The sequence below is a fragment of the Cotesia typhae genome, unplaced genomic scaffold (assembly GCF_013202065.1).
Source record: "Cotesia typhae breed Kobodo isofemale line unplaced genomic scaffold, CoteBio_Ctyphae contig_5, whole genome shotgun sequence".
NCBI lineage: Eukaryota > Metazoa > Arthropoda > Insecta > Hymenoptera > Braconidae > Cotesia > Cotesia typhae.
In genome coordinates, this window is record NW_027423757.1 from 9,432,501 (window position 1) to 10,270,861 (window position 838,361).

Here is an 838,361-nt window from a genome sequence, read left to right on the forward strand (position 1 = left end):
GTAAAGGAAGAGAGCGTGAAAGAGAGACAGCGGGATAAAGCTCGATTTTTTAAGGTGCGGGCTTAGCGGGACAGCGAGAGCGTGAGTGAGATGCTTGAGGATCTTTAAGAGGCAGCGGGGAGTCGTGGAGCGACTTGAGCCGAGTTGAACCGAGAAAGATATTGCCAAGTGCAAGTGAGAAAGATATAGCATACATACCACCGAGGAGGAGAGACCACGGCGACTGGAGAGTGCCGTAAGGTACGTATTTACGTACACACGCGTATAACCAGAGAGCTGAGAGCTGAGAGCCGGGAGGAACACGCTTAGCTACCAACACGGCCTCAACGTAAATTACATACGCGCCGCTGGTAGATACCCAGTGCCTCGCAAAGTAACTACTACTTTTTGCTACTCTACTAGCTAGCCAGTCAGCCAACTCAACACATACAATAATACAATAATACAATAATACTCATTGCTTTCCTGGAGTAAGAAAACTCCCGAGGATAAAGGAAACAGCTTGCTGAAGTAAACTTCCCGTTGGTTGGTGTTACTCCCGCCGTTTTGGCTTTCGTTTTCGATAAGACTCCACTCAAGGTGCAGCTTTAAATAGTATTCGTATTTCATTAACTTTATTTATAGATATTAGTAGTACAGATATAATAGACAATAATGGCGCTCAATCAGGACGTTGATCAGTTGTCAAAGTCAAATCTGGTGGTGAGGATTGACCAGAACTCCGAGTCGGATCTGCAGGCGCTTTTCGACAGTGTTTTAAAGCCAAACTCAACGAGACCTCTGCAGGTGCCTCTGCGTATGCGAAACCTGCCAAATTCATTCTTCAACCCACCTCAGACCGGCAGCAAGAGCCCCTCGATATCGCACTCAAGAGAAAATTCTGCTGACTCTGCGTTTGGTACGATAGTTACGACAAATGTCGCCGGGAGCGGCCCCGGTGGTAATAATTTGGGCTCGGGTAGCGAGGCCACAGGTGGAGCCGATTCCGCGGGTTCAGGACCCGCAGGTGCAGCACCCGGATTGACGGTGGCTCATCCACGAGCTCACAGCAGTCCGGCCTCGCTCCAGCAAACCTACGCTTCTGCACAGCAGGCCACTCAACATACGCCTCAGCCCCACGCACCCAGGCATCATCATCAGAAACAGCGCAGTTATGACGTCATCAGCACTGTTGACGACATGGGGCCGTTGCCTCACGGATGGGAGCAAGCACGCACGCCTGAGGGACAAATTTACTTCCTCAAGTAAGTAGTCGGTCTTTACGTATGGTTACTTTTTTTATTATTATTTTATTTTGTATGCTATATGTTTATTATTATTATCATAATCTTCATCATTATTTTTATTTATTAATCAATTAATTACAGCAATAACAATGATTTCTTTAAAGCTAAAAAATTTTGACAGGATTATGAAGAAAAGAAGTAAAAATATATATATATATATATATATATATATATATATATATATATATATATTTTTTTTTTCATTGATGTATTATATTGGATGGTGTGCAGTATCAGGTGCGACGCAGCATCATTCAAAGACACCATCTTATACTCGAGAGTCTAAGTCGTGTAGGCACCACCAACCGGACTGGTTGATCCCTACCACTTGTTCAAATACTACTCTCCTCTTGGCTGTCTCTTACATTACATTAGCTCACACGAGTAGTATAGAGGAATATAACAGGTATACATATCACGTTCACACACATGGATGTGTCTAGTGATGTGTATACATATACATACACAACAGGATTTATACTCGAAGACGAGACACAAGGGGAATTCTCCTGAATATCCTCCTCGGCTCAGCAGAGTCCCCCACGACTACTCGTCAGTGCTTCTCCCCGGCGATTCACCTGCGGCGCCACGCCGGTATTCCCACGTGTCACCTGTCGTGGGAAACTCCGTTGAGTTGGTTCCGAAGACTACCACGACGACGACATCGTCCAACCACCTTCGCTTTAATCCACCCACTTGATTCCTCTCTGCTTCTTCTTTTATTATTTTTTATTACTTACTTATACCTTTATAGATATTACTTCTTCTCTCTTTTTTTTTTTTAAATTTTTTTTTTTATCTTTATACTATATACGACCCCCGTCGACCGAGATTCTATACACATACACTCTGTATAGCAACTTGACACCCACGTGAATTTCCGGTGTACTAAATAAGTGTTTACACTTTTAACACACTTGATTTCTTTCGACAAATCACTTATTAAATTACACTATCATATTCATTATACTCGATACATATTTAATTATATCTACGTTTTTTTTTTTTTTTTTTTTTTTATTATTATTTATTAATTGCTATTTACTATAACTCTAAATATAATAAACAAATATATGTTTTATATTATATTACAGACTATACAACTAAACGCGTATGAATAAAATTGAAAGTTTACAAAAGATATATAATTGATCAGTAGTTGAAAGCTTTGAGAAATAAAAAAAATTTTTTATCCATAAAAACAGATAATTGTTTGTTTCGGAGAATTTCCTATTTAAGAGGTCGGTCTTCTGCATTGATCTTCGAATATATTATAGAAACGAAATATATAAAAAAATAATAATAAGCAAAGTAAAAAAGCGCCTAAAATGTAGTATAGGGATTACCAGGTTGTTTTTTTTCTTCTTCTGTCGGGTTTATAACTCCACTTGGTGGTTCTTTCGGTCTCTCGGGTGCTTCTTTGAATTCACCCGGCCCTGTGTTCACCTGTACTGTGCATCAAGGTTTCTATACCTGGGACGGTTAACCGTGAGAGCTAAAGAACGGCTGAAAGATTTTTATTTTGTTCCCTCAAGAAGAACTAAACTCTCATTTTCCCTCTTCATCTCTCCCGCGGTGTATCCTCAATTCTCAGTTCTTGGCTCCTCACTTTACTGCTTCTACATTATTCCTCTCTACTCTCTACTGTTGTAGCTTATAACTTGTAGTTTTATGCCTTGGTACTTTACTTATGCTTCTCATCATCAACTAAAACGCTCTCTCCCACGATTTTTCTTCGAGAAACCATCTATGTTCTTCTTCATAGTGGTGTTGGTGGCTCTTCCACGAAAATTTTAGCCGTTGCGCTCGACTTCTGAATCATCACATATATTTTCAAATCTTAAATCTCACCGCTACTGCTACTTACTCGCAAATCGTAATATTATCGCTTACACTTGTAAATAAATATTTATATTATATATTTATTTGTTTTTTTATCCGACGTCCTGTCGGTAAAATAACAAATAAATTTATTATATATATATATATATATATATATATATATATATATATATATATATATATATATATATATATATATATATATATATATATTAATCGTAAATGATAATGATATCCTTGATTTAAATTCATTGAATGATGAATGAATTTGATACATACTACGCTATGGAATTTGAAAACATCTCAAAGCTAAACAAATGATGAGTCTGTTTCATTGATCGCCAACCACAAGGTCAAGACAAGAATATTTTTACTTCACATCCGTGTGCTCTAAAAAATAAGAAATTTATTATTAATTATTGCACGTAATTTCCCGATGATTTATTTTATTTATCATAAGACTCACTTCTCTTTTCTATTTAAAAAAAATAAATAACAATTATTATTTTAATAATCTACATAAAATATTTGATATGAAGAAAAAAAAAAAAATATTTATGTCAAGTAATTTTTTCAAAAAAATATGCAGAGAATTTTCGAATTAATCACTCGTCGTTAAATTTTAATTGGTGCGTTATTGAAATTTATTTTTGTCGCTTTTTAAATTTTAATAAATAGTAATGCTAAATATTAAATTTAGCATTATTATTACTACTCCGTTTTATGTATTTATTTATTTTAATTCTTTGTCATCATTCTCTCGGTCTCTTGCATTTATTCGGTAAGCTTTTTATACAGTAACAGTACCGGAAGTGTATCAACACGAATGGTATATAGGAAGGAAGTAGCGTGCCTGTCGGGTTCACCGAGCCGATGCATTACTCCCGTGGTTCGTCACCGTAAAAATATATTTTATACGTAAATGAAATAAGTATTATTTTTTTTTTTATCGCGAACTTGCAGAAAACTATTAATATTTAAATTTGTTTAATTTATAATTTACAATTTATAATTAATTAAATATTTTATGTAAACTTTTAACTCAAAGGACGGTGACTATAAAATTATAAATATAGATGTAAATAAAATTCACAGTAAATTTTAGTACAAGAGATAATAAATGAATAGATGTTTTAAATCTATAAAGTATAAGAGATAAACTATACAGCTATTAGTAAAGGTATTCACGTATGTATTAAGTAATGAATATTCATTAGTTAACTTGAATATATTCTGGTTGTTCAGTTATTTACCGTATAACTGTTAAATTGCGGTTTTAGTAACACTTAAAAAATTTAACGCACTTAAGTATTATCGATAGATTTATTTGAATTAAAAAAATTACATATGTACTTATTTATTTTGTATTATTATTTATATTATTTATATTATTTTAGAATGTGTCAGGGTCTCGGTGTATTGTTCTTCTATCTCTAAGATTATCTCCGGTATCCTACTGCAATAATTACAATAGTGCACCACGGAAATGTCGTTAGCGTCTAATACAAGATTGAATCCCTGATTTATAATTTTGAAGGTCGTTAATTACTGTAATTGTTGTGAAAGTCTCAAGATAAAATGACTGAAAAAACATATTCATGATATCCGGAGTGCGTCCAGTTGATGACAAACATGTTTTGAAAAACCAATAATGTTTATGTCTTCAAAGAATCATTAAAAAATAATAACTTATCATTAATTTTTGACAATGGTCATTTAGAATTGTTTTTTTATAAAATTTAAGATTGATTTATATAACTGATAACGACTGATAGTAGCTTTTTAAATCAAGTAGTCATTTATATATAAATGAATGCCTATGTGGATAAATGTTATATTTTATGTTTGGATGTATAAGTTGTCATAACCACCTGTTGAAGGAATATCGTTATCTCACCTTGTCGATAACTTCCATGTTAATTATATGTGAAAATATATAAAAGATAAGACTGTATATATGTTTATACATCTTACAATATTTATTTATATATGAATATTCTTTTGTTGTATGTTTTTCAAGGTTTACCATAAAAGAATTATTACAAATATGAATGAAAAATTATATATATCACATAAAAATAGTGTTTGGAGTAGAAATACCTGAATAATAATCAAAAAGTTCTAATTCACCATTTTTGTAAATATTTAATAGAAGAGAATTATTTATTTATTTATTTTTTTTTTTTTTTTTTTTTATAAAATTTTGATAAATATTAAAGTTTAATTTTAAATATTATCGTGTTAAATTTTAGATAATTTTGCTGTAATAATTTCTCAGTTATAAATTGAAGAGTAATTTTGTAAATGTTCAGGAGAAACTTTTTTAAAAAATAAACTTTTACGATTTTTTTTAGATCTTGAAGATTTTATAACTGGTTTAGATGCATCAGAAAAATTTACAACCACCTAAAACTTTCTAAAATAAACCAGTAACTTCAAAGTCATTTGAAAAGTTTAGAAAAATTGTAAACTTCCCTTGAACTATTCAGGTATATTTCAAAATAACTTCGAATTTTTTTAAAACTTCAAACACTTCAAAAGTTAGAAAATTTTTTTAAATAATTTTGGTATTAAAAACACGAAAAATAAATTTATTTAATTTATTCATGAATAATTTTTAATTCTAAAAAATTTTATTTATATAATTAAAAAATAATCTCAAAACATTAATTGATCAAAATGAAATGATCTGATTTTTTTGAGTGCAGAAGAAAATTTTCACAGCTAAAAGTTAAAAAAAAAAAATAGTTTTTTGTGTAAAAAAAGTGTAATAGAATGTAGACATAAAAAAGGAGGAAGAGATAAAAAAAATGACGAAGAAGGTGAAGGCATATCGGCCGGAAGAGAGAGGCTAAAGTCTGTGCTCGAGGATGGTGATAGACCCAGCCACCACGTTCTCGACGCCTCAAGATCTGAAGTCAGCGGGTGCCCCGTGTGTCTATTTACGAGTTGTCCGGCGCCGCGATGTCCGGAGTAAAAATACATCAGTAGTTCTCTCTTTCTCATTCGTGTATAACTACAACGTGTTACCCAGTATGCTCTATGTTATAGGCCAAGACATCGGGATCCGAATCAGAGCAACAGAGAAACAAATATAACTACTATACTTATACTCTTTATATTTATTCTCTCTCGCTCGATCTGCTAGATCATCAACGGCGGTGTAAGAGTTCCTTCTTCGTCTTCGTCTGCAATATAAAGCAATGGCGGCTGCTGCTGCTGGTGCTTCTGTATTTACTTGACTTGGCTACTTGGATCTGTCGTAGCTTGGCCGACTGCCAAACCTACAAGACGACGGGCATAAGTCCGCGTGTACCCGGACGCCGTTTGCATCTCGACCAAGAAAACTACAACACCATCGCGGTTCCTGACTGAGTGGAAACCCGTTGCTGCTGACGACACCAGTCTCGACCTTTCTGTAATTCTCCCCATCAATTTACTTACTTTTTTTTACTCAACTAATTATAATTTTAACTCATTTAAAATTTTCCGTATTTATCAAAACTCTTTTAATTGTCATTTGCTCTATTTTTTTACAGATTTTTGTTTGACTTATCAACGCCCAGGTGTCTAAATTAATGACACACTGAATCGACATGAAGAAATCATTTAAATAATATTAATAATTAATACCACCGCTGCTGCTGATGATGATAATGATGAAGATGATGATGATGATTATTATTATTATTATTATTATTATTATTATTTGAAATTGAACTTGTGCGTGTATTAAGCAAATCAAAGCTAGAGTTAGAGAGCTAGCATAGTATCGTGTGAGACACTTGAAAAATCGTGACGTGACATCACCCGTCGGCGCCGCATTTCTGACACAAGGCCTGGCTTGTAAGCGACGTCATATCACGAGGAGTCGAGAGCACAGCTTGAAAAACAATTGCTCATGCCTAATGCCGTTGTGCTAATAGTCTGGCTTGAGTAACGGCGCCAAAACTAATATCGTTATACTAGAGATTATCATCATCTGCCTCTAGTGTAATGATAATGTTGTTATAATGAGCTTTCTAAATGCCTAACTCACAGTAATATTCATAGTATAAGCAAAACCACACATATAGCACAAAATAACATAACATAACACAATATAATGTATTATGTGATAATGATAAGATGCCAATGATATGCCGACAATCCCGGAAAATATACTACTACCAGTATGATATCATTGTCATACTTTGACGTATACATTATCTTGTTCATTAACCATCAAAGAGAAAGAGTTACGGCTATTTGACGTCCTCACAGTTTAGACCTATTAGATTATTCAATCCAGACATTCCTACTTATGTTGCTTGTGCCAGTACTTGTACACACAAGTTATACTTATACATACACATTTTATACTAATATAATGTAGCTAAATACTCTTTATATCATTAATTATCCAGTCAATGTATTTTTTAACAAGTATATATATACATGCATATGGATATTTAAAAATGTGTGTAGATATAATGACAAGTATCAGTGTTATTTGTACGCGGAAAATAAAAGTCAGAGTTTCTAAAATAGAAATTAAGAAAGATATAAACGGTTATCCTCTGGCCGGTCTAATAATATCTTGGGGACTCATATGATGGTATGGCGCACACGTAACAGATCATCATCATCATCATCATCATCATCATCATCATCATCATCATCATCATCATCATCATCATCATCATCAACAGATCTACGTCTACATAGCCACCTGTTTTTCGCGATGAATAACTGTATTGAGATCATTGTCATTATACAGAGATCATCAGTTTTATTTATAAAAATAGAGCACGTGTGGAGGCTTGTTATCGGTTTTGATGATGCTGTCGGATTTTAGTCTCCACACCCTTACCTTCAGCATTAGTTGGTTGATTCTTTTACTTGAGACATTGAATACATCGACCAAACAACCTACATATATATATATATATATATATATATATATATATATATATATATATATATATATATATATACATAAATATATATGTATATTGGTACAGATTAATGTATACATAGATATAGACGTAACAGCAAAGAGAGTTGATTTTACCCGCACCGGATGGGTTGGCGTCTTCTTCCTCACACATCTCCTACCTTACTTTAGCATCATCCGCCGTTTTGAATGGAACTATTTCCGGCGTTGCTATACTATATCAGGCAAATGTGCGTTTCTACATACGAATACGCATACGCACATATCTATCATGTATATATTTATACATGATCCACGTTTCATGCTACTGTTTGTTTAATTGCAATACAAGGACAAAGAATTTATTGTAATTCTATAAAAAAATATTTTAATAAATTACGTCTGTAAGTTTTTAAGATATTATTTTTAAGTACCAGTAATATAGTTTTACTTTGAATATATTTTTGCTTTAGCAACAAAATTGTACTTAAATAAACTATTTTATAGGTACTATCAATTTTAACGACCCATAAAAAAATGTTTCAACAACTTTGTTTAGTAATAGTTTCTTCTATTTTTTAAATTCAATTAAATTTATTTAAATGTTGTGAGTATTAATATTAATATTCACATTAATAATGGTGATGATGATGATGATAATAAATGTATACATATTTATAGCTGTTTATTATTTTAAATTTTAGTAATTGCTAAAAATAAATTGTTTTGACCATATTTTTTATTACTTATTTTACAGTCACTTGACCCGAACGACAACATGGGAAGATCCACGTAAAACAGCAGCTGCTGTGAGTGTTGCGGCTGTTGCTGCGGCTGTGGAAAGTGGAAAAGCATCTTCAGCAGCGGCTAATTCTCTCGGACCCTTACCAGAAGGTTGGGAGCAAGCACGTACTCCAGAAGGAGAGATTTACTTTATTAATCATCAAAGTCGTACTACTTCATGGTTTGATCCTAGAATTCGTAAGTTTTTTTTTTTTAAATCAGCATTTGTCGTTGAAGATTATACTGACTGATGTAAACTTGACTTTTATAGCATCACATTTACAACGAGCTCCGACTACGAATGCAATGCTTCCACAAAACTGGCTCCAACAGCCTGGAGCTACTGGAATCCAGAATAATCAAAATATTCAGGTATGCCAACAAAAATTACGTCTTCAGTCACTGCAAATGGAACGCGAACGTCTGAAACAAAGACAAGCTGAAATTATGCGTCAGGTATATTATATTAACTATATTTATTTATTAATTTATATTATTAAAAAATTAATTTTTTTTTTTTGTTAAATATATTTTGACTTTTTTATTTTTCAATAAAATTTGTAAAATAAAAAAATTTAATGAATTAAATTCAAAAGAATAACTAAAATTAAATTAGCTTTTAAATTTTTTTTTTCATCATCAAAGATTTTGTTTTTAAACTTGTGATGAGAAAAAAAAATTAAATTGGCGCCTAACGAAGCAGACGAGGGTATAGCTTGTTATTAATAATGTTATTATTGGTTGATATTTATAGCAAGAACTTAATTTGCTGAGACAAAGTACTCCTGACGCAGCAATGGATCCATTTTTGTCGGGTATAAATGAGCAGCATGCAAGACAGGAAAGCGCTGACTCCGGTCTAGGTCTTGGTTCAGCATACTCTTTACCACATACACCTGAAGATTTTCTTTCTAATATCGATGACAACATGGACGCTACAAGTGGTAAGTATTTAATGATAAATAATTCATGTATAATATTTAATTATTAATAAATAGAATTTATAGTTTATAATAGTGTAATATATTTTATTAACAAAAAAAAAAAAATATGTTATTTACAGAAGGTGGAGCACCAATGGAAACACCCGATTTGTCGACTTTAAGTGATAACATCGACTCAACGGATGATCTAGTACCTTCGCTTCAGGTATATCTTATTGACATTATCTCAATTGATTTATTAAATGTATTTAATCATTATCATACGCATGATAAAAAATATATATTTCATTATAGAGATTACGAGAGTTATTCTTATTGATACATGTTTATTTAAATTATAAATTATTTTTATTAATTATCGAGCGCAGAGATTAGTAATAAATTATTCTAAATATGTCTAATGAGTCATTAAATAAATCTTTAATAATAAGTGTTTATAAGACACTTATCACTAAAGAATTTAATTGTTTTTTTTTTTTTTTTTTTTTTTTTTTAATAATTGAAATGTCATGTTTTTAAATATTTCAAGTATTTTGTCGCAAACTTTGGACTGGAGTATTTAGTGTTATTTTATATCAATTTATTTTTATTGATTAAAATTAAGTGTGAAGTTATATTTTGAAGGATATAATAATAATAATTTTAATCTTTAATTTAGCTTGGCGAAGAATTTACGAGTGATATCCTGGACGACGTGCAGTCACTGATAAATCCGAGCAGTACGAAACCCGAGAATGTTCTTACGTGGCTGTAGTACGTCGCTTAAGTATAACATTAATATTAATAATAACAATCACAAGGATAATATTAAATAAAAAAAAAATAATAATATTAATGTACAATGAAGACGGTCTACAATAATTCGATCACACGACGACAATGCACGATCGAGTTAAGTGTTGCGATATTCAATGCTTTCGTACTAAACAAATATGAAGAAATGCGATCGGTATAAAATACTCTACCAATAATTATAAATAAAAAAAAAAAAAAAAGTATCTATTTTATCACCGTACTGTCATTGTAAAAAAAAAAAAAAAAAACCGTGCCTTAATTATAAACATTCGTACAAATACGCCTTATTAAATATTAAAAGATTTTTCATTTAAAAAATTGTATATTTAAAGAAAAAAACTTACGTATTCTTGTTAATTATATATTTTTAAGAACGCAATCAATTTTACGAGTGACATGTATATATGTATATATTATATAAAAATATTTATACATATATACATAAAACGCGTTCGAATTTTTCGCGTAGATTACAATAATGGTGAAGAGATTACTAATTATAAGGAGGTGAGAGAGTGGGAAAAGGAGACTGTTTTTATTTCTTTTTTTGACAATAATTATTACTTATTAATATTTATATAATAAATATGATCGAATTGATAAGCTACTGAATGAAGAAGTATGAATAAAAAAAAAAAAAAAAAAAAGATACTGATAATAGAGTCGGAGAAAAAAATGGTCATAACAATCAATATTATGTCATTATTTAATGATGCGTATTAATAAGTATTTCTCTATCATGTATTCTTTTTTTTCTGGTATCATGACGTATCAGATTCACCTGGTTTGAGATTAATTAAACTACAAGTCGTGGTAGACTGATTAAGTGCAATTAATTAACTAAAGGTATAATATGCGTAAACATATATGTAGCGCCTATATGTCAATATAAATCCGACGTAGTTTAATTGAAAGATTAAAAATAAAAAAAAAAAAAAAAACCGGTGATCTAAACTTACGTGTTGAAAAAAATACTGAAGTTTTAGATGAGTTAATAAAACTCAAATAATGTAAAATATATATAAAAAATTGTATTATTCGATACTGATAAAGATATAAAGATATATATTTGCATCGATTTGGATATGCAAAGTTAAATGCAGCAGTAAATAACAATGGCTCGCAAAGCGAAGTGCCTCAGAGTCCCTGCAGTCAATGAACTCAGCTATATGAGTCGTCATTTTTGAAAGTAATAACCGTCCATACGAAACATTTATTGTGAAACACGTTTATTATTATTATTTTATACAGATATTTATAAAAATAGTAAACGTGTTTGTATAATATAAATTTAAAAAATAAAAGAGAAAATTTTTTTTTTAGATATTCATTAATTTAAGTAATTATTATATAATTGATTAATTAATTTATAGAATTAAGTTGAAAGATAATTATCAATTGAATCAGAGTAAATAATTTAAAAAAAATATATTTACATCTATATTTTTTTTATATACAAAATCTATATCTGTTAATAAATGAAAAAGTTATTGCATTGTGTCCCGTTAGATAATTAAAAATTTTTTTTTCGATACATTATTAAGAAAATTAATATTTACTATTTTTTAGATTAATTTTTGCATTAAAAGCATGAGGTATTTGTAGAATATTCAAAATAATTGTTAAGTTAACAAAAACAAAAAATCGATTAAAATATTAAGTTTCTTTTATTAATTACTAACTTTGTTTAAATGTTAGCCGACGATTTACATTATTGTAACGTATGAATAAGTATATTATATTTAATGTTTATTCTGTTGTAATCTAAGATTAATAACAATGGTTCTAAGTATTGATGTCGATAATAATGTTCGATTGATTAATTAGTGTGAGCAATTAAATATTTAAATATTAATTAATGTTAATGTGTTAACAAATTAGTGTATAGTTTAAATATTTAAAAAAAAAAAAAAAACAGGCAGCTCAGATGATTAAATAATGAACGATTTTGTTATATATGTATATACATATAATACATATTTTTTGAAATAAAATGTTTTGTAATTATATTTGTTTAATACAAAATATAATAACAGTTGAAGAGATTATTAAAGAGATTATTGAATGTTGAAAAGTTGAATCGTTCATTATTTTCATCGAAAAATATTAAATTAAAATAATTGATTGATTTATGTTAAGTTTATATATCTGGTAATTGATAATTGATAATTTGTAAATGTATATCTGTTGCAATAAGCTCTCGTGGCTTTTTTCTGGGAATGTATTTTATAAAAAAAAGTTCGCTGAGACGCTGACTATTATATCTATGGTCTCGAAAGTACACATGTAAATTTCATGTAATATAATAATAATTATAATTAATTAATTAGCTATTATTTTAATGAAATTTACTGTGTAATTATTGAGAATGTGCCTTGTATACAGTAGATAAATAATTGTGTATTTTGTATTGATGTATTTACTCACGAGATTATAAAGAAAAAAAAAATATACATATGAAATAATATTAAAGAAATATATAGTTGGAAATAAACTTACCAGATGAATTCAACCGATTATAATAATCCTCGAAATTACAAGAAAATGAGAATAAAAAAGAAGAGTACTATAGTTTAAATAAATTGTAATTTCTAGCACTGTTATCTCATATATATATATATATATATAAATTAATTACATATTTAGTTTATTACACTATTACATTGTCTTGCTTTTAGTGTAAATTATGAGTTCATTTAATTATATTTTACGATTCAACGTAAATTATTACATGAAAAGTTATTAATTAAAATTGTTTAATACGAGTTTTTTTTTTTTTTTTATAAATCTGATCCGTAAAGAGAAGAAATAATTGAGATAATTCATTTTTGATACTGTACACGAAATAAACTTTATATATGTCGATAAAGAGATTAATAATCAACAAACACGTTTATTATATTAATTAATAAATTAAGTAATTAGATGTTTGATATACCAGTATTTGAATATGCTCATTGGCGAATAATTGTCACTTACATTTTTATATCGATAACAACGTGCCTTAGCAATAATAATAATAATTATAATAATAATAATAATAATAATAATAACAAATATACATATTGTTTACTTACAAAAATTTTATCATGTTTCATTTCATCAATCCTAGTCTTTATTATTGTATAAGTTTTTATTTTATGAAAATTATTTTAGCAGAAATTCAATAATTTTAAGAATTTTGGTGACACATAAATTATTGCAAAATAAAAATATGAAAAAAAAAATTGACTTAAAAATTTAAATAACTAAAAAATGTAACTTTTTAAAAATAATTTTTTTGAACAAATTTATTTGTTAAAAAAAAAATTAATGTCATTTTATTTTTGAGCTCATTCTCTTATTGTGATTTATTAGTATTTATAAATCTTGTAATTGTAATAAATATTAATCACAATGAAACAAGTGGTCAGATTTACGCAATTAAAGAGTACTGATAGGAGGACAGCTCTAAATTACGATTTTCGGTGTGTCGTAATAGCATAAGTTTGTCGGCGCCGCTCAGCTTAAAATAATTCTTAAAGGCGCCAGTGTTAATTATTTTTTACTTTTACTTTTTTTAATCTTAAAAATTTTTGTTAATAATTTATTTAAGGCAATACACTTAAAAATAATATTTTAAGCTTAAAAGAGATTTTCATATTTTTATCTCTGCATAAAAAATATTGTAAAAAATCCTATTATCTCTGTTGCAATTGTAAAGAAAAAGCTATTTATTTTTTTTAAGAAAATATAGATTTATATAAAAATTTCTGACAAAAAAAGAAAATAAATTATACAATCTATTTGGTAGAAGAGCATTTTCTATGCAATTTTGTTTTATTTCAGAGAAATTCATAAGCTGGGGCCGCGTTTTGAGGAAAATAGCCTCTAACGCATGTTAGCATCATGAAGGTCATGAAAATGATGAAAATGCCATAGGGTAACACACCTGGTGTGTTTTTAATTACTACCTGCATTACCTGCAATTAACACTAGATGGTAACTCACATTTTTGTCGGTATATATACCACTCAAGCAATCTGGAGGGTAAAAGTACCGTTTTTGGCCACCTTAGCACCGTTTTTGAAAAGTTAACATTTGAATTAATTTATAAAAAATTTACTTGGCGTAAAAATGAATAAATAAATAAATAAATAAATAAAACATTTACATTTAAACAAATCGAGTTTGTAATAGTTTATTAATATAAATCCATTTCTATCGTTAATTTGAACAATAAATGGCCACAAACGGTACTTCTACCCTAATTTTTGGTTCGATATTAAAATTTAAAAATTTTTAACTGTAAAAAAAAATAAACATTGGAAAAATACAATTTTGAAAAAATTTAATGATTTGAAGAAAATTTTAATGCCAATTTTTCTATCCGAGATAAAATTTTATCCGATGCTCATCTAGATATACTGAATTATACAAAATTACCTTCCTAATTATACAAAATTAGGGGTTTTTTATGAGCATAAGTATAGTTATCGCAGAAGCTATTAGAATTAAAAAAAAAAAAAATATTTGACAAAATGGCTTAAAAATATTTTCTGAAAACGAGTTTCAAATTTGAAATGAAATTTGCTTTAATATATTTTAACTTCCCAATTTTTTAATATTTTCAAATATTTTAGCGGGAAGTTACTAAAAAAAAGAAAAATGTTAAATAAATTAAAAATACATTAAAGTATATTGTATTTTATATTTAAAATAAATAGATAAAATATTTGGGGTGAAAAATAATTTTTTTTTCAGTTTTATTTTTTATGTTCATATATGAAGAAATTTTTATATGTGGAAATGTATACAAGCGGGGAAGAATCAAACTGGCTTCGCTTTCTCGTTTCGGTTGAAGAAACCCCGCGACAGTATTTCGCCCTGTCGCAAAAGTCCGTTTTTTTATACACATGTGTGCGTAATGAATAAAGAAAAGCGAGATGTCTTTGCTTCTGCACTACTACCCTCTTTTATCGCTTTCTCTTCTCGATTTCTCCCTTATTTTATTTTTTTAGCTGTTTTCCTCTTTTTTTATGTTGTTATTTATCTCTTTTTTTACCAATATTGGAATAGATGTACTCTACTTTGTTCATGCCCATTGTATTGCGTCTACTTGACCGGACAATTTTAATCTCTCCGCGAAAAATCTCAAGATTCAGATAATTTGAAATTATGATAATTCGAGCGTTGAATTTTTTTGAATATTTATCTTTATAAAAATTTTCTCTGCATAGAATTTAAATTTAATTTAAAATTGAAAAATTTTCATTTTTTTATGATAAAAATTTCTATTTTAATCTCAATTTTCTCAAAAACACAAACAGAAATATTAAATTCATTTTATTTTAAAAATATTAATCTCATATTTTTTTGCTTCCTAAGTATGTCATCCTATTTACTTAAATGCAAAAAATTTCCTGTAATCCCCGGATTTCCTTGAAATTTTTTTAAAAAAAAAAAAAGGTAAAATTTTTTCTCTAATACCTTAAAACTGTTTGAACTTTCAGTTTGCTTAAGGATTTGCATGACGTGTACCATCTTCTACGAGGTGTAATAAAATTAAAATCTTTTACCTCTCTGACAACTGTTAATACTGGCCGCTATGAAAAACAGTCTAAACCTAAAATAAAAAAAGAGCTTAACCCTTTTAAGAAAATTTTTATGTGCAGAGAAATTTCTAATCCCGAGCCCCTATATACCAGTCTAAAATATTTTCTCACATTTTTTTTGGGTTTTTCCCGAGTCTGGATTTTTTTTTTTTTTTTTTTCATTTTCTCCATAATTACTTAATGAGTTTCATGTATCGTTAAAAGCCGAATGAATACTTCATAACTCATGTGCAGCTTAAACTCTTTGTATTTAAGAGTAAGTCACGTCAACTCGACTTATTTTATCCTAAATGTCGATTATGTCACCAAAGAATCTCTGGGCGTGGGTAGGATCGTTTTTTTTTTTTTAAACTCAAGGATTCTACTTATTTTCTCATTACAATCTTGATATAGAATTTTGATATTGAAGCCTAAGACCTAAAAGTGTGGATGATAATTACAAAGTGACAGTAGAGTCTTCAATTTCAACTCCAAAACATTTCCGTATGTCCAAAGATTTGAATATTTTGTAAGTACGTGACAAAGTTTTCAACGTCATAAACTATCAGTTAAGCTGTAAATACTCCAATCTTTTATGAATTCATACTTAAAAAGATTTATATTCAAAAAGCTAAAAATACGTCGTAAAGATTTTTTTCTCTAATGTTCTGTCATCAACCAATTGTGTTTCTAAAAGGATAACAATGTCTAACGATAGACCATGCAACTAAACTTTTATTTTTACATGCTCTTAATATTTTAACTGTCTAACCTTCTATTTGTTTTTAAGGGATTGTAAATTCAGTTTTCCCGGGCTAACGTTTAAAAAGGAGTCTATGCGGGCATCCTTGACGTTTATTTTTATGCATTATACTTCATTTTTTATGACCCTTATAAATTTTGGTAGATTTATAATCTACTCTAGAAATTTGCTTATTCACCATGAAAAACTATTTGTACCAACTTACGAAAACAAATTTTTTAATTTATGAAACTAAAGTCAAAATTGTATTTTGCAAATGTTAACTTATTTGTAGTGTATTACCATAAACTAATTTATTTTTAATTTTGTAATTTAAAAATTAAAAAAATACAAAATTGAATAATTATTAAACAAAAATTTTTATCTAAAAAATAATTCTACTAAACTATAAATATTATTAAATAACGATTTTAGATGTTATTATTAAAAATAAAAAAAATGTGTAATAAAATTTTTCATTCAAATAAATTTTGTAAAAAATTTATTACACTAAAGATTTATTTACAAAAAGTTAGCAAACTAATAAATTTATAAGAGGACTAAATTTATCACTTTTAAAGTGAATTTATATCTGTGTAGGCAATTTAGTCCTGAAGTATTGAAACCATAAAATTATGATAATAATTTATATACTCTAATAAAAAATATTAATGTAGAAAATAGTGTAGCTATTTTATTGTGTGTGCAAAATAGCGTAGCCGTATTTTAAGGTAGTTCCAGCATGAAATCACTTTTCGACAGATTTGGCGGAAATTTTTTTCTCGGGTTTATAATAGCTTTATTTATGAATTCCTAAAATTTAATAATTTTTGACCGTTTAGATCGCGAGATATTTAAAGACAAAGTTCGTGATTTTGAGGGTCATGTCCCATTTAAAGCATGTAAAATGTCCGGTCTCTCCAACTATTTTTTATTATATTAAAAAATTCTCTCGACAGAATTGGAAAAAAAACTAGGAGAGTGTTGAGAAATGATTTTAGAATAAGTTAAAAAAATAAAAATAGCACCTCACCGTTTTATTATCGAGATATAATAATTAAAAAATTAATTTTCGATCCATTTCCAACCTGCTCACTCAACAGATTATAGTGATCTGGCAACGCTGTGCGCAACGCTCTCTGAAATAGTGTAGAATAAAAAGCGGGAAATTCAAATCTTTCACGATTTTAGTAAAATTCAGCTGCGTAACTAACATATTAAAATCACCATTTAAATTAGTTGTAAATAAAAAAACGATTAAATAAATAAGTAAATAAATAAATATGATACTTTTTATATCTTTAAAACTTATATATTTTATAAAAAAATTAACACAAAGTTAGAACATAAAACTTTAATGACGATATAAATATTTAAATATATTTAAATAAAAATGTAACATAAGTTACATAACTTTAAAATAAACTTTGGGTCGTATATAAATAAATAACTTATTTCACTCAATTTTTGGTTTTAAAAAATTAATAAGTGTATTAATTATTCTCTTATTTTTGGTTACTGTAGGTTTTCCATTTTCTAATTTACTTGACATTAAATCAATAATGCCATTTTCTCCAAGATGATTGAACGTAGTTGTAAGTAACTCATACGTCATTTTTGCAATTGCCATTTTCTTAAGAATACCAGGTGTTAAAACAGTTTTTAAGGGCTTTAATTGCAGCAGCATGATTTTCGACTTTTCCTCTTCCCGTGTATGAGTCAATAATGATGTCCATGACTTAGTATTTTCGTAAATTTTTTCAATATTTAAGACAGACAATACTAGTTGTTTCAAAATTTTTACATCATAAAGAGCTTCATGAAAGTTTTCGGTTGATTCAATTTTCAAAAAGTCCTTAGCTAAAGTGCCAAGTTTAAATTGACCTGGACCTTTCCTAGTAGCGAGTCTTTTTTTAAATAACGACAATGAGTCACTAAACCCTGCAATTTTTTTAAATTCTAAAATCATATTACACTGTATAACAGCTCGTATAAAAAATGACGAATCAAACGATGAATTATGTGCAACTAACACACAAGGTTTTGGTGATAAATCTAAAAATTTTAAAAATGATGACAATGCATCTTTCAGGGGAACTGTTTCAACTTTCTTATCACGCAAGTATAATTGTCCAGAAATATTTCGTAATCCAGTATGAAGTGATGCTTCTGAAGAGATTTCTTTGGTTGGATTAATATAAATACTGAACTCGTGTTCTTCATACATTGCTGCAATCTGCAGAATCTCGTTAGATTTGCCAAAACCTGATGTTTCCAAGTCAAAGTAAACTATATCACAGTTGTCTAAAGTTATTAGGAAATTATCTTGACAAATTGATGCTATGTTAGCGTCAACAACTTCATTAATATTATTGTCATTAGTGAAACCGCAGTTTGATTCATATTGCAAACCTTCTGTCTTCTCGTTTTTCTTACGTAGTTTTTCTCTGTTTTCTGCCAGAAGATTCCGGCGTACTTTAGCTGAGAGCAATTTAGCTTTTTTAGCTCTATCCCGTCGTTTCTTGTCGTACCTGGAGGCATATAATTCTGTATTTTTCCTGGTGACAAAGTTAAAATTTTATAAACCTCCAGTAAATGACTCTCACCATCATTTTTGCTACACACAGCACTTGCATAGCGGTAATCACTTGACTCGCTCATCGAATAACACTGACTTTTTGGAGCTTTGTGAGCCATTATATTGTTAACGCTCTCATTAGCTTGACTTGAAGCAGCGAAAGCGATTTTGTGAGCATTATTAGCATATTTGCCAAAGAGATTATACAAATGAGTGTATAGCTCAGGATCTTTCAGGACAACCTTTTGGCTAGATGTATCGTTAAACGCTCCACGTTTACACCAATCTCCACAGTTTTCGTGATGGTTAAAAAAGTGATCAGGAATACTTTTCAAAATACTTGCTAATTTAGAGCTCCGAGTTTTATTTTGAGAAATAGCATAATTAAAACACTTTTTCAAATGAGGAATAGTGTTTTTTCTTGCTAGTTCTTTGTACTTTGGCTTAAGTTTATAAAGGTCGCTTTGAAATGATTTTTGCAAGTGGTTTTTGTCACTTAATTTAAATATTTTATTAATTGTCCCACGACGCACAGATGCGATGGTTGAACTATCTTCGTCACCAACGACAACTCGCACGCTCAATCCTGTGCTTTTTAAAATCTTACTGCCATTTACTAAAGCGGCTCCAACATTAGGTTCCATAGCTTTTGCACTACCATGGAAATTTTCACGGCAGTCGTGATCGGTCTTAGGATGGCCATTGCTGCATAGCTTACATTTACGATTACGAGTTCCATAATCCAAAATTTTGCCGCTAAGAAACCCTATGATACATCCATAGCCATTCAAGCTATCATAGCTTCGCCCATTGCCACGCTTACTCCAGCCCATGTCGTAAGAAACTACGATGTTAATTATTTCACCAATACTGGAATCAAAAATTTTTGAATGCGCTGCTTCATCTAAATTTTCGGATACCAAATTTTGTTCTGGAGGGTTATTTAATCTAAGATTATTAAAATGAGGATAAATCTCTTCAACAATTTCTTGAGGTCTGGAAATATTAAATTATGTTAATTAGGATGGATTCAAAATAACAAGAATTTATTCATTGTTGTAGTATTATTTATATTTATTAAATTGATGAAAAAAATTAGATTCAATCATCAGAATTACATTACAATACATTATGTTCTTTCCTTCTCAACGCAGACAAATCCATTCAGATAAAAAATTATAAAATTCATTACAATATTTACAATTCAAAAAATTTTAAATAAAAATTACAAAATTCATTAAAACATTTACAATTCAATAAATTTTAAGTAAAAATTATAAAATTCATTAAAAAATTTACAATTCAAAAAATTTACAATAAAAAATTATAATAATTATTAAAACAATTATAATTCAAAAAATTTTAAGTAAAAATTATAAAACATTCATTAAAACATTTAAAATTCAAAAAATTTTAAATTAAAAATTGATAATTAATATTTCTGATCTACACTTTCGGAAATTTATCAAATACAGTATTGACATCAAGTAATAATATTTAAAAAATCTATAAACAATGTCGTTGACAAAAAAATGTCATTTTGATTTTATGTACAATTAGTTATATCTAAGACTGATGAACAATAATTCAATAAAAATATTAAAGATAATTTCAGCTCAGGAAATTAATGAATTGCAATGAATTCTACATGATTATTAATTAGAATTGATAAGTAAAGTTATTCTTACAATTCTTCGCACAATTTATCAATATTTTCTATTATTAAGTGTCGTTCTTCTTGAGCTGCTTTTTTGCAGCTTTCCTCAGCAGCTTTTTCGATGGCTGGACCCACTTCTCTCTCATATCGCTTGAATAAAGTGTCAGAGATTTGCGGTACATTAAGACATGCTAAAATTTTATTCAAAGCTGTGTGACCAACACCTGCATGTACCGCACCTAAAATTAAAATTTTTGATTAGTTTTTATAAATATTTGGAAATCTTTTTTTTATTAGTAACATATATTGTACTTATTTATTGACACTAACTTACCAAGTACAATTTTTGAATTCACATCAAAAACCTTGGAATTTTTATTTCCGTCATGCACTTTTCCTGTCATAACTTGAGTGACACAAAAACAATTTTCACATTTTATCCATAATTGTGAATGTAGACCACGAAGTTGTTCTTTTTCAATATTTTCTAAACTCAACACTTGTCGACATTTAAAACACTTTAAATTTTTACCAAGCTCTGAGTATTCCACAATGCGCCTACCTTCTAGGTTATTATTTTTAGTTGACTCTTTTTTCTTTTCTTTGGCCTTTTTCATATCAGAATTAAAAGACAATTTTTTAGATAAATTTTTGTTTTTTACAAATTGACCTTGGTGCCGTAATTGCTTGGGCATCTTTTTAATTAAGTAATAGGTACTATTATTTTAAAGCGCGATACTATTTGTACATACTGAGACCATAAACAAAAATACATAAACACTCAGAGCAACGTTGCCAGATCACTGAAACTAACCATATATAATTGTATGTGTGAATGTCTGTGTGCCGAGGCTTCTAAATTTTTATCTATAGTAAATTGTCTGATTATACTATACCACGCTGGAACTACGTTAATAACTAATTTGTCATTTTTAATTGCTAATATTTCAAAAATTAGCACTAAAAGGACTATTAAAAATAATTTATTCGTATAGAGGTCATTTAAAAGTACGGATTTAAAAAAAATTGAAGAATATTGTAAAAAAAGTGATTTTCTCCCTTCCCCTTCGGGCGGAAAGCGTCAATTTTCTTCCCACTGCACTAAACGAAAATGCCGCTTTCCGCTTTCGTCGAGGAGAAAAATAGTATACAGCTATTGGAAAGTAAAAAAGAAAACCTCAGATTACACGTGATCTGAGGCTTTTCTTATTTTCCTTCCCAAGGGGTGTAATATACTATTACGTTTTTTTTTTTTCAAACGTTTATTTTGATAAACATTTATTACATAAGTATACAATAGTCTTAGAAAACAGGTGCTAAGATACATGACCTATGACAATATCATGTCTTAACCTACCTGGCTTTTAAAGACTTTCATAAAACTTGCTTATTTTGGTCTTGGACCTGCTAAGTTCTAAGAAGATACATTCAGGTTATCATAACAACGATTACGATAGCAACGGTTAAATATTAAGGACGTTTGTAGACAAGAAAAAGACACCAATAGGTTATGGGTATTGGTTTCTTTCTCACGCACTATAGCTGCCTCTCTTTATAGATTATCGCTCACTTACTTCCACTCATGTAAAATACCGAAAGTCACTAACTTCAAATATTTTTTCTAAAAAATGAACACCGCTTGTTTATGTTTTTTTTTTTTTTTTTTAATAAAAAATAATTGATATATATTCAATTAATGATTCTCAGTTTTTTAAAATAATCCTGAGAAAAATACGATTGATATTTAATATAACGTTCACTTGAACATCGGTCAGCTTATGGGGTTTGTATGTAAAATATACAAATTTTGAATGCTAATATTTCAAAATTTAGTGCCGCAAGGACTATTTAAAAAAATTTTAAACTATTTAAAAAAATGAGTTTTGTTATTGCAACAAAAGCACTTTGTAACAGCACAACAAAGTTATTTTGTGACAGCAAAAAAATGATTTGTTACTGTAACTATACTTATTTGTTACCACAAAATATTTTTCAGCTATCCCATATTTTTTTATTTTAACAAAATCGTTTTTATAATATTTTAAATTTTCAACACAATAATAATTCTCAAAAATTACAAATTAAAATTTTCTTTGCTTTTTCTGGTATTGGCATAATATTTAAAAACAAAATTTCCCCTATAGCTAGTATAAGGTAAGAAGAAAAAGGTGAAAATAAGTAGCAAGGTCACTCGAAAAGAGTCTAGTCTCGAGATCTTGGGGTTGAAAAGTACCTAGTAAAAGTCGTCGACCCATTTTGCCTCTTGCCTTATTTTTGGGTTAGTTCTAATCCCCAAGGCCGCAGTCAATGGAGGTATTTTTTTGATGAATATATAAGTCCCAATTAGGTACGGAAAAAAATGTCTATGTTATTTGAATATAAATTTAAAGTTAACAAATTGCAATTTGTATATTGACTTTACTTTGTAGAGAAAGTCACTACTGAATTTTAAAAAAAATTATTTGTTTGAAAAGAAGCTGTAAAAATTATGACGCTGTAAAAATTTGACTTTTATCGGGTAGCATTGTTGTCGTCTCAATACCCGGTAACAGAGCAGAGAATTTTGTTATTGGGCATAACTGCAAGACGCTATAACGGTGTACACGAAAAAAGTAACAACAAAAGTTAGTGAGACAGTTATCGTTGGGCTCCTAAAAATATTAGAAAACCAAAAAACATTTATTACTCAAGGAAATTTGTTTTTACTGAAGGTTGTCCAGTTTTTCTGCCTGCATTTTGGTCAAACACTCCAATAATTTATGAATGCAATGCCTTGGGAAAAACCAGTCATATAATCGGGCTTATCTCGTCATAACTGGATCACAGCTTATTAGTTAATTTTGTGAAGAAGGAAGCATTTGAATTCTTTTTTATCAGGATGTATGTTAAAATTAAAAATACAGTCGACGCTCCCTGTGTTTGATGATTTTACACAGCTCTTATGGACACGGACGAGTCAAGTAAAGAGAATGGTCCTGTACGGGCGAATAAAATACAGGGAGCGTTTAGTAATTACTCATTTAGTAATTACATTGTACTTTTCTTCCTGGCATTTTTTTTTCCATTTTTTCTTGCAAGCGACTGTTAAACTATTTCATTTGTTTTTTGATAAAAGAATAGTGGAACTTTTTTTTCATAAGACAAGACAGAAATTTAAACTTCCGGAGCAGATATGTAAAAAAAAAAAAACATTTTATTTACAATGAACCTTACATCCATTTCAGATACAATTTCAATTTTTTAAAAATGACTTTTGTACACTTTTATCATTTGTATCATTTGTAAGAGATAATAAAATTTTTATGAAACCTTAAAAAATTAAATTTTAAAAATTTTTTATTAATCTCTCTATAATTTCGCCATGAGCACTAAAAAACGATATTAATTATCACAAAAAAATAATATATGTACATTATACATGAATACTTGCTTAATTCCTGTCAATCAAAAAGTTATTGATTAAAAATACCATACGATAATTTATATTATTGACGTCTTCAAAAAAACACTAATTACATTATTGATTACTAAATGAGTAATCATAAAAAATCATCAAACTTATTAAAAAAATATACGCTTATAATATTTTTTTTCTATTTCTCTCAACTTTACCTTCTGCTTCTAAAACATATTTCCTTCTTTGATCTCATAAAAATGTTTTTTTCCTCAAAATACGAGATTCTTTTTTCGTTTGGTTTTTCCGAAAGGGGTTGGCCACAGCTGTTTAAACGACTCCCCAGCTCTACTTATGCCTATTTTTTCTATAACTTCCATGAGTGATGCTCTCATCAGCTTTTGCTCAGGTACACAAATCAATAATACATATATATATATATATATATATATATATATATATATATATATATATATATATATATACATAAATTCTCACCATCATCCAGGATCTCAACTGATACATTTAACTCATTTTTAACAAAAAAAAAAGAAAATTTTTTTTTCGACCGTATGTTATGTCAGTAGTCCCCTTTACACCTAAGAATGTCACACGCGTGAATTGATCAATAGATACCAATGAAAAAAGATGTATATCTGTATTTTATTTATAAATGGATGGAAAACCAGCATGAAGGGGTTGAATTTGCGTTTGGTTCATTTTCCTTCGAATAAAATGGAGCATGCCCGGTGATTTCTAACAAATGTATCCACGTTCTTTCCGTACATCTGTATATATCTATAATATAACTATTATATATATATAAGCTCAGAAAAAATGATGAAAGGGGCTCAAAATGAGTTACCAGAAAAATGAAACCGCCACGTGCTAACCCGTCCACCCTCACCGTCGTGATCGTCATCGCAAATAAGAGCGGCTAGACAAGAAAAAATATAAAAACCAAAAATAATAAAATCAACCCTTTTTTTTGTCCGTACGTTACATTTCATTTTTATTCTTATTTTGTAAATCCAAGCTTATGTGTGAAATTTCAAATGAAATAAGTTAAACATCCACATCTTTCACACAATACTAAATCTCGTGTCCATTCTCACCCTTAATTAAATTTATTGACCATTTTGAGGAAGGTAAAAAAAATGATTCAAAATTTTAGTGTGTACTTTTACTAAAAAAGGAAAAAATTATGACGACAAATCACAAATCGTGGGCCCGCTGAGAGCAGGACCAAAGTCGTTACATATCCGTGTCTCGAATGTGAAAAAGATTCTATTAAACACGGGGTCTCCATCATCAGAGTGGAGAGCAGAGAATTTCTATAGAAAAAAAACGGAAAGACGAGGGATAAAAAAACGTATGGTCCGAGTAGTTATGGTGTAGCATACCAGCTATTTTTTTTTTTGATAAATAAAAGAAACCTAGCACGCGCAGGCTGCATCAAAATCCTCGCTCGCAAATGGTATCCCGTTCTTTAGGATATGGGATAGAGTATTGAGATTTACCTATACGCTCGCAGGACACAAGGACAAACATCTGACAGCTGACCCAAGCTCGTGCGGGGTTGACCGATACTTATGGTTCATCTGCTAACACTACCCTTGTATTTTTTTATATTTGGACTCGGTGTCCCTTGGCTGAACTATTTACTAATTCTCGTTTTTTTAGACTCTTTCCAATAACATATTTTGCAGTTTACTATTAGCTTCAAGTATATTTTTTGTTCTCTTAATTTTGTGTTATCATTTCATCACACATGCTACAATTTTTTTATTAATTTAAATATGCTTATTTTTAATTAATTAAGAATAATAATTTTCGGATTTTTTGGCAATTAAAAAAAAAAGCAGTCACTTTAAAATGACTAAATTTTTTTCCAGTACAATTTTATCAGATTAATTTAAAATACTAAATGTTGTAAATTTGTTTACGTAAATGTTTTGAAGAAATTTTTATGCGTCATCTAAAAATTTACCGCATGAAAAAAATTAACCTTAACTTACAGTTTACTAATTAGAAAACCATCTGACCAAAAATAAACGATTATTCAACTGAACCGTAAAAAATCATCTACTTTAAATTATTGACATAGATGATTCTCCAAAATTTTTTTAGTTATAAAACTGTCTATTTATATTTACATTAATAAAAAAAATTAATTGATTAATCGTTTAAAAAAAAAAAAAAAAAAAACTAACAAGTGTAAAAAGCAACTGTTGTACTCAAATTTTTTTATCGAAACACCAGTGTATCATGTGCAAGGTGAAAATTTTTTTCCAAGTTTTTTTTCAGCGTAGAATTTTTTATTTGGGTTGAAGTATATCGGAGGACGGAATCTCAGCATCCCCGTAGTTTCTCCCTTCGCTATTATGTTGAATAGTATCTTCGTCCTGCTCTTACGGACTTTGAATTTTCTACATCTTCCTTTCTCTGGTTTTTACTTGGCCATAAACGATAAAAAGGAGCCTGAAACCGGAGGGTCGTTTAATGTCAGTAGCTTGTGTGATGGTGCAGCGCGTGGCGCAACTCAGCGCTTATAATAAACACGGAGGTCGTTAGACGGCTGTCAGACGTACACAAACCACCTCTTTTTAATTTAAAGTCTCTATATTGAGGAAGTCTTTAGATAATTATTCTTTCCGCACGCGACAAAGTGTTTTCCATCAGAAAAGGAAAAATAACACTCGCTTTACTTCATTTTCTTCAAATAATAATATTAAAAAAATAAAAAGTAAAAAATTTTACATTTTTGAGAATTCATTAAATATAAAATATTATTTTACACACATAATAATACATGATATTTTTTTAGATGTATTTATTTTTTTCCACGAAAAAAAAAAATAAAGAAATACGATTCATTTAATGACTCATGACAATTTTATCCCATAAAATGAAATCCTTTTTCTATCTATAGTTTTGTTTTGTTTCCTATACATATATGTACATTATACAGACTCTTCTGCAGTATTAAGGTTTAAGGTACATACGCATATTTGGCAGCTGTGGCTTATTCTTAACATAAGATTAAAGAACCGTGTCTCATTTTCCATGAGATCGCGCCCAGCGATTCTTTGCTCTCTATTTTACAGCTTGACATCGCGCTCGTGCCTTTATTTTCATCCACCTACACATAAACGCTCTCTTTCTCTCTCTCTTTTTTAATATATATAGAAGTATACATGAATTAAATACTAAAATACTGCGTATGATAATTATCAAAAGAAAAAATTCGATTTTAAATGACAACTTTTATTCGTTTTGATTGGCGTAGAAAATTGAAAAAACAAAAAATAATTTCTAATAAATACAATGGGCTTCTGTCTGAATAAGTATCGAGCGTTAAAACATTTGGAGAATAACTATTTGAAGCTATAATTTTCACCTTTTCAAATTTGGAGCCTCCCTTTGTTAAATACGAAACTAATTTTTCATCTGTTCGTTTTCTTGATAGGTATAAAAACGTTTTGGAAAATAAATACAACCTGGTAAACATATCATAGAAAATGTTGGAGATCTATTCTTCACTTAAAAAATGATTTATCAATTTATAACGAAAGTAAATATAAATTTGAAAAGATTATAATTAAATTTTTTAATTGATGAAGATTTTTATAGCAATCAGAAGATCTTGCTCGATTCAAGAAGAAGAAATTCTCCAAAATGATGTTTTCGGTTTAAGATTATATTTTTTTTTAATCAAGTTAATTATTTTTATCAGTATAATAAAAAAATTTATAAAAAAAATGAATGACTTTATTTTAATAAATATTAAAAATAAATAAAACAATTATTTATTACTCCACAAAAAGTGACTCAAATTAATCTAAATAAATAAATTTTATCAATATATCTAAAAAATAATTTTTTCAGAAATATAAAAAAATTATATAGATCCATGTGATCAGAATTTTATTTCTCAGATGAAATTGAAAAAATAATTGGGAGCATTTGTCCATGACACGAAATTTATAAAAATCTCACACGGCTCCCAGCCTTAGTGTACTCGGAGTATTTTATATTGTCAACTTGTGATGTATATAATAAAATAAAATATAATATAACGAAATGAAATGAAATAGAATATTTGAAAGAAAAATCAAATATATATATATATATATATATATATATATATATATATATATATATATATATATAAATGTGTATTAGGTGTTGGGAACTAAAACGATTGATTTTGATTGGTCACTACTGGGTTACTTGGTTACCAAAACAGTTCCTCTCCCGTCAACCCGATAAAGAAGAGAGGCCTGTAAAATAAGACGAGGGGTCAGGCTCATATCGAGAGGGGTCACCCTTCGAACAAAGCCCAGAACGCGGCCTTTGCACCCCGGGGTTAATATGCGGGCAACTAAACAGTGCCGATGGACAATACAAGATTTATAGTTGACCATTGCACGTACGCGAATGTGCGACACTGGACATTGTCCAACAGCCATCGCGTATCACCAGCGGTACCACGATCACCCCTGGCTAGGGATTCCTAAAACTCTACCAACAACCAATAACGCTCAGCTTAGGAGCTTGCTTCTAACTACTGACTGTTCTGATGCTGATTATTGCTACACGACATCTCCTCCGGCTTTTTCATCACCAGACATTTTATTTTATTTCAAAAGATATATGTTATATATATATATATACTTTTTTTTGTGTCGGTCGAAAGTTCCTGGCATGGATCTGATGGACCCCCAGCATTCTTCTCCGCTCAAAATTATTACCACCGCTTTACTGTGCTTGTTAGGACTTTAACGACCGGATTTTTCTCATTACAAATCAACAGAAGGAACTTTATTTTGTTTGTTTCCTCCTTCATATATGTATTTATGATGGACCAATAATAAAATAAAATAAAATAAAATACATTGGTAAAAACTCTTTGTACTGTAAGTACATAAACCTTTTTCAATACTCGCTCACGCAGAATTCAATATCATTGAGCGATATTTATTATAAATCCAGTATATCTAGGGAAATTGGAGTAATGATAGTAAATACTAAAGGGCGATGCTACTGGCTATTTATTGGGACAATTGGATGTCGTTTGTTATTCTCAAATTATTAGAATTATTTTTTTATTTTTAATTGAATTTTTTTTTTTAATAATTTTAATAATATGCAATATTATTTTTTTTTGTCGAATTAAATTTTTTTGAAAAGTATTTTGAGAATAATTTAAGTCTTAATGTGTAATAATTTAGCTTAATTACAATTATAATCAACACGTGGTGTAAATTCTTTACTATAACTGAGTACAGAATATTTTTTACACTTACTTACCTAGAAAAGCTTAACAAAATTTCTTCTTCTAAACCTTTTATGTTAATTGCCTTCAGAATTGACATTAAAAATTTTAATATGCAAGAAAAGTAAGTACCATAAGTTATGACTCAGACAGCTTATCAGAGAATCTTTGAATTGAGATTGGGGTATAATGAGGCAATAATGAATATAAAAGAGTAAAAGGAAAAGTTGGAACCTCAGGTACAAATTGCTCGAATAAAAATTTGTAAATTTAACTACAGGGCCAAGGATTTTTGTCATTATCGGCACAAATAATGTCATTATGATGCCAAGTACTCTAGTCATTTGCTAAATTCGTATTAGTCAAGTGTTTGTCTATATCAATATACACGTGTTTGTGTATATACGACATGAATTTTTGAAATATATTTTACTTATAGAGTATGATTAAGTTCTGAATAAATATTTTCTAGATTACAGAAAAAACCCCCTTTCTATGCAGGTATATTATGTATTCCAAAATGTATAATTGAAACAAATCATTAAGCTTAAGTATGCTTGTTCCTATTACAGATTTTCATCTAATTATTGTGTATACTAATATTTTTATTGTTTTTCATCATAATACGTTTGAAAATTCGTCTAATAATTAAATTACTATCATTAATTTTTATTGATTTATATTTTGATGATAATAATTGCTATAATTAACACTTACCATATTTACAATCACGATAAATAAATTTTTTATTTTTATAAGGATGAAAAAAGTTTAATTTATAAAAAAAATAATTTTTTCTTCAGTATTATACTTTTAGAACATAATTACGTCAATCAATGAGTGTTTTTTTACAAATTTAGTTTTAGAAAGCTATAAATATAATTGAACTTTGATAAAAAATTAATAAAACCTTCCTAATTAATCAACTATTTTTTTTATTTTTCAATAAATTGAAAATATTTTCAAGTATTTATATTTATATCCAATATTTTCAAAAAAATTAAGTTTTTAAATGATCTATTTCTCCACTAACACTTCTAATGCCAACAACAAACGGATAAAAATATATATTCCGAAATTCGAGATAAAAGACCAAATTTTTCCAACTGTGGTTAATCGTAGCCACTGGACCGCCATAAAGGCAGCTGTATAACTACCAAAACATCTTGGGTATCTATATATATGTAAAAAAAAAAGTTCTTTAAAAAATATATAACTCTCTTGTAAAAAACGGAAGTTATTAATTATGATTGCAATAAAGTGATGATTATTTTATTATCTTATTATAAAATAAAAGTAATTGAGTTTTATTGAATCTTAATTTTGAAAAATGAGGGAAAAAAATCAACTCGATACTTAATCTTTTTCTTTAGACTTAAATAATTTTAAAAGGGCTGATTTTTTTGTTCAAAAAAATTTTAATATTGTAAAAGATAGCCATCGAGATGCAGGCACTCGATGATGAATGAAAGAAGTGGAGCGTGAGATAGGATTGGTTTTGTCAAGAGTAATGTAAAGAAGACACAAAATCGGATTTTCTCTAAACACAGCCTCCACAATATCTAATATTTTATTATATTAGAGCCAAGTCCAGCGTGGCGATTATTTTCATTTCAGTTTTTTTATTCTGTTTTTATTTTTTTTGTATCGGCTTTCCTTCATCGAGGGGCACGCGGATTATTCATTTAAAACCAGAGGCGGAGCGACAGAGAACGCTTGCGCGTGCACCCCATGTCCCCGTGATAGATCTTAGAGGCAAGGGAGAACCCTCTGGCACGCGTTAATTCCGGCCACTTTTCAAACCTTACTCTCTCTCTCTCTCTCTCTCTCTCTCTGGACCCCTTGGCCCTTGGGATTTTTTTTATTCATTCCTCCCCCTTTATAATGCATTTTTTTCTCATTTTATTTTTTTTATTCATACTTCCCTATTTATACTTTTTTTGTACATGTTCTTCGTTTATAAAAAAAGTCCACCTTGGACTGGACCTACCAGTAGCCGATATCCGATACTGGATATGATGTGACGAGCCAGCACGCGTCGTCGCGAGACTTCCGTCTGTTCGGTTTTAAATTTTTTACTCTATAATAGATTTATTAAAAAATTAACAATGTTACTTCTTCATTTTTTACTTCAGAAAATAAATTTCATTCTAATTATTAGACAGTTCATGATATTTACAAATCATATAGAGTTTTTATACTGAAAAATAAAAATTTTGATATTAATTTATTTTGGCAATATTTTAAAATAGAAATTATTATTTTTTTTTTTATAGAATTTTAATAAAAGTATCGATTGATTAAAAAATATTTAATTATTTCTAAAGGAATTTTAATTTATAAAAAGTTGTTTTATTTAACTAAAAATAAGAAAATTTCTTTAAATAATTCTTTAATCAAATAAATTTTTTATTAAGGAATCCAATCCAATAAAGTTGATATTTTTATCTTCTCATTATTATTAAAAATAATTATTTAATTTACTATTAACGTATGTCACCTAATAAATAGGATTTAAGAATTTTTTTTTCTTTCTATTAAATATTTTTAAATTAAAAATCATTTCACTATAATATTTTTCGAAAAATTTCAGAAAATATAGAATAAAAAATTCATATTACTTCATAGTTAATATCAAATTATTTTTTGATATTATTTATACTAAAATTCTCCCTACAGATCCAAAAATTTTAGCAAATCACTAAGCTTTATATTAAAATTCAAATAGACCAACGGAAACGACAATAGAAGAGCCCATTAAGAATGCGTTTAATGCACTAGCGTCTAAACACAATGACCATCAGGAATGAATAAAAAAAAACGGGGAAAAAAATATACGTATGAGGAAATAAATTTCAAACTATATAATAGTCGAAAAAAAAAACCGACGCATCACACACCGGGCCGTGTTTTTTGAATACGACAGTCCCAAACCTACAAGTCAATTTCTGAGTCCTCTTCAGGTCGTCCAGTGTCTACTCTAAAAAATATATATAGAATAAATTGTTGATCGATCTACCACAATATGGATGCTTATATGTACCTTCACGCCATTTCAATAGCCGAATTCCGGAAGTGCGTGGACCTTTTCAGATCTTTATAAAAAACTCAAGATTTCTATTCGTACACACAAACACATACACACACACACACACACACACACACACACACACACACACACACACACACACTGTGATTTGCACTTTTATTTTATTTTATTCATTCAGCCGATCAATGAAAAAATACATATGTGTCATGTACACAAATATCAACTATAAAAAAGTTAAATTTTATTTTAATGGATTGTTTTGATCTTTTATTTATAATGGAGATGATACTGTCAAAATGATTCCTCAAAAAAACGAGGGACACTTTTTTATAACCCTTCTTTGTGAATTAGCGTAACATCAGATTACACAAATCCGGGTTTAAACATCTAGCTAGATAGTGGGGTCATGAAAAGTTAAACCGTATTTGGTTTATATACTTTTAAAAAGCCTGTTACACGCCCGAAGCACAAAGGCTGCATATACCACACACTCAACCTGTTGAAACTATCAAGGGGAGTTTTTTCACGCGTTTTTTCTTCTAATAGCTCTATCGGTTCACATATAGCCTATAATAACTCTGGTATCTGAATACTTATACAGTAAGTTTTTTATGTTCTGTTATTCCTCTTGAAACACCTAGCCTGAAAAAACAGGAACCTGTTGAAAATAGGGGAGTTTTTTTTACCACATATCTATTCCGCGTCATGTACATCAAGGGTAAAGGCGAGGGCACTTTTTTATTAAATTTTTTGTAGCATAGCAATAACATAAGGTCCAAATAACAAATAGCGGAACAAGTGCATCTACCTGTTGAAAAATTTTTTATGGAAAAAGACAATTTGATAAAATTTTTCAAAAAAATTTTCTCTTTTACTTGAATTTTTTTATCCAGAACATCTTTGTTTAGTTCCCAGGGTTTTTTATTTACTCAACGGCTTAAACTGTTTTTTTTTGTGGGTTAAAATGTGACAAACTTTTATGCTTAAGGAAATAAAAATCTTGTTTCTGCATCTGGTAATTTTAGTCCGCCTTTTTTTTTTTTTTTGGTTTAAATTTGAGGATTTTTATAATAAAAGTAGGAAGATAAAGGAAAATAGAAAACGGGCAGGGAAATGGGAAGGTTGAGGTATGGAAAGGATTAAGCTAAATAGCCGTGGTATTTTCAAGTAGTTTGACAAAACTGAATAGGAGAAACAACTAAAAAAATATACGAGCCCAATAGAAAGTGAATGAACTGGTTTAGACTGTTACTTATTTAATGGAATAAAAATACGGGTTAAAAAAATTTTTCCAAAAAATTTATGCGGGTAAAGAGTTGAGGTTGGAGACGAATTTCGGCTTATCCAGGTATGAATCCTAAACTAATCTCCATGTGTTTTTCTTCTTATTTCTCCGTCAAATGCTTTTTATTTTATAAATATGAATTAATGATAACTTTTTTGAATAAATGAATAATCACTAATTTGTGCTTTAAAAACTGCGTCGAATATTTTGTTAGAAATGAAAATCGAACGACGCATTCAAAAGTTACAGTTACTCAATAAATATATTTTAAGCTCTAAGAGCTCAAATTGTGAAACCGGTGCTTTGAGCTTGAAAAGTTCACATGTAAACCGAAAAATACATTTCAAGGGGCTTCAAATTCGAACTTAGTGAGAAGTTCTAGAGTTTGCCTGTGCAGTCAACCGATTTCTAGATTTTTTATCCAGTTGTCATTACGAAAAATTAATTCCCCAAAAGATACGTCAAAATTTTTATTCCATCAAAAATTTTTTTTTTAAAAACAATTTTGAGTACCAGTAATTAAAAAATAGAATACCATTCATCCGTTAAAGATAAATGAATTAAATTTTCAGGATTTAATGGCAAATTTTATTTTTATAAATAAAAAAAAAATCCCTATAAAGTGAATTTCATTTTAGGGGGAGTAAATTAATTAAAAGTCATGAAAAAATAATTTCTCAACATAGATAAATATTTTAACATCGTTTCAACACTGAAAATGAATTAAAATATAGCACGTGTTAATTTAACACCGAGATTAGAATTTAATAGCAAAAATTCGAACTTTACCTGGGTTTTTTTTTTTATAGTGTACGTGTCCAGACAAAGCTATCGTGACGAATTTGTTTTAGTATTTAGTGTCGACATCTGTATTTCTACCAAGAGTTTTAAATACCTTTCTTTTATTCCGAAAAGTTTGGAAAAAACAACTTTAAGTATTGCTTGTCATTAGCGCTCACTTGTGATCTGAGTGTTCAAATTATTATCTTGCAAATTTCTCATTAACTATAATTAAATATAATTTTCATAATATTTCTTTAAGCCTGATTGAGATAAATATACAATGAAGCTTCAATAATGACGTCTAGATGAATATATGACGAGCTCGTAACTTTCAATATTTTAGGATTTACTTTCTTAGCAAGTGAACACTTATTTAAATACATTTAAAAAAAAAAAAAAAAAAAAAAAAGATAAAAGTGAATGCTAAAACTGCAAATTACAAAAATTTTAGAAGGAATAATAGTAATCTTGATCAAATAGAAGCCTGACTAAGCTCTAAGTTATTATATACAATAGTTTTGTATTAGCAAAACTGAAAAATTTATGGCTGGAAATATAAATACATTTTTGAGATTTTATCATAAAAATCTTTGAAATTACGAGAAAAAATAAAAAAAAGTCTATGGGAGGGTGACTTCAATCCACTTCCACCCTCACTCGTCAGTATTACCGTTTCCCATACGGTCCAAGTTCCACCCCTTGCCAAATCACAAATCTGCCGTCTGCGTTTCATCCCAACGAAATAGGAATGGCCGCGGTGTACGGCCATATTATGTATATATATACAGCTATAAAAGCCTGCATCAGCCCTAATGTCAAATAATAAATGAATGTATTTTTTTTTCTCGGTCGCTGCGAAACCCCGATGGTTTGATCGATCGATCGTTTCGTTTCATAAAAAATACGAATAATATTTATTTTTCTATCCATTTTAAAAGCATAAATATTATTGAATAATTTGGATACAGAAAATTAATATTGTCTTTAATGATACTTGCATACTTTTTTTTTAGACTGTTTCAATCAGATCTATGCAATACCTTACACTGATTAAAAAATTATTGAATTAAGTTCAACTCTATTTTTAGCCGTAAAAAGGTAAAAAATGAACATTTTCAAATTTTTTTTTTGATTTTGCTTGTTTTTACGGCGCATTTATGATTAAAAATGTCTCTTAAGAAAAAAATTAAGATTTCGATAGCTTTGTTAACTTCAAAAATTGGAAAAAAATTTTGGCTCATGTTTTTGGATAAAATATCTATTTTATATTTTTTCAAAATATTTTTTTTTGAAAAGTACATAAAAAAATGAACAATTAAAAAAAAACTAAGTTAAATATTATAATTTTCTAAAAAATTGATAAATTTTTAGTAAAAAGAGTGGTGAGCGAGTCTCGGAAATGTACTATGCGCATGCGCCAGAATTTTGTTTTGTATTGGGGGGCTCAGAGGCAGCACGTTGATTGGTCGAAGAAGTGGCCGGTAGGGGTAGTTCGGCTTCAGGCCCATGCTTTCCGAGATGCTATTTAAAGCGGAATGTTTGGCGGAACTTCACTATTCTTCATTCGGCAACCCTCGAATGAACATCGAGCTGAAACTTGACCATCAAAGTTTCAATCAGTCGTTCGTTTGGGTGTTTATTATTGTCTTTACTATTCAAATGCGCGCTTGTGCAAGTAATAGTGTTTTTTATTTGAATCTGTTATATTGATAACAGACAGTATTTTTGAGTTTTTTGTTATACGAACAATATCTGGTGAAAGTTTTTTAAAAGTTCATTTTCCGATTGGTCCTTTCGGATTTTCAAGGAGTATCAAAAGGTAAATTTTTGATTTTTATTTTATCTACATAATTTATTTTTAACATTATTTATTATGTTTTTTTTTTTTTTTTTTTTTTTTTTTACGATTTTATGAAGTATATAATTTGTAACTTATAATTTAAATTATAAAACAAAAAGATCATGAAAAATACTATCAAGTACTTTTTGTTTTTTATGAATAAATTTTTTGTTATCGTTATCGGTATGTTTTTTTTAACGCGTGTCAGTTTATAGTGTGCAGTCGGTGATGTAAAAAGATTAGATTTAAAATAAAAAGTTGAAATAATACCTAAATACTAATCTTATTAGACATTCATATCAATAAATTTACGATCAAAGTACGTTCTAAACAATTTACATAAAAGTAATTGATGCATTCAACAATAAATTTCTTGGAATTTTTTCTTTACAAAAAAATGTTTGCTGTTTGTTTTCAAGATTTTTTCATGAAAAAAATTAGCGAAAATTAGTAATGAAAATAATTATCATTTTTCATCTTCACAAATATTTTTAATCATAGAAAAACGCTAAAATTAGAATGAAATAAAATTTGAATGGTACTAAAATTGATCGACATAAAAATATATTTTATAGCAAGAAAATTATTCTGAAAAAAATTCAATGAGAAAATTCCGCATGTGAGAAGTAAAAATGACTAAAAATAACGAAAACTGATAGTAAAAAAAATAATCATGATTCGTTTTCACAAAATTTTTCTATAAAAAGAAAAAATTCGCAAAATTTACAATAAAAAAAAAAATTTGTTTAATTTTGTCGTAAAAATATAAAGCCAAAATTTTAATCAACGGAATTTTCACGTTTCATTTTCACAAAATTTTTTCTATAATAAAAACAAGCAAAAATTAAAATTTGCATGTGTGATTTTTACAAAAATTTTTGTACCATAAAAAAACTAGCGATAATTAGAGTTAAATATTTTTTTTATAAAATTTTCTTATTAGAAAATTAAACTATCAAAAATTTCAAGTTTTTTATATTAAATTTTTTTATAAATTCTATAAAAAACTTACTGGATGAGATCGGTTAATCAAGAGGGGTAGTTTGTCTAGATAGTAATTATTATTATCCAGTAGAATTGACGACTCGAAGGGAGCCAAAAAAAAATAAATAAGATAAATCGTCAGCTCTATTTTATTTTATTTTTTTCTATTATTCCAATTCTTTGTTTTATTTTATTTCGAAGCAACGGAAAAAAATTGAAAAGCGTAGCCTGTTAACTAAAAAAGATTATATGAAATTTATAATTCTCTTATTTATTTTAGGATTATATATTTAATGTTTTTAATGCGATCAGTAATACCGATAAAGTGGTTGTCCGTTTGATATCTTTTTATTTTAACTTGCCGTATATGCCGAATACTACTACCAAAGCACGTACTGCAATTGTTTTGATTTTTTTTTTACTCGGTGACTAAAAATTCTCTGAATTTATGTTCATTTATTTTTTTACCACTTATATTTTATTATTTTTTTTTAATCCATTATTTAAATAAAATTCATTAATATTTTTTTTTTTTAAAAAGAAAAATTCTGTCATTAATTTTGGTATGAATATTATTTATTTTAATCAAAAAATTTAGCTGTGAATTTTTTTAAGTAAATTCTTAAGTTTTAAATTTTTTCAAAAATTTTTATTCAAATTTTATATTAAAAAAAAATTTATTTCAATTCATTTGGTGTTTGAAAAACGCTTTATAGAATTATAGAATATGAATTTATAACTCTTACTCAAATAAATGATAAGTTTTTGAAAAATAAAATTTTTCAAATTGCTAATAACAAAATAAATTCAACAGGCAAATGATCTAAACGAAGAAACGCACCACGATGTATAACAACAAAAAAAATGAACCTGATCAGGACTCATCTCTAGAAAATTATAGTGAGAGATATATGTACCGGGAACTGATGTTTCCACTATCAATGAACATGGACCTGCCCATAGACTCGCCCATTAACCTGTCGCCGAGTACTTCATACTGCTACGCATCACCTAGTATAGTAAGTAATTTTTCAAATTGATAAATTTTTGTCTTTTTATTTTATTTATACTCTTTTTTTTTTGTTTCCCTCGTTGCGTATATGGTAAAAAATCCTTCCGCCATCTTTCATTATTTTCCCTTTTTTTATCTGACTTCCCCGTCTAAATTCGTCCACGCATTCGACTCTCATTCCCCTTTGTTCATACTCCTCCCTTAAAATTCAACCCTCGGTTGGATTTTCTTCCCCTTTACGCGATTGCTCACACAAAATGTCCGATGCAACTACTTGTTCCTAAATTTTTTTTTTTTGTATTTCTAATAATAATATCAATATCAATAATTTTTACTAATTGAATTATTAAAAATTACAGACTCCAGAAAGAGACGAGAATCACAATAGACTTACCAGTTACTCTAATCGATGTAGGAGTCCGCCCATGACTCCAACTGAAATTTCGTCCTGGCATCTTTTTTTGGGTTCAACGGAACCGATAAGGAGAAGTTCAGAATCATCCTGTTATGATAGTGACAATTCAAACCCAAGATCACTATCAAGCGCCGAAGACCTCTATTTATCATTCCATAGTTCTGTTGAACAACCCGGACCATCAGGGATGATAAGCCAACCCAGACCATCAGGGATAATGATGCAATACGGATCACCAGCGATAGAAATGCTATCCGAACTATCAGGGATGACTAGTCAACCCGGACCATCAGGGATGAGAAGTCAACCCGGACCATCAGGGATGAGTAGCCAACCCGGATCATCAGAGGTGATGTCAAAAATTGCGCTGCGAAAAGAGAGGAGTCAAAAGAGGAGAGCTAAGAAAGAAATGAATGAAATGGAACGTATACTGCAGAATATGCCGTCTACTAGCTCATCACAACCGTCTTACCAGCGTAGAGAGTTAAGTCAGTCACCAGTTCCCTCAACATCTTCAATGGGCAATTTTCATCAAGGGCAATCAACTCAGATCCGTATTTGTCATGACGGTTCAATCTTGACAAGTCCTAATAACGTCCGTACGCCAACTCCCACTAATAATAATCTTCTTTATATGAAAAAACGTACTTCCCGAAAGGCCGTCAAGTATAATAACAATAAATTGACACAGGAAGTGTACGAAACGAAGCCTGGGTACAAGGTTCCACGTTACTCACAAGGAAAATTTTCAACGTATAATTGCAAGTATTGTAGTAAAAAATTTTTGACAAAACATGAATTATGGATTCACTGTAGACAACATTTGCCACCGCATAAACGTTATGAGTGTTCGGAGCCTTATTGTGCCTTTGTTACTAATCTCAATCATCATCTCACTTATCACAAGTCATTGCACCTAGGACATAAGCCATGGACTTGCAGATTATGCCCTTACATCGCCAACAACAAAGCAATGATAAAGAGTCACGAAAAAATGCATGTTGATTTTTATTTCTACACCTGCCATGATTGTGTTTATGGAAACAAATACCTTCACATTTTGAAAGTTCATCTGCAAAAGACAGGACATAAACCTGGACGAGTTTTTGATATAGATGGAAATGAAATTAATCAAGTAATTGATGTTTACGGAAGGAGACGAGGCCCGAGAGTAAAGAGAGTTAAAGCAGTTAGAACAGTTAGAGCAGTTAAAACAACTAAAACAGTCAAAAGAGTTAAAACAGTTAAAACAGTTAAAACAGTTAAAACAGCTAAAGCAGTTAAAGCAGTTAAAACAGGTAAAACAGGTAAACCCTCTAGGCGAGTAAACCGAAAACAGACGCAAACTGTTAACGAACCTTCAACTTCATCTCAGGGTCTTAGTGATAATTTGCGTCAGGAAAATCTTGTTGAAGCTCAAAATCTTGGACAAATGGCTACTCAGTCGGGAAGCATGTCACCACTCGTAGAACAGTACCATGCAAACTCTATGTATTTGCAAAGTATCTTGTCATCTATGCCAAGCACTTCAGGCACGCAGATGGGACCGAGCACCTCATCAGCCAATAGACCTTTGGACCTCAATTTGTTAATTGCGATGCAAATTTTTTCTGCTACAAATGCTACAGTTCCAAGTTCTATGGGACCTTCTCTACAAGAAGTTGAAGAACCTCAAGCCTTGAATTTGTCGATGAGGGACTCTAACAACCAGCCCTCAATCAGCGGTCAACCCTCCGGAGCTGGCAAACGCAAGGGTAAGACTATCATCAAGTACGTTAAGGATCCAGACCAGTAGGAGACCACATCACATTACCCGTGAAAATCATCCACAGCACTAGCTGTAAATAAGATTCCCGAATTGAAAAAATTAAGTTGAATGAACTACTGTACTAAAACAATTAATTTCAGCGGATCTAAATGAATCTAAGGCTGATAATTTAAATATTTTCTAATCACCAAAGCTACCCCTTACCACCGTGATAAAATAAACTTGTTTGTTTATTTTACTGCTAATTAAGTGGTAAAATAAATAAACAATTTTGTTTTTCTAGTCTAAAAAATTTAATTGTATTTTCTATTTCAGTGCAATCTAATGTAGTCATTTGAATTATTGCCAATATGTAATATTATTTGATTATTTAAATTATTTATTTCAATTTAATCTACAAATTTACAATTATCATTATTGGCATAAACGGAAAGGGGTACCTAAAGTAGCTGTTAATTTTGATGAGACCAGAGTATCTCTGCTTTTAAAAGATTTATTCTCCGTATTCTGATCTCATTTAAATTTTACAATTTACAGTAATGTAAAATTAGATTCTTGTCAAAAGTATTTTTTATAAAAGTTTACAGTACTTGTCATAATCAACTCATAAAAATATCTGATATTATTATATTATATTAATTAATATTTTTTTGCCGGTGAAGTTAGGCGAGTAGCCTAGAGAGCCCTCAAATTAACTGACCGGCCAGACGTGGGTTCGCGAAGCTCAAGTCAGCGATACGACTTGAGTAATTAAATTTGACTCAAAAAATTACAAAAAGACAGATTAAAAGAATAAATTACTAAAAAAAACAAATAAAAATTAAACGGATGACAAAAAAAAATATTAAAAAGAAAACAAATTGAACAAAAAAATTAATTTTTTAATAAAAAATTTTTGATCTATGTATGTTGATAAGTTGTACATATATAAATAGTTTCTTACGATATATTTAATTTTCTATTTTTACTTAATGGCTGTGTTTAGGTTTACTAAGTTCTAAGCAAGACTGACTTGCATTGTTTTATTATAGATTTTTTAATAAAATAATATAGCAACTTTAAGTTGTTGCTACAAAATATGCTAAGATCCACCAAGAACTTAGTAAACTTGAACGCAGTCAATGATTCTATATACTTTAGGATAATAATAAAAAAAAAAAATAAAAAACACAAAAAAATAAAATAAAAAAAAAAAAAAAAAAAAAAAAAGAAAAAAAAAAAAAAAAAAAACAAAAAAAAAAAACAAAAAAACGAAAAAAAAAAAAAAACGAAAAAAAAACAAAAAAATGTACTTATTATTGACTTTTATGTAACCCTACCTCCCAATGCATGAACTTAGTCATTTATAATTTAAAAAAATATCAATATTTATTTATAATTAGTTTTAATAAAATTATAATGAAAAAATTTCCAAGTTACAAAGAAAATTTGTGGCATGGAAAAGATTCCCTGACTAGTAAAAGTAGCAGCGAGTCTCAAACAATTCACTGGATTCCAGAACTTTTTGGGCCAGTTTTTGAAACTGAAAAAATTTCTTTGTGTCAAGTAAGTATTAATAATAATTAATTCATAATATCTTATTTAGTATTTAATAAATAACTGTCTTTAGTCTTATCGTGCTCATCAAGAAAAAATAAGAACACAATTGATATCAACATTTGTCCCAGACGAAATAATTTACAAAACAGATCTCGTAAAAAAAAGTCTAGAGGAATTTTTAGCTGTCATTCTATTTATGGAAATCTCTAGTAAATTTTAAATTATAATTAACTATGATTAATTACAATTTAATTAGTTAAGAATTTCTGAATTTAATTAGACTTAAATGACATCTGGGATAAATTTTCGTCGACTGAAAATAGCGCGAGCTACGGATTGAATTTTTTACTCAACAAATATTTGAGATCAATTATTGAAAATATTTATAATTATGAAGGAGACGTGATTATATTGGAAGCTGATGAAATTTTGGCGGTATGGAAAGTACCGACATTTCAGTTAACCACGGAAATTGTGGAAGCAGCGATAAAATGTGGATTAAAATGCCAGAAATGTGTGAAAAATATTTCAACTATTTTACAAGTTAAAAGTAAGTGAATTTTTTTATTTTTCAATGATTTTCATAAAATTGGCAAGTTATTGGTTTCTTTTGAGAATTTTGAGTGCTTTGGATTTGAAATTAGCAGAAAGTTGCAGGAATTATTTTTTTTTTGTTCAAGTAAAAATTACTATTTCAACTGGAGACATTGCATTTTCAATAATTGGCAATGATAATTTTAAAAAATGGATACTAGTAGGTCAACCGATCATTGAAGCTGAGTCTGCAGCGAATAATTGTAATCCTGGTGAAGTTATTCTGACTAAAAGCACTTGGCAATATGTTCAACCGAGTGATTATGAATATCTTCTCGTAGATTCAGATAATGTTAAAGTAAAATGTTTTTCTTTTTAATAATTTTTCATTTTTAATCCAGTTTTATAAATTTTATCACTTTATTTTATTATTTAAAGATTATAAAGGAGATTGGCCTTTCAAGAATAGAGAAAATAATTCCAAATAAAAGTAAAGATGAAAAAATTTTAATTACACATATGACAGTTAGCAAAGAACCAACATCCAATCCTTGTAAATTAACTTTTTGTACTCTAATATTCTTCATAAACATTTTTAATTAAAAAGAAAAAATTTTTAACAGATAGATCTTCCATAAACGATGCTGTAACTCTAAAAATAGGCGATAAATTATTAACATTTTTGATACCACTACTCACTTCTGAAATTGAAAATCACCGAGCTCTAGAATTGCTGACTCAGATACGGAAAGTGTCAATTTTATCTATAAATATTACTCCTGTAAAAAGTAAAACTCAAGAAATAGTCAATTTAAGCGACAAATGCTTTTATAATCTCTACAAGTATTTATTGGAAATTATCTAATTATTTCTCGATAAAAGCGATTTTTTTTTATTTTAAATGCATAGAAATGATGAAAAATTTTTTTAATTAAATAAAAAAATTATCACAAATTTCAAATTCCAAAAAATTTTGATCAAAGGTAATTTAAAATTTGAAAAAAATTTTTTTTTCATAATTTCTATGTATTTAAAGTAAAAATATCTTGTTTCCCGAAAAAAAATTTTTTGTTACACCCTTATGGCATCTGCAACGCGATATTTATATAGTTTGACAGAAAAATATCTTGGAATTATCAAAACAGTCAAGGTCTATCCAAAAAGAATATTTTTTTCGGTGTACTTTGGTTTCTCACCAGAAAAACATTTTCTTCATGAAAATAGTTTGATTTGCGCAAAAAAGTATCGGATGATCTTGAGCAACATTGAAGATATAGTGAAATTATCTATGGGAATTTCTACAGGAATGGTATTTTGTGGAGTGATTGGTCACACAATAAGACAATCTTTTACCTGTACAGGTTTATCGTGCGAAAAATCTAAAAAAATCGCTACTGTCGCTAACCAATATGTCTGTTATTGATTTTCTTTTTTTTAAATCACGATTGTACAATAAAAATTTTAATTTAATTTTAAACTATTGCAGGTTAATTGTGATTTTGACACAGCACTGTATAGTAATTTACCAAGAAAAAGTTTTCGTTTACGCAGCGTCAAAGGAATCACTGGTTTTGGAAAATTTAATATTTACGAGTTTCATCAATTGTTGGTTGTTTTGAATTAATTATGATATTTTTTAATACAAAAAATTTAATTTAATTAAAGGGACGAAAAAGAGAGTTTGGTCAGCAGAAAAATTGATAAAATTTATCCAATTATCGGATGTTTTGATCAATTAGAAAAATTAACTGATATCCTGGATGATATTTATGTTCCCAGTCGAAATTACTGCGGAGTTCTTATTGAAGTAAATAACTTTTTTATTTTCAAGTTTTGTAGTTGATTAATTGTAAGACAATTGAAGACATTTTTTCAATTTTTATCATAACATTCGCTTTTCTTTTTTTTTTTAAAGGGTTCTGACAGTGTTGGAAAATCTAGACTGCTTGACGAGTGCGTTCTGATAGCAAAATCCCGTCAAATATCAACTTGTACTGTTTCGTTGAATTTTTTAAACATCACAAGAGCTTACAATACTATTTTCTATGTTTTACTAGAAGTAAATATAATTTTACTCTTTATAAATTAATTTTTCATTAATCTAAAATTTTTAGATATTCCAAATCCACGATTGTTACTCCGTTGAGGAGAGAAAGAAGGGCCTAATAAAAAAAATTGGAAACATTATCCCGTCAAGTAAATTCTGCTACCTCAATGTCCTTTTTAATGTTGATTTCACCCATTCGTCAACTTTTCTATCAGAAAATGAAGAGCAGCATGTTTCTAAAACCCTTATCCTTTTTGATAAACTATTAGGATCAGTAAGTGTTGTAATATTTATTTATTTTATATTTAAAATCTATTACTTTTCAGGTCCAAATACCCACGGGTATTTTTATTGATGACATCCATTTTATGGATTTGGAATCTTGGGCTTTCATAACTCGGCTTATGAATTTTAACAATTTCTTTTTGGCAATGACCATTAACAGTTCTAAATCAATGTCTTTAAACCATTACAATGATTCTAGACTTTTTAAGTTTACTCTCAATGGATTTAATTCTAAAGAAATGGGTATTTTAATTTGTCAGCTTCTCAATGTTCATGCAATTTCTGAAAAAATTGACAAGTAAATAATGTAAACTTTATCAAAAAATTATAAATCTTCATTAACTTTAATATTATTAATTTTAAAATGACTAATTATTTTATTTTTTATTTATAAACATGTAATATAAATAATCAATGTAAAAAAAAAAATTTTAGAATTTTAAACAATGCAAATTGGATGAATGCAGGTTGGTGCGAGGCTTTCATATCTCTACTACTCGAAAGAAAGTGGTTTGAATTTTATTTTCGTGGTGGAAAAGTAAATTTCCAAGACCTGATTTCACCTCCACTTGTTTCTGTCATTAAAGTGCCATACGGTGTCTTCCCCGAAGAGATAAATCCTCATCTTCCGCAAGATCAATTTCATGTTTTAGATATTAAGTCTACATCTGTAAACAGCCAGTTTATCAGAGATGACACTTATCTCGACATTGAAACTTTATACAAAAAATTCTTCCACAAACTCACATCTTATGAACAAAGTGTATTAAGATCAGCAGCTGTGCTCGGGGATATTTTTACGAGAGAAACACTCGAGAATGTAACACCAAATTTAATGGACTTTCACACAGCTAGAAGTAAAAATTTTATAACTCGCAATAAAACGATATTTAAATGTTGCTATGAATTATTACTGTAATAACGGCTTACGGTTTTAATATTTATTTCTTACCATATACCTTACTTTATTATTATTTTTTTTTTTTTTTTTTTAGCTATAACGCGATTAATGGATCTCAGAATACTCGAATGCGCGTCCATTCAGCGTTTCAATTACAGTCTCTCGCCTTATGTGAAAAGAAACACCTTTTCTGATATGCATCATCTTCTTCATTGCTCTTGTTACCAAACCAGTAATTAATTTTCAGTTAAAAATAATATTTTATTTTTGTTTTATAAGCTTGAGAACTATTTCAATACAGATGTAGCTGTCAGAGATGAGCAGTTACCCAGTTACGCTGGTTGCAAATTATTTGAGTTCAAGGTAAAGGCCTTTCGTCGGTTTGTTTATGAGCAAATATTGCCTAGTCAGAAGAGAGAATTACATTCAAGAGCTGCCGAGATTTATGAACGGCAAGCTAGAACTTGTATTTCATGTGGTGGTGGATCTTTTTTAAATGCTTTGGGTGTTGTACAAGGGGTTAGATTATTTTTTTATTCAAATAATTATCTAAAATATCTTTTTTATTAACATTAAAACTTTTTAAGTTTAGAGTATATTTTTCAAAGCTTAAACACCTCAATTTTGTGTTGATTTATTTTAAAAATTTTTTGATTGAATATCTTAGTTTAATTTTTTCAATAAATAATTAAATTTATTAAACATTTTTAAAGATTGGAACTGATGCAAGAGCATTAAGACCATCTATAGTTAGAAGATCTTTGTCTAGAGATGCCATTTATTTTAGTAAATTTAAATTTCGAAGACGTAGTTCATCGACTGAAAGTCCTAATCAAGAAGGAATTCATCACCAGAAAATTTCAATTTTGCCAACTCACTCTAAAGATCAAGGTAAATTCATTTTATTTAAATATTTGATTTTATAAATTAAAAATAATAAAATCTTATTCGAAATTTTTTAGATGAATCTCAGTATTCTTCAGATGAACTATCAACACCTTTTGACAAAAAAAATTTAACTAAATCTGAGTTACTTTTGTTGAAGAAAAGTGATCCTTCAAGACGATCACAATTGAAGAAATTTAACCTGATTGATTTTAGAAATTGCGATTGTGAAAATGTGTTGAATGGAGTTTTTCAAGAACTCTTATGGCATCTTCAGCACACTGGTTGATTTACATTATATTATATTTAAAATTATGAAATAGTTTTATTTAATTTACACAATATTTAATTACAGATTGGTCAAATAAACTCGTGGAGTACATGATGGAGTACAGCGCGGGGCTGATTTTTATATGTAGATACTATGAAGCATTTAACATTCTAATAATCACCAAGGAGATAAATGATAAATTACCTTTCGAAAAGAGATGGAAAAATAAATATATTATATGGGGCTTGATGGGTAAGTTGATTTGAGAATTTCAATTGTAGATGTAAGCTATCAGGTAATTAATCATAATTTTTAAACTTAAATTTGATAGGCGATGCTTCAGTAGCATTAGGAAATATTTCAAAAGCAAAAAAGTATTTCAAAGAGGCAATAAGACTTCAAACTAATGATCAACATTATGATATGCTTTGTGTGAGGCCCAAAGTTATATGCCGGGTTTGGCATCGAAAAATTAATAGAAAATTGATAAACAGATTTTATAAAAACAGATTTTCCGAAAATGAAATGTCAAGACGGCTGGTTATTGCTTATCATCTTATGAAACTATCTAAAGTTTTGTTGGTAACAGAATAAGAAATATTTTTAGAAATTTTTTATTGAAGAAATTTCAATTAAACAATTAAAAAAAAAATCATATGTAAAAAACTTAAAAAACTACAAGTGGAATTTTTTGAAATATTTTTTTAATTATAATGATTATTAATATTTATAATTGCATTTAAGATGCAAGGAGAAAGTAATCGCGCGGAATTGATAGCAATTGACGCATTTAATATCGGATTTTCAAGCTCAGAAGGCTTTACTCAAAAATGCGAGCTTTATATAAAAGCTTGTGAAATTTTTCGAGCTTGCAGTCAGCTAAAAACAGCCCGAAAACTCGACAAACAAATTTTGATGGTCATAATGAAGAAATTTTGGTGGGCGTATGTTGATGAAATTGTTTGTGTACTTCGAGTTTTTAAATCAATGTTCGAAGTAAAGTATGTGACTGTAAATCAATTATATAAATTAACTTTAATACTATAATAATTATTTTTTTATATTTTAATTTAATTTCAACAGATTACTTCTGGGAGAGTATAAAAATGCACTAGAAATTGGGTCTAAATTATTAAAAATATCAAAATCATTACACGTAACTGCCGTACAATTAGATATTTTACCTTTATTGATCAATTTGACAGTATGTATATGACAGTATTATTATGAGTTTTACTTGTATACCAATTTGGGCTTTTACAAGGCTGATTGTCTCAGCGTCTTCACATATAGTTTTTTTCTCTCTATTATCATTGTATGTTACTCGCTTTTTTTTTTTTTTTTTTTTTTTTTTTTATATTCAACACAATCTTTCAACCCTCATCCACTTTTTATTATCAACATATTCCAATTATATTCTCTACTTTTTTTTTATTATCAACATTTTTTTGCACTCTCTTTCAATATTATCAATATATTATTCTTGCACATATCTTTCATTACTCTCGATGCGGCTGTGGACTGACTTATGCTTTCTGTACTGCATTTACCCTATGCCAGTACTGTTCGGTTACCGGAGCGACCCCCGACGGTTGGTGTTGGAACTATTTTAACAGCCGTCGGGGCTCGAACCCTCGCCTCACGGCATGATGTGCGACCGAACTAACGGGATAATGACTTAGTCCGCTCGGCCATCATGCCGCTTCAGTATGTATAAATTAATTCCCAAAAATAATATATAAAATTAATATTTTACTTATTTTTTAGATTCGTACGAAGCAAATATATGAGACTGCAGATTTAATGCAAGAATTATACCACCTGTCAAACCAAGATATTGACAAATCCAGCATCACTTGGTACTATGCGTTGTCATTAGACCTAACTTTAGATGCTGGAATGGTTTTGGAATCCTTTGAACGGTGTGCCGAGTATGCAAAAGAAATGATCGGTGAAATTAATTCAAATATTACTCAACTTTAAAATAATTAAACAAATATAATATCATAAATAATAATAGTAATTTAATTGCGGTAGCCAATAAAAATAGATCCTGTGTTCTGCGTGACCCGGAAAGCCTCAAGAGGCTATTAACTTGTCTCTGGATATGGCAACTTCGATCGTAAGTAAACAAATAAATAGAAAAGATACAAAATAATAATAAATTAAAATAATTATCCCAGAGGAACGACCGTGACGGCTACATTTGCGCAGTGCTGTGCGTCGTATGCAGTGAACATAAAACCTGACAATTATGCGCAGTTATTAAATCTTCTAAAGGTTATATGACAAATAATTACTCATTGCATCACTTAATTAATTCAAGATAAAATTAAATTTTCTTCTACTCTGATTATTTCGTTTATTTTTTAGACTTTCGAAGTTTACTTTCTTGAGCTTCGACGCTGCATCAACATTAAACGCTCCGACGAGCTTTCGGAACTTCTTCAAAACACAAAATTGATCTTAAAAAATCTCGAGCAACATTTAAGTAATGTCGGGTTCATAAAACCACGGTTTTACATGTTGAAGGCATACTTTAAATTGGCTCACGGGAACAAACATTCAGCCAAGAGTCTGCTAAAAAAGGCAAAAAAGCATGCAAGTTCTCAGGGTAATGAAATGTTGCTAGCTTGGATTTTACTCAATGAAAAGGTCCGTAATGCATGCTGATTTTATTGTATTAGAGATTCGTTAATATTTATCTTTTAATTATAACAGAGAATAAGATTAAATTATTTATTTATTAGATGTGGAAGAAGCTGCAGTGTAATAATACATCCAGCTATTGGATGGAGAACGTGAGACATGTTGACAGTTTTAATTGGCGAGATATACACGACTTTGACGTGAAAGCATGGTCTTCTATTCTATTCTTTATCTCACCTCCTGACTCCTGTTTATAATTATCAAAAGGTATTTTTAATTATTTGTTATATAATCATTTTGGATTTTTTGAATAATTATATACAAAAATTTATTTATATTTAATTTAGACTTTAAATTACAATTGAAAAATTAAAAAATTTATAAAATTATAATTATTTTATTTTTTAATATATTTATTGCAGCTTACAATACTTTAATAATGATAATAATTTTCTTGAATATAATTAATAAACTCATTACATTTAATATTAATATAATTTTATACAAAATTAATCACTTAAAAGTCACTCAAAATTTTTTAAACTTTTTTTTTTTTAAATGTATCATAGCTACTATCAAAAAAATTTTAATTATATTTTATAATTTAATTATCTATGATTATTAATAATTATTGCAATATCTCAGTCATAATTTTTTCCGGCATATATTTTAAAAACATATTAGCTTGTTTAAAGTAACATTTAGCTGGCAATAATGAACTGTTTAGGCAAAATAAAACTTCTGTTGGGAAAAACCCACTTCAAGTAAGTCGCATGAAGGATTAAAGTTAATTCTTGTTTAACCATGCACCGACAAGTGAAAATAGGATGCGGGCTTTTAGGATAAAAAAAGATATTGTTGTCAGTTAGTTTCTAGTATGAATTATTTTTAAACCTTGGACTAAACATTCTTATTTAAAATTGTTTGTGTATTGTAGTGGCAAAAATTTCTTCGGATAAGGTATACAAATATTTAGGGCTTAGAAATTTGAAGTCAAGAAAGAAAAGTGATTGGCAATTGATACGATTTATGACCGAGTAATGGTTTCGCAAGAGATATTTTAACAATTCATAAATTTGTTAACGTCATCAGGTCTCTGTACAATAATGATCCCTGTTGTAAATATAGATAGTGAAAATAGATACTTAAAAAAAAAAAAAAAAAAAAAAAATAAATAAATTCTTACTCTTAATACCTATTACCATAAATAACTATACCTTAAATTGGTTACTTTTCAGAAAAAGGCAACACTTTTGAAGCACTATTTGAATATTAAAATTCCGTACTCTAACTGAACCTTGCTGAGGTACAAACGGCCTCTGCCCCTCCATAAACTTAGGTAGAATTTAAACCGAACAGTCAATAAATCTAATTACTTTTTTTTCCTTCTTTTTCAAACTACTTGCAAGTGAAGCGTGCCATAAAAATTTAAAATTCAATTATTCATAAGATGATAAAAATTTTTTTTATATTCTAAGAACTCGGTCTTACAATCGTTGATGTCACTGTCCAGCCCTTTTTTATTTCGTCAACTTGAATTCCGATGATCTCGGCGTATAAATTTACCTAAACTTTTTAGCTGGATATAATATATATTCATCCATACATTTTTTTTTGACATTGACAGATTCTTTTTTATTTCTTTCTACCGAAAAAATAATCTGCCATAACAATAGAATTTTGAATAATAGAGTGAAGAAACTGGGAAACCCTTTTATATACCCTTTTTTTCACCTGGAGGAAAACTAAATTCTTCTGAATAGAACATCTGCATAAAAAATCTGTGAAGAAGGATTTTTTTCATTGATACATAAAACTAGTTTTTACGCTTCATTGGATTGATAGAACTACTTTTTATAATTTTATTTCGAATATTTTTATGTAACCGTTACCATATATAAAGTTTTTAAAAAATAATATTTGAATTACTTTTAATTTCCCGCTAAAAAAATTAAAAATTTTTGAAAATCAGTTATTGCTTTTGCCGCGTTTTTTGAAAATCGAGTTTTTATCAGATCTCAACGTTTTGGGATCCTAGGAAGCTTCCCTGACTATTGTAAATGTAAACCTATGATTATTATGAAATGTAAACTACATAGAAAAAAAAAAGACCGAAGTTATTTTCAATCTTCCTTAAAATTTTCTTGATTTAAAAAAATTTACGCTTGAATCAAGACTTTCTTTCTTTCTGTGTATGACTATGTAAGTAAACCTCTCATAACTTTAGAACGTCTTGACCGATTTCTTCGCGGTTTTCGCCATTCGAAAGGGCTTGATTGAACTTAGATTTTGAATACAGTATAGATCGACTCAGACTGGTAGATTTTAAGAAATCTAAAAAAAACTGTGAAATAGTATATTACACTACAAGGGTATTACAAAAAGTATATTAAAAAGTATATTACACTACTCGGCTTCGCCTCGGGCATCATGGCGCGCAGTGCAGGAATTTCAAACTTTCTGCGCGTGTAGCCTATACTATTTTTCTTGCTACCTGGTCGAAAGTACGGAAAAATGACAAGTGTGTACTAAAGATATTGATACCTGCCCAGACATTTGCGGCACGAGCGAAGCGAGTGCTGCTGGTCGGGGGCAGGCATCAAATACATCTATAAATAAAGGTATAGATTTATAAATTATAAATCAATACAATTTATACAAATTTTTATAAATACATACTTTATTGGCTAAATGAGTGTAGTCCAGTGCATTATTTATGAATGCCATAACCTCGTCCCACGTCAAGACAGCAGATTTCTTAGGCTTATGACCTTTGGCGTTATTTTTAACTAGACCTTTTAATTTATAAAACTTACTGATATCAATATTATCTCTGGCATTCAGCGTCGATTTTAACATAGAATGAATACTCCACAAAGTAGATGGACACAATTTTGTGGGTAGATGGACACACTTTTGAAATAAACAATTAAATTATTTTCCTCAAAATCAGATAAAGCACTTTTATTTTTTTGTTTCCATTTTTTGTAAGTATTATAGACTAGCGTATATTTATCAGCAGATTTCTTGGGTAAAGTGTCAGTTTGCACTGACACTTGTGCTTCCGCATCAAAGCCTCTGGTGACTTCTTCTTCATCGGTTGACTCGTCAGATAATTGGTGATGCATTTTTTTATTTTTATTATAAAATTTTAATCACAATAATTTTCTGAATAGAATTTACCAATAAACATTAGCATTAACTTATTGTAAACAAACTTTGAGGTTATACGAGTGCGAGTAAAAGTAGAGGTTGTGGATACGTGAATCGGGTCTTTGTGGTAGTATTGTAGAGGGAATTTCTCATGTATTGAGTGGCAGTGCACGCGATTAAGTTTTTACTCCCGCTCAACTAGATGGCGCGCGTACTTCTTGACCGAGGAATAAAAATGAATATTTCTGCCGCGATATCACAGCAGAAGCTACGTACTTTCGACCGAGGTAGTAAGAAAAATAATATATTACACTACGAGTGCAGAAAGTTTAGATTCCTGCACTGCGCATCATGATGCCCGAGGCGAAGCTATATTAAATGTAATATATAAATGTTAACGAAGCTACTTTTTAATTGTGATACCATTTATTATAATATTGCAAAGTACAATGACAAATAATCAGTCAATAATGAAAAGTTCTATGGAAACTTAATCAAATGAATATTTTCATCAGTAATAGCAACAATGTGATTTTTTTGACCAATGGTCCAAACAGCCAAATGAAATATCGGCCTAGGGGCAACCCGAATCTTCCTAGACCACTCGATTTTATCCATAGCGAAGGTCATCTCCTCCATATCAAGGATAGACTCAATGGAAATTATATTAATGGAACCATCCTCGAAGCCAAGAATTATTAATTTAGCATGCATCAGCATTGTTGTGACGGGACCGAAGCGTTCGGGCACATAAGAATCCCATAAATAATCTTCTGTTTCGTTATAATTTGTTGCAAATCCATAAAAATCTGTTAATTCTGATCAAATTAGTTGAAAATCGATGTTAAAGTATGAATTTTTCGTGTTAATCTTGAAACTTACCGCTCGTTACATAGAAGTAATCTTGACTCAGAAAAGTATATTTGCTCAATTGTGTTAAACAAACAGGATTCAGTTCTATAGGATCTATTTGGGCTACTAATTGAAACCCAGTTAATCTTCCGTTGTTAATCAACACTCTGTAATTCTTCACTCTAACTTCATGGTCTCTGAATATTAGTACTGAAACCTAAAATCGAAAACGAAGCTATAATTTCAAAAGCATTTAAGTATTATTCATAATAAATTCATTAAAAATAACGATGTTAATTACAATATTTTTATGAAAAGTATGTTTGAGTACTACATCATCCGCTGAGAGTTCTAAATTTTCTGTCGCGCCCCGTATTATATTATCACCATCTCTTTCAAATGATGTTAAAATTCCGCTTAATTCGCCTATGCAGAAATCTCGGCATCCGTTATAGCTGTTGGTCATAGTAAATCAATTAAGTTTATATGAAAATTAATTTAGCAGATATTTGATAATTTTAAGAATTTTTGTAACAAATAAATTATGGCAAAAAAAAAAAATTAGAAAAATAAAATTGACATCTAGAAATTTAAAAAAATAAAAAATGCAATTTTTTTAAAATAATTTTTCGGTACAAATTTATTTGTTAAAAAAAAACTAAAAAATAAGCAAGTGACTGCTAATTTTAATGTCATAAGTTTATTCATGCATTGATAAAAAAATTAACTTGACTCAAGAGCCAAACTCTTGAACCAAGAATCTCATTTTGAAGAAAATTCAAGAGTTTGGCTCTTTGCACCAGCTTTTTAGAGCCGAAAGCCCTATTTACTTAATTACACAATAACGACATTTATAAGAAATAAGATAGATAAGGATTACTGGATGCTTTCAGCGAAGCAATCTCTATTAATAAGCTCAATATTATTCCTAAGATCCCAAAACCTCAAGCCGGATTGATTGTCTACAGATACAACCAGTAGGCTGCCATCTAGAGATGAAATAAAGAGTCCGTTATCATTAGTTAATTAAAAATCAGTTAATAATTATTAACAAATATCTATAATATAATTACGTAACTGCAATACCAAAATTCTCCCTGAGTTAAATACTGCTCTTCGTTTTCTATTAAGAACAATAGGTTCAAGTTGTTATTAGTCCAAGTGTAAATTCCTATCATATCCTCTTCGTATCCAATCAGTATGTAATCCTCTGTAGAATGTCAACGACAAAGTGAGAATCTTTCATCTTTGAAAATAACATAGTTTTTGAAATCTAAAGATATTTTATCATCAGGGGAGGGTGGCTTAAAGCGGGTAAGCTAGCGAAGAAGGCCTAGAAGTTTTAGTTTTTCTTCGACTTACTAACGAATATTATTCTATCCGACATAGTAGTGATCGAACTTCAATATTAGATAGGAATATTGTCTTAATTTGGGCCTAAGAATTTTTTATCAATAAAAAATAAAAACTAAAAAATAAAAAAAAAATATAAACAATAAAAACACTACAAATAGATGAATCTAATGATAATACTAATTTAAATAATGAAATTGTGTATTTAGCTAACATAAAAAAAAGATTTTTAGGCATTGCAATCATTCAAATAATGATCTGATTTTTATTGCATTAATTTAAAGCAAGCATTAATTTAAGAATTTTTCTATTGAAACTAATAATAACTTTTTAATGAAAAATGCATTTCCCCTTTTTTTCTTGTATTTATATATTACTTGATAATATTGTATGACAAAATAAATATAGAATTGGATCAAAGCAGCGCAAGTAGGTACACAGAAAAAAAAAATTACTTGAATCAAGTAAATACTTTTGAAGAACTTCATTTTCTTGATTTGAGAAGAAAAAATTTTCATCCAAGAAATTTTTCTTGGTTTAAATAAATTTTACTTGATTCAAAAAATTTTTTTTTTTTATTTAAGACATTGAAAATCTTCAAAATTATTCTTTTGGTTCAAGAATTTTCGTCTTGATTCAAGTTAAATTTTTTTTTCAGTGTACCCACTTTGCCTCAGTGCATGTTTTTTTTTGCTAAATAATTGTAAAATTAAAAATACAAAAGGTACCGTCCGAACTTTAGAGTTAAATGGTACCAAAATAATTTGATTTCATCAATATTATCATAAGTGTAATTATCATAGTGTTCGAATCATCTGATGACACATTCCATTTGTAATTTTAACAAATTTAGCAATTTCTTCATTTTATATTTTGTTATTTTCTATCAAAAATTAGGAAACACCCAATCAGAACTTTCAAATACTCAGAGAAGTGTTCCCATGATCACTACAAATGGATACTTTGACATTCGCAGTCAATGTCACAACAAAACAGCACCCACCCGCTTTAGGCTACCTTCCCCTAAATAGAATGATTTCAACTCACCAAAAGTAGAAGCCATTTTAATTAACCCGAAATCTGGAGGTGTAGTAATAGTAAATGATCTATACCGACTCTCCAGAACATTTTGCCATTTTTTATAATATATATAAACCTTTCGCCACAGCAGCAGATTGTGATTATCATTTTGAAGGCTTATCAGGTCGTAGGGACAAGCCTTCGCCATCACATCGTCCAGCCACTCGGGTGAAATAGTTGTCCTAACAAAATCTCCCCATCCCGGGTGTTTTCTCAAGACATATTCTACCATTCTATAGAAATGTCGAGAAAATGCCCGTAATTCTATCAACTTTTGAATGGTTAGATTTTTCAAAATAATTATCCATAAGTGGTCCGGAATAGTCATCTCCCTTAACAGAAATTATTATTTGTTAGAATTTACTTTAATAAATAGAAAAGTATTAAGTAATAATTGCATTCTTTATTATGGATTGTTAACTAGATTAAAGCAAGATAAATCACCTTGAAAAGTATAGTTGATTTAGACAATTATAAATAGACTTAAGCGCTAAGTATTGATATTTTGCTTTTTTTTTGAAAGGGATTACATTGTATTAGTAGGAAATAATTATTACACTAAAGGTGACAGACTTTAGAAATTTTTTTTATTAAAATTAATTTGTTATAAAAATAAAAATAAAATGGCAGTTTTTAGATCATTTAAGTATTATAATTGATTATTTGATCATTTAAATAGTCAAAAAAATTAGTAATAATTTTTTTTTATTTTTTATTATATTTTTAATATTTAAAACTTTAGAAAATTTTACGTTAAAAAATTTCCTGCTAATAGAACTGCTATTAGCTGTTAGAACAATTGAATAATTGATTTTAATTTAATTTGCAATGATAGGCATTATTATTCAAGATTAAGAGCTGATTAATTTTTAGGATCGATCAATAAATTTGTGTAAAAGATATTGCCAAAAATATGTTTTGGGAATAACGCACGCACCACATACTCGGAATGCTAAGCTATAACTTTTTATGAAAATTAAATTAGCCGACATCTAAAAATTAAATTTTTTTTTTATCAATACCTGAATTATTACAAAAAAAAAAAAAAAAAAAAAAAAAATAAGAAAAAAATTTTATCTGTAAAAAAATTGAAAAACTATAAGTGTAATTAAAAAAAAAATATTTTTAGCTCTAACAAATGAAAAAAAGCCAATAAATTAAAAATGTTAGCTAACTTTAGTATGATTAATTTTTTTATAAATTTACAGATATTTATTTTAATTCAACAAAAATTGCTTACCCAATTGGAACTCGAATGGAACCTTAAGCACGTGCAACGAAAAGTTACCAACTAGTCACTTTGAATTCTAATTAGCAACTTCTACTATTAATTATGAATACTTATATGTCGGTTGTTATTGGATTTAAAAATGCCATTTGATGTCTACCAGTGCCATCTAAGATTACTTCTTTGATGATTTCAATAAATTAGTAGAGGGAAATACTTATGATAGTGTTACTTATAATTAATAAATAAATTAATTCCGCCAAACTACCTTAAGAAGATTCAACCATTATTAATGTTAAAAGTATCAATATTTTATAATTATTACTTAAAATTATTTTCAGGGCCAGGATATATTTAATTATTCTAAGATAATGATTAATTAAAAAGAAAATTTATAGATAAATTTATTAGAGACATCAAAAATTACAATAAGTACTTAACTAAATTATTGCAATGTCTAGCGACATTTTTATTTTGTATAGCAACCATGCTCGCAAACACGGTCGCTCAAAAACATCCGCCCTCGTCGCATCTGCGCCTAGTAACTCGTAACTTACATTCTGAGCTATTAAATAATTAAAAATCTCATATTAATCGGCACAAATAACTGAACACTCAGCAAAATACAATAAAATCTATGTTACATCGTTACTATTGTATTTTATTTTTTATTTCATATATCATACCTCATGTGATATCATATCTTTGCCGTATGCTCGGTTATATAAATATTCTATAAGTACTTTCATTTTATAGCTTTACGATACGACACCTGATTATTTAAATGTCCGTACGTATTTTATTGTATTTTTATTTTATTAATTTACCTACTATAAAATTAGCTGAGTACGTCAAGAAGGCTTTTCTTTTATCAAATCGAGACAGATCTTGAGCCAATTTTTTTTATATACAAATAAGTGCGTGTGTTAATAAAAACACTTTTGATTTAATGAGTCCCGATTTAATTGATGGATTTGACAACAATAAAAAAATAATTTTTTTATCTTTGAACAGCGATTTGTGTTTGTATCAATTTAAGTATAATACCAGTCACAGAATACATTAATAAGCGTCAGATTATTTACTTTCGAAAGTTTATACTATATTTATGGCATTGTTGTATAATATTATCCGTAGCATTTTTTATTTTTATTTTTATTTTTATACATAAATTTATGATTAAAAGAAGATGAAGATTACGGATTTAAAATCAAATATTAATCTAAAGAATAATAACTGTTATTATCTATGTATATAAAACCACATTGACGTACTCAGCTGGTAGTATTTGACACAGCGCCTTGATAAATTGTCCGCAGATGTCTATAATATCGCGTGAATCTACACGTGAGCAAATTGATTAAGAAAAGAATTAAGAATATTGTTACATATTCTAATCGTAGTTATAAATAAACAATTTTAACGTTTATATGTTTTTTATAAATAATATAAATTGCTGGTGGGTTTTTCTTCATTGCTTTTCAATTATCAATTATTATAACAATGTCACGTGTGCATTTAGTTTTTTTTTTTTATATAAATTAATTTTTATTTTAAATCATTATTATTAATTATTTCAATTTTCGATGTCATTGTCGATGCGGCTACTGCGGATTCCGGTCTTGCCCGTCCAGGGGTAGATATCCGGACAAGGTTGGCACGTTTTCATGTACCTCACGCCACTCTTGTGCCAGAGGTTACATACTTTTGGATTATTACATTTTTTAGGTCGTCCCTATTTTTTGTAATTGATAAAAAAAAAAAAAAATTAATAAGACTTCTTAAAAATTTATATTAAAAATGATGAAATAAAATAAATCCAATGTTTACCTGATAGTTACATCCAAATGGTTCAAAAGTATCTAATAAAGCAAGAGGCGTCGGATTTCTGACCCATTCAATAGCTTGGGTATTTGTTATTACCCAGACATCATCCATGGCAACGATTGTATCTAAGAAGGAGATAAATCCTTCTTTGTGGTGTGGTTGAGTAAACCATGCAGCGTGGTAGAATAGACCAAATGGTGCTCTGTAATAATTCGAACAAATATTAGCAATTATTAAAAAAGAAAAAAATTTTTATTATAAAAATATAATAGTTATAATAATTTTAATATTTATTTTTTATAATACTTTATAGATATTTTCTGACCTAAGTCATTAAATTTTCAGTTTATTGACTATCCAGTCTAATACAGCGATTTTTTTTTCTCTGATTTTTTGTAATATTGTTAGTCCGTATTTTCCTCCAGGCATAAACAATTTATTCTCAATTCATATTTAAATTTGTCATTAAAGATAAATTTGACTGAAAAAATAATACAGGCTAATAATATTACGAAAAATTAGAGAAAAAAAAATTGTTGTTAGCCAATAAACTGAAAATTTAATGACTTACGTCAGAAAATATCTATAAAGTGATAATAATAATAATAATTTTATACCAAAAAAAAAAAAAATTTTTTTTAATAACCTGTTAGTAGTATAATGACGTTCAAAGTTTTTGATAAGCATTTTGTAAACTCCATCAGCAGTTGGCGGATTAGAGCAAGCATCTCCCATAGAGCAGCGACCACCGTTAAGATCTTGCCACATGACCATAGGCACTTCCCACAATCCGGGATAAGACCTCGTCGGACATGGAGGAATCATACAGTCGTGGAATAATTTGTAATCAAGAGTATAAGGCCAGCTCGGGGGTCTGTTTTCGTAGATCGGCATCGAGGAGTCGTATGTAAAGTTGGTCTCCCACAGCATTCTGAACATATTGTTGCCTCCGACCTATCAAAAACCGTAAATGAATAAATAAATAAACATGTAAACACATTATCGTTAAAGTCAAATTGAGAAGTGAGTGCAATAAATAACCATAAACCAGGTTACTTGGAAAGAAAAAAAAAACTCACCGAGAGGAATGGAGCGCGCATTCCTTTGACATCTTCCAACTTGACTCCACCATAAGCAGCGAGAATTTCTCGTTGACCAGCAACTTCTCTGGCCCACTTCCTAGCTGAGAACTGCTCGCCAAAACTGTGCCTAGATTTTGTAATCGTATTATCATTATTACGTCTGTATTTTAATCAATTAATCAACTTATTTTAATGATTTTAAAGTTGAAAAAAAAAAAAAAAATTTTTTTTTTCTACTTAAAATTGTATTAGGAGCACGAGGCTGATCGATTCATTATCATTGTAATTTTTAGTATTTAAATTTAATATTAAAAAGCATTAATCTTATTATAATTATTTTTATCATCATATATCAACCAATAAATAGTGTTTTGTAAGATTGTAATTAGTGTTTGTTCAAAGCTTTTACCATTAGCATTAGACACTAAGGTAAAATTATGAGAGACGATTGTGGACTTGGCTCGTTTGCATGAGTAAATGACATGAGTAAATCATATGTGTAAGATTTAAAATGATAATAAATGATGATGATGATTATTATTACGCGATACTTACGACACCGTGTGAGAGGCAATCTCATGCCCAGAAGCATAAAGATTTTGTACTTGGCTGTAGTCAGTCCATTCGTGCGAAACGTAAAATGTCGCGGAGATGGGACAGCCGTTTGGGTTTTTTCGTCCCTTCTCGAAGAGATCCGCATACAGGCCCTTGTTCAGATCATTCACTGAGTCGTCAAAGGTCAGCAGTACTATCTGCGGTATTTCCTCAGGCAAGTAGTCCCCTGCAGTGTTAGGAGGTCGGGATCACGGGGGGATAATCAGATTCACCAGGATGTGCATTGATTTTTTTCAGGCCATGATATTGTTTGGGTTAATTCAGAGAAGAGGAAAGAACAGAAAAGAAATTTTTAGTTAGTACATGTACCAGATTAGTTTGTTTTTAACATTGTTATTATATTAAAAGAAATAGAAGTAAAAATTTAATTTATTTTTAAAGGCCAACTTTTTTCCAGAAAAGTTTTGGCAATATTTTGGATTATTTCTTCTGATCAGTTTGTCCCAAAGCAATTGTAATTAATATTTATTTGATATGTAATGCGATAATTTTATTTTAATTTTTATTAAGAATCTCCGAGCCTCGAACTTCGCTTACGCGACTTACGAGACTGTGTGAGAAGCAAGCTCGTGTCCGTCGGCATAAAGGTTTTGAACTTGGCTATAGTCAGTCCATTCATGCGACACGTAGAAAGTTGCTGATATTGGACACCCATTTGGATTTTTCCGGCCCCGTTCAAACAAATCCTCGTAGAGCTGTTTGTTAAGATCGTTAACGGCGTCGTCGAAAGTCAGAAGAACAATCTGCGGTGTCTGTTCAACATCTATTCCACCTGAATTTTTCAATTTGATATTTCAATATCTAATGGATTTTTTCCGAAAATTTTTACCCCAGGTATTATTAATATTATTATAATTAAATCTAATCACTCGAAAGTATGTGGATTAAATTTTTAAATTAATCTATACTCGCTGTACTAGTTGGTTTTTATTTTATACTTTATATAAACCACGCGATAAGTATATACTTATTTATTAATCGCTCTGTACTTTCGAGGAGCACCGTACAGTATTTACCTGGAGAATTATTATTACATACTGTGGATACTACTACTACATATGTATTTTATTTACTATTTACTGAATTATATATTATATATTGACTAGAGGTGCAATAATAAAAACGTCTCGAGTCTCGATAGATTTTATTGTTGATTAGACGGTTTAAGCCGAGGGCAATACCGTTTTCATGGTCGTTAAATGCTACATTAATCTCATGATGAATTACACAACTGATAACGCGGAAAACTAAACTCTTCAGGACAATACGAATAAACTATTCATTAGATAAACGCTGAGATAAATATAAATAATTTATAAATTAATTTAATCCGTAAATAAATAAAAGGTAAATGACAGTTAAATTATAATTTAATCCGTCGAAAGTTTGGTTTTTTCACTGGTCAATCTATGTTTTTCCCCTGCCGTGATTTTATATATAAATAACCGCGAAGCGTGACTATTTTCATCTGTATTCTGTGTCTCTAGATAAGAGAAATTGTTAAAAATGATAACACTAAACTTCAATTTTATATTTCATTCATTATTACCTAATATATTTGATATTAGAAAATAACCTACTGAATTAATGACTCTAAATCACGGATAGCTTACAGGAAATTTAACTTAAATTCACCCACAGTGAAGTTATGTTAATAATACATTACATTATAATTATATTGATCTCGACAAAATTAAAAAAAAAAAAAAAAAAACTCACATTAAATGTAATTTAAAAGTAAATTTTTTATCTTTTTTCGAAATTTAAATAATAAAATTTTTTGATATTCAGCCGGGCACAATGTCTGAGTTTAGTCTAGAGACATAATGTGATTGTCTTTACGCATGAGAACATTCACAGAGTAGATGCGTGCGACGAATAAAACGTTAATTGGGCTCTACTGTATTCCGCTATTCTATGAAAGTATATATTTATTTATATTTATATTTATATGTGTAGAGATATATATGCGGATCTATTTCACTTTCGAATGTCCCGCGCAATGCGTAGCGTATGTAATATTAGAATCGGTGAAAGTAACTGAACTCGGTAAGCAGTATATTGCAATGCAGACAATTGACATGCCTGTTCTTCATCAGCATTGACATCCACGTTCTCAATATAATGTAATGTAATGGTTTTCGGACGTACCATATTCAATTGTACATTGGCTAACGATGAAAGTCTTTGTTATTAGTCATCATCGCACATTGTGCTAAAATATGCTAACTATTAATATATCTACTCATATGCTTAAGTACAATAACAATAATAATAATAATAATAATAATAATAATAATAATAATAATAATAATAATAATAATAATAATAATAATAATAATAATAATAATAATAATAATAATAATAATAATAATAATAATAATAATAATAATAATGACAACAGCTTCAATACAAAATAAAAAAAAAAAATACAAAACAATTATTACAAGCTTGACTTATTAGCAAATTGGCGAATGTGTAACAAGCACTGTGTCTAGTTGTTTTACAAATCTATACCGTTACACAGTCTTTTAAACACAGTTAAAATAAAAAATGTTTGAGTAAAGAGACACCAACTCATCTTATCTTAAATAAATGACCAACCACATTTATAAATAGTCCATGTGGTCATGTCCATTATGATGTACCGGTTTCGCAACGCTCGATTCGTTATTGCTACAGACTCTTTTGAATAGTCAACAGATCGATAAAAATATTATTTTGTAATTCTAAAATAAATAAATAAATGAATTATAATAATAATGACGTTTAATTTGATGTAATTACTTGTATACTTAAATCAAAAAGTGACGTTGATGATTGAGAATAAATAAATATAATAATAAAAGTATGTGGGTTACCTGGAATATCAGGTCCACCGCAGTTACAATCCGGAAGCAAACAAACATCTTTGCGGCATTTGGCTGCTGGTTTGTCTACCTGAGGCGTAGGATAAATTGGTGCTGGTCTTGATGGTGGATGTCTGTAGATGTCAACAAACTCCTGGGCCTTTGAGACTATTTCCGTAGATGGTTTTAGTGTTGGGCGTAGTCGTCTAGAATAAAAACGGGGTTTTATTTAATAAAAAATAAAATAAAAAATAAATTCCAGCTTGTTAAAAGTTTAAATAAACTTAAATTCAATAATTAAATTGGTTTTTTATATTTATAACGACTCTTTAGGTCCAAATTTTAATTTAAATACCGCGCAACATTTAAATTGACGTTTATGTAATCGTGTAATATTATTACAACCATATAATCCTGATTCGAGGCTAATGGATTACAAATAATTACAGTATTTATTATTGTAAACACTTAAAAGATAGTAAATAGTTGTAATTATATAATCAGTATGTCAAATACGTTTGAAGATCAATTAACTTAAGATAATTAATGGGATAAACGCTCGATTTAACTGTCGTCGAGTGATGTGTGCATTTATTTCTCAATAGGTCACCATTTGATGAGCTAAATATTTTAGAAATGGTGATAATAATAATTATTATTGTAGTTATTACCACTTTAATTGTTATTTTTTATTACATGAGTTATTATAACTTACGGTGGTGCAGTTCCTCGGTTAACGTTTTGTCTGCTTCGGCTGTTAAATAAAATGAATTTATTAATGCAACTTCCGGATTGAAAACGAAAGTTAATAATACAACATATATATATATATATATATATATATATATATATATATATATATATATATATCACACATGGATTTATATTTATGTGTACCTGTTCACTGCAGATAGAATATGAAGTATTAGGGTGAAAGTGAATAAAGGAGAGCAATTAAATTTTATTTTTTAAGTCACTGAATTTGGAATGAATAAACGTAAGTGAAGATTGAATGCATTAAATATAATGAATTAAAATTAGGTCTCGGCCAAACAAGGGTTTGTATTTACGTGGCCTTAAATTAACGCAATGATGGTAATTTATTGACATTAATTCGCCGTTATATTGATACTTGCATTGTATTGTGAGGTATGTTGTGAGGTAAAGATACAATATACGAGATATGAATGTAAAATGTTAAATATAATTGTTATTTGTTGAATTCTACACACCTTGGAACAGTTACTGTCGTGTAAGGACGGGCAGTTGTCGTCGGCGGGGCTTGAGTCGTCGTCGTTAATGGAACGTAAGCATCAATGGCATTTGGTGTCGTCACGTGAACCACTTGAGGACTGATGCTGTTTGGCCTACACATTTATAAAATTTTAAATTATAAATAATAAATAATAAATTACAAGTTAACTTTTGTATGCCTATCCTTTATTTGACTACTTTTAATTAAATGCAAGATTCACCGAGTTCAACGACTGGGAATTTTTTAATATGGGTAGCATCAACAGTAAAATGAAAGTTTAAATAATTAATTACCCGAATTATTTACGGGCTTTGTTTTGGTGAGTATTATTCTTACCTGTAAGACTGCTGATCGTTGATATGGAATTTATTCTTGTGACCCTGAAAATTATTTTTGAGAATAAATATAAATAAAATGAGAAAACTGGAATTTTATATTAAGAAACAGTCAATTTATCGAGTCTTTAATAACTAACTTGTTTCAAATAATTTTAATTTATAGAAGTAAAATGTTCTCAGTAATTACCTGGTTATCATAGATGTCGTAATCCGCGGCAGTGACTTCTGAATTGAAATTATACTTATTAACATCGTTCGCGGGTACTTTCTTTGACTTTTGCGTGTAAGCCTTTGAGTTTGGTGTGACCTCGGCGATACGAACGGTTTGCTGTTGTGGAGGATGAGATTGGATTGGTACTGATTGGTTGAGAGCGTACTGGGGATAATCTGTAAGAGATAAATAATTAAAAAAATGGAAGATTTTATAATAATCGATAATTAAATATCTGATTTTTTTTTTTTTTTTATAATAAAAGTAATAAAATGAATGCAAATAAATATAATTTGAAAACTCACCATCGTCCTTATAAATAGAAACGTCATCGTCGTAGAGATAGTAAGGATAACTATCATGATCGTAGTAGGCCTTTGAAATAGTAGGAGCTGGAACGGCAGGTGTCGACGGTGTGGTTTTTACGACACGTGGATTCTCCGAAGGAATAGTTCTGTGGTAATTTTTAATGATCAAACATTTAAATTATCTTAAGCATTTAATAATTACTAATAAGTATGAAATGTCATAAAACTAGTTACAGCAGTATATTGCATACATAAATAAAAATAATTACCTGTAAGGACTGTCTGTCTGAATGCGCGCGAAGCTTTCCTTCTCTCTCTCCTGGAATAAAATAAACTGAGTGTTAGACTAAAAAATGAAGCTTGCTAATTACTATAGAGAATAATAATGACCACAAAGGAAGTCCTTGATGGTCGTTAGAGAAAAAGAGTAGGTATTAGCTTGTATGGAAAGAATGAAAGAATGGTCGAGTAAAGACGTGCTACATGTACATCAACTAGTATAATACAGTACAGAGTAAGAGTTAAGACTAAGAATGCCCATCATTTATTAACTATTTTATTATTAGGTACTAGGTACTTGATTTATATTTTTTTAATTTTTTTTTATTTATACTTTCAGAGACGTAAATGGATAAACCGTCACGCACGTAACGGGCCCACGCGATTTCACGGGTCGTCCGTTTTGTTTAGTCAAACGCTACTTTACGTCGCCTCTTGACTTAACGACCAGCACTGAGGTACATTAATCCTACATACATCGGCTCCTTCATTATTTTTATTTAATTTTTAGAGTTATTTTGCATAATTCTTTTACAAAATACTGTAGGAAATATCAGAGAGGCATTTATTATGTTAAATATTTCGTTGCCGTAAGGAAACACGAGACATCTGCCAGACGAATTAATTATTGATGGTCGGTGACACAATCGATTACGTCTGCAATTGATCACAGTTTAATTTTGTCATTGTTTTATTTATGTATTTAGTTTTTTTTTTTTTTTTTTTTTTTTTTTAAATAAGTTGTTTTATGTTAATAATACTTTGTTTTATTAATATTATTATTAATCATTTTTCTACTGTTATTAATATTAATATTATTTATTAATAAGTTTGCCAAGAAGATCTTGATGTCTTGTAATTGATGGATTGTTTAGAATTGAAGGTTTCAGAACCCGATAGAAGAAGTCAGAGCCAATTGAAGGAACGTGTTGGACTTGACTTACGAGTGTCGTGATGATCCTACGCTGTCCTGAGTATTGCTGCCGTAGTGCAGTAGCACTTGTAGTGGAAGAATCAGTAGTAGTACTCATAGTGGTAGTCGTAGTAGAAGAAGAAGAAGAAAAGGAAGAAGCTTCTGTAGATACGCTCAGATCTTTTTTGTCATGACGAGTTCTCGGTTGATTTACCACCGATAGTTTAACCGGTGTCAGGTTTAAAGATGTCGCTGATATTTCATTCTTCTCAATCTCCGCTGTCGGGACATGTCGGAATGGTGTTGGCGTTGTCGAGAGTTCCACTTTAGCGGGATACAAAGAAGTAGCCTTAACAATTTTAGTAGAAGCTTTAACTTCTGCTACTCCTGTTAACATGGTCTTAGACACAGAAGTAGTGGTAGAGGTGATAGAAGAATTGCCCGTCAAGGTCTGGGGCAGTCTGATGTCATGTTTCTTTGAGTCGAAAGACTTGTACTGGTGTTGAAGACCTGAAGCCGGGGATATTTCATTTCCTTCAACGTCCTCTTGATCCCGTTGCTGCTGGAGCTTGCTCATTATGTAGGCTCTCTTGAGCGGGCTTAGTGTCGTGGGCGTATCGTCTAACCGGTCGGATTTGCCGGGTCCGGTAGCGGCTAGGACCTTTTGAGGCAAGTGAAGGATCTTTTGATTTTTGCGCTGATCCGCTGATGTTGATGGTAATGACGGTGTCGTTGGTGATGATGAAGGCGTTTGGGTAGAAGGAGTAGTTGACCGGCTAAGTGGAACTTTCACGTCACTTTTGAACGAATCCTTGGTATCCTGGTCCCGGTCACTGACCGGCCGCTTGCGGACGACTTTCATGGTAACGTAATTAGAACCGTGATATCTCTCCCTTCCTCGGTTCGCTATTCGTGATTTAACTCTGGGTCTCAAGGATGACGTGCCAATGATGTAATTGCTATTACTTTTGCCAATAGATTCATCGTAAAAGTCATAGGTCGGGCGTTTTCGAGGCGCCGGTGGGCTCACTGAGATTTCGTTTTGCTCTAGATCATCAAACCTGCTCGACTGGGACTGAGAATTAGAATTAGAGGTTGAGTGAGTTACTACTGTCGAGTCGACGTCTGGAAGAGCATCGATAGTACTTGGAGGACTGACAGTTTGATCAGGAACAACATTTACCTGGAAAGGTTGATCACTTAGCACGGGTGGCGTTCTAATGGATTGAAGTGTCGTTACAGCCGGTTGATCATCATCGTAATTGTCTTTATCTTTGTCTGTATCTTCTCGAGGAGGCAGCTTGAAAGGTGAAGGCGAGCTGACGATAATGTAATTACGTCTGGTTGCCTCATAAATCGCGTAATCTTTTCTATCGCGTGATTGACCGACGTTTGACCTCGTCGGGAAATTAGCAGTCGAAGACGAAGATGAAGACATTGATGTTGTTGTTGTTGTTGTTGTTGTTGTTGTGAGAGTTGTGATAGACGAGTTGCGATCTTTAGTTGTTGTTTGACTCGCGGTTGTCTCGTGTCCCACACTATCATTGTCCTCGTCGGACGACTGTGGTGGTGTTGGTGGAGATGTGATGGAAGCGGGGTGAGACGGGTGCGTTGGACTTACGGAAATAATGTTCCTCCTGAGGCCGTCCCGGTCTCGTTGGACTTGACCGATCGTTGATGGCTGGCCGCGGTAAACGCGCTGTTGACGGTCGCTTTCGATCTCCGATGCTGGCTCGTACTCCTCATCGGGGTACGTTCGGTGCTGATGTTGCTGCTGGGGACGGTGGTGAGATTGACGCTCTGTTGCTTGCGACAGAGACGGGGATGGAGAGGTTAGCTGAACCTGCTGACGGTGGACTGGTTGACGCTGCTGATGCTGCCGTTGCTGAGATTCTGCCTTTGCGGCTCTGGAACAAATTCAATTGTTTAAATATTAGTCATTTTTCTTGACTTAAAAAATACTAGAAAATTTTTAATTTTTAATAATATAATTTCAAATTTAGATTACAATTAATTTTAAAGATTTAAAAAAAAAAAAAATCTTGAAATAAGAAAACTAAAAAATGAATTTGAAATAAATGTTTACTATTACATCATGCATAATTTTTCCCCCAAATAATAATATACGGTAAATGATATTAAGAGAAGTGAGCACACCTGGTTTCGCGTCAAAGGTGTGCGTGCAATTATAACCACAAGCTTCGCCTTAAAATCTTTGATGAGTGGATACGAGGAGGAAAACAGCGATAGCATAACAGTGTATTAGGGATTAGTAATAGAGGGCCAATGATCATAATTACGGTTAAATAATGTGATATATCCACGAGCTATTGAGGTAAAGAGTGCAATAATTGAATGTAAAAAGCATCGCTCAGCAAATAGCTACAGGGGAGTAAGGGCAAGAGGCCTAAGAGGTATAAGGAAGAAAATTAGCGAGATCAAAAGGCTCTTTGGATAGTTAGCCTGGATTCCCAGGAGTGCTCGCAACTATAATCAGAGATCCCTGCTCTATTCCTTGGTATCTGGTATATAAATAATACTCATGACTCGGCACAATGTTTCCGGCAACACACCAACACTAAACTTCGCTAGATTACCACGATTAACTTTTAAGAAACTTTTTCTTCTTAATAATGCAACTGGACCTAATTTTCAGGCGCCTCGGTGATCTACTAATACTAATGTGAATTACTAAGCACTAAGCTATATACCGGTAGTAAACTCGGTTGAATTAAATTTTCCGACAGTTTCACTTACTCTGGAATAACAACTCATCGTTTTATGTACACCGTAATTATATTATTGTCGGTCTTTATGTATTTTTCTCTATTCATTCAAAAATAATATAATGCACTATGTGAAATTGTTGAATATACACTTTTGTCTGCTATTTATAATGACTACTGAGACTTTATTGCTCAACTTTTTGTATCACTATTATTATCTTTATCATTGTAATTATTATTGTTGTTATCATTATTATTATTTTTTTTTTTACATAATGAGACAAAAATTGCTTAATGCGATTTCGAATTTTAATCTGTCAATCGTCTCCTTGAAATATTTATCTAAAAATCAATCAATCGTTTTTTTTTTTTTTTTTTTTTAAGAAATTTTACAAGTTTAAAAATTATTAATTTTTTTTTTTTTAATTTAATTTAATTTTTTTTCAAATTCTAATCCGATACTAATGAAGAAATAATTTAATTATTTAAAGCCAATAAACTCATGGTATTTTCTCAGAGTGAGCAAAACTCGTGAAAAAGTTATATAGTTTTAATATTACCCATTTTATGAATATATAAAAATCTAAAGAAAATAGTTCAGAATTAATTATTATAAATTAATGGTCATAAATAAAAAAAATTAAAAAAACAGCTTACCGTTCCAATAAAGGATCTTCATCTTCGACATCCTGATTAGCAGCAGAACTGCTTTGGCAGCCAACATTACGTGGCCAGTCGCATGTCTGGAGCTCGTGACTAAAAAATACAACCCATTAAGTATTAATAACACAAAAAGCTCAAAAAAAAATTATAACCCGTAATTAAGTATCATAAACTTTTTAATTAAATCAATATCAAATTAAAAATTAATTACTATCTTTTTTACTGGCAAAGTGTTTCTTTAAGTTAACCGGATGCTTACATAGTATATATCTCAATAGCCTGATTGAGACGTATGATTTATTGCTATCGTTTATTAACTATCAAAATAAGATAAAACAACTATCAATTAATTAAATAGCATTATTATAATTGGTACTGTTAGGTAAAAAATAAAGTAGACCAAAGGTTGCGCAGCATAAACCATTAAACAAAATCAAAAAAGTAAATAACAGTCTGATAAAAATCTCGTTAATAAGAAAAGTATATATACTAGTAAATCTTGTTGATAGGCAAGTATCACCTGGGCCTGTTAATGTATATCGTATATGTTTTATATTATTGTCGATAATACATAACATAAAAGAACTTAACCCAACCGGGAGGTGAAACAATTTAGATTTATATCTTAGCGCGTGCCTTCGAGCACCAATCGATCACAAATCGACCTTGCTTTCTTTGACTTTCGGATTCCTTTTCGCTGTTTGTTCCTATCAATCCCTCGGTACAGCACAGTATAGTTCAAAGTTATTATATTATATAAATTAAAGCAAGCACAATGCATAAATATTTATCAGTCTATATTTATCCACTTACCAGATGATATGTCGCAATGATTGCGTGGGATCTAGATCACCGATCACCAATCTCGGCTCGATATTATTAAATATTATTATTGTTACATAAAATATAATTGTAATGTGGATAGTTAACAATGATAATTTATTTTTTCTGTTGCTCAGCATGAAAATATTGGATCAAATCTAGTAGAGGCAACTCCTTTCTATATTTCCAATTTAGTAAATCGGAAAATATTTACAACTGACAAATAATAAATGACTTTACGACAATCGGAATTTAATGACATTTTATTTTAGTCATTACCGCTTTATGTATAAGTCCATTCCGGGGAAAACATGATTTAAAAAGTTTATTATTAAATGAAATAAAATAGCTAATAATCAATACCCCTGGGCTAATTTCATGGTGTAATAATCCAGAAAATGCTAAAAGAATTAAATTGCGATATCGCGTATTTGGCTTTACAAGACTGTCGTTTGATTATCCTTAATTGAATCACGTTATCTAGAGATTTGTAACATTCGGTTACAAATCTCGTGGATTTTAGCGTATGTCACATTATAAATAAATAAACTGTTTGTTTGTTTATTTATTTATTTATTTATATTACGTGTGTTGTTATGACTTGCACGGGGTAAAATGAAATATTTAGAAGGTGTATTATCGAACTTATCCTTTGAATAAATGCACATATTACACATATGTATACACATATGCTTGGCATTTTTTACAAATAACGACAGACTATAACATTACTCTGAACACGCGTCGTGACTCGACTCAACGGTGACCTGGGTGTGGCGAAACAGCCATCATTTTTTATTCCAGGGGTAGGATACGGCCACGGGTAAATATCCTTTTACTATTCAAAGCGCGTGAGACTTTTGGACTGGTAAACTTATTCAGCCAACCGGATAACAAATTTATAAATATTGGAGTTTATTTATTTATTTTTTTTTTGACGTTAATCTTTTTAATTTTTATTTTTTTAAACATTATAGTTTTGATATATTGAAAATTTGAAGCTTTTGGACGAATTTCTGTTGTCAATAAAAAATCATAAATTTTTGTCGATTAAGAAATTGAAAAATTTTTAAAAAATTAAATAAGCTGAAAAAAGTTATTAATTTTAAAGAAAGTTTCTAAAATTTTTAAATTTTTATCAAAATTAATTTAATTATTAAAAAAAAAATTAATGAATTATTAAGTATCCAATATTAAAATTCTAATAATTAAAATGTTAAAGGTTTTAAAATTTAAAACGACATAATCTTAATTAAAATTCGACTCTAGATTAAATTAAGAGATAAATCATTACTTTCGAATCTTGAAATAAAATTGAAAAGTATTCTGATAAGTTATTTTGACAAAATTATATTATATAATAATTTTGCTAATCATTAAATAAATTTTATAATAATATTTACTTCAACTAAATAAATAAAATTTATCACAAAATCTCAATATCCGACGAAACTGCTTGAATTAAAAGGTAAGAATGAATAAAACCTTAGATCTGGATATTTATCTTAACCATTATTGCTAATTAACATCAATAGAATTTAGTTTTTAGTTTGAAAATAATTAAAAGAACTAATTGTTCCGACTAAAACAATAGCGTAGATAAATATGTAAAGCAAAAAGAGGGAATTCGCACGTCAGTAGTTCTAGTTTTTACAACTTTTTTCCTCGCGTTTGTCCATATAATATTATGTTGAAGGATCAAGTCCCACGGCTTGTTAGCTGACGACAGTCTTAACAATAGTTGGATTTGCAATGAGAAACTGATTCTCAATACGGAGTAGTTTACTTGCTGTATGCGGTAAATATGGTGTATGTGGTAGTTTATATGAGAGTCGAGCCGTCAAATATAAAACTTCATACTTTTATTTATACCAGAGTGTACTGTACAGAGTCTATGATTACCGAAAGTCTAATGTTCAGGCTTCTCACTTTCATTTGATTCTCTTCATATTAAATTAAATACAAAGTAATATATTGTATGAAAGTATAGATATACATATATATATATATATATATATATATAAATGTACTGTACGATGTCCCAAGACTTGAGGCTCTAGAGTATGAACCCTGCTTTTACATAAATGTTTCCGTACCCATTTTTTGTAATAATAACTTAAACTCTCTTACTGTAAGTGTAGCTCTTACAGATAAATAATTACTGGGATTTTCGGGTTTGGCTCTCGGCTTTATTTTTTTTAAAATAAAATAAAAACGATTAAGTGAAAGGATAAATTTGTCCGGTGACTGGTTTTATTTTTATTTTTTTAAGGTTTTTTAAATATTTTTTATTGAGATTAAGCAATACTGTACCTGTACATAAGCCCGCCGGTACATGACTCTAAAAGTGCACCGCCAAAAACACACACGTAATACTGAGTGCAGTCCCGCGGATGGGGATAGTACCCAAACTCCTCGGGACACTCGAATTCAAGTGCTGCGTCGTTTCGACTCGCCCGAGGACTTCTTGGAGTATTTCTCTGGCATCCTGTAACAAAGTAATGATGATAAAATTAATGATGGTTATGTAAGTGTAATTTTAAAGAGTGTAACTATAAGCACCGATTTATAAAAATATAACATTGTTTTAAATTGTAGTAAATACTTTTTAAAAGTCATATAATTTAATTGTAATCATTATAGTAGTTAAGCAATAAATATTTAATAACGTTGTTGTTGTTATTAATGTCATTATTCATTATAATTGTTTATGAATCGTTAATTAATTTATTCTTACAACTGGTAATAAATTTATTTTTATTATTAAAATACTTGGAAGTTATAGAATTGTAAAACTATATTTTAACCTAGATATTTAGTTGTGATTTTAATTATTATTTTTGAAAGGAAATTCTTAAGAGTTTAACTCTTAAGATTTTTTTTTTTCTATTTTTGATTAATTTATTTTTTATTTATTAAATAAAGACATTGAAAATTGATTTAATAAAAGGTTAAACAATTATTTTAATTAAGAGATATGAGATTTGAACTTGAACATGGCGCGACTAGATAAATTATTATTAAAATGATTAATTAAATATTTCACTGAATAAATAGAATTTTTAATTTGTTAATGATTGAATTATTTATAATTTGAAAAGTTTTTCAAATCAAAAATATATTTCTCATTTAGAAACGTCATTTTTCACAATCGACTGTCAATAAAACAGCCTTTTAATCACGGTAGATAAAAATCGATCTTAGTTTAAAATGTCAGAATAAATTATTTTAAAAAATGCAGTAAATAAAATAACTGCATTGAAATAACTCATAATTATTATTGTAGACATAACTTGTACTAGCACTCGGAGGGAAAGAAATTCACTGTAAAAGATAATTCTTTATGATTAATGACAATATTTCAACTTTTTTTTGCATAATATATTTAGCTGACAGTAAAAATACTAATAATACAAAAATTCGAAATTAAAGTCACGTATTAATTCCGTGTTGAAATAACTTTACTTCTCGTAACTTTAATTGATAATAATAAAAGCCGCCTAATGATAATAATAATGATTAAAAATCGATTATACTGAGCATTAAAACGCAATTATAAAAGTATTTTTTACAAAGCAAATCTCGATAAATTTAGCGAAATTATGGTCGCTCATCCGTGTCGACTTCTGTCTGACCTAACCAGTTCTATTCTCCTATACTCCTCACTAATTTAACACACACATGCACACATTTATTTCTTCTAGTCTTTCCAGTATAAATATATAGATATAAACATAAATATAGATCAAATAAGACTGTAACTATAATATGTAACTTGTAAATCCCGTGGGCATTCGCGTTGGTTGGAAGAGCAGCAAAAATCCACAGGTTATTTCCGTGCAATTCAACTTACGGGGCGTCAACTGTGATTATATTGTATTGCACATATCGACGCCGGTTAACCGTCTTGCTTTCCGATAATTCAGCAAACTGTTTATTCCTGTTATACATTCTTATATGTACGTCAACCATTATTATTAATTTTACAGCTCAGCAACAGCGAACAAATAACATTTCCGCGTGTATTTATTATTAAAGCCATCCGTCATTCGTCATCAACTTCGCCATATCACCGTTAACAGTAATATAACCAAAAGCAGTCCCAGTATTGACCACCATGAATATTTATCATATATAAGCTCACAAGATTAATTGACAGCTGGCTATTTAATATCAATAACGAATAAATAAATGTCAGGTGAAATTAATAAATTGTGTAACTTTAAAAATTGATTTGTTTGTTTTTACAAGAATTATTTTTTCAATTTAATAATAAAAATTTCTGCTTGAAATTTATTAATTTTTTTTTTAGTTATTAATCGAATAAAAAGTAAATTTAATGTAATTATGTGCGTGTGGCTTTAGACACCTGTTTCATGACTGTGAAAAAGCCTTCCGAGAGAAAGAGAAAAATAAAATAAGCACACGAAGGAAAACAGGCTTTAGATAAAGTCTAGAAGAAATCGAACGGGATTTATCGTGTTGCGTCACAACTAGTGCTTGTAGTTGTAGTTACATTACATTAGTAAGTACTTCTTACTGGTATAGTACTCATAGTTGTACTTGTTCGGCTACTGAAATAATATTCACGGTTGTTTAGTAAATCCTCAAGTATTATATTAAATGTCTACAATGTTAGCATTAAATTTATTATCAAGTGCGATAAATGACTGAGTAACGAATTTAAATACAATGAAGATTAATGAATTACAACAATAAAAAATTTAATCACTGGTATTTATCACTTAAACAACTGTTATTCGAAATAAAGTCAAAATATGGTTATTTTATTTTGTTATCGGATTATTTAATTTGTATTATAGAACTATCTGCCTACTTCTCAATTGCGTAATCTATAATCTATAATATTCAATAATTTTATTTAATATTCAATAAATTTAGTTTTGAATCCGTCAACACTGAAGTAAATAGTATAAGTTTATAAGGTAACTTTATATCTTTTTTTGTTGAATATTGAATAAATTGATATGCTCGGGTATGAATATCATTAACTACGTAGTTGGTGGTATTGATAAAAAACTACATAGGAATATTTATTATTTTTTCAATAAGGTGAATGTTTTTATTTAAATTTGTCCACCAGTTCCTTTCGATTCCTGCATATATATCCTGCAAGGATTTAATGCACGGAAAGTGTATTTATAAGATCTTGTTACGTAAGATATGCAGTGAAAAGTAACTGGATTTTTGGTCGACCTTGTTTCAAGTACTTGTACATTTAAAACATGAGTATGGATGTAGAACATGGAGAAAAATATAGGAAGGAATATCAACAACAACGGCTACCTGAATTCTTACCAATAACAAAATAATCTTTTAGTTTGTTGCTGCAATATTTTTTCGATCCTCTAAACTACTTTTCTAAATTATATTAATAGTTCGTGTTTAATGTTGAAATATTTGGAGTGAAATCAACAAATTTTTATAATTTGAATAATTTATGCAAGTAGTGTGTAACAAAAATTTTAACGATTTGAATTTAAATGAGCATGCTTAATCATTTTTTTGATACATTAAAAAATTCTTTAGAAAATAAAATTAAAAACAATTAAATTACAATTTTTCAAACAAAATTTTACTTTCGACAATATTTTAATGTTTATTTTTGAATTGTAGGTGATTATTTGATAGTTTTATTTCCATTATAATGTTAAACACTTAATAAATTATAGAAAAAAATTTACAATATTGCAAGCAAAGAAATTTCTAAATGTTTACGTACAATAAATAACATTAATGAATATTTAAACCAACATTCTCTATTAGTTAAGAAGAAATTTAAATTTGAAATAAAAAAGGAAAAAAAAATTAAACAATTTTCTCGTCATCAGCAAAATGTGCAAATGTAATGCTTTAGAAAAGGAAGATTATGCTGCAGATTAAAGCGGGTTAGTGGGACGTGTTTATAATAACTTATAAGTTGTAAGTTATAATGGTCTTTATGTCAATTTAATTTAACATAAAATTTTTCCTACTCTCTATTAATGAATTACTCGAGTGGCGCTATTAAGAAACACTTTTAAAACAATAGAAATAATGTATTTTTTCATAACACTTGACGTTTCATCACTCATCACTTTAACTGTATACTTAATACGAAAATTTGGTTTAGTGAAATAATTTAAAATAATTCTTCGACCCGAGGTTTATTAAATTGTTTTGTAACTATAAAACGTTAACAATAATTTTATAATCTCCCGAGATAAAAATTAAATAAAATATCTAAGTGTATATAAAAAATATAATTGCGGTAATTTCAAATCAAATAAAATTCCAAGTTTCCGATATAGACAATCACTTTTTTTTTTATTGTCACTTTCTTTTTAATACTTTTAGAAAATTATCGGGTAACTATTTATTACATTTATTACCAGATATTAGATAATGATAATTATAAAAATAACCTCCGGTTAATATTAAATAAATAAATAATAAAAAAAAAATTTAGATCAAAGTAACAATTCATTTTTATTTAATAAATATATTAAATCCTTACGTCAATCTCAAAGATTCATTTTATTAACTTCCCTTCATTAATAACCAGTTAATGAGCGAGTAATCATTGTAGATTTTTTTCCTAAAAGATAAACGATTATTGTTAATCTCCTACTACATAAATATAGTTATTTAATGATGTCTCGCTAAATACATTTAACGAGGAAATATAAATATGCTGTTAGAGATTAGAGAACGCTGACAATTAACTTGGCAGTTTTTAGACTAAAAAACGGTTAATGACTGCATAAAAATAATGCCAATTTAAATAAAGTATAAACTAAGTATATTTATATTATACATAGTAATTAATAAGTACGATTCATTGTAATATAATGAATTTGAATGTCTTATAAAAATAAATTACCTGTTTACTAACTGTTCACTGGCAGTTATTTAATTATATTTATTATCTAAATACTAGAGTGAAAATTCAGCTACTTGTTACTACATTATCACTCGGATTACTCTTTATGGTAGACAGGATGTTTCACCTGATACTTTATATAATGTATAAGTAAATGATTTCGATTGTCTCGAGCTACAAGTGATAACTTGATTCATCTTGAGCTAGTGGTTAGAAACTTTAGTGTTAAAAGAAATTCAATTTATTAGATAACATAATAATTTTATTCCGCCAATTTTAATATGCAAATTATAGCTTTTTTTTTATTGAAATAAGTATATTTTATTATTATGAACACTAATAAAAATTTATTTTCGTAATTTAGTAATCATTAAAAAAAATTTTTTTTTTTTTTTTCATTTCTCTTATTATTAATTTTGAATTTAACTAAAGTTTAAATTTATATTTTGCATTTTTTAAAAATTGTTAAAATTAATTTAATTTTATTTTTTTCTAATATTTGAAAAATAATAATGTAAAAAAAATTAAATTGAATTAAAACAAGAAATATATTCTGTTGATTAAGTTAACATGTCTTAATTTTTTCATAATATTCTACACACGTAATACGTTTCTTAATCTCCTTATCTTCAAGTCCAGCGTAATGCTTATCAATATAAAAATAAATAACTAAAAAACGAAACCACGTATACAATTAACCATCTACTAATCAATTAATCTTATGAATAAATATCCATTGATACATCTCAGGTGAAATCGTGTAGCTGGCATACCGATGAACTTGAGTTGAGGATAAATGACATTGACTTACTGTGTGTACATACTAATGCATTACATCGAACATATAGTAGTATACTAGTCGTAGGCCTAGTAAAGAGGATGAGTATCTATCACGAGCCACGATGCGAGTGAATGAAATTCTGGTTTATATATGTACTTAGTTTATAGTGATCTAAAGAAAATCGATCGATATCAAACGTCCTCGAGAACGGCCTCGTAATGCCTTTCTCTCATCAACATCACATTTATTTTATTTTATTCATTATACATAAAAAACTAATGTAAGTAAAATAAATAAATAGTCAACCGCCTGCATAAAAAATTAATTAGTAGTTGGATTTTTTACAGCGACAATAATTCAAGTGTTGATTGAATTATTTAAATACAATGACTTATTTTTCAATTTACTTTGTAAAAAGTTTATAATAATAGCCACGTGGAGGACCCGGTACTACACAGTATTTATCGAAGGAGTATATTTATATATATATATATATATATATATATATATATATATATATATATATATATATATATATATATATATATATATATATTTATATCAAGTCTGTGTTTAACAGAATAGAATAAGTGAAAGTCATTTCATGCGAATGAGAGTAAAATGAACAAGTAAAGGCGTAATGCAATGCTCTACTACTAAAAGGTATAGTACTACTGCAGACTGATCAAGGCAAGGGAGAGACAAGACAAGACATTTGGCTTTAAAAAAGAAAGGCAATACGGAAGCGAAGGAGAGAGAAGGAGAAAGAATCGTAATAGTAAGGTTGGGTGTATCAAGTAAAGAGTAATATAGAGGCAAGAGGATAAAATAAGTTTGAGTGAATGAGTGAAAGTGAGTTGGAATATTCAGCGAGGGAACTTTGAAACTGGAGCATTGCTTGCATAATGCTGGACAGTTTCAGCTACAACGGCTTAAGGCGTTCCTTGTGTATAAATATATAACATGCATGTGCATATGAATAACGTAGAATTTGCAGCATGAATTATATATTTTTTTATGTTCTTTAACGCCCGACGCCCGGAAAAATTGATTAATTTCTTGATTGATATCTAGAAAACTGACGGGCCCCCAATTTAATTGGGAGTGATTTAACGATAAATTACGAAATTGCTGTGAAAATTAATGCATTAGCATGATCTTGGGTTCGAGAGTAAAGGCGTGTGTCTGTGTGTGTTCCGATTGATTGGACACTTTATTTGTATTTTCACTTTCGAAATTATTTATGCGTATCAACGAGTGTAGACTACTGCATTTCTTAGTTAGATTGTCACAAAAAAGATAAGAGTTTGTTTAACAGCTTGCTTTGCTTTTGGAGTTAAGAATTTTTTTTATTAATTTTTATTTGTGAAGCAGCTTTCTTCGTGACTGGATGGAATGTGTTACACATAAGAAGTCGAATAAAAAACAGAGATTATGCAATAATGGAAAAGAATTTAATATTTAATATTTAACATGGGAAGACCAAAATGAAATTTATGAGTATAAAAACATAACGTGTATTTATAATAATAAAATAATGGATATAAATTATAACGTAAGATTTCATTACTGCAAAGTACGTATACGTAATGAAGATTGTTATCTCGAAATTATCGATGGAAAAAATGAAAAGCACGAGGATATGTGTTTTTTCATTTCTCTAATTAATTATAAATTAAAGACACAATGTACTACTTGAGAAGATAAGAAATTAATGATTATATTTTTTTTTATATTGTAATTTATCATTTTATATTCATTTTTTAATTGAAGTATTGACGAAGTTCTTGGTCTCGAATTTTTGAGACCAAAATTCTCCCCTATTTAACATTAACATCTAATATTAATGTACTTTATATCATCATAAATAAAAAAAATTGAAGTCAAAATAAAAATTAATGAAACTACATGTTTAAATATGTCATTGTTAACCGTTAGTTATTTCAAATGTAGCTTATATTATTTGTTATTTTTTTAATTAATAATTTTTCAATGATTTACTAGGTGAACTACATTGAAAAAAAAATTCTTTGATTTAATAAAAAAAATATTATTTTATAAATTTCACTCATTAAACACCTACAACTTTTGGATATAGAGAAAAAATTCTTTACTCACGAATTATAGTCTTAGACAAATTAAATTTTTTCCAAAATAAGTCTCAAATATGTTTCAGAACCAGTTGAAATTAATTAATTTTTTTTTTTTTTTTTCAAGTCAAGAATATAAAGTTCTTAAAGGAAAATGAAATTGTTATTAATTGAAGAAACAGAGAATTTGATACTTTTGATCAAAGTTGTAGAAAACGAGTTTCAAGACAAAAATTCTTGAAGAAAAAATATTTCTCTTCAATCAGTAGATTTTTTATCACATGTACCAGTCCAACCGGGCGATAAAATAACAATGTTACGTGTAATAGTAATGAAAATGAAACATAACAATAACAATAACAAAAGTTAGACCAAGAATCATGATAGCAATAAAATGAAAAAAGATCATAAAAAAAGAGAATACGGTAAAAAGCCAACGATACTTAAAGTTTCGTGTACCTCCTCATTATGAGTAGTCATTGGCTAGTTCTCCACCTCGGAATACATATACTCGACCATAAATCTTAGCATGATTCTCACGTTGATCTTGTACGAGGAAGAGAAGGGCTATAATCATTACATACACGGCGTAGGATCGATTATCCGTCGAAACAAGACAAGTTATCATGCATCTTATTGATGCATGAATAAATTTATGAGCTATAACGCTATATATATATATATATATATATATATATATATATATATATATATATATATATATATATATATATATATTTTATTTTACCCTTTAACAAGTTCTCTTAATTTTGTGTTCGACATTTTTTAACGATCTAGCTAGGCATTTATTGACTTGTTTGAAGGTAACATAAATTTACCTAGTATTTCAACGACTGAAATGTTTTGGTAACTTTTTAAACCACTTTTAACCCAAAATAATTATTATTTATGTAACTTTTTTCGTCATAAAAAAAATTACGATATCGTTTATAATGAGTACTATTTATTTAACTTTCATTACATAGAATTTGGAATCTTTCAAATGATGTTGAGAACATATGTAATATACTTTCAACAAATTTTGTAATTTTTTTGTTATAAATCCAGTATAGAGTACAAAAACATATGAGAAAGTTGTTGAATTTTTCATGGTCAAAAATAATAAGGTCGTGATTTTATAGGCCTGTAAAGATTTTAGTTTTTATACACACACTAAATTTCTCTTGTAATATTTGATAAATTCGAATATAAATCATTTATATAATCGATTCAATTAAATTTAAAAAATGTTTACGATCAAATAAAAATGTTTAGTCAATTTTTATGTTCATTATTAATCATTCATTCACTTAATCAATTTATCGTAACATGTAATAAATTAATAAACTTCTTTCGACACGCAGAAAGTTTGAGTTCGATTTACGTGAAGGGTAAATAATTATAGCTATTCTATTGAAAATTTTCAAACAACCTTAAATAAAATGAACAAATTTTATTTTAATATAATTATAAATAATATTTTATGAATATAAAATGGTGGAAACTAAAATCCTAAAAATACAATGAACCATAATTCACAAACCTAAGAAAGTAAATCATACTGCGAAGAAAAAAATTTCCCCGTATACAAATATTAAAAGAGACAAGGACATCACCTGAATAACTATTTATAACGGAAATCCTGACTTTTTCTTCCAACCTCGTGTTTTACGACATCTTTGTATGGTGATGAATACCAAGATGATAATAAAAGGAAAAAGATTATGATAATGATAATCATAATGATGATGATGATGATTGTAGGATAAATCTAATGCTCAACTAGTTTCCACTCTTCCTTTACAAACCCCGTATTCGCATTCGCAATATTTTATCACAATCCTGGTCTCGAGGTCAGCTAAAAGAAATCGGACATACCCTAGCGTGACGACGATTCAAATCAGCTTTCTCAACTACCCGTAAACTCGTATCCTAAATCATCGTCCAGATACCAACATTTGACTTAGTCGCCTCTTCTATTAGCATTATCCTTTTTGATATCTTATTCACTCGTCTGACGTTTTCCACCATAAATATTCAGTTTTAACTGATGCCGAAACGCAAGAGCAACAACCGTTAATATTTACAAAAGACATTTAATTGTTATTGACTCTTTCAAGATTTTTTTTTTTTGTTATTATTTATTATCCTGATTCTGAAACCAGCTGACACCTGACAAGTTTTTTTATTTCATCTAAAAAATAAACTAGTACTCAAAAGATATTTTTAACAAGCTGAATTTATAATTTTTTTTTTTAGTTTCCACATGTGGAATTTTTTCTGTAATAATTTATTTGTTAAAAAAAAGTTCCCAACAATTTTTAGCAGTTTAATAACTTCGGTTTTCTTTAATCTCTCTATTTATTAATTTCTTTGTAATTATTTACCGACAAATACTCTGCCACAGCGCCTCTTTCTAAGAAATAGTTGACATTATTTTATTTATACTATTTAATGGACCGTACATGTTGTAATTGAAACAATAAACACAACCAAGGCATTAAATTAACCACGACAACCTCAAAGCACTAATGTGTTTATTATTATATTTATATAAAATAATGATAATAATAATAATTCCATCATTTGGTCTGACTGCAGAGATATCATTTCCACTCGGCACGCCTATCCACGAACCCTTTCTCAATCGCACGTATTCTCAATGTATCGAGTTTAGAACATATGATCTATAAATGTAAATATAATTACACTTTTTTCCTTAGAGAAATGTCTTGAGTTCTTTGAAAGTCAATAAACCATTAAGATACAATTAAAAGACAATAAATTTAATGTCTGGATAAATTAAAGCCGATACTCGGCGCTAGTACTAATAATCCTACAGTGTTTAATATGTGAAAAAATTAGTTTATTTATTCAATGCTTGTATTATTTATTTATTAAAACTTATATGCTTGAATTTATTAAACATATCAAATATATAGAGACAAAGTAAGACAGCAGAGAACTACCGGGCGACCTCTCTCTGGCATTAGCTTCGAGATCTCACGATCTCAGATGCCTTTAGTCACGATTCTATCAGAAATATCAAAAGCGTCACGCAAGTAATCTTAGGAGTTTCGAAAAAGTATCAACAGCAAACAATTACTGGTTTATGATGGATAAATATTATATCAGGTAATATTTATACTTTGATGGTCGTGTTAAAATAATGTTAGGAGAGTTAACTATCATAAATTAATTGTTAGTCGCGAAACTATACAAGATTTAAAGTAAAAAATTTATGTTTTCACTAAAAAAATTTAAAAGTTATTAAAATAAACTAACAATTAATTTTTATAGTAATAAATGATATTTATGACAAGTGAAAATAATAACAATTAAATATTATTGTTAATAAGGACAAAACGGGAGAAATTTGTCAAAATGTAAGACGACAGGATCATCACCGTGAAATAGAGTTATTACTTTTCATCCTCTCTCAGTACAGAGTTAAGTCACTCGACAAGTTGTCAAGAATGTACAAGTTTAAATTCGCGTGACCAACCTGTCTTTTGTTTCAATTACACGAGCATGTATTATTAAAGACACTATTGCATCAGAGCTCTGATGAGATACAAAACAAGAAATAATAATATATTAATAAAAGCCAAGAAACAGGCAGTTAGACCCAAAGTGTTGATTTGTTAAAAAGCAGGTCAACCAATTTACCCGGATTCGGTTTAAGCGTCAGTGGAGCGATCGAGTAATTGATATGCTATAAAATTAATTAAAAATATTTAACAGCGATCGGCAATCAGTGAACGTTAATGATAATAGACTGAGACTAGACTCAAATCCGTTGTATCAGAAGTTTGTGTAATAGTTGCCCATAAATCTCCCATTAAATAAAAGTATACATTATACATTATATATTTATTATATTGTTGTTATTATAAATATTATTATTATTGTGAGTTCGTATGTCATGGATTTTAAATGGTGGGAATAAAAAGAGACCGTGATACGCGTTGGCGAACGCTTCAGAAGCAAGAAAAAGCCAAAGAATTTTTTTCACTTTTCGCGCTCTTAGACTGGGGTGTGCCGCAATCCCGAGGTTATATCTAACCTTTTTATAAATTTTATAAAACAATACAACTGTTAGTATGTATGTATGTATATAGTTTATATGCATATAAAAGTGAACTCTTGTCTTATTTACGTCAACGCGCCCCTACACTTGTGGGAGGAGTTGCGAATGTTATAACTATAAGTTACAACTATCGCCCGTGATCGCAACTACCATTACGGTTTCTACATACTAGCGTTAAATCGTTAATTTTCTGAGCCTATGAATGACTATTATTGTGTACGCAGATAAATATGCCTTACTTTTGCCTTTGTTTTTCTAGTAGGAGGTCTGAGTTCCAACCTCACGTCGTCAAATTAAATAGATGTTTATTTATTGTAGTTCAATAAATAAACTCATATCATAACAACTGTTGAAATATTTCTTTACATTAAATTATCATTATTTAAAAAGAAAAAATTCCCTCACGTCAATTCAGTGCACACCTTTGCGTTTGAGGTGTGCTTGGCGCGAACACTACCTTGTCTCTGGATTTAAAGAAAAATATTTGATTCAAATTTTTTCAATTTAATTAATTAATAAATTTTATTTTATGAAATTAAATGTAAATTTTTTAAAATTCACATCGTAGCTCAGTTAAAACTTGGTGACAGTGTAAATTATTTTAGAACTTTTATAGAACGATAAATTTTCGTTGAAAAATATATTATTTAATAGTTTTTTAACTATGGGCAGCATTGGAACCTCCTTAGCGGTCTAGGATTCAGCTCAACATTACCTTGTTGAGAGTTTTAACGAGGCCTGACGGTGATACCATACCGTAAACAATAAATGTATGCAAAGAGGCCAGCTTCTCGGTCTATGAGCATCCATGTGTACACGAGGCGTGAAGTTACATCAAGTTGTTTAGTTTTTCTCCATGTTTGTTAGCTCTGTCCATTGTTAGACTAATATCGTTTTCGTTATACTTTATTTTGTAATTTGTTGTTATTGCTAAAATAATTTAGTCAAAGTTTTATTTATTTACCATAGTCCATAATTTCGTTTTATTGTGAAATAATAATATTCATAATTATTAGTAAGTAAGTATAAGCATTAAAATATAATAATGGCTTAACTCAACGCCTAAGCTTTCGAATAGTGTGAAGGCCTGAAGGTCGCAGGAAATATAGTTCAAGTAATATTACGAAAAGTTCATAAAAAATAATCGCTCGTCTAAAGTAAATTATTAAATTATCTAATCATTAAATCACTTATTATTTTTAAAATGCCGATTAATTATCTGTATAAAAGTGTAATTTGTAATTTATATAAATAACTGAGCTATGTTTAAAACTTATTAATTAAAAATTAAATGGGAAATATTTTTATTTAATGTTCGCTAATTAACTATAAATTGGAAGAGCATTTTTATTATTATGTAATAATAACAATAATGAGTTAGATTTATATTAATAATAATAATGATAATGATAAGTAACAAGATGAATAATAACGCGGATAAAAATAGCAATATAAAAGCAATAGTAGATTTATTTTAAATGGAGATACAACGAGGTTCATTAGTTAATTAAAATCGCAACGGGAGGGCTCAATATTAATGCAACGGCTAACCCGTGTATCGAAATAAACATATAATATCTCTTTATCTGTTAGGTACATGTACCTCCCGGGTGTGGTTATGTGCAGACCTCGATCATTTTACTTCAATCACGTACCGCTCGTTATATATATTATAAACACAACTTAAAATAATATATAAATGCTAAAGATTCCAGGGTTTGATTATTTAACTTGACTTTTTACCTCTTAAGGCATAACTGTTATTGTCAAAACTAAATCTATCACTATAAATATAAATAGTTTGATTGTGTAATTTCTATTCTGAGATATTTTATTTTTACCTTAATATTCTTCGGTATTTTTATTTATTTCTTTACACTACAGTGATTTTAAATTCGCTGTTATTGGTACTATTGTTATTTTTACATTTTTTTAATATAGTCGTTTAGAAGTTTCGAAAATGTTAATTTTATTTTTTAAAATAATTTATTATTCGTATCTAACCATTTTTAAATGATTGGAATGTTTAGTATTCGAAGAAAATATACTAGAAATTTTGAGTAAAATTTTACGTTGTTATTTAAAAGTAATTTTTATTCTCATTGATAAAAAATATATAAAAGATTCTCCATAAAAAAGCTATTGATATTCAAATAAAAAAAATTTTTTTAATAAAAACGTGGGAAAGTATTTGATTTATATAATTTTTTTTTTTTAATTACTTCAATAAATTCAAAGAGATATTTGGGTATAAATAAATGGAAATTTTGTTTTCTATTGAACATAATTTTTTGAGTCTGAGCGGTAAAAATTTTATTCATTAAAACATTAATCTCAGGTTGATGAACAACTAATTATTAGTAACAAAAAAAAATTTAGGTAAAACTTTTAGAAACAAACAACTAATTACTTCTATGAACTTTATAATCAAATATTAATTTTCTAATTAACTAATTCTTGATACATATCAGCAAAAAAAAAATGTTAATAAATCAAGAAATAAAATTTAGCAATACAATTGAATCATGAGAAAGTTATAAGTTATAATTATCAAAATAGATTGAAAATCATAACATAATACTTTTATATTAATCATCATGAGTATTATCAAATCACATTTGACGACTTTTGTTTTGTTACAATCCTTTGTTCATTTATTTCTTCACACTAGATTAATTCCCACAAATCCAACTAACCATAATAAATCGTTATGATTATTATTTCATTCTTATTCTCATTCCCATTCTTCCTATCGCTGTCTCGCTCGGAAACTACTATGATCGATTGACCCGTAAATACCCACTCAAACTTTTATTCCTATCTCAGACCGGCTAATGCATCTAACTCTATCTTGTGATATTATTACCCGTTGAATTGCGCAAATCGACCGGATCCAGATATCAATTCCGTTATGTGTCACATTCTCATCTCGTATTTGTCATTTCGAACAAATATTTTCAATCATAGTTCATAGTTTCCTGATCATAACAATCTCATACTTAATGTTCGCAGAAAAACCTGGTTGAAAAATATACAAGTTTCGAAAGATTTATATCTTGTCTCGGATCTTAAGTTAAGACAAGGAAGCGTCGAGATCTTAAAACCAAAAACCGACTTTTCAATTAAATTTCTCAAGATTTAAAGCTAATAAATATGTAAAATGTTAATTAGTTCGTGATTCTAATACGCATTTCATGATTAATTGGAAGAAATAATTTAAGATTGATCCAACATATCATCAACCTCAAGGGCGAGTATAATTTAAAAAGGCGAGGACACCCGGATATTTGGGTGGCCGCCCTTCAGAGAACCTTGGTCAGTTATCAAAGGGAACTACTTTTAAATCTGTAAGTTGTAATATGTTGTTTATTATACTTATTTAAATATTTACGTGAAACTCGATCAGGCAAGAACTATCCTTCACTTATATGTACATTACATTATGTGTACTGTGTACACGATTCCCGATCGTACACGAGACATAATATATAACACGTAAGTGCGTTGCACTCAAGTACATATATTGGGTGTATTTTACTTTCAATTCTGCGGTGTTTCCTCCACCCAATGCAGATTGTATATACCTTCAAGAAAATTATATTACTAGAGGCCGAGGTCTATACTACATATAGAAAGTCCAATGTCTGCTTGTTTTACTACTCCGGAAAACATACGAGCAGAATAACATGTGGATTTTATGTCCCTTCACTAACGATTATTAAATTTTTCGGATAACCGGAACCGGTCTAATTAATTTTCTAATATTTCTATTAAAATTTATTTTAAATAAAGATTAGCACTTGTTTTTTTTTTTTTTTAATTTGCTACACATGCATTCTTTTATCAACTAATTTTTTTTTAACACAAATTATTATGAAAAAAAATGCTCCTAAAATTTTAACAATGATTTATTTGTTAAAAAAAAAAAAAGTTAGTATCATTTGTTTGAAATATTTCCTTCAGCTCATCTAATTAGTCGGTTATAATTTAACGACTGCCAATAAATAAAAATAAATGCATGTCATTATTTGCAATATATATAGTTCGAAAATATTCATAAAAATAAAAGAGAAAAATGTGAACGTTTAGAAGAAAAATAAGTTATTTACTGTGTTGCTTTTCGGACGTTTATGCAGATGCATAAATAAAGTTTACGATCATTCTCACGGGTACCGGCGACCGGTGGATGCATGGATATTCTTTTCTCGAATAAAAGTTAAGATTAAAAGTAGTTTTTTTTTTTTTGCTTTATTTACTAAAAGCCGGAGCGTAATATGCTTCCTTTGGAAAAGGAAAGGGAAATGCAAAGAAGAGGTAGATGGTATATGGAGTGCATATAATATACAATCCTGATCGAGATTATAATTCACTTTCGATTCCGCCGGGATTTTCACCAAAACTACGTACCCGTAAGAGTTCGGTCGCGCTCTAGAAAGTACGCCGGCCGTGCGTTAATGTATTATAAGTGTACTCGTGACCAATAGACGTATTCACTCATTTAGATATTGCTATAATGTGAGAGCATTTAAATTGTTCATTTAAATCATATCCATACTTAGATCTTTATTAGCAAACTCCAAATTATTTTTCATTTTTTTCTTATTAAACAAAATTGAAAAAAACCTTTTTTTTTTTTATATATTTCAGAGCTACAAAAATTAATTAAATAAAAATAAAAATTGTAGGTAAAATATTGAAAATATAAAAAAAATCATAAAAGATTTTTTTTGTAGAAAATTTAATTTTCTACAAGAAAGATCTCCATCAATTTTCTCATATCTCTTATCCTTTAACCGTAATTTCAATATTATCATTCGAGTAGTGCGTATCGAGAACGCATTTATGTAAACCGGCACTTAGAGATTTTTTTCTAAGAAAATTTCACTTCAATTAAAAAAAGAGTTTACCTTTAAACTAAACAACCTAAAGTAAGATTTTATAAAGTTTACTTCATTTAAATTTATTCATCACAATCTAAAGCATCAAACTCCACAAGGTATAAATAAAAATAAAAATAAAACAATGATGAGGTAGATGACCTGGAGCCATCGAAACGATTAGCTTTACAGTGAATTCCGACCTTGACTACCAATAAAAAATAATTTGTCTTTATGCCGCGACAAAAATTTATAATGAAAGAAAATCCCATGCTCTTTTTCGATTCTCTTTTACAAGAAAAAAAAATTTATTATTCGAAAATAAAAGCTGAAAGACAACTTGGCGACGATAATGTCCTGCAAGTTCTCAGCGAACGCGTGAAATCTTAAAGGATATCACCGAACACGGCGTTCGCGCCTACGAACACCCGTTTTAATGCCCAGTATCTCCCATCAGCATGCAGCGTATAAAGTATTCTTATACATTACTGTCCAAAGTCTATATATACACGTAGTATCTGTATCTCAAAGTGGCCATTAAAATTTGCTCTGTCGGACAGAAATTTATATTTATAAATAATAAAATCCTTATAACTGATCTTTCGTCTTAGTCTCCGTAATGTAATAAAATAATAACAAAGCTAGTTTACAGCAAATGTAATGTAATAGGCTGAGAGTTTATATACATAATCCACAATAACGAATAGCTTACAATATTGCATTATAAATCGATCAGTTTCTCTCAAATTGCTGTTATTATGTCACGAGCACTTCATTGTTGTCGATAACCCTGAGAATAGAAAATTTTATTAATGAAAAATCTCAGCGCATTGTTTTTTATTATAAAACTTTAAAAATATGCGTCACAATCATAACGCAAGATGCATAACAATTAATAAGAACTATCAAGCTATTTCAATATAATTAATCCATAACTTGCAACAGAATTGCAATTGATTACATAAAAAAAAATTCTAATAAAATTAAAATATATCATGCGAAATAATAAAATGTGCTTTGTGTTGTATTACGGATCGTTTACATTGTAAATGTTTATACAATGTACGATGTAGTATGTAAAGAATAAATAATAAAATAAATTTACCGGAATGTCTATTAGATAAGTATTATTTTATATATATATACATAAACACACACATATAGATACAAAAAAAATATATATATATATATATATATATATATATATATATATATATATATATATATATATCAGCTGGTTAAAACGTGACGCTTGGAAAATTGACGTAATTCACCTTTCCCGACGGTTGTATTTTCGCTGCCATGGTGTATGCGTGTATAAGTATAATATAATATAATATATATATATATATAGTGTAAGTGACGTATGATACTCTATAAGGTTCGAGAAATCTCGAATTGCCGTGGGAGTGTGGCTCTGATCGATCCCACGGCAGAATTGATCAAGGTTTTTCACGCGAGATTCAATCAACAGTTTAGTTCAATTTTTTTTTATTAACTTTAGTTTATTTATATTCCACGACAATAATAAACGTATAATGTTAGTATTTAATCACGCCCTTTTTATCCGGGTAATTGTCCATTCAACGCGAGTAACTTTCCGGCGGATTTCCAATCGATTTGTTGCGAGAATGAAAGCTCAATATAAATCTAAATATATATAATGAAAAAGAGTGTAAGGATTGTCAGAAGGTCGTTTAGGTTGGATACTTTCATTATTATGTTATATATTTTTCACCGAGCATGTATCAAGTTTGTGGAGATCATGGTCCTTGGACTCCCGGATTTGAACGAGGGAAGGTCCGGGTTCACTTTATTGAGTAGAGAGGAATAAAAATGTTTGCGACCTCCTCGAGGACGCGCGTTTTATTTTCAGATAAAAACAAAGACCACGGGATATAATAAAGGTTAATGTTACTTTCAAGTTAGCTCGAATAAAAGAGCGAAAGTTTTGGCTTAAGTAATGCCCCGAAATATGCCATAATAACAATAATAATCACCATTAAAAACAACATGAGGGACACTATACTTTTTTTTTATGGCGATAGCAAAACGATATTTATTCTACTGGTTTTACAATTATTATTATTATTCGTGAGTTGTTTATAACAGTGACTTTTGGTATAACAAAAAATAGTAGCCGTGTTAAGGCTAGAAACCTATAGCCCATCAGAAGACTCTCTGTAGAAAAGGAATTTGGGTTTCTAAATCGTGTAAAAGTGTACACTTTATTTTATTTATCACTTTTTAAAGACATTAAATTTGGGATTAAATTGTTTTTGGCTGGCGCCAGCTTGAGTTTTAGGGACGAAACGGAAAATAATTTCCATAGGTTGAATACGATATACTCTTATTTTATTTTTGTAGCTTTTAAACCGGTAGAACCGGCGATTAGTAGTGTCGATATTCGGGTGGCAAAAAGTCTCGTCATTGACTGATAGAAAGTATTTTTTTTTGTTAGAGAAAGTATTTTTTACTTTTTTATCATTTATAAAAAAACGCTATTGGATTAAGCAAGTGTTTGGATCCCGGCTACGCGTTTACGCTTTAAATTCAAACGGTCGATCGTAAGTAATAAATCCGCCGACATGGTAGGCCTTTAATACGCAATTTTAAAAGTATATAATAATTATATTACGAGAACAATACAATAATAATAGAATTTTATTATTATATTGCTATTACTGCCATATACGCGGATTGTAAAACACCGATTATCAGGTTGTTAATAGAGTCTATTACTTTTTACTCAAGCTACTGAAAACTAATATAATTAGACATTAAGAAGCAATATAGCTAGAAAACTGCGAATGAATATGAATTTTTGATCGTTAATTAACAATAGCGACCTTTGAGGGTTTAAATCATAACCATGATGATAAAGAAAGTTTACAATTTAATGTCAATATTTTTTATTCTCTCAATAAATATTATTCCTCAGACTTCATACACATCCACATGGCTCAAATTTCTCTAATCTGATGCAATAGGCCACACTTAGCTCAGCAGTACATTATAAAATACCTCACCGTCTTCAACTACACACATAAATAAATATAGTTGTTCATAACATCATAATATACTTCTGTATCTGTTGGGATAGTATCCCATAATCTCGATTCAGTATTTCCTCCTGTCCGACCTCTTGGCATCAAAGAAAATATAATAATATCGTAAATGCTCGTTTAAAAATTTTTTAAATTTTATTTTGCAAGTCGACAGCATTATTGCGAGGCTCTGATCAACCGACACTAATTACCAATTGCTTGTCTGAGTAGATATATAAATATAGAAGTAAGTAAGCAAGTAAGTTGGTTTGCTACGGAAAATTGCAGACTAATAAGATGGGATGAGTGTAATTTTTTACAACGATTGAACTTTCCTCGCAGCATTCGATGGATTTCATCATATCATACCAGACAATTTTTCATTTACTATTTATTATTTACTATATTTACGTCAAAAGTATGTGTTTATAAATCTAAATAATTATTTAAGATTAAATATTACACTTTCGAATATTGTCGAAGGTAATGTCAACCGGACTATCCACTAAATTAACTAGAACGTGACTCATTAAAAGTCAATAGCTTTTTTCATAATAATAAATTTTAATTAAATAGTCTTGTTAAGTTAAAAGTTATAATGTAAATAAAATAAAGTTAATAAAATTAAATCTTAGATACGATTGTTGATATGCTAAAATATTTATCTAAATATTAAGCAATTTTTTTGGTTGCCCAAGATCGTCATTATCCTTTATAATCCACTATCCATTGTGTTGGTATAATTGTTGTTAGATAACAATATTATTTCGCTATGTTTTGAATATGTGCAATGTGTAATAAATTATAAATTTATTTATTTATTTAAATTGATAATTGATAAATTATGACTTATGACTGATAGTGAATAATTTTGAATCAATATAACAATAAATGGTAGACAAGATTTTGATACACGTCGATATTAATTATGCCGGGAATTCCAAGACGTGGGGAGTTAATTTATAGAAAAGGTTTTCGCCCGGAGCTATTGACTTATTATATGAAAGACACGTGCTTGTGATGGTTTAAAAAGTTTATTCAAGTGGAGATAATAATAAGATTCTTATTTTAAAAATTTAATCTCAATGAAAGCCTTTTGAGATGTTTTTTCAAGGCTCTGACATAATTGACTGTGGGTTTATTAAATAAATATACGATTTAAAGTTTAAAGTTAAAAGTTAGAGCTAAAGTTCAATTTCATATTATCATATTAATTGTCGATTTGCATTTTATTGATAAATTATACTTGGATGCTTATATTTTTTGGTTACAATAATATCGGATGAGTTTGAAAAGTCATTAGTGTGACTAATGGATCATTTGTGAGACCGGTCTTTTTTTATGAAATTATTATGACATATGACTAACATTGATTAAAGTGTGATTAATCAATTCTTACTTCACTTAAAAAAATTTTTTTTCATTTTCTAGCTGTTTATTATAATAAAAAATTTATTTTTTGCGAGATAACCGTGTCTACTTTTTATTATTCAATTACTTATCCGTAGAATTTACACCGGTGTAATAATACTACTTGAACATCAAACTCTGATAATAAAATAGGAGGTTCAAGTTCTCTGGGCTTGCCACCCACGCCCGTTGACGTGTTTCACTCCTCCACAGACCACCAAGTCCGTGTTACAAGATATGGTGCTGTGGATGAATTCCGCGAGCTTTTTTCCTTTCCATAAACACCCGATCACCCGAGATTTATTGTTAATACAGGGATGCTAATTTTTTCACTCAGCCTATAAATTATTTATCTTATTTATTAATAATTTATTATTAACCCATTGATTAAAATTTTTTATAACTTGTTTTTACGTAACTCTTTTGTCCGACATAATTCATTCTTTTTTATTATTCGACAGGATATTTGCATCTTTTATAATTAATAAAAGAAATAACTTAAATTTTTGTGTCTTCTTAAATTAATATAAAAAATTAATTTGGTTAAAGATTTTTTCTGTTAATAATTATTTTAAATGTTTGAATCAAAATAAAAATTTTTTAATTAAAAAAAAATTTTTTTTTAAACACTATAGAATAAATTCTTCATTAGAAATAAAATTTGAAAAAATAAAACTTTAAAGAGGAAAATTGTTGGAGAACTAAACGATGTCAGGGTGTAGAATGCATTGCAAATGATTGATTGCATCTTATAAGCAAACAATGCAATAACACCTCACCTCACCTAGGCAAACCAGTTCTTAAACATTCTCAGTCCTATCCTCCTTTTATATTTATTTATATATTATAGCAATACGTATGTTATATGTTATAGTATACTCCTTGGTGCATACTTAATCTCCGCCCCTCGATATCTGTACACAATACTCGCTGATACACAATATATTCTTATATGCTATACGTACATTTATATATACATATATAAGAACTCCTTTCTGAACGACTCAACTGCTCGTATATTTCATAGGCCACGATTGCGCGAGTACAGCCGGAACGCTTATAACTATCACCAAGGGGAATCTCGTATTGGCTGTGCAGACTCAACCATTAGACTCAACTTTACTTGTCGAGGCTGGATGTACAAGCCCGGGTATGCTAGTGAGGTGTAGTAAAACAAGACCAGATGGAGAACCGAGCAGAGACTCAGACCTGAGACAAAGACCAAGACCAAGATGAAGAATAAAAGAAATAACTACATTGCACCAAGAATTCCACATAGCACATAGACATCACGATATGTTCCTCGCGTTCATTCTTTTTTAAATTCAGATGTACAACAACAACAACAACAACAGCTACAGCTACAAAACAACAGAAGAACAGGCGAACGATCTATACCATAAATAATAAAAAAAATTAAAAGCACGCGTACCTTGACTTTAGGATTTACGGACTACCCAATAAGCGGCACGATAATGTGAATAGAAGGTAGAAGGGAAAAGGAGCGATAAAAGCTCCTCTTCGAGGTCACCCTAAGACTTCTGTTGTCCGAAAGAAAGTCACGAAAAAAATGTATTACTGCCTTGTATAGTTATATCCATTTTTTTTTTTTTTTTTTTTTTTTTTTTAGAGCAATAAATCACTGAGCTTGGCACGTGCCTCAAAATAATTATCTGACAACTTGGTTGTTTATCTTCTGTTCTTAAAAATTAAGAGAGCTATTCTGTCTGATAAATGATAATAGGCATAAATATTGTAAAAAAAAAAAAAGACTTTTAAAGTAACTTTCAGTATCGAGGTCATATAGTGTAATTGTGTTTTATAATTATAAAATAACGATAATAATAGATCGGTGTAAAAGGGTTATTTCTCAAAAGGCAAGAGTAATGATGATAATAATGATAATGATAATGTTGAAGAACAAGAGTGAATGAACAATAACAATAATAATAGTAATATTATAATGTTACTCTGCAAGAGTTATGTTAAGACATTAAACATTAAACTCATTGGGATAATGACAAGGTGTAACAGAATTGTCCTTTGTCCATCTCGGAAAAAATGTCAATTGTTTTAATTTTATATTTTTTTCACTTTCTCATTTCTGTTTTAATGCTTTAATTTATAAATACTGCAATGCACTGAGTTGACGGAAAATTTTTTCAGGGGGGGGGGTATAATTATGCAATCATACAATTGCGGATGCGGAGTTTAAAATTTTGAATTTGGAGGAAATTGTGAAAAATTTATTTAAAAGGTAAACAATGATATCGAGAGTTAAATCTATGTTTTACGTTTGAGTAAGTACTCGGAATATAAATATAATTCAATTATTATTTGTTTAGTAATAATAGTTTGTATAGGTATGTAGTATACCTGCTTAACAGTAAGTAAACGCGAAGCTATTACATTTTATTGAGAATAACGTTGGATGTTCTTACGCGATATTATAAATAGTATGTATTACAGGTACATATGTTATATTATTTTATATTATACATTATCTAGAAATAAATAAATTATTCTTCCGGTAAAATAATATCCGAGTAAAAAGAGTAATTATGCGTAGTACAATAGTTTATCGTGACAAGACGTCGTATAAAATGAAATAATCACAAAATTAAGAGAAAAAAGTCGACTACTCTATATTTTATTTATTAATTTATAAATATCTATGTGAGTATAGAAAAAGTAATAACTAATGTTAATAATTAATAAATCGCTCCATTTGTTCTTGTTTTTTTTTTTTTTTTTTTTAAGTTTAACGGAAGTGTTACACTTTTGAGAACGAATTTCGTAAGGGTGTCGCTTTTTAATTCCCCCGGTAGCTAATATAGGCTCGAATAAAGCCTCGTGATTGCAAAAGTTTAGTTTAAGAGAAGTAATAAGAACAATCGAGCGAAACAGAAGCCGAGCGCTGAATACAAAACACTTTTGGATAGCGAATATAAAATTTTCTCTCTCTATTCTATTATGCTTACTAATTTCTACGGGTAATTTCTACACGAGTAAGCGAATTATCCCACGTTTGAGCGGTTCAATGACGTATTTAAGATACATGTTGTAATGTGAATCTAATGATATTTTAAAGTAGTTTAATGGTTATTTGTTTGGTATATTGTAAATAGAAGTATTAAGCTGTTGCTTTTTTTTTATTTGAAAATTTTAAACTATTGGGACTTTGATTTTAAAAGATTAATTAAAAAAAAAAATTTTAATAATATTTTTAAGCAAAAATAAAAAGCAATAATTTAAAGCATAATCATTTATGGTAATGACCATTTATAGACTAAAATATCACGACGCAATAACCTCGCTTGGTAATGAGAATGAGTATCTTCTTAGAATTACAATCAATTAATTGTGTAAAATCTCTTTTTTACTGACCTTTCGAATGAGCTCAATGCAAATATATTTCTGATATAATTGTCTTACACAATCAATTAGCTAAATTGAGTCATTGAACACTAATTAATTATTTCATTTACAACAATAAAAACAATCTCATGATTTTCTCACGTATTTTTTGTATCGACGAACTGGCAATTCTCCAACCTCCCGAGGTTCTAGTTTATTAAATTTCAAAAATACTTGCACCAATAACAAACAAAAAATGATCATAGGATCTAAGCAACCCTGAGGGTAGGCCCGAGGCAACCCTGCAGGATTAATGATTAGGTAGTTCAAATTTAAGAGCTGATACCGGTTATCCAACGCTCGCGATTACGTAAAGTGACATTTTCTTAGCATTCTCCAGGCGTTTGGTCCCTTTACTCCTTTTTACTGCATACGTGCATAAGATATAACTTGAGATAGATAGACTATTTATTACTTCGCTAATAAATAAAATTTTCATTAAAATTGAAATGACATTTTGCATTTAAAGTAAAGTCGCGTAAAATGCAGTCGACGAAACGGGTTATGATTATAAATTATGTGTCTACTGAAACTTGGTGTTAATAAATTAGCGTTAGAAATTTTTCTAAGGCAATCAGTCAGTCAGCAATAAAATGAATAAATAAATAAATACATAAACACATGTTAAAACTCAATAGTTTGTTGTGTTGATGGAAAAGTAAATATATGTGTCAAGGATCATGTATAATGTTTTCACCACTCACCCACTCTGGATACAGCCGCCAATATCAGAAGAAGACTGCTCACCAGTAACATCTTGACTTTTATTATCTTCTAATTTTCAATCCACAATCTAATTTATTTATTCTCTGTCAATCAACAAGTAAAAAATAAATTATTATTATTGTTATCAAAAATTCTTAATAAGTTTTCTAAAAATCGCGACATTCGTCATAAAAAATTTCACGTGAAATTCAGGTGAAATTAAAAATCAGCTTCGCGAGAGATTTAATCCGCGGGAACAAATAAAAAGTTAAATTTATACAAATAATATTTCACTGAACACTGAACACGCGATAATAGTCCGATTGTTCATGAGATAATTTTATTATTATACTTATTACAAAAAAATCTTGTAACAATAATAAATGAATGAAGATATATTGTAATAAGTATTGGATATGTGTTTATATAAATGTAGGTTGACGTGTCGACGAGATAATGCAGTCCCGTCTGACTGCTAAAAAGGTGTTGCTACTGCTTTTAGTTTAGAGCTGAGGTAAGTCGGTGCGCCGTTTAGAGCAACGAGACAGCGCCATTGACGGTCGCAAAACATATGCTTCAGTCACGAGTAGAGAAAGGTGACTGAGTGTGTATCTCTTGTATACCTTACTCGATACCTCCTATATCCCAATCCTGACTGTCTTAACTCGCGGTTTACTCTGTATTCAGTCTCTGCCGTGGTATTAGTACGCTATAAGGTATAAGTCACCTTTCTATCTATCGTTATATGTATAACCGACTAAGAAGGGAGTGTTGAGAGTAATGTAAGGGGATATCAACGCACTGAGTACAATTGCCACCACCATAACTATCTTCAGCTCCTTCCTCAGACAGTAAAACCCCACCTGGATTTTATTAGAGCCTCTACCTCTATCACCATCTCCACCTCCGCCTGATCTTAAATCCGTTTTATTTTCAACACCTTTCTCCTTTTATTTTCATTTTTCAATTTCGGTGTAATATAATTATAATTATAGTTATGAGTAGCAACTATAAGAATTATAGAATTTCATGGCCAACCCGTTTCATTTTTTCGGCAGTCACTCACTCTATTTAATTATACAATGAAATGAATTTATAAATAATAATCAAAAGTGTATCAAAAGCTATTTGATTTTAATCTTATTATTGTATAACCAAACCGTCGTTGGATTGACAAATTGGTATTGCATTAAAAAGGCACAACCTTCTCAGCAAATTATTATTATGTATTAAAGTTATTTATTTCATTTTCATTGTTGTTTTTTTTTTTTTTTTTTTTTATTATTACTATTACAACTATCAGATTGAGATTAATTGCTCGACAGACACAGCAGCATTGTTTGCTGCTCGAAAAATGAAATATTAAACGCCCCGAGGACTCTCAGTACTCTTTTGATAAATCTCGATACAGATAAATTTTAAAAACCGACATTGATTTACTTATAGATTTATAAATTACAACAGTTCACGTAACATTACAGCGAGAGTAATTTTGTTTATTGACAGTGGTGTTGATTTGAAAGATTGAAAGTACGAATCCTGATCGACAAGCCTTAATATGTCTATCAGAGGTAAAGAAAAAAAATAAATAAAAATATTTAATTCCCAGCATTTAAAGAAACAACTTACGACCACGTGGATAGAAGATAAAGTAATTAATAATATCGGGGGCACGGATTAGTTATAGGAATCTCGCGAAACCGAAAGCGAGAAGAAGAGTTTTCCGTTACGCCTCGGTACTACACTTGCACAAATAATTTATCGCTATAACACTTACGACTTTAATATTTTATAAAATCCACTTTATCGGATAGCGGAGTGGGTTTCTGTGTACAGTCGGACTGGGTAAGTAAAGCAAGGCACGCGAGTTACTGGTATCCCTTGCATAATTCTTCCCGGCGTGCGTTAGAAATCGAGAGATGGCTCAAATATCTGAATAATTAATATATCGAAAGCTTGGGTAGACTTATTTGAATAATTTGATACATTCCAAATAATATATTTACGTCATCGATGTATATAATATAAATATATAAATTTATAAACACACCCATTACACATAATAGTGTATACTATAGACTGATCATGATTACTGGACAGTATTTTAGACTGGACTTAATTAAAACTAAATCTTTAATTTATAAATCAATCACATGCCTTTTATTTGGAATTTACCAGAGTCCAGAGTAAGAGGAAATTAACAACAAAAAGTAAAAGATACTAAAGAGACGGAGAGATAAGTCGAGACGAAAAAAAAAGAGACGGAAATAGAGAGATTAATGCACGCAGAATATATTCTCTGTTAGCGTCCGGGTAATTTATTATGCCCCGGTTCACGCGCAAAGCGGTGTATTAAAAGCCCTCTAATCGGTTTAAATTGTTGAATAGCTCTTGAGACGTTATTTCTGATACGCATTTAATGTTCATTGATAGTTGGTAAGTACTCAGTGAACTTTTAAATCATTGCGCTTTTACTTTTGCTGGATAAAGGAGTACGAGTACCTTCAACGCGAGACAGCCTGAGAGCATTGTCTCGGTTAAGCCTAGCACTAACAGTCAGGCATTTTCAACCCCTTTATCAACGACTGAGCTAAGTAACCGCACAAGCAGTTGTCTAAATTCTCATATATGAATTAGCGTTAATTTATAGTATCCAGTGTGTATATATTTATAACCGGATGTCCATTGAACAGATCTACACTCAATTACATATATTTTTCAGAGCAGATTGCTGTCAGGAGTATGCTAGTGTAAAATAGAATCCTGTGAGACTACGTAGTCCTCAGCAAAACTCCCACAGCGACCAACACACAATACATAATGTCGTATGTAAAATATACGTGTCTTGTCGTGGTATAATAACTGGCCACTGCACACATTACCTAAGATATAGTAACCTTTCTTTTTACCTTGATGATTGCTCTCAGGTAAATCTAACCATCGAAACGGTGAGTGGATTCTCAGGCAGGAGCTCCAGAGAGGAAATGATAATAAGTGGTAGCTTTAGATTATTTCTTGTTATTACTTCATTTTTAGAGTTCCCGTAGCTGTTTTTCAATCTTATCTATTCATGTTCCAAGTGAGTGACTTGATCACTAGCCAGATCATCTAAGAAATAGAATAAAAAGAACAATAAATTATAGATAAATATAAATAAACACTTTTAAAAACCGGTAGATTGATTGATTATATTGTGTCAAACGGGGTTACGATACTTACGATATTATTTCACGTTGTTTCTTAATTATATTTCAATTCAACTCTCTTTAATAATTTTATTGTTGTATTGCTTTGATTTTAGATTTTTATTAGAATTTTTTGACGCGTGACGGCTGCTGCTTACCATTCCGGCGGGTTTTATTCAGTTAAACTAAACGTTAATTACTGCTTTCAAATCACTCCGTGAATCCTTATTGTTAATTATAATATTGCTACAACTTGCTTTGATAATCATTCAATTGAAATTTATTGAATGACGAAAATAAAAAGGGAAAATAATTATTATCAAATACCATAATGATTTTAATTGCTTTGGTATAAATTATAAACAATGATCCGAATGATGAGTACTACTCAACAACGGGTGTAATCTGAAACGCGGTCAGAAGCTCTGAGCAACTGTATTGCCGCGACGGAATAAGCTCGAGTTTCAGCGCCTCTGGCGGCTAAGAGGTGAACTAAATTTTTAATTTTTTTGGCGCCAAAAACTCAAATTTAATAATTTTAAAAGTTTTTGTAACAAATAAATTGTAGCAAAAAAAATTAAAAAAAAAAAAAATTGACAAGTAGAAATTAAAAAAAAATAAAAGTGCAATTTTTTGAAACAAATTTGTTTGTTAAAAAAATATTAAAAAATGGTGAAGTGACTGCTAACTTTGATGTCATAAAAAATTTTTGTTTTCTTCTTTTAGCCACTTTTAGCATATTTCGAATTATTCACAATAAAAAATTTGTAATTATTGTTTACCAAATTTGCCAGGTAATGTCATTACATTTAGCCTGGTTGATGGTTAATTGCCCGAGTCCCACGACTATTTTCTACTTAAATGGAATAATTGTCAACGCTCACGCATATTTGTCATGGAAATGCAATTATTTTGCTACATTTTGGATCGGCAATCGTAATTGTAGTAATTATTATTCCAATGACCCTGAATAATAACAATTCAATAATACTAACAACAATTACGACTACGACGTAAGCAACTATAACAACGACAATAAAATAAGAATAAAACAAGGAGACTTATCTAGAAAAGTCTCGACGGCTGAGAAATCATGGGAGCGGTGTTTAGATAAAGTTAGTACTATACGGGGTTTTCGCAAGGGAGCTAGCTCGTGTCCTCCCGCTCTTACTTACCGCCCCAGCGTGGGACGAAACGGACCCAGAGTCGGCCCGTTCACCATACAACGCCCGTTACGTGATTTTTCGTATAAAGTTTATTGTATTTGCCTTTTTTTCACACGCCAAATCTATCGGCAATAAAACATACTAAACACTGCCAGGAATTAATATCAATTGGCCTTCGCAGTGCGCGCAATCAGTGATTGCTTGGAGATTATATATGGGTAATGAGTAGGAGAAAAAAAATCGTTTAAAAAGTCGCTCTGTGGACAGTAAGCATACATTAACTTGTGAAATATTATTATGTGACTTTAGTCACACCACAGGTGATTGTTCTTGTATTATTTTTTTCCCGTAGATCGGAAAGGGAATTGCGGATGTAAAATATGCGTAGGATAATCTAGTGGATCTGGAGAAAATTGTAATATCAAAACTAGTTTTGTAGATGAAAAGGATATGTAGGAACTTACCAGACAGCTGCGATTAAATAATGACTAGGATATTACAGGATAATTATCTAGGACATCATAATTGTTGGATGAGGTGCAAAACACGACACACTCCTCGTATCTGTTAAATAATATATTGTTTTATTATTATTAATAATAATGGCTATGAAACGATTTTTATTTATGTACACAACTTAATAAGATGGCCCTGATGAAATATCACACGGGATATATTTCACCGTAAATTATTATATTTATATTTATATTAATATATATATTTATATTTAGCGATGAAAAAATTTATAACAAAGTCGCGGAATGATTTAAATGATTTTTGATCGTTATCAATCTCTGGGTAACAAATTCTCAAAAAAAAAATTTTATTCGTATTAAAAAGTGCATTGTCTTTGTCAAAAACTCATCACTCACCGTCATAATTACAATTATCAGTTCACTCGCGATACTGAGTCTACTATAGACAATTCTATTATGGCTTTACCGACAAATATCCTTCATTGGAAAATTGTTATATCATTTTACTGTTCTCCATTTATTTGATTGTTCGTTCATTCAGTTACTAACTAGTTCAATTTGTCGGTACTTTTTACGTAAATTGCTAACCGGGTCTTTGAACAACACAGGATCCAGTCTCATGTTGGAGCGCAGCAAAGGCATGTAACCGAAAACGGCTACAAAAGTATTCATACAGGTCTGACGCTGTGTAAAGTGATCTGGGTCATTCCACGAGGATCTGGAAAAAAATTTTTAAATAAATAAATCAAGCCAAGGCCACAAATATTAAGATTATTAAAATCATAAATGACTTAAGTGGTCTGTAATATAGATAAATTAAAAGGAAACATGCTCAATGAACAATCTTGATGCTTACCTAATTCCAGCTGCCGTAGTGTCTTTATAAAGTTTACGCTGAGTCACTTTAATAGGCGGCCGTCGTGTCACATGGCTCACCAAAAAATTCATAAGTATGTCTTCGCAATTTTGTGACTGCTCGACTGTTTTGTGCAACGTTGAGCTCAGCGATTCAGTGTACAGCGTATTGTAATAACGATGATAAAAAGCTGCCCCTGTTAATACTATGCTGTAGTCGTTTGTCCATTTACTGGTGTAACCCCACGATCTCTGTAATTGCATACAACTTGTTATTAAATAATTATATAACTATTGCATTATATATCATTTACAAAAAAAAAAAAAAAAAAAAAAAATAAGTATAAAAAAAATGAATTAGTATTGAGTGTTATTAAAAACTTTCTAAAGATATGAATAACCTTGGAATCATCCCAGTAGTGAGATCTTGCTGGATATCCGACAATTCGATCAGGAAATGACTGCCAGACGACAAATGCAAAGTCAATTTCGTCGGTATTGAGAGTTACGTCTTCGTCTAGTGATAATATGGCACTAGTCTCGATCTGAGGATAGGGATAGAAGCGTTGAGAAATACTGCTCGCAACTATCACTGTGATTGTTACTTTGATGCCTTGCCAACGCGGCCTTCTCGGTACAGGAATGTCGGAATTCCACATTAAAATAATCTATAAGAGTAAACATAAAAAATAATTATGATATTGATTTTCATAATTATTGAAACTGAATAAATATAAATAATAACATGCAATATGTATAATAGCTTATCGATTATCAAAGGTCGAGTTCATAATGAAAAGTTATCTTATATGTACGCATATATATTCCCACAAGCAGCATATATACCTTATCTAAATATTTGCTCTTGGCAACACTTCGAAGTAAGCGATAAAGAACAGCCGTAGATCCTAACTGAGAATAAATAATGGCAGTGAATGCATTGCCCGGATCATTGTTCGAAAACGGAAGCTCCTGCTGACTGTCAGCGAATTGAGGCAGGATGGCCAATGCACCAGGATATGTGTTCCAAATGAGTTTTTCGCGTGATCCTTCCCACGGCAATCGCTCACGAATATTCTTTAAATATTAATAATATGAATAATAAAAATTTATTAACAGTTGATTTTAAAAATCTAATTAATAGTAACTTACTTCAAATACTGTGAAAATTATTTTTTCAATTGAAGAAAAATATCGCTCCCACAAAAATTGTGTTTGCTGTCTTAATTTTAGAATTTGTGTGTTTGAAACAGAACGCAATATATCAGGAATCTAAAAATAAAATTATTATATTAGTCACGGAATATATACAAATGGTTAGAAATTGGTGAAAAAAAAAAAAAAGTATGTACGTGTATATATATCTATGTATATACAAAGAGAAAATACTATACGAACTTGAAATAACAATCTCTCGTCTGTAAATATAACCGCTTGATTCCAGTCGATACGATCATGAAATGCTAAGGCCCACCCATTGCTCAGAATAACTGGAATGCATCCGGCTTTTAGAGCTTCCAGAAACCTAAAGCTGCCAAGCCTACGTCCTCTCGGTACTAAACAAAACGTTGAGTTCAATAGTAGGACTTCATAGTCATACCTGAAATAGCAAAAAAAAAATAAAATCAATAAAATGTATATTAAAAATAAAATATTAATTCATAATAATAAAAAAAAAATCATGATAATAAACTTACGTATCATATTCTTGATTATCCTGTTGACAATGTTCATCTTGAAGTTCTCTCCAAGATTTACCGTGCCTGCAGGTCGTCACAAACACCAGATCCTTCCCATTGTGAAGATGATAGAGAGCATTTCTCGTTTCCGAGCCGATACCGTGTACGTATCTTTTACCCTTGAATGCCGCGAGGTACTTTTTATTACTTGGAAAATTATTCTCTGCCGCTTGGCCAGGTTCACCACCACGTTCTGGGTGTTGTTTTCCAAACAGCGGAATAGACACATCAAAGTTCGGCCTGAGCATACTGATGGACATACTGGCCTTGGCCAGCATCGCGTATCCAATGTTGAACGCCAGGGCATCTTCTATGTAATCTGGCCAGGTACCCGAGTATAAATTAAATATCAGATGGTTCCGTCCTTCGTTCCAGTAAGGCAGACGCATTAGCTTTGATGGTAAATTGTGAACAAACTCCGTAGAAAGCGGATCGCGATCCAGCGTGTCCAGCGCCAGCACAAGTATACAAGCACGCGTTGGATCACTCGTGTAGTAGCGAGATTCAGTGATAACATTTAATATTTTTTGGTAGAGAGGACTGATAGTGTCTTCGATAGGATATACATAGACAAAAAATCCTTGCTTGCACTTTGTGTAATCGAAACATGTCTCCATGCGACATTGTCTCGCAGGATGGACTACTGATAATTTACTGTTTGAAATTTTGAGATCTTTATCATAAAATTCTTCGTTAATAGATAAATACGACGGCAATTTATCCCAGTAATCGTGCGTTATTTCGTTACGTCTTTTACTTTTTAATCTGTAACCTCCGAAGTAGCAGTAGCCAAGAAACGCGCAAGTGACAAATAGTAATAAGTACCGTTTTTTGGCTTGCATATTTATTTTTTATATTAGTTTAAATATTTAACTTGTGTTATTTTACACTCACGATTACATTAAGCTAATAGTATTGTCTCTTGTTTATTATTACTATAATTAGTTATATTATTATCAATAATAATATAATTATTTGAAATCACTGTGCTATATTGAAAATGCATTGCAATATTTATAATAAAAAATAATTGCAAATATTGTTAATCTCAGTAGACATGGCGATTGAATTATGCTAGTTGAAAATTGACTCCATTGCGAGATATTGCTGTAACAGAAAAAGTAATAAAATAATTATAAAGTGAATCATTTCAAACAGACTACTGATTGTTTCTTCTCGGTCATATGACAACGGACCAATTTAAATAAATCACAGACACGAGAGTTACTTTATTACATCTTATTTAAACTATCATAACAGTACTTAGTTTTTATTTCATTAAATTGAATAATTTTTTATAAAAAGAGATATCTCTTTTAAGTAATAATTTATCTTCTTTAGCTTTAAGCTGGAGTAAATTATTCATGAAATTTTCTAAAATATTATTAAAAAATTAATATTGAAACTTTGGAGTATGAAAGTGAATTTAAAAATTCAATAAAATGCAAATATAAATATAAATTTAAAAAAAAAAAAAAAAAAAAAGGGTTACCTTTGATAAATCGAAGCAGAATATTCAGTAGTCGTCGAAGTACTTGACTCTTCGACACTATAAAATACGACACGTAGCATCCGCTTTTTATAATAATAATACGTATATGCACACTCTGCAATTACGTATTTAAAACTTCTATATATCTTTGAATAATTCTTCATAGCCAATTGCAATCACAAATTCAAGTCTCATCACTATTTTTAATTTTACTCACAAATTTACCATCACCATTATTATTACCATTGCTGATAGCCTACTTGTAGAGATACATTTTTTTTATTAAACGTCATTGCCATTGCTAATAAAATTATTCCCTCTATTAAACATATATTTTTTATCTATTTACTTAGCATGTATTTGTATAGAGATTATCATAATTACATTAAATAAATCCATGGTACGTCCGAGATAAAAGCGACATATCATTTTAAAATAGCTGATTAATTCCGACATTTAAAATCCAAAGGTAGTGCTGAGCATGATGGTTTTAGGTTAGTCCTCACAAACATGGACTTTGAACGTCTTGCCGGCAATTTACATACGCACAGAAACATTTTTAACAATAAATAGCTCATATCCACTCGATAATCATCAACAATCTGCTCTTAACCTTAAAAACAAAATAACAACACATTGTTTAACAAACAGTACTCAGCTTTTTTAAAATACACTGTGCAAGCTGCCATGACATTTTGATGTACGGATAGAAAATAGCTTTATACCCTCTTGACTCTTGATTCCTCTCGTCGCTCAGTTTCGACCTCCAGCTCTCTCACTCTTCGCTGTTTTTGCCAATGCGCGTATTACATTTTACTCTCCTTGTCACTTTATGTCACATATCCGCAACTGGTTATCACACACTCTCCAGCCTCGCTCGATCGATGGTACTTGCTCTCTCTCAGCAAAAACTACTTTACCGAGCTTCTGTATTTAATATTTCATTTAAAATTCGTTATCGTTATGGAGATCTGGAATAAAAGTAAGTCTAGATTATCTGATCGCATGATTTACTCAAACCTCCTGATAAATTATTTACACATATGCATCGATTTAAAGAGAATATTGCAGTACTTACTTTATTGTTTACAATGTACGAGCCACGATTCAGACGCCCGCCGTTGGCTTCTGTGAGGAATAAAAATTTTCAAAGAAATTTTGAAGACACTCCCAAAGAAGATGAAAGTGTTTGCAATACCATCTCTGAAACTTACAAAGAATTTGCAGCTATTTCAACTGTACATGGGCTCAAATATACTGTTCACGTCAAGTCAACTTGGGGAAAGTATGTATTTATTTTTTTTACGAAAATTCAAATGTCTCTGCTGTACTAATTTAAATATTTGGTAATTATTTACAAGTGGGGTCCACCATTTTAATTTTTATTTTTTTGAATAAAATTTATATTTGATTTTATTGATATATTTTTTTTTAATTCATAAAAAAATGAACAATTAAAAAAAAAAAAAAGTTGATTATCACAATTTTAACAAATTTTATAAATTTTTTAGAAAATTGTGATATTCAACTTTTTTTTTTATGTTCTTTAAAAAAAAATACATATCAAAAACATTAAATAAAAATAAAATATTTTTTTTGTTGACTAGGATTTTTTGGACACTAGTAATTATTCTGTCAGTGATATCAGCTACCCAATTAGCTCAAAAATTTTACATAAGACACAAAGCAGCAAATATGAGAACACTCGTTATAAGTAATCAATACCCGTCTTGGTATTTTTCATTTCCTGCTATCACTTATTGCCACTCAACCATCGCTTCTTTGCATCGCATTGAAGAGGCTTTAACTACTGGAACTATGTAACTTGCAACAAATTATTTAAAATTAGTTAAGAAGTGATAATGATAAGAGCCAGGAAATTCGTGGTATTTAAAAGTTCCAAATATATATCTAAATATATGAATTTTACCACGTAGATACCACGAATTTCCTGACTTTAATGATCACTGATAATGACTAATAAATTTCAGACGCTGGCCTAAGGATTACACGCTTCAAGATTTAATAAAAAACCTTGTTTTTCTTCGGGAAGCCTTGATACCAACGAACAGATATCCTAATCAAACACAAAGGCTTCAGCGATTTTTAAACGCGAATAATTTTTCGCTTCTTGAATTATTCAAAATAGTAAGCTTACCGTGTGAAGATTTTATTGTCTTATGTAGATTTGAAATGGAAATAACACCTTGTGAAGAGTTGCTGACATCAACTTTAACACCTTACGGTCTTTGTTGTTCATACAACTACGCTCGGTATAATGGGGAAGAAAGGTACTCGTACAATCTCTTAATCTTTACTACTCAGATGCTTATACAGTACTCCTTGACCTAGTCTGCAAAAAATTTTAGCCACTCTTTGCACTGATGATGGAATCAATTATAAATATACTTTTGTCCGCACAAAGTTAAGATTTATGGTAATTTATTAGTCTTAATTATTCATCATATTCATCTTACGCAACAAAACAATTTAAAACTTTACTACTGACTAATTTTATCATTAAATACAATGATTAATTATTACATTTGTTACCACACAGATACAAAAATTTGCCAGAATTTAGGAGTCCTGATTTTGGCATGGATTTTACTTTATCCGTACTAGTAAAATCTTATCCTAAAGAAGACCGATTAAGCTTTTCTATGTTCGGGCAAGGTACTAAAATAATTATCCATGAACGGAATACGTATCCTGGTCCATCAGCCCAAGAGTTCGTTGCAGGATTTCGGCAGGAAGTAATAGGAGCTTTTAAAGGGACTCAACTCATTGTCAGCCAAGAAATCCGAGACCTTCCGGTTGAAGAAAGAGACTGTTGTATGTCAAAACCGGATTCTCTGTACCGCGCAGATAATTGTTACGTAAAGTGTCGTGAAAAAATAATTCGCAATTACTGTGACTGCGTACCGTTCTACGCGTCTATTATTTATTCCAATGACACGATCTGCAATTTGACTCATGTTCCCTGTTTAGTAGAGCACAAATCAAAGTATGAAGATTTGAACTTTCGAGATAAACAATGTGGATGCAAACCTGATTGTGAAGGTACTACATTCAAGGTCTCAACATCGTCATTAGACTTCATTGCTGCTGAGCATAATCCCGCGGATTTTTAGTAAGTGTTAATTTCAATAATTACAGTATTAATTAAAATAAAAATATTTAATAAGCTTTTTATGAATAATAAATTATTTATAATATATTAATAAATTATAAATAATTATTATTACTAGCCAAACATCTTTGGAGTATAAAAATCCCACTGCTATTCATATTGGGTACGCAAGCTTGACCTTTATGCTACAAAGTCGAGAATTAGTACTATCATGGATTAACTTAGTATGTAAGTAAATTTTTTTAATAAATTTTAATTATCATTTATGAAGATTATAATTAATTAAATTTTAAATAGCTTCTCTCGGCGATGTCTTCAGCTTATTTCTTGGGTGCAGTTTCGTTTCGATATTCGAATTTTTCTATTACCTTGGTTACTTAATGTGGAAACTAACACGCAAAAAGAAACCTAAAGCTCAAGTTCATCCATTATCACCTTGATTCAATTGAAATATTTACCAATAAGTTTACTTACAGTTAAAAAAATTTTATTATAAATAATTCGAATTCTTACATAATTTTCTATTACTCCTCAATTAAGTCTGTTTAATCTTACGGGTCTTTTTAACAGGTGCTTTTTCTTTAAATTCAACTATTTCAGTGATATCTTCTTCTCCATCCCACACCTTGAGTCCAGACTCGGCATCTATTTCTTCGCTTGCAATGGAAAGCACCGGCACGGTGTCTTTCTTATTATTTTTATTCTTTTTTTTTGTGTTTTTAACTTTACTGTCCTTAAACACTACCTTATCTGTGATATCAACTTCGCCGTCCCACACTTTCAGACCAGGAGATTTTTTCTTTTTGTTTTGCTTTCTTGTGTCAGCTTTTATCACTAATTTATGACCATGTAAAATAGGTGCCGGTCTTTCTTTTGTTAAGTACTCAGCAGCTACTTTAGCGTCTTCGAGTTTTATAATTGCTTGTCTAAATAAATTATACAAATAATTAGTTAGTAAAAAATGTAAATAAATAAATAAATAAATAATTAAAAAATAAACTTACTTGGTATTTTTAATTGGACCTTTGATAAATGTAATTGTCTTAACTCCTTCGAAAGCTGTTTGAACCTCGTGTAATTTTGTTACCGGGTTGATATTACACACGAATAAACTATAATTAATAATAAAAATTATTAATATGCCGATTGATGAATTTAATTTAGTTGTTTAAAAAAATACTTACATTCTTGTTAATTTTTTAGCAGGCTTTTTGGGTATAGGAATGACAACTTTTTTATCCGGTTTAATTTTTATATCTTTAGTAGACTTGACTTTCGGAGGATAGGCGACTATTCGTTTACCATTTATTAATTTATCTTTAATAGCTTTTAAATTCGTCATTTTCTCCTCAATACTTGAAAAAATGACATGACAATGCCTTCCTGACTTTCTAGGTAACTTAACTTTAAAGTCACCTACAAATAACTCTTGTACTTGGTCTACATTTTTTATGGTGTGTGGTAAGCGAACATACAAGACTTTTTCTTGTTCTTCAGTTAATTTTTCACTGGTTTCAGACTTCATCATGCTAAAAAAATTATTTTATAAAGTTTAATTAAATATAACCTAAATAAAATTGACCAGAAAATTATGACAGAAGTTATTTGATTTGATAATATGCTTAAAATTATAAATCAACATTTTTAGCAACAAAACTTTTGATATATGAACAAATTATAATTAATGTTGACTTCTATAAATTATTATTATATTTTTACTCACAAGCTAGTTCAATTCAGTAGACCACGTGTTGACAAACATAAATTTTCAATTGAAGGTTGGGTTCAACAAAATATACTGTATTAGAAATTCTTGATATCAAGGTGGCGCGCGCATACCTTAACTATAATTTAAATTTTTAAAATACTGGAAAAAATTATTTAATCTAAAAATAATTAATAATTTTCATAGTTTATGGACGGTAAACAATAAATATAATTTTATGTGAAAACGAATCAAGAGATTTTATTGAGTATAATTCTCACAGTACACATGACGATTAATAAAAGTTTCGTATTAATGTAGAAATATATAACTAAAATATAGTCATACATGCCAATATGAAATAATAGTAATTATATAATTAATATGTATTCTATTTTATAACAAAATTAAACTAATTGCGATAAAAGATAATTGCGTGCAACAAATTGATAAAATAATATGTGTAGTACATTACTTATCGTTTATAATAATATTTAAAGAAAATAATTAAATTTGCCAATGATTGAAAATTTATAACTTTTTGAAAACACATTTCAATTTTACGAATACACAAAAATTAATTAATTCTATCATTTTAATTCAATTTTATTAATTTAATAATAAAATTGTGAAAATCTACAATTATTTAATTTATTAAAATTCCATCGACTAACTAGTTGGCGGTGGAGGTGGTGGTGGCTGAGCCAAAAGAGTTGGTAATGAATTAAGATCGATGCCAGGAGGCGCGGGGTTTTGTTGCGGCTGCGGTGGTGGAGGGACGGGTGCAGCCGGAGGCCAACTGCCCATGGGAGGCTGTTGCCAACCTGGATAGCCAGGAGGAGGAGCAGTGCCTGGAGGTGGTGGTCTCATGGCTGCTTGCTGAGCCTGTTGCCAAGGTGGGATTCCCATACCCGGTGGCGGCATTTGCGTTGGAGGCATTTGTCCCGGTGGAGGAGGCTGATTGTTTCCAGCCATCCATGGCATCAGCGGTGGAATATTTGTCTGAGTTGGCGCAGATCCCGGTGGTGGAGGCGGTGGCTGCATAACACCTGGCGGCGGAGGCATGCTGACTGGCTGTTGTTGCCATTGCATATTCATTCCATTCATTCCGTTAGGATCGCCTTGAGGAGTCCAAGGTGGTGGAGCCATACCAGGCGGTGGCATCATCGGTGGTGGTCCACCTTGCATCATTTGCGGTGGTGGATGCGCTGGTGACGCCATCAGAGCTCTTGGTGTTTGTTGACGATCGAATAATCCCGGATAATTGGGATTCGCGGTCGCATTAGTCCGTGGTGTTGATTTAGACCGGTCTGGTGGTGGACCTTCACCTAATTCAGCCATAAGCGACATATATTCTTCATCGATCTTGGCTTTGTCTCCAGCTAGACCCATTCCGGTCATTCCTGCGGCTGCTGGTCCACCTTGACCTGGACGCTTCGATCGACAATCACGTGCAATATGACCAGCACCACCACAACTTGAACACACGATGTTGTTTGTAACATTTGGTTTATCAGGACACTGAAATAATTTTTAAAAAATGTTAATACCGATGTATTATATTTTTTTATTAATATTTAATAGTAGGGTGAATAATTACCAGCCATGATTTATGATCGGAAGCTCCGCAATTCGTACAGCGCGGACCATCGTTCTCACGCAAAGTTCCATTTAATAATGCTAATTCACGTAATTGATTGCGTCTCAAATCATTTTGTCCTTCGGGTACTTCAACACCCTGTCTAATTATCTCATGGATCTGTAATAAAAATTTTTTATTAAATTAAATCAATTCAAATTAAATGGTTAAATATTTAATCCATCAAAGTATACTCACTCGTTCAACTGCTTTCTTAACAGCTTCCAAATTATTGGCAGTAATGTATGCATGCAAAGGTTCATCTTCACCTGGCAGAGGTTGTCCATCTTTTCTGCCAACTTTGCCTTCTTTTACAGATCCTTTACCTCGGATAATAATTTTAGCACCGGTTTCTTTTTCCATAGCTGAAAAATTAACTCATTTGAAAAATCGTTCTCAAAATCCTTAAAGTCTCTAAAAAATATTAAACAAAAATGAAGTATTTACATTTCAAAGTGTTTCCACGCGGTCCAATAAGTAGTCCTACAAAATTAATATCCGGATGCTCTTCTTGTGGTATCATAACTTTATCATGAACACGAATTATTGGAGGCCTAAAATTAATAAGTAATTAATATTGCCGTGAATATTAACAAAAAAAAATTTTTATAAAATAAAAACAACAATTGATTTTGTTGAATGAAGTACTTACTTGTAATCTGGCGGAGGCTTAAAGTCAGGATTTATTTTTAATATCTTCTGAATAAGATTATGTCGTTCTTCTTCCAATTTACGTCTTGTACGATACTCTCTGGTATTCAACCGTTTACCGTCACTACTGTAAATAGGCTCAGGTGAGGGTGATCTGAAAAAAAAATATATAACTGTCATGCAACAATGTCGATACTAAGATGGTACTATTATACAAGCGACCTGATTCTATTGATTTAGCCTGAATCAATGATATGCTAATCGCAGATCGAATTGAAAAAATAAGAAAGGCTCGTTAAAAAAAAAAAGTTTTTAAATTATAGTAATTAAAAAAATTATACAAAGCAAAATGATGTACAGTTGTAACTTCGATACTCGGATAAACGCTGACTATGTCGGAAAGTGATTAATTATTAATTAAAAAATAGTATTGTCATGGTAATTATTATTCATCTATAACTATTATTGATATTAGTTTGAGTTAAAAAAAATTTCCAACATTGCCCGTGTTTTAACGTTAAGTATAAGGAGTCACACTTGCTGTGAATATAATAGTGTGATTGAACATTTATTTTTTTTTTCTATATTTAATTGTAGATAAACCACTGGAAGACTGCACGATTGTACACGGCGGATTTGGGTATGATGTCAGCTGCTAAGATAAATCCTGTGATTATTAGAAAAATACCTAATATGTTTCATTATTATTATTATCATCATTATTAATTAGTTTGATTGTAAATTTTAATTTAAATAAATACTAACGATGATTAAAATAGAGCAACAGGTCCTGCTACAATAATCACAATAAATATTACAGTAATGTCCTATTGGAATAAATCAATTGATTAAAAAAAATTAACAAAGGATAGAATTAATGAAATAATTAAGATGTACCTGAAAGTAATAATCAATTGAATGTAAAATTTTTAACTTAATTTTTTTTTCCTGTAATTAGCTCGTTAAATATTTTAAATTAGTTATTAGTGTATAAAAACCTAGCGGTATTTACTCATAAAATTTTTTTACAAAAAAAGAAAAATTAGTAATCGAAACTGACTTTTGATTTTAAATGGGCAGTAGAGTTACAGAGGAAAATTAAATAATAAATATCAATCCGTTTGAGAAAGTAAAAGATAATTGATAAAGTGTAAATTGATGTAATAAACGCGATTATAAATGATAATAACAATAGTCCCCAGTAATCGATGCCTAACAGCTTGTAGGCAGTGTAGTTTAAACACTTAAAAAAAAACAAAAAAAAAAAAAAAAGGAATTAATAAAAAATATAAATTGATTTGGGCAAACCAATATTATCATAATTCATCATTTGCTTGTGTTTGTGAAGAATAAATCTGAGCCTTGGCATTTTAATAGATTGAATTGAGTCATCGATATATCAATTGTTTTTAATATCCTTAATTTTAGCCATCGCCTTTAAAGTCATTATTTAGTAGCGTTTATTTGTAGTCTGCTGAGTGGCGCTAGGTTGTATAGATAGATTATGGTCACTTTGTTGTATGTATTGTTTTCATTCAAACCTTTCCTCAGGATTAAGTGGAATCCCCAGATCTCCGGTCCTTAGTTTCCTGCTGATTTCCTCAATCTGCAGCTGAACTGTAAACCAATGGGTTAGAGGGGGCAGAAACCCCAATAGTTAGACAATGTTGATATACTAAATATACTTTATACATTTTATAAACCTAAATATTGGTTTCCATTATTATCTGAAGCATGTGAGGTATCTCAGTTAATTTATTACCAATAAGTAAACATTACGAATTTTTTTTCTGCCAAATGAAATAAATTTGCATTAATAAATATTAATTTTTTTTTTTAATACTATAAAAGTACCACACATACCGTCAGGTTATCATTTAATGTATATTGAATTGTAAAATTCAATATACATGGAAACATTCTTACCTCAATAATATTTTCATTATAGTAATAATCATTTCAAAGCACAAGTATAACTATTATAAACATTAAATCGAAAATTATGCATTAAAAAAATATATAAAATTAATTAAAAGCTTAATAATAAATACTTGTAAGTATAAAGTTATATTAGAGTAATTACAGTAAAAAAAAAAAAAAATTAAAAAAAAGATAACTGATAATAATCATAATTAAAATTAAAAGGGAAAAAAAAAATTAAATAATGGACTAAGTAATTAAATTAATGAGCCAACTTACAGAGATAAGCTTGTTCCTGTTCAGCAGTCAAGTTTGTGGGTAGGACAGTAGGCATCCCAGGAATAAATGTTTTATCATGTTCACTACCACCCCATCTCGTCTTCCTCCTTTTACGACGCTCCTCTTTTGATTCTTTCTCCGATTTAACATCATCTGAAAATATAATTTTAATTTAAGCTCCAATATTTTATCACAGTAATTTTTACAATTGTAATTAAATATTATTAATAATTAAATACCTTCAGATTCTCTTTTTTTGGAGCATAATGAACTGTTCAATGCTGTTCCATTAGCAATAGCAGCAGAAACAGCCGCAGCAGCAGCGGCCGCGGCAGCCGCAGCTGCATTTGCACTCGAGGCATTTTGAGCATTTTGTAAGTAACTTGGATTCAATAAAGATGTGTAATTACGTGACTGATTCATTATCAGTCTCTTGATTATTTTAGTGAATACTTATTTTATGCTAAAAATTTAATATTACTATTACTTTTAGATAATTACTTGGACTAACGCGGAAAAGAGGATATAATTTTACACACACAACTGGACACTGCGACTTGCCTTGTAGACAAAAATGGCGAACTACGGCCTGCTATGAGAACGGACACGATAATTGCGCCTTTTAAGTCGTACTTTGTGTGGTGGAAATTACAATTAGCTCCATCTATACCATACTAATCGACATCATATTAAATAACTACTGTATTTATTATAATTAAACCAAAAAATAAATTTTCATAAAGGATTTAATTAATTTTTAACAACAATAATGTTATTTTAATTTTAAGAAGAAATTGAAATAAATTAAAAATGATTGATTTAGTAATTTCAAATGGAAATGTTTTTGTTTGGAGCGCTGAAGGTATTTTTATTTTATTTTTATGCTTATGAAACTTTAATTGTTTATTGATAATCAAGAATTTATTTTATTTCAGATTGGCTGACATTGAGAAGAGAACACCGTATAATTGGAGCAACAATTGGATGCCCACACACTCTTCCTCGGCAAGAAATAATGCAAGGATTACCTCTGATGATACTACCAGAAGAAGTAACTATATTGCTGGAAAATAAAATTGCTCGGCTTGTTGAATATCCTAGCTTGAGGCAAGAGCCCGATGATGATATGAGGAAAGTTTTTGAAAACTTCAGGAAGAAAATATTTAAAGAGCAAGAGGCTGCTCTGAAAGATGGAAAAAAGAAACAAGTTTGTACAATTTTTTATTTCACTTTGATTATTAGTACTCGAGAATAATTAGATATAAATTATTCAAAATTAACTTCATATCTCCAACTATTAAAATACAATTATTTGAAATGACACTGAAGTCGACAGATATTAAAAATTATTTTAGAATTTTATAGCAGTTAAATTATTATAAAAAAAAATTTAATTAAAAGGTTTCACATGTGAAAATTAATAAAAATTACAAGTAAATAATTTTTTTTAGATACTCGAGAAAATTGATTCTATTATTGAAGGTAAAAAGCGCAAAAGTTTAGGATTGAATACTTCTAAAAAAAGTATGAAGAAGACTTTGGATGATGCCACAGCTGAGGCGGTAAAAAGAGTTGAGATAGATCGAGATGCTCTTTTGGCTGAACAACTTAGCAAATATCCAAAACTTGATCCAGATGATTCTCTGGTTCAAATACACACCAGTAAGATGAATTAATATTTTTAAATATTGCAATTACAATATAAATAATGAAGAATTAAAATCATTGCAGTTTATCCTTGGAATATTGATGTAAGAGAAGTTGAATGGAATTATCCTCAAACTGCCCAAGAAAAGTTACGATGTGAGGTGTTCAAAGATTTCTGGAAAAAAGGATGTTATTTAACTCTTGGAGAAAAATTTGGTGGTGATTATCTCGTTTATCCAGGTAACATGACATCATCACTCCTAGCTACATAATTCCAATTTTAGTAACCCGCTTTGATAATTGAGTATCAATTTAAATTTCAGGCGATCCTGTAATGTTTCATTCACAATTTATAGTTTCATGCATGGACATAGACGAGGAAATTCCAATTCTTAATCTAACTGGTCAATGCAGAGTTGCTTGTCATGTGAGAAAAACTCAAGTATACGCTTATTTTTCTGACGACAATAAAGTTGCTTATCAGTCATTCCAATATGATAATTCAAATATGATTTGATTATTAATTTATAAGGCTTACTGTAATTATGTATAATAAATAAAATATTTACATCCTTTATAATCAACAAAATTTATTCCAAATTATTTACCAACTACATTTATATTTAAATTGCATCAACCAATTTAAAACGGTCGTGCTGTTTTTCTGGTATAATATTGAAATGTTTTTTGTAGATAACTTCGCCTTTTCTATCAGAGTAGTGTCTTTGTACCCAAGTGTGGTTCCAGTTAAGATCACACTTTTCACATGTGACAACTACCTTTCCTGGTACGATTGCAAAGAGAGTTCCATTCTTACCAAATCCAACCTGTAGAAAGTAAAAAATAATTATTAATAAAGAATCAATAATTATTTAAAACTCATGAATAAAGAAATTAAATTACATTGAGACCAGGATGCCATCGGGGTATTAATTGAGTAGCTAAAAGAGTTCCTCCAGTAACAACTTCACCATCCTGACATTTCCAACCCCTATGATATGGTCTTGTTTTATTACCACCTCGATTTTGTGTCGTTGAACGTGTATTTCTCGTTTTATTTCTGACAACGACTGTAAAATAATAAAAAATTTCATCAATTATCATCCAACTTTTATATAAAAATTAAGTTAGCCGACATCTAAAAATTTTTAGAATTTTTTTTTATTGAAAAATTATTTTTAAAAAAATAAAACAAAAAATTTCACATGTAGAAATTTTAAAAAATTAAAAATGCAATTTTTAAAACTTTTTTTGAAAAAAATTTGTTTGATAAAAATAATTAAAAAATCCGGAGGCACTAATCAAGTGACTGCTACTTATAGCATAATTTTTATTGAATGTCTAAGTTAAATAATTTGTTTATAACTTTACCATGATTATGTGTGACTATAGCTGGAGTTAATAAATTTTGTTTGATATTTCGGAGAGTAGAAAAGACAGCTTGTGATATCATTGACATTGTTTTTAATTTTTTACTCCAAAAACTTATAAACAAACTGGTAATTATTTATTAAATCAAAACTTTAGAGCACTAACCTTTTTTATAGTCGATAAAATAATTTCTTTTATTTAAATCAACTGATGATAATACCAATAAAGTCGTCTTTATGAAAAAGGTATATTAAGTGGACAATTAAAAATATACTATAGATATGTTTTTGTATAGTACGTGACGACGTACAGATGATTAAATAGCGCGCAATGGGAAGGCAGCCTAAATATTTACATCTTCAAGTACTTCTGGTGGGTTAATTATTATTTGTCACAATGATAGACGGAAACATATCAATGGAGGAAGATACGGAGTTACGAGACCTAGTGGTACAGACCCTAGAAAATAATGGAGTTCTCGCTAAAGTCCGGGTAAGTTTTTATTTATTATTTATTGTCTTGGATTTAAGGTTAATTGTTGATCTGGCGGCGTAATAAAATAATGACATGAGGCAAAAATAATTGTCCTTTAATTAACATACCTGCTGAACACGTTTTTAAATATATTTATTTATTTTATTTAGGCTGAACTTCGAGCTAGTGTCTTCTTAGCACTTGAAGAGCAAGAATCCGTAGTTGTAAGTTTGCTATTTTTATATTACGTTTTAATATTATCGACCAGGCTCAGTAGGTCAGTTGCTTTGATCATTACTGATGGATTTTATTTATTTTTTTATTTTATTTAGAATCCCGAACCACTTTTAAACAAAACAGTAAAACAGTACCTGGCTAATTCTGAAGGAAAATTATTATTTTCATTAGTTAGAGAATTTTTAGAATACTTTGGTTTGGATTACACAATATCTGTATACGATCCAGAAACTTATATTGGAAAGGAGTACAATTATATGGGCAGAAATAAATTGTGTGAAAAATTGGGTATTAATTCAACAGAACCATTGCTTGGAGAATTACTTAAGAACAGCATTAATGGTGCCTTTAATAATTCAAAGGTAATTTTTATTTTTTAATAAATTAATAATTAATAATTATTATTAATATTAACTCTAATGATAATTTATATTAAATTTTAGAATGAATCAATAAATGATAGCAATTTAAAATCATGTGAAACAAGCAATATACAAAATGCAACATTTGATGTATCAATTCCACAAGTAGTCCATAAAGAATCAACCTCATTATCTAATGACAATGATTCATCGGAAAAAGCAGAAAGTATTTCAGATTTTAATCAAGAAATTCCAATAAATGTGACAATAACAGATAAAAAAACGTCCGGTAAAATATTAACTAATGCACTAATTGATACCTCAAGTTGTGAAGTACATAATAAATCACTCAGGGAAAATACAAGTTCAGAAAATGATTGCGAAACTGATAACAATAAGTTAGATGATAATGAAACAGGTAATAATAATTTATCAACATCATCACACAATAATTTATCGCCGACACAGAATAATCAAAATGCACCAACAACAAACTGCCCATCATATGGAAAAAAAAATGACAATGAGTCAAAAAAATTAATGAATAAAAGTGAGCATTTAATCAAGTTTGATGAATCGAACATTGTGGAGTCGGAATTAGATTCAAATGAGGATGAATCAAAGTCGAAAGTTACGGCAGCTGTTACAACAGCTGTTAGTAGTGTCGAGTTACAAAATACAAATAATGCTCAAAATCTCCGTAAAGTTGATGTGGATAATAATTCATTTAGTAAGACTGTTTATTTTGAAGAAATAATTGTTGATGGTAAATTCGAAAAAGTTGGAGCAACTAAGAAAAATGAATCATTACTCGGAAATTTGCCACCCCTCGTCCCGAAGACAAATTCTATTTTTAGCGATTTACCTCCTTTGAATGGCAAAAAAACTAATATTAATGATTTGAAAGAACTGATGGACATTGGACTGAGTACGCAAATTTAATAATTCGTTTGATAATTTAGCGGTTTAGATAAAAAACTAAATAATTATTTTTTCTAGCAGGAGATGTGGATAATTATGAAGAAGATTTCGTTTCTTCAGCGTCAGGCAGTACCAACGAACAGAGTCCAGCTAAAAACCCAGATAAAAATATCGAGAGTCCTGTGAAACAACTACCACAGACAGTTATTGACGACAAGAGTCAAAGTGCTCGGAGCGAAGAAATCAGCGAAGATATCGACGAAATAGAAGAGGTATTAAGCACTAATATTTCTTGTGTGAGTGATTCTGTTGTTATTTAAAATAATTTATTTTCTTCGGAAAAAATACGTCGCCGGTCGACAAATAGCAAAAACCCGGATACTAAACACCTTTTTATACGAGTTTAAGCGTCATTGTTTTATTGCAGCTCGATGATACCTCCGGAGATAATAAGAGTATCGCTAATTTCGCGATGGGTAATGCGTTGGACTGTACTGAAAAAGCGTAGTATGTATTTTATTGTTATTTAGAATTACGATAAGAGTTTTTTGTAAACTGAAACAAGTCTGTGGGCGTTATTTAGATCTTATTAATTACAATGATGGTCTAAGGTCCACAGAGTTGTAATTAATTACGAAAAATAAAGACACTTGAGCGGTTCAATGTCCTTAACTGAAGGCATGGACACTGCCAGAGACGTGGCTCAATATTTAATTGGTAAGTTGCGCTGCAAAAAAACGTAGAAGGAATAAGTCTGAATGTTATTATTATTATTATTATTATTATTATTATTATTATTATTATTATTATTATTATTATTATTATATTATACAAATCTTTATTCCCTATCACACTCTGTCAAATATCGAATTTTATCCATAATTTTTTTGTACAGAGATGAATATTCTAAACACAATATTTTTCTACATTTTGTAGTACAAAGATAATTTATTATCAACAATATAAATATATAGAAATGCCTGTTTGGCTGAATAAACTCAACTAGAAAATTTATTGATATAAAATAAAAATAATAACTTTGATGACAGATCATATATTGATATTTTAAATTGTTTATCTGTTTGGATGAATTTCCTCCTGCGTTATTCTGCAATTGCGCTTAGTATTACTATTACTATTACTACTATTATAATTATAATTGTAATTGTAATTAATATTATTATTATTTTTATTATTATTATTATTATTACTACTGCTACTAATAAAATTGATATAATTATTAATCTCATTATTATTTGAATAATAATTATATTACGTTTGTCAGAGAGATTATTTATGGACTGTAAAAGTAATAACGTTTGTTGACGTTAATAAGTTTTAGTTAAAAAAAAAGAAATAATTGTTCCACTTTGCCCACTGTAATTTTTGTTTGTTAATCGTGAAAATATTTCTGCATATATTGACTGTTGTGTATTACCTCATTTGACTGAAGCTAACTGCTAAAGTATCTTAAAAGATACTGATAAATCATCCGTCTTAAGTAATGTGGATTGCCTGAAAAATAAAAAATCTATCAAGTTATTTTTTCTTGACGATAATTAAATATGGTGCTAAGTGTTTTTAAAATTATCTATCAGAGTTTAGTAAATTTAAGTACTTGTATATTTTTTCTTGCCGATTGCAAGAACTTTAAATATTAAATATTGAATAATACTGATAAATACGAGTAATGAGTAATGACAAAAGTTAATAAAAAATAGAGTTAAATTATTGTTTTAAAACTGTAGAGACAAGTGTATACTATTGTGATTTTTGGGCAATCCTTTACAGTGAGAATTATTAAAGCAATTTCGATTTAATGATACGATAAATCATTTCATCTTGATGTATTTAATTAGAACAAAAAAAAAAAAAAGAAACTTGAGTACAATTTAAAATTTAAAATTGACTCAATACATTTTTAATGCTATATAGACAAAAAAAATATATATATTGCGTATTTAATTATAAGAGACATCGATCGATTTTTTCAAATGTTCATTTTTCTGCTGTAACTATAGTATATATTTAATTAATTTATAAAAAAAAAAAAAAACTGATGAGGTATCTCAAAAATAATTACAAAAATACATTTATAAGGCTGCATTTTAAAAAACGAAAAAAAAAAAAAATAACTGAGCTTGACCAACATTAGCCCTTCGTAAATTTGAGAAAATATAAAACAAAATAATTACAAATAAAAATAAACAGGTGTGTTCCTGACCAATCAACGTGGTTACATTTTGTTGTCTGAATATGTACGTAAATATTCAATCATACATTTTATCAAACACTATTATCAGTTTATTAATTAATTAATTAATTAATTAATTAAATAAATAATTTAAATTCAGGACTGCATTGTACATTCCCACGTATGTTATAATTTATGTAGTAACTACATTCCATTAATATTTCTGATTACAATTAATGTTAAAGCGATCAATTATTTATAATCTTTTATGGAGATACAACATACTTATTATGGGAAACTAGATTTGACAATTTAAATTATTTATTTCTATTTTTAAATTAATAATTAATTATGTAAGAATAGTATGTAAGAAAAATTGTAATTTTGTTTTCTTCATAGTTGAGCATTAGCTCTATTAATTTATATATTATTGTTGACTTTTTTTTCCGGTGAAATATTTTTATTTATATTAATCATTTAGCAATAAGAATTATTAAAATTAAGTAAAGTAATTGATAATGTTATATATTTTGACAGAAATATATATAACAGACGAAGATAATAATTTTGTAACCACGTTGAATATATTGGTAGCTATATTGTGCCTTTTAGCGTGTATTAATAATAATTGATAATTTAAATCATACTTAAAAATAATAATAAATCAATGCAAATAATATTGTGGAATTGTATGACTGTCATATTATTGTGGCTACTTATATAAATTTGTTATATATATTTTAACAAAAATCCACATTTTTATAGACACTATTTATTTTGAGAAGAAAAAAAAATTAATGATTGATCCGTTTAATTGAAACTTAACTATTTAAATAATTTTTATGTACTTTATAATATTTATTATGCATGCTTTACTTAATTTGTTGTAATTGTTTATTATAATTATTATAATTTTTTGTTTTCTATTTTTACTGCATTTATCTGCATGCTTTAAAAACTCTGAAAATTATAATTATAGATTAGGAATATAATTAAAGAGCTTCCGATTTATTATTAAATCTGGAGATACTTTATAATACCTTGAAGCATTGTATATATTATTATACATAGATCTAAACATAAATAGTTGATAATTTCACCAATTTATATAAATATTATAATGGAATTGATTTTTAATTGTAATAAATATTGGTATGTAAACTTTTATCGGACAAAAGTAATCAAAAATCAAATTAAAACTGATTGAAAACATTTATTTTTATTAAAATAGTTTTTAACACAATTTATTTTCATTTTATACAATCTTAAATAATCAAAAGTATTTTATAAAAAAAAAAAAAAAAAAAAAAAAAAAAAAATTAAGTTTTATTGAAAATTTTTAAATAATTTAAATTTATTTTGATTATTTTATAAACGATTTTTGTAGCCGCCCAAGTTGAAATGAAAACTCTTAAATGATAAATCTGCTCCACACTAGATCGAAAATTTGTGTGAAATAGACTTAAAGTAATGTTGTTCCTATGTAATTTGTAAAAAAAAATTAATTAAAACTTAAAAAATGATAGTAATTGTATTCAGTCAAATACAAATAAAATTATGTATTTACAAATAATTGTGGTAATTATTTTCAATTAGTAATATTTATAAATACAAGACAACTATTTAACATTTTTATAATTATTATCATCATTATTCATGTAACTGAAGTAAAAAAAAATTATTTAGTATCATAGCTTCAACAGTTATAATTTTTTTTTTAATAATTCAATCGAACTAAAAAATTACATCATCTTATAATACCAAACATAATTTTAATGCATATTTATGTTATAATACATAAATACATTTATTTATTTATTTACAATCTATTGCGCTCTCTCTGCAATCGATTACTGTAGGCTTTAGATACGACATTGAATGCATCCATGTAACGATCCATGCACATTGCAACACATTTCTGAAATAGAAATAATTCTTTTTTAATTAATATCTAGAATTTTAGAATTTTTAATTTACAATATTTTTAATTAAAGAAAAAAAATTTTAATGAATAAATAAATGTCTTAAATATAAATTTATGAGACATAAACAAAACTTTTAATTATAAACTTAAAATTCTAATAATAAAGCTTCTCAAATTCTAAGATGATCATTTTTTTTTTTTTACCTGTTCTGAACTATCCAAGGAACTTCCCGGCTTAATGATACATTTCTTGAAACATTTTTCTGTTATTTTCTGTAAATTATAATAATTATTAAATTTAAATAATTTAAATGCTTTTAATTATGCAATATATTACCGTGAGTAACTCTTGGGCATTTGCAACAGCTATTTCTTGTTTAACCTGTTGCATAAGTTCATCTTTATCAATATTAGATAATGATCCTGTCTGTAAAGACTCCATTGTTTAAAAATATTTTTTAATAATTATTACTTTAATTAATTTAATTTAATTATTTATAAATGTACAAAGTACACGTTTGATCACACCGGTGGACCACGAGACTTCAGCCGACTGAAGTTGTGCACTATACTTGTTATAGATTATTTCTAACCTTAATATCTCGATTGTTACAATCGAACATCGAAATTATAAATTCGAATAATCAGAGTTCAGTTTATCAAAAGCTGCTGATTAATGAAGAGAAGAATAATTAACAATTAAACGGGTTACTATTTTATTTATTTGATGAATCTTAATCATGAATGTACATGATAATTTTTTAAATACTATCTCTGATAAATTATTGACTACCTTATCAAATAACTGTGTAAAAACAAATAAGCTAATTGGTAAGTTAATTTTTATTATTAATTTCTAGCATGATTAATTTAAATAGTGACAAAAAAATGGACATTTAGAAATTTAAAAAAACCACAAATGCAATTTTTTAAAAATAATTTTTTTGGAACATATTTATTTGTTAAAAAATATTAAAAAATTGTTAAGTGACAGTTAACTTTAATGTCACAAAAAAATATACTTGAAAAATTTGCACTTGTAATTTCTTTTAATTTCTGGATGAAGAATTTTTTTGAATAAAATTTTTTCATAAAAAAAATTAACAGATGTATTTTAATTTCAGTAACATAATCTATATCATTAAATGAATAAGCAAAATTTTGTGGCCAGTGTTTTTTTAAATATTTATTATATATTTATATTAAAAAAAAAAAATTTTGCAAGGTTGCTAGTAATTTTTATAATAGCTAGTGTGACTTATAATTTATTTATTTTTTTTTCTTTTATGCAAACAGCTAAAAGGAATGAAACAAAGTCGCCAATTTTAATAGACTTACTAACTGAATTTACCAGAGAAGAATTGAATGTTGAGCAAGAATCAGCAGAGCCTAAAAAATGTACATGTCCTTATCATGCTGATTATGACAAGCCGCAAAATTTGAATCTACCTGCTGTTGTCAGTCCAAATTTTAAATGGGAAAAGCAATTAAAGTTTCTTCGGGTGATAACATGGCTCAAATCATGCATTAAAAGGGAGTCTAATGTATCAGCTGAGGACGTACAGAGCCTAGTGAAACAATTCTCCACAACCTGTGAGTCCAATTTAGAGAAAAAAAATGAACCGATTATTTTAAAGATCAAGAAGCGAAGTCTAGAAAAAGAAGAAGAAGAAGATGATGATTGTCAAGAACTGAAGGACATAACAAACACTACGAAGATGAGCAATCATAAAAAATCTAAGAAGAAGCGAGTGAAGAGGATTAAAAAATCAGTTTTACCAGAAGAAGATTTAGAGGCAAGTCAATGTAGTCCTTTAGTGAGTTTCGGTGAAGATTCCCTTCCGAAATCATTTATGCTTAGTCCGATAAATAGCCTCGCTGATAGTGGAATTGACATTGAGACCTTTATTAGTAGTTACCTACTGTGTCATTTCCCAAATGAAGAAGCGAATTCTGACAATTCGCACCAACAAACAGATTACATTAGTTTTTTTAAGCAATCTGATGGTGAAAAGATATTAGAAAGTCCAAAGCAGGATTATACAATTTCATCAGATCAATTGATGCTGATTCATGAACAATGTCAGCTGGATGATTTTGCTCTGACTGTCGTTCGTGATTTTCTCGATGAATTTAATTCAGAAAAAGTCTTTGAAAATATTTTTAAAAATAAAGCGCTTATTGTAGAATCCTTTCAAACAATTGGAGATTTCGTAAATCATTTAGAAAGAAGGGAAAAAAATAATATCACCATCGTTCATTTTTTCATTAAAATAATTATGTCGACTATCAAAAAAGCCTTTGATGCTTCAGTAAATAATAATCTTACGGTAAAAAATTATTTGTTAGTTAATGTCATAAATTTTTAATCTTTATTTTACTTATCTTTATTATATTTTAGAACTTCAAGGCTCAACTTTATGTGTCAATGGTCTTAGAGCTTAACAAATCTTTGAAAACGATCAAAGAAACACTAGATTTTCTGATTACGCAATTATTTGACTCGTTAGAAGACGTTTCTCAATGTGTTGATATTCGTTTAAAAAGATCAATAGAGAGACATGAGTATATTATTCTCTATGGGTTAGAGATTACGATAAAAAAATTCTGTGAAATGATAAGCTGCGAAATAGTGAAGACCAAACTTCAAGATTCACCAGCAAAAATAACAGCTTTCTGGCGAAGACATCTGATTGCTCACTTTGATCCTACATTCAACGAACAGCGAGCTATTCCTGAAGATGACTTGAAAGAATTTTTAATTATAAGCTTAAATAAATTATTAGGAACTTATAAATTAATGAATCCTTTGAAAGCAGAGTGGGTTCTTAAATTAATTTGTTTATTGTCGTAATAATTATAGATTAAATTTTAACCTTTTTTATCGGTAGCTTTGGTTACTTGTTAATTATAAGATTTTTAAAATTATTGATTATATTTTAACAATTTAGTAATTTTAAAGTCAATTTTAGAAGTTTTAATAAATATTAATCATTGTCAAACTTAACAAAATAAATAAAAGCACTGAATTAATTATTGGTATTGGCGATGCATTCGATATTTCTTCGCATAAAGCTGTCGCGTTTTCAGGAAGTATGTTCTTTAATTCATCAGAGAACTTGTCAATTGGACAATATTGATCACAGTTTTTTAATTTAAAAGGAACTGTTTCGTTGTATGAATAAAATATCATCTGTAATGAGATAAAAACGCAATTGACGCGTTAATTAATCATATCATATAAATAATTTGTATTTAGTAATTAAGTTTCTTACTTTTAGAGAGTATTTGTTTGTCAAAGTATCACTATAGGTCTCAAAAATGAGTGCTGTCGTTGAACTTAAATAATGAGGCGACCACAAATTTATGCTTTTCAATAATCCGATAATGTTACGGTCTTCAGCACTGTACATTATAATTTTAAGTTTACTGGTGCCGTTGCTCTTTTGATGTGCCAACGAGTCGCTGATTATTTTTTTGAGCAATGTCCCACCGTTTAATTTCTTCTGACGCTCAGTATTTGCTAAGTGGTCATAGGACAAGAAAGTTAGCTCTGAAATGTCAGTGGATAAATCTGAAGCCCATGCAGGGAGAGACATATTGGAATCAACCTAGATAAGATGAGTATTCATTTAATTTATTAACAAATTAATTAAATAAATTAAATTAATTTAAAGGGAATAGCCAAAAAAAATTTTTTTTTTGTATTAAATTATTAAAAAAATTTTTTTTTTGTATTAAATTAAAGTTTATATATTAAAAAATATGTATCTAGAGTTTTATATGAAAATCACCCATTTTTTCGATCCTCACAGTGGCTATCCCTCTTAATTTACACTTACAATAGTTTGAAGAACAGAAGAAAGTAATGCGACGTCTGAAGGTGTTTTTATTTCTGATCCATATGATTTTGTTGCAGAAGAATATAACAATTCATGATTAGGAGACCTTAAATCAATCTGAGCTTTTTTTTCATCTTCAGAAAACGTCGGACATAGACTTCCTAATAATAAAGTGTCGCGTTCTGCTGGTATGTAGTCTAGAACAAATTAGAGTTTACTTATTATTATTTCAGCACTGTATTAGAGGTAAAAATTTGAAATAAATTAACAATATTTATAATATTATTAATAAATTAATTTAATTTTAATTAGTACCTGTTGGAACTGGTTGCCAATTTAAGCCGCTTTGCCAAACTTGAGCTTCAGCAGGAGGCCAAAGACCTGCGTTCACCAGAAGCCCAGAAATCATAGACAGAGGGTACTCGGTCGTTCGCGTTCTCATTAAATCTGGGTGAAAAATTTCTCCGAGAAAAGAATTGTAATTTTTTCTTAAGTATACTCCTAGATTATACATATCCATTTTCGCTGACTGTACAATCAATCAAATTTAAAATTAAAAAAAAAAAAAAAAAAGGTAATTATGAAAGTAACTCAGTGATACTTACATTTACCATGTCATCAGTAGACTCCAAAAAATATTTATAGTCCAATTTTTCAGGATATGTATAAGTATTGTCTTCATTGATTTTTATTGGCGCGTACAATTTATGTGAAAATACCTGTCGGTTTCAAACAATAGTAATAATTATAAAAAAAAAACTGTGAGTAAATATATTCTTGTAGATAATTAAAAATAATAGATACCACGTGCACTAATTTCAATTGTTGATCTGACAGTACAGACCCGGAGAGACATAGAACAAGAGTTCCAAACAGCAGCATCATGACACCAAAAATTTATCAAGTATCTGAACACTTTTTAAAGATTTTTATCAGTTGTAGTAATTATTGCTACAGAATAAGAATTATTACAATTATTATTGTTAATTAAATCTTAAATTTCATTCACAGAAATTTAAAATCAACTTCAGATACGAACCTTCAGCAGTGAGACATGGAAAATTCTTCAGACGACTCAATATGAAAAAAAATGCCACCAGACTCGTGATCGTTTCTCTCCCACTTGAACTGATTCAACTACACAAAAGAATAAAATAATGATTACATTATAGCCAGTATAAATCCACACCGCTCAGGCATGATCTTAGAAAACATTAAAATTCTTATCTTCTTGCATGTAGAAATAGTAATTTATCTTTATTGTAAATCATGAAGGTACTTTCAGGCATATATTTAATAAACAAATACTAACAAGGCTTAAGTAGATGTATTATTGATAAATTAGTTTACTTAACTAATTTTATCTGTGTGTAATAAAATTATTTTTTTATTTTTAGTATTTCGTGCGAAAGCGTCCGTAACAGTAGAGGTAAATTCTTTAATTACGTCAGATAAATTTTTTTTATCCTTGCTAAAATTATAAATTATAATATTTTATAAATTATTAATAGTACTTAGACATTAAAAATTCAAATATTTTCTACTTATTTACTACAACAACATGATGTTTTATTTTCTAACAATTATATTAATCAACTTAATAGATAAATTGATAGTAATCAATAAATAGATAAATTGTAATAACTAGTTTGAGTTAAACTGCAATACATGAATTATTTAAAAGTTGCTGTGTAGTTTTAAGTAAGTATTACAACGGTAAAGTTGAAAAATTAACATTTGTTTAAATTAAAAATATAACATACAAAAATTCAATCTCATAAACATTTTTGGGAATTGATTTTTTATTTTTTTAATATGATATATTTTAATGAAGAATATTCAATATTTTTAATTTTGCTGATTAAATAAAAATAAAAATGAAAAAAATTTTAAATGAATAAATAATGAATTTTGTTGAAATTTTGAAAATTCCATTAATGAATTTTTAAAACAAATAAATATTAAAAGTCAGCAATACAATTTACTAATAACTTTCTAATTTTGATAGTGTCATCAATACCAAACGTCATATGATGGTTCAAAAGATTAATTACTTGAAGATGATGATGAAATAATTTAGTAATAGGTTTATCCAAATTCAAGTTTAAACATTATTAACGTAAATCAGATAAGATTATAAAAATCAAGGAATTAACATCTTAACTTTTAAGTAAGTATTCCTTTTATTACAAGTAAAATCATTTGGGTTTGACAGTTAAGTTTGATAGATTAAATAATTTTGGTGAGGGTTCTTTCAATTGCCCTGATTAAAAAAAAGTATTAAGACAAAGAAAAAAGTATTGAAAAGAATTGGTTTTCTAGACAATCCAATTCTTTTTAATACTTTTTTCTTTGTCTCAATACTTTTTTTTATTCAGAGTGATTTCCACGAGACAATTTCTCAATCAATTAAAGTGTGAAAAAAACTGTTATTCATCACTTAAAATTTATTTTTCTTCTAATTAACAAGCGTTTTACGTAATTTCTTAGAATATAATAAAATAATAAATTATTAATTAATTAATTGGTTACTTGCGTCGATAAACTTTGTCGTGAACGAACAGTAAGAGATTGCAGACCAGTTTAAGTTTGTGTTCAATCGAAAATTTTCTTTCAAACTGTGGTAAAAAAAGTATTTTTTAGAGCGTGGAATTTACGTATGCTGTCGATTATTAAGTAATGTATGACTTGTTCACTTGAATTGACATCCAATCACATTCAATTGAATTCAATAAAATTCAATCGGTTTTATCGCGAAATATTTTCTTCTTCGCGGGTAATTTTTCGCGTGTGATTTATTAAAAATTACAATTACAGCGATATAATTTCGGTTAATTTTAAATTTAAATAAATACTACAATAAAATAAATTTATATTTTATTAATAACAAGTTATGGTCGTTTAATTGTCAATTGCCTTCATCTAAGAAGTACATACTTGCGATCGCGTGCAGTGCGTACGTCAATTAATTTAAAAGTTGCCTTCGCATAATTACACTCACACTGAGATCGATGTATTCGTGATAACTAACAATAAATAATTAATAATTAATAATATAAAGTCAATACTATAATATATAGTCAATACTTGATGTGTTTATTAGTGATGATAAATTGCAGAATTGATAGTCAATTTTAAATGACAAATAATTGCTTTTGTATTTTTTCTGCCAGGTGAATAATATTTTTAAGATGTAAATTAATTAGATGATAATTTTAAAATATTAATTAATTTTTATTTACAGGTATTAAAACTAAAGAAATAATTTATGTACAACAATGATGTTTAAATTGTGTTTACTAGTCATTATTAATTTAATAATAAAAATTGAATCTGTTGAGTATGATCTAGAATTTTTGGGTGTAGTAAGTTTTAACTTTATATTTTATATTTTAAAAATTTACGGATAAATTATTTTTAATCAAATATTTTGCAATAATAGGTATTTTTCTTCCCGAGTATATAATAAAAAAAAAATAATAATAATAATCAAATATAATCTTGCTTTTAATAATAAATTTTTACTCACAGAATTATAACTTTATTCATTGCATTTTTTTTTTTTTTTTTTTTTTTTTTTTTTTTCACGAGGTATTCCGACATGGAGACCGCGCACCTGATAATGGAAGAGAGCAATACCCGAATGATCCGTACAAAGATTATGACTTTTTCCCGGAAGGCCACGGAGGATTAACTAAAGTAAGTATTTGGATAAATTATTGCTCAATTTGATAATTCCTAAAAAGTTTAACCTTGACTGCTGTTTTTTAATAATTTATTTATTTTAGCGCGGTAAAAAGAGAGAATTTGATCTAGGTGTTTATCTTCGCAACCGTTACAACGACTTTTTGGGAGAAACTTATGTTCCAAAAAAAATAATGGCTCGAAGTACGGAGTACGACAGAGCTAAAATGTCTTTACAATTGGTAATGAGTGCTATATATCCTCCAAAAGGTGACCAAGTTTGGAATGAAAATCTCATCTGGCAACCAATTGCTTTTACTTATCAACCCGGTGATATTGATATTCTTATGATTCCTGAAGAATGTCCAAAGTAAGAATTCACTATGAATTGTAATTATATTTATTTAAATTAATAAAATTATTTTTAGATTTTTAGAAGAGTTAAATCGAGTAAAAGAATTACCAGAAGTAAAAAAACAAGTAGACAAAATGCGTCCGTTTATGCAAAAACTTACATTACTTTCTGGTAAAATTATAAATACAACAACTGACTTTTATGATATGTATCACAATTTAATGGCAGAGTATGTTATGGAACTAAAATTACCTTCCTGGACAGAAGGAATTTTTCCTAAAGTGGCACTATGGGACGGAATTACATTAGATTATAAAATAACTCATTACAATGAAAAACTTAGAAGATTAAACGGCGGTAAATATTTTTTGCTAAATTCATCTTGTTTCAGAATTATTATCACTACCTTTAATGTAATTATTTATTACAGGAATGTTCGTTAGACATTTCACAGATATTATGACAAATATAATTAACAATGAAACCAACAATGCGCCGAAGATTAATTTACTAAGCGGACATGAAACGAACGTCGCGTCTCTATTGAATACTCTTGATGTATTCGAACCTCACGTGCCTGCATATAGCAGCGGTGTAATTATTGAATTACTTCGCAATCAGACTGATTATTTTGTCGGAATACGACATTACTTAGGAATCCCACCAAAGTCTGTAGAGAAACAAATTCCAGGATGCGCTGTTCCTTGTCCGTTCAATGACTTTATGAGGATAATGAAAAATCTTATACCTTCGGACGAAGATATGATATGTACCAAAGGCGTATCTCCATATCGAGCGGTCATAAATAAAGCTGATGTTGAATAATTTTTATTTAATTCTTCTCATTTCAGAAATAGTTCAAATTTTAGTTAGTATTTAATTAATATATTAATTTTCAATTTTAATACATTGAGAAAAAAAATACTTTTATTAAAATTATTTGTTGAATTTTATAGCAATTAAATTATTGAAAAAAAAAATTTAATTAAAAAGTTTCACATGTGAAAATTAATGAAAATTACAAGTGAAAATTTTTTAGAGCATTTTTTTATTGTAATTAATTTGTTAAAAAAATTTTTAAAATTGACAGGTGACCGCTAATTTCAGTATTATTTAAGAACTTGTTAAATTGATTGAAATAATTTTTACTTAATTTAAATGAAGCTTTTCTTTTACTTATCTATTATTTAAAGATAAATATTAAAGCTCTTCTCTTCAGAAATTAATAATTAAAAATAACAGAATATTTAATCATCATCGAATTTTTTGAACCAAGAAATTATTAATTGAATAAAAGTATTTTTTTTTTTTTCAGTGTAGATGAGTATTATATAATTATACTTAATATAAATTAATTGATTCAAATAATTGTATTTTAATAGTTAAAAGTACGAACCTGATTTTGAATAATTTATATCTAATTATTTTTATCTTAGATATTTATAATTATTAGTACTTAATTATAAGTTTCAATGTAATTTTATATAATTATACTTAATATAAGTTAATTGTATTTTAATAGCTAGAAGAGTATCAAAACTGAATCTGTTGAAAAACTTACATTAGAAGTGTACTGGAAATTTTATATTAGAATATATGTAATTAAATTTAATATCACCACAAATAAATAACTAAATATATAATTCTGATTTATTACGCACGCACTTAATAGTAAAAAAATTACTGCTCTACTTAGTATGTAGTTATCTAATAATTAGTTTTTTATCTACCTGCAAATCAGTTGTTATCTGTATCTTTTATAAGTAGTATCAGAAGTTAATCATTGATAATTAATAAGTTTACTGTCGTAGTATATAAATTATTATTTAAAATATTGGTAAAATGTTAATCAAAGCAAGCGTCTTCATACTTATCAATATTTTTTATTTTTGTGATGCGGAAATAAAGTTAATTCAAGCTACGATTCGACATTCTAATCGTAATCCGATTGATGGATCTGTTGCATTTTTATTTTATCCAAAAGATCCGTATAAAGATCGCGATTGGTATCCAGATGGACCTATGGAATTAACAAATGTAAATATTAATCTATTAATTAGATTTGTAATTTAAATTTTGTAAAAAAAAAAAATCAGAAGAAATTTTTTTGAAATTAGAATTATTGAAAAAAATAAAGTAACTTTTGCTTTTAATAATTAAAATTAATTATCCCTTACAGAAAGGTAAACTACGTGCGTATAATCTAGGAAAATTTTTAAGAGAAAGATATAAAGATTTATTGGGGCCAATATATAAACCCAATTCTGTATATTTCAAATCAATTGCAATGACTCGAGCGATAAATACTGCGCACCTCGTAGCGGCAGGTCTTTTTCCGCCTTCATCTTCTCAAATTTGGAACCCAGACTTACCCTGGATCCCTGTTCCCGTACACTCGGTACCTACGCAAGAAGATATTATGAATTTTCCGATGACGTTTTGCGAAAATTACTCCATCGACAGGAAGCAAGCTGCTCAAGAAGTAGATCGACTGCTCGAAGTCCTCAGCGACGTCAAAGATTTCTTTGACTATTTGTCTTTGAATACTGGCGTTAATCACACAAGACCAATACAAGGCTGGATTCTTTATCACCAATTAGCCGCCTATGTAAGAAAAATGTTTGTATCAATTTATTAAAATGAAAGATTGATGTTTTATACCGGTAATTAATTTATCTTCAGGAGAGTCTTGGTCTTGAACTAGAGCCGTGGACGGATAAAATATTTCCAGATGGAAAGCTTGTGGATATAAGCGCAATCGAATATATTCTTCAAACTTACACTGATAGGATGAAAAGACTGATGGGAGGAATTTGGATAAAAACGTTTTTAGACCACGTTGATGATTTGCTCAGCGGAAGAAATGTTGAGCGGAAAGGATTCTTCTATGCGAGCAATGAAATTCAAGTCGCAGCGATTTTAAGCACTCTTAAAGTCTACAAGCCCCATATCCCGGGGTATGCAAGCACATTACTGTTTGAATTGCATGAATCTAATAATGAATATTACGTCAAGGTTTATTTTATTTTTTTTTCTGATTGATTTTTGGCTTAATATAATACGAAGAAGTATCTAATGTAAATTATTAATCGTAGGTGGTGTATATAAACGAAGACAACCTTACAGAATTTATGGTACCAGGTTGTGAGAGCTCAGTTTGCTCATTGGAGACATTCAAGAGAGTTTTGAAAAACGTTACAATGCAAAATTTTGATTTAGATTGTGGCCGTAAAGGGAATTTTACTATAATTGATTTATAATTGTAAAATATCTTCCTGCGATAAAAAATGTCTATGCTAAATAATTAAAAAATTATATTATTACCATTGCATAAATACTTCTATTTTTAAATATATTTATTTTACCGTGATCATTATAGCAATTAACTTACTTTATCACTAAAACATTTAATTTATTTTCGCACTCCCTATCTATATAATGTACTATAACTCAGTGTGATAAAAAAAAAACGCAAATAGGTTTTAATTATTTTACTGCAATTAATTAAGATTTTGATAATTAACCAAACAGTATCTTATCATTATGATCTTGATCTTGAATGTAGTTAATATTTTTTTTTTGAAAAAATATAAAATTCTTCAATCTTTTACTTGAATTTTTTTTTACTTTAATAAACAGTATACAGAAAGAAAGAAATTCTTGAGTCAAGCGTAAATTCTCTTAAATGAAAAAAATTTTAAGGAAGATTTTAAATTTCTTGAACGAAGTTAAATTTTTTTAAGCCAAGAAAATTTCCCTCTTGCTCCAAAATAACTTCGGTCTTCTTTACAATTTTCTTGGTTCAAGAAATTTTTTTTTCTGTGTAGTTTCGGAGCCTATTCAACGCAAACAAACAAATAAACAATCAAATCTTTCCTCTTTATAATATTAGTATAAATATAGATAATTTAAAAACTAAAAATTTTATTAAAATAATTTTCTATGAAAAATATTGAATCTATTTACTTGAATAAAATATTTTATCTTATTTTACTCTGAGCTGTTCTATTTAGTAAGTAAACTCTTGACCTATTGATAATTTTTTTCTTCTAGATTCGTAATTATTTAGGTATTTTCTCAATCCATTTAAATTTTGTCATTTAATCACGCTTATGAATGATTTAACTCTATCTGATCGAGAAATAAGTGTAAAAAAGGCGAGCTGCTTTATCACGATCCGACTATTGATAAATAAAACTTTAAATTTCTTATTATGATACATAAATTTAAGTGTTGTGTTTGTATACTCAAGAAATCTCTTTATAAAACAAAAAAATATTCGTCAGCATGAGAAAGATATCTGTATCTAAGTCCAGAAAGTATTATTGATTAGATGATAGTTAAAATTGATAAGCGCACCCTGATCAGTGTCATCTCCTGGACTAATAATCTCAGTTTTTTCAGTTGCTCGTGACATTCTACTCTCGAACGTCAAGAAGGTCAGTTGAATTAAATCTAAAAAAAAACTCAATTCGTTTTTTTCTTTTAATTAAATTAAATATCTTCTTTGCTAGAAATTAAATTGTTTCTTTTTAGATAGTACGTTTGCTGGTCAACGTATAATTATATCAGCTCGCTCTAAGCCAAGGACGTGTGTAATCTGCCATTAGTCATTTTAATAATCAAGTGAATAATAAATACTTGTTTGTCTATCGAATTGTTTCTTGAGTTGTAAAGTAATTTGGAACATTTAACCAGTTTTTAGAAAACTTTTGCTACTGGGTAACGATAAATTGTAATTTATCATAATTTTAACGTCAGTTGAAGGAAAAAACTACTGCTATTGGACGATAACCCAGAAGGTATTATATTTTTAAAATATAATTCAATATAATAATAAACAATTTATACCAACTTTGATTAATTGTTTTTCAACGATCGAATTTTTTTCAGTTTATCAAAAATGGGCTTTAAATTATTAGAATTTTTATTTATTATTTATTTTATCACCCATGCCGTATCAATGGAGTATGAATTAAAATTTGTCGCTGTGGTAAGTAAATTGTTCATTTTTGAAACAACTATTTGTAATTAAAATTATTACAAAAATTTTTAATTCAAATTATTCATAAAAAATTATATTTTTTTAAATTAAAAAAAAAAAGCTTTTCCGACACGGAGATCGAACACCAGAAAACAATGAAATTTATCCGACGGACCCTTATCTACACGATGATTTCCACCAACTTGGTCGAGGACAATTGACAATTGCAAGTATTAGATCTGATAAATTTAAAAATTAAAAGTTATTACAAGTATTAATATTAAAAACAAAAAATTATTATAAACAGACCGGCAAGCAGCGCGAGTATAAACTTGGCCAGGTTTTGCGTGACCTTTACAACGACTTCCTGGGTGATATTTACTACACAAAAGATATATTCGCTCGAAGTACGAGCATTGATAGAACCCGCATGTCCTTGCAACTTGTGCTTTCTGCATTATATCCTCCAAAAGGTTCTCAAGTATGGAATGAATCTTTGGGTTGGCAACCGATTCTTACATCTTATGTTGAAGAAAAAGATGACACTCTTCTCAAACCTGAATTGTGTCCCTTGTAAGTATATTCTAAAAAATAAATAAATAAGATCAAAAAATTACAACTTATAATTTTTATAACTGATAATATGACACTTAAAATTCTGAAGGTATGTAGCAGAATATGAAAAACTCCAAAAATCACCAGAACTAAAAAAGGAAGTCGCTAAATTCCGACCACTTATGCAAAATCTCACTCTTGAAACTGGAAAAGAAATATCAACGACCAATGATCTATTTTTGCTGTATAACGGATTTATGGCTCTGGCAGCGATGAATCGATCACTCCCTAAATGGTCTGAAGAAATTTTTCCCCATGGATTACTCGTAGATGGAGCTAATCTTGAATACAAATCGCTGTTTTATAATGACAATCTCAAAAGATTAAGAAGCGGTGAGTTTTCTTCAAATAAGAAGAAATAATTACGACATTAAAGTTAGAGCAGTCACTTGGATATTTTTTAATTTTATTTAAAAAAAAAAATTGCATTTAAAAATTTTCTACATTTCTAAATATTAATTTTTTTTCTTATTTTTATTTTGCAAAAATTTATTTTTTACAAAAGCTTTTAAAATTATTAAAAATCTGCCGAGTTAATTTTCATGAAATAATTTTTATTCCACTTATTTGTCTGATTTAATTAATTGCTATTTAAAATTGCCTGTAGGCATGGTTCTTCGAAATATCACAAACACAATGAAGGGCATAGTTGATGGAAAATTAAAGACCCATCAGAAAATGACAATTTTCAGTGGTCATGATGCAAATGTAGCTTCTCTTCTTGCGATCTTTAGTGATTACAATGCCCATGTTCCTCGATTTTCAAGCAGTGTTAATGTTGAGCTACTGCATAAAAATAATAATTACTTTGTCAGGGTATGTTATGTTATAATTAAATAATTCACCTTTACTCACTCTTTATTTTTTTTTATATCTGTAATTATTTTAGGTACGTCATTATCTTGGGATTCCGTCATCGGTGGTCGATTTGAAAGTACCAGGGTGCGACATTGTTTGTCCATTCAATAGATTCATAAAGTTAATGAGAAAATTCCTACCTTTAGACGAAGAAGCTAAGTGCGACAAAAAAAGTCTTTCAAATGATTCTGAGATTGTTATAAACTACTAAAAAAAAAGATTAAAAATATACATTATAATTAATTCTTAATTTTCAAAATATACGAACCAAAACAGATAAAAGGGAATAGTTTCAATGACTCAGCAGCTCCTCTCTTAATACTGTATAAGAACTCAATTGCGCATACTTACGTTTAGTTTTAATCTTTCGCTTGAAGATAAGAGTGTTCATAACAGAATTTCTTTTTACTGAGACTCTGAATTTAATTTATTATATAATATAAAAATTAGTTTTGTATTTTACACTGGTATTTTGAAAGTTATAAATTTATAAATCTTCAATTAATAAAAAATAATTAAGTTATTGCTATGAATTGCATAAAAATTATGAAAATTAATCTGTTTGCTTTTTTATTTTTTAATCTTAATTCATACATAAATTCGGCCATTCCAGAATCATCATTAGAGTATAAACATGTTACCGTCGTAAGTAAATATTAATTTTTACAGCGATTTAAATTATAATTAATAACAATAACTTTTTTTTTTAAGGTTTTTCGCCATGGTGACAGAACACCCGATAATGCCGAAATGTATCCAAATGATCCATATAAAAATTATGATTTCTCTCAAGGCGGTTACGGACAATTAACCAGTGTAAGTTTTTAACATCTCATATATAATTTTTAGAAATTTTTTAACACATAAATTATGGCAAAAAAAAATTTATTTAAAAATTTCCATAATTAGAAGTTTTTAAATATTACAAATTAAATTTCTTAAAAATAATTTTCTAGGTCTTGTTTATTTTTCAATAAAAATCAAAAAATTTTGAAGTATTTGCTAATCAGTCTCCTAATTGATGTCACTAAATGCAATAAAATTTTATTGAAGAAGAATTAAACATTAAAAATAATCTGACAATTTTTAATTTCACAAAATTTCTGTAGGAAGGAAAGCGACGAGTTTATAAACTAGGCCAACGTTTACGCACTCTCTACTACAACTTCCTTGGAGATTATGATCCAAAACATTTAATAGCTCGTAGTACTGATTATGACAGAACGAAAACGTCTTTGCAATTAATCCTAGCTGGGTTGTACCCTCCAAGCGAAGTACAGACGTGGAATGAAAATTTAAAGTGGCAGCCAATTCCTACGTCTTATGTCAAGAGGGCCGATGATTCTCTTCTAGTGCCGATTCTATGTCCCAGGTAGAATTAATTCATTAGAATGGTTCATATAGAAGTAAACAGTTAAATTGATGATAATATCATTTGCAGATACATTGCAGAGTTGAATAGAGTAAAAGAGCTTCCTGAAATAAAAGAAGAAATAGAAAAATTTCGGCCACTTATGCAGAATCTCACTGTAATTACCGGGAAAAATGTATCAACTCCTTTTGATTTATTGCTTCTTTATAATGTTTTGATGGCTGAATCATCAGTGGTATTACTGCTTGACAAATGGGCAACTGACATTTTTCCCCATGGATTATTGCTCGATGGAACTGTTTTGGATTATAAAATTAAAAATTCTAATGACGATCTCAAAAGGTTGAGAGGCGGTAAGTAATGTAACATGTTTGCTTAAATATTAATGTAATAATTGCGACAAAATTATGAGAAAGAATGATTTATTTTAAATAGGTATGCTTCTAAGAAACATCACTGACACAATGAAGAGTATAATTAATGGAACTGGAAATATCGAACAAAAAATAACAATCTTCAGCGGGCATGATACCAATGTTGCGTCACTTCTCTTCATTTTTGGCGCGTACGATCCTCACATGCCCGAGTATTCAAGCAGTGTAATGGTTGAATTTGTAAAATACGACTTTGATTATTATGTTAGAGTAAGCTTCACATGTTTTCTTCTAAATTTAAAGAAGAAAAGACAAAAGAGTGAATTACGATTATTAATAACCTTTTGGAATTTTTATTATAGGTACGTTATTATTTGGGAATCCCGCAAGTAATGAAGGATATTAAAATTCCAGGATGTGATGTTTTTTGTCCATTCAATGATTTTATGGTTTTAATGAAAAATTTAATAGCCACTGACGTTGAATTAATGTGTAGCGAAGAAAGTTGATGAGTTTGTAATAAAAATTGTCTTGAATAGATAAATTAAAATAAATTTAAAACTTATTTGTTCAATTATTCAATTCTTCTCCCAACTTTTCAGCTTTGTTGCTATTTCTTCTTCAAAATTAGTCGGAATATAAATACAATAAACATTTGTTGTTATTTCTTCTTAAAATAATACATAAAATATTCAGAAATTTTTTTGCATTAATGAAAACATTTTTATGTCGTACTTTTTTAATCGTTTGAAATTATAATTTTCCATTATACAATTAAAGTTAGTGTTTTTACAGTAATAAATTCATTTCATACCTACTAGCGAGTTAATGTACTCGAATCAAGTCATGGACTCGTATAATTTTACTCATTGTGATTCAAATAGATTTTTAATGAATAATGAAGACTCGTTTGTTTTCTCACTGGTTATGAATTTTAATGAACGACTAGCTCTATTTGTGGATTAACAAAGTTTAAAATTATTGAGGTTACTGAAATACTATTTTATAATGTTTTTGCTATTCGTAAAAACTTATATTGATCATCAAAATGAAGTTTAAGTTGGTTGTTTGGATACTAGTTGTTAATTTTATAACATGTGCCATATCTACAGATGAATTGCAATTCGTGACTGTTGTAAGTTTAGTTATCAATTTATATACATGATTTAATTTTTTATCAATTTATAAACTAGTTGTACGTATTAATTTTTTTATTAATTATTTTTTTCAAAGTTTTAATAACAGAAATAAAGAAGAATACATTTTTTTCTCAGGTTTTTCGTCATGGAGATCGAACACCAGTCGAAGATGAAACTTATCCAAATGACCCGTATTTACATGATGATTATCATCCATTAGGAAATGCACAATTGACTGTTGTAAGTATATTGTTAAATTTTATTTTGTATCTACAATAATTAATAATTAATTAATTAACCATTTAATTCCTAATTAGAAAGGTAAACAGCGAGCGTATCAATTAGGACAAACATTACGCACTCTCTATAACGATTTCCTGGGCGATATTTACATTCCAAAAAATCTGGTAGCTCTGAGTACAGGTACCACTAGGACACGCATGTCATTGCAGCTTGTTACAGCTGCACTTTATCCTCCAAAAGGCCCACAAATTTGGAATGAATCTTTGAATTGGCAACCAATTCTTACATCTCATATTCCAGAAGATGAAGATGTTTTTTTGAAATCTGTTATTTGTTCCGAGTAAGCGAAAATAAAATTAAGATCAATTCAAGTATTGGTTTTTAGTAAGTACTTTACTGTAAATTATATTTTAAATAGATACCTAGAAGAATTTAAAAAAGTAAAAGAGTTGCCTGATGTTAAAATTGAAATAGAGAAATTTCTTCCTCTTATGCAAAATATTTCGGCAGCAACTGGGAAAGAAATAACAACATTTTATGAATTGTTTATTTTATCCAATGGATTAACAGCTTTGGCTGGATTAGGACGTCCACTTCCCAAGTGGTCTGAAGGAATTTTTCCTGACGGTCCGCTCCTTGATGCCGTAAATTTTGAGTATAAAATAATAGTTTACAATGATAAACTCAAAAAATTGAGAAGTGGTAAGTTTTTTCAACTTTATTTGAGACTTGAGTATTAAATAATTATTTGTTAATTTACTTACGGCTTTAGGTCGACTTCTTCGAAATATAACTGATACAATGAAAGATATAGTTGATGGAAAACCGAATTATCATCCAAAAATGAATCTTTTCAGTGGCCACGATCAAACTGTTGTCGCGCTTCTTGCTGTTCTTAGTGACTATGTTCCACATGTTCCTAAATTTTCAAGCAGTGTTATGGTTGAACTGTTGCGTAGAAATGATAGTTATTTTGTTACGGTAAATCGCTTTTAATTAAATAAAGTTAAATTTTCATAAATATATGAATCTAATAAATATTTATGTATCTAGGCGCATTATTATCTTGGAATCCCGCCGACTGTAGTTGATCTAAAAATACCTGGGTGTGATGTTTTGTGTCCGTTTGATGAATTCATGGCGTTAATGAAAAATTTCATAGCTTCTGATGAAGAAATGAATTGTAAAATAGAAGTATAGTGACTAATAATTATACAAAAATTCATGATATTGAAATTTTGAGACATTTGATAATTTTTAGAAGTTTTTAAATAAATTAATTATGAAAAGAAAAATTTATCTGTAAAAATCCATATTTAGAAACTCTGAAAAATTAAAAATGCAATTTTTAAAAGAATTTTTTATCTTTCAAGAAAAATTAAAAAGTTGTCAGTTGTCTTATAATTTTACAGAGTCAAAAGAATTCATAAAAATTGAATATTAATTTTAATTTATTTTTATACTTATTCGTTAAATAAATCCTTTGATGACGTAAATAAAATATAATATCTAATGACTGATATTTTGAAATAAAATAACTATTAATTTCTTGGCATAAATTTATTTAAAATTTAATATAGTTGTATTATAAATTATAATTTTCAAATCTTTTGGATGTCTAGGCAATCTGTTATAATCTTGAAAATTTTAATTTCTAAAAATTATTTGAATTATATATTGGGAAAAAAAAAAAAAAAAAAAAAAATTCCGAAAATAAAATTTCTAAAAAAAAATCACATCGTTAGTAATTTTTTTTTTTTAGCAAATAGAAGCACATAATTAAGATTTCATTATTGCTTTATAATTGTTAAGTCATTAGTTGTTGGCATTAACTCATTAACTTAAAAATCGTTTACTCGCAGTTCACGTATCTAATTAAAGTAAGTTGCTATAGTCTTTTGAAAATAAATTATGAAATATAAACGCAAAAGTTTATAAATATAAAATATTAATTTACTCAGTTGCTTACGTTGACATTTTCTTCAAAGTCAATCTACGCTGCGCCTAAAAAAAGATATTAGTAAATTTTCATTAACACGTGTATTACATAATTCTCTTTTTTTACGTATTCGTGTTTAGTTACACAATCAAAGAAAGTTAGTCGCTTAAAAAAATAAAAATACAAAAATAGAACCCAGTAGTTTGACATTTCAAGCAAAGATGTCCGAAATTAAGTGGTCAGTTTTAATGTTTATTTCGATCTTCTTAAATATTTCTGACGCGAAGTTGATTCTGATTCAAGCAACAATGCGTCATGGAGATCGATATCCTTCGGAGAGGGATTATGCCGTCATTTCCTATCCAAATGATCCATATATCAATAATACCTGGGCGCCTGCTGGACCAATGAAACTGACAGATGTGAGTGTATTCATTTTGTAACTGTTTAAATTTTTATTAAAGTATAAATAGGTAAACAAATTAAATAAATGTAAGAAGAAATGATAAAAATGTTTTAATTTTCAGAAAGGGAAGCAAAATTCTTTGATGATGGGTCATTTTTTACAAGAAAAATATAAAGAATTAATTGAACCGGTTTATAACAAAGATTCAATTTATTTTCGCGCTCTTTTTGAAAAAAGAACGATTAATACTGCTCGTTTAGTTGCGGTAGGTATGTTTCCAAATTCTCACGGTAATATTCATTGGAACTCTAGTTTAGAAAATATTACAATTTCGATTGACTCGGAAAAAAAAGATAAAGATTACTTGTACCATGCAAAATATATGTGTGAAAATTATTTAATCGATAGAAAAAATTCAGATATTCAAGTACAAAAAATGTTTAGTTTTTTTTCTGATGTAAAAAAATTTTATAATTATTTATCGGAGCATACTGGAATTACTCACTCAAACGCTTATCAAAGTTATCTTCTTTACGGCCAATTTGTTTCTGAGGTAAGAAGAATTATAGTATAATTCATATTCTTCATATGATAAAAAAATAACTGCATTTTTACTTTTCTAGTCTAATCTTGGCCTTGAATTAGAGGAGTGGACAAAATCAATTTTTCCAAATGGGAAACTTTTGGAGTTGAGCGCTGTTGAGTATTTATTACAAACGTGGACACCACGTATGAAACGACTTTTAGGTGGAATTTGGATAAGAAATTTTTTGAACCGCGTTCAAGATTTTCTGAGCGGCAAAAATATCCAGAGAAAAGGGTACTTTTATTTTTACAGCGAACATCACGTGGCAGCGATATTAAACGCTTTAGATATTTATGAGCCACACGTTCCGAGTTATTTAAGTTTAGTAATTTTTGAGTTGCATGAAGTCGATAATAAATTTTATGTCAAGGTATGAAAAATAACGAAATAAAAAAAAAAAAAAAATTTTTTTTGTTTCTTGAAATGATTAATTTTAAATAATTTTAGGTGGTTCATAAAAATGAAGATATAATTAAAGAAGTTGTTATCAAAGGTTGTGAAACTTTACTTTGTCCGCTTGATACATTTAAAATAATCTTGAAGGATGTTATTCTTGAAGACTTTCAAGAAGATTGTGGAAGATATGGATATTTTTCTAATCTGTAGTACATTACAGAAATAATAAATCTGTTATTATACAATTAATTCATTTTATGATAACGAGCAATATATGATAACTTTGCTGTTTTTTCTTCATTATGAAATTCTAATTCATAGTTAACTTTAAAATTAAAAGGCATTTTTTGTATAATATTGTAAATGCTTAAATAAATATTTTTGGTCCATAAAAAATAGTCTAAGTTTACTTTATTGATTTAAAATAAATTTTTAAGACTAGATAAAATAAAGGCTTACTGGTTTTTTTTCCAATTCTTTAGTATTTTTAAGTAAATCTTTAAATGTAATTTATTAGCTAGTAATTGCTTTACTTTATTATTTACTAGTTGGGAAATTTTTTTCTAATGGTCAATTTATATTTATAGAAAAAAAAAAAAAAATAGTTAAAAATTGGATTATATAGAAATAATCTGAACGTATGGCAAAGTCTATTTACTTTACGATTTTTTAAACAACAAAATAATTAAAATTGTGAATCACTTCATAAAAAGTACATAAAAATATGACAGAAGACTAATTCCACTGCAATAATATTCATCATACTGTTTTTAAATATCAATTTTTTTAATGTATGATCTTCTTGATTTCTTCTTTCTTACTTAATTATTTATAAGTAAGAGTTTAATTTTTTTATCATTCTAATACTTAAAAAAAAATTTTTCTTCATTTGTTATAAAAATATAAATTCGTTAAAAAATAAAGTACTTAAAAATAATTGCTCATGTTTGAAAATAGAATTGATCTCTGATAAGAGCAATTCGACGTGGTGAAGTATACCTGGATATACAATTTGGAGCAATAAAGTTTCAATTATTTTTAAAAAAATAAAACCACCCTAGGGGAAAAGTCTGATAGGAATGACAAATACACGTATAAGATCCGATAAAATCTATAAGTTTCTATAGATTTATTTGTCACTATTTTCATTTATTCTAAGAGAATTTAAGATTATATTTTTTTTCAACAGGGCATATATATAATGGCACGGTTGAACAAAAAAAACATTCAGAATTTAGCGTTTTGCTGAATTGGATCAATTTTTTTATTAAATTATTAACCTTTTTTGTTGAAATAAAAAAATTAATCACTGCTATAATGGAGACTGCTTCAAAAATTGCAATATTAATTGTTAGTTTATTCATGTTGAACACTTGTAATGCTGAAATTAAAATGATTCAAGCGATAATAAGACATGGAGATCGGTACCCTGAATCAAAAAAGACTTTACTCGCGATTTATCCAAATGATCCGTATTTTAATGATACTTGGGAACCGTACGGAAAAATGGGGCTGGCAAAAGTAAGTATAGTAACTTATTTTTATGACTTTTTATACTTCACTTTTGTACTTACTGTACTGCTTGTAATTTTATATCAAGTTTTTAATTAATAATTTTGTTTTTCTAGAAAGGTAAAACAAATGCATTCAAAATGGGCATGTTTTTAAGAAACAGATACGATGAATTATTGGGATCAATTTATGATGAAAAAGAAGTATATTTCCGATCTACTGATACTAGTAGGACAATTACTACTGGCCGGTGGGTCGCAGCTGGCCTTTACTCAGATCCTAGACCACAAAATTTGAATTCAACACTATTTCCGATTTATATTCCTATCAACGTGGTACCTTATGAAGAAGATACTCTTAATAACGCATTCATGTTGTGCGAAAATTACTTCATCGATAAACAAATATCCGAAAAAATTGTAAAAAAGCAAAAAGATTTCAAAAACTTAGGAACGCTTCTTAAATATTTATCAGTTCACACTGGTATTGAACATTCGAGCTGTTCTCAAAGTTTTGGTCTTTATCATAATTTCGTTGCTCAGGTATTGAATTTATATCAATAATATTTCAATCAAATGAATAATGAAATAATTTATTGATGTATTTTTCTGTTAGACTAATCTAGGTCTTAAGACAGAACCGTGGGTGGACTTGGTCTTTCCATTTGGACAACTTTGGAATATGAGCGTTATTGAATACAAGCTTCAAAGTTACACAGATAGAATGAAGCGGCTTACTGGTGGAATTTGGATTAGGAAATTTTTAGAACATGTCAATAATTTTGTTGAGGAAACAGACGATCATAAGGCATACTTTTATATCAATTATGAATTCCATACCGTTGCGATTCTTAATACTCTTGGAGTTTATGAGCCTCATATTCCAAGCTATCTTAGCACCGTGATATTCGAATTACATGAAATTAATAATGAACTTTTTGTTAAGGTTTGTTAAATTTTATCGGGATACTAAATTACAATTTATTTTAATAGCAATTAAAGTAAAATGAATAATTATTGGTTCATATTCTTCCAGGTAATTCACAAGAATGGAGATGTGCTAACAGAACTTGTGATCCCAGGATGCCAAAAATCACTTTGCTCGCTTAAAACATTTGAAAATGTTTTAAAAAATGTAACTCTTGATAATTTTGAAGAAGATTGCGGCAAATGAGCTTTTTTTGACTTCTTAATATCAATTTTCGCAAAATTTGCAGTATGATTCCAAGCTCAATAAAATGAAAAAAAAAAATTCAATCTTAAATAAATAATGCTAAATTGATTTATTTATTTTTTATTTATTCAATTTATCTACTTTGTTCAAACTGACAAACCTGAAAAAAATTTAACACAATTTATAAAAAATGTTATTTAAAATCTAACGCTGATAAATCTAAACCATGGCATTTAAATCAAAAAATTTTTCAATTATTGTTAAACAATAATCACAATAAATAATTCCAACTGTGTAAATAATTTATAATTTTTAAATAATTTATAATCCGCAAGCCTATTGAAATTCCAGAGTTTATCGTGATTTGGACTGAATGTCAAATGTTCTCTATATTAAAGAACCGACACAATCCTTGATACCTACTCTAAGCTTCTTTCAATAATTTTTATTTTTCACTTTAATTCACATCGAGCTGTGACTAATCTCTACAATTATTTGCTACATTTTATTACTCATAGTCTTTTCCCAAGACTAAATGTAGCAATTATCACCTCCCTCTTTAAATCGTACTTTAAATAGTCATAGATATTTTATTCCTTCATTACGAATAACGTAACATGGATTATTTACTGATATATTTTGATAATAATTTAATAATAATAAATTTTCTTAGTAAGTAAAGCTATAAATAAGTAACTAAAAAATTTGTACTATAAAAATGATATGGACGGATGTCGAAATACATTGACTTGATGATTTTTTAAAAAACAGTCATTAAAAAGTAATAAAAAAATCAAAATCTCTACACTAGATTAATTAATAAATAAGTTATAATTTAAAAAGTATATTTAGATATCAGGCAGATAAATAATACCATTACTCTATTAAAAAATTTTTAAGTACCACTGGCAAGACTAAAATTAGACTATGGAATGATATTTCTTCTATCATTACCGTAATTTATGGCTATTTGTACGGCGTACATATTTATCAATGCCGCTAATAGTAATAATTTAATTTATATAAATTTAAAAAAGTATTTAAAAGGCACTCGACGTGTAAAAATTTGCCAAAAGTATTAATAATATAATTTTAAAAAAATTTTTTGAACACATGCTGTCATTGCATCAAGTTACCTTTCTCAAATAATCCCAACAATAAACTTTACTTCAACGGTGAGGGAATAGGAGAGTATCTATCATAAGACGGAGCAGGAAGCGCCAACGAAGGCGGCAAACTTGTAGTACTTGTAACCGTGCTGTCCAATTTCCTGGCCTCATGCTCCAACAAAACAGCATCCAAAGACGGATCTTGAGAGACAGTTTTCAAAGAATCACCCAGTGCTTGACGTAAGTGCTGCATTTCTCTGCCAGCTCGCGTGCTACGCAGTACATAAAGCTGTCGACGTTTTATTTCCTGGCTCAACTGTTCTCTCAACAGTTGAATTTGATTTTCCAGCCGTAGAACCTGCTGCCGATGACTCTGCTCACGAGCTTCCAGCAATTTCTCAGCTTGAAGTTGAGCAGCTCTTAGTCTTTCAATTTCCGCCGTCCGATCGCGACTTGAATCTCTCGCCGAGTGTGAATGACTGTTAAGTGTCTTGCATCTGACGAGTTCAGCCTCTTTCTCAGCCAAGAGAGTCTCTAGTCTGCGAATTTTCAAGCGTAGATCGCGGTTCTCCTGCTCGAGAAGATCAACACTGACATTGGAGCCCATCAACTCAACATGCGCTTTCTCTGGACGTTCGTAGCTCTTGCTACGTCCTCCACTAGCTCTAGCAGAAGCCAGTTGTCTCTCTAGATTGCGCTTGTCGATCTCTAGAAGCCGTACTTTGTCGTTCAATGCATCTAGCTTGCCTCGCATTTCACTGCGGTCTCGTTGAACTGCATGCAATTGTCTCACCACCTCGTCGTCCTTATTCGAAGGACTCTCCTGTGGCCAGGTTGCCAGTCTGAGCTGCGACTCGAGACCAGATCGCTGAACTTCATTGTTCGCCAGGTCATTTTGTAACCGCGAGTTCTGGTCCATCAGAGTTTGATTCGCGTGTTTCAGCTCCATAACCGACTGCTGAGCCACGTCCAGCCTTTCTGAGACAACTCGTCGCTCATTATCAGCATTAGCCAGTTGTTTTTGAAGCTGCTTGACGCGGTCGTTGGTACTCTGCATCTGCGCGTTATTTTCCATTATCGTTCGTCGCATTGAATTTATTTCACTCTTCAGCTCACTCTCAGTAACAGCTGCTCGCTCCAAACAGAGATTCAACTGCTCAATAGTGGACTTCAATGACGCGCAACGCTCTTCCAGACCACTTGACGTTTTAACTTGAGCATCAAACCGGTCTTGCAGTTTTTGGAGATTTCCATCTTTCTCCTGTAAAACCATTTGCAGCCGCTGTAAATCTCCTTCCAGTGACATTCGTTGCAATTCTAATTTAGTCGCTCGAGCTTCAGATCTTCCTAAATCCTCTTGCAAGCTACGCTTTTCATTATCACATCTACCAAAGGCTTGTCTCATTTTCTCCAATTTCTCCTCATACTGACCCTTTTCTTCAGACTCGCTGCTAACAGTCAGCTCTAAAGCGGTCACTTTCTCACGCAAGTATTCATTTTCTTGAGTCTTTTGGTGTAACGCCTCGTGTAAACTCTGGTAAGACGTTTGTTTTTGCGACAATTGTGCTTCCAATGAAGCTTTTTGATCCTGAATATTCCTCAAAGTAATACTGATATTGTTTATTTTAGAGTCAGATTTAGTCTGACACTCTAGAGCTTCAGCCAATTGTTTTTTAACATTACTCAACTCGGTTTTGCAATCATCTCTTTCACGTTCGATTTGAGCAACCTGCTGCATGAGCGAGCGTACGCCTTTCCTTACGGCTTCAGGATCAACATCCAGAATCACGTCACGACCAACATCATGCTCCTGATGAGAAGCTCGCGCTGGACTCCATCTCCTCGAAGGACTCATCAGCTTGAACGGCATATTGACAGAACCATCCAATTGAATACCAGCAATGCGTCGTAGAGTCGACCCAACACTGCTCAATTTCTGCTCGACATCCTTTTTAGCAGCCTCCAATTGAGCCAGCTGACTGTCCAGAGCTCTAACTCGCCCTTCGGAGCCGCCAAAGCGAGCTTTGAGCTCTTGAAGCTGCTGAGATGCATCAGCCAGACACACCTCCAAATTATGTTTCTGATCTTCTAACTTTCTTTCTCTGCAACGACTGTCTTCAAGTCTTACCAGAAGCTCTTGTTCTCTTGCTCGCCATCTCTCGTCTTCTTCATCAGCTCGTAATCTCAATTTAGCCATGTCTTGTCTCGTTACCTCTAGACTGTTGTCCAGATCAATAACTTGTTTCTTAAGCTGGTGTAGCTGCAGTTGAAGACGTTCTCTCTCCTCAATTTCATTAGCCAAGCGACCTTGTAATTCCCGTTCTTCATTCTGCGCTTGAGAATTAGCAGACTGACTCTTTTGTAATTCACCTTCCGTGAACCGAAGCTGCTGTTGGATTTGTATTATCTCATGCTCCATATCTCTTATTTGTCCTTGAAGCCGTGATTTTTCAGCTTCCAGAGCTGTTCGCGCGTCTTCCATCGCCGCTATCTTTTGATAAGCTTCCTCCAGCGCTCGAGACTGCTCTCTCTTTTCGCCTTCGATGCGTTTTACATGCTCCCTTAACTCTTTATTAGTATTATTATACTTATCCATAGCGAAATTCGAATCAGCCAACTGTCTTCGCACATCCACTAGTTCTTTCCTCAAAGACTCGATGGTATTTTCCGTATCTTTGAGCTTTCTGGTAGTCTCATGCAACTGATTCTGCAGGCTATCAACCTTGTCCTCCGCAACTTGTAGCTGAACTCTTAGTTCTTCGCACTCTTTTTGAGCTGACTCACGTTCTTTCCACATATCTTCGATCTTTAATTCAAGTTTCATTTTTTCCTCGTCGTCTTGCAATTTAGTTTCCTCTAATTTCGTCTTCATTCTACTCAATTCATCCCGGAGTTGATTAATATTAGTACGGTCTTGCTCTGCACGTGCATTTGCTTCTCTTCTCAACCGATCTAAAGTACCCTTTTCACCCTCCAACTCACGGAATATATTCTCGAGTTTTTCCATCAGCGCTTGCTGGTCGTGGTGAGCAATCAGCAGTGCCTGTTGCTTGTCATTTTCAGCTCTTAGTAAAGCTTCCTCATGCTGCTGACATAAATTGTCAATATGCTGCTGTAGTTCATCAATTCTGCTCTGCATTTGATTAAGCTCATCTTCTTTCTGACCTTCCAGTGTATTCACCGTCTGCTGCAATCGCTTTTCAAGAGACACGCGTATTTGTTCTTTTTCTTCATTTAATTTTTTACTAGTATCTTCATTCTGCTTTTTCATATTAGCAATTATTTGCTGGAATTCAGCCTCTTGATTACCTCGCTGTTGAGTAAGATTTTGTTTAATATCTTGCGCTCGCTTCTCACTGTTCTCTAAATCTTTAGTCAACCTCGTAATTTGTCCCTTCAAAGCTTCTTGCTTCACCAGCAGTTCCTGTTGTTCTTTTTCCAGCTGTACCTTCTTCAAATGCGTGGCTTCAAGATTTGTTTGTGTGTCAAACAAAACACCTTCCAAAGTTTCCTTTTCACTCCGCATCGATGCCAGCAATTCTTGCATCCTCTGAAACTCTTTTTCATTAGTCTCCAAAATAACTTGCTTCTCCTCATTATCTTTAACAAGTTCTTCCAAATTTCTATTTATCCTTGCATTCATTTCATTCGACTGCTCCAGTCGCTGCTTTGTCCTCATTAACTCTTCGTTCAAAGACTCCTTCTTACGCGCCAATATTGACAACTGGTTACTTAAATCGCTTCGTTCACGCATTACTTGCCCCAACTCGATCTCCACCTTCTCTTTTTCGATTTCCAAAAATTTAATCTTCTCATTTAGCGTTACCTTATCAGCTTCAGAGTCCAAGCGCGCTTGTTCAGCTTGCAACAATTCTTTTCTCAAAGAGCTCAAGTCACCCGACTGATCACAACATTGACTCGCTAATTTATTTTTTTCTTCCTCCATCCTCTTCAATTCTTCTCCAAGTCGTTGTTTATCTTTCTCATGATTATTACAAATAGCCTCTGATTTTATCAATTCGTCCTGAACATCTGATTTTTCTAACAACATTCTTTCCAATTCCAGCTCCAAATCCCCTTTACTTTTTTCAATTTGAGTTATCAAATTATCAGACTCAAGCTTTTGTTGTTCCAACATATCTTTTGCCAGATATATTTTGCTCAACTCTTCTCTTACCGTCAACAATTCTTCGCGCATTCGACTGCATCGTTCTTCTTCAGATCTGAAGCTCATTTCCCTCACATCAAATTCTTTGTTAATTCTATCCAACTCGCCCTGTAAATACATCTTATCATCCTCCAAGCTGTCGCAAACTTTTTGCAATTTACTATTTACTTTTTGTAATTTTTCGTAATCACTATTAAGATCCTCAATAGTATGATTCATTTCTACTTTACTCTTTTCCAAAGAAATCTTTTCTGTTCTCACAGAATCCAAACTTTTTTGCAGCATGTCACGTTCTTGTAACAATTGCGTGCTCTGTGCTCGGGTAGTATCAAGCTGAATAATTAACTCAGTCGTGCGTTCTTCCAGTAATTGAACATTTTCTTCCGCGGAGTCACATTGCTTTCTCGTCAGTGCTAATTGCTCAGCATTTGTCTGTAATTTAACTTGAAGCTCATGAATAGTTAACTGATATTTATGTAACGCCGCTTGTACAGCACTTATCGTACTTTCAGCAAACGCAGGAATGGTATTGCTTCTTGTACCGCGTTTGGGCGATCGTTGAGGCATGACAACACCACTTGGAGACAAATGAACATGCGGAGGAGGCTGAATATTTTCTATTTCCCGTGTTTCGGCGTCTTGAATAACAGCATGAGCAATATCACGCATAGCGGCTTCCAATATCTCAACATCCTCTTGTATTTTAGCAGCTTGTCCAATGCCAGCTTCAGCCTTACCACATCTTTCCTCGATGCTATGAATTTCTCTGATCAATTGATTGATACGTTCATCCTTCATTCTAATTTCATTTTGCGCAACTTCCCACTGTTGTCTGATGTTCTCCACTTCTGACTTCAAGTCCAAGGCTTCCTGAGCGTGGAACTGCTGAGTAACCGAAGATTGGAGAGAACTGGATTGAATTTGTAACGCAAGTTTAACACCACTGCAAGCCGATGTCATTTCATTTGTCGCAGTTGACAATTTATTCTGAAATTTAGTCAAGTCTCTTTCAGTAGACGATTTCATGTCGGAAAAAATACGTTTGAGAGCGACAACATCGCGCCACAAATTCAGCAAACGATGGTGCTCAGACGTATAGTATTCATTAAAAGCCAGCTCTTCTTCCTTCCACTCGTCTTCTTTGAGAGTCATTTCTTCCCTCAGAACATCCCAGTCAGTGCTCAATTTCTGCAAATCATTAGTCAACGTTTCATTAGTTCTGTGAGATTCTTCTAGTTGATTTTTTAAAGACGTATTTATCTCCATAAGCTTATCCGAGCGCCTTTTCTCCTCATTGAGCTTGCGTATTGCTGTTTCCAGATCACTTATCTGCTCGTCGCGCAACTCTCTCAGCGTCTGATGGGCAGCTTCTAACGCGGAAGTACTGGGTGAAACAGCGACTCGTGACACTTCTGCAGGCAGTGACTCGACCATCTGATTCTCCAATTCTGAACATCTCTGCTTGTATTGGAGCACTTTTGCCTGTAAACGAGAAACCAGTGCAGCCTGATGCTGCTGTGCTTGCCTATAGGTATTCAATCGACGTTTATAACTTGCAGCTTCCTCCTCCAAGCGATGACGTAGCTCAAAGTTCTGTCGAATAAGCGTGTCGGGGTGTAATTCTTCATCGCTACCACGGTCTCCGCCAGTTTCCAATCCTCCAGGCTCTGCTCTTGCTCCATTTGACCCTGGCTGCAAAAATAAAGAAATAACTAATTGGAAAACAATTATACATAGAAAATATTAAATATCTGACAATTTTTGAGTTTGTAAAAAAATTTTCATGCTAAAAAATAAATAATTATATCAATCAAAAATTTTTTTAAATTATTGACACAAATTTTTAAAAATTTATATTTTAAAATTTTGAAATTTTTTAAATTCTTAATATTGTAATAATAATCATAATTATTAGGCTTAAAAATATTTTATTAACTTTACCGAGAAATCTAAACGTCGTCGAAACATTCTGTTAAATAATTACAATCACATCACATGATTAATAATTAAATTATTTTATTTATTATAATTTAATATAATATATAAAATCATTTTTTTTTTTTGACACAAGTGTCATTATTATTTAACAACAACCCAGCTGTCAAATATTCATACTGCAGGTTATATTTTTGTTTGTTTACGTTTTTAATTTAGTTCATGATTCTATCGCGCCAGTGGTCGAGCGCTACGCTCGCTTATTATTATTATTATTATTATTATTTTGAAAACATTTCCGCGGGCTCTACATATAAAAAATATTATTGAATTCAATAACACTGAAGTTGACAGATATTAAAAATTGTTTTGGAATTTTATAGCAATTAAATTATTAAAAAAAAAGTTTCACATGTGAAAATTAATAAAAATTACAAGTGAAAATTTTTAGAAGCATTTTTTTATTGCAATTAATTTGTTAAAAAATTTTTTTAAATTGACAGCTAACCGCTAACTTTAGTATTATTGAATTCATACAATGGTAATACTTTTAAAATCTTATAAATGAATTATATTCTTACAAAATAATTACCTCGATTGCTTTTGCAGTGCCTCTGAGAAACGGTGGCCGCCTTCTTTCAATCTGTCCTCTAATTGTTGAATGAGGAGGCCCTTTCGATAAAGTCTGCAATCAATATAAAACAATAAATTTTTTTAACCCAGAAGAAAATAATATTCCTAATTTATTTAAATAATTTTAATTATTAAGAAGAAAAACAATTATTAAAAATTACAGTGTGTAAGTACAAAAAAATACTCATAGTTTTTTAGTTTTAAAAAATAATATCATGAAAAAAAATAAAAAGTTTAGCAGTACTACAAAAATGCATAAAAAAAATTATGTATGAGTAAAATATGAGTTGGAACTTAAAAATCTTTCTTCATTGCTCATGTCGTGGAGTAACAGAGGAAAAAGGATAGAAATACAAGGTAACACCTGGCACAGTATGGCACCAATCGATGTATGATGGAACTAGCTGGTGGATACCTGCTAGCAAACCAAGAACGTGCGTGCTATTTATTTTTATTGTTTTTTATTTACGATTTTTTCCAGATTTATTCGACACTTTATATCTTCCAGAAATAAAAATACTTGATGTTCAATGTAAAGAAAAGAAGAAAAACAAAAAGAAAAAAAAATGTAACTATTAAAAAAATTTACAAAAGTATATAAATATGTAGCTGGATGATGATAATGTTGATGTGATACTTCGATGGTTTCAGTATTACAGAATATCACGAGTTGTAACCATTACTTCAGGAAGTTGGTTCATGCAAAGTGCTAATAAATCCCCGGGAATTCACCACCTGGATTAATAATCATTAGAAGCAGATAAACTGCTAACTATAACTGGCGTTTATCACCTATGTGATCTATTTCACAGCTCTATTTTAATTATCAGCTAGGTTCTAAAGTTCAGATCCTTGTCTGGGTAAATATTTACATGTTTTGTTCTTCTTCTCCAATCGAACAATTTAGTGACTGAAAAATAAATCAGATATTTATTATTAAATTAGTGTTTACAAACTTTCTGTCCAGCGATTATCTTTTAAGTTATTAAAATATTATCTATTAATAATAAATATACTCATACTTACGCACACACAAAAGCTTCCATTGATATATAATAGTCTCGAGTGCCGAACGAATAAATGAACTTTGTAACAGACAATAACTCATGATATTTATTGCGTGACCGACAAATTGTACACACGCCTGATTGGAAAACAACTCTCGTCACGATTTTATTTGGAATTTGAGCTGTCAACTCGATGACACCCCTTACTCATTAATCCAATCGCTTGTTTCTAATAATAGAGATAAAAAGTAATCTTTCTATCAATGATCCGCAATAAACTATTTTTATTTAAAAATTTTTAACAATATTAATTCTCTTTACAGTAAAAAAAAATTAATCATCATCTTCATAATGATAAGTGCTGGATTTTTCCAATTCTTTTACTACTTTCTCAGTAATTAATTCAAGATAAACATAATCTACTGATTGATGTCTATTAATTAATAACAGTAACAATTCTATTAATTATTCCATTATCATTTTAATAATAACGTACAAGTATAATTATAATTGTCTGAAAATATCTATATTAATATTAATGCATTATATTTTATTATAGATTATTAATAATATATGTCTGGAGAACGGGAGATTATTATCGTGCAAGAATGTTACCTCTGAATTTCTCGTGCGCGCATCGTCGCATAATCACCGAGAATCAACAATAACTTCTGATATCAACCTTGACCATGAAACGCCATTACATCGGCAATTGGGTTAACAAACTGCATACTTGTTCCAGACATTCTAAACTTGGATTTATAAAGTTCAATCACATCTACTACACGTATGATTGACATCCAGAGTTCTTGAGAACCGTGAACATAATTTTATACTTCTGTATAAACTTCAACTTCAATTTTACTATCAGCTAGTGCCATACAGAGGTCGTGAAAAGTGTCGACCTAGGATCACAGATCAAAGTTTAAGGAATCTACAATTAAAAAATGAAAAAAAAAAATTATTTTTATGCATTGACGTTCTCATTCCTCAACAATTTCATCAGATCCATGTATCAGAGTATCACGGAAACTATATAATACTGTGGTCAATGTTCAAACGTCGCGACATTACGTCGTTATCACTGTGCATACTTGACAGTAATATCCGTATCAAGGCCTTTTATTACACTTTGCATATATATCATGTACTTAGAATATGCATGTCGTAGTGTTCTTAAGAGTGCCAAAAATATTTTTTTATCAAATAGATACTAATTATCTGCCCAAACTTCTTTTACATTGGTGATGATCTTCAAAAAGAGGCCAGCGATTAATTTTCACCCAATTATATATTTTAAAATAAGATACTTCCTGCTAAAAGAATTTTATTATCTGCTTTTAAAAAATATTTCAATGATAATTATTTATTATTGAACGATTTAATAACTAGATTAGATGAATAGATCCCTGGATTTTATTTATCGCATTCAATTAATTTTTAATCAGAGTAATTATGTCACGAAAATAAGAAATTTTTATTGTAAAAAGTAAATAATGTATTTTTATTCATGCGTTAGTGCGTCGGAGGTATTTTACTTGTATTTAGGAAAACCTGTACTGATCAATACTCAGACCATATGTCGCATTTATGTATGCTTTCACACTTTTATGCATTATTAATATATACCACCCGTGTCACAGCACAAAAACACGTGCTTGAGGTGTCTAAATGAGTGAGGGTAGAATAATAGAGCAAATATGAACCTTCAATTGTCTTTTAACTAAAAGAATTGATTTTTTAGTTTTATTTTATATTCTTCCTTGTATTTTGTCATTATTAATTTGATTTTAATTACATGTAGAAATGTTAAACTTTTAACAATTATAGTAGGAAGAATTTTTAATGTTGACAATTTTAATTTCAAAATAATTAACTGAAATTATCAGTGTTATTTTAAAAATAATGAATTCTATTTAACATTATCGCAATTTTACAGAAAATTTAAAAAATATAACTTATGGTAAACATGATCAAAAGTTAGTTTTTAATTTTATCTGAACGAGATAAGGTTTCGAACTGCGCGTGTCTGATCGTGGGGTTGAATGGGGACTGGGCACGTGAATCTACTCTTATTCATTACATCAACTATGCATCATCAATTCATATATACAGAAGTGACCAGCGGTCATTTGAAGAAAACAAAATTCACTCCCTTTTAATTTAATGTCCACTGGATATGTATTTCAGAATAATATATAAATAAAAAAAAATACGAGGAAGAATTTTATTGATAAATCATAAAATCTTGTATTTTTGTTCTCAATTAATTGCAAGTATATCCGTAACTTGTCTTGAGTAATCTGCGTACTAAATAATTTTGATGATAGATGATAGAGTATTCTAGTCTAGTATCTAGACAATTATTAAGTAGCACGCACTCGCTATTTTACTCAAGTTTCGTTGATGAAATCTACCGATTCTTTCCTAACTGTAAGTTGAGAAGTCTAATGTTACATGATCCATTATACCAGATTATCAAAATCTATTTATATGCTATGTACTTATTCAAATTTGTATCAACAATTAATAATTGAATTCTTACCCGTGGCATTTTGATTGCAGACTTGAAGAACTTGTTTACAAACGAGCGGAGAGATTTAGCAAAATGATCTCGAAGACGGACAGAGTTGAGGCGGCCAAACGATTCTCAGGGCTCGGTCTGGCCCTACGAGAAGGTGAGAACTTACTTCCGGTGCGTTCACGACGAACGACAGGTCTTTACTGACTGATTCCAGACTGTCGGGTGGAACTACCACCACTTTAACCACCAGCAGTGATCGCGTGTCTGGCATACTCGCCGGCTCTTCTGAAACCGCGTGGGGCGCCCTAGCACGGGGGTGGCTTTCTAGCTTCCTGATGATAGACATCAAGTTTCTATCTCTATCACACCAGAGAAGCTTATCAAATCTTACCATGCTTGGAAATGCTGATCCAGTTTCTTCGTTGATAGAATTTTCATTCTGCCAAATTGTATTGGAATTCTTAAAAAAAAAAAAAAAAAAAAAAAAGAAAACAACATGAATACAATATGTCGATTTGCCATTCTAATACGTTGTATTCCACATTTAGAAAATTTTACAGCAAACAAAAAAAACAGTTCATTTTTTAAATTTATTAAATAGAATTTAACGGATGAAAATATTTATTTTAAAATAGCTATTAAAGGATTTGACCTTTAAATTTTTAATATGACTTTCGAGTTTTTTTTTTTTTTTTTTTTCAAGAAAAGTCAATATGTCAAATTTTGTGGGATACAACTCATTAGAATGGTAGTATCAATAAAAGTAAGTATTATACCATCCTATAAATTTATGTCAATAATAAGTACGTATTATTGATTTAGTTTTATTTTTTTAATAGTTATAAAAGTTTACCCGTGTTGTAGGCCTAATGAGTTTTGGGTTTCAGGCGCCAGTGCACTTGTAGTAAATCAGTTGCGGATTGATGGCTGTTGTCACGACATTGAGGTCAACGGTACCGGCATCACCAGAATTCTTTTCTTCACCATCGTAATCCCAAATAGAAGCTTTACTCTGCTTCATTTTATTTTATCTTATTTATTTATTTACTTATTTATATTACATCATGATTTATAAGCATTAAACTCGCCAAGGAGTAAGACACGCGTGCGTTCTACGAAGAATTTTAGGTACTCAAGAAAAACGCGAAACCGACGATACTCCAGTGACTTCCTCTGTCACGATACAATGTTGTAAATACACAAAAAGTTAGACTGTATAACTTAAAAATATTTATTCATGATTTTTCTATCTCATTCAGATTGTGCGCTGGAAGATAGTCTACTGCTTGCTCGAGGATGGCATTTTAACTGAGCACGCAAATAATATTTTACAGGGCCAATGTCTTCGTGATCCGTGACAGGTACGTTGACATATCGCAAATAAAAAATAAAATTATTAAATAATTACACTTAATTTAAGTATATAAACCATAAAAACTAAATATAAAAATAATTATTTTTAATTTATCTAAAGCCTTGACCTTGCGGAGTGACACTACTTTAAATTATCAAATAAAGTATTTTATGTTTACCCAATTCCTGTTTATGCTCTTTATTATCACATTAAAATTTGAAAGTTTGTTTTTTCATAATTAATTATCAGTTTTTATTGCAGATTTGATGTTTATAAAAATATGATGAGCTAAGCGTAGCAACAGGGTGAATAATCTAGGAAATATAAATACAGAAAGGAACCATTGGTATGTAAAACCGGATGGATTATTTCTCATTATAAATTGCTGGTACCAGGCCCTACGTGGCACACGCTACTGCCAGTAAGAAAGCGACTGTAAGACCAATTCACTTTCAAACTTGTCTTATCTGGATTATTTTTTCACTTTTTTACCTAAATATCGCTGTTTTACAGGTACGGTTAATTACTAGTCTTATCTGAAAAATAACTGCACTCTGAAAGTCATCTGCATTTTCTCATCTTGTAGCTTTTGGATGATGCAATTCTGCTTGCGTGACGAAACAGGATGAATGACCTCTGTTCTTCACTCACTTAAAATGAGCTTAAGAAAAGAATAAGAATAGCCCACAATAATGGAAAGAGAGTACAAAGAAAATCAAATTCAGAATAACCGTAGAGGAGCCAAGCTATTGATTTATTTAGCTCGGTTGTCAAGGGATTCATGGTAATAAAACTTTTTTTTAAATAAAAAGTTAGTAGTTGTTGTCAGTGATATGACATGTTATACTATTTTTTTTTACAACTACAATTTTTTCATGTTTTTTATCTCATAGTTGTTAGTTTTAATTTTCTTAGAAAACTTATTAGCACAAAAAAGTGGAGAAGTTTTTTTTAATTTAAGTTTTAAAAGAATTTATTTAATCTTGTTCATAAAAATTATTTACAGAGCTCTGGCTGATTATCAATGTTTTTACTACTAATAATTAAAAATGAGATTATATCATCTCTTGATTTAGCATTAAAATTGCAAGTGTGAAGTAATGAATTAAATTATAAAACTAAAAAAAGATAAAAAATTAATGTTTAATATTTAATAAAAAAAAAGCCGTGACAATGATAACAGAAAAATCGCGGGCATCGCTAGATGACGACCCCGGCTTGTCAAAGTCCGTAAACTCGGGTCATTTATTTGCAAGTTTCTTATGAATTTATCGGTAATTACTGCGTAATGAAATTAAATTTCACACCTCTGTAATTATTTGTTTATTTTTTCTCCATATTTACGATAAAAAATGGAGTATCTCGAAGAATAATCTTGAAGAAAATAAAAAAAGATAATACATGAGATTTGGAGTATTTAATCTTATAAACAGCACTTTGATTTATATCAGAAAAAAAAATTATTTTTACTAATCGTAGAACCTGTTATTCATTAAATTTATTTATTTTTATTCACCTTAAATCAAATGTCATTTATTGAATTAAAATTCAATACGTAATGCTCTACATAATAACAATGACAATATTAATATCTTAAATACGTATACGAAAATATGACATTTAAATTCTAGAATACTATTAAAAAATAATGTCGCAGATTATTTATCTGTATATATATATTTTTTTTTTATAAATCAAGTCATTCACACTTTACTAATCTCTTACGCTCTCATTAATTCTTCATATATTTATATTCTTATTTAGATATTTAAAATTATTTCTTTAAAAATTAATTTGTACGTATTTAATATAATTTACATAAATAATAACATTAATATAATATAATAATAATAATATATGTACATGTATATATAATTGACACGTTAAAATATATTAATAATAGTTGTATTAAATAGCCCCTGCGTATTCTGTATGTACTTGTATGCTCAAAGTATACTCGCGATAATCCTACACTTGTATTTAATAATATTTGTCGAGAGTATATAGACTACGAGATAATGACGTAAATTTTCCACCCGAGCTTACATATTATAATATCATCAACAGCATACATAATAAATATAAATATATGTATTTATATATTTATAGACCAAATCGTATTATTATTGGCGAACAAAAATACAAGCTACAATCGGTGATAATATTTTTTTTTTTTTTTTTTTTTTTTTTATGTTTCAATCACTCATACATTCTTTATTTAACATTTTTATAAAAATATTAATGATCATCAATTTTAATTCATTTACACAATGAGATCTTTAAATTGAAGTTATGTAAAAGTTTTTTTGTCCTAAAAAAATATTGAAGATAACTTTAATTAAATAATTAAACAGTATAAATACATCAGTTTATTTTTTAATGTTCGAGAAAATTCACTGTACAACAGCAAGAGGTGGATTATGTTGATGAGGCTGCGCCCTGAGCGCTCCTGCAATGTGTATGAACGGTAATTGAAGATGATAATAAGCGCAGTAAGGCAAAGGGTCCCAGTAAACAAAAAGAGCTTCCCTTTTGTTGAGAACGCTGCCGAAGAAATTGGTTGCCTTATCGGCAGCCTGCTTTAGGGCACTTGGAAAAGCCTTTTCTTTGCTCTGACAGGGTTCACCGACCAGCAGTGGACCCGAGCTTTGCCGTGAAAAGTGCCTGCAGGGTCGCCAAACTAGTCGCGGATGGACACTCGTCAAGCAGACATAAGGTAAGCCCACACCAACGCGACATCCTATTGGAAAGATCTCATTATTTTCAGAAGCGACCAGTCTGAAACTCAGGTGACCGCTGATGGGCATCAAGCTGAACGAGCACGCGAAGAAAAGTTCCAGCCACTGCTGAATATCATTCCTCGTCTCTGGTATCAAGCCTTTAGCTTCATCAACTCGGCAAATAACGTTGGCGATCACCTTTGAATTTTTTACTGTCGTGCAAGTGATATAATGAGGACCTCCCGGGTCACGGATTACTACCCAAGGCTTCTTGTCACTGATATCGTGACGAATATGTTGAAACTCTTGAGCACTTGGCGGTAAGGCGAGCTTGATGTGATCCCGAAGACCAGCTGGACCCGCTGCCAGCATCATGTGTCTGTCGGATCTCAGCGCTCCAGTTTCGTAGAGCAGTAAAGCATCGTCGACGGATTTCAGGACAAAATAAACTGGAGTTGTTAACCCCGCAGACTGACAACGCTTTAATAATTCCAAAGGGTCATCCAGAGCTGTTACTTCACTGGCACAAGGCACAAAACACTCACAACCCAGTGTCTCTAAATGAATTTTAGCTAACGCGTCATAGTAAGCTGGGCTCGTTGAACTCACTGGTATGTAATAGGTAGCTTTTTCTTTCTCGACGATATTTTTCAATGCTTTTATGTACTCCATTGCGTTGTTCAAGCTGGGTCGCGGGACTGTGTAAAACTTTGAGCAAGCTATAGAGAAGCGCGCCAGACTAAATAAACCTTCTATTTCACAGACAATTACTCTCGCACCTGCTTTGTGAAAATTTCTGGCGAGATGTACAGCTTGGACGGTACTTCCACCGCTTATTAACACGCATCGTTTGTGACGAGCCAGTTCAGATGCCGGTGTATAGAGAATGGAGATGAAATATTTAAGGAATGTCAGAGGCAACTGGAGAATTACGAAAAATATGCAGACCCAAAAAGACGCCCAAACTGTTGGAGCTCGCATCATGAATAATGTTGTGTTTATCATTCCACTAACAAAATGAACAATGAAATTAAAGTACCACATTATTAAACGTATCAAAATACCCCGTTTAGGTATGTTAACTTTTGGCTGCTGTTTGGTATCAATTGGTGGTGATGGTACTGATGGTGGTTGATTTTGATGCTTACATTTATTCCGACGCAACATTATCGTGGGTGCTGCAACTGCACTACTAGCAGACTTTTCAGACCAGGTAGAAGATTGAGACGAGTTTGACATGTTTGAAATAGAACGTTTAAAGTTTGTCATCATGTTCATTTGCGTCGGCGAGCTTGAGAGAGGAGAGCTTGGCAATATTGGTGACACGCTATTGCTGCGTGATCCAGACGGACTTCTAGATCCATAAAAGTGTAAAGAATTGTCACTCGCACAAGTCGGCATCTTGAATTATTTTTTTTTAAATGTACAACTATTAAACAAATCAGGTTCACTTTTTATCCGAAAATGTTCACTAAAATGAAGACTATAAATTCATAATCCGGTTTTTGTTTTTAAAAGTCGAGTTTTGGAAAATTTGTTTAATTTACAGACTGGTTCACATAGTCTCACAGCATTATTATTTAAGAGAAGTTATTATTTTATTTTTAAATTTAATAACATCCCAGCAAATGAATTTGCAAGTATGCAAACGCGTATTAAACTGAGACCGGTTCGTCAAAATCACGGTTTCTTATGAGGTCTGTATCCCAAGCGCACTATGAACCGAAGTGCTTATCTAATCGTTGTACACCACTTTAGACACTGCGCGTGGAGAAAAAAAAATAAATGGCGAAATCATCCATTACAAGAGGATTAATCCTTCCATAATTTTGCATGCCAAGTTTATCACATGCTCTGAAATTATCACAAAAAATCCTTACTGATTTTGTTAATTATCAACATTTTAAGTTAAGTTTGTGTCAGTGAAGAATATTTTGGATAAACTTCAAGTTTTATATAATTATCATATTTTTTTCTAGAGTATTGTCAATTGAATTAAAATTTTAAATTTAATTGTAAACAAAAAAAATTATTGTCATAAAAAATATCTTCATTTAAAAAGTGAGAATTAGAAAATTATATTTTACAAAACTATTGTATTTTTCTCACTATAAGTTTAATGGCAACTCACGGAAAAGTTTTATCCAACGACGATTTTAAACGTTTGTCATAAAACTGATAAACATTGCATTTTATACTCCACTTTTCCAAGATCCTTTGACCTCTAAGAGATTATATACATACTTACATATGTTAATCTATACGGTTTAATTTTTTAAAATCCAGATATAATCAATTAATCATGTCGACTTTTTTTCGACTCTTGGAATGTCAATATTTATCAACACGGGTCTATTGTGATTTATCAAACGTCATGTCAGTGACAAAAAACCTGAGTGAATTTTTTTTTAGCTATTTTATTAATTTTTATACACTTCAAATCTTCAGACCTCGGCCGCGTGAAAGTTCAAGTTGGCATGACTGAATAAAGTTGATAGTAAATTTTCTATATTACCGATAAAATATTGGCAAAATTGATTTCGAGAAAGTTCATTGTATAGAATTTGAAAAGAACCGTTGACATTTACTACCCCCGGGTGTTTCTGTGATAGTTTAGATATTTAGTAGCTGGTTTTACATACTTAATAACATCAATTTAGTTTACATTTTTTATTTAATTCTACTTTCTGAAAAAATCCTATAATAATTGATTAATTAGTGCAACAATTCACGAAATTATTTCGGCAATTACAGATTGCTGTATAATATAGGTGATCATCACTGTTGTTAAAGGTTAGCGACTAAAATAATCAACAAAATGCCTCCAAAACGTCGAGTAAAAACTAAAGAAGTTGAGCCTTTGGTGTAAGTTTTTTTTTTTAGTCATTTATTTATATTTACATTTTATTATTATGAGTCAGCGGTCAGCTGTCAATTTTAAAAATTTTTTTAACAAATTAATTACAATAAAAAAATGTTTCTAAAAATTTTCACTTGTAATTTTTATTAATTTTCACATGAGAAACTTTTTAATTAAATTTTTTTTTTATTAATTTAATTGCTATAAAATTCCAAAAAAATTTTTAATCTCTGTCAACTTCAGTGTTATTAAGTTATAAGTTATATTTTAAATTATAAATTTAATATTTGGATATTAATTTTTTTTTTTTTTTTTAGACATCCAGCTCTTGAACAAGAAAAAGCAGCATCCTCAGAGATCACTCTAGAGCAAGCTAAGAATCGAATTAAAGAATTAGAAGAGCAACTCCGGGTTATGTCATTGCAGAATAATCAGAGTAACGACAGTGTCCTGATAAATCAAACGCTTGATCCGTCAAAAGGTCGTTCAAAGAGTGTAGTAGATTCTCCTCGAGCCAAAAAAACCCGTAGAGGCTCTTCTAGTGTTCTGAAGAAAGACCAAAATGCAGGATGTTCATGCAGTGGTGACTGCGGATCCAAGAGATGCGGCTGTGTTAAAAAAGATAAATCTTGTAGCGAGTTTTGTAGATGCACTGATTTGTGTAAAAACCAGGTATATATTTCTTGTAAATTTCTGCTACTTTTTAGTAGATTTCATTAATTTTGTTTATTAATTTTGATGTGTCTGTTGAAGGTTGACCGAGCAAGTGAAAATGATGAAGATGAAGACGATGAAGATAAAGAGAACGTACAAACCCGTAAAAAAGAGACTAAAAAGAAAACTGAGAAAAATCCAGCACCGAAGGAACGTGTTACTCGTCATCGTCAGGTGAAAATGTTGATAAATGAGGATTCAAGTTCAGACGGGACTCCCATGCGACCTTCTAAACCAAAGTCGCTTTTTAATACTCCTGAATCGGAGAACCCTTCTTCTTACAGTGAAACATCGCCTGAAGAAGTAAAATGATTCATTTTATCAAACATAATTATTTTACAAAGACAATATTTTTTTTTTTTTTTTTTTTTTTTTTATTTATTTATAGAAAAGAACTATGAACCCGATGAAGCCAAGGCACCAACTACAGCGCAGTCCTCCAAATAAAAGTATGGATACTCTCAATATTTCAGAGCGACTTGATCTCACCGTTAAATATCGTTCGCCGTCATCGAATGTGTCCAGCACTAATACGATTGTCAATGAAACGAACACATCTTTACAAGTCAATTCATGTAAGCTTGAAGTGTCGTCACCAGCTAGTAATCCCATGAAGCCTAGACATAAATTAGCCCGCAGTCCAATTGCTGGTCCATCGTCGGATCGTGACACTCGGTCAAAATCTAAATCGCCAAACTTGAAGAAAAATACTTCTTCCGGTTATGACGATGATGACGTATTTTTATCTGTTTCAATGGCAGATTCATCGAAGCCTATTACGTCTCCGACTCTACCACCGGGTAAACAATAGAAGAGTTTTTTTTTATTTTATACGTGATATTCTTTGTTAATAGATGAACTGAAATGTTTTCATTACATCATTTTTAGACATTTTCAAAGAAGCAGTTGATTGGGATCAACACAAATCTAACCTGGTCGAATGTCGTAAATGTCACCGTAAGTTTTTTGCTCACCGTGTTGATACTCATGAAAGAAGTTGTAAAAAAATTTAAGAATTAGCTGGCTGGCCAGTTATGCATTTTTAGTTTTATACGTAGATTATTTGATATATTTATTGGCTTAAAGGTAAATGTCCGATGGTATAGTGATAAACTTTTCTATTTACGTCCTCACAAAATTTAAAAAAAAAATATTTTATATTAGATTAAAATAATTGATTATATTCTTACTAATTTATCGGAAAATTGAACGATACAATGTTTCGAAATTATTTATTGTACTTTTATTTTTATAATTTATTCAAAGTAATGTTGATGTTAAATTTATTATTGATCTTGGCTAAGTAGTGTTCCTGTCGTGCTAAACTAGTTTATCTTTTACTCGATCATTATAAAATTATAAATATTGTAATAAATTTTTCAGTACTTTCTACTCCAGATTTTCCTTTTAGAATAAACATAATTGTCAGAATAGCTGCTAACAGATGTTTTTTTTTATTAGTATAATACATTATAATGCCATGACTAAAACTATAATAAATAAGCTTGGAATTTTTTTAAAGAAAAAAAAATAATAAGAATTATAATCTTTTTTATAAAGAAAATTTAACCCAATGACTATTTTTATATTGCTTAGCTGATAATTTTATAAATTACTCATAGCTTATATTATAGTGAATACATTTAAGTAAATTAAAATAGAAATAACCGTTTATTGAGGTATATTAATGCAATGTTAATTAAATGTATTCATATGACTAATCAAGTTGTATTAAATTAAAGTTTTAATTAAGGATTATAATTATGTATCCATTTTTTTTTTGCATTCAAAATTATAAAATAATACAAAAAAATTTACAAGTAGTTGGAATTAATAACAGTAAATTAAAATAAAATTAATTAAAAAAAAATTTCTTGAAAAAAATAAAAATTTGACTACCTGTAAATTTTTTTGAATTTTTATGATTATATTTCTTGTGCTGAAAATCATTTATTCTATCAGAAATAAAATTAACTATAATCAGTCCAAATATTATTGTATTATGATAATGAAATATATATGGTGAAACAATGGTAGAAAATTGTTTACAAAAGTGATAGCGATAAATTTACTAATGACTGTGAAGAAATTTCTTCTCTCTTGCTATATTATTTACAATCACATCAAGAATAACAAAGCTATTTTTTTTTTTTTAAATATTTACTTTATTTTTCTCAAGTAATCTGACATTATTTAATCATTACTGTAACAAAGTAGCAGTTGACATGTTATTATAATTTTTTATTTGTTATATCTTAATAATATATTATTCACACATACATAAATTTATATCTAAAATTAAAAAACAAAACCATTCATTGAATAATTGTCATAAATATAATTCAGCCGATTGACTTATTACATTTTCACGTCGTTTAGACATTTATTTTTCGAATCATTCAAAACTACGGATAAATATAAAAAATAAAATAAAAAAAAAATCACGATAAAATTATAATAGAAACAAACAAATACTATAAATTTTATTTTACTCTTATCGAATAAATAACTTTTGTCTTCAATATAAACTTTTACTTCGTTTGTATTAAATAGATAAAAAAAAATGCAATGATTATTATAATGCATACAAATAAATGATATTGTCACAATTATTATATACAATTTAATTTAAATATATATTTTAAAATATTGTTACATTTAATACTGTCAAAAAATTATTAAAACCATATAATAATTCAATCACTGTTTAAAATTACTAAATAAAATAATAATTAACAACAAATAATATTTGTAAAGGCACTAGCTCATATTGTTGACTAGAGAATTGATACTAGTGCCTCTAAAAATTTAATATTTTTTATTACAATAATTAAAATCAATCATATTATAGTATACAAATAACTTAAAGCCATTCTACTTTTTAATTATCATTCAATTCAAACATTTTCATTTTCACAATCCAACATTTTATTGAATTTTATTTCTCTCTTTTTTTTTAATATAATTAATGATGTCTAATTTTTTATTTATATAGATATTTATTTTTATTATTATTATTATTATTTTAATGCCAATGCAATGGATCTACGTACTTTGTTCTTTTTCTTTTTTTTTTTATACTATAAACTTTTGTTTAACTATTCACTGCAATTTTCTACATTAAATTTTCTGCGATTATTAACTAACTATATAATAACAATAGATAATAATATTGATTCCGTACAATTTTTATACACCATTGATTATTCAGCCTTGTTGTTATGATTTGGCTTTTACAACGGATTTTCACCGTGTTCTAATACTTGGGTCTAATTTTTCATCTTTAGAATTTGCTTTTATTTTATTTTATTATTTATTATATATAATTAATAAATATATTTTCCAATCTTCTAAAAGGTCTCAGCATTATTATAATTATCATTTGTTACAAAATGCAAAATACATTTTCTTTTATTATTTTTTATATAATCATCAATTCCACTGAATTATCTATCAAGTAAGATAAATTAAAATATGCAAGCTGCCTTTCAGAAGATTGAATCAGTGAATAAATACTTTATTGTTATTATTATTATTATTATTTTTTTTTTAATGTCTTCCATGTCCATAGGTCTTGATCATTAGGTATTACATCAATAGATTCTAAAGAATCACACAATTTAAGATCTATACACACGTAATTATTGTTATACTAAGCTAAGCCGTTGTATAATTTATAACACTCCATTTGAACTCTTTACTTGTTCAAGCACATCTTATGTATTGTCTACAATAGCACAAATTTTATTCATAAATTAAAAAGCGGATATCAGTTGTTGCAAAATAAAAAAAAAATACAATTAAAATTTTTGATCACTAAAAAAAAAAAATAATAAATCTATTGCGTTTGTTAATTAATAAAAACTATTTCAATAAATCAAATTATAAAATAACAAACGAAAAAAAAAAAAATTAAATTGCGACAAGTAAAAAAATCACAGTTTGTAAGTAATGCATCAGCCCTTAAATTCTAAACATTCATGATTGTTTGTGATACATAATGATACATCAATGAGTAATATAATAATGAATAATAAAAAATAAACATCAATATTCCCAGCTAAAAAATGATTGTACAGTAGGTACTCGACTGAAAATTCTATTTTGTCAACTATATTCCCAGAATTTATCTCAAAAATCAATTAATAATTCATCAATAAAAATTCTAATACCACAAAATACTTGTTCAATTAATTTAAGCATACTTTACGAAATGTGCCAACAGTTTTTACACTGTATAATAAATACATACTCACAAGATTAATATGTTCCTATAGAAGTAATGTGAGGACATTTGGTGGTTTATCGGACAATTGTGATTCTAGTTTCAGTAATCAAGCAATAGTATTACCAACAGATTAAGTATTACTGTCAGTAGAACTTTGAGATCTCAGCTGTGAATGACATCCCTGACACACCCTGACAGGCTTCAGGATTCCCAGTCTTGATATTTTAGACTCAAACCTGCTGCACCTAAAAATAAAAAATAAATATAAATAAATAAAACAACAATCTAACTACTAACTACTAATTTATTTAAATTAAAATAAACAACCCTTACTTAGAACAAAAAACTTGTCCGCAATTACGACAGTGGTGTCGTCTTTCGTAGAGATTAAATCTAACTCCACAACCAACACAGGAATCAGCGCCTTCATCTTTAAGCCAGTGATCAGCTACAGTGCGTCCAGGTTGCTCACAAACGCTCCAAGAGAATACTCGACCGCGAGTGTCACCGACGTATACAGTTTTGTGGTCTTTCGACACTGCCAAAGCTGTTATCGAAGCAGGCTCTGCGTTATCTTTGCGATCATAAGCAGTGTGCATAGTCAATTTACTTCTAAAAACAAGCTGCCTCTGCCATTTGAATCCATCCCTCAGAACATTCTGCGGGTTAATTCTCCGAGGTTTGGTGTCTGCTTCACTGACCATGACAAAACTGTCAGTCAAGCTGGTATCGCTTTTGCTGGTCCTCAGAGCACTGTCAGAATCAGTACTGAGAGTGTGAGTCGACTCGTTAGCTTGTATTCCTTCGCTGTCAGCTCTGCCGCCTCCCTCACTTTTCCTAAACATCGGATTACCCCGGCTTTTTCGTCTCAAGATCACAGTTGGAGATTGTGCATTTTTCGGGCATACTTTGTTATTAGAACTATTGCTCGACTCATTATCAGAACACTCTTCCTTTTCTTCATGAAGACGAGAAGCTTCCTTAAGAGTTTCAGCTTCAGACAAACTGCTCTCGGAGCCGCTTTTCATCATCAGACTGGACTCCTCAGCAGATATACTCATCTGCTTGACCAACTCATGAACTCTCTTCTTGGTGCTTTCAGTTCTTTCTTCCTCAGTGCTGGGTTGTTTCTTAACCGCTTTTTTCTCAGCAAGTTCCTCAGGCTTATCTTCTTCAGCAGGCACCTGGACGTAGTCCATGGACCACATTCGTGCAACACCATCAGTGGATCCAGTCATAATGACATTTTGCGAGTCCCATTCGTGCGTTTGACTGAAAGCGACACACAAAATCTGTTGCATTCTATCAGCACGTCCCACGCACGTGTTAACACTCGCCAATTCCTCGCCATTGATACTCCAGACGTGGAGCCAAGTTGCCGCACACGTTGCAATGTCACCCGTGAGATCATTTATCGCGACAGCCGCCACTGGACCTGCATGACCTCTTAATTGTCTCACAAAAAGACACCGTGAGAGATCCCAAATGATAGCCGTTCCATCACGCGACCCAGAGACAATTACATTGTAAGCGGGACTTGATGACAGACACGTAACAGCTTCTGTATGACCGTAAAGACACTGCTTGATTGATAATTGACGCTTCGAGTATTCCCAGACTGTAACTACAGAGCTTGTCCCAGCGGTGACTATTAACTTGGAAGACGGACAAACACAAGCGACTATTTCTCCGTTGCTTTGCATCATCGCTTCACAAACGAATATCGCTTTTTCGCTGTCATAATTACCTATTCTGAGCGAATGATCAGCAAAGCCCCATGCTACGTATTTGTTAAACGAGGGAGGAATTAGTGTCTTATTTTGTTCAACAGCTGATACTGTTTTATCAATGTGTAAAATCTGGCCTACTGGACCTTTGAGCTCCTTAATAGGCTGTAATGAAGGCTTTAGATTGTCTAGGTTGTGGAAAAACAGTCTATCCGTTGCGGTGATACTTAAACCGGGTGTTATGGGCCCCGGATCGATAACACTCGTTCTAACACTCATCTTTTTACAAGGATGAGGTTTTTTGAACAACTGTTTAGGTATTTGTCCAAAATTATTGATAAACCCAATGGTTGCGTTCTTCTTCAAAGGATCGTCTATGGTGTAAATATCAACGTTGCCTTCGTAGAACAAGTGGTGGAACACGTTGACCGCTTCAACAGCTGCTGGCCCGTTTTGCTTGTAGCCGAATATAAGATCTATCCAGTGATGAAGATTCTGCGAAACGTAGTCACTCTCCAGTGCCAGTCTGTGAACTCTAATGAACTCTCGAGGGTCTTGTTTCGCCCACGGCGGGAGAACGATATCACCCAACTGGACTCCGCTTTGCTTTGAACCCAAGTCAAAGTGATTTGAGTTGATGAGAAATTCGGGAAGATAGAAGAATTCTGGAATAAGTTCTTTTACATCAGCCATGTTGTGTTTTGAAGCAGACGACCACGCTTCTTTGATGCTGTTGAACATTCGGTCGGCGAGATCGAAGTGTCCTCCTTGAAGTCGCAAGAAATGCTGAGTAAAAGGCTCCATTCGAACTAAATAAGAGCAAACAATCATTGCTGATGAGTAGTGAGTTCCGTAGTGATAAGGTGGAGTTTCACCGTGAGGATCATCCCATTCTTTGTATCTCTTCTTAAACTGCAGCAATCTTTCGGGACTCTGAGCTCCCATAGGCTTGCTGAAGTCTCTGAAAGATGCTGGGTCGTTAAAATCAATCTCTTCGCTGTCGTAGTCTGCTAAAATCCAGGGGAAAATTGGGTACTGCATCAAGTCGTTGTAACTTCGACCAGCCAAAGTATTTAAATGCATCAAATATTGAAAGTTTGATATTTCTCCTCTCACCCACCGCTGAGTAACCGAGGTCTCGCCAATAAGATTCGAGAGTAATCCAGTAGCTTGCTCGACATTAGCCGTTCTCTTTTGCCCCGCCACTGACTGATGAGCACTGTCGGCGATCGCCGTCGCGAATGTCATGAATCTTTGGTATACTTTGTTCCTAACTTTCCTCGGGAAAGCTAGTAAATAATTCCTACCATCACCACTGAATACTTCAAGTGCGATGGGCTGCAATAAATACCTCCTTTTGTGAACTTCTCTGATGTCTTCATAATTAAATTTCGAGCACTGTCTCATAGCTCGGGATCTTCTTGGTGACCCGGGTGAGGGAAGAATCGGCTCATAAGCGTCTGGTAGACTCTCAATATCTCTGATCTCGCGAGACTTTAGCAGGGTAAATCCGTCTATAACATAAAAATGTTCTTTGCCAAACAACAAAAGCCCTTCTGTGGTATCCAAACCCTGAATTCTAGCGCATCTGAACATGTGACTAATTTTTTCATGCTCCTCCAATAATCTCAGAAGAGTTTGATTGTCAGGAACAGCTTGATTATTTTCTTCTTCTTGCTCGTTGTCTTCAGGAGCTTCATCAGGTTCGCTTGCGTGACGTTCCAGCGTGCAAGGAACCATCGGCGGTTCACTTTCAGTAGAGCCTTCATGCATGGCCAACGGAGTGTCGTCTATTACTGGATCGCGTTCACGTTCAAACATACCTGATGAATTATTGAGTTGTTTCAAATAATATTCCTTGCTGTCCATACTCGAGGCTACCTTATATTTGAGCTGTTTATTATCAGGATGATCCAACTCTGGACGATAAGGATAGTGAATATAAAACAGTTCATTTTTCATCATCTTCTTACGCATTCTACAAGGGCCCTCTGTCATGTCCAGCATCCACTTGTCCAAAACAGTGGGCGTTGGTGGACCCCAGAGGCCGCGCTCTCGCGTCAACTCAGTCTCAGTCTGGAGCCATTCTTGGTAAACATATCGCTGGGTATGCTGGTACGTTTGTTGATGCTGGAGTTTCCGAGTAGCTGCCAATTCTCTCACTAATCCCACGTGCTGCTCCGTCCACTGAGCAACAGCACTGTGATGGAGTCTCAGTCTCGGTCTCACAGACTCTTCTTTTCTGACTTTGGTACGACTTGCTAGTCTCGTCAACCCTCCAGTTACTTTTTGTATCTTTGATTGAATTTGATTGTGTAATTCCCAAGGTACTCTGTAAGAAGCTTTACGTTCCAAGACGACATAATTGAGCCAAAGTCTTGTGGCTTGTTCATGAACAAGGTCACGGACACTCGATAAATCTGGCGCACGTTCATTATTTACCGGAGCTGGTAGAGAAATTTTGAAAACTTCTTCGATTGCTGGTTTTTTACATACATACAGTTCTTCCCAGACTCTTGTTGCCGCTACTGCCATAAGATTATGACCTTGGTGAGACGTTAGACGATCGTCACTAGACTCAACTTGGGGATTAACGTGCCACGTTGTTTTCATGTTTGTATCGAGCATTATTTTAATGTCAGCGGTAAGCTGGAGAAGACAGTAGGTAAGACAACTTATGAATTCCAATTCATGATTTCCAGCGCCAAAGACCAGCAGCCTGTGAGTTGTTAATTTATGTAAAGCTTCTAGTACAGCCATTTGGTCAGTAATTGAATCTGTTGGGCGTGACAATAAGAATAAAATTGTTCGATTTAAACAGTGATGAAGACCTTCCATACTGACAGCTCCGGGTCTTCTTTTAGCTTGTCCAATAAGTTTAACAATAAAATCAAATACTTCATGAGGATCTTTGGTAAGTGCTCCTTGCCAAAGTTTGTCAACTATTCGCGCTGTAACATAGCAAACATTATTAGTTATATTATTAACCGAGCCGCCGGGAACGACGGGTAAAGCTGCTTGCTCGCCGATCAATACATCTGCTGCTAGAAGATGTTCCATTAAAATCGACAATATTTCTGTTTGGTAACGTGTCTGCTGGCCGGTCGATGCGTACTCTGGCCAAGCTTCCAAGACGAGATCGATCGCCGGAGGAGATTTAGCAGTTACTGGAAGAGACAATGAATCTACTACGATAACTCTCAAAAAATCCATGACAAATTTCCTTGCAGGATGATTTGTTAATCCGATATCTTTGGAAGGTGATCTAACAAGTACTGGTTCTTGTTCATCAGCTGGAGTGCTTGCTCCGCTGCTGTCTTGACTTCCACTCAAAGGTTTTGGGAACAATGTACCCGCTAAAGCACCCAATACCTCGCCTGACATAAAGACTTGCATAAAATCCGTGAAGTTGTGATACAAAAAGAAGAGAAATTGTATTATTGTCACCGGATACTCAGTAAGCCACTCGGGTAAGTTGTCAGGATTACTAAAGTGCATGTTAAGCATTGTGCGGACCATAGCTAAAAGTACAACTACAGCGTCTGGACACAAATTTATTTTTCCATTAAAAGTTGACAGTGAGTGATTTGCCGGGACTCCAAACATGAAATTCCAAATATTATCAAGCTCTAATTTAGAATCAGCTGGCAGTAATTTAATTGGCTGGACTAACATGAGCCCGATGAAAAGAAAATATAATTCAGGAACAAGATCGACGTGTTGCGGTAATAGCCAGCCGAGATGCTGGAATCCTGGTACATTTAATCCAGCTGGTTTAATTTCACCAGTCGAAGTTTGTTGTTGACAACCTAAGGCCATTGCCATTTTATTGTGATCAGTGTGTCTCAGCCAGCCACCATTACTCGTTCCCTCTTTAAACTTTTGAAGTATCGATTGGACTGAACAAACAGCCACGAGTATCCGTAATCCCCACACAATAGTTGTACTATGAAGACCGGATTGTAAGAACAATAGTACCCAGTCCAACCCGAGAACTTTAGACAATTCATCGCACATTGTCGCATTAACTTTAGATCCATTAAACAATAACGAGTGCAATAACTGGAGACATCTGTTGCGTAATAAAATACTTTCACCTTCACCTTCTTTCGGACCTTCGTTTTCACGTGGGACTAGATGCTTTTCAGATACCAGGGGTAGAGTAGCGACAATGAATTGTCCAAACCACAGAAGATCTGCTTGACGTGGTTGCGCGAGTAAAATACTCAGCAACGCTAAAAGAACTTGTCTCGTTGAATTTTGCTTTACTTCACTTAAAATATGCAATAATTTATGAACTAATTGCAAATCTCGCATCAGCCTCAGGTTGGTGCGTTTTTCATTAGACTCAGCAACTAATTCATACAAATGTTCCAGTAGAGATCGAAGTAGCTCACCTGGAGCTTCGTGCCATACTTGCAAGTCACACAACAAATCTTGGAACGCAGTGACATTGGGTATGGCACTGGTTTCCCTTCCACTATCAACTGTTCCTACAAGACTGAAAGTTAAATGAAGAATATGACTGTTTAGCAGCGGACACTTTCTTCGTAATAACATGGCCAGAGTTTGGTAGCCTCGGCGACGATCCATCTCCTGTTGTGCAGCTTGGTTTGACCTTACAACACACACGAGAGCTTTTACAGCTGCGTAGAGTGACTCGACGTCCTGAGCCATGGCAATGAGACCTAAAAGCACAGAGCACCCTCCCACATTGTCAATTGTCGTTGCAACCGGCCGAGGGTTGAAAACTCTTACACCAAGATAACCAACTACAACACCTCCAAGAGCACGAGCTGGTCCACTGAGATGACCAGCGGAATTGTGCAGAACGCGAATTGGAGTCGCGTTTTCGTGAGAAGACATACCGAGCTGCTTGGCAATTGACTTGGTGTCGGCTCTGCTGTAGACTTTCCGTATTTTTGCTAACGTTAGTTGTGACATCGCTTTGGCGTTTAATCCAAATACAACTTTTTCTTCGGATAGCAAAGAAGACAGAGGCTCAGGTCCGATAAATTGTGGCGCTTGCATACTTCCCATATAGTGAGGACCTAATTTAAAGAGTGTAAGGATGTTCTGTGAGTTGAAAACTTCTTCTACTAAATGACAAGGTCCTTGCTTCCAAGTAAGCTTGGAGTAACGCCTCCAACATGGAGGTGTACCGATGTATCCGTAAACAGGCGACGCGACCGTCAAATTAGTAGCTCCTCCTCCGGGAGTTTGAGTAATATAATGAAGTTTTTGGCTCTGGATATGTTGACCGTCCAAGTAAAGAGAAAAACTTGAATTTTTCAGCACTGCACGGTTCAACACAATAGCAATGTGATGCCATTGTCCTTCGTGAAGCAGATCAGGACACCAAACTCGTGCTCCACTTTCTCCAACACCTTCTGGCTCCCACTCACCTATACTTTGGGGCATCTGAGTTTCTTGAGTGGAAACTATAATTGCCTTGTCTCTGGCGCTTAAAACAGCGGTAAAGCAAATTATATCTCGAGTACCTGAGGGTGGACTCCGTACTAAAGTTAAAAGTCTCACGCAGTGAGGATCTGTTCGAGGATCACTGAATTTATCAACGCAGATCCACGTGCTGTATGTAAGTCCAGTTTGTGGGGGAAACAGACGGTCTCCGGAACCTATTCCACCCAGCACACTGTTGTCAGCAGAGACTACTGTTGGTGGAGTTGTACTCTGTGGTGCAATGCTGGGTAAATAGAGACTCGCGAAACCTTCTGCGCTCATGTCAAACTCAACAAACGGTGGGAGAGTACACGAACCATGAGCTCTAAAGTCCTTAGGTGTTGTCATTGACACGAGAGTCTTGATACGTGTCAGCGGAACTGGCCCCCCGCGAGGTTTATTTGCTTCTATGTCGTCCAGCGAAATGCAACAAAGTGGATCGCCGAGTCGTAAAAACTCTCGTAAATCCTTGGGCTCTAATGACTGAGCTGCAAGACGCTCTATAATGTACTGCAGAAGTTGATGGAGCGGATGAGTCTCATCTTGTAACGCAACTCTACCAATTGTTAATAGTTCTCCAGCCATTCCAGAGTCACACATGACTTGCTGATTACGCTCCGAGCGTACAAGACTCTTGATTACTTCTGCTATGTAAATCTGAAGAGCCAGAGCGTATTCTGGTTTCGTTCGCTCAGTTATTGAAGGCAATAGGTGAAGCATCCCTACAACAATACCTGGATGAACTATAATTGGTTCCGGTGCAGGGGGATTTAAATTCAGTGAATTAACATTTGAGCGTTTTTCGCTCACGGGTGAGTCTACTGATCTCTGGTTTTCCAAGCTGGATTGCTTATGACACGGTGATCTTGTACCAATTACGGCCATGTTTGGTTTCTCAAAGACATCAAGTGCAACGTCATAAAGTAATCTTAGCAACAAACATGCATAAGATAAACTTTTAGGTATTTCACTGGGAAATGAGGGCTCTAAAACATTTCCGTTGAATAAACCTTGCCAGGTATTGTGGTAATTTGATGGCACTGGGTGATTACACTCCGTAAGTGTAGTTTGAGATGAAAAACAGCCGAGTAGTCGTAAAGTATCACATAAACTTGATTGACATATTTCAAGATGGAAAAATTTGGCATTTGCCGGTTCAAATCTCATAGCAGTACATATCGTTTGAAATACAAGATGTAGAAGATTAAGAAGCTGTGATTCGTTTTGAGGACTTCTCTGTGGAACGTTATCGTTACAAGGTTCTGAAGATTTATGAGGCAGTGGTCCAAGTTGTCCTTCCAGAGAGACGAGTACTGACATGACATAAACAAAGCCTCCAACTTTACGGAAAACAGTTCTTGTACGATGAGATTCTCGTAAACATGTCAGAAGTGCCAGGAGTATGTGAGACTTGAGAACCAAAGCGCTTGCGGGTGCTGAGTGCATTATGCCAAGTAATGTTGCCATATCATCATCTCCACCAGCACTGACAATAAGTTCTCTTACGATACCCAGCGCTTGAAATCGACAGTCCACATAGGGAACAAGATTATGAGCACACCGGGCTCCCGTACACTCTCTGAAGACATTTGCATTCTGCACATTACCTGCCAATAAAGTTGTGAGAGCTTCCATCACTAGTTGGCCAAGACGCTTCTGATCAGGGCACATTTTATACTCCAAGCCTTGATCAGTTGCTGACTGCTTATCCTTCAACAAGGTCGCATAACGATGTAAACAAGTAACAAAAACTTCTAACATTCCTACTTCTCGGTATACATCCTTGAATATTACATTGTGTCGGAGTATGTTCAACAGTGTTTCCATTGCCAGTATACTACAACTGACAGAGTGATTTGACTTGAGTAGAATCGAGAGGGATATGAGTTCTTTGCAAGGCACAAAGTTAAGCTGAAATACTATAAACTCTAATAGTTGAAAAAACTTTTTTTGTATTTCAAGATTTTTCAAATGTATTTTTTCAGCAAACTGTGATAAGGTATTCTGTCCTTCTAGTATAAAATAATTAGCGTTATCGCTGTGATAAACGCTGGATATGGCGTCAAGTATAGTGCAGCACAAAAGTGATGAATTTGACTTAACAAATACGGACTGAAGTACTTGGAATGCTTGAATATTTCTAACACTACCGCCTTGATTGCTGGGTTGGGGCAGAGAAAACCCGAGCATCTGGAATAACGAGCCCATACTTGCTTGACTCGGTTTTAATTCAGTATGTCCACACATTGTCAGCGAAGCTAACATCAGCACTAAATTTCTAATAGCGTCTTGGGCTTCAGCATTCCCCTCCTGTTCTAATCGTGAAGGTGCGTGTTTCAGCAGAAATTCCGATAAGAAAATATATCCTTGACAAACACGAAAGTCATCCAAAAGCATTTGTGATACTTCGCTAGAGTCTTTTAAAAAACAAAATACCGTTACAAACATTTCAACAACTTCAAGCGGCGCTAGCTCAGGTACACGTTGCATATTGTCGATGCAAAGCGCTATACATCCTTTATTATGAATATAAGATACTACATTTTGAGTGAGTCCATGTCGAGATAGCGTCATCAATACTTCAGCAGCACTCTTACGCCACATGACATTGTACTGTGGGCACCAGCTGGTTATCGCTGAGAACAATAATGTCAAATCATCTTTTCTTGCAAGCTCTTCTGCTGGATACGGATGACTGCAAAGTCTTACAAGCAATTGCACGAATATTTTTTGTAGTAATATTCTTCGCTCTCGAGGTGTAAATTCACTATTAACATCAGTTATATCCGCTTCTGCGTCATTCATTTCTGGTAAATCAAAAAACAAGTACAAACACTTGACAAGTGTCGATGGCACTGAAGCTGTTGTCATTGCTTGTATCAGCAATGCGTCACCAGCTGCTAATAAATTTAACGTTGACAATAACATCCAACCATTACTAGACTCTTCACTATTTTCAATCTCTAATAATTTAACTATCGCACAGCTGGCTGTCTCTGTGCTCTGATTACTCGCTCGTCTTCTTATCTCAGATACCATCAGCTTGGACACTTGTTGTGTAAAAGCCAGGATATCTCGAAATTTTTCACTCATGTCTCCAGCAGGACTAGATCCGAATACCTATAAAATAATCGATAAATAAGTAACTCCATTATGTATACTCGTACCCTTATCATATTAATTAAATAACTTGAAAATATAATTTACAAACACAATAGCGACATTATCATTATTATTATACCTTGCAAAATAGTGGTAACATATTATAAAGCTTATCATCCTTCTCGGCCTCTGACAGTGGATGTGGTGGATGTATATACTCGGAAAATAACTTCTTTAGGTGCATGAGACCTAGTTCCGTATGTTGAGGATTGCTAGCTCCCCCACAATCATCAACACTTCCAGTACCACTGAAACCCATTCCTCCAACTGCACTGGCCCCTCGCAATTTTCGCATTATGTTCATTGTTTAAAATATTATTCTGTAAAAAAATTTGTCAATATTTAACTAAACAATCACCACATACATTATCATTATTATCGTATCTTTGAATTAATCGAATTAATATTATAATACATTATGACTAATAATAAATTGCTACTTGAGTGTTTACGATAACTTGAGTAATATTAATTTAATATCTACTGAAAGCATATGATAATTAGAATCAAATAAGGAATTTTTTTTTTTTTTTTTTTTTTTTTTTTTTTTTGTGGCCTATGATTTACGATGCACAAATGTCACACATCACAGCTGTCGTTGCATAATATATATACACTAGATAAATGATTCATAAAATCAAAACCGCATTTATCATCTGGATTGTTATATAAAATATTAATTAGTCAATTGTTTATAGATGAGCAATAATCACATCTACGCAAATTAAACATGACAATGATAATTATGAACAATATAATAATGGAGTAAAAATAACAATAATAAGTGACGAAAGAAAAAGAAATCGAGTTGACAACGACTTTATAATAATAGTATCTGATCAGCAAAATTAATCAATGAAACAATCAAAAATAGTGCCCTCTCCTTCATGAATTCTAGAATAAAATATGTAACACTTTCTCAAATACGACATGTCTTTTATGAATGAATGATAATAGTAAAAATAGATATAAAATGCGTACCTTACTTTTCCGTAATACTCCTAAATAATTAATTGTCACAAAAAAAAATGTATCATTGAACGACGCACGTAAATAATCGCGCGCCGTTCTGCGTTCATTATATTATTCACGAAGAATAATCTTCAGCGGCTCAATATTTACTTTTCTCTATGCACAGCACTCTCTTTTGCTCTCCCGACGACCAATCTAAATCAAAGCGACATCAACGATCGAGCAAGTGTCATTCAGAGTCAGAAACGTCACAGGTAACCGCCCACGAGCAAGTCGTAATTTAATAAATCTTTGTACCTATTTTTTCGCCTCGCACCTCTCTCTTCATGCTCCTGTTTAATAAATTAAACTTGTTTTTATTATTTATTTAAATATATACACATACATATACATATATGTTTATGCATATGTATTATCAATTGATCAAGATTACAATAATGCAATTAATTTAAATTACGCACTCCAATTGTCGAATTTTATTATCCCGGGTATTTTAATTTTTCAAATCACTACATTTTAATGATTTTTTAAAAATATCACACTAGTAGGATATAATTTTTATTGGTCGTAGCCATTTAACTTTGACAAGTATATTTTTGTGGTGCCCGATAAATACATGGACCGAATGCGATACGTCGATATGATGATCACGTGGTACAACGACAAGCTGAGTAACACAAATTACAACAAAACCATTAGATTGTCATACTCTACAGTACTTTAGACTTTTCTAATGAATAACAATAATAATTTTTTCATAATAATGTGCGCTCCAATCGGTCATTTGTTGTAACTATTACACAAATTTATTGGTTAAGTTGCTGATAAAATAATTTTCTAGTTATCAACATGAAAAAGTTTTAAATTTTCACTATAATAATTTTTTTATTGGATTTTTTTTTATTATTTAATTTAATTTAATTTTTTTTTTAATAATTTAACTGCTATAAATATGTAAAAAAATTTTTATATCTGTCAACTTCAGTGTCATCGCAGCGCTCTTGTAGTAAACGGTCAGAATAGCAACTAGGTTTGTTTTGACAATTAAAAATAACCTCTACAGTTTTTGTATCTTTCAAGTTATTTTACTGCGCTATCACATTTCCCGCCAACTACCGATTGTTGTGTAGCATTAAGTGGTTATAAACGACAAGTTAGTTGTATCAATTTATATTTAAGTTTAATAATCAAAACTTACTTTAAAAAATTAAAACAATTACCCAAAGTTACTAAATTACTATCATCATGAATGATTTTGACGCACCTCAAGTATTTTTTTCGGATAATTTTGCGTCTGAGGAGCAACGCGATGACCAACTAAAGCTCCAAACGTACAAAAAAAAGTTCAAAGAGTTTATAAGGCAATTTCATGAAGGAAATTTTAATTATAAATATCGTGACACACTTAAACGTAATTACAACTTGGGACGGTATTGGGTTGAAATAAATCTCGAAGATTTGGGAGCATTCGACGAGCCGTTGGCAGAAAAATTGTACAAACAGCCTACTGAGTATTTGCCAGTGTTTGAGGAAGCAGCCAGAGATGTTGCCGACGAGTTGACTGCACCGAGACCGTTGGGCGAGGAAAAAGTTGAGGATATTCAGATATTGCTGTCATCTGATGGTAACCCGACCTCGCTAAGAGGCATGAAGGTAAATTATTAATTTATATTTAAAAATTTAATGATAATTAATATTTTTTTTTTTTTTATAGCCTGATATTGTCTCCAAGTTGATCAAAATCCCCGGAATTATTGTATCTGCTTCAGGAATCAGGTCCAAAGCGACTAAAATTTCGATCCAATGCAGATCCTGTAGAACTATACAGAGTAACATTCCAATAAAACCTGGCTTAGAAGGCTACGCGTTACCAAGAAAGTGTACGACGTATGTATTTTAATTATTTATTTAAAAACTTTTTTTTTCTGCATAATAATCAATTTTATTTTAATTTATAAAGAGAACAAGCTGGAAGACCGAAATGTCAGCTGGATCCTTTCTTTGTGATGCCCGATATGTGTCGTTGCGTCGATTTCCAAGTATTGAAGCTTCAGGAATTACCTGACAACATTCCTCAGGGAGAAATGCCGAGGCATTTGCAGCTCTACTGTGACCGCTACCTGTGTGATCGAGTCGTACCGGGTAACAGAGTTCTTATCCTAGGAATTTATTCCATCAAAAAGGTATCAGGAGCCGGAGGTAGACGAGGAGGACGAGAAAAAACATTAGTCGGTGTACGGGCTCCTTACATCCGTGTGATCGGTATCTCTGTTGATGGCGAAAACACCGGACGTGGTACCCAACCAATTATCACCAACGAGGAGGAAGATATGTTCAAACGTCTAGCAGCTGATCCATTGATTTATGAAAAAATAGCAAAAAGTATAGCGCCTAGTATTTTTGGTGCTTTTGATATTAAAAAAGCTATTGCATGCTTGCTGTTTGGAGGCTCGAGGAAACGTATGCCTGATGGGTTATGCAGAAGAGGTGACATCAACGTTTTGATGTTGGGAGATCCAGGTACCGCTAAATCACAGTTACTAAAATTCGTAGAGACAGTAGCGCCGATTGGAATTTATACTTCGGGCAAAGGAAGTTCTGCTGCTGGTTTAACGGCTTCTGTGACTCGTGATCCGACTTCAAGGAATTTCGTTATGGAAGGAGGTGCCATGGTACTGGCTGATGGTGGTGTTGTTTGTATTGACGAGTTTGATAAGATGAAAGAAGACGACAGAGTCGCTATTCATGAAGCCATGGAACAGCAAACTATCTCAATAGCCAAAGCTGGAATCACCACGACTTTAAATACTCGTTGCTCTGTACTAGCAGCAGCCAACTCAATCTTTGGACGTTGGGATGATATTAAAGGTGACGATAATATTGATTTTATGCCTACGATTCTTTCACGTTTTGACATGATTTTCATTGTCAAGGATGAGCATGAACAGTCACGAGATATCACTCTCGCTAAACACGTAATGAATATTCACGCGAACGCTGGTCAAGTGACTGATCAATCTACGGAAGGCGAACTACCACTGGCTGTGTTGAAAAAATACATTCAATACTGCAGATCACGCTGCGGCCCGAGATTGAGCAAAGAGGCCGGTGAAAAATTGCAAAATCGTTACGTTATGATGCGTGCTGGTACTCACGAGCATGAAAAAGACACCGAGAAACGTCTATCGATTCCAATAACTGTCAGACAGTTGGAAGCTATTATAAGAATATCGGAATCTTTGGCTAAAATGCGTTTGCTCCCATTCGCCACAGAAGTTCATGTCAATGAGGCTCTTCGACTTTTCCAAGTGTCAACACTCGACGCAGCGGTATCTGGATCTCTTGCCGGCGCTGAAGGTTTCACCTCAGAAGAAGATCACGAGATGCTTGCTCAAATCGAGAAACAGCTGAAACGTCGGTTTGCTGTTGGCTCCCAAGTCTCTGAACAGAATATTGTCAACGATTTTACGAGGCAAAAATTCCCAGAGCGTGCTATTTTCAAAGTTATTCACACAATGATTCGTCGTGGTGAATTACAGCACCGTATGCAGCGCAAAATGTTATACAGACTCATGTAAATTATTAATAATGTCAATTTAATGAATTAATCATAAACGCTTAGTTATTAAACGGTCGTAAATATTTTTTCTTTATTTTTATAACAGCTAGAAAATGCGAATAATAAAATTAATTTAAGAAGTGGATGTTTTTTATAAAAATAATTTGAATAAATTTTTTTTTACTTAGCAGCTGCAACTTTTTTTTCCTGAAAGTTTTAATTATAATATTAATATAGTTATATTTTTAATTAAAAAGTATAAATAACAGCTTACCTCTCTGAGTAAATATTTGAAAGGATATTGTGGATGATTTTCAACTCTGAAAAATAATATTTATATTAATATTTAATTGAAAGTGAATGCTATTCAAATCAGTTAGTGAATCAATTACCCTTTGAAGAATAAAAATGTAAAGATCCGTCCCTCAGGCTCTTGATTTAATGCTTCCATCTCTTTAATTTCATCGTTTGTTAACTCAAAGTCAAGAATATCAATGTTAGCTTTTATTCTATCATAATCTGTACTCTTAGGAATAACTATTACACCCATCTGCACTGAGTATCGCAACAAAACTTGTCCCGTCGATTTATTATGATTGTTTGCAATTTTTTGAACTGTTGGGTGTCGCAATAAATCTGGAAATTGGTCGGGACTGTAGTTGTATTTCGATTGAAAATATTCTTTAGATCCAGGAGATCCCAACGGACTGTAAGCAGTCACCGCAATGTTAAGTTTTTTGCAAAATTCTCGCAGTGCTTTTTGTTGAAAATACGCATGTAATTCCACCTGATAAATTTCACCGGTTTTTAATTATTCATTTAATAAATTATTAAATTTACTTAAAATTTTTTTGTTACCTGAACATTACTTGGTTTTATTTCAGAATTATTGTACACGTCAAGTATTTGATCCTCGTTAAAATTACTCATTCCAATAGATCTTATTCTACCAGCTTTGACTTGTTTCTCCATTTCCTGAAATTTGTCAATTGGTACGTATAAAAAAAAATTATTTACATGAAAATTGATTTTAAAACTTATAAAAAAATTTTAAACCTTCCAAACAGAGACAGGATCAGTATCCAAGTCCAATTCATAACTTCCATCTTCATTAATTACAGGTGCAAGGCCAGTTTTATCACAGACAAAAGCAAAAGGCATATGAATTAAAAACATATCTATGTAATCCAGTCCAAGATTTTGTAATGACATTTTGACATACTTTTCAACATCTGATGGTCGGTTTCCAAAGTGAGGTAACTAAAATAAAAATTTATATTAATTTAATTAAAATTTTAATAATTAACTAGAAATCTTGCAGTTTTTTAAGGTTTTTACATATGAATTTTTTTTTAATTATTTAATTGAAATTATTATCTTAATATTATGATGCTAACTGAAGTTAGCAGACGTCTAAAAAATTTTGATTTTTTTTATTAATTAAATTACAACTAAAAAGATATTTCTAAAAAATTCCACTTATAGTTTTTCAAGTTTTTTACAGGTGAAATTTTTTTTTAAATTATTTAATTGAAATTTTTTCAATAAAAAATTTAAAAAAATTTTGAAATGTCGGCTAACTTTATTTTCATTAAATATTATAGATTACCTTAGAAGTAACAAATACATCTTCTCTTTTTCCACCTTCAGCAAACCACTTTTTTAAACCATTACCAACAATTTCTTCGTTCCTATAATTGAATGCGGTATCAAAGTGTCGATATCCAAAATGCAGAGCAGTAATGACAGCATAAGCAACTTCTTCTGGTTTGGTCTAAATGTAGAACATAATATAAATTTATTATTGATTTTTTATAAATTTAATAATTAATGACTTTATTTATTCTTTAAAATAATTGTAGTTTGCAATTACCTGCCAAGTTCCAAGGCCAACCATTGGCATATCATAACCCGATGACAATTTAATAGATTTCATTGTAAATATCCCGCGAGTTATTTCCAATAGTTGAAACTTGTAATTTTTCCCGGTCGCAATAGCACCGAGGCTACAATTGCACAAGCATTATTTATAGAATAAAATTTTCAACGCCAAGTATAAATCAAATTTATTTATAAAGCACACACTAATGCCAATATTTTTCGAGTAATTATCATTTAATTGAAGACATGTAAGTATTAATAATTTAATCAACGATTGTAAAAGTCGCTGAGCATGATAATTAAATTAAAAATCTATTAATTCAAGGAATGGAACAGGTATTGCATTGCAACAGAGTGCAATAACTATTTTCGGAGCACCAAAGCGCATGCACACTACTTCTTTGAATTAAGAATGTTCAAACTGATCGATGCAAACTCTAATAGCAAAAAAATTTATTATGTTTTAGTTTTTTTATAAGAGCAAACCAAATATTGGATATCGAATTTACCAAGGATATGCGGCTTAAAATACAAGAAAAAAAATTCAAGGGTTTGTAAGAAAAATTTATCAGGCAAAATAAAAAATAAAAAATGTAAATAAACATACGAAATAGTTGAATGTTTGGAGTTAATTCGTAAAACATATGAAATAATAGAAAACATTTTATAAAATTAATTAAATATAAAAACGTTTAAAAATTAAATGTAATTAAAAGAAGTTGTCAATGCTGAGGAAGATCAGTGACTGATTTGCGACTAGACTATTTAAATCATGAGATCACAAAACTGATAGGTATTTAATTTTTTTTATTGTTTATTCTTTTTACATCAACTTCAGTCTGTTAGATGAAGCATTGTTAGCGATACAAATTACTTTACAGCTTATTTTTAGAAGACTAAATAGTTTGTTAATAAAACTTTATATAACTGAATTATAAATGTACTTTAGAATAAATATTTCATCGTTTAATTATTATTAATTAATTTAAATAAATGTTATAATAATAAATTTAAAAAAAATAATAATTGTTAAATTATTGGATTAAATAGACGAAGAAATAAGTACATTGAGAAGAATTAATTATACAGTTTTTTACAGTTAAAAATGGACAGTATATTACAATAACTTATTTAGTACCAAAACTAATTACATCCACGAATAGTAGGTAAATGATCAAAGTCTTGATGTTGCTGGACAGACGAACTTTTTGGACGGCTTTCCTGATGAAGTCCTCCACCTTTGGAAGTTAGTTGCGGCAGCACCATTTGATTGTAATTGGAATTCTGTAAAACAATTTTATTTTATATTTTTTATAAAATTAATTATAAAATTTTTGTTCCAGTAAACTTACTCGTGATCGATCTCGGTACTTTCGATTCTTTTCATATTCTTCAACTTCGCCATTAGGCAATATATAGTGGAAGTTTTCAAAGTATACATGTTGTAATAATTGATCACAAGTCCACCTGTGATCTGGGTCTTTTTCCAGGCATTTTTTTAAAAAATCAATCTGTAAAATGATTGTAATTATTTTTTACACTATTTTAATTTATAAATTTATTACAAAATATATATTTAGTTCTTTTTTTTTTTTTTTTTTTTTTTTTTTTAAATATAATTTGTATTTAATCTTATAAAGAAAATATATTTTATACTTAATATTTAAGTCTAAAATTGTTACTTCTTTTAACTTAAGTTAACTATTGTGAGTTATATATGATGTAAAAATTTTTGAAAATATTAAAAACATAAAATTCATCTTACTTGTACAGGTGTACTAGCAGTCATGGGGAGAACAGCCTCTAAAGGCATTACTGACTGAGGCGTGGGCAGAGTAACACCAGCGAAGAATTCATTTTGTTGAAAAATGATCATGTGGCGAGGTAAAAGATCACCCAGGGTTCTTCTGATTAAATACAGTTGATCAACGTCGGATTTACCTGGCCAAAGTGCTTCTCCTCGAATTAACTCGGCAAACACGCACCCAATCGCCCAAACATCTACGGGAGTTCCATACTGAGTATCGCCGACCTGATTTCAAGAAGAAAAATCATTTAAATTCTGAAGAATAAATTGAAATCTTCAAAAATTAATTTTGCTTTACTTACCAAAAGCTCTGGCGCTCGATACCATCTGGTCGCAACGTACTCGGTGTAATTTTCTCCAGGACTTAGCATTCTCGCGAAACCAAAATCGCAGAGTTTAACAACGCCGTCGCCTGTGATGAGAATATTTTCCGGCTTTACGTCTCTGTGAACACAGCCGAGTCTGTGACAGTATGCAACACCCTGAAGAATTTGCCAGGTGAGTTGTCTTGTCATCTGCTCTGGGCATCCTCGAGGATACTTTTCCATCTCATTGAGCAGTGTGTGCTCGCAGTACTCAAATACTAAGTGAAGTTTTCTTTTTCTTCTGAAGACTTCTAATAAATTTACCAAGTTTGGATGCTTGAGGTTCTGCAATACAGTTAAATTTAATTTTTATTGTATTATTAATTAAAATAAAATATTATTGTTCCAGAAATAAACTGAAAAAAAAATTAACGAATCAAGAAAAAAATTCTTAAACCAAGAAAATAATTTTGAAGAGTTTCATTGTTTTGATTCAAGACCAAAAATTCTTGAATCGAGTAAAATTAATTTAAACCAAGAAAAATTTCTTAGTTTAAGAATTTTTTTACTCAAATCAAGAAGATGAAATTCTTCAAAATTATTTACTTGATTCTTAATTTTTTTTTTCTGTGTATAAAATATAACACCACACAGAAAAAACAAACTTCTTGCGCCCAGAAAATTTTAAGGAAGACAAAAATTATTTTGGAGCAAGAAGAAATTTTCTTGGCTGAAGAAACTTTGACTTCATTCAAGAAATTTTTAATCTCCCTTAATATTTTCTGAAGTCAAAAAAATTTACACTCCTGCCTAGAATTTTTTTTTTTTTTCAGTGCAGAGTTATTACAAAGGAATATAATTTCACAAAACATGAAAAAAATTGATAAGAATCTAAGTGGTGAATATTCAAAGGCGAGTATGTATAAAAAGCATCGTTAACATCAGGTGTACGGTATTATTAATGATTCACGCGGAATATTTATATTCATGAAGAGAGAAAACCTTGAAGAAAATTCACGTAAACTTGCATATCAAGTTAGAAAAGGTCACAAGTTAGAAATATTAAATAAGTTTACTGGTAAACTAACGGGGAATTATTTGTACATACATGATATATTGTACTACAAGAGAAAGAACCGATTACAGATAAGACGGTATGAAGAATATTTACACGGCAAGATATTGACCGGGGACGATATTGACCACCGTCCGCCTTCACCATAGCAAGTAGGAACACTATATTAGTGTACCATGTGTGTTCACCCTCCAATGTAATCACACAGAGGTACACAATAATAGTCGCAGTAAAAAAGAGGATTGATTTGCTGCATGCGAGGCTTCTGGTCTCTTTTAATACAGCAACGTCGCTTGCAAAAGAAATTCACCGTAGCTCTTACTCTGTATAGTATGTCTGGCAGCGATAAGGTCTTTAACTTCCGGCGCAGAGCTTCCGGAGCACGAAACTGCTGAGCAGAGATCTTAAAGACGCTTTCACGATAGCAAGCTTTTTGAAGATTCTTTTAATATATTCATACAAACACGTAAGTACCCTGTGAAGATATACCTGTACTATCTATGAATAAGTATAGAAAATTTTTATTTTATTACAGATAAAATATTGATGCCCTGAAAAGATAAAATAAAGATAAGCAGTATGTTAAAAAAAAAAAAAAAAAAAAAAAAAAAAAAGAAGAAATACCTTAAGCAGCCGTATTTCTCTGAGTGCAATTTTTCTTATAAGGGGGTCGTCTTCAGTCTGTTGAAACTTCTTAACAGCTACCAGTCTTCCTGTTTGTCTGTCTCTGCACTGGAACACCACTCCATAGCTACCTTCACCAAGTCTTCCCAGTCTCTCATATCTCTCCATTGTTTTACTCGGTGCCCGAGACCTGGTCACACAAAACATTATGGCCACTCAAGTATAATTCAGCAATAATAATAATAATAATAATCAACAGTTAAATTTATGGTATGGAATGATGACCCATGGATCCACAAACTAGTGCAGCATCCGAAGAATAAATTTAAAATAACTTATATTAATAACTACTTGGACTACCGACTTTTTGTTAAGCCTTCCTAGGCAGGGAAGAGCGAACTGCTGCGTAAATAGCATTCCGTTCCGCTGGAGACTGCAGTTAAGACTGTCCTTTTCACCATTGACCAGAGGTCAAACTCCTGAGAGAGCCAAGGGAAGCCTGCTGGACAAGGGTTCGCGCCCGCGCATTATTTCCACCGGGTTCTGACCGTACCGAGTGTGTAACACGCAAAGTCTCGATTTCAAAAATTCATAGATAATTAATATAACACTAGATGTTGGATGTTATGAAGGGTAAAATTTAAATTGCGTGCACAGACTATCACAATCGTAAACCGTAAATTTTTTTTTTTTTATGTATGACTACTTTTAGTACAATATTTTTCCATTTATCTGATGATTTTTTATGTGTTTTAGCCGACTTTGGTGACTTTGCGAGAAGCGGATAAATTATTCAAACCTGAAGCAAGCAGGAAGGCATCCTGCCATTTACAAAGTGTTGAATTCTTATCTTTATACACTCAAGTGGTTAATTTAAAACAATGACGTGAAGATGATCGTATAATGACAGTGATATGTCACTTACAAAAGTTCCATCATAAAATTCATTACGACGTGTTATCACCTAAACATAATGGCACCTGCACTCAGCGACTTGTCATGTAGTACTAATTTACCTGGGTATATTAAATATGTACCTACGTCCATATAATATAATATAGAATAGAAATATGTTGCTTGATTATTGACAATCGATATAAACTACCATGCATTAACGCGACCATCAAGGTTGATATCATATCATACAACCTTTTTATTAATTTTATCGAAAATCAACTCATATATTGACATCAGTTAAATATGTGCTTGTTATTTCTTCAATTATTACGTCTGAAGAAATAATAAATGAAGGATTCAAGGCTAAACCAATTAGGATTAATATCCTATATAGAAATATTGTTATCTTAATAACTTATTCGATCTATAATTACGAGTATGATGTGTGTAGCAAACACAGAATAGCGTGTTACAGGTTTAAAACGTCATAGATCATCGATTTGCTTCCCTAGAGGTCACGAAAGAAGATTATTTTAATATTTCTTGGATCTGCAAGTTGTTAAAGTTATCCCAAGAAAGTTTTATGGAGTATAAGTAAATTTAAATAGAGTTTCAGACCGCCAAAATGGACGATGTATGTCGCAAATATTGGGTCAATATTTCTTCATAGGTATATTTACTTCTTTAGCCTATTATTAATTTCTTTTAGGTTGACGGATGTCAATGATTATGACTGTACGCCCACGTATCATTGCTAAAAGAAAATGTGCTGATATATTTTTGTTGTATACATTGTTTACATTGACATAGATAATATAATATATAAAGTTTATACATTCACAGCAGAGATCCACGCTCAGATACTTAACACGTGTTTTATCAAAGAAACGTGGCGAAATAATCGGATTACCGGATGACACAATAGCGGTATCGATTAAATAAAGTCTACTTGTGATGATAGATAGCAAAAAAGCATCAAAATAAAATATTGATGGGTTAATTACTGGATTATTGTAAGAAAATAAACAAACCTTCGAGGCAACAACGGCAAAGTGTTGCCAAAGAGCCAGAGCTTTCTGTCTTGGAGCCATTTGTCCATACGAAGGCTTCACTGAAATCCGTAATAAATGTTCCTTGTAACTTTAGTAAATTGCATAGCGCTTAATTTTATTCCTACAATTATTACCAGTACTAATTTCAGCAAACAATTCACAATGAACATTATTAACAGAGACCTGTTCTTACTACTGAAATCTGCGGTGTAGTTATTGACATAGGCCGGAGCGTAACACCGAAGAGCCTTCATTGCTATATACTTTCAAAACAACTGCGTCACGTGAGATCGATAGTTAGTAAAGAGAACCAAGTCTTGATATAATAGCAATATATATTGTAATGTTTTTATTATTATTAAAGCAGCACGACTTTAACTTAACTAAAAAATTCTACGTCAAACTTATCAAAGCTGATCATAAATTCAATTTAGGTTGATGAATATTTATATTTTTTTTATCCCCACAAAGGAAACTATTTTTTTAATCATAGATGAAGGGCTTTACTTGAATAGTAAACAAGTTTATCGATCTTTACAATAAAGTCAACAATTTTCATTTTAATTCAAGATTAATTATTATACACAAGTTATTTATTTGCTTATTAATTTTACATTGACGCTTTACTTGGACGGATAAATGGTCCCGTTTTTTTTTTTTTTTTTTTTTTTTTTTTTTCGGATGACCTTATAAACAAAACGTCGCTTAGTTTTATTAATTAATTTCATACATTACATACATATATTTTATTTTCTTACAATAACACAATTTATATTAAATATCCTAGATTTGTAAAGTTATTCCTCTGGCAGTTTTCAAATTTCACACGCTTTTGGTCGCTCTTTGTGCGTTGCGCGGAGTCTTGATATCACTTTCATCGTTATCACCCCTCACTGTAAACGTGACAAAGTATCTTTTTGTGCGATCTAATTTTTCAGCTGGCAAGGCTATAATTTGCTTCTCTTCACCTCTTGTTACTTCGACCTGGAAATATTAAACTTTTAGTAAAAATAATTCTTTAAACAAATAAATGATTTTACAATAATATAAATTAAAATTAATTAAGGAGAAAGATTATGAAAAATGATTAATTGTTTAATGATCTGCGGTGCTTGAAACAAGCCAGAATGATGAGGAAAAGTTTTGTCGATTTTGGTTAAAAAAAAATATATATTTCTAATTTTTAACAATCTCTACCGTCATTTGACCCTTTCCCCGACTCTCTATTCTTGGAAAAAGAGACCCCTCGTCTCGTTCTTGGCTTCCTCCGCCCACTGTAATTATAATCTACTATCAAACTACGCAGATCAATTCTAACTACTCTAATGACCTAATTCCCAATTTAAAAAAAATCATTTCTATTTTTAAAAAATTTATCCTTACGGTAAGTGAATACAGGCACTGATGTGTAAGCGCTTGTTGCATGATGACAGCGATGGGTTTTCTTTGTGCATTGTTTTGGGTCAGTACACTTGTCTGATGACGGTGGTCTTCTTTGTAAACGTCGCAATTGTTCATAAAGAAAAGTTTCAAAGTCTCTAAAAAATTATTTATTTATTAAAATAATAACTCTTTAATTTTTATTGCCATAAATATTAAAATACACACTTGAATGTATAAGCTTGATCATATTTAGCGACTCCCAAAGCTGGGCCAGACATTCCTGCTTTGTGAAACATTTCAACCTAAAATAAGAAAATAAATTTTTTAAAGTCTAGAAAAAACATATTTATTATTTAGATAATAAATATTACTTGTCGTTTTACTAAAACTTGTTCATTAGCTCTCCCATGGCGTATTTGCAGCCTCTTGAGCTCCATTAATTGAAAAAATATTTTTCTTTCCAAATGATACCTCCGTAAGCTTATTTGTACATCGCGGGTAATAGTGTCAATATTCAGTGCTTGTTGCTTCTCAGTATTGGGACAGCATTTAAGAGTTCTCTTTGGTATCTTAGAAACCCTTGGACTTGGCTCGATTCCACTATCTCTGCCTCCGCTGTCTCGACGCTGTTTAGTTTGTGTACGAAGACCTCGCGGACTGCCGATGCTTTTCCTTTCAACCTAAAAAAAATATCATTAAATATAATAATTATTATTTAAATGTCTAAAACAACTTACTCGAGGTAATTTATCTTTCTTAGACTCTCTTAAAATTTTTTTTAATCGCCTTGGAGATTCTTCTTCACTCGTGCTCGGTATAACTCTGAGAACTCCCAAACTATCTTCGTCTTCTGCATCAGAATCTTCTTCTGGTTCAACGTCACCGACAACATTGCGAATTTCTCTGGCGACTTCTTCATCCTCCTCATCCCACTCTGGACTCTCAATTACCGCAACAATGGCACTTCGATCGGGTGAACGTTCTTCTGAACTTTCGAAAAGACTTTTTTTTGATAAAGACTTTGAGTTAGCTCTTCTGCTCTTCCCAGTAGACGGTCGTGAATGTGATAATTTTCTTGATGACTTTGCTGAACTCGACGAACTATCAATGTGACGTAAATTATCAGAAGTCGATCCTTCTGCTTCTTGTTTGTCAACAGACTTTGGTGCTGACGGTGAGCTTTCTTGAGCCACTGTCTCTTGTGCCGATTTTACTTTTTCAGAGTGCTCGAGTTCTGCTTTTTCATCTAATTTTTCCTTTTTATCTTCAACTAGAGTTTTTTCTTTGTCATTAGCTTCAACTTCTTTTACAATATTTATCTCTTCTTCTTTTTTATCTTCCACCTCAGTATCTTTTTTAATATCTTCTGTTTCTTTTTTCCCTCCATCAACCAAATTTCTACTTTCGTCTTCACTCTTCTTATCATCCGCTTTTTCTGTTTGAATCAAAGATTCTTTATCAGATTCACTAGCCTGAGATCCCGATTCAATCGATCTTTTACTTCTAACCGACACCTCATCTCTGCTAGAACTGCGATCTTCCTCCGTCGCAGACTCATCTCTAGTCTTCTCTTTAATTTCTTCTTCACTTTTCTGCAGATTTTGACTTTTGGTCTCAGTTTGAACATCCTCAACTTTCTCGACTTCCACTGCAATTGAGTCTTTAGTCGTAGCAGACTCCCCACCATCTTTCTCCTCATGTTGACTCTGTAATTTTGAAAGTTCCGATTGGGAATCTTGTGAAGCAGCCTTCACTTCACTTTTGTTATCTTTCCTACCTTTTGACGCAGACTTTTTCCTATGTTTACCATCAGCCTCGTCTTTTTCGCCAGTAGACTTTTTGTCAGACATCTGACGGCGTATTTCATCAACATCTTTCTTAAGGTCAGCCGCTTTGGCCATTAAAGCGTTCTGCATTTCATCAGCTTTCTCTAAAATATCATCAATTTTATTTTTCGAAAATTCATCATCTATTTTAAAGTCTTCATATTTAGATTCACTACCGTGTGTCCGATGAGCAGATCTAGGAGTATCTTGATCCTTGTGAACCAAAGCTGTTACAGTAACCCTCTCGACATCTTCTTGGCTTGTACTGTCAGTTGTGTCCTTCCGAAGACGTTTTTCCGATTTGCTTTTTCCTTCTTTTCTTTCAATAGAACCTTCACTGACAGACTCACGACTCTTGCAATTTTTTTCTGTAGCTCCGTTTTCTTCTTTATTACTCGAAGAAATTGTTTTTGTTTTTCTTCTTGAACTTTTACGTTTAGTCTCTGTCATTTTAGTTTCTCTCGACGTTTCCCTGGGAGTTTTTGAACTTCTACCCGAATATTGAACCTTTTCAGATTTTTTTTCGAGCGACCGTCGAACTACAACAACTTCTAAGCTATCATCACTTAGACTGCGTTCATCATCTTGACTTCCATGGCATTTACTCTTTTTCTCTATTTCACACTCAACAACATCATCGGAAGTATAACCGTCAGATTCACTCGACGACTCTCCATATTCATGTTTAGAGTGCTTTTTACTGCAACTCTTCTTATGGTCTCTCTTTTCAGGCTCACTCTCGTCATAACGAGCCGACTCACTGCGAGCCCTACGCCGATGATCGCGACGTGAAGATTTCGATAATCTAATTTCTTCTTCACTGAAACTTCTGCTGCCTCGTCGGTCTTCGTGTTTTCTAGGAGTATTTCTTCTTCGAGTACGTTTTTCCACCCAATGTTCTTCTATATAAACATCGGGCTCTCGATGATGTCTTCCAGAGTCACTTTCGCTTCCAGAACTTGATCCCCGACGTTTAACTTTCAACTTGGCAGCAAAAACTATAAACAACATTGATATAATTATAATAATTTACAATTAAAACTTTTGAAACTGTTTATAGTACAAAGTTATAACGATTATTAATTAAACATAAAGTGCAAGTAATTAATAATTAAAGTGATTTTGTTAATGTGCAAGTTACTTTAGAATTGCAGTCTCTAGAGTACAAAACTTCTAATTTCCTTATTTTGGATCCCATCTCACTTGTGATTGGTTTATTGTTCTCTAATAAATTTACATATATACTAATTACATTTAAATTGAATAGGCTGAGTCTATTAAATGACTTAGTTATATAGTATTAAAAATTAAGTACTTTTCTTTTCATCATTTTTTGTTGTCCCGGATTACAATTTCAAAGTAACTTTTATAAAACAATACAATCATTAAATAATCATAAAATATTTCAACTACGCTCAATAATATTGATAATTAAATTCACCTCTATTAGGAGCTGTTCTGTGAGTTTGTAAATGTTGTGCAGTTGTCCCACCGTGCATTTGAATAAGCTTCGCACAGTCTCGATGACCTCGATACAAAGCAGCATCCAGCGGAGTCATTGAACCACTTTTACTGGTCCGAAAAACAGAATTTATCCTTGCTCCATGATCAAGAAGTACTTTGCAAGCATCCAAGTACCCATGAAGCGCAGCAACATGCAACGGAGTCCTGCCATCGTGTGTCGCTACGTCAAGAGTCGCGGGTTTCTTCCTTGCCAGCCATTCAATAAGCTCTATTCTTCCGGACAACACAGCTTCATGAGCTACTCCAGTTCCACGAACAGTTCTTGCATGGAGCGAGCCCCCATGTAGCGCAAGTATCTTCAGAGTCTCAAGTTGCCCTTTGGCAGCAGCACACAAAGCAGGTCTGTGTATTTATTTAAAAATTAAAAATTATTATTTATTTATAGCTTCCTAAAACTCACGTTCTTCCTTTTCGATCCTGCCGGTTTGGATCAGCTCCAAGCCTAAGAAGAAGCGCAGTAGCATCTGCATGACCCAGAGTAGCTGCATAATGAAGCGCCGAGCATCCATTATCATCGACATGATCCGGCTGAGCGCCACAAAAATTAACTAACGCTTCGACACACCTCGCGTGACCTCTAGAAGCTGCGCAATGCAACGCAGTCAAGCCATCCTTGTCCGTGGCTCCCGCAGCCGCTGATCCTCCTGTTCTGAAATTATCAATAATGATTCGATTATAATTATGATTATTCGTTAATTATTGAGTATATAGTACACACGCGATCACGGTAACGTTGTTTTTTATAAAATAATTAAATATTTACCTCGCTAGAGCCAATACTGCTTCTACACTTCCAGCACTAGCTGCCCACAAAATTGGTTGTCGACCGTCTTCGTCTTTTGCGTTTACATTTGCACCAAACTCAAGAAGAGTCTGCAGTACTTTCAATCCGACCTTTTTAGGAACAGATAGTTCTGCTGTGACCGCTGCACCGCAACATTGAGCAGCGTAATGCAAAGGTGATCCGCCTCTTAAATCTGGCGTAGAAGGTCTGGCTCCAGCAGCAAGCACCAATCTTACACATTCTGCTTCTCCACAAACTGCAAAAAAATATTTCATAAGAATACAAGTGCAATGTTGATGTTGATGGATGATTTATCATCCTTTGATGTCATAATTCTAGCTCTTAAATAAAAACCAAGGACACTGGGTCGAAGTAAAAATTTAACGTAGACGCGTGGCTGTTCTTGCGTGATCCGTCGTCACAAACACGACGTGTCTCGTTATTAGTGACCTACTGACCTTAACTGACCAAACAGTGTTACTCGATTACTTCGAGGAGATTAAACCTCCCTGATAACTCCTTCTCTCCCCAGATCGTTATTTACTGTTAAGAATTCATGACATAATACTCGATTATTTTTTTATCGTTGAAACAATTATAAATTTTATGTTTCACGCGAGACTAAACAAATAATTTCTAAATAATTATTGACTCTGTTTTCTTGTGTATAAATTTTTTTTTTTTGCAGAAAAACATCAATATAGATGATTGGAGAAGCGGTCGATAGAAATCTAAATATGTTAACAGGAAAAGGTAACATACCAGTGGCCCAGTGAAGTACACTGTGTCCTTCCAAGTCTTTCGCGTTGACATCTGCTCCATTAGCCAGCAAAACTGCTACTAATTGCGTGTCTCCAGCAATAACTGCGAGATGAAGTGGAGTATGTCCTTCAGCGTCGACAGCGTTAACGAGTTCCGGTGCAGCAGAAGCTACTGCACCTCCTGTTGCCGCGTCCATGCAGTAGTGGAGTGCGTTCCTCAGGGTACGATCACGATATCCTATTGTTTCTTCTTGTTCCTTTAATAATCTTAACACGCGTGATCTGTCACCTTGCTGGCAGGCGTGCATTAATGGAGTTGCTCCAATTTGAAGTACTCTAAAAGTCATTTTTATTTTATAAAAATTTTTTTTATCATTTTATGTACATTTTTTAAAATTTCATTATTTTTTTTTTTTAATTTCAGATAAATAAAAAATTAATTATTGTATATAACTTATTCATAAGTATTTAGATGATCATAATTTTTCATTTTATTTTTTTAAACAATATTTAGCAGTTTAAAATAAATTATTGTAAGTATTAATTATTGATAAATTTATATTAATAATGAAAGATTAATAAATTATTTAAAAGCATATATACTTTTTTATCAAAAAATATTTTATTTTCTTCTAGGGGTTGATGAAATCACGGCATCTACACACTGTTGGATAGAAATGAAAAATTATAATCTATAAATTTATGAATTATTTCTTAGTTTTTATACTGAGAAAAAAATTTATGTTTTTGACAATAATGCACTTTTTATCTGAAAAATTAATCGAATTGATTTAAATAATATTTATATAATTTAAGTGAAGCTATTAGTTTGTTATGAAAATGAATTTTGCAGACATCTGACAATTTTTATGATTTTTCATAATAAAAAAATTCTTAGAAAAATTTCACTTGTAGAAGATTTGAAAAACTTAAAGTGCAATTTTTAAAAAATATTTTCTTTTAGTTTTAATTTAATTAAAGAAAAAAATCAAAAAATTTTTAATTTTCTGCCGATTTCAGTATTATAGTTTGTTGCTTATAATAAAAACAAAATTTAATATCCAATTCTCACAAAATTAAATAATATAAAATTCTTAAATCAAAAATTTTTTGTCTGAACATAATTTTTATTTCTTCTTAGTATTTCATAAAAAAAAATCAACAATGAAGTAAATTACCTGTAAGGCCGTTTCTTAGTCCGTTCCTGGCTCTTATCAACACAAGGTACCCGTTTATTCCATTGTACACCAAAAACAGCGGACTTATTTTTTGCATTTCCATTTGGCAGTGGCGTAAGAGGAGGCAATGATAGATCTCCAGCTTTAGCGGTCCTGTCAGCTCTGCAAGCTTGGACCTTCTTCTCCTGATGCTTAAACGCTATCGGTGGAGTCTTAGTATCCATACCAGCCTGACAACCGGCCACCGGCTTCCTGATCTCAGCGTCCAGCAGCACTGCCAGGACGGCATGACGCTCCGTCGCTGTCGGCCGCCTTCATCGCACAACTCCCGGCAGCTGACTATTCCGTGACCTAAGAAAAGACTCTGGAATTATCGTACCGCTCAAGCGTCACTTCCGACCTAATTTCTGGAAATCTGGAGCACGAATACAACACTCAAATCATAGCAGACAATCTCAGGGGGGGTCTTTACTACCCTTCCTTCTATGATATCTCAAATCAGTGGTGCCGAATCCAGAGCTCCGGTTACTGACCACGTGCTCTCAATTGACCTGGTCACTCAGGTTGTCATGGATACCTGACAGCACAACAATCCCACTCGATAAAGAAATTCTTTATAGTTGATTACTCGACAAGGTCGCCACGTGATGAATTGTCATTAATTAACGCGATAATATGTAACCTGATACTATTAAAGCTTATAATCTATCACCCTAATTCCACCGGTGACCCTAAAAATTAATTTTAAGTCTAAATAACAACTTGAAGATCCAATCAAGTGATAAAAATTAAAAAAAAAAACCTTAATGGTTTTTTTAAAGTTTACTTCAAAAAGTTTTCTTCCCTTTCTTCAATCGACCTAAATTAAAAAACTGAAACTATTTAATGAAACTACAGCTATAGCTTCATTTAAAAATCCTGTGATATAATTTATAATTAATGAAGAATATAGACATTTCCATTCACTCTTCGTTAAACTTTCAAACATAAAACAACTCTGCGTTATAGAGCCCCTGTCTGTCAGACATCACGCTACATCATACTGCGCGCATTTTAGTCCGCCTGTACATATACTTCTTCTCATATTTTATACTTGGCAAAGTTCTAATCTTTTCTTCTTAATTTTTATAAAAAACAGGAGCAGTTTCTTGCATTAAAGTCTCCAAAATAAGTAATTCATGTTTACAAATGAATAGAAAATAAGGACGAGAGAACATGGCTCAGCAATACTAGTAAACATTCGTGACTTAGAGTAACGCACATGATAAGCATTGAGGACATTATATTTCACTGGATCAGGTTTTATGCATACAGGTTACTTTGTAGTACATATTATTGTGTATATAGTTCAAATGTATGTACACAAAGAGCTGTCCAACGAACCCACGTGCACATGTTGTTGGAACTTTACACCAGCGGTGACTGAAAATCGTTATTTCCATTAATTCAACCCTACCCGCCTTACCTTTTACGGACATATTACTGAATCCGATGAACCGAGCATCATATTGATGAATTTATGGATATTCACACTGCGTATATTTATTCATGACTGTTTTCATAATAACTATTATTATTATTATTATTATTATAATAGAAACATAAATTCAAATATTGTTTTTTATACTTACAGAAGTGACAAGTAAAGCTTTAATGTTGATCTACAACACACTGGACACATGTTACTCAACTATATCAATAACAGCATTGTTTTCTTCTTTCGTAAAATAACATTTCACGTAAGTATTGGAGGGCTAAATAGTTTCTTTACATTATTTATAAAAATTACTTTTTTATATAAATTATATTAATGGATAAATATTTGTTTAAGTCAACCGACCACGAGGAAATTACAGTCGCGAAGAAATTGAAGAGCTTCTGACGCCGGTTGGACATACACTACTGTGCTTTTATACAGTTCTCCAAGCAGCGCAGTTAATGCTAAGGTTGCTATTGGAAACCAACCCCCTGGTGACGTATTTACTCGTAATCCTTATATATTTATATATTTACCAAAGTCGTCGAGGAAATGACACTTCCTATCGTGCCAAGCGTCACTTCATTAATTCAAATTGTCTGCAGTAATATTCTTCTTTAAGAAATATAAATATTTCTATTTTCAAATACATATAAATAAATATCGCACGCTATAAAACAATAATATAATACTTGTTAAGTAAATTGGATAAAATTAGAAATTAAATTACATCTTTAATTAGAATTTAAATTATGCGAGAGAATAATTTATGCTTTAAGTGAATTAATTTATCTTTTTAGTGATAATTTAAAATTTTTGTTGCTATTTTAAGGTTAAGTACTTAATTTACAGTCAAATTCTCATGTATTCGGGGGTATAGCTCAGTGGTAGAGCATTCGACTGCAGATCGAGAGGTCCCCGGTTCAAACCCGGGTGCCCCCTTGTTTTTTTTTTATTTTTATTTTTGCTACAATTTATGTAAAAAATTATATTGACTTTTTTTTCTACTAAAATTGATTATTATTAATATTTAAATATTATATTTAAACTGATTTAAAAATCAAAAAAAGGTATTTAAAAAAATAAAAATAATTAACTTGTTACAAAAATTAAAAAAATTATCAAATATCTGCTAAATTAATTTTCATTAAAATTTAAACTATGGGATAATTTATAAAATTATTAAAAAATAATTAATGTAAAAGGAAACAATAATACTAAACAAAGGCAAAATATTTTCTACATTTTACTACAATTGTTTAAATAATAATAATAAAAATAAATAAACAATTTCACTGAATTCTAACCGATAAATAAATACTTGTAATAAATAAAAAATCAACTATCAATAATAAAAGCAGATCCTCTATTGAGTAGTGAATGAAAGAGATGATTAAATTGTCAATTACAGACTTGTAATAATTTAGAGATGTAATTTGATATAAACATCTGTCAAAATCATACGGTTTGCCACGAGCTAAAAGATGACGAAGGCTCAGCGTAAAATATAGGCGCAATGAATGACGGGACATGGCGACCTACAAGTTGACTTGTTTTTAATATACTGTATACTAATATAAATAAGAATAAATAAAAACGAGTGGGCCCAAAATATTATTATTTTTCGGAATTAAATAATAGTTAACAATTATTATTGCAGTAAGATTGTAAAATAAATTTATTAAAATAGAACGTCAACATGAATTATAATCATTCGGGAGCTCGAAGAGGTAAATTTACAGTTTTTTTTTTTAATAATAAAATATTATAAGTGCAAATAAATTATTTTTTTATTTGTAATTTAAATATTAATTAGTGAAATTTAATTCTTTAATTTTTATTGTTTAGTAGAATTAATTATAACCTAAAATTTCAAAAAAAAAAATAAAAAGAGAGGTTAAGTTTACTCCAAAGTAATAATACTCTAAAAAAAAATTATAATTAGTCATAATAAGACTCTTGTTGTGCACTATTAGTGAAACTCATGGTGATTAATTTTTCAGGCAAGCCTAAAAGGATATTAGATCCTTCGGCAGGATTTCCAGCACCAACATCTCCGCCAAATTCGTATATGTATCAGCAGGTAAAAATTTTAACATGACGTAACGTAGAAATATAATTAAAAAATACATCAAGTTGTTCATTAAAATAATTTCAGGTTCCTATGAACAATGGAATCCAGCCAGATTACGGTTTTAATATACCAGAACAGCCTTCACCAGCGTATGGATTTAACCAACAGGGCATGGCTCCTCCAATGCAACCAGCGATGAATACTGGGTCTCCGATGCCTCCATACCCTCCAGAGACACCTCAAAGTTCTTTTCCATCTCCACAGTTCGCAACTAATATTCTTGCTGAACCAATGGTAGCTAATATGGCTATGCAATACGGAGATGCTCTTGTTGGTTCTGGAAAACAGCATTTGCAAAAATACGTACCCGTCAGTGCATTGAAATACTACTTTGCTGTAGACACAGATTACGTTTTTTTAAAATTAGCACTTCTTTTTTTCCCATTTACGCATAAGGTAATTATCAAGTCGATAATATTTTTTATAGAGTGATAATTGAAGATTTATTGATTGATTATTAATTTTTAATTTTTATTTTGTAGGATTGGTCAGTAAAGTACGAGCAAGATGTACCTTTACAGCCACGTTATGAAAAGAATGCCCCAGACATGTATATTCCAACGATGGCATTTTTAACTTACGTTGTAATAGCAGGATTGTCACTGGGCACTCAAGAACGTTTCACACCTGAACAGCTAGGAATAATTGCAAGCACAGCACTCGCTTGGGGTATTATCGAATTGGTTGTTCATACAATAACGCTTTATGTGATGAATTTAGACACGAGCTTAAGGACTCTCGATATGGTAGCTTATGGTGGTTACAAATACGTTGGAATTAATCTTGCAATATTGCTGTCATTAATTTTCGGGCGAGTTGGTTACTATGGTGTTTTAATATACTTCAGTATATCACTTGCTTTTTTCCTAATAAGATCATTAAAATTGCGCGTTATTCCTGAAGGACACTCTTCTTACTCTGCTACTGGTAATAAGAGACGATTGTACTTTATTTTATTTTTTGCCATGCTCCAGCCTTTCCTCATGTGGTGGCTCTCTTATCATCTTATTTCATAAGTTAATTAATTATTTAATTAATATTTTGTAATTGTGATCTTAAGTGAATCAATGAGCAAGAAAAGCAGACACCTAAATTAAATATGTAAAGCAATTTAATTATTGGCTAATTTTTGTATAAAAATACATCAGAATATATTATTCATCGCTACGCTATTTTCTATCAAATTCGACTATGATTTTTGTTTATTCAATACCTAGTAATATTTTTTTTTAAGTTAATTTTAATGACACTGAACTTAAAACTTACAATTGAAAATTTTTAGAAGCATTTTTTTATTATAATTGATTTGTTAAAAAAATTTTTTAAATTGATAAAATTTTCTTGCTATAATTTGTTTGTTAAAAAAATTCTAAAAATTATCAGATGTCTTTCAATTTCAGTATCATTTAATTGTACTTAACAAATATAATATAAAAAAATTTTAAGAATCAGAATTAAATTGTAAATTTAATTATTTTTTAATTTTTGAAATCTTAAAAATTATATAAAATACATGATTGCTCCAAATTATTTAGAGTAAGCTTGATAAATATTTTTGACACTGATTAATAATTATAAACATAAGATAAATTAATAATTTATAAAAAAATTAATTGATTAACGTAAACATTTTCATTAAAATTATTTTTTTTATTTATTATTTTAGCAAAATAAATTTAAGTGTTGATACAAATTTAAAATTTGCCGCAAAAATAATAATCTGAAAATAGATGGCGTTAGTAATACCAAAAAGATGGTGAAAACATACGCCCGCTCACTAAAGTCCTCTAGCTTTAGCTTGCACTGGCTGACCGGGTCTTAGCAGTTTTATTTCACAGATTACAGATCAGTTCGCCGTGGAGTGCGGCAGTGTGTAGGTTCGGTGTGTGTAATTGGTGGCAGGCCGTACGGCCAAATAATGGCGGAACGGACAAAAGTGACGGCTCCAGCGAGCCGGCCAGTGCCAATGAAGCTCTTTGCTACCTGGGAAGTTGATCGCACACCACCGAATTGCATACCCAGGTAATAACCCACAAGCATTATTGTCATAATTGTAAAGATTCGCGTCGTCTTGTGTCATCATCCGGTGTGAACGACATCGCGCTCAATCAACTATCAGAGAGAAGCATGACGGACGCCAAAATATGTATGCGTTGCTAGTAGGAAATACATTATACGTATGACCGATCATTTATTCTCCAGCAAATATTATTATTTTAATTTATCTTTTTTTTTTAGCCTCCGTGTCTGCGAGCTATTGATTGTGTGATGATTCCCTCTTACTCATAGATGCTCCGCTGTGTAGAGATAACTCCAAAATTATGAGTTAAATAAATCCGAGATAGCTCCAATAAATTGTATATAATAGAAAATGTATTTTATTGGAAGCAAAGGTAGTAGGCATAACGAGGCAGGATAATGCGTAGCTGTCTCAGGAGCACAAACGGATGCGAGCTGTCAATTCTCTCAGCTTGACAGATCTCCCTCATTTAATACGCAAATCGTGTCTCTCTCACACGTGCTTATTCTCAATGACAATTGATCAATCATCGAGTCACGTTGGATTCATTGAGACCTAAATTCTATCAAGATTTAATTTATTATTCAATTAAATCAAACTAACTTTACTCACTACTATGTGAGATCCTATCGATGGTTTAGTTTGACACGCCAACTTTCTCACCTATTTTGTAATTATATTTATTTATTTGTTTGTTTGTTTGTTTATATTTCCATTGTGTTATTATCATCATCATCAACAAAATTATTATTTTGTTTCCGTTAAAATGATCTTGCTATTTTTTTGCTGTTTTATCGAGTTTAATGACCATTCAAAAATGCTCATAAACTTTCATCACGCGCATTCTCGGCTGCTGTTGACACGCCAGCATTTTGATCCCGATGGGAAAATTCATTTACATTTAATGTCCATCCCACATACACTCTCCGGTTCTGGATGATTCATTTAAATGATTAATTGTCATGTAATTATAATTATGTGTCACTGTCATTCAAATTCCAAGCTCATTTACTTGGTTAAATTTTATAAATTAATATTAAGATTTATTCGATTTAATTAAACGAATTAAAAACTATGATTTATTCAAGAGTTGCTGTAAAAAAAGCTAAAACAATTGGCCCGTTGTTTTGGTAAGAATGATGACGATGCGTAGAAAAAAGTTTCTTTTAACTCTTGATCAAAATCGGAAGCTCTTAATGAAGAGCATATTGAAATATACGCCAGTGCAGACAGATAAGGTTTCCATGTATACGATACGTGTAATATAATTCGATCCTGTAGCACTTGACGTGTGTGTTATTATGTTGTGAGTGTGTTTTAAAACATGGCAGCATCACAATCTAATAAATCGATTAAAAATAATTTTTTTTTTTTTTTTTTTTTTTTTTTATCACAGCTAAACATATAATATTCACGCTGCTTGTAAAATGACTCATATTCATATCATGGTATGCTTTTGCTTTAGCTGCTGCTCTACTGCTGCTGCTATGCTGATACATACTAAAACCTCGGCTCTTGTAAATAAATTTTAATGACACGCTAATTTATTTAAAGCGTTCTGTCAAGTAAAAAGTATTCCACGAAAATTATAAATATAAATTATTATTTTGTGGTTTACATGAATCGTTTCAAATCCTAAATAAATTTCTAAGAATAATACACAAATATGTTTGGCTCTTTCGTAAGCCAACAATGCAAAGCAATTAGATAATATACGGGCAATATACTTTTTAGCACGTGATTTGCTGTGGGTGAAGGTATCTTTGCAAGAAAAACAGCAATAAAGTGTCTGTATACCCAAAAATAGACGTAATAGCTAGAAAATTTATGTATTACCGTATTTTATCATTCAAAAGTCTTGTCTTTTTCTTATCTTTAGAGTAAAAAAACCTTCTACTAATCTCAGAAATAAAACGAGTACAGTACAATCACTGACGGTATAAGGAAAAAATAATTCAGCGATATTTTCTTACATTGTTATTGTTATTGAATTTTATTTGTTGCGTTGAATAGAAGTTGAAGAAGAATTATCGATTGAGAAACACCCTATGATCATAAAAATGTGACCGTGCTTATGATAATGATAGTTATTTGAATAAATTTATGAAGCAAATCAATCAATCGATGATGCAAAAAGAAATCTTATAAAACGAAAAAGATAAAAGAAACAGATGGCTCTGAACAGAGGACTTTTCTCCCCTAAAAATCCATCAAATTAACTGGCAATTGGATCTATCCTAGTTTCATTCGAGTTGACATATCCCATGTGAGGTTTTTGATTTTTTTTTTTACTCTGAAATCTTATCTTAACTTATCAGGACACATAAACAATCTGATGGAGATATATCCCTTGTGTGTAATATTATTTTTATTTTAGACTCGTGGGTAAACAATCAAGGCCTCAAGGAAACCCTAAAATTTTAATGTGCATCGAAAATAGAAGATCATTCTGTGTATTTTTGCAGAAAAAGAAAAATAAGGAAAAGACTTAAGAGAGAAGAAGCAGAAGAAAAAAAAACAAGAAGAACTAAGCTCTGGCTGAATAAATAAGTAAGCAGAAAGAAAAATAAGCAATGAAACAAATTAATTTATTTTTAAATCAATTATTAACTAAGTCGATTTATAATTGCACGCCTGAAGAGACAAACCATTTAGGATTTGGCGTACGCTTGTTGCATTTGTCTGACGTAATACTGGGAGCTGGTGCAATGCGGGATTTGAGGGCCAAAAGAATAAACGTGCTTTCATATTCAATTTATAATATAATACAGAGTATTAATAATATTTGCCTTTAATTGTATTATACAGTAACGACGATGATGAGGAGCGAGAAAGAGGATCAAAGCACGTTAGAGCAGCCAATCAAATACAAATGTCATAAACATTTGACCCTAATGTAGATTATCCAGGCTTTGTGGTATCTATTATGTATACATATAATATATACGTTAATTAATCAAAGGGATCATCGGTATGAACACAAGGTACTAGTTTAATCTATAACCAGCAAACCACGACCTTGAAAATATATTATTTTTTTGGACTTATGCTCGATTGACGCTGGACTACGTTCTCTCATATCAATCGATACTTCATTAACTCGTCTTGTTCTTCAGTGGTTCAATTAAAATTCACCGTTTTTATATTCTTTTTTTAGATCTTCTTTGTTGGAAAAAAAAATTATTTCTGCTGCTGCTGCTGCTATTGCTAGTGCTGCTACTGGTCCCGCTGGAAAAATGGTAAAAAAGTGATGAAAAATCTAGTATAAAAGTGGAAGAGTTGAGAAAAAAGAGGACATCGGTGTAAAAGGTATAAAAAAAAAAAAAAAAAAAAAAAAAAAAATGCAAAATAAAATAAAAAGAACGACCTCGACAAAGAGCCGTGAGAGGGAATGAAAGACATTGCAAAGCGTGAATACAAAGAAGATTTCTCGAAACTGATCGACCTTCCTTCCAACAACAACTGTACAGTACAACTGTATGTACAACTCTCTTTACTTGTATTTTTCAACACTAGTAAACCTGAAAAATTGCATAAAAGTCAAGCCAACCACGGGCTAGTGTTTCTCATCTCTTTGTATACACACAATTAGTCTACTAATATAATAAGTTGAACAAATAATCGTGAAATGTAAGGTAAATAAAATAATGAAAACGAAATGGATAAAGTGGTTGGAACAACAGACGTATTTTTACCAAAAGCTCTATTATTACAAAAATTGTGGAAAAATGTTATTAAATTTTCGTAATTTAGTTTTTTTTATTTCTCGACTCTTATTACAATTTATTTTTTAGTTCTGTCTCCAGCACGTTTTACTAGATGTTCCTAAGCTATATAGCTGCATGCTCTTGGAATGCTGAAGAGCAACCCAATGTCAGTTTCTTCGATCTCAACACAAGAAAAGACGACAAGGAAAAGAATATGGAGATGGAAATGGTAGAGGTGAAAGAAGTGAAGGCAAACTCATGCACTCAAGACTGAAGCAACTAATGTAGAGAAAGAAGAGTAAAAAAATTCTAAGAGGAAAGAGAGTGAGGATAAAAAGCTTACGAGTGGTTGTATACGTATGCACATACATACCCGGAATCGAGGCCAACATTCAACCCCCGTGAATTTATTTACCAGTTCATATTTTTAGTGAGAAAAATAAAGATAAATTATATGAGATGTTATTGGAATTTATGCATATGAAATAAATTATCAACACAGCCGTCATTACGTCAAGAGATTTAACTCCAAGATGAATTTTTAAAAGTATACATATATTATTCTTTTTGCTTTATACTATTTACTTTAGCAACCACTTGACTTTTCATCACGTGGCTCTTTTATTATTTACCCCTATAGCAATTTTTCTTAACTTGTTTTAATTTTCTTCTTCATTTCAGCTAGTTCCAGACTGCGTATAATACCGTCGCACTGGTTGGGCATATTTAGGGCTTATTGTACCACGAATTTTCACCTAAAATCCTAATATAAATTGCCACCCGTATATTGTATCCTAACGGCCATTAGCCTTAATGGCGTATACTTTTTTATATTTTTTACAAGGTTTGCTTCTCTAGTTTATTATAATTTATTACCTCTAATGACCTATTATACATTCTTTAATATTCTAGTCTACTCAGTTAATTAACGGTAAAACAATAACAGACTAAGAAGAGCAATATTTTCTTATATTCTATTACTTCATAAAGAAAAGCCACGTACTGGTCGTGTCGTGCCAAAAGATTAAACGTCGAGACACATTTTAGTTTCGCAAAATGTTTATCTGGCTAACTATTACTTCACGTGTGACTGTCTATCACGTTTTGTATGCCAAAAATTCTTCAAACACATCCATTAATTATCACACATATCACGTATCCTTGACACACTCCATTTCATTTAATACTTCCTCAATATATTATCATTATATATACATGTGCCCTCTATCACACAACATTTATATATCATATATATATCATTCGCTACAATTTTACAATAATCATTATACACGGTCTTAAATATTAATATTAAAATGAACATTGGCTGACCAAGAATAACTGATAGATATTAAAATCGATTCTACGGCATATTATTACTCTAAAATCAAACAATAAAAAATAATTTAAGTATTTCGAGGTAACGGGTCCAGTGAATAATTTACTTAAAAATAAATAATAAAGCAGTACGTACGTCATTGCGAGAAAACGAATGAGGGTTTTGAATAAAAGAAACATACACCTGTTCGTTCGAGCTAGCCCAACTACTCCTAACTCCTACATTTTATACGTTAGAAAGAGAGTAGTATTAAAGACTGTGTCTATATGTCTTTCTTTTATTCAGTCTCTCGGCTGGTAGTTGTGCTAGTATCAACACCACTGATTCTTATAATAGTAGTAGTAGTAGTAGTAGTAGTAGTAGTAGTAGTAGTAGTAGTAGTAGTAGTAGTAGTAGTAGTAGTAGTAGTAGTAGTAGTAATAGTAGTAGTAGTAGTAGTAGTAGTAGTAGTAGTAGTAGTAGTAGTAGTAGTAGTAGATGGAAAAAGTAATAGTAGGAGTAGTAATATGTAGTAGTGAATCGATATTCCATTTTCAGACACAAACCCAAACGTCATAAGCGTCACAAGTCAACGGTAAATATGAAACCTCGCATCCTTCCATCTATAGTTGCATTTGTATCTGATGTTAATCAAACTAGTGGTTTTGTAGGGTATCTATACATACCAATCTATTATAGTTACTCTGTATCACTCACGTTTTCATTATTACGTATTACTTTATGTACTTGTATCTTTACACACATGTGTATATTACAACAATATCGATATAGTTGGTGGGTGGTTAAAAGCAGTGGGCTTTTACCAGGAAATCATGACCACTTGATTCATCAAACGTCTCATTATCTTCACTCTACCTTTATCGCAATATATTTGTCGTATGTGTATGATACTCTTCAGGTGATTTATTATCTTTTAATTTAATTAAATATAAATATATATGTCGGTGATATGTTGCTATAAAAAATTTTTTATTTTATTTTAGATTCTAATTTTATGTAATTTTAGAAGATCAAGAATCAATTGTTCGAGTAAATGAGAGCTGAGTATTCTGCGCAAATCAAATAAAAAAGCGGAGATTCACTTAACTACTGGAACTATATTAATTCTTAGCTCGGATTTTCGTGTATTTCATTCACCGTCTACAAGTGATTTATACGGTTCTCATGTTAAGAAATCAAATTAAGAGTATATATACATATAAATGTATATTATATATAGAAGAGTCAAGTGTGGATGAAGGACTGCAAGTACATGATAAAAAAAAATTATATGATATGTATCAAGCTTAGTTGTGCTATTATATTTGTAAAGTTTTACGCCCACACAGGATAAAATTCTCAGAGAAATAACCATCGGAAATATCCGGTGACGAATGAAGTGAGATAGCACAAGATTATGTTCTAGAGATACGAGCAGGTAGCAGGTGCGTGCGAATATGTTGGTAAATGTGTAAACTCCAACGCAAACCACTGGATCGATTTGATGTCTCCGCGGCTAGAACCAACTAGCAACAGCAATAGTAACATTGTTAAATTGCACAAGTACAAGCAGACATCCAGCAAAATATCTTATATGCAGTATATTACTAGCGCATTAAGTTTCTGCGGGTTAAAAATAGCCTAGTACAGAGTTTACCAGCGATGATGGTGATAAACGTGTGAAAATGCTCATGAACAATTCACGGCAAACAATAGCAACACTTGCCACAGTCATTGCTTAAAGATAAAGCTTATGAATTAAATCTATCGTATATTTAAGTTCCTTATTGTTCTATTCACTGGACAATAAACTTGCCATTCAAGTTATCTCAACACTTAAACTCAATGGGATAAGCTGGCTGTAAAACAAATTCGATTAATTTTTATCCAACATAAAGTTTAAACGATAAAGTAGCTAGTGCTTTTAAAAAGTAAAATTACGGTAGTGTAATTAATTGTATAAGCAATCTTCTATATAACTATCCACATAATGTACAATACACCTGTTATAAATCCAAGTGTATGGGGTTTTTTCATTGGCTATCACGACAACGGGAGCCTCATCGGCGTAGCCGACCCCCTGGAGCCACACGCACACCTTCATTGTCAATTACCTCTGTTTTACCCTTACATATATACATACACGATCAATATAGTTAGCTGTTCATCTATATTCCATGCATCACTTTGCTCACCATTGTAGCAACAGCATGGCAAATTGTTTAATGACTATTCGTTTTGTTGCTAATACCAACAATCGATTGTGTAACAATTTTGCCTGATTTCCTTGGACAAAAATATACTGTACTGTACTTTTGCTCCCGTTATTCTGCTTTAAACTCTATTTGGGTATGCAAAAATTATTGCGAGAATGGGAATTTAAAATAAAAAATAAAGAAGGCGATTCAAGACGTAGACCCTCTCGGGCTTGGGTTTAATCACGACTCGTTCATCGCGTGCCGACTAAGCTAAAGTTCACTGTTTTCGTCTCGCCTTTATTACTATGTATGTTTATATATATATATATATATATATATATATATATATATATATATATATATATATATATATATATATATATATATATATATATATATATGTGTGTATAAATGGATATAAGTATGTGAACACCAACAAACCGTAGTCTATAGATATTGATGTCGTTTATCTGAGTGTAGTAGCTTTACCACCTGTAGTTACTAGCAGTGGTTATATTTAGAAACCACCCCCTCTGTAGAAATAAAAGTTGTCATGGATAAAAACTGCCAGTTGGAGACTCATATCCATTATATAAGTTCAATTCCCTCTTAATGTATTACTGATTAATTTTTCAGGGTAATGATCTTCCTTAAATCCATATTTTATGGGAAAAAAAAAAAAAAAAAAAATTATGCATTTGCAGTCGTTAATTAAAATTAATTAAAAATAGTTATTGCTTTAAATTAATTGATTGCAAATATTGAAAAGTAAACTTTTAAATGTTTTATTTTTTTTTTTACTTTAAACTTCCAATATTGGATCCGCTCTTTTGAATTTCAAAACTTTTACTTCTGAATTAAAATCAGCGACCTATATTTTCATGAGTATTAATTGTCAATATTAAAATTTTATTGGCAAATATAAATTTAGTTTTCAATAAAAAGTTTAAAATCTCGATTATAATATTAATAATAATATTGGTTATTTTTTTTTTCTGTTTTTATTTTAGATTGTGCACATTGACCCTTACTCGGCTTGTGATTCTCCGGCCTTTGGGCGCAGATCTGGCTTCCATCAGCATCGCAGTTAAGATGCAAAGCTCCAAAAGGACATTACGTTCTAACGAAATGGTTATTCCATCGGGCGGAATTCTCGATACTGAACTGGAACTGCAGTTTGCCCTTCAATATCCGCACTTTCTCAAACGCGAAGGCAATAAATTGCTGATACTCCTGCAGAGAAGAAAAAGATACAAGAACCGTACAATGCTGGGGTACAAAACATTAGCAGAGGGTGTAATAAATATGGCTCAAGTCCTGCAGAAGCAAATGGATCTTGAGTTAGAGCTAGTGTCAGATAAAGCTGAAAAATATGGCGGGCATTCAGTGGTATTGGCTAAAGTAAATGTTATTGCATTGAGCTCACAGCCGGTTGATCAGGACAAAAGACTGCTCAACGATCCAAACGAGCGACTTGGTCCAGAATACAGCGACGAGGAAGAAGAATTCAGCTCTGAAGGCGAAGCCGAGGGCAGTGACAGTGAGCCTACTTTAGAAGTCCACAGGCGGAAAAATAGAAATAAAATTCCTCCGAATGCTCGAGTATATTCATTCAAATTTATTTAAGTAGTTTATTATTTTATTAAATTTTTAAACTTTTATTTATACTTAAATAATGATTTTATAGCAAAGAAACTTGAAGCAAAAGTTTATTGCTCTACTCAAGCGGTTCCGAGTTTCAGAAGAGCTGGAACACGACCAGGAAGAGATTGGACAAAAGTTATCGGGTAAGTGGAACACAACGGCGTGTTCAAGAACAATACTTGTTGAGTAAAATGGTTAAATTAATTTTATAAGTGTTGATTCCAGGCGGTGACATGGAAATTGAAGAACTCTTTGATGAGTTAGAGGACTTGTCGGATAGCGGGCCTGAGTTGGATACGATGTCTGTTAGCAGTACTCCAAAGCCATCACTGAGGCCGTTCTTCAGCTCTAGTCGTTCACTTTTAGCACCACCTCACCCCGGTGAGTTATTTTCCTTTCTCCGATAACACATATTACTTTCCATTCGTATATCGTATCTGTAGAATTTGAGGCACGTTGAGCGCCGAGCTTTCGAATCTTGTTACATTTTATTATTTATTTTGTATCCTCATTTTTATTTACACATACGTGAACCTCACAATCTTATCATGAAAGATAAAACGAAGCATGATTTTGTTATTCTTTATCATTTTCTTAAAGCAAATCTATAAGAAAAATATTTAAAAGCTTTGTGACAATACATTTTATTCAGTATTTGGTTTTTTTTTTTGTCAATAATGTAAATCGTATCATCTTTCCCTTCGCATATAACAATAATAATAATAATAATAATAATAATAATAATAATAATAATAATAATAATAATAATAATAGTAATAATGTTCATTCATGAATTTAACAGTATAAAAAAGGTTTTATTTTATTAAATAAGCTTTAAAAGGCCAAAGGAAAATATTAAATAAAAAGATGACTAAATTATCGTTCAATTAAATCGAATACTGCAAGTATAATTTATTATATATTTTAATAAATAAAAATAAATATCCCTAAATCGATATAACTATGAAAATTCATTAAACTAAATGAAAGTCTTGGTGGGCTGGCTTTGCACTGTTGCATGGTACAATTCAATAGTAGTTACCAGAGAGGAGAGTGCCACTAATACCACAACAGCAACAACAGCGGCAGCAAATGTATGCCAGTCATCATCAGGCTCAACTGTCAAAGAGAAAACACGTGTGGGACATACAACCCCAGGTACGTAAATATATAAAGCATCACGTTCTTTATTATTCATTTGCTTTTCTCATTTCTTCTACGTTCTTTCACACACCCTCATTCACCATCATCGAGTAGTTTCATTGATTATTTAATCTTAATTAAAACACCATCTAGCATTGAAAGCATGAACGGTTTTTAAACCGAGCATGCAATCGCGTTTTTAATTTATATATAATTTAATTTTTTTTTTTTTTTTTTTAGTTATTCTGTAGCTGGCAATCATTTTTAGTTGTTAATTATTTATGTCAATAACTTAGTGCATATTTTATAATTTAAAACAAAATAAGACTGAGTTTATTTAAAAGAAAATGAATTTTATAGATTGGAGGCGCAACTCCAGCGCTTGAAGTTCTTTTGCATTTGACGTCGTGTCCTCATAAATAATACACTAGGCAAAGATTTGATTTAATTCGTAACTAAAACAAAGTTTATAATGTATGTTTGTATTTTTTTTTTTATACATTATTTAATACTTTATTATTTAATTATTTTATATTTTTAAATTTTCATTCTTATCCTTTTCATTTTCTTTTTGATTCACACTTAATTATGTACTTTATGTATTTACTAAGCAGTAGTTTAAATAAATTACTATTTATTAGCTGAAAACAATTATAATTGTATTTTATTTTTATTAAACACATTTGAGTAATTAACAATAAACTGCATGTAATATTTCCTTATTTAACTATGTATGAAATTGTATATTTTTTTTTTTTTTTTTATTATTTGTAATTTATTCATTAAATCTCCCTTATTTAAATTGGGATTTTAAGTAATGTATGTACGTGTGCGCGTACATATATATGTATTTAAATATTTGTTTTATTTTTTATTATTTTAAAATTACTATTGAATATTATCCAACTTGAACTGAAGTCTCTATTTTTCTACTCACATATATACGTACGTATTCTCTTCATTCTATAAAATCTTTTATGTCTCTGTTAAATCTGTATGCCCACGTTTATAGTAATCCACTGTGTAAGTAATTCCTCGCTGCTTCACTTTGAATATCAATCAAATGTTTTTTATTGTTATTAAAGTTAAAAAAAAAAAAAAAAAAAAATTATATTTATAAATCAAATAACTATTTCAATCAAAGTTAAATAAAACTGACCAAGGCAGTAAAAAACATTAAAAATAATATATAATAATAAAAAAAATTAACATTATAAAATTTATATCCTAAGTGATAAATTATCTTGGCACGTAAAACTATAAATCATATTTTTTTTCTCAACAGTGTCTTCTTACTACTCACAAAGTAACTTATTATATTATTATGTACCTTACTTATTTCACAATGTCGATTTATTTTCCGTCAATCTGATATAATACTACATAACGGCTAGCTAGAATGTATATCTACAGTCCGATAGTATGCCAACACCACCGAGTATTATTATTACGTAGAAAAAAGAGTAACGTCAATAAATTGCAGAAAGAGGCGGCGACAGACAAAGCGACGATAGCTCAAGAAGAGCTGACAGCGATTCGCATCCTGAAAATTGGACCGATCATGAGGCTAATGATGCGCCAAGTACTGTAGCCGGATCGCCTCCTAAATCTGAGCACCCGCAGCATCACCAGCACTCGAACAAAAATGAAAATTCTGATCGCCGAAGCAGGCTCTTTGCCAGAGACCGAGGTACGCCTGGAAGCAATAAATCTAAAAAGCAAAGCCTAAGCGTTGATCTTAAGCCGTCAGTAGAGCTGAATAATTCCGAGGTACGTTCAATTTTTTTTTCCCTTTGTTTCGTATACGATCTACTACTAATCCCCTAAAAATTACTAATCCCCTTTTATTCAATCTCTGACACTCTAGCCGAGAAAAGCCCTTGTTGAGCAATTGAGCCGCGTACTGCCCGATGACTCATTACCGGAAGCAGTATCTTTAGTTTCTCTAGCAGATCCTGGCGGTGCTGTTCTAGCTGCTCGGCTTCAAGAACGCAATCTACGAGTTCTTACAACTGCCTCGCCAGCGGATATCCGCGCAACCTTCACCTGTCTAATCGCGAGGATACAAAAATTGTAAGAATTGTTTTTTTACCTGGTGTTAATTGCGTTATTATTTTTAAATACATCCGCTAGTTGTATTATGATTATTTTACATGATAATTGTTTTAATCACAACTTAATTACTCATAAATAGATAATTGAACGATGAATAATTTGGTAAATATTTTTTTGAACGAAATTTCTATTTGATTTTATGGATATATATATTTTTTTTTTTTTTTTTTTTTTTTTTAAAATAGATAAAAAAATGAACAATTAAAAAAAAAGTTAATTATCACAATTTTAACAAATTTTCAAAAAAAAGTTATAAATTTTTTAGAAAGTTGTGATATTTAATTTTTTTTCCTTTTAATTGATCGTTTTTTTATTTACTTTTCAAAAAAAAATATATATATCCATATATATATATCCATAAAGGTAAAATAGAAATTTTATCCAAAAACATGGAGCCAAAATTTTTTTTCAACATTTTGAAAAAATGTTAATTTTTCACCCAAATATGGCCAAAAATAAATTTGACCCCACTTGTAAATAATTACCATAATTTTTTTTTTAATTATTTACAGTTGCAATAGTTCAGCAAAACCACCTGCGCCAATAAAAGTAGTGATAGCTGGTGGAGATAGTTTCGTAAACGCCGTATTGAGGCATTACGTAGATTTGCTGAGCTTCAGACCTCCAGACTGGCAAAGTTATCTGCGTTTTTTGATAGTACCATTGGGTTCAAATTCTTTGGCCAAGTACCTTGGGTCTATCGACAGTAAGTACTCGATGCTGTTTGGAGAAGAATGGCGAGAGTTGCTGGAGCGTGAAGCCAGCGGAGCGAGTGAAGGCGCAGCTCGTGTGTCTGAATACTTAGCAACAACTGGGCCTACTCTTTTACTACCAATCGCCGAGGCCATGGTCACATACAGGTACGTCAGATATTTATCCGCAGTCTCGTATGACTTGCTAGTATTTTAGAGTTGGAGAAAATAAATATATATTTATTTAAATAACTAAATGTCCTTATTGAATATTCATACCTTGCTGTCAACAGAGAGACAGACGACAGCAGTCAAATATTCATTCCATTTGTAAACGACGTGCGCGTCGGGTGTCCTGACAGCAGCACTTCCGCTTCAGTTGACCTTGAAGAAGGTGCAGCAGTGTCCTCGGGGTCGCCGCCATCGTTACCGCCGCCCAGTCTGGCGATACCACCACCCGGTAAATTAACTCCTCCGAGCAGTCCAAATGTCAGTCAGCCACGTGACGGTTGGGAACCAGTTGAACTTCAACTTGACTACTGGAGCAAGCCAGCATTGGGTGATAAAGGCAAGAGTACACTGCGTCAAGCTTTCAGGGCGTTACATGTCCAGAGATTATCAACAATGGGAGAGAATCCTGGACCGTATCTTTCTATGAATTACACAACTAAGGAGAAAAAACAAAAAAGTATTTAGATAATTATATTTTATTTAATTCTTATGCTGTTTAAAGTATTCTATTTTGCGTAACACGAGTACTTTTGCAGTAATGAGACTGGGTAAGAAAAAAGAGAAAGAGAAAGAAAACGAGCCCAAGAGCCAGGCAGTGGATGGCGTGACTCGACTCATTTGCTCCGCTAAAACTCACAACATTCCATGGAGAGGTGAGTTTATACTCCCAATTGATTGTTCACGATTAAACAAATGATATAATGATCGAAATATTGATTTTTATACTGGATATATTTATCTGCTCACATTATCATTTTTTATTATTACTTCATTTTCAGTTACTATTGACGGAACAGAGTGGTACGGCGTTAAATTCTTCCAACTCTCGGCGCAGTGGCAAACACATATTAAGACGTTCCCGGTAGCGATGCTTATATACAACCCACTCCAACAAACCGCAAGTCTCACCTGAATTTCAAAGTCTCCCTATTAAATGCTTGAATTATTCTATAATTTATTTAGGATTGAAATTAGTTAGGATCGATTTAGCTGTTCGTCACGCTGATTAATTTAAGCCCGTGGTATTTTAATGATGAGTTTGTGACGTTTTTTTTTTCTTCTTTCCAATATCGAGTTATATTAACACGTAATGTGGACTTTGAAGCTCTTAACTATTACTCGATAACGAGTTTTCCTAAGACTTCTTTTATGTTTATAATTCTCTTTATTTTGTTTTTCGTTTTCTTTGTTGTTGTTTTTTTTTTTTTTTTTTTTTCATCGTTATAAATTATAAGTTAGCTAAAAACTGTTTTTATAATACAATTATTGATTTTATTCAAATGTTTTCTTCCCAATATACTTTTAAAGTATTATTTTTGATTAAAAAAGTTTTGTTTTATATCTTAAGTATATATATTATAAATTCACAATTTTTGCGATATAAATTAGAATTTAAAAAAAAAATATCATTCCTTCATAAAATTGAGTATCTAAAAAAGTAAATAATTTTACAATAGGTACATCTAATTTTTAAAGCGAATAATATTTAATAAAATAAAATTATTTCGCTAAAAATTCTTTCGAGCAACGTAGTAGTGGGTTGCAATGACTGCCTAATGCCAAATTAATGAACAAAAATTAATAACGATCAACATACCTAGCCCATCTTTTATATACTATCAATCGACTGTTGAGAAAATTTTTATAAAAGACAGCAGATTTTTATTTTAACCCGGCTTGCAACAGCCTCAACTTTTTCTTTCATTGTTACTAGTCTTCATTTTATTATACACCAAGAAAAGTTTTAATTAATTCTTTGCTTAAGGTTCAGTTGGGCTTAATAATTTTAAATTATAAAAGTCATAGAACAAAATTTAATTAAAATATAAAATAGTTAAATATATAAATAAAAAAAAAATATATATATATATATATATATATATATATATATATATATATATATATATAAAAATACATATATTACTAAAATAATTGTGGAATTGATGTGAATAGATACAAAAAGGGCCATGATGTACTTGAGTGACTGCCTCATCATTAAACAGAGCTTGCTGGGATAACTTTCAGCAACAAAACCTGCCATTTGACTTGTATGAATAAATACTTCATCGCCCTAATAATAACATATTCATATATCTATATATTAATTATAATATATAAGTATAAAAATATGTATTAGATAAATGTGACGACGATCGTTGCTGAAATTATCGCACAAAAATTTTTAATTTGTATATTGAATATTTTTTTTTTTTTTTTTTTTTTTTTTAATATATATATATTAAATGTATATTATATTTAAAAAAAAAATTAAATCCTTATTTTATAGATTTTGCAATATCAATAATTTATTGTTAAAAAACGTTCCGTTGAAAAAAAAAATTTTTTTCAAAGCTAAATTTATTTTTCTATATTGAAGTGTTGAATATCAGCTATAAATTATTTTGATGAGAATTAATTCCATTTAATTAAAAAAAAATTGCAATAATTAATTCATTTACATTTATTGATATTGATGATAAACAAAACAAAATTAATTGCTAGTTATATTATATACATATATCTAATCGCGTGCTCGACCCACTGTTAATGGTTAAGCGAACCATTTACCGAACGGATATTTCAGCAGTTACAATAATAATTGTAAGATTAAATTTACTCATTATTCTAGTCATAAATCAATAACCATGATTTCTTTTTCTTTACAGATTCAATAACAAGTTTATTTAAATGTTAAACTAGAATGTTTTTTTTTTTTTTCTCTTTCATTTACATGAAAGTTTGCAGAGTCTTGATGAGGTCGTTAGCACGTGAAGTCAAAAGACAAAGAATAATTAGAGGGAAAATAATAAAATGATTTTTGTTTATAATAAAGCGAGTTTTATAGGGCTATATAGAGGCAGGCCCAAGCTCAAAAGCCTACAATAATTAAAGACATAATGGTAATAATATATATTTAAATGGAATTTTTAAGTTAATTTATTAATTAATATTTATTATTAATTAATAAACAAGTAAATATATGTATATCTACGATTAAAAAAAAAAAAAGGATAATTGTTTATAGGACTAGACGTCTTTACTGTGTTTATAAAAGAATGTCACCTGTACATCTACAGATAATTATATTATCAAAAATATTAGAGAGTTTAATTAAAAAAAGGCTGTTAATATTTCGATTGATAAAAAATTATGTAAAATTCATTTTTATTATTTTTATCAATTTTTAACTGAGTTAAAGCTCAAAGTTATGATAAAATGAAAAGCATATCTCGTGTTTATGTGAAACTCTATGTGCATAATTGATGATACTGTCGCAATGTAATGAAAGAAATTAATGTGTGTTTATTATTATTATAATTATAAAAAAAAAAAAAGAAATTTTAAAATATAAATTTAACGAGCTAAATAATTATAATGGAAAAATCATTAAATAGGTAAATAGTTAATGACGATGGATTAAGTAATTATTGAAAAGTGTGAGTGGTCCCTTATCAATTGTCATCGATAGTGGGACAGAATATCTGAAAGTGCCTACTTAAAAAACATTTTGCAATGTTACCAGCAACTAAAAGATCTTTATGTGTGAAGACTACTGCGAAAAAGAAGAAAATTAAGAACTTGAGTGTGTGTAAGTGTATGAACGGAAAAAAAAAATGTATGAGAATCGAGAATGCTAATTGAAGGAAAATGAGTAGCGTTTGGTAGTAAATTTATCTAACAATTAATTATTAAAATAATAATAATTTTGTGCGAAGCCTGATTTAATTCAACTCCCCATTATTTGTATAATAAAATATGAAATACCTGTATGTGATACATAATTTTAAATTGTAATTTTCAAACTGCGGATATTATTAATTAGAATAGTTATTTCTTGTGCCCTGGGCTCGTAGGTAATATAATTATTATTATTATTACTATAAATAATATTTTTTTAGTCCGGTTAAATTTTTAGTATAAGTTACTATTTTTTTTTTTTTTTTTTTTTTTTTAATTAATTTGTAGAAAATTATAATGTTTTAACATGTGATATTAATTAAATTAAAAATCATTTCTGATGATTTTGTTTGCTCTTTGGTTAAAGCTTTAATTACGAAAACAACTTTTTAAAAACTGATAAACTTTTCATTAATTATTGAATCAATTATAAACTAAGCTGAGGAATTTATTAAAATATCATTATGCTCAGGACACAAGTTGATGCAATTTAAAACAGAAATAATTAAAATATGTATTTAAAATAAAAGTTAAAGAAACCCAAAAGGAAATGAGCATCGGAAATGCTATGTTTTAGTGATTAAATATTAATGGTAAGAGGTACAGTAACCGAGGCGTAATGATAAATATAATTATAATAAAACAAAAAGCATATGTTGTTGATGTTTGTAAGCTTCTTGAAATAAAAATGTAACGCATTTTTTTGTACTACATTTGTTACCTCTATTTCTTCACACTTAATTATTCATTATTTTTTTTTAGTAAACATTTTTAATTGAACACATTTCATTAAAGTTATTGATTAATGTTAAACAATGACACAAATAAGAATATTTGAATTAATTTATCATTTTTATTACATTACAATACTGAAAAAAATTTCAAATAATTTAATTATATTAAAGTAACAATATTTGGTTTTATTATATATGTTTAAATAATTTTTAGTATCTATAAAAATCAATTGTATTCGCTCTTTGGTTTACTTAAAGCCAATAAAAATTAATGACAAGCAATTGATAGATTTTTTAAATTAAATAAACATTTTTCACTCTGATTTTTATAATTATTATTTCATATTTAAACTATGATTATAATATCTATTACTAATAATCTTGATTTTTGCGTTGTCGAGTCATTTTATTTTATAATTTAGTTATATTTTTTTCTGAATATTAGTAGGATTTTTTTTTAATTTTTTTTTAAATACACATTTTTTATTGATATTTTTCACATCGTATACTCTTAAACTAAATTGAAAATTACAATAGCAAGATTATATAAATAATTTTCTCCAATTATTTGAAAACACAATTGTATAACAAAAAATTTTTTTTCACTGGTATTGCAATATTTTCCAATTTAAAACAGATATCTTATATATTTTCATTCATTTACGAGTTATATATATATATATATATATATATATATATATATATATATATATATATATATATATATATATATATATATATATATATATATATATATTTCTTAATATAATTCTTTTGAAAACAATAGTCATAAAAACAAATAAAACAAAACAAATTTCTTAAATTAAAAATACATAGTGCAGTTATATAATATAAAAATGTAATTTTTAATAATCAGCAATAAAATTGAATAATAAAACAAAAAATAATATATATTTGCTAAAAATAAAATTTGGTCTACATACTTAAATACAATCACTGTAAATAAAAAATTTAGTACGGACAATTTATAATTACATTCATACTTTTTTTTCTAAAAGTATTTTCTGTGACAATAAATCAATTTGTTCCGATATCACAGTAAATCTGTGATAATAAAATAAATTTATCAATATAAAAACATTTATTTTAAAAACAAATAAAACAAAGTTTATTTTTTTTTTTTTTTTAATAACAAATGCATAAATAAATATTTAAATAAAATTGCAGCGGTTTTACTACTTTAAAAATTGCACAAGCTTGACGAATCTCGTTACACCAAATAGAATAATTTATATACATAAATAGATTAAATATTAAATAGTGAGAGACAAAAGTACATAAAATTCATTTCTTGTTATCAAGAAATGACGATTATTCGTATTACAATAATTAAATATCTTTTTTTTTTTTTTTTTTTTTTTTTGTTATTGAATGTTATTTGGTTTTAGTTATAGTATTTTTACCGTAGTTGAAGCAAAATTACAGATTTCAATGATAGTAGCTACTCACTACTGATACGTCGAGATCTATTTCCCACGATGATAACGAGCAGTAGTATGACGCATCATATTAACATTGTTTCATACATACGGATGAAGAGCTAACGCACGACCACGGAGGCCTCTTTGTCCTCCTACACCTCCTTTCGGAATGACGTAACCACCCGCATGCCTAGCTGTGCCTTCTTCCTCTAAATTACCATTGCTCTCAATTAAATCTCTCAACGGCCAGCAAGCTAAATGCCGTGACTTGCCATGTCTTGCGAGAACATAATACCCTTGCCTGTAATTGGAAAAATATTTTATTAACGCTGACTAATAGCCTATTCTCTGTGATGTGATGTGATTTTTACCGAGATGATATCAAGCCGACCAGAAGAGCCCAGTGAGCTTTATGTCCTCTCTTCAAACACGGCGCATGATTAAAATCCGAATCGTACGGAATTAGCACCATGGCACCATGAGCTAATGCATGAGTCAACGTATCCGGGCAAGTCTGTAAATCCACAAGTACATCTGGTCGGTGATCTGGTAAATATTCAGCAGCCAACGTTCCCATAAAATCAACACTGTAAACCTCACCGTGTTGGGTAAAACCACGCACACGTGCTTCCGCCAGTAGCTGGGTTACAGATACAGGTTTAGTGTACTCTTGAGATGCCATTGACAGAGCCACCAACCCACATCTGTATAAACACATACATTTATGTATTAATTATTTTACATTCATTAACTCTCTTATTATTATTATCATTTCCATGATTGTTTAACTACTTTTTTTATTACTACACTAAAAAAAAATGAACTTGAATCAAGTGTAATTTCTTAATTTAAAAATTTTTAAACTCAAACCAAGAAGATGAAATTCTTCAAAATTATTTACTTGATTCAAGTAAATTTTTATTTCTGTGTATATATTCATTTACATGTAAGGCCCTTAAGGAGCTAAGGCTTCAGAGTCTAAAATTTTGATAAATAAATAAATAAATAAATAACTTCAAACAAGCTAATTATTTACACATGTAAACGAACTAATTAATTACTTACTGAGGTCCATCCTGCAGAATCGGTTCGACTTGTGAAAAATAGGTGACTTCAGCATCCTTCAGTGCGTGTCTTGCAATCAATTTTTCAATCTCCGCATCAGATGATGTTAGAGTAATTTTAGCCCAAGGCGGTAAATTTTCTGATTCATTAGTTTCTGTTTTTTTCTTACAAGCTGGAGCTTGAGTCGGAGGAGCGGGCATCGTCGTATTGTACATTAATCGATGATTCTATTATTAAGTTCCCTTTAAATTTAACGTTGTAATTTTAAGTGTACTGTATTTTTAACTTTTTGGAAACTGTTAATAATACACTAATATTATATTTCTTTCCTTAATTACTCCGGAGCATTTTTATCTGTAATTCGACTACTATTGCACTTTGCTTACATAAAACAATAATTAAACCGCTGGTTCACCAGTGACATCGCTCCATTAATCTGTAAATTGATAAACACTTTTATTTAAAAGAGTGATAATTACAAGCTTATTTTTAAAGAAATAATAATTATAAGTATCATCAATAAAATTATTACTCTGATAAATCGTTCATTTTGCTCGCGATTCAGGAATTTATAGAAAATTAATCCTTGACATTTTATTACTTTACTTATATTGTTGAATGTTTTGACGTTTGATTACGCTTTAAATTATTAAATTATTATTTAATAACATTATATTATGACTCACGGAGTATCAAAGATTATATAATTTCTCGAACTAGTAATGACGGATCATTGACGTAAAAAAATTAGCAATGATTAATTAAATTCTTGTGAACAAGCCCAAATGACATTTTTTTTTTTTTCACAATTATTCAACTATTTATTTTTAAGTATATTATTGCAATTTATATTGTTAAACAATAATAATTAAATCATAAATAAAAACATTTACAATTTTTTTTTTTTTTTTATTTTATATATCAAAAAGTGAATTCACATTAATTACAAGAACGATACACTAATTAATTGACACTGACATTACTTACGATTGCAATTATAGGCTTTTTTTTACAAGTGTATGTACACTTGTTTAATTTTATTTTATTTTTAAGGGCGCGGTTTATTGAATTTTACTTGTATAAAATAAAATTAAATTTTAAAAACTAAATTTAAATTATTTGAAAAATAAATCCTGTTTGTAATTTAAATTTTTATTTTACTGCAACTGAAAAATAAAAAATATTTATTATTTAATTATTAAGTACAAGTGTCAAATGAACCGTAATCGAGAGAGAACTGCCATTTAATTTTTTTATCAGATGATTTAAAAAATAAAAACTAAACAAAAATTACCTTACATATTCAAAAATTGAATGATATTTTTATAGTTTTTAAATTTATTGACAATTAATGTAATATCAATTAAAAAGATAACACTAGTATTGAAGTTTTAGTATCACACAATAGAATAATAATAATTCAAGTTTGACGTCCTGGACATATGACTTGAAGAATCACTGAAGAAATTTCTTTATCCTGACATCTAGTGGCCAACTTTTTAGTTACTTACTCAGTCAGTAATTTTACGAAACACAAGAAGTTTTTGAATTCATTGAATGAAAATCGCTGAAATAAAAACGTAAAAATAATGAAAAAAATTTTACAATAAGTACAATATTATTTATAAAAAAATTCAATAACAATTTTTTATATTTCAGATAATTGCAACCTTGCTTGATTATGATCAATAACAAAAGAGAAGATATATTGGAAAATAACATATTTTTTTGTTACTTAAAAATAGACATAATTTTTGTTTACATAGATTTGTTAATTAAATAATTAATTGAACCTGTAATTACTGCAAGGTATATATTACTATTTCTGTCAAGATCAATAACATGGTCACTGCGCTGATCATCGATAACCATCCGCCGTTTGAAGACTTTATATCAATGGCAAATTTTTTTGCATGCTGTCTGTACAAATATTGCATACCTGATTAAAGATCGAAGATCAACAACGATGGTACACCACTTTTCATCACATTAAATTGCAATTTCAATAATAATAATGAATGAAAAAAGTCCGACAAAAACATAATGACATACATGAATGCCGATTATAATAAGTTATGTATACTTGAACGCCAGTTAGTCTATAATTTTTGATTTTTTTCACATGCGGAATTAAAAAGTTCTTGAAATTACCTTCAATATGTCAATCATTATTATGATTTCCTTCAATCAAATAAAACTATGAATAAGTTCTTAGTTCTCAGTTGTCTATTCAGTTCTATTGAGATTAGATGACCATGTAAAATATTTATCAACATCAAAATTTATTTGATAATAACTTAAATTAAAATTTTTTCATGTCAATTGTAAGATTTTTGTGAATCACTGATAATAGTATGTGATTTATTTTGAACATAAGCTACCAAGTGAAGTAGTTTTCATTCAAAATGATTTTAGGAAATGAATTGAATCGAAAGTAATGAATATTCAATTCTTGCCCTTTAACTTTACACATAACATGAGCAGAGTAAGTGAATAAAAAAATAAACACAGTGGAATACTCGGTAAAATTATTTACCAAACAGTGATGATGGATAACTCAACGAGTTTAGACACCAGAGACGAAAATCTTGCTTTTTGGGAAATAATTGTTCTAGTGATAAATCTAATCATCACATTAATCGGTAATTGTTTTATTTTCTTCGCTCTTTACTTGCGCCGTTATCATAGACGTCAACGAAAATTAACTCGCATGTATTTCTTTATGATGCATCTCAGTATCGCGGATTTTATCACCGGAATTTTCAACATCTTACCTCAACTCAGTTGGGATATTACATTCAGGTAATTGGTTTTGATAAATAAATTATTTCCAGAGACAATATAATACCGATAGATTTCAGGGGGGACCGGCAATGTGTAAAATTGTTAAATTTTTACAACCATTCGGAAATTACTTGAGTTCTTATGTACTCACCGCAACAGCTATTGATCGATATCAGGCGATCTGTAATCCCTTCAGTTATTGCCGTACATCCTCATTAAAGTCAAAAGTAATGGTTTACAGCGCCTGGGTTTTAGCGTTCATTCTATGCATTCCTCAGGTAAATATTCAATTGAATCGATGCTTAAATAAATGAAGAGCCGGTTTTTTTGTTCGGTTTTACTGCGAAAACTTTTGTGTTAAAGATTTTTATGTTAAATATTTAACATTTTTTTGTATTAGTTTAACACTTTTTTTTATTAATTTAACACAGTAAATGTTAAATTTATACATAAAAGTGTTAATTTATAAATTATCTTGATCACTATTAATTATAAGTATTTTATTATTTTAGCTGTTTGTTTTTTCTTACCAAGAAATTTCAATAGGCGTCTGGGACTGCTGGGCATCTTTTAGTCTGTCGTATGGAGAACGAGCCTATGTTACTTGGTAATTTTTATTTTTTTTCTACAAATAAACAATTAAAAGTTATTATAATTTTTTTTTTTTAATTTTCAGGTACAGTATTTCTGTTTTTCTGTTGCCTTTTATAGTTCTTCTTTATACATACGCAAAAATTTGTTTGGATATAAGAAAAAATACAGAAATTTCTCACCGCTTTGATCATGTAAATGATATGAAAAGAATGAACTTGAACCACAAAAATCGTCAGCCGCTGATATCACGTGCTAAAATAAAAACTATTAAGCAAATGATTACAGTTGTAAGTCTTTATATTATTACAAGCAGTCCGTTCATCGGGTGCCAACTATGGGCAACTTGGGATCCACAAGCTGCTAATTCGCCGTTTATCAATGGTTTGTATCATAAATCGTAATAAATCATTTATATTTTCAAATTATTAATATTAATATTTATTTTCTGTGAACAGGACCAATTTTCACGATTCTTACTTTAATGAGTAGCCTTACCAGCTGCGTAAACCCTTGGATTTATTTGTGGTTTAATCGTGAACTTCGAATTATTTTATTAAGCTATCTGAAGAAAATAATTTGCAATCAAAACATGATAAGCTACGGTAAAGATAATTTTTATTGAATGAATAAAATTTGTGATTAATACTTATAATAAGAAAAGAAAATAATAATTATTATTATTACTATTGTTATGATGTAGATAACGATCTGTCTTATAATTCGAATGGCAGTTCAACAAAGTCATCGATAATAGTAACAATGTTTCGGTGTGCTGGATCAATATATCATCGGCAAACGTCTCAAGAACGCTCAACAGATTTCATACTCATTCGAAGAGAGTCTTAAATTAAAAATAGTTTTAAATAATACTATTAAAAAAAAAAAAAAAAAAAAAAAAAAATAGAATTAAGCATTTAATATAGTTTAAAAATTTTATATTTTTTTAACTCTAAACTATCATCTATTACTTAAATAGATACTATAACAAGTTATTGGGACGATAATAGTTCAATGCACTTTCACTTTATTCTGTGAATAAAACTGTTTCGCTTCATTAATATTTCTATTCAGACAAAATAGAAGAATACTCTTATTGTCCTCAATGTTTGTATTCCAACTTTTATTCCGATCTCGATGACGAGTCCCACCACCACACATACTTATGCTAATGCGTTGCTCATCAGGGATGCTTTATACCACTCAACAGTCTTACTATATTTTTAATAATTTAATACCACAATAATTACTGTTTTTAATACCTCAATTTTTACATATATCAGCACAATGTCGACTGAAATGTATGGAGCTTTAATTGATATGAAAACAGATGTCTATAAAGAAGAATTAATAAGATTAGAGCGGTCGAAAAAGGGATCAAAAAGGGCACATACATAGGTGGTCCCGATACTGTATTTTGATCAACTACAAACAATCGATGAAACCGACGGATTATGACGGTTAATATATGAGAACCTCTGAACCTCTGGCATGAACACCTGAATACTTAACAAACGGATAAAATTAACATTAATAACGAGTGTCCGCCTCCGATCCACATTTTATCTGAAGACAAACTACGTTCCTCATAGTCACACGTGACATCTTCGATGAGACGTTTCGGGTCGTTTCCAAAATTTTAACTTACTCGAGTGAATTTTTCCATCTGTGTAAAGTTAGCTCATTCTTGTCTTCCACCTAATAGTCAATTGATAGATAAATAAAATAATTAATTAGTTAACTATTTACTTAACTATGGAAGAAAATGATAAAAATAATAGTCAATCTGGTTACAAGGTAATTTTGATAAAAAATTTTATTTATTTTTTCGCGACAATATTTTTTTTTTTAAATAATTTATGATTGATTTACAGTCAGAAAACGATAGTAACGACGACGAATTTCCGCGAAGATCTCCAGTGCTATTGGACTTGGATAAAATGGTGAAGAAATCCCATCAAATAATCGACGAACAGGAGTCTACTGCCAGCAATCTTGAACACCAAGGCTTGCGAATCAAAGAGGAACCGCTGTTCAATTCCTCCGTTAAAGAAGCTGCATTTATCCGTCGGCAATCCCTGAGAAGACGTTGGCAAGACGACTCAATTAGTGAACGATCCAGTACTTCGGGGGACGGTGTTCTTGTTATAAGAGTTCCTGAACCTGAAACTGCTGGGTCTCATTCGCATCTAGAAATTTTGCATCAGACCAAAATAAAATCTGTACAACGCGAATCTGCTCAATCTGAGAAAGGTAGTAATAATTTCACAGGTAAAATTATTTGTTGAGTAGTTTGATTATTTTTTATTTTACTTTTTAATCTAATTTATAACGATTTAACTATAGCGGGCTACTTATTTTACGGTTCTTTAGTTCTTTATCCGAGTGATAGTGTTGGTTCTTTTTCTCCTTTCGTGCTCTTACTTCGCGCTTCAGACGATGCTTTTCTTTATTGCTAACCAATGATGATACGTAAGCTTGATAAATATTTGGATTACCAGGTTTTGCGGTGACTAATGTCATTGTTTTGTTCATTTCTTTAAAGTTGTCATTTTTCTTCGGCCCTTTGTCACTAAAATTGCTACTTCCAAAGTTCCGTTTGCCCACAAGGAATCCAAAAAAATCAATAATTATTTTCCACCAACTTTTATTATTATTATTATTTTCATGAACTTCTTTCAATTTTTCATCATTACTCATTAAATCTTCTTCCGATGTTTTGTCTTCAATTTGATCTTTAGCTTTTTCTTCTATTTCTTCTTCATTATTTTCCAGCTCAGTTATTTCAAATTTACCATCATTTTTATTTTCTACTTCAACGACTGAATTTTCTTCAGGTAGTACTGCTATTAATTCCTTACTTACTTCGGATTTAATAGTCTCAATCGAAGTGTTGTCTTTTAAAATTTCTATCTTCAGTGACGGTGATTCATTTAAAATTTCAGAATTATCTTGATATCGATCCTTATCCAAATTTACATAATTACTTAGCTCTCCCATTGGAATAATTTTATGAGAACTTACAGAAACTGACGATTGATTACTTTCATTTTGGTCATCGTAAGACACCAAAGTAATTTCAGTTGAAGGTTGCTCAATGTCCAAATTATTGAATCGTTTTTTCTTCTTAGCGTTGCAGTCCATTGATTTTTTATTATCAGAAAGAGTTGGAAAAATTTTCAACATCGTCATGCGTTTCCTAGTATGAGGTAATGGTCGACGAAAATAATGAGCATCATTTAATTGAGTTCCTTTACGGCTTCGGTGAATCTTCGTCGCGTCCATTTTAAATCCAATAAATAAAAAAATTTTTTTAGACCATGACTCACAACTTTTCTTCAATAAAATAAAATAAACCAAAAAATTAATTTAAATTGTCAATATAAAAATTAAATTACTCAATTAAAAAGCAAATCTATGCGTCAACTGTTTTTTTTTTAATTTCTTTTTTTTATTTTAATTAAATAACAACTTCATGTTTCACTACTTTAAGACTACAAATTAATGAACGAATGAATAATTAATAAGTAACAATTAAAAATTAATATTGAATGCTCTAATAAAATTTATAATTAATTTTTCAGATTATAAAAAATCAGCATGTGATCGAGAGCGTACGAGAATGCGCGACATGAATCGTGCATTTGAACTGCTGAGATCAAAATTACCAATTTGTAAGCCGCCTGGTAAAAAATTGTCTAAGATTGAATCGCTGAGACATGCGATTACTTATATAAGACACTTGCAAAGTCTGTTGGAGCCACAGTATCCTTATGCTCCGTGTAATACCGATGTGGCTAATTACTATGCAAACCCGTCGCCGACGAGCTCGTACGATGTTCAGCATCCACCTAGATGGGAATCCTTGGCTTACTATCGTTACGACTATCATGGGCCTTTTGTACCGCCGCCACCACCTGCCTTGCCTCCACCTCGAAGGCTCGCATCCGAATCAGACGAACAGTATCGCTACAACCAACACTTGTAATTAATTCTAAACCATACACTGAAAAAAAAAAAAAAAAAAAATTCTTGAAGAAAATATTAAGGAAGATTGAAAATTTCTTGAATCAAGTCAAGTTTTTTTGAGTCAAGAAAATTTCTTCTTGCTCCAAAATAATTTTTGTCTTCCTTTAAATTTTTTTGGCGCAAGAAATTTGTTTTTTGTGTGTAAATTTTACCCAGTGCAATTGTATTATCCAGCTATCTATATCTATAATAATTCTGTTGACATATTAATACTGTTATAAATACCAAATTATGTATAAAAAAATAATATAACTTTTTTATTAGTATTTTTGATTTTTCATAACAATTATGTATTAAATAATTAATTTAATAAGTATATTATATGACAATATTGTATTTGGTCTGTTGTATTGATGCATTTGACGGAGTAATCGACGGATAAATATGTAGCGGAAGGTCCCAAACCATCGTTTCGACGTCGAGACTAGAAGGAGCTTGCCAGTCGATCGTGTTAGCCATCGGCATTTCTATAACTTTTGTTGTCGTTACAAATTCAAAGTGCAAACGCCACTTTAGAGTCATTAAATGCGTAAAAAAATCTGGCGTGACATGCAGAGGAATCGGCAATACTAGTTGTGAGTATTTTAATCCGAGACAAACTTCGTGGTGTTTGTTGTAACTCATCCGCGAAGGGTTCCCCTTTCCACGCTTGTACTCGTCAGCGATATGCTCCTCGGATTGGAGCGCTACTGAGACCTGGACGCATGATACTGTTGCGTTTGAAAAATCAAATGTTCCGACGATGTCTTCACCTAGTTTGTAGGAATTTTTAAATAAACAAAAACGAACTACTTTTCCTCGTCCATTAGTTATGTTGTAGAAATTGGGACTGCGACGAGCTGTCAGATTCTGGAGAGTCTGCAGTGATATTTCTAGTGGGTTCTCACGTTCCTGAGTGTCCATAAAAGGATTATTGGGACTCAGATCGACGCTATCGTTACATATCGCCACCTCTGGTAACTCTGGAAATGTAATTTAAGTAAAAAAGGTGACTCAAATTTGTCCTTGATTTAAAATAAATGTACAAATATTTACCGCTTAGAGATAAGACTCTGAAAGGAATTCGGAGCAATTTTATTGATGAGTTGACTCGTTGGGCTCCTACAGTTATTTTGTAAGAATATTTAATAGCTTGACCACGATAAGAAGGTGGAGCGTCACAAGGAATTGTTTCTCTATAAATATCTAAAAAAAATCATGAATATTAGTACAAGCTTTAATTTAATTAAACGTGTTTAATTACATAATCTTGAAATTGGTAGACTGACAATTTTTTAATTTTTCTTAAATAATAAACTAGGTTTAGAAAATTATTTATAAAAAATTGCACTTATAATTTTTTAAAGTTTCTAAAAATAGAATTTTTAAAATAAATTTTTCTTGCTATAATTTATTGGAAAAAATTTATAAAAAATGTCAAATGTCTTTGAACTTCAGTTTCATTTTAATGACAACTCCTTACATGTCTTGCTTTCTCCTGGAGATAATCTTAAATCACAAAATAAAATCTTAGGTTTTGTATTCACCACAGCGTGACCGTTGTCCTTTTGCCATGGTGCAAATGCCGTTTCAGCATTTATTGCTGATGTACGGCTTGAATTTATTTTGTCAGTAATAACTATTTTGTCATTAGCTGAGCACTGACAGTGCAATTGAGCGCTTGCCCAAGCTAATCCTTCAAAGACATCACTGAAACGTTAATTTAAATAAATTATTATAAAACTAAGTATAAAAAAAATAAAATAATTAAATAACATACTTGTAACTTTGAGACTTCTGATGAATTGGATTCAGTGGGTTACTAAATGTAACATAACATTCAATAACCTCACCAGAAAAATACACTGGCCCTTTTAATAACTTTCCAATAACTTCAATCATTATTAATTATTTATTTATTAAATTAATATTATAAATTATTTAATTAGTATCATTATTTACTATTTTTGATAAATTATTTATAATACTTATTGTTGATAAATTAAACAGGTGTAACTTGCTTTACATTTTGATAAACATTAGCATTCACATGAGCAGTTGTAGACGTCAATGTCAATTGAAGAATCAGCTGACAGCTCCGTCTTTCGGAAATAGTTAGAATTATCGAAGTTGAATTTTGTATGAAAATTAATTTAGTAGATTTTTAATAATTTAAAAAATGTTTGTAAAAAAAAAATTATGGCAAAAAAAATTGACAGCTAGAAATTTCAAAAAATTAAAAATAAATTTTATAAGATGACATTTAAAGTAATTAAAGATTTATTTATTTTAATAAAAATATAAAATATATTTACAATTTTTTTATACAATACAAATGGATTTATATATGTATATATAAGTAAATATAATTAAAATACACAAATATATATGATTATTAATTACTTAAAAATAAAAATTATAGCTCAAATAATTTTTTGATTACAAATCTGTTATAAAGCATCTTAAATTAAATTAAAATAAAATTTTAATCACACATAATTATTATTAAAAAATCACACTTTAAAATAAAATAAAATTTTTAAGTTTAAATAAAAATTGCACGTTAAAATAAAATTTATAAATTTGGTTGATTATTGCGATGAGAATAAATCTTGTGAATTATTCTTTGGTTCTACGATTATTTGTGAATCTTCGTACCTTAAATTAATATCCGAATCATTGGTACTATCATCGTCATTATTATTATTATTATTATTATTATTATTATTATTATTATTATTATTATTATTATTATTAGTCAAGTCTGCAATCTTTTTATCATTTGAAAGAATAAGCAGTGAGTTTTCCCGCTCTATATTCTCCGTTATTATATCAAACATTCTGTCATTAGATACACGACTTTTTGTCTTCACTGGAATTTCTTCCTTTGGTTCCAAGAGCAAATTATCTATCTTCTGTCTCTTCTTTGGATGCGCAAATTCCACTTCGTTATTTTCTTCATTATCACTTACGTCAGTAGACTTGTCATAAACAGAATTAGGTAATTTTTTAATTTCATCTTGTAAACTTCTTATCAAATTTTTTTTAGTTTTTAAAATAAATAAAAATTTTCTGTAAAGCGCATCTTCCATCTTATTTTTAATAGAAGTCATCGTCGTCATTGCCGACTCCATATCACTAATTGTCCGTTTTAAAGTTTCATTTTCTTCTCTATACTTTATTTCATTCTCCTCCACACTCGATTTGCAAACTAAAATACCATGAACAAGATTTGAAAATAATATTACATCTGATAGCGGTTCACATTTTATGGATCCTCTTTTCCAAATTTTTCTTTTCCATGTTAATGTATTATTTTGTAATGAAAATTGCATCTCGTTATCCTTGCCAGCAAGTTCTCTTCTCATTTCTTGTAAATAGTCTTCTGGTGTTTTTTCATAAATCTCTGCAGGTTCAGCCAATTTTACTTTTGTAATCTGTAATTTAATATTATCATTACAATGTATTGAAACATTAAATAAAAAATAACAATTAATTAAATTTAGTAAGTTACTAACTAATGAAAATTAATTCAGTGAAAATAATTTTTGTAACAAATAAATGATGGCAAAAAAAAATATGAAAATTAAGTTAGCCGACATCTGATAATTGTAAGGATTTTTTTTTTTTTGAAAGAATTATTATAAAAAAATTAAAAAAAATTTTTTCACTTGTAAAAAACTTGAAAAACTATAATTGCAATTTTTTAGTTCTAATATAATAAATTAAAAATAATCAAAAAATTAAAAATTTCGGCTAATTATATTATTATAAAAAAAAAAATTGACATATGAGAATTTTAAATAATTAAAAATGCAATTTTTTAAAAATAATTTTTTGAAGCAAATTTGTTTGTTAAATAAAATTAAAAAATTTTCAGGTAACTGTTAACTTTAATGTCATTATGAACGATATAGTAAGTTTTTTTTTTAAATAGAAAAATCAGTATACGATTAGACAGCCAGGTAGTAAAAGGTCGACAACGTTTAGCAGAGACATCATCAGGTAGTACTTTAACATACAATAGGACAATCTAATAGTATTTTTATTGACAGTAAATATTTTGCTCCTACCTATTGTACGATTGTGCCGTTAAAAATATAAGTAGGCATAACATGCTAATATAATTTTCAAGGACAAATTTTTAAAGCTCCAAATAGGAATTGAATATTTAAATAAAATTACTTACCTGTCCTTCAAGTGGCAAATCATCACTTCTTATGATATTTAATTTGACATATTCTTCGCACCAGTGAATAGTTAAAATTATTGATTTCTTATCAACGGAATTTATCACCCGACAAATCGTTACATCATTGGAATTAACATCCATTTTCTAGTTCTAAAAAAAAAAAAATAAATAAAATTAATTAAACTTGTTCCAGATTACTGCAAGTGACAGATTAAGATACCTGTCAGTGTATTGAGAAGAAAACGACTTAAAAAATCACGATTTGAGTAAGACTAGATCAACTGTCAGGCAAGCTTAAACTTGGATTAGCTTGTCTGACTCGTTTCTGAAATATAAACCCGGTAAGAGCCAAGTAAGCTGAAGCCACGCGTCCAACTGACATACCCTTCTCCGAAATCATTAAATCCCTACTCTCTCAATAGAAATCAGCTGATTTTAGATAACATGACCGAGCACATATGGTAATGCTTCGGAGTAGTTTTTATTATTTTACAAATGAAATTTTTTTTTTTTTTAATTTTTTTGTAATCATTTTTTTAATGACAAACATTAGAAATTTTTTTAGAATTTACAACAATTAAAATAGTATGAAAAAAATTTAATAAAAAAATTTCACATGTTAAAATTAAAGAAAATTATCAGTGAACATTTTTAGAATCTCTTTTATAGTTGTAATTAATTTGTTATAAGAATTAATTTTAAAAATTGACAGCTGTCAGCTAACTTCAGTATCATCTTAAGATCACTGTCAATAATCAATGATACATATAAAAATAAAAACGTAAGTATTATTTTAATAGCTTTCATTTCATATATAGAACTGTCATGTCCCACTAAGGTTGTCATGGTAACCACTTGAGAGCTAACACAACATAACACGTGGTAGCGTTATGTTATTCTAAATGAGTAAATAGTACGACTTACACAATATAATGACAAGCTTTATCCAAAGTATCCACATACGAGATGGAGAATATACTAAAATTATTTATACCATGGTATGTATTAAATTATTTAATTTTCATTTCACAAGAAAATTCATTAATTTAAACACCTTTTTATAGATCAAGGAACAAAGATATACAGATAGTATTCATGTGCTGACGGATCTCCTGACTTCTCACCCTGACGTATGATTTTTCTTAATAATTTTTTACAGTATATTTATATGAAAATTAAGTTAGCCGACATTTAAAAATTTTTGTAATTTTTTTTATTGAAAAAATCATTATAAAAAAAAACAAGAAAAAAATTTTCATTTGTAAAAAACTTTAAGTGCCAATTTAAAAAAAAATTTTTTTTGTTCTAATTTAATAAATTAAAAAAAAAAAAAAATTAAAAAAATTAGAAATGTCGGCTAACTTTATCTATCAGTAATTAGATACTTATCTGCTGAATTTATTTTCAGTCAAGACCGTGTTTATCATTATTGGCTCATTGTTATTTTTACACCCAAGATTTTATCAATGCTGCTGAGTGTTACGAAAAACTAGTGCACTTGTGTCCAGAAGAAAAACTCTACAAGCTTTATTATGCGCAATCACTGCATCAAGCTTGTCTGTTTCAAGAAGCATGGAATGTTTGTTTGACAATTGCTAATCATTCAAATTTAGACAATGACGTGAAAAAATTGCAAGCAGCTATCAAGTATGGGCAGGAAGATATCATCGCTGTGAAAAATTTAATTGACCAGTGTCCGCCCGATGACATTGACACGGAAATAAATTTAGGATGTCTTTTGTATAAAGAGGAGCAATATGAAAAAGCATTAAAAAAATTTCTGAGCGCTTTACAGATTGCAGGATTTAAACCGCACTTGTCTTACAATGTAGCTTTGTGTTTTTATAAATTGAAAGAGTATTCATCATCTTTAAAACACATTGGTAATTGCAATGAGAATTACTCAAAATTTCACCTAAATAAATATTGATATTCTTCATCTTAATTTGATAATTTTCCGAATGAATATTTTTTACAGCTGACATTATTGAACAAGGAATCAGAGAACATCCAGAACTAAGTGTCGGAGTAACAACAGAAGGAATTGAAGTTAGAAGTGTTGGAAATACGTTAACTTTACACGAAACTGCTTTGACAGAAGCTTTCAATTTAAAAGCTGCAATAGAATATCAATTAAAAAACTGTAAAAAAAAAATTTTTATAATTTGAAATAACTAAATAAATATCTCGGGGTAAAAATAAAAAATTTTTTTTAGATGATGCAGCAAAAGATGCTCTTACGGACATGCCACCTCGTTCTGAAGAAGAATTGGATGCTGTGACATTGCACAACCAAGCTTTAATCAACATGGACACTAAACCGAATGAAGGTTTTGAAAAACTTCAATTTTTGCTTCAGCAGAATCCATTCCCACCTGAAACGTTTGCTAACTTACTTTTATTATACTGCAAATTTCAATACTACGATCTCGCGGCCGACGTGTTGGCTGAAAATGTTCACTTGACTTACAAGTATTTAACTCCAGTAAGTATTTAAAAGTAAATTAATTTATTTAATAATTAAATATAAATAATAAAGTTTTGTATCATTAATTTTAATATTAAAATTATTATTAATATTATAAGTTAAACAATTCTTAAATTAGTCGGAAGGTTTAGATCTAGAGTGTTTACATTTTTTAGAATGTTTTTCTCGATAATCATCACTCGAATCGCTAGAACTCTCACTGTGTTTTCTTTTTTTCTGTTTCGAGTGTTTCTTCTTTTTCTTCTTATGTCTCTTTTCCGCTTCATGAGAGCTATCATCAGAACTACTGCTAACAGACCGTTTTTTCTTCGACTTCTTTTTTTTAACTTTTTTAGACTTTGATTTTTTCTCACTTTTCAAAGCTTTTTCTTCAGGTACTTCTTGTTGGACAGGCTGTGGTGGTTCAATTGGTTCATTTTCAATCTCTGGGAGTAAATCGTACTTTTTACCATCAATTGGCGTAAAACAATCATGCTCAAAATGACCTTTTAATTTACATCTTCGACAAATAGAATTTAAGACCGCCTGAAGTTCGATGGGCTTTCGTTGCTTGGGCATTGGTTTTTTTCTTTGCTCTTCTCGGTCAAGTTCTACGCCGTTCGGATCTAAATCTTTACCATTACCTTGGTTTACAAATTTCATAGACAATCCTATTTTTCCATCTTCTCCGATCGATATAATTTTGCACCAGACTGATTCTCCACGTTTCAATATTTCACTTACATCATCAACCCATGTTGAACTCACCTAATTAATAAAAAAAAAATTAATTAATTAATAACTAAAAAAATCTTTCAATACAAAAATTTAAATAATTTTACCATAAAAATTAATTTAGCAGATGTTTGATAATTTTAAGAATTTTTTTAACAAACAAATTACAGCAAAAAAAATTGACATGCAAAAATTTAAAAAAATAAAAAATGTAATTTTTAAAAATAATTTTTTGGAAAAAATCTATTTGTTAAAAAAAATTAAAAAATGGTTTTTTTAAATGCTAACTTTATTGATGAGATTAAATTAAATTAACTCTAAAAAATTATTTTTAAAAAATTGCATTTTTTGAATTTTTTAAAATTTTTACATGTCAATTTTAAAAATTTTTTTTTTGCCATAATTTATTCTTTAAAAAAAGTTCTAAAAATTATTAAATATCTGCTAAATTAATTTTCATACTTTATTGTCATAATTTTACCTATATATTAAAATTAACTATTTAAAAAATCAATACCTGAGATTTATGTATGAGACCTTGTTGTTTACATCCAGGAATTTCGACAAAGGCTCCATAATTTTGTACTGCCGCAACTTTTCCTTGAAAAATCACATTTATTTCACAACGCGTCATTTTTAGTACCAATTAATTTCTTGTTTCAATTAATAATCATACTTTGCAATGTTTATTACAATTAAAACAATAATCGATCAACACATTATTTATTTGAGGTTAGAGGGAAAAAAACAAACATCAATATTTATATATCAGGGCCGTACTGAGGAAATTTTCGTTTCTAAAATAAAAAATTAAATTACAAAAGGTTATTTTTTATTTATTTTTTTTTTCATTTAAAATTTATTTTTTTGCAGTATCTTTATGATTTTTTGGATGCATTGATAACTCAACAAACCGCTCCCGAAGAAGCTTACAGAAAGCTAGATGATCTTGCTAATAAACATTGCGAGACTTTGCGCAAGTTAGCGAAGCAAGTCCAGGAAGCGCGACTGAACCACGATGAGAATGCTGTTAAAAAAACAGTAAATGATTACGACGAAACACTAGAACGATACATTCCTGTGTTAATGGCCCAAGCGAAAATTTATTGGGAGCTGGAAAATTATGTCCAAGTTGAGAAGATATTTCGCATGAGCGCTGATTTTTGTAATGACCACGATGTCTGGCGGCTCAATGTAGCTCATACTCTTTTTATGCAAGAAAATAAATTCAAAGAAGCTACCGGCTTTTATGAACCAATTGTTAAGAAGAAATATGATAATGTAAGTTTATAAAATATTAATAAGACTGAAATTGACAGATCTGTCGACATTAGAAATGTTTATGAAAATGAAGTTAGCCGACATTTAAAAATTTTTAGAAATTTTTTATTAAAAAAATTTTAATTAAATAATTAAAAAAAAAATTTCACATGTAAATAACTTAAAAAACTACAAGTGCAATTTTTTCGAAATATTTTTTTAGTTGTAATTTAATTAATAAAAAAAATCAAAAATTTTTAGACGTCTGCTAACTTCAGTGTCATAAATTTTTCTATAAATTTATATTATCAAAAAAAAAATTTAATTAAAAAATTTCACCTGTAAAAATTCATAAAAAATTATAAGTGAAAATTTTTAAATGCGTTTTTTTTGTTGTAATTAATTTGTTAATAAAATTTTTAAAATTGACAGCTGACATTTAACTTCAGGATCATAAATATTATTTCTTCAATTAATATTTACAGTTTTTTCTAATACCACTTTTTTATTTCAGATTTTGAATGTAAGTGCAATAGTTTTAGCAAATCTATGTGTGAGTTACATAATGACAACCCAAAATGCCGAAGCTGAAGAGTTGATGAAGAAAATAGAAAAAGAAGAAGAAACAGTAGCCTTTGAAGAGCAAGATAAAAAATTATTTCATTTATGTATAGTTAATATGGTAATAGGCACTCTTTATTGTGCTAAAGGTAACTACGAGTTCGGAATTTCGAGAGTAATGAAAAGTTTAGAGCCTTATAATAAAAAACTGGGTACTGATACGTGGTTTTATGCTAAAAGATGTTTCTTATCTCTTCTTGAACAATTAGCTAATCAGCTTGTTGTCCTCAAGGATTCAACGATTCAGGAATGTATTCAGTTTTTAGAACAATGCGAAGCTTATGGTAGAGATGTTTCCACGATAATTGAGCAGCCTTATGATATTAACGAAGTACCGTTGATTCCTGAAGCTAAACATACTGTTACTTATGAAGCTCGATTTTTGAAAGCATTGTTTCTAAAAATACAAATGTCTTGAGTATTATTTTAATATAATTTATTATTACAGTTTTTAATGATAAAATAAATTAAATTAAATTATTATAAGCGACTTATTTTTATTGACATAATTACAAAAGTGGTAGTTTTTGTATGTATAATCTGAACCAAAACCATGATGTTATCATTGACAACAAGTACCAAGTAACAATATAACTAAAGTGTTCATTCCTCAAAAACACACGCGTCTGCCCAGCAATTGGACCACCAGGTGCGCCATCACGTGCTACCAAGTCAAGATAAATTGGATCAGCACCGGTAACCTCTGCCATGACCCTGAGATCTCTATGGAACCATAAATTGCTCTCAGGTTTATTCTTGGGCATAAATGGTGGTCGCTCTTCATGCAACCTCAGCAATCCTGTTATCTCGAAAGTGCCTGGAATATGTGCTAATTTTTCAACTGGATACTTTTCTATCCTCGTCGGAATCCAGCCCCGATTGATCAAAATTGTCAGGTCACGATCTTCCAATTTAAATGGAGTTATCACCCAGAATCCAGTACGTCCGCCACTGCCAATTATACCACCCCCGCCTCCTTTTTCCGATGTACCAGCACCGTCAACAATCAAACTTTTTGGACCTACTGTGAATTCTTTCTCATACAAGAATTTTCCCTTTACTTTGATGGGACAGTATTCCATCTCCAATAGCTCTGACAAATCTTCTGGCAGAGGTTTTGGTTCAGAGTGCGTTCTTCTGTGGAGATCTTCCAGCAAATTTAGTTTCCATTTGCGCCTCTCCACTTGCCAGGTACCGAGAATAAAAGTCACGATTGGTACACCCAGCAAAATCCATTTTATTGGACCTGTTTCATTTTTTTGTTGCTTCTCATACTCGGCTACTTCGGCTTGAGAGTCAAAAAGCTTCGATTTTGGATGAGCTTTCTTGAATCTTAAATTAGGCTTTGGTAATTTCTGCTCACTTAAACATCTTAGGCTTATTAAATTAGTTCTGAGTCTAATTACCCGGGATGTAAGTGATAATAAACTCATTTTTATCAACACTGTTTATCATAACCTCAATGACAGATTTAAATTTATTAATAAATAAATTAATTCATTAAATAGTTAATACTTTTAATTTTTTATACTCACTGATAATTTTATAAATTTATTATAATAGTTTAACTTTTTATTAAACTGTTATTTTTTTTATGATGAAAGAAAATACTTAATTTAAAAAGAAACTAATAATTTTTAAAAGCAGTCAGCTGTGATACAGCCCTGAATTATCATCATTTGTATGACACTGAAGTTGACATATTAAAAATTTTTTTAGAATTTTATAGCAATTAAATTATTATAAAAAATTTTCACATGTGAAAATTAATGAAAATTTCAAGTGAAAATTTTCAAAAGCATTTTTTTTATTGTAATTAATTTATTCAAAACATTTTTAAAATTAACAGCTGACGGCTAACTTCAGTGTTGTTCATTTGGAGTATTTGGAGGGAGAAAAAGACCCCAGTGAAGTGAAATCTGAAATGTGAAAATAAAAACAATGAAAATGGTTGTCGATATGGAGCTCGAAGATGCGAAAAAAAATGTTTTAGAACTTATGAAGGAAAAAGATTCAATTGAAAGTAAGCTACAGGAATTGAGGATTATTTTAGAAAATGTAAGTTCACTAAATTATTTTTATAAATTAAACACTATTATTTAATTACATACTTTTTGATTACGGGATGACTTGTTATTTTTTTTAAGCTAAAAAATAACTAAATTTTAATCATTTTTAGAATCATGTGGGGATGAATGAACCTTTGGTAGATTCCGAAGATTATCCTCGAGCTGATATCGACGTTTATCAAGTGCGACAAGCCCGAAGCCGGATTATATGTAAGATAACCTGTACAACACATTCTTTATTCTCGCATTTAATTTTTTAATTGTTAAAATTTGATGAATTATTTTACTTTTTAGGTCTTCAGAATGACCACAAAACTTTGATGAAAAAAATTGAAGCTGGATTACTCAAAGTACACTCACTAGCAGGCAAAAGTGGCGAAGAGCCAGCTACTAGCCGAGTAACAGTATCAGAAAATATCCCAGAAGATGAAGTTCTAGGGGAACCATTCCTTCGAGTTAATCTGGTGTCTTCTGGCTCTCCTGCTGAATCAGCAGTAAGTTTGTTCACTTATTCTAGATTCTTATTGAGTTTTTTTTTAATTCTCACTTGCTAACTCAAATATAATATTCCAGGGCATCCAATTAAACGATCTTGTCATAGAATTTGGATCAATAAATGTTCAGAACTTCAGAACTTTGAAAGACATCGGAGATCTTGTGGAACAAAGTCGTTATAAGGAGATTATAATGAAGGTTAAGCGCGTGGACATGAAAGTAGCCATTCTGACACTGACACCTCGACCCTGGGCTGGTAAAGGCTTGCTGGGATGTAATGTCATACCTGTAGAATCAGTTGAAAGATAAAGATACTACTTTATATTTTCTACATTTTTTTTCCGTATAAATCTTATTGATTATTTATTATTATAGCGTTAATAAATTAATCGTTCTTCTAATTTTCATTTTTTAATATCCCTATCGATCTAATCCTTTGATCAGGGTCCTTGATTTGTAAAACAATACTTATCCTCCTAAGATTTAATCCTGATGAAAAACAGTATAAATAGTCCAGCTTCTAACAAACTTATCAGTACAAAACAAAATGATTTCACGAGTGTTCTTCGTAAGTTTTTAAATTTAATTTATAACAAATCAAATTTTTAGTATAATTAATTAATGAATTAATTTGAATAGTTACTAGGAGTTCTTCTGCTTGGAGCCGATTGTCAAGAAGATTTTAAAGATCCTAGAACTATTAAACCATGGACATTGGTTTATACTGTACAGCCTTACTATCAATCTGAAGCTCTAGTCAATCTTTGGAAATCTGAGAAAAATGTTAAAATACCTGGTGAATTTTTTACATGGTCTTCAATGAGTAATCAAGTTCTAGATAAACCTAGTGTCAATGATACTATCTTGATCACTAGTAATCAAATAAATTCTAATCAACATCAGCACGAGTCAATGCCTTCTCAGCATCCTGAAAAAAAAGTTATGTCTGAAATTACTTACTGGCCTCCAAGGTATTTATTAACTTTTCATATGATACTGAAATTAGCAGACACTTGACAATTTTTTGATTTTTCTTGACAAATAAACTAGATCTAGAAAATTATTAAAAATACTATTTAAAAATTTTTCAGATTTTTTTTTCATTAAAAAAATGATTACAAAAAAATAAAAAAAATTTTCATTTGTAAAAAAATTAAAAAACTGTAAGTGTAATTTTTAAAAAAATGTTTTTTTTTTTTCTAATTTTTCTTGCTGTAATTATTAAAAAAATGGACTCGTAGAAATTTTAATAAATTTAAAATGCAATTTTTAAAAAATTATTTTTTAGGACACATTTTTTTGTTAAAGAAAATTAAAAAATTGTCAAGTGAAAGCTAATTTTAATGTCATAATTATTTTATTTAAAATAAATAATCTGAATTTTTTCAGAAAATCTAATGATAAACGTCCTCCAATTGTCATCCCTCGTTATTTTGACTCCGTTTGAAAATATCTCACGAACATCGTTAAGGAGTCACTAGGGCGGACTAGCGGTTGTACATTGAACGCACATGACTTTAAAATTTCTCATGAAAGTTCTTAAAAAATATCAATATAAATTGTAGTGAATAAAAGAATGTAGTTTTATTTGTAAACTTTTGCAAATAAAAATAAATCTAATATCCAAGTTAAATTATTATTTTTATTTTCAAACAAACATTCCTTAGTATTTAAAGGTTAACCATATACCAAATACATATAAATATTGTTGAGCATAACAATCACCACAAAAAGTTTTATTTCACAAGACAGTTGTTTATATAAAATTATTTTATGACAACTATTATAAAATATTTAATTCAAGATGTCAACAATAATAAGGACACTGAAAAAAGCAATTAAACCGGTAACTTGTTTATATTTTATTATTTTATATTCGAAATGTCAAATTGATTGAATTATGTATTTTATTTTTTTTTACTCTATTAAAAAAAAAAATTGATGAAATTAAATTTAGCTGTCACTTCACAATTGTTTTAATTTTCTTTAACAAATAAATTACAGCAAAAAAAAAAAAATTATTAAAAAAATAGACTTGTAGAAATTTTAACAAATAAAAAATGCAATTTTTTAAAAATAATTTTTTAGAACAAATTTTTTTGTTAAAGAAAATTAAAAAATTGTCAAGTGACAGTTAACTTTAATGTCATAAATAATTAAAATAAAAAATTTTCAGGTTCACTTGTCAAGATTAAATTTCTTCACATCAGCTGTTAGATTAGAAGAGTCTAAAGGACTAAAAAATAATCCAGAAATTCAAAAACCAAAGGCGTTTAGTGAAGAAGAGGAGTTATTGATAGTTAAAACTATAAACAATTGTTCAGAAACAGATTTCGAGAAGTATGACATAAAAAAAGCCCGGTTAAAAAAGCTTTTGGATTACAAAGAGAGGAATAGAAATTTTGAGAGCTTCAGTGATGTTCTTGTCACTCAAGATGTGCCTTCGTTGATAAAACTTTGCAAGTCTATATTGGGTGGAGGAAAACCAAAAATTACTACCAAGTTAACTAAACCTGTAAAAGCTATAACTGTGCCCGTAGTTGATAGAGATACTCGCGAGGTAAATTTGAAATTTATATTTAATTTTATTTCAAGTCAGTAATTAATTTACGTTCAATTTATTAGAGCATAAAATCTGTAGTCGGCTTACATATTTGGGGCAGTACGATAAGCTGGGCGCTGCTCCAAAAGAATAATTTGACTCAGTGGGAACAGAGGAACATTGAAAATCTATCAAAAACAAATTTAGTTTCTTTAATTAATACGGTCAGTAGTATAACCGAGCGAATACCTGATGCAGATGCTTACGTTATGGAAGCTGATCCTTATACATCAATGAGTAAATTAAAAGGAACTGCTTATGCATTTTATGTACAACGACAGCAAGTAATAGCTACTGTTATCAGCATCTTGGGTATGCGTCGACGATTAAGTAATAATTATAACAGCAGCAGTACTGAGGACCAAAAGATTAATAATTTTTTCATGATGGCACCGCGGTCTCCAGCCAAACGATTTAATTTAACTGTTGGCAATGAAATAATGCCCCCAGAATCTATAATTAAAAATGTTTTAGAAGGCAACTTACATCACAAAATACCCGATTTTCCGAAAATTACAGTTGACGCTGACTTGATTTCCAACTACAAGTCATCTCACGGCGTAAATCGTGATCAGCTTCATTCAACCTTGCTAACGGCTCTGGCTTTTGTTGATGTTGTTCATCAAGATGATCTTGTGGCTAAATAACAGACAGGAGAATCTAGTATTTGTTAAAAAGGAAGATTTATAAAACTGTAAATAATATTTTTAAATACATAAATAATTACAAGGTAATTAAATCACTACCAATAATCCAGGTCCATTTATTTATTTATTTATTTATTTTTTATATATTAACTTTGATTACACTATCTATTTATTTTATTGTTAGATATTTATTATTGTTATTAAACTTCTCAAATAAGTCTCTTGCTTCAGATAAATTCCAGTGCGCAGTACAGATGCATAAGGTATATTTAGTACATATATGTTATGATCAATAAATATATATGAATTGACAGTGATAAGAGTTTGTAGAAGCTTGAGCATAAAGACTTATTCGAATAGTCAGATATCTATTAGCTTCGATAATTGGCAATTATATCTTTTATCTTTTTTTATTTTATTATTATTTCTTATTATTATTAATATTATTATTTTTTTTTTACTTCATAAATAGTTGAGTAAAATAACGATCAACTTAAGGACTAGAACAACTTATAATCTATGAAGTAACAATACTTCCGACGCGAATGCTGTTTATTATTTAATCTTATAGACTTTTCAGACATTTTGATCATTTTTAATAAACAAAATTAGCAACCCGTGATATAATTGTTTGGTAATTTATTATTATTATTACTATTATTTTGTTGGACTGTTAAATATTGAGTGATATGATTATTTAATATTTTATTATCCGACACGGCCAGGCCAGCTGCACTCGTGCGTTAGTCATTATATCACGACTTGCTAGATCAGCATTCGAAGTCGGCAATGATATTTTTATTATCTTTTTTTTTTTTTTTTTTTTTTTTTGTTCAAGTTGACATTAATTTTATAATTTATAATGGAAAAAAATTTATACCTCGCCGTCAGATAAATTTCTTAATAGATTTGCTCTCTCATCTCACAATAGAAGTAAATTTAATAAATTTTTTCTTCTTCATATACACTAACTTTGATCTTCTACTTATTGATTTAGATAGTACATTAATATAACTAATTATTCAATAATAATTGTAATAATTATCTGTCAATAAAGCGCTAGTTGTGTGCGTAAACATTTAAATAAATATAAAATTTAATGACGTGTGTGCTAAGCAACGTAACGTCTTAAATAATGTACACTTGACGTAATATACACGTACTCAATTTAATGGACGAAGACATACAGTAAACATCAACCCTTTTTATTGAAATAAAGGGTTTAATTATATAATTTATAAATTTTTATTTATTTTCTAATTTATCGATTATTATCTTTTACTTTTTTTTCTTTCAAGGAGATTCATACACAATATAAATTAAATAAATCCACGTAGTTATTTATTTTTATGTTAAGCCATTACGACCTTCTCAAGCAAGCTCATTTATCGATAAAAGAAACATAAATAATAATCTTTACAAGACAATCATAGAGAAGATATTATTCAATATTGCTTTTGCCGTAAATTCCTTAACTTGTTTTTTCATTTTTTATCATAAACGCGATACACCCAACCTTCTTTGCAATTGTTTTGTGTCACAAACGCTATGAAGAACATAAAAATCTTTCTATATATAATATGAAAAATCTTTTGTTCGACATATTCATTATATCTATAATAGTAATGGTAATAATAATAATGACAATAATAAATTGACTAATATAATATAAATAATAAAACATTTAACGTGACTTTTATACTAATGTGCCTCGAAGGAAGCTCTTATGTTATTATTTTCCATCTTTGGAAAATATTTATTATAATGACACACATACATGACTTAATAACTTACGTAATTTTAATATTTCTTTTATCTCTTCTTATTAACTCACTTACATATATTTATAATTTTTCAATATAATGTAATATTAACCCAGACAATTATTTTATATATCATTGCATATATATATATATATATATAAAACATTTTTATAAATTCTTTCACAATCATTAAAAACAAATGAGATTATTTGAAATATTTAAATTATAAAGAAAAAAAAACAATAATAAAAAGAGGAACACTTTTTCACACTGATAATTCAAAAAGTATTACTTTCATAAATCACTTATCATAAATACTGTTAACATACATTTAAAATGACAATGACAATTGTAATAATAAATACCAACAATTTATATTAAATATATAACACAATAATAAAGATATATTTATCTTAATAAATTTAAATAAAATTTATCGCTTTTTTTTTGTTCTTCTAGAAGCTATTGTACGTAAAGACAATATTCAATATAATTTTAATATATAATATACATATATAAATTATAATAATACAATGTATGTATGTGCTTCTCGCAATTATTTTTTAACTTTATTTAACTACAAGAACAATGCCCAAGTGATGTCAAGGTAAAGTAGGTACTGATATTATATATATATATATATAGGATTTTATATTCCAAGTGTTTAATTGCACACAAAAATTGTTTTCCCTTTTATGATAGCTTTTTTATTTTCAGTTATGAGTGGATGAGATCGAATTTACGATTCGATAACATACAATCATCACTTGACAATTTTCAAATCAATTTTTTTTACGTCCTAGTCACGGAAGAACATTGACTCAAAAAATAAAAAAAAAAAAAAACTACGATTAAGGGCAGTAATAACAGGTTAACATTGACATATAAACACACACTCTAGATGTTTGATTGCCTAAATATACTTTTTTTTTCTTCAGATTATTGAGGTATCAAATTTAATTATTACCCTTATCATTTTTTTTTCTGATGGTGAATTTCAAATAGTTGGTATAAAAATAATACAGTAGTTTAATACTCTAGAAACATGACATTTATCTACAATAATTACGTACAAATATCATCTTTGATTATATAATAGACTTCACTGGGCTAGGGTAACATAAAAATCTACTGTACGTGTGATTAAAAGCTCGATTGTTTTTGTAAAATTACTAAATATGTAATTTATTCATTTTTTTTTTTTTTTTTTTTTTTTTTTCAATTAAAGAGCGAATTGATACGTGATTTAATTAATACGCTCTACAATTATCATCAAATCTTCCAAAGATTATTAGTTATCAGAGAATTGAGTTTAATTTATAAATATATATATGAGACACGCGAGGTATATATATATCAGATAGTAATTGCCATAAAAAATCCAGTATGGGTAATTTAATGAAATCAATATAATAAGAATCGACGAGATTCGCTCTTGTAAATATATTAAGTGTGTCAATAATATTATCCTGCTGTGTACGTTAGTGGTTGGGAAAACGACTCTTTACTACTGCACCTGGATTTACATTTATTTATATGTTTATTGACAATAATGATATATGTACGCGAAATTTATTACTTTAAATGTTGATTATTCGCAAGTGAGTATTTGTTTTGTAGCAACGTATGATCTACCGACAGTTACGATATTTTAAAAATTTTTTTTAATCTAACAAGCATTAATTTAAAAAAATAAAAGATATTTATACAAATCAATAATTTCCGTTAGCTAGAAACATTAGTAGTTCTATTGGTTTTTCTTTGTTATTATTCCTCACATAATTACTAACTCATATCACTGGGAAGTTTCTTGTATTATTCTCACTGGAACATTTACTGGGAACAATGAATGAATGTACGCGAAACATCGAATTAATTAATCTATTAATGAATATGCCTCTCATTAAAAGTATTAATTTTTTATATAATATATAGATACAAGTGAGAAAGACTTTAACTTGATAAATTAATAAATTGGTTATTTTTTTTTAATTATTTTTTGGTCTCGATTCAAAAATAAGAGAGTGGAAAAACAATCGGCACATTCTCAAATATCTCTCCATCTTAGTACGGTAATTGATTATTTTTATTATAATTATTATTATTATAATTATTGTTAATATTATTTTATTATTATTATTACTATTATTTTATTATTAGTTTATTTACCGTACGGAAGATTTTAATTAAGTCATAATAAAATTGTTTTTTAATACTTTCCAATCCATTACAGTCTCACGTGATATATTCATAACTTCATTTCGATAATAAACTCTCCGTAATTATGCTTCCATAATACGAAAGTGATTGTACTTGAAAATTGTTTCATTTTTTTTAGATTTAAATAGGTATAAATTTTGTTTAGCTACAGATATAATACTCACATGATAAACTTATATCATATATGTATATATATATATATATATATATATATATATATATATATATATATATATATATATATATATTTATAATTAATATTTATACTTTGTTTTCACTTGAGGGCAATTGCACGAGTGACATCCATCAAGGATGAAAAAAAATATATGTATGTATAGGTATATATATATATATATATATATATATATATATATATATATATATATATATATATATATATATATATATATATATATATATATATATATATATATATATATATATATATATATATATATATATATGTGTGTGTTTGTATACTTGTATATATACTCAAAATACCATGAATGCAATTGTTTTTAAGCAGGTGTTGAAGAATTAAGTGCTTATATCGAGCGTCAGTATATCGTGAAAATTACCATAAAACGACGCGATGCCCTTAGGTTGCTGCCTGCTTGGACATTCATCGGATGTCGGAGATGTCAGTTTTACTGCCAAATATCTTTATTAATTGATCTTCATAGTCGTCAATATTGCGCTTCATCAATTCCATACAAGGACCAAGCAACCGTTCAAAAGCCTCGACATCCAAAACTTTAAAGTAAAATTACAAGACAAGTTAGTCGAGGGTTCAAATTAAGTATGGTATATTCACTTAGGCTGAGTAGAAAGTTTAATCGATAAAGTTGATGCTCAGAAACAGATACTAGGAGGGACATTATATTGTGTTGTACACTTACAGGCAAGCTTGACATTTCCAACTGCGTACGCAGAGGCAGCGCGTGGCTTGTGTGTGACTAGAGCCAGTTCACCTAGATAACCACCAGCGGGTACACGATTGATCTAAAAACAAAGATAATGATATACAAAGTTTAGTTATCTCAATAACAATATTAACAACTTGTCGGCGCATCAATAAATAGGATGCATCTAAATGTCAACTTACCTCTACTTCACGACCGTTTTCACCGATAATCGTGATCCTAACAACCCCATCCTCGACAAAGTACATCCCATCGGCCATATCGCCTTGACGGATAATCTGTTCGCCGTCGGAAAAATGCTTCGGAGCTAATGCGTCAGCGAGATTCATTCGTTCATAAGTCTATAATAAACGAAATTCATATCATGTATATATGAATATAAATATAAATATATATTTATATATGTATATGTTAGTTGAATGAGAATAAAAAATCAATGACCATGGCATCGATTTGTTACTGCAATACAAACCTCGAGCGACTTTAGCATCGGGACTTTGTTGATCAAATTCTCGTACATTTTACGTTTCTTGTATGCAGACTTTAACAATATACGTCGGAATGTTTGCCGATCCATGGCCCACAGTGTGCCTTTCGTGATGGCTTTAATAGTTGCTGCACGTGGCATGTTGTAAAGAAGCGCCAATTCTCCGAATGCTCCGCCGTTATCGTACGTGTGGATCAACATATCCTTGCCTGATGGATCTTTAACGTATACCTCAAACTTGCCTCTTTAAATAAAACAGATAAAACGTATAAATAAATAAAGTTAAAAGAACAACAACAAAAAATCCATTTAAATTCAAATCGCATTTAGTTTGCTAAAATGTCATTGGTCGTTTTAGTTCAAGGCCTACCTCTCAATGACGTAAAAATTATCACCATCATCGCCCTGACGTATGATATAATCTCCCGGTTCGACGTTCTTTTCAAACATCGCATCCAGTACATCTGCCATTTGTTCCTGAAAACATTTCAATACAAACCAGATTATATTTTATCGGCGTTTGACACTAACGAAATATCGGAAATATTGAACGAAATTTTTTTGAGTACTGTATACTACTTCTATTATTATGCCTGCATACATATATGTATATTAATATTGGGTTTATACCTTATCGAGAGCACGGAATAGAAGAATATTTTTAACGCTCTCGCTCAACCTCTGCCGCTGTTCGTCGCTTTTTGGATACACCATCTATTTAAAATAGTAGAAAAAAATATAATAAAATTGAGTCATTAATATTTTATCAGTTTTATCAAAAGTTTCTTATCAGATTTTTTTTTTTTTAATAAAATTAATTAATTTAAAAAGCGAAGTAGGGAGCATGAAATAAAATAATGAGAAAAAATAAAAAACTTTAGAGTTTGAGAAACTACAAGGCATCTAGATAATTGTTACTTCGCGCATGTCATGTGCTTCTTTACATCGACCCTGCGGCTACATCACCTGTATCTATTTTTTATGAAACACAAATAAAAATTTTAAAAAACAATAATAATAACAATCAAAGAAAATTCTTTTAGAACCTTAGACTTATTCATTAACTCGATAGCTTGATAAAAAGTTCTGTTAACGCGGAAAATACAAGTGGTCGTTATTATTGCGAATTAATTGAAGAGGTCATTACGGTAATTAGAAATAAGATTGTTGACAATAGATGACGATGATGAAAATAATAATAATAGTAATAAATATTATTATTATTATTATTATTATATATTATTATTATTACTATTGATATAATAGCAATAATATTGGATGAGCTAATTAAAAGTAAAATGAATATTTTAGCTGAATGAAAAGGCTAGGCTTACTCTACGTGTAAATTATATTGGACAACCTGTCAACATCATATCGCTTGAATTGTCCCGTACACATTATATATATACCGGGGTTATCGAGCATGTGCCCTGACGTCATAAAGGCTTTTTTATCGCACGCATGATCGAACAAGGCAAACCTTTTGTAATTCTCAAAGAGAATCAGGTGCAAATGACGAGAAACTCTCTTGGAGAGCGCGCTCGGATGATATAGCAAATAAAGTGAAAACTAAAATTTTGTTCGTATCTTGTAGAGGAATAAAATATCTAAAAATAACAAAAATTCTCGTAATAATATTCAATGAATATAAATAATCAATAAGTTAATTAATATGAGCTGATAAAATAAAATTAATTGTAATTAAGAATTATTTAAATATATAATAATGAATTTCACCTTGGCACCCTCATCTTCTTCATCTTCTTCTGGATCATAAGTCTCGGCAAAAACGCTTTTTCTCCTGATAGCGAATCTACCAACGGGTGGCTCTGAAAATTTAATTCACACAAGAAAATTAAAGTTATTTATACCAACAAGTTAAGTTTTGCGTGGGTTTATCAAACTATTGAAATCTGTCATCAAATTCAATCTAAATATCTCAATCGCAGTTTAATCGATAACAATTCACGTTATATACTCATTGTATTTAACCCAATGGATAATAAAATGATTAACGTAGCGCAATAACAAGACGGTAAATTTTGATGACATTTCCTGATAATGTAATACCAAGTATTTCTCTGTTATATATTATTTAAATTTATAAATAAACAAATATATCTTGGTAGTCGGGTTTCAATGAAAGATTGAAATGAAGTTTACAGATCACATTGATAATCATAGTTCTAGCATATGTATATTCATTTACATAAATTACGGAATAGTATTTGCACAGATGTTAACTTAAGACAGTTACAATTTTCCCTTGTAAATTCTATTTATATCAAAGTACAAATGTACTCTGTACACCGCCTTGAGGAATGTCCAATTGTTGAATGCCATCAAAAGTGGAGCCAATTAGAGCGAGTACTCTCTCAAATAACTACACCTGTTTGTTAATATCTCAAGCAGAGAATTCCAAATGATAAATAAACAGTGCAAAAGAATGAAAAAAATTTTTAAATAATAATAATAAAAAAAAAACAAAACTCACCTTCCTCGACAGATTCGTCGGGTGTTGATGAACACGTAGCATTAGATTGAATCAACATTGTTTGTCGATTATCACGTAAACGAGTAAAAAATTCAACAGCATAATCAATTATGTCGCCAGGTTGCTCGAGGAGATAACTGATCGTAAACTCAAGTAGTATATTCCTGAGGTCTTCGGGCACCGTGATCTTGCCAGCGTTTCTTTGGCAACTCATCGTCGCGCCCGGAGAAAATCGAAGCCGACCGCCGAGAGTAAACTCGTGCGCCGAGGACGTGAGGCCGTACACCACCACTTTCTTCTCTTGTGATGATTATTATTATTATTGTTATTATTATTATATAGGCCTCTATAAGCTTATTAATACAATATGTATAGTAGGTATTGATATATCTGTATATCTCCTATATATGTGTATATTTATACAGACTTTTTTTCACCCAAGCCGTTTATTCATCCGCAGTCTCTTTAAGCGGATCAATCTCGTCCAGTAATCACCAATAAATCTTGAATCTTTTCACTTTTGTAACGTAACTCCAAACTGTTTATAAAAAAAAACAACACAAAAATTTTTCAATGATCAAAAAGTCAAACAGAGGATGAACTGTACGTCCTCTTGAATTAAGCTGCCCTCTTACCTTATAAATCCTCAGGATAAATAACCCGTTCTTATTTCAAACTACAGTCTAATATTTTCTAATAATAAATATTATTTTTTAACTAATCATTTAATTGTTTACTGGTAATTTTATAACTTATGAATCTTTGGATTGAGTTACTGTAATTTTTTTACGCTTCAATAAAACTGTGAAACACCCACAACCGTGCGACCCACGGCCCGACTTGACGTCCGCCTGGCTGCTTGCCTACCTCGAAAAATGGCGACGACACTGTGTGATCGACTTGACGAAAGTCGACCTTTTTTTTTGGGATAATTGATTTATTATTAATGCGTACTTGCGTGTTTCGTCATAACCTCAGCTGTTTAAATTTAAAAACTAATAATTTTAACCAAAAAATAAAACAAAATAATAATAATTATTACCGCGCTGAAATAATTAACTTTGAATTGAATTAACTTATTTATAAGTATATTTAGATCAAGATGGCGATATATATGTCAATGTAATTTAAATATTCGCGGTTAAAGGTGATTTCCGGTTTCAATGTAATGTAGAGTACATAAATAAACTATAGTAAGTGGTTGTCATAGATACCGATTGCGTATGGTGTGATTTGTGTGAATTATAAAAATCAATGAGCACGTGTATGTTATAATAATAAAACAGTAATTAATTAATTATGGATAAACCACAATTTGATGAGCTTCTTGGTGGATCAGTATCTCTGCCACGAGATGTTGAAATAAATAAATTAGCAGCTGCTCGTGCAAATGAAATAGCTGCTATGACGTATGCTATAGGTATATAGGTTACATTTATTTATTTATTTATCAAAATTTTTAGACCCTGAAGCCTTAGCTCCCTAAGGGCCTTATGAAATTTAATTTAACTGTCACATGACAATTTTTTAATTTTATTTAACAAAAAAATTTGTTTTAAAAAATTGCATTTCTAATTTATTAAAATTTCTACCAGTCCATTTTTTTATAATTTTTTTTTTTGCTATAATTTATTCATTAAAGAAAATTAAAAAAATTGTGGAGTGACAGCTAATTTAAATGTCATAAGGGCCTTACATATAACTTATTTTAATATTATTTTAGAAAATCCTCAGCAGACGAAGCTGATTTTTCAACGATTGCCGATACATATGCGAAGGAGGGTAATGTCTCACAATGCTAAGCGTATGCCTAGAAGACTCAGAGAAGCGCATAAGACACAAATGGAGAAGTCTGGGAAACCTGGAGTACCCAAAAGGCCTTCTAGGAAGTATCGACGACGACCTCATAATTTGTTGTCCGAGTACAAGAGGAGACAGAGGAAGAATTTGTGGCTGGAGACACATATTTGGCATGCCAAGAGGTTTCACATGACGGAAAAATGGGGATTTAAAATAGCGCATTTCTCTAATGATAAAGCCAGTCGCTCGTGTTATCGGACGGTAAAAGGACACTGTACTATTCAAGATATTTCTTATTATAATTGTCTTGAGTTAAAGGGACCGGTGGATGTATTAGTGACGGCCTTGAAGGTTCATTGTAAATATGAAAAGTCTTTTGGAGCTAATGCTTATAAGAAAGGAGATAGAGAAGGATCTCTGACTTTTTATAGGGCTAATGGATGCCCTGTGGGAGTAATTAATTTCATGTGGCGACTAGATTGTTTGGGTGACAAAACAATGTGGATGTGGGTTCACCCTTCTTTGATTAAAGATGTCCTGGATGAGCTGGTTTCAAGCTTTAATTTGACAGAAGTATCTTCTACAGCAGAATCAACTTTATCGGCTAAATTATTTGTAAATGCAACTGGTTGTAGTTTAGAATTTCTGACGCTTAATAGATTTCGATTGAGGGGACCAATGGCACCAACTGTGATAACTGATGCATTGCGTTGTCCATTAAAATTAAATCAAGTATCGAGTAGTTTAGAAAATATGGAAGTAGATATTGCCCAGCCGTGGCACAAATTGTGGTATCAAGAATTGAGTCATCAAAAATCATTTGACAAGCAGAAAGATTGCTTTGATAAGTTAAAAAAATTAAATTCACCAAATCAATTTCCGCGACATGGTATTCTAGGGCTGACAGTGTTGGATCCAAGATTCTTTTTTCCTCCCAAAAGAACCAAAGTAGAATTCAAATCATCCACTCAAAGTTATGATGTTATTAATGTTGATCCTTCTTCAGCAGCCAGTCCACTGTGGGAGTCATCGGTCCGAGGGGATGTTAAAAATAACTTTAAGTCGACTGAACAGATTAATAAACTTAAAAGTGGTAATTTAGTTCCGGGAGTTGAAAATGATCAAGGATTTAATCAAGATATAATTACCAAAGTTCCTGTTATTTTAGTACAACATCCTGGTACGGAAGCTAATAATAAAAGTATTGGTAAGTCTTGTTTAATTAATTTTTTTTATTACAATTTTTAATATTGCTTAATAAATTTTAATATTCAAAATTTTTTCAGGATTTAATTCGGGTATTGATATTATTCTACCTGCCGGATGGGCGCTTCCATTTTGGCTGAGCTTTATTTACAGATGTGCTCGACCTATTGGACTCCGCGAACACCGATCAGCTATTTTCGAAAGCATGATGCTCAATCATCCCGACATACATCATCCTGACACCCCTGAATATAATCGAGAAGCTGAAGAAACGCGGATAAAATTGAAAAATAAATATTTTCGCTACCCACCAAACAGGAGAGTTAATTTTACCAAGCTTTCAATATCAAGTCCATTTAACTGCGAATGGAGAATGCTGATAAAAGAGTGGACTGATACAGACACTGTCCAAGTATTACGTGATCCTAAAATAATAGATGCATTATCTCAGGCATTTAACAGTTTCATCAGAAAAAAACATAAACCTCTATCTTTAAATCTTCATGATTCTACAGTTCTTGATAAATCATACCTAGTAACTGTGAAAGTAACTGTTGAAACCAAGGGAAAACCCAATAATTTTGCCATCATTTGTCTGCCTACCGAAGAAGATTTAAAAAAATTTAACGAGGATAGAAAATGGGGTGGGCCTATTGAGAAAAAAAGAATTGATAAGTTTGAAGCGAAAAGAAAAGCATTGAGGATAAAACATAAAATGTTATTGAAAAGCGAAAGAAGAAAACGAATTCTAGCCAGAAAAACAGGACAACCTCCTGTTCTAAAGGCCTTTTTAGAAGCCAAAAAAATAGAGCAGAAAAAAATCATGGATGAACTTTATTTACAACAATGTACTGCTGTTAGGAAATCATGTGATAGAGAAGTAATTGGTTACGTAGCTCAAGGAGGATTTTCCTTTTCCGAATGCAGCTGCTTTGGGTGGGGATATGTTGTAGCTCTGCCTTTATTAGAATTATTAAAAATGAAAAATAATATGGTTCTTGTTAGAAATATACAAACAAGACAATATCGATGTGCTAGATTAGATATTGTTAATTTGTATTCGTAAATAGATATATCCATGTTTTCAATTTTTTAATAAAGTTTAATATTTTATATATTATACACTGCTAGTGTTTTATGATATCACTCTTATACATAGATAGTAAATTAAAAAATCATTACTTGATAGATTAGTAGTAGATAACAATCAGAACGTAAAAGTAGATTTTATAAAATTTTATTGGACCCACGGAACAATTGAATAGCCAATCGTATATAAAATTACAATCACGTGATTTAGTAATATTCTACAACTACCAACTACAGCTAGAAGAAATTGAATTAGTTACTAGTTGAATAAATTTGTAGTGTGTCCGTCGTTCTCCCACTATAAAAACTTCGTATTTACGAATTTGACATCACAGTGCTCTTCCACGCTTTTTCCATTTTTTTGGAGCTAAAAGTCCAGTTTGCAACTAACCAAAAAATAATTAACTAAAATGACAACTCCAGTAGTAATAGCAGCCACTACTAAACACACAGCAACGGTAATATTTGTTTAATCTTTATATTTAATTATTATTCACATTGTTCTACATTTCATAACCAATTAAATTAAAAACTCTATCTGCATTAACATTACACGTAAACTTTTTTTTTTTTTTTTTTTTTTTAAATGCAATGTATCTTATATAATTTATATCAAATACCATTTATCATTTGCTTTCACTTTATTAATTACTCACTTTCAGATTATATTTATTGTAAATATTTACTAAGTTCGATGTTAATTTACGAACAGATAAAATGATTGATCTAGCGACTAATCTGTCAGTGGTACATAGTAGATCTATTTTGAGCTTATAATAATAAACGCACAATGGCCTTTTTTTATATAGATATACAAGATTTTATACATAGTCACTAATATGAAAATTAATTTATATTTCATTTTTATTTTAGCTGATATTTTTCCATGGCCTTGGCGATACAGGGTAAGTCCATCTCTATTATCAATAAACAATAATATTTATTATTATGAAAATGAAGTTAGCTGACACTTAAAAATTTTTAGAAATTTTTTATTGAAAAAATTTAAATTGTGCAATTAAAAAAATAATTTCACTTATAAAAAATATGACATTTAATTTAGCTGTCATTTGATAATTTTTTTAATTTTCTTTAAGAAAAAAATTTATCGTAAAAAATTATTTTTAAAAAAAATGTATTTTTAATTTACTAAAATTCCTACAGGTCCATTTTTTAATATTTTTTTTTACCACAATTTATTTATTAAAGAAAATTAAAAAAATTGTGAAGTGACAGCTCAATTTAATGTCATTAAAAAACTACAAGTGCAATTTTTTAAAAATATCTTTTTAGTTGTAATTTTATTAATAAAAAATATTTTTAAGAATTCCTACTTCTAATTTTTTAATTTATTTTCTGCGTGTAGAATTTTTTTACATAATTATATAATTGTTGTAAAAGCAAAAAAAAAACATTGTAATTTGTTTTTTAATTTCAGTATTATTTAATGAACTATATTAAATTTCAGACATGGATGGGCTACTTCAATGGGCGCTATCAAAGCACCCCACATGAAAGTTATATGTCCTACTGCGTAAGTTTAACATAAATACTTAAAAAAAAATTTTATTATCAAATATGTAATGAAAGTATGTCTCCACAGTCCTACAATGCCAGTTACACTCAACGCAGGCTTTAAAATGCCTTCTTGGTAAGTCATTAAATATTCATTTGTCACCTACGTCAATGAATTGATTGACACAACTTCAATAGACACAAGACACTATATTATTCATTTTTACTGACGCGGAAAATATTTTCAGGTTTGATTTACGAACTTTAGATGCGACCGGTCCAGAAGATGAGGAAGGTATTCGCAAAGCTTCAGAAATGGTCCACGGTATGATTGCTGAAGAAGTAGCTGCTGGAATTCCATCAAAACGAATTGTTCTCGGTGGATTTAGTCAAGGAGGAGCTTTGGCTCTTTACAGTGCTCTAACTTTTCCTGAACCTCTAGCTGGTGTTATTGCACTGTCTGCTTGGCTTCCTCTTCATCAAAAATTTCCCGCAGTAAGTTATTTTAGCTGATTAATTTCTTGTTTATTTACTAGCAACCTTGTAGTCACTATAGGACTGCCGTGACTTGTGAACTAGAAATAAATAAAATTTTGCTTAAGCAAATAATGACTTTTGTTAAATTGCACTGCATTTTTTTAACTATTGACGTTTTTAAATATATAAGCTCATCCCGATGTTACACTCATCAAGAGCTTTCATTTGAATACTCACTTGTAATTTCGATATATTTTTCATATATACATATATATATATATATAAATATATGAAAAATTGATGTAGGTACTCAAATGAAAAGTCTTGATGAGTGTAATGTCGGGGTGAGCTTATATCTTTAAAAATGTCAATAGTTCACAAGATATTTGATAAAGTGCAATGTACTTTCTTAGTTAACTATTGATATTTTTAAATTTATATTTATTTTTTATTTTTCTAGAATGCTGTAGGTAATAAAAATATACCAGTATTACAATGTCATGGTGATTGTGATCCTATTGTTCCTTACAAATGGGGACAGATGACAGCGTCGCTTCTTAAACAATTTATGTCACAAGTAAAGTTTAAAACATACAGTGGAATGATGCATTCATCCTGTGATCAGGTATGTTAAATTAATTATTAATCAAATACAAAAATTCATTTGAATTTATTAATATTATTTTATTTGTTTTCAGGAAATGCAAGACATGAAATCTTTCATTGAAAAACTTGTAAAACCGTAATAAATATTGATTTCAGCAGTCTTTAAATTGATATTACAATAATTCATAAGTCAAGATTATTATTATTATTACTTTACTTTAATAACTATTTGAATAGCGTCAAAATATCGGCAATAGCGAGTAAAACACTCGAAAAATCATCTGAAATAAAAAAAAAAAAAAAAAAATCAAAACAAAAAACATTCCTTTAGGCCAGTGTACAATCAATTCCACAAAATACTAAAAATTTATCTATTTTGTCCTTGTGTGCAAAAGAGGCTTATTTAAATAATTAAATTATGTATGATCAAGTTGATTATTAAAAATATTGAGATTAATTCTTAATCGTAGTAATTATGCATAGACTTGGACGTATTTGTTATTACTATGATTACGATAACTTAACGCTTTGATTATCAATAATTTATTAGTAATTGCTCCAATAATTGACCCTTGTAATCAATTTATTTATTATCTTCCAAAAATTGTAATATAAAAATTGAACTGATGAATATTTGCTTTTTTTTTTCGACTAGTTTACTGAAGCTTAATTAAAATTTTAAACTTCCTAATCTTTAAGTTTTTATTTCAATTATCAAACTTACGTTTATTATACGCTTTTAAAAACTGAATATAAAATAGATTATTCTACTATGTTAGTTTCAGTAATTATGATAAATTTTTAGTGTAATTATTAATATTTATATTTTATTTTTCAGCTAGATTGTATTTATAGATATGTAAGCAGTGTTTCCCTTATTAAAATAGAAAATGTGTACAATAATGATAATAATAAAAATGGTCAACTAATTTGATTAAATTTTTAGAGGGTCTCTAAAAAATTGTTTAAGAAATTTTGATTTTAAAAATTAGTCCTTAATAATTATACATACTAATATGTGAAAATTAATTTAGAAGATATTTAATAAATTTTAGAAATTTTTTTAAAAAATAAATTATGGCAAAAAAGATAAAAAAAAATTGTCATGTAGAAATTAAAAAAAATTAAAAATGCAATTTTTAAAAATTAATTTAATTGTTAAATGAAATCAAAAATTTATTAAATGACAGCTAACTTTAATGAAAATTAACTTAGCAGATAGTTGATAATTTTAAGAATTTTTGTAACAAATAAATTATGGCAAAAAAAACTTGACATTTAAAAATTTTTTAAAACTACAAATGCAACTTTTTAAAAATAATTTTTTTGGAGCAAATTTATTTGTTAAAAAAAAATTAAAAAATTGTCAAGTGACAGCTAACTTTAATGTCATTACTAATATTTTTTATGAACACTTGCATAGTTAAAATAATTTACCCCATCATGGCTATTATGATTACTGCCGCCTATCAGTGTAAAATATTACTGCAGTAAAAATATTACAAAAAAATTCCATGAGATGTCTCTTCATTAAATTAAAAAATTTAAATGACTATTAATTATAAAATAATTAATTATAAATAATTTAATTGAGTCAATATTTAGTATTTACAATTATGTCAATTAGAAATTTGATACATTAGGCTTAATTTTTTTACCGAGTGAGTTTTTATAGTTGATAATGTTGGTATACATGATGGATGCGATAGACTCGCTTGGAGCGGAGCACCCATCTTTTTTGTACATAGCTTACATACCAGTTAGCTGATTGCCAGCCATCGTTGCACTTGGGTTTATTCATAAAAAAAATAACACCGCTCACACGGTGTGTTTGTTTATCGTGTCAGTTATTTATTAAAAAATAAATAAATACAAAATGAATGCCGAGGAAGAGATAACAAGTATTCAAAAGAAGCTTGTTAAAATGGCAAATGGTGACGGGACGGTGAGTGAGTGAGTAAATTAAGAAGTTAGGCTGAATAAGTATAATCTGAATATATCCGACACGTTGTTATATTTTACTCCATATACAGCGATTGTTTGTTACGATTATACATATATTTAAATTAGCGAATTTATTTTTATCTTTTTGTATTTTTTTTTCTACTCACAAAATTGTGTTCGCTGTATATTTATTTGTTATTTATTATTACAGGGCCAAGAACAAGCGTTAGAGTTGCTAAAAATTCTCCAAAAACTTCCCGTTGACTTGGAGCTTCTTACCAAAACAAGAATTGGAATGAGCGTTAATTCATTACGAAAATCCAGCCAAGATGATGAAGTAATATCACTGTCAAAAACACTTATTAAAAACTGGAAGAAATTTTTATCTGGTAAATTTTTTATTTAAATTAATTATCTTTAATAATTTTTAATTAATTATTTTTATTAACTCTCTGTTATATTTATTATTAAAAGGTCCTAATAAAGATGGCAAAGACTCGGGTTCATCGAGTAACTCGAAGAAAAAAGAAGAACGTTCAGACAAAAACAGAGATGACAATGATTCAAAAAAAGACAAAGACAGTACAGACGGAAATGATATAAAAAGCAAAGACGATAGATCATCCAGCAAGGATTCTCATAAAAAACAATCATCATTTCCTTCGACCACTACGACAGACGCTGTGCGGCTTAAATGCCGTGAGCTTCTAGCTTCAGCTCTTCATGTTGATAATCTGTCTATAGAAGCTTGTGGATCTCCCCAGGAACTCGCCGAAGAATTGGAAGAAGCTATTTTTCTTGAATTCAAAAATACCGACAACAGATACAAAAATAGAGTAAGTATTTAATAAATAAAAAAAAAAAAAAAAAAAATGATTTTTAAATTAAATAATTATTTATAATTTATCTATTTTAGGTACGTAGTCGTGTGGCTAATTTACGCGATGTAAAAATCCAACGCTAAAAACTAATTTCCTAGTTGGTGTAATTACCCCAGCACGTCTTGCCAGTATGACTGCCGAAGAGATGGCAAGTGACGAAATAAAAAAATTGAGAGATAAATTCACAAAGGAATCAATTAATGATTCCCAACTTGCAACAGTACAAGGTACTCAAACAGATCTACTCAAATGCGGTAAATGTAAACAGCGTAATTGTACTTACAACCAAATTCAAACTCGATCAGCTGATGAGCCTATGACCACATTTGTTATGTGTAATAATTGTGGTAACCGATGGAAATTTTGTTAAAAAAAAAAATCTTTAAAATTTGTAATTATTTATCTATTATTATTTGCGCTATATTTTTTTTTTTTTTTTTCCAATTATCATTACTAAATTACACATGAAAATGAATCAGAGAAACTGATTACTTATCAATAATTAGTGTGTACAGTTTTTTTAATATTCTTTGCAAATAATTTAGAGGATTCATTATTCATTTTGAAGTTAATATTCATAAAAATAAAAACTGTGATAATCCATCGAGCAAGCTAAAAAATTAATGACAATCCACAGGGGTAAAATTATCTTTAAACCGTATACTGTAGAGAGATGAATTGATTTCTCTGATTCTAATATTATCATTATGATTTAAATTAAATAAAATCGTCTTCGACAAGATACACAAGATTAGCAGTTAAATAATAGTTAATAAAAAAATTTGCTCAGGCTATTTTTGAATTATTTTTCTGCTTATAAGTAAGGAAGCATTTATTTCTTTGAATGACAATCTGTTTAGTTGACTAAAATGAAAAAAATTTTTTTATTAAGAAAATCAAAGATGTATTGATTTTCATGGAGTTATTTTATATGTAGTTATAATTAGCTTCTCTAAAATAGTTGTTTAAATTCACATCAAGTACAATACGTTCAATTGAATAGACTTATTCAACTGTATAATTTTTTTTTTTGTTTTTCATTCATTTTCGTGAATAAATTAGTGTGTAAAATATAAAAAATTTTATATAAATTTACAATCCTCACTATTGTATTTTTAATTTAATATGTATTTACAAACTTATCTATTTACCTGATTTAAGAGACATCAATTATTCGCAATAAATAAAAACAAAAAATTGTGATAATTCAAAATTTAATAATTTTTTTGTGGATCTGGAGCACTGCGACATATAATCGATATTCTTCTAGTTTTGTTAATTTTCTTATCATTAAAAATTGACTCTTCTGGTCCTAATACTTCATGGTTGTATTTATGTCTGGCTACACCACTGCAAAAAATCATCAACATTAAATTGCTTAAATAACATCAATTGAACATTCATAAAATTACCTCATTATATAAAGTGATCTTCGAGGTAGGAAAAAATCGTGGCGACATTCTTTTTCATTGCCAACTTGAGTCAATCTCATCACGCAGTCACTCAACAAACTTATTCCAGCAATAATATCTCCACAAAACTAAAAATAAAAAAATGAATTGTAAGTACTTAATTACAAAATAAGTTATAAAATAAAAAATTAAAGTAATTAGTGATTGTACCCGAACACTGTCAACATGAGGTTTTATTTTTCCCTCAGCTGCAAGGTCCAAAACATGAACTAGACCCAGCTCGGGCATACCCGGTGGAAAAGCCATTGCTTTGACACGTTCAATTATTTTAGAATTTTCTTCATTCCACTTGGCCCTTTCAGTCTCACGGTAACCATGGATCGCCTGTAATTAAAATGAAACTAAAGTTAGCCGAGATTTATAATTTTTTTTATTGAAAAAATTACTATAAAAAAATTCACATTTAGAAAATTTTAAAAATTATCTATGCAATTTTTTTTAAGTATTTTTGACTTATAATTTAATTTTTGGAGAAAAATTAAAAATCATTCAACATCGGCTAATTTTATTAATAATACTAAAGTTAGCCGACGTTTTTAATTTTTTGATTTTTTTTTCACTTATTAAATTATAACAAAAAAATATTTTTAAAAAATTGCATGTGAAATTTTTAAAATTTTCTACATGTGAAATTTTTTCTTTTAATTTTTTTTAAAAATAATTTTTCAATAAAATAAATTATTAAAGTTTTTAATTGTCGGCTAACTTAATTTTGATTTTTATTATCATGTAATTAAATTATAAAGCAACCATTCAGCCGAAATTACCATCAACAATTATACTAACATCATCCCAGTGAGAAAATTCATATCGCAGACGTTTCATGTATGGTTCTACTTCCCGAAACAACGAATCCTCCTCTTCTGGGCTAATAAAATTTTGAAATATTCTCATAGTAGCCAGAAGTTCTGTTCTCCAATTGTCATCATCTTTAATATTATTTAAATTACCTATCGTTGATGTAGTCCTCGCCGATTTTGAGGCATTCATCATTCTACATATTGACTGTTTCCTCAAAAGAATCCTGGCTGCCATGCTGTCATTAAAAAATAAAATAACAATAATTATTATAACAATTAAAAAATATAAATTTTTAATAAAAAAGTAAATACGTTTTAATTGTTTGAGGTTGAGGACACGAATCATGCAACAACACGGTCTGCAAGCGTGTAAGTTGGGCTTATATCCTTTTCGTATAAGCGAAACTTACCGAAAACTTATTTATCCTAAAAGACAAAAACCGACTCGCCATCTACAGAAAAATTTTTTTTCCTATGAGTAATGATTCGAAAAGACAAATCTCGATTGGACACTATCCGAAAAGTATGTTGACATTTTGCAGAAATATATCTCGCAAGAAAATCAACTAACCGAAAAGACATTATCCGCATCGTCATCAATAGAAAATTATTAAATCCTCTTCGTTATGATCCGAAAAATAAAATCTCGATTGGACACTATCCGAAAAATTACTACCTCAGAGAACAGTAGATAATATAGAAACTTTTCTTTGCTACTCAGCAAAATAATCAGTAGGTACAGAAGAAATTAGTGAAAAAAAATTCTTGTGATTTTTTGAATTGTATGTCCTCACAGGAAAAAAAAATTTTGTTGCATAATGTTATAGTCATAGTTTTTTCCTTGCTCTATATCCTAGTTTTTCTAGTATATTTTCAGTTCTTTGGCGAGTATAATAAAAAACACAATTTCAATTTGTATAAAGTGTATTAATTTAATTGAAAAATTAAAAAAAATTTAAACTTTATAATACATGTTAATTATTTCAAATAATCGGCATCAAAAAATTATTTACATCATCTGTACTTGTCCATACATTCTCATTTTTAAATGTTCTAGAAATATGGTTGCAACATTGTAAGAAGTTACTTATGTTTAGCGTACCATTATCATATAAATCCCACAAGTACTCAACCATTTCATATCTTAAAGTAATTTTTTTATTCTTGGCACTTCGAATTTCCAAGTTTACTTCTAATGATGTTTTTTCAATTTTTGCCAATTCTTGGAGAGCTGCAATACGTTCTAAAAGTATAAAATGATAATTTATTTTACTTTGATCTTTGATTTAAAGGTGTATTTTCTAGAAACCTATCAATAAAATTATTACCTGTAAATTCCCAGATTGGTGGATGAGATCCTAATTTTAATCTAAGTATTCTATGGTAGGATTCAATGTAGTTATTTGTTCTATTTTTATTTCGGTAACAGCTAAATCTTTCCGGCTTGACAATTTTGAGCCAGTAACTTCTAAAATAGTCAATTAATCCTTTTAGTGGCTGAATTATTTCTTTGTGCTGATTAACGAGCAATAAGAAAGCTTTTTCAATGTCATCGGCTGGCAAGAAGGCAAGACCTAAAAGTTTTCTAATGAAAACTCTAATATCTTCTCTTTCTTCAATTAAACTATCCAATTTTTCTGTTATCGTTCTTCTAATTATCGCCTGTAATAAATCCATTTTTAATTTTTTAATTAATTTCTAGTTTGTTTGGTAATGCAAAAATCTAATCATTAAAGTAATAAAATAAAACTTCAACTTTCACTTTTTAAATTATTTCATAAAATCATCTATTATTATATGTCTAATATGCACACATAGATTTATTGTAATATATGCTTAATGAAGAAAATAAATCATTTACTCTATATAAAAAATTTTACGTAAAAAAAATTTACTTTATGCAAATTACATGAATCATTCCGTATCTAAGCGATCTATGGGTTGAAATGACTTCTTTTAATGTCAACGAAATTTGATGAGCAATTTTCTATGATTATAAAACGAAATTTTACCTAAGAAAAAAAATAAAAAAAAAAAAAATTTTCCAAGATATACAAAATTTCAAGTTTCACTATTTTTCTAATTTCTCGAGTTCAATATTTAAATAGTTAAGTACGAATTTTTCGCTCAATTCCTTTACATAAAATACCTTGGACTAATCTTTAAAGTTGTAAGCCTTTTAGAACTATTTCTTTTTTAAAAAATATGAATTTCTGCTTTAAAAATTAATTTTTTTGTTATCGTAATTTTCAGCATTAACGAATTGAATCTACGACACAGAAACGTTAAATAAAAAACTATGTTTATTTGTTTATTTATTTTTAGAGATATTTTTTGAACCAAACTTACTAAGGCATTATATATCGTGTTCTTAACACGTAGAATATTTGAAATTAAAGAATATCGATGTGCAGAAATTTGCAGGTTTTAATCCTGGTTTTAAGATCATGTCTAAATAATGAAATAATTATATTTATATTTTACATTTTCATGTTGCGGTTGCATTTTTTTAAAGCTCAAAATTACAATACTATCTTCTTTCTTTTACACCATTTATAAATTGAGAAATAAAATTTATTGGTTAAAAAAAATTTTAATTTTTGAAAGTAAATAAATCCAGTTCTAAAAATTTCACAATCTTTTAAGATTAGTCAAAGGTACTTCTGTTATTTTTAATTGCATTTGAATTCTTTTCAGTTGATATTTTTGAATTGAGAATGCACAAGTATAAACAAAAATTGAAATTATTGTAAACATTATACTTGTATAAAGTGGAAGTTGCAGCCTTGTGGTTGAGCATGAACATAAGATGATCGGACGGCTCCCATGATTCCTAATTCGAAATCTGATATTACTTTATTAATATTGAGATGTGGAGCTAATTCTGTCTTGAAGTAGTTAAAAATGTCCGTATAACTTTTTTTAGTTTTACTTGTCATCAGTGCCCATGCGATTGGAAGTGTCTGAAAAAACATATTAGTATAACGTATGTTTTTACTACTTTTATGTAATATTAATAATTTTTTAAATATAGCATGATATTATAATAATATTTCATACATTGTTAAAAAAATCTTACGTTTCTTTCTACGACAGCCATAATTGTCAGTAATTGATAGATTTCTTTTGGAGCTCGGGGACAAACTTCATACGTCGCATCAACCAATAGATGAGTGGTACGAATCGTTCGTAGAAAATCTTTATCAGCAAAAACAACTGCTGACGACTTATCACTGCTATTTATATAGTGAACTTGTAATTTGCTTTTATTACGACTTAAATAATTTTTCCATCGATCCATTTGTAAGAATGAAACATATTCGTTTAGCGACTTAGGTTGGGGAGGTCGAACTTGTCGCCGCCAATTGTTGATGGTTGAAATCATGCTTGAGAATGGAACTAATGCTGCTCCGTCGGGAAATCTACGCAGAAGCCACATAAAACATTTTTTTTTTTATTTATTAAATAATTTTTTTACAAGATTGAATTGCATAATAAACTCGAGCAGTCTTAATTACGAAATGTTAAGAGAAAAGATAACAAAATCTGTTTTATTTTTTTTTCTGATCAGTGTGGCACCTGCTGCGATGATTACAGAGTCCATTGTTTGCGAAACTGAAGAAAGAATAATTAGACTACATTTTTTTTTTACTAATCTTACAATCATTTTATACCAATTAATGTACTCTAAACGTAAAAAAAAAAATTTTATCGTTTCTGTAAAAAAAATGGTTAAGAGTGCATTTTTAAAAGGAATCACCAACTTTTACCGATAAAATCAAAATTATTGCAGCTTACGTATCCGGAAAAAAGTAAACTGTGAAATTCACTGGGATTCCGGTTAATTTTTATATAGCTTCAAACAGTACATCGGATATCGGGGTGACAAAAATATAAATATTACAGAACTTCATTCAAAATTCTTCATTATTATACTTTAACATTTTCGACATTCACAATATTGCGAATATTACTGTTTGAAATAGTATTTTCTTCCATTTAAAGAATGAATTGTAGCGTTTTAATGATAAATATTATAAAGTGAATAGTAAAATCACAATTTTACCATTTGAAATGGTAATTTTTAGCAGTTGATCATTACATATTATAAATCTACTTTTATTTGGACTGTTATGCAATAGTGTGTTAAGTACATCGGATTTCTATAGTACTTAACACATTAATGCATAACAGTGACCATTTATTACAGTTTACTTTTTTCCGTGTACAAAAATTGTTAAAAAAATGATAAAAATCTGTAGATATGTAATGAGAATTTTTTGTAGTTTTCTCCTATCACAATTTATAAGCATCATAAACCATATATGGAAGCAACAAAGTTTATAAAATCAAAAATGGAGTGTTAATTATTATAGTTTTTTAAATTAACATGAGTAGGAAAATGAAAATAGTTCTCAAAATAACAAAGAAAATTATTCAATTGCTAATTACTCTCTACTATTTAGCAATGTGAGATCGTGCAAAATTATAGATTTACATGAGAAAATTTGCTGATTTCAGAAAATGTTTATGCTAATATATTTGTATGAAATTTTTGAAGTGTTTAAAGTTAAATTTTCCAAACCATTTGATTTATGCTAATTTGAATAATTACCTTACGAATTTGCGCTTTTTTAAGATTTATTTAATTTTAATAGAAAACAAAAAGTATTGTCAGATGTCTCCTTACTTAATCACTATCAAACTTACTTTATTTTATAGTTTTAACACATAACATTATAAAACGTACCTTAAACATAAATTAGTGTATATAATGGAAGGCTTCGTCGAAGTTGTCATTATTTGTTGTTTAAACTCGTTCTTGAATTGACGAATTAAAAAATAAACATCGGGTTTGTCATGATTGTGTTTTTTGGTCACGCTAAAATTCTTTTTTAGATTGTTCTCATCAATTTCATATTTTAACCGCGCAGGACACTTTTTAGAATTATGTTGATCACATAACATAAATCTACAATAAGAAAAAAAAATTTTTTTTCAATATACTTATTCTTTATAAATTTTAAAAGTAATTGAGAGTATCGTCCATATGTCATACAAACTTATAAATTAATTACTTTGAGAGATGAAAAGAAGCAAAACTATTCTTTAAACTACCGTAATGTTTTATCGGTAAGAGAAAAATGACTCGATCGTCTTGAAATATTTATACTACTTATAAAAAGGATTATAAAAATCTTTGATTTTCAATTCTTTTGAATATTTAAAATTTTTGTCCTATTTTCTAATCCGGAATATTATTAAAAATAAAAAAATAGTCTTTTAAAATTATACGGGGATGTGTTAATTTAAAAAAAAATCAAATCTATCATCAATAACTTGAACGACATGGACATTGTATTAATCTATTGTAACTGCGGTAGTCGCACCTTTATTTTTAACACATCACAATATTAAAATATAGATCGACGATTAATTGTTTAATGAGCGTATATGATTCTTCATTAAAAATTGAAATTTTTAAAATATTTTTTTGAAAGATTCATACTAAAAGAAAATAATAAAAACTTTTTTTAAGCAGTGATAATAGACATTACACAACTTTTTTTATTTGCTTAATCTAGGTAACACAGAAATTAAAAAATATAAATACGTTTTTATCAATGATACGCAGTAAAAAATTTTCTGTCATTCTTACACAAATAAGGTGTAATGATATTTATGAATAGTGATTATACATTTTTTTGTAGTTGATAAGTAAATGCTAATGTCTATTACACTAATGATACAAAAAAAATTATATACAAAGTTTTTTATATATACAATAAGACAAAACTTTTTACAAATTAAAAAAATTATTTTCTATTTAATATTTTTAAATTAATCAGTACAATAACAAACCTTTTTCTCGATAGTGCATTATTTTTATTGTAAAAGTATCCATCATAGGGCATTTTTTCGATGTTCCTTTGTTTTTTTTCCATTGTGATGTAAGATCCCTCAACAACTCTCGCTAACTTTTTTTTTTGCTTCTTTAATTAAACTTCTCCTTTTTTTATCTCAAATACAAAAAATGAACACAAATTCAACTCTTCAGTCAAATAATAAAAAACACAACACCTTGTACTATTACATTTTTTCACCGTCACTCTGCAAGATTATAAGCTACTGTTTTGTGTAGCAACAGAATGTGTCTACACATGAGGCCGTATGTATATCAAATCTGTAATTTTTATTTACCAGTTTCATGGGAAATAAATATACCTGTCACAAGTTTTATCACTTTAATAACATCAAGGAAAAGGGTAAGCGTGGTATATATACAAAAGTATAGGCGTTGTTTATTGAACGTCGTCGTAGTACATGCACTGATAGTAAAAGAACTGAAACGATATGACGACTCTTTCAGTAGCAACTTCTTTGTTTGAAAAATATATATATAAATTGTGACTAGTTCTAATATCAGCCAAGATCATGTACCTATAGGTATGAGTATTTTTTATCAAGTTGGTGAGACGAAGATGACCACAAAGAGATTAAAATCAATAGAAAAGTGCCGAATGCTGATTCTTTAAATCCTAAAAAGATAACGTCTCACAGAATGTAAAAAGATTTTGCACTTTTCACTTTTACTCTTTCGTTCAAAAGCCGCTATTCCGATAATTGTAATATGATACAGTCAAGTCGCGTTATGAGCCCTCCTTGTATCCCTCTCTTATTAACCCTTTAGAGTCAGAGGATCTTGAAACGTCTTCGCGCGAGAGTAGTGGGGAGAGCGCAAATCCATAGTAAGACCCAAGAGTGGGGTTTCAAGGCCAGACTCTAAAGGGTTAATGCGAGTCTGGTTAAAAAACAAAGAAAACAAGCCGGACTCATAACGCGATTTGACTGTAAATATTTAGGTTTTAGCTTCACGATACATCAATAATTACAAAAATCAATCGATTGAAAAAATCATAAAAAATATTTAAAAGAAAATTTTTATGGTGATTTTTTTCTTACATAAAAAATTGTATCTTTCACAATCAATTGTGAATATTTCATAATAGAATGATTGCAATACTTAAAAATTTTTTTTTCATTTAATTGCATGTCCGTAGAGTCATGTGGGGCAAATGTGCGCAGCGGGTAAGAGTGCGCAATCCCATGTATTTGGGACTCAAATGAATGGGTTTGCGTATTCTTACCCACTGCGCACTCTTGCCCCACATGACCCTATATGTGTTTTATTTGAATATTTTCTATAACAAAATAATTCTGCTTCAAAGACATGGAAAGATATATTAATTAATATATTAATTTACATTGATATAAAAAAATAATATGAACACAAATAAGCTATCAAAATAAAGGAATGTTATTTTTTTAACTTCTGTAAGTATTAAATGGTAGATATCGAAAAACCTCTTATTTCATTTCATCGATGTTTGACTGTGTGTACAGTTTCGTTGAGCAGGCCGTAAAAATGGCGTTCGTTTGAGTCGATGTTACTCAGGTTTACGCATGAAATGAATCATTAAAAGATTTAAAAAAAATTGGATAGTACTTCACGAAACAATGTCTATACAATTTTAATGACAAACGAGACTATTATTTATTTTTTTTTTAAATAAAATTGTTTAGTTGTAACATATTTTTACATTTATAATAGTTGTACATATTTTCCATTACTTTTGAAATTATTTTTTAATCTGCTACGATAAAGGGATAAAAGAATAGGAATAAGTAAATCTTTCAATTTCTTACGTTCAACTAACAGTGGAGCCCTTGATTAAAAACAAAAGCAATATTTATGTTGTTTACAATCAATTATATCTAAACTTTTTTTAAATTATTAAAATTTTAAATATAGAATCATGATTAAGAAATGTCTTACTTTAATTTCTTCATTGTCTTTTTTACAATATTCAGTGCGTCTCTTATTCCGGCAGGAACACATAAAATTAAATAACACTGAATTTAACAGACATCTAGCAATTTTTTAGATTGTTATAACATTTTAATTTTTAATAAAAAAATTTCACTTGTAGAAATTAAAAAAAATTATAAGTGTGAACTTTTTAAAATATTCTTTTTATAATAATTGATTTGTTATAAAAATTCAAATAATTGTCAGATGCCTGCTAATTTCACTTTCATACAATTAATACTGGCAGTGAAAATTAATTAAAATGTCCAGTATAAAATTCGGGTATGTCGCTGACTCGAGTATCTCAACAAAAGACAAGCGCGCTGAAGAATAAAAAAGAATGGTGGGGGTTGGTTGTTGCTCGAACTCAACAAGTGATCAACATCAAGTGCTGAACCACAGTATGCCGCAGTTTTTCGTTGAGTTTAGACAGTTATTGAGGTTCGTCAATTTACTTAAAAAAGTTAAGGGTGATTAGTGTATTGAAAGTCATGGCTCTCAATATTCGTTCTATGATTCACTGGGATCATTACTTAAATGACGGTTACGTTTATTCGTGTAATAAAACATGGAAAGGAACTAAGTACGGAATTATTATAATTAAAAAAAGTTTACGAAACTGAAATCAATAGCTACCGAACCAATTTTTCTTTCTTTTATAAAAAAATTTAATTAGGTTGGGGAAGAGGAGAGAGAATTTTTAAACAAATTGTTTTTACATAGATATTTTTTTTATTATTATTTTTGGTACTTTTATATACTTATTACAGAATGGTAGAAAAGTTCTAGTGCCTTTTAATTTCAGTACCGTAATGATATAAATACATCGATAACAAATTACATTAATTGTTTATTTTATTTATTCGATTTTTATATTAATTATTAATTAACAATGATTATAGGTATCTCATATGCAAATATAGAGACAGTAAAAAGTGTCCGGCAACATGCAAACTCAAGGGAGAACGCTTCACCGCACGAAGACCCCATAAATATCATGACAGAGAGCCGCTCGAGAAGTTAGAAGCCGAAATCGCGTTCCGCAGATCGCTTTATCAAGCAGTGGTTACGACTCGACAACCTTTCAAAGTTCTGTATGAATCTTTGATCATATTGTAAGTAATCAATTGTTTTCAACGATTTGTATTAGATGATATTTATAATAATTAATTATAAATAATTAATTAATTATTATTAATAATAATTAATTCTTTATCAATAGATATATCATAGCAACCTATAACTATTTCTTTTGATGTTATGGAAAAAGTTTAAATCAATGACAATTAAAAATTTTTGAAGTGTTTAACATTTACACTTTTGAAATTTATAAATAGAATAATTTATAAATATTAAATGTGTCTTGATAAAGACAATAGATTGAAAATAATTGAAAAGAGGTCGCTAAATACGCTAGTTACATACAGATAATTCTTTCTCACTTGCACTTACACTGTCCTTAAGAGATTTTTAAAACTAGGATGATAACTTTTCGAACTCGTGTAGATCATATCGTGTTACAGATGCCATAACTACGTTGATTCCCGAAAAAAATTTTTTATGCGCCCTTATGGCTTTTCACCGGGACCTTTTGTCGGTATACGCCCTTATGGCATCTGGAACGCGATATCAGAAAACTTCCCAAACTACCTTCAATTGACAATGTTTAGATTGTTAATTTACTAATTTATTTATTTTTGATGAAATATTGATTTTGTTGCCTAGTTAATTGAATTAATTTGATTTTATAATTGTCATTTATTTAACAAAACAATAAACTCAACTCAAATTTTTATTTATTTAATTAAAAGATTGATTTAATTGAAAGTTTATCATTTTTTAAATTTAATTTATTTTATCAGTATGTTATTAACAGGTTGACGAATTCGAACGGTATCTGATAAATGTTGCAGATCTATAGTAAAAATTTAAATTTTTACATAAATATTAAATGCTAACAAAATTACGAAGTTATTTAACCTTACGGTGATGAGTAAATTAATATTCAAATTAAGATAGTTAATATTTTATAACACATATATCATTATCATAATTGAATTCATTAACAACAATCCATACATAATAATTTAAAAAAGAATTTTGCAATAACTTTTGAACTTGGAAATATTAACCCTCTGAGCCTAATAGGCGTTTCCCCCACTCTTGGTGAAACGCTCCCCACTCCAGTGCCACGCGGCTCACTTAGTCCAAGTTCGGCGTTAAAGGGTTAATATGAATGCTATGTCGCCTCAAAATTATGAACAAAATGTGTTCATTAATGTAGCAATTCAAATTTTTTTCGCAATAATTCCAGTGTAGAAAACAACTTTTTGAAAAAACCGTACAATTACCTAATATTTGTAAATTTTAAAAAAATTTCCGAATTAAAAATAAAAATTCTGAAAGAAGAATTTTCAAATACATTATAATTAAATTTACTAAACAAAAAAAAAAACTACTGATAATGTTTAATCGAAAATTAAAATATCATTTTAATTAAATTTTTACTGTTAGAAAATTTAATATAATTTAAAAAAATAAATTTTTAATCGAGAAAATTATTTTCAAGAATTTTTTGGACTGAGTACATAATTTTTTAATCTGTCTAGTTTAGTTTAGAATCAGTTTCATTTTCTCAATTAAAAAATTTGTCAACTTGATTTTAGTCAAATTTTTCAAAATTGTTTCTTTGCTTTAAAATTTCTTCTCTAAAATCACATTAAATTTTTTATCTATGTATAGGTTGAAGTATTCTACGATTTCCATTAAATCTAGTATGTACTTGTAAATTCTTTAGAATTTCTGGTTAGAATAATGATTAAAATAAATTTTTACTACCAACCATTTATGAAATGTTTCAATTGTTTCATATAAAAATAAGGCATCCAGAAATTGAAGATGATGTCCCATTTATAAAAATACAACGGACTATGATGCGTTGGCGAGGAACAGCTACACTACCTGAGATAACAACGTTCACAAGTGTGCGAGAAAACTTACACACCGATGAGTGGGAGTTCTTGAAAAGCTACTCGATAAGCCCAAACGATCCTCGAATGTTTGAGGTAACAGCCATCGGAGAAAGAGGGCTGCTATTTTATGACTCTAATTTTATACGCGAGTTGACGATAGACGGATTGTATGTAAGTACAACAACAAAAATCGTACCGGATATCAATGAAGCAAAATATTTGACCATCGTCATGGCAGCTATGAACGGATATGTAAGTAATTATAAAATCATATAAATTATAAAAATCTAACAGTTTTTCATTTTCTTTTTAATTAAAATACTTTTCTTTGTGCAGGCATTCCCAATAATCTGGATTATTTCGACTGAGTACTCAGCTCAAATTGTGAAGAAGATCGTTCTTGAAATCAAGAATATCCTGAATGATGCTGACGTAACTATCAACGCTATATTTGCTGATAGCTACTACGAACTACAAGACCAAATAAGCGATAATTTTCAGGAAATACAAAAAAAAGTAACATCATTCGATAGCTACTGCAAAGTAAGTATAAAGAAAACCAAATTTGTTATTTTATTCTTTTCAGTGACTAGCTACTATATTTATTAAGTTATCCTAAATTAATTTACACATTTTTAAGGTTTTACGTGCAATTGCTTATCAGTTTTTAAATGATGAAAAATCAGAGACTAATGAAGTTATTAAAAAGATAATGACATTATCATTATTACCGCATGAGAAAATTGTATCTGAATTTGAAAAAATTCGAGAAAATGTATCTGAAAATATTGCAAACGATTTAAGAGAATTTTTCACGCATTATGAAGAAAAATGGATTGGACATCTAAAACCTAATAACTTCAGTGTATTCCAAGAAATTGACGCCATCAATGATGTTGCTGAAATCTATCTAAGAGTCTTGTTGAATAAATTAGGTAGTCAACGTCCAAATTTCTGGAAGTTTATAGGTACATTTAATAAATGTGTAATTATTCAAATTTTTAACTTTTTCTCAGTGAGGTGTATGTGTTATTTAAAAAATTTTCTTTTTAGGATTCATAAGTGAAAATCTTTCAAAATCATTCAAGGATTGTCGGAAAATTCAGGGATCTCCAAATATCAGGTTGAATTATACTTCACGTATTAATCACTCAATTAATAACAGGAGTAGCAGTGTAACATCAGGAATTAAAAAATTGTGGCAACTACTACTGGAGGATAGAATTGATGCCTCTGAATTTTTGGTTCGTGCCCAGGTTGTATTGAAAGAGTTTTATAATGATATGTTTTTCGATCAATGTATTTTACCTAAAGAATTGACGATTGTGAGTATCGACATTGATGCAGAACGTGAATATTAATTTTAGTAGAAATGATCTATTAATATTGTTTCTAATATCAGAATAGTTTTAGTCCAGTTGATAATGATTTTTTTAGTCGATCTACTACTTTCACCTCCTCGTCCCTGGCTATTCGAAAATAATGATTACGACCCTGAAAATGATGATGACGATGATGATGGGATTGAAAGACCTGTTTTGTACAGAAGTACTTCAGTTCTTGAAGAGATGAAGCGGATCATAAATGAACTTCAACCACCGGATGAAGATGATGAAGATATTGACGGTATGAATTTACTTATTAATAAATTTTTTTATTATTTGCCAGTTCATAATTATTTATTTAATTAATTATTATAGTATATAACGAGTACAACGTCCGGTGCACAAGATGTAAAATTGCGTTGGTAACAGCTGTCAATTTACCCTGCAAACATGTCGAAATGTGTAATAACTGTGCGTCCAGACGCATCAACAATTGCTGTTCAGTGTGCCAAGAGTCCATTACAAGAACTGAGCGAATCTTTCTGCCTACTGACCCAGAAGGTAATTTTTATTAAAATATTTGTTTTTAATTTTTATGTCTCACGTCGTAAATTGAAATGTAACTATCAAAGTCGTCACAAATTTTTTTTTGTTATAGGTGATGGATACAGCTTGAGATGTGAAATTTGTTATTCTAATGTTGCTAATATCATGTGGACAACTTGTAACCATGGACTCTCGTGTAAAAGGTGTGCCGTTCAAGTTGCGACACAAGATGGACTTGGATTAACAACCACGTCTAAAATTCGATGCCCTCACTGCAATTTAGAAGTTGAAGGAATGGTAGAATTTAAATTAATGAAGCATACTGAAAATAATTAATACATTACTGTTGTGGCCATTACTCTTTTCGTTTTTTGTTAAGCATGAATAAATAAATTACTAACAACTTTTTATGATTAATTCTGGTACAAACAATCATTATAAGAATTCCCGAAAAAGTTTACCATCTTCGGATGGTGACAAACTTTGTTTTTTTATTTATTTTATTTATTTAATCATTATTATTATAAATTTAATTGTGTATAAAAGACAATAGAGAAGATGAGTTGTTCGAAATTTACAGTATACGAGCAGCTAGTATTTTAATAATCGTTTTTTAATGCGAGCGAAAATTTCGGTAAGATCCCCGGAAGAAGTTGACAAAAAATTAAAAAATTATATAATAATATCTATTTTTTATTTGACAAAATTAGTCATTAATAATAACACTAAAATTTTTAATATTTCTTAAAAAATTTTTATTTCGATAAAAAAAAAAAGGATAAACATTTTTCGTCTTGTTGATTACATATGAGGACAAGAAATTTCTCAAACAGCAAAAATGTATTTTGTGTGATATTTAAAATAAAGTATTATAAATTCTTAATTAAGTTTATTATTCTGATATATCTTGTTTATTTTTATTAAGCAGAAGTACTATTAATGAATTGCTGAGATAAAAATTATACGGACGTTCTTATAACGTGTACGTTACAAAAGTACAAAAATTTTGTCTATTACCATTTGAAATTTACATTATCGACTGGATAAACTTGTTGCTCGATAACATAGTTTTTTTTTTATCATGTGAGAATATTTTCGGATAGTGTCCAATCGAGATTTTAGTTTTCGGATCATAACGAAGAGGATTTAATAATTTTCTATTGATGATGATGCGGATAATGTCTTTTCGGTTAGTTGATTTTCTTGCGAAATATATTTCTGCAAAAAGTCAATATGCTTTTCGGATAGTGTCCAATCGAAATTTGACTTTTCGAATCATTACACATAGGAAAAAAAATTTTTCTGTAGATGGCGAGTCGGTTTTTGTCTTTTAGGATAAATAAGTTTTCGGTAAGTTTCGCTTATACGAAAAGGATATAAGCCGTAAGTTGTTGGTTGTTTTCTATAACGTATGAAAACAATATATATAAATTTTCTCTAGGGATATTTAATAAAATACTATTGGCAAATGATTTGACGACTAACTAGCTCCCTGGCAAAAATTATTTTTATCCCGCGAGTGCGCTATTGCTCGTATCACACCACTGCTGACGGCGATTATCACATTCGTTTTACTTACACTTTATTATATCTATACTGTATCATATAAATTTCATTTCCCCTCGTTCCTTGTTACCTCTTTGTAGAGTGGCACGGCCACTGCCACTACCTCCTTTTTTTTCTTCATCATTTAGTGGGGTTATGTCGCTCCAAAACAAGCTCGCGAGTTTTAACGTCAACTCCATATACGATCAAACCAAGTCTTGATAAAATTGGCCACGAAGGCAGATTTTTCTATAAAAGTAATCTATGATTTAGTAACAGACTGCAAGTACCATGTAAGTGAAAAAATATATTTTATTACATCTTGACTCTTCACAGATTCGAGATTTATATCAATTAATCTAATCATAACGGAGATTCATAAAAAATAAAAATAAGTACCTACTTAATATTCATTAATATTTTATAAGTGTTCTACACCTCAGCCAATAGATCATAATCATGACCTTGCACTTTGCTCCCAGATTATTACATACCATACTCGGATTTTGATGTATCATCAATTGTCTCTATTTAAGTACTGATTAGAGGTATACATTATTTATAATATTTAATTTTGCTTCTGTAATTGTAGGTTGAGACGAGTGTTTTTTGTCTCCCACTGGATGAAACGGTAAAAACGTCGGACAGCTGAAAAAAAAAAAAAATTACCCAACAATGTGGATATTAACTAGTCACCAGTTGTATTTAATGGTTCACTTGACCCAAGAATCCAATGATTGTAGGGTTGACAGATGACTTTACTTAAGGTTCCTGGCTTGGAGATATATTTATTCATTTGAAAATGGGCCAGTCCAGTAGCTTACATTCTGGACCAAAATCAAGACGGTCAAGTTTGAAACAAATTACTTTGACTGGATTTGGACGACGGAGATTTCAGAATTCCAAAAATTTGTCCCATACATTTTCCGTACTTGATGATACACTTAAGGTATATTTTTAATTATTTATTAACATTACAAAATATTAAATTTAGAGTCACATAAGTAATGACACTGAAGTTGACAGGCATTAAAAAATTTTTTTGGAATTTTATAGCAATTAAATTATTATAAAAAATTTTCACATGTGAAAATTAATAAAAATTACAAGTGAAAATTTTTAGAAACATTTTTTTATTGTAATTAATTTATTAAAAAAATTTTTAAAATTGACAGCTGACGGCTAACTTAAGAATTATTTTAAGTAACATATTTTTTTTTAAAAGTGATTTGCAGAAAAATTAAAAAAAAAATTTTAATAACTTCCTTGAAAAAAAAAAAAAGATTATTAAAAAAATTAGGTCTGACAATTGCGTACAATTTATAATATCAAGAATATTTAAAAAAAATTCTTAAATATGAACATTAAATTTTATTGCAGTGAAAGTTGTAGACATAAATTTTTTTTAAAATAAATGTCAATAAAATGATATTTAAAAGTTGCTTACTCAGAAATTCATCGATGTTTATGTATATCTTTTTCTAATAATTTGTATAGATAAAAAATAAACAAGCAATTGTTGGGCATCTATTATGTTAGTGTAAAATTTTTATTGTTACTTGGAATGCAGTAAAAAATTTATTTACAATTTACAATTCTATTTTTTTCTTTAAAATGATAACAATTGTTAGATGTCAGCGTTTTTCATGATTGTGTTATTTATTTTTAGCCACAATTATTAAATTTAAATACCGCAACTGAAGAAGAATTGATGACATTACCTGGTATTAATCGTCACTTAGCAGCTAACATTGTTAATTACCGACGAGTAATTGGGAGATTCAATAGAGTAGAAGATCTTGCCTTAGTTTCGGGGATTGGTGCTGATAAATTAGAAAGTATTAAAATGGAAGTATACGTACTAACTGGCAATGACAGTGGTACCTCATCGCGAGCATCGACAAGTTTAAATTCTGTCGGAAATAATACTAATCAAGTAGACGTTAATTTAGCTAGTGTGTTTGACCTTCAAGTTGTACCTGGAGTTGATCAGGTAAGATTTATTAATTTAAAAATAAAATCCATCAGAATTGTAAATAAATAATCATTTTTTTTTATTGATAATTTAAATTATAAATAGTGTGATATTTAAAAATAGACGTGAATTAATCATCTGTAAATTTAGTCATCATTCAATGATTCGCTTTTTATTTCTTTCAATATCAGACCCTGTCCCTTGAATCAGCGGCGTACTGTATATCTTCCCAATGATGCTGTCAATCTTCCAATATCGCCTATAAATGATTTTATTTGCGACAGTTTGACTTATAAGTGTGTGGTAAATAGTTACTGCTAAATTACCCGCTTTTTATACACTACTGAGTACACTAAAAAATAATTCAATAAGAGCTATCACAAAAAAAAAAATCGTTACGCTTTCTTCACTATCCTGCATTCACAATTTTTATTTTAAATTTCATTGAAAATTAAACAATAACTGAAATGACTAATCATTGAAATATTTAATTAATAATTTATTTATTATTCCCAGGAATTAGCATCGAGAATTGTGGAGAAAAGATTAAAATATGGGTGCTTTAATTCTCTGGACGAGCTCGCAAAAATGCGAGGAATGGGAAAACAGAAGTTAGCGATGTTACGACCGTACCTTAAATTAAGCAGTATTTCAAATGGATCAGTTGTCCATACCTGTAGTAATGGAAGTCCTTCGTCTTCCTGGAACATTCCTCAAGCTTCCAGTACACCTCGAGTTAATTATGCAGGACGCAAAGTAGCTCGTGCTAATCGTGAGCGCGTTACGCCCTTAAGAATGTAACTAATTTTTTTTTTATTAAAATAATTTATAGTTAAATTAATTTTATTAATATATTTAAATTTTACTAATTTATTTTATTAATTTTATTAATTTAATTAATAAAAAATTTTTCCAACAGGCCTCGAATAGATGATAGTGAAAAAAATGTAGATTTAAGTCCTGGGATTACAGAGGAAGAAATTTGGGAATTATTAAGTATCGCTAGTCCAAGACCTTGCATCGAGTACAATTTCAATGAGTCTTTGGATCGGACGTCAATTAGAGTGGCATCTTGGAATTTGAATGGTTTCAACAGTGACAAAGCTAGCAATCCAGGAGTAATGGAAGTTATTTGTAGAACCATCTTAGAAAATCGGTTAGTCTCTATACATAGATTTACTTTTTATTATCCTCGATTAAACGTAATCATAAGAGGCAGTACTGATGTGTTTATTGAACTGTTAACAGACTTTCGTTGTTGGCACTTCAAGAGGTCAAGAGTTTAGAAGCCCTAGATAAATTAACACGAGAATTAAATACTCCCATACTAAAACGTGTTAAGGACTGGCGTGGTAATCATCGGCAATGGCGTTCCGTACATCTTGGCGCTGGTCTTGCTGTTTTATGGGACGCTTGTCCAGATATGTGTATCAGTCTTCGCGAACAACCTCCAGCAACTACTGTTTTTCTTCCAGTACTTGCTTCAATTATATTTCACGTAAATATAAAATAGATTTTTTAATAAAATTAATTTAGACATCACATTGAAGTAAAATTTTTTTTTTTTTTTTCAGGTAAATAAATTCGATATTACTTTAATAAATGTCCAGATGCACGATCCAGAAGACAATAATATTATCGAACGATTTGTAGATGCCAAAAACTCGATATTTCTCGGTGATTTTTCACTTTCTGGTGACACATCGAATATTTACAACGACGTACTCTCCGAAACTAATACAGCTTTCGACACTGAAAAATATATTTTCAAAGATAAAATTGTTTGGGGTCGAGGATCTAAAAAATTATTTAATACTGGGTTGTATCGAGTTGTAAGACAGGGGCTTACACATTTGGGTATACCACAGTGCTGGCGTTGGGGTGGTCCCGCTTCAACTCACTGTCCAATTTGGTGTGAAATTTACACAGAACCTGGTGACCCTTGATATTGTAAATATTTAAATTATGAAGATATGTTTTTACAGTTTTTTGAAGTTTAAGTGTGACGTTTTATGTTAAACTCATCCAATTTAATTGGACTATTTCAATTTTTTTTTTTTTTTTTTAATTCTATTAGATATGACGAATTAATTATAACTTATAAAGTTAATTAATATATTATACACAATCAATTTAATAAGTCTACTTAAATATTTTGCTGGCGAGATTTCACAATTCCAAAGGCCTCTGCGTGATATTATTAGGTGTGACATTACGATTATTATTATTATTATTCAATATTTAACAAAAAAAAGGTTTCAAATCAGTTCGTATCAGTGTCCTTTTTTAAAAGGGACACAGACTGAATATTAAATTCAATTAAATATTATTATCGTGAAAATGCGATGCTGGTATATCGCACACTAAAATGTACTATATACTGTAAAATATACAAAAGAGTTATTTTCTTACTGTGCTTTTTGTCAAGCCAATTTCCCAAAATAAAATATCCACATTTTAATTTATAAATCCACTATCCTTAAAAATAATTGAATTAATGAATTCAATAAATAAGTCGACACGTATTTATATATATTTTTAAATTTTGGGTGTATAATTTTTTGTGTAAATTTTTTTACAGTCATATACATTATTTACAATTATTCTATACATTTTTTTAGAAAAATATATAATTAGCAATCCCTGTAAATTGTCAATCTAAAGACTTTACACAAAAAAATAATTTTCAAAATAATTACTATCCTTAAAAAATAACTAAAGAAACCTAATACTTTGACTGCTAAAGTATCCAGTCAAACTTTAAAAATATAAATTGATTGTTCTTATTAATTATTAATGTTATTCATCTTTGAATAATTTTAAAATATAACAATATAAAAAAAAAAAAAATATAATAATAATCAATAATTATAATTAATACGCTCATTCATTCGTTACATGTGTCGGTGTTTCACTCTGCAAGCCCTCGATAGTTCCAGGTAGTATAATATCCGCTTGGTCAGTCTCTTTGTGAAGCGCTATTATAATTTTATCTTCGCTGGAAGATTGACTATCTGATGAGCCTTCTTGCGTGGATGTAGCAGCTTCCTGAAATATTCAAACAAACAGCTCTCATATTAAAAAACAAAATAAACTAAAAAAAATAAAATAAAATAAAATAAATTAAAACTTTAAACTTACGGTGCTCCGTATTTTAGTATGCGTTTTTATGTGCTTCGTTAAATGGTCTGAACGCATAAACTTCTTTGTACACTCAGGACACTGGAACCTTTTTTCACCTGTATGAGTTCTTCTGTGCCTCTGCAATTCATCTGATCGGGTGAATTTTTTGCCACAGAATACCCAACTACAAACAAAAGGTCGTTCTCCAGTATGCCATCGGAGATGAGCTCTCAAGTGACTCGTCTTCCCATAAACTTTATTGCAACCCGCAATATGACAAATATGTTGACGCTTATGCGTTATATCACGTGTCCTGTCACCGTCACTACAGTTAGGACAATTACAGGCAACACGTCGTCGATGCTGCTTAGGCTCACCTTCCCCTGTAGTATTTATTGTCGTGGTATTTTGTTGCTGCTGCTGCGGTTGTGGAGCTGGAGTAGCTGGAGCTATTGTACCATTGGCTTGTATTGTTTGAAGTATTTGCCATTTTGTAGGATCACTGGAGTCCAGATGAACTGTTTGTCCAGTAACAATTGGAGTACCTCCAGCACCGGTTGGCAGTGTTTGGACAGTAGCAGGCTGTAAAGCACTTGCTGGGATCACTTGGACATTGCTCAGCCCGGGGATATTTTGTAAAGGTATCGATTGAAGAAATCCATTGGGCGTACTAACACCACCAGCAGGTTGAATTTGCATTATTCCTCCATTTCCAACGTTTATGCTTCGCATCATTCCTCCCTGGGGAGACGCTAAATTCGTTAACGCAGAAGCTGATATGAGAGTAAGTTGCTGGCCTTGCGCGCCTGTTATTGTAATTGGTTGGATTGTCTGCTGTCCAGCTTGTGCAGTAGGTATATGAATAACTTGACCAGCAGCCAATTGACTTGCATCTAAGCTCGTTAATTTTAATTCATTTTCAATGCCGTCAGCAGGTCTTGTCAAAGTAGACAGTTCTATTTTTTGGCCGTCTTTTGTTGTTATCACATTGGAATTCGGTCTTCCAAGTTGGCCAATACCTACGACTTGAACATTGCCAGGAGTCGACACGGACGTTGACCAACTGGTGCTAGACGTTGGTGTTGAAGCAGCAGCCTGTTGATTCTGAACTTGCTGCTGTTGTTGTTGGGCTTGTTGTTGAGCTTGTTGTTGTTGCGCTTGCTGCTGGGCTTGTTGTTGTTGTTGCTGTTGCTGCATCACTTGCTGAACGACTTGTTGAACTTGTTGGTGCTGTGCTTGTTGCTGAGCTTGAGCTTGAGCTTGGGCTGCTGCTACTTGTTGTTGTTGCTGTTGTTGGACAACTTGTTGTTGGGTTTGATGTTGGGCAGTGACTTGCTGTACGACTTGTTGCTGAGCTTGCTGCTGGGCTACTTGTTGAGCAACTTGCGCGGCAACCTGCTGACCTTGGAGATTTTGAAGCTGGGACAAATTTGCTATTTGAACTTGTTGAATTTGACCATTGGGCGTTATTATTTGTGCCATCTGTGGAATCTGTTAAAATATAATTATTTTTATTAATTATCAATAATATTAATATAAATAAATTAATTAGTATTGTTTTAAAAAATTACCTGCGTTATTTGAGGCATCATTTGTGGACCCATATTAAAAACATTAGACAGAGCTTGAATTGGAAAATGTACCGTCTGATAAATCGTTTGTCCATTATTCGTGGTAACAGGTATTTGGACAGGCACAGTTTGCTGGACATGCTGAAGTGGAAATTGAAGCGGCCTCACTTGAACACTTTGTCCTGAAACATCCACGGTTGCCTTGGAATCTGCGCATTTATTATTGCATAGAAGGCGGTGGTTAGTGAATAAAAGCGTGAGCATTGAAAGTTGAAAGTGTGGTTAATTGTTTGGAAAGATTTATAGTGGTATATACATCAGAGGTATTACTCATGACATTGAATAAAAGTTTATGTAAGGCAAATAAGGCAAGTATTGAGTGAGAAATGAACCATTAATATTTAAAATCAACCGGAGTGAAGGAAGCTAAGCTACAAAAAATATTAACAAACCTGTAGGTAGTTGTACTGTTTGACCTCCGATATTTTGGATAATGGAAGTTGGAAAAACATTAGGTGCTCGGATTAAGCTGACAGGCTGGGGAGTAATTATTGTTTGACCATTTGCCAATTGAACTTGAGAAGACGCTAATTGGACCTGTTGCCCACTAGCTGTTGTGAATTGCATTGTCGGTGACGACTGATGGTGAGTAGCCATCGAGGTCATTGGTGAAGATGGAATAAAAAGCGCATCCTGGCCATCAATATTAACTGTTTGCATTTGTGGTATTACACTGTAACTCAATTGCTGTTGCTGCGGCTGTTGTTGACCTTGTGCTTGAACTTGTTGACCATGTTGCTGCTGTTGTTGCTGCTGCTGTAGAGCTGCCTGATTACTTATCAACTGAGCACCCTCAAAATTAATAAAAATTTAATAAACAATTCTAAAATTATTATTCATATAACCACACTGATGATAAAAAAAAACTTACTTGTAAAAATTGCTGGGGTAATGTTTGTACTGAAATAGTTTGAGGTCTCTGTTGATCATGTTGCTGCTGCGACATGGGTACAAAATTTTGCAGCTGTTGGAGAGTAATAACTTGCGGTTGTCCATGTTGTTGAACTTGCTGTTGCTGTTGCTGCTGTTGTTGTTGCTGTTGTTGTTGTACTTCTTGTTGATGCTGCTGTTGTAATTGTTGGAGAACACTGGCATTGAGAAACCGTAACTGAGGTTGAGGCTGCTCCAATTGCTCCTGACCTTCTTGAGGCTGAGATTGAGACTGCAAAGGATCTTGTTCCTCTTCAGTTGTCTCCTGTGTAATTAAAATAAAATTTTAATAATAACCAAGAAATCTGTTAAAATTCACTGGGAATAAATTACATAAACTATTTTTAAAAAAATTTTATCATCTTGCTCACCACTACTATAGTTCTCCCTTCCATCCTATCTAACCCACTCCTTTACCTCCTTATCTTAAGTCTAAGTCTCTCTCACTTTGGACTTTCTCAGTCAACACCCTATTGCATGTTCATGTAGCATCATGTTATCACACACATACATTTATCCATATACACACGATCAAGCATCCATAGCCACTTTAACATTGTGTATCCGTTGGCGTCAGTAGGTTTTAATTAAAAATTACAATAATATCCAACAACAGTCACAAAACGTTAAATAATAAAAAAAAAATTTTATAAACAAACAATTGTTAACTCCAAATAAGACGCACAAGCACACGAGGAAGTTGACGATACCCCGGTGGTTTATCACGGATGCACGTGCGAGGAGTTCAGCCAAGGAGTCGCGGGACAAAGAAGGCCCTCCTCGAGGACCCGATCAAGGAACGCCTCTCTACGCCCCTGTCACAAATCGTGCCCACCCGTTTGGTTCTTTGAAAGCGCACACCAGCAGTCTCGCTCTCGGTATTTCTCTACTTTCAGCATCAGCGCATTCTCCACTCTCTACTGCTCTCTACACTAGTCTTACTCGACACAATTTCGCATCATATATATTCAAATATATATATATATATATATTTGATCTTTATCGTAGCTGGCTTCCACGACCACTCTCCGACATTCAGCCCAACACACCAAAGTGTAAGGTAGTAGTGTAGTCTGCCGCGCTTCTCGGCGAGGTCGCGATACAGCACAATACAAGTACGAGCAGAGAAAATCCAAGTAAAGGTATGGTATGGTATATAATATTACAGTAGAGAGCTGTTGGGTTTACGTCTAAGTTGTATTGAAAATACAATTCAACGACGCGCACACACCCTCTTTGCGCCACACCCGCCCACTCGACGACGGCCTGACAACGCGGCCCCCGTGCCGCCCGACATGTATATATACTCCGCGGAAAGCCTCCACGGCCTCAGCCTCCACCCACTTTCCACTCTGGACTCCACCTAACACGCGAATCGACACGTGCGCTTCCTTCTGGTACTCAACAAAATATCATACACCTTTTGTCAAACATCATTCTCACATGTACTTTAATTTCCAGCATCATACCACGTTGCCGCCAAACATTTTTATATAAATTTAATAAAACTAAAATTATTTTAACGAAAAAAAAAAAAAATAATTACCTTTTTAGTTGTCAGCACCATGGTAATTTATATTTATAAATTAAAAACACGAATGGAGCAAATAATATTTGGATATTTATTTTCAAACGTTGCGTTATTTTCTTCTACACGGAATTCGTGAAGCTCTCCACATTCCAAAGACCTGTAAGTATACATACACTGCAACACTTGTACAGATAAAGACATAAATACACACATATATAAATTTATAAACTTACACTCACGAAACACATGTACCACAGAGAGGATGTGGCGTTGTAGGTTAACTATACGTACTGTATATACATGTATACAGTTAAAATAATCACAAAGAGGCGTGCTCGCGCCCGCGCGGTACACTTTAGAGACCTCGAGGATAGGAACTGTCCGACGAGGTCGGCCAAGATGTAAGTGGATCGATAGCACAAGCCCACGTAGAATGTACAGGATAAACTCTCACTCCACTCCCAAAGACAAGCTGGTTGTGCTGTTGTCGCTCTGTCTCTGCTCTCTGCTCTCTAGTTCTGCTAGCTGTGACTGCGCCGCTGTCTGCTAATTCTGTTTCTTTTTCACCGGCCAGCCGGCCATTTTCCTTCTCACTTGCTTGCGCTCCGACTCAACAATTAGTAGGGGAGGAAGGAACAAAAAACACTGAGAGAGACAACCAACTGCTGCTCCGTGTCCTTGTTGCCAAGTTTCCGTATTGTGAGCGTGCGCTCCGGCTCAACACTACTGTATTAAATGTCTGTTTGTATAGTTTCGTCCTGTCCCTTATTTTCTGTCTCCACTTATTGTATGTATCCAATCATAATAATAATAATATACCTACCCTAGGTACTTGGTACTGTACCCAGCACAACCTAAGAAAAACTTTGGGGTTATATTACAGTATTATATGCTGGGTATCTATTGGAGATCCAGATAGTTAAAAATAAAATTACCCGCAAAAGAACGGAGACAAACAGTACGTACATAAACTGTACTTTGGTGCTGAAAAATGCAACTATAGAGATGCAAGACAGAGACAACAATGACATGCCTGATTTCTTGATTTCTTTCCCGCTCAATGGTAAGTACCATGCGAAATATATGTGATAAGAAAAGTCAGTATCTGCTGGTTGCTTGTTAGGTGAAGTTTGAGTGTGTTTGTAACTTAATAATGAAAATTAATTTAGCATGACATTAAAAGTTAGCTCTCATTATTATAATTTTTTTTTAATAAATAAATTTGCTCCGAAAAATTGCATTTTTTAATTTTCTAAATGTCAATTTTTTGTTCTCATTTTTTTTTTGCCATAATTTATTTGTTAAAAAAATTTTTTAAATTAATGATTATCTGCTAAATTGATTCTCATTAATTTAAATGTCATTAAAGTTAGCCAACGTTCTAAATTTATTGATTTTTGTTTTAATAATTTAATTAAAACAAAAAAATATTTTTAAAAAATTGCACTTGCAGTTTTTGAAGATTTTTCCACGTGCAAATTTTTTTTTTATTTTTTTGTAATAATTTTTTCAAAAAAAAAAAATTCTGAAAATTTTTAGATGTCGACTAACTCTATTTTCATTAATTTCGCAGATATTTAATAATTTTTCTAATAAATAAATTACTGCATTAAAAAAATGGATATTTAGAAATTTTAATAAATTAGAAATGCAATTTTTTAAAAATAATTTTTTTATTTAACAAATTATTTTGTTAAATAAAATTAAAAAATGGTCAAATGACAGCTAACTTCAATATCATGACATAATATGAATGTTACAATAAATTGCAGGTTTGCTGGCAGCAAAAGAGAAAGACTGGTGGGGCGTTGCGCATATGATGTTATATTTCTGGTAGCTGTCACAGAAAATATATTCCATCCTTGTCAGGTTCATATCAACTGGAATGCCTTCATTGGTTGACTAAAATAATGCCAGCCCCGGGTTGGGATTCACAGGGGCGTACGCAGGGGCTGCTGGCCGCCCACCCCGACTTCCAGGGGGACGTTAACAATCGTGTTATCCTTCCTTGGTTCCTTGGTCCTGGTCATGGTGAAGCATCAACGATTCTTTAAAAGGGTACTCGTAAGGGTAGAGTGGTGAAGACGCGTTTGCGCTCGAGTTCTGTTTTGTTCTCATCCTCGGTTTGTTTGTACGTAGTATGGTACGTGGGATCGAATCGAATATGCACACTCCACTTTTGTTTGTATATATATGTATAATATAAAGCCTGGCTGGCTTTACTGGGCTCAAGGCTTTGCTGGGGGATACGCAACGCTAACTCTTCCTGCCCTCGACGAAATACAATCTCGTAGTTTTTTATACCAGCTTGTGCTGATGTACCTAAAACAGGCTGGCAGATCCCATACATACACCGGTTACCCGGAAAAACATTTGCTGATGGGGGGGAGGAGTCGCTTGTGGACTGCCGCCCCTTGATAAGCTGAATGTGGCCTATATTCAATGAAACAGCTGCTGTTTCTGACCCTAGGCTGGAAGAACATGCTTGCCTAACTATAACGCAGTTGTACATGAATTTTAAAAATTCACAGTAGTTTTATACGACATAACACAGTTCTACCAAAAAATAATATTCACTGAGTAAAAAATTGATGCTCTATTGGAAGTAATATTTTGTAATTTTTTTTTTTTTTACTGTCACAGGTCTTGGAGCAATTTTCGATGGATTTGTAAATATGAATACGCGAAAACAAACAATCGGAGAGGTTTTTTCAGATTGCATTTACAAAGCAAATATTCTCAGCCAGACGTATACCTAGATGAACCTTTTAGTAATCCATTGGCGTAGAGAAAAAAATTTTTTACATTTCAAAAATTGAATAATACTCGGGGAAATATTTTACAAAAGAGAGATAAGATAAATGTAACATATATTGTTATAGAAATAGATTAATAATTAGTTAACAAACAAGGATAAATCGCTTGCATTATTCGTATAGTTAAAATTCAGTTTCCATTTTAAATTGAAAATTTTTATTAAAGTCAACAGTAATTAAATTGAGTAAATTATTGTTTAATGTTGATATAGTTAGAGATAAATGTTATCGAATAAATGTAACGTGACATTGACAGTGAGATGAAATAAATTATATGTACATATTTTTTTTTCGTATATATATATATATATATATATATATATATATATATATATATATATATATGTATAATAATAACAATAGTCTAATATATCCTTTGATTTTTAACACTTGACTTTAATCCCGATATCATTATTGTAGTATTACAATTAAAAGACTAGAGATATCAATTTGTTTTTTTTTATATTATTGTGATTTTTTTTTTATTATATCTTAATTATAGTTTATTATCCTCTTCGCGCGTTATTAAATTATCAATTTATAAAAGCGCAAGACGGCACCATAATCAGTACATTATTGATAATAATAACAATTAAAATTATTATTATCATCGTTATTGATATTATTATTATTATTAATATATTTTTTAAAATTCAGTTTAAGCTTTTGGAAACGAATTCCTTATTAGTAGTGAATAAGAAAAGAGTGTTTTCTGATAGTATTTTATAGCAATGGTTTTTTATATCCAGTTAGCCAGTAGCTGGTAACTTATACGATGCAAATTATTATTAATTTATAATAATTGTTTACTGTTTAAGAATACTACTGCACTTTCTTACTACTTTTTGCGTTGTTTTATGATTATTATTATTTTTATTGTTACTGTTAGTGTAATTATTATTATTTTAACTGTTTATGATGACTCAATCATCGGAATATCTGGGCATTAAATTAATGTCTACAATAAATATTAAATAGAGTGTGATAGTCGATAAATTTTTCTCGATGAAGTGAAAAGAATGCATAACAATTGAAGTGTAAAACGTTGCAAACTTTTCGCAAACACTTCATAGACCTCCTCCTGATCTCTCAACACTTATTTTCTTCTTTAATACGTCTTTCTCGTGTTGCGCTTCTTCCATTTCTGCCATTCGCGCAAATCGTGAGTAGGCAACGTGTCCAGATTTAATAGCTGACATCATCTAGATGGAGATAAAAAAATAAACAATAATTAATAAAAGTTAAATCATTCAATTTAAAGATTTGTACCAACAGAGTAGTATTTAGTACTGTGTATTAAAAACTGTGAAAATAATTAATTAATATAGGGCGCTAGTTTGGAGAGTATAAGAAATAAATAAACAATAATGCCATGCCGTGTTAAAAAAAAAAAAAAAAAAAAAAAAAAAAAAAAAAAACGCTTAGGTGACTAACGATGGATTTAAAAACGAGTATTCAAGTATATAGTTTAATTTAAAGTAGTCGGATATATACGTAAATAAATAAATACAGCAAAAGCACATGCACACTCGAGTTGTCTAGTGTGCTACTGATATGTATAGGAGTAGTTAATGATAACAATAATTAAATAATTAAAATAACAGAACGTATAATAAAAAAAAATTATGCAATAGCTTTAAAGAATAATAAAGTGTGTATGGAATGTGTGAATACGACAGATTAATTGAAATAAATAAATCTCAACAACGCGATTAAGAGACTCCGACAGACCTGAAGATATTCGTCCAGCTCGACTTGACCGTTCATATTAGTGTCGATTTCGCGAAGTATTTCGTGGAGCTCTTCGCCGGGAACGTCCTTGTCGCCAAATAGCTACAAGGACAGAAAGAATACCAGTCCGGTTAAAATAGTAAAACATTAAATCACCTGTAAGTAATCTTGCAGCTCCATTTGCCCATTATAACTGAGATCTATTTCACTGAGTAACAAATGCATCTCGTTTTGATGTAGAGCTATTCCAAGAGCCTGAATTTTCAATTTTTTTTTTTATCCAATTAGTTATTAATTTTTTTAATGATTAATTTAAATTTTACTCAAATGAAAAAGATAATATTATAGATATTAATTAATTATTACACCCAAATTATATCAAACCTTAAGTCCTCGACGGATGTCATTAATTGATACGTATCCTTTGCGATCTTTGTCGATAATCTGGAATCGTTTGATGTACAACTGAATTTCATCCTTGGTGAGGTTGATTGGAATTTTGTCACGCGACGCCCGATTCACCATTTGTCCCATTTCGTTGGCTAAAAATTCACTAGCCTGTTGCTGTTGCTTTTTCTTTTCATCCGGTGTCCATTTCAATTCTTCAGCCATAATATCAATAATACCAGGGAGAGCTTCCTGTGCAGCTTGTACATTGAGGAAAGCTAGCCGTAATCGTCGGGCAATCATATCAATTGCGGTTCTTGCATACTCGCGACAACCGTATCGAATCTGAAAAAAATAAAAATTTTATTAAAATCATTAAAATTTAATTTAAGCAATATATATTTGATAATGATTTAATTATTACCTCAGCGTCAATGTAAGGGAACTCTGGATGAATTTTTTTACCAATAATAGGCCAACGCTTTCCGGTAAGTGATGCCATTTTAGCGACTGGGAAAGCTCTGTCACCGTAACTTTTAGCCAAGTGTTGTGCTACTTCACACTCTAATCCAAAGTCCTGTACCAATCGGATGTACATAGTAGGACTCCATCCGTGAGCACCCTCCAAAAGCATTCCATCAGTTTGACATTCAGCAGTTGGCTCCAATTTACAAGCTAATAAATAATTGATAAAATTATATATTTAAATATGTTATTTTTTTTTTTTTTCCTTAAAAATATAATCATAAAAATAGTTCTAACCATCGATAGCTGCATCAACAGCTTCTTGTGCCATTGCCCGGTAAGTTGTCCACTTTCCTCCGGCAATAGTAATAAGATTTGTCGGGCTTACGTGGACAATGTGATTACGAGCGAGAGATTGAGTATTTGGTTTATTTGGGTCAGATACCAATGGTCTGATGCCACTCCATGCTGACAATACATCACCACGACGGACTTCCACGTCAGGATTAAGGTAGTTCTTAACTTCTTGCAAGATAAACATAATCTCATCTTCCGTTGGCTTCGGGTTGTGAGTTACCTTGCAAGGCAAGTCCGTGGTACCAGCAATGGTTTGCTTCTGCCAAGGCAGGAAGAAGATGACACGGCCATCACTTGTAGCTGGATCCAAAAGACCCATTTGATCGGGACTGAAGAAAATATTAAATTACAATAGTATAATTCTTACCAGGATTAAAATATTTTTTTTTAAATATAAAAGACTATTGTAATGAATTAATTTTAATATTGTTCACCTGTAGTATCCAGGGAGTACAATGTGAACACCAGAGGATGGACAGCAAATTTCTGATACTGTTTGGTCATCCATTTTTCTTATAGAATCAGTGAATGGTCCAGTAGCGTTAATAATAGCCTTAGCTTTAACATCCCACTCTTCACCGGTCATTTCGTCTCTAACACGAGCACCAACGAGCACGCGTTTTCCATCTTTGTCTAATCCCTTCAGTAAATTTAAAACCTTCACGTGATTTACTACCGTTGCACCTAAACGTGAAGCTGTCAAGGCCACTGCGAGATTCATCCTAGCATCGTCTTGTTGACCTGGTATTGTGTTAGAGAAAAAAATATAAATTTTACAGCTATAAAAAGAACAAAGGATTTATGACAGCTAAGTGAAATTTGACATACCGTCGTAATAAACTATAGCTCCAGTAAGTTTGTCTCCTTTTAACATTGGGAATAATTCGAGTGCGTTTGATTTACTTAAATAGTATGAAGATTTAACAGTTTTACTGCCAGCTACAAGATCGTACATCTTAATACCAAACCAATAGTAAGGGATTTGCCACCACCTGTAATTTATTTTTAAATTCCATTTATCAAAAGAATACTCATAAATTTTATAGATGCTGACCATATAATCAATGGTTTGTTATTTTGCATCGCAATACATACGTACGTGTAAACAGGTAACATAATAGGTAATGGGTGTGCCAAGTGTGGAGCACTATGAAGCATTTGAGCTCGCTCATGAAGAGCTTCTTTAACCATTTTATACTGCTCAACATCCGCCTGCATGATAGCTTTTTGTAAATATCGTACACCACCGTGGATCAATTTTGTGCTTCTTGATGATGTGCCCGATGCAAAATCATCACCCTCTATCAAAGCAGTCTTTAAACCTCTTGTGCAAGCGTCCAAAGCACATCCTGATCCAGTAGCACCACCACCGATAATTAGGACATCGTATTCGTTTTGAGTTTTCAGCGTCTTTACTTGATCTTCACGTGTAGGCAGCTGTCGTTTTATTGGTTTGTGTACCGCTTTCTCTGCTAATACCTAAAAAAAAAAAAAAAAAATTATAAATAATTTATCAAGAAAATACAAATAACTTTTTATGATGATTTAATTTATTTAATCTATTGAGGTCAAAGACAACCCATATGAATTTTTATCAAAAAATTAAATATTTCTAAATTTGACATATCTTTTTTCTACACATTTTAGGTAGTTATAAGAGTGTGTAATATTTGACCTATAAATAAAAACTTCAAGTTCTAAGGTTCAATGTCATAACATTTTTTGTTTGTCACTTAAATATTTGATATAAAATGAAAAAAATATCAGTGTTTGTTTTTTTCCAAAAAAAAAAAAAAAAATTCATTTAACACTGTAATGTTACTTTTATTCCATGTAATAAAATTAAAAATAATGGATATGTAGTAAATGATACAGCGAATAATTGTCATATTAGATGTCACGATACTCACAGGGGAATCCGATGTCAGATAATAAGAAGAAAGGACTCCAGCTCCAACTGTACTAGCACCTGCAGCCAATAACCTTAGGGAGGCCATATTTATTCCTTTAAATTAATTATTTAAGCCTAAAACAATAAAATTTTTTTTAATTAAAAAAAAAAAAAAAAACGCATTAAACATTCAGGCTTGTTAATACACAAGAGGTTTATGTAGTAAATGTTTGTGAATAACTGAGTTGAGGGAATTTAAAAGCATTTGAAGTAAAACGTAGTATCCCTGTTTAAAATTTCCAATAGGATCTCATCAAAAACGACAAAAGCCACTTAGAAACCCATAAATTTTATTGGTTTCTAAGTGGCTTTTGTCGCTTTTGATGGGATCTTATTGGAGTTTTTCAACAGGAATGCTAATCAATATAACAAACAGTGCAATGTACGATTCCAATAAATGGTGTAAGCATGTTGATTTTAAACGATCTCTTTTTAAACATTGGCCAACTGTTTCAATGTAAGGGTCATAAATCAAGTTTATATCTTTAAAGTAAAGTCCTTATCCAAATATCGGTGTAATTACCGCAGCCTTGAAAGCTTCCGTGTGGAATTTATTGATAAAATAAAAATGTAAAGTAATTAGATAATTACGTATACCTTAAGCGATAACAGTGACTCAATATCCTCAGGGTAAAAAAATCTATTGATAATTATATGTTTATCAGATAGTAAAATAATTTTTGGCTTGGACATTTTAATTAAATGAATAAAAATTGTCACGTGAAAAATTTGACCGGTAAAAACCGGCATAAGAACGCATGACTATTGTTCATACTTAAACTGCGTCGTTTTAGTTGGTGAATATATGCACATTAGACCTTGATATAGAACAGTAAGCTAACACGTGTTGTGTGCTAAAATTACGTAAGAGTGTATATGTAGAATGTAAAATAACGTAAGTATCAGCAAAGGACGGAGACGGACACTCCCTCTTCACCCCGAAGACGATACACTTGTCATGCCAAAAATTCTCAATTTATCTTTCATGTCTCCCGGGGATTTAAATCTGAACACATACATGTTAATGTTATTGTTGCGCTCTGAAATAGTTACACAATTATTAGCATTATAATTCAATTAATAAATAAATAAAATTTAATGTAGTTGACAGGTGTAGATAATCGTTAAAAAATCGAACAATCAAGTAACATAGATAAAAAATGCATTGGCTAACAATTATCGATTGCAATTGTATTTATTACAATGGTTGATAAAAATAAAAAAAAAAAAAATATATCTATTTGCAAGCTTGGCATGAAAAATACCTGAGAAAAAATATTATAGATGATTACAATGTTAGCAATAATAAAAGTATGGCGCAAGGGTTTTGAGTTAAAAATGGGACTCAGCCTCGTGCCAAATTATCCCAAATGTCACGAACACGCAAGCAAACTAGACTTTATGACTAGTAGGTATGACATTCATCTTCAACAGTTCATCTATCTATCAGTTAAATATTTTTCCAACGTACTGATTGTATAAAAAATTGACCAATGACTTGTAACTCGTAACTCGTGATTATTTTATAATTTTTTATAGGTAATTTTATAATACAATCACCGCATGACGAAGTGTGTGATGAAATACAGCATTACGGAGAACGACATTAAACAAGGCTGAAAATATATAATTATAATAATTGGTTTTTAGATGCACTTAAAATTTTAAATTAAAATTTTTTTAAATTATTTATCCACGTTTTTACTTAAAATGATTAATAGAAGAAAGCACTAATTTATCACTTAAAACATTTATAATTGACATTGGATGATTAAACTTGGCACATCTTACTTTACACTAGGTCGATGATGTTTGTTAGTATAGACCCCCTAGACAGACGTAGTCACTGTTGGCATTTAAGAGTTGTTAATTTGTTTAATGAAATAATAATTGATAATTACACAATAAATGCTATTTGCAAGTGACAAGTTATTACGGATGAGTTGTGTACTAATTTAAACAAAAATAATAAAATGTTAATTTACAAAATAGCGCGTAAAATTTTACCCCTATTATGTCTAATCCTCCCCTGTTGGCTACAGCTCCTCACGAAGCGGCAGTTAACTGTGGATGATATTCGATCACGTTCGATGTGCACATATGCAAGGAAGCCTTTGAAGGTGACAGCGATGGCGCTGCCTGCGAAACCTTATCGACTGATCAACGGTAAAGCGGCTAGAATTCTTCTATTTGAATACTTGGTTACTTTAATATTAATTTCAAATTTTATTTTATTTGCTTTTTATTGAATTTATCTTATTAAACTAATTTATTTCATATATTTATTTGTAATAATAATAATAATCATTATGATAATTATAATTTTAGGGAACCTGAAAAAGGAGGGGTAATATATAATAATATATAAAAATGATATATATTTATCAATGTCTGAAATAATTTAAATCTGTAATAATAATAATAAAATAAAATAAAATAATAATAATATTAATAATAATTATTTAGTAGATATTTCTTAAAATTTTAATATTGGAACTTATTGTAACGCTATTACATATCGATCACGATATCTAATATGATCCAAATCTGGCAAACTTCAATAATGAGGGTCAGTGATATTCTCCCATATGTTTTGTTTTTTTTTTTTTTTTTTTTTTTTAAATATTATTTTCCATTTTTTTAGTGGATTTATTCTTCACTTTTTTAAAGTTGATGTACTTAGTTGTTCCTTTATTTTGTCCTCTTAATGAGAATTTGTGGCTCGGTTACTCACGTGTTTATACAAATGCGAGTGTCGGTTTAAGCGACGTAAGTATAAACTTTTCTGTTAAAAAAAAAAAAAAATTAATATGATAATAAATCAATTACAATAAAAAAGTGCTTCTAAAAATTTTCACTTGTAATTTTTATTAATTTTTACATGTGGAACTTTTTAATTAATTTAATTGCTATTAAATTCTAAAAAAATTTTTAATATCTGTCAACTTCAGTATAATATTAAATTACAAAATAATTAAATATAAAAATTAATTAGGAGTTATTTATTACCTGTCTTCGGGTGTTCGAGCTAAATATTCACGTTCTATCAGACCCTCAATACGTTTTTTAATTATCATGGGGGATGGTAAAAATCGCACTCGTAACTGTTGCGTCACTTCTGTTACAAGAATATTGTGCTAGAAAAAAAAAAAAAAAAAAAAAGTAAATACAATAATTTAATTATGACAAATTGTAAGAAGATCTTTCTTTGTAAGTTGCTTAAGTACGTACTGCCATTCGTTTACGTGCTTTCATTATTCGAACAATAGCAGCTTCAATTTCATGTTTACGATCTTCATCGACTTTATTTCGTGTTTCCTTTCTTTCAGGCTCGGATTCACCTTTAGCCGCTACTGTTTGAATTTTAACTCTAAAAAATAAATTATAAATTGTAATCCCTAATAATTTAAAATATTAAAATTAAAAAATAAAAAATAAAAAATTGTTCTAAAAATAAGTACCTGTGTAATTTACTTGTGAAACTATCATTAACAGTGAATAAATGTGAAGGCTCGATCTCTTTGGATCGCGGTTGTTTGAGCAAAACCCTTTGTGCTGCTTTTCCCATAGCCAGTGATTGCAAAGCTCTGACTAAATCTCTCTCAGGAATGTCTGTCTCATTTTGAATTTCCTTTAAAAATAATTACCAAATTAAAAATCGATATTTTTATAATTTTAATAATTTTATTCAACGAGTATTTAAATAATAACTGATTTACCTCGTATGTTAATCGATCTCTATTGTTAAATAACATAAGAACACACATTTGGAAGGTGGAAACTTGAATAATATGTTTTCTGGGATTTCCGGTACAACTATTACGTTGACTGACGATACTTCCACTGGTCGAACTGCCGTTTCCATTACTTATTGAGCTTGTAGATGATGGGGCTTCTAACCCATTTTCTTCCTTTTTCAATCCATGAAAGACGGCATTGAGATCAGCAGAGCCAAGTTGCGGCTGCAGAGTCAATTGTCGACCGCTGTGTTTGGCAAGATAGAAACGACGGAACGTATCAAATGCATCTCGAGCTGCTGGAGGCATACTGCACTTGGGTGTTGCTGATTGTGTTGGCCAGAAACCAGTCGTGAGTACACGAACACTCAAATCAACACCTCGGAGACTTGCCTAAAAATAATAATTAAATTATATAATTTATGTCTTATAAATTTATTTTTTTTACATCATATTAAATTAACTTACTGCAGTTGATGCACTTTCTTTGAATTCGTCCATTATCGTATTGCTGACCGTTATATCCTTAAACATACCCTCGAGCTTTGTCGTAAATTGACAACCGCATTCAGTCTAAAAAAAAAATTTTTTTTGTGTTACGCGTATCACTTGAAAATAAATAGATATTACTTTTAACAAATAGATGGTAACGGGATTAAGGAAGATGGGGTATGATTTCAATGTTAGGTCGGCCGTGTGAACGATACTGGTTCTCTTCATTTCGGATCCGAGATCTTTTAAAACGATACAATTTTCCATTTATATCATGTGTGCTACCTAACTGGATAAACTAAGATCATGATAGCAATCTAATGTAATTAATAAAATTAATAACTAAAAATATATAATTTCTCATTTAATACCTTCAATTTTGATATCACGTTCTTTTCACTGTCGTCAGATACTGATTTATTTAACAATAAACGTTTTGCCAAGTGCTGCTTGTAGTACCGTTCAAAAACATCTTTCTCTTGCAAAAATCTAAATAATACCATTGTTTTATCCAAAATACCTTCGATTTCTTGTTCAGACATCTAAAAAAAAAAAAAAAAAAAAAAATAATGATTAATAATAATCTTTAGCAAAGTCTATACCTATTAAGATTGTAAAAATCAACTTACTCCTTTGACACCTTTTTTCAATTTATCATCAATAAATAACGACAGATACTCAGGACTCTTGGGATTCAAATTAAGAAAGTGTTCAAAGTCTGACACCATCATTTGTTTGAAAAGTTTGTCGTTGTTAAAAGAATGATGAAGGAAATGATCAAAACGTTCTTTTAGGTCCAACAAATTTTGGACAAAATTGACCGCATTCGTTGAGGATTCATGTTCTTCGGCAACCATAGACCGACCTTGTTCACGAAGAAAATGTGATACACATTCACAGACCGTACGAAGACCATCCGATACCCGGGAAAATAATTTGTACATGCATCCCAGATCATCTGTTTTCTGGTTTTTGAGCATGTGAACCACTCCACTATTCTCCATCTAAAATTCATTGAGATCAATTAAAATTACTGTTATAAAGTCAACAGTTTTAGGGTCTGTAAATAAAACTTTGTTAAAACTATATATACCTCTACAATAGTCTTCATATGAACTTTTATGAGCTCCTCTTCTACAACTTCAACTATCCGTGACTCTGTCGATTCATCCAAGTAATGTTTCGCTCGTTCAGACTCTTCGGCAATTCTTGCCTCTACTTTTTTTATGTACACCGAAGCGCTATTTTCAGCCAAAAATTTTTGTGATTCCATCTATGGAAAATAAAATATATTACAATATTTCGTATAAACGAGCATCAAATTTTATTTATAAATAATTAAATAAAAAAATGAAATTACTCTATAAAACTCAGCGCTCTGTTGTAGGAAAGGCCTCTCGAAGTCTTCTTCATACACCAAACGATTATTAATACCTAAACGCATCAACATTTGACATGCATTCTTTATAGCCATACGATCGACAACTTCGCCCCTTCGTTCACGAGAAACCATTCCTAGAAGGGTCTCTCTTAAGTGATCTCTAACACATCCATATCGGACAACCTAGAAAATAAATTTTATTAGCTTCACTCTCTTCTAAAACATCAATAAATTTTCATACTTGATCACGAAATATGATAAGACCAAGATTATAAACGTTGTCAACATCATTTTGTTGAACATAAACTCGGTCCATGTACATCAAGATGTCTCGGATCATTGTCATGGACGTGGTGTGGTCGTTCCACGCCTGATTTAGCGTCTGCAGAAAATTATTGTGAAGTGAATGGAGAACGTCCTCGCGGACTTTATTCTCCAGGTGCTGTGTTACGACCTCTTTCAGTCCTGTGTAGAGGCGCTCTCCATACTTGTGAAGTACCATTGTGTACGCATTTCGGTAGAGCTCTTCAAAACTCAGTCCCGAGTTGTTTTTCTTCTGAATTTCTTGTATCGCATTTTTTAATAATGCCCAAATGTTTTCCACGTACTTCTCATCCACTGAGGTCTGAAATTACAAAATTACAAGATTATCATTAATTATTTACTCTTGATTTTTTAACATAGTGATAAACTAGATAAAATTTTGATAAAGTGATTTATTAATGCTTCTCACAAGTTCGGGAATAACAATAATCTTGGAACGCAGAGCTTGAGCTTGTGTTGTTGTAACTAGACTAACGTTAGTCATATTATTGTTTTTATTGGACCCACTGGGTATATTAAAATTCATCATTTCAATTTATATACAATTTATTAACTTTCAATGTTGTCAATCAGTATAACCACACATATCTACGTAAATAATCTGACAATAACCACCATTGATACTTGACATTATGATCTAACAGTTTATTTACAGAAAGAGTTCATCAAGGATCTCCGCTAATCTACCGACTTTTATTTTAGTTTTTTATTTATTTATTTTTTTTTTTTGTTTTATGTACAAACTGTCATATATTTTGTACTAAAAATTTAGAGTAATACATCGCGAAATTAAGTTTATGAATCGCCGAGAAAAAGTTGACTAACTTGAAAATTTTTTCTTGCAACGATAGCAACTTGTTTATATAATTAGTAAACAATGTTTTCAATTAAATACAAAAAATAAATGTGAATTTTTGTTTAATGTGCATTATTTATCAAATTGATTTAATTTAATGAGTTTATTTTTGTAATAAAGCGAAAAATCATTAGAACAAAAATATCGATTGTAATTAAAAGAAAAAAATAATGATTATAGGACAATGTACTTTATAATCATGATAAAAATAAATGAAGGCTATATAAAATTGTGAAATTTATGACATTAGTTGTACATAGGTTGATGATCTATTAAAGATGCTTAAAAAAAACTGTCGACATGATCTTCATAAATTTAATGCTATAAGCATGGTTATAGTGGTAATAATGATAATAATAACAAAAACAATACTTACCGGAAAAGCACGTATACGCATTTTGCCTTCTTTTTTAGGCAGAGCACCTCCTTTCATCATCTCGAAAGACTTATTATTAAATATAATATCTCAACAAAACAAAAATAAATAAAAAAAGTAATAACTTATATCCGAGTTACTAGCCAGCAATGTCAGCCTGAAAAAAAAAAAAATATTGACATCACTACAATGACATTACATTACACTGAGGAGGACTAAAATTATAAAAATAAAGTATCAATTTAAATATAATAATTAGATTGTTGGGTAAACTGATGCAAGTGCAATGTTTAAAACAAGGCAAGAAAATAAGAAAAAAAATAGAGAATCGCGAATAAAGAGAACAAGAAAGTAGACAGCACAGCCAGAAATAAAGAGAAAGGGGATAAAAGAAAAAGAGCGAGAGAGGGCTTTAAAAAGACTTCTTACCTATATGAAATCTTGAGGTAGATATTATAACGTTTTCTAATCTTTCATTAACAACACATTTATTGGAACAAAAAGGAGACATTAACAAATAATTGTATATGCCCAGTGGGCAGGTTGTAGGGTGGTGTAAGAGTTTCAAACACTTTGCTATAGGTATATCTGTGTATGTATACACTCAAAGTACATATAGGGCGTTCAAGCGCGTCAGAAACTTGAACGAATTGTCGCGGCCATCTTTGTATAAAATTGTGTGACATCCACAGCGCTGCCGACGTTAGTGTCCCATACTACGTCGCGATTTAATCGAGAGTGTTGGTAAGATCGTCGTTTTTGTTGATCAGTGAATTTACCACTGTACCAATGACAAATTGTTTAGGAAAAGAAGAAAAATACAAGCTTTCTCTTCGATCAACAAGTAAAAACAAATTTTTTTTTAATTGCTCGTATTTTTTGTAATTAAAAAAAAAAAAAATACATCAAAAACATCAAAAAAAGATAAAATAGAAATTTTAGCCAAAAATATGATAGCCAACATTTTTTCCAACTTTTGAAGACAAAAAAGCTATCTAAATCTTTATAAAAATTAATGGAGCACATATTTAATAATTTTAAAAATTTTATAACAAATAAATTATGGCAAAAAAAAGGTAAGAACAAAAATTGATATTTAGAAATAAAAAAAATTAAAAAATGTTAATTTTTCACCAAGATATGGCCAAAAATAGGCTAGACCCCACTAGTAAATAATTACCCAAATTTTATTACTCACTAGTGAAGACACAAGTTTGTATAATTTGACGATTTGAAGCTAAAGTCCTATTCAGTAATTAATTTACGTTTTTATAAAATAAATTTAGAGAAATAGATGCTAAGATTTTTTTGTCCGCCTCGAACAGTTCAATCTTTTTTTTTCTCGCCACAAGCTTCACTCGCAGACTTAGGTATGACATTAAAGTCAGCAGTTGCTTGAAAATGTTTTAATTTTATTTAACAAATAAATTTAATCAGAAAAATTATTATTGAAAAGTTTTATTTATATTTTCTTTTAATTTATACATGTCAATTTTGTCTTCTCATTTTTTTTCACCATAATTTATTTGTTACAAAAGTTGTTAAAATTATTATAAATATCTGTTAAATTAATTTTAATGACTTAGATATGTATGTTTTTGATCTTATTCATATTTTGAAAGTTTGACAAAGAAGAGTGAAAATTTTTTCTTGGTTTTTTTTTTCAAAGACTCCGAATCTATCAAGTTTTAACTTTTAAATCATCTTAGAAAATATGTTAGTGTAATCGCTTTATCTAACAGTATTTCAATTTATATGAAAACCTTTTTTAGGGTTTATAGACTATTTAAGGATCCGTATACTCCAAAGGATGAACCAGAGAAAAAAAAATAAATTGGGTATACTTGGGACGCTATTATCAATAAAATTATGTTGACCATCAAGTGATAAATATAAAAAAAGGTAAGCTAAGCTGTGGTAGGTGTTCGAAAATATAGAAAAAAAAAATAAAGATTGAATTATGAGTAGCGGTAAGTAAAGGAGAGCTATTCAAGACGATTTTCATCGCAGAGATCTGGACCTTGGCCTATTTCCTTTTTTTTTCCATTAGAGCTTTCGAGGACACCACTCATCCTTATATGATGTTTCTGTGAATTACGATTGGACATGCTAAATCGAATTATCGCGGATTAAGCAAATTATATGTAAGTTAGCGCACTGGGTACTGTTACTCTCTATATTATATTTTATCAAGTTATTTTCTAGCGTACAAGGAATGTGAAACAAATGGCAACATGCCATTCAAATTTTAAAAACTAATCCTTGAAAGTTAATTGTGTTGGTTTATTTCGTTCATATCAAAATTTATTTTTACTTTCATATCCAGAGAAAGAGAAATATATTCAAGGTACTTTTAATGAACTTGGCAATAATTTTAAACCTTCAAATTCTTTTTATCTAGATAAAAAAATATTTGTAAAATTAATTTTCAAAAATTAAATTAAATCAACTTAATTTTTATTAAGTATCAAAAGCCTTAAGGTTTCTTGATAGTAACTGTGATTTTAATTACAGAAAGTATTGTTTATTCAGCTGTACAATTTAATAGAACATCATCTTTGGTGTGGTTATGGCGATAAACTGAATAGAGAGTACGTGGTTAAATTGCTTTTGCCAAAATGCTTCATCGGGTCTCAAGAGATACATCGCTTGGATGGTTTTGTTCCTACTTCTGTGAATTGCCAACACTTGGGTACTATATATTCTATCAACGGAAATTCCACCAAAATTTCCGGAACCTATGTAATCAATCATCCTTTTGAATAGTTTCAATTTATTTGATATTTACCATACATCATATCAGCATCAGCTAAATCCAAGTTAATCTGTTAAAAAAAAAAAACCGAACAAATTTATTATTCCAGATAAAATTGTTTGTGGTCAGAACGAGGATGAACATACATCAGAATTATTAATGCCTGACGTGATGCGTCATATCGGGAATACCGTAACACATTGTGGATGACACTGGATGGTACACGATAATTATTAAAATTGTCGTTTGAAATTTTCAATTATCGCTCAACGGGCATCGATTTTGTTGTGAAATTTCGCTTTGTTATGTCGCCTGGTTTTGTATCACTCAGTGGTCTCTGTAATAGCTAAAAAATTTACAATATCGACGAGTTGAAACAACATTGCTTCCACATTATCCGGCTTATGATTATTTTCAGCAAAAAAAAAAATAGATTAAAGGTCAACTAAAAATAAATAAAAATAGGATTAAAGTTGATTTTTTTTACATAGAAAAAGCCAGTCATGAAGCTTGATAAATAATTTATTAAACTGAGATACCGATTATTGAATTTGTAAAAGCTTTTACTAACAAACTAGATCCTGACCAAAATAATTAATTTAAAAATTAACAAAGCTTTACAAACATTAAAAGAGTTTATTCTATTTATTTAAAGTGACCAACGATGACGTCAAAATGCTGAAAAAGCCCCTCAAGCATTGGATGTTGTTTTGGAGAGAAAATACTGAGATAAATGCAAGACTCGGAAGAAAACTTACAGGCCTGAGGGAAATCATCCAAAAGAAGAATCCAAAGCTACATTTTAAACAGTTGTAAGCGGCATTTACTTTTATTTAATCTTGACTTCACTAAAATTAAATTGCAAGGTACATATTTCTTTTCTTTCTTTTATACTCAATTATTGATATTATTATTTTTTCAGTAATGTTAAACAACGTGCTTCAAGCAATTGACACCGTGTAATAGCTTATTATTTAGTAAATCAAGTTTGTAGGAACTTGGTTAAGCCTCAACGTATTAATCGGTTGACTTCTTCACTTGATGTGCATTCTGATTACTTTCATTTCCCTCTTACAATGACACGATGACCTGGTGAACTCTCGCCCTCTTCTCACCGAGTTTTCCACTTTAATACACATCACATAACTTTTCTTTTACCGAGTTGAAATTTTCAGTGGATTATTTTCAGAGGTAAGGATACTTGAATTTTTATTTTTTGTTATACTATCTAAAATAAAATTTTAAAACAGCTTCTTCAACGAAGAATACTTTTATATTTTACAATATGACTTTTTCATTATAATTATTGATAACTTTAATGATAATGATAAATTTTATTTTAGTTCTGGAAAATCTTGCGGTCATGAAAAATTTCTAAGACTACTTTAACTTGAGTGAATAGATAAAGGAGTGAACGACGTTAATATCCATGTAACATGAAACGTCTGGATTACTTCAATTGGTCAAGGATAGAAAGAAAAGAGTTAGAGCTTATAATCTTTCTTTTTTATTGTATAAAAATGAAGTGATATCATGAAAATGTGATATCATACGTCTTATATAGAAAGAAGCAACTACTCCCATAGAGCTGGGATAAATGTGACTCAGGTATCCTGTTACTATGTTTAGGCTTCAATGTTCATATATTGAATCATTTCATTCATGCACTTTCATTCATATCATGTATATAATATTCTTCAGAAATTCCAAGACAATCGTCTCTTTGCTTTTTACGTCCAAAGATCGATAACAATAAACTAGGAAATGAAAAATTCCGACTTGACAAACTTTTAAAGAAGAAACGACGCTTCTGAAACAAACAGGTCAGTCTTTAATTCCATTACATTATATTTATCTATTTATAAACTTCCATAATCATAATTAAACGTAGAAAAAACAATCTTTCGCCTGTACAAAGTTTCAGCTAACACTCAGACTCTTTTATTACTTCCTGAAAGCTTAAAGTAAGCTAAATTAACCGATCCAAATATAACTGTATCTTTTTTTTTTTTATCAGTAATGTAACCTCTTACAGATAGTTATTTTCTACGAATTGAGCTTCAATCTCAAAGTCTATTAATATTGGGTATTTAAATTATTTGTCTGTATCTTGCCTATCTTCTTATTTCTTTTCCTTATAAATTTAGTATTATTATTGTTGGTATTATTATTATGATTATGATTTTTACTATATTGATACTTAATTTAACAGACTTTTACTTTCCACGTGGAGAAACAAACTCGTACTCAGCAAAAAGGAATCGTGTATTAAGTGGGAGAAATGAGACGCGCCGGTCTGATATGAGCGTCGCGACGCCGTATACAGGGAGGCGTTGACGCTTTCAGTTGGCACGCGACGACGCGACGCACGCTATCCATCATCAGCTCACACCGGTTAGTTTGTTTTATTATACGAATATTTGACAGTCTGAAGACAAACATAATTATTAATTGATGGCTGCTGTTTTCGTGGTTTTATTTTATTTTTGACAAATGTGATTGCTTTTAAAAGTTTTTACTTCAATACTCCAGTCATCTAAAAAATTGGTAAGTTATTTAAAAAATTTTTTATAAAATTTAAATAATGTTATTTTTTTTTTAATTATTATAAAAATTAATTTAAATGAATAATGTGAAGATAATTGAAGAATTTAAGTATCGCATTATCGGATTATTCGACGCGGAAATTAGCTCACTAAAACATTGAGAACTTTCTGAAATCGAAGGGTGATGTATGTGTCGAGGGATGAGGGTTTGGCGGACTTAACGCGCATCATCTCTACTCCGATTGCTAGATTGCCTATACCACTGCTGATTAACTGGCACGCCTTGATCATACTAGAATTCCGATTACTTCATTTTATCCCATTCCGATTTCAAACTATAGGGATATACGCCAATGACTACCAGCTAACAATTAACCGTGATAATTATTTAATTGCTTTATTAAATTAGCTCCTATTCACTGGTATCGTCAATTTTTTACAGTGAGTGATTCAAAAAATTTTTTTATTATTATTTCACACTTGAATAAAGTTTCAATAAAAATTTCAATTTTTTTTATCGGCTTATAAACAAAAAAAAAAAAATTTACTCGACCACAAAATCTTATGGGAATATAAATACTTTATTTATTTAAATTATACCGTCAGTTTAAAAATACTTCAACTTGATAATCATATCTTTTTTTTTTTTTTGCTCATCTTAAACTGGTCTGTCATTTTTTTATGCATGAAAAAATGAGAAAATTGAGGTAGAAAATAGTATTCCCAATGATAGTTTCAGTTTCAGTTCTCTTTGTTTCTTTCTTGCTTTATTTTTCGAGTTTTTATAAATTTAATTTATGACGTGAATAATTAACAAACGGACAGAGGTTAAAAATACAGAGAAAAAAAATTATAGATAGAATGTATGTTAATAATGAAAAAGCGATGAGATAGAGAGCAACGTATTAAATAAAGAATAAAGATATATTCATTTTGCAAATGAAAAAAAAAAAAAAAAAAAAAAAAAAATATATATGAGTTTATTTCAGACAGAGAACGTTAGCATATAAATGAAATCAATTTGTCAATTGAGTTACCAGACACACAAACCGGATTAACGATAGTTATTTCTAGTTTATTATTCTGTACTCAGACTCTAAAAAAAATTCATTCTACGCTCGTTAGCATAGTATGAGCCATTAGTATTAGTATTAGTAAATAACTGCGATAATAATTACATCTGTTGTACATTAACATTTAGAAATCAATGTATCGTAATGTAACACATAGCTTGTGTCAATATTACAAACTTATATTGCGATTACGAGCAGCACATTTAATGATCAAGAATAGTATCCTGCAGTGTCAGATTATTTGCTTCGGTTATACTCGGTCTTATCAGCTATTTTCGCAGTCGGTGTACGAGCATATAAAACAATATAACGTTAAGCAACGCAATTCGTAATTTATTGTACATCACAGTCTTGCCCCTTTCGAGCTATAAAAGATAATTAAAACGCGTTTATTAACTCGTTAATCATTAATAAAATTTCAAAAGCATTAAATCAAATCTAAAATGATATCTCTTTATTCAATAATATCAATTCATGATTTATGATTATTAATAAACTAAACTGTTACCCAATAATATTGAATTATTAATACGAATTTAGTTATAGCTCTATTATTAATCTGCCAAGCATAACAATGTCGTGTACCAGCTATATAGGCAGTAGTATATGTAGTAGTTAATTAATGTACGTATACGTTGGGATAAACTAAATGAATGTGGATTGATTAGTTTAAATAGTGTATCGTGGATGAAAGCCACACTCGCAGTTGACATCACGCACGGAATCGCAATTGGTGATTGCCTGACATATATGATGATCATACGATGAATTTTCGTGGCTTCTCTCTACTCTGTTACTCTGGTTATCTTCTTTATACTGCTCATCTGCGTTCCCACGATAGTTCCGACTGACTCAACGCATTTCACATCAAGTCACGTCCACCCAAGTTAATTTAATGGTATATAGGAAATCAATTTAGTTGTGGAAAAAATAAACTGCGAGAAAAATTTACCCTAGAAATATTTAATTTATTGAATTTGTTGAAAATATTTTAGGAAAAGTTGCTTAAAAATAAGTTAATAATAATAAGAATTTTATTTAATAATAAATTGATCGATTAATTGCTTTAGATATTAAATTTTTTTAATCGGATAAAATAGTTAAGTTATGGAAATATTTTTGAAAAAATTACAAATTGAATATAACCGATGTAATCTGGAAAAAATTAAAATTTAATTAATACAAAAAGGTTTAAAGTAATAGGGTTACTTTTAAAAAATTTAATTAATTTTTTTAAGCCCATAATTGATAAAAATTAATTATTAAATTTTTCAGAAAATTGATAGCATTTATTATTAATTGTGATATAATAATATAGTATACATAAATGTTATACTTTTAATCAAGAAATTGGTGAAAGTGGGCGAATGGTTAGTTACTTAATCGTTTATTTATTATTATAAGTAATTTGGTATTAATTTTGAGTTGATGTTCTTTGTAATTATCGTTGGGCATCCCACGATATCAAGCTAATGTCCTCGAATAAACCCTAGTACTATTTTTGTCTCGTGATATACTGTATTTAGTTCGGTTATTAGTCTACAAAAAGTTATACTATAGAAACTATGAAAGAAAAGGTATATCATTTCTACATAGGTATATATATTTGTCTCTGAAAGTGATATTAAATATAAGTGTCTGAAATCGTAGTTGCGGTTATAACCTTTCGCGACTATAACGCGTGAAATTGTGCATGCATGTGCAATTATGGCATAATATTATTGTTTGTTTAACATATCAAGTGCTTGTGTCAATAAATAAGATAAATTTGAGCGGATAAAGTCTAAAATGTTTGAAAATAGTTCAAATATGGTTTAAATTTGAAATTATAATTTATCTCATCTATTTCAGGTTTGTTTCAAACATTATGAGATCGAAGTTTATTCGCGCGGAAACTCTTGATTCAACTCTTTGGAAATAGAAATTTTCTCGCTATTCGAGAGTTGAGTGGTAATATAATACTCGGATAATATTGCGCTAAATGTTTTTCAATTAAAATTCAATTTATTCCTGTAGAGAAAAAAAATAATAATAATATTGTGAAAAATTTCATTTTCAGCAGAATAACAACTAGAGTTCTTTTAAGTAATTTATCTTTAGAATTGGAGTTTAAAAAAAAAAAAAAATTCATGTAAATGAAAAATGAAAGGCAAAAAAGTTCTGTTACATTAAAAATTCATTTTTAATACTTGCTCATACTAGCTCACCTTGAACTTTTACTATCTCTATATTTTTTATTGCGTAACTTTCGCAATGATAGGTTCAGCCTTTTCAATCGATTAAATTTTGTCATGAATTTATACTCTTAATAAAAAACTTCAATTACATTTTAAATGAAACCTAATAAGTGGTGGGAGAAAGAAAATAAATAATTCAATACAGAGGCTGGATTTTTATTAATAGACCATCAATCTTCAAACAAACAAAGTTCCGATTGTTTTTAAACAAAAAATTTAAATAATCTTCAAAAATATTAAAACAAACAATTAAAAATTTTTCTTTTATTTCATGAGTTTGGATAAGAAAATTTATTCACAAGATTTTTTTTTTTCATGTTCGTAATAATATTTCAATAAATATTTACACACATAAATTATTTGTCTAGCTAAAATAATACTTTCAGAAAGTGTGTGTGAAAAATAATTGAATTTTTTAGAACTTAATTTTTTTTATCACAAAAACTCGAAGTATCGCTTTAATATATTTCGTAATTATAACCATGCAAAAAATTTATTTAGTAAAACAATACCTTGATTTTTTCTTCAAAAATTTAATTAATATTATTTACATCATTATTATTATTATTTTAATAAAATACTCACAGTATACCTGTGGGCGTCATAGAGTTTTTTTAAAGCAACACTTACACAGTAAATATCAAATCATATTTGGAATAATGTTTTTGTCACCGTAATTCAAACTTTAATCTGTGTAATTGAAATGACAAATACACTCAAAAGGGTGTGAAAACTCAATCAGATTACGTATTACGTCAACAATCTTAAACGCGCTCTTTGGGGTTGCTCTACATTAAGTTTTTATCCTTAAAAGTGGTACTATAAAACAACAATTTTAAAACTAAACTTAAAGTCTTTAGCAGTGCCAAAAAAGTGTCACAAGAACAATTTTCCATCGTCATACTTTAATAAAACTCTTAAAATCACAGCTATAGATATTAAATAATATATTTTCCAACCTCTTGCATTAGCAAGTTAAGGCAAACCTTTTTTTTCGTTACGTGATTGATCACTCAACTCTTAAAACTTTTCTTCTTCTACATAAAATACGTACGATCTTTATTCATACAAATGTGTGTTTTTTTTTTTTTTTTTTTTTTTTTTAAACATGTGTATGAAAACACATAAAGAAAATATTTTCATTATTCAAGACGAAAATATCATTACATACACTTGTTCCAAGGTCAACCTTAGCGGCAATAAAATCGGTAAAGTTCGAGGAAGTTTTTGTCAACAAATTTAAACGGCATTATGTGTAAGCAAACGATCTAGAAGTATATTATATCTTCCGGGTGAGATACTGCTGAGCGTAACTCATCAACATGTTGAATAATGCTTTAAACATCGCTTTAACTGTGGGTCTGCGGGTAAAACATCAACATTAAGAAACGTGTATAGCATTATGCCTTTATATCATTCGGTGTTTATTTGTAATGTCTATGAGATAATTGCCAATTCGTTAGTTAAAGCTCTAGACGCAGTTCCAATCTTTATTTTCTAATTCTTTTCTCAAGTAGCCTTTTCAAGTTTTTTTTCTAAATTCTAGTTAACTCTGGTGAAATTTTTCTATTCCAGCTATCATCTTCATCCGGAAAAAGTAATTTACGAAATAAAATAAACTCAAGACCAACTAAATGTGAAATAACGAAAAAAGGGTTAATTTTTTTCATTTCCTGCGTTTTTGTTCGGTTGCGCGATTTATCATTGACCTGCTCGAGCTTCCGAAAGCCCGTCGGCCAACTTTTTATTAGCTATATGTCAATTCTGAAGCTCCTAACAGTTGACCAAGTATAGTTAGTCGGTTTTCAGGCCTCAACGGATTCGATTAAACTTTACTCAACCCCCAAGGGTGTTATCTGCACGTATGTGTCCATATTCTTCGTCGTTTATAACAGATAATTTTAAATTAATTGAATTACACGTTATTTTATTCTCACCCCTTTTATTTTTTTTCTTCTTTTTACGACACAGTATATGGTTAGAGGTCATGTTGATGTAATAACTGGCAGCCGTTCCTGATAGCTAATTAATGAGATCTTTTCTAAATAATACATATTATTTTATATTTGTCTTAGAAAATATTTATATTAAACATAATTAAGTAATAAAAGCGACAAGGACTTTTGTGAGGATAATCCGTTCGACTAAAGCTTGACCAGATTACTTGTCTATCCGAAATTTATCCTCGACAGACAAGAAATATATATCTCAATGCACTTTATCTTGTCTTGCGCATATGTCGTTTTTTATTTTTTATCGGACACTATTTGTTGCCACTTTTCTTTTCTCCATTACTTCTTTTTCTTCCGCTTTTATTTATTTTATCGGTATGGGTCCTTTCACCACTTTTCACTGCATTGCAGCCAAGTAATAATAAAAAATAAAATAAAGTTAAGTTAAATAAAAAAAATATAAAAAAATAAAACAGAAGATTGAGAATATAAAGGTGTGAAATACTTTATTTCCGATCAAATCCCACGAGATTTCTGATACAGCTGTCAGCGAATTATCTCCCCATACATATATATATGTACTTTATGTATCTATAGATCCTAAATTTTGTTCTCTTGACTGCCGATAGGAATTCTTAAATTTTTGACTTTGCGCTTCAATAAATTCTCATCGTATTATATTATTCCGCTCGAATTGAAAAAATTTATAATACCGAATTATATTTTTATTTTTAGGATTATTTCGTTCGATTGATTCAAAATTAAAAAATAATTTAATGAATGATAAAATACATCAATCATTCATAATTTGCGTGGGTCCATTCTACTGAGCATCGGCAATCAGTAGAAATTAATAAATTCATTGCACATTCAGCATCATAATCTTCTCAGTCGATTCGACGAATTTAGTCGGATTTAGCTTTAGAGAGACGTTTAAATGATACTATTTAATCTACGTTTGAGCTCTAGTCATAGTCGATTTTATTTTTGAATATTGCGAGAGGGAAAAAAATTTTTTTTTTTTATTCATTAGCTCAACGAAGCAAATAAACAAATGGAATAATTCCTTTAAATAACCTTGTAGTTTCTATTTTTAGTTAAACTATTTTTTTTTTTTGTTTAGTTTAGTTTTAATATTTTTTTTTTTTTTTTCAACCTCGTTCTCTAAAATTGTGGAAGTTGAAATGAGAATAAGGAACAGACAGTGTACCGACAAATGTAAAAGGACTAATAGAATCAGTTTTTATTCTGTTGACAAAGATCTGCGGTATTTGTTCAGACACACAAGCTGTTAGTTATTATCATCTGTGTTATGCTCCTGTGAAAATTATCATCACCGTGTTTTTTCCACAAACCCATTAATATTTACACTAATCTTATGCTCCAATAAATTTCAATATTATAATTCATAAATTTTTAAGTTATGTTTTTGAAATAAGATTTAATTTTTTAAATTACAAAAATTAAAATTTAAAGCTATTTTATTTAAATACAAAAAAATTTTTTCTATCAATCATGATAAGTAAAAAATCATAAATTTGAAAAGGTTTTATTGTATTAAACTTTATATAATATATTTGACTTTACTCGTGAAAAAGTGAAGCTTTTGATATAGTGATCCCATTTGCATTTCCTGGAATATATATCCGGTATGTCCTAGGGGAAGAGATGAAATGAAAGATTTGAATTCAAATAATAATGTTAGAATTTAATACATATTAAAATAAGTGAAATTTTTCATCAGTTTATTTAGTTTACTTATACCTATACAGACAAATATAACGTTTCATTTTATACTGACTTGTTTCAATCCTCTATTGTTGAAGTAAACAATTTTATATTTGTTTCAAATGTAGAGTATGACTAGTAAGATTTCAGGAGAAACAAACGAAAAATAAATATTTTCTATCGCAAGTAAATAGCTAATATATTCCTTGCATTTATGATAAAAACTGCATATGCATAAACCAACTAAAAAATGTATCCTCTCATCCAATATGCGCCATTTGATATCATACGTATTTTATAAAATCTCGATTTCTCAGTATCATTGCTAAAGAAAAGCGGTAAATTTTTTCCCATATTTTATGATGATAAAGAGATTTATTTACTCTATTAGCTGTATTAGTGCATTACGGAAAATCTTTGTGAAACATTAATTTTGAGCGCCTTTGATGTTTTATGGAGGATGTAAAGTCGGTTATAACATTAATGAAAATATTATTTATTCAACTTTTGTACTATTTCAATTCTGTTAGACATTATATTATGTGTTTCCTATAAAATCTAGTACGCGCAATCCATAGTAGTTCTAAAGTGAAACCAAATAATACAAATGTTTACAAAAGATCGAGAAAGACAAGAAAAGCGCGTAGGTGAAAATTGTAAAGGAACCGCGTAATTTAACACGAGCATTTAAACGAAGTCGACAATTAATTTAACTTTAATATCATTCAAGGATGGCGCCTTACTGACCAAGGACATTTTTACCCTTCGTCATCGAAGTTGATTATATCGCGTAGGCGTAATAAAAGCCACTTCTTATTCTGTTTTTGGTAGCATATCAATTTAATGCCTGACATAAAACAAATTTTGTTTATCTTCATCTCACTATTCATCGATGTTATAATACAGTTCAACAATCGCTTATGGAATGACAATAGACGAGCAAGTTCATTCGTATGCGGGTTCATTATAACTATTTTATACACTAGAATATTTTTGTGATAAGATAGCAATCATATTCATCCGGGTGGTTCAAACAACTTTTTAAAAGTTTTCTAATTAAACTCTTGCTAAATCGTTTCGTTTATCTGATTTTCCATTGTTTTTAAAATATAACAATTATATGACACCGGTCATGATTTGTGGGGTAATTAAAGAACTGAATTACAGTATAACAAGTTAGTTTATATTGTCTGATTCTTATTCATAGTAGGTGGGCGTATATATATATATATATATATATATATATATATATATATATATATATATATATATATATATATATATATATATATATATATATATAAATTTATTCGCTATTTGTTTCAGCCCACAACTCGCCGGGTTTCCCCATTATCATCAACCCTTCGAATTTTGTCTCTTTGACTTTTTCCCTTCTCCAAAAATCTCTCTGATGCTTTTTTTACTGTGTATTAAAGTCACATAATGTAATACAATTTATATAATGAACCCTTGAATTCTGAACACGATCGAAGATTATATTTCAAAAGGGAAGTTGAATTAGAAGTTTTGGCCCTGTAGAGAGTTAATAATGTTTGTTTTTAGAGTCTAATTAACTGCGGCAAAACAATCTTAATTTAAGTAAAGTCATTATAAATGGTATTTCGCAAATGATCGGTTAAGAAAGCTCAATCAAGCCTAATTTTGCTGTAAAAAATTCTTACCAGGAAGTTTTATGGGCTTACGAATTTGGGGCTTTACATTTTTTATCTCAGTAGCGGAATTATGAAACTTTTTTATAATTTTAGAATTATTTAAGGACTGACATAAAAAAATTTTTCAACGATTGATGAATTTATTAGTTTGAAATTAGTTTTTGAAGTTATTAAATTCAAATAATTACTTATTAACATTGCATAAAAATTTTTAATTGAATGAAATTAATAAAAGTTGCAAGCAATGCATTTTCATATTAAATTTAATTATTAATTAGGTAAAGAGTACTTCAATTAAATTTTAATTTTTTCAATAATGCATTAATTAATTTTTTTTTAACTATCCATTTTTTTAAATGTAAAAATTAATTTATCGATTTCAGTTTATTAAAAAATGCTTCAATTACATTATTTAAATTATTTATTTTTCAAACAAATAATAATATCAAAAATTTAATTAATGAATTTTTCAAACAATCAATAATTAGAATAAATCAAACAATTAATTTAAAAAATGAATATTTAAAGAGTTATCCTTATTAATTTAAATTTAAATAAAAAATGAAAAATTTAATATTTTAAAGATATCGATTAAAACTAACAAACAAAAATAAATTATTATAACATCTACAAAAGCGCAACTTAAACACTTATTCTCTAAAGATAACTTCTGAAAAATTTAGTAGAGTTATATTATATAATTTAAAGTTTTAAAGATGTATAAATTCTCAAAGTTTCATCATCTATAATGAAATAAAACTTTTTCACAAAAAAAAAAAAAAAAAAAAAAAAAAAAAAAAAAAAAAAAAACTAAAATCCGTTTTGTTCTCTAAAAATATTAAAATCAAAATTATAATAAATGTATATTAAAGAGTTTTATCAGTTTAACGCAAATTTCATAAATAAATTGTCATTGCTTAAGAATCAGTTTTCATGCACAGTTGCTTGAAGAAGGTAAATTACCCAGTAATCCTCCGTGAATTTTCCACTTGGGATAGTTATACATGTGTGTATAAACGCTTAGTGTAATTTGCAGTAGTGAAACTCCACAAATTAATTTAGTACGTTTACGTGCTGAAACGACCAGGCAATGTATATTAAAGTAATACAAAAAAATTCGAGACCCTTGTGCTTATATATTAAACTTAATTACGTAAATTACATCGCAATTCAACCACAATCAGACAATATATTAATAACAATGAAATTTAATTGGAATTTATAGAAAAAAAACCGCAGCTCAGACGGTCTCTGAAGAGTAAGTCGGAATGATAATTCAATGTTTTTTATGTTCGCTTCTCTATTATTCTTTATAAATTAAATAAAATATAATAAAACACAATAGTAATCATGAAAAGTCTATTCGCAAGTGAATGAAGCGTCTCTGACGTACAAGGTTGATATAATTGGCCATTTTATTATGAAATAGTTCATTATAATACTTATAAAATAAAGATTTTTCAAAATGACATAAGTGTCTTTCAAACGCCCATTGAATTTATAACAAAGTCAATGTTTCTGGATCTATTTACGATTATTATTGTTATTATCATCTTATTATATTTACGGTTCGATAATACTGTGGATTTTCTTCTCTACGTGAGTATCATTTAATGAATAAACCTCATGTCGGTCGCAAAAGTTAACGAACACCCGCTACTTAGACTTCTTGGTAACCCAAACGTTAAACTTTGACGAAGGTATTTCCGCAAAAGCCGTTCAATCTTCAACTTTCAGCCCGCGAGTAACTTTGAAATTCCTCTTACGTGAAAATTTATCAAAACTTTCAGTTGTAAATAATTAAAGTTACCTTCGGCAAAATTCGGCTTTCAATAGCTATTTATATTTCAATATAATCCATCCCAGCGGCCGTCGAATGCAGCACAGCTTATATTATTCCTCTCTCGATAATATCTCTGCTGTACTGGTAATTTACAATAATGGCCTTGACACATTTAAACTTCTATGAACAACTAGCTAATTTCATTTTATTTGATGGGTCGCCCCTTTTAGAGAAAATAACGGATTCTCCAAAAATATTAAACACATATTTACTAATAATATGATCCATCAATTTCCGTCCTGACACAGACAATGTAAAGTGAGTTGAGCTTCAAGCTCAAGGACCAACATTGAATTATGAATTATGAATCATGATATATTGCATAGAACGTAAACGGTATATGTTATAAGCTAAATAGAATTATAATTTTTGTCAGGAGTCTCAATACTCCCTATTGAGCTATTATTTATAGATTCTCCAGTAGCCTTCACCTTTACAGCCAGAATATAAACAATAATTATTAAAATAAAAAAAATTACCAATCACCTTGATATTTTTCCGTACCTGCGACACATTAATTAACCAGGATATTAGAAATTCTCGTGTTACATCTGATTACACGACTCGACGAGTAACCGGGGAACGCTAGAAAAAATCGATCATACGACTATTGTTTTCCAACTAGCTAATTATCTTTTTATTATTTTTATTATATTTGATAAAAGGATCACGTTTGTATCTATTATACGTGGAGAGAAAATTTAATATCGTAAGGTCGCATTGATAGAGAATAATTCAGTCTCGAGTGTGATTTTTTTTCTATTTTATGGACAACAATATCTAATATATTAAAAAAAAAAAAAAAAAAAAAAAAAAAAAAAAAAAAACGTAATAAATAAAAGGAAAGGGTAGAAAAAAAAATATATAAATAAAAAAAAAGCATTTTACTATTATAGAGCTTCCTTATCTCGTTTTATCTCTTAGTCACTTTCTGCTGTCTCTACAGTTGCTTAGCTTATAGTTGTTCTACCTTAGGCAGTTTGCTAATTGGACAAACCTTGAAAGTCAAAGGACCGTGTATACATTTCCTGAAATACTACGTACACCTTTGCTTAGAAAAGCCCAGTCCTTTTGAAGATATATCAATGCGGGATTTTTAATTATTCATTATTTGTTTTTTTTATTTATTTATTCATTTATGATGAACAGAAACACAAGATGAAAGGCGTAAAAAAATTAAATTAACAAATGCACATGGGAGTGTTGATAAAGGTTATCATAATTAAGTTTGCCGTACAGAGTTGAATGTAGGGTAATTAAAAAATAACAAGTATATTGTTATAGAAAGATGTTTTTATTAACTGGTATATAAATTATATCGTTTTGTATAATAGATACTTCTTCGTAGAGAAGAAAATACACAAGGACTTAATAGTATCATGTTGCTCTTGGGCACTCAAATGACATGCCATAGTTTGTTCCATTTCTATCTGTTTCTATATAGGACAAAAAATGGGTCATCAAATTATTAGTTCTGATGGTAATATCGATTTTTTATTACGATAAGGCCACGATTTAAACCCGAGATTATTATTTCGGCTCGTTAATATCTAACCTTTTTTTTCTCGAGTCTTTTTACTCTTGTATTGGACTAAAAGCTTATTGCTTTTGATCATTTGTTTTTTGTACTACTCATAATCCCACGTCGATCTTTTAAATTATTTTGGAATATTTTTTCAACAATTCTGGGTAATACTTTACCGTTTTTTTTATCGATAATCAATCACTTTATTGACAATCTGATATTGTTAATAATGAAAACGTGAGATGCTAAACTGACATCGGACTATTTTATTAATAAAAGTAATTGGATCAGGTTATTTATCTGGAGGCGTTTTAGAGAGAAAAGAAGTTAAAAATAGTATGAATACATAGCTGGTACTTGAGTAAAAGTAATAATAATCGTTACATAAATATATACATCCTTTTTAAACTTTCAGTAAATCATAACTTCGATCTCACTTTTGATAAATCTTCAATAAAATAATAACTTTTCTCTATTTTTTTTTTTCTATATTTTAAAAAAGCTTGATGCATAAGATAAATCCCTTATCAATCAATCAAACATTTCTTCACGGAAAATATTTTTGTCTACGTAGTTTATGATAATTTATACCTTATATTATAATATGATACATAATGTTATTTTCAATTTCATAAAATTATTCGAAACATCTATCAAACTATCACGGATAAACTGCTTTGTTTCTATAATTTATCAGATTATTCAACAAGTTTTATTGCATGTCAACATAATCTACTATAAAATGAGTGCAGTTGAAATACACCCACATATTTTTGAATTTAACATAATTTAAAGATTACATTTAAATACTGATGTCAACAATCCCTGATGTTCAATAAATTTAGTCTTTTAAATCGAAAAAGAACAAGTTAAAAAAATTTTTTTATACATATTCTGAATTAATATTGTTATAATAATATATTGAGCAATCTAAATTTCTATTTATTAAGTTCCTAAAATTTTTATTTAAAAAAAAAATTTATTTGAATCAAAAAAATTATTTTGGAGCAAGAAATTAAAATTTTTTCTTTATAAATATTTCCTCGAGAAAATTTATTCTAGAGCCAAGAATTTTTTTTTACGTACAATTTTAATAAAATTTTAAAACGCCACTTCATAAAAAGCATTGAATTATTTCTAGCAAAAATATTACATTATAAATATGTTTCATTCACACCTAACTCAACAGAATGTAAATAGTCCCCTTTTAATTCAAAACTTTTCATTCATTATTCATTCACACTTAAAACCAACTTCATTGTATAAAAATAATTATATAGTATAATAATATTTCAATTAAAACAGGATATTAACTATTCATTAACGAAATAATAATACCTCATTTTCATACTGATTGCCTTTTTTTTCTCCAGGCAATTAATTGCCTGAATCGGTACAAAAAGACTGTGGGAAGAAATAAAAATGAAATTGAATCTTCCAAATGTAAATAACTTTCAATTGAATAAAAATAGACGGATATAAATATTTAAATAGTCTGAGCAAATAAAGAAAGAATCAAAGGTGACAACTTATGCTCAGCCATTGATTTTATTAATATCCACTAGTGATATAGTGGGAATTTTATTAGTGAGATGTAGATTCTTTAAAAGTTTTTCAGCTATTTAGGTCGTACTCATATACATGAGAACATGTGTACACATTATTACCTTTGGGGCGGAACAACATACATGAGTAGACACAACTATATGACCGGAGTTTCGTGTTATTGCGCATCGGCTGGAAAAATAGTTAAATATGCGAAAAGGGAGCCTCTGCACTCGCATTTAGAGTGAGGCTTACTATATAAACTCGAAATTGTGTAAGGTCAGTGATGCGAATAAAAGCGAGATTAAAATTTCATTACTACGATGTAGCGCCGATGAGAATGTACAAGCCGCAAGCTGAGGTTCCTTTCAAACTTAAATTAATATATATGTATATACTACTAACTAGTTGTAATGTATAATATATTTGGTATACGCTCGACGGATATAACTACTTGAAAAGTAACGTCAAGATTTAATAAATTTTCGCTCATTGCGGAGACGATCAAACTAAGAATTAATAAACGTGAACTCATTACTTCAACGTGAGTTTGCTTTACGAATTCCCGTAAACACTTGAATTAATTTTAATATCCAAGATCAAAGATCCTTTAGTCTTAAGTCCAAACAATTTTTAAATTACACTTTTCTTTTAGTCAAAAAAAAAAAAAAATCTGAAATGAATTATGAAGCAAAAAATCTATCGTTAGCCCGTTGCGCCGAATTTTTTGCTGCTGCTTATCAGCCAATCAGCGATAACGAGCCGACAAGAAAACAACCATCAAGTTCAAAGGATCTCGAGTGAAATAAAAAAAAAAATGAATAGAAAAGTCGTATCAGAGATTTTTTTACTGGTATGAAAGGAGAAAAGAGAACTTCGAACGACATCCTTGATGACATGTATGACTTGTCAGCAGCATAAGCAAATTATCTGGAGAGAGTATTTCGATAGAATGTATGAAATGGCGCGAACTGACTTTTCTACCTTTCAATCACAGTTACTGTTTATTTTTTACTTTTTGAATTTGTTGGCAGAAAAATTGAGATAAAAATTTTTTTATTAGGCTAAACGAAAAATACATTAAAAAAAAAAATTAACTTGAATTAAGATAAAAATTCTTGAACCAAGAAAATAATTTTGAAGAGTTTGATGATCTTAAATCAAGTCGAAAAATTTTTAAATCAAGTAAAATTTATTTAGGGCAAGAAAAATTATTAGTTTAAGAATTTTTCTACTCAAATTAAGACGATAAAATTCTTCAAAATTTTTTTTCTGTATAGAATTATCATCGATTTATTGTAAATAATATCTGCTATCCTTGTACACGAAAAAAAGAAAAATAGAAAAATTTCGAATTGTAATTTTTTTAGTTTTGAATGCGATGGAACATTTATTACCATTTATAATGTAATTTTCCGTGTATAGCCTGACATCCTGTTTTCATTTTAATCGGTACGCTTAACAATTCTGTGATGAGAAGAAATACTATATTATAGCCAATTGATTCTATATATATCTATATATCTCATCCTATTATAATAATGTGTGAGATAAAAAAAAAGTATATTCTTCCTAGGATGGGAATTGCTATTTTATTTTCCTTTGGGTAAAACCTTTGTACGGTTCAAAGTAAAGTTTAAATGAATTCCGGGTTTCGATTGTTGATAAAGAAATCTTTTGTTTTATTTATATATCCGGAATATATTTATATGCATTATACTTTCATAGAGAAGCTGAGAAAGAGGAGAATTAACTTTAATATATATAGATAGAAGTTATAGAGAGATAAAGTTAAGCACGATCGTAAAAAATGGGTTTGAAAACGTAAAAGTCGTAAATGGTTGACTTGGTAAATGATATAGAAGGAGATAACGCATGACGTGAAAATGATGACGCAGTGATGTGTTGTCCTGTAATACATTACCCCCTGTGTTATATTATTTTTGATGCAAATTTACTTCATGTCCAGTCTATGCACAGAACATTAGAGATCAAGGTCGTAATGGATGTACGTCTGCAACAATCGGGATCAAGTTTAAAGGTCATACGGTAAATAAAAATAGCTTCTTTATTGCTTTATCATCCGGAAGGAAATCATTTTTAACGTACGTGCCCTAAAAAGCGCAGTCCAAGTTTTCAATTTATTTCCTCTTTTATTGTTTTATTTTCTCGATTATTTATTTGTCAGAAGCCGCGAAATTTAAGTTTAACAACCTCATTTTACCTCCAGGCGTTTGACTTCCCCTCTCTATTGGGTTCGATGACGGCTTTACGACTGTTGAAATACCCGACAGGAATTCCGAAGAAAGTAACGTTGCCAAACTTTAATATAACGCCCCAGAATATTGAAGTTAAATATTTATCTTTTCTATGTCATGTCCGGTGATCAGTTACATGTCAGAATGTCCGCGTAACAATTGATACGTTGACAAAAAATTTATGATTTAGTGACACATTTATTTTTAAAGTGTCACAAACAATTTTATAAATATTTTTTTTAGATATTTCAGCTGTAAAGAAGTTAAAAAACATTTCAAATTTAAGTTTTTTTTCCATTAAATTTATACCAAGACTTTTATACGGATAATTTATTTATAATTGCTAATTTTACACAGCAAATTCCCTTGGTTATAATTTTTTATTAAAAAAAAAAAAAAAAAAAAAAAAAAAAAAAAAAAAAAAGACTTGTCAGCAATTACGCTTTCGTAAAAATGGCAAGCAGGAATTATAAAACTGTAACGATGCTAAGAATAGCGAATTTATAATCAGGCTGTTTATTATAAAAATTTACAAGTTTGTTCGGGCAAACTTGCAAACTCAGAGTTAAATTTCTTCTGAAAATATCTTCCTACTACATATGCATAACTATATCTTCTACATTATACAGAAGTACTCATAAGTATAAGTATTGTCGAAGTGAACCACTAAGTTTCCGTGTACTAGATGACCTGACAACTAGTTTTAGTTGGAGAGTCTTGGACAAGAGCTTTTACAATGTACTCAGCTTTTACAATGAAGAAATCAGATCCATGAAAATAATTTATATAAAAAATTAAAAAAATATTTTTTTAACGAGGTAAATAAAACAATTATAAAAATTTTAAATATTTTTGATTTTGATATTTTTCACGGAGAAAAAAAATGTTTAAAATAATTAAAAAAAAAATAATAATAACTAATTTGTTTAATAGAAAATTTGATTAAAAAATTGTTGAGCCTCAAGAGTCATAAACTGTATTTTTTTGTGATCAAGTCAAGTGACATAAAGTGAGCAATAATCAGTTGTAGTATTTGTTTGAGTTTTGTCAGGTTGAAAGCCCAAGCAATTTATCTTGATGAGGGTTTATTCAAAGGTAGTTTTGTCATCGCTAAGAGGTGTTCTCTGTGAATACACAAAAAATACCGTTATAGCGATAAAAGAAGCCGTTACAAGGTAGATTTTCTTTATTTTCTCAAGTACTTCCTCGAATCCTAAAGAGCCTCGTGAAAAAAAAAAAAAAAAAAAAGTGACAGTAACATCATTTAATTCGGGATAAAATAAAAGCTCTGGTGAATAAGAACAGTAGAATAGTAGAGGGTATAAACATCGCAGAAAATGAAGTTCGGGCTGGTGCGGGCCATTAGACATTTGCATATCGATTTTAGTGATTTACATATTGCCGTGAGGTTCTGCGATTAAGGTTCATTGTGGTACAAAGACAACTAGAAGAGTAGAATCAAGTTGAATAACGTAGATAAGATGAGGTCGTCAGCCCTAGTCGACGTCAATGCCATCATATACGGGAGTAAAGTAGTCTCTTGTTTCATTTGTTCCTATCAAACTGGTATAGCAAGCAGTTTCCCTGCTAATGTACATTTCTCTTTCCGCCTATCTTTCTGCTTTTATTCTCCGTCTGCTATTCCAGCTTCCTTTCTTTACTCCTTGCTTTTCTATTTCTTCCTTCGTCACGTATTATCCTTTTTCTCATCCCTTAATTCACCCTCATCTCGCCATAATCACGAAACAACATTAACTGTACACTCTATTCTCAGTAGTGTGATTGCTAACGTTTTAGTTGGCTTCCTTATCTCAGCAAACCCTCTAATGTCTGTACGAACCAGCTCTCTTACCGCTGATTCGCTATAGCTGTGTTTTTTAAAGATAACCAGAAGAATGTTCCGTTTCATGATTTTAATTTGGAATTTTTTATCCATTATTTAAATTAAAAGTTTCAATTTTATTGTTTCACCTTGAAGATATCGCTAAATTATTTCAATTGCTGCTTTTTAAGTAGTTATTTCGACACTGATAAAAAATTAAAAATCTTTAATCAAGGACGTCTTTTTAAGAGTTAAAATATCTTTTATCAAGATCGAGTAAAATTAGATTAAATTAAATTTTCTTAAGCTAAGATCAATTTCTAACTCTAAAAAAAAAAAAAAAATACTCCAAAAATTTTATTGTCACGAGCAAATATTATGCTTGATAATCATCGAGGGCTCGATCGAACTAGGTCTATAGGTCAAAATTTATTCTATTTAATAATGTTAATTTTTTTATAAGTAGCAAAAATAACTATTTCAAGATTTTAATCAAGTTTTAGTTAAATTCCATTCGGGATTTAATTATTAAATCACTTAGTTGAATTGATAACATTTTTGTTCCAACCTTTTGATGAAACTTTAATTTTAACATTGCAAGTTAGTTATTAAAAGCTTTCATCTAGTATAAATTAAAATTTAAAATAACTTAAGTCCGTAATTCAAATTTCATTGAAGTAAATTACATTTTTTATAGTCTTCTATGAAGACAGAATCCAAGCATCGCATGTTTTAGGGGAACTTTGAAGAAATTTAAACATTGAATTATTAAAAAGCACGAACCCTAAATTTCAATACACTAATTATAATTATTATTTATTTAATTTATACAAACGTCAAAATTTATCTTTTTTTTTTTTTTATTTATTTATTATATGTAGAATATTCAGTTATTTTATGTGGGTAAATTAATGCATCGATCTTGTGCCGGGTTAAAATGAGTCTTTTAGCAAAAATAATTTATTCACTTATAGAGACAAGTAGAAGCAATAAAAGTATTATGTTTTGGTCGGTATTAACAGAGCATAAAAAAGCTAAAAGTAATCTAATGATAAAAATTTAAAAGGTACATACGAAATTGATAAAGATTGATGTCTGCAGAGGAGTCGTAAAAACAGAATGAAGGATACACAAAGATTGGCAATGAAAAGGAGTTTGGCACAAACGAAAAAAGTACGATACGGAGGCACGTGGAGACGCGGTGACGCCCCATTGTAAATAAGGATTGAGGAACGGAGAGATAGAGATACTAACTTTAGTAATAAGCAAGAGAAAAGCTCTGAGCGTCGTGGCGCCGACCTTGAGCGGTTGCATTCGCGACCAAGGTCACGGTCGTTGTTCATGGGACCGTGTGTCGTGAGCAGAGGATGCTACCGATCGATTTTAGCTGCAATTGAACCGAACTAAACTCAGTCACCCACACACTTACTCAAGTTCTTCCGCATTCACTCTTGAATAAAACTGCACCGGCGTTGCATTATATTAAGTGGATTTTATTTTTACTACAACGCTAAATTTACTACTTACTATAAATTTGTGCGTGAGCTGTGTACTCTTGTAAAAGTTAATGTTATAAATTAATCATTGAAATTAAAATAACTCACTCATATATTATTTATTTATTAAACGCTTATGGGAATTTTATAAAAAAAATTTTTTAATGGAAATATTATTAATATTTTAAATCAATCATTGAAATTTAAATAATTTTTTCGATAAAAAAATTTAAAATAGTAGTAATTTTATAAAATATAAAATATTAGTGAAAGAATTTAAAATTTTAATAAAAAAGATAATTTAAGATATTTTGTCGGAGGATCAAGAATCATGGAACCGACAATATTTGCTATAGCAAAAATTACTATACACAAAAAAAAAAAAAGGTATATTTGAATTATGAAAATTTTTCGAGTTATTTTGGAGCAAGAAAAAATTTTCTTGGCTCAATATAATTTTATTTCAGCCAAGCGAATTTTCGTTTTTATAAATATTCTCTTGTTAAAAAATTTTTTTTTCTCCGTAGCATGATTTATCCATAAAAAATTTTTCCATGGTGATTTAAAAACATCTAATGAGTATGGCGATAAAGTGGCAACAGTAAAAACATCAGATCGATTTTTGAATAAAAAACTGCAATTAAAAATGACACAAGATTCCAAGAAAAGCAATTATTAATATGATGCTCTCTTCACAAATATCATATTTGTTATTTCACGTGATAAGTGTTTCCGAGTTTATGATTTATTGTTTAAGGAATAAATAATAAAGCAAATATAAAATTGATGTCATCCTTTAGCCGCGTGCCAAAACTCGAGTCAGAAGAATATTTTAATTCGGTTATTGCAAGCAGCAATATCCCATCAACTGTCTACTGTGGAAGCTGAGAGAGAAATTTACCAGGCACTTGGCACTCTGCCCATTCGACCCCTTTCTCCGGGGCTCGGATTTAGCATTCTCCAACGCGTGTATTTATAAGTACATGGAATATATACAACAACTATGTATGCGTGATTTTCCGAGTATTGCACCTCTACTTGGGATTCAGCAGAATGTATAACATTGCTATGTAGACATTAACTGCAGGCTGGCAAGCGCATATTCATGCAAACGCATACATATAACACCCAACAGCTAACACAGTTGAATAAAACTATAGCATTCATAGTGAGGGTCACGGTCACCCTCTCCTCACCAGAAGTTCGGTTTACCGACCGGCGTTTGCTATTCCAACCCTTTACTACTCTTTCTTTTTCGCAACTCTGAGCAGGAGCTCAGAATATAAGCGCACGTGTGTTGAATTAAACGCCACGGTTCCAAGTATAAAACTAAATTAAGAGTTTATAACATTGTTCCCTTTCCTGAAATCGCTTCGCGATCCACGACAGCCACCTTATACTGCTGGATAATATAAATCAAGGTGAAGAATTATTCCTTGCCGTCTGGGAAACTTTCTGTATGCTCTGCGGTACTCTATAACTACTTTTTAGCGACTCTGTGATTGCCTTGTTAAGCCGTTACCTTCCCGGGGGAGTTTTGGTGTGATTGAACCCCACACCGACAGAAACACCGACTCTACTACTACTACTACTACTACTACTACTACTACAATTACAATTACTATTACTGTCACTGTTGCCAAATGCTAGAGAGGAAAGAAATGCGTCTACATTAGAGTTAGTGGAGTTAGAGCTCTAGTCCATTTATATATTATATCTAATTCAAACGGAGAAGTAAAGAGAGCTCTTAGATTCTCAGGCAGGTCACGTACTCTTACTTTATTCTCACTTTCAGCTTGGTGTAGTCTTCTTGTTTTACCCAACCACGGCGTAAGTACATACACTGGGGATCAAATTAAAAATATATGTACCGTTAGTATGTATACCGGATGTTGACACCAGATGCGTGATGTGATTTCTCATTGAGGAAGCATGCATCAACAGCAAGTCCTGGCTATATTACCAGTGCCAGGTGACGTCGCTTCTCATTTAATTTCTTACCGCCTGCAAGCTTTATTTTTAAAGTGTTTTTATTAAACTTTTTATTTTTAAGTTTGAAATTTTTTTGGGTCGTAAGAGTAATAATAACCTGTTTGGAAATTTATTTATAATATTTTTTACACAAATTTTATTTCATACGGTCAATATTGAAATCAAATATACTTTTATGTATACAATATATATAATTTTTTTTTAAAATAGTATGGATGAATTTATCAAATGTTACCGAGAGAAAGTAGATTTTGTTCAATTTGATACCGGTAAAAATAAACAAAATGTGTAAATAAAAATAAATTCATTTGTTAACTAAAAGTTGAGAGAATGATAAATATTTTATTTAAATAAAAAACGGGTCTGTGAAAAATCCAATTAAATTGATAAATAATAAAAATAAAATTTTATATTTGAATAATTTTTTCTTCAGCTAAAAAATTTTCAAAATTACTCAACTTTCGGAATTGTAAATATTTGAATAAATCAATCAAAGCAAAAAAGTCACACAAAGTTCTCAAGATATTGGAAGTCAAAAGTTTTTAATAATAATAAAATATCAGCAATATAAAATCTTAGATAAATTTAAATCTCAAAATTTCATTTTCGCTTTAAAGCTACTTTAAGTAATTTATCTTTTTGAATTATGTTCACGATATTGTAGTACGGCAACAATATTTCAAAATGTTAACATAAATAACTTTGTTAAAAAAGAGGAAAAGCCTTTAAGCAGCGCCTTAATTGAATGTAATCTTGAAACGTAAACAATACGGCGTTGTATTGGTTGAATAAAGAGTAACTTTTAATTTGCATCCCGGAAAAACAAATTTCCAATTTGTTAGCAAATGTTATTTATATGATAAGGATAAATTAATCGTGGATGCATGAGTTGGATGGTAATTTGAATATTCATGTCCCTCAGGTGATGGAAACGTTGTACATATATATATATATATATATATATATATATATATATATATATATATATATATATATATATATATATATATATATATATATATAGCTCGGTAGCTTGGCATCAACCCATCTATTGCACATTCGCTTGTACTCGGCAACAAGTACCACTACAACACCGTGTTATACGTTGTATACATAAATGTATATCAATATATATAAGCTCCTCGAACTTTCAATTCCCAAACCTGCAAGCATTTTTATTTTTAAATATTTTTCCAACCCACTCAGCGCACTGCGCTGGAAATACACCCAGGACATAAAAAATTCATGCTTGCCGTCTACGTCACTGTTATTTTAAAAGTTACACGGCAATAAAAATTATAATTTAATCAATAATTTAATTATTACTCCTTTGGTTAATTTATTATTCATCGTCTGCTGGGAAAACTACATTCATTACTATTGCATCGACGGTTAATGCATATCCACCGAGTAGTCACGAATAACGCGTTTTACTTCAGCGTCAGAAAATCCTAGATTCCACAATCTACAATGAGGATTACCGAGTTTAAGCCAGTAGGTTGCTCCTAAAGCAACAAATAAAACTAAAAAAAAAATATTTTACTTGTTTTAAGTTTTTTTTTTTTAAATGCATCAATACAAGCTTGCAAGTTCTTCTCTGGCTCATAAATATTTCTTCATGTCACTTATCCTCTTACTCTCAAGCGAAATTATCGCATGAATTTTTAAAAACCATTACTGTGTACCGTTCATTCAAAGACACCTGAAAACCTTCCACTGTAATTAATGGATAATACAATAATCCCTTTTACTGCGTCATTATTGAATTAACTCTCTTATAAAGCTTTTTACTTATTAACCCTCGTCCACTTTCATTTAGTTCATTTACTAAAACCATAGAAAGATAACTTAAAAAAAAAAATTCTCACAATAAAAATTACTAAAATAATTATTGAAAAATTTATTTAAAAAATATTTTTTTATTTTTTATTTTACTGTTGTTTATAAATTTATTTAATTAACAATAAATTTTACAGCTTTAAATACCTTTGACGCAAAACTTATAATTATCTAAGAACTTTCTCTCTTATTGGGTGTTTTTATCGAGTTCTAGGAATGTAGGATAATTTACAGGTAAACTAACAGAGGTTGAACACAATAAAAGTAAATTTAATGTCCGTCCGAAGTAAATCCGTCGGAATAAAATTTAACGGGTGGTAAAGTATTTTGAAAGTGCTTTTTACTGCGGAGAATAAAAAAAAAAAAAAATAGAAAATCCGAGAAAAGCACTTAAAAAATACTCACTAAATATATTGACCGTGAAAATAAAATGAAAAATCCTGAAAGAGTAATTACCTTTATTTTCTTTTGGTTATTTGTTTCAGGTCGGTGTAAAATGGAGTCCAGTGAGTGGATCTCCTCTTGTACGACGTAGTATAACCAGAGCAAACAACGTGATACCAGATCGTCGAGCACAAGTATCAGTAATAGCAATAATAGCTGCAACCAGGTGGTGTACTAGAAGACGTTGCCAGTTGACACACATCGAAGCTCGTTAGTGGCTGAGTGACGATGCCTTGGCTACTTCCGGACGAAACTTGACCATCCTCTGTCGACAGATAATAAACACACACACACACACACACACACACACACACACACACACACACACACACACACACACACCCACACCGCTCACGATCATATACACATATAGATATATATATATATATTTGGTGGATAGTGAGGATAAAAGAGTGTCCCTGCAATCTCTCCAGATTGTAGACCATGTCTGGGCTGACGTCAGGCTCGATCTCGAGCACGGTCGCAGGCCAAATAACAAGCACCCTTTTGCCAACAGTTACCAAGATTGACGCAAGGGACGACTTAAGCTCTCTATCTGTTGTGATTGCCTTCTCGATAGTTTTTGTCCTCGCTGCGGTGACCATCACCAGCAACACCATGATCCTAGCAGCCTTCTACAGATACAAGAGACTCAGGACCGCCTCGAACTGCCTTCTGGCTTCTCTCGCGGTCAGTGACTTCGGGGTGAGTATCTTCCCTTAGTTTCTCCCTCGGGAAATCGATCTTCCCTAACGGTACGACGAGATACAACCCCCGGGAATAAGTAATTTATTATTAAAGACCGAGATAAATTTAACGGTGTGTTTTTAGGAATGCAGAAGGAGAATTGCATATCTTACAGCGAAGCTATTTTGCCGTAAAATTTTTTTTATTATTCAACCTAGGCGTTAAATTTTTATTTATACAAAAAATATGGTAAAATGTGTTTCTCCTACTATTTCACATATTTTTTATTTTTTAATAGAATACGAAGGAAGAAAATAGCAATTTTTACTTTTTTTTGCAAAGCGAAAATCCCTGAAAAAAAATTTATTATATCTACACAAGAATTTATTTAAACTAACAATTTAATATATTAATAATTTGACAAAAAAATATTAATATTTATTTCTACCATTATAAGCAAACAAAAAACTTAATAAATTAGATTATAAATAGTAATAAGTGTCCCATCGTACTTAAAACTAGAAAAATTACAGTTCAAAATAACATTTTTCTAAATTCAAACTTTGAGTGTTAATTTTCAGAGCTTTCAATGTAAATATTACATTCTATAATGTAATTCTTTTAAAATCTGTAATAATTATAATCTGAAACTATAACTTTTCGAGTTTTCTTTTTTCCGTGTAAGCCAATAAGAAATCAAGGTCCATTTTTTACGATTGGTATTAAGAATTTCGATAAAATTACCTTGATTATAGTCATCAATTTTACATTATACCCCTATAATCAATGTTAGAGTGCAGAAGTTGTTGTACCAATGATTAATACGGATTTATTAGGGTAGGATCATTTTGACTTTTACAAATTCATAATAGTTAACATCTGAAATAGTAGAATTTACACGAAATATATAATGTTAAAAATCTCTCCGTATAAGGGATTTAAATTTTCTCGATAAATTTATTTCTAATGATTATTAGTTACCCATTTAATGTTTTCGCATCCCCTACAAAGTTTCGAGGCCAAAAAGTTGGTTCATTAATTATTTTTATGTTGACATGGTAATTTATGATTTTATAGTTACATATAAATTTTTTTATGTAGCATATAAATTCTTGCTAAAATATATTTCCCATTTTTTCATGAAAAAAATACATTTTACATAAAAAAAAATGACCATATAAACATATAAGAATTTTTCTCCAAGAAAAAATGGTAAAAATTTCCATTTTTTTGCCCATGAATAAGCGTATGGAGCGTATAATTTTCGATTTTCAAGCCAACATTATTTAATATAATATAATTGAATACATTCAACAGGTTGGGGTCTTCATTCCCTTCGGTGTATACATGGAACTATTAGAACCACCCGAAACAGGAGTTTCGAGTATTTGTATTCTTCCGTACTGCATCGTAATCGCTCTGTGCAGTGTCAGTGTACTTGTCACCGTGGCAATAGCTGTCGATCGGCTGACATCACTTGCTCAACCACTTCGTTACAAAAATATCATCACTCACAGCAGCGTTGAGAAGTACATCGCCGTGTTCTGGATTTATGCTATCGCAGTAGGACTTTCGCCGCTTATATATGCACACATTACGGGATTTCCGCCAACCAATGGGTAGGTATATAATGTACTCTGCAAACTGCTGAGCTGAAAGAAAAAATTGAGATTTTAAAATAGTTAAATTTTATGTAGGTTCAATGTTTTCTGTGATGTATGTATGGCTCGACAATTTGAATAGATTAACGATGAATAACCTTCATTGAAGCTATTATCTATACGGGACTATTAAGTGCACGAGTCTAGAATGTCCGGCTGTGCATGAATCTACACTATTTTGTGCTCCGTATTGGGAATAATCTCAAAGAAATTTATTGATCCAAAGTTTATAGACGTTATCGAATTATTAATCGTAATTAATGTCGGCTATAGATCTACTTTTTTGAATTATCTTCTTGAATCGTGTCTTTAATGTATAAGAAAGAAAACCGGAAAGCGCCCACTCGGAATATTTATTTTATTTTTATTTATGGTAATTATTTACAAGTGCGGTCAAATCCATTTTGGGCCATAACTAAGTAAAAAATTATCATTTTCAAATTTTTTTTGATTCTGTTTGTTTTTACGGCGGGTTTATGATAAAAAATGTCGTGAAAATAAAAAATAAAGATTTCGATAGCTTTTTTTGCCTTCAAAAGTTGGAAAAAATTTTGGCTCTCATGTTTTTGGATAAAATTTCTATTTTATCTTTTTGATATATATTTTTTTTTTTTTTTTAAATACATTAAAAAAAACGAACAATTTAGAAAAAAAAAATTTAACATCACAATTTTCTAAAAAATTTGTTAAAATTTGAAATTTCTTCTTAGATTTTTTTTTTCTTAAAATAAAAACAATCAAGTTTTAAAAAAAATTTTTTATGTAGATATATACCTACAGAAATGATTATATCATTTGTGCATAAAATCTGGTTAATATAATTTTTTATAATGAGGTATTGCTTAGTATCAGTCGCATTTCATCCAGAGAAAAAAAAAATAAATACGATTTACATGCTAATAATAAGTGTAAAAATAGAATACTGTCTACACTGGAGATAAAAATATTTAACAACTATCGGCTACATACGATCCAGTTTATAAGTTTTTTTTTCATCATTATTTCTTCAGCAAAGTGTAGAGATTTAAGATTGTCTGGTAGAAATGTTAAAATTATGTAGTTATAAAAATAATTTTTTTTAATCTCGAGTTTATTGAGGAATAATAATAGTAACAAAATATCTGGGTTAGAATCAACACTTTTAGAATAGTTATAAAAGTATTTTTGATTTATATTCCATACTTATGAACACTATGTCATATAAATTTATGAAATTTTTAGGTAATTTTCAACAGGCGGTATTTCAACGGCGATAGTTGTAGAAGAATGCAGATAAAGGTTTTAAACCTCGAGATTTTAGTTTAAAGGCTTGATATGTAAAAAATTTTATAGTCGACCGTTACTGAGTAGTCATAAAAAAAAAAAAAACGGTGGAAGAAAATTCTTATAAATTGGTAAATTATTTTAAAAAGATCCCCGGAATTGAATATTATTTTTTGAAAAAGTTCTCTATTAAAAATAAATTACTTTAAGACAAGTGGAAATGAAGCAATTTTTTATTTTGATTATTGGGAAAGTGTCAAGTTATCAAGAATAATTATTGTCGGAAATTAGATATTAAAATTTAGTATAAAATCTTGTATTTTATCATGAAATTATAACACTCGATAATTTATGCAAGCTAAAAAATTGATTTTATAAACAAGAATTATATAATGTCATTGAAAAAAAAAATTTTAATGGATGAAAAGTGCAAATGAAAGTAAAAAATGGATCTAAGAGTGATTAATTGTGACAACATAGCTTGACCGAAAATTTAACCGCCATAAATTGTCAAGTCATTCAACCGTTTTAACTTTAATAGAAGATTCGGTGGCCGTGGTCGTGGTCTAACTCTACGATACTTTACGCTTAGTATAGCCCTGGTTTACGCTCTCAAGGCAATCCGTTCATTAATCGTTCCTCTCAGACAAAGCCACGCCTCTTCATCAATCTCTCAAAGTTATGTGAGTCGAACCGACAATATTTTATTATTCTTCTTCTGTAAAATATAAGAAAATTTTATATTTTCTTTATAGACTTTGTCTACTTACCTTCGTTATCTATTTCTACTGTCCCTCTGATATTGGAATTTCGAAAATTCATTACAGCGGAAAGATTGTTTCATCCTGCACATCCAGTATCCTCGGACAATGAAAGAAACGTCGCAAATTTTTTATACTTTCAATTGTCCCTTTGTGACGACTGAAAATAATAAAAACCCGAGCGAAATATAACTGGAATTATTTTTGTGCAAGAAACCGACCGGTGTCAAAAAAAAAAAAATAGACAAAATTTTTTTATAAAGCATCAACGAAAAAAAAAAAAAAAAATAATATTCGTTATTCGTTTACACATTTTTTTTCTGGTGGCTCTTTTTTGTATATATACTCAAGTCCAATTACATTTTGCGTTCTATTTTTATGCCACGTCGTACTAATGATGATAATATTCGATTCACTCTACATAAATATGATCTCGTTACTTCTATTCGGCTCTCTTTAGCTTTTTTCTTCTTTAGCATCTCCGCCTCCAACTCTTTCTCTCTCTTATTTTTATTTGTAATTTTTCTTTATTAAACGAAGCATATAAAAAAGTATAACTAAACCATTTCAATTGATCAATAGAAACAAAAATATAATAATAATAATAATAATAATAATAATAATAATAATAATAATAATAATAATAATAATAATGTCGTCCTGATTGTTGGCGTCCTAGGAGGGATGAAACAGTCTTTTGTATCCTCACTTGCCAAAGTTCCAGCTTGCTCATCAAAAGCTGAGTTCTTGGCAGTTAGGATGCAGAAGGCTGTTTTACTTGGTTCTCTCCGTCTCTTAAGGGAAATGACTTTGGCCTGCTGTGATCACTAACCGCCTTGTTGTGCGGAGTGGTCCAGCAGTAACGGATGGAGCTCAGGCTGGGCCCTCGGAGAATCGGACTCCGGGGATAACCCCCCTGAGCATTTAATAACAAAATAATAATAATAATAAAAACTATATTGTACACAGAATGAAAAATTTTTTGACTGGAGAACAAAATTCTTGGCTCAAGAAAATTTTCGTGTGCCTGAAGGAAGACTGAAGTTAAAATTTTCTTTGAAATTCTATTCTTGGTGAAAGTCATTTTTTTTTTAATTCAAATTATCATAAATACTTGATACAATAAATTTTTATATTTGATTAAGAATTTTAGATACTTAAGGGAAGCAGCGTTACCTACTTCTCAGAAAAAAACATTATTTGATCTTCCCATTTGACATGTTAATCAATAAAAATATTAATGAAAATTTACTATCGAGATATTTAATTTTTTGGAGCAAGAGAGCAATTTTCTCAAGGCAAGAAAATTTACTTCTACCTGTTGCTTTGGCATTTAAATCAAATAAATAAATAAAGAAATAAATTTTTTATAGCAAAAGGCTGAATTTTCTCAAAACAAGAAAATTTTCTTGACTTAAAAAAATTTTCTTGGATCAAGATATGTATTTCTATTAATTTAAAGCAAGAGAGTTAATTTTTTTGGAATAAGTGAAATTTCTTGTGTCAAAAAAAATATTTTTTTCTCTCAAAAAAAAATAATTAGAAAGAAACATATTTTTTTGACTCGAGTGAAGCTTTTTTTCTGTGTATGATAGCTCTGTAGGTTGTTGAATTTTAATGAAAATTAATAAAAAAAAAACTAAACTTTATTCTCCTTTTGTTACAGTGGAAGCTGTCGTTTCGGAGCGGCAATCCAGCCACCGGTTCGTGTATTTCTAGTGGTTGCAGTTTGGGCTCCAAGTGCTTTCGTTTTGCTCGGCTGTTATATATATGTTTACCTCGTTGCACGTGCACACGCTCGAGCAATCTACACTGTCGAGCTGTCATTCAGACATCAAACGCAGACACTGGCTCTACCGCGTTATGGCCAAACTTTAGCGGTAACTGTTGGAGCTTTTCTCGTCCTCTGGCTGCCTTTTCAGGTAATAACACTATCCGTTACCGAATCTGTTATCATTGTGTTTTATTAAAGCTTTCAATTATTTTTATTCTGGTAAAAAAATTCAAGCTTCTTTCTTTTTATTTTTCTTTAATAAAACTAAAATACAATACTGAAACTGAAGCTGCGGCTGAATTGAATTCAATGGAAAATTAATTGTCAGTGACAGAGAAATGTCTGATCGCACGACGGGTGATCTACTTGCTTAGTATCCAGCAAGAAGTAACACTATGTACAAGTAACAAGTTATGGTGAATACATTAGCATGTTTATCACGTAGTCCCGACATGCCAGTACGTAAATTCGATCTATTCCTGCTATAGGAATATATTCTAAAACTAAAACTTTGCCACTGGATGTATGTAGTATATAGTAACTCTGAGAGAGAGATAATGCTGGTTGATTTCTATACTCAGGGCAACGCTAGGGAAATATATGTATGCACTTATACATAGCGAAGAGTATGAACAGAATTACAAAGCTACAAGCCAACAGTAACCAACTTTTCTAACGTTGACATCATCTCAAGGGAAAGTTTCTATAGATTTTTCATCGCTTGGCTATAAAAAGAAAATGGCTGAAATTTTTTTCAACTTTGAGTTATCTCAACTTGGCCATCAAACTTTAGAGTATTAAATTAATTATTTGTCACTGAATTTTTCCTTTTTCTCAGAAAGAAATTTTTCTTCCCACTGCTACTGCACTGATAAAAAAAAATTTTTTTTATTTTGTTTAAGAAATTTTTTTATTAAATTAATTTTTTCATAAAAAATTCTTGAGCTAAAAATTTATTTTTGGTCTAAAAAAATTTTCTTGTTTCAAGAATTTATTCTCTTGACTCAAAAAAATGATTTTCTTCAAAATAAAATTCTTGATTAAAGAATTTGGCTCTTGAGTCAAGTGAATTTTTTTATCAGTGTGCCTGAAGATATTGAAAAATATATAGACAGATAAATTGATATAAAAAAATTAAAAATAAAAAGCGAATTCGACGATTACCAGTGATTTAAATTCTCAGCTGAGTTGACCTGGTTTCAGTACTTGAGCAAAGTTAAATTCTTTAGTTGAAAGAATGAAAGGCATATTGAGGCCAGCTGGTGCATTATTTCTCTCGCTTCAGACTGTCCCTTCTTCTTTATATTGTTTACTTATCCATAGATGGATCACGAGCTTTATCCGACATTTATTCACAGCTCTGTAATGCAATAATCTCTGTCAAAGGACATTATGACTTTGATGTAATTAATATAATTAGCTCTTATAAGTTATTAACGAAATAAAAAAACAATAAAAAAAAGTTAGTAAAAAATAAAATAATAAAATGAATGATATTTTTCCAGGCGTGCATGCTGCTTGACGTATTCTGTGGTACTAGTATCCTGTCAGAGTGGACAATTGTTTGGCTGGGTCTACCAATTCTCGCTCACAGCGGCGTAAATCCCTGGATCTATGCGTTTCATCATGGCGAAATGCGCGTAGCAGCTGGTAAAATAGCGGAGGATGTTGTAACGTTCTTTGGCATCCATCCAAGCCGTTACGGGTGCTCCCCGGTAGCTCGTGGTGGCTCAAATCTGGAGCTCGGCGCGGTAAACAAGAATCACGAGGATCGTCGACCGCCTGTTGAAGATTGCTTTGCCGCAAAACATCAGAATAATTTTTACCCCGTAAGAGAGCGACGATCTGAGACGACCAGTAATAACATTGAGATTTCTCCGGAGGGCAATGAATCCGGAAAGCGATTCTCCCAGTATGAGTCGGTAGTCGATGTAATCGAGGAGGATGTTCACGATCTGGCTAAAATGCTCGGAGCTGAATATGCCGTCAATAGATGCCACTTGATAGATACAAATCACAATGTAGACAAAATAAAAAACCTTAAATATCTGCTGGATCCAACCTTCAACAAAATACGTCACTTACGTAAATTGAATCACAAAAGTATGGCCTGCTGTGGTAAACACGATGGAGAAAATCAGGGTAAGAATTTAAATCAATTTAGATTCATTTCGTATCAGAATTTAAAAAGTGATATAAATAGTCGACGAACGCTCAAACTGAACGCTTTGTCGGATCCAACGTTAAATGTAGACACTCCGTACAGTGGGAGTGTCGATTTGGGTGAAGGACTTCACAAAGACACATTACTACGCTTTAATCAACGAAGAGACTCCGGTCTGGCTTCTATGTCTGATCCTAACATCAAAGCGATTCATCTTGTCAAGGCGCACAGTCATAGAGTTGTGGTTCCCGAGTGCCATCGGTTCTCTGTACAGAGCCTAGATCACCCACGGTGTTTTATTCAATCCCGTAAGCCTGATAGAAAAACCTCCCGGGACTTAAATCCGGTCAAGACAAGGAGTGAGATTGCTGCCAGATGGAGACAGGCAGCATCTAAACAGCTTACTGTCACCGCTAATAAACTCTCGAGCTTTTTTCACCCGGAGCACCATCGGCTGAGTAATTTTAGCGAACACCAGCTCACGATCGCATCACGCTCGTCCTTACATTTGCAGCCACCCCAAAGATACTTCGACAGTCTAAGACATTCCGAGTCTGTCGACTGCGGTATCGAAGGATCCAAACTTTTAGAGCCTAAGAGACTTAACGGCACTTTGACTGTTCCTATAATTCATTCGGAGCCGCCCAGTCCGCAAGTTGACTTCCCACCTTTGGCAGCGCTGAGGGAAGAAGAGTCGCTGGATGACCTGGAGACGATCAGATCTCCTCAGACGAGGCGTAACAGCTCCAAGAGCCCGGTAAGACACTCAGATCCCTTTCCTTATGTTTTGCTGAACATCGAAGACTTTGACAAGGAAATAAGCCTCGAGGCTTCCAGTCACAATGTCAAGTCGATTGATCCAGATGAATTGATTGCTGCTTTATCGAAAGCTCCTGCAGAGACTCGGCTGTCTGGCAGCAATCTTTTTCCAGAGCACGACTCAACGAGGTTTAGCTCGCGAAGACCCTCCGATTTGAGGTGGTCAGAGGCCTCCAGAAGTCAAGAGATACTTTCGAATATTAATGAACACCAAAAGTCACCGTCCTCCTACTCGGTAAATAATTGTCAGACTTGCAACAGCGGGAGCGATCTTAATGATGTAACTTGTTTTGATTCATTTATGTGTCCTGACGCACTTAGTTCCTCGTTACGTGAGTCCTTTTTTGAAGCACCGTCAAATCCAGACTCAGACGTTTTCACCTCGCTAGAAGACACCGAGATTAAGGAGTCGGTGCCGAATCCACGCAGGTGGATTCTTCCACCTGTTCATTCTTCCGTCACTTCCGTTAATAATAAAACTATAAATAATAATCATAATAATAATAATAATAATAATAATAATAATAATAATAATAATAATTGTCGGGACAATGGTATTAGCAAGCGGCCGGAAAATGAGTCGCGTCAAAGCAAGTCGTCGGATTCAGTAATGTTGAGGTGCCGGCACGCCTTTCTGTGGCTGCAAATGACGGGTCACAGAGGTAAAATTAGTCTCAATTCCAGCAAAGATGTGATAATTAATGGCTCGAAGAAAAAAATAAGATTAGCCCCGTTGGCTCCTTCTACACCTATTGACATTTGTTCACCCTCTGTAGAGATTAAGGGCTCATCTGGTATTGGAGTTAGAGTGTAAACCTGCCGAGAAAAAACAATTATTTAATCTTTGATGTCTTTTTCAATTGTACAAAGAAGTAATATTAATATTGTCGAGTACTTATTGTTGAGAAGAAAATACAATTATCAACGTGTAAAATCAAAAAATATTTGTTCGGTGATAAGAAATTGTTGTGTCGATATGTAGTTTAAATAAAAATTGTCCTAATATAATATTAGAGGCTACTTGTCTTAAGAAATGTATATTAATTTATGAATAATTTTTTAACAATGTTGGAATGGGTTAAAATCGTGTCAGCCAATTATGACCGATTACTGTGATAGAAGTTGAATGAAATGATTGTTGTACCTGTATAAAAAATATAAATAAATTATATATGTTAATATGTATATTTATTGTAAAATAATTAATTATTAATTGATAATTTTTTCATAAATTATTAATTTATTGTGCCAATTTGAGCAAATTAAATTACCAAAGCTTTAATTGCGACAGTTAAACATTATATTTGTAATTAAAAGTTTCAAAATAAAGAAGAAAGAAATAATTAAGGACCAAAATAAATAAAATCGAATAGTCGTAGCTTAAAAGTAAATTTAAAATAAAAGAGTTACACTTAAAACTCTATAATGTTTTTTTTTTTACTCACTGATTAAAATTATATTGCAAACAATAAGCTTGTATATGGCGAAGAAATTAAAATGTAACACGGATGTATCTTCAATAATTATACGCTGTTTGTAAAATAGACTTTTAGTATTATGTATGACAATTATTGATTATGAAGATAAATTTCAAAACTATGTTTGTCAATGGCCAATTAAAAAAAACGTAACAGAGCTACTTTTTATACGCATAAATAAAGCGCATGTATGTACTTTCTCATTAAACAGTTACCTGTTAAAACTCACGTACCTCTATAGAATTTTCAGTGTTTCTGATACTAAAAATTCTATACCAACTGCGTCCGATACTCACAATAAAGTTAATAGGAAGGATAACGAAACAATACCAAAGAGACCCCTAATTAAATTACAGATACATTCATATCCATATATATTTTTATGAAAAAGCTTATATTTCCTCTGTGGAAAATATTCATCAACTTCTCTGATGTATAAAACTTCAATTTATTATTACGTAAAATTAAAAGTCAATAAAGAGAAATATAAAAACAACGTTTGTTTTATTATTAATTAATTACCACCATTTTTAGTGATAAAATTGTTTTATCATTTCTTCATTGCAATACTTGATTTTTTTTATTATTTATTTTATACATTTTTAACATTAAAATTAATTGGAAACTAAGAAAAAAATTTTTTAGTAAATTAATAATATTAATTTTACTTTTATTTTAAAAATGCAAAAGAAGAAATGACCTTTTATTCCTAAAAGGTTCATCCGATTGTTTCAAGGATGACTTGTGCTTCCATCTATCGATAAAATTTTAGTTAAAAAAATTTTTTCTCTTACCAACAAGAGCGACAGTAAAAATTCCTACATTATCAATCTGTAGTACAGTGACCTAGTTTCGCATAATATGATGAAATTTTTTTCCACGTTACTTACAGCTTACTGGTTACTGCAGTAAATCTTGACTCAGATGCACATGCTAAGTCAACAGCCGTTAGTATTGTGCAATTCATTTCAGCCCATGATTTATGCTGATAAGTTAAATAATTGGTGTGTAATTAAATTCCAGTGAAATAACAATCAGTATTGCAAGGTTCCATATTTTAGTTGAATAATAGTTAAAAAAATGGAGCCCGTAACAGTAGGAATTGAAACGTTAGAGGTTAATGGAGACAATACACAAGAGGATGTTGTTACCCCTTGGACTGTTGAAAGTACTAGTGAGACAGGAATAGATTATGATAAATTAATAAGTGAGTATAATTTTCAACAATTTAAAATTTACATTATAACTGATGAATTAATTTAATTATGTTACTTTAGAGCGGTTTGGCAGTTCGAAAGTAGACCAGGAGCTGCTGGACCGATTTGAAAAAATAACCGGCAAACCCAGTCACCACTTTTTGCGTCGTGGTATATTTTTTTCACACCGTGATATGCATACAGTATTGAATTTATACGAGCAGGGCAAGCCGTTTTACTTGTACACAGGACGAGGCCCTAGTTCAGATGCAATGCACGTTGGACACATGATCCCATTTGTTTTTTGTAAATGGCTCCAAGAGGTGTTTGACGTTCCGCTGGTAATACAACTAACTGACGATGAAAAATCCATCTGGAAAAATTTAAAGGTAGAAGACGCGATAAAACTAGCGTATGAAAACGCCAAGGACATAATAGCCTTTGGCTTTGACGTCAAAAACACATTCATATTTTCCAATCTAGAGCACATCGGTACTAACCCAGCGTTTTATCAAAATATGATAAGAATACAAAAATCTGTGACATTCAATCAAATCAAAGGGATATTTGGATTTGGTGACAGTGATCCAGTTGCTAAAATAGCCTTTCCACCAACTCAAGCAGCTCCAGCAATCTCCAGCACGTTTCCTTTTATTTTTAAAAATGATAAGGTGCCTTGCTTAATTCCTTGTGGCATTGATCAGGATCCGTACTTCAGGATGACAAGAGATGTTGCTCCTAAAATGGGCTTTCCCAAGCCAGCATTGATGCACTCTTCATTTTTCCCAGCATTGCAAGGATCCCAGACGAAGATGTCTGCCAGTAATGTAAATTCGGCAATATTTTTGACGGATACTCCGAAGCAAATTAAGAGTAAAATAAACAAACACGCATTTTCTGGAGGACAAGCAACTGTTGAAGAGCACAGGAAACTCGGTGGAAATTGTGATATTGACATTTCTTACCAGTGGCTAAGATTTTTCCTTGAGGATGATGATAAACTGAATGAACTCAAAACGGTAAGCTATTTTACACTGAAAAAAAAAAAAATTCTTTATTGCAAGGAAAGAACAAAATTATACTGGATATCATCCCAGATTATACTGAGTGATATCTGTGGTGAAAAAAAAAATTTCAGGTCGTAGATAAAAAAAAATCCAGATTATACTCATTATAATATGGATTATACTCATTACAGTCTAGATTATACTCGTTATAATCTGGATTATACTAGCTACTATATGAAATTTTTTTTTACTCAGTATAATCTAGGATGATATCCAGTGTCATCTTGTTCTTTCCGTGTGGAATGTAAATTTTCTTGGTTCAAAAAAATATTCAAGAAGATTGAAAATTTCTTGGATGAAGTCGAAGTTTATTGAGCCAAGAAAATTTCTTCATGCTCCAAAATATTTTTTCTCTTTAAAATTTTTTTTTGGGCAAGAAATTTATTTTTTCTGTTCTTATTAATGGAAATTAATTTTTTTAATCCTGAAAATTTTTTTATAGAATTACACCAGCGGAGCTTTACTGACTGGAGAATTGAAACAAGAATTGATCAAGATACTCCAAGAGGTTATCAGCTCACATCAAGAAAGGAGAAAAAATATCACTGATGATTTAGTGAAAGAGTTTATGAAGCCGAGAGATCTTGGTTTCTCTTCGAAAAAATGCGTTTAATTAATTGTGATTAAATTTAATTTTATTTAGCGGGAAGCTTTTTTTTTCGCACGAACTGATTAATATTCTTTTTCATACTTAATATTTATAAAATTAATATTTATTTAAAAGGCATTTTGATAGTCAAAATTTTTTTCAGTTGCAATAGAACAATTATAATACAGTGTATAAAATTCTATTTTTCTTGATAAATTTTTTGTACTGTAAATATCACGCATTAAATGCAATGCTTTGTACATGAAAAAAAAAAAAAAAAAACCAATATAGTTCCAGATAAATAAACACGCTTTACAACTTAATTAAAAGAATGTTTAATTTACTTATATTAGGATAGTCTTCACATAGCTTCAGAAAAGTCGATTCGAAAAAAATACTAATAAAACTTGTTTATTTTTAAATTATTTGCCGCTTCATCCTGAGATAAACCGAAAAAGCTCACCACGTGGTAAGCCTTAAAAATCTTTTGTCACAAGAGAATTTTTCGTTTACAGTCATGCGTGAGTATTTATTTGTTTTTCCGTCATAGCGCAGCTTTTCAGCTCGGCCTCATTCATGTAACTTGAACATAAATCGTCACTTTGGTGACATGTATTGCAAAGCTGACTCGATGAATGATCGACTTCGGTAATGACTAAAACTAAAAAAAATTGTTACGTATTAAGTTAATTTTCCTCATTATTATTATTAGGAAGTTTACATTAAGTTTGTCTATTTAAAATTAATCAATTTTTAGAATTACTGAAATTTAAACTTTTTTTTTTTTTTTTTTTTTTTTTTTTTTTTTTCGTTCATACAATTTAATGATCTCATGTTCATAATCTATCATGTTTATAATTAACTTTTAATTTTTTATGAGCATCACTCATCGATAAAAATATATTTTTATTACAAGTTAAAATAGAATACAAACTTTATTTAAAAACAAACGCTGGATGAGTAAAAATAATCAGCTGGATTTGAAGACACGTAATATTCTTCGACCTTTGGATCTATAACAAAAATTATGAGATGAAATTATGACGAAATAAAGTATTAAAAAATTTAAATAATAATAACAACTTACTTAATAAAAAATATTATAATTTTTTATAATGTTAGTGCTTTAAATTTCATCAGCGAACCACCTCGATCATCAGGAGACTTAGGATCTTTCGTTTCTCTGACATTAAATTTCAAAAACATAACAATATATCCTCTCAATTCATGAGAATTAAAACGTGCTGCTAAATCGTAAATAGTCTGGGCGTTTTCAACTGTTAAAAAATCTTCACTTAGACTTTTTTCGCACATACGTTTGAGTGCTTTCAGCTCATACTTATCAGCTTCTCCAAATAAAGGTACAATGTGATCATCTAGATCTGTGACTTTATCTAAATAAATAAATTCTAATAATTTTTCAAATACTTTAGGATCCATATCAAAAGCAATTGAACTATATTTTTTTTCAGTTTGATTATAAACCAGCAGCACGTTCAATAATTTCGAACAGCGAATGTTGAGAACATCTTGATGGACTCGAATTGTTTTTCCCTTTACTTGTACTACAATATCACCATCAACTTCTTTGGTTTTGTATAATTCGTTAAAATTATCTGGAAGATCAGCTTTTGGGTAAAGCTCAATTATTTCATCAGCAGGCAATGGAGTAATGTCATCAAGAAAAAGTGTGAGCTGAAGACGGATGGTCAAAGTGTCGTTTACCAAAAATTGCTCTTTCTCACTAGAATTCCTCTTTAAAAAATGTATTATTTCATGAATATGGTGACCGTTTAAATACTCAGGACGTCGGCCAACAAATATCTCGTTTTTTTTATTATCAACAACATAAATTGAATAATATCCTCTGGTAGCAACTTTTTTTGACACAGAATTGAACTGTACAGCTACCCAAGTCTCACTGTACAAAGAATGATCAAATGATAATCTTAGAAACCACTTATCATTATCAATTTCAGCTCCTGAAGAAAACGTAAGGAACTCTGTCGTGGATCTTCTGCGCCTGGGATCAATAAATAAATATGAGCTTACATTAAAAACTTTATACTCATGCCAACTGGTATGTATCTTCCCGTCTTTTCTTCTTTGAAGAGACATTTTTCAAATACTATTCAAGAAAAACTTGTTGCTAATTCACGAATTAAACTTCTCTTCCTTTAACCATTTATTTCCGTTAATTAATCAACTTAGATCTAGTTTTCTTTGGGCTGAAATTATTCACTATTTAATAATGAAATTTTTTTAATATTATTTACTGTCAAAATACGGTTTTTTGTGATAAGCAGAAGCTTACTCTTAGAAAGTCTCGATAACTTCTGCTTAGTTCTGTCGGAACTATTTTCTCGTTTATATTCCGGCGTAAATTCTCCCTCGTTTTTGTGTCACACCCAACAGCGCAACTCTTAGCGGTTTCTTCTTACCTATCTGTAAATATCCCATGCCATAAACTGCTACATACTCCAACATCTAAAGGTTTAAAACCCTGTTTAAAAATATTGATTGAAAAGAATTAAAAATTATGAAATTCGAATTCTTTTCAATAATTTCAATTCTTCCGTTTGTATATATAGATATACAATTTGCATAGAGTGACCGCTTCTCAATTCTTTTCAATTAGAATTTTTAACCAGGGTAAGTAACTGTTTATTATCTTCAAATGATACCCCGAAAATCAATTATCATCTTCAATCGAAGATTCTGATGAAAAAGTTGATTTAATAATTTATTTCATAAGACTGATAATTAGAGACATCTGAAAATTTTTATAAATTTTATAATCAAATCAATTTATTACAGAAGAAATATTTTTTCAAATTCGTTCTTTTAAATGTTTTAAAAAATGATGCTGAAATTTAATAGATGTCTAACAATTTTTTAGACTGTTAAGGTATAAGGGGTAGTACTATTGTTACCACAAGAGTCAAATCCCAAAGCCTAACCTTATTTGATTAACGTAGTAGATTTCCCTATACTAAATCACGTTGAAGAAAGAGAAAAGAGAGACAAAGATAAATTTTGAATGTTTTTTATTAATAAATATTCTCATATGCTCGGAAACCATACTGATTGTTATAAAATATGTTCTCGATGTTATATTCTCTCGTTGTCTTAATTTTTATTAGAATCTGAACGTCCAGTTTTGTGAAATAAAATAAAGTCTGTGATTTTCCATAAGGATCAATGGTAAAAGCAAAAATATGTAAATATTAATATCTTTTTTTCAGGACTCACCAGGCTTCCAAAAATTTTACTGCTTAGTTATGATATTATAAAGTACCAATTTGCCAAATTTCATTAAATTCTGACCGTCAATTCTAAAACCGGTAGTACTACCTTAAAATAATTTTATTATGAAGAAAAAAATTTTACATGTAGAACTTTTTAAAAATTACAAATGCGAATTCTAAAAAATATTTTTTATAATAATTTAATTGTTCTAAAAATTCTAATAATTGTCAAAATTCCAAAATACGATTAATTTCCAGTTCATTTAAGTTGTAAATATCAGTCATAAACAGGTGGTTGCTGTGGACGTACTATGAGCTTCTAATAATTTGTAATTCGCAATAACTTGCAACAACTTTCTAATCGAAAGATTTCGCTGCAAAATTGACAATATGCTGCCATTTATCGGAATTATTCATAATTTTTTACGATAATTTTCTCGTTAATTCATTTTCGGTTCAAATATGTTTTATAAAGAAGAAACGCGAGACTTGAAAATTTTATGAAAGAAAAAATATTTTTTTTTCTTTTTCATGACTCATGATGCAAAGCATCAGAGTGCTTTAATATGATCAAAAACTTTATTATTATAGCCTTGTTGATTCATGGAATCAAGATATTTTGCATTCTATTCTCAAAATTATTTAATCAAGATTAAATAATATTGATAATTTAATTAATTAGATTAAGATTAAATAATTTTTGATAATTTAAATAATTAAAATTAATTAATTCCATACTTTGTAAAAATTTATTTAGTGCAATAGAAACTAAAAAAAACATCAAAATCAGTCAAATAATTTTCCTGTCCTTCATGTATGAAACTCCGGAAACACTGTAATATGCGAAAAAATGCATTAATTTAGTTAAATTTTTATTTTTTTAATTCTTTGAAAGAATTTTAGGACACCGAATGTGAATGGCTACATAATTCAGTCTCGTTTATTTACAATTAATAAAAAAAAAAAAAAAAAAAAACCAGAAGGCTGTATATCTATAAATATTGTGTACATATATTGTGCGCATTTTCGTGCTATTTTAGCTGTTTTTTATATTTTTTTTTTTTTTACATTCTTCATTTTATTAATAATTCATAATTAAATAAGCATTATGGATTTTCCAAACTTATTTTTTTACAATTAAAGAATTGTGCTCGAGTTAAAAACACATCAACTATTTTTAGTAAAAAAAAAATTTAATGGTAAGAAATAAGAAATTTAAGAGAAAGGCAAAAAAAATTATAAAAAATATACTGATTATAATTATTAATTTTAATAAATTTACGCAGACACACAATTTCCAAAAATCAGAGTGACATCACTAACTTTTCGATTTTTTGAAAATCTGTCATTTTTATGGCAGGAAGTTGAAAATAAAATATTACTGAGAATATAATGTTTTTATTGCCTCGAGTTTAGGAGATACTTAAAGTAGTAAAACTGTAAAATGGAAAATTTTAGAAAATTTTAACCATTATGAAGGTAACAGTGACAATAAACTTAATCCTGAGAGGTTGAAAATGCATGCGGGCATATTGTTGACAACTTTGCAGCTCGTCAAAATCCCTGTCTTAGTATATTTATTGCAGGCTTAGGTAAAATTTTGCATTGTTGAAGAATGTAGATAATAGATGTTTTCGAATAGACGAGGCCTAAGAATTATCAGTATAGAGGCGGCTAACATAATATTTGACCCATCGAAAAAATACCCACGCTAAGTACACGTGAAAAAAAAAAACCCACAAGCAAAAATATTCGTAAGTTTAAAAATATTTCTATATTCTATAGATTATAATTTTGTCAAAAATTATTTGTACAAATAAACAGTTATTGTAATTAATTATTTTATATTTTATGATTACGATGCATTGAGTTTGGGTCAATTATTACGAAGCTCTATGAGACTAGCTTCAATATTGAGTTTTCTTCGAATTTTTAAAACTTAAACCAAATTAAAAAGTTATATTTTATTATGGACAGATACACAGAAAAAAAATTTACTTGAATCAAGTAAATAATTTAAAATAATTTCCTCTCCCTTAATTTTTAAAAGTTTACTGGATTTTTTTTTAGTTTGTAAAATCGATAAAGTCTTGGATTTTACGGAGATGGAAAGTCATGAGTCATGGAGATTATGTTTTGTAGTTATTATTTGAAGATTATTTTTTTCAAGAGAATTTATGTACAGAAAAACAAATTCACGTCTTGAAACCTAAATTATTTTATTAAGTAAGACATTAATATATAATAAATATCAATAATAATATATATTAATAATTAATATTAAAAATAATAAATAAGATAAATCTTGTCACACTTGTTATAAAGCGTGAATGTTTATATTTTTCTGCATCTCAAAGTGTCTATTTAATTTTATACTATTTATATATTATTCTTGTTATTTATGAATTATATTATTAAAAAATTTATTAATATAATCTCTTAATTCAATTATTTAACATTTTTTTTTTTCTTTAATTTATGTTTGTATATATTAAAATTCTTGTAAATTACTTGTATGTATATTGTAAAAATTGCCATCTGGTATTAACTTTGGCATAAATAAAGTATTCTATCTATCTATTACTTAATTATTAGTATTTTTTCTTTAATTAATTACACAATTTATTTTTTTTTTTAAATTAATAAGCGTTATGAAGCGTGGACTTTTGAATTTTCCAAAATTTTTAAAATTTTAATTTTTTAAATTGAATCATAATTTAAAAATAATATTTATCATGAATTAAAAAATTTTATATCTTCTTTAAAAATAACTTAAATAAACAATAAGTTAAATTATTTTTTAGTAATTATTGGGAAGAAAATTCAACGATGTTTCAACCAATTTAATATTATGCTCAAAATTTTTTTTAACAATTAACTATTTTTTTAAGTTTATTAAAAATAGAATAATTTGAAAAAAAATCTTGATTTAAAAAATGATAAAAAATTTACATTTTTAAAAATTTCTTTTACTCATGAAATACAAAAAAATGAACTAGAATTATAGAAGCTTGTATGAACAAATTGTATTTACGATTTTTGATTTATCCAAAATTTTTGTCAACATAAAAAACTTGTGAAACTAATTGAAAAATATATTTTTAAGTATATTAGTGAATTTTATATTATAAATAAAATAAGTTGAAGAAAAAAAATATTCGAAAATTCATTAGAATGTTTTTAAAAGCAATTTGAAGAAAGTTAGGAAAAATAATATTCATAATCCATAGTCAAGGAGAGATTAACAAACATTTTACCTAATTACGGGGTAATATTCCGATGCGAAGAAAGATTTTCAAAGATTTTTTTTTTCTGCCTATTGTAATATGTTCGCTAATGTTTTTTTGAGAGATAAATTTCAAAGTTAGACTAATGGTTATGACAAAAATCATTAAAAAATAATTACAGTACGTAGATGCGCGTCTCAAGATACAAAATAATTAGTCATAGATTTTTGGTCTCTTTCTAGAAAATACATTACTTTTCATTCTCTATCGACTAACCTTTTACAAGGTCAGTAGGGATGGAAAGAGATGTCCTACGTAGCAAGTAAAAGTTTGCTGACTATAGCTATTGCTGACATTGAGCGAAGCTACTCTCATTCATGAATTTCAGGCGCAAGCGCTCATTTATTTGCATCTATTTCTATCTACGCCTGCCATTCTGATAGTAAATTATATAGGGTGGCGTCTTTTACGATTTTGTTATTAAAAAAATGCTATCCTTGTTTATTTCTTGAGATCATATTTTTTCATATCAATTTTCCGTTCAAGATAAAAAATTTTCAATTAAATAACAATTAAATTGTTTCAATATTTTTAAAAATAAAATTTTTATTTTTTAAACAATTTTTTTAATGTATTATTTAATTAATCAATGTGGAAGTTCATTTTTAACATAATCAGCTACTTTAAGTAAAATGAAATAAATAAAATAAGCGGTAGTACGCTTGGGTTTAAACTCCGAAATGTCGGTATGTTGTAAAAGGAAAAAAATATCGTTAGGGGGTAGAATTTCGTAGGTGGGAGGAACGTCAGTACGAGTTTTGAAGGGCGCGCGTTTGTCGTCACAGTAAGGGCTTTGGGTAGGTGAAAACCCGGGCTTCTGATTGGTCAAACAAAAAGGAGTGTGACAGTTGACCGAAAAGAGGGGTAGTAAAGACATAAAAACACCGAGTCAGAGCACGATCACACGAGTTCAAGCCTCAAACTCAGCCAGGGTAGATTGTAAGGTGAATCGTGTTTATTGTGCGTTGGACTCCTCAAGTTTAGCGTACCTCAATTTTCTCAGCATTTTTTCTGCAATAGTTTTTTTCAGTTTTTAAACAGTAGTATTTTCATTTTTTTAAACAGTAGTATTTTCATTTTTTTAAACAGTAGTATTTTCATTTTTTTAAACAGTAGTATTTTCATTTTTTAAACAGTAGTATTTTCATTTTTTAAACAATTGAGTCTTCCATCTGACTAAAGCAATAGTGCTACATCGATAAATTCATTTCGTTCATTTATTTTGAACATCAGAGCTTTTATCTGCCGGGGAGAGACTGTTCATCATAAGATCGCAGCTCATCAAGCAGAAAATGTAAGTAATTTTTTTCTTTTTTTAATTTAAATATTTATTTGAAAAATTTGATCGAATTTAAATATATCTATGTAAAGAAAAAAAAAAATTGAAATTGAGTTGATTAAGTTGAAAATTTTTTTACGCTTGTTTCTTCATTAACCATTGCATGTGAATTTTCCTCAAATGTACATTTTAAAGCAGAAAATTCAAGTTATTTATTTTTTTTTTTTTTTTTTCACTTATATATTTATTTAAAAAGTTTGATCGAATTTAAATATATCTATGTAAAGAAAAAAAAAATCGAAATTGAGTTAATCAAGTTGAAAATTTTTTTACGCTTGTTTCTTCATTAATCATTTCATGTAAATTTTCCTCAAATGTACATTTTAAAGCAGAAAATTCAAGTTATTTTTTTTTTCATTTAAATATTTATTTGAAAAATTTGATCAAATTTAAATATATCTATGTAAAGAAAAAAAAAATCGAAATTAAGTTAATCAAGTTGAAAATTTTTTTACGCTTGTTTCTTCATTAACCATTGCATGTAAATTTTCCTCAAATGTACATTTTAACTTTCTTATTGTATAGTAATGTTACACTGTAACTACTAGCCCAACCGGTCTTAGAGCGTGGTAGAGAATTCTTAGAAATATGATGCAGGCTTATGGCTTTTCAAAAGTATTTACTGTTCCCAAATCTTTAGTTTATCTATACTTCTTTAAAATATATTGTTGCATTCTGACCTGAGGCAACAAATTTCTTCTTGAGGCTACAAAATAGAATATATTATTTTTCTTTTACTGTTTTATGAATTATTATTCTAGAAGATTTATTATACATCGGCTCCATTTCTCAATTTTTAACAGTGTTTTTAGAAATGCTTTGCATATCATTAGTAACAAGTAAAAGAAATTTTTTGGTTCAAAAATTTTTTTTTAATTTTTAGAGCAAAAAAAAAAAATCAGCATTTATTTATTTATTTATTTTACAATTAAAAAAATTATAGCGAAGATGGAAATTAGCATTTGGTCCTCTATAAGAATTTTTAATTAAAAAAATAACGTCAGTAAAAAATACTTCTTTAATTATTATTAATTAATTTTTGAAAACTACTTTTTTAACTATAAAAAAATAATTATACTTCTGTAATTATTTTTTGGTAATTCTTCAAAAAGTTCTTTATTTTTAGTCATGAAATTAACATGATAAAAATTATTTTTTTAGATAAACAGATTTTTTCCTTAAATAAAACTAAAACCGTTATAAATTTATTACGATAAGTTTAATTAACAATTTTCTGTTATTATTTAATTATGTTGAGCGATAATAGTTTCATACATTGCTTAAATAATAAATTAATATTTTATTTATCTTAAATGCTGCGAAAAGTTGAAAACTCATAAAAAAAGAAAAAGAAAATTTTCCAATTTGTTATGGCCAAAAATGACGCGGTCCCGACATCTGAACAATGACCACTTTTCCTTTTGTAACGAAAACAAGCATCAAGCGCGGCAACGCTTGTATTTTCTGAGCGTCCCAAAACCCAAGCCAAGCCATCTTATACAATGCAACATAAAAAAAAATTTCATCAGAAGAAATAAATACATTTTCTTCAATATAATTGCTTTACAATACAACTTTAGAGTAATAACAATTGGAAGTCAATTAAAATTAATAAAGAACTCTCAAGTTATTGGAAATTTATAATTATTGACCGATTTGGCACATTTTCAAACTTTACCGAGATTTTCGTTCATAGAACGAATATATTAAATTTCTAAGTTTCAAATTTTCGAATTTTTATGATTTTTTGAAAATTATGTTCAATTGAAAAATTGACTCTAGAATGTTTTTTTCTTTTTAAATTATTACATTTCTTATGAACTATAAGAAAAAGAAATTAGTGATTGCTCAAAATAATTTTATTAGAGTTGGTTTTATTCCTAGAAATAGGATTCGTTATTGTTTATAATTAAGTCGCACGCTATTCACATTTCTAGTGTCATTAAATATGAATATTTAAAGCCAAAACGACATTACTCTAGATTAATAATCTTTTTTATTTTTTTACTTCAGAATGCTAGGAGGGTTGAAATCGTGGGTATGGTCACGTGCCAATTTTTTTGAGTCTCTCCCCACTTTATCAGCTGCTAATTTTTAAAATTTTCAAATTTTTTTGTTTTTTTCTGTATTCTTATAATGTTAATTAATAACTCATAAAAAATGCATGGTAAAAATATTGATCGCCTTTTTTTTACGGCACTTCAAAAAATAACCTGAAATTCATACTTCTAGACCCCCTTAACGAGATGAGCGCTATATTTTTTTTAAAGCGATACTATAGACTGATAGAAAAATTAACGTGATGTAAAAGACAAAAATCTTGAGCCCAGAAAATTATTTTAAATAATTTCTTTGACTTGATTCAAGCAGCAAAGTTTTTGATCTATGTAAAATTTATTTAAACCAAGAATAATTGTTTTGGTTCAAAAACTTTACTACTTGATTTAAATTCTCAAATTGATCAGAATAATCTTAGTTCAGGATTTTTTTTTTTTTTTTTGTAATCAAATTTATTTTTTAATTAGTAAAGCTTTCAATGTGATTCATTCAATATAAATATAAAAAATTACGATATTTTAAATTTGGAATAATCTATTGATAATTGAATATTCTTATGTTGTAGAAAATTGGGTTTTGACGTTTTTAGTAGAAACTCTTTTTTTGATTGGCTACAAAAACCGTGATCATGAGCCAACGAAATAACTCCAGATTCTTGGGGAACTTGTTTGGAAGGTCTCCACCGACAGATGATCTTGATTTCCAATTTCCGTCGGGGTCTAGAAGTCCTCAAGTTTCTCAATCGGTATGGGATAACTTATAGCATTATATTAACTTGATTTAAATTAATTAAATAAAATATCATAAAGTTTGTTAAATCTTGATATTTAATTTCACAGAGTGCGAGCAATTCATCACCCAACAGTTGTTTATTAAGTGATTCGTCGTCGAGTTTGAGTTCAGCACAAACAGAATCGACCAACAAAAATCCATCGTTTCATAATAATGGAATTTCTCGACGGAATCAATATTTGAATTCATTGGTAGATGGTGTGATTGAAGGGCTCGATCGTGTCAATCTTGGTGACGATGTAACATCATCTGAATTTGAATTCAGTAATACTTTTTCAACATCGCAACACCAAGTAACTTGAACTTTTATAGTCAATATTTTTCGGTAATTGTAACGATAATCGCAATTTAACACTTTTTTTTGTTTGTATTTTTAGAATTCATATGAAACAGAGAATGCGTGTTCATTACCGACGACTCCTTCGCCAAGTTTGTCTTCCAATCCATCAGAGTTTGTTCAACCCTTGCCTCCAACTACATCTCCACTTGTATTTTGTAGAGTACATTCAAATAATCTCATGAATTATTGTTATACGTGCTCAAAAATTATGTGTGACTTATGTAATATGAGAAGGCATAAGTATCACTTGACAATGGAATTAGACAAAGCATGTGAACTTGCTAAATCTCAAGCCGATCGATCTTTAAAGTTGATCAAAGAACATATTACAGTGATGGAAACAAACGAACAAGCGCTTTCGGTAAGAAATTTTTTTTAATGAAGAAAAAAAATTTTTTTCTTTTCATGATTTCATTGTTTTACGCTGTAATATTAATCTTGAATTTTTAACATTATTTTTAGAATTTCTACAAGGATATTAATTACGCAGTAGACAGAGTTAAAATAAGATATTTTTCAAATCTTGGATATGTATTTTATGACTCGCCGGAACACCGTAGAGAAGTTTACTCGAAAGTTGAACAAATTACAACTGAACAGCAAAAAAATATAATAAATCAATACCGTGCATTGAATAATATTATCTATCAGTTACAGGAGATGGCTGAAAGAATAAATAATGCTGAGAATTCTCTGAATCTCAATGGAAATCCAGCAAGTCTTATGAATGCCACTCAAAGAGTTTCTGATGAGGTAAAATCATTTTGGAAATACTATTTCTCTTCAGGTCAACATATATATATATATATATATATATATATATATATATATATATATATATATATATATATATATATATATATATATATATATATATATATATATATATATATATATATATATATATATATATATATATATATATATATTCGTAACCCTTTTCAATATGGCTGAAAAATATTTTTATCTTTTTCTACTCTATTAAAAACATTTCTCAGACAATTTTCAAAATTTTTTAATCAACTAAAAAAATGTTACGTCTAAAAAAAAACAGCTTTTTTATTTTTCAATATCCATAATCTTTTTAACAATCGAATTATCAAAATATTTTTTCTTATTTTCGTTATTTATAATACTTTATAATAAATATAGTTATAATACTTTTTTTTAAAAAAAAATCGATAAAAATTTTTGAATTTTATTTTTAACTAGAGTTTTATTTATAGCGATTGATTTACAACTAACTTGTATTTTTTTTAATCTCTAACAGATATCAAAAATTAATATCCAAGGTTTAATCTATCCACTACTAGAAGATCATTGGGCATCATATACTGGAATGGTCAATGACGTTCTTGAATCAATTCAGCACTGTGGTCCAATTATAACGGGTCCTCTGGAATTGATGGATGAAGCAAGGGTTCTGAGAGGTCGTGATGAATTTTTTGCAATTCAGCCCGATCAACTGCAATATAGACAGTACTACCAGGAGCAACGGCAACTGGAACTGCAACGAGAACAGCAACGACAACGCTACTATGAGCTGCACCTACAACAACGAAACTGCTACGGGGGGCAGCAGCAGCAGCAGCAGCAGCAGCAGCAGCAGCAGCAGCAGCAGCAGCAGCAGCAGCAGCAGCAGCGGCAGCAGCAGCTACAACTACAATCCTACTACGGGCAGCAGCAGCAGCAGCAACAACTACAACCCTACTACGGGCAGCAGCAGCAGCAGCTACAACTACAATCCTACTACGGGCAGCAGCAGCAGCAGCTACAACTACAACCCTACTACGGGCAGCAGCAACAACTAATACTACCGCAAAGATACCATAATCATGGACTTCTGTTGCGACAACGAATTCCTTATCAATTTAGGTTGCAATATTATGAAGGGTCTCTGGAACCTATAGGAATTGCTGCGGCTAGGAGGCGTCCTTTGGCAGTTGTAAGATCTATGAGACGTGTACAACTGCATGTGCCAGTCTTAACTATTGGTGATAACAATTCAGAGCATTTCTGTCGTCCTTGGGGCGTTGCTTGTGATAAAGAAGGAAATATTCTTGTTGCTGACAGATCAAATAATTTAATTAAAATTTACGATAAAAATGGCTTCTTTATAAGGTCTTTTGGAAGCCATGGAAGTGGTCCAGGGCAATTTGACAGGCCTGCAGGTATTGTTGTTGATAGATACAACCGTGTCATTATAGCAGATAAGGACAATCATCGTATTCAAGTAAGTAACAAATTTAATTACATTAAAGTTAGCTGTCACTTGACAATTTTTTAATTTTTAATTTTAATTTTTTCCAAAAAATTATTTTTAAAAAATTGCATTTGTAGTTTTTTTAAATTTCTAAATGTCAATTTTTTTATAAATTTTTTTTGGAAAAAATTTATTTGTTAAAAAAAATTCTTAAAATTATCAACTATCTGCTAAGTTAATTTTCATAAAAATTTATTATTGATGAATAAATTGCACATTAAAAACGGATTACAAGTTGTGCAATTTTGGATTTTCTAAACGTTTTTACCTTCTCTAATGGATGTAATTTTAATAGTTTTTAATTTTTCTTTTTTTTAGATTGTATCAAAATATGGTGACTATATATTGGAATTCGGTGGAAGAGGAACGGAAAATGGCCAATTTCAATATCCATGGGATGTAGCAGTTAATGAGCGTTGTGAAATAGTTGTAACCGATACACGGAACCAACGTATTCAATTATTTAATGCAAAAGGCGAGTTTATGGGTAAATTCGGTTTTCAAAACAATCGGCCCATGTGGAAGCTACTGGAGTTACCAAGAAGCGTTTGCTTTACTCCTAATGGCGAAATTCTTGTATCCGATTTTAATAATCACCACATACTTGTTATTGATGATCAACTCCGCGAAGCTAAAGTTCTTGGTCCCGAAAAAAGAAGGCATCCATTTTTAAGAATCCAAGGTATGAAAGTTGATAATGGTGGAAACGTAATTGTTTCTGATTCGCGTAATAATAGAATTCAGGTGTTAGATCCAAGAGGTAGACTTAGATTCCTTTTTGGAAAGCTGGGAAAAGGTCTAGGTCAGATGGATCGCCCTTGTGGTATTGCGATATCTCCTGAAGGCAAAATTATAATTGCTGATTCACGTAACAACCGAGTCTTAGTATTCTAAAAGGCAATAAAATAAATTTTAAGTCTCAAAGAGGAAGTAAAAAAAAAAAGCTCAAAAAGTAGAAGTAGAAAAATAATTGAAAAACACTTTTCTTATTGATTTTACTTCATTAGCTAATTTTTGATTAAGAAAAAAAAATTGACTTTAATAATAACACTGAGCATATTTTGTGATTAATCAAGCACATAAGCGTGAAACGCAAAAAAAATGCTCATTATTTTTAAATATTTTTGACAATATATTACCCCGAGGGAAGTAAAGTAAGAAATGTCTCAGATCACATGTAATCTGAGGCTTTCTTATTTACTTCCCGAGGAGTGTATACTATTTTCATTTTGAATTTTTTTCTTTTTGTTACATAACATATGTAACCATTAACGTGTGCTTGATTAAATTTTATATTAACATTCCAAAAAATTTAAATTAAGCGATAAGCAATTTTTTTAAAAAAGAATTTTTATGGGAATAAAAATATAAGTACGAGCTCAAAGTAAATCATGGCTAAGAAACAATAAAAAGATGGAAGATTTAAGTAAATCAAACAAATAATTTGGGAACAAAAAAAAAAATATTTGACATAACCGAAAGTATCGAGAAATTTTTGTGTTTCAGTTATTTCCACTGTGAAATAAATTTGATGTATGACTATTCATCAGTGCGCGTAAATTGAATTAGTTTTTTTTTTTTTAATTAATCGATTGCTCGTATTTATAAAGTAAGACTGATTCAAGACTGAATTGAAATGATGATAACGTCATATTTTAGTTGCAATTATTGCATACTAGCAATGACTGAAAAATGCAAAAGCATAATTTTTAATTATTATTTTTAATTAGCGTTTTTTTCTTTTAGGTTTAATTTTCATTTTTATTAATAACCGATTAATATTATTAATAATCGACCTTTAAATTTTAAGTGATTTTCTTAAATTTCAAAATAACTGATTCGATAAAACCCAAAAAAAGTAAAAAAAAAAAAAAAAATTTAAGACATATCAATGTACCCGGTAATGTCGCAATTATTATTTTTAAGTTGGTATAGGGTAATTAAAAAATAGTATAGGGTAATTAAAAAAAAAATAATGATTTTCAATTGATTTACTTTTTCGAGACTAATTCTTCCGTGTTTGTTTTTTTAAAGATTATTTATCGGTATTTTCATTTTTTACAATTATCAACAAGTCCAATAACAATAGAAAAAGTTTTCTAGAACTAGAAATAAAACAATAGTATATTACAGCCCGTGGAAAGTAAAAAAGAAAACCTCAGATCACATGTTTGTCGACCTCGGCTTCGCTTCGGCCAACAATTACATGTGATCTGAGACATTTCTTACTTTACTTTCCAAGGGGTGTATACTATTTTTCTCCTCGACGGAGGCAGAAAGCGGCATTTTCGTTTAGCGCAGCGAGAAGAAAATTGAGGCTTTCCGCCCGGAGGGGAGAAAAGGTTTTTAAATAAAATAGTGATAGCATTTGTGAGTATATTAGATTACAAATTTTTATAAAAATTAAAATGGTTCAACTGGTTATAAATTAAAATAAAATAGTGATAGCATTTGTGAGTATATTAGATTACAAATTTTTATAAAAATTAAAATGGTTCAACTGGTTATAAATTAAAATAAAATAGTGATAACATTTATAAATTCATTAGATTACAAATTTTTCTAAAAAATAAAATGGTTCAACTGGTTATAAAGTGCAATCAAATAAGTGTTTATCGTAAAAATAGTATACAGCCCTTAGGAAGTAAAAAAGAAAACCTCAGATCACATGTAATTGTTGACCTTGGCTTCGCCTCGGCCAACAATTACATGTGTTCTGAGGTTTTTCTTATTTTCCTTCCCAAGGGGTGTAATATACTATTTTTATTGATATGACTTATTATTTGACAGATTAATTCAATAATTTAATTTTTAAGCAAGATTAAGAAACAGTGATGTTTTAGAGTTTCTTATACAGTATAACAATTTCGTAAGAAGTAAAAAAATACAGTCCGACGATTTAAATATGACTACAAATAGTCAATTTTTAATGTGAATAAACATTAAATTGATAATCTAACCAGTAATAGTAATGCAATAGTATTTTTTAAGTCTCAAGATATCAATTTTGACTATATGTAATAAGATTATGAGGACAAATTTTATATTAATATTGTGAATTTTTATAAGCCAGTCTTTAAAAATTGAAATTTTTCAGTAATTGATTTTTTTTACTTTACATAATAGTTTATTTAAGTTTTTTTTTAATTTTTTCGTAGATAATTAAAGCTTAAAATAATGCAATAAGAAACATATCTGTTAGATATAGATTTAAGAACTTAATATTTTTCTTGATGAGTTACTTTTTTTGAACATTTTTTTTTTGTTGAATTTTTTTGAACATTAATTCTGTTTGTTTAAGATTTCAAATTTACTGCAATGTTTCATTTTATTCGCGACGTTAAATAATATTTTATGATTTTTTTTTTCAAAATGTATACTTGAATATATAATATTCAGATAATGTTGACAGTTTACTGTAAAAATAATATTAAAATTTATAAAAAAATACTTTAAAAGAAGTTAATTGTGAAATTTATATAAATTGAGTAGTTTTTAATATAAAAAATTATTATAGCCTGGAATTATGAGTAATAACTCTGAAGGGCAAAATAAGATTTTTAAAAAATGTATATTATACTAGTGTTTTTTTGTTCAATATTAAATGTAGTTGCATGACAGATAATGTCAATTTGTTAGAAAAAAATTGACGATAAAAAGTCAATCATAAATTTATATGATGCGTTAAAAATTGTAAATTGTAATGTTGATTGCTAAGCATATATTGTTGGAATTGAAAAAGAAAATTTTCATTGATCTTCGCGAGAATTTTAAAAATTTTTATCTGATATTAGCTTCTGTAAAAGTATAAATGTATTGAAACTAAATTTTATGTGTCAGCTACGTAAAAACGAATTAATGAAAAGTAACTTTTTAATGAATTATAAAATAATTATCTTATAAACCAAAGTTTAATATCTTTAGATATAAGTTTACAAGCATTGAGCTATATATTTTATACTGTCAAGTTTAATAATTTAGAATTAGTTTTTATGGATGATTATGTGTTGAATATTGATTGTGATGTTAAATTGTTTATGTTAACATAAATTGAGGTAATTACCTCAAAAAAATTGTTTAACTGATTGTGAATGTAGGGATCATCTTGTGCGTTGTAAAAGTATAGAAAAACATCTGTATCGACTTTGTAATCATCATTAGTAATCATTCTTCTTAAATAAAGTAAAAAAAAATTTAATTTACTGTATTTATTTATTTAATTTTTATCCTTCATTTTAGAAATAAGATTTAAAACAACCTACAACATCCCCATAAAATATATTGGACCTATCATTTAATAGTTCATGGCTTTAAATCTTGTTTTCAGCTTTCCAGTAATTAAAATTGAAAATTTAAGAAAGTTTGAAAAAAGTTGAGTTTACATGAAATCTTAAAATTTCGAGTTTGTGAAACACACAAAGCTATTTGTGTCAAAAAATTTAATCTGTTTTAGGATAAATGAAAATTTAACTTGTATGTGTAATAACACTGAAGTTGACAGATATTAAAAATTTTTTTTGAATTTTATAGCAATTAAATTATTAAAAAAAAAGTTTAATTAAAAAGTTTCACATGTGAAAATTAATAAAAATTACAAGTGAAAATTTTTAGAAGCATTTTTTATTGCAATTAATTTGTTAAAAAATTTTTTTAATTTACAGCTGAAGGCTAACTTGAGTATTAGAAAATTTAATGGAAAAAAATAAGAAATTTAAGAGAATAGAAAGAAAAAATTATAATTAATTGCTATTGTTTAAAATAGTCTTATGAAAAATGTATAATTGCTATAAAATTCTAAAAGAATTTTTAATATCTGTCAACTTCAGGGTCATTAAATTATATTACTAAAAATAGTATGACATTAAAGTTAGCTTTCACCTGACCAATTTTTTATTTTATTTAACAATTTAATTTATTATAAGAAAATATATTTAAAAAAAATTGCATTTTTTATTTTTTTGAATTTCAAGATGTCAATTTTTTTTTTTCTATAATTTATTTGTAAACAAAAATTCTAAAAATGATCAAATATCTGTTAAATTAATTCTCATAAAAATAGTTGATGTGTTTGTAACTCACCACGCATAATTCATAATTTTATCAAAAAAAACTTACAAGTTTTTTATAAAATAATATAAAATGTTTAAATCTCGAGTTTTTCTTCTTTATCAAGCATGTTTAAACAAGGAGTTTCTATCTTACCGAGATTATTCTCTGCCCACTACAATTTAAGTACAGATGTCGTTAGTATTGAACAAACACGGCAGAAGATGTGAGTACAGTTGGTACTGTACTGAATCAAGCAGTAATTTTTCCATTGGAATAAAGAAGTTTTAAGCCTGTGTGTGCCTTATTTTCTATGTTCGTTTAAGCGCTCGAATGTGAGCAGTAAAGAAATCTTAAAACTACCATTGGCCGAAAGTGACGACATTTGTTGAAGTTATTTATAGACCGGCGCAAGCGCAGTTTAATTTCTTTTAGTGTGCGTGTCCGCCATTCATACAAGTCGATTTTCCTGTTTCTTTCTTTGTGTGTGTGTGTACAAGCAGAGGAGCTAAACCGAAGCAGCTAGTATAACCCAGCTAGAAAGAGAAAACATAAAGAGACATGGTGACGGTGATATTCGCGTGGCTTGGTAATAAAAACATGAGACTTGTGGATTAATTAATACTATTTATTGTAATTATTCATCAGTTTTACAAAAAATATATTATTATTGTAGTATATAGGATACATTTAATTGTACGTAAATTATAAAAGTAAGATGATAACCGGTGATGTTAGTTCGACGTAAGTTTTTGTAATTTTTCTGGCAAATTCATGGCTAACACATTAATTTATCTTTGGGCTTAAAAAATTCAGCCGCATGCTAATTTATTTTAAAATTCGCTTCATCGCTTTCGTTGTGATTTATTAGTTGTTTTTTTTTTTTTTTTTTTTTTTTTTTTTTTTTTTTTTATCTCGTGATTAGTGCGTGTACTAATTCTTATTGATATTATTTAATCATCATCATCTTTCTTTTTATTTTTTTGAAACGCAGATGAGTGGGTATGACATAATAAACAATTAATAGCAAATTAATACCGGTTGATATAAGTCATTCACCTATCTCAAGGTTCCCATGATACATTTTTGCTTCGATTCTACTGTAAATTTCCAAACTAAATTTATCGTTTTAAGAATAGGTCATGTGAAAATGCCTCCTAATATCTTACGCTTTGGGTATATACATATACTTATATGTATATATACACAACATATACATTAAATGTATATGGATTTATCGCAAGTTATTATTTATGTGATTAAAAAACGAAAATTATGCCTCGATTTATGATAAACAGATAACAGTATCGAGTATTTGAAATAATTGCATAATAATTAATTAAAAATAGTCTTAGTCGATACGTGAAAGCGCGTACAAGTGAGTGTGTGATATTGTTGTTAATGAAAATCAATTTAATTTGTTACAGGTATTTAATGGACTTTGTCATTAAGAGTAAAATGCTTAACAAATAATACGTTGTAAGAGGCTATAATTCTAAGGAGAGAGAAAAAAGGAGACAAAATATAAAAGCAAACTTAATTGAAGCGCCAGAGAGATAATTAAAGAGATAAATTGATAAGGAAATAAGTAGAGCGCAATAAAATAAAGCATGGGGGCATTTTTGGACACACCAAACACTGAGAAGTACAACGAACATGGTTCGGGTAATGATTTGCAATACGGAGTTGCAAGTATGCAAGGATGGCGTATGGAGATGGAAGACGCACATTGTGCGATTACAGGCTTGGAGGGTGGCCTGTCTGATTGGAGTTACTTTGCGGTATTTGACGGGCATGCTGGGGCGCTAGTTTCCGCGCACAGCGCGGAACATTTGCTGGACTCGATTGTTGAGACGGAGGAATTTAAATCCGAGGATGTGATAAAGGGTATACATTCAGGTTTCCTGCGACTTGACCACAAAATGCGTGATCTGCTGGAGATGAGTAAAGACAAGTCTGGGTCAACAGCTGTTTGTGCATTCATATCACCAAAACACATTTATATCGCTAATTGCGGTGACTCCAGAGCGGTACTGTGCAGCGCAGGAAGTCCTGTTTTTTCGACACGAGACCACAAACCCGTGTTGCCGGCCGAAAAAGAACGCATTCAAGCAGCAGGTGGCAGCGTTATGGTAGAACGTGTTAATGGATCATTGGCTGTATCACGTGCTCTCGGTGATTATGAGTACAAAAACGTCGAAGGACGTGGACCATGTGAGCAATTAGTCTCACCAGAACCAGAGATTTTCGTCCGAGATCGGGACATGGAGCACGACGAGTTTTTAGTACTCGCCTGTGACGGCATTTGGGATGTTATGACCAATCAAGATCTTTGTGATTTTATTTACTCCAGACTATTGCTCACTGACGACTTAGAGGCTGTTACTAACCAAGTTATTGATACTTGTCTTCACAAGGTAATTTTATTATTTATTTATTCAAAGTAACTTGCCTTTAATCTAATAACATACCACTAAAATTTAATAATCGATAATGTTTGATGTTTTCAACCACAGGGTAGCCGAGACAATATGAGCATAGTATTGGTAACATTTCCTGCGGCTCCCAAGCCGAGTATCGAAGCACAAAAGAAGGAAGCAGAATTAGAAATGACCATCGAAAGGAGAATTAAAGGTTCACTGAATTTTTCATACTCACACTCAATATTTTCTCTATGCTGTTGCTTTAATCCGCGTAGACGTGCTCGTGTTCGCGTACGAAAAAATAATAAATGACAATTGTACGTCGCCCAGTGCAATCAACACGAAAAAAATAGATCTGTAGAAATTACAGAAGCTAACATATAAATACGTACTTTTTACATGAATATTTAGGTTTATAATTATAAATTATAAATCAATTTTTTTAAACTCAACAGATCTGTTTTTTTCCGTAAAGTGTAAATACATACAAAGTTATATAGATACATTCATAGAGGGAAAAGTCGCGCGACGTGTATGAATGAAAATGATTTTCGGGGACAATGAAATAGTTGTCAAAAAAATCTAAATTGAAAAAGCGAAAACGTATTTATTGAAGCCAATTATTATATTGTGAAGGCTCTATTTCAATCACATATTTATAGTGACTAAAAAATACAATATGATTTCAAATCTCTAGTTGTTAAAACACCTTGCGCGATGTGAGGCGTGCCATATGTATGTGTAAATATTGACACTATTAGTAGCGGAAAAAAAAAATTCTGATTGGGACCAGTTTTTTGTCAATCAAAATATCTCATTAGTCACTACAGTGATTCACTGAGATTTTTATTAAGTGATTAATTAATAACTATATCTAATAGCTCATAACGAAAGATTTAATGCCCTCCTGACAAGTGATAAGTTTTAATACTTAAATCAAACACCAATGAAATACGATCGTCTCTAATATCGATTATATATGTTCTAAGAGTCTTTAGGAATCGTTTTATTTTTTTTTTTTCCCTCGTTGCTGTGATCTAAGTAATTAGATAACCGCGTTACTGCCTTTCAAAATAAAACACCAACAATTATATATCGATATACAAATACCCTATTAATTACATAAGAGATTTAACTTGTAAGATATATTCCCTGACACATTTGTCAAATGCATAAGCAATTAACTCAACACATTTAACAGTATGACTAATTATTTACTAGAAAATATTTAGTTAATTGATAACGAGGCTCAAAATCATCTCTTTTCAATGTACTTAAAATTTTTTTTATTCTCTTAATAATACAGTTTATTTATTCTGAGGAGAATTATTAAAAAAATATTAGTTTGAAAGCAATAACTGCTATTTATATTTCCATTAGAAATTTTTAAAGGATTGAAATAATGATACTAATCAAAACTAGTCAATTCAGTGTGATTTTATAATTAAAAAAAAAAATCTATAATAAGTATACAAAAATAGTAGTACAAGTGTTTAAAAATAAATAATGTGCCAAAGACGAAGATGAAAAATAAAAAATTGTTTTAAAGTAATTTTATGAATTAAAAATAAAATAAATATCGCGTAATATTAGCAAACAAAGAGTTGTTTTATACAACATTTTATTGATTTAATAATAAAAAAAAAAAAATTTATATAAAGAAAACACGCACGTTGATAAATTAAATTGAACACTTTATTATTATATAAGTTAGAATACAAATAAATAAAAAAACAAAGTTAATAGAATTTTATTATTACAAGTATTATATTTTAGTCTATGACTAGATCATAGTCCATAAAGTAGTTTGTAGCGTTAATCAGTCATTATATTGTTTAGAGAAAATATATTTATTATTGACGTGAACAAACAAAAATATAAATATAAATACATTAAATACTATATTAAAGATATAAGATATCAATACAAAATATACATTAATATTATTTTTAAAATCCACCCTTGGAGTTGTCACGATACTTCGTAACAGCTTTTATTAAATATAAATTATTAGCAAAGTAAATGTAAAAAAAAAATAATTATAAATATTATACATATTATGTATTTTGTGTTGGAAATTAGTTTAGAAGGGGCCACAGGTAGGTGCAAACTTATTTACAACACATTAGTTTTTTTCTTTTTTTTTTTTTTTTTTTTTTTTTTTTGTTTGATCAGTTATAAATTCCAGTGTATATTTATCTTAGTTAAATTTAAACGGCAATGCATTTCTTATGGAGAGTCATTGCTATTGCCGTAATCAGAACAAACCAATTTTATACAAAAGCGAATTCTAAACCATAAATCAATATATATATATATATATATATATATATATATATATATATATATATATATATATATATATATATATATATATATATATATATATATATATTTATATAAAATTAATTTAAAAGCGAATAGTAAATGCAATTCCAGAGGTGGATTAAATCTAAATATTTAAACCCAAATACAAATTTTAAAAATAATAAATCACCCCACTATAATTTATATCCATAAGAAATGTACCTTAACTCAGATATATTATATATCACTGTAGTTGCATGTTATTTAAAATTTTAATCGTAGTATTCGTTTACTTAAGATTAATATGCAACAAAAAAAGAAAAATGAAAAAAAAAAAAAAAAAAAAAAAGCGTGAATTTGATATCTTTATTTTTATACTTTAATAATTTATTTACTTAATTAATTAATTATCTTATGGATACACTTGCACTTTTATAAATTTATTTATTCACACATAATTAACTCCCCTTTTATTTACTTAAATTTATAAATTTATTTAGCTGCGTTTAGAGCAATAGATTTAAACTTTAAGAAATTCTCAATGACCTTGAAAAAATATTTGTTATAATTTTGGCTCTTTTTTTTTTTTTTTTTTTTCAACAGAAATCGTTGCACAACAAGAGGGCAAAGACGGCTTCGATTATCTGGAACTACTACGGATTCTTGTTGATCAAGAACTACCGAATTTACCCCCTGGAGGCGGTCTTTCAGCAAAGTGAGTTAATTTTTATACTAACACAAACACACAGGAGCAAATCAATTGTTTTCGAGTCAACGAAAGTATTGGTACTGATCTTGATCCTCTTGAGCATCTACCAAATAATCTTTTCTTCTTGATATTACGTAAATAGTACTAAAAATTAAATTAAATACAATGATACGGCTTATAGAGTACCGAGGAAGTCTATATAATATCAATTTGGCTTAATTCCAAATTATTCCGCAATCACGTAATTGGGATAGCCAAGTCATATAGCCTTGTTTTCACGCTTCAAGTAAAAAGCCTCGAGATTCTTGTAAACTTGTCTTTTTTTAACACGCTCATGCTTATATAGCTAAACTTGATCTTATCGCCATATAGATACTTCAAATAACGTGATTCATTTGCGTCAAATACCTCTAATTACTCACCGTCATTAGATGTGTAATTTATCATTTGTTTATTTTTATTTTTATTTATTTATTTATTTTTTTTTATTTTATTTTTTTTTTTTTTTTTCAACAGGCAACCACTTATTGAACAAGTGTTTCGGGAAGTGTGCCCTGGCAGAGCGAAGAGCGTAAGTCTTAAATATGAATATCCTTCAATTTAATTTAAATAAAAATATTAAATCTGTCATAACATCCTCATGAAATTACGAACGATGTAATAGATTATGTAAAATTGTTATCATTTTAATAATTCCTACCTTCACTAATTAGTGCTAATTTTTATTACAACTGAGTATTGGAAAATGCAACAAGACCGTTGCTGATTAAATTTTTCAATTAATTTGCTTTTGTTTTTTTTTTTTTATACTTCTTCATTTTTATTGAAACTTTTTTTTTTTTTTTTTGAGAGCCTTGATTTGTAGACATCGTGTAATGCTTTTATAAAATTGATTTTAAATATCATTATTAAATAATCAAAAAATTTATCATTTTATCCTGTAATAATTAGTAACGTTGAATTAAATTTTACAATCCAACAAAAAATTTGCTTACTTACAACTAAACGGATAAAAATAATAATAATTATTTTTTTTTTTAATAACAACTATATGATTTATTTTAAAAAAATATCTATATAATGCTACTACTGCTTCATTTTTTATCCAATGTGTTCTGAGCTTATACTTAATGTGGTGCGTTGTACTTTTAATTTTTATAATTTAATGTTAACATCGCTGTCTACGTAATACAATGATTGTTGCTTTCGTTAAAAAAAATACTTAAAAATAATTAAATCCGCGTTATTTATTAGTTATTATTACTATTATTATTACGTTCAATAATTGGTTGGATTAAAAAAAAATTCGTGCATACAAATAATAAATAATGAATTTATATCGCTATTGAACAGGGAATATTTAACGAAAATTTATAAGTACATCAAAACGATAGATGAAATAAAAAATAAATCATTGTGCAGAGTTTTAACTCTGTGATTTTGTTATTTCTATATTTTTTACTTCTTGTATTTGAATATTTGATAATTATTATTATTATAAACATAATTTAAAGATACGTAACTATTGATTAAACACCAAGTAGAATTTATCAAGTGCGTATGCTCGTACATATCGAAAAATCATTGTAAAAAAAAAACTAAACTTTGTATCAAAAAATTAAAAAAAAAAAAAGTTAACGATGTAGAGGATATTTAATTGTACGATTAATTTGTAGAAAAAGAAAAAAAATTGTTGGATAATTGTAGATTTTTATTTAAGTAAATCAATATGTAAATTTATCTCTATCTTTCTCTGTTCGTTGACTAAAAAAACTATGTAATAATAACATTTATATATAGAAATTATATATTTTTGTAGTATTAGTGGACATGCACATAAAAAAGTATGCTCGTGCATTTATATTGGCTCTTCTCCCTCTTATTAACTGCAAATAATTATAATAATAAAAATAATAATAATAATAAATGCATGCAAATTATCACGGCAAAAATTGGGGAGTAATAAAGCAGCCATACAAACTAATCTTAACGTAAATAATTTGTATATATATACAAAAGCATTGTCCAAGTTTGTTTGAACGTAAAAATATCTTTCAAGACATACAATAATTTAAATTACTATAATTATTTAATTATAGAGAAAGAGACAGAGAGAATGGAATTAAAATATGATGGAATATGCCTGTAGAATTGTAGCACTGACGAGGGCCTTAATTTTTAATTAATAACTGGATTAATATCCTCTCCAATTCCATCCATTATTCAATTAATCAATCATTAATAATTAACATGTAAAAATAATCTTTAACATTGGCATAATAATTATAATAATATATATCTTTTTAATAACAATAATTATTAAAAGTAGATATCAATTTTCTGGTGTTGTGTATATCTTGTTATTAAAAATAAAAAAAAATTATATATGATGTTTAGAAAATAACCAGATTAATAAGAGGTCCATGTAGTTTGAGCTGAATAACAAAATGCCAACTAATATAAGTATGTGGAGGAGTTGATAATTATAATTTACTGTTTTTTTTTTTTTTTTTTTTTTTTTTTTTTTTTTTTTTTTTTTTGTTATTAATGTTCAAATATACTGTACAACTGAATAATTATTTGACTAAAGTTATTTTTTACTCGGATATCCTATTTTAAACAACGATTTATGAAGAAATAAATTTATCGCCGCATTATTTGCAATACGGGTATATATTTAACGGGAATTGCTAAATATATTAATGTTACTTTTTGGATCTGATTCATCTGCCAATTAAATATGCAAATCAAGTGTTTGTATAAGTTTCATATTAACCTTGAGCCTCTTTTATTAATATATAATAAATATTTTTACTGTCATTTTTATAAATAAATCTACAGTCTTTGATATTCAAATTTCAACGCTTAAGCTGATAAATCTTGTATTTTATACACTATAATCTCCGATAACTAAGTGTTAAATAGTGCTTATTGACATTTGATTTATAAAAATGACATTTGTTTGATAAAATTTTTTATTTTCTATTTTATAATCTGTCTAATTTTATCTTGAGCACTTATTTTTAATGCTTTTGTATTTCCCAAATCTTAATCCTAATCATTTCCTATTCCCAGATTGTCAAAACGCAGAGTATCAATCCGTTGGAAGTTTACAAAGCGAGTCCTTGATTTTACAAACTTGTCAGAGAACAAATTTACTGTTTTATCATCGATAATCTAAAAATACAAGAAGAAACAATTTTTCTTTTTTCAATCAGGCTTTAAATAATTTTTTTGATAACTCTTGTACCTGAAATTACATGCGTTTTGTCTATCTTACTTATAATAATTGTTTTTTCATAAAAAAAAAAATTTTTTTTTTTTAATTAAAAAATAAAATTTTAATAATTGTAAAGAAAAAATTAAAAAAATAATACTGAAGTTTTAAAAAATTTTTTTAACAAATTAATTACAACAAAAAAATACTTCTAAAAATATTCACTTGTAATTTTTATTAATTTTCACATGTGAAACTTTTTAATAATTTTTTTTTTTAAATAATTTAATTGCCAAAAAATTTTTAATATCTTTCAACTTCAGTGTTATTTAAAAAAAAACCAGAAAAACACTCAGCAGTAACTAAAAAAAAATTTTTTTTCAAAGTGCCAAAGTGACATTGGTATTGAGCGTAAATCTAAAAAAAAAAAAAAAAGATTAATTATTAAATTAGTATAAATATATTAAAGAGATGGAAATTAACATTGCCGAGAGATAAAATTGCTAATCTAATAACTTGTAATGATAATTAAATTAAATAGTGTGAGATGATATTAGATCGTTGAAAGTACATATATAATCACTGCTAAGTGTGAATCTTGTTTTAATAATCCATAAAAAATACCATGCATGTTTTATTTGAATTAATAAATCCTTTGACTGTAAAGAAATTAGCACAAAAATCTTGCTGAAGGCAGGAAGATAATTGAATAATTATTTATCTAATTGAACCCGCTTCAGTGCTCCAAATAAACCGTCATGTTAATAAAATAGCGCATCGTGTTATATGATTACAGACGTCAGAATCCAGTTAGTCGTATGAGTTTTTATACATAAAACTGCAGTAAATGTCTGACTGCAAACTAACAGGTTAATATGTGGACAAATTACTATAAAGTTACAAGAATACAACACACACCGACGTCTACGCAATGGAGCATTTGACATAATACAAACAAATTTAAATAAATGAATGATAATATTAAATCTTAATTTTAATTAATAATCAATACTAATAATAGTAATAACGATGATATGATAATGATTAATGATGGATGATTGTACAAAATAGTTATAAGTCATGGGTACTTTTCGTCTTATGCTAAAAAAAATTACAATATTCAGTGTGCGATATGTATACTTATAAAACGAATTTCAACGCTCCTCTGACCATAACTTTTTTTTTTGTACAAAACATTTTCATTGTATTCTGCGGTTTAATTTATATAATTACACTCTGACAGATACACAAACATATAAAAATATTTAAGATTTAAAAAAAAGTATGTTAAGGTCAATAAGTAAAGTTAAATAAAATATTAATTCTCGATGTAACTTTAAATAGATACGACCCATTTGAGTAGATAACAAAATATATATTGTATTTCATAGTTAACGGCTGTTTGTTTTCTAGGATCAAAGCCTATCCTATTTTTATTAAATTTAAAACTATTGTATAATTAAATCTTTTAACAAATCATATTATCAGTTATTTATTTTTTTATCATACTATTATTATACCGTAATAATAATAAAAAAAAAAAAAAAAAAAAAAAAAAAACTATACTCTAATAATAATTAATAATTAATAATTATGATGATGATTTATGAATATTAATTAAACTTTGATAATTAGGGTAAGTAATTTTGACTCGATGGATTTTTTTCCTTATTATTACTGTACGTAGTTATTATAATGACCCGCTGCACAAATGATGAATGATGTATTTAAATGTTGCCAAGTAATTTCACAAACCTATAATAAAGTTAATTGTAATTAAATGTTATTGATGGATTAAATTATTCTAATAATATACTATTATATTTTAAGGTAACTTTGATAGATTATTAACAAAGTGAATTTTTTATTAATAAGACATTTTATTTTTAAATTTATTATTAAAAATTATTTTTAATACGTTTAAATTAAAACAAGAGATCTACAGATGATTCTACAGGAACACAGCGAGAATCAATACCATTATAATCACCGCTAATATGATTGCGACAATTCATTTAAATTGTACTTAGTTAAAATTTTTTTTGTGCTGATTATATGGGCTGTACTGTAATTTTTTTAATTTTTTCATTTATAAAATTGTTATATATATATATATATATATATATATATATATATATATATATATATATATATATATATATTGATTAAAACTTACAATTAAACCTTAATAGATTATTATTTTATTATTATTCAATCAACTATTTAATTTAACTATTATTATTTATTTATATCGAAAGACAATTATGCTTTGTTACTCGAGTATGTACTTATATTTCTATAGAATCGAATATATCACATATTTTTTATTTATTATTATTTAAATAATCGTCATAAATATTACAACGATTTCAAATTCTACCAACAATAACTTTTAAGTTATATTCAATTTATTTATAATTTTTTTTTTTGTCAACATCTATTGTGCTTAACGAATTTATCAATATGTTTCGTTGATGAAAGTCAAATTTAGTTGCTTAAAAAAATATAACTCCAAACGTTGGTTAATCCGAAATATTTAAAAATAAAAAAAGAAATTAAATAAATCTATCCAAGAAAATATTTAATTTTTTTTCAATAATTATATTTTATTTAGTTTATTCTATCTATTGGTAGTCCATCCTCGCCAAATAGATGCGATACTAGCAGCTGCACTTGTCACCAAGCCCCCAGCAACGCTCTGATTAACATGTATACTTGATGACTGTTGGCTTGCCATCGTACCTGGATGAGGAACTTGCATTTCTGGACATGCAACATTTGGAACCTATTGCAATAAATAACATCTATTTAATATTATATTAATCTTTTATTTAAAAGTTGATGTGACGTTTTTATTGGTGTCTCTTTTCGTTGCTATGGTGACCACTTTGGAAACTGTTACTAAGGTTGCGATTACCATAGCAACAGTTAAATATTAATAAGTGTAATTTTTAAAAATAATAATTAATTGAATAAATTTAAAATTAAAAAAAAAATACAGATGTTATTTAGGTGTTTAATTTAACATTAAAAAACTTACAGCCTCCCACTCCCAATTAAAAGCATCCTCCTCTTCTTCTGAGCCAGAGTCGTCACTGTTTTCCAGATCAGAAGTCAATTGATTGTGTAATTTTTCCACTATACTTGGATCTACTTCCATTGGGCCAATCCTAATAAATTTATATGCGCAATTAATATTTCATCGTACAAGAAGACATATACAGTGCTTAATACTAAATGATATTACTTTAATACTTGATTACCCAAGCCAAAAAACTATTTTAAGCTTACCTGCCAAGATCACTTATTTCAGTATTGAGCAAGTGCATAAGATTCTGCAGAGTATGCATAGGATGTAATACCGTGACATTTGTATTCTGAGTGAAACACAGATGTAGAATATTGCTATTTAATCTAGCAACTTTTCGAGCAAATTTTTGGTCTGACATTTCATTACCGCAAAATTCTCTGTTTCAAATAAATCAATCAATAAGTAAATAAATAAATCATTATTCATTTGCGTCACGTCGTAAGCGTAACGCTTTTCGACTAATAATTATTTATAAGCGAGCATACCCATATGTAAGTTTGTATGGTAATCGGACATTTATGTAGTAAGCAAGTACGTTGACTAGCTGCGTAGCATACGTAAGAGCGGCGCTAATATTATACGCAGGATTGTTCATTGTATTTTCTTTATTAGCTCCTGGTGTTCCATCTTTGCTCGCTGCAACTGAAATAATATTTCAATTCATTCATTGCAATCATCAGAAATTTTATTTCTTCTTTCAGTTTTTTTTTTTTTTTTTTTTTTTTTTTTTTTTTTTTTTTATTTATTAGGCTGCTGTAAAATATTAAAATGTAAATTTACCCCAAAGTGAGTAAGCACTATAGTCACCAGAACCTGGGAGAGTTGGAGCGACAATACGATGGTGCATCTCCAAACTATTTTCAGAGTCGCTAATCCACCGTCCTCTTACATACGAAGTACCTGATGCATCAGCTAATGCGCATGTTACAACATCAGCATTGGGATTCTCCTCGTCGCTATTACAAAAACTGATAAAATATATCAAAATCTTAGTAATATAATAAAATAAAATTAAATAATTGCTCAATAATATTGTTTACCTCCGCTCGGGTTCAACCTGACACAGTGGAAAAATATATTGAACCAATTGTCTAGCTGCTGTTCTTATAACTTTCTTCAATCTTTTCCGCTTCCTATCAACATTTCCCCTCTGTTTATCCTGCTTAGTCTTCAGGTCGTCGATAAATTCATGGACTCTTTCAACTCGATGCTCGTGTCTCGGTAATCTCTGGACTATTTGAGAGTTTGCGTCTTTCAAAATGTTTAACCGTTCATTTCCTGTTTTTTTATTTTTTATTTTCAACAATGAAAACAATAAATTAATTATTTATTTAATAATTGTAAAACCAGCTAAAACAAATGCTAAAAATAATACAATAATTTTTTTTTACCTTTGTTTATACTTTGCTTTGTTTCATGTATCAGACTCTGCAGTAATCTCACTCGTTCCTTGCATGTATTAATATCACATGCCTGTAAAAAAATAATAACTAAGTAAAATGTCAGCTATCAAACTCATAAAAAGATAAATAATAAAATAATAAATAACCAGTTTATCTTTCTGACGATGCTTTTCAAATATTTTGGTCCACTTGTCCTCTAACAGAGCTCTAGCAGCTTTCAGCCGTAACAACCGTACCTGTTTATCCGCAAACCTGAGAAAAAAAAAATAAAACAGTGACAGTTGCTGTAAAATTTTTTAGCAAGGATGATAATTAATAATAAAATGATACGTACCGTTCAGAGTAAACAGAAGTTGAATGTACAAAGTCACCATTTTGAACACACTGCCTACAGTAAAATATTCGTCTACTGTAATGGCACAATGGACACTTTAATAAATTAACACTTAGACGGCTAGATACGTCTTCTAATTCAGATGATAATTGGAAATCAGCTGGGGCCGTATAAGAACCGTCAGAGCTGCTTGTCGCCATAACCAAGTACCCAGGACAATGATCATCAGTCTGTTGTCACTCATCAGCTGATATATTTCAATAAAGTTGTTCTACTCTGGTGGTGCTGTTGTTATTATTGCTGATACTGCTACTGCTTTTATTTTACTTTGCTCTGTAATGTTTACATATATATATAACCTATAGATATATAATATTATTATGATCCATACAAGTTTTACCGTCTGGCCAGCTGCAGCGCTGCAGTCCCGTCCAGTTTAACAACAGTGTAGTATATATTATACATATATATATATAGTCTTGTAGACTCCATGACCATAACAGTTCGCTCAGTTACTCCGTAAGTTACGGGTCGTAAAATTCAGTGCTTATAAGAAATTATTTTCTTTTATCTATTTTGTGACTGACATGACAATAATTCGCACAAAAAATATTTAGTTATTTTATTTATTTACCAATAGTGCTCCTCAAGATTTTTTTTATTCAGTAAATAGTTTTTATTTATTGGAACTTGAGTTTTTATTATTATACACAAACCAGCCACCGGCATTTGGTTTAACCTAAAAATTTTCGTACTTTGATTGTTACGAATAGTAAGATAAAGAGTTTATTTTTTATATTTGTTAAAAAAAATATAACAATGACGTCGATTATTAAACTCCACGCAATTTCTGGTGCTATGGATGAATCTCCTCCGTGTTATTTGCTAGAAATTGATGAAGTTAAAATTCTGCTAGACTGTGGCTGGAATGAACACTTTGATGAATCTTTTATGAGAGAATTGAAAAGGTAAGTTTTTTATTTAATATTATAATGATTAAAATTGCCGACTCTTATAACACTGAAATTGACAGTTATTAAAAATTTTTTTGGAATTTTGTAGCAATTAAATTATTTAAAAAAAATTTAACTAAAAAGTTTCACGTGTGAAAATTAATAAAAATTACAAGCGAAAATTTTTAAAAGCATTTTTTTACTGTAATTAATTTATTATAAAAATCTTTAAAATTGACAGCTGACCAGTAACTTCAGTTTTATAGACTTTTAGCAATTTTTAATGAATATTAAGTTAGCCGACTTTTAAAAATTAAAATAATTTTTTTTTATTGAAAAAATTACTACAAAAAAAGTTGTCATTTGTTAAAAAATAAAAAAACTGTAAGTGCAATTTTTTAAAAACTTTTTTTTTGTTCTAATTTAATTATTGAAAAAAAAAAAAAAAAAAAAAAAAAAAAAAAAAAATAAAAAAATTGAAAACGTCGGCTAACTTTAGTATCATAATTTTTAAACTAATAAATTAAAAATTGGAAAATTTTTTTTTAAACACTGCAAAATTTTTAACAATTGCTAAAAATTTATTAATTTCAGTATTTCCTTTTGCAAATAATATGTTTTGTATAAATTTATCTAGGTACGTTCATCAAATTGATGCCGTATTGCTGTCTTATCCTGATCCACTTCATCTCGGAGCTTTGCCATATTTAGTTGGAAAATGTGGTCTCAATTGTCCAATTTACGCCACCATTCCTGTTTACAAAATGGGTCAAATGTTCATGTACGACATGTATCAGGTAAAAATCAAATTTTTTTTTAATATAAACACTAATTTTTTATATTTAATATTTTTAACATGATACTGTATCATCTAAGCTCGCTATTACGTAACTTTGTGGGCAATAATTGCCACTAAAAATATTAAAATTATAAAAAATCAGACGAATCTGTCAGTGCAAAATTGAATTGGGGAAATTAAAAAAAAATTTTCCCGAAAACAAAAATTTTTTTTAATTTTTAACGTCATAAAATGTTCATCAGCTTAACGGCATCTTAAATTTAAAAATTGATAAGTTTGTCAGATATTTATTGCATTTACTTTATTCGAAAAAGAATAAAAAGATTACGACTTAGGTCAAATAATCCCAACCTCTGCTCCTTTGTACCCCTAACCCATAATACTTTCTTTATCTTTTTGTTGAGAATTGTTCTCTGCAAAAATTTTACCTAAGGACAGATGATAACGAAAGGCAAGTTAAGTCAAAATAACAATAGCAGGATATTCATTGAATAGAAATTTAATCACGTTGAAAAATTAACAAAATTATTTTTTTCGTGAAAAATTTTTTGTTAAATTTTTTTTTAAATTTTTCAACTCATTTTTTTTTTAATTTAATTTTATTTTATTACAAAATAATAAAGTGTTAATAATTATGCGAATTGCAATTAACATTTGTTGATATTTAATTTATTTAAATTCTTCCAAAAATTTCCACAAATAATTTTTTTTTTTTTTTATTTTCACATATGGAATTTTTTTAATAATAATTTCATTGTTATCAAATTAAAAAAAAAAAAATTTTAATGTCTGTCAACTTCAGTGTCATATTTTTAACTCGATAAAAACTTCGTAATAATTAAATAAATTACAAATAAATAATGACTTAAAATATTTTCAGTCTCGGAATTACATGGAAGATTTTGATCTTTTCACATTGGACGACGTGGATGCAGCATTTGACAAAATAGTCCAACTTAAATACAACCAAAGTGTGTCAATGAAAGGGAAAGGCTACGGTGTATCACTAACACCTCTCCCAGCAGGACATATGATCGGTGGTACGATCTGGAAGATCTGCAAAGTTGGCGAAGAAGATATTGTATATGCTGTAGATTTCAACCACAAAAAAGAGCGACATTTAAACGGTTGCGAGCTCGAGAAATTAAAGAGACCATCGTTATTCATAACAGACGCGTTTAACGCTAGTTATCAGCAAGCAAGACGCAGATTACGTGATGAAAAACTAATGACGAATATTCTGCAAACGCTTCGAGGAGGCGGTAATGTGTTGATTGGTGTCGATACAGCAGGAAGAGTATTGGAATTAGCTCACATGTTAGATCAGCTGTGGCGAAACAAGGAATCAGGACTTTTGGCTTATTCATTAGCGCTGTTTACAAATGTCAGTTACAATGTTGTCGAGTTTGCTAAATCCCAAATTGAGTGGATGAGTGAAAAATTGATGAAAAGTTTTGAAGGGGCTCGTAACAATCCATTTGTATTCAAACATCTTCAGCTCTGTCACGCTATGCATGAATGTCAAGCAGTGCCAAGTCCAAAAGTTGTTTTAGCAAGTACGCCAGATCTAGAGTGTGGATTTTCACGGGAACTGTTTCTTGAGTGGTGTACTCGTCCTGAAAATAGCATTATAATCACCAGTAGAACGTCACCAGGTACTTTAGCCAGAGACTTGATAGAGAATGGTGGAAATCGTAGTATTACATTAGAAATTAAGAACCGTGTTAAACTAGTGGGTTATGAACTCGAGGAATATCAGAAGAGAGAACGCGCCAGACAGGAGTTGCTGAAGCAGGAAAAAATGGAGACGGCTGACATCAGCTCTGAGTCTGAAGACGAAATAGAAGTCGGTGGTGCGCGAGGAAAACATGATTTATTGGTCAAGCAAGAGACTAAACCTGGTTTCTTCAAACAAAGCAAAAAACAGTACCCGATGTTTCCTTTGGTGGAAGAAAAAATTAAGTGTGATGAATATGGAGAAATTATCAGGCCGGAGGATTACAAGATAGCTGAAATTACTCCAGATGCTGAGGACAACAAGGAAAATATTGACGTAAAACCGGAGAAAATTGTTGTACACTCTGAACCCGCGACGGAAGGCCCAACTAAATGCACCCGGATAACGAGGACGATAAATGTCAACGCTTCCATTTCGTACATTGATTTCGAAGGACGGTCTGATGGAGAGTCTCTGCAGAAAATTCTCGCACAACTGAGGCCGAGGAGGGTAGTGCTGGTCCGAGGGTCCAAAAAAGACTGTGAAGTTCTTGCTCAGCAAGCGCGATCCGTTGGCGCGCGCGTATTCATTCCTGGTCCTGGAGAAACTCTGGATGTAACTACAGAGACTCATATTTATCAAGTCAGGTTGACAGATGCGCTTGTCAGTGGACTCAAGTTTTCAAAAGGTCGTGGAGATGCTGAAGTTGCTTGGGTTGACGCTATGATCACTGCTCGAGAACAAGTTTGTCCTGATGCTACAAAAGCTATTACTGATGGCGCCGAAGATGAAGATGATCCAATGGAAGAGAAAATTCTTACTCTGGAGCCTTTGAATATAAAAGAGGTAATTTATTAAAAAAATTAATTTTTTTTTTTATTGTAATAATTATTAGTTATGATAATAATTTTTAAATTTATCATTTAATAATTAAAAACAATTTTAAGTAATGAGTTATTAATTACAGAAAAATTAACAATATTAATTTTAATTCCAGGTACCAGGCCACAATACTCATTTTATTAATGAGCTTAAGCTTTCTGATTTCAAACAAGTACTAACAAAAGCCAACATTCCATCGGAGCTTAGTGGTGGTGTTCTTTGGTGTTGCAATAACACTATAGCTGTAAGACGAGTAAGTTGAAATTTTAAATTTTATTATGAATTTATTGCAGTAATTATTATTATAAATTATATTTACAAGTCTTTAAGTATTATTATTTCTATCAAAAAAAAATTATAAATTTCTTTATTTAGCTATTAGTATTTGACAAAATCAAATAATTAGCCAAATTTGCCATAAATAAATTAATATAATTAGCTGAAAAAAAATTCTTGAAAATAGAGATAAAATTAATTATTAAAATAAATTATTTTTTTTAATTACAGAATGAAGCAGGAGGAAAAGTAATTATCGAGGGATGCCTGTCTGAAGACTACTACAAAGTCCGTGAACTATTATACGAGCAATATGCAATAGTATAAATGATAATACTATAATAAACTTTGTACATATTTTATATTTTTAAAATGAAAAAATAAAAACTAAATTTTAATAATAATTATTCAAGCATTGGTTTTATTTATTTATTAAGTACAGCTTTTAAAAAAAAAAATTTAATACTGTCCCATCCCCTGCTACATTTAATTAACAATTATAAATAAAACTTTAATTAAAAATGGCTTCATTTTTTAAAACATTAGTTGTATTTAATAGAAATAGTTCATGTAAGTATGTTAATCATAACTAAAAGCTTGAAGTAACGAAGCGACATTGCGAAGGTCAGACCGTTGGTGTATTTAGCCGGCAGCACGTGTTGTCGAAGGGGGATTTCTCGACAACGCATTCACCTAACTACACGTCAAAAATTTAAATGCTTGCGCTGTACGTGCGTGTTCTTCTCTCTCGTGCCGTCCGTCGATCTTCTCCCACACCAATTCCACAAAAATCAGGTGGTTACACGCGCGCTCAGCTGTGCGCAGTCTCTATTACATATCTATATATAAATCTCATATACATATAACGAAATATATTTTTTTTTTTTCATCATATTTGCTTTTCAAAAATCACACGCATACATGTAAAGTAAATTTCAAAGTCATTATCAATGTCTCTGAGATTATTTTATACCAGCGAGCTCATGAATAAATCATCATCTAAATTTCAATGAATTTTTTATTTATAAATAAATTTTTATCATGAGATGTTTCCAAAATTTACTAAAATAACAATTTGGGGGTACTACTTTCTCGCGTAGTAATATGCTTAGTGCCTGAGTAACAATAATCGATGATTAAATGAATTTTAGGTTGATTAAAGCTTTTGAATTATTGAGGTTTTGCAGAGTTATAATTAAAAATCAAGGTAAGAAGATTGATGATGATTTTTCTTGAGAATAAAATGACTAAAATAAATAAAAAGACGTTGAAAAAAAATTTTTCCAGCGTAGGAATCGTTGGTAAATGGGGGTGTGGTGGTACAGGAAGATGATTTTGATTGGTTGAAACCGGCATTTCACATATACGTTAACACGAAATTTAACTTTCTGCGAGTGCGTGAAAGAGAACACCAACACACTGTTACACGTGAATTTCATGGTGGTCCAGCGACGTAATCAGTTCAAGTAACCCATTGACTTAATCTGTTAAAAAAAAATTTTATCTTGATAAAATTTTCTCGAACAAATAATACTAAAATAAAATCCTCATTACCATTCTCTGTGAAAAATTATACCATGAATTATTTTCTAGGCAACAATTGAGTCTGCATCTAAAAATAAACTGTCATAATTGTAAAGTAAAATCCGGTAAAGTATAAGATACGAGGTTGGATATACCGGTCTAGTAGATGGGAAACCTGGAGGGAGGTTTTCGCGCATACACCAATTTAGTGGTATTAGTATCGTGTATGTTTAATGCAGCAGCAGCAGCAGTATTAACAGTAGTAGTGAGAGGGGAGAGAACCGACAAAATTTATTCGCCGCCGATTCGACAAGAACCGACGCGTCGACGTACTGAGAGTAAAGTATTAACCGAGAGAGACCGTCAAACAGTTTAATCTCTAGGAAGACGAGGAGAGACTGAAAGAGATCCAGTGAGAATTTCTCAGTCGTACAGACGGGCAATACATAACCAGCAGGCCAGTGAGGCAGACAGACGAGAAACGAGTGTGCGTGAACGAGGAGCGGCACACCGGGGATATTTTAGTAGTAACAGTGTATTCATATTCGATTGGTGGTTTATTTATTTAATAATTATAAATTTATCATTGTAAAGTCATTAGAACGTTTTTAATAATCGCTCAAAATGGCCGGTGAAAAACGTAATCAGGATCAAGAACAAGATACCCAGCGCAAAGAGACAATTGTGATCGTTGACATCGAGGGAACGACCACCAGTATAAGCTTCGTGAAGGTAACAAAGAATAGCATGGCCGTGTACGCAGGCTGTACTGCCTCCCCGGCATCATCGCCTCTGCACACATTTTATCGGCTTTTTTTCAACCATTATTCCACTGATAATACACATTGCTTATTAATTTATTGTTTTTTACAGGGTAATACACGCTTTTCCAATTATATTTTCATATTAACAATGATATATTAATATTATCTGTGAAAATATTTTGTCCTTATTCACTTGGCCATGTCCTTTTCTGAACAGGGAGGTACGCCGGCACGAAACCAGTTCGGCTTTGTACGATCCTTGCGGCGAAATTTTACGGGATTTTATTTCCCAGGCTATTATAATTTTTTTATTCATTTTCAATACTGTAATTATAATTATTACCGATTTTAACTGGATTAATCAATTATATGCACCATTTTTAAAGCTATTGTTGAAGAAATTTTATCAATTATTAGTGACTAAAATCTTATGAATTGTTTATTGACAACGTCAGCTCTCTTGAGCTTATTGATTAGTTGATGTTAGTTTAATTGAGGAATTGTATTTATAATTAACGATAAACTTAAATAAATGTGACAATATCGCGTTTCAAGGTATATAGATTAACGTATACGTGTCCAAAGGTCTCTAACGGTTCTTAATTTTGCCGGCTGTACGATATTTTATTTAACTATTTGTTATCTCGAAATCTTTCAACTTAATTACAATGAGAATGCTTACTGTGTAATCGGATTATCTATTGACTTGAATTGAAATTCAATATTTTAATTATTAAGTTATTTTTGTACATAAGTAGTTATATCTATGTATTTTGTCTGCAGGAAACTCTATTCCCGTACGTTCGTGAGAATCTCAAGGATTATGTGGAAAAAAAATGGAACGATGCAGAATTTAAGGACGACATTGCTAAGCTAAAAGAACAGGTATAACATTTTTTTTTAAATATTTTATTTTTTGAGAAAGCCAAAAAATAAATAATTGTTTTTTTTTTTTTTTTTAATTTAAGATATTTAAACACCTGGTTATAATTGCTCTAGAAATAATATTTGATTGTAATAATTCACAATAAAAATTTTCGCTCGAGAACCTTGAAAAGTCGTTTTTGAGGGGAGGCCAGATGTTGGTATCGTTTTTTGACCTGAGTCTCAACTGTTTCTATTGTCCATAAATTCTAGTCCGTGGTATATACTCTAGCCACTGCTAAATTCTATATTCTTCTTTATTCACTGAATAATAAAAGAGATGAGACAGAAGCTTCTTTCGAGACTTATCGATTTATTATTATTATTATTTTATCATAGAAATACAAACATTAATTTTTCTTATGAAACTCATAACGCAAATAAGAGAATTTTTTTTTTTTATGTATGCCAAAAGAAAAACTAAGTGTTTACTACTTGAACTTTGTGAACTTTTGTGTCAAGGTCAGACTTAGTCCGTTAAATGTCTTATCAATTTAATTTTTTTTTAAATAGATTTTATAATATGTACTTTATATTTATAAATGCAATTGAGTCTTGATAATTAATTTATTTTACGTAAAATAATTCTTGAATTTTTTTTTTTTAGGCTGAGAAAGATGCTGCTGACAAAGTTGAGGGTTTGGTATCTATCACTGGTGAAACACCAGAAGAGACCAAAGAGTCATTGATGAAAAATGTCTTGTGGCAAATGGATAATGACCGTAAGAGTGGTGCTCTTAAACAACTTCAAGGTCACATGTGGCGAGACGCTTACAAATCTGGCGCTGTTAAAGGCCAGTAAGTAATCATAATTATAAATAAAACAATTATAATTGTTAATCACTTATATTAATGATTTTATTTATTTTTTTACAGCGTTTATGAAGATGTGCCAAAAGCACTTGAAGATTGGACAAAAAATGGTCGCAAAGTTTACGTTTACTCCAGCGGAAGCGTTGAAGCACAAAAATTGTTATTTGGACACTCAGAGCATGGTGATCTGCTCAAGTACTTCAGCGATTACTTCGACACTGAAGTAGGACCTAAGCAAGAAGCTGCTAGCTACAAAAATATACTAACTAAAATTAAATGTGACGATGCATCAAAGGTACTGTTTCTAACTGATATACCTAAAGAAGCTAAAGCTGCAGTTGAAGCTGGAATGGCGTCAGTGGTAGTTACACGTGAAGGCAACGCCGCTCTTACTGCAGAGGAAAAAACAACTTACTCAACTGTAAAATCATTCTTGGATTTGGCCTTCCAGAGTTCTGCTAAGAGACAAAAAGTAGATAGCTCTGAGGCTGCTGAGGAACCAAAAAAATCAGAGGAACCTCCTGTTAAGGCTGCCGAACCAGCTGAAGCAGCAGTTGAGGATGTTGAGATGAAGGATGTCAGTGAGAAGGAAGTTGAGAAGAAGGTTGAAGCTAAAAGTGTTGCTGCTGAAGAAGAAAAGAGCAAACCTGTTGAGAAAGTAACTCCTGTTAAACCTACCGAAACTCATAAAGAAGCTATGGAGTGTGAAACAACGACAGATGCAGCAGTTGAACCTGAAAAATCGTCGACAGAAGCTGAAAAGGTTACTGAAGATGAAGCTGCTTGCCCGAAAAAGGTTGAAGAAAAGGTTACGAAGGAAGCTAATGACAAACCTTCGAAGGAAGCTGACGAGAAAACTACGAAGGAAGCTGAACAAAAAACCACGAAGGAAGCTGATCAGAAAATCACGAAGGATGCTGAAGAAACAGTTGCTAAAGTGTCAACCAGTGAAACTGACAAACCAGAAACAGAGGCTATTAAATCAGATACCCCGGTTGAAGAAAAAACTAAAACTGAACAATCAAAATCCGAACCAACGACTAACCTCACAGAGAACAAGACTGAACAAGCTGAAAAAGTCGTCGATGCACCTATTGCTGAGACTAAAATGGAGACTGACGTTGATAACAAACCTGAGACTGCAGTAAAAGAAGATAAACCTACAACAGAGCCACCTAAAGCTGAAGAATCTCCCAAAGTTGAAGAGAAACCCGAGGAAGTCAAAGAACCAGCTCCTGTCAGTAAGACTGAGACTAAGGAAGCTGAAGAAAAACCTGCTGTCGAAGAAGCTAAACAAAATGGCGACACTAAATCTGAAAAGGTCGAGTCGATAACAACCAACGGCACTACGACAGAGGTAAAGACAAACGGGAACTCTACAGAAACAACTGTCGCACCCGAGACGAAGGAACCTGAGAAAGCCGTTGTTGATAACGCTAAACCTGAGGCCGTCGAACCCGAACCAGTCAAGTCCGAGTCTGTGAAAGAAGAAGAAAAAACTAAAGAGGAAGTTGTAGAGAAGAAATTAAATGGCAGTACACCAACCACTGAAAAAACTGAGACGACGGAGACGGCACACAGGAATGGCGTCAACGAAGAGGCTAAACAAAATGGTAGTGACGAGAGTCCAGCAGACAAGGAGTCCATCAAAGTCAAGAAAGTCGTCGACACCATCGCAGCTGACGGAGCTGGTGAACCTGAAGTTGTTCCACCAGTACCAGTAGTTGCTGCGACGTCTTAATAATCTCGCCTCCTGCGCTACTTTTATGGTAAAATATAATATTTAAAAAAAAAAGAAAAAGAAAAAAAAATAATCATACATAACTCCGTGTCCCTGACTCAATATTTAATATTACGAAAACAAAATTATAAGTTTAATAATTTTAAAATCCCAAACCAACGACATTAGCACTTGAAGTTAATATTTTACGTGCTCGAGTGCCAGGTGAATAAATTTTTCACAAATTTTTTTTTTTTTAAATTATAATGACCGACTATAAGAATTAAATATAAATACTTTTTCTATTTTTGTTTGTTTATGAGATAAACTTGTAACTATTGTATTTACTAATCAGCGAATAATTTCAATTATTGATTAATTGTCGTAGGTAAAAAGAAACGCATTTTTAGTATGTTGTGTTTTTCTAATTGACGAAAAAATTATATCAGTATTTAATTTGATCGAGCTTTTTGCAATAGGCGACAAATTCTTTCCTGTTGAAAAAACTCTGTGCCAAATAATTTTTATATCTAATTTTTTAATTCACATTTAATAGAAAGAAAAAAAAAAAAAAAGAAAAAGAAATTTCATTTCTTCCGTGATTGTTGAGCAGCTCTTTCTTGTCTTATTTAATTAATTGACTATTGAATAGACTCGCGACGATTATTTTTACCTTCAAGACTGATAATCCGTGAGCACATCAGGAATTGTTAGCCTATCGAGATTACGATTGAGATGCCATTTTTTGTTGTGTGTGTGTTTGTAAACATAAACAGTGTACTTAATAATTTAATATTACGGGCTTTATATGATGATAATTATTATTTTGATTATTATGATTATATTAATACTAATGATAATAATAAAAATAATAACGCAAATGACGATAATAGTGCTTGCTTGATACTCAGTGGTTGAACTTGGTTGCTTTAATTATTTTCATCCATGCTATACGCATTTTAGTAGACAAAATTGACTGTGATCATATGATAAAAGGGATTTAATTAATGAAATTTTTAATTGCTGCAACACAAGCTTTCCACCATCATTTATCTTTTTTATTTTATTTTATTGATTAGTATATCAATGGCTTCTATTATCATCTTTCAGTTGATATTTAAAAAATTTTGATTCATTGTACACATGCCGTAAGTCAATTATCGTTTCCATAAATAATTATTAAGTACATAACAATTATTATTATAATTATTTTATTTTAAATGTCATGGTAAATTAAGATTATTTTAAGTGGTATGTATTTTTTTATAGGTAAGAATTGGTCGCTTGTCGAGCAAAGGTGTTTTTTTATCATTAAACATTAGAACTATCAATTGCATATTTATATTGGTATTAAAAGAGCGTAACTATCAATTAATAACAATAATAATAATAATAAAATTATTATTATTATTATATTTTGTACCGATAGTTTTCTTAAAAAGATCAAACATCTTATCTTAGGTCTTAAAGTTGCATAAATCGATGTCAAAAACTCATGAGACTTTGTAAAACGCACTAATTAAAACATTCCTCGTATTTGTGCTATTTAAGTATAATGATAGTTTTAAAAAATTTTAAATTTTTTATGTAAATTTACAGGCCGCTAAATTTGCGATTGACTTATTCGCCTCCCATTTCAAATCATCTCATTCATCCCCATACAAGATTTGCGTCGATAATCATGAATTGTGTGGCTCCTAAATTTACATAAAAATTTTTATAAATTTAATTTCTTTATACTTGAAGCATTTTTTAAAATAAATAAAAATATTACGAATGAATAAATCAAATGCTCAACCATTTAGCCCGTCTCCTATCTTTGATGTATACCATTATTTAATAATAAAATATTATTAATTAAAATAACTATTCATATTAGTGCGATAAGTTTTTAAAACAAATAAATATACATTAATAAATAATTAAAACGATAAGTTACTTTAATTTTATATTTATTGCACGACCTATTTTTAAATTAAAAAAAAAAAAAAAAAAAATTTATAAGCATCGAAGTAATAAGTGTAAGAGTTGAATTAAATTTAAATTTTAATAAACAAACTAAAACAATTGACTAGTCAAACTAATATGAAACTTATCAGGCAATTATTTTTTAATTATTATCAACAGTTAATGAGTCTCATGAAAAATAATTGAACTCTGCCGTCAGCACATTTTAATACGTCGTGCAATTTTTTTAAAATATATAATATAAATCTTTTTTACGCTCAAATACAGTTGACACAATTTTTAATATTTATTTTTTTTTTATTGTGCCAAATAAAAGACTTTGATTATATTAATTAATTAATTAAATAAATAAATAGATTGTCTGATATTATTTAAATGCTTATACATATTAACATATGGGTTGTGAACAATTAAAATTGTTTTATCAAAAAAATTTGGTTAACGTAATCAATTAAAACTTGGCCTCATTCTCACCGCAAGTAAATATTGATTAAATAAGAATGAATATAAATTAATAAAACTGAAATATAAAAATAATATAAAATAATTAATTTGATCTAGTAGTTGAGTATATGGATTTGAAAAGACGATAAGTAATAGCATTAGATTATAAGAATCCTCGAAAAATAATGAGGAATTACAAAAATAATTTAGCTGATTAACAAGTACGATTAAACAATGGTAGATATAACTAATAATAATAATAATATTCGATAAATTTAATAATTATATCGGATAAGTTTTATTATAAGAATGAATAATATAAAAAGAAAAAAAAAAAGAAAAGCAAAAAAAAAAAAATATAAAAAATACATTTTTCTTATAAACTTTGAGTGTTTGAATGTCGAAATAGAAGTACGTCTCCATTGTACACTTTATATTTTTGAAAAACTACGTGAATAATTGTCTTTTTTAATTATATTAAATAATAAATACTTTGTATACATTTTCCAATAAGTCAGACTGCTAAAATAATAATGTTTTATTTAATAGTATGTGGATTATAAATATATGAAAATAATGAGTGAATAATGTGAACAATACGTAAAATATATAATATTATATTTTGAGCCGCAATAAAGAGTATACTGGAGATGTAACTAACAGTAATTATAATAATATATTATATTCCATGAATATTTGTTTATAATAAGAATATTATATAATGTTATCTGTACTTAATCCTTATAAAATACGCTTCTCTCTTTTCAGAATAGCAGATATCAAGATGACTCATTTTTTATCTTTTTTTTTTTTTTAATAATAATTTTTTAGTATAATCATCAAGTCTATAATGATTTTCTGTACTTGACATTTTTGTACGTAAAATGTATTATTTTCGAAAATTAATACTTGTAATTGTTTTTATATCTTACCCTCTTAATCTGTCAAATTTTCAAATTTCTTCACCGACTCCATCTCATCTTCATTAAAGCAAAATAATTGGGACTTTTTAAAAAATTATTTTTTCTATATATTCATTAATCATAATTAATGAATCATTATTATTATTATTATTATAAATGAAAATTAAGTTAACCGACATCTAAACTTTTTCAGAATTTTTTTTAATAATAAAATTATTACAAAAAAATTTCACATGTAAAAAATTTGAATAAAAATTAATGTAGCACATATTTAATAATTTAAAAAATTTTAGCTCACTTGAATATCATAAATTTGAAAAACTATTTGTGTAATTTTTAAAAAATTTTTTTTTTTTGCTAATTCAATTAGTAAAAAAAAAAATAAAAATTTTTCGCTGTCGGTTAATTTTAGTTTCATTTATCATAAATATATGTTTAATTTACTGATAACTCAAAATTTGAATTTTGAGCTGTCGTACATCCATACTTCCAAATTTTTTTTTTGCAATCCAAAAAAATTGCTATACTCTCTGTCTAAAAAATAAAGTCCGGTTTATATAACCTTTAATGCGCTTGCGCGAGATCGCAATTTTTCAATGCCGCCTTAAACCCGGCGACTACTTCTATTTTTCATCAGAACGCATAAATCCCGCCAAATATTAGCGTCTTGTCACATTTTGTTTACGTTTTTATTTGTATTGTTTTAACAAGTCTTAATTATTTACATTATTCAAAGTGACGTTAATATTAAAGTAATAATTATTTTTAAACATTTTATAAATAAAATATCTCGTAAATTTCTTTTAAACACACCTCGCAATACTTCACGTGTATACCTAACCGTTTAAAAATAAAATTGTCTTTTTATTTAATTTATTGAAGCTACAAAATGGTAAATAATTTTTTTTTAACAAAATAAATCATAAATTCTAATTTTTTAATTTTTTCCAACATTCTATATATCTTTTAGAGTCAACGAAGTTCACCTCCAAGAAGCGTACGACATGCGGACGCACCAACTTCCCCAGCACCTGAGATGGATGAGCCTTTTGAAGATGAAGGGCTCTTGGGAGACGAGCCCTCTCAAGAGGACATCGTCAACGAGGAAGAAGGCGACGGCGAAGAACTGTTTGGTGACGATATGGAGGCTGATTATCGACCTATGCCCGCACTAGATCGTTACGATCGGGCTTTGATGGATGACGATGAGTACTCTGAGCTGTCACAGGGTGAACGAGTGGCTGCTGAGGCGGCGATGCGCAAACGAGATCGTGCAGCTGGTATCTACCGGGATGACAGAGATCTTTTGTACGGTTAGTATATTTTTATTATTATCTAAAAATTTTAATTTATAAATAATTTGAACAATAAATGAAGATATTAAATTATAAGAATTGCAACGTTTCGCTGATTTATTTCAGCTTCATCAGGCAAATTAAAAATCAAAAAAATTATTTTTAGTGATACAAAAATTAAGTTTTATAAATATTTTAAATATGGACGAGAACTTAAATATTAATTTTAATTTAATTTAATTTATTATTTGTCATTAATAATTCTAGAGGACAGTGACGAAGACGATGTACAAACTCAAAAGCGTAGACGCGCAGAGAAAGCTGCCACCGGAGAGCTGGATGATGCCGAGATGATAGAGTCAATCGAGAATCTAGAAGACACAAGAGGTCACTCAGTGAAAGAGTGGGTAATGATGCTGGGTCCAAAAACTGAAATAGCAAATCGTTTTAAAAACTTTTTACGAACATACGCAGACGGCAAAGGACATTGCTTGTACAAGGAGCGTATTCGACATATGTGTGAAAGCAATCAATCGAGTTTCGTCGTCGAATTTCCAGTACTTGCCAGTAAAGAACACGCTCTTGCTTATTTCCTTCCAGAAGCGCCGTTCCAAATGCTCGAGATATTTGACGGAGTAGCCAAAGATTTGGTTTTGACTATTTTCCCGAGTTATGAGCGAGTAACTGGAGAAATCCACGTGAGAATTTCCGAGCTACCGCTTATCGAAGAGCTCCGTACCTTCAGAAAGCTCCATCTCAATCAACTGGTACGAACCCTTGGAGTCGTCACAGCTACAACAGGCGTCTTACCTCAATTATCTGTCGTCAAGTATGATTGTACTAAATGTGGTTACGTACTTGGACCTTTTGTACAGTCTCAGAACGCCGAAGTAAAGCCTGGATCTTGTCCCGAGTGTCAGAGTGTCGGTCCATTTATAATTAATATGGAACAAACTATTTACCGTAATTATCAGAAAATAACAATACAAGAGTCTCCAGGTAGAATTCCAGCTGGTCGTATTCCACGTAGCAAAGATTGTATTTTACTGTCCGACTTGTGCGACCGTTGTAAGCCTGGTGATGAAATTGATCTCACTGGAATCTACACTAACAGCTACGATGGGTCATTAAATACCGAACAAGGATTCCCAGTTTTCTCGACGGTACTTCTAGCCAATCATGTTGTTATTAAAGATTCTAAAGACATCGTTGATTCGTTGACAGAAGAAGAAGTTAATGATATTTTAAAATTAAGTAAAGATCACCGTATCGCTGATCGTATTGTCGCAAGTATAGCTCCTTCAATTTACGGACATGAATTTATTAAACGTGCTTTAGCACTTTCGATATTTGGTGGTGAATCCAAGAACCCAGGTAATAAACACAGAATTCGTGGTGATATTAATGTTCTTCTTTGTGGTGATCCAGGTACAGCAAAGTCTCAATTTTTGAAGTACACGGAAAAAATAGCACCTCGTGCAGTTTTTACGACAGGACAAGGAGCATCAGCTGTCGGTTTAACTGCCTATGTATCAAAGTCTGTAGCTACAAGGGAATGGACGCTTGAAGCCGGTGCCTTGGTACTTGCTGATCATGGTGTTTGTCTTATTGATGAGTTCGACAAAATGAACGATCAAGACAGGACCTCAATCCACGAAGCAATGGAACAACAAAGTATTTCTATTTCCAAAGCAGGTATCGTAACGTCTCTCCATGCCAGGTGTTCAGTAATCGCAGCTTCCAATCCTATTGGCGGAAGGTACGACGCCAGTATGACTTTCTCAGAGAATGTTGATCTGTCAGAGCCTATTCTTTCACGTTTTGATATTCTCTGCATCGTAAAAGACGAAGTAGATCCTATGCAAGATCGACATCTAGCTAAATTCGTCGTTAATTCTCACATTAAAAATCATCCTACCAACGTCGATAGAGTTTTACCACCAGAGCTAGTTGATGACACTGCTGGTAATGACATTACGATACCTCAAGACTTGTTAAAAAAATATATCGTTTATGCGCGTCAAAATATTCATCCAAAACTTACAAACGTTGATCAAGACAAAGTCGCTAAATTGTACAGCCAGTTAAGGCAAGAAAGTTTGGCCACTGGAAGTCTTCCCATCACCGTGAGACACATCGAAAGTATCATAAGAATGTCGGAAGCCAGCGCTAAAATGCATCTACGTGATCACGTACGTGAAGACGATATAAATCTTGCCATTAGAATGGCACTCGACAGTTTCGTTGATACACAAAAGTATTCGGTTATGAAGAGCATGCGTCACACATTCCAAAAGTACTTGATGTACAAAAAGGATCACAGCGAATTACTGTATTATATTTTGCGACAAATTACATTGGATACTTTGGCATTCCACAAAGCGCTTCATGGCTCACGTGTCATGACTATTGAGGTTTCTGAAAAAGATCTGTTGGATAAAGCTAAACAAATCGATATACATAATTTAGTGCCTTTTTACGAGAGCGATGTTTTTAAGAAGAATAATTTTGTTTATGATTCCAAGAGGAAAGTTATTGTTCAAACCTTGCCTGAAATTGTTGATGAATAATAATTAGTGTTAATTAAGTATATAAGAGAAATTTCTTTTTTAATTATATTTTGTACTATTTATATTGAAAAATTTTACAACTGTAAAAATACAAACATTAAGTTTCTCTTTTTTAATTAAATATCAATAAAATTCATTTGATTTTATTTTAAAGTCTATATTCATTTCGTTTTACTCACATGATGCTATTATTTAACACATTCATAAACTGTATATAAAAATAATTAAAGACTGTTTTAAAATAAAAAATTGAAGTCATTCATATTTACAGTACGATAAAGTTATATTGAAAATACTCAATATCGATATTAATACGTTTAAAAAAAAAAAAAAAAAGAAATTGAGCGTAATTTATTTCTTTTTTCGTCGTTTCTTTTTGCTGTTTGAGTCGTTGCTACTGGAACTGCTACTGCTGCTGCTACTGCTACTAGAACTATTGCTGCTACTGGAACTACTGCTGGAGCTGGAACTGCTGCTGGAGTCACTGGACGAAGACTCCGAGGAACTACTTTCACTGTCGCTACTGCTTGAGTCTGAGCTGCTTGAGCTACTTGACTTTTCTTTCTTCTTCTTTGTAGCCTCTACAATTTTCTCGTTCTTTTTACTTTCTTCCGACTTGGAGCTTAAAGTTTTATTTTCTCTGCAAAAAAAAATTAGTTATAAATGCAAATTATTTTAAGAACAAAGATAAGTAAAAATACATACTGTTCAAGTTCTTTTTGTTTCAGAGCTTTTTTTAATTGTACTGTCCTCGAAGACCGATGGAGATATTTTCGTTTTCCTTTGCATTCATAACTCCAGTGACCCATTTCTAGACATTTTTGACATCTCATACCTTGTGGGTAAGGATTCCTAAAAGAATTTAATTTATTACACTTATTTCGTGACATATATTTGACAAAATTTACTGAATATTTAATTAAAAAAAAGAAACAATTCATTTTTGTTTTAAATTTTAAATTTAAAAAATTTTTAGAATCTTTTTTTTTTTTTGAAAAAATTATTTAAAAAAAAAATTAATTGAAAAAATTTCACATGTAGAAAGTTTTAAAAATTATACGCGCAATTTTGTAAAAATATTTTTTTTGTTTTAATTTAATTAAAAAAAAAAATATCTAAAATTAATTAAGCAGATATTTAATAATTTTTCGAATGTTTTTAACAGATAAATAATGAAAAAAAAAAAAAAAAAAGAGAAAAAAAATTGACTATTAGAAATTAAAAAACATAAAAAATGCAATTTTTAAAAAATAATTTTTTGTCAAAAATTTTTCTGTCAAATAAAATTTAAAAAATATCAAGTGACTGCTAACTTTAATATCATGAATTTTTTTTACAATATTAAAGTAATAAAATTATTATAAAAAAAATTTAATTCAAAAATTCAACATTTGAAAATAAAAAAAAAATTATTAGTAAAATTTTTTAAAAGTATTTTTATTATTGTAATTTATTTATTATAAAAATTCAAACAATTAACAGCTGTCAGCTAACTTCAATGTTATTAAAAATTTAACAATGAAAATAATGGAAAATTTAATATTTATTGGAGTGTAAATAAATATATATATATATATATATATAAAAAAAAAATAACACACACAACACATGAGACGCTAACCTTGACGACTTAACCTCCAAAAATAACATAAAACGTTTCCAGCAAAATATAATTTAAAAAAAATTTATCAAGTAAATAATTGAATATATGTACTTACGGTTTTTTAATCAACTTCAACCCATTGGCACTCATTTCAGACCGCGGTTATTTATAGTCAACAGATTAAAAAGTTTTGAAAAGTTACAATGCAAATTTATTGCGGCGGTACCGCATGCAATTACAATAAAACGTAACGTTTGTATTCAACTGATGGCGTTGCTGTTGAAAAAAATAAAATAGAGTTATTTTTAAATTTAAATATACTGATATACGGAATACTGGATATTACGTATAATAATAATAGTAACTGAATTTAATAACTGATATTGCAGTATGATTATGATCAAGAATGGAATTAAATCCCGAGTGCCAAGACATAGAAGTTAATAATAACCAGGTTACTGATAATGACAACACAGTAGATTGCTTGTTAGATAAATTTACTGAAAAGTATGTTCAAGTAGAATTAATGAAAGGACTAGTTAATAGAGGTGAAGAAAATCTTCGAAAAAGAAAAGAAGACTTAAAGGATAAGTTGAAGAAACTGGTAATTTTTTTATGAAAATTAAATAAGCCGACATCTTAAAATTTTTAGATTTTTTTTTTATTGAAAAATTATTATAAAAATTAATTTAGCATATTTTTAATAATTTTAAGAATTTTTTTAATAAATAAATTTGCTCCAAAAAATTATTTTTAAAAAATTGCATTTGTAGTTTTTTAAAATTTCTACATGTCAATTTTTTTTTCCATAATTTATTTTTTACAAAAATTCTTAAAATTGTCAACTATCTGCTGAGTTAATTTTCACACTTTAATGTCATAAAATTATTGCAATAAAATAAAAAAAAAAAATTTTATTTGTAAAAACTTGAAAAACTACAATTAAAATTTTTTTTAAATATTAATTAGATTTAATTTAATAATTAAAAACGTCGGCTAAGTTTAGTATTACATTTTTTTTTTATATTACATAATTGTTGCTAATAGTTGTTTAATTTTTTTCAACAGGATGATCTTCACAGCCGTATTTTCCAAACGGAAAATGACTTCTGTGAATCAATATGGAAATTCAAAGCTGAACATGACTTTGCATCAGTAATCAATCAAATTTTGGATGACGAAACAACAAATTCTGAAGAAAATGATTTAATTCGACTTCAAAAAATTTCTAGTGCCAAACATGATGTAAAAGAGTTGATCAGTAGTATTGATGATGTAATTATAAATATTGACAAAGCGTTGATAAATATAAACCAAGAATTGGCGGCTAAAGTTAAAAAAGAATTAAAAAAACAATTTGATGATGACACTAAATATTCTGTCCCGGAAATTAAGAGAGAAAATTTGATAGCAATAAAAAAAGAACCACATCTTAAAGCGCCTGTAAAGTTGGAAACACCTGAATGTCCAACCAATAGATTATCAAAAAATTTTTCAGTCAAGAAAAAGTCTTCCATCTGTAAAAAATTTGAAATGTCTTGTTGATTGATTAATTAACTTATATTAAAAAATAAGACAATAATTACACAGTACATTTTGTATATTTAGAAATATTTTATACAGTAATATTCATCTTTTTTCATCATCTTTGTTTCCAATATACATTGAAGGACATTAACATTACAATTTATTAAAATTATACATATAATATCATGCCAATCAGGCTACTTAACAGGATCATAAATTTAGATAAATCAACTAGTTTCCCTCGACGTTCAAACAATTGTCATATTTTTTTTTTTTTTTTAATTTTTTAATATTTTTTTGGTGAACGAAAAAAAACTACCAAAATGGCACAGTCGATTGTGAAAAATTAACCATAATATATAATTTAATTATCTATTTCATTACATTATAATTTATAATTAACATTATTACTAAAAAATGATAAATGACAAAGACAAAAAAATTATTACATATCAGATAAATATAAATGACAATGAAAGACTTAAATGTGATCGACAAACATTAACAGTTATTGAGATAAAATAAAATGAAATGTTTAAAAAATATAATAGTTGAATAAAAAATAAAATTGTCTAAATTAACAATAGATACGACGCTAGTTTACTTATAAATGTTATGACAGTATAAATGATAGTTGTGCGTGTAGTTATTTTATTTAATATATCTTAGATTTACATCAAACGTGATTAAAAGATGCTGCACCAAAGCCTCGCGGCTCATTTTTGACTAAACTGTAACATTTGCATAAAAATAAATCATCCACAATTTTTAATAATTTATCAATTTAATCAAAATCTTTTCCTTTTGATCAACAGCTTAACTTATTCTTTCCTTCTTACATTCATTTAGAAATCACATAAAAGTACGTATATTATATACATTACAAAAATGTTTATTTTAGATTCATTTATTTAATTATTTATTTATTGTTTTGCTGTACGAAGGTAAAGAAAAGTTTCAAGAAATTGAGGAAAGATTATTAAGACTTAGATATACAATTTGTCATGTAATTCTTTAAACTTTTACTTCATCTCTCTCAATAGTTAATTTTATTAATTTAATCGTGTAACTTCAGAAGTTAAGGCTTGTTTAATATTAACAATTTTTTTAAATATTTTTTTATTTTACGTTTTTATCAGGGTGTCAACGATTCATTAAAATGCAGGTACATATAGAAAAAGTGGCTTGCGTTTAATTATGTTATGTATAACAAAATATTTCGTCTTGAAGCTAATATATATATATATTATTATTATTATTAATATATTTTATTTATTAACTCATATTCCCGCATTGTGACGAGAGTGTGAGAGACAAGAGAGACGCGACGAGCCCGAGAAAATAAAATACGCAACCCGATACAATAATACACACAGACAAGTGGAGGGTAACAGAGTGTCCCAACAAAAAAAGATAATAATGAAAGAACAAAGACAACAAAATGATATAAAATTTCATTGTCGGAAGAAGAGTAAGAAGCATAAGAAGTTAAGGGACATAGCGATCAAACGCCCTGGTTGCTCGTCGAACTGCGTCTAAAACAGATTTTTTCTCCTATTTCATTATGTTTTTTTTTTTTTTAATATTTTTTTTTGACGACATTATTACAGTTAAACTTTTAATATTTTCGCGACAGATTTACTGAACAAGTTTATCCATGAGTTATCTCAATAAATAACTTGTTTTTATAACCGAGAATTTATTTTTAAATAAATCCACTGTCGAAAAAATAACGATTATTATTCTGAAGCTTATACAGTGACGTCTTAAATTACTTTACTGAAAGACAATGATGGATCAAGTATTTAAACCCCACGTTTAAAAACTACATCGTAATATTACATAATAATAAAAATGATAAATATATTGATTTACGATAATGATAATAATAATTAATAATTAATAATGATGATACAGTCTCTGAGAGATTAGATCTTTAGTAAATGTAATCAATTAACTTTTAAATAGACAGAGACAATGATTGGTGAGGTTTTTAAACTAGACTGCGTCATACGCAGGACGGTGCTGATGGCTCGATGAATCAATTAATTAATTAATATAAATATATTTAAGTATATTTATATTAATATGTTAATAAGTTATTATATTAACTTGATAATTATAAATTTAACATTTCTTCAGATCACAATAAATAACATGACAACTTGGCACCACAGGAGAGAGAAGTATTTTAATTATCAGCCACTTTTTATAGACTTGTTATAGATGGAGGACTGTTGATTCAGGTAAATGCTCATTATTGGTAATTTCAATAATACAATTTTAAAATAACAGTCTAAGACTATTGGTGGTTAATTTGAGAGGCTTCGAGGAAGCTAGTTACAAATCCATGCTTGATAGACCAGCTACAGCTACAGCGGTTTTGTTGCGTCTGCCTTGATGTTTTCTCGCGAAAACTAGCCATACGTGATGACAAATCCTGGCACACCTGCTGATAATGCAATTGCTACATGTTCGTGTCTCGCGTTCCTCGAAGTCATCGATTTATTACATTGACCTGTACGGCCCTTGCATCTTCAAAAACTGGATAACAAAGGACGGACCACCAGCAACTATTTCTGCGGGAATTTTCGACAACGGGCAATTTTCAATAGACATAATACTGAGGTTTGTACAGAGCGCCAACTCAAACGGCAAGTTGTGAAGATTAGCATTGTCATTTACGTAAAGCGAGTCAAGATTTTCCAGAGTTCCTATTTCTTCTGGTAAATAATTAAGATTATTTTCACCAACACTCAGATAAGTCAAATTAAGAAGGTGTCCAATGGCACGTGGTAACGATGTCACTTGATTTGATTGGAGTATCAGCTTCTGAAGATCACGTAGAAATCCTATTTCATTGGGCAAACACTCTATTTTATTTTCCTCGAGATCCAACACTCTTAGTTTACGCAAATTACCGATACTCGCTGGTATGCGCTTCAACAGGTTGTTGGACAGAGTTAGAATCTCAAGATTCTGTAGGCACTGAATGTCATCTGGAATTTTAGTCAGCTGATTTGTACCAAGATTAAGCTCAACCATATTTACCCAAGTGCCAATGTCCAATGGCAAAGACGTCAATTGATTTTCCTTCATATTGAGCTTGGTGAGATTTTTAGCACGTGAAAATATCCCATAGGGAATTTTATCTATCTGATTGTGCTCCATGTTTAATGAATCGACGTTTGTGAACTGGGACGGACCACCCGAGGGATATGCTGAAAAACAATTACGTGATAAGGTTATTGTAATTAGTTCAGACAAACTTGAAAGCAGCCCGTCTGGCAAATGAGACACTTGATTTCCCTCAACGCTGAACTCGTCCATCAGCCGGCAATTCGCAAGCGACTTGGGTATACTCGAGAGACGGTTATATCTCAATCCCAATCTCGTAACAGCTACTAAATTTCCAATAGTCTCTGGAATATCCAGCAGCTCATTGTGCTGCAGATCCAGAGTCGACAACTGAACGCAGTTTCCTATTTCTTCTGGCAAGTGCTCCAAGTGATTGTGAGACACGTCGAAGGTTATCAAATTAACGAGCTTACCAATTCCCGCAGGCAATGATTTTATTTTATTCTCACGCAAACTGAGCATCGTCAGGTTAGTCAAATTTCTTATGTTATCACTGACGTAACGCACCCGGTTGAAGCGTAAAAAGAGCGTGGTGAGTGACGTCAACTTGTAAACAACCTCAGGAATTTCACTTAATTTATTATGCCGCAAATCGAGTACCTTAAGTGATTTAAGATTCTCAAGAGTATCTGGCAGGCTGGTGAGAGAATTTTCATTCAAGGCTAGAATCCTCAGACTCGTCAGGCATCCTATTTCTGGCGGTAGTGTCACGAGCTTGTTACCGTAGAGATAAAACTCTTGCAAATGCGACAGATCTCTGACGGAGCTCGGCAAGTTGGTGATGCTTGACTTGCTGAGGTCCAGCCTTGTGAGACACTCATCGCGACACCGGATAAACTCCTTGGCAACATCAAGGTCTGCTTGGATGGGCTTACATTTTTTGGCCGTAGGTTTCGGCTTGTTTGACTCGGGGTGTTTAACAGTTACTGTCTTCTTGGTATCACCCCCGCTGGCTATTGACGCGGTTGACAGTTTCTTCTCCTTGTGGTGCTCTTTGGGTAGATCCTCAACGGCTTCAGGCATGTCGTTGCCGGCAGAGCAAGTCGTTAGACCACAGCCCTCTAGATATTCAGGTATGTCTTGCTCTTTCATGTAAAAATTACCAAGACTGTCCTGAGGCTCGGCCCTGTCCGATTTAGCCTCGGACAGGCACACTGACGAAATGTTACCCACACCCGTTCGATATTTATTCGACTTTTTCATAATCCAAAAGCTACACTGTCGACAACTTCCTTTCTCGTCTCCAGTATTGTATTGTTATTATTCTCTGTTGTTGTAAATAAATATTTTTATTATCTTTTTGTTTATTTATTAATTTAAAAATAACAATAATAGTAATAGTTAGTAATAATAATTATTATTATAAATGTTTTGTTCCTACCACTGATTTTGCTAGCTCACAACACACACTAGTCACCTGTTCACAATTGTCAAGGCTATTTCAAGGCATCGCGTATCTTTTTTTTTTAAAAATTACACCGTATGAGTATTGACATTATTGGTGATTTTAACACTCGCGGCGCAAACGCGATCCGAACATCATTTGTGTGGCGTTTTCGTTCTGCGCTACTTCGTATTATACTCTTCTACTTCTTCTTCGACTATTTCTTTCTCTCTCGGACGTTCAGACCAAACGCTTACTGCTAGTTTAATAAATTTTTTCTTCTCTCTCACGAATTATTCGTTTGCTCTCATGTGTCGTGTATCGTCAGTTCGTGGAAACTGTTACGAGAGACCGAGTGAGACAGAGCGAGCGGGTGACTGAGACCCACTGAGTTCGAGACAGATTCCCAAGGCAAAGCAAATGCCAAATCATCGCGGGATACGATGATAGATGACGCATCAGCTGGAGTTATTATTAAACGCCATCTACCGGAGACTTTACTTACTTTTTGTTGACATTTCTTCTTTACTGACAATTCACGGAGTGTCTTACCGGTAGAGAATATCGAGGATTTTTAAATGCGCATATTGTCAACGGAAAATATTGAGAAACATAAACAAATAAAGTTTTTTTTTTTCAAGAAAGATCTGTTTAAAAATTATTTAATTTTATTTTTTATTAACAATGAGTAAAGAAAAAATTAATGACATTGAGATTGTGAAGAATGTTGTTAAAAACACTGAATTTCAAGCGATTAAAACACGGCTATCGTATATTAATCGTTTATTTCCGAACCTTTGTCCAAATGGAGAGTGTGTTTTATTTTGTTACGTCGTAAGTTATTCAATTTTTGTTTTTTAATTGTTAACTAATTTTTTTTATGATTTTAGAAATCACATGACTTAAAAGAAGTTATTAAAAATGAAAATAAGGACAACGATTCGTTAGGTAATTCTATTTATTTATTTTTTAAGTTATATGTCATTAAATAAAGATGAAAATTAAATTAGCCGACGTTTTTAATTTTCTTTTAATTATTAAATTAGAAACTAAAAAATATTTTTAAAAAATTTCATGCATTGTTTTTCAAGTTTTTTTAAATTGAATTTTTTTTTTTTAATTGTATGTTTAGCTTTAGATGTAACAGGATCTCCTTTATCGCATTCATTCGGTGACGACAGCTTCAATGTAACAATAACACTACCAAAAAAAAATTGGTATAAAGATGAGGAAAAACATATACCTATGGACAGACGTACTGCAGCGTAAATATATATATATTTTTTTTATATAATTCTAAAAAAAACAAGAGTACCCTCAAATTTTTTTTCTTACAGAGAATTAATAAATATTGCTCAAGAAAAATTGGACGCTGAAACATGGACACTGCCTGTGTTTTCTTTATGCGATCCATCCGATCCGAGAGAAAATTATTACGAAAGAGTAATATTGATAGGTACTGCATTCGATAGTCAGTATTTCATACCCATCAGAGTTTGTTTGCCTGCTATGACTTCGTTGGAACACATTCGATATGGTTTCTCTCAGCTGTTGAGACAGCACTTGGACGAGTCGTGGTCTTCTCTTAAAGTTGACGTCAAGATTACGAGTACTTATGAATTATGTGGGACTAGTTTTGAAATGATTGATAAAAAAGATCAGTCAATTGATGAATTTAAAGGCTACTTAAAAGTTGAGGCTACTTGGGATGATTTGACATTTTTACCACCGCCTACTGCTCTATCTAATAAATTAGTATGATTTTTTTTATATTTCCTGAAAATTTTTTTATTTATTTTTTTATTAATGTATTTATTTATTTTTTCAGTTTGCCGAAATAATTAGTGGCTCAAAAGCGAGTCCGTTGTGCGATTTATGGGATCAAATAGTCTTGCTTGATAAATATTTGACAATGATTCAAACATATCATGAAAAGCATTTGAGTTCGAGATACAGTGTCAAGCCCTTAATTTTCCCAAAAGATTTTAATAATCCTTACTCTCAGGTATCCAAATTAATAAATTTTTAGTAGTATTTTTTAATATATTTTTTATACATTATTATTATTTCTTACTTTAAAATAGGGCGATGATGTTATGAAACAATTGAAAAGACTATTGAGTGGAGATGATCCATTTGATAATGATCAAGTTACTGAGACCATACCGATGTCCAAAGAGAATGAAGGGACAACTAAATTGATTGATTTTATTAAAGAATTGCCGAAAAGAGAAAATCTTGATTTTACTGATAAATTCTGGCAAATTATCAGAGCTGCAGATAACTATGTTCTTATAACCGATTGTATTTATGCAATTTTTGAAGCTATGGGTGAAAAAAATTTCAAACCTCAGGTACATATTTATTTTAATTAATTTATTCATTAGTTATTTATTAATTATCACTTATTGAAAATTTGATGTGACGTTTTCATTGTGTCTTTTCATCTGATTCTTATTATAAATAAATTTATTATATATAAATATTATATCTCAAGACTTTAATTTTAGTTAAACAGTATAGATGAAACAAGATTTGCTATGATGGTCTCAGAACTATACGGTGAAAATAAAAAATTTTCTATACACGCTGGCACTCTATCCTTGGAACTGGTGATAGACATGGGAATAGAAAAACTCAGTCGAGATTATTTATATTTGATATCCAATATGAGTCTTTTGGAGATGTCTGAGCTGCAGAAACTTATAACTAATGTGTCAAATGAAGAATTCAAACTCGACAATTATCGGTATGCTTGTAATTTTTTTTTTACTAAAAAAGAATATCTAGATAAAATTTTTTTCATCAATCATTTTTCACAGAAATAAATTGAAAGCCTTGGCACAAATTCACATAAGTTTGGAATTCCTGCAACTGATCCAAAGTCAAATTGACTGTCGCTGTGAAGTTACTCACTCTATTTTCGAGACAATCTTCAACACCTACAGTAGTCCAAATTCACCACTCAAGTACTCGGATTTGGAAAAGCCTAAAATTTATACCATCAGTATGCCTGCTCCGTTGCAAATTATTTCAGAAATAACCAATAAGTATGCTTAATTTAATAATTAAGTTATTATTATTTTAGTTAAATTGTAAATTATAAATCATTTTATTTTAATTGATTAGAGAGCCTTTTTCATGGATGAGTACACTTACTACGGAAAAAAAAGACGAAAAATGGACAACCGTAAATTGCTACAGTCGCATTCCAATATTTCCACCAAATATTTATGTACCAGGTGATACTTGCATTATTTAAAATTAAATATTTAATTAAAATTTAAAAAAAAAATTAAATATTTGAGAATAATTACTATAGTCTCCCTTGTTTTATTAATAAATAAATTTATCTTATCTTCTAGGAGAACTTGAAAAAGGTCAAATGGAATTAGGGGATACTTATTATGTGACATACGCCAAAATTCATTACATGAAATCTTGTTAAAATATTAAATGATTTAAATGACCCTAAGGTCAATACTCAAGTATTAATATTGAATTATATACCTCATTTTTTCTAAAACAATTTTGTATTTTTATAGCTCGTTAAATAATACCACACTTTTATTTGACTTATAAATTATTTGTTAATAATTCATTTTAGTAATTTTTGATGAAAAGTGTTTAATGACCGAATTTACCAAATGAATGTGTTATTTAAACTGAAATATTTACGATATTAAACATTATATCATTGATAATGAGAACATTTTATGAAACACTCAGAATACATTATAAATCACTAACTCATTTTAAATAAACCTTGAGTCAATTCTTTTTGCTCACCTGATTAAATTCAGTGACAATTGAATTATGTATTCTACTTTTTTAACTTTGCTTTCATTCTTTTAACACCAGACTTGTTTTTATTTTGAATATTATTGATACTACCAATTCAAAGAACTGTCTGAAGAAAAAACGATATGGATTATAAAATACAACTGTGTTTGTTAATATGGACCGGGTCTGGTAAGAAATTATCCAAATATTTACTAGAATATAAATTAATAGTTAATGACAATGCCTAGTTATCGCTGATCAAGTTTGCTATGAAGAATTAGGATGCTTTGATAATAATTATCCATGGTTTACATTCTTTCGTCCATATCCTTTTCCCATGTCAAAGGAAGATGTCAACACAACGTTTTTCTTTTCCAATCGGTAAACATTTAAAATAAAATACCTATTATTTTCATTAATTAAAATTTATTATTTTTTTAATTTATTTATTGCAGGAATGTTAATAAGAGTCTTGTCCAAACATGGCCATCAATAAAAATTCCTTCAGAATTTGATTTCAAAAAACCGACATATTTTATCACTCATGGATATTTTAGTGATACTAACACTGCGTGGTTTAAAAATTTGACAGAAGCTTTATTATTTACGGTAAATTTAATCATAAAAATTATTTTAGATAGAAAGTATAATTAATTTTATTTTCAGGCTGACAGCAATGTTTTTGCTGTAGACTGGACTAAAGGATCTTCAGGATTTTATTTTACAGCTGCTGCTAATACTCGCACGGTATCGGCTGAAATAATAAGGTTTGTTTTAAAATTATTATTGCAATAATAATTATACATTTTCATAATATTTGATACTGGAATTAATTATAATAAAGTTAGCAGACATCTAAAAATTTTTATAATTTTTTTTATTAAAAATATTAGTAAAAAAAAATTTTTTTTTTAATTTCATTTGTAAAAAATTTTAAAAACGTTAAGTGCAATTTGAAAAAATCTATTTTTTAATTTTAATTTAATAAATGAAGCAAAATCAAAAAATTAAAAACGTCAGCTAACTTTAGTAATATCTGAAATGAAGGTAAAAGACCCAATTAATTTCTATAAAATTAAATTATTATGAAAAAATTTCAATAAAAAAATTTAAAGTCTAGAGATTATAAAAAATTAAAAGCGCAATTATAAAAAAAAAATTTTTTTTACAATTTATTTATGGTAAAAATCCAAAAAATTGACAAATGTCTGCTGTTGTCAATTTAATCATAATATTAACTAACATAATGAATAAATTTTTCAGAGTAATTCGTCACTTAGAAAAAAACAGAGCGTTGAATGTACAAAACCTTCATCTTCTTGGTCACAGTTTGGGCTCCCACATAATGAGTTACGTTGGAAAAAATTTCACTGATCCAAAAATCTACCGAATAACAGCACTAGATCCAGCTCAACCAGGATTCCAAGGAAGAAATCCAATGATACGACTCAATAAGACAGATGCCAATTTTATTGATGTCATCCACACTGACGGCAGACCATTTTTACCTTTTCTTGGTTTGGGAATGACGGTAGGTGTAGGCGATGTTGATTTATTCGTCAACGGTGGCAAATGGCAACCTAACTGTTTACTAGACGGCGAAACCTTTTACAAATCCTTCTTCGAGATTCCTAAAATTACGGTAGCTATTTTATACAATTTGGCAACTTGTAGCCACAGTCGCGCTCCTAGGTACATGGCTGCGGCTATCAAAGAGCCTTGTCATATGTGGGCGTATCGTTACAATGCACAAACTGCCAGCTTACGGTGGACTGATTTTGTGATTGACGACTCTTGTGATGCTGAATCTTGCTCTAAGATGGGTATGGACACTCCTCAACTGCCGGCTCGCGGAAATTTTGCTTTTGAAACGAGCGGAACTTATCCTTTTTGTAGTAAGTTATTTTTAAATATAATTTTATTTCAAATTAAAAATTAAAGTAAATATCATTAAAATAATTTTAATAATTTTTTTTTATAGAATTTGATCCAGAAGCTGATCAACAGATGAAGCGCATTTTGATTTAAAAAATGAATAATAGAAATAAAATAATATTTTGGAGAAAATAAAATTATTATCAAATAATGTGTAAATTTTGAAAATATATTCTGATATAATTTTTAGAATTTTTTTGATAAATAAATAATAGCAAGACAAATTTGTTTGGAATATTTTTGGCTTAAAGGTTGAGTAATAAAGATAACATTATTTACGAGACAATACAATTATATTCAAATAACATGTGAATGATAAAAGCATATTTGAATACATACATTTCAATATATAAATATATTAACTAGATTTATGGAGTGTTTTGTACTTCTCAGTCATTGACAAAAATTACACTCGATTATACTTGATCTATAAATCATTTCTTCTATTACCGAGTTGTGATGTTTTTATTACTTTCCAAGTGACGTATTAATTTTTTAATTAAATAATTAAAACATTTAATATAAAATAGGCGACTTGCACAATATACATACATACATACATACATATGCATATATATTATTTTATTTTAAAGTTCTAAAATCATTAAATATTGAGAAAAAAAATAAAAGTTAAAAGCAAGTTAAAATTCATCTAGATACAATAAAATTTCAGTTAATAAAATCTACAAATACTTATACATATATATAAGATGAGCTAAAAATAGAGTTATTATTTTTAAATAAAATAAAAAAACAAGTCGGTGGAATAAAATTATAAAATAAAATAAGTACCAACGTAGTCGAAAGATAAATAACTTAATAGTAAATATCTATCAAATTTTTTATCATTCACTATATTCTAAGCAAACAAATGTGTCTTAATTAATACTGGGTTGTTTCAGTGTCATCCATACTAGATATACTTGCCTGTTCTAATACTTCTAATAGTTTTTGCATCTCTATTGAATCTGAGGTGTTATCCAGAGTTCTCTCTAAAGCTCTGACGTATGACATACAGGTACGACCTTCGTGATCAAGATTTTGGGGGTTTGCCTTGTGCTAGAATTCAATCACAAATATTTGATCAAGCCAGATGTTAATTATTACTACTACAGACAATATAACATAAATTATCATAAAACTTGGTAAATATTTACCCATATTAATAATTGAGCCATGGCCAAGTTTCCCGTAGCACAAACTAGATGTAAAGGTGTTCTCAAATCTTCGTTGCTAACAGAAATATTTATGTCTTCATACGTGCATTTTGCCAAGCACAAAGTGAAAGCTCGCATGTCACCTCTGAAAAAAAAAAATAATTTAAAATTTAATAAAAAAAAAAAAAAAAAATTACCTGCACACAGAATCGATGAGCAATTTTCCAATAGAAATATTGGGGTTTGCAGGTGGTAAGAAAGCTTTGTCCTCATACTTCCAACGAATCCATTGTTCTTTAGCCTCGTGAGGTGAATTTGAATGAGGCTTCACTTTACCATTAAGGCAATACTCCCAAACTCCATTAGCAATGTCATTGCCAAGTGCCAGCATAACACTCAACTGACCAGCAGACCAGTCATCTAAATCTAATGAACGGATTTTGGATATATGTGAGCCTAAATTTCTGTGAACTCCTGAACATTCGATACAAACTAGAATTCCAAGATTGAGACTTGCCCAGTGAGGATTGGGAGCACTGCAATCAGCGCATGCATCATTACCAGAGACTTTGTTTTTAATACAGTGCATTTTAACGGCTTCAGTTTCATTTTTTTTATCCGCGTCGCTGTTCTGCAAGCTTGACAAGATCTGTTGTTCGATGGCGGCAATCCAGCTGTCACGATCATCAGCATTGCTTGCTTCAAAATTCCAAGTTTTGTTTTCTAATGATATTATCGCAAACTCAAAGCTGTCGTCTTGAGTGGAGGTTGACTTGGAACCTTTTGGTGTTTTCCCAGGTACTTTTACTGTGACATACTGCAAGAGAATAACTTTGCCATTGATATCATTCATGTAGTCATGAAGACTTGGATGGTACGTCAACCTTCCATCTTCCAACAGAGTCACGTATTTCTTCTTGCGTTCCTTCAACGACTTGCTACTTCGTTTAAAGAGATACCCTTGCTTGACTGGAATTTCTCTACCAACTCCCATCTCTTCCATGTTGTACTTTTCCTTCTTAGACGGCGTAAAGATGTTTGATTTTCTACGGAACTTTCTGATGGTCGTCGGCGTTAAAATAGATGTCCGAAATTCCGAGTGCGGAGCTTGGATATACTGAAAACTAGTGTCGTTAGTAATAACTGGATCACATTGGCTCATATTATCTTGGGTGGGTCGTATAAATTCTTCAGCTTTATCTGTCGTAATACTAAGTTTTGAGGGACTACTCGTATCTGAATCTTTAGTAGATGATGATAGTGCAGATTTACTAATCACAGATATTGAGTATCTTGGTTCTTGTTGTTGTACATTTTCACTAGAACTTTGACTACCATTACATCGTTGTGACAGTTGCAGTTTATTAGACATTTTTAGGATTATCTTCTGACATACATCTTGAAATACTCGTTCTACGTTTAATCCGTAAATGGCACAGGTTTCATAATAAGGACAACGTAATTCACATGCTAATTTACGTGGTCTTACATCCTTAATAACACGAGGATTTGTATCGTTGATTGAATCTGTTAATTATAATGAGAATAATAATTATTTATTTACTAGCAAAACTAAAAAAATTTTTTTTTTAATTGCACGTGTAGTTTTTCAAATTTTTTACAAATGAAATTTTTTGTAATAATTTTTTTAATAAAAAAAAAACTATAAAAATTTTTAGATGTCGGCTAACTTAATTTGCATCTGAAGTTTAGCATTCAATAATTTTTTTTATTTTTCTTGATAAATAAATTTACTCAAAAAAAATATATTTAAAAAAATTCCATTTATTATTATTTAGAGCTTCTTAAAATGGAATTTTTTAAATAAGTTTTTTTTGAACAAATTTATACATCAAAAAATGCTAAAATTTATCATCTCTCAATTTTAATATCATAACTAAAAATAACAAGTAAATAAATAAAATTACCTTGTACTCCAACTAGAATTTTTGGTACATTTGTCATATTACGAAATGAACACATTTTATTATAATAATTACAAAGAATTGAAAAACTTTCTTCACTCTCTAAACTAAATACCAATAAAACTGCGTCAATCCACGATGAAAACTGCAATTATAAAAATAGAAATTATTAAAATCAATAATATGGAGTATACATTTAAATAATTAAAAAAAAAAAATTTACTTGTGATTCAGGGACACCACCTTCATCTCTAATCAATAATAAATAACTTTGATCATTTACAAAAATTTCCTTTTTAAATCTACCACCTTCCGGAGATTCTTCATGCATAAATGATCCTGTCAAATACCGATGTACCAGTGCTGATTTACCCGAATCACAGGAACCAATAATTCCCAAATGCAACTCTGGTACATCTCTGGCCAGTGTCCACTCATGACTATTGACAAATGAATCTAAAAAAAAAATAAATTGAAACAAATAAAAATGAATTTACATTAAATAAATAGATCAAGTGAGTTGTCACTTGACCTTTCAAACAGATGGTTGATAAAATATTAGCAATAAATACCTTCAATAGCTACAACATGTTCTCTTATTTGCTTAGCGATTTGTGTGTCAGAAATAAGATCAATTAAATCGTAAATAGCATAAATAGATGGATGAACACTTTCAAAACGTTGAATTTCTTGGCGTATTGTAAACGAATGATCATGCCCACTTTGGCCACTTGTCATTTTTTTTCTTTACTCTTTTTTTTTTTTTTTTTAAATATTGTTATTATTTTAATTTTAAATAAACATACACTTCACCTCAATAATTAAAATAAATACTGTACAGTTAAAATATTATTTTGCGTTGCATCACGAAGTTATTCGCTTGTCTATAACTATCGATGTATTTTTTAAATTATTTATGCATCTTTTCTATTTACGGTAATATATCAAGTGAATAAATTAAATAATACGTGAGTAAAATGTCAAATTCGCATATTTATAAACATCATCGAATCCAAGTAGGCGAACAGGTTAGTCGATGCAATTATTTCATTGGGTATCTAATAAACTCACCAGCTTATAAGTTATCTGAGGGATAATAAAATTATCTATCGATGGTATTCCTATTAAGTAATTTACATAACACTGAAGTTAGCCATCAGCTGTTGATTTTAAAAATTTTTTTAATAAATCAATTACAATAAAAAAATGCTTCTAAAAATTTTCATTTGTTATTTTTATTAATTTTCACACGTGAAACTATTTAATTAAATTTTTTTTTTTAATCATTTAATTACTATAAAATTTTTAAATAATTTTCAATATCTGCCAACTTCAGTGTCATAACTTTATCTAGAAAAAAAAGATAAAAAAGATTGCAGCGAGCCAATCAAACGAAGCAATAAATTTTTCAACTGATTTTGTGCGACATCTACCGGCAGTTACACTGTGAAAGTTTGTAAAATTTAAAATTACTTTCAATCGATAAGCTGACAAAAATAACCTAAGTACACATTATTTATCTGTCTCGTATATTTATTTAATATTGACCTTATTGATTAATAATAATAACACATATATGTTTATTATAGGTTCAATAATAGAAATAAATGTTAAAGAATTTATCACGAGCTGCCGGTTGGAGTTTCAACACTTGTACTACTTTCAGTAGATTTATTGCTACTGATTCTTCTAAAAATAATAATAAGATGGTTAAATTTTTAACGCAAACAGAGGCAATAAATGTTGATAAAGATTTATTTGATAAGTATAAATTTAGCGTCGATCAATTGATGGAACTGGCAGGTCAAAGTTGTGCAATCGCTGTTGCCAAAACTTATCCAATGGTTAACAGGACAAAGGCTCGTGTTTTAGTATGCTGTGGACCTGGTAATAACGGTGGAGATGGATTGGTGTGTGCTAGACATCTAAAGCTATTTGGATATCATCCTGAGGTCTATTATCCCAAGAAAACTACCAATAAATTGTATGAAAATCTATTGCATCAATGCCGAGAGAATGATATTCTTGTTATAGATGATGTTAAAGGTATTAAAGACACCCAGGAGTACAGTGTGATTGTCGATGGGTTGTTTGGGTTTAGCTTCAAGCCCCCAGTCAGGTTTGAGTTTGTTCCTATTGTTGATTTATTGAAGACTACTGCTACACCAATTTTTAGCATTGACATTCCATCTGGCTGGGATGTTGAAAGTGGCCCTCCAGAAGAGGGAATAAAACCAGATACTTTGATTTCACTTACTGCTCCGAAAATTTGTGCTAAATTTTTTAAGGGAAAGTTTCATTATCTGGGGGGTAGATTTGTACCCAAAAAACTTGAAGAAGAATATAATTTACAGCTACCGGAGTATCCTGGTACAGAACTTGTTGTTTTACTGTGACCGATGAAAAATTAAAAAAATTAAAAAACATTAAATAAATAATAATTTGACAGTAACACAGCTTTACTCCATATTACTCAACTCTTTAAGAATAAAATTATTGAGTAAAGTTTTTTTTAATTTATTTAAGATAAACATATTATTAAATAAAAAAAAAAACTTGAATGCGCTTTTTAAAAGCGCGTTAACACTTGAGAATTTTTCAATTTTATTTAACAAAAAAATACTATTTTTAAAAATTTTTATTTTTTTTTAATTTCTACATCTCAATTTTCTTTTCTAATTTTTTTGCTGTAATTTACTTGTTATAAAATTCTTAAAATTAAGCATTCTTCAAGAATTGGATCGGGTACCTCAGCTGATAATAATTAATATTTCTCTTTATTAATAAATAATAATGTTAATAATAATTTTTAAGGGAAAGGAAAAAAAATTTTTATGGTTTTTATAAAAATAATAAAGACAAATTATCAGAAATCATTCATCTTTATTTGACAGAATGACACTTGTATATACCAAAGTATTAATCCAACGGAAGTAAATTACATATATAATAATAATTTTATATATATATATATATATATATATATATATATATATATATATATATATATATATATATATATATATCTTTATTTATTTATTTATAATAATATAAACAATAATAATAATAGTAATAATGATAAAAAATGAAAATAAAACATTAAGAAAAAAAAATGCATTGACATTAATTATAAGTGCAATGTACAACGTCTTATATAAAATGATTAAAATTAAAAACTAGACTAAAATCGATTCACGGCGTGAATTTTTAAAAAAATCATATAGACGTGGAATGGAAAATATACAGGATACAATAAACCAATAAAAATATTAATGGACACTTTTGAGTGGTCCATTTTATTATTTTATTTATTTTAATCTCATTGTTTTTTTTTGTTAGTTTTTAATAGATGTTTTGGCCGCATAAAATTTATGGAAAAATACGTTGAACGACAAGAAATCGTTCGATGCTAAATAAAAATCAAACTACTTGCACTTTTTAGTTTTTTGCAGCATCTAAATTCTTACTCTCTTTTTTTTATCAATGCAAATAACGATTTAAGCGCACTTGACTATTTTTTATTAAATTAATATTTATAATTATTATTGTTTTTCGACTTTATACACTTATTAAGTGTAATATAATTTTAAAGCATAAATAAAATAAAAAAATGAATACAAGTGCGCTTACATCAATATACACACGCGCTTATCTGTTAACTTTTCTCTCTCTTTCTTTTACACACTCTCGCTCACTCTCATATATAATATTCTGTAATATCCGCGGGATCAATATATATATAATAAGATACATGTATTGTTGTATTTAAATCCCGCATTTATACACTCACACAACAGTATTACACAGAATCATCATCGGACTCGAAAAAGAGCGCATACTCCCTGCAGAAAAAAGGCACGAACTGGCGGAATAGTCGGCCTAACTGTATAATATTTCATTTAATTATTTATTGGATGGAACATTGTCACAATACAATATAATTATTATTCCTCAATTATTTATTTATTTTAAATCAAATCTCCTAATCGTCTTTAATCTCAAATTGCTCTGTTAACAATCTAATCGCGAATCACAAACAATTACATTCGCTTTATTCAAAGGACTCGGATGTTAGCAACATAGTGTGAACAGCACCCACCAATTCCGTTGTTCGCTAATTAAAATCATTAAAATAATAAAAATATAAAATAAAATTAAAAAAAAAATATTTAATAAAATAACATTATTTTTTTAAAAAATCTTAATAAAAAAAGAGAGACTATTGTTCTCTTGACTCAATCCATAAAATAATAATTAAAAAAAATTTATCTTTAACCATTAAAATAATTTTATAAAATTGCACGTACTAATATTTAATTTTCTTATTCACTGGGACTGCCAACACTAGCTTTTTTTAAATATTTTACCTCACAATTAATCTCATTTTAGTACGACACATACGAATACGCAGTGCGTTTACATTTCGCCAGCTTAAAATTTATTAAACACATTGATTTTTAAAATCAAAATAATATAATCATATTAATAGTAATTATAATAATAAATTCACACTATTTTTATCCATTCATTCATTCATGTATATAATATATACCAATTTATAATTTCAATTACATTTTTATATGACCATTTAATGTCTACAATGTATACGTAAATGTTGTTGGTTTATTTTTCCATTTTTATTTAATTACCTAAGACACTAGTTTTTATCTAATATGAAACAGCGGTATATTATTGTCTGTCGTATTTTGAGTATTTAATTATTTATTTATTTTTTTTTTTTTATGTTTTTCATTACCTTTTTCTTTAAATATATTATAATAAAAAAAAAAAATGTTTTTCCAATAACTTTAATTCCGTAAATTCTTAGTAATTAATCATGGAAAGCTCAATGGCATAACCACCAGTATTTAAACAGCGTATATTATTTTAATGTATGACAGCAGTTTTTACGATTTTTTAAAAATTTATCATTTGGTATTCATAATTTATATTTGATCTTGCTATAGAATAATTATAATAATATTAATATTAATAATAGTAATAGTAATAATAATAATATATCGGAATAACTGCCCTCAACATTTAAATAAATTCGCTTTGTTATTATTTTGGCAACTAGGCAAGCTCGGTCGTTCACGGAAGGCATCGTATGGTGCTTTTTTTTTTTTTATTTATTTTATTTAAATCGTTGCTTTAACAATCATAAAAATTAATATTTATCATTTTTAATTCATCCTTTCAAAAACATTTATCATATTTTATGTATTAATTATTATTATCGCATTGCTAATAAAATTACTTATAAACTTTTATTATTAATTTATCATCAGTATTTTGACGACTCTGAAAGTATTAAAGTCACTTTATTGTATCCCGCAGCTCGATTAATGCTTTATTGTCATTTATTTGTTAAATTCGTAATTGCCTTTATTTAGTAATTTATTGCATTGAGTATTTTTATAAATTTAACTACTAAAAAATCAATATATAAATGATTGGTATAAAAATGCATCTGGAACGTTAAGAAATAGTTAAAATAAAAAATAAAAAATGCGTTTTTTTCGAGCGCTGAATAATTATTTAACATATCACTACAGTAAAATTGCTGAAACACTTGTTATGTGTATTTAATAATTTTAATTTTCCTTTGGCAACCGGACGATCCGAGTTTACTTTAAATATATAATTATCATACATTTAGATTTTATATATTTATATATGTATATAATATTATAATTATATAAAAATATATTTCTTAATTATTAACACTATAATAAATGAGTATTACAAGCATAAAAATGCTTTAAATGTTTTTTTTTCTTTTTTTACCATTTTTTTTTCTCAATAGTTTTACACGAACATGAACACGATGCCTGTCGCGGATAACCGAAGCTTCTACAATGAAGAAGTACAATTGTATTTTTTATCAGCGTAATTACTATTAATAAATCTTAATAATTATAATTTATTCTATTTATTGTTTTATTTTTTTTTTTTAAACTTTTTATTCTTTTTTTTTTTTTTTTTTTTTTTTTTTTTTTTTTAAGTAAAATTCACCAAATTGGTAATTTTACGTATATTAATTATCATTATTCATAACAATATCACTTATCACTTGCGGTACGTTGTGTAAATAAAAAAAGAGACGAATAAACTGTTATAAAATACATCTCCAAATATTATTATCAGTAATTATTATTATTTTTATTTATTTATTTATTATTACTATTATTTAATTAATACTAAACTATTTATTATTAATTATTATCATCATTCGTAGAGCTTTTATGCTGGACAAATATTTAGTTTTTTTTTTTAAACTATTACTTTTCATCAATACGTCCAATTAATAATGTAACCATATAAAGTGTCATATTTAATATAAATATTGTAATGGTACAGTATTGGAAGCATTTTATTATAATATATATATATATAATTATCTTTTTTTCGATCTTTTAATTATTAATTACAATAAGGTTTACTGTCAGATCGGTTAAATGAATAATAAAAAATCTATTAATTTACAATTGATGATTACTGTATTTTTAAAAAAATTAATGAAGCATGATACAAACGGAATGTTGTGTAAATAAAATAAAAAACACAATAGTTTAAATAATTAATAAAATGTGGATGTTATTTAAAAAGTTAATAAAAACTTTGTAAGTACTTTACTGAATTATTATCGTTATCATTCACCGATCTACAGTCCACCTTTGATCAACGTTTAAGGTAAATTATAGTAATTTTTTTTTTTTTTTTTAGTCCGTTCATGCCGTCCTATTAATATAAATAAATAATTATTTTTATTTAAAGTACGCGTGGATACTTTGTAAAAAGCACGATATCGCGTACACGTGCTTAAAATAAATATCCGGTAAATAATGAATTTATGGACCAACACTACAATCGTAACCGTTAGTTTATTTAATTTAATTAGTAAAAAAAGGCCTTTAATAAGTAGGAATGTGTGCTGAATAACAAGTTGCAATAGTTTATTTACGAGAAAAACGTACTTAGTTAAAATCACGTTAAATTAGCAAAAAATATTATTGCATTGAACAAGTACTCAAGCTCCATAATAATTATTTATTTTTAATAGTTAATAGCCAAAAACTACTGGACAACTGAGTCTTATTATATATTTATTTTCACTTCTTTCATTCAAATCTCCTCTTAAATGCTATACTAATATATATTTATGTTTATATATAATATATATTTTTATATATATAGATTTTTTTTAATAATAATATATATCTATTTATACTTTTAATTTCGTTTCTTTGTTTCCTTCAACACTTGTCTACATTCCAGACTCTCTTTAGTTTTCAAATAAGAGACAATTACTCTCAATGCCAAGCGTCTTTATCAAAACGATAAGCTTGCGCATTTAAATCTATTTATTATTTTTTTTTTTTTTTAATTTTAATTTGAGATTGACAATTATTAACTTTGTCACTATTATTGTAGTATTTAATGTCACCCGTTAATCATCACCGAATAATATCGCGCACTTAATCAGTGAACGTAGCTAACAATTTTGTACATTAATTAGTTCCTTATTATTGTCTTGGTATATATAATATTTTTTTTTATTCATTTATTTTCAATAAAAATAATAAAATATTATTATGTATATTATATTATATTATTTATATATATATATATATATATATATATATATATATATATATATATATATATATATATATATATATATATATATATATATATATATATATATAATAGATTATTGCATTATGCTTTTTGGTACCGTTACTTTAGTTTTTTTTTTTTCCCTTGGTTATTTGCATCATCAAAGATTTATATTATTAATTAAAGTTTATTATATCATCAACCATTTAATATTCGTTAAATAAATGTTGATCTGGTATGCGGGCAAAGAAGATGCCTGAGGCCTTGGTATTATCATTTATAATTTAAAACTTACCCGTTATAAATTTAAATAACTATTAAGACCGTTTAAATAATATTATCGAGTGATGAGAAGTTTATAAAATCACCCGGTTAGTATTAGCATGTATAAAGTGAGTTGCCGTGATCGTTGTGTGTGATGTTTCGTAATATCCTGTTTTTCCATTTCTTGTTTATGTCCCGAAGGTGTATACCTGGACCAAATCGGAAGTAATAAACCCGTTTCTCTCTAAACGTATTGTACCCTCTGACGTGTATGTATAGTTTAGTGTGTGTTGAGTGTGACCAAGAGTAGTAATTACAGCAAAGAGACCTAAATGTTAAGTCACGAGTGAAAGAAAGTTCTTAGTACGTACTTGTTTGAATGTGTACTGTGAAAATTTAAACTTTGAACAAGCTGTAGGAGGATGATTATGATGACGATGATGATGATGATGATAGCCCTCGTTCTATTCTCTGTACGGTTTGCAGTAAGAGGACCGGTGATTCATGTGCTGACTGTAAGATCCAGAGTGTGAGAAGCGCTTTAGGCACTTGGTGCACTGAAATGGTTTTTCGCCGGTATGAAGACGTTTGTGTTCCGTCAAGTGATGCTTATGTTTGAAAGCCCGCGGACACTCTTCGCATTTGTACGGCCTTTGCCCTGTTTAATTCATACATTTGTTTATTAAAAAAAAAATAAATACACCCTTTAAATCAATAGCTAAATTTCAACAAAATTTAAAACAACAAGACTTACCGGAATGTTCATACTTGTGTCTAGCAAGTGAGCTGTGCTTGGAGAAGGTCTTATCGCATTGATCGCACACGTACACGCCCTCTTGTTCGGTCTCTGTCGAAGGAGGAGCATCTGGCACAGGCCTATCATTCTCACGCTCAGACTTAACATAGACCCTTGATTGACTCTAAAAATTAATAAATAACAAAATATTAATTATAATTTCCTTACTATCTTTTTAATAAAATAAATTATCGGAGTAAATGCTGACCTTTATTACATTGTCACCGCCGGAGGATACTTCTTTTTTAATTTCAACCGGATCAGGGGTTTCTTCATCAATAACTAAGGGTAATTCATCAAGATCATCAACTTCCGAATGAGGCACAGTCATTTGTATGATTTTATTATTATCTTTTGGCTCGTGTGGTGATGAAACGTTATTTCTATTGCTAATAATATCATTGTCTTTAACAGAGGGGGTTATTGTGAGACTTTCTTTCTTGGATAGATCTAAAGGCTGCTCTAGAGGCAGCTGGTGATTTCCAATATTCGCCAAAGGAACGAGAGCAGGCATTCTCAATTCCCGACGATCTCTAGCACGAGAATTTTGGAACCAAACTTGGACGACACGTTTAGGAAAATTAATATAATTAGCAATCATATCAATTTCTTCTTTCTTGGGACGTGGATTAATGGCGTAGTAACCCTTGAGGACGGCCAGTTGTTCGTCGTCGATAAGCGATCGCGCTCTAACTCTTCTTCCGGGTTCCGCTTGGGTTTTATTCGACTCATCCTCATCGTCAGAGTCAGCCTCTATGGAACTTTCAGGTGCAAAACCTTCTTCGGCTTTTCGTTTGGATCCACGCCGAGCTTTTGTACTAGATTGACTTGCATCTTCCAGCTTGGCTGCTAAACCTTCGCTCTGTGAGTCACACTGGTCACCAGTTTGCCAGTCTTGATAGTGAGTTGTTTCACCCGACATTTCGCTATCCTGATCGTGATAGTCTTCATCACACTCACGCTTTATCGTTTCCGGCGAGGTCGCAAGTTTTCTGACATTTGCTTCAAGCAACTGTTTTGTCACGGAAGTATTAACCGTCTCTAGAATACGACGCACTGCGTCTAAGCCCTGAGGATTAGTTGAAACCGGTGAGTACTTTCCTTCAATTCCTTCAGTTTCTTCAGAATCCGCGGTCGACGGACTCAGAGTCTCGCGATGCGCTTCATAATGTTCAGACGCAACCTCGTCTAATCTTTTAGTCTGTAATTGATTGAGAATTTTACCGAGCGACGATTGAAGAAATAAACTGCTGAAATTAACTATCGGAGGTAGCAGAGTTGGCATATCATAAATGCCCGTACTCTCTCGCTGCAGCTCATGGTAATCTGACGGCGAGAGCTTGGGAAGAATTGGTAAAAAAGTATTGTTATTAGCAGCATGAATATCGATTTCACGAGCACCACGGGACTGCAATGACTGTCCTCCCTGTTGTATTTGAGGTTTTTTAGTAGCCCGTTCTATACTGCTTATTGTGCTTTGTCGTGACTTTTTTAGGTTTACTATCAGGCACTTCTTTGACGTCATATGACTCGAGTAAGAACCCGAGTGCGAAAAACGTTTACCGCAGTTGTTGCATTGAAATGGCTTTTCTCCACTATGAATTCGTAGATGTTCCTACAAACATAACATAAACATAAATATAAATATAAATGTAAAAAAAAAAAAAAAAAAAAAAAAAATCTTAGCATAAATATAAAAATAAATTCCAATCAATACAGACATCAAATTTAACAATTCCACTAAAATAAAAATAAAACTCACTTTTAGATGATGCTTAAATTTAAATGCCTTTTCACAGTGTGGGCATTTAAATTTGCGCAATACTGCGCTCTCATCGTGGCTGATCATGTGCCTTTGTAGACGGTAAACGTTAGCAAAAGTCTTGCTGCAAACTTTGCAGGACTAAAATGGTTTTAAAAAAAAATAAATAAGTAAATTTTATTTAAAAAAAAAATTAATTTCAATTATTTAGCAGTAAAAACTTACAACTTGAGAAAATTGAACACTGAGATCGTGCTTATCAATGACGAATGCGGTTTTATGGGCGTCCTCGAGGTGGAGTTGGAGAACGTGAAGGTTCCGGCAGAGAATACCACACTGCGGGCACCTCTCTTCTTGCTTAGCCGATCTACTCTCACCACCTCCGCCCTCAGTACTCGCCCCACCGTTGCTGACTTCAGCTAATTCCACACTGGACTCGTCTCCGCTGCACCCTATTAAACAGAAATAAATAATTTATTATTTATAATTCGCCATTAATCAAATTTATATAAAATATATAAAATGTACATGAATAAAAATTTTGATAGGTGACATGAATAAGAAACAAAAAGGCCTCTAGCTAATCTCCAGATTATTCTATATATTTAGTCCCCACCGTAACGAAAATTGGCGACCCCGATTTTGTCACCCGTTCCCATCGTGGTCCTGGACCTTAACGTATGTGTGTGTATGTGCAAGCGGTGTCGGTGACTGCTCTTAAACTACAAAATCACCAGCAGTCCGAGGGGTGACTCTTGATATTTTCAGAGAGCATGTCACTCTAACCCCCTCTTTTCCCCTATCTAATTTTGTGTCCCTACACACCTTTTATAGGTTTAATATACCTTGCCGCTATTGCTTTAGCTGCAGCACAGAATCTCGTGGCATTGTTAGTCGTATGGCACGCGCCAGGTCGACGCGCCCTGGGTGACTCTTTTCGAAAGTGGCACATGGCACGGGGGAGATCTCACGTCGACCTCTGCGTGCCCCTATCCTACGCCAACCCGGTGGATGCCAGACCCACCGTACTTTATATCCACTCGGATAACTTTCGGGGGCCGAGGGGGACCAACTATATTGTCAACCGTGGGGGATTTAAATGATGCTGGAGCCGAGTGATTAACGGACAGGAAAATCGCTATAGGGGTGTGCGATCAATTCCAGAGACATTTGTCCAGGCTCAATCGAACAAGTCGACTCGATCGTATCCGATCATTCTTTTTTTTTTTTTTTTTGTTAATACATTCATAATGTTTAATGCTCATGGATTTTGATGCTTGTAATAATAATTTATGGTGACGAACTTTATTGGAAATATTTTGAATTTTTATGGGTCAAAAGGTGTTGGGGGTTGGGGATAGTTTTTATAATCTGTTTAAGATACAATAGTTGTGATTTTGAACAGAATATTTGGATTTTTTTAATTTTAATTATTGAAATTCAAAATTTTTTATTTTTTTTACCTGCAATGATGATAAAATTTATTTGATTTAAAAGAAGAAACATTGAATCAAGAAACTTTATATTGAAGAATTTGATTACATTGAATTAAGGAGAAAATTTATTTAAAAAATAAATTTTTGTTAGTTGAAGTTAATTTTACTTGATTAAAAAATTTTTATTTATTTAAAACAAAATTTTTTTAAAGTAATTTTCTTGGTGCAAGAAGTTTTTTTTTCTGTGTACAGGTATTAAAAAATTTATAATTTAAAATTACATAAACTATTTTATAATAAATGAATAAGAAAAAAAAAAATCTAAAACACATAACACCTCTTGATCTATAAAAATTAAAAATATTCTATTTAAATAAAGCAAACTTTTTCAATTAAGTAAAATTTACTTAAACCAAAAAAAAAATCTTTATTCAAGAAATTTTCTGATTTAAGATAATCAAATTTTTAAAAAATAATTTTCTTGAATCAAAAAAATTTCTTTTAGTTAATTTAAATTCCTCGTTAATGTAAAATATGAAGCTTTACTTATAAATAATTTTTTTAGCTTTCAAAATGATTAACTAACTAAATTTTTTCCTAAATTACTAACTATTGATTCACTCGTTAAAAGATAAACGCCTGAAGCTAAAAATTTTTGGAGTTTCCTAAAATCCATTAAATACCCAACAGCGTAATGAGAATATAATCCTACTGAAAACATAGAAAATCAACATTTTGGTGTTGTAGGTAATGCATCAACTAGTTTGCACTTTGATCCGAGTAAATATTGATAACGGTTTGAAACGGGTCAAAGCCGTGGCCTGGTGATCCGAGTGTTTGTCAAATCGTCACTGTAACAAATCAAAACAAACAAACAAACACAGAGAAGAAATAGAAAGCAATTAAGTTAAAAGAAGCCCTTATTGATTTTCCATATTTAAATGTTCATCTGTTATCTCTATCTATTGTCAAAAATTCCCAAGTTTCTATCCATATAGACATACTGATAAATAAAAGACTAGGCCGTAGTTGGTAAGTCGGTAAGCCGTAAGTGTATCTATCTATGAATCATCGAGACTTAACTCTCCAGGGTCAATTTAACAAAGTGCAAAACTTTTCCTGAATCATCATAGTTTCTGTGGCAGCAATTGTGGCCTGATGTATATCGTGTCGCTGCCAAGATTTCGAGATTAAAACCAATGAGTTATAACTATATATCTGTATGCTGAGAGTCATAAAATAAATAAAAGAGACAAGAAGTTAAACACGTGTCGATGAGAGTCCGAGTGTCTATTGACCAGCGGACAAGATGGCGATGAAAAGCTCCTATATATATAATACAACAGCATCAGCAGACCGATGAGATACATACAGCTAAACATCAGTTATAGTTATGGGTAACACGGGCCAATGACGTCACCGGAGTATCGTCGGGAAGCGCGAACCACAGGCGATTCAAACTAAACGTTAAACTGCTCTCCGGCCGAGGTCATTGAGCCTTGGCGCGACGCGGGGGCGCAGCGGCCATTAAAACGCGAGATCACTTATCTCTCAATTTTCTTTTACCAGTACTCACATACATACTTACAAATACTCTTGTTATTACATACAATGTATAATATGATTGGCATTACATATAATGGTATTATATAGACAAGACACTCTCGATACTCCTCAATCGTTTAGATAATTTTCTTTATTCTTCATGACGCATTTGACGCAATCATAAGCACTTTGATGAGAAATATTTTCATCACTGAAAATCATTATTATTATTATTTTAATTTGTTATGAAAATAAATTAATATACATATATTGATAATAAGTAGGCGAAAATATTTTATGTGCAATTTAATTGTTTACGAATAGTCGATGCGTGTAAATTAAAAATAATTATTATTGTTATGACGATGACAAATATGATAGATTTATTTTATATAGAAGTGCAGCTCTTTCTATCGCGTGGTCAATACGAGTTACCGCACGCGATAAGCAATTGTAAATACTGGGAACACAAGTTATTTAAACCACAAATGTTACATTAAAGTTTAGGAGCAATGATTATATTAGTTGTGACCTATAAGTAGAATTTTTTTTTATTTTTAAATAACATTTAAATAATTTATGTTTACCGATTAAATAATTTTTTTTTGCTTGGTTAAGCTACTTGGTACAAAATGAAATTAAACAAATGCAATGTTTTGAAGACTATAACTAAACTAGACTTGGTTGTCGTACTTTGTTTCCGCATAACCAAGATAGCACGTACTAAAACAATTTATTTATCGCAAACTTCGAGGAAAATTTTACCGCAGGAATTTATACCGAGATTATAATCTAAATGTCGCATTAAATTCCATAAAGCATAAATTCTTACCCGCATAAGTATTTTAAAATAAATATAATTACAATTGGAGTAGTTCTGGTGATAAAGTAGACCGTGTTTCTGGCGGATACATACAATATTATAAAATGTAACAAATTTTAAACGCTAATCGAATACACTTGACTTTTTAAATTCAAAGTTTCAAATTACGAGAGGTATGAAACTAATAAACCACTCTGCTCAGTAACTCCCACATTTATTTCTCGTGAAATGCGATATCTACTCCCCCTTCTTATTGACACGGACATTAGGTCAAAGTAAAAGAACAAAAAATGTATAAATATACATTTATAGGTAGAAAAAAGCCTAGCAGGTGTGTTAGAGGACATTTTTTCTAAACTAATATTTGTTTAATTGGGTTTATTGTAATAAACTTAAACAAAGTGTAAAAATGTTTTGATTAGTCACGTTTTTACCCGGGCATTGATCATCAGGTGAATGTAAAAATAATAAAAACTTTGAACTCTTTACAGCGCATCACGTAGTAATCGCTACGAACAACGAGAACAAAGGGATGTCTTGAATGGAGTAAAGCGCTGATGAATTAAGTCGAATGTGTGCACTGTTATAAACAATAACAGAAGCAGATAGCAGATGACAAATCGACAGCTAAAATAAATAAATATTTTTTTTTTTCTTTTAATCAGCAGCGAGTTCAGAAGCTTGTTAACGTTAATTGTTCTAAAAAAAATAGTGTGGTGCTACGTAGCTTGTTGATGCCACGTCGATCGTCAGAGTCAACGAAAAGCAACATAACACACATACGTGTACATCATATCATATATATAAAATAAAGCTCGCTCGCTTCTTCTTATCTGACCCTCTGTGGCTCTACCGACCTTTGCCTGGCACTCTCATTAGTCTATCTCGAATTACGTATACTCTGACTGAATTTTTTTCACAACCAAGGTAGCAATATAAATTAATATTAAATGATAAATATATTTCTCTGTTTCTGAAGTAAATATCTCTGATGAAATAAAATAATCTGTGAAGAAATATAATTTAAAAAAAAAAAAAAAAAAAAAAAAAAAAAAAAAAATAAAAACAAAAACAAACCTTTGAATGCGTTTCGCACGAGAGTCATGCTCATATTAACTCGGCGTCCTAAATGCGGACGTCTGTCCCCGAAGATGCTCTCGTCTTTGTTATTTTTGTTGTTACTAGGGCATCATGCGAGAAATCGCTTGAACCAGCGTCCTCGTGCCCGACGACGACAGCGAACTAGGTGATGAAGATGTTGTTGTTGTTGTTGATGTTGATGACGATGACCTTGGATTCTTCCAGGCGCGTGGAGGTGGCGTCGTGTCGTTGTTTTATTATTTAGCTTCACCGTAAAAACGTTTCGCGACGACTCAGACGACGTTGTTGACGATGACGTAGTAGCGCCGACAGAAATTGTGACCACTGGCCTGGTGGTCGGCAAACGTACGCGAGGAAACAACATCAAACGTTCCTATGATTGTTACAGCGAGGTTACAGTAATTTTTATAACGGATTTACAAATAAAAAAACAAAAAAAAAAACCAAACCTGGTCTCGTGGTCGAGTTGCCAGAAAAATAACCATTAATTAAAATAAAACACACACGTATCTCCTCTAGCTTAACTCTGAGTGCTCTACTCGTGGTCGTCGTCGATAAGGCAGAAGGTGGGGCCGTTATAAGAATGGCGAGTGCGTCGAGTGTGTGTGTATCTAAAGAGAGTCGATACCTTTCAAAACGATGCGATGGTCTTCTCAACTCGGGGCGGGTCTAAACAGTTCAGCCAGCTTACTTACTTTTATTATTATTATTTTTTTTTTAATTTTATTTTTAATTATTCCTCTTTTATATTTTATCTTCTTGTATCAATAAATTAAACAACAACACAACTAACACACCAGCATATACACTTATTGCTGTATATTGTAAACGTTACACACATACACACACACACACACACACGGACACACACGGACACAGATATACACACTTTGACAAATAAAGTGTTAAAGTTGCCCGGTCGTCGCCCGTTGATACTAATTAATTTTCACCGCACAGTAACAATATCAACTTCCATCTTAAAACTTTACCATGTCTTTTTCCAATCGCCTGTAATTTAAAAAATAAAAATAAATAAAATAGTTTTTTAATTTAAAAATATATTTACAAAAAAAAAAAAAATACATACACATTTAACACACTCTTCCAGCGTAAATCTTGTTCTCGTGTTATCTCCTCACAACAGAATAACAATCCACCAGCATTGAGATGAGCAGCAATAACAATAGCAGTAACACCACCACCGCTAACAACAACTACTAGAATAATTAATATATATATATATATATATATATATTTTTTTTTTGTTTAAATATATATAAATAATTCACCTTTCACTCACGTTGACTTCGCACGCAAAACTCGAGCACGAGGGTATGTAGTTGCGTTTATATCCTTAGGGTTGTTAAAACACACAAAGTAACACTGAGAGCAAGAGCTTGAGAGAGAGAGGCCAGGAAGGGGGACACGAAGAGAAGTAAAACATAAGTGCTGAGGAGAGTGAGTGAGTGAAGATAAAGATAAAGATACTGCACGACGCGGTGAGCCTCCGGTGCTTAGGGCATGGCAGTACAGTAGGCGCGGGCTAAGCGGAGAATGTCGGTGTACTAAACCATCTAGGAGAGTAGTTAAGTAAGTATAGACAGAAGAGTGAAGCGCACCGGCGGGTACCGCGGAGTTCTAACTAACACACATGGATGACAAGCCAGGCAGCAACCAGGCAGGCGATGAAGATTGTTGGGAGAACTGCGTATTGTGTGCTATACGATTTGGGATGGATGGTGATGGTGATGGCGGCCGTACCACGGCACAGCCACCGCCCCCGTTCGTCGTTTACGAGCCCGAGAGTGAGCGAGGTTGTCTCACTCGTGCATTATTGCTCTTCACCTCCCTCGTACACCGTTAACAACTACATCCCCACTTGGCTACGTCGCTCACCTCGTCTCTCTCCTTCACACGGGGTTCCGTTTACCTTCACTGATTTATCTCCGTCTGCTACACCGGAGCAGCTCTCCTATCTGGATATGGACCACCAACCAATTGGTATGTATACATTTAAACATATACATATATAAATATATCCTTATATTTATTCTATATCTATCTATCTGTCTTCTTCCAGCAGCACTCCCCGCTTCAGCACACACTCTGCCCCTTCTTCTGAAGCTTATACTCTTCTCTGGCCACTACATATCTTTGTCACGTCCCCTACCTGCGCCCCGCGACAAGCGCAATCAGAATCAGGGCTGTGGATGCTGGGAAACGCGCCCCGGAGATCTTCACCAAAAGGTTTGCCTTAAAACAGAGTAGGACGTCTAAATCTCGTGATAATAGAAATACCTACCAGCAACCAACAGCTACAAACATATCAATATCACTTTCAGCTAACACCAATACTTATACCAACCATTTTTTCTTTATATTTACTTTTCTTACTTTTATTTTTTTTTGCAGAATCACGTCACCGAGGTCCTGTACACTGTAACTACTGTAACTGGTAGTTTTTTTTTTTAACGAGAAAAAGATTAATATGTGTATTTATGACCACTCTTCAACTGCTAATGACATTTCGATAAGAGGTTTAGTAAATGAGATACTGGCTCTGCGATTGCTGGTAATGTTGATAGACGATATACCAATCTTATCTCTACGGCATTTGTTACCGGAAACATCTGTATATATCTTTGTTTCTCCATTCAAATGGATTATTATGGACCACCGATGCGCTTCATCGCTCTATCCTTTGGGATGCTTTTCTTCTTTAATTTTTTATCGCTTCCTTTCGTCTACAACAAATTTAAATATGTTTATTTTATTATAATTAATATATCTTCTTACTTCTAGGTACATACCGTTGACGGCGGGGTAATGAAGGATACAAAGATATGTTATGGATATTAAACAAGATATATGGATAACAAAGGATAACAAAGTTAATGAGTATGGTGATGATAGAGGAGCTCGTGATGCATAAAAATATTGTTCAAGATACAGCTTGGTATGTCCATAATTGATCAAAGCGCCGCGAATAAAGTTACATATATTTTAAGTACGTATGTGTTGTAAGGCGCGCGATCGCCTCACGCGTACTTTAAACCTTATTGTTTCAATTGGCTTCTCTCAATCTCGTAAGTACACACATGTAAGCTGTAAGTATGAGAGTAATCTTCGATTGACCACTCTTTACATAGCCTGCTTCATATTCGCTTAACAATACTCTTGATTAATATTAAGATTATTATAATTACAATAAAAAAAAAATAATCTACGGAAGATTTTTACTTTTATTGATTTATCTTCTTTATAATAGATTGTTCCAGTGCTAATGAGCAATTCCTAGTGATTTAATTTCATTGAAAAGGTTTTTAAACTTCAGAAAAAAACTTTACAAATCAATGTGACCATTCGTCGTAGCACAGCGACGACGACGGAAAGGGGGAGAAGAGCGTTGGCGTCGGATACTATTATTAGTATGCAGCTGCCGACGAATTACTGAATGAAAACGATGTACGTCTCGAAACAATACCGTAGGTATAAAGATCTACCGGGAGTTTTATGCATAACGATAGCATTTAACATATATACCAAAGTATTGAAAAATTTATCTTATCATATGACACGTTATGGTTGCACATATGTCAATCGTCGACGTATGTCTCCAAACTGATATTTAAATCTTAACTCCGGGTATTATATATATTATAATAGAAGTCCGTTGGCCCATCTCGCCACTTTATCAAGATTTTTTCTTATGTATTTTATCACGTGATGCATAAGTATATGAATAAGATTCATCTCGCTCTCCAATCGAAATCCATCGAGTTTATGACGCACATCAATTACTAGAAGTCGTGTATCATCAATTATTTTTTATGGCAGTGGATGAAACAAACTCCTCATACAAATAGTTAAGGTTTGTACATATAATATCTCTCACGCTCATTCCCTCCAATCCACCGCTCATCTTCTTGTCTCTTATCTTGTGTATGTACCATATAATACTTATGCTTATAACAAACTAGGATAGCCTGGTGTAAGTATGTTTGTACATAATATATTCTTCTTTACTTATATTGCTGTGCTTAACAACATAATTAATTTTATAGGTTTGTTTTGGGAAAGAGAGCACGGCTAATAATTGCTTTGTATCTAATATAATCTGGAGCTGGATGTTACAAATGTATGGGATAACAAAATTCGTATCATAAAACTTGGAGAAGTTTTATCCAAGCAGAACTGCAACTTGTTCCAGCGATCGTTACACACAATACAATACAATAGATGAAATATACCCAAGAAGGGTGGATGATAATTTAACTTTGTATTATTGTATGTGTATATGTATAAGAAGAGACTATCACCCGCAAGATGAGAGACGTCCCTGGGTGATCTTCACAATCGGGTCCAGCGGATGACGCGGCAATCGTCTCGAAGGGCCACGGAGATCTCCGAGTGTGTTTAGTTATAGCCTGGTGGGGTAACCCAACTTGGGTGGGAGTGTATCCTCACCCAACTACACACCGAGTAGATAACCTAACACACTCTCGCGTTATTTCCCCGACGGTATCTTCTCTCTCCCCTGTTTTGTTGCCGCCCATTAGGCGCCGCCACGGCGTGATTCGCAACTGTGTTTCTTTATCTCATTCGGCTGGACGCACACCGGTGAGCTCTCTCTGTCTCTCCACCGCGTGCTGTCTCTACATATTAGACATAAGTATATATATACATATATGTGATCTGCCAATTCGTTTTTCATTCCAAAATCCTATCCTTTCTTATATTACAGCTAGATTCTAGCTGTTAGCTGTGTCCGCATCGATAATTCTCCAACAGAATATTTATTATACTCTCCAAAAATTATACTGCACACGTGAGAATACTCAAGAGCAATACTTTTTCTTCTTTTTAGTTTCTTATTTTTAATTTAATGGTAAAAGGAAATGAAAAAAAAAAAAGAATAAAAAAAAAAAAAACACTAAAAGGTACATATAGATTTAAACTTATAGAATGCGTGAAGAAGAGCCAAGGGGGTCCATCATTTACATTTTACTGGCAATTCTCACTATACCTACATAACTCCTCAACGTAGTCGTAAAACGAAAATTTCGTGGACAAAAACCTGACCTCTGAAACAACTGTGCGCCATGTGTGCACCACTTGTGTCCTCTGGGCCGTCTTGTTTCTCTTATACTTACTCACCCCCTATTTTTCCACCGATATGCCTTTAAGTTGTTCTTCTCATCTCTCCTCTCTTTTTCTTCATCTCATCTCATCTTACTTGATCTCGTTCTCTTCTTAATGTTTTTTTTTTAATTTTTTTATTTTAACTAAACCTTCAGAGATCCGTGTTTCAGCACCTATAACGCAAGAATTTTTAGCTCGAGAAGCTAACACGCATTGACTTGGTTTATGTATACCTTTTTTTGCTCCTATCCAGAGCAGAGTCTTCTACCCAGCGGAGGTCTCGTGTTTTTTTCATTCCTCATCTTCTTCTTCATATAACATAACGTGGCATACCTTCTGTTCCTCTCTAACTCCTCGAACTCCGTCAGCTACCACAGTGCGGGCAATAAAGTCTGCTTATCTCATTGCAAAGGCGTATTCTCCAAGATATTTTAAACGCGGCTTCACGTGACTCCTGTCAATGAGAGCAAGTGATCCTCTTCTTGATGTCTGTCTTGGAACAATAAAACGCTTCGTTAAAAGTCAAGAGAGCACCAAGAATAAAAACGTCTGTATTGTGTGTCGTTCACTTGAAAGCTTTACCTCTTGTCTACATATAATACTGATACCATCCTCTCTGCGCTCCTTTACTCTACTGTCATCCTATATACTGTCTACTTAAATGACATTTACCAGACTTAACTGGTATAGATATATGCTATCGAATAATGTAAGGGTATCACTGCGTTTAACGGTGAAATTTGATACACCGAGAGGACAAAGTGCAATAGCAAAAAATTCTATCATGTTTAATGATAAACTGTTGGTAATAGACCCTGAGATATCATACCCAACGAGGAGAAGCTAATATTTACTCACTTGACCCAAACTACTCGTCAAAATACTTACAAGTTAACCTACGGTAGTCGTTTGACACACGTTTAGCTGTTCTCCTTGTAAATAGCGACCGTTATACCTGATTATTTGGTCATAAATTTTACATATTTTCACTGAACACATTTACCGAATCCCTAAGCTTTATGTTAATATATTTGTAGTGTTAATCTAAATGATAAGACCCCTAAATTAATGTGAGTAATTTTAGTTACATAAACGAGGGTTGACTCTTGCCTTTTTTCATGATTTTGAACAGTAATTAAATAATTATAAAAAATAAATAGAAATTTAACTTTGTTAAGTGATTCATTAGTCACGAGATCGTATTTTAAAATACCAGAAGTTTTCTAAAAACTTCCGTCAGAATTTAAGGGCCATTAATGTTAAATAAGACCCAGTTCCCAGTCAGAAATTAAAACCCGATTATTTTTCTTAATTTAATTTATGACAGGAAAAATACATTCCTATGCAAGTAAATTTGTTCTATGAAAAATGAAATATTCATATAATAAATTCAATGAATATATGATTATTTTTTAAATCCGATTTTCGATATTTTTTTTATTTATAAAATTTATATAAAAAAGGCAATATTTATTTTTTTATAATTTTATAAATAAAAATAACATCGAGTGTAATCGAATACTGGAGTTCTTACTTAACACATTAATCTATTTTTACTCCGAGTCATAGCTGGTGACTGCGGGTATTCATATAATATTAATTAAAGCACTTATATAAAATATCTAATAATTGATAATGAAAAAAATAAATAAATAAATAAATCTAAAATTATAAACATATAATGTAAATATAAAGTACACATTGTGTACCAGGTGAATCGATATAAAAATTCGCACACGGGGGTCGACAGATTGAATGATTCGAGAGAGGGCGACTCGAGAGGTTAGCGAGACAAAAAGCAAAGAGAGAGAGAGAGAAAGAGAGATGTACATTGAGTAAATTGAGCACGGGAAACGAAACGTGTGTTCACCTATAGACCCTGTAGTATGTATACCCAGGGGCCTTGGTCACCATATGGGCAACAGCCCGAGGTCTGTGTACACCTCGATGCATGTCGCTGTCTTGCTTGTGCTCTCGTTGAACCCTATGCACCTCGATGCGGGCTGGGTCAGATTTTACGGGCAAAACGCGTACCCAAAGAGCTCTCCACGTTTGGTAGTTATATTCCTTTTGGTTCGACGAAACAATGTATACACAAAAACGTGTGCACACCCGCTCTCACGGGAACGGTTGTTCCTTCTCTTCCTATTTCTATCGCTCGCGGGCCTTCTTTCATCAGCATCAGCATACACACATGTACCACGTACCATACTCTGCTGTCCACATTATTTTGAGTCCCATGTGAATACATATCATTTTTTATTATTATTATTATGATAGGTTTCATATAAATTTTAATGCCGCTTTTTTTCCTGGAGAAAAAAAAAATTAAGTTAGTACAAGATGTGATTAAAAAAACATTTAAGTAAAACCAATGAACTAATCTTTTCTTTTTTTGTTTTATAGCTTCATGGTCTATGAGTCAACCTATCAGTTGTATATATAACATAATATAATATATTATGTGTATTATATTATAGGTACTTATTCAGAGCATTTATTTAAAGTTGAAGTTAAAGCTCAGCTTGGTATACGGGATCTGGTTTCAATCAACCCATGTCGACCACCTCATGTCGACACGTACCAGATAGCAGTTTGAACTTTCCTCCTATATCCGTCGTCTCCTCATTTCAAAAGTAATTAATTCTGAGAAGAGATCTGTGTAGGTGAAACAGCTCGGTAGGAATCTCATGGCCTTCAACTTGGCTAACAGAGTACTTTACTTTGCTAAGTAACTTAATCGATCCGTAAACTTTGTTATTCTGCGTATCAAGGTGTCGTCTACTGGCATACCACCGAGCTTCAACACAATTGTAACCGTAAGTATTGTATATTTATTATTTATTGTATTAAATATTCGGTCTGGACTATTTAAACCAAGCGCTGTAATTCATATATATATATCTGTTCTACCTTTTGAAAAAAAAACGTAGATAAGAGTAATGTAAGCAGCGATATAATATATAAATTCATCATCACCGAGTAATCTTAATGACGCAATAGAATCCAGATTACTCACTCGACATCCGGAATTTGATATTAATAACATTTCTTCAGAGTTAATAACTAAACACTTTTTGTGTACACATGTAAGTAGAGTAATATTTAAAACCTGGAACAAAAATAATATTCATGTTTAGGGTAAAAAATCCAAGTGCATATGGTTCATACAATGATGTAAATACGTACCCTGGAAAAAAAACCTGTGTATTGCTGTTCATTTCATAAGCAGTAAGCAGTAAGCTGCAATTGAATGCTCTGATGCCACAATGGTACATTGATAACACCGAGTAACAATACTCCGGCGTTAATCCCGTTTGATCTTTGCGAAACATTTAGGATTCAGTTGGCGGTACAGAAGGTGCACTCCGGAGCTTTATTCCAAATGGATATTGGATATTGGTTATATGGTGTACGAATAGAGAAATGAAGGGAGCGACAGACAGCCAGGGAACCAGGGGTTAGGTACGCAAATTGGGTGATACGAAGAAGGATGCTGAAGCACGAGAGGGGTAGAAGAGACTCGTGGCCACACGGTCGGCAATCACGAGGGGGTAACGCAAAGCTAAGCCAGTAATGCAATAACTCGAATAGATGGGCATGCAGGCGGAAAGAACACGATTCACCCTCCTATCCGTTCTCCGCTCTGCGTATTCTCGATAGACGGACAAAGAAAGGTAGATTATGGTATACATAAAATATGTATACCTATGCATTGTACATTAGAGCAGGGCTGCATGCGTTAAAGAGCCCCCCTGTCAAATTTAAGGGTGAGTTGAAATTTTTACCCGGATTTTGGCTTTCCAGGTGATGCTGATCTTGATAAATACGTTTGCTAGAAGTGATATTAGATTATTAGGTACGTGCGTTTGCACTAATTGGAGGAATTAATATATTAACTTTTATTGATTATCTATATGTATATGAAAATGAATAGCTGTGCGTTAGTCTCGTTAAAACTCAAAAACAACTGGACCGATTTCAAAAATTTTCTTTTTGTTTTATCGAAGTAGATTAGAGTTTAAAGATTGATAATCGCTGATTGAAAGGTATAATAAAATATATTGTAGGTGATACGAAGTTCACCGGGTCAGCTAGTTATCAAAAAAATAGCATGATGGAAATTTTTATACCAGAAGCTACATACTAAGAATACCATCATGTCATATAATATATATTTTCGTTAGTGATCTCATTTATTACTATAATTGGCTCGGGCACATAATTTACCTCACCCCTGCGATACACGTTTCACAGCAAGCAGTTGACACTTTTTCTTAGTACAGCACATTAGGACCTGAAATAAAAAACTAAATACATAAGAATGGGCTTGTAAAAGAAGCGGGTATAAAGTATAAATACAAGCCAACAGACTAGTCTCGGCGCGTTTGCACCAATTTATCGTACTCACCGCCGGTGAGTATCTCAATTAAACAATTACTGTTAAATTGAGGGATTCCCACACCGTTATACCCGTATATTACTCGGAAGAATGGAGCAACAGCAACAGTCCTCCTCACCTACCTCATCGCCGAGCAGTTTTACTCTGTGTGTGTGTGTGTGTGTGTGTGTGTGTGTGTGTGTGTGTGTGTTTATATTGAGTGAGGTATATAAACTACACTTTAAGTATAAAACATTCTACATCACTTGAGTTGTGTGCTACCCATCTGCGGGTCTTCAATTGATGGTAATCCACAGTTAACTTTATTCTCATGATGATGGAGCCCGCACTCTCTCTCTAGCTTACCATCAATTGTCTAATTTCGTCGTCAGGTATATAACTGTTGACGTAATTGATTCAATTGATATTATATTGCTTCTTAACCTGGGGGTAATAAAAAAAATTAATGTAACGATATAAATAAAGATAAATTAATTAATAAAAAATAATAATTGGTTTAATCTAAAATAATAATAAAATTAATTAAAGTTGAAAATAATAATCATTTAAGGACACACGTTCCAATAATAATAAATAGGAATAAGATGAGAATGAAACGAGTGTGACAGTAAAAATTTTGGTGGTACGATGAGAGGGTTGACGAGAGTCACCCTTGCACAGACCACTGCGTCAGTATTTAAACGTAGGGAATACATATTATATCCAGGAGTAGACGACGTCTGTTGGGGGGACATAGTAGGAGAGTAAACGAAATAGAGATTTAGTAAAGATGAAAGAAAGAGATGAAATACAAAATATAAAAAAAATAAAAGTGTATGAGGGGGCGAAATCGGGGTGACCCATTGTACTCAGGTGTGAGGCGTGTGCAGCCACGGGGACGATGAGCTCCAGGAAAAATGAGAATTATGAGAGAGAAAGAAAGAAAAGGTGGATTTGCACACGCGCCACGAGTCGTCTCGACAAAGGGATGGAACAGATTGGAAGCCATTCATTCATTCGTTTCGTTCACTACTCTATATCTACATAGAAAGTACTCAGGCTCTCACTTTTCTTCTTTTTTATATTTTACTCAGGATTACTGAATTCGCAACAACAGAGAGTGAATGCAACAGTAGTTCGTATATATACATATTATACGTATTCACCCTTCATCTCTTTCTCCACAAATCTGGTGCTTGTTATCTGCGTTTGTACTTATATACCATTGTCAGAATATACATATATACCTTCATTTCTAAAGACACAATAACCTTCCATTATTCTCCACTAAATATAATAATATATTCCATAAATTATTTTAATGCCACATAATACACGGTGTATGTAATGTAAACAAAACTAAATCTCGGATTTATATAGGTATTAATAATTTTAATCCAATACAAATTTAAAATATAGTAACTTGAGTGATCTTACCATACCGTTGGTTATATTTAAGTATAAGAAGTACCAACAACAGAGAATACAGATATAAATATAATGAGTAAGAGAAAATGTCAACAACAAAAAGCTCCAGGGATAGTAGTAGCATATAGAATAATCTCAACCAAGCATAGGAAGAAAAGAAAATATAGTGCTGCTGGAAAGACGAAAGAGTATTGCCACGTGCCACGAAGCTTTCTGCTTATATTTTCCTCTCTTTCTTCCTCACGTATCACGTACATACTTTATCATCTCCCCTGCATTACACATCCGTCTCACCCTTATACTTATATCCTCTGGTCTGCTGTGTGTTACATATATATATATATATATATATATATATATATATATATATATATATATATATATATATATATATATATATATATATATATATACATACTATTACTGTACTGCAATAGAGAGTACTGTACTCTATATTCTTCTCTGCAAGCGTATATGTGAGTTAGTTACCTTTACCGCTCTGCTCACTATTTCTCTATTGTAGGAACATACTGGATGCTACATGTACTATAAAAGTGTGCGCATGGGATCGTTGTAGTCACAGCTTTACTTCCCTTAGCCGCGATTGTCGCGTGACTCACCCATATGTAGACTCCTATCCATTGGCGTCGCCGGTATAGTACGGGTAATTTTTCATCTGGTATCATCAGTGTAGTCATCCAACACAGCTATTTTATTCTTCTTCCATCTCTTAACTTAAATGTATATATATAAAGCTTTTTTTATTTGTTTTAAATCTCACTGTCAGTATGTGTGTCGAATATCATTGACTCTCCAACTCAAGGAAGTTTATCTTAATAACTCAACGTCACTTCTTCTATTCAGAGCTCTCAACTCGCTCAACTCAGTAAACTAGACATAAAAAATATCTATTAGTCAATGCGTTGTTTAAAAATAAAAATAATGAATAATGAATAAATAAAAATACCTTTATATTTAATGGTTAGTAATTATTCTTGAGTTACTCAGCAAGCTTGCAATTCTCTGGACTCTACGTCAATGTATTATTCTGTGCATCAATTCCAGTATAGTTGTAGCTTCACTGTAACTGTAGGTGAATCTTTATGTGTATGTAGGTATATTGTAATATGTATTTGTGTCTTACAGCTTTACTCGCAAGTAGAGCTTAGTTGTAGTGATAGTTATAGACGGTGAAGAGTGGGAGATGGATGTTAGTAGAAAAAGGAGGAGACCCAGATGAGAGTAGAGCCAGATAAGGAGAAGCAACTCCGATATAGACCCCTATATGATATCATCCCCTTCCTGAGCCAAAGCGTTCGTTTCGCTGGGTGACTTCTGTCGCCTAACTCTCCAAACATGCCCCTCTGTTCTTTACTTATAGATATATCTATATATTGAGGGTCCAGAGTTGGACCACCACCACCTCCTTTTACCTTTAATCTTTATCAATCCGTCCAGCCGAGCGTCCGAAAGGAAAGAGAACGCCGAGCGGACGCCACCGTGCATTACTCACGCCCGATAGCGTCTCCCTACGTACTATTCACTGCTGCTACACAACACAACATCCTTATCTGCTTTTCTCTTATTTTATTTTATTACTTTCTTTCAGCCATCCGGATCTTCATCTCTCGCACATCGTACTCGTTTACTTTTTTCCCATACATCCATGATACCAACTGGATTTTTTTCCTCCTGTCGTCATCAGACCCTTACCAATAATCTCAACTCAAACTGGAACAAGAAAGCACTAAGTGAGACAGAAAAACAATCAGTTTTATTTATGTTATTATTATCACTAAAAATGTCATGAAATATTAAAAATAAAAGTTGAGATAGAGAGGAGCTTATTTTTTTATTTTGAAAGTTTAATGGTAAAATTTTATAAAACTTACTTGATAAAATTATTATGAAATTAATAACTCTGAAGTTAGCCAACGTTTTTAATTTTTTTAAATTATTAAATTAAAATTAAAAAATTATCAAGTTTTTTTTACAAATTAAAATTTTTTTTTATTATTTTGTGATTGTTTTTTCAATAAAAAAAAATTCTAAAAATTTTTAAATGTCGGCTAACTTAATTTTCATATGAAACTAATCATCACACTGAAGTTAACAGATATCAAAAATTTTTTTAGAATTTTACAACAATAAAATTATTATGAAAAAAGTTTTGTTAGAAAATTAAAAAAAAAAAAAATTATTAATTACAATTTTTAGAAGTTTTTTTTTGTAATTGATTTGTTATGAAAATTAAAAAAATTGACAGCTGTTAGCTAATTTCAGTATCATAATTAAATTATGACTGAAGTTAATAAACTTAAAAAATTTTTTAACAATGAAATTATTATAAAAAAAGTATTGTAAAAATTTAAAATTTTCAGCTAACTTCAGTTTCGTAACTAACCTCAAATTTTGGTGGAATAAATTGAATTCTTTGTTTCAAAGTTTGACATCTAAATTCTGAATAATTAGATTGACAAATTAATTTATTTGAGTGTGTAAAATTTTACACCTGAAAAATAATAAAAGTGCCGACTCCATTTTACAAACCTGCATTGAGATAATTACAGGATCCGAGTGAATAGCGCAGCAACTAAAATATAGGGTCCAGAACGAATTTAACGGACGTTTATTAGGGTGGGTGTACACACCTGAGTCCTTGAAAAAGGAAGCAGGTCTGACAGGTGGGTGGAGCTTCAGATAGCACAATATACCCACCAGCAAGCCACACCTACTATCGATCATTACATTTTCTTTAACTTTGTACAAGTATTTCTTAATAACTTGCGGTCAACCTTCAGTACTTCACTAAAACTCGGAGCTTCTTCCCTCATTAGCAAACAAAGACCGAGTAGAAAAACATTATAAAAACTATCGCTCTATTTCTTATCTTTTATTCCTATAATACTGAAATTAGCGGTCAGCTGTTAATTTTAAAAATTTTTTTAACAAATTAATGACAATAAAAAAATGCTAGTAAAAATTTTCACTTGTAATTTTTATTAATTTTCACATGTGAAACTTTTTAATTAAATTTTTTTTTTTTAATAATTTAATTGCTATAAAATTTCAAAAAAATTTTTAATATTTTTCAACTTCAGTTTTATTTATTTCCCAGTATTTGGATCGTAAAGCTGATGATGAGTTCTTCGAGCTGAAAAAAGGTCTGAATTATTTGATCGGTTTACTTTTTAATAAATTATTCTCGACATACAAACGCTTTTATATATATGAGATGAGATAAAATGGATGATAGTTTGAATAAATTTTTAACCAGCGTACAGTTATATATACGAATACCAGAGTACAGTCAATCATGCATTCAAGATGTATGAAAAAATTATTTTTACCCTGTAGTGACGCATAAAATATTCCATAGTGAATATTTTTTTACCTTACTTATTCAGGATGTTAAAATGACATCGTGGGCGAAGGAAATGATATTATCTTTTTGTCAACAACATACAGAATTTTTTTATTTTTTTTTTCTGTAGGATAAAAAATTAAATAGAGACAAATATTTTTTTTAATAAATATAAAACTTTTGTCTGTAGCTATAGGCTTTTAAGAGTTATCATTTCGAATGAGTGCTTCCATCAAACTTTGTTTTCGAGAAATATTTTTTACCAACTGTATTTTATCGACCGTACGTAAACGTAATAAATTATCAGTTGGATGACTAATACAAAAATATTTTCGGGATTTTTATTTAATTAATCAAACAATATTAATTATTAAAATTAATCGATTTATTTTTTATTCTGTTATAAATACAATTTTTTTTTTTTTTTTGTTTTAAATATAAAAGTTATTTTGTTAGGTAGTATGAATATTCTTAGTAAAAAACTATTCTTAAATTTAATAAATTTCATACACGTATATATTTATTAAAAATGTATCAATATTCAAGCATGTTTGTAAATTTTTATGTCATGGAATGTTATTTATTAATGTTTACATGTCTAAAGATAATTATTTATTTAGATATAAATTTGTTCGAAATAATAGTGTTAGTAAATGATAACAAATAAATTAATGAATTAAAAAATAATTTTTAAGCTCGATCATTGATGTTATTAATAAATTATTGTTCTATTTTTCATTGAATAATGATCGCTCATAATATATTGCTATAATAAAATCAGTTAAAAAAATATTCGTAAAAAAAACTTAAGTTAGGTGCTTGTTATTTTTTTACAAAAATAGAACAATTTACAAAACTATTCGATCAAATAATAAAGCTATTGCATCAAGCAATAAAAAAAAGATAATGCGATTTCCAAGTAGCTAGAAATTATTTTCAATATTCCTCATACTGGGTGCTGGAGTAAGACGTGGTGTACGCGGTGTACTAGTTATCTTAGGAGTAGATAGATCTCTATTACCAGGAGTACCAGCCGGAGTGTTCGGGGAGTGTTTGCGCGATGGCTTGATCGGTGTTGCAGGTTTTCTTTTAATTTTATGAGGTTCAATTGTCTCCACCAAAAGCGTACTTCTGAGATCTTCCCTTTGCTCCAAATGTTCTTGAAATTGTTCATATTTGTCCATGCTGTTTGTTGAGTCGCCAATGTTGATGATTTTGTTTAAAGTTGTGAGATTTTTTCTTGGCGACTTCTTGGGTGATTTCGCCATACTTTTATTGCTGCTGTCTGAAGAGATAAGCTTTCTCGCCACCTGAAATAAATACAGTAAATTAAATAATCACATAGTTAATGATTTTTCAACGAGACAAAGATAAAGAAATAAATCCGAACTTTTAATTGCCCACTATGACGTATTTTAGAACCACATACTTTGACTGGTCGGACATTCTCGCTGTTCGACGTCATGCGAGGCTTTGTTACTCGAGTAAAAGGCGAGTGATCTGATAATTTACGCTTAATCGATGTGTTTGAGCGCAAGTTTTTGGCTGAAACTGGTGTACGACGGGATGTGCTGAGGACACCAGGTGTTCGGCGAGACACACTCAAACCAGTGCGAGGTGTTCTTCTGGAGGCACTCAATGGTGTCTTTTTCAAATTACTCTTCTCGTCTTTTGCTTTAGCCTGACATAAACCAAATAAAAATACAAAAATAAAAAAATAAACATAAACATAAGATATCACACTGACATAAATTTTTTCGATGGTTCCTATAAAACATTCTTAGCTAAATTAAAAGAAATACTTTCCCCTTATGTAGATTAGTCTTGTTTTTTTTTTATAATTCTATTCATATTAAATTCTCTCAAAAATAAAAATAAATTTTTTGTATTACCAATATGTACAAAACCGATTGGCGTTTAAATAAATAAATAAACAATAAACATATACTAAATAACAATCTACTAATGCATTTCCTAACAAATCAAGACCAAAATATTATTTAATTAAAATTAAATTACCGTTTCAACTTTTAGTTTTTCCAGTTCAGCTTTCTGGTTTTCGTATTCCTGTTCTATGTACTGGTCTACTGTCAATCCATAAACCCTAAAGAGTTTGCGATGTTTTTTTTCATACTCATCTGTCATTTCCTTCAATTGATTAACAAGTTTTGGTAAGTTCTAAAAAATAAATTGTATTTTTATTGGTAATATATCTTAACAGCAAAAACATTTTTTTTTGTAATAAAAAATTTACCTTATTACAGGCTTTCCGTATTTTTTCATCAGCAAGCAGCTGACCTCCGCGATTGTGAAAACGATCTGGATCTTCAGAACGTCGTTGAATTTCTTTCATCTGACCCCACGTTTCTTCCCACTTTTCTAACAAATCAAAAATTTTTTTATTCTCTTCATAGTGGTGTCGAATTCTTTCTAACTCGATTTCGTGGATCTTTAGCATGTCTTCGGTGTAAATTTGTGAGTTAAAGAATCGGAACTCATCACGTTCTTCCGTACTCAGTTTGCAGACCTCCCACCAATGCTGGAGATCTTCGCGTAATTTAATGATAAACTTTGAAATATTTTCTAGGCGCAATTCTTGCATTCGCTTTATTTCTTTTTGTAACTAAAAATTAATTTACCATTAGATACTTACAATTTCAAAAATATATTAATAAATTTTGATTACTCACGGCATTAAGAGTAGGAATATCATAGCCTGAATGGATGGCGAGAAATTCTCGGCATTTTTTTTCTGGAATATCTAAAAATTTCCAGAGTTTAACCAGTTCTTGACGTTTATTTTTAGCATCTTCTTTAGCTGCTCTAAGCTGCTCTTCGATATCACTGTGCAACTCCCGCAATTTTTTCATATTGCTTGTGGAGAAAATGAAATTTTCGTAATCATCACAAACTAAACGTTCGAATTCATGTGTTGGTACGTGAGACATCTCGTTCATCATAGCCATAATAGCGAGTCTCATTTCTTTGAAAGTCGTTTTATGTGCAATTAATTCAGCCTCTTGCTTAGCTAAATTTGACTCAAACTGCGTCAATTCCTCTTCACTTGGTACATTTTTAACCAGACTCAATGGTGGAATTCCTAACGCTTCACAAACCTTCGCCTCCTGGCAAATTAAAAATAAATTAATTCAAATTCTTACACAACTCAAGCTAGTATACTTACTCTTGCAAGCAATTTCTTTGACTGAGAGATACGCTGATCTTTTACCTTCTCCAAGGATTTTAATTTTTTCTGTAAAATTGCTGCAACTTCAATCAACCGTTCCGCAGGAGTATTATCACATGACCCATCTATATCCAGTTCCTATTAATTAGTAATTGCATGACATTGTTACTGAAATTTCAACGACAATATTTTGGATAGTATCGAAAACTTACCACTTCCATAGCTTTAATTTTTTTACTCGTCATTTTGATCTCATGAATTATTGCACACTTTCGGTTTTCGGCTTCACTTATCATGTCAACTATTAAGTCCTGTAAGATATTTTTAATAAAAATTATGACTCAGATTGTTTTTTTTTTAATTATGACATTAAATTTAGCTGTCACTTGACAATTTTTTAATTTTCTTTAATAAATAAATTATAGTAAAAAAAAAAATTATTAAAAAAATGGACTTAAAATTATTCTAAATACATTTTTTTTTAATTTTTTTTTATGCAGCAATTTATTAATTAGAAAAATTATTTAATATTGGCTACATTAATTTTCATCTTTGCTGTAGGGTTCAATGTATTGTTTAAAATAAAATATGTCAAAAAATTTTTACATTTATTAGAAAAATTCTATTTATTTTTTAACAAGATATGTAAATGTCAGTGATATCTACTGACATAAAATTAAAAAATGAAAATGAATCGCATACCTCTATATGATGATCTACAGTTTTGCTATACTCGGATATCATGCTCTCATCATAACCACACTGATGCCAGATTTCAAACAACGTAGGTATTTTGACTTGAATTTTTTCGCAAAGCTTCTCTACCAGCTCCTTCCTGTAAACAAAAAAAAAATAAAAAATAACAACCAATTAAAAGACATTTTATTTGCAATTAAAAATAATGCGCAACCGGTTAATGACAATGAACACAACCAAGCTCTGACGCTTACCTAGTTATTAAATCACTCATTTTGAAGTAACTTTGAATTTACACACAGTTTAAATACTATCAACTCTCAAAACTTTAATTCACTGATAAACTACACAATTATTTATTTAACATTCCTGGTGATGAAAATCACAAGAGGAATACCTGATATAAATTCACCTGTCTTACCACGCACATCAATAACCGTTTCTCAGCGTTCTAGTCTACAGGTACAAACGTTTTTCTTTTGAATTCAACCTCAAAGTCATTTGATTGGTCAATTATTTTTTTTGTTTTTTAACAAAACCTTGACAACTGTCACGCCAGCTTTTAGCCGCGCTGAAACTAAAAGTTGTTTCTCTCTTTTGATTGGTAAGGAAGAAATTTTTTTTGAAAAATTAAATTGCCGCCAGACAAGCGAAGAAGAAAGCAGCACAATCTAATTCCACAGTTGAGCACCAGTAAGAGAGGAGTTTTTGTCAGGTAGGTGCCCAAATCTTTGATATTTAGTTGATTACTGCCTCAGTGTTTCACTAATAACATTCACTATACCAATAAGCGTGATACGTCCTATATAGATATACCTAAATCGTATAAAAAGTGTAGCGGTGATCCCCTGTAGGCTGATACATTCTTATGATATCGTACATATAAGAGATCTTACCGAAATTAAACGCAAATGTGAGTATTTAAATTAAATTCACTGAATAATATTACACTAACCAAATAAATTTATATCAAATATACCAATATACTTATTTACATGTATATTACTCAATCAATTGTAAGTTTTATCATGTCAATCCGCGGCCCTTGTGGTTGCCAAAATGTCCAATTTCGTGATTGCAGTGAACATGCATTGTCACGGACTTTGTTATTTATTTTTTAATTACGTCAAAAATTTTATTTTTTATGACATTTTGTCATACGTCATATTTTAAGATGTGTTTTTTTTTTCTTAATTTGTTATTTTATTAGAAGAAATAATTTTACCAAGTGTACATAACCCTTGAGTACATAATTCTTCAATATATTACTTGATAGGCGGGAGGCATTAAATTTTTTTTCTATCTTTTTGTTTTAAAATGCTTAGTTAACTAAGCAAATTAATTATAACAATGAAATTAGCCGTCAGCTGTTGACTTGAAAAATTTTTTTAACAAATCAATTACAATAAAAAAATCTTCACTTGTAATTTATATTAATTTTCACATATATATATATATATATACATATTTTTTTATAATTATTAAATTGCTCTAAAATTCTAAAAAAAATTTTTAATATCTGTCAACTTAAGTGTCATAATTAATTGTAATTTATTATTTCAGATGTCGACTGGACCTCAACACAAGTATCGTTACAAAAATGTGGGCTTGGACTCGCAGGAATTACGTCGTCGTCGTGAGGAGGAAGGAGTACAGCTTCGTAAACAAAAGCGGGAACAACAGTTATCTAAAAGACGCAACGTTCCAGCAATTGTCCCCGATGAAGAAAGTATTACGGCAACTGAAGATTATCCTGTTCTAGCACCTCTACCGGTATTTTTTATTTTTTTAAGTTATGTAATTTAAAAATGACTTGTACTAATTTTTTAATAAATTAAATTAACAGCCACCACAGCCGGTGATAACTAAAGAAATGGTAGAAGCTCTGTACAGTAATAACATAGAAGATCAGGTGTCAGCAACCCAAAAATTCCGTAAATTACTGTCCCGAGAGCCAAATCCTCCAATAGATGAGGTCATACAGACGGGTATTGTTCCACGGTTTGTTGAGTTTTTGAAAAACGATTCAAACTGCACGCTGCAATTCGAGGCAGCATGGGCATTGACGAATATTGCCAGCGGTACTTCACCCCAAACACACATGGTTATCGAAGCTGGAGCAGTACCTACGTTTATTGGGTTACTCAGCTCGGCTTACGAGGACGTACAGGAGCAGGCTGTCTGGGCTCTCGGCAATATCGCTGGTGACAGTCCAGAATGTAGGGATCATATACTCAACAGTGGAATTCTGCCATCCCTACTTCAGTTACTTTCCAAGACCACTAGGCTCACTATGACACGTAACGCGGTTTGGGCATTATCTAATCTCTGTCGTGGTAAGAATCCCGCTCCAGTTTTTCAAAAAGTAGCTCCATCCCTGCCAGTATTGGCTCACCTTCTAAATCACACGGACTTTGATGTACTTGCTGACACTTGCTGGGCACTGTCATACCTCAGTGACGGCCCGAATGAAAAAATACAAGCTGTAATTGACGCTGGAGTCTGTCGTCGACTTGTAGAGCTTCTTATGCACGAACAACATAACGTCGTCAGTGCAGCACTTCGAGCCGTTGGGAACATTGTCACCGGCGATGACATTCAAACCCAAGTCGTTCTTAATTGTTCAGTGTTACCATGCTTGTTGCATCTGTTGAATTCTTCTCGCGAAGTTGTCAGGAAAGAGGCTTGCTGGACTGTGTCTAATATTACAGCAGGAAATCATCAACAAATTCAAGTAATTTTTTTCATTTATTGAACTATTAATAAGTTAAATTTAGATTTTATGAGTGCTCGTATTTATACTCAGTAATTAATTTTTAGTCATTGATTATTAATAATGAATTTTTAATACAGGCTGTGATTGATGCTAATATTTTCCCCGTATTGATTGACATACTTGGAAAAGCTGAATTTAAAACTCGCAAAGAAGTTGCTTGGGCAATAACTAATGGAACGAGTGGCGGTACACCAGAGCAAATTCGTTACTTAGTTTCACAGGGCTGTATTCCACCGCTTTGCGATTTGTTAACTGTAATGGATCCTAAGATAGTACAAGTCGCATTGAATGGGTTGGAAAATATACTCCGACTTGGTGAACAAAATTCCAGTCTTCACAATGGTGTAAATCCTTACACAGTGATAATTGAAGAGTGCTATGGTAAATTTTATTTTTTGTTTAATTAAGTTTAAAAAATTTTTTTCAAGCTTTTCTGTTGCGTCCTCGAGCTATAAATGTTTTGTTAATTATTTTCGGTACCTAATTCCGTTAAGTGAAGTCCCTACAGTAGTGGGAAGGTCAATTTGTACATTGTATTTCTCTCAATGGTATAATATGAAAATACTAATTATTTATCTCTAATTAGCTGGATGGTAGAGTAGTTTCTCATTTGCGTTATAATTATCTTTGCAAGTTTTAATTTATAAAGAATTTGTTTATAGGAATTTTTATTGCGATTAAAATGTAAATGCTCGAGTGAAGTAGACTAAAAATGCTTAAATTACTTCAATGTAATTTAATTAAAAAATAACTTTGTTATTTTTAATTTAAATTACATTAAGAATTTTATAATTATAAGATTAATTAATATATTTGATTTTATAGGCCTAGATAAAATAGAATTTTTGCAATCACATCAAAATATGGAAATTTATCAAAAGGCGTTTGATATAATTGAACGTTACTTTGGTTCTGAAGAAGAAGATTCACGATGTGCACCATCAGTCGATGCACAAGGCCAACAATTTCAATTTAATGCCGCTGATTCATCACAATTGCCAGTTCAAAACTTCCAATTTTAATTTCGCATGTGCATGATAATTTAAAAAAAAAAAAAAATCATTTTAATAACAACAATAACAAAAACACCACGTGTTTACAAGTTACAAAGTTCATCCTTTCCAATTTTATTCGAAAAGTATAATATCGTATCATTAAAACGAACGCTAACTTGGATTTGAAAACGTGATAATTATATAGTTTGCGAAGGTCATTGTTTTCGACGTTAACTCTCACAAATAAATTTGTATTTCGTCGATGAAAATCTAAAAAAAAATTCTAACAATGAAAGACAATGATGAGAGCCGTCAATAGTACCCTATACAGAATAATTTTTATTTAATTAATAATATTTTTTTGTGTTTATTTTTATTATCACTTGTTTTCTAATCTTCTTAGCCAAAATATATACAATATGGAAATAGAAATACACAATATAAAGAAAAACAAAATTTTTAGACTCTACGTCCAGTAGAAATTGCTTTCAAAAAAATTCTTTTATTATAATTTTTATTTTATCGGCAACGGAACAAAAATCGAAAATCAATACTACACAATTAGTTTAAGATTTTTAATAAAAATACATGAAAAAGATGCTAAATTACTACAAACAGATAAACAAACATAAATATTAAATAAAAGAACTAACTGCCGTAAAAAAACACTCTGGACAGAATGTAACTTGTTTGACATAGACTGATGATGCGTATTCACGAGTAATTGAGAAAATATAAAATTAAAAAGGACTTCTTCAATGACTTTTAATGCGACGTACGTATTGACATACCTATTATTATTATCAATATACATGACTAACTATAACTACTAAGTCGATACGATAAACTACGCCACGTAATAACGGATATATCTTCATTAGTTAGATACTTTAACGACCAAATTAAAGAAAATTTTTTACTGTAAATACGAAAATATCGTGATTTAAAGAAGGAATTTTTATACAGATTACCTGCGATATTAATCACGCTTTTATTTTATTATTTATTGTTGATTTCATTTTTATATAACATGACATGATTTTTTTAAACGATAATAAAGGCAATCCGAAAATAATAAAATTTATTGAGATTGAAATATTTTATGTTATAAAGTAATTAATTCCGATGAAATTTAATTGCAATAAATTGTGGATACTCTGTATAAAAAATCCAGAGACTGTATAAAATGTATTTATTATTTAGGTTTGACGTTGTATCATTACTATACTTATTATAAAGAAGAAGCCTATTATTACTATTATGTATACAATTATATTTTTTAGTTATGTGCTTTGTCGACAACAATAAGTCGATTCTCATTGCCAATTTATGTATAAAAAATAACAAATATATTTTATAAGATTAATCAATTAAAGATAGATATAATATAACGACATAAATTGCCAATTAAATAGTGATAACTATTTTTTATTTATACAATTGAATTTAATCCTGAATAATGGCGATAAAATTCTGATGGGTAATTTTTTTTTTTGTATATTTTTTTCTTTTATGTATAAATTAATTTTTGTTAATTTAAACCATTGTCGTTTGAAATTATTTTTATTTAAAATCATTTATAATTAAATTTATTGGTACCCTAAATTGGCAATGGACTAAACTGACAGAGTGATTGAAATTATAAATATTGTCGTGAAACAATACGGAGACTGTTGACTGCTACATCAAACAATTATACAAATACAAATACATAAAATAATGATAATTAAATATTGTACAGCAATGATATTATTTTTAGGATCTCTCTCCTTTAATTTTAATAAACAAACAATCAACTGAATATAAATTATACATCACTCGAGTCAATAACACGACATTTTATTTTTCATAATAAAACTAATAGGATAAAATGTATTATTGGAAGAATTTTAAAAGTATTTAAAAGAAAAAAAAATAAATAAATAAATAAATAAATAAAAAAAGAGAATAAATTAAGCAATCCTCGTAGTAAAGGTTTCGTTTGTTCCTTCAATGTATTATTTCGTATAAAGATGAAAATAAAAATTTAATAATTTCGAAAAACTTGTTAAAAAAAAAAATATTGTCACACTTCACAATTTTTATTGTAAATTTACGAGTAAGTATAATACAAAAAATATTTAATTTTCAAAAAGCTTAAAAATATATAGTAAAATACAAAAATAATGTATGAGTAGATTTTAATACTATATATATTTACATAAATTTCTTCAATAACGTAAAGGACAACTTTTAAAATCTGGTTCCGGTTGGATTGGAAAAATGATACCATCTGTCAGTCTAGTAATCAATGGATCAACTTTATCTTGATCTATTTGATTATGTAATTTGAGTTTCAGCTGATTTTCAACGAATATCAACGGATTTTCTTTTTTTCCATCAAATCCTTTCGCTACCATTGTGAGTATATAAAGAACTCTTGTAACCAGAGGCGTCTCTCTGTCACATAAATGGTGAAAATCCATCATCGCATCTGGATTTACATCCAATAAATTATCAACAATCTAAAAATACCAAAGCACATAATTATTATTATTACTCTACAGAAGCAAACAGAAAAAAATCAATACGTACCACAATTTTCTGTCTCGTTATTTCATCTTTAAATTTATCAATCACATATCCCCGATTCTTACCCAATTGCGACGGAGACAGCATCAGCTCTTCAGAAGAGCCCAATGCAGCTTTGGAAGCATTTCCTATCATTTTAGCGAGACAATTCATAAGATAATCATCTTGAGAAAATAAAAATATAATCCCCAATTTATCTGGATGTTTCACAACTTCAGAAACTCCTGAAATTATTTCATCCCAAATCTCACCGTCCTGTTGCTTAAATTTATTGCTAATACTATCGATATTATTTTCCAAGTTTCTAAGAAGAACAATTTCAGATTGCGGCGTTTCTTTGAATTTTTCTGTGCTGTTCGAAGACCATGCATATGAAGAAGCAGCAATGGCAAGTATTAAAACGACAATTGGTATGTAAAAATAATAATTTCTTTTATAATCACTTTGCTTTTGACTTGAAAAATTATTAAAGACTTGAGTTTTGACCACTTTAGGTTCTTTGGCATAATTTCTTTTGATATTTTGAGTCTCATGATCAAATTTCTTTGAAAATTTTGGCGAATTTAATTCGTGACTAAACGCTAAATCATTTGGCGCATCATCAGCTTCATCTTCACTCAAAGAATCAGAGTCTTGATAATCTTTTGAATTATTTGCTTCTAATTCTACATCACTTGGCTTCTCATCACCTACGGACGCAGTTCTTGGTTTTACTGGCTTCGCTTTCATCATACGTGGTAAAGGTGGCCGTGGGCTTGGAATTTTTCGTGTAAATCTCTCGTCAGTAACTCCAAACTGAAATTACAATCATTACTTCATTAGCAAAAACTGTGGAAAAAAAAAAAAAATATTAAATACAAAAATTTTACTTTTGTGGTGTAACTCATTATTTACAAATATACATTTATTTACAATAAATTATATTAAAAATTAATTAAAATAAATGACAGGTTATTTTGTTGAGTAATGATTCACAATCAATGATAGTGGAATTAACAGACATTTAACAATTCTTTTAATTAATTAAATTAGAACTAAAAAAATATTTTAAAAAATTGCACGCATTGTTTTTTAAATTTTCTACATGTGGAATTTTTTTTTTTACAAATTTTTCAATTAGAAAAAATTGTATAATGTCTGCTAATTTTATTTTCATTCACAATCAAAATACTATTAAACTTAAGAATAATTCCCAAGAATTTATAAGTAATTGTAACATAATTATTCGGTACAAAGTTGCCACGAATTGAGTATTGCTGGTTGTTACCAACTTTATGAAGGAAATTAAAAATATTGACACTGAGTTGAATGTTTTGATAGCATCTGGAATATATTGAATGCAACACAATACATGGAATAAAATAAAAAAATAAATATACCAACAATGTTTATAATAAACTTTTGAGTAAACGTGACAACCTGGTATCGAATGGTGCGGATATTTATTAAATTGAGGAGTTATTTTAGCTGATAAGAAATGTGTACGGGTCCATTTAGAAAAATATTCCATTGGGGACCATTTACTGCCTTGGGTAGGTCTTATTTTTTTATGTCAATATCAATTTTACTATATCGTCTTCTTTAACTTAATAAATTTAAATTAATAAAAACTAATTTTACTGCAATACTTAACATGCAAATAATTATTAAATAGTTACATTAATTATTTATAGTCACACGCAAATAAAATATAATATTATTAACCGAGAAAAATCCGGCGAAATAATCTCTAAGTTAACAAACATCTGTTCTCTGTAGTGGCAACATTGACAGCTGATTTGTTTTTATTTTTCCACAAGCGGGAATATTTGAATTGTAATAATAAAGTTAGCCGACGTTTTTAATTTTTTTATTTTCTTTTAATTATTAAATTAGAACTATAAAATATTAAAAAAAAAATTATGACATTATAGTTAGCAGTCTTGGTAAGTTTTTAAATTTTTTTTTAACAAAAATATTTGTTTTGAAAAATTACTTGTAAAAAAATTGCATTTTTAATTTTTTTAAATTTCTACATGTCATTTTTTTTTGTAATAATTTATTTGTTAAAAAAATTATTAAAATTATTAAATGTCTGCTAAATTAATTTTCATTAAAAAATTTCCTTCATTGTTTTTTAAGTTTTTTACAATTGAATTTATTTTTTTTAATTTTTTTGTAATAATTTTTTAAGTAAAAAAAAATTCTAAAAATTTTTAAGTATATTGGCTAACTTAATTTTCTTATTTTTGTTTTAGCAATCATCAAAATAATCACCACCATGACAATTTACTGCAGTAGACAATGGTGGTCCCCGAAAGAAGGTTTTTTAGCGGCCGCTAATTTTTTATTATTTTTTAGTTTAAGTGGATCTACTATTTATCATTTTATGAGTGCCATATATGAAGGTCCGGGATATTTGCCATTAGGATGGAGGCCTGTAAGTATAATGACACTGAACTTAACAGACATTAGAATTATTTTATAATTTTATAGCAATTGAATTATTAATAAAAAAATTTAATTAAAAAATTCCATTTTACTTCAAATAATGAATAACATCTCTAGCTCCAGTTTATACAGATGTAATAAAAATTTGTTTTTTTATTATTGATGCAGTTTGAAAATAATATTGGATCAAGTTTTATTGACAAGCTTGAAAAAACTAAATTCTTATTTGATCGACTTCAATTTTTTTTAATAACACACAGAGCAGATACTTGTACAGTAAATCTGTGCCAAAAATTTCATGCACTCAAGTGATTTTTATTCAATAATAGCTATTTCACAGAATTATATTTTTCGCTTGAAGAAGACACCTGAAAAAAGAAAAAAAAAAGCTGACTTTCTCAAGTATTTCTCAAGTGTTCTTTTGTAGTGATTCGTTTAGTTATTTTAAGTTGCTGAATATGACTTTATTATACCAGTAATTAGATGGAGTAAAATTAGTAAAAGCTGACTTTTTGAATATTTATTTGACTCAAAATATTTGAGTTCCACTAAAGACACTTGGGATTACTAAAAATATTTAAATCACACCGGTACCATGTCTATCTAATCGAAAATGCCAGCTCAGAGTATTTGATTTCCATAAAAAACTGAATGTTCTGCTTGAAAATTTATTTCTGTAATTAATTTTAATCACTCATAAAAACAAATCGGAAATTTTGCAAAAATATGAACTTTGCGAAATTGATGACCAGCGAAGCAAACTAGGATATTACTCTGTAAATATTGAACTCGGATAGAATTACCTATCAAACTCTGACATGTATAAAATATTGACCATTTGCATTGGAACGTTCAGTATTAGATTGTTCAGTAATCATTGAGTAAATTGGAGCTTGAATTGAGATGTGACTATTTACTGAAGTGAAAATGTTTCAAGTTTTTTACCAACATCGCTACAATATTATCAATAATAATAATCATAATAATAATATAGATTTTTTTTTTTTGCAGGAAAATATAAATGATACAAAGTATTTACAATATTGTAACGTTTGTGAAGGCTATAAAGCACCGAGGTCTCATCACTGCAGGAAATGTAATGCATTATTCAAATACAAATTTAAATAGCATTGCTGTACATATTTATGAGCTGTCGCATAATGAATTGTATCAAAAACTCACATATCCTATTGATATAACTAACTCTAATCTTTTAGGTGGCCGATGTATATTAAAAATGGATCATCATTGTCCGTGGATAAACAATTGCGTAGGTCATTACAACCACGGATACTTTACTGCTTTTTTAGCAAGCGCCGTAGGTGGTTGTTGCGTCTCAACGTTCATTTTAGTATCATGGTTGTTAACAGTAATTACCCGTAGAAATTACACTTTCCCATCGCCGTCTGTATTCACACTGATACTAGTAGTCTTCACAATTGGGCTGTCTATCGGCGTTGTCTTCGCAGTCGGTATGCTGCTTTACATACAATTGTCAGCAATATTACGCAATACAACGGGAATTGAAGATTGGATTCTTGAGAAAGCCAAGTACAGAAGATTTGGCACGGATGACGTATTTATTCATCCGTATTCTAAGGGACGGTTGTTCAACATCAAGCAGGTACTCAAGTGGCACTGTACGCCTGAAGGCGATGGCATTGTTTGGCCAATCCGCGAGGGATGTGATCAATACACTCTTACTGTAAGTATCTCTTGCTCATATAATAAACTGAAAAATAAAAAAAAAAAAAATTTAATTTTTAACTCTAATTAAATTTTAACAATAAAATTAAAAAAAAAATAATCGAGGAAAAAAAGATGCAGTACGTGTCCAATTAAAGAAGAAAGAAGTACTTGACATTTATATTTTTATTTTTATTTAAAGGTAGAACAAGGATATCAAAAACTAGAAAAGCGAAAACGAGCACGAAGATATCGTATTGTAAGTAATGTATCTGGCTCGTGGATACCTGTCACTTATGGATGGTGCGTTGTATGTCATCCACCTTGTACAGATGAACCTAGAATAAAACTTAGCGTTGGTGATACAGTTATTGTGACACGTTGGCGGAAGTACATACCTTTAGAATTTTTTAAATAACTAACTGACATTGTAATTGATTTGATAAATTTTTTATTTTATTATTTTTTATAGATACTGGCTATTTGGAGAAAAACAAGAGGCGATTGGAGATCCAAAGAAGAGAATAAGAGGATGGTTTCCACATTCGAGTGCCATTGAGGTCGTGGAGAATGGTAGAAATATACCGACAGATTTCAAGGACGACTAAAAACTATCATCGATTCACCTCGAGATTAGTTTAGAGGATCTGTGTGTTACATAAATCCAAACAACTCGCACATAAAAATACTGTACAATCCTAATTATCATTTATAAATACATTTTTAAATCGTCGCGTTAGCTTTTTTTTTTTTTTTTTTTTTTTTTTCCTTCTATTTCTTCTCACTGTAATTTTTATTTTACTGTATAATTACGAGAAGTCTATATGAGGAGCTGTAAGTGCAATTACATGAAGTTGAGTTATAATGACGCATAATTCGTGTTCTGTAAATCGGATCCTACTCAAGGATTTATGGGAGGACGCTGATACTTAGTATGAATGGTTACCAAGTCATTTTTTTAATTTCTTTTATTTTTTTGTAATCTATCTGATGTGTAAAATATTATACCGAGCCGTCAATTCCTCTGCAATTTTTTTTTTGCCTTGGAATACTTCTTTGATACGATCTTACGTTTATTACTTTGTAAAATTAAATATAAAATATTAATGATATAAGTCTATCTGGAATGTTACTATCTTCATTATTAATATGACTTGAATGATGATTGTTATTTACAAAAAATGGAGATTGATATGAAGATAAATTTGCGATGAGTATTAAAATATATAAAATTGTTATAAGAGTTGTGTGTATGGATAAAATATTTTATAAACAACGAGAACTCTGGAATAAGCTACGGTACAGTAGAAAATCAATATAGGTGTATAAAAAAGCACGTCGAAAGCTTGAGAGCGAGAAAGACAGCCAAAGTTAGGTCAAAGAGAATGAACGTGACACATACATACGCGTATGTATACACGCGTATATGAATTTACTCTGGCGCGTGCGAAATATAGTTTAGAATAAACCTGGTAACATGCAATACAATCGGATGTCACGCAAACCTATATGCTTATCCATTTTAACGCAAGCTCTCATACTAATAAGACAACAAAATTTCAGATCTATCGTCAACTAAACTATGTGCTTTTTGTATGCGCACGAATAAGTACGGATAATTTATCCCAGATATTTATTTATTCCCATGTAACATCTTATCACTCTTATTGATTCTGGGTAATGTGTTTTTGTCACATCATTTAAAACGTCATCAAGGCAACCGTAAATTTACAATTTTTTTTTTTTTTTTTATTTTACAATAAAATCCTGTTAAAAATGATTGTCCGCCTACTGTTAAACGTACTTTAAAACTTCTGGCTTGGAGTTTTTACAAACTTTTTGATCATCAGAAAATTTAAATTTTATCTGTTTTGTTTTGCATAATTTAGTTTAATATCCTAAAACTTTTAAATTATTTAACAATTCTTTTCTCAATTATTAAAAGTAAACATTGTTTAAATTTTTTTATTACTTTTTATAAAAAAAAAAATTATAAGTATAAAATATTTTCCATTGAAGCTATAAATTTTTATACTCTTGTATTAAATTATCATAAATGCTCTGCTAATATTGTAAATTGTAATTATTTTTAAATTAAAACCTCACTAAAGTTACCATACAAGGTCTTATTAATTATCAACATTTATTTTAATAGTTTAACAAGAATAAAAAATTTTTTTTAAGTATAAAAAATGACAATTTAATTTATCTCTTGACAATTGTATTGTAACCCATAAAATTACGTCGATATTGTATTGAAAGTTGGATGTCAATAGAATGGATAGAGAAATTTCTCAACTGCTGAAAGCTACTGCATATAAATTATGTTATAATGATCATCATTGTTTGTCATAATAGATTGATTAAGTTCATTGTTACACTAGTGGTCAATATTAAATAATATACTTATATTGGTCATGAGCAAATAGATTTAACTAACCAATTAACTTCCTGTGTAATTAATAAATATATAATTGTACGTTTAATTGTAATTATAAATTCAAAAGACACACTTGCGTGTACTGAAATCGATGCAAGACATTAGGAGTAGGTAAGAAACATTCAGCAACCCTGGAATTAATGCAACAAATAAGTTGTCATGCGAGTCCAATATGTACGAGGTTTCAATGAAGAATAGCCTGGTGGTATGTCTCGGATAAGGACTCATATTTATCAAGTAATGTAAGTATTGAGGTGAAAGTAACAATCGAGTAAATAAGTTTGTACGTAAGGGAGTTGTGAGAAGTGGCAGTTGCATGTATGGTGGGATTTTTATACCCAGTTGTATTGGACTTACAATCGCTAAAGTACAACTTTTATTTTCAGTAGTTTACTTGTAAGAGTTCTTTTACGAGGACGGTCAGCTATTTGTCTTGAGGATCTTCAAGAAGACAAAGCGCTTATTGAGGTAAATAAAATGTCTTGTTCTTTATATTTTTAATTCCAAGTTCTTGGAACAAAAAATTATTAGCTTCACTGGCTTATTTTATCCGACCTAATTACTTAATAGCTTAATTAAATTTATTCAATTAATATAAAATATCTTCTTTAAAAATCTTTGTGTAAAATAATTTTATAGGGTGACTTTTGATTTACATTATGATAATTTGATTTTCAGATTAAATTCGGTGATAAATAAAATTCTAAATAAAAAATGAATCAGCAGCTAACTATTTCCCTGGTGGTCATCGTTATTGTAGGTCTATTAGCACTTACCTCTGTAAATGGATTTCCCGATGGTGCGCCGGTCGATGTATGTGTTAAAGAACGACCGAATCAGCCGTATCATGGTCAGTTTCGTTCACAGCCCGTTAACACCAGCCCTTATCAGATTATAGCCTCATCAAAAGATTACGCACCTGGAAAACAAATTAGTGGTAATTTTAATATTTTTATTTTACACAAAACAATTAATCATTTAAATAAATAAATTAATAGATTACCTTATCTGATTTATGTAACTCAGTGATTTTTTTTTTTTTTTTTTATTTTCAATTTAATTTCATCAATAACAAGTACTCTAGACATTTGATTATTTTATAATTATAATAAATGACAAAATAGTCTTGATAGTAATCTTTCTTTCTTTCTTCTTCTAAAAGAAGAATATATTAATTTTTAAATATTTCATCAATAATATTTTCATTTTTGTTCTTTTCCTCTCACAGATAAATATTTCTCAGTCTTTTCATCATTCATATTCATTTTTTGTTTAAAAATAAAAACTGTATTATTTCTTCTTTCATCTTCATGAATCTAAAAATAAAAAAGTGATTTTAAAAACAGAAACTTTTAATAAAAGAAATGAAATAAAATTTTGATAATGTTAATCTTCTTTTCTTCTTTTAAAAGAAGAATATATTAATTTCGAAATATTTCATTAATAATATTTTAATTTCTGATCTTTTCTTCTCACAGATAAATTTTCCTAGTCTTCCTATCATTCATATTCATTTTTTGTTTAAAAATAATTTCTTCTTTCATCTTGATTAATCTGAAAATAAAAATGTGGTTTTAGAAACAGAAACTTTTTATATAATGAATGAAATAAAATTTTAGTCAGCATAAAGGGAGATACTTTCAAGGGTTTCTTCATACAAGCCAGAGATTCGCGTACTCATGCATGGATAGGTAGCTTCGCAACAACACCCAACACCAAAGTTTTCGACGAGTGCAGTTCAGTAACTCACGCCGATTCAAAAGATAAACAAGAAGCTACATTCATTTGGAACTCTCCAACCAAGGGACAGGGTCAAGTCTACTTCACGTAAGTGTCTCACATAATACATAACTTCACCTAGAAATAATTAAAAAAATTTTAGTTTCAATTAATTGCTTTAAATTAGTAGGCAGTGGTAGTATAATATTGAAATAATAATTTATGCAATAAATCACCCAATAAATCTTTCACTTAGGTGCAGTCCAAATAAATTTATTATAAACATAATCATTGTTATTATTATATTACCAAGCTATTAATTACCATAACCCGTTGCTTTGTTCATATCGATAATAACCGACGGTAAACATAGTGACAGAAATGTCAAGAGAACTTTGAACTCGTGATGAAATTCGGATTTATTAGCAAACTTGTTTGGAAGGTGAATGTGTCAATAGTGATTGATTTCGACGCTTTTGAGATATTGTAGATATAAGTGTTGTCGAACCGGTTTTCTATTTATTTTTTATTCCAATTCGGGTTTACTTATGTCTGGTGAGCTCTTTAAACCCAAACATTGTCTATATTTGTTTCTTCTTTGTATCATCGACCCATATTACCATTAAAAGTAATGATACTGAATTTAACGTACATCTAAAAATCAAAAAAAGTATTTAATATTATTTTAATTGTTATAAAAATCAAAAAAATTATTAAAATTAAAATTACAATGAAAAAATTTCATATGCAGAAATTTAAAAAAAATTAAAAAAAATTTTTTTTTTATAATTATTGATTTGTTATAAAAATTCCAAGAATTTTCATAAGTCTTCTAATTTTATTTTTATAAAAAATCGATTATAAAAAAAATATTTGCACTTGTAATTTTTTTAACTTTGAAAATTTTTTTTATTTTTATTGAAAACTATTTTTAAAAAATTGCATTTATACTTTTTGAGAGCTTTTGAATATAGAATTTTTAAAATAAATTTTTCTTACTATAATTTATTTATTTATTTGTTGAAAAAAAATTCTAAAAACACACGAGCTGTTTAAATTAATTATTAATATATTCTTCCAGTGGCAGTATCTTGAAGGATTACTCGACTTTCTGGGCAGACATGATTTCTCAATAGAAATTTATTACAAACTTTAGATGACTATATACTTTTCCGTAAGTACTTACTTAATTCTTACATACATATGTACGAGAATTATATTTAATTAAATTCAATATTAATCTTATTGAATAATTTCAGATGTAAAGCAGGATTTTATGAAATAATTTCGTCATCGAAGAAATAAAGTTACTTTTTAAATAATATATATATATATATATATATATATATATATATATATATATATATATATATATATATATATATATATATATATATATATATATACTTAAAGTTATAAGTTTATAAATATAAGTAGTTAGATTTTTTTTCTTGAGTAATTTTTGTAATTTTTGTAATTACTAACATTAAATTTTACTTTTATAGACGCTAACTTAATATATAAAATGTATTGAGATGTAAATGAAAAATAAATTGAAGGATTCAAGTGAGTAAGATGAAGATTAATTATAAGAAGTAACTTGTTCATCGAGAAGAAATAATAAAGGTCTAGACTGTTAATAAAAGTTTCTATTCAAGATAAGAGTAAAAGTGTACGTGAGCTCTTTTCTTATTTGCACATCATAAACGGTGGATTTCCTTAATGGAACTTACGACGTTTTCCTCTATATAACATTTTATGTAAGCTGAATGCAACTAGCTGAGCGATCGGTGGAAAATTGCATAAAGCAACAGACCAGCGCGGATAAAAGTGGGCCAGCGCGACGCAATGCGATACATAATATAATGGTAGTCGCGTGTATATGTGTGTAAATAATTTCTCAAGTCAATTAAATCCTAATGCGACAGGAAAAATATTATTATAAGGTAATAAAATCCTGCGAATGGCATTGACTTGTTTTTAGAGTAGACAAAAGTGCTTACCTGAGATTAAACACAGCGAGGTGTCTTTTATTTTCCTTTGAGCGTTTACTTATTTATTTAAGATCTTAATGGTTTCGTGATTTATTTATTTATTTATTTTTTTTCATAATGTCAGATTGAAGTGGATCGATATCTAGAGATTAAAATAGAAACATGACGCTTTTGCATTTTTTCTATTTCATATTCTTTTTTATTGCATTTTAAAAAAATTTTTAATTATTACCATAAATTATTTTTCACCACTTTGTTGATAAATTTTCTTCTCTCCCTTAGATATATAATCTTATACTTTTCTTACCGCTTTAAGTAAGCACTAAAACAACTTTTGTGCTTGCGTAGAAAAATAATAACTCTGTTTATTCACTTCCTCCGTACTATTTTTTACCCCATTTTCAGTAATTAATCACATCTGGCATCATGATGGATGAAAAAAATATGATACTGTCTGTAAAAAAAAAATATATTATTATTTATATTTTTATTTACACAAAAGACCAATAGATAAATAAATAAAAAAATAAATACTACGTAATATACTTCAATATATAAATAATTCATCAATATAAATTATTCAAGTTACCCCAGTTTAGATTTTAATAAATAAACAATTAAAAAGAATTACAGAGATAATTTTATCTTAACAAAGAAATCTAAATTTATATACTTTTATAAATGAATATTTATGTAAATGTTTGCTGTCGCTGACTTTTAATGAGATATCGAAAGATTTTATTTAAAAAAGTTTCTACTACGATACTGAGATGAATTTATCCAAATAAAATGTACTTTTATCATCTTTAAGCCCGACAAATAAATCTGGGATATTATAATTATAATAAATAATAATAACTAGCAACTTTTCAGTCTTTATGTGATTGCCGTGATTTGTGAATTATAAATAAACAAAAATTTTGCTTCATTAAATAATGAATTTTGTTAAATCACACTGTATTTTTTTAACTATTGACTTTTTTAAAGAAATAAGCTCATCCTGGTGTTATACTCATCAAGAGCTTTCATTTAAGTACCCACATGCATGTTCATATATTTTTCATATATATATATATATAAATATATGAAAAATTGATGTGGGTACTCAAATGAAAGATCTCGATGAGTGTAATGTTGGGGTGAGCTTATATTTTTAAAAATTTTAACAGTTCACGAGATACAAGGTCATTTCTTGATTATGTATCTAGAGATAGAGAATTTTTGCAGCCTAAATATTTATCATCATAAATTGACTATTGGTGAGAATGATATGAAACTTTAAAAAGGCACAAATTCAAGTCAAGACCTTTGCAGTGACACTAAATTTCACTAAAAAAATCGATTTTATTAGATGACTATTCTGGAAGAAAAATTTTTCTTATTCTTTTAATAATATAGATAATAGAAAAAAAAAAGTATTTATAAATATAAACAAGGATGATGAAAAGTTATCATAAAAAGTTGACACCTTTTTTCATCATGAGCTTGTAAAGAGAAATAATATTTGAAAAAAATATCGTGACATGCAAAAAATTAACATTTTCATTACACTATTTTATAGTAATAGTATAATGATGATAAAAAAAATGATTATGATAATGATAATAACAGTGGTGCATTTAATTTATATATAAGGGTGAATGTGCAGCAAGTGCGTGTAAAAAAGTATGGATATGAAAGAAAAGGAACACATACACACATGAAGGATAGCACGAAATAGAGGGGTAAGTGAAGTAAAGCCAGGAAAGGTTTGTACAGTTCTCGGGGGTCGCGCCGGCGCCTTTTGGTCGCGACGTTCAGCCGCTGCACTGTATCCTCCTTGTCGTCGTTGCTCGTCGACCGTGACGCGTTCACGGAACTCGCAGTCGTGGTGACAACCCCTATGAAGAAGGACAACTAAGTGCCCGCAGTATTTTTTGTACCGACAACCTGCTGGAAATTTAAAAAGAGTGAAAGTTTGTGAGTGAGGTAAGTGTGGGTGCTGAAGAATCTTCCACAGGATTGATCAATCAGCACAGCTATTGATATTGATAATAATATTGTCTTCATACGTATTTACATACCTGGTAATAAAGTAGGAAGTGTGATCGATGAGAAGCGCGGTCGTGAATTCGGTTCACGAGTATGTAATATGATAAGAGGTGACACGACGGGCCTGAGTGTCCGGGTTGGGTTGAAGAGATGTTGGAGTGGTTGGCGCAATCTGGAGGCACTCGGTTGATCTGTCTTATCATTGTCTCATGGTTCCTCCTGGGACACCAGGTCCAAGGGGGCCCGGACCCCCCGGAATTGACTACTCTTGAAGGTAAGTCACTTTTAATTATTAATTATTAATTATTATTATTATAAATATTGATTGTAATTACTCTAATGATTGGTAATTAAATTAAGAGCACAGGTAATTTTATTTCTTCATCGCTGATTAATTAAAAACTCAATTATCAAGACAAATTTTGTGACTTTATCCGACTAAATAAATCGATGAGAAAAGCGGAAGTGGAAACTGTTAATTTAATTACAAGATTAAGTGATTGTACACGACTCGAGTGCCGGGTGGTTAATTATAATATTAATGCAGAGCATTCTACAGCACCCCTGCCAGGAAAGATAGAATTAATAGAACCAAGCTAAAGGATAAACGTAACAGAATAGATAAATATTGAAAAAAAGTTGACCTGTGAAATGGCTGGTTGCCAAAAATTACCCTCTGCATCCCTTGTTCAGTATCGACTGACGCTACTATCGAGCAATCCTAAGAAGTAATACCTGCTAAAAGAAGAAATTTTAGTCGGTGAGAAGAAAGTTTGCTCACGGAAAGCAGCAGGTTGCGATAACACTCTACAAGATGACGTGGTGCTTCCTCTAGCGCACTAGACTCGTGGGAGTGATGCAATCACACGAGCGAGTGCTACCAAATGCTTTTATAAATTCCATTTCTTCTTTCGCTTATCTTTGATATTTGTTTCTATAGTTGATTTATTGCTTGAAATATTTATTTCAATATTTATATTTCACTAGTCCAATCTAAAATAATATAAAACCATAAAACATACACGCTTACATGAATTTTGGATCTACAATATATGATATTTACTTTGGTGAATTCTACCGTAGTATCCTCGCACCCATTTATCGCGTGTCCACTTATCATTTGTCTCAGGCTGTTCGATCACTTTTATTTTTTCTGGAAATACTTTTGCCAATCTTTATACTTTTTCAATCTTATATTTCGTTTGTTCCTGTAACCTTTGCAATTTCGAATATCCTGAAAATAAAAATAAAACTATTTATCAATAAAAAAAAAAAAAAAAAAAACATGATAAATTATTATCGAAGAAGAAGAAGAAAAAGAAGAAATAAAAATCTTTTATGGAAAGTATAAATTTAGTTTTAAATCTAAATATGCCAAGAGTCGAGGTGTAGGGTCTTCTCTTAAAGGTTTTCTGCACACTTGACTTTTAACTTAAAACTAGCAGGCACCGTAGAGTGTATGTGTGTCACCCAGCATTTCAGTCATTGTGTACTGCAGATAAGAGGATTTAAGTGTTGTTGTGTGTTTCCCTACAATATAATACAGCCCGTGTGGTCGATAACAGGTTGGGTTGACGTTCGCGGCTCCGACGGATATTTGAATAGCCACAGGAATATATCGATGGACTTTAAATTGCGTCGTAATTCACGTGCTAACTTTCTGTGCATATATATCAATAAACATGAAACATGAACACAATACATCTAAATCTATTTCCATATTTTATACACACTAACACAATCGCTCAACTCAAATAAAGAAATACTAGAATTTAAATTTGCGCGCGCAAGCGCGCGCCTAAATATAGTGTTTGCATATATTTTCATGCTCATGATATATTCGACCAATCACGTTACGAATAGTTTGATGCCACATACATTTCATCTCAATTTTATTATTGGATAAACCAACCCAGTTAAGTTATTACCATATACCACCCAGCGAAATAATTAACTCAAGCTCGAGCTTTACCAACCGAATCAATTCTTACTCATCTATTTTCGTTCTTCCAAATCCAAATCTAAATCTCCTTGCACTTTAAAGTGAAACCGATAAAAGATAAATATTATTACAAATATCTTCTTCTTCTTCTTCTTTTTACTTTTGTTAGTTTAACTCTTTGGAATTTATTTTCTTCAAAGTTCTCCAAGACTTACTGTTCATTCAAATCACTTGTGAAAATTCTTCAGTAGATGACATTAAGCTCGCAGTTTCCAGTGTTTACTTTTAAAGACAAAACTCTGGAAAAAATTTTTAATTTTCAATTATTTTAATATATAATGTTTTTACATTATATTTAATTATTTTATAAAAAATATTTAATAAATAAATTGTGAAAAACCGCGAGTAGCGGTGTCCAATATTTCACCAGTCTTGACGTTCAGTAGCGCATGCATGTGACCCGGTCAGGCAATTATTGGTCAACAAAGATGGATGAAATTAACCCCTGGCATGTGTGATGTGTGCACGTACATAAAAGTACGCTTTATCCAGCCATCGCCAGTGGATTAATAATTAACAGAAGAGTGTAAAGTTTCAGCAACTGCTGCTTGTAGTTTGTAGCCAAAAGCTGTAAAACAATATTTATAATTTATATTTATTAATGCAGAATGGCAATAAAAAAAAAAAAAGAATTTTAATTGCTAGTTTAAGAGAAACATTAACATTATTTACCGAGTAATCGCGATGCTAAGTTAACTGCAGCGTTCTGTGCTGTAGTATAATCCAAATTATACCTTGTTTTAAGAATTTAAAGCACAGCTTTTTCGTAGCTTTTAATCCTTGGAAGTTCAGTACAAAGTTGGAGACTCAGCCTGAAAAAAATAATTTTTCTTGCTAGTTATATGTTTCTGAATTCGAGATGAAACAACTATCGCGATGTAAAACAGCATGAAATTGCTTGGTGATATATATATATATATATATATATATATATATATATATATATCCTTTTATTTTTTTAAAAACTTTCAAGGTTCCGTAAGTAGCAAATGCGCGCGACGTCGTAAAAGAGAAGGAAAGAAACCAAAGAGAGAAAGTTGAATTACTAGACTTTACTGCGGTCTGCATTGCGGATATGTCTATTCAGTAGCTCGATTTACCGAATTATCACCCCAATTATTGCTATCGTGCTCAAAGCAATGATTTATAAATAAACTTATAATAATAACGAGAAGCGTTTAATTCATTTCTATTTTTTTCCTTTCTTCTTTGCGATCTTAAACTGGGATTCCCAGCTGTCCAGCGTTTTGCGGGCTAGCCGAAATCGACCCAATTTTATTTTATAGTGGTTCATTGAAAGAGCTGCTGATTTCTTTTTATAAAAAGTTTAAAATTTTATAAAAAATGTCGCACGTATCCTAAAAAATTTGATAAAGTTTTCTATAAAATTCTATAAAATAAATTTTACAATTGTTCATTTTCACACTACCTGGTTTTTTATAGCGAATGGATGGGTTTTATCGTAGATAATATTCCTTGGATTCTCACTTCAAAATTAATGCTCCATAAAAAATCGACGTATCATTTTTTTTTTTTTTTTATTTATTCAGAAACTTTTGATATCAAATATACGATTAATAAAAATGTGTACGTATAAAAATGATTTAAAAAAAGTTTACTCTGTGATTATTTATAAAAAATTCATTTTCAAGTTTATATAACTATTCATGAGTCCACAAAATAATTGAATTACCTTCACAATAAATTTATTTATTTAATAACTCAATTTTAAATCACTTTAAAATAAATCAATTTATAATTTTTGCAGTAAAAATTAACCGAGCCAGTAAATGACAACTCTCCAATATTAATTTATTCGGACATTAAACATATCAATTTACTCTATACATACTCTATAGACATTTACTGAATGATTAAAACCAGGTAGTCAAGTAAACAATTGCAAATTTCAGCAAACACAGTCCTCAAAGTCATCAATATTGCTTTGTAGAGCTACAAAGTAAAAATGAAATGTCAATAAGCCTTATTTAATTAACACAGCTAACAGTTGACAGCTAACCTTTAGTTAATTGACTGAAATAGCAATTACCATGTGGACATAACTCTTTGTGGAGTTAACTTGGAGTTAAAGTGGACATAACTTGGACACAAAGGGCAAATATCTAAGTCCAAGTACTGTTTTGGGTTACTGAAATATAAACCATGTCATCAGCACGTCGCATTCTTCATTTTCTTCATTTAATAATTATAACTCATATTCACTGATACATATGCGCATGTAAGTCATTCAATGAAGATAAATTATTCAAAAAGCAATATGTGTTTTTCCTTCTTTACTCAACTTGGACACAATTTTATAACTATGTGTAACTTCATTTGAAGTAATAATAATGTAATACTTAAACTTTTTAATAATATCGTTCTGTTATATATTAAACTTATATCTCTTCGCTCAGAATATAGGTTTTAAAATTTTATTATAATCCACTTTATCTTTCTCTTGCCAGGAAAAAACCATTATTATTATCCGCAGTAATGTAAAATAGATATATTTCTTCTCCGCGAAAATGTCAACTGAAACAAGAATACAAAGTTGTTAAAAAAAAGTCTTTAATTAATTGCAGTTATATTAAATATAAACGAAAGATGAGGTAAAAAAAAAAAAAAAGTAATTTAAATTTGTTGATAGATTAAATACTATAAATAAAAGTAGACATTTTTATGTGAAAAGAAAAAAATTAATTCCTTTGTATTTTGAGTTTACGTCGAGGAGAATAAAGACGTTGGAGTCTAGTGAAACAGCTTGATAATTTACCCGGCAGTTATAGAATAGAAATTCTACACTTATTTTACTTGCCTTACTTGTGTACTGTCTGTATTGTATTCGCTCTAGCTATATATTATTGAGTAATATAAAAGTAAAGCTTTCAGAAGAAAGGACGTGACTTTTATACTACTACTAAAAATCCTGCGGGTATTAGAGAAAAGTCTCGAAGGACTAATGTTGCATGTTCACTTGGATTAAATAGACCGTCAATTAAATGGGGATGAGAAAATTTACTACGACCAAGACCGTTCATTTTTAATATTACTTTTAAAAGTATGAATTTAAATAATTTATGTCCACATAATGTGTACTAAACATAAACATATGGATGAATAAATATAAACACGCGAAGTAATAATTTTAGTTAATGCTCGAACACATAAAACAAAAAATTTTTTATTTCTTCGGTTGGTCTTTTTATTAAGATAATTCATATAAAAAAAATATTATAATATTATAATACTTTTTATTATGCAAGAAATAATATTAAAAAAAAATTAAAGTAGAGTACAGCTATATATTAAACATCAAACAAAAATTTTACTAAGTAGTCTGACCAAAAACTTTAATATTTCTTCACATAAATATAATAACTATAAAGGCAGATCTAGACACAAAATAATTCAGAGAAAAAATCAAATAAAATGAAAAATACACTAAATCAATTAAATTTTAAGTAATTATCTACTTTCTTTTTTTTTTTGGAAATAAATAAAAAAAAAAAAAATAAATAAATAAATAAATTTGACGGAGGGCGAAAAAATTGATATAAAAAGATGATGTTATTTATTTCAATTGAACTGGAACTAAAAAAGTAACAAAAAAGATGTTTTGTTATTTTGCTAATGAGCGGGTGAATGCGAATGAATAAAACCAAGTTTTTTTTTTTCAGAATGTGAAGGTGGATGGTGGATATCCATATAGTAGAGAAAAAAAAGAGTGATAATAAAAGCGAACGAGCTGAGAGACCGGGGCAAAACTTTTGACGCTGTTTTTCCCATAATCCCAAAGAATAAACAGAGGAGGAAGTAAAATAAAAGATAGAGGGTAGATAAAAAGACGAAAAGAGAAGTGAGCATCGTCACAAGAGACTATTTTTACCACTGAGATTCTACTATTAATGAACCTATTCAGCGATAGCTATGTGACTCTATCATACAGATATACGCTTACTTTATTTAGCTTTCAGCTGATGCCTATATATCTTCATCTCTAGCTTTTATCTATAGTTACATTTATCTTCATGTATGTTTATATATAAATATAAATATACGTATTAATGTAAGCACAGAAGAGTACGTGCCTGCAGAGTATCGATACAAAAGATAATGTTAAGTCTTTAAAAGTGTATCTCCCAGTTCCAGACGATTCAAACTTGTCTAAAAAGTTTAACATTCTGGCTTTGAGGTTCTTTGAACCGTTCAGCGGATATATAATGGGAAAAGTATAGGGCAGAGACTGTAAGGCAAGTTGATTGCATTGATGTACGATGGGATAGCATTAGTGTTGGAGAAACTGTAGGATTTGCGGTGCTTCGGTGGGAGGGCTCCAGGTGAATGAAGATGGGAAGAAAAAATAAAATAAAAAAAAAAAATAAAAGTGAAGCTTCTGATGCGAGAGTGATCTACAGACATAGTCATGAGAAAAAAAGAAGCTATATTGGCAAATTGCCACCGAGAATGACCCACTTTTTTATTCGAGATTAACCCATGACATTGCTATTCCGCGAGGAGTTTTTATAACTATTGTTGCAATTACGTGAACGATTCTCAAGATAAATTGACACATATAATAATATACCGTGTGGAGAATAAATATATTTAAATGTGATCTATTTCACAAAAAAAAAAAAAAAATTTACTTGAATCATTTATAAAAATATAAACATTAACTTGCATTTTTTTTTTATAAATGTATTGTTTACTAGAAAAGTAGAAACTTAGACAATTATAAAAGCAATATACAAGCGATAATAAACTTTAAGTAGTTACAGGTAATTAGATGGTTTAATTACCTAAGTCCTGATATAAAAAGGGCCAGGCTATTAGCTGGGAAAAGAATAATAGAGTTTTAAAGAATGAATCAAGAGAAAAATTCGTGAACCGAGAAAATAATTTTGAAGAGTTTCATTGTTTTGGATCAAGACGAAAAATTCTTGAATTGAGTAAAATTTACATTAAAAATAAAAAATATTTTAGTTTAAGAATTTTTTTACTAAAAATCAAAAACATGAAATTCTTCAAAATAATTTACTTGATTCAAATAAATTTTTTTTCTGTGTATGATTATTATTTTAGTAAATAAATCAGTGGGATAACAGAGGAGCCCGGTTTGTATTCAAGGTGGAAATGAGCCGAAAAGTCTTCCAGTGAGTGAGCAACCATTTGTCCATTTTGTCGATGCCCACAATCAGTTCCGGATTTATCGAGCGACGCTATGCCGTTTTATTACATTGATGCACCGAGAAGTGAACATAATTCGGGAGTTCATGCCCTGGTAATTTTACCAGTCTGCAATCTGATGCAATTGTTGGATATTATTATGGGCATTTGCATAAATATGTAATATATATAATACATAATATATGTATGATGTAAGAGAACGTCAGACTGGAGGCGAATTGCTGTAAAACATTTTGCCGAAAACTTCTGTGATGACGGAGCAAATTCACAAATGTTATGCGGTCGCATATTTTATGTATGAGAAGAATGATATCAGTAGACCTGTGGGCTGTAGGCTTTAGGCTCTACCCTTCCGAGATTGCTCTGACACCTACATCTTCATAGGGTCTCCTTTAATTTTTTTTAAAACATGAAAAAACTGTCACGTTCTTTCACTGAAAGCCTTTTTATTAATAATAAATTCCGCTTGCCTTGACATTATCTATGAAAAAAAAATATACTTTTTAAATTTTTATATTTTCATCTTTTCGTTACTATTATTATCATAAAAAACTTTTTACTTACAGCCGTGCCTGATCGTGGCGTAAAAAAATTCGGAGATGAGTGCAAAGAAGACCGAGAGTGTGGCTTCGACGGGTCTTTTTGTGACCCAAGAAGTAAAAAATGCTACTGCCGAGAAGAATATCCTGTTACGAATCATATAGACAAGTGTGGAATTCGTGAGTTTAATTTTCCTTTGTTATTTATTTCCTGGTATTTATAAATTTAATATTTCCAGTCAATACACTGTAATTGCCGAGGTAATAAAAAACATTAATATTGGCAATGTTTCGATGACAATTTGGCCTCCGGCTAAAACCAATAAATTACGTTATTATCCATACAAACAAATTAAAATTTATTATATATAATTTTGGTACTGTGAAGAGTATTCCAATAATTTATTACTACAAAATAAATTTTAATAAAAACCAACATTTCTTCATTTAAATATTTGCTCTTTTCAATACCATTTAAAGTGCCTCATTATTATTAATTAAATTAAATTACTTGGGTCAAGTAAAAAATGCAATGGTTTAAATTAAGAAGAAAGTTATAAGTTATAATTTAATTATAAAACTTACATTTCATATATTAATCTTGCGTTAATATAAATGTTATCACGTTTTCATTTTATGATAAATTTCACTACATTCTGACGTTGAACAGATCCACAATGTAATTACAGAATTCCTGGATAATAGTATTGAGAATTTAAAATATTTTACAGCCGCAAATGTGAACGAGTCGTGCTTTTTTACCGAACAATGCGAGGAAAAGGTATCGCAGACAGAATGCCGAGATGGACGTTGCATCTGCATATTCGAGAAAATTCCAGTTCTCCAACCGGGAGGAGTTTTCGAGTGTATCGGTAAATAGATTAATCCCGTATTTATCTGGAAAAAATAATTATTAATTTTATTTTTATTTTTATTATTATCGTAAACAGCGGAGGTGAAGGAAGAAGAAAACCTACGCTACACGGATCCAGCGATGATAGGAATTCTGGTGGCGATGGCTCTCATGTTCATAATAATCTGTGTGGTCCTAAGACTCTTCAGCAAGTGAGTATACGATAAATTAATCCTAAAATGAAGTAACAAAGGTAATTAAAAGCCGCAAATTCAAAAATAATGATGCTCAGAGCTCGCTGGCGTGAAAACCGTACAATATTCAACACTCCAAATGCTCGTCTGATGAACGTCTCGCTGCTTCGTGACAACAACAAGCTACTTCATGCTCAGGAGCGACGCGGGTCGAGAGCGAGTCAACGAGGACCCTCGAGGCAACCTTCCATGGCATCTCTGAGGGCCCACTCACCCAATGGCTCGCAGCAAGGTGCGAAAAACACACAGCGAGTGAACCGTACGGGTTTTTATCAATTCAATTACTAAGCAAGCAACTTTTATTATCGAGTTATCTTGTATCTTCCTTGTTCATAGAGCGAATATATATCTTCATATATATTTGTATACTTGTATACATACTTGACTTTGACGTGTTCAGATTTTGTTATAGATCATAGTCTAGACCTATATTTCTGCTGCCTAATATCAACCTTAATTAACTAACAAAAATCATTAACATTAACAAACTCCTTTTGATACACTTGTGTCCTTAAATTAACTAAGTTGAGTGTTGGAATAATTACTATTGTTTTCATCTCGCATGACTTGATCGTTAACCACGATCACGAGTTACATCTCATGGAAGGTATGAGGCATGTATACTATGTTTTACCTCAACTCTGGCTCTTTATACACTGGCCTTAATTTTACGTCATTATTTTTTTTTTTAAATAATTAAAGTAAAACGAAATTTTTTTGGTAATTATTTACAAGTAGGGTATTTTATCTTTTTTTAATGTTTCTGATATATTTCTTTTTTTTTTAAATACATTAAAAAAACGAACAATTTAGAAAAAAAAATTTAATATCACAATTTTCTAAAAAATTTATAAATTTTTTTGAAAGTTTGTTAAAATTGTGGTAATCAACTTTTTTTTTTTAATTACATTTTTTTATATATTTAAAAAAAAATAAATCAAAATTAAAAAAAAAATTAAAATTAAAATGGTAGACACCACTTGTAAATAATTACCATTTTTAAAATGTCAGTTGTAAATAAATAAAAATTCACTTTTTAAAATGTAAATTTTTTAAGAATCTAAAAATTGTACAATGTATCTTCATTACTTTTTCATACGTTAAAAAAAAAAAACACAAGACTTTGTGAATATTTATTCAACAAGACTCGTATTGTGACGTAAAATTTTAATCAATGTATTCTTCTATACAAAACTCAACTCTACTCTACTCTATTTCCACTTTAATATGTCGAATAAAAAATACTAAGCAGCCGTATTTATCTTTGTTTAGATGTTTTCATAGTGTTTTTACTTGACAGTTTGTTATTTGAAGAATTGTGTTTTTCTTCTCAGTAGTTGAATGAGTGACGTGGAAAATAGTTGCTTGCTCAAGTAAATGACTTGCTTGTTACTCGTGTGATTATACTAAACTAGTCTACTGAAATAAAAATTATTATTTATTTAGTAATCATTTAATTTAAATTTTAATTTGTATCTTTTTTTCTTCTTTTTTTTTGTATTATTTATCTTAGTGAGCAGTCATAAATTTAGTGTTATTTAATTGGCGTTTAAAATAGGATGCTTCGATCCTCCTCGGGAAACTTCAATGACAGCTGTCTGATTGTCAGGGTCTCGTACAGGGTCACGCAGGGGAAGCCGTGGAAGCAGCGGGAACGCCTCATCAATATCAACGGCGATAAGGGTCAACAAATCGCCACCCCATCATCCTAACACCCTGAACGATCCAGTAATCGAGAACGTCACCGTTGAGATCACCGAGGCCAGGGCGTAAAAGACATCTTCATCCAACCAGTCTGCACTGTTCACCGTCTGAAAGCATTCATCGTGCTCTTTTTACTAACTTATAGGCAACAAGACGTTATTACTTATATTAACTAGCTACTAAATTATCGTAACAAGTCTCACGTTAAAAATTTGCCCTTTTATTATTTTTTAAGTTTTAACTTTTAAAACAAACACTTTTTTAAATTTAAGGGCAAGTCACTTGGACAAAATATTTATTATTGTTATAAAAAAAAAAAAAAGATACTTTGATATACTCTAACGAAAGTTTTTTTGTGCCGTCTTTAAGCTAATCAAATCAAGTATTAACGTTAGATATAAACACTACTATACATTAAATAATAAAACTATTATAAATTATAATTATTTATAAAATATATATATATATATATATATATATATATATATATATATATATATATATATATATATATATATATATATTAAATATCAAGTACAACGCTTTAGATTTATTCGTAATGTCTCACGTTGGAGTTATTGAAGACAAAAGTATTATAGACAATCGGATTGAAATAATTATTTCCATGCAATAAAATATAATTGCATTTAATTATTTGAGGGCTGCTAAAAGGTGTGGATCACAGAACAAGACGCACGAACGGGGACCACACGAAAATAATTATTCGAATAATCACCAACTTTATTAAAGACAATGCCTGTAATAATATTATTACTCTTCATATAACTAAACGTAATTCTTAACAACTATTATTATAATTGTATTTATTAGTATTATTATCATTACTACTCAATTTATATTCAATATAAAATGGCACTTATCAAATAGAATCTACGGTGACAGAAGAAGAAATAGTCTTGTGTCGGACGCAATAGCTATAAAATAAAATTAGTTAGAAAGACGCTAATTATTTATTAAGACACGAATGTAGGAACAAAGTGTAGTGATAACTTTGGATCTTTATACACTCAACAATTTAGTGAAAATATTTAAATAATATATTATATTAATTATTACTGAGATAAATTATATTATAAAGGTAAATATTTACAATGCACGTTAATAAATTTACACGTGAGATTTCTAATAGATTCTTTTTTTTTTTTTTTTTTTTTTTTTTTTTTTTTTTTTTTTTTCCTATAAACTATATACCTGATCTATGGAGTTAGCGATTATAAAGTGTATTAAATATTTGCATTTAGCTGTTAAGCAAGTTCGGTCCAAAGAATAATAAAAAAAAGGTTTATTAAATAATTGGTAACTTTTAAAAATGATGTACGATCATAGAGAAGAGATATTATCTCATTAAATACTTTGCAATTTAGTGCCTACGCTGTTGCGCATATATCATTACGAATAATAAACACTTAAAAATTTATTAAGAGATCATTTAAAAAAAAAAAAAAAAAAAAAAAAAAAAAAACATGTCTATCAAATAATTTATAAATCTAAATAATATAAACCAACATTTATTATTGATAATAATTAATAATTAAATATGATTGTAATAGATAATGAAGAAATATGACTATTAAAGTTATCACTGTTGTGATGATTTTTGGTAATTATTGTCTCGGTTTAAATGTGTCGAATAGGCTTAGCAATTAAACAACGCCTAGCGACTGTGCTGTATTCTGTGATTGTATGACGCTATCATTAATAACTATTTAAAAAACATAAATAGTTGATACATTATTACATTTATTATTACTATTATATAATTATAATATTAATTATTATCATTAAATACAGATATAATAATTACTGTCTTAAAACCGAGTTGTCTGATTGTCAGAAACTCGACTAACGCACGAATAGAATAAAACAAATTAAATAAAATCCTTGAAAAAAAAAAAAAAAATGAATAAAAAAAAAATAAAAAAATAAAAATAAATGAACGATACATACATAAAAGAAGACGAATAAGTACTATTAAAATTAATCAATAATTACATACATAAAAAGTTACTGTATATGATAATCAAGAATTAATGACGAGTTCTAAGAATAGAAAATGAAACATATTAATAATTTCAATGATTAACGACTAGCCTGATTAAGAAGAAAAATTAGGGGAAGGTTTTATCTTCATAATCAGGAGGCTTGTCGTTAATTGTTAACGTAAAGTACGAGAATCGACCACACATGATAGATAGATAAATTTAGAATAACTCCGTTGAAGTATAAACATTTACTAACAACGTCTAGTGCATTTACTATCATCAATATAGTTAATTATTATTATTAGCAATGATAATAATAAAGAATTAATCATCTCTTCTCGGCTTAGAGCAGGGTGCCCATGACACTCCCTTTTCTACCTCTTTTTTACTCTCTATAAAAACTTTCGTATATTCGACTGTGCTGCGTTTGTTTAATTATTTATTAATATATTATTATAATTGTTATTATAAATTATAATAATGCACAGTCTTATCATTGTATCGTTTTAAGGGAACGTAGAGAGTTATTAGCTTGGCGTGTTTTTTCACCTATAAATTTATAAAGCAAGCTAAATGTTATTAATTATTATTATGTAGAAGCGAATGATTAATTATTAGAAGAAGAAATTATTGGTCGATTGGACGAAGGATAGTCCAGCTTTGGGGAAGTGCTTGGACTATCTTTCGTTGCTAAATCAGTTTGTCATCATTTAATAGTTTATTATCTAATATACACTGAATCGATAAAACTTAATAAATCATCATTGAAATCAAAAATATTCATTGATAAGTTACTATTAAATATGTACGAATCGCTTAAATTGTAGCTTATTTTATTATTAATATTATTGTTTATTGTTGCTTGTGTTGTTATGAGTTTAATAAAACCATTTTCTTATTGTGTCGAATATGCTTTATTTATTAATTATTATTTATATAAATATTAATATTCTTCAGTACAATAAGCATTAAATTTTTTTTTAATTTTAAAATCACGAGATTATATCAATTTGATTGGTTATACGCAAGTAAATAAATAAATTTCTTCACTCATTGTTTTTTTTTAACTTTTTCTTACAAAGAATTAAATTATAACATTTTCTTCACTTTTAAAAAAATGTTAAATTATAATTTTCCTAATTTTCATATGTGAAATATTTTTATTTAATTTTTGAGATAAAAATTTCAGACACTTACCTTAGCATCTAAGACTGAATGATAAAAAAATCCCTCAGGAAGAGCAGCTGAATTACTAGACTGTTTTGATACTGAAAGTAAGTAAAAGCATTGTTTATTACAACCTTCATGAATTTTGTGATATGTTAAAAACAATATTAAAAATTAATACTTGTGATAAATTGTAGTTGAAGTAATAAAATAGTGATAAAAAAACTAAATTCTGGCTCTTGTAGAAAAATACATAACGAAAAATTGTTTTGAAATTATCTCTCCTATAATTGTTAGAATATCATAATACTGAAGTTAGCGGTCAGCTGTCAATTTTAAAAATTTCTTTAACAAATTAATTATAATAAGAAAGCGCGCGCCTAGCGCGCTATTCAAATTTCTAATTGTATTAAATAAATAACATATTTTATTTAGTAAAATTACACAATTAAATTTTAATTAAAAAAAAAAAAAAATGATTTCATTTTCTTATTAATTTTGTATTACTCGGTTTTACCCATTTTTTTAAATTATCCGAGGAATTATCCGCATATTGGCAGCACTGGCACGGAGATAGTCGAACTCTGACAGCATTGCTATACGTATAAATAAAAACTACTTTGGATATAGGTTAAAGTTTGTTGCATCTGTGTGGAATTTAATTGTTTGTTAAACATTTAATTAAATATTTTAAAAAATATATCAAAATGTCAAAAGCTAAAAAATTAACTCAACATGAACTACGAAAAGCTATGAGTGACCACAAGAAGAAAATAGGAGGACTCAAAAAAATAGAATCTCCGTTAGCAAAATATCCTTTTAAATCTATTAATTTAATTAAATTATTATTTATTTAATTTTTCTGGTTTTACTTGTAAGATCTGTATTTTTTTAATGAAAATTAATTTAGCTGGCATTTAATAATTTTTTTAACAAATAAATTATTGCAAAAAAAATTGACATGTAGAAATTTAAAAAAATTAAAAACTTGCCAAGACTGCTCACTTTAATGTCATATTTCCTTAACATTTGTACAAGTATAACGATTTAGGTCAGCTGATGTGTGTGATATGTAAGTCAGTAGTCCGTAGTGAAACTGTATGGCCTGTCCATCTAAATTCTAAATCACACAAGGACAACGTAGCTGCCGCTAAAAAATCGCTAGAAGTACAGGGAACTGTCAATAAAGCTCCTACCAGTTCATTCAAGCGACCACCGTCACCACCTATTCAATCAGAAGTTCCGATCAAAAAAGTAAAAGGAATATTAAAAAATTCAGGGAATGTTAAAATTCCATCCGCGTTATCTGCAGACTTCTTCGATGCTCCAGCTGGCCGTGAAGTTGCTAGTCCAGCAGTGAAAAACTCCGAAAAAGCCGTAGTTAATATAAGTAATAACAAACCAGCTGAATCTACGCTTGTAGAGGCTGAACAGGTCCAAGAAGCGGAGTCCAGTAATTCAGCTGCTCTTCCTGAGGGATTTTTTGATGATCCTATTTTAGATGCCAAAGTAAATGCCTGACTTTTATCTCAAAAATTTATACTTTTATTTTATATTTACACTTTTAATTATTTGGTCACAGGTACGGAACGTAGAATACAAAAACCCTGTTGAGGAAGAGTGGGACAGGTATTTAAAAGAAATAAAAGAAGAAACGACTCAGTCTGCTCAAATTATTGCGGAGGATCACGAGCTGGCTACTAGTGAGAGACAAATTAATGAAATCGACGAGCAATTGGGCAATTTGTCTAGGTAAATTATAAAATATTTTTTTTATTGAATTATTTATTATATTTTTAAAAAAGTTTGGAGCATTAATTATATTTTTTTTGCAGAGTAATGGCATTAGTAAAATGTAAGGAAGAAATTATTGCGCCAAAAAATAATATAGAAAAAGATGATGAAACTTCCAGTGATAATGACAGTGACTTTGACGAATTTTTAGATTGGAGGGTTAAAAAATCTTATAAATAAACATAACTTTAGTGTTAAAATTATTATTTATAATTTAATAAATTTTTCCTTTTTAAAAAAAAAAAATTTTGTTGTTACTGTGTAATTTAATTGATTTAAAAAAAAAATTGAAATTTCATGGTCATTTTAATAAAATAAGTTTACTCTATTTATAGAAAGTAAATAATTTTTTTTTATTAACAAAATCATTTACTAAGCATTGCGCGTTTTTAAAATATATACATAAATATATTTATAATTCTGATTAGAGGGACAGAAAGTCTTACTCATAAAAATCAAACTAGGAGTTTAGCTTCAATAAATTAGTGATACTCGGTTAAACATAAGATAAGAAATGAAATTAGTCGTTTTTTTTATTAAATGTACACAATGATCAATAATTATACTGTCATACTATTATTTACTATTTCAAAAGTGCTTTAATACGATCATTAATATAAGTGATTCGTTTTAATAATACCTCGGACGCGTGAAAATCAACATACGAAATATCTAGTATCCGGCATTTCTGCGCTTGGAGTAGCCGGTAATGTAATCGTACTGGTCCTACTAACATAGTCTCTCCTCTACAGTAATTTTGATACGAGTTTGCCACAATAACTACCCTTGTTAAATTTGTTTTATTTCCTATTTGGTTGAAGGGAATAGGCGTTAAATTTTTATCCATAAAAAAGTCCAGATCTGAAATGAAAAAAATTAATTATTATAAAATCAATTAAAATAATTTTTTTATTTCAATAAAATACATACCTATTAAAAAACCGGTTCCATCTGAGACATCTTCTCGAAAGTGATCTTTCGAAGGGAAAAGAGTTACCAATGTGTCTTTAATCGATCTTACAAATATTTCTTTATCTTTAGTTTTCATAATTGGAGCATCAAATATCGGCGAATTGTCCGGCAATTTTGGACCAGTGTAGTGTTTCATTAAATACTTAGCAGTCGCATTTATATTTAATAATTTATGTTTTTTAACCAATGGAACTATATTATCGCGTTCTGCAACAAAAAAAAAAAAAAAAAAATAATTATCAAAAGATGTAATTAACCAAAATTGTTTTAAAAAATAAAAAATATTAACCATAAAGCTTGCTGATGAATTTGTCATTCAGTACAGAAGAAATGTGTTCAGATGATACTTGATTCAGCGTTGTAAGAGCCCACACAACATCTAACCATTCTGTCGACCTGATCATGTCAGTTTCTTTTAACTTAAACACCAACTCCTGCAAAATAATTTAAATCAACGTTTTAGTCTTCAAAAATTTCAACTTAAAAAAAAAATACATACATTAAAAAAAAGGTCAGAATTATTGGGCTTATACCCAATCGTTGCTAGTGTCATTAAAAATGAAGATACATCCTGAGTCCTTATAATTGTTCTATTTTCAATTGCCCATTCAGCTAGTGCATTCATTACTTCGTCATTGCGGTACTTCAACATCCCAAGAGACGTAATGATGGACCCAATAACTGGGCTTTTAGTGACTTTTTTAACCAATACAACTAACTCGTTGCAAATTTTTTCCAATAAAACTTCATTGGGATAATTAAGCTTCGCCATACCATAAAGTATGTCTGCATTCTGTTTTATATTTAATTTATCAGTTTTTGTGGACAAATGTGTAGCAAGAGAATCCAGTAGCGGCTTCTCCCGTGTTCCTTTAAGCGTCAAACCAGTCCAGACATCAACAGCTTCTTTGACAGACAGTTTAGAAATTTCTGAGCTGTAAGAATTAGTCTCGTGAAATATATTCTGGAAATGTGCACTTCGTCCAATCGGCTCTGAACTTATACGTGTGTCCTTCTCCTGAGCAGCACCAGAAGAGTGTTTTTTAATAGATATTTTCAATTCTGAGCACAGTCGCTTATACCTAGAGTCACTTTCGAACTTTTTTCGAGTTATTTTTTTTTCTTCGACCCACTGATCAAGTCTAGAAACAATTAACTGCATTAACGTACGACTGCCGTGAGTCTTTTCTGACAATTTTAATAAATCTTCAACTGTCGCAGCACGTGTCAGCACATCCTGAAGCTTTTTATTATCATTCTCAATGTCTAACAGCTGATCAAACGCTAGTTCAACCAGTGAAAACTTTGGTTTTTCTTTTATAGGCTGTTGACAAAATTAATTACATTAAATTAACATATAATATTATTTTAAATAACACTGAAGTTGACATATATTAAAAATTTTTTTAGAATCTTATATTAAATTATTAAATTATTAAAAAAAAAAAAAATAACTAAAAATTTTCACATGTGAAAAATTAATAAAAATTTCAAGTGAAAATTTTTAGAAGCATTTTTTATTGCAATTAATTTGTTAAAAAAATTTTTTATATTGACAGCTGACCGCTAACTTCAGTATTATTATTTTAACGTTGCATAAACTAACTTTTATTTCATTAGGAGCTGATTTATTCGCTGTCGACGTACTGTTAAATGCACCAGACAAAACTTGATGTTTTGACATACACCAAGATGATGTTGATTTCGGGACAAGAGCCGATCCATTGCGTAAAAATCCAACCAACTTCAAAATTGTCATTATGTATTTTGATAATAATTACAATAATAATTAAAATATTATTTAATAATTATTTATATTTATATAATCATAAGACTATGTGACCTGTGGGCAATATTAATAAATTTATTAAAAATTATAACATTGTTTTAGCGATTTAAATAAAAAGACAATTAATCACTTACAAGTATATTATTTTATTACTTACAAACTACTATTTATTTATAAACACAATTAATAATATATTTTCGGCAATTTAACACATATTGAGGTTAGGTACACATACTCGATCTCATGAGGTTGTCTCAGAGAATTGAATGTTGGTAGAGAAAGCAAATTTAGCGACAACACAGCGGGAAATTTAAATGTCACAAATATTTAAAAGACTATTTAATTAATTTCAAACAATTAAATAAATTAATTTACTAGTTATTCAGATTATTTAATTTGTTAATTAAATCGTTCCCAAATGACTCTCGATATTTCGGGCTTATGGAGTCTAAAAGTCCGTAGGGGGTCTCGAATACTTCGGCCTCGGTTTGGGTATTGGTTATGGTGTCGTGATGATCACTAGCTACTGTAAATCCAGCTGATGACACTTTAACACAATATTTATCATCCTCGAGGGTTGTGAGGTTGAGATAAATTTTACTGTTCGTACTCTGGAGTTTCTGAGAAATACTTATGTCCTGCACGTGATTCTTGACGTCGTTTATTATTGCTTGGGCTTCTATTTTCCACTGATTTTCGTCTAGTACTTTTTCCTCGTGTATCATTCTGCTGTAAGTAATTTTTTACACTTCAATAACAAACCCGTTCATTTAATTTACTTTTTTCAGGAAGTTATAAGCGCAGTAAATAAATTATCAATTATAATAATAATAACGGGAAAATTCAACAGGAATAAAGAAATGACAGCAAAGATTGCGAGGTTGTTTTTAACACTGTTTTATCTGCAGCGAAAGGTTTTGTACTAAATTTCTCGCTTATCGATTTTGAACTTAAAAATCCAAAAATTTCAAAATTTAGTTCTTTAATTTTTATTATTTATATTTTTACGTTTTTATGTTCATAAAATTAATTTTTTTCCGCACTAGATTTCAAAACTATAGATTTTTTTAATAACACTGAAGTTGACAGATATTAAAAATTTTTTGGGAATTTTATAGCAATTAAATTATTAAAAAAAATTTAATTAAAAAGTTTCAAATGTGAAAACTAATTAAAATTACAAATTTTTTAAATGAAAATTAATGTAGTAGATATTTACTAAATTTTATTAATTTTTTTAACAAATAAATTAAGGGAATAAAAATAAATAAAAAAATTGACATGTAGAAATTTAAAAAAATAAAAAACGCAATTTTTTAAAAAAAAAAAATTTGACTTTGAACAAATACAACTTGAAAAAATTTTTGTTTATTTTAAATTGACATGAGCGACAAATTTAAACAACGGTGATCATGGAAACTATAAGGCAACGTGGCCTCAGCTGGTTCATCGAAAACATGGTGGAATGATAAATATTCATTTAGTGTCATCTGTCATTTTTAATATGTTTCCAACGACTTAATGATATATTTTTCTCAAACGTTTAATTGTTTATGAGTATTATTATCTAATCATTCAGTGAAGTTAATAAATAAAAATGGGGTTGTGTAAATGTCCTAAAAGAAAAGTGACAAATCAATTTTGTTTTGAGCACAGAGTCAACGTTTGCGAGTACTGTATGGTGACAAATCACCCTAAGGTTTGTTAATTAAAAAAAAAAAAAAACTATTTCTCTATTATTTATAAAAAATTTCCATTCATTTATTTATTTACAAAAATTTTTATTTCAGTGCGTAGTACAGTCTTATCTCCAATGGCTACAAGACAGTGATTGTAATCCAATTTGTACTTTGTGTTCTAATGAACTGAAAAGCGGTGATTGCGTGAGATTAGTTTGTTATCATGTTTATCATTGGCCTTGCTTGGATCAGCATGCCAGAAGTTTGCCTTCAACGACAGCACCAGCTGGATACGTATGTCCGACTTGTAATTATGCCATATTTCCAGCGCCTAATTTAGTTTCACCGGTTGCCGATGTACTGAAAGAAAAATTGGCTAGTGTCAATTGGGCCAGAGCCGGACTTGGTTTGCCTTTGGTAAATTTATTTATTCATCAATTATAAAATAATTAGTATAAGCGTAAAGGTAGCAGATATATTCAATAATTTAAAAAATTTATTCCTAAGCAAATATTTAAATTTTAATGAAAATAAAATTAGCAAACAGCTGACAGTTTTTAGAATTTTTTTTATTAATAAAATTATTACAAAAAAATAAAAAAAAAATTGCACGTGTAGAAAATTTTAAAAACTAAGCGTGCAATTTTTTAAAAATATTTTTTTATTGCTAATTCAATTAATAAAAAAAAAAAAAATACAAATGTTTCACTGTTTAATTTTAGTTTAATTAAATTTTATTACACTAAAGTTAGCCGACATTTAAAGTTTTTTTCCATTAATTAAATTAGAACCAAAAAATATTTTTTAAAAATTGCACTTATAATTTTACATTTATAAATTATTAAAAATTTTATAACAATTAATTATAAAATAAAATAAAGGAATATTGAATTAATTAATTTATTTATTTATTTACAGCTAAGCAATGACAGAGAAACTCTAGTCCCAGAATCAAAAGTGCCGTCAATTGAAACTACAGTCTATCAAAATCACGTATCTCCAACGATATCTTCTGTCGCTACAGCACGTACTAGCAGTAACGTTAATTCAATAAGCACGCATATGAACAACGTTCACAGTATAAATAATAACAGTAATAATCATCAGTCGCAAGGACCACCTTACTCAGTAGTAAATATGGAGTCAACGAGCCAGCTAGATCGTAAAATATTTGAAGCGAGGGATGATTCCAAAAACATGAATTTCGATCATGATGAAAACAAGTACGAGCGCCGATCTCCGATCAAGCGGTTGCTCCACATATGGAAACTCTTGAAGCTTTCAAAATTATCGGAAACTCGTCGACGGGGATCCAAGCCCGAATCCGTGTACCGAAGATATTTAATTTTAGCAGTAATTGGAATAGTCTGTTTTCTTTTTATTATCATGATATTCTCCTGGTTAGGTCGCATGGCTACCGATGGTGATCCGTCGTTTGATCTTAAGAACAATCCAAATCTTAATTTACACCAAGACTCGGCAATATAACATAAGTAAATTATACCTCACGACTGTGTCATTTAAAGCATTCTGTTTATTTGTTATTTTTCAAACTAATTTTATACGATAAGATTTTATTAATTATTGATTTATAATATTATTTTCATTATCATCCATAATTCTTAATTATAATATGTATATCAGGAATGTGGACTAGATAGGATCATAATAACAAATTACATTATTATTTCTGCGACGTTTTGGTCATTTATTAGACCTTCTATATATAGAAGGTCTATAATCATATTATTCTAATCATATTATTATCGAAACTATTAAACAATTCCAAGATATTATTTACTTCCTCCTTTGGTATAGCTGCGATGGTATCATCTACATATAACTTTAAGAAATGCACTTCAAACGGTAAAACCATCAATATCTGACCAATAACATAATTCATAACAACATTAGCTATAATTGGGCTCGCAGGGTTTCCCATACTGCTGCCTTCAATTTGTACATAAAATTCACCTTGATACATAAAGTAACTTGAGTTATAACAAAATATAATGAGGTCTACCAATACTCTCTTTGAAATTTTTACTAAGTGTTTGATGTTTTCCCAAGTTTCCTCAATTGCTTTAAGTATCAAGTCTCGGCGTACATTTGTGAATAATGACACCACATCTAATGAAATTAGTACATAATTTTCGGGTAAGATAACTGTTTTACTAAACTCCACGAAGTCAAAAGAATTTTTTACATTATATTGAAATGTTTCAATCACTGGAGACAATATTTCATGCAAGAATCGTGCCAGGTTATATAGCTCGGGGAGTTTACACAACTGACTACTGGATGCAAACTGCACGTTTTTTTGTGCGTTTTTCTCAAACCATAAATCCTAGGTGCAACAGTATAATTTGCTTTTAGATGTTTACCTTGTTGTTCATCAATAATTTCATTAACAATTGTAAATAAAAGAACTGACACCAACAATCTAAGTATTTTATATAATGATATATTGAAGGATTATAAATCGACTAGGAAAAAATAAGTTATTTTGTATTAGAGACTTAACGGAGGAATTTAACTTTAACTTTTGTTTATATAGTATGCTGACCTTCGAGAGTAATTTATTTGAGGTATTTGGAATTATATTTTATAGATGGAATTTGAATCAAATATTTCACGCAAACAGCCCTAGTTTGTATAACGAATGACTTGCAGTATTGTACATAAAGTTTAGATTCGAGTTAACTGTTGCCACGCCATAACAATTTTATAAGTGTTGTGTGTACTTTATTTCTGAGTTAATAGTAAGAATAATTAATAAATCTATCAATTTTGTTAATCTTGTGATGATTTATATGACTAAGGCAACTGTGCAATGTAAGATAGTGATTGTTAGAATTCGTATTATGATAAATATTAGAATTGTATCAATTGTTATGTTATTTTGTTAGTTATTAATTTGTGTAATTTTCAGATGACTGATGAAGGTCTAATAAATGACCGAAACGTCGCAGAAATAATAATGTAATTTGTTATTATGATCCTATCTAGTCCACATTCCTGATATACATATTATAATTGATTTATAATATTTTTTATCTCTAATAATAATAATAATATATACATATTTGTAATTAATTACGACTATTAGAAATAAGTTGTATATGTTGTTCTACTAAAAAGCCCGTCAAAGTAATTCTTTGTATAGTAAATATTCAAAAACAATTTTTAAATTTATTTATTCTACTTTACATTAGTTTCCTTCGGGAAAAAATGGTTTATTTTCAAAAAAATTTTTTTAATAGAAAAAATGAAATATTTTATTCAAATTTATTACTATCTTGAAGATACATGTTTAATAAGGGATTACTGAAATTAAAAAAAATAAATATTAAAAACTCTGCTAATATGACGTCATTTTCAGCGAGCCTTCGGAAAAAAGATGCGTAAAATTCCTATCAGGATCATTTGAAGTGAAAAAAAAAAAAAAAAATAGATGCTCCAGTTAAGACTTTAAACTAGGCCTTGAACGAAAAAAAAAAAAAAAAAATGAAAATTGGATTTTTGGCAGAGATTTTTACAAAAAAATTTAAAATTTGGCTAAAATTTAACACTAAGTAATCATTTGCTTATCAAGGAGGTACGCTTTAATAATAGAATTAATTATATATTTAATTTACAAAGTTTAAAGGGATGAAATTGATAGAATGAAGCTTTAAATATGTAATAACTTCTCGACTGAAGGTAAAGAGTTAATATTTTTCTGGGAATGAAATCTAACGCCTGGTATAAAACCTGTTTGCCGTTTGCACTGGATGACTAAAACGAATTAGTGCAATTGATGATACATGAAGACGCTTCAACTCAGCTGGACAGGCTCGTTTCGGATACCTGACCTACCTGTACCCGAAACACATAATCCGTCTAAAAAAGTTATTGAAAAAAAATCTAACTTCTGACAATATAAAATGTTTATGATAAATCTTAAAGTTTAAAACAATCTGGATCTGATGCTGATGCAAATCAGCGGAATCTACTTTAAATGTATCAGATTGATTTATTTAGTTTTTGTTTCGAGAGTCGTTGAAATTCAAATGGAATTTACTATTCCTCTTTAACTACACAGTTTGACGTTAGAAATAAACTAAAGTGAAGAAGCCAATGAAGTTCCTTTAAAAGTGGGGGAATTTTGGTATACCGTTTGTTGACGGGAGAAACGAGCCTGGAATTCGAATACTTATATTTCAAACTGACACATCTTCTGTTTAAAACATTTTGAGATTTTTTAAAAACTCCTTGAATAGAAAAAAAAAATTTTTTTTAAATAGTTTTATAAATTTAGTTATTTTTATAAGTTAATTGATCTAATTTAGTGTAAACTCATCTTAATTACCTTTTAGTTTATTTGTGAAAACATGGAACTTTTAAAAGCAATTAGTAACTTTTTCAAACAACGCTATTTTGACATCATATTTTTTATAATTACTCTTTCATGTCTCTGTATATTTGAGTATATTAATGTATATACGTTGCCTACACTTTTCACAGTCAGTAAGTAATAGTCATCCACATTTATAAATTTTTTTTTATGATTTCCTGTAGATATTTACAGCTCTAGAAAAATTTTTTAAATTACAATTGAGTATTATTTATTATTTTCAGGCACAATTTGGTTATTTTATTTTAAAAATAAACGCAAATCAATCGCTCCAGGAGATATGGTTGTCATCACAGGATGCGACTCCGGTCTGGGTTTTAGTTTTGCTTCTCATTGCCATAAAAATTTAAACGCTCATGTTATTGCCGGAGTCCATAACATCGATAGTCCTGGAGCCAACGAACTATCTAAGGCCGGTATCCACGTGCACTCTCTTGAATTAACTAGCAGTGAAAGCGTTCAAGCGTTCGTTCAATATATTCGTAATGACCTAAAAAATAAAAATCTTGGTAAGGTTCAAACCTATCGAAATTAAATACTGATCACATGCCTATTTGTTTTTTTTCTTCAAATTCTATCATGTTAAATAATTTATTAATTTATTCAATACAATTAATGCTCTAAATAATTAATAATATTTTTTTTTATGACACTACACTGAGAAAAAATAAAAATTAAAAATTTCTTGACTTGAAAATTTTTTTAAATTAACAATTTAAAACATTAATTTTTTAATTGTTATTTTTTTTATTATTATTAGAAAATAGCTTCACTTGAATTAAATAAAAATTATTTTTATCAATTCGATTAATTATTTAGATAATAAAAAATTCTTTAAACAAAAAATGACACTCAGAAATTTTCAAGAATATATGTTCTTAAATTAAAGACATTAATTTTTAATAGAAGAATTTTTTTTCTCAGTGTAAAATTAAAATTGAACAAAATTTTAGAATTTTTTTTTTAAATAATGAAAGTTTTGCTTTATTAAATACTGACTTTTTTTAAATTGCTCTGTACTTTTTTAAATATTGACGTTTTTGAAGATATAAGCTCATCTCGATGTTACACTCATCAAGAGCTTTCATTAGAGTACTCACATGCATTTTGATATATTTTTCATAATTAATAATTAATTATCATTGTTTGTTAAATCCAGCTCTCAGATGTTTTATAAACAATGCCGGAATTATGATATTTGGAGAATTTGAATGGCAAACAGAAGAACAAATGCGTTATCAAGTAGAAGTTAATTTGCTAGGAACAATGAGAGTCACTAAAGAAGTATTGCCACTTTTAAGAGAATACTCAAGTAGGCTTATCAATATAACGAGCCACTGCGCTTACGAATCATTGCCGGGTGTTGCTATGTACAGTTCCACCAAGAGTGCTTTAGCTTCTTGGACTAATGCGCTGCGTGTGGAATTGAAAAAATTTGGAATCAAAGTAGTCAGCTTCGTACCTGGTAAATAAAATCACAAAATAATTAATAAAATACTTTTTAAAGTTAAACAATAATCGCAATAATTTTTTTTAAGGTTCATTTGTCCTCCAAAGTAATATATTATGCCATCAGCAGAAGTATTTTAAGATGATGGAAGCAGCAATGACACCAGAAGCCAAATCATTGTATTCCGATTATTTTACAAGATATGCTAATTATTTGTGTAGCTTACCATGTAATGCCAACGCTGTCCCTAAGATTTTGGAGAATTCTAATCTGTATGAGTTGCTTGAAGGTGCTATGCTAGACCAATACCCCCAGGCAATTTACAAGTATAAATTTTTTATCTTTCGTTTCTTCAATATCAACTTAAAAGTTATAATTCAACTTTTTATTTTTTTTTTATCTAGATGCGAACCATGGCGATACATGATTTACAATTTTTTTTTTAAATATACATCCACGGAGATACGAGATTGGCTGGTTGAAAAATTTGTACAAATGCCCTCGTGGAAAAATGAGTAGTCAATTTTCTGAAAAATTAAAAAATAATTAAAAAAATTTTTGTACCTAAAATTTACTTCCATATTTAAATTTTAATCAATTAATGTTTTTTTTTTTTTTTTTTTTTTTAATAAAGTATTGAAAGAAAAAAAAAATTAAGTACTTTAAACATTGCATTGCGATGCTCTGAGTTAAAAAATTAGTAAATTTATTGAAAGGGTAAATCGATGATTATGGGCGTAACGTAGATGTCTCTACTATGTCTTCTTTTGCGAATTTATACTTTTAAATCAATATTATTTTTGTACATATATATTATCTAATAATCATAATAGAATATTAGTAGAAAAATTATTTTATTCAAAAAAAAAACTTGTAGGCTTATTTAGTTCCATCGATAAAAATTGATGAACAAACCTTAAGATTATCTTCAGCTTGATAAGAGTGTCCAGGTGTTCCGCAAGATAATTACTTTTTTATCTTAAGCATGTAAATGACAATTGAATTTTTTTACAGTAGGTTTTTGACGTCTATATCATGATTTTGAGCTGTTTGAAGAAAATTTCAACACTTTATCGGCAGTTACCGAACTTCGGGCAATATTATCGGATAACACTAATGTATTCTTCAATTATCAAAGTTTTTTCATTCTTCCATAATAGCTTTCAAATGACCACGTGTAAAATTTTCGGTCGTATATAAAAGACTTCATCAGTTTCAAATTTTAGTTTGTTCTCTGCAGCAGTCAAGCACATTTAGTTACAATGTTTGCCAAAGGTATTGTTATAATAATTTATCTATAAATTTTTTGTGATTAAAATTGTTTTGTCTTGATGAATTTATTTAATTTAATTTAATTTTTTTTTTCAAGCATTAATAATCGCGTCTCTAGCATTCTGCGGAGTTGTTTCATACGAACCGTCACCATATAAAGCCTGTAAAAATGCACCTGAACCTATAAATTTATTCATTGATAACTGTGAATATTTTCCGTGTCCAATTTACACTGGATACAACATAAACGCTCAATGGGAATTTCTAGCATGTAAGAAAATAAAATTTTTAAAACTAAGAGTTATAAATATTTTTTGTCATTAATTGTAGCTATAAAGTTTGTATACTTTACATTAAAAATTTTTTTTTCAGCTAACGAAATCACAAAGTTAACGCCAGTGGCTAGATATAATTTGATGGGCTTATTCTGGATGGACTATCCAGATTTAAAAATCACCGGATGTGACAATCTTGTTGGAGAAGTTACATGTCCTCTCAAACCAAACCAAGTAGGAACTTTTCAGCTGAGTTTTCCCGTGCCAAATGTGCCTATGAAATCTTTCTCTATACCTATATGGGTTGAATTTTCATTGCAAGATCAATATAAAAATGTCCACAGTTGTTTCCAAGTGAGCTTGTTAGTTAAAAAATGGCAATAAAATTTAAATAATTTTTATATCCATTTAATTAATAATGAATAAATGTAAACGAATTTTTTTCACAAATATACTATTGGGTGCTGTTGTATAAAATGATCATTTAAATTTTTTATCATCTATACAGTCCAGTAAAATCCTACTTTGAATTTAAAGTACAATACAACAAGAAGCTTAAAGCTAGTGCCAAATTTTTCGGCTATATTTTAATTCCATTATCGCATTCAAGTACTGGTCTCTAGTGCTTGAGTATTCCAACGAGTTGAAGAGTAGTAGATTTATGGTCTGGCACTAAAAATATCTCCAAAGAAATATACCAAGTCCTTTGAAAGTTTCTTGAGCGTTCAATTGGCCCCTTACATTTATCAACCCATTGACATATTCAAGATTTAACCATGGAAAAAATTTTATACATTCCAAGACTCAATAATCCAATGCCAAAAAAAAAAAAAAAAAAAAAAAACAAACAAATTAAATTGGCAGGAATATCTGGTAATTATCGAGGAACTTCAAGGAACGAATAGTAGTTCTCTTCTACGTGGATTATAATGTTATTTGTGTGAATAGTGTAAGGGGTAAGCCAGAGTAAGAGCAAGAGCAAGAGGAAAACTAGAGAACGGGATGCCAGCAAATCCTGGAGGGGTTCGGGCGTATGCCTGACCCACATCTCTGAATCGATCGGGATGCCTAGTTTTCTCTCTTTTCCTCATTTCATATCTCTCTTTCTCGCTTTGTCTTACTCTATTTTATATACATACTCAAATATCTACCAACACAAGTGCATGTAAAATAACATGCATGAAAAATCTAGAGGGACCAAGAATTAACCGCTGACTCAGACAAATTTATGTTCATGTACACGAATAAATAAACTTTTCGTCGTAACAATCATTTTGATGATTTAAATAATATTTTTTTTTCCCAGGTAAGTAACTGTTAAATTAAATAGAAAAATTCGTATGTTCCTTTTTTTGTGAGAGAACATTTTATTAAAATATTTTTCGTTACTTCATTCCTCTAACGAATTCATGAAGCACCTAATGAGAAAAGTTTTCAATTTTCCTATTAACTACTCCAACTTCTACATACATGAAATTCATGCATGTATTTGTACCTGAAAAATTACAAATAGATTAATCATTAAATGTATATAATTTAAAATTGATAATAAAATAATTTCAATTTATTTCACAATCATAAATATGATATTTCATATTTCATTTGAATTACTTGCATAATAATATTTGTACGAGAACACTGTGGATTATTTAGCGGAATTAATGCCAGGACAATTGATACGAACAATGGCTGGTAATGAATTTATCCTCTACTTGATGGCACGTATTTAATATAAACCTGAGAATAAAAAAAAAAATATTAAAACAATATAGATGTTAAGTAATATGCAGTACTTTCGAGATGGCTCGATGAGCCGTTGGCCTTTGTTTAATCACGACTCTGGAATTCCACGATGAACCGCACCCGTGTGTATATTAACAGGCATATATGTACGACATCCACAATACCTTCAACAAATATATATACTTATATACGTTACTTGCACAGTCATCATTTTAATTGACTATCTTGCGAGGAATTACACTCTTCGTGTCAACGTTTCAAGAGTTTTACTAATTAATATATTTTTTATTATGTATTAAATAATATTTCGTTTGGATAATTTTAATTTATTAAAATATTATTATTTTATGGTATTGATTTTATAATTTAGTATCAACCGGGTGATTCATTTTTAACAAACATTTGTCATTCTCATTGAGAAATATTGATAAAAAGTGATAATAAATTTTACATAGTAGTAAAATAATTCATGAATTATCAATTAAAATCAAACTTTTTATTTATTGCATAAATAAATGTAAATTTCAGAAATTCAAATTTTTTTTTAAACAAAATAATACTGGTTAGCGGTCAGCTGTCAATCTTAAAAATTTTTTTAGCCAATTAATTACAATAAAAAAATGCTTCTAAAAATTTTCACTTATAATTTTTATTAATTTTCACATTTGTGAAACTTTTTAATTAATTTTTTTTTTACTTACAATTTTTACGGTGCATAAATTTCTTTAAAAATAAATAATCTTAAGCTCTCCAAAAGATCAAAACTATTTTTTTAGGTCCTGTTTGAATTAATGAACCTGTAAAAAAAAAAAAAAATAAATAAAATTTCATAAATTACATTTACAGTTTGATAAAATTCGAGGATGCAGTCGTAAAATAAAATTTAGTAATAATAAGAAGAAAAGGAAAAAAAAAAAAAAATAATGAAATGAAAGGTGAAACAGCTGTGAATAAATAAAAGAGAGGGAATAATTTTCTATAAAGAAGGAGCCAATATATAGAAGAAAGCGTGTGGCGAGCGAGACAAAGGTACGTATGATAACTCTTGCGTGAAAGTACGTTAGTTTTAAAAGTGTGTAAGTGCGTCAGCCAATAGTTAGTTTTAATATGAATTGTACAGTGTGTGGATGCTTGTCTATAAATGACGTCATACTCTCATTCGTGTGTAAGAGAACGTAGCGTGCGTATCGCGTGTAACGTCTTTGTGTCTTAAATTTTGTGTGTTATTTTTATTCATAGTTTTTTATTTCTGCATGAACCACCTGACTATGAACTTCAAAATCCACCTAGTTAATGAAATCTAGTTTATTTTTACAGTAATGTTTGCGTGAGATAATTGAATCAGTGAAGTTACTGTGACTGTGTACATAAACTCGAGCTTAAAAAACGTAAATAATATATACATATATATTTTTTTTCGGCAAGTCCTTGACGTGTGATACATACGGGCGTAACACAGGTAATCACGGCCGGCGGCCATTATTGTTGTCAACATGGCGGGCAAAGGAGGTCTCGCTAGTGAGGTGAGTTAATGGTTACTCAAATTTAAAGTATTTATTCATTTAATTATAATTATTTCTTCTATTAATAATGACCAAGGGCTGGATACAGATTCAACGGTTAAAAATATTATGTATGTAGGGAAGAAATAATAAATGTATGGAGAATAATGGAGTGAAGATTATTGTATGTTTACAGCGTTGGAATTTACTCATCCTGTTTGATTTGATATCTGGGCACTATGGTGTACGGTATTTTATTTATCAGTAAACATGAGGAAGTTGTGAAACCTGCCGGAGTATAAATAGTTGAGATTTAAAAATATATAAAATACTGATGATGTTGAGCAATTGTTAGATTTTGTTTTTGGATGACATGACAATCCATAACCACGCCCTGAACTAAACTTCTCAGTATTATGGTCAATAAATTTGTTGGTTTATTTCTATATTTATTGCAATATCATTATATAATTTTGACGTCAGTGAAGAAGTGAGTATAATACACAGATAAATAAATATAGGTCAAATGAAAAACAAAGATAATAGAGGAAGAAGTAGTTTGACTTGTTTGATCGATCCAACGATACACTTGCCAGTTTATTTATATCTGAAAGATCGATTTCTCATATTCTTACTAATACTCTGATAGTCCAATCTATGATACGTTTAAAACTTGTTCTTCAAGGTCTCTAAGATGTAATAAATGTAAAACCTATCTTTTCTGTGGTTAAAATATCAAATTTTATTCAAGAAATTTAGAAAAACTCACCATGTGTATATAATTTGGAGTACAGATAAATTATTTTTAAATTCTTACGGCTTTCACATCTATTAAGTGTTTTTCTATTTAATGACTAAGCTATTAAGATAAGAAAAATTTAAAAAAAAAACCGTAGTCAAAACTAATATTTATTTCATTAAGGAAATGTCAAAGTGACAGGCCACGTGGAATGATTAGCACATGGAAATCTCAGTAAAATTTTAATTTCCTATCAGTGATAACTGATAAGCTGCTCTGAGAGTTCTCAACGCCCGAAATTATTTATATCCAATCGATATTAATTGGCATTAAAAGTTCCGCTGTAATTAAATTGGATTGACTCATATTTTTAGTCATCTAATTATTTTACATGATTACTTTTTTTTTTCGTTGAGTCACATCTCGTTGAGGAAGTAGCTGACGAGCTTGTTACATATTATCTTATGAAATTAATAACAATAATAATGAAGAAAACGAGAAAGGGCCTGATGGTTCTAATGGTACGGGTCTGATAACAGAATGAGCTGTGCAGCTCACACGTAAGATGGCGGCTCTGATGTCAAATACAAAATCAGTTGTCAAAGTTGTGAAAACATTTGTGTCAGTATTAGTAAAGAGCGTATGTGCTCTATCACGATAGTGTGATATTAAAATTATCAAGTTGTACTTGCACTCATGCTATGTAATCTGTACTGTCAGATGTACTTCTGTTCTCTCAGTACGTCTCACCTTCGACGTTAATTTGAACGATACAGTTCGCGCTTATTATCACTAAATTAGCCATTATGTCGTTATTTTAACGAGTCAATGTGTGTCAGGGGGCCGACGTTACTACTTTGTCTGCATATATCACAAAAATTTTATTCGTACATCATATTTATGCCCATATATTTATATTAAAATCTTTATCTGACAATTTTAAATTTTAAACTCCATTATTTATTATTTTTTTTTAGATTAATTTTTAATACTTCAACTCCAAAAGCGTAACAAGTACAGAGAATGTATGATATTAAATGTACTTGATTTTTTCGTAAATTTTATTGGGAGACTGTTGTATTTAATGATAAACTTCCTTGAAAAATAAACGAAACAAATGGAGATGGACGAATGAAGAATCATCCCACGCGTACAAGGGGAAATGAAGAACAAGACGTTGTTGGGAAAGAAACTGCCCTAGAACTAATCGTTAAAAATCTCACCAATTTGTATTGAGATCTTACGTGGGTGTAGGATGTGATAAACTTTTTTTTTTAATTTTTTTAATTTTGTTTACTTAGCTTCTGTTATTTATCTGGGCAATTTATTTTAGTCAATAATTGGACGTAACACTAGAATTAAATTAATCAGTAAATAATTATTAGATAGCATTACTGATTAATCAGTGAAGGGATTTTTACTTTTGCGGTGAGATTTAGTAGCATGAAGCCATACAATCTCTCTTCATTTCATGGAGAAACCACAATCGATTGAAATGATACCATTAAAGCTAGTACAAGCATGCCCAAGAGACTGGTCTCTCATATTTCAGTCTTCTCTGTGTACATGTACTCAATCCCATCTCAGTACCACAGTACATCTCAGGTGATAGTTGCTGGTGTATCCCCCGCCCCCTTTTTTTTTTTTTTTTCTATAGACTTGCAATAATAAAAGTCAAGTTAAACATGTCAATATCACGAGATAAGAATTATAAATATCTTTATATAATACAATAAAACTTTTTATTAGGCAAAAGTTTGTTATACGCTTCTATACACATACAAGCAAGGTCATCATTTGATAAACTTATTTTATGTTAAAAATGCAAATTACAAGTATGCCCATTCGTGCAAACTGATACTGCTAAAACGTATCCTATTTACCAAATCCGGGTTAAGAAACCATCTGGCGCCAAAATAAATCGATTTGACACGATAAACCTACTCTTGAAATGCTATATAAGTTTATAAAGGTTGATGAAAATATTAGACAGTCTGAAATAAATGTTTGCTCGGTTTTTCTTTTTTATTCAGACCAAACAACTCATGTTTTTTGCTGAAACTTCGGTATGAAATATTTCACTATAATATTTATTACATCGGAGTTTAATATCTTATTTGTAGAAACAATAGAATAAGTATAATAACAATAACAGAGACATTGTAAATATTTATTGTACTTTTTTTGTTTTTATTTTATTTACTCGAGGTTATAATGAGATACTTTGATAATTCTCAACAGAGTTGACAAGTAAAGACTCTGGGAGTAAATACTGACGTGATTAAACCACTTATTTCATAAAATCTGGTTAAAATAAACAAAACGAATTTAATATTTTAAATTATTCTTACGCAGAGTTAAACTTGAATTTATCTTTATTAGTATTACACGAATAACCGATATAAATAAATTTGTCACAAAATAATTTATCACTTAGCCCGGAATTTAATAAAATTGTTGTTTATATTAAAAAAAAATTCAATAGTATTCATTGTGAAGATAATTTCCAAGATAAAACCGAAGAATGAAGTTCGTCTACTGGAAATGACGGGTTGATTAGTTGGAAAGGATGCAGCAGGACAATCAATCCCAGAAATGGATAGTAGTGAGCCTGCCGGGTGTACAGATAAGAGGAAAGGGTTGAGAATCTTCAGTAATCGAAAGAGCATAAAAAGTGGGAGGAAAAGCTTCCTCCGGTAGGGTATACTATAGGGGAACCAAGTCACGGCGGCTGGAGAAGGGATAAAGCCCCGCAGTGCGGCGCGATCGATAGAACCCCTTCTTTTCTCTCTCTCTCTCTACCGCGAATCTTTTTGCGATTGCCACGCTGCTACGGACAAATTGTCAAACTTTAGCGATTCAACCAATTTTATTTTTCATTTTGCTCTATTTAACAATACATATTTTTGTATATTTAACTGGACAACTTTTGGATGGAAATTTTTTTCATCAGCTCCGATAAATTTTAAAATTAACTGCCTGGTATTAATTTAATTTGCAGCGTACTCGTCAAGTGTTAACTATTTTATTGGAGTATTAATTAAAATTTAACCGAAGAAAAAAAGATCTATGTTTAAATTTCGTAGACGAAATAGCATGAGAAGCGTACTTGACCGATGAAGATAATAAAAATTACGATATTTTTATTTTCTACCCACTAAAAAATAATGAAGGGGTTGTAATGCAATAAAATGAGAATAGAAGTGATAGGATTTTATGGATGGAGATTGGACCACCAGTGGAGAGTTACGTCGAGAGGCTATTCGATAAACGAACCAAAGTGGGGAAAGGCAGAGATAAAAAAAAAAAAAAAACTAAAAAACAGGAGAAGAGAAAGAAAATTTACTGATCGATTAAAATACTGCAATTTTGTGTGATTGATTTCATTTCATTTTTCTATTACACGTTTTTTTTTTGTCATTCGGACAAAAAATCTTAATTAAAACGACAACTGTACGGAAAAGGAAGAGATTGAAATTTTTATTGTGAATTTACGCGAGTACAAATCGGTTTGATTATTCAATACAAATTAAAGCTAATAATGATAATGATAACACTTTTCTGATAGCGAGTAATTCGGACTCATTTGCACCTGGATTGTGTAAGATAAAAAGAGATAAAAAGTGTACTCGCGTGACTGGCGAAGTCTTCGCGTGACCTTGCACTTCTGCTATTAACTTCCCAGCTAAAAACTCGAGATATCAGTATGGTTTACTGTTTAAGTTTTATTTAACTGGAGCTGCTTGAATTTTTCCTTCTCTGAGTTTAATTGAATCTCGGATAAATCTTTTTTGCATGTAACCGAGTTAACATCAATAAGTAGAATGTGACCCAATCTGGTGTGCAAGCGCCGGTTTTTCATTGAATTTAATATCTTATAACATATAAATATATATACAACATGTACAACACACTATCAACTTTACAACTGGATAACTCGCCTTTACTCCTATTCACTGGTATAAGTTTATTGCTACGTACAAATTTTTTATGTGCTTGTACACTCCAGATGAATAGGTTTCATACGCCGCTATTGTACTCAACACGGAAACGCGACATCATTTTTCACTATTTATATTTATATATTTTATTATAAATACTTTGGATTATATTAAAAAGATTATTCTCGGCTACAGGGAGAAAAAATATATTAATATATAGAGAATGAGAAACAGAAGAAGGGGTAGAACCAAAAAAGCTTTATTGTGACATACATAAGTCACAATTGTGATTCTTGTTCTCACAGTTTAAGCTTTTTTGTCATCTCAGATGACACTTAGACTCTGGATTTGAGAGGAAAGAAGTTAAATTTCCGTATGAGTCATGCCCAAAGTACTTCTCTTCTCAGTTGTTATAGTTATATTACTATACGGCATTGTCGAGATCACGTCGTGACGGATAGGAGTTGCGGAGAGCCGTGTGCTTACGTAGATTGACCGTAATGTGCTTCTTCCTCCGACGCACATACAGTCACGGTCACCACGCGTTCGCATTCTCAAAACACATTCAGTATAAACTCATCGTTGTTGTATGTAAATTAGTCTAAGTCGTCTAGTAATTTTTCTATAGACATTATTCATTTTGCATTTATTCTTCTTCCAATACACAATTAATATTTAACATTTAAAATAATAATAATAATAATAATTATTATTATTATTATTATTATTAAGAATTTTTGGAAGTTTTTTTTATTGAAATTTCACGAGTTTTTTTTTAATCAGTTTAATTTATAATTTTAACCCTAGGGATAAAAAAAAAATAAAATAAATTATAAGATGGAAAATTTCTATTATGTTGATAATAAAAGGGAAGAATTGGGCTTTTGTGGATCCAGTTAAATCCAGAGCAAAAAGATATAACTACAGCGAGACATGTTAGGGTCGGTCTTTACGACAAGTGGAAATGGACCAGCACAATCCGGCCAAGTCCAGACATTTCTTATTACAAACCAGCACTCTGTTTGCTAAGAATCATCGATTTTTCACTAGACTACCATACGCTCCAGCACTCTCAGCGTGTAGTGTGCTTTTATCCAATACAGATAAATAAATAAGAATAAAAATTGATGTGAGCGAGAGAGGAAAAAGTAAATGTTCAGTGTCCTGTTCTCAAAACGCATCGCTATCTCTATTTGTGTCTATACAATAATCATAATGATAACAATAATAAATAAATAAATAAATATATATATATATATATATATATATATATATATATATATATATATATATATATATATATATATATATATAATATCTTTAAAGCCCAAAGTAAAAGATATATAGAAGACAACAGAAACTAGTACACCGAGACTGCGGGACGCCCGTGTTTTTCCGGATCAATCTGGTACTTAAGTCATGAATGAACGCACAAAACCGGATGAAACTAGTGAGATGAGGGTGTGTGAATTATACTCGAATGTCTATGAGAGGTCTTAGCAATATATCTTTCGGAATATACACATGTATAGACGTGTACTCTTATCATTGTTATTTCATTCATGGTCGAGCGACGTTTACCCACTGTTTTTTATTTTATAATTATTATTATTTTTTTACTTTTAATTTCACGTATTTCTCATAATTAAGTACAAAGTATTTATTATGCCGCGCTGCTCCAATATCAATGCATTTGTCCACCAGAGTTTTATTTCATTTAACGTTTTATTTAGGTTAAGCGTTAATACGTAATTAGGAAAATTAAAGTGGGGAATTTTTAAATCTCCGCCAAACTACGTCATTCTCTAATTCTATATACCTATAAATATACATGTATGACTTTATTATTTTTAACTCTATGCACGCTGATCAAAATAGATTTTTATCCAGTCGTACATCGAATATATTTTGGCTTACATTAATTTTACGAACATCAGTCTGGGCAATTATTATTATCCTGTCTCTGTTGGCATTCTTACAATTTTTTTTTTTTTTTTTTACATTCATTATTTATTATAATTTATATTTTATAATTATCATTGACATTCTTTATCGGATTAATATTTAGTAAAATCCAGTTTTTTATTTCAACACTTTTACAGTCATTATTCATTGTATATTATCTATAATACTTTTACCCGTAAAGAAATAAACTTGGAAAGTTTTAAATTAATAAACAAAATAAAATAACTCGAAAATTTTACTTCAATAAATTAAAAGGACACTTCAAGAATTATAAAATTTTTGAATAATTTTCAAACATAAAAATTGAAGAAATATTAAAAAAAAAAATAATTTTTAAATGCAAAAATTCTTTTGAATAGAAGAAAAAAAATTTTTTTTTGTTATCACAAAATTTGGTGAATTCTACACCAACAATAAATACAAAAGATAACGACGTCCTACATCTCACTTAAAATCAACCGCGTACGTACGATAAATCTTCTAAACAGCGATAAATATAACTACTAGATATATTTATCATGTAAAGATTAACTTTTAACAGATATTAAATACAGTAAAAAAACATAAATATTAATAAAAGTTAATATTAATAGATCCGGAGATAAAATAAATGACGAGTGGAAGAAATGTCTGAAGAATATACATAATATCTGGTGGAAGATTAGAATAGAAGTAAAAATGACATTGAAAATCAAGACCTTCCAACTGCACTTTATTTAATAGTCATAAACGTCAAGTAGATTCGCGTGGACGAATCTCTATGCAGGCTGGCATTTTATAGATATATATGGACATTGACGTAGATATAAGTATGTGCAGCGGGTATATTTGCTATGCACGTGCATATACGTGTAGGTCGGCGGTGAGGGACAAACATCAGAGAACACAGGAGAAGTATATTGTACAGTGTGCGATGCACAGAGACAGATAGTTGAGAGCACTGCTGGAGGACTTGTAAAACGATGTGCCGTACTTCGTGCATAGTAATAGACAACGCGTTATTATGTACACACTGATTTTTGATACTATATACCTATGTCTATCAATATCTCTATCTATATATAATAATAACTATATATTATGATGAGCCCAAGTATGTGAGCAGTGCAAAAGAGCTTGAAGCTTGTATATTGCATATTGGGCGAGTTCGAACGATGCGCGCGATGGAGATTGGTGCAAGGCCGTCATACCGGCACCATTGCGTAATACTTGAACCAGCGTACATCGTACTATCAAATTATTCCTGCTACACTTATAACTCCAATGTCCATAGCTTTACTTATTATTGTACTTGGGCTTAAACTCGACAATTTACAGATACAACTTTATAGCCAAGACCGTCAAATTATCTATTTAACTAATGAGTAATGAGATACTCATATTTCATCGTGCATATATCAACTTTCAGGAACTTTTAGTTATTTTATGTCTTCTTATATTATTTTTATTATTTTTGAAATTCGTAATTTTACTTTTTTTACGGATTGAGTTGTTATAGTTTTTAGGTAGATTTCGTAAAAATCTATTTATTGCATTGGCCCTTGTGTCGGAATTTACACAGGATTTTGTCTAACTCCATTTTAAAAAATCTTTCATTTTTACGAAAAAACAATTAGTTCAAAATTTATTATCACTTTAAAAAATAATTTCATTATTTTAATTTCTAATAGAGGTATAGTATTTTGGTTTGGATCATTCAAGTAATTTATAATTGGACTATTGCACTAAAATGTTAAAAAATTACTCTCTAAAAAATAAAGAGTTAGAGCAATTGCTAATTAGACCGTCGATATATAATATAACTTGGCTTGTGGACACGATAGCGTCTACAATTCTCAACGGATTTAGATGAAACTTGGTACACATATTCTTTGGGTAATTACCTTAAACAAATTTGAAGATGAGTAAAATCGATCAATTATTTTAGAGATAGCGGCCATTTAAAAGTTTCAAAATACTGAAAATCACGTTTTCGGTGACGTTATTGATGCATAACTTTTGATTAAAAAGAGATAGCTAATTTTTTAAAATTCATGTAATAGCTCATAAAATTACCTTTAATTAAAAGAAAAAATTATTTATTAAAATTTTTAGTTTATTCTTTAGAGAATTTTAATTTAAACTCAAAATTATCAATTTTGTTACTCTGAACTCAAAATAGATGTTTACAAATATTATATTTAAAATTCTTGAGTATTTTTATTTTTAGAACTAATTAAATTAAAATACAAAAGGATAAAATTACATTCATTAGGACCGACTGAAATTTTATTTTACTTGATTATTAATTTTGAAATGTTTAAATTAATTGAGTCTCGGAATAAATTGAATCACGGATTAATCAACTGGCCTTCATTAGTTAAATTTCAAAGTAATTTTCCTTTTTTTTTTTTTTTTTTTTTTTCTTATTGAAAAATTAAAAGATATTTTTTATAAATTAAAAATTAATATTTTTTACGTAGTATTAATTTAAAAAAAAAATGTTCATAAATTATCTATTTTGTAGCATAAAATTAACAATAAGCCGAAATGATGAAAATGAAAAAAAAAAAAAAAAAAAATGATCCTACATTTTCTTCAAGGATAGGTCTACAAGTCCAGAGTGCTAATGAGAGATAAATCTTGTGCGAATTGGTTCACATTAACGTTTATTAATGATCTGTAGGGATGAAAGAGCCGTATAAAAAACTAACCGTCAATTTTTTTATTTTATTTCCGAGATATCCACAATTTAGATAAAAAAAAATAAGATAAAATACCTTCACCTCGTTAGATTGAAATTAAATTCGATAATTAATCTTGAAATAAAAAATTATAAAATGAAATAACTCGGAGCAATTGTACTCATTTACATTTATCTTTATTTCAATGAGCCCTTATCTCAGTCTCGGGGAAATAATCTAAAGACTTTCGACAGCGGACCCTAGACGGTATTTATAAAATACTTCCGGTGTTTTTCTCTTACATAGAGCAGATATAGAGGAAAATATGCTTCCACCGGGCGGCTGATCACTCGTAGATTAGATCAATGTCGTAAAAAACCCTAAGGCTCCCAAATGATTATATCTGACCGACATTTAACTCCTTTGTTTCCCCATTCTTTATAACCATTCCACTTTTTTTATTTTCATCAATTGAAATCAAGTGTATAAAAGCATTCTTTCCCTTCAATCAATAACTCTATTGTTGTGACTAAAATATTTTAAATGCTCCCGACAATAAATAATTGCTCGTGCTTTTTACTATTATTACACCGCTCTGTTCTTTTGTTTCCTGCAAACCACACTTTGCACAAAAAAAAAAACATGTTTGAATTACAGAAACAAAACGCCATGCATGTTTAATATTTTATAAACATTCCGTTATTATATTTACCTACCAATTTCCCATAAAAAACATCTATATACATTTTTAATTTAAATGTTTCATGTCGTTGTTACATTCTAATCTCACTCTAAATTCAAAGTTACAGCTTTCATGTCTGAAACTAATTTTATTCATTGTATGCAATTCCAAGTTGGAATCATGAACTTTCATTTCTTCCATTTAGACTTACTATTCCAACAATATCATTACTGTTTCATTAATCTAAAAATTTCTTCTCTGAAATAAGTAATTAAAATATTTTTCCGAGATTATTACAATAAATCAATTGAATTTATTTTAATATATTGTTATTCCTATTATAAAATTTTTCATTCGAGATTATAAACCATCTGCTAATGGAATAGAATTATTTTATTGAACTTTTGATTTTCAATTTATGCCGTTAGTTAAATTTCCCCAACTATTTACTGCCGTACAGTGTAATTAAACTGTAACACTCTGAATAAATGGCTCTATCAAAAAAAATTATTAATAAAACTTTTACCAATAAAAAGATTTTATTTTATCGGCTATTAGCTTGTCAGTAATTATAATAACATGTTAATTAATATTTTTAAAATAAATATTATCACTTTGAAGATAAAAATTAGGAAATAATTAAAAACAAGATGTTTGATTAAATTTTTTTAATCTTGATGTTTGATCCCAAACTTAAATTCTTTTATTTTTTTTGTTAGTCTTCAAATTCTTCATAAATTCAATTTTTATCTTCATTTATAATATTATATAAATTCAATATTATCTTTCCTTAAAATATTTTTATGTAAAACACTTTAAATGTATGTAGTTTAAACTTCACAATAATGTAAAAAATTCTTATGGATATTTTTTCTTTTCTATTTGGCATTGGACGACATAATCGTTAATAAACTAAACATTATCACTTTTAAGATAAAAATTATAAAATAAATTAATGACGAGAAAAAAAAAATTCCGTTTAAGTGCAAAGGGACTATTTTTCGTAAAATTAAAGTCTAATTTGATTTTTAGGGGAGTTGGATAAGCCAAATTGTCAGTAGCTCAGTAGTACAGATAGGGTCTCAATGCAGTAGCTCTCAATCATCACCTATGAAGTAAAGTGGTGTCTCTTCGGTTTAGTTCTGGTTCTCTTTTCTTCTGTTCTACTCGATTCGTATTCCAGTCGGCTCGACCCGACCCGACTACACACGAGAAGAGCTTGCGCGACACCAGCGCCTTGTCTCACCGTCAGGAAGAAATAATAGGGGAAGAAATAACGATGCTTCCCCTTACTCAGTTCTCGGCGTTATTTTTCCGTGGACAATTTCAAGCTTACTTCTATCTATTCTACATTCTACACACTATTATACTTTCAGCTGATAGTTGTGCGTATAAAGTTTTATAAATACACATTATGTATACGATATCTATATAAATGTATATAGATATAGATATAGATAGAATCTAAGCGGAGTTTGGTTCTATTCCCTGTCAACCGGCTGAAAATCGTATCGGGGGTGCGGTGTACCAGCGGAATAAAGGGACAGTAGCGCGCGCATCAACAATTGCTGACGGTCGTAGTCGGTACGGGTAAAACCGTGATTACCAAGTGGTGGGGGAATAAGTTGAGACGGGTCGATGATGCCGGTACGGTTCGATGAGGCCGTTGCGTTAAACCGTCAGTCAGTCTCTGGTCCACCCGAAGCCGCGACGTTAAACGCTTCTATTCACATCGAAACTATCGCCGCACGCCGCAGCCATGGGTGACAAGGTTTGTGACCACTGAACGTTTCGTTTTTGAGAAAGAGAGAAAGAAAGAGCGTTAATATTAAAAAAAAAAAAAATTTATTTAAAAAAATAAACCGAAAGTTTTATCGAAATCCGGGAAGAAATAGTCTTTACTTTCTTCCTCACCAGGAAGAAATAAGTTCGATCTTTCTTCTTTAGTCACTACTTTTAACGTTTTCATTTTTAGCGTGAGAGTGAAGACAAGAGTGCTTTAGAGTAGTAATAAAATAATAACTTGAAGGAAATAATTCGAGTTGAATTTTTTTTTTTTTTTTTTTTTTTTTTTTTTTGGAGCAATAAGGGTGTTTTTTTTGTTATCTAACCAGTTCTATCTCTTCATCTCGGTTTTTGTCAGTGCAAAGGTGTGAATTAATTGAATCGGTAGAGTTTTAAAACGTCTAGAGAATGTAAAATTAAAAATCTAAATAAAAAAAAGGAAGAAATTTAGCTAAATAAGGAAGTCGGAAAGAGACGAAGAGAAAGAACGGGTCAGCAAAGGAAGGGTGGGTTGGCGGGGGTGGTGGGGCACCTCGGGCGAGAGGGAGTGGACGGTGTCTGTGGAACCGCCGCTAAAGAGGAGCTTCGATCGAGGGTTGAAACGAGAGGGTGGGAGCAAGAGAGAAAAACGCGAAACCAGTAGAAAAAGCTCTTGTATCTACGTCGGTCATTATATTATTTTTTATATATTTATATTATATAACATATTACAAGATATCTACTTGGTTGTATTCTTCTCACACTTGCTCGTGCTCTTTCGTATTTCTTCACGAAAAAAATGAAAAATTGAAAAAAAAAAAAATTTCTAAAACCCTACCGGGGATTACATTGTATAACTTATAGAGTGTTTCACAGTGATCTACGTACAATACGTCAGTGCTCGATCCGTACGGCGACTTCCGGTTGTCTGTGCAAGAAGAGAGCTAACGAGTAGCGAGATTTTATGAGCGAGAGAGTAAGAGTGTGAAGAAACGGGCGTGAGTGACTAACTAGAATTAATTTAACAAATATTGTTTGTAATAAATAATTAATTATTAACATTTACTACTGATTAAAAAGTATTGAAGTTGGGTGCTACCAAACGGTTGACCAAACGACGAGTAGCTTCACTTAATAATTAATCTAGTTAGACTTAACAAAAGAAGAAGACCCTTTGTTACTCAACTTCTTGACTGTTGTTGACTCGTCGTTAATTACAAAATGGTAATCAAAAAATCTCTGACACAAAATAAATTTTTTTCATTTATTTAATCGTACTCGAGTACATTTTTCATATAATAGTTATTATTATTATTAAGTTAAAAGTTTTAGAGTATATGTTTTTATTTTATTATAAAATTTAATTAGTTTATCACGAACGCTTGTAGATGTTATCGCACTCGGTTCATTGACTAATTAATTAGTTAACGTTTACAAAACTTTTAACTTATAACAGTTAATAATGATGCTTGTTTAGAGTCTAGAAACTAGAATAGTTGCTCAAACTATTGTTAGGAAAATGAATTAACAGATAAATGTTTTAGTTTTTTTTTAATAGAATTACATTGTTAATATTTAATAAAACAATTTAAATTCGAGTGGTAACAAGTGCAATGTAATTACTGCAGTGCGGCAAAAAGTGCCGTGGGATAATATTCTGTTACGTCATTTTCCAGTAGATCAATTTATAGATTGATATACTAATTTTTTATTAGCTATTTTTGCGCTGATTAGACTATTATTAGTACAAAATGTTTTGAAGTAGGTCAGTTGTAGAAAAATACGATTAATCGATTATTTTTAAGCTGAACAAATAAAACAATACTAGAAAAAATTTTTCCAGACAGTTTTATCTGTGTAACAAATACATTAATATAAAATACAGAGTACAGAATACAGAATATAGAGGTATATATTTAATCATGGCCTTTATTCGTTGGTCAGCTGGTATCGAAAATTTCTCCTAGGTCTGGACGAAAACGAGCACCTTTCTGCGCAAGACAAGTGCAACCTCGTGCAGAAAATCAGGGATCTCATCTTTTAACGCAATTTCTTCATAATTAATCCTTTTGATACTTCTCAATTCGAATTTTCGATCAAATTTTCACGTAAAAAAAAAACATTTTCATTTTTACGAGGACCTTTGAATCAGCAGTCTCGAGTGCCTTGATATCTATCTTGTAATGCAATCGCTGACAGTGTAATTTATTGATCTTAAGTGAAAAAATGTCTTCTTTTTGTTAATCTCAATCTGATGAATTTAGCCGGGAGATTGTGAGGAAGAAGAGAGAGAGAAAATGCAGATGCATATTAGAGTAGTCTCATCAATCGCTATATTCCTATCCGGCTAGCCATGCGTTCCGTGACGTTGCGTCAAGGCCGGACACGTCAATTGATAAGGTCGTTCCTTTTAAAGTCCCTTTACTTGGTTGGTATCCGACGTTTTCCATTCATTGAAATCTCACCACGCCTCTAAAAGTTAGCTTCCGCCTCAATATTCATCTCAATTCTCTTTCCTTGGTTCATTTATTCGACAAAATATTATAATTCGCTAATTTCATTTTTATTGCCGTCGTAAACTGATGTTGACATCCACTTTTATCACCCGTGACGTCTTTATTGCTCCAGTAAAAATTCTCATTACTTATTCTGTACTTCACTTTTTTTTTTTTTTTTTTTTTTTTTTTTTTTTTTTTATAAAATTTATCATTTTTTTAATCTTTCTTTAAAGTATTTACCCGGTTATATTTTTTCCTTTTTAATCTCTGTTATTAAATTTAAAAAGTTAGGAAATATAAAAAAGTACATAAAAAAAACTACAACTCGACGTCTATTAATACCAAACCCGAGGAAAGATATTTTATTATAACCGAGGGGTTAGTAACAGTACAGGGAAGACAGGTATAAAGGGTCGCAGACTAGATGGCGCCCGGAGCAAGTCCGCCTTCTGGGCGTCTATTGATCGTAACCTATTTATAATTCATCTTTGCATTTTGATTTCTTCAAATATCACGTGTTTTTATCGACATATTACCGTTAAATCTCTCTGAAACGTGATTCATATTCTTCTTATAAAAAATTTATCCACCTTAGTTCTTCTTTTAAGCCTTAAAAAAACCCTAACCAATATTTTTGGCACGCAACTTCTGGAAAAGTACTGTCAGTAAGGCCCTCTATTGCTTCAGGAAGAATATTTAATTGCTAAAACCTACTAGCAATTGCATAATTGCAGATACGAACACACACAATTTACTTTAATGTGCTCGGCATATCACATAATAACTCAGTTAATCGATTCGCGTTATCTAAAGTAATTACATATATAGGTACATATATTACCCACACACTTACAAGTAAAGTTTCTTCTTTTACCTCAAAGAAGCTATATACTCATCCATTGACGGAATAAAATAAATAATTAATATCACGCTTATAAAAATAACCACTAAAGTACAATTGAGGTAAATCTTTTACAGCTTTAATTATTACTTTCAAAGACTTCTGCTTAGGCATTTGTAGGTCTTCGATTGAGACGACACTTTTGTGTCACCTAATCCCGTGTGTTAACACCGGTCATTGGCCCACAGGATTTTTTCGATTCACCAACCGACATAAGTCGGATTGAATCGAACTGAACGAACCACATACTACAAAATTAATTATTTTATTGTGTCTCACACTATTATTATTATTATTATTACCCGGATAATAAACACCTTCAAGTGTTTGTTGGTAGATTTTTTCGAACCAGTTAAATCCGGATAGTTCGCCCACAACCGAGCTTCCGGGAGATTGTAGTGCAATTGACAGGAAATAGCATTTAATAACGATAATTTATATGTTACGTTTTTTCTTCCGAACAATAATTGTTAAACAACAATTAGAAATAAAATACATTTGACTCTACTGTAAACTGATTCATATGCGCTATGATTATCATCTGGAATTAAAATACATGTCTCATTGATATGCATCGAACAGTTGATCCGGTTACGTGATATTCTCATATCACCCACCATTTTTTACTCACCACTATCCGTGTTACTTCAAGAATACATTATGTATCAACTTTTTCATTTATTTTATTATTCCAATATTCGCGCTAGTGTCAACAGCGTTGATTAAACTTTTTAACCATAGCTAACTAAACAATGCAATTGTTATACGTTTTTCCAAATTTCATCAAAAAAATCAAATATTGACCGTTCTAAATATTTATTCCAGCGCTAAAAAAATTTTTTTTATCCTAAAATTGAAAGAAGAAATGATTTTTTTGATCAAAAGTTCTTGAAGAAATGCTCTGGGTTATCATTATCATAAAAACAATCTATGTTTGCTAATGAAGTTAATCTTTACGTAACTAAGTTGTTAAAATCCTTGAGAAGCTTATCATCTGCGGAAAGAAAACTTAATAAAAATAAATTTAAAACTCAAGCAGTTTCTGGCGAAGAAAAACTAGTATCAAATCATAAAATCATTTTTATTACGTATTAAGATTAATGTTAATTAAAAAATTGACTCGCGAGCCACAATGTCAGTATTCCAATGCCGGCTTTGAATGTTTTAGTGTCTAGTATATTCATGAGCATGTTATACTGTTTGGCATTAAACGACCAATCTCCCTCTTGACCCAATTCGTAAAACGTCCTGATAGACGTTTATATGCTCATGTGTGTACACAACGCCGTAGATGAGCCTGCTGGTGTGTCTCAACGGCTTTGGTACACACACAGATCTCTACAGAGCTTCCTTATGTTGCTAATACGTGTTACATATCCACCATTACTACTACTACTGTCCACGTTACCATTACATTACATTTCATTGCTCTGGACATTAAACATTGGCCATTATACATTCGCCCGGTATTCCAATAGGCCGAAGCAGAAGCCAGGGTACCCCCGAGAGATCGCTATAATACTCTCAACCGAGAAACGGTATATAATATAATGACGCGTGACGCATGTGACGAGTGGTCTACACTACACGTCACACGATGTAGATAAAACAGTCTATAGTATCTTCAATCAATTTATCAATGTCATCAAATAACAAAAAGTACTTATGTATCCACTTCACTAAAATAATTATCAATCACTCGCTAATTTAATATTCAATATTTTCTAATTTTTTTTCTTCTTCTTCTTCTTCTTCTTCTTCTTCTTCTTTTTCTTTTTTAAAGGTCTCTAGAGTTCTTTTTTAAAATCTAATTTGTAATTAATAAAAAATATAAATATATATTTTTTTTAAATTACCAAGAGGGGGTGACCTTTTGCGTGCAACGAGGTAATAAACGGTAGTTGCTTTCCGCCTTGGTACAATACTTCCGTCAATCGATTTAACTGTATTATCTAGACGGTTAATTGCATTTTATCCTTCAGTAGATGTTTACAAACTAAAAAGCTTATCATTGAATAAATTCAATCCGTTTTATTAAATAAAAATAATCGTACGGTAAATTGACTATTTTTATTAATCTCGTAATAAATACTATTAAAATAACTGGGAAGATATATTACGTAATACTGTTGTTCATACAATAATTACGCTAATCATTAAACATAGGTAGGTAATATTTAGAAGTTGATAAAGCTGGCGTATAAGGGTCACAAAACGAGAACAACGTCCGCAAATGGGACTATACCAGCCAGGCCTTTGTACATAATGTTCTTGATGTAAACGGTGTACATACTACATATTACTTATATCATACAGTGTGATATATATATATATATATATATATATATATATATATATATATATATATATATATATATATATATATATATATATATATTTATGTGTCTATGTATACAACGGGGGAAATGTGGCGCCATAGGGTTAGAGATGCGACGACAGTCTGGCGTTAGGGGTGATAAAAAAAATAACAAGAATAAAGAAGGTACAGTAAGCGTATCACATGACAACCACCGGGGCATACAGCGCCTCCAACGGTACTTGCTCGTCCAACTTTGCTGGCCTGGTTGAGTATTGATCCGTGAATGTGCCCAAGAACCGCGGGGGCGCTTGCTTGGGTCAGGGGTGTCGCATTCATTGCACATGCGTCGGTTCAACATCGACCCAACTACACACCGTGTGTCTATTCAAAATTCTTTTGTTCTATTTTTGATTCTCTTATTCGGGCTTATGTCATTTTATTAATCTAAAATAAAAACAGTCATTGTCATTATGTTGTCACTTGTTATAATGATAATCATGAGGGTGGATATTATATTATCAAGAGGAGAGGCAATATGGTGACCGTTCACGTTGTTACGGAGCTCCAATCAGAATTTTAGACTAATGAAAATTTAATTTTCAGGGTAATTTTTATTTACCGTAGGGTCGGCTTTAATGGAAATTACTGGGGATTTTATTTTTTTTTAATTAGATAATTTTGTTGGGAAAAAATTAATTTGATTTTAAAAATTTTAGAGTAAAAAAATTATTTTGAAGTTTGTTTATTTTTAAACAAGTAGAAAATTTTTCAATAAATTTTTTGCATGATTAAAGACAAAAAAATTTTTTTACAATAATTTTTTAAATTTAGAAATTTTTCTATCTGATTTATTTAAAAATTTAAAAGAATTTCTATTTTTAATCGAGCAAAAAATTTTTCAGTAACTTTTTGCTTGATTAAATACACAGAAAATTATTGAAATAAATTTTTTACTTAAAAATTTTTTCTTCCAAATCAAAATAATTTTCTCGACAGTTTAAAAAAGTCTTATAAAAATTTATAACTACTTTATTTCCTTGGATAAAAATTGTATCAAAAAACCCCGAGATTTCTTAACAACCCTAAAAGACATAAATTTATAAATTTAAGCAAATTGATATCACATAAATAACCATGCGCATTACAGTCATTGATCTAACCTCGCATTCGAATTATTAACCACTCTTTTATGACAATATATAATAACTCTAATTCTTCCCACACAATAGCTCGTGGTGATGAGTCATTAAATGTTTTATTACACGTGACATATATACCGCCCGATATAATGCGAGAATCTCCAGAAAATTGTTTCCGTATGACTAATAGAGTATTGCAACTACTTGAGAGACGGGCTTTACGTCTGACTTAAATTGACCATAACCACTTGGCTGAAATTTGGCTTTAAATTAATTAAATCCTAGTCTGCCGGGATTGAAAAATTACGTAATAATTTCTTCAAAATTCCCTATTAAAAAATAACACCGTGGATTGACAATAAAATTAAAAAACTCATATTGAGCATATGAGCATTCATGAGATATTATCTGACACGTCGACGCCTTTTAAAACCGTCTAATGTAACTAAACGGAAGTACCTGGTTATCCAATGGTACACAAGGCCGCACTTGAAACTATAAAACACTATTTTAGGAGCGGCGATGGTCAAGCGCATCACTTTTTATTCCTTTTAATCACATAATCATTCATTATGTATCAAGAGTGGTCATTGATCATTAATCCACCAGTTTATTTGTTTACTCATTCATTCAGCCCTGGTCAAATTTATTTTTATTTAAAAAAAAACCTTTTATTTATTTATTTTTTAAGTTATTCATACCATCACTCATTTCTTAAACTTTATTTTTTACAGCATGGCCGTACAGATTCATATAGAGTCGCCACGTTACCGAACGTTCGCGACGACAACAAAACTGCTGATGGAATGTACAAGGTACACACACACAGAATACACACATGGAAAAAAAAAAAAAAAAAAAACAATTCTATTGAATTGAATGGAATAAAAAGTATAATAATAAAATAACAAGTCGGTTTTGCGACACTAAATCAATACTCTTCTCATAACTGGCGAAAGAGGAAACCATTTCTAAAATTATTCTATATTTTATTTACAACTTTACTTCTACTCTATAAAAAAAAAAAACTCACTTTATGACATTTCAAAATAATGGAAATACGTCAATTAATATGGGTTGCTTTAAATAACACTATAAAAACTTTTCTCTCAAACTAAACTCCAAGCTTTACTTCTGATGACCTCCAACCTTTAACCGGCTCTATTTGATCCTCTAATGAGATTCATATCTGAATTTATTTATGAAGAAACTGAATTTTTTTTATTAATTTTTTTGAAATCCTTGAAGCTGTCTGCAAATTACTTTACTTTTTATCCTTTGAGCTTTCTCAGGTGGTATTTAATAACGATGTAAATAACGTAAGGGATGAATAAACCAGCATACTCTGTCTGCCCTTTCTGCAGATAAACTTACGCTCGACCTATCATGCTCGATGAGATATAGCGTATAATACTAACAAACACCTTTGCTTAAAATACAACTTACTTGCTCGCTCACTCACTCACTTATTTTATTATATACTTATACACACTTACTATTATTTCTCAGGGGTTTTTCTTCTATTATCCTCTTGATAATCCGCTTCGTTCTTTCGCATCTTCCAGCTATTGTTGAGTTTTTATATATTATCGTTGGATAGTTCTTCCACACTTAACACTCTGATAACTTGGTAATTTTATAAATAACAATATATCTTAAGCGAATAAAATAATAAAAATTAATTTTTCGTGAGCTTTAAAACTAATTCTTCTTTTTCTAACTAACATAAAATATATTCTTCTTCTGCAAATTAATTCTTGAGCTTTTAATTAAAATTACAGAGTAATACTTCCCTTGATTGGTATGCATGATTAAATATATACTTAACACTAACAATAATTCTTTTAAAAAACAAAATTACTGCCCGTAAAAATATTTTTGCTAAAGAACGGGCTTTTATAATATTTTAAAATATTAAAATAACAAACTAAAAAACGTTGAGCTGATCGTGAGATCTGGAAGAAGACTGAGGGTGTAGCGAAGATATATCCAGTATTGAATAAACATACTGTAGACTTTTTAATTAAAAGGTTAATAAGGATAACGACTTATTAATTTGTGTCGCGCTAACTGCAAGCATGCTGGTTATTGATGGTGATGGCAGTGGCTCGGCCTCAGTCTCCAGAGAAAGCAGCCAATTTATATTAATTATTAAGAGGAATTTTTTACTACTGACATCTCTTAATTAATGCTTGTCGCTCATTTTATTATTTCTATTTTTATTATTAGTTTTATTATTTACTAATTTTATTATTTTAAATTTTCTACAGTCGCGGCGAAAGGCCCCAAAGAAGAAGGGAGATTTAGATGATTTGAAACAGGAGTTGGATATTGATTTTCATAAAATCACAATTGAAGAGCTTTACCAGAGATTTCAGACTCATCCAGAAAATGTAAGATTTTTTTTTTTTTTTTTTAATGATAATTAAAAAAAACAATGGTAGTCTAGACGCGGTGTTACCTTTTTGTGTAATTTTCATGTCAGTGGATAAAGTAGAGTTTATTTTATGTATTTTAATCCGCTGATTAATTTTTATAATTGTTAAAAATTTTAGTGGATTAAAATAATACAAAAAAGTAACAATTTGTTAAAATTATAAAAATATGTGGTAATTATTTACAAGTGGAGTCAGGCATTTTAATTTTCATTTTTTTGAACAAAATTTCTATTTGATTTTATTGATGTATTTTTTATTTGAAAAAATTTATAAATTTTTTAGAAAATTGTGATATTTAACTTTTTTTTCTTTAATTGTTCGTTTTGTTTAATGTATTTTTCGAAAATAAATATATCAATAACATCAAAAAAAGATAAAATTGAAATTTTATCCAAAAACATGAGAGTCAAAATTTTTTTCAACTTTTAAAGGCAAAAAAGCTATCAAAATTTTTTTGTTTTTTATTTTTTACAACATTTTTTATCATAAATGAGCCGTAAAAAATTTTTCACTTGGATATGGCCAAAAATAGGGTGGACCCCACTTGTAATTAATTACTAAACTTATTAAAAATAATAAATTTAACCAAAATTTCAACAACACTCACCACTATTCTAATTCCAGGGACTCAGTCATGCGAAAGCAAAAGAGAATCTCTTGAGGGACGGCCCAAACGCATTGACGCCTCCGAAAACGACTCCAGAATGGGTTAAATTTTGTAAAAATTTGTTCGGTGGATTTGCCCTGCTGTTATGGATTGGAGCGTTCCTCTGTTTTGTCGCGTACGGGATCCAGGCGTCGACGAGCGAGGACCCGAATGACGACAATCTTTACCTTGGTATCGTGCTCGCAGCTGTGGTAATAGTGACGGGTATATTCTCGTACTACCAGGAGAGCAAGTCGAGCAAAATAATGGAGTCGTTCAAAAACATGGTGCCGCAATTCGCGACTGTCCTTCGAGAAGGTGAAAAACTGACCCTGAGGGCAGAGGACCTCGTGCTTGGTGACGTTGTCGAAGTCAAATTCGGTGACCGTATCCCCGCTGACATCAGAGTAATCGAGTCACGAGGCTTCAAGGTAGACAACAGTTCGCTGACTGGTGAGTCGGAGCCGCAATCGAGGTCACCGGAGTTCACCAACGAAAACCCGCTTGAAACAAAGAACCTCGCATTTTTCTCGACGAACGCAGTCGAGGGTACCGCCAAGGGTGTAGTTATTTGCTGCGGAGACAACACCGTGATGGGAAGAATCGCTGGTCTCGCGTCTGGGCTCGACACCGGCGAGACACCAATCGCCAAAGAAATCCACCACTTCATCCACTTGATTACCGGCGTGGCTGTATTCCTGGGTGTAACCTTCTTCGTTATTGCCTTTATCCTGGGATACCACTGGCTTGACGCTGTGATTTTCCTAATTGGTATTATTGTAGCAAACGTACCTGAAGGTCTGCTGGCCACTGTTACCGTATGTCTTACACTGACTGCTAAGAGAATGGCCTCCAAAAATTGTCTAGTAAAGAATCTCGAGGCCGTAGAGACACTTGGATCAACGTCGACTATTTGCTCTGACAAGACCGGAACCTTGACCCAAAACCGAATGACTGTCGCCCACATGTGGTTCGACAATCAGATCATCGAAGCCGACACGACAGAAAACCAATCTGGCGTGCAGTACGATCGTACGAGTCCTGGATTTAAGGCTCTCGCCAAGATCGCCACCCTTTGCAATCGAGCTGAATTTAAACCCGGTCAGGAGGGTGAGCCCATCCTCCAGCGCGAAGTTAACGGTGATGCCTCTGAAGCGGCTTTGCTTAAGTGCATGGAGCTTGCACTCGGGGACGTTATGGGTATCCGTAAAAGAAATAAAAAAGTATGTGAAGTACCCTTTAATTCGACTAACAAATATCAGGTTTCTATTCACGAGTCCGAAGATCCTAATGACCCGCGTTATTTATTAGTAATGAAGGGTGCGCCCGAGCGAATTCTTGACCGTTGTTCCACTATTTTCATTGGTGGCAAAGAAAAAGTACTCGATGAGGAAATGAAAGAGGCATTTAATAACGCGTATCTCGAACTCGGCGGTCTTGGCGAGCGTGTTCTCGGATTCTGCGACTACGTTCTCCCGTCCGACAAATACCCTGTCGGCTTCAAATTTAACTCTGACGATCCCAACTTCCCAACCGAAAACCTACGTTTCGTAGGACTCATGTCCATGATTGATCCCCCACGAGCTGCTGTACCTGACGCCGTCGCCAAGTGTCGATCCGCTGGTATCAAAGTTATCATGGTCACTGGTGACCATCCGATCACTGCCAAAGCCATCGCTAAGTCTGTCGGTATCATTTCTGAAGGTACTCCTATTTTATTTTATTTTATTTTTTTTTTTTTTATATCTTACTCACTTGAATTAATAACAACTGCCCTCGTTATTCTTCTATGTATGCTATTACTACATGCTTTTTTTTTTCTTGTCGCTCCCAATTGATCTCTAGGTAACGAGACTATCGAAGACATTGCTCAGCGCTTGAATATTCCCGTATCGGAAGTTAATCCACGAGAAGCTAAGGCTGCAGTCGTTCACGGTGGTGAGCTCAGAGACCTTGACTCCGATCAGCTGGATGAGATTCTCAGGTATCACACCGAAATTGTGTTCGCTCGTACTTCACCCCAGCAGAAACTTATTATCGTTGAGGGTTGTCAGCGTATGGGAGCTATTGTCGCTGTAACTGGTAAATTAATCTATATTATTAAGAGAATAAGCAAAATTTTGTGGCATAATTAAAAAATGACCTTTTATCTTATAAAATATTGACATTTTTAAAGATATAAGCTCATCCCGATGTTACACTCATCAAGACCTTTCATTTAAGTACCCACATCAATTTTTCATATATATATATATATATATATATATATATATATATATATATATATATATATATATGAAAAATATATGAAAATGCATGTGGGTACTCAAATGAAAGCTCTTGATGAGTGTAACATCGGAATGAGCTTATATCTTTAAAAACGTCAATAGTTAAGAAAGTACAGTGTAATTTAACAAAAGTAATTATTTAATAAAGCAAAATTTTACTTAATAGGCTTGAAAAAATACTTTGAGCACTTGTAAATAATTACTGATTATTAATTCCCAGGTGATGGTGTAAACGACTCGCCGGCTTTGAAGAAAGCTGACATTGGTGTTGCTATGGGTATCTCCGGTTCGGATGTATCAAAACAGGCTGCCGACATGATTCTGCTGGACGACAACTTTGCTTCAATCGTTACTGGAGTCGAGGAGGGTCGTCTTATCTTCGACAACTTGAAGAAGTCTATCGCCTACACCTTGACATCAAACATTCCTGAGATCTCACCCTTCCTTGCATTCATTCTCTGTGATATCCCACTTCCACTTGGAACTGTCACCATTCTCTGCATCGATTTAGGAACTGATATGGTAAGTCATTCAAATTCTTTAACTAGCCTAAGTAAATTTAAAATTATCAAAGACCAAAGGAATCGATTGTTAATCTGCAAACTGTTCATCACATAATAATAATAATTTATTAATATTATACAACCAATGTCTGCTCGGAAGTTAATTATACAAGCAATCGATTCCAGTGTTCTTTACAGTCAATATTTCAGAGACTTCCGAGCCAATGCTATTTATATTGACTCTGGATTATATCAGATACCAGCTATATCATTGGCGTACGAACATGCTGAGTCGGACATTATGAAGAGACGTCCACGTAACCCTCTATTTGATAAACTCGTTAACGACAGGTTTCTTCAATCTATTATTTTATCGCCAGGCAGTAGCTGCTCACTTAATTCCTCGATGCCACATCTACAGCAATGTTCCTGTATTATTTATAATATTATAACGCTAGAAGACTATATTTATTTATTTATCTATTGCGTCACAGGTAGCTACCCCCAATAAACCGTCTGCTGGAAATCCCGTATTGCAATTTATAGAGTGCAGTTAACAGATATCGAATTATTATTTTTCAGTACATAATTATTTATTTAGGATTCATAAAGGACAGTTGGAGCAAATAGCAGCATTCAAGCAGAAAATGAATTATTTTAAAGTCCTGTACTTCTTATCCTCCTATCACCTCCTATCACCACATCCAACACCCATTATTACAATTATTACCCGTAAACTTAAAACTACAATCCCTAATTTTTTATTATTATTTTTTAATCCATCAAAACTCATAAATTTCATAATTTATCGAATTATTATTTATTATTATGTTGTCATTGAGTGAACTATGTGTAAATTTATTTTATTTATTTTGTTTTTTTTTTTCTCTCTTTATTATATTGTTCACAAATTCTCATTAAGCTTATTGATAATGTGACGTCAGGTGCCCGCCATTTCGTTAGCCTACGAGCAGGCAGAGAGCGATATTATGAAGCGACAACCACGAAACCCCTTCACTGACAAGCTAGTTAATGAAAGGTAACACATCAACAACATCTCCAATCTTCAAACAGATATACATAACACCCGAGTTTAAGCATTTATTAAACTGTTATTACCGCAAAGTATTAATTATATTTTCCACTTTATTTATTTCTTCAATATTTTAAATCCCCTATTATCATTTTTAATTTTTTTAAGTTGTTTTATTATTATTTAAATTTAAATAATAATCTCTCAATTATTTTGAGATTATATTTTATCCTATTTTATTATTTTACAATATATAATTTTTTTTTTTAATAAAATTTAATACTTGGCGATTAATAACAAATTAATGCAACTCGAAAGAATTTTAAATTGTAAAATCTTCTTATTAACTGGATTGGGCACTTTACAACTTAAAAAAAAAAATATTTTCATTTCTTTCTACTTATACTGACTTTTTGGCTCTGGGTTTTTGGTTGTATTTTAAATAATTGTCTTTCATCATCATCATCTTCATTAATAATTACTTTGGACATTAAACACGTTGGAATTTATTAATTCAGGGGTTTTACTAAAAAAAAAAAAAATATTCTGGTATCACAAGATTTTGATTTTTCTTATTAATCATAACATACAACATTCATATACTTATATTTGTTGTTGCATAATTATATTGATAAGAATTTCAAGTGTAAAGTTGCAGAGCGATAACTCTTGGCTATTAAAAAATATTTATTATTGATTTCTTCTTCTTTTTCTTCCACCTAATTTTATTTATATTTGTCACTTCATGTGTGTCATGTTCTCAATTAAAAACCAACTTCTATTTTATTTACTTCTCGCAACTTTTGAGTTTTAATCAGCTCTCAATTTCGATTAATAATTATCAATTTAAAAAAAAAAAAATAATTTAATTTACAGTAATAAATTTAAAAGCCGCGTATTAGATAAAAAAAAAAAAATTGTCGAAATTGAAAACTGTGATAAATATTTTTCTAATCATCATCTAAAAGTCATGTCATTAGATAAAGGGGGCTCAAATGCAAAAGGTAAGCCTCCAAATTATTAAAAAATTATTTTAAAGCACACGTCTTTATAAAATTCTTCTCTTAAAAAAATTTTTAATATTAAATTCATCCAAGAATTTTTTTTTTTTTCCTGAGTCATCGATAACAAGCTCAATCAAGTAAATATTTAATTTTTAAAAAAAGTACATAATTATCTTGAAAAAAAATTAATTAATTCACTAATAGAAAAAAGGGATATGTCACTGCGTCTTTAGCATGTTCATTCATCAGCATTCTATCAGCATCTTTTAACTGTACCTCATGTTTTTAAAAACCTTCAACGAACTTCAACAACTAAACATACTGGTATAATTATTTAAAATCAATCCTTTATTTTAAATCATTATATAACTATCACTATATTATATCAATATATATTTTTTATTCCTACTCAATTCCTGCCTGCCTATAATTTTAAAATATAAGCCTCCAGCGAATTTTGTTTTTGTTGCTAATTGCCTTGCTATTTATAAAATAATCTCTAAAATAATTTATTTATCTGCGTATTAATTTTAAAAACAACTGTTCTTATTGTAACTCGTGAAATTGTTGATTTAGTGTATTAATTTTTCAGTACAGTTGATTCAAATTTATTAGAAATTTTAAATATTATAATTATCAACAATTTCATAAAATAGAATTTATATGATTCTAGTAGTTAATGAGTATAATGTTGTTGTTAGTTAGAAATTAATAGATCTAGGATTTCTGTATACTCTTTAAATTACTATTATTTTTTATAATTATAATAGTAAAATGTTTAATAATATTAATTTTTATAAATGTTTATCTAAAAAAAAATTTTTTTTTAGATATACCAGTTTTTAAAATTGTGCAATACACCAACAATAACAACAGAAATATTATATTTTAAAAACACATAATTTAAAAATTTCATAAAAAATAACTATCGCAGCTGCTGTGCTACTTTAATTAATTAATAATTAATTTTATTCTGTAACGTTTATATATTTTATCTGCGATTGCAATTATTATTTTTTATTATTACTATTATTATTTTTATTTATATTCACTACTAGGCACCTTTAACATTTAATCAACGAGGACATGTGGATTGATAACTTATTTTATCTGCTGGCGATAACAAAAAATTACTTTCTTAAAATTTCTTTTGTTATTAATATTTATAATACTAACATCTACAAAGCCGCCTTATATATCACCTGTCTTACTTTTTTTTAATTATGTGGCCTATATATATATATATATATATATATATATATATATATATATATATATATATATATATATATATATATATATATATATATACTAATAAAACTAGGAAGGATCCAGGAAACTTCACTGGGCGGATAACTTCTAATGGATTGCCACGAACATTCTGTCCTAACAAAATTAATTAGAATGTTTTTTTTAAATAATTTTTTATCAAGGAGGACAGTCTTTTCAATTATCAACAAACGCTTGCGAATGGCATCGATAATTTCTTTTCTTTTATTTATCTCTAATATTCTCTAAAAACACCATACTCGAATCATATTAAATCACACAAAAAAGAAGAAATAAAAATTACAATAATTTTTAAAGAAGAAATATAAAAAAAAAATGATTCGAGAATGGTTGTGCTTGTAAATTAAAAAGCTTAAATATAATCCTAATTTTTTAAAAAATCGAGGGGTTTATTTAAAATAATATAATCGTTAGGAAATCCCATGTACAGGTTTCCTGGCTGAAGATGCTGCTAATTATTTAATTTCATTTTATTTAAATATCTATCTTATTTTTATTATTGTATATTTTTATTATTTTAAATATTATTAATTAGAAACACTGTATAACCTTAAGGTCTTTTACAGTATTCCTAATCCTTTTCCTTCAGTGGTAGCACTATTTACCGAACAATATCCATTTCTTCTCCAAGAACTTGTTCGACAGGATTAATTATGGCTATTTAACGATTGTGTGCTATCACTGAAGGTCCTGTTATTATATTTATTATTATTAAATTATTAAATTAAACTTTAACTGAATAATAAACAGAATAGCATTCGGAATATTAATTAATGGATGATAATGTACACTTAAGAACTTTCTATCACACACTTGCTTATTAATGGGGTGGATGGCAGGTGCCGGCCATCTCGTTAGCGTACGAGGCACCGGAGTCGGACATTATGAAACGCCAGCCACGCGACCCTTACAGAGACAATTTAGTCAACCGAAGGTGGGTGTCTTTGTTAACCCACCCGAAAGGCATATTAGAAGCCGATAATGTTTTTTTTTTTTTCTTATTCATGAAATTGCTAATATATTTTACATGAACAAAATAGTCAATTCAAGTCTAAATCATTCAGCATGAACTTTTAGATTCAATTTCAAATTCAACATGTCATATTTCATTTCATTTTTCATCTTAAACTCTGTGACAAACATTTTTTTTAAAATTAAATTATATTCTGCTCCGATTGATTGTTAAAAAAAATACTAAAAAATCCTCATGGGTTTGATCAATCGGTGCATAGTGTAGTGAAGAAATATCTAGCAATTTTAAAACACTTAAAACTGTGTGTACACATACAAATCGCTTATTCAAAACTAGATTTTTTTTTTTACCGATTTATAATACTTGACATTCAATATCACCACATTTAGTCATCAATAATTACACACTGTCATTTTTTATTAGATAATTAGTTAGATGATACAGCACGGCACATTTGCCATCTAGGGTGTTAGTGTCAGGAATGCTGAATGGCCTTTACTTTAGTCTTTTTAGATGATCACAGCTAAAGATGCATTATTATTTTTATTATTAAATTTTTTTTATTATTATTTTATTTAAAATCAATTTTAAAAATAATAATTTAAAAAATTAGCAATCACATTAGCGGTCTCAGACTGGATGGAGTTTTAAGTGTTTTTTAAGTGTGTCAAGCGCTGAAAAGAAGGAAAAATCCAAATATGTAACTCATGTTATATTAATTACTATTTATTATTTAATTTAAAATAAAAATACTTTCCTTTCACTTTATTATTATTATTTTCTAAATTCTGCCACTCTATTTTATTTACAAAGCACTGGTTTAAACTCACTGTGTTTCAAATGAGAGTAAATAATGAAATACTGTGCGTAGATATGTGACTAGAGCTTCACGGATACATCAATAGAATCCGTGAGGTGGGCTTTTAAATTTAATGCTTGTATTCATTAGCTCTGCTATCATCTTCCATTAGGTGTATTGTTGCATGCGCTTACTAAATCATGCTTTTACCACAAATCCATTAAAACTATGGCCTTTTGCTTTAAACGAGTGGTAAGTAATAGCATGCCACCTTACTGAAGCAACTCTCTGCTAAAGTAACAAGTATGCGACTGAAATAATAAGTCTACTCGAGTTAAAGCTCACCTGCAACTAAACACCACGGTTTTATAAAATTAGAGTATTGAGTAATCCCAACGATAAATAGGCTAGAGGATTAACCTTTAGCGTCGTTGGAATCGCTAGATGCTACTGTAATAAATAATTTTTTTTAGTTATTTTTTTAAATACTAATTCATGTAAACTAAGAAGTGCTTTTATCATCCAGGCTTATCTCAATGGCGTACGGACAAATTGGTATGATCCAAGCAGCTGCTGGATTCTTCGTGTACTTCGTGATCATGGCTGAGAACGGTTTCCTTCCACGGGATCTCTTCGGTATTAGAAAGATGTGGGATTCTAAAGCCATCAATGATTTGAAGGACAGTTATGGCCAGGAATGGGTAAATATTTTCTAAAAATTATTTTTTTTTTATTTATTTATTTGGAAATATCAAATTAATTAATTGTTTTTTTTTATTGCAGACCTACAAAGATCGTAAAGCACTGGAATTTACCTGCCACACCGCTTTCTTCGTGTCTATTGTTATTGTACAGTGGGCTGATTTGATCGTTTGTAAGACACGTAGAAATTCAATTCTTCATCAAGGAATGAGAAACTGGGCCTTGAACTTCGGAATTGTCTTCGAGACAGCTCTCGCAGCTTTCCTAAGTTACACACCTGGAATGGACAAAGGTCTCCGCATGTACCCACTCAAGTAAGTATCCTTTGAAAATAAAAAAATTTGAAATTTAATAATAATTGAGTTAGCCGACATTTTTTTTTTTATTGAAAAAATTATTATAAAATTTTAATGTGTAAAAAAAAATTAAAAAACTATAATTGCAATTTTTTAAAAATATTTTTTAATTCTAATTTGATAAGAGAAAAAAAAATTAAAAATGTCGGCTAACTTTAGTGTTATAATATTTTAACAATTTTATTGGAATTTTAATATTAATTATAAAAATGAAAATTATTAGATTCGTGTGGTGGTTACCAGCAATTCCATTCATGTTGGCCATCTTCATCTACGATGAAACGAGACGATTCTACCTCCGCCGAAACCCAGGTGGATGGTTGGAGCAAGAAACTTACTATTAAACGGTCATGTACAGCGAGACGCATACCCACGCGGAAACACGTAATAATAATAAAAAAAGGAAAAGTAATAATAATAAAGGAAATAACGGAAGATCTAAAATCACTCTCATACATACAACACATGTTATTATAACACGGGGCGTGCTACTATATCGATCCGTACTGTCGCGATGGAGGCTGGAGATGTGCTTCGTTTGCTAAATCACATGGCTCTAGGATCACTCGCAACTCTAACGAGACCGGATAAGTGGTACGAACAGTATGATTATAAAAACACCATCAACATCATCAACATCAACATCTTCATTAAAAACAGCTATAACTATAATTACAACATCAACAACAACAACAACAACAACAACAACAACAACAACAACAACAACATATTAAACACTTGGAAGAATCCAACGAGCCGAGTATGGACGGTTCGTCGAATTCGTCTACCCGGCACGCTCCGACGACTAGTTACTTACACGTGATAGGAATCTCTAGTAGCCGTATTTAAATCAGAGGATGTGCGCCGTCGAGATCTTGAGATTGTTCACAGTTGAGCCATAGAAAAATATTTAAAATAAACAAATCTATTGAATATAACAATAATAATAATAAATAATAACAAAGCACTGGTGGATTTAATTACACAATAATAACTACAGAACGTGGAAATGAGTCACTGCCCTTAATTCGAAATTGTCGAATGAGTTCCGACATTGAGTAATCATAAATCTTTATTATTAATGGGCAATGCCGGGGATTAAGTTAATGAAGCGTGCATCCAGCCGGAAAGATACTGATATAAACGACCAATAGATATATCTATATAAATATATGTATATGTAAAAAAAACATAGTGTGAGTATATATGATGAGCTTTCACGTGATCAAGAAACAAAGTCGGGTTTGACGGGCCTAAAAGTTATTTAAAAAAAAAAAAAAAAAAAAAAAATGTAGATCGTAGAATGAGTTTAAAATGAAATTTAAAGAATTAATTGAACAATAATGGATAAGCGGGGTAAGCTGACCGTGATATATGTTATAATTTAAAAAAATAAAAATATATAATTGAAACATGCATCGAAACTGACAGTGTTGTTAACTTATGGTGACATTAATCGTCAGTCTCGTAAGCATGCTTCGATTTAATTTACTTATTCAAAATTCAATCAAGTATACAACGTTAAATTTGATCAATATGAGAAAAAAAATATTAATTTAAAAAAAAAATAATAAATAATATATTTATTATTATTATTATTATTACTATTATTAAAAATAAAATGCGGTCTCCGCAAATGAAGAGATATATAATTATTATTAATTATTAATTATTGATTATTATTATTATTATTATTATTATTATTATTATTATTATTATTATTATTATTAATTATTAATTATTATATCTAGATGTCTTGTGATATCAGGGGAATCTATAGACCTGTTAATTAGCGATTTATTATTTTCAAAAATCATAAATAAATAACAATAATAATGTACCTTACAATTGGCATGCTTTAATATTTAAAAATAAAATGTAAAAGAAAAATTACACAAGGATGAATAGACAATTAAAATGATATAATTGCTAAAGTGAAAGATAATAATTATTAAAAGTTTGCAGGATATTTATAAATGTCAAATTCTCTTTATATTAAGCTCTATTGATTAATTAATTATTTATGAGTATGAAATAAATAAATAAAAAATATAAAAATTATAACAAACAGTACCTAGATCGGCACGCCCTATAGAAAATTGATTTTTAAAAATAATTTTAAAAGAAAGAGGATCCAGATTTATGATATTGGGCGTCGTCAGATAAAAAGTATACATATAACACCACAATTCAGATCGCGTCACGTTATTATTCAATAAAACTTAAGTGAAAATGGTATCAAAAGATCACTTTTGTTGAAGAACGAAGAGATAAAAGAGGGTCGTCAAAAAACAAACTAAACAGCGATTTTAAAAATAATTAAAAAGAAAAACCACAATAGCATTAAAAAAAAAAAAAACGAATCCATCGATGCGCGTGCTCGTAGATAAGCCATCAGTATAATTAGAAATTGTAATAAAATAAATAATAAAAATAATAATGACAACAACCATTCACTTATAAGTTTATGAAGTAGTAAAGTGAGATAAGGATAGTTTCTTCATCAGTTTGGGCTTCACAATACCCATGAGAAACGGCAAACAGAGTTTTCAGTGTGAGCTAGAGTTAGGACACGGCAAAGGTGAATTATTTAAAAATTTAATAAAAACAATAAATAGTACACGCGAAGACGTAGATGTAGGATATTACAGTAACAAAAAGTAAAGGGAAAATATTAATTAAAAAAAAAAAATTAAAAAAATGAAAAAAAAAACATTACAAATTTATTAAAATTAAAAACTAGCAGGTGAATGGAAGTAATGCATTCTCATGTAGGTTACAAAAAATAATGAAATAATAACCAAGTAAATATATAAATATATAAATAAATATAAAGCATTATTAATTCTTCTAGGTTTATTTTTGTTTTGATAGTTATATAAAATGCAAAGCGAGAAAGCTCGCTTTTAAAATAAATTATTACCCCGGTACGCCGAACGCCCTGTTATCAGCCGACGGCATGTCTTATCAAAAGAAAAATAAAAAACTATATAAATGTATAAATAATAAAGTTAATGAAATAAAAGATGTTAATTGCGAGCCCTTTACACAAAGTGACTTAAATACCTGCTACGCGCGACCCTCTCGCTCAAATAATAAAAAAAAAAAAAATATAAAGTTTGAGGTTTTTAAAATAAAATAAAGTTTATTAAAAAAAGATACCTATTTATCATCAATATGAATAATAACGATAGTGATTATTTTATTTGACGCGACTGCTGCTGTATTATGAGAGTTTAAATTAAACGGTGAGAAGCGCTCCGGCAGTTCGGTCCCGAATAAATGCCCAAAGTGTTCATAATTGAGAGCCATAAGTACACTATCATTATTCAAACAATCATATGTATACTTTATGTTATTACACACACATTAACACACTTACACACAATCATTGTATTATTTAAATATGTATTGACAAAATCATTATACATTAAGAGCACAATCAACACTGATAAATTCCGTAATGTATTTAGAGTTACAAAGGAGTATTGAACGCGTTTTAATAATTACTCTCGTTCAAATGGCTTTCGGTGGCTGTTTTTTTTTTTTTTATTTCTTCTTTTTTTCGCTTACCGCTCAACAATTAAAAAAACAAAACTTTAATTAAAATGAAACGTTAATTAGCGCTAGGAATGACGCAGACTTTTCGACATCTCCATATATTATTGTCGTTAAAAATTTGTCTTGAGGGCTGCGTGAATTTCCCGCCGCGTAATTACGGGCTGTAATTATTTTTTTTTTTTTTTTTTTGTATTGATTAATTATTCCTGTGGAATGTTTGAGAGAAGAAAAAAAACGGTGGCCAGAAAGTTAGACCGTGGTTTAATTTAATTAACGGGGATGAGATTATTGAAGAATTGTTCTTGTTGATGCGTGGGGTATGTTAGTAATTCAACAATTAAAAAATCATACGTGCTGTTATAACGCGAATTGATAATTAATAATTGTAATATTATTTATTATTTATTATTGATTATACGGCACGGGTGAAAAGAAGACTCACTGTACGATTTATTAATCGATAAATAATCGTGAGAATGTGATTAATAAATTTAACGATTTAATAAAATAAAATAAATTGATGAATAATAAATATTAATGATGTTGAAACGGTGGTCAACAGGGTGTTCCGTGCCGGGGGGACATAGAAGTCCATTGAAAAATTGATTAAAAAAATTAAAAAAAAAAAAAAAAAAAAATAAAATGCTTTGCCGTCGTGCGCCGCCTCACTTTAGGTTAATAATTTAAATATTAACGATAATATAATAAATAATTATTATAATACAATATATGTTATTACAATAAGATATTACTAGATGTAATTATTATATATGAATTAGTCTAGATCGTGTTGTTGAAGAAAAAGTATGTATAAGATAACTAAAAAAAATTACAAAAAGAAATGGAATGAGCAAGATATAAAATAGAACAAAAAAAAATAATTATTATTATAATAATGAAGTATAAACAAATTCACAATATAAAGGAATAAGATTCGGTCTAAGACCAATAATCCGAAGCGGAATGAGTGGATACGAATCACTGTTCATTTTTAGAATTTATAAAAATTTTATAATATTATTTATCATTGATATTTTGTCATTTTAATTCGTCTTGTATTCTAAATTTGTCTCTTTTAGTATTTATAAAAACAAAAACAAATTTTTTTAACGCTGTTTTACAGCTTTTATTTATTTTTTTTTTTTTTTTTTTTTTTTTTTGTTTTTTTATTATGTCACTATTGTGAGAACATACTAAGAGTGTGAGCGAATAATAATTATGTATAATTGTGAATTTGCACGAATCCAGTGTGCTTGTGAATAATCTTTTGTTAAATTTTAAATATGTTCTTATTTTTGTTTTATTTTTTTTTTTTATAAATATATAAATATATATAATTGCATAATTGAAGGGATGAGAAGAAAAGTATAAATGAGTAAATTTAAAATTTAATGTCAGTTGTATATTTTTTGTTTTTGAAAAAAAAAAAAAAAAAAAAAAATTATACTCTTTGAAAAAGCCATATAAAAACGTTGTTTAAAATCACTTATACTCTTTTCTTTCCCGAAATCCCTTTAATTATCAATAAAAGAGATTTTAAAAAGAAAATGATAAACAAGTATTAATTAATTAATTATTTTCTTCCGTTATAATTAGTATTATAATTTTGAAGATAATAAAATACAATAATATTAAATAGTAAATATAAATGTTTTAATGGATATGTCATTTGCATCAACTCAGTCCGCTAAGTGATTAAATTATTGAATGATTAATATGATAAAAAAAGAAAAAAATTGAAAAAAAAAAAAAATGAATAATAAATAAATTGAATAATGTTTTATTAATAATGTAAATATTTTAAATAAATAGACGACGGACATAAAAATTATGCGTGATTGGGGACCCAGTGAGTCGGTTCTTGATCCAATCGATAAATCGACTCTTGTATTATTATTACGATGGGTCCTTTGCTCTTTTTGCATTTTTTGTTTTGCTTTACACGTGTATGTACATCATTATACTTACACATTACACATAATATGACAATGAACGTTAACGTTAGCATTAAAAAAAGCCAACATCACCTAACGAGCTTTATTAATTGGCCAATAAAATGCCCAACAATCACTCGGCGTGCCCACTATTAATTATTTAATTATTATTAACGTTTAACACTAATCAAAAATAAGTTATAATTACAACAAGTATATATGTATTACCGAAATTAATAACGTGAGATAGAGAAATAAAACTCGTACACATGCATATACAAAAAAGAAATACACGCGATGATATTGAAATAAAATAAAAATAAAAATAAAAACACACACATGCTCACCGCTCTACTCTATATCTGTAATACCTTTTTCTGATTGACAATTCCTTTCGTATGATTAATTAATAAGTTTTGTTTTCACTCATGAAATATATTAAGGAGATAAAAAAATGAATAAAAATAAAAAAAAAAAAAAAATAAAAATAAAAAAAAACGAAAGACATTGTCCAACCCAAGTGTCACTTTTGATGTTAAATAAAAAAATACATAATTAATAAAAAGTTGTGATTCCTGTTGTACTAAATTTGACCTTATTTTCATTAAACTGTAACTCTGCTTTCATTTATTTATTTCATTTTATTTTTTATTTAACATTATCGAGCGTCATATTTATTTAAAAATGATATTTTTATTATTATTTTTAATTATTTGTATGTGCGATATAATATTTTTTCTATTATATTTATTAGATTAATATATATAATGATAATATTAACAAAAAATAATAATAATACTATTACCAAATCCATTTCTTTTTACAATATTATAAATATAAGGTTTAAAATATTTGCTAATTTTAATTTATGAATTTAAATAAATAAGTATTCAATTATTGATAGATAAAAATAATACGGTATTTTATTTATTGTTTAGTTTTTTTATTATTTTTAATACCCCAGTTCCTTATTATTAATATATACTTCACAGATTATTGAAGAAATGCACTTGTTTAATTTTTTTTTTTTTAATTATTTAGTTTAAAATAATTTTAATTCAATAAATAAATTTATTAAAAATTACAAGTGAAAATTTTTAGAAGCATTTTTTTATTATAAAAATTTTTAAAATTGACAGCTGGCAGCTAACTTCAGTATCATTTTTCTTGACATTTAATTTTAAAATTTTTACCGCTGTGGCGCCACCTTCAGTCACGTGACATTTATTATTTTTTATTTAAGTACACAGTATCCATGTGTGTTTATTATTGACATATTAAAGTTAATAAATAATATAATAAAAAAAAAAAAAAATATGTCTTCGGATATAGAAGAAACTCCTTTTTTAGAAGATGAAGAAGTAAGTCATTTTTTATAATATTCTTATATTTATTTAAAAATAAATAATTCACTAGAGTTAACCTTCAACAATTTTTTCATAAATTTATAATAATATTACAATTATAATATTAATTAAAATAAATTTCAGGCGCAATTAATTAAAGAAGTTTCGCGAATGAACCCAGAAGAATTGCGAAAATTAAAAAATGAATTAGGAACTAAAATTTTCAATAAAGTAATTCAAAATTCTAAAAGGAACTCTACAAAGCCTAGTGGTAAGTATCGTATTCCTCAACCTAGAGCTCGGAATGACGACGATCGACCTGTCGAAATATCAGCTAAGAAAAAAATACCACCTCTGATAAATGTGATACCAGTGAAAAAACCCGTCGCCCGAGATCCTAGATTCGATAAACTCTGCGGAGAATTTAATGAAAGAGCGTTTAGAAAATCCTACAGTTTTGTCAGTCAGCTGAAGGAGAATGACATCAAAGCACTGAAGAAAGAGTTGAAAGTTTCCAAAGATCCTGAAGAAATAAAAAAAATTAAATTTTTAATCCAGAGGTTAGAAAATCAGCTGAGAGAAGAACGTAAGGTACAGAAACGTAAGGAAGCAGAAGAGGCTGAGAAAAAACAAATTGCTGATGCAATTAAGAGAGGAGAGCAACCTGTTTTCAGAAAAAAATGTAAGTAATCATTATTATTATTAATTATGACACTGAAGTTAGTAAACGTTTAAAAATTTTTGATTTTTTTTATTAATTAAATTTAAATTAAAAAGATATTTATAAAAAATTACACTTATATTTTTTCAAGTTTTTAACATGTGAAATTTTTTCAAAAAAAAATTTTCTAAAAATTTTGAAATGTCGGCTAACTTAATTTTCATTATTAATTATATAAATATTTAATTTTTTTAAATTTAATTTTCAGCTGAGAAGAAAATTATTGATCTGGTTTCACAATATAAAGAGTTGAAGAGTTCTGGTAAATTACAGAAACATATAGAAAGGTTGAAAAAGAAACGACTTAGTAAAGACAGAAAGAAAGGATTAAGTCATGATGATAATGAAGATAATAATTAATAAATGTAAATTTTATAATAAAAAATAATATAAGACTTATTATTACTTATAAGAAAATTGTAAGTTGTACATCGCTAAGTGTTAGAAAAAATTTTTTTTTTAATTTTATTACATTTTTTTATTTCGATAAAAAAAAATACATTTTTTTAGCTGAAATAAAAATAAAAGTACTTTAATTAAATATTAGTTATTTTTAATTATAAAATAATAGCAGGAAATATGCACATATATAATTATAAATACCTAAAAATAAATAAATTTTTCTAACACACTATTGAACGTTTAAAAAATTGCGCGGAGTATGTAAAAAAAGGACAAGAGCACATGAGAAGTCACGTGGTGCCATCGGTCGGTTATTCTCAGAATACGTGAACCGTTGTCCGTAGAGTAGTTTATCTCGTACATTTAAACTCCAAGGACGAAATTTTAGCTCCGTTACTGACTTAGTGATGTCAGTACATATATACTAGTTAAAAAACGCCTATCTCATATAAATAATTAAATTATAAAACTAGTACATTAGCAATGTCTTTTTGATTTTTGATACTCATCATTTTGATGTACAATACTTAATATACAAAAGCAGAACAAAATGTCTGTAAATTTAACTAAAAATAACGATTCTCTAGTGGCTGCCTGGAAGAGTGTCGTCGATGACAAGTCATCAACCAACTGGTAATTATTTAATTTTATTCTGTTTACTAACATTTATAATTATGAAACTAAAATTAGCCGACAGTGAAAAATTTTTATTTTTTTTTTTATTAATTGAATTAGCAATAAAAAAATATTTTTAAAAAATTGCACAAATAGTTTTTCAAATTTCTTACATGTGGAATTTTTTCTTTTAATTTTTTTTAAATAATTTTATTAATAAAAAAAATTCTAAAAAAGTTTAGATGTCGGCTAACTTCATTTTCATTTATAATTTCATTTTATTTTATATTGTAATAAATTTATAAATGATAGGGCGGTGTTTGGATACGAAGGAGGATCAAATAATTTAAAAGTTGTTGGAACAGGAGACCGAGGGCTGCAGCAAATGATCGATGAATTAAACAGCGGAGAAATTCAGTACGCATTTTGCCGTGTAATTGACACTAAAACGAGTTTGCCAAAATGTCTGTTGATAAATTGGCAAGGAGAAGGCGCGCCGATAGTGAAAAAGGGAACGTGTGCCAACCACATTAGAGACATCGAAAGACTGCTGAAAGGTGCTCATATAACTCTTAACGCCAGGTCAGAAGACGACGTCGAGATAGACTTCATCATGGAGCAGCTGGCCAAAGCAACCGGCTCGACTTACAAGTTCCGTGAGCCCCGCGGTAAGGACGTAGGTAATTCTGGACCGGTTGGTACCACTTACAAGCGGGTTATTCCGGAGCAAGAGATCAACGCCACTGAACGAGATGAGTTCTGGCAGAAGGAAGAAATGGAGGAGAAAGCTCGCGTGGCCGAGGAAAAACGCCGCTTGGACAAAGAACGCCAGCAGTTGGAGCTAGAAACTCGATCTCGGGAAGAACAGCAGAGCAAACTGCGAGAACAGGCTGCTGCTAAACTGCCGATCAATCAACGAACTCAAATAAAGTCTGAACAACGCACTCAGGAAATTAAGAACTTAAGGAACCAACAGCTTGCCACTGCCGTTCAGCAAAACGGCTCGGATTCCGACGAAGAACACAAGTCTCGCAGCGAAGAGTTGCGCCGGCTGAGAAGCAATGAGACCCAGCAATTGATTGCTCAGCGTACTATCAACGCGCGTGCGGTCTTTGAGCAAAATTCAGCTGCCGGACAGATGAAAGCTGCTTTTGGGCATCAGTCAACTCCAAATTCCAAGTCCGTCGTCAAGGAACCGGCTAAGATTGTCAAGAAAGTTGTTGATACTCCTAAAGAGAAGGAAGTAGAGCTGGTATCAACTCCACCAGCACCAGCACCATCTCCAGCACCAACACCAGTTCCAGCTCAAACTCCAGCACCAGTGCCTTCGGAACCAGCACTGCCAAAAGTAGAAGCCGTTAAAGAAGCTCCACATGTTGAACCCAGTCCACCTGAGACTAAAGAAATTTATAATCAAGCACATCAGCAGCAGCAGATTGAAGATACCCACGCTTACATAATGAAGGATGTTGAACTGGAAAGTAATCAGCCCCTTGAAGCCATCGAAGCGGAACTTTTCAACCAATTAAACGCTGATAGCGAGTCTTACTTATACTTTGATCCTAACAATGAAGGCATGAAAGCACGTGCCTTGTATGACTACCAGGCGGCCGATGACACTGAAATTACTTTTGATCCTGGTGATATTATAACCCATATTGATGCTATCGACGAGGGATGGTGGCAGGGACTCGGGCCTGATGGCACTTACGGTCTCTTTCCTGCTAATTATGTTGAGGTCATTGACTACGCTAATACTTGATAGACTACAATTAATTATTGTTACGTTTATTCAGTCTGATTCCATGGATTTGTAATCGATGATTCATTAATTAATAATTTTAATATTGATATATATTAATCTTAAGCAATGACTTGGTACATAGGTATTAACAAAAATCTCCCGGACTTTATTAGAAATTTAAAAAAAAAACAGCGATGTGAAAAATTTATTTTTCAGTATTGTAAATGATTTTTTCGGTTTTGATTATTATTTTTTACAAGTGCAATAATGGAATTGGTAATACAGTCGTCCATAAATATATATATCATTTATATTACTTTTTTATGTAAAGTTTAAAATAATTATCAATTTTATTTTTTTTCTTAACAATGTGTACTTATAATTTAAGTAATTTAAAAATTGACTGAAAAATTTGCACGTTTGAATTGAATTTAAACAAATAATTGTCATATCGGTTAAAAATTTTATGTAATAATAGTAATTAATAATAATTATTAAAATTGAATTACTGACAATGAGTAGCTGCATATTTGCAATTATTGTTGTAATGATACTTCCAAAATAATCTAATTGCACATTTATAAAAAAAAAAAAAAAAAAAAAAAAAAGTAACAATAGTTCTAGTCCAAGTCAATGAGATTTATTAAAACAATTTGTCACAAATATTACTCCGTAATTATTGCATTTACAAAAAAAAAAAAATGATGAGTAATAGTAATAAAAAAAAACATGACACAGATCTCAGTGTGTATATGTTATAAAAGCAATGATATAATCGGTGGAGATTTAAAATAAAGAGAAAAAAAAATAATTCGTGGTAAAGAATTTTTTTATTCAGTATTTGTTGAAAAAAAATAAAATATTAGTGTTAAATTTACAGTTTGTTTTAATTATCCAAATATCATATTTATCTTCTGTAACCGGCGTTTTCATTGGGAGGTCCTCCAGCGGTATTCGCGTGACTGAGGAAAGCCAGATGTCCTTTAGGGCATTTATTTGCATAATGACCTTTGGTCCCACATTTGTAGCAAGTGACTTCTTCCAGAGGCTTTTGAGGTCCACGTGGAGGAGGTCCATTGTGCATATTCATAAAATGCGGTGGAGGCCCACCTTCCTCTTGCCTCATCTGCGTATCTCTCACTTCTTGCGGCATTTTGTTACAATAAATGGCTTTGTGGCCACTTTCGCCGCAGAAATGACAAGTGATCATTACTTTTTTGCCTTCTTTTGGCGCTAAATCTTGCAGAGCCGGTAATTCAAATCTTGGGCTGTAATAAATTATTAATTAGTAATTTATTATCTTTTTAATCCTTTAGTAAAAAATTGATGTGTGAAAAACAAAAATTTTGTATTAAAAATTTTTATATTAAATTAATTAAATGGCAACGATTAAATATTAAATTCGATTTTTTAATATCAGTAAATTAATTAAAAAAAAAAATTTAATATACTTACTGCATAAATTTACAAGTAGACCCTTCTGGACAAAAACCAGCCAAATATGCCATGCATAAAACTCTTCTGACATGTCGATGACGACATTGAGGACCATGTCTACAAAAACCTCGATCATACCAAGGACAGTCACGTACTTTTGTCTCAGGATCAATGTGTAAAAACGGACATTCCTTATTGTGACAAGCGTCTGTGTTGAAAATTAAATTCATTAATTAAAATATAAATTTACTTATTCATAGAAAAAAAAATCAATCACTTACTGAATCTTGAATAAAAATAACACTCAGGCATTTTTGACATGTCATATTCGTGAAGAAATTCGCACTGGTCACCCTTTTTACACAACCCTCGGAGCCAATGCTTGCAGACAATAGTCCTGTCACCTCTTACGTGTCTGAAAGGACACGATGGACCCTTGGTACAAGTACCCCGGGGATAAAATTGACATACCGCTGCGATGGACTCTAAAAATGAGCAATTAAATAAGTTTATTAATAAAAATTCAAAACTAATCAGCAAGCAAACAAACTTACTGTCCATGCCGGCAAAGGGTAATGGTAAAGCTCCATACTGTTCATCCAAAGCGATCTCGATGTCGAATTTTATATTTCCCACGTCCGTCAATACTTCCATTATTGTTTAGAGTAATTTAATTGATAACTGAAACTGAAATAAAAGTCATTTACATTCAGTATATAAAAAAAAATTTAGCAGAAATCTAAGAATTTTTCTTATTGAAAAATTTATAACAAAAAAATTTATTTTAAAAATTCCACTTGTAGAAAATTTGAAAAACAATAAGAGCAATTTTTTTAATTCTAATTGAATTGATGAAAAAATTTTTAAACGTTAATTTTTTTATTTTTTTTTATTTTTCATTTATTAAATTGGAACAAAAAAAATATTTTCTAAAAATTGCACTTAAAGTTTATTCAGTTTTTTACAAATGAAAATTTTTTTTATCTTTTTGTAATAATTTTTTCATTAAAAAAAAATTATAAAAATGTTTAGATGTCGGCTAATTTAATTTTTATTAAGTATTGATAGGTTAACTTCTCAGTTTTACCTTTGTTGTTGCTTTATCAACTCACTATTTTTTTGCAGTTACTTCAAGCACAACCGCTCGTCAATGTTCTGTCGGAGCGCATTATTTTCATGTGAAAATAAAGAATTATCACAAATAATAACGCAAGTACAACAATAACTTTTTAATTCAATAATATTTTTTTGATTACAGTTGTTGACGTTGACCGGGCATGTACTATTATTTCTCTGCAAGTGTTTAAACATACATCTTCCATTTTCACGCTAATCGCCGGTGGCGTCAAGGCATAACACTGAAGTTGACAGATATTAACATTTTTTTTAGAATTTTATAGCAATTAAATTATTAAAAAAAAAATTTTATTAAAAAGTTTCACATGTTAAAATTGATAAAAATTACAAGTGAACATTTTTAGAAGCATTTTTTTATTGTATTTAATTTGTTAAAAAAATTTTTTGAATTAACAGCTGACCGCTAACTTCAGTATCATCGTCAAGGCGCACATTTTGTAATTTACAGATTTAATACTGCCATCTACTGGCAAGAATACAAACTGCCACAACAAACATGTCACTCGTTGGAAAGATCATTTTCACTGTTATTAATGAGCTCCAAAAGTAAGTCATCGAGTGTACAGTAGATAAATAGGATAAAAATATAAAAATTGCATTCGACTGATATACCGCCGCGGCGGTAGACGGTTTGTCATTATTGTATACACATATGAGCATACTTTGTATTGCGAGGCAACAATGTATTAGTCAGACATGAATACACATATATATGCTTATAAAAGGCAGGTGCCGAAGTTGGTGACGGTAGTCTCCAGTGTCCAGTAGTCTTTCACATACTGGACATTTCACTCGCAGAGTTTCCCGTAGATTATTGTAGTGCTTACGCGTGTCGGAAGAATTGTTGGCGGCTTAATTGTCAATTAAAACTTCGCTGGTGTCAGGTAAATATTCGCCTAAAAAAATCCTCACGTTTTTACAAGTAATATTTAACATTATCATCTGTAATTTATTTAATAACAACATCATTAATTAAAAAAAAAAAAATAATATTTTACAGAGTCATGACACAACGTTACATTATAACAACCAACTATTTGTTGTAATACATTAATCCTAAGTCACACATATACATTATTACGTTAAAATTAACAATTGATTATATATTATATATGTATCAGGGTGTGACTTGATCAAGATTCGCTTACAAGGAGTTCGTCGTGTGTACTCAGTAAATATTACAACATACAAGTATTTGTATTAAAAAAAGAGAAGAGAAAAAAAATTAACGCCAGCTCACCTCGCCCGTAACCGTTAGAAAAAAACAGTTCCGTTATCATCTTCCTCATTAATAAATTTATTATAATATTTTTATTATTAATAGATGACTTAATAATTAATTATTAATTATTATTTCTAATATTATTTTTAGTTAAGTGGTTTCAGTTGATTGTCAATAAAAAAAAAAAAAAAAAAAAAAAAACAGCTCGCCGAGTGTTTTAATTGCATACAAGACGATTATTGCACTGCTGCAAAACGTGCTGGTTTATGTAAAACATATGTAGCTATTATAGCTTATATACATACAAAAGATAGATTTGCGCATACAAGAAAGATAGAGAAGACATTTTCGCGCCGATACGACCACCCTATACTGCTGCAAGCTGGTTGATCATAATATACTCCATATAATAGTGCATTATTCCATGGAACTAAATTGAAAACCGGCTAATATTTCACCAGTTATTTTTGCTGTTAAAAAAGTTTTTTAACTTAAAATTTATAAAGTTAAATAATAAATTAAATATCGGTGATTTTGTTAAAAGTGTTAAGACAGTAGACTTAAGTCATTATAGCAACGGGAATTTGGTGGTAAAATTTATTTGCTACTAGGAGATCGTCTACCACACGGGTATGTCGACCATGCGCTCTCGTTTTTGCTTTTTAATAAATCCTAATATATCTATATATACCTAAATGTTCTCTGCCGTCACATTTTAGTCAGTCCAGTCAGTAAAAGTGATTCTGCTAGAACATCGCTAAGAAATTTCTTTAAATAGTCTAACTATAATTGTTCGACATCCTCCTCACCAACACCAACTAAATTACACTGTAATTTTACTCATAGGTATTCAAAACTAGAAATAACTCCAACTAAATCGATTATAAAAAATACATGTTATCTATTATCTGCATGTACAATTATCGTTACATAGTTGGCTGTAATGTTTTGCTTATCAGTTATCACTCATTTATTTTTTTTAAAAACAATATACTTAAACAACATCAATTATGAGTGAAGCGTTTTTTTTTTTTAACAGAGTAATTTCGGCTTTGTTGAAAAAAATTTAGTATGAGTAAATCTTATTGATTATTTAGACTAATGGTTTAATAATTGTTTTCAGATAAAAAAAAATAACTCAAGATGTTGCAACTATCACCAGCGTACATGGAGCGGTTCCAGCCAAATTATTCTTATGTATTCGAATTTGAGAGAAAATTCGAGCATGAAAATACACGTGACTGGATGACAGATCATTGGAAGAATTCAGTTTACTTCGGTGCTATTTACTTGGTAGCAATTTTTGCCGGGCGTCAATGGATGGCTAATAGACCTAAGTATGACCTAAGAGGATTACTGACTGTGTGGAATATTGCTCTGGCGATATTTTCAATAATGGGTGTTGTTAGGACTGTACCAGAGTTCTATCATGTGCTAAAAAACTACGGATTCTATCACAGTGTCTGTGTACCCAGGTACAGATTTATTATAATTTTATTCACACTTAATTTAAATTAAAGACTTGATGAGTCCATGAATATGTTAAGGTAGTTTTCCATAATATTTGTACGCACTTGCTAATTTTTTTTTTTTTTCCATTCATTTAAATATTTTGCATAGTTGATAATGATAACATACAATGACATCCATTAGTTTTGTTTGTTAAATATATGTCACGGTTATTTTTATATACATATTTGTATATTATATTATTTTGAATACAAAGTAAGTGTTATCTTTTTAATTAAATGAGCTGTGTCGAGAAATCATAAGTTATAAAATAAGAGCTGCTAGAAAACTGATATCAATCATTACAGATGTGATAACTGTGATTAAAAATTCATTAATAATACGATAAGAAATAGATAGTGATAAAAATAAATTCTTGTATTAGTATTTTGTGTCTAATTATTTTTATTGTCAGACATATTAAATCAAGTAGCAATAAAAATATTCACATATATAAAATGCCTTCGGCAAGTTTCGAAATAATAATAGTTATTGTTTTCTAATTAAAAAAAAAAATATTTCTTCTGAACTTTCAGCTCATCAATTATAGGCAAAAACTAATATAAGCTTGCGGTAAAAAAAAAAAAAAAAAAAAAAAAAACTTTACTTTTACATCTTAAGATAATTAAACAGAGATGAGTTAGAAAGCTGAGAGTTAAAGAAGTCTTTTAGGTAAAAAGTAAAAGTTTGAATGTCATTAAAAAAAATAAACGGAGATATAATATACCCATTATACAGTTTGTTTGTCCGGTAATAGTCTAAGCTCTGTTTTTATAGTCGTCATAAAAATGTAAAGAAGATGAGTATCTACATTGATGTTTACTTTGACATTGAGTAGTTAATAAGTTATTTAATTAATGACTTGAAACTTTGATTGATCTATTTAAAATCGAATCTTCGATCAGTTATCAGTACAATTAAAAAGATAACAATCATAACAGTCATTGCTTACTGATAATGAACTATACTACCTGAGCATAAATATAAAGCAGTTCACACGCATTCCGGGTCATTAGGACATACCTTAACTTGCATATTTGCTGACAATTGTTTTAGTTTCATGTTCAATCGAGTGTCTGGTTTCTGGGTATGGATGTTTGTGCTGTCAAAATTGCCGGAGCTGGGTGACACTCTGTTTATCGTTCTAAGAAAACAGCGGTTGATTTTTCTCCACTGGTACCACCATATGACTGTGTTGATGTACGCGTGGTTCTCGTACGCGGAGTACTCAGCCCCAGCACGCTGGTTTGTCGTCGTGAATTACACTATCCATGCAATGATGTATACATACTACGCATTGAAAGCAATGCGGTACTCGCCGCCTACGTGGATTGCGATTATGATAACGACACTGCAAATAGCGCAAATGATTGTCGGATTTGCCATAACTATTTGGGTCTACCAAATGTATGTCTCACATGGCCAGCGTGAATGTCATATTACCATGACAAATATTCGCATCAGTGCTCTAATATACATCAGCTACTTGGTGCTGTTTGCAAAATTCTTCCGAGAGGCCTACATGACTAAAAGAAATTCTTCTACGGATAAAAGTATCCACAAAAAATCCCAGGACAGTAAAGAGTACAACGCTCTCAATGGCAAGCTCAAGAGTAATTAAATTTTTATTATTGTTATTACTCTAATAAGAGACAATTTATTATTAAAAGGTTTATTCAGCACATCTAGAACCTTAAGTCTTAGGACTAAGCAGGCGCCTCGATTGACAAAGCTAACGTCAGCGAATTATTTAAAACTAGTTTGTATTTTATTTTTATTTTAAAAAAATGGAACGCATTTATAGCTACTTTTGAGAAAAAAAACCAAAAAAAAGGGAAAAAAAATAATTTAAAGTATATTACGCACTGGAACATCTCGGCAGTGATATGACAAATATATTAAATGATCCAGGGCTTTGCTCAATGTCGCAGCACAAATAAAATCAATGATCGTTCAAAAAAAAGTGACAAAAAATGAGTAAAAGATTGATTATGATAATGATAAATAAATATTAACAAGTGTCAACTGTGAAAAGCGTATAAATGTTAATATGAAAAACGTTTATTATTATTATTATTATTATTATTATTATTATTATTATTATTATTATTATTATTATTATTATTATTATTATTATTATTATTATTATTATTATTATTATTATTATTATTATTATTATTAATTGTCTGTAGTATGTAAAGAGATATATGTAAGTAATGTGGGCACAGAGAGACAGGTATTTAAAATGTTATCGTTTACTGAAAACCGGTCTCTAATTTATCCGTTCTCTTTCTCGCTTAAAATCCTCGTGTCCGTATGTTTAACATCAACAACGGATTATCTTTCTCTATTGAGAGAGTCATCGACTGCCTATATTTTCCCTTCGTGTCACGGACTAAACATTTCTTTATTTTATACAGTTTAACCTACTTCCATGTGCTCGTGAGTGACCTCAACAAGTCTGAGAATAATAACGAAAAAATATTTGATTAATTTTTCTGTACCTTTAACATCATGAATATTTATAAATTTCGATTTGACAATCCAATTGACTTATTAATATTTGCATTTATTATTTAGAGTTCATGATCTTCAATCAGATGTCATATTTTCCGCATAACTACTTATTGGCATATTACTAATTAATCATATACTCAAATGATAATTTTATAACTCTTTGATAGATTTATAATTCAATTATGTCATCACCAGATAACTTTTCTATTTCGATAAAAATATACCTAGGTTAAAGACCGTTCAATAACACTATTATTTATACTACTCTATTTTATTTTCATTTTTTCTGGCAATATTAAATATGTTATAATGATATCAAAACACGTGTTACACATAATCTATTCCATAACTTATCTTATTATTTTAAGTAGAGATTATAACAAAATGTTTTTATTATATACGTGACGATTGTTTCTTCTGTTTACCAATACGATGACTCATTTGGCTTCCATCAACTGTATTCCAAGATATTATGTGTATAAAATTACACACATAGTGTTAAAGTGTCTGAAAAAATAAAAAAAAGCTTATGTCGGTAGCACAATTATTTTTTTTTTTATCTCTGTTATTATTCTTAATACTTATATTAAATACTGTATAAATTATAAATTAAATCGTGGTCTTCGTTTTGTGTGTAACATTAATTATTATAAAACTATCGATCCGAATGCGTACATATAATTTATTGATATTAATTGAATTTTTAATGAACCGCTAGTGACGTACAAAAGCACGGATTTAAACACGAGGATAAAAAATAAATTTTTATTATTCATGAGAAAGAGAACGGACGGGTTTTCCCTGCCAGGGAAAAAAATTTTTTTTTTTAATAATCGCACCATTTAAAATTATTTTGCTGGATTTCATTTAATTACTTAAGATATTTTGATATCTGTTTGTGTTTTTTATATACATATATATTATTTATAAATAGTACAGGTATAAATTTGTAATACAAATTTTTTTTTTTAAATTATTCTTTCAATTAATTGATGTGTAAAATTTTATTTTAAAGAAATAGTCGAGGGAAGGTAATTGTAAATTGTGTAGGCTGAAAGTTCAAAAACTAACGGAGCCTTGAAATATACGATTAATATTTTAAACGATTGTAATAATAATGATAACATTAATATTATTATTAATAATAATAATAGTCATGATATTGATGATAATTATTATTATTAATTTTGAATTTGGTCATTGTGCTATTAGCTTATAAAATAATATGATGACCGCCCAAGTCAAGCGTTTCGAGCATTATTATATGTCTGCGAGTCATTTTAAATAAATATTAATGTGTATGTAAGTAATGTGTATGCGTAATTTTAAAGTGTATGTAAATGTATATGAATGAATAGAAGAAAAAAAAAAAACAAAACAAAACAACAAATAAATAAAAAAAGAGTGAGCAAGATAAAAATGCTCATACGCAACTATTATTTTAAGTAATCATTTTTTAACGCTGTCAATACTGCAATTAATTTATATAAGGGTAATTTAATTAACGGGGTACATTTTGAGAAAAATTAGAATAGTTGAGGGCTTAGTACGGTCAGTAACTTACAATTAGAAGTAACATGTTTAAAAAATTAATTTCCCAGAATTGTTGAAAATAAATAATTAATGATAAAATAAAATTTAGAAGCTGATGTGAGACGAGAGATACAAGGGAGCTTACTTAAAATACTTAACAACGTTAAATGTTTGTAATTTTTGCGCAAATATTAAAATATAATGTACTGCTTATTGTATGTTCTTTTGTAGACCATGAACAATGTTTTAGATTGCGTGATTGAATAAAAAGAGACCTAATTAAATTTGTAAAAGTATTACATCTAAAGCGCGCAGGACGTGCCGCAAAGACTAATCGATATGTACTTGTATTCACAAAATTTAAAATTTATTTTTTAATTGTATAAGTATTTTGTGCTTAAGATTGTTATAATTATTATTATTATTATTATTATTATTATTATTATTGAGCTAATTATTTTTATTTTTTTATTTATTTATTATTGCTCTAAAATCTCCGTCTCAAGTAAATAATTCGGCAGCTCAGAGTTATTACTAGGGCTTTATTTTTTCATTTAAAATAAAACTAGCCTTTGTGATTGAATCTCAAGTCTCGAGTACACTAAACTAAATTATTGATGTTAATACAGCCCAGTAGTTGCGTAATATTTCTCGATATTGATATTGAAATTGATATTATATAACTGGTAATTTCTTTATGCGAAATACCTGAATCAACATGTTGGGGTAAAAAATAAAAATATTGTCTCTGTAGAGACGTGTCATTTTTATCTCTTAATTATGACCATACGCATCTGGAATGTGTCTAAAAATTTTTGTAATTTAAATTAAAAGATAAAACAAAAAAAAGTAAAAAACAACAAAATGTACGAAAATACTAATTGCTAGTACCATAAATTTGGAGCTTTAATATATTATCAGAAAGATCACAATTCGAAAGGTTATTTGCACTCTTGTATTATGTTAATGCGAAAAATAAATAGGCAAACGTTATACAATGATCTAGTTAATAGCCAATAATATTAGATATTATTAAATTAAATTAAATTAAATTAATTTAAATAATAATAAAATAATATTTTTATTTATATTCTAAAATGTACTTTGTGCTGTACATAGATTTACTATCATTTCCTGATGTACATCATTATTATTTTTATTCAGTAATAAGATTTGATGCACGTCAATAATCATTATCTTTTTCTTTTATATTTAATCAAATTTTTTTTTTTTTTTTTTCAATATTCAAACAATAAATAATTTTTTATCTTCAAATCATTCGTGTGCTTGCTTATAAAATTATGACAGCAAATGTCGTGTCTTTGCTTTTGATTGAATATATATATATATATATATATATATATATATATATATATATATATATATATATATATGTTTACTTATTTTTAGTGACTTCATTAAAATTCAACGATTTGTTTAAAAAATTGCCGGTTTTGATTTGTCCTTCTGTTACGTCGGAATAATAAAATAAAGTTGACAATATGGTCACCGACATTTGTTTAAAACTAAAATGTTTGTTTAAAGTCCAAGGTCTCCAGGGTCAGCCAAATGTTTCCCTCTTTTTACACAAATCTGATAATTTTCAACACACGAATATCGCTATCGAGATAATTAACACTGGAAATTTTTTAATTTATTCACTTTGCATTTTTTTTTTCTACTTTTTACTTCTCAAGTCTACTTTTGTTAATAATTGTCCAACGAATTAACATTTAAGTAAGTGAACAGTAAATATTTAAAATAATACATTACAAGTTTAATATTTGGACATGTGTGTCTTCTGAATATTAAAAATTTTTTTTTATTTTCTAGAAAATTATTAATTTAATAAAAACTGAGATTTTTTTTTTTAAATCATAAAATTATTTTTCTCAGATTTCATTTCCATGAAATTATTCACTTAGTTATTACTTTACTGATATGATAAGTAACGAGAAATTATATAAATCATTTGATATAATTGTATAAAAAAAATACCATTCAGTATAATTAGAAAGCTATTGAATCTCGTAAGACACGAGATCTCTCTCAAATGTTTATGTAATAGTATAATTATTTTCATGTGTAGAGTTTAATATTGCCTCATGTTTAAATGCTTATAAAAAAATTGATTTTTAATTATCTTACAAACATTTCTATAAAAAATCTATATAAAATTATATTTTTTGATAATTCTCAATGTTCTAAGCTTTAAATTAAATTATTTATTTATTTATGGCAAAGCCTGATGGCCAAATGGCAAATTAAAAATAAAAATCCATTTAATTATTCATTCAAAAATATTAATAAAAATAATTTTACAATTACAGTCGAGTCGCGTTATGAGCCCGGCTAGTTGTCTTCTTTTTCTAACCAAATTCGCGTTAATAAGAGAGAGAGACACTAAGAGGGCTCATAACGCGACTCGACTGTATTATAAAAACTTTGTAATTATATAAAATAATTATGATTATAATTTCTCTTACAAGTTTTAAATTGTTTAAGCTTTAAATTAAACTTCTTTAATTTTAACTGAATAAAAAAAAATTATTTTAGTATTATCTGAGGAAATTTTACTTAAAATAAATTTTTATGTATACTAGTAAAAATTTTTACTGTCACGTGAAAAAATTATTCACAAGTAATAATAATTGAGTTTTCATTGACCCAAGCACAATTTATATTTACCGTTTCAAAAGATTAAGATCATTATTGTCGTTATTTTACTTTTCGTGCTTGAAATTGTCTGATATGTTGTTTACATATTCTTTTGCTTGATTATCTCCAACAAATGCATTCTTTACAAAAACTATTTCCTATTAAATAACGTTCTCCATGAGAACAGTAAACATCGCGTGTTACCAATCATAAAAATCTAGAATGAAAATCCTATAAAATAAAAAAAACAATATTTATTTAAAGCCAGTACAACAATTTATAAAATTTAATTTAATAATTTAGATAATTTGTATAATTATTTGGTATCACTTGTACTTTCTTTGCTCCATTCTTCAGATACGTACTTCAAGAGATCATTAAGTCCCTCGAATTCAGTTCTGCTTTTAGGAGGATTATTTTTAGGAATCTGAGGCAAGAATGATCCCATTTTCTGACGGAACTCCAGAGCGTTAGTAGCTCCAGAAAGTTTCCAGATGCCGTAGAATAGCAAGCCGCATCCTGTAACAGCGTAAACGGTTCCTATACCCAGTGCTCTCATCGCCAGAGAAACACCGGCTTCGGATGCTCCTTTGACACCCACAACACCTTCTTGGAAATATTTCGGGTCTTGTTTTCTCATGCCAGCTACTGCTGTGCCGAAACCTATGAGTGTTGAAATTCCTGTCACTGCGCTTAAAAATACTACCCCTAAAAAAATAAATAAAATTATGTTTTATTAAAGTTAGCTGTCACTATTATAATTGTTTTATTTTTTTTAATTAAATAAATTTGCTCCGAAAAATTGCATTTTTTATTTTTTTAATTTTCTAGATGTCAATTTTTAGTTCTTATTTTTTTTGCCATAATTTATTGGTTAAAAAAATTTTTAAAATGAATTATTATCTGGTAAATTGATTCTCATTTGATAATATAGATTAAAAAAATTTTTTTAAACAATATTTCAATTAAATTTAATTGATTGAAACATTAAAAAATGTAAAGTTATAAATAAATAAATAAATGAGTAACGAAAAATTAGGTTAGGACTTAACAGATGTAAATTTATGATTAAAAATAATTGATCACAATTTTTATGAAATAAACTTACCGTAAAATTTATCATTGTTACTTAATCCAGAATCGTTTTTTACTGACAATTTATTAAATTCATTATCCATATTAAAATTTTGATCGGACGAAATTTTGTTGGTGGCAGCCATTTTCAAACTCGAAAAATAAAACAAAAAAGAATTAAATTAAAATGTTATTTCGAATCTTTGTCTCAAGAGGCCAGTAGCTTACAGATGATATTTTTTTCAACATATATGCATATTTGTTGTTTTTTTTTAAACCTGGATACATGTTAACTTCTGAAAACAGCTGATTAGTGGATTAGAATTGAAACTAGTGATAATAAATGTCTAGAACATAAAATAATAATTTATAATTTAACAATCAAATGTATATTTATTTGAATGCATAGTCGCTGTCACAGTTCATTATGGAAGGTTTGTTTATTACTTTGTTTAATTGTTTATTTTGATTACTATAATTGCAATATTGTCGTGATAAGAACATTGATTATTTTTTATATTTTTCAGAAAAACCCAACAATGACATTGATAAGCTGGTGGAACAGTTAACGGAAGTAGTTAAATTACAAGATGACAAAGCGCACAATGAAAATGATATTATTAAAATATTAGATTCATTTCTGGAAGTTGAAGATAACTTTACTGAAGATGTTGAAGATACAACGACTGGAGAAGTTGAAGATAAAATATCTGAAGAAGTAGAGAATCAAACTTCTGAAGAAGGTAGTAAAATGTTGACAATACTAGTATTATGCCAGACGACTTACGATTTTTTTTTTGTATTTAATTAACTTAAAATATTCACAGCATAATATTATGCGTGGGAAGAATAATTTAGTTTTTTTTTATCATGTGCTAATTTTTTTGTAAATATTCAAAGTTTCAAATATTTGACACTTTCATTATTATGAAAACAGAAAAAAATTTTTTTAACAAATTTAAGAATATTAAAACTATTAAACTAAATATAAAAAAAAATTGTCATACATCTGGAATTCCCACTATTATGAATATTCATTAATATTAAAACTAGCAACCTCGCAGACACTATGTGACTGTCGTGACTTGTGAAATATAAATAAATAAAATTTTGCTTCATTAATATTGACGTTTTTAAAGATATAAGCTGATCCCGATATTACACTCATCAAGAGCTTTCATTTGAGTACCCACATGCATTTTTGATATATTTTTCATATATTCATATATATAATATATATGAATATATAAAATATATGAAAAATTGATGTGGGTACTCAAATGAAAGATCTTGATGAGTATAACATCGAGATGAGCTTATATCTTTAAAAATGTCAATAGTTCACGAGTTACAAGGTCATTTCTTAATCATGTATCTAGAGATAGAGTATTTTTGAATATAGATTATTTCTTAGAATTAATGACTCATTTTTTCCACAGGTGATGAAGATTTCAAAATAGATGGTGTATTTTTAAGACTTTTGTCCCATGAATCTGATGCAGTAGTCGCTAAAACAGCCAAAACAATTGCTGAAATCGCACAAACAGACAACGGTCGCACAAATTGTACTGATAGTAATTTAGTAAAAGGATTGATGGATTTATTACAGAGAGATAATATTGAAATTATTACACAAACTTCTCGAGCGCTTGGAAATATCTGTTACGAAAATGGTATTTATTCTTATTTATTTAAAACAATTAAAAAAAAAAATTACTTCTAAATAATAAATAAATTATTTTCAGTCAGAGGTACTAAAATGGTTCAAGATAACGATGGGCTAAAGTATATTTTAAAAGTATTAGAGAGAGCAGTGAGTTTAGGTGACGCAGAAGGGGCTTCATTTTTGAGACACGTTATTGTTGGTTTTCTTTTGAATTTTCTCGTTGGTCAAAACACTTTACAACAGGAGGTAATTATTATTATCTCAATAATCGCTATTCTTTTCGTTTTTTAAGTCTTAATAATTTAATGTCAATTCTATTTCAGGCATTAGACCAAGGATTTATTTCAATAGCTTGTAACATATTAGAAATCGATGGACCAAATAATGCAAAATCTGCAATGCATGTTTTACTGACATTGGAGTTATTAACTGAAACGGGCTTGATGTTTTTGAATGAGAGGCTTACTAAAGTATTGGTGAATCTTTTAGATGATGAGGAGGCTATTGAGCATTCTATTTTATGCTTGGAATTAATACAAGTCCAAGCTGAGCATGGTAAAATTTTTTTTAAATTATCTTACTTCCTGATTAATCAAAATTACTTAAAAATTAATTTTTTTTTTTTAGAAAGTGCGAAAACTTTATTAGCAAAAGCAGGAGCTTGCGAATTATTGATACAATTAATAGAAAAACATGTGCCTAAATGTGTAGACGAAGATACAAGATCAGTTTTAAAAATGGCTTGTAATTTAATTGTTCTAATTTTAACCGGAGGTAATATTTTTTTATGTTTATTAATTATTTTAAATTACTAATTTAAAATAATTAAAATACCCTGCATGACTCTGTAAACTTATTTCTGTGCAATTTTTGAGCCAAAATTTCAGAATTTAAAAATTTATAGTTTAAGGAATATAATAATTTTTGTAAAATGCCGATTGGCGTCCAAACGAATTAATAAATAAATAAATATCTATTTTTTTGCAGATGAAAGTATGAATGTATTATATTCAAATAGCGAGGGAAGTGTATACAAAAAATTAGACGAGTGGTTAGACCCTGATTACGACGAAGATCTCCAAATAGCAGCTGTCTTATCAATGGGTAACTTTGCTCGCACAGAAACTCACTGCAAATTAATGGTAGCCCAAGGAGTTCACAAGCGACTGTTTAAACTATTGGTAAAAAATAGCAGTAGTGAATCAGACATACGTTTACAACATGCACTGCTCAGCGCAGTTCGTAATCTGGTGATAGCACCGAGCAATAAACCAATATTGCTTTCCCATGACCTAATTGACGTAGTATACCCTATGCTAGATATTCAGACATTTCCGGTGGTCTTCAAGCTACTTGGGACGCTGAGAATCGTCATCGACGGTCAGAGCGAAACTGCTACTATACTTGGAAAAAGGGAAGATTTTTTGAAAAAAGTCATTGACTGGTGCAATATTGAAGAACATCCAGGTGTTCAAGGGGAGGCTAATAGACTCATTGCTTGGATCATTATTAACAGCCGTGATAAAGACGTTGTGTCTTTGGTTATCAAGCATGGTGCTATTAAATATTTAGTTAGGATGATGGGTTCATTGCACCCTCTAATGCAAAATGAAGCTCTTCTTAGTTTAACTATAACTACTGCCATGTTTTTAAAAGATTGCGAAGAAAAACTTGTTGAGGCTGAAGTCGATAAAGCACTGAAGAAATTTTTTGAAGAAAGTACTTCTAGTCTTGCGATACCGATTGTAGAAAATGCACTTTCTTTTGCTATTAAAATAATTAAGTCAGGTAATATTATTTTTATTTAAAAATTACATATTTTTTTTTTTTTTTTTTTTTTTTAAATATTTACAAGTGCGGTCTTTTTTTGAACGAAATTTCTATTTGATTTTATCGATATAATTTTTTTTTAAATACATAAAAAAATTTATAAATTTTCTAGAAAATTGTGATGTTCAATTTTTTTTTTTTTAATTGTTCGTTTTTTTTTATGTACTTAAAAAAAAAAAAAATATGTCAAAAACATCAAAAAAAGATAAAATATAAATTTTATCCAAAAAAATGAGAGCCAATAATTACCTTTTTTTAAATTTATAATTTATAAAATTAATTTTATTTTTCATTTCAGATGTTTTAAAAAAACACTTGAAAAACGCACAGTTTCTCGATACATTAGAGAAAGCTAAAAGTTCTGGTATCTGGATGAATTCACTGGAAGATAAAACAGAAAAATTGTTACGTCTTCTCAGTGTTTAAATAAACTACAGGCTGATTTTTCTGATAAAAATACTCTATAAATTAAGATGTTAAAAAAAAAATTAAAATCCATATTTTTACTACAGGACTATATACATATATTTTGATTTTCGCATATTTTCTCTATACAAGCAACAAATCAAAATAAATAATAACATAAAATAGTAATAATAATATTAATCGATTTTTATGTGTGTATTTAAAGTATCGTCGTATTTATCGATTAAAAAAACTTTTAACATTCTAAAAATGATTTATTATTAAAAATAAAGTCAAATGTTCAAATTTAAAAGTCGGCAAAGCGCCATCTCATTGTGAAAAGTTATACATATATAATATATATATAAATGTAATATAAATTTAAAAAATTGAAACCTGTTTTTTATTAAAAAAAACATTGTATACATATATTATACTAAGTATATAATTATCTTCGGTTAAATTAAAGTATGAAATGACGAAAAATCAACTGGCTTAAAGTGAAGATAAGTTATTCTTTACCGCTAAGCATATTCTAATAATTATGTAAAATATATAATGATATCTAATAAGTATATTAACTCGAATTGAAATAATTCTCAATTAGATTATAACTATGTGGTAAATAGTATTGCTTAATCCGGTGTGCTAAAATAACTTTTTCTACATTTTCTTATTTCCAAGACCTTTGAACTCGGTATTAAAACGTATCAAAAACAAGCTGCTTGATAATTAAATTACTCATTTTAAAGAAGCAATGTTTAAGAGCAATTACTAATTTGATATTTATGTGGAAGCTTAACATCGGCTGTTACAAGTATTATCATCATTCGCAATGAGATTCTTACGGAGAAACGGATACAGCTTGATAGATGACAGTGTTGAAGTGCCATTCGATAATAGTTCAACCCGTTCTAATTCCAATCCTGAAGGTAATAAAAATTTGCTTCTATAAATTTCTAACAATAATAATTATAATTAATTAATTAATTTTTTTTTTTTTTTTTTTTTTTTTCAGGCACAACAGTAATCGGAACAATTTTTTTACTCTTAAACGCGACACTGGGAGCCGGGTTGCTGAATTTTCCCTTGGCATTTGATCGTTCCGGTGGAGTGATATCAGCAATAATAGTTCAATTGTCATTTTTAATATTCATTACCATTGCGCTAGTGACCCTCGCAAACTGCAGTGACATAACAAAAACATCCTCTATGCCAGACACTGTTGCTGGACTCTGCGGACCTAAAACCTTGATATTGTGTGGGATCTGTGTCACTATTTACAGCTTCGGATGTTGTCTTACATTTATAATTGTCATTGGCGATCAATTTGAGCGTGTTTTAGCAACTTACTACGGAACGGATTACTGTCACCACTGGTACTATGATTAATTATATTTTCAAGTCTTAAAAAATTAAATAAACTCATCACTCATTCATTGACTGCAGGTTTTTATCCCGCACATTCATCACATGTGTCAGCTGCACGCTTTTTATCCTGCCGATGAGTTTCTTCAAGCGGCTGGACATTCTGAGCTACGTCAGCTCCGTAGGATGCATCACTATTGTCTATGTAATATGGGTAATTATTCATCAGAGTATCAACACGCCGGATTATCCAAAACCAACACAAGTATGGCCTCGAAACGCTTCTCAAGCATTTCAATTGGTTCCAATTATTTGTTTCGCTTACCAGGTATAAAAAAAAAAAAAAAAAAAAAATTATTAATGACATTGAAATTAGCAGACACTTTACAATTTTTTATTTTTTTTCTGTCTAGAAAATTATTTATAAAAAATTACAATTATAATTTTTTAGAGCTTCTAAACATGGAATTTTATGATATTAAAGTTAGCAATTTAATTGATCATTTTTTAACAAATAAATTTCTTCCGAAAAATTATTTTTAAAAAATTGCATTTTTTATTTTTTTAAATTTTTACTTAGAAAAATTTTTTTCCTCATTTTTTTGCTATAATTTATTTGTTCCAAAAATTATAAAATATCTGATAAGTTAATTTTAATTAAAATTTTTTTTGCTAAAATTTATTAGTTAAAAAATTTCTAAAAATTATCAAATGTCTTTTAATTTCGGTATCATATTTAATAATTAGAATTAATTAAAGTTTAAATTTAATTTATTAATAATTAATTATTTTTTTAGACTCACATGACATCGATACCGACTTATGCGTGTATGAAAGACCGAAACCTCAGCAAATTCACCTGGTGTGCGATAGCAAGCATGGGTTTGTGTTTTTTCTCCTACACAATTGTCGGAATATTCGGCTACAAGACTTTCGGCATGGGCCATGTGCCCAGTGACATTCTGCAGGGCTACAGTGACAAGAGTGCAAGCCTCGCGATAGCGATAATTGCAATTGCTGTAAAAAATTTTACGACCTACCCGATTGTACTTTTTTGTGGGCGGAATTCGCTGATGGGCTTATTCCACGCCGAAATTGAAGATAACGTTACAGTGAGAGCTTTTGTGACTCTTTTGTGGTTTATCCTGACGCTATTTGCTGCCGTCGTAATTTCCGACATATCGCCTGTTATCAATCTTATGGGAACGCTCTCAGCAACATTTATATTTATTTTTCCAGGGATTTGCTTACTGCAAAGTATCCTGGTTAGAGATCCTGCTATTCATTCATACAAAAGTCGCTTTTTTATCGTCGTAGCTGTTGTTATGACCGCTCTAGGCGGTTTTGTATGTGGCTTAGTGTTTGTTCAAGCACTTGAAGACTTATATCAGGTTCCTGTTGATAAAAAGTTTGTCACCGGAGTCAGAATCGGTCTTGGTGGTAGTTTATGCGTTTAAAAACAAAGGCTGTGAATTTTTTAATTAATATGTACCTCTGAATCATTTTAGCCCGAATAATATTTATCATTAATTTGTTGTAAAAATATTATTTAAAAATTTTATAGAATTTTTACTCTTTATAATTTTTTATTTCATTTTTTTATGTTAAAAAAATACGCTTTGAAGATGCCAAAAAAGTAGAAATTTATAATAATTATTGATATTTTAAAAAATGAAGAAAATTAATAATACTGAAGTTAGCCGACGATTTAAATTTCTTTATTTTTTTTCTCTTATTAAATCAAAATTAAAAATCGCACTTATATTTTTTCAAGTTTTTTACAAATAAAAATTAAAAAAAATTTTTTTGTAATAATTTTGTCAATAAAAAAAAAAAAATTCTAAAAATTTTTAGATGCCAGCTAACTTAATTTTCATGAAAATTAAATTGGAGTAGATAAAAAAAAATTTTTTTTAAATTAATAATAATTTGGTTGTAACATCGAGATTTTTCTCGAATAATTTGTTTTCTTCATAATCATAAATAAATTTTCCATATCTAGACTGAAGAGTGAGGAACAAGGAGATTGTGATAAAAAGTGAATGAGTTATTTATAAATAAATAAATGTAAAATATTAGCATAAATAAATTTTATATATATTAATAAATCAATAATCTCATTATCTTTAAAACGATTTTTTACAATATTAAATATCACGATATACTTGAGGAACTAGAGGGATTAAGACTAGAGGCGGTTAGATCGTGCAAAAGTGCATCATCAATATCATACACTTGCATAATAACTGTTTTACAGAAGAAGCATTCACGGCTGTTCAACAAATACCGGTCGATGCATGCGCGACATGATTTGTGGTTACAAGGCTTGAAAATTGCACCTATAGGATAAGCGTAGCATATAGTACAAGTATCGTCGTCGTCGCTGATTATGCGATTGTCGGGTAGAAGAGTACGCTTTTTATCCAAGTACTTAATCACATCTCTCAGACGTTTTATCTCCCGCTCGCTCACGTCATTCTTGTAATTTTCTAGAGTAAATACTTTAACATTTTTTAGCTTACTATTTTTCGTAGCTCCTTCTCCGACGACAAAGTACAGAGAGTTCATTTGAAAACTCGGCTCTGTCAAGAGAGTCCGGGTGATTCGCGGAACTTGCTCGCCAGTTTTGCTTGATTGGCCGCTGGCCATGTCATCTTGAAGCAGAGCCAAAAGAATGCCCACCACAGCGACCAGAATTGGAAAGTGGTCAACAGTGTCCAAGTCCGGGATGTTTAAAAGCACGACGTGCTGGAAACAGCTTGTCTGAGAGCTTATTCTGTTTAGAATCTGACAGAGCAATTGACAGAGTCGCGCCAGCAAATTGTCTCCAGATGATTGCTGAGGATTGTTAAAAATACTCGGCGCCACAGTTGCAATCATCTCGACAACTCTCAACAGCGATATCGTCAGATCGAAGCACGTTGCGCATATTTTAAGCTGTCTCGATTCTATGAAGACTCGCTCAGGCCTGGAAGATACGTTGTGAATTTCTTGGACCATCCCGATGAACTCCGAGAACGCCCAATTCATTTGATTGAGCAGCGAGTTCAAAAACTGCGTCGTTGTTTTTGAATTTTCTAAAAGTATTTCTTTGACATGCGTTTGATAAACCTGCGACGGACACGGTTTTATTGGCTGTGATATCGACTCCTGTTGCAGCATTTTAGGGCCGACTTTTTTCGATAAATGCGGACTCTTTTCGTACCTAAATGCAAACCCATTTCCTTGCCAGAACCTCACGAGCACCCAATTTGACTGGGCCCAAGCGCGATTTTCATAAGGTCGCAAAATATTACTCACCAATTTAACTCTCGACTCTCGGGGAATTTGTTCCAAGGCTTGAAGAGTCAGTGAGTTAGACGTGAACCCAGCTAGCGTTAAAATCAACGTGTCTTTAGCGATCGCGTGAACGATTCGCGGGTCTAAGAAATGATCACAAAGAAACTGGGCAATATCTTTCAGGACATCTTGATAGCCAGGTATTTTTTCAATCGGTACCGTTGGATGCAAATGATTCTTCAAACCCACGCTCAAGTCTGCGAGCGCTTCCAAGTAAAAATCAGGTACAAACCGAAACATATTGCCCTCCTCATTGGCCTTACCTAATGTCAGCAAAACAACTTTGAGCAACCAAGCCAACTGCGCTTGCTTTTCTTCAGAGTAAACTGCAGCGCGCACCCAAGCCATGTGTCTAGCTTGTTCAAATAACTTTGTACTAAAAACATTAACAGTACGTATTAATTCTTTGTGTATTGACTGCGAATTTGGATCCTTTAGTTTCTTGGTACTGTCAATCCTGACTTTCATCTCCGACATCGCTGTAATATATTCTGTCATACTGTCTCTCAAATTAGCGACCTTGGCGACTTGTTTCTTAGCAGCAGCGTGGTAGAACAAAATTATTCCTTCCAATAACTCGAGGAGAGACACTACTGAGTCTGCTGAGCCAACTTTCATCGGAGTGGTTCTCGCTTCTCGAGTAAACCCACTCGTAGGGTACCCGAGAATCAGCGGCGTCAACGGCGTACCTGGATTGACATTGACCATTCTCGTCGAGGTAGGAATCACCACTGGCAGCTCATTAATGTGACCTGGACCAGCCATAAATGTACTGGTAGCAGTCGATTCCTGAGCAGCTTGTTCCATCGCCATGATAACTTCATGGTCTGGTCCTAGATGATGGATGAGTTCATTCTTGTACGTTTTATTGAGGTAGGATAGCACTCCACCGAGCCTGTCAATTCCCGTATAATTAATCGACCCATCGTAGAACAGCTTGCAAGGTATGTAAATCGGGCTGGTACCGACTTCTGAATCCCAGAGAATTCGAAAGGCCACCAGCAATCGATGGAAACAGCAGACAGTTATTTGCAAAGGCGTACGGCTTGATATTAAATTATCCTGAACAAACCTGCGGAATTTCTTCAAAAATATCGTCCTGGAGGAGGGTGTCTTGGGTGTCCCGTCGGTGTTGTCTAACAAAGTTATCAGCAACTCAACCTGGAGTGCTTCAATTTCAGCGATAGCCGCTTTTATGGTCTCACAGGACTGCATGTAGCTGTCGCGATTAACTTCGACGGAGGTGTCTATGGGATTCGTTTCCCACCAGGTCTTGGGGATTATTTCGGCCAGACCGCCTTCGTCTAGCGGCTTTACGTGTACGAAGTTGGCGAATCTTACTCTGTCAAACAAGATGCTTTGCAGTAAGTATTGACGGGTTTTAGAGTGCCGACACATGCTTGTAAGTATCAGCAAGCTCTTACACTGATCAGGGTACTCTAAAAGCATTGACACGTGACGGAATATTGAGAGCAAATAAATAACACTGTTCTCGAGGCACAGTTTTATCTCATGTTCCTCTAAAAATGTCCACAATATATCTAATAGTATATTGACTTTTGAGTTATTGATAACATTATTTTGACTACTTTTAGTAAAACTTGTTGAATGATTATTGGGAGTTAGTTGTTGATGAAAGAATGGCAGGAAGACAGCCTCAATTATGTAGGGTATTGTAAGCAGAAGACCTAGATCATGCATAAGCAATCTAGCGATGCACATCAGGTACGTTCGTTTGCTCATTGTTTTTTCAGCGAATCCGGGACAGCTGTTATTATCGGTGTCCTCTTCAATCATTTTCAATAAATTCCCCAGCCATTTAATAAGCATGCTCGCTTTTATAACTTGGTCATGCGGAGTTAATTGCAGACACTGGTACCCGTCCACGGGATACCTCAGCGGCGTCGATCCGAAATTAGCGGTTAAATTTTCAGTGAATGCTAAACTAACAGTAGGAAAGTATGCAATACCCGTACCCATCGCAATATTGTCAAACGCACGGCCCAGGTGTCTTCCATTGCGATAAAAGTCTATTGTACCTTCGTCCATGTCCAATGCACAGCCAATTATATCACCAGACAACCACGGCTCGCCGTACTTGTAAGTAGAGACGTTCCATTTTCTCACGCGGTTCCCGTCATAGGAATACGAGTTCACCGTGTCACCTACTCCGCTTTCTTGGCTGAATTTGCACTGCGCCGTGCCCCAGCCTACCTGCATCACTCCCTTCGAGCCCAGCTGCAGCTCGTACATCCATTTTCCCTCGAAAAAACCGGTGTTTGCTCTCAGTGTGCTGAAATTACTCTGAGAATTTACACTCAGTCGGTCTGGAGACACTATTATGAGACCGTGGTGCGTTGATACGTCAAAACGTACTAGTTTTGGACCTATCCGGCCGGGTTGAGTGTCTTCTATTACCTCGTTCTTGTTCGCCTCCACCAGAAATTTTTCTATGTACTCTCCGACAAAGCTGAGGCTCTGCTGAATTCTGTCAAAAAAATTATAGAAAATAATACTGAAGTTAGCAATCAGCTGTTAATTTTAAAAATTTTTTTATTTAATCAATTACAATAAAAAAATGCTTCTAAAAATTTTCACTTGTAATTTTTATTAATTTTCACATGAAATTTTTTCTTTTAATTTTTTTTTAAATATTTTTTCAATAAAATAAATTATTAAAATTTTTAAATGTCAGCTAATTTTATTGTCATAATTTTTTTTTACCATAATTTATTTGCTATAAAATTTTAAAAATTATTAAATATATGCTAAATTGATTTTCGTTTACTTTTTTTGTCTCCAAGTTTAAAATTTTAGTGAACAATTATTTTAAACGTAAAAAAAAAAAAAAAAATCTAATGAACTCTTACTTTGATCTTAGAAACTAAACTAATGAAATAAATAAAATAAAATTAATTACCTGGAATTGTCGTCGGATTTAGTGCTCGTGGGTATGTCAAACTCATTAATACTATCTTGACCAAATATGTTTATTAAAATATCTTTTACCTCCATTTCTACGACATTCTGCTAATAAATGCATCAATTTGTTGTAAATTCATACCTTTAAATAAATAAATTGAATTAAATAAAAAATTCAATGATAATAAATAAAAAAAACTTACTTAAAATGTATTTTAATCACATAATGTTTTAATATTGATATTTAATTTTTCAGGTTAAAGTTGAAATAAATGAGAACACTTGCTATTGATTTTATAACCACACCTCTGATTCTAAATTTAGGCATTATGCTGCGATATTATTTATTAATAATAATAATATTTTAAATATTATTATTATTATTATTACGATAATTATTAATCATTGACGGGTTTGTTAACTTGAATTTAGCTTGTCATAACTGACGTACTATTTAACGAAGCTCAGATAAATAACGAGAATTTTTTTTTTTTTTTTTTTTTTTGTTAACAGCTGATATGGCCGATGTACAAGATAAGAGGGAAAATTCAAATGACATTAAATTTAGCTGTCACTTCACAATTGTTTTAATTTTCTTTAACAAATAAATTATAGCAAAAATAAAATAAGAATTAATTTAGCAGATATTTATAAAGTTTAAGAATTTTTTAACAAATAAATTATGGCAAAAACAAATAAGAAAAAAAAAATGATTTTTGAAAAATTAGATTTTTAATTTTTTTTAATTTCTAAATGTTAATTTTTTTGTCATAATTTATTTGTTAAAAAAAAATTATTAAATATCTTCTAAAGTCATAAAAATAAATTATTAAAAAAATGAACTTGTAGAAATTTAAATAAATTAAAAATGCAATTTTTAAAAAAGAATTTTTATAGAACAAATTTTTTTATTAAAGAAAATTAAAAAATTGTCAAATGATATCTAACTTTAATGTCATAAAATTCAAATAGACAATTGCATGTTTATTTATTTATTTATTAATTTTTTTTTATTACAGTCTGTTCTTTATTAGTTATATTTAATATAATTTTCATTATTACTGACTTTTAATTATAACATTAGCATTAAAAGCCGTTTAATATACGCATATAATTCGTTTCTTCTTATATTTGTTCCAATTATCAATTACGTCATATAATATAGTATAATATAATATAATATAATATTCAATATAAATCACTAATTAATTAAAATCATATTCACACCAATCATCATCATACAATTAATTATTAATAATAATATATAATTATAATTATAAACAAGTATTAATTCGTCTCATTATACAGCGAAAGTATAAAATGATTTCTTCTTTTAATTTTCTATACATTCAGTTAATAATAATCTTTAATAATGAATTATTAATTAATATTAAATAAAATAATTTAAAAATAAACACTGTGATATTTTATAAGACTAACAATATATCGTACAATTATTTATTTATTTATTTTTTTTTTTTTTTAATGGGGATAATAAGCGGCAGGGGTTTACTTTTTATTGTAACGCTTTGGTTTATTATCGTTAATCAATATTATTACGCATTATATTATTATTGCGGTGGGATACAAACTTTATCTATTTGATAGCCAATTAATTAATACAGTAATTATAATTACTAATAAGTAATAATAAGAATATCAATAGATTATTATTAATAATAATAATTAATACCGCGCCGATGCGTTAGTGCTTTATTAATAATTAATAAACTACTTAATGGACCATTTGTGATCTTCCAACTCTTGTTTTATAAAACGAGCTGCTAAAATGTCTCCAAGAAACATTTCTCAAAGAATATATGTTTTTTTTTATTATATTCAAGTGTATACATTTTTTTGTTTATACCAAGTTATATATGAATATATGATTTATCAATTATAAATGATTTACTTAAATATAATTTTTTATAAATATGTTGTATTAGATTTTTTACTAATCGTTGTAAAGTATCAAGTTGTATAAGTGACAAAATTATTTTTATTATTTAAAACTATTTGGAAAAATTTTTGTGGTCTATTTATTAAATATTTTAATAATAATAATAATTATTATTATTATTTTTTTCTGTTTGTTTCATTAAAAAAGGGAAGAGTGGCTACAAACTAGTACGGTTTTTGCCAATCGGCTATCACCCAGTCTCGATGAGATTTGTCTCAATTACAATTGCTACATTCACTTTTTATTACTATTTATTATTTTAGTAGCATAGTACAATCGTGGTCATTAATTTAAGTATGTTTTTTAATTTAAATTTACTGGAAAATAGCCATTTGTAAACTCAAACATTTATAAACTATAAATTTGAAAATTAGTTGATAATGTCATTTGTAAAATTAGTCGCTAATAAAAAATGATATTTATGAAATTAGCGAAATGGAAATTTTACCAAATATAAATTCAGTGATTTTTAAAATAGCGAAAAAAAAAAATCTGGGGCTACATGAATTTAGACAATTCTTACTGCAGAAACATGATACTGAAGTTAACAGATGTAAAAATTTTTTTTAGATATTTATTGCAATTAAATTATTATAAAAAAATTTAATTAAAAAGTTTCACATGTAAAAATTAATAAAAATTATAATACTAATAATAATAATAATAATAATAATAATAATAATAATAATCGTAATAATTTATAAGGAATATATATATATCGAACATTGGCTGGTCGTATACAATAATAAGATACATAATATTTAATTATATTAATAATATATATTGAGATTCTAGTCTCTGCTACTATTGGGCACCATTTATTATTTAATAACACATATAAATATATATACGTATTTATTTATGAATATTATTTTTAAAATAAAAATAAAAAAAAAGGAAGGCGTAAAAAATAAAAAACGCCTACGAAATTACAACTTCAATAGACGTGAGTACGCACATTAAAGTTTTAACACCGTGGTATTTTTTATGACTTTTTAAATATTTCAATAAAATATATCATACAAGTTACGCTAAGCTTACATAATTTTTATTTTTAGTTTATGTGCCTAAAATAATAGCGGATTTTAACTTCGATGTAGTTTAAAGATTTTTTTTTTTACTCTTAACTTTTACAGTGTTTAATTTGTAAAAATTAAACATAGTCAATACAGTGAAATACGACTAGAAAAGATCGTGCTGTATATTCATTTGGTAAAAAAATAATACAACTGGGTATTTAAACACTAGTGATTTAATTAAAAAAAAACAAATAGTTGGCAAACGAAGAAAATAATAACATACAATAAAATATATTCTACCATTTATCGCGAGATTATTTCGGCGGATTGGTCAGTGGATGAAAATTAACCGCGAAAAAAAAAAAAAAAAAAAAAAAAAAACTCTTTGCGTTATAAAATGGTGTTCGATATTATTAGATCCTATCATTAAAATTTAAAAACTTATGAAAATATCTTAATCTTAATAATGTCATAAAAAATTCATCCTCAAGCACTCTGTTTAATCTAATACTAAATATAAATGATCATTATCACTCATATTATTGTAATCATTCGTCATCAATGCGGTAAAAAACGTGGAAGCCATTATATTAATAAAATTTAATAAAAATTATTAAATAATATCTTGAAAATCCTAATCAGTACCCTGAACTTGTTTCTCAATTTTTCTCGCGAGCTCAGGACTCATGTGAGGATGAGGGAAGGGAACCGTCGGCTTGCGGAGAATGGTCGGTTTGACCTTAACCTGAGGCTTGAAGGAAGACACCTGTTGGCTCCCGCCAGTCAGCCGCATGTCCGCGAACTTAGCGGCGATCAGCGGGGTCGACCGGGGAGGTAGCGGGGAACGTAACGGAACATTGTCTGAAGAAATTTCGTTATTGCTAGCTGATCTGACAATATTGTCCTTTATATTCCCGACGTGGTCGTTGATCTCCCCGTCAGTGCCCACGAGACTTTTTATTCTGCCGGTGTCCGTTAAATTGTTCGAGGTGTTCGTATTCCCCGACTTGGTATTCTTCTTAAGCGTGCACTGATTCTGCTTGGCGAACCGCTCGGCGGCGGTGCTCATGTCCGGAGACTCGGGTCCATTGCTCGGTGATTTTTCCGAGCCATTGCGAGTCGGCGGAGCCAAAGAATTCTCGTCGTCGGAACTGTTTAAGCTGCTGGAGGAAGCTGATTTTTTGCTGGCGTCTTGCGCGGCAAGAGGAAGATCCATCACCAGGTCAGGGGTGTGCTTTTGACGCATCTCCCGGAATTCCTGTGAAGCACGGAAGTTCTTGGGTGTCGTGGGAGGAACTGGTGGGGTCAATTGTGTCTGTGAGTTTGCTCGTTTTTGCCACAATTCTCTGTTCGCTGAAAATGTCGTAGCTTCTTTGTTGTTATCTTCGTCGTTGTTGTCGCTGTCGTTCAAGTGTATTGACGGCTGGCTGTTGATGGTCTCTGTCAGAGTCTGGGATTTCCACTGCTTCCGACCAGACCCTCTCAGTCCACCCGCATTCATTGATGACACCTGGTGCTCTTGATTATTATCCTCTACGTCGTCCAGATTAGCCTGCTCGCTCATCGTCGAAAGCGAGTCCAAGAAATCATTTACGCTCTCACTCTCGTCGTTCGGTGTGCTCGACTGAAGATACTGATCCGTTGGATGTATTTTCTCGTTTCCTGGACTCGATGTCATTTTGCTCGGGTTCACTGACGTTTGTTCCTAGAATGCCAAATTAAACGCTGTGAGTCACTGTCGCTTTTATTTAGATTTACTTAAAAGTTACTTTATTAAATAAAATATTAAAAGTAAAATTATAATAATAAAAACAATAATAATAATAATAATAATAATAATAATAATAATAATAATAATAATAATAATAATAATAAAATTAATAATAAATTTAATTAAAAGCAAGAAGATGATACTGAAAGTCAAATTTTTTTATTAATCTTTAATTATTTTATTACAAGCTATAAATAAATAAAATTTTGCTTTATTAAATAAAGGCTTTTGTTAAAATGCATCTTATTTTCTTAACAATTGACATTTTTAAAGATATAAGCTCATCCCTATGTTACACTCATCAAAGCTTTCATTTGAGTACCCACGTGCATTTTCATATATTTTTCATATATACATATATATAATATATATAAATATATGAAAAATTGATGTGGGTACTTAAATGAAAGGTCTTGATGAATGTAACATCAGGATGAGCTTATATCTTAAAAAATGTCAATAGTTCATGAGATACAAGGTTATTTCTTAATTATAAAAAAATTAAATATATCATATAAATACACTGGCTACAAAATTTTCCTTATTTTCTTAATATTATAGATTAAAATAATTTCTAAAATAAATAATACTTTCAGTATCAAAGAAGAATATAAATTAAGGAATAGCTGGAAGCTTTGAGAAACCATAAGAAGAAGAAGAAGAAGAAGAAGAAAATTCTAAGATCATGCTAACATTTATTGTAAATACTTTTTATTAAAGTTAATAAAATAGTAAAACATGCTTGTTACTAAATAATAAAAACTGTTCGCAAAACTGAGCCGCTTCTAATTGATGCATATGTTATTGTAATAATAATAATAATAATAATATTACATGAAAGGTAAATATATGTAAATACCTATGTGGATTTATCTCTGAGGGTTGCGGGTGTGGTCGATGATTGAATAATTATTTGACAAAGGTTCATTATATGTAATAAGGATTAGCATGAAATGCGAAGAAAATTTATAAAGGGGGTGTTGAGGTCTGGAAAGGGGGGAGTGGTCTGCATAATGACGTGACTTTACTCACCTAGACTTTGAGTCACTGACAATCCATTGTCTAAGATGTGTCCTTTGGTCACAAGATTTTTATTCCTTTTGGTGAGATCGTCATCATCATCATCATCATCTACAGACTGAATTTGTTCTACAGGACTCTAGGATTCACAAACCAACTGAACAGTCAATGCGCCACTCTCCCCTCCGTGATTAACAATTAAATCCAAGTGTTAACGTAATCAAATAGTAACGCAAAACGATATTAACAATTTTTAAATATATAAATAATAGTAGTTGTAGTTGTAGTGGTAGTTATAGTAGTTATAGTAGTTATAATAGTAGTAATTAATTGATATTAATAAAATATAAAATAAAAAGTAATTAACAAAACAAAATTAGGGTCACACGCACACAAGTAAGACACAAAATTAAAACACTGAGGTAGCAGTTTTGTCGAACAGTTTTTAGTATTGCGTTGAGTAGTTATTCCGTCCTGTTTTAAAACAACGGGACCCTCGTGATAGAGGTGTCTCAGGTGCCAGGTGCTAGTCGATTTAACACGCTGACTAAACATAAATCTGGAAAAATATAGTTTTAAACAAAAAAAAAAAAAAAAAAAAAAAAAAAACCCAACCAGTAAAAAAAGTAAAGGGTTGTCCATGAGTGGTAGCTTTTTTTTATAATAATAAATCATGATTTATCATTCATCATAAATATTAAGGCGCAGAAAATTAAGTTGTAGAGAATAATAAATATAAAAACATGCAGAGCACATAATCTAGCAGATCTTATTTTTAATTAATTAATTAGTTATTTTATTATTTAATATATATTTTTCTTGCAGTATTTCTAAGTAATTTATTTACAAATTTATCATACAAAATGTGTTATAAGCTAAAATTTATTGTGCAAATCTTGAGAATAAATAAATAAACTAGAAACTAGATCTAGGGTTTTAATCACTCCATTCGTGGTGTTTAATATTATTAAAAGTAATGGTAATTGTTTCGTTAAAGTAGCAGTGGTGATTGTAAATTGTCGTAAAGTGTGTAAGTGTTTATTATTATTATTATTATTATTATTATTATTATTATTATTATTATTATTATTATTATTATTATTGAATTTAAAATTCAGTCTTATCAAGTGGGCGTAGGAAGAAGCGGTCGGTCTCACTTTTACGTGAGTTACTGATCCGCTCTTATTTATATAGACAATATAGACATAGATAAGTACGTATATATGTATATATATATACCACTGTATAATATAAGAAGCTATTATATGTAATGGCTTTGCAAACCACGCGTGTAATAATAAAATATAAGCAGTGCATAATTGTGCAGTCGCATTAATGCATTCTTGGCACGATAAGCCACAAATTCGCGGCTTATTTATTTATTTATCATTTTTTAGTATTTTATTTTATTTTTATATTTTTTTTTTTTTTTTTTTAGTTAATCTAGTTTAGTAACATCAACTATAACGTCTTGATTTAATTTACAGCTTGCGGGAAACGAGTAACATGCACCTTGCGGTCGGCGAGGCTCATGAAACGTCATCCAACAAAATATTAATTTAATTAATATACATAAATATTAAAAATTAAAAAAAATAAAATAAAAAAACCAACAAATAAAATTAATAAATAGTAATAAATATTGATGTGTGCTAAACGGTGGTTTCCAATACCTCTCGACTGATGATCGCTTGAGAGGACGAAATGCAGGTATTAACTGCATTCGCCATCGCCGTAGCCGTATTCGGTATGACGTTGTTGCTGGAGGTGCTAATCACAGAGCTGTTGATGGTATTGATTACGTCTGAGTGATGGAGCAGAGATCCAGTACCGGAAGACGACGTTGTTATAATATCCGAGGTGTTGACGTTCGGCCACGCGTTCGGATTATTCGTTGGTGCCATCAATGGCGAATTGTTACTCGATGGCGCGCTGTCTGCGGAACTCGAAGCTCTACGTCGCATCGATTCTTCGCTTGATGATTTCAATAGCTCTTTATCTCGCTCTTCGTCCCTGAAACGACATTACATCAGCCGTTAAGTTAATCCATGTATTACAATGAATATCGAATGAGAGAATAACAATAAAAAATAATAAACAGTTGATTGAATTAAAAGTCAAGGAAAGTACTTACTTGATTTTGAGCATGATATATTTGTCAGGAATTAAACCCTCTCTTCCGCCCACAGAGCCACGCCACCAGTCATAGCTTACTTGCATATAAAGTGTCAGAGTATCGCCTTTCTTGAAGCTTAATTCACGCTCAGATCGGGCGTTAAAGTCGAATTGTGCTGTTGCTTCTAAGTTTTCAGACTCTGACAAACGACAAAAAATACATTTGCGCCATTAAATATTATGTTTCATACAGAACATATTGACAGAGTTAAAAAAACATATGAATAAATGGACAAAACAACGAGACTACTCACCATCTTCTGATGGATACACTTCAGAGTCCATATCTTCTTGAACCTGATCTGTTGGAGAGTCACCAACGTCGCTATAAAATAAAATAAAATAAAATAAATTCAATTTATACATCACACAGTGTGTGTATAGTAACCAAACTGTCTTTCAAGTGTTAAATATTTTTATATACTTCATAACTTATGTCAAATGTCAAATGTAAAAACTGTACTCTGCCAGTGAATTACTTACACATCGTCGGGCTCTCGGCTGATGTATTTTTCATACTGAATCCCACCGATATCATCAGGGAATATTTCTTCGCAGAGTGTTATTATATTTTTAATCAGTTCGTTAACTTGATTCTGATACTGTACTTGATCTTTGTCCTCGGGCACTGGCACCAAAGTCGGCCCGAAACAAATGGCAAGATTGTACGGGTCCATCATGTTTTCGTCTGAAAATTCCGAGAGGTGATTAAGAAAGGCAAACAGGTATCGCATTACTATAACAACCGGCCTCGGCAGACTCGATATCAACTGTTTCATTTTTAAGACAAACTCATGCTTGGATTCGAGCTGCGCCAATTCCATTAGATGCTCGAAATAAATAATAGGGAAGAGTGGTTCACGCAATTCCCTCAAGTACAACTTTAGCACCCCGGCAACACTGTTAATATCTGAGGCATCTGTCACGTCAGCAAGTGGATCTTCACCGCGTTCGAACCACTCTCTGAAGTTATTTATCTCGACTTGAGAGCCAGACACTCGAAATATGCCCTGATGATGAAGACCGTACAGATTTATAACCCTTATACAGCTCTTCATTATTAAAGGTATCTCTAAATTTGTGCTCTCGAGATACTCCTCCAATGAACCACCGAATAACTTTGGCTGTCCGTTCATCTGCAGTCTACCAATTCTCTTTCTACGCGCTTGCTTTTGCTTAGACGTTGTGATGGAAGGATTTGGGCTTCCATTGGAGCCGTCCTGAAGACTTTGCCTTATGTACTCTTGCTTAGCGTCGAGTCTGGCTATTCGCGATGTTCCAAGCAGGTATTCTCGAAATTTCTACATGGGAAATATATATATATATATATATATATATATATATATATATATATATATATATATATATATATATGAAAATTGATGATATGAAAAAAAAAATTTTTTTTTTTTTTAATAATATAGATTATAAATAAAATAAAAGCAACAACATAATATAGAATAATAAAAATAATTAAATAAAGTAAAATAAAATAAAAAATACCGTAAGATAAAATTCTTCAGTTTCCTGCCTGTCAGCGCGTAATTTGATCTGAACAGTCTCAGGTGGCCTGGACGTTGGCATGCAGTTTTCACCAAAGTATCGCGAGCAATCGTAGTCCTTGGCAGTAAGCATTTCTAAAAGACTAGCCTCAGCGGTCTCTAAGGTCTTCCACACCTCCTCAGACTCGGTTCTGAGTGAGGTAACACGTTGCTGCAATTGCCCCAGTCGCTGCTCCATTTCCGAGTGGAGTATCTTCTGTAACTCTGGTTCGGGAGTTTCATCACCTCGCTGGCACTGGAATTCAAACTTTTTGGGGATCATAAACGCTGCGTGATGTGACTCAAGAAAACGCTGTTTGTCTGCACGAGAATCCAGAGCGTTAATAGTATTTGTCAGCTGCTCGGCGCTTGTTTGCAGCGACCGCTGTCTTCCCTCTTCCGCGCTGCAGTGCATCAACAATGCCCGTGCGATGCAATTGTGAAACCCAAAGTCCATACACTGCAAATAAAAACACAAACATAAATATAGTGTGTAGTATATATGGAAAAATAAAATAAAAAAAAAAGAAAACAAATAAATCGAGTCAGCGTAATCAACGTCAGCGAAAAATTTATTTATATGTTAACGTAAGAGGAAATAGAAGCAATGAACTCATCAATTTAAATACATACTTTACGTTTATATCCACACACATATGTTGGTTAAGTTAACCCGCGTACTTACATCAATGAGATCCGACAGGTCGTCAACGAAATATTTATGAATCGTTGTATTGGACGCCTCTAGACAAAGAATGTACTCATTTCTAGCCTTGAGTGCTTTCAGCTTGGCCTCTGTGTATTTGTTCTTTCTCTGAAATAAGATATAACCATTAGTATACATTGAGAGAGAGATTTTAATCAGAATCATGATCAACACAGCCTGGCCAGCTGTTACTCTAATGAATTGCCCGTCCCTATGCTAGATAGCGTGCGATATTACTGTACATACTAATTGACTCGGTTAATTTTACTGAGAGTTTGCGCAATCTCTTCATGTGTTACTTATTTATGTATTAGCTTTTTCTCGGGCTCGGGCTCAGGGTTTACTTTTATAAAGCTGTCAACACGCAAGTGAGAAAAATACCGACCAATAAATTCTTTCATGCCTCAAAACCCATCGCCATCGGGTATAGGATAACTCATGCGCGAATGGATATGTAATAGTGTTAAAGTATAACTTTAAGTAACTCTCTTTCTTGTATAATATACTTGTTTTCTTCCCATAAAACTCGTCTTCCCTCTTGTATTATGTGGTTGTTTTATCGCGAGGGAGTTTCACGCGTACGTTAATCATTTAGCTCTCCTCCTCTCCGTCATCATTATCATTATTTTGGTGTAAGATCACATGTCTTGACAGTTACTCTACTCGAATAAACTCCCTACGAAACCACAGTTGTTTATTTTCAGCGGGTTTAGGAAGTCGAGAAACCGTTGGACCTCGTACTTAAATCTCTGGACGTCTGCTTAGTGCCTCGTAATGATAAAAAATAAGAATTGTGTAGATGAGAGTCTCAAAAAAAAAAATATATATATATATATATATATATATATATATATATATATATATATATATATATATATATATATATATGTGTGTAAATGTAAAAAACGTTAAGAAGAAACGCTTAAAATACGAGGCGCCTCTTGGAGTTGTATGTCATGTGGAGCTTCGTATGCATGTAGAAGATGTAACCCTTCAAGCTGGCGTACATCAACAGGCAAACCGTGGTCATTGGATCGTCGTGGTTTGTAGTGACATATTGTATACATTCTGACAATGACAGATACAGACACTCGGTGATAAAGACTGGACCAGCAAGCGAGAGAGAACTGGTTTAATAATAATAATATATATACACATCAGTGGCAAAAAGTAGGCAGCGGAACAATTGGCAAACTAGTGTGACGCAAGTACCTAATTCGGACATCCTGCGGTTGCCCTGAATATTTTCCGTGCCAGAGAGCTTTTCTTATTGTTTTTTTTCGAGAATAGTTTTTTAAATCTAAAACCCCTGGCCTCGTTTTATCTGGATAGTAAATATACTACGGCGTAGTATTCGTTGAAAGAACGCCAGAGATCACAAATCGTAAGCCTCATAGCTGGTACTTGAATATATAAAAGAGATTAACCGCTTAGCATTGTATATACCAGCATTGAGCAGTTTCGCTCAATATTATAGTTCCAGTTTACTTGATAACTGCAATTGTATTGCGTCACACGCCCTCGTAGCAAATTGCCAATGCGAATTGATAATTCAATGAAATCCCAGGCGTGATCGTAATCTACCCACTTGCTTAAAACCCATTAAGTATTTACCAATTGTTGTAAACTCTCTTAATGCACCTAGTCTGTTTGAACTTGAAAGCTCTGGAACAAACGGTTTTATTCGTCGGTGAATGCTAAATCAACAAAATTTTTTTATTGTACATTGTACACACTGAGCGTACAGTCGGGTTATCGACGCGAAAATTTTGTTAGTCCAATCGATAGTACATTGCTCAGGGCATCCGACCTTTCCAGTGTCAAGGGCCATCGTGATTCCTACAATCCACACTCACATTCGTATAAAATTTTTATGTAGTATATAGAACATATACGGTGCTCTGTCGTGAATTCTCTCCCTCGTACTATACTCTAGACTGCTGGAGCATTCAGTGACCATAAGTGAAGAGACGCGTCGCTGTCAGTCTTGTATTATTCACAAACAAAAGCTCCTGTCGTTTTTTCCATTTCTCTCACTTCTCTTGTTTTCATTGTTAATGGGTTCTATTTCTTCCTCTATTTACCCGTACATATAATATAATATAATAGAATAGAATGTATGTAATCTAAAGAAAAATAGTGAACAGCATCATCATGTTATTATTACTATTATTATTATTATTATTATTATTATTATTATTATTATTATTATTATTATTATTATTATTATTATTATTATTATTATTACTACTATTATTACGATGTGTAATATACAAACCTTAGTCACTTCCTTCTCAATGAGCTTGTACTTCTTGCTACGTGCAAGTTTCTCTGGCGGTACATTTGTGACTTCAAGTTTACTACGCTGCTGTTCAGCAACGCGTAATTTTGTCTCTGCTTGTCGTGACTCAGCTTGATAAGCTTGGTATGTTTTCATCGTCGTATGAAGCTCGTGAAGTACCCTCAGGATTTCTTCGTGTGTTTCATACCCAATTTCTCGGCACTGTAATTATTTTAAATTATAAAAATTATTTAGATATTAAATTAATTTAATTTTTTTGTAGAAAATTAGATGAATAAATTAAACAATACATACACGTCTGTAAATTCGCTGAACATCTTCAATGACCTGATTAAGTCTTCCGACCAGGTGAGTGCTGTAAACCTCGGAAAGCGCGGCATGATCGCGGCTCAGATTTTTCGTCTCATTGACAAGTTGCTGCCAGCAAGCGTAGCTGGAGAACAGTGGCCATTGCTCCCTCCTGAAGCAAACAGCAAACGTGGGGAAAATTAAACAGATAAATAAAATGAAAGTAAGCAACACTGGTAATTTATTCATGTGCAGATTATTCAAGGATCGGTGGTTACAAGTTATTATATAAGTGCTACGCCAGTTATAGAGGATGGAAACCTCGAAAGAAGCCCTAATAAATTTATTATTCGGCAAAATTGAAAATTTTATTTAATATTTACTGATAGTTAAATTATTAAATATCTGGTCATTTTTTTGATTTTTATAATAATTAAATTAATATGAAAAAAATTAAAATGTAGAAATTGAAAAAAATTACTATGTCCAAATGTTTTTTTTTTTTTTCATTTTATTTTTTATCCTGAAAAAAATTAAGGTAATTATTTATAAGTGGGGCGTTTTATAAAAAAAGTCAAATATCCCAGTTTTCTAAAAAATTTATAAATTTTTTTGAAAATTTGTTAAAATTGTTATAATCAAATTTTTTTTTTTAATTATTCATTTTTTTATGTATTTTAAGAATTTTTTTAATTGAATCAAATCAATTTTTTTTCTGTATAATAAAATTCCAAAAATTGTCAGGCGCCTTCTAATTTAAATTTCACAATAGTTGAAAGCCTCAACTTACTTTTGCTTTTGCTCTTTGTGCCGCATTTGTATACTTCTCGCCATTTTGTCAAGGGATTTACTGTAATCGAGCTCGAGTTCGGCTCGTCTGCGGAAGAAGTCCTGCAGTTCGGCAACCAGGGCCACCTGGGACTCCATTCTCACGTCGAGACATCTCAGCTGCTCGTTTAGCTGCAGCCTTATATCTGAAAGAAAACATCGAATGAAACGTTATTAAAAAAAAAAAAATAATAAATTAAATAATATACCACCCCAAGTGTATTAAATCTTACATAAAATATTTAGCCAAGCGCAATTCAAACATACATGTCCATCGAGAACACATGGGTTGATATTATCATCATTATTTTTTTTTTTATTACCATTATTGTGATTATGATTATGATTATTATTGGGTGTATACTAAGCAAAAAGGGGAATATTGAATCTATAGTTGCATTTACCCAACAACGAACTTCCGCTTAGCTAACGGAATAATAATGCGCCGTCAGCCGGCATCAAAAGCAGCCGAATGGAAGTAGGGGCAACGAACTAAACGGGGAACGCCGTCTGCTGGACTACTGTCTCTTTACTACCTCATTTCATCCACCAGCAACAACTCTTTCTCTTTATCTGCTGGCTTATTATAGACAGACCCACATTGTACCGATTTTTGACTTCGATATGTGGGGTCTCTCCTCTTGTCTTTGGTTGTTCTGACTAAAGGGAACCTTTTGAGAAACCCATAACTTACTCTTCGCACCACCAATAACTTCAGAGTCTTCCCCGACCAATGTCTAATAATAAAACTCGATTCATCGCTTGTGGGTGCGGTCTTCCTTTTTACCCTGTTCAATTACAGTGTATTTTTTCGGTAGTAGGAAAATTATTATCGAGAAAACTAGAGGAAAAGGTTTTAAATTACTGAATCGGGATTGTAATTTATCAATGTCATTGGAACTTTTAGATATGATTAACGAACAAATAAATTATCTATTAAGTTTTTTCATCGTCATTTATATATAATAAAAGTGTATTTTTGATTTAAGTGGACTGTCAACTGAATTTCACAGCTATTTAATGAGTTTTATCAAATAAGAAATCAAATTATAGGGCTTATAAATGGAACTGAAAGTAACTGACATTTGACAGTTCTAAGGATTTTTTTAAAAAATAAATTTTACACGTGGAAGTTATAAAAAACTATGAATGCAATTTTTTTTATAAAATTTTTTTAAATAAATTAAAAAAATTTTTTTAATCACAAAACTAATTTTGAAGAATTTTATTATCTTGAATTAATCAGAAAAATTATTTCTGCTTGATTTGAATTGATTAAATTCTTCAAAATTTTGATTTTGCCTAAAATTTCTTCTCTTAAATTCAATTGATTTTTTATCATTATAAAAATAGAGTAGAGATGAAAATTCAGTAAAATTATTGACGTAAAAATTTTTAATTCTTCACTCTATTTTGTCAACAAAGGTGTTAAAAATGAACCATAACTTGTATCATCAATAGTAATGTTTAACAGCGATAAAATTTACTGAATTTCCAACTCGTTTTCTCCGCTTGTGCGTTCGTGCTCATTAAATAAAAAGTTTCGTAACACAGCATACGTTTTTATTAATTAATCTAACAACCCGTAAAGACAGAGTTAAAGTGCAGTATAATATAATATAATAAATGTATTATGTGTTATTTTTTACATTGTCCACCTCGGGTAATTAAATTTTTTATCTTCCACCACGTACATCATAGAACATTAAAATAATACGGGTGAAGCGAGCCGTGAGGTATTATATTGATGCTTGCCGCCCTCAAGTCGCCTCGCACATATGTGACGGGCTTAAAAATACATAAATATAATACCTACGTATTATATTCGTACATATATAAATTTAACGTCCCGGTCTTGCTCGACGGATGTAACTAAGCTGAGGTAAATATTGCCCGAAAATATATACATATACAGATATATTGTGTATTATATAAGATATACTTATGTACAAGGTACGGGGTTGGTGGCTAAAAGTGCTCACGTGATGTATACCAACGTGAACGAAGGAGAATATGGATGTACAAGGAGAGAAAAGGGTCGCAGTTATGTATATACATAAAGTATATAGACTTTTATCCAGAACAACGATGAAAAACTTTTGGTATGGCTCCGATCGCAGAATAGGAGCTTCAAACAACTCTCGTTATTTTGCTGTTCGGTGGGATTCCACGTGGAAATCACTTATGCTTTTTTTTTATTTCGCCACCCTCGTATCGGCACCATCGAACCCTTGTTACGTGTTCCGGCACACGCATTCACTCAAACGTCGACGGCGGCACAGTACTTTACTTTTTTACCAGTTGTTTGCTCTCTTTATACACCCACACAGTCTGGAGAATAAAGCCAAAGAAAAATGTGTCATCCACTCCTTCTTATTGTTATTATTATTATCATCATCATCATCTTCATATTTTTCTCTTCTTAATCTTTTTGTCAGGCTCTCAAGACTTGCTGTAATTACGTCCGCTCGCGAGATCTCAAAGACTGCACGAAATAGTACAATTAGATCCTCTTCATTTTGCCTTTGTTTTACTTTTCGAGGTTCTTTTTGCCTGAAGCGTAAGACCCGCAGGATTAATCTGTTCTCGTTTCTGATATTAATAAAAATTGAGTTATTTAGTTTCGTAGAATACTTTAATATTGAGAGGATAAGCTCAGTTAATAGTTGAAAATTATATTTTGATACGTTACACGGATAAAAATTCATAATTTAATAATTTTTTTGTCTGATTGATTTTTTAATTTGAAGAATTAAAAGATTCTTTTTTTTTTAATTAATTTTTTCGAGTGTTGTTTACTGAAAAATAATAAAATTTTTTCGTATTTTTTTATACACAGAAAAAATAATATTTTAAAAATTAATTTGATTTAATAATAAATTATAATAACATTTTTTTTTTGCTCAAATAAATTTTATTTGATTCAAAAATTTTTCTGTTTATGTAGCGTAAATTTTAATAATTAAATGCGCCAAAAAATTAGTGTTAAAATTGAAATTTCAGAATATAATTTTTACAAACTTTGTAACAAATTTAATTAAAAACTGTAAAAATTAATATTAGAAAAAACATTTTTTAAAACTTCAATTTTTCCAATTTTTTTGCTCAAAGCATCTAACTATTAAAATTTACATCATAAAAGTTTTAAACTGATTATTTTTACCATAAAAATTTTAAAACATGAATATCATGCTCATTCTTTTTAAAAGTAGTTCTTTAAAAGACATATTTCATAGGCTGGTCATCCCGATAGTCATGTGCCGGCCAGATGTTGGTATATGTGCACAATTTATTTTATTTTAGCCGGTAAAGCGCTATCCATTTCATTTCACTTCATTAAACTCTCGAAATAAAAGTTTATTGTCGAGGAATTTAACCGTACAATCGACATTATCGCATATATTTCTTTTAGCAGACGAAATAAAGAACCAACGAGCCAGAGCAAGAGCATAACCCGGTATCGATTTCCTTTTCTTTATGTGGCATGCTGGCGCTCGTCGACGACAACAACCAACTGAACGAACCCATGATTCATCAAGTGAGCTTACGGTTAACTTAAGAGTTTTACCAGAAAATAAGTAAAGCAGCCAGCAGACAGCCGTCCAAGTCACCCTTTGCTCTTGACTCGCACTTAATCCGGGTAATAACGGCTGAATTCTGTCCGAAACTTTTTGACAACACACAAAACTCAGTTGAGATTACCGCAGCTTTGTTCTGCCGACTTTTAGTTTTCATTTTTTAATCTTCGCAATGAATAAATAACCATCATTGACTAACTATTATTATCCTGGAAGGACAATGAAACGAAAACAGAAAGTCCATACTGTACAATGTACAATAATGCGGCATAATGTTTGACCAGATAACAGCACAAAAGGATGAAAAGTACTCTTCTGCACTGAAAGAAAATAATACTTCATAAAAAAAATTTTTGTTCATTCGAAAACAAAATTATTTTTTTAATGTTTTAAATTATTCTGGTCCCGTAATTAGTAAAATTAATTATCATGCTCCGAGGACAGTGAATATTAATTATGTTTTTTTAGAAATAAAATCGGCAAAACATATTATCTGCGATAAATTTTGTTTGAAAATAGTAACGTGTTTCGTTCAAGACAAAAATTCTTAAATCAATTATTTTTCTCTCCCAAAAGTTCAATTTTTTTTATCTTCTCCAAAAGTTTCAATTTTTTCTTGTCCACAAGTTTCATTACCTTGATTTGATTCGTGAATTTCTTAAAAGTAAAATTGAAATTTGAAAGAGAATGTTTTTCTTAAATCAAATATTTTTTTTTCTGCATACTGTACCCAGAAAAAGCATTAAATCAAATGATTGGCAATTTAAAGTATTGTAAACTAAAACGTGTTGTTTTGTTATGTGTAATAGTGTTCTGGTTGCTCTCATTGTCATTCGGTGCTTGACAATTTGCAATTCCAACTGCCGGTTTGATTACGATCTTACGTGATTCATCACTCTGTTCTTTCTACACAACATCTCAGCCGTCTTGTGTACAACACATATCCAGCATAGAAGTTATCCTATCTAAGCTTATAAACCAGTGTGTTCACCAATGAGATGCTCTTGGTATTGCTCTGCAAATGCCATATTCATGATTTTTTATCCATCTACTCTTGTACTTTTTATTTCTTCATCGTCTTCGTCTCACACCATATTCCAGCGTATGATAGTTTCAGTCTATAGACGCCCTGCCCAGAAGAAATATCTACAACATAATAAGAATTATACGATTTTATCGGGCCGCATATGCCGGCGAGTCTCTTCTTCTCTCAGCAAGATTCAGATACTCAGCCCTTCTGTTAGTTTGTCCATCCCTCTTCTTCACCTTTTTCGGATCCTATATCTACGATCCGGCATCCACCACATAAAATCTTGATAATCCGTCCAGACGATCGGTTAGCTCTACGCTTCGTAAACAGTCTGAGAGTTTGTTGATGATGGGGAACATGGATGTGTATAATAACTACCGAAAAAGAAACGCTTTGAAAGTATAATCTCACGTTTCCGTGTATTCCATTCAAACGAAATCGTGGAACTCTTCAGGAGAGTTAATGTAACATATATAGAAAAATATACACTCACTCATATAATATTTATGTTTGTATATATTGTATATAGGCAGGGACATATATGTCTTCTTTTATCGCAGTAGCGGACGCCAATGAAAAGGAATAAAATAAGAATAACTAAAAATAAACATTAAGTCTTATTGATTGCATAAAAATACTATTATTTAATTTCCTTGTTTCATTTCTTCATTTTTTTCATATTTGTTGTTAATATTTGGAAGAAATTGGTCTGATAAATTTTTATTTAATAAATTTCAGGAGATAAAACCGGAAATTGTGTTATTGAGTAAAAATGATTAATTTTAATATTTATAACGATTATTTCTTTATATTTAAATACTTCACACAGGAAGAAATGATTACCGAGAAGTTACCGAGAATATAATTATCAAATAATATTATTTTTCATAGCAATGTAAACTAATTAACTCTTATTATTTAAATCTTTACAATTAAAATGCATACGTAGTAAATACAAATTCGAATGTTAATAAGTAACATTTACTTTCTTTTATACAACTCCTATCTCAAGGTTAATTATTAGAATGTATAATTTAAATAATTTAATTTTTTAAACTATTATAAAATAGAAGAGATTGTTTTTTTAAAAAATAATAAATTTTACCAGATATTTAAAATTACCCAAAAAAATTCAACAATATATTATTTCTTCAACAATTCATTATTCGCTTCATTTATTCCATATTTATTTGATACTACTATAATGATATTTGTCATCATTATTATTTTTTTTTACAACCCACCAATTTCCTTAGCAATTGTGTAACTTTAACAAAAATCATAATTATGCCAGCATAAAAATATTCCATGGCTCAGTGAATACAAATTGGACGTCGACAAAAATAATTACAATAACAACGATATTAACAATACATCCAATAAATATACAGATATATACTTAAATATTTATATATATATATATATATATATATATATATATATATATATATATATATTTTTTAAATATATTATACCTTTAGTCCAAGCCTCCCTTTCTTGTCTACCGGATGACAGTTTAAACATCTCTTGTTGTCTTGGCTAATCTTTGTTTCCAATCACGATCCACGTTGTACATTCGTACATATATACTCGTCCTCTATCTTCTTTATATTACTTACCAAACTAATCACACTGGAAGTCACTGACTACACCAACGAGTTCCTGTCTACTCGTTTGTCTTATTCTCACAAAATAAACACTTTAAATTGTTTTATAAAGCTTATATACAATATACAACATATGTGCTGTATAATATTTTCCCTTCGCCTTTACCTTGGACTTATACACTTTATATTACTTGAGTTCCCAGTTAATAAAAGTTCTTTGCTTCACTTTCATCATTTAATTCAACGGCACAATATATTTAATCTCTATTGACAGAAATATCGCTTAAAATTTGTCGTTTAACTTTAAACTAACGTCTTATATTACGCTGTTACATTACTTCACCCGACGTAGCTTCTTTGCCAATTTCTCGGGACCTCGTCTTTCGCTATATTACGATCTACGTCGCATTTTCGTCTCACAATTTGCACAAATTATATATATTATTAAAATTAATAAATTATAAATTAAAATAAACTCTGAACAATAGATCCAACTCTTAATCTTTCAAATAAATTAAAAAAATTACAAAATCATCGAATAAAAAATAAAAAGAAATTAAAAACATAACTTTCGATAAATAACTCTGTTCAATTTATATTTTATTAGCCGCTGCCCGGTGGACTGTTAACGCTAAATAACTAAAGTTTATACGAAAGATACCTCAACACACTCGTTATTTGCGATATATATTAAATTATTTTCCATTCTCCACCTGTGCGCAGCAATATACACTTAAAAAATAAAAAATACAGTGTTATTTACTCTTTACACTGGGTCGTTACACGTTACACTGTTATGTTGTACGTTTACTTGCTGTCCAATATAATATTATATGTATTTGCACTTACTCACACTCGCTCATTGTCAGATATAGAATATGGATGCATATTGCGGTTTAACATTCAACACTCTACTCACGGTTTGCGAGAAAGGAGATTAACAAGCCTAGAGAACATTGAGAAAGACGTAAACGCTCTTTTATCTAAGAAGATCATTCACGTTTCGAACATTAAGAGATTTAATATTGACGGGCACTAAATCTCTGGATCGGTATTCGGTATTTAGTATTTACTTTTATAATTTTACAGTTACTTTACAATTTATTGTTTAATAAATTAATATTATTATTATTATTGAAGTAATTAAAATATGATGAGCTGAATGGATGTATTATTATATATTTTGATTTATTCGCGGAAATCGAATAGAAGCAAACGACTTGACTTGCAAGAGTTGACTGACGTTTAAGAATAAGAGGCAACACAAGAGGCCGTTCCTCGATGAGAATTAACCGCAATTACCGGACTAAAATGTGTATACACAGCTACTTACATACTCTTAGTGTGTACATTTATATTTAACGTGTAGTATTTGTTGTGAGTGTAATATCGGTGTGTACACATGTCGAGTTCGGGTGAACTAATGTAATGTTAATGTATGAGCCAGAGAAAGATAATATGAGGAAAGAAAGACGGAGAAAGATATAATACTTTTGTAGATAGATACATATATGTATATATGTAATAATAATATGTAAGCTAATGGAGTAATGTATGTGAGGAGATTTAAAATTTGCGACGAATAAAGTACAAGGCTCTAAAAGCGTTCAACTCGATTGAGAAATAGTGAACGACCGACTAGACTTAGACAGATAAATTTTTTTTAAGATAGTAGACCTAAACTTGTAACTTGTTATAAATTTATGGAGACACGATACGGTTCATGAGCAGAGGTTTAAAATAAACTTGGAAATGTATGGTAATAAATTTTGGTTTTAAAGAAAAAAACCCCGCTTGATTTTCTTGGGAAATTCTTTTTTTTTAGTATTAGACTCCTGGAGTGAAGAAATAAATATAGTGTTACAGACTACAGTTAAATTTTTATTGACTGCCGGGCTATGCTAAACCTCAATGAAAGTTTTCAATGAACAAAAAGAAAATTTATATTATGTAAATAGTTGGAGTAGAGTTGCTGAGCTGATGTTTATTGAGGAAAGTTAACTAAACCCAAACAATTTAATAGCTCAGTGAATTCACAAAGACGCGTTTGAGTGTTTATTATATATATATATATATATATATATATATATATATATATATATATATATATATATATATATATATATATATATATATATTGTATTATTTATTTAACGTTCGGGTATTTTGTAACTTTCAGGTACTGGGTATCAAAGGGACTAATCAGTTTACTATACTGGAATTAATCACTCTCGCATCGGTTATTATAACAGTAATTAGAGGCGATAACAAAGGGCTCAGATTATTTAATTTTGAATTGAAGAGTATAATACTTATTAAGGGAAATTTGAAAGTGCGATCATGCAAAAAGTATTTGTTATTTAGTTATTAGATTTCTTGGTAATTTTAGTGTTTTCTTTTTTTACAATCGACGTCAGATATAATATTCTTAAGTTCTCAGAAATTGTTTATTTTTTTTTTTTTTTTTTTTTTTATTAATTTATTTCTTAATGAAATAGAAAATCAATTTTTTTTTAGAAGACATCTGTCTTAAAAAGTCTAAATTTTAATCAAACTTAAAAGGAGTGTAAAAATAAAAATGACTTTTTTTTTGTTTTCTAACGAATTTTCAAAGGGGCTTGTTAAACTTCCTCTTTTCTGACTTTGAAATTAATAAAGATAAATATAACTGTTTAGAGAAGATATAAAAATACAATAGTATAAAAATGATAGTAGCAGTAGTGGCAATAAATAATAATTACTATCATATCACTGTAATAACATTGAAACGACTGTTAGTACATAAATTTTATTTTTTAAATTTCAATAGCTTCAAATTAAAATATTTTTACCAAATTTAAAAAAGTAAAAATAAATTTTTAAAGAAAGTGAAGCTGTCATAAATGAAAAATAAGAATATTAACCCGTTGAAATTCATCATTATATTTATACAATCCAGATAATATATCACCGGTTATTTATCAAATTAGTTTCTTTCTCCAAACTCCAAAAGCCCTTTGCTTAAAAAGTTTTTTTTTTTTGGGCACATTAAATGTAAAGTATTTGTGTATTTTTAGCTTAAAGCAAATATATGTGACCTTGTTCTCAACGGACAGAATTGATGGCTTAAGTGAGACAAATAAATGTAATGGCTTAATGGGAAGTTAAAATGAGGTGTGAGGCGTCATCGATGATTGAATAATAAAAATAATAATTCAACGGCTACTTATCTGATTACTCGAAACTTAAAACACAATGGAATAGATATATTTATGCGGGCACGTCTAGTCATTGATATTAATCGATGTTGTATGATTAAAAGTTTTCGTTTAGTTATACAACATATATAATATTATATATTACCATTACCGGTTCATGCTCAACTTCCATTCTGTTTCTATCATATTAAGTTGATAGCTGTCGGATGGGAACAGGCGCGAGAATTTTCATCGGATCGATACGACTCACTGGATATTATGCCGGAGACGATCGGCAGATTTTAGATTCATCACAGAGATAGATAGAGATATATTATACATTATACATGATGCGTTTATATAGGAGGAGTAATTGGTGATTGTGGCGCACCTAAATAATGTACTGTACAATGAAATGTGCAGTGTATATAGAGGACGAGAATTAAACGCAGCTGATGAGAAGAGAAGAGTGTAATAAAGTTAGTTATAGATATGCGAAATGCAAAGCCATGTACTTGTATACTGTCTGGTAACTAGCTGCACCATCAGTATAAATAGACGTACAAATATTGCAATTGCACCCGATAATAATAAATAAACCGAGTGGAGGAGACAAGAGAAAAGGGAGGGCGTCAGATTGATATGCACCAGCATTTCTCGATCAACTTCCTTCCTGTTTGAATAATCAAGAGCAGAGTACAGCAGGGAAAAAAGCTTTTTAACAACGTACACTCTTTACTACTTGTTTTGCGGACGCATTGCATCTATATTATATATATATATATATATATATATATATATATATATATATATATATATATATATATATATATATATATATTAGACCGATATAATATCACACGATACCACGCCTTTGGCGACTCTCGCGGCGCGAACCCCGGCTCGCTAAATTAATTCGATTGTGCCGGATCGATCTGCCGTACAGAGAGCAGTGTCGAGTGTAGAGTAGAGTGAGAGCGAAAGAATAAAAATAAAAATAAAAATAAAATAAAATCCCCCAGTCGAGAGAGTAGAGAGAAAATACTTGTCATGGTGGGCAAAAAAGTCGCCAATTTATTCTACACAAATTATACAGCCTGCACTTTCGTCTCGGGTATATATAATTAAACCAATTAAAAAAAGTAAATAAATTAAAGACCTGCGAAATTCATTCATCCTTGATATATAATGCTATACTGTAATTCATTCTATATTAAATGTTTAAATATTAATTTATGGATATAATAGTTTTTTCCATTTAATCTACGAGCTTCCATCCCATTTCATGTTTGCCAGAAACGAAAGTAACTATTAATCACGATAAACTTTATATGTTATCGGCTTTCGGACTCATCGAATTTTCCCTTGGATGAAATAACGGTACAACAAAATCCCGCTCGTTATTTCAGGCTTCCAGAGACTGATCGAATATCACTGGGTCTACAATTTTTAGTGCTACAACGTTTACTGTCGACTAACTCATCAGCTTCTCCGTAGATATTGGATTGTTCAATATTTGATTTCAATTTAACAGGCGATAAGCTGTTTCCGCACCATCCAATTTCTCTGAGAAAACTGCGGGAAAATTTACAAAAGTTAAAAAAATCGGATTAAATTACTAAACTAAGATTAGTATTTTAAAACATTATTGAAACTATGAATTGTCTTTGACAGTATTATAAAAGTGACTTGACCCTGCTGTGATTCTAACCCAGACCCTTCAAACACAGTCAATATATTGTTCCTCTATTGTCTTGTGGATGTATAGCATTAATTATTTCATTAACAGTACATAGTATTCTCTGTTCTAAAATAGGTAAATTTTAGCCACCAGTTTCTCTCCCTGCAGCCTTCAATTTCTATCACGCGGTGTCTATCAATGTCATTAACATTAATAACTAATTTACAGAACATTTCAAACACAATTACCCGGCTTTATAAAGATCAACGTTAATGCAATATTACCTAACAGCTAATGACATTCATTACCCCGACAATTATTTACAATAATCTAATTAACTATCTCCTGACACTACAATGAAGAAAAAAAAAAAAAAAAAAAAAAAAAAAAGCTTTTCACGGTAAAGTGCTCACATGATGACCAGCTAAGTGAATTTAGTAACTCAAACCCACGCATTACGTCTTACAAAAACATAAACACTATTTCACCTATATTATTAGAGTAAATATAAACACAGTAATCGTGAAATTATAGTTAACAATCCAATATACAAAATATAATAATAATTACAACAGTAAATAGTAAATGTGTCAAGTACATAAAATAGCCGTAAACTAATTAAATAAAAAATTTAAACTATCATTCCTTTATCTAAAAGTAACTTTCTAATAAATAACTACCTATTAGAGTTATCAAAAAAAATATCTCCTCGATATTTTCTCATCAAACCCTCTACTAGCTGTTGACTCATCCATACACACGTCTAACTCTTTACTCACATTTATATTTACATCAACACTCACATCCATACACATGTGTGTGTATATGTGTGTTTAAATGAACATATATACAAACGTTCAATTTACAGCTTCCTGCGTTTAATACATCGCGCATCGTACAGAGTTTCACTCCCAACACGCGACTAATATAAGTAAAGCCTTCGTACCTTATGCCCCATGCTTGGTTCTTGATAAACACGATCGAAACCGGCGAAAGATTCTTACTCTATATTGGTTTCCATTATATTATATACATTATACATTACCAAAGCTTACAACTCTTGTTATTATATTGAATTGCTTTTTCCGTCTTTATTGCAACCGCGGAACATATCAAAGCAAAGAGAAATCCATCACCCGACAGATGTTTCCTTAATTGCTGAGCAAAACATCATTTCTAAAGTAATAGTTAATTGAATAAATGTTTACGCATTAACATAAACATAAATATCAACATCAACATCAACATCTATTGAAATTGTATAAAATTAAATGGTAAATGGTAATGTTAATTATAAACTACCTGGAAATACATCTTTGGTCTCTGGACTTGACGGATGGATCCATCCGTTTCTCTGCTGGATAATGCACTGGAACATGGTGATTCGATGACACAAACACGAGTTTAATAATTAACTCCGTTAACAAACTTCAAATCAGCACTATTCGTTGGTAATTTAATAAAATAATCTTATTTAATTATATTATTACTGATGGAGATGAGTGTCTCTAGCAGGAACACACTAGTCACATGTTCGCGGCAAGGTCAAGCGGAATAGATATGGAATGAAAGAGGGAAGTAACGAGGATTCTCTACTTGGGTAATCTTGGTCGTTCAAGTGTCTATTCGCCGGTCATCGGGTCATCTTCAACACTTTTATTTCCACGCCATCAGTAACGAGCCCGCGATTAATGGACGTCTGTAGAAAGTTAATCATTCCCCGATATAAAAATTTTTATTATTATTTCCGACTTCCAATGAGAAATTTTTGGCTCCTCGCACTTTGGAATTCTATAAACTCACAGTGTATAGGTTTTAATTCAAACAATGTTATTAATACATCAAACGATGATATGAGATGTGATGAATAAGGCTCGTATAATGTATGAGCGTAAGACACGTTGAATTAGTCGACGTACGGTTCTGTACGTTCTCAGCTCCTTACTCCTTACTCTTAGGGTGTGAACGGGCTGCTGCCTCGGCCGGCTGGGATCGAACTAGATGGCTGGCTGGTCGCCAAGCAACCAGATCTACCATCTCTCTTCTCCAAACTCCGGGGTTCTTTGTTCAGCAACAGCAGCAGCACCAGCATCAACGCTCAACTCCATACCACGAGTAGCAGCAGCTCAACGTCTCTCTACACTGGTGTGTTCCATTCGCTTCCCTCGGATGCTGCGCCGATGCTCCTACTCTTCTCTTCCGGATTATAAACTCACTACTAGAATAAAAATAAGTGGGAGTAAGTATAAGCTTCTCTGCTCCTATCCAATTCTCTACTCTCCTCTGTATCTATTAGGGTGGGTCAAAAAAATCGAATAATTTATTTTTGATTTTATACTCTGAAAAATAGGTTCGTAGACACCTAAAAAGAATTCTCTCCAAGTATAAGCTCTTAATTATAACGGGAAGGTCCTCCGCTTTGCGGGTTTCTATTTTTTTCGAATAATCAGATAAAAAAATTTATATCTCGCTTCCAACTGCTTGGAAAAATATTCCGTGGCATAGATTTTGTGAGAAATTGAATGCTTTACAAAAAAGGTCTCTTATGACTTTTTCAAAAACTCAACCGATTAAAAGATATTCATAGTTGAAGTTTGGCTATTTTAAGGAAAATATTCGTTTTTATTATGAATTTTATAAGTCGATGAAAAAAATTATTTCGGATTGCGGAACTCATGATTTTGTAGGAAATTTACTGCTCTACAAAAATGGTCTCTTATGATTTTTTGATTAAGTGAAGCCGTTACGAGATATTCATCGTCAAACATTAACGAATATCAATATTTCCAGTTTTTGATCAATAATTCGATAAATTTTAATTTAAACTATGAGTTTCAGGAAAATTTACATAAATTTGAGTTTCGATCGATAAAGAAATGTTATAATAAGTTAGATAAAGAATTATTGGAATTATCATTGATTTTCCTTGGAGAAATGCCTCAAGAAAAGATTTCTTTCAAACGTCCTGGTGCTGTTCATCATGCTAGATGGATGGCTAAGGCCATTTATAGTTTGAAAATGTATCTATTCAGAGATGAATTCAAACTCTCTCAGAAAGAATTGCATGGTCTTCGTCATTTCTGTATTTTTATAGTCACATTGTATTTAAAAGCTTGGTTTTCATCAACTTCTGCAACAACTGCTGCTTATCATGACTTGCAGTTTATGAAAAATTTATTGAGTACAAACATATCAATCCTTTGATTTCTTCAGCTACGTGTGAAAAAATGATTTCGCACTTATGGTATTTGAGCGATGAACTTGCCATTTTATCACTGTTTGACGATGGCGTTCCATTAGAAGTAAAAAAAAGTATTGTTGAAGCTGTTAATACTCGTGAAGGTACAGATTCTAAAGCTAAAAGATTTGTAATTGCTAAAAAGATTTGAATTCATTGGCGCAGAGAACTCTGAGTGACTTTGTGTCTAAAAAGTCATTAAATCTTTTCAAAATCTTCGATCTACCGTATGACTTTCTTGATGTCGATGTTGAATTATGGCCTACTAATGAGAGTTATCTCGAAAATAAAGAATACTTTCAACAACTAAAAGTTGTCAATGATTCAGCAGAGCGAGCTGTTGCATTAGTCAGTGAATATAATCAATGCTTGACAAAAATGAAGAACAATTCCAGTACTTATTACAAGTTGTCAAAGAACATCAAAAACATTCCCAAATTGTAATAAAAGAAATTATTTATAGTAATAGCGTACTGTTATGTTAAAAATATAGACAATTATATTGCAATTGATAATTCAATAAAAAATTTATCTATAAAAAAGTTAAATACTGGTTGTTTCTCACTTGATTCAATACTTTTCATATTAAATTTGACAAAGAAATATGTCATTCACTTCAAATTAAACTAATCATTGGCTATATGTCGAAAAAATGCTCTAATTTCTTGTTTTAATGCAATCAAACAAGCTCAAGACTGAAAACAATATTAAAAAAATTGTTTATAACATTTCTTTATCGATCGAAACTCAAATTTATGTAAATTTTCCTGAAACTCATAGTTTAAATTAAAATTTATCGAATTATTGATCAAAAACTGGAAATATTGATATTCGTTAATGTTTGACGATGAATATCTCGTAACGGCTTCACTTAATCAAAAATCATAAGAGACCATTTTTGTAGAGCAGTAAATTTCCTACAAAATCATGAGTTCCGCAATCCGAAATAATTTTTTTCATCGACTTATAAAATTCATAATAAAAACGAATATTTTCCTTAAAATAGCCAAACTTCAACTATGAATATCTTTTAATCGGTTGAGTTTTTGAAAAAGTCATAAGAGACCTTTTTGTAAAGCATTCAATTTCTCACAAAATCTATGCCACGGAATATTTTTCCAAGCAGTTGGAAGCGAGATATAAATTTTTTTATCTGATTATTCGAAAAAAATAGAAACCCGCAAAGCGGAGGACCTTCCCGTTATAATTAAGAGCTTATACTTGGAGAGAATTCTTTTTAGGTGTCTACGAACCTATTTTTCAGAGTATAAAGTCAAAAATAAATTATTCGATTTTTTTGACCCACCCTAGTATCTATATCAGTTCTCGATTCTCCACCAGCACAAGATTATCCACAAATAAAACCCACTATGGGATTTTACCCTGATAACACTTGACGAATTGAGAATTATCAGGAATGTTTGTTCAGGCTGATGTTTTAAGCTTCAGGCTCTTTATCCAAACTTTTTATGCACTTCCGTACCACTAATAATGATAATCTCATTATTACACTTATATTGTGTAAATTAGATTATGAAAAATCATCTATGAAGAACGCACAACCTCGGGAAAGAGGCTTCTGAACCCAACTGACCGACCAGCAGAGAACTAAATAAAACCAACTCCCCTTTACTTTGGTTCAGTATAGTTTCAGTATTATATATATACAGATATAGATACATATATGTGGGAAGTAAGAAGGGGTCATAAAGAGAGAAGGACGATACGATTTATTAACGGAGGGATCACCGGGGAGACCCCAGGAGGAAGAGATACTGATAACCCGATGGTAGGATTCTGAGAGAGATAACAAAAGTTGTTGAAGAAGGTGCACGCGATTTGCAGGCAAACGACCGCCACCACGGGGGTGTTGTAGCCTGTACAGGACTCGAGGAGAAGGGAGAGGACAATGCGATGCTTTTTGCAAGGAGAAAGGTATATATGGAGGTAAACCGACAGGTAGAGCAAGAGGGGAATCAATGCTGTACTGATATAACTATATTTAGTCGCTTCATTTTCTCTCCTATGGATTTTATGAACGTCTCGCTCCTATTCTTGGCTCTTGCTCTTGCTAGCGTAGATATAGATATATATTATGCAGAGGTTCAACCCTCCGAGCGTGACCGTGACTGTGACTCTAGAGCGCACACGTGAAAAACCGAGTCAGTGAGGACGAAATCACCAACATACACACCTCCATGTGGATAACATGGGACAGGAGTTTAGTGTTATGTTGGCTCTTATCCACTCCTAGCTCTACGCAACTGTGGGCACTGTATCTAGGCATTACTTGTGTGGTGGATGATGCTTACTCACAAGATGGATGCCCGTGTTTTTGTTTGGATACGCAACTGCGTGTGTGTGTGTGTGTGTTTGTGTGCAAACGTTGCCACGCCATTGAATCACTGGCTGTCACGCAACCCTCGGCCTTTGGCTTTCATTTGGCTCGTCACTAATTTCGTCAACCAGCTCAGCTGTGTAACAACTTTATTTCCATACCACTGTATTAACAAATTCTCTTCTCTGCTTGCTCATTTGCTCTTTAGTTCTAGATCCATTTCTGATCTATGTTCTATATATAATTACAATTACAGATATCTGTAAAACCTTATAAATGTTGATTAGTCCTGGCTGGGATAAGCAAACAGTAATTGTATGTCCAATTCGTCTATATCGAATTTCATTACTTACTATCATGAAGGGACGAACAGTCCTTGAGCTATTTTCAACGACACTGTTTGACAAGTTATTTATTAGGATCGTGATAATGAGGTAATTTTTTGTTAGTATTCTTCGTTGAACTTATTAGCTCTGCGTGACTGCTAAAATACACTGATGGTTAATGAGTTTTGGAGCTATAAACATTTTTCAGGATCAAAATTCGGTTGAGTCAGTTTTTTGCATATTCTTCATTTTTTTGAAAGCTTCTTTCTTCTTGAATAATTCATAGAATTCAGTTTACAAAACTCACTAGCTGTACAGTTAAATAGTTCCAGAACAAATCGATAGGTTCCAATTTTCATCACAATTCACTTATATTACAATTTTGAATATTTCTTCTTTTTTTGCAGTTTGTCAAAAAAATTTTTAAATTGGTCAGTATTGACATACAGTAGAAATAAACTGTAGAAATGATGAACATGTTGATTGATTTATACGAGGGGTACCAAGCTACTGAATATGCAAAGTGAGTAATGATTATGGGTATGGTGACGACTCAGGGGAGCGCTTTTGATCCTTTATAGAATACCAGTGATGAAATAGGCTCAGGTAAGAGTAGAGGAGACAGTATGAATATTGGCGATGCTCAGATGCGCTATGAACACTGTAATCGAGCGTGGGATTGCCATGTAGATGCAGACCCGCTATACAGTATTGGCTGAACTAAACAGCATTTTTAAATCCCAAAGGAATATACCAGTCTGGAGAATAACTGGGTGGATACCTGATGTGCCTTTATGGAAAATTGGATGCAAGTCCTTGGCAGTTTCTTCAGTTACTGTTTATTCATGTCCTCAAGCCAAATGAAAAGTTAAGTAAACGTGGGTACGCATATTTCTTTTAAATTTAAAGATTATTTTCAAGTATCTAAAATAAATTATTTATAGGCTTATTTTCCATAGGTTTATCTAGACTTTCTATTTTTATGTTTCTCGACTTTTCTGTGTGGTGAGAAAGTCCAGAATCTTGAGTCAATGGGACATACAATGGGGGTGAGTCGCTAAGAGCAACGAGATAAAAGATGAGTCAAGTTGTCGTCTGGAAGCGCGCACTCTCGGGGTTTGTTACATATATAGTTCAGTCACAGATATGGATATTTATATATTTACATATACATTTATGTAGATAGACAAAACTTACACAGATTTTTATTTTTTCTGTTTACTAACACAACTCTGTCACCCAAAATGAAAGAGCGCGAGTGACTGCTATTTCCGGCACGGAATTTCCGGACGCCCTCGCTTGCCTCTGAGGCTCCGTTTTCTTCTTCTTCTTCTTCTTCTTCTTCTTCTTACAGTTCAAATTATTATTCATCTTCCTTACACATAATATAATATTTAACTTGTTCTTCTTCTTCGGCGTATGCTTCTTCTATTCAGCGCCTTTATACTGACACAACGCTAACGAGTGTACATAGGCAAAGATAACTGTGAGTCAGCTACCTCAAGAGAAATAATTACGAAAACGAGAAAAAAGAGCACAGTCGAGGGAAAATTTCAACCAAGGTATAATAACAATTTTTTCTTTTTTTTTAAATATTTGCTTTAGTTTGTTTTTCATCCTATTCGTGAGAAAGTGGCGCTCGGTTTTTATATATAATTGTATCATCTGCCATGCGTTTTAATTAGTAACGCGATGCCTTTGAGATCAATTACATACATCAGAGTCATGTGAATCTCACGCTTATTTTTTTTTCTCATCTACCGCATCTGATAATAACAATAATAATTATTAATAATGTTACCATTGCTTTCAGAGTGAGATAAAATAAATAGTAATAATAATATTAATAGTATATCTTAATTCAATAAAATTCTCTATTTAATATATGAGAACATTTTCTCGTAAATCAAACAATTTCTTCCTCTAATTCAAGCAAAGTTCAGAGTTGGGAGTTCGTTGACGCCTAGACTCAACGCAAAGGGAGTCTTAGATACCGCCAGTGTAATTGGAGCGAGTCGATAATCGCTATTGTTTAGTTCCACTCTCTTTGTTCTCTTGCGATCGAAAATAAATAAAAAAAATAATAAACCGGGAGTGGAATTGATCTTAAGACAAAAAGTACCAGAGCCTAAAAAAAAAATAAAAATATTTTTTTAACTTGAAATAAACACTCGATTTTTACAGCGTTACCTGACTTTCGCTATCGTTAAACTTTATTACGGCTTTTAGAGATGACATTACAACACATTCTATACCATTCTCTCACGTTCTAGGACAATGATCTTATTAACGAAGAGTCGAGAGCTCCTGAGCACGTGTGTTCATGACATACGTGTGGTAAGTTTCATGTGTGTGTGGATGTAAGGTGAGAGAATGTGCACGTGGCCAAGTGTCAGGTATAAGGACAGTTGTAAGCCTCCTCGACCCATACCCACACCACTGGGCATTGAAGGTCCAGTCCAATTCTCTATCAAATCCTCTCTATTATTCTTGGACAGATATAGGTATATAGAAAGGTACAGAGAAATGAAGATAGCTGTTTCCATCGTAACGACTAAAAAGGACCAAGTCGAAGAGGCAACCACGCGGAATCTTTTATTCTCTCCCTCAGGCTCTAAACGAACTGTAAACCGAGAATAAACTTTAGCAAAAGGAAAATTATATGAAACAACAATAAAAGTGGTAAGTTTAACTAAAATTAAAAGAACATTTTCTCAAGCTGTTTGTGTAATCATCAAAAGAAATTCTTAAGAACACCAGGAGGGTAAAAACGATAAGCTTATCGGCGTGTGTCGGCGTATTTTAATCGTCAAAGGGAAGTTAAGTTAAAACTTAAGGATGATAATACAAGACAATGTGATATCAGTTTGTCGGTATAAAGTCATGAATATATGTAGAATATTGTAGAATACTATGGATAGAAAGAAGAAGAAGAAGAAGAAAAAATAACGTTAAGTTAAGTAAAGAGGAAAGAGGAAGTGTAAGTAATAAAGAAAGTATTTCTATTCTCCTGACTTAAGAGAGGCGGAGTTGCGCTGGTTAGGTTTTTGCGATAACTCCCCACGAAGAATTTAAGTATTAAGGATAAGAGGAACGAGAATTTATCACATACATACACACTGTTTAACCGGTGAAATATACGCAGTATATATATGAAGAGACAAGCTATAAGGGGAATATTGAACGCATATACACCCGAAAGTATGTATAGTACAGAGGAAGAGAATAAAGGAGGGATTTTAGTTTATTGGCGATTTTACGAGCGTCCAAGGAGCTCCGATATTGCTAGAAATGGAGAAACTACGTATAGGAGCGTGTGAGCAATGGGAAAGACCAAGTAGATTACTAAATCTATTGGGGTTTGAATTCGTAGGAGAATATGAAGAAATATTTATGTTCTTCTACGATATCTTAAGCTTGGATTCTAATATATATTTATTCGACTGGATAATCAAGAATTTGGTCCTAAGAAATGAAGGAATGAAGAAATAATTATGGAGTAAACTGCTTTTCTGTCTACTAATAGATATTCGGCGACATTGCTATGTTTTACACGATCGATAGGATCCATGCGTTGATTCTCCCTCATAAACTCGATCTTACCTTTTGTATGACGCCATAAAGCACCGAGCAGGCGCAACTTCCTCCGTATAATAACACCAGTATCATATGATATAATTCTGGCGTGTATCAATGTACATACGTTGTTTGTATGATAATGTAAGCTGCGATAACTACCGGAAGAATGTTAAACGTTATCCAAAACCACAATGTATCAACAATTTATATTAATATTAAATAAACTTATATGACCTACTGGCTGGTTGGTTTATTTTATCTGTATATGTATTTCAGATTATTATTATTGCAATGATAATTCAAACTCTCAGCGATGCGAAGTTGATTTAATAGTTTTTAGCATAACTTTTGATGTATTATAAATTATGAGCGTCGTTAAAATTTTCAACATGAGGTCAATGACCCGAGAGCAATAAAAAGAAACATTGTGGCCCCCCCGGTGGGGGATTCACGTACGGTGTCGATTCCTCTGCTCTACAAACTTTAAGTATAATAAAATTAAGTGTTTTATAAATAATTACACGTAAATTGTTATTATTGTTCCATCGAAAGTGTAAATGGGGCGCTGAGTGAATATACTTTGAATAAATAAAGATTGCGTAAAGCGTCTAGACATGTTAATATTAGGATTCAGAATATGATACATTGTGGTAGTAAATGGGGAGTTAATTTACCCAAAGACGCGATCTTAAAATGATTAAATCACCCTTACGAGCTGGTAACACAACTACAAGAAGTTGGTAAGCCCCAGATCATTCCAATTACACTAGGTACACGCCTTCGTACATTGTAATAACGACATTAACACCCCGGGGTCCTCCTCTCGAGGCCGGGTTAAATTGCCGTCAAGGGTTCTTGCCTGCAACCCCGAGAGAGCGACCGCATCATCTTGCTATTGCTGTGATGCTCGGTGGCTGCTGTTAGCTTATAGTAATAGCGGATTCAAATTGTCCTGAGACTCACAACTACACGGTGAGTGGTTCTCGTCGACCACCGGGCCAATTACTTTACCGCCATGAATATCTCAAGGCTGTAATGTTCTTCCATGCGTAACCTTTGTCTCTCGTATCCTCTCTCTTACATTGCTATCCGTGTTTCTCAGCTCTTACTCTGCTCGACATGATGCATTAACGCCGTGCCGGCATTCCATCTCAGATACACCCGTTGAAATTTTATACATATTCAATACCGTATAGAGTGTAGCAGCTTCAAGTACACTTCGATATACGAGTGCTCTATAACTTATACGTATTATCGACTCGTACAGCTTGAATTCTGCTGCTGGTAGATATTTTTTTTTAAATACATTTCTAATAATAATAACAATAATAAAATATAAGCGTATACTTTATCTCTTTATATATTATACACGATATTACGTTTCTTCACACTTGTTACTTAGTATTCCGGGTTGACTTGTGACTTCTCTTCTCTTATCCTCCTGATCAAAGGATTATGTATATTCTATTCGTTATATTATTGTACTCTCTCAACTTCTCAGTCTCTGTCTTTTTCCTCTTATTGTACTGATGATGTGCAACGCATTCGTTATTTTATGGCGCGGATTTCTATTTTTAGGAACGAGAATCGAGAATACCCGAGACGGGTGATAGGAAGAAACACATTTTTCGAGGCCTCAGGCCAAGTTCATGACTGCTGAGATCTTTACTCGTTGCTTCTCGTTCAATATTCATGTACATAAAATATTTACCAACACCGGCACGTGTTACCAGTGTAATAATCACCTAAAAAAAATTTATATATTTATTATGTATATCCAGATATAAATATAAATATTCCTGGTGATTAAATGTATTGATCGGTCTGGATAAATGAATACGAGATAAATGAATAATAAAATTTAACTTACATTGAGCGAGACAGTTGCTGTCAGTTATCTTGGCACATCTGAATATCCACTAGGAAAAACGACCAATGAATATTTAATTCAACCAGCAGACTTTCACTTCAGGGACTTACTTTTTTTTTTTTTCATCTATATATACCTGGAGCCTGGATCCCTTTTGATTTTGATTTCATCACATCACCATTTAATAGTTATTAGTGCTTTAACATCTGCTGATATTATTTTTTGTTTTTATATAACATGGGTATCTCCATTAAAAAGTCACAGAAAAAAAATTTTTAAAACCAAATATATATATTTATATGAGATCGCTAAAGGCATGAATCTTTGGTAACTTGCCAGTATCTTAAATGACCCTCGACAAATAAATTGCACCTGCTATTTTTCTACCAATAGCATTTTATTTAACTTGGCGCTTTACACATATACTTTTATATCCCAGATATGGAAGCAGACTTTATGAATAAAAATTAAATAATATCCATAATTTAAAAAGTATATACGGATAATATAAATTATATTTATATCATAAAACTTTTTAAAATATTTAATATTTTAAATAAAATGCATGTAGACTTTATATTTACAAAGAAGAAAACAAGTTTCATGTTATACATTATAAATTAATAATTACTTTATAAAAATAAATGACTTATGGTGTTGTTAGAGCATACGCTGATATATATACTTTATTTTAATCAATGAAAACGTTGAATGACGAGAAAAAAGCAAATGTTAAAAATATTCCCACGTGATACACAACATAATAATAACAAGACAAGTGGAGTCAGTTTATATCGTATATAATATTAATAAAACACTCACAGGACAATCCAGCGCGAATAAATACATAGACTCGAGGGGGATATATCGCCGTAATCATGGGTAATTTTTTATACTCTACATAATTTAATGTAGATTGACCCACCGAATACAAAATTGACATAATGTCTCTAATGCACGCAATCATTTTAATGACTAGTAAATAAAATAATAAATAATAAATCTAAATCATAATCACAATAATAAATATTTATAATAGCAACATTAATAATGAAAAAAAAAAAGAAAAACTCACTGTTAAAGACGAGTAATTTCCTGGTGGATCCAAGTCTCTTTATCGGAGATTTAACTCCGTCAGTCTCGTGTTCTTCATCCATTCTGTTTGTTTGTTATTGTTCTGTTGTATTGCTGCTATCCAGCGGCGCGTCCAGTTGACAAGATAGCAATGAGTTAACTTTTATATGTACTCACCCTCGCACAACACTTTATTTATTTATGTGTATGATAAATAAATATTTATCTTATTTTATTTCACTTCAGTACATTTCTCGTCGCATTTTCTCGAGCACTTCTCTACGCAAGAAGAAAGAACCGGTTTTCAAGCACATCGGAATCCGTTTTAAAATCAATGATGATTGGCACGATTAACGCCGTTGAATCAGTTCTCTTGTACGTATACAAAACAGAAAAATATTATTATATAGAACTTGGTAAAATTTAAATAAACTTTAACTCCTGGCCGTGATCGTGCCTCTGTCCGAACCTCGATTCAATTCCTGAAAAGTAAATAAAGAGAGTTATGGTAAGCGAATTGCATTTGCTTCATTATTAATAACACTGAAGTTGACAGATATTAAAAATTTTTTTAGAATTTTATAACAATTAAAATAATACTGAAGTTAGCGGTCAGCTGTTAACTTAAAAATTTTTTTTAACTAATTAATTACAATAAAAAAATTGATTCTCAAAATTTTCACTTGTAATTTTTATTAATTTTCACATGTGAAACTTTTTAATTAATTTTTTTTTTAATAATTTAATTGTTATAAAATTCCAAAAAAATTTTAATATGTCAACTTCAGTGTTATCATTATTATTATTATTAATATTATAATTAGTGTAATGTAATTTAAAAAATAATATATTTACTTGTTTGTTTGTGTATGAACATAATAGCTCACGCGAAAACTGTAACAGCGCGCGCGAAAGGACTAGCTCTGTGGGGGCACATGATGATCCAACTGCAGGCTGCACTGAAGACGCAACAATCAACATTCACTCAACGGTTAGATGTGTTACGTGTGTTGCAATATGTGTTAGTATATGTACTATTTTTTTTTTTATAGTTAAGGGTATCAAAATAATTTACAGCAGCTACCAAGACGGTGACCGAGTCGCGGAATAAAGTGGAGTGCCAGTGAAAGAGACCACCGCTAGTTCTAAGGTCTCACTGATGCTAGCCGGAGGTCGGAGAGGGAGAAACACAAAGATATTCTTGGAGCCCAAGCGTGGTTATATTAAACATTGGGGGGCCCGCCGCCATTCGCGTCCTTCGAGTTGCCTAGCAACTTTGCTCCCCGTTGTTTTTTCTTTCCACCCAGAAATCTAACTCGCTGCGACATCTTGCGGGTCGTTGCGGTTTTTTCAGCTAATGTGAATATTATCGATTGAATAAAAAATATAATTTTATTAATATCTTTAAATAATCGATACTTACTTTTATTTATTCACTATTATTTTTATATTTTTTATGAAAAGTAAGTTAGCCGCCATTTAAAAATTTTAATAATTTATTTTATTAAAAAAATTACTTAAAAAAAAATTTTTTTTTTTAAATTTGACATGTAGAAAATTTTTAAAATTACACATGCAATTTTTTAAAAATATTTTTTTTGTTATAATTTAATAAATGAAAAAAAAAAAAATCAAAAAATTAAGAACGTTGGCTAACTTCAGTCTTGTATATTTTTTTTAGCGGTAAATTTTGAAAATCTCTTCAAAATTTTCTGACAAAAAAGTTTAAAGTTTAAAATGACAGACAAGAATTGTTTTTGTCTTTAAATTGATTTTAATTAGATCAGTAATTATCGCTATAAATTACAAATTATTTACAAAAGAAAATTAAAAAATTGTCAATCGGCTATTTCGATTTCGCTGCTTGTAAATTCTGCGTCAAAGAGAAATTACAGTTCGTTGATAACAAAGAAATTACACAAAAACAAAACACAAAACTTATTTTTCCTTACTATTATTATTATAATGATAGTATATATTTTATCTTCCTTTTTTTATCATTAACAAGTATAATAATCGCATCTCTCCAGTATTTTTATAAACAAGAATTTATTTTTATCAATTGACTGTCAAATAAACTTCCGATAATTTAATAGTGTTGTAATAAGTTAATTTAATAATTATTTATTGCAAAATGGTTGCAAAAGGTAGGTTGATAAAACTATTTTTGTTTACACACGTTACCGGTATTGTAGGTTATTTTTATAAATTTTTTATTTAATGCTCAACAACAGACAATATTGTTATTGATTAATATACACTGTTGTATTTTATTAGCTAGATTATGATCTACGATTACTTTGACCTGAGTATTTTATTAACAAAATTTTTTATTCATAAAAATTAATAACAATGACAATAATAACAATGTCATATTTTCAGATGAGAATATTGGTAAGCAGTTGGACCAAAATGATATTGATAAGAAAGGATCAACCATCGAGATGGGATCAGATCCGTCAGCTCCTATAACTCGCCGAGGTATCTTGACCTCTTTGCTGACTGGAAAACCAATGGAAATACCCGAGCAAGAAATTGTAATTACAACTACTTTTTTTTTACACTTCCTATTATTAATTATTGTAATTAGCTTTACAATAATCTTCGTTATTTTTTTTCAGTTAGGAAAATGCCGATTTGTATCAGAGTTCGAAAAATTAAATCGAATCGGTGAAGGCACTTACGGAATAGTTTATCGAGCACGAGATACTAAAACAGATAAAGTTGTGGCTCTAAAAAAAGTAAGAATGGAGCACGAAAAAGATGGCTTGCCGGTCAGCGGGTTGAGAGAAATAAGTGTCCTCTTATCTTGCAGACATGAAAATATCGTCCAGTTGAAAGAAGTTGTAGTTGGTAAAAGTTTAGAGAGTATATTCTTAGTAATGGAGTACTGCGAACAAGACTTAGCTAGTCTTTTAGATAATATGCAAGCGCCCTTTTCTGAAAGTCAAGTAAAGTGCATTGTGTTACAAGTATTAAAAGGCTTACGATATCTTCATCATAATTTTATAGTGCATAGAGATTTAAAAGTATCAAATTTACTAATGACCGATAAAGGTTGTGTAAAAATCGCGGATTTTGGTCTTGCAAGGTGGTTTGGTCTACCCTTAAAACCTATGACACCTAGAGTTGTAACTCTTTGGTACAGAGCGCCTGAATTACTTCTTCAAGCCAAGACACAAACCACTTCTGTTGATATGTGGGCAGCTGGTTGTATTTTAGGTAATTTATTTTATTTAAAATAATTTAAAATACAATATTAAAAATGGCCACTTGATATTTTATTATAGTTTAAAAAAATTTATTATTGTAAAAATTAAAGGTGAATTACTTGGACACAAACCACTCCTGCCAGGAAGATCGGAGATAGCGCAATTAGAATTGATAGTCGATTTACTTGGTACACCGAGCGAGGCCATTTGGCCAGAATTCAACTCACTGCCAGCTTTACAAAACTTTACACTCAAGCAGCAACCGTACAATAATCTGAAGCAAAGATTTCCTTGGCTCAGTGCAGCTGGTCTTAGGTTATTGAACTTTCTTTTCATGTACGACCCCAAGAAACGCGCTACTGCTGAAGAGTGCTTGCAAAGTAGTTACTTCAAAGAAGCTCCTCTGCGTAAGTTTGGAACAATTTTATTTATAATACACAGTACAATGCTGTAATTAAATAATAATTGGTTATTAATTATCAATGACTGGTTAATTTATAGCTTGTGATCCAAAGTTGATGCCGACATTCCCTCAGCACAGAAACATGAAGAAATCGAGTCAACCTAGAGATGTTCGTGAACCAGAACCTCCTGTCAGTGATCAGACTAATAATTTACCAGCTATATCTGATTTAGTAAGTGTTAAGAAAGTACATTACAATTTAACAAAAGTCATTATTTAATAAAGCAAAATTTTATTTATTTATAATTCTCAAGTCACGGCAGTCATATTAAATTAAACTGCAAGGCAACTAGCTCAATTTAATTAATTAAATTTATTTTTATAAATAAAATAATTAATTATTTATTCTTTAATTTTCATTCTAGCTGGGATCATTGGTAAAGAAGAGACGCGTAGAATAATCATCAGTAATTTATATCAAAATAGAACGGAATTAATAAATAATATTATCATTAAATTTTTTTAACTCGCAATAACGATTTTCAGTGTAACAATTTATGATTTTTTTTTAATTTTAGTATTAAACACATTTTTCGATAACTACAACTATAATGACATAAAAATAAATTCTTATCTTAATAATTAACGACTATAATTTTAACAGTACAAAATAATCCAATTAAGATTGATTTTCTATTTGAGCTAAAAGTTTTCTTTCGTAAACTCCTTGAGGGTCGTACTTGGCGACCAGACTTGCCCAATCAACAGGATATCGTCTCCTTATCTCCTTCATCAGACTAACCGCGCGTTTCTTGTCACTGGCACTACAAGTGTTGCAATTATTCTTCATAGCTTCCAACATAAACTCTGAAAAATGAAATGATTAATTAAATAATTAGGATTGCTGGTCATGTAACAGTCAACTGTAATACCATATTATTATCAAGTACACGTCTTGCAAGTTTTTGTTCGAAGAAATAATGCGTCATTAATCGACGGTTACTCAAGCATTAGAAGCAATCGAGAAAGTTCAAAGTCTTGCGTAATTATAGTACTTAAACTTTCCTTTTTAGTCATTAATCAATACTCAAAATGTCTTACGTCAAATAATAAATATTAAATTTTCGCTAATGGATTATAAATCATAAATTTTAATATAAAATTTTATTAACAATAAATGGTAAGTTATTTTATTTATTTTTTTTTTTTTTTGAGAAGAAAAATAACGATTGACTTACTTTTGACTTTTCCACCAGTACCAGCACAAGTACCAGTACCCATCAAACATTTGAAAATAGGCGTTCTGACACGTGAATTTTCCATGGCCTTCAGGATCTCAACATTGGATGGAACATAAGTAGTGTTTGTTGATCCTGATGAAACAACTGATAATCCGATCAAGCCCAAAAACAACACCACGAGTAACTTCATAGCGACTGACTGGAGTCAGATTAAATTAAAAGGGTTTTAAAAATTACTGGAGATAAAAACTGATTATTCGGAAGGTGAACGTTCAAGTGTAAGTTGGTGAAATGACGGCGTTTATATAGGAGAGAGCTGGCCGGTGATACCAGCAGGAGAGGGGTTTACACGATCTTTTAACTCTGTTAACTACCTGGACTGTATATCATCGTGGATAAACTCACCAGTTTTTTTTTTTTCTCCGTAAAGAAAAGACATATTCATCTGGCTCGCTCGAGCGTTAACAAAAGAGAGAAAGAAAAAATAATTTCAAAAAAACCCAGTGTCTTGTAATCTCTGAAAAGTATGTTGTGCGTATATAAAAACGTTTTTCTTAGTATGTAACATTTTTTTTTAGCCTTTTATCGTTTCGTTTTCGAGAGAGTTGATGACCATTAACTACTCGCTGGTGATATTGCACAGATGTTGGGTTTATTTTAAACTATAAAGACTAATGGACTTCTTTTCCGGTTATTCATTGATTTGTAAACACAGAGAGTCATTTTTGTTAATTTAAATATTTATTATCATTATGAGGAAGAATATAATCCGAGGATTGATTTACTAGATCTATTTGTTTATTCAATTAATTGCAGACTGTCGACGGAAATAATTTTTCTTCAAGAGATAGCTAATTTAAGCGGATTATTTATTTGGGAACCCACCTAAAATGCCGGTTGGATCTATCGCTGGATTGAGTGTCTACTGAGAGCTGGAGTAGAGTATGAAAGTTATTTTCAACCTGGCAAACTAAATTCATGAATTTAGTTTACTTATGCTTGACTACTTACACTACTATCGAGAGTTTCATTGGGGAGTATCATCAAATCGGTGCTGCGATGAGAGAAAAAAACACGAGTTTTAAATACAAGATAACCACACACCGCATTTCTGAAGAGTGAGCACCGCAGGAACACATTTTTAATGTAGAACGTGAGATAATAATAGAATGTTTATAATAAATAATAATCTTACTACTTGTGATTTATAAATTTTAAAACGTAAATATTTATATTGTAAATTGTAGAAAAAAAAAACATCGAGATTCACTCGTACATCACTTGAATAATTATGTATTATAAATTATAAGCATGCTTAGAAATTTAATCACGTTTATACACATTGCAGACATTACGCAACCGTGACTTTGGCAATCATATTGTAGACTGGAGACATACTTAATCAAAAGTAATGATAATTACTCTTGTAGCAAGCTCCTTTGATTATTAATGCGCTTTAAATCCTGTTGATTGTCTTATCGATAGACTGATTGCAATCACACGCGAACATTCTTTAATAAAAGTTTGTTGACCGGTCAGTTCTGGTGGTCGCTGAGAAGATGATTCGTCCACGGCTACGTTGATGGTCATTTTCTCCACACTTAACTCTAGAATGAAGAATAAATTGTTGTTGTTAGCAGACTATGTCAATTGGGTCAAGTAAAAGAACTCTGCATCTTAATTCTTGTCATTGCAGTGATTTCAATGCTAGATAAAGAGAATAGGAGTGTTTAAGAATAATTATGGTGAAGAAGATAAATAAATTCATTGTTTTTAAAATTAGCAATGATTTAAGAAGAAATTAATTTTTTTTTAAGTCTTTAAAAAATTTGTTTCTTAAGTGAAGAAATAAAAATTTTTTTTACTATAACTTTCTTATTAAAAAAAAAATTTCTAGATTTGGCAAAGAAAAATTTTGGTAATTATTTACAAGTGGGGTTAACCTCATTTTAGGCCATAACTAGGTGAAAAATTTATGATAAAAAATGCAGTGAAAAAAAAAATTTCAATAGTTTTTTTGCCTTCAAAAGTTGGAAAATTTTCTCTCATTTTTTTTGATAAAATTTCTATTTCATTTTTTTTTTTTTTTTTTTTTTTTATGTTTTTGATATATATTTTTTAAGTACATAAAAAAAACGAAAAATTAAAAAAAAAAATTAAATAAAAATTTCGATCAAAAACATTAAAATTAAAATGGAGCCCACTTGCAAATATTTACCAAAATTTTGAATGAAAATTTGCAAGTTGCCTATTTAAATATTTTTTTTGAATTAAAAAAAGACTGAAAAAATTTTTTTATTTCTTCAGCTAAAAAATAAAATGATTAAAAAATACATTTCTTGTCACAAAAATGCGGATTGTTTAAAAACTAAATTGTTTCTCTTATTATACTGAAGAAAATTACTTACCATCACTGCTGAAGAATAATTAATCAACTAACATTAAAAGATGCCCGAGTACAATAACCACAGGCTGATTAACAACGCCAGAAGAATTAAGTACGTTGTTAAAAGACTTTTGGTTTCGTGAGCTGCGGCAGGCATCGTTGCGTGTTTTTCTAGAGCTTTCACTTGCCAACACTGGAAATCCGGTAAACACGTGCCTTTAAAACAAACTATCGTTACTTTGTTGCTGTATCAACCAAACTGCTAATTTAAACTAAAAGTAATGATTAATAATAAAACGTAATTACAGTACGCTCTCCCGTCAGCGATTCCAAAGATCAAGAAGAAGAGATGTAATAAATGGAGCGAATGTTTGCGAAGGACGTGGAAGTCTTAACTGGTCCAGATACCGCTAATGTCCCGATGAAAATTCCTCCGGGAGAACCCCACCACCGGTATTAAATCGTTGATGATCAGCTAGGATTGGCAAACGTCAAGAACGCCTACGCATTTATCGCTCTGCATGGAGACGCACTCGAGTTATATTAAGGTACCTCGACGTCTTTCGGGACCTCGAAATTTCAGCGTCGATATTCTTCAACCAATAAAAACGAATTAAATTGCCCATTTTTTATTTTAGATGCTACTGTTGTAAAAGCTGAGAAAAAAGAATGAGAAGAAATGGAATTGTTGAAAGTCTTAGCGAGAATAAGACAGATTGTTTGGTCTTAAAAACTGATCCAGTCAATTTGTCACCAGCTTTTGATGATCCTCAAGGTCATGCTCAAACTTTCGCACATTGAACTACATTGAGGTGCCAAGTCACATGAAAATTTTTTGAAACAATGAAATCCCAGCGTGTCGCGCATCTGAAGAGCCTTTAAGCAGAAACATTTCTTCACTTGGCTTTTTATCAATTTTTTATGATAATTCGCATACATAAAAATGGTCTCAATGGTTATTAATAAATTTAAAGTCGTATCGGTTGCTAAAAAAAATGTATTTTAATATTATTAAAAGCAAGCTTTTGCCAAAAAAATTCATTTCTTTATGCTAAATTTAATATTGTTTTGCATTCCGTCATTTAATCCGAGAATTATTTTTCGGGAGAGATCAAAGTCGAGTCAAATTGATTGACAGTAGTTATCCTAACTGAGTCTTTGATGCTAACTTTCTATTTTAATACTTTATAGTCTTAAAAATCTGCATTCGTAGTAAATGCAGCGGAAAATACAAATTTTGCTATTATCATTGTAATTTATTTTATTTGCAGTAAATTCGAAATTTTGACAAAGTAATTTAAAATTTTTATTTATACAACTAAAAAGTTTAATTTTAACTAAATATTCGGGCATTAAAACCTTTGAGATTATAATCTTCCTGTGTATAAACGCTAAAATTTTTTAAAAGACATAAAAATGATAATTAATGAGTAATAATATATACTTAGAATAAAAACAGAAAGTGAAAAAAATTCAAGAGGGCTTAGTCTTAGGATGTATCCACAAATTTGTATTAAAATCAACTTCCTATATAACCTTGATTGTAATGAGTAAACTTTCTATTTTAATCTCTTAATAATCTATTTCCGGAAACATTCAGCGATAGTAAAAGTAATATTTGCATATTTATATTGTAGATTAAAAAATATTTATAAAAACAATTAAGAATAATTTATTATTAAAAAATTTAATTTTTTACAATCATTTACGAGGTAGATAAATCTAATTATATATTTAAATAACCAAATATTTACAAAATTTTATCAATTAATCTAGGTAATTATTTAAAACGGCTCCTTATAGAAGAGCTAGTCGTTCGCAAAACTTTGCTTGAAAGTCTAATAGCTCCACTCTCCGCTTCTCTACCGAGATACTTGACTTTGATCATTTGCCCGACTTCAAAGTTCCGAGCACTGGGATGTGCAAAGATAGTTTGATCCAGATGACTGTTGGGTACAAAAACAGGTTTCATATCATCATAGAGAATTACCATAACACCACTGTCCTTGACTTGGACAATCTTAGCTTGGTAAATTTCTCCAAAATACATCTCGGGAGTCTTCTTGTCCTTCAGCAGGACATCAACCATCTCTTTAGCTTCTTTCATCGCCGTTTCATTGGGGGCAAAAATGGAGTACGTTTTGTCATCCTGCGGCTGAATAGTCACCCCAGTTTTCAGGTAAATTTTTTTCAAATTATATCCACCGACTCCCAAAAATTGTCCGCGTAAATGAACCGGCACCTCGACGGTATCCATCAAAGGAAGATTGACTTTATTATTCCGCGGAGTTGCCAATGTCTGATCCATAATATCAAGAATTTTCTTCTTAGCCTGAATAGCAGCGTCAATACTTTTCACTACAATCTCCACTGGAAGCCCCGAAAGTTTAATATCAGCTTGAATTGCAGTAATTTTATCTCTCGGCCCGGCTATTTTAAAATCCATGTCTCCTAAATAGTCCTCAATCCCCAAAAGATCAGTAAGAATTCTGTAGTCACTAATTGTATTGCTTTCTTTGTCGTATTTAGTAACGAGGCCAATAGCCACACCGGCAACCGATTGAGAAATCGGCACTCCGGCGTCCAAAAGCGCCAAGCTCCCACCACAGATGCTGGCCATTGACGAGGAACCATTAGACTCAAGCACTTCGCTCATGAGCCTGATAGTGAATGGATAATCTTCAGGAATTACAGCGCGTAAGCCACGCTCTGCTAGCGCTCCGTGACCCATTTCTCTCCTGCCGACGACTCCAGCCCGGCCGACTTCATTTATCGCGTAAGGAGGAAACTCGTAGTGAAGAAAGAAATTTTTCTCTTTCACTCCGCTGGTGAGCATCGAGACCATGTCCATCTTGAGAGCGCTGTCCAAAGAGTCTAACGTCACCGAGCAAGAGACTTGCGTCTGTCCGCGCTGAAATAGCGCAGAGCCATGAAGCAATTCTAAATGACCCGCTTCACACTTTATGTCACGCAGCTCGTCCAGCTTACGACCGTCGCACCTCTGGTTGGTCTCAAATACCAGCTCTCGGAAGACCTCCTTGACTACCATGTTAAAAGCCTCCACAACCACCGTAAGATTCAAATCTTCGACGCTCTTTTTCATGGTTTCCATTATGCTGGTCCTTAAATTATTGACTGCGTTGTCTCTGGATATTTTATCGTGGTTGAAATCCGTGAAAATATTCCGCAGCTGTATCTCAGCTAGAGATTTTATTGAAGCCAGAAGTTCTTCGTCGAATTTTACTTCTTCAAAAGGTCTTTTGGGCTTCCCGTGAGTCGCTGCTAATTTTTTTATCGTTTTAATTATCTCTTGGCACTCGAGTACTCCTCGCTGGATGGATTTCTTCAGATCATCGCTGTTAATCATGTTCGCGTATCCGTCCATCATCACTAGCATATCGTCGTTAGCAGCAGAGACTATCAAATTAAGAGAACTCCGTTGCAATTCATGATTAGTCGGGTTTACAACGACGTCGTTGTCTATGAAGCCGACTCGCACCGCTGCCACGGGTCCGTTCCATGGGATGTCTGACAGAGCCAAAGAGGCAGACGCTGCATTTATCGCCAACACGTCTGGCAAGTTTTCACCGTCAATCATAAACGTATTGGTGATCAACTGGGTCTCGTAGCAAAAGCCCTTTGGAAAACTTGGACGAACTGTGCGGTCTATTAGCCTCCCGGCGGTTATTTCATACTCGGTTGACCCGAGCTCACGGCGAAGAAAGTTTGTTGGTATTCTTCCGGTTGCTGAGGCTTTTAACCTGTAGTCTACTATCAAAGGCATAAATGAGCTGGATGATGCCTGCGTTTTGCATACTGATGTTACCATCACTGATGTCTTTCCTGATGACACCATCGCAGAACCATTGGCCATCTTCGCCAGCTTTCCCGTTGATATGACCATTTTTTTTCTGGAAAAAATTTTATTTAATTATTAGTTATTGTGATTTATTTTAATGACATTAAAATTCGCTGTCACTTGATTATTTTTTAATTTTTTTTACAAATAAATTTCTTTCAAAAAATTATTTTTAAAAAATTGAATTTTTTATTTTTTTTAAATTTCTATATGTCAATTTTTTTATAAATTTTTTTTGCCATAATTTATTTGTTACAAAAATTTTTAAAATTATCAACTATCTGCTAAGTTAATTTTCATTTTATTTTATGATTTATATTATTTATTATTTATTTATTTAATTATCAAAGCATTTTATAATGTTTTAGTTAAATATAAAAAAAAAGTTGTAAAAGCATGATGTATTATTTATTTAAACGCCAATCGGCTTTGTACACATTAGTAATACAAAAAATTTATTTTTATTTTTGAGAGAATATAATATGAATAGTTATTCTTATTATTCTATGAAAGTTTCAGGCTATTTTTAAGTTTCTGGAGTTATTTTTAAGAAATTTAATTTTTTTATTGTCTATATTTAGTTCCATGTATAATCTAGCTTATGTCACTTGTCAAAATTACAATTTAATGAAAGTAGTTGGGAAACAGTTTAGTTTTTTTTATCTAGAATTACTCGAAATTATTTAAACTTTCATATTTATGTAACATTCTAAATGAAAATTAAGTTAGTTGACATTTAAAAATTTTTAGAATTTTTTTTTTATTCAAAAAATTATTACAAAAAAATTTCATTTATAAAAAACTTGAAAAACTGTAAGTGCAATTTTTAAAAAATTTTTTTTAGTATTATACATTCCAATTGTTAATGAAATTGAAGTTAGCTGTCACTTAATTATTTTTCAATTTTATTTGACAAAAAAAAATTTTCTTGAAAAATTATTCATAAAAAATTGGATTAAAAATTTTTTTAAATTTCTACATGTCAATTTTTTTTTTTCTATTTTTTTTTGCCATTATTTATTTGTTAAAAAAATTCTTAAAATTATTAAATATTTGCTAAATTAATTCTCATTAAATTACCTGACTTTTGAAAATGTTTACAATTTATTTTATTGAAAAAATTATTTAAAAAAATTTTACAAGTTGAAAGTATGAAAAATTATCTATGCAATTTTTTAAAGTATTTTTTTCTCTTGTAATTTAATTGATGAAAAAAAAAAATCAAAAATTCTTATATCTTAATTTCTAGACACTAAAGTATCATTGATCAATTAGTTATTTGAATAAGAACTGAAGGCCAAATTAAAAATAAATCAGTATTAGTTGTGATCAATTTATAACCTAATTACAGTTAAAAAAAATAATACTCACCCATCTCCAAGTGGCACATCAACTTCTGCAGTACTCCAATCAGTTCCGACACTTCTGATCTGTATTTTTTTTCGATACCTTTCATAATTTTTTAATAATCTAACTTTGTTATTTAATATCAACCGTAAATTAACTAAGTAAGCCATATTTCGACATATGCTTGTGTGTGTATAGCACGTGCTTGCTACTGTGTTATCAAAAGTGTGTAGAATAATTTAATATCGTCAATTGATAAGGCAGGAAAAATTAATTAAAAAATACCATAATTTTTTTAAATTTTAATTTTAAAAATTTATTTCTTCAAAAATAGCTTAAAATTTTGGTGAAGTTGTTTAATTTAATTCTATTTAAACAAATGTGTTAAGCAAAATAAAAAATCAATTCGTGTAAGCATGAAAAATTTCTCAATTTAACTAAAAAAAATTTTATTAGTTACAATTTTATTTTACAACTTCAATAGCTGTACACTAAAATGTAAATTAATAATTAACGTAACATTAAAAGCTAAATTGCATCGTCAGATAAATTTTGAATTTTTTACTAGTATTTTATTTATTAAAATTAAAGTAATTTATCTCTAGAACTGTAAGATCTCATTTATCCATTTAATCAGTCTTGAAAATCAAAACGTATCTGCCGAATGCTCTGTCGATGTTCTGTATTTAAAATAGGATTAATAACACGACCTGTTGAATTTATTCTATTCCGAAAACGCTCGCGGTCTCTCGCAATCTCTTCCCAAGGTCCCTTGCGAGCCGCACGATATGCATAGTTCCATTTAATCATCGTGTGAATCAGCGGCTTTGGATCAAAACGTACCTAAAATGACAAAAGATTAGTAAATATAACAATAAATTAAAATAATGAAGTAAATTAAAATAAATCTTACTTTTGATTCTCTTTTTTCACCAGGTGAATCCACGGCTGAATATTCAACAGAACATTTTATCGGCGAAACATCTTTAAACATAATAAAATCAGTGTCATCAACACAACTATCGGAGTCATCAAAAGTTTCAGAGTAGCGTCTAGATCGGAAGTCAGATTTAGAAGTGAATTCTATGGTGAATTTATCGTAAGAATCTTCATCGTTGTCTTCATCATCATCATTTTCATCATCATCATCATCTTCATCATCATCATCTTCATCATCATCATCTTCATCATCATCATCTCCGCTGGTCGAGCAATACTCACTTTTCTGAGATTTTTCGAAAACAATAAAACTATCTCCAGATCCATCAGAACTTTCTGAAATTTCTCGAGTTCTAGAGGTAAATTTGCATTCAATAGAATTTTTATTTTCTATTATTGACTTAGATATCTCCAACGATTCTTTTTGGATCATTTCAACATCCTTGGTTTCAGGTACACTGTTCGGACACGATAAATTTAATAAATCAAAATCCTCTCCATCAATTTCCATGCTTTCAGGCTGTGTGTCCAGTATTTTGGTTTTAGTTCCAACTGGAGCGCCACCGGAAAATAAACTGTTTCCAATACTTTCCTCACAGGCCGCTTCGAACGCCACATCAACAAAAAATTCTTCAGTATACTTGGTATGCTCACTCCAGGTTTGTCGATGGATATTATCAGCGCTAAGAAATTTTCTGTGTGATAAATTGCTTCTCGGCTTGCCAAAAATATCGGATAAAAATCTGCTGGGCTTAAACGCCTCAGAGGTTCTCGAAGAATCTTCATCAATTTTCATATTCGTGTCCATGTCCGTATTAATTTGAATATTTTCTTTACTACTTAAAGGTACACTAACATACAAATCTCTCGACGGAATATTATCACCGTTAGATATTAACGTGACAGAAAATTCTTCATTTAAATTAGATACTACATTTGGTAACTTACGTACAAAAGATTTAACAGAACCAAACACGTCCATCATGCCGTCTAATATTGCTTTTTTTGATCTACTGCAACTAGTAGTGACGTTAATTTCATTTTCCCTAGAACTTGACGCATTTTTCTTGCTATACTCAGTGTTGTTATCCATACTGCATGCATGTGGGGGTAAATTTGTATTTGAACGAATACATTTTGTGCCAAGTGCTAGTAATGAATTTTTAATTGTTGAATTTTCATTTGGAACAAAATTCAAAGCTGGCGGGTATGATGATCCCAATAAACTGGGCACATCAAAAGTTAAAGATCTTGATCTTCTTGGAGAACACTCCATTTTTATAATTTTTAATTAATTATTTTATGCTAAATTATTTTTTTCCTAATTAATTTTTCAATCAACACCTGAAACAAAATTTTTATTATTTACTTACTTACTTAGTAAAACTAAAAAAAAATTTAATTAAAATTGAGCGACTAATTGAAAGTGAAACAAGACATTTTGGTGATCATTCAACGATAACGTGGACAAATAGCTGAGTAATTAGTGATTGTAAATACAATTATTTTTTTTCTGATGCAATAGTTTAGAAAGCATATGGCTGAAAGTAAAAGTAAATAAATAAGTCTTACCACGTGATTTAGAATATAAAATATCTTTGATAATTTTTTTATATTGATTCGTGATTTATTGATGTGTAAATTAAGAGTATTGATGATAAATTTATGTTATAATTACCAATTTGTAATACATTCCAAATTTCTTGTATTTACACCACCGAATAATGAGTAAGTAAATAATAATTCCTTAACTTTAAAATTATTTTTACAATCAACAAAAATTTCTTTTGGTATTTTCATTAATTCAATGTCTTTTTTCAATGTAGATTTTGAGTATTCCATTATCACAAGGAAGAAATATTTTAATAAATTATAAATTCACGTTTTATGAAGTCATTTTCAATACTATATTTTACTCTAACTCTTAGCTTGTTGATTTGGTTATGACATAGTCAGGAAATTTATACATCTTTTCTTTTCCCTTTCGACATTGAATGTTTTTTCTCAGAGGAAAAAAGAGGAAAACTTATCGTCAGATGTTATCACTCAACTGTCGGTAAGAAAAATTTCTTCAATAATTGAAAAATTTTAAATCCATCCTAAAAATCTTTCGAATTTTTTTTTATTGTAAAAATTATTACAAAACAAATAAAAAAAATTTTCACTTGTAAAAAACTTGAAAAACTGTGAGTGTAATTTTTTTGTTTTAATTTAATTATTAAAAAAAAATCAAATTATTAAAAACGTCGACTAACTATAGTATCATCATCACAACAGTGAATTCTAACCTAAATTAAAAGTGAACTAAAATAAAATTTCTACATCAATTTTATTTATTAAAAATTAAAAGTGAAAATAGTAAATTTGTAATTATAGTTTAAAATTACCAAAAAAAATTATTAACCACAAAATGTTTATCAGAACTACAAGACACCTGAAGAATGTCATAAAAAATCCGAGTTTTAATTTACATTACAGATCTATTTGTTTACAAAATAATTTAAATAATAACTCTGTAAATAATGAAGAATGCAGACAGAAAAAAAATGGGTTGTTTAAAAATTTTAATACAAATAGTCAGCTGTCAAGAAAGTATACCACTGCTCCAGTAGATTTAGCGACTGCTATCAGTCCACCGATTACAAAATATGAGGTGCTGATGAAATTTTTAATTGATAATCCGGCTATTGAATTTTGTCAACAATCATTGATATCATTTCATGCAAGTACCGGTTTGCCTTGGTGGGCTACTATTGTACTTGTCACTTGTACAGCTAGAACACTTGTCACTTTACCTTGCTCCTTATATCAGGTAAACTAATTCATTACATTAAAAAAAATTGCATTTTTAATTTCTTTAAATTTTTAAATGTCAATTTAAAAAAAAAATTTTTTTTGCGATCACTTATTTGTTACAGAAATTCTTAAAATTAAATAAATACCTGCTAAATCAATTTTCATGACTAATTTTTGAATCTAATACTAAATAAAATTTATTTAATAAATAATGATACTGAAATTGGGACATCTGATAATTTTTTTAACAAAAAAATCATAGCAAAAAAAAAAATTTTATCTTTAGAAGTTCTAAAAAATTATAAATGGAATTTCAGAGTCATATTGAATAATAACTAAATATTTTTAATTATTTCAGCAATATATATTAGCAAAGGTGACACACGTAAAGTATGAAATGAATGAACTTGTAAAAGAGTTGAAAAGAGAAACAAATATTGCTGTCACTATTTATGGATGGACTGAAGATTATGGTAGAAGTGTTTACAATAGATCTGTAGGTATAAAAATTAATTAATTAATTATTTATCAATTATTATACTTAAAAATATTCAATTAATACTATAAAATATCAACAGTTAAAAAAACAATGGGACCAATTAATTATTCGGGACAACTGTCATCCGATGAAAGGAATGATTATTGTAATCTTCCAAGTGCCACTGTGGGTCATGTTGTCAGCTAGTATTAGAAATATATGCTTCATGCTTCCTTATCCTACTGAAGGTATAAATTTCTTCATTTTTAAATATTGAAGTTATTTAACTGTAAATAATTAATCACAAAAAAATTTTAGCTGCCCATCAAACATTTTTGGAGCTGTCAGTTGAAGGATATGGGTGGATATCTGATCTCACGGCTATTGATAGTTTTTATATATTGCCTATTTTAGTTGGAGTTTTTAACCTGGCTAATGTTGAGGTAAATTATTATTTATGTTAAGAAAAATTTTGTCTCCAGGATAGTAATCTGATAAAATTGTTTTTTTTTTAAATGAAATTTGCAAATTAAACTGTAAGGTTGCTAGTTTAATTTATTTAAATAATTTTTTTAAAGATCAATTAATTTAATTTTGCAGATGTTACATATGATGAGGATAAAAAAGCCATCAAAAGTTCAAAAATTTTCCATGTGGGTCGGCAGAGCAATATCGCTGATATTGGTACCCCTCGCTTGTATGGTTCCTTCAGTAAGTCAATAAATAATTTTTAAATTATTTAATTAATTATATTTTATTTATATTCATTTAATTGCAGGGTATGAGTCTTTACTGGACAACAAGCAGCGCGTATAGTATCGCACAAAATTTACTTATTGTCTCCCCGAGGTTCCGCAGGTTGTGCAGAATCCCGGAAACTGAAGATGATAATCATCATCCATATAAATATTTGTACAGTAGAATAAGACAGCGGATTGGTCTTAAGAATTTATAAATTAAAGTTTTTAAAGCTTATCAATGTTATTTATTTATTTTAAACTTCTTACTATTAATTATCAGTAATGATAATCATTGATAATTACCGAGGCATAAATTTTCTAAAAATATATATTTTTTAATGGATTAATATTAGTACAAAAGAGAAATTTTTAAAAATAAAATTAAAGATAATTTTATACCGAAAAATTATTCAAGCTTGAAATTTTAATACCGAATGATGTAAATTAAATAACATATAAATTATAGTTATTGAGTGATTTAACACGTGTTAAGTAATTAGCGTATGTATATAGTATTTTAATTTAAATAACTGTGCCGATTATTTAAGTGATTTAAGTGAATTTTAAGTTGAATGATTTTTTAAAAAAATAAATTAATAAAAAATTTTTATTAATTATTTCTAAAACAATTCTATAAAAAAAGAAGAAATAAATCACACTGTAACTATCAAATAATTTTATTTATCAAGTTATCTAGTATTAAACGTCAAAAATAATTTATAATTTAGTTCTTAATTCTTTAACTTGTAATCTCAATAATTACTCACACAATAATAAAAAAACCCAAGATAAATTGATTTCAAGAATTAATAACGAAGAAGCATTTTATTATCTGGATTGATGAATAATTGTTAATAGAAACCCAGATGTGTTTACCAGTAGCTAACAATTAATCAGTCACAACTGTGCATTATAATTTAATTATTGCTCAAAACTTGTATTACTCAATTAAATCCTACAATAACTTAAAAAAAAAAAAAATACTTTTAGTACAGAAAATTCAATAAGTTTGAGTCTTATTCTATTGAAAGTATTTTATTAAGCAGCGCGGTGATAAAAGTGTAATAAAGTGAAATATTGAATTGACCGCGGTCAATTGGTTTATTATTTTTCTCAGCTCCATTAATAAATTCGTTATTGTTGTATGACACATGACTGTAATTTACAATAAATTGTATTGATGCAAGATGCTGCGTATTAAATGTAGGCCACACAAATGAAGACACACTTGTAATAGTTTAGTTTAATATTTATTTAATGTTTTCGATGCACGGAAAGACCGCTTCAGCATTGAACCTTTAACCGCGACCTAGCTGATAACCTTTTGCTGGGAAATGCTTCTGTCTTACAATATATATTAATAAAAATATTATCGTGAGGTTTTTTTTTTTTTTTTTTTTTTTTTTTTTTTTTTTTTTTTTTTCGTCAAAAGACAGCAAGACAACGAGCCAGTGTTGACTTAAACGCTTTACCAAGTAGACACACCGATACTGACAAGTGTTTTTAATAAAATACTCGTTAGATATTTTTATTTCTATTTCATATATATTTATTTTATTTTATAAATATTCTAATCAGCCGATTTCTTTATTCAGTCGCTGCATGACATGTGTAAGAGTGATATGAATTTAATAGTTTAAATAAAATTTAGTGACTGAAGATCATGAAATTTAAAATAATTTTTTTATTTTTCTTCTTGGTGGAAATTGTCAGAGGAGTAAGTAATTTTTTTATTTATTTATTATTTAATTAATAATTAATAAAAAAAAAAATAAATAAGTTAATTTAAATTTACGAGAAGAATATAAAATTATTTAAAATATTTGTTTGACTTAAAAAATGAATATTAAGTGTGAAGATAACAGATAAGATATAATGATAGTACGATTAGGTAGAAGAAAATTCAACATGTGTTATGGCATTATTATTATAGATTTATGATCCAGCATTAACAACGACAAAGCCACCGCAGCGTCGAGAATCTTTGCCGTGGTATTTGTCAGGTGAAGATTCCGTACCACCCGCAGAATTTCTGTTGCCGCTTAGAGCTAAACCATCAGAAGCTCAGACGCAGAGAAATGTCCCCGGTACTAAAGGTTCGAGTAATTGGCGTAAGAATTCCCGAAGCGATATTGAACAGCACTATGAAAAGGATACCCAGCACATTCCGTATAATTATTACAATAATTACAATGACAATCTTGGGTTTTACGATCAAGTGCAGTCTGTAACAAATGATGATCATCAAAGTTACGATAACTTTGGATCTTACAATCTCAACGGGAATTTATATAACCAAAATTTACCCAGTAGTAAATCCCGAGATGTCAAAGGTACTCTAAAGGATTTTAATAAAATTAAATTTACGGAACAGAGTATCTATGAAGGAATTACCGATGATTACAATGTACGTTTTACATGCAGACTATATAATTATTTTTATTAAAAAATTAATTTTTTAATTAATCAATATTGATTGAAATAAATTTTATAGCAGAAGAATATTGAAATAATTGGAATGAATAAACTAATTACATTAACATTTAAATAATTTTATAATTGCACGTATTGAATGTTTAATTTTCTAATAATCAAAGCATGAATAAATTTCACCCGCAAAATATTAAATATAATTAAACTAAATTAAATTATACATATTTCATCGATTGCTGCATGATGCAAAACAAATTTTTAATTAAATTACGCATTGAAAAGATTTATTGATAGTGTATTGATTAATATTTCAAAGGTACACTGTTTTATTAACTCTTCAGCATGTAAAATATCATTTTTAATGAAGCTAAATTTAAAATATTTAAAAAAAAAAAATCAAAAACAGTGAATATAACGGTGACATTCAAGAGTCAAGCTGAATCCTGCATCCCGCATGTAAACTAATGGATTTTATTTACCTTAAAAAAGAAAAATATAATTAGCAACAGTTAATTTCAACAGAAACCACGTAAAGAAGCGATTGTCGGGTGGAAAGAAGAGTTGTCAAAGGTGGCAAAGTACGACCGCGCAACAGGAGTAGAGTGTCCTTACCCGGAAGCAACTGGTCAGTTTATTTACCCAATTGACTGTAATTTCTTTGTAAACTGCTGGAAAGGACGTGCTTTTATCCAACCGTGTGCACCTGGAACTAGATTCAATCCCGAAACTCTCGAGTGCGATTTCCCCTACAAAGTTAAGTGCTACGGTGGAGAGTTGGCTGACTTTGTTGGATCGGATTACTCACAGCCGGAAATTTCTGGACAACGAGAGCCTTTGTCGATTAAATATTCTCCATTAGTTACTGCTGAGGTTAATGTATGTCAAGCTATCTCTTCTAAGCTCCGTCAAACTCACTCAAGAGTTTCTAAATCCACTGATAATTCCTTTTAGAAGCATGTAGAGATTAGTACTTAGCATTTACCACTTAAACCTATAATTAACAAGTACTTTTAGTTTATAAATTACAACAGGGCTTAACAATTCTAATTAAAATTTTTTTTTCCACCAGAGTTACCAACCAACATGTCTGGAGCAGCTAACTGGATTCCTGCCGCATCCAGAAGACTGCAAAAAGTACCTTCAGTGCGTAAACGGTCGAGGGATTATCAGAGACTGCGGCCCGGGGACAGTATTCAATCCAATAATAGGCGTCTGCGATTGGCCTAAGAATGTTCGGGGCTGCGAAAATACGATCGAAGAACCCGAAGACACTTTACCTCTTTATCTAACTCCACCGCGATCTGCACCGATATTATCGCCGACCAGAGATAGTTCCTTAAGTTATGTACTTCCAAATTCTCAGAATAGTTGGAGACCAATTCCAGCTCGACAACAAGTGACTCAACCGATCGCTTGCCCGCGGGACTTTTCAGGAATCTCTAAACATCCTACAGATTGCGCTAAATTTTTACAGTGCGATCACGGCGCGACTTTCGTCATGGATTGCGGCCCGGGGACTGTTTTTAATCCCAGTATTAGTGTCTGCGACTGGCCATACAACGTTCCCGGTTGCGGTCAAGCTGGACAGAATAATAATGATAATATTCCGGTAGAACGTGAAGGAAGGACACACGATTTGAATTCTTGGAATCATCAAGGAAATTCCAACAGTGGGTTCAATTCAAATCATCCTAGTTATAGTCAAAGCCAAAGTAGACCTTGCTCATACCCTGGCTGTTCGAATGTAGGTCAGGGACAAGGACAAGGGCTAGGATATAGTTCAGGACAAGGACAAGGGCAAGGTCAAGGAAGATTCCCTCCAAGATATCCAAATCGTCAAAACCGGCCACCAATTGTTGACAATCGTCCTTCTAGACCAAATTCTTACAACCCGCAACAAAATTCTCAACAGAATTATCCTCACTACAACAACAATCATAATATTAGAAACAATAATGATAATTTAAGAGAGTTTCCAACTTTTCCGGGTAATATTTATGTAGAAGCGCCTAGAACTAACAATCAATGGAAACCCATCACGAGCAATAATAATCAATGGAACCAGCCTACTTGGAGACCGTCTCCCGCTGATTCAACTCAAAACCCTGCGGTATTTAATGGCCACGGATATGGCCATGGATATGATCCTTCTGGTGGATTTATTCCAGGAAAGTGGTCTGATCATGATCAAAGCTTGTTGCCTCATTCAATCAATCAAGGTAAGTAATCCATTTGAACTTGCATTTCCAATTGTATTGTTCATTATATTTGAAGTAGGTGTAGAGCTTCTGTAGAAGCCTCTCGAGCTTTGTAACTAAAACCTTTTAAAAATTTATTAACGCTTTTGCTTCTATATGTGTCTATTTTTCTTTTCTTTTTTTTTTTTTTCGTCTGAAAAAAGCAATGAATAAAGAATAAGAAGTGTAAAACGAATTTTATCCCAGCTAATCCTTATGGAGTAGCAAAGACTAATTTACTAGCATTGATAAATTTTAAAGAGTCTCCAATAAGTTTTACGGATAAGCCCAGTTACCGGTTATCAGATCCTGGAAATTCAAAGACACAACTAAATCCAGGGATGAAAGGCAAGGATATTTATAATCAGGTGAAAGGTCAATCGGCAGGTATGAATAGAATTGTTAATTTAGATTTATATTTTTAGTCTTGGATCAATTTCTGTTAATAATAAATGAAATTAAATCTGTCGAAATTTGAAAATGACATTTCATTTAATTAATTTAAAGCAATTGATTTATTTTTAATAATATATTGAGATATCAATCAATAATTTCTTGAATATATATTTTTAGATTCTTCGAATTTGTCAAAATCTACACCAATGGGAATTTACGTAAATGCAAATGGTACTCGTATATACGGTCATTATATTTTAAAAAATGATAATAAATCTTCAAGCGTAAGCCCGGATAAAAGTAAAATTAAAAAAGTAAATCCTTCTGGGTACGTCGATTCGAATTATTACAACATTACAAATATTAATGGATCAAAATGGAAGCCTCTTAATAATTCATATTCAGACACTCATCCTGATTTGACGAGCCAGTTGAATCCACAAAAGCATTACCAACCATGGAAGTCCATTAACCGCTATAACAAGACGCAATATACCATAAACAACCACTTTAATCAGTCTCATATTGGATGGGAACCTGAGAACAAAACAAACAATCATTTATACAACCATAACACACGTACTTATACAACTTCGGAGGAGCCGATTCGCCGTTATGAAGCCAACAATGTTGGTAATTATAATGCTCACAATGGAAACCCTATTTCTAGTACTGATAGTACACCAGATGCTTTTGGTTCGTCTTATTCACCCTCTGAAATTCCGACGAACCGGGGAGAGAAAATTTTACCCGACGGAGTAATGGTGCCTTGGGAAAAACCTGATACAAATGCGCCAGAGGTATCGATTGACGAGGACATTAATTACGGGTACGATGACGTGCTTGGAAACGAAAATAAAATAAGTCCGGTGTCCGTTGGACCTAATATTGATAAATATGACGTCGATGTGCTGGATGTTGATACATGGAAGCCCAAAATAACTAACAAAACTAAAGGCAAAAGTAATAATGACGACAACAGCAGTATTATGAAGATTGATAGCAAAATCGTGGACCTGGAGATTTTTAACGTTGAATCGGCCCCTTGGCAGCTCAGTAAGTAACTTTCATATCAATAAGTAAGTACAGTAGCTAAGAAAATTCACTCTGGTAAGGCTCGTACGCTCATAAGTTTTCTAGTCGTTACTTTTAAATGTTTTTTGTTGACGCTTTTAATGAATTTTTAGCACTGCTTGCTTGCTAGCGGCACCAATCAACTTTTTATTGCAATTTTGTTTCTTTTCTTTTTTTTTATTGTTAATAAGAATAAAATTTTTATTATTTTACAGTCGAGACCGCTTTCCCGGTTTATTATGTTCCGCCGCTTATTTCTCTGGGTCATACGAATGACAAATTAATTACTCCTTTATCCGGTCAGGTATACTATGATTAAATATTTCTATTTTTAATTAAATCATTTTTCTTTTTTTTTAATACACGGAAAAAGAGAAAAATTACATTATAAATAGTAATAAGCGACGCTTTATATAAAAAACGAGAAAACTTGCAGTTTGAAATAACATTTTTATAAATTCAAACTTTTAATGTTAATTTTCAATGTAATTCCTACAAAATCTATAATAATTACAATCTGAAATTGTATTTTTCCAGTTTTTACATGAAGCGCATAATGTAAAATATTTTTCGTCATTGTTTAAAGTGTAAAAATTTTTGTGTATACTGAAAAAAAAAATTCCTGACTGGAGTGTAAATTTTTTTGGCTTAAGAAAATATTAAAGAAAGTTGAAAATTACTTAAATAAAGTCAGTTTCTTGAGTCAAGAAAATTTCTTCTGGGTCCAAAATATCTTCTATTTTCCTTAAAATTTTCTTGGCGCAAGAAATTTGTTTTTTGTGTGTAAAATATTACACTAGAGTGTGGAATTAATTTTAGTTTGTGTAAAACAATTCAGTAACACAAATATTTGTGTTAAATTTGATGAAATTTTTTTTTACTGTGTACATAATGTAATTTTTCTTTTTTTATTTTTTCCGTGCAGTTACTTTATTAAAAGTTTCATTTTTATTTTAAGGTTTTGAGACTGAGAGGGGGTTCTAGCAACATAAATGGATATGTTGAAGTACAAGGTATTGAACCGGGGTGGGGAGTTGTTTGCGATACTAAGCATGGATGGACTTTAAAGGAAGCTAATTTAGTTTGTCGTCAGCTTGGATTTACAAGGTTTTTATTTATGTTATTAAGAGTACCAGACATTGAGAACTTTTTAAGTTTTAATAAAAAATAAAATATGTATGGGGTATATCGGGTCAGAAGTTTTTTTTTTTATTAAATTTATTATTTATTTATTATTTGCAATTTATTATTTTAATTTTCTTACGAAAATAAATCTTATTGATTTAATTTATTACAAGAAAATATTTAGAGTATTTTTTATCAATTCAGAGGCGCAGAAACTGCTTGGCAAGGGAGAGTAAAAAAAGACGAAAGCATCCCCGACTGGATTGCTGCAACGAGTGTCCAGTGTTTTGGGAACGAAACTAATTTCCAGTCGTGTAAATTTACCCACGGAAGTGAATGTAATATCCAGAGGGATGCTGTAGCAGTCAGTTGTCTGCCTAATCGAGTTGCTCATTGTCGCGGTGATGAAACACCTCACGATGGTAACTGCTATCATCTCGCCGACTCTAGCTCGGGATTAAATCATGCCGAGGCTTTGAAATACTGCTCCTCGAAGAATTCAAGACTTGTTGACATCACCACCCAGGGGGAAAATAATTTCCTATCTGAATGGCTGATACAGAGCCACCCGGAAATCGAGTCAATCATGACCTCGGGAATTGGGTTTACTACTTTTAATAGAACCATTTGGCTGTGGGAAGATTCCGCTAAGGCTAAATTCAAGTCAGTATTTTATTCTTAATTAATTTCTTCTTCAATAAATAAATAAATAAATAAATACTTAGAATCAATTACAAATAATTTAATGGACAAATTTGACGGAATAAATCCTAGAACCAAAAAACTATTCAAAACTCCATCAAAAACCGAACATAAAAAATTAAATATCTCTGAAAAATATATAAAATATATTTTTTTAATTTTATATACAATTTCAAATTTTAATTGCTAGATTTTCAAAATGGTGGCCTGGATGGAGAAGCGATAAGAAAATTCCACCGTGGGCGGGATCGCGACCCGTTTGTATAATAATGAAGAAGAAATATCCTTGCTATAATAATCCAGACTCAATTTGCTTGTCTGATTACTTTTTCTGGGACATTGAAGACTGCGCTGCCTCGATGAAGGGTCACGCTTATATTTGTAAAAGGCCTTACGACGACATAAGTACGTAGAGTATTAACTTCAAGACCGCAATATGTAACCGCTTATCTTGTACTTGGGGTTAGAGCACAGAGTACATTATCACAATATTTAACGACTTAATATTTACAGGTTGTGTTTACGGTAAAGGACATCAGTATCTGGGTAAAGCTAGCGTAGCAGCATCCGGTAAACCTTGTTTACCCTGGAATCATACAACCGTAGCTTATCCCCTTCTTGTTAACGTAAGCGCGAATTAAAAGTTCAGATTACTGAATAAAAAGGCTAATTATTTTATTTCTTCTTTTATACAGGTCGTAGATCGCGCAGTCAGGGAAAAATTAAAGACTCATAATTACTGTAGAAATCCAAATCCCTTCGAAGAATCTAAACCTTGGTGTTTTACAGACATCTCGGGTGAACGCGAATCCTGTGACATACCTTCTTGTGGTTATACTGGTAATTCTAAAAATAAATAATTAATTACTAGCAACCTTGCAGTCATTATGTGACTTGTGAACTAAAAATAAATAAAATTTTGCTTTATTAAATAATTACTTTTGTTAAAATGCATTGTACTTTTTTAAAAATTGACGTTTTTTAAGATATAAACTCATCTCGTGGTTACACTCACCGAGACCTTTCATTTAAGTACCAACATGGCATTTTTTATACATTTTATATATATATATATATATATATATATATATATATATATATATATATATATATATATATATATATATATATAGTATTTGTGAAATATATAAATATATAAAATATATGAAAAATTGATGTGGGTACTCAAATGAAAGATCTCGATGAGTGTAATGTCGAGGAGAGCTTATATATTTAATAATATATTTACAAAATAATTTATTATATTATTTATTTTTTTTATAAATAGGCTCAGTACGGTCTCCAATAGGTGGTACTTGCAAAACAGGTCATTTTGAATGTTTACCCGAGGAATGTATTCCGTTACACTGGGTTTGCGATGGCGAATCAGTAAGTGTTAAAATTAATTAAAATTAATTAATAAAATAAATAAGTAATAAAATCAACATTATCAATTTTCTTAAGGACTGTACGAACGGTAGAGATGAATTACGGTGCTCAGAACACTTGGAATTTTTCACAAAAATACAAGGTCATCGGCTGACTGGCTACGAAGTAGAAAAGTGGCTGAATACTCCGGCGAAGACTTGTGCTTTGCGATGCAAAGAAGCTAAATTTACTTGTCGTTCATTTTCACATAAGTAAGTTTATCAATCTTACTTTAGAGTTTACATTTATTTACTTGATAATTAATTGATTGATTGGTGACTGGTTGTTTAGAATTAGTGAAAATCTGTGTTTGCTGAGTGATAATAACGTGGGATCCACTGGAGCGTTGGAAGCCGTCAGTGGTTTTGATTATTACGAGATGATTGATTTAAGCGTCGATTGCACAGGAATGTTTGTTTGTAATAATAAAAAATGTATCAATCAAACGCAAGTATGCGACGGAAAAAACGACTGCAAGGATAGGTCTGATGAAAATAGTTGCGACCCTGCGAAACTGGATTACGGAATACGGCTGAGTGGTTCTGAAAATGAATATGAAGGCCGCATTGAAGTTAAAAGTGGGTATTTTAAAAATATAAATAACTCAGTAATTAATTTAATTTTATTATTATTTTAGTAATGGGTGTCTGGGGGCAGGTTTGCGACGATAATTTCGGAATGTTAGACGCTGAAGTTATTTGCCGCGAGTTGGGATTTGAATTAGGAGCTCTGGAGCTCCATCTGGGAGGATTTTTCGGGAATATGGACCCACCGACGCGGTTCATGGTCGACCAGTTGACCTGCAGAGGCAACGAAACTTCTCTGAGAGAGTGTGATTTTGACGGATGGGGCGTTCATAACTGCTCGCCGGAAGAAACTGCCGGGGTAGTCTGCAAAACAGCCGTCGAAACTTGTCCCGAAGGCAACTGGAAGTGTGACACAAGTCCTGTTTGTATTCCCACTCCTTTTATTTGCGATGAAGTCGTTGACTGTCCCGATTCTTCTGATGAGAGTCCAGCTCATTGTGATGTAAATTTTATTAAAAAAAAAAAATTTACAGGATTGATAATTAAAGTAATTAATAAAATTGAAAAAAATTGATTTTTAGGCGCCGTTTGAAATAAGACTAGCAAACGGAAGTAGTCCATCGGAAGGCCGCGTAGAAATACGTCATCACGGTGTCTGGGGGACTGTCTGCGATGATGATTTTACTCATGCTGCTGCTAAAGTAATTTGCCGGTCATTGGGCTTTGGGGGATCTTCTACAGCTAAAAAAGAGTCTTTCTTCGGACCTGGTGAAGGCCCGATTTGGCTTGACGAAGTAAATTGTCTTAATTTATTATTGATTATTAATATTATAAGCTATTTATTTATTTATTCACATGAATGCCAATCGGCATTGTACATTTATTAAGATATTTTTTAAATTATAAAATTCTAGCTAGAAATTTACACAAAAATAAATTCTTATTTAATGATGCCTAATTAAAATAATAAATATTATTAATAATATATTCACAATTATTATTAATAATTGAAATTTTGATTTTTTAAAACAAATTATATTTTAGAAAAATTTGTAAAGATGTAATTTTTTAATTCAGTGTAACTTTTTTCGGTAAGCGAAAAATTTTTATAGTAAAAAAAAAATTGATTCATTTTTCTTTTTTCTTTCTTTATTATTAATAATTTTGCAAAATGTATTTTTGGACACGTTATAATTAAATTTAGTTATTTTAAAGACTTATAATTAATTTTAGATATTTTGCTATGGAAATGAAACGCAAATTTACCGGTGCGAGCACAGTTCATGGGGCCAGAGTAATTGCAATCACGAAGAAGACGTAGGAGTGATTTGCCAAGACGTTTCAGTTAATATCGAAGAGGTAATTGACGATATTGCTCCTTAATTGAGTTTATTAATTGCTACCTACTGGCGTGAAATACTTAATGATTTGTAAATGAATAATAAAGTTTTGTACCAACAAAAACGCATGTAATTATTCCTACGCCTCTATTCCTTGCTCATTGCTGTTTAATTTTTAGTAAATTTTTTTATTTTGCCAGGACGAAAGTAACCGCGTGGTTACGGAAGTAAATATCAACGACATACTACCGAGTAACTGTGGAAAGCGCGCTGAAGATTTCCATAATGAAGAGGAAATATTTGCTAAGGTTGTCCGCGGTTCAGTAGCCCCGAAAGACTCGTATCCGTGGCAGGTATTTAGAAAATTATGGATATTATCATTATTGTTGTTGTTATTATGAAAAACTAATCGAAGAGTAATGTAAATACATTCAGCGATAATTTAATTTTTTTTCAAGGCAAGTATACGAGTGCGAGGTCACAGCAGGTCAAATCATTGGTGCGGCGCAGTCGTTATCTCTCCTCTGCATGTCTTGACAGCAGCCCATTGTCTCGAGGGCTACAACAAGGGTACTTATTTTATTCGCGCTGGAGATTACAATACTGAGGTAATAAAAACTCGTCGTGATATTATATACTTTTTTTATTTTAGCAAACAAATTTATAAATACAAAATTAATTAGTTTAAGAAAAAGTTTTTACAAGTATTTAGAGTTTGAAACTTTAATTTTTATGATACTGAAATTAGTAGGCGTTTAAATATTCTTGAAATTTGTATAATAAATTTAAAATCAATTATTAAAAGAGGAAATTTTAAAAAATTCGTAATTATAATTGTTTTCTAATTTTTACATGTGAAATTTTTTAATAAATTTTTTTTTTCACAATTTCATTGCTAAAAAATTAAAAAAAAATTTCTAATACCTGTCAACTTGAGTGTCATTAATTTTTTATTAAAATTTAATTGTTATAAAAATATAAAAAAATGTTAGAAGGCTGCTAAATTAAATTTTTTATAATTAAAATAAATAATTTTGCATTAATATATTTTTTTTTAATGAAAACAGATAATAGAAGGAACCGAAGCAGACGCAAATATAGAAGATTATTACATTCACGAGGAATTCCGGAAGGGTCATCGTATGAACAATGACATTGCTTTGGTGTTATTGAAAGGTCGTGGTATTCCACTCGGTGAGCACATAATGCCAATTTGTTTACCGCCGAGAAACGTAGAGTATCCTTACGGTTTGAACTGTACGATCAGTGGGTTTGGAAGCATCGAGACTGGAAAATCTGGTAGGTTATACCCCGTTGGCTGGCATATCATGCGTTACGCAGCTCTTAACTACTACCTCCGCCCTCTTGCTCCTCTTCTTCTTCATCTCTCTTCCATTTCCAGCGCTCACATTCACATTCAGAGCCCAGCCTCAGTAGGTGAAATATAATCACAAAGATCCTTGATTTTATAGCACACTCGAGGGATTTGCGCTTTGGTTGGATTCCACTGATTGACCAAAATATTTGCCGGGCAGACTATGTTTACGGGGAAGGCGCTATAAGTGATGGTATGATGTGCGCCGGATATTTAAATGAAGGCGTAGATGCTTGCGATGGAGATTCTGGCGGACCACTTGCATGTCATCATAATGGTAATTTCATTCATTTTAATTTTTAATTTATTTTATAAATATTTATTGCAAACTTCAATACTCCACTTTTTCTTATATTAACCAAGGTAAAGGTAAAAATAAATTAAGTGAAGAGCAACTCATTACATATTTATGTTTATTAATTTCATTTGCAGAGCACTTGCTTTTATTAATCAAGAGACAAATTGATTTTTATTATTTTTTAAAACTTTTGTAAGTTCTAATCGTAATTTTTAGTAGATTTTATAGAAATCGAACTATTGCATTGGTTCTTATGACGAAATAGAATTTTTTATTTGGGAATTTCCTGACATATTTTCAGCGTAAGGGATTTTTTTGATTTTCAGCGAATTTTTTGTAACAGGAGCTTTGTTTGGGCATTTTCGCTGAAATGTCAAAATTAGGTCAAAAGTATCCAAACAAAGTTCCTTTAAAAAATTATTAATAAGAGCGTATCCCGAAAAAAATACCCTTGAAAACACAGAAGGACGTAAAGAAACGGGCAGAAATGCAAAAAAAAATTTTGGTACGCTCTTATGGCACAAAAAAAAATTTTTTTCGGGAAACAACGTATTTTTACTTTAAATGCATAGAAATGATGAAAAAATTTTTTTTTCAAATTTTGTATCTATTTAAATTGCATCTAAAAGCTCTTTAAATAAGCTTCAATTTAAATACCATAAGTGTAGTCTCAAAATTATGTCATATTTCGCTATGTCAATTATGAAATTTGCTGTTGCACTGTTTTTTTTTTTTTGTATTTAATCTTAGTAGTTTTTTTTTTATTCCTTATGAAATCTACTTCCATTTTGGCCACCGAATGGCCTTTTTTTTAGATTCAATTGTTCATCCAAAACTACAAACTCTGCAAATGAAAATTAATATTGATGGAATGTGCTTTTAAGTTTCGAACCAGCGCAAACTAACGATAGTACCGAGTTTGCTTAAAAGTTATGATACGACTTACATGGGCACACTTCTAATACGTCTTGATATCAATATATACAGGTGTGTTCACCCTTTATGGCATCACCAGCTGGGGTCAACATTGCGGGAAAGCAAACAAGCCCGGCGTTTACGTACGTATTGCCCATTACCGAGATTGGATCGATAAAAAAATACGAGACTCGTTATCTGGCAGATAGTCCAGTAAACTTCTGAGGTCAACCTTTTTTTAAGTCTTAAAACTTACATCAGGACGAAGATACCCAAGATATAATCGATAATTGATAGCAAATAAATTTCAATATAAATAGGAAAATAAATAATTATTTTACACAATTTATTTTTAAGTTTCTATTTAAGTTTTATTTCCATTCTCACATTTAGTTTTTTTTTCTTTTTCTACAATTATTTTTTATTATTAATTTACCTTATATCTTATACACTTACAATAATATTATTATTATAATAATATGTAACGAAAAATTATATTTATGTACAAGTCCCAACGTATTCGATCGTTAATCGGCAAAAGTAAAAACATTATTGTAAATTGACATTATTTACACGAAGGACGGGTTTAAAACGTAAAAATTTTTTTTATCATAATAATAATAATAATAATTATAATTATAATTATTATCATTAATATTATTATAATTAGTATTTATGTTTTACAAACATACAGTCATATATATTTTAGTGCATTAATGTTTAGTGTAAATATGTTTATTAAAATTTATTTAATTAATTTAAATTAAAATTTTTTAATTTTATAAAAAAAATAATGATCGATACGTTTGGCAAAATATATATAAATATATGTAAACGGATATATTTATATATTTATATTTATTTTTATTTTATGATTGGTTATATTACTCGAGCGTCTAAAATCAAGACATAAAATATCTGTGTTTTATATAATAATATATATACATATCGCATATAACGTATATGTATATATATTTATAAAAATGTAAATGTATATAGAATCCATTTATCAGTAACGGTATGAGGTTTTATTTTTTATTCAACGTTTTAGTCCATATAACTTTCAGCAATATCATTTTCGCGATGAAATATAAATAACAACATCCATAATGTATATAATAATGTTTTATTTGTACGTGCGAACGAACAATTTATATTTTTAAATTTATTTTAATATCCTTTAATATACTTTGTATTTACTTTTTAAATAGAGTGTCACTCACGTGGAATGTGGGGGATCAAAAATATACCGTTTAATTAAAAATTAAATCCCTATAACTTATATAACGTTTAATTATAGTATTACAATTATAATTGTAGTATAATAATAATAATTTATAATTATTATGTTATTATTAGTCTATAAATATCATATAAATAATATTAATTACAAATACAAATACTCGGATGTATTTTTAAAATTAAAATAAATTGTTTCGCCTGTTTACTGCTCAAATACATGTATAATATATCAATGACATAACTAATAACTAGTGACTAGAAAACAAACAGCTATTTCAGATGTTCACCGACCTCATGAGACATTCAGACTCGCGTGCAATTTATTTACGATACTCACTTTATTTTAAGTGTCTATTTTTTTATACTTATTTCGTGTCGAGTTCATACGTCAATACATGTGTATTATATATTCATATTTATATTATTTATGTTTATGTATACTCTAACAGACTCGTTCATTCTTTTATATCCTAATTTTTTATTTATCGGCTTAATTATCGCGTTTATAATGGATTGTTATTAATATTATTTTTTTTTTTACTATTTACAGAATCGCTAATTGCGTCTCATTATAATTCAGTACTATAAGACATGTATTTTTTTTTTTTTTAATATTAATATTATTATTAATTATTATTTTTACTTGTATTTAAGTCAGTATGATAAAAAGAGATTGACGTAATTGCTTACTTATTTCTTAGCGGTCCGTTGATATAAACCGAACGGATTTGGCCGACTTAATTTATTCATTCAGATATTTTTAATAATAAATGAATAATAAAAAAATAAAAATAAAAATGCACATTTAAAAGCTTGTCAATAAAAAAATAAATAAATTTTACTTTAATAAATATAATAAATTCAACTTAAAATAATATAAAAGACGAAAGAATAGTGTAAATATAAAATTTTAGATTACATTGATCCAGTAGCGCCATTGATACGCACAATGGGAATTTATCGATGTCTACATTGAACGATATATATATTAATAGTATTATTATTATTATTATTATTATTATTTTATAAATGGTCTCTTGTTATTCATAATTGAAATTGAATTTTCGATAACGTGCATATGAATAGTAGGGCTCGATAAATTTTAAATGAAAAATATATTTCGGGCAATGTGCCAGATACATATTTTGATATTTAAATTCACATTGAATTAAATAGACTAAAAAATATTATTTTCAAGTTAATCATTCGTTTTATTTTATTTTTTACTTTCTTCTGCTTTGCAGCCTTTTTTAGGGTAGTGAATAGTGTGACATCTGCGATTTTTAAAAATCGATTACTTATTTTAATTACTTATTCATGTTTTTTTTTTTTTTTGTAATCTTGAAAATACGATTGACTGGTGTTATTTGGTACTGATTTAGACATTTTAATCTCGTTGTTGTGTTTGTAATCACGGTTTTAATCGCACGTATTTTTAATCCCAAGGAGAATACTCTTGGTCCCTATTTTCAATAAAAAATTCTTTTTTTTTTTAACTTTTGTTTCCGTTTAGTATTATTATTACTATTAATCTTTTCTTGTATTTCTTTTTTTGTTTCAATGTGGATTAATTAATCTGCTGGTAATTTTATAAATTAATTATCGTCTATCGGCTTTTGACTTGAATTTCAATAGTAATTATAATAATCAATGAAATTGAAACTATAATACTAATTTAATACTTAGAGAGAGTTTTTTTTATCACTATTAAATATAAATATAAATAATAAAAAATGAATATTTATATTATAAAAAATCAGTATAATTTATAAAGTAGAGTTTACTTTTCATTAAAATTACTTTTATCGCTATTAATATATATATTAATATATTATAGGAGCGTATATCAAAAATTGTATGTACAGTAAAATAATCAACTTGATAGTATCTCAAAATTATTAAAAACCTCAAGAAAGTAATGATTTATTTGTATTAATTTATTTTCCTTTAACGTGAGCTCTCTCGAAATATTAATAAAATGAGTGAGTTAAAAGCAATGAAAAAAAAATGAATAAATATACTTTGAGATACTTTCAAGCAGATAAATGCATACTTATTAAATTCTTAATGCATATTAAAATTGATACTGTTTTAAAATAGTATGACGTGTTTGTAGTTTTATAATCAGGCTTCAAATTTGGCTCACTCGACTTTGATCAGCCTGGTGTATTTAAATCTTAATATATTCATGAATATTATTTTGTCTTTATGTATTATTATTATTATTATTATTATTATTATTATTATTATTATTATTATTAATAATATTATTATTATTAATAATATTAATGTTACTTTTATTATTATTAATATATACGTATCTACTTCAGTATCGTTCCCATTCGGCGCTAGCTCTTTTTCACTGAGCGTTCAAATCGGACCTGGAAAAACAACAAGTAATATTTATCATTCAAATTCAATCAATTAATCATCCAAGAAAGGTAAAAAGTTTGTATTTTTAAATTATTTTTATCTTCATTGTTTTAGTTTTCTTAACTCACTTTAAAGCTTTATAACGTTCCTTTTCTGGATTGTTGTCAGGTGGCTCGCACTCAAAGGAAGCCAAGGCAAGAGCTAAAAAAATTCAATCGATATACAATTAAAATTTTTTTTTACATTTTATATATTTTATTAATATCGCTCGGAATTTCTTTAACAACCAGAAGACGAAACAAAGAAAATTTATTTCAATCTTGTCAGTTTTAATTAATTAAATATTATTTTAAATAACTGACAGTTTCATTAGATTTTTCATTTCTCCTGTCTACCGTACGTTAAAATAGTCTGACAAATTGAACAGCTTGAGAGAAAAAATTATGTTCCTACATTTATATTAATTATTATAATTATAATTATAGTTTTAATTAAAACAATAATTATTATAGCATTCAGTTTCCGTCTTAACAGATATTTGTCAATTTTTTTTTTATTTTTATAATAATTAAATTATTAGCAGACTTGCAGTCACTGTCACTGTACTTTTTTAACTATTGACGTTTGGAAAGATATAAGCTCATCTCGATGTTATACTCATCAAGAGCTTTTATTTGAGTACCCACATCCATTTTTTATATATTTAATAAATTTTATTTTAATATTAAGAAAAACTAATCAAAATATTATCTACTACTAATTTCTTGTTTTTAAATAAAATAAATAATAAATACTAGAAAAAAATAAAAGTAAAATTTACCATTTTCAGTTAGTACTGGACTTGCTTGTAGAAAAGCAATGACTCGTGAATTCTTCTCAAAAGGACAAGCCACCTGCTTCCATGCTATGAACTCAGTCACCTGTTTGGCAAGTTGCCAAAACTTTTCAAAGTTGATGTGACCATTTGGAAGTCTGTAAAGTACACGCATTGATAACTTTAGAGTCACTAACATAAAAAACTATAAAAACAAAATTTTCTTATAAATGTAAGTTAAAATCTAAAATTAAATAAATAAATAAAGCAAACAGACGTGGAAAAAAAATAAACAAGTAAATTCAACACATAACAAAGAATCTTCAATAAAAATGGCAACTAAATAAATGAGATAAAACGAGAAGCAGATGGAACAGATAGTTTCAGTTTAGATTGCTTCAATAGTTGGAAAAGTTGTACAATTTGTCGAGTAAGGACAGCTAAGAATTCTGCAACAATTTTCTTCCTAACAACTTTCTTATTTACAGTTATATATATATTATATATTATATATTGTATACAATATACAATATACGTTATACAAAAATATATATAAATACTATAAACTTTTTACATGTTTAGTATCGCTTCGCAAAATTATATCTCGTGTACTTGTTACTTGTTACATTAAATATAAACTTTTTTGTTGCTATTTCAGAGTCAACCAACCGAGATAAGAGTAACGAAGGGTGAAACCAGTGCAAATTACGCGGCAAAGTTTTCGTCTTCGGTAAAGTGGGCTTTGTCTTCTATTATATTCCATTCTGCCTGTACTTGGTAAAGTTACCAAATTTACATGAACCAGTGTGTTAATTTTGATTGTGAATTGAATATCAATATTTACTATTCACTATTCACTACTGAAGGTACTGTTGTGTAAATTGTAATTTAATATAAATCATACTAAATTATATAGTCACTGCTATAACTCTGAAGATCGTGCACATTGCTTTTATTTTTTTTTCTCTGTCAAAATAATTTCAATGGAAAATGTAGATTTAACTTGTTGCTATTATAAGCTAGTGGGAAAACTTTAGCTATTGCGAGTTTAATAAGTTAATCTAGATACTGTAGCCACGAACCGCGAGGAAATTAGTCTTCAATGTTGAAGATAAGCTGAGATGAAAAATAAAAGGAAAACAAGCTAGATTATGACGAAAGATGAAGATGAAGAAAAGAGATTAAGCGATGGAGGAAGAGGAGAGACGCAACGATGCATGGTTATCATAATTATAAGCTTTGATATTAGAACATAAAGTACCTTAACTTTAGTACTTTGTTCATTTTTTTAAAGTAACTTTTGCACTTTAGACTAATTGATTTTTTGATTGCAGAATTTCTCGCTGTTCGGAGCTTATTAACAACATTAAGTCTCTAGAATTACGTACTTGTTACTGCATCCTTCGTTGAGGAAGTAGAGATCTTTCACAAGTAAACTGAAGAAAGGAACCACAATTCGCTGTCTTTCATCGGTAGCGCCAACGCTTCGCCACATTGCTGCTTTGAGAGTGCTGCGGTAGCTGCTGAAGTTGCTGCTCGGGTCCATTTGATGCTCCAGAATAGAGAACTTTGCTGACTGGACTTTTGACCACTGTTTTGACAAACAAGCAAATATTTGAATACTTTTTTACGATTTTTTATGATGTACAATAAGTATATGTTGTGTGTCGAGTCACGCGATCAGATTTGCCGAGTTGGGTGTAAAAAACTTTTGCTGACAAGTGTTAGAGGGAAAATATTTTTTATAAAGAAGTTTCGGGTAAATATTTGGTTGGCTATTTCTAAAAATTTAGTATTTACAAGTCATGCTTTTTTTTTTAATTTGTAAAAAAAAATAAACACATGGAAAAAAATATAAAATTGAATGAATTAAAAATAATTAATGTTTACGGTCGTTGATAAATAAATTAAAAATTAATAAGTAATTTTCGTATAATTATAATTTGTTGTAAAATTTGTGGTTTGTAATAATATATTCCATTAAAATGGGACGATTTATAATGAGCAATATAATTAAATTATTAATAAATAGTTCATTTGTTAATTTATGCAATAAAGTAAAAACTAATTAATGAGACAAATATTCTCAAAATGAGTAATTATCAATAGTAAATAATAAATAATAAATAATAGAGAAATTACAATAGTGAAAAGGTGGAGAGTTGTAAAAATAATAAATTTATGTTGGGGATAAAAGTACCGAAGCAACATGATTGAATTAGTAAAGCGAAACTACCACAGAGTGTTTTAATTTATAATATGTATAAGTAGTGGAATGAAAAGTTTGTACAGGATGGAATTTCATGGCTAGTGGATATGATGTATGAGGTTGACGTGGGGCAAATAATTTAGCAGGCAACCAGCAACCGGGAACCGGGTGTGAGTACGATACCAGACTTGGGAGAGAGTTGAGTGGAGAATAGATATGAGAGCCCGCGTGAGCGAGAGTTGACTACGACATAGACACAGACAGTAATTGAATTAACTTCGAGGACGAAACTGTCGCGAAACTCGCACGCGGGTGCGATCCCGGATTAATTCCGACTGTCTCCCACCATCAGGAGCATCACCATCATATAATACTCCACAGGATAGTCTCGAGGGATTTAATTCACCCATTACCATGTGGACGCCGTTACACCCTCGGACTTTGGACCATTCACACGAGGGTTTATCACACGAGAAATTAGCATCGTTAAATGTCGAACGATCAGTGTTGTGCATCACTTATAATTGTATGTCTATGTACTGCTCTGTTGGAATTGTACTATGTTTTCGCGTCAACTTTCCAAACTTGTAACATCCCTGTCAAATTATACTTTTATTCAATTTGTCATGTATATCAGACTTTAAATATTTATCAATTTTACCATACTGTAATTTTATTGTTTATCGCTAATTGCTTCCATTAAATATTCAATAAATTTAATTTGTATTGTCTGTACTTGGTAATATCAATATTAAAATTTGATTTTTTTTTAATTCCAGATTCAATAAAACTTTTTAATAATTAAAATTACAAATCTCTCACTTTATACTCATTTATCAAAATCGATTATTTGTTAAACTTTTCAATATTTTTTTTTTTTTTTTTTTAACAAACTATTAAATTTTATATTATTTTTGACGTACAATAAAATTTTTGTGTTTAAATAAAAATATCTAAACTCTAAATAAAATTTATTTTATCATAAATTTATTTTTCATCCATTCTGTCAGCTTAGCAAAATTTTTATTCTCTACAATAATATTTAAGCGCGAAATAGAAAACGTGAGGGTACTTCTGGTGGTAATAAAAATAAAATTTTATCTTTTACGTAGTTATTTTTGCAGCGGCAGCATTTTCGAGTTACATGATATTTGATACTTTATATTTACTTCAAAAAAAAAAAAAAAAAAACAATACGAAGAGAGTAAAAGCTTTTTACTAGTGATTTAAGGTTTTCGATAGTATATTGTACTTGCACTTCGCGGGGTCCAAAAAGGGGGGCATAAATCTGTCCATACATACATACATACAGGGAATCTGTACAGACTCGTGAAAATGTGTACGTAGAATGTGAATAAAATCCGACGGAAGTAGTCGCGATAAGCGGCGTAGGTACTACTGGTGGTAAATTTCCATTAATGAAAATTACGAGGTTTGAATTTATCCCGAACGAATGTTGGTAACAACGTTTTTGCAATTATTTCCGTCGCGCCGTGCCGTAAATCAAGTCAACCACCCAAATGAACTTTGAACAACGTCCAGGATGTTTTTCACCGTTCGTGGAATGGATACTGGCTGGTAAACTTGAATCCACCTACGTTTAATGCCGTCGTACCGATTAAATCCCAGAGATAGTTACCGAAACTTAAACATAATTAAAAGTTTCTCAGACTGATTTCTGTTTCGCTATTCTCTGAGTTTCTCGTCACCTTTGGTTGATAAATTACAAATTACAAATTAATTTCAATGACTTTTACACTCCTTGCTCTTAACTTATTTATCATCAATTCCTCTTTAATTATTTCTAAGCAATCTTGATGACTTTCTCTCTTGGACGGAGCGTTTTAAAAGTTCTTCTTTGTTCCTAATTAAATGAAACCGGTCTACAAGATCCGCTTATAGTCAACGAAACAAAGCAACAAAAAACAATCAACAAAAAGGAAAGTTAATTACTTACAGTTTTCTTTAGCCGTGAAATAGGCGACATGTTTAATCCAGCAATAATGGCCATTAAGGAATTAAAGTTGCCTATGTTGAAGCATTCCCTGGCTGTTTCGATCCAATATTCCACGACGCGGACTCGCTGTTTCTTCTTGGCGTGCTTTTGAATAAAAAAAATAAATAAAAGTTAATACGGAAAAAAAAAATAGATGTAGAAATAAAACAAAGCAAGGTTGAAAAAATAAAGTAAGTTAATAATTTAATAAGAAAAGTTATTTTATTTGATTACTTTGCAAACTTCGGTGGCGACGAAGTAACTCAGCCTGTTGAACCACTGAACGTACGACTCCAAATTCCTCGTCTTCTTCATGTCTTTGAAGGAGGTCTCCAGATGGGGCGACTCCTGTAGCATAAGCAAAGAGGATTCAATTGCTGGAGCAATACACTGACTGATTAATTGTAACGACATTGTTTCCGAACTGGGTGTAGTAGTTGTAGTCGTCATTGTCATTGTCGTCGTCATTCAGTCTTTGTGTTGTCATTGTATCGTTTGTTTACCCTTGTAACACACTGCACTCTATTTCTCTATTACTCTGTAGTGTACACTCCGGAGAGTAGAGTTGTCTCTCTAGTATCTGTAGTGTCCATTCGAGCTAAACACAAAAGTGGGCGGTGGGTGTTAGATGAACTCACCTTGGCAAATGCTTGTACAAACTCTTCGGGTCCGATGTACGAGAGTCTCTCCAGCTCGACGTGGGTCAATTGTTGTGCCAGCACTGTTGCTGATGGACATAGTTCTGTTACATCAACCTGGAATAAATAGTAGGGTAAATGTTAGTCCAGTTATGGATCAAATTGACTGATAAAATATATAAACCTGTCGTGGAATAAATTCTCATCTCTTAATTTTTTTAATACTAGAAATTTTGATCAACTGTTCAGAACTCAAGAATTGTCAATTGTAAATTTTAAGAGTTGAAAATTTTAGCTTTACTTCTAGAAAAAATTGTAATATATAAAATTAGCAACCTTGCAGTCAATATAGATTATAATTTTAGATAAAATTAATTATTAAAAAACGGATCAACCATAAAATTTTTTGTTTGATAATAATTTTTGGAAATTCACTCTCAATAAATGATATATAATTTTTATAAAGCGCGACTGCTGTTTGAAAGAGACGAAAAAAATTCAGTGAGTAAAGAATTACATTGAGTTTTATTTGAAGAAAGTGAAAAAAAAAAAAAAAAAAAAATGTGAGTTTAGTTATGACAATAGAACAGTACTTTAGTACATGGGTGAATTGAGTGATTGAAGAATCATTACTACTCTGTAGTAAAGCACAAGAGTATAGTGTAGAGGGCGTGTCAAAGAAGTGGAAGGACAAAAAAAGATACTCGAAGACGACTCACTCAGCAAAGATACAATGTGAGAAGTAAAGAGAGTACACGACGCTTGCCTTTTACTTTTATGGCAATCTATCTATATTTTTCGTTCATTTTTTATTTTTCTCAGTCGTCTTATTCCATTCGATTTAAAAATGATATTGGTGCCGCGGTGGAACCGCTCAAAGAGAACCAACTGAGTGGTTCCCTCGAGTAAAAGACGAGTGAAGTGGAACTTTTCTCTTTGACACGTACTGTGACTTATTCTTTTGCTTTTACACTTTTATTTTTTCTTCCTATCCGACGTACAATATTTAAAATTTAACATCATGAAAAATGGATCTACTACAAGACGGAGCTGTAATTACGGGTTGAGAAAACTATTTAACGACTAAAGTAAACATGAATTATCTGAGTTTTGTACACAATTTACCAAAATATACTAGTAAATTTCTGTCTATATTTAGATTTCCATTAAGATAACAATAAAGTCCTGAGCGAGATAGTTTTATAGCGAAATATATTATTCATGCCCGCGAGATTGAGCATAAGATCATGAACAATGCAAGACAATAAAAGTAAGACTAACAAAACTGTATAATATATACAAACAAGCTAACTACTGTACTCATATACTGCAGAGAAGAAGACAGAAAGCTTTTTTCGCCGAGCGGAATAGTTTTCTTCTCTTAAATGCCCATCTTAGGATGAAATGCACTTCTGTACGGTCTCTTTCCTCTATTTTTTTTTTTTTATCTTATATGTCCTTTCATCTTACGTCTCTTTTCATTTTCTTGTCTTTCTTTCATTTTTGTGATCATCACGGAAAAAGTAACGTGTGTCTCTCCAAAGTGCGTCTTTTTCAAGACTAAGTGTGAGTACTTTCGTTTCATGTCTTCGCTGATCTTATATTTAATGATAGCCGCATTTATCTAAGTCCGTATCATTCTTTCACCGTCTAGATTTATCTGCAAGTTACTAATTTGATGTTTTGTACTTCAAAAGACCCGGCGGTGTCATGTGTTAATTATACGTTCAAATATGTCTGTTTGAGATTTTTAATTTTTATAAATAGAAGAAATAAAAAATAAAAAATAAAAAAATGAAAATATGGAAAAAAAAAAATGTGAAAATTTATTTCAATATAATAAATTTATAGGAAAAAATGTAAGTAAAAAAAATGGCGACTGGACTTTGTATTCGTTTGAGCAGAGCCATCCAGTTTTAACAAATGGTAATTTAAGAATACCGTGAGTTCATTACACGTACTATTGTAAGAAGAAACAATTTTATTAATTTTTTTTTATCCATGTAATAATGTTACATTAATTATATTTCGTACCGCATAATAAGACTTTTGTGTTACTAAATGAAATTAATAATGATAATTAATATAAATGTAATTAACACGATGTTAGTTTATTGAGTTTATACGCCACATCATAGGTTATAAGTGCTCGGTTAATTTTATTAAAAAGTGTTTGATATTTAATTAAATTATAAAGTAAAACCGCAAAAATTTTGATTACGGAAGTTGAAGAATGAATAAATAAAAATAATAATACAGTAGAAAAAAAATAAGTTTAAAAAAAGGGTGTTTTGTAATTGAAAGACACCGCACGGTAAAAAAAGTACCAGTTTTGCATACCTTTATTTTATTTGATTTTATTTTTTTTTTTTTTTTGAGAAGGAATACAAAGAGAACATAGAATTACGTGTAGATAATAGAAATTTAAAGCCGCAATTCCGGAAAAGCGTGCGAAATCGAGAGATGAAAATGGCTGTGCATGAGATCTTTATATAAAAAAAAAAAAAATAAGAGAAATAAAAAGTAAAAAAATAAATAAATGCGGGTCTTTTAGACTTATGGAAAAAGTCTTTCTTGAAATGAAGCCACGCTTCACTCGACGACGACGTTAAACGAGAGCTTTTAAGTTTTGATGCATATTGAAAAACATTTCATAAATGTTATTTACTATTTATGAAAAGTACCTGCGAAAATAGTTGTAAATATATAATATAAATAAAAAAAAAATAACTGTTTAATTATTAATGATAGTAAGTTTGTTTTATAAAGTTACACGATGAAATTTTTATCAAATTCAAATTTAACTGCCTTTGTTTTGATGGTTAATTAAATTTTTTCATACAACAAAGGGTGTTTTTTTCTGCACAACCTATTTAACATGTACCTGTAATTTAATTTTTCAATATTGGAACTTTTTAAAATATAAAGTAATTCATTTCACAGCGCGTCGGAAAATAAAATTCGAGTTGTGAAAAAATAAAAACAATTAATCTTATTACTGTGAATAAAAACGATGGAAAGAATATTAAATTTTTGTGAGTAGAGGAAAATTGTTGTAAAAATTATTTTATATGTTGGTCAGGAATTTTTTTTTTTTATTAAATTTCAAATAAATAACTTTGATAAAGTTAAAAGAAAAAAGCAAAATATTATTGCAATTTATTTTATTTCGTTTACTTAAAATTTATTTTTTTTATCAATAAAAAATTGCTCTTCCTTGAAAAAAATCTGGGTCAAGTTTTTTTTGAGATACAAAAAATAATAATGTTTCATGTTTACTCTATCAATAAAAAGAAGTAAATTTATTTCCAATAAAAACATCAAGAACTTTTAATGAATCATTAAAAAAATATTCATTTATTTAATTCACAAATATTGAAGCGATTAAAAACTCCGATATTTTTTTCACAACGTAGGTAATTAAAGCTAGACCGCTGGAGAAATAATCATGAGTCTAATCTAAATATTGTGAATAGGGATATGTAAAGATTATGAGATTGAATAAATTGAGAAAATCCTAAAATTAAACATAATTAGTATGCAGTAAAAATATGACATAAATTCGAGCTGGTTTGGAGTAGAGTAGCTGCGGGAGTTAAGTTTTAATAAATTAGCGGATTATATTAGTGTAATTAAAAAAATTAATTCAGCTAGTCGAACTCGTTAGCTTGCAAGTACTCACTTTTAAAATAAAAAAAAGTACAATAAACATCGTAGAATGACCTTACTAACTTAAAATAGCTTTTTTTCTCACATTAAATATATATGTGTAGGAAAATATGTACAGTGGATTTGTGCAACTGGCAGTTGTTGGAAAGGAGAAGTTGCTAGCAAGCTTTCGCATGTGCTACCACAATTGTGTCTAGAGTAATGAGTTGCAAAACTGAGAAAACTTTTTTTTTAACTACATAAACAACGAATTACGGTTAGTTCTTATAGTAGACGGGGAGAGTCAAGTTGTTGAGCAATAAAAAAAAATTTAATAAAAATCAAAATAATAATAACAGTAATATCTTTAAATAATAAATACAAATAATCTCGACTTTGTTAATACACGGAAAAAAGTAAACTCTTTTTTTAATTTAAAAATTTATTAAATTTAATTTAATTTTAGATTTAAAAAATTTTTTAATTTTTTTAAAAATACAATAAAAAAAATATTGTGTAGAGTGAACAGAAAACCGTAAGAGAAACATTACACGAGAGGGAGAAGGAGGAGGAGATGGGAGAGTATTGAACTACGAGTGTGATAAGGAAAATTAATTTTGGATGTATGAGAATTGATGATTATTGGCCATTATGATGATGCTTGGGAGCATTAATAGCCAGCAAGTAATTTAAAATATCACCTGTAATGCTGATACTACAACTACACAACAACAACTACCACTGATTGTTATATATAGGCCAATAGGAGCAGGAAAAGGGAATAGTAAAGGAGAGGAGTAAGTGCACTGACAATGATATCAAAGTGTAATTAGCTCGCTGGCTCTGTTGATCACATTAGTTCAATTGTAAATGAGCTATTAGTGAATTTAGGATGCTTCTAATGGATGAACAATAATCAAATTAACTGTTTACTGTTTACCACCGTTCACTGATGTGAGTTTCAAATATCTCCAAGTCATTTACAGTGATTTTGATTGTGATTATAATTACTATTGATGCTGCAGAATACGATCATTTCAGGTTAACGTTACATTAATTGATTGCTCTTACATCACAATTTATTTTTATAATTCATGAAAGCTTCCTGACCAAAAGATTGAATAGCAAGCGGATGAATAAACACTTTAATCTTCGGTAAATAATTTTAAAAATAGTACTCGAGGTTTTGTAAAATAAAATTTATTGAAGCATTGTTAAGTATAAAAAAACACTCACCTGAGTGAGTTGTTCGGTAGCAGCTTCGGTGGCAAGTCTAGACAACCCCTCCTCGTATCGTTCGAGTGCCGTTAGACGTAGCAATAAATTCTGCAGAAGGGCTGACACTTCTTGACGCGCAGCAGCGTCCACGGCAGCGACTTTCTGGGTGATAGACCTCACGTGACCCATTACTCGCTCGTCTCGAAAGTCGTATGGAAAGGTCTCGGTCCATTCCGCAAGAAGCTGCACCAATCGCGGTACAAAACGCTGCAGCCGTTCCTGGAGTAATATCAACAAATAAAAAAGAGAAATTAAATTTATTGTCGAGGGTCTTATGTAATAGGGCTGTCATCGACACGAGTAATGAATATCGATAATAGGGGCTGGACACTCACTTTTCCACCCTCCCCATTGAGGTTCTGCTGATGCTCGCATAATGCACAAACCTCGCCGAGAAGCTCGTGGGGCTTGATGAAGAGCCTCGCACTCAGCAGAAACGCAAAGAGATATGCTCGGTCCGGGTAATAGTCTTCTGTTGGTACCATATGTTGTACCAGTGCTTCTAATGATCCTGACACTAGATTCCCGTCACGATAAACTAATGCCTGTAACAAATTAAATTTTTTTTTATTATAAGCTTATTTTTTCAACCAGAAATATACAAATAAATTTTTTTTTCTTCACAAATTTTTTATGTTAACATAAATTATGTTTAAATAATTTTTTTTTAAATAAATAAATTTTTTTATCAATGTTATTGGTTTAAATATATTGTTCAATCATTAATAAGTCATAAGTTATGATAACAGTTGTGTGTAAAAAAAATTCCGCTGAAAATTTTTCAACCAATTTTTTATTGAAATTAAAAAAAAATTGCAAGTATCAAACAAAAAATTCCTCGTAATTTTTTTCCAGAAACAATTGTTAAAAATTTCTTCACCTAAGGCATTTATTTCCAGAGAAGATAAAAGATAAAAGTATATAAAAAACTTCGTTTATATAAGTAACAAGATTTATGTCAGTTAAATGTCATGACAAAACCATAATAATCTGTCACATTTTGCAAATAAAATGGGCAGGAGATCAGTAATAATAATAACACTAGTAATAGTATCAAGTGGTGGTATCAGAAATGAGAAGTAAGCAGTATCAGTACAGAGTTGACTCTGGAACACGAGAATGTAACATGTAGTTTTTGCAAGAGTGAAAAATCCTAGTTTACGGGCAGTAAAGAAACTAAATCCAGGCTTTACGACATCCACCGACATTTCTCAGACTCAACATAACTAGAGGTAAGATGTAGGACGTCAGACAGATCAGTTAGCTTGCCAAAAACACAAAACTTCAGCTTTGTATGTTTATCTAAAACTGTATGTTTAACTGTAATGTTTTAGTTTCCAGGATAACAAGCTGTTGGGTGCACTGTTTCGTTCTGTTCTGTTGTATTATTGTAAAGTCTACACACAAACCCGCAGTGTAACTTGACGCTTTTGAAGCCTCAGCTCATCCGCCTCCACATCCTTCAATTTACTTTGCTTTACTTAATGTTTATTGCGTTTATCATCATCCTTACTCGGTGCGGGATTCTTGGGTTTAACTCAAACTTAAACTTTATATTTTCCAACTTCGCGCTGATTTTGATTACAAGGTGTCGATTATACTTTGCTAAGAAAACTAATTAGCTATGATATGATTAATTGTAATTGCCAGTAATATAATTAAACAATTATACTACAAATTTTTTATTGCAATGAAAAAAAAAAAAAATTTATTTTTGTAAGAAAATATTTTTTCAAACAAATAACACAAAATTTTCAAAGAAAAACGAAGTTATTCTTATAGTTGAAGAGAATTTTGTTTTTTTTTTTTTTTTTTTTTGAGGAAGAGTTTAATTCGATCTCTTGAAAATAATTTACTTTTAATTAAAATTTAAATCAAGAAATTTTTAAATCAAAAAAACTTCTACTAAGATTCTTTTAAAAATATTTTTTTGAATTGAAATTGAAAATATTTTCCTTGAGTCTAGTATTTTTTTTTTAGCGATGAAATTAATAATTTTTTTTTAAATTATAAATGCAATCAGCGAACTTTGAAAGTGTAAGCTTACATTTAAAATGTTTCGATTAATTTTGATTCCCGAAATATTTAACGAAGCGATGAATGAAGGGGTTGAGAATAAATGTGTAATATGTTATCATATTTAATGATATTTGCAAAAGCCCAGTGCAGTTTAACTGAGTAAATTTATGTCTCAGAGCCTTCGGGTGTGAGAATAAAATAAAGAGAAAACATGATTTCGTTCTATTTGTATTTATACAAGTACAGCAGAGTATAACGTAAGCACGAGAATAGAGACTGCATGAGAAAGGGGTTGAGGTAGGTGGTGTAAGAGTTCAACTGGGTCTTGAGGGATTTCTGAAAGTAAATAAATGCATCGTCTGGGGAACCGGTCTTTCCAACCAAAAAATCCTTTTTTTGCTGTTATTGTTTATGCAACACATTTTTCAGATTTGTAATTAAAATTTTTATAGCTATAATTTACAGTAATAGTAATTATTATTAAGTGAGTTTGAATTTGAGAGGGTAAATAAAATATGAGAGGGTGGGTATTTTAATACAGTGAGCGATTCAAACAAAATTCGAGCCTCATCGAAATTTCACGAGGCACGATTAACGGGCATCCAACAGGGAAATTAATATCCGCTATGACAAATTGACCCGTTGACTCGAGAGTGCTCCTATTGCAGAGGATATTCCCGGCAGAGGCCGGTCCATTATACTAAGCTCCTGGACTTGAGATGTCGATGCTGTAAGTGCGTCGCTGAAAAATATTATAACCCATAAAAGCTCTTCAACACTCTGAGTACCTTATTTTTCATTTTTTTTTTTTTACAGCAATACAATTTATTATTTGTATATATTTAATTTTATTTTTTAACAATTCAAATATTTTTAATAAATTCCAAAAATATTTATTTAAAATAAATTTCGATAAATATTTGATGATTGTGAAAGTAATTCGTAGGATAAATTTAAATTGTTCTGTGTCAATTGAAAATTAATTTTATCAAACATCACTTTGTTGAATATTTACAAAATCAATTGATCATTTGAAATAAATTTCAAATGATTGTATCTCAAATTGAGCTCAATTAATATTTGAATTTCTCCTCTTATAATTGTCACGTAATTTTACAACAAATCATTTATTAAAATATTTGCGAATTTCAATTGACTTTTTCAATTAAAATTACAAAAATATGCATCAAATAAATATTTTAGCTTTTCAAATAATTTAATTTATAATTAAATTAAAATCACAAAAATTTCACTTTTCAATTTCAATATTTCACACTTCTGTCTATGAAATAAGTGAATTAATTAAAAAAAAAAAACTTCCTGAAAATGTTAATAAAAATTTTTTTGGTTAGAAAAAACTTTATTTAATTATAAATAGAAAGCAATTGATTTTATTAAAAAATTCGACAAATTACATTGCCGTTAACAAAAGCCATACTTCAAAAGAGTTAAAAATATTTCCTTTGACAATCGAGAAGAATATTTCTGTAGGAAACAAAGGACTGGAATTTTTCCCCTATGAAAATTTTATTAAATTAATTATTAAAGTACAAATTGCAGCAAGCAATATACTAATTTATCAACTAATATTTTGATGTAGTTTAATTTAGTGATTTAAAAATATTTTTAGCATAACTTTAGTAACACCGTCATTTTTCAAGAACAATTAGAGAGATTTTATTAAAAACATCGCTCTAATAATGAACGGAATTTATTGAAAAAATGTATGAATAAAAATGAAAAATTGCCGACATATCTTGTTTAATTAAATGAACAATGCTTGAAAATAAACGAATGAATAGTCTAATTACCCATACTACCTACAACATATCCAACACAGAATCAACAAACATAAATAAAATAAAAACATTCGTAAAACGGTGGATTTATCTAAATAAAAATACCAATTACCATTGCGATAAACAATCGTAAAAATTATTCCAATTAGCGAAGAAATGAGATTTTTGCACTATAATTAATGTGATAATTTAGCATCCACACCGTCGCTCAATGTAGCTTACTTTTCACGCTATATAAATACTCATTACGTAATTTTAAATTCTCATACTGCACTATTTATTTTTAAAGAAAATAAAGCATCCACAAATTAATACTTCCAAACATGTGTGTTTATTTAGACAGCACAGCTTCATATTATTTTGTTTTTTAATGAATGACAAGTATTTTTTAACGTATCATTCACTTTATTATAAGACGACGTTCATGCTTGAGAATAATGGCAAAGCGAATAGTAGAATGAAAAAAATAAAAAAATTCGGTACGAAGCACTATCCTTTGTTAGATCTTCCTTTATCCGCGAATCTTTTCAAAACGGCATGGTACTATTAGATGTATATCCTCATCTTCGTGTTCATATACGACGACATAACCGGCGAACTATTTTTCCATACACACTGACCTGATAAAAAAATTGTGGATGTATACATTGAGCATCCATACATGTACACATTACCTTATTTTTATTAGATTTTTTGTTTCACATTTTCCCTGTGGCTTTACTGAGGTTCGCGAAAAACTCCATGAAACATTCATTTTATCGAGTGGCGGTGTTAATACAATATATTGTTTTCGGTGTCGCATGACCTCTCGCAAAGCTCCGACTTTGTAGGACGAATATTGCGTGGTTTGAATTTTTTCGCGGGTTGCTATCACGGAATTCGATTCTGTAATTGTCAACAACAGAGAGAGATTTTGTAAACGTTAAAACAATATTGCAGTCATCATTTTTTTTTAATTTCTGTTAACAGATTGAATTATTTATTTACATTCAATAAATAAATTTATTCATGCATTTATTAATTGTTTTTTTTTTAATTTTAATAAATAATATTTAAGTAATTTTAATAAATAAAATATCAATTTATTTATTTAACTGATATGGTAATAAAAATTATCCAAATGAGCAGTTTTTATTTTATGTTTAATAAATAATTAATTATATATCTATAAATGTTTATTGAAGCATTTTATATTTAAAAAATATTTATTAACAGTTAATAAAACTTACTAATTATTAACAAATAAATTCATCAATACTCAAATGTTATTATTAAATAAAAATGTTTTTAAGCATGAAATGTTGGTATTATATTTTTGTAATGCCCCGTGGAAAATTTGTTCATGTTCGCATGAAATGTTTGAAACTATAAAGCCGTATTAGCATTGAATGTAATAATTTATAAGTATAAGTATGTAATGGATAAAAATTAAACATGAAGATTAAAGTTTGAATGTTTCAAATTCGGCATAATAAGGTTTATTGGTTTAATTCTGTTCGAGTTCTCTCGTACTATGCTATTGTTGGTAATTTCATGTAAGCACGCTCGAATAGCATTCAAAAATGTTGAGAACTTGAGAGTAATTTTGCGAGCAGGGTGTGTGTAATGGATCAACGAAATAAGTTAAGCTACCGGTGTTGATTATAGGAGTGCGTTAAATTTAATCAGAATCCGCTGGGGGTAAATATATTGAGAGAACTACTATACTAATAAAATATTTCATAATAAGAATTTTATTTTGATTTATTAGAACATGAATGGAATATTTGAAGAGTGTTAACTAAAATTCAAATTAATTTTCCTTATAAAATTTTTAATATCTTCTAATTTTGCAGCAAATATTGCTTTTTATTAAAACAGAGTTTTTTGCGGTAAGATGATACTGTAATTTATTAACTCTATTCTCAGTTGCTGACAGGTAAGTTCGTCCTTAAATATTTATAATTTTCCATGGTAAATTATTCACAGAGGATCTAGAGTCTCTAAGAGTCTTGAAATGAGATCAATGGATCAATTAGGAGAGGATTAAGGTTAGATAATTAGTTTCTGTAATTTAGCGCGAGGCTTAGAGCTTACAGACGCTTTCATTAAGTGGATTAATAATTTATTTTTTAAAAATTAAAAAAAATTTTTTTGTGGAATTTTTTTAATAATATTTTAAGTATTATAAAAATTTTCAGATGTCTGTTAATTTTAATATAATTATTTTTTAAATATTTTAATAACAAATTTTATTAAATAATTTTAATTGTCATTAAAGTAAAGTAATTGAGATAAATTTGTGGGATTTTCTATTCATAAAAATTAGTCAGTCGCTAAAAAGGAGCAAATAAACGAGTTAAAATAATTATTTGATGAACACTATCTGTATAAAATAGAGTTTAAAGAGCACAATTAACATTTGACCCTTTTGATTACCTGTAGATTATTTACCGAGTTGATGAAAGATTAAAAAGTGGACAGCGCGAACGAGGGGAGTGTGAAAAATGCAGTCAGAGATAATTAGGTAGGAAAAAGGGCAAGAGGTGGAGATGGTGTCTGGTCAGACTGGCAATATAACGTTTACATCTTGTTTGACGCGTCTCATAATATTTCCGGAGGTTTGAATGTATTTGGTGCGGAGGTATGTATGTGTGTTGAACGAGAAGCTATGCCTCGTTCAATGGCTCTGGAATCATGTTTACCAGAGCGTGGCATGGCATTTCGATCCGTGGTCCAAGGTAATTATGAGTCACCCGTCTGCATTTAAAGGGGTTTGGATGACCCAACTACACTCCCGGACCCGGCACATCACGTGACGTTAACTTTACGTAAATTAATTCGTGATGCACGCTGATGTAGTTGAAAACACATTTTAATTATATAAAACCCTGTTTTAACTCAAATTTTAATTAGTTTTCGTTTGGAGTCCGAGGGGCTATAATTTCAGAGCTGGGGGCAGGTATCATGAAAGAAAGTTTTGATTTTCAATCGAGAGGTATCAAAGAAATTAAAAACTGCACTTTTATAAATTAATTTATAATTTTTTGATGTTGCAATTTTTTTTTTTCAAAAGAAATTTTTAAACAATATTTCATATATTTATTTTTTTTTTATTCAATGAAGATAAATTAATGAAAATATTAGTTACAGGTCAAATTATTCAAAATTTTGAACAAAAAAAAATTTAATACTAAATTTTTGGAACCAATTTTGAAGTTTATTTTTTTGTTAAAATGCAAATAAAAAAAAAAATAATACTAAAATGCTCAATCAATTAAAAATGCAACTGTAATTAAAAAAAGTATGTACGTAACTCCTTTTTCAATGTAGATAAATAATGAAATTGAAAAAAAAAAAAACCAAAAAGAAAAAACATTTGTTAGCACTGAACGTTTATCACAGCGAAAACGAGTACAGGCGATTGGTGTTAGTTCATCTATCCCAGTGACCATCATCTCTCTCCCTCGGTTCTTTTTCCTCTGTTCATTCTCTCTTTTAATTTACTGTACCCGGAATTTTTTGCCCCTTTTCAGCATTTCAATCTCAATCCTGAGGACTGGGCCGTGGTAGCGCTCACTTTTCACCAAGGAATTATCTTCAGTGCCCATAACTCAATTTAAAACTGATAGAAGTTTTAATTTTGTGAGAACAATGCCTCTGTTAAGTTATTCAACCAAAAATTAATTCAACTTTTAAATTTCAATAACCATAATAATAATTAATAATTACACTAATAATGATAAAATTTTTCCTATTATCATTAAAAAAGTTTTATTGCTGATATATCTCCTTAATCATAATCGAAAATTAATTATTTTATGTAACAAGATAATTATATTTTCTTTTTCTTTTTTTTTATTTTTCTTTCTCTCTAATAATAATGATAAATATTAATTAAAATTTTTTTTATTATTATGAATAAGTAATTCACCTTTTAATATTAATTATAAATTTATAATTTAATTGCAATTTTTTATGATCCAATTATTCCGAAAGAAATTTATTATTTTTAAATATTAATTCTCTCGGTGCGATTATTGCCCGGAGGATTTTATCGCCCTGATAACGACATCGATATTTATGAATATGAATACAAAGAGCTTTTTTAAATGTATATTAATATTTTTTTTTCACATTTAAAAGTATAAAGTACAAAATTTAGATGCAAATTCGTGTTTCATGTGAGCCAACGACTCGATACCGATGCTGGGTACTCGACTCTCCGCACTCGCACAAGTACTGTATACGTACAGTTGCTCTGCATGAGACGTGAAATCGATTTCGCAGCTAGACAGACCGTCGGCCAGCCCAGGGCAGGGGCTATTAATTAATCATTGATAGTCATAGCCTCATTGGAATTTGTGCGTTAAACATTTCGTACATTGTGTCGATACTTGAATACAGATTTATATATCAAGTATATCATATCATATGCACTGTGTATACAATAGTATGTTGAGCCGGAATTCTAAAGCATATCGACATACAGTTCTTATCGGAACTTTGTACGTGCAGACGAATATCAAGCCATAACATCCGTACAGTGCCTACAAACTCCAGTCTGTCATCAATGCACAATAATTATTATTCCGCGATACATATTTCATGCATCACGTATCGTATTCCCGGAGGATTTAACCCCACGTTCAATAGCCGTTCCAAAAATAAACCAACTCTTTTTTCTTTAAATATTCAAACAATAAGCCAGGTACTTTTTTGTTTTATACCACTCTTCGGAATTCCAATATTTTAACACTGAGGAAAAAGTCAAGAATGTTAAGTTTACTAAAAATAACGACTTATACTGATGCTTTTCCGGATATTCCAATTTGTTGTTGAGTTTTAACCCTCGACGGATGTCTGGGTTAAGATAACTCTTCGGTTAACGAAAAAAGAGGAATGTTCATGCAATGAAATATCTTCACTTTACTCTGGTATTTATTGATCGATAAGTTTATAAGTACTATCAAATAGTTGTAGTTTAAGGTGGCTCGGACTAAAAGTATAGCTTACGCTGTTGCTTTCTTTTTTACTCGCTAGTGCTGCATTTCTCAGAGGCTATCGGTAACTATTTTTTACTCACGGTTGTTTTGTGAATAAATGGAAAAACTCTCCGAATATTTTGTTTTATTTTAACATAATCTACAAAAAGTAAAGTTAGTGTATAAAATTTTTGACGAATAAAGAGCTCAAATATTCTTAGTCAGATTTTTTCCAAAAAATTATTTTATACACCAAGTAAAAAATTGATTCTTGAAAAAAATTCTTGAACCAAGAAATTTTTTTTTATTTTTCTTTTTTTTTTTTTTTTTTTTTTAAGTGTATGTATTAAAAATCGGTTAATAACAGATCAAAAATTCACTTTTTCATCTTCAAATTATTTTTATATCCAATCAATCTTGAACATAATTCAGTTGTTAGCCAACAAGTTGTGCAAAAAAATAATTAAGGTTTTAGAGTAGAAATAAAGTCAAACGATAAAGAGTTAAAGAGTTAGTGTAGGTACAATGTAAGTACAAAAGCAAATGGCAAACGCCCGTTAGCAAATGACATAAAATCACAACGAGTATTGTAGGTAATTTCCGGAATAGAAGCCCCGACACGATGAATATTCAGGCGAACAAAGATCTCTGGGCTCTGGTCATAGTAATAATAATAAAAATAATAATAATATCAATAGTAAGGGTATTATTTGTAAATGTGTTGACCGTTAAAAGACAAGGGCTTCCCGGTTAAAAGGAAGAGGGCACTTACGTGTTCTGTGTTTATAGCGACGCCGTCGCGAATGTCCTGATGGTCGACGGCAGCACCGGTGACCATTCCAGGACCTGTGCCGGCGCCACATCTACTTCCCAGTCCCTTTCCACTCACGCTTCCGGCCGGAGTCTGCGGTAAGCTCTGCAACGGGAAAAAATCCGCGGTCATTCAGTTTTTTTTCTCCAAAAAAATTCGACTCCCTAAAATCGATTTATTATTTATTATTTTTTTTTTTTTTTAATTTATGTTCAAAATTAATCTTTGAATTATTTTTTTAGACCATTAAGGGCTTGATGTGACGTGAGATCTATTTAATATTATACTTCTCGAGCCTGGTTGTCTTTGTTGTCACCGGTGAGTTTTATAAAAGCGTCGGAAACTTTTGAAAACATTTATAAGATGATTCTTTGAGTATCTGAAAGTATTTATGGAGTGCAAAGTTGGGTAATCTGATGAAAGTTTAAGCTTATACGAGACGCCATCATCGCCGCAGATCGATTTTATGAAGAACACGCTCCGAGGAAGTCAAAATAAAGAAAAAAGATTAAGAAATAATAAGGTTATATAGTATAAGACGAGCGAGAAGAAGAACAAGAAGAAAAAAAAATTGTATAGTACGGGCGAGGCTTTTGGTACCAAAGGAAGTTGATCATTGGAAATCGACATCGGGTTCTCTATTTTTATTTTTATTTATCCTTTATTATTATTGTTATTGTTATTATTATTATTATGATTTTTTTTTATAACCTCGATAGTATATTGGTAATAACGAAAAGTGTTTCACTTTTAAAGAAATAGAAGCTATAAAGAAGTTGTAAGAGGGTTGCTCTTTACATTGGACTCATTTTTTTCAGCTCTACTTATTTTTTCGTTTTTAGTAATTTTTTTCCAGTTCCAGCCACTTTTCGTTAAAGTTGCCCTCGATATTGATGCTCATCTCGCCGCTCAGTATTCCAAATCATGTGTTGATTTTTTTTTTTTGTTTATCCTCAAGCAAGTTTTATTTTCATTTCGACGTTAGAATTTTCAATTTCCGCACGTAGAATAATATCGCCTAACGAGGAACGAGGTCGAGTGGAATTTTTTTGAGATTAAAAAAATATTCTGTAACTTAAACTTATTTCGAGTATCACTCACATTTCTTTATGTCTTGTACAATTTCATCGGATTTTTTATTAGATTTTTTTTTCGCTGAACCTCTCTGGGTAACTATATACGCGACGCATATATTATGTATTTATAAAATGTATATTATGAGGCTGAAATTTATGTGACAAATTTTCAAACGGATTTTGTGCACGTTCTAGCTCTTGACACAACGGTCTTCGTTATTTTAACAAAAGTGCTTCGGTTGAGCTTGTGAATTCATGAAAAAAGATTTTCATCGCGGGAACGAGGACGGGCCTGAGTGTATGATGATGGAAAATGCCAAAACTCTAGTGCAGTTACGTTTTGATAAGTGAGCGCAAAGGCAAATACGTTAAGATAAGAATATTGCGAAACGGTTCTCTGTCTGTACGTGGATTTTTATCTATGAAATACGCAAAGTACTTTTTCATTGCATTCTTATGTACACAAAAGGATACGGAGAGGATGCAAATGTTCATGAAATTCTCGGAATGTACTTAAGTGTATTGAAGAAAAGCTATGTACGCGTGATAGTATATTTTACATCTTTTATGTGCAAATTTTATTTAAAGATTCTTTAGCGAAAAGCAATAACTTTCGTAATGCTATTATTTGATCCTAAGCGGGATTATTATGCATTGAAAAAAAAAAAATTAACTTGATTCATGAGAGAAATTCTTGAATCGAGAAAATTATTCTGAAGAGTTTCATCGTCTTGATTTAAGTAGAAAAATTCTTGATCCCAGGAATTTTTCTTGTTTTAAGTAAATTTTACTTAATTCAAAAATTTCTCTAGTTAAATTTCAAATGATTTTATATTTCTAAGCTCTAATTATTTATAAAAATTAAATTTCTTGTCAAAAAACTAAAAATATTATACCTTGCAAATAATTTCTACGAAAAAAAATTTCAAAAAAAAGAAACTGATTTTTTTTCTGTTGCATTTTCCGTCCTTGAAGATGTTAAGCTTAACACAGACTCAATATTTTATAATGCACTCAGTATGGTGGTCTTTTTGGCCATAAAAAGATTGAGACAATAAAAAACAAGGAAGCGCAAGTGTCGTCATAAAATTCAAGGTATCCAACAGAGTGAAAAAATATGCCACAAGCAATCTCAAATTTGTAATTTTTCTCGATACTCATACGTAACTATTTATTATATTTATCTTTTTTTTTTTTTTACCCAGGGAGGGGATTAGAGTGACAAAGCTCTTGAAGGAATTTTTTATAGTAGAGCTTTGTAATAACCCTTACCCTTATCCTTGGTTTAAAAAAGCAAAGCCCGCCGTCAGTGATTCACTTTTCATCTCATAGTTGAGCGGGGCTTACATAATGCTTTTTTTCCTGTGGCAAATGACGACGGAGAACTTGTCGAGAAAACTAAATTTTCTTTCGGAAGACTGTAAAGTGCAAGGTAAAAGACTTACTAACTCACTTCGCTGACTTTCTCGTAGATTGCGAGTTTCGGTGATAAAAGACTCTGGCCCGCTGTCAAGGGTAGAGTTACGCAAAGAAGAAAAAATGAAAAATATGATATGGAAATAAAACGAGTGAAGAAAATTAATCGGATTTGAACTATCAAAAGTTTTTTCTTTCATGCAAATTCTTACTTACTGATATTATTTATTATTATTACTGATGTAGGGTAAAAAAAATAATTTTTATTTGTTAAAAATTTTATAATATCATGTCCGGTATTGTAACCACTGTTCACATAAATATTATATATATATATATATATATATATATATATATATATATATATATATATATATATATATATATATGCAAGTGCATATTTATTTTATAATTTATGTAATAATATGTATGACGGTTAAAATAACAGGGGAAAAGCTTTTTCGCTAATGGCTTCTCTGCAGATCATGCCTACGATTTTAATGAGATTTATAATTACGAAATATTCCGAGAATTTTCCTTAGTTCCCGCTAAATAACATCCAGAGTTCCCACTGGAAAACTAAATACTGGAATTTATATATCTCTCTTTAGACTATTAACATACATAAGTATATTAATGTAATATGATGCATTTGATTAAAAAAAAAATATATATATCAATTTTTATTCGTCACATTTAACTGAGAAGTGAAATAAAAATAATTTTTCTCGGAAAAAACCGAGATGTTAATTTTAATCCTATAATTAAATTTTCCTTTTATTAATTTTTTTTCCCTAATGTATTTTGTTAGTTGAAGGCACCAAACAGTGTTCTGCGGGAAAATTGTGCAAGTAAGTGTGACATATAAAAAATAAAAATAAAATGAAATTAAGGAAAAACTTTGAAATATATTTACTTTTTTTCGGGTATTTTTTTATTTCAGTGGTACTTTCTTACTTTTTTTCTTTTGTTTGACAAAGAGAAGAGAGAAGACTGACTGTCGTTCTTATAGTGTTTCGTAAAAGTTTAATTACCTAAGAAATGTCGGGCTTAGTCTGCCGCATTTAGCCCCCGTGAATTGTTACAAACTTTTGGCACAGCCTCCATACTACTCGGGCACATGGAAGTGATGAAGAATAGAATAGAATAGACGAGAACAAAAGGAGGTCCCTGCATTAAGAAACAGGGATAGGAAAGATGGAGTAAAGGAATGATGGTGAAAAGTGGATGTTTAATGAATAGGAATAAAACTTGGTGAAAAGTGGTAGATGAAAGTGCACGCCATTCCCTTTTTCTTACCACTATTGCTATTCTCATTCGGTGAGTTGGGTACTTTAATAGTAACTTTAACAACTTGCTTCAACAATCATAGATACTTGTTATCGTGGTTTTTAAAGCTACTTCCATACTGACTACTTGTTGGAGTTTAATTGTCTTTTAATATCATTACAATGATGGTTTCTTTTTAACTCAGTTATTTATTAAAGAAAACCGGTTTAATACCGAGTTTTTAAAAAGTTTTCAAGGTACTTAAGAAAATTTTGTCCCTACGAATAATATTTCCTCGCTTGGGCTCGAACCGGGCTCTTCTTGCCATTGCTTTTTTTTTTATTTTTTAACATCCGACTATTTTAATTTAATTTTTTGTTTTAAATTTTAATTATAAGTTTTTCTACCGCTTTGCTACTTACAAAAAATATTATTTATTTTTTTAAGCACATTTAAAATTATATTTTTTTAGTAAAAAATAAATTAAGATGGATTAACAATTATTGATCATTTGAAAATTCACCAAAATTTGTTGAAAATTATTTATTGCTACACTGACAAAAAAAAAATCATTTTATTAAAAAAATGTCAGTGTTTGAAATTAAGAACTTTTATAACTTATCATAGACTTTAAAATTACAGAAGTTATCTGGGCTATTGAAATTCAGGGCACATTTATTCAGGTAATTTATATTGACACAAACAATCGAAAATAATTGTAGAGCAATGTTTGGATTATGTACATAACCGTGATGCTGAAACCATATAGTAAACGTGCAGTGGTTAGTTTGTTTGGCAATCTCAATGATGCAGTGCGAGAGTTTTAATTGAATAGCTGGAGCGAGCGCGCATTGAAAGCAGCTCCGGTCTATGATGATGCTAAATTTTATGAGTCAAGGTACAATTTTGAATACTCGCGTTATAACTACTGATAAAAAATTAAAGAGACAAAATCTGGGACCAACAATTCAACCAAAAAATTTTTTTTTTCGAAAAAAGTAGAAACATTTTTTAATTAAGCAAATTTTTTAATCGGGTTGTTATTGATTAGACATTGTTAAAAAATTAACTATTAAAAATATATCTATCACTTAGTTAGTATTGATACTTCGCTGTTTATTCTATTTTTATCATATATTATATCAATATAAATGGATCATGGATATGGACACTGCAGAACATGAAGATGATGATGATGATGATGATGAATAATGAATAATATGTATGTGGCGCAGACAACAGACGAGAAGGTTACGTATATGAAGAGGCTGATGTGTATTACGTTGAATGCTTCAGCACGAACACGAAGGGATGAAGTGGGATGAGAAAGAGGCCAAAGAGAAAGACCCACTCTAAAGCGTCAAAGCATCCTTCCGGTTGTAGATTTTTCTATGATGCACTCGAGCTACTCTTACATAACTATACGCTACCACTACTGTTACTGTTACTGTTACTGCTTCTGCTTCTGCTTCTATTACTGATACTGGAACTTGAGCTTGCACTTGTATTGCGTCTTCATCAGCATGAAAAGATTCCGTGATTTTCGTAAGCATTTGTTAACAACTCGAGAAGGAAATTCAACATTCTAATTGAATGAGAAAAATTTACATTGAAATTTTGTTCAAATTTTTGTTTGCTTAAAAAATCTGTTAAATTTATTGTTTTACTCTTGTCAAATATGTAAATGTTAAATTTACATTTTTACGTTATAAAAACGTAATTGTCGTAATTTTTATTGAAATTGTCAAATGCAAAAATTTTTATAAGTTCAATATTTTTTCCTGGTTTTTTGTGGCTCTTCAAAACTTCAATGTAATTCTACAACCAACAATACTATTTTAAGATTAATTATTTTCATATTACAACAAATGAGCAATGAAAAAAAAATAAATTTTTATAGCATTCACCTATTGGATTTCTCTGAACTGTTTTGTGTTAGAAAATGCATTCAACCAATTCTACCTTAAAAAATAAAAATAGAACGGCGCATTGTAGTTGAGTTTAACCATTCCTTTATCTTCATTTACAATTTTAGTATTGTACTGCTTTTATAATTGTCTATTTAAAATATCTCCTGAGTAGTTTAATTGCCAAAGCTATTGTTGTAATTTCTATAAAAATTTCAAAGCCGATAATTAGTGTCCCAAAAAAAAAAAAAAACATCCAACGAAACCGGAAAAAGGTAATGCAATAGAATAGAATCCAGAAGAATTTAGTGTAATGAAGGTGACCTGTAACCTTAACGAAAGCTTGTAAATAAAGGCGCAGGTAACATTACTCACTATGCGATACTCCGAAGGAGCGAGCTTTCGACCTTTGTCCGTTATCTTAACTTTTATAATTCGTCGCTTACAGCAAGCTTTACCTTTCCACTTTATAACTCGGTCACAAATTGCGAGTACGAATAATAACGAATAACGTTGATTCTTCGGCTCACTCGCTTACTTCAACTTCCTACATCTCCACTTGGAAACTTTTAAATTCAACTACCATCTTGTACCTAGATCTCGCGAGATCTCCCAATAACTGCGGCAAGTATGAATATTACATTGGCCTACCCACTAAACAAATTGCATTTCATTCTCGAGTGGTAGATTGTTTAAAGCAGTCACGGAGAAAAATACTAACAATAAGCGACTGGAATTGTATTGCATTTTTATCCTGTTATACATTTTTCTTACTTCTACCTTTCCAGTTATTTTATTTTTCCTCATTTTTTCCAATTTCGTCTAAATCCTACTTTCTGAAATTTTTATAAACTCGAGAGATACGTTTCACTGAATAAAATATTCACTTCTATTTTTTTTTAATCTTAAATAACTTTTTTTCATCATTATTAATTTTAATATTTAAATTTTGATTTATTATTATTATTATTATTATTGTTAGCTTGATGATTTTATCAAAATTTTGATTAGTACTTAAAAGATTTGAACATTATGAATTTAATTTCTTAATTTTTCGCCCTAAAATTTAATTAAAAATAGTCATAATACCTTATCCTAAAAAAAAACTTCGGTTTTCAGCCCGAATTCACAATTACAATGATCTCAACAGCTTTTGAACTTGACTAGTTTTGAACATACCAGCAGCGACAGTAAAAAATTGTTGAAGAGGAAAATAGAAAGAGAAACCGGGTTCAATCCTCCCGTATAAATTCTCTCTCATCTTCTCTTGAGCGAATACTACTGCAAGTCTCTGTTTTTTACAAATTTTTTTATTTTAAACTCTTTTCAGCGAAACTCGGCCGTCTCCCATGAGATTGAAAAAAAGAACCGGAGACTTGCATAGAGGCAAGTTTCTCAGATGACTTTGAAGCTTCGCAAACACGTCTCGTCGGACCTCCTCTCGTGAAAAGTACACCGGAAAAAAGGAGAAATGTATAGGAAAAAAAAAAATTATTATAAAAAAGGAAATTTTTAAATCGGTGTCACATAAGACGCCAGAAGAATGGAGAATAAAGAAAAATAAACAACAGCAACTCATTTTCGTGGCTAAACAGGCTTGAATTATTAATAAAAGTCCACCCTTGTGCTCGTTAATAATGGACCGGCTCGAGAAGTAAAGGCTGCTTTCCACAACGGATGTACTGAACGGCTGAATAATTTACAATATTTTTTTAATTTTTTTAACTGCTCCCAACTCTTTGTTATCTTTCTCGTGTGAAGTAACTTCGTTGATCTTTCTTTAGATCTTCATTCCTCTGCTTTTAAATATCTCACGTATTTCAATGACACTCAAGCCGCGTTTTCATGTGCGAATGTGCTACGATTCACAATCTTCCATGTCTATGATACCGCTTCGAGCTATCGCGGTTTGAAACTTTGTCGCGGGATTAACCGGAGATGGCGCTTAGAAAGTTTCACCATCTCAAAGATTATCCCTCCCCCGATTTTTACTTCACTTTTCTACTTCTATCCATCCACTTGTCTCTCTCTAACGTCACTTACTTGGACTTTTAGCACGCCAAAGAAAAACTCTAAAGTTTTCTTTGCTTAAAAAATAAAATTGTTTAGAAACAAGTTTTCATTTTTTTAGTGGTATTTATTTTAAAAGTAGAATGTTTTTATAAATTTTTAAGGATTATTATGATTATCATCTTCCTACTGTATTTGAATTTGACGTTGAAGCTTAACAATTTATTTTAGAGTAGTGATTTTTTGCAATTCTATATAATCAACAGATTGATTGCACGTTAATTGATACAAGGTTCGTAATATTCTCGAGTTTACTGTACTAGATCTTCAATATCAAATCTCACATTTTGTAAATTGAAGCGTTAGTATCGTGTAAAGCTTCTATATTAATTACATTACTAAAACTGTTAGGAAAATTGTTTGGAAAAATAATAATGTAAAAAAATTTTTTAAATAAAATTTCGAACTTTAAATAAATAAATCAAAATAAAAATTAAAAATTCCACATTAAATATTATGAATTTAACGAGAGATAATTCAGTAAATTTATACAGAGAGTGTCGAATAAATTTGGTTTGATTAGTGAGTAATTAATAATAGAATAAATAGATGAAGTAAATTGAGATGAAATAATACCAGTATTTGAATGACAATAATTATAATTGATGGATAGAATTAAAAATGAAGTATTGAAACGAAAATGAAGTTACCGAGCATAAATTATGTTTGTTAAAGAGGACCGTATAAATACAATGAATATAATATATAACTCATAATCCATAATGATAATGACCAGACCACAAAACTCCGTTCATCAATTTTGAATACGCCGGTTCATTACAACTACCCTGTCCTATTAAGTCATAATTAACATTGAATAATGCATTAAATGATTGAGTAGTCCTGCGAGAGCAGCGAAACTGTAACTTTGAAGCTCGTTGCGCCGAGGAGTACAATAACATCGTTAACAATGTAAAAAAAAATTTTTTCAGCGTCTTACATCCTTTAACAATGCAAATATTTTTCTTCACCGGCAGTCTATTCATCTCGTTAAATAATAAAAGGAGGAAATAAAAAATTTCGAATCCACATCCACATCTAGAGCTTCATTATCCCCGCGTACTTGGAATATATTTAAACATTTTATTTGAAAAGTTTAGTGAAGACATATTGTGGAAGTGAATAAAATGCCGGGAGCTCAACAGCCGGAAACGTTTCTCCATATTCTCTCTTTTCGCGTTACATTGAAAAGCCATTATGCGGATGCTTTTCCATTTACTCTGCGGTAGCCTGCCTACACAACGCCTAAAATATATATATAATACACACCCGCCCATATATATTTCAATATTTTACAGCTCTACTTATTTTTAATGAAAATACTTCCCTTTAAACTTAAAAATATATACACTCGTCGGCTAGAAATATTTTTATTTATTTTTTATGTAGAAAATTACCGTCACTGAAGAATCCTAAATTTTTTCGCTGGGAATTCGTATGTAATTTAGTGCTCCAGTTATTTCCACAATTTTCGGTAACAATTACTGTTTTTTTTTTTGCAATATTAGGCTTCAATGTGTGTAATGCAAGACAATGATCATCAACCTTATAAAAAGTGATCATTGCGGATCCTTCAAAAATGCTGCAACATGATTCATGTTTGTGGCTCCACATATCGTTTACTTTCATCCCTTTCAATTGAATTTTGGCTCTCTCATAAAACTAACAAAAATAAAGCACGACAATTTAGCCTGCCTTGAAAAATCAATATTGACCGATCGAATAATTATCGAACCGCGCTCTGGAATTTCGGTTCGGTTAATGGAGATTTTTCTTGTGACTTTAGGATTAATAGTCGGAGCATTTGTCAACAAACATGTTGTTGCTCGAGTAAATAAAGGGTCTAAAAAATGAAACGAGAATTTAATGGATCCGAGAATATCGTCCTCGGGTTCGAGTGGTTTTATTCTATCAGCCAACACCATCAGTCTTTTAGAAGCGTTTTCATGGTTGAAAGCTTGAAATCTCCTTGGTACCACAGCCGGTCCTTCACTTACTTACCCTCCGACTCCCCCTGTTCTTTCTGTACGCTGATATGCTGGTATTTCTCCTTCCTTTGCGTTTATACTTTGGTAACCTCGCTGGACAAGACAAATAGTCCTCTTCATCTTGGTACGCTTTCGTAAATTTCCTCCTGCACCACTTTTGTTTAACTTCCTCTATTTTTTCTGCTCCCTTCTGGGTATTATATTATTGTATCCAGTATCTACTTTCCTCGGTACTTTCAGCTGTAAGTTCCACTCACTACTTACGACTCGCTACTCACTACTCACTACTCAATGTTATAGTCTGCGCAATACCGAAAACTGAGAATCAAGAACTGAAAACTGAGAACAAACTGAAAGCATTCTTAGATCCACTTACCGATCGCCTACAGCTCTAACTCTCCAACTGTACAACTTGTTCGATAAAATTAAATCAGTCATTTACCAGCGATAACGATCTTAAGTAACAATATCCTCGATCCAAAAAAGCACTGAACTTTATTCTTTATCGGAACAAATTTATCGAGGAAAAAACCCCATAGAATATTTGTTACCATTGAGAAGTTTAGTATGGGATCACGTTCCACTCTTATCTTATCTCAATTACCAGTGGTGGTTTTTCCTCTCATCCTATCCGATCTTACCCCCTCCCTCTACTTGCATTATGCACTGGCACATCCGTTGTAAGACTATCACGTATCAGAACCGGAAAAACGTTGTTGCAATTGGTCGCCAGCTGAGATCTTGAAAGTTTTTTTTCCTACATTCTAGCCCACAAACACACAATACTTACAAGCATCATGTGCTTTTATCGCGCTCAGTTATTCCCAGAAGACATCATGTCTGGCTATACATCGACCTGTACTACTTACTTTACTACCTTTTCCCTTTTTAAAATATTCATAAGCTAAAGCAGTCAAATATTTATCCCGGTTGATCCATTATTGTCTGTTTTTTATGTCACTAAGTGCATCTTGGAACCCACCCACCAGTAATAAATTTATTTTTTCACCGTCCTGAAAAAATGAAGTTATTTATAGCACATTGAAATTAATGAATACCAGCGTACACTTTTAGTAGCGTCGTTAAAAAATTAACGGCTTAACTTCCCGGGTATTTTCCTCTTTTTTTCTTATTTTTTATTACCGTAATCCGGCCATTAACTAACCAGGTCAGCGAGAAGGATGTCTGAATCTATCAGTACATTTATCCGTGGAATAATTTTTTTCTCATCCTGACATCGTTATCCCTTTTTTCCATTTGAATACATCAAGTATCTTCCATAGTGCAAGTACAAAATTTCCCTCCTTGCTCTTCCACTTCTTTTTTTATTTTTGCAGAAGAACAAGAGCAACTGGGAGGGGGTGGAATCTTTTTACCTTTAACTTAAACTTTCCATCTTTTAGCCATCCCTTTCTGCACCAACATGATATCTCGCCGTCTAAACTCTTTCCAATTTCATATTCCGTGACTTATACTTCTTGTTCGAGGGCCAGAGCGAGGAGAAGTTGAACAAGATGGTTCACATGTGGGGTGTTAGTGCTGGTGGTTGATAGTATAAGGACAATAAAGTGTTGGGCACGTAATCCACGTACGTCGAAGGAAGAGAAAGACCTACGGAGGTGAGTAGAGAGCTGGGAATAGTTCTCTATGGATATAGTCAGCCCGTAGTCCAGATATCCAAAGGATGAGTTGGTAAAGCCGGTGGTGTTAGTTCACAGCCTGGTCACGAGGTGAGGTTGGACTGGCGGTTACCACTGAGAGTGTGAGCGGAAGGAAGCGCTCCAGAGAGGCCAGAGGGTGGATGAGCAACCCCAGGATCTGCATTATGCATCCGGGAGGAGCTAGGTATGCTTCACTTCTATCCTTCCCTTGTTCTCCTTCTATTTCTCTTTGGTGAGAATCCTACGCAGTGGCAGTTGCTCTGCCTGGTAACCTTGTAAGTGGGATGGCGGATGCTGGATTGTGGATGGGTCTGATGTGGAAAACGCGAGCGCGAGCATGTGCAAGAAAGAAAAAGCATTAAAATATTCGACGACAGACTTGATGACAATCCTCGGGACTAGACTGCTCTCGACGTTCAGACGACACCCTTTCCTACCAAATGATATTCGATATACGTGCTGGCTTTATGTAATGCTTGAATAAGACCCGAATAGTAAAATGACACATAACTCTTGGCAAATAATCTGAAGCTTGCAGAAAAGGCCACTTGGAAAACTGATAACTATTATTGTTGATGAAATTTGAAATTTTTAAACTTCGAGACGCGGGAATTATTTTGTTAGAAGTTAAAATATGATGCAAAGGATTTTTCAGAGATTTCAATGCATTTTTCAGCAAGAGAGAAATTATGAGTGGTTGAACATTATTAGAATATTTTTTTAAGAATATTTATAATCTATTAAAAATATTTCTCTTAAATATTTTTAATAAATAACAAATATTTTTTGTTATGAAATTTGATAAAAGAAAAAAAATTTTTTCATCTACCAAAATGAAGTAGATAACTTATCAAGACAAACATTTTAATCTTGACGGAAACAATATAGGGAACTCTGTGAAACTAACGACAGCGATACACACATAGGATAAATATTGGCCAGTAAGGAGTGTAGGGGCACTTGTACTGGTGACTTGTGTTGACGGGACCGATCAGCGGTGTTTCCACGAACGTGAGCTGTCGATACCATCGTCGTGTACCAGCTTATCGTTAAAGTCTAGGTTCGATTGGATACGCCGGTCGGCGACCCAGATTCGCCATGATACTATCCGTGTGCTCATGTACACATTTACCGGGTGTGTTTGACGTCAGTTTTCAAGTGAAAGAGAGAAGAGAGGATCACTGTCTTTTTGGCTGACTTAACTTGTTTTTTTAAACAGTCCAATTCTTTGTTAGCTATTTCCAATTGCGCAATATCCGGCTATTTGCTTCCCTCCCCCTTCACTTTCCAGTTTCTAGCTTCTAGCTCCTACCAGGCATTCTGAAGCTTTTGTTGAAGCTCGGTGTCATTTTATTCACGTGAAAAATTGCCGTTTCCGTATAGAAGGTTACGTCGTACGTATTATGCAACGCGATAATTTAAGCAAGTGGACTGAAGTTTTTTTGACGGGCTTCAAATGAAATGTTTTGCGGGAGACATTTTTTTTTTTTTTTTTTTTTTTTTTTTTTTTACGGTAAAAGATAAATAACGCAGTACAGAAGTGTGTTGTTGGGCGGTGGATCGTGGATACTCAATCGGATTATAAAGTTTGACATTACATCTATGGCAGGTTGTAGTGTATGATTGTGGGGAGTTTCCCAAGGGTGAACGGACAGCCGGTCTGAATGGACGGACATGATCATCGGCGTTCAATTGCTAGTGTGTCACCGATATCACGGTAATTGACACGAGCAGATGCGCAACCAACCGATCTCGGCCACACCGTTTTCTCTATGGCCAAATCCTTTTGAGACCCAGCCTAACCCGAGACCGTAGACCAGAAATCGGACATCATCCGCTAATCCTGGGGTTCCACTGTTTCGTACTCAATTTGCTAAACAATTAGCCGTACAGTCAATGTCCGCGGTAAATTGAATTTCGTATGAAAAAAGACAGATTTCAATCACAAGACTTCCCCTCAAATATTTTGAGGACTGAGTAGAGGTCAATTTAAATGTTAGAAAAAATGTTTGTTATGAATTTTATTGACTAAATCAATCATTTTTGAAAAATTTTTTAATTATTATTACTCAGTTTCTAGTTCCTCTATATTTGTTAATTTTAATAGTAGCGAAAAACTTTTGTAAAATTAAAAAAAAATAGTTAAAAGTAATTTAAGTCAAAAAATTGAAATTTCTGATAAATAATTTGATTTTAAAATTAATTTTATTGTTTTTGAAGAAATTTATTTCTTTTATATATATTGTCGGAAAAAATAAAGGTAACGAAAATGCGTGAATTTTTACCCCATATTCTGTCTCACAAGGGAATTAACAGTTCTTAAGTGTCTGATTTAGGGGAATTACTTCTTGCGTCGATGGCGGGGACAACAAAAAATGGTGAGTAGTTGGTGAGTTGATGAAAGAAAAATAACAGTGAGCAATGAAACCAAGAAGAACAAGAAAAAAAATTTTTTTTAGGAGCCTCGGGGTTTTTACTGACTCAGGATTCCGCAGAAGTAGTTTTTTTTTGTTCATCCCGGATGTTGGGATTTAAAGTTTTTTCATGAAACTTCTCGAACTGCTGTCTTCGTGAATTGCTAATCAGGCTTGTTAATACGGCTGGTTTAATTTTGCAATTTGCCGTGTGATATTCGGTAGAGATTTTTCAAGCAAGCGGAGGAAAGATAAATAAAAATACTAATTAAATTTAGTTTGTGGATTCGACGTAACAGCAGTCGAAGTTTTGCTCGTAATTTTCTCTGGAGCAACATCAAGTTATATCTTTAATCTTAAATTTGGGATTGGAAAAATTTTAGCGTAATAAATCTTGATAGACATGCAAGGTCTACATAATCAACACGAAAAACATCGAGGGTAGCAAAAAAGTGAAAATAAAAAAAAATCTATAATTCTGTCCGGATGTACACAGACGACTGTCGGACCATATATCAGGGGATTTGTCCTGCGAAGCGTATTCTGTAGTTTTCTTCTCTTTAGAGCGCGGCGTTGAATGTAGAGAACGCGAGTGGAGCTGGGGCTGAAAATAAAGGCGGTGAACCAATGGAAACCAATGGGACGTGTAGAGAAGAGTTAGACGCTTCGGGTTCAGTGGGAAGATTTCCGAATATACCAAAAGATCCATCCCATAGTTATAGTGGTAGTCATAGTCATAGTAGCACATAGTTGCACCACGGAAATATTTTCCTTTTCTTAGTTCGAGACTCTTTTACGAGCTGGAGGTAAGATTTGTGAGCCGTGATATTGAAAAGTATAGGAGGACGTCACACGCTATACACTTTCATCTTATCCCCTTTCTTTTCTTCTTTGTCTCACCGATTTATTTTTCCACCTATCTTCTATATCGAGATCTTTTGTTGAGGTTCCTCAAGCCGTTTAGGACTGACGTGCACCAAATAAGCTCAAGTCTTTACTGTTAACCACAAATATCATTTTCCATTATATTTAAAAAATAAAAACGCTTGACAAAACAATATTTTTGAATTTACGCGAATAAGTAGAATAAAAAATTTTTAATTTCTAAAAAAATAATAAACTAATCAACTGTTTGGCCTAAGAACCTTGTAGGGGATGCAAAAATCATTCGATTGGTATATATTATATTTAAAATTAAAATTTAATTTAATGAAAGACTAAACAAATTAAAACGATAAAACTATCTATTCAAATTTTAAAAATAATAAAAAAAGCAATAGTTTAGGATTTAGAATAATTTAAAAACTGTTGATGGAATTATTTCGACTTTCCATTTCATTTCTGAACTCTACCCTAGAATTTCATTTTTTGGCAATCATTGGACTGAATCCAAAATGTATGTACACGTATTTTCGGATGCTGACAATCTACCGTAGAGCACCACCGAAATATTGTTGAAAATGTTTACTTGAGGCTGCTAACAGTAAAAAGACAATTCAATTAACCCATTTTCGCTGAAATTGATATTACACGCGACGTCGTTACTCACGAGCTCCGCGGTATTTTTTCACCAGCATATGTTTTCATAAATGTATCACATGTATGCTCTACGGCGGACACATTTTATTACTTTATGCATGAGTGTTTTCAGTATTCGGTTTTCAGTGTTCGGTATTTTACTCAAGAGCTTTCAACGACTGGAAATTCGTTTAGTGGAAAAAAAAAAAAGTCATTTACTTACAACTTGACCCCGTCAAAACACGTGTATTTTAAACACCGTTTATCGTTTATTTATTTTACCCTTGGCTGTTGTTTTGAAAAGGCTGTCAATGTTTGTCAATGCTTACCTGAAACAAAAAATAAAGCGCAAGATCAATTATTTTTTCTATTATATCGCAAGCATGTGTTACATTTTATTAAACTTCTCTATGAAAAAATGAGAAATAAAAAAAAAAAAAAACAACAGATTCGTAAATAATGTGGAGGCTCTTATTTAAGAAGCAAAAAAAAAGAAATAAAAATTTTATCCTCTTTAAAGAAAGTCTCCGCTATTGAATCGAAGTATTGACACTAAGGAACTGTATCGTATTTTTATTTCATTTAAGTTTACTTTCAATCCTTTTGTGTCTTTTCTATGGGCGCTAATGGCCCGGAATAAAAACGATCACTCGCTATTGACTGCTCAATGATGAAAAACAGTTCACTTGGTACTTCTGTTATTGCTCATTAGCATTATATAAGATTACTATCGTGAATAGCGTCACAGACATTCTCAATATTAACATAAATATTAATTCACTTTGAACCCCATTCTTTTCAAGATCTCTCTCTTCGCTTGAGTAATGAAAAGATTAAACTGTTTTACTTACAGCAACACAATAAAGAGCTTTCTTTCTGTAGCAGCATTGTTTCAGGGTCTTAATATTTTTCTTAACTTATTGAAATGATAATTAAGTCTAGTGAAAGGAGTGAATTAAAAACAAGTTAAGAAGTTATAAAGTTACCAGTGGTTTCTTTTTTACTTTACATTAATGTACCTACGAAATTAAAGATCCTAAAGCTGCGATATTATTTTCTGTGGGTTAAAGTTATTTGGCTTGGGAATTAATTTAAACTTATGCAGTTTTATTTTTCCTTTGTTTTCTTTAGTTACTATTTGCAATTTTTGGTGGAAATTAAAACTAGAGTTTTTGTTACTTAAAAAGTATTTTTTAACACATTTTAATTAAAAATTATTCTATTGAATATATTTTAAAATTAATATAATTCAAAATACTTTTAAATTGATCTTTTTTTGTGATTTTTTTAAGCATAATTTTATTTTTACTTTTAAACACGCGAGCGAAGTCTTCTGGGCTCATAACCTTTTGAAACTTCGACAACATTGTTAAATTGATGTGTGAAAAAATTTGTAGCAAAAAAAATAATTCTATAATTGAAATTTAATAAAAAAGAATAAATTTAAGTCAAATAAATTTTTTTGGTTTCGATTATATTCAATAAACAATTTTTTTATTCAGTCCATTCTATTTTTCCACAAATGCCTAAGGGACTTATTAATATTCAACTAGCGGTCGCTGAATTCAGAAAAAAATAAAATAAACAATCTGTTTATTGATTTCATTAAAATAAAAAAAAAAAAAAATAAAAATGGAATTGTAGACAGTATTTTGGCCGTAGAATACAAACAAGCTGATGTAAATTTAACAGAGTCGCATAAATAAAAGCTCCATAGACTACAAATCGTCAGTTATCGTTGAATTAATCGGACAGTTAATACAAACAATCTATTTTGATAGTCGTTGTAGTGAGATAGTGATTAAAGCCTTGGACGTAACTGTTACGGTAATAAAATATATCGCGCGACTGGTTTTACGAAGCAAGCATTATCTTTCATGAGACACAATGTTGCGGTTTACGGGACTTATTGGGATGTGATAATAAACACATTGGGACTAGTTTACGAACATCGTTCCTCTTCCTCTTGATATTTCACCTTCATCCTTTCGCCTTTGCCCTCTCTTTTCTCATAAAACGTGCATTTGATAACGCGACCATCAGAATGCTAATAATTTAAACCGACTAGTTGGAAACTTTCATCTACCTTTAACTTTATCTGTTTAGCTTTCCATCCATTAAAACATTTCCATTTACGAATCCGCTTCTATTCACCCCGGATTAAATTTCATAAACTCGTCCGAGCTAACGAACCTTTTCCCATCCGAGTACAGACATCTCATTATCAAGGAAAATTATCTTAAAAAAATCCATACGTTGAATTTTCACATTTTTTGTTATTTATTATTGTATTATATTGTGAATTATAAGAATAGAAGTTGAATGGATTCGCGTGTCATGGTGATGTTCGATTCAAGAGCGACTTTCGTGAGTAAAGTTTACAAATAAATCTTGAAATTTGATCCCTTGGCATTATCTGTCTTGTTTGAATGGGTATTATACGTGAAACTCGATTTTTTGTTTATTTTGTTCTCTATCGTTTCTGTAGTACTTTAGTAAAGTACCACAACAATTGATATTCTTTAGCAGTACACAATGCGATTGAAACTTTATTTGAACGATAAATATGTTTGTCTGATCATAAGTGATATTTTTTACTAGATAGCTAGATGCTTTTTACTTTTTTAGTATTATTTATTATTTTTATTTTATTTATTTACTTTTAATGGCAAAAAAAAATAGCAAAAAACCATTTTTGTAATTAAAAATCGGAAAATTAACCCATTCAAGATTTTTTTTTATTGTTTGTTGCAGCAAATTTAAAAATATAATTAAGTTAAAAAATTTTTTAAACAATAAAACCCCAAAATAATTAATTGAAATAAAATAAAAATCAATGAAAATTAAATTAACTAAATAACGGGGCATTATTCAAACACATTTGAATAATGCCCCTAAGTTCTTAATATAATAACTAATATCATATAATCACATTAAACAGCGAATATGAGTAGATATAATCACCCCATACATATGTATCAGATATTTGACTTTAAAATCTAATTTCACAAATCCGGTAATCTGTTATTAATTCCTAGAATCGAGAAGAGGATGATACTAGACATTGTCGCGGTTCCTTAATAGCGGATAATAATAATTCAACTAATTTAACGTGTTAATTGGGAGTAAAAGAGCTGATACCACTAAGAGGGTTATGTCCCAAAAGTTCGGCAATATCTTGATACAGTTATCAACTCGACAACAAGAATATTTATGGTCATCCGAGACTCCGAAGCTTTCAAAGGATATAGACTATTCAAAAACTCGCGGAACTCTGTTCGTTAAATATTCATAGATATAATAGGAAAGGGATATTCCGCTGGGGTATATTGTATTATATTATATTTCCTGGTTTGTACACGCCAGACTCAAGAGTGGAAACAAGAGGACGGCTGTTTGCCCGAGACATCTTAGATAAGGAGATATTGGAAGGATCTAGGAACGAAAGGGAGAAAGAAAAGAGAGAAAGAGACGGAAAGTAGAAACGATGGTTTCTAGATCTCACGGTACACTCTCGTAAATCCTTCCTTTATTATGCAAGAACAGAGGACCGATAGAGGGGTTTATATGCGGTTTCGTCTGTGATGTATTTCTGATAGCATGCAAATTTGAATTACGGTCGGCATGCCCGTATATATATGATCGACCACTAGGAGATCGGTTTCTCAGAATGTCTGGAGGACTATCGGGGCGATTTTCTCTTCTATTTGCTCCTCAACGTCCCTCGATACCTCCGCTGTTTCTACGTCTTCAATTGTAGTTATCTCTCTGCAGATATACATAAGAGTAGATGTACTCCAACCACTACCGCTATCTCTATCTCCGAGGACTCAACTCCCCTGTGCTTGACGGTCATTGTTTATTCTATAAGTGATCACGACTATTCTGTCTCCAAGTTCTGTCGCTAAATATTTCGTATTTGAATTTGAATTTGAATAAATATATATTTATTTAGGGTAGAAATGGCTTTTTAGCTGGATAAATATATGAGTATCTGCTTCTTAAAATGGGTTCGATGTTTTTTCAATGACGGAATTGGTTTTAGATTTAGGGATGGATTTTTGACTTTATAATGAGATATTTACAAGTATATAATGATAATTTTGTATAATGAGAAAGTTTTTATATTATAATGCTAATAAAATTTTTAATTCATTTGAACTTATATTTATGCAAAATTCCAAACTTAATTAACTAAAATTTCGTTAAAATGTAATAATTATAAAGTTGTTGAATAATCAATAGCTTTGAAATTTCCCACAATGTATTAAAATTGTACAGCCAGTTATTGACAGTCAATATCGAGGATGTCATCCTGGAAATGGCACATTGAAACTGACAAGATCTTAACCCCATGTCTCGTGTCACTTGCACGATTACATAGAGACAATAACCGGTGTTGGTATAACATTGATGATGACATAACAGATGTCTTGATCAAAGACTCGGACAATCATCGACTCGGTAATTAACATCGACAAACTAGATCGCACTAAAGTAAATTGTCTGTAAACAACGTGTTATGTGTGATGTATGATGTATAATGTATCACTATCGTGGTTATTAAGTATGAGAAAACACTCTATCTATCTCAAATAGACAAGTTTAGGATATTTTGGAGAATGATATCACTTGGTCGTAGCTATGAAAGTTTACAGGTAATTGGAATGTCGTATAAACTAACTCAATTTGTGAAGTTTGCGTGCGGCATTGCACAGCGCAGTTTCGCAATGTACCAGTATAAATAGAAGAGAATATCAGCGCGGAGAAGAAGAAGAAGAGGATGAGCAAGTAGAAGAAGAAGAAGAAGAAGAAGAAGAAGTGACTCGAGACTAGCGTGTTTGCTACATACAACGACAATGACAACGACTATGGCTACGAGGATGGTGAGTGTCTGAAAACTAACCCTGTTATACAAAGCGTAACTGAATTTCCCGCTAAATGCTGACTTTCGTCTTATCCCAGCCCATTCTGGTATAATCAAATACAAAGTTTCGGTGATGACGAGTGAGTGGTACCGTTGCATAGTGGCTTCATGCTGCGGAACTTGGATACCATGCTAACTAAATAATTTTTTTTAAATTATTAATTAAAAAGAAATCCTTGGATGTATAAATTGATCCAAAATCGGTCAGCCGTTGGAAAATAGGCGCCTCGAGATCCAAACCGAAAGGGAATCTGATAACTCAGAAATAGTGTTTGATCTCGGGTCGAGCAATCCCTTCTGCTCCAAAATAGGGGACACTATTGGCGGCGATCTTTGGATCCTTTCCTAAACGAATGTCGCTTAAAAGCTCAGGAGTGGGCTTGGACTAGTAGAGCTCTCGGCTTCTGTCGATCGATTGGGATGAGAGACACGTAGTCCGATAGTGACCTACAGAATTTGGCGAGATATCCTTGTTGATTCCGTTTAGAACTTGACCGTTTTTGTCGCACTTTTTCTCCCATTCAGCTGCTGGTTCGCTTCTACCTTCCACTCTCGAGTCAATAGATTGCTACGAGTTGTATCAGCTATCCGCTCTTCACTCTAGAGTCAGCTGATAGCAAGTCTGATCCAGATCTTTGTCGAGCTAGTGATTTTCTTTTGTGTATCGATGGCTTTCCAAACTGTTTCTTGTTTATACTACTTTTTTGAGTTGTTTTTTATTCCAGATAAATTGGATTGATAATTTTATAGCGATTTATTATTTTTTATATGTATTTTTTCTGTATTGTTATATCAAAATTTTCCAATATTAAATTATCGCTATGGTTTGTTTGGTAACATTTTTATAACGAAATGAATTTTACGTTAATTTCAGAAATTAATAGCAAGAAAATTTATCAAATATTTGGAAATTTTCCATCAAAAAAATTAATCTTAAAAAAAAAAATTTCCTACTTAATTTTTTTTTATAGTATTATATTTAAATAAAGTATTTCGTTTAGGAAAAAAATGAGGATGTAAAGCATAAATTTCAAGACTATCCAAATTTCCCGATCTCATCTCCGTCCTAGAATATTTATTCCGAGACATTGATTCCTGTTTAGTGTCTTCGTCCCGAAGAAATATGCCCGGGGACAGGGTTTAATTTTATTAGAGACCCTGTTTAAAGCTCGGGAGTGTATCAGAGGCGTTTGTGCTCGAATTTGTCGAATAACACGAGCTATTTATTTTCCAGAAGACCTGGAGACGACGAGACTGAGATCGGAAGTCGGTGAAAATAGAGCAAAAACAAGTTTGTCCCAACAATGAATGTTACTTGTAAAGAAGTACGAGAATAATGTTGCTTATTTGTCTTGCTCTTATTTCTATTCAGTATAAAAATAAAATTAGTCAACAACAAGGGATCTTTCTATTGAAAGTAAAAGAAATATGTTTTCCACCGGATAAAAAAGAGCCCTAAGAACTCCCTAACTTTATTCATGACAGCCTTCCTCTAGTTTTCCTATCGATCACTATATTACATTTATAATTTATTTACTTTTACACCGCAAAACTTTCGCAGCTCATTAGTACACAATTCAGGAAGAACTGTCATTGAAAAAGCTTCGATTAATTTTTTTTTCAACTTTCAAAAGCGGAGAGGGCTTAATGCACCACACCATGATTTATGTTTACAATTTAAAACTTTATTTTTCGTTTTTATAAATCTTTATCGACTAACATCTTTGTTGAATTATATTTACACGATAAAGTAGAAGTTGAAAAGAGCCAAAAAAGAAGAAAGTCAAGCTACACTGCTACAACATTTATCATAAATAACTCTGCTACCAGTGAAGTTATAAACGGGAAAAAAAGCTTTCAAGAATGTCAAGACTTATTAACGAATATTTTATCTTATGCATGAAAGAAGTTCGCTTCGCATTTTTGTTGTCCTTTGTGTTCGCATTTTTCTCCTGAAATATCAATGAAGTTTCAGATGAAAATCCTTCTGAGGATTTTATGATGAAGATTATAGTCAAAATGTTACCATTTAGAGCTTTGAAGTTCATTTTTTCATCAATGGGAATATTTATAATGCACTGAGGAGGTAAATAGCAACTATGACTTCATATATAATACACGTGTAGAGGTTGAAGGTTGCAGAGTAAATTCCAACGGAGCATAAATGAAACACTCGGAATTCTTAAACGACTTACAAATCCGTTTAAACGTTGCAGGTTTAATCTTGACAAACAGCGGCCTAGTCAGTGTTTGTGTCAGTAGCTCTCAAGTGCATTAAATTTAGTCTTTTGTGTGAATGAAAATAGATAGTAGTCATAAACTTTATTTTTCTCTCAACTTGATGATTTCTTGAGTGCACTGAGCTCGCAATATTTTATTTTAATATTGTATTTAAGTTCTTTATGTTAAGATAGTTCTCTGTTCTCTTACATCACTTAGCGAGTAACTTAAGTTGCTTTGCTTTTGTAAATTAAATGCCTTTGTCTGTTACATTTTCCTAGTGCACCTTCGAGACAATAAACATCTTAACTTTATACTTCACTTATGACACTTTATTGCCAGGTTTTCTATCGTTTAAAATTATTTATTTGATCGCTGATAGTGAACGTTAGAAGATAAACCGATTTGTGAAGTATTTTTTTTCTAAAATTTGAAATAATATTATAAATTGAAACCTCAGCTACAGTTAGAAACGGAAAAATTTTCAAAGGAAAAAATTCAATTTACCCGGATGTTTGGTCATTTTTTTTTGTTTTTTTTTTTTTTTTCAAACAAAAAAGAAGATCGAAAGCGATATTTATTTTCTTTTTATCCGTATTGTTTGAAAAAATATTGGTTGTAAATACAAACTTTTTGATTGAAATTTTTCAGGCTTTTTTTTTTCCTTTTTTCAAAAGAAATTAACCATTTTTATTAATAAAATTTTTTTTATCATAAATGGAAAACTTCATAAAAGCTTTGTTTTTATTATTTCAAGTGGATGACATTGTTTTTTTCTCTTTATAGAAAGTTGTTTGATGAAAAAAAGTAAAATTAAAATTAGCCAAGTAACCGTTAAGAAAAATCAATTTTCCAAGGAAGTTGAGTTAGACGTAAAGAACCAATAAAGTGGATTTCAGCTGGGAAGCCTTCAAACTAAAGGAAGCAAAATTTTAAAATTGAGGAAATGTCTAGGTGAGGAAATTACTTCGGCTGTAATTTTGTGCGGGAAACCTTCGAAATGTTCCAATTTCGTTATATCTTGTCAGTATTTTTCCATCTATTCAGTTATCACAAATCCTTACCATAATTTTGCTCATCTGGTAAATCACTTATCGACTGAAAATCCACCACCAAGATTAATAATCACTTTTCCAAGCGACTTTAGTCAGGAAATATTAATCTACCGTCAGAATTCCGCAAGCGGTGCTTCTTGTGCTCAGCAATGATGGATAACCAAAGGAGAAAAAATTTACAAAGAACTTGCGATAATGTTTTACACTTTTCCGCATACTAGTATAGTTATATTCTTTTCATTCTTGATCATCAGACAGCTTCGTAAGAAAGCTGCTAGTTTAAATATGCAGTTCCCTCCGGCGTCGTCCTGTCAAGAGTTTTCCTAGGTTGTGTCTACTTGAGTTGAAGACTCGAGAAACCTCCTCAAAAAAGGTCTCCCAAGAACTACGCGATGAGGTAAATTATAAAAAAATAACCGCAAGAAAGTTAATGTCAGAAATATTATCTGCATAGTAAATGGAAATTAACTGACGACAAAAAATTATCTTAGAAAATGTTTGCAGAAGAAAGAGCTTGTGGAATTTTTAAATTTAATTTCTTTTAAACTTTTTTCGTTTAATATTTAATATAAATAGTACTTTTAATACTTCTAAATTCAAATTTTTTCGCAAATTATGCAGTTTATAGTACAGATGAAAAAGCGAAGTTTATCTTCTGAAAAACAATAAAAATAATATAAATTTGTTGTTTTTAATTAATTATAATGATGATTATGCGAAAATAATGCATCTTAATTAATTGAGTGAATGCGTATTGCATCATCTCGAGTCTTAAAGATCGTGAAAGCTCAACAGAAGAAGAAGAAGAAGTTGGGGTTGTTCTTAACTGAAGCTTCCAACATCCTAACAGATTCACCGCTCCTCTTCTTAGTCTTGATAAACGTAATTAACCCGCATTTTGAGCCTCTTGTCTCAGAAGATGGCTTTCCATCACATCTGGTATATGATGTCTAAATTCATTAGCCGAGAGGATAAATGAAATAGACTATAGACTATACATTCTTTGTTAGATCATTAATTACGCCACCACTTTATCAAGTCTCATGATTATTTTAGCTCTTAATTTATAATTTTAATTACAATTTATAACTCTCCACTTTGGATAGATCTGAACGTTATTCTGGGTTAATACAAAGAACTCCACAGAAGAGTAATAACAGGGAATTGCGGAGCAAGGTGACGCTAGATTGTAAAATTTCTAAATGCAAGACAACAAAGGGATTTCTTCCAGAGAAAAAAGTGAGAAGAGTGCAAAATTAAAAAAAAAAAAAAATTTTACTTCTGACGGCAGGAAGGCAGACCTCAATATCAAGGCGAGACGGTTGTTTTCCGATTGCAAATGTACTGAATTCACCAACTCCGCGGTGGAAGAAATAAATATCACGTCCCGGATTTCCTTGGATGAGAAGCGGGAAGACCAAATTTCGAGTTGCCGAGGAAAATAGTGTGTAAAAAATTAAATCCCACGATCTCTTGTTGACTTTTCCTTTGTTCGCGTGTCCTTTTTGTTCGGACGGGGCTAGGTGTTGCTAAACTCGCGGTATTGTATATTAACATTGAGGGATAAATGCTCCCCAGGTTTTCATCAAATTACGTGACTTGCATAAATTTTGCCGAGATACAAAAGTTTTATTCTATACAATCCATTTGCGGTCATTAATTCAAATCATCTGGGGATCAAAATCGTTTATATGAATTATTTTTTCGTGAAAGAGTAATTAGTGAGAAAAATTACGATAATGTTAAGATAAATGATCTATTAATTAAATTGCAAATAAATTATATCTCGAAAAAAAAAAAATTAAGATTCTTCAACCTTTCAAAAATTGAAAATATTCAACTTTTAACTTAAAGAAAAAAAAATCCAATAAATTTTCATCAAAGAAATTTTTTTAAATTGCTTCAAAGACATTTCATAAAACACAAGACAATTTACTGTTTGATCTTTGAATTTTTAATTTAAAATTCTATCGACAGAAAGAAAAAACGAGGTTGTCAATTCGTTCTGGCATTTAATCAGCATCGGCAATTAATTTCCAAGACTTTCAGCGGTGACAAATCATCCCAAAGCGAGCCATCATAAAAATAAACCTAGAAAAAAAGAGTTTCATTTATCGGCTGCAGGCAGGACAGAGTCTTCAATGGACACTATATAGCAACAGCAATGTGTCAGTGCTGTGAAGCACAAACTACACAGCGTACTATGTGTTAAGCATTGAAGCTATCGGAAATTAGGAAGGGGTGAATGCCAAAGGGTGATAGACGCGTCACACGGGTGACAAATTACCTCGTACATCAGCAGATCTTATCTATGCAAAAACTCAGAATTCAGGATTGGAATTCTAAGTTGGGAAGGACTTTAGCCTTTGCTAAGCTTTAACTTTCTATTTGTCTTGCCTCCATCTTGGTATTTGCCTTAGTCTGTTCAGTTTTAACAGAATAAGACGCAACATCCGTCTGTCTAACTCCCCAAGTAATTACTGAGGCAGTTTTATGGACACATAAAGAAATGAAACGAAATGAATTCATCAAGAATAAGTGCTGGTAATTTTTATTGCTTAACATTGCATAGTAATGAGGGCACTAACGAAGTCTATTCACATTCTCCGGAGGGACCAAGACCAAGAACAGAAGAACGGTGCTCGGTTTGATGGGATCCCTTTTACTCAACTCACATCACTGAGAGCTCAAAATCGTTGAATGCGTCTCAAAGAGAACCGACGTCAGCAGGTAGGGCCAAGTTCGATAATTCGACAGTTTACACACGCTCTCGATGATTAATTCAATTAGCATCCTCGGCAGTTAGTTCCCAGCTAGCTGCTTCTAGTTACGATCGTTGTCGACCATCGATCCGATAAATCGATAATCTCATAAACTTATAAGGATTTTATGGACGACTAAATATAACGGGACATCTGAGTTTTAAGCTTTTTTTGCAGAATTTTCTCATTAGCTTTTATTGATAATTTAATCCATTTGTCCTCGCATTCTGCTCCTTCTACTTCTGCTTTAATAATCGAAATCCGCATTCAAGGAAGAATCAGATGGATGCTTTTATGAATAGAAGAAAAAAGTTTGAAATTTTAAGTCAGTTAATTTACTTGGAGTTATTTATATGAATTTTATTTCATCCGGAAAATAAGCTTGTCATAATATTTCCAGGGAGCCCCTGAATACCGGTTTTGTTGATAATAATAGCTTAAGATCTTAATATATTTTTATATAAAAGAGGTAAGGAGACAAAAAGAGTAAAAAATAAAATTGAGATTATTTGTATGAGAATATTTACTATTAGTTCGAGTAAAATAGAAGTATTTTCAGTGATATTTCGAGCTTTCTGAAATCAAATTAATAGAATTTTTCTCTATTGAAATATTAATGCAAATTGAAAATATGAAAACTATACCAATTAGTGGTTTTTCATTGTTTCAGTTTTAGAGAGAAAACGATAAATAAAAATGAAAATTTTGCATCACTCAAAGTTTTCCGTGTTCGCTTTGTCGTGTTATTTGTTTTTGTTTTGTTAATATTTTTCAGTATTGCGTTCAGTATCACAATTGAATTTTATGTTTTTATTTACCGAGTAAAGGTTATGTATCGCCGTTGTATTTTTCATAACACGTTATTTGTATTGTCGTCATAAGTCACGATATAATCAAATCACTTTATGAAATGTGTACCAGATTTACTTTTCGTCCGCTTTAAGCTCGAAAAATGTTTCGTTATATAAAATTCCACGTTTATTACAAAACATACATTTAACGAAATTTATTTTTTATTTTGGAAGAGAGCAAAATGTTTTTATAAATATTCATAGCTTGAATTTTGTAAGCAAACATTATCAGAAAAAATTTATATTGGGGCGAGTTTGCCAGAAATTTAGGAGTTTTTCTATTTTAACTTTTCGGTTGCTCAAAAAAATAAATTGCAGAGGAGTTGAAGGGAGCCAGTCATCAAAACGGGCTTGCAGCCAACTTTTGAGTCTCAAGAAGAAAAATGTCAAAAATATTGTTACGTTTAGCGTCCCAATATCACAAGAATGAATAAAGAGAAATTAAAAATTAGCCATAGTGATAAGAGCATCAAAATTTACGTCAACTATTGCAAAATGATCATCAAAATGTAATTTAACATCTCCAAAAGGAAAAAAACATGAATAAATTCATGATACCGACAAATGTCTGGTTATTTTGCTCAACATTTTATTTTATCTGAAGAATCACTGTCTAATTACTATTTTTTACTCTCTTTACATAACTCTCTTTTTTCCCCATCTTGAACCTCTGCTGTCGTAAAACCGAGAATAATTTCTCTAGCACAACCGTAAAATCCAACTTTTTATCTTTATCAGTCCTCGTTTCACCATTTTTATCTCATTTATTAGCGGCGGCAAAACAAAGAAAAATAAATTAATAATATTATAAAATCCGGGAATGTTGGTGTTATAAGAGTAAGTTTTTTCCAGCTTTTGGCGAGACCTAGGATGATGACACGGTAAAAGAAAGCGAGCAACTAAATAAACGAGTTTTAAACGTTTTATATTGCCGTAAACGAGTTACGCAACGACAGTTTCCAACTGTCAGTAAATTTAATTGGGCTTCACTTAATTCGTTGAGTTATCATCGGTACTCGCTGAAAATGATTAATTTACAAGTGAATATAACGAGTCGAGTCGGTATTTCACTTTATTAAGCTTCCTAAGACATCTTAGTAGTATAAGAACAAGTTTTTGCTCTTACAACTTCTTATACTCGGCTTCTAAATTCCCAAATGCTAATTGTTTTGTCAAGAGTACTACCCTTGTTAACAGAAAAGCGCTATTATGGTTACTGATATTTAATTAAGCTGATGATAAAGCTAATTTTAAATTTACATATTGTGCGTATCTCCTCATGGAGTATCAAAAAGTTTTGATGCTGTAGTACTTGATAAGAGTTTTGTGGAAATAAGCTACTGTATTATTTAATAAAATATATTATTTTCATAATCATTATCAATAAATTATAATTCAACACAAAATTTACAAAAAAAAATAATTGATTTTGCTCAATTAAGAAAAGTTTGAAGTAATAATTTAAACCAAATTAAATTTAAAAAAATTTTAATCAATAATTTAAAAAAGAATAAAAATAACAAGAGAAAATTCTCAGTAAAAATATTTAAAGAGCGTAAAAGAAAAGATAATTTCTATGGAATTTTGATAGTTTTCTATTTGAATGTAAACCAATTGATGGCTGCGAGGTGTCGAAATGCTAAAATTCACTTGGAGATGGAATGGAATTGGATTTGAAATAAAAGTGGATAATCGAAATGAAGGAATTGTATATAAAAAAGGATAAGAGAGTGGAATAGAGACGAATATCTACTTCCAGTTCAAAACGTTTTCCATTCATAGGATAAAGATTGAGCGCGAGCGCGACTGCTAGTCTGGTCGGGTCTACACTCACGACTTTTAGCAATTCAAATTTATATCTAAACGAAAGACTGAAACTAAATCGAGATGTACGTTTAACGCTCCGACAATCTGATTCTTTGAGTCAATCTGAATTAAAAATCAACCATTTTCCAATACTTTCAATCTACGGTACATTAAATCCAAGATTCTAAAATTCACAACCTTACCCCGAGACACAGAAGGTACACTAACGATATTTGTAATGTACATTTGTTTTTCAAATTTATCATGTCAGTTCTCTAAGGGGTTATCTTAACGCTGAATGATGGCTACGAAATTTACTTTTACATGCAAATCTTCCATATGTGTTTATCTGATTTATTTTGGATAACGTTTTTATCAATTGGTTCTGTCTGAATTATGAGAAGCTTCACTATCGATTTCTTATGAATCTTAAATTTTTCATTTTAATCGGCCTATATTTTTCTAGTCTGATTCCGTAAGAAGAAATTGATTTTTCAAAAAATTTTATATCATAATTATCGCAATCAAAAAGATTTATGAACATTTTTTTAATTTCAATTTACTTAGCCAATTTTTTTTGGCCAAGTTATTTTTGAAAATTTTTGTCTATGAAATTAGCAAGTAGTAAATCTAATTAAACCACGGTATAATATTAACAAAGTTATTGTAAATTAATTAAATAGCATCCCGTAAATGAATTTAAGCTAACTTAGTCAAAAATAAGATAATTATCAAAGGATTAATTAATGACGTAAAGTTCTCGAAGCATAACGAATTGAAGCGCACAGTAAAACGCAACTTCCCAATTAATTACATAATGCGGAGGATGATTGAAGATTATGAAGCTGAGCATCAATGCCGATCCTATAGAAACAAGTTTGATGGGTATCTAAGTAAAAGGAGGAGAGGAAATCAGGGGAGAGAAGCGGCAATAATGATGCCGGCAACACATAATCTATTGACATGAGCTTCGACGTATAATGATGAAAGTTCCAAAACTAGGAACTGAGAGCTTCCGCTGCAGGAAGCTCGTTGTTCCGACAATGTGCAGTGTGTCGATGAATAATATGTGTTATGTGTGTATGTCTGACAGAGGAATGTGTGATCCACATCAACTAGATAGGTAACACGTTGGTGGTTTGATACAGGTAACTAAGTCTCTCTCAACTTGATTATAACGAGCGCTCTGCAGAAGGTTCAAAGCCATTCTCTCATTGAATGCCCGGCGTTCCAGATGGAGCGCGATCTACACGGGAATTAACAGACGCCACTACCACGGACACTGTTCCAAAGGTGTCGAACACAAAGGATCGGACATTCTGGGGCTCTGCATACAGCTCCTTCACTTCGAATTCCCCCTTTACCTTTCACGCCGGCTCTCGCTGACACATTCGAGACATCCAACCCTTTGTCGGGGATTGATTACGATTGGATAATAACTCAATGAACAATCGAGTTCTAGCCTCAACTCCAGCTCCAGCGAGCCTAGGGGCACTGTTGATTTATACGACCCAGAGCTTTCGTGTTACAAGTAATTAAACCGTCTTAAATCTTTCGCCGTAAATCACCAAGCAAGTCCTCGGGTGTTATAGGATCTCGATGGATCAAAGTGTTGCTGCATTTTTTCACATTTTTCCGTCCTGATTAATGGATGGAGATGTTTTTTCAGTAAATAAAAAAACAAAAATTATTTAGTCCCAATTTTTCTTATTAATCATTTTTTTTTTCATCATTAATTTCAGTAAATCAAAAAAATATTATCTAAAACTCATTTCTGTAGACATGATCGATAATAAAGAATGCACTATCAATTTTTTTTTCGGTCTAACACGCCCTTAATTTTCTCAGAGCAAAATTTCTCATTTGTCCAATTCTCAATCTAGAATCTTCAATAAAAAAATTCATAAATTTATATCTAAAACAGAGCAGCGATTCCTTTCACCCTGCTATCAGTTGTATAAAAAAAAACTCGCCATTAATATAAACCATCCTCGGTATTCCAACTTCTATTTTCTTTCGTTCGTAAATATAAAAATTCTGCTGATTTCGGAAAATTATGTAAATCTCTCCTTTCTTGTCTTCGGCGGGCATTTTTCAGGCAACCCGTCATCGGAATGGAAAAGGGCGATCGAAATCACGGAGGCAGTCCACGGAATAGTGCTCACGATCCAGAGTGCACATAAAACCAACCTCGGTCTGGGGCGGGTTATTGAATGGAGGCGCAGTATTATTATACTATGATTATGATTATGATTATGGGTATAGCTATGAGTGCTCTTGATCTCTATCGTGAGGTTCGATACGGAATACAGCTCACCGGAATACACCGCCTAGGGCTGTAGATTATAGCGGTACACTGATCTTAGTGCTGCTTATACTGGCCTTCACTTAAACCAGATTTACATTCCGGGAAAGCAAACCCTAATCCCGGTCAAACTGAATTTTTTTTGGGACCCTGGAGATCAGGTTGTCATAACAATTGTCATGATAGAATATGATAAATGGTCAATGGAAACTTTTTATTACAAGGACAGAAACTTTGGATAAACATTGATGGAATAAATGAGGAGTTTTTTTTTCAAAAAGAAAAAATTTATGTGAAAACTTTTTTTTTTCTAAAATTTCTAAATTTCTTTCGAATTGTTGTTTCTCGTTTTATTTTCTACGAAATATGCACGTTTTGTATGAAAAGCTATTGAGTTTGTTTTGAATTTTATAATGCAAGCTCGTCATTAGTGCGCAGAATAAATTTTTTCAGCTTATGTTTTTCCCTCATTTTTTTTTTTTTTTTTTTATTTTTTTCAATGATACTACAGTGACCCTACAGCTTGGCAGTTAATTGTCCGTAGCCATATTGACGAAGTTCATGTACTCTGTGATCCGAGGTGGTACTTAGAGAAGAATGAGCTGAGTAAATTTAAACCGGAAAAATATGATGTAACGTGCTTAACTCATGCATGCAAAAAATATGTTAAGACATTGTCACCCCGGGGTAGTTGAACTTTTCCAACGAATTACATTATACTCTACTTATAAATTATTTTATGTTTTATTGTAAAAACATTAACGAAGAAGGTAAACAACGATTATTTTGTCGCTTGAGAGAATGTGATTTTTCTTAACATTTACAAAAGTAAATATAATGGAGGAAAATTGATGAGAAGAATGTTTTCTTTAGAATAAGAACACTGTGTTTTGACTTCTAAGTTTTTTGCATACTTGAAACCATACATTAAATACAAGAGTAAATATTAGTATGAAGAAGTGAAATAACAGAGGGATAATAAATAAAGTTTTGAGTAAATAATAAATTATTAATTTTTGTTTTATGGTATGCTGTAATAATAAAGCTCTATATGTAGAAGTTTATTTTCATGGATAGAAAAATAACTGAGAAATAAGTGAATTCTTTCGCGCATGAAAAAAGATATCAGGAAAAAATCTAAGTTGTTGTCGGGTAAGCAGCAAAATCCCTTAACGATACTTTCAGTTCCCGTAAAAAATGAGAAAGCTATTTCCTTGATCCTATTAAGTGCCAGAACCTCTCATGATTTACTTCCACACATTTCTGTTATAGCGCAGAATAGTTCCGCATAAAAATAAAAAATTTATTTTTCTGGGCCCATAACCTGAAGAAAATAATTAAAATTTCGTAATCAAAAGTTAATTATTAAAAACAATTCAAGTAAAATATTAATTAACTATTGTATCTTTTGAATTTACCGCAGATAGAACTAATTTAAGATCATGAATACGAACCTTTTGACACGTGAATTTAATACATCAGAATATGACAGTTAGCTTTACCGTTTGAGAACACAATGAATTTAATTAGATTGAGAATTGTTAAATAAGCTTTTTCAGTCCGGGAAACTCAAGTTCGAATGATAAATACGTTAAAGTAAATTACATAATAAGATGATGACGGGCTCTGTTGTCAGAAAAATAATGTTAGAGGCAGGTGACGTAAATTTGTATATACAAACCCAATTAAGAGAGAGTAAACTTTGTCGTAAGGGTTGTTCATAATTAATATAAGAGACTCTTACTTAAACAAATACAAGTTACAAGGTTTATATTTAAAACCTTTGTAAGTTATTAGTGCTATTGTGCCTCAAGATATCTCTTCTCGAGAGATCTACAATCGCCTCCTTCATGTCGAGTTCATGGTACACAATGTTCTTCACTCGTTACCATTTCTTTGTTATTTTTATATACTAGTATATTGTTCTAAATTCTAACAATAATTTAACAACAACAATAATTAATAATTTTACCAAAAATTAATTTTCATTTCATTTAATAAAGTACCTTATGTTTACTACGATGTCGATGATGCTGGTGGTGATGATTACTCCTATGTTCAATATTAGCAGTAACAAAAACGTGTTCCGAGATAGTGGGCCCAAATCCCGCTTGTGAGATGGCGCTACTCACGCCCGCGGAAACAGATTTCGCGTTACTACTATTACTATTGGTATTGCCATAGTTCTGCTGCGGAGCGCGCTGCGTTGACTTCGAGGGAGGCGGCGGAGAAAATTTGCCCAGCTGACGTAACGACGGGCCCGGGGATCTAAGTTCTGCGGGGGCGGCATTGATACCCTTGTTGCCAGAGGAATCGTTACCTGGAGTCTCGTGGCAACGACACACCGCGCCGGTGCTCGTGGAATGTCCTCCCTCTCCCCCGCCGCCGCCCCGCAGACCCGCGCTCAGTGCCGCCGCAGTCAGCTTGCTGGCGTAAAAATACATCGCGCACATTTATCCGGCGAGAGCTTAACACCACGGCCCGAACGCCACCTCACTTCAGTCATCACTGACGTCGATCGCCAATTGGTTTTATCCAACACCTTCTATTCTTTTTCTTTCAATCCACTAATCTTCCAGGAATCTCTAGCTCTCCAAGTTCTCCGAGGGTCACCTTCTCAAATTACTATATAGTACAATTTTTACTTCAATCTTTATCAGTTCGTTTCTTTTATCACCATTCACTGTCAATTAAATTTTTATTTAAAAATTTTTCTTTTACTTTAAAAATTTTATTTATTTATCACTTTTTTCCTGTTTTTCCAGGAAAAATTATTAATTTCTTAAATATTCAGGTCATCTATTTTTAATTTTTTTTAACTTTTACAACCACGAGATCAATAAATCTTGATATGATTATTCGAAATTAAAAAGTACCAAGAAGTAGGTCAGCTGATTGTCAGATTTTTATTTTATTCAAATTTAACTAAAAAATTGTCATGTGAATAAAACTCGGTAAAGTTTTATTTTAAATCTCTATCAGCACTCTGCTCTATTTTAATCTAAAACAAAGTAATTACTTTTAAAATAATCAAAGTTATCTTGATATTGATGGAAATTTCTGTTAAAAATATTGTATCGTTTTAATTTTTTTTACCAAAAATGAACCACGAATTTTTTTTTTATCATTTATATTTTTAATTGACCTTTTTACAATATTTTAAACGAAAATTTGATTCTAGCTTTGAGTGAAGATTGAATCAACAATTGCAATAACACCGAGCTTTTAAAGTTCCAAAACTAACCACGATAACACAAAGTTAGTCGATCTTTCACTTCTTATTTATTACCCTCCATTAAATCCATTAAAATCGCAATAATAACGAAAGTTTAATCATTTTCCATTCAAATAACAAATAACAGTACTTAAAGCTTTGAGAATATAAATATAAATGATTTATAACGGGTATTTTTTACAACACTGTAGTTTATTTGCAATGTCGGAACACAACAGCGGGTAACAAAGTGCACTCGAAGACATCGAGTGTCCAAAAAATGAATGAAAAATACGACAACTTTTGTTGGGGATTGTGAGCACAAGAATATAAACACTGGGAGAAAAATACCATCGGACTAGACACTGAAATGTACAAACAAACATACCGGGGGGTTGGGGGAGAAGGGTGAGTGACTACTCACTACTCATTCGATCGATTGGATGAAAAACTAGGCGTTGTTTATGACGTACGAATATATGTACTTTATCTCGACTCTTTCTCGTGGGTGCATCGATAGTAAAAATACTCATAAATATCGGAGTGTGTCTATAAAAGTCCAGCGAATTTCCAGGTTGTCGCAAGGGACACCAGCTTTCACTGGTTAAATATCACCTTCAATATTTTACGGGCCTACCCGATAGCTTTTCAGGAGTTCAACTATGCACGACTTTAATCCATTGTTGCTTTCATTTTTATTTTTATTTAAAATTTTTTGGGAGTATGACGGATGTTTGTCATTTTTTCATTCAGAAAAAACGTGAAATGTGAAATAGAGTCATGCTACAACATTGAATGAACAGAAAAATTGCATACACAGAAAAAAATTTATTTCGAACCAAAAACTTTTTTTTGGGCTAATATAAGCTCTGTTTTTTCAATCAAGAAAAAATTTTTTTATTAAGAATATTTTTAAATGAAACAACATTGATTGAAAAATAATTGTATTATCTGAAATTTTTGAATCAAAATGTTCGATATTAAGAAAGTAATTTATTTAAGCGAAAATATTTTTATCCATGTGCATCGTATGGAAATCTTACGATAAGAAGGAGCAGAACTATGCGATAAAATCGGAAATGATAAAATTGATATGACTTTGCTAAACTGCTTAGAGATAGGAGGAGGAACTTTGGCAAATGATGTTTGCATAAAATATTGCATTGGTGTACCTATAGGTATTTGTGATTACCAACATCCCGCGGTGTTTCTCTATCGGAATTCCTAATGAGATTTTCTTCATTCTAACTCAAACATTTCTATGTATTTAAAATGTATTATACATATGAATGGTGTAGAAATAGTACCGATGTTTGCGTAGGTTGTACTTACAGATATGGATATTGAAATAAGCGGCGTTGTGGTGACCTCTTTTAGGTTAACGCACCAACAACAGATTACGATATCAATTAATTATCGATAAAATATCGTAAGCGAACGATAATAATTGCCAACAACCATGAGCAAATTTGTTCGTCCATTCACTTACTGGATATCATATTACCGGGGTTTGTATGTTCTGGCGCTTCCATTACATTATATGATTATTATTACAATAATGCTTGTGTCATTTTTACCCTTTTGCGGTTTAATGGTGCTAATATTAACGCATTATTATTTTATTTAAATATCTGTAATTTAACATCAATATTAGTTTATTTAAGTTTCTCAAGTCATTAAAATTTAAACTCATGGCTATATATCAAACTATTTAAAAAAATTTTTCATCAGTAGGAATTTTGTATAAAAAAAAAATAAATAAATATATGTTGACTGAATTAAAAAAAAAAATAAAATTGATTATTCTTGGGAGAAAACGAATGTAGCTAATCATAAAATCTGTGTCGAAGATGTATATTTCAATGCATTCGCTACCAATGAAAAACGATCGGGTGTCAGGAATAATTTGCAAGTGGAAAAAAAGCTATCGGAGAAAATTAATGATCGACCGATACGAAGAGAAACCCATGGGAAATATCACACGTTAACGATCGGCGAGTCCATGGTCCGAGACCGTTAAATTTTCAGTTTTATGCTCACAGTTTCAGTTTCGAGAGAATCATAAGCGTTCTCGACTGTTTTTTTTCTTTTTGTTTTTTTTACCAAATTGACTGGACGAAAATGTCACGTTTGAATAGAACCAAAGCGGTTGAGAATTTAATTTGACACTTTTTTTCCCGCTAATTTTTTCTCGGTTTCAATCACAATCATCCCTTTGTCGTTCGTAGTTTTATGGATTTCGATTGCGGACTGTAAAAGTTCACGGGTTTAAATGTTTTAATGATAAAAATAAACTAGTAAATAAAAGACAGAGTTAATTAATGACATTTATTGTTGATATTATTTGGTGATTGATTTTATTTATTTTGACTGTACTTTCAACCATATATTTCGGTCTTTATTTTATTTTATATCATTTTATTTATTGAACGTTTCGAAATCAAGTTGCTGTCGGGGAAATTAGTAGATTCGTTATTGAGAGAGAAGCTTCAATTTACATATCGTTATTGAGATAAATATATACAATCATGTAGGTATATATACTAAATATCGTGCTGAATAAAAGGACATCTGCGGAAAATTAAATAAAACCAAACGGTTCGATGGATTTTATGCTATCGCCGATTTGCAACGCCCCGATTAACTGCTCAATGCGTGCGCACGCCATCGATTTTTTACCATTTCATTATGTTATTTTATTGCTATTACTATTACTATTACTATTGCTAATAATATTATTATTATTACGGTCATTATTGTCATTTCATTATCAGTAGACTGTTTGCGCGATTTTCGGGCGATCCTTTTTTCACTGGACGCACTGTACGCAGTCATACAAATAGATAATATAGATAATTTACAATTTAATATTGGGCTTCACTTTAAAACGAGTTGATTTCAACGCAATATTGAATTAACAATCAATTAAAGTTGAATTAATACCATTTCAGTGAAATTAGGATTCCGATAATAAATTCTCTCATTATTTGGAACCGCTGGCCCTGTTTTTTATGTAATTCGATGGTTTTAAATTCACTGATACTTTAATTGCATTTATTGGTCCTGTGGTTTCGGGAAAAATTATCCAAGGATTTAAAACTTTTTCATTAATAAAATCCTAATATAAACTTTCGATGCTACAAGAGGATAATTCTAAAAGAATTTTTTTATTATTTGTCATTGAATACTATTAATTTAATTTACTAATTAAGCCCGGCTTATAAAAATGGACTATATATCACTAATAGACTCGCTATTGGCTAAGCAGAACTACTCATAGTTAATTAGTTTCCATTCACATCAATGAGTAATTTGTCTTCATTGCATTCACCTACTCACTCACCTATCCACGTATGGGGGAGAATTACTGGAGAAGCCGCGTACAATTCCTGCGTTACTGAAGCCCCTTTTGTGCATCGCAATTTCAATGACTGCATAAATTTTAGTTAGACCAATAGCATAGACTTGCATCGGTTTGCTAATTGCGAGTTTCAGAACCATTGGCATTTTTGAAATTCCTACTTGCTTTATTTACGATCGCTTGTATAGCTTATTAAATTAATAATTTGTGTGAAAATTAATTACCCTTTTTTTGACTTGTCGATGAATAATTTTAGTGTCAAATGATCTTTGAACTTTTTTGTCTAAAACTCAAATAACTTGGTAAAAAAAATAATTAAAAAATTAATGATGCAACCGAATATTTTTATAAAATCAGTACACCTTAGTATCCATGGTAATGAAATTCTCTCGATTTTCCAGAGCGATATTCATCAGGGGAATTCAAAGTACTGGATAGGTACACGGTTCGCCGCATATATTCCGCTCTGGAAATTCTGCATCCGACAATCAGAGTAATCGTTGTGGCAAAGAGAGAGTTTCCAAGTGAGAGTGAGACACGCTGAGATAAAGGGAGAGAATGTAGTCTGGTAGTATATACTCTAGCACAGTAGTCTATAGCAAATATCTGGCCCTGCCCTGCTTCGGCTGAAGGGTACGGTCCAGAACTGTTTGGCGGACGTTTCCCGCTGATGCAGGATTTACAAAGTACCTATGTACGGATGCTGCAATAAAGCACCCATCACAAATTACATATAGGATGTAGAATCGAAACTATATCATGTGTGTGCTAGTGCAGTTCAGATGATCTAAGTGATATCACCTACTAGAATTTATACCAATACTAAACCAACAAATCTCATAGGTAGCAGACTAAATCGTTCTTCTTAGTTCTCCTAACTTGGTCAGTTTGGTTCTGGGTCACCAATAAGCTTCAGGGTAACTATTTAGACTATCAAAAAATTTTCTATTAAGGACATTTGGTAATTTTTTAAAATATTATTGTTATTATTATTTCATAAATATGCGCATTTTTATTTCGTTTATTGATTTTTTTTTTATTCACAAAAAAATCTTTTGTCATTTAAAATTTAAAACAGGAAATAAAATAGTCCGCGGTAACGAGACGTTAGAGGAATTACAAGTATGACACCTTCCGGTTACTGCGGATAAATTCATCTAGTAATTCAGTTTGAGCTCCACTCTACAGTGTACAAGTTTCCGTTTGTCGAAAAAAGTATGAAAGAAAAAAAATATTCCACGTTCGCGAATTTTAAATTTTTTAATAAAAATTTAGTGTAGAATTATTTTTTTTTACCACGGATAATAAATTATTAATTTGTTAAATATGTTTGTCATGAAAAGCATTGTAAAGAGAATTCAAAAACGCAAATTCGTAACAAAGTTTGCTACCACGTGTCACAAAATAACTTCTGAGGAAGCGAGATTTATTTAAAACGGGATCTGTTTGCTGAGATAACTGACAACGATAACCGTAACTGTAACCAGTCACTTGGTTTTGTATGTAACCGCAAGTGTTGCGCTGGAGTGAGTCTAGACGCCAAATGTCGTATGTAAAGTACCGAATTAATTTGCACCGCTTATGAGCGACCGAGAGTACCAATTCACAGTGTCAATAACTTTAGCATTCGCCTCTTTCTGGGTTCTCGGTTCTCGACTCTCTAGTTTTTGGAATAAAAGAGAGTTTAGTTACATCTCCCCGATTCTTTCGCGCTTGGCCCTTATGACTAATGTATTATGTATTACGTAATTACGCGCATTCGTTGAATCCACTAAAAATGATCTAGTATTCTCTTTAAGTAAGTTCACTGCCAATTATCATTCAAGAGGATCTTGATAAAATTTTTTTGTTTTTTAGAAAAATTCAAAATTTTACACACCAAAATTTAATGTCCAGAAAATATTGTTGATAAACTTGCTTTTAAAAAATTAATGTAATATATTCTTATTTTAATTTCTGACTTTATATTTTTATCGAAAAATCACAATTGCGAATGCGGTAATAAAAGTAAATTAAGAGATTAAACGAATGTTTTTAAATGGAAACATGTGCTGAATAAAAGTCAAGTGGAGAATGTAAACTTTAGCAAATAGGAATCCTCTACAGTTGTATACCCTACTCAACAACTATACTACTGGCTCGTATACTCTGCTCGGTGAGTATGCTGTTAGCAAATGGATAGATAGTCGTGAGTAAGGTGTAACAGAACGTTGCTAGCCATTGGCCGGTGCTTTATGGTTTTCCTTGTCAAAGCCGTTTACCCTCTTCACTAGCTTTTCCGCCAAAGGGAGTCAGATACATCAGAGTTTCACCTACTTCAGCCCTTTAAACCTCATTTTCCATCATCCTCCATCGAACATTAGTTAATTATTTTTATTAGCTTCAGTACTAAAAAGTTTTTGAAGAAAATTTTGTCCAAGAATGAAAATTCGCATGACAGAAGCCGGAAAAGTCTTTGAGGATCCGAGTTAGGTAAATGAAAATAAATCCTCGGATAAAATTGCCAAAGAATATGATGCTAAGTTGATTTTATTTTACTTCCTCCTTACGTTTTTATTTTATTTTTTAAGCATGAATTTTCCGGAGTAACGAAGCCAGTGGATGAGTGGAATACAAGAGCTTTTGCCTGCGCAATCTCTGATGATGGAGGCATGGGTTGATTCGAGACTTTACTAGCTCAGTTTTTATTTTTATAAATATAAATAAACTTCAAGAGCCGTTGAGCATAAGAAAAGTTTATATATATTTTTTATGGTTATACATACATATATACAAACACAAATATTTCTAAAGAAAAAGTAATTTATCAGTAAAAGGCTTATCTATTTACACAGACTCTATTTAACTTGAGAAAATCATTCAGAACTAAATAAATATTCACTTTAAATATTGAATGCATTCGTATCGAGTGATTGAAAATTTCAAATATTCGTTTTTTAAATTTTATTTTTTTTTTTTTTAAATATAATTCTATTTTTAAAATAATTTTCATTCAAAAATTTAACACTAAATTGATAAAAAAAATTTTTAATTTAGATATAAATAATAAAAAAAATTTTTACTAAATGATGGTTAATAAATTTTGAAATTGCACAGTAAAAGTTTTTATCTCCAACTCCCTTAATTATTTTTTAGCTTGTTTGTACGTTTATTTTTTAACAGAGGGTTTATGAACAGCAGCGAGTTTTTTCATCTGTCACAAAAGGTAAATTGAAAAAAGTCCACAATCGCACGGGCAAATCAGATATATATCAAATATGAAGTGAAATAAAGCAGGTTTATTTGGTTTCCGCGAGACCGCATTATCGAATCTCGTAACCCGTTCACGTTTTACGCATTACGATTACGGTTTCCAGGGACGTAAAAAAATGATTTGAGCTTAAACTTTGCGCTTGCGACAGAGGTGGATTAATAACTTACTTCGAAGAGAAATTTAAAAAATGATAGAAATATAACGAACGGTAGAAAAGTATAAAAATGAAAAAAAGTGGCGAAATGTTGACTTTATTTAATATTAGCTTCTGATTCGTTTTTCACGAGCTTTGAGAGCACTTAGTGCCAATTGAATTAGCATTTGATTTACCGACCACCCTCCTATCTTTACTTATACATCTTTGTAATTTATTCCCCGAACGCTCAATACGGAGAAGTAACAAAAGATCAATGAAACTCGGTGCTTTGATTACTGAGAGTAATTCGCCTCTCAACTTTCTGGTCCTGCGTAATTTCATTTAGTTTTTTAGAGAAGAAAGAAAAGTTGGGATACTTAAATTTTGGTACTTAAATTTTTATTAAATGAGACACGTATTCCCTTAAATTATAAGGCACAAAGAGCACGGAAATTAAGTTTGTAATGAACGCAACGAAGGTTGGTAAGTTGCATTAAAACATGGATTATTCACCAGCGCAGTTCACTTGAGGGAAAGGGAAAAAGTTTCCAGAAGGAAGCCGTGGTGGGAAAAAAAGATTAAATAAAATAAGGATGAACAAGTCTAAGTTTGAGTTAAAAAGATAAATAAGGTGATACTTTGGGTAAAGAGATGTCTTTTACTTATTCTTGAAAACTTTGATTTTCATTCAAGTCTACAGGAATTTGTGAAAAAAATTTTTGCTGAGAAAAATTGAGTTTGTGCTCGATCCACTGAATTTTAACTCGTTTCTTTTTCACACATTGTTACAGTGTAAGTATAACTTTTATACTTTTATGCTTTAGAATTCCTAGAATTTAAAACAATTTTCTATTTTATGCTGTATATTTTTCAAGAAAAAACTTTATGAAATTTTTTTTAAGTCATAATTTTTCGGAAAAAATTCAGAAATCATAAAGTTAATTTTTTTTTCCAGCTGATATTGGCAATAACCCAACATATTTTCCGATCTTCAATTACTTAACCCATCGCCATGGTTTTAAAAACCAATACTACAAGGTAACATAGAAATTTTCGAAGTTATTAATGAATGTAAACGTTTTACGACGAAAAATATTGGCTCATAAAATGTACTCGTTTATTTAACGACATATTCTCTGTGATTATTACGAGAGATTAATAAAATTGATTGGTTGCGCGTTATGGACAGCGTAATAAAAAGTTTTTAGCTGATCACAACATCGTGTAAACATGAACCACGCTTTTATAACTTTTTCGATTCAATCTTCCTCAATGGCCACATTTTCATTTCCATCAGTAACAAAACTCTACCGCTGCTCTTTCAATTTTTAAAACTTAAAATTCAACCAAAACCACTGCAAACTGAATATCCTGTTCTAGATTTTTTTTATTCAAATTGAAATTCAAATAGATATATATTTTTTATTCGCTAGCAGTCACTGCGCCACACAACCACAGTAAGTAATGAACAACAAATAATTAACAATTAACAACCAATAATAGAAACCACAAGAACCACTTTGGTGTCGGAACGAGGGAAGTTTTCACTCTTGCTAAAAAAATTCCGGTATTTTTTTTCTGCTGCGATTTGTTGTAAATTAAAACTGTCGCATAACTTACGATATAACTCATAAGACAATTTACGAGCTGCCGATCGCGATATCCGGTTTTCCCCAATGTGAAGACAAGACGGAACTGACTAGTCTGAATCCTCATTCCACGAGGTGGCACCCTTTGCTTAACTGATGGCACCGCGCCTGCGTTATGTTCTTGCGCGCGTCCAGTCTATATACATTACACCCTTTATATTACTACACCCGCTACACATAACACTAAATCAAAAATAACCCATCGATACAGATACGGACTTTCGTCAAGAAAATGAATATTTTAACGTCAACTATCCAAAGTTTTATGAATTTTTTTTATCTAGGTCATCAATTCTGACCTCAACTTATTCCAACTCTTTCTGTCATCAAGTCATTATGATTGCCTAATTAACTTTCCGGGTGATTTACATTCATTCATTGGTTTTAGTTCTTAAGAAAAGTTTTAATTTATTCAAAAAACTTTACTAAATCTTTTTTAAAGCCAGATAATTTATTTAATCGCTACGAATGTTTTGAGTGTGGAAATATTTAAATTTTTAAATAAATAAAATTAAAAATACATAATAAAATTTTTTTTCAATTCAAAAAATTTTTTTATAAATATTTTTAGATCCATAAAAATTCTTGTAATATTAAAATTTTTTTCTTTATAAAATTATTAAACAAAAACTTCTATTTTACTATAATTAATTTTATATATTAAATATTTCTTAAAAGAAAATAACGACTGTAAAGCAAAACATCCAAGTCCGCATCCACTAAATAGAATCTCAAGCTTATAAATTACAAAGCGGAAATGTTCAAAACAAAGTAGCTGCAGAAACATGGCTAATAATAATAAGAGAGGCATAATAGGGTTTCACAGTCAATGCCGCGGGGGTAATCGAGAGCACAAGGTCGAGCTTCCTTGTTTGCTAATACATCCATGTATAGAATACATATTCCTGTTTACAGAGAGTAAAACGTGGGAAGCTCTGCTTTGATATAATGTAAGGGAAGCTAGGATCCATACGATAACTCAGTAGTTATGAGTTTCACCATCAGACCATCAGGAATATACAACCTACGATTCCCTGTTCGCTATTCTACCTACAATTCAGGTAATGCACGATACACACTGGCTCTGAATATGATATTCCTTAGCTAGACCCAGGGGTGAGGGTATCCTGAGTCAACCGTTAACAGCCCTAAATTTATATCCTCCGTGTAGAAATTTCGAGTGACGTATTACGTATACGGAACACCTGTAAACTCTCCCTGCTAGTAAAGTCATAGATGTGAGTCGAGAGTAAACCCCTCTGCTGTCCCAAGGTTTAGTTTATGCTGTTTCAGGGTAATGTTGAGTAAGTATTACTGCTTTTTACTCCTATTACTTAATTATGTATTTCATATTTAATGAGCTTGAGTAATTATTTTGCTTGGGAAGACGGAAAAATTGTGGTTCTAGGTCATAAATATCCACTGAAAAAATTGAATTGATTCAAAAAAAAAAATTTATAATTAAATCAAGAAGACAATTTTTTTAATGGAATAATTTTTTTTTGTGCAAGTAAATATTATTTAATTTAAGAATTTTTTGTCTTAAATTAATCAACTTAATTTTTTTTTTTTTTCAGTGCAGTTTTATGTTAATGGTCGATAAAAGAATTAAAAATGATCTTCTGTGTTCAAACAAAATCAGAAATTCATAGATAATTTTATACACGTATCATAATTTTTTCCACTGACAATATATAAGCTCATACGAAGCAATAACACATTAGCAATAATTTAAAAATCAATAATCAAATAACTTCCATAAGCCAACACCCAACTTGTTCCCGAACAATCTTCAAACAAATAAATCCCTCAGAACAATCTCTGCCTCAGAATCTGGAAATTGAGTGTGAATATGAGTGTAGTAATTTCTGGACCAACAAGGATCGATAATTCAAGCCGAAGACACCGGGACACGATTGAAGAACATGAGTTTGAAAGCGCTTAGAGGCTTCATGTACACACGGTGCTTTTAATACCAGTCCGACAAGTGAGTCTGCTTTACTCTCTCCACCCTGGCGTCCCGGTCCCGGGCTGTGTGACTATAAATTCGAAGATAATGATCGCAGTACGTCTACGTCCGCAGAATCTACAGCGCTATGGGAGTAATAACTTATCCTCGTGGCATGCCAGCACCACTACGAACTGCAGTACCCTCTGAGCGCGGATGGATCCAGTTGGTGCCTCAGTACGGCTCGTTCATACGCACCACACACGTCCTATTCCGGAGGATATACGTGCATGCATATCTAGCCGGGCCTCTACTCCCTCATACTCGTACTCATACGTTAGTTCTATTCCATCCGTAAATTCGTACATTCGTACCCGGTAGATCCATAAGGCAATACATCCAGTAGTATGGCATTACCTGCGATACGACACTAGTCCGGATGTTGCCCGGCATCCGAAGAATTTATGGGACGCCTTCGTACAAGACCCATTGTCACACCTATTTTTCAGGGATCTATGTACCTCTATACAATTTGAATTGATTGTTTGCGAGGATAAATAAATGCATCCCATTTGTCAAAGACACTCTTCGTTTTGGATGAATATCGTCGATGAGTGATTGCCAACTTTTTACGGCCTACAGTTAGTAGTTGTTGTTATTTTGCTTTAGTTTATTAAATCAGTTTATTTATTTCCTGACAAATAAATTTTTACAAGTCGAATTTTTTATTTCGCTCGAGAAAAATTATTATTATTCTTAATTATAATCAAAAGGAATTTTTTTAATTAAATATGGCGCAATCAAAAAGGTCTTGATTTTTTGTAATTTATCTTATCAAAAATAACAGTAATATTATTAAATTGATGCGAGATAACATATCTTTTAATTTTAGTGCCAAAAAATAAAATTTAAATTTCTACAATGATTTTTATTATAGATTCAAACTTTCAACCAATTTATTCGTGTAGTTAATATAAATTCTTGCATTTAACAGCTTTATATTTTTTAAAAATTCCACTCAAGTATCATCTCTCAAACAAAGAAAGTAAAGACGATAAAATGAAAGGAAGTAAAGTTCAAGAGCTATAGATTAAAAAGCGAACTAAAGTGAATAGTTAAATATTTTTTTTTAGCCGAAATTAAATTTATAAAATGGAAAATGGTATACGGATACGACGTTTCTCTCTATTGAGTTCGCAGATTATATTCTGGCTCACGGCCAATTTAAACACAAATGTAAATTAAATTAACTAGAAACCAGAGATAACGGAGTCGGGCTCCCGACGATGCCCATTCAATTGACACGAAATTTTACTTCGACAGTTCTTGATTGTGTAAAAATGTCTCTGAGATTATAATTGTCCAAATTAACAAATTCTTCTGAAATTAAAAACAAAAAATAAAAACAACCTTTATATCAATTAATTATTTAATTAGTCATGTAATGTCCAAGTTTTTCTTAATCTGCATCTGGATGTAAAATTAGCCGTTTTTATTGCATACAACACACCGTCGGATAACGAGGTTTGTACTTTTACTTTTTGTTCAATTTCTCCCTTCTTCCTTTGCTCCAGTTTCAGTAAAATTAATTGTCCCGGCAGAGCTGCCCTCTTGTGCCGGACTAAAAAGTTCAACCTTCTGTAGTTTGAAAAAAAAATTGAAGAAAAGTCCCCAGCTAGGTGTTAATAATTGTATGTTAATAAAAGGCGGAAAAAATGAGAAGCATTATACTCCGATCTTGATAAAAAATTATAAGTTCAAAACTTCGGTCATTCTTTATTAATGGCTTTATTCTAATTGAGCTCCTATTAATATTGATGATTAATCTTTTCAACCGAAAACTTTGCACTCTCAATTCTCTACTTCGAAGTTAACTCGAGTGTTAAATAATAAATTAATTTTTTTCAATTTTATATTAATACATTGTATATTAAATTTAAATTGCGATTGAAGTTTATATTCACGCAGTACAATATTTCTCAAAATACGCGACCTTTTTTTCCGGTGAAAAATGTATAAATTTTTTTCTACTCGTTCTTGGCTGGCGTCCAAACTGGAAATTAAATCCACTATTGAAAAATAAATAAATACCTAGAAAGTTTTGCTCATCATTTCCGAGGCATATTTTATCCTTGACTAGAAACAAAGTTTAAGGAAAAGAGCGGTGGAATTTTATTTGAAAGTTTTTGCTTCCAAGGGGAAGAGGATTAGGTGGTCAATTACCCAATCAACGTGTGCAAGCACAAATTCTTGGTGTTACTATTTTAATAGAGTTTAGCATATTATCATCAGCGGTAGGATCACTATTCCAAATGCGCTGTTTCTAATTTGATTAATTCGAGATTACCACGCATGTCGTGTAAACTACTGGGGTAAACGCAGCAGGCGTCGGTATCGAGCGCTAAAACGGAACACGATTGAGTTTCACGGGGCCACGATTCTCGTGAACGTGCTTGTGGATATATAAATGCCAGATTGAGCGGATAAGAGAAAGAGAGAGCCTGACCGAGCTAGAGAGGGTTCGGCTCTGGAGAACCAGACTCCGGAGGAGCTTGAGATATCGGCATAGGGGGAGCTAGAAGGAGAGGTAGAGGGTAGTTTCCAGGAGCTTCATTACTCTCGCCAACGTCCATTTAAAACAGGGATATCTCGTTCGGCACACGAGGGCTGTCTTGTATAGTACGGCTAACACGATTGTTGGTTGACACCATTATAGTTGCCTGGAGATGATAGCCACGGCTAAAAGCTTCCCTGAAACTTGTCCACGCAGTCACCGCCACCGCTACAACATCTACGGTCCAAAGTTATTAAATTCAACATTAATTAAGAATTAGTTTCTCTCTTTTTTTTGGAGGGACATAAGTTTTAAAAGGACAATAAATTTCTTCAAGCGATAATTCTTGGAAGACTTTAAGTATTCTGAGAAAAAATATTGGATATAACATATTCTGAAAATAATATAAGGTGGGCAATATTTTATCGTTTTAGTATTTTTATAAATAATTTATCTTTTATATGTTTATAGATCGTATGGCAGCAATGTTTTAGAGGACAATGAGCGATTTTTAGTTTTTTCAAATTTACTTTTTGAGAAAAAAAAATTTATGTAATAATTTATGAACAAATCCTTTGCTGGACAATAACTTTTCTTTCTCTCAGTTTATTTTAAAGATCGTCTGTGTAAAAAGTAGAGAAGATAAAAAAAAAACAGAAAGGAGTTTTTCAGATATTTGTGCTTAAAAAGAGTAAAGTACTTTTTCTAAAAAAAAAAAAAAAAAAAAAAAAAAAAGGTATACTTTAAACCCTAAAAACATCGCTCAAAAATCCTAATTTGTGGTTAGGATTACAAAAATTGAATTTGTGTACAGAAGATACATAAAATTTTTTTTTTTTTTGAGACAAAAAATATTAGTCTGTAAAATCTTTTGATGAATTATCCTTTTAAAACTTTTTTACCAACCAAAATTTGAATGGAAATAGTAATTACTCAATAAATAATTTCCACTGAAATTAAAAACAACCTAGCACAAAGAGTCAATTTAAAAAATCAGCATTTAATTTTGAAAATTTAATAAACTTCCCTTCTAACATAAAATAATTAACATTATTGTCAGAAACGGGAAGTACAGATTGATAATTACGTGATAACTCATAAGTATAACAACAATAGAGGAACAAAAACTCGGAAATGATAACGGTTCTACAGACAGCAAAGAGCTTTCTCTCTGTATGAAGTTGCTGCACAATCGGTTGCGGAATTCTCGTATCTGGGATCCTTTGTTTGACACGAAGCGCTCGGCAAATGAAAATTAATTGCTCTCAAGTACTAAATTGCAGTCGTATATGCTTGCGTAACGATCCAAGTGTTGACATATATACTCCTCGGCAGGCCGAATACTTCATTCCCCATTCTCGATCCACCATTCCCCGATACTTTGGTTTCAATAAAGAATTAACGGCCCTTCAAATCAATTATCTTCGGACATAGACAAACACTAGTTACCACACTCAAACAAATTGTTAACACGTCTATTTAAAGCTGCATTACACCTGAAATCCCCGGTATTTAAACACCGGACACTCAATGCAAATATACAATTAACAATTAACAATTAATAACTCTCGGTGCAGAGGACCGTTATCTAACTTTGTACAAATATGTACTGTTAATGTAGAAATTGATGGTAATGTCTCCAGAGCACGAAAACCCAGTTTCTTGCTCCAATATGTATATATTGAGTCATTCAATAGTTTATCAAATTAAGGGCTGTTCAAAAGGGTTTATAAGCTTAGCAAACCCAGGGCATCAGAATGCATTAACGATACGTTGGAGCTAACTGCTACACACTGGTCTTGTTCTTGTTCTCTTCGTACTCGGCGCACACAACACTCAAGACTATCACACTTTGCTTCTTGTTCTGGTTCTGATCCCAACGGACAGTCTCTTGCCGTATAATCCTTTGAAATCTCCTTAGAAACGACTCTAACTCTTATCATCCTGTATTTAATGTCCAGTCCGAAGTCTCCTGCACTCAATATCGACAGACTATATTTATAACTGGGTATTATTTTTATTTTCTAAGTTTGTCCGACTGTCCTATTTTAAAACACAGTAATTGGAATTTTTTTAGATTAACTTTAGAGGAAAAAAGTTTGTTCTAAATTGATAAGAATGTGATTTATGCTTACAGTGACAGAAGGATTTCTTAAAATTTAACAAGTCATTAACTCTTAATAAATGATTTTTTAATATCGGATGATTTAATAAATATTTGTTCAAAATAAAATATTTATTTTCATGTAAAAAATTTTCATTTAAAAAAATTCCATAGTTTTATGAATACTTCTAATTAATTAAATTTTTTAATTCAAAAAGAATGCATTGAATTTTTTTTTTAACTCGAACAATTTAAAAATTAAAGTCTTGTAAAGCAAAATGTTACTAAAATCGCTGACACGAGTAGATGAAGTGGAAACACAGAGAGGGTGGAAGACAAATAAAATAAAAGTTAAGTTTACATGGAAAAGATTTAGTCAGTGAATAAGCGGGCTCCTACTGAGTTTCATGTTAGGTCAAGTCAAGTCCTCGAGTTTAATTCAGAGTTTCAATTGAATTAAATCTGTCTCAATTTTAAAAAACTGTTTACTTTTTATCATAATTTCTTGTTCTTGTTCGGCCTAATTCGGTGCCAGCGAAAATTTAATGAAATCCCAGGAGATAACTCCAGTACTGGAATACCTTTAAGGTATCACAAATGTTGGAGCCAGTTGGTTAAACCGAGGTTTGGGGATCCTGGAAGAGATACCAAAGTGCTGGTAGTTGCGAGATAGAGTGTTACAGCCGAGCAAGTGTAACAACGAACCGTGATTTAGTGCATTAAGACTTGATCAATTCTATCGCGAAAGAGTAACCTGTTCATTCGGGCTCTAACCAGATAAATTCCATCGCTTCCTTAACCTTTAAATGTTCGCGGTAGTTTTTAACAAAATTTTTATAATCAGTATTGGCTCTCTCTTCAACTTGTTCAATGGATGGATGTCCAGCTGATGATTTTTTCTTTTCTATCAAGAATCGATTAGGAAAAAAAACAAAGGAGGAAGGCAAAAAGTAGCGTATGCTGTAAATGTGTATCGGATTTCCTTAGATGCTTTTGTTTCAGTGAAAAAAGTTAAAACACCGTTCGCTCAATCAAGATACCCTTGGAAAAACAATTACTAGAACGGTAAGTGTGTTCTTTCTTCACAACTCTTGACGATACCGAATCTCACTCATAGGAAATAGATACTGAGTGGCTGTTACTTCTCTACTCAGATCGTTAAAGATCTCCAATTACCGGACAAAGTCATGAACTCCGCAACAGCAATTCACAAGCTGAAGCTTTTTCAACAAACTCCTCTTATTTTGTCAGTTCCTCGGTCTTCGTCTGGTTCTCGTGTCTTTCCAGCAAAACCGGTGTGCTCAACAATAGTAGACTTAACCACTCGGGATTCTGCTTTCTCGGAATATCCCGTCAAAACATCTGCTTCGACATGTCTTCCGAGAGTTCACCGCTTTTTTAGTTTTAGTTGCGCGGCGGTTAATTAAAGTTAACCGTTTTTCCAAATTGGATAAAGTCTTTTTCTTCTTAGTCCTCTTCCTTACTCTTCTTTAACCAAATATTGCAGATTGTACGACGGCTTGTTACTTTTATTAATTTGCTTTAATTAATCCAATTTTTTCTTCTTCTTCTTCTTCTTCGATGAAGAAATAGTACACATAAAATATTCAAATGACTGCATCTAGACTTTAGAGTTGACAACTTGAAAGCTCATCTGCATTGCTTTGAAATGATGTCACTAAAGGTACGAGCGACAAAGTAGAGGATTTCGGGATTTCTCGAGTTTAAACTATATCTGTTTGACACAGAAGCCGCGTGAAACAGTAATACAGCCAGCGCAATATATCCACCTCTAGTTGACCAATGTCCTGTCGGACCCGGCATGTATCAAGCGTCAAGCCGTGACCGCTTTGGATTATCCAAACACTAATGCTAAGTACGACTTTTCGGTTCGCTTTAAATTCATCTGGTAGTTATACTTATACTTGATAGTTTTCTTAAGTTTGGTTTCATCAAAACGAATCCTCTTCAATGTTTTAAACACTTATTCAAGTCCTCTGTCAAAGCTTTGGGTTCGGGGCTTTGACAACTCACGAGTCAAGTTGTAATTGAAGCCTGGCGACATATTTGATGAATCTCCCTTTTGATTAATCCCCCGGGCAATTTACCACTTGTAACTTTCCGACTGGTTGTGAACGTGCATAAATTTAGCGCCAGAAATGGAAGGACAGACACTGAGTTTCTCGAAACGATTTCAGGTCATCAAAATCCAAACAGCACCCCAGGGAGTCTAACCAGTTCCTTCTTACTTTTTAGTTTGAGTCATTCATCCTGCTAAGGAGATTCTTATGGCTTTAGGTCAGCCCATCAGTTATCAGCCGCGCGAGCAACTTCCAAGAAAGCTTCATAAGTTTTCTTAGTACTGGATGAATCTCTTGATGCAGATTGAACTTCAGACATTAGTTGTCGCAGGTTTTGAGAAAATTTTTTTTTATGGCCTAATAATTCTTGAGGGTGCTTTTTTCGCTCCCAACTAAAAATTTTGTAGAAAATGTCAAACAAAAAGTACAAAAGTCATAAAAATGCACTCTGACGTCGTGAAAATGGTCTCATCAGAAAGTTTTTTCACGGTGTACAAGTTAATTAATTTCTTTAAAATGAGATACTAGTAAAGAGCATACGTGTCTTTATTGCTGAGAATTTAATCTCGCGGGTAAAGAGATAAATTGAAGAAAGCTTTATAGTTTGAGACAAAGAGAAATTGCAATGTGGCGTTTGGTTGTTTGAGAAGCAAAAGGAAGAGAGTAAGAGGACTTTTTACGGTTTTCTCATTCAAACTTTTTGGTAAACTCCCCATCCCGGTTTCCGGATAAGTGAAAAAAATAAATAGAGATACTGGACAGTCCGGAAAGTGCTTCCGAGATCTATTGACACTTTTTCACATCTGGCGTGTCTCGGTTTGTAAACAGACGGAAACAATTTAGATACTTGCTACTGTTACAGTGTCTTCAATGACTGAGTAAATGTTATAACTTTAAAACGATGCAAGATTTCACCTTTCTACAGGCAGCAATAAAACGGAATCTGAGGAAGTGTAAATGTAAATTTCTTCTGAAATGTTTAGAATTTTTTAAACTCAGTTAAAAGTTTGTGATATTTTATTCAGATGTCGCGGAAAAAATCCGATCGAAAAATAGAGGATCGTCAGATAAGAAAGTGATAAAGAAAAAGAGGATAAAAAAGAGGGTGTGTTCTGATGGTATATGTTCTATCGGAAAATATTGGTTGGCTTGCATGTATGTCTACGTCTGAGGTCTAAGACTCATGTCCCATGGAAAGTTTGATAATTTTGGCTGGGAATCGACTTGCTGGCTGCATCATCCTGATATATTATTTGCAAGTCGTACTCTTTTTCTTATTTTGGGATGAAGATAAGAGACCGAAAAAAGTACGAGGGAAGGTGAAAGACGCCGGACGGCTGCTGTGAGAAAATTCAATTTTATGCACATCAGTTACGACTAAAATTCATATAAACTTTTTAGTTTATATGAATTTAGTTTTACCATATGATTATACTGTAGTTTAAGAACTTTTTAACATATGCGTTTATTTATTTCTTTCTGAAGTTATAAAATTGTCAAGTGCTTTTTATCGCTTTATTCACTTGAAGATCGTGTCATGATCCAAGAGTCATTAAAAAATCCGGTTATCTTTTTGTATTTTTATTTATGATTTGAATAACTTTGTAACTTTTTAAACGATATTAATTTACTTTACTCACACAACTGCTTTGCTTTGATTGAAAGTAGTAACATTACTTCAATTAATATTAGTTCAATACAACAGCAATGTGAAGTTACTGCCTGCTAGCCAAACACCTAATCAACAATTAACAAATTGAAACTATACTTCCATGATTCAAATATTACTGAAACTTTATGTTTGTTTTACAAACATCAATGTCACCAAAATTCTTGGCTGTAAACTATCGAATGAATCAACATAATGGATTAACTTTCTGGAAACAATAGTACGATTTCCTTACAGGTGTTTTTCGCATTAACTACGTTGATCATATTGAATGGCTCAATAGAGTTTAAACAATATTTCTAAAAAGTTTTCAAATTTTGACATTTATGCAAACTAAATTTAGGAAGTTTTACATTTATATAATCATTTATACAGTAAATTTTGATTTTCGATTCATGATGTATGCTACTTAAGAATTACATCTTATTACTACTATGGGTACAAAGGGTTATAGAGTTTCGAAAATTGATTGAACGGTCTCTTTGGAAAATAAGCTCATAGTACCCTCCAATTCCTCAATTACAAGGACTTATTGGCGCCATAAAGTTTCCTATTCAGTGACAACACACATGCCATTTTCGACCGTAAACCTTCAAATTTTCATACACTAGTACAAATCAATACCTAACGAGCAAACTTGGTAAAATTTCTTCAAAGTATCGAATGTAAACTTCAGAGAAGTTATTCGCTTGCTTTTCAAGGCATCATTGGGAGTCAAAAAATAAATAGAAGAAAAAAAGTGTCAAGTTTATGTGAAGGAAAAAGGGTCACAAGATTGAGTCATAGTGTTGGTCTTGTAACCAGTAACCACTCAAAGAAGCTGGCAGTTGAAGCCAACCGACTTTTCAGCCCCGAAAAGTGTTACGTTCTTTCGTAAAATCCCTCCGGGTTTCTGCCGGACTGTGGATGGATTTCCCGAGACGCGAGAAAACTTGCGATGAAGACTGAGAAAGGAGAAAGGAGTAGAGCAAGTTGTCAGAGTTTAAGCATTGGGAAAGCAACCACGAGTTGGTAGTTGGTAGTTGTCTTTCTTTCTCTTCTGATCGTGGAAGAGGACATGCTTGAAAAAAGTTATAAGACGGAATGTAAGAAAAATAGAAATAGAGGAGAAAAGTTGTGTTCGGTCGTGGGGCTGAAGACTTGTTTATAAGTTTATCATTACTTTGTACCCTGTTCGCTTATGTCGAAGTCTCTCTTATTTCTTTGTATTGGGCCTTCCGAAGCTGGCATTATCCTTCTTTTACTCTGTACTACATCGAGAACTGAGAGCCAAGCCGACGGCTAATATCATTTTAAAACCAAAGTTTTCAGCGCAACTTAAATTTATTATTTTTCTATTCCCCTGCGGTGACTCACAAAGAGATTGCGGGATGCATTAATAAAGGGAAACGGGAGGGGGATCAAGAAGCGGATGGGTCTTCATTTCATAACTTGTTTTTCTCTGACTATTTTTATTTTGTACTATGGAAGGGAAAAATAAAAGCATGAACAAGTAATAATGTTAATAATTTTGTTTCATTTCTATCTTACGGAGAAACCGGAATAGAAATCATGAGTATAGTTTGTTCGTGATGGTATCTACGAGTTAACATGTGATATGTGATATAAAAGTGAGTGCACCATTTTATATTTATGATGGAAGCATTGGGAAAAATAATAAGAGCGAAAGTAAAAAAGTATAAATGGAGATACGAGAAAAAAATGTAATTTTTCTATTCATCAAAAATATCCGTTGCTGCCACTATTGAGGAGGAGCATAGAGCTCGGTTGTATTCGGGATGAAGGAATGAAAAAATTTTTGTTGATGAAAAAAAAATAAAGAACGAAAATTATCAACGACTGTATCATGACACACAACTGCGCTGGATGAAAAATTAAAAATTCATCATATTTGGAGTTCTTAAAATTTAATGTGGGAAAATTTCAAATGTTGACGAGTGAAAAAATTTCTGTCTTCAATTTTTGACACTTTTTTATAGGCCGGCTATTTTTCATATGCGAAATTTTTTATCCGAAAAAAAAAAAAAAAGAAACTTGTCGATGGTTGTCGGGTGGCGTAACCGGAAATGTCCGTCGATGGAGGCGATACTATCGCCTGACGGTTGATTGCAAGCCGGATAAGCTCGACGCGTCGAAAAATAGTTTCCGTCAGCGGTCGATCAACGACGGAAACCGTTTGTCGCGATAGATTGCCCGTTAGAGAGAATTTTGACATGTTAACGATAGATTCGAAATTTCGGTGTGAATTGTTCTGAAAAAGTCCTCTATCAACCGAGTGATGGGCGCCAGATGGTTAATAAAAAATTTTTGTCTGATGGTGTTGATAAATGAATAATGTTAATCAAATGTAAACAGTTATTTGATGGGGATTAATTATTTATTTATCCTCATTTTTTATTTATGTTTATTTTTCATCTGTTTACTGAGGGAATTGTAAAATAGTGTAAATCAGAAGCAGCGAAATGGGAAGTGCAGACGAATAGCACATCAAGAAAGTAACATCAGGATGTACAGCGACCAAAAAAAGAGTAAAAAAAATGCGATACCTTTACTCACTTAAAAAGAAGATTAAAGGGAGGGAAAACTGGACCGAGAAGAGAAGGAATTAAACTGTTGGGGACTTTGAAAAAAGAAGAGGCTAAAAAATTACGATAAAAAACATTAAAAGCATTGCATTAAAGAATTCTCTTTTTCTCACCAGGTTTGCTAATTTCATTAGCTTGACAATGCTAGTTTTATTGTTCAACACTTATGATTTTTATTTCATTTCATTTCATTTATTTCTAATGGTATTATTTTATTTTATTTCGTTCAAACATAATTATGCCGGCGTGCTACAAGCGTCAAAATAAATTAGCGACTTTAATGTTACACAGAAACTTTTTAGCTTTTAATGAACGTAGTTAAATTTTAAATTATTTTGATTTTCCGAGAGAATGTAATTTGAAGGGAATAAACAAAAGGTTGAACATACTCTCTATTATGTATGTGTAGAATGTGTTGATCGTAAAAAAATAATTATATTAAACATACATGGGGAGAAAAACAGATGCGTAAACCTCGAAAAAATTCGATGAAACATGTACGAGGGATGAAGCATATACGTGTATTCATTTAAATTCCTGTCGCACTGAACCCATATACACACCATCATTTTGGCTCTCTCGTCCTCTTCGCATTCATGCTGTCTTTATTCTCATGTTTAAATCCACGTAATCCGTATGATACGTATTAACGTCACTCAAACAGACAAAATGTTAAAATGTATAAAAATAAAAAGAAAAAAAAATTACCTGATAGGACAAGAGTAAGAGCAGAAGAGACATTTTTGAAAAGCACAGTTTTTGCCCTATTTTCGCTTTCGCAATCGACCATTATTTATTTCCTGATTTTTTATTAGCGGGCGATTTTAATCCTTGATAATTAAACGAGTTTAATTTAAATGTAAACGAAAAAAAAGGAAAAAGGAAAAATCGAATTCGCCTATTGGTATGATGATAAAGGGACCGTGGGAACAAAGGAGCTGAAAATAAATGGAAAAACAAAATAAAGGATTGATTTTCTGTTTGTGAATTCGTTGCTTTCACGACAGGTTATTTGCGAATCTAATGGACCGCAAGAGGCGGATTCCAGAACTGATAAATCTTTAGTAAATCGACGTCTCGGCTTTAATTTATTCTTTCCGGTAAGCTAACTTGTTTGGGTTTGATTTATTCATAAAATCCAGATGCTTTTTATTCATATTTAACTTTTCTATGAAATCTTATCGAGTTTCAATATTTTTAGCTCTTGAATTTCATTACTTTTGTTGTTAATTCTCCAATCTTTTGTCCAGAAAATTTTTATCGAGTTTTAAATGATTTGCAAGAAAAAAAATTGGTACATTTTCAACATTTTTGATGGGCATCGCTGCATTGTTTGAAGTGAAATAACTTTACTAGAAAAAATTTTTTGAATAATTGTCTATTGAAGTTGATATAGAAGAAAGCGTTGGCAAAAAATTTTGTGGTGAAGTTTTAACTTTAAACTAATTCGTAACATTTCCACAAAGAGATAAAAAATGATTGAGTTTTGAAAAGAGCTTTTTTTTTTATTTATTCGCAGTGCCTTTTAATCTCACTACTTTCATCTTTTTTTTTTCTTTTTCAAAAGTAAAATAATACCAAATAAATGTTCACTGGAAATAAAGCTAACTTCATCCTTTCTCCAGTGAAACAAATTCTTACTTCAAAGATAATTTTACTTTTTCTTGATATTTTCTAGAGCAAAAAGACTTACACCGTAGCCAAGAATTTTAGACATGACATTCTGACAATGTCGTGTAATATATCTGCCCCTAAGTGGAGTTGTTTTTAAGTAGAGTTAGTTGAATAAACTGAACAGTGAGCAGAGTTGCGACTCCTGTGAATAGAGAAGTTCTGAGCAGACTTGTAATACTATAACGCTAATTTATTTTCCTAATTTATGCATCCAGTGTCAGATATTTTCGCGAAAAAAAATTATTCCAGTTTGAATGAGTTTTTTTTTTTAAATTCCGACTGACATTCTTTGAAGCCAATACAAGTCATATGTGAATAGGATAATAAAAGCTAATTAAATCTAAAATAGAAGATTATACGTGAGTTTTGAAAGTTTAAAAATAAAGAGGAAAGATAGAACGTGCTTGGGATTGAATAGACAAATGAATAACGGAAATACGGTTGAATGAAAACGAGACGTCCATTTTATACAGTTACGACTCACTGATCTATCTACTGTACGGTTGTAAGCTCATCCCTTTTATCTAATTCACCGTACATATACTCTGCCAATGAATTCAAGTTACTTCAATTCATTTTCAAGATGAAATAGCGGATTATAACAACCTTGTGCGTCCATTATGATCCGAATAATAAATTATTGTTATTATTGAACTCAAAAAAAATTTATATTGTTATCAAAGGCTTGAAAAAATTTTTGAAAAAATGAAAATACATTTGCCGCTTTGACAACTTAAAAGCTGGATAAATTAAAAAAAAATATTTTTGTTGATAAATTTTGCAGTCGAGTCGATGTACAAACACAAAGTGGGAGATTTGATGTTCTATAAAATGATATATGAAATAATTAAATCCGTATGATGAAACTTTGAATATTATTACTGAGTTTTATTGGAAGTAGTAATGTCAAAGGCAGACGCAATCACAAGTCACGGTACGGGGTTGCTTGTAAAATGACTCGAGTTATATAGAACCCGGCGCTGAGTATAGTAAGTAGATATGCACACCAATAGCCAGACGGATTTCTCCGTCGAGAAGATGCCACTTGATTCAGTCATCTCTTTATTCATCTATATATTATCATGGATGTATATAAATAGCACTTTCAGCTGGTACTTATGACTTGAAATGTGTAAACCTCATATCACATCACTGCAAATATTTCTCTGCCAAATAATCTCTCGTGTCTAAAGTAGAATAAAATATGGAATAAAATAAAGTTAAATAAATAGTTGGGCCAAAGACGGGATTATTAAACTAGTGAAACGATATTCCTGTGGAAAATTTTCTGATATGGTCATACCAGGCCATATATGCATGTTTATTTTTTTAATCGCCCAAAACGTTCATCACTCTGTACAACCTCGACTATATTTTTGAAAAAAAAATGAAGCGTCTAGTTTTGAAAGAGATTCAAACTTTCTAATAATGAAACTATCATCATGCATGAAAAATATGTCTCTAGATACTCGAAACCGTTGAAATCCGATAACTAGATTCAAGATTCGACACAGCTTCTTGACGAATGGCGCCTTACAAAGGCATTGAGGTTGTCATGTGTCGTTAAATCGATCAATCTTCCATTACTTATTACTGAAACGTGTGTCGGATTTAACGACTCGAGATTCGAGAATCGGGAGTTGGCTCACCAGTACATCAGTACAGGTTGACAACATATTCGGGCCAGCAAGAATGCATGCGCTACCCCAGAGCTCTCGAGTTGAGGATCCTGTTATTGAGTAGTAAGCAAACTCAAGGTGAATAGTAAACGAGGAGGACAGAGCAGATGAAGAGGAGGAAGAAAAGAGTAGAGTGGTTGCGAAAACCCGGTGGAAATATTGCGGGGCCAAGTTGCTCTCGACAAGAAGATTACTTTTGAGATTAGACGAGGTTGACAGAAGACAATTTAGTATCTGGGTGATCAGCGAGCGAAGCTTGCGGTTATGCCTCCAAGATCGCCCAGCTACCGAGAGTCCTCTTGAGTTATTTTTATAGAATGCAATGCAACTTAACATTGATGTTGATGTTGTTTTAGTGTCTTGTACCTGCTGGTGGTTTCAATACCGTGCCAGCTCTTTCTTATTTCCTCAGTAGAGAAAATGCATCGCTGATCTCCTATTTGTCTTGCCTATTTGTATTGCCTACCAGCTCTCTAATGCCGAAAATGCGAAAAGACGAGCAAGGGGCAAGGAGCTGGTGTTTGAAGAGATGCATCTAGTTCCTATTCTAGGCATCAGGAGCCAGCAGTCAGTGCTTGAGCCAGCCAGCTACTAGGCCCCTTTGCTCTTCAGAATATATATTGCCGTGCTTAATTACCTCCTCGGGGCTTCCTGTGCACGTGCCAAAAGAGAAATGCATTGTGGGCACGGGTATCTGAACCCAACCCAAAGCAGCCTGAACCCAACTTTATTCTACTCGACTCGACCCATTCCAACACTCCCTTTCGCCCCTTCCTGCCATATCCCGGGCAATTTTTATAGCCCCGTTATAATTAACCACTTTCACATTAATTCACTGAATATAAATTGGTTAGCATGTCACAACAAAATATAAAATACTGCGAGCGAGCTCTATGGAGAACGGGGACAAGTACATGAATTGATAATAGGAGGAGTACAAAAATCGACTGGTTTTTCGCCTGGAAAATTGTGAGGTTTTTGGTTCAGCGGTTAATTATTAATATTGAGCTGCTTCGATGTTTTATTGTCATAATGACATTTATAATTTTACAAAAATTCACAGATGAAAGGTCTTAAATGCTTATTGAATTTTATTTTTTTTATGATTGAATTTTTTTTGTTAAATTAAACTTATTTTTTTTTATATTTAAAAAAGTAAGAATAATCTACATATGTTTATAGAACTACAATTTTCACATAAATTAAGTCTAAACATTTTAATTTCATGATTTTTAATTAATAATTTTACAACTTTTTACTCTGAAATTTTTCGCTCTAATTTTTACATTAACTTCCAGCATAATTTTTATTAACGTTTTCACCCTTATGAATTCACCCGGATTCATACTGCGTGCTTGATGCAACATACTTAACACAGTTGCCCCAGGCGGTGAATACATCATTTAAATTTAATGATATTGGAGGAGATTGTTTAATCAGTTCAACTAATCGGCAATACCTCGATCCCTGATGAAAGCGAATCCCATCGTAGCCCTCGAAGCTGCCGGTAGTCCAAGTCTGGGAGTTCCATTGTTCCCAGGTCACGCTTCTCCATCCAGGAGGACAAAAGCGGGGAATTGAATATCCGGCAAAGCACCAGGGCATTCGCCCAACCGTAAGACAATCGTCCGCTAAATCGCTCGGGAGCTCGGCAAAATCGTGGTCGGATGTCCGTAGTTTTCTTCTTATCTTACTACGACTACGACTCAATCAGTCAACTCGAAATGAACTTTAATGGCTTTATTCTTATTCCATTTCTTTTATGGTTCATGGATCATCCACGGAAATTTTTCAGAGCTTGAACATCTTGTCTTTCCGAACGAGAAAAAAATTCTTGATCAATTCTTTATTGAATGCAATGTAAACTATAACAAATTGGAATTAAAATTTTATCCATTTTTAAAAAATTACCGTGAGAAATAAATTTTTTTGAAATCTTTCTCGAAGTGAATTTTACTCCAGAGGAATTAAATCAATTAAAAATAATCCATTTACTTTAGTGTTTTTTTTTTTTTGCAATGTACAATTAGTTAATAGACAATTTCTTAAATATAAACATCTCTCATCAAATTGAAATTAACTCTCGCATTCTTTTGTGCTAAATTCCTCGATTGTGTTTATAATGCGAATACCTCAACGCTAGAATCTCCTTCCCTCGCACTTTAGGCGAAGAAGAGACAGGAATAGGAATAGAAGCATCTACTCGTCTAAAGTTAAGCGATTCTGTAAGATGTGGGTGAACGCGCAAGTTGGACGTTACGAAATTGCAGTCGGGTTGCGATGAAAGTTGCTGGCAAAGTTTGTGTCAGTGAGTTTAATACTCTCTGTACATATATCTGTTTATATGTTTTCATCTACATGAATACACTAAATATTGTGTAAACGTTGTGGTGATAATAGTGGTAGAGATGAAGGCTTTGTGATCCTGGTCTTTAACTAAATATAGACTAAGACGGTGAGAAAAATAAAGGTGACAAAGAAGTTGTCGGGGTTCATACCAACAACCCAAGATACCGAGTATTTATTCAACGACGAGAACAGAAACTGTTCTGAGATATCTCTTGTGGTTATAACCCAACTTCTCTTCCAACTGTATTATAATCTTCTAAATTAAACTGTCATAATCTCTAAGTAATTATTATTTTATTCACCTTTCACCAATTTTTTTTTTTTTTCTTTTACAAGAAAATTATTTCGTATGTTCTTTTCGAACATCAGAATTTTACGAGCTATTTCAAGGTTATGCATAATAATTTTTGTTTTCTGATATTATATTGTTCCTTGTCGTAAAAAGAGCATCAATATCAGGAACATTGATGAGTATGATGTAATTTGAAATTTTTGATCAAGATCGCTATAAAAGAGTCTAATAAATTTATGATACTAAAATCAGCAAAACTTAGACAATTTTTATAATTTTTATAACGTATAAATTATAATAATAAAAAAAATCTTTCTTAAATTCGCACTTGAAATTTTATTAAAGGGAGTTATTGTTAGATGTGCAATCAATTTGAGGATCGTATAAATTCAAATTTAGTTATTCAATATTGGTCATCACTCGTGAAAACTTTTCCACAAATCAGGAACCGAGCAACTTATAAATTTTCCAAACTTTCTCTCGAAGATTTTTTCAACAGTAAATTCTTTATTGAGAGACTCAAGCCAAAAAGTAAAATCCTTTACCAAGTTGTGACTCTCCGAGGGATTAAAACTATTATTTGTCATCCTAAATTAAGCCCTCTCTAAATATGTGGCGTGACATTCGCGTCAGCTCATCAGCTGCAGACTTAATTCTCCCAGGATTCAAATCTCGAAACATTATCGACGTTCGGAATTATCGAGTGTCAGTCAGATCGTTTTAAGAAAGACACTTTTGTCGCTGAAGACCAATACCAAGTCCTCCTCCAGCCAACGGATTTACTTTTAATGTATCGAACGACTCTGAGAATCTTTAATGGCAACCGACCCAAAGCACTTTACCCTCGACCACTCTTGCGCCAAAGTACAGCTATCTCTACAGTGATCCATCTTTTAAGGATGCTACTGAGCTTCCGCATCGATTCATCTTGCTTGAGTTACTTGCTCCTCTTACTCTGATTTTTATCACTCACTCTACTTACACTCTCAACTCACACATCTCTTATTTTACATACGAAGATCCGCGTCTTCTTGACGATTTCACGCCGCAACTTGAGCCTTTCATGCCACCGACGACAGCAGAGAATCCCGGGTATTGGTTTTCAATTTGCATCCCACCGATACCCAACCATGCGTTATACCATCGTGACTCAAAGCTACACGGCTAAAAGTCACCGCATAACTTCTATCCACTCAAATCTGATTCCTAATACTGAGCTTCAATGAATAAGTCTTACGCCGCAGTTATTTCTTAACTAAGTTCTATTTTACGCCATTGCGCACTTTTTTGCCCAGTCGTAGCAATTTCTCTGGTTCTTAATTACATCGAATCCAAAATGGCAAATAAAAATACGCTTACTGATAACGTTGATATGAATATTTGAAATTTGTCAACAATTATCATAAAACTTTTACCGCATATTGATGGCTCGAATTAATCTTAAGGCACCAGCTTATCATTTATTCTATTTTTATCTTCCTTTTATTTAAACCAACCGTTAATATTTTACTAAATGGTGAATATTTGAATATTCACGAGCGGAGTTAAATTATTAGGTAATATTTAAACCGTAATCCCCGGCTTCACGTTAAGATACAAATGATCAAAGGTAAAAAGTCGGGTCTTAAAAAGAAAGGATTTATGCTAGGAATTTGTTTTAAATAATAAATAACGCATTTTCTACTTTGGTGATACAACTTTGGGTCGAACAAGTGGAAAAAATCCTCTTGGAAGCTTCTTTGTTGCAGAAAAGCTCAAAGTCAATGCCATTAAAAACTTTAGTAATACTATACCAATACAAACTTTTTCCTCTATTTCTTATTTCAAAATGTTTGCTTTGCTTACAATTCTGTATCAATAGTTTTTACTCTTGTAATTTTTTTTTGTAAAACTTACTTACAGAAGATAAGTCCTCTAAGAAAAATTTACCGAAGTATTCCTTATACAAATAAATTCTTCAATTATAAAATAATGTAATGCAAAACTTTCCTTCAGGCGAAATCACTGTCCCAAGTGTTTTTAAAAACTTAAAATGCAAAAATTAAGCTCTTGTTACAATTTTCAATTTGTCCTTGTGAATTTCGTAAACATTAGATACAAATATCAATTAGGCTTTTTTGTTCCTAACTTTGAACAAAAGCCTGGAGTATTTAAATGAGTATGTAAATCCCAAGGACTTATTTTAGTTTCCTTTAGTGGTTGGAAATTGACAAGATATTTTTTGTCGTGAATAAAAAAAGAAAATGCGTTCACAAAAGTGGAGTTTAATGGGATAAAATGAGATTGTATTCAATCAGTAGCTCTTTCTGTAGTATCAACGCAGCACAGAACATCGTTTAGATCTATTACAGCCGGATAGAACAAAGCTGATGAAAATGGATCTTGAAATTCAGCTATTGCCAACAAAACTGGGTTGATCAGTATGTCTGGCGCTGCGGCTTTGCAGAACGAAAAGCGGGAGCTGGGAGCAGTGAGAAAAATAAAACAAAGGGAGAAAACTCGCCGGTGAACATTGGAACGTATCTTCCACTTGGTCAAGCGCTAAAGCCTCCAGTCTGGAAATACTAAATGTATTTCATTTATCCACATATTTTTTGTTTAAACAATATTTTTTGCTCGCTGTACGTCCGTGCGTTATTCCGCGGTAAAACAAATCGGAATTACGAACTAACAGATTAAACAACACAACTTTTTTTTCATCCAAGCTGTCTACACCGACCACACTGCTGTAAACACTCAAGATTTTTATTTTATAAACTCACTTAAATGTGGATTAATTGGATTACATGCTTGCATAAGTTAATATATGGATATAAGCTGGGAATTCACGTGTAACACCGAGTATCAAGCACAGCCGTACCGACGGACGATCCACGTTCCGACGATCGTTGGTACCCTGCTCAGCCTGCATCATCAAACTCTCTCTGGCTAAGCTAATTAATCTAGGCCCATCAAACGAGCAGATCGCTAGCTGCACCACGTCCGTTTCACTACAGATGACAAATTACCTTGATGCCCGCAGCTAAATGCCGGTATCCACTGCTTCAGCCCTTCCACCACGTTATATAACCACCTACACGAGAACACTAACCTAACCTAACTGTATCATCATAATCATCAGCATCATCATCATCATCAGCATCAGCATCGCCATCAGCATCACAATCACCGGCTAAACACATGCTCTACTGATACCATCTGTGCTCTGTTAAACTCTCTTTTTTCATATTTTGAGCTTTGTTATCATTATAGTTATTTAATGGCAGTGTTTAGAATGTTATTATAAGTAATTGATGATGATCATATTATACTAAATCGATTTAGAAACTGTTTTGCCAATATTAGGCATAGTTAAATATTTTACAATGGTTATATTAGGCTACATATCTGAATAAAAAAATAATTTATTGTAGTTGAGAAAAACTTTAATTAGAATTTTTGATATTGTTTTTTTGAAGTTTAGAAATTGTTTTTTTTAACCTATCAAAAAACTGTTTATTAACTCTAATAAATTTTTATTAAAAAAATAATTTCGTTTATAAAGAACATCATCTAAAATTATTTTTGCAATTAATTAAAGGACTTGATTGATTAATTTTAATAATCTATTGTTGCCAAAAAAATTTCGTGTTAATTTGTGCCAAAAACACCACTAGAAATCCGTGAGTAAAATTAATCAAATCAAAAACATCCGTATCCATAAACCATGAGGACAATAAAATTAAAAAAGCTAAAAAAAAACAGCTATTGAATTACATTAGCCATTATTACCCTGTAATTTATTGAGTCGACTTGTGAAATATATTTGTAAAGCTCTTTCATCGTCCCGCTTAAAGATTTATTGAGCAATATGCCCCGGCGTGTATAATAATCCATGTTGTGTTAGCGTTTTTATATATTTATATATTTTTATATTTATATATATTTTTTATTCCTATTTCTATTCATTTGAAGTCGCGGTAATGTTAATGTTAACTCTGGCACGAGTATGATTCACGATGCGTCCTAATGCAAAGAAAATTACCATTCGAATGCTTGCTGTTGATATTGTTCGCGCTATTTCACCCAACTGTAATTGAGAGTTGAGGATTTATTTACTTGCATTTGCTAAAATAAATTCGTTCATCCGAAAAAGCTAAATTTTTATCTGTGCTCCGAAAAAGTTGTACAAACATAACATTTTCATGTATAAATATATATAAATATTTTAAAATAAATATACGAGTTGAAATATTAAAAAATTAAGCTGTGACAGAATCATGAATTATACTGTTTATTATTTTTCATTCAATCCGAATAAAAATAAAAAATTGAATGCATTAAAAATTAAAAATAAACATACAGATTAAATATTAACTGAAAAAAAAGGCAGAAAATTTTTTTATTGTTATTTTTAAACAAAAATAAAATTTATTATTTTCAAAAAAAAAATAGACATAAACTTTTTTTTACGAAGCACTTGAGTATTTACTGATACTTAAAAAAGTCGAATCGAAATGTAATGGATGTAAACATCGGCGTATTTAAAACTTTTGGATACTCATTATCGGTTTTTATGGATGAAGGTAGTTTTTATTTTCCGAGTTTTAGATTTTCTTGGGTCTCCTTTACACCAGCCCGAGTGGATGTGGATGAAAAAGGTAAAAATACGTAACAGCTGCTGCTGCCAGGCAATTTCCCTCAACGAGTGCCTTCGTGGCTCGACAACCGTACACTCTACTACTATTAAATAAATATATGTATGTGTAGAAAAGAAATATACACGCTCTTTCTTTCTTTCTTTCTCGTTATAGAAACCCCGGCGCTATCGATAAATTCTTGGGATACTTTTTTACAATTCACGGTATTTTTTACCGACACTAAAAATGCACATAATATCACCAATGTATTATTTTATAAGGCCAGTTACCGATCTACATTTACATCCTCATTCTACATTTACTTTATTACTGAAACTTTCGTCGGATGAAGTACAACCACTTTGGGACCATAAAAAAATCCTAACGTCGAACTAATGTTCGATTCTTTTGATTGTTAAATTCATCTTTTTTATTGCTATTATCTATTAAAACTTTTTAAACAGTTTTCATTGAAACTGTAAAAAAGTTTTTAAGTTTAAAATTATCATAAATTTCTTTATGATCTTGTGTGAAAATTTTTCTACCTTTTCTAAGCTAAACTCTAAGCATGAGAGGAAAATTTTTTTAAAAGCTCATTCAATAAAAATAATAGTTCAAAATTATAGTAAAATTATTTTAGGATCCACAGCAGATTTTTGGTGAAGAAATAAATTTTTTTTTTCCAAATGCAACTCCCGAGTGAGCACTTGATGAATAAAAATAAAAAAGCTCGAAATTTTGAGGATTAAAATGAAAATCTTGATGTTAAAAATCCTCGAAGTAATATCTTGAGTACTTGCACGCAGAGTTGGTAAATAAATGTATGGAAATTTAGTGCTGTAATTACAAGTTTTCATAAATGTGAAAGAGAAGGTCGACTACTCTGCTGCTCGAGGGATTAAGTAAAGAGAAAATAGAAAAAAGTTGTTAAGTAAAGGGAAAAGGTATAAGGTAACTTAAACACTAAGTGTAGATGTAGTTGTGTTGTTTTCGCCAGCGGGCAAAGACCAAAGTTTCACCCTCACCCTCATTTTCCTCGGCTTTTCGTGAGCCTCTTTAATTTATCGTTTAACATTTTCACCTTTTCACGATGACGTGCCAGTAGGAGGAGGCTCTGAGCCGAGCGAAGGGAACCTCTTCCTTCCTATCATCTGCTCCTGGGGTTCAAGACCAACTAAATAAGAAAAACATTTAAGAACCCACCACGCGACCGCTGGAGGGCTTAATATTCCTTTCCTTCGAGAAACTCCATTTGTACTTCCTCTTTAATGCTGTTTCATTTGAATAAATTGATTGCGGAAATATTAACTCCCAGCGGGGTTATTATTTCCATGGACTTAAGGGGCAAACCTAGATAAATATTAATTGCGATGCTTAAGTAAGTAAGAGTGATAATTGCGAAGAAGTGTTTGTTGCTTCATTACTTTGGTTAATTTATTTATAAGTTGTTTTTACCTAACTTGGTTTCGACTTAACGCTTTGTTTGAAGAAGAAGGATGTAATGCAGAGGAAAGCTGGAGTTTTGCGTTGAAAAAAAATTTTTAAGTTCAGAAAATATATAAAAAATTCATGATGGATAAAATATCTACAATTTATGAATTATTTACATAAAACAAAATTATTGACTCAAGATAATATTTAAAAAAATTTAACAATTTTTTTTTTAAAGTTTTGTAATTTTTTGTGGTCAAAAATTTATTTAATAATAAAAAAATATTTTTCATTGTAAAATTTCAAAATTACAGTGTTAAAAAATTAAAATCTCAAACGTGATTAATAAAAAACCTTCGGGTTTATTTTTGTCTATTTGTTTATCCAGTAAATTCAATGCATTTATTATGGACATTTTCCCGTAGGCTACCAGCAGTAACAGTGGCAATAAACGTCTTTATTATCCAACTAAAAGAGATGTAGTGTCTACTGCAGGATAATCTAAATGGAGATAATAAATTCAGATAATTCGAACTCAAACCGACAACCACAAACTCAATAGCTCTGCAAAATTAATTCAATTGAAAGGTATGTTTTTTTTTTGAAGGGCTAACCTTTTATTCTCAATACTTTAAATTGATTAAACCTGTTGAAACCACTTATGAAGTGGATCCTGTTAAATGTATCACAAAAACGTAATCAAACACTGGATCGTACGCAATAAAAGGACAGTTAAACAAATAGCCCGAAAACAGGAGTGTATATGCGGTCAGAATGTAACGAACGTGGAAGTTCACCGACGTCGCCGTGAGAGGTCACTGGGTCCACGATCTGGCGCCATTTGTCGCGTCACCGTCGGGCATTAGAGTCCAACGTGGCCTATTGTCAGTTGCGTAAATCCATCCGACGTGCAGTTTGTTTGGACTTAATTGGCTCGTCAGACATTGGATAGGCCAGGAGTTAGAAACTAGAACTACAATGCTGGATGATAATGATTATCGAGATAGTAATAATTACGGCGATAATAATGATACGGGTAAGAAGATAGCTTAATTGCCGAAAATGATGGTTATAGACATTGTAGCTCATCGCTCACTGTGATACGAGATTGGGATTAGCCTCTACGGTATATTCGTCTTTATCTTAGAGTAATTTGATATTATTATTTTTTTTTTAGACACTGAAGATTGTGAATGTTTTGAATTAAAATTATAATTGAAGTATTTAAAATCTCAAAAATTTGTTGGACCAAAATTTTTTTAACACAAAAAAGTTCAGTGAAGAAAAATCCTAGTTCTCATACTAAAATAATTTTAGTGCCTTTTTACAATTAATTTTTTTTTCATTATTTTAAATAATAAATTTTTTTGATATACTTGTTTTCAGAAAGAAAAATTATTGAGTAAGCTACAAAGCTTTTTTTAAAAGAGTTATTTTTATTGAATTAGTAAGTTATGTTAGGGATTTATTTTTAGTGGAATTACAAGACTAATAGACATGTACAGACATTAAGGGCTATTGATAATATATATATCTAGGGTACTTGAGAGATCTGAAGGATGCTTGGGTGAGCTGGTAATTGGGAACGATAGTTCACAAGGGCCATATCACCAAATCGATGGATGGTGTGGTCGGTATCGATGCCTACGGTATAGCACAATTGTGTAAGTGTGTGTATACGTGTAGAAGGGCGAGAAAGGGGGCAAGTGTATCGTTCAGTCCGCCGATAGATACCAAAAGAGACAGCCGTTGCATTATCTCATCTACTAATTGTTACAAACTATCCGTCGCACACGCTATTCCCCGCCGTTAACCTCTACATCGTCGCTTATTTTCTCCTGGCCCTCGGTCTGTCTGGGATCTTCGCCGAGATGACAGCCGATAACGACCATCTCGAAATTAAGGCGACTTTTTATTTATTGGAATGAAAATAAAAAAAATTTGAAGTATAAAAATGTTGTGGGTTGTTTTTCTAATTAAAATAAATACCGCGAGTCTATGATTTTTCCCCGGTAATTATTATAATTAAGAAATAATTAGTAGCGGAGTAATAATTTAGTATTTCGCAAGTTAAACAACAAATATCTGGAAAAGGGTGCTTATAAATTTAATTAAAATTAAAAATTCTTGACAATTAGGGGAAAATTAAAAATAATAAATGTGGAAAAAAATGAGATCAGAGGGTGAAAACTCCGGTACTTGATATGGCTATAACTTTTAATTATCCTAACCTTCAGCGCGTATTTCTAACCAGGAGCGCGTATCAACGTACGTTACGGCTCAGACTCGAGAGTAGTAAACTTGGCGACGATTTTTACTCATTACTCGCTTCAGACAAATTTATTCCGCGCATGAACCTGTTATATGACTTTTAATATTTCTGTCTCGTCAGAAAATACATTTTGACATTTAGTTCTTTTTATTTTATGAGTTTAAATCTTCTAGCTTTCAATTTCTATTTTAGACTAAAGTGAGTTTCATTTTTTTTTTTTTACCAAGTAAATTTTTTTAACACTTCACCACAAAATATTTTTAAAATATTCTAAATATTTTTAAATATCGTCAAAAGATAATGTGCTCTTGATTCAAGAAATTTTTTTTTCATTGCGAAAAATTATTTTAAAAGAATTATTAAATAATCAAAATAACTAACTTGTTTGTTTTCACGAAGAAAGGCATTAATTTTGTTTTTTAATGACCTCATAAAATAAAATGAACATTTTAATGGCGCTAATTACTTAAAAAGAGCTTATTAAAAAAGTGGAAAAAAGCATTGCTTGAAATAAACAGACTTACCCTTCGACTGTTGCCATCCTTGGGATTAAGGTCGGACGCTACGGTTCCAAATATTGTCGGCTGTAACACAAACAAAAGAGAAAATAAACAAACATAAATTTATATTAAAAGACATTAATAACGTGGGGTAATAATTAACAATAATAATCAGCGGTGGACTCTCTGGACCCGTTCCTCACCGATCTCAGTTAATTTAGAATCAAACATGGGCAATAATTTTGGCGGAACAAACGCAGCAACGAGCTAATAAAGCAGACAGCGGGGGCCAGGTTAACGTTCTGCAGCTAGACTCCCTCGATGAGAAAGGGTGAGAGTGAGGGTGAGGCCAGCACTGGGGACAAGTCAACATAGGCATTACACCCACACACTCGGGCTCACATCACACAGAAGTGAGTGTAAACACAAGGGGTATTATGTGAGGCATTATGTACGCTACGTACGAGAGATTTATGCCATTGCCCGAGGTATGGTTATACCTCGATACGCTTCCCTGAAGCATTGCCGAAAGCTAAATAGACGGACATATATATCCATATATAGGTATAAAGATGTTGAGACTTATTCTTTAGAACTTTTTAATTCTGTCGAAATAGTTGTCGTTTTTTTCGTTTGCTTGTTGTGAGCGTGAGCGAGAGAAATATGAGATTTTATTGCAGGACTTTTTTATCCAATCAAACTTTAAATTGTTTGTCTTGTTTTAGTTAAAAAAGTTTTTCTTTAAAATTGCAAAATTATATATTTTATTTCTGTTTCTTTTTACCAATTATTGTATACTTTTTATTATAATTACATTTGTTTGTGAAATTTGGATAATTAAATTTTTGATAAAAAGTAATTTTTTTTTAATTGAAAAAAAATTTTTATTGATTTTTTTTATTCAAAGGAAAAATAGTAAGTTAATAATTTTTCCTGAATTAAAAAAATTTAATTATTCCTTTCTTTGATTAAATTTTTTATTTCCAATTTCACCAGATAATTTTTAGCATAAAAAAATAATAAACCATTTTTATAATTAATGGAAAAGTGAAGTGTTTGAAAGATAAGACTAAATTAAAATTCAAAATGAATAATTTTATTTTTATAGGGAAAAAAGGTAGTCATATTGTTTCGGTTATTGTAGGATCGGTAAATGAAGAAATGAAGATACGGAAGAAAATAATGTATCGTAATCGTAATAATCTTCTTATGTCGAGTATAAAAATGTACGATTATAAAATAGTCGTAAAGACTTTGTCGTAAAGCCCGTGACGTTTTGATACGTTATTGACAGCGAATCGCTGGTTGGTCCTTCGGACTCAGTGCCGTACTGCAGTGAGTTGGAAAATAAATTGAAAATTGGAAAAGGAAATGTGTGACTACAGTTACTGTCTATCGATCAGTGTATCATATATTGAATAAATTGTACATTGTTGCTCGAAATAAACCGATGGAATCATAATTGGAAAATTCAATATTAATGTCTAATATGTAATGTCAGTCACGTAAAATCCGGCTTATTTCCCTCCCATGAAAATGAAATTACTGTCTTTGATTATTCATTCATTTTGGCATTTAGATTTTTGAATAAAATCAACAATTTAATTCCATAGAACAAAGTAGAGTGAAGTAAAGTACATATTTTTAATTATTTTATGCTAAATCATGCACACACATACACACACATGAATATGCAATGAATGATGGGTTTTGAATTTCAGTGCGCTCAGAAAGACAATAAATAATGGAAGAACAATTCGATCAAACTGTCACGCTTATCTTTACTATTCATCAAACTATATCAATAGAATTCGGTTTGGTGGGTTCGTTTTATATTTCTTTTTTTCCTTTCACTTGCGTATTTTTTTATTACAATAACAATAACCATACCAACTCTTTGTTATTTTATAATAATTGCAGTTTATGAATCAGCTATTTTATTTTTATTCTGATACCGATGCCGATGCTGATACCATGAGCTGTCAAATGAATATTAATAGCTTTAAAATTTGTTGACAAGAGCTTGTATACACAAAGAAAATTAATATGACTGTCGAAACCAAAAACCACAGAATGCTAATATTAAATGACATTTTAATAGATTTATATCATGATATATATTTTACATCAATTTCATTTTGTCAATTCAAGTTTAATTTTAATTCATTTGTTTTTAGATGAAAGGTTATCCTTGATTGATGTGTCAAAAATTAACGAATGAACTTTTGATAAACTGACTCCCGGAAAAATGATTTGATTGATTATTTTTTTCAGAAAAATTAAAATGACAATAAAAAATAAAATTTTTGTATTCTTTATTTGTTTGTTCTTAAGATAATAGTATCATGTGATAACAATATCATCTGTTGTATTGTTTTAAATTAGATCTCTATTTTCCCGACGATCAACAGGAACAACAAATTGTAAATTCTTCGATAAAGAAGAGGAATTCTTCCCGGGATTGAAAGAGTTGAACAGCAAATGAAGGAGTATACAATGTCAGCGGACAATAGCAAGACGACACGTCTTTGTCGAATTTCAAAAGTCCTCGATATGCTCTCACGAACATAACTCTCAAGTGCTCGCAACCCGTACCAGCAAGATTGAGTTTCAAAGTGTATGGAATCATGCTCCAATTGAGAGTCGCCTTAAAACTTTTCCTACATGGAACTTATTCTTACGGATCCACTTTACAGTGAAACCCTTCGTCCTTCATCCAAGGTCCTGTGTCCGTCGTTTTTGTACTCGAATTCGCCGATTGTAAGATCAATACTCTGTACATAGCACATTTACACGCATCCACACCTTTTATTATTTATTTATTTGGTATTGCTACTGAATTTTCGATACTAAATCATAAAAAATGCATGAATTTTGTTGTTAAAATAAAAGCAAGTTACTCGTCAGATACGAGCTCTAAAAATTTTATTTAAAGTTTTTTCACATCAAACTATTAACTTGTTTTCGTCACTCGCTAAATTTTACAGTCACCTAAAAATATAAAATATTTATTTAAACTTTTATACCGTATCAAATATAAAATTTACGACATCTCAAAATATCAAACACACATGAAACTTTTACTCAATTTATTTCCACGTCTCTCCAAAATTTTTTAGATAAATTCTATACCGACAATTCAAAAATGCACCTTATTTTTATAATTTTTTTCAGATTCAAAATACGATCAGTTATAAAAATAGCGCTAAAACAAAATTTTTAAATCAGTTTTCTTTATTGTAATATTGGCGATACGGGAAATGACGTACATAGAGGGCGCGTAAGTAAGCGCACATAATTTGAAATAGTATAAGCAGTTTTCGAGATGTTATACATATTTTTCAATCATTAAATAAATATTATTTATTTATTTCTAACAAAGTATTTTATTTATTTGTCAAACTGTCGTTAAAAAGTAATTACTGTTTATAGATTAAAAAACAAAATCTAAAACTAATTCTTAGTTGGTTTTACTGGCAGTTAAAATTAATAAATTGTCATGATCGAAATGAATACCGAGCGATATTAACACAGATCGAGTCTCATGCTTTTGATTGCACTATAAACTCAAACTCCTGTAGAACTCCCACCTTATGACCTAGTATGTAATCCGAGGCTGAGTGTATTGGTATTAATCTACAGATATTGTATGTCGTATACTGTATAAGTCATTAAATATGTGTATACTGGCAGGCGCATTCGAGTGATCAAGATGACTACAAGACTCAGTTATCACGCGTGGATTACCGCACTCATCACTTTCAACGTCCTTTTGTTAACAACTTCAGCTTTCTATTCTGGGGATTTACCTGGTAAGCCGATTAAGATTATTTCAATACCGTTTCCACGCTCGCGCTCGTATTTTAATAAAATGGCTTCATAATTTTAAACCACCGCTGTATAATCCAATCATTTTATTTCATTTATTATTTATTATGTTATTATTTATTTTATTCTTCAAATATTTATTCATAAGTCATAACTTATAACGTGTGAATTTATGTGAAATAAAAAAATATTTTTCATTCTCAAATAAAATTTTTGTATAATTCATTTTGCATGACCTATCAGCTTTACATTTAGCTTACGAATAAATAATTTCATGATACAATGCATTGCATAAAAAACTTATGAATTTTGCAGTATCTAATATGTTCCCTATGCATCAATTTATCAATAAATTAACCCTTTAAGTCAATATTTATAACTTGGACTTTTAACAGCATTCAACTAATTCTGAAATATTAACGCTCTTTTATTATTAACGACACAAAAAATTTAATAGCATACAGCAGCACGGAAGTAGATTTTGCGAGCAGAATAAAATTATTTATATGTATTTAACTTTATTTATGTATTAATTTATAAACACTCTTAATGGAACAAAGTCAAGTATTAATAATATTTTTTTTTTTAAATTAAGCCGTCTATCGAAATAAAATATTTTTTTTTTATTTTGAGCTGAAACTGGGTCGACTTTTTACAATTCCTGATATATAACAGTAAGAAGTAAGACATTGACGTTAAGCTCCATGATATTGATTCCGCGGTATACAATACTATTTTCTTTGTATATTTAAAGTCTAAAGAAGTTAAAGGTGTTTTTTATGCTTATTTTTTATTTTGTTGAAAATTTTCAATGATTAAAAAAGATTGAATTAAGTAAAAATGAAAAAGAAATGTTTTTTAATGGAACTGAACAAGTTTTTTTTAATAAAAAATTTTGTTATACAAAAAAAAGACTTTAGGATGAAACAGGGAGGTAATAAAAATAAATCAAGTGGTAAAAACGTGTGAACGTAAAATTACGACACGTTAGCAATTGCGAAAAGGTTGTCAAGTGTGAAACACTACAATGTACGAGAATTTCGTTTTACCAAGAGACGAAGAGTTTAAAATTATAAAAGTGGATAACAAACTAAAGTGAGCTCGACTGGCTTGGGTGTAGAAGTGAGATACTGTACCTGATTACAAAGCTTTTATTGTTAGCGGCAATTAAATAGCTCGATAGCACTTCACTGAATAGAACAAATTCAATAAAATTGATAAATGAAAAATAAAAGGTTACTTTACTGTTACAATTTGACAGCAATAAAATTCTAATTGATTTCTATCGATGTATTTAGTTACTTTTATTTTTAGAATATAAATTTTCATGAATGCTAATATTTGAAGACATTTACGAGTGATTGATATATTGGAACGATTGATTGCCCTTTGCTATTCACTTTTCACTTGGGTCTGACGTTAAATTTTCTTATTCCCCTGAGTCGTGTCCTCACGTACCGCTCTTTCGAGAGATTACGATTCGCTTAATAAAAACTCGTTTGCACAGCTGTAAAAGACTCTACTGGGAAGAACCTTCTTAACAATTAAACTCTCTCAAATATTTATTCAATTAGACGGCGAAGAATTATTCACGGTCCAGATAATTTTCATCTTTAGTTTAGTTAAATTAATTATTCTGTTTTAGAATTTGTCGAGTCGAGACAGTTGAGGCGAAATTTAGCAAACTCAAAATTCAAAAATCACTTGGATTGGCTGAAGAATCACACTTTGAAGCCCTTGGAAGAGAGTGAGGGTACTAAGTAAGATTTTTAATTTTTTTTTAATAAATAAAATTATAAAAAAAAAAACAGACTAAATAAATTTTATATTTTTGATCTTTTAGGCCTCCACCAGTATGGGAAAAAGAAATAAAAATCCAAATCAACGAACCGGATAAAGAACACGAAGCATGGGAAAAAGAAATGAAAGAACTAACGCAGAAACAATTAAAAAAATGGCAAACAACCGATGAAAAAAATATCGAAGACACCACTGACGAGTCCAAAGATGAATCAGGTGTAAAATCAGAGGTGAATTTATCGGAAATAGATTTTTCTTCTCGCTATAAACCAACAGAGGGTGAAGGAAGCCGACGAAGTTTCGGTACGAAATTTGACTTTGAAAAATTCTATAATTCTTCTTCCAAGTCAGGAGCTTCTCAAGCCACCGGGTTAACCCGAGATGAAAGAATTGAGTTGAAGGAGCAAAGTGGTCGGTGGGGCATGAGTATGAAAAATCCCCCGGCAGGTTTTTTAGCCGCGGTATCGAGGGCCGATGATAAAGACGAAAATAAATTCAAAGAAACCCAAGCTCGTCCCGGCTCAGGAACGACAGGAGCAAAAAAAAATAAAATCCCGAAAATAAATCGGTGGGATGAAGGGAACCTACAGGAGCCCAGGAGTGAGGCAATGGAGGTGGAGGTGGGAGCCGAGGTCGAGGATAACAAGTTATTGGAGCCGGGGAATAATTTTTCAAGCGATCGGTGGGGCATGAGCGTAACCTCCCCGCCGTCAACATTCCTCCGGGAAATATTATCCAATCACATTCGACCGATTTCTGCTAATAATTCTGATTCTGGATCTGGATTATCTTCTCCCGAGTTTACTGACTCTGCAATCGGTAAAGTGCTGACGCACAAAACACTCGATTTTGATTTTGATAACTTTAAGAAAGACGTGAAGATGGGAAATGCTAATCGAGCAATTACCGATAATAAATTAAAGAAAACAAGGCCGCTAATGCCGATTTTCTTTATCGGCCCGAGTTTTTGGTCTCTAGAATTGCCTGGTAATTTAAGACAACCACTTGGAATTATTCCAAACGATTTAACACCCTGGGGAAAAAATAAAGTTGCTCATGAAGAGAATAGAGATAAAGAGAAGGAAAAGAAGACTCTGACAAGTTCATTGGAAAATATTCATTTAATGAATACCAAAATAATTATCGGGGAAGTGGGAAACGCGAAAGTCAGCAAGCTGGAAAATTGCGAAAATGAGAATCGAGATAATAATGAGGGTGATAATGATAATTAATTAAATGGTGGTTAGATATTTAAATATTTGAGTGTAATAAATAAAATGTTTGACTTACTGATTAAAAATTTTTATAAATAAGAATATAATAATAAATTAATGATTTAACTCGTGAAATTTAATATATAACAAGTTTTGGATTGATATTCTATTAAGAAAAAAAAACATACGATAATAGTCGTTTTCGTTTTTTAATGCTAGACGTTTAAAAAAAATTTTTTTAAAAATAGTATAAAATAAAAAAGTGTTACTATTTACTAAAAAATGTGAATGAAAAAAGCTGTTGAATAATAAGTAGGGTTAATAAATTAAAAAAACGTTTTAATAAAGTAATCAGACTAGAACTCCGTAATGCTAGGTTGAATAAACATGTCTTTGGTTTTTTGTGAATCAAAGGTGAAAAATAGTTATAATAATAATAATAATAAAAATATAAGTTTTTATGAACAGAAAATATTTGTTCATAAAGGATATGAAGAAAGCTTAAAAGATTCACGCTAATGCGGTTCGTTAATCCCCAGACATTTTGATGTTACAGAGAGCAAATACTTAATTTCCTATTCAGAGCAGCCGTAATCCAGGTCTTAGCCTCTAACTGTGACCGCTGACGGTATATACAGCTGCGCTGTATAGCGCATAGTACATAGTATATAGAGCGTAGAGCTGAAGCGCATGACTCTTTCTATTTGGTATCCAGCAGATCTACTACTGCTGCAAGTACCGCTGCTACATTTTCTATTTTCTTTGAGCATCGCAATATCGCTCGTATTTTTGACTCACACATATACTCTACTCTACTCAGCTTTTTTCCTACTATCTTGCTTTTTTTCGACGTACGTGGAAAAGCTCAAATAGGATATTAAAGCAGTTGGGAAAGGCTTGTGATAAGCACACAATAAAAAATCTTTTTTTTTTTTGGTTGTCATACCCAAAATTGTTAATGAAAATTTTTTTATTTCGTCTTACGGATTTATGGCACTTCAAAATTCGTTTTTCATCAGTAGCTTTTATTTTTTTTTTTATTCAATTTTAATTTTTTAAAGTTTGTGAATAGCCTCAAAAATTGAAAATATTTTCTATCAGTAAAAATAAATGATTTATTTAGTAAATACGGAAAAAGAATAAAATCGTTTCGACTTTACCAATAATCCATACGACCCGGTCACGTTTTATCAGCGTATTTTATAAGTCGAAGCATCGCAATAACTGTTAGTATTATTACTTAAACTCTTATCAGAATCGGAATTTAAACATTTAAATAGTTTCCGACTGGCCGTATAATTACGTCAGTCGGTAAGCTCTATAAAATCCAGACTTTCGACTATAAGTAAATATACTTTTAGTGTATTTACGTTTTTTTTTTTTTTTTTTTTTAGTGATTACAAAAAAGTAAATTAAGCATAACATTTTTTTTTCTATCGTGTAGAGAAATTGCTTTTTTAAGTTCCGTAAATCAAATATCATAAAAAACAACTTCAAACAGAACAGATTGCACATAAAATGAGATTGCCTATCAAAGAAATGAGGAAAATGTTAAACTTTTTGTTTACTTTAGACGATAAAGCGATTGCTGATAAAACTTGAAATTTAACTCTATTTTATTTATTTATTTCTTCGCGTTTAAATAATTATTATATTCATAAAGCAAGAGTAGCTTGAAGAGATTAATATCTCGGTTTAATTTCACGGGTCAAGTGAAGTTTTTCCCCAAAAATGGAAAATTAGTTTTTGTTCATATCATAGTAGTTATTTCGACATTGAAGATAAAATATCAAGTTAAATATTTTACTTCATTTAATGGACTCTATATTTAAATTTAAAATGTATGAATATTTTTCGACTTTGTCTTTACGATAATTTAAATTTAATATTTGCTTACAAATGTAATTAAAATTATTGTTTAATCTAAAAAGTCAAAAATACTAATCTTCATATTTATTGAAAAAAAAAAAATAATTTTAAGTTTTTATTTATTCAAAAATAAAAGTATAAACTTAAAAAAAAATTTCTTTCGCTATTTATTCATACACTTCCATATTCATTTTTCATCTAAAAATAAATTGTGATAATAAAATAACAGAATAAATTTTGATATGTTTATTTTATTTATTCATCTGTGCCTATCACAAAAATAAATAAATAAAATCTAAAATTGTACTGTTTATAAAACATAAAAGTCTGCCTAGCGTTTAAATAAAATTTTAACAGAGTCAATTAATATTCATTATCTCCCGTTATTAAATAAACTTTTTTACTAACTAAAAATTGATTTGCAAAGAATCATAATCCAAAATACAAACAGTATTAAATCTGATAGCTACTCGTTGAGCTGGACTGGTATAAATTAAATTTATCGTTCGATTTCTATCATCCAATTAAACCAAATTATTCTGATCAATGAGCGTAAATGCTTCTAAGCCTAATCTCACCTCGATTAATTCTTGTAATGCAAAAACTTTTAATCAAACAATAAATAATAATTTATTATTAAATAGCGTTAGAATCAATAAGCTGGTATTTAACAGTCAATTATTTATCGAGTAATTACTGTCTTTTTAAAGTAACATGCCTATCGCACCATTAAAAACTTCAATTCGACTGTTATCAACACTTGTAGTTGTGACGGAAATTAATCGAGTGTTTATTGCTCTTACTTTTCACGAGCCATTAAAACACTGAGGTAAATTATAAAAACTTATCGTAATAATAATAATTATTGTTACTTGTTAAGTAGGGCGCTTTATTTCAGCACGAATCACTCGATCGATTTTTACTTATGAAGCAATAAAAAAAAAAATTCAGGCGGCTTAAAGAACGAGGACATATGAAAGATCAAAGTAATGTTCTTCTCATTCAGTACAATGAGAATTCATAGCAAGTACTTTGAAATGTTGAAAATTGCATCGGAATGATATGATACGAGATCGATTCTCGTTTTTGCTTTTTAATTGCTGTAATAAATTCACAAAGACAAAGAAATGTTTGATCCAGTATTATTGTTGTTGCTGATGAATTAACACCCTTTTTTTTTTTTTTTAATTATTATTATTGTTATCACTTACTTCGACATTCACATAAATGGAAAATTAATTTTTGAAACTGTTTTACAAAGTGACAACGGATTATTTGGAGAATTAATGAAGAATTTGAATTGAAATTACGGATTTACATTATTCCTGGTAGAGCATTTTAATTTAATTTATTTTTTTCTTTTATTATTTTTTCTATTTAAATTATTGAGGTAGAAAATAAAATTTTTTTATGGAGTTTAAATGAAATTGGTTGTGACAGTGGGACTCGTTAGCGCGTGGAACTTTATCGCATCGTTTTACACCAGTAAAAAACAATTGAATGGTGAAATTACAAAGGAACAGTGGCATCACTTCGCAAGAAAAATTAGACTTGTGTCAAAAATTTACACTCACACTATTGTTGATTGACTTTTGTATAATTTATTGAATTTATTATACCGTAATTAATTAAAAAAATTCATTATTGACCAACTAATTTTTTATCTCTCAATCAAATTAGCAATAATTAAGCTTAAAATTTACCATAATTGCCAGCCGGAAAGTCCGTTAACTTCTTTGTTCTTTTTTTTTAAAAAAGTATTAACTAAACAAGTGAAATCCTGGGGAGAGAGAACCGTTGTCCGACGATAAAACTGCCGGTAAATTTGCAATTTGGTGAGTAGAATGGCGTAAGGCCATACCATGAAGGTTCCAGTCTGTTCAATGAAACTTTTAATGGGAATACCAACAAAAGTTTGAGTTTGGAAAGCTCCAGTAGGTGTAAATGTGGGTACCCAATTGAACTGGAGTTCTCTGTGAAAGGGGACATACCTCTCTTTCCCATTTCCATCACCCGTATAGCACCTATCGTCAGTTTTCAAACGATTTTATGGGCACTCGAATGTACTAATTACAATAATTTAAATTTAACTATGTAAAAATGACAACGGGATCAGCAATCCCACTGAGTGAACTAACATATTAATAATAAACTCATTAAAAATAACTTCACCACGATAATTAAAATCCAGACCATTCCAGCATCTCATTAATGTTAATTAAATTAACTACATTACACATTTTCAATTCACCGTTCAATGAATTATTTTATACCGACATATCGACTACTCATTATTTACTTCTACACTCTATATTTATTTATCTGCCAATAATTACATTATATTATCAATTAATTAATTTTATTTAATTAATATATTTATATTTATATTTACCCTTCACTCATCTCGATTTTTCTATCGACTGAAACCCTTTTCATCAATTCTATTTAATACACAATGCTTCTGTACCAGCCACGCGTAATATCGATTTGATCACCGGGGTACCCAGTTACTCAATCCAATTATTAATAAAAAACAAACTCAAAAATAATGAAAGAAATAATAGGTGAATAGTGTTTTAATAACAAAGAATGAGGAGTAAGAGGCGGGGAAGGAGGAGCGAAAAAAGATTTGTCCGATCCGAATGCAGCCCAACTATCATCGGATATATCTTGCAATTAAACAGTCCCCTTGTTTAAATAAAACAACCGTACAAATGTATTTATCCACGGCTTTCATAACCAGAGTACAGCAGATTGTGATAATAGCGCTTGATGCGAAACTTGGAGCGTTAAAAAATTCAATAACAACATGCACGAAAATGTTTTCACAAATTTACACCTATATGTGATTGTGGTTACTGTTTGTAATTTAAAGTTTTATATGGAAATCACAACTCAGTTGTGTTATTTTATAAATATGGGCATAAAATATTGATTGAGTCGGCAGTTGGCATTCGACAATTGATGGTTAATGGTAATGGTTGATAGTGCAAGATAAAATTCATTTATGTTGACTCTGAACGCCAAACGCTGTTAGGATCTCTGGATTTTGGATATATGAACAAAATTAACCATTTTACTTGGTATTGAATGCGGTTTTGAATTTCACTCAACTATTGTTTGAAAATACGGATCCGAATGATTTCGATTCTGCAACTGTTATTGTTCAGTGAACTTCTATTTATTTCCCAAATAGATGGTGAGTGTTGATTTATCATTGATGATTAAATAAATTCCCTTTACTATAACGAGAATATTGTTCATATTTTATGTTTTTTATTTTTCAGTTTATTGCCTGGAAGAGGCGGTGGATGTTCAGCCAATGCCGTCACCTTTGTTAAATTCCGCCCAAAGCGAAAAGAGTCTTGACAGCGATGGAAGACGTTATTTTGAAAATAGAAATGATTTTCCGGGGTTTGCAGCTCAGGCTATTACTGAAGAAACTGATGTCTTCAATGGACAACTTAATGCTAATGTCAACAGGAATACGAATGCCAGGGTCCCGTGGATGAAAGTAGGTCTTAGTTTGATAGTTATTATAGTGATTAATAAGGAGCTTGGGTATCGTGTTAAATTTTAGCAAAAGGGGAGAAACAAGATGGGAAGAAGGCGAGGAGGGTTTAGAAAAAGACGACCCATGAACGATGCAAAGAAGAAACAAGGCTTGAAGCAAATGGTTCAGGTGGTTGTACCAAGGAGTGCATTGTCCCAGTCTTCTGTTACTTTTGATACCAATGCAGTCAAAGACGTGAGTATTTTTCGAGTTTTTGTCTTGAAAAATTTTGGTTCAACATTTTTATTGATTATTATTATTAGAGGTCAATTCTTAAATTCTTTGCCTAAGTTATAGAGAAGGCAAACGGAAAAATTAATTATATTATAAAGGTTTTCAAAGTAACAAAGTTTTACTGTATTTAAACTTTGTGAATATATATTGAAGCTCGAGAAGTTGGATTCTATTTATGAAGTATAAAATTAATTATTGAAGTTAATGGAATGAAGTTATTAAATTCAAAAGTTTTAACTTTTAAATTAAATATTAATGTCTTAATTCCAATAATTTCAATCTCAGAAGCTTATATTTTCCCAAAGCTTTCAAAATTCATTACCCAACTTCTTATTAAATCCATATCAGTAATAATAACTTTGATGGCCATTTTCCTTCTGACGTAAATGATAAGCATTCAAAATTTTCCATCAGAAATCCTTCAACCTCATTATTAAATTGATTCAAGTAATAACTTTGCTAATTGAATAAAATAATTGAATTAAATCAAGAACGGAAGACGGACCAAAACGAAATGCCATGACAGCAGCGAAGAAGAAGATCTAGAGTCGGATTCACCGAACGAGTGTAACTGTAACATTGGCAGTAAAATTTTACGACAGATAAGTCAGTTAAGGTACCAGTTAGACGTCATGGAGAACCTCGTCTACGATAATTTGAGTTTTGACGACGAGTTTTGATGTTAAACTATCAATCAATCTTAAATAAATAAATAATTATTGCTATGAATAATAATAATAAAATTCTTAGTTGATTTTTCATATTTACATTCCCCAAAATAACTCGTAGAAGATCAAAAATCGAGCGTAATAGACCAGGAATATCTTGTTCCACGTTCTACAGATTTTTATTCATCTTGCTGGCTTTATTTAGGTTCTTTTGTTCTCCTTAGAAGCCAAGTTGGCTCGTAAACTAGAGCCGTGAATTGTGTAGCGAGCAGAAGAGGTAGAAAAATAAGAGAATAAGTGCTGGGTGGTGTTGGAGTTCAAGCGCAAAACCGTAATCTCATCTATTGGATCTCGCACCACTCGCTCGTAAACTTAAGACCTAGGACGCCTGGTTGGAACCTCTACCCCGTCGTGACATTCCTCTTGATATTACTCCAACCTATTCCGTACCCAGAGCTTCAGAGCACGATCTCTTTTTTCCGAGATACCTTAGCTTCCTTTCACTATTCCAACGAACAAAATTTTAAGATTTCAAATTTATCTCTCTATTGACAAATCAGAAAAACTACTCCTGGATCATGATTTATCTGGGTTGTTGACAAATTGTATAAAAATTTCGGGACCAACTTCAAATATTTTTACTGCAAAACTTTCTCATAGTGTATTTTTATAAGGATGTTCAATATTTGAAATATGATTCCTTAAAAGATATTTTCAATTGCAAAAAAACATTTTCTTTCCATCTACTATTTTTAGTTTGTTCAAATTTTTACATGTAAATTTTTTTTAGTAATTTATAATTAAAAAAAAGAAAATTCAGAAATTCTAGTTTAAAAAACAATTAAAACAGTTTTTGGATAAATCATTTATCAAGAAAATAAATCATTTGGTAATAAAATCTGGTTAATATTCAACGGATTCAGTTTATTAGTGTGAAATAAATAATTCTATCGTAATAAGTTTCTCGCTAGTTCTCGGATCATGTTGAACACTCATCATATCAGTAAGTAAACATTCATACTGCGTTCGCACATTCAATCTAATAATTTTATAGCAAACCCAATCCAATTACTTGAGATATACGTATATACTAATTGTATAGTGTTAATTCGTGACGAGAATTAATTGGTTTATGCACGAAATTATTGATCGAAATGGATTCCCGATTAAACGAGGGAAAAAATAAATAAATAACGATGATATTTGAGCGTTAAAACGAGATTTAAATCCCACGTTTCTCTGCTGATTGGAGAATTTAATTGGAGGTATACAAGTTTCGTGATGGCGGCGTGATGAGCACCGACCACGGCATCCTTCACACACCAATTAAATCCAGATACAGAGGAAGGCTCCAACATCCGACCAAATTATTACATTACTCTACGTGTTACGGAAAATATTAGTTCAAAAATACTGGATTGGTTGTTAATAATTTTAACACCTGTCCGAAAAGAGTTTATTGGTAGCATCAACGATTAGTATTGTAGTTTTTACAATTCATATGATGGTAATTTTGACAATAAACTGATTGTGAGTTTTTATTTTATTTATTTATTTTTTTTTAATTATTTTAAACATATTTTTTTTGAATTTATTATTGTTATTAGTATATAAATGAAATTTGAGTAAAGCTCTATAATATAGAGTATAGAGTTTACTAATTCGAAATCATCCCTACCCTAAAATCCGAATTCACCGTATAAGTCACCGGAACTGTCTCCAGTTTCATCATATCTTATCTCAATCTCAAAATTAATTCAATCTGCTCGTATCCTATGCTCCTATTCCTATTCCATTCGTCGTAGCCTATCAACTTTAAGTGTATAATCTCTCAATTGGATTCCCTCGCAATTTGCTGTAACTAAATTTGAATATTACTCATTGGAGGTGCTTCTTACCACGACCGCCGATGTACTACACTATTATAGTTTCCGCAGTAAAAGTTAATGAACACTCAAACCATTTAACGGTTTCGAAAAAGCGTAGCGCGCGGTCATTAATGCTAATCTCCTCGGTTTTCAATCGGCAGTAAAAAAGCTTTCAATTTTTTAAAACATTGCGCCGGCTAAAACGCCAGACGTCTCAGTTTACTTTGGTTGGTTATTCAGTGTCTCAAGTCTCAACTTTAAAATGCCTGACAAAAATAGAACCAACTAAAGCACATGGGTATGTAATCGTAAATGTGTCTTGTCTATGTGTACTTCAAGTAGTTTATGCTCTCGAGCCGAGGTCAAAAAAAGGAAAGTTTACATTTCACATTTTACTTTCATAATAGTTGAGTTGGAAAATATAAAAAAATTACTGATGATGTTGAATCCATTTGAAACAAAAATATTTTTATAAAATTATAATTATTATTATCATTGATAAAATAACAATTTTTATTGTTTAAATTTTAATAGTTTAAAAATTTAACTTTTTATTGCGTACAAAAAAAAGCACTAAAAACTCACCCACAAAACGTAACCAAGCAACCCGGTGATGACAGCAATCATAACACCATAAGCTGTAGGTAATTCCTCTGTCTCATTTTCTTGTCCCATTTCGTATGTTACGGTTCTAAAGTTTATAAATAACCTAATATTTTCCCCCGATTGTATAAATATTTATATTACACAACTGTCAATAAAACCACAAGACGGTTCATTAATATCATCCAAACAAATACAACACGTGCCACAACACTTGTTTCGCGTATTAGTTTAATCAAATTTACTGGTATTATATGTGAACCGATGAAATTTGATTGTCCGAGTCTACTGATGGAGATGAGCCTCCAAAAGCATATATAACATACAGTAATATCTGTATATATAAATATCACGGACAATCAACCCCGAGTATGAATTGAGGACTAACTATATCAGAGATTCTCTTACCCTCTCAGTCTATCTCTATTCCTCTCAATACGTTGCAGTTTCGATTATAGCTTGGAAATGTAACGACAACAGACCAGTAGACCCACCGTGAAATGTTACTGGATGACGATTTGTCGAGGACACGGCAATCCTAGATGATCGTCGCTGGGCTGTCTGTCAGTTGGGGCTCGTCGATATGCGTGCGGATTTTAACGAAAATTTGCAATGCCAATATATAACGCAGTAGGATGCTCTGGCAATACCACAGACGGATGATTGGACAATGGCTTCTATACGTATACATATGTGACTAACCAATACTCGATATCGTAACTGTAACTATAACTATGTCACCTAAACAATCGATCTAAATTCTTTATCGAAACGGCCACTGCTTTTATCAACTAATCAGCTTTAAAAATCCTGTTAATTAACAACGCAATACTCGTGTAATCAGTGCAATGGAATAACGGAGAATGTTACTAGTCTACTCGAGTTAAGGCTCTTGAGCTCTTGCCCTCCAATGCGCAATTGATTTTATAAATAGATTCATAAACTAGACGCCGTGATATTCTGCTTGAGTGTATGGTAATAAACATTATTTTAATGCATTTTTAGTTTTTTTAGTTAGGGTTTGTCGAAATTAGGTAAGTTGTGTAAAATTGAAACAAAATATTGAATTATCAATTCATAGAAAAATAAAAGCCAAATATTTATAAAATTTCATAATTTTTTGCAAATGCTTTGTCAATTATTTTTAGTTTCAAGGTGTGAATTTTACGCGTGTTTTTCAGGTATCATTTTTGTAAATTTATGTTTCGTTTAACCGCGTATGGAGGAGGTTAAAAAGTTTAATAACTGCAAGCAGTAAACAGTTTTTATCACCTCGTTCTAAAATAAGAGACAGAAAAGGAAAAAGCGGGAAAAAATTCGCGAATATACCGTTGCAGTTAGTTTAAGAAAAAAGAAAAAAGGGCGGAAAAAATAAAGTGAAGATAAAGATGAAGACCAAGTCCATGAAATGAAGTTTAGTGGTATCAGTCTGACGCGATTTTTCTTAATTTTATCTCATTTGATCCAATCAGTTGTTCATAGTAGCCAAATTTAATTGAATTTATCGACCGTTTCGTCTTCTCACTTCTTAAAACCGAAAAGTAGAGATAAACCCTCGTTAGCAGAAATTAAAACTAACTGTCATCTGAAAATAGTCAAGCGACAAAGTAATTTATTTTATAATGTTTGTTTGTGTTTATCTTATTGATTTGAGTATAGTAGGGAATGTTTGCACGAATCTATTATTTGTTTGCTTTTAATTATTTGCGAAATGAATCAAATATTGAGCTTCTAGCGAAAATAAAATTAAATATTTATGGCGATAACGAATTGAAGGCAAACTCGGATTTTTAAAATTCATGGAAGAAAAATTGCGGTTCGCTCTAGCCTAGATCCGGAAAATAGAAAAGGGATGACGACAGTGTTGAAGGCTGCCAGTGAAAGATGTGTTGCCGAGCGATAAATTTTATGAAGAAGCTCGAGGAGTCTGGGAAGCGGATAAGGTGTAGGGACACGTCAGTGTCTAGTAGGTTGTAACATACGGACTCACGGTCTCGGTTTATGTGAGGCTCGAATTTCGAATTTCAGAATGACGAAGCACGTCTCAGTCCGATCACGTCGCTTGCTGTCGAGTTCCTGGCACTTTGAAATTCCCGATCTGCCAGTATGTCTTCACACGTCTTTCCGAAAGATGACTCCGCATATTGCTCTATATGTCACCTAGATATCTGTCTGAGAGTCCTATGCATAAACATTTTTTTTTGTCTGCATAAATTTTTTTTCCAGCGATTTTAGTTCTCAATAAACTATTTTTCACTTAATTATCAAGCCCATTACCTCAAAAACGTGATTTATTATTTTTTTACCTACGAATATGAAATTTACCCTAAGAGTCTTTTGCAAACCTGCAATATCCTAAATTATCTTTTTTATCGACCAAAGTAGTACTCACGTTCAACCATTCAGTGTTTTACTGTACCAACAATTGTGAAATTGACAATCACCTACATTACTTTCAGTTAGTACAGTAGAATGTTGGCTTATCATCACCCCACTAAGTAAATTGTCGGTAATGTAGGCACGAAGCTAAACATACAGTCGATAAATTTCACAAAAAAGAAAAAAAAGGAATAACAGGTAAGAGAAATCAATAAAACGAAATCGTGTCCTCGCAATGAGAGTACGCCAACTATCGACAGAAATTGTTGGTAGTAAAACAAGCACCCGTGTAAATATTGACATGTGGTTCTAATGTAAACAAACTAAATTCGAATTCATCAAGACATTTTTCATTTCCATCGGCATAAAATTAAGTCATTTAAAGATGCATTTTTTTTCACAGGTTACCGAGTTTTCATAATTTCCCTTAATGTAATTTTAATTATAATTCCAAATGAATTAATAGAGAGAAAAAGTGCAAAATCTAAAATAGTAAATGGTATAATTACAGGCTAAAAATAGCGAGAAATGTAAATTCGAAGCTGTAAAATGCAGTAATAAAATTAAATATAAACATAAACATAAATACATAGCGAAGTCCCTCTTACCTATATTCTTATACATATGTAGGTACATTTATGCGTGTATAAATAGCGAATGAGCTAAAGTTCGCGCTCTGGTGAACGTGTGGAACACTGTGACGTACAGAAAGGCTTTAACCGTGCCCTAATTACCGGCAATTAGATTATAAGACACGGGAGTAGCTGAAGGAAATTGTCGGATAAAAAATGGAAGATGGATAAAATATTAGAGTGGGTGATAGTGTTGAAGTTTGTCTTACCGCAGAAGTAGTAGTTTGCACTCCAGGTACCTTGGATCCGAGTCCAGCGAGTCCGCCGAGGCAGCGGTGCGCACAATCAGGATCATTGTCCTCGCAGATCGGACACCCGACGGCAGCACCTCCGCGCTCTCTGAGGACGTTGGTGCTGCTGTTGTTGGTGGTGTAGCCCTGATCTGAGCTCGCGTTGGAGTTTGGTCTGGAATCATCGGAGCTGTCGAATGGCTTAATATTCTTGCTCGGGCGATGAATTATTCCGACTGGCTCCCAGATTTCACTTGTAGAGGATGTGTAGTAGTTGTTATCCTTGGTCTCACGACTCCGTTCGTCCACAACCTTGCCCGCTCGTGCTACTGTCACCTCCTCCTTTGTCACCACGCTTGACTTTACACTCAACGACGTCTCCAATCTTACCGGAGCCCTTGTAAATTATTTATACCTTTTACCTTTTATCATTCATGAGGTAGGAAATATAATCCCGATTCACACATAAATTTTTTTAAGCTTTACTTTTATTAGGTTTTCATTTTTTTTTGACAAATATTTGTACTACCCGAAAAATAAACTGTTTAAGGCAATAAATAACGGAATAGAAGATAATTTTTGTATTTTTTATGCTAATTTTTTATACGTATTTATAGGATAATATGCTAAATTTATTTGTGAATAATTATTGTTTACCCGTGAAATGAAAGTTTGAACTGTGAAAATATTTTTTGTTGTTGTATTACTTATTTTAATGGAATTTTAAATCAATCTTTTACAATTCAAAATTTTTTATCATGAAAAAATGTTATCGACATATTTTCAATATTCTCTAAAAATATTTTTTACAATAATTAATTCGCTAAAAAAAAAATTGAAGAGTCCAATAACTTCAATATTTCGGTTAAACAAATTTTTTGCTGATAAAGAATTTATTCAAATATAATTTAAAAAATTCTTGATGCAAAATCAGTAATACAATATCAACAGTTTATTTAAATAAAAATTATCCAAGGCCCATTAAAAAAAATGAATAAATAAACGCGAATCGCTGAAAGCAAATAGATTATTTTTGCTACCTCAAAATTCCAGCCCTAACAAGGATCTGATTGAGCAGATCACAAGGCGGTATCTGACCGGTTAGCATTGCCTCGCGTATTGCTATGCCATCGGGACCCTCAAGTGCTATGGGTACGCCGTTTATCAGCAGTACTTCTTCTTCCTGCACAGTGGACTTTTTCTCACAGTCGACGACCTTTACCCCGGGTCCGAGAATCGATTCCACCGTTGACTGGATCTCATGGTCGTCCATCTCTCTATAAGGTCAATTTATTCAAATTTAACTTAACTCTACTCTTCAATGTACTTCCATAGTGCCTTCTCGTACGAATATTCCAGGAATGTGTCGCTTTTTCCAATATCAGACTTACTTTTTTCACTTATCGCTTACTTTACTCTCCTTTACTCAGCAATTTCAGGATTTATTATTTTTATTAATATCAAACTCACATCGTCATCAAAATTATTTTTATTTTAACGAAAAAAATTTTTCCGCGACAGTATAAAGATCCCAACAAAATTTTTTGATAAGGTCATGTATGACCTAATATGTCTTTGTCTAAATCATTTTCATACCAGGACATATATGGCCATATCAGATTGTTTTAATAATCGCCATATACGTTCCAATAAGGCCAATTTTAATTTTAGGCTTTATAAAAAAATTTTCTCACGAGATTAATATTTTGAATCATATTACTGTTACTATTCATGTATAAATAATACAGTAGGATATAATATAATACAATGCAGTGTAAAATGTTAAACGTGAAATGTAATACAATAGAAGCATAAGAAATAAGAATGAAGCCCTGTTGATCACCCACGCGAGCACGTGGGCGCTGAAACATATATATCCATCATAAAAACGAAAACGCATCGGCACCGAATCGCCACTGTGTATTTATTCTTCCGTAAATTAACTCAGTACAGGTTAAATCGGTCCGTCATCGAACAGAAATCCTACACCCCTTTGTATTGTTCCATGTTGAATTTGCTTAGTCAAATAGAAAACAAAGCGAATAGAAAGATACTGTTGTATGCACATTTAAACTCTACTCTCTGCTCTCTGGTCTTCTCAACTCGGAAACATTTATAGAAATAAAGTACGAAAACATCGAGAAAGAATAATAACCGAACACAAACAGATAACCCGAGAATGTGGAATAAATATATACATATATATAGGTTTTATTCTGCATTGAAACGTTAAACAAAACCGTATGAAGTTGACTCGGTTGAGATCTTAGGTTTGTTGTAAGTAATACCGAGACAGATGGATCAACAAACTCATTTTATATTTTTACTTGTGCAGTTACGATCTTTGATATTCGATTGAAAACTTATGGAAATCGTCTTATGCCTTGTTGTTATTTTTTTATGTACTCCCTTATTTTATTATTATCATATTTTGTATATATATAGAAGCGAGCTTTATTTTTTCAGCTCGTCGCATATATTTTTAGACTAAACAAGGCGTCAATCAAAAAAAAAAAATGTCATAACATATCACGTTTGTAAAACATACATTATATCTGATGGTAATATTAATGAAGGGTGTCAAAAAAAAAATAAGCCTATTAATTACCGGAGATGTGTGTGTATAATGATGAGAGTAATAAAGATGCAGATTGGAGAAAGGCCGAGGGCAAGGTCAGGAAATTAATTAGAAATGTATAGTGGTTTTGTTTATATTTTTCACAATATTCAAATTAGAGTAGTGTGGAGTATTGAGTCTCCGAGGACCAATTTAATGGACGAGATAATTCGATCGCGTGTGTACTGTGCCATATTCAAGGCTTAGATCTCGTGAGAATCGCTTCTGTATTCTGTAATATGTATATGTAAACATGTATACATGTATAATGATGTATACATGGTCATGTGTATGTGTAGAGGAGCGGCGAGATGACGCGAGAGGAGTGAGTATGGTAAGCCCGGCCCTTTCATGGAAAATTAATTGCCTGTAGAATCCTTAATTGAAGAGCAGGTGTTTGTGGATACTCTCCTCTGTCGTAATAGACGAGGCAAAAACAACTCGCTAATTTATTTTCAGCTGTCGCTTTGTTGTTAGCGTTATCTGATTATATATGCTGTTTTTTTTAATACTGTTATTTCACGATAGGATACGATTAATTTGTTGTTAGGCGTCTTTACCTTCGTTTGAAGGACTCGGAATAATACATTTGGGGTATGTCACTGAATCAAAACATTAAATCTAGGATTCCCTTTCGTTTTTGTGGTGTCGGAATACAAAATGTCTGCTAATAAGAGGGCTCTTTAGTAGACAAACATGTTTATGTTGTTTTAGGCATCTCATGAAGATAAAATTTTTTCTCACTATAATATGATTTTTTCCATCAGCTTAAGATTGGTTGAGAACTGAAGCAGGGTAAAAATAGACAACTAAATTTTTTTTATTCCTATTCGTATAAAAAATTTTTTTGTAAAAAATTTGATATACTTTTTGTGTAATTTATTATCAAAACGAAGATTTTCAAAATAGAGCATTTGTCAATTTTAATTGGCCAAAAATATAAAGATAAAAATTTTTATTTATGTCGCTTCTTGTAGTGTTGGAATTAAAAAAACAAATCGTTCTAACGGTCTGATTAATATTTTAATAAAAAAAAAAATTGAAACAGCCAAAGAGAAAATTCAAGTGTCGATAAAAAAGAATTTTATAACTATCGACTTCTCAATTAGCAGCGCGTTATCAAATATCACACGATTGAAGCACGTATTATCCCGATTGTCGAACCATAGGATCGAATAATCCTTTGTTGGTTTTTCATTACACTGGCTCTGGAAAAACATGAGATATCAAATACTAGATACTGAATTTACAGTAGAGTAAATGGTAATTGTCGAGCCAGACGTTGAAATGGTGGAAAAACATCGAGTTATTGGGCAATCCACTCCTATACACGAACAAGTACGCTTGTATTGCCCATGTTGCGATCACTTTATACTCCAGGGTACAAGTATAAAGGGAAAGGGCATTTATCGCGGTGCTTGCTCGAGTAAACGAGTGCATACATCATCTCCATTCTCCCACAATTTAGGATGCGAGTTTCGCAACGAGTTAACCTCTATTTTACAATATATGTACTAGTAGTTCAGGTATGGAGTTGTTTTATGATTTATTTACATAATATCGAGGCTTTGCTATACTGAGTTCAAAGTTTCCCTTTTATTTCTGTTTATCGGCAGTTTGTTCAACAAAAAAAAATATAAACATGAATTTACATCATATTATTTATTACTATTACTATTACCACAATCATAATGGAAATTTAAGTAGCAATAAAAGTAAAATATAATAAATACTAGGCGTAGTTAATGCGGTAGGGCATTAAAAATTCATAAGTGATACTTGAGCCTCAACTTGCTAGATGTAATGGCAAATGCAGTGAAGGTTAAATTATTAGCAATGCAAAGTTGAATTTACGTGATATAAATAATATATTTTTATTTAATGCCTTTCTTAGGCCGCGCTTATTTTTAAGTTAAATAGTCTTTTATGTCTCTCGAGATGATGGCTTAAGATTTCATTTTTAATTCTTTATTCTTCATTGCTCGTTGCTCATTTGTATACAATGTGATTTCAGTTTATCAGGTGCTTTGACGTCGCCACACCGAGTGATATTATAATTAGCGTTTAAACCGCAACACAAATACAAAACTGTAATTTGTCTTTGACGTCACTGAACTCAGCTATTATTGTATTTTATCATTTTCTCAGTTTTATTTAATGCTATTGCTAAGCATTTTTGTAATTATCACTTGAGTACTCGTACTCGGGACAGAAGATAAAGTATATAATTTAATTCCTCACACCGTTAATAAGTTATGCACACACGTTTAAAGAATTTAATAACGCGGAAAATTCTGGGGTGTTTTATTTTTTAAAGCGTAATAAAATTACCACCATAAACATTTGTGTAAAAATAAATAGTGAGGTTGAAAACTCGAAAATATTATATTATGCCTGGCTTTACTGTTAAATTTAAGTTGATTATTGTAATATGGAATGCTAAAATTAAATGCTAATGAGCTTAAATGCTAAATGTATCTAACTAATCCAAAGATTACGTTATCAAGGACTTGAGTTATAATTATAATAAATAAATTAATGCTGATGATTAAGCTCGGGTTGCACATACATCCAAACAAATGTTGGCCCAGTTATCCGTAGCTGGTTGAGCTTTTATAAAACTCTACAGCTTTATAGTCACTAGTAGGTAGTAAAGGGGGCTTTAAGTATCTCGAGATGAAAGGGCAGTGCAGACTGCGAGTCCTGGCAACACCCTTACTTTGAAACTCAAGTCGAGTGCACTCAAAAGTACCTAGAGAATAGAAGCACATGACCTCGTTCGTTCTGCTCTGCGGTAAGCCAAGATTATATATTTTTATCGATATTTTTTACTGAATTTGCATTTTACTTGACTTTTAAATTGACAAACTTTATTGAATATCTTTTACTTTTATTTTTTAATCATTCAAATAGAAAATTTTCCGGGAAAACATTTATAATTACTAGAAAAAAGTTCTATAAAAAATATTTAAATTTTGTTAATATTGAAGATAATTGAAAGTTTTTGAGAGTTTCAATTGATGGTGGTAGAAAGATTAAGAGGCCGATTTAATATTTAAATTAAATCGTTCTTATTACAGACAATTAGCGATTAAAAAAAAATAAACAAAGAAATTAAAATAGTTTTGGTGTGAATAAAAGTTTTTTTTAAAACTAAAAAATTATCTCTACAAACAAAATAAGTATTTTATTGTTCAAAAAGAAAATTATTGTCTTCATAAATATTTTTTTGAGGCAAGAAAATTCGTTTTTCTACTCAAGAATTGATTTTTTGTTAGTACAAACAAAAAACTCTCGAACAATAACCATAATTCAACTAAACTGAACGCGTTCTGCATAATATGCACTTACTCCCCCATTACATTGTTGTCAAGTTTACCCACGTCAGCCCTTTACTTACATGCTCAGCCACAGACATAAACACCGTTCTTACGAAACTTAACCTCAACTTAAAGCTCAAGACAAGCTTAAACAATGCTTGGTGATTAATTTACAAGGAACAATTAAGGAGGATCTTCTACACGCTTGTTGACTAAATTGAATTACTAAAATAAATGTATGTCAGAAAGTAAAAAACAAAAGTTCACCGGGGTACCCAAATCCGAATGAGGAAAAAAGTTAATAAAGATATTTATCAAACCCGTGAAAGTACAATGCAGCTGCTGTGCCTTAATATAGTCGCGCGGTGACGCGGATAATTGGCACAAATACATAAAGATACAACAAAAAGAACATCAACATCAACAATAACAAAAACGCTGCTTTTGCGTTTAACCGGTTAATCTATTCATCCTACTGCAACTCACTGGTCAGACGCATTATAACCGTGATGTTATGTGTAATAAAAACTAAACGCTACACTCGCACTCATACTCATACTCATCGCGAATTCGAAAGTAGTATCTTTCTTTTCTTTATATTATTTTATTCAACTTTCTCTCCGCCTTTCAAGCCCATCTGATTTTGAGGTGAGTTTATTTTGAAAACAAACAAAGGCGTGGATAATGGTAAGCGCAGCATTTATTTTGCGAACAAGATAATTTTTATCAGTCGTTATCAGTCGGGAATTTATTTTTTTACTGAAAAATTTTATCATTTATCAGAAAAGTTTTGATATAAAACTTGAAAAAATTTTTTTTTATGTTTGTAATTAATTTTATAAAAAATTTTTAATTATACTTATTCTTTCTATTCTTAAAAAAAAATTTTTTTTTTTATTCCCACCGAACACAATTAAAACTAAAAGACGATTGATCGTTCTTTATCCATTTGTATACAAGTATTATACTATAAAACAGCCGTGGAGAATCGACCGATCCCTTATTGACCGGAAGTGGGTCCGGCTTCACGGTCCAGAGCATGATCGATTAAAATCAACCGGATCGTATCTGGTATCTTAAATTCAACTATTACACGGCTAGTAATAGTGTGATATGATAAGCCCGATTTTAGTATAGAAATTAAAGACCAGCCGAGAGTGAAGTATGGATTCGAGAAGGAAAGTCGAAAGTGGAGAATATTATTTAAAGTAATGGGTATAAGTATATAGAGTAATAAATATAAGTGTGCTCTGAGATTAGGTAATAAAAGTTTAACGATGTGCGCTGCTTGCACACCAACTGAACTCGATGAGCATTCGGGCTGAGGAAATTTTAAAATACAGGAAGCCCAGGCGTTACTAGAGCTGCACATTGCCATTTAAATTTATAGAGTTAATACATGTCTTCGTATTTGTATTAACGCTTTCGAGAAAAGAAGACGGTGAAGCTCCTAAAGAAATAATGAAAACTTATAATATAATAAGAAAAAAAAAATGAAACGAAATTTCAAACAATACTAGACGTAAATATTTCATTATATCATATTCACACCAAATTGACCATAAACTTTTATATTCCACATATAATTTTATCGTCGGGTTTTATACTCACGCATATGTCCCATAAATTTTTTTGTATGGATAATATTTAAATTATTTTTATTTAAATAAATATTGTATGTTTTACTTTACATTAATTGCTTGTAATTAAACATTTATTTTAGAATTTTTTGTATCAAATCAAGTTCCTAGCTTTTATGATCTTTAAAAAACTGATTAAAAAAAAATTAAAAGTCAATAAATGTCAGAAGGACCCGTTAGCTGTCATTTAGACGCGATATCTCTCGATAGAATTAATGAACCGACCCAATTTTTTTTCTAAGGCTTCAGGATGATGAAAATTATACTTCCTTAGAAACTTACAGTCGTATCTTTATTAGTTTTTTTATAATGAGCCTTTAACTGCCAAAACCAGTAGCTTGGAGTGGTCATAAATTAAACTCGACCATTTTTTTTACTGTGATATCCCGCCGGGTGGCGGCGCAGCGAGTAATTTCGAAAAAGGCGGGAAGTTCAAAACTAGACTTTATAATTTAAGCTTTAGATGTAGAAGATTTCTATAATTGGATTTGGAAAAGTTAATACCAAAAAATAATAGGATATAAAATCTGGAGTATATCGCAGAAAGCGATAAAAAGGAAATAGAAAGAAAAATAAAGTAAATAGAAGGCAGAATTAATCGATAACAGTAATATAACCGCGTGCTCACGTATAAAGATCGTTACCGTTACAATTGTGTCTAATGGCTGTGGCTTAACAAGAAACTGTTGGACACGTCTGGCCATGTCTGGAAAAACAGGCCTCGGGCGTTTCGCTTCTCGCGGTCCAACTTGAGAGCAATAAGAGAAGAAAGAGTGAAGCGACTTCATGGGACTTAAAAGAGTAGTCGCGAGCAAATAAAAGAGTAGTCGCGACTAAGCGACATATATACTTCAATACACTTCAATGGAAAATAAAAGCCGTCTCGTTCCTCTTTCCCACGCCTCTTGACCGCACACGATTAAATATTTTCATAAAGGGATTCGCGTTGGTCTTTGTTTTTATTGTTCTAATCATTATTTTTATATTGCCGGTCATCTAGAATTTTCAATGTTCCATTCATTGTTCGAATTTTTTTCAGATTATGTTTTTTTTTTCCCTATGAATAGAATAAAAATAGAGAAGCGATTAAATGGGGCTTAGAACTTCGACGCGATAGTTGTACAAATAACGGCGAGCTGTTTAAATTGGGAGTTGCGGTAAACATCAAGTACCGGGAATGAAGTCCAAAGCTAACGGACTTGTGGTTACCCATCAGCGCCTCTATCTTCTATCCTTCGTCCTTTATTTTTCATCATTATCCTCCGAGGAGTAGGCAGTATCAAGGTAATGATATTAAACTTTGCCGTTCTCGTCCATTCTTAGAGGTAATGTAACCGTAAATGTAATAGTAAACTTCTATTGAGTCACGTGCGAGCAGACGTGTGTCCTGGGATTACTGTATTGATGAAAGCATAAGTACACACATCAATTTCAGAGAAAATAGGGGAGAAATAAATCCCTTGGAAACCTGGTGGTCTGGAATAATACTTTTCGCTAAAAATTAATAGTAATTTATGGTTAAAATATGTTTGAGTTTGTCACCCCCCAACTTGGAATAGTCATGTTTATTCGGTCAATATGTTTAACCAAAAGCTATAGAGCAATTCAGAATAATATCATTTAAACTGAATTTATGATTTATTAAATCTCTTGTAAAGAGGGGATTTTACGACCCAAAGCCCTCTGTTGGATATTTGTAACACTAAATTTGATTAAAAAATTACCTAAAAGCAAAAACGATTATTTCAAACCTTAGATGGTTTAATTTAATCATATCAGAATACATTAAGCCATGTCAAAAAATTTTTTACCAGTTGACATTAAATTTAGTCAATAAATCTTATAATTATTTTTGCACGATGATAAGTTGATTAGTCTGAAAAAAATAAGAGTCTAAACTGGTAGAAATCTGAATGTGGGCGATCTGGAGTTTCACAAACAAAACATTGAATCCATGAGTAGAGTCTCGTTGGCCTACATAATGTTCTGTTGTTGTAATACAACATATCCTCAGGTCAGGTATCTACAGTCGGTTATTTGTAGTACTCACAATGGGAAATAAAACCAACGAGACAATAAATCACTTATTGTTACTGTTATTATACGTTAGATATTCATACGAATAAAGGATTAGAATTTGCGGATTATGAATCTTCTAAGCTGTCGTCTCTAATTATTTAGCTTTACAATGTATGATGATTTATTAGCGGTAATGAATGTGTTTGATGTTTTATCTACTGTGTAGTACAGCGAATAAAATTAATCATCGGTAAAAGATCGATCGGTCGATGACGTGGCCTTGGGTTTTATTTAATGAAATAAAAGAGTGTTTTATGTACAAGAGGGGAATAGATGAGATAGTGGAATTATATACGACTTATTATATATTACACATTACATATGGAGATAGAGGAATATATTTAAAGGAACGTATGTAATATGTCAGTATGTAGTATGTAGCAGACTGTCGATCGTTTGTCGCATCACCAATAGCAGTGTCTAGACAGTGGTATGTTGGATAAATGAAAAAGAGGAACTAAATAAACTAGCTGAAAATAAATAGCGATGGATAAGGACAGAAATCCCGCACGTGAGACGCTTTTTTATTTAGTTCTTGTCTCGTGCTACTCGTCTTGTAGTCATTGTCAACGTATAGTGTATAATAGCAACTAGTGTTTTATTTGGAGAAGACGATCTGAGACCCAACCAGAAGTTGGAGCTAAAGTCCACTGCACGATGACAAATAAGGCCAGAAATGAAGAAGTCGATGGATAAAAGAAACGTGGATGGGTTAAGACTCTATACTATTCCTCTGTAGTAGAGTATACTGCACGGTACTGTACTCGAAAAAAACTTAATTTTACAAACATGAGACATGGTACTTTTTTGTTTCACGAACAGTCTTTTGAAATTTTTTAGAATGGATTCGAGTAAAGAGCATAACACTTTCGAGATGACTTGATGATTATCGCGATGCTTTTATGATTATAAAGTTTTTTTTAATGAGGCGCTTTTTTGATAAAGTCTTTTTAAGTTTTTGAATTGAAAAAATTTTAGAAAAAGAGGAAAAGATAAGAGATAGTTCGTTTAATTTTGGATTAAAAGGTCTGAAATTATTTTAATTTTAATTTTTTTTAATGTATTGTAGAAGGCAATTGTAATTTCTGTAATTTTTTAACAATAGACAAAAATTGGTCCAATTTAACCAATTAATAATCAATTGAAAATTAGACAATAACTCCCTTCGAACGAATAAAGCCTTGACTCAACTGATGTGTAAAAAATTTATGTGGGCTGAAATAGAAGACACAGGAGTAGCGACAGAATAATAGGAAGATTAGAAACAATGTAGACAATGAAATCGATTGCAATTGGCGAAATCAAAGTTAAGGCCAAAGTGATATCGTATGAGCTGAGTAGAAATTTCGGGAGCACAAACTCTGCGGTCATTGTCGAGTGTATACATTTCGCTTTGTGCGGTTGTTCCAACAATCTAAGCCGATGTATATTGGTACTTACGGGCACTTTCGGTTCGGCTCACTGGCTCAACAGCTCAGTTACTCGGCTGCTCTAATACAACCGTGTACAGGAGAGCATGTAGTACCCGTACAATGTACAGAGATGTCCGAAGTTTAATCGGCTGCCGATCATACGGTTCGCTTGCTAAGTTAATAGTTTCACGATGTAATTATATATATCGTAATATTAAATTCAATAGTAAATAATATATTCTCAAAGGAAATACCTGATGTGTATTAAATCACGAAACGACAAATCTGATACTATACGATAGGCAGGATCAAAAACGCCACAGGTTTCCAGGGTAAACATGTGTGAATAAGTTTACGTGATACGTTTACCAGGTGCTCTACTCTCAAGAATCAATATAATCTCGCTCGTTATTTATTATGCTACAATGTATTTTAAGATATTAAATTTACTGTGATCAGCTTACCATTAATAATCGATAAATAAATACTTTTTTGTAAATTTATCTCTGCGTGAACTTTACGATAATTTTTATAAGATTGAAATTAGAGAGTTATTTATAGTTCAATTGAAAATTTTGCCAATAATTGCCCTAATTTCTTTAGAATGTATATTTAAAGTTTATTCAATTAAAAAAAAAATTATTCGTAAAAGTTAGAAATTAAAATTCTGGGTAAAGTATTAAAAATATCAAAAAATCATAAAAGAGATTTTTTGCAAGAAATTTAATTTCCTATAAATAAAGTTCCTCGTTGATTTAAAAGTATTTCGCGTTTTTAATCTAGAATTTTTATTCTAAGTAGAGGTTCAAAATTTTCCAAATATTAAATTGAAATTATTTTTTGTGGAAAAAATTTCAAGCTATCGATTCATACCATTAAATTTCAATAATTTTGGATCATAATTTATATTATAATTATGATGTTATTCAAATCACTTCAATATAAAGTGAATATATAATTACATAGCTCAAATTGAACTCATTAAAAATTAATAAACTCAAAATTTACCCACATATCTAAAGTAATAGCTCCATATTACAATTAAACCTTTAAAATCCATGAATTTAAAGCAAAATATAATTACATTAACAATTATTGGAGCGTTAAAACACACTGAGCATAAAATGAAATTAAATATATATTCGTAGGTAATGAACCCGGGGGTGTTGTGTCGACTGACAGCTGTACGCATGGTATTAACTAATCTGCGCCACCAGGTTACAACACAAGTGTACACACTGTCTTTTTAAAATAAAATAAAATATAATTTAATACAATATAATGTATATTACGCACAGTAACATAACTCCTGACGACGGCTAAAACTACTAATTGGCTCGTTAATAATTGAACATGCGCCATGTACTGGAATTTGAATTCTGCTGATTAGGTGTTAATTAACGATTCATATATTCACTGAATACCAATCGCCTCATGCTCACACTCACATATCCACATCCTCATCCACATTTACCCACTAAAAACTCACTTACATTCTCATGTATGTATTTATACATTATACGTGTAGTGCAATTATTGCCATTTAATTCCACGATCGTGTTCAATAATTTATTGCGCAATTTCCATTTAATTGTATACCCATTTATCATTAATATTAATATTCAAATTTCACTAAAAGCTGCTACATCTAATGCTAAAGACATTTTTGATATTGAATAAAAAATAATAATAATACTGAATATAAACCGCAAAACTGTCTAGCACACACGTGAATATTTTTTTTACATTACTGAAACAGCTGCTGATGTACAAAGTATATATCCCTCATATCGTTTACATTTACCATACGGTTTCCAAACTATCATATATATGATATAAATTTGGCATCATTTCCGTAACATTGTGTAGCTTCCTCAGAAAAAATTCAACTTTTATTAATTAAAAATATCTGCGCAAAATTATTAAAAAAAATAAAATGTGTGATAAATTTATGAATAATTAAATAAGTGTGAAAGTTGAAAAAATAAAAATATGGTGATGAGAAGACAAATTCGTTGGTGACATAAGTGTAATCACGTCGATTGAACTAATTTTCCTGAACGACCTCCAAGAATACCCGGCACACTCGTTACAAACGTCACTTACTCATATCATATACTCACTCTTTCTTGTCTAAGTCTTGGGCTGTCACTTAATTCCTTCACCGTGAAACTAAAGCTGTCGACATTACGCCTTTGGGCTTCAGTTAATTGCACATTTTCAAGATCACAAGATTAAAGGGGGGACGCGTCATAGTTAACAAGATTCACTTTTAGTTAAGAAGTTAAATGCATTCTATTTTCAAATCATGCTAATTTTCTGCATTTTATTAAAGGTTTGTGAACTCCTACTGGTTTTAAAATAATTAGTTGAAAATAATGACAGTACGACCAAAAAAAAAATTTTTTTTGGTTACTAACGAGACTAAAATTGAACAAGACTAATATAAAAATTTAAATCTTTCTACTTTTTTAATATAGTATGTATACCGATGTTTTTGGAAAATTTGAGAATTTCTGGCCTCATAATTTTTAATAATTCATCAATAAACTAGATAATTAAACAAAAATTACCATAAGTTAAAATTTTAGATATTTTAATTTTAATTTTACTTTATAAAAAATATATAAGACCGCTCACTATTGATGCAATCGGAAAGAATGTAAAATAAAATTTCGAACAAAAAAAAAATTATTTGAAAATGACTTACAATGAAATAATTTATCGGATCGTCTAAGGTTCTGGGTGTGAATAAAGCGGGAACGAGTCGGAACTTGTTTTAATACAATATGCTTAATGCATACGTACGTGGTGCTGTACGGAGAGTTAGAGCAGAGTGGCATTATATATTATATTATAGATCAGATCCGTCTACAGGAATGAATTATGTCGATCTCCCAGTGGATTTCCCCCATAACACAGTATTGAAGTGTAATGTTCTACATATACACAGATGAGAATGTGTATGAATGTATGGCTGGCCCTTCCGACGGTTTCGACATAACTCGTTTCGATACCGGCAATCTCCGCATCGCCTGTAGACCAATGGAAGCCGCAGGCTTGTAATCTCTCCACTCGGCCTTGACATTTTAAATTGAATATTAAATCGAGAAATGATCTTGTATTAGATGTTGTATGTTTACATGGATATTATGAGGATATGGAATGATGCCGGTGTCTACCCGGCACCTGCTACTGTGCTCTGATACATTTACTGATACATATTTATTGTTATATATTGTTGTCCTTCTCATCAATCAAACACAATAAGATTATACGATTTTATTGGATTCAATTGGATTATCTGTGACGCATGATGGTAGTGTGGTGGTTAATGGGATTATTCATCCATGCATCGTTATTACGGTACGACATAAGGTTCGGTGATCGCGCCGAAGGTCTGGCCCTTGAACTCCTTATTGTCAATGATTCACACTTTATTTAACTTATCATTAAATCTCGACACATATTATTCTCTTCTTTAAATATTGTGTTTTTGTTTTTATATTCGCATTGATTTTTGTAAAAATTATTTACTGTGACAGTTTAAAAATTTAAAAGCTTGCTGGAGTCTCGAAAAAAATTTTTAATATAGATTTAAAAAATAGTTTAGTAATTTTATATTTTTTTTTTTTTGAAATGTAGAAAACTATTAAAATTGAAAAAATATAACCAACTATCGATTTATATTTTTCAAAGAGAAGATTGATAATAATTTATAGATTTTTTTTATAAATAATATTTTTAAGCTACAAAAATTGAAAAAATAAATTTTTTTTTCTAAAATTCACCTTTATAATTTTCTAATAGTTTATTTTCCATCACATGTCTGTATTCCATCAAGGATAAATGGAACCAGACAGTAGAGGAACATACAAAATAGAGCGGAGGATTGGTATCGACAGCCTAAAGCTTACGAACACACCAGATTGTACGTCTGTCGATTCGACTGACTCTATTGGCACAATTCTGAGTTAAGAGAAATTCGACATGTACAACAAGCATTCAACCCTCATGCTCGTCAGAGTAGACTGGAGGGTGACTCACAAACCATTCCGAATACTTTTAAAGCCAACACATGCTCACTGAAATCGTTCCTACCCTTCTACCCCATGTAATAACAAAAACAATAATAATAATATAAAAAGTAAAAGTAATATACTTTCAGAGCAGTCTATTCTACGGCTTAGTGTGTTATTACATGGATATGGGACACATTTTAGTGTATCAGATGTATCACACTGCCCCAGAGACACGGTAGTACTCGCGCCAAGCAGACAATGTTGTCACACAATGTACAGTACACACACTATACACTTAAGCTGGAAGCCTGCAGCAAGAGCAGCCGAGATTAAATAACACTCTCCTTTCTATCTCTATATCCATATCCCTGAGGGCTAAAGGGCCAAGCTCTTCAGTCAACAAGATTCAGCATCCAGGCTGAAAGCTTCGCTCTACTACACCCATATATTTCAATCTGGTCGACGCCATTTTCATCTCTCGGGACTTATAATGGAGTGTAAAAATGAAAGAATACCTTCAGTTTCAGCTTTGGTTACATATATTGTACAACATCCGTTGTAATACCGGGATTATATCTATTATGGAGAATATAAAGTTTTGACAAGTACACAAGATTATAATGGAGCTCTGAAGCTCCGTACTATCGCTGGTGAATAAAAACCAGTAATTTACCTCCGATTGTCATTTTATTCTTATCTATTCACGGATAGAAAGAAAAAATGAATGAAGGATTACAATAACTTGAAAATAAAAAGAATTTAATTGAAAATGCTCGCCAACTATTGCTCTAAGCAACAAGTTGGCACGCTTCAGACTTTATATAAATTAAAAATATTATTTACTCGTGCGTAAATCACTAGAACGCCAATTTTTGCATTAGAATTACATAAAACTGCTCTTTTTTATTTATGATTGCAATTACAATTATGCTGAAATAATAACAATGGCAAACGTCCAAGTTAAAAAGGAAAATAAAGTGAAAAGAGAAAATACTCCACTTGAGTTACGGTCTCTGTAAAAATTGTACGAGCTATCGAGCCTGGAAATTTGAATTCCCAAGCTCATACATAACAATACGCCTTCAATGTAGAAACATTTGTACTCTACATTATACACCAATCAAATCGTTTTTGCATCCTCTACAAGGATTCTAAGCCAAACAGTCCATTAGTTTATTAATTTTTTCGAAATTTCATTTTTACATTCCCGCGTGTCTAGTTTAAGTAAGTGTAAGTAAGATTAGATTTTAAAACTTTCGATAAATTTATTTCTGATGATCATTATATACTCTACTCTGTGCGGTTTTTATTATTTTATCTTTTATTCACGAAATTTGATATTTTTTTTGCGTTCGAAGGACAATTTCACGGAAAATGTAATGCTGAAATAGTACCGTGTGATTTAAATTTTTTATCAACGTTAAATTGACATTTAATAATTAATTTTTCGAGGTAACAAATTTTATTCAAAAATTCATTTAAAAAATTAAATTTTTTTATGTCATTTAAAAATTGTTTCATAAATTTAATTAATTTATTATGATGATCATTGAATGTCAATTACACGTTTATTTGATCGTACAATTTCATCATTGACCTGAAAAATAATTAGTCATAGCCTGAAGCATCAGCAATAATAAAAGAAAGTGATGATAATAAAATATCAAAAATATGTAACGACAGTTTAAAATTGCAGTATTTTGTTACGGTCAATTATCTCGCAATGGCGCTAATTGTAATTCACAACGATTCTTTCTTAGGAACAATGCACTCGTGCTCTCATCGCTCAGCAAAAAAAAAGGAGTAGAGTCATCTGTATTCTGTATTAAATACATGTGTAGGTATAAATTAAAGTTTTAAAGTCTAAAGTCAATCCCCTCACGTAAATACGCCGTGTATAATCATATGTAAGTGTTGTAAGTTGTAGTACATGAATAAAAATAAAAAGGTTTAAGGGAATAGAAAAGAAGAAACAAGGTGCTAGGTCATGGTCTAACTACTATACTCTGCAATTCAATCTCCGGAAACAGAAGTAAAATAAAAATAAAAGTCAAACGCATCAACATGCACCTATCTAATGCGACATCACATTACGTTTATGTACAATGAGCCGAGATTAGCTAGTACGAGAAAAAACTTAATGACTGGTAGTCTTGTCTAGGTTACCAAGATTTCTTAAACTGGCTTCAAGTGCAAGTGTTCATTGACATTATGAGAAAAAAATTTTTCTTTAGTTTTATTCTTACGCGTATGTAATTTTTTGAGGATTTAAAATGTTTATCTACAAAGTTTTTATTCTTTTGGGTTTTGTTGAGGATGATTTGTTGTATTACTTGTAAAAATGAATATCATCCGATTAAATGAAGGTTTAGTGGGTTGCATAACATTGAAAATGACATTTGGTTGTCAGGATGCATAGTACATTTGTTAAAAAAGATGATTAATAGATAAATAAACTGAATTTTAGATTTGAAAGGGTCGGTGTTGATTCATCGGATTTTATTTGATGTCACTAGTGATGATAATCATTGTCTGATGATTGATAGAAAATAAATCAAACGGAATTGAGTGTTAAAAAAATTTATAATTAAAAAATTTTTAATTTATAACTTAAAAAAAAATGTCTAGTAAAAAATTAACTATACAACTAAAAAATAGGAAAAAAACAATTCAGGCGTACTTTTGATCAAAGTAGAAAGCAATAAAGAACAATCCTACACGTTAATTTTTTTTTAGACACGTGTCTCGGATCTAAGATGTTTTTTTAATCAATAATAGAATATAGAATGCAGGAGCGCGAAATACCGCAGACTACAACAGTGTATTTACGAGAACAGACGAGTCTGGTATGAATAGTATGCAAGGAATCTTTAGTCAGGAATTTTGGGTGTTAGGAATAGTACATGCTACATAGTACTTCACGCTTGTATCTTAAATCACACTAACTTCTGCTAACGAAATGCGGAACGCAATAACCGTCAACATGTGGCTGCGCTAATATTTTTTACCAACTAACTTGTAACTATTCTAATCCTTCGTCGAATCTGCTTTATTACACTCGGCTCAACTTCTAACGCTTTATAAATAAATTCGCTACTATTAAATTCTTTTATCGTCAAAACAAAATTTAAATAAAATAATTTATTCTTTTTCGATGAAATTTCGCCTTTTACGCTTCATTATACTTTATATTTTCCACATCAATAATCACTACTCTTTCTGCTCTACGCTTCCCTAAACACAAATATAAACATAATTTGAATTTTTATTGACAATCAACATTTGATAAGACCATAGCCGTATCAAAAAATTTTATTTGCGCATATCAAGCCATATAAGGCCATATATGAGCATATCAGACCATATCAGAAAAATTTTTAACGGGAATTTAAATTCAGCTGGCACAGAGATGCATATCCGTAAGTCATTTAATTATGTATGTTTATATTATGTGTCGCTGGGTCTAAATATATATACACATACCTATATATAATACGTGAATCTGAACACGGATGAATAAATATAGTTGTGCATAAATTATGTAGACACCGGGCCGGGAAAGGAAGAGGGAGGGGGTGGTGACGAGAGACAGCAGATGATGGCAATAATAATTATCTTCCTGTCCTGTGCTTGCTGTTGTCTCGTTGTGTTTATGCTCACATGTGTGTATGTTATATCTTATGTTACATCAGGCATAGTAGACAAGATGATAGTGAAGATGGTATATGTTAGATAGAAGACAGATCAACGAGCTTACGTTACGTTTGTCAGATTATTCAATCGTCCGTGAATTAATAGTTTATTACTATAGTGCCACAGTAAGATGTTTTGGCGGCGGAATAATGAGCATAAGCAATGGCGACGAGGATGCCTTGAAGATATCTGACACGAGGTCAAATATATATTTTTTATCCTTCATTTGATCGCTATTATATGCATCAATGCCGCTATTGTAGATTTTATTTATTTAAATAATTTTATCATCCGCTCTGTACTCTTATTAATGCTCTTTACAGTGTTTCTTTATTTTTTTTTTATTAACTTTTAATGTTTATTTACAGCTGGAATTTATTCTCCCGTCGACTGAAGAGAATAAAAATACGGATAAATTATTTATCGTAAAGTTTTATTACTTCTGGGATTGGAATAAATTTTCGCGATATTTCTTGTTAAGAGTTATACAACCATGGAAAATATAAAAATGTAAGTTTAACTCTAAATTATGGCAACTCGTGACAATTTCATGGTTCTCTGCCTGGAAAAATCACCCGGGGAAAAATAATCAACAACTTTTTTTAGATGAAAAAGTTTCAAAGTCTCAGAATGAAAAGTTACGAGTAACAAGTCACAAGTGACCTAGTTAATTGACTCTTGAATTTTTCAAAAGTAGTAAATCAGATTTTATTTGTTATAAGCTCATTTAAAAAAAAAAAAAAAAAAAAAAAAAAAAAAAAAAGAATTTATTGTAATTAAATTCTCTACTTTGTTTTCTTTAATAATTTTTTCCGTCAAAAAATCTTGTGATAAAGCCTGAAAAATTCAAACAATTAATTGAATTAATACTTATTGATACGAAAAATTTATTACTTTTTTTTTTTTACGCAATACCAAACATTTATAAAATTTGAAACTTTTTGTGTTTTATGAAAACCCACATAAATTCTTCCTACTGCATTGGAATCCGAGAAATTCATCTCGATAAATATAAACTCGGAATGATAATGACGCGTATCATTAATAAAAATGATTATGAGACTCGCTGAGTATTTATAAGTCAAGCGAGTCTGCAGAGTATCGAGATAAACTAAAGGAAATTATTTGGTATAGTAAGACTATAGTGTTTCTGAGAACTAGACTTGAACCTTTAAAGTCTGGCTGCATATAAATATGTCTATGTATGTAATATGTGTAAGTTTGTATATGTAACACGAAGTTAAGCTCAGAGTTGGTCTAGAAATAACAACGGAAGTAATTTTACCGGACACGCATATTTAAAATACGATGAAAAATTCTATTACATCGCAAAATGTAGAGTGTAGAGCATAGAGTAAGCTAAACGTGCAGTGTGCTACATTCGCGCTTGCTATTTGCCGTGGTGGATAGCACAGGAGTTATACCAGAGTTCAGTGAGTTTATAGTTTACCGAGCTCTCTATTTATCCGGAGATATTGTAGTATCTGTATTGACTCCATGTGGAGTAGTCGCTTTGTGAATTACACATACATCATCAGCTGAACCTCCTCTTTATCTGTGTACATTACATGCTGGATTGGAATTGCTCGATTAAACATTTGTCATGATACAACAAACAAAACCAATGATAACTTTAATTGTAATCATTTAAGTAAGAGTAATTGTATTTTATATAATTACTAGACATGTAATCTATGAGAAAAAAAATACTACTTTTAAAAAAATTTTCTTGACAGAAAATCTCTCTTAAATTAAATTATTAAAAAAACAAAAAATTAAAAAATATTCATTAATTATTAATAAATGATTTATTAACAGTTAATAAATATTAATTAAATTATCAAATGTTAAAAATTTATTTATTAAGAGTAATTAAAGCTTATTAAATAAAAAAAAATCCTTTTCCCTTCGTGTGCTTTCCATTCATCCAATTTTAATTCTATAATTTTACTTTTACTGAAGTACCTAGACTGGTGAGTGGATTTAGAGTAGAAGTGAAAAGAACAGAAGAAAAGCCAATAACTGACGAGACAATTCCGGTGCCAAAACTATCCAGTCTATGAAGTAATTTCGTTTGCCTCGATCTCTCTCTACTCTCTCGTAGAACAGTAATTATTCTTTCGGAAGACAAGAGAGACGGAATACTACGAATCGGCTGTTAATCCCATCCTTTCCATTACCCACTACACCCTCGTCGGTAGACATGCAGCCTATCATACCGTACCGTAGTATCCCATAGCCGTCGCGTCCCTTCATTGGAATTTCCGCGCATACTGAGGATGACTCATCAGGACGATCGATCACGGTCTACTCGCATAGACTCAACTACCCAACTATATATATATAGGATACTTGTATGGGGATTTATTTATAAGAATTATTACAATCAAGATAAAATGAAAGCTTTTATTTCGTAGTTACCCATCATTTATTTTTTTCCGGTAGTGCGCATTGTGTTAAATTAAGAAAAAAATAGTTTTTTTTTTTTTTTTTTTTAATTTTACGTGTAAATATTAAAAAAAATTATAAGCGCAATTAAAAAAAATTTTTTTTCGGCTTTATTGACAAATAATTTTGAAAAGAGTAGATTTATGAAAAAAATATAAGAAACCTTTTTTACAGAACATTTAATTCCCTATAATAATATGTTTCAGTTATGACTTTATGTCTATCCGTTTATAAGTTAATAAATTCCAAAGTTTAAGAAATGTTCAGATGTCTGCAGACTTTATTACACAAAAAATAAGTTGAATTTATACTTTGTTTCTCTTAAATCCAGAGACAAAATTCCTCAAGTTAAAGTAAAAGTCCTCTAAAAAAATACTTATCCATAAGTTTTTCAACTCTTCGGATATTTTTTGCGATTCGCGAATTGGCTGCCCGCCAGAGAATTAAACGGAGCGAGTATGATGTCAAAGCTGTGAAAAATCAGAAAAACGTTGACCATATAGTTACTATATACCATAAATAAAAGTAGACGGGACACCGACGAGGAGTATTGCGCCGAATCCAGACTCACCAGACTCCGTGATGTTCTGACACAGGATAGGAGGATTGGAGCGCGACAGAGGGTTCTAAGGGAGGATGAGAGAAAGGGGCGCGGATGTGCAAAAGCAACTGGAGATCGATAGCATAAGAGCCGGTCTCAGTAGATGTGGAGATGAGAGACGAGAAGAAGAGAGAGAGGGAGAGAGTGCATAGACTTTGTCTGTGTATGATTCCTGCCACGACCCGCGCAATCTCTACTGGTATTTTAATACATCTACATACACAGAAGTATAGTGTCGCCCTCTACTCTGTTGACAGTAAAATTCACAACGGGTTTTACACTGACCTGACAGCACAAATTTTTTTTTCTGCTTTATTCACGCTCATACCTTTTATTCAATGTCCAGTTTTTCATTTTTTTTGCTCTGCATTATTTGGATGGTTGTCAAGCTCATACTCGACTCCATTCATCTGCCATAGAGTCACGATAACTTTTCCCATATAACATGTAATGGTAAAAATAAACTAACTAAACTGAAATCGATAATATGTTCGATGTTCGATATTTGATTCATATTCGTATTCGTATTTGATATTGGAGTTTGTATTCAGAGAGTTGAGGGATGAAGAAAGAGATAGAAGAGTCGGTTTTACGAACTTCTATTTCCTGTTTTTAGTGATTAAAACTCTACGGATATTGGATTTTTCGACGGTAATGCTGAACATTGATAGTGATATTGATATTGAACTTTCCGACAAACTATTGGGCCCCAGGAGGGCTTATATGTTTCTATATAATAGAAAAGAAATGAAAATAAAGACACATTGACGATGGATTGGATAAACAAGTAGGAAATGAAGTTCAAGTTGGAGAGTGACTTTAACCGTAACAATAATAGATGGCGGCAATCACGTAACCTATCTCGCTTTTGTACATTCGCCCCATGCGGCCATGTGAGTAATGAAAATATTGACGCGGAGGGTCGTCAGCCCTTGAACCAACCACCTAGAAAATAACGAAAAGCTTCGGTGCGTTCGAATAAATTGTGCTCGTTAATGAAATTATCCTTTGGCTTTAACGAACTCACTCGGTATCGAAATTTTATTGTTATTATTATTATTATTATTATTAAATTAAAATTTCAAGTTAATAATAATAAAATGTATTTTTTTTAAAAAAAAAATAATTTTTTTTATGTTTACTATCCACAAATCCACGTTAAAAAATAATTAAAAAGGCTTTAATACTGAAAAATCAGCATAACAAATTTAATAATCAATTACAATAATAATAACAAAGTACTTAAGAGTTTTATGAGTTGAAAAAATGAAAGAAATAAATTAAAAAAACATCAAATGTATGTTATTCATAGACACGAATGTCTGAATCGACAATGGGGACAATAAAGCTTTTCTTAGACAGAGTATTCGCAAACAAACCGGCGTCTCTGGCGCCGGATAATAGTATTGTTATGCATGCTCATAATGCTGCCACTCTAACACGTCTCACTTTCTCCTTGGCTGTCTTCGGCCCTCTTGTGCTTCTGCTTCTACTAGTTTTTCTTCCACTATTTCATATAATATCATTTCATATCACATCACACCACCTAGAGTACACACAAGACTATTCGCTTACCAGAATAAACGCAACTCCATTATTCGCTAGTTTTCCATATAATAGTCACACTTCTATCGTTATCTAGCCTTTGCCAACGATACACAATAAACTCATACCCGTACTATCTCTATAATATTGTGCCTGTACCGAGTAAAATATATCGCGGTTTTTAAGTGCACTGTCTATGGAACGTTAATTTACTGGAGCTTTTGGAAACCCGACCGCATTGTTGTAATAATACATATCCTATAATAATATTAAAAACTTTTACTTGAGAAAATAATTTTTCTCCACGTGTTAATTTATATGCAGACCATTAAAAAAAGTTTTAATAGGCACATAAACTTCATAACGTGCTAAAAATATAAAAAAATTAGCAAGTCGCTAGCGGAGCTAAGCCCAAAGAGAATTAGCTCGAATGTTATACTTAGACCGACTTTAATAAAAAACCAAAACATACATATGTGTACCTTGAGTAAAGTTAACTTAAGTTTTCGCCCCGGAAACGGCTTATCTGCGCTGTTATGTATCTTTTAACTCGATCGCTTACTCCGGCTGTACAAGTTGAGGCGTTTATGTGTTACCGAGGAAACTCGTTGAAATAATCTTGTACAAATACCAGCACATACCCACATACTAAACCTCGGTATTTAAGCGATAGTGATACATATATATATATCTAAAATAGTACTATCGGCAATAAATAATATCCGAGACGAGACAAATTATTATTTCAGTATTTTCTCACAACTGTTTGCTCAGCAATCAAACAAGTGGAGAAAAATAAAACACCCCTTAATCATCGTTATCTAATCGTTATCTTCTATAAATTCTTTTCTTCACTTACGTCTACATATATATGTGCTTTGGCAAGTACAGGTAACATAAATTTAAGATAGCCAAGCATTGTTTTATTTTTAGTACGAAGTTTCAAAAATTTTAAATGAAAAGTTTGGATTAATTTTTATCGGTAGAAAAAAATTTTTTGCAGAAAATTTAACTCTCAATAAAAAAAGTCTTTATCATTTTAATAATTTTCGACGGTATTTAAAAATTAATTGAAAATAATAAATATTCACAATCTTTCATCTTCATCATTAATTAAAATAAAAATATCTTAAATTTTCGAGTAATTTTCACACCAAAAATTTTTAAGTGTCAAGCATAACATGGATTCTTATTCGGCGCTTAGGATCTCAAAGAAGAAGAACAAGAAACAAAAAATCACCTGACCAGTGGTCCTTGACAATGAACTGGTTTTTTGTAAGCCTACAGTTGCCTGTGTACCGTAATTAAACTTTACCACACTATATTATACATGAAAACATTATTTTGACTTTCGCAAATTAAATCTTTGTGATGATATAATTAATTTATTAAGCATCATATCACTAGTGAAAAATGATAACTATCAGTTGAGTCACTGGCCGCTACGCGTGGTATATAATCTTAGATGCCGATTAGATGGTCTCCTTTTACTGCAATTAGCAATTAAGCTGTAAAACAAGTCGTAAATGAGTCACCAAATGTTGGGAGTAGACTATTACAAATTACACTACGAAACCGGAAGGGAGTTACCATCAATCGATTATCCCATTTGCTTCTACTCCCAAGGTGTGTGTATTCGTTGGTACTATAGTGATAGATGTACACGTAAATATATATACATAAATATATGAGCCTAGAGGATAGAGGCGGTCATTGACCCTAACAAAACGTCAATGAACAACTTGATGGCATTGTTTAGCGCTTACGATAACTTGTTTTGCGTCCCAGGTGCTAAAACCAAAAAGTCGCTTTGTACTTACACTTTACGATCCGTAGAAAATTTTTGATATAGTTATGGATGGCTCATTTTTATTAATAACCATATAGGATCAAAAATTACCATATATGCTCTGATCTGGTTATACGTGACCATATTAAGCTAAGTATAAGCAAGATAAAATTGTTTTTTATTTTTTCTAAATTGATTTATCTAAAAATTAACAAATAAACACTTGAAGAGTGCTAAAAAAATTATTTTTATTTCAATACTTTAGATATCATGCTTAACTCTCTTGTAAGGAGACGATTCAATGACCATGCGCCATCTGTTGACGGATTTCAACACTATCATTAGGAAAAAAATTGAATATGAGCATATATGACTATCTCAGGTCTTATATGGGGATTTAAGAACAAATGTGGGCATATCAAACAATTTTTTCACGGTAATAAACAAATAAAATTAAATATAGCTAGTATTATTATTATTATTAATCGTTTCACGAATTTTTTATTCTTGTTGCAATTATTTTCAAGCGAATCGGTTAAGTGTGTAACCGCAGAGTGTAACGTGGTTTGCGTTCGTACGCAAAAGACAAAACCACAGAAAAGTCTGAGTTTGAGTTTGAATAATGAATATAACCAGAGTTAGGTGAATAGAGATCCGAGGCGAACCTTGGACCGTGGGATTGCATTATTAAAAAAAATTCGTTGCCAGAAAGTAAAACAAGAAGTTTGTTTTAAAAAACACCGTACCGGTAATGGAGTAAGTAAATGCGAGTCGAGAGCAATTTGTGAAAAATAATGAACAAAAAGTGATGATTATGGTGAATGAGCCAAGAGTTTCTCGAGTTAAGTGCCAAGTTGAGAAATGTAAGACTAAGTTGAGACTGTCCAGACTCCAGACACGCCATGGGTAATTATTGATCTGCGCTCCTGTATTATATGTGCAAATCGATAATTATTGATGCAAATACCCTTTAGTTGTATGGCCGCTTGCTCATTCATCTTATTCGTTATTGCTTATTTTCGATGACAAATAGAAGATACAATAGTACAGTAATCTTTATTTTTATTTTTATTAATGTTTGCGTCTAGACGTAGGTACTCTATATACTTCTTCTAAATGTAGTTAAACATGATCCACGTTGTGAATACTGATGCAAATATTTAACAGCTTTAAATATGCACAGATCACTAGGCGTTACTTATTCCGTTTGTGGGCTCTGATCATATAAGTTAGAGGTAACAGGCTCGAGAAGATTTAATAAGATGGAAAACCCGAGAGTTTATGCCGATGGTGTGGGCTAACTTTAATATCGATTCAATTCAAAGATTGTGGTTTATTTTATTTATGTTCCGCATAAATTATTAGTCTCTAAACTTGGGCAAGTACTCTATGCCAGATCTACTTACATTAGCCAGTTAGAAGGAGGTCTCTGTTCGCGAATAATCCATAACATTGATAGATATGAATATATTTCTATCAGTTATTTGAATTTCAAGATTAATTGAATTTTTTTTTTATCTTGAAAGTTATCATCGATGGAATTTATGATGCGATTTTTTTTTGTATGGAAAAACACGATTAAATTTAAGTTTATTGGAATAGTTTCAGCTTGAGCTGGGGGTAAATTATTATAAAAGCAATTAGACAGCCCGATAATCAATATAATTTTGATAACTTTAGAAATTGGATATTTGATATTTCAATCAACGGTGGAGTAAAAAAATTGGTAGTTTTGGAAGGGTGAAGATTGAATAGAAATTAATCTTTACTTTTATGTTATTACATCCAATATTTAGGAAAAATTTATTTGACATTTCAAAGAACAAATAAAACTTCTGACTAATTAAAAAAAATTTTTAATAAAATTGAAGCTTGGAAAGTAGGTTAGACTTCATATTCAAACTATATGAATAATAAAACTTAGTAGTTTTGATAAGTTAACTTGGTAACAACTGTAGCTTCGAATATAAAAATTTTTACGATTACTTCGAATGTTTTGTTTTTTTACCACTTGAATTTTTGACTCTTCATTTCCTGTTATTCCCTTTTAATCTATTAAAGGTATCGGTTTCCTTGAATATAAATTAATATAAATTGATTATTAAATTGTTTTTATAGTATCGTACAGTTAGAATTTTAATTTTTTTTACAGTAATTTTTAAAGAGAAATAAAAAAGATTTATTGATAAAAAAAATGAACGCCCAACGCCGTGGGTGATGGCGTTACTAGTCGCGGTATATATTAAATTAGCATTAAAATCCAATTTGTCGTGGTTGGAATTTAAATAATAAAAATTACCGAAATGAATGATTAAGACAATAAATTTAAAGGAGTAATAAAGTTAAATATAATTTAGGAAATATTTACAATTTAATAAAAGAGAAAAATATGACATAATTAAAATTCTTAGCTCAAGAAATATATACTATTTTATTTCTGTGACCTAATAAAAGTGTCTTGACTTGTACGCGTCGTAAATATTAATATCTTATTTATTGGTAATAAAATAATTAAACTTCAAAATTTTTAACTGATTAATGACTGTAATTTATGGAGTGTTATATTTTTTTGTTGAAGGATCCTTGACAGAAAAAATGAAAAAATTGAATGAAAGCAAGGACGAAAATAAAAGATACGGCGATAATTGGGCAATTAATTTTTACTTCATTTTAAATTCCGAAAGTTTCAACTTAGCTCGAAAATTATCCACTCGTCTCATCTTGTCGTTAATCCTGACGCGTTTTGTCTCTGAGGAGATTTCAAACACTTCATCAAAGTTAATATTCTCTTGGTCCTTTTTTAAGTCATTTTTTGTGCGTTAATAAGTCCAAGTAGTCATATATACATATATAAGTGTAAGTTTAAGGCACTCATTTTTTACTCGGTTTTTATTTTCTCGCTGTGTCAAGATTAAATCCCTGGATAACGGAATGACAGGGATGGATTGCGACGAGATAAATACTAAGCGGGAGTATAAATGAAGCCGTGTGTTCAGTCGGGTTTTACATTCTCTATATTATACATAACAGTAATAGTGGATAGTAGGTATACTATTTACTATTTACTATATATTTATAAGTATTTGAAGTTGTGGTCTGAGGTAGCAATATGTTACGTCGTTAGAAAGAAGTCATCTCTTTGTTGTTAGTTACTTTAAACTTCTGAGAGTACCGAGTCAATGAATCGAGAAAACTTATTTGATTACTCAATCTTTTAAGCTTACAAAAAAGAAATAATTGGAAACTTTTAAAAGATTTTTAATTCGTAATTGGAAATTACACTAATTTTAATGAATTTTAATGAATGAACAATGAAGTTATCCATAAGTATCAATTTCAGCATCAAATTTTGACTTCTAAACAGCTCAAATTACACATACTTAAAAGTCATCATCCAAAATCATAATCAAGGCATAAAAATAAAGCTCATTATTACACTCTTAATAAAGTACAATCATGTTCAAAAAACCCAAACCAGACTCACTATGAATAGAACCAAAAAATTAAAACAATAACAAAAAATGAATAAGCAACTCTAAGGCCTCAACACCCTGACATTGTACTCTTAAGTATTCTTAATAATTTTATTATTTTTTCATAAATACCACGTACCTCCTTCAGACTGAGAGTTCTCATTTAATTCTACTACACATATTATATATTACGTTGTACCATAAAATAAAGGCACTCTCTCATCTACTCATCTGCGGTATAGTACAACACATAATACATAATAGAGGCTGGTCTATACTTAGTCCTTACCTGTCCTAGACAACATATATTTATTACAGTCCGTTTTTTACAAACAATGTTGAGGCTGGTACAGTCTTTGTGCTCGGAACCATGAACCCGAGTAATACCTGAGTCCTGAATAGAACAGATCCTGTCTACTCACACAAACCTCCTCTTATATTAATAAGAATAAATTAACTCTGAAACTAAAACTAGTCCTTGCGTAAGACATTACTGAAAACTTCCTGACGTAAAAATAAAAAAAAAATACAATCTATTATATACCAAGGAAGTTACAAGACCAAAAATAAAATCACTCGACCGAGTACAAATTACTCCTGGTCAGTGAAAGTATCTCAAGAATTGTAATGATAATAATTAATAATTAATAAGCGAAAAGAAAATCCATCAATTCTTGCCATTTTTAGATTACACAACAACGAGAGAATAAAAAGAAATATATTTCAGCCCTTCTGTACGAAATTTTTCGATCAAACTGTACTTCCCCTTCTGGACTTTCCCTTATTTAGCCTCGAGTCTGGAGGGTTCGAATAGACGATCGGATTCCTTGATACTCCACTACCAAAGAGTCTGTTGTCTAGCTCTCAATGCAGTGTATAAGGATGACAGACAAAAGCGAATAAAAAGGGCAAACAATCGGCAAACCGGTTTTGAATGTTTCGAAGCCAAAATAAAAATATTTATACTTTTATAAAAATAATAATAAATAGAAATTAATTACCATCGTCATACATTCTTTGCCTTCACATTTATCTACCATTATAATTATAATTTAAATATTATTATAACTATCAATTAAGACTCACACTAATAAATAGTCAGCGAAGTAGAACCAAACATAAATAGATATCTACGTAATATTTTTATTATATTAGCGTTAACGCTTTAAGCGTTGATCGTGAGCTCGTTACCGATATAATAATCTTAATCTACGACTACTCTTGTGTGGATTGTATTTTAATCGTGTTAGAAAAATATAAAGACTCGCACTGTACAATATACAAAGTACAATATGTATGTAAGTAATGATGTAATATGTAATAGTAGTATAACATAGTCTAATGATTTGTGGAGGTAAGTGTAGATATAGATGTTGATGCAGACGTATACATATAACGTCAAGTACACGCGTGTTATTTTACTACGTAACAAGATTCTGGGGAGAGCGAGGACGAACCACAACACGGCGCAAAATGTATATACGTATATATTTATATATATAAAGTGTTCGTAGCTACTGTACTGATACCGGAGGTGGTTACTCACGCGTGTCACCTGGGACGTGTTATTGCTGAGAGGATATAAATTGCCTGTCGTTAAATCCAACTACTCTTTGGACATTACGATCGAATATTGATCTCAATGAAAACCGCCTCAAATAAATTTTGATTATTTTTCATAAGTTGTTAATTCTAAGACTGTAAATCATTGGCTGATAGCTGTTGAGTTTTAATATATTGAATTCGAATTGGGAGATGTATTAGAAAAAATAAGATATGAAAGTGTGCCCTGGAATTTTGTTTGATCACCACATATTTGCCCGATGTGAGTAAATATTTAAAAGTTAGTTCTTTTATTTAATATTTTATGGGAAAAGTATTACTATGACTTTATAATGCTGAGTTTTAGTTGATAATTCCTTCCACGAATCAATATTGTAACAGTATCGTATTAAATCTTACTTCCGAGAATGGTTAATCTCGAGGTCACGCTTTCAACGAAACTGAAAAAATATAAATAAAGTTTTGTTTGGTAAATTTAAATACCATTTTATTCAATGCCTTGAACTCTTTTTGATCAAATCAAAATATTTGGCTGATTAAATAAAAACATAATAAAAATTTTAAGCTTTAATCAAATCTCATTTACTCATCATTTGTATACATAATGAAGAGTCTAACAACTTTAAATTGCGAATATCCAAAACATTGTAAAATTTTCAGTACTTTCAGGTGTTAATGACTAAAAACCCGCTCTTTTAATTCATAAAACGCCATTTTCATGTTTGGTTACACTGTTAATTTGCTACTAGTGCTATCTTTCCTTGAAAGTAACCACATACTCATTTATTAAAAATTTACGCGTAGAAAAAGTATTTTAACCTTCTTTAAATCGATTTTTACATTTTCATAAAAATACAGGCGCTCAAAAAATTTATAAAAATAAATACTAAAATGATATATAGCACCATAAGGTCGGAAAGGGGACATATATATGTGGTTTGATGTGAGTTTTGCGTGTGGTAATAAACCTTGAATGATGGCTGTCGAGGAACAAAGCAAAAACATCGATCGAAAAGACTAATTTTGTATCCCCAAAGCCTGAAGCCGATTTCTATGAAACATGAGCCCAGGTAAATTTCGGCGACTGCTTTCTTCCCTTTCATTCAATCATCACCCATCACACACCGCACTTTCAATGACTAGTCTAGTATACTATATATTACATTCATTTAACTGTACGTGGGCCTATTACTCACGCGTGTCGGCATTGTTCGGCTTGTATAGAAATTGAGAGTCTAACATCCGCAGGGATAGGATTAAAACAGAATTCAAACTCTTGCTTATCGTATCCGAGACAGACGGCGTAGTATAGAATAGAGTGTAGAGTGTAGAGTGGAATTATAAGTATATTTCATTTTATTTTGTTCTGTATGAAAGGGTGCCCCGTAATCTGCGTAGTATGTCTTCCTCCGAATTATTAATTATGTGTAATGTCTGTGTACATACACTACGGAAATCCGAGCCGGATATCCGCGGGTACACATACCCGGTCATTTAATAGTTCAAGTACTTTTCAATTGCATCAATCTGATATACCTTACTGCTAATCATTATCATTATCATTATCGTTATCTTTATTGTTATTATTATTATTGCTATGATTATCGTTATCGGTATTTTTTTATAGACTAACGTTATTGTTATGATTATGTATTGCAGGAAAAAAATTCAACAGAAATCGATAATATTATCAAGAATAATATTGTATAATTTATTCTGCTCGGTGGAAATGATTTTATGTTGAGATTCAACGTTTTAATCTAAACTACTTTACTTTTAAATTTATTATCATATTTATTACTTAGCATGAATAAAATTTTACTGTCGATTTAATGCTCGATAAGCCGGTATAATATAGAAAGTACAATAAAATTTTAAAGGGCCCTTATGAACAATTGTAACCTATTGATTTTTATCTACATGTATGATAAAAGGAAAGAAACTGATAGAAAAAAATTTTTTAAAAAAGGATGAATTATTGTTATTATGATTGAGTGTATTTATTGCCATATGTAGAAAAGTTGAAAGTAAAATGGGGCACCAGAGTAAAATGACAGACAACTGTTTAGTTGGTGTATTGTGCGTAGTCTGGGAGGAATTGGTGCATGAATGACAGTCTATTCATCCAGTTTTTGCATGATTTTCTTTGACATGATACTGATCAATGATCATAAAAATTCTATTTGTTATAGCTTGTGATAGAGTTTTGAATCACTCTTTTTTTTAATCCAATTATTCGAATAATTTAAGGAAAATTTGAACTTTTGTACCGACAAATTTGATTACAATTTTAATTTCATGATTGCAAATAGAAAAAATTTAATTACAAAAATTTTTATGATGAAAATATAAAGTCCTTAAAAACAAATATGTAAAATTTGTTTATGCATAAAAAAATATAAATTTGTGTTATTGCGAATGCAAATACACGAGCAAATAATTTCAGAATATTACGCTCGGTTGAATATTTTCATATTCCATATAACATATATAATAATAAAATATATTTTATTAATATTTTGTGACCCCGGTCTCGGTTGTTGTTTTACTGGCTTCCTCAGCAAATTTAATTGAAAACAAAATAATAAAAAATAGCGATATTAATTTTCAATAGATTACAAATGTCAAAAACATTATTCGTAAGCTTCTTTCAGCGACACATTTCTTCCTGATTAATATTCGTACGAGAGCCCCATGGTATGGTAAAATAGAGAAAGTTTACATATAACATAATATAATAGTATAGAATATCGCGACATATATACGAAAATTGCTCGCCGAAGAGATGTTTGTTTGTCATTCAAGTAAAATGAATTCTTTGCTGGCAAATGCAGACTAAGGAGTTTTATTTGTATTCCTAGTTTGGCGAACTGATGAAAATCACCATTCACCATCAGTTAAATTGTTTTGTAAACATATTACATGAACTATATTGTATATTTATTTGTATATTAATGTATTGGTTGGAATATTTTTATTTAAGTCTAAGGAATACCAGAGAATCATGGGAGAAGTGAAACGATCTCAAATTCTGCACATCCATCCGGTGGAAATAAAAAAGAGATGGTAAATAAAAGAACGGCTTTCAACTCTGACAATGGACTTAATGGTTAGACCGGTATTCAGGCCGTATTATTATATATTATGTATACATATATAAAGCCTTAAACTCTCTCGCGATTCAATGTGACGTACCGCGTGTGTCTCGTTGTGCAATCCGAATATTAAAAAGGTGCAGTTGTATCGATGGATTGCGTATTTACCCAAAAATGTATTAAATATGTATTTAAAAAAAAAAAAAAATTCAGCCCCGAGATCGCGTGAATTCACGGTGTGCTGATTTGAATTGAATCACGGATTTTAAATAATCCCTGCGACAATGGTCACGTAACAGAATATATAACACGTATATATCTATAAAGAATTTTGAATTCTATCCAAATAAATTTAAATCCTCGTATGAATTTTTATTCGACAAATATTTGTCTTTTATTAATATTATTGAGCAGAAATTTAAAAAATATGATGAGATTAAAAAGTAAATTATTTTATTAAAATTAATAATTTTATTTAACGCTGACTTTTTGTTTGTGTTCGTGCTCGAGTTGTAACGATAAACGGATAACTTTTGAATCCCTATGTAGATAAAATTATTCACAGCAGGTGTATGTTAAAAAACAGGCCTGCATTTGCCAGTGAAAAATAATCTTTTGTTGTTATAATTTAATGAAAATTTTATTATGTAAAAATAATTCTCCTTGACGAGCAAAGTTTTTCTTTGCCAAAGTGTACAACAGAAAATTTATTAAAGTTCATTGGGTAACTTTCTTTTCTTTTAGAAATTTTTTTAGCAATAATTTAGATTTATAGCGACTAAATAAATGAGTCGATAGTGAGGTGATTGAATTTAATTAACCTATAAGTAAGCTTTAATAGTAGTTACTATTAATGATAAAGAGAGAAATTGATTTAAGTCTACTGCGAGTTAAATCTTGCGTTTACTGATATCAGATATTAATTTATTAGATCCACATTTAGACGTTGAGTTTATTTATATTCAATTAAATAACCAACTTATTTTTTTTTATGAAAATTAGTTTATGAGAGTTTGATAACTAGTATTTATGTCAAATTTACATTTATGCTCAATTTAATATTATTAATTGTAATAAATTTTGTACTTGCAAATATACATTCATTTAATCTGTTAACATTTTCATAAATTTTAAATTATATATTTTCAAAATTGGTAAATATTTTTTTTAAGACTGATTTATTTTTTTCTCAATAATCTTTTAATGATTACTTGTAAAAAATCATTAAAAACTTTTGTAACATGTAAATTAAATTTTTTCAATGTTATTTTTTTAAAACAAGCAATTATTTTCAAATTTACTCCGATTATTATCACAAAAAATGTTTTTCTCCTCAAAGAAAAAATCTTCTAACTCATTAAATATTTTATAAAATTACAATTTAAACCAAGCTTAAAAATCCACATTGTTTAATTAATCAATTAATTTGAATTTCAATGTAAGTGCCAACTATTTGGCTCAAAAAAAAAAAATCTCAAAATACAACATTTAATAAAATTGTTACACACTTTGACAAACTCGTAAAACAATAAATTGGTGAATAAATCATGAAGAAGTAAAGCCGTGGGATCTGCCTGTAAATACAATGTCGCCTACGCACTTTTTAGTATCATAATCATTGTTATTATTATTGTACGTGTATTCCATAGGGGATAAATTGGCGCGGGACTTCCATTATACACAGACACCTTCGTCAATAGGTGAGTGTGACCCTGACGACATTTCCAAATCCCACGGCTATATCGTGTCTCCATTGAGAATAAAACGGAGTAAGTATTAGTATTACGACCAATTTATTGTTGTCATCAAATAAAATATTTACCGATGTACAATATCACCGACAAAATAAACTCTCAACTCACCAGCCTCGATTTAATATAGATGTCACGTAAATTTGTTTGTTGGGCAAAAATTTTATAAATTTCAAATAAAATAACTCTGATTTTATTCACTGAACAAACCAAAATATAAAAACAAACAAACAAACAAATAACAACAGCTACCACTTGTTTAGGCGAACAAAATAAATTATAAAAAACACACTGGGGCCAAAATAATATTACTTTTTTTTTTGACACACAGATTGAAAATAACTTCCGGGAAGTAAGCACATCCTTTAGCGCCTATATTCGATAAGCTTTCTTGACACTTTTGCTATGCACCGATTTAGCAACAGCGATTCCGTTCACGGCCACTATGTAACTCAAATTTAAATTTCCCGCCAAAGTTTTTATTCCGCGCTCCAATTGATCCGTCAAAAATTCAACCACATGCCAACGAGTTTCCCAGATTGAGAATGTAAACAGAAGTTACTTCGAGCTTGGCTCGAGTCGCGATTAAAAAACCGCGAAACTCAAAATTTCGACGCATTAATGCTCCGGAATAATTTTATGGAAAACTAAATCAATTATTTTTATTTATCAATTGGTAGTCGACGAATATAAACAAATCCGGTGAATTATTAACTAACAGAATAATGGAGGATAAAATGACATAGACGTTACGCTTCGAGTGCTCGTGGCCAACTGACAAGTGACAGTACCGTAGAAGTAGTAACCGGGCGTTAAGCGCAACCACTACCACCACCGGCTCTTCCACAACACAACTGCTACATATATATCTATATACCTATATACTTGTAGAGATCCGAGTATTATAAGTATTATATGTGTATAGTAGTAAGCCCAAATGGAGAAGTAACCTCTCTATCTCATTCTCGTTCTTCGAAGTGCCTTACACCCACGCATCTCGCATCCTTCATCCCCCAGCCCCCCATTACTCGAACAAACTAACTTGTAATGCTCGAATATTGGTATTAGTTCCACTCCCTTCGGTTTATTTTAAAAAAACACCTTGTGCCTTCTCCCTTTACGTATTTTTATTATTTTTACCCGTATTTATTATCTGTTTTATTTCCCAATTTTTTCATACATCTATATTCTTTTGTGTTGATTATTTTTTTCCCGACCCGAAACTGCCCACGGGCTTCGAAATAAAAATTATGAATGTCATTTTTTTTTTATGGCCGGTGGAAATGAGTGGTCGTTTTAGTGGGAAAAATTTTGATGGTGTGAAAATTACTCAATGAATTTTATCGAGTAAAATTTGAAAAATATATCAAATTTTTAATTAAAAAAATTCTAATATTTTTATTTTTTTTTTTATTTTTGTGTAAAAAAATTTTTTTTAAGATGTAAATTCTTGAATTTTAATTACGGGTTTAATATTAAAAAAATAACAGATTTAGTAAAAAAAAAAAATTATTCTAATTGTTCTAAATAATGAATAATAAATTAAAAGAAATAATAAATTATCATTAAAAGAAATTTAATTGTTTGATAAGAATGATTAAACTTGATTGTTATTTTTAGTTGGTCAATTTAGGTGACATATTAATTCATAAAGTTGAATTTTTTTTCGAAGAAATTTGATTATAACAACAGCTGTACTAAGACGCGAATTGGCTGTTGAGAAACCTTGAACCTCGGAAAAAGTTGTAAACTGTCTTATCAGCGGTAAAAGCCAGTGAGCGAGCGTCGGTACAGAAGGAACGAAAGATATGGACAGAAAGAAAGAGAAGAGAAGGCCTGATTATGCAGGCAAATTTAATTCTGGAAGGCTGGAAGAGAAATCCACTCACAACTTTGCTGTTTATATTTATGTAAATTTCCGGGATTAAATTGACGATAAGTTTAATAATCAACTCTAACAAGCAAACTTTACTTTAAATGACGATGGTACCTATTTGAAAATTTCCTCGGTAATTATTTGGGTTCGAAATAATGATCGCCTTTAATTTTAGTTGTAGTGATTGAGATCGAAGTAAAAGTTGGAGTAGAAGTCTCGAGCAAAATATGACAAAATCGGAGTGTTATTAATGAGAATATTTAAACGATATGATGTAATATATATTTAATATTTATTGAAGTGATTGCGCTGCATTACTAGTCAGTGTTTGCTGTATACGTGAATTTAATTAGAAAAGTTTGAAATATTTATATTGATCGAAATATGTTCAGCAGTTTGTGATGTAGTATAACTTTCGAATGTGTTAATTATTTCGAATGGTAATTTTTAGTAATTTATGATTCGGATATGATGAGATAATTAATATTTGATGATAGTTTTCAGCTAAAAGTTGTTTCAAAGGAAGCGCTCCTTCAAAATGTTAGTAATCTAGCAATTTACTGGCACTTTAAAACTTGATCTTTTCAATGAAGAGTCAATCTCTTCCAAACTTTTTTATTCAATTTTCTTAATTTTCTCCTTATCTGAAGTTAACTTTTGAATTTTTTGACACTTAACTTATAAACCGTTTTACAATTTATTCAACTAATAACTCTATTATATTGATTGAGTGAACATACTTTAGTTTCTACTCTCTCATGCAAGTTTTTTTTCATCACCTTTTTACTCTTAGAATAATTAAAAGTTATAATTTCTCTCCCACACTCAGTTTCTCAAAAAAAAAAAAAAAATCTTTAAAAATGAAAGAAATTAAAGAAATCTTCAAAATTCACGAAAAAATTTAAAATTGTTTTGATTAAACGAAAATAAAAAAAAAATTGATTTATATTTATACAAACTCAAACTTGAACTTAATTGCTTGAATTATTTGTTAGTAATTTGGCATCTGAAACTTTTTTAAGCTAAGTAAAAATTTATTTCAGTCTAAAATTTTCATGTAAAACTAGGTCGAGATTTTTGAGAAATTAAGTGGACGTTTAAATTCAAGCCTTGATTACTTGGCTTCAATTTTTGGTTCAACAGTAAAGAGAAATAATAAATAAAGAGAGGAGTAATAGAAGAAGAAGGAAAGTAATAGAAAATAGTTGAGCCGAGGAATTAAATGAGAAACAGGGTAATGGCGGGGCTTAACAATCCTCCTCATATATATATATATATATATATATATATATATATATATATATATATATATATATATATATATATATATATATATATATATGGACAGTATACACTCTTTACTATCCAATGAAGACCATTATCTTGCTCTGTTTCTCCGTTTCTGGTTGATGATACCATTATTTTTTTATCTTTATTTTTCTCGCGACTATCAAACTCCACAAAAGAATAATCAAAAGGCTATATATATAAATATATATCACGTTTGCCTCGTGGTATATACTTAATGGGTTTCGCTTCCTCGACTCGGTTTAAACGAGACGAGCAGGCTGGAAAGCCATAAAAGAAAATATATAAATAATTATTCATCCCTGAGGTGTAAGAAGTGTAAATTTTTCTTAAAGAATTTTCTCATCTTGGGCATGTATAAAGATAAATTTATCCGAGTGGCGTTATTAGTTGAAAGTTAATGCCTAAAGTACTTTTCTATTGAGGAGAAAGACTACCAGATGATATGTACTTGTTTAAGTTTAAATTTAAATGAGGTCAACATGGAGCTTAAGCTCTTTGCTCGGAAAGAACGCAAGGAATTTTGGTATTGACCCAGCGCTGCGAGTGCTCCGCTATGTAAAACGCCAGTGAGTTAACGTTGCGATAAAAGCGCACTCGATAGTTTTTTATGCCTTTTTGGTAGAGGCGTACAGTACAAAAAGAATGAGCTGAAAAGTCATTGACGATGTTCATTGAAGCTCGTACATAGTGAATAGTACATAGTAGGGGCGGTTCCATGTAAACCTTTTTAAAGTTACTTACTGTTTTCTTTAAGCTCTATCCACCTTTTTCAGTTACGGTCTCTTTCGGGCACTTTGTTTATCTCAACTACTTTTTTCCGGCTTAATTACTCCACTGTTCTCATTCTCGGCAGCTATTTGTTTGCGTCCCTTATTCGTTAGATTATTTTTTTTTTATTTCGAATTTTACTTGCTCTCTTACTATTGCATCTTATTTCGGTTTACTTTCAACTTGTATCGCTATGTAGAGTTCTGTTTATTTTTTTTTGTCCTCACATAAGTTTAAAGACTTTTCAGTTTCCTTACACTCTACAGTGTAATTAAAGTTTTGAAATTATTTTCTTGACAAAATTAGAGAAATTCAATGTGAAAAAAAAATTAAATTTCTATAAAAATTTTTTTAAATAATTTTGTTTTACATTATTTTATTTATTGACTTTTCTAATATTAATTATTTTTTTATATTAAAACTGATGATATAAAGTTTTAAATAAATTGAAAAAAAAATTTTTTTTTTATCAAACTCACGAATAAAAAATCGACTCTGTATATATAAAAATGAAACGTCATTTATCACGCCTAAAAAAATAATTCATTTAATAATTACCGTCATAAAATAAACGTGAAATACTTCAAAGAATAAAATAAATTATGCAGACAATTTCCTAGCTATTATTTATGAGCAGAAATAAATCAGGTAAAATTTTGACAGTCGAATAGAGGTCTATTTACGGAAGCAATACGAATTATATGAATAACATTGACATGACAACAGTGTCGCCCCCTGTGTTCACACGTATAAAAGCGGCAGGTCACGGCTGACCACACTGTTATGAGTGAACCGCAATGATCTAATAATTAGATTAGCTTTAATGATTATTTGCTCGGAATAGTGAGAGAGAGAGAGGGTGAGCAGAGAGCGGAGAGAAGAGAGAATTTAACCAAACTCGTGTATGGAATCTATCTGTTCCTTTCAATAATATAACATAATACATAATAAGTAATACGTAATACATATATAAACTGCGGATATAATACCTTTTTATGGGAAAATCCAATTGTTTAAACCACAATGCTCGTATCAGCGCGTTTGCAGAAACTGTGTGGTTATTCATACAGCGAGACTGAAATTCTCGCCTGATGTGCACTTTACTGATGCTTTCTATTCAATTACGATCATATCAGCCACCCCGTAAGTGTTATATCATATAGTAGCTATGTTATATGACAATCTTCAAGGAGAACCTTCTGTTCTTGAATTTCGCGTCCCTCAGCTTGAAATTTTGTATTACACCACAAAGTCTGAAGGTTTTATGATTTAATTGGAAATAAAGGACGTTCAAAATTATATTTTAATTAAATTCTTAGATTTTTTAAAATTTTGCTTCCATTGATAAAAAAATTAACTTCATACAAAAAAAAAAAAATAAATTTCTTAGTTGGAGAATTTTTTTCCTTATTTCAAAATAATGTTTTTGATTTAAGATTTTTTTTTTTTAGTTATAAAAAAATGCAACAATCCCAAAAAAAAAAAAAAAAAAACAAAGTTAAAAAATTTGTAACTCCTTCAAATCTTATCGATGTTTGTAGAGAGAAAGTTTAAATCAAAGTAATCGACAAATCTGTGATTTTTTTTTTATAGCAAAATCAGTTGTTTATGGAAGAGTCTATAATTCATATAGTGAACTTTTATGATCCCACAAATGCAGCTTCAATAAAACAGCCATAAAAATACTTTCGCATTACGAGGCGTGCAAAAATGGATCCAATTTAGTCGCAATCATTTTTAATGTCATCTAATAGCTAAAAGTTCCTGTTTTTACTTTGATTCAAAACATACCATCAAGGAAATATTGATGTAATTTCCGGTTCGCTCTATTAATTGAGTAATCAAATATTATATACTGATATTATATTACATTACAATAATGTAATTTTCAGTGCAACAAATTCACTAAATTGAAATGAAATAAAACCTCACGGGATTACAATTTTAAATTATTCCGTTTTATCAAATTGACTGAAATTCCCCTTATAAATGGAAAGTTTTTTGCTCTATTCATTTATAAATAAATAAAATACAAACGAATTTTATTTGTTGCATTTGAAAGAGTATTCTACAATCCATTTAGTGGACTGAAATGTACATGTGATGCATGCAGCAGCAAATACCCGTGCAAATCTATATTAATCTACACAGGAATTTTTTTTACAGCCAGATATTTCTGTGCGTGTCAATTCATCTGCGGCATTTTTTGTAAATTTATTTAACAATAACCAATCTATAAATTAATTACCCCACCCTTGCAAGTTTTCTATTTTCTACGTAAATAATAATTTTATTAAAAATAATACAAGTAGCACAGAAGATTTCTTAAAAATTGCACGCACAAGTGATGTTTGAGGTGATATTTTAAAAGGTATGTAAAACGCATTTGCATTTTTTATGCAAATGTGACAATATAAGTAATAGATAACGGTGACATTTTTTGCATTACTTTTTTTCAGTCGTTTTAGTGAAATTTATGTACTTTAAGATTTAAAGTAACAAGAGAGTCACAAAGGACCGCATTAAAAATTTAGTGAAATAAAGTTCTTGAAGAACTTTGCATATATCTTGGTATAAATCTTTTAGTGATACTGTTTTTAAGGTAAAACGGGTCACTATAGAAAAATTTTTTTGTCTCGTTAAAAAAATTTTTATGACCTAAGTTTTACTATTTTTTGTTAAAAAAATCTCATCATTGGCACAAGCCGTTGGATTATTGTCTATTAAATTCAATAATTAGAAATTAATAAAAAAAATTAAGAAATTTTTTCTTATTACAGTGCTGATAAAAATGATCAAGATGAAAACAAACAAAGTGGGCTTAAAAGGAACAGAAATTAATTAACTTAAGTAAAAGTAAAACCAGCGGGTGTTTCCCCGATCCAATTTTTTAAAATGATTGCTTTCCTATTCCTCAATAATTTGCTTTTACTTGCAAAATAAATGAAAATCAATTGAAGTATATAAATGGGCGTTAAAATGTTTTTAAATATAAAACCAGACGGTTTTCACCTCTGGAGCATACGACACGGTCTTTGTCCTAAAGACCCGAGGATATTGAAGTTGTGGGTGAATGCACCGTTATTACTATATATCGTCCAATTCCATCAAGAGTCAGAGGTGAGCGGGGAAAAGTGGATAAAAATAAAAATAATGGTAGTAGTAATAAAAATAAAAAGTAAAAATGAGGCTCTGAGTTGAGAGCCAAAGAGTGGGATTACCGGGTAGGGAAAGCGGAGCTTGAGCTAGAGCGTTTTTGGTATAGTAAGTGAAAAAAATTAAAAAAGTCCGTACCGAATAAAAAGTGTTGCAAGTTGCTGGCAAACCAACGAATATGTTGAAAATGTATGCCACTAGAGGAGGATACGGGCTGCCGAGATGGGACAGTAGAGTTCAAATGGATGAGTGGGGTATGGCCGAGACGAAGATAAGGATGAGGATTGAGAACGAGCTCTTGGGCTTATTCGGATCAGAAAAGTCGATTACTCTGGTACGACTTCAACTCCCGTCCTCGGTGTCGAACCTAACCCTTCTTTGCTTTTCCTTCTACAACCTTCTATTCTACAGAAACTTTAGACTCTTAATTCTTTATCAAACCGTGAACAAACTCGAGATAGACGCGAGACACTAGTCACTCTCACAATCAACGTCTCTTGCAACTACTTCGTACTCAAACTCTGTTATTACTTTGTGGATACATTCACTACTTTAATTTCACAGCTAATGAGATGTTGTCTGCGTACTTGTATTTACGAGTGCTCAACCAGGGCCTAGTGTTACTCATTATCACTTCGGGTGTTTTTGTCATTCTCACTAATTCATTTTATCCTCTTTAATGTTATAAATTTATTTTTATTAAAAACTTGTAAAAAATTTTCATTTTAATTATTAATGATTTTTTTCTTTTTGTAAAATAATCACTTTGAATTTTTTAAATGAAATTTTGAAAAAATTCTTCTAAATCCTTTAAAATTATCAGATAAATCTATTTTTAATAATTAAAACCTTCCATTATTTTTTACGAATTTTTTGAAAGTAAAGAACTAAAAAATTCAAATTTTCTCAACTGTTATTAATAACTTTTTTCTTGTTAAAACGAACTTCTATCATAAAAAATTAAGCTGAGCGCCAAGCTCTATTTTTTCTATTTTCCTTGCCCTATTTAACTCTTTATAGTAAAAATAAGTTACAGCAAAGTCATCTAACGGAGAACCAGCAGATATTCCAACTTCAAAACTGTCTAAGTAGCCTAACGCTAAAAAATTTACTTCGATCCCTCCTCTTTCTTTTATTATTACTATCAGTATCGCCCCGAAAAAAAAAAATTCAAGCTTATAATTTTTTACAACCCGCTGAAACTGAACTAAAATTCAAAACTAAACTCAATATTTTTACTGAAACACATACGTGTGGAATTTAATAAACCATGCTCAAATATTCCAATATAAAATAGTGATAAAAATAGAAGAACGAAAACATGTTAATATTTACTCTACATCAAATATCCCTTTAAACTATGTGCAGTCCAAAATGAAAAGTTAAATACAAAATACATATGTTGATTTATACAGATAAAAAATATAAAACTAAAAAAAAAAATTTTCCGTTCGCGATATTATCTTAATATAATATAATATGATGGATACATAAAATATGAAAGCCAAAGCGCATATGTGTTGGATATCATGCTGTTGGTATTAAAATGCAGTCAGCTAGTAGTTTACATCTACATTTACGATCACACTTCCACTTACTGCTTTTGCTGTCTATATCTATATCTATATCTAGACTTCGGAGTTCTATATCAAGTGAAAGCAAGAGAGAATGACGGGGATGAAATTCTTCAAGCCTGTGAACAGGTGAATTCCCGAGCTGTCTGAACAAGACACGAGTTGCGTTTAAAGTTGGTATACACACACCGCGACTACCACCACTAGCAGCCACAACAGAAGCAAAGGAGACTGGAGTACTAGAGAGGCAGAAGCTGAAGCAGAAGCACCATCAGAGCTAAGACATAACAGCATTGACTAGTTTCAAAGCACGATCCAACATTTTCTCATTCTTGGCTCCCTTCACTTGAATATTCTACAAAGTCCACGTACTACAAGAGTTATCGATAAGTCTACCAATCGATCTTTACGTCTATTCGACCCTCGTTCGCCCAAAACCAATTTAACTTGTATAGAGAAACTTCCTCTCCGGTAAGTATCGTTTGATTTATAAATTTTTTATACGCTAACTAACTTAAATTCCTCTGCTCTGAAAGAACCAATAGAATTCAATCACTCTTTGATTATATAGACTTTTATTCGTTATTTTTAGATCATAAACAACTCATTTTTTTTTGTTTTCTTCATCACCACAGAATAATGAGTCTATTGTGTTATTTTTAATGTAAATTTTTTTAAAGAAAAATTGTGAGCAAATTTTTTTTACTGTACATGAAAATGGCATTTTTTCGGATAACAGAGGAATATTTTTGAAGATAAGAATTTATAATTTTAGGAAAAAACATTTAATATTTTAATTTTTTGACTATTTACTCAATTTATTAATTAATAATTGTGAGTAAAAGCTCAATCATTAAACTCACATTTTTTTCATTAAAAATCTATTCCAAAATGTGTTTTTTTTTTTTTTTTTTAAATAACACGGATAAACTTATTACAGTGTGCTTATGGTCTAGACATATGAATGGATTTATCAAACTGTATTTCATTTTTACTCTTAGTTTTTGTGTAAAAGTCAGGTCTGTTGAACTAGTAGCTTGTAGTATCACCCATGGATGAATGTCGTTGATTTAATCCATCATAACTGTCGCAACGCAGGAGATAAAACTATTTGACATCGTTCAAGAAGTAATTTTATCAAGTTTATGTCTGACTCAAGAACTTTCATGCCACTAACGTCGGCAATACACCATGGGTTTTATCACTTAAGAAAATACTTTAACGCTAAAACGATAAACTTTCACCAGCAAGTTGCCTTACAAACTGTAGAGAGAGACATTACGGCTAAATAAGTCCGTCGAGACATTTTTAAACTTCCTCTCTCTCCTTTTTTTCAACAATGCCTCGTGAGTGGCTTTTTAAAAGTTGAGATAAAAGTGGCTAATAAATCATATCGTGTATTTTATACTTTTCAGCAAATTACCACAATTTTTTGTTCGTTTAATTCAAAGTAAGAGCAAATTGAAGCTAAACTAGGGTAAAAACAAACGTAGAATAACAAAAAGTTCAGTATTTTTCTTTGCAAATTTTAATTTTTTGTTTTTCAGAGCTTTAAAAACCAACGAGGCCATATTATAAGTTATTTTCAGTTATACGTCAGTTTTGTCCAGCGAATTCGAAACTCTCTCACGAGACGGGGATAACTTTGCTCGACACTCGAACTATTTGCACCTATGATGGCCTAGGGCTGATATATATCGGGGATTGACCACTCGGATTTCCCGACGGACTGGTTGGAGAGCAGAATGTTAAAAAAAATTTGAAAAATGGCTCGCTCTAAGCTTGTTTCAAAAGTTAACGGTGTTTTTGCATTATTGTTCAAGTTTTTTTTAATTTTTAGAAAAACATTTAATTTTGGATCCAAAAATTTACAACATTTGTTGAAGGTGTAATCAATATCAGACTGAAAATACCTTTTTACCTTTTTTAAAATAAAGGATTTCCTCATTTAAGTTCAAAAGCTAATGAACTGAAAATATCCAACTGATGAATTGCACATGATCTATTTGTACAGCAGTCAGTAGTCTAGTAAATTAATTAAAAACACAAAACAAGTAAAAAGAATGGTAAAATCCTCGTACGAACGCATAGTTTTAGTAATCCGATGAAATAGATCTGGATGAATGTCGAATGACTAAAAGTATTGCAGAAGAGGGTGTGTGTTTGCGTTTGGGTTTTTGTCAAACGAAAGTGATACCTAAAAACAACAAACGAAAGAAGAATCAGAGGAATCACAGGAGCCTGTGAAAATAAGGCTGAGTTGAATGAACCAGAATTTTTTTAATTATCCCGAGTTATCTGAAGCTTAAAAAAATTACTCCTGAAAAAGCAGATCGATTGGATCTGAAACTGGAGAAGACTAGACTGTTTTCCATACAAAATTTGTTCAGTGATAATATAAGTTTTTGCAGCTGCTAAGAGACTTGCGCTTTCGTGGTGCTTTAGTTTGGACAAACATAGACACCAGTGTAAGTTTGAGTAGTGTAGGAGTTCGGTGTTACAAAAAGCTACTTGCTTACTCACTCGCTGCTTTTTTTGCTCACGCTGTCTCTATTCTATGGATGAATGGACGAACCACGTTTCCCGCGTATTTTTATCCCTACGTCAGTCCACGAACTCAACGTGTCCTACCATCGCTTTATTTCATTTAACTTTTTTTTTATTTTTATATTTTTTTAAATTTCCGCGCCTCAACGAGGACATTGACTCTCGGCTGAGCAAAATTAGTTGATGGTCAAAATCAATCGATTCAAATAAACCCGTGTTCTCAATTCAATTCATCATTGCAGCCCATGTCAATTAAAATGTTCGGTGATGAAAGGGCGGGCGGAAAAGGGGGCACAGTTGGTGACTTTACTTTCATATCGCGGTTATTATCATTAATTAATCCGACATTTTTCTACATTAATTCTATAGTGATATTGAGTTTTACTCGAACAATTATATCGCCATTTCTATTTTACTTTCATTTATTCAAATAAATATTTTAATAAACTCTTCCATCTCGTCTGAATATTTTTAATTAAAGTCTACCTTCGTTCAAAACCAACAGTAGTTTATTTTCAATTTATTATAACGGCTCTTAAAGCAATTTTCTCGGGAATTAATAATTCAGTGTTCTATAAATATCAAACTGATTAATAAATATTGAAAAGATGGAATAGTACGTTCGGCTATAGTTAGGAAAGTATTAGATATTTAATCTTGTTTTCTCTATTTTTATCTTGATTAAATAAAATATAGTTTCAATTGAAAAGGAATTCTTACATATAATTTTTCGAGCTAAAGTAGTTTTAAAAATATCCGACGAAGGGCGCAAGATCGCTAAATTGTTTCGCTACAAGAGAGTTAAATTCAAGATGTTAAGTTGTAGATAAAAATAATTTTCGTGAACCTCTCGAAGAACTTATCTGATATTTATTTTAAGTAAAATTAATTATCAAATGAACTGATTTAAAAAAAAAAAAAAAATTACGAAGCATCGATGCTGGCGAATTTTTTTTTCTAAATTTAAAATTCTCAGAGGTTCAAATAGAAATAAATTTCTGATATTGTAAATGATTTGTAAATAAATTGTACTGAATTTAGTATTATATGATCAATTGAATTTATATTAGATGTGAATGCCTCGTTCTTTGCTTCTTTTATTAACATTGACATTAAAGAAATTGATATTATTATTTTCTCTATTTTAACCGGGGCTTAAACTCTATTGATAGCCATTCCGGAAATTTAAAAAAAATCTTAAAGTGAAGTTATAATAGAAGACATTAACGTAATTGTAAAAATAAAATAGTTTATTTTTTTCAAGTTTGAATTCTAAATAAAATCAACTTCCAAACATGTAAGGAATTTTTTCAATATGATTAAATTAAAGAAGGAATAAATTTTCTTCTGACGTAAGAAGAAAATTTTTGATATAAATAACACACGATTGAATTAATGTAGTTGAAAGAAAGGTATGATTTAGTGGGGTAAACTTACATGAGCATAAAAAAAAATATGAATATTATTGAATTTACATTTGTTTGCTGAGGAATAACCAATCATGCGAGTCTATACATTACAATATTACTATAGTAACGTTCGTATGTTTGGAGACATTTGCATATCTATGAACACATAACCCGAGTGTTGGGAAGGGGAAGACTGGAATACTCGAGGGATGAAGATGGAAGATAGAAATTCCGGAGTTTGAGGTAAAGATGAAGCTACAGAGTCTCAAGAAGAGCGTAGTGCGGAATACCGAATACAGAAATTCTAGATTCAGTAGTTGTACTTGTAGTTGTAGCCAGTGTATACATAACTCGACGCGTCGAGGGTACCATTTGTAATGATAATTACAAGCTCGGTACCAATTTGTTGGCCCGCAAAGGACACACGCCACACTACATCAGCTACTCATTTACATTCCTCGTCAGTGGCAACAATCCGCTATTATCCACCAGTAACCAATGTGAATTACCATTTCACCGGAAAACATTGTTTTATTTATGCAGTAATGTTTCGCATTTAGTATTTATGCTGCACTATAATGATATAATATCATGTTTTTTATTTTATTCAAGATATTTCTTTTTTTAACTCACCAAAAGTTTAAACACTGCGACCATTTTCCTTTCTCTTTTCACTTAGTTCTATTCTGTTTCACTTTGGGTTCAGAGATTTCCGTGAAATGAACGCGGTGATGACGGTGAAATAGAGAAAATTTATAATGCGAGCGTAGTGGAAAATACAAGAGACACAAAGACGATATGCTGGCTCTTTGCGCCGAGCAAATGTTGTGTGGATGTAAAATATTATACGTTTAATGTTTAACAGGATACGCGAAAGATGAAGTGAAGTAAAGAGGACATTCTAGATTCGGCTATGTAAAGCGTTGGAAATGGAATAGATGATAGTCTGCCAGGTTACAGAAACATACCACTCCGGTGAACTAAATAATCGTATACATTTCACTTATTTGGGTAAACTTTACTTCATTAAAGTAGTTAGATTAATTATAATGATAATAATGATATTATGCTTGGATTTAGTAGAAATTTTCGTATTAATCTCCGCAAAATTTTCATTATAAAATTATGTTCGGTCATAAAACTAATGTTAACTGAGGAAACTTTGCCTTTATACTTTTTAATAAAAGGGGACATTAAAAAAAAATTAAACTTTTTTAAAATATTTGAAATTCTATAAAAATCTACCTCATTGTGAATTATTTTTCTTCATAAAAAAAGATTTTTTATTCATTTCACTTCTGGGTTTTATCTTCTGTAAATATTCAATTAAAGTTAATTTAAAGTTCAAATAGACTTTGAAAATAAGCATCCATAATTTCTTAATTCATTCATTTATTATTAAAATTGAAAAAAAAGCTCTCGGATAAAAAAATATTCTCTAATTTTTTTTATATTCTTGAGTGTTTTGGAACAAAAACAAGTTATAAAAATAGTTCGGATATTATAAAAATATGATTTGAAAAGAAAAATATTTTTGCTGTTTCTGAGTAAATGGTATTTTCCCATCGGAGCGCGAATAAATATTCATTTATATTATCCTGATAAAAATAAACAAAACATCTAGCATTGAGGATCGCGAACAATAGTAAGACATAAAAGTGAGACGACTTTTTAAAAGAATAAAAACATTCTTCACCATTTCTTTGTATCAAGTTTTAACAGATCGAAAATACAGAAACTACTTGAAGAGCTAAAGTTGTAAAAAAGCTAGTATTTGTCTATACACTAGTACTAGTGTAGATATATATATTTTTAAAATAAAATGTAGAGACACTAAGAAGGATGTGATGCGGATAAAAAAGAGTTATACACCGTAGAACCTTTGTACAGAAGACACCGACTTCTTTTGGTTAAAAATGTGAGGGCACTCATGCACGAATTTGAATTCACGTCAGTGGTTAGGAGTTGCATTTTTACCAACTTAGTCCTTTCTCCGTTTTCCTCCTTCTTGTCCCACTTTTCGCTTGATAATTTTTTCGACACATTACGGTACGAATTGCACTACACTGTCTTGTAGTTTGTCTACTGCTAAACCGCGAGATATGCGAGAGCCGGCAAGCTTGACTAGTCCTTGAATTAATCATCACGGGTGCTCTGCATAACTTCATTGTAAACCCCCAGCTCACTTCCCACCCCTTGCGACCCTTCTGAACGTTGCACTGTGTTCCAGACTAAATTTTAACTTGTAAACTCGTAATTCGGACCAAAACTTTTGTCAAAGCCGTCGCAAGTTTGACTCGTTATTGTTAACAATACACACATTAAATATTTATCCAGATGGTGGAATAATAATGTTTAATGAAATAAACAAAATGGGCAAAGTAAATGTTGTAAAAATATGTTGAGACTTACCCTAGCTTTCGGCGTGTGCTTTAGTCCTATGGCGGGCTGGCTTCTGTTGCTCTGAAATAATAAAATTTTTTTTTATAAATTTTATATTTTAAAAATTATTCTACATTTTGCAAAGTTGACAGAAATTTTGTAATACAACTTTGGAGCGTTTTATTACTGAAACAAATAGAAATGGGTGAAAATTGCTTGGCACAAAATTTGTAGGAAATTTTATGCTCTATAATTTTTAATCAAAAAAATTATTTGTGATTTGAATATATTTTAAGATATTCCGGAAAAATAAGGAAATCTTTAAAATGTAGTGTTTTCTCAAGTTTTGATACTCAACTTAGCAATAAATTGAGCTTAAAATTATCCAATTGTAAAGTTGACCATTTTCTAGGTTTCTAAAAAAAAATATAAATAAAAACAGACCATAAATATTCACCACCCGCAATAATTTTCCATAAACCTTAAGCTAGCAATTAGAAAAACAGAATAAACAACCGTACGACATTATGCCGAAGGTAATGGGCAGAGCTGAAGAAAAATGTGATGGTGGCACTGTCACGAAGCTGTACTCGGGGAGCGCGTAAATCTTAATTGATCCATCGGGACAAACGAGTGAGCCGGAGCATGTACCACACTGCAAAATTGTATCAGCCGTGGAAAGGGATGAATGGGATGTGTACAATACAAGAGACAGAACAAGACAAGGGCGGACAACCCGTAACAGTACAAGTCCCCCGTGACTAGATGGCAAGTGAGAGCGTAACGTTAGTTATCTGACCCTGTACTGTACACCAGTATAAAGGGGAAGGACAGAAGACCTGGTATGTGCTAGTGTAATGCAATATAATGTCTGTTGCGATAGTATGCAGAACCAGAACCAGGCCCACCCTCAGCATTATCATTATCATCATCATCATCTCTGTCGTCTAGCGTCTAGTGCCTGGCTTCTAGCAGCTGTCACTCCGTCTCTGTTCAGTTTCTGTGACTGTTTCTGTCTGTACAAGCAATACGAACCGATTGCTGTCCTCGAGGATGGTACTACGTGATAATTAAGCGGTTTATACCAATTAATTCCGAATAATTGCATCTCGCAATTAGTTCAATTATTACGATTATCCTTAACGTGTTGGTCTGCCGTCAATTCTTGGGAGACTAAACAAACTAAGACGATAACTTTGGCTCACTGTTGCTTGGAAAAGCTTCCTATTGAGGCTAGACTTAAACCGAAGATTCTAAGATCAAGAGAGGCTGCAGATACAGATAGTATGTTTGATTACAGCCGAGTAGAAACTCAGCCTCAGGTCTAAATGATAATTCTCCGGATTGTAATTAAGAACAGATTTGATGCCAAAGGGAAAATTCTTCGTCAATATCAAAGGACAGATAAATTTATCGGTTGGTTAAATTGTTCAAAATTTGACTTAAGGTCTAATGGCACCTTCTGAAGAATATTGATTCTCATTAGGACAAAGAAGATAGAGGGTGGTGGTTGATTATTTACTAAAGAAGGTCAACCGTCGAATATTTTTTTCCGCCATAACTAAGACTATTACATAAGCGAATCTGTAAAAAAATTTTCTATAGCCACATCAGGAAATTTTATATCAAGTTATATGTTCTGATCTAACTTGATTTATTTATATTAAGCGTGATATAGTGATATATGTCCATTTATAATTTTTCCACAAAAAGTAGTGTTTAAAATTTTCGACAGAGGGCGAATAATTGCTTAGTAGTCTCCTTACAAGAAATCTAAGTCTGAAGCTCAAGTAATAAAATAAAAATACATGTACATATTTCTTGAAAAAATTAAAAAATCATATTAATTTTATTTTTTTAGAAAGAAAAAAAATAAATAGTAATTATAAAGAGTAAAAATGTACTGAAAGTTAAAACTGATAAGATACCAAGAATATTGAAGACGTATCGTATTGAGAATATGAAAAGAAGGTTGAAGACATCGTTATAGTAAGGAAAGAAAATTCAGTGAGGTGTAAACTGAAACGGGATATAAACTTGATAAAAAGGTTACTAGGTACAATCTATTGTAACAGGGATGTCCGTACTTTTGATGAAATACGGGGACAATAGGAGTACCGGAGTATGAATTTTATTTTATAGCTTTAAATTTGGTAAATAAAATGCGAAAAGGGGAAGGGGCAATTTCTGGGTTGGCATGGAGAGTCGGTGATCATAGGTTGACGGTGTTGGTCCCAATATTTCCCCGGACGAGCTCACCCTGCTATTATCGACGTTACCGCGTTGGAAATTAAGTGCCGAAGGTGCTCGACCTAGTTCAGTAATTACGTAGCCAGCGGCGTACGGCATACACCAGGGTAAGCCTCTTTCTTATCGTATGACGAAAAGCTACCTTTTTGTTCGGTGTAACAACAGACTCACTAATATCGCGATAAAAAAAAAACTTCTCAAAAGCTCAAATTGTTGGTGTAAATAATTAATAAACCCGGCCACGTTTTAATTAAATGAATTTAGTACTCCCGGTAATTCTTTTATCAAGTGGGGCGCGGTCTAATTACGGCTGTAATTTCGATTTATTTTTCTTAATAGTTAGGTCCTTGCTATTAGTGTAATGTTCTTGCTCTATCCTCTTTCCTTTCTTTTCCTTCAATCTTTTATAATGATTTGGGATCAAATTCTTCTAACAATAGACTTTTAATTATTTTTTAAAGAACTCTTCTTCTAAATACTCAGGATTTTTCTTTAGAATTATTTTTAACTCTCCATAAATTTTAAGAGATTGGATTTAGTTTATAAAAGTTAGACATTGAACTTTCAAAGTTGTGACTTTGATCAATCGAAACTTTGCAAAATTAAAACTTTTTGAAGTTTGTAGTTTTGAACATGGCTTTAAATTTTAGATAATAATTTTATAAACAAATAAATTTGCATTTAAAAAAATCAGCAAAATTATTTTCGATCCAAATTTTACAGCACAAATAATTTTGAATTGAGTTATAATAATGAAAAATTATACAAACTTGAATGCAATAAAGATTACAGTAAGCTCGAACACTTTCAAACTATTCGCACGACTTATAACCGATTTGATCTTCTTCAAAATGTCAATTGAGTTCAGAGAATACTTCCAGAACAATTCTAAATCGCAATATCTCTCCCCCGAGCCGTATAATTTAACTAATCGTATTCAAAATTCATTTACTGGTTGCAATAAATCAAATTTTAACGATAAATCATTGATACTACCCTCGAAATCACACAAACTCTATGAATTCCTACAGAGCCATTTGTTAAACGTCAGAATATTCAAGCAACTTAATACACTTCGACATAACGCGATTGTACACAGCCAGCGAGTAATTACGGTATCATCTCACCGATAAAATAACAATAAAACTGTTCAATGTAAAAGTTTAAAAAAAGTTGGATTGATAATGTATAAGGCATAATATATATGATGTATATTTGACTGTAAAATTTGACGAGCGAATAAAAGCAGGAACGAGTTGCGCAAAAAAATTCGACGGGTAATCAATATCCGACCGAGGACTTGCACGGATGAAAACCGTCTGCATGTTTTTTTCTGTATAATCCTATGAGTAGTCGATAAAATTGTCATTTTAACGTGATTTAACTGTAGGCAAAATGTTGCCGTGTTCACTGCGAGCATTGGCATTACCACTACCACTACAAATATCCCGTCAATACAACAAATATCCTATAATGTGTATGTGAGTGTATGGATACATGGAACACCACTAACAATTACTCGTCCAGCAGACATACATTAACCTATTTCTATTCGACAGCGTGGTTTTCCATATGTTTCAATTAATTTCCCGTTTGATTTCTGGAAAATAAATACTAAATTCAATTTATATTTAAACCGCACCGTTAAATTAAACTAACGTCACAATTTAAAGCACCAACCACCCACAGCGGTAGTTGTTAGTGGCGTTGCGATTTGATTAACCAAATGAAAAAATTCAATTCCGATGAAAAGTTTGGATTTTTTTCAATTAAAAAATTTTTCCAGCTTTGGAAATTCAAAAAATTAAATGATCTCACTAAAAAATTAAATCTCAATGATTTGTTATACTTGCTCTTCATTGCATCTGTCATTAGATAAAACAAACTTTGCTGTGTCTGCTTTAATGTTGAGAATAATTATCTCATCCAATAGTGCATAGTTAATCATATTGATTTTGCACAGATCATGTATATTAGCACGTTAATTGATTTATTACGAGTCAATCACAAATAATCGCATCATATATTAGTCAATACGCGATGTCATTCTTCCCCTTCTCTAAGTATGAAATGTGATAGTGATTGATATTGTACGTACCTAAAAATTATATATTACTGTACAATATTAGTCTAAGGGAACTCTTTAATTTGATTTTGCTGTTAAGGAATAATGAATAATTCAATCTTTCTTAAGTTCAATAGAATTTTAATTATGATTATAGAGATAACAATGTCGAATAGAGTAGAGCAAAAAAAAAATATATTTTCCTTAGCTTGAGGAGAGTTTGTATTTCCCAGAAAAAAAAAAAAAAAAAATTTATACGCAATATTTTGAAGTGACCTACTGATTATTATAAAATCAATAATTAATTTAATTTTTTTTGATTAAACGAAAAGTTAATAAATAAATAATCAATAAATAAATAACTGATGATGGGAATAAAGGTCGAGGTTGTGGTAGATGCCTTATCACGTATGATTTGACACCCATAGCTTATACGCAAGTACTCTCTGCTGCAAAGAGCAAGTAAGAGAGTTATATCAGTATCAGCATCATATATCCAGTATATGTGCGTTTATTAAGTTGAATAGGTCAATTAGGTGTGGCTTCTTTGAAAGTTTCCTGAATGAAACGACTGGGTGTTTTCATTAGCTCGCAGTTTAAACCCCCGCGGCACGGCGCTGCCATAGATAGGAGAGTAGCGAGAGCTGGGTAGTTAGCTCTTGAGTTTTCTTTATTCACCATGATGTTAATTATGTTTGCTTTGGCTTCAATACTATTATTCACGACAGCCAGGGTTTGTTTGGAGTGCCGAGAGTGTGGAGTATGAAGTGTCGAGTGTCGAGTGTGGAGAGTCGGAGCCGAGAGTAAGGACTCGAGAATAGAGGGTTGGGGTTGAGGTTCGAATAGAGAATGGAATACACCGAGTGGTTGGCACGGATTCTCGATGAGATGCGATAAGAATAAATTTCCCTTTAATCCAATCCAATTCAATCCAATGAAACCCAATCGTATCAATGCCTGGAATATTACAGCAGGGTGCTACCGGGGACGGAGAAGTTGAGTAGCCCGATCTCGGCTCAGCCAATTCCTTTTCCGACAGTATAAGAATAAGTATGTATAAGTTTTAATAAAAACTGGTACGAGAAGAAAAGCTGGGAAGTAAAAAAAAATTAGGATGGAATGAGGGAACAAGTAGCTGGTGGATAATGTCTAGTTGGGTGGAAGAGGCGGCAATCGAGCGAACCAACAGGATAAATAATTGTAACGAAATAAAATCCTCGATAAGTGTAAAGCTGAATTAACGGTGAGAGGGTGGAGCTAGTGTTGCGCACGGACGAATACAAATCGTCCAAGGGTTTAGTAATATAGGTAAGAGTACTGATAAATAGAGCTCGTTCTCAGCTTTGCTTTGCTCTGCTAACTTTGTATGGAGATGTGGGTGTATATTTTATGGATATGTGAATATGGATGTAGTTAGTACACCGAGCGATGAGTACCTCGACAACGCGCAAGTAGAAGAGAATATCAAATGAAATGGTGAATCAAATAATCTCGACGGGAATTTGCATCTTTGCCTCCCAGAGCTTTCCAAAAACTTTTTAGTTGTTTTTATTATTATTGAAACTTCGGATTTACCGGATAAAGATTAGTATGGTCTTGAATTATTTTTACAAGTCATTAGGTATTTTAAAATGGACTTTAGTAGGTATTAAAAGGATTTATGTTTGTCGCTCTAATGGAACAGAAGTGCATTACTATATTATTTTTATATTCGTTGGAATAATAAGAATTACTTTTTTAACATAAGTTGATAAGAATTTTTTTGGAAAAAAAAAAAATATCGATAAATTGTTGATTTTTTTATGGGGTCTTACATATCCTGACATGGTCATAAATTTCTTGATATATCCTCATGCGGCTTGAAAGAAAAATTATTTAGATCGAGACCCATCAAATCATGTATTGACATATTAAAAATTATATACGCACATATCAGGCCATATTAAGATATATCAAGTCATGTAAGAACATTTTTTCACGGGCAGTTATCTATTTATTTTTTTTATTTTTTTATTCTACAAAAAAATATCGAAGATATTATTTTAACCTTTTATGGTTATAGTTGTATTTTTTGTGCTCTATTTTTGTTAGAATAGAATCGGGTTAACGGGTGTAAACGCGATGGTGATCTGATGGGTTACAATAACCACAGAAATATTTCCGGAGAAATTAGAAATGAAATGACTATAGAAAAGCTAGAAAATAAAATGGAAAAAACCGCTGAATTGACAGGTGAAAACAGAAACAAAAGGAATAATACGAACCACATATACACTATTATATCCACACAAATGCACATATACTTATATATAGATTCATACATTGATACTTGGTTCTGGTGCTATTGATGTTAATGCGCCCGCTGATGCCGGTGAGCGTCAAAAGTAACCGTACAGAATAAAAATAAAAATGAAAATAGAGGCTGGAGGTAAAAAAAAGAGAATTTTGAAATGAATGAAATGAAACCAAATACAGGAGTAACCAGAGGGGCATCCGTTTTAATTTGCTCACTGTTGCACTAATATTTACGCAAGCCTGAAACAATTAGCATCTCGTATACACCAACGGTACTTGCAAACAAAAAAAAACCAGCAATTGCAAATTTCAATTACATTATCTTCGCACATCTGTATGATTTATATCACGTTCAAATTTCCCGACGTTAATTGCGTTCATGTTTGCTTCATTTTTGTAACAACATAATCACTCTCGTTCATTAGCGCCTTTTGTGCCGAAGGTAACTTATACCAAACTTGAATGAATATCAATAAAATAATAAAGACAAACAAATGGAAAAAAAGCTCAATAATGAATAAAGTTTAGCCAAATGTAAGCCGATCGCGCGGGACTGCTCGAATGGACAAGCGCATTGACAGTCGAGTCGTAAAACAATGGGACTGTAGATTGAACTGCAATAAAAATTCGATGCGATCGTTCACCCTTCTATTTGTAGTCCATCCATTTTTATATTACACAGGACATCTACTCTAATACCTCCGGATAAACTATAAAGCATCACTCATACAAATTTTTCTGATCCTCGTTCAACTTCAGCCTGATGTAATCTAAAATCGATCGCTTAGAAAATTTGAACTGCTGTAACGCGAAAATCGCGTTTGCAAAATAGACGTTTCGTTTCAAAAAGTTTTAGCGTTAATGTTGAAGTAGAAGAATGCTGAAAGCTGAACACTGAAAGCACATCAATTTGTTGTGACACACATGTGCTCACGCCTCATTTCACCATTTTGCTTTACTTGTTACAAACTTATTGACTTGTTCGATAAGTGCCGAATAAATGAGTAATAAATAGTAGAGGATATAAATGGAGTGAACATGGCCGCCTTAGTACCAGCATCAGCTTTAACTTTAATATGAGTATGTGTATGTGGGTGGGTGTGTAAAATATAAAATGAGAAGATAATTTAACTGGGAGGGATAAAACAAAGAAGAATTATATTATAGCTGACGGAAATTGCCAGTCGGAGACTCTCGACCCTGTTATCTTTAATGAGCTCTTTTAACGAACAAAAATCCATTTGTAGAGACACCGTTTTATGAGACTTTTATTTTAAAATATATTGCGATGGCTATCAAGCTCCAAGTAGTTTTTGGTCTATAAGGTTAAGGCCGATAAGCTGCTTTCATTTTATAAATCGTTAAGAAACTTATTTCAGTCTATGGAGGCAGTAAAGAATTTTTTATCATTTTTAATCCTTTGGGGTTGGCGTTAAATTTAATGTCATGATTTTTGGCATTATAATTGAAATTTATGTGTAAACATGATTATGTAGATTTTGATTTAGTTTGTGGAGGATTGTTGTTGAAGCATATTAATTATTTTATGCAATATTAATATCAAAATCTGTTCTGGTATGAGTTATGTAAATAAATAATTGATTACTTTACAGATGTCTGATTACAATATAAACATTGATGAAATAAACGCGTAATTTTTTATTATTATTTATTAACTTTTCCTACTTTTATGATATCATGAAGAATTTTTAAATTAATTGAATAAAAAATTAGCAGCAAATGAAGTAGAAAAATTAAATATTTATGGAATGTAAAATTTGGTATTGAAATACATGATAAAGAATGAAATTAATTTATTTTGTAAAACAAATTAAATTTTGTTTTAAACTTCAGAAGTGTAAAAACAATGTATTAATTAAATTTAATACGAATAATAACAACTGGAAATTCTCTTGTATTTCAAGAGTAAAATTTGTAATTTACAAAGTTTTAAAAAAAAAAAAAAAAAAAAAGGAAAAAAATTATACCGATCGATTTTCATACCATGAAAAAATGTATAGAGTTAATGCTTAAAGTGAAATAGAATCTTTATCTGACTCTATATTCAAGACAGTGTAAAATTCCCGGGGTCTTCTGTGTATATAAAAGGATATAATTAATAAAATTTTTCCTCGGCTTAAAAACTTATTAATTAGCACTTCACTGATATGATAAGTGTTATTTTTGTAATGATTATAATTTATAATTAACTGCTTCCATTCTGGACTTAAGTGTAGCGTAATGAAGGACTTAGAAGCGTTCAGCGGACCGATTTTTAGAATAACTGTATGTTTTTTTCTGTACTTAATCGATTAATGAAGCGGGTGAGATAATTTTTTTCCATCCTAGAAAGTTAATTAAAGAATTACCAGGCGGTTTGATTAAAGTAAAAAGACATCGGGTGACAAATGCCAAAAGAGAGAATAAATTTTCTTTTTTTATTAAGGCATAAAAAATTTTCTTTTTGCCAAAAGGGCGATCCGCGATTCAAGAAAAAAATTTTTTTTTCATTGATGCTTTGACAATACAATTTCTTTAATTGAAACGTAATGGATTAAGTGAAAGCTTTCGATTTGTGGATTGTTGATGCAGATGATTGAGATAATTTCGATTGATTCAACTTTGAGAAAGAACTAGAATTTGATTCGATTTTATCGAGAATAATGCAACAAGTTTTGAGAGATTTTAATTGTTTTTTTCTGTCGAGGTTTTTTTTTGTAAAATAGTCCAAATATAAGTAATGATGGTAACAATTCACAGAATTAATTAAAAATTAAACCAGCTATTTATTAAAGCCGTGATTCCGTGAATTTTAGGGAATGATAGCAGATGCATTAAAAGTACCACGTGTAGAGATACGGGTCGGTCTTTGCCTGCGCTTATAAAGCGACCAGTACTTGCTCATATTTAATTCATGGAGCAGGACGCATTCGCGCAATACTTTTGTCCCTTGATAACGTCCGCAGACCTGTCGTCTGCGTATAAAGTTACTATATATACGATGCCGCCCAACGTTTCCAACCCGAGCAACGTCGGCTGAAATTTAAACGGCTATTATCCCGTACAGCCGTCGACAAACTCATACCCACTATGCGAGCTAATATATATGTACGCATTAAATTGTGACTGAAATAATGTATTTGTTTCATATGACCGAATGACGAAAAGGAGAAGGAATTTAACCTCTTTAATAGAAATAATAAAAGTAGTTCTTAATTACAAAACTAAAAAAATTGTTGCTAAATTTTGAACGGACAGACGGATTATTTTTTTAAAATACCGTGACTTCTAGCTGTGTTACCTCTAATACTCTTTTAAACACGCGACCATTTTTCAGTTTTTTTTTTTACACTCAACAATTTAGTTCACCTATATATCAAGCCGCATACAGAGTGGATGTACATTGAGTATAAAGTATAAAGGGTAAAGCTCGCGCTAGAGCAAAAGACGAGAATGTAAAACTATTTACCCTGTCGAGACGTTTAAATAATAACTTGACATTCGCAACGAAATTCGCGGATATATATTTTCACACCGGTAAATTTTTTCATTTTAAATCTTATTACTACTTTCTATACTTCCTCCTATAGTTAATATATATTTTATAAATTACATTTTACCGTTTCATTTTACCAACGGCAACCATAAATATACTCCGGGTTGAGGTTTCACTGTTTCAGATAATACCACTACTGTACCGAAAGCTTACAAAGGAACAATATAAGCTGGTGTTTATTCAGCATCCCGATTTTCGGTCTCGAAAGACTCGCTAGGATAAAACCTCACTGTTCTTGGTGTCGGAGATGTGTGAGGGCATTAATTCTATATGTACAAAGATGTGTGTATCTAAATGAATAATACCATGCGATTATATTGTTTTGTATTATGTTATTTTCTATTATGTGGTCACCGTGAAAATATCCGATGTGGAAACCTCAATGAGGAATAAGTACATGAATTTTTTTTTTTTTTATTAAAAAACAATAATTATTAATATTAGCAAAATGCAGTCACCGAAAAATATTTAACTAAAAAAATTAATTTTATCATAAAAATATAAGTATATCAGAGACAAAATTTTTCTTATTCTCTTACTTATGTAAATTAAATTGAATTTATTTTGATATTTCCATCTATGGACACTTTTATCATCGGATATTTGCACCTTATATAAAATATTATTATTAGCTTTACCTCTGTTTCGGGTGACTGAACAATAAGCGAGGTCCTCGGCGGTTTCTCAGGCGGAACTTTCTTGAGAGTTCCAGAAAAAGTGACCCCGGTGGCAGAAGCCCCAGAGGTCACATTAATAGTATTCGAGGATGAACAAGACGAAGCAGAAGAGGGACAGCTAGCAACAATGTTATCTGGCGCGTCAGCCGACTGGCACATCAATCGATACTGGTGTGAGCCACGTGTCCCGTCGTTTCTCTCAAACTGGGAGTTAGTCGGCAATGCAATTTGCGAGCGCTCCAACTCAGTCTCGACTTGAATGCGCGGTGATAATCTCTCGGACGTCAGTGATTGACACATTTGATTGGTGAATCCCGCCGACAGATACGCCGAATTACGATTCAGTAGATGCTGATCCATTATTTGCTTGCTCAGTGGCTCCCCAGACTGGTGCTGTTGCTGCTGCTGGTCAATAACCTGGTCAGCGAGGGCCTTCATCTGCATGTGGTGCATATCATTGAAGGCGTTCTTTTGCTGGAGCTCGATCGCTTGCCTCAGAGATTTCTCAGTGGCCTGTCTATCCTGCAGACATTGAAGCCGTGACTGCAGATCGCTCTGCTGATGCTGATACTGATGATGAGCAACCTGGTCCAAAAGGTGGTTCTGGTTTTGCAAACACTGGAGCCGCGCCTGGAGGTCACTTTGTTGCCTCTCAAACTGGTTGAGCTTCTCTGCAATCATATCCAAACTTTGCTGTTGATGCTGCTGCTGCTGCTGCTGTTGTTGAGAATGGTTGCACTCCGTCTTATCCGGAATATCTCCCAACCCCGAACCCGACTGCAAATTTTCAACCTGGCTCTTGCTGTGCGTTAACAAGCACGCTGATATATTGTGGCTTTTCTTGTGGCTGTGGATTATGTGGTCGGTTTGTTCAAGCGGCTTCATTGGATTATCACTGGGGAAATCCGTAACAACAGTTAGCAGCGTCTTAGTGTCTAGCTTGGCTTCGCTCATTGCTGGGAACTGGTGACACAAACTCGGGCTGGCACGCTGAGATGAGCTGGTACTCACACCAGGGCCCAGATTCGCAACAGATCCAGAGATCGGTTGATCCTCGAAATCCTTCCTGGAAAGCTCCATGTGTTTGGTAAGATCCGCGCTGACATGCCTCAGATGCCGTCGCTGTTCCATAATTGTGTTCTGACTGATGTTGGAAATCGGCTGGAACGCTACTTGAGGAACCCTGATGTCTTTGTTTCGCTGCTCATCCAGTGGAATCTTCACCCTACGCTCTTCCGAGGGATTTCGGGAGCGAGGACTAGTCGCGAAGATCGGATTTGGATGCATAGTTCGCTCGACTTCGTGACGCTGTCGCTGCTCAGCCCAGATAACAAGTTCCTGCCTAGTTTTCTCGAAGTTCTGATTGGCTGGGATCGGATACGAAGGGCTGTTCTGAGCGACTCTCTCACAGGAGCTGTCGCGGACTGATATGAAAGGCATAGGGGATCGTCTCAAGTCATCCATGCGCTTCTGATCAATTACAGGCATAGGAGATCGCCGATGCTCCTCGAAGTAATCTGATCGCCGATTTTCTTGGGCGATAACTGGATTCGGGCGTTGGTTAGGGCTGACATTTCCCCATTCAGGTTTCCTATTGGTTATGTCGGACATCACGCTTTTTCGATTTTCCTGTCTGTCGTAGGGAACCGTTGCTACTCTAAGAACTGGGTCACGTTTGTTGTCGGTCTGGAAAATCTGGCTCATATTATCGGCAGCCCATTTTTTGTCGCTCAATCCAGATGGAGGTTTCCTCGCGGTCAACAGAGACGTGTCTCCGCTATCTCCTGGGAAGGTGAAAGTAATAGTGTCGTTTCTACGAGGAAAACTAGTAGTAGTCACGTCGGACACAGATTTGCGATGCTCGTTCCGGGAAACATATATGCAGTCGTTGGGTATCGTGTCGACGATCGTGTCCCTCGTTGACTGATCTGCGTTCGAATCGATGTACAAACCGTCCTGGCGTGTTCGGGGAGTTTGATTAACCGGCGCTGGAAAAGATCGACTGTCCGATACGGGAATGGGAGTTGCTGATTCTTGTGAAACAGGAGGTGCAGTTTGATTAACACCAGCATTAGCTGCACCAATACCAGTAACAGTACTGGCGTTAATAGCAGCAACAGAAACAGCACCAGCATTTGCATTAGAATTAACAGTAGCAGTAGTAGAGACTGGTTTTGCCACCGGAATCTCGGTGATTGATTTTCGATTTCCAGAGTCGCTCGAGATCTTTGAGTTGATCCGAGGCGGCACCATCGGCTTGGGACCACGTGTTGTATTGCTGTTAACAGATCTGTCAACCGATGCAATAACGTTTTGTGCAATCGGCTGGATGATGGGCTGACCTTGATATTGGGATACCTCCTGAGAGTATCTCTGCGGATTAGGGGAAGTTTGTTGATTGAACTGCTGAGCCGTGTACATAGAGGCATGTGGATTGTATGGTATCGGATTAATCAAAGTTTGTGGATATTGACCGTAGGTATACTGTGATTGTCCAGCAAATTGGCCATAACTCTGGGACACAGAAGGCTGGGCGGTCATTATCACACCTGGATAAAAACCCGGTTGGGGACTCGCCGACTGGGATGCGTGTTGCAATTGAGAAGCATGCTGGACTGTTACATACCCAGCGTTGGCTCCGGTAAACACCGGATTACCGGTGCCTTGAGCATGAGCGTAAAGCGATGAATCCCTGTACGTGACGTCTCTTGTCACGTATCCCACGCGATCTCCGTATTGACCCTGCTGGTTGTACATCTGCGATCTGACCTCAAATTGACCACGAGCTTGCGGGTACTGGCTCTGACTCTGATCAGGTACAAAATCCGGAACAAAGTGTGGCTGGATTTGCACCGGCAGGGTCTGAGTTGCCGTTTGCGATACGTGGTGTTCCAATCCGGACTTGTCTTGATACTGCTGCTGCTGTCGATCCTCTGGAAGTGGTTGAGCCAGCCGTCCGGGAATTGGGTAGACACCTGGTTGGGATACTGATGGGTAATCTGGAGCCATTGATGGCACCTGCTGCACCGATACAACGTTGGGGACACTGCGTTCATAGTCGACAGTCCGATTCTCGAAGCCGTTTGATAGGTCAGCTTTGGACTCAGCTTTGATCCCGTTTTGGCTTGGACCATTAGACTGATGGTGCTGTGTGTCGCCGTTTTCGGTCTGGACAGTGCCATTGTGGTGGTCCCCGGAACCTGACTGTGACATTGCGGCCCCCACCGACGGTCTTCCGCCGATGTAGCCGAGGATTCGCCCTAATCCACACACTGTGCCGGCTTGCAAGCCACTTGAATTGACTTATCGTAACAACATGAACGAAGCCAAGACTAATCGACTCAATGTTGTGTGAGAAATGTTTTTAGTCAATGGATGTAATTTATGAAGTGCAGTTGAGGAATTGTTGAGAATCTTCAGCTTTTTTTGGAACTGCTTCAACTCGATAATTTTTTCATCGATTCTCCCGAGTCAAGGTAGTAATGCTTCAAAGAATATAATATCTGGTTTTCAAACGTACACCGGGCAAAGAGAATAATTCAATTCTAAAGATAGATGGAGAGTGGTAGATCTTGTTGAACTTTTTTACCGATATTTTTATTCTCTTTGCTCCTCTCTCCTTACTCGTCTTCTTTTTCAACGCACAAATAGATTTATGAAGAATGCTTTTTGTCGTGATAAGTTTCATGCTTTTGTAAACAGCATAAAGTTGATTTTGAATTTACACTCGACTGGAATTTTCCTCTCTGTTTACTTTTTTTCTTATTTCTTTCAATTTTTTTGTTACTATTTGTTAAACAGAACTTTCAAAGTATAATATTCATTTATAAATTCATTTTTCGATAACTATCGTATCAATATAAACGAGTCAGCAAAGAACATCGCTGTTGATTCTATTTATCAAGCAAATATTTCCTTTAAATAAACATTTTGATCCCAGTGACTCTTCATGAGTTCTAATGTTCTATAAATAAACGATCCTTTGATGTGATTAATAAATTGACATACAGATATATATATATATATATATATATATATATATATATATATATATATATATATATATATATATATATATATATATATTATATTATATTATAAATTATTGTCAATTAACTTTCCTTTGAGCTCGGACTAGTAATTGAAGTTACTCGCCATTAAATCAAACTAATATTTTTCACAAACATCTCATAGTTTCGACGATTCGAATATCTAAAATTCGTAGTATTACCGCGCATAAGCTCAGCACAAATAGAAACACATTTTCGATAAAAGCACTGTGTTGTATGTTTTATACAACACCCCAGTACCGATAAAATAACCCATCCACTATTCCGTCAATGTCATTGTCAATCTTGTTAAATTTCAGTCGAGTTTTCTCGTCCCAGTTGACACTACGTCCACTGGACTGGTTGACGTCCCTGTAAATTATTTTCCAGCCACGCCCTGACGAGTTTATCTGCAAAATACAACAAATATTCCGGTTGCTCACATAAATGCTTAACTTGGCACTTACACGAGGTGGTAGCAGTAGCGGTGAGATAGCTCGTTATGCGCTGATTGTATTCTCACGATCAATATACATAAGACTTCAGTCATCCTTAATCCTAAGCTCGTCTTGACAAATCAACTTGAGTTAATTACTTCTCTATTACAATGAATGGTTATTTCGATTATAATTATCATCATTATCATCAAAATAATGATGATAATTATAATAATAATTTTATAGATGAAATTAATATATGTTTATTGGAGACACGTACTCATTCAATAAAAATTTAACGTCAAAATGATAATAAAAATTAAAATAATAATTTCTAAACTTGAAAATTTTGTATTGAAACTTTGCGAGTTGCTTTAATAAACATAAATGTAATTGTTTTAGAGTTTTAGAAAGCTCTAAGTCGTCCTCTATCAAAAACTAAACTAATTAACCTCTGTTAGTCTACAAGTCATCGGTTGATTGGAAGTTGGAAGCTTTGGTTTAACAACCAAACTCTGCTAACATTGGCTGACACCAAACAAAATGATAAAGCTCGCTGGAAAAGTTCGATATTCATTGCCGAGTAATAATTTTAACGCAATATTCCGTCTAATGGAATGGTATATATACTAAGGAATAGAAGCTACCTTGAGAACCAATCACCAAAGCCGATTAAATCCGATAATGTGAACTTGGGAACTGTCACAGCAAGATTCAAGCTCCCAGCAAACGAATAGCATATCCCGGAGCAGTTAGGACCAGTTGAGACTGCTGGAATTGCTCGGTTTTGGATTAACAAACAGCATAGCAGACCAGAAACCCACCTACAATCCTAATATCTACTCGCTCGCACCAGATCCCTGGTCCAAATCCCAATTAATCGCCGAGACCACTGATCTATCGATCCTCTACCGCGATATCATGGTAATTCCGCAGTGATATGTCGTACGTCATGCAGCGAGAGATGGTTATACCGGTTGGTAGATGATAGTTGGTCCTCGGGCGACACATACGTCATCTATGTTTGCACGACGAATATTGACTTTCACGAGCTTTTTCCCATTTTTACACTATTTTGTTCTGGATTCATTCATTTTTTCGAACTCTCGGCCTTTCGAGCCTGCATTTCAATCGAAATCGGAATCTAATTCATCGGATCATCTGTAGAATATTTATGTTCTAATGGAAAACCAACTCGTAACTCACAGATCAGCCTTTTTTGCGTGAACTAGCCAATAAAAATGATTTATAATGTCATTTATTTTCAACAATTAACACCGACACGCAGTTGGAAAGTTTTTATTGATTTTAATGCACTCAACGAATATCCAGTCAACAGAACGTTAATTCTCTGGGAAATTGACAAGATCGTTTTTGATTTATAGAGTAGTATTATTGAAGTAATGTCTACAAATTCTAACTCATCCAGAAGTTCAATTCCATCATTTTTCAATCCCGAGCAGTCTGTCGTCGAACGAAACAGCAATTTTTCAACTGCTCTTTTTCGATGTACTTCAACAAGATAGGTCTTATCTACTCGGTAGTTATGTTATTTTTTGCTCGACGTCAGCTGGAATTGAATAACGGGATGGATATTCACCGTGAGTTTCTCGGTAATAAGCAAAAAGCATTGAGAAACGATGAGTTAAGTTAAAGTTACGATGAGCAGCTCTCGAGCCAGTCAGAAGATATCTTAATAAGGATCGCCTCAATGGAAATCTCTTGATTCCGATTTCGAGTATCTATAATTCTCTGGGACTGAGTGCTTCGGACAATAGAAATCAACGGGTAGTCCAGAGTACAGCAAAGATCATTAGGACGTTCCGGCGATTATTGCCGAGCCACTACGAGATTTACTGCAGTGCCTCCTCTGCCTTCCCCAGTACGAATCATTACAAAGTAATGAGAATTTACAGATCCGGTACAGTGATACAATAGACTCTTTGCTTTCGCAGTACCATACATATATTTAAAGTATAGTAGTGGCTCTTGACTGCCCGTTGTAAACTAACGCGAGTAACTAATAGGCTTGGCCTTCGCTGAACCTCTTCAGCGAACTCGATGATATGTGAAAACATCACATATCATACCTTTCACCCTCAGAGATATTACATGTAATTTTTTTCCATCTACAAATGCTCCACTTTTTCGATCTCCAGAGTACACATTCGTTCATCCACGGTTTCAATACATAGTTTTTTTTTTTTTTTTGTATGAACTCAATTCCTATACTCGGATTTTTTCGCCTCTTCTTCTCTTTCAAATATTATTAAATAGATGGGAATTTTTTCCGAGTTATCAGGTGTAGCCTCTAACAAATCGATAAGATATTTATAAAATATAATTCAGCCGCATTAATATATACCAGCAATAAAATTCAACTTTTTTTAGCTCAGAAATAACCGTAGGAAAAAAAAAATTTATGTTTATGACGACAATAAATTCACGCGAATATTTTCCATCAGGCACAAACAACTGTCACCTCAATGGCATATGAGCCGCTGACACGCCCGGAAATAGCTGATAAAACGTCGGTTGATATTTTTCTCGGTAAAAAGTATGCATGCGAGAAATTGATATTTCATCGTTTGCTGTTTTCACTACTAACTGCGCTGTAGTACTACTGCAGCACTGTTGTATAGGGAAATAAATATCGAATGAAGAAAAAGAACCCACCATTCCAAGGCATTGCATTTTGATATTACCGAAACGAACAGAACGGTTTCCAGTTTTGTGCTATGTCTTTGTACTTTGTACATGAATATTTTATAGGTTACGAGTTACGGCGGAAGTGAATGAAAATTTTTAAGAAAACATTCCGTCACCAGTATACCTCAAAAGAATCATCGTAATGCGTTGTCGTATTTTTGCATCGTCAATTCCAATAACAAAACTTTTACTGATTTTTTTTTCTGCTGAATAGAAAGTTCGAAAAAAATAATATCCAAAGAAAAATAGTTTCACCCTTTCACACTTTTATGAAAAAATTTATAAACGAAAACGAAGATGGAATATATATTCTGAATATAATTTAGAGTTATCGTTTTTGTTATACGTTTCGAAGAAATGTCTCAGTCTATAAAAAATACATCCAATTTATTATTTTTCATAAAGAAATAAATATTTTTTATAGAGACGACAATAACCCGACCCTAAGAAAGACCCGAGGATTTCTAGGTTAGCAGTAAAATAAATTTTCGCGAAATCGCAAAATTTTTTTCATTCATGAATAAACTAATGATTCAATTAAACGCTGGCAGCCGTCGACTTATTCCGACAGCAGTTCGATATTTTTTGTCAGCTAGGCAAGAATTCATATTTATGTGCTTCCTCAAGCGAAAAGACATTCACCAAACAAGAAAAACCAACTCAACCATGTAATTTGTTTACTTCTTCACATATGTGACCTACTTTTTACGCCTTGATTGAAACAAATTTTCCGCGGATGCAAACACGCTGTGGCGGAAAAAGTCTACCAGACTCCGAAAAAAAATTAAAAAGCCGACGAATAATTTAATAAAGTGAATTTAGTAAACTTAAATTTAATAATTTACAAAGTAAACTCAAGAGAGTACACAATATTATAATTTCAATTAAAATAGTGATTGTGATTGTAATGTAGAGTCGCAATTTCGGTTTCCTATTTCGAGTTTCTAGATCCTGGATCCTCGATGTGGTAACCAATTTCTAATTAACCTAATAGATAGGTACATATTATTCCAGCGGGTCTATTGTACATTTTGTTCTCTGTTTGCTCAGCTCTTCTGCAGTCTCGTCTGTAACCTGGAGAAGTTTCCCGTCCTAATCTGTCTTTACACAAAACATGTCAGCAGCAATTTCCGTAGCTCCTTGAATCCCGGGAGATTCGCAACGGACTCATGGACTGGACTACCCGAAAACTTAACATTTGCGTATACTCGAGTACACAGCGGCCGTAGTTAACGACTTTATCGAGGAGGAGATGGTAGTAAGGAGAAGAAGATACTGTTCCGCAGGCCAGACCAAAAAGCTGGTTTAAGCTACTTTGACTTGCATACACCCAAGTATCAGGTTGTTGAAAACTTTTCCACAACCAAAGTTAACCCGTTTAGACTAGATGCGTCGCCCGAATTAGAATTAAATGGAGAAATGTCACTTTGATAACACTCAGCTGGACAATACCGAAAACTGACAATTTTATATACACTTCGATTACTTGCAAGAGTTTCATCCTTTAGAAAAAATTTACAAAGCGTGTTTTTCTCATATAACTGTTGTAAAAGTTTGTTCATCCGAATTTTATTAAAATCGAGATAACAAAGACTTCGGGAGAGTAATAAAAGTCAGAAAGATGGCTCTAGGTCAATTTATATTTCAGTTGAAAATATTATCAACAGAAATGGCTGTAATAAAATGAAAGTGTTTTTAAAAACTTATTGTAGTTGAAGTTAAGGTCGAATGTGTGGAAGTATAAAATGTTGAAGGAAGTCTTTAAATGAGCTCTGGGCAGGTATGATGATAAATTATTTAAAAATCATAAAGCAGAATTGAAAAGCATAAAAAATATCACTAAAACTCAAGTGAGCTATTATATTCTGTTTTTAAAAATGAAAATGATATAATAAAATTTTAATGACATATGAAGTATAATATAAGGTGATAAAATATTAAATTTTGCATTATATTATCGAGTATTAATATTTTAAACAGAGAGATTAATAACTTGAAAATAGTTGAAAGCGGATTATTGAAAATTTGATAGTTATAGAGAAGTATATATTAATATGTCACGGGACTTTGAATGGTAATAATAAAATATTTTGTCAGAACAAAATAATAGGAAAATCAACAAAACAAGAGATGGTAATCAAATTCATTGGAACAGTTTGTGATATAATTCTCACCGGAGTATATATTTCTCAATTTATCGGAGTTTAAACCGGACAATTGTTTGTACGTAGGTTTTCGAATACTAGACCAGTGTATGTTATATCATTGCAGGGAGTGTACTGTTCCAAAGCAGAGCCACTGTACTGGGATTTGTGTGTTTGTTATTGATCGTACTCTCAGTTTTCAATCAGAACGTACACCCGATCAGATCTGCTGCGGCGATCCGTTATATGTTTTATGGACGTTAATTAACAAATTCCTAAAACCGATAGTCGACATCGACAAAAGACACCCAGTATCTGAATCTGGATTTAGGAGAGGAGAAAAAACTATCAAAATAAAGCCAGTATCCTAGTATCGAGTATTACAAATACTCTACCCACAGAATACTCAACTGACCTATATTTCCCATTGGGATTTGATCCTACATACACACGCTGATGCTAACACGTGGACCGCAGATTCATAGGTCTATCTCATCCGCCGTATAACCATTCTGCTGACCTAATTCCTGTTTCACTTATTCACGTCTATACACATTCATTTATTTTATGTGGTGAGGCCAGTTACCGCATCATCATTAAAATAATCCACATGAAAAAGAATTATGAAATATTACTCCTATTTATACTCATGAGAGATGAAAAACTGTAACTAAATTCCTTCAGAAAAGAATAACAATTATTATTATTATCACATACAAACGTATATGTCTATAATTCTATATACAAGCTTTGATATACCCCATGAAAAAAAATATCACAAAATTTATATTAACCTATTTAATGCTTTCAGAATTAATTTGTAAATTTTTTTTATATTTTAATTTATGTATTTCAAAATATTTTTAATGAATTCTTATGATTGTTATTATAAATAAAATACATACAAAAATCAACTGGAGTGAGCTATTGAAAATATATTTTATATACATTGTAAAAAATTTGTGGAATTAATGATTTTTCATTAATTTAATCCTGCCAGAATAAAATTCTCTCCGAGAAGAATTTTCTTTATATGTTAGTAAAAATTTTTTAAATTTAACAAAAAAATTCCATCAATTTTTTTTTAAAAATATGATTAATATGTAAATATAAAAAACGTATTTTTTTAATACATATTTTTGAGATAAATTATTTTCATAGAGTATAACTCACACTTAACTGACAAGTCCTAGTCATCAAACTAAACCCATTTCTTTTACATAAATTTAATGCTCCATATCACACAGTATGCTCCACATATGACCATAGATCCTTTATGCATGATCAGATTTTACCATACCCGAGTATACGTGATTCTTTCCCGAAAACAGAAGCTAAAGCTCATAAGAATAACATTTGAATTCGCATTGAAATCTCGATGAGCATTACTCAACTTGAAAATGTCGGGGATTATCATCGCAGTTTAACTGTTTTATTATTATTCCGGATTATTTTAACGCCGAACCTTTTGTTGGCATCTTGACGGGGTGTCTTTGGAGCTGAAAACAGTTATGGCGAGCGGAAAGCACTATCAGCCCATTCTTCTTATTCTTATTCAACTTTAAAACTCAGCTCACCTCGAGTTTACTATTAACGGAGTTTTGTAATTTTCATATTTATTAACTTGCTCCGAACTTGTGTTTTTCATCGTATCCTCAGTTATTTTTTTTACTCAACAACTGTACAGACTTTTAGCCCCGGAGAATCAGAGTCAGTTGGAACGAGCCAGGGTGGGGTTTAACAGAGATGGATAGACAGATAGATATATAGGAATATCATATAGTATGAGTGTAGAAGATAGAAGATAGAAGAAGAGAAGGAGGATGAGAATGAGGATACGGAGTTTGAACCACACCCAAAGAAGCACTAATTTTAAACCCGTTCATAGAACTTGCAAACAACAGCATTATCTTATGAGCGCAAACACAGTCTTTATGAACCATATATATACTGATTTTATAGTTATAGTTCCTCGTCAATTAAAAACTCTGAACAATAAACAATAGTATTAAACTTTTAATTTACTGCACAATGCTAGTGAGAAATTATTAAACAATTTATTAACAAGGTTCCTGCTTTTGATTGAAATTTCAGAAAGCTTAAATTGTTTTTATAATAAATTTTTTTTTTTTATTTTAGCGAACGAACAACTGCTATACAAATCTGATGTATGCAAGCATACAGACGAAATTGCCGAGGAAGAAGTTGGCTTTAACGTAAAAATAAAGCGAGTTTAAAAGCAAACCCAGTATTTTCCCCAAGTCGTTAAAGTTTCAAAAGAACAAATTACAACTGAGCTCAGTTAAAGACGGATGTGCAGAGTAAGAGCTAAGACTGAGGATGAGAACAGCGAAGCTACACTAACAGACCGGGTTCTAGTAACAATTAAAAATAACACGTTTGACACGGGAGCATACTTATCAGACGAACAAAGTGCTCGTAAATCCTTTTTTGTTAAATAAATTTATCTTGACATCAAATAAACCCGTCGCAGAAGTTAAGTTCTGAAAGGAGACACTCAACGAATCGATTGCGTCTATAAATCGGCTTTTAAATATAAAGTTAAGTTTTCATTTAATTTAATGAATTAAAGCTTTATTATTTTAATTGGAACGGGGTGCTCTTTACTTGCTTGGATTTAAAACCAGTATTGCCGTCTCGTCTGAGATATAGTTTTGTGGAGACAATAGTGAAATGGTATTTCGATGTTACTAATGGATTGTCATTAATTAATGGTTTGATTCATGGTTTAATTCATTAGAGTAGAGTTTTTAGGGTGGCGTTTAATCAATTTTATCTCTGGTTCTGATTAATAAGAATTCCCTGGTTGTAGCGAATGTGAATATTTAGTCTTTAATGAATAATTTATTGTTAAAAAAAAAATTGTAATTCCAAATGTATCAAATTAAAAAATTATCAGTATAATTTTATTTTTATATTATTTTAGTCCACGAAAAAAAAAAAGTTGACTTGATTTAAGAAAAATTGCTTTCAGTGTAATCATTATTTTTTATATAAAACCAATGAATAGTCAAGTGTCTACTAATAACAGTATCATCTCATAAAACAGAAGAAAATATTCCCCCTAAAACTATCTAAAAATAATAACAAATAGAACGTTTCTCTAAACCTCTACAACGGGGAATAAAACCGTACTCGTAATCATTAAACGTCTTTTGTTACCCTCGGTTGCCGGCTATTGGAGACTCTCAAACTTCCGAGAGACTCAAAATTTCACACACTCAACTCTTTAACCCCGACGCAAGTTTAAAGCCCGCCTTTTATTCTCATTTGTATCCGGTTGGGTCTTTTACCTAGTAATAGAACAGAGTTTCAACGCACACTCGTGGGATGCAGCTGAACCTGAAAGAAGCCTGCAAGCCCTCAGTAGAGCAACAGAGAGAAAACTCCTCTTCTGTTTAGCTCACCCTTAACCTCTTCTTTTCAAGAAGGAGGAAACAGAAGAGAACCCAGCCGCGTCCTTTCACAGTGTTCAAGATTCGATAATTACAACACGCCTCGGCGAAACTCCAGGCAGCTGAGCTTCCTGGAGGACGACGATTACCCTCGGTTACTGCCGCTCTCGTCATCCAGCTCCTCTACTTCGGACACATTCACCTTCCTATTTTGTAACGTTGGCTCTGAGCCATCATCCGACGAAGCCACGTAAACGTGCATTGCATTTAGGAACTGCATACATATATAGATTTACACAGACACACATGGGCACATTCATGCACAGACACATACATTTACTGACGCAATATAACCAGTAACCAGTTTTATCCGTACCGCTCGACGTCGATGACAACAGCAACGTCGAAAAGCACGAACGTTTTTTTATTCAACGAATACTTCGCCTCACAGCCGTTCTAGTCTCTCAGCTTTCTAGTTTCACTCCATCCACTGTCCGGCAGTTTTCTCTACTCATAAAAAACTAAATAAAATGAAAATGAAAAAACTGACAAAAGGAAAAATCAATAGATGAAAAAAAAAAAAAAACAAATAAAATGGACTAAAAATATGCTTTTACTCTTCTGTGGATATTGAATTGAAAGTTTGTGATTTTTTAAAATAAAATTTAAAACCCATTCCAAAAGTGAGAGCTATTTTTTTACGTTAAGTAAATGAGGATAGTAAATTATGAATTTTGTTATAATTCAAGAAAATTAATTAATTAGAATGTATGTCGATATTATTGCTAAACATTGATTTTTTTGCTGAAAAATTGGTCATATAGATCAAAGTAATTTTTACTTAATTAATTCTAGTAAAATTATTCGATTATTTTTCTATGATAATATAGGTAAACATTTCATAATAAAGGCAAATATTGATTTTTTTTTTAATAAATAAGTAAACTAAAATAGTTCAGAGCAAAAAATTCTAAAGCCAACAAATTTTTATTTTTAGAACAACAGTTTTTCTATCTCTCAATTCAGAATGAATTAAATTCTCTACATTTAAATTTTCAGTAATTTCCGAGTAATACAGTTACCCTAACAAAATGAATTTCATGAAATTGGGGAAATTTAATTTAATAGTTTCGTATTTTTATGCGGCTATTTAATGAACATCAACATGTGAATTGCCGGCATCAAAAGTTTTAAGAGCTTTCACGGTTGTTAACTTTTGTGGTAATTTACTAAGTAATGCTAAGTATGACAATGATCGAGCAGGCATTACTCTACTCTTTTGCCGTAATAATAGCAGTCAAAACAATAAGAATAATGATAATAATAATAATAATAATAATAATAATACCAAGTATGAAGAAGAAAGTAGAGGTAGTTTATAAAAATCTCAAGATTACTTTTAGCTGGTTGGAGTTAAGAAACGGCGAAAGATTGATAGTGACAAGCTGAAATTTAACAGATTCAACCTGCACTCTAGAGTATGCATTTTCATGCATGTGCCATCAGGATCGGACGTTGATCAGGGTAAAGAGTTTACCGACCCGAGTGGTCCTTAGTCTCATATCTGGACAGCAGACGTATTGCCGTGGGAATAAAAATTATGGATGAGTATGAACCTATATATATATAAAGATTTACGTTATTAACAAGACCGGCCATAAACCAGTCTACCTTGGCTGGTCTCGACTTCTGGGAATAAATCTCAGTTTTTCATTATTATGTATGCCTTCAATAATTTACTCGGATTAAATAGAGATCCTCTCAACAGGTTACTGCATTTTGTACGGTCAGAGTGTTATAATGTTATAATAGTATAATATGTAATAGTAAGGAATAAGGAAGTTATTATTGTTGTTGTTGTTGTTGTTGTTGTTGTTGTTGTTGATGGTGTAGGTGTTATTTTTTATGATAATTGCAGCTGAACTAGCTTGCAATTCCCTCCCTTGTAAGTATAACCGTAAATGGGAAGGGAATGAAATGATGTTCTATGAAATGAAATAAAAATAAAAGTTGGAAAAGCGGGTAGTAGGTGGTCGGAGAAAAATGCTACAGCTGAAATGGAAGTAGCTTTCAGACAGTAGAAGTAGAAGTATAAGTAGATGGGCCAAAGACAAGATGACGCAGGAAGGAAGAAGGATGGAGGAAACTTAAAAGCTCAACACTCAAGAGTCATCTGCAAGATACAGAGCAACACTAGGCCATATACCAAACGAGACAAAACTATTTTATCTGTGATGTATTACTCTAAGATAATACGCTATGCCTTTCGCTCCATATGTGTACAAATAAAACGAAATTTTTAAATTGTCCTATCGGGAATTATTTAAGAGGTTGTATGCACTTAGAAGACCAAGAAAAGCAATTTTTTTTTTATGAAAAGGGTTTTTAAGTTGTTTATGTGAAAATAAACGTACATAATAGTAAGTTTGAAATTTATTAATGCATTTTTTTTATGAATAATAATTTTTTTTTTCGAAACTTTTCTCTCAAGCTAAGAAAGAACAATTTTTTTCACTCCACCCTGGTATGTAAATTATAAAAATAAATGAATAAAAAATAGATTTTTTTAAAATTCTTAATGCATGTAACCCATTAAAGGAGATCAATTTTTTAAATTTCTATAAGTATTGAAATTTTAATCAAGAACGTCATACATTACTGAATTGATAATTTTTCATTAAAGAGTTTTTAAATAAAATTATAAGTAAACTAGTTATGGATTCTTTGAGGAAGTATTTGAATAATTGACGACTTTTAATTAGCGGATGGTAAATTAATTAGGATCGACACAATAATGTAAAGAGTAAAGTAATAAGTAATGAACATAAAGTAATAGTAGCTTAATAGTATATCATTTAAATTTCAGGCTGATAGAATAGTCATTGGTGTTACGAGAGTATTGACGATCAGTGGAGCACTATATACCACTATTCATCAAATATATGGTAGAAGTAGTCAGTAATAACAATAACGAAACCGATAATAAAAGACGTGTTCTACCTGTGGTCGTGGTGATGATATAAAAACGGGTGTATTGTAATAGCGTTGAGTAATAGTGAGACAATGCATTAATCGATTATCGATTACCCGGGACAGGCAAATGGGCTCTAATGATGCGTATGCGACTGGAGCTCGACACCATCGACACCAGAGTTCAACTCCATCGGCTTTTACTTCTTCATCATTATTTTCTTTTTTTTATTTATTTTTATTCCCGCATTAATCTCACGACTTATCTGATTTCATTTCTAGCCCCGCTCAGCTAGCTTCGATTTTTACCTACTGCACCAATTTATATCGTTATTATTTGCTCCATTTAACAATCGTCTTATGTTACGTATTAACGACCAATAATTTATTCAATTTGTAATCGACGGGAGTGTAATTAATTTTATCATTAAAAATAAATAATATAAAGTGAATTATAAAACAAAAATTGAATTATTTTAACGAAAAGTCCATTTATTTAAAATTTAATAGTCTATAAATCTTCAGTGGTCTTATGCTCCATCTCGTCTATGATAATAACTTAAGCCGATTATTCGCTAACAATATATATACGTATATTATATATTATATAAAAATAAATAATTGATGAGCTGAGTCGAATGGAAGTTTTCCGGAAAATTGAGTTCGATGAAATGTGAGACGTACGAGTCGAGTACGGCGCCTCATACATGAACATAACAATCCTCATACTTGTTCATGTATACAAGGATCTTTTCATACAATTTTGCTGACAAAACTTTCTTTCTACTTTTTATTTTTCATGAGAATTTTTTTTTCTTACTAAAAATTTTTCAAATAAATTATTTCCATTAAAAAAATAAATATAATGATCTGAAAATTAACAATTAAAATTTTATAACAAATTAAAAATTTTACTCTAAATATGTTACACCAATAATTGAAAAACTAACATGCATTTATGTAAACAAACGTTGTTTACCGGATATTAATAAATCAAGCACAACATTCCTCAATGGCCGATAAACTTGAATCAACAAACAAATCAAATGATAAATAAATATTGGATGGCTTGTATTTATTATTCAATCAAAATATTTTTTGTCGAATCTGGAATATTTTTTTTAGCGTTATAAATAAAAATAAACTGTCAACATTCAATTTAATATTTTTTCAACCCAAGTAAATATCATTTTCTCCACTGCAACTCTATTAAATTCAAATTCAAATTCACTTGAAGATATTTTAATTAAATGGCTATTCGAAGTAGACGGAAAGAATTCTAGTATTTTGTAAATAATAACTAAAAGTAGCGAGCATTAAGAACTTTAAATTATTGAAAGTGGCAACGGAATTAATTCTTGAGTACAACACCGATAAAAGTATAAATCTCGATAATAATACAAGTAAAGCAATTAGTAAGATTGAAAAAGTTTCCGCGAAACTGCAAACATCCTCGAAAACTTTTCTTTTTATGTTTATGTCTGCTGGGAATAGAAGTGAGTGTTGAATCGAAGAGAAGTAGAAACAAACGCATTTTCTACCTTCTATCTTCCCTTCCTTGATTTTGGTTGCATTACTTAGTACTGAGCGACAGAACGGACGGGTGCCGGTATAACAACTCCCCGAAAGGATCCGGTCGTCGCGTCTTCAGACTGACAGAACAGGGCAAAGTTGCAGACAGTGAGGGTGCAGGTGGAAAAGGGTTGTAGCAGGAGGAATGAAGAAACTCTGAAACTTTGGGCGCCATGGCAAGTTGCTCCGACTATCGACATTATCGCTTCGACTTTGTTCTCTCCTTCTACACACCCACTTGGCAACCGACCACATTATAATTTCCTGGCTGAAGAACCTTTTGTGCCCACTCACACCCCCACACCCTCTCGTCCATGTCCTCTACTCATACTCATGTTATGTTTGTATTACAAACAATAATAGAATTCACACTTAGCTCTACTCGTTTAGTTATACTTGTGCTTCTTGCCAACTGTACGACCTACAAGCTTACCCGCTAACCGCTCCAATATCAACTTAACGCCATACACACCAGAACAGAAAACTTTTTTAACTTTCCTAATATCATTTACAGCACATCTACGCTAACTAAATTTGCCCTGCTATCTCTGAAATTAATTTTTTTTGCTTGTTTTTGGTAAAGTGATTTTTGGAAGCTAATTTTAGTTTTTTAACTCCAGATTTGAGAATTAATGATTTTTGGAACAAAGGTACCAATTAGAACAAGCAATTTAACAGTTCAAAACTTTGTTTATTTTGGAAATCTTTTTTTAACTTTCAAACAAGCTGAAGGAAACTATAATATTTGTCTATCTTGATTGATAAACTTCAGAGTTTTTTCTTCAAAACTAACAACAATGATTGATACTAAAATTCAAGAGAAATGAATAATTATCCTCATAAATCTAAATATCCCCCAGATAAAAAGCATCTAACTAGATAAATTAATTTCAGGAGAGTGATGCAGTGTAACAAATATATAAACCGGGTATCAGTATCCCGCCTCAAGGCTACAAGTTGTCGAGCTCGAGAGAACATGAATTCAGTGACCGGGCAATGCCAGTAGTTACAGACATCGCGATCAGCCCCGAGCTATTTTACTCAACATTAATTGTAGTAGCGAGCCCCTGAATTAATGAACTACTAAATTTATTGTTGCTGTTTATAACAACGTATTCACTGAATTGGCTAAGCGCTCGTTATATCCATACACCTGTATCATGACCTATAAATTTCAACCAAACTTTGAACTGTGAGCCACGCTAAAATCAACAACGCGATCAAATGAAACATCAAAGTCTGATGGACGTTGATCCAAATTTGCCCGAACGGATGAATATTTATTCATTGCAACAAAAATCACCATCGGTTTATTTTCGGTTCAATGTCTGCTAATTAAATCTCCGTGTTAATTACAATCACAGTCACTGATAATTGTTACACAGATCTAGTTGTAAATCCAATCGCCGGGACGAAGATTTGAAAATTAAATTTCTAAATTTAGCATCCGATCTCAAAGTCCGAATGATATCTATCTATTTGCGTCTATAACTAGTGAAATCCGAGAAACGAGAGAGAATAGCGTGCAACAGAATAGAATTCTGTCCAGCGAAACATATGCAAAAGCACACGGCTATCGATTGTCTGTTGTACGTCAAATTGAATCGTACTCAACTGGAAATACCTCTAGACCAAAATGCATTCTGCTGCCTAATCGCGGTTACACTCATCCGTTATATTGACACCCTAGACAAAGTCGAGATTGTGGATGAGAACACAATTAAAATAACTAAACCATATAATTATCTCTACCTGCGTTTGATATATACCCTCCAGAATCTGTCTGTTACTCATCCGACACACCCATAAATATTGTGCGTACATCCTAACCATCTATGCAAACATCTAGTTCTCTGCTAAATGGACTCCCAATCAGATAAACTGCGAGTTATATGGGTAATTATTTTTATTGCAGAAAAGTAGTAATATTCAATATGTAGTTGACTTTTTTGGTGACATAATAACTAATAACAATAACAATAACGGATCCTGTTTTTCATTTCTGTGGAAACGAATAACGTTGTACGAATCAATTGGATTTAATTACACTGTACAGAGCTTGTTTCACTCACGTATCACCCGACAGAAAATTTAATCTATCAGCTAGCGGCAGTATTTCTTATGCACCACTGAAAAAATATTTATACACTAGCGTTAATATTTTCCTCGCGGACATATATGACCTGCATTTGAATAAAAATACTTTTTTTTCTAATCTGTAACTGCCCGTGAAAAAATTTTCCTATATCGCTACTTTAATTCCAAGATTTTTAATCTAAGAAATCTTTTTTCAAAATAATTATTTTCTAGAAAAAAAATTATGTAAAACTTTTTAAAAGTTAAAATTATTTATTGCTAAAAGTTTTCATTAAATTGAATTAAAAACGTTTTTTCATTACGTAGATGGATAATATTACAGATGTTTATGTAAGTTTTAACAAACTTTGTGAATCGAAATATGATATAACATGCCTGTAAAAGTTGAATTTTAATATGTAAATGTTTTCTTTCAATTCTGAAATTATTCAGATTCATGAATTTATGATTGACATAATTAAATCGTGGCATAATTAAATCTAACAATAGGAACTTTGTTCTATTAATATGAAATTTGAGTGAATATTCGATGAAATGAATATGCCCCGAGTCGACTGGATGTTCGAAAAATGTAAAACAATATTTTAAAAAAAATATTAACATGAATTTTCTATCTCATGATAAATGTAGAGTTACTTTTACAGCTTCAACAATTTTTATTTCCTACTTTATCGAAAATCATTTCGTTGTCATAAGTCATAGTCATACCAAATCGCAATAAATTCCCGTCTTTTGTTATAGCAACAAATTTTATCTTTTAAAGGAATTGTTATGCATTGAAATAACTCATAAATTTTAGAAGTATCTCTACACGGCTCCCTTAGTTACACTCGAATATCTTAGAGCTTTTGTTTATCGTGAGTCGTAAAATGTAAATAAAAAAAAAAAAAAAAAAAAAGAATCAATATAAAGGACTCATGATTAATGATATAAACATGCAGCAGCATGCACGAAGTGAGTGAATTAGATATGAGATGAATGAACAAATAATGTGTTTGCAAGTTGATGGGTCATGTTGATTATGAAGAAGAGAGAGTAAATAACGGATAAAATGAGCGCAAGCTAAATTATTAATCAAAGATATGATCCCAGACAGGATAAATTTTATTAGTACAGGAACGAAGCAGGAAGTAAATTCTGGGTTTTCCAAACATAAACCTTCTTGTGTTTCCTTTAATTTTACTTGGGTCAAGATCCCCCGGGAATTCAGTAAGGGTCCGCAGCTCTTTTTTCTCTCATTCTTATTCTTATTTTTATCTTCATTCCTTTCTTCTTTTATCTTCCATCTCCATCTCTACAATCTCTTTTATTTTCCGCCGTTAGAAAATACATCTAATCCTAGACTCGAGAGGTTTATCAGGGATTCCGGAGTTGGTAGTGGCGCTCAACGTGTGCCAAAATGCTTTTAAATTTACGTCTCTAATGTAGAACTCGTATTCTAAAAGTATCGAATTATTATTAAATATAATCTCATTTGTGGTAAGAAAATATTTTGGAAATATTGAAGAAAAATACAGTAATAGCCCTTGGATCGGAAAATCTAATAACCGTTTGTTTCTTGGCTTTCAATTTTAAAAAGCCCATTCGACCTTTAGCCTTTTACAACAGCTTTAGTACTTCTTTTGTCTGAAAAAAAGCTCATATTTCCCGGGTAATTTCAATTTTTATACCCCAATTTATCGAATTCTTTTTTTTTGTGTAATTTATTGCTAGTACATGATCAAATTCCATTGATTGTTTTTTCAAGGAAACGAATTTTTAAAGCTTAATGGAAAAATCGAACTCTTGAACTAATTACTCCTCCATTAACAGACGTTTCAATTAAAGATCCACTATCTGTTTTTTCAATTACGTTTATTCCGTATAGTAATATAGAAGTGAAATAAATGCACGTTTTTAATTTCCAATAGTTGGATCGTTTTGTTTTATTTTTATCGCCGGAAAAACATTTTTACGGTACATGAAGTTACTAATATTTTTAGCGAAAATTCATTTTTTTAAAATGCGAGTCGCTGTACCGTTTAAATGTGAAGTATAAAAAAACGACGTGTATACTTCAGTGTGAGAGAAAATAGAATTGCCCGAGAATTTCTATTAAATTCTAATTTGGTTTTAAAATTTTTGAGTTTATTAGATTAATTACTTATAGAGAATAATTTATAGCAAATAATTTTTGATGAAATTAAGGATGAGAAAACAAGGAAGTAAAATAGAGACAAAAAATTTATAGGGACACGGAAAAAATTAAAGGTAAACGAGCTCAGATAAATTACAGAGACACAGAAGAATTAGGGTAACGTTTTTTTTTTCTTAGATTAAATTTTGCTGAAAAAATTTGTTATCTGTGAAAAATTCCTCAGGTTAAAACGTTATTATTTTTTGTGTCAATATTAATATTTATTTGGATGAATTCTTCGTTTGAAAAATATAAAAAATTCTGAGAGGTCAAAATAAAATTTTTTTATCGATAAATATTCTTACAATTTTTTTATATCTCAAAAATTTGATCCAGAGTTTAATTCCCGAGCTTCAACATTAGTTGTAATTAAAATTTTTTATTTTATTTTTTTTTTTTTGGAGATATCCTGACCGTTAACATAAATTACGACTTCAATACGAGAAAGAAAGTAAATACCTACAATAAATTAACAGAAGAAAAAAGTAAACTACCCGCTAATTGTTTAATTAAAAAAGGGAGTAAAAACCAATGAACCCATAATTTCCTGTTGATAGACTCAATTAAAGTGAATCAATTTAGTAGATAATATCGTTAAGTGTGATGGGTCATTAATTAGACTCGAAGGAAGACTCCTATTAAATTCAACTCTTTGCTCTCGCTCGAGGACATTTAACGTCTTAACCTATTTAAAGTAGTTTTTTATTCACAGCTCAAATAGCGACAAAAACTAAACACGAGTTAAAAAAAGTTCCTTAAATAAATATAAACGTTATAGTAAAAATAAGAACTCTATCATCCTCAAAAACTTACCGAAATAATAAATTGAATAACCTCATTATAATTTTAATCTCTCTTCTATTCAAAGTCTCAAGCAAAAAGCTCGGTTATTATAACCTTAACGCTGCATCCTCACTCACACTCTTACCCCCGGCTCCTCTTTACTTTAAGTAAGCCTTGATTGAAGGAAAGATTTTAATTAGAGTGTCAAATGCAGGCCACACTTACCCCCGTTTCCACATACCCATCCCCCCTTCATTCTTTTTTCATCACCGTCACACTTCTCCGTTCGGATAAAAAAAAAAAAACTCCTCATTACTCCACTCGATCTATTCATCAGTTTTTATTATCATTAAATTAAATTTTCAAGGCCTAGTTTCAAGAAGTTTAATTAATGAAAACATACTTCAGGATAATAATTAAGTGCTAGAAGATCAACCTTCATCAGGACTAAAATCTTTAGGTTTAATTTAATTATCTCGTAATTCTATTTTAACTTTCCTGGCATCAGCAATAAAATTATACTGCAATTCTATGAACCATTTTCTGCTTCAACTTCAATTATAAAAAAACATTAATAATAATAATAATTAAATAAAATTGAATAGATTTATTCTAACTCTTCAGAGACAAATAATTTTAAAACTCTCACAGATTGGAAAGTAGTAGAAAAAAAAATAATGATATAATAAAGATTATCTTTTCATAAATTGTGAAAAAAAATTTTTTTTTAAAAATGTAAAACAGTATTCGCAAGTAATACAAGAAATTTGTTATTTCCTAAGCATTATATACTACCAGCGTCAAAGCCAAAAATTTATGGAGCAAGATAAGTATATCAATTGACTCGACAGAGCTTCCTATCCAGTAAAATAACACACGGATATAAAATATGCAGAGCAAAACGCAGAGATAAGATCGAAGGCTCTATCAATGTATATTCCTCTTGGTATATTAGCTTTCCATCCGTATCCCTTTTATTATATACATATATATATTTATTGACATTAATAATATATAATATATAACACGAATACGCCCACCCCTATCAGCGAACCCGCAAAAAGAGTATATTAACCATTCTACTCCTTAACTCACATCAACATTTAGTACTAGTGCAAGTTGATTTATCGATTTTAGGACTAAGAGTCGTCGCACATGTCTCATTTACAGCGCAATCGGGAGCTAACCGCTACTGCACCTCCTCGTGTCAAGCTGACTTAGATATTAACCTTATTTTACCTTCAATCTCAAATAAAATCAGAGGAAATCAAGGTTACTCCCTTCTACACCTTGAAAACCACCAAAGATTCAAATTCAACAAAAACAATCACTTACTCCAAAAAACTGGAATCACCAAATCGTAACACTCAAAGCTTTAACGCTTATACTTATTACAGATAAACTTTCAAGCACTAGAACATAATCATTATCACATAGCTCCTTTGCCTCCTCCTTCTCTTCCTCGTGGTGATAAATATCGGGATTAACTTCTCCTCGATACAACTTCGATCACAATAGTAATCGAGCAAACTGATTTCCCATGGGCGTTTGTCAAAAAATTAAACAAGTTATACCTTTTACTTTCGATCACTTGGGAGTAACCGGTCACTCACGTCACGGCAATTTAACACCACGCATTAAAACATCGAAAACAAATCCTTGCCTTTCCCTTCGTCAACTACCTAATTAACAGGTTACCTCCTCATTGTTATTATTATTATCAGTAATTAAACATGGAACCGGTGACACTCTTTACCATTAATATTAATTAAGTTTTCCCTGAACCTGAAAGCGCTCATCAATCAACTTTTGATCCCAACACCTCATCGCTTACACACGTCCGATCACAAATCCTATCAGCGTGAAACTTTTATGAAAACATTCCCAAAAGAGCACAATAAAACATCAAATATCCGACAGAGTATGTCGCTAATGACAACGTCAAAGTAAAAAGTTAAATATCTTCTATTTGAGCTTCAGTAGTAGTAATAACAGTGAAAAATGTGTGTATGTCACTATGTGTGTGTGTCACTAACCACGGTCACGAGGCAACTAACCCCGTGACGTCCTTCAGTTGGTCGTCGTGCGGTAAACGCCCTTTCCACCGAAAGCTTCTGCCAGAGAGAGCACCCTCCTCGGTGATCCTCAACTCCTAACAGAGGATGCAATGTCACAAGCTAACGGGCTCGGGGAAACTCCACGAGCAATCGCACTAAACTAATTTCCATACTTCAGATCTTTACACACCCACTTGCCAGATAATAAACACCCATATGTTTAGCTAAGTGCCCGAATAACTATCAACTTAGCCTCCAAAATATTCCGGGAGCCTTTCAATGAATATCACGTGCCCATAAGTTCCTCCTAATTCCACCATTAATTATCACACTAGTTATTACAAGTTGCTTTGTTGTTGTTTCGTTTGTTGCTAAAGTTTTTGGTGTTTTATCTCTAACAAAAACAGGTAAGTGCAATACAAAAATATTTAAATTTATCACATAACAATTCAAAGAACCGAAATTAAGAGTTAATTTAGATGCACATTTTTGGTAAGTTATCAATAATTTTACGAAAATGGTGTTAAAAATTTATAATTGCAGTTTGATATTCGTATTTTTGTATCCTTTCGCGGCACGTTACGGCGCCCTGTCGTCGCGGCGCGAGGTGAACGCACGACTTGCGGGTGATCCACCCTCTACTGCTTATCCACTACCACCACTACTGGTTTCAACATTACTACCACTTCCATCAGGCCTTCCACGACCATCACAAACCTAGACGTCGATGTATCGATACACGAGCAACTACTACCCTTAGAATTGGCACCAGCGCGTCGCGGTTCGCGCAAGCTTACTATTACTATCACTATTATTATTGCTATCTTTTACTATCACAACCACGCGAAGACATAGCTGGAGGGGTAGCACACAAGGGAGGTGAAAAAAGGGTGTCTGGAGAGCAGGAACTAAACATGTATATGGATGGACACCAAGGGAGTATTAGTGCAAAATCGTCTGAATGGAGGGCGCGAGCTTCGCGTTTGCTAGACGGAGAACGACCCTAACACAGACAGCTCTCAGTGTTGAGTGTTTACTGGGGATGCGCGATGCGTGCGCTACCGACCTCGGTGGGTGTTTCGCGAACTCGTCGACGATCGAATCCGGGTGATTCGGTGAGTGGAATAGAAGGGAGATTAAAATGTTACGAGGAAAATAAGTTGTTTGTATTTTTTAAAGGAAATTGCCGATCTCGGTTAGTGTCTTTTGGAGGAAAAGTTGAGCTTTATTTTTATTCTGATGAGAAGGAGGGTTTTTCTTATTGAAAGGACTTTTTAAGGGCGAATTATATTGGTAATAAGTAAATAAGAGGGAGAATTCAAGATATATTGGGAATTCTTTGGTACAGAACGCTTCTACTGGCTGAGGTTTCCTTAGTGGAATTCTCCAAGTGGAAATACAGAGGAGTAGTCAGACGCTCGGATCGATTATTCAGTATCGGGCACGAGTTTTCTAGAATTTAAGACCGAAGATGGATTGAAGAGGCTGACTGAACTACTCGTTTGTCGATAGGAGAATAAATTTTGAGGGTAGTTTATTTATTGTAATGATTTTGGTAAATATTTATGGATTGTACGCTGTTGAAAAAAAAAAAACTATCCTTTATCAAAATGTATTTGAAGCACATTTCCATGACAATTTTGTACTTTTTTAATGTTATATCGGGTGATAAATTTGTTAAAAAAATTCTTCATCTCTATAAATCACAATTGGTAATAATTTTAATGGATGTCGTGTAATTTTACAAACTTGGCTATATCAAAATTTTTGGATTAAAAATTAACATACATTTAAGTTTTGTATAATTTTCTTTAAATTTAATGTTTCCAGGTTATGAATTTCAAGAGTTTTTATTTTTTGTATTTTTTTAAGTGTCAAAAGTAAGAATGTATTGTCTAACGATTCAAATGTAATTTAAAAAATTTATAAAGAATAAGAACATTAAAGTTGAGAAACGATTTTAGGGTCCTAAATCATGGAATGAATTTTACATATGCCTTGGAATGATTAATACCTGGAGGGCTGGTTAAAAAAAGTTAAGCAAAGAAAGGGGATGGAAAAGTTTACGAGTGGTTTTAGCTGAGGGCGTTGGAGCTTCACGTCTCAATGAAATTGGGATATGCGAAGACGGCGAAGAAGAAAAATTATCTGCAGAAAAAGAGAAAAAAAAATAAGAGAAGGAGGAAGTGAGAGTAAAAGTGTAAAAAAAGAGCAAAAGTTTGTAAAAAAAAATGTTAAGTTTAACCCTGTTTACGAGGTATCACGGGTACGCGAGCCTGTCACTTAGTGAAGAGACTTACAAATGATCTGTAGGAATAAAGTACTCGAGGGCAAAAAGGAAAAAAGCGTGATAATAAAAGCGAAACCAGTAACTGATGCTGTTTAAAATGTCCTGAGTGAGTGGGCAAAAAAAAGTGATGGAATTGGCGAAGGGAGATGGAACGAAAAAGTCAAGCTTAATGCTCCAGACATTTTGCTCCTGTTTATTTGTATAGGTGTGTAATATACATGTGTGTCTATGTCTATGGCGAGGTGGCGTGTAACCCTCGGGCAATAAAGGGTGCACGCAAGTTGCTGTCTGAGGGGAGAAGCGAAAATAAAAATAAAAATAGAATAAAAAGGTGAATAGAAGGAAAGGTATAAATAAAAAAACTGTTACAAAGAGAGTAAGTATAAAGAAACGTGCTGTATCGTCAGTAGATACCGAATACCACGTACTACCGTTGTTCATCACATCTATTCTTCTTCATTCTATTTTTTTTTATTACTCCTCTCGGAAAGTTTATTAGTAGATGGGCTGCGGCACTGCAGGAACCGCAGCAAACTTTTGCTCGAGTCGATCATTTTTTATATTATTATTTTTATAATTATTATTACTACTTAAAAGTTAGTAAAAATATAAATATAGCTTCTTTAGAAAGTATTATGGTTATTAGTATAAATCTGCGTTCACTGTGTAACTGTCAAGAATTACGAATTATGAATAAAAGAAATGACAGCATAATTCCCCGATATTTTTAATCATAGTATAGATATTTTAAGTATTTTTTAATAAAATTAAAAAAATAATATTTATATTTTAAAACCAAAAAACTATTCAAAGATTAGATTTAGGTCATGACCTTTCGGATGATTCCAAATTTTATTATAAAAATCCTATTTAAAATAAAAATATCCCGTCACAAAATTTTTCTTATTCTCTTCATTATCTAGATGATAAATTGACTATCACCGAAAAAATATGAAACCACGAAGAGGGATAAATTCAGGTTACGACCTTTCGTCAAGTCAAAATGACGAACCGTGACACTTAGATTTCCTTACATTTTTCAACATTTTCACACATCATGATGGCTGAAATTACTATTTTCGGTTCTAAAATAAAATTTTATAATAAAATGACAAGTTTGTTTTAATGTTAATTTCATGTGTCACATCTCAAATTTAAAATGATTTTATAAAAAGAAATGAATACGCCCAAGTTACTACTGATGTTCTTTTTGTTTCTATATTTATCTTTATTTTATTTCTTTTACTTTTCTGCATATTAAGTAATGAATTTTCTATTGAGTCAATTTAATTCCTGTCTTTTATAGAAGGCGATAAAACTTTATTTACTTAAACCCTTTTATATTTTTTTTACTTCGCTTTTATTAACCACTGGTGTCTCTCAGGGGGTGTCGTTGAGACAATCAAGGCTGTAACTATAGCGTAGATAAACAAAGAGAGATAAATAGGTAAGCGGTACAGAACAAAACGATTTGTCTGAGGAGTTTCAATTTTTTTTTTTTTTTTTTTTTTTTTTTTTTTTTCTAACAGTCAATGGAGTTTGAAAAGGTTCCACCGTCCAGAAATTTATATGAATTATTTTGTATACTCTATGTATCATCTCTTCACTCCATACATTCGTATTAATTTATACAGTGAAGTAAAATAAAATAGTTGGATAATAAATCATGAGCTGACATCATTCTAGATAAATTTTTATTAGTGAGTCTTCGGCTTTAGCTTTTATTTGCCGGCGAGAATATTCTGACACGTGTCTCGTGTCAGAATAGAATAGAAGGGACAGAAAATGCTGTACCAGCTCAACAAGTTCAAGTCGAGTGTAATAAATATGCGACATGAATTTAAAGGAACTGTTACATACTGATTTCGGTCAATTTGCCAAAAAATATTTTCACTTGACCTCTGTCGATTTTTTATCAAATTTTTTCACATAAAGATAATTATTCTTACAGAATGTAATTTCAAGAACATTTCGTCTGAGTCATAAAATCCGTACTACCATTTTTTGAAGAGTTATAAAAAAGATTCAAGCCGTTTCCGAGTATGTGGAACGTATGTCGCTCTTGACTCGCGTTATAGTGCAGTAGATTGTATAAATGAAAAGAAAAAAAAAAAAAAAAGTTTGGGAAGGCGTAAAAAGACGCGACAAGTGCCGGGAAAAAAGCCGATGTGTCAAAACCAGGAATTCTTTTATAGACCGAGATATATATTATTTGTCCATCCACGTCTCGCTTTTCATTTTAAGGGATAGGATGAAAAAATTTTTCGTTTTATTTTAAAAATAGCTGAACAGTCTCGGCAATGTAAGCTCGTTTTTCGTAGCATGAGTCGAATATTTTCAGCACAATAGTGACAGTATCGTTACTCGAAAGCTCAAGCAAAAGGGAGAAATGATAATAAAAATAATAATAATAAGATGAATTCTCGTTCTGGTAGGATAAAAACTCTTGGAAAGAAAATTACCCGCCATCTATTTCATTCGCTCACTCGTCTTTCCTCAACATCTTTCATTATCCCCTCGTAAACTTACGGATCGTCAATTTTTTCAAAGAATCGCTGGAATTATTGTCGTAATACATATCGACGATATCGAAAACCCACGCTCAGAAGATCTATGTTACATATAATTCGTCTTTTTCACGCCGCTTTTCATACCCAATAAAACAAAAATAAAATTAATATCGGGTTTCAGTCGATAAAATATATATTTACCTCTTATATTATTTACTCGGTCTATATTATTCATTTATTTGCTTAGTTTTAAATAGAATATTGATTTTAGCTTTGGTGTCTAATATTTATGTTTCAAATAATTATTCATCTGAATTAAGATTAAAAAATTTATTTACATAAATTTTCATCAAAAATTAATTTGTTCGCTTTTTATTTCTTGTAATAATTTAGCTCGACTTTTTTTAACAAATCGCTAAGTTTTAAGGTTTCAAAGAAAAGTTGATAACTTTTTGATGCTTTAATTGCTCTGTGAAGTTTGTTTAATGTTTTTAGTTATTTTAAGGATTTCTTAAGAATTCTTAAGTTAATTGAGTTGGTTATAACTAGGGTATTTAAATATAAAATAGCAAATTTTAACATTTCCAAGACAAAAACTATTATTTTTTAAGTTCCTATGCTAAAGGATGAAGAATAAATTTTTTTTTAGTAATTTTTAATCTCAATGGAAAATTAAAATTGATATAAAATAAAATTTCTAATATACTTGTAGATTGTGATAAAAGTAATTCACTTCAAATCTCAATGTCGGTTATCGGAATAAAATCAGAAATCAATTTTTAATTTAAAGCCTTGATATTATTCGCGAGAAAAAAAAACTCAATTATATGGATAAAAAAAAATCTCACCGAATGCCAACGCTGACGCCACTGCCAGTAAGCATTAAATATTTCAACAAAAATAAATTTATAAATGAAAAATTTGAGAAATAAAGAAAAAAGTATTCATTATTCCAGTCGACGAGGATCGTTTACGTGCGTAACAATCTACAACGTGTTCTCTGTGGCGTGACTGTCGCAAGCTCACATTCTCTAGCCCACCATTCTCTTTATATCATCATCTCTTTTTTTTTCACTAGGAAAAAGAATTTTTAATTAAAATGTTGGATTACTGTAAGTACCGAGTCTTGTTTAAGCCATC

At 30.6% G+C, this 838,361-nt stretch overlaps 101 protein-coding genes, 10 long non-coding RNA genes and 1 other non-coding gene across 211 annotated transcripts in view; 61 read left to right on the plus strand and 51 right to left on the minus strand.

Annotated features, from left to right (window-relative positions):
- Positions 1–13,626, plus strand: part of Yki (Transcriptional coactivator yki) — a 15,717-nt gene extending 2,091 nt beyond the window's left edge. The window contains exons 2-7 of the mRNA XM_074247622.1: positions 1–1,244; positions 8,801–9,024; positions 9,098–9,282; positions 9,581–9,770; positions 9,890–9,975; positions 10,429–13,626. The exon at positions 1–1,244 is cut by the window's left edge and continues 734 nt beyond it. Of these exons, the coding sequence (XP_074103723.1) occupies positions 655–1,244; positions 8,801–9,024; positions 9,098–9,282; positions 9,581–9,770; positions 9,890–9,975; positions 10,429–10,524 (1,371 nt within the window). The 5' untranslated portion in view covers positions 1–654 and the 3' untranslated portion in view covers positions 10,525–13,626. The remainder of the gene's footprint in view (positions 1,245–8,800; positions 9,025–9,097; positions 9,283–9,580; positions 9,771–9,889; positions 9,976–10,428) is intronic.
- Positions 13,627–18,193: 4,567 nt separating this feature from the next.
- LOC141530391 (uncharacterized) lies at positions 18,194–20,622 on the minus strand. Its single transcript, XM_074247465.1, has 3 exons — positions 20,582–20,622; positions 19,552–20,454; positions 18,194–19,438 (listed from the first exon to the last, which is right to left on the minus strand). Exons 1-3 carry the CDS (start codon positions 20,620–20,622, stop codon positions 18,337–18,339), a joined length of 2,046 nt encoding a protein of 681 aa, XP_074103566.1. The 3' UTR covers positions 18,194–18,336.
- Positions 20,623–21,055: 433 nt separating this feature from the next.
- Positions 21,056–22,136, minus strand: LOC141530950 (uncharacterized). Its single transcript, XM_074248354.1, has 2 exons — positions 21,450–22,136; positions 21,056–21,354 (listed from the first exon to the last, which is right to left on the minus strand). Exons 1-2 carry the CDS (start codon positions 21,808–21,810, stop codon positions 21,143–21,145), a joined length of 573 nt encoding a protein of 190 aa, XP_074104455.1. The 5' UTR covers positions 21,811–22,136; the 3' UTR covers positions 21,056–21,142.
- Positions 22,137–36,453: 14,317 nt separating this feature from the next.
- Positions 36,454–41,870, plus strand: Hb (hunchback). The gene is made up of 3 exons (XM_074247800.1): positions 36,454–36,723; positions 38,543–38,747; positions 39,100–41,870. Exons 2-3 carry the CDS (start codon positions 38,574–38,576, stop codon positions 40,948–40,950), a joined length of 2,025 nt encoding a protein of 674 aa, XP_074103901.1. The 5' UTR covers positions 36,454–36,723; positions 38,543–38,573; the 3' UTR covers positions 40,951–41,870.
- Positions 41,871–42,658: 788 nt separating this feature from the next.
- On the plus strand, positions 42,659–52,056 carry LOC141530392 (adenylate cyclase type 10). Its single transcript, XM_074247466.1, has 24 exons — positions 42,659–42,671; positions 42,743–42,976; positions 43,143–43,354; positions 43,435–43,549; positions 43,620–43,839; positions 44,662–44,803; positions 44,912–45,055; positions 45,111–45,317; positions 45,370–45,626; positions 45,764–46,185; positions 46,324–46,461; positions 46,531–46,748; positions 46,943–47,120; positions 47,192–47,398; positions 47,470–47,637; positions 47,717–47,841; positions 48,130–48,386; positions 48,469–48,589; positions 49,153–49,336; positions 49,423–49,507; positions 49,569–49,665; positions 49,759–50,040; positions 50,136–50,301; positions 50,972–52,056. Exons 1-23 carry the CDS (start codon positions 42,659–42,661, stop codon positions 50,289–50,291), a joined length of 4,182 nt encoding a protein of 1,393 aa, XP_074103567.1. The 3' UTR covers positions 50,292–50,301; positions 50,972–52,056.
- Positions 52,057–53,594: 1,538 nt separating this feature from the next.
- On the minus strand, positions 53,595–57,865 carry LOC141530905 (uncharacterized). Of its 2 annotated transcripts, none has more exons than XM_074248288.1 (7): positions 57,713–57,865; positions 56,440–56,804; positions 55,118–55,249; positions 54,920–55,028; positions 54,341–54,494; positions 54,070–54,256; positions 53,595–53,996 (listed from the first exon to the last, which is right to left on the minus strand). In XM_074248288.1, exons 2-7 carry the CDS (start codon positions 56,798–56,800, stop codon positions 53,668–53,670), a joined length of 1,272 nt encoding a protein of 423 aa, XP_074104389.1. In that variant the 5' UTR covers positions 56,801–56,804; positions 57,713–57,865; the 3' UTR covers positions 53,595–53,667. The 2 variants fall into 2 exon arrangements, with proteins under 2 accessions (XP_074104389.1, XP_074104388.1); XM_074248287.1 differs by having other exon boundaries at positions 53,595–54,005.
- Positions 57,866–58,084: 219 nt separating this feature from the next.
- Cda5 (Chitin deacetylase-like 5) lies at positions 58,085–103,804 on the minus strand. Of its 6 annotated transcripts, none has more exons than XM_074247918.1 (18): positions 103,704–103,804; positions 101,798–101,996; positions 98,888–98,992; positions 73,902–74,076; positions 70,761–70,859; positions 68,999–69,284; positions 66,455–66,504; positions 66,183–66,331; positions 65,854–66,053; positions 65,665–65,708; positions 65,306–65,440; positions 64,789–64,827; positions 64,086–64,279; positions 61,165–61,390; positions 60,607–60,736; positions 60,174–60,481; positions 59,531–59,729; positions 58,085–59,435 (listed from the first exon to the last, which is right to left on the minus strand). In XM_074247918.1, exons 3-18 carry the CDS (start codon positions 98,937–98,939, stop codon positions 59,277–59,279), a joined length of 2,445 nt encoding a protein of 814 aa, XP_074104019.1. In that variant the 5' UTR covers positions 98,940–98,992; positions 101,798–101,996; positions 103,704–103,804; the 3' UTR covers positions 58,085–59,276. The 6 variants fall into 6 exon arrangements, with proteins under 6 accessions (XP_074104019.1, XP_074104020.1, XP_074104018.1 ...); XM_074247919.1 differs by lacking the exon at positions 103,704–103,804 and adding an exon at positions 102,108–102,280; XM_074247917.1 differs by lacking the exons at positions 101,798–101,996; positions 103,704–103,804 and having other exon boundaries at positions 98,888–99,459.
- Ttv (exostosin glycosyltransferase 1 ttv) lies at positions 103,801–109,004 on the minus strand. Of its 3 annotated transcripts, none has more exons than XM_074247921.1 (10): positions 108,880–109,004; positions 108,527–108,772; positions 107,802–108,414; positions 106,268–107,416; positions 105,969–106,170; positions 105,723–105,842; positions 105,417–105,647; positions 104,972–105,238; positions 104,572–104,822; positions 103,801–104,433 (listed from the first exon to the last, which is right to left on the minus strand). In XM_074247921.1, exons 4-10 carry the CDS (start codon positions 107,149–107,151, stop codon positions 104,253–104,255), a joined length of 2,136 nt encoding a protein of 711 aa, XP_074104022.1. In that variant the 5' UTR covers positions 107,152–107,416; positions 107,802–108,414; positions 108,527–108,772; positions 108,880–109,004; the 3' UTR covers positions 103,801–104,252. The 3 variants fall into 3 exon arrangements, with proteins under 3 accessions (XP_074104022.1, XP_074104023.1, XP_074104024.1); XM_074247922.1 differs by having other exon boundaries at positions 107,802–108,102; positions 108,186–108,772; XM_074247923.1 differs by having other exon boundaries at positions 108,186–108,772.
- On the plus strand, positions 108,893–111,374 carry LOC141530394 (sodium channel protein Nach-like). The gene is made up of 6 exons (XM_074247467.1): positions 108,893–109,086; positions 109,409–109,621; positions 109,793–110,152; positions 110,347–110,934; positions 111,053–111,162; positions 111,232–111,374. The coding sequence occupies exons 1-6, from the start codon at positions 108,893–108,895 to the stop codon at positions 111,372–111,374; spliced, it is 1,608 nt and encodes a 535-aa protein (XP_074103568.1).
- LOC141530681 (uncharacterized) lies at positions 111,142–112,776 on the minus strand. Of its 2 annotated transcripts, XM_074247941.1 has the most exons (5): positions 112,658–112,776; positions 112,119–112,463; positions 111,939–112,046; positions 111,448–111,860; positions 111,142–111,369 (listed from the first exon to the last, which is right to left on the minus strand). In XM_074247941.1, exons 2-4 carry the CDS (start codon positions 112,460–112,462, stop codon positions 111,470–111,472), a joined length of 843 nt encoding a protein of 280 aa, XP_074104042.1. In that variant the 5' UTR covers position 112,463; positions 112,658–112,776; the 3' UTR covers positions 111,142–111,369; positions 111,448–111,469. The 2 variants fall into 2 exon arrangements, with proteins under 2 accessions (XP_074104042.1, XP_074104041.1); XM_074247940.1 differs by lacking the exon at positions 111,142–111,369 and having other exon boundaries at positions 111,400–111,860.
- Positions 112,777–112,926: 150 nt separating this feature from the next.
- Sf1 (splicing factor 1) lies at positions 112,927–117,689 on the minus strand. The gene is made up of 8 exons (XM_074247924.1): positions 117,368–117,689; positions 117,129–117,281; positions 116,471–116,546; positions 114,931–115,083; positions 114,726–114,832; positions 114,477–114,643; positions 114,240–114,398; positions 112,927–114,160 (listed from the first exon to the last, which is right to left on the minus strand). The coding sequence occupies exons 1-8, from the start codon at positions 117,549–117,551 to the stop codon at positions 113,309–113,311; spliced, it is 1,851 nt and encodes a 616-aa protein (XP_074104025.1). The 5' UTR covers positions 117,552–117,689; the 3' UTR covers positions 112,927–113,308.
- Positions 117,690–117,813: 124 nt separating this feature from the next.
- Positions 117,814–119,363, plus strand: Tsen34 (tRNA splicing endonuclease subunit 34). Its single transcript, XM_074247938.1, has 5 exons — positions 117,814–117,990; positions 118,064–118,335; positions 118,580–118,790; positions 118,860–119,015; positions 119,099–119,363. The coding sequence occupies exons 1-5, from the start codon at positions 117,939–117,941 to the stop codon at positions 119,290–119,292; spliced, it is 885 nt and encodes a 294-aa protein (XP_074104039.1). The 5' UTR covers positions 117,814–117,938; the 3' UTR covers positions 119,293–119,363.
- Mrpl27 (mitochondrial ribosomal protein L27) lies at positions 119,346–120,349 on the minus strand. The gene is made up of 3 exons (XM_074247942.1): positions 120,147–120,349; positions 119,679–119,845; positions 119,346–119,602 (listed from the first exon to the last, which is right to left on the minus strand). The coding sequence occupies exons 1-3, from the start codon at positions 120,232–120,234 to the stop codon at positions 119,399–119,401; spliced, it is 459 nt and encodes a 152-aa protein (XP_074104043.1). The 5' UTR covers positions 120,235–120,349; the 3' UTR covers positions 119,346–119,398.
- Positions 120,350–120,483: 134 nt separating this feature from the next.
- On the plus strand, positions 120,484–125,878 carry LOC141530676 (uncharacterized). 2 transcript variants are annotated; one of them, XM_074247926.1, is made up of 6 exons: positions 120,484–120,638; positions 120,791–120,844; positions 120,953–121,219; positions 121,301–122,147; positions 122,219–122,412; positions 122,568–125,878. In XM_074247926.1, the coding sequence occupies exons 1-6, from the start codon at positions 120,543–120,545 to the stop codon at positions 122,646–122,648; spliced, it is 1,539 nt and encodes a 512-aa protein (XP_074104027.1). In that variant the 5' UTR covers positions 120,484–120,542; the 3' UTR covers positions 122,649–125,878. The 2 variants fall into 2 exon arrangements, with proteins under 2 accessions (XP_074104027.1, XP_074104028.1); XM_074247927.1 differs by having other exon boundaries at positions 122,222–122,412.
- A 151-nt stretch (positions 125,879–126,029) lies between these two features.
- On the minus strand, positions 126,030–126,819 carry LOC141530683 (mitochondrial import inner membrane translocase subunit Tim13). The gene is made up of 3 exons (XM_074247943.1): positions 126,596–126,819; positions 126,463–126,531; positions 126,030–126,252 (listed from the first exon to the last, which is right to left on the minus strand). Exons 1-3 carry the CDS (start codon positions 126,698–126,700, stop codon positions 126,154–126,156), a joined length of 273 nt encoding a protein of 90 aa, XP_074104044.1. The 5' UTR covers positions 126,701–126,819; the 3' UTR covers positions 126,030–126,153.
- A 40-nt stretch (positions 126,820–126,859) lies between these two features.
- LOC141530675 (uncharacterized) lies at positions 126,860–129,112 on the plus strand. The gene is made up of 3 exons (XM_074247925.1): positions 126,860–127,089; positions 127,555–128,588; positions 128,660–129,112. Exons 1-3 carry the CDS (start codon positions 126,999–127,001, stop codon positions 129,110–129,112), a joined length of 1,578 nt encoding a protein of 525 aa, XP_074104026.1. The 5' UTR covers positions 126,860–126,998.
- On the minus strand, positions 129,080–135,819 carry LOC141530677 (venom acid phosphatase Acph-1). 5 transcript variants are annotated; one of them, XM_074247933.1, is made up of 8 exons: positions 135,701–135,819; positions 131,140–131,237; positions 130,905–131,015; positions 130,706–130,819; positions 130,416–130,629; positions 130,101–130,297; positions 129,534–129,869; positions 129,080–129,451 (listed from the first exon to the last, which is right to left on the minus strand). In XM_074247933.1, exons 3-8 carry the CDS (start codon positions 130,983–130,985, stop codon positions 129,236–129,238), a joined length of 1,158 nt encoding a protein of 385 aa, XP_074104034.1. In that variant the 5' UTR covers positions 130,986–131,015; positions 131,140–131,237; positions 135,701–135,819; the 3' UTR covers positions 129,080–129,235. The 5 variants fall into 5 exon arrangements, with proteins under 5 accessions (XP_074104034.1, XP_074104029.1, XP_074104033.1 ...); XM_074247928.1 differs by having other exon boundaries at positions 130,905–131,051; positions 135,701–135,818; XM_074247932.1 differs by lacking the exon at positions 135,701–135,819 and adding an exon at positions 132,637–132,939.
- On the plus strand, positions 131,483–135,087 carry LOC141530678 (venom acid phosphatase Acph-1-like). 3 transcript variants are annotated; one of them, XM_074247935.1, is made up of 7 exons: positions 131,483–131,801; positions 132,109–132,270; positions 133,345–133,465; positions 133,692–133,799; positions 133,889–134,154; positions 134,213–134,496; positions 134,570–135,087. In XM_074247935.1, exons 3-7 carry the CDS (start codon positions 133,379–133,381, stop codon positions 134,962–134,964), a joined length of 1,140 nt encoding a protein of 379 aa, XP_074104036.1. In that variant the 5' UTR covers positions 131,483–131,801; positions 132,109–132,270; positions 133,345–133,378; the 3' UTR covers positions 134,965–135,087. The 3 variants fall into 3 exon arrangements, with proteins under 3 accessions (XP_074104036.1, XP_074104037.1, XP_074104035.1); XM_074247936.1 differs by lacking the exons at positions 131,483–131,801; positions 132,109–132,270 and adding an exon at positions 132,353–132,377; XM_074247934.1 differs by lacking the exons at positions 131,483–131,801; positions 132,109–132,270 and adding an exon at positions 133,030–133,273.
- Positions 135,820–135,936: 117 nt separating the features above from the next.
- LOC141530679 (venom acid phosphatase Acph-1-like) lies at positions 135,937–137,509 on the plus strand. The gene is made up of 4 exons (XM_074247937.1): positions 135,937–136,176; positions 136,319–136,747; positions 136,822–137,154; positions 137,235–137,509. Exons 1-4 carry the CDS (start codon positions 135,982–135,984, stop codon positions 137,397–137,399), a joined length of 1,122 nt encoding a protein of 373 aa, XP_074104038.1. The 5' UTR covers positions 135,937–135,981; the 3' UTR covers positions 137,400–137,509.
- Positions 137,510–138,463: 954 nt separating this feature from the next.
- On the plus strand, positions 138,464–140,878 carry LOC141530805 (venom acid phosphatase Acph-1-like). The gene is made up of 9 exons (XM_074248130.1): positions 138,464–138,578; positions 138,676–138,765; positions 138,838–138,941; positions 139,033–139,132; positions 139,245–139,349; positions 139,431–139,696; positions 139,788–140,071; positions 140,346–140,554; positions 140,628–140,878. Exons 4-9 carry the CDS (start codon positions 139,043–139,045, stop codon positions 140,805–140,807), a joined length of 1,134 nt encoding a protein of 377 aa, XP_074104231.1. The 5' UTR covers positions 138,464–138,578; positions 138,676–138,765; positions 138,838–138,941; positions 139,033–139,042; the 3' UTR covers positions 140,808–140,878.
- Positions 140,879–141,034: 156 nt separating this feature from the next.
- On the plus strand, positions 141,035–147,414 carry LOC141530401 (uncharacterized). Its single transcript, XM_074247476.1, has 16 exons — positions 141,035–141,241; positions 141,308–141,412; positions 141,706–141,968; positions 142,038–142,321; positions 142,404–142,612; positions 142,705–142,846; positions 143,422–143,477; positions 143,617–143,721; positions 143,799–144,064; positions 144,143–144,426; positions 144,497–144,705; positions 144,778–144,918; positions 145,843–146,085; positions 146,191–146,622; positions 146,693–147,025; positions 147,103–147,414. Exons 1-16 carry the CDS (start codon positions 141,125–141,127, stop codon positions 147,259–147,261), a joined length of 3,348 nt encoding a protein of 1,115 aa, XP_074103577.1. The 5' UTR covers positions 141,035–141,124; the 3' UTR covers positions 147,262–147,414.
- Positions 147,415–148,368: 954 nt separating this feature from the next.
- LOC141530402 (testicular acid phosphatase homolog) lies at positions 148,369–149,126 on the plus strand. Its single transcript, XM_074247477.1, has 2 exons — positions 148,369–148,572; positions 148,680–149,126. Exons 1-2 carry the CDS (start codon positions 148,369–148,371, stop codon positions 149,124–149,126), a joined length of 651 nt encoding a protein of 216 aa, XP_074103578.1.
- LOC141531001 (venom acid phosphatase Acph-1-like) lies at positions 148,948–150,420 on the plus strand. Its single transcript, XM_074248451.1, has 2 exons — positions 148,948–149,508; positions 149,599–150,420. Exons 1-2 carry the CDS (start codon positions 149,245–149,247, stop codon positions 149,734–149,736), a joined length of 402 nt encoding a protein of 133 aa, XP_074104552.1. The 5' UTR covers positions 148,948–149,244; the 3' UTR covers positions 149,737–150,420.
- A 144-nt stretch (positions 150,421–150,564) lies between these two features.
- Positions 150,565–162,463, minus strand: Root (ciliary rootlet coiled-coil, rootletin). 4 transcript variants are annotated; one of them, XR_012479840.1, is made up of 4 exons: positions 161,134–162,463; positions 159,204–159,522; positions 158,608–158,817; positions 158,026–158,491 (listed from the first exon to the last, which is right to left on the minus strand). XR_012479840.1 is itself a non-coding variant. In XM_074248446.1 (3 exons), the coding sequence occupies exons 1-3, from the start codon at positions 161,140–161,142 to the stop codon at positions 150,901–150,903; spliced, it is 5,907 nt and encodes a 1,968-aa protein (XP_074104547.1). In that variant the 5' UTR covers positions 161,143–162,463; the 3' UTR covers positions 150,565–150,900. The 4 variants fall into 4 exon arrangements, 2 of the variants coding, with proteins under 2 accessions (XP_074104547.1, XP_074104548.1); XR_012479841.1 differs by lacking the exon at positions 161,134–162,463 and adding an exon at positions 158,910–159,112 and having other exon boundaries at positions 159,204–161,005; XM_074248446.1 differs by lacking the exons at positions 158,026–158,491; positions 158,608–158,817; positions 159,204–159,522 and adding exons at positions 150,565–156,705; positions 157,541–157,633.
- A 1,145-nt stretch (positions 162,464–163,608) lies between these two features.
- On the minus strand, positions 163,609–167,618 carry LOC141530999 (uncharacterized). Its single transcript, XM_074248449.1, has one exon. The coding sequence runs from the start codon at positions 166,585–166,587 to the stop codon at positions 164,860–164,862; it is 1,728 nt and encodes a 575-aa protein (XP_074104550.1). The 5' UTR covers positions 166,588–167,618; the 3' UTR covers positions 163,609–164,859.
- Positions 167,619–167,793: 175 nt separating this feature from the next.
- Positions 167,794–169,863, plus strand: LOC141531000 (uncharacterized). The gene is made up of 5 exons (XM_074248450.1): positions 167,794–168,051; positions 168,364–168,718; positions 168,800–169,063; positions 169,149–169,560; positions 169,649–169,863. Exons 1-5 carry the CDS (start codon positions 168,005–168,007, stop codon positions 169,771–169,773), a joined length of 1,203 nt encoding a protein of 400 aa, XP_074104551.1. The 5' UTR covers positions 167,794–168,004; the 3' UTR covers positions 169,774–169,863.
- Positions 169,864–171,369: 1,506 nt separating this feature from the next.
- Bchs (WD repeat and FYVE domain containing 3 bchs) lies at positions 171,370–184,918 on the minus strand. Its single transcript, XM_074248445.1, has 5 exons — positions 184,771–184,918; positions 184,319–184,641; positions 183,417–183,657; positions 173,322–183,295; positions 171,370–173,233 (listed from the first exon to the last, which is right to left on the minus strand). Exons 3-5 carry the CDS (start codon positions 183,639–183,641, stop codon positions 173,119–173,121), a joined length of 10,314 nt encoding a protein of 3,437 aa, XP_074104546.1. The 5' UTR covers positions 183,642–183,657; positions 184,319–184,641; positions 184,771–184,918; the 3' UTR covers positions 171,370–173,118.
- A 498-nt stretch (positions 184,919–185,416) lies between these two features.
- LOC141530722 (DNA replication licensing factor Mcm5) lies at positions 185,417–188,011 on the plus strand. Its single transcript, XM_074248002.1, has 3 exons — positions 185,417–185,962; positions 186,024–186,196; positions 186,270–188,011. The coding sequence occupies exons 1-3, from the start codon at positions 185,555–185,557 to the stop codon at positions 187,885–187,887; spliced, it is 2,199 nt and encodes a 732-aa protein (XP_074104103.1). The 5' UTR covers positions 185,417–185,554; the 3' UTR covers positions 187,888–188,011.
- Positions 187,937–190,090, minus strand: LOC141530723 (1,5-anhydro-D-fructose reductase). The gene is made up of 7 exons (XM_074248003.1): positions 189,742–190,090; positions 189,478–189,642; positions 188,925–189,128; positions 188,727–188,843; positions 188,261–188,655; positions 188,143–188,188; positions 187,937–188,075 (listed from the first exon to the last, which is right to left on the minus strand). The coding sequence occupies exons 1-7, from the start codon at positions 189,802–189,804 to the stop codon at positions 188,049–188,051; spliced, it is 1,017 nt and encodes a 338-aa protein (XP_074104104.1). The 5' UTR covers positions 189,805–190,090; the 3' UTR covers positions 187,937–188,048.
- A 290-nt stretch (positions 190,091–190,380) lies between these two features.
- LOC141530310 (cyclin-dependent kinase-like 4) lies at positions 190,381–195,740 on the minus strand. 4 transcript variants are annotated; one of them, XM_074247346.1, is made up of 7 exons: positions 195,644–195,715; positions 195,489–195,568; positions 193,561–193,750; positions 191,859–192,206; positions 191,515–191,781; positions 191,102–191,260; positions 190,381–191,033 (listed from the first exon to the last, which is right to left on the minus strand). In XM_074247346.1, the coding sequence occupies exons 2-7, from the start codon at positions 195,554–195,556 to the stop codon at positions 190,893–190,895; spliced, it is 1,173 nt and encodes a 390-aa protein (XP_074103447.1). In that variant the 5' UTR covers positions 195,557–195,568; positions 195,644–195,715; the 3' UTR covers positions 190,381–190,892. The 4 variants fall into 4 exon arrangements, with proteins under 4 accessions (XP_074103447.1, XP_074103446.1, XP_074103448.1 ...); XM_074247345.1 differs by having other exon boundaries at positions 195,489–195,740; XM_074247347.1 differs by lacking the exons at positions 195,489–195,568; positions 195,644–195,715 and adding an exon at positions 193,925–194,100.
- Positions 195,741–195,878: 138 nt separating this feature from the next.
- LOC141530306 (uncharacterized) lies at positions 195,879–204,803 on the minus strand. 5 transcript variants are annotated; one of them, XM_074247332.1, is made up of 13 exons: positions 204,597–204,803; positions 202,966–203,316; positions 201,789–202,123; positions 201,006–201,282; positions 200,643–200,891; positions 200,160–200,584; positions 198,895–199,716; positions 197,630–198,822; positions 197,264–197,572; positions 197,118–197,194; positions 196,893–197,047; positions 196,707–196,783; positions 195,879–196,493 (listed from the first exon to the last, which is right to left on the minus strand). In XM_074247332.1, the coding sequence occupies exons 2-13, from the start codon at positions 203,187–203,189 to the stop codon at positions 196,332–196,334; spliced, it is 4,305 nt and encodes a 1,434-aa protein (XP_074103433.1). In that variant the 5' UTR covers positions 203,190–203,316; positions 204,597–204,803; the 3' UTR covers positions 195,879–196,331. The 5 variants fall into 5 exon arrangements, with proteins under 5 accessions (XP_074103433.1, XP_074103431.1, XP_074103432.1 ...); XM_074247330.1 differs by having other exon boundaries at positions 197,630–199,716; XM_074247333.1 differs by having other exon boundaries at positions 196,341–196,493; positions 196,707–196,796; positions 197,630–199,716.
- A 509-nt stretch (positions 204,804–205,312) lies between these two features.
- Positions 205,313–205,384, plus strand: Trnac-gca (transfer RNA cysteine (anticodon GCA)). Its single transcript has one exon. It is a non-coding gene; the product is annotated as a tRNA-Cys (tRNA).
- A 563-nt stretch (positions 205,385–205,947) lies between these two features.
- Positions 205,948–207,760, plus strand: Yif1 (Yip1d-interacting factor 1). Its single transcript, XM_074247355.1, has 4 exons — positions 205,948–206,172; positions 206,446–206,525; positions 206,601–206,972; positions 207,059–207,760. The coding sequence occupies exons 1-4, from the start codon at positions 206,142–206,144 to the stop codon at positions 207,590–207,592; spliced, it is 1,017 nt and encodes a 338-aa protein (XP_074103456.1). The 5' UTR covers positions 205,948–206,141; the 3' UTR covers positions 207,593–207,760.
- Positions 207,761–208,315: 555 nt separating this feature from the next.
- Positions 208,316–226,027, plus strand: Krt95d (phosphofurin acidic cluster sorting protein KrT95D). 4 transcript variants are annotated; one of them, XM_074247339.1, is made up of 12 exons: positions 211,921–212,850; positions 212,985–213,147; positions 216,827–217,418; positions 217,504–217,603; positions 217,686–217,841; positions 218,496–218,618; positions 220,087–220,373; positions 220,471–220,676; positions 221,231–221,578; positions 221,704–222,098; positions 222,178–222,294; positions 222,421–226,027. In XM_074247339.1, exons 3-12 carry the CDS (start codon positions 216,909–216,911, stop codon positions 222,552–222,554), a joined length of 2,376 nt encoding a protein of 791 aa, XP_074103440.1. In that variant the 5' UTR covers positions 211,921–212,850; positions 212,985–213,147; positions 216,827–216,908; the 3' UTR covers positions 222,555–226,027. The 4 variants fall into 4 exon arrangements, with proteins under 4 accessions (XP_074103438.1, XP_074103439.1, XP_074103437.1 ...); XM_074247337.1 differs by lacking the exons at positions 211,921–212,850; positions 212,985–213,147 and adding an exon at positions 208,316–208,598 and having other exon boundaries at positions 218,499–218,618; XM_074247336.1 differs by lacking the exons at positions 211,921–212,850; positions 212,985–213,147 and adding an exon at positions 208,321–208,598.
- An 861-nt stretch (positions 226,028–226,888) lies between these two features.
- Positions 226,889–230,014, minus strand: LOC141530320 (actin maturation protease). 3 transcript variants are annotated; one of them, XM_074247360.1, is made up of 4 exons: positions 229,855–230,014; positions 228,561–228,996; positions 227,867–228,199; positions 226,889–227,796 (listed from the first exon to the last, which is right to left on the minus strand). In XM_074247360.1, exons 2-4 carry the CDS (start codon positions 228,773–228,775, stop codon positions 227,595–227,597), a joined length of 750 nt encoding a protein of 249 aa, XP_074103461.1. In that variant the 5' UTR covers positions 228,776–228,996; positions 229,855–230,014; the 3' UTR covers positions 226,889–227,594. The 3 variants fall into 3 exon arrangements, with proteins under 3 accessions (XP_074103461.1, XP_074103462.1, XP_074103463.1); XM_074247361.1 differs by having other exon boundaries at positions 229,860–229,999; XM_074247362.1 differs by lacking the exon at positions 229,855–230,014 and having other exon boundaries at positions 228,561–229,005.
- A 1,000-nt stretch (positions 230,015–231,014) lies between these two features.
- On the plus strand, positions 231,015–232,839 carry LOC141530311 (vasopressin V1a receptor-like). Its single transcript, XM_074247349.1, has 6 exons — positions 231,015–231,362; positions 231,415–231,622; positions 231,857–231,951; positions 232,021–232,319; positions 232,394–232,540; positions 232,639–232,839. Exons 1-6 carry the CDS (start codon positions 231,106–231,108, stop codon positions 232,782–232,784), a joined length of 1,152 nt encoding a protein of 383 aa, XP_074103450.1. The 5' UTR covers positions 231,015–231,105; the 3' UTR covers positions 232,785–232,839.
- A 198-nt stretch (positions 232,840–233,037) lies between these two features.
- Positions 233,038–236,051, plus strand: Sage (salivary gland-expressed bHLH). The gene is made up of 3 exons (XM_074247359.1): positions 233,038–233,732; positions 233,810–234,188; positions 235,520–236,051. Exons 1-3 carry the CDS (start codon positions 233,691–233,693, stop codon positions 235,921–235,923), a joined length of 825 nt encoding a protein of 274 aa, XP_074103460.1. The 5' UTR covers positions 233,038–233,690; the 3' UTR covers positions 235,924–236,051.
- A 142-nt stretch (positions 236,052–236,193) lies between these two features.
- On the minus strand, positions 236,194–237,975 carry LOC141530314 (RAB6A-GEF complex partner protein 2). The gene is made up of 4 exons (XM_074247353.1): positions 237,724–237,975; positions 237,427–237,653; positions 237,000–237,149; positions 236,194–236,926 (listed from the first exon to the last, which is right to left on the minus strand). Exons 1-4 carry the CDS (start codon positions 237,843–237,845, stop codon positions 236,283–236,285), a joined length of 1,143 nt encoding a protein of 380 aa, XP_074103454.1. The 5' UTR covers positions 237,846–237,975; the 3' UTR covers positions 236,194–236,282.
- Positions 237,976–238,346: 371 nt separating this feature from the next.
- LOC141530317 (uncharacterized) lies at positions 238,347–240,514 on the minus strand. Its single transcript, XM_074247357.1, has 3 exons — positions 240,356–240,514; positions 240,133–240,285; positions 238,347–239,380 (listed from the first exon to the last, which is right to left on the minus strand). The coding sequence occupies exons 2-3, from the start codon at positions 240,274–240,276 to the stop codon at positions 238,535–238,537; spliced, it is 990 nt and encodes a 329-aa protein (XP_074103458.1). The 5' UTR covers positions 240,277–240,285; positions 240,356–240,514; the 3' UTR covers positions 238,347–238,534.
- On the plus strand, positions 239,728–245,745 carry Ttc30 (tetratricopeptide repeat domain 30). 3 transcript variants are annotated; one of them, XM_074247341.1, is made up of 9 exons: positions 239,728–239,948; positions 240,329–240,476; positions 240,954–241,133; positions 241,200–241,265; positions 241,544–242,018; positions 242,114–242,278; positions 242,352–242,620; positions 244,211–244,618; positions 245,112–245,745. In XM_074247341.1, the coding sequence occupies exons 3-9, from the start codon at positions 241,068–241,070 to the stop codon at positions 245,634–245,636; spliced, it is 1,974 nt and encodes a 657-aa protein (XP_074103442.1). In that variant the 5' UTR covers positions 239,728–239,948; positions 240,329–240,476; positions 240,954–241,067; the 3' UTR covers positions 245,637–245,745. The 3 variants fall into 3 exon arrangements, with proteins under 3 accessions (XP_074103442.1, XP_074103443.1, XP_074103444.1); XM_074247342.1 differs by lacking the exons at positions 239,728–239,948; positions 240,329–240,476 and adding an exon at positions 240,600–240,720; XM_074247343.1 differs by lacking the exons at positions 239,728–239,948; positions 240,329–240,476 and adding an exon at positions 240,639–240,720 and having other exon boundaries at positions 240,974–241,133.
- On the minus strand, positions 242,626–244,063 carry LOC141530321 (zinc finger CCHC domain-containing protein 17). The gene is made up of 2 exons (XM_074247363.1): positions 243,855–244,063; positions 242,626–243,370 (listed from the first exon to the last, which is right to left on the minus strand). Exons 1-2 carry the CDS (start codon positions 243,969–243,971, stop codon positions 242,738–242,740), a joined length of 750 nt encoding a protein of 249 aa, XP_074103464.1. The 5' UTR covers positions 243,972–244,063; the 3' UTR covers positions 242,626–242,737.
- Positions 245,696–246,967, minus strand: Surf1 (surfeit locus protein 1). The gene is made up of 2 exons (XM_074247358.1): positions 246,754–246,967; positions 245,696–246,676 (listed from the first exon to the last, which is right to left on the minus strand). The coding sequence occupies exon 2, from the start codon at positions 246,649–246,651 to the stop codon at positions 245,728–245,730; it is 924 nt and encodes a 307-aa protein (XP_074103459.1). The 5' UTR covers positions 246,652–246,676; positions 246,754–246,967; the 3' UTR covers positions 245,696–245,727.
- A 149-nt stretch (positions 246,968–247,116) lies between these two features.
- On the plus strand, positions 247,117–248,183 carry LOC141530324 (26S proteasome non-ATPase regulatory subunit 9). The gene is made up of 4 exons (XM_074247365.1): positions 247,117–247,276; positions 247,398–247,497; positions 247,582–247,781; positions 247,861–248,183. Exons 1-4 carry the CDS (start codon positions 247,160–247,162, stop codon positions 248,089–248,091), a joined length of 648 nt encoding a protein of 215 aa, XP_074103466.1. The 5' UTR covers positions 247,117–247,159; the 3' UTR covers positions 248,092–248,183.
- Positions 248,184–248,215: 32 nt separating this feature from the next.
- LOC141530325 (uncharacterized) lies at positions 248,216–249,309 on the plus strand. Its single transcript, XM_074247366.1, has 3 exons — positions 248,216–248,350; positions 248,422–248,753; positions 249,172–249,309. The coding sequence occupies exons 1-3, from the start codon at positions 248,330–248,332 to the stop codon at positions 249,227–249,229; spliced, it is 411 nt and encodes a 136-aa protein (XP_074103467.1). The 5' UTR covers positions 248,216–248,329; the 3' UTR covers positions 249,230–249,309.
- Positions 248,595–259,822, minus strand: Pka-r2 (cAMP-dependent protein kinase type II regulatory subunit). 5 transcript variants are annotated; one of them, XR_012479749.1, is made up of 11 exons: positions 259,554–259,822; positions 258,919–259,456; positions 258,162–258,253; positions 257,055–257,138; positions 256,795–256,901; positions 256,410–256,668; positions 256,120–256,278; positions 255,914–256,016; positions 255,593–255,767; positions 250,871–251,023; positions 248,595–248,710 (listed from the first exon to the last, which is right to left on the minus strand). XR_012479749.1 is itself a non-coding variant. In XM_074247351.1 (10 exons), the coding sequence occupies exons 2-9, from the start codon at positions 259,130–259,132 to the stop codon at positions 255,637–255,639; spliced, it is 1,149 nt and encodes a 382-aa protein (XP_074103452.1). In that variant the 5' UTR covers positions 259,133–259,456; positions 259,554–259,822; the 3' UTR covers positions 253,979–255,159; positions 255,593–255,636. The 5 variants fall into 5 exon arrangements, 3 of the variants coding, with proteins under 3 accessions (XP_074103452.1, XP_074103451.1, XP_074103453.1); XR_012479748.1 differs by lacking the exon at positions 248,595–248,710 and adding an exon at positions 250,602–250,738; XM_074247351.1 differs by lacking the exons at positions 248,595–248,710; positions 250,871–251,023 and adding an exon at positions 253,979–255,159.
- Positions 249,268–251,136, plus strand: LOC141530315 (uncharacterized). The gene is made up of 3 exons (XM_074247354.1): positions 249,268–249,628; positions 249,959–250,342; positions 250,408–251,136. The coding sequence occupies exons 1-3, from the start codon at positions 249,587–249,589 to the stop codon at positions 251,029–251,031; spliced, it is 1,050 nt and encodes a 349-aa protein (XP_074103455.1). The 5' UTR covers positions 249,268–249,586; the 3' UTR covers positions 251,032–251,136.
- Positions 259,823–260,129: 307 nt separating the features above from the next.
- Positions 260,130–263,044, plus strand: Pop1 (POP1 ribonuclease P/MRP subunit). Its single transcript, XM_074247340.1, has 3 exons — positions 260,130–260,338; positions 260,642–261,925; positions 262,005–263,044. The coding sequence occupies exons 1-3, from the start codon at positions 260,218–260,220 to the stop codon at positions 262,988–262,990; spliced, it is 2,391 nt and encodes a 796-aa protein (XP_074103441.1). The 5' UTR covers positions 260,130–260,217; the 3' UTR covers positions 262,991–263,044.
- A 233-nt stretch (positions 263,045–263,277) lies between these two features.
- Positions 263,278–266,238, plus strand: Apt1 (Acyl-protein thioesterase 1). Its single transcript, XM_074247364.1, has 7 exons — positions 263,278–263,471; positions 263,887–263,918; positions 264,482–264,547; positions 264,617–264,664; positions 264,777–265,023; positions 265,466–265,630; positions 265,704–266,238. The coding sequence occupies exons 1-7, from the start codon at positions 263,424–263,426 to the stop codon at positions 265,749–265,751; spliced, it is 654 nt and encodes a 217-aa protein (XP_074103465.1). The 5' UTR covers positions 263,278–263,423; the 3' UTR covers positions 265,752–266,238.
- A 1,116-nt stretch (positions 266,239–267,354) lies between these two features.
- Positions 267,355–268,883, plus strand: LOC141530868 (transcription elongation factor S-II-like). The gene is given in 5 exon segments (XM_074248239.1): positions 267,355–267,556; positions 267,767–267,944; positions 268,030–268,391; positions 268,472–268,499; positions 268,502–268,883. Coding segments are annotated over 5 exon segments (942 nt in total). The 5' UTR covers positions 267,355–267,487; the 3' UTR covers positions 268,807–268,883.
- Positions 268,884–269,516: 633 nt separating this feature from the next.
- LOC141530867 (alpha-ketoglutarate-dependent dioxygenase alkB homolog 7, mitochondrial) lies at positions 269,517–275,842 on the minus strand. 2 transcript variants are annotated; one of them, XM_074248237.1, is made up of 7 exons: positions 275,459–275,842; positions 273,788–274,130; positions 273,471–273,671; positions 272,037–272,370; positions 271,021–271,951; positions 270,859–270,944; positions 270,723–270,776 (listed from the first exon to the last, which is right to left on the minus strand). In XM_074248237.1, exons 1-5 carry the CDS (start codon positions 275,674–275,676, stop codon positions 271,692–271,694), a joined length of 1,356 nt encoding a protein of 451 aa, XP_074104338.1. In that variant the 5' UTR covers positions 275,677–275,842; the 3' UTR covers positions 270,723–270,776; positions 270,859–270,944; positions 271,021–271,691. The 2 variants fall into 2 exon arrangements, with proteins under 2 accessions (XP_074104339.1, XP_074104338.1); XM_074248238.1 differs by lacking the exons at positions 272,037–272,370; positions 273,471–273,671; positions 273,788–274,130; positions 275,459–275,842 and adding exons at positions 269,517–269,786; positions 269,849–269,976; positions 270,059–270,232 and having other exon boundaries at positions 270,695–270,944; positions 271,021–271,098.
- A 3,076-nt stretch (positions 275,843–278,918) lies between these two features.
- On the plus strand, positions 278,919–283,984 carry LOC141530405 (uncharacterized). The gene is made up of 9 exons (XM_074247484.1): positions 278,919–279,019; positions 279,481–279,693; positions 281,460–281,802; positions 281,887–282,093; positions 282,191–282,518; positions 282,604–282,900; positions 282,988–283,176; positions 283,251–283,436; positions 283,534–283,984. Exons 1-9 carry the CDS (start codon positions 278,919–278,921, stop codon positions 283,755–283,757), a joined length of 2,088 nt encoding a protein of 695 aa, XP_074103585.1. The 3' UTR covers positions 283,758–283,984.
- A 959-nt stretch (positions 283,985–284,943) lies between these two features.
- Positions 284,944–289,352, plus strand: LOC141531222 (endonuclease/exonuclease/phosphatase family domain-containing protein 1-like). The gene is made up of 7 exons (XM_074248848.1): positions 284,944–285,259; positions 285,559–285,915; positions 286,636–286,959; positions 287,458–287,738; positions 287,861–288,097; positions 288,190–288,439; positions 288,516–289,352. The coding sequence occupies exons 2-7, from the start codon at positions 285,769–285,771 to the stop codon at positions 288,885–288,887; spliced, it is 1,611 nt and encodes a 536-aa protein (XP_074104949.1). The 5' UTR covers positions 284,944–285,259; positions 285,559–285,768; the 3' UTR covers positions 288,888–289,352.
- Positions 289,353–289,486: 134 nt separating this feature from the next.
- LOC141531218 (uncharacterized) lies at positions 289,487–294,606 on the minus strand. Of its 4 annotated transcripts, XM_074248838.1 has the most exons (7): positions 294,390–294,606; positions 294,172–294,313; positions 292,567–292,890; positions 292,088–292,487; positions 291,636–291,844; positions 290,083–291,555; positions 289,487–289,989 (listed from the first exon to the last, which is right to left on the minus strand). In XM_074248838.1, the coding sequence occupies exons 2-7, from the start codon at positions 294,190–294,192 to the stop codon at positions 289,825–289,827; spliced, it is 2,592 nt and encodes an 863-aa protein (XP_074104939.1). In that variant the 5' UTR covers positions 294,193–294,313; positions 294,390–294,606; the 3' UTR covers positions 289,487–289,824. The 4 variants fall into 4 exon arrangements, with proteins under 4 accessions (XP_074104939.1, XP_074104940.1, XP_074104941.1 ...); XM_074248839.1 differs by lacking the exons at positions 294,172–294,313; positions 294,390–294,606 and adding an exon at positions 292,997–293,863 and having other exon boundaries at positions 292,088–292,478; XM_074248840.1 differs by lacking the exons at positions 294,172–294,313; positions 294,390–294,606 and adding an exon at positions 292,997–293,812 and having other exon boundaries at positions 291,636–291,817.
- Positions 294,607–297,290: 2,684 nt separating this feature from the next.
- Positions 297,291–304,008, minus strand: Gpo1 (glycerophosphate oxidase 1). Of its 5 annotated transcripts, XM_074248847.1 has the most exons (11): positions 303,871–304,008; positions 301,823–301,938; positions 301,012–301,391; positions 300,741–300,904; positions 300,347–300,653; positions 299,853–300,241; positions 299,515–299,765; positions 299,088–299,435; positions 298,860–298,958; positions 298,704–298,805; positions 297,291–298,174 (listed from the first exon to the last, which is right to left on the minus strand). In XM_074248847.1, the coding sequence occupies exons 2-11, from the start codon at positions 301,907–301,909 to the stop codon at positions 298,040–298,042; spliced, it is 2,262 nt and encodes a 753-aa protein (XP_074104948.1). In that variant the 5' UTR covers positions 301,910–301,938; positions 303,871–304,008; the 3' UTR covers positions 297,291–298,039. The 5 variants fall into 5 exon arrangements, with proteins under 5 accessions (XP_074104948.1, XP_074104946.1, XP_074104943.1 ...); XM_074248845.1 differs by lacking the exon at positions 298,704–298,805 and having other exon boundaries at positions 303,871–304,004; XM_074248842.1 differs by lacking the exon at positions 298,860–298,958 and having other exon boundaries at positions 303,871–303,997.
- Positions 304,009–304,239: 231 nt separating this feature from the next.
- Cul3 (cullin 3) lies at positions 304,240–309,642 on the minus strand. Its single transcript, XM_074248841.1, has 13 exons — positions 309,459–309,642; positions 309,030–309,186; positions 307,715–308,098; positions 307,453–307,656; positions 307,186–307,365; positions 306,722–307,096; positions 306,464–306,634; positions 306,069–306,173; positions 305,583–305,993; positions 305,325–305,494; positions 305,095–305,233; positions 304,873–305,000; positions 304,240–304,648 (listed from the first exon to the last, which is right to left on the minus strand). Exons 2-13 carry the CDS (start codon positions 309,087–309,089, stop codon positions 304,624–304,626), a joined length of 2,352 nt encoding a protein of 783 aa, XP_074104942.1. The 5' UTR covers positions 309,090–309,186; positions 309,459–309,642; the 3' UTR covers positions 304,240–304,623.
- Positions 309,643–311,497: 1,855 nt separating this feature from the next.
- LOC141530954 (uncharacterized) lies at positions 311,498–333,187 on the minus strand. The gene is made up of 3 exons (XR_012479834.1): positions 333,061–333,187; positions 311,931–312,130; positions 311,498–311,854 (listed from the first exon to the last, which is right to left on the minus strand). It is a non-coding gene; the product is annotated as an uncharacterized LOC141530954 (long non-coding RNA).
- Positions 313,435–348,860, plus strand: LOC141530952 (uncharacterized). 2 transcript variants are annotated; one of them, XM_074248356.1, is made up of 6 exons: positions 313,435–313,607; positions 313,997–314,331; positions 337,799–338,462; positions 339,762–340,063; positions 343,796–344,051; positions 345,409–348,860. In XM_074248356.1, the coding sequence occupies exons 3-6, from the start codon at positions 338,202–338,204 to the stop codon at positions 347,698–347,700; spliced, it is 3,111 nt and encodes a 1,036-aa protein (XP_074104457.1). In that variant the 5' UTR covers positions 313,435–313,607; positions 313,997–314,331; positions 337,799–338,201; the 3' UTR covers positions 347,701–348,860. The 2 variants fall into 2 exon arrangements, with proteins under 2 accessions (XP_074104457.1, XP_074104458.1); XM_074248357.1 differs by lacking the exons at positions 313,435–313,607; positions 313,997–314,331 and adding an exon at positions 335,435–335,454.
- Positions 348,861–349,267: 407 nt separating this feature from the next.
- Positions 349,268–351,451, plus strand: Trprs (Tryptophanyl-tRNA synthetase). The gene is made up of 3 exons (XM_074248302.1): positions 349,268–349,571; positions 349,642–350,579; positions 351,070–351,451. The coding sequence occupies exons 1-3, from the start codon at positions 349,445–349,447 to the stop codon at positions 351,238–351,240; spliced, it is 1,236 nt and encodes a 411-aa protein (XP_074104403.1). The 5' UTR covers positions 349,268–349,444; the 3' UTR covers positions 351,241–351,451.
- LOC141530914 (protein maternal effect lethal 26-like) lies at positions 351,380–353,652 on the minus strand. 2 transcript variants are annotated; one of them, XR_012479822.1, is made up of 3 exons: positions 352,304–353,652; positions 352,151–352,229; positions 351,380–351,877 (listed from the first exon to the last, which is right to left on the minus strand). XR_012479822.1 is itself a non-coding variant. In XM_074248303.1 (2 exons), exon 1 carries the CDS (start codon positions 353,332–353,334, stop codon positions 352,327–352,329), a length of 1,008 nt encoding a protein of 335 aa, XP_074104404.1. In that variant the 5' UTR covers positions 353,335–353,651; the 3' UTR covers positions 352,015–352,229; positions 352,304–352,326. The 2 variants fall into 2 exon arrangements, 1 of the variants encoding a protein (XP_074104404.1); XM_074248303.1 differs by lacking the exon at positions 351,380–351,877 and having other exon boundaries at positions 352,015–352,229; positions 352,304–353,651.
- A 4,990-nt stretch (positions 353,653–358,642) lies between these two features.
- Positions 358,643–368,741, plus strand: LOC141530376 (uncharacterized). Its single transcript, XM_074247435.1, has 7 exons — positions 358,643–359,045; positions 361,714–361,893; positions 361,988–362,233; positions 362,318–362,641; positions 362,743–363,033; positions 363,551–364,513; positions 364,862–368,741. The coding sequence occupies exons 2-7, from the start codon at positions 361,777–361,779 to the stop codon at positions 365,435–365,437; spliced, it is 2,517 nt and encodes an 838-aa protein (XP_074103536.1). The 5' UTR covers positions 358,643–359,045; positions 361,714–361,776; the 3' UTR covers positions 365,438–368,741.
- A 1,198-nt stretch (positions 368,742–369,939) lies between these two features.
- LOC141530908 (protein phosphatase 1B) lies at positions 369,940–379,805 on the plus strand. Of its 4 annotated transcripts, none has more exons than XM_074248295.1 (6): positions 369,940–370,333; positions 371,017–372,006; positions 372,106–372,223; positions 374,923–375,034; positions 375,545–375,599; positions 378,104–378,190. In XM_074248295.1, exons 2-6 carry the CDS (start codon positions 371,200–371,202, stop codon positions 378,155–378,157), a joined length of 1,146 nt encoding a protein of 381 aa, XP_074104396.1. In that variant the 5' UTR covers positions 369,940–370,333; positions 371,017–371,199; the 3' UTR covers positions 378,158–378,190. The 4 variants fall into 4 exon arrangements, with proteins under 4 accessions (XP_074104396.1, XP_074104398.1, XP_074104399.1 ...); XM_074248297.1 differs by lacking the exon at positions 378,104–378,190 and adding an exon at positions 377,128–377,418 and having other exon boundaries at positions 369,944–370,333; XM_074248298.1 differs by lacking the exon at positions 378,104–378,190 and adding an exon at positions 379,042–379,805 and having other exon boundaries at positions 369,949–370,333.
- Positions 379,806–380,859: 1,054 nt separating this feature from the next.
- Atg14 (autophagy related protein 14) lies at positions 380,860–383,386 on the minus strand. Of its 2 annotated transcripts, none has more exons than XM_074248294.1 (9): positions 383,074–383,386; positions 382,886–382,991; positions 382,728–382,809; positions 382,377–382,614; positions 382,117–382,292; positions 381,822–381,978; positions 381,537–381,713; positions 381,286–381,415; positions 380,860–381,030 (listed from the first exon to the last, which is right to left on the minus strand). In XM_074248294.1, the coding sequence occupies exons 1-9, from the start codon at positions 383,271–383,273 to the stop codon at positions 380,866–380,868; spliced, it is 1,431 nt and encodes a 476-aa protein (XP_074104395.1). In that variant the 5' UTR covers positions 383,274–383,386; the 3' UTR covers positions 380,860–380,865. The 2 variants fall into 2 exon arrangements, with proteins under 2 accessions (XP_074104395.1, XP_074104394.1); XM_074248293.1 differs by having other exon boundaries at positions 382,117–382,304; positions 383,074–383,385.
- A 230-nt stretch (positions 383,387–383,616) lies between these two features.
- Cpsf2 (cleavage and polyadenylation specificity factor subunit 2) lies at positions 383,617–388,105 on the plus strand. Its single transcript, XM_074248299.1, has 5 exons — positions 383,617–384,041; positions 384,664–384,823; positions 385,706–387,388; positions 387,540–387,677; positions 387,932–388,105. The coding sequence occupies exons 1-5, from the start codon at positions 383,893–383,895 to the stop codon at positions 388,025–388,027; spliced, it is 2,226 nt and encodes a 741-aa protein (XP_074104400.1). The 5' UTR covers positions 383,617–383,892; the 3' UTR covers positions 388,028–388,105.
- A 10-nt stretch (positions 388,106–388,115) lies between these two features.
- Positions 388,116–389,368, minus strand: LOC141530912 (uncharacterized). The gene is made up of 2 exons (XR_012479821.1): positions 389,255–389,368; positions 388,116–389,184 (listed from the first exon to the last, which is right to left on the minus strand). It is a non-coding gene; the product is annotated as an uncharacterized LOC141530912 (long non-coding RNA).
- Positions 389,369–389,629: 261 nt separating this feature from the next.
- Positions 389,630–395,311, plus strand: Enoph (enolase-phosphatase E1). Its single transcript, XM_074248301.1, has 4 exons — positions 389,630–389,956; positions 390,772–390,873; positions 391,520–391,710; positions 391,789–395,311. Exons 1-4 carry the CDS (start codon positions 389,849–389,851, stop codon positions 393,464–393,466), a joined length of 2,079 nt encoding a protein of 692 aa, XP_074104402.1. The 5' UTR covers positions 389,630–389,848; the 3' UTR covers positions 393,467–395,311.
- Positions 395,312–397,407: 2,096 nt separating this feature from the next.
- On the plus strand, positions 397,408–400,791 carry Mcm2 (DNA replication licensing factor Mcm2). The gene is made up of 3 exons (XM_074248690.1): positions 397,408–397,672; positions 397,751–398,093; positions 398,343–400,791. Exons 1-3 carry the CDS (start codon positions 397,670–397,672, stop codon positions 400,643–400,645), a joined length of 2,649 nt encoding a protein of 882 aa, XP_074104791.1. The 5' UTR covers positions 397,408–397,669; the 3' UTR covers positions 400,646–400,791.
- Positions 400,792–400,894: 103 nt separating this feature from the next.
- Positions 400,895–402,504, minus strand: LOC141531153 (uncharacterized). The gene is made up of 3 exons (XM_074248701.1): positions 402,364–402,504; positions 401,351–401,497; positions 400,895–401,285 (listed from the first exon to the last, which is right to left on the minus strand). The coding sequence occupies exons 1-3, from the start codon at positions 402,396–402,398 to the stop codon at positions 400,997–400,999; spliced, it is 471 nt and encodes a 156-aa protein (XP_074104802.1). The 5' UTR covers positions 402,399–402,504; the 3' UTR covers positions 400,895–400,996.
- Positions 402,505–402,653: 149 nt separating this feature from the next.
- Positions 402,654–405,232, plus strand: LOC141531152 (uncharacterized). Its single transcript, XM_074248699.1, has 2 exons — positions 402,654–402,852; positions 403,317–405,232. The coding sequence occupies exons 1-2, from the start codon at positions 402,655–402,657 to the stop codon at positions 403,791–403,793; spliced, it is 675 nt and encodes a 224-aa protein (XP_074104800.1). The 5' UTR covers position 402,654; the 3' UTR covers positions 403,794–405,232.
- Positions 403,831–408,708, minus strand: LOC141531148 (uncharacterized). Its single transcript, XM_074248696.1, has 2 exons — positions 408,295–408,708; positions 403,831–408,180 (listed from the first exon to the last, which is right to left on the minus strand). Exon 2 carries the CDS (start codon positions 408,114–408,116, stop codon positions 406,284–406,286), a length of 1,833 nt encoding a protein of 610 aa, XP_074104797.1. The 5' UTR covers positions 408,117–408,180; positions 408,295–408,708; the 3' UTR covers positions 403,831–406,283.
- A 145-nt stretch (positions 408,709–408,853) lies between these two features.
- LOC141531147 (protein zwilch homolog) lies at positions 408,854–411,880 on the plus strand. Its single transcript, XM_074248695.1, has 10 exons — positions 408,854–409,131; positions 409,188–409,245; positions 409,430–409,562; positions 409,635–410,052; positions 410,126–410,302; positions 410,382–410,651; positions 410,808–411,046; positions 411,120–411,347; positions 411,427–411,539; positions 411,663–411,880. The coding sequence occupies exons 1-10, from the start codon at positions 408,982–408,984 to the stop codon at positions 411,743–411,745; spliced, it is 1,869 nt and encodes a 622-aa protein (XP_074104796.1). The 5' UTR covers positions 408,854–408,981; the 3' UTR covers positions 411,746–411,880.
- Positions 411,881–412,102: 222 nt separating this feature from the next.
- Positions 412,103–414,441, plus strand: LOC141531150 (pancreatic lipase-related protein 2-like). The gene is made up of 6 exons (XM_074248697.1): positions 412,103–412,269; positions 412,329–412,461; positions 412,536–412,689; positions 412,747–412,847; positions 413,344–413,975; positions 414,062–414,441. The coding sequence occupies exons 1-6, from the start codon at positions 412,224–412,226 to the stop codon at positions 414,106–414,108; spliced, it is 1,113 nt and encodes a 370-aa protein (XP_074104798.1). The 5' UTR covers positions 412,103–412,223; the 3' UTR covers positions 414,109–414,441.
- On the minus strand, positions 412,690–418,132 carry Ceng1a (Centaurin gamma 1A). 4 transcript variants are annotated; one of them, XM_074248692.1, is made up of 7 exons: positions 417,670–418,130; positions 417,321–417,553; positions 417,101–417,242; positions 415,370–416,699; positions 415,173–415,317; positions 414,943–415,074; positions 412,690–412,834 (listed from the first exon to the last, which is right to left on the minus strand). In XM_074248692.1, exons 1-7 carry the CDS (start codon positions 417,833–417,835, stop codon positions 412,814–412,816), a joined length of 2,169 nt encoding a protein of 722 aa, XP_074104793.1. In that variant the 5' UTR covers positions 417,836–418,130; the 3' UTR covers positions 412,690–412,813. The 4 variants fall into 4 exon arrangements, with proteins under 4 accessions (XP_074104793.1, XP_074104794.1, XP_074104792.1 ...); XM_074248693.1 differs by lacking the exon at positions 412,690–412,834 and having other exon boundaries at positions 414,287–415,074; positions 415,448–416,699; positions 417,670–418,131; XM_074248691.1 differs by lacking the exon at positions 412,690–412,834 and having other exon boundaries at positions 414,287–415,074.
- Positions 418,133–418,468: 336 nt separating this feature from the next.
- Positions 418,469–419,549, plus strand: Naxe (NAD(P)HX epimerase). The gene is made up of 2 exons (XM_074248698.1): positions 418,469–418,602; positions 418,687–419,549. The coding sequence occupies exon 2, from the start codon at positions 418,705–418,707 to the stop codon at positions 419,491–419,493; it is 789 nt and encodes a 262-aa protein (XP_074104799.1). The 5' UTR covers positions 418,469–418,602; positions 418,687–418,704; the 3' UTR covers positions 419,494–419,549.
- Positions 419,550–424,834: 5,285 nt separating this feature from the next.
- On the minus strand, positions 424,835–434,429 carry Zfh1 (Zn finger homeodomain 1). Of its 2 annotated transcripts, none has more exons than XM_074248030.1 (9): positions 433,737–434,429; positions 433,535–433,661; positions 432,897–433,455; positions 432,424–432,820; positions 427,768–427,994; positions 427,543–427,683; positions 425,989–427,395; positions 425,739–425,904; positions 424,835–425,642 (listed from the first exon to the last, which is right to left on the minus strand). In XM_074248030.1, exons 4-9 carry the CDS (start codon positions 432,455–432,457, stop codon positions 425,449–425,451), a joined length of 2,169 nt encoding a protein of 722 aa, XP_074104131.1. In that variant the 5' UTR covers positions 432,458–432,820; positions 432,897–433,455; positions 433,535–433,661; positions 433,737–434,429; the 3' UTR covers positions 424,835–425,448. The 2 variants fall into 2 exon arrangements, with proteins under 2 accessions (XP_074104131.1, XP_074104132.1); XM_074248031.1 differs by having other exon boundaries at positions 433,535–433,664.
- On the plus strand, positions 434,103–445,230 carry LOC141530740 (uncharacterized). Of its 7 annotated transcripts, XR_012479790.1 has the most exons (5): positions 434,103–434,448; positions 434,528–434,694; positions 434,860–435,912; positions 440,070–440,408; positions 445,008–445,230. XR_012479790.1 is itself a non-coding variant. In XM_074248032.1 (3 exons), the coding sequence occupies exons 1-3, from the start codon at positions 434,103–434,105 to the stop codon at positions 434,917–434,919; spliced, it is 573 nt and encodes a 190-aa protein (XP_074104133.1). In that variant the 3' UTR covers positions 434,920–437,368. The 7 variants fall into 7 exon arrangements, 2 of the variants coding, with proteins under 2 accessions (XP_074104133.1, XP_074104135.1); XR_012479787.1 differs by lacking the exons at positions 440,070–440,408; positions 445,008–445,230 and adding an exon at positions 437,192–437,368 and having other exon boundaries at positions 434,860–437,119; XR_012479789.1 differs by lacking the exons at positions 440,070–440,408; positions 445,008–445,230 and adding an exon at positions 436,512–437,368 and having other exon boundaries at positions 434,860–436,438.
- Positions 445,231–447,320: 2,090 nt separating this feature from the next.
- LOC141531498 (protein regulator of cytokinesis 1-like) lies at positions 447,321–451,101 on the minus strand. Of its 3 annotated transcripts, none has more exons than XM_074249354.1 (9): positions 450,900–451,101; positions 450,652–450,784; positions 450,162–450,260; positions 449,947–450,087; positions 449,453–449,887; positions 449,017–449,385; positions 448,782–448,940; positions 448,192–448,443; positions 447,321–448,072 (listed from the first exon to the last, which is right to left on the minus strand). In XM_074249354.1, the coding sequence occupies exons 1-9, from the start codon at positions 450,917–450,919 to the stop codon at positions 447,686–447,688; spliced, it is 1,995 nt and encodes a 664-aa protein (XP_074105455.1). In that variant the 5' UTR covers positions 450,920–451,101; the 3' UTR covers positions 447,321–447,685. The 3 variants fall into 3 exon arrangements, with proteins under 3 accessions (XP_074105455.1, XP_074105454.1, XP_074105456.1); XM_074249353.1 differs by having other exon boundaries at positions 448,153–448,443; XM_074249355.1 differs by lacking the exon at positions 448,192–448,443.
- A 298-nt stretch (positions 451,102–451,399) lies between these two features.
- Kap-alpha1 (karyopherin alpha1) lies at positions 451,400–456,146 on the plus strand. The gene is made up of 5 exons (XM_074249358.1): positions 451,400–451,558; positions 452,209–452,418; positions 452,492–453,379; positions 453,499–453,802; positions 454,247–456,146. Exons 2-5 carry the CDS (start codon positions 452,209–452,211, stop codon positions 454,441–454,443), a joined length of 1,599 nt encoding a protein of 532 aa, XP_074105459.1. The 5' UTR covers positions 451,400–451,558; the 3' UTR covers positions 454,444–456,146.
- Positions 456,147–456,476: 330 nt separating this feature from the next.
- Positions 456,477–458,726, minus strand: Torip (Torsin interacting protein). 5 transcript variants are annotated; one of them, XM_074249365.1, is made up of 3 exons: positions 458,646–458,726; positions 456,991–457,782; positions 456,477–456,920 (listed from the first exon to the last, which is right to left on the minus strand). In XM_074249365.1, exons 2-3 carry the CDS (start codon positions 457,717–457,719, stop codon positions 456,627–456,629), a joined length of 1,023 nt encoding a protein of 340 aa, XP_074105466.1. In that variant the 5' UTR covers positions 457,720–457,782; positions 458,646–458,726; the 3' UTR covers positions 456,477–456,626. The 5 variants fall into 5 exon arrangements, with proteins under 5 accessions (XP_074105466.1, XP_074105469.1, XP_074105467.1 ...); XM_074249368.1 differs by lacking the exon at positions 458,646–458,726 and adding an exon at positions 458,407–458,543; XM_074249366.1 differs by lacking the exon at positions 458,646–458,726 and adding an exon at positions 458,371–458,511.
- LOC141531502 (palmitoyltransferase ZDHHC6) lies at positions 458,379–461,836 on the plus strand. Its single transcript, XM_074249363.1, has 6 exons — positions 458,379–458,519; positions 459,225–459,406; positions 460,429–460,513; positions 460,635–461,122; positions 461,306–461,493; positions 461,576–461,836. Exons 1-6 carry the CDS (start codon positions 458,465–458,467, stop codon positions 461,709–461,711), a joined length of 1,134 nt encoding a protein of 377 aa, XP_074105464.1. The 5' UTR covers positions 458,379–458,464; the 3' UTR covers positions 461,712–461,836.
- A 2,063-nt stretch (positions 461,837–463,899) lies between these two features.
- Positions 463,900–466,587, plus strand: LOC141531507 (putative defense protein 3). Its single transcript, XM_074249379.1, has 5 exons — positions 463,900–464,011; positions 464,222–464,480; positions 465,163–465,370; positions 466,344–466,436; positions 466,522–466,587. The coding sequence occupies exons 2-4, from the start codon at positions 464,258–464,260 to the stop codon at positions 466,396–466,398; spliced, it is 486 nt and encodes a 161-aa protein (XP_074105480.1). The 5' UTR covers positions 463,900–464,011; positions 464,222–464,257; the 3' UTR covers positions 466,399–466,436; positions 466,522–466,587.
- Positions 465,265–472,119, minus strand: LOC141531514 (uncharacterized). Its single transcript, XR_012479941.1, has 12 exons — positions 471,962–472,119; positions 471,657–471,857; positions 471,445–471,528; positions 470,351–470,521; positions 469,932–470,280; positions 469,623–469,851; positions 469,320–469,549; positions 468,952–469,188; positions 467,489–467,710; positions 467,266–467,398; positions 465,587–465,916; positions 465,265–465,400 (listed from the first exon to the last, which is right to left on the minus strand). It is a non-coding gene; the product is annotated as an uncharacterized LOC141531514 (long non-coding RNA).
- On the plus strand, positions 469,182–480,226 carry Jus (EB domain-containing julius seizure protein). Of its 7 annotated transcripts, none has more exons than XM_074249371.1 (6): positions 469,182–469,561; positions 477,046–477,198; positions 477,750–477,890; positions 477,969–478,083; positions 478,164–478,390; positions 479,747–480,226. In XM_074249371.1, exons 1-6 carry the CDS (start codon positions 469,438–469,440, stop codon positions 479,896–479,898), a joined length of 912 nt encoding a protein of 303 aa, XP_074105472.1. In that variant the 5' UTR covers positions 469,182–469,437; the 3' UTR covers positions 479,899–480,226. The 7 variants fall into 7 exon arrangements, with proteins under 7 accessions (XP_074105472.1, XP_074105471.1, XP_074105473.1 ...); XM_074249370.1 differs by having other exon boundaries at positions 478,164–478,384; positions 479,735–480,226; XM_074249372.1 differs by having other exon boundaries at positions 478,164–478,357; positions 479,735–480,226.
- LOC141531517 (uncharacterized) lies at positions 477,196–478,309 on the minus strand. The gene is made up of 5 exons (XR_012479944.1): positions 478,188–478,309; positions 477,996–478,105; positions 477,781–477,915; positions 477,604–477,712; positions 477,196–477,331 (listed from the first exon to the last, which is right to left on the minus strand). It is a non-coding gene; the product is annotated as an uncharacterized LOC141531517 (long non-coding RNA).
- LOC141531515 (uncharacterized) lies at positions 479,798–483,641 on the minus strand. The gene is made up of 3 exons (XR_012479942.1): positions 483,181–483,641; positions 483,030–483,100; positions 479,798–479,936 (listed from the first exon to the last, which is right to left on the minus strand). It is a non-coding gene; the product is annotated as an uncharacterized LOC141531515 (long non-coding RNA).
- Positions 483,582–485,040, plus strand: LOC141531510 (zinc finger protein 830). Its single transcript, XM_074249382.1, has 4 exons — positions 483,582–483,807; positions 484,034–484,508; positions 484,582–484,751; positions 484,835–485,040. The coding sequence occupies exons 1-4, from the start codon at positions 483,707–483,709 to the stop codon at positions 484,971–484,973; spliced, it is 885 nt and encodes a 294-aa protein (XP_074105483.1). The 5' UTR covers positions 483,582–483,706; the 3' UTR covers positions 484,974–485,040.
- An 81-nt stretch (positions 485,041–485,121) lies between these two features.
- On the minus strand, positions 485,122–487,837 carry LOC141531499 (FAST kinase domain-containing protein 4). Of its 2 annotated transcripts, none has more exons than XM_074249357.1 (6): positions 487,712–487,837; positions 487,372–487,608; positions 486,265–487,089; positions 486,055–486,199; positions 485,724–485,972; positions 485,122–485,654 (listed from the first exon to the last, which is right to left on the minus strand). In XM_074249357.1, exons 2-6 carry the CDS (start codon positions 487,522–487,524, stop codon positions 485,377–485,379), a joined length of 1,650 nt encoding a protein of 549 aa, XP_074105458.1. In that variant the 5' UTR covers positions 487,525–487,608; positions 487,712–487,837; the 3' UTR covers positions 485,122–485,376. The 2 variants fall into 2 exon arrangements, with proteins under 2 accessions (XP_074105458.1, XP_074105457.1); XM_074249356.1 differs by having other exon boundaries at positions 487,689–487,829.
- Positions 487,838–487,917: 80 nt separating this feature from the next.
- LOC141531509 (GSK3-beta interaction protein) lies at positions 487,918–488,647 on the minus strand. The gene has a single exon (XM_074249381.1). It carries the CDS (start codon positions 488,277–488,279, stop codon positions 487,929–487,931), a length of 351 nt encoding a protein of 116 aa, XP_074105482.1. The 5' UTR covers positions 488,280–488,647; the 3' UTR covers positions 487,918–487,928.
- A 322-nt stretch (positions 488,648–488,969) lies between these two features.
- Positions 488,970–491,583, plus strand: LOC141531505 (zinc finger protein-like 1 homolog). The gene is made up of 3 exons (XM_074249369.1): positions 488,970–489,253; positions 489,345–489,650; positions 490,152–491,583. Exons 1-3 carry the CDS (start codon positions 489,152–489,154, stop codon positions 490,719–490,721), a joined length of 978 nt encoding a protein of 325 aa, XP_074105470.1. The 5' UTR covers positions 488,970–489,151; the 3' UTR covers positions 490,722–491,583.
- LOC141531516 (uncharacterized) lies at positions 491,098–493,710 on the minus strand. Its single transcript, XR_012479943.1, has 2 exons — positions 493,585–493,710; positions 491,098–493,486 (listed from the first exon to the last, which is right to left on the minus strand). It is a non-coding gene; the product is annotated as an uncharacterized LOC141531516 (long non-coding RNA).
- On the plus strand, positions 492,364–495,716 carry Sro (SDR family oxidoreductase shroud). Of its 3 annotated transcripts, none has more exons than XM_074249361.1 (5): positions 492,364–492,831; positions 493,592–493,742; positions 493,854–494,138; positions 494,789–495,094; positions 495,168–495,606. In XM_074249361.1, exons 2-5 carry the CDS (start codon positions 493,607–493,609, stop codon positions 495,596–495,598), a joined length of 1,158 nt encoding a protein of 385 aa, XP_074105462.1. In that variant the 5' UTR covers positions 492,364–492,831; positions 493,592–493,606; the 3' UTR covers positions 495,599–495,606. The 3 variants fall into 3 exon arrangements, with proteins under 3 accessions (XP_074105462.1, XP_074105463.1, XP_074105461.1); XM_074249362.1 differs by lacking the exon at positions 492,364–492,831 and having other exon boundaries at positions 493,479–493,742; positions 495,168–495,405; positions 495,484–495,716; XM_074249360.1 differs by lacking the exon at positions 492,364–492,831 and having other exon boundaries at positions 493,486–493,742.
- On the minus strand, positions 495,468–496,845 carry LOC141531513 (uncharacterized). The gene is made up of 4 exons (XR_012479940.1): positions 496,704–496,845; positions 496,497–496,615; positions 495,995–496,374; positions 495,468–495,606 (listed from the first exon to the last, which is right to left on the minus strand). It is a non-coding gene; the product is annotated as an uncharacterized LOC141531513 (long non-coding RNA).
- On the plus strand, positions 496,215–497,027 carry LOC141531508 (uncharacterized). Its single transcript, XM_074249380.1, has 3 exons — positions 496,215–496,354; positions 496,449–496,622; positions 496,724–497,027. The coding sequence occupies exons 1-3, from the start codon at positions 496,342–496,344 to the stop codon at positions 497,008–497,010; spliced, it is 474 nt and encodes a 157-aa protein (XP_074105481.1). The 5' UTR covers positions 496,215–496,341; the 3' UTR covers positions 497,011–497,027.
- Positions 497,028–497,982: 955 nt separating this feature from the next.
- On the minus strand, positions 497,983–520,424 carry LOC141531512 (uncharacterized). 5 transcript variants are annotated; one of them, XR_012479936.1, is made up of 5 exons: positions 519,980–520,424; positions 499,071–499,166; positions 498,420–498,533; positions 498,242–498,363; positions 497,983–498,121 (listed from the first exon to the last, which is right to left on the minus strand). It is a non-coding gene; the product is annotated as an uncharacterized LOC141531512 (long non-coding RNA). The 5 variants fall into 5 exon arrangements; XR_012479935.1 differs by having other exon boundaries at positions 498,242–498,533; XR_012479937.1 differs by having other exon boundaries at positions 498,238–498,533.
- Atpalpha (sodium/potassium-transporting ATPase subunit alpha) lies at positions 499,536–536,097 on the plus strand. 6 transcript variants are annotated; one of them, XM_074249346.1, is made up of 10 exons: positions 499,536–499,892; positions 519,218–519,298; positions 520,754–520,876; positions 521,546–523,271; positions 523,413–523,649; positions 524,076–524,377; positions 525,303–525,397; positions 529,984–530,158; positions 530,241–530,473; positions 530,739–536,097. In XM_074249346.1, exons 1-10 carry the CDS (start codon positions 499,863–499,865, stop codon positions 530,857–530,859), a joined length of 3,123 nt encoding a protein of 1,040 aa, XP_074105447.1. In that variant the 5' UTR covers positions 499,536–499,862; the 3' UTR covers positions 530,860–536,097. The 6 variants fall into 6 exon arrangements, with proteins under 6 accessions (XP_074105447.1, XP_074105448.1, XP_074105450.1 ...); XM_074249347.1 differs by lacking the exon at positions 525,303–525,397 and adding an exon at positions 528,525–528,619; XM_074249348.1 differs by lacking the exon at positions 499,536–499,892 and adding an exon at positions 511,485–511,632.
- A 1,126-nt stretch (positions 536,098–537,223) lies between these two features.
- On the plus strand, positions 537,224–538,546 carry LOC141531076 (ribosomal RNA processing protein 36 homolog). The gene is made up of 3 exons (XM_074248573.1): positions 537,224–537,371; positions 537,501–538,038; positions 538,286–538,546. Exons 1-3 carry the CDS (start codon positions 537,327–537,329, stop codon positions 538,435–538,437), a joined length of 735 nt encoding a protein of 244 aa, XP_074104674.1. The 5' UTR covers positions 537,224–537,326; the 3' UTR covers positions 538,438–538,546.
- A 109-nt stretch (positions 538,547–538,655) lies between these two features.
- Abp1 (Actin binding protein 1) lies at positions 538,656–541,715 on the plus strand. Its single transcript, XM_074248565.1, has 2 exons — positions 538,656–539,112; positions 539,407–541,715. The coding sequence occupies exons 1-2, from the start codon at positions 539,030–539,032 to the stop codon at positions 540,854–540,856; spliced, it is 1,533 nt and encodes a 510-aa protein (XP_074104666.1). The 5' UTR covers positions 538,656–539,029; the 3' UTR covers positions 540,857–541,715.
- On the minus strand, positions 541,650–543,577 carry Clp (cleavage and polyadenylation specificity factor subunit 4). 2 transcript variants are annotated; one of them, XM_074248572.1, is made up of 5 exons: positions 543,388–543,577; positions 542,830–542,962; positions 542,557–542,760; positions 542,294–542,483; positions 541,650–542,106 (listed from the first exon to the last, which is right to left on the minus strand). In XM_074248572.1, the coding sequence occupies exons 2-5, from the start codon at positions 542,927–542,929 to the stop codon at positions 541,746–541,748; spliced, it is 855 nt and encodes a 284-aa protein (XP_074104673.1). In that variant the 5' UTR covers positions 542,930–542,962; positions 543,388–543,577; the 3' UTR covers positions 541,650–541,745. The 2 variants fall into 2 exon arrangements, with proteins under 2 accessions (XP_074104673.1, XP_074104672.1); XM_074248571.1 differs by having other exon boundaries at positions 543,363–543,577.
- A 494-nt stretch (positions 543,578–544,071) lies between these two features.
- On the plus strand, positions 544,072–551,295 carry LOC141531074 (very long chain fatty acid elongase 6). Of its 3 annotated transcripts, none has more exons than XM_074248567.1 (3): positions 544,072–544,296; positions 545,758–546,109; positions 547,200–551,295. In XM_074248567.1, the coding sequence occupies exons 2-3, from the start codon at positions 545,778–545,780 to the stop codon at positions 547,762–547,764; spliced, it is 897 nt and encodes a 298-aa protein (XP_074104668.1). In that variant the 5' UTR covers positions 544,072–544,296; positions 545,758–545,777; the 3' UTR covers positions 547,765–551,295. The 3 variants fall into 3 exon arrangements, with proteins under 3 accessions (XP_074104668.1, XP_074104670.1, XP_074104671.1); XM_074248569.1 differs by lacking the exon at positions 544,072–544,296 and adding an exon at positions 545,028–545,264; XM_074248570.1 differs by lacking the exon at positions 544,072–544,296 and adding an exon at positions 545,354–545,480.
- Positions 551,296–552,629: 1,334 nt separating this feature from the next.
- Positions 552,630–554,119, minus strand: LOC141531077 (transmembrane protein 242). 2 transcript variants are annotated; one of them, XM_074248575.1, is made up of 3 exons: positions 553,960–554,119; positions 553,217–553,559; positions 552,630–553,082 (listed from the first exon to the last, which is right to left on the minus strand). In XM_074248575.1, exons 1-3 carry the CDS (start codon positions 554,069–554,071, stop codon positions 553,052–553,054), a joined length of 486 nt encoding a protein of 161 aa, XP_074104676.1. In that variant the 5' UTR covers positions 554,072–554,119; the 3' UTR covers positions 552,630–553,051. The 2 variants fall into 2 exon arrangements, with proteins under 2 accessions (XP_074104676.1, XP_074104675.1); XM_074248574.1 differs by lacking the exon at positions 552,630–553,082 and having other exon boundaries at positions 553,092–553,559.
- Positions 554,120–554,219: 100 nt separating this feature from the next.
- Vimar (visceral mesodermal armadillo-repeats) lies at positions 554,220–558,023 on the plus strand. The gene is made up of 8 exons (XM_074248564.1): positions 554,220–554,359; positions 554,453–554,668; positions 555,365–555,598; positions 555,671–555,837; positions 555,915–556,146; positions 556,219–556,365; positions 556,579–557,379; positions 557,720–558,023. The coding sequence occupies exons 1-8, from the start codon at positions 554,353–554,355 to the stop codon at positions 557,845–557,847; spliced, it is 1,932 nt and encodes a 643-aa protein (XP_074104665.1). The 5' UTR covers positions 554,220–554,352; the 3' UTR covers positions 557,848–558,023.
- A 147-nt stretch (positions 558,024–558,170) lies between these two features.
- LOC141531073 (sodium-coupled neutral amino acid transporter 7) lies at positions 558,171–561,309 on the plus strand. Its single transcript, XM_074248566.1, has 4 exons — positions 558,171–558,758; positions 558,845–559,205; positions 559,276–559,522; positions 559,992–561,309. Exons 1-4 carry the CDS (start codon positions 558,662–558,664, stop codon positions 560,649–560,651), a joined length of 1,365 nt encoding a protein of 454 aa, XP_074104667.1. The 5' UTR covers positions 558,171–558,661; the 3' UTR covers positions 560,652–561,309.
- Positions 561,270–565,902, minus strand: LOC141531069 (E3 ubiquitin-protein ligase RNF123). The gene is made up of 3 exons (XM_074248563.1): positions 565,659–565,902; positions 565,454–565,597; positions 561,270–565,021 (listed from the first exon to the last, which is right to left on the minus strand). The coding sequence occupies exons 2-3, from the start codon at positions 565,546–565,548 to the stop codon at positions 561,349–561,351; spliced, it is 3,768 nt and encodes a 1,255-aa protein (XP_074104664.1). The 5' UTR covers positions 565,549–565,597; positions 565,659–565,902; the 3' UTR covers positions 561,270–561,348.
- A 976-nt stretch (positions 565,903–566,878) lies between these two features.
- Positions 566,879–602,699, minus strand: LOC141530409 (SLIT-ROBO Rho GTPase-activating protein 1). 3 transcript variants are annotated; one of them, XM_074247489.1, is made up of 11 exons: positions 602,564–602,699; positions 579,028–579,211; positions 578,244–578,409; positions 577,926–578,150; positions 575,627–575,755; positions 574,904–575,401; positions 573,884–574,701; positions 573,655–573,725; positions 573,360–573,540; positions 572,899–573,238; positions 566,879–570,139 (listed from the first exon to the last, which is right to left on the minus strand). In XM_074247489.1, the coding sequence occupies exons 1-11, from the start codon at positions 602,643–602,645 to the stop codon at positions 569,069–569,071; spliced, it is 3,765 nt and encodes a 1,254-aa protein (XP_074103590.1). In that variant the 5' UTR covers positions 602,646–602,699; the 3' UTR covers positions 566,879–569,068. The 3 variants fall into 3 exon arrangements, with proteins under 3 accessions (XP_074103590.1, XP_074103591.1, XP_074103592.1); XM_074247490.1 differs by lacking the exon at positions 602,564–602,699 and adding an exon at positions 591,440–592,042; XM_074247491.1 differs by lacking the exon at positions 602,564–602,699 and adding an exon at positions 585,149–586,612.
- On the plus strand, positions 595,265–596,567 carry LOC141530412 (uncharacterized). 2 transcript variants are annotated; one of them, XR_012479756.1, is made up of 3 exons: positions 595,265–595,310; positions 595,970–596,147; positions 596,447–596,567. It is a non-coding gene; the product is annotated as an uncharacterized LOC141530412 (long non-coding RNA). The 2 variants fall into 2 exon arrangements; XR_012479755.1 differs by lacking the exon at positions 595,265–595,310 and adding an exon at positions 595,754–595,878.
- On the plus strand, positions 596,774–603,548 carry LOC141530411 (uncharacterized). Its single transcript, XR_012479754.1, has 4 exons — positions 596,774–596,921; positions 596,999–597,601; positions 602,809–603,070; positions 603,445–603,548. It is a non-coding gene; the product is annotated as an uncharacterized LOC141530411 (long non-coding RNA).
- Positions 603,549–604,553: 1,005 nt separating this feature from the next.
- Positions 604,554–606,819, plus strand: Cdc10 (cyclin-dependent kinase 10). The gene is made up of 6 exons (XM_074247703.1): positions 604,554–604,709; positions 604,945–605,099; positions 605,184–605,784; positions 605,885–606,181; positions 606,276–606,409; positions 606,603–606,819. Exons 1-6 carry the CDS (start codon positions 604,697–604,699, stop codon positions 606,636–606,638), a joined length of 1,236 nt encoding a protein of 411 aa, XP_074103804.1. The 5' UTR covers positions 604,554–604,696; the 3' UTR covers positions 606,639–606,819.
- A 1,803-nt stretch (positions 606,820–608,622) lies between these two features.
- Positions 608,623–615,191, minus strand: Pnpase (polyribonucleotide nucleotidyltransferase 1). The gene is made up of 4 exons (XM_074247702.1): positions 615,035–615,191; positions 610,111–613,715; positions 609,827–610,020; positions 608,623–609,125 (listed from the first exon to the last, which is right to left on the minus strand). The coding sequence occupies exons 1-2, from the start codon at positions 615,178–615,180 to the stop codon at positions 611,585–611,587; spliced, it is 2,277 nt and encodes a 758-aa protein (XP_074103803.1). The 5' UTR covers positions 615,181–615,191; the 3' UTR covers positions 608,623–609,125; positions 609,827–610,020; positions 610,111–611,584.
- A 251-nt stretch (positions 615,192–615,442) lies between these two features.
- LOC141531155 (uncharacterized) lies at positions 615,443–617,782 on the minus strand. Of its 2 annotated transcripts, none has more exons than XM_074248708.1 (3): positions 617,628–617,782; positions 615,924–617,293; positions 615,443–615,853 (listed from the first exon to the last, which is right to left on the minus strand). In XM_074248708.1, the coding sequence occupies exons 2-3, from the start codon at positions 617,223–617,225 to the stop codon at positions 615,644–615,646; spliced, it is 1,512 nt and encodes a 503-aa protein (XP_074104809.1). In that variant the 5' UTR covers positions 617,226–617,293; positions 617,628–617,782; the 3' UTR covers positions 615,443–615,643. The 2 variants fall into 2 exon arrangements, with proteins under 2 accessions (XP_074104809.1, XP_074104808.1); XM_074248707.1 differs by having other exon boundaries at positions 617,522–617,661.
- LOC141531156 (cytochrome c oxidase assembly protein COX18, mitochondrial) lies at positions 617,545–620,198 on the plus strand. 3 transcript variants are annotated; one of them, XM_074248710.1, is made up of 7 exons: positions 617,545–617,677; positions 618,428–618,761; positions 619,104–619,241; positions 619,324–619,471; positions 619,542–619,666; positions 619,824–619,934; positions 620,002–620,198. In XM_074248710.1, exons 1-7 carry the CDS (start codon positions 617,583–617,585, stop codon positions 620,176–620,178), a joined length of 1,128 nt encoding a protein of 375 aa, XP_074104811.1. In that variant the 5' UTR covers positions 617,545–617,582; the 3' UTR covers positions 620,179–620,198. The 3 variants fall into 3 exon arrangements, with proteins under 3 accessions (XP_074104811.1, XP_074104813.1, XP_074104812.1); XM_074248712.1 differs by lacking the exon at positions 617,545–617,677 and adding an exon at positions 617,867–618,005; XM_074248711.1 differs by lacking the exon at positions 617,545–617,677 and having other exon boundaries at positions 618,167–618,761.
- A 1,231-nt stretch (positions 620,199–621,429) lies between these two features.
- Positions 621,430–634,158, plus strand: LOC141531154 (uncharacterized). Of its 5 annotated transcripts, XM_074248704.1 has the most exons (24): positions 621,435–621,680; positions 621,897–622,370; positions 622,919–623,272; positions 623,466–624,066; positions 624,145–624,615; positions 624,895–625,020; positions 625,207–626,085; positions 626,319–626,407; positions 627,062–627,210; positions 627,433–627,891; positions 628,121–628,335; positions 628,444–628,556; positions 628,626–628,770; positions 629,219–629,319; positions 629,395–629,570; positions 629,650–629,936; positions 629,996–630,387; positions 630,467–630,679; positions 631,119–631,244; positions 631,426–631,578; positions 631,684–631,833; positions 632,293–632,524; positions 632,698–632,877; positions 633,886–634,158. In XM_074248704.1, the coding sequence occupies exons 1-24, from the start codon at positions 621,627–621,629 to the stop codon at positions 634,020–634,022; spliced, it is 6,276 nt and encodes a 2,091-aa protein (XP_074104805.1). In that variant the 5' UTR covers positions 621,435–621,626; the 3' UTR covers positions 634,023–634,158. The 5 variants fall into 5 exon arrangements, with proteins under 5 accessions (XP_074104806.1, XP_074104805.1, XP_074104803.1 ...); XM_074248702.1 differs by having other exon boundaries at positions 623,466–624,615; XM_074248703.1 differs by having other exon boundaries at positions 622,919–623,266; positions 623,466–624,615.
- Positions 634,159–811,411, minus strand: LOC141530406 (uncharacterized). Its single transcript, XM_074247485.1, has 14 exons — positions 810,141–811,411; positions 807,973–810,086; positions 797,199–797,249; positions 728,244–728,303; positions 657,566–657,709; positions 648,347–648,556; positions 647,970–648,230; positions 643,086–643,202; positions 642,682–642,795; positions 642,409–642,552; positions 639,631–639,833; positions 638,249–638,400; positions 637,557–637,629; positions 634,159–637,436 (listed from the first exon to the last, which is right to left on the minus strand). The coding sequence occupies exons 1-14, from the start codon at positions 811,222–811,224 to the stop codon at positions 637,415–637,417; spliced, it is 4,749 nt and encodes a 1,582-aa protein (XP_074103586.1). The 5' UTR covers positions 811,225–811,411; the 3' UTR covers positions 634,159–637,414.
- LOC141531494 (uncharacterized) lies at positions 739,645–741,397 on the plus strand. Its single transcript, XM_074249343.1, has 4 exons — positions 739,645–740,129; positions 740,218–740,444; positions 740,511–740,678; positions 741,209–741,397. Exons 1-4 carry the CDS (start codon positions 740,069–740,071, stop codon positions 741,395–741,397), a joined length of 645 nt encoding a protein of 214 aa, XP_074105444.1. The 5' UTR covers positions 739,645–740,068.
- Positions 811,412–838,361: the final 26,950 nt, after the last annotated feature.

Coding starts and splice junctions, on each gene's coding strand:
- LOC141530391 (XM_074247465.1), bottom strand. CDS start 20,622: ATGGATTTGTCTGCGTTGAGAAGGAAAGAACATAATGTATT. Junction 20,455..20,581: donor AGGAAAGAACATAATGTATT/GTAATGTAATTC, acceptor TAATATTTCCAG/ACCTCAAGAAATTGTTGAAG. Junction 19,439..19,551: donor CACAAAGCTCCAAAAAGTCA/GTGTTATTCGAT, acceptor CTTTGTCACCAG/GAAAAATACAGAATTATATG.
- LOC141530950 (XM_074248354.1), bottom strand. CDS start 21,810: ATGCCCAAGCAATTACGGCACCAAGGTCAATTTGTAAAAAACAAAAAT. Junction 21,355..21,449: donor GAATTCAAAAATTGTACTTG/GTAAGTTAGTGT, acceptor TTTTAATTTTAG/GTGCGGTACATGCAGGTGTT.
- Hb (XM_074247800.1), top strand. CDS start 38,574: ATGTATAACAACAAAAAAAATGAACCTGATCAGGACTCATCTCTAGAA. Junction 38,748..39,099: donor GCTACGCATCACCTAGTATA/GTAAGTAATTTT, acceptor TAAAAATTACAG/ACTCCAGAAAGAGACGAGAA.
- LOC141530392 (XM_074247466.1), top strand. Junction 45,318..45,369: donor TTGATAAACTATTAGGATCA/GTAAGTGTTGTA, acceptor ATTACTTTTCAG/GTCCAAATACCCACGGGTAT. Junction 47,842..48,129: donor GGCCCAAAGTTATATGCCGG/GTTTGGCATCGA, acceptor ATTGCATTTAAG/ATGCAAGGAGAAAGTAATCG.
- LOC141530905 (XM_074248287.1), bottom strand. CDS start 56,800: ATGACTATTCCGGACCACTTATGGATAATTATTTTGAAAAATCTAACC. Junction 54,495..54,919: donor TGCTTCGCTGAAAGCATCCA/GTAATCCTTATC, acceptor TATGACCAACAG/CTATAACGGATGCCGAGATT. Junction 54,257..54,340: donor ATACTTTTCATAAAAATATT/GTAATTAACATC, acceptor TTTCGATTTTAG/GTTTCAGTACTAATATTCAG.
- Cda5 (XM_074247914.1), bottom strand. CDS start 68,815: ATGTCTTCATCTTCGTCTTCGACTGCTAATTTCCCGACGAGGTCAAAC. Junction 66,332..66,454: donor CAGACAGACAGTCCTTACAG/GTAATTATTTTT, acceptor AAATTACCACAG/AACTATTCCTTCGGAGAATC. Junction 65,441..65,664: donor AACGATCAGCAGTCTTACAG/GTAAGAATAATA, acceptor ATAAATGTGTAG/GCCAAACAGCATCAGTCCTC.
- Ttv (XM_074247921.1), bottom strand. CDS start 107,151: ATGCAAGCCAAAAAACGGTACTTATTACTATTTGTCACTTGCGCGTTT. Junction 105,648..105,722: donor TAATTTTCACAGTATTTGAA/GTAAGTTACTAT, acceptor TAATATTTAAAG/AATATTCGTGAGCGATTGCC. Junction 104,434..104,571: donor ACTACGGCAGCTGGAATTAG/GTAAGCATCAAG, acceptor ATTTTTTTCCAG/ATCCTCGTGGAATGACCCAG.
- LOC141530394 (XM_074247467.1), top strand. CDS start 108,893: ATGTACGAGCCACGATTCAGACGCCCGCCGTTGGCTTCTGTGAGGAAT. Junction 109,087..109,408: donor GTCAAGTCAACTTGGGGAAA/GTATGTATTTAT, acceptor TTTGTTGACTAG/GATTTTTTGGACACTAGTAA. Junction 109,622..109,792: donor GCTTTAACTACTGGAACTAT/GTAACTTGCAAC, acceptor AATAAATTTCAG/ACGCTGGCCTAAGGATTACA.
- LOC141530681 (XM_074247941.1), bottom strand. CDS start 112,462: ATGATGAAGTCTGAAACCAGTGAAAAATTAACTGAAGAACAAGAAAAA. Junction 112,047..112,118: donor GCTAAAAAATTAACAAGAAT/GTAAGTATTTTT, acceptor TATTAATTATAG/TTTATTCGTGTGTAATATCA. Junction 111,861..111,938: donor GGTCCAATTAAAAATACCAA/GTAAGTTTATTT, acceptor TAATTTATTTAG/ACAAGCAATTATAAAACTCG.
- Sf1 (XM_074247924.1), bottom strand. CDS start 117,551: ATGAATCAGTCACGTAATTACACATCTTTATTGAATCCAAGTTACTTA. Junction 116,547..117,128: donor ACAGGAACAAGCTTATCTCT/GTAAGTTGGCTC, acceptor ATTGGTTTACAG/TTCAGCTGCAGATTGAGGAA. Junction 114,644..114,725: donor GCGTGGAAACACTTTGAAAT/GTAAATACTTCA, acceptor TTAATTTTTCAG/CTATGGAAAAAGAAACCGGT.
- Tsen34 (XM_074247938.1), top strand. CDS start 117,939: ATGATTGATTTAGTAATTTCAAATGGAAATGTTTTTGTTTGGAGCGCT. Junction 118,336..118,579: donor AAGATGGAAAAAAGAAACAA/GTTTGTACAATT, acceptor AATTTTTTTTAG/ATACTCGAGAAAATTGATTC. Junction 119,016..119,098: donor TGATTATCTCGTTTATCCAG/GTAACATGACAT, acceptor TTTAAATTTCAG/GCGATCCTGTAATGTTTCAT.
- Mrpl27 (XM_074247942.1), bottom strand. CDS start 120,234: ATGTCAATGATATCACAAGCTGTCTTTTCTACTCTCCGAAATATCAAA. Junction 119,846..120,146: donor TATAGTCACACATAATCATG/GTAAAGTTATAA, acceptor ATTATTTTACAG/TCGTTGTCAGAAATAAAACG. Junction 119,603..119,678: donor GATGGCATCCTGGTCTCAAT/GTAATTTAATTT, acceptor TACTTTCTACAG/GTTGGATTTGGTAAGAATGG.
- LOC141530676 (XM_074247926.1), top strand. CDS start 120,543: ATGATAGACGGAAACATATCAATGGAGGAAGATACGGAGTTACGAGAC. Junction 120,845..120,952: donor AAGAGCAAGAATCCGTAGTT/GTAAGTTTGCTA, acceptor TATTTTATTTAG/AATCCCGAACCACTTTTAAA. Junction 122,148..122,218: donor ACTGATGGACATTGGACTGA/GTACGCAAATTT, acceptor TATTTTTTCTAG/CAGGAGATGTGGATAATTAT.
- LOC141530683 (XM_074247943.1), bottom strand. CDS start 126,700: ATGGAGTCTTTACAGACAGGATCATTATCTAATATTGATAAAGATGAA. Junction 126,532..126,595: donor ATGCCCAAGAGTTACTCACG/GTAATATATTGC, acceptor TATAATTTACAG/AAAATAACAGAAAAATGTTT. Junction 126,253..126,462: donor CCTTGGATAGTTCAGAACAG/GTAAAAAAAAAA, acceptor TTTCTATTTCAG/AAATGTGTTGCAATGTGCAT.
- LOC141530675 (XM_074247925.1), top strand. CDS start 126,999: ATGAATGTACATGATAATTTTTTAAATACTATCTCTGATAAATTATTG. Junction 127,090..127,554: donor AAAAACAAATAAGCTAATTG/GTAAGTTAATTT, acceptor TTATGCAAACAG/CTAAAAGGAATGAAACAAAG. Junction 128,589..128,659: donor CAGTAAATAATAATCTTACG/GTAAAAAATTAT, acceptor ATTATATTTTAG/AACTTCAAGGCTCAACTTTA.
- LOC141530677 (XM_074247933.1), bottom strand. CDS start 130,985: ATGATGCTGCTGTTTGGAACTCTTGTTCTATGTCTCTCCGGGTCTGTA. Junction 130,820..130,904: donor AATTGAAATTAGTGCACGTG/GTATCTATTATT, acceptor TGAAACCGACAG/GTATTTTCACATAAATTGTA. Junction 129,870..130,100: donor CTTCTGTTCTTCAAACTATT/GTAAGTGTAAAT, acceptor CATCTTATCTAG/GTTGATTCCAATATGTCTCT.
- LOC141530678 (XM_074247935.1), top strand. CDS start 133,379: ATGATGTTTAAATTGTGTTTACTAGTCATTATTAATTTAATAATAAAA. Junction 133,466..133,691: donor ATCTAGAATTTTTGGGTGTA/GTAAGTTTTAAC, acceptor TTTTTTCACGAG/GTATTCCGACATGGAGACCG. Junction 134,497..134,569: donor ACTTAGAAGATTAAACGGCG/GTAAATATTTTT, acceptor TATTTATTACAG/GAATGTTCGTTAGACATTTC.
- LOC141530679 (XM_074247937.1), top strand. CDS start 135,982: ATGTTAATCAAAGCAAGCGTCTTCATACTTATCAATATTTTTTATTTT. Junction 136,748..136,821: donor ATCACCAATTAGCCGCCTAT/GTAAGAAAAATG, acceptor ATTTATCTTCAG/GAGAGTCTTGGTCTTGAACT. Junction 137,155..137,234: donor ATAATGAATATTACGTCAAG/GTTTATTTTATT, acceptor TATTAATCGTAG/GTGGTGTATATAAACGAAGA.
- LOC141530805 (XM_074248130.1), top strand. CDS start 139,043: ATGGGCTTTAAATTATTAGAATTTTTATTTATTATTTATTTTATCACC. Junction 139,697..139,787: donor AAACCTGAATTGTGTCCCTT/GTAAGTATATTC, acceptor AAAATTCTGAAG/GTATGTAGCAGAATATGAAA. Junction 140,072..140,345: donor TCTCAAAAGATTAAGAAGCG/GTGAGTTTTCTT, acceptor AATTGCCTGTAG/GCATGGTTCTTCGAAATATC.
- LOC141530401 (XM_074247476.1), top strand. CDS start 141,125: ATGAATTGCATAAAAATTATGAAAATTAATCTGTTTGCTTTTTTATTT. Junction 141,242..141,307: donor AGTATAAACATGTTACCGTC/GTAAGTAAATAT, acceptor TTTTTTTTTAAG/GTTTTTCGCCATGGTGACAG. Junction 144,919..145,842: donor AAATGAATTGTAAAATAGAA/GTATAGTGACTA, acceptor TAAAAAAATAAA/AATACAAAAATAGAACCCAG.
- LOC141530402 (XM_074247477.1), top strand. CDS start 148,369: ATGGAGACTGCTTCAAAAATTGCAATATTAATTGTTAGTTTATTCATG. Junction 148,573..148,679: donor GAAAAATGGGGCTGGCAAAA/GTAAGTATAGTA, acceptor TTGTTTTTCTAG/AAAGGTAAAACAAATGCATT.
- LOC141531001 (XM_074248451.1), top strand. CDS start 149,245: ATGAGCGTTATTGAATACAAGCTTCAAAGTTACACAGATAGAATGAAG. Junction 149,509..149,598: donor ATAATGAACTTTTTGTTAAG/GTTTGTTAAATT, acceptor ATATTCTTCCAG/GTAATTCACAAGAATGGAGA.
- Root (XM_074248446.1), bottom strand. Junction 156,706..157,540: donor GCACTGCAAAAGCAATCGAG/GTAATTATTTTG, acceptor TTATTTTTGCAG/CCAGGGTCAAATGGAGCAAG.
- LOC141530999 (XM_074248449.1), bottom strand. CDS start 166,587: ATGCCGACTTGTGCGAGTGACAATTCTTTACACTTTTATGGATCTAGA.
- LOC141531000 (XM_074248450.1), top strand. CDS start 168,005: ATGCCTCCAAAACGTCGAGTAAAAACTAAAGAAGTTGAGCCTTTGGT. Junction 168,719..168,799: donor CTGATTTGTGTAAAAACCAG/GTATATATTTCT, acceptor TGTCTGTTGAAG/GTTGACCGAGCAAGTGAAAA. Junction 169,064..169,148: donor GTGAAACATCGCCTGAAGAA/GTAAAATGATTC, acceptor ATTTATTTATAG/AAAAGAACTATGAACCCGAT.
- Bchs (XM_074248445.1), bottom strand. CDS start 183,641: ATGAACATAATGCGAAAATTGCGAGGGGCCAGTGCAGTTGGAGGAATG. Junction 183,296..183,416: donor TGTTACCACTATTTTGCAAG/GTATAATAATAA, acceptor ATTATTTTATAG/GTATTCGGATCTAGTCCTGC. Junction 173,234..173,321: donor GGACAAGTTTTTTGTTCTAA/GTAAGGGTTGTT, acceptor TTTTATTTTTAG/GTGCAGCAGGTTTGAGTCTA.
- LOC141530722 (XM_074248002.1), top strand. CDS start 185,555: ATGAATGATTTTGACGCACCTCAAGTATTTTTTTCGGATAATTTTGCG. Junction 185,963..186,023: donor CCTCGCTAAGAGGCATGAAG/GTAAATTATTAA, acceptor TTTTTTTTATAG/CCTGATATTGTCTCCAAGTT. Junction 186,197..186,269: donor TTACCAAGAAAGTGTACGAC/GTATGTATTTTA, acceptor TAATTTATAAAG/AGAACAAGCTGGAAGACCGA.
- LOC141530723 (XM_074248003.1), bottom strand. CDS start 189,804: ATGAAATCTATTAAATTGTCATCGGGTTATGATATGCCAATGGTTGGC. Junction 189,643..189,741: donor TTGGCCTTGGAACTTGGCAG/GTAATTGCAAAC, acceptor TTCTACATTTAG/ACCAAACCAGAAGAAGTTGC. Junction 189,129..189,477: donor ATGTATTTGTTACTTCTAAG/GTAATCTATAAT, acceptor TTTTTATTTTAG/TTACCTCACTTTGGAAACCG.
- LOC141530310 (XM_074247345.1), bottom strand. CDS start 195,556: ATGGACAAATGGCTCCAAGACAGAAAGCTCTGGCTCTTTGGCAACACT. Junction 193,751..195,488: donor TTGCCGTTGTTGCCTCGAAG/GTTTGTTTATTT, acceptor TTGTGTGACCAG/GTCTCGGGCACCGAGTAAAA. Junction 192,207..193,560: donor GAGAAATACGGCTGCTTAAG/GTATTTCTTCTT, acceptor ACTGTATTGCAG/AACCTCAAGCATCCAAACTT.
- LOC141530306 (XM_074247330.1), bottom strand. CDS start 203,189: ATGGATACTAAGACTCCACCGATAGCGTTTAAGCATCAGGAGAAGAAG. Junction 197,048..197,117: donor GATCAAGCTTATACATTCAA/GTGTGTATTTTA, acceptor ATAATTTTTTAG/AGACTTTGAAACTTTTCTTT. Junction 196,784..196,892: donor AGTGCCTGTATTCACTTACC/GTAAGGATAAAT, acceptor TTATAATTACAG/TGGGCGGAGGAAGCCAAGAA.
- Yif1 (XM_074247355.1), top strand. CDS start 206,142: ATGAATTATAATCATTCGGGAGCTCGAAGAG. Junction 206,173..206,445: donor TCATTCGGGAGCTCGAAGAG/GTAAATTTACAG, acceptor TTAATTTTTCAG/GCAAGCCTAAAAGGATATTA. Junction 206,526..206,600: donor ATTCGTATATGTATCAGCAG/GTAAAAATTTTA, acceptor AAATAATTTCAG/GTTCCTATGAACAATGGAAT.
- Krt95d (XM_074247336.1), top strand. CDS start 208,495: ATGGCGGAACGGACAAAAGTGACGGCTCCAGCGAGCCGGCCAGTGCCA. Junction 208,599..216,826: donor CCACCGAATTGCATACCCAG/GTAATAACCCAC, acceptor TTTTTATTTTAG/ATTGTGCACATTGACCCTTA. Junction 222,295..222,420: donor TCACAACATTCCATGGAGAG/GTGAGTTTATAC, acceptor CTTCATTTTCAG/TTACTATTGACGGAACAGAG.
- LOC141530320 (XM_074247360.1), bottom strand. CDS start 228,775: ATGTACAATACGACGATGCCCGCTCCTCCGACTCAAGCTCCAGCTTGT. Junction 228,200..228,560: donor ATTCTGCAGGATGGACCTCA/GTAAGTAATTAA, acceptor GTGTTTATACAG/ATGTGGGTTGGTGGCTCTGT. Junction 227,797..227,866: donor GTCGGCTTGATATCATCTCG/GTAAAAATCACA, acceptor TTCCAATTACAG/GCAAGGGTATTATGTTCTCG.
- LOC141530311 (XM_074247349.1), top strand. CDS start 231,106: ATGATGGATAACTCAACGAGTTTAGACACCAGAGACGAAAATCTTGCT. Junction 231,623..231,856: donor TCATTCTATGCATTCCTCAG/GTAAATATTCAA, acceptor TTATTATTTTAG/CTGTTTGTTTTTTCTTACCA. Junction 232,320..232,393: donor TAATTCGCCGTTTATCAATG/GTTTGTATCATA, acceptor TTCTGTGAACAG/GACCAATTTTCACGATTCTT.
- Sage (XM_074247359.1), top strand. CDS start 233,691: ATGGAAGAAAATGATAAAAATAATAGTCAATCTGGTTACAAG. Junction 233,733..233,809: donor ATAGTCAATCTGGTTACAAG/GTAATTTTGATA, acceptor ATTGATTTACAG/TCAGAAAACGATAGTAACGA. Junction 234,189..235,519: donor ATCTGCTCAATCTGAGAAAG/GTAGTAATAATT, acceptor TTAATTTTTCAG/ATTATAAAAAATCAGCATGT.
- LOC141530314 (XM_074247353.1), bottom strand. CDS start 237,845: ATGATTGAAGTTATTGGAAAGTTATTAAAAGGGCCAGTGTATTTTTCT. Junction 237,654..237,723: donor CAGAAGTCTCAAAGTTACAA/GTATGTTATTTA, acceptor TTAACGTTTCAG/TGATGTCTTTGAAGGATTAG. Junction 236,927..236,999: donor CAGAGTCTTATCTCTAAGCG/GTAAATATTTGT, acceptor TTACATTTCCAG/AGTTACCAGAGGTGGCGATA.
- LOC141530317 (XM_074247357.1), bottom strand. CDS start 240,276: ATGGATGTTAATTCCAATGATGTAACGATTTGTCGGGTGATAAATTCC. Junction 239,381..240,132: donor ATTTGCCACTTGAAGGACAG/GTAAGTAATTTT, acceptor ATTAAATTACAG/ATTACAAAAGTAAAATTGGC.
- Ttc30 (XM_074247341.1), top strand. CDS start 241,068: ATGACAAGCTTTATCCAAAGTATCCACATACGAGATGGAGAATATACT. Junction 241,266..241,543: donor TCCTGACTTCTCACCCTGAC/GTATGATTTTTC, acceptor ATTTATTTTCAG/TCAAGACCGTGTTTATCATT. Junction 244,619..245,111: donor TTAAGAAGAAATATGATAAT/GTAAGTTTATAA, acceptor TTTTTATTTCAG/ATTTTGAATGTAAGTGCAAT.
- LOC141530321 (XM_074247363.1), bottom strand. CDS start 243,971: ATGACGCGTTGTGAAATAAATGTGATTTTTCAAGGAAAAGTTGCGGCA. Junction 243,371..243,854: donor GTCTCATACATAAATCTCAG/GTATTGATTTTT, acceptor TTTATTAATTAG/GTGAGTTCAACATGGGTTGA.
- Surf1 (XM_074247358.1), bottom strand. CDS start 246,651: ATGAGTTTATTATCACTTACATCCCGGGTAATTAGACTCAGAACTAAT.
- LOC141530324 (XM_074247365.1), top strand. CDS start 247,160: ATGAAAATGGTTGTCGATATGGAGCTCGAAGATGCGAAAAAAAATGTT. Junction 247,498..247,581: donor AGCCCGAAGCCGGATTATAT/GTAAGATAACCT, acceptor TTTACTTTTTAG/GTCTTCAGAATGACCACAAA. Junction 247,782..247,860: donor GCTCTCCTGCTGAATCAGCA/GTAAGTTTGTTC, acceptor ATAATATTCCAG/GGCATCCAATTAAACGATCT.
- LOC141530325 (XM_074247366.1), top strand. CDS start 248,330: ATGATTTCACGAGTGTTCTTC. Junction 248,351..248,421: donor TGATTTCACGAGTGTTCTTC/GTAAGTTTTTAA, acceptor TAATTTGAATAG/TTACTAGGAGTTCTTCTGCT. Junction 248,754..249,171: donor ATTACTTACTGGCCTCCAAG/GTATTTATTAAC, acceptor GAATTTTTTCAG/AAAATCTAATGATAAACGTC.
- LOC141530315 (XM_074247354.1), top strand. CDS start 249,587: ATGTCAACAATAATAAGGACACTGAAAAAAGCAATTAAACCG. Junction 249,629..249,958: donor TGAAAAAAGCAATTAAACCG/GTAACTTGTTTA, acceptor AAAAATTTTCAG/GTTCACTTGTCAAGATTAAA. Junction 250,343..250,407: donor TTGATAGAGATACTCGCGAG/GTAAATTTGAAA, acceptor TCAATTTATTAG/AGCATAAAATCTGTAGTCGG.
- Pka-r2 (XM_074247351.1), bottom strand. CDS start 259,132: ATGAGTTGCCAAAGAAACGCTGGCAAGATCACGGTGCCCGAAGACCTC. Junction 256,902..257,054: donor TATTCCGTGCTCTCGATAAG/GTATAAACCCAA, acceptor AAATGTTTTCAG/GAACAAATGGCAGATGTACT. Junction 256,669..256,794: donor AATTTTTACGTCATTGAGAG/GTAGGCCTTGAA, acceptor TTTTATTTAAAG/AGGCAAGTTTGAGGTATACG.
- Pop1 (XM_074247340.1), top strand. CDS start 260,218: ATGGATAAACCACAATTTGATGAGCTTCTTGGTGGATCAGTATCTCTG. Junction 260,339..260,641: donor TGCTATGACGTATGCTATAG/GTATATAGGTTA, acceptor ATATTATTTTAG/AAAATCCTCAGCAGACGAAG. Junction 261,926..262,004: donor AGCTAATAATAAAAGTATTG/GTAAGTCTTGTT, acceptor AAATTTTTTCAG/GATTTAATTCGGGTATTGAT.
- Apt1 (XM_074247364.1), top strand. CDS start 263,424: ATGACAACTCCAGTAGTAATAGCAGCCACTACTAAACACACAGCAACG. Junction 263,472..263,886: donor CTACTAAACACACAGCAACG/GTAATATTTGTT, acceptor TTTTTATTTTAG/CTGATATTTTTCCATGGCCT. Junction 264,665..264,776: donor GGCTTTAAAATGCCTTCTTG/GTAAGTCATTAA, acceptor AAATATTTTCAG/GTTTGATTTACGAACTTTAG.
- LOC141530867 (XM_074248237.1), bottom strand. CDS start 275,676: ATGTTATGTGATCAACATAATTCTAAAAAGTGTCCTGCGCGGTTAAAA. Junction 274,131..275,458: donor TACACTAATTTATGTTTAAG/GTACGTTTTATA, acceptor GCTTCTGCGTAG/ATTTCCCGACGGAGCAGCAT. Junction 272,371..273,470: donor GCAACTTCCACTTTATACAA/GTATAATGTTTA, acceptor GATTTATTACAG/GCGATAATTAGAAGAACGAT.
- LOC141530405 (XM_074247484.1), top strand. CDS start 278,919: ATGGTGGGGGTTGGTTGTTGCTCGAACTCAACAAGTGATCAACATCAA. Junction 279,020..279,480: donor GAGTTTAGACAGTTATTGAG/GTTCGTCAATTT, acceptor CAATGATTATAG/GTATCTCATATGCAAATATA. Junction 283,177..283,250: donor AGATGATGAAGATATTGACG/GTATGAATTTAC, acceptor TAATTATTATAG/TATATAACGAGTACAACGTC.
- LOC141531222 (XM_074248848.1), top strand. CDS start 285,769: ATGGGCCAGTCCAGTAGCTTACATTCTGGACCAAAATCAAGACGGTCA. Junction 287,739..287,860: donor CGCGTTACGCCCTTAAGAAT/GTAACTAATTTT, acceptor TTTTTCCAACAG/GCCTCGAATAGATGATAGTG. Junction 288,098..288,189: donor AGAACCATCTTAGAAAATCG/GTTAGTCTCTAT, acceptor AACTGTTAACAG/ACTTTCGTTGTTGGCACTTC.
- LOC141531218 (XM_074248837.1), bottom strand. CDS start 293,020: ATGGAAGGGAGAACTATAGTAGTG. Junction 292,891..292,996: donor AAGGGAGAACTATAGTAGTG/GTGAGCAAGATG, acceptor TTAATTACACAG/GAGACAACTGAAGAGGAACA. Junction 291,556..291,635: donor TGATGCCTCAAATAACGCAG/GTAATTTTTTAA, acceptor ATATTTTAACAG/ATTCCACAGATGGCACAAAT.
- Gpo1 (XM_074248847.1), bottom strand. CDS start 301,909: ATGGCCTCCCTAAGGTTATTGGCTGCAGGTGCTAGTACAGTTGGAGCT. Junction 300,905..301,011: donor ATTATGTTACCTGTTTACAC/GTACGTATGTAT, acceptor AATAAATTACAG/GTGGTGGCAAATCCCTTACT. Junction 298,806..298,859: donor AGCTGCAAGATTACTTACAG/GTGATTTAATGT, acceptor CTGTCCTTGTAG/CTATTTGGCGACAAGGACGT.
- Cul3 (XM_074248841.1), bottom strand. CDS start 309,089: ATGATGAAAGGAGGTGCTCTGCCTAAAAAAGAAGGCAAAATGCGTATA. Junction 307,366..307,452: donor AGAGCGCTGAGTTTTATAGA/GTAATTTCATTT, acceptor TATTTTCCATAG/ATGGAATCACAAAAATTTTT. Junction 306,174..306,463: donor ACGTGATATCAAAATTGAAG/GTATTAAATGAG, acceptor TTTTTTTTTTAG/ACTGAATGCGGTTGTCAATT.
- LOC141530952 (XM_074248356.1), top strand. CDS start 338,202: ATGTCTGGGCTGACGTCAGGCTCGATCTCGAGCACGGTCGCAGGCCAA. Junction 338,463..339,761: donor TCGCGGTCAGTGACTTCGGG/GTGAGTATCTTC, acceptor TACATTCAACAG/GTTGGGGTCTTCATTCCCTT. Junction 344,052..345,408: donor TCCTCTGGCTGCCTTTTCAG/GTAATAACACTA, acceptor ATATTTTTCCAG/GCGTGCATGCTGCTTGACGT.
- Trprs (XM_074248302.1), top strand. CDS start 349,445: ATGGAGCCCGTAACAGTAGGAATTGAAACGTTAGAGGTTAATGGAGAC. Junction 349,572..349,641: donor AGATTATGATAAATTAATAA/GTGAGTATAATT, acceptor ATGTTACTTTAG/AGCGGTTTGGCAGTTCGAAA. Junction 350,580..351,069: donor AACTGAATGAACTCAAAACG/GTAAGCTATTTT, acceptor ATTTTTTTATAG/AATTACACCAGCGGAGCTTT.
- LOC141530914 (XM_074248303.1), bottom strand. CDS start 353,334: ATGTCTCTTCAAAGAAGAAAAGACGGGAAGATACATACCAGTTGGCAT.
- LOC141530376 (XM_074247435.1), top strand. CDS start 361,777: ATGAGCCAACGAAATAACTCCAGATTCTTGGGGAACTTGTTTGGAAGG. Junction 362,234..362,317: donor TTTCAACATCGCAACACCAA/GTAACTTGAACT, acceptor TTGTATTTTTAG/AATTCATATGAAACAGAGAA. Junction 363,034..363,550: donor CTCAAAGAGTTTCTGATGAG/GTAAAATCATTT, acceptor AATCTCTAACAG/ATATCAAAAATTAATATCCA.
- LOC141530908 (XM_074248295.1), top strand. CDS start 371,200: ATGGGGGCATTTTTGGACACACCAAACACTGAGAAGTACAACGAACAT. Junction 372,007..372,105: donor TTGATACTTGTCTTCACAAG/GTAATTTTATTA, acceptor TTTCAACCACAG/GGTAGCCGAGACAATATGAG. Junction 375,600..378,103: donor GCCCTGGCAGAGCGAAGAGC/GTAAGTCTTAAA, acceptor TCCTATTCCCAG/ATTGTCAAAACGCAGAGTAT.
- Atg14 (XM_074248293.1), bottom strand. CDS start 383,273: ATGGCGACAAGCAGCTCTGACGGTTCTTATACGGCCCCAGCTGATTTC. Junction 381,979..382,116: donor TAGTGCTTACTCACTTTGGG/GTAAATTTACAT, acceptor ATATTATTTCAG/TTGCAGCGAGCAAAGATGGA. Junction 381,031..381,285: donor TTAATTGGGAGTGGGAGGCT/GTAAGTTTTTTA, acceptor TTATTGCAATAG/GTTCCAAATGTTGCATGTCC.
- Cpsf2 (XM_074248299.1), top strand. CDS start 383,893: ATGACGTCGATTATTAAACTCCACGCAATTTCTGGTGCTATGGATGAA. Junction 384,824..385,705: donor TCATGTACGACATGTATCAG/GTAAAAATCAAA, acceptor AAATATTTTCAG/TCTCGGAATTACATGGAAGA. Junction 387,678..387,931: donor ACACTATAGCTGTAAGACGA/GTAAGTTGAAAT, acceptor TTTTAATTACAG/AATGAAGCAGGAGGAAAAGT.
- Enoph (XM_074248301.1), top strand. CDS start 389,849: ATGGCCGGTGAAAAACGTAATCAGGATCAAGAACAAGATACCCAGCGC. Junction 389,957..390,771: donor CCAGTATAAGCTTCGTGAAG/GTAACAAAGAAT, acceptor TTTTGTCTGCAG/GAAACTCTATTCCCGTACGT. Junction 391,711..391,788: donor TCTGGCGCTGTTAAAGGCCA/GTAAGTAATCAT, acceptor ATTTTTTTACAG/CGTTTATGAAGATGTGCCAA.
- Mcm2 (XM_074248690.1), top strand. Junction 398,094..398,342: donor TGACAGAGATCTTTTGTACG/GTTAGTATATTT, acceptor TAATAATTCTAG/AGGACAGTGACGAAGACGAT.
- LOC141531153 (XM_074248701.1), bottom strand. CDS start 402,398: ATGAGTGCCAATGGGTTGAAGTTGATTAAAAAACC. Junction 401,498..402,363: donor TTGAAGTTGATTAAAAAACC/GTAAGTACATAT, acceptor AAATTCTTTTAG/GAATCCTTACCCACAAGGTA. Junction 401,286..401,350: donor AAACAAAAAGAACTTGAACA/GTATGTATTTTT, acceptor TTTTTTTTGCAG/AGAAAATAAAACTTTAAGCT.
- LOC141531152 (XM_074248699.1), top strand. CDS start 402,655: ATGGAATTAAATCCCGAGTGCCAAGACATAGAAGTTAATAATAACCAG. Junction 402,853..403,316: donor AGGATAAGTTGAAGAAACTG/GTAATTTTTTTA, acceptor TTTTTTCAACAG/GATGATCTTCACAGCCGTAT.
- LOC141531148 (XM_074248696.1), bottom strand. CDS start 408,116: ATGAAAAAGTCGAATAAATATCGAACGGGTGTGGGTAACATTTCGTCA.
- LOC141531147 (XM_074248695.1), top strand. CDS start 408,982: ATGAGTAAAGAAAAAATTAATGACATTGAGATTGTGAAGAATGTTGTT. Junction 409,563..409,634: donor ATGGACAGACGTACTGCAGC/GTAAATATATAT, acceptor TTTTTCTTACAG/AGAATTAATAAATATTGCTC. Junction 411,047..411,119: donor TTCAAACTCGACAATTATCG/GTATGCTTGTAA, acceptor CATTTTTCACAG/AAATAAATTGAAAGCCTTGG.
- LOC141531150 (XM_074248697.1), top strand. CDS start 412,224: ATGGATTATAAAATACAACTGTGTTTGTTAATATGGACCGGGTCTG. Junction 412,848..413,343: donor GTATCGGCTGAAATAATAAG/GTTTGTTTTAAA, acceptor TAAATTTTTCAG/AGTAATTCGTCACTTAGAAA. Junction 413,976..414,061: donor CGGAACTTATCCTTTTTGTA/GTAAGTTATTTT, acceptor TTTTTTTTATAG/AATTTGATCCAGAAGCTGAT.
- Ceng1a (XM_074248691.1), bottom strand. CDS start 417,835: ATGACAAGTGGCCAAAGTGGGCATGATCATTCGTTTACAATACGCCAA. Junction 417,243..417,320: donor GTGGTGTCCCTGAATCACAA/GTAAATTTTTTT, acceptor TTATAATTGCAG/TTTTCATCGTGGATTGACGC. Junction 415,318..415,369: donor CTCATCGATTCTGTGTGCAG/GTAATTTTTTTT, acceptor TTTTTTTTTCAG/AGGTGACATGCGAGCTTTCA.
- Naxe (XM_074248698.1), top strand. CDS start 418,705: ATGTTAAAGAATTTATCACGAGCTGCCGGTTGGAGTTTCAACACTTGT.
- Zfh1 (XM_074248030.1), bottom strand. CDS start 432,457: ATGAGCATGACTCTCGTGCGAAACGCATTCAAAG. Junction 427,684..427,767: donor GTGTTCAATTTTCTCAAGTT/GTAAGTTTTTAC, acceptor AAACCATTTTAG/TCCTGCAAAGTTTGCAGCAA. Junction 425,643..425,738: donor ACACAAGTATGAACATTCCG/GTAAGTCTTGTT, acceptor TGAATTAAACAG/GGCAAAGGCCGTACAAATGC.
- LOC141530740 (XM_074248032.1), top strand. CDS start 434,103: ATGACAAGCCAGGCAGCAACCAGGCAGGCGATGAAGATTGTTGGGAGA. Junction 434,449..434,527: donor TATGGACCACCAACCAATTG/GTATGTATACAT, acceptor GTCTTCTTCCAG/CAGCACTCCCCGCTTCAGCA. Junction 434,695..434,859: donor CCGGAGATCTTCACCAAAAG/GTTTGCCTTAAA, acceptor TTTTTTTTGCAG/AATCACGTCACCGAGGTCCT.
- LOC141531498 (XM_074249353.1), bottom strand. CDS start 450,919: ATGAGTGATTTAATAACTAG. Junction 450,261..450,651: donor CTGTAGATCATCATATAGAG/GTATGCGATTCA, acceptor AATATCTTACAG/GACTTAATAGTTGACATGAT. Junction 450,088..450,161: donor AAATTAAAGCTATGGAAGTG/GTAAGTTTTCGA, acceptor ACTAATTAATAG/GAACTGGATATAGATGGGTC.
- Kap-alpha1 (XM_074249358.1), top strand. CDS start 452,209: ATGTCGACTGGACCTCAACACAAGTATCGTTACAAAAATGTGGGCTTG. Junction 452,419..452,491: donor CTGTTCTAGCACCTCTACCG/GTATTTTTTATT, acceptor TTAAATTAACAG/CCACCACAGCCGGTGATAAC. Junction 453,803..454,246: donor GATAATTGAAGAGTGCTATG/GTAAATTTTATT, acceptor TTGATTTTATAG/GCCTAGATAAAATAGAATTT.
- Torip (XM_074249364.1), bottom strand. Junction 456,921..456,990: donor TAACGAGACAGAAAATTGTG/GTACGTATTGAT, acceptor TGGTATTTTTAG/ATTGTTGATAATTTATTGGA.
- LOC141531502 (XM_074249363.1), top strand. CDS start 458,465: ATGTGTACGGGTCCATTTAGAAAAATATTCCATTGGGGACCATTTACT. Junction 461,123..461,305: donor GTGATCAATACACTCTTACT/GTAAGTATCTCT, acceptor TTTTATTTAAAG/GTAGAACAAGGATATCAAAA. Junction 461,494..461,575: donor ATTGTGACACGTTGGCGGAA/GTACATACCTTT, acceptor TATTTTTTATAG/ATACTGGCTATTTGGAGAAA.
- LOC141531507 (XM_074249379.1), top strand. CDS start 464,258: ATGAATCAGCAGCTAACTATTTCCCTGGTGGTCATCGTTATTGTAGGT. Junction 464,481..465,162: donor ACCTGGAAAACAAATTAGTG/GTAATTTTAATA, acceptor ATAAAATTTTAG/TCAGCATAAAGGGAGATACT. Junction 465,371..466,343: donor CAGGGTCAAGTCTACTTCAC/GTAAGTGTCTCA, acceptor ATATTCTTCCAG/TGGCAGTATCTTGAAGGATT.
- Jus (XM_074249370.1), top strand. CDS start 469,438: ATGTTGGAGTGGTTGGCGCAATCTGGAGGCACTCGGTTGATCTGTCTT. Junction 469,562..477,045: donor GGAATTGACTACTCTTGAAG/GTAAGTCACTTT, acceptor TTTTACTTACAG/CCGTGCCTGATCGTGGCGTA. Junction 477,199..477,749: donor TATAGACAAGTGTGGAATTC/GTGAGTTTAATT, acceptor AATATTTTACAG/CCGCAAATGTGAACGAGTCG.
- LOC141531510 (XM_074249382.1), top strand. CDS start 483,707: ATGTCAAAAGCTAAAAAATTAACTCAACATGAACTACGAAAAGCTATG. Junction 483,808..484,033: donor AAAATAGAATCTCCGTTAGC/AAAATATCCTTT, acceptor TTAACATTTGTA/CAAGTATAACGATTTAGGTC. Junction 484,509..484,581: donor ATCCTATTTTAGATGCCAAA/GTAAATGCCTGA, acceptor ATTTGGTCACAG/GTACGGAACGTAGAATACAA.
- LOC141531499 (XM_074249357.1), bottom strand. CDS start 487,524: ATGACAATTTTGAAGTTGGTTGGATTTTTACGCAATGGATCGGCTCTT. Junction 487,090..487,371: donor CAGCTCCTAATGAAATAAAA/GTTAGTTTATGC, acceptor TTTTGTCAACAG/CCTATAAAAGAAAAACCAAA. Junction 485,655..485,723: donor TGGAACCGGTTTTTTAATAG/GTATGTATTTTA, acceptor TTTTCATTTCAG/ATCTGGACTTTTTTATGGAT.
- LOC141531509 (XM_074249381.1), bottom strand. CDS start 488,279: ATGATACACGAGGAAAAAGTACTAGACGAAAATCAGTGGAAAATAGAA.
- LOC141531505 (XM_074249369.1), top strand. CDS start 489,152: ATGGGGTTGTGTAAATGTCCTAAAAGAAAAGTGACAAATCAATTTTGT. Junction 489,254..489,344: donor TGGTGACAAATCACCCTAAG/GTTTGTTAATTA, acceptor TTTTTATTTCAG/TGCGTAGTACAGTCTTATCT. Junction 489,651..490,151: donor CCGGACTTGGTTTGCCTTTG/GTAAATTTATTT, acceptor ATTTATTTACAG/CTAAGCAATGACAGAGAAAC.
- Sro (XM_074249361.1), top strand. CDS start 493,607: ATGGAACTTTTAAAAGCAATTAGTAACTTTTTCAAACAACGCTATTTT. Junction 493,743..493,853: donor GCCTACACTTTTCACAGTCA/GTAAGTAATAGT, acceptor TATTATTTTCAG/GCACAATTTGGTTATTTTAT. Junction 494,139..494,788: donor CCTAAAAAATAAAAATCTTG/GTAAGGTTCAAA, acceptor TGTTAAATCCAG/CTCTCAGATGTTTTATAAAC.
- LOC141531508 (XM_074249380.1), top strand. Junction 496,623..496,723: donor TCAATGGGAATTTCTAGCAT/GTAAGAAAATAA, acceptor TTTTTTTTTCAG/CTAACGAAATCACAAAGTTA.
- Atpalpha (XM_074249346.1), top strand. CDS start 499,863: ATGGCGGGCAAAGGAGGTCTCGCTAGTGAG. Junction 525,398..529,983: donor GACAAGCTAGTTAATGAAAG/GTAACACATCAA, acceptor TTTATCATCCAG/GCTTATCTCAATGGCGTACG. Junction 530,159..530,240: donor ACAGTTATGGCCAGGAATGG/GTAAATATTTTC, acceptor TTTTTATTGCAG/ACCTACAAAGATCGTAAAGC.
- LOC141531076 (XM_074248573.1), top strand. CDS start 537,327: ATGTCTTCGGATATAGAAGAAACTCCTTTTTTAGAAGATGAAGAA. Junction 537,372..537,500: donor CTTTTTTAGAAGATGAAGAA/GTAAGTCATTTT, acceptor AATAAATTTCAG/GCGCAATTAATTAAAGAAGT. Junction 538,039..538,285: donor ACCTGTTTTCAGAAAAAAAT/GTAAGTAATCAT, acceptor TTTAATTTTCAG/CTGAGAAGAAAATTATTGAT.
- Abp1 (XM_074248565.1), top strand. CDS start 539,030: ATGTCTGTAAATTTAACTAAAAATAACGATTCTCTAGTGGCTGCCTGG. Junction 539,113..539,406: donor GACAAGTCATCAACCAACTG/GTAATTATTTAA, acceptor TATAAATGATAG/GGCGGTGTTTGGATACGAAG.
- Clp (XM_074248572.1), bottom strand. CDS start 542,929: ATGGAAGTATTGACGGACGTGGGAAATATAAAATTCGACATCGAGATC. Junction 542,761..542,829: donor ACCCTTTGCCGGCATGGACA/GTAAGTTTGTTT, acceptor GCTCATTTTTAG/AGTCCATCGCAGCGGTATGT. Junction 542,484..542,556: donor TTATTTTTATTCAAGATTCA/GTAAGTGATTGA, acceptor TTTTCAACACAG/ACGCTTGTCACAATAAGGAA.
- LOC141531074 (XM_074248567.1), top strand. CDS start 545,778: ATGTTGCAACTATCACCAGCGTACATGGAGCGGTTCCAGCCAAATTAT. Junction 546,110..547,199: donor CACAGTGTCTGTGTACCCAG/GTACAGATTTAT, acceptor CAATTGTTTTAG/TTTCATGTTCAATCGAGTGT.
- LOC141531077 (XM_074248574.1), bottom strand. CDS start 554,071: ATGGCTGCCACCAACAAAATTTCGTCCGATCAAAATTTTAATATGGAT. Junction 553,560..553,959: donor TAACAATGATAAATTTTACG/GTAAGTTTATTT, acceptor TTATTTTTTTAG/GGGTAGTATTTTTAAGCGCA.
- Vimar (XM_074248564.1), top strand. Junction 555,838..555,914: donor AAAACACTTTACAACAGGAG/GTAATTATTATT, acceptor ATTCTATTTCAG/GCATTAGACCAAGGATTTAT. Junction 556,147..556,218: donor ACAAGTCCAAGCTGAGCATG/GTAAAATTTTTT, acceptor TTTTTTTTTTAG/AAAGTGCGAAAACTTTATTA.
- LOC141531073 (XM_074248566.1), top strand. CDS start 558,662: ATGAGATTCTTACGGAGAAACGGATACAGCTTGATAGATGACAGTGTT. Junction 558,759..558,844: donor TTCTAATTCCAATCCTGAAG/GTAATAAAAATT, acceptor TTTTTTTTTCAG/GCACAACAGTAATCGGAACA. Junction 559,523..559,991: donor TTATTTGTTTCGCTTACCAG/GTATAAAAAAAA, acceptor TTATTTTTTTAG/ACTCACATGACATCGATACC.
- LOC141531069 (XM_074248563.1), bottom strand. CDS start 565,548: ATGGAGGTAAAAGATATTTTAATAAACATATTTGGTCAAGATAGTATT. Junction 565,022..565,453: donor AAATCCGACGACAATTCCAG/GTAATTAATTTT, acceptor TTTTTTTGACAG/AATTCAGCAGAGCCTCAGCT.
- LOC141530409 (XM_074247489.1), bottom strand. CDS start 602,645: ATGGATGAAGAACACGAGACTGACGGAGTTAAATCTCCGATAAAGAGA. Junction 578,410..579,027: donor CACAAAGAGCAAAAGCAAAA/GTAAGTTGAGGC, acceptor TGTTTGCTTCAG/GAGGGAGCAATGGCCACTGT. Junction 570,140..572,898: donor AAGCGATCATCAGTCGAGAG/GTATTGGAAACC, acceptor TTGGCATTCTAG/GAACAAACGTCAGTGAACCC.
- Cdc10 (XM_074247703.1), top strand. Junction 605,785..605,884: donor GGCAGCTGGTTGTATTTTAG/GTAATTTATTTT, acceptor TAAAAATTAAAG/GTGAATTACTTGGACACAAA. Junction 606,410..606,602: donor TACCAGCTATATCTGATTTA/GTAAGTGTTAAG, acceptor TTTTCATTCTAG/CTGGGATCATTGGTAAAGAA.
- Pnpase (XM_074247702.1), bottom strand. CDS start 615,180: ATGGCTTACTTAGTTAATTTACGGTTGATATTAAATAACAAAGTTAGA. Junction 613,716..615,034: donor GATGTGCCACTTGGAGATGG/GTGAGTATTATT, acceptor AATTTTTTCCAG/AAAAAAAATGGTCATATCAA.
- LOC141531155 (XM_074248708.1), bottom strand. CDS start 617,225: ATGGAGTGTTCTCCAAGAAGATCAAGATCTTTAACTTTTGATGTGCCC. Junction 615,854..615,923: donor GTGAAAAAAGAGAATCAAAA/GTAAGATTTATT, acceptor TTGTCATTTTAG/GTACGTTTTGATCCAAAGCC.
- LOC141531156 (XM_074248710.1), top strand. CDS start 617,583: ATGTGTAAATTAAGAGTATTGATGATAAATTTATGTTATAATTACCAA. Junction 617,678..618,427: donor TTTACACCACCGAATAATGA/GTAAGTAAATAA, acceptor TTTACATTACAG/ATCTATTTGTTTACAAAATA. Junction 619,667..619,823: donor TTAACCTGGCTAATGTTGAG/GTAAATTATTAT, acceptor TTAATTTTGCAG/ATGTTACATATGATGAGGAT.
- LOC141531154 (XM_074248702.1), top strand. CDS start 621,627: ATGAAATTTAAAATAATTTTTTTATTTTTCTTCTTGGTGGAAATTGTC. Junction 623,273..623,465: donor TAGTTACTGCTGAGGTTAAT/GTATGTCAAGCT, acceptor TTTTTCCACCAG/AGTTACCAACCAACATGTCT. Junction 627,892..628,120: donor TCCGCTAAGGCTAAATTCAA/GTCAGTATTTTA, acceptor TTTAATTGCTAG/ATTTTCAAAATGGTGGCCTG.
- LOC141531494 (XM_074249343.1), top strand. CDS start 740,069: ATGATTTCGATTCTGCAACTGTTATTGTTCAGTGAACTTCTATTTATT. Junction 740,130..740,217: donor ATTTATTTCCCAAATAGATG/GTGAGTGTTGAT, acceptor TTTATTTTTCAG/TTTATTGCCTGGAAGAGGCG. Junction 740,445..740,510: donor CCAGGGTCCCGTGGATGAAA/GTAGGTCTTAGT, acceptor GTTAAATTTTAG/CAAAAGGGGAGAAACAAGAT.
- LOC141530406 (XM_074247485.1), bottom strand. CDS start 811,224: ATGTCACAGTCAGGTTCCGGGGACCACCACAATGGCACTGTCCAGACC. Junction 728,304..797,198: donor AGCACACGCCGAAAGCTAGG/GTAAGTCTCAAC, acceptor TTTGTGTTACAG/CCGACAATATTTGGAACCGT. Junction 648,557..657,565: donor TCGCTATAAACACAGAACAC/GTAAGTGCCCTC, acceptor AATTTGTTACAG/GCATTAGTTTATCGTGACGG.